The 1,153,433-nt window shown below is 42.7% G+C and overlaps 4 protein-coding genes and 4 non-coding genes across 15 annotated transcripts in view; 3 read left to right on the top strand and 5 right to left on the bottom strand.

The window, feature by feature from the left end:
• Positions 1 to 24,475, top strand: part of LOC126175842 (chromodomain-helicase-DNA-binding protein Mi-2 homolog) — a 165,826-nt gene extending 141,351 nt beyond the window's left edge. For 2 of the 4 annotated variants that reach the window (XR_007535621.1, XR_007535620.1), the window contains exons 34-39: positions 606 to 771; positions 10,309 to 10,503; positions 10,584 to 10,779; positions 17,328 to 17,456; positions 22,143 to 22,277; positions 23,531 to 24,475. Coding sequence is in view for 1 of the 4 variants with exons in the window: in XM_049922847.1 (XP_049778804.1) it covers positions 606 to 771; positions 10,309 to 10,503; positions 10,584 to 10,779; positions 17,328 to 17,456; positions 23,531 to 23,538 (694 nt within the window). In the remaining 3 variants the exon portion in view is untranslated. The remainder of the gene's footprint in view (positions 1 to 605; positions 772 to 10,308; positions 10,504 to 10,583; positions 10,780 to 17,327; positions 17,457 to 22,142; positions 22,278 to 23,530) is intronic. The other 2 variants (XR_007535622.1, XM_049922847.1) reach the window with 2 other exon arrangements.
• Positions 24,476 to 29,061: 4,586 nt separating this feature from the next.
• LOC126175841 (6-phosphofructo-2-kinase/fructose-2,6-bisphosphatase 2) lies at positions 29,062 to 392,352 on the top strand. 5 transcript variants are annotated; one of them, XM_049922843.1, is made up of 11 exons: positions 294,136 to 294,263; positions 319,430 to 319,880; positions 344,204 to 344,329; positions 357,730 to 357,890; positions 360,077 to 360,211; positions 363,627 to 363,780; positions 364,783 to 364,886; positions 365,410 to 365,628; positions 370,976 to 371,210; positions 372,788 to 372,915; positions 389,861 to 392,352. In XM_049922843.1, exons 2-11 carry the CDS (start codon positions 319,790 to 319,792, stop codon positions 389,945 to 389,947), a joined length of 1,440 nt encoding a protein of 479 aa, XP_049778800.1. In that variant the 5' UTR covers positions 294,136 to 294,263; positions 319,430 to 319,789; the 3' UTR covers positions 389,948 to 392,352. The 5 variants fall into 5 exon arrangements, with proteins under 5 accessions (XP_049778799.1, XP_049778801.1, XP_049778803.1 ...); XM_049922842.1 differs by lacking the exons at positions 294,136 to 294,263; positions 319,430 to 319,880 and adding an exon at positions 29,062 to 29,287; XM_049922844.1 differs by lacking the exons at positions 294,136 to 294,263; positions 319,430 to 319,880; positions 389,861 to 392,352 and adding exons at positions 29,062 to 29,287; positions 380,068 to 380,268.
• A 44,707-nt stretch (positions 392,353 to 437,059) lies between these two features.
• Positions 437,060 to 1,062,718, top strand: LOC126175840 (endothelin-converting enzyme homolog). The gene is made up of 16 exons (XM_049922841.1): positions 437,060 to 437,622; positions 889,402 to 889,540; positions 898,488 to 898,646; positions 905,526 to 905,674; positions 918,280 to 918,342; positions 945,005 to 945,208; positions 971,206 to 971,333; positions 971,528 to 971,631; positions 973,328 to 973,455; positions 983,948 to 984,046; positions 995,303 to 995,484; positions 1,004,148 to 1,004,261; positions 1,020,636 to 1,020,903; positions 1,023,719 to 1,023,814; positions 1,052,251 to 1,052,327; positions 1,061,833 to 1,062,718. Exons 1-16 carry the CDS (start codon positions 437,245 to 437,247, stop codon positions 1,061,933 to 1,061,935), a joined length of 2,391 nt encoding a protein of 796 aa, XP_049778798.1. The 5' UTR covers positions 437,060 to 437,244; the 3' UTR covers positions 1,061,936 to 1,062,718.
• On the bottom strand, positions 623,898 to 623,974 carry Trnas-cga (transfer RNA serine (anticodon CGA)). Its single transcript has one exon. It is a non-coding gene; the product is annotated as a tRNA-Ser (tRNA).
• On the bottom strand, positions 629,036 to 629,110 carry Trnas-cga (transfer RNA serine (anticodon CGA)). The gene has a single exon. It is a non-coding gene; the product is annotated as a tRNA-Ser (tRNA).
• Positions 634,175 to 634,249, bottom strand: Trnas-cga (transfer RNA serine (anticodon CGA)). The gene has a single exon. It is a non-coding gene; the product is annotated as a tRNA-Ser (tRNA).
• Positions 952,414 to 952,488, bottom strand: Trnat-ugu (transfer RNA threonine (anticodon UGU)). The gene has a single exon. It is a non-coding gene; the product is annotated as a tRNA-Thr (tRNA).
• Positions 1,062,719 to 1,103,727: 41,009 nt separating the features above from the next.
• Positions 1,103,728 to 1,153,433, bottom strand: part of LOC126176567 (uncharacterized) — a 139,471-nt gene continuing 89,765 nt past the window's right edge. Inside the window, exons 9-10 of the mRNA XM_049923727.1 lie at positions 1,130,665 to 1,130,966; positions 1,103,728 to 1,111,600 (exon numbers count right to left, since the gene is read on the bottom strand). Coding sequence (XP_049779684.1) covers positions 1,110,075 to 1,111,600; positions 1,130,665 to 1,130,966 — 1,828 coding nt within the window. The 3' untranslated portion in view covers positions 1,103,728 to 1,110,074. The remainder of the gene's footprint in view (positions 1,111,601 to 1,130,664; positions 1,130,967 to 1,153,433) is intronic.

Here is a 1,153,433-nt window from a genome sequence, read left to right as displayed (position 1 = left end):
CTTGGTCCTTGACAGTGACAAGCAAAGCACAGGGTAGTAAAGGAACAGGAACTGTAGAGACGCAATGGAGGAAATGTTTTATGTCTTTTATACAGGAGGATAGGCAGATGATGTTGGTCCACAAGGGCAGAGATTCTGTGGTGGCACAGTAACTAGCCACAGTAAGGTGTCCTGGGTGGTTGGGTTTATTTACCTCAGTAAGCATGTTGAAGGCAGCAGCGCAGGGAGTTGAAATGATTGAGGAAAAGGGTGGGGTGGGGCGAGAAAGAGAGATGTGGGGAGGGGGGGGGGGGTTCTGGGATTGATCTAAGGATTTGAGAAGGGACTAGAGTTCTTCTTGGACTTCTAGAATAGATCCCTGTGGCAGGGCTAATATGTGGATGTATCTGACAACTGGAGAAGCCCTGGGTTTCATTCAAACTACTGGCATATGAGATTGTTTCAAATGTTTTATGTTTTAAAAGCTAGTATATAACAAGTTATTAGCTGCTCTCTTTTTGAAATACACTATAATAGCAAGAGCTAAGATTTTCTTCATGTTGAGACAAAATGCAATTTTTTTTCACCATTTTGTGAAGAACATCTTACAAATATTCCCTTTTCAGACATGATTATTGGCTGTTGGCTGGGATTGTAACACATGGCTATGGAAGATGGCAAGATATCCAGAATGATATTCGGTTTGCCATTATCAACGAGCCCTTCAAGATGGATGTTGGCAAAGGCAACTTCCTAGAAATCAAAAACAAGTTTTTGGCTAGGAGATTTAAGGTAATTTAATTTACTTTTTGTAAAAGCTTCTAATTATCGCTTCTGGTGTTACATTAATCATACTCAAACCCTATGATAGACTAGGTTTAGTCTCTTCAATAATTTTCAATTAAGAAAACAAAACGAGTAATGCACAAACCACAACAAAGCGGAGTACATAAAGCATTCAATAATGGTTACTACACAGTTTTTAGCTTAAGTCGCCATTGTTGTAAATGTGGTAAATCAGACCAGACATCTGAAATGACCACATTTCAGACCCCCCTACTTAAAGCTTCACGTTAAAGTATCTGCTTAATAACTGAAACAAGAACATAGTGTTTATTATAATTATTGTTTATTTCTTATATATAGTTTTTCCATAAGCACACTTGCAGGCTTCTGCACCTACTATGAACTAATAAAGAGGAGAAAAATAACTTCCAATGATTAAATTGAAATGTAAGCTAATATTGTGACTCTAAGAAGAAAGTAATAATTGTCACAATTTAAAAAACAATGCAGTAGTGCGTGTAAGCATATCATCCACTGGCAGATAAATAAACTGGATTTCTGTTGTAGGCTCTAAGTTTCCAATGCTTTTTCTATACCAAGCAATTTTTATAGTTGGCGTATATTTTACTCATTGTGGTGTTACTTTATGATGGCTTAATTTTTTTATTTTAAGTGCGAGGGTGGTGATTTAGTACATGAGGGAACAAGAACTCTCATTGGTGTGTAAATAGCCTGTGCAGATTAAATTCCACGTCGTTATAGAAGTGACTATCAAAACTTTCAAATACTGCCTCTACAGAGAGATAACTTGTGAAGTTGCGCTTCGAAATAGTTAAAATATGCAGGTGTTCATCACTAAAAGGTCAGAGCTCGAAATGAAATGAAAAGTTTTTGTGTTGAAAGAAAAGGTTTCCAGCTGCAATTCATCACTAATCAATTGTGTAAATTTCAAGATCTTTTAGCTCAGTAGTAAGGTGATAGCATTTGGGCAGACAACACATTGTTCTACAGTGTTTCCGCATGGGTATCTTCATCTGCTGCCTCATTTCCTACATTTCCAGCGAACCGTGGTACACAGTCTCCAGAAATGCAAAACGGAATGAACATTTTTATTGATGTTCAGTGAAAGTTCATTTTGTGAAACGTGCAGAAATGAAACTTTTTTAAATAACGAAAGTACTTGTTTACGGAAGATTTAAATTTAGAGTTGCACTGCAGTCGTCAGTTCTCAAGCTAGTGACATTACAAAACACCGCTTTTGCTTTGTGCAAATGCAAGTTGGGAAGAAGTAAATAATAAAGAAATTGTTATTAGCACAAAAGTTACGTAAATATGTAAATTTGCCACTCCCATGCTGCTGAAATTCAAAATGTGCGTAATTAATTTCATTCTGATTCGAAAGTTGTGTGAATCCAATAGGAGTCAAATTGGTGTCAGTCTTCAAAAGAGGACATCTTGTCATTATTGGGGTAAAGGCCCAAAAAGAGGTGCCCTTTCTAAATATCACAGCTGCATATGCAATGTGTCACAAAATAGTATCTCCTAAATTTTATAGGCATTTTAAGGAGCTCAGAGTAGCTATGTATAAAAGGACATTTCGTGAATACAATAATGCCAAACAAGACAAGTAAGTGGTCCCTTTTTATGTGAGAGTTATAAATGCCTACCAGGTGTTACCAATTTGCAGCTGGTGGCCCAAAAATACCAGCTGACAGTTGGCACTACTGCAGCAGCAAAAACCTACACCTACAACACATGTTAATAGTGCTATTGCTACTAGAAATGAAAAAGGTGAAGTTTCTGTGAATACATACAATTGGCTAAATGCTTTGAAGAATACTAATGCAAACATAGTGCCTCACATAATTAAACGTATCCACTTTGAGTTCAGTGTTACCCATAAAGGCAGTTTACATTGCAAAATGGACATTGATGGAAATAATCCTTTGGCCACCGTAAAATACGGGATCACAGAATGTACTTCTGGGGGGCTTTATGAATTCAAAATTTAGGTGGTTTTGGAGCCGTTAACAGCTTCAGAATCAAATTTTGATCTAAAAGATGCCATAATACAGAGTAAAAATACCAATATTTTACCAATAAAATGGTCTTAAATTTTTGTACACTAAATCCGGGTGTATATGCCCCCAGGTAAAACCTGGGAATTTTTTCACCGGGGATTTTGATTTTGGGAATTTTTCATTATTTAATTGGTAGTTAAACTTCAGTAATTTTGACTGGTAAGAACTGATATTCTAACAAAGAATTTGACTTTAGCCATCTACTGCAGAATAATACTCCAGCATAAAACATAAACGGGATAACACCACCGAAGTAAAACTTTAGTTGCAAAGAAAATTCCCTGTTCACAACAATGAAACAAAATGCACATAGAAGCATCTACCGACAGCAAAATGTGTCAAGGGATATAGGATGAAGACAACGCAATACTGTGTAACAACAAACTGCTTTTGATGGGTGTGACATTGGCAAAAAGAGTGAGTATGTACGATGACTTTCTTGAATCACAGTGTGTTCATAGATTACACATTATGTAGTAACGATGGGAAAATGTGCAAGGTTGGTTCGTGAGCATTTCACATATAATCCGCATTTCTATGGTAAAGCTGAAGTGCTCGTTGGAACATGTATTCGCCCAGGTAACCCACGAAATGTTTGGTGCACAGCAGCAGAATTTACAGTCATGCTTGTCAGAAATATTTGGCTGCTGCATTTTATGCTGTGCTCTTAGGATCCTGCCTGACCATGCCCTCAGAAAAAAACAGCAAAAATTTTTGATGACCATTATTATATGTGAAAGCTTAACTTTTCTTGATGGAAAAATATCATCTAGTAGTCGTATTTTGCAAAGCAAGCATACATGTTATTGCCCCCATATTTTCTTGAATTTGGAGTTCACTGCCAGGCAAATCAGAGTGCTACCATCGTCTCTTGTTTCCATAACGTAACATGGGTGTTGTAACTTCTTACATTTTGGTGTACCATTTAAAGGATTGATATATTTTACAGCACTGAGAGAAAGTATATCATCATTTAACGTGGAAAAATGTACTTTCACTTGGGGCATAGTGCATTTTCACCCAGAAAAAAAAGTTTATCTATGACCGGGAAATCCAGGAACTTCTTTCTCTTGTCTGCATACACACCCTGTAAATGTGCTACACATCTGGAGGGGTTGAGAAAAGTACCCTCTACCAATGACTTTACGAAAAGTATAGTTGGTACTCACCATATAGCAGAGATGCTGAGTCACAGGTAGGCACAACAAAAAGACTGTCACAAAATACTGTGTGTGGCAACAGTCTTTTTATTGTGCCTCTCTGCGACTCAGCATCTCCGCTACATGGCGAGTAGAAACTATCCTTTTCATTATATAGTTACATTCATTCCTGGAGTTTCCATTTATGTAAGTAACGACCACAGATAATAACTGATCTCCATAACAATTCTGGGAGACGACGTATAATTAATGGATTAGTTCAAAGGTATTTTACACACACACAGTGGCAGAATAAGAAAAAGAAATGTGAAATATTTGCAGTAAACAGTGAAGTACATAGAATTCAACAGCAGCCAATAACGACTGGACACCTCTTACAGAAATTCTCTGGCTTGGATAGCAATAACTTGAGAATTTATATAAAATTTTTAACTACTAAACATGTGCTTAAAATGAGACAACTGCACGCACATCGATGTACAGAAATAGTAGTAAGCATGTGCAAGTCAGTTAGCTAAGTGGTACTTATTAGTCGTTATCATCACCACACACACACACACACACACACACACACACACACACAATGGCAATGTTTGCTAATGTGCAAAATGCTGAGTTGTCAGTGGGACTTGGGCTTAACCTAAACTGCGTAGCAGTTATTAGAGTCATAGCATTCGTCTTGCTCGATATACCTGTCAATGTATTGGATGAGTCACCTGAAACAGATGACATTGTATTTGTTGCGAGAACAGTCGAAAAAGAACATTCCAGTACCTACTGAAAAAAAGTAAACATATTAGAAGAAATTTACAAAGTGACAGTTTGAAAACATGATTCTTGTATTTCTTCCAGTTGTAGTCCTATACTTTGTCTATCTATTTCCAGTGTTGCCATTCTTATTTCATATTCTGTGAGCATGCACTGTAGTTTCATTTTATGTTCATACTGTACGCATTCTAATCTGTTTTCGCAAAATCGGTATTTCATATGGAGAAGATCTTCAATATACAGTAGAACCCCAATTATCCTAACTTCAACTATCTGTATCTCAATTGTACGGATTGCTTTGGGGGTGGAATGTTGGTTTTGTTTGATAGATATTACAGTATGCAGCATTGTTCTAAAAGCAATCTGAGGCAACTGTATTACGAAAAAATCTTTCGGTGAATAATGTCTACAGTACACACACTTTTTTTTTTCCGCTCATCATTCAGTGTGGCCTGCATCAGTCTGCCCCCTGACTTGAATGTATACACCAATTTGTCCCTGTATGTTCCATCTTCTGTGTCTTTTGTTTTGTTTTGTTTTGTTTTGTGCTTGTGTTTTGATTTACTGTATGTCATGTCTTCTAAAAGGAAACATGTTGTCTTATCACTGGCAGACAAAATAAAAGTCCTTGAACAATTAGACAAAGGCCTGAATGGTAAGAAGTTTGCTCAGATGTTTAGCGTGGGAAGATAAAAAATTTCAGACATAAAAACAAGTCAAAAATTTTAAACTCTGTCTCTGTCCTTGAGAATGAAGATGGGATTTGATTGAGAAAAGCAATGAAAACAGCAGAAAACAGTTAGCTTGAAGAGGCTGTGTTACAGTGGGCGAGCATTGGGAAACCCGCTTTCAGGGCCGACTGTTTGCAAAGAAGCAATTCTTTTAGCCAGTAAAATCACAATTTGCCTTCATTTAAAGTGAGCAATTACTGACTACAGAATTTCAAGGCAAGCAATGGTATTTGTAAGTTGGGTTTAAGTGGTTAAAAACGATTAGCAGATCAAAAAGCAGCAGAAAATTTTATTGAAAAATTCAAAATTGAAGCAGAGTCTTATGACCCTGAATTTTTGTATATCTTTGTGTGATACAACTTTAGCTTCTAATAGACCATAAGAGCAGTAAAGGCCGTGTTACCGTGCGAACTACAGAATGTCACAAAATACCCCTTCTGTTGATAGGAAAATAAAGAAAACCACGGGCTTTCAAAAATGTGAAAATTTTCCATCTTCTATAAGGATAAACCAAAGGCCTGGATGACTACTGCTTTCTTTTGTGCATGGTACGGTTCAGTTTTCATATTTGAAGGGAAAAAAAGAAAAAAAAAACTAGAAGACCATAGGGAAAGCAAGCAGTAAAGTAGTGATAATTGTGGACAATGCACCCACCCGCAGAAAGCCTTCTAGATAGAGCAGACGGACATTTCAAAATAATCTTCCTGCCACCAAACGTAATGAGTGTGCAGCAGCCAATGGACCAGTCACTTAGCAGAATATGAAGCAAAATTACAGAAGACAACTGTTGAAGGTTTTTGATAGAAGATGGAAATGAAGAAGACATTTGACTTGTCACCAAAAATTTAGTTTAAAAGGCAGGTGGCAGTACCGTGGAATTTGGTGAAGACAATCACATTAAAAAGAGCTTATAATAAATTGAAAGGATTTCAGCCAAAGAAGAAATACAGAAAGATGAAAATTAAAAGAAGAATCGTGAAAAGGGAGAGTAATAAAGAAAAGTAGCAGAGGATGAAATATCACTTGAGGACATAAGCAAAGTCTCTTAAAAATTCCTGGATGAATGATTGCAGTGCAGAGGATATAATCAAGTGGCTTGCTGCTATTCTTCCTCTTAATGAAGTATTTTTGTGTTGCATTTGGTACGCTGTTAAGCAAGTACAATGGTGCTCAACCCAAAGGTTGATTTGAACACTGTGGTGCTTTGCTAAGCATGGTCGTGTGCTCCTGGTTTCCCTCTACCTCTGAAATGACTTAAACAGCTAGTTAGAAGGGGACCTACAGTTCAACGTGTACACCAAAACACGGTGTAACTTGATTTGGCTTCGCCCCCCCCCCCCCCCCCCCCTTCCCCCTCCCGAGAGGAAAAAAAGTGGTGAGTAACAGAACAAATTGTAGAACCAATGGGGATTGAACCTAAAACCCAGTGAGCCATCGAGGCATATTTATGTGCAGTCAATTAATCCTTCTGTGTATACACATCGTGGTATGCCAATCCTCAGTTGTTGTGGACATTTATACATGCACCTCTTTGATTTTCCTACAGTGCTATGGATGTCTGAATGCTTCCTTAGCTGCCAACCTATTATTGCTGTGAAAGAGTTACTTCCATATCTTGATGAATAAAAAAGTTTAAAGTATTTATCATATAACACACGTGCCTTATTACATGCTATCATCTGCAGAAAACCCTATTTTCGTTATCTTGAAGTGTTTGACACATGACAATTGTTTTGACCACAATTCACAATGCAAGGATGTGAATGGGCATGTGTCTGACTACAGTCCGCCAAATACAAAACCCAATAACTCAAGAATTAAATGCAATAGCCTTCTGCTCTCAATTCCAAATAAAATTTTGATATCTTTCTACATTTTATTCATTGAAATCTCTAAGCTAAAATTAAACATACACAAAAGTTAGCGCATTTTTACCTCTGCAATTTTTGTACAGTGTTTTACTTAAGGCAGTGCACTAAGTACAATGGATAACAAAAAGAAATTCAGGTCTTATCAAGGGAATGCATCAGACTGTAAGATGTGTAAAAATTGTCTTTCAACTAATAGTTTTCGGAAAATAGGATGATAAGTACAGGGCTATTACAAATGATTGAAGCGATTTCACAGCTCTACAATAACTTTATTATTTGAGATATTTTCACAATGCTTTGCACACACATACAAAAACTCAAAAAGTTTTTTTACGCATTCACAAATGTTCGATATGTGCCCCTTTAGTGATTCGGCAGACATCAAGCCGATAATCAAGTTCCTCCCACACTCGGTGCAACATGTCCCCATCAATGAGTTCGAAAGCGTCGTTGATGCGAGCTCGCAGTTCTGGCACGTTTCTTGGTAGAGGAGGTTTAAACACTGAATCTTTCACATAACCCCACAGAAAGAAATCGCATGGGGTAAGTCGGGAGAGCGTGGAGGCCATGACCTGAATTGCTGATCATGATTTCCACCACGACCGATCCATCGGTTTTCCAATCTCCTGTTTAAGAAATGCTGAACATCATGATGGAAGTGCGGTGGAGCACCATGCTGTTGAAAGATGAAGTCGGCGCTGTCGGTCTCCAGTTGTGGGATGGGCCAATTTTCCAGCATGTCCAGATACACGTGTCCTGTAACGTTTTTTTCGCAGAAGAAAAAGGGGCCGTAAACTTTAAACCGTGAGATTGCACAAAACACGTTAACTTTTAGTGAATTGCGAATTTGCTGCACGAATGCGTGAGGATTCTCTACCGCCCAGATTCGCACATTGTGTCTGTTCACTTCATCATTAAGAAAAAATGTTGCTTCATCACTGAAAACAAGTTTCGCACTAAACGCATACTCTTCCATGAGCTGTTGCAACTGCGCCGAAAATTCAAAGCGTTTGACTTTCTCATCGGGTGTCAGGGCTTGTAGCAATTGTAAACGGTAAGGCTTCTGCTTTAGCCTTTTCCGTAAGATTTTCCAAACCGTCGGCTGTGGTACGTTTAGCTCCCTGCTTGCTTTATTGGTCGACTTCCGCGGGCTACGCGTGAAACTTGCCCGCACGCGTTCAACCGTTTCTTCGCTCACTGCAGGCCGACCCGTTATTTCCCCTTACAGAGGCATCTAGAAGCTTTAAACTGCGCATACCATCGCCAAATGGAGTTAGCAGTTGGTGGACCTTTGTTGAACTTCGTCCTGAAGTGTCGTTGCACTGTTATGACTGACTGAAGTGAGTGCATTTCAAGCACGACATACGCTTTCTCGGCTCCTGTCGCCATTTTGTCTCACTGCGCTCTCGGCGCTCTGGCGGCAGAAACCTGGAGTGGGGCTCAGCCGAACAAAACTTAATGAGTTTTCCTACGTATCTGTAGTGTGTCGTGACAATATGTCAATGAATGGAGCTACAGTGAATTTATGAAATCGCTTCAATCATTTGTAATAGCCCTGTATTTCATATCAGTTGGAAAATGTCTTTCAGCACAGGCACCAGTATTTCGCAAGTGGTACAGCTGTAACAAAAGTGCTGTCAGCACAGAATGCAAAGAGCATGTCTGTAGCAGCCAAAAGGGTTAATAAGTTATTTGTCAATCAGAAACCACACTGAGCGAAGGGAACAAACACTATTCAGTTGTGAGGCTGCAGATACACACAGTCCACTGCAGTGGGCACTCCCAACTGTTGTTGTGTCTTTCATGCTGTTGCAGTCTCACAACCGAATGAAAATGCCAAAGACGTGACAATTCAAAAGCTGTCCACTGCAGTGAAAATTACCCGCCAAAGGGTTACTTTTCGGTATACATGAACATACTCAATTGCTGTAGTAATACTTTGTAAATCAAAAGTAAACGGCATAGACATTTTGCTTAGAAAACATACAAAATTGACAACTAAAAGGAAATTAAAATTCTTAACGCATTAAATGTGTGCTAGGTCTATTAGCGCCTCTGTGTTATTAAGCTGTACAAACCCTCTTTCCTTAGCCATTGAGTGTGTACCATGTGATACAGTGTGTGGAAACTGAGGACTGCATGCTTATTGTTATTATAGGTGTGGAAATTTGAATAAATTGTGACTTTGGGTCTGCAATTAGCTTATGTCCACTTTTTGTAACAGCAAGCCTGACAAAATTATAGTCTTCAGTTTTATACATTTCAACTGTGAAAATTTTTCTGCTAGAGTTTTTGATGCATGTAATTACATAAAGATTAAATTTAATAAATACAAAGTGTATTTTAAATTGTACCTTCTGGTATAGGACTGCATTCTTGGTCATTTTCGTTATATTGCCATAACACATTTTTCAACTTTTTCAGTCACAGTTTGTCCCTATTTTTGTGAATAAAAGTCATTGGTAATATCTTTCACACCTTTCCTTTGTTGGCAGTAGTAACTTCGTTGGTTTTTTGCCTTCTGTTGTATCTTTTGCTGGCCTAATCAGCAATAAATCTTTTTTAAACTGTGGAGAAGTTTGTTTTTCCTCCATCTTTACAAGACCCCTTCAGTAATTGTTGTGTATCTACAATGCACTAATATATTTGGTCAAAGTAGGGTCAGAACTGATCTTCAGTCAGCAGGGTTTATACAGTCAGCTGTCTGTGTATCTTAAGGTATAATTGTAAGAGGTAACACTCATCTTGTGTGCTCTGCCTTGAAATGAAATGGTCTGTACATAGTCATGACACAGCTAATTCCTGCTGTGGCTAGGACTTTTCATTTGTTATGTCAAGTGATGTTTTTGAGCCTGTTCCAATATAAAACTTTATGAAGTTATTGTTAGTCTTTGTTTCACAACACCAATTTTTGTTGTTGTTTGTCTTACAGCTTTTGGAACAGGCACTTGTAATTGAAGAGCAACTGCGCAGAGCAGCTTACCTGAACCTCACACAGGATCCTAATCATCCAGCAATGTCACTAAATGCGCGTTTCGCAGAAGTAGAGTGTCTTGCTGAATCACATCAGCATCTCTCTAAAGAGTCTCTTGCTGGAAATAAACCAGCAAATGCTGTACTCCATAAGGTTAGTGACATTATGATACATTACCAGCAGTTTGACTGTTGCTATTCATGGTAATAATATTGTATTATTTTATGTTGCAGGTGCTGAATCAGTTGGAAGAACTGTTATCGGATATGAAATCTGATGTGAGTAGGTTACCAGCTACTTTAGCAAGGATACCTCCTGTGGCACAACGTTTGCAAATGTCGGAGCGGTCCATACTTTCGAGGTTAGCTGCAACAACCACCTCGGGCAGTACGGCTACAACTCCAACAACATCACAGCAAGGAGCTGCCGGTAAACAGAGCTTGGTTTTGGAACTATTTTTCATACAAATGTGTGAGGATGTGGTCCTTCATTCAGCATAATACCTATATAAAACTAAACCAGTCCCAGATTCGATATCCGGTTTGAATAACGCTTTACCAGGCGCGGTCCTATTGAAGGCGGTATGCTCTTTCCTTCTTCAAACCTTCGAACTGACTTGCCCCAGCCAGTTGCTGTATCTACAGTTTGAGAGACCCCCATGGTTCAAATTTCACATTTTCACATATACAGATCATTGCAGGTGAAAGAAGCAATAAATACTGATCTGACACTAACACACAGCCACTGAGCTACAATATTTATATAGTATTATAAAAGCATCTTCATTAACTATGTAAAGAGGTGTAACAATTCCGTGCATTTTTACAGCATGTGTTTAAGCGAAATAATGTTGAACGCCATAGATTTGCAAAGCCTTAGACTTAATTTGACTGTAGTGATAATTCAGAATTTTTCCAGTGTAATTGATGACATATTTCTGACTGTTTAGCTGTTCTGATTCAGTTGATACCTAATATTTAAACTACCAACTTACACTGAAGACCCAAAGAAACTGGTACATCTGCCTAATATCGTACAGGGCCCACATGAGTATGCAGAAGTGCTGCAACATGACATGGCATGAACTCGATTAATGTCAGAAGTAGTGCTGGAGGGAATTGACACCATGGACCCCTCAAGGCTGTCCATAAATCCATAAGTGGGTGGAGATATCTCTCTTCTGAACAGCACATTGCAAGGCATTCCAGATACGCTAAACATGTTCATGTTTGGGGAGTTCTGGTGGCCAGCGGAAGTGTTTAAACTCAGAAGAGAGTTCATGGAGCCATACTGTAGCAATTGTGGACGTGTGGGGTGTCGCATGTTGTCCATCCAAGCTTTGTAATTTCAGTGTTCATTTTTCAAAATCAAACATTGGAAAGTCCATGATAGAATAACAATAATATGAAAAGACGGAAGGAGAGGGAAAGACGAAAGGATGTGGGTTTTAAGGGAGACGGTAAGGAGTCATTCCAGTCCCGGGAGCGGGACTTGGGGGGAAAAAAGGACAGGAATACACACACACACACACACACACACACACACACACACACACACACACACACATATTATATATATATATATATGAATATAATAGAGGGAAACATTCCACGTGGGAAAAATATATTTAAAAAGAAAGATGATGAGACTTACCCAACAAAAGCGCTGGCAGGTCGATAGACACACAAATTTGTGTGTCTATCGACCTGCCAGCGCTTTTGTTGGGTAAGTCTCATCATCTTTCTTTTTAAATATATATATATATATATATATATATATATATATATATATATATATATATATATATATATATATAGACACAAGCAGACATTTGTAAAGGATAGTGATCAAAGTGTCAATGCAAGTGGGAGTTGGAGAACTGGAGTGTGGGCAGAATATTGAGACAGTTGACGTTGAAAAAATTTCATGTCAACAATATTGAAGAATAGACTGTACTCACAACATATAGGAGGCACTGAGTTGCAGACAGATAATTAAAACTTTTTCATTGTGCCTATCTGTGACTCAACGCCACCTATGTGATCAGTAGCAATCTATCCTTTTCATATTATTATGAATATAATAGAGGGAAACATTCCACGTGGGAATGTGGCCTTTACAAATGTCTACTTGTGTCTATGTATAAGCGGATGTGTGTGTGTGTGTGTGTGTGTGTGTGTGTGTGTGTGTGTGTGCGCATCCTTTCGTCTTTCCCTCTCCTTCCCTCTTTCCTGACGAAGCAACCGTTTGTTGCGAAAGCTTGAATTTTGTGTGTATGTTTGTGTGTGTATTGACCTGCCAGTGCTTTTGTTTGGTAAGTCTCATCATCTATCTTTTTAGATATATTTTTCCCACGTGGAATGTTTCCCTCTATTATATTCATAATAATATGAAAAGGATAGATTGCTACTGATCACATAGGTGGCATTGAGTCACAGACAGGCACAATGAAAAAGTTTTAATTATCTGTCTGCAACTCAGTGCCTCATATATGTTGTGAGTACAGTCTATTCTTCAATATTGTTGACACCAAATTTTTTCAACGTCAACTGTCTCGATATTCTGCCCACACTCCAGTTCTCTCCAACTCCCACTTGCATTGACACTTTGATCACTATAACTTGTTAGGAATTTGCTGCACACATTGTTAGGAGTCTGTGCAATGCTCAATCTGCCACCTTTTCTCATGATCTGCTTACTCACTGACTAAGTGTACTGTGATCAATGTTGTCATCCCATACAGCTTCTGCAACCTCTTCTGAAAGTTTGTCACGACTGTTTTCATAACAGAACAACACTCTAACAGCACATTGCTTCAGATGAACATCACATTGCTTCAGATGAACATCACGTTCACGGGGCTGAATTGCTGTGCAATACTTACTTTCAAGAGACTAAATATTAAGTACTGCCAATAAACACAAACAGAAGTAAAAAAAAAGCAGCACAGGGTGAAAACGGGGAATTAAATTTGAATGCAGGCAGGAAGCATACTTCTGACCTCTGTGAAATTAACGATACTAAAATGAAAATGAGATCGACAGGAAGTGCAAAATGGCTAAGCAGGGATGGCTAGAGGACAAATGTAAGGATGTAGAGGCTTGCCTCACTAGGGGTAAGATAGATACTGCCTACAGGAAAATTAAAGAGACCTTTGGAAAGAAGAGAACCACTTGTATGAATATCAAGAGCTCAGATGGCAACCCAGTTCTAAGCAAAGAAGGGAAGGCAGAAAGGTGGAAGGAGTATATAGAGGGTTTATACAAGGGCGATGTACTTGAGGACAATATTATGGAAATGGAAGAGGATGTAGATGAAGATGAAATGGGAGATACGATACTGCGTGAAGAGTTTGACAGAGCACTGAAAGACCTGAGTCGAAACAAGGCCCCGGGAGTAGACAACATTCCATTAGAACTACTGACGGCCTTGGGAGAGCCAGTCCTGACAAAACTCTACCATCTGGTGAGCAAGATGTATGAGACAGGTGAAATACCCTCAGACTTCAAGAAGAATATAATAATTCCAATCCCAAAGAAAGCAGGTGTTGACAGATGTGAAAATTACCGAACTATCAGTTTAATAAGTCACAGTTGCAAAATACTAACGCGAATTCTTTACAGACGAATGGAAAAACTGGTAGAAGCAGACCTCGGGGAAGATCAGTTTGGATTCCGTAGAAATGTTGGAACACGTGAGGCAATACTAACCTTATGACTTATCTTAAAAGAAAGATTAAGAAAAGGCAAACCTACATTTCTAGCATTTGTAGGCTTAGAGAAAGCTTTTGACAGTGTTGACTGGAATACTCTCTTCCACATTCTAAAGGTGGCAAGGGTAAAATACAGGGAGCGAAAGGCTATTTACAATTTGTACAGAAACCAGATGGCAGTTTCAAGAGTCGAGGGGCATGAAAGGGAAGCAGTGGTTGGGAAAGGAGTGAGACAGGGTTGTAGCCTATCCCCAATGTTATTCAATCTGTATATTGAGCAAGCAGAAAAGGAAACAAAAGAAAAATTCGGAGTAGGTATTAAAATTCATGGAGAAGAAGTAAAAACTTTGAGGTTCGCCGATGACATTGTAATTCTGTCAGAGACAGCAAAGGACTTGGAAGAACAGTTAAATGGAATGCACAGTGTCTTGAAAGGAGGATATAAGATGAACATCAACAAAAGTAAAACAAGGATAATGGAATGTAGTCGAATTAAGTCAGGTGATGCTGAGGGAATTAGATTAGGAAATGAGACACTTAAAGTAGTAAAGGAGTTTTGCTATTTAGGGAGTAAAACAACTGATGATGGTTGAAGTAGAGAGGATATAAAATGTAGACTGGCAATGGCAAGGAAATTGTTTCTGAAGAAGAGAAATTTGTTAACATCGAGTATATATTTGTCAGGAAGTCGTTTCTGAAAGTATTTGTATGGAGTGTAGCCATGTATGGAAGTGAAACATGGACGATAACTAGTATGGACAAGAAGAGAATAGAAGCTTTCGAAATGTGGTGCTACAGAAGAATGCTGACGATAAGGTGGGTAGATCACGTAACTAATGAGGAGGTATTGAATAGGATTGGGGAGAAGAGAAGTTTGTGGCACAACTTGACTAGAAGAAGGGATCGGTTGGTAGGACATGTTTTGAGGCATCAAGGGATCACAAATTTAGCATTGGAGGGCAGCGTGGAGGGTAAAAATCGTAGAGGGAGACCAAGAGATGAATACACTAAGCAGATTCAGAAGGATGTAGGTTGCAGTAGGTACTGGGAGATGAAGAAGCTTGCACAGGATAGAGTAGCATGGAGAGCTGCATCAAACCAGTCTCAGGACTGAAGACCACAACAACAAAATCAAAATTACATCTTACAAAGACAAACAGTCCATCAGGAATGGAGGTATTGGCAACTCCTTTCAGTTTATTTCTTGTGACACCCACTCCAGTGCCACTGTCTGTGTCTACTGTCGTGCGCCTTCCTCAGGGAGAATATACCTCAGGATGAGAGGGACTCGCCTTTTTTTTGTCTCTCATCATTGTAAAGTCTCCTATTTCTCCTCCTTTTGCCTATGAACAACTGCAGACTATGATTATTTCAACTGTTTCTCCTTTCCTTTCTTCCAGATGTCTTCTTCTTGGTTTTTTTTGTGGAAACCTTAAAATATTATAGTTTCTTTCTGAGTGGCAGTAATTACTCAGTATCCATGGAGTAATTTGGAGTTTGTCCATGTAACTTCCAGTATCTTTGCATCATGTGTTACCCATTCTTAATTTACCAAAGTATGTGAACAGTGGGTTCATCCTTTGGATGTTGCCACAGAAAGCTTTATCTTTTCATAATCATATCTAGAATTTTTTCAGTTCATTTATAATGTAAACTATTATGGCATATTCTATATTGTGTTTGCCGTTTAACTGGTCCAAAAATTTTTCTTAATATGCTCTTTTTCTGTGATTTCCAGTGCTTCCATTATTGCATTTGTATTTATCAAAAACTCCAGGAGTAACTAACAATAATATTATGAAAAGGATAGATTGTTCCTCACCATACAGAACAGACATTGAGTCACAGACAGGCACAAGATAACTCTCATTGTGGTTGTTCACATCAATTATCACCCACCTGCTCTGTGCAGTGGGTGGATCCAAGCTGCCTTCCAGTCTTCATAATCTCTCTTGTTAACCAGATATTTTGGATGATTTCATTTAGCTTGTCCAGAAATTTATTATTCGAATATTTCACGTGTAGTGCAATTATGGAATCCTCTCCATGTCCCTTATTGTTTTCTTAACTCATTTTTATTGAGTCACTTTTATGTCTGTCTGTCTGCCTGTTTGGTACAAATTTTGCTGTCTATTTTAAACTAACTTCCCTTCAGACATGGATGCCAACGCAATATTAAGTCACTTTCTCTTATCGTGGATGAGGGCAAAAAAGATAGATAACACCACACATCTCAGTTGCCGTGCAGGACCAGTGGGTTGCATGGCTAATATTGGAATGTGTTCCACGCAGTTTGCGAGTGGTTGGATACAGCTAAGCAGGGGGAGGGGACAGAGAGAGGGGGAGGAAGGGATTGTGTGCAGTATATGTGACATTCTGACATATGATATAAAGGAATTACAGGCATTGGCTGCAAGTGGGTATTGACTGAATTCAGTGGGGAAAGTTGAGAATTTGTGCAGGACCAAATTCAAACCTGGCATAAATTTTCAATTTTCCCTGTTGATTTCAGTCAGTGCCCACTTGCAGCCAATGTCTGTAATTCCTTTGTATATTAATCCATAATAGCTGCTGGATCAAAAAGGTGTCTTTCTTTCCAACATGTCCAAAAGGACAGACACCACAAATATATATCCTGACATATTCTTACATAAGTGAAACCACAAGTAAAAAGCTCTAATTATTTTTAAAAAATAATTGCAACAGAATGTTTAAAATCCATTGAAATTTCACACACGCAATACTAAAAGACAGAAAATAATTATTTAAATAAAAATATTTTAAATGTAACATTTTTAGCTGTACTAAAAAGTATAAAGACCCATGCAGATTCCTAACCACATGTAGATAAGTTTTATAATGAAAAACATGGGACACACGAAATCTTATAAGTATTTTCATAGCTATGAAAGTACCACATTCGCAAGTTTGCAGGATTATCTGTATGAGGTTGGGAATGTGTATGGCACTGTGAGAATTTATTTTGTACTTTTTAGTCCAATATAAAAAGTATTGATTTAAAAATTATTTAAACAATTATTTATTTATCAGGTTGTATGGGACCATGCAGATCAAAGCTAGCAAGTTATGGATCAAATCAATAGATACTTTATAGAATGCTGATTAGAAAACTTATAAACAAAAGAGTTAAAGAATTAATGAAACCCTTAAAAATCCTATTTCCATCATTTTAAATATAGCCTCTGTTGCTTGCTTCTATGTTGTTTTGGAATACTGACTTTAAATATGTGATGATGCCTTGCAGCACTCCTGAGCTCACAGTTCCCAGGAGCATTCCAAGCTGCACAGTTGCCAGCTGCTTTCTCTGCAGCGAATTTTGCGAACTTCAGACCACAGTATTCTGTGCCCGGTCAACCACCACAAGGTTTTCCAGGTAAGACATTTTTTCTTCTTCCTTTTGACAAACTCTGTTGTTACCAAGACTTTCAATAATTTGTATAATAATCTACTTACCCTACCTTATTTATTTTGTGTAAGCACAAATATAAATAAAAATTCATGCATCCAGTTATTTCTGGTGTATCATGGGTTCCGTGTGCTTTTCATGTTTAATAATAAAATAAACTAACAGCAAAACATTGAGTCCTAAAATGTAATAGCTATTTGAACAGTTAGTTTTCAGATGGGATCTCTATTATCATCACCTTTTGATGTGCATTTGTGACTTGAACAATGCAAGGTCTTGTAGTCATTGAAAATCAATTCTTCATGCTAATTATGTGCCTAACAGGTGTGTACTGAAACATTTACTTTCACTTGCAAAAATATGGTGATGATTTGCAGAAATTTGTCGCAATTTGCTGCTCATATTTTGTTCTAAAAGGGTTAAATGCCACAGAGGTAACTGGAAAACAACGACACTGTTGAAAATAAACTAAAGTGTGAAATTAGGTAGTTAAAATAGTAAGAGTGGTTGATTTTACTCATCATATAATTGATATTAACATGTTACTCTGACATGTTCAATCTATTGCATATCATGTTGATCAAGTTTTAGGGAAGTGTATTTTTAGTACTTATCAATCATGTTAGACTTTGGGCGTTGCTAGACGCCAGATCAATACTGTGTCTGAAACAATGTCCAATTCTGGACATGTATTGTGTGCAGATGATCTTTTTGAAGTTTAGCCTACATTGTTCCAGTACCTCTCTCCTGTAAAGGGAAGTTGTGTGTTGCACCTAAATTGCAAAAACAAAAAAGGAGGGGGGGGGGGGGGGGGGCAAGAATCTGGGTTTGACTAATAATCAAGGAAACAATTTAGATCTGCGGGAAGCTCCATTTGTATGATGGTTACAGCCCATGAAACAACAGAATAATATTTTTCAAGGTGGCAGTAGTGGCTATTGATGGCAAAACAAAACAATGAAATGAATGGAAAACTACCAGCAAAGTCTGTCTTCTGTCATTTCAGTAGCATTTTAACTTCAATAATGTACATTTTTAAGCTCACGTTCATCACCAGGGCTTCAGATGCAGATTCGTTACAATATCAACATGCTAGAAATACTTATCTGTGAAGGTTGCTGGTTTCTGTTGTACTTGATACCACAACGGCCTGGCTGTACAGGGAGCAAACCGGGGTGTCTGCCCCGGGTGGCAATTTCAGGGGATGCCAAAATCATATTCTTGAAGGAAAAAAACCTTGTTTCAGAAAGCGCCTCGTATCCAGCGCACATTGGTCTATTGTTTATTCATACGATTTTGAAACCTATCCCTGTCGGTTCTTCCGACATTTATGAACATGTTCCAAGTTGATTTCCGAATGAATCATAAGTTGATTTTTCAATGCTTAGATAGTGTACATGATGTATTTACCAAGGGAATCCCCATTGCACCTAAAAAAAAAATTCCCACAGACCAAAGGGAACTGAGCCTAATAAACCCAAACAGATGAATGCTGTATGTTTATGTGGTTGATTTGGTGTGCGACTGATAAGTGTTATAATTATTGGCGAAATCCATAGATTCGGACTACCAAAGTGAAAATAAACAATTAACAAAAGTAACAGGTAAGGAAGATTGCTTAGTATCTTCTCAGTGTGCCCAAGAAAATGAAATTTTGATAAAATTCTGGCCACATTGTTACACTACTAAGGGCCAGATTTACAGTCCCCAGTTTGAACATGTAATAAAGCGTAACCAGAGAATAAGTGTGGGATAACTAAACCTGTGATTCTGGCAGGGTTAGTGAAGTTAAACAGAGAATAATTTTTAACACTGGCAGGAAAGATACAGAATTAGTGATGACAAGATTGTTAGAATGAGGAAGGAGAAGATATAACAATGCCAAATTGATATAAAAATATGTACTACTACTATTTTCTGATCTCGTGCTAGAAAAACTGGAGCATATGAATGAAGTGAAGTGTGGAACTATTTCCTAACTTAAAACTTTTTGCTTGTTGTAGGCCTAATAGGCATTTGATATTGCTACTTCATGAATTATATTCTGTCGTGTTATTTATGTAAATGAGCTACATAAAAATGACCATTTGTGCCGAAGCAGTCTCGCATATTTGGTCTTTGTCAAAATTGCTGCAATATTAGGAAGGCGTATTTCATTTTGTGTAACAGACAGTGACAAAATAGATGTAATCGAATTGAGAAACTGCACCTATCTTTGGTACTATTCGTGTCAACAGCATTTTCATTACTAAGCAACGACATTTTGGTTTCTCATGTAGCAAAACATTTGAAGACCACCTCCAATTTTCTTCATACTTGAGTGAAAGTCAGTGTCTTGACATATATTTCTTAAAGAAGTAAGACACGATTCTCAAAAATTTGCCTTTGAAAGTTAGAAGATTTCTGGGTGCTGTTAAGTATGAAACATTTGTAGATGATAAACAAATTCATTGGTAGCTCAGCATGTAGCGCAGTTGGTTTTTATCATACTCTTTAGTTCAAATCTTGATAGTACCATACTTTTGTGCTTCTGTTGGAATACCACACTCACTAACAAATTTGAGTGCTAATAAATTACATTGAGTCATAATTGTATTAAAATTAATATCTTCTTTATGTTTAATTACGGGTCGTACAGAAATAAATTAAAATTTCGTAGAGCCACAAAATGCCATTTTGTTAAATGAAAAAATTTGCATTTAAATGATGCTGTTCAATCCCTAATAATAAAACACAGTTGATTTTCTGTTTAATGATTCGCCTTTTTGTACCAAGTTTTAATATACTGTGAATAGTAATTAAAAGTAAAAAGAGGTTATTTGTATTAAAAACAAAGATTCCATATTTGTTACTTAAAATTTCCAGGTGACAGTGAATATGGAATAGAAGAGTAGTAATTGCTGTTACAGCTACACTGATCACAATTCAATTATTCTGCATCTGAGCTCATGTCGAATTTGTTAATAAGCTAAAGAAAGTTATATACTTAAAAGTGCTCAAAAATCTTCTAATCTTCAAAGACAGTACCACCACCACCACCACCACCACCACCACCACCGCCTCCAAGTTCTTTTGAGCATTGCAGCATACTGCTTTCGGAAACAGGTATCCAGGCGCTGACCTTCGCATCTTAAAAAGTCCAAAGAAAACCAGAGAGGGCCACTCAGAAAGCTACCTTTGTCAGTGTCATAATATCTGTTTCACACTTGTAATGATAAATAATGTGTGCACAATAGAAAGAGAATAGCTGGTGTTAGCTTGGAGTTCAAAAGACATTGCTACCTCCTGCTTCTTCAAAGATATGTCAGTGTTAGATGTGACTGCATGTCCAGCCGACATATTATGATCTCATCACCTCACATTGTGCCATTTATCCAGTATGTCAGATCATAAAATAGTAGTGTACTCTTGTTGAACTTAATAAATTTAGCATGTTCCTCTCTCAATTTTGTTAACGATGTCCTGAAAGTACTTCGGAAAAGCAGCCAGTGGATGACCGTGTGAAAAACCAACCTGTTTTATAGATATTTTAAATTTTGCTTTCTAAGTGTGAATGATATGCTGCTTCTTATACCTGTTTGTTACAAATGTTCAGTTAAATGCCATTGACCTGCCGAAGGAAAAATGTTTCCACCACACACATGCTTAAATGTCAGCTGTTCAATAGAGGTGCTGGAACATGTAAGAACTTGGATAAGGATCATTTCAGGAATCATGTGGAAGAGATGTTTGATAAGACAGAGCACCTTCTGCCGAGAGTAGTACAGCAAAGATAATGAAGAAGGATAAAGTTAGGTGGAAGACTTGACGATTACTGTGCTGTAAAAGAGTTGTATCTGAAGTATTTCATTATGTACTCATCTAGCAGTTACCCATGCTCAACCCCAACCAAAACACTGTTTATTGAAGCACACGAGTCTCGACTTGAGGACACCAGTGGTGTGAAATATTGTTCATAGTGAGAAATTTGTTCGCTGTGGTGCTGGAATAAAGAAGCAAATAAAAATCATAGAAAGAAGTTTGCATGTAATGCCGTAGCTAACAGGGATGGGGAGGGTTTTACCTACACGGAAAAAAAATCAGAATATTACAACTGGTACACAGGACAAGAAAATCGGCCTTGACTGAAAGAGGTGTAAGGGTGAGTTCATTAAGAGTAGAATTTTCCTCAATTGTGGACAAGAAACAAAAAATTCAAAATGTGGTTGGAGAAGATGAGCCACTTACCCACAGGAAGAACAGTTTGCTACAGTTGCACGTTGTGCAAGTCAGTACATACCTTGTGGTGGTGGTGGTGGTGGTGATCAGTAAGGTAATCTCTCTATCTCTCTCTCTCTCTCTCTCTCTCTCTCTCTCTCTCTCTCTGTGTGTGTGTGTGTGTGTGTGTGTGTGTGTGTGTGTGTGTGTGTGTGTGTGTTGAAAGTGGAATTTGCTTAATCGAATGTTGATGTCACGTTTGGATTATTGTATTTCTAATGCTCATGAATACATGTCTGTGTTGTGATTTGTGTTTTGGGCCAAGTTTTATTCCAATTTGTTTGTTTTTGTATTTCAACTTCTCTTTTACTTGGACTTCAGGGTATAGTAACATGATATATGTGATTACTGAAATTTTAAAGCTCTGGTTGGAAGACAGGCTTGTTATATTTCCAGAGACGTCGCCAGACATCGATGTCTCTCGAGTTCCCTTGTTTCATGATGGCAACTGGAGGGAGTCATGGTAGATGTCATGGCCCTAGCTTTTAGGGGAAATGTTATAAATAATGCTCAGTTAAATCACCTACTCAGGTCTGGTGGACATTTCTTTTAGATATTATTGCTTTGTTGTTACTTTTGGCTGCTTCCGTTACTTTTTTGAGTTTCGAAGAATCGGGATTGTCAGAATGTCATCTGGCTACTAAAATGTGCATTTGTTATTAATATGTCCTTTCCGATAAGTATGCTAGCAGGAGAAATTGCTTTGTATTTTTTGTGTATTTTTGCATTGACTTGGGCCATGAAGTAACATATGTCATTGTCCCAGGTGTCATGTTCTTGTGCAGAGTCATTAGCATGTGGCTGGACTGTTCATGCTGCATATCTTAATTCATGATGTAATGTGTTATATTTCTGACATGCTGTAAGAGTACAAATTTGTGTTAACGCAATAAAGGAATTTCAGATATGCAATAGGTATGATGTGCTATTGTGGCATGCAGTTGTGCACCATTATTTAAAGAAAATAAATGTTTATTTTCCCATGTTACCAGTCAAGAGATGTAAAAGCATGCACCTCGCATTGCCATCCAATTAATTGCAATGTGTGCACTCCATTTTTAGCAATTTTTCAGGAGCATGATACCCTCACAGCTTTTTACGTTTGCATGATTTAAATGTTGCATTGCATTCAATTGCTTCTGGTCTTGTTTCTTGTTAAGTTTTTCCACTGAGGCATGGCCTTGTGCTGAAAGAAACACGGGTGTGAGCCGTTGGTAGCTGACGTCTCTCAAAAATATATGAAATAGGGTGTTTCCCCTTGTGATGCTGCTTGTGTACCTCATAAACTGCAATATGGTGTTTGTCTGCTGATGATGACAGGCTTTTCTGTTTAACTCATAATTTTCCAAACAATTTAGGCCTAGCACTGTCTTGCCTCTAACAACATAAGTATTATTTTGCAGTGGGATACAGTGTTGATGCAACTTTTAGAAAAGGTGAAATTAAAAGTATTCCATTTGTGGAATCAAGTAATTTGCTGAACATTTTTGAGCTTCCTTTCCTGTTGATCACTTCTTCGATGTAGTGGCATTGTTACCCAGTTTTATAGAATCAGCAAGTGTTTTCCTCCATATTACGAATATCATTATACGTGAGCAGTGCTTTTGTTTAAATTACTTTTCGAATACCTTAGGCATGTAATGTTTTAGTATGCCAAGTTACTAAATGTGTTATGAGCATGTTTATATTAATTATTTGTCATTGTAGCTTGTAGTTTCTCAGTATTAAAATTATGTAATAGTAATTTAAAGGACTTAATATTCCCACGGTTGTCTTTGTTACAGTGAACTGAAGGTGATCGTTTGGAAAAGTTGGGCCCATTAGTGTTCAAAACTGTGACTGACAGTATTTTGTGGAACATTTGTGTGATCTGTGCTCTGAAAGTGAGTTGAACCTTCATCGATCTCATGTCAGCAAGGAAGAATGATTGTGCTTCCTTATGACTGCTACAAAGTAGTAGCAATGTGATCTTTTTTCATCTTTTATTTAGGTTTCTTCCTGTAAGCTGTGTCATTTCTTCTGGGTGCAAACACAGTACAGCATTTTTTAGGCAATACATGGAATTTCTTAACACTTCATACTGTAGGACCATTGTAACCAGATCTGTAGCATGTAAGCAGCAAGTTGGGGAAAATGTCATTTTTGAACGTAAAGTGTCAGAGTAATTGACACGTAAATTATTTAAATAATAGCACTTTATTTTTAAATTCATGACTGATTAGCAAATTTGCTGTAAATTTTGTATGCTGAATTATACAAATAAGGAGGATAGGCTGATGGAGTGTTGACTCATTTACTTTGTGCATACTCATTCTCTTATGTGAATGTATCTGTAACTTCATCAAAATGGTTGAAGTCTGCCATGTATTTCTTGCATTTTCTGCAGGACTATATACTTCGGTATTTCCTACGTTACTTATTCAGTTTAGGGTTGTGTTTATAGTATTACTGATTTTTTTTTCACAATAGGTTTTAGATACTGCCATTGTGTTAAATTATTAAAAATAAATTTGTGAATTTTGGGTGGCTTCTTTGAAATAAACATTCCTTGTTTGAATGAGTTTGTAACATACATTGCAGTATTAGTGAAGTGTCACTTTCTTTGGCTTTATTGCATTCTGTTAGATCTGTCCATATTTTTTAAATTTATAAAATACAGTAATAAAGGTGTAAGATCCTATGGAATCACTGAATAAAATAAGAATTTTAGATTTGTATGATTGAAATGGAAAGATGGCAACATCAGTATTATGAATTTTTTTCCTCATTTTAAGCCTGTGATACGGGTCTTATTACATAAAAGTTCAAAACTTTATCAACCGTTGGAGTATTCTACATCTCCTCCATCCATATTTTTCTAACATCCGTGAAGTGCATGGCAGAGGATACATCCCATTGTACCAATTTTTATGGTTTCCTCCTGCAAAGGGAAGGAAGATTGTTTGAGTGGCTCTGTGTGTGCTGTAATTATTCTAATTTGAGTTCCCTATGTGATTCACTCACTGTAATGTTGTTATGTGAGGACTGTCAGATCTATTTGTCAATTATCACCAATGGTGTGTGTGTGTGTGTGTGTGTGTGTGTAACACAGGGTGTACATAAAGTCTGGTAACACTTTCAATTATTTATTGCACATATTTATTGCACAAGCACCAAACATTATACAGATATCATACGTATGCCATTTAGAAGAGGAACCCTGAAATCCCCCCCCCCCCCCCCCCCCCCCCCCCCATGTATACCGCAATAGCGTAGTTTGGTAATTTGCCGATAGCCAAAGCTAGTTGCAAACATGGCGAGTGCGGGTGCCATGCTACAGAAGGGGACAGCTGTTTCATGAAATGGTCTCCCGATCACTAGATCTCACTCCGTGTGACTCTTTCCTGTGGGGACACATTAAAGATCCGGTGTATGTACCGCGTCTACCGAGTGATGTAGCAGAGCTCCGGGAGAGGATACGGAAAGCGGCTGCCACAGTCGACAGTGCCATGCTGGAACGGGTATAGCAAGAATTCGATTACTGTAATGACAACTGCTGGGATCACTCGTGGTTCACAAATCGAATGTTTGTAAAAAAGAAAACTTTCAGAGTTTTTATTCAAAATGTAATATGTATGACATCTGTAGAGTGTTTAGTTCTTCTGCAATAAATAATTGAAACTGTTCCTGGACTTTATGTACACCCCATGGCAGTGTAACATTTAACTTTGGGAGAAGGACAGTTTTTTGTGGGAGAGCATCAAGGTATAGAGGGGCATAATTACTTATCTAAGAATGAGAAATAACTGATTGGTAACTCTTCCTTCATCTATGTGCTTTAAGTTCCAGGGCCGTACAGTGTAATTTTGAGTGTCACCACATATTGTTTACTTCATATAATTCATAGTATTCATTTAGAACCTTCCCTCTCCATGGAATCAAAAGAAATCTGTGTGTAATACCTGCAGACAGCTTTCTCAGACAGTGAACATACTGAATTTTCTGCAATTATTATTTAAATCGTTACTGTTTAATATATAGAGAAACTCTAATGTGTCATATGTCTTTACCACGTGAAAGCTGTTCCAAAAAAATATACCAATACTGGCAGTATGCCATCTGTGGGACGTAACATGAATTAATAACCAAAAGCTTACCATACTTTCCACAAATGCTGGAAACTTAATAGAGGAGAACAAAGAGCTATCATATATAACGTGTTTGAGTGTGGTGTTTACATATATTGCTTTAGCTTAAATATTTTAGGTTAAAAGCTGCACTTATTGACATTTTGCTGAAGAAAAAGTATTAATCTCGCTCTATATTCAGTCAACAATCTTTAACACTTTTCATGTGAATCATCAGTCAGCAGTATTGTAAGAAGTATAAGTTGTAATTACATGAAGAAACCCCAATCACACTCGTGTTCCAGAAGACTCATCATCCACATAAGCAGTCTTAAGTTTAAAATAGGAACTGGAAACAAAATGAAATTGTTGAAGTCATAGACAACATTAGACTTATCGGTTGCAGAGTATTACATATCAGAAAAGTTACTTAATTTTGCAATAAAAATATATCCTGCACATTCTTCGTGATTAAGGAAAGTTATTAGGCTCACTGTAGGAGATATATGAAATTAGTGCTCACTGATGTTGACTTTTACCACAATGGAGTATCTTATAGAGCTGATATGCCAGAAGTGAAAAATTAAAATTATTTTTTGTTGTGGCTCTTCACTAATGGAAATAAAGATGTAAGTATAAACAAGATGTTTGTAATGTCCTCGACAGTAAATTTTAACAGATCATCTTCATTTAAATGTCGAACTCCAGAAACCTATGCGTTATTTTGAACCATTTACTAGGGCTAGAAATCTGTTTTTGGCACTGTAAGTAGCGGCCAAACAAGTGTGAAACAGCTATCCAAGTTACTGTCTACTCTGGAATAGAATTGTTACGTTTTGCTCCATATCCATAATATTCTAGTTTACACATCATTTTGCTCCAGGCAATATTTTGGGTATCTTTGTTGTACAAGGCTAAAAAAATCTTTTGTTGAAATTATGGTCTATCCAAATATTTATGCATAATATTCAGGTGAATTTTGTTGTCTGCAGTAATGTATCAGCACTAAAATTATACACTCCGTATCATAAGTGGAAATTGGTAGGAAAATTTTTTAAATAGTACTTGTGAACCACATCATTACTACTTCACAAATCTTGTGTTTGTGGTCAAGTTGCTTCTCTGTTTGCATGATATTTTGGCAACTTGGATTCTCTAGCTGCTTTCATCGGGTGCCAAGTGCAGATTTCATTGTCCACTGTTTGGAGTCCAACCAAGCTGCATGGTACACGCTGAGTGCTTAGTACATGCCAAAGTGCCGCCACAGCAATTGTTTCCTGGAATTGTTAAACAATAAAACAGCTGATATAAATAAAAAACAATAGAAAAGCTAAGCCAAAACTTAAAAAATATAAGAAAGGAGAACATTGTAAGACAGTACCCTTTACTTAGTGTCTTATATTAGGCTCTTATGAGCAATGAGGACATTGACGTGTTTCCTGACACGATTTAAGAAAAATAAGTGCTGGATCCCATGTTTTACTTAAGCTAAAATCTTTGTTCCTGCCCAAAAATGCATTACCTGCGCCAAAATTTCATGCTCAAAAGTGAGGCAATGTGCAGTGTCAATCCATGGCTGTTTCAGCCACATGTAACATTTTTCTTCACAAATTTAACAGTTCTCATAGTTTAATGTAATTGGATAGATCAAAAAATCTACTCACCAAGCAGCAGCAGGAGAGCATGACATACCACAGTATATAGTACACACCCATTTCTCAAAGCTCTATATTATCTTTCGTCACAGATAACAGCAAAATGTCATCTACAGCCCCCCCCCCCCCCCACACCCAAAAAAAAAAAAAAAATCAAAACCATATACCATATGAATGTGGGACAACTATAAGACACCTGCATTTCAAGACTAATGGATAATTTAATCAGCACGACAGAGTTTTTAGCTTAATTGGAACATGGGATTCCCCACTAAGTTTGCTTCCATCGTGTACAAAAACTTCTTGCTAATCATAAACAAGAGCCTATCACAACATTCTTTTTCATGCAGTGTATTGTCTTACTGCATTCTCCTTACTTATTACTTTCTTTATATTCTCGCCTAGTCCTTAATTTTTTTTTTAAATATCTACAACTGTTTTAATGGCACCAGGGAAGAAAATCAGCATTGCATATCTCTCTCTCTCTCTCTCTCTCTCTCTCTCTCTCTCTGTGTGTGTGTGTGTGTGTGTGTGTGTGTGTCTCTCTCTCTCTCTCTCTCTCTCTCTCTCTCTCTGTGTGTGTGTGTGTGTGTGTGTGTGTCAGAGAGAGAGAGAGATCACAACACAGTGGTAATTTTAAAAAATCCTACACTGAATTAAAAAGGTAAGCTTGTTTTCATCCTCAAAAGTTAGTATACTTAGGGAAATTTGCAAGTAATACAACTGATAGAAAAATGCAGCAAAATAAAGAAAACTAATCCATAGACTTAGACAATTACAAAATACAAGCCATCCACTACCATTTTGTAATAATAGATGTCAGTAATTATGCACAAATCATTAATAAGACTGGTAATAGTTATATTTATGTGAGGATTGGAAAGCACATGGCCATATCTGCAGCACATTCAGTTGAGGAGGAAACCGGTTCAATGTGCCACCTCAAACCTTTCCGATTCGGTAATATAATTTGGATCTAATGTTATTTTTTCGATTAAAAACCTAACGTCATCACCGAAAAGTGACAAGCTGTTACATATTATGCGTTCGGCGAATGAAGTATTATTCATTATATGGGTAGAAAAGTGAGCATTCCACACGGATACAAAGTAAATGAAGATAGTAGTGGCCATATGTTTTTAGTCGAACTATTACTCAGTGATGTGATTGCGCCTTCTGTATCATATAACACACGTACTATTTGGGATATTGCCGGGGTACCGACTGGTCAAATCACTAATGCGTGGGATAAATAATCGTAGTACTTAATTAAATGTCTTCGTACATTCCAATATGTAAACAAAAGAAGTTTTCTGGCATGTTAAGTAACCTCACTTTCTTTAAGTCAGTCGCTAGAGTACAACGTAATTGCACGGCTGTCCCCACGTACTAATTCAGTAACTGTGTACACTGTTTCTTGCACGCTAACATATGTATTGTGTCATGTTGGCGACTGTGGGTAGTTGGCTACACTGGACATCGCTTCTCTATCTGAAATCCGGTGCATGACGGGAGTTGGAGAAGTCTGTTTTCAATTGGCTCAAAAGCCGTGGCAAACTCCGCCTCTCGCGTTAGTGATTGGCGAATTGCGGGTGGTGCGACTTGTGTCAAGCTAAACATGAGGTTATAATGGATCTGAGTGGGTCAGTTTGCGTGTGCGATTATTTTAAAGAGAAAGGGGTAAGGTTATACCCTGAAAGTTATTCCATGTCACCAGAAACTAGAAAAAGCATACCGCCACCAACGGAGACAATACAGACGAAACCTTTCCCTGTCAGAGGTAAGTAATAAGCGATATAATGACGCAGCTGCAGCAGTTTCCGATCACTTGCTTCTTCTAGTAACCCAGAAATATAGACAGACACACGTAATTCAAATGAGCAAGACGCTTTCGGATTGTCAAAGCTATCCCCCTGTTTTATTAAACTGTTCATTCGTATGACTTGTTTCACTAATTGTGTGTACTGAAACAGCATTTAAATTACAGTCATTCGAATGTCGTATTGTCATGTAAATACTGGCCACATTTGTATTTTCTTTCATGGCAGAAGACGTTAACGACTCTGATATTTTACTTGCTTTGTTACATTATAAACATTAATAACGCGAACTATCGGTATAGAATTGATATTAAATAAATTTTGTGAAAGGGATTACATACCATTAATTCTTCCACAGCTATGCATTCCAGTATTGTTAAAGGCTTTTATGTAGACATTAACATAGAAGTTAGTAAACACTTTGCTGAGATCATCGTTTGCTTTTTCTCATCTTTCCAATAGGCTTCTACTGATGCTACATGATGTTAAACATATAGCTTCTTCGTTGAGAATACGTCGATGCGCACATTGGTTGTCGTGGAAACAGCGTAACTACAATAACGAACAAATGAATAGTAGACTCAAGTGTAGAAACACCGCTGATCGCTTGAACGCATGAGACTTCGAAGTATAAACAGCCTGTGGTGTTTTAGTCAGCAACGCTTTAGTGAATTGATAGTTTACACAATTCATTTCATTGTATATGTTGCACAGTTGTATGTATTCAGGTAGTGTCATTGCGGAATACTCTTCAATTTAAGAGTTGAAAGCCTTCCAGACGCACGTCCATTTAAACCAAAGCGCGCTTGAGTTTGGCGGAGGGGAGGGGATAGCGTAGGTGACAAATGAGTAACCTGTAATATGTGAGAGAGGCAGCACTTCGTTATTCGTAGTTTTTTGCTCGTTGCAGAAAAAAGACTGAATACTCCACAGTAAAAATTCGTTTACGTGTCAGAGTAAGAGAGCCTAACAAAATTGTAATTGAAGGTTGAACAGTACCACTAGATAATTTTTTGACGATTGCATTAGACACCACACACAAACTTTTACTCTCGCGACACAGAAAATTACTTGCCAGATCATTGGTAAATTTCTTAAATTATCTAAGTTAATTGCAAAACATTTTGACAACATTTCGTATTTAATTTATGCAAGAGTTTAATGATCGCAGAGCAGCAACTCTCTCTCTCTCTCTCTCTCTCTCTCTCTCTCTCTGTGTGTGTGTGTGTGTGTGTGTGTGTGTGTGTGTGTGTGTGTGTTTGTTTTAGTACAACAGCACTGTTGATGTCTCGTAAAATTTTAGCAGAAAATGCCTAGTTATATCACATCGTAATGCAGCTATTAGATGGTTGTTCTGATTTAGTCTGCACCTTCGCGTTGCAGCGTAGTTTAGACATATATTTTAAATGTTCAGCCCAGAAATTTTCTTTTTCGTGGGAGAGATTAAATTTCCGGTCGTGTAACAGATTGAAAGAAAACATGATAAAAATGTTGGAAAAACCAGATGTCAAATTATTTGTGGCTGGTCTGGCTCTGCTGCTGCTGCGGTTGGTTTGATGATCATTAATTAAAATCATAGCTCACCAGTCACTATTTCTCGTTATTTTTCCCGTCCTGAAACCAAATATAGGCCGCAAGAAAATAAGAATGTGATGTGTCTTGCTAAGCTAGAATTTCACCGCCCCCAATGTACCGAAGAGAATTACTAGATGCGTTGTTAAACAGCTAACAAGTTAGCAGTAATATTTCATTTCTGTGTAATTTAGTAATTGTTTGCAGGCAACATCCATACAGGCGGCCCCAGAAACTTTAAAAAGATTATCTGTTACATCCAATTAAAGTGGACTTCAGTGAAGGATTTAAGCAAATTAACATTTATTATATTAAAATGTAAAAAATTCTTGTTTCCTATATTAGTTTGACGCTCTTTTATAAAGTCGTATAGGAGCTTATACACTTTTGTCTTAAGCAGCTAAAAAGCTACATTTTTTGGTAAACCATTTTCAGAACTTATCAGACGCTGTATTAGTTTCGTAGTTTTTTTAACATCATCTGTGGCAGGCGAAAATTTTGCGATGAACATGACTTACTGTCGCATTCACATGAAGAACATGTGGTCATGTTGGCGGTAGAGGTGTTTCCAGGATTATTACTATATAACATTCACCAGGTTGCCTACGCCTCCATAACAGTGGTTACTGAGCAATAAATGGTTCTTAATAATTAAGAAGTTTGCGATCGTCTTAAGATAGTTATATTACAGATGCCAACCAAATTTGGTTTCGAACACTTTTTTTAGAGGATCGTCGTATATATTAACAAGAGCGATTTGCCGCGCGGCGTAGGCGCTGCAGTTTTGGACTGTGCGGCTGGTCCCGTCGGAGGTTCGAGTCTTCCCTCGGGCGTGTGCGTGCGTGTGTGTGTGTGTGTGTGTGTGTGTGTGTGTGTGTGTGTGTCTTTAGGATAATTCAGGTTAAGTAGTGTGTAAGCTTAGGGACTGATGACCTTAGCAGTTCAGTCCCATAAGTTTTCACACACATTTGAACATTATGCCTGTTGACACTAGATCTGAGAGTTAACCATTTTGGAGAGAGAGAAATCTCTTGTTGGGGAGGATGCCGTTTGTCGATGCCTTTTAAGGTGCAGCGTTGGAACATCTCACAAGAGACTGACAGGCTTTAAGGTATCCGCATCTTTTGAAAGGAAAATGTGTTACGTAGCATCTTTCACACATTTGAAATTTCTGCTAGGATGTAGTCGCACCAGACGTTTCTTTCTGCAAATAGTGTTATCAAATACCGAATAATGTTGGCGAAAGGAACTTCCAGTAGTATGTCGCTTAAAACTGCTCGTTCATGGACAGAAGCTTAGAGAAATAAAATGCTGAATGAATTGAGTCTTGTAAAAAGTCAAGTTCTTCGCATGTGTTTGACAGAGGCAACAGAAACTAAACGTAAAATTGTGAAAATAATTATTCCACCCCGTTTGAGAAACGGAAAATGGTTATCAGAGAATAGACGCACATGGGAAATTTCATCGGCATTCAACCAAATGCTGAGTCTTTCGTAATTACTGCACGTTTTGATTGGAACATAAACCTGACAGAAATTACTAGTAGGTGAGTCTCTGAAATATTGTGGGGAATAACGAATTATCTGCTGAGATGTACATCTGGGAAGCCTCAGAAACTGTTTTGTTTATACAAGTGTTTGACTTAGGCAGCAGCGAGCGTCCGGGATTGCTCTCGCTGGCAGTACATGAATGGATGCCTGACTGCTCCCAGTGCGTTGCCACTTCTGCTGCTCAAAGCAGTGTTCTGTTCCTGCCATTTCTCAAACTATTCTTGAAGGAAGAATTTCGTGTGCATATCCATACATACTATAAAAGCCTAAACCATTGGACCGGTTTCAAGCAGGTACACATATACCTTACTGTTAGGCGACAGTCGCTACGGCGGTAAAAACCACAAGAGAGTACTTAGTGCCTTGTAACGAATATCACATATAATTTCAAACTTTTCGATTTTTTTTTCTCGCTGACAGTCCCCTACAAAATGATGAAAGGAAAATTGTTTATTGCTTATTCTACAATAAAAGTACCGCATGACGCTATAATTTATTACTCCTTTTCTACAACGGTATTCACGAAAAAATTTGCAGACAGTATGCACGTATAACACTGAATGTAATCGCAAAATTATGTCATTGTACGACACATGGTTCAGGAGATATGACCCCATCAACAACGAAATGCCCGAAAAACTGCCACATCGTGCGTGACGTTTAAATTTATTACTTCGTTGCTGCTAATTGCATTCGCAACACATTTTGCAGACAGTATCCGCACATGCCGCTGAATGTATTTACAGAATTATATCATTATACGACACACAGTTCAGGAGATACGGAATCATAAACAAAAAGCACATTGCCAGACAGCGTGGTGCGAACAGTACTTGATTTGAGACGGTACGCCGTACTGGTACCTCTGACGAAAAAAGCTTAAAATAACGTTTTAAGACGTCTAAATTAATAAAAATATACCCCTGGGATGGTTAAAGTAATGGAAATACTTTTTTTTTCAAGCACTGCGGTACAGCCACAAATAAGTATTAGTAATGTATATGTGTGTGTACTAATTAAAATTAAAAACAATTTGTTACATTCCTAGAGTCTATATAGAGATCTATACCACAAGCTAATTTCAGAATTTTTACTAGATTTTTGTTGTAGATGCACTTTAATTTTCATATTTCGTAACAGTTGCCTGTTAACAAAAATACTGTTTCCCGAAGTTTATACATACAGCATACGTAATGCGATACGGAAGTTCGGACGTTCTTTAAATTTCGGAATGATCCGTTGTCGTGGTGAAAAAATGTATTTCTATGAAATCAGTACTTTCGAGCTATGGCAACTTTTAAACCATTTACTGCAATGGAAAATTTTCAGTTTATTTTAAAGAGTTATAAAACTACGGCCCTATTTAAATTTAAGGACAGATATTTGACGCGTTTACGTGCACTTTACAGATCTGTACTATAGATGAAATTAGTCTGCGAGGCGGCCTCTTGCGCCCTCCCTCCGTCCCCTGAAATTTGCAGCAGCATTTTTGTTCACTTCGGAAATTTTCATACATTTCTGGAAATGATTTCCTGTGATTCCGCTGACCCTTTAATTTAGCCAATAGCAGCAATACGTGGCTTTTCCCAAAGATACAGTACCATGGTCTTAGTAGTCCATACATATTATAAAGTCCCCCCCACCGCGTTTGTTTGTACACGCGTGAAGGCTGAGACTGCCTGGGCGAAACTGGGGCGGGTCGCTAGTTGCTGCATAAAATTGCAATTTTAGAGGCTTGACCCACAACTTGGGGGCGGATGCCCATGATAAAGACGTTGAAATAGATTTCTTTTTCCCAAGAGTGGAACTCTGTGGTGGCAACTAGCAGACAGTACTTGTAGCGACACCGTCGCAACTTCAGACCTTAAACGCCAGATAATAGCTTAATGACACACACCAACTTAGAACCGTGTAGCACCCCTCCTTCACTCGAAGATGACGGCAATGCGTCGTAGCGTGGACTCAGAGTTGTGTAGGTGCGCTATCCTCTTTCATTGTCGCTCTTCTGCCACTCACAACTAAAGATTGATCCACGTCGCACACGTCTCGGTTACGTTCAAAACCTGCTCGATAGGGTTAATGTCAGGTGGCCTAGCGGGCGGGGGTTTCTCAAACCATTCGGAAGTAATCATCTTGCTAAAGGTACAGGTTGCTTACGGTATACTGTTCCCAAATAAGCTGTTGTCAGAAGGTTCTGGTATCATTTTCTAATTATAGACTATGGCAGGCGTACTTGGGGCCCCATTTCGATGATGTGTAAACCTCTCTCACACGGGAACACCTCAACCACCTGCTTCAACAATGTCGTGCTGGCAACTGGTACCCGTACCCGTTTTCGAAACACTTGTATCCTGTATCGGTGAGTACTATGAGTACTAGCATATCACTCCAGTGTCCTGTGTTGCGTGGTGAGAAGAAATGCATATATGTGGTGCAGAGAAATGAGACGGAGGGGGCAGAGACTGTGTTAGCACCCTGTAGAGAGGCAATAATCCACTGAATTCGCTGCGGAACCAGTCCCTCCTCTGACCTACATTTATCGAGAAAAGAGCTCAGGTCTCGCCATTTTCTGTTGTTGTAGTTGTTGTTTTCAGTCGGAAGATTGGTTTGATGGAGCTGTAGCTGGCAAAATAATGGACACTCAGAAATGGAAACCTGTATCACTGACATCTGTATTTTATAGGACTGTAGAGGATATTTTAAACTCGAACGTTCTACATTCCTGCAGCAAAAGAAGCTATCAAATAATGAACACTGATTCACGAACGCAACGGCTCGGCTTTTTGACACTAGGTGTAACGAAAATACACTCCTGGAAATGGAAAAAAGAACACATTGACACCGGTGTGTCAGACCCACCATACTTGCTCCGGACACTGCGAGAGGGCTGTACAAGCAATGATCACACGCACGGCACAGCGGACACACCAGGAACCGCGGTGTTGGCCGTCGAATGGCGCTAGCTTCGCAGCATTTGTACACCGCCGCCGTCAGTGTCAGCCAGTTTGCCGTGGCATACGGAGCTCCATCGCAGTCTTTAACACTGGTAGCATGCCGCGACAGCGTGGACGTGAACCGTATGTGCAGTTGACGGACTTTGAGCGAGGGCCTATAGTGGGCATGCGGGAGGCCGGGTGGACGTACCGCCGAATTGCTCAACACGTGGGGCGTGAGGTCTCCACAGTACATCGATGTTGTCGCCAGTGGTCGGCGGAAGGTGCACGTGCCCGTCGACCTGGGACCGGACCGCAGCGACACACGGATGCACGCCAAGACCGTAGGATCCTACGCAGTGCCGTAGGGGACCGCACCGCCACTTCCCAGCAAATTAGGGACACTGTTGCTCCTGGGGTATCGGTGAGGAGCATTCGCAACCGTCTCCATGAAGCTGGGCTACGGTCCCGCACACCGTTAGGCCGTCTTCCGCTCACGCCCCAACATCGTGCAGCCCGCCTCCAGTGGTGTCGCGACAGGCGTGAATGGAGGGACGAATGGAGACGTGTCGTCTTCAGCGATGAGAGTCGCTTCTGCCTTGGTGCCAATGATGGTCGTATGCGTGTTTGGCGCCGTGCAGGTGAGCGCCACAATCAGGACTGCATACGACCGAGGCACACAGGGCCAACACCCGGCATCATGGTGTGGGGAGCGATCTCCTACACTGGCCGTACACCACTGGTGATCGTCGAGGGACACTGAATAGTGCACGGTACATCCAAACCGTCATCGAACCCATCGTTCTACCATTCCTAGACCGGCAAGGGAACTTGCTGTTCCAACAGGACAATGCACGTCCGCATGTATCCCGTACCACCCAACGTGCTCTAGAAGGTGTAAGTCAATTACCCTGGCCAGCAAGATCTCCGGATCTGTCCCCCATTGAGCATGTTTGGGACTGGATGAAGCGTCGTCTCACGCGGTCTGCACGCCCAGCACGAACGCTGGTCCAACTGAGGCGCCAGGTGGAAATGGCATGGCAAGCCGTTCCACAGGACTACATCCAGCATCTCTACGATCGTCTCCATGGGAGAATAGCAGCCTGCATTGCTGCGAAAGGTGGATATACACTGTACTAGTGCCGACATTGTGCATGCTCTGTTGCCTGTGTCTATGTGCCTGTGGTTCTGTCAGTGTGATCATGTGATGTGTCTGACCCCAGGAATGTGTCAATAAAGTTTCCCCTTCCTGGGACAATGAATTCACGGTGTTCTTATTTCAATTTCCAGGAGTGTAGTACATGCAGGTATCTCAGAACAGAATTACTTCCTTCATTCCAGCTAGCATGGATTCCGATAACACCCGTCATGTGAAAATCAAGTCCCACTTCTGTCACACGATATCATGAAAGCCATGGACAAGGAAATCAGGCGAATGCAGCTGGTTTTTTTTTTTTTATTTCCGAAAAGCACTTGAATCGGTACGATATCAATGTTTATTAACGAGAGTCGGTCAAGTGGGTGTATCAAACAGAATTAGTGACTGGATTGAGGCTTTTTTTGTAGAGAGGGTGCATTTAGTCATCTTGGGTGGAGAGTCATCGAGAGACACAAAAGTAACAACAGGCTTGCCTCAGGGAAGTGTGTTGTGACCCGTGATGTTCATGTTGTATGTTAATGACCTGTGAGACAATATTAACAGTAACATCGGAAATTTTGCAGAAGTTGCAGATATTTATAATCAAGTATTGTTCTAGACTCTGTTATGAGAAGAGTCACAGCAGGCAGGAGACGAGGAATCCAGTGGGGGTCCACGAACGTCTGGAGGATTTGGATTTTGCAGACGACGTAGTTTTATTAGCTCCAAGGCTGACTGATATGCAAGCTAAATTAAACTTGCTGAAAGAAGCAGCAGAGACTGCTGGCCTTAAGGTAAATACAGGCAAAACAAAGGAAATGAGAGTAAATTCAGGGAACATGGAGGTGCCACTGTTAATAGGTGAGCAGCAGGTGGAGACTGTCAACTCATTCCTGTATCTGGGTAGTATAGTGGCGGAAGATGGTGGAGCTGGAGATGACGTGAAAAATCGCATTAAAAATGCAAATGCTACCTTCATACAATTGTATCCAATATGGAAAAATAGAAATATCACGTACAAAACAAAAATCCGTATTTTTAATACAAATGTGAAGGCTGTCCTTCTGTACGCCAGTGAAAGCTGGAAAATGGATAAAAAGACAACACCCCAGTTAAAAGCTTCATAAATAAATGTCTTCGACGCATCATGAATAACTGGTGGCCAGAAAAAATATGTAATGAGGAGCTCTGGTGAATAACAAACCAGATACCTATAGGAGACCAGATATGAGAGAGAAAGTGGGGCTGGTTGGGGCACACCTTGAGAAAACCAGATGGAGCCATCGAGAAAAAAAGCATTGAAATGGAAAAAAAAGCATTGAAATGGAATCCTCAGGGAACTAGGAAGAGAGGAAGAGCAAGGGGCACATGGAAGAGAACAGTGGAAGGGGAAGCAAAAAGAGTTGGCAAGACCTGGGCAGAATTGACGCAAATGGCCAAAGACAGAGACGGATGGCGAGTTCTCCTGGATGCCCTATGCCCCATAGGGGCCAAAGGAATTAAGTCAAGTAAGTCATTGTCCGAAAAAAGCTGCGCGAACTCTCGATAAGATACGAAAGTGGTGCGAAGACCGCGAAGGCGAGAGTTGACTAGTATATATAACTATACTGGAGAAACCAAAGTTTAGGCCACGGTGACCAGGTCTTCTTCTGGGTCTTCAGTAGCCCTAGAGGAAAGCCAATGCAAGTGTGGCCGAAACTTTGGTTTCTCCAGTATAGTTTTTTACATTATGACGCGAAACGGTGCTCAAGGAAACTTTTGTGTTAACTGACTCTGGCCGCGGAAGCCTACGAGAGTACAAGATTACAGCGCACACAGAGGCATTTAAGCAATCATTCTTTTCGCACTCCCTACAGAACTGGAACAAATCATATCATATGGTATAAACCTAGCTACTTGCTACCATGCAGATTAAAGTGATATGCGGAGTATGTATGTAGACGTACACTGAGGTGGCAAAAGTCATGGGATACCTCCTCATATCGTGTCGGACCTTCTTTTGCCCGCCCTAGTGCAACAGCTTGACGTGGTATGGACTCAACAAATCATTGCAAGTCCCCTGCAGAAATATTGAGCCATGCCGCCCCTATAGCGGGGCATAATTGCGAAAGTATTGCCGATGCAGGAGTTTGAGCGTGAACTGACCTCTCGAGTACGCTTCACAAATGTTCGATTGGATTCGTGCTGGGCGATCTGTGTGGCCAAATCATTCGCTCGAACTGTCCAGGATGTTTTCAAACCAATCGCAAGCAATTATGGTGCATTGAAGTCCATGAATGGCTGCTAATGGTCTCCAGGTAATTGAACATAACAATTGCCAGTCAATAATCGGTTCAGTTTGATCAGAAGACCCAGTCCATTCCATGTAAACACAGTCCACACCATTAGGGAGCCACCACCAACATGTACAGCGCCTTGTTGACAGCTTGAATCCATGGCTTCGTGGGGTCTGTGCCTCACACTAACCCTATCACCAGCTCTCACGGAAACCGTGACTCATCTAACTAGGCCACGGTTTTCCAGTCCTCTGGGGTCCAATCGATATGGCCACGAGCTCAGGAGAGGCGCTGCAGGCGATATCGTGCTGTTACCAAAGGCACCCACCTCGTTTGTCTGCTGCCATAACCCATTAACGCCAAATTTCTCCGCATTGTCCTAACGGATACGTTCATTGTGCTTCTCACATTCATCGTGCGTCACACATTGGTATCTGCGGTTATTTTTCGCAGTGTTTGTCTGTTAGCACCGACAACTCAACGCAAACGCCGCTCCTCTCCGTCGTTAAGTGAAGACCGTCAGCCACTGCGTTGTCCGAAATTTGGTATTCTCGGCAAACTCTTGGCACTGTGGACCTCGGAATATTGAATTCGCTAACGATTTCCGAAATGGAATGTCCCATGCCTCTAGCTCCGACTGTCATTCCGTGTTTAAAGTCTGTTAATAATCACGTCGGTAACCTTTTCATATGAATCACCTTAGTACAAATGACAGCTCCGCCAATTCACTGCTCATTTGCACCTTGTGTGCGCGCGATACTACAGCCATCTGTATATGTGCTTATTTATTTCTATCCCCTGCCTTTCGTCTCATCAGGCGAGCGAGTCGAATCCGTCTTCCTAGATTTCCGAAAATTTGCACCTCAGTGTTGACCGATAACGTATGAGGACGTGCTGAAAAGTAATGCCACCGAATTTTCATGCGAAAACTCTTAAAGCTTTTTACATAAAACACACTTTATTAGCATTCTACATCTTTGCTACGTATTTATTTCTCTACGTAGTCGCACTGGCGACGTACACATTTCTCCCGACGACAGACCTGTTTAACCGTTACTGTAGAATGTTTGACTTTGTTGACGGAGCCACAACCTCACCTCGGCTGGCATCGCTTCAGCACTGTCAAAGTGAAGTACTTGAAGGTTTTCATCAAATTTTGAAAGCAGATGAAAATCGGATGGGGGCAAGTGGAGACTGTATAGAGAATGATGATAGTGAACCCAAGGCGTCGGACTGTTGCAGATGTCGCAGCGTTCGTGTGTGATCTGGCATTGTCATCCCTAAGGAGAGGCTGCTCCATGTGTGGACGAAGTTCTCTGTCGTTAGACACTCGATTACAGTACGCTGTTCTTCAAGCACCGACATAGTTACGTTACACACAGCCATGTTACATGCTGCAGTTCGAAGCCCTCTAGCAGCAGAAGGCTGCATCAGTCGAAACGAGAAAGTCGACCGAGTAATATGCATGGCATGTAATACCTCAACCGATACTGAGAACATTAATTTTCAGCAAGCCCTTGTATATACGATCATCCGAAATAGATGCAAACGTTGGGGCTAGGAGCCGGACGGCCATGGGCCTGCAGACCCCCTCCTACCACAACTACACTTGTTTCTTCTTGATTAAAAAATATGTGTAATTGTTTGCAATATAGCTTTCACACTTAACAGTCTCGAAGATTTTCTCGCTATTGCGGTTGGTATTATAATAGATTTTAAACACTTTCGTTTACTGTAGAGAATTTGAAGATTGTATAGTAATACTAAATTCCCCCCCCCCCCCCCCTCAAGACCAAAATCCTGGATACGGCTCTGGATTATATCGTAGAATTTTTGGCTGACAGAATACCTCATGCTGGGCGGTACTGTTCAATAGAAAGCAATATCGGGTACGCCACAAGGAAGCATAGTAGGATCGTTTATGTTTACAGTACAAAAATACGATTAATTACATAGAAACACTTACGTAATTTAACTAGGAGTCGTTGTCTACGTAAAAGTGTTGTTGCTCTGTGATCATATGGAAATGTAGAACGGCTTTGGTGCGCTGACTGACAGCTCTCTTTAAATGTGGATAAATGTATGATATTGCTCATAAACAAGGGAAGTAACTAGGCAGTATGCGGTTGAAAGATTAGCGATTAATTGTTTAAATATCAGAACCGTCCTTTAGTACAGGATTAACGGCAGACGTCGAAGGACTATGGAGATGCTTTGCTTGGGTTGTAACAGGACGGTGTAGTACGGAAGTGTATTGATGTTCTCGGGGTACTGAAATAGGAATCTTTGTAAGAACAACGATGTTCTTCAAAACTGTTGGGTACATTTATGGAGTCTGTGGAACAGTTTTACTGCCTACATCGTATATCTCGCGTGGATATCATGAGGATATCACAGATTTCGACACGTACAGGTATACAGCCATTTCTCGTCACTCCATTCGTGAATCCAATAGGACAGTGAGTAAATGAGTCACGGCCGGTACATTGGCCAGCAGAGTATACAGGGTGTATGTCTCCCTTAAGAATCGTCAGGCCCTTTTTCTCTGGCTTTTCAGCAGATATTTACAATATCTTTTTTGCGCTGTCTAGCTGGAGTCAGCCCATACAAATAGCATTTTGTCGAATGGGCACGTAAGATCCGTATTTTTTTTTTAAACAAAGCGACGCTTTATGTTGACACTGGGTGTTGCATGAAAGACAAGAAAGAGCAACAGGAATTGTTTGGGATGACTCCAGCTACACCACGCAAAAACGAAATTGCAAATATCAGCCAAGACACCAGAGAAAAATGCGCCGCGCCTGACGACCCTTAGGAAGAATTGCGGTATATGTTGATGTAAATATAGGTGTTTTAAGTGTGCGATGACGGGGACAATGTGGCTGCCGGTGGTCTGAAAACGCCGTGGACCAGAAGCTGGGCTGCGTATCCGTGTCCAAACTGCCATCGTATGAAAAGATTCCTAATTAATACTAGGCTACGTGTACGATAAACTTCCATTACCGTTGATAATACATTAGTGGAAAATGAAAAATTGACACCGTTATGTAGTGGTCCCACATGAATGAAATTTTCTTCAGGTACTAATACATATCGTTATCACAAGGTCATGTACATATACTATCTCAAAGATGGAACCATTTTAACCACCGTAGGCTGCCAGTTTTATTCATTTAATGGACCATGCATATAAATTACATCACTGGTCAGTTTTGGCCTTAGGTATGAAATGTCTGCAAATAATACCAAAAGTACAGTAGAAAGGTAAGACATTTTAGAGGATAGCATTACACTTGCGCATTACAATTGTTAAATTACTTACATGATATTGGTGATGGTACATCGGGACAGACACGTTCCTACACATACACACGTCGAATGTTACATATATGGGCTTGCACATACCAGTCACCTTACAACAACAACTTTTACAACACGTCATGTAGGCAAAGCCCCTACTAATAGGTAGCTTACTAGCCCTTGCAGATCTGTTTAGCAGCACTCATACATACGCGTGACTGTTACCAATTGCGCGAAACATGCATCAATCAAGGAGCATGCTAGCACTTGTGATTTTGCTGGTTAAAATGGTTGCTTGATTTAGACTGTACATTGAGGCTGTGGAACTGTACATGAAAAGATTACTATCTAAATGTATCCGGACACACATGTTTAATGTGAAATTGCCCCCTGGATTTCTCGAAAAGGTAGACCCGCCAATACAGAAATAGGCGGGGAGTATTATGTTGTTAGTGGAGAAGCAGTAGCACCAGAGTGAGTCGTTCCGGACACGGCAGTGACTTCGAACTTGGACTAGTCTTGGAAGTCACCTGTGTTACCAAGTCAGCCAGGGACATTTCAACACTTCTAAAGCAGCTCAAGTCAACTGTTGGTGATGTGATCATGAAGCGCAAACGCTAAGGCACAGCGATAGGTAAACCCTTATTAGGCAGACCTCGTGCAGTCATCGAGCATTGCGGAGGGTGGTTATAACAAATCGTACGAAATGAGCGAAAGGGCACACTCGTGAGTTACAGAGTGCTACAAGCGGTCCAAGTAGCACAGTGACTGTGCACAGGGAGTTAAAAAGACTGGGGTACAATGGTGGGCAGCTACTCGTAAGCCAGATGTTTCCGTAGTCAGTGGTAAGCTATGGTTCAGGTGGTGTAAAGAGCGACGCCGATGGACAGCGGTGAGCTGGAAACGAGTGATTTCGAGTGAAGGATCACACTGTACCCTGTGGTATCCTTACCGATTGAAGGGTTTGGGTTTGACGAATGCCTGGAGAACGTTACCTGCCATCATGTGTACTGCCAACAGTGAAGTACGGAGAAGGTGGTGTGGAGGTGTCTTTCGTGCTTAGGAAAACGTTAAATACAGAAGGATATGAACATATTTTACAGCATTGCTTACTGCGTGTATTAAAGAAACAAGTGGGAGACAATGACCGTTTACATCAGTGTGATAATGCACCCTGTCATAAACCAGCATCTGTGAGGCAATGGTTTGTGAACAATAAAATTTCTGAAATGGACTGGCACACCCAGAATCCCAACATGAGCCCAATGGAAAGCCTTTAGGATGAGGTAGACAGTCTCTGGCTTAAGCTCTCGAGGAAGAATGAGCTGCCATTTCCCCCACAGTCATTTAGACACCTCATTCAGAGATCAAGCCCTCATAAGGGAGAAGGGCGGACACACCTCTTATTCATGTCCACTAATAGGTATCCGGATACTTTTCATCAGATAGTGTGGGAACAGGTTGCATGGCATGCTTAGCTACCAATTTAATACTGCAGTTGTTGGTACAGACGATGACAGAGGTGTCGGATGTCATCTTAAGAGTTAGTGTTGGACATTAATTGCAGATAAACACAGCGGAAAAGAGCTTAGTCTGCCCCAGCACGCCAACACCGCCTCTAACATTGATAATGGTCTCAGTTCGGCGAGGAACAGGAGCCACAAGTCACATCCACCAGAAGCCACTCATAGACGATTATAACATATAGAGCTACGAAACTGCAGGGTGGTCGATCGCTGCGTTTCACTCGCTATTCGAAATAGTCCCATACATTTTCTATGGGATTAAGGTCGGGTGATTCAGAGTGGCGGTCGAGTTGCGATGGGGTCCTGAGAGTTCTTCCAACCAGCAACGTATGGGCGCAGCCCTGTGAACGTAGCTGTCGTCATCTTGGCCGGGTACACCGCATACTCATCATGTAGATGCGAAGTAAGGGTAGCACTTGGTCATCGAAAATATTTGTATAAACATCATGATTCACGGTACCTGAATGAGTGGGCCCAATCCAAGATACAAAGGATAAACATTGAATGTTACAGAACCACCTCCGACCTGAACTACGCCCTTCACACAGTGTAGGTTAGACGACTCTTTACTTTGTCGAAGCACGTGAGCCTTGTATTATTCGAAAGGAGGACATTTCGCGAAACGCCTCCGGTCAGCCACTGTCCACTTTCTGTGTTGTCCAGTCCATTGGTGACGTACAGATTTATGTGACACTTTGAGCAGTGGTGTATCCGACTCCAAATGTTAAATGAGTGCAGTTCCCTTCGCATTGTTTGCTCGCAAACTGGTTGATATGGACGTGCATGTAGTGAGAGCAGACAGTCCTATTGAGTTTAAAACCATTCATCATTTATTCGCATATTATTATTTCATCTCCCTCTTCAGGTATGGGAGAGGGGTGGGTTGTCAGCGGCACAATACTCCGCTCTTCAGCCAAGTGAATTAAAAATTTAGAATGAGAAACAATCATTAGGGCGGTTTTTCTATTTAAATAAAAAATCAAAAGAGGACAATTAAAAAACGAAAGTATATGTATTATAAAAAAATTGCAGAATGGAGAAATTCTTCGGATAAAATACACTGGCCATTATAATTATCCGGGCTGTTATGCCGTGGTCGGTTGATGAATTTTGTGTCAATTCCCAACGTTTCGTCCCCGTGTGCGGGAGACATCTTCAAGGGGGTCTGTAGCTCGATGGAAGGTCCAACTCACCCACTGGCTCGCTACTGACTGCCGCTGAATTCCGTGTCCGCGCGCTCCTGCGCCGCGGCGTGACGTCACGTGTTTTGAAAACGTCAGTGCAATTGGCCGCTGTCCGCTGCCGTCGATCGCCGTTGCCATCACCCAGTAGTTGACGGGTGGTACACATCTTCTTTAACACCGGCATCCATATACCGTTTAATTTCACGCCCTCCTCCTTTCGATTGAAATTATTAGGGTGTTTAGCGATTTCTATTGCCTCCCTGTAGAGAGCCTTTCGTAATATCCGCTTGTGGCCGCTAGTACTTAACGTCTCCTCGAAACGAATATGGTGGTTCCCTGGCTGGAAAGCACGCTCCGCAACAGCTGATCGTTCCGTTTCTACTTTTCTACAATTGCCCTTGTGCGCTTCCAAACGTTTTGAAACAGTTCTTTTAGTGGTACCCACATAAACATCTCCACAGCTGCATGGGATCCTATACACTCCAGCTTTTTCCAATGATTTGCGAGCGTCCTTGGCAGGCTTAAGGTATTCTTGTATCTTCCTGGTGGGCTTGTAAATTACGGTAATATTCCGCTTCGTCAAGATCCTCCCTATTCTTTCCGTTACATTTTTAACAAACGGCAGGAAAACCTTAGATTTTGCAGTAGCCTGTACGTCACTATGATTTCTGCGTGGCTGTCTCAACGCACGTTTTATTTCGGCGGACGAATATTCGTTCTTCATTAGTTCATTGTGGAGATGTTCCATCTCAGCGTCGAGCAACTCAGGTTCACAAATATTTCTAGCTCTGTCCGCTAACGTCTTGATAACACCCCGCTTCTGTTGTGGGTGGTGGTTCGAATCCCGGTGCAAATAACGGTCCGTGTGCGTGGGTTTGCGGTATACTGAGTGGCCCAAACTACCGTTTTCATTTCTAAAAACAAGCACATCGAGGAAATGTACTAGCGGCCACAAGCGGATATTACGAAAGTCTCTACAGGGAGGCAATAGAAATCGCTAAACACCCTAATAATTTCAATCGAAAGGAGGAGGGCGTGAAATTAAACGGATTAAGGATGCCGGTGTTAAAGAAGATGTGTACCACCCGTCCACTACTGGGTGATGGCAACGGCGATCGACGGCAGCGGACAGCGGCCAATTGCACTGACATTTTCAAAACACGTGACGTCACGCCGCGGCGTGGGAGTGCCCGGACACGGAATTTAGCGGCAGTCAGTAGCGAGCCAGTGGGTGTGTTGGACCTTCCATCGAGCTACAGACCCCCTTGAAGATGTCTCCCGCAGACGAGGACGAAACGTTGGGAATTGACACAGAATTCATCAACCGACCACGGCATAGCAGCTCGGATAATTATAATGGACATGACATTTCCGGCCGTGAAAGCCTACATTTTAGTAAAATACACTGGAGCACTGTAGTTTCACTTAGAATCTGAAGGACCTGCACTGGGTAAGAAGTGTGGTATCACGTATCGATACCAACTGGTGTCTTTAAGTCGGCAGCGGAACTGCAGGTTTCCGTCAGACGCCGATGGCGGTCTCGCGGGGCCTGGCAGACCCAACGGTGCGTGCACGCCAGGCCACGACTCCAGCATCTCCGAACTACGAGAGTCCTCTGCAGCCGCAATATAGGACGGCCGATGGCAGCCAGACGGCCCACTCGCGCTCGGAGGCCACTTCACTACGCGATGCTACGTCGACGCCGCCTAGTCGCGGCTCTGACACCGTAGTTCTTGCTTTAGTTCCGAGAGCCTCATCCTTCTTACTGCTGTATGAGCTGGACTCTAATTCTTGCTCCAGTATTTGTAACAAGTTTTCGTACACTTGGAGAAATAAAAGTTAAGTAAATCTTCTGTGAATCTTAATTTGGTCACTATTCAGTTCTGGTCCTGACCAGCTTTCCTACGGCGACAGTTGCCGCACCACTTGTAGCCCACCTCTCTTTACCGTCCTGTACGAAGTTGTACACAACAAGAAGTATTGTGGGAGGAGAGGATACGTCCCACAGGGTTGAAGTGTGTGGGTAATAAGATAGGGATTTATTAGGAAGGAAAACTATGGAGATGATAGGTAGGAATTGTGGTGATAATGACAGAGGGTGAGGAGTAGTGTGGTGTGTGGGTAGGGTAGCTGTTACAAGAGAAAAGGGATGGGGATGGATGGAGAGGGAAAAGGAAAGAGGAGTCCTGATGTGGAGTAGGATAGGTGGGAAAGAGTTAAAGTTGGTAGGAGCGATAAATATCGGGACGGATCTCGTTGTCTGGGAGAAGGAGTTGGTTGAAGTTACGTTGGGATAGAATACGGAGTGTGTGTAGGCGTAGGGACAGAAGGGATGTGTTTGTGAAGGCGCGGCAGCATAGCAGGATCAGAGGGGAGACAATTGAGTTATTGGAATCTGGTTTGTGGGTGTATTATAGGAAATGCGGGATGTTCGATACGGGTGAGAAGGGTATGAATCTGATGAGATGGTAGGTGATCCATGTAGGGGAAGATAATCGGATGCGGAGTGTGAGACGGAGTGCATCACGTTTTAGGATTTGGAGGGGCTTATAGAAGTTTGAGGGATCGAAGATCCATGCAACAATTGCGTAGCAGAGGATGAGTTGATCGGGGTTTTGTCGGTTTAGAGAATAGTGGAGGGGTGTAATTCCGAAGTTCGGCCTCTTGGTAGTTTTAGTCCGTTGCCGTTTATCCTGTCGGTCAGGGTCATTTTAAGGGCCAGTGTTGTTACGCTGTCCGAGCGGTTCTAGGCGCTACAGTCTGGAACCGCGCGACCGCTACGGTCGCAGTTTCGAATCCTGCCTCGGCCATGGATGTGTGTGATGTCCTTAGATTAGTTAGGTTTACGTAGTTCTATGTTCTAGGGGACTGATGACCTCAGCAGTTACGTCCCATAGTGCTCAGAGCCATTTTGTTACGCTGTATTATGAGCCTGAAAAGGATCGTGGCTAGTGCACCGGCCAGCCTCAGTGTGGTTTTTAGGCGGCTTCTCACGCTTATTTAAGCAGCTGCTGAGCTGGTCCCCGTTTTCTATCTCGGAAATTACGATACACAAACAGTTAAAATATTATCACACATAGAATAAGTTTGCATAATGCACAGATAGGTGGCGCACACGACTTTCCCTCTCCCTTAAATTATTGACGACTGCGTCGACAGAAATGGCGTCCGGCCGCGAAGTTAAAAATAAAATAAATCTGTCAAAATTTGAATGTAATGGAGTTTCTCCTAGACGGGGCAAACTCCAGTGAAAAGAAGTTGTTACCACAAGTAACGCTGCTGAGAGTGGTACACCATATACAAAGATAAATGCGGGTTAAGAAATCAAGCCACCGGAGACAACGCGTCCCTTATGCCAAAATACTCAGAAAATATGCGTGCACAAACTCCGGAATTTCGTCGGTGGTCAGGTTCGCCCTGTGTACGTTCCTAGGAGGTTTACTACGTTTAATAACAAAGTATGAATCTCTGAACGAAAAAATGTCAAGTAAATCTGTTAAGAGCCCCAGCATGTTCACAGTTCATGATTCGCCCTTCATCCACTGCTTAAGTCTTTGAGTAATTGCCTTGAAATGAAATGAGCGTATGGCATCGTTGGCTGGGAGGCCCCTTCCGGGGAAGTTCGGCCGCGAAGTACAAGTCTTATTTGAGTCGACGCCCCATTGGGCGACTTGCGCGCCGGTGATGAGGATGCTTGATGATGACAACACAACACCCAGTCTCCGAGCGGAGAAAATCTCCAACCCGGCCGGGAATCGAACCCCGGGTCCACTTACATGTGAGGCGAGCACGTTACCATCTTTTTTTTTTCTTTTTGTTCGTAGTATTTGGTCGAAGCGGACGTCACATGACGTCCATTGAAGTTCGTTGTGCCGGCCGGGGTGGCCAAGCGGTTAAAGGCACTACAGTCTGGAACCGCGCGACCGCTGCGGTCGCAGGTTCGAATCCTGCCTCGGGCATGGATGTGTGTGATGTCCTTGGGTTAGTTAGGTTTAAGTAGTTCTAAGTTCTAGGGGACTGATGACCTCAGAAGTTAAGTCCCATAGTGCTCAGAGCCATTTTGAAGTTCGTTGTTGATCTTTTCACTCAGTTGTTTTTTTATTACAGAGATACCCCAGGTCTCTGACCGAACACGCTGTGCAACTGTGCCGGCGAATCCAGCTAAGCAAGCGGACAGTAATTGCCTTTATTTCAGCCCATTAGTGCATCACACAAATCAGGGATATAGAAGTGGTGTTCCTTTTCATTTTTATTTTTATTATTTTTTTTCACATCTACGGTTCACACTATAGACAGTATATCTCGTCATTGTTTGCAACCATGGATGATAATATTTGCCGACTTTCGTCTAGCAGCTTGACATCTATACGTAATTTCATTCCCACCGGAGTTCTTCGTCGATAGGAAACAGCCAGACTTTCAGACGAGTCTTCACTTGCGATTCCAGGGGAATGGAGGATAAAAGCAGAGTTATAGGAAGTCTACTGCAGCTATATGGCCGTCAAAAGCATTTACCCCATGTGCTCGGGCATTGTGATAAACGAACCAACTGTTGAGTCTCGAAATTGGACGCAAGGGTGTAAAAGCCACTACGACTTCAGGTAGGCACTGTTCCGCGTACCATTTCTTAGTGTCAATATTCTTTCAAGTGCCACCCCTTTACGAATATTTCGAATTCCATCGCGCCACGAACCACAATGCGCCGCCTGCCACTTCTCTGTCTTGTGAAAGCCAGAAGAACAGATCGTTCGCCGTCCAACGTGTTCTTGAAGAGCGGCGGGGAATACAGACGCAGACAGGTCTGAATATTGTGGCGTGGCGTGCAGTAATTTTTTCCCCACCGGTTTCGTAACCGCAGCAGCATCCTCTTCAGAGATCGATTGACACGGTTGAAGTTTACTCGGCCGAAGTTTCCTCATCGCAACTTTATTTCCATGTCCTCTCACAATTGTAGTGAACTAGCTTAGCGCCGGCTTCTTCGCCCGCATGGACGGTATGGTCTACAAAGATTTTTTTTTGTTTTTCTTTAATCGAATTTTTATGTTGTTCACAAACTGCAACACCTTCTAAACTTTTCACACTAATTAAGGCCATAGAATCTTGGTCTTTTCCGAATGTACTTCTGACCAAAAAGCGATCCTGGTAGCTGGAGTCCTAGGTTTTTGTTAATCATGTCTTTTGCGTTCTTGTGGTAATATTTCCATAGTAATTTTCACCCCTAACACATACTTCTTTACCTATAACCAAAAAGTGAAATACCAGTTTTTATAGATTTAGCTTTAAATATTTTTTTAATACAACGAAATATTTTCGTAAAAATTTTCATCCCCTATTTCACCCCGTTAGGAGAAGCAAATACCAATTTTCGTTGAGTTAGCTTTGAAAATGCTTTCATAATGAAATAACTTCATAAAACTTTTTGTGCCCTATTTCATTCCCTTAGCATGTTTAGCATGTTAAATTTACGAAAACAGTGAAACTCATATTTTTTATGTGCAACTGAGTATTTCGTAGATGTAATTGTAAAAACACTTTAGTAGTTCTTTAATAATGATTTATTTACAAACAGTTTTCACCAAATTTTTACCGCCATCGGGCTTAAATTTCTAAAAATGCTGCAACACTTCTTTCTTTATGTCTGACGTAAAAATCAAATGCCTATTTTCGTAGGTCTCGCTTCAAAATTGCCTTAATAGCGACATATTTTCAAACAACCTTTCATCCGTGTTTCTCCCCCTTAGAAGATGCAATTACGAAACATCTCTTCTTAAACAACGTCTACAGTATAAGACGACAACATCTCAAATTTCAAGTTTCTATCCTTAGCGGTTTTGGCTGGGCGATAATGAGTCAGCCAGGATATCGCCTTTTATGTATAGAGATTGTCTCAGTACACAATCATCTTGCAGATAACAGACGCCTGTGAACAGGTAGATTTCGTCTTCCTAGATTTCCGAATGGCGTTCGACGTTGTACCACGTCGCCGACTAATGACCAAGGCACGGTCATGCGAAATATATTCGCAAGTACGGAATTGGCTTAATGAGTATTTGAGTAGTCGGACGCAACATGTACTAGGCGGTGAGTGTTCTACAGAAATGAAAGTAATATATGGTGAGCCCCAAGACAGAGTAACAGGACACCTAATATTCTCAGCATAAACAATTTATGAGATAGAATCAGATACATTATAAGAATTGCAGTTGTCTACAGGAAAGTATCGTCGTTGAACGATCGTGAGGAAATCCATCTACTTGGACAACATTTCCACTTCCTGTAATGAATTGCAGCTCTTTGAATGTGACTAAAAGCAAAGTAATACATGGAACAATGGGAAAGAAGCCGACAGCATCCAGTTACAAGACTAGCGGTGAACATACGGAGCACATGATATCGCATAAGTCTTTAGGGATATACTAAGAAGCGATATTAAATTGCAACGCTCACGTAAAATCAACATCAGGGAAGGCGAATGGAAGACTTAGATTTCTGGATAGGGCTCACGGAAGGTGAAGGAAATCGTATACAAGACGCTAGTGCGATCGATTCTATTCTTTCAGTGTTTGGAGATCCTTATCAATTGGACGTGGACACAGTGCTCGTAGCGACAAAGACTGTCTGCTGGCAGCCGCCACAGCGTTCAGCAACAGAAGTGTCGTAAAATTCTGTTAATTCACGCATGGTTTGGATATCTACAGTATCACGTATCGACCCGCGTTTGCTATGCATAAGCTCCGTAAAGTGGCATTTTATTTATAGTCTTGCCAATGTTTTTACGTAAGAAGTCCGAACAGTTGGTCTTTATCTCCTACAAAATTCACTTTGGCATAGATCTCTGTAGTCTCTATCAGCATGCTAAAAATTTTAATTAGGTCTCGAGTTAGGTTATTTTTCTTGAACTAGGCGAAATTTTTGCATCCAGAAATGTTTCCCATTTAAGAATTTGCCGAGACAATGTTCTGTGTAGCTGAATGGGAGCCATCAATGCCGGACTCCTATCGGTGAACTGCTGGCAAGACTAGTCCAGCCAGCTAGCTGGCAAATGCAACCAATTAAGGCGGAACTGTATATCCTCCCCCCCCCCCCCTCCGACGCTAACACCTCCAAGATCCAGCGAATTCAAAACAGATATATAAGAACTGTCACGGATGCTAGCCGGTACCAACTAAACGTTGATAAAATCACGTAGATCAATTAGATGGTTCAAATGGCTCTGAGCACTATGGGACTTAACTTCTAAGGTCATCAGTCCCCTAGAACGTAGAACTACTTAAACCTAACTAACCTAAAGACATCACACACATCCATGCCCGAGGCAGGATTCGAACCTGCGACCGTAGCGGTCGCGCGGTTCCAGATCGTAGCGCGTAGAACCGCTGGGCCACTCCGGCCGGCACTCATCATCTTATCGTAATGTCATTTTCGTAACCCCAATTATTAGATTGAAGGCGTGGATCTGAGCACTATGGGACTGAACTTCTAAGGTCATCAGTCCCCTAGAACGTAGAACTACTGAAACCTAACTAACCTAAAGACATCACACACATCCATGCCCGAGGCAGGATTCGAACCTGCGACCGTAGCGGTCGCGCGGTTCCAGATCGTAGCGCCTAGAACCGCTGGGCCACTCCGGCCGGCACTCATCATCTTATCATAATGTCATTTTCGTAACCCCAATTATTAGATTGAAGGCGTGGATCTAAATAGATGCGATCCTTCCAGACAAACAGGGGTCCTAAGACATATCACACGAACAGTTCGGCTCACAACCCTTCAGTATTGTTGATGCGCTGAGTTTCTCTCTGTCGCACGCGTTACCCTTTCGCGATCAGTGCCATATTTCGGTCGTAATTATGAAATAATACACATTACTGCTTTGTTTTCTAATTTTTGAAGGATCAATATCAAGTAGAAGAACTACGCGGCATGGATACAGTCGGCGAGATGGAAGACATTAAATTATTTGTGTGGCCACAGTGTCAGTAGTTGCTTTATAATTCATGAGGGTATTTTTGATCCGTCGTTGCAACTACAAAAACGCGTGGTTCTTTCACCAGGCGCGTTTCGCTTTATTGAGGTAAAGCATCAACAGTGGTGGTGAGTTTTCGGCTGCTTTTTCGCTTATATCGGGAAATGCCATCTGCTAGCTCATCGTTGTTTTTCTGTGTTAGACAGCTGAAAAATAACCACCAGTGATGGTGCTTTACCTCAATAAAGCTAAACGCGTCTGGTGGAAAAAATCACGCATTTCTGTAGTTGCAACGACGGATCAAAAATACCTTCATGAAAGATGGAAGACACCCATGCATTATGAACCGCTTGTTATCGCGAGAAAAAGTAGCGTTTTCAGCTTCGCACAGCCTGTTTAGCGGTGGTTACCGGGGCCGTGTTAAGGATATAAGCTAAGTTTATGGTAACAGATGCTAACTCTTCCGATGCGAACCCGCGCCGTGAATGAAATGTTCATTCAGCTCTGGAGTGATCGCTGGCATGAAGCGCAGAAGCGATAAATGAGACATTTTTGACGAATCGTGTTGGGATTATGGCAGTATAAGTGAGCAGAGGAGAAAGCTATAAATGGGAAGCGATATGACCTAAAGAGCACCAGATATGGAAGTAAATATCATCACGTTTCCATTCTTATCGCACCAGTATCAGCGCAGCCGGTGACATAACAGCTGGTAATTAATGTTGGCGTTATCAGTGCGTTCGGACCAATCGATGCGTAAAAAAAAACGAAGCAACGCCGAACACATTGCATTTTGTAACTGTACTACAGCTGAGTAGCAAGTAAAAGAAGAAAATGAAATTCTGCATTTTCTCCGATTTGTCAGTTCATTTGCTATTTCAGTGTAATCACAAAAAGTTAGAAAATCATATGTTGAGTCGTAACACTCGAAAGCAACTCGCGTACGACATGTTCATACAGGTTCTAATTTCAGTTAGCGAGGTGTGCGGTCGTGGCAACGTAATCGTTGCTCAATCTTCTTCGAGTACAGGTTTTTCCCATTTAAATTTCCCGAGTACATCTGTTACACTTTCTTATAGACTACACCGACCTGTTATGATCTTAGCACCATGTCTCTGAATTCGTCCGATGGCTGTTGCCGTGCCTACTTGATAAGCTTTCGAAACGCTGGAACAGTACTCTGGAACTGATTGCACTAGCACTTTTAAGCAATTTGCTTTTCCAGAACAGTTGTAACAAAACTGTCTCCTTTTGGCTTTCCCTAATACTGATGTTACATGATCATCGCCATTTTGCTTTCTGATACTGTCGGGTCCTTTCCCTTTCTTACAGACACTATCTTCCATTACCTACAGTTAATGACAGCTGCCATTCATTACACCAATGGAAATTTTGACTGAGTCCTCGTGCACTGCCTTTCGATAGTCCAATGACGATACTTTCCTGTGCAAAATTCTGGCGGTACACATTACGAAGTTTCGGAAGAGACAGTGGAGGATATCAGACAAACGTTTCTCAAAAGCCCACCAGAGGCTGTAGCAAGGGGGGTGGAGGGCTATAGCGCCCCGGCCCCCCAATGGAATATCATATTACGCTAGATAAAATGACTTCAGAAATCAGCGAATATATTATTCCAAAAGATTCAATCATTTTTTAATAATTATGTAGCAATATAGGTTTCAATGTATTGTAAACACATTTTAAAAAAGAATAAGAGCGGCAAATAGCTTACAGTCTAAACCAATACATATCATTTAACTTAAAATGGGCGTCTATTATTTATTAATGCACATTTTTTTTTACCCTGAACTCCAAAAAAGTTATCAAAAACTACTTTAAAGCAACACCAAATTTTACCAATTTGTCGGTGGAGGACCCCAACTCTCCTTTTTTTTATGCGCTATTCCATTCCCCCAAACTTCCCCCCCCCCCCCCCCCATTAGACCCCACCCCCTTGACCGACTTCTAGAATCGCCCCTGAAGCCCACTAAATCAATTCGTCAAGCATCTAGGCAACTTGATGTACCTCGATCAACATTGCATCGTGTAGTTCTCCAGCGTTGTCGTATGTGTGCTTACAAAGTGAAAATTCTGCAACATCTGACGCCGAACGACAAACCACGCCGACAACAATTTGCTGCGGACATGCTGTAGCGTATTGATATAGATGCCAGCTTCCTGGAAAGATGTTAATTCTCAGATGAGGCAACCTTTCATCTATAGGGAGGGGTTAATAGGCATGATATTCGGATTTGTGGTTCGCAAAATCCGCACATTGTCATTGAACATGTTCGTGATAGCCCTAAACTAAACGTCTGGTGTGGGCTAATGCACGACAGGATTGTTGGACCGTTCTTCTTTGCGGAACAAACAGTGATTGGGTCAGTGTATCTGGACATGTTGGAGCAGTTTGTGTACCCTCAGATACCAGACTTGCAACCCAACATAATTTTTCAGCAAGATGGAGCTCCGCCGCATTGGTCAACGGCTATTCGCAAGTTCCTGGATAGAAAATTGACCAATCGTTGGATCGGACGCGGAGGACCTATTGCCTGGTTACCACGTTCACGCGACATTACGCCGCTTGATTTCTTCATGTGGGGATTCGTGAAGGACCGCGTGTATGCGACCAAAGTGAACGATATTCCTACGTTGAGACATCGTATCACTAATGCGATTGCAACAATAAGAGAGGAAATGTTACAAAGAACTTGGCAAGAAATTGAATATAGACTCGATATTCTTCGTGCTACAAATGGTTCACATTTAGAGGTGTATTGATGATAAATAAATAAATTCTGTGAGATGCTCTACAATGTGGTGCATTTTTTATTGTCGTATCTACTGTGGTTTTTTTTCCTGGATCTTTGAAATCAGGGAGGATTGAGTGGGACACCCTGTATAGACATTAGGAATGAACATGAAAATACTTTAGGTTAATGAAAAGGTTGAAGAAAATAGGCAAAATTGGATATCTGTCCCCACTATGGAGGAGGAGATGACCACTAAATTTTTGGCAGTATATTCCGCAAGGTATAAGATGCTTGGAAGGCCAGCAAAACGATGAAGGGCCAAATGTAGGCTCCGGAGAAGAAGAAAAAGAAGAATAATAAGAAGAAAAGAAGGTGGTGGTGGGACAAACCCGATGTTACTTTCGTTTCTGTAGAATATTCGCCGTCGAATGTAACGCTCCCAGTTGCATTTAAACGAGCTGTGAAAGTACGACGTATAATAGTATCTCTTTCAGTAGTCGAAGATTTGGTACAATGTCGAACACCTTGCAGAAATCTATGAGGTCTGAATGTACCTGTTCACCTTCGTCTGTTATTTGCAATATGTGTAAGAATAAAGCAGGCTGTGTTTCACACGGTTCTCTCTTCCTGGCTTGCTCATTCTTTTAGGCATCCTTGTTTTCTTCCAGAAACGTCATAATAGTTGTGCGTATAGTATGCTAGTATGATGCTGCAACAGGCGGACGTCAGTGATATTGGTCTGTAATTCTGTGTGTCCGATCTTATACCGTGTTTGTAAACGGGAGTGGTGTGCGCTACTTTTTTAGCCACGCGTGGCTGTTCACGACAAATAGTAGGTAATTCTGCAGTGTAGTCAGTGTTAACACTTATCTGTAATTCCATAATGGCCTGGTACGTAATCGTTTTTCAGTATCTGGTGGGGCTAGTATCAGTATATCTTCTTTGTGTGTCAGGGCGGCTGTACGACGTATATATTCATGCGGTAGTAACATTTTGAGTAAATACATTTTTAAATGTTGAATTTAATATTTCTGCTTACTGTTCGCCAACATCGGTGTGTGAAATATTGTAGGGTTCACGCGTGGCTGTTTTTTCTTGTCACTTCCCCTGCAGTCTCTTTTATAGCGAGAATGTAATAATCTCTGTTTTCGCAACCGTTAGATTAAGGCGGGTCTTTAGCGTCTTTTTATTACTTTATCTAAAAAGCGGTTTTATAATGTCTTTCAGCCGTAATCATAGTATTTCTGCGTTTGCCGGATCTGAACTGAATGTTCGTAGTTCGTCCTTTACCTAACCTTGAGTGAAGGCGCTCGTGGAATGATTCAAATTAGTTACGGATGACTAGATACAGCAGGTGCGGCTCAGGGCTCTTTCCTCTCTTCACAGTTGAAACACTTTACTCCTGTATATTCTCTACAATGCTAATGTGCTTCAACCCACTTCTCCTAAAAACGGTTTGATTATGTATGCTTGTAATTGGTGAGCCTTGAAGATGAAATTATTGTTTCATAAATTCGCTTTGTGCAAAAATAAGTATATTACGCTATTTGATCAAAAGTATCCGGACACCTTTTAGTGGACATTAAGACCTATCCACCCTTCTCCTCTATGACGGCTTAACCTCTGCTTGCGGCACTTTCAGTAAGATATTGATATGTCTAAATGTTTGTGGAGGAATGGTGGCCCATTGTTCCTCAAAGAGCCAAAATCAGAAAAAGGTTTTGGTGTTGGACGCCGGGATCTGAACTGAAGTCAACGTTGAAAGGTGTTCCTTTGGGTTCAGATAGGGACCCAGGACAGACCAGTCTGTTTCAGAAATATTATTGCCCACAAACCAGTGCCTCATTTATACTACTTTCTGACAGGGTGCATTGTATGTCCAAATGTGTGTGAAATCTTATGGGACTTAACTGCTAAGGTCATCAGTCCCTAAGCTTACACACTACTTAACCTAAATTATCCTAAGGACAAACACACACACACCCATGCCCGAGGGAGAACTCGAACCTCCGCCGGGACCAGCCGCACAGTCCATGACTGCAGCGCCTAAGACCGCTCGGCTAATCCCACGCGGCAGGGTGCATTGTAGTCCTGATGCTACCAACCATCGTCTCCGAACTGTTCCTGTACTGCAAGTATTACACCGTGCTGTAAAACATGTTAATATCCTTCCGCATTAAGCGTTATCTGAAGCACATTAAGATGACTATACCCTAATCGCGAAAACGACCTCCACATCGTAACACCTCGTCATTATGTTCTTCACTGCCAGCACTACACAGTACACACTCATTTACGTTCTCGAGACATTCGCCAAATCTAGTCTTGTCCATCGGTTTCCCACGGGGTATAGAGTGATTCATCACACGAAATCACTTTTTCCAGTCATCCTCTGTCCAGTGGTGTAGCTCTTTAGATCACTTAAAGCCTCGCTTAGCTGTGAATACAGAAGTATGTGGCTTATGACTCGACCATTATACCCCATTCCTTTTAAATTCCTAAGCAAAGTCATTATGCTAGCTGGACTGTATATTTCCTCCTTCTCTTTAGCGGAATATTAAATGTTATTTGTTTCAACTGGCTATCAGAAGGGAAAGAGAATATTTTAATCACGGGAGTAGTGAAGGGAATCAGCGTAATCAGGAATTATTGGTTCGTTACTAACAGGATGACACGTGACCGTGGGAAGAAATATATGTATTTCAATGGCGGTATTTGCGTTGTATTGCAATGATTCTTTGAAAAGCCAACGGACTTCTAACAATTAATCCAGAATAAATGCAGGTTATTTCATTAACCATGCAGTAAGCGTTCCAGGCTGCAGCAATGGCGGCCGATCAATAGCATCACCGTATTAGCAGTTCCCAACTTCGTTCGTTGCTCACTATTATGAGGCTGTAAAAAAGTTTAAAATCCAAATTGGAACAAGGAGTAATAATAATGCTTCGCGAAGATTTTGTAATATGAACCATATATAATTAACCTTAACACTCACCTTCTGCTTTCCATACAGACACGAGTGAGGCTGGAAATCAAAAGATAGCCTACATGAAGCTGAGCCAGTCCCAGTTTTGAGACAAAAACACAACGAAAAGTTTACATACAGGTTACAATTTTTGACATACTCTCAGACCGTAGAAGGCTGTGAGTTCTCTTTCATAATGTTCTATTACAACTGCTGGTAGCACTTTGGAACACACGAGTGATTCCTTCCGCTGAGTTATGCAATTTTTTTACGACCACCCTCCGCAACGGTTGACGATCCCTGCCCATCATTACGTGAGGTCTGCCTGGACTAGGTTTACCTGAGGTTGTTCCATCGAGTTTCCACTTCATAATCAGGTCACCAACAGTCGACTTTGGCAGCTTTAGAACGGCTGAAATGTCCGTGATGGGTTTGTTACTCAGGCGATGAGTCCACGTTCTGTCAATGAACGCTCCTGGCCGACCCTTCTGCTGTTACTGCTTCCCTACTGACGACACAATAGCGGATACTTTTGACCGGGTAGTGTATGAATATGTGGTGTCTACGGATGCAGGCTTTCCCCGCGAATTTCATTGATAAAATCTTCTCGGCTGATAATCGGAGAAGATTTCATCTAAGTGGTAAAATTTAATACTTTGTGTCAGCTTGTGGACCCGGATTCCCGACTTATAGTGCATATTTTCCGTAACCATTGATGCCAGGTTCTCATTCAAATGAGCAAAAAATAGGCAAAGTTTGCAATTTTTTTTGTTGAGATAATGAAAAGTCATACAAATGATCTGTTTGGGGATTATGATTGATCATACTTTGAACCTTATTTTAGATTTATACAATAAAAAATGGCAGATAATTATTGTTTGATCAAGGGCAAGCGAGTTTAAAGTACGCAGACTACGTGCAATGTAGCCACTCATGAGTTATCTGAAATCAGAAATGGATAGCATCAGTCGATACTACATTAAATTTATGGGAGCTTATATCTAACCACAATGAAATAAGCTCAAGTTCAACGATACGCCGCTAACTCGAACTTTTGATGGCTTTGTTCACGCTTTGTGACTTTACAAAAAATAGTTAATGTCAGCAACTTTCATATATTGTAGGCTTAATCTTTCAAGAAAAGTGTTTACTTTTTGGGAGTCAAAGGTAGAAGCTGATAGGTTGAACTGTTTTTATTTTTTACTGCCTTCAGTTTTGATAATTCGTTCCTCGAGAAAAACTTGTTGAAAGTTTAGGGGAAATTTTACATGTATTGTCAGGTCAACGTGCATAAAAACTACATGTTAGTATATATTTTTTGATGTAACTGAAGACAAATCGGAAGTTGGATATTCAAAATGGTGAATCCAATATGGGGGACCAGAAATTATATTTAGAGCAATTGTGACCAAAATAGTGTGTTTTCGTTACTTACGTTAAGTTTGCAATTCCAGAACCATATATCGAGCCTCCCTCAAACTCGAATTATTCTGAAGAGCAATTGCCTCATTCTGATGGCCCTGAGCACTATGGGACTTAACATCTGAGGTCATCAGTCCCCTAGAACTTACAACTACTTAAACCTAACTAACCTAAGGACATCACACACATCCATGCCCGAGGCAGGATTCGAACCCGCGATCGTTGCGGTCCCGCGTATCCAGACTGAAGCGCCTAGAACCGTTCGGCCACAACGGCCGGCCTCTCTCGTTCTTCTTGGCGAGAAAATCGGATCTGGTTGAGTTGGATAATCTGCGTTCGGCAGCCTGCACACTTGTTCGTCAACTTTTTCGGCTAATATGTTTGCATACATACTGCGATATAAATCATTTTGTGAACGTGCGTCACGGTACAACAAGTTTTCTACCTGAGCCGGGCGCCTCCGGCTGACAGCGTCCCACGGCGGGCGTGACACTGCTTCGAACAATGGAGTGTAGAAACTTTTGTAACGCACGTATTAAAAAAAAACTTTTCGTCCCAACGTTCTAGACACATATACCTTTAAAACATGCAATTAAAAATCGAATTTTCGACCATCTTGAATGAGAACCTGGTTTTAAAGTTGTCAGAGCCTGTTTATTAACTGATGTGTTAAGTTTGCAGAATGACATTCTTTGATATGTTGTGATTTGACAGTCTGTTTTATTGCCGTAACAATCTTCCGTGATGTGGTTCGCCCAAAATCCTGTATTGACTACAACCTTTGCGTTGGTTTCAAAAGTATATGGCGGTAAACGAAGAAAGTTTAGACTACCTACTCTGAGAGTTGCATTTCTACACGCTTAGGCAACCAGTATTGATTGGGGGGGCGGGGGAGCCAAATTTTGGGATGTAGCCAACAAAATTACGCCAACATGGGTTTACGGCGTAAACCATCATTGTCATTCACTGGCACTGTTGTTGCGACCAGGTACCTGCACGGTGTATACGGAAAACGCCATTAATTAAACAGAATGCATTACTTTAAAAAGCTGATAACCTAAATGTAAGGACAGGCATTGTTGACACTTGCTTTCTCCCCTCCTTCATAATTCTCACACTTATTGAATTTTAGTTATTTCGCTTATCCTTTTTTTATAATTAAATGAAACGAAGTACTAACGAGTAGAAATGTTTGTATTATACATCTAAAATACGTACAACGACAATGAGAGAAAGAGGGTGCTAAAAACCTTACTGTTCCACTGCGCTCAAACACTTATAGTCAGAGCCAATCCTAGGAATTACACAAGGCGTCAAATGAATTTCAGTTTGATGCTCTGTAGAATAGGATGAATTGTTGGACATTGTTTCTGCTTGCTGTAACGATGATTCTTTTCCTGTGTATATTCGTTATGAGTGGTCTGTTGTATGCCAGAATGTGTAGGCTTCTTGCATCACATCTCTTCGGTCTCATTAGAAATCATCTTTGATGTCCCCAACTGTCATTTGATGATGACCCTCTACATTCATCTACTGAGAGGATAATATTCTCTTTCAAGACAGTGAGTTGCAAATGATAGGTATTATTTTCCCAATATCATCACATAAAATAATTTTTTTTGTATGTTAATTATTCACACACAGAAGCAACTAATTAAAAGGCTGAGTAACTGACGGGCGCATCCAGATATTATGCTGAGTTATAGATTCCACGTTTATGCCCGATATTTACGACCGACTCACTCGCTTTTTCAATTGCTGTGAGCTGTCAAAGCAACTAGAAGCAAATGGTTCAAATGGCTTTGAGCACTATGGGACTTAACATCTATGGTCATCAGTCCCCTAGAACTTAGAACTACTTAAACCTAACTAACCTAAGGACATCACACAACACCCAGTCATCACGAGGCAGAGAAAATCCCTGACCCCAGAAGCAAATGAGCTGTGTTTTTACGCGTGCTCGCTGCCTGGACTTTTTAACAGCCGAGTTAGACTCCCGATTTCCGTTAGACACTCTGATTTTTATAGTCTTTTATTTTTCAGAGCAAGCACTGTTATTCTGTTTAGTTACTTATTTATCCGAGTCCAAAAAAACACTAGAGCCACAATCTAATATTAATGAATTCACAAAAAGCAATATTCAGCAGTTATAACTGCACAGTTATTCGTTGTAGACAAGTCTTCCATGCTAGTGTTAGTTCACATTACTGCAAACCAACACGTCTTAAGAGTCCTGTCTTAGTCCATATTCACAAAATTCATCATCACTGATACCCGAGTTGTTTCAAATTCCGTATCAGAGATGAAAGTCTGATGGTGGCTTCTATTTTGCTGTCCATAATCCTCCAGGGGACTTTGTTATCTGTTGAAGTTGGTATTGGTGCTCTTATAAGGAAAAAGCTTTTTCTGGATTTCAGTCGTGATGGATAAGCCTGAGTTCCAAACAGTGGTTGCGTTGTATTTGCTTCTTGCTTCTTCTTTTCAATATCTGCTGCTATCTGTCTTCGTATATGTGGAGGTGATACTCCTAAGAGTAGAAAAATCATGTTGACTGTTGTCCTAAGGCACCCTATGACTATGCGGCCTGTCTCAAGAAGAGCCACATCTGCTTTATGAGCATTTGCATTGTTTCTCCAGACTGGAGCGGCGTACTATGTAACAGAGATAAATAGAGCAAGAGGACCAATGACTTCGCTGTTTGGTCCCTTCCCCCTAATCAACCAACCAGAGCAAGAGCGGTGGTGTGGAGGAGGCAGGCCTGTGCTCTCGCGGTTGTCAGATTGTTATTCCGTGAAATGCACATTCTCTCAGATTTTTCCAGCTCTTGTGACTGAGATGGCCGCCGAGATCGTAAGAAATTGAGCGACAGGCTACAAGCCTTCATTAAACCGTCCCGGTGTTCTAGGTTTTCCATGTGTATTGCGACAGTCTCCTTAATTGCACTGTCGTAGAAGCCTGGATTTTGGTATCTTCGTGTTTAATGTTACGATTATATTCGGGGATGTGCACGAGGCCTGCTAATTTTGGTGGTTGTTTTAGTCGGTTGTGTCGCTGATGTTCCTTGCACCTCTTCTCGACACTTCCAATAGTTTGTCCCATGCCAAATCAGCGTGGAATCTAGTACTTTTTCGGCAGCCATCTCTGTTCACCAGAGCCTGAAAACGCCGAGAGAATGGCCGTTGCACAGAATAACTGTGTGGGCTCTGAAAAGATATTTTCATTAAAGAACATAGCAGATGCCGGGATTCGAATTTGGCTATAAATAGCGGCGCGAGACAAACATTACTTGTGGTCGTCGTTTTCTTAGTCGTCGGAAGTAGAGGTAATGAACTGAAGTTCTAAATTGTCCGCCATAGCTTCTGCTTTTCATTGGGAATCGTAGACAAGCTTTTTTGGTCCACGAAGTGGTTTGATGGGAGCGGGATAACTTTTCCTCGCCCTGATGATCCTCCAAAATTTGCCCCGATTGTGCTCGGCTTCGTGAATATGCGCCGCCGAACGGTGGGGTTTGTGTTACTGAAGCTGCTCCTTGATTTGCCGACTAAGACGATGAATTTGGCGGCGGTCCGTCGGGTTGCGATAGCTTTGCGAGCGTGAGCGAAACATCGTTTTTCGAAAAGAACATCGTGGGTGTGATGAGTGATGGTGGTGGTTGCTTTTTTGCTGCCCTCTATGAAGATGTCCTTGAAGGAAGCAGTAGTTTGGTTGATGGCTGCCTCGGGAATTAGGTATGGTCGAAATTAAGGTGCTGAAACGTTCCCAATTGGTGTGAGCAGTCGTGTTGCAGTCCAGGCAGTGAGTACGCGTAACAAATCAGCTCGCAGCACTTAATGACGAAGGCCGATTCGATCATCGAAATATAGTGCATAAACACGGAACCAACAACTTGGCCGAGCACAGGAAAGCACATGGTAAATAAGTAACAAGACTGCGTAATGCCTGTTAGTATTAGTATTGCGTCTTGCATAACATTGCATGTTAGCAAGCGGCCGTTTACTACAGAAGAACCAATTTAACGTCTGCCATAATAGCGGATGGCTGTAAGGGGAAAATGAGGTGGTAGTAGATACCATGTTGAACACTGCCGACTTGATTCCCTCCCTCGCACAAGTTTTCCGGTATAGCGCTGGAACCAGCAGCTAGTTTGATGATGTGGCAAAAGAGGTTAATGAGCTGTCACTCGTTTCCCAGTTGTTGCATCATATTCAAATCGAAGCGCATGGGCTGCAACACCAGCGACTGCCTCAGGGAGCGGCAGAATTTTCCAGTTAAGGCGATGATGGAGGGGCGGTTTATTTTGTGGCGGTGACGCAGAGCAGGTATCGGCTGAGGCAAGCGACTGCAGAGCCAGAGTAAGCTGCTAGCGACCCTGCGGCTGCCACCAGGAACACATTTCGTCGGCCGATGACTCAACCCTTCCCTTTCACCAGTTTCCTATGGATAGCATTCCTGCTCACGCACGCTCTTCGCCGGCCACGATTTCTGAACCAGTTTCCGGATCAGAGAAAAGGAGGCTATACACTACTTTCCATTAAAATCGGAAACCACCATCAAGGTGGCATAAAACAGACGTCAGATGGCAGCAAGTGTGTGTACTACATTTTTGGATATGCAAATGATTTTAATATCAGCTGCAGGAAATGGGCTTGTCTGCAGCAAATCAAGTGTCCACGCAGACAATGGAGAACTAAGAGGACTGTCAGCACGATGCTCATTGTTGCAGCTTTCCTTGCTGCAGCAGCAAGAGACGTGGGCCAACTGTGGTACGCCCGTCGGCAAAATTGGGCACAGGAATGGCGGCAAGTCAGATTTTGTGTATAGCATCACGATGGAAAGTTCCGTGTATGGTGGCTCCGAGAAGAACGAACGATGCCAGACTGTTTTCGGCTTCGTCATACGGACCCTGTGCGTATTGTGCCATTCGGTACACTACATGATCACTTCTGGTCCTCATAGCAGGTGTTCTGGACAACAGCTGTTAAATTCTGACTAGTTAAGGCTGATGGCTGTGCCCGACATTCGAGGTCTCCGTGACTTCATCTTTCAACAATATAACGCAAGACCGCACGGTGGCCGTGCTATCCTGAGGTATCTCGGTACATATGGGGTTCGACTGTTGCTCTGGCCAACACGTTCTTCAGGTCGCACCCGATGGAAACATGTGGTCATGGGTTACAGAGAGACTGACGTGAAACAGCTCGCCAGCCATTACTTTTCATGAACTATGTCATAGAATCGGAGCAGCGTGGAATGACGTACTCGACTTTGTCATCCAAGCTCAACAACTCGATGCCCAGCCGGGTTAGAGTCATTATTACTGCCAGATGTGGCTGCTCTGTGTACTAAATTTCACACTGCTATGTTGTATACTGACACTAAGTAAGATTTCCTTAATTGCTATCCTTCCTGGTGTTTCAAGCAAGTATATTTTTTCTTTTTTTCTTTTTATTGATATCCTTCCTCGTGTTGCAAGTGTCGCCAGCAGCGTTGTTCTATTACCCGTCGACGCCGAGGCATTACTCGTAGAGGCACAAGAGCTCGCTCAGCTGGACATGAAGTGGGTGAAAATTAGGCACCTTTAAGTGATAAAAGAGAAATCTTGAAAAACCGTAAGAATGTGTGATCGGTCGAAGATTTGAATTTCGCTACTTAGGAATGTAAGTTCACTGTTCTAACTAGGCTTAACTACTGCGTCATCTAGTTAGTTTCCGTGAAAAAGCAGAAATGTTGCTGGCAGCTTTAGGGATTTTCACTTTTTGTGTTTGTAATTGGCGGTTGCTGTCTGCTCAAACGTTACGCCCACTTATAATGAGTGACGAGCTGTCAAATGGAGCGGAGACATGAATGCAAGTGCGTTATGCTTCGAAAGGCGAAATATTTTCGTGGAAAGGAGTACGGACGGTGCTGAATGATTGGTTGTCAAGAAATGAGTTTGACTTGCCGTAGCATTTCAGCTTCTACATTTACATATATGCTTCGCGGGCCTCTGTGTAACACAAGCGAGGGAGAAATGACCGTGTGCCTCTCTACCCCGTACTCTGTCTTACCTTATTCCTATAATCCCTACGAGAAATATAAAATAGTGGCAGCAGAATGGCTTCTTGCTTTTTTCGAATATAGGTTTGCTAAATTTACCTGACAGATTTTTGCGAGAACTGCATTGCCTTTCTTCTCAATCGTTTCTGTTACACTTTTCCATCTGCTATGCCAAGCTGTTACAATATTAGCAGAGCATCTCTGAATTCATTCGATATCTCAAGTCACGTCTACATGATAAGGGCTCCAAACACTGTAATAATAATTGGACGCTGTTACGCAATATGGAATCAACTCTAAAATCTACTTTTTGAGCTAGAGCTGTTTTAGCTCAATTTTACAAATAAAATTCAAATGTGAGAGTGTCCTAAAAGCAATTATTGCATTATAAACATTTTCTAATGCCCTATCAAATTAATACTATATGTCTCAACGTTTATTGATCCACCGACTGTATGGGGACGAAACTGGAGTTTGTTCCTTATTGCTTAGCTTAAAAATTTAGCACCGGGAATCGTTGTGGTTTGTAGTTGGAAAGAAGGAAAATGAGGCAACACCTATATAACTAAAATAATTACACTTCAGAATTCCTGTTTGAACAATTTTCTTTACACTGTCATTGTAAGAGTAGCAAAATGAGGAAGTAAACGCGGGCCAGTGTGGCCGAGCGGCGCTAAGCGCTTCAGTCTGGAACCGCGCGACCACTACGGTCGCAGGTTCGAATCCAGCCTCGGGCATGGATGTGTGTAATGTCCTTAGGTTAGTTAGGTTTAAGTAGTTCTGTTCTAGGGGACTGATGACCTCAGATGTTAAGTCCCATAGTGCTCAGAGCCAGTTGAACCATTTTTGAGGAAGTAAACACAAAAATAGTTGAAACATTATATCAAATTCACTACTATCTTATTGTTTTTATACAGTTTTATGAAAGTAGATACACTACTCCAAAGTGAAATCAAGTGTACGATCAATGTCCTCATCATCATCCACAATGTTAGGGTCTGAAAATAAGTTTTCATGAAACTATGTGGCATCCTCTGGAATGAATGCGTTGTCATTATATGTCCTCCAATTTTGGCAGTGATACTATTTTACCATTTGGCCAAAAAGGTACCAAGAACGCTGTCAGGTGTGGCGAAGACTGGGCGGCGTGCAGTACGTCTCTGAATATTTACTTCAACAAAATTCTCTTCAAAATTCTTGTTCATGAATACTGAATAAGGTTTCTCCTTGGTTATTCTTGTTTGACGAAGTTCCAGCCAGTGAAATTTTTTTGTTGTGTCTGTCATATTTTCTGTTGACTAAGTTTTTTTTTCTAACGAAGAAGTAATCCAAAAGTGTTCCCTTGCCATCCTGTGCATTTTGAACAGGGTGTTTTCCTCTGGCTTGTTGCATGACAGTGACGTAATCTTTTGGAGTATACAGCCTTTTTTTGCATTTTAGTGCATTTTCGATATCACCAAAGTCGCTGTCATTCGGTAAGTATGAATGACCGGAGATAAGTTTAGGATAATCGTTTTAAGGGTGGCATATTCTTCAACATCAAAATCATTTATATGTTCTGCTCTGTCCTCCACAAGAATCAGACCACAAAATTAGCGGCTCGACTTGTTCACCAGTATTGCTAATACTCAGACAAGATCCTACTTCTTGAGCTCCACGACTAGCAAGTGGATTCCGCAGTTAAACAACCAGAGTCGCCGTGTGTAAGAAATTATAGTAGGGTAAAGTATTTTCCAAGCCAAATGTGATGATTTCAGTTTTTTCATCTATTGTTGATGTTATCATATCCTGTTTCAGTAACTTTTGTGCTTTCTCTGCTTTATCTACATGTATACTATGATCCGCCTTGAGCTGTTCACTACCAACTTCAGTATTTGTGGAGTGGATTTCTGTAATAAGTCAGTCGCAAGCGTTGCAAGTTTCCTTCTTTATTCATTTCCTTCTGAGACTGAAATTTCCGAGAAAAATATCTTTGTATTTAGAGAAAGAAACTGTTATCATATTCTTTTTTACACGTCATACGTCTTAATCATGGGCAAGTCTGGTGGAAGGTATTTTAAATCTCTGTTGTTCCTAATGTAGTGGCTTACATACTCCGGGAACTTTTCTATATGTTCAGTTACAACCTGAGTCTGCCGATCTGTTATTTTGTTATGCCCACCATTATTTTTCCTTTGGTCTAAAAATGATAGTTCTGAACGGTGCTTCACCGATGCAGTATTCATGCTTTTCTTCGAAATTCGCAACGTTTGATTGGAGAAGTCTCTACGAATTTTAGTTTCATTGAATTTTATACTGTGCTGTAACTCTGCTTAGTATTGTCGTAACCTCCGTGTCGACTGGCTGCACGTTGTTGAACTATATTGCATCACATTGATGTTTTCACGTTATAATCACAGGCGTTCTAAAATTTATTAAAACAGTCTTTTTCTTTGTTCAGTACACCGAGCGAGGTGGCGCAGTGGTTAGCACACTGGACTCGCATTCGGGAGGACGACGGTTCAATCCCGCGTCCAGCCATCCTGATTTAGGTTTTCCGTGATTTCCCTAAATCGCTCCCGGCAAATGCCGGGATGGTTCCTTTGATAGGGCACGGCCGACTTCCTTCCCCATCCTTCCCTAATCCGATGAGACCGATGACCTCGCTGTTTGCTCTCTTCCCTTAAACAATTTAATCCAATCTTTGTTCAGTGTTTATTTTCTCATTGCATTTTTTCTGCGATTCCGTATATAATCTCGGAACATCTTTGGTTCAACAGCTTGCTTCGTCTCATTCATATAGTTCTTGTTGGTATTTCTTCTCTTTTTTCATTCTTGTCCAGATAATCCTCTGAACTACTTCTTCCTCGCTTTCTTCGGTCTCCCTTTCTCTCCAAGGTCACTAACAACACTATTTTCACTCTTTATTGTCTGTGCTGTGCTCAATACGTGAAACAGCACCTTTGTCACACTGAGACAGGCCTAACATGTTTATGTCACCATTCTTGGAAACAGAAATTATTATAATTGAAGCTGAATCCCCGTCCACGGATAAAGGTACCTGAAATGAAATTGCATAACGATATAAAGCAAATTGTTAAATAATAAACCATTTGTAGTCAACATATTAATAATATTACTTAAGAGTGAGATAAGGTTGACACAAACATATTACTCATATCATTTCATGTGGCTTTATTAACTATCTTGGAATTTGTATCTACAGTTTAATGTTCATAGTTGGACTCACAACAGCATGGTAATGTCATATTAGTCATCAACTGAAAAGACAACAATTATAATGATGCAGGCACACATATAAAAACATTCTATGACTTATAATTACACTGAAGAGCCAAAGAAACTGGTACACATACCTAATATCGTGTAGGATCCCCGCGAGCACGCAGAAGTGCCGCGACACGACACGACGTGGCATGGACTCGACTAACATCTGAAGCAATGCTGAAGGGAAGTGACACCATGAATCCTGCAGGGGTGTCCATAGATCCACAAGAGTAAAAGGGGGTGGAGGTCTCTTCTGAATAGCACTTGCAAGGCATCCCAAATATGCTCAATAATGTTCATGTGTGGGGAGTGTGGTGGCCAGTGGAAGTGTTTAAACTCAGAAGAGTATTCCGGAATCGACTCTGTAGCAATTCTGGACGTCTGGGGTGTCGCATTATCCTGCTGGAATTGCCGAAGTCCATCGAATGCACAGTGGACACGAATGCATGCAGTCGATCAGACAGGATCCTTACGTACGTATCACCTTTCAGAGTCGTATCTAGAAGTATCAGGGCTCCCATATCACTCCAATTGCGCATGCCCCACACCATTACAGAGCCTCCATCAGCTTGAACAGTACCCTGCTGACATGAGGTTTGTCTCCATACCCGTACACGTCCATCCACTCGATACAATTTGAAACGAAACTCGTCCTACCAGGCTACATTTTTCCAGTCATCGACAATCCAGTGTCGGTGTTGACGGGTCTAGACGAGGCGTAAAGCTTTGCATCGTGCAGTCATCAATAGTACACGAGTGGAGCTTCGGTTCCGAAAGCCCACATCGATGATGTTTCGTTGAATGGTTCACACGCTGACACTTGCTGATGGGCCAGCACTGAAATCTGCAGCAGCAATTTGCAGAAAAGTTGAGTTGCACTTCTGTCACGTTGAACGATTCTCTTCAATCTTCGTTGGTCCCGGTCTTGCAGGATCTCTTTCCGGCTGCAACGACGTCGGAGATTTGATGTTTTACCGAATTCCTGGTATTCACAGTGCACTCATGAAATGGTTGTACGGCAAAATTCTTGCTTCATCGCTACCTCGGAGATGCTGTGTCCCGTCGCTCGTACGCCGACTATAACATCACGTTAAAACTCACTTAAATCTTGATAAACTGCCATTGAGAATTAGTAACCGATTTAACAACTGCACCAGACACTTGTCTTATATAGGGGCCGGCCGGAGTGGGCGAGCGGTTCTAGGCGCTACAGTCTGGAACCGCGCGACCGCTACGGTCGCAGGTTCGAATCCTGTCTCGGGCATGGATGTGTGTGATGTCCTTAGGTTAGTTAGGTTTAAGTAGTTCTAAGTTCTAGGAGACTGATGACCTCAGACATTAAGTCCCATAGTGCTCAGAGCCATTTTTCTTATAGAGGCGTTGCCGACCGCAGCTAATAAAAATGTTATGAAACACAGACACTAATAACCATTGTATGGTTAAGGTACAACATAGCCATACTAATGTCAAAATGAATACTTTCAGTAGTTTCTGCCAAACACAAGGGACACCAAGTACTTTCCTGTGGATAACATATCTTTGAGAACGTATGTCTTTTTAAACAATAACATAAAAGAAATTACACCCCTGGTAATTACCAATTAATTACTTAAGTTTCAATTCCAATATGTTAACAGCAAAGCATGTGACACTCTTACATGGATTTGATTGCATATTACAAATCGCTGGCACATGGATATAGCAACTAGTAGTTGGTTCAGACCTCTCTAGAGAGCAGTACATAATGGAAATGGATTAGTTCTATTTTGTGTTCCGTACTACACATATTCCGTCACAGCTTGCAACAGAGAACCAGAAACCTGAGAAATGATTCCAGAATGAGATTTTCACTCTGCAGCGGAGTGTGCACTGATATGAAATTTCCTGGCAGATTAAAACTGCGTGCGGGACCGAGACTCGAAACATGTCTCCGCAATATCCTTTCTTTCAGGAGTGCTAGTTCTGCTAGGTTCGCAGGAGAGCTTCTGTAGTTTGGAAGGTAGGAGCTGAGGTACTGGCAGAAGTAAAGCTGTGTGGTCGGGGCGTGAGTCGTGCTTCGGTAGCTCAGATGGTAGAGCACTTGCCCGCAAAGGCAAAGGTCCCGAGTTCGAGTCTCGGTCCGGTACACAGTTTTAATCTGCCAGGAAGTTTCACCTGAGAAATGGTTGTTGGTTCCCAATTGTATAACTACGTCCAATTTTCAATTGGTCGCACTAGCGTTTTGTATGCGGTTTCCATTAGTAATCCACAGCGCTTTCTCAGAATCATTTCAACAAACCTAAATCTCACATTCATCTCCTCTGATGCAGATTTTTCGTGTGTGTCCCGTTTCATATCGCACGTTCGTATAAGAGGCAGCCAAATGAAAACCGAACATCCGCCGTAACACATAGTCTCCGCGACAGGCTGCCCGCTCTTGTTACGTTTCGATACTGTCGCAGCTGTGGCAGGGGATCGACATAGTGCCACATCGCAGATGCACGCAGTTGTTGGGTTATGACATTATTTGTTGGCGGACTGGTTTAATGTGGTCGTCCAGCTGTCATCGAATCTTGCGGTTAGCGCCTACGACCCGACTATCCTTCCGACAGCTGTGTAGCGGACGTGGTCTGCATTCCCCTCCCGCCCGCTACACAGACTCCGGCGATCACACGCACCCAAGTTTCTCGGGCGTGGAATCACAATCGGACATAGGCTACGCTTCAGCAGTTTGTGTTGGAAACACAACATGTCCTCCTTACTGCCCGGATTTTTCGCCGTGTGATTTTTACATCTTTGGCTACCTGAAGAAAGACATGCGTGGAAATCGGTTTCAGTTGGACAATGAAGTGCAAGAGTGGGTGCGGTTGTGGATCTGTCAGCGGCCGACCCCGTTCATCGAAACAGTGGGATAAATGCCTTATCCCGCGTGGTGATTACTTTTGAATGGAACGATTCCTCGGTCCCGTTACAACAGGTGTTTGGTTTTCATTTGACAGCCCCTCATTCTACCCTCGAATTCACTGTTCTACCAAAGTTAAGTACAAGAGAGATAAAGTAAGGTGTTCACTTGTTCATTTAGAAGGGAATTAAATAAATGTTTTTGTTTGTCAGAGACAGAAAATTAGCACATTGCAATCATTGGTAATGCAGCAGTAGTAGCTGAGAGTACAGTATATAGGAACTGAATTTTGTGCAAAATGAATGGAACATATGGTAGTTGCAGGCTAAGATATGCACATAAACAAGAAAACGCTGTAGGCAGACATGCTAGAGGACTAAATGTTACAGCCGAGAAAGATAAAATTGATAGAGACATGCAAGGCATAGAATCAAAACCAAGGCCAAAACGTCTCTTATAAGAATAAATAGCAGCTAATACCCAAATGAATCTGCAGTTTGTAAACAAATTCGCGAAACGAACTGCAATTGACGTAAAGCATGAAAAGTGATTGACAAGCATGCGGATCTACCAAAGTCCTTTTTGAACATAAACACTTCAGGTCACAATTCATGCTGTCTATGATACGATTAGAGCGCGGCTAATGTGAACTGTATACATTACATAGCTCCCAGATTTTATTATAGTATGATAATATTGGCAAAATATAAGGTATTAGTTTAATTACATTTCGTAGTCATTGACTGGAACTATGAAACTAACAGCAATAAAAATAGCAATTTCTCAGTTGATATCATGCGGTTCTTCATTCACTACGTGCCAGCCATTCTGAAGGAACTATGACGAAATATTTGATGACACTGCAATACTTCTTTTTCCGCCACGTCAAAGATTTGTATAAAAAAAAATCATGGATATTCGATCTAATTTGTTTGTCAGTACCGGCGTGAAGAACAGAAGCGCGTCGTGAGGCAATTTTTCAAGGAAATCTTCGCACACATTTTGCCGGGCAACAGTCGTGTTTACGGAGATCATGCACCACAGACAACTTGTGTTTGTCATTATAAAGAAGTCCCCCCACAGAACGATGAGAAAGTCGAAGGGCAGCTGTGTGATTGCGTGCTGAGTGCCGATGAGATCGGAAGAACCGTAGTCATGTTTTGTGACTATTTCACGGGCCGTGGTGACCCCGTTCTTCTTCTTTCAAATGGCTGTGAGACCTATGGGACTTACCATCTGAGGTCATCAGTCCCCTAGAACTTACACCTACTTAAACCTAACTAACTTAAGGACATCACACACATCCATGCCCGAGGCAGGATTCGAACCTGCGGGGGTCACAGCGGCCGGCTCTTCTTCTTTGCACATTCAGAGTTCAGAGTTGCTCTGAAGGTGTGCACCGACGAATCAGGAACAGGATTTCAGGCGGGAATATTGACGTATGCACGCTGTGTAGCGACGATCGACCGGCCCTTAAGATAGTTCCTGGTTAAAATCGACCACTCATTGTGAGTGTACGTCACGTGCTTGCGACTAAATCAGCAGCTAACCACGTCATTTGTGGGGCAGTGACGTCAGTGCTCGATGGCGAGTATGGCTTTATAAAATCTTGATTATGCAGCAGACTATGCATGCGCGGAAAAAGGGGACTGTAACGTTATCTGCTAACATTGCTAAGCTCTCTCCTATCATAATAACGGATTTTGTGCTTTTGCTTTGTTTACGTGAAACACTGCAAAGATTGTACGAAGGCCTGGTGTTTTCACTACTAGTGTTTCCCCACGAGAGACGAAATATTTAGGAGCAAAGAGATATTAAAGGTCCGTAGCTCGTGGTCGTGCGGTAGCGTTCTCGCTTCCCACGCCCGGGGTCCCGAGTTCGATTCCCGGCGGGGTTAGGGATTTTCTCTGCCTCGTGATGACTGGGTGTTGTGTGATGTCCTTAGGTTAGTTAGGTTTAAGTAGTTCTAAGTTCTAGGGGACTGATGACCATAGATGTTAAGTCCCATAGTGCTCAGAGCCATTTTTTAGATATTAGAGTTTTACAATACCCAGACAGTGAAAAGCCCCATCCTATGCATGAGTAATACTGTAAATAGCTAAACGCTTCTACTGAAAATATTTTCAACTGTGAAAGACTCATATCTGTTTAACGATAAAAATAATTTTTGATGTTATTTTGTGCTTAGAAAAACAAGATGTAAAGGGTTAAGTAAAAAGATTCCATTTACTGCCTTCTAAATATTTTTGACGTGTTTTTAAGCAATTTTTTTTTCAAACGGATAAATGTAGATGTTTTGGAAATGTTTGAACGACACGCTTCCTATTGATTCAGTTCTCAGGAGTGTGCAGAAATTTGCTACACGTCCCCTGTGAAGAAAACCTATTATGAATATTGCTGTGCTCAGTAATAAACTCTGCTATCATTGCTTGTTCCTACATTCTGCTACTGTGTTCAGATTTTTTCATACAAAAGACTGGCCCCTCATAACCTCAGGTTCACGGTTCAGGTGCCAAACTGCACTGCTCTTAATAACACACGCAATTTTGGCGCTGGCATCTAAACGAAAACGTGCATGGATAAAACGTCAGGGGAGGACAGTAGTAACACTTGACATGAGTAGGTGACTGAGACAAGAAAGTCGCCCTCTACGACAAGCGAGCGCTGCACCTTCGGCCAATCCATTATCGCTGCTGAAGCAGATGGTAACAAACTTCTCTACCAGCTACACTATGTGATCAAAAGTATCCGTGCACCCCCAAAAACATTCGTTTTTCATATTAGGTGCATTGTGATGCCACCTATTGCATATCAATGACCTCAGTAGTCATTAGACATCGTGAGAGAGCAGAATGGGGCACTCCACGGAACTCACGGACTTCGAACGTGGTCAGGCGAATGGATGTCACAGGTGTCATACGTCTGTACGCGGGATTTCCACATTCCTAAACATCCCTAGGTCCACTGTTACCGATGTGATAGTGAAGTGAAAACGTGAAGGGACACACATAGCACAAAAACGTACGGACCAACCTCGTCTGTTGAATGACACAGGCCTCCGACAGTTGAAGAGGATCGTAATTTGTAATAGCAGACCTCTTTCCAGACCGTCACACAGGAATTCCAAACTGCATCAGGATCCATTGCAAGTACTATGGCAGTTAGGTGGGAGGTGAGAAAACTTCGATTTCATGGTCGAGCGGCTGCTCATAAGCCACACATCACTCCGGTAAGTGCCAAATGATGCCTCGCTTGGTGTAAGGAGCGTAAGCATTGGACGATTGAACAATGAAAAAACGCGATGTGGAGTGAAGAATCACGGTACGCAATGTGGCGATCCGATGGCCGGGTGTGGGTATGGCGAATGCCTGGCGAACGCCATCTGCCAGTGTGTGTAGCGCCAACAGTAAAATTCGGAGGCGGTGGTGTTATGATGTGGCCATGTTCTTCATGGAGCGGGCTTGCACTCCTTGAAATTTTCGTGGCACTATCACAACACAGGCCTACACTGATGTTTTAAGCACCTTCTTGCTTCCCATTGTTGAAGAACAATTCGGGGATGGCGATTGCATCTTTCAACATGATCGAGCACCTGTTCATAAAGCACGGCCTGTCGTGTTTACACAACAACAACGTCCCTGCAATGGACTGGCCTGCACAAACTCCTTACCTGAATCATTTGGAACACCTCTGGGATAATTTGGAACGCCGACTTCGTGCCAGGCCTCACCGACCAACATCGATACCTCTCAGTGGAATACTCCGTGAAAAGTGGGGTGCCATTTCCGAAGAAACTTACTAGCATTTGACAACGCATGCCTGCGAAAATGGAAGCTGTCATCGAGGCTAAGGGTGGGCCAACACTATATTTTATTCCAGCATTACCGATGGAGGGCGCCACGAACTTGTAAGTCATTTTCAGCCAGGTAATCACATAGTGTACTTCGAATGAGACCATCCCCATTCCGGCTCTAGCAGGCTTTCCTTCACAAAGCCCCATTCAGATCAGCAAGATTCGATGTCGCATCCTCTATAATATTATAAAAGACAAAATGGTTAGACTGAAGTTACCTTCATGAAGTAAAATTCCAGTACTGGCGACAGTCACATTAAAAGTGGAAGAAAGGAGGGACAGGTCACTCAAATCCAAAAATGAGAGGAACCACCTGACTGATGAACCCCTCCTTTTCTTACCTTCCCCATTCCATCCCTCTTCTCTCCGAGGCGAAGGAAGTATAAGGTGATCGGACAAAATATTTGTGCCCTCTCTGAAATAACCTCATGGACGACGGTACTTTAACCTTAATCTTTCTTTCTTCCTTCGAATACCCGAATATACGTACACACTTGCAAGTGATGTTCCCTGGGTCACCCTTAACAAATACTTTTCTCTCAGAACCTTACTATGTTAAACACCGTACAAATTCACATGTAGTTGCCAACGTCGCCACATTCAGTGTAAAAGAGCTGTAGTGTGAAAAAACACTACTCGGCAGCTCGAGTCCCTGAGTCAACGGCCGCAGCTGCTACTGGTCTGTGTTCAAATTATAGACTAAAGACGTGACGAGAAGCCCGGATACACTCTTTAGTCAGCGTCAAACGCGCTACTTCTCGTCGCTGCTACAAATTAGCCGCTATTCCCAGCCTCTGCCGATAATAGAGCGCCCTTCATGAAAAGCTACCCTTTCATCACACCTATGGATTGTGGTGGTTTTTTAGAGGTTGGCATACACGAAAATTTGTCATAACGTTGAGTGTGCTTTCCAAGTCCACCAATTTAAAATCATCAAACGTCGTGCTATGCCAGCTGACTAATGTAAGGTCACAGGAGAGTGGAGTAAGCTTCCACTCAGACGCAACTACAGCATAAAAATCCTCCTATTCAGTGGATTTTTCGCTCGTAATTTCTGGCCAGACGTACGAAAGAGTTGCAGCACAGAATTCGTTTCATACAGACCTATTGTTTTGACACTAAGCAGTACTGCGTATCCTTTGATGGTCTGTCCCGCTGGTTCGTAAAAGGTGCGAAAACGCTTTGTCTTCGTTTCATGAGCTTCTAGATACTGTTTATCTCGGTGAAGAGAATTAGAAATATCTTTGACGAGTCAAAAATTACTTGAGGCGGAAAAGTTGTCAAAGAATCTTAATTATAAAGTCGAATAAATAAAGTTAAGTAATTAGCTTTTTGCTTATTTGTATGTAAGTGTCTGCAGCCCTGGTACACACCGTAATCCCGGCGCCACAGTACCGTAGTACGTCGCTAGAGGAGCCACGAAAAATAAAAAAAAAATGCTGCAACCCATTGATAGAGTATCGTGCAGTAACTTGTTTTCTGTATTTAAAGGCGAAGAATTCTGCAACTATCCATGCTGAGTTGGTGGAAGTGTGTGCAAAAATCATATGACACGGGTGTTTGAAGGCGCAGACACTTTCACTGTGTCAAAAAAAAAATCTGAATGATGTAGAACGAAGTGACAGATCATCTCTCTGTGGAAAACAGGGAATTGTAAGAGAAGTAGAGGTCCTGGTGTACGGAATCGGTGTGTACCACAATCAAGACAGTGGTTCAAAATGTGAAAACCAGTTGTGGACCAGTTTTCAATATCTTGCACGAAATTTCGAATATGACAGAGGCCACCTCCCTCTTAGTTCCGCGACTCCTCACTCCCATCCTAAAACCCCACCGAACCGAGGCAGCAGCGGAAATGTTGCAGCTGTTTCAGGCCAGTCCAGATGCGATGGACGTTTGCTGGTTATAGATGTATGACCCTGAGACAAAGGGACAAAGCAAGCAATGGAAACATGGGATTCACCACCACCGAGAAACAGGAAGACCAGACTATCGTCAGCGAAGGTGATACTAAATTCTTTTTTGGGGGAGGGAGAAGGGAGGGACTGCCGCTTGTGGTAGATTATGCTCGTCGGAGACAAAGTCCAGGCTCACATTGAAATGCAGACGACGAAGGGCGGAGCAGCGCGACGAAGGAAGTACTCTGCGACACAGTGTGCGCGCATATTGGAGGCAGTTTAGTCTTGTCACGCAGCCTTTCCTTGTTGACCCAGTGCGCTGACTTTCCGTGTGAAGTTGTGGCCGGATCTTAGTTCAGAGTCTGATTCTTGTGAGGAAAAGGACATGCTGATGTTATTATATGACTCTTCAATAGGGAACACGTTAGAATGGAAAAGCGGATACAGGAACAAAAGAGATAATACGGAACAAGTCAGAATGGAAAAGCCGATACTTAAACAGGAGAAATGCTCATGGCGTAAACGGTTCACCGACTAGTTCCGTTTGGCCGGCCGGTGTGGCCGAGCGGTTGCAAGCGCTTCAGTCTGGAACCGCGCGACCGCTACGGTCGCAGGTTCGAATCCTACCTCGGGCATGGATGTGTGTGATGTCCTTAGGTTAGTTACGTTTAAGTACTCCTAAGTTGTAGGGGACTGATGACCTGAGATGGTAAGTCCCATAGTGCTCAGAGCCATTTGAACTAGTTCCGTTTAGAACGGAGACATTTCCACGAGATTAACGAGCTTGTGTGAAAATCCATATTTTGTGAAGGGAGTAACGCCCAAAAACGAGTTGGCGGTGAAGAAAAACTCGCTGTGTCCTTGAGATGAGTTGTACTGAAGTTTCTTACAAAGTAAAGACATTAGCAAGAGTTACGTATATACTGCATTGGAAAATTAATTAGGAAAATTGTTGTTACTATTCATGAGCTGGGCTTAAGAATCGGCAGCTGTACTGGAGGGGACGTCCACTGAGTTCGGAAGAAGTGTCAAAGATGTACTGCTGAATTCCGATGATTACGATGGATATGAAGCAATTGTCCGATATAGTTCTTGAGCTAGAGGACTGTGAATTGGTAGGATACATGCCTCAGTTTGCAAAATCACCTCAAATATTTGCACCGCGGGTGAAATGTTGACTTCTTCCTCGCATATTTTTAGTTGCTTGGTACAACGACACGAAGAAATGGCAGATTTAGAGTCTTCAGTCTTTTTACATTCAGCCAGTCTTTCCTTTGCCCTTTCTTCACGTTGCACAATGGAATGTTGTATAAGCTAGAAAACATAATGTTTCTTCATTTTCTTTTGTTGTTCTTCACAACCTCGGAGAATTTGACATTTCCTCATCAATGACGAAATGTCGAACTTAGCAGAACCGTCAGTTGGAGGCGTAATTTCCTAGTAATTGTATTTTCAAGACCTTCACCTTCATTATAGTCAGTCTGAGACACCATCTCTCGGGAGCACGTGTGGCGCTCGCGAAGTAACTGTCTTCCGGACACTTCGCGGTGAAGGCGAAAGTCCTGTGCTGCCCCGTACCTCAGTTTACGCTTTTGTATTTAAACCCTTGAGTTAGAAAAAAACCTGCCCTGCCCTTCATCGGCTGTTTCCGAATGTTCCTCTGGCCAAACCATCACAAGAGCATATCACCGAAATGTCCGCCTCCGTAGGTCAGTAGTAGCGTTACTGCCTACCACGCAAGGGGGCCCTGGTTCGATTCCCGGCAGGGGAATGGGTGATGTGTATCCTTCATCATCACTGACACGCAAGTTTCCGCAGCGTCGTCAACTAAAAAGACTTGAAATACGGCGGTCGAACCCCAAAAGGGGATATTCCGGTCAATAAATGCCATACGATCATTTTATTTCATTACCGAAATGTCGTGATAAGGTTGCGGGAAGCTGTCCATAGTGGGACGGGGGGGGGGGGGAGGGGGGAGGGGAGAGAGGAGTGCTTTTGCTCCACATATGGTGCTTCTTTGAGTAGTCGTATTTTGCCTCTCCTTCTCGTGTCTTCCTGACAATTCACGCAGTGACCTCTTCCTCTTTTCTCGAGTGAAGAAATCATTGCGTAGCAGGTATTTCCAGAATCATGATGACGTGATTTTCTAGGTGAAGTGTTTCCTGAAAACACAAAATGCAAACTTAGACAACAAAAGTATCCACCAGGTCGTCGATCGTTGGAAAAAAAATTTGTCGCAATTAGGAGTGATTTTGTAGAGAAGGACTAAGACCATCACCAAGGGTCGTGATTTCACTTGATTTTGATAATTAAAACTTTACAACTACCCCTCGCACACACTTATCTTCTTCTCGCCCGATGCGTGACAGCAGTCACTGCAGGTTAGAGCGTACGCAGCGCAGTGCGACCCGGCGCGGCGTCGCATTTCGACACTCGGGCGCAGAAGCGAGGCGCGACGCCACAGGACGTGTCCCGCGGAGACGACGCCCACGAAGCAGCGCCACGGGCGTCGTATTTATGCAGACGTAACAAGCTGGCGGGGGCTGCAGCCGGCGCGAACTGGTTCTGCCGCCCTTCGCCACCACTTAGGCAGCTAAGCACTCGGGGGCGTCTGTCGTGGTCAGCGGGCAGGGACTGTGCCGTCGCGAGCATTCTATCTTCAGTGGCGTGTCAGTTCAGCGAAGGACCAGTTCGGCGGAGGACTCTTCCCTCGCCACAAGCATCATTGTTGCGTCAGTCGTTGATAGAGGTCTGCGCGGATGAAACAAGTGCTATCCGCACCGCAGCCACAAGTCTCGTATCCGCAATCCTATCTGCATATGTTAAACTTTCGTTAATCACTGTAACTTGGAATGATTTTTCATTCTGCAGCGGAGTGTGTGCTGATTTGAAACTTCGTGGCAGATTAAAACTGTGTTCCGGACCGACACTCGAACACGTGCCTCTCACGGGCAAATGCTCTGGGCTATCCAGGTACGACTCACGACCGCCCTTTACTCCTGTCTGTACCCCCCTCCAGTCTACCGGACTTCACAGAACTTACCCTGCCTGCCGTGCAGAACTGGCACTCCTTGATGAAGGGAAATTGCAGAGATATGGCTTAGCCACAGCCTAGGGTACTGTTTCCAGAGCGAATTGTTATTCTGCTGCAGGGTGTGCGCCATTCTGAAACTTCGTGGCAAGTATAACTGTGTGTCGGACCGGCGTTCGAACCCAGAACCGTCGCAGGTTATTTTATCACCATCGTATGCATCAATTAAAGAACAACGTTGTCATACATAGTTAACCAAAAATACACAAGTGCAACTGTTTACATTACACAGGTTCTAAACGATAAATGATTACAATATACCACAGTGGTGTAGTTGAACTCGAGACGAACGAATTGATATGGGACACTTGTGATTAATGAAAGCAGGAAACAGCCTCAAATTGGCCTACAAAAGACACCTAAGCTACGGCTCGTGCACACTGCGCGAGATTTTGGCTAAAATCGTCCTTGAATACTAAAAACCCCTGTTCTTGCACTTAAAAATGTAAAATTGACGTTTGTGTAAATTTTACTCAAAATATAATAGCATAAAATTAACGATTAAATCATTTTGTTTGTCTGGTCTTCTTACTACGAAACTACTGTGCTTGTAAGTGATAAGTTTAAATCGAATTGTAAATGTAATAATATTTACAAAAGTCCTTTTTCGTTTTGTTACACGCACGGTAGAGTTTAAATTAATAACGTTAAAGAAACAGCCACTACGCTGGTAGCGTAAGAGAGCGAGAGGATATTGTAAGTCTCGTGCGCCGCGCAGACAGTGTTACTTAGGTGGCTTTTGTTGGCCAATTTGAGATTGTTTCCTGGCTTCATAGACGGCAAGTCAGCTGCATCAAATTGCTCGCCTACATCACTATGAGACGTTGTAAACAGTTATCGTTTACACATTGTACAAACATTCAACGGCACAGACTACACGCGAATTTCGGAACACTGAATTCAGAGGAGCGCTTCTACCGATGCATCATGTAGATTCCTGATACGACCAGGGAAACTTTTGTTAGGGCACTCATTACAGCGTGGCTCGTTGTCTGAATATCACAACAGTCACACATGCTGTCAATGCAAAAGCTCCAGGAGTGCCGCGATAACTCAGTTGGTAGAGCATTTGCCCCCTAAAAGCAAATATTTCAGATGTGAGTCTCGGTCCGGCACACAGTTTTAATCCGTCAGGCAGTTTCACCTTCACATGTTCGGCACGTTAAAGCTCTGACCGTTGGCGAAGATTCCAATGGATAGAAAGCCCTAGTCCATCCTTCACACCGCAGCTTGTGACAGACATTTTTAAAACCTTTTGTTTGACTGCCATGGCCGGTTTGGAGCCTTTATATTCGTCTTCAGATAGCTAGTTTTAGTACAAGTAGCGTATCATCTGCTCCAATATTGCTTAAAGCTATCGGAAAATGTGAATAATAGCCGAAATTGACCATAGTAATAACATAAAGCTTTCTTAAAGTCCATGGTAATAGCAAAGGTTTTTAAAGGTTTTATGTTTGGTATTGGTCACGCTCAACAATCTGTAACTGAATAACAGACATTCAATTCAGCAAAATCCAGCGTGGATAGAATCACACTGCCTTCATATCGCTTTTTGGCAGCTTTCGGTAATTGTATAAGCATTCTTCCTTCCTGCAAACAAAACAGTGCAGTTCAGATTTCTACCTGAAAATGAAAAATACTTGCAACTTAATCGCAATAAATAAAATAGATTTTCACAACCGTAAGCGAAAATGACCAAGTTTTAACTCAAAATAATCGTTGCTGCCGAGTTCACAAATACATCCACATCCTCGTAGGGTTGTGGTCGTGGGACCCGCGCATTTTGGGAAACGCTCATTTTACTTCTAGTGTTGGTATCCCCTCTAACCAACCTTCTACCCGTGATTAACCGTGAAAGAATGCCTGGCAGGACAGCATGACGCAATCCTGACCCACGAACTTTACCTGGGAAGGCGTCATCTGCCCCACCCGGGCAGTTGTTACTCATGTGTTTGATAGTTTCCAAGACAATTGCTTACTGTGCGCTTCCATATCACAACGCAGTGTACATAGTACTTCGGTCATTTCTTACGAATGATAATAAGTCTCCGTGGTGACCATACTGTTGTCGCCAAACAGCGAAACAGGAAGCACAACCCCAGTATCTCTAAAAGTTTCGACCAGAAATTACTCTTATTAATTCTCAATGCGAAGCTTGGTTGCCAGCAGTCTTCTTCTCCACTCGCCTTTCCTCCCCGTCAGCCACTTCATTTCATCTAACGGATCTGCATCTACATCATCTCTGCTTTGTCTAGAGTATTGCAGTGTAGGTCTTCCTTCTCCTCTCGGTCTTGAATCTTTCTTCCAGTGCATTGACTAGAAAACTATTACACCGATAGAAATTACAGACAAATGCGTTTCCGCTGGCATTAATAAATATAATAATTGACTTAGGAGAGACAGTACCACTAGTAGTTCTGCTGTTTGGGCAGCAAAATAACATGATAGGCGAGGAAAGTATACAGGGTGGTCCATTGATAGTGACCGGGCCAAATATCTCACGAAATAAGCATCAAACGAAAAAACTACAAAGAGCGAAACTCGTCTAGCTTGAAGGGGGAAACCAGATGGCGCTATGGTTGGCCCGCTAGATGGCGCTGCCATAGGTCAACTGAGGGTTTTTTTTTTTTTTAAATAGGAACCCCCATTTTTTATTACATATTCGTGTAGTACGTTAAGAAATATGAATGAATGTTTTAGTTGGACCACGTTTTTCGCTTTGTGATAGATGGCGCTGTAATAGTCACAAACGTATAAGTACGTGGTATCACGTAACATTCCCCCAGTGCGGACGATATTCGCTTCGTGATACATTACCCGTGTTAAAATGGACCGTTTACCAATTGCGGAAAAGGTCAATATCGTGTTGATGTATGGCTATTGTGAACAAAATGCCCAACGGGCGTGTGCTGCTCGGTATCCTGGACGACATCATCCAAGTGTCCGGACCGTTCGCCGGATGGTTACGTTATTTAAGGAAATAGGAAGTGTTCAGCCACATGTGTAACGTCAACCACGACCTGCAACAAATGATGATGCCCAAGTATGTGTTTTAGCTGCTGTCGCGGCTAATCCTCACATCAGTAGCAGACAAATTGCGCGACAACCGGGAATCTCAAAAACGCCGGTTTGAGAATGCTACAACTACTTCGATTGCACCTGTACCATACTTCTATGCACTAGGAATTGCATGGCGACGGCTTTGAACGTCGTGTACAATTCTGCCACTGGGCACAAGAGAAATTACAGGACGATGACAGATTTTTTGCACGCGTTCTATTTAGCGACGAAGCGTCATTCACCAACAGCGGTAACGTAAACCAGCATAATATGCACTATTGGGCAACGGAATATCCACGATGGCTGCGACAAGTGGATCATCAGCGACCTTGGCGGGTTAATGTATGGTGCGGCATTATGGGAGGAAGGATAATTGGCCCCCGTTTTATCGATGGCAATCTAAATGGTGCAGTGTATGATGATTTCCTACGTAATGTTCTACCGATGTTACTACAAGATGTTTCACTGCATGACAGAATGGCGATGCACTTCCAACATGATAGATGTCCGGCACATAGATCGCGTGCGGCTGAAGTGGTATTGAATAGCATATTTCATGACAGGTGGATTGGTCGTCGAAGCACCATACCATGACCCGCGCGTTCACCGGATCTGACTTCCCCGGCTTTCTTTCTGTCGGGAAAGTTGAAGGATATTTGCTATCGTGATCCACCGACAACGCCTGACAACATGCGTCAGCGCATTGTCAATGCATGTGCGAACATTACGGAAGGCGAACTACTCGCTGTTGAGAGGAATGTCGTTACACGTATTGCCGAATGCATTGAGGTTGACGAACATCATTTTGAGTATTTATTGCAATAATGTGGTATTTACAGGTAAGCACGCTATAACAGCATGCGTTCTCAGAAATGATAAGTTCACAAAGATATATGTATCACATTCGAACAACCGAAATAAAATGTTCAAATGTACCTAAGTTCTGTATTTAATTTAAAAAACCTACCTGTTAGCAACTGATTTGATCCATTATAAATGGTTTTTGAAAGCCTGCGACTGTAGATATAATAACTACTGTTAGTGAAAGGAGATATGTAGATGACACACTACTGTTAGTGAAAGGAGATACCAAAGACATCACAGACATTCTTAATCATTTCAATAATCTAAATGAGAAAATCAAATTTACAGTGGAACATGAGCAAAATAAAAGTATCAACTTCCTGGACCTAAATATTACAAGACACAACAACACATGCACATTCAAAATTTATAGGAAAAACACAATGACTAACACCACAATCCCTGCAACCTCATGTCACCCAAATATCCATAAACAGGCAGCATACAGGTCAATGCTGCATAGGGCAACAAAAATACCATTGAACCAGGAAAATATGCAACAAGAAATAAACACAGTGAAGAAGATTGCAGTTGCCAATGGTTACAATGCTTCCATGGTTGACACAATCTTAGACAAAGTGAAGAGAAACCCAGGTACAAACTGCACCACAGAAGAAAAAGATAAAAATAAATATATATCTAGCATTCCATACATAGGCAATGTATCACAGAAAATTGCAAATATTTTCAAAAATCACAGAGTAAAAATTGGGTTTTCTACATCCAATAAACTACACCAAAAACTAATACATAATATAAAGTGTAATCATGATCCATATTCAGACTCTGGAATATACCAGATAACATGCCAGGAATGCTCCAAGTTCTACATAGGACAAACAGGCCGAAATATCAACACCAGGTACACAGAGCACATTAGAGCATACACACACAACAAACACACTACATCAGCAATAGCAACACACATACATAATACAGGGCACTCAATTGGAAAAATAGAGCAAAATGTCAAAGTACTCCACCGACTAAATAAAGGACATAAAATGGATTTGCTTGAAGAACTGGAGATATATTCACATTACAGAAAATATGAAGATAAAATATTAAACGAAAAACTTGAAAGTGAATCAGTGAATTTCTTCAGATGTTTCGATAATATACTTAAATAAAAATAGTAAAACATAGAAATAAGCACAACTGTAAAATCAATATAAGTAATTCATAAGCCAAATTGTTAAGATAAATAACCTCTGTACAAAAGCATATCATAATCTGTGGAAGACCTATAATGTTATCTCTGTGAACTACCTGTAAGAAGATCTTTGTAACTGTTTTGTTTATATAAGATATTTTCGATGTGTAAAGTGTACAAGTTGTGTATGATGTTAAGTGTGTGTGAGACTCTACACAAATGGACCATTAGAAAACTGTAAGTACAAATTGTTCTCAAACTTTAGCCACTAACCTCACAGAAAGAATTGATACCCAACTAAAAATCGCATTTCTTATGTATTACAGTAAAAGTCAACAAAATGAAGCAGACTCACACACACTGACAACATCAAAAGAAATGGCTTAACACACATAAAAAAAACGCACTTGAAAATGGGAATTATTTCTCGAAACGCGTCGTGCGAATATTAAAATAAAGAAAAATCGTGACTGGTAGCAGAAACCTATTAACCTGTTAGCAACTGTTCGTCTAAAATTGTGAGCCATATGCTTGTGACTATTACAGCGCCATCTATCACAAAGCGAAAAAAGTGGTCCAACTAAAACATTCATATTTCCTTGCGTACTACACCAATATGTAATAAAAAATGGGGGTTCTTGTTTAAAAAAAACGCAGTTGATATTCGTTTGACCTATGGCAGCGCCATCTAAGCGGGCCAACCATAGCGCCATCTGGTTTCCCCCTTCAAGCTAGACATGTTTCGCTCTTTGTAGTTTTTTCGTTTGACGCTTATTTCGGGAGATATTTGGCCCGGTCACGATCAATGGACCACCCTGTATATGAAAAGATAAATACTCAAGGACGAAGGTATCTTTTGCGTAGTGTATGACTGCCAAGTAACATATCTCCATGAATCTTAGACCATACATAGAACTGCTACAGCATATTAGAGAAGTAACTGAAAGAAATACGCAATGAGACGAACAGACGGAAGGTAACCGAAAGAAAAACGCAATCTGACAAACACAAATGACACTTTTATTCAAAGACAGTAATTACACCGCGATTGATGATGGTCCCCTGGGCATTACAAAAGGCGGTACATGGATCTTAGTAAGGTGCTAGATCACCAAGGACGGCAGTGTATGCTGCGCAATGTGCTTCCACGCTTGTCACAAGGTTGGTAAGTAGATATTGTGATAGGGCCATCTACTAGTTCGCCAGCTCGGTTGACTGCTGCTTTAGAGTCACTGGTACGTATGGACGTGCTGCAGTTTGTCTCCTCATCGCATCCTGCAATCGTTCGATGGGATTTAACTCGGGTGAACAGGCAGATCAGTCCATTCGCTGAATATCGCCGCCTCCACTTGCGTTGATCGATGCGGTCGCTCATTGTCATCTATAAAAATGAAGCCAGGACTGAACGCACTCCTGAAAAGACGCACTTTGGAAAGAAGTACAGTGCCGCAGTAACGTTGATCGATGGTTGTACCGTGGTTAACGAGCTGGAGATCAGTATGCCCATGCAACATTATACGTCCCCACGACATAACACTTGGACTATCAAAAACCATCATGTTGGACAGTGCTGGCGTACAACGTTCCTGGGTGCAGTAAGTGTTCCCACCTTTCGCCATACGAGAGTACGTCCAGCATTGCCGAACACTATCGTTTTGGCGGTCCAAGTATTATGGTGTGGGAACGTATAATGTTGTATGGGCATACTGATGTCCAACTCGTTAACCACGGTACAGCCATCGGTCAACGTTATTGTGGCACTGTGCTTCTTTCCAAAGTTTCAGGAGTGCATTTGACACTGAAGTCATTGTTGTGGGTGACATCGCGCGACCGCATCAAACTGCGCGGATGGAAGAGTGAACTAGAGCATTTCTACGAATGGTCAGGCCTGCCCTTACCCCGACTTAAATCTCATCGAACACGTGTGAGATGCGTTGAAGGGACGTATTGCAGCACGGTCACATGCAGCAACGATCATCCATCAGTTGTGGATATCAGAGGAACGGATGGCCCTGCTACAAGAAACTCCGGACCAACATGCGAGAATGTTGTAGAACATGCACTGCCGTCGTGATGTTCACACACGCGCTATTAAGAACGAGGACCCGCCTTTTGTAATGTCCAGGGGACCATCCTGAATCGCGGTGACGTTAGTGTAATTATAGAATTTGAATAAAAGTGTCTTTTATATTCGTCTGATTGCGTTTTTGTTTGTTACCTTCCGTACTCTACTGTAGCATTTCTTACAATATATGATCAAAGTTTCATGGAGATTTTTTTCAGTTACCTTCCGTACTCTACTGTAGCATTTGTTTCGATATATGGTCCAAGCATCATGGAGCTGTGTTACTTGACAGTGATACAGCACGCGAAAGTTACTTTCATTCTTAAGTTCTGCACAACATTGTATTTAAACATCTAGTGGAAATTCGTGTGTCACGAAGTCCTTTCATGAGAGTATTAGTCTGAAGTGTAATCTCGTACAAAATTGAAACATTAACGACGAACAGTATACGTAAAAACAGAGAAGAAGCTTGCTACAGACGAATGCCGAAAATTAGATGTAGATGGGATAACTGATGGAGAAAGCACTGAATCGAATTGGAGAGAAAAGAAATTGATGGCACAGCTTACTAAAAAGTGATAAGTTGATAGGACACATCCTGAGCCATCAAGGAATCGTTGTCTTTGTAGTGGAGGGAAGTGTGAGGGATAACAATTGTATAGTTACGCCAAGGCTTGAATGGAATAAGCAGGCTGCTGTAGTTACTCAGAATAGACTAACGTGGAGAGCTGCAAGAAAGAGCCTTCAGACTAAAGACTTTAACAACAGCGAACTGTATTTCAAAATGTATCAAAGAACTATTAAGGTATTTATCATCATTATACGACATCTCCTTCCAAAAATTGTTTTTCATCTTTCGTTTCCTAAAATATTGTGTATCTTACTTATTCATTCAATAGAAGTAGTATCTCAAAAGTCGATCTTATTTATCATAAATAATATATTTGCTGCAATTTGTGTTGCAAAGGCCAACGACCGGAATGTTTCTCCAATAGCTGTTACGAAACTTTCTGTAAAATATATATACCTGTCTCTTGTTTTGTAGGCTGGCACATGTTTGTATCGTTCCAGTAATGAACATCTTTCTCAGTGATGGTGAGCAGCTTCGAAAAAATCTCCTCTTCCATTCGTATGAAATTATGAATCTGAGTTTTAAATCTATGTGATGATGTATGTTATTTCAGAGCGCTGTCAGTCAATACAGATATTATACAGGCACAAACCGGCATTAGGCACTATACCTCAAGTACTTAATTTAAAACCGACAGTGGGAAGAAAATTCAGTTGAGTTAACGTATAACCTCTGCTAGTATGTATCTCAGAGCATTGTACAGGACTATCTAGTGTTCCTCTACCAGGAATTCGCTGTTCAGGCCCTTGAAGAGTCAAGACTCTTCTTCGCGATTTTCTCTGCTCTTCTTCAGCAATCGCTAATGGCGTTAACGCAGCTGTTTTAAAGGCGTCCATTTTCATAGAGAAGCTGTGTGGTTTGCGAGCCAAACAAAGCCGACAACGGCCGGTGAAGAGCGCTGAGAGCGCAAATCACGTTAACCAACTCGTCCCGTGTGCCTATGGCGCTCTCTCTCGTAAGGTCGGATGTCCTGTCCGTGTCCACTTCAACGTTACCTGACTCATCTCATGTGAAGACGGCTTTAAGCACTTTTACATCAGTGTAGCACTTAAATATACTAGAAAGCAGAACGACATTTGATGTCTAGGTTATTTTAATGACAACTCTTGTTCACTTAGCTACTGAGCTTAGATAACCGAATGACCGTGTATGGACTCTTTGTGCCTTTGTGTAATAGGTAATGAACGCATTGCGGCGTTCGTAGAATGACGTCAAATTATGACATTACATTAAAAAGCTGAAACACCGAAAAAATGAAAGATATCTAGTTTGACTGCCTATGTTAAGGTTTATTACAAATTTCTGGTGTAAAATAACTTTCATTAGCACAAAATATCAATTTCAGTGTAGCGTAGCCCGACCTTTCGCCACTTAAGAGGAAGAGATGCGTTCCGTTATAAGCATGTGTTTGATATATCATTTGTTATCAGTTCCCAGTGACACACTTAAGCTGTCACACCGATAATGACATTTATGTACACACGTCTTTCCTTGTTCTGTTGTTATCCAAATCGGTCAAGTAGCCGTTTTTAGTGTTCGTGCTCGACAAGAAAAGGCGAGACATGACTCATAGTAACTGCCGGCCCTTTCTTTGCGATAGTTACATATCTTACCTGAAGTGATTTCGTAAGCGCTCCTCATTTTAAAAATTTCGTTTCAGACTATCTTTCATGTGGTCTATTGTCGCAGTGCTCTAGCATCATTTTGAAAACTAACAACATGACGGCTGACACAGTTATTGATTTCACTCTTTTAACATATTATACATGTTGTGTAATATCCACACTTACAGTTGTAAATTTCGAACCGTGCGCCCCAGCAAAGGCCATAAAAAATGGAGCAGTTTTCATAAAAAGTAAATTGGACTGCGGAGTTGACACAGGATCTAGGAACATAACTTTAAGTGGGAAAGGCTTATGTAAGTCCATCGGAATGTTTCAACAGAAACCTACACCGACAAAATATTAGGAAATGGGAAGTACTGCTAGAGACTGAAGTCACCAGCAGACCAGGGACAAAGTGGACTGAAGGAAGAAAAAGAATCCATGTAGAAAAAATGACAGCTGCGCGGAATCTCCGAAAACTGAAACATAGTAGCTTTGCGTGATCGGAAAGGGTCCAATCGCGTCTAATAATGATGATGATAATACTAATAGTAATAATTTATGAAATATTCAGTATACTTTTTGGTTTTTATTTTTTCTCGAAGGATCGACCAATACGACGTAATAATTCTTAATTCATATCTGTCAGTTGCACTTATTTCTGTTTATTACTAGAATGGCAGCTATCGACTATTTATGTGTGCTTTTCTCTAATGGCGGAACAGAATGCTCATTACATGCTCTCTCCAAAGACGGCAAATTAATACTTACCGTCTTCCACTATGGAAGGGAAGACACAAAAAAGTAAGGAGGTATGTACGTTCCATCCTGTTTATGACTTAATGTTATTTCAGATTGAAGTTAATCATTGAGTTATTGCTTTGACAATTTACTTAAAAATTTACGAACGTAATTCCTAGCTACGATGGAAGGCGGAGAGCATACGAGATGTTCCAGTTGTTGCCCGAGTGTAATAAATTCTTTTATTATATGATTTTATTATGAATAGATACAGCGTAGGAAATGTAAGAGAGCTTACACTGTCCACATGCGCTACACGGAAATCGTGCATAAGCTCGTATCACCTGCTAAAGTAGTCGGTTACGAGCAATTTATTGATCTGTTTGCTTATATATCTTCGAGAGTATGATGGGATAAGGAACTAGAGCAGCTTGTAGTTCTAATGCTAGCGTTGTATCGTAGACCGAAGAAGCGAGATTAACTCCAGGCCGTAATTCTACACTGAGACGCTTGAGTTGTTCCTAGGCTTATGCATCCTGCCACACAGGTGAAAACTTAAAGTTGCTGTCTCCAGGTGATGCAAGCCTGCTTTCCTATCTGCACTTCCTGCCCAGCAATATTTTGACTTCAGCTTTCCCACAATGAGTAGTTGACTAATAGATCATCAATCTTTCACAGAGAATAAAATAATTTAATCATAGCAGCCACAAAAACCAAAGCATCTGTTAATAAGGCATATAAAAAGATGTGTTTCCAAATTTTGTTAATACTTTACCTAAAAACTGAAATTTTCATATGTACAGATAGTAAAAAGCTATTTTCCAGTTATTTAAATGAAAGAAAATAAAGAAACTCCTAACAACGCTGTAAGTTCAGCGAAACATGCCTTGGAGGAAAAGAAGAAAAAGTTATGTCTGTTCAAGGCGGAACCTATCTTAAAACAAATTTACTGCAAACAAATCGGTTTTTATTATGCGCCCATTATTTAAATGGCCAATATATTCCTTTTCCAATAATTATTGAGACCAACAATCGCATGTAGGAAATTATAACATCAAATACGTACATGCAATAAAAACAAATATTTGAAATGCCTGGCTGTAGCATTACTCTAGATTTTTTCCTCTATGCGTGTAACATCATGTCAACAGCCAAGTTACAATTGTAACACGTCAATTAAGCATACAACAAAGGATTAGCCGACTGAAATGAAATATAATTGCAATACAGAAATAATTACTACTCTCTCCATAATGCGTCTAATGGCTGCTTGTTCTACGGTTATTGTTTATCTGGTTTTAGTGTGTGGCAGGGTCATTCTTAGGCGCTGTCACAGTTTCTACCCACTCAGAAGACTCTGCACTTACTTGTTAATTGAGATTCACATGTGTTGCAATTGTCTCCCGTATCTTCTGGAACGTGCCGATCAAGTCTGTAGCTTTTTTGCGACTATCTAGCTCTTCTGCGCTGCTGTAACTTGTCCCCGATATGCTCAATCAGTCTCAGATAAGGTTGTGGGCCAGCCATTCGATTTCTTTAATAATCATTTTCTCAAAACTTTTCACCAGTGCGTTCGCTTTGTGGATGGGAGCATTGCTATGTTGAAAATGTTCCAATCTTTTACCGCAGCCTGAATGGCAGAGAATAGCCTGTTATTGCTATTTGTGGCACATGGTGCTTCGAAAAAATTTCATTGGGCAACGAGAAAATCGTGAAAAGCAGATTCGTTACGTGTGACTCTTCAAATGCGAATTTCCTTTACTGGCATCACTTCCAATATGGCTACAATATCAGCGGTCTTGGTTGTTAACAACGTTTGGTGGTTTTATTTATTTACTTTATTGAGTTTTTAAGGTGCACAATATTTGGAGCATTAGCGCCCGTACTGTTGTTACGTGTCTAGTATGGTTTCAAGATATGACATGTAAGCATGTTCTGTTCTAAATGTGCATGCTACTCAGGTCTGTACAAAAATAGTATGATAGAACTTATCAGGAAAGGAAACTGAATAAACGCATAGGTTTAAAACAAATGTTTGGTCTATCACTAACCGAGGGAAAAATAGAAAAAAAGACAGAAAAAAACTCACTGTTAATGAAACAATGAAGCGCACACTTAAGACATTTAGATATGTATTTAATAACAAGTCTTAACATGTTTTCTCCGTCCTGGGCGGGCTGCAAATTACGATATTTTTCAGCGCTTTTTACTTTATTGCGTAATTTATGGTGATTGATGCATACTGTTGCTTTTCACAAGCTGTGACGATAGCAGGTTTTTCATTCTGTATCAACAGAGACTGAAGTCGAAAACATTACAGCACTCACACTATCCAGTAGTATCCAGCTTTTAGAAGGTCTCTTTTTCTTGAATTGCAAATGGCGTGTGTTCCACTGAGCAATGATTGTGGAATGGCATCTTCCTATTGATATTACTTTAGTAACCTATGTTCTGTATGTTTTATGATTACCGATTTGGGCTTTCTTCAACGCAGGCGGTGTGTATGAAAAAAATGGTTCAAATGGCTCTGAGCACTATGGGACTTAACATCTGAGGTCATCAGTCCCCTAGAACTTAGAACTACTTAAACCTAACTAACCTAAGGACATCACACACACCCATGCCCGAGGCAGGATTCGAACCTGCGACCGTAGCGGTCGCGCTGTTCCAGACTAAAGCGCCTTGAACCACTTGGCCACAAAGGCCGGCCATCATGTTTATTTCAATACAAATCTGCACAAGTTGCGGTAGAGGATACGGGCAAATTTAACAACATCCCTGTCGCAATTGAACTAAAAGTGAATAGTCAACTTTACATTTTCTATCTTCGATCGATGGGTTGTACCAGACAGAGGTGCAAACTTAGTACTTGCTTATATAAATTCTGTTTTTCAACTGGGATATCATGCCACATGACAAATAAGGTTTTTATTCTGGGCATTTTTTTATTGGCATGAAGTTTATCATGCAAAATAGAGAAAACTAAAATGTTATCTAACGGCAGATTTCTTTTCCCAGTACACCTCTGTTTCTTTATAACGCTTTGGCAAATCCACAGTTGATGGATCTGGATGTTATGACTACTTCTTCCCCTTAGTGTAGCAGAGTCGTCAGGTGAAATGTTTAGCCAGACGTGCTCAGTTAGTATGAATGAGCCCCTGTGGAACACTTGCCCTAGTGCTGTCCTGAAATTCTCTGCTTCCATCTTGCAGAGGAGGGGTCCATTGCACTTGGCGTTGGCAGTGCCTGGAATCCAATTTTCTAGGTCAAGGGATATTTTATACCTCTCTAAAAGAGCAAATGTCAGGAAACTACGTCCTGTAACGAGGAATTCCTGGTGTACAGGATGTTCAGATTTTGGAAAATCGTCCTAATATTTTGAATACCGGTAACAAAATCTGCAATATTTAGGCTTACGTTCAAATGAAAATCGTATGGAAAATTGGAATTATTATTAATATAATGCATTTTCGTTGCTTTCTTCCGAATGCTGTCCTTCACTTTGTCTATCGTAATACAGAAACACTTCAGAGACATTTCAGTAAAAATTCTGGAAACGGTCGCGATACGTGTTTCTTTCTTTTATTACGTCGAATGTACCATTATTCTTCCTTTTTTTTCAATCGTAATAGATATACGCAATTATCTTCCTCGCTGCTCAACATTTACGAATTTCAATAGATCTAGTGCATCACTACCTTCGTCTGATGAAGACGACATTTTCAGACCCATTCGTTGCACGACAATTCTGCGTCTCTCTGACACCACCACTTCAGTGTGCATTGCACGTATCCCGCTAGGGATGGGAAAAATCGACCTGTTAAAACCGATGCCGATAGTTCTGAATAACCGATGTTTTTGTGTATTTGTTTGGTCTCTGTTATAACTGGTACTTTTTATTTTTTGCTAATAACCGAGTTAAAAAACTGAAGTGTCAAAGAGGTACTGGCAGAAGTAAAGCTGTGAGTACCGGGCGTGAGTCGTGCTTCGGTAGCTCAGTTGGTAGAGCACTTGCCCGCGAAAGGCAAAGGTCCCGAGTTCGCGTCTCGGTCGGGCACAGTTTTAATCTGCCAGGAAGTTTCATATCAGCGCACACTCCGCTGCAGAGTGAAAATATCATTCTGGAACTGAAGTGTCAGCTAGCCAGAGCAGCAAAAATAATCTTTTTTTAGAAAAGGAGTTATTTTTATTCGTAAAATTTGAGTTGGTTTGAAATATTGCGTTATTATTTAAAATGGGAAAAGCGATCAGTGCTCATTTAATAACAATGCCGACAGGAACGAGAAACAAACACTTGACATAAGAACTGGTACAACATCACTGAGACAATGTTTCTGTTGTCGCGTGTCGTGGCTTAAGGTACGCACGTACGTTCAGTGTGCAGGACTTGCCCGCGCCTCGACTATACGGTAATTTATCGCTGTCGTAGCCAGGTGTCTGTTGTATTGCAGAATGGCGCCAACCCTAGTCTGCAAATATTTTTTTATGAAATGACGTAACAAAGAAGTGCGATGGTTCATTAGCTGTGAAAGATTTCTATTAAAAAATAAAAGAGGAAGGAAGAAGTTATGGCAAAAATAATAAATTAAAAAGTTAACAATTCATTCGTAGTACACAATAAAAATAAAGAGTAGCTATCTGCTGCCTGTGTCAGCATAATATGCTTTGACGTGCTTCTAGTCCTTGGAAACGGACAAATTAAATTGGAAAACAGGCTCCTTCCGCCTCAGCTTCACCCTTTAGCATTGACTATTCTTAATGCCCAAATAGTGATACGATCCCCGATTACAACACGATTTTTGAACAGAGTTTCCAAAACTAAGCATCAGTAGAGGAATGCTGGTGATTTTTTTTTCTTTGCCTCGTCGCCGCCTGGCGTCTGCGTCACACCAGTTCTGTGTGAATTTGGTTTAGAGTTGAGCCCTGTGTTCTACACCTGGATTTCTTTGCTGACTTCAAGTTTCTGAAAATGAAAGTTTCTTATCCATAGAAAACAATTTGACGTTGTACATATCGATATTGCAAACAAGGTACCGTATTAGTCCTTAAATAGAACATTTCGGCGTTTTTTTCGTACTAGAGTTTTTGCCTTTGACAGTGCTCTCCCTATCGAAATGTGAGCGTAAGGCTCACGTTTTCTCTCTAAATTTTCCAAGTTTGGTAGAAGCTCGTGTGGTATTCTTTGACGTATGGGCCGCGGGGCAGAGAAGAAACAAGAGAAGAGTGGTGGCATAGTGTCGGCAGTAGTTAAGACTGGTGAGCTAGTAGCTTAAGCACCTCTTCGGAACACTGTGGTTCCATCTGTGACGCAGAGTGAAGACAAATGCGACGCCTAGCCGCCACCGTGACGCTATCGGCTGGAGGAGAAGCGAGCCGATTTCGCAGTAAATGTCCCGAGGATTGTGAAGTGTGAAAAGGGAGCGCCGATACGAGCTCTCGCGGTCACGGCCTGCGAGTGGTTGACGCGGCGGGCCGCACGCACGTCCCGGAACACCACCTGGTCCGCGCCGAGCGCCGGCACGTCTGCCATGAGCCGCGTGTTTCCAGTCACGTGCTCCACTCCATTCCCTGTCCTTCCCTTCCCAGCCCTCTCTCCAGACACGCCGCCACCGCAGTCGTGGGAATTCCCTCCTCCACTGCCCACTTACCGGTGACAAGCTCCGAGCGCACCAAACGCTGTCTTGTCCAAGAGGCGACAAACTATTGTCCTATCATGTTGAGCTGTAATCAAGTTCTTAGCGGAGGACTAGTTTCACGTCCTTAATGTAATTACTGAAAGTAGTCTTTCCGAATGCGGCTGCTAAAAATACTTATCGTGACTGCAATAACGACATTTTGTCATTGTCAGTATTTTGAAAGCAAACAGTCGCCAAATAAAATAAACCGAATTAGTTTTATCATAAAGTTAAAGGGAGTGTATTGTATACTACAGTATAGGTTATGTGCAAAGAAATATTTACTGGAAGAAACCTCTAGCTACTGTGTGCATTTAGCACAAATAGGACAACAAATGCTTGTAAGAACAGGACATAAAATGCATACCACTGAAGATGCCTAACATGATGGTCAAACATGTATTGTACACAAGAATAAATTTCAGTTGCAAAAGATTCAAGTTTTCTTGTCTTTTTGATAAAACAGTGGCAACGGCCTTGCTGCAGTGGATACACCGGTTCCCGTGAGATTACCGAAGTTAAGGGCTGTCGGGCGTGGTCGGCACTTGGATGGGTGACCATCCAGCCGCCATGCGCTGTTTCCATTTTTCGGAGTGCACTCAGCTTCGTGATGCCAATTGAGGGTCTACTCGACCGAATAGTAGCGGCTTCGGTCAAGAATACCATCATTACGACCGGTAGATCGGTGTGCTGACCCCAACGCCCCTCCTAACCGCATTCTCCTCTGAGGATGATACGGCGGTCGGATGGTCCCGATGGGTCACTTGTGGCCTGTAGACGGAGTGGTTTTTTATGATAAAACAGATGAAGTTATCAACTGAGGAAAATGGCTGCAAATATTGTCAGTAATAACAAAGTCCTCTCTAACAAGTTAAATTGTGTACAAATCATATGATATCGACTCCACTTACTAATACCATTGCATTCTAAATCTCACACACTATTCATTTACAACTGTTATTTTACCGCTGTTGAAATCCACACGCCACGTTAGCGACATGAGCGATTCGTTTCGGTGTGTGTTGTGGATGTAGCTTTTTATTTTTATGCATGCGAATTGCTGTTGTTGTGGTTGCGGCATCGCTCGTGCACACGTGGTGTGGGAGAGCGGGTATACTTATGCCACTATACGTATTTCGATTTAGACTGCTGGTAACTGTGTTTCACCGTGTCACGACTTAACTTCATACAGTGGGTTTTAGCGACTCAGTGAAGTGGGTTTGAAGGCAGGTTTCAGAATGCCCGAGAATGACAAAATGACGAAATTACTAACGCAATAAATATTTTAACAGGTATATTCAGAATGAATGTCATCTACAAAGAAACTAACGTTGTATTCGCCATTATAGATATGGGGAAACCTAAATTTGGATAGCTGGACAGGGATCTGAACCGCCATCTCTCAGAAAGTGAGGCCAGCGTCGTACCACTGCGCCGCCTCGCTCGGTGATATTTGTGAAACCAAGACCGTATGTCAAACTGGTAACACAACAAAAGTCTTTCAGTAACCGTTTACAAATTTATTACTAATCGAAATTAATGTGCTGTATCTAATTTGCTACTTTATGCTTCTTTATGAGAATAATCCTTCTTTAATCTGAGACAAGCACTACAAAGCTTTTATTTACCACCTCGAAAAAATGAAGTTATGTACCTATTTTTGTTTGGTTGCAGTGCTGATGCATTTTAAAATTCCCGCGCCAAAGTACAGTACCATAGCGCAAAGTAATCTACAACGAAATGTTGCAGCCTGTTAATGAAGTGGAGTATCGTGCGGTAATTCGTTTTCGGAAGCATGTGAAATATTGAGACTGTGTTAGATCAATCCATACCACTAAAGAAATAAAGAAATCAAGTAGATTAACTTTGACTACCCTTCATACATAATCAGACGTAACGTATTTATACAGGGTGTTACAAAAAGGTACGGCCAAACATTCAGGAAACATAACTCACACACAAATAAAGAAAAGATGTTATGTGGAAATGTGTACGGAAACGCTTAATTTCCATGTTAGAGATCATTTTAGTTTCATTCCAACGTGATCAAATTGTAAATTTTCACAATCAACATGTGTGGGCTGACGAGAATCCGCACGCAATTGTGCAATCACGTCATCAACAGAGATTTTCTGTGAACGTTTGGGCAGGCATTGTTGGTGATGTCTTGATTGGGCCCCATGTTCTTCCACGTACGCTCAATGGAGCACGTTATCATGATTTCATACGGGATACTCTACCTGTGCTGCTAGAACATGTGCCTTTACAAGTACGACACAATATGTGGTTCATGCACGATGGAGCTCCTGCACATTTCAGTTGAAGTGTTCGTACGCTTCTCAACAACAGTTTCGGTGACCAATGGATTGGTAGAGGCGGACCAATTCCATGGCCTCCACTCTCTCCTGACCTCAACCCTCTTGACTTTCGTTTATGGGGGCATTTGAAAGCTCTTGTCTACGCAACCCCGGTACCAAATGTAGAGACTCTTCGTGCTCGTATTGTGGACGGCTGTGATACAATACGCCATTCTCCAGGGCTGCATCAGCGCATCAAGGATTCCATGCGACGGAGGGTGGATGCATGTATCCTCGCTAACGGAGGACATTTTGAACATTTCCTGTAACAAAGTGTTTGAAGTCACGCTGGCACGTTCTGTTGCTGTGTGTTTCCATTCCATGATTAATGTGATTTGAAGAGAAGTAATAAAATGAACTCTAACATGGAAAGTAAGCGTTTCCGGACACATGTCCACATAATATATTTTCTTTCTTTGTGTGTGAGGAATGTTTCCTGAAAGTTTGGCCGTACCTTTTTGTAACACCCTGTATATCAACATACGCTTTCCATTAGACGAAACAATAACCTCTTTCGGTCTCTTGCAACAGTAAAAGACATTCTGATGACAGACAAATGAGCAGAGAAAATGTTTATTACATTTCCCGAGTAAAATCGCGCGAAAGCGCTGCGAGCGTGCAGTGGCATGCTGCCTGTGACGTGTGCTGAACAAATTTTCTGCAAATGAAGCACTATTGCTGTGATTATAACACTGTTGAGCTTCACTTTATATGCATGAGACACGTCCAGCCTCCGACGTCCTCTGGCGACTTCATTTTACGCTTCCGTAAACACAATTACACGCACATTTTGCTATGGCGCTGGACAACACGGGCACTGCAGCTCCCAAGATGTGTCTCACATTTTACGAGCAGCTAGGAAATTGTAGATTCAATAATATTGGGACGTTCTATATAGGGTTGGCTCCTTCTAAGTTCTGCTGTTTTGCAACAGTCTCCTTATCTCTGCAGCACGTGTATGGGATTATTTTAAAATAATTTTACTGCAATTTTTTTTGGGCAGATCAAATATAGTTCGTTATATGGGTATAGCATCAATTCGCAGATAATTTTCAGTGGGAAATCGAGAAGCTAATTGTCTGTAAATGTTCACTGTGCAAATAACAATAAAACCAACCTTACTGCAACACATCAGTTCAAACTTCCCTCGCTCATATGTAAAGGACGAGAGAAGCGCGCACTAATATATAGCAAGTATTCCTTTCGTGCACTGAAGATTCGTTGATTTTATGAATTGCTTCATTTGCAGACACCCGCAGCAAGATGTTTCTAAAGATAGTTAATGGACATTTCCAAAGAAATTTCTGTTTTGATATCCCTTTATTTCTCGATGTGAAGTTTTTATTTCGATGTACTCGTGGTACTTGTAGCAAGGAGTTCAGAGAGAAGGGTGCTGATTGGCGAGATCACACTCTTAACAACAGCTCTGTCCTAGTAGAGTGTGGCGGTTTGTACTAAATGGTGCCTCTTCAGTAAAAAGTATCGTTACCGATGTATTTATACGGACGGCGTATCAACTCATGGTACAGATAACCGGCTCCAGGCTCCTCCAGGCCATTGAAATACAACAGCTCGCTGTTGTTCGTACTAAAAAGGCAGGGAGATTCACCATTGTAGGATATGCCCCCAGATCTTTGCTTTTTGTAGTAAAGGGATCAGAAGGAAGTTTCTGTAATGTGCAACTTACATTGACGACGAACGATATGACCTGGTTACTGTATGAAATTCATCAGATTGACTGCTGACGAAGTTCGCTTGTCGCATGGCGTGCGCGCAAATCCTGCCGCGACAATATGTCATGGTTGTGACAATCCCCCGCGAGTTACATGGAGCGTCTACAAGCAGCCGTTCATCAATCCTTCTAAGTATCCGCGTTGTCTATTGACATGCTTGTACAACGGGTGGTCAGGAACAGTCCGAAAAGCTTGTAATGGTGTTGCAGGGTAGACTGTGCTGAGAAATAATTGTTAAGAAAAAAATACGAGACACTGCGCCGCTTTCGAGTTAGTTAGCATTGAAGTTAGGCTCTCAGGCCAGTGCGCGCGGAAACTGAAGCGGCTCGCCAGAAACAGTATCGCCAGACGAGTTCTTTGTTTGGTCTAAAACCGAACAAGAGCGCGATACAATAACTGGACATGGGACGGTAGTGAGGACCGAACCCGAGCCATAGGCTGAGCAGTCTCGTGGGCTGTTATCTACGCTAGAGGAACAAATGACAATACTTGTATCTGGCAGGCCGCAATGGCCCGATTGGTGAACTTCAGTGCCAATTAAATCGGAAACGGGGTAACGTACCGAAGTTTTGCTTAACAATTATTTCTCAGCACAGTCTACCCTGCAGCGCCCTTACGAGCGTTTCAGACTGTTTCTGAACAAACTATATAGTTCACAGTTGCTGTCTAGACTGTAGTTTATCTGCTCGTGCGTCTTGTAACAGATGCATAATGGCCGAGATTACATTACATGTGAGGGAGATCAGTGAACCTAGCCCACGCCATTGTGCACACTTATGCGGAACCATCTGCCTTCAAGCTGTTTTCAGCGCAATGATCTTGACCATTGTATGTACACACCATATGCTTAACCAAGCTACTAGTTGCTACAACCGGTGCTATGATGTATGACCAATACACGCAAAAAAAAAAAATTTCAGTTTCTTGCGGATTTCACAAATGGCTCTGAGCACTATGGGACTCAACTGCTGTGGTCATCAGTCCCCTAGAACTTAGAACTAATTAAACCTAACTAACCTAAGGACATCACACACATCCATGCCCGAGGCAGGATTCGAACCTGCGACCGTAGCAGCAGCACGGCTCCGGACTGGAGCGCCTAGAACCGCACGACCACCGCGGCCGGCATTTCACAAATTAACAGCGTACAGTTTGATAGGACTTGTGCTACGTTTCGTAGAAGGTAATGAGCTGCTTCTGCCACATACACACCAAACCTGGTTGGCTCACTCATAATACACATCTATCAAGGTATCTAATTTGGCACGTCGATCGCCACAAGCATTGCCTGTTTGTCATCCCTGGCCACATTATGAAGTAGTCATGTAAAACCAGTGCTTCATTTACTGTTTATGGTAGTGCATACAGTCCAGCAATTGCATTGAGGTGACAAAGTGTCTTGGGATTGCGATATGCACATATGCAAATGGCGGTAATATCGCATACGCAAGGTAAAAAAGGGCAGTGCATTGGCGGAGCTGTCATTTGTACTCAGGTGATTCACGTGGATAGGTTTCCGACGTGATTGTGGCGGCAAGACAGGAATTAACAGACTCAGAATGCGGAATGGAATTTGGAGCCAGACGCCTGGGACATTCCGTTTCGGAAATAGTTACGGAATTCAATATTACTAGGTCCAGAGTGTCAAGAATGTGCCGAGAATACCAAATTTTAGGCATTAGCTCTCACCATTAAAAACGCAGTGGCCGACAGCGTTCACTTAACGACCGAGAACAGCGCCGTTTTCGAAGACTTGTTACTGCTAACAAACAACACTGCGTGAAACAACCACAGAAATTAATGTGGGACGAACGACGAACATATGCGTTAGGACAGTGCTGCTAAAATTGGTGTTAATGGGCTGTGGCGGGAGACGACCGACGCTAATAGCACATCGCCGGCAGCGCCTTTCCTGGCTCGCGTACATATCGGTTGGACCCTAGACGACTGGAAAACCGTGGCCCGATGATGGTAGGGTTCGAGTGTGGCGCAGACTCCACGAAGCCATGGACCAAGTTGTCAACAAGGCACTGTGCAAGCTGGTGGTGGCTCCATTACTGTGTGGGCTGCGTTTACATCGAATGGACTGCGTCCTCTGGTTCAACTGAACCTATCATTGACTGTAAATGGTTATGTTCGGCTACTTGGAGACCATTTGCAGCGATTCATGAATTTCATGTTCCCAAACGACAATGTCATGTCACCGGGCCACAATTGTTTGCGATTGCTTTGAACACTCTAGACAGTTCGAGCGAATGATATGGCCATCCACATCGCCCTGCAGAAATATTGAGCCATGCTGCATCTATAACCGTTCATAATTGCGAAAGTGTTCCCGGTGGAAGATTTTGTACACGAACTGACATGTCGATTGTATCCCATGAATGTTCGATGGGATTGCTGTCAGGCGATCAGGGTGGCCATATCATTCGCTCGAACTGTCCCGAATGTTTCTCGAACCGGTCGCGAACAATTGTGGTCCGGTGACATGGCGCATTGTCATTCATAAAAATCCCATCGTTGTTTGGGAACATAAAGTCCATGAATGACTGCAAATGGTCTCCAACTAGCCGAACATAACCATTACTAGTCAATTATCGGTTCAGTTGCTCGGTCGTCTGCTGCCATAGACCCTTAACGCCAAATTTTGCCGCACTCTCCGAACAGATACGTTCGTCGTACATCCCATATTAATTTCTTCAGGTGTTTCAGGCATTGTTGCTTGTCTGTTAACACTGACAACTCCACGCAAATGCCGCTGCTCTTGGTCGTTAAGTGAAAAACGTCGGCCACTATGTTGTCCGTGGTGTGAAAACTTGGAGAAAATTCGGTATTCTTGACAGACTCTTGATACTGTGGACTTTGGAATACTGAATTCCCTAACTACCAGTATTTCCCAAATGGAATGTCCCATGCGTCTAGCTCCAACTACCATTCCGCGTTCAAAGTCTGCTAAGTCCCGTCGTGTGGCCATAATGACGTCTGAAACCTTTTCACATGAATGACCTGAGTACAAATGTCAGCCCCGCCAATGCACTCCCCTTTTTTACCATGCGTACGCGATACTACCGCCATCTGTACATGTGCATATCTCTGTCCGATGACTTTTGTCACCTCGTTCTGTATCTACGCGAAGGCTTTTAGTGGATTTCACGTCTGAAGGTAGCATCTACTTGCGGAAACCGGTAATGTGAATATTTTTTCTGTATGTAAGCGATCGAGGCGTAATAAGTTATATACAACCACTGCCCAGTCTGTCCCCTATGAAACATGTGTGGGCTCACGTCGGACGTCAACTTCATCCCAGTGGCAGTATCCAGGATATCAAGGACCAGCAGCATCAGTTGTGGGCGAGCTTTCCTCAGGAGATGATGCAACGCCGTGTGACAACATGCACTGGTTCGGGCGGGATGCATGTATGTGGGGCCTGGGCCAGAGGGATTGCATACTGATATGTGGGCTCATACTGGCAAGTTCTTTTTAAATTTGACTCGACATTGTAATTCTCTGAAATAGCTTCCCTTACCCTATCAACCCGTGGAGGTACGTTTCCTTTCCTTCTGGGTGCTTCATTTTGTGGCCAGGCAGTAAAGACACTCGGAGAATGTGCGCCACCCAGCCGGTGTCGCATACGGTGGTGCATTGTTGCGTACACGTGCACCAACTCAGCATGGATTGTTGCAGCGTCCTTCTCCTTCAAATGGAGAAAGCGAATTAATGTACGATACTCCACTTTATCGATATGCTGCACCATTTTGTTTTTTCTCCTCTAGCGGCATGCTGTGGTTCTGTTGCGCTGGGATTTCGGTGTGTACCAAGAGTGGAGACATGTACCTGCAAACAAAAAGCTAATTACGTTACTTTATATTTTCGAGGCGGTAACTGAAACTTACTACTACCCCTCGTAGACGCCTAAATGAATGAAAATGGGATGGGACGCGCATAGCTTGACAGCAAAGCCCACGTCTAGCCCAGTTTTCGCTGAACTCTTCACGAATAGTAGATAACATCTGTCGAGTGAGCGGCTCCTTTTGGTGGAGGCGGGTGATCACGTCCGCGGGGTGGGGCCACGCGGAGCAAGTCTTGCAACAGTGGCCGCAGTCTCGCTGGCCGATGCGGCGCGGCTCCTCGGCTGACATAAAGAGCAGCGAGCGCGGCGCGCGGCAGTTGCGTGCCGGTCGTCGTCAGCGGCGCTACGCCTCGCATCGCTGAGCCTCGTAATCGCTGCGCTGGGAAGCTGGCAGCATGGTCGTCTTCAGGACGGTCGTCCACGGTGAGTAGCGCGCCGCGCCGGCTGTTGCGCAAGCCCGCCGCGTGTGTCACTCGCTGCACTCCTTATCGGCGCTCCACAGCTAAAGAGGCCACTGTCCGAGGAAGGTCCGCAGAAAGCCCCCCACTGTCAGTGAGCTTCCTGGAGGAAGAGGTAGAAATTCGAGGCGATAACGCTGTCGTCGTTATGGGGATAGTTGATAGGATTGATAGAAGCAATAGAGAAGATCCAAAGAAGGGCAGCGTGATTCGTCATAGGTCGCAACACTTCATTTCCTAGCGATGCCTGTGCGCTCTACCCGTGGCTGTTGCCTACTGTATGAATGCGTGGTGTTTGTTCTTTCAGACATCTTCGAAAGAAGAGACACCACGCGTTTATATGTTTCGCTTCGATGAGCAATGAATCCACCACCTTCAGCGCGGATGCAGAATTACGTCCGATCACGTGTGGGAATCTCAAACTAGCGAGAGTGGAGGAAATGGACGAGTGCTGCAGATAGGTGGGAATGTGGATCGGCTGCGAAGCGTTTCGAGATGGTCCGCGCAGTTACGATAAACAAGTGTCCGGGTGGCGCAGTGGTTAACGCAACTGCCTAGTAAGCAGGAGAACCCTAGTTCGAATCCCAGTGCAGCACACATTTTCACTCGTCGCCGCTGATTCTAAAGTCGCAGTGCAGCTCATATCAGTAGGCCTTTTCCTTTCATTTCTCCCCTCTCCACCTTCTATGTACATCTATTGTCTACGACAGGGTCGGTTTCTGGGGGTAGGAGGTATTTTGCAACCTGGGGTTGATGGTCTGGCCTCCCCCAAATCCTCCTTGACGTGTAGCGGTCTGGGCATAAGAGGCCGGCTCAAGGCCGAGTAATGTGCCAGAACGGAAGGGTGTTACCAATACCAATTGCAAAGAAACTTGTGGAAGTACTCGCAGAAAGCAGCACGTACAGGAGCGCTGCCAGGGTATATATGTAGGGGAAATCCGGGAAAAATGCGGGAGTTTTTTCATCCGGGAAAAATCTGGAAATTTTTCATTGTTTTAGTTTTCAGTTAAATTTTTGTTATTTTGACTGGTAAGAACTAATACTCTGACAAAGATTTCAGAGAATAACACCAAAATAAAACTTTAGTTGCAAAGAAAATACGCCATTTACAGAAATAAAACACAGTCCACACACAAGCGTCCGCTGACAGCAAAATGTGTCAAAGCCTTTAGGACGAAGACTGTGAAGCACTTCATAACACCAAATTGCTTTCGATGAGCGTGATGTTACAACTTTCTCACATTTTTAACACGTCACGGGAAAGTATTGCATAATGGTTATTTGAGAAGCGTTAAATTTCCTTTTCCGCTAGGTGAATTATGCTAAGTGTGAGAATCTGCGACGAATTTCTTACGTTTGACTCTTAATTCAAAACGTAACGCTTTGAGGACCAGCCACATACATAAATTTCGAGCTCAAAAGACGAGACACTATGCAGTAACGACGGCAAAAAGTATAATTATCTTTCAAAAGAAAGTGCGAGGTGACCTCTTGAGCAATTTCACACGTAACGAAGTGCTCACCGGGACATGTATTCACCCAGCTAACACATGAAAAGTTCGGTGCATAGCTGTGAAATTTAAAATCATTCTTGTCAGAAATATTCAGTTCCTGCAGTTTAAGCTGTGATCTTAGGATGCTGCTTAACCACACTCCGAAAAAAAAAACGGAAAACATTTTTGACGACCATTATTGTATGTGAAAACTTAGCTTCTCCTGTTTATGTGTTCGCGCTACATAAGTGATGTTGCTATTGGCCTACTATATCACGTGTCCTATGCTCTGAATATCTGTTGTCATAGGCTGGTGAGATCACGTGTTATGAACTAGGATTCGCTGACAGAAGCGCACCGCGCAGCGCACTCTCGATTTCAGTGCTTCGGAAGTCGCTCTGTTGTATTTGGTGTAATTCGTATTTGTACTTTCGTAATACGAAAAAATGCCGTGTTCATGTAGCTTTCCAAAAAGTGTTGGTTTTTGCTGGGTTTCATTTCCTAAAGTGCCGGGAAGTTGTATGCTGTAAACCCTTTACCATTCAAATGATTGGTATTCTAATGATAGGTAAGTTTTACAGTTCCAGGGAAACGTATACTGCCAGTAAACGCAGAAAAAATGTACTTTCACCGGGGTCTAGTGTTTTTTCACTCGTGAAAAACTGAATTTTCATCCTGGAAATAAGTGTACTTTTAACCGGGGAAAATCCGCGAATTTTTTTTTTTTTTTCCATGTTCGCGTGGGAGCACTAAATGACCATTGAGAACGTCTACATATCTGCTCCCGATTCGTATCGGGTGGAAGGGCTGAAAGTTTCGCGGAGTTCGCGAAATCGAGGGATCGGCCTTCAGCCCTCGTGGGGTTGAAGTGTCAGGTTTGTGTGTTAAAGTTCGGAAGTTTCTAGTAACCATAAGGCTACTTTTCCGGAAACCCTACAAAGCAATCGAAATACGTTCCTGTGCGTGGGCTCGAATGCTGCTTCGTGTGGTTTTGTGGTAGCGTTGGCGCCTCTCGATTACGGAGCCCCGAGTTCGATTCTCGGCGGGAAGGGGGTTTCTCTGCTTGGAACTGTGTGTGTGTGTGTGTGTGTGTGTGTGTGTGTGTGTGTGTGTGTGTGTTGTTTGTTGTTGGTGGTTGCTTGTTGTTTGTTGTTGTTGTCGTTGTCATTTCATTACCATCGACACTTAAGTCGCCAATGAGGAGTCAAAGAAAAAGACGTGCATCAGGTGGCCGAACATCCCACATAGGGTCTCCCTGCCAGTAATGCAAGTTGCACATCTCATGGGCACTTTGCTGTTCTTCCAGGAGAGAGATGCGTATTATTGTTGACTTGGTCGGCAAAAAAAGCAGAGCGCTGAACCATTAGCTACCTGTGGATGGTGTTGGATAAAATGGAGGGATTTGACTGGGGTTAAGTCACGTCAAAAAATTGAATTTGGTTTCGTGCAGATTTGAGAATATTTTTTGTGACTCTTTTGCTATTGACTTGGAACCATATCCATGTTGTTGTGTTGTGTTGTCGTTGTCGTTGTGATTATTGGTGAGATATGCTAGCGGCTAGTTGGAAGAGGTGTGCGAACTGTTAGCGGTGTATACACTGAGGTGACAAAAGTCATGGGATAGCGATGTGCACATATACAGATGGCGGTAGTATCGTGCACACATGATAAGAAGGGGGAGTTCATTGGCGGAGCTGTCATTTGTACTCATGTTATTCATGAGAAAAGGTTTCCGACATGATTGTGGTCACACGACGGGAATTAACAGACTTTGAACGCAGAATGGTAGTTGGAGCTAGACGCATGGGACATTCTGTTTCGGAAATCGTTAGCGAATTCTATGTTCCAAGATCCACACTGACAAGAATCTGCCGAGAATACCAAATTTCAGGCATTAAGCCTCAGCACCGACAATGCAGTGGCCGCCGGCATTCACTCAACGACCAAGAGCAGCGGCATTTGCATAGATTTGTCAGTGCTAACAGACAAGCAACCGTACCTGAAACACCGCAGAAATCAGTATGGGACGTACGACGAACGTATCCGTCAGGACAGTGGTGTGCAATGTGGCGTTAATGATCTATGACAGCAGACGCCGGCGCGAGTGCCTTTGCTGACAGCACGACATCGCCTGCAGCGCCTCTCCTGGGCTCGTGTCCATATCGGTTGGAACCTAGAAGACAGGAAAACTGTGGCTCGGTCAGATGAGTCACGATTTCAGTTGTTCAGAGCTGATGATAGGGTTCGAGTGTGGCCCAGACCTCACGAAGCCAAGGATGCAAGTTGTCAACAACGCACTGTGCAAGGTGGTGGTGGCTTCGTGATGGTGTGGGCTGCTTTTTAATGGAATGGACTGTGTTCTCTAATGCAACTGAACCGATCATTGACTGGAAATGGTTGTGTTGGGTTACTTGGAAATCATTTGCAGCCAAACAACGACGGAATTTTTATGGATGACTTGCAGCCACAACTGTTCGCTATTTGTTTGAAAAACATTCTGGACAATTGAAGTGAATAATTTGGCCACCCAGACCGACCGACGTGAATCCGACACACCATTTATGTGAAATAATCGGAAGGTCAGGTCGTGCAGAAATTCCAGCATCGGCAATACTTTCGCAGCGGTGGACTTTCAACGACTTGTTGAGTCCATGCCACGTCGAGCAGCTGCACTACGTGGTGCAAAAGTAGGTCCAACCCAGTATCAGCAGGCATCGCGTGAGTTTTGTCACTTTAGTGTATATTCGAATCCAGTAGTCAGGCTTTGGAACCTTTGCTGAAAATAGTTAAATAAATACAGGGCTTTTAATTGTAGACTTTTATGTTGTGAAGTTTAAATTGCGGGTCAAAGCGAGGCTTGGCTACCATTATTTATATTTATTCGGTAACATAAGAGTGCAGACATTTACTCCGGGTCCACCAGTTAAGATCTTGCATTGTACTCGAACGTTATAGTAGAATACCAGATATGGAATAAATCGTTATTTTATTAAAGATTCACAATACATTTACTGACCAGGGAGCAAATCTTCCGGTAGGTATAAAATTTTCATAATAGCTTGTCTGTGCTGTTCGCTGGTTATTTTACGAGTAAACAAGTTAGTTGCAAAGGAAAACCAATATCACTGAAGTAACTGTTCCTTTTGTTATTACTCATATTTTGCAACAGCTTCTTATTCTAGCGGTAATTACGCAGAACTGAGGCGCACACAGACAAATCTCACTCTTTTTTTTCTTACTTTTTGATTTCGACAGAAGCTTAAAAACCGGTGGAATTAAGATTTTAACGTGGCTTTAACAAACACAGAGCTAACTCATATATTATTTTAGTATAAATATAATAAATTATGTGCAGCGGTTAATTGGCATCTTAAATCTACTGGAAGGTTCCATCTTAGCAACAGTAATCTAATATCTACCTCCATCTTTTGCAAAACACTATGAATTGGATAGCGGATGGTACTTTCCATTGTACGTCTTATTAAGAGTTTAATCCTGTTCTATTCATGGCTGGAGCGCGAGAAGAATCACTGTTTAAATGCCTTTGTGTACGCTGTAAATAGTCTTATCTTGTCTTCGCAGTCCTTTCAGGAGCTATACGTTCAGGGCTGAACTAACTTCATTGATTCCTAGCTCAGTGCAGATTCATGAAACTTCCGTGACGCTCTTCCGTGAGTTAAACAAATCATGACCATTCCTGCTGCCATTCTTTGAATAAGTACAATATACCGTTTAGTCGTACTTGGTATGCCCTTACACACACACACACACACACACACACACACACACACACACACTTGAGCGATAGCCTAAGAAGGGTCACACAAGTGTTTTCTAAGCAAACTCCTTTGTAGACTAACTGCATCTTCCCAGTATCCTCCCAATGAATCCAAATCTATCACATGATTTACCTACGACTGAATTTATGTGATCATTCAATTTCATATCTCCACAAATTATTGCACCTAAGTATTTCTATGCCTTGATTCCCGTTGTGATGATCATTAACATTGTTGTCTTTTGTGAAGCACACAATTTTACATTTATGAACATTTAAAGTAAGTCACCGATATTTACACCACATTCAGTTATTAAGATCTGACGGGATATTTGCGCAATTTTCTTCAAGTGGCAGTTCATTTGCATCATGTGTGTAGAAAGGCCACGCTTAGTCTTAATATGTAAGTAAATAGAGTAATATTTGATTTGAAAGTACAGTTAAACTTCGACATGTGATATTCTTATAAATCTTCGTCGAATTATGTACTCTGTAATCCTCTGTACAGTGCTTTGTGGAGAGTACGTTGTGCGACAATAAGCCACACCCTGCTCTATTCGGTTTTTGGATGGAGCAAGGGAAAAATATTGTCGGTGTGCATCCGGACCCACTCTAATCCCTCGTATCTTATCCTCATGATCCCTGTGTGACGCGTACTATGTGTTTGCAGTCTACCTCGATTACAGGTCCTTTGAACTTACCCAAAATTTCCAGAGGATTTCCCTTACTTTCGTATGAACTACACCGACCTGGCGATCCTTGCAGCGTATCTCGCAGTTCCATCGATGTATGCTCTCAAGCCCATTTGGAAACGACTCCAGCCACTGAACCAGGAAATTACGATTAGAGTACCACATCATTCACCTCTAAAATAACGAAAACTTTCGTTTACCCAAAATCTGCCCATACGAGTGAGACATGTTTCTTAAATAGCTCAACAGCGTAGCCCATTCTACGTAACATCGTATGATCGAATTGAAAGTAATATTTTATTATGCCTAGTGGCCTAGCGGTAAAGCGCGTACTTACGGCGCGGGATCGAATTTCAATCGGACCACGGAAAATTTCAGTCCACCTTTAACCTAGCCTCCAATTTTGAACTATGTGAGAAGTCGCCAGGAACGACATGTGGTTCGGATTCCACGTTAAACTGTAGGTCCCTTTTGCCCGTTCGAGAACTGGGGTGGATTAGGGACACACAAGGCGCCGATATGGCGTCCAGTTGAAAGGCTTGCACCCGCCCAGTAATGCTCACGAAATTATTATTGCTGATCTGACTAAAATGCCTTAATAGCCCTTCTATGACTATTGATTTGGAAATGTGAAGTTTAAAGGTAGATGCCTCACTGCGAGCTCAACCAATACAGGTGGGGCAGTGGTTAAAAACAATGGACTCGTATTCCGCACGAAGAGGATTCGAATACACGTCTGGTCATCGGGAAGTTGGTTCTTGTGTTTTCCCTATATCCCTTAAGGTGGATGCCGCGATATTTCCTTTTAAAATGCGTTGTCTATTCGTTCTCTCGCCCTGGTCCAGTCAGAGCTAACAGTCTCCGTTGAAATATTCACGCTGTAATATTCGTGACTTGCACACGAGAAGAAGATGGTCTAGGACTGTTTGTAAACTTTACGATGCCTGACGTAACGTCTGCGGGTAGTTGGAAATGCGCCCTTCGTGGTGAAAGGACGTATGTGGCTCACATATTAAGAGAAAAAATGTTATCCAGTTCGAAATGTCGTCTCTTAAAGTGTTGAGTGTTGCGTCGAGCTGCACGCCAAATTTGATAACAACTATAGACTATTCAACACCATACGAAAATCCAATTCTTGCTGTTTTCCCCAGTGGTTTAGTGAAATAGTGAACAACTTTTAGTTCACATGGTGCTGCGTTGTCGCAGAAGCTTCGTTCCGTCGTACTTTAGTGACATTTATTGTCACCACGTTGTTAAATATCGTTGATAATCAAGAACATATTTATGTAACAACTTTAAGTACTGTGATATACCGATACAATAGTTTCCAGTGTTCCTGAAGTAACTATCAGTATACACAAGAAGTTTCTTGGTGGGTTAGAAGTGTCTGGATGCGAGTCGAACCCATGCAGCAAGAAGCATGGTAAGTGGGGGGACCCTTGTGTAGTTGAGACAAGTAGTAATGAGGCACTTGCAGACTGAAGCTTTAAAGTTTTGAATCAGGCCAGGAAATATTTACGGACGGTGGAGATAGTAGAGGTTGTGGGGAAAGCTAAGCAAATAATTGGCTTCAACTTGAGGCAGTACACATCGTTTTAAGCTGCCTTGATGGCTCTATTACTTCTGTTATGGTATTATAAAAAGTGGTACTGATTTTTATCGACTTCCTTGGTCACTACAGCCACTCTTTTCGTGTTCTGGCCATAGAGTTTCAAAAATCTGAATACAATGTGTCGCAGAAGCAAAGACATGCTTGTGTATTCCACAAGCAGCGGATCTGTCATGAGGCCGGTCGAAGTGGCCGAGCGATTCTAGGCGCTTCAGTCTGGAACCGCGAGACCGCTACGGTCGCAGGTTCGAATCCTGCCTCGGGCATGGATGTGTGTGATGTCCTTAGGTTAGTTAGTTTTAAGTAGTTCTAAGTTCTAGGGGACTGATGACCTCCTCAGATGTTAAGCCCCATGGTGCTCAGAGCCATTTGAACCATCTGTCACGAGAGTGAGGTAGAACATGTGTTTTCTCCTCAGTTCACAGATTGTCTCGATATGGTGAAACTGCTTTGTTTCTGGAATTAAATTTCAGGTAGTAAAAAAAGATTGTTTTCTAGGGCCTTTATTAGAATATGTGTTTACTTTATCACAACTGCAGATAAGCGTTAGCACCCGCACTATCCTGCCAGCCATAATGAAATAAGTCTCGCACTATCCTGACACCTCTGGACGTCACTGATAAGCCACGGGGGAACCAGAACTAAATGCGGAACAGATAGTAGGCAGCGCGCACTGTGGAGAAACTGTTAACTGTTGCCGAGGGCAGGTGGACGTCGAGCTAAACACTGGTGTGGAACTGTTCCACATCACACCCCACACAGTTGCGGGATTACGTTGGGAGAAAAAAGCCAGGTTACACGCAATACATACCTGTCCGAAATAGAACGCTGCAAGAAGTGAATCTACACAAGATACAACAAACCCACAAGTGGGTTCCTCGCACCAGAAGAAGGCGTAATGCCAGGTGAACATATGTTCGGAAATAGCCTTGCAGTTATCTTCGAAAGGCCTTCTATTTGTTACTGAAAGACTTTAGCCCGGTCGATATTGCACTTTGTTGGACTCGCATTCTGGAGGAGCGGCGTTCAAACCCTGTCCGGTAACCCAGGTGAGTGTTTCCAGGGGTTTGGCCAGAATCACTGCAAAGATCGGAATGGACACAGCCGATATCTTGTTCTACCCTTTTTTAAAAAAGAAAGACATTAAAATATTTCGCAGGTATCTAAAACAGAATGATATTAAGCGCCTCTGCTTATAGAATGCCCGTTGCGTAAACTATTCCTACTTCGTGTCCCGATAGGTCGCGAATGTGTAGACCACGGAACTTTTCTTGCTCTACCCATCCACCTGTCGTTGTATATAGACGTCATCCGGTTCAACACGAACGATGGGATTAAAAGGTAGCAGAACCACATTGTTAATAAACACCATTATTCTTCTTATTGCCAAGTGCATGTTCTATAGTAAGCCTGATTAAGTTCCTCGGCATCTTCATTTTTATCCGTAACATCACATGAGATGTCTTTGCACGAATAAACCAAACACGAAGCATTTCGTAGATATTCTAATAGGAAGTTTTCCCATTGTTTTGTTTGGAAGATTCTGTCCAAAGTTCCTCCAAGCATTTTCTATACATCCTGTGCAGTAACTGCTCATAATGACACCCATTAACGCCGGCAGTTTCCGTAACAAGTATTTTTGAAATCTAAGCCATCACATGTTGCTAAACACTAGAACCAATTTCGTAAGACTGACGCTCCCGTGAATGACACATACACACACACACACACACACACACACCAACACACACACACACACACACATAAGCGCGCACGGGCGCGCGTGCCAGAATCAGCCAAACAAAACTGAATCGTGACTGCAAGGAGAACAGCAGCCCTTAGTGGACACGATTACTGCTTCCCATCGGTCGTTAGAGTCGTTGTCGTTAGAGTAATAAGGCGGAGGTAAAGCTTGGCGACTCGCCTTTTCTCTGTCTGCAGGCCATTCACGCGTCTCTCTTTCAGTGTAACAGGCGGCGCAACGGAGGAGGCACTGGAGCGTGAGGCTGTGGTTATGTCACGCCACTTAGAGCAGCCTTGAAGTCGCCGCGACACTGTTAATCACAGGTTAGACGGTTGCAGGTGCGACCTTGCTGCACTGCAGTGTGATGCACACTTTGGAAGATGCCTACTGCCGCAACCTTTTATACAGTGCCTCCAGGTATCAATTAGCAATGTGTTTACTAGACTTCCTGTACGAGACACAGCCTCCGTGTTACGGGTATACAGCTTCTAAATGAACGGAAGAGCACGAAACTGCTGTTGGAATACATTACACAGTTGAGGCATTCAGCTGCAAAGCTCCTATCTTGTTCTGCAGCCTACGGAAAAGTACACAACAAATATCACATTAATGCCGGTATAAAACACGAGAACCCTACCTGCTATCCACGTAAAACACATTTCTACAGCATTCCCATTGGATGTCATCAACTATTCTGGCTATGTGCAAACAAGCGCAGAGATTTCCATACCCGCTGTCTTCTGTACTCTCTTATAAACGGACACTGTCCGCCGGCCGGGGAAGCCGAGCGATTCTAGGCGCTACAGTCCGGAACCGCTCGACCTCTACGGTCGCAGGTTCGAATCCTGCCTCGGGCATTAGTTAGGTTTAAGTAGTTCTAAGTTATAGGGGACTCATGACCTCAGCAGTCCCATAGTGCTCAGAGCCATTTGAACCATTTCTTGAACACCGTCCCTCATACCTTTCCTCAACCTGAATGCTCTTTTCCGAACAGTGTAGCAGAAACATCCGTTCCCATCAGTTGTGTCCCATTCTATCGTTCAGTCACTTACTCGAAGTCCTCTTTTTCGCGTGGCTTCCCCCGTCGGAGGTTCGTGTCCTCTATGGGGGTGCGCGCGCGCGCGCGCGCGCGCGCGTGTGTGTGTGTGTGTGTGTGTGTGTGTGTGTGTGTGTGTGTTGTCCTTAGCCGAAGTTAGTTTAAGTTACATTAAGTAGTGCGTAAGCCTAGGGACCGATGACCTCAGCAGTTGGGTCCCATAGGAACTTACCACAAATTTCCAAATTTTCGAAGTCCTTTTAAGTAGCAAAAACCCGACTCTGGAATAATTTCCATCATAATATTAGAGAACATCTCCAACTTCAGAAGTCAGTCAATGATGTATCTACTGTTTTTAGCTGGTGCAGTCTCCTTAAATTTCTGAAAATTTTGTATTAGTGGGGATCCACAGCCTCCAGACCTTTAATAAACGTAAACATGGTCCGTAGTAGGCTGTAATGTGATTTTTATTTAATCGTACGATTAGCTAATTTCGCCTACTTGTCATTGCCAAGCACCTTTAAAACGAACAGAGAAAAGCACTACATTGCGATGTATGCAGACAGTGTAGTGCTTTTCCATGTTGGTTTTATAGGTGCTTAACACTGACAAGTAGTCGAAATTAGTTAATCCCACGATTAAATAAAAACCGCAATACAGCCTACTAGGGAGCATGTTTACGTTCCTTAAATTTTGTTTCCCCAGAACTCACAATATCAGAAAATATCTATCTTGTACACCTATAAATTCTTTTATATCTGTTACTATCATTATTGTTATTATCGTCATCATCATCATTATTATTATTATTACTATTATTATTATTATTATTATCATTACTATTAGTGGCAGCAAATGCAGTAGAACAGGTACTGCCAGTATTAACTTTATTAGCTCATAGTATTATTTACTCACATTGTCACTATGGACACTCAGATCATTTTAATACTAGTTGTCATATTAACATTGTCATTTCTTATTAACTGTGATGTAAAAAAGGGTACTGCATGTGTGAAACCCTATTACGATGTAAGAGAAAGCCTAATGATCGTCATCGGACCATGTCGAAAAATAAATATGTGGAGCACTATTAGTCTTCTGTCACTGGTTCTAGATATTTTACCGAAAACTGTGTTCACTTTGTTTCTTCCTGTCAGCACAGCAATTAGCGCAAACAATATGAAACTTGTGAATACAATTCGTAACGTGAAAACGTGCGTATGTTTGGCGAGTAAAGTAATAGTGCCACCTCCAGCGTGTGCCTAGACGAGAAGAATCGCAGATGCCTACCTAAAACGCGAAAAACTATTCCACTGGAGAAGCTTTAAAGGAAAAGGCGAAATTTGTCTAGGAGAAATAAAATACATTGCAGCAAGAAAAGGCGATTTACAAATCTAATATTTCTTCGCTTGCTGCGATTGATGGTTCAAATGGCTCTGAGCACTATGGGACTTAACACCTGAGGTCACCAGTGCCCTAGAACTTAGAACTACTTAAACCTAACTAACCTAAGGACATCACACACATCCATGCCCGAGGCAGGATTCGAACCTGCAACCGTAGCGGCCGCACAGTTCCAGACTGAAGCGCCTAGAACCGCACGGCCACACCGGCCGGCTTGCTGCGATTGGTGATCACGCAAACACTCTTGTAGTTACTTTCTGTTTCTAAGTGCCTGTCGCATGTCACCTCCTGGCAGACCTGCACTGTGTGCCGGGCCAGGACGCGAACGAAGAAGCTTGTCTTTCGCTGGCAATGCTTTTAACTGAGCATTTCAGACAGGACTAGACTTCATCCAGTACTCCGACATTGCAAACATCACAGCAATTCTGCTCCATACTTATGAATGTCAGTATCCTCCTCAGTCATCAGCTTGCACAGGATGGTCATAACGTCTTGATCCATCTTGCGAAATAATGGATGCACTTATATAATACACATGTACGTTTATTGTCAATGTATGTATACGTTTTCATCTAACTTCAACATGGCCATCCATTTTGAAGCAATACTCCCATCGTTGAAGAGCAGACCTGAATACATCCTGAAGCGTATCTTGTGAACTGGCCGATGCTGCATGCCGGATTCAAGCTCTTAGATCTTGGATGTCTTTACCCGGAGCAAAGAAATCCAACGATGTCAAATCAGATGAATATGATGGCACGTTCTTTCTGCACCTTTACTTATCCATCTGTTGGCGAAAGTTCGATTTAGGTAATCCTTTACCTTGAGACCAAAATGAGAGGATGCTCCATCCTGTTGGAACACAGCAGGGCCATAAATTACTCCTGTATATCAGGATAAATGTTTCCCATAACTTCTCTTCTGCAAAAATGAGGGTCCGTAAACTGTAGTCGTTGTGAATCCAAGCCGTTCTTTCACTTATCGTATGTCTCTTTGCCTTTCGGTAATAACGCGAGGTGGCTCGTTACCCCATATGCAACAGTGATGTTTCTTAACCTTCCTCAGGAGCGGAATGTAACTCATCAGTAAACGAAATGTGATCCATGAGGTCTTCATTGTGTGCAGTTACTGTCAAGTCGAAATGCGCAGCTGGGCGAGCTGCGTAATCTTCGTGGTCTAATTTGTGAAGCAACTGAACATGGTACGCTTTTTTCTTTAGTGTAAAGTGTAAAACTTACAAAGTCGTTGATTTTCACACATGTAGCTAGTAGCTACGACAATTTGATGCAATCGCACTTCTTTCGATTGCTTCTCTGTTTCCCTGAACTACCTCTTGTGGTACAGGAGGTCTTCCTGCATGTGATTCATCGGTAACGTTTCCAGTTCTTTGGAACTTACTGACAAGCAACCAGATGTTTCCTATTGTGAAATTTCCATGTGAACCCCTGTTGCACCTCTAGATAAGATAAAGCGCGCAATCGCACAATAATAACAGCCACAGGTTCGCCTATATTAAGCATTCTTCTTGATCATTCTGGAAAGAAACAATAGGCCCACGCTATGATAGAAATGGATTATAATTATGTATTGTTTAAATGCATCAATTATTTCTTACTAATTGATCGAGGCTTTATGACCACACAGTATTTTACGAAATAAATATACGAGTATATATTGGTTGTCAACGCAATATTCTGGTACAAAATAAGGGTAAAATACTAATTTTTTTAAAAAAATGTTATGATTCACCAAAATTTTAAACAATGTTCAAAGTGAATACTGTTTATGTTAAACAATAACTGAAATATATACAATGCTCAGAAAACTTAATAGTAGCACCTAAAATTATGAAAATAGTACCACCAGAATGTGAAAGTATAGGTCGTTGCCGAATGTAGACCCATTGCTACATGGAAATAAGTATGCTGTATGTGTGTTTGCTGTAGACAGCAATGAGTTGTCTATGTTATAGGTTATATAAGCACATTAAAACATATTCTAAGCACAATATAGTTCAAAATTACTAAAAACAAACGAGAAATTACCTTTATTTCTCGAAGACTGCCTGACAGTGTGATAAAAAGCTTTCTTCAAGGAGATACTGCCACTTACTAGGAACCTGCAAAAACGAACAAGTGACACACAGAAAGCACATCAAGTATATGCTACAATCAGGCAGAAAGAGGTTAATTTACTCACTGAGCTAAAAAAAGGAGACTGAGGAGGACATACAGGAGAACTTGTGCGAAATTGTATGAAAGAAAAGCTGCGATAAGAAAAGTCGTACCTTGATAGCTGAGTTGGTAAGCTTCCTCGCTCGAGACGCGGTCCAGCACACACAGTTTTATCTGCTAGAAAGTAACTGCAGGATGTGAATTCTATTGAAAACATAAAGGGAATTGTTTGGAGAAGGGGGAGGGGCGCATATGGCAAGACGATCAACCCTCACACTACCCCAAAGCTGGAAATTGCTCTTCTTGAGGAACGAGGAAATGTCCCTAAGAAATGCATTAAAACTGAATGCACGTTATGCAGGGACCGAAGCCATTTGACCTACTCAGGCCACCATTCTTTTTGTAGGAGACAGTAATTATGGTTGCTTTGCCAGTTTCTGAACTATTCCATGGCTGCAAATACCCACCTATTAAACTTTGAGTCATGTAGGCAAGAATTACACACTTTCTACATTCGTATATTTTCAGACTTGCCACCAAGACGGCGCAGGGTCGATACCTGTTAGCTCCTAGCAATATTTACACGATGTTAAAGGCTTGCAGTATATACTGTTAATGAAAGGATTGTTTGCTGAGAGAAATCGCCAAAGTCGTACCACAATACTTCTACCGCGCAGTGCGTCTCAAGAGACTCCTCGTACATTCCACTATTCTTTGCGGGCAACATTATTGAATTTTATTAGAGTACCATCGCATTCGAACATGTATACTCCCATTGCCAGAGAAAATTGTATATTCCATAGCGTGTTTTTTTTGTCATCTTACTCAGTTTTAACAAAACTAAATGTTACTTTTTACGTGTAGTATTGGAGGGACACGGGGAGGAGGGGGGGGGGGGCTAAAATCGTAGAGGGAGACTAAGAGAGACACTATGTGATCAAAAGCAACCGGACACCCCCAAAAACATACGTTTTTCATATTAGGTGCATTGTGCTGCCACCTACTGCCAGGTACTCCATATGAGCGACCTCAGTTGACATCAGTAATGATTAGATATCGTGAGAGAGCAGAATGGGGAGCTCTGCGGAACTCACGGACTTCGAACGTGGTCAGGTGATTGGCTGTCACTTGTGCCATACATCTGTACGCGAGATTTCCACACTCCTAAACATCCCTAGGTCCACTGTTTCCTATGTGATGGTGAAGTGGAAACGCGAAGGGGACACGTACAGCGCAGAAGCGTACAGGCGACCTCGTCTGTTGACTGACAAGATACCGCCAACAGTTGAAGAGGGTCGTAATGTGTAATAGACAGACATCTATCCATACCATCACACAGGAATTTCAAACTGCATCAGGATCCACTGCAAGTACTATGACATTTAGGCGGGAGGTGAGAAAACTTGGATTTCATGGTCGAGCCACACATCGCCGGTAAACGTCAAACGACGACTCGCTTGGTGTAAGGAGCGTAAATATTGGACGTTTGAACAGTGGAAAAACGTGTGGAATGGCGAATCACGGTGCACAATGTGGCGATCCGATGACAGTGTGTGGGTATGGGGAAAACACGGTGAACGTCATCTACCAGCGTGTGTAGTGCCAACAGTAAAATTCGGAGACGATGGTGTTAGGCGGGCCAACACGACAATGAATTCCGGTATTAGCGGTGGAGGGCGCCACGAACTTGTAAGTTATTTCCAGCCAGGTGTCGGGATATTTTTGATCAGAGTTGCATCAAACCAGTCTTTGGACTCAAGACCATAACAACAACAACATACTCTTACCGTTCGCAGCTATTTCGCGCCAGTCAAATATGATGAGACAGAAATACCACCAATTCCATTCGCTGTAAACTTACGGGAGGTATAGTGGTATTATAAGAACTGCACGCGTGTCGTGGAGACTGCGAATCATAAAGGACCTATGTGAAAGGACAGCCGGAATATTATTTTACAGGTAAACTCAGCCGACAAAAGATTAGTCACTCCCTTGAAAGAGCCCACACTGGTCGTTTTTGACCGCAGTAGACAGCATAGAACAGGTACCATCGGTCATGTGATCCTCCACCACTGACATAAGCCATGGCAGTGAAGTCATGTGTAAACGGAAATAGATTATATATAATCAGTACAGTAAGATGCGTCGACGTGTCAAGGTGACTCAGTGACAGAAAGGAGCTATCGTGTTTAGATGTGCAAATGGTGACACTGAAGTTGCCCGATTTGTTGGCGTATCGACACGGACCGTTCAAAGTGCTTTCAGGGAATGGTGTACAATTCGCACACAAACAACAATAGAATTTGTGAAATATCCTACAGGGACCGGAGGTATCTGGTTTCAAACTCTACAGGAATTGTTGTCATCAGCGAATGCTGGTCGTTTCCATGCGACCATTGTGAAGGGCAATGCGTGGACTGGACATTTGGAGTCGGGTATCAAAAGCCATTCGTCACAGACACACATCAAGCTGCACGTCTTCACTAGGCCAAACAACACAGAAACTGGACAGTTGGTAACTGTAGGCCTGTAGTGTGATTCGGTGAATCGCGATTTTGCCTCTCTTCAAATCATGCATACTGCTGAGTGTATGGAGTGTCTAAGCCAGGTTGGAGGTCTGTGATGTCTTGAGGTTTTTTTCATAACTGGAATGGTGTCAGCTCATTCAAGTTACCGGAGCATGAAACAAGTTGCGTAATTCACAAGTCTCGGTGACCGAATCTTGCCCTTTCTTCTACTTCTTCATGATGGGTACTGAGTGGACGCTCTCGTCTTCCATATCATTCCAAATGCACACGCCCCACACCATTACAGAGCACCCACCAGCTTGGATAGTCCCCTGCTGTGATGCAGGGTCCATGGATTCATGAGGTTGTCTCTACCCGTACACGTCCATCCGCTCGATACAATTTGAAACGAGACTCGTCCAGACAGGCAACATGCTTCCAGTGTCAACAGTCCACTGTCGGTGTTGACGGGGCCAGGCGAGGCGTAAAGCTTTGTGTCGTGCAATCATCAAGGGTACACGAGTGGGCCTTCGGCTCCGAAAGCCCATATCAATGATTTTTCGTTGAATGGTTCTCCCAGCATCCAAATCTGCAGCAATTTGCGGAAGAGTTGTCCTTTCTTCAGTCGTCGTTGGTTCTGTTCTTGCAGGATCTTTTTCCGCAGCGATGTCGGAGATCTGATGTTTTATCGGATTCCTCATATCCACAGTACACTCGTGAAATGGGCGTATGGGAAAATCCCCACGTCATCGCCATCTCGGAGATACTGTGTCCTGCCGACCGCTACGGTCGCAGGCTCGAATCCTGCCTCGGGCATGGATGTGTGTGATGTCCTTAGGTTAGTTAGGTTTAAGTAGTTCTAAGCTCTAGGGGACTGATGGCCTCAGATGTTAAGTCCCATAGTGCTCAGAGCCATTTGAACCATACTGTTTCCCATCGCTCGTGCGTCGACTATAACACCGCGTTGTAGCTCACTTAAATCTTGATAACCTACCACTGTAGCAGCAGTGACCGATCTAACTACTGCGTCAGACACTTGTCTTATAAAGGCGTTGGCGAACGGAGCGCCGTATTCTGCCTGTTTACATCTCTCTGCATTTAAATACGCATCCCTATACCAGTTTCTTTGGCGCTTCAGTGTAGATGCGATGTTAATTGGTGTTAGCGTCATGTTTCGTGGGAACGATTCATTCTTCGTCTGGCGTGGTTATGTGTGTGGTGCGTCATCTTTGGTTTAATTATAGCTAAGAGCACGTTTTTGACCTCAGTTTCATGGCCTTAATAGTACATGCAACTTATTGTAACATAATCCAAGCATCCCGATTCTGAACGGGTATTTTCAGAATGTAGGATTTGAGAATGTGTGAGACCTTTACATTTAACGAATCGGTGATCATCTGCTTTTAAAAACATTTGCGAATCACATAAGATTGCTTTGTTACAGTACTTGCTGGCAACTGGGGGAAAGGCGTCGCCATAGTTAAGAGAATTTCTTCGAACTCAACCTTCAGTCTGGTTAACGATTGGCACTCATCTAAGCGTTCGAATATTATATGCAGCGACCAGCAAAAGCATGAGCTGCAGTCTTTACCGTCGGACGATTCGTTTCTTCTTGGAAGCGGGACAGTCCCGTATGACAAATGACTGGCGGCTATCGGAAGTCGTTACTCAAGAGCTGTTGCCAGCACAGGACGCCGTCTTTCCCCATCCCTGATAGCCGATACAGTTTGCTTCGTAAGTCTCTAATGTATGCCTCGTTTCCGGGAAAATCGTAACGATTCATCAGACTCGTAGTTGGCTGTGGAATAGATGAGACAGCTGGCTTCTGAATAATCTGACAACATAATGCCTTCGCTACTATTTATAAGTTCCATGGCACGTCTAGACTGTTTTTAGTCGCTCATTTCCGGGGGACTGTCTTGTTATGTTACTGAGGTTTAAGTGGTGTTAGTTTTGAGCTGTTCCTGTAGAATATTGCTTGTTTGTTGGCTATGTCACTAAAATATGAGTGCGTCTGTGACATCGACGAATAGCTTCACTGGTGCAAGAGGCAGCCGTAGAGAAACAAAAATTGTGCAGAAATACAGCGATAGAGCAAAAAACTGATGATACTGGTTGTAGGTCGTACTCTGAGATGAAGAAATTGGCAAAGGTGATGAAATCGTGGCAGTCCACGTCTAACCAGTTGGAAGACAGATGCACAGATATTATAGTCTGTCGGTAAACTGAAGTGCGAGCATAGCTTGTGTTAGGGAAAAAGCCTTCGCGTAAGAAGTGATAACTGCCTTACAGGAAAGGCAAGAATAAACTTCCCGTCTAGAAGTCCAGTGCAGCGTACGGTCATTTATTGGAAAGTAGCAAACCTGGCTATGCTTCGCACCTACTAAATGTGTATGGTAATTGGACATATGTCCTGAGCACTGGAATAGGAATGTGTCTTTACACAAACGGAACTTTCATAGCCATTCCAAGCCTCCAAATTATTGGGCTGATATAATATTCAACCAGTGGCCAGTTGCTGCTTTCTTTCACAACACTCGTGATTTACGCAGGAGTAATAAAACAGTTACACACACATTTATTGGCGCAGTTTCGCCCGTATTTATTGGCGTCTATTACATTTTTAAACATCTTCTCTTGACACAACTTTCTCCTACATAAATATTTCACGATTTCCTTAATAAAATCGTACTCCCGCTTTATCAAAGTATTACGATGGTACTGATAACCAAACTTCGTTGTGCTGGCGAAATTGGAGCAGCTGATTTACAATCTACACCCGGAAAAACAGGCAGTTGATCGGGCTAGCAAAAGGAGTAAACTGTGAACCCGGCGACGAAAATCGGCTTCCTAAATCCAATTTTAATCGTCCACAACTTGTGTTGCATATTAACGTCTCTTGCTCATCGCTGCGCCAAGCCGCTCAGCTACATCCAAAATGCGTATTACGCACATTTTTACGAGTCACGCAATATTATGTCCAAGAGCAGTAAAGGAGAAAACGAGTTAGAAGTCGTAGAAGCGTGCTATAACGATGGTAATCGTTCGTTTGTTAAGGCTTTCGCCGGCCGGAGTGGCCGAGCGGTTCTAGGCGCTTCAGTCTGGAACCGCGCGACCGCTACGGTCACAGGTTCGAATCCTGCCTCGGGCATGGATGTGTGTGATGTACTTAGGTTAGTTAGGTTTAAGTAGTTCTAAGTTCTAGGGGACTGATGACCGCAGATGTTAAGTCCCATAGTGCTCAGAGCCATTTGATTTTGTTTAAGGCTTTCGTGGCGGCTTGTTGACATACTGCCTGTTGCCTTCTGTCTCGGCTTCTTAGGCTGACGTTTTGTGGTATTCCTGGCTGTGGCCGCCAGTATTTTATCTTGCTAGAAGCTAGCCTTGATGCAGCTTGATACACGTGAAGTAGCATATGACACAAAAATGGAGTGAGGTACAAGCAGCATATGGTACAATATGTACCATTCCCGTGGGAGAGTCCGCCAATTGTACTGAACTTGCATCTCGGATATTGGGCGCCAAAACGCCTAACCTCTCTTATTAATTAGTTGTATACTTTTCATTGCATTTAACCCAGTTTTCAGTATGACAATCTTTCATTGTTACCCTACGAGTCTACCGTTTTTGTTTATTAAATTTCACTAGTTTTGAGAAACATAAGAGTAATGATATTGCACCTGAAGTGCTTCGGACACCGTGGGGTCGGTTTGACGCGCCTGGGAGACGAAGTAAATCGGCTGCGCTAGTCACTGTTTCGGGTGTTCTTCAGAGCCGGGCGTGTATCTCTCTTTCGGACGGACATGTCGTACTGTACATCGGAAGTTGTGAGAAAAGTTACCGTACTATTTAGAAAGCTATGTCAAGTGTTGTAGAAGACAGTGTAAAAAGTGATTATGTAAAATATAAACAAACAGGATACATTAATGAGAGGTGTCACCTACCATCATTGTCAGTACTATAGATCTTGCTGCCCTCAGATACAGAGACTAACCTGGGCAAGTGGCATCCCATAAGCTCAATCACAGGTTCACGTTCGAGTTGACAGTAAAGCGGCCTCCGCCGAGGAAGATCCCACGATCGACGAGCTGTCTTCTGCGCTGGGGATACAACTTTAGAAGACGACAGGTTGGCGGAAAGAACGATTAGTGACTCATATTCAATCTCTACAGATCTCTCCAGCTTCCAGATCTGACTTCCAACACGACAACGTATAATTTTATAGTTTGTTTGAATCTTTTTCTGGCGTTTCGCCAGCACGAGTCGATGGCGTTGTAAAAGCTGCACCTTTCATTGCTGGTAGTGGACTGGAGTCGAGCTCGCACTACAGTGCAAATGACGTCGATATGCTCTGTGCCTCTAGTTGCTCGTTTCCAGTCCGTCATCAGCAATGGAGGGTGAAACTATGACAATGCCAACCACCCGTGCTGGTGAAACGTCAGAAAAAGCATCAAACATACTCCGGCCTAAGAATGCGATACAAAAACAAATAGGCAGTTTGTCAGTCGTTGATTTGGCTGTACCAACCATCGCACGCTGTAAATGCGAAAGATACGTTGCTACTAACACGCGGTACACTCCAGCAGTCGGCCTTACTCCCTGTTCCCGGAGCACTAGCCTGACGGCCTTGACTGTGACCACAGTTCCTGAACAGTCTGGCCGTTGCGTAAGGACCTGCATGCGTCGACTGTGACTCACAGGACTAGGCTGGCTCTTCGCTTCCGCTCCCGCCTCTGCATCGGTTCGCTGCTTCCTCCCGACACGCGAGGGGGGCGCCTGCTACGCTGACGAGCGTGATGTAATCCACTTGTCTGTTTCGCAACATTTTTTTAGCATAAAATTTACTGGTGACAAACAAAACATGGTCGCACGTGTGAGTAGCTACTATTACTCGGCGTTGTCCGGTTATTCTAATCTGTTGTTAGACGGAAAAACGTGCAAGGTGGATTATAGACTGTCTGTAAACTCAAGAGCGAGCAGCGCTTTCGGTGGGGGAAGTGGCCTTTCCCGGAAGAACGCTCCCACCGGTCTACAGGGGCACCCAAAATCTGTTGCCCGTTATCTGTATAGCAGTGTAGATTGGCGTTCAGTGGTATATATCGTTTTTGTTCGTGGGGTCTTAGATGCCAGTGCCAGTGAATTTATATACTTACTGATGTACATCTATATCCGGGAGTGATGGATAATCGTCTAGCATTGCAAGAAAATGTGCAGAATACAACGAAGAGGAGGTATTTGGGGAGTAACGAGCGTTCTATCGTCTCTAATGTTATTACAGGGTGTATTTAAGAGGGGACCCAAAAAGAACTGTTGGCTAATATTACCAGTCCCAATCAAAGGGCTGCAATTTATGCAAACATCAGCTTCACCTAGTAGGACGCATAAGTAAGGAATGGAAAAATGAGCTGCATGGTTTATTGGAATCGCTACGAAGGAAAACTAATAGTTTTGGGAGGAAACCCATCGTTATAGACAGTTTCAAAATCACGTAAAACCTTTGATGCTTATGGAACACTAAATCTCTATCTCGGTCACTATTCACTTGATTTTAAGACATATTGCTTAAAACCTTTGCGCAGTAGCTATTCTAAACACTGCTGAAATTTCCTGCGAAACATGTACGCCGATTCTGGACTTCTAAGCAAAAAGCTTGACATACGAGGTGCTTTCACATATTAATTTTTATTTTTTGCTAAGAACTTTATTTGTTAATCTACAGCAATGTTATCCTCTTCAAAATATTCCCCATTACATACTATACACTTAAACCAGTGCTTTTTCCAATTCCCGAAACACTTTAGGAACTGTTTCCTCGGGATGGTTTATAGGTCTCTTAAGTGTGCATTTTTAATCTCATCCATGCTTGTAAAACCGCTGTCCTTTAAGGCCTGCTTTGAAATGTTTATACCACTTGTCTGCCCTTGGTTTACTCATAACAGGCTCACCAAAAGCAAAATTTACCATTTCTAAAAATTTCATACACTTTATTCCATTCTTATAACAAAATTTAATACAAATTCTCTAATTTATTTTTATACAAAACAAACAATCGTCGATGCTACAAAAACACATGTACCCTTTCTGACAGCTGACAACAGAGTAAATACCCAATATGCATAACATTGAACACATACTTTTGAGGCATGTTTACGAAGACAGTGATAAAAAAGTAGTGCAAAACGGACTGATAAAATACACAAAATTATAATTTTTTGCTTACTTTTTAAACACTCTTTGTGTTGCATGAATTGTTAAGTTTCAAAGAAAATTTCTACCTTTTAGTAGAAACACAAAATAAGAACAAGCCTTAAATTCTACAGACTGATTGCATTATATGGGGTTCATTTTACGAATAGTATTAGAGTAACATACATTCACGTGAACAGGCATTCGGTTCTATGTTTGTAGTAGAATACTGACTTCCGTTCTTATGTTATTATTTACTCTATAATGTTGTGTTTCGGAAGAAGCTACTGTTTTTTGTATTCCTTATGGTCTTAATGCATTTGTCTAAAATAAACGCAGCCGAGATGTATCTGTACATGGCTTCGCCACATATTTGAAGCGCGCGCCGCGGCAGGGCCGGTACTATGTAGTGAAACAGCCTGTAGAAGCGCCTTGTGACGTAGTTGAGTTGGTAGAGTGGGGACTCGCTCGCTCGCTCTTCAGTTTACCGACAGATTATACAGCTAAACTGACAAAATTTCGGAGCTTTTTCAGCGACCAGGGGTCCCTTATACTGAAATGTATAAGGGACCCCTGGTCTCTGATGGCTCATTACAGATTAACTGCAATTCGTTTGATCTCTTCCTCATCTATCTTTATATTTATATTTCACATAAAATATCTCCACTACGGTGCAGATGTCGACGATATGCTCTGTATGTCTTGTTGCTCTCTGTGTCTTGTTTGGAAAAATACTTGTTCCATTCTCTCAAGATACTTGTTGACAGCAGTAATGCTCACTGTACTTTTCTTCTTCAAGTTTCGATGGTACTACTAGTTTCTGTCTCGTCTTTATTTCTCTGGCATTGTTATGTGTAAGTAATAGTGATAAACAGCGGTATGAATTGGTTTACTGTCGAAGAGATAGCACGGGTATAGATTCTCTAAATGCAATGGAAAGGCGGTTGAATTGTTTCCGCAGCGATGGCAAACACCTCACATTATTTTTCGTATCTGAGGGTCATTGCACTACCCTTGCGTTTTGTAAGTTATACTACTAGCATATTAAGGTCTATTTCACTGTTGACAAGGTATTTTCACTACAACAAAAGTAATTGGGGTAACAAGCCCAATAAATCAATGTCACATTATTTCTCTGTAACAAACCATTGGAGAACCCGGGCCTCTTATACTATACCGAAATGTTCAGTGGAACAGTGTGTGTGGTGTGCTACGAATTGCTTCCCCGAGGTATAACCATCAGTGCTAACATCTATTGTCAATAACTGAGACGTCTTGCATATGCACTCAGAGAATAAAGAGCAGGAAGACTGCGTGAAGTGATGCTACTCCACGATAACTCCCGCCCGCATCCTGCTAGACTGACAAAACGCACTATACATCTCTTGGGTTAGAAAGTCATTCCGCAACCACCTTATCCATCTTATTCACCTAATCTTGCCCCCTCAGATTTTCATTTTTCCCGCTCTTCAAGGAACTTTCTTTCCGGATGAAAATGCGCTCCAAACATGACTCGACGAGTTCTACGGCTCAGAATCACGTGGTTTCTACAGTCGCGGAATCGAAAATTTACCTCAGCGTTGTTAGGCTTGTAAACAGTGAAGGAAAATATATCATTGATGAGTAGAGTGTCTGTTATGTGTATCTATTGTGTTTATTAAACTTACAGAAAAACGCTACGAATGTACACACTAGCCCATTGGAAGTGAAGCGGCTTTATTTCAAGCCATGTTCCACCATATTTCGTAAGTTCTATGTTGATCTTATCTGTGTTCCCTCCTCCCCAGCTTTCCTGTTGCTACTGGTTTTCAGACTTTCTTTTTATTCTTTCCGTGATATTAAGTCAAATTTTCGTGTGCGAAATCACGCTCTTGTTCTGTTTCATCATACCATAATTCTTCATAGTACTTAACGAAGTCTTCTGTTTCTTTCCGTTGTGTTTAGATGTTTCATCGCCTTATATACAAATTGCTGATAATATTATTCCACTTATTTGTACGAGTTTCTCTATTCAGTGCCGTTACTGTTCTTAGTTTTTCCTCTAGATTGCAGTGTTAAGCTTGGTTCTTTTCTTTTACTGCTTCCTTATTTCTTCCGATCATCTTGGCAACCTATTCTTTTTTGGCTTTGTAATAGTTTCCCCTACGGCTTCTCTTGCTGCTTGGTGGATAGAGTTCCGTATTGTGTTCCACTCCTCCTCTGTATCGTCCACTTTTTCTACTTGTAATGGATATTGTGAGTCTGTTTTGATAACGCCTCCTAACACTGTCCTCTTGCCATAAAGAGGGTTTCCAGTAGACTTGGCCACTGTTTCTATGTTTCGACACAGTGTATCGATACGTGGAGCTGTTTCAGTGTTTCGGAACGGCTGTGGTTCACTGTTTCGAAACAGTGGTGTTTCATTCCGTCCCTGTCTCGGATAACCGCACCAGATTCGATCTCGAGCCAGACACAGAAACTGTATCGTTGTTTCAAAATAAGGCTGTTTCAGTCCACCTGCGCTTGGAACGGACTAATTGTATCGAAACAGTGATGTTTCATTCCGCTCTGTGTCGTACGAGATTCGGGCTCGGCACAGATACTGAAACACAACATAACACTTCATGAAACACTTTCAAGGGTGTCGAAATCTTTTTGACAAGTAATAGCATGAAGCTTAAGATATCCGAAAATAAAGCTTAGTTTCTTACTGACTGTCCTCTACGAAATGGCGTAACATATGCTTTATAAACACTAACCAAACAATAAAACAGCGCATACTATTCACATTCAAAATAATAAATATGTGAAAATAAATCGATTAAATTACACTTTTTTTTATATAAGATACGCTTCTCTTTTCATGTACAGTAATCGTGTTAAGAAACGCAAGTAGGCCTACAATATTTTGAATAAAAAAAGGCGTAGAGTGACAGTTATTAGACATATACATAAATTTGATCTAGGTATAATTGCAAGCAATGTGTTTGACATATCACTGATAGCGTAATTGTGAACTGGAAGGACTGGGAAGCATGGTGACTTTATGGTAACGGTTCGAAACACCTTGAAAGACAAATTTTTTCTCTGTTATATTTTGTTATTTATTCGAATTATTTGGCGTTTTATGTGAGTCTATAGTCACTGTGCCTATTATCCACAATGATTCCCTTTGTGTGCATGGAAATTAGCAGGATGGGTATATGACCCATACTAACGGAATGTGGGAATCCCAATAGCATATCCGTTGTTTCTGCAGTTTGCTCCTACCTCCAGTTCCGTTCGTGGTGGTTCTTCTGTCTTCAGCTATGGCTGTCCTCAGCCAATTGAAGAGTATGAAAGTCACATAACACGAAAGCAGCGCATTTGCTGCAGGAAATACGAAACTGCCAAGACGCCCAAGTGATAGTTTCATACTTTCTGCGAAATGATTAGCGCTCTTGCACCTCATTTGTGTTTATATGGACATACTTATACAGTAGACATTCAAGATGATAAAACGTGTAGAATGAAGGCTTTCACGATCGGTTGACATGGCTGTTGATATACTTTCCGGGATGTGTGGTCGTGGTCCAAGAACTTTTCTGCTCCTTACGTTTCGTCCAGGACTGTATATCAACAGCCATAAAATGTGTAGGTTTATTAGATTACAAAACACAAAGTGTTTCACTGTTTCGAAACAGCGTATCGAAACATTACATTGTACTGTTTCATTTGTTTCGAAACAGTTAAGTGTTTCAGTTTGCCCATCTCTAGTTTCCAGATTGTCTTATTGTGCTTATTTTTGTGCCTTTCTGCATTTTGTCCACACAATGATTGTCGAATCAACAATGAAAAGGTCCGAAGAGATATCACATCAACTGTTCACATGTTTACGTATAATGAGAGATGAATATTTTCCGTTTTGCAGTAACATAGTGTATTAGCGATCTCAGTCTCCTTGCACTCCATGTGTACATAACGATGTCATTTTTCCCGTGAAAGGTGTTCGTTATTTTTAGCTGATGGAAATCTGAACTCTCTTGCGTTGTTCTCATAGCGTCCCCAAGTGTCCAGCTACGTTTCTTATTGGTGTGTTGCCAACTCCATCACTTAAATCTCCACTTATAACAAGGCAGTCATTCCTTTCCAGTTTATCCAGCTGTTTCTGAAGTATATCATAGAACAATTGTGTGCTCTTTTCTTCCTTCCTTCCTCTGGTGCGTGTGCTGCAAATAGTCATATGACCACTCTCCATTTCAAATCTTGCTGATACTATCCTTTCCTTACTACCGTTATAGGACACTAATTTTTCTTTCAGTTTAGTATGTATCAGCAGTGCCGCACCTTGCTGTGCTCTAGCTGCATATCGTACGGTAGTTTGCTACATCTTTAGTCCTTTCTTGTTAGTTTTCGTAACGGCAGCAGTAATTGTTCTCCTTTGTGTTATTATTTGTACTAACTCATCCATTTGCTGATATCATGCACATTCCAGGCATATAGTTTCAATTTTTATTAAATGGCTAATCGTTTTTCCTGGTACGTAATCCTGTTGCATTTTATGTTTCGTCTGTGTTTTTGTTCCGAGGCTATTCTGTTGAGGCTTATGAGTACTCTCCACTTTCATCTAGAAGAGGTTACCAACCTTGCTTAGTAAAGTAGTCCGGTGACAGGGATTACATCTTAAGGCCTCCTGACCTGTCTGATTTTTTTCTATCGGAGTTTTCTCTCATAGCCGAAAGTCCCAGATAAGGTGCAGTGAACTCGCCTTTCACCCTCTCCCATTTGCTACACTCCTTGTAAGAAAGTGCATTGCCCGGGGGCTATGGGTTTACATCTCCGTAAAAATGGGTGTAAAATTTGAGGGTAGAGCTGCTAACAAAGATCACAGAGGCGTTGCCAAGGGTTTTGTTGCCCCAGCCTATTCGGCATTGACTGGGACCGTACTTACGAATACTTATGAATAGTTACGAATAACGCTGTATACTGACACCCAGGCGTGGATCTAGGGTTCGGTTCTGGAGGTCACAGTTTGTTAATCTCTCTCAACCCCCACGCTTTCCTGTTCCCCTAATATAATCTGCCCCCGCCCATACTTTTAACGTGCCCTAGACGCTCACGATTTTAAAAATAATAATAATAACAATATGATAAAATACAATGTTTTGTGTAATAATAACTTGATTACATCATAACTTAGTTCATTGATTTAGCGTAGCTTCCAATAAACTGCAGTTCGAAGAAGCAGAGCATTTGAGATTTTATCGGCTGAAAATTTGAGGAATAAACGAGCCGTGCAATTGATTTAAGACCAATAATAACAACAGATGATGACAACTTTCACACTGTCATAATTTACATAACATAAAATCGAAGTGTTCACTTACCATTTCAGTATTTCATGTAGCACTACGATTGTGATCACAGGCCTGCAGATTATGACTATTTGAGAGAGTAAATGGCGGCAATTCTGTTTCTTTCAGCCGTTTCCGTCTACATTCGAGTAGCAGGCATTTCTGTTATTTCATAATTAATGAAGGGTCTTTTTCTTTCTGTCTTTCCTTGATCAACCTCCTTTGGTTTTCTGGTTCTGCCTGCAGACTGTCGAACCACGTCTGATTTGTTGTTTGCTAGCAGGTGGTCTCCTCAGTGAGTCAGGACGCAAGTGTATCGATGTGGGAAAGCAACTGAAAAGTATCCTGTGTGAAACGTAGCTTGTAGCTTCGAGAATTCCTTGCTACTGTTAATTTCATTCTGTTGTATTCTCCGATATTTGGAATTATAAACGCGTTAATATATTTTTTAGGAATTATGAGCCTCAATCTTCCTTCTCCCCTTCCTCTTGAATCAGCGTACGCTGAAGCTACAACGGACCATGAAATCTACGACATAATGAAGAAAGATAAACTGGCCAAGTTCGAGTAGGAGTCGCGCACTGAGGTTCCGTACAAACTTAATTATGTATATAGACAGTTCATCCATTCCGGGAGTCGAGGCTCTCGACGATTTTTGCCTGTCATCGACATTGATACTGTGAGGACATCGATCCCAGGGATCCAAGAGCTTCAAGAATGTTTCAGTTTCAAGTTTTCAGTCGAATAACAAATGACAAGAGAAATTTTTTGTTCGTGTGATTACATATTAATAATTTTTCATTTTTTCCTTTACTAGTACTGAGAAACCTTTCTCCTTGGCAAATTTCGTGATCCTACGTCAAGGGGAAGTAGTACTCTATAGGTTTTAACGATTGATTTGGCGAGTATCAAAATATGGGACATAAATGGCCGTATCTTTTGATTGCGTTGACTTAGAAGCTTAACCTTTTCATGCCACCAAGGACTATAGATTTCAGGATGTGACATAAATTTCAAATTCATACGTCTACGTTACTGAGAAGGGGTTTTAAGAGACGGACGAATGGACAGACTGTCTGATAGCAAATGGCAAAAAGCATTTTTCGAGTGATATAGTTTAAAATTAATAATTTTTGGATTTTTTCTCCGTTGGTTGCACTGTGAAACCTTGCTTATAGGCAAATTTAGTGATTCCTGGTCATCTGGAAGTACCCTTTAAGTTTTGATGAGAGCGTTTGTATGTATCAAAACATGTGACATAAATGGCCGTATCTTTCGATTACATTGACTTAGAAGCTTCACTTTTTTGCATCGCCAAGGTACTGTAGACCTTAAAATATGACATAAATTTCAGCGTGATACGTATACCCGTTACTGAATAAATGGATTTGAACAGTCGGACAGACAACGAAGTCATCCAGGATGATTGAGGCACGGAGCTTTCTGTTGTTTTAACAACCCTTCGTGCATTGACAGGGTTCCGTCGATATTAATGTATTCCGAAAACGAAACACGAAAACCTTTTGTTGTCATAATAATTTGTTACAGTCGTGAGTGTAATTTCCTAGCATAGTTGACGCAGCGAAGATCGCGGTAAATGTCTAAGATACACCACAAGCACGACTGCGGTAGTTTGCGAGTATTACTGGGAACCGTGCGCACGTGAACGACATATGGGAGAGCGTTCGGCGTTGAGTGTTGGTGCTACCGTGTTAGATAAGCCCGAAAAATGTGGCACACGCCGTGTTATCGGTCCCTGACAACGCTCCTTTCCTGCTTCATTCCAAATACGTCAGCTGATCTCTCTGCCCTTTTTTCTGTTTCGTAAGTTACATAAAGATACGCGCTCCGAGTAGGGCTTTCCGTACAACTTAACGCCGTCTCTGCGTTCAGTGAACTATCAAGTACCTTCAGTTGTTTCTAGGTACGACCTTTGTCATAAATATGACAGTGGTATTGGTCGAGGGACGTAGCAAGAAGCGATATGAAATTTGCCATGTTGAACTTCCGATGCCGTAACTGCTCTGTAAACTGTTTGGAAAAAAGGGAGGAATGCGTGAAAGGCATTCAAACACAATGAAGAGACAGGAACACTTTTCTTTACTTATTTTCACTTTAATTTAAATTGTTCCTTACTGCAGCTCCCCAAAGCTCTTAACAGTAACTATGGTAAACTTCTGAAAAGAATTCCTACAAAGAGTTGGAGGGTGGCTTCAGGTAAGTATTCAGTCTAAATATTGAAATCAGAGTTTGGTCATACACCACCTGTGCTCATTAGTCAATCATACAATAAACACAAATACTTACCATATTCAGTCTAAATATTGAAATCAGAGTTTGGTCACACACCACCTGTGCTCATTAGTCAATCATACAATAAACACAAATACTTACCACCCCATACTGAAGAAAGAAGATGTACGTTGCCTCATTGTTTCAGTATGTCCCATGAAAATCCTCGAAAGTATAACCCTCGATGACATGCTTAGGACTTGCCTTTACACAATGTATACCAATGAACAATAAAATTAGGGACATCTGCTAGCACAGTGGAGGCGATGAGTTGTGGGGTGAACATCACGACACAGTGAAACATTTGTGAGCCATCCTGATCCATGACCGCCAAACGCCAGTTACAATTCACAGAGGCCGGCCGGCGTGGCCGAGCGGTTCTAGGCGCTACAGTCTGGAACCGCGCGACCGCTACGGTCGCAGGTTCCAATCCTGCCTCGGGCATGGATGTGTGTGAAGTCCTTAGGTTAGTTAGGTTTAATTAGTTCTAAGTTCTAGGCGACTGATGACCTCAGATGTTAAGTCCCATAGCGCTCAGGGCCACTTGAACCACTCGAACCACAATTCACAGATGTGGATGCAAGAATTAAAATCTCCTCGACGGCGCCCCAGATATGCTCAATAGGATTGAGACAAGATGACCTGGGGAGGTACATGTCCTATGCAGGTTAGTATATATGAGCAAACGGATGCACACAGTCTGTCGGTAACTCCTGCATCGTTCACCATTGAGAGACGTTTGCAGCTGTATCAGCTGGCGCATTCCATACCATGTATACAACCCCCATACCGGCATGACTCTCTCTCCTGCTTGAACTGAACTGTGCCATGTTGGAATATTGAACGTGTGGCCCCAATTAGTTTTCGCCTGTAATAATGCGTACTGCGATTCATCTTAGCAGGAAAATTTTCCCACTCCTCAAGCATCCAATGGTAGTGTTTCATGACTTGAGAGAAGTATTGTCTCAGACAGAACGAAGTGGCTCAGCAGTTAGCACACGGGACTGGCATTCCGGAGGACGACGATTCAGACCCGCGTCCGCCCATTCTCATATGGGTTTTCCGGAATTTCCCTAGATCGCTTCAGGCGGGGATGGCTCCTTTGAAAGGGTGCGGCCGATTTCCGTCCCCACACGTCCTTAATCCGAGCACGTGCTCCGTCTGTAATTGTCGACGGGACATTAATAGCTACTCTCCTCCTCCTCGCCTCCTCCTCAAGTATTGTACCGAGCGTCAGGTGTTCACCATCTACCGTCGCGTACTTAAGTTTTCGATCGCGTATTTTAATATATCATTCTCACTGCACTCCACATGCTTACCATTACAGTTTTCTCGTGATGAAAAACAGTCATTCGCAGAAGCTTTTACGGCATGTCGCCAAAAACTGTAGTACAGTTTTCCGCGTGCTTATCAAACAGTTTAACAACTTCCTCCTGATTTTGGAACCATTTCTAGGAAATAAAAAATGTTTGTATGGCTGATCGCCAATTGTGACAGATTGTTACAATATTCTTGAAATTATTTAGTAATATCTTCACCTTTTTTTTACCTTACGGACGTTAAGATAACGTGTTCAACGTGATTATTTGTATTATGCAAATTTCTTAATTATGAATATCACAAAGCGTTTTATACGGTGATTACACTTGAGATGTACACGATACAATAAAAATTCTCTGGTTTCCGTAAATCAAGGAAAAAATTCTCAAATACAGATAAGTCGAGCGTACGTGCTGAACATGATGAAACCTAACAGAACTGTGGAGCATGTGCACATGAAATTGAAACAAAAATAGTGCCACAAAGAAATAATGTTCCAGATAAGAACATATTCGAAGCGTACAAAGTGAATTTGTCAGTTGACTAAAGCACAAGTCGCAAAAAATGTAACGTTAGTATCTCAAGAAGTTGCACAACACACATAGCAATGAGTGATGCTGTTAACAGGGGTGATGATGTCTACGAGCTCCGTAGGTAGAGAACGCTCCTTGTTACCAATATCACTCACGATAGTTTTCTGTCTCTCAAATAGAATGCAGTTTGGAATATGAACTGTTCACTTGATTTTCTGAATAGTTTTCTGTTGGAGATATTCGTCCAGGAGGTGAGCTCTGCATAATCATCATTGTGGTTGTATAGGAAGAAATCTTCAGCCATTGCATCCACAGAAAAACGTACGTAAGCACCTGAGACCTAACAGCAAATCTCTATAGAGATGGCAATTCTGCGTAGAAAAACACGGCGACCTGTAAATGTTCATAATGCTGTTTCATACCATATACACTTGATCCGATGATTGTTCCTTGATCAATGATAACGTGTCGCGACTTACCGGATCAGTGAAACCTTTTGCCAATCACACGTTTAACCGACACCCACCGCATTGAAGAGAACGCTCAATCCCGAGGCTGGAATACACGAAAGCTTTTAAATATCTCCACATAAAAAATCCAATAGGTGCAAATTGGGGGACTTGGGAGGCCATGGTATTCGCGAGCCACACCCGTTACATTTGTTGTTGAAGACTGATGCCACATATCCACAACTGTCACATGAAAGTGCACCATCATTCATGTACCACATACACATCCCTTCACCATAAGTAACATCGCCCAAACAGACGTTAATAGTATAATAATATAAATATCTGACATTATCAGCTGGAGAGCGATCATGAATTCAGTGTACAGGAAGCTTGAGATATAAAGTTTTAATTGCCTTGATCGCATGTAGGTATACGGGATTGCTAGTTTCAGCAGGGCTAAGTTGCCATCTTCAGATCTGGAAGGCTACAAAAAATTACAAAAATATTACTGTTGTGGATGTGATCGTAAATTAATGATTTCTTATAAGTTCTTTTTTGACATATATTTAGTGTATAGGTTATGAACTTATGCTTTGCGATAAACCGCACATTGTTTTTTACCATGGTAACGGACTGCTAATTTGAAAAAAAAAATGATAACGTTTCCTTTACAGTAAATATACAAAGCTGTAATAAGATAACATTACCTCATGGTCAAAAAAGAGCAAAACATTAAAAAATAAAACTGTGTCCTCGTGGCAGCACCGAGTCATACAGGTGTGGCACACCAAGAAGTAACTGCCGACTATATACTGCCAGATACCAGTTGGCCTACTAGAGTAATACAGGAGTACCACCAGATGGTAGCAGTCATATGAATAATAAAAAATAATTTCTAGGTTTTTTAACAATAAATAAATACATGTAACAGTATCTGCGGGAATACAAAGCGAATAATTTAAAATGGAAAACAGTACGACGTCAGTCATACAAAATGGAAAATATAAAAGGTAATAATATTTCGTCAATTTTTAAATCTGAAGATTATTACTAATAAGACAGTTAACATTAAACATATTTTATAGACCGAATGAACCACATCAAATGGGACAATAAGTAACAGTATGAGGATCGTTCACTTTATAGGATTATGGCAAAATGCCTACTTTTACAAATTGTAATATCATGTATTATATTTTTCGACTCGCAGCAGACTTCATACGAAATTTCCAGTTATAGTACTGTTTTACATAATTATTTAATTGTAATGTATAGATCCATGCCCAAAACATGGGCATAAAAGTGATAGCATCTTGGCATATTACAATAATGGATATATGGACGTGCCATAACCCGAGGCCTAGGTTACTGATTTAAGGTTGACAATTACATATTTCAAAACGAGTGCACACTTGCACATTTTATTATGCAGTGATAGTGAGACATAGTGCAAGGAAATAATGGGATATATGTTTCAATTGGCGTTTTTTTTCGGTGACTGCGACTTCACTCGATATCTAGGTAACAAATGAACAGTTTATCGAGATGCGATACTATAATAATTTACAGAGAGATATCATGAAATTTGCTAGCTGTATAGGGCTGTATACAAATTAAGTGCATAGGGATATAAAGGATTACAAGCAGGTACATACGATGAAGGCAATAAAAACTTCATGTCTAAAGCTTTCTGTACAGATAGTAATAATGATGTAACAGTGCCCTGACTGCACTTGTGCACACATTGTATTGGGGAGCCAGTGGTTTGCGGACCTATGTTTATGAGGATTATTTGCTCCTTTCATTGTCCTCTAATGCTTCTTTTGGTTGTACCAATAGTAAAGACACCCCGTTGTTGTTGTCTTTGATCTGAAGAGCTCTCCATTCTACTCTATCCTGTGTAAGGCTCTTCTTCTTCGAGTAACTACTTCAACTTATATCCTTCTGAATTTCCTTTCTGTGTTCATCTCTTGGTCTCCCTCTACGATTTTTCCCTTCCCCCACACACATACACACTTCCTTCCAGTACTACATTGGTGATACCTTGATGTCTCAGACTGTACCCCCCCCCCCCCGCCCCTCCCCCGATCACCCTTCTTGTCAGATTGTCTCAGAGCATGCCCTACCAAAAGATCCCTTCTTCTAGTCAATTCCTCTTCTCCCCAGTTCTGTTTAGTACCACCTGTTTACTTAGGTGACCTAACCATCAATTCTTCAGCATTCTTCCGCAGCACCACATTTCAAAACCTTATATTCTCTTTTTGTCTATAGTATTTGTCGTCCATGTTTCACTTCAGTACATGGCTACACTGCCGGCAGATACCTTCAGAAAAAGGTTCCTTAGTCTATATTGGATGCTAACTAATTTCTCTTTTTCAAAAATGCTTTTCTTGCCATTGCCAGTATACATTTTATATCCTCTCTTCTTCAGCTGTCATCAGTTATTTTGCTGTCCACAAAGCAAAAACGCATCTACTACATTAAGAATGGCGTTTCCTAATATAATTCCCTCAGCATCACTTGATTTATTTTGACTACATTCCATTATCTTTGTTTTGCTTTTGTTGATGTTCGTCTTACATTCTCCTAGCAAGACAATGTCCTTTCCGTTCGCACTCTTCCCAGTCTTTTGCCGTTACAATGTTATCGGCAAACCTCAAAGCTTTTATTTCTTCTCCCTAAACTTTAATTTCTACTCCAAAATTTGGTTACTGCTTGCTCAATGCAAAGACTGAATAACATCGAGGATAAGCTACAACCCTGTCTCACTCCCATCTCAACCATTGCGTCCCTTTCACGCCACTCGAGTCATATAACGGCTGTCTGGTTTCTGTAGAATTTGTAAATAGCCTTTCGCCCCCTGTATTTCGCCCCATATAATAAAAAAAATTACAAGACTGTCACTGTGTTTACTTAACGCAGTATGCCTAGTGATTGCTATTTTAGTGATTTTATTTCCCTACTTTACGGAAGCCAATGTAGTGTACATGAAGTCGGTTGGACAGCAATGATGAGTTGTGTGTGTCTAGTGAGGGCCGGACAGAACGGAGGCGGCGCGCTGACGCGTGGTGACTGTGCAGGGGGCGGCGGTCTGGCCTGGTGCTCGGTGCTCGCGGACGGCGACGGCGGCCCGGCGCCTGCCGAACGGAGCCGACGAGCGCCGAGCGCGCGCGACCACGCCGCCGCCACGTGAGGCGCACGCGACCGGCACGTGCGCCGCCGCCCGCTGTGCAGTTCAGGCAAGTCCGCGAACGGGCCGGGCGGTGCGCGGGTGTTGGTATTGGTAGCGTCGTCTTTCTTCTATCCCCCGCCTCCCTGGCTCCGTATACCGGCCGCTGTTCCATCACTGTCTCGCTGCCCCTGTGATTAAATATACCGTAGCAAACAGCGGGATGGCTTCCGCTTTTTCATGCAAACCACGAAATTATTCTCATGCTGTTGTTTTATTCAGACATGTTTCAACACATTCGTGGTCTTATTATTGAAATCTTAACTACTTAATGCTTAGAGCTTGTAGGATCTTCTTTAACTGAAGTAGCTTGGCCCAGTTTGTTTCGTTGTTCTTGCCACCATGCACATATTGAATCGTTCTTTCATCTATCATCGAAGCTACCAGTGGCGCCATTCAAAAATCCCAATAGCGGCCCCGGCCAGAATCTGCATACTCTTAAGGGGGTACCATCTTTGAAAGCTTAAAAAATAGGTGAATTTCGTGATTTATCAGGGTTCCGTACCTCAGTCGGTAAAAATGAAACGCTTATGATAGGATCACTTTGTTGTCCGCCTGTTATAAAACCTTTCTCACAGGAACGGGTAGACGTATAAAGTTGACATTTTATGTCACACACTGTGGTCTGCGGTGCGTTGGGAGTGTAAAACTTTGAACCTCCCAAGTTCAATAGAATCTAAAGATACGACCAATTATGTAACATATTTTGACACTCGCAAAGTCACTCGCAAAAACCTAAATGATACTTCCTGTTGGTCTAGAATAATGAAATTTGGCAAGAAGAAACGTTTCACAGCACAAGTAAAGGGAAAAATCCGAAATTGTTAATTTGTAATTGTATTACACGAAACTTTTTTGTCGTTTTTTGTTCGACTTTCTGTCTGGCACTGCATCCCTTAAGACCTCTTTTTCTCTGAAACTGATAGACGTATAAAATTGAAATTTATGTCACATATGAAGTTTGTGGTCCTTTGGTGGTTTAAAAACATTAAGCTTATAAGTCAATGCAATCAAAAGATACGGCCATTTGTGTCCCATATTTTGATACTCGCAAACTCACTCATTAAAACCTATTGGGGTCCTTGACGTAGAATCATGAAATTTGGCAGTAAGCAAGGTTTCACAGTACAAGTAAAGGGGAAAAAAACATAAGAAAATTGTTAATTTGTAATTATATCACATGGATAAAATATTTCTGTTTTCATTTATTATCCGATTTCAAACTTGTAACTGAAGTATTCTCTAAAATCTTGGCATCCCTGGGACAGATAACTTGCTAGTATCAGTGTCGGTAACAGGCAAAAGAAATCGAGATTCTCGATTCATGAATAATGAAGTCTGGATGGAACTCCCAGTACGCGAATCCTACTCGCATCTGGCCAATTTTATTTTTATGTAATATAAAAGTAATACTACGTATTATGATATAATTTTGTTCCTTATACACTCCTGGAAATGGAAAAAAGAACACATTGACACCGGTGTGTCAGACCCACCATACTTGCTCCGGACACTGCGAGAGGGCTGTACAAGCAATGATCACACGCACGGCACAGCGGACACACCAGGAACCGCGGTGTTGGCCGTCGAATGGCGCTAGCTGCACAGCATTTGTGCACCGCCGCCGTCAGTGTCAGCCAGTTTGCCGTGGCATACGGAGCTCCATCGCAGTCTCTAACACTGGTAGCATGCCGCGACAGCGTGGACGTGAACCGTATGTGCAGTTGACGGACTTTGAGCGAGGGCGTATAGTGGGCATCCGGGAGGCCGGGTGGACGTACCGCCGAATTGCTCAACACGTGGGGCGTGAGGTCTCCACAGTACATCGATGTTGTCGCCAGTGGTCGGCGGAAGGTGCACGTGCCCGTCGACCTGGGACCGGACTGCAGCGACGCACGGATGCACGCCAAGACCGTAGGATCCTACGCAGTGCCGTAGGGGACCGCACCGCCACTTCCCAGCAAATTAGGGACACTGTTGCTGCTGGGGTAATGACGAGGACCATTCGCAACCGTCTCCATGAAGCTGGGCTACGGTCCCGCACACCGTTAGGCCGTCTTCCGCTCACGCCCCAACATCGTGCAGCCCGCCTCCAGTGGTGTCGCGACAGGCGTGAATGGAGGGACGAATGGAGACGTGTCGTCTTTAGCGATGAGAGTCGCCTCTGCCTTGGTGCCAATGATGGTCGTATGCGTGTTTGGCGCCGTGCAGGTGAGCGCCACAATCAGGACTGCATACGACCGAGGCACACAGGGCCAACACCCGGCATCATGGTGTGGGGAGCGATCTCCTACACTGGCCGTACACCACTGGTGATCGTCGAGGGGACACTGAATAGTGCACGGTACACCCAAACCATCATCGAACCCATCGTTCTACCATTCCTAGACCGGCAAGGGAACTTGCTGTTCCAACAGGACAATGCACGTCCGCATGTATCCCGTGCCACCCAACGTGCTCTAGAAGGTGTAAGTCAACTACCCTGGCCAGCAAGATCTCCGGATCTGTCCCCCATATAGCATGTTTGGGACTGGATGAAGCGTCGTCTCACGCGGTCTGCACGCCCAGCACGAATGCTGGTCCAACTGAGGCGCCAGGTGGAAATGGCATGGCAAGCCGTTCCACAGGACTACATCCAGCATCTCTACGATCGTCTCCATGGGAGAATAGCAGCCTGCATTGCTGCGAAAGGTGGATATACACTGTACTAGTGCCGACATTGTGCATGCTCTGTTGCCTGTGTCTATGTGCCTGTGGTTCTGTCAGTGTGATCATGTGATGTATCTGACCCCAGGAATGTGTCAATAAAGTTTCCCCTTCCTGGGACAATGAATTCACGGTGTTCTTATTTCAATTTCCAGGAGTGTATTTTTGTCTTTAAGAAATCATTTGTGTGTCTACATCGGACGCTCCTGTAAGGGCTGCACCAGATGGAGGGACCCCTTGTAGTCTGAACAATGGTCGTCGTTGGGAATTCCCATAAGAAAATAATTTTGTATAAATCATTTTCAATATATTTTTTATCAGAATACATAGGATAACTACAAAGTATTAAGTTCTAACAAAATCGTGATCAAATGTCATTTTCTTCACTCATAAAATCGAGACAAAAGCTTGTGCCGGGATCAAATTCCGATCAAAATCGTATGTACCGTTCTGAAATCATGTTTCCCGCCAATTTGAAAAATACGGTATAGAAAAACGCGTTAAGGTTTAGGTTTTTTTTTGTATTTACGTTAAATGTGCTTCTAGTGTGCGATTCCTGGACCGTACAGCAATTCTTCCAGATCCAAAAAGATGCCCTCGTGCCTCTCCTTCGTGGCCATGGTGGTCCTGCGGGCCTCGGTAGCAGCTTCCGTCATCCGCTGCTCTGCTCGCTCGACACGCTTTTCTTCCGCTTTTGTGCAGGAGTGCTAACAGTCTGGTACGATCTCAAGTTCGCGTATGTTCGTACTGCCCATAACGCCAGTTATGCCGTGTTGGAATTAAATCGCTGCCACATTGGCCGCGATGTCAACTATTTTTCTCCCGCAGTGAATGGTTTTGGGGGACACTTTTTCACAGATCGCCTTGCAACTCGATGACGGAGTTTCTGGCGAACTTGAGAGGGACACTACAATAAATAAGACATCACAGAGAAAATTTTACGCCAAAAAAAAATCGACTTTTTAAATGTTCAGAGGGCTACCCTTAAGCGCGACTAATTACAAGAAAGACTAATTACGCTACGTATTGCTACATAGATTTACTCGGAACCGTTTATTGGCGTACCAAATTAATCTTCCTCAGTGACACACTATCAGAAAGACAAACTAAGTAATGGTCGCCAGTCTCGATTTGGCCTCCAACACGTAATTAAATTTCCCTCTGCTCCGAAGTCAATAATGAAATGCCTTGAAGCAATCCACGTACTTTCAGAAAGATTCCGGCAACTGGGCGAGAAACTTGAACATCGCTAACAGTTCTACATCTACGTGACTACTCTGCACTTCACACTTAAGTGCCTGGCAGAGGATTCATAGAACCACTTTGACTGCTCGTATTTCTCCACCTTCCCACTCTCGAATAGCACGTGGTAAAAATGAACACCGAATTCCTTCCGTGCGAACTCTGATTCTTCTACGTTATTACGATGGTCATTTCTCCCATCGTAGGTAGGAGTCAACAAAAAGGGCATTCGGGGGAGAAAGTTGATGATTGAAGTGTCGTGAAAAGATATCGCCTCAACCGAAAACCGCCTTTGTTTTAATGTTTGCCACCCCAGTTCGCGTCTCATGTCCGTGACACTGTCCCCCCTATTTCGGGATAATACAAAATGATTTGTCTAATTTGAAATATGTCATCTGTCAATCCTATCTGGTAAGGACCCCATACCACGCAGCAATACTACAGAAGAGGATGGTCAAGCGTAGTGCAGGTGGTCTGATAGATTTGTTGCATGTTCTGAGTATTCAAACATTAAATCGCAGACGTTGGTTTCGCTACAACATTTTCTGTGTTAATGGCTGCAATTTAAATTGCTCGTAATTGTAATCCCTAAGTGCTTAGTTGAACCGATCAACCTTCTAAATTTGTTTGCTTTATCATATAACCGAAAGTAATGGAATACTTTTAGTAGTCATTCGGAGAACCTCACACTTTTTATAGTTCAGAGCCAGTTCCCCCATTATCTTCATGTTAAAAACTGTGCTTTTTAAAATATCATTGTTAATGTTTACGAAATAGTCTTGTAAACAGTGAAACTTTAAAAAGTGGAAAACCACAGCATGTGGTAAAAAACAAAGAAAATTTTAAAAAATACTGGTTATGCTGTAACGTCAACGAAATATGTCTGGGGAAAAGAAGAAAAATTGTTTGCTCGAGGCGTATCCCATCCAAAAACAAATTTTTAAAAAATTAAATAAGAGGAATTGTGTAGTTTGAATAAATACGTAGAACATTTTTCTATAATTCGTCCGGGAAACAACTGCTCTTACAGCATCAAAAACCAATGGACAGTCATTTCATTCGAAACTGTGTGCATTTGGCTAGAGTTTAAAAACTACTTCTTCTTGAGGAGCAAGCTTTCCATTGATAGAGGTGTTATTTCAATTCGATTTACGATTTTATGCGTAATGACTTAAGCATCCAGTACAATAAAAAAGAAAGGTAAACCATACTGTTGAATAATCATTGTGGCTTCCTTTTCGATCACACTTCCAGCAATGGCAGCATTTGACTTGTGATATAGCATAATTGAAATTAGTTGAAAAACATTCAAATCAAAGGATCAGTCAAAGTTAATATAACAGTGATATTATTCATCAATCACGACTCTTGAAAATGTGTTCCGGTCTGACTCAAATTTTCAGTTGTCACAACAGGTATTCAATTGAAAGCTTATCGCTACAGGGTGGATGTGGGCTCTACTGAGAAACATCCAAGATTAGTCGTCTTTAGTCTTGAGTGTGGTTCGATACAGCTTTCCACATTAGTGTATCTTGCACCAGTGTTTTCATCTCTTAAGACTACTGCGGCCAACATACATTTGAACCTTCTTAGTTCATTCAATCACTGATGCTCCTTTTTAATTTTTAAGCACAGCCTTACCTCCGTTACTAAATTAACTACTCTTTCATGTTTCACGATGCGACCTTTCTACATATCTTTTATGGTCGGATTGTGCCATAAAACTCGTTTCTTTCCCGATTCGAATCAGTACCTTTTCATTAGTTAACCGATCTACTCATCAATCTTCAGAATTCTACTGGAGCACGACGTTTCAAAAACTTTTGTTCATTTCTTGCCTGTAGTGCTTATCGTAAACACTGTGGTCAAGACATAAGGAAAGCTACCAAAAGTAGCGGCCGCGTACTCTCACAGCTTTTTCATGCAAATTGCAATTTATCATCTGAGTTTCGGCACTCTTTGTAACACGACATTTCAAAAGTTTCTATGATCTTCTTGTCGATTGTATTTATCATACACGTTTCACTTTCATATAAGTTTACCCTACAGTCTCCTGGTATTCTGGAGTATTACGACATTGCATTGTGTGTCGTGATCACGCCTAGCGACGTTTTAAGTAGTTGCATCAAATTAACTGCTTTATATGATAGAAGGACGGTTGCAGAATAGTATTGTGCACTTACGTTCGGCAGACAGATTAACTCCTTAATTTGAACTTACTATTTTAGACAGATATGCTGATTGACAATTAAAACAAGAATGGAGTTGACAGGTACTTCATAAACATTAAAGGTCAAACAATGGCACGTGTGCGCGTGGGGAAGGGGGAGAGCAACTGCTTACGACAACAGGTATTTCTCTAGTCCTGTAAGCGTTCCTATTACGATCACTCGTATATATAGCAGATTCATCAGAGAAGAAGACTTTCCCACGATGCTAAGTTCTATGAAGACTGCAAATAGCTCTGAGCTAATTTTCTTCTATAATGCCTTAAACACGCAACTCGTTGACGAGCAGTAGCCTAAACACTTACTGGACGTCGCATCATCCATCACGGTTCTTGACTTGGCGTTGGTTATATTGTCGTCTTTCAGTTACAAAATGGACCTGAAACGAGAAAGTAAAGTAGATGCACAATACACACAAACAGATGCATCTGCATATTGCAAATCTTACGTTGACACAAAATTTGGATGCAACAAGGACCTTTGAAGTCTCTAATGAAAAAGAATCAACTAAAGGGAAAGTTCCCCCCCCCCCCTTAGAAAAACACAGATCGCTTCAGTACAATATTAAAAATACACGGTATTGACACAGTTTTTAAACCACAAGAAAGATGCGCGAATATGTGAACACTGCAAAGGACCTATACCTGTCACTTGTTACAGTAGGAGTGTATAAAATACCTTGTATCCGCCGTCAAGCGTACGTAGAAACTTCAGAATGAAGCATCAACTTACACTGTAGGAAATACTGCAACCAGCCCAAGGCTTCTTGAAATGATGCTATTATACCATTACTAGTTTCAGATGATAGCGTTGACTTCTTGCAAGTTTTACGTTTGTGTCTTCCTGAAAAGCCCTCCTTCACACATTATAAGCCAGAGGTTTGGTATTCTTTTACAATCCATACTGATTCATAAACTGAGCAATAACAAGAACCTGGCTTGTATTATATGAAGGAGAGCTTTTCAGGAAGATGCAAACGTAAAACTTGCAAGAAGTGAATGCTACCATCTGATGACGGGCTCAGGCCCGAAACAAGTAACGGTATAATAAAATCATTTCGAGAAAACTTGGGGCTGGTTGTATTTTCTAGTGTTATTTACGAAAACAGCTGCGGTTTTCTCCAACTAAAATGGATAAAATAATAGTGAAGCATTAACGCCCGACTTAAAGAGACCGAGAGCAGTTGTCTTGGAGACATGTATAAATTGCCGTCGGTAGTTGCAGATCATGCACTGAAACCAGGAAACCGCCAGATAGGTACTGTGCTAGGAGAGGCCACGGGAATTCAAAAGCGCTAAAATGGAAATGAGCGTACGGCATTGTGGGCCAGGCGTCCCCCCATTCGGGGAAGTTCGACCGCTGAGGGCAAGTACTGAAAAGCACTAAAACGACTGTAACAGAAAAGAAGGAGAACTGAAATTACACGAGTTGTGCGTCTTAGTGCTACATAAAGAAAACAACCTCTACCCGTCGCCACTAAAAGCTTCATAACAGTCTCCGACGCGAGTCAGCCATCCTAGGCAACGTTCTGATGACGTCACGAACCGAACGTTGCGTGGATGCGTATAAACAGTTCCGCTTGCGGAGCCTGTTTAAGTCTGAAAGGGCTGTCTGAGTCTTTACAGCCGCTGTTGATTTATTTTTAGACATAGAAATATTCGTTGAACTATGGTTTAAAGCCCATGAAACAAACATTACAAGGCCGCAAATACGTGAAAAACTGCATTTTATGACTCTGGATGCCCGGCCGAGAAATCACACCCACCACTCCTCACGGATGCGGTTTGAGCGTCTTAGAGGGGGAGACGTTCATGAAAAACTACTATTTAAAAGATGCACCAACTCCGCAGTTTTGAAGATACGGCAATGAAGTTTTTTACCATGCTTTACATGAAATTAACGCATTTACTCATATGTTCCTTGGATTATATACATTTAACGTTTTTATGGAATGTAAAAATTTTATTTTTTAAAAAAACATATGTACCTTTAGGTCAGAAACTGTTCAAGAGATTTCTATAAAATTTTCATTAGTGAGGTTTTTTCAACATGTCGGATAGAAGAAGTTTAATAATTTTTAGTTATAACTCTGTAAGTATAATACAAAAATCATGCTGGCCGGAATGGCCGAGCGGTTCTAGGCGCTACTGTCTGGAACCGCGCGACCGCTACGGTCGCAGGTTCGAATCCTGCCTCGGGCATGGATGTGTGTTCAAATGGCTCTGAGCACTATGGGACTCAACATCTATGGCCATCAGTCCCCTAGAACTTAGAACTACTTAAACCTAACTAACCTAAAGACAGCACACAACAACCAGCATGGATGAGTGTGATGTCCTTAGGTTAGTTAGGTTTAAGTAGTTCTAAGTTCTAGGGGACTGATGACCTGAGATGAGATGTTAAGTCCCATAGTGCTCAGAGCCATTTGAACCATTTTGAACAAAATTCATGTTAAATTCGAAGCACTTTGCTCTATATCTCAGCTTACACTCAGAATTTCAAAATTTACTCTTGAGACAAAATTTATTGGGTTTATAGAAATACGTGCACAAAATTTAATAAGTCTAGCCTTCATAGATTCTGAAAAAGACGTACATAAAACTTAAAAAAACATAATTTTCACGAAAAGCAAATTAAAGGTGAAGCTAGCGTTTTTTCGTATGTCACTTCTTCAGAAGGCCATAGATTTGTAATTGGCGTCCTCTTTCCCTTCCAGGTTTCTCTTTTGGTTTCTTCTTTCCTGCCTTCTTTACTTTACCAGCTACAGAGGAGCGTTGTAAATTTGTTTTTCTCAACATGCCTTAAAGCCGATTCTCTCTAATACCTTGAGCCTCTCTACATTCCCATAAATAATACGAAAACTGCATAATAAGTTGCAATTCTGACGACTGTAGCAGATGAAAATGTGCAAAACAAGAATTGTTTTTTCATAAGCAAAGCGGCTGTTTTGTCATTATTTCTAAGACATGGAACAGTCACAGATAATCTGCAAAACGAAAGAGTACATACATCATCACAGCCTTCTAGATATGTCCCATGCAAGTTTCCTTCAAAATAATCCACGGAATCGTTGTCCACCGTGTTAGTATTGAAGTGTTGCGTCAAAAAGTTGGCGTGACGGGAACGTCGCTTCACACCTTTATTTTTCAGGCACTTCGGATGCGATATTACTGAAACTTTAGGAACTTATTGTCGATGACTTCCGCGAATGAATAAAAAATGAATTAAAAATTGAGATTTTCGGTCAATTTCATGAACGTCCTCCCTTGACGACTGCGCTGCTTCGCTCAGTTCCATAGTCAGACGCCCTCACTCCACGAAACTGAGTAGAAAATTTTGATACATAACCCATAATGTTGACGCACTTTCTGTCGGATATGAGCTTTAAGCCATCATCATTTCTCGTCCTGCTGGCCAAAGAGCCATTTTTGAAATTGGAACTTACTGCCTAAGATGAAAGTTAGACGTTAGGGATCAGAGTAGGTCGAAGGATTCATCAGGCTTTTAAGGAAGGTTATCGTTTAATATTCCTTTGCCATAGTTAAAGATGAAGCATTACCTCCGACTGTAAAAGAACAAGTATAGGACTCGACTGTGTCAGCCTTAGGGAGCCACCGTGGAACTTTCCTAATATGTGGTTTTCGGGAAACGATGGAAAAATTAGCCTACGGGAATTTTTAGCCTGTTTCTCTTGGCTAGTTTGAAATCTAGTAATAACTTGAGAGCAAACGATTCGCCTGTTTGAAGAGCGTTCTTTGGGCTGTTGAAATTGCAGTTTAAGCTCACCTTAGGTACAGGAAATCATTACTTAACGATTTGAATTGATACGGACAGTTGGAGTACGGGTGCCACCGACATTAGCGATTAGGGCCGGGCGTCGGTTACTCAATGGCCGACCGGCGCCTCTGGGGTCTCGTTTTATCGCGGCCTGTCCTTGACGACGAGGCGAGTTGGCAGAGCGCTCCCTGGTGGAAGACAGGCCAAGCCCCCGCCAGAAATACTGGCGTTACACGGCATTCCCGACGGCGGCCACGCGGACCACGGGGCACGTTCTGCCGCGCCACGCTCAGCAACCGTAATCTGTAGACCGACTCGTCGGTTCCTTGGGCTACATCCGGGTCTCAAGACATCTGTGCGAACGTTCTGTCCGCGTTGGGAGGTGAATGTACACCGCGCCACCTATAGCGCGGACAGTCCATGTATTTCATAAATGGTTCCGCTTATCGAAACAGGGTGTACGGCTAGTAATCATACGAAAACCGACACTATTTTCTCGTATTGATAACTTTTATGGATTTTTTTCTAGATGTATGTAGAAATATGAATTTTAACGAGAACAATGATTTTTTCCTCACTGTCCGAAACCTCTTTAAAACAGACGTATGTTTATGCAGAATAATTATTGCCAGTGGCATTGAAGAACAGCTGAAATCATTAAAATTGATCTCCAGGGCCTGATGACATCCCTATCAGATTCTATACCTAATCCACAGCTGAGTTACACCCTCTGTTAACTAAACTGAAGAGCCAAAGAAACTGGTGCACCTGCCTAATAATGTGTAGTGCCACCGGGAGCACGCAGAAGTGCCGCAACATGACGTGGCTTGGACGCGACTAATGTCTGAAGTAGTGCCGTAGGGAATTGACACCATGAATCCTGCAGGGCTGTCAATAAATCCTTAATAGTATGAGGGGGTGGAGATCTCATCTGAACAGCACGTTGTAAGGCATCCCAGATATGCTCAATAATGTTCATGTCTGGGGAGTTTATTGGCCAGCGGAAGTGTTTAAACTTAGAAGAGTGTTCCTGGAGCCGCTCTGTAGCAGTTCTGCACGTCTGGGGTGTCGCATTGTCCTGCTGGAATGCACGATGGACGTGAGTAGACGCAGGTTCAAATGGCTCTGAGCACTATGCGACTTAACTACTGAGGTCATCAGTCGCCTAGAACTAAGGACATCACACACATCCATGCCCGAGGCAGGATTCGAACCTGCGACCGCAGCTGTCGCTCGGCTCCAGACTGTAGCGTCTACAACCGCACGGCCACTCCCGCCGGCTGGACGCAGGTGATCAGACAGGATGCTTACGTACGTGTCACCTGTCAGAGTCGTATCTAGACGTATCAGAGGTCCCATATCACCCTTAACTGCACACGCCTCACACCATTACAGAGATTCCACCAGCTTGAACAGTCTCCTGCTGACATGCAGGGTCCATCGGTTCATGAGGTTCTTCATACCCGTACACGTCCATCCTCTCGGTACAGTTTGCAACGGGACTCGTCTGACGGGGCAACATGTTTCCAGTCATCAGCAATCCAATGTCGATGTTGACGGACGGAAGGGGGCGTAAAGCTTTGTGTCGTGCAGTCATCAAGGATACGCGAATGGGCCTTCGACTCCAAAAGTCCATATCGATGATGTTTCGTTCAGTAGTTCACGAGCTGACACTTGTTCATAGTTGTTGATAGCCCAGCATTGAAATCTGCAGCAGTACGCGGAATGATTGCACTTCTGTCACGTTGAACGGTTCTATTCAGTCGTCGTTGGTCCCGTTCTTGCAGGATTTTCTTCCAGCCGCAGCGATGCCGGAGATTTAACGTTTTAACCGGATGCCTGATATTCACGATACACTCGTGAATGGTCTTACGGGAAAATCCCCACTTAATCTCTACGTCGAAGATGCTGTGTCCCATCGCTCGTGCGTCGACTATAAGACCTCGTTCAGACTCACTTGTAGCCGTTGTAGCAGCAGTAACCCGATCTAACAACTGCGCAGACTCTTGTTGTCTTACATAAGCGTTGCCGACCGCAGCGGCGTGTTCTGTCTGTTTACATATCTTTGCATTTGAATATGCATGCCTATACCAGTTTCTTTGGCGCTTCAGTTTATGATCTATTGTAGATATCTCGAACAAAAAAGTGCCCAGTAGTTGTAAGAAAGCACAGGTCACAGTTGTTTACTTGAAGCGTAGTGGAAGTTAGCCGCAAAAACTACCGTCCAATATCCTTCACATCCATTTATTATAGAATCTTAGAACATAATCTGAGATCAAACATAATGAGGTATCTCGAACAGAATTACCTCTTGTGCCGACCAGCATCGATTTCGAACAATAGATCATGTTAAACCTAACTCGCACTTTTCTCATTTGACATCCTGAAAGCCATGGATCAAGTTAGGTAGATGCAGTATTTCTCAGTTTGCGAAAAGCATTTGACTCGGTACCACACAGACGCGTATTATGGAAAGTAAGATCGTATGGGTTATCAGACGAATTATTGGAAAGAACTGAGGATTTCTGGGCAGAGAGGACACATGTTATTGTGGGTGGGAGTCATCGACACATGTAGAAGTATTGTCTGGTGTGTCCCAGGAAAGCATGTTGGGACCCTTCCTGTTCATGTTCTATATTAATGACCTTGCCGGCAATATTAATAGTAATGTCAGACTTTTCGCAGATCATGCAGTAACCTACAACGAAATATAGTCTGAACGGAACTCTACAAATATTGAGTCAGACCCTGGTAAGATTTCAAAGTGGTGCAATGTTTGGCAGCTCGCTTTAAGTGTTCAAAAATGTGAAATTGCACGTTTCACAAAAAAACATAGCATCCTGTGAATATAATATTACTGAGTCACATCTGAAATCTGTGAACTCACGCAAATACTCGGGTGTAGCACTTAGTGGGGACATGATCTGCAACGATCAGATAGGCTCAATGGGTACAGCAGGTAGCAGACTTCGGTTTATTGGGAAATGGATTAGGAGAAATTTAATAATTTTTAATTATAATTCTGTAATTCATGAAAAATTCAAAGTACTTTGCTCCATATCTCAGCTTACACTCAGAATTTCAAAATTTACTCTTGAGAAAGCATTTATTGTGTTTATAGAAATAAGTGTGTACAATTTCATAATTCTATCCTTCATAGCTTCTGAGAAACACGTACAAAAACTTTAAAAAACATAATTTTCACGAAAAGCAAATTAAAGGTGAATCTAGCGTTTTTTCATATGTCACTTATATTTTGGTTTCTTGTTACCTGCGTGCTTTCCTTTACCAGGAAATACTAGGGAAATGGAATTAGTCTACAAAGGCGTTTCCGTACAAATCGCTCGTACGATCCATCCTAGAATCTTGCCCAAGTGTTTGGCACCCATATCAAGTAGTACTGTCAAGGGATAGTGAACGATTACAGAGAGCCGCGCGGGGTAGACGTGCGGTCTTGGGCGCCTTGTCACGGTTCGCGCGGCTGCCCCCGTCAGAGGTTCGAGTGTGTGTGTGTGTGTGTGTGTGTGTGTGTGTGTGTGTGTATGTGGTTGGGTGTGTGTGTGTGGTTGGGTGTGTGTGTTGTCTTCACCGTAAGTTAGTTTAAGTTAGATTAAGTAGTGTGTAAGCTTACGGACCGATGACCTCAGCAGTTTGGTCCCATAGGACTTACCACAGATTTCCAATTTCGCATACAGAGAAGGGCAGCACGAATGGTCAGTTTTTTTGTTTTTTATTTTGTTTTTTAACCCGCGGGTGGAAGGTCACTGAGATGTTGAAAGAAATGAACTGGTCAGACTCTTGTAGATAGACGAAAACTATCCCGAAGAAGTCTACCGACAAAGTTCCAAAAACCGGCGTTAAATGATGACTCTAGGAATATACTAAAACTCCGTACATGTCGCTCTCATAGGGATCGTGGGGATAAGATTGGAGACATTTAAAAAAATCATATTTCCCGTGCACTGTAGGTGACTGGAATAGCATAAAGCCCTAATAACCGATGAAGTGGGACTTACCTTCTGCTCTTCAGAGTCGTTCGCAGAGTGTAGCTGTAGATGCAGATGCCTGCTAATCTTTAGTTGACTCTTTACGGAAAAGAGACGAGATTTTTCTTGAATTATTAAAACAAAGACTGTTAACCGTCACAATTTCACTTCAGTTACCTCATAAATTATGTATAATGAGCGCGAAATCGTGCTGTGCCCGCCACATAGTCTACATTTTCCGCGGCTTCATTAAAGCTAACCGAGCGACATGGTGCAGTGGTAATAAGATGCTGGACCCGCGTTCTGGATACCGGCAACTCCAATACCTGTCCGGCTACGCAGCTTTAGCTTTCCCGTGGTTTTCCTAAATTGCATTATGCGTGTGCCATGGCGGTTCCTCTAAAAGGACATTGGCGCATTCATTCCTCATACTTCCCCGATCTGAACTTCATCTGTAAAAAAACTCCTTCGCGGTGCAACATTAAATCCTAATCGTCCCCCATTTTTAAATTTCAACTGTTGCACATTACTTCAGGCACAATGTGCAAAACAGCTTGTAACATATTATCGATGCGATCTCGTTAAATAATTATTAAGATATGACAAGGTTGTGGATTGTGAGCGTGGTTAGGAAGTAATACAGGATGATCCGAAAGTTTTGTTGAATCCAAATCTGTTTATCACTTTGTCGGTGTAACCGTTTCATCTGAAAGGAGTTCTTAGTTGATAGAACTCGTCCAGGTTATGTGCTTCACAGGTTACTTCAGCCAGGTGAATTGTTGACATCAAGAACCGGCCGCTGTAAGGAAACGTGCTGAGGTTGTTTAAGTCCGAAGCTGCTGTCTAAGTCTTTATAGCTTCTGATGTCTCCACCACTGGGAGACGAAACGTTAGGCAGAGAAATATGCCTTGGAGAAACCACAAAACAAAAACCACCAAGGATCCAGAGCTAAGTATTCGACTGGTTTCCTTAATTATCTTAGGACAAATGCCGTGATGGTTCCCTCGAAAGGATACGATCTATTTCTGATAGAGTCGTAAGTAGATTTTTGAGTGCACGCATAGTGTATGTGATGTCTCTGCCAGGGGAATCTCCTTCACATCAAGGAATAAAAAACTTTCCCGCACACAAAAGGGGACAGAGCTATAGGAGCAGAGCCGAAGAAAACCGAACGGGTGAATACGAACTGCTATTTGTTTATGTGGTTGATTGGGTGTGTGAATGAGTGTCCTGCAGAGTGAAAATCTCATTTTGGAAACATCCTCCAGGCTGTGGCTAAGCCATGTCTCCGCAATATCCTTTCTTCCAGTAGTTCTGAAAGGTTCGCAGGAGAGCTTCCGTGAAGTTTGGAAGGTAGGAGACGAGGTACTGGCAGAATTGAAGCTGTGAGGACCGGTCGTGAGTCGTGCTTGGATAGCTCAGATGGCCTTCACAACCGGTGAACTTAAATACTCTCAGACCATTGTGATTTGTGTTGGTAAAACAACGTAGGGCACACAACTGTCCTCCAACACCTGTTACGAAATTGAAGCAGACTGATTCATGAGAAACGGCAAAAATCCCATTTGTCACTACTCAGAATTTGTTTACACTTCTCGCCAATATTATAAATTTTGTATTTCACGCCAAAGTTTGCTTGTGGTCATGTTTACACTGACAAGGCACACTCCCTTAAGTGGAACACAGTGACAGTCGTGAACGATTTTTTTTTAACTTTATTTTTCAGATTTAGTAACCCGAATAATCAAATTTGCGTGACATGATGCTCACGAAAATATAGTCAAAAAATTTCGTTGGCAATATTATTTTGCCAACGGCTGTAATTACGCAGTGGTATTGATTTCATTACGTTATAACGACCACGTTGGAGGCTGCGTTACTGCGGATAGTCCTGGGTTCGGAGCTGGAGTCGCCGCTAAACGGGCGACTGTGCGAGGGCAGTGTCAGGGCCGTGGGCAGTACTAATTGTGTGCCGGCAGAGAGCCAGCCTGTTCTCCTTCAGCCTCGACTAGTGGTCAACCCTCCGTGTGCGGCGCGCACGTTCTAAATCTGGCCCAGTAGCGTTGTCAACCGCTGTATGAGCCCTCTGTTTTGACAGCGGCCATGCACGGTCATCGTTTTGTCGCTGGTTTACATCACATTCACGCGGCATGCAAGCAAGCATGCATGCATGCATGCCTGCACACATACATATATGCAAACATGCATACATGCATAGACATAAAACTTTAATTTTCTCTAGAACAGGGGGCAATATTGTGCCAGAAACAAATTAAAATAGTTTCTATGCCCCATTTTCAATTAAAGTGAATCCCAGAACACGAAATCCTCTCTCATTTATTCCCAAATGGGAACGCCTCTGCCCCACTACCACTAATTAACTGAAAACAACCGAGACTCTACAGTCGGCAGGATATCATGTAGCGTGCTCTACTTCTTTGAGTATAGAACGAAAAGCGGAAATAAATAAATAAATCTTACATCCCTATCTTGCAGGTCAGCACCCGGTCTGCATCGAATGGCGCTGAAAGCCGGGATGTAAAAGCACAGCTGATTTCCTTCCCCATTCTTGTTGAATCAGATTTTGTGTTCGTCTCTAATTACATCGTCCTCGTCGTTAAATGCTAATCTTTCTTTCTTCCTTCTTTCGAAAGATACAGTACGTATTTTTATTAATTTCACGTATATATTATGTCCAAAAAAGATGTCCAATCTAAAAACATTGCACATTTTTGCGGTCGTAAAATAGCATGCAAACTCATTTGGCTCAGAACCGTAACATAGTCTGTTTCATACAGTATTCCAAGCATATCAAACATCAGTGATATCAATGGCAAAAGTGCATGAATAGGGCTTTAAATTGGTTTACACTCTATTCAACAGACTTAGCACCCAGTGACCAATGACTTCTTCGTGTTCCCTAACTTGAAACTTTGGCCTGCTTGGACAAAATTTTTCCTCAAATGAGTGAATGATACTTATAGTCAATGAGTATTTAACAGACCCTGTTTTTACAAATGGGATGAAAAAGCTGGAGGATCACTGGGCCAAGTATATGTCCCTCAAAGGAGACTATGTTGAGAATTAAGGCGAGTTGTTTATGAAATGAACATTTTTCCCCCCTTGCTTCTTTTACCAGATTTATCAACCTCGTAAGGAAAGTGGAAGCTAGGTGGCCAGTGGCTTAGTGGGGTCATGTGCACTAGGAGAGGAAGCCTGCTCTCAGATCAGTGGCTGGTGTGTGTGTGTGTGTGTGTGTGTGTGTGTGTGTGTGTGGAGAAGCGAATGACGAAGAGGTGTGCCACGTAGCTTCATTATTTTTTTTCTTTATTTTTTTTTAAAGGAGAACTGTCTTATGTTTTCTGATAGTGACTGAGAATAGAACTTCTCGAAACTTTTAAAATAAACTTATTATCTCGAAGAATGCCGGACCAATAATTCGACTACCAGAGGCTTTTCGATAACCAGTAGCGATTAGTATGGCTATTAATATGGACAGAAAGGTGAAATCTTTAATTTCATCACTCATAAAACACACTGTTTTTCATTGTTTGTATGTTTCAATCGGAAGTTAACCTTTGTGTCAATATGGAACATGTATTTGTCGGGAAGAAATATTTCTTCTTTCCCGCTTTAAAACATCCTGCGATGCGTTGAGGCTAACAAAAGAAATCAGATTACGCTACATTCGGTTATGTCAACCAGTGCAACTGGAAACGCAGGTAGCTATAGCTCATACTGTCATGGATAGTAAGGTGAAACATGACATTCAACTCTGCCAACAGCTCGCGCATACGGCAGTCAGATACTACAGTACAGTTCATATTTGTTGTAAACTAATTGATAACTGTTATAGCATGGATGGCCGGTTAGTTAGGTGAAAGCGAAGTTGATCTAAGCAAACCAGTCCACTAGGGTATGTAGAACACGAATGATACGTACTATCTAATCCGATTATCGAATATTTCCCAGTCTATAACAAGTGTGTTGTTAGTAAATTTTAACTACCGGGAAATATAAAATTGCATATACCTCTAGGGACTTTCAGCGTGGTTTTAAGATTGAATGGCTCTTTGTGAAGAGGAGACATTCATTCTGTATGTGTTTCCGCCAGTATTTCCAAACTCGGAAAATTTTGGAAGGAAGTATGTGAGGGAGGTTATTAATTTCGAATGTTATGCCCGTCATTAGACATTCAACATTTCAAATACTTTGTAAATGATCTTTTTGTTGTTTTAAGCCGGCGCTACAGTCTGGAACCGAGCGACCGCTACGGTCGCAGGTTGGAATCCTGCCTCGGGCATGGATGTGTGTGATGTCCTTAGGTTAGTTAGGTTTAATTAGTTCTAAGTTCTAGGCGACTGATGACCTCAGAAGTTAAGTCGCATAGTGCTCAGAGCCATTTGAACCATTTTGTTGTTTTAAAAAGTATGCGTTATACGTGCCCAATCATTTTATTACAGCAGATTTGCATCTGGTTTAAGAAATGCGATGATTGTTGATGTATGCTGTAGTTTGATGCCAGCTGACTAGGATTCTGGTTAAAACAATAGTTATCAGACAGAAAACGAGGAACGCGGGAGTACTGATAAATACGATGAATGTGGTGTTGCACATCTTTGTTGCTACTCGTTTTGTTTGGAGTATTTCTCGGACTATAGGCGAAGTACATGGGGAGGGAACACATCGACAGTGTTGTTACGTATGCCAAAACTGACAAGTGGTATACAACGGAAATTTTCAGGACAGGAAACTGAGCAAGTGATTCATAAACTAGTGAATATCCTTCTTCGTCCTCTTGCATCTCAGGCAGAGCTCCAATTATCTCAACGTCTACAGGTCTTTAAGCTCGAATCCTTCAGATGATAATGTGGCTAGAGCTCTCATTAGTTACTATCTTATGTCGGCACACCACGATGGCACTGGTGCCCCTTCCTTTTCAACACAGTCACAAATTCTAGTCCAAATATTATAAACATCAGTACATTAAGGATGAGCTGCGTGCAGAGGAGAAATCTGCTTTAAGATACTGCAGCCTCGTCATGTCGGTGTGCTGGACGTGTTCCAGGTGCTTTTTCATTAGATCAAAGTATTGCATATCACTGTGTGTCAGCATAAGACACTAGTTAAGAAAGAAGTACTGAACATCCAAACCGAGAAAGGACGTCAGAAGACCCGCCTCGAACTGAAGTGATAGTGTTTTATACACAGTTCACAAAAAAAAATTGTAGTACTACAAATTGAATAATTATTCTGAGTGCTGCCCCGAAGATCGTCAAAACAGGAAGTTCCAGGGAAACAAACAAAAAAAAAAAGAAACAAATACAGTATCGTGAAATAGTGGAGAGGGCTCTTGAGTTGGAATGTGCCGCAGAGCTACGATCTGAGAAATAGCGAAAACGCAGATAGCCCGTGACCAGCTTGCCGCTGGTTGGTTCCCGCACACCGGCGGCCGGCTTCCTCGAAGTACCGCAGTGCAGTCATCTGCAGCCTTGGTCCTGGAAACGCGTCGACTTGGCTGCCGTCCCGTCATCCACAGCCGGCGAGCAGCTTCGCGCTCTGGTGTGCCGCTCTCGCTGAGTCAAAGGAGTCCTAATCGTAGGCCCATGGCCATTATGACGGTGAGTGACTTGTCTCTCATAGGCAGCGTATGTATATGCCTACGTTGCGCTGAGGTTTTTTGCTGCGGAAATGTCTGTTAATGGAACTCGATATTGTGAAACTGCTTCCGGTTGTAGTGTGGAAAAATGCTTTGACTGTATAAATTCTGTGAAAGGCGTGGATGCTCAGCCTACCGAAATATTTCCATTTCAGTCAGTGCATGCCACAGATGTAAGTACTTAAGTGCGTTGCTTGTGGAAGGTAACACCCGCACGAAAATAGCGTTCGTTGCAGATGAAAGTGAATAGGTGTAAGCAAGTGGGTCACATTTCTTCAAAGCTATGCAAATTCAGATATCATGTAAGATAAATGGCTGCATCTCAGGACGACGTATATATCCAAACAAACAGAACAGCAGCAATTAAAAATGACTGGTAGGCAGAGGAGGGAAATCGTCGTTATCTGAATACATGGAACGTCGTAAGTGGATGAAACAGTCATCCAGTTTATCAAATTTTATTATTTTTATATTTTCATGGCATATTTGTCAAGTATAGTTGTACGAAAAGCATCAGATGCTTATAATTTAATGCAATATTTCTGGCAAATGTTATTTCGACGAAGGCTTTCAACGAGAAGTGGGTTGCTTTGCGTCATCCATGAAATCAGTACCGAATAATGGTCTTGACTATTTCAACACATTGTTAGCCGGCCGTTGTGGCCTAGCGGTTGTAAGCGCTTCATTCCGGAACCGCGCGACTGCTACGGTCGCAGGTTCGAATCCTGCCTCGGGCATGGATGTGTGTGGTGTCCTTAGGTTATTTAGGTTTAAGTAGTTCTAAGTTCTAGGGGAATGGTGCCCTCAGATGTTAAGTCCCATAGTGCTCAGAGCCATTTGAACCAACACATTGTTCAACTGTTTGTCACCCCCCTCCCCCCCCCCCCCCAAAAAAAAATCAACCAACCTACTAAAGACATTGTTCAAAGTACATATCTTGAAAACTGTGTATACGACATAGCGATACTTTTAATGTTCCGCTGAAGATGGATGTATGGCTTGATACCGGCCCAAAATAATAAAATATTAAAATTAAATCCCGTTCACTCAAATCGACTTTTAAGTCATCAAAACGAAGTTCCTGAGTTTCGGGCGAGCTGCAGAGTGCTGTGTGTGTAAAACATTAGTTGTGTTAAAACATCCCAGCAAGACGTTGTGATTTTCCCTGTCCTATTTTAGTTCAGATGTGAAACGATATTATCTTTGTTGTATGAGGTTCCTGATTACCAATAATTCTGATCTAATTTTCTAGAAATTCGACTCGAAAGGATGAAGCTATTTTATTGGTGGCCGCTTTCAAATAATTTTTGTACCCTAAACGGTTATACGTATTTAAACCAAACTGATTCTCTCGAAACACACTTCTTACAGTATTTGTCAGCTCCGCGCATGAACAAATAATGGAGCAATTGGGAGCGTAAATTCTATTTTCGGACTGGGATCTATTTGCACTTTCTAACGACTATGTGATTTCATCCAATCACGTGCTGTTACCCCGCTGCGTGCCGTGTTGTGTATGCGTTACCTTCAGTCCCGCCGCCTCTGCCTGCCAATGGGCAGTGGCTTAGTCTATATTAGTTATCGCTATCTCCAGACTGTCTACTGATTTTAAGAGGTTTCCGGTAACATAGTGTTTTACTTTTAAAACCTTAAAAACTTAATTCTGGAATCCTCACGATACTCCTCGGAAGTATCGTGCCAACGTCTGTCCAATTGACGCATTAAATCGTCAAAACTCGAGCTGGTTGGAGGACCTTTCCCACTATGCTCCAAACTTTCTAAATTGGGGAGGGATACGGCGACCTTGCTGGCCAAGATAGGGTTTGTAAACGCGAAGACAAGCGGTAGAAACTCGCGACGTGTGCAGGCGGATCTACCGTGCGGTTTTTTTTTTTTTTTTCTTTCAAGTGTGCGTTTAAGCTGTTCAGCACGAAATCTCCCCGGTACAACAGCTAAAAGAAGAATAAGAAAAAAAGGAAAAAAAACATTCCACGGTGGAAACAGGCAACTAATTCGGTGATCGGGACAGTCCTTTGTGAGAGGCGTGCTGTGACGACGGTGCAGGAGCAGCATGTAGTTTCTACACCAGTCTCCCGGCGTTAATGCTTGCTTGCCGAATTACAGCTTCTACTTCTCCTTCATGTATCTCCTTTACTGTCCGTGCGAACGTTGCAATCGCCCTACCGATGAAACTTCCTAGACAGCACTGATAGTCGGACTGGGGTCATCCGTGTAGCAGTCGGACTCGCTGACAGCTCATAAAGGGAAATAAACACATCCACAAAAGTTTTGCATCACCTCTGTTCCGAGAGTTCCGGAACCTGTACAGAAAATTGGAATAGAGATCAATATAAACATCATTTCTACCACACATTGCATGTTGTACCACCATAAAGGGAGACCTCCAGGGGTGGTGGTCCAGATTGCTGTACACACCTGTACCTCTAATACCCAGTAGCACGTCCTCTTGCATCGATGCATGCCTGTATTCGTTGTGGTATACTAACCACAAGTTCATCAAGGCACTGTTGATCGAGATTGTGGTCGGAGGATGGCATTCATGTATCGTACAGCCGTTACGGCGCCTTTCATGACCACCAGCGGCGTACAACCAATGGTACCCGCTTCCTTTTGTACTGGCGGGTCCGCTTCTCGTCACGTTTAGTGGCCAATTCCGCATTACATAGGGGTGTGCGGATACTTTTGGTAAGACAGTATATCTATCCAGCGGATCTCTATATTCACCATTATGCATAACACAGGGATTATCGCTTCGAAAGGCTTAATCAACACTTTGGACAATTCTTCTTTAGTTTTGTTCCATCGTCGAGTGAAATGGGACTTGAATATCCCCTACAGTCAATTGTGTGGCGTAGTAAAGGCCATGATGGTCATTTCAGTGGGACCGAAAAACTTTTTGTTTCCTCAATTGTGTGACTTTAGGAGGAATATAATGGCTTCACAGTCGGCCCGTACGTACAACGATATGTCCACACTTACTTTTGCAGTTGAAACTGTTCGCGAGGCTTACTGCTCCGCCCGTAAATTAGCATGAAGGCAAATTACTGTTTAGTTTCCTTCAAAAATGCGTAGCCGATTTTTTGCACTATTTCTCTCTGTCTAATGGCATTGGCGGGACGTTAAGTCCTAATTTTTCTTGTTGATTTATAGTGCGTAACGGATCTCCTTAACAATACTCAGCGTCACTGACGATAGGGTAACTCGATAAAATTTTTGTTACCGAGCCGTGCCTCGTGTTCTATTCCGTGAAGAGACTGGGGAGGCCGAGCGGTTCTAGGCGCTTCAGTCTGGAATAGCGCGACCGCTACGGTCGCAGGTTCGAATCCTGCCTCGGGCATGGATGTGTGTGATGTCCTTAGGTTAGTTAACTTTAAGCAGTTCTAAGTTCTAGGGGACTGATGACCTCAGATGTTACGTCCCGTAGTGCTCAGAGCCATTTGAAACATATTTTAGACTAGGCAATAGGCGGCCTTCAGCGAACAAATAGCCGGCTGGTACGACGGCGCATCGGCACTAAGTATAGTCCGGCTCGCCACCCGGCTAAACGATTTGCCGGCGCGAGTAATAACCGCCAAAGGCCCCAGTGACGCAACCGTGCGCCCGCCACGACGCGCTGCTGCAAATAGACGAAAACCGGCCGGGAGCTGCGCACTTCGCGCCTTCACGGTCGGCTGCTGCCCAGCTAACACATTAGGAAAACTTATCGCGTCCACTGGCACTGCCCTCCATTTAAATCTGCCGCCTGCCGAAAACTACTAGCTAGGGAAGCAAAAATCACAGCAAGCGACTTACGCTTTGCCTCTCGACTCAGATCGTTGACCCTGAATTAACAGACATTGCCAGACTAGATACCAGTATATGTTCTGCCAATTGTTGATAATTGTTCGTTGTTGTGGGATCATTGGCAAGGTGGATTGATGGAAGACGTAGAAAATATTTAAAGAAGAAATTTAGAGTTTGTACAGTCATTCCGAGATTTGCGCATAAATGATCAACAAACTGCAACGAAAGAGTGGAGAGCGATATTTTGGAATTCTGAGAGGTCATGTTCCGATACAATTTCCGTAAACATATTACTACTTGCAGCAAATATATCGCACAAAGACCACATGGGAAAGTAGTAGAGTAATTCCAATTTCTACAAAATAATACGAACAATCCTTCTTGCCGCAAAAAAAAAAAAAAAAAAAAATGGTTCAAATGGCTCTGAGCACTATGGGACTCAACTGCTGTGGTCATAAGTCCCCTAGAACTTAGAACTACTTAAACCTAGCTAACCTAAGGATAGCACACAACACCCAGCCATCACGAGGCAGAGAAAATCTCTGACCCCGCCGGGAATCGAACCCGGGAACCCGGGCGTGGGACTTCTTGCCGCACTCCAGTTGCTTATGGACATGGGAAGGGCGGACATGAGTGGTTGGTGGGAGGAGGGGGGGGGGGGAGGGCGGCGTAGGGAGAAAGCCGGAGGAGGAGGAAAGCGAGAGACAAATTTTTTTTTTTTTTTAATGTACTGTCTGCCACATGCTGTAGTGTCGCTAGCTCACTACATTTGTAGATGTAGATGCAGTCACAGATCTTCCCCCAACCTTCCTATTCCGACATAGTGCTGCGTCACCAATGATCTCGACGTTAATGAGGCGTGAAACCCTTAGCCTCCTTTCCTTCTTTCAATTACAACGAACATGCAAATTACTGTACACATAAAGGCAGACACGAGACTTCGACGCTAGCAGGACGCAGCTAAAAGTGACTGGATACCACCAAAAGAGGAAACAGTCTGCTTTGACCGACTTGAAGATTACTTAACCGTCTTCGTGAAGGAACTGGCAGAAATAAAACTGCCATGCTGTAACCGGGACTCTGCAATAAGCAAGATGTGTCCCTTGCGTGTGGTGCTAAGCAGACGTAGAGCCATCTACTTCACTAACCCATCTACACCATCTCCTCAGGAATCGTGATGCAAGAGATTCTGCCGTCAGAAAGTCCAACAGTTCTCTTTGCTAAGGAGACAGCGTTATCAGGACCAAGGGGGCATTCCACAGCACGTTTTACCGCTCAGTATCCTGCGCAATCCACCCTTGCGTCGTTGCTATTCGACACGACATTGTGCCGCGGGGGAAAATGCGCAGTTTGTTGGGCGCAAATTTTGATGCGGAGGAAAACGCGCGCATTTTCCCCACTGGTAAATTGTTCGTGCGAATCGCTATTCCACAGGACACATTCTCCCTGGGGAAAATGCGCAATTTCTCGACGAGGAAACTCTTCAACCGTAGCTGTTCCCGCACAGACTAAAAGTCTGCTGTGTGAAGCAGGACAGGCTGGACAATAACGTTGTTATTTTATGTCGTTGTGTGTACTTTCGATTGTGAAACTATATGGCTGCTTGGGAAAAAGGAGAGTAGGAGACCAAAGTTTTGGATGAAGAAATGGCTGCAAAGAAGAGAGGAGTTCTTACACTTAAAATTGTTGTCAGCTTCTGAGAGTGATGATTTCAAGAATTACCAAAGAAGAAGAAACATACCGGCACTTGTCAGCCCTGTACCGCAAAGACAAGACACACTGATCAGGGCAGCTGTGTCACTGCATCAGAAATTAGCAGCAACATTGGTAATTGGCTGCTGGGCGTACATACACTGATGTCGAGCATAACGTAGCTATTTCGCAACCAAGTCTCTCGAAAATTATACAAGAAACTTGGGGCGAAATTTTCATGTCTTTGAGAAATGAATATATGAAGATAAGTTGTAAATTTAAAAAATTGCAAATTAATTATTCAAGACTTGCGGTTCTTTGTAGCTTAATTTTTTCTTTCCCATTTTTCAGTTTCCGGGTTTGAAGAGGAATGGATTTACATTGCAAAAGAGTTAGAAGAAAAGTGGCAATTTGCGGATTGTCTTCGTTGTAATACTGGGAAATACATGCGTTTTTATTGTCCTCCTGTGAGTGATTCGTATTATTAAAAGTGTTCAAATGTGAGCCGGTCGCTGTGGCCGAGCGGTTTTAGGCGCTTCAGTCGGGAACATGCAAATTACTGTATACATAAAGACAGACGCGAGACTTCGACGCTAGCAGGACGCAGCTAAAAGTGACTGGATACCACTAAAAAAGGAAACAGCCTGCTTTGACCGACTTGGAGATTACTTAACCGCCTTCGTGAGGGAATTGGCCGAAATAAAACTACCATGCTGTAACCGGGACTCTGCAGTAAGCAAGATGTGTCCCTTGCGTGTGGTGCTAAGCAGACGTAGAGCCATCTACTTCACTAACCCATTTACACCATCTCCTCAGGCATCGTGATGCAAGAGAATCTGCCATCAGAAAGTCCAACAGTTCTCTTTGCTAAGGAGTCGCAGGTCGCAGGTTCGAATCCTGCCTCGGGCATGGATGTGTGTGATGTCTTTAGGTTAGTTAGGTTTAAGTAGTTCCAAGTCTAGGGGACTGATGACCTCAGATGTCCCATAGTGCTTAAAGCCATTTGAACCATTTCGTATGTGAGCGAATTCCTAAGGGACCAAACTGCTGAGGTCATCGGTCCCAAGACTTACACACTATTTAAACTAACGTATGTTAAGGACAACACACACGCCCATGGCCGAGGGAGGACTCGAAGTTCCGGCGGGAGGCGCCGCGCAATCCGCAATTCCGCTCGGCATTAAAAGTGTAAAGGCTACCATAACATGGTGTTGCTTGGGACAGCAAACGCAAATTACGAGTTTATTACGGTAGACTTTGGAATTAATGACCGGGTATCTGATGGTGGTATTATTGAAACAATATTTTACGACGAACTGAAGAAAAATAAGTTAAAAATATCGTGTCCATCTTGTGTTATGAGCCAGAAACTGCCATAAGTTTTTGTAGAAGATGAAGGCTTCACCTTAAGGCGTGATTTTATGAAGACCTACAGTCACAAGGTACTAAATCGTGAGAGCAGAATTTTCAGTTATCGTCTATCGGACACATTTCTTTGAGACAGTCACGCGCAACTGCTATGTGCGTTTACCATGAAATAAAGTATGTAATTCTTTACGTCTTTGACAATAGCGATAGACAGTTTACAAATTTTTTCCACGTAATTGTATAAAGCTTTCAAGAACATGAAAAAATTAGATTCCAGCTTCCAGAACATGTCGTGCTTTTAAAATAAAACTAAAGACGTGAGTATGAAACTACACATTTGAACAGCCGGTGCGTGATTATACTTGAACTTGAGCAACATTATTTATTAACTTTTGTAAATTAATAAAACGAAAACGCATAAACGAAGAGTCACTTACCTAATCAGCTATGGTGGAAATAGTGACGTGGAAAATATTGATGTGTGAGCAAACTGAAATGTTGAGAGTACTACAAAATAGCCTGATAAACGTCTTCTGTACCAGTACCAGGCTTAAGGGATTCTGCAACCTTTTTATATTCTTTCTTTCGCGAGTTCCTCCAAGATGCAAATTTCTTGATCACAACCTGCTCGTCTGCGCTGGGATCAATTTCTTGGAACTTTTTCACTAGTACTGCGTAAGTAGTATCCTCTAACTGCCTGTCTGTATAAGAAGCATATTTAATTTTCCACAGCCAAGGAAAGTCCTTATGCATTTCAATGATATCTGTTATGAACTCTTTAGAATAATGCCGCGAGTCACTCATACTGGACAAGATATTTTCTCATTGAAAGATGTGCAGTTAATAATACTTCATTGCTGTTCTATTGCGTATGCGCAGTAAAGCAAAACTCAAGGGAAAGATGTGCTTTGCTGTTTCACACAGGGCAAAACGCGTAACTCACCGCGCGAGAAGCCACGCGAAGTCGGTCTCGACATTTTCTCGCGCGGGTTCCCTGCCAGCTTCCCCGTGGGGAAAACACGTGATAAAACGTTCTGTGGAATACCCCCTTGCGGTACGGTGCTGAGCGCTGCAGCGCCGAGTCGATATCATCGTAGGCCCTTACATATTTCTTCTCAGCGATAAGTTAAATTTTGCTTAGAATATACTTTATTGTTGAAGTCCGTAAGATTAGGTAACATTACAAAGAAACATATTGCAGAAAGGGACATTTTTGCGTGATATATTTCCAAACAAGGCACAATATAGCTCCACAATCACATTCCGTACTACATAGCGTGATTTCTTTGTTCTTTTTTCTTGTCCTAGCTGCATATTATGCATCAAATTAAAAGGTCCGTGTAGCTTTTCTGGTACTTGGAAAGTGCGTTTCCCGAAGGCGCAATGGATTTTTCTCATCTGATTCAGAACATCACGATGCTTTCCCTTTCTTCGTGGTATGTCTATAATGTCCCAAGAATGAGGCTGAGATGAAAACTGGTGACTGGAGTATTCTTTTCGCTGTGGACTTTGTAAATACATGGGAATTTAGCACGCACATGTCTCAGGAGCAGTAAATGAGCCCTTTGTAACAACTCAATATTTTGCGAACACATTTCGTCGAGCTAAGTAGCAAGTCGCATTTGTCTACTGCACCCATAGAATCGCAATCCAACACACATTTTGGTTTAAATTCTTCGGTATTAGTTGGGTAACTTATTTTCTCAGCTGATTTGATTATAGCAGTATAGCATATCATCAATGTAGAGGTCTCTCTTGTCATGTCCCCTCAAAGGTGTCAGTGTCTTTTGGCCTAAATTCCATCTCAACTCTTTGTAATTTGGCTTCAAATTTTCGCGTACCTTTCCTGTTCATACGAGCTGTACCTACTGCGTCTGTTCTTCTTTCATACAAGTAGTGGAAGAGAGATGAATTTAAATATCAATTGCCCACATATAAGCATTTGTTTTATAGCAAGCGTTTACTAAGAAAACCTCAAAGTGTTTATATCGAACATGAGAACTGCTGGCTTGCTCAGCTACTGTTGCATATATACGTAGTTAACACTGGAGGCACTATTACTGTGCATGGATATACAGGGTGAGTCAGTTGCGTCCACCGATGTCGTTTTATACGACCTGCAATATTATTTCTACCCTTCATAAGCACGTGCGAATTTTCATATTAGTCCTACAGAAAAAATGAGCACGACCGTTCTGTAGGAAATTTAATGTAGTTAAATTTTGTATTGTGATACGTTTTCGCTGCCGGCCACGGTTTTTGAGTTATTCAAGGAAAACGTGTTTGAAGGTCACTTTTGTACGTTTTTCTTGAATAATTCGAAAACTATGGCCTGTAGGAAAAATGTTTCCCAGTACAAAATTTAACTATATTATATTTCCTGCGAAAAGATTTGTTCATTTTTTCTGTAGGATCGATAGTTTGCGCATAGCGAACGAGAGAATATTAAAATCTTGCAGGTGGTATTTGAAGGCATTGCAGGTTGCGCAAACCAACCTGTATCAGCCTGTATATGTCGCTGGCAGTTAAAGGGTTAGCACCACAACACAATGGGCTACATTTAGAGTAGTGCCGTGATCGGGCAACATGGACTGCTGATGAATGCAGTTGCGTTGTGTTTAGCGATAAATTGCAGTGCCGCACTGCCCGGATGACTACCGTGGGCGGGTCTGGCGGCGGCGGCGATCTGCGGAGAGGTCTCATTCTTCCAGGGTGTGGGTTGGAAACACATAGCACAGTTACTTCTGACGTCACGGTGTGAGGAGCCATCCGGTATGACTTCAGGTCACAGTTGTTAGTTGCTGAGGGGGCTCTCACGGGACAGCGGTACCTCACTGACATGCTACGTCCTCGTGTGTTGCGTCTCATGTGCCAATGTCGTGACATTTTTCAAGAGGACAATATCCGTCCACACATGGCACGCATCACTATGAACTGTCTGGGTGATGTTGAGGTACTTCCGTTCCCAGCGAGATCCACAGCCGGCCGTAGTGGCCGTGCGGTTCTAGGCGCTGCAGTCTGGAACCACGAGACCGCTACGGTCGCAGGTTCGAGTCCTGCCTCGGACATGGATGTGTGTGGTGTCCTTAGGTTAGTTAGGTTTAAGTAGTTCTATGTCTAGGGGACTGATAACCTCAGATGTTAAGTCCCATAGTACTTAGAGCCATCTGAACCGAGATCCACAGATCTGTCACCGGTAGAATTTGTGTGGTACCAGCTGGGACGGAAACTCCGTCCAGGTGCAAGTACCGAGGATATCAAGGATCAGGTGCAACAGTTATGGGCCAGCTTGCCTCAGGAGAGGATATAACGGGATTGACACCCCTCTGCAACGGAATGAGTGGATGCATCCACGTCAGAGGGAATGCTACGTCGTAACTGCTAGTGGGCTCATTCTGCCAAGTCCTTTGTTAATTTGAGTCACTTCACAAACGCTCTCAATCCTTGAAGTTTCGTTTCGTTTCTTCCTCATCTTATGGGTGCTTCACGTTTTTATCAGGCAACTTATTTCCTTCTCCATTCTTTTTTAAAAAGGGCGAAGAAAATGAACGCGGATATAAGTCTTATGTGTCACAACATGTAGTTAAAGCGTTGCAAAGCTTCAGAACTTGCTTTGTTGTCAACTACAGAGACATTCGTGTAAAATATCTCATTAACGTTAAGTCACCACAATTAATCGGCTGTTATATCACCACAAGGAATTTCTTTTCCTCATGTTACCAACCAAGGCTCAAAAAATCTGGACATTATCTTGCATTTATCGATTCATTGCCGTCCTTCCCACTGCCGGCATTATGAGGCTGTTTGTGAATAAATAAATGTCATGTGGGTCACACTCTTTGGGTTGACGTCAGTTCGACGGCTTGCCTATCAATATCGCTGTTTATTATTTCAAACAGCTTTTTATTTAACCTCGAGAGCCTGGATGGAGTCGTATCAGACCTTCCCATTCAAGGAAAAAACTGAGGTGGTTTAGCTGCTGGCCACTATTCCACAAGGCCGTGTAGTCAGATTTCGAAGAGAACAGATTCTCATTAAGGAAAAGAATATTATGTAATAATTTTTGAAAAATGGGCTCCACGTGGCTGAAGCGCGTTAAGATGATGGCGTATAAACGAATCAAGAGCATCTCTCATCGCCGGAAATGTTTGAAAGATCTTCCCTGGAGAAAACGTTGTGGTGGATCGAGACAAGATTCATACAATCACAGATGATTGTATAATTGAGGAAAATAACTGTGTTAAAAGATATGACATCTTTGCGAAGTCGGATGGCATTGTTGGCTGGGAACTACAAACGGCAGGTTCAGCTGCTTAATCGGAAATGTGGCCCCTTTTCTTCTCGAAATACAAAATGTTCTGTCGTAAGTATACATGTAACCCAGACTTTTTGAGAACATACGACGTGCGTGGCGCGCCCGCAAGGGCTGTACCAGATCATAAACAAAAATGTCAACAGAAAATTTATTCGATAATTTCAACCACTCATTGCTAATAATCTGAGACCTGTCGGATTATTAATAAGCAATTCACCAAACTAAATCAATCACTTTTTGCTGTTAGATTAATTTTCCCCGCCGGCCTAAGTGGCCGAGCGGTTCTAGGCGCTACAGTCTGGAACCGCGCGACCGCTACGGTCGCAGGTTCGAATCCTGTCTCGGGCATGGATGTGTGTGATGTCCTTAGGTTAGTTAGGTTTAAGTAGTTCTAAGTTCTAGGGGACTGATAACCACAGATGTTAAGTCTCATAGTGCTCAGAGCCATTTTTTAATTTTCCCCCGTCAGTTTATATCACCAAGGGACTGCCTATACGAAAGACATCAAAATGGAGAAGGCGGAGTAAATTTCACATTCTCCATTTGTTTATTGTAGAAAATACTCAAAATGGCGAATTTTCTTTAGGGTCCTTGGCCGTTACATTTGAATGTTAGCTGAAGCCACACGGTGGCGTAGAATTACCAGTACACTCTAATTCGGTGATACAAACAGGTGTTCCAACCTCAAAGACCCGCCCCGTGTCACGTTGGCTGCGGGGACCCACTTGTTAACTGCGGACGCATACTGCGGTTCGGTGCACGAGATTACAAATAGGATCGAAAGCCACGCTCCGGCGTCTTTCTGTTGCTTATCGTAGACGCCCCCACATCGCAGTTGTATTGCGGAAGTTGTCGCCATTTTGTGATACAAGTGATGTCTCTTATTGCCTTCTGAGCAGCCTTGTGTTAGGGCCGTCCGTGTAGATTAGCATGGATCGCCTTCTGAAGCTTGTAGCAGTCACGTTAGTTGCTACCTCACAGTTACACTGCTTGTACCGCAAGCACCCTGAATCGCGACCTCGCAAAACGCAATGAGGTAAGCTTTTCCGTTCGGTCCCTGTGCCTGTTTTCGTAAGTCGAATCCCATGGCTAGGATCTTATCATTCTCTCGTTCAACCATTCCTCGCTCTCTTGGGACTGAAGGTATTATCGTTAAACGTAAGGTGCTGTTTGTGATTTCATGTATTGTTTCTGGTTCTACAGTAAGGTGGCTTCGTGACAAATCTTTTCGATTATTCATGTGTCCTGTTGCAGAATATATGCCTAATTTTATACTTTACAGCTTAGCATCTTCCGCAACTCTTCCACTGTTCCATAATAAATGAAGTTTTCAGTTATGCTACGAAACAGAAGTCCGAAGTCTTTACGGTCCAGGGACAACATATCAGCAGGTGAGTGTAACTTCCTGCCTGATAGCGAAAGGTGATAGGTAGCAGAACATCACACCGCCGCAGCCACACTGGTCTACCCACAGACCAGACTAGCTACTTACGTGTTGAGTATGAGTGCACGTGGAGCTGTAGAGACATGTTTGTGTTGGTTAAGATGCAAGAGGAATGAAAGGTGCCGGCTCTTAGCGTACTCCTATCGAAAAAAGGAGATGTCGAGCTTAACTTCCTCATCAATCGGACGGATCGCCTTCAGTAGTGTCACATGTGTTCAGTCAGTGAGACACTGGAGAGAAGTTTGAAATGCAGTACATTGGCACATGGTCTGATGATCAGGAAGTATGCCACCATATCTGCTCCTGTTACCGACTAAGTACTGGCAATGCATATTTTTGTGATGATGTGCACATTAATCGTCTGTGTGACACGATAGTCGTTTATCAATACGACGAAGGAAATCCCGATGAACTCTTTCTTCCTGTCTAATGTAATCGATAACTCAGCATGCTATAAATTGCAGGTCTCCACCTTCCCTTCCTGTATCTGCGTTCTTAGTTGGAGCATGTCCTCCGAGGAGCTGTTATGTCTAATTGTCGACATGCGTAACTTGCGGAAAGACATCATCGGCGAACAACGATAGTGCGCGGTAATCAACCCTCAGTGATCAGAGTAGCCGGATAAAGTTTAGAGCTACTGCAACATCAGTAACGGCAAAATTGGGAGCATTCCGACTAAACTGTTTCCGAAATTGGCGTGGACCTGTAGGCGATGCCTCTTAATTGAATTTACTTTCACCTTGTTGGAAGCATTCATAGCTGTTACCAACAGACAAGCATCAGTTATATTTAGATACTCCTACAGCTTTCACATTTGATGAAGGCGTAGACGGTCTTCGTGACGGAGAATATCGCGGCTTACCAAAAAGTTATGTTGGGGTTGAGTTTTATTGCGGTTTGTGATAGTAAATAATTCATTTCCACTTAAAATGATTATGGTAACTATAACTTCTATTATGAGTACATGCAACACACTGTTCTTATATGATTACGGAAAAAAAACGTGAACTGCCTAGCAGTGTTAAAGATCTGTCTTTCCTAATTTTACGCTACAAGCTTTTTTAGAGCGTTTGATACTCTCGTGGCTGCACAGGTAATTTCGGGAGTCCTTGCTTATCGGGTCTGATTCAGTTAAAACTAACATTTTCTACAATCTAGATGATCAGGCTGCGTTATTTTCCTCTGCGTATTCAATACTTCGTGGTTCCAAAAGTCGTCTTCAACATTCTTCTGCCGTCCGTAAGTGACGGAACACTTTGGAAGAAAATCACAATAGATAGGTGAAATAGTTAGACATCTTGAACAAATAGATGAAAATGCCGCGGCTTGATCTAGATTTTTTTTTACATTCATTGGTATTGGCCACGATAGCCTGTAGTATTATTCAGCTGTTCTTTTCTGTCGATTTTTATTGACGTCTATTAATGTTGATTTAGTTTTTTTTGCGTACAGTTGAGCTTCTCTTAGGCTACCCTCTTCTTTTTATCTTCAACGTAAGCTGTAAATGAATCACTTGTTGCAGAAACCACCTAAGTACCCTTTTCCAGGATGATGGGAAATTAAAAAAAAAAACTGTAGCATTGTAAGTTGAAGTCTGATCTCCTTATAATATTTTTGAACGAACCTTTAAGGTGCTACAAATGTGTACGATACGAGAAATAATTTTAAAGAAATTTACTATGCTATAAACAATTTTTTAAAAATATTGCACTTAGGTTGTTTCTGAAATAAACCACTTTTCCTGTTAATTTCTGTAGCAATAAACAGACAGGTAAATTGATTAATCTTTGCATGTTTTAAGATGAAAGATTAAGTAAATAACACCGTTTTATTTATAAAAATGTAACAGGCATACAGTAGTGAACCACAAAATACAAATTTGTACAGTAAACGCCTTTCTGGCTTTATTCAGCCTCTGGCATGACCTAGACAGTTTCCTTCTCGGTTGTTGGCCATTGAATGATGCTGTTACAAAATTTTTCATAACCAACAGTGTAGTCCATTAATTTTATCAGGTCATAAAGTTTCTGTTTGTTTATTGGAACCTAAAACCAAAAATTACGTTGTGCAAACCCAGTTAAGTGTTTGTAATGGTACAAAATATTGTTTTTACTTGCTCACTAATTTGATATCCGACTAATAACATTACTGTAATCAACGTACCTTTCCCAAAGGATAAGCCTTCTCAGAAGGTATTTCAGGTGGGCTGTCAGTTTTCAGTAGAGTGAAAGTAGATGAAAATCCTCCAATAAACGCCTTTGCCACAACTTTTCCTTGAGTATCTTTAGAGTACAGGAACTGTTTGTAACTAGATACTTTGAATGACTCCTTACGCTCTCTTGGTAAATCCCTGCCTGATGTTTCATCAGAGTTTGTAGTTTCCTTGTACGACGTAGGTCACCAACGCTTAAAACCTAAAACATCGTCCCAGGTAAGATGATAAACGGAAAAACGTCCGGACCCATTTGCCTTAAACATGAGCTCAGAATACTGGAATATAAATTCTGTCCACCTTCCTCAAGAGCCGTTTAATGCTTCCAAAATCCATGTCACATGGCGAAAAAGAGTTTCCACGGAAAGTAAAGTAATTTTCCCAAACCGACCCCTGTCACAGAGATTCAATAAGAATCGCGCAACTATGTGATTCTTATTTTGGCCCCGTTGGCCCATCACAAAACAATATGAGGTGCTTGACATTAGATGGAATTTCAGTGTCAAAGTAATGCAGAAGCATAGAACAGACGTCATCTGGACCTTTGTGCGCTTCTCCCTCATGGTACACACATAGTTTCGAACGATTAGTTTTTAAGTCATGTACTGAAAAAACATTTATGCAGAGCTGTCTCATATAAAATACCTCCTGTACAGGTATATGAGGCAAAGGCAGGTTTTGCATGAAGTCAAATGCCGCCAATGCCATAGTGTCATCGTCTTTGTTCTGAGACGCTTCTTTCCTAGCTGAATAATATTTTTTGGATTTCCTGTTATGAAAAACCATTTCAGTTGCTACATTCCGCTTAGCGTTTTAACTCAGTTTTACAGATAATATTTCACACGTTGAGCAAACGTCTGGTTTTTAAGCCTATGTTTTACTGGCTTAACCTCAACCAATGTTTGCAAGTAGTTGTCTTGCGTGTTTTTACTCTCCAAAGAATAAAATAAAAATGGTTCAAATGGCTCTGAGCACTTGGGACTTAACTGCTGTGGTCATCAGTCCCCTAGAACTTAGAACTACTTAAAACTAACTAACCTAAGGACATCACACACATCCATGCCCGAGGCAGGATTCGAACCTGCGACCGTAGCGGTCACGCGGTTCGAGACTGTTGCGCCTAGAACCGCTCGGCCACTCCGGCCGGCTCCAAAGAATAAAAGTTATTCCAGAGTGCCTGTATAGATTCTTCAGTAAGGTCTGAATGACTTTGATAGCTACACTTACAGATTACAATGTTTCGTGGGGCTTTCTGGGCGGCCTCTTTTCCTTTGTGGGACACGTACCTCAGTCCTTGCACTCAAGCTTTCCGGACAACGTTCCGCTTGTATTTTTCTTCATGTCTCACTCCACGTTTACGCTTAGGATTAGGTTCATCATCTGAACTGTCAGACATTGTTTAAGGACTGCGCACTAATTAATAACCACTAAATACACCTGTATTTCCACTACAAACACACACTCGATCACTCCATGTTTATTACCATAACAAGAACAGACGCCGCAAAAACAAAGGAACGGTCACGAAACACGTAATCCTAACAGGGCCACCAACCGTCATCAGTGGAGGATGAATTTACCGCAGAAAGAACCTAAGTGACGGTGCTTGGGTTTTATCTGAAAGAAAAAAATTATTTAGAGTATACAGCTGCCTAATAGCAATCCTCATATGGAACATAGGCTGTTTCTGCAATAAACGATGTATTTATCTCCAAATAGTAACATCCCATCAAAATTTCCATTTTGTTAAAAGTGTCACTTAGGTGGTTTCTGAAATAAACTATTCAAATTGCATAATCTGTGCTTCTGGCGCGTTATCATCGTACTAAATTGGACTTTTCCGAAAGCCTAAAACGATGCTCTCTATTTTTATAACCCTGATCATCTCTGTCGGTGACGCTATGTCATAAAAGCATAGAACAATAAAACATAGAAGTAGATTTTTTTGTTTGATACTTTACAAAGAAAGCAACATTTCAATTCTGACTTTTATTAATTGCAAGTTTTAATTCTCTGTTTTCCTATTGTCTATATAAATCATGTCCTATTAGTAGGAATCATTTCGCGTGCAACAGGGACATTTTGAAAAACTCAAGTCAAGATGACTGTTTCAGATAAACAAACCTGTATCCTCTTTATAAATACAACTTTCTTACTGTTCTGTGGTTTACCTAATTTGTGGTTTTGATAAAGCAAGATTAAATTACTCATATTATGTCTCACATTAGCTTCAGTTCTTTTCAGCGAAAAAATGTGTGTGAAATGTTATGGGATTTAACTGCTAAGGTCATCAGTCCCTAAGCTTAGCCGGCCGGAGTGGCCGAGCGGTTCTAGGCGCTACAGTCTTTAACCGCGCGACCGCTACGGTCGCAGGTTCGAATCCTGCCTCGGGCATGTATGGTGTGATGTCCTTAGGTTAGTTAGGTTTAAGTAGTTCTAAGTTCTAGGGGACTGATGACCACAGATGTTAAGTCCCATAGTGCTCGGAACCATTTGAACCATTTTTGAACCCTAAGCTTACACACTACTTAACCTAAATTATCCTAAGGACAAACACACACACACACACACACACACACACACACACACACACACACACACACACACACCCATGCCCGAGGGAGGACTCGAACCTCCGCCGGGACCAGCCGCACAGCCCATTACTGCAGTTCAGCGAAATAAACTCCCGTTATTAAGTATTCGTGCAGGGATGAGGACTAGTTTATTAGAAGAGAAGCTTTCAACTCGAGTTAAGGACTGCAGTTTGTCATTAACAGCCTTCAGGCTGTTTTGCAGAGTGCTATAAACTTCTTGGACAGTAGATAGGTGTTTGTAGCATAAAGATCGTTATTTTGTCTTTTGTTCACTGAATTGGTGTTGAAGCTCCATTTGAACAAGTTCGTGTTATGAAGCACAGTTTCATAAACGATTAGATGTAATGCGCCGTCGGTGTAAGAAAATGCAGCTCGTTAAATAGGGGCATAAATGAGCTTCGAAAAATTAACACCACACATAACTGAATAAGTCGCGTGTGCACTAAAACCATAAATTGACCATGAACTTAGTCACCCTAAAATATTATCCTGCACGCCGTCAAGAAACGAAACTACGGGCAGTAAACCAGTTAACGTGTGTCACTGACTGTAGGCAATAGATTTAGTGTGCAAAACGTGTGTCTCTAGCAAGTAACATAAGTAGACGAAATATGGACCATACTACATAGAAAGAATTGCTACAGTGTAGTACAGAAGATAACTGAAAGAAAGACGCAATGAGATGAACACAAATGTCACTTTTATTCAAAGACAATAACTACACTGAAGTTACCGCGATTTATGATGGTCCGCTGGACGTTAGAAACAGCGGGGCATTGTTGTTAATAATGTGTGATCATCATGGACGGCAGTACATGCACTGCAATGTGCTCGCATGTTGGCCGCATGGGGGTTAAGGATGTAGGGCGTCCAATTTCTCCACCAGAGCGTTTCAGAACCGATGTATAGTCGTTGGTCCACGTGCTGCAGTGCATCTCCCCAACACGTCCCAAACGTACTCGATTGGGTTTAAGTCGCGGGAACAGGCAGGCCAGTTCACTTACCGAATATCCTCTAATTCCATGAGCTCCTTAACCTGCGCTGTTCGTTGTGGTCGCGTTTTGTCATACATACAAATGAAGTCAGGGCCAAATGCACCCCTGAAAAGACGCACATGGTGAAGGGGTACAGTGTCACAGAAGTGATGGCCAGTGGTACACCCATTCAACATTATGCCTCCCTACATAAAAATACCTAGACTACCAAAAAGACCACTTTCGCCAGTGTTGCTGAATGCATTGTATGTTCCCACCTCTCGCCATATGAGGCTACGTCCAGCATCGTGGAATATGATCGTTTCGATGGTCCAGGTGATATGATGTTGAAAGGCATAATGTAACATGGTCTGGAGAACGTTAACTACCGTCAAGTTTAGTGCCAAGAGTGAAGTACGGTTGAGTTAGTGTCACAGTTGGGGTTGTAATCCCCTTTTTCCGCTTAAGAAAACTCTAAATGTGGAAGGATATGATCACATTTTACTGCATTGTGTAACGCGTACAACAGAGGAACAGTTCATAGACAATGAGTGATTGTAAGAGCAGGAGACTGCATGCTGACGCAAAGGAGCATTTGTGAGGCAACGGCGAGTGGACAATAACGTTCCTGAAACACAGTAGCCCGCCCAGAGGTGCGACTTGTACCCAGCGGTCCGCCTTTGGGAGCAGTAAGAACGTCGATTTCGCTCCAGACTCCAGCATGTTGTTTCGAATCTTGGGGAAGAATGAGCCGCCATTCTTCGATAGGCATTCATACGCAGATTGAAAGTGCCCCAGCAGAGTTCAAACCATCATAAAAGCAAAAGTTGGACACGCCATCTATTAATGTCCACTGAGAACTAGCCAAATACTTTTGATCGAATAGTGCATATTAGTATAATCTGTATTAACTTCGATGTTAATGTGAGGTACGAAATGCACATTAAAAATAGATAAATAAATTGTAATAATAATTTCAGTGTATGTTTACAATTTGTATAGAGGAAAAAGATTGAGATATCAACAGTGATGAGATGTGTGTGTTGGCAAAGGCCAAATTAAAAATAAAAGTCGTTAACCATCAGTTCTTAGCATGTACAACAGTAATTGTTAGTTATAAGAAAATTTATACTGCATGCCAGTTCGTGACTGAATGTGTGAATGGCTTTAAATTGTTTCATGTTCCTTTGTCGCGTGACTATTCGGGAACGGCATGCGTGTAACGACTACCCGCATATTTTGTACGACAGCTTAGGTTGCGGTATGCCGGCCTCCCCACGCTAGTTTGCGTGGTCTGTATGAATGCTACGGTAATAATAATCGCTTGATTTGCTAAGGCGCTGTTCTCGATTACATACGACGGAGTACTACATAGTCACTATGATTTTATGTCTGTATACCGTGACGTCCTGCTACGCTGTGTATGTGTATTCGTATATTTGAATGTTTGCACTTGTAAACAACCACCTTGTTGACATCACGCAATGTTGACATTCAAAGGAAATGATCCCGCTGACTTTAGACGTACTAGCATGTTACAACGAAAACGTACAACATTCGACATTCATCGAAGACGAACTTCTGTCCTTCTAAACGCCTTAGTTCACTGCCACTTTAGTGTCATACTTCCTTTTTGATAATGACTAAACTATTCATCAAAATTTTCACGCAAAATATGCCGTTCATTTACCTAGTAGGCCTATATCATAACTTTCAGACTGACTGTAAGCCAGTTTGGATAGAATCCTAATGATTCGATTTAGAAAAGTTTGTCAACTAAAGAACGGAAAGCGATAAAGAAGCACCTTTTTTACCATGTGTTCTGTGTTACATTTTGCGCTATAGAGACCCTGATTTGGCAATTTTGTAATCATGCATGCACACATGACAGATCTCCTCATTGTTAGGAGTAATGATTAGCCCTAGTGTACAGCTTCCGTGCGAGGTGGATTAATGATTTTGACAGTGGCATCGTATTCGGCAGGAAAGGGGTTCAAATTTTACTCCTGGTATAAGTTTTCCGTTGTTTTATGACGAATATCGGGGGGTACCTTTCTAAAGGACAAAACCAGAATTCTTCTGTTATTCTTGTCCAGTCTGAGTCCGTACTCCGTTTAATGATGTCGTCCTCGATGAGACATTTGTATTTCTAAACGGCTAACCAGGGATATAGTCCCAGTTGCCGGTTGCCTATTCAACAGCTGCCAGTGACCAAAAAAAAACTGATTTTTAATATTTCATACAGTTACTGACCGAATTAAAATGCTGTCATAATGTATTCATTAAAAACTATAATATTATGTTAAACGTTTAAAACAATAAGTCAAGTGTTACTGTTAGTAACTGTTGAGGCAGTGTAACAAATTATCCAGACTGTATTCATCCAGTATTCGAGAATGAGAGCACTTGGCGATAGCTTACCTGTTATCCCCATTATTCGGGTGTGCTGCGTTCTTTGGTTTCTTTACCATGGCCATCGATCCTTCCACTTTTTCATCCCTGTCCCGTCTGGGAACGTTTCATGTGTCCACAAACGGTCACAGAATGTGTATCAGCAGACGAGGTCGAATAAGGAAAGATCTATCAGTCATATTAATGGTGATTACGTTCGACCTTGGAATTTTTGGAAATTTGTGGTAAGTTCTGTGAGATCAAACTGATGAGGTCATCGGTCCTTATACTCAGATACTACTTAAACTAACTTACGCTAAGGACAAAACACACACACACACACACACACACACACATATGCCCAAGGGAGGACTCGATTCCCCGGGGGGAGTCGCGCGAACCGTGGCAAGGCGCCAAAGACCGCACGGCTACCCCGCGCGGCGTTAGGCCTTGACTATTAGGACAAAGGCGAAATTAAAAGAGAGACACTATCTTTTTTCCATGAGATGACTGTCATTATGGGCTTTTACATACTTTGTAAAGCATCAGAAAAATCCTTCGCATTGCTTCCATTATTCTGGAACCGACAGAATGATCTGGAAGTTCGGTTTGCTCGTATTGGTCTTATTCTTTCCCGTTACTATCGTTTGTATTATACCAAAGTACGTGTTTCGTAGAACTCATGGAGAGCTGGTGAGAACTACCGTTTCGCAAAATTGCGTTTAACCTTCAGAAAAAAATATTTGCAGATAGTTCGTGTCTTGTATTGCCACACACAGTTCGTCTGAATCTTGTCGTTGAATGGCGTAAGAAAACACCTTAGATGATGATCACGTAGTGCTCTGATTCTGTAACGCTCTCGATGCCAGTCTTACGTCACCCGATGCAGGCAACTAATGGCAGCGCCGAGGCTGTGTTCGGCTTGCTCTTTATGCGCTCTTTTTATCAGCAGGGTCGCGCAGTGCTGCGCAGCTCAGCATTCTCGTACAAAACTGTCCGCATCAGTGTACCAGCCAACTGACCAGTCCATCAGGACACGTAACCCCTAATCAACATATTGCTTATTTCATTTGCACCAGTCGCGTGTACCCTAGTTTTAACCATTATAAAGAATAAAACATGATAATCTTCTTTGAAAGGAATGTGCATATGACTTATACTTTAGATCATACACGCCTGTTAAAAAGAAAAAAAAAGCAGGACCCAGAAGCAGAGTAGGATGCGAAGTGAACTGCAGAGGTTGAGCACCTTCTCTGGCGTGGATAGATGCTCTGATTCGGTGGGAAAGGTCTCATAAAGCCGTTGTATCCTCTTCTGAGGCGCTGGCCTTCAGCTGTTGTGAATGATCCTTAATATCCAGGATACTGGCACTGGGACGGAGTTGACGTCCGAGCTGATCCCACACCTGTTCTATGGGGGATAGATATGGGGATCTTGCTGTATTTCACATAACGGAGACAGATCATAGAGATACGTACTGTGTGTGCATGAGCATTGTCCTCTTGAAAAACGGCAGCACGATACTGTCACGTCAGATGTAACACATTAGGACAGAGGATGTTCGTGACGTACGGTGGTGGCGTTGGAGTTCCCCCAGTCACTGTTAGCCAGCGAGTAAAATTATACCCACTAGCCCCCGCACACCATGACGCCTGGAGTGACACGACTGTGCCTCTCCAAAATATTAGAAGAATAGGACTTTTCCCCCAAGTCGCAACCGACCGAGGTGGCGCAGTGGCCAGCACACTGGACTCGCATTCGGGAGGACGACGGTTCAATCCCGCGTGCGGCCATCCTGATTTAGGTTTTCCCCAGGCAAATGCCGGGATGGTTACATTGAAAGGGCACGGCCGACTTCCTTCCCCGTCCTTCCCTAATCCGATGAGACCGATGACCTCGCTGTCTGGTCTCCTCCCCCAAACAATCCAATCCAATCCCAAGTCGCAGGATGGCCATTCGGGATAGTGCTGAACCGTGATTCATCGCTGAACACAATGCGACGCCATTCGTCAACAGTCCATGTTTCCCAGTAACACCACCAGCTTTTCGTGTTGCGATTAGTGGCTGGTTACCAGTGGGACGGTAATTCCCTAGTGTGGCTGCTTCTGGTCTCCGACCAATGGTGTGGGATGACACAGAATGTTGGAGGGAGGCCATTACTTGTTCTCGGATGGTAAGTGCAGATATGAAGGGGTTAAAATGTGCTTGGTGCACATCCTCCCTTTTGGTGGTCAGATTTGGTCGACCGGAACCTTGACGACGAGTATTTCTCCCCTCACGTTCCCATGAGTACAACATCAGGCCACTGTCTCAGCCGAATGCGCCACAAATATGGACAGTGTACGATTAGACCAGCGGGCCAAATGGAATCGCACGGCGAGTTCCCTTCTATCTCTGACAGGGCCGACACGACGCTGTCTCACTCAAGTGTGCGGAGTCTCCGCGTCCCTCACAGTGAACACTCAACATAAGGCCAGATAACAGCACTAAACACGAACAACAGTAATACCATTCTACTTGTCACAGAGATTTGCAACTCTAATCGTTTACATATCCATCAGTGGCGTATACGTGCGCGAAGTTACGGTGACAGACTACCTTGACTTCTGGGCAATGTATGTTTTGTGAGAGGTCCGTGACAAACAGACTGAAAAATTTTAATAAAATCGAAAAAAAAACTATACATCTTTCAATACTTGTGGCAAGCCGAGTATCGCGGTCGGTCAGTGCCAGAAATTCTTGAAGACAATTCTTAAGCAACAAACTTATGGTGTTTTGACGTTCTTTTGTTCATTTTCAAGTGCCAGCAAGGTATTTGGGTATGTGGTCGTGACAAGACGTTAACAACTGCCAGAGCGGCTTGCACAGTAATGTAAATTTAGCGAAGAACATCGTTGAGAGACTAGCGATAGAAGGAAAACAGACTCCCGAGGAAAATCAGAAGGGCCACCTGTCATTGGCGAGAGAATGGTGAAAGCAGAGGAATGAGTGTATCACGAACTGCCATGCAGGTGCAGAAATCGTGTGTTAAACAAGGCGACGACTTCAGAATGGAGGATTGATTCAGTAATCCCGTTAGCTTACACATGGGAAGTTCGAGGTATTTCAGTCATTGGTAGATGACATGTGGTAAGAAAGCCTGGTGGTGGTCATTTCCGTATCATCAGATTGCATTGAAATAAAAACGCTCTTCGTAGTGTCACCGGTTGTGAGCAAGATGTATCGGATGACATTGTCTGTCACATGGAGATGCTAAGTACAAATATTCCTTAGTACTGTCAGAAACGAATGGTTTATTTGCTGCAAGTGCATCGTGATTTCGTTGGTCACCTTCTTTTATCCTCATCTGCATGCATACTCTGCAAGCCACTGTATGGTACATGACGAAGTGTACCACTAACAGTCATTTCCTTTCCTGTTGCTCGTAAAGGGAGCTGGGGAAAAACTACTGTCTGCATGTCTCCGTACGGGCCCTATTTTCTCTTTGTCTTCGTGGTCCTTATGCGGCAGTTGAATCGCTCCGCCGCCAGCTACAAATGACGGTTCTCTAGGTTTTCTCAGTAGTGTCTTCCTACACAGATTACCACTTGAATTCTCGAAGCATGTTCGTAATACACGCGTGTTGATCGAACCTATCGGTAATAAATCTAGCACCACGCCTCTGAATTGCTTCGATGTCTTTCTTTAATCCTAACTGGTGAGGGTTCCAAACACTCGAACAGTATTCGAGACTAGTTCGCACTAATATTCTACACGCAGTATCGTTTATAGATGAGCTACACTTTCCTAAAATCTTCCCCATCATCCGAAGTCTACCATACGCGATCCCTACTACCATCCTTACGCGCTCTTTCCATTTTGTGTCGCTTCGCTACGTTGCACCTAGAAATTTAATAGACGTGGCTGTGTCAAGCAGTACCCCACTAATATTAGGATTCAATTATTCAGCTGCATTAAATTGCATTTGTCTACATTTAGAACAAGCTGCTATTCATCTCACCAAATAGAAATTGTGACGAAGTAATCCTGTATGTTTCTACAGTCGCTCAACTACATACTGTCTCGTATGCTGCAGCGACGTCAGCCAACAGTTACAGGTTGCTGCTCATCCTGTCAGTCAGATCTTTTACGTATATAGAGAACAAGAACCGTCCTGTGACACTAACCTGGGACACTATTGGCACTCGGCGTCGAAGACAACTTAGTGAGGTCTATTACTTGAAACCTTCGAGCCACTCACATATCTGGGAACCTACTCCGTATGCTTTAATCACCAGAGTCACACAACAAGACACAACGATAGTCAAGGAACGGTGGGCGACAGCTGGACTCAGACTGTTGTGGGCGGAAAAAACTAGTAATGGTTTAATTCTTGATCGTGGCTGAAGTTGATATACACGGAAATACATCGTTTCCATGTTAAAGGCCATTTTATTCGCCCGATCCCCACATAAGGAACATTTAGTGGACGAAATGTTGTTGTGATACTGCATGGTACGAATAAAATGGCTTCTGTCGTGGAACTCATATGGGTATATATCCAACAGACATTACATGTCCTTATTATTGCAAGCATCCTTTACCGAATTGTATCCTCATTTATTTAAAATACCAGAGTAGGTCACATCAGATACTCAAGACTGCCCCAGTGCGTCCAGTAATGCATCACTAACCCAAGGTATTTTCCCAGACAGGTTAAAATATGCCATTGTCAAGCCACTCTACAGTAAGGGGGACGCCACAGGTGTCAATAATTATCTGTCAGTATCCTTGCTTACAGCATTTTCAAAAATCTTCGAGGAAGTAATATACTCAAGAATGGTTAGCCATCTCAACAGTAATGAGATACTTAGTAAATCACAGTTCGGTTTTGGTTCAAATTCAAATGGCTCTGAGCGCTATGGGACGTAACATCTGAGGTCATCAGTCCCCTAGAACTTAGAACTGCTTAAACCGAACTAACCTAAGGACATCACACACATCCATGCCCGAGGCAGGATTCGAACCTGCGACCGTAGCGGTCGTGCGGTTCCAGACTAAAGAGCCTAGAACCGCTCGGCCACAACGGTCGGCAGTTCGGATTTCGAAAATGCTGTTCCCCTGAGTCAGCAATATACAATTTCACTGTCCACATAATAGTTTTTAAATAGTAAAATGTCACCAACAGGAATTTTCTGTGACTTGTCTAAAGCATTTGATTGTGTGAACCATGACATTATGTTACAGGAATTACAGTTCTATCGTATAAATGGAATAGCATATGAGTTGTTTGAGTCGTACCTACAGAACAGGAATCAAAGAGTTTCCTTATATGGGTCAAGTGATTTAAATAAGTTTGCCACTTCATCTAACTGAGGTGAAATATACATTAGGTGTTCCACAGGGTTCAATCATGGGTCCCCTTCTGTTCTTGATATATGTGAACTACCTCCCTTCCTATCTGAAACAGGAAGCTGAACTGACACTGTTTGCTGATGATACAAGCATAATTATTAACCCAGTAAAAGAAATTCCAATTGAAAATGATACAAATAAGGTCTTTGGAAAAGTCAATAATTGGTTTTCTGCAAATGGGATTGCTCTAAACTTTAAAAAAAAACACAATACATCCAATTTTCTGCTGCAAAAAGTACAGTTCCTTCAATAAATATAATAGTCAGTAGACAGGGTAGAGCATACTAAGCTCTTGGGTGTACACATAGATGAGAATATTAATTGGAAAATTCATATTTTGGATCTTCTAAAGCGACTAGGTTCAGCAACTTTTGCAATCAGAATAATTGCCAATTTTGAGGATATAGAAATTAGTAAGCTAACATACTTTGCATATTTTCACTCTCTGATGTCATATGGAATAATATTTTGGGGGTAACTCAACATTTAGACAAAAAGTATTCACTGCTCAAAAGAAAGTGATTAGGATAATGTATGGGGTTTATAGTCGCACATCTTGTAGGCAGCTTTTTAAAGGATTGGAATTTCTTACAACAGCCTCACAGTATATTTACTCACTAATGAAATTTGTTCTCAACAACTTGGACCAGTTTAAAAACAACAGTGACATTCATGGTTATAATACCAGAAAAAAGAAAGACTTATACTATCCTTTACTGAACCTATCTTTGGCACAGAAAGGTGTAAAATATGCTGCTATAAAAATTTTCGACAAAGTACCAGATGAAATAAAATGTCTGACAGACAGCATTAATACCTTCAAAATTAAATTGAAATCATATCTCCTTGACAACTCCTTCTATGCCATAGATGAATACTTGAATAGGAATAAATAAATCTATAAAAATAGCATATGCATTTTGTGCCAGTTAAAGGAATGGGGTAAATAATAGAAATATTAATCTTTAATTCTGTATTGTAATATACATATCTATGAAAATATCTTGTTTCATATGTGCATTTCTTGTGCACTTGACACGTTCCACATCATAACGGCTACAGTACCATGCGATTGATCAATGGAACACGCAACCAACTAACTAACTAATTAAAAGACATAGATCCGAGAACGAACAGCACTGAAAGGAAGAAGATTACTTGCTATTCGGAACATAGCCTGGAAATCCGCTACGAGAGACGGTCAAGGCAGTCGGCACAGTGCAGTCCCATCCCCGTTACGCAATGTTTATTTGCGTGACTGGAGATAATGTTAGGCCTTGGCGCCAATCTCGGACAGATAATGCAAGATGCTGCTCTTAATAAAAAGATAGTTACAGGTTTAGGAGTCCCTATAAGGTAGGCATTACAGCGGACATCGAACAAACTCAAAGGCGCGCTGCTAAGCCGTAACAGAGAGAGGAGAGCTCGATATCGCACATAGGAAATGGTGTCAAGCATACTCGGGGAACTAAAATGGCAATCCATGAAAGAAAGACGACACTGTCCGCGTGGACCCATATTAGATATATCCGAGGAGGAGTGTGCTGCAATTGTGCTGGCTCCGTCAAACGTTGCTTAGGGACGGTAAGAATTTCAGAGAGAGTGCATGTAGATATCAGTTTTCCGTCTCACCATACGCGAATTCAGTAGGGCACAAAATTGTTAATAGTGTACGTCGTTCCTTCCACAGTTCATTGGCTTCCTGAACTTATAAATTGAACTGTACAGTATCACTCTTAGATGTTTAAAGCTATGTAACGTTTTTCACATGTTTTGCACTAATGTTGTTATCGGAGACTATCAGTTACTCTCTTTTTGCTATGGACATTACCTTTATCTGTCCACATTTGAAGAGAGCTGCCATCCTGCACAGTTTGAGGAAATACTGCCAAAGTTTATATGCATTTCTTTGCAATGATTACGTGCTTAGTGTTAAATATTAGATGCTGCCTTCTCGCATGGAGCACCCTGCGTAAAGCAGAAGTGATGTGAGCAGTTCATCATCGCAACTGTTATACATCGGTCACGAGCTCTTTGTGCATTTATTTATTCGTGTCAAAAGCGTTGCATAAAAAATTGACAAAAGAGAAAAGCAGACTAAATATATAAAATTAGCACATACGCTTGAAATTACCCTCAACCGGCAGATCTTTCTACTACAGAAGCGTTGCTATGTGCGATAGAAAAAGCGCAAGATCTTTCTCGCAACCAAAATTGTCGATAGTGAACATAAACATTGGAGGCGTATTGGCGAGGTTCGTTAGTGTTGTGCAAGCTGACGCTCGGGAGTTTGCAGCAAAAAATAAAAATTTCTGACACTTTTACAAAACAAGTACTACAGTATTCTTCACCGTTTCCTGCACAAAATGGTATGCAACTCATCTTTGTGTGACGTTTAGAAGTATTTTATTTTTATTGCAATAGGTCTCTATTTCTGAAACTACAGAATCTCGGACGTGCGTCTCTTTATATGCGATTCTAAAGCCTTTAAATGTGTAGCTGGTTAAAATCCATAGGAAAATGTGGATATGAAGAAACTGGAATGTGATGGACCTGTACAAAAGAGAATGGGCACATGTCTCAGAAAATTAAAAAAAAAAAAAACTCATCACACAACAACGTTGTCAGACAGCAAGCCACTGAGGAATCGACTGACTGATACAACAATAGTTCAGCTCTAGCAGTAATATGAAATGGCTATAAGGAATAACGGGAATGATTTAGAATGCGTGAAGAAAGCAGTCTTGGCCTCATACTTCTACAAACTCTCAGCTGACAGAAAACCGCTGCATTCCCTTTGCGCACCTGGACCTGAATGATGGTTTAAATTCCAGAAGGTTGAAGTTCAAATGGTGCAATATGGCTCTAAGCACTATGGGACTTTACTTCTGAGGTCATCAGTCCCCTAGAACTTAGAACTACTTAAACCTAACTAACCTAAGGACATCACACACATCCATGCCCGAGGCAGGATTCGAACCTGCGACCGTAGCGGTCGCGCGTTTCTAGACTGAAGCGCCTAGAACCGCTCGGACACTCCGGCCGGCAGGCTGAAGTTTCAGGAGTGTGTTGTGGACTCAGGACCTCTGTTCCTAAAGTTGTTATGGACGCCATCAAGCGAATTTATAGGAACTTAGCTGACCCAGACCTCCTTTGAAAGTGTCTTTCAATAATATTCTTTTGTCATGAGTTCCAGTTTCAAAATGCTGTATAAAGAGAAATACTGCTCAGAATGATGTCAAATTTGAACAGCATATTATGACGCAGGGAAACACGTCATGGAAAAAAAATTGAAAACTTGTACCAATAGATGGGCTGTGAGCGTCTTAATGTAAATGGGGTCGGCTACAAATGACTGATGAATGGCAATACGATGGCTGTGGCACATCAGACTTTCCGTGCTGTTCAATGTGCATGTGTGCACAAATTCGGAAATCAGTAGTTGAGACATTGCCCATCCACCACGGCAAGATCGTCCCACATCGGATGGGAAAAATCGGTTGTTAATCGTCCTGGGGCCAAAACCCGCATCAAAAGCAAAATGTCAACGATTTTTAATTACCCTGGGGCCAAAAGTCGCATAAAAATCAAAATGACGTTGGTTTCTTATTGTTTGGTGCACAGCATGTTCCATGTGCTGTCCAGCGTTTCCTGTTACAAGTTGAAATCGAGGAAGAGCATGTGTCTCGGGGGTCAGGTTCCTGGAGCACTGAACTCAACATCTTTAATATAACCCCACAACCAGTAGTAGTCACACGGTTTGAGATCAGATGATGTGGACGGCCGGGCTGTAGGGAAATGATAGGCGATAATTCTAACATTCCCGAAGGGCTCCTGCAGCAGCCGCTTCACTGGTTATGCAGTGTGCAAAGGAGTGCCACCTTGCATAAAAATGATCCTACACACACATCCACGCTGTTGAAGGGTTGGAATGACGTTGGTGCGCAAAAGACACTCATAGCGATTACTAGTGACGGTACAGGTAACAGGATACGCGGGACTCATCTTTTACGATAAACAGTGCCGTCAACCCGCACCACAGAGCGACCTTTGCTAATGGCTCTGAGCACTGTGGCACTTAACATCTGAGGTCATCAGTCCCCTAGAACTTAGAACTACTTAAACCTAAGGACATCACACGCATCCATGCCCGAGGCAGGATTCGAACCTGCGACCGTAGCGGTCGTGCGGTTCCAGACTGAAGCGCCAGAACCGCTCAGCCACTGCGACAGGCACCTTTGCAGAATGAAATGGTACTGGTTGATATGCGTACGGATTTTCCATTGCCCATATTCTGCAATTCTGCATATTGAGATGTCCTTCGAGATGGAAATGGGCTTTGTCTGTTCAGAGAATGTTCGATGGCCAGTCCTTGCCCACGTGCGAACAAGGAATTCCAGAACGGACGTCTGTCTTCCTGGCAGGTTAGCAGGAACCAAATAATGAACACAGATGATTTTGACATAAGGTTTTCTATGTAAGACCCAGAAGGAGGCCACTAAGCGTGGTCGGAAAGTTGTTTTTCCAGTATAGTTTTTTTAAGTTATTAATTTATGTCAACTGACTATGGCCGCGGAAGTCTATGCAATTATATGGGTGATTTTGTATAGAAAATGAAGCAGGATAGGATTTTGTGCACCGTGCTCGCAGCCATGTTCAACGTTCTGGCAATTATCCGTGCACTGTACGGTTGCACACCACCGCTCGACCCCTCCTAGAATGCTGTGGCCACATCTTCGACAGACTGCACTTCAAAAGAAACTGTCTTTTAGAATTTTGTAATCATTGTCTCCAGATCGTTAACAGACATCAGACCAATGATTTTTTCTATATCCTAAAGTGCCCACGGCTTCCGCGGGACTACTGTGATTCTTCATGGTGAGTCATGTTGGGCGTCTCGGACGCAAGCTGAGGAACAACCGTGTACCGTTGGTGTGCATATTCTGAAGCTTGCAGCCGCATCTATTGGTAAAATCTTCGATAAATTTGTTTTTATTCCGTAACGTTTCCCCTATGCCAATAATGTTGTTGTTGTGGTCTTCAGTCGTGAGACTGGTTTGATGCAGCTCTCCATGCTACTCAATCCTGTGCAACCTTCTTCATCTCCAAGTACGTACTGCAGCCTACATCCTTCTGAATCTGCTTAGTCATATCTTGGTCTCCCTCTACGATTTTTACCCTCCACGCTGCCCTCCAGTACTAAATTGGTGATCCCTTGATGCCTCAGAACATTTACTACCAACCGATCCCTTCTTCCAGTCAAGTTGTGCCACAAACTCCTCTTCTCCCCAATGGTTCAAATGGCTCTGAGCACTATGGGACTTAACATCTGTGGTCATCAGTCCCCTAGAACGTAGAACTACTTAAACCTAACTAACCTGAGGACATCACACACATCCATGTCCGAGGCAGGATTCGAACCTGCGACCGTAGCAGTCCCGCGGTTCCGGACTGAGCGCCTAGAACCGCGAGACCACCGCGGCCGGCTCTTCTCCCCAATTCTATTCAATACCTCCTCATTAGTTACGTGATCGACCCATCTAATCTTCATATGCTGTTCAAATTTGATATTCTGAACAGTTCTCTTTCTACAGCGTTATGAAACAGGAATTTTTTGGACACCCTGTGCATTTATGACCATGTTCTATTTATTTGTATTTTCATAAATTTTGTTGACTTCCGGAGGCGACATATTAACACCGCCGAAACTGGTGAAGTACAATAAAATGTGTCTCTAGTGCAGCTGACGACTGATTTTCTTCTGGAAAAATTACAGCTATGAAGAAAATCAAAAGTAAAATACCGAAAGAATAGCACGTCCGCAGACACCGCGAGAGATGAGGAGGCAACACGGTAACCTTCACAACGCCCTGACGCTTGAGGAAGCATACAGAGTGGAGCGCCGGCGACGTCAGTGAAAGCGCTGCGGGAGGATCCATCAGGTGGAGTGGCGCGTGCGCAGTGGGGGCCCCGCGCAGCCCAGCCGGGCGCTCACAGCTGGGCGAGGGCGACCCTAGGCCAGTGCCCGGTGCCCGGGGCACGGAAGCGCCGCTTGCGGAAGGCAGCTGCGCCGCGCCGCCCCCACTCCGCCGTCATCCAATTACCGCCCAACTGCCGACGCGGCGCACTTGCGCGGCTTCCTCCTCCTCCTGCTGCTGCCAGACGAGGCAATCTCTTCCGCTAACCCCGCACAATCGCGAATTTTCCACCGCCCCTCTTGATGCAGGCTCTCTGGAATTCATTCTCTTTTCGTACGCCGGCTGGTCACTTGCACGGGAAATATTTGCATCTTAATGAATGTTCTGCATTTCCCACTAAAGTGTTTGTCAATGGAGTCCACTTTCACACTGTTTCTCAACTATTCCACTCTCGAATAGCACATGAGTAAAATGAACGCCTACATCTGTCCGTCATCACGTTGGCCATTTCTCCTTATGTGGGTGGGAACCAACAAAATTTTTTCGCATCCGGAGAAGAGCGTTAGAGCTGTTTTAATGATAGTCGGCCTAACTCGGCTGTCATTTCCGTGACACACACTCTCCCTTACTTCGTCATAATACAAAACGAGCTGGCCTTCTCTGAACTTCTCGATATCCTCCGTCAGGATCCCATACCGAGCAGTGTCCAAGGAATAGAAAAGCAACTGGAATCACTCAACACAGGAAAGTCCACTGGACCTGACGGGATACCAATTCGATTCTACACAACGGAAGGTTCCAAATGATTGGAAAAGAGCACAGGTAGTCCCAGTCTTCAAGAAGGGTCGTCGAGCAGATGCGCAAAACTATAGACCTATATCTCTGACGTCGATCTGTTGTAGAATTTTAGAACATGTTTTTTGCTCGCGTATCATATCGTTTCTGGAAACCCAGAATCTACTCTGTGGGAATCAACATGGATTCCGGAAACAGCGATCGTGTGAGACCCAACTCGCTTTATTTATTCATGAGACCCAGAAAATATTAGATATAGACTCCCAGGTAGATGCCATTTTCTTTGACTTTGGGAAGGTGTTCGATACAGTTCCGCACTGTCGCCTGATAAACAAAGTAAGAGCCTGCGGAATATCAGACCAGCTGTGTGGCTTGATTGAAGAGTTTTTAGCAAACAGAACACAGCATGTTGTTCTCAATGGAGAGACGTCTACAGACGTTAAAGTAACCTCTGGCGTGCCACTGGCGAGTGTTATGGGACCATTGTTTTTCACAATATATATGAATGACCTAGTAGATAGTGTCGGAAGTTCCATGCGGCTTTTCGCGGATGATGCTGTAGTATAAAGAGAACTTGCAGCATTAGAAAATTGCAGCGAAATGCAGGAAGATCTGCAGCGGATAGGCACTTGCTGCAGGGAATGGCAACTGACCCTTAACATAGACAAATGTAATGTATTGCGAATACATAGAAAGAAGGATCCTTTACTGTATGATTATATGATAGCAGAAAAAACAATTGTAGCAGTTACTTCGGTAAAATATCTGGGAGTATGCTTGCGGGACGATTTGAAGTGGAATGATCATATAAAATTAATTGTCGGTAAGGCGGCTGCGTGGTTGAGATTCATTGGGAGAGTCCTAAGAAAATGTAGTCCATCAACAAAAGATGTGACTTACAAAACACTCGTTCGACCTATACTCGAGTATTGCTCATCAGTGTGGGATCCGTACCAGGTCGGGTTGGCAGAGGAGGTTGAGAAGATCCAAAGAAGACCGGCGCGTTTCGTCACAGGGTTATCTGGTAAGCGTGATAGCGTTACGGAGATGTTTAGCAAACTCGAGTGGCAGACTCTGCAAGAGAGACGCTCTGCATCGCGGTGTAGCTTGCTGTCCAGGTTTCGAGAGGGTGCGTTTCTGGATGAGGTATCGAATATATTGCTTCCCCCCACTTATACCTCCCGAGGAGATCACGAACGTAAAATTAGAGAGATTCGAGCGCGCACGGACGCTTTCCGGCAGTCGTTCTTTCCGCGAACCATACGCGACTGGAACAGGAAAGGGAGGTAATGACAGTGGCACGTAAAGTGCCCTCCTCCAAACATTGTTGGGTGGCTTGCGGAGTATAAATGTAGATGTAGATGTAGATACTCCAGAAAACCACGGACAAAAGTAGTGTAGACATTCTAGTAGATTTGTCGCATCTCCTAGCCGCTCTGCCAAGAAAACTGCGTTTGGTTCGCCTTATCCCACAAAATTTTCTGTCTCATGACTCCAGTTTAAATTGTTCGTAATCCGTAGATACTGAGTTGAATCGTCAATCTTTAAATTTCGTCTAACTGAAATATAACGGATTTTTTTTAGCACTCACGTAAAGAACATCACACTTTTTATTGTTCTGGGTCACTTGCCATGTTACACAGGATGCAGATACACTCCTGGAAATTGAAATAAGAACACCGTGAATTCATTGTCCCAGGAAGGGGAAACTTTATTGACACATTCCTGGGGTCAGATACATCACATGATCACACTGACAGAACCACAGGCACATAGACACAGGCAACAGAGCATGCACAATGTCGGCACTAGTACAGTGTATATCCACCTTTCGCAGCAATGCAGGCTGCTATTCTCCCATGGAGACGATCGTAGAGATGCTGGATGTAGTCCTGTGGAACGGCTTGCCATGCCATTTCCACCTGGCGCCTCAGTTGGACCAGCGTTCGTGCTGGACGTGCAGACCGCGTGAGACGACGCTTCATCCAGTCCCAAACATGCTCAATGGGGGACAGATCCGGAGATCTTGCTGGCAAGGGTAGTTGACTTACACCTTCTAGAGCACGTTGGGTGGCACGGGATACATGCGGACGTGCATTGTCCTGTTGGAACAGCAAGTTCCCTTGCCGGTCTAGGAATGGTAGAACGATGGGTTCGATGACGGTTTGGATGTACCGTGCACTATTCAGTGTCCCCTCGACGATCACCAGTGGTGTACGGCCAGTGTAGGAGATCGCTCCCCACACCATGATGCCGCGTGTTGGCCCTGTGTGCCTCGGTCGTATGCAGTCCTGATTGTGGCGCTCACCTGCACGGCGCCAAACACGCATACCACCATCATTGGCACCAAGGCAGAAGCGACTCTCATCGCTGAAGACGACACGTCTCCATTCGTCCCTCCATTCACGCCTGTCGCGACACCACTGGAGGCGGGCTGCACGATGTTGGGGCGTGAGCGGAAGACGGCCTAACGGTGTGCGGGACCGTAGCCCAGCTTCATGGAGACGGTTGCGAATGGTCCTCGCCGATACCCCAGGAGCAACAGTGTCCCTAATTTGCTGGGAAGTGGCGGTGCGGTCCCCTACGGCACTGCGTAGGATCCTACGGTCTTGGCGTGCATCCGTGCGTCGCTGCGTTCCGGTCCCAGGTCGACGGGCACGTGCACCTTCCGCCGACCACTGGCGACAACATCGATGTACTGTGGAGACCTCACGCCCCACGTGTTGAGCAATTCGGCGGTACGTCCACCCGGCCTCCCGCATGCCCACTATACGCCCTCGCTCAAAGTCCGTCAACTGCACATACGGTTCACGTCCACGCTGTCGCGGCATGCTACCAGTGTTAAAGACTGCGATGGAGCTCCGTATGCCACGGCAAACTGACTGACACTGACGGCGGCGGTGCACAAATGCTGCGCAGCTAGCGCCATTCGACGGCCAACACCGCGGTTCCTGGTGTGTCCGCTGTGCCGTGCGTGTGATCATTGCTTGTACAGCCCTCTCGCAGTGTCCGGAGCAAGTACGGTGGGTCTGACACACCGGTGTCAATGTGTTCTTTTTTCCATTTCCAGGAGTGTATCTTGTCATGAAATTAGTTTTGATCTTCTGACGACTTTACTACATAGTAAACGACACAGTCTACGCGTATTGTTCAGATTGTCTCCTTAATGGTTTGCTTGGATTAACAACAGCAGAGGGCCTTGAACGCCTTCTTGGGGAATCTCAGGAATAACATCGATTTCTCCAGGCGACTTCCCAGTTACTACGGATTGTAATCTTTTCTCGTAGGAAATCGTGAATCCAGGAACACAGCTGAGACGATACTCCACACACACGCTCTTGATAAGGAGCAGCTTGTAATTAACGGCATCGAAAGCCTTGTAGAACTCTGTGAATATGGAATCAAAACCTAGAAAATCTGTAATTCTCAAAGAAACGAAACTAAAAATAATAAAAGCGAGAAACGAGGAAATCGCGGGGAATTCTGAAGGACTTGTGCAATGCTGCGAGACCCTAAGGGGAGTTTACCAGTTTGTTGACGGCATGATATGTTCTATGTCATTTAGTTACAAATCAGTATGAGATCCTGCTTTGGAAATAATCGGTTGTGGAATCGTGAAAGGAAAGGTGAAGAATACCACTGAATTGTTATAATGTTCGTTCCTCGCACACGGTTACCTCCGGCTTGCTCGTCGCCCTCCGGAGTCTTCGTTATTGGTCGTGGCTTCGCCGTTTACGAGATGCCCTGAGCCAGGCGCCGGGCCATAACGCTTTGCCCTTTGTCAAAGCCGATTATGTCCGTGGATTTCCCCTGAGTAAAACCGACAAACTGCAGCGACGGATTCCTGATTGGAAATGCAGGATAAAAGCGTCCTATGAACATGTGTCCGGAAATGGATCGTTGCCTTGGTAAATGGCGCTGACAGATGAAGGTTCCTCTGACCACGTGCAGAGTGTTCCTTGTGTGTTGCAGGCTGTGTGATTGGCGCAGCGAACTGTAAGCAGCAGAGTGGTCCGGTATTCACGTCGGGAACAAGCCCAGATGATGATTGTGTACGGCCAAGCAGATGGGTATACCAAATCAAGTACTCTCAAAGACACCAACCATATCACACAACATTCAAAGCCCTTTTTTGGCATTTGTGTGATCACGGGGCCTTTCAGATAGACGAACGTGCAGGAAGGCGGTGGACTGTGTGTACACCAGATTTAGAGGACCGGGTTCCACAGGATATTGAGACGAACCGTAGTACAAGCTCCAGGCGAGTGGCCTGCCAACATGGTGTAAGACAAAGTATGTGTATCCTCTGTTGCTTACAGTACGGTGCGTCAATCACGCAAGGTACACACGGCATGGGGTCTCAGGGGAACTTTCATTCATAAGCGCCATCTACCGTGGCAAGGATGCATTCCGGACACATGTTCATAGGACCTTCTTTCGTCGATTTCCAGTCAGGAATCCTCGCTGTAGTTCATTGGTTTTATTAATGTTCAGCCTGTATACTTTCCTTACCGCATCACGTGCCCACAATGTCAACAGACTGCATTCAGTCTCACGGTGGGCGATGGTCATAATGTTTTGGCGCATCAGTGCATGGCTCATAAGTGCACTGGCGAAACAGATACACAAAGGGTATCGCTACTGTCATAGGTAAAGAGCGCTAAGCGGGACTATCAGTTTCCGGGTCACCGAGACGCACTATTACTGAAACTGCCTTGTTTAACGAAGTCCCCGTACCTCGTAATGAAACTATGAGTGAACTAATGACGCCATCATTGATACGCATCCTACAACTGCCGAATTACACGTGGCGTTAGACCTAATGTGAGCGATTAATGATGACGCGCGATTACTGATGACGCGCGAAGGCCAACTGCGGTGGAAAAATCTTGTTCCAGATGAATCAGAAGGCAACCAGACTGAGATCTACCACAGTGGTTCAGCGACCACTGCTACCGACGGGCTTCCAAAATATTAACAGTGGTGCATAAGTGGAAAAAGACTTGAATTCGCTTGCCTCTATCGCAAATTAACAAAGGATACTGTTCTGGGTTGAATTTTGCTTTCGCTTCATAGTGAACTTGGGCGTGTCCTGCGAGAAACGTCTGAGAACATACACTGAGGTGACAAAAGTCATGGGGCAGCGATATGCGCATACGCAGGTTACTAATACCACGTACTCGCGGTACAAAAGGGCAGTGCGTTGACGGAGTTGTCATTTATACTCGGGTTATTAACGTGAAAAGGTTTCTGCCGTGATTATGGTCGCACGGCAGGAATTAACAGATTCTGAACGCGGAATGGTGATTGTGGGTAGAGGCATGAGACATTCCATTTCGGAAATCGTTTGGGAATTCAATATTCCGAAATCCACAGTGTCAAGAGGGTGCCGAGAATGTCACGTTTCAGGCATTACCTCTCACCACAGACAACGCAGCGGCCGACGACTTTCACTGAGCGACTTCGGCTTCATTTGTGTAGAGTTAGTTGTCAGTGCTAACAGACAAGCAACAATGTCTCAAATAACCGCATAAATTAGTGTGGGGCGTATTAAGAATATATCCATTAGGACAGAGTGGCGAAGTTTGGCGTTAATGGGCTGTGGTAGCAGAAGACCGATGCGAGTGCCCTTCCTAATAGTATATCGCTTGTAGCGCCTTTCCTGGGCTCGAGACCATATCGGTTGAACCATAGCCGACTGGAAAACTGTGGCCTGGTCAAATGAGTGACAATTTCAGTTGGTAAGAGCTGATAGTAGGGTTAGAATGTGGCGCAGACCCCACGAAGCCATGGACCCAAATAGTCGACAAGGCACTGTGCAAGCTGTTGGTGGCTCCATAATGGTGTGGGCTGTGTTTATATGGACTGGCAGGATCCTCTGGTCCAACTGAAACTATCTTTGACTGGAAGTGGTTATGCTCGGCTACGTGGAGACCATTTGCAGCCATTCATGGACTTCCTGTTCCCAAACTGTGATGGAATTTTTATGGATTGCAATGCGTCATGTCACCAGGCCACAATTGTTCGTGGTTGGTTTGAAGAACATACTCGACAGTGCAGACAAATGATTTTGCCACCCAGATCACCCGACGCGAATTCGATCAAATATTTATGGGACATAATTGAGAGGTCTCTTCGTGCATAAAATCCTGCTCCGGCAACACTGTCACAATTATGGACGGCTGTAGAGGCAGCATGGCCCAATATTTCTGCAGAGGACTTCCACAGTCTTGTTGAGACCACGACTTTTGTCACTCGTACTTATAACCGTGGCTTGATGAAGACAATGCGCTGCGTAATGGCCCGAAGAATTAATTTACATGAAAGGCACTTTTGGTTGCTAGTCAATTCTCAGAGGTGAATTTTCATCTGTATAAGATGATTGTCTTTTTGTGGCAAGATAATGCACCTCGCCAGGCGGCTAGAAGTGTACATAATTACCCGGAATGACACAGTCAAGGTTTCAGAGTGCTCCGCTAGGCTTCAGATTCCTCTGATATTACCCCAATATGACCCCAACCCGACAGTCGTATTCGTTGTGTGAATCCTTCGCTTACTGTCTTCATAAGCTGAGGGAATACTGTAGACGGAGTGTGTCCATATACGTGGGGTTCACCTTTCAACACTCCCAGCTCGTCTAGATGCCGTTTATTTGGCAAACGGCAGTTACCTTGGATACCGTAACAGATGCTTATATTTAAGGAAATCTAAGAGTGGAAAGGCGTTACCTTTTACAGCGAAATGACAAATTTTGTATAAAATCCTCTTAGGTATTAGACTCTGTTATTTTGATAGTAAAACACACTGTTAACAGACATTTCGACACTCTTCGCGGCGGTTCTCTTCAGGGCGACTACACTACCGATTTCTGAGGATGGCCATACCTATTTACTACCCTATTTCGGTTGCCAAACAACAGCCGGCAGTCTTGACCTCATAGTACCGTTCGATGTTAAAATGCCTCTGGAGGGCAGTTTTGCAGTAAGCTCCTACCTATGCCACTCTAGCCAGGTGATCTGCAGGAAACATCGAATCGTCAACTTGTATTCTGGCGCAGCGCTATCCTGTACCAAGACTACTATGTCTCACTATATTTCTCTTCTGGCCGCTTGTTTGTCTAGAGGAGCTCCTGGCTGGCAACACACGCAGTTGCGGAGGTCGGAATGCCTTTGTACATAAATAAAAAAATTATTTTTCCGTGCAGAATGAACGTTAGATTTTCGTGTACGACCTTGTTGTTGTTGTTAATCTAAGTACTATTTACTACGGCAACACATTGGTCGAAAAGAGACAACGCTCATAGCTTTTGCAAGGAAAGTTCACACCGTTAAACGGCGAGAGCTTTTTTAAAATTGTGATTTTAAACCGCCTACCAATTGTTAGCTTCAAATAAACTGTGTGTCTGTTGAAAAGAATTTTTCCGCCCTCTGTTTTTAAAGAGTGTCGATTTCTTTATTGTCTTCCATCCAATGGATTTCAGTCTCTTCGGTGTACAGAAATTCGTTTCTAAGTGCCTGATCTGTCTCTCTAATAAGATTAAGGGACACGTACTTCTAGCGCCATCGATTTATGACATAGGTAATCTCTAAACAAATATAAGTTGTCTCTCCCAAATTTGTGTCCTAAACAGATATCATCTAAACTTGTCCATCTTAAATCATCCATTCGTATTTCAAAATTGTGCCACTATGTATATCGCTGGTAGTAAAGCAGCAATGCGTGTGAAGTACGTGTTTTGCAAACCACAGAAGGAATATTTATAGCAGTTGTATTGTAGATAAGAAAATAAGAAGAGTAAGGGGCGCACCTGGCGTAAGTGGTTCACGGATGAGATGGTGTGACCACAGTTAAAGCTAACGAATCATCGATGTTTAGACCAGTTGAGATATGATTTTACACGTTCTTCTACATTGCCTGCCAGGCGGACTGTACAAAATCGCCGGAAGAACACTCGTGAGAGACATTAATTCTCTGTTGATTGGTACCACATCGTCACGTCTAGAATAATGAACGTCGGCCCTCACTCCGTTCATTAGCTTAGCGCACTTAACACGTTTCAAGCGACTGCGGCTCATTTGTTAAGCACAGTGGAATCCACCACGAACTCATTCAGCGGCAGTTGATACGCTAGGCACCAAAAAATAATCCACTGTTAGAAACAACTGTGTTTTGTTGCGCATGGTCTTAATAGCTTTGCATTTCTGTCAGATCCAACGCTTTAAACCACGTGAGCGTTTATAGAGGAATGCAGTATACTTCTTGGAACTTCAAATGTAGTTTGTATGCGAGAGTAGAACCTTAAGTACTGTAAAAGAAGAAAAACCCGTTTACTAGCAAGGGCAATCGGTTTTTTTTATGTCGCCTGTAGTGGCATCTGTCGTAGTTGACAAGTTCCGGCCTCTCCATAATGCACTCGGGATCGAAAGAATTATTTTCGACCTAATTTTATCATGTAACTGTACATCATGTATCAAAATTGACCGGGTCCGATGAGAATGGATGCGATTTAACTGTCAAGGAAGTAAACCTGCCAGCGACTCTTCTCTGGCCTCCTAACATAGTCTTTCCTTATTTAACCCTCCGGTCACCGCCCGGTCTGCCGACCGCTCGGCAATCCGGGTGAACTCGCCCCTTGTTAAGGCCAACTAAGAAGCTACTTGATTGAGAAGTAGCGTCTCCGGTCACGGAAACAGACAACGGCCGGGAGAGCGGTGTGCTCACCACGTGCTTCTCCGTATCCGCATCCAGTGACGCCTGTCGGCTGAGGATGACCTGGCGGTGGGAAAGTACCGTTGCAACTTCTGAGGCCTGTCCGAACAGAGAGAGAGTTGGCTTTTCTTTTATTTACGGTACTGCATCTTCGATGTGCAGAGCGAACAGTAGGGGCAAAAAACTACATTCCTGTCGTACACATTTTTTATTCCTAGCTCTTCCTTCTTGCTCTTCCATTCTTATTGTTCCTTCTTGGTTCTTGTATATTTTGTATATAACACTCCTTTCCCTACAGTTGATATTTATTTTTCTCAGCGTTGCGAACATATTGAACTATCTTGCGTAGTTGAACGCGTTATCCAGGTCGACAAATCCTACGAAAGTGTCTTGATTTTTCTTGAATGGTGCTGTCATTATCAATCGCAGTGTCCGTACTGCCTCTCTGGTACTCTTACCTTTACAAAACCCATCTTGCCAAATGAAAAAATTAAAAGTTTAACTTTCCTATTTGTCACCAGCAATATTAAAAAAAAAATGAATTCTTATACATCCGAGTGTAAGATGCAGTGAGTGATAATGTAAGGAAGAAGGATGTAATCAGCGTTCTGTCGACGTCATAGTCCTTGTAGATAACAGCTCAATCGCACTCGTTTGGGAAAGGAAGAAGCCTTGACTTGTCTAAGAAATCATTTCGGGGCACATCCAGTTATTCAGGTAACCACGAACAACCTATCGATTTTGATTTTGAATCGGGTCTCCGCCAACACCATAGTCCAGTGAATTAGCTACTGTATCTGTTCAGTCTGAGGGCTGATTGCTGCCAGGCTACGTATTGTAATCTCGCAGTATTTGCCTTTCTTGGTCGTCAGAATCCGATATTGATATTACTGCGACGAAATTTGAATCAGCGCAGATGGCGGTGCAGTACTGCATCACGTTAGTCAAAACCGTTTTACAATTATAAGACAAGAAGCTAATATAAACACTTGTTTTGGTAGAAAGTATCAATCAAAAATTGTACTCGTAATATTTTACACAGTTCTCTGTAAAATAATTCTTGTGCAGTTTGTGATAACCAGGCAGGTACACTCCACCGCGTTGCTGCTCAAGAGGTTTCCGTGCAGAGATACTATCGCTCCATTGAATATGAAAATCTTGCATGAATTTTAATCAGCATGTGTTCAGAAATTGAAATGTGAGTTGGATGTTGGGGACAAAAGATAACGCCATTTCCGTCCGTTACACGTCTCTTAACACAGCGCAGAACTGCCTCTGTAATAATAACTAGTAATAAAAAATCTTAACGAAGCGAAGTGAACAGCTGTGAGTTTAACATTTTATAACAATAGTAAACTGTAATGCCTGGTGTCTTTCATCTTTCTCGTCACACGAGTTGCGCTTAGTGTACCTTTACCAGAAAAATGACATTCGAACCCACGAAGATCGTAGAGACAGTAAACAGAAATACGCGCCAATGGACACGTATGTGCAGCATTGGAGTTCGGAATACTCACGCTCGGTGTATAAATTAATTGTGCTGTATGAATACGATACATGTATCTTGTGCCGGTCAAACCTTTTCCTATTTCGAAGCTAAATTATTTCTTTGAAACTGTTCTCATGTTTTCTTTACGTCGTGCGAAGAGCTGTTTCCGTAATTATTTCCCCTTGATTTTTGAAAGTCAATGTATTTACCATGTATGATAAAAGAGAGTTGAAGTTTTGTTGTTCACACCCGTCGGTCGAACGTCACACTGTGAGGTAATTTGGGAGTAAATAATTGGTTTAAGGACATCTGTTTAGTGCTGGCCTTAGCGTAAGTTAGTTTAAGTTAGATTAAGTAATGTGTAAGCCTAGGGACCGATGACCTTGGCAGTTTGGTTTGATAGGTGCTTACCACTAATTTCCAAAGAGAGAGAAAGAGAATTGTGGTTGTGTGTGTGTGTGTGTGTGTGTGTGTGTGTGTGTGTGTGTGTGTGTGTGCGTGTGTGTGTGTGTGTGCGCGCGTTTGTATGTAATAATCGTCATGCCAACAATTGTGTCTGAAGTGGCAAGGTGCAAATACACATTTCAGTACGAGTCCTTTTATTTTTACATTTTTATTAGTTCGCTTTCTTGTGTGTGTGTCTGTTCGGTACAAATTTTGCACTTGATTTTAAATTAACTTTACGATGACGAAGAGACTTCAAATTTATACATAGCTCGGAATTAGATGACAATGCAATGTTAACTCGCTGTCTTGTCGGTCTATTCGGTAGGGTTGAAGGTGAGGGTGAAAAAAGTTTGTAACTTCTATACTGGCTGCCCTGCGCGACTGGAGTGTTGTGCAGATAGTACCAGAATGTGTTTCTGGGGATGTACATGCAGACACGCATGGCTGATCAGGGAGTGGGAGGAAGAGGAGATGGATAGAGAAAGGGGGAGGAAGAGGAAATGGATAGTGAAATGTAGAGGATGAAATGGACAGAGACAGGAGGACGAGGAAATGGGCAGATAAGGTGGCAGGAGGAAAAGGGCAGGTAAGGTGGGAGATGAAGATGGACAAAGAGAGGGGGGAGGAGTAAATGGACAGAGAAATGGGGAAGAGGAACTGGACAGAGGGAGGAGGAGGAGATAGGGGGTGGAAATGGACAGAGAGATAGGGGGAGGAGATGGACAGAGAGATAGAGGAGGAGATCAACAGAGTTGGGTAGGAGGGGATGGACAGAAAGAGGGGGGGGGGGGGGAGGAAGAGATGTGTGCAATACATGTGACATATACGTACAAGGCCGAAGCTGCACTCTTGAAGCTAGTTTACAAATAAACATCTTATAAAAAATCATATTCAGTTTTTTAGGAAAATAACAGTTAAAGAGATTAATATACAGGATGATTCAGCTGCCACTGCCGATGGCATTGTATGCAACCCGTAAAGTTGTATCTGACCATAAAACAACCGCGAGATTTTCGTATTCTCTCGCTCGTTATGTGCAAACTATTAGTGTTACAAAAAAAAAAAGAAAAAAAGAGGATTCTTTATAGGAAATTTAATGTTGCTATATTTTGTACTGCAATACGTTTTCGGTAGAGGCCGCAGTTTTCGAGTTATTCAAGAAAAACCCATAAAAGTGACCTTCAAACCCACCCCTACTCCAACCGGTTGGGATTTATAATATGTTGTTCATGGCACTCCCATCATTCGACCTTTCTTTTAATATTCATTGACTGGGTTATTACGCCACTGGCTTAGCAGATCACTTACTAATTGTAAAATTGACGTTTGTGTAAATTTTACATAACAGTTTTGTTATGTTTGAGAGCATGAAATAAACAAGGGTTAAGTTCGGATCGTACTGACAACGTATTTATATTTTTGTATACGTCTACAAAAATCGTTTTTTTCATTACCCTCACGGGCACTTTCAAATTAATAACGTTAATGAAATATTCAACTACATTGGTTGGGTAATAGCCCAGTCAGTAGGGATCAAAAAAGGTTGAATATCGGGAATAGCTGGTGTAGTCGGAAAGTTTTGTACAGTGGTAGGAGGGAGTACCATGAACAATAGCGATTGGTAAGGGATGAGTGTGGGTGTGGAGGTGCATTGCAAGGTCACTTGTGCACGTTTTTCGGGAATAACTCGAACCTCTAACGTAAACGTATTTAACTACATTAAATTTCCTACAAAACAAGTCCTGTTCATTTTTTTTTTAGCGCGTATCGAGCAAGAGAATAAGAGAACCCCGCGTGTGCTTTTTGAAGGCCACCAGTAATTTTGCGGGTTGAATGAAACGACAGCGGCAGGGGCAGCTGATTCAAATGGCTCTGAGCACTATGGTATTTAACATCTGAGGTCATCGGTCCCCTAGAACTCAGAACTACTTAAACCTAACTAACCTAAGGACATCACACACATTCATGCCCGAGCCAGGATTCGAACCTGAGACCTTAGCGCTCGCGCGGTTCAAGACTGAAGCGCCTAGAACCGCTCGGCCACACCGGCCGGCAGGGGCAGCTGAATCACCCTGTGCTATTAGTAGAAAGTTATAACACTTTTCTGTTTGAGATATTATCAGGTGAAAATACATTGAACTGAACCTGAAATGCAACACATGTAATCTTTAACTTTTATTAAAAACTTTCACGGACATAAGACTAAAGAGCAGCAAATAACTATTTAAATAAAAAATAAATTTTTAATGTACTACATTTCGCAATCGGACTAAAAGTATCAAATAATTTTTCCTAGACCCATACAGATTCTCTGTGTTGAGAATGAAATGCTGGTTTGTGATTGTTAGAAACGCTTCCGTACAATCATACGGAACTCCTATATTCTGTTCATTAGACGGCAGAACTGTATCAAATACTTTCCGGATCAAGGAACACGACATTAACCTTGTTGCCCGTGACCGCTACTTTTTGTCTCTCAAGAACGAACGTAGCGAGCTGAGTTTCTCGCGATCGTTGTTCTCGGAACTTCGGGCGTAGCCCAAGGGAGTGTTATATGACCATTACTTTTTACAATACAAATGACGGTGGATGACGTTGGAAGATCCATGAGGCTTTTCGCAGATGAATCTGTTGAGCACAGAGAAGTCGCAACGCTAGAAAACTGCAGAGAAATGGAGGAAGACATTCAGAGGATCGATCTATTGGCCAGGGATTGGCTGTTAACCCTCAACATAAACTAACGTAACCTATTTCGCAGAAAGACCCATTGGTGTATGATTATACGATTATAGAGCAATAACTGAAAGCAGTTAACATCCATAAAATATCTGTTGAGTATGCGTATGGAGCCATTTAAAGTGAGACGATCACATAAAACTCATCACAGGTACAGCAGAAGCCATACTGAGATTCATTGGAGGAATACTCAGGCAATGTAGTCCACCAACAAAACCATCGTTCGACAAATCCGTGAATTGTGCTTGTCAGTCTGGGATCCGTATCAAAGTGGACTGAGAGAGGAAACAGAGAAGATCGAAAGAAAAGCAGTGCATTTCGTTAAAGTAAGCGAAAAGCGTCGCGGAGACGCTCAGTCAACTCCTGCTGCAACTGAGATATTCTGTATCACGATGTGCTTTCCTGTTAAAATTCCGTGAGCTTACTTTTCTAGAAGATTCGACCAGTACAGTGCTTCCTCTTACGAATATCTCGCGAAAAGACCAAGAAGGTAAAATTAAAGAGGTTCGAGCTCACATGGAGGCTTACCAGCAATCGTTCTTCCCACAAACCGTTCTCGACTGGAACAAGAAAAAGAGGGGATGGGGGAGGGGGGGGGGGGAGAGTGACAATGATACACAGACACCATAAGGTGGCTAGTGGGGTATACATGTAGCTGTGTTGAAGTACAACAGCTGCAGTTTCATCCTGATCGAGGTACTCACTATAACTCCTGAGACACCACACGTGAAATGCCCAGTACGTGTACGGCTTGGAACGTACGAAGTCACATGTGGCGGGTATTCACAATGTGACCGAAATAAGGCGGGCTGATGTCGCCCACCTTGCGCTCAGTTGCCATTCCGACGGGCAGCACGTGGTCTGACGACAGTCCAGTCTCGTGACACACCGGCCTGTTACATTCACCGTCACTACTGGAGCGTTTTCTCGTCAGTAATCCGCCTCTCTGTCATTTGACCAAGTGTGGCGGTGCAGCGGCTGGACAGTGAACTGGCCATTCAGATGTAGCTTCTCCGCGGATTACCCGTATCGCGGGGTAACGGAACGGATCCTTTGAGAAATACGTATTTGACTTTTTCCCGTTCTTTCCTGATTTGAACGTGTATTCCGCCCCTCATCGTCGCTCGACGACGGGACGTTGCAAGCTAATCTTCCTTCTCCTTCCTACTTTTAGTTGCTCGTGAGTGCACTTACCTCTCACACTACTTTCTCGTAGAGTGCCAGGAAGCGTGGAAATTTACTGACTGTTAATCAGTGCCCCGTGATTGTAATCGATAATTGCCAGCAACTATATAGCAGTTATCTCTCGCACCGATTGTCACCTACTTGGTTCATTCATGAGCACGCCATTGAACTAGTTCGAAACTAAATTTTCCGCTTCTCTTCAGCCAGCTGTGAAGGACACGAACATATTAGCCTATAGACGCTAAAATTTCACTGTTGAGTGCCTTAAATACAAATAAACATAATTTCGGACGACATTTGTCTCTGTCCACCTTCAGGTGGCTGTACTTAAGGCCGGACACTCGAGTGTAAAAAATGGTTCAAATGGCTCTGAGCACTATGGGACTTAACTTCTGAGGTCATCAGTCCCCTAGAACTTAGAACTACTTAAACCTAACTAACCTACGGACATCACACACATCCATGCCCGAGGCAGGATTCGAACCTGCGACCTTAGCGGTTGCGCGGTTTCAGACTGTAGCGCCTAGAACTGCTCGGCCACTCCGGCCGGCACTCGAGTGTAGAGACCATGTTTACTAGACATTTTTTCCTGCTTAGTTCACATCGCCACCTCTGAAAGTTTGTTGGTGGAGTTCTTGTTCATCCGATATTAAATATTTTACTCTATAACCGACACGTCTTCGGCATAAGTACTTAACACCTAAAAATGAATCGTAATTGAGTCTGAGCCCATTGTGTGAATAAAATTGGAACGTATTTGACAATTGAGGTGTTTCATTTCAATAAAAATTCATGTTATTGACTATAATAATAATCATCAGTTGATGGCAATCATCTTCCTGCAGCACGCATCGGGTTTGAAATGTCACTGTAGTAGAAGCCATTCTGCCGTTTGAAATATTTTCTTGTCAGCATACCACTGCTGTCAGTGTAATGAAGATGTTTCTTCCTGTGTGTTATACGACACGTGTTATTATTAGTATTTGACATAACACTGGTGTAATCTGTTTCTGAAGAGTAACTAATTGTATCATTTCTTTTTTCTTTCAGGTACGTGATAACAGATTGCATCAAACCACCCAGGCTGAAACATCCTAGCAGAGAATTATACTCTCTGAATATTACAGCTAATCTTTCCTAACGTTGCACCAGGTCAGTGGTTTCTGACTGTCAAATTTTCTGTCCTCCGGTATCTTAGGTTGAGAAAAATAACTAAATCATTATCAATAAAATTTATGACTGTTGTTCGATGTGATCAAGCTTTGAAACCTGCCATAGAGAGAGCGCTTGTTGTCGACAGATAAAACCCCCTCACGCTCCAATAACCACATATTTCGTTTCGCTACATCGTAGTCCAGAGAGTTATCTCCACAGGAAATGTTGCCCTCCGTGTTTTTTTCCTCCTCTTTTCCTTTTTACCAGTTGTGAGCTCGTGACATTGACATTTAGCGTCATACTGGTTATTTATGCTCCTCGTCGTGTAGCGGAATAGTAATACCTAGTGTACCCGTTTGTTAATGGTTTTGTACGCACTTTGCGATCGTCTTCCGTACTATTAACATAGGCGAACAAATGTGTCAGAATTCATGCATACACAAAGAGAAGCAACGTTGCTGGTCCACTTCGTTGACTCACGTCCGCTTACGCAGTGCTTCGCAAGGTCGTAGAATATCACCGCGTCGCGCGAGAAATACTCTAAATGCAATGTGGCAGCACCCCGCTCATCATGCATTCGGTTATTTGGAGAACAAAGGGAACGGCGCAGTCGCATATCTGAGTCGTTAGACGCAACTTTACAGCCAACTCAGATTTACATGCATGTTTTTTAAAAATATCCTGTAACTAGGGACCACAACCTGCATAAAATTATTAAGTGGTGTAATTTTTCCTTCAATTTGTATTTATTAGATAAAATATATGCATCTGTCACAGTCTCTACCATCATGATCCAGTGGTCAGTTAAGAAAGATAATTCGTAAAAAGAGTGTAATATACTAATTACATTAGCAGCTGTACGGCAGTGGCCGCGATCTGAACACTACTTCTTCGCTATCTCTATGTCTAAGTTACAGAATAAGGAAATGCCCAGTTTACTGGTAAATAAATTTCAGAGTGTGTGCCGGCAACCGATGCCGTTTTCTACAGATGCTGATGTAATCTGGGTCTTACATCCATTTTTTACATGATAAGTATATGTAATAATCACTTCATAATGGCCGTTCAGTCCGAAATCAGCTGATCTATACCGATGTATTAAATCCGCAGAATTAAAAGAAACATGACGTCAGTCGATAATTTTATATACGTCTCTCTCTCTCTCTCTCTCTCTCTCTGTGTGTGTGTGTGTGTGTGTGTGTGTGTGTGTGTGTGTGTGTGCGCGCGCGCGCGCGTTCTACAAACTGTACAGAATTAACATTGGTAGAATATGCATAGTATATTGTACCTCTGGGAGTGAGGCTAATTTGTAGGTGCATTTATTGAAGACTTATATTAGTATAATGGACAGTGTCATGAAAGGAGGGTATAAGATGAACATCAACAAAAGCAAAACGAGGATAATGGAATGTAGTCGAATTAAGTCGGGTGATGCTGAGGGAATTAGATTAGGAAATGAGACACTTAAAGTAGTAAAGGAGTTTTGCTATTTGGGGAGCAAAATAACTGATGATGGTCGAAGTAGAGAGGATATAAAATGTAGACTGGCAATTGCAAGGAAAGCGTTTCTGAAGAAGAGAAATTTGTTAACATCGAGTATTAATTTAAGTGTTAGGAAGTCGTTTCTGAAAGAATTTGTATGGAGTGTAGCCATGTATGGAAGTGAAACATGGACGATAAATAGTTTGGACAAGAAGAGAATAGAAGCTTTCGAAATGTGGTGCTACAGAAGAATGCTGAAGATTAGATGGGTGGATCATATAACTAATGAGGAGGTATTGAATAGGATTGGGAAGAAGAGAAGTTTGTGGCACAACTTAACTAGAAGAAGGGATCGGTTGGTAGGACATGTTCTAAGGCATCAAGGGATCACCAATTTAGTATTGGAGGGCAGCGTGGAGGGTAAAAATCGTAGAGGGAGACCAAGAGATGAATACACTAAACAGATTCAGAAGGATGTAGGTTGCAGTAGGTATTGGGAGATGAAGAAGCTTGCACAGGATAGAGTAGCATGGAGAGCTGCATCAAACCAGTCTCAGGACTGAAGACAACAACAACAACATATTAGTATGCACATAGATTAACAATTTTATGTTGTGTATTCAATTGTGTAAGGAAGTGCTGCAGCTAGTATGAGCCTATGTTAGAGAATGTGTTGCAAATTGCCTTCGGTCCATCCAGCACTTTTGTACATCACGCCAAGCGAATTCTTGTCAACGCCTCCGCAAGACAATTATTTCCATTGTTTACTCCATTTGTTTCCTATCTATTGGCCGATCTTGACATGATGATGGATCCCGAAGTCACTCACTACTTCAGATACGTGGTGGCTGATAGGGCAATTTTGTATTGTTTACAGTGCAATTGTTGTATTGTTTACAAACCTTATACAGCACGATTCGGCCAGCTGACCAAATGGGGACACACAGTGCGACCCCTGTCAATTCACTCAGGTGCTGATCACTCTGCCTCACTACAGTGCGTGGCATCTTCGTGTTCTTCACTCAGTCTGACGCTGTTTACTCGCCTTATCTACCCTACCTATCACACTATGTAAAACTCTAAACAGGAACAACAGTAACGCACAGTGGTGGCCGTTCTACCTGCCACAGAGAATTGCAACTCTCCAAATGATGTATGTATATACGAAGTTACCTTGACATCCGACACCTTGTCTTGTGGGTGCTTTACTCTTTTTGTCAGTGTATAATCTGATATATTGTTACGTAGCTGAGAGCACACTCCAGCGCTCTCATTTTTTAAATGTCGCATTAGATCAGCTTGTCGTAGCCCATTTTCTTATTTTATTAGATGCTGCATCTGAGGATGGTCTGTAACAAAGATCGGACCTGGTTTCCCTAATAAGCATTCGAAGTGACACGTACAGTTATTTTCTTTATTATACAGGTTGTCTCAGGATTCAGTGGTATGACAAGAACGATCATTCGAAGCAATTAAGTCCAGTAAACATGAGCTCTAAAGTACATACCTTAAGAGCAATGACATCTTTGAAACAAATCTCTTCTACTACAAGCTCTTTGCCTCCAGTGTTTTGAGAGTTGGTAGTATGGACCAAAACAAGAAAGTCCACTAAACATGGGATCAAAAAGTGCATACCTTAAAAGCTATCCTCGTATTCGCTGCCGTAAAACACACCTCTTCTAGTAAGCAAGCATTTTAGAGCACATGTTTACTAGACAATTTTTCTAATTTTGGTCAGTACTACTATTACCCCAAATGTGGAAATCAAAGAGCGTGCAGTAGAAGAGATGTGTTTCACGTTATCAAAGTAGTCCTCACAGCTCTTAAAGTACGCACTTTAGAGCCCAAATTGACTGGGCTTTTTTGCTTCAAATGATCGGTCCTGTCATATACCTGGAAACAAATGAATAGAATTAGATAAGTCGAGGTATTTATTTGTTTGTATTTGCAGCTGGCTCCTAATTCATGCAACAGTTTGTTAGTTGATGCTGCCGCACCAGGTCTTTAACGCATTTCTCAGTGTTATTTCCAAGTATACTCAGCGATGTGGCGTTGTGGTTTGGATACAAGACTTGTGTTCGGGAGGAGTTGCGTGCAAATCCGCTGCCCGATTGAGCGTGGTTTCACTAAATCACCTGAGCTGAATACCTTCAGTATCATTGTCCACCAGTCTCTAATGACGCAGACTTCGTTGAGACATCCTTTCCTTTATCCACCCCATATATTTTTCATATATCCAATAAAAATTAGGTACGTTCGTGTTAATAACAGATTCTGATCGAAGAGAAAAATAAAAGCAAACCACGTACATACAAACTGCCCGTGTCAATGAGATATGACAAACTAACGAAGGGGGAAAGAGTGGGATCTAACGTCTCGTCGACGACGAGGTCATTACTGACGTAGCTCTACTCCGGGAAAGACGGGAATGGAAATTGGCCGTGCACTTTCCAAAGAAACCAGCCCGACGTCTGCGTTAAGCGATCTAGGAAACCACGGAAAACATAAATCTGGAAGGACATCTGGCGATTTGAATCGTCGTCTTCTGGAATACGAGTCCAATGTGTTATCACTGCGCCATCTCGCTTGTCACGAGCGAAGGGACAAGGGGAGCGTTTGCTGGCCGAAGAGAAGGTAGACTAGCCGAGAAGGCGACCAAAGGCCACCTCGAAACACATGAATGGAATGAGATAAGTCGATGCCACCTTGGGCAGATACGGACTCGACCCCTCCTCGCACGCTGATGATAATGACCCCCCTCGCGTTGACACAGGAGCAGACCAAGTATGTCTGGAAACTGCCGTCAGCTTTGGAAATGTACCCACTCGGATTCGGCCTGTATTTGTAAGGATGAGATACGTTTGTCGTGCTTAAATAAGATGCCACACTGGTGGGACCGCACTTTGTAATTATCTGGCGCCTGCGCAGCCGCGTAAGTGTTCTGCTGTGGTGCGAGCAGTATTTGTATTTCGCACTCATTCACGTTACCTTCACATGTAACGGAACGCGGTACTGAGGAGATAACTGACAATCCTTGCACCAAGATAAAATTATATGTGTTTGTTACGTAGATCTATAGTGAAGAGATATTCAAGGATTCATAACACGTGTTTAAACAAGAGGCGGTTACCCTTGAGCGTACAGTATGGGTCCCGCAGCAGGACTGCCGATTTTTTCAGGTGAAAGTTGCCGTTATCAATTATGATTTGCAGATAACAATAGTGTTATGTATTCATAACAGTGCACTAGCGGAAGTAATGAATCAGTAATATAAAAGTGTGTTTTTCGAACACTTCAAGAATACATTCGTCGTAATGGTACTTCATTAAACAACATCTTAAGTATTAAAAATTGGTACAGAGGTTTAATTTACTCTAATCTGCATGTGATGAGTACGTACTTCCGTTACAATATTGTTGTCAGAGATCAGTTACCTTATATTCTTAACAAATGTTCGCTTAAAAACTACTTGCTGACATACTCTCGTAAGAGATAACGTAAGTCTCCTAGCTAAACAGATACACTGCGTGACCAAAAGTAGCCGGACGCCCCTATTATACGCGGAATTGGTCACTGGATATCACTAGAGGCGGACCCGCCAGTATAAGAGGTTGCGGGGAGTATTGTGTTGCCAGCGGAAAAATAAAAACAGCGGAATAGGTCGGTCAGGAAAGCTCACTGACTTCGAACGTGGCCTAGTCACTGGGTGTCAATCAGATACGTTTCAACCCTTTTAAAGCTGCCCAAGTCGACTGTTCTAGTGATGTGATTGTGAAGTGGAAACGCCAAGGAACAACCACAGGTAAACCAAGACTACACTGAAGCGCCAAAGAAACTGGTATAGGCATGCGTATTCAAATACAGAGAGATGTAAGCAGGCAACACCTATATAAGACAACAACTGTCTGACGCAGTTGTTAGATCGGGTACTGCTGCTACAATAAATATTTAATCAATATTTGAGTTTGAACGTGGCGTTATAGTCGGCGCACGGGCAATGAGACACAGCATCTCCGAGATACCGATGAAGTGGGTATTTTCCCGTACGCCCATTTTACGAGTGTAGCGAAAATCCGGTAAAACATCAAATCTCCGACATCGCTGCGGCCGGAAAAAGATCCTGCAAGAACAGGACAAACGACGACTGAAGAGAATCGTTGAACGTGACAGAAGTGCAACACTTCCTCAAATTGCTGCAGATTTCAATGCTGGGCTATCAACAAGTGTCAACGTGCGAACCAGTCAACGAAACACCGTCGATATGGGCTTTCGGAGCCGAAGGCCCTCTCGTGTAACCTTGATGACTGACGACACAAAGCTTTACGCTTTGCCTGGGCCCTTCAACACCAACGTTGGACTGTTGACAACTGGAAACCTGTTGCCTTGTCGACGAGTCTCGTTTCAAATTTTATCGAGCATATGGACGTATAAGGGTATGAGACAACCTCACGAATCCACGGACCCTGCATGACAGCAGGGGACTGTTCCTGCTTGTGGAGGCTCTGTAATGGTGTGAGGCATGTGCAGTTGGAGTGATACGGGACCCTTGATACGTCTAGATACGACGTTGACACGTGACACGTACGTAAGGATCCTATCTGATCACATGCATTCATTCATGTCCATTGTGCATTCCGACGGAATGGCTTCAGGACACTCTTCTGAGTTTAAACACTTCCGCTGGGCAGCAGACTCCCCAGACATGAACATTTTTGACTATTGAGCATATCTGGGGTGCCTTGCAAAGTGCTGTCCAGAAGAGATCTCCAAACCCTCGTACTCTTACGGATTTATGGACAGGCCTGCTGGATTCACGGTGTCAGTTCCCTTCAGCACTATTTCAGACGTTAGTCGAGTTCATCCCACCTCGTGTTGCGGCACTTCTGCGAGCTCGCGGGGGCCCTACACGATATTGGGCAGGTGTTGCACTTCATGTGCCTTTTCAGTGTATAACTCATGTACAGACGGAAAAGGACCATATAGCATTGCGGAAAGTGGTTTTACAGAATCGCATGAAATCAGCAAAAGGAATGACTCGGTTCCAACGTGCTACCAGCAGTCCAAATACCTTAATGACTGTGCGCAGGAATTTAAAACTATGGGGGTACAGTGGTCGAGTCATAAACCACATGTTCATTGTTAAGTGACGCTTGAGTTGGTGCAAAGAGCGACGCCACGGAACACTGAATTACTGGTAAGAATGATTTGGTATGATGAATCACGCTATATACTATAGCAGTTCGTTGTTAGGATCTGGGTTTGACGAATGCCAGTAACCTGCCATCAATGATAGCAATGGTAGTGACAACAGCGAAGTACGGAGGAGGTGGTGTTCCTGTATAGGGATGTTTATCGTAGTTAGGACGCACTCCCCTTATTGCGCTTAAGAAAATGCAAAATGTGGAAGGATATGAACATGTTTTGCAGCACTGTGATTCGTTACATTATTTTACTTCTGTCGAACATGTTTCCATTTGCTGCTTCAAGCAAAATTTATTAATGTTTATATAATTAAATATGACAATTCCTGATGAACATGGTAGTCCCTCCTTTCTCCATTTCTGATCTACCGAAGTAAGATGCTAGCCTAAATCCAGTAAAACTTTATGCACATATACCAGTGTTGGTCATGATGTTCAGAGAAGCAGATTTCTGAAAAATTGTGCAGGTGACAAGGAATGATATGTTGGCAGATTTGTTCCGTGCACCAGTAAACGAATTCTACGTTAAGTGAGAGATGTTTGTCACTGAAGAGAACTACCTAATAATTTAAAAAGAGGCGACTTATCCTTAGCCTTCGTAATAATAAAGGACTGTCATCAGAAACTGTGACGACTAAGAAGTGGCAGGCATAAATAATTAATAAATTTTATATCATTTATTTTTCCGGCTCCTTGCACATTTTTACCATATGGCTAGTTCGATGACATTCGATCATCTTGAGATCTATGCAGTTCCGTTTGCAACACGTCACATCTAAGCAGCAACTATTCATCTGTATTCTGATGTGTAGTTCCTGTGTAGACACGGCGGTTTGCTTCCGCAACTACAGATGACGCTGGTGTCATCGAAATCAATAATATCGTAAAAATGTGCAACTGAGACGGAAAAATAAACGATATATGTTTTAAATTATAACACAGTTGCTGCATACACTTGCGACGAATATGTCGGCTATAGTGAGACACAAATAAAGAATGAGTGATGACCTTTTGATAGGCTCTGTATAACTGATCGTCCTTTTTCCTTTACTTTATTAAAATTGTAATCTGTCCCTCTCTGATAGCTTTTTATTTTTGTACCCTTTACGCACAATCTTTTAAGGCCCCGCTCCCACCCCCACCCTCCCGTTCAACCTACCCCTCCGCCACACACAGGATTCAAATTCGTCTCTGGTTTTCGAACTCTGTATACTGTGAAGTTTTGGTAATATGTGTACTAAGACAGACTGTGACGCATAAAAAAAGAGCATAAAAGGGAACAAAGGAAACTTCAGCCACGCGTCTCCCATAACATGAACGTTCAGAATATGTATACCTTACTTCGGTTGGAACACATACAGCGGCATTTCGGTCTCCAACAGGACTCTTCTATATTCCAATTGCCACCAGTCAGGTAGTGACATTCGTTTAAAATGTTTTGAGACTGTTATATAAGAAAAAACTTCGACTGTCAGAAAGGACGCGGTGACATTCAAATGGTTCAAATGGCTCTGAGCACTATGGGACTCAACTGCTGTGGTCATAAGTCCCCTAGAACTTAGAACTACTTAAACCTAACTAACCTAAGGACATCACACACATCCATGCCCGAGGCAGGATTCGAACCTGCGACCGTAGCGGTCGTGCGGTTCCAGACTGTAGCGCCTTTAACCGCTCGGCCACTCCGGCCGGCGATGACATTCGGCCACCCACCCCTTAAAATAACCATGCCAAATCCGTTAATAACCATGCTTACTTTGCACCGATGCGGGACGTAGACACAATAAATAGAATAAGAAGAGGAAAGATTATTGATTCTGTCTCGGCCTGGACATAAAAACACATACTAACTGCACGTTTAAAACCCATAGCCATTTCCTAGGAGGGGATCGAACCCGCAGCCGCCGTTGTACATGACAGTTCCGAGACCATAGGGGCCGCCTTAACCCTAGAGCACTAAATGAGGGAGAGGAGATAGGGGATGTTGCTACTTTGACCATCGTAAATGTTACAACTCCAAATTTTACTCATGTAATTCATAAGTTATAGCAGGGGTTCCCAACAAAATTTTCTCGAGGACCCCCTCATCGAGCATGATTGCTACCTTGTCATATCACAGTATCAAGTACCTAAAAAAGCCTTTTTATAGGTTTTCTATTTTTGGTACTTAGAAAAAACATTGACATATTCATTATTAAAAAATATTGAGCATAAACCTTTTTCAGTTTAGCCATCACGGCTATTGTTAAATTTTTGATTATTGCTCAAAATCTTTGTGTTCAAATCTGGGTGTTTAGTATAACAAACTCTTTAAAAGTATCCTCATCATACGAAATATCCTTATCATACGAAATATATTTAATATATTTTTTATTCTAATAGCTTCGTGCGAACCCCTCTGGCATAGCTCCCGGACCACTGAGTTATAGGTTATGGGAACCACTGAGTTATAGGTTATGCACGAGAACTCCAAAGGTGTGTTATGTGCAAAATGAATACAAAACGTCCTTTTTTATACCCTACAATGGCGGTTTTACTGCTCATAACGTTATTGGAAAAGAAGTCATTTATGTTACGCACTAGTTACAAATTATTATGAATATTATAACTCCAGGGGTACGAATAGAGTATCTTCTGCTTTGGACCTAATTATTACAATCTAAGCTAGACCTAGCTCGATTTCCACAGTTACCCAAGGATTCTTCTTCACATTGTTTTCCTCACGTCTGAGTCTACACAATCCCGTATGGACACAACTTTATCTTGTTCAAGAAAATCTTCCTCTTTACTAAATACTCCAGTGTCTTTATCAGCTTCTGCAATCAAATCACCCAGTATGTTAGTGTCAAAATCAAACTCAGCTCCATCCGTATTGTGCTAATTTCAGTAGCAAAAAATTAGCACTGGAGAGGACCATTGTGATATAAACTAGTACTCTTCTGACCGGCAGATTGATTCTTCAGCTAAGATGCCACACTTGTCGTTCTAAGCGATTAAACAAATATGCCGACTGTTAGAAAACAGGCACACTGTTACTAAACATTCGTAATAGTTATAAGAAAAGCACAGTTGTCAGCAAACCGCTGGAGTCGGGCCGTAAATAATTCAGACATTGCTAACGATAATTTTTGCCTTGAAGCTACTCAAGAACACGTATCGCTCAACTGTCCAGATTGGCGGGAACTGCTAAGAAATACCAACTGGAATCGTAGACTTTACGAGGGTTTAGTAATCAGAATTTAAAAGGGGTCACCTGGGTCGATAGGGTTCTGTAGGCCGAAGTTACTCGGTGACAAAATCTGATATACCTTAATATCGCATTACCGATATGGATAGCGTTGAACGCGCACAAAAAGTTGAAACGTTTCGTACTGGAGTTTTACGCTGCAAAATATTCCTTGTAATCTTCTGTAGATTATTTTGGTCAAACGGTCTACACAATATACTGAATTTCTTGAAAGAATGAGGAGCAGAAGTGTGAAAGATAGTCATAAAGATTTAATTACCACCTCGAAAAAAATTAAGATGCAACCGTGTAACTTGGTAACCGTATTAGTCCGCCTCCACATATTAACCCTTCACTGCGACACATGTCCCCTTTCAAACGTAGAAAATGAATTAACGCATTATACTCCACTTTATTTTTTCCAGGTGATGATTAAATGGCTACCCCTCGTAACTAACAGATCGCCAACTGTTAGTAAATCAGCGAGTTGCAAATTAAATAATAAGCCTTTTGCTTCCACTTCTGTCATTCTCAGAGTAGAAAAGCATCGGTCGTTGTTTACATTGCACATTTTCTTTCTATGATGTTAAATTTTAATTTTTTTTATCTCTCTGGTTTTATGGTAGCGACGTTTCGTTTTCCTGTGGCACTGTATCTCGATTGTACTAAGAGCCAAGTAACATGTACCCTTTCGTGAGTATTCTGCTTAAGAATTATGCAGGTATGTCGCAGTAAACCTGTCGCTGCTTATAGTTTTTAACGAGAGCAGGTGGACACCAGGGAAGCGTCTGATGACACTCCCAATCTCCCATCGAAGACGTCAGGTGGTTGTTGACGGCTACCGTAGACAAAGTGCGCCGGAGATTTGTTTCCGCTCCAAAATAAACGGGCCGTGGACAGTTTTAGGACTGGTGGTTAACGAGGGCTCACTTTCGTAACGCCGAGCTATTTTTCCTTCGGTCACCCTCGAGTGGAAAGTTGCCCTTGGACTGTCGCAAGCTTTTTTTCCCGTGAGCAGCTGCTTCAGCGACACTAGTACTACGTAGCAAAATCTTTCTCGGGAAACAGACGGATTTCGTGTTAGGATCGAGCTGGAGGTGAAGTGTTTTACAAATTCTTATTCACTCTTTCTATAGGGAAATAGTATTTCATACTAGTGTCGTCTTGCCCGATATTGTGGGCGTTACGAAGTCACGCAGCATTGCCGCTCTTTGGTGTGCCAGCCAGCCAGGAGGAAGTTACACCGACGTTTCAGTGCAGATGTATGGCAAGTAGTGAAATACGTTCTATTCAGGAGAAGCCTTGATCCTTTAATTACTTATCACCACTAGCGAATTCGTGTGTCCCAGGACGCCAGGAACATAAATGCTTGTTTACACTCTTGATATATATGTTAAAAAAAGATGTAACACTTAAGTATTCTTAATGTAATTTCTATAAAATTTCAACTAACGTCAAAATATTGAGGGAAGCGCCGGTGCTGTGGAGGAAACAAATACAGAAAAGGTGGATGATTGGGGTTGAAAATGTAATCCACGAGAAGATTATTCGGGTCGGAAAGCCTCTTCAGATGTAAGAGTATAAGTATGGTCTGGTTGGAACTTTTGCCTGGGATTTGGGGTAAGTGATTTAGAAAAACAGCGTTAACCTTCATATCATGATAAGCTGCTGGTTGAGCAAAAAAAGATATTTACCGTTACTGCCAGTTCAATTGCAAAGCTAACATAAAGTTTGAACCCAGCAGACAAAAATAATACTATGGTATCAATAACAAAATGTAGCCAATGCGAGTCTGTTACTGTCTTAATGTATAAAAGTTCATTCGGCGTCACAGCTATACTAGTCATATGGCATCATTTACAAATTGCGAATAGTGGGACTCATTAAAAATCACACCCATTACTACCGTCATAGAACGAAATCCATATAAGTATACAGTGTGCTCAGAAACAGTGTCAAAAACATGTAAGAGCGTGCAGTGTAGTTTGTGCTGACAAATAACTGTCAAAGATAAAATCTGATACGTTTCGCCGTTCCCGATTCAATTAACATCGAAATTAGCTAAACAGATCATTGCGTGCGCAAATTCAAGCAGTTGCACGCGCTAAATGCTGTAAGTACAGGAATCTGTGGGGCTGTGACTACCTCTTGTTGAAATGTTCATTACCAGTTAAAATGTGCCTTTTTGGGAAGTGGTGAGCAAAAGCTACATTTATTCGGGAAACCAAACGAAGAATACGTTTTGCGGCGCTGACAGGCTGCTTGTATATGTGCGCACAACCACCTTATTGGCTAACTTCAATTGGTAATTAGACCGAAAACGGTGCAACGTACCGAATTTTTTTCTTAGCAAGTATTTCTCAGAAAAACCTACCCTGCAACACCGTTACAAGCTTTTCAGACTGTTCCTGACCACCTTGTGTACGGTCCCATCACGAACATAGCTCCCCATTCCATACCCCAACATGACTGTATTGGAAAGTAATCCATAGAGTATGTAATACCCGTTCATGAAACATTTTGGAGAAAGTCCGCCGCTCGTGGTCTCGCGGTAGCGTTCTCGCTTCCCGAGCACGGGGTCCCGGGTTCGATTCCCGGCGGGGTCAGGGATTTTCACCTGCCTCGAGATGACTGGGTGTTTGTGTTGTCCTCATCATTTCATCATCATCCAGGAAAGTGACGAAATTGAACTGAGCAAGGATTGGGTAATTGTACGGGCGCTGATAAGCACGCTGTTGAGCGCCCCACAAACCAACCATCATCATCATCATCATCATTTTGGAGAAAATGACATATTGTCAAGAGAGGCGTCGTGATTTACATAATGTTTCAACAATTTTATTGAACATTGACACTAACCGATGTTGACCATGGATCGGCATTTTTAGAACATTATTCATGAAGCAACTAGATGTATCATATCCTGAATATAATCAGTGGTATTCGAAACTGGTCACCTGTGAAAACGTGGAAATTATCGTGCCAGGAAATAAAACTCTTGTATAGTTGTAATATACGAATGGTAAGGACTATGCTAACATCTTCATTCACAAAAATTTTGGTGAGGAGCAGATGTATTCCCGATGTGTGATGGGTAAATTGTCTGATAAACAGGGCAAGACGTGTGAAAACCGCTGGATGCTTCACAGACGAATGTGACCGGGATCCAGTTGCTCACGGTAATCGCAGTGGAGGACAACTGAAGCAACCAGTTCTATGCCGAGTTGGGTAGGCAGTTACCACATTCTGTGTGCCCAGCTACACTACTTTTCCATGAACGTACAACGACTTTTCCATAGAATACTTCGATGTCTTTTAAAGAGCCCTTCGCTGAAAATTTTACACTGAAGAGACAAATAAACTGGTACACCTGTCTAATATCGCGTAGGCCCCCCGCGTGCACGCAGAAGTGCAGCAACACGACGTGGCATGGACTCGACTAATGTCTGAAGTAGTGATGGATTGAATTGAGACCATGAGTCGTGCAGGGCTGTCCATAAACCTGCAAGAGTACGAGGGCGTGGAGATCTCTTCTGAACAGCACGTTCCAAGGCATCCCAGATATGCTCAAGAAGGTTCATGTCTGGTGAGTTTGGTGGCCTGCGGAAATGTTTAAGCTCAGAAGAGTGTTCCTGGAGACACTCTGTAGCAATTCTGGACGCATGGGGTTTCGCATTGTCCTGCTGGAACTGCCAAAGTCCGTCGGGATGGACAATGGACTTGAATGGGTGCAGGTGATAAGACATGATCCTTACGTATGCGTCACCTGATCAGAGTTGTATCTAGACGTATCACTGCACACGCCCCACACCATTCCAGAGCTTCCACCAGCTTGAACAATCTTCTGCTGGCATGCAGCGTTCATGGATTCATGAGGTTGTCTCCATACCCGTACACGTCCATCCACTCGATACCATTTGAAACGAAACTCGTCCGACCAGGCAACATTTTTCCAGTCAGCAGCAGTCCAATGTCGGTGTTGACGGGCCCAGGCGAGGCGTAAAGCTTTGTTTCGTGCAGTTGTCAAGGGTACACGAGTGGGCCTTCCGATCCGAAAGTCCATATCGATTATGTTTCGTTGAATGATTCGAACGGTGACATTAGTTGATGGACCAGCACTGAAATCTGCAGCAATTTGCGGAATGATCGCACTTATGTCACGTTCATCGAGGCTCTTCAGACGTCGTTTGTCCAGTTCTTGTAGGGTCTTTTCCCGGCCGCAATGATGTCGGAGATTTGATGTTTTACCGGATTCCTGATATTCACGGTATACTCGTGAAATGGGCGTACGGGAAAATCTCCACTCCATCGCTACCTCGGAGATTCTGTGTCCCATCGCTCGTGCGCCGACTGTAACACCACGTTCAAACTCAGTTAAATCTTGATATCCTGCAATTGTACATCTGTACCCGATGTAACAACTGCGCCACACACATGTAGTCTTATATAAGCGTTGCCGACCGCAGCGCTGTATTCTTCCTGTTTAGATATATCTGTATTTCAAAATGTTCAAATGTTTGTGAATTCCTAAGGGACCAAACTGCCGAGGTCATCGGTCCCTAGACTTGCACACTACTTAATCTAACTTATGCTAAGAACAACACGCACACCCATGCCCGAGGGAGGACTCGATCCTCCGGCGGGAGGGGCTGCGGAATGCGTGACATGGCGCCTCAAACCGCGCGGCCATTCGGCGCGGCTCTGTATTTGAATACGCGTGCCTATACCAGTTTCTTTGACGCTTCAGTGCATTAACATGGAATAACGTATACTGCGTCCGATTGAGGTAACCTTATAATTTAATATTGTACTTTGTATGTATCTGCTGTTTCCATTTCTACCATTCACCGAACATTTTCGATTCACTTTGCTTGTCTCGTTTACGGCGGAGCTGCGGCTATAGGCTGTAGGAGCGTTCCACAGTCATCTCTCTTGGACGGAGAGTCCACGAGTCTGGAGACGGGTGCGAGCCACGAAGCCGGCGAGGTGCAAACCGCGTCACGGTTCGGATCACTCGGTGGGCGCGTGTCCGCCGTGTGGCGAGTGCTGACGCACCTGCCTTGCGCCCCCGTTCCGTCACCAGCACGCGCCTTTACCGTCACATTCGTACGCGAACGTCCTTATGTAACATTTTTACACAGGCGACCAGAAAGGTACCAGCGTGTGCCGTCGCTGTACTCTCTCTCCTGTCGACGAAATTTCCGCAAAGATCTTGTGTTGTGCACATGAATGGAATTTTAAAAAAAATTAGTAACAACTGTCAGTTTTCACTATTATCAATGAAAACAGTTAAATCCATTTGTAGCAAAAGAGGAATGCGGGAGAGGGGGAGCGAGTGGGGGGGGGGGGGGGGACGGCGGCAAATCTGGCGTTCTTGGACCATATTTGTTTTGAAGGAACAGTCACAGGAGAACTATTTAAATGTGCTTCAAAATTGGTATCAAGTATCAATTACAACAAGGACGTATTATTTTCCAACTAAAGAAACTTATACAGAATGATCGTAAAGTCGCACACATCTAAAAGTGGTGAGTGCGTTTGTGTGTGCTTACAGTATATATTTTATTCCATAACCTCAACCCCATTATATGAAACATACGCTAAAAAATGGTTGACCTGCCCTTTCATGCATTCACGAACTCGGTTTGTTGTGTTTGAGGCAACTTTGTGAAGCACGTTGACACACATTGTTACTCTCCGTTGTTAGCCCTGTTTTAATCTTGAGTTCCACCAGCGTGTGCGGTCTGTTTTAATAGATCCTTCCTCTAAGCCGGCCGATGTGGGCGAGTGGTTCTAGGCGCTTCAGTCTGGGATCGCGCGACCGCTACGGTCGCAGGATCGAATCCTGCCTCGTGCATGGATGTGTGTGATGTCCTTAGGTTAGTTGGGTTTAAGTAGTTCTAAGTTCTAGGGGACTGATGGCCTCAGAAGTTAAGTCCCATAGTACTCAGTGCCATTTTCTTCGAATTAAATTATGGTTTTTCAGATGTATAAAATATCCTGTGTCCCCAAATGAGGACATTGTGTTCAAGTGGGTGCAGTATAAGTCGAAAAGTCTAAGTATTTTTTTGACTTTATTTCACCTAAATACGTAAATTACACAAATGAAACATTTGCACAAGGATTTGAATTCACGATATCCAGTGTTTTATGGCGCTATACCATAAGTTCGTTTATTTGGATAAAACGTATGGAGCCTGAAGATGGCATAATGAATTGCCGAAACGGGTTCATTTCAGAGTAAAATAAAATATCTTAAACTATACGCCTGTTGGTGAAGTTTATTGACAATAAAAAATTCATTTTATGTCAATTTTGAAGTGGGCACAATGCTGTATAATTTTTTCAGCGTCTACGTGGTGGACTATGTTTCAGGTTGCAAAACCGGCTATAAACCGTCGAAAATGGCTGTCGAAAATCGTGTTCGGTTTCAAAAGCAGCTAACTGCATGTAGTCTTCGGGTGCAAAGCTCGCTAAATGCCCAATAGGCGTGGCTGTCGCCCTGCCATGTCCGGATGAAAAGCACGAGAACAGAAATCGCACTTACCGATCTGGACTTCCAAGCTATCTTTCAGTTTGTTGCTATTAGAATAGATATTTTTCTTATTGAGCTTTCGGTTGGCTGCGCTGTAACAAATTCGTACGCAACCATAACATTCTCACTGCCAATGCATTGTCCTTTGGATGGGACTAGTGTTTCGTGATTATCTGTGTCACTTATCATGCAGTTAGCGGGCTTTGCGTCTAGGCTGCTTTCAATATATTGTGTGATGTAAAACGTCTAACATTACCTTCATCATTACCCCCTTGTTCAAAATCATCGGCAGGATCATCGGATAGATCGTCAGTTTCAGATGAATTAAGGAGCTCTATAACTTCTTCTTCTGTAAGCGGCCGTCGTCTATCGTGCGCTCGGGACAATGTGAAATCACCGTAAGATGAATAAAAAGACAGCGAAATAATTTCCTAAATTCCTATGCTATTACAACATTTCGATCACAACGTCCTCATTTGTAGACATAAATGAAGTTATAAATATGTCACTTACCTTTCGTTCTGAAAGACACCTTTAGTTTTCACCTTCAAGAATGCAACTTTTAACGCACAAATATTTTTTTATTAACTAAACTCAGAATATATTAACCGGCTGATGGGAGGTACAAAGATTATTGGGAAGCATCCATGTGACTGCACGTTCAGTTTTGTTTTTGGCTACCACAGATTGACAGGAGATGCCGACACTGCTCTCAACTAAACTTTCTGCATGTGAAAATATGAGATCAAAAATCACAAATGGTAAAATTTAACGAATTTTAATGTACTAAGCATTTATTTAGTGTGTTCTTATATGGAGGACGCCATGACCGAAAGGATTAAGCAGCGGCATAGACCGTGTAACGATATCTTGGTACACAACACTGTTCACTCTAGCTTCAAAAATAGTAGGGCCCAGTATTCAACGACGGGATATGGCATATCACACTCAAAGTTCCTGACAGCGCAATGTGTTTCTTGAAACAAATTGGAATTTTAGGTTAACCAGAGTCTTGTGTTTCGATTGTTAATGTATTCGCGAAGGAAAAACCATGCCTCAGCAATGAAGAAAACAGGGTCCTGTTCTACGATTCCATGGATGTCTATAAATGACCGAACCCATTTCAGTTACATTAGATGCTTTTCTAACAATTTCAGTTGCTGCACACTACGAACATGATTGGACGAAATTTTAACCTATCATCGCTTTCTGAGCACTACCATCCTATGTACGAAATGGGACGGTCTCCTCAAACTACTTAACTCAGCCAGTTCAAAAGTCCGTCAAAACAGTTTCCCTCCCGATTCTCTTCTTGGCTGCAACTGATCTGTTGAATTGTTTGACGCTAGAGCGTATGGACATCTTTCACGAAATGCGTCTACGACACATGCTAACAAAATATTATTCACCAATGAAAACTCGTTGCTCTTGGGGAACGACATGTTTACCAAACAATAAACTGCGCAATGCAGCAGACGTAATATGACTTGTACGTATTACATTCGTGTCTTTGTTGTCGGCAATATCTGCGGTGGCTGATCGAATGAATGCAACTCCCATTTATAGAAACATATATAACGGTGTCAAGAGGATTTTGTACAAACACTGCGAGAATGAAAATCCGTCACCGTAGTTTTATATGAACACTCCTGATTCCTCGAGGGCTGTGTATATGAGTTTGTAAACCTCAACACCTGTTATTCGCAAATGAGTGACAGCGTAATGGAGGCCTATACCCGACAGCTCTCAGTAGATTTAGTTCCGATCTGTCCTGCCTGCCTTTTCGTTACATTCTAATATTGTGTGGTTTATGTCTTCTTTTTCTCTACTAGTACAAAGTGATGTGTTTTTTAAAACTACCGTGATCGATTTTCATTCAGTCCCCTAGAACTTAGAACTCCATAAACCTAACTAACCTAAGGACATCACACACATCCATGCCCGGGGCAGGATTCGAAACTGCGACCGTAGCGGTCGCGCGGTTCCAGACTGAAGCGCCTAGAACCGTTCGGCCACCACGACCGACGCAGTGATTGTACAAAATCCTCCTGACACCGTTTACATCATTACCAAATGCGTTTACGAGATCACAGGGTGTATCGGCTTATAATGTTAACCATTGTCGGTGGTTCTTCTTCTTCATTCCTCGTCCCACTTCACTTCATACGCATCGTCCTTTTAAATGAAGTCTCTAGTGATAGCTTTGGTTGACATGGCTTTGCTGAAACTGTGCCTTGAGTAGTCAGTTGGTCGGCCCTGTTCGTTGCCGCGGACGTCGCTATGGCCTTTGACCCAGATTAATGTCACTTCTTCTTGCTGATTTTGTAGCCTACTGACTTGCGTTTCATTAACGATTGCGTTGTTATGTCGCAGTGTAAAATAGTTTTGCAAGATCATGACTGCTGCGAATTTACTTCTTGATTCAACCTCGTAAAGCTTAACTGAACGAAGAGGCGTATTGGTTAGCACATAGGACTCGATTTCGGGAGGACGACGGTTCAAATCCCCGCCAGGCCATCCAGATTTAGTTTCTCCGTGGTTTCCGTAAATCGTAAATGATGGCGTGATACCTTCGAAAAGGACTCGCTATCGGAGCTTATGTTGCGTCTCTAGGGACGTTGTCGTTGCCTAGACGATACACCGTAATCTTCCTTCTCCCTTCCCACTTTGAATAGGCTTCCAGCTGAACTGAAAATTGTGATTGATAAGTGTAACGTGAGAGACTTTCTTCTCAAATACGTTGTAGTAGCTTAGAGAACGTCGGTTATTGCGTATCTGTATTACTAAACGGCTAAACTGGGCCAATGGTCCCTCACTATGCCGGCGTTTGCTGCGCAAACAAGTTCTCCACGTACGCGTACACCACCATTACTCTACCACGCAAACATAGGGGTTACACTCGTTTGGTGTGAGACGTTCCCTGGGGGGGGGGGGGGGGGGGGTGTCCAATCGGGGGCCGAACCGCACAATCTACATCTACATCTACTTCTATACTCCGCGAGCCACCTGGGTTCGGTATGGGGTGGCGGAGGGGTGAAGTGGACTGCGGTAGTCGTCGTGGGGTTGTGGACCACTGCGGCTGCGGCGGGGACAACTCTCCGTCGTTTCTAGGTCCCCGGTTGACATACAATACAATACAATACACCCCATTCTAGATGTGTTACGCATAATCGCCAGCCTTGCTGACAAGCTGTATCTTAGCTTTTGCAACATAGCTTCACTTCTTTGGAATCCTTGTCTGCGAGCCACTTAATTAATTAAAAGGAAAAGGTTCTAGACCGCGGAGCGAGGCCCACGTCGTAGCGAATCTTAAGATCAGTGGAACTTGCAAAAAACTAAACTGAGTTAAATTAAACCGCCGTCCTACCGACTGAATGTCCAGTGTCGTACCGCTCTGCCATATCGCATTTTGCTACGATGAACTGCTCAGTTTTTTAACTTCGTAGCCAAGGGTTAAATTCTGTCATTCGAAGCAGACGGAAATTACGTCAGGACTTCAAGAATGAAGTTCCATACGTCGCCCCTACTAAGACCGTCGCGCAACAAGATTTGAGAGACTATACTGTACACAAATATTATGTTCCGGGTTTCCTGCAGAGACAATTCTGTTGCTGAAAGAGTACGAGTGAATGGCGCGGCAACTTCAAACGCACTCAAAAGTTGAAGTACGCGGGACGGTGCGTTATTATGGGCGAAACGTTTAAATTGCATACAGATTTACGATGAAATTGTGGCGGCGTGTAGGCCTAATGCAGTGTCGCGTCTAGCCATAGTGGAAACGGTGCCAATAATTTGATCAAGGCCGCACAGACTTAGGTGATGCTGATCTGGAGGAAAGGTCATCGACACCCACCACAAACGATAACGTCATGGCACATTATTTTACTTGTTGGAAATACAGCCTGCGGTAGATATGACAACAAATAATGTAACATTTTATTGAGTATTTACAGACAATATTATTCGCCATTTGTTTACTGAAGTGACCACACTGGTCGCACAGTATTTCTGCTTCCATGCAAATAACCAGTTATTTCTGTAGAGAAATGAATACCGTATTCTAACATTTCCATCACTTTTCTTATCCCGGAGGTAAAACTATTCGAACGTGCGGCTCACAGTTGAATTTAATTTACAGGCAAATAACGGCTAAAGCATAGAGACAAAAATACTGAATACTTTGTTGACTGTTAATTTGTAGAAATGAATTAGTGCCATTCCTCTGTCTTTTTCTTCCTCTTAACATGACATTTGAAAGTGAGTTAGGAGTTACAGATTACGAGTCAAAAGAGCTTTCTAATCGATAGAATAAAAGGAAGGAATATACCAGTAAAATTGAGGATAATAAATATCACGCTGCTAGACGGAATGATTTAATTCTAGGCTGGGGAGGTGTGTCATTACGCCTTCCAGAATCCTGTGGATTGCTGTTGGAAGGAAAAGCGCGCTGGATGGCGCCTGCGATGCATATTTCCGTGCAGTTGCGACAGTTGCTTGTGGCTGCCAAGACAGGCAAGTTGTGGCGTCAAAACGCTATATAGTTGCGCTGGTGGCGTGATTGTCTTGGCGCTCCACACCGCCCCGACGGCAGCGGCCGTGAAAATAGCAGACGAGACTAGTCGCGTGCAGCTAAGCTACCGGCAGCGCAGGCGCCTGCTGTACCGGCTGACCGGCGCGCGGCGACGTAGTTCGCTTCTGCCTCGCTGTGTGGCGCCGTGTGTCGTGCGGCCACCTGATCTACGACAACAGTCTGGCGCGTCTCTAAAGTGCAAGCAAACTCGTTCGTTGTCTAAAACCACATCGCTTAATTAATTAAAATGGCTTAAGTACTGGAACGCTCACTTAAATATCGTCCGTTGGAAACACAAAGGGAGATCCTTCCCGGCTCGTTTGCTGCTAACAGATTAAAGCAGAACACTCCTATTGCGTGAAGTTCATTTCGGAGGAAGGAGACCACTGACAGAACCCTTATAGCATTCGTTAATATTGCTCGTCTCCTTCAGGCTATTATCAAAAAAACCTTACTGAGAAGGCGGTGATTCGAAACAGACTTTTAGTCCCCTCGAAACCTGAACTAAAGCTGCCAGTAGAACACGCTGAACATTGCCCATAAACGTCGTGGAAGCTATCACAAGGAATTCAGACATGCGAAAGTGTGCAAACAGGTACGGGACAATCGATCCAGGAAAACAAAGTTACCATTGCTGCATACTACGTTGTGGTGTTCCGAATACAGTTGTACGTGTGATATGCTTTCAGTGTAGTAGCAGCAGTATTATATCTTCGATGAAGATTTGTTTAGAATTTTTGGCAGACAGCACAAGAACTCATCTGTTTTCTAGCGAGCTACGCTCTAGCCAATGTGTTAACTAAAACCAAGGGGTTGGAGGAACGCGGTGGGGTTGGGGCAGGGGGTTGAGAACTGTAGTATCGCCCTCATAACGTTATTTTAATTGCGTTGTTTAGGATTTTAGTACTGTCGTTTAAAAACATAGACGAGCCGTATTAAACTGTCAACTCCAGAGTACCAATACGTTTCAGTACTTGTCTAAAATTTCTTTCTATAAAGGCTTCTTTAATTGTTCTAAGTGTATATTTATAGTCTTCGCTTAATATTTTAAAACACATGATTACGTTAGCCGTTTAAATTCTATCGGAGGCCACCTGAAATAAACTGTAGTATCAGTAACTGCTCCGTAATAATAACGACCCGGAACGTATATACGTCGTTAATGTCAAATCTAATTACAGCTGATTGTTCGTTGGCAAAAGAGAGCGCGATCACGGGAGACGTCTGACAACAGATGCAATGCATCAGTATGTGTGTCACATGTGACAACAGAGAAGAGCATAGTGCTATCGACCGCTCGGTGTCAGTGAGCTACGTCTGCGAAAGCACGCTGGAAAATTCCAGAGCTGAACCCATGCTCCAGGCTGCGCGCGCATCTCGCTGCTGCAAGTCGATACGTGCTAACACCGCCAGTCTTTGCGCTGCCTTCACATCTGAGCCCGGACCACCAGTTGCGCTACGGCGCCGACAGATGGCACGAAAGCAGCCGTACGGATCTCGATTGTCGCACGCGATGCGCGCGATAGCCGCTGGCTCTGTTGGAATCGAACAGATAGCATTTTAAGCTCTCCAGATGTAAATTCGAATAGCATTTAACGCGTACATCCATTAATGTTCAGAATTTCTATATTATTTTCGATTACATGATTTCAGTATACTAAAGATCGATTGGTATCGAAGTAAGTATTGTGTCTAGTAATTTTATCGCTTTTACTGCCCCGAAAAAAGTTTTATTAATAGAGCAATTGCGAACTTTAACCGCTACTTCATTTCTGCAACCAATAACAGTGCCTATAGTCGTTGCAACAAATAAGTGTGTGTTTCATATTAAATGCTGACGGTGTACGGAACTACTATTGACAAGAACATTGGTTGTAAAACAGTAGTAAGGGAACGAAAGACATGGTTCTGTAAGGCAGAGAACCTGACTCTCATCTTTGTGCTTTCCCAGACCTGGATCTGTGGGGAGGGGTGGGAGGGCAAACCGGCGTGTCTGCCCATGGCGGCAATATCAGGGGTGCCAAATTCATATTCCTTGAAGAAAAAAGCCTTCCGATGGTTTTAGCTGACGCTCTGGGTGAAATGTAGGTTCAAATTTGTGATGCTGTCGCTAAGGATGCTCGTCCGATGGGCGGCCCAAGGGTTAGTACGAGGGTGCATCAAAAAATACTGCCTTCTGTGTCGTAAAAATGTATTAGCCAACATATATCCGAGGAAGAGTGCAGATCATAGCTTGAAGGGTCTTTTACACAATACTACCGTTCGACATAGTCACCATGCATTTTTGTACACATTTGCGCCATCTTTGAACCCAGGCACCAAAACCAGCCTGGAAAAAAATCAGGGCTTTGCTTCCTTGACCAATTATTTTGAAGTTCTTGTAACCTCATCCATGAAGAAAGTGTTTGGGAATATGGTCACGGACATCAGCAATGTGCAGCGTTGGGCGAAGTAATTTGGTAACGGAGAAACGGACATTGCAGATAAACCGCGCAGGGGCCGGCAGACATCTGTCGCAGATGCCAAATGAAGACGTGCTGATGAGGTGATTTGAGCAAACAGTTCACAATCAACCGCTTAAAAAATGGGTCAAGAAAAAACTTTTGGGTTTTTCCAAACTGGTCTTGATGCCTGGCATATGTGTACAAATCCATGGTGACCATGTTAAACGGTAGTGTTGTGTAGAGGACAGCTCAGGCTAATTCCTCTGTTGCAAGTTCATTATTAAATATTTTGTGACAGAGGTGGCATTACTTTTAGATGCATCCTGGTACGTATGCTGGCTCCTTAGGATCATCAACACCAGGGCTAATGCTCAGTTAACCTCCGAAAGAGATCGTGACATCTGACAGATTTATTCTTCGGCTCTCAACACCTCAGCATTACGGAGCAACAATGACGTTCATCTTATGAACATTATGCATAATGTCACTGAGCTTCGGTGCATCTTCTCTGTATACCAGGGCACCAACACAATTAGTGCACATACCTCCTCGCGAAGGACGTAACAAGCAACGACCAAACCACCTTATCCCCGGTTTCAATTCATCCAACCACAGCCCCAATTTTAGCGGGAGAATGTAATATAACGCATGGAAAGAGGAAAGGGAGGAAACACAACGAGACGGAGGCTGCCGGTACTCTAATCAACCTGCTCCCCCCAGATGACTGTGGCTTACGGCAAGTACTCAGGTCACCTCCTCATGATATGCCTCAGAGACTCCCCAACTTATGCGTGCAAATGGCTGTTTAAGTGACATATTACTTATATTAGAATTTCGCAAAAGACAGGTATTAACATCCTCTCTGAGCAAAAGTGTCTGGACACCCCTAGGTGATGGTTAACTGACTGTTTGAGGCGGACACGCTAGTATAAAAGGAGGCGGGGAGTATTGTGTTGTCAGTGGAGAAGCTGTAACAGCAGATTGGGTCTGGCAAGACAGCTCAGTGACTTCGAATGTGAATTAGTAATTAGATGTCACATGGGTAAAAAAAATGTCAGAGATATTTCAATAAGTCTAAAGCTGCCTCAGTCGACTGTTGGTGACGTGACGTTAATGTAGAAACGCGAAGGAACGACAACAGCTAAACCAAGAGCAGGCAGACCTCATGGACAGACGGAGAAACCATAGAGCTTTGTGGAGGGTGGCTGTAAAAAATCACATGAAATCAATGGAAGGAATCACTCATGAGTTCCAAACTGCGGCCAGTAGCCCTGGTAGCTCAGACTGCGCGTAGGAACTTGGAAGGAATTCAGTTCAACTGTCGAGCACCACCTCATGAACCACACACTTGTGTAGTCAGTGCTAAGCGATGCTTGAGGTGGTGTAAGGAGCGACTTCGGGACAGTGGATGTTAGAAACGAGTGATCTGGAATGGTGAATCACGATGTATCCTGTGGCAATCCGATGCAAGGGTTTGGTTTTGACGGATGCCTCACCCGTCGCACAATCCCGGCATGAAACAAATGCAACGCCTTTGGTGATGATTCAGAACGTCAACTTCGCTCTGGATCCCAGCGTCCAACGTCTCTACCTTCTCTGGTTTCGGCTCTTGAGGAAGAATGGGTTGCCAGTCTTCCGTAGACATTCACGCATCTCATTGAAAGTGTTCCCTGCAGAGTTTAAACCGTCATAAAGGCGACAGTTTTATGCAACCCATGCTAATGCCCACTAATAGCACTAATAGATTTTCTGATACTTTGTATCAGATAGTGTATCTGATTAGTCACGATTGTAAAATACTGTCACGAATTGCAAAAGAACAGCAAACCTTCTGCTTGAATTCCAGAGAAATACAGGAACATCCGAGGTAATACTGATCCTAAGACTTAACTTAGAGGATAGGTTGAAGAAAGACAAACCTCCTTTTATAGCATTTGCAGATTTAGATAAAGCTTTTGACAACGTAGACTGGACTAAACGTTTCGAAATTCTGAGGTTTGCAGGTAAAAAATACATAGAGCGAAAGGTTATCCATGTACAGGAACCAGACTGCGGTTACTAGAGTCGAAGGAAATGCAAGGGGAAGCAACAAGATCCGGGTATGAAGTATTTCAATAGTTTGGAAGACGAATAGCGTCTTGTGAGTAGCAATAAAAAGGTTCCATTTCCGACCCTGTTAAAAACCTGCGTAATAACGACTTTTAAAACATTTTCTTCAAAGGAAAACACCCGATTACACTACATTTTTCCCCGACAGCTGGGGGGGGGGGGAGGGAGGGGTACCTGGGTATGGGCGCCCTGGGGAAGCAGTAGTCGAGAAGGGAGTGAGCCACGTTTGTAGCATGTACCCGATGTTATTGAGTCTGTGCATTCACCAAGCATTAAAGGAAACAAACGAGAAATTTGGAGAGGGAATTAAATGTAAAGGAGAAGAAACAAAAATTTTAAGGTTTGCCGATAACATTATAATTCTGTTGAAGGAAATGGATAGTGTCTTGAAAATTTGAACAGCAGCAAAAGGAAAACAAGAATATTGGAATGTAGTCCAGTTAAATCAAACGATGGCGAGTCAATTAGTTTACGAAATTATACTTTAAAAACAGTAGTTGTGTTTCTTTGTTTGGGCAGAAAAATAAGTGATGATGGCAGGACTAGAGTGAATATAAAATGCAGACTGGCAACAGCAGCAGAAAGAGAAATTTGTAAACATGGAATATAAATCTCTGTGAATGTATTTGTCTGGAGTGTAGCCTTGTGTTTAAGAGAAACGTGAAAGATAAAAAGTTCAGACAAGAAGAGACTAGAAGCTTTTAAAATGTGATGCTACAGGAGAGTGCTGACGATTAGATTAATAGATCAAGACGCTAATGAGGAGGTTCAGATGGTTCAAATGGCTCTGAGCACTATGGGACTTAACTGCTGAGGTCATCAGTCCCCTAGAATTTAGAACTACTTAAACCTAACTAATCTAAGGACATCACACACATCCATACCCGAGGCAGGATTCGAACCTGCGACCGTAGCGGTCGCGCGGTTCCAGACTGTAGCGCCTAGAACCACGCGGCCACTACGGCCGGCCGCTAATGAGGAGGTACTGAATGGAACTGGATGAGGGTGGAGGGATAAGTTTATGGCTCAACCTGATTAAATGAAGAGATCTGTTGAAAGGACACATCTCGAGGCATTAACGACTACTCTGTTTGGTAATGGAGGGAAGTGTGGGTGTAATAATAATTTGTGGAGGTAAACCAAGGTTTGACTACAGTAAACAAGCCCAAATAGATGTAGGTTGCAGTAGTCATTCGTAGATGGAGGCTTGCATAGCATACGTTAGTGGGGAGGTTGCGTGAAACCAACCTTCGAACCGAAGACCGTACAGCAGTATTGTTTTTGAATGAGTATTATCGCTACTAACAACTCACTTTTTGCAAAGGACTAAGCAAACTGAATCACGGATTTCTCACTATTAGCGCTACTAACTTCACATCAGAAGCCACAATTTAAAAGAGCCACCACAGAACCACGCAAGTATCAGATACGTTGGATGGGTAACAGGTTGTGAGACGAAGCTTAAGAGGCTGCCTATTACAGTGACAAGCCACGAATGGTATTTATTTGTTTAAAATCACTACACTTTCAATAGCGAGAAGAAAAGGATAATAAAAGCTAAATAATATTTAGTGGTATCGAAAAGCGAAGAGAATGGTGAAAACTCTTTTATCTTGGTGAATCTTACCCTATCAAAATTTTAATAAGACCTGCTCCGGAATGTATTATTTGCTTAATAAGCATGACGTAGGAACAGTCGTGTTGAAATACTTACGCCGACTATTGCCCATTGTTGCTTTTAAGTGACAGAAATGAAAGTTTAAGGTGAGAATTGGATTCCTATCGTTTTATTGCTAAATTGTAGGTGCTTGGTAATCAGCAGCGCTTTTCTTCTGGCTTCGTGTGTGATATCTTCAGTCTGAAGTGCAGCATTTGCTACTCTCTCCGCGTCGATTTAATGAAGGCCTACTGTCCTATACTACGCCAACTCCTAGCTTCTCAAGCATTTTGTCTACCCTTGTGTCAACTGTTATACGAGGGCGTGCTGCAAAGTAATGTCTCCAAATTATTTACGTAAAAACTCTTAAAACTTTTTTTTAAATGAAACAAACGATTAACGTTCTCCGTCTTGGTTTACAGTCCTCAGCCGCTAGAGGGCTCTTCATTGTAGTCCTTTAATATGACGATGTGTAACTTTAACTATGTCGGTGCGTGAGAAACCGCATGCTGTAATCGAATTCGAAGAGTTCGACCACACATGAAGCACCCTCTCCTTCAACTTGACAGCTCCAGGCCACACGAGCGCCGCGACATCGCAACAATCCGACGCCTTGGGTTCGCTGTCATAGATCATCCTACATACAATCCCAACTTGGCCCCATCTGATTTTCATCTTTTCCAACATTTAAAGAACACCTTCGCGTTGATTCTAATGAAGCGGTGCAAGCAGGGATGAGGCTATGGCTTCGTCAAAGAAGTGAAACATTCTACAGTGATGGTATCAACAAACTGGTCTCTCATTGGAAGAAATTTGCTCGTCGCCAGGGTGACTATGTTGAGAAATAAATATTTAGACACGAAGAATAAAGGTATAGAATGGAAATAACGTTTGTTTTATTTAAAAAGCTTTAAAAGTTTTCATATACGAGGGGCGTTTGAAAAGTCCGTGCTAAGTCCGTGAGGTAGCACCACCGGCGACATCGAGGTGATGTTTAGTTAGTAGCATCTTTGGAAAGAACGCACACAAAGTTTCAGCCATATTGGTCTATTTCTTTGTGTTTGGCATTCGTCTTAATCAAGGAAGTCGACTGATTGTCAAAAAATGGACTAAGAAGAATTTCATGTGATGATTAAACATTACTTTATGAAAGGCAAAACGCCTCAGGAAACTAAAGAGAAGCTTGATAAACATTACGGTGACTCTGCACCTTCGATTAGAACAGTTTATAAGTGGTTTCAAAATTTTCAGAGTGACAATATGGGCACAAGTGATGCTGAACGTTCTGGACGTCCTGTGGAAGTTACAGCTCCAGAAATCATTGATAAAATCCATGATATGGTGATGGATGACAGAAGACTTAAGGTGCTTGAGATTGCTGGTGCTGTGGGAATCTCGAATGAACGGGCACGTAATATTTTGCATAAACATTTGGACATGAGAAAGCTATCCTCAAGATGGGTTCCGCAATTGCTCACTCTTGACCGAAAACGGAATCGTGTGAAGTGTTGCAAGGATGGTTTGCAGCTGTTCAGGAAGAATCCGCAGGACTTTGAGCGTCGTTTCGTCACTGTGGATGAAACATGGATACATTACTATACTCCTGGGACCAAACAACACTCTAAACAATGGTTTACCAAGGGAGATTCCTTCGGCCAGAAGGGTTATGGCCACTGTCTTTTGGGATTTGCTAGGGATAATCCTCATCGACTATCTGGAAAAGGGTAAAACTATTACAGGTGAATATTATTCATCGATATTGAACCGTTTGAAAACCGAGCTGCAAGAAAAACGCTGGCGATTGGACCGCAAAAAAATCTTTTGCAATCACGACAATGCACACAAAGTGTCAGCCATATTGGTCTATTTCTTTGTGTTTGGCATTCGTGTGAATCAAGGAAGTCGACTGATTGTCAAAAAATGGACTAAGAAGATATCGAGGGAACTGACCGAATGGGCAAAAGTATAACATTATATCGTGTGAGTATTAGAGGAAAGAAATGGTGGCGATAAATTTGTACTTGGCTACTGGATGTGCCACAGAAATATATATACGTCAGACATGGTTTCTCGCTCAACACCAAATTGGACTGGAATGTCGCATGTACTATCACTCTCATTTCACCAGCAATTTAATTAGTTTGTATATACCCACGAGGCTGACTATTTGACAATAACATATGAAAACTGTGTCCAGTGGAATTTGCGCCCGTTCAAAAGTGTGTGAAATTCGCGCTCAGTATTCTTGGAAATGACACATTCACTGAGTCACGGCTTACCTACACCCAGAGAGTCCTCGTCTACCGGAAACGCTAAGTGTGCCCGCGGTGAGCTGCAGGTCGCCCTGTCAGAGCTGCGTCCACACAAACCACTACTAAAGTTTTTGTTTGCAGTAACATAAATTATTTTTCGATGCATACTGTGTCCTCTTAAAGTCCAATTTTGTAACCCTCATATGTCTTCTGAAGGTGTTTCCAGTGTATGCTCCAACTTCTTCTTTTTAAATTTGGCGTTAATCTGAAAATCATATAGCTATCTCGTTAATCTGAAAATATACAACCATCTAGCAGTTACGTTAAACACACACACACACACACACACACACACACACACACACACACACACACACCTCACTTTACTGCTTTCTTTCTTCAGAGCCTATCGTCGCAATAACAGTTCCTCTTCCTGTGAAATAATTATGAAATTTTGTATCCTTTCAGTTTAAAAACATGAATTCGAAAACCGCTGGAATGTTTCAGACTGAAACAGTCAGAAATCATGTTTAATAACTTGTTGGTGTTGTTGTGGTCTTCAGTCCTGAGACTGGTTTGATGCAGCACTCCATGCTACTCCATCCTGTGCAAGCTTCTTCATCTCCCAGTACCTACTGCAGCCTACATCCTTCTGAATCTGCTTAGTGTATTCATCTCTTGGTCTCCCTCTACGATTTTTATCCTCCACGCTGCCCTCCAGTACTAAATTGGTGATCCCTCGATGTCTCAGAACATGTCCTACCAACCGATCCCTTCTTCTAGTCAAGTTGTGCCACAAGCTCCTCTTCTCCCCAGTTCTATTCAATACCTCCTCATTAGTTATGTGATCCACCCATCTAAACTTCAGCATTCTTCTGTAGCACCACATTTCGAAAGCTTCTATTCTCTTCTTGCCTAAACTATCTATCGTCCACGTTTCACTTCCATACATGGCTACACTCCATACAAATACTTTCAGAAACGACTTCCTGACATTTAAATCTATACACGATGTTAACAAATTTTTCTTCTTCAGAAACGCTTTCCTTGCCATTGCCAGTCTACATTTTATATCCTCTCTACTTCGACCATCATTTAGTTTGCTCCCCAAATAGCAAAATTCCTTTACTACTTTAAGTGTCTCATTTCCTAATCTAATTCCCTCAGCATCACCCGACTTAATTCGACTACATTCCATTATCCTCGTTTTGCTTTTGTTGATGTTCATCTTATACCCTCCTTTCAAGACACTGTCCATTCCCTTCAACTGTTCTTCCAAGTCCTTTGCTGTCTCTGACAGAATTACAAGGTCACCGGCGAACCTCAAAGTTTTTATTTTTTCTCCATGGATTTTAATACCTACTCGGAACTTTTCTTTTGTTTCCTTTACTGCTTGCTCAATATACACATTGAACAGCATAGGGGAGAGGCTACAACCCTGTCTCACTCCTTTCCCAACCACTGCTTCCCTTTCATGGCCCTCGACTCTTATAACTGCCATCTGGTTTCTGTACAAATTGTACATAGCCTTTCGCTCCCTGTATTTTACCCCAGCCACCTTCAGAATTTGGAAGAGATTATTCCAGTCAACATTGTCAAAAGCTTTCTCCAAGACTACATACGCTAGAAACGTAGGTTTGCCTTTTCTTAATCTAGCTTCTAAGATAAGTCGTAGGGTCAGTATTGCCTCATGTGTTCCCATATTTCTACGGAATCCAAACTGATCTTCACCGAGGTCAGCTTCTACCAGTTTTTCCATTCGTCTGTAAAGAATTTGTGTTAGTATTTTGCATCCGTGACTTATTAAACTGACAGTTCGGTAATTTTCACATCTGTCAACACCTGCTTTCTTTGGGATTGGAATTATTATATTCTTCTTGAAGTCTGAGGGTATTTCGCCTGTCTCATACATCTTGCTCACCAGATGGTAGAGTTTTGTCAGGACTGGGTCTCCCAAGGCTGTCAGTAGTTCTAATGGAATGTTGCGTACTCCCAGGGCCTTGTTTCGACTTAGGTCTTTCAGTGCTCTGTCAAACTCTTCACGCAGTATCGTATCTCCCATTTCATCTTCATCTACATCCTGTTCCATTTCCATAATTTTGTCCTCAAGTGCATCGCCCTTGTATAGACCCTCTATATACTCCTTCCACCTTTCTGCTTTCCCTTCTTTGCTTAGAACTGGGTTTCCATCAAAGCTCTTGATATTCATGCAAGTGGTTCTCCTTTCTTCAAAGGTCTCTTTAATTTTCCTGTAGGCAGTATCTATCTTACCCCTAGTGAGATAAGCCTCTACATTCTTACATTTGTCCTCTAGCCATCCCTGCTTAGCCATTTTGCACTTCTTGTCGATCTCATTTTTGAGACGTTTGTATTCCTTTTTTCCTGCTTCATTTACTGCATTTTTATATTTTCTACTTTCATCAATTAAATTCAATATTTCTTCTGTTACCCAAGGGTTTCTACTTGTCCTCGTCTTTTTACCTATTTGATCCTCTGCTGCCTTCACTATTTCATCCCTCAAAGCTACCCATTCTTCTTCTACTGTATTTCTTTCCCCCATTGCTATCAATTGTTCCCTTAAGCTCTCCCTGAAACTCTGTACAACCTCTGGTTTAGCCAGTTTATCCAGGTCCCATCTCCTTAAATTCCCACCGTTTTGCAGTTTTAATCTACAGTTAATAACTTAAACAGATTTAATGCATCAGTGATGTTAATATGCGCGTGGTTTTAGAAGTGTATGAAGTTAACTATGCTGGTAACTTATTTATAGCTGAAAAGACATTCGCACCCGAATAGCTTTCTGTAAGAACTTGATACGCCCCAGTTCGCTTACTGATGAGGCTATTGTAAACTATAGAAATAACGTTGAACTTTCAGGTCTTTGGAACTGGCATGGGCGTGTGCTTTTCCCCCGTTATCTCCCCTTGAAATTCAGCCGTGAATGGTGAACTGCCGTGTTATCGTGTGTATCGTATGATCGGCAACTGCCAGATTTCACGGAATGTGGTCATTGAGTGCAGTAACAGGTAAGCAGATCACAGAATGGCAGGATTCGTTCCTCGCTCCGGAAACTACCGATTGGATAGCAGACGGCACGCGATGTCAATGACCAGACTCGGTATCGATTGTCCATGAGTGCAGCATCGCCAGTCAGATGTTAGAACATTCACGTCAGTCCTTTCACGCCGCTCGGTTCACTAATGATGATTTGAGGATGTCACTAACGCGATTTTATAGAAACTTCGCCTTCTAGAATCGAAACTGTACAGCCGGACTGTGAAATCGAAAGCGTACATGCGTACGCGTTGTTCTTTTTCAACGCGTTTCGACTCTATGGTCAAAAAGTAGATCAAGTATTTGCAAATCGCAATATAAACGTTTCCTTCCAAAGTCTGTGATAATCACGATACCACTGTTTAAACTCAAAAGAAATATCTTAAGACACATACTTCACTGGTTACGTTTTGTGAAACATTCAGCATTCCGTTATACAGTGCGCTCAGTACTATTTATTTGGTTACTTTTTACTTTAATTTCAAACATTAGCAAAATATTTTCATGCACTGCATATGTGACTAGCCCGTTTGAAGTAAGCTATAATTTACTGAAACTACAATTGCAAACAAACACCGAAAGCAGCTCTTAAAAATCGTCTAAATATGAAGTTTTATTTGTTGACTGAATACAACCCATTCCATTGGGTTGTGGAGCACGGAATATTCTCATAATGTTTATATATTAGGTTTGTCCGAAAAATTCCTGAACTTTATCCACTAAATTTTTCTACGTTTTCCTTTTACTTATTGTGCATGGTCTCCTTCGAAACTCTTTCCTCCACAATTTGTACACTGCTTCCAACGCCGGTTCCATCTCCGGAAACAGTCTTGGTACGCCTTGTATTGGATCGCGCGAAGCTCCGTCTGCGAATTTTCTTTTATCTCGCATATCGTTGCAAATCTTTGTCCTTTCAAAGGGGTTTTCGACTTTGGAATTTAAAAAAAAATCCGCAGATAGTACGCAGGATTATTATTATTATTATTATTATTATTTTGCAATAGTCACGCACCAACGGGGATGATTGTGTGGGTGCGTTATCGTAATGCAGGAGCCATGAATTGTCTCGCCACATTTCAGGTCGTTTCCTTCTCACATTTTCTAGAAGTCGTCGCAACACGTCTCGATAGTACTCTCGACTAACAGTTTGTCACTGTGGCACAAATTCATGATGATCTAATCCTTCCACGTCAAAGGAAACTATCAGTATGGCTTTGACATATGATCTGACCTGACGAGCTTAAAAGGTCTTGGAGAACATTCCCCGACCCATAGTGAAGACTGAACCTTGGTCTGAACAACACAACTGTAGACCCATGTCTCATCACCAGTTATGATTCTCTTAAGGAACATCTCGTTCTCATTTACGCAATCCAAAAGCTCTTTCTGGTCTTGACTCATGAGCCATGTGACGAACTTGGATGCAGCACGATGCATACTAAGATGTGTCAGGATTTCATGACATGATCCAACTGAAATGTTACGTTCTTCTGCAATCTCTTGGACAGTCTTCGATTGGCACGCACAATTTCGTTGCCGTTCCAGACATGAGCGTCGTCGATAGATGTCGAAGGCCGCCTTGAACGATGGTCACCTTCCGCCCGACCATTTTTAAACCGTATGAGCCATTCTTAACACCGAGTACAGCTTTAAGCACTAATCTCCATAGGCTTCCTGCGTTATTTGGTTTGTCACTGTAAAGTTTTTCTTGAGCTTCACGCAAAATTTAATGCAGATGCGTTGCTCGTCTAACGCTGCCATCTTGAAATTTGCAAACCATGCGACACAACGTTTTACACAATACAGGATTGAACTAACAGACATTCAACAGTGAAATTGCCGGCAGTTATACATTAAACACAGGCGTGTGCAGGGATACCAACCACATTTCGCTCCAATACACAATTGGCGCGAAATTACGAATGTTCCGGAATTTATTGAACAGACCTCGTATGTACCCATCTTAATGACATTCGTTGTAAGTGTAGTACAGTTTGCAATGATTATGTAGCCAATTCCTTATGAGAGGGTTTTATTCACAGCAATAAAGAAACTGCCTTATTTTTTTGTTAATACTCATAAGATAAAGTGCTTTTGGGCGGAGATGCTATTATGACTCCAGTACATGCAGTTATTCACTATAATGGAAGCAATGTAACCATAAAGTAATCGTCAATAGGAGAATGTTCTGCGAAATGTTCACTGTTGACAAAAGTAATATATGCCGTTATTCACTATAGCGGAAACAGTATGACCATACAGTAATCGTCAATAGGGATTTCTCTGCGGAATGTTCATTGTTGACAAAAGTAAAGAAGTCTCATACTTAAAACTAACAAGTTACAAGATAGTAGTGTTACAGAATAGGATGTCTTTCAATAAACACTGTAAAAATTATGAAGTTTCTTCTAAAACATCCTCTGCTTCTCCTGAACTGCGCTGTTCGTCACAGCCTATCGTAGTACACACGTGCTGCGATAGATGGCGGTCGCAGCATGTCATGCGTGGCGCGCAATCTGCAGTGGAGCGTTGAACTACATGATAGTTGAGAGACACCGAGCAATTCGTGCGCCGTTCGTTACTGAATTTGTTTATTCGCATCCACATTGACGCCTACTGTAGATAAGAGAATGATCTGTCACCCACATTCCGCTCAAAATGCGCGAAATGTAGCACGACAACCGAAAGACGGCGTCCATCAGCGATGCTATCGTTGTTTTTAATGCACAAAAGATATTGTTAAATATATTGTTCGAAGTCTTACAACCTTTATGACGAGGCAGAACTAGAGAAAAACAGGGTAATTACCTCTCTCTCTCTTTATGTGTGTGTGTGTGTGCGTGTGTGTGTCCTCCCTTTAGTTTAAACTGCCATTGAGAGATTCTCTAGGATACGCTGTTCTAAACTAATGCGACTAACTAGTTTGATGATGGTGTTGTGTTCTACACGTTCACTGCAAGTTTACCATTCTCTCACGTCCTGGTTTTACGCGAACCTCATCGTAGATGCTGTCAATTTGTTGGCATCTTCTACTCCATCTGCTCCCCTTCCCAGTCACCATTCTTGTTGTACGCTCTATATGGTGCAGTCTTTTCTAATCTAGTGTCCTAGACAATTTATTTTCGTCTTCTTTGTTGTTTCCAGGATTTGTTTTTTCTCATTCAACCTGTGTAACACAGTCTTATGGCTTTAGATTACCTATCTATTTCGCACATCCATTCTTATCCATTTCCGCAGCACAAGAGCCTTAATGAATTTCTTTGTGTCTTATGTTCTTATCCATTTCCGCAGGACAAGGGCCTTAATGAATCTCTTAGTGTCTTATGTTTCTGCCCCTTACAGGGCACCGCTCACTACAAATGGTCAAAATGTGTGTGAAATCTTATGGGACTTAACTGCTAAGGTCATCAGTCCCTAACCTAAATTATCCTAAGGACACACACACACACACACACACACACACACACACATGCCCGAGGGAGGACTCGAACCTCCGCCGGGATCGCTCACTACAAACCATTACGCTAATCTTAGCTTTAATAACTGTTTATTTAATGGACCACAGAAAAGATGGCTTCTAAACCATTTCTTTTGGAATGCTGCCCTTGGTTTAATATATATCATATACTTGGTTCCCATGTTAAAAAAAAAAAGGCTTACTCTTTTTCACATTTGTTGTTATTGAAGTTTGTAACTTATTAAATTAAGATTTACTTCTAGACAATTGGATTTATCATGGCTTGTCAATGAATTCACACGTTCCCATTATGCTCTTACAGCGGCGTTGTGTGTAGTAGTTCCTATGTGAAGGTTTTAGTGCGTGTTCATGGTTACCATGACGTGGTAGTACTGCAGACTGTGATGCACCATGAAGTGCATGGTACAGTGTATGTTCGGGGAAAGCAGTTAAATACTGAGGTAGGACCCCCCTTCTTTCTTTGCAGTGGTGTGACTTGTATGAATTTTGTGCTGTGCGCTTGTGCTTCGTAGTGTTATGTTTATGTTGCTATTGGCTATTATGGAAGTGGGCGAATCTCTTTGGCATAATATTTTATTCACGAATAGCATCAAGAGGGCCGCATGACTTTACGCCATGGAGACGGTTCAAAATAATTTTTGAATGTGTTTGTGTTTAAAAAATGCGTGCCAGTACTTTAAGATTCATCCTCCAGCTTATGGATAAAATATGTTGTATATTTGCGATTTACTCATTATTATTAATCCAGTCGCACCCCTACGTTTTCCTCTGCGCGAGGGAGAATCATCTGTAATTACGTAGACACCTTTGATGCGTTTAGCTTCTTTAACGGCGCATACCAGTAGATAGCTTTTTAATTGCCCCCTGCACTTACACAGTCAGGAGAGACAAAGTACCTAGTGACATGGTTCTCTATTAGCCATCCATTTACTTCTAACAGACTAAAGAAAGTAACTTTCGACATTTTACTGACAACTTGCACACGTTCATTATTAAATCCAGTTGCATCCACCCTGTACGAGAGAGAACGAACGTATTATTCATTTCCTGCAGCGCAGGCATCCACCTAGTATCCCCGAGTTGAGCGCTGTAAGAACCTTAGAAAACTCTTTTGATCGCCACACTGGTATAAATGTATGCTTTGTCAGAGCGAATGGGTTCGTGCCGACGGAGCCTTAGCGAGATACCTATAGACAAAACAACCTGTTTTACTATTAGCACTTGACAGTTACACAGTCCTGCAGACAACACATGCCGAAATATTTCTTTTCGTGGAACCGTGCACCAGCGCTGCTCTTCGTGGGTTAATTTCTTGTGTCTGTTCCTGTCCGAGTTACCGGTTGTTCCCACTATTTTCCAAGAGTCCCTTAAGAACTTCTGTTCCTGAGGACTCTGAAATTAAAAGCGGACTGCTGGTACCTCGTGTCTCTCGACAATCTACTAGTTAAAGTTTGCAGCAACTTTAGGAGTTTCGGGGGATGCAGTAACGTGTTTTTTGCTAGCGTCTCAACGTTCCGCCCACATCCAAAGAGTTAAAGAAGATGTCAAAACGTTTCAAAATTTAGTACTGGACATTCCTCACGCGCCAATATTTTTTGCTCTTGTTATGTCATCAATTATTATCATTTGCCTCTTTTTCTTTATATTGTTGTGATTGGAAAGTCTGCCTCCAGGCACTTCATTTGTCTTGTATTGCGTGTGCAGCCTTCGTCCATTTCGTCTCGGATTATCAAGTGAGTAACGACACCGTATTAATGAAAGAGATAGGTGAATGGGAAACACCGAAACTCTCCATTAAGACCATATAGCTACTGCGCAGCTACCCTGCATAACTACGTAATTAGCGAATTTAAGTGCGTTGTAAGTCGCTTCGACCTTCGCCACCAGGTGATTTTCCCAAGCTGCAGTCGAAATCCACTACTAGCGGTGCGTATGTTGGTTTCGACCACCACCCTTTCATCTTCTCTGATGCCTAGGCTCTGTTGAGAAAGATACAATATCCCGCTGAAAATGGAATACAACCAGCAGATTTCGCAAAAAGTGTAACAGTTACCATACTTACGAAAAGAAATGCCGATGATTGCTGGAACCACGCGACATTATTTAAGAGTATCACAAGCTTAAAAAAGTCTATTAAAATCAGCAATAAACCAGCGATTAGGAAAAGATTGGAATACGAAGTTAAGGAATATAAAACCAATTTTGCGATTGTATTCACGACTGGCGAACAAACGGAACTAGAGCTGAGAGCGGCGTTGTGGGAAAAGTGTCAGATTTGAAAGAAGCTTGGGGAGTACTTAAGATAGTGTTATAAGGACGCATGTACTCACGAGATACGTAAATGACGTAGTAGATAATACTCAAGGCAAATTTTAGAAGATAGACTGAAGAGACAAGCTTAACGTTTATAGCGTTTGAAGATTTCGATAATGTTTTTGGAAGTCTTGACTGGAATACGCTCTTTGAAATTCTTATGGTACATCAAATATTCAAGATCTGTCAAGCATCAAAGAGGACAGTACGGAAGCAGATGTGCAGTACGGAACCAGATTTGCATAATATGTTGTTTGCTCGAAATGTAACAAGCGTGTGTACCAAGAGGTGTGTGTATGTTCTTACGTAAAAACGCTAAATTGTAAAGTGAAAACAAATGCTAAAACAAATTCATTACTAGAGTGATTCAATTAATTACAGGATGGTCATGAACAGTCTGAACAGCTTGTAAGGGTGTTGCGAGGTAGGTTGTGCCGAGAAATAATTGTTAATGGAAGAAATTCAATTCGTTGAGTCGTTTCCGAGTTAATTAGCATTGAAATTAGCCAATCGGGCCGTTGCACGCGCCAATTCAACCGGCCCGCCACATACGATTAGTATCAGTTTTCTCATAGCGTAGATGCCAACGCATGAGACTGCTCAGCATTTGGTCCAGGTTGGATCCTTACTGCCGTCCCATGTCCAATTCGTGTATCGCTCTCTTGTTCGGTTTTAGGAAACCAAACGAAGAATATATTTGGCTACACCGTCGCTGGCAGGCCGCTTGAATTTGCGCACACAACAGCCTGATTAGCCAGTTTCGATGTTAATTAACTCGGCGCAACGTTTCGAATTTTTTCTTAACAATTATTTCCCAGCACAACCCTTATAAGCTTTTCAGACTGTTTCTGACCTTATATATTTAAATTCCTTTGGGGTAACCAAGTACCCGATGTATCTATTCAAGTGTCTACGTCATGTATCCTTCCCAGTGTTAAAGCAGTAATTTTTCCCACGCTTGGTGCGCTATTGGAACAGGAAGTAACTTTTTATCATGCGGCGTGGTGCCAAGTACACTCTGTCATGCGCTTCTCGATGGTTTACAGAGTATGTACGTACATGTAGATGCTCGTTAGTACTCGAACAAGAAGTGACATACGCACACGCTGTTACTGACCCTATTCATATTAAATGATGACCACAGTACGTCCGTTCTTGAATGTGTACACTAGTTCAAGCTATTTCAGTTACGAAACGATCGCTCTGTTCTCCCCGCAGCAGACTACCGAAATTATCGTAAATCTATCACAGCGACAGTAAGGTTTACGCAGTCGACACGTATCATGAACACGTTAACAGCTGAGCGGAAAATGTGTCTTATTGGCGGTGGTAGAAAGACGTTGGCCATGGTACGCGAAGTGATGGAAGCCGAATAAGCCATCAGTCTGTCAGCCGCGAGCGAACTGTCGGCTGACGCGTAGAAGCTCGCCTTTGGCAGCCGTTCGTATGACGTTAGCTGTTCTTCCATTGTGCAAGGTCATTGGCGGGTTTCTCGCCGTCACGTGGCGGGTATCAGCTGAGGCGACGTTGCCAAGCGTTGCTAAACTTGGCTCCTCAGAAATACTTAAAAGGCACGTCTTCTGTCTCCATCCGTCTTCAGAGGTAAATAAGAACGGAGACTTACTAATGAACGCAGTAAATAAAACTCGGAGTGAAAGCAGCGCCGTGCGTTTAACCTTCACAAAAATGTGGGAAAACAAGCACGATAAAGCAGCTCTGACCAAACGTCCGTATTCATGTAATTTTTATTCATTATGGCCGTTACCAGCATAAATATTCAGCCACTGTTGCAGATAACCTAAACGAGTATAATTATTTGTAAACAAAAGAGTAACATCATTTACTAACGCTGTAAACGAATAGTAGGTGTCAAATATACAAGATACTAAAAGTATGCCGTATTTTGAGAGGTGGTAGGATGGACCAAAACAATAAATAAATGAGTCTAATAAACATGGGCTCCAAAATACATACCTTAAGAGCTATGAGCACTCGTTCATCTTCACTGTTGTGAAACACATCTCGTCTACAGCAAACTCTTTGCTATTAATGAACGACCTCCAGAATACAGTAAACAAATGAGAATGCATTGCTTTGTTTCTGTGAAAGAGCAGAGCTTGTAATGTAGTATAGGACTTGAGCTCGACGGTTGTTTCCACTTTCCGGGCATTAACAGATTGCGACTGCCATTTTCTATGTGAAATAATAGGCTTCCATTATGCTTGTAAGCACAAAGGTAGAACAACGCTGTAAAAGCATTTTACAAGCGTACCACAACACAAACTAGTTTCCTTAGAGCTAAAGTATAGGCTGCACTTGCCCAAAACTGTGAATACGATTTTAGTAAGTACATTAAAAGAGATGTCCAGAGCATGCTGTATCCATGGGAAAAGGAATGTATCCTCATTTGTTTCCTGAATTCTGTAGGTCCCTCACAATAGCAAAAAGCTTAACAGTAAAAGAAAAGTTTTTCACATTAGCGAAGATGAAAAAGTGCTCATAGGTCTAAAAGTATACGTTTTAAAGCCCATGTTTATTGGGAATTTTTGTCTTGTTTTGGTCTCTTACTAAAAACTCTCAAAATATGGAACACTTTGTTTTTAACACCCTGTTTACAGAGACCTCTGACATCTACATGTTTCTCATTAAGAGTATTTTTTAAATGCTACATAATAATTTTTATCCAATAATAATAAGATGATAATAGTCATAATGTATTTTTCAGTTACATAAAACCTCTTACAAAATAATATAATTTGTGTTAACTTTTTGTTTGTGTTGCTGTCCAATAAGAATATCGAAAGAGCTCTGTACATTTCGGATTGGAATCAGCTGGAATACGTATCAAAATCTATATAATTATACTCCTCCAGCCACTGTACTGCAGAAGGCGGTGGCTACTTATACCAATATCACCGAGTTCCTTTCTTATTCCATTCACGTATTGAGCAATGGATAAACGACTGTCTACATGGCTCTGGATGCACCCTAATCTCGTATCTTATTCTCATGATCGCTATGAAAGATATATGACGGTGACGGTATAATGGTCGCACAGACACAGATGACTAGATTTGTTCCCCCTTGGCTTCCCTCACGTGCACATTCGACACACATGTTGTGCACATCTCCTCCTCCCCCTCTCTCTACCCATCCTTCTTCCCCTGTCACTCTGTCCACCTCCTCCACCTCTATCCGCCAATCTCTCCTTCCCTACTCTTTCTATCCAACTCCCCCTCCCTCTCTGTTTAACCCTCTCCTGCTCCCCTTGCTCCTTCTGTCTGTACATCTCTTCACCCCTCTCACTGTCTGACAATTCCTCACCTTCCTCTCTGCCCATCTTCACCGAACACCCTCTCTCTGTCCTTTTCCTCTTTTCCCTTACCATATCCATCTCATCCTCCTCCTGCTCTTTGTCCATCCCCTCCTCCCCCTCCCTCTCAGTCCATCTTCATTCACCCACATCTCTCTGTCCATCTCTTCCTGCCCCCTTCATCCTAATTGTCTCCTCCTGCCCCCCTCTTTCTGTCCATCACTCCTCCCCACCTCTCACTAACCATCGTCTCCTGCTCACTCTCACTTCCATCCCCTCCTGCCCACTTTCTCAACCTTTCCATCCCCCTGCTCACTAGCACTGTCCATCCCTCCCTCTATCTCGAACTTCCCCGTGAGGTGTCGATATGCACATTTAGCCATGAAAAACAGGTTTGTAAAGCAGGTCTTTACTAATCTAACAAGCCTATTATGCAGGGCAGCGTACACATCAAGGACTGGAAAATAATTTTTTTGCCTGCATCTCCACTCCTATTGGAGTAGGAATTTCTAACACCTCAGTACTGAGACTCATGAATTTCCCCATTTGTGTGCCACATTTGGTTGAAATCCAACCAGAGAGATTTCAGAAATACATACATACTGACGATGTGTATATACAGGGTAGTCAGAATCAGTCTAAAAAGGTTGCACAGATGTGCAGGGTATATTCCATTGAAAAATGATAAGAAAAAAATCGATACGTTACACCCTTTTCACGTTAATTAACACTGAAATTAGCCAATCAGGCCATTGTGCATAGAAATTCAAGTGGCCCGGCAGAGACAGTGTCGCCAAATGAATTCTTGGTTTCTTTTCCTTCAACCAAACACTAAAACCATACAAAAACTGGACATGGGACAGTAGTAAGGATTTAACCCGAGGCAGTGGCTGAGCACTCTTACAACTGACGCTAATTATATCTGGCAGGCCGCTTCAATGCTAATTAACTTGGGAAAGGCACAATTTATCAAATTTTTATAACAATTATTTCTCAGTGCAACCAACTGTGTAACACCCCTACAAGCTTTTGGGACTGGATCTGATTTCCTGTGTGCTAGGCTCTTCCCCACGGCTTCACTCACAAACGCATTGCAACATAAACTGAATATATCATCTGTCCCCCCTCTCTATATCCACCACTTCCTCCTCCTGTCTATCTGCCAACTCCATTGTCCCACTGGGTCTAAGCAGAGGGACTCTATTGGTCGCTCGGTTGTTTTCCCGGATCATGTCCTCAAGATCTGACTACCTCGAGACCTCACTATCTTCGACACAGAATTATAAGCGATATTGTGGCACCGGAGCAGGTAAGACATTCTTCAAGTGTTAAATTCCTTGTTTGTTCAGGGTCTCTGAGAGCCCTTCTCTCTCTACAACATTTGTACCCAGCAGATAAAGTAGTCCAGAATATCCAGGACGCCCTCCTCCAACTACAGTGGCAGGGGAAGGAGGTGCCTTTCTGTGGGTACCAGGGCACATAGGTATTGTGGGAAACAAAGGAGCCGGCTGCTGTGGTCGAGCGGTTCTAGGCGCTTCAGTCCGGAATCGCGCAACTGCTTTGGTCGCAGTTTCGAGTCCTGCCTCGGGCATGGATGTATGTGATGTCCTTGGGTTAGTTAAGTTTAAGTAGTTCTAAGTTCTAGGGGACTGATGACCTCAGATGTTAAGTCCCATAGTGCTCAGAGCAATTTGAGCCATTTGAAAACAAAGGGACAGATCTAGCAGCAAAGGAGGAGTGTCATGATGCTCAGTTATTTCTGTGCATCATCCCCCTGCATGCTATAGCCTCGCTGTTAAGGTACAGAGTCTTGGGTCAATGGGAGGATTAGTGGCTGGAAGTGGTAGACAATGTGCTCCGTCTAATATAGTCCAAAACGCTGCCATGGCGTGCCTCCTTCCATCCAAGTCGACAGGTTGAGTTCCTGCTTACTCGTCTTTGCATAGGCCACAACATTATGACGCATGGCTCCTTGCTCTGGCGCAAGTTTGGTGCCTGTGGCGTATGATCACTTAGTGCCACATTTTACTAGACTACGTTTTACTTTTGGAGCAGAGGACAGCACCAGTTTTTCTGGCTGACATGCCGTCTGGGTTTAAGTAACATTGAAATGAGTGCGGTTCTTTTGTTGTATCTTGTCCACTGTCTCGTATGGGGTGCGTAAGGGATGCTGCGTTCTGGAAATTCTATACAACAGTTCAAGCAAATAACACTAGTAGTTTTATTTCTACAAAGCAGATTGATAATAGTTAAATTTACAAAGGTGTCGCAAGCGGTGGGCGACATGCATCATAAATCAGAGTCCTGTGATATATGCAAAGTTCAGGCAAGTCTGTTACACAGTTTGTGAATTTCAACTAACTGTTCTTGTAGTACTCTCTGCTAGGCCGTGCTATGCTCCGCGAATACGTTGCACTAATGCCCGTGTACTGAGCCGATCTGAGCAGCCGAGGCTGGCAGGAGCGGCGCTTATATTCACTTAGGCTTGAGGGCGCTCCCGTCGTGATGTGGTCCTGTTCCGCGCATCACCGGTCTTGCGTTCTTCGTTCCGGCACTTGTGGTTACACCAGAACCGTTTTAAGATTTTGTGAGCTATCCAACTTGTTTCCGCAAATTTTATGGAGAGGGTTTTAATATGTTAGCAGGGTGAATGGCTCACCCACGTTTTTTGTAAGTGGGTCAGCTAATCACATTTCCCTGTGCTTTTCTTTTAGCCCTTCTGTGAGTTTACTTCTGTTTTACTCCCATGTATAGCACCTTTCACCCTTCTTACTTTCTCATTGTCTCCATCTCTTCCTTCCTATTCCATCTACCAGTCATCTCCTCCCTGCTCTTCCACCTGTGCACCACACAATTACACCTTCCACCTGCTCTATGCATCTCCCCTCTCAGCCCATCTCCTCCCCCTGTCAGCCCCTCTCCTCCGTCTCTCAGCCTATCTCCTCCCCCTCTCTGCCCATGTCCTCTCCCTGCCCATGTTCCCCTTTCTCTGTCCATCTCCTCTCCTCTCTCCTGATCCATCTTCTGTTCTCCCCCCTCTCTCCTCCTGCCCCCTCTCCTTATCCATGTCCTCCTCCCCACCTCCCATCTCTCTGCCCATCTCCTCCTCTCTCCCCCCTGATCCTCTTCTCCCTCTTCGTCTATCTCCTCTTTCCTCTCTCTCTCTCTACCTCCTCCTGCCCTCATCCATATCCTCCACCCCACCTCTCCTGTTTCTGTCCAACTGTCCAATTTCTCCTTCCCTCTCTTTCTCTCCCATCCATCCCTCTCTCTGCTCCTGCCTTTTTGCAGCACCCTCTCTGTCCAGCCGCACCCCCCTCTCCCTATTCATCGCCTACTCCCCTCATCTCTCGGTACATCCCCTCCTGTACCCATCTCAACCTTCCCACTAGCCCGGTCCATCAATACATGTGACCCCTACAAAACAAGTCCACAGTTCTCCCACAACAGAGCTGACATGCAGGGAAGCCTATACATAATGGGGTTCAACACTTTTTTTTTTTTTTTTGCCTGTGACATAGAGGCTGCCACGTGTGTAAGACAGGCCAATACTGCTCAAGCACAAAATGTTTGTTGTGAAAGACTGAGTATATATCAGGGGCTGGAAAACCTTTCTTGCTGTTGATGTGTAGGCTGCTCTGCAAAGCAGGTTGATATGGCAGGCAATACATGTTGAGCAGGACAGCCTGTGGCAGGGCTGGAAAAACACGTTTTTGCTCTTATCTCTGCTCCTTTTGGAGGTAAGAGGTTACAAATCCTGCAGTGCTGATACTCATGAAGTTTGCTATTTGTGTGCCAAATTTGGACGATAATGATCAAAGGGCTTGGGAGGAGATCCTGGGCATAAATACTTTTAAACTGCTTTTTATATACATATTATTCATTATTCATAAGTGGAATAGGCCCTGGGTCGGCAATCCAATAAACAATACAGTACAATTAAAAGAGCAGCAAAAATTACAAAATGCTAACCAGCACGTCCAGACAAGAGAGTTTTCATTAACAGATTCGAGGGATAAAACAAATGCTTGAAGAAGATCTACACCAGCATTTTGATATCTGTTATAACAGATGATATAATGAAGCAAAATTCCCCTGGAAATAGTGATGGATACTGCAGTGCTCACTATTATCAGTGTTTAACTTAAGGCTATGATTGTGAACAGAGGTATGCATGCTATGTGAGTGTGTAAATGAGAGAAACTAGTTCATTTAAGTCATTCCCAGCTTTGATTTGGGGAGTCAGTCATTATTTTTTCGTAGTGGAGAGTATTTTTCTTTCTATCTACGTCTACATCCATACTCCGCAAACCACCGTGAAGTGCATGGCAGTGGTTACTTCCCAATGAAACAGTTGTTAGGGTTTCTCCCAGCGTATGGAGTGCTGGGAGAACTATTACTTAAACGCCTTTGTGTGCGCTGTAATTAGTATTGTCTTCGCTATCCATATGGGATCGACTGCTTTACTACCTTCCCGTGATTTACCGATAACACCTGTGGAATCAGAGGCGTATCTGTTTTGTTGTCGGCATCAGGTATGGTCAAAGTGTGAATAGCTGCTTTTACCTGGCTGGAATGATCTCCGCAGGCAGTTAGGAAACTAAAAAGTATCGCGAGTTAAACACAGAACTAGAACTCCTTACTATTTTCGAGGCTCCTGGTTTTGATCCTGCGTCATTCTCCCAACATTAACTGTGGAAATTGAAATTTGGAAATTAATAAATATAAAGATATAAACGTTTTACTAAAATGTTTATAGAGAGGTGGGGGGACGATATCGTGATTCACCATTTTCCACTCGTTGTTGAACTATACCGATCTGTTATAACCCATACCGATCTGTTATAATCGTGCCAACGCATCTGTGAATTGTTTCGATGTTTGTTGTCTTGCTTACTTGATAAGCACTCGAGACAGTGAAACATTACTCCAGAACTGTTCGCACTAACGTCTTGTACATGATTTTCTTTGCAGGTGCTCTGCACCTTCCCAGAACCCTTCGAACAAATCCAAGATTTGTATTCGTCTTCCCTATTTTACTTTCTCATTTCATATAGCCTCTAAGCTGTATATACTTGCGCGATGTGATGTATCCACAACTTATTCGCATCAGTGTGGAAATATACACACATCAAAAAAAGTTTTGCATCACCTCAGTTCTGAGAGTTCCGGAACTTGCGCCTGCATTGATGCATGCCTGTATTCGTCGGGGCATATTATCCACAAGTTCATCAATGCATTGTTGGTCCAGATTGCCCCATTCCTCATCGGCGATTCGGCGTAGATCCCTCAGAACGGTTGGTGGGTCACGTCGCCCACAAACAGCCCTTTTCAGTCTATACCAGGCATGTTCGATAGGGTTCATGTCTGGAGATCATGTTGGCCACTCTATCATGAAGGAAGTCATTCACAAGATGTGCACGTTGGGGGCGCAAATTGTCGTCCATGAAGACGAATACCTCGCCAATATGGTTCCACCTTCGGTCGGAGGATGGCATTCACGTATCGTACAGCCATTACGGCGCCTTCCATGACCACCAGTGGCGTACGCTGGCCCCACATAATGCCACACTAAAACAGCAGGGAACCTCCACCTTGCTGCGCTCGCTCGACAGTGTGTCTAAGGAGTTCAGCCTCACCGGGTTACCTCCAGACACGTCTCCGACGATTGGTTGAAGGCATATGCGACACTCATCGGCGAAGAAAACGTGATTCGGCATGTTGTTGGGCTCATTTGTACCGCGCTGCATGGTATCGTGTTTGCAAAGATGGATCTCGCCACGGACGTCGGGAGTGAAGTTGCGCATCATGCAGCCTATTGCGCACAGTTTGAGTCGCAACACGACGTCCTGTGGCTGCACGAAAAGCATTATTCAACCTGGTGGTTGCTGTCAGGGTTCCTACGAGCCATAATCCGTAGGTAGCGATCACCAACTGCAATTGTAGCCCTTGGGCGGCCTGAGCGAGGCATGTCATCGACAGTTCCTGTTTCTCTGTCTCTCCCCCATGTTCGAACAACATCGGTTTGGTTCACTCCGAAAAGCCTGGACTTTTCACTTGTTGAGAGCCCTTCCTGGCACAGAGTAGCAATGCGGATGCGATCAAACCGCAATATTGACAGGCATGGTTGAACTACACGAGCCCGTGGTGGAATGGCTGGAACTGGTCGGCTGTCGGACCCTCTCCGTCTAATAGGCGCTGCTCATGCATGGTTGTTTACATATTTGGGCGGGTTTAGTGACATCTCTGAGCAGTCAAAGGGACTGTGTCTGTGATATAGTATCCACAGTCAACGCCTGACTTCAGAAGTTGTGGGAACCAGGGTGATGCAAAACGTTTTTTGATGTATGTGTATATGATAATTTTGAAGGCTAATAAGTAACTTCGCTGTATGTCGTTTATTCTCACTACAAAAAGTAACGTGTGGTTTTAAAATCTCACAATGAACTAGCGCCAGTCACACAACAACGGCCATATTCGGATGAGCTAAGGGAGACACTGAAAGATGTGACGCCGTTATGAATACTCAGCGCTTCTCTTCGTTAGATCCGAGGCCCATGACATTGGTGGGTACCTTTTCAATAAAATGTTGATTTCCCGTGGGCCCTGCACGGAGCAGAACGTTCGCGAAGTGTGACTGATAAGCCGACTATTATGACTTTTGATAAACTAATTATTTTAGTTTTGCAGACAGAAGTCGGACGAACGTGCAGACCATTGAGTTTGTCGTTGTCTACCTGACGATCTGCAATGCTAGACATCGGCCACTTCGTTTCAAACACAATGAAACGATACAGCTGCGACAAACAGTGTAACTAATTTCGAAAATACAGTAAAGAATCATTTGAAAATGGGGAAAAATCTGCAATAGTGTATTCAGAGGAAATAATATGAGTCAGATGACGGAATCATTATCATTGAGACAATAGCTGAGTGGTCTGCGATATCTGGCCTTCTCAGTGGCTTCTTAGGTAGGGAATTTAATGTGTTTGCAGGGTGGTTTCTTCGCCTGTTATCTTCCTACTGCTCAACTAGGCACAGTCCCCTGTTACACCATGTTAGACATTTTAGATGTTGTGTAATTATAGTCTGTGTGTGAGAATGTGTCCCAGGGTGGCTGAGATTACATTTTATATGATACCATCTGTTGTATATTTTTCACGAAAAGAAGCCACATTCGTCTCCCATCAACTGAGTACAGGTGCTGATGATCTCGCTCTTGAGCGTCCTATACATTCCACCGCCAGCAACACAACCACAACCGCTCGAGGTAGGAAACTGCTTATTCCGTAAAGCTGTTTGGAGATAAGTACAGAATGTTTTCAGTGTGCTCTAAAGACTGACGTACAGAGCGATTGTATTGTAAAATCCCTCGTCCCGCTCGGTGGGGGCTATGAAATGGAAATGCGCTTAGTAGTAGGTATTGCGAATGGCAGGGGTCGGTTCTTCTATTTGATACTAGGAAACAGTAATCTGTCTACGGAAGACAGTGCTTGTGAAACATTTGTAGGGGGTTATTCTGGAATACTATTCCAGTGACTGGTGCTTGTATCTTGTTGGACTTAGAGACGTCGAGGGTACACAAAGAAGAACATCTAGAATATTTACATCTTTATAGTTTGACGTTTTCATCAGACAGGTCTAAACAAGCAATTTTAAGTGGTTTTGGATTGATTTAGCATATGCCATAGTCTTAAAGCCATACCACTATACGTTGTAACAATAGTCATAGTCCACGTTGCGAATAAGGTTGCATCACTTGCTTCGTTCGATCTACGAATCTACAGATGAGGACTGTGACGAAGTCAAACATTATATACAGCACGTCGTATGCCCTTATGTTATGACTTGTTCTAAGGTACTTAAAAACATCGGGAAATGACTTGTGTGCAATAAAATTGACCAACGAAAGCTATTTTCTCAGTATATGACATATTGAGTGTTCCGTGGTTGTGTGGTAAAATACAGTGCGCGAGACGTGAAAAAACACGTTGTTAATGTAACAACAGACTATTCAGTGTGCAAGTGCTAATGGGAAACATTTGTGATAAGTGAATCAACCCCATATTTTGTGTTACACGGAAAATGCAAGTTTCCAGAAACAACGAGGACATTTTATTAATTAGCATCACGGCACTGTTAACATTCAACGGCTGATGATTAAATGCAATGCAGCCATCTGCATCTGAAAAAAATGTTCGAAACTGGTAATGGTAAGAAGCAATAAAATCTTTTAAAAAAAATTCGTATTGGATAATAAATCCCTGCAGTCTTGTTGTGAAAATATTATTTCATGTAAACACACTGCGACCTAGAAGCCCACTCAAGGGATAACATAGTGACATGCTTGTATGACTCTCGGGAGAGTGTAACAGAGGCGCTGAGAAATATGAACTGACTAGGACACGAAGAACTATATCCCGCAACAGTGTAGTTAGAAAATTCCAAAGAAATATTCGCCTAGCTTGCGTATATCACTAGTTTAAAGAATGTGTGTTTCACTATGAGAAGGCTTTCTCTCTCATTCAGTTTTGTATCGCGAATATTACGAATCTGATACTTGTGATATTACGAATCTAATAACTGCGAATTAAGAGTTATTAACTTTATATAATTACTTAGACAACTTATCTTCAGGTTCTAACAAGCACAACGCAATTATGTTTTCGTAGCGTGCGCGTCTCCGGTCCTCTTCAGTTGTAACGTATTTAGCTGCTTGCGGCGGGTATAGAAATCAGTTTCATTTGTAATTTAGTTTCCTAATATTTAACGGTCCCCCCCTTTCTTTCTGTTTGAACAGGTCTTCTGAAGAGTGGAAATGTCAAACGCTCAAAGTGTCAAGTCACATTTGTCAGATGAAACAAGAAACAATGTATCTCTTTTAGTACATAACTTATTTGTATCCAGAAAATTGAAGAAGTATTCTGATACCATAGAACTATGCTGCTCACCTCAGCACTGCAAAAAAATAGGCAAATTGAAAAATAAATATTTTTTTAAGAACGTTCTAGGTACAATACCAGGGAACTGATTGGTTCTAAGTGCCAATAAGAAAGTTTTGTCTCAAGTGCCATTAATAATGAAGCACTAAGTTTTATTTGTGATAATACAAGTACAGGGATAGAGCAGTAATGTTTTAAATAGTCGAACCCTAGTTACAAAAACCATTTTTCACATTTTTTACATTTTTTCAAAAAAGTGCGAAAAATAAATTTGAGGAAAAAAAAACTTTCAGTATTGATGTATGTTTCTTACACACTGCCAACTTGAGATGAGATGTAAAGTTTACTGTTGAACTTCCTGTACTGCTAAGGAATAAATGACTTTCTTAACATTTTCCAGACACGCGTTTTTTTGTGTATTCATTCTCTAACTTTTTTACTATTTTTGAAACCCAAATTATGTCTTTCCATTACAAAGATGTTTTACTGATACAAACAACAGTTTACATGCACTCTGATTACCACACAGACTGTGCATGGAATTGGAGGATACGTTGATACTTCGAACTCCAGAGGGAAGCACTGCTTCGTACAAAGACCATGCGCCATCTAGTGACAAATGTTCGCAACATCTTCTCCATGATTTGGAACTTGGAACGAGTCTAGGAACGTGCTACAGAGTACGGAAAACGCAACAAATTTGAAAACGCATTTTGTGGAGAAATGGCACTTACAACGTTGGCATTTCCACTCTTCATCCGATGACGACTTGGTAATAAGGTCGAAACCGGTAATGATGTCACTTTTAGTTTAAAAAAGTCCCAAAGAAAAAATTCTTCAGCTTCTTACGTCACGTAGTTTTCCTGTAGGGACAATGAAAGTAACTTAAGGAAGTGGTAGCTGAGTGTAAGGAGGTGTGGAGCTATTAGCTGAGTATGTGCCCGTCTGTCGGAGCTGAAGCGTGAGCTTCGCGACAGAGTCGGCGGTAAATTGGGAAAGATTGTGATTTGTGAGGAGAGCAATTGTGTGCCGGTCAGTGGGCAGATATGTGTCGAGCGCGTGCTGCGCTCTGTGTGTGGCGGAGGTCGGCGCCTGGCCGCTGCATGCCCGCTTGATAGAGTCGGCGGCTTAGGTTAGCCGAGGTCGCGCCGCCGCCACCACCACCACCACCACCATTCGCTGCCGCAGACTTTGCCAGCGCCGCTCTTCGTTGCGAGGCGTCCCCTGCCGCTGCCGTCGCCGCCGCCGCTGCCATGGAAACCAAGGTCTCTCTCGGCTGGAAGCACCTCAACAAGGAGACCTTCGGCACAGGTAAGGAGCCAGCCGTTGGCCGCCTTCTCACTCGGTCTGGAACAGCCGCAAAAAGACCGCTTTTCAGAGTATTCGAGCCTCGTTTTCTCAGAACTGGACTGTTTCTGCCAAGCTCTCTCCACGCGGTTCGCTTCGACGTAAAGTAACCGCGCTCGCACTGCAGCGGTCGAAATACAGTACAGAGTGAAGTGTGCCTATAAGACGATGTCGTATGGAAAAGTGTGCAAGTGTAAACAGTGACTACCTGTTACTACGGTTGTTTTAAGGTGCTGTGTTTGGTACTACGCTGTGCAGCTGAGACTTCATCGCTAGTGATAAACTATACTTTGAATTACAGTGTTAGGTGTTCTTTCCTAGTAATGATAATGTCGCACACAACTGTGGATTTTCCGGCTGCGGATTATCCTTGCATAGTCTGGCGATTATTGACAAAATAAAGAGCGAAGCCTGAGGTATTCTGTTGTAATTAGAACGAATATTTTGATTAGGAATACAAATTTCACGTCATGAAGGTGCAGAGGATAAAAATACCCGCGAGTGGTTGATTAATGACATCTGTCAACTGACAGTAAGCTAAGTGTTCAGTAGTGGAATAGGACCGAGCGAGGTGGCGCGGTGGTTAGCATACTGGACTCTCATTCGGGAGGACGACGGTTCAAACACGTGTCCGGCCATCCTGATTTATGTTTTCTGTGATTTTCCTAAACTGCTTCTTCCGGCAAATGCCGGGATGGTCCCTTTGAAAGGGCACGGCGGACTTCCTTCCCCATCCTTCCCTAATTCGCTGGGACCGATGACCTCGCTGTTTGGTCTTCTCCCTCACATTAACCAACCAGCCTAACCCCTGTGACTATTAGAGGAATAGGAACAGGACGATGTTATCAGGCACACCGAGTCACCGAAATGCATGGATCTGTTATTACAGCAAGCAGGTTGAAATTCATCTCTCTATACTGATGATTGCACTGCAGAGATTGAGGACTGTCGTAAAGAAGAAAGTGGAAAAAAACGGAAACAGAAAAGAATAGAGGATTTTGTCCCGAACGTGAACTGAATGTTACTAATTCGAAATGCAGTGTGTTTATGTGTGTTACCTGTAAATAAGTTGTCAGTTTCCCGCGATTACTACGTAACTAATCCAGTAGACTTTCAAATGTGACACGTAGCGTGTTTTGTAATTACAGTAAATATTAGTTTCCGCGTAGTGTCGTATCCGCATTAATCAGGATAGTCGTGAGCTTGTTGTATTTGCAGTTCGGTGGAAAGGGAAACGTCTGGTTGTATTAGAAGTGTGAACATGCCCTGTTAGAATAATTTGACAATCTTGGAACGATAGAGGCATTGTTGAAAAATGGCCAAAGATGATCCCATATAGGCTTACGTACGTCAGAAATTACTGAAGGTGGCTCACATACTTCGTAACTGAGAGGGATTACATGTCAATATGTCAACATTGAATGATAAACAAGTGTCGTTTTTCCTTATACGAAGGAAGATCCAAGCTGTGAGTGCAACGTATGCTGCTACAGTGCGGAAAAACTTCAAGAGCACAACTTGGCCAAGACAGCTCTTTTATAATAGAATTTCTCGATATTTATCATGTGATTCTTTGCCCTAGCTATTAGAACGATGCAATACGTATACTATCTGTCTTTATATACACACAGATTACAACCAGATGCACTTACTAGTCCGAGAACAAGCTGCATAAGTAACTTGAGCGCAAACGTTGTGGGTGAAGGCGGTCTTGTTTACGACGATTCTTTTTGCAAAGACCTTCGCTGACGCAAGGTTGGTGGCGACAGCGCGATACCTCAGCGTGATTACGTCAGCAACGATAGCAATAGTTCTTAGGTTGCGTCTGCACCGTGTTCCCACATCAACCCGACGTTCCATGAGGCCAAGTCCGTTTTAGTTTTCTGCTCTCCGTGCGTAAATAATTGTAATAGCTGCATTTTTATCAAGTACATATGTACGAGGAGTCCAGCTGCTGTGTAATGTTGAGTTTGACGGACGCTGAAATTACGTAATTCATGTACAGAAAAGAGACTCAGCGATTATTAAAATTATGGATATATTTTTAGTACCTCGGCATTTTTTATAGCCGGTAATACAGATCATTCATGCGCTGCTAAATAAAATTTCCATTCTTCTGAAGGAACCTAACCTTCAGAGTGATCCCATCCTTTTCCTTCAGTGTTTTGTCTTTCCCGTGATAGTGCCTGCTACCGACGGGAAATAACCTAGCCACCAAAGGGAAATTGGTTTCATTGTAATTCTCTCGACAGATGCGCGTCATGCAGCCACAAACGCCTAGGAGGAAAGCCGTGTACACCATCTGCATGTGAACGACGTAAGCTTACGTTCGTTTCAGTTTTTTTCTGTTGTTTTCGTACTGAGGCGCAGCACGAAATTGCCTGGACAAAGGTATAATAATGCCTAAAAACCACATTCACGCTGGCTGTTGCATCAGACCAACAGCCGCCAATGCGCTGCTCAGTTCGATTCAACTCTGGGTGTGTCAAGTGTTTCTCCCTAGTAACTGTAAGGCTGTGGTGAGGACTACTGGGAAACGTCTTCCACTTTCTACTATGCCGTATCCTTCGTGTACGGTCAGTTGGAGCAAGGGTATGGAAGACTATTCATGTATTGGCACTTCACGTGGTCCCGATCCGCCTCCGTAGACGTCTGTAACGCTCGCCTGTGCGGTGGCGTTCGATTCGGAGATAAGCCTGTTTGACTACTGGTGGTGGTAGAAATTTTCAGCGTCAGTTTTTGGTCGGGAAAGGGAATAGGAGTGGTAGCTTAATGATCCTGATCACCAAACAATCTTTGCGCCAATGTTCTGGATTAAATTACAAACCTCCCCGCAGTGCCTCATGAAGTAACGACATGTGTTACTGTTGATGGCGACCCGTCAGTCTGATGGGGACGTCATGCTCGGCGGGCCCCTTTGTCCTATTGGAGAGAAGTGGGTTATGTGCTGGTACCGGGTTTCTCTTTCTCACTTCTTACATCATCATACAACACAGACAACAGTGTACTATACACGCATCCATTACACTCGGCTACTATGCACAATTACACATCCATATGGAAATGGGCCGATGTGCGCGGAAGAACACCACCCTTTCCGACTTTCTGCTGAACCCACCCCATGGGATATCCCAGCCAGCAATGCCATACGATATTTACACTGACATATGGCCCCAGAACCCAGCACACCAAAGCAATGGTACCGGCGGAGGTTAGAGTCCTCCCTCGGGCATGGGTGGGTGTGTTTGTCCTTAGGATAATTTAGGTTAAGTAGTGTGTAAGCTTAGGGACTGATGACCATAGCAGTTAAGTCCCATAAGATTTCACACACATTTGAACATTTAAAATCAGCATACATTGCACGATTTCGATTGCCATCGATAAAATGGGGGTCAATTATCCTTCCTCCCATAATGCCGCACCATACCTTAACAGGCCAAGGTCGCTGATGTTCCACTTGTCGCAGCCATCGTGGATTTTCCGTTGCCCAACAGTGCATATTATGCCGGTTTACGTTACCGCTGTTGGTGAATGACGCTTCGCGTGCAAAAAATCTGTCATCGTCCCGTAATTTCTCTTGTGCCCAGTGGCAGGACTGTACATGATGTTCAAAGTCGTCGAAATGCAGTTCCTGGTGCATAGAAATATGTTACGGGTGAAATCGATTTTGATGTAGCATTCTCAACACCGACATTTTTGAGATTCCCGATTCTCTTGCAGTTTGTCTGCTACTGATGTGCTGATTAGCCGCGACAGCAGCTAAAACACCTACTTGGGCATCATCATTTGTTGCAGGTCGTGGTTGACGTTTCACATGTGGCTGAACACCTCCTGTTTCCTTAAATAACGTAACTATCCGGCGAACGGTCCGGACACTTGGATGATGTCGTTCAGGATACCGAGCAGCACACGCCCGTTGGGCATTTTGATCACAATAGCCATACATCAACACGATATCGACCTTTCCGCAATTGGTAAACGGTCCATTTTAACACAGGCAATGTATCACGAAGCAAATACCGTCCGCACTGGCGGAATGTTACGTGATACCACGTACTTATATGTTTGTGACTATTACAGCGCCATCTATCACAAAGCGAAAAAAGTGGTCCAATTAAAACATTCATGTTTCTTTACGTATTACACGAACATGTAATAAAAAATGGGGGGTCCACTTTAAAAAAAACCACACAGTTGATATCCGTTTTACCTATGGTAGCGGCATATAGCGGGCCAACCATAGTGCCATCTGGTCTCCCCCTTCAAGCTAGACAAGTTTCGTTCTTTGTAGTTTTTTCGTTTGACGCTTATTTCGTGAGATATTTGGCCCGGTCACGATCAATGGACCACCCTGTATATACATTTTTTTCCGAATTGCCAATAACTCAGATACCAATTTTGACAGATGTAGCGTTAAAAGATGCGTTATAGTTCTTTAATAATGATTTGTTTTTCAAAAAATCTTTCATCCGCGCTTTCAGCCCCTTAGGGGTGGAATTTCGAAAAAATCCGTTTTTAAAGGATGCCTACAGTGTAAGAAGACCAACACCCTCTCCAAATTTCAGGTTTCTATTCTTAGCGGTTTTGGTTGGGCGATGATGAGTCGGTGAACCAGCAGGACATTTACTTTTTTTTTTTTTAATAAAGATTTGTTGTGACTCTGTTAAACTGTTGTTTACTTTCGACGGGATAAGAGAAAGAATTATCGTCATTGTAGATGGCATACGCATGTGTTTACAGGACATCGTCACTGAACAATACTAGTAATAGTATTATAGTATAATAGCCTGGTTACCAGAATGGAAATGGAAATGCCGTGTGGCTAGGGCCTCCCGTCGGGTAGACCGTTCGCCTGGTGCAAGTCTTTCGAGTTGAAGCCATTTCGGCGACTTGCATGTCGATGGGGATGAAATGATGATAAGGACAACACAACACCCGGACCCTGAGAGGAGAAAATCTCCGACCCAGCCGAGAATCGAACCCGGGCCGTTAGGTATGACATTCCGTCGCGCTGACCACTCAGCTACCAGGGGCGGACGTTACCAGAATGATAGCACTTGAGTGTCAATTGCCACAAAGAACAATCAGCACATGCGAAATCTCAGACTCGGATTAGCATGTCCAAAAGCTGATATCTAGATGATAGTTCGGCATGAGTTGAACTGCACGAAGTAAACGTGCACGGTTAGACGCCACTCTTCAATCCTCTGATAACCACCAGGGACACTTTATCATGACGCAGATATAGCCCAGACTAGGGCCGATTGGATGAGAATAAAACAATATGATGAATTATTTTCCACTTTGTTTCTATCTATATCCGAATCCCGCTCCAACTACTGCCGGGTCTGGGTGTTGACGAGTCCTCTCCATTTGGTTCGGTCCTCCCGCCACTTTTCTTCCTCCACTTGCTGCCAGGTCACACCTCTCCTTACTACAGATATTCTCACTCCCATTTTCCACCGTGTTCTTGGGCGCCCTCTAGGTCTTTTCCCATCCATCTTTAGTTCTTCCATAATTTTGGGGAGTCTCTGCCCATGCATCTTCTTAACATACCATCTTAATCTCTTTCTTTCAATTTCTTCTCTCATACTTTCTTGCTTAAGGTCCTTTATAATCTCTACATTCCTTACTCTGTCCATTCTTGTTTTTCCCTTAACTGCTCTGAGAAATTTCATTTCCACTGATTGCAGTCTGCTCCAGACCCTTTCTGTCATTGTCCATGTTTCTCCACCATAGGTGACAATAGGGATGTAATAATTCTTATACATAAGGTGTTTTGCTCTTTCTGAAACTTCATTATTCCGTATCAGGTGTTTTATTGTTTGGTAGAAATTGCCTCCCTTCTGTAACCTCCTATTAATTTCGTTAGTTATTCTTCCATCCCTAGATATTTCACTCCCTAAATAAGTGAAACTTTCTACCACTTTGAGGAGTTCTCCATTCAAGGTAATATTTCCGTTGATCCCTTTCTCTGTTCCACATACCATTACTTCACTCTCGTCTTTATTTATTTTTAATCCATACCTTTTCATTATTTCCTTCCACGCATCAAGCTGTAACTGTACATCTACCTCTTTATCGCCCCATATTACCATATCATCTGCAAAAGTCATCTTTTTGTCTCTTTCTGTTTACTATATCTTTAATTGCCCTATTCATTCCCTCTATCACAACATTAAAAAGTGCAGGAGATAGAATACTTCCTTGCTTAAGTCCTTGTCTTATTTCGAAGTATTCGGAGTTCCCCAGTGGTGTTCTAATTCTACAATTGTGTCCTCTGTACATTGTCTTTATAACATTAATGTATCCATCTTCTATATCTATCTTCTTCATTTCTTCCCAGAGTCTTTCCCTGTCAACTGAGTCATATGCCTTTTCTATGTCTATAAAAACCATTATCACCCTTTTGTTATACTCCCACCTTTTTTCCATCAGTTGGCGGATAGAAAATATCAGGTCGATCGTGCTTCTTCCTTTCCTAAACCCATGCTGTTCTTCACTCAGCTCCTTTTCTATCTTTTCACTTATTCGATTTAGTAAAATTCTTTCAAAAATCTTGGCTGTATGACTCATAAGGGTTATTCCTCTGTAGTTTTTACGAAGTCTTTTATTGCCTTTCTTGAAGATGGGAACAATGTCTCCTGTTCTCCAGTCGTCTCCAAATTAAAGAACGGCATCGTTGCTACCATACCGTTATTTTAAAATAGTACTTTGGTAGTCACTACTACCTAGTTTAACATTATCAAGTACGTCCACAAAGATAATAACACCCCAGCACACCAGAAGTAAATGGAAGCTGAAAAAATAAAGGGGCTTAAGGATAGTGGGTTCAACAAAGTACCGTAATAAGGGCACAGACAATAACTAGATAGAGATGTGAGAAACAATACGGCTGGATTCTTCAATAAAAAGTGAAACTCATCCAGAAAGGAAACACTGACGAAATATAGTATCGTATACAGCCAAAACTGGTACTATATCTTACGGATTGATGGGAATTGTAAACAGAAATTTTAATCATAAATTGAAAATAAGATCTGTCCTTAAGATGGTGAGCACAACAATCATTGCTTCTGACCATAGGGGACCACTGACGTGATGAACACACTGTTAGATTAATACCGAGGTCCGGAATATTGGTAAGTGTAGGAAAGAGCAAGGGCAACTGCAGTGAGGATGACAGTTAATGTGGAGAACCGAACTCCCAACATGGGTCTTTACCTGGCTTGGCTGCCGAATCTGGAGAGTTGTCTGGAACATTCGGCGTTGCAGCAGCTACAGTGGCTGTGAATTACGAAGTAATAAAATTGCGACGCGGTTGGTAAAATTAATGTTCCGTAAATGATGGCCTATATGCACAGAGAAATGCCTGATTTCCTCTGCTCGTCAACACTGGCCAAATTTGCCTGTCAGTTTGTATACGAAGAGAGGCCTGTGGTTATATAGTTCTTTGAATCTCACCTAAATAGCATATCGAAATTTAAATTACGTGACCACGTACCTTTAATTTTTATTTATTAAATTTTACTATTATTTAAGGGAAATCTCTCGACATTTGAGGTGCTAAATGTGGAGTAATGGTAGGCGTGCAAACAACATTAAAAATAAACAATAAAAACATATACAATCACAAACAACACGAAGGATAACTCCGAAATAGGTACACAAAAGTTACACTTACACACAGTTGTTTGCATTTTCGCCACACGTGTACTAGTATGCGCAGGAATATTTAGAACTGTCTGTCAGTGTGCAGTTAGAATTCATTCTAATAGAAACGCGTCAACTTTGTGTACGGTGAACTGTACAACAAGAATGGGTTTCGGACGACCTGCTTCCTACAGTTGAGGATGGTTTTGCTATGATAAGCAAAGGAAGGACGATTAGAAACTGAAGTAATAACAGACGCTATTTGCTCCGTTGAAGAAGGATGGAGGAAGTGGTTTAAGAAAACCACTAATAAACTAAGTCAGGGTGGCCAGAAAGTGATTTGAAAACAGCTGTTCCCGAACCTTGTTTTGAAAGTTTTGTTGTTACTTTCCAAGGAACAGTTACTGATTATATGACATGAGTTATATGACGTCTACCATCATAAGGTCGCCTCTGCCAAGAAAACAGTGCCTCGCCCAATTTACGCTTGTCAGTGTGTTCAGGGTTAGTGCGATGAACACGCTGGCGACTTCAGCACTGAAGAGCAATTGTGCTCGCTTTTAGCAGAGCATCGAACACACATTTTCTCTCCATTCAGTACTAGCGCAGATGATTGCCGCTGTACATTTGGATCTATTTCGTAAGGTGTATGAATTCTTTGATACTTTATGACTTAAAGTGTACGTTCCAGTTCTTATGGGGTCGTAGTATTTTGCGACAAATTCCAAGGATTCGTTACTTTAGAATTGGATAAAGCTCGTACAACGCCACACCCAACATCATCTTTAAGCTGTTTACATTGGTTTGAGGTTCTAAATGCGGAGTAATGGACATATACGTCGGTCTTGTTATGTTTGGAGTGACGTCTTCGCCTGGAGCGAGTTAACGCGCCAAGCAAAGTAAGAGCAATCATCCAATCAAGCGTACCAGTGTAAACGCAGGGAGTCGCTTCATACTTGCGTCTTGGTGATACATTGCGCTATTATCGTTTGAGACACAGAAATTGTTTGATATAATCTTACATATTGACCCCTTCGCGATATTCCCTTTCGTTCTGTGCATCTCTTTTGTACTAGATTAGATTAGATCAGACTAAGTTTTCGTTCCATAGATCCAAAAATGAGTTGATCCTAGTGGATGTGGAACAAGTTAGAAAATCTATAATAAAAAAAACATAAAACATCTGAATATAATACTTACCACCCGGTCATTTGTCAGGAGATTGTCGAAATATGTTAGTACAGTACAATGAAGCGGAAGTGCTAATATTTACAGAATTACTACCCCGTCAGAATGAAGCATAGTTATGCACTTTTAATAAATTTATCATACACAACATACTTACTCTTGACTTGCGACCAAGTGCTGTCAAAACTGAAATCTAATTGACGAAACCAACTTTTTAAGGTAACGAACACTTTATTACCGAATCCTGTAATTGTGTGTGTGTGTGTGTGTGTGTGTGTGTTTGTTTGTTTGTTTTGGATAGGTGTACTACTCTCCTGCTATGTCTCCCCCTAGTTCACTCGGTTCTCCGTTCTGTTCCTTGGGCTTTACACTCGGCGTCACAAGGGAGGATACATGTCTGTTAATTTGGTGACAGTTTTCTTAACCATTCCAAAGTAAGTGTCAAGCTGGACTCTTCTTGGCGGCACAATCATTTTTTTCCATTATTCTGTTCTTATCTTTTCAGAATCTTTGTTTGAAGTGTGCAGATCTGTGTGAGATAATGTACGACACGATTCCATCAAGAAGTTTTATATTGAAGGATGAATAAAAAATGGGATTACGTCTAGAACACACCGAGCGAGGCAGTGTAGTTAGCACACGGAACTCATATTCTGGAGGGAAATGGAACAAACGTCCATACGACCAACTAGATATAGGTTTTATGTCGTTTCCCCAGATCGATTAAGGCAAATACCGAGATGGTTCCTTTGAAAGGTGATGTCCGATTTCTTTTTCCAGTTCGAACTTGTGCTTCAATTATAATCTCGTCGTCGATGGGACATTAAATCTTAATATTGCTTCTTCACTTAAAACTTCCGGACTGATAGGCCGTGGTCGAAGTCTAAAACTCTCTCCTGACGTTTCGTCTCCGACTGCGTGAGACATCCTCGGAGGTAAAGCGGGGAACTGCGAAGAGAACTCGACGAAGCGCTGATTATATAGGCAGTACAGAGGGCGCCACAGTCGATCACGTGGCGTCGGCTATGAGATTGTCTCTGGTAATGCCAACATTCTCGATAGAAAGTAATCGATCGTCACGCTTGCGGTGCACCGCTGACATCCAAATTTTATCCAGTTTAACACCTTCGTCTTTCCTGTTAAAATTATTACGATATTTATCAATCTCGATAGCCTCTCTATACAAGCGTGCATAATAATGTGAGGTTTTTGATATGACGCTCGTCTCGCTGAATTTTATTTCATGATCACCTTCCTGGTAAACATGTTCCGCTACGGCCGATTTATCCGTGTGACCCAGGCGGCAATTCCTCTTATGTTCAACAAGACGGGTGTTCACACTTCTCTTTGTGGTACCGATGTAAACCTGTCCACAACTACAAGGAATTTTATATACCCCCGGTGTAGCCAAAGGGTCTCGTGCATCTTTTGCCAACCTTAAAAATTCTTTTATTTTTCTGGTGGGTCTGAAAATAGTTTCCACCCCATACTTGCCTAAAACTTTCCCAATGCGGTCTGTGACCTTACTAATGAACGGAAGAAAAACTTTGCCCTTGGACGACTGTTGTTCGTCGTTACTCCTGATTCTCTGCCTAGAGCGAAGTGCTCGATCTATATCCTTGCTAGAATAGCCATTCTTCACGAACGTTGACCGTAGATGTTCTATCTCATCTTTTAAATAAACAGGTTCATAAAGTTTGCACGCCCTGTCTACCAAAGTTTTCATTACACCTCTTTTTTGCCGAGGGTGGTGGTTTGATTCTTTGTATAGATAACGATCAGTATGTGTGTGCTTTCTATGCACCTTATGGCCCAACGTTCCGTCCCGTCGTTTAATCACAGACACATCCAGGAAGTTCAATTGCCCATTCCTTTCCGTCTCCATAGTGAATTGGATTTTCGGATTAATGCTGTTTAAATGTGTCAGGAAGGCATCCAACTCCTCTGCTTCGTGTGTCCATACTACGAACGTGTCATCGACGTAGCGATACCATCTGGCTGGTCTCTTACTGGCAGTCTGCAACGCCCGTTGTTCAAAAGTCTCCATAAATAAGTTAGCCACAGCAAGACTGAGAGGACTGCCCGTAGCCACCCCGCCAATCTGTTCATAAAAGCTATTATTGTATTGAAAGTAGGTTGTGGTGAGTCAGTGTCGGAATAATGCCACAATATCGGTAGGAAAAATATCCGCTATGCATAAGATAGCTTCGTTTACCGGAATCATGGTAAATAACGACACAACGTCAGTTTTGACCACGGCCTATCAGCCCGGAAGTTTTAAGTGAAGACAATACCGGCCGTGAAAGCTTACATTGTATGATTAATCTTGCTTCATTCCTTATAAAGATGCTCTAGCTTTACCAAATAGTTGGAAGTGTTGGATCGTAAAACACGAAGTCAGTGAATTCTACTAAGAGATGATGTATGTAAGCTCAGCGCATAAGTATTTGGCATCCATTTAAAGGAGCACACTTTGCGACATGGAGTGCTGTTAACAGGCGGGCATGTGACCCTTTACCGCTGATGTAAGCCATGGCAGTGAAGTGGTGTTTATGTGCCAGTCAGATATCTGGAATTAATACAGTAACATCAGTCGACATGACCGTGGCAGAAAGGGGACGACACGTCTGGACGTGCCATAAGTACACTGTGAACGAAGTTCCCCAATTTCTTTCTGTACCAACGCGGACTGTCCAACGTAAACCATTCGCCGCAGTGTAACACGTCGTAATAACAGTGACCGTATATAGATTCTAGCCGACAGGGACCAGAGACGAGTTTCGCTCGTTGTTAACGACAATTAGTTTCAACCCCGACAGGAATTGGTGCTGTCAACGAATTCAGGTACACCACAAACAGTTTCACAGCGATCATTTCGAAGGGAACTGTATGCAGTGGGCATTTGGACTCTGGTACCTGGCAAAAGGCCATTACTCACAGGGGCAAATTTTCAAAGGCCCAAATAACACAGAAACTGGACAGTAGGTGGCTGAAAGCGTGTAGAGTGATCTGAGGTGTCGAGATTTTGACTTTTTTTTTTTTTTTTTTCAAGTAATGCAGACCGCCGAGTGCACCAGTAATTAAATGAGGTGTTTTCCCGCAAAGTGTGGAGCGTGTAATTCGGTCAAGAGGTGGTTCTGTGATATTTTTCTTGGTGCGACTAAGTCCAACTGGTTGAGGTTTCTATTAAGATGGGCCAGAATGTGACCAGGTGTTGCCCTTTTTTCTACATCATCATGATGAGTATTCATCGAGGTCTTGTCCTACCTAGATCCGTGGGAAATCGCAAAGCGGTTGATTAACTGTCGTCCTATTTAGATCGTAGATTGTAGATGCTACTTAATCAGTTCCACCATGGGTTTAGGAGGTATTCCACTGATGACAACCTGATCTTGCTAACGGCAGATATTCAGTAGGCTGCCCTGTGTACACATTATTTACAAAAAGTCGTCATCTATGTTGAGAAGACCTACGATGGCAGTTGGAATTATATACCAAGACATCTCGACGAATGTGGTTTAGTGCAACATCTGTCCATGTTTGTACTGTTTTTTGGTAGTTGAATTGTAAGTCCGTGGGCATCATTCAGGCGTGTTTGAACAAAAGACTGGTATCTGTTAATTATTTATTGAAATTAGCAATATAACGTCCATATTTAAGATTCCTGTGTGCTACTACAAATTCGTGGACGACTTTGCTGTATTCTTCTCCTTTTCCTGCCTAGACTCATCAATTGGAAATGACGCTCAGAAAGTTGGACTAGTGACCATGTAATGTTCTACGGCGAAGTAAGTGTCTTTAAATTTTAACCGTACTCTTCACGTTTTAATTCACCTGTGTTATAAGTGAGGAACTCAGTTCTGATTTTTTTCAGATTCAGTGAGAATAGAAGTGATTTTCATTTATATTTCGTAACCTTCAAGCGACGTGGTAGATATTTTGCAATTTTCACCTCATCACAAAAGAATACACTGCGGAAAGGACTACTTTGGGAAATTGGTAGAGAAGTTTTTACATCGTTTCCCATAAGCTGCTTACGTCCTTGAATCTATTGTATAGTAAAGTTTGTGATACAGTTGCTTCTTTACGTCTTTGCGTGCCCCATTTATTGTCGCTTACTTTTTGAATGGTAAATACAGTGTGACTGTTACATCAACAACATGCGTGGTCCTTAACGCTATATTATTTGAAGATAGTCTCGTAGCGGAATTAGAACTTAATTTATGTTGAAATCATCCTAGCTTTATCTTATACTTCTACAAAAATATCTACAAACCCAATCCTTCGGTGAGCTACCCAAGCTATATCCCATAGTATCACAGTTCTGAAGAACAGAAATTTGTTGCTGTACCATTTAGGAAATATTTACTGAAGATATATGGAATGTAGACATATACGCATGTGAAACGTGAACGTAAACATTACAAACAAGGGGAGAATTGAAAGCTTTTGAAATGTAGTGCTACAGACGAGTGCTGATGATTACATCAATAGAGCGGTTAGCTAATAAATTAGTATTGAATCGAGTCGGTGAAAAAATAAATGTGTGGCTCAACTTGACTAAAAGAAGGGATCGTTTGATAGAACGCATCCTGAGGCACCAAGCACCAGGTAACTGACAATTTGGTAACGGGGGGGGGGGGGGAGGGGGGAGTAAAGGGATTAGCACACGGCAGATAACGACAAGCATAAACAATATGCTGCCTTGCAAATCAGTCGGTATGTTTAGTTGACTCCTTAAGATATGCCGCGAGTTAGAACGAGGAAAATTAGAGCTAGATCATTTTGTGTGTGTGTGTGTGTGTGTGTGTGTGTGTGTGTGTGTGTGTGTGTAGCACTAAAAGATTTTTAAATAAGAAAGGCATTTTTCGTTGTAACCTCCTCTTAGGTGAATGCATTTTATCCAACGTTTTTCAATGAGCAGATATCAATCTGGAGTGCTGTTATGGAAGACATGTCATAGTTCTGTCCTCTGTGTCTGCCATAAATGCTGAAAAACTGGCCGAGATCACTGGATGCGCTTTCAGGAGGAACAGGTTTCAAAACGTTGTCCGGCCACCCTGGTTAAAATTTTCTGTGGTTCCCTACATCGTTTGTCACGAATTCTGGGATGGATCGTATAGTTCTTCATACTGAGCATGTACTACTTTTCTAATTACCTCGTTGTTGACAATACCTTTAACCCTAACTTCTTTCCTTCCTTCGACCCAAAAAAAGAGTTTTCCAGTCACAAATCAGGTGGAAGAGGATGGTGCCAAATCTGGATGGCCTTGCTAGTCGAGTTCCAGTTTCTCTAATTAAAAAAAAGGTACTTTGTTTATCTTTTTGGAAACCAGGCCATTTTTTTATCCAATAGGTCCAGAGTAAAATCTTCTTGTTTTTTAAGCGGCGTCACTTCGAATAAAACACTCGATCTTTCAGTAGCCATCGATGTCATCAGAAGTATAAAAAACCCATTGACTCCAAGGACGATGATGCAGACAGCTATGGAAAGTTCGAGATTTTCTTCGAAATAACGCGAGCTGAAAACCATGAAGGTTTAATTCAGGAATGCTAACGCGAAAGACTCAGAGGACACAGACTAGCGTAGTATTCATTAGTTATTGTTTTAACCTTTGAAAGTTACGTAGTAAGAAGATCTCCATAGCATTCCACAAAAACGTATCACTAACCCTCCCAGCAGATAAAATGGTTTTCGCCTCTTTTTTCTATACGGTTGTTTCCTATTTACTTTATGGAGTGGACTGGACATACACTTTTTATCTACGATAGCGAAATTGCGGACTGATGGATTGATTTCAGAACGAGCAAAACGCTGCCGAGAACACTCTTTTTCGCACATGCTTCTCGACAGTATTCAACTAATGGAGCGCCCAATTTCCAATTACCTGTCTTATAGTCACATTTTTGTGTATCGTGCTATTGCATTAGGTTCATCCTACATGTTTAATCGGCAGGTGTCCAAAATGACATTCTGTATTTTCTCGAGAGTTCATCAGTGGCTGCAATTTTAAAACGTGCTTGACAAAATCATTTTTAAGAGAAGTACGGCCAGATTTGAATCCAGCCATCTATTTCTTAATTCAAATGAAACTATATCGTTCCAGAGACATTTCCAAGTCTCAAACATCTATGACGTATGTATGCAGACAGAAGCGACGACTGCAATTTTGTTCCAAGGATGGGATTCGAACCTGGGTCTTCTGCTCACTAGACAGATGCGCTAACCACTACGCCATCCCTATTCCAGTACAGTTGGGAGAGCCTCCGCAATGCTGTTCGAGTTTAGGGGGAATATCATGTGGGCTGAGGCATGAATGAGAATTTGGATTGAGGAGGGAGACGTGCTACGGTAGTCCCTGCAGTTGTGCATTGCCACTGTGCCATGGTGACGCAGTGGGTATCGCAACTGTCTAGTGAATAGGTAACCCGCGTTCAAATCTCGGCCTTGGTACAAATTTTCATTCGTCGCTTCAGTCTGCATATATACATATACATATATACTGTTGAAAATGAGGGAGCAGACGTCTTATAAACCATTACAACTTTTGTTGAGCTTCTGGTGGCGATAAACCTTTAATTACGTAGCGTTAATTCTCGACATTCCAGTTTAACCAATTGAACGAAACACCTAGACGACAACTTTTAAAAAACCCTACTATTATTTCGCAGAGCAGATTGACTTAACGTTATTACGAAACCTGTACCAATATGATAAAAGCAAGTAATTTATGTCAGTGGCTTGTCTGTGCCAAGCGGGTAGATGATCCTTTTGGCCTAATAAAGCTTCTGTCTTGGTGCCTGAATTTTGACATTGTGTAGAGTATAAAAAGCCCTCTTAATGGCAAAGTGAAAGGGCTGATAGGAAGATTGATGGCGAGCGCGCTCGTTGAGTGGTGGTGGTGAGACGCTGGCCATTCATTCGTTAGCGGGGCAGACTGGCCTTAGCGGAGTGGCTTGGTCAGTTCGCGAACCTGTTGCTCGCCGACCTTCAGCCGCCGTCCACCTGATGGAACGCGCACGCGGCGCGCTCTAGTCAGCTGGTTCACAGGAAGGCAGCCGACTGGCAAATGCTGTGTCCCTCATGACTGTTGTAGAGAAAACGTTTACGTTTATACTCCGCAGGTCCCTTCTATATCGACAAGAAGTTATACTTTTTACCTTCCTTTCAATGCTATTGCATATAATAAACAAATTGCGTAAGGCGTTATTTACGAAGCTAAGCTTTACAAGCCTCTTGTAATATATAATAATCAGACAGCATGAAGCATGTTCTTACTTAATAATAAGAAGTTATCCATATTTGTTATATTATTGGCAGAGAGCATCAGTGAGCACAATACTTTTAACTACGAGGGGCGTTCAGGAAGTAATGCTAACATTTTTTTTTCCTTCTCCAGTTTCGATTGAAAATATACGGAATACGTTGTGTGACAACGTGGAATATTCCCGCTTCAGCCCATATACTTTCATGAACTTCCGATAGGTGGCGGCTTTATGCATAACCTCCAAAATTGCGTTTGTAACGGAGATGCGTTCCAAGCAGGGAGCTGTCATTCAGTTTCTTTAGGCGGGAAACCAGAGCATCGCAGATACTCATAAGCACTTGCAGGTTGTCTGCGGAGGCCTGGAAGTGAACAAAAGCACGGTGAGTCGTCGGGCGAGGGGTCTGTCATACTCGCAGCAAAGTCGCGCAAACCGGTCCGATCTCCCGCGTGCCAGCCGTCCACACGCAGCTGTACTCCTGCAGTGTTGGAACGTGCGGACATTCTCATTCGAGGTGAGTGGTTGCGCGATTCCAGGCTGTAGCGCCTAGAACCGCTCGGCCTCCCCGGCCGGCCGTGGATGATGGGGTAGGTTATCAATACAGCAAGACGTTGGCTCCGACGTCGACCAGCAGAGTGGTACCAAGCGAGCATACAGGCCCTGCCAGTAAGGTGACGTAAGGCTGTCGCATTGAACGGAAATCATGTTGAAAAATAGTTTTGTACCCAAAAGAATGGGGAATAATATGGCATATTGCTATGCTGAATAAAACCAACCTGCTTAAAAAAAGTGTCGTTACTTATTGAATGAATGCCACTCGTATAAAGTGTGCTTCAGTCAATGCCCAAATAAACTGCTTAACGTAGTTTGCATTGGCTTGGCTTGAGGAGCAGCTATAAGCCAAGAAATATTTATAGTTTGCTGATGATGACTTGTCACTCTACACCGACAGAGCGATTAAACAGTTTATGTGGACATTAACTTTGTATCTAATAATAAGTTACGTCCCGTCAAGGGCGATAGTGATTAATTTATCCGTCCAGTAACCAAAATGTGTGTGGCAGTTCCCCAATACCGACGTACGAACGCTGGTGGATTTCATTTGACATATTGCTGGGTGTGGTGCATTAGATAACTCGCACTCACATCCGGAAAAATGCATCTATTTTACTTATTCTTAATATCGATTGTTAGGAATGACACCAGATGTTGAGCAGCGCGATCTAAGGCACGTTGCCACGGTTCCCCCCGTCGGATGTTAGAGTCCTCCCTCGGACATGGTGTGTGTTGTCCTTAGTGTAAGTTTAAGTTAGATTAAGTAGTGTGTAAGCCTAGGGAGCGATGACCTCAGCAGTTTGGTTCCATAGGAACTTACCACAAATTTCTAATTTCTTCCATATGTTGAGCATGAACAGAAATGAAAATAATCTTCCTTGGGTAAGAAGCAGTACCCTGTCCACGATTACACTGGTCGAAATTCAAGCTGTAATTATTTATATATGTACTTTTACCTATTTGTTCGTGAACCCTCCTTCCCTATCTTTCAGATTATAATATTATGTTTTTACTCTGAAACGTCGTCGCCAGATTATGTTTGGAATTACTCAGGAAACTGGTAAGTCGCGAAGCAAATATTACAGATACAGCGGTAAATTTTTGTACAACAGAGAAATGTGCAGCGTCTCGTTAACACAAGTAGGCAATGAGGAAGGCGGTATTTCTATTGCAGGCCGCTGTGGCCGAGCGGTTCCTGGCGCTTCAGTCCGGAACCGCACTGCTGCTACGGTCGCAGGTTCGAATCCTGCCTCGGCCATGGATGTGTGTGATGTCCTTAAGTTAGTTAGGTTTAAGTAGTTCTAAATCTAGGGGATTGATGACCTCAGATGTTAAGTCCCATAGTGCTTAGAGCCATTTGGAAAACTCGCGTATTTATGCCGACGGCTGTGCCTGGTGGAATACACCGGTTCTCGTCAGATCATCGAAGTTAAGCAACGTCAGGTGTAGTCGGTATTTCGATGAGTAACTGCTTAAGTACGATCCGTGCTGTTAACTTTTTACAGCAAAGGAGAGGAGGCGTGGTTCGTAAAATCCCTGATCACCAGTGTTCGCGGTAGTGTCGTGGATTAAATTTCAAACCTCTCCGCGGTTTCTCGTGAAGTGAGTGCATATGGCACTGTTGATGGTGATCCGTCTGTCAGATGGGGGCGTTAAGGTCGGCGGCCCCTTGGTGCTACTCGAGAGAAGTAGCCTATGTACCGGCATCGGGGTTTCTCCTTTGTCTCACCATCATCCAGCACAAACAAGACACCACACTGCCGACACACCCATATTAGTCACCCACACCTACCAGATACACTTTTATATACAACTGTCACACTTCGCGAAGGAAAGATGCCATTGTGCGCGAAGGATAGGAAAATTAGGCCGCTGAACCTGCCATTCAGCGTTTCCTGGACCAGCCAACCAAGCCATACGATTTTGGTTCACCTTTTTATTGAGAGGTAAAGTTGTGGTTCGATATGTGACGGAGGACCACCTCGAAATATATTTAATGTGTCCTTCTTGTACGGGATCCAGAAAACGAAAGACGCCTATCTCATCTCCATCACACAAGAGAAGAAAAGACAGCAAGGATAGGACTTCTCAGAGAGAGCAGCCTACCCGAAAAAGATCATCACGAAGCAACATAACCTAACGCGAAACTAAATGGAAACACTACCGTCACTGATGGAGATAGTGTATATATATCACAAATCGTACTCCAGCACTAATCGGATCCGTTATTTACCGCTAGGTTGAAAAGGCGATTGTTTGGTGGATTTGTGGCAATGCTAAACTGGCTCCACGTTTTCATATAATTTTCTTCATTCTCGGACGCAACTGCTGCCGTAGTTATAGCATTTAATAGGAATCTGTCGCCCAGCGTGAAGTGCCAAAGCGACTGGAAAAAAAAGCACTGGGTAAAAGAACGGACCCGCAAAATTACAGGCCAATATCCTTAACATCAGTTTGCTGCAGAATCCTTGAAAATATTCTCAGTTCGAATATAATAAATTTTCTCTCCACAAATCAGCACGGTTTCAGAAAGCCGCTCGTGCGAAACCCAGCTTGCGCTTTACTCACGTGATGTACTGCGAACTATGGACGAAGGGCAACAGGCAGATGCCATATTTCTAGATTTCCGGAAAGCATTTGACACTGTGCCCCACTGCAGGCTGTTCACGAGCGTATGAGCATATGGAATATGTCACCAAATACGTGAGTATCGTCATGAGTGCCCCCAGGGAAATGTGGTAGGACCGCTGTTATTTTCTATGTACACAAAAGATGTGGCGCAGAGGGTAAGCAGCAGTCTGCGACTGTTTGCTGATGATGCCGTGGTGTACGGAAGGTGACGATGTTGGATGACTGCAGGAAGATACGAGACGACTTAGATAAAATTTCTAGTGTGTCATATATCAGAGCTAGATATAAATGTAGAAAAATGTAAGTTAATGCAGATGAGTAGGAAAAACAAACTCGTAATGTGCAAGTATAGCAGCAGTAGTAGTGTGCTACTTGACATTTAAATATCTGGGCGTAACGTTGCAAATCGATATCAAATGGAAGGAACATATGAGGATTGTGGTGGGGAAGGCAAATTGTCTAGTTCGGCTAATTGGGAAAATTTTAGGAGAGTGTGTCTCATATGTATAGGAGACCGCTTATAGGACACTAGTGCGACACATTGTTGAGTACTAGTCGAGTGTTTGGGATCCTCACGAGGCAATTCAGAGGCGGGCTGCTAGATTTGTTACCGGTAGGTTCGAACGATACGCAAGTATTACGGAAATGCTTCGGGAATTCAAAATGGGAATCCCTAGAGGGAAGGCGATGTTCTTTTCGAGGAAAACTGTTGAGAAAATTTAGAGCACTGGCATTTGAAGCTGGTTGCAGAACATTTCTACTGCCACCAACGTATATTTCGCGAAAGGATCACAAAGGTAAGAAAAGAGATATTAAAGGCATGTAGAGGCATGTAGATAGTCGTTTCTCCGCTAGTGTAACAGGAAAGAGAATGGTTAGTAGTGGTACAGGGTACACTCCGCCACGCACCATACGGTGGCTTGCGGAGAATGTATGGAGACGTACATACATTAGAACTGTTGGTTCAAGATAGCAGAAATTCTCTACGCGTCTCGGCCTCAGAGCTGAGGCAGCATTGCCCGTATCGGTAGTACTGTTCCCTTGTCAACCGGCGCTGTTACAGCAAGGTGTACGAACATGGAGGCGAGAAATGGGCTCCTGCAGCAACGTGGAGTCACGTGTGCGAATTGGGCCGCTGCTGGAGAGGGCGTTCCAATTTTTGCAGCGAGGACTTGACAAGTGGAGCGGGCCAAGGCGACACGTCCTGCAGCGGTGCACGTCGTTAACCACGCGGCCCCGCCAACACACGTCGCCCTCCTGCTTGTCAGCCCACGGCCTCCCCTGTACAGCTGCGGCTCCCTTCAGAGATACCCGCTAACTGGTGGACATTGTTAATGTCAGTAGAGTTCTTGTGCTAAGGTTGAAGTCATTACCCTTGTGTACAGCCAATAAAACGTTTGTCTACAGTTGCTGATATAAATGATCCACAAGTGGAACCCGTCCTCGACCAGAAGGCTGGTTTGACGGCTGCAGTGCTTTGTTAGGCATGGTCAATGACAGAGCAGAATGGAGCCACGCTTCTGAACAGCTCGAAAACGACACAGATTGGTACCGCGACAAAAGAAGTGGAAGAAGGAGAACTGTAGCTGGCAGGGTTGAAAGAAACAGTGTCCGCATAAAATGGTAGGACTGGCGGGGGATTAAAACCTAAATATCTAGATTAGTTGTCAGACAGGTAGCCACTCAGGCTCGGAGCCATAAGGTTGATGATAAGAAGAGCTACGCGAGTGAAAACGTCGTACAGAAAAGAATACAGCAAAGCAATCATAAATCCAAGCAATGATTTGTACACTGCAGAGCTGTTCTGCTGCTGGTATACGTTGAATTCCTGTGCCGTTTGAACCAAGTCACCAAGCCAGTTATGTGTAAATATAGGAAAGTTAGGAACTAACAGTAAATAATTAGGACGAGGATCCATGTCGCAAATCGGTGGGCCACCAAGTGAAGATCCTAACGCACCCATTATAAAACTATACATGTCAAAGCAACAATTTTCAGCCTGTTGCTGGTTTTCCGACCGCGTTTCCCAGTCACTAGCAGCCGCATGCAGTGTGAAGAATGCCACCGCGTTCTATAAAACCACCAGAAAAGAAATCACTGCAAAGGAAAATTTTATAATCAGAAAAATAGAAAAAATATTTGATCCTAAAACAATCCTTTTCCCTATACTTATTTTCCAACAATACTTATTTAAATGTTATTTAAATGTAGTCTATGTTTCATTGTATGGTATTACAAATGTGTAGTCTCATGAAAAATTGAAAAATTTTGCCAAGAAGAGATTCTTTCAAGCACATAAATATAAATACTTGTCGAGCAGCAAGAAAAGCAAGACACTTGAATTGATTGCATGTTTTGTTTTGTATTGTATTGTATGAAACTGGGGACCTAGAAACGACGGAGAGGCTTCGTCCCCGCCTTAGTCCTCAGTGGTTCTCAGTCCCGCAACAGGCTACAGCAGTCCACCGCCGCCCCACACCGAACCCAGGGTTATTGTCCGGTTCGGCCTCCAATGGCACCCCCCCCCCCCCCCCCCCTCACTCCGGAAACGTCTAACACCAGACGAATGTTACCCCAATGTTTGCGTGGTAGAGTAATTACGGTGTACGTGTACGTGGAGGAAGTGTTTGCGCATCAGTCGTCGACATAGTGTTAACTGAGGTGGAATAAGGGGAACCAGCCCACATTCGCCGAGGCAGATGGAAAACCGCCTTAAAAACCATCCACAGGCTGGCCAGCACACCGGACCTCGACACTAATCCGCCGGGCGGAATCGTGCCGGGGACCGGCATGCCTTCCCGCCCGGAAAGCAGTGCGTTAGACCGAACGGCTAACCGATAGGGCTATTGCATGTTTACTTACGAAAAGGAAACGTATGGTTTAATGTGCTCTTAAAATTATACACAAAAGAAGAAATGGTGTAATCATCATTGTAAAGTAAGACATAAACTTGCTGCAAAAAGGAGTAAAACATGACAACGCCTGCACTGAAATCATACGGATAACAATAATGGATGTTCCTGGATGGAGCGATACGTAAAGCAAGGGAAAGGCGACCACCCACTCACAGCGATTCGATGCTTTGAGCTCAGAAACACGTAACGGAAAACACTATTTGTACCAGCTTCCGAACGGTAGCTCTTTTTCTAGCAGAAGCATACACATTCACACACACACAACCACACTCCCTAGCTTTCTGTGTGGTTGTGTGAATGTGTGTACTTACGCTAGAAAAAGGGCTAATCTTCGAAAGCTGGTGTGAATGGTGTTTTCCGTTAGGTGTTTCTGTGCTCAGCACATCGATTCGCTGTAAATCACACGGATAGATTGTTGTCTCCCGCTCAGCGGCAGGAATGGATTAGTTATCTTATTTATCATTATTGTCATTTTAGCAGAATATATTTACGCATCGTTCAGAGGTAGATTCGATTGCTTGGTCATCTGCATAATTTTTTATGCAGGCAAACTGATGTCGCTGTCTTAAAGCAGTATCTGAGGAAAGAAATAAATAGAATCTGAATGTATGATTTCTTTCTCTGTCGTTGAGTGAAGCAGTCTTATTTGTAGTAACACAGAAAATTTTCCAGTGATATTGATAAATCAAATGAAACTCTATGGTTCCAGAGACTTTCTCAACTCTCAGACTCCTATGACGTATATATGCAGACGGAACCGACGAATGAAAATCTGTACCGAGGTCGGAATTCGAACCCGTGTCTCCTGCTCACCATGCAGATGCGCTAACCACTATGCCACCCTGGCACAGGCTCCAGGCTTTGGTACAAACTTTCATTCGTCGCTTTAGTCTGCATATATACCTCATAGACATTGATAAACAAAATTATAAAACTCGGAACCAAAACATCAACAATAAAAACTGGAGAGTTGAAAAAAGACGTATCGACTAAATGGTTTACTATTAATCAATACGTTTCGTATGTGCACTGCCTGATCAAAAGTATCGGGTTGTCTTATAGTGAACATTAATATGGGGTACGTCTACGTCTACGTGGTTACTCTGCATTTCATAATCAAGTGCCTGTTTCATCGAACCACCTTCAAGCTATTATTTCTCTACTGTTCCATTCTCGAACAGCGCGCGGGAAAAACGAACACTTCACGCGTTCCGAGTGAGCTCTGATTTCTCTTATTTTATGAAGATAATCATTTCTCCCTATATTGGTGGGCGCCAACAAAATATTTTCACACCCTTGAACTGAAAGTCGGTAGGTGAAATTTCATGAGAAGGTCATATCGCAACAAAAAACGCCATTTTTGGATGACTACCACTCCAGTTCGCGTGTCTTATCCGGAGTGCTCTGTCCTCTATTTCGTGATACATCCCTAAGTATTTAGTTGAATTTACAGCCTTTAGATTTGTGTGATTTATTGCGTAACCGAAATTTAGCGGATCCCTTTTAGTACTCATGTGGATGACACGCACTTTTCATTATTTAGAGTCAATTGCCCCTTTCGCACAATACCATTATCTTGTCTAAATCATTTTGCAATTTGTTTTGATCATCTGATGACTTTACAAGACAATAAAAGAGAACATCAGCTGCAAACAATCTATGAGGGCTACTCAGATCATCTCCAAAATCGTTTATGAGATCAGGAATAGCAGATGGCCTATAACACTACCTTGGGGAATCCTCCTGCTTTATGACGGATTGAAACTTGTTGGGGACACTTTCAATGCGGTGTCTGAATGTCTGTGAGAGAATGGCAGCCCATTCCTCCTTAAGAGCGGAAACTAGTGAAGGTAATGATGTTGGAGGGTGGAATCTGGAGTGAAGTCAGCGTCCTGATTAATCCCAAAGGTGTTACATTGGGATTAGATCAGAATTGTGGGCAGGCCAGCCCAGTTCAGGAATGCAGTCGTCCGTAAACTGTTGCCTCACGGGTGTTTCTTTTCGGGAGTGGTATACGCAAGCCCCCTATACTGATCAAATCATTGGGAAATTACACTGAAGAGTCAGAACGTTATCACAACTACCCACCGCGAAACTGAATGACGTCTGGTGGCCTTGCGGGCACCTGTCGCGGTAACTAGAGTGGCTGAAGGACGGTTGAAACAAGAAGTAGGCGATAAGCCGTTGGACGTCCACATCCCATCACAGAACGTGGTCGGAGGCTTGAACGCTCTGTAGAGCAGGATAGGCGACGATCTGCGGCAGATCTGATGACAGAGTACAATGTTGCTCCGAGCACAAGTGTTCTCAGAGCGCACTGTTCAGTATGGGTGTCCGCTGTAGAGGATCCCCGTCTGTTCCTATGTTGACCCAACTTCATCGTCAGTTACGACTTCAGTGGGCATAGAATCATCAAGATCGGACGGTGGATCAATGGAAACCTGTGCCTGGTATGACTCGCGCTTCTTTTGTTGCAGGTGTTCGTAGTTTGTGCGGATTGTCTGTTATCCAGGCGAACATCTGCTCGAAACATAAACACCACCACATACACAGGCCGGTGGGAACAGTATTATGCTATGGGGGACATTCACCTGGGCTTCCATGGGACCTAGAGTGGTAATCGAAGGCACCACGACAGCTGTGGGCTATGTGAACTTTATTGCGGATCACGTTCATCACTTCATACTTGGATGTCTTTCCCGACGGTGATGTCATCTTTCACAAGCATAACTGTCCACGTCACGAGACCAAAATCATGTCACAGTAATTTAAAGGAGCGTGATAGTGAATTCACGTTGATCTCTTGGCCACCAAATTCGCCTGATCGGCTTGACCCGATGGCACACATCTGGGACATTTTTGGGGAGCCCGGTCCGTGCCTGCAAACCACCGGCCCATAATTTACAAGATTTGTGTAGATATCTGCTGCCACATATCTCCCGAAAACTGCTTACGACTTGACGAATCGGCCGGCCGGAGTGGCCGAGCGGTTCTAGGCGCTACAGTCTGGAACCGCGCTGCTGCTACCGTCGCAGGTTCGAATCCTGCCTCGGGCATGGATGTGTGTGATCTCCTTGGGTTAGTTAGGTTTAAGTAGTTATGAGTTCTTGGGCATTGATGACCTCAGAAGTTAAGTTCCATAGTGCTCAGAGCCTTTTGAACCATTTTTTGAGCTTGACGAATCCACGTCACGCGGAATCACAACTGTATTGCGTAGCTAAGGTGGACCAACACATTATGAAGCAGATGGTCATATTGTTTTGGCTCATCAGTGTAAAATTATATCTTCTTTATCGTTCTTTTGAAGTGTAAAGAGCAACGTCTGATTAGGTTACACTGTTGCAAGCGGAGAGGTGGCTCCGTGAACGTCGTACAATCGATGTACAAAGGTTCTTACAGAAAGAAACGAATTCGAAAAATGGGTATAATTTTCTGTTCTGGGACCGAAACGTAACTTTGAACTTAGGCGCAGAGTTCTATTTTGGTTTTAATTAACTGCGTGCCAGAATCGTTCATATCGAAAAACATTCTTTTTTCACACTGTAATGAGGTGAACGTCGCCCTGTGGTGTGTGGTTTCTTCACAGAGTAGGGAGTAAAAGTCGACGGGTTATCTGCCAGCAACACCAAAGCAGTCCATAGTCTGTGAACTGCGCTTGACACCACTATCCGCTTACGACATAAATCTATAGCCGGGGGCGTCTGTTGGTAACACTTTGAAGCTTTTTTCGAGGTACTGCTGCTTGCGTAAAGGCCATTGGGTGCAAGTCCAGGGCTTTGTCGAAAGTACACGTCGGAGTAGCTACTGTTTATCTGTTTAAATTGTTGATCATGGTGCTTAAATATTTTTTTGAAGTCAGGTAAATAGTTTTGAAACCGACATTACGTGGCCGCCCAATGTTGTTCAAATTTCTCGAGGCAGTAGGTCGAACTGCAGAAGCGAGGACGTTAACAAAAAGTGTTCGATTGATCCATAACGAGCCCCTTCGTCTAACAAGTATGTTTATTTATTCGAGTTGGGCAATAAAATCGTAGCCATTCTCTAATATTTCCCTTACATGGCTCCAAGCGGCTTCTTAATTTGTTCGAACCTGGGCAATAAAATCGTAGCTGTTCTCTGTTGTTCCCCTTTCATGACTCCAAGTAGCTTCTTCTACTTTAAAGGACTGAAAGTACCATTGCACTGACTGTTTCTAGTCAGTTAGTTGCTTGCTATTGTTCAAAAGTGTTTTCCCCTAAGCGAAACGCCAGCGTAGTACAATAATTGCGTACGCTAGGTGGAATAATGTGCACAGCTTGAAAGTTTTAACTCTTTTTTTTACGCTCATTGTAAGATGAAACCAAGTTATATATCTGTACATCTTTTAATGTGTGTCTGCTTACTTGAACGTCGACAACTGCCTGAAATTGGCCTTGGTTTCAAAGAAAAAAGAAAATTTAGAATATAGCTATGGTGCTCTTTGCCCCTGCTGGTTCTTATTCCGTATTTTCCTGACTAAATTTTGTATTGTGAAAGGATATTAAGTTCTCAGACAATCTTCCGTGAGCAGTCTTTTTTTTATTTTCTCTGTTGCCTGACTTCATGTGTAACGTATTTGGTTGTCGTTTTGAGTATCATCATAATAATTGGATCGTCTGATTTTGATGTGATTATACAGAGCCACTCTCCTGATTTGTTACTTCACCATATTCCTACGATTGTATTTCAGTACTACATTTTAAAACTTTTGTCACTGCACTCATTTGGGGGTAGCTTAGTAGAGTGTGAAGGAGTTAAAGTGAATGAAAATAAGAGAGCAGTTCGGTATTCCTGCATTGTTTTGTCATCGTTTCTAAACGTAGTTGAGTGCTCCGAAAGTTCGTTCATTGTAATCGTAATCATAAATAATGTCGTATGCGAGCTTAACTTTCGCTCGACATTATCCTAGCTCTTCGTGTTCCACTGTTTTCATTGCGATTAAAAACTTATTGTTTTATCTGCAATACATTTCCTTTTCAGGAAAACCTACCGCAAACGCTTACATTGAAGTGGAACGATTTGTTCGAAATGTTTGATATTGGGCCGTTGTAGAGTTTAAAAGGAAAGTTATTAATAGAGCAGTCAAAAATTATTCTGTCGGTTAGAAATCTGTTTACTGCGAATTCCGGTGAGAAGTAGAACTCTACTGACCTTGGCACGACTGCTTGCTTCAAGTAGCTTTGGCTGCAGACGAACGACCGTGGGTGGAGTTACGAACGCATGTGTAATTTACAACCAAGAGTAGCTATAGGCAGCAGTATACTTGAAGTTCAGACACCTGTAAACACTTGGAAGGGAAAGTAAACGATAATACCCACACATGTTACAACAGCGCTGGTAGCCAAATATTTGCTCGCCTCTTAACATGGATGAGGTAGCTCTTTCAATTTGCTACGTAAAGCGTTGCTTTCAGTACGTTGTAGATAAATTATTCATCAAAATTTAAAATTTAATAGTGTGTTATATGAGGGGCAGTCAAATGAAAACCGAACACCCACCACAACAGGACCATGGAATGTTTCCATTCGAAATTACTCACCATACGCGTTAAGACATTTATCTCACTAGAAGAGACGATCAGTTTCTGTTTCGTAGAACGCGGTCTGCCGCTGACGGATCCACAACCGTACCGTCTCTTGCAGTTCCTCGTCCGACTGAAATCGACGTCCACGCAGGTCTTTCTTCAGGTCGCCAGCGACGTGAAAACTACGCGGTGAAAGATCCAGGCTGAACGGAAGATTTTGCAGTGTTTCCCAGCCAAATTATTGAAGCGTAGCCTTCGCCCTTTTGGCGGTGTGGGGGCGGGCGTTATCATGCAACAGGATGCTTCCGTCCGACATCATTCCGACAGCCCGAGGACAAACGACAAATCGAGTAGTGGGAGCATCCCACACTTCCACCGCCAAAGAAATCCAAAAAGTTCAGACAAGTTCTTGTATAGTCGTAATGACTTTCATCTCATACTGGAGGCCCTCTGCTCGACGAGTTACTCGGGTTTGGAACCACAATCAGTGCGTAGCGTTACGAAAACACTATGCAGAGATTGCGATGTGCCGTAAAGTCAAAACTCCCAGGAATGCTATCGGACTGAAGCATCTTCTTGCTCGATAACGCCCGCCCCCACACTTCCACTCGGACGAAGATTACACTTCAGCTATTTGGTTGGGAAACACTGCAACACCCACCGTACAGTCCACATCTTCCTCCGTGTGATTTTCACATCGTTGGCGACCTAAGTAAGTCATGGGTGGACCTCAGTTTCTGTAGGACACGAAAGTGTGAGAATGGTTATGGTTGTGGATCCGTCAATGGCCGATCGCGTTCTACGAAACGGTAATTGATGGTTTCGTCTCCCAGTGGGTTCAAATGGCTCTAAGCACTATGGGTCCCCTAGACTTAGTAACTACTTAAACCTAACTAACCTAAGGACATCACACACATCCATGCCCGAGGCAGGATTCGAACCTGCGACCGTAGCGGTCGCGCTGTTCCGGATTGTAGCGCCTAGAACCGCTCGGCCACCCCGGCCGGCAAGTATAAGAGATGTTGATGTCATAACGTACTTACGCTGTTTGTCGTAACTTAAATTCGGACCATGTGTGATTTTACTGTTGCCTCAATCCTGTGAAAAATTCTGTTCGTATCGTCGTACAGTCGCTTCCAAGAGCAGCTTTCCAAGCTGCATTGGCGTGGCTAAACTGTTCAGCATTCACGTGCAGACCCAGCGTAGGCTACGCACGCTCCGCAAGCATACCTGAATAGGCATTCCGGGACGGGGTAAACAAGCTCCGACTTGGCTCCGCTGTTTCAACGTAGGACTGTTCAGCACCGAGCAACTGCGTCTCTACAAAGAATGCGTGACGCAAGAGTACCGTATCCAAGTTGCGAAACGCTCCTGGCTTATATCCGCTATTACGCTGGTGGTGATTATGCGCAATGTCAGTCATAATATTTAACAATGTTGTGTCCCTGGCAAGTGTATATAGGAACGTATCTGATGGAAATAAACAAAACACACACTCACACTCACACTCTCTCACTCTCTCTCTCTCTCTCTCACACACACACACACACACACACACACACACACACAGAATTAACAAGGTAGACAGCGCAGTACGCACATGTAAAGTCTGTGTGTCTATGCTCCAACATCTGGCACTGAAGTCTGTCCTCAGTCTTACCAAACATTTTCAACAGCATCAAAATAGAACCTGTACAATATTAGGATCATCATCTGTGTGTCTATGCTCCAACATCTGGCACTGAAGTCTGTCCTCAGTCTTACCAAACATTTTCAACAGCATCAAAATAGAACCTGTACAATATTAGGATCATCAAAATATCAAATAGTGTTCGTTGTTTGCTATGATATTGCACTGAGAAATACATCTACATCTATACTCTGTAAGCCACTGTGAAGTGCATGGGCGCTACAGTATGGTTCAAATGGCTCTGAGCACTATGGGACTTAACTTCTGATGTCATCAGTCCGCTAGAACTTAGAACTACTTAAACCTAACTAACCTCAAGACATCACACACATCCATGCCCGAGGCAGGATTCGAACCTCCGACCGTAGCGGTCGCGCGGTTCCAGACTGTAGCGCGTAGGCCGGCCGGAGTGGCGGAGCGATTCTAGGCGCTACAGTCTGGAACCGCGCGACCGCTACGGTCGCAGGTTCGAATCCGGCCTCGGGCATGGATGTGTGTGATGTCCTTAGGTTAGTTATGTTTAAGTAGTTCTAAGTTATAGGGGACTGATGACCTCAGAAGTTAAGTCCCATAGTGCTCAGGGCCATTTGAACCATTTTGAAGTGCAGCGCAGAGGGTACTCCCCATTGCAGAGTTTCTCCTCGTTCCATTCGCATGCGGAGCGCGAGGAAAGTGCCCGCTTAAATGCCTCTTCGCGCTTTGTAATAATTGTCTAAGCTTTTCTTTGAGTACCTATGGGATCGATAGGTAGGGAATTGTATATGCCACATTCCTAGCTTAATACAGGTTCTTGAAACTTTATAGGGATAGCTTATGTCCACGGGGACTTCATGTGCTTAATATATACCAGTCTTACTTTATTTTGTTTTCCACCCACTTACCCTAGTCGCCTATTATCTCACTCGTATCTCGCGGAAATAGCGATTCGTTTGTGGACCGATTAGTTAAATCAGCGCTGGTGGTGACAACAATCCAATTCTTCTCTTATGCATCTCTTCAAGGCAGACTGTTTACTTATTGGGACATGTATTAATGGCAAGTTCATCGTTTAGAGTCAGTTTCGATGTACATGTCCGTTTCTTAGTAATTTTTGAGATCTTTCCAAGTCGGAAAGTTTTATGTCGACTTCTCTAAGGTAAATCGTGATAATGTAGGCTAAGTGTACATGTACAGTCACGCAGTTGTCTAAATTGATGACGTAAGTACAGGAAAAAAGCATGTCGGACGTGGCCTTGTGGACGACGTTCATATTTATCGCGTCGAGGAGTATAACTACCGTTTAACACTACTATTACTTTTTATTTCAGAGCGCGGAAATTACTTGGCTTGAGTATCTTGAGAGACAGTTCTCGTGCTTGTCTCGACCACGTGAGTAAACCAGCCAAACTATACGCGTTATATCGCGTGCATTACTAAAAGCTTCGTCCGAACGGGCCTCGGGATGCGAAACGGTACCGACCGACCGCCGAGTCGTCCTCCGCCGATAGGCGCCACAGGATGCGACAATGAAGGGGCACGTTACCAGCACACAGCTCTCCCGGCCGTTGTCAGTTTTCGTGACTGGTGCCGCTACTTCTCAAGCAAGTAGCTCCTCGATTGACCTCACAAGGGCTGAGTGCATCTCGCTTGCCGGCAGCACTCGGGAGATCCGGACTGTCACCCATCCAAGTGCTCGCCAAGCCCGACAGCGCCGAACTTCGGTGATTTGACGCGTACCGGTGTTACCACTCCGGTAAGCCCGCTGGCGTCTACATTACTAACTTCGTCTTTAATATCGCTGTCGTGGTATCTGGTCCAAAGGCTAGGTTGATGCGGCTTGCAGCCAATCTATGTTGCGTAAACATCTTCATCTCAGCACAGTTTCTACGGCTTGCATTCATTTGAACCTGCTTACTGCAGTCGAGTTTTGGTCTCCCCCTACAGTTTTTTACCTCTCCCTCCGCCAGCCCCCCCACCAATGTCCCTCCATCATTACAGCATTAAACTATTGCATCACGCCTCATGATGTGTCCTAGCAACCAATTCCTACTTTTAGTTAATTCTCCTCGACTCGTGTCAGTATCTCTTGATTGATTATTGCACTGTTTAACGTCTATATTTCTTGCAAAGCTCACTTCAGCCATATTTTCCGGAAAGACATTGTAACACTTAAAACTGTATGCTTTTTTCGGTAAAGCTGTTCGTGCTATTGTCAGTTTGCATTTATCTCCTCTTTAGTTCCGGGATCGTCACTTATTTTGCTGCCTATGTAGCAAATCTCGCTTACTACTTTTAGTGTCTCGTTTCCCGATTCCTTCCTCACCACATGTTTAATTCGAGATAGACCTTCCACCGTGTTTTACTTTTGTTGACATTCATCTTATAAACTATTTTCAAGACAATTAAAACTTCAAGGGCCTTTCTGGGATTCTAAAGTTCGACGAATAACATAGAGGAAGCGGAACTTACATACAGAAACCAAACTGCAGTTCTAAGAGTCGAAGAGCAATAGGGTTGCAACCTATTCGCCATGTTATTAAATCTGTGCGCTGACCAAACAATAAAAGGAACTAAGAAGATTTCTGCGAAGGAAATTAAAGTTCAGAGAGAACAACAAAACCGTTTTCGCATGAAATCAACGAAAGGAATCACTCGTGAGTTCCAAAATGCTGCCGGCAGTTCAGCTAGCGCAGTGACAGTGCGTAGGGAATTAAAAAGAACAGCGTATAACGGTCTAGCAACTTCTCATAAGCAATTCATTTCTGAAGAAAATACTAAGTGACGCTTGATATTGTTGTCAAGAGCACCGCCACTGGAATGTGGATGACGGTAAACGAGTGATTTCGAGTAACGAATCACGCTTTACCCTGTGAAAATGCAGTGGAAGGGTTTCGGTTTGGCGAGTGCCAGGAAACGTTACCTGTCACCATGTGCTGTGCCAAGAGTGAAATGCGTAGCAGCTGGTGTTTCGGCATGGGGATCTTCTTCGTGGTTCTGGTGTGGCCACTTTATTGTCTATGCCAAATGCGGAAGGATATGAAGACATTTTACAGCATTGTGTACTGTATGCAGTAGAGGAAGAGTTGGGAGACAATGATTGTTTATCATGACAGTGCAACCCTGTCATAAAATAGCATCTACGAGGCAATGGTTTGTGGACAATGGACAATAACATTGCTCTTGGGCTCAGAGTCCCAACCTAAACCCAGTGGAACACCTTGTTAATGAGTTGGAACACTGACTTCGCTCCAGACACCAGCGTCCATCACTACCTACTCCGGTTTCGGCTCATGAGGAGGCTGCCATTCCTCCACTCACATTCAGACCCAACACTGAAAGTTCCCAGCAGAGTCCCCGCCATCATAAAACGGAAGGGTGAACAGAACCCATACTATTGTACACTAGTAAGTACTGGATACTTTTCATCAGGTAGTCTCTCTCTCTCTCTCTCTCTCTCTCTCTCTCTCTCACACACACACACACACACACACACACACACACACACACCCGGGACGCGGCGCAAGTTTTTACTGACTCAATCCGACCGCAGCAAAAGCAGCTGCGGCGTGCGTCGGTTTTTACGCAACGCGTCAGATTTAGCCCGTGGATGCGTCGGGAGAGGTGGCGGATGCTGCCGGCCGGCGCCAGGCGCGGGGTACGCCCTCCGAGCGTGACGCGCTATGGCCGCCGAGGCAGCTGGAGCTGCGTTATCCGCTGCGGTGGCAGTAGCAGTAGCGTCCGGACCGCCGGCGTGTCGCTAGCGAGTACCTGCTCCGCTCCGCTCCTCACAGCCACCGCCACACCTGCCGCGTGAGTCCGTCGCTCAACTCGTCTTCCCTCTGTGCTGCGTACTTGTTTGTGCGCAGTTGCTTCCTTACCGTGTCTGAACGACGTCGTTCTTTCGAAAGCTTCTTTCACATGATTTGCTCGTACCTTGCACCAGAGTGTGTGACTCGCGTACAAACAAAGCTAGGCACTTCACATACGTGATATCCGTCTCCCGCGTGATGTAGTTTATTAATGACAAAAATTAATTATCAACGGCGTTAGTAGGGTTGGTGTTACACCGCGGTGTTTCACTACGTGTACTCCTATTGGAGTTGGTATGCTGTTCCATTGCTCCAGTCTTCGAACTGACTTGGCCAGCCAGTTATGGGGTAACCTAAAGTTTTCCTTGGGGTCTGAAACACAGCGCAACATTTCACATTAAAAAGCATTGACAGAGATGAAACAAGTTATCAACGACAGATGTAAATCCTACTACCGACCAGGGATTGAACTCGTGCGCTTTGAATCCGTAGCCTAGCATTTTACTGCTGAGCTTTCGAAATCGTCCACCTTTGTCGTCATAGTCAGATGATACATATGTATTTAAACCGCTCACCTGTCACTTTTCGTTTGTTGCCAGCAACTATTACAAGATATAGTAGACCTATGTGCTTTAAAGAAAGTGGGCAGTTACTTACGTACGAAAAATATCTAAGCTTTCTTTCTACGTCTGTCTTACTGATACCATCTCATTGGCGCTTCAGATAGAAATTTCTGCGCTTCTGACTTGTCTAATATTAAAAAAAAAGTGACGGGTAAAATGCTAGTTATATGGTCAGTACAGAAATGAACGCCGTCGTTCCCATATCACTACGTCGTCGTCTTTAGGAGGAATTTTTATATGATTTGCTCGTATTTACATTCGGAGTGTGCCTCACATGTTCGAAGGTATCAGTTCCCCCGTAGGCTACATTGTATTAATGAGAAACATCCGCAGTCAGCCACAGGTACTTTCGCAATTGTCCGTCCTGTCGTCATAATCAGTGGCAACCCGGAGTGGCCGAGCGGTTCTAGTCGCTACAGTCTGGAACCGCGCTACCGCTACGGTCGCAGGTTCGAATCCTGCCTCGGACATGGCTGTGTGTGATGTCCTTGGGTTAGTTAGGTTTAAGTAGTTCTATGTTCTAGGGGACTGATGACCTCAGCTCCCCTAGTACTCAGAGCCATTTGAACCATTTTTACAAGCTGGGACCTCCCACCAGATGGTACACATGTATTTACATTGCTCATCTCTGAAGTTTATAGTATTTCTCGCAACTGTAACAAGATATAAATTAAAACAATTACCTGTCAGTCGCTTACCTCCTCCCACGGCACATTTCGGGGGCTTACTCCCTTAGTTTCAGATAGATCAGTGGATTACATTTGAAATTTTCTTTTTTCGGGTGTAGCCATTTGTCTGTATTGTCATTCGTTTCACTGCAAATAATAACTTATTTGTTACCTATTACCATAAAATGGCACATCAGTCGTACATTATAAACAACAACATTATTACAACAAAGCTACTTACAAAAAGTTTCCCTTCCCGTCTAAGAGCTCAGTCACCTGCACGATTGTCTGGTCGAGATATCGGTTTCATTTCATTTATTTGTACGTACAGGCACTTTCGCTTACAGAGAACGGAATTTGATGTCACTGATCATTCTGCAATTATTTCCCGTTACTTTGACTATAATAAAAAAAATTTTATAGCGCTCTCTCTCGGAAAGTGATAATATTGGTTCTTACCCTTGTTGTTTTTTTTCTGTTTTTGAAGCTTCGTCATGATTGCACAATCGCTGACTTGCTTCTTACACAAACGAGGTTAACAGACTGCCTTCCAACGAAGTATCATTTAGTGTGTAAATACTTCATCTAGCAGAAAACATTTAACAGCCAAACAACATTAGAAGCCTGCTTGCGAAAACCGAGCAACTCTACTTAGGCAACAGAGCCAAACTTGGTGATATATAATTGTGAATTTGAGATGCATCCTACTTTTCCTGTCTGAGCCTAGTGTTTGTTATTGAGTGTAACTGCTGCCGGCCTCCTTCATTATATAGCACACGCACCTGTGCAGCAGCGAACGCGTAAGAGCTGCGGAAAATTTCACTGTTTATGATGCAGATTAGATCATTGACTTGCTAAAGCTTGTCTACCTTACCTAATTCCTGTTGTGTGTTTCCGCTTTAATACCTATGTACACGGTACATAGCAATGTAGAAGGTGAACAGGCTGTTTTTCTAGACTGTTATCGCTGTGGAAACAGACGTAATCTGTAGGGGGCGTTCGTGTTGTGTCTGCGGTTAGCGCACCGTAACTGATAAAACTGTTGGAACGTTTTTACTTATGTTACCGTGAAGTTCAGGTGTTACAGACGTTCTCAATGTCTACAAACGAGTCAGTTCTCTCGGCGTCTCGGACTCACCGCGAATTGATGGTGTTGGGAACCGATGAATCTGTAGTATCCGAAACATCCCTCTTCGCGTGAAATGCAATTAATAGCTATTACAGACTGGCAACATTGGACTCGCTCTTTCAACTTACGCAAGTTGTAATAATAGTGAAGCAGCTATCAACACCAAAGTTGATTTGAAGAACATAGCTTTACTAGACTCGATTCTGCTGGGTCATGATCTGCTCTTCCCTTAAAATGACATGCGAATCGGCACACACATAGCGAGTTATGAGGGAGTTCCGAAATGCAACTAAGAATCCGAATTACCGTTCAACACCATTCAACACCATACAGAGTTGAAATAGCTGGAAATCGAACCCTCAACCTGTAGATGTGTTGTCCATCACCCACGCAGTCACTAAACAGATATAATACGTTAGCTGTAAAACACAGGTGGAGTACCTCATTCATATGTGACGTGCTTAAGAGGATGGTGGAAAGTAATATCGGCGAGAGGATGTTGTTGTTATTTGTGGTGGCTGCCCAACAGAAACTGACGTGTTTGTGAAGACGGAGCTGGTGAGCTTGTATATTTCGAAGAACCGGCACCACTTTTGACGGAACGTTTTAGGAATGAGTAAGAAGACAATGTACATGCTCTCTCTCTCTCTCTCTCTCTCTCTCTCTCTCTCTCTCTCTCTCTTCCTCTCTCTCTTCCTCCCTCCCACCCCTTCAAAATACCGCTGGTATGCCTGACTACTTTCGGCAGTATAAGTGACGAAGAGACTGTAGATTATCAGGGAGCATACGCCAAATCATATACGGGGTGGTTCAGATAAAGTGTATTTCTCTATAACTTACAAAGTAATTAGTGAAAGGAATGTTTATTTACATGGGTAAACTTAAGAAACAATACTCTTTCTCCGGAGTTATGAACATAGTTCATTTAGTTATTTTCTATAGACTTATAACAACAAGTTATAATTTATTAAATAGAATATTTCTTGTCTAGCCTGTAGCTGATACGTATCTAACCCGGCAGTGCACAAATCAATTTAAATCAAATTACTTCAATTTTAGGAAGGAAGGACGTTTAGAGTTGAACATGCCGTCGATAGACTGTTTCAATTTTAGTTTGGGAACTACAAACGTTGAAAGTTTTGGTGGTGAATGCAACTTGCTGTACACAATTGGCTATGTTCTGGTGGCGGAATGTTCGTTTAAGTGACGGCTGAAACTTCCTGAGAGCACAATTTGTGCGCCCTCTAAACGAGCTGCGCCCAAGATGTAAAGTATGCTGGCGTCGCGGAGCGACAAGATTCCCCGGTTGGCTTTGGTTAGATTGTACAACATATTCTTGCACAGAAAAACTAGGTGTGGTCTGCCACAGATATTGACCTAGAATACACAAACTCCAGGTACTTCAAACAGCGTATCGAGGAAGCTAGTCGCTCCGTGACACCAGCAAATTTGCATCTAATCTGTAGGTCATTTTGAAGTTGCTCTGAGTTATGCATTCAGGCACATGGTCAGTCTTTTAAAAACCTCACTTAAATGAACAATGCACACCAGAACGTCAACCACTACACAACCAGTAACGCACAGTAAGCTGCATCTACCCCTAAGACTTTGAACGTTTCTAGCTCCCCAACTAAAATTATTAGAAATTAGATTTAAACTGATTGTATACAGTTGGTTTAAATACATTAGCTAGATAATAAAAATAATGTTCTATTTAAAAAGTTATAACTCATTGCTGTAAGTCTCTGGGAAATAACCAAATAAACTGTATTCATACCTCAGCATAAAGTAACGTTTCTTGCGTTTCGTTATCTGAATAAATTCTCGTTTTATTTATTACTTCGTAAGTTATAGAAAAAACCGCCTTATCTGATACATCCTATAGATGTTCCCCTTGTCAGAAAAGTTCTAGGAGAGGTTTCTAAAAAAATAGCAGATTGCACTTAGAAAGCAATGATCCTAGCTCCTCTAGAAATAGTCCCCTGGGCTATCTATACACAGTTGCCAACGTTTCTGAATATCTTGGAAGCTAGCAGAGAAATTTTCAACTGCGCCGCTTGTAACGTCATTTGTCCCGGCTGTTAGATGTCTGCGACATCTTGATAAAGCTTTCCTTTCAGTTGCCTTTTCACTCACGGAAACGAGAAAAAATCGCAAGGCAAGATGTCGAGCGAATACGGCTGGTGTTTATGTTTTTTCTTCTAAATGTAAACATTTATTGATGGTTCTTCTGAGATTAGAGTATATTGTTTTTTCTTTGTTTATATTGACTATTGTTTTTCTTATTGAGTTTGATTATGATTATTTCTTTCCTGTTATTTTTTTAGTGGGATGGCAATAAAAGAGTATGTGGCCAGATAGTTGGTAACAAATAAAGCAGTATGGGTCTTGCATTGTCGTGCAGTAGGAACCAGTCCTGCGATTGGCTCAAATCAGGGCGGCGACGTCGAATTGCTTGTAGCAAACGTTTCAAGACTTCGATGTAACGAGTTTGGTTCACTGTTTGACCTGGAGGAACATAATCATGGTGAACTAATCCTTTACTGTCAAAGAATGCGATCCACATGGTCTTTGTTCTCGAAAGTTGTCGCTTGACATTTTTCGAGGCTGGTGATCCAGGACTCTGCAATTCAGCACTTTGACGCGTCGTGTGAAGGTCTTAGTGGTAGCACCGACTTTCATCTCCAGCAATGATCTTTGACACAAAATGTGCGATCACGTCTGGCTCTATCCAGTAGTTCAGTAGAAATTCTTCCTTTTTCTGTTCGTCTGTTTGTCTTGTGACAGCCAGAGCGAGAGCACCAGCAGCAGCGAGTACTGTTTGTATAAAGCGTTTATTTTGCATTTTGTTTACGACCTTCCACTAAGGAAGGGATTCTATTTGTGTTTTATCTGCTCTGCGTAGTAACTAACAGTTCTTGATAAAACTTTACGTAGTTTTCGTGTTAGATTTCTTAGTGTTTTCTTGATCGTTTAGAACAGAAAGCGCCCTAAAACCATCTTTTGTTTGTTTCGCGGCCGTTAGCCACTAGTCACTTGAATCAGCAGTTGTCTTGTGAGAGCCAGAGCGAGAGCACCAGCAGCAGCGAGTAGTGTTTGTATAAAGCGTTTTTGTACTTATTTGCTGCGCTTAGCTTTTAAATAGTTTTTCTGGGAAAACCTAGCGTAGTTTCGCGTCTCGTATTTCAGTGAGTGTTTCTTGATTATCAGAGTAGCTCATCAGAAGATTATCTTGGGAATTTGTCACCGTATAGGGTAGGGTAAACATAGTCATGTGTAGGGACTGTGGTTGTTGTGAGCGGACGCAAGGAGAATTGGCCACTCTTCGGGGGCAGGTGGAGGCTTTGTCTGTTAGGCTCATCGAGCTCGAGGCGCAGGCGTCGGCTCGTAGTGGCGTTGGGGCAACTGTGGTGAGACCTATGCCTACTTCGGTGGCCTTGGAATCACATGGAGCCCCTGATGTCGCTGCGTCTTCCGGCAGTGAGCATCTTACCGGTCAGCCATCACTCCAGGGTGAATGGCGGACAGTGGTGGGCTCGCGCGTGCCTGGCCGAAAGGCGAAGGTGGGATCTGGCCGCGTGGCAGCTGCCTTACCCCTTTCCAACAGGTACGGGGTGCTTCCTAGTGGTGATGACATCGTTTCCGAGCCACCACAGGATGCCTCGCCTGTTGGGCCAGTGGCCGATTCTCCGGCAAGGTCCCGACAGTCACAGAGGGCGGGCCTATTAGTTATAGGGAGCTCCAACGTTAGGCGGGTTATGGAGCCCCTCAGGAAAATAGCGGGTAGGTCGGGGAAGAATGCCAGTGTGCACTCGGTGTGCTTGCCGGGGGGTCTCGTCCGTAATGTGGAGGAGGCCCTTCCGGCAGCTATTGAACGCACTGGGTGTGACCGGCTGCAGATAGTAGCACATGTCGGAACGAATGACGCCTGCCGCTTGGGTTCTGAGGCCATCCTTGGTTCCTTCCGGCGGCTGGCTGATTTGGTGAAGACAACCAGCATCGCACGCGGAGTGCAAGGTGAGCTTAGTATCTGCAGCATAGTGCCCAGAGTCGATCGCGGTCCTCTGGTTTGGAGCCGTGTGGAGGGTCTAAACCAGAGGCTCAGACGACTCTGCGACTATAATGGTTGCAAATTCATCGACCTCCGTTATTGGGTGGAGAACTGTAGGGCCCCCCTAGACAGGTCAGGCGTGCACTACACACCGGAAGCAGCTACTAGGGTAGCAGAGTACGTGTGGCGTGCACACGGGGGTTTTTTAGGTTAGAGGGACCCCCCCTTGGGCGAAACGATAAAATACCTGACGGCTTACCAGAGAGGACATTATCATCGTTGATAAAGAACGTCCGTCCTCAGAGACCAAAAACAGGAAAAGTTAACGTAATATTGGTAAACTGCAGGAGTATCCAGGGCAAGGTTCCTGAATTAGTATCTCTTATTGAAGGAAATAGTGCGCATATAGTATTAGGAACGGAAAGTTGGTTAAAACCGGAAGTGAACAGTAACGAAATCCTAGACACAGAATGGAATATATACCGCAAGGATAGGATAAACGCCAATGGTGGAGGAGTATTTATAGCAGTAAAGAATTCAATAATATCCAGTGAAGTTATTAGCGAATGCGAATGTGAAATAATCTGGGTTAAACTAAGTATCAAAGGTGGGTCAGATATGATAGTCGGATGCTTCTATAGACCACCTGCATCAGCAACCGTAGTAGTTGAGCGCCTCAGAGAGAACCTGCAGAACGTCGTGAAGAAGTTTCGTGATCATACTATTGTAATAGGGGGAGACTTCAATCTACCAGGTATAGAATGGGATAGTCACACAATCAGAACTGGAGCCAGGGACAGAGACTCTTGTGACATTATCCTGACTGCCTTGTCCGAGAATTACTTCGAGCAGATAGTTAGAGAACCAACTCGTGAAGCTAACGTTTTAGACCTCATAGCAACAAATAGACCGGAACTTTTCGACTGCGTGAATGTAGAAGAGGGTATCAGTGATCATAAGTCAGTGGTTGCATCAATGACTACAAGTGTAATAAGAAATGCCAAGAAAGGAAGGAAAATATATTTGCTTAACAAGAGTGATAGGGCACAAATCGCAGAATATCTGAGTGACCACCATCAAACGTTCATTTCTGAGGAAGAGGATGTGGAACAAAAATGGAAAAAATTCAGAAACATCGTCCAGTACGCCTTAGATAAGTTCGTACCGACTAAGGTCCAAAGCGAGGGGAAAGATCCACCGTGGTATAACAATCATGTACGAAAGGTACTACGGAAACAAAGAAAGCTTCATCATAGGTTTAAGAGTAGTCGAATCATAGCTGATAAGGAAAAGCTGAACGAAGCGAAAAAGAACGTAAAGAGAGCAATGAGAGAAGCATTCAACGAATTCGAACATAAAACATTGGCAAACAATCTAAACAAGAACCCTAAAAAGTTTTGGTCATATGTAAAATCGGTAAGCGGATCTAAATCCCCTATTCAGTCACTCGTTGACCACGATGGCACCGAAACAGAGGACGACCGAAGAAAGGCAGAAATACTGAATTCAGTGTTCCGAAACTGTTTCACTGCGGAAAATCGTAACACGGTCCCTGACTTCAGCCGTCGCACGGACGCCAAAATGGAAAATATTGAAATAAACGATATCGGAATTGAAAAACAACTGCTATCACTTAGTAGCGGAAAAGCATCCGGACCAGACGAGATACCCTTAAGATTCTACAGTGATTATGCTAAAGAACTTGCCCCCTTTCTATCAGCAATTTATCGTAGATCGCTGGAAGAACGTAAAGTACCTAGCGACTGGAAGAAAGCGCAGGTCGTTCCCATTTTCAAGAAGGGTCATAAATCAGATGCGAATAATTATAGGCCTATTTCGCTTACGTCAATCTGTTGTAGAATAATGGAACATGTTTTGTGTTCTCTTAGATAATACAAATCTCCTTCATCATAACCAACATGGATTCCGCAAACAGAGATCATGTGAAACTCAGCTCGCCCTATTTGCCCAAGAAATTCACAGTGCCGTAGACACTGGCGAGCAGATTGATGCCGTATTCCTGGACTTCAGGAAGGCATTTGATACGGTTCCGCACTTACGTTTAGTGAAAAAAATACGAGCTTACGGAATATCGGACCAGGTTTGTGATTGGATTCAGGATTTCCTAGAAGAAAGAACACAACATGTCATTCTTAACGGTTCAAAATCTGCAGATGTAGAGGTAATTTCGGGAGTACCGCAAGGAAGCGTGATAGGACCTTTATTGTTTACAATATACATAAATGACTTAGTTGACAACATCGGTAGCTCCGTGAGGCTATTTGCAGATGACACGGTTGTCTACAAGAAAGTAGCAACATCAGAAGACTCGTACGTACTCCAGGAAGACCTGCAGAGGATTAATGCATGGTGCGACAGCTGGCAGCTTTCCCTAAACGTAGATAAATGTAATATAATGCGCATACATAGGGGCAGAAATCCATTCCAGTACGATTATGCCATAGGTGGTAAATCATTGGAAGCGGTAACGACCGTAAAATACTTAGGAGTTACTATCCGGAGCGATCTGAAGTGGAATGATCACATAAAACAAATAGTGGGAAAAGCAGGCGCCAGGTTGAGATTCATAGGAAGAATTCTAAGAAAATGTGACTCATCGACGAAAGAAGTAGCTTACAAAACGCTTGTTCGTCCGATTCTTGAGTATTGCTCATCAGTATGGGACCCTTACCAGGTTGGATTAATAGAAGAGATAGACATGATCCAGCGAAAAGCAGCGCGATTCGTCATGGGGACATTTAGTCAGCGCGAGAGCGTTACGGAGATGCTGAACAAGCTCCAGTGGCGGACACTTCAAGAAAGGCGTTACGCAATACGGAGAGGTTTATTATCGAAATTACGAGAGAGCACATTCCGGGAAGAGATGGGCAACATATTACTACCGCCCACATATATCTCGCGTAATGATCACAACGAAAAGATCCGAGAAATTAGAGCAAATACGGAGACTTACAAGCAGTCGTTCTTCCCACGCACAATTCGTGAATGGAACAGGGAAGGGGGGATCAGATAGTGGTACAATAAGTACCCTCCGCCACACACCGTAAGGTGGCTCGTGGAGTATAGATGTAGATGTAGATGTAGACGGGTTTTGCCTTATGTTTCCGTTTCCCTACAATTTCGCGTAAGATCTAATGACGCACATCATGATTCAAATTAAGGTTTTCTCATATCGCACGCACAGTTACATGACGGTCTTCTTGTTGTAGCTGCCTTATACGCTCCACGCTTGCATCTGTATGTGCTGTAGACTGGCGATCAGCTCTGGGATCATTCCCGGCGGGGTCAGGGATTTTCTCTGCCTCGTGATGACTGGGAGTTGTGTGATGTCCTTAGGTTAGTTAGGTTTAAGTAGTTCTAAGTTCTAGGGGACTGATGACCATAGATGTTAAGTCCCATAGTGCTCAGAGCCATTTGAACCAGCTGTGGGATCGCCTTGCACTGAATCTCTGCCTTCAGGAAATGTTTTGTGCTATTCGAAAACACTATTTCTTAAAAAAGTGCCTCGTTTGCATATGCTCCCCTAATCGTTGTCTACATTTCAGTATGGAATTTGCCGAGCTTAATGCAGAACTTAATGTTCACTCTTTGCTTACAGTCAGCATCAGTTGTGTCACTGCAACTAACGTCTCATAAACCCAAACAGTGTGTTGCTAAGCACAGCCCTGCCACTTAGTGAGTTGGTGGCTAAGGTCATTTCAAGGATGCACACATACCAGGTAAAATAACATTTGTTTCTTTTTAATATTGCAAACTCAGAAATTAAAAAAAAAATACTTGTCCTGGAACTTTTCTGACAAGGGGAGTATATACACCAGTAGCCATTAAAACTTCAGCATCAAAAAGGGTAACAAATAACGGAGTAGAATAGGATGAACGCATGATTAAATCTTTAGGTGATATATGAGACGTCGTCGTAATGTTCGTGAGGATACTTGAGTTGCTGTAAAAAATCCCACATCTGACTCAAGATAGATGACATGACTGTACGATCGTGCACAGCCGAGCGAACAGCATATTTGTCCTCTCGGGCGCTAGTCGCGTGTGGCTGCTGAGATCTTGCATGGCGTTGAGTACAGCCCTCCCGAACCCTTCGATTCCATATTCGCACGACAATCGTGGGACACTGATCAGCACGAGCAGCAATATCGTGGAACTATAATCTGAATTCTGGACGGGCGACGACGGTGCCGCTGTAGAATTGCGACACGGTGTTGCAATTCTGGTGGGCAGTAGTTCATGTTTATCACGGCAGATAGCGGTTTAACGGGCGCCGGAGATGTTGAGCAATGAGGCAGTAGTCCGCTCTAACCGGTGGGCTTCCCGCGTGGGTAACAACTCGACAGCCGGTAGCCGCAGGCTGAATCTGGGTCGAGGGACCCCGCGTCGCACACTCTCCTCTCTGGCACACTGACAACAACATGCCTGAGCGCCACAGCGGAGCCGTAGCATCTGCGTGGTGTGGCGTAGATTGTCAGCCGACATTTCATAGACGATTAATTGTAACTTAATTACTGCCACACACGTTCATGTATGTGTTTGGATGCTCTATTGAAACTGAACAGAAACAAATGGTAACTAGATACCCGTCTATCACTTCGAAATAGAGATCTCTTGAAGAACATGATCTTCTTTGAAGTATATTCATTAATCTGTTCACTTATGGCTTGTTTGCTACAGGTGTTTCAAAATCCATGTTGCACAATTCGAGAGATTGTAGAGGGGACTTAGTAGATCAAGTTTTACGTGGGAACCCATGTCCGGGTGGTCTAGCGGTTCTGGCGCTGCAGTCCGGAACCGCGGGACTGCGACGGCCGCAGGTTCGAATCCTGCCTCGGGCATGGGTGTGTGTGATGTCCTTAGGTTAGTTAGGTTTAAGTAGTTCTAAGTTCTAGGGGACTTATGACCTAAGATGTTGAGTCCCATAGTCCTCAGAGCCATTTGAACCCATGTCCGGAAACGTCAGCCAACGACGCTACATAGCGTAAAAGTTACAGGCGCCGGTGCGTATAAATGGATGTATATACAAGATGATGGAGACGGATAAACGTATCAATTTGAGGTAAGGTTCCCTGGTTCGGAAACGAACAAGTCCGAAGTTGACTAGAGAAAGTAATTCTGATACCGCTGACGGTGGAAACCATATTCCGGTACCATTGTTGCTAAGAATGTAGCGTATGCAACTTTCGGAGGTGATACTATAGGCCAAAACAGGAAAAAATGTCCAGTAAACATGGTCTCTCAAATGCATACCTTAATAGCTTTAAGCACTTATTCATCTTCGCTAATGTGAAACAAATCTCCTTCCTTCCTTTCCTGTGTAGTTCCAAGGCACATAAATTTCTATTCTAGGGTTGTAAATTCCGTGGCTGTAACGTACTACGTACGTTGAACGGATGATACTTACGCGGAATGAGGGTAATAGAAGTTATTGGCTGTGATAACCGCAGTATTAGTTTCGACCACCTTTAAATGTTACTGTTCAGTGTAGACCAGCGAAGCGTACGTGTCAGTTGTAGTATTGCGTGTTTGCTGTTGATGAAGGGGAGGGTAAAGCCGTGTGCAGGCAGTAGTTTAACACGACCATCGAACATTGACAGCCCCCCTCTGTTAACCAGAACTCCACCGACAAACTTTCAGGGGTGATTAACATGGACCAAAACAAGGAAAAAATGTCTAGTAAACGTGGGCTCAAAAATGCATACCTTCAGAGCTATGAGCACTTGTTTATCTGCACTACTGTGAAACACATCTCTTCTAGTAAACAAGGGCTCATTGATCTTAAGGTAAGCGTTTTAGAGTCTATGTTTACTGGACTTTTTTTCTTATTTTCAGCGATACTGCCTTCTTCCAAGATTTGGAAAGCAAACAGTTTGCAGTGGAAGAGACGTGCTTCACAGCATCAAAGATGAAAGGAGTGCTCACAGGTCCTAAGGTATACACTTTAGAGTCAACGTTGGTTAGATGTTTTTAGTGAGAGAGAGAGGGGGGGGGGGAGGGGGGATTTAATAACAGTGTATGGGCACATAGGTGTGACAAAATACTGATGCTGAAAATTTCTTGCACCAACAGGATTCCAAGTAGCCACCTCCTTGTAAGAACGCCACTGCACTAGCAAGTATAAGTTTGATGATAGTCACTGGTTATTTTGTTGAACTTTAACAGCCCTTAGATACCAAATTGTTTGAAACCTTTGCTTTTCGAACCGACCGTTGCTTTACTATTCGCCTTATAAGCCTATCGATGTTGTCTTGTAGAAAGGTCTTCTCTTTCACAACGCTCAAACCATCTCTTGCACTATTGCACACGAATTCTTTATTCTACGGGAACATATAACTAGTTCTCTGACGATGATCTGCAGTATTCAGTGCATATCTTGACACTGTTATTCCAGTCTTTACCCATTTCGAAGCAGATGGAACAGAAAGCGATAGTATACAATAGGAGTGCTATTCGCTGCATGGTTAAACTGTGTGTATCTATTCGTTTATTTGCCGAGATAATGACGACGCCCTTTTTCTCCCACTGCATGATATAATATATTCGTAAGACACAATGATAATTAATTGAAACCTTCAGTTGCCGTCAGGTGTTGTTGATATACCTCGATGGGGACAGCTGAAAAGGTGTGCCCCGACCGGAACTCGAAACCGGGATATCCTGCTTACATGGCAGACGCTCTATCCATATAGGCCACTGAGGACACAGATGAATAGCGCGACTGCAGGGACTTATCCCTTGCACGCTTCCCGTGAGACCCACATTCCCAACTGTCCACAATCTACATACGAAATGTACCTAATAGATGTTTGCCCATCCACTTAGATCCCGGGTTCGAGTCCCGGTCGGGGCTCAAATTTTCAGCTGTCCCCATCGAGCTTTATCAACACCACCTCTCGGCAGCTGAGGGTTTCAATTAATCCTCAGTATATTCCAACTGTCAGTCATGGACAGAACAGTGTTCTGTGTAGTTTTGAGTGTGCATTGGGTCGAAGGTAAGTGAATTCGAACTTGGCAAACTGTTGGTGCTCTTATCGTGGGTGCTTCCGTAACCAAGGGAACTGAAGGCTTGTCGTCTCAATAGGCACCGTGTCGAATATTTATACCGCATACAGGAAAGACGAAAAACATCATCCGCTAAGTAACAACGCGGGCAAAACTGTGTCCTGAATGATTGTGAGACACGGTCATTAAAGAGGATTGCGACGGAAAATAAGAGGACGACAGCCCAAAAGTCGTTGCAGTATTGAATGTAGCACCAAAAGAATTACAGAGCGGGCTGGGATTCCAAAACCACTCATCAGTAACGCAGATGCCCGTAACTGGCAGGGAAACGTGTGCCGAAGCCATAAGACCTGGACTGTGGAGCAAAGGAAGAAAGTCAGTTGCTCGGATGAGTCTTGCTTCACACAGTTTCCAACTTCTGGCTCAGTTTATGTCCCAAAAGGGACACATGACGAGGGTTCGGTAATAATTTGAACAGCCATATTGTCATATTCCACGGTCCTCGTGGTTACTCTGCACAGTCGCAGTACTGATAAGGATTTTGCGACCATTTTGGCTGATCAGGTGCATTCCATGCTACAGTGTTTGTTCCCCAATGGTGATGCTGTGTTCCAAGAAGACAGGACCCCTGCTCACACAGGTAGCACCGTCCAGGGCTGGTTTTATGGGCACGAGATGAATTGTCGCATCTCGCCTGGCCACCAAGGTCACAGGGTCTCAATAATATTGAGCCTTTGTCGTCTACTTTGGAGAGAAGAGTGGCTACCGCTACAACCTCCATCATCGTTACCTGAACTTGTCACTATTTTACATGAAGAATGATGTGAGACTGCCTTGAAAACTAAACCTACACTCCTGGAAATTGAAATAAGAACACCGTGAATTCATTGTCCCAGGAAGGGGAAACTTTATTGACACATTCCTGGGGTCAGATACATCACATGATCACACTGACAGAACCACAGGCACATAGACACAGGCAACAGAGCATGCACAATGTCGGCACTAGTACAGTGTATATCCACCTTTCGCAGCAATGCAGGCTGCTATTCTCCCATGGAGACGATCGTAGAGATGCTGGATGTAGTCCTGTGGAACGGCTTGCCATGCCATTTCCACCTGGCGCCTCAGTTGGACCAGCGTTCGTGCTGGACGTGCAGACCGCGTGAGACGACGTTTCATCCAGTCCCAAATATGCTCAATGGGGGACAGATCTGGAGATCTTGCTGGCCAGGGTAATTGACTTACACCTTCTAGAGCACGTTGGGTGGCACGGGATACATGCGGACGTGCATTGTCCTGTTGGAACAGCAAGTTCCCTTGCCGGTCTAGGAATGGTAGAACGATGGGTTCGATGACGGTTTGGATGTACCGTGCATTATTCAGTGTCCCCTCGACGATCACCAGTGGTGTACGGCCAGTGTAGGAGATCGCTCCCCACACCATGATGCCGGGTGTTGGCCCTGTGTGCCTCGGTCGTATGCAGTCCTGATTGTGGCGCTCACCTGCACGGCGCCAAACACGCATACGACCATCATTGGCACCAAGGCAGAAGCGACTCTCATCGCTGAAGACGACACGTCTCCATTCGTCCCTCCATTCACGCCTGTCGCGACACCACTGGAGGCGGGCTGCACGATGTTGGGGCGTGAGCGGAAGACGGCCTAACGGTGTGCGGGACCGTAGCCCAGCTTCATGGAGACGGTTGCGAATGGTCCTCGCCGATACCCCAGGAGCAACAGTGTCCCTAATTTGCTGGGAAGTGGCGGTGCGGTCCCCTACGGCACTGCGTAGGATCCTACGGTCTTGGCGTGCATCCGTGCGTCGCTGCGGTCCGGTCCCAGGTCGACGGGCACGTGCACCTTCCGCCGACCACTGGCGACAACATCGATGTACTGTGGAGACCTCACGCCCCACGTGTTGAGCAATTCGGCGGTACGTCCACCCGGCCTCCCGCATGCCCACTATACGCCCTCGCTCAAAGTCCGTCAACTGCACATACGGTTCACGTCCACGCTGTCGCGGCATGCTACCAGTGTTAAAGACTGCGATGGAGCTCCGTATGCCACGGCAAACTGGCTGACACTGACGGCGGCGGTGCACAAATGCTGCGCAGCTAGCGCCATTCGACGGCCAACACCGCGGTTCCTGGTGTGTCCGCTGTGCCGTGCGTGTGATCATTGCTTGTACAGCCCTCTCGCAGTGTCCGGAGCAAGTATGGTGGGTCTGACACACCGGTGTCAATGTGTTCTTTTTTCCATTTCCAGGAGTGTATTTATCCATTCCGAGACGAAAGGAAGCTGTTTCGAATGCCTTATTAGGCATGATAATGTGTCGTGTCTATGGTGTTTTCATATTTTTGTCCAGCCCCTCTACATAATGTCTTTAGTTTATCGAGTTAGGTGCCGCAGTGGTAAGATGCGTGACTCATATTCGGAAGGACAGCGCTTCGGATACCCGTGCGGTCATCCCAATTTGGTTTTCAGAGCCCGACGCCACCTTGGCTCCAGGTGCAGGTTCGCGTTCACCTTGAACTCAGGTCGCTTCCAAAGGAGAGGACCGCGGATTCGATATACCGCTCGAGGTTTGTCGAACTTCGTTCGAGGCTCGCTAATAACGTCTTTATTTACACGGATGGCTCCAAGACTACTGGTGGCGTCGGATGTGCCTTTGTCGTGGGAATGATACCTTTCAATACCGACTCCTTGACCAGTGTTCAAGCTTTACAGCTGAGTTCTCTGCTCTCTATCAGGCTGTTCAGTATATCCACCGCCATCGTCATTCTCCCTATGCCATCTGCTCTGATTCTTTGGGCATCATTCAGTGTCTCCGTGACCCATATTCGGACCACCCTCTCGTGCAACGAATTCAACGGTCCCTTCAGTCGCTAGCTGATACCTGCGCTCGTCTCCTTTTTTGTGGATTCCTGGCCACGTTGGTGTGCCTGGGAACGAAGCTGCTGATGCTGCGGCCAAGGCTGCTGTCCTCCTGCCTCTGACAGCTTCCTTTCGTGTCCCATCAACTGATCGTAGTGGGGTTCTTTGTCGGCGCGTTTCATCATTGTGGCATGAGGCTTGGTCCTCTCTCCATGAAAATAAGCTTAGGGCCATCAAACCGATCCCGACGGCTCGGACTACCTCCTCACGCCCTTCCCGGCGAGAGGAGGTCATTTTGGCCAGGTTGCGGATTGGGCATTGCCGATTTAGCCACCGGCTACCTGTTGTCCGGTGACCCCGCCCCGTAATGCCGCTGTGGTCATCCATTGACGGTGCGCCATATTTTATTGTCTTGTCCCCGTTTATTCACTCTCGTGTTGTCCTGTGTCTGCCGTCTACCTTACAGGAACTTTTAGCTGAATACGCTCGAGCAGCTGCTCGTATCCTTAGTTTTTTTACATTGACGGACTTGTCCAAAAAGATCTAACTCTTTTATTTTGTTTATCTGCGTCTTTGTAAGTACTTTCTGGTGTTGCCCTCTTGCGTTTTTCTACGCTATTAGTGCACTAACGTTTGTGCCTGGGCGCTAATGACCTTAGTAGTTGAGCGCCCTAAACAAACAAACAAAAAAAATCGGTTTCCTGTGGTTAGACTGATGAGGGGAATGCCATGATTGTTCCTTTTAGAGGGACGCCATCGATTTCCTTACACAGTTTGAGCTTGAACTCCGTGTATAATGGTTAAGCCTTCCTCCATCTTATTTAGTTTATCTTTCTACAAAATAATCAACACATCAAGCAAAAAAATGGTTCAAATGGCTCTGAGCACTATGGGTCTCAACTTCTGAGGTCATTAGTCCCCTAGAACTTAGAACTATTTAAACCTAACTAACCTAAGGATATCACACACATCCATGCCCGAGGCAGGATTCGAACCTGCGACCGTAGCGGTCTCGCGGTTCCAGACTGCAGCGCCTAGAACCGCACGGGCCACTTCGGCCGGCAACACATCAAGCATACCAACATACATACATACATATTAAAGCGTTCTTTACTGGTCTGTAAGTAACTGTGGCTGTCTGTCAGTGAACTGAGAAACGTGTGTTTTCCTGCGCTCTTAACGTTTCTCTTTCGTAATGTCAACAGAGAGACTACTCTGTGGTTCTCAGTATCATTGTTTTCAAAGTCCGTTTCGGTATCTACAGAGAAGTTGTTTATCGCTGAGTAAGTCGTGCCCTCGGAGCAGGGAATGCCCTCTGCATTCCTCCAGCAATGGACGACACAGATACAAGTCGCTTTTTTAAAATATATCTGCCTTTTTTTCTTCTTATTGGATATACTCCAGCTCCCTTGAAAAATGAAATATGAAATGCAACCTGACTTTGTTTCGTGTTGTTTCAGTCGTTATAACATTAGCAATTGATCGAACGTTTGATTCAGCGTCTTTCCTACTGTGATACACGCTCCCAAGTCTTCTGTATGTAGTAGTTAACATTTTTCGGATGTTGCACGTAATATTCTGTTCGTATTTGTTCACTAAGACTGGCTAAGGCCTATCTTTGATACGTGGTATGACTTTGATCACGATCATCATTATACCACAGCAGTGATTAATTATAATATTCACTTCAAAAAGGAGTGACGTTGATGTAAAGAGACACTTAGTTCTTTCTTCATCATTTTCATCGTTTAGTTCACACCTGGCATTATACAGCGTCTGTAACGGTTCTTCCATTGAAGGTCTTACAGCCTAGCGCCCAGCGCGCCCTACTATAGGGAGTTTTTCCGTAGCCTGTAAAAATGATGATGGCCTGTTGCCGATTTGTTTGGATGCCTTCTTGTTTGTTCTGTTGCCACACATTAATGACAGCATTTTTTATTCGTGCAGAAAGCATGTTGTAGATCAGAATTAGTTTCACACGATGTACATTTCCTGTGCTATAACTGTACAAGCAAGGCCACGCACTGGTCAACCATTGGACTCGCATTCTGGAGGACGGCGGTACACATTTGCATGTGGCCATCTAGATTTAGGTTTCCCGTGGTTTCCCTACATTGCTTAAGGCAAAAGGCGAGACATTTCGTTTAAAAAGTGCTGGACCGATTTCGTTCTTCCAATCTGTGCTCGCGCTCCGTCCTTAACGACTTGGTCGTCGACGGGACGCTACACACTCGTATTCCTCCTTTCTTCGTAATCCTCCAAACAGTATACACCGTCCTTCGAAAAAGTTCCGAGACTGATTTTAATCCTGACGTACAAGCGACGTCAACAGATGTACGTGCATTCGTCCTGTCAGTTGCGGGCAGGCAGTGTTAAGTAGAGGACGTTTGGCCGTAGTTTGTTAACGTTGTTGTGTCACAAATCGCAGTGGAACAATATTTCCAAATTAGGAGTTCCATTCGTTCTCCAAGACGCAGACAGTTCTTTTCTGGAAAAAATCATCACGGGTGACGAGACTTAGAGTTACCAGTACGAACTTGCCACAAAACGACAAAGTGCAGAAAGTCGCATGAATGGTCACCGCTTTGATGACATTCACGGGAATGTGACTTGCGAGTTTAACGACATTCCAAAGAAGAACTTATATGACAGTTTCACATGGCTGTGCGTTGTATCAGGTGGGAGGAGGGGGTGCGGGGGAGGGGGGGGGGAGAGACTGTAGAATGCCTGAAGCATTAAAACCACCATCTTTTTCCCATTTTTATTAATTCAGGCTCGAAACTTTTTGCCCTGACCGTGGAGGTGACGGCTTCCCGGTCTGCCCTCTGGAGCCAAGATTGTAAATGACAATCGGTACCATCGATCAAGTTTGTAACACAGAGAAATTCACAGTTCCTACTCAGCAGATGGTACACAATCCCTCATCTTGCGCAGTGCCGTACCATGCTGATCATGGGTGATTATATGTGTGTTCTCTCGGACATGTCCAAATTAAGACTCCATTTTGACGCTGCAGCCGCTATGTATCAATTCACAAAGGAATTAAAGACTTTAGCTGCCAGTGGGCATTGGTCAATATCAATAGAGCAGGTTGAAACTTTATGCCAGACTGGGACTAGAACCCGGGTCTCCTGATTGCTAGGCAGATGTTGCTGACAGCTACGCCATCCAGACGCGTCACCACAATCGCACGTTCTGCCTTGCACGCCTCCCGTCAAATTCTCAACTGATACCGTACTCTACCAGGGATGGAGTAGGGGATCTCCCTGGCGACTGCAAAGGCCAAGATTACTTCTTGATCTGGCTGCTTACAGGAAGTATTGTACCCCGGACCACCTTTTTAAAATTAAACTTACTGAGATTTTAGAACGCCATTCCGATTTTATTACTGTTGACACGGATGGGTCTAAACAGGGGGATTTTATGGGCTGCTCTGCTGTCTTTCCCGATACTGTCCATCGGATAGGGCTCCCAGAGCAGTTCTCAGTTTACTATGCAGAACTGTTTGCCATTCTGCAAGCATTAGAGCATATGCGCCGACACCGTGGCACGAAATTCATCATCTGCTCCGATTCCCAAAGTGCTCTACACGCTCTTGAACAGATGTACCCAGCAGATCGGATGGTGCAAGAGGTGCAGGACGCACTCCTGCTCTTGCAACAGCAGGGTAAGGATGTAATTTTCTGCTGGGTTCCAGGGCACATAGGGATTCCTGGAAATGAACTTGCAGATGCGGCTGCCAAGGAGGCTTGCCCCATCCCAACTCCTGCTCGCTGTTCCGTCCCCCTGCAGGCCATTACGTCTTTCGTGACTCGGAAGGTCATGCGTTGGTGGGAGGCTCAGTGGCTGGACGTGAGGGACAATAAGTTGCGAGCGGTGAAGGATTCTGTCCGACCGTGGCTCACCTCCTTCCGACAACGACGCGCTGAGGAAGTAGCCCTTACACGGCTTAGAATAGGACATTGTCCTTTGACACATGGTTTTCTGTTACGTCGTGAGGAGCGACCAACGTGTCAGACATGTGGGACACAGCTGTCGATACGACATATTTTAACTGAGTGTGTTTTATATGCGGGTTTGAGGGAAGATTCCAGTTTCCCACCAGACCTACCCTCTCTTTTAACTAATAATGAGGCGAGCGTCGCTAGAGTTTTACGTTTTTGTGTGATGTCTGGCCTTCTTCCCAAAATATTGGGATTGAAGTCTTAATGTGCTGTCCAGTAGTTTGGTCACCCATTATTTGCAAGTGGTCACTCAGCCACCGTTAATTATTTTTACCTGTTTGTACTGCTATTTTGTTTTTAGTTTTATCTCCCTGTTTTGATGTGCTGTGTCCCATCTTGCAATTTGAACAACACCAATTCTCTCACAATTCGGCTCTGAATTGAACTTTTGGGAACGGGCGCTGATAACCTCGTTGTTGTGCGCCCTAAAACACTAATAATCATCATCATCAACTGATACCACACACTGATGCAGTGCCCCTGCTAATAAGCCTCATTATTCGCGACATGTCGCCAGTTCTCGTAATAGTTCGAGCTTGCTGTGCATCTGCACTGAAGGGATATTGGTCTTTATCGCCTTAGTTATGTGGATGCTGTCTGCTCTCACGGACATGTATGAAAGAACAGACACCATTTTGATCCTGCAGCAACAATGAATCAAGTATCGCGGTCCGGCACAAGTTTTCAAGTTGCCCCATTGATATAAATCAATGCCCAATGGCAGCTAATTTGCTTAATTCCAAGTCTGAAGGAACAGACATCACATATATAATTAGGGCGATGACGGGCAATGATCCCTGCACTGCAGAATCACACCATGCTCGAACTCTTGCGGGAATTGGCGAGATGCCGCGAGTAACGAGGCTGAGGCTTATGAACAGGGGCACTACATCAGAAGTTTGTGGTATAAGTTGAGAATTTGGGTCTGATGGGAGGCGTTCTAGGACAGTCCATGCGGTTGTGGTGATCACTTTGTCCGGATGACGTAGTGGTCAGCGCATCTGCCTAGTAAGCAGAAGGTACGGGTTCTAATCCCGGTTCGGCACAAATTTTCAACTTATCCCATTGATATAAATCTTTGCCCACTGGCAGCTAATGTCTTTATTTTCTTTTTGTCGTGGATAATTGTTGAGTTCTTTTAGACTGGTTGCCTTTCCCATGTTTTTCTGACAAGTGTAGGCAGTGTGCTGGCTTTTTGACTAAGGGAGTAAATGTCCTATGTTCCTGCCCCGGTTGGGCCTAGGTCTTTTTTTCTGTGTTTCACACATATTTCACCGATAGCAACACTCTTGATATGTAAAAAGATGAGATGTACTGTGGCCTGAACTACACGTTAAACTGTAGGCGTATAAATGGCGCGCTAAGAGCTCTTCTCAGGTTGGCAGAAGGCAAGGTCATAATGCCTCCTCTAGAAGTACCATGCCGGTGGGATTCAAACAGCCCTCAGTGCGAGGACTGCTTCAGCTCAGGCAGTTAGCCAGAAACAGATTTCACTCTCTCCCTTTTCCTGAACTTCATCAGCAGCACAGATGTAACTACACGTTACACTTGCTCATCACAGTCGTGTGCTAGAGTAATTGAGCTTGGGACACAGTCTCGCAGTTCACTGGGAAAGGCGCCAAGCGATTGCGGAAGGCTTACTCTACAGCCTGGTCTTGGCCGTTTGTGCCAAAACGCCTTCCTTCTCTTCCTCTCCGTTTGTCGAGCTATCTCCGCTCTGACATTTCCACGCTACAAAATGTACTCACAGTTCTCTTTTACCGATATTTTTTCAAAGAAATAGAACTGCTTCCGGCGCGTGTCGTGCTCTCTCCCCCTCCCTCTCTCTCCCTCTCTCTCTCTCTCTCTCTCTCTCTCACACACACACCACACGCACACGCACGCCCGCGCATGACACAGTTTACGGAATATTGTTTCTCTCCCATATTTACGTAGCAGACCTGAACCGATTTTATTACCTCCATCAAATATCGGTGTCGGTTGTTTAATGGTGTTTCTAAATCGGCTATTTCGTTTTCGATAGCACAAAGTAGTACCTTACTAATGCTTTTCGTATAGATAAGAGTACGATTTTCTTATGGATGTCAGTTGGAAGAGGAGGATACTGTACAAGAAGAGATGTTAAAAAATATTATTCATAACAAGTAATACGCGCGAAACTGTTTTACGGTATCAACTATCTTGGTCAACTACTCATACAGGAAATTACGTAAAAGTGCCAAAAATGTTAAATAGTACACACCCAAGACTTGCGAATATATATCGCAATGCAGAAGCAGATAACGCATCGTCGACTGATTGTTGAACCCAAATCTTTGTTCCTTATGCATTTATATTCGGTAGATCAGGCTCGAATTAGTTTCGTACGATATTGCTTTAAATTATATTTACGGACATTGGCAAAAGTCATGAAAAATTATCCGCACTTTTTCGGGCAAAATGGTGTTAGTCTAGAAACAGGAAAAATGTGTTTGTGCGACTCTCTTAGGGAGGATAGTGACAAACTCATTACAGCAAAAATCTATAAACCTATTGAATACTTTACCCAGGGAATTTTTGCATTTGTGGTTAGTATGCACAAATAAAACTCACCTTAAGGCAGAAGGATATAAGCGTCTCCTGTGTTGAAATTAGGCTTTACCCTTCTTCATAAAGGATAGACAGTCAGCAATGTCTTCAGTCTCGTCACACAGCAGCAACACTCTTTGCTGTTGGAAATACGGAATCCGTTCTACGCGTTCGGATGTCAGTGTCAATAAACTTCCTTAGAGTTAATGTGGCAGCAGCCTAATTTTTTGGCTGCATTACTAATGAGTCTCCTTAGATTACGCTTTTAGTGGCATTTAATTTTAATGAGAATCAAAATGACTTTTTCTGTTGACTGTAGGTCCGCACGGAACATCGAATTAGCGCTCTACACGTTTGCACTCACTGACACCACCTACACAGTAGGAGCATAAAATTGAAAACACCCTCAATAAAATCAGAGCAAAGACAGTTGACAACTCATACGAGGGTCTCCGAGTATGGGTTCAACCCCTTAATACCTTAATGTATTTATACTTGCAATAAAAATAGAAAATCACATTTTGTAACCAGTAACGTAGTGTTATTGAGTACAGAACACCAAATCTAAGATACGTTACAACTGTCAGGTATAATTAGGTATGTCTCAGGTTTGCGACAACAGGCATTTGAGAAGTTTAACACTTACGACTCTCTTTTTTTATTTAGCATTTAGTGATACATTGATAGGACTGCATGACTAAAAATGACAAATACGTGGTGGCATACATTTTAAATAATTATATATAATAAGATATAGCCATATTCGTGAAATTCTCGGAAAAAGTTTATTCTCGTGTTTGACACAGATGAACGTTACACTTACTACATATGAATACTGTCTGACCTATACTATTTGGTTACATCTTTACCCTGTGCCTGTGACCTGAGGCCAATAACCTGCTTCATCAGTTTGGTTAGACTTAAGTGGAACTGGTTTTGTTGGACACCAATGCTTCTTGCATAGTAGATCTACCTTCATACTGACTTAGGGCCTACCCTTTGTTTTCTTTTCTTTTTGTTTTTAATCTTTTCACTTGCTTGCCGAGGGTATCTGCTATTCTGGATTTGAATTCTAGTAGATAATGTCATTTATTACGGGTAATTTTGAAACTATCACAGTCTCTCTCGCAGGTGATACCTGATCTTTGAAATATCCGTTTGCATTACGTGGCGCGTAAAACCTCGCAGATCCGTTGCGATGATAAAAAAGCTTCACAGTATTAGCAGTTATTTAGAGTTTCCATATCGCCATAAAAGTGAAGTGTATTCAGTCTGAACATTGTTGAGATCGAATGTTCATATAAATTATTATAAACTCGTAATAAATTAAGCATGTGCGTCAATAATGAACACAATTGGTAACTGAATTATTCTGCTGCTACAAATCATCGGAAATATTTGTTTTCACTTCACTTGATTTCATCTGTTGCATGCGTCCACGAAAGTACACAAATGCCTAAAGGTGCGTATTTCACACAAACAGTATTTTCGAATTCACTTAGCGCTCTACACGTTTGCACTGACACCACCTACACAGTAGAAGCATAAAATTGAAAACAACCTCAATAAAATCAGAGCAAGGACAGTTGACAACCCATACGAGGGTCACCGACTATGAGTTCAACCCCTTAATACCTTAATGTTCCACGTGAAAATAGTTTGACATCAAAATGTGATTTCAGTCACACTTTCAGGACTGAACTTGTCTAGCTATAATTCTCCAAAGAGTGATGAGAATGTGTCATAAATAAAGACGCGAGCAGCAAGTCGCTCCAGAAGTATCCAGAACATTCAAAAAATGGCAGCACGTGTCAGAGGCATTGGTAGCTTCGTGTATAATCTGCACCTACCGTCACTGACGCTCAAAACAATTAAGTTTTAATTTGATAGCGTCTCTTTGGTATAATGCGAATTTGGGACACACGGCATTAAGGGGCTAGAGTTGGAAAGTCGTTTTTAATCGCTCTGTGTAGGTAGTCAATAGATTGAAAAGACAGAAAATAAGTTGTGTGATAGGGCAATGCGTGCAGTTTGCTGTAAGCGAGTGGTTACTATAGCACATTGTTGTTTATTGACCAGTTGACATAACCGAGTACCAGTTAGAGCAGAGGCCACGGCGTTATAAAATACGCTTGCCAAGGTTTTCGGCGTTGACTCACCAACATCTCCTTGAACGAGCCGGCGGTGTGTGCTCTCGTTAAGCGAAGTGTTATTCATTGCAGCCCTCCGTCACGTCGGGCCTAGTGCGGCTGAAAGCTGCGATAGAGATCAAGGCGACGTAGAGGCCACCAAGGCATCGGCGAGGGCCGGTGCAGATCCGGCGCACCCTTGCGAAGGACTCCCGCCAGATACCTCCTCGCCCCCAGATTTTGACTCCGGGGAGTTCGAAGGTCACGGACGAAGGTGGTGGTGGCGGCGGCCGCCCGTTTGTGTGCACAAAGCTCTGGGTAGGGGCCAAGCTGCTATAAGCGTTCAGGCGGTCGCGATCGCAATGCTTTGCGAACCTGTAGCGTGTGCGGACGGCGGCGCGCCCGCCGCATCTCTAGTAGCGACCAGTGCGAGATACGCGCCGCCTTCGCGCCATGGAGTGTCTTAACCTGAATCTGCTGCTCCCCCCGGGCATGATGCAGAGGAGGAATTCCCAGTTTCAACGCAAGGTCTCCATCCGCATAGGTGAGCTCTGCGCATGCGCCGCTTTTCTTGCCTCGTTGCTTCGAGCCTTTTGGTGCTGCATGCTTTGATTGTTTAACCCTAGTAAAAATTATGTCTGTATAATAGTTTTACCTTTTTTATTTGCATAGTTTTTGAAAAATACACCATCCTTCTCGAAGAACTTCTGCTGTATATACATGCACTTAATACGCTGTCGCTATTCAAGCGTAAAATCAATGTTGTCCTACTATTTTTGTATGGAAAAGTATGAAATAAGATACATGAAGTGGTACACTACACTGTCTTGTAGATTTTTTTTCTGACATTGGCGGCAGTGAAGTTGTTTCACCATTCTCGAAACAGGATCTGGTGCCAAGTCTGCAACATAATGTTCCAGCTTGTGTCTAGAATCATTTTTTGTAATTTTAGATGGTCATGCTCCTTGCACAGCAACAAGGCAGTTTAATTCCAGACCTCCATTGACAATTCGACGAAATGCCATGTGGTTCAGTTTACCACCATAGCTACCATAGTTATCATGAGCTGTTCTCGACTACCTCGACAAAAATGTGCAATAATGGGGAAATACCATACTCTGTAGAATGAAACATTTTGATTAGCTCTATCAATTTCACCCATAAACTTGTAGTGATAAATGACTCTTGGTTGTTGAATTACTCTTAGTCTTTTCTGCTGACTTCACGTGTGTACTTATGTCACAGCAAAACACAGAAAGGCACAATGTACCTGATTTTGTATGCATAAAGCTAATGTCCTTCTAAGAGGATGTGTTTGAAGAGAGAGTCACTGAAGAATATTGGACATGCAAATACTCATGTTATCTTTAACTGTATTGATATGACAGTCTGAGAGAATATGTGAAGATTTACAGAAGCTATACTTACTCATCAACTAGAAGGCCAGGCAGATAATCAATTTTCAACAGACCTAGTTTTCTCATACACACAGAATTTTGCTGACCCAACAGTGATAGCCAAATGTTATTTTAAACAACGGTATGCATAGGTTGGACAAAGTATATACTAATGTCATCTGTTGGAAGGTAGAATAATGAAGTAATAAAATAAATTTTAGGCTTCTTTGCAAAAATCCTCTCTCAAGGATAACAGCCATATGTAGGTTAATCCTACTTTGACAACAGTTGTCGGAGGCCTTTTATTCGTATAACTCAGAGATAGTCAATCTTTTTTACCTACCGATTACTTTTCTATCTATATTACTAGTAACATATTCTAACCTCCATCGGTTCCACATTAATGATGATTTATATACTAGGGAATTAACTTTACTTTGTAGAATTTATTAAGCATAGTTACACTAAATTAAAACATTTCCTAATAATTACTTACCAAAAACATTGTCAAAATTTAATGGAGCTTACAAGCTACAGTATAATACATCTCAGATTTCTTATATAGGTCAGACAGGGTGGAAAGTTAGGATCCGATTTCGTGAACACTTGCTCAACAAAGACGGCGAGAATTCCAACCTTACTCAGTCATTACATGTAACAGATATAATCTTAAGAATCCCTGCTCCTGAAAAGTTTGTCTCCTCCAACTACTCCTTTCACCCTGTACCCTCTCTCACCCCCCCCCTCTCTCTCTCTCTCTCTCTCTCTGTCTCTGTCTCTACCTCCATCCTTTCAGTCCTGTTCGTGAATCCCAGCCAAAATTGTTATTTTTGTATAATTTTACCATGGTTGGCAATGTAATTATTTACTTGAAGTTTGCAACATGTCACCTGATTTTATAAACGAGTATGAAATTTAAGACATATAAATTTGACAGAAAAGGCTTTGTTTGCTCCTTAAAATATTCAGCAACTCAAACTAAGAACTCCACAATTCTTTAAAACTTACTCCAAATAAAGTTGATATATATTCTTTGTAATTGGAGATAATGTTTCTGTTTTACTGTATGTTCTTTGCACCTATTAATTTCCAGACACCATTTTTGTTTACAAAATATGACAGTTTACATGTGATGTGTTACGACAAGAAAGTGGCCTGTCACCACTGGAGTTATTCTATTTTTCTTGTTTCTTTTCACCTTTAGATATACTCTTAGTCAAAAAACCTCCTCAAAACAATGTTCTTAAATAGTGCTTTTGTTTCCCCACCAGACAGTGCCACAAGTCACCCCAAAATCGTAACACAACACACACGTAGGGCATACTAAAACATGTAAATCCACCTGATGATGGACGTTTACACCTTCGAAACGCGTTTTGGATTTAAATAAACGGTGACTGGTAACAGTAAATTTGTTGTTTCATTCAATCGGCGAGACTTCATAAGTCAATCCTCTATCTTTGCTTAATATAGAAATTTTGCATACAATTGACAAGGGCTAAAAAAGGAACCTTTGAAATATTTAAACAGTTTCATCTAAATGCAGAAGAGTTGTTAAATGATCAACGTGCATTAAAAAACAGACATTATTTTGATTGCATATTATCTATTGTTAACCCATTCCTTTTATGTGTTAGAACTGCTCTGATGTGAATGTCGTATTACTGTTTTTTTCCTTCAAATGTGTTATATATAGCTCCTTTATATTACATATATGCAATCAAAATAGTGTCTGCTTCTTAATGCAAGTTGATCATTTAACAGCTCTTGAATTTAGGTGAAATTGTTTATATATTTCAAATTTTTCCAAAAGGTTCAACCTGTATTTAAAATAATCACGTACAATATGTACATTTCTGGACGTATCATGACATTATGCATCTATGAAGAAGATATTAACGTTTCCTAAACAAGTACTAAGTAATTTTCTGTAATATTGTTCTTATATTTCACATAAATATACAGCTAAGGTCTAAAGATTTACAGTATCCCTAATTTCGTAGGTTTCTGAAGATGACACTTTAATTTGTCGAAACTGGTGAAGCATAATAAAAATATAGTTGCGACTGACGACCAAATTTTATTGTGAAAAATATTTACTACGGTTACTGAAAATTATAGCCATGAATAAAATAATAAACTAATGAAAAAGTTTCTAAAATCCTTCCGTCCACCACGAAAGCTGTAGTGGGTGGTAGGGACCAGTTTGACTACCAGTCAGATGATGAGCCACGCACTTTCAGGGGGCCCCCTACCAAACTGCCTAATTAAAGCTCTGGAAATAATAGATCATACATTAAAAATTGCATGTATTTTATAGAACGTAAAGAATACATTCGACGCAATTCTAATCTATTAAACCACATTTTACGTATTACAATTTGGCAGGAGCGTTTTATTTTCCTGTCGTGCTCTACTATGGTCTGCTGTGCAGTTTTACGAACCTGCGGCACAATATTGTCATTTGAGCTTATGTCCTTGAAATCATTAATGATTTTTTAAAATTTATTTATTTATTTATTTTGGCTTGAAGCAGCACTGAGTACACAGTCAGCAGTAGTTAGAACTGTAGAGGATTAACATAAGACTTTGAGTAACGGTAAAACGACAGAGTAAGCGTAGCTTTATGGACAGTACAGTGTAATGAGGAGACTACATTACGCTGTTCTAATAATAATTTCAAATGGAGTATTGATGGTAGGCAGTGCAAACCTCGAAACTCGATCTGTCAGTGAAAACCTCGTAATTCCAGTAAGCAGTAACTCCATTATCAAAGGGAGATTTGGAAGTGTGTGGATTACTATAATGTGTAAATCACTAGGTTTCTACTATAAAGTTACACATGTAGCAACACTATCTGTATAATTTTATATATATTTTTAAGAAACAGTATTTGCTTCTTCTGTAATATTTAACAAATTGAAGTTTTCATTGTGTACTATCGGTACCTTATTCAAGATACAGGATGATCCGTTTCAGATGTCAGTAAACTAAAACACTGTATACAAGAAGCTATTCAAATTTATTGCTTGTTAATGGTACATACAAGCGGAGGAGAGTCCGGAGTTTGTGTCTAAAATTTCCGTCACAGCACAGTAGCACTCAAAACGTCGCCGCCGTAATTTACGTCCGTAGGTTGGCCAGATTCTGTGGTCTTTGTGAATGCACTGTTAACTTTAACGCAGTCCCAAACAAAATATGTAGGCATTCGTCCGAGGCTGTTAGGAGGCCATATGATAGGTCCACCACGGTCGCGCCAACGATCGTGGAATATCTAGATCAATTGTACAGCAGTATGAGTGCCCAATGCGGTGGAGCGCCGTGCTGTTGATGGATAATGGCGCCAGTATCCTATCTTGCTGTGATTGAGAGTCCACATGCTGCTCGATCATGTCCAGGTAACTGACGGCACAAACAGCTCCTCCACAAAAAAGAATGGGTCCGTAACGTTGTGCTGGCGTATGAAAGCTCGCTGGGTCTATACGACACTCGAAAATTTCACATTCCATATGACACATTGAGCGTGTTGTTGTAGCGTAATGACCATTTTCACTTAACAATCGAGACACAGCGCGTTCACTAGTGCCACCTCCGTACAAATGTATTTCTGACGTTTGGTGTTTGCGTTGTCAACTACGAGCACTGATGGCTTACCTCCTGGAGCATGGCCACTGCCAATCATTTTCATGTATATTGCAGAAAGCTACTCAGAGATATATACATTAAGTTAATAAATACAACGTTATACTATTGTGACATCTCAAACGAATCACCCTGTAGTTTAAGCCCTCATGTACACATCCAGGTCCTTAATTTAACATGTATACTAAGAAACAATAATTTGAGTCTTCATATACATAAGTATATATAAGTATACATATAAGTTAATAATTTTAAAAAGTGTATTCTTTTAAGTATTCCGCCATCAAATTGTACTTATTTATATTGAATCTGTTGTAGAGTAAAGAGGTGACACTAGTAGGTAGGGGGAAATTTCTTGCAACTCGTTTCCCGTATAATACTTCTTGCATTTAGTGCATGCGAGTACTACACGATTCCGATCGGTCACGTTCGCTTGTTCCGATCACACCGTCCAGAAACTAAAATTTTTGTTCGATGTAAATATGCGGGATAACATCCTGTCCCAGCCTCATAATGAACGATCGACATCGCGTGACGTTTACATAGCTTCACATAGTCGAATCACGGCCAATGAGAGATGTACGGTTGTATGAGCGCTAGATGTCCCCACTTAGGTTAGTTTGGTTTAAGTAGTTTTAAGTTCTTGGGGACTGATGACCTCATGGATGTGTGTGATGTCCTTAGGTTAATTAGGTTTAAGAAGTTCTAAGTTCTAGGGGACTGATGACCTCAGAAGTTAAGTCCGATAGTGCTCAGAGCCATTTGAACCATTTTGAGCTACTCAGCGAAACAATCGGACTCAAGCAGGATATTCCCTAAGTTAGATAACTATCAGTTTGAATTAAGGTTAAAGATAGTCTAGCCCAGTTACTGCTGTCTACTATGTTTCGACGCATTTCTCTAAAACTTCCATTCATGAATTAATGTTTGACCCATTCAAATATACCAGTTTTCTCATTCTCTCCTGCCGAAAATTGCAGTGTTAGGTTTCGAGATTCCACCGCGAGGCACAACGTGTATCACTCTTTCCCAAGCCTCGTAATTCCACTTGTATGGCATGAGACATCTCTTGATTTGTGTTATCCTCAGTTCTAAACTTGATGATGTTGTATGGCGACGCATTACACTTTTTAATGAGGGCTTAATCATTCATAATAAAATTCGAAATAGGCTCCACAAGTCAGCGCCTGCAAGGGCGGGCAACTGTCAGTCCTGTTTGCCGATAATTCGAGCTGCTGTATGCGTTACCTCCACACATCTATGGAAGTAAAGTAATAAATCTAAAAATATACAGGGTGTAACAAAATGTGAAGGCCAGACTTTCAGAAAACAGTCCTCACAAGAAGCGGAAGAAAATGTTATGTGGACATAGATACGCAGAAGCATTATTTTCACATTAGAGCTCATTTTCTGCTTTTCTTCATAATCACATTAATCATTGTAAAAAGACATGAACAGAACGTAACAGCATTACATGAGACGTTTTCTTAGTGAAATGTTCAAAATTCTCTCTTGATTACAGTATGAAAAACTTTCGTAAATTAAGTTTTCAAAATGCCCTCCGTTACAAGTGTACATGCATTAACCCGCCGTCGCGTTGAATCCCTCGTGTGCTGATCCATTCCTGGAGAATAATGTGATCAAAAACGTTTGCCTGTCAACGTTTCGGCCGGTATTGTTTATGACTTGGGGCGTCATGTTCTTCCACTCCGACTCAACGGAGAAACTTTCAAATGAGAATACTCGACCGGTTCTGCTAGAACATGTGCATTACGAGTGCGATAAGAACATGTACTTAATGCACGGTGGAGCTACTCGTCATTTCGCTTAATGTTCGTAGGCTTCTAAATGGTTCAAATGGCTCTGAGCACTATGGGACTTAACTTCTGACGTCATTAGTCCCCTAGAACTTAGAGCTACTTAAACCTAAGTAACCTAAGGTCGCGCGGTTCCAGACTGTAGCGCCTAGAACCGCTCGGCCACTCCGGCCTGCAGGCTTCTAAATAACATATTCTATGATAGATGGATAAGTAGAGGTGGACCAATTACTTGGTCTTCATCCTATCCGGACCTGAACCCAGCAGGCATTTCGACATGTGGGATATTTGAAAGCTCGTAGTTTTTGTGCCCGTATTGTGGGAGGCTATGTACGCAATTTCCCAGGGATACACCAGCGCATCCAGCCATTCTGTGCGACGGCGAGTTGATGCATGTATCCTTGCAAGTGGAGGACATTGTGAACATCTCGTTTCGGAAAGTATTTCATACTATAACCAAAGGGTATGTTGAATATTTGATGTAAAAAAACGTTTCATATAATGGTGGTACGTTCTGTTTCTGTGTGTAGAAAATGAGCTCTAACATGAAAATAAAGGGTTTCCGGAGTCATGTTCGTGTAAGACATATTCTTCCTCTACGTGTGAGGAATGTTTCCTAAAGAATTTGGCCATACCTATTTGTTACACCCTGTATATGAGTACGTATTGCTGATTAGAGGTCTTGCACGGTATTAAACTGTCGCTGACAGATGGACATTCTGATGGTAGGCCTGCTATCATTTGAATTGTTGATCCCGGACAGAAACTCCTAAGGCTCCACACATTTGGGTCAAATCCGGCACTTACAGTCTGTCGACAATAAGTTGGCCGATACAAACAAAACCATGACGAGTCAAAATAATCTTAGCAAATATAAATGATACAGGTGTCGCTAAGTCGAAGTTCTGCAATATCGTGATACTACGGTATGTCTGGGGCACGGACATGTGGGGAGCAGTTCGGTTTGCTGCGCACAGCTGTCTGGCGAGCTGGGTGGCGGTGAATGCGATCGTCGATTGTTGTCGGCTTCTCAATGTTAATAGTGAAGTAGTATGGAAAATGTATGTTTAGGACAGCGTCTAAGCGTTCTTGGCACTGGTTTTTTAAATATAGAACTAACGGAACTATATAAGCCGCAGTCCTCAGTAGTGAAATGTAACTGACGAGTATTTATTAAAATATATTTCCAGTCAGTCGAATTTCTCCAGACACAAAAAAGGTCCGGATTTACTCCACACTCTAGTAGAACAGCCCCCTACTCCGTGGACTCTCTCGAATGCCCTCAAAACTAGGACCGGAAGTATGACAATCCTAGCTGAGAGGGACATTGGCCGTATGATAAACAATCAGCTAACGACGATTACACTGATGCGACAGTTAAATCAATTATGATGCATTGTCATTACCGATTGCATTCATTTTCAGTTTCAAATTCAGATATACACTGTAAGACAAATAAAAACTATTCACCACGAAGGAATTATCCGAATTGGGTAGGAAATCGGCAGAAGTGGTGTACATGTGCAGACAAACTTATGAATACAATTTCAGAAAAATCTGATGATGTTTTCAAGAGAAAGATCTTCACACACTGAAAACGTCATTAACGCGTTTGTCCACCTCTGGCCCTTACGTAAGCAGTTATTTGGTTTGCATTGATTGACGAGAGTTATTCGATGTCCTCATGAAGGATATTGTACCGAATTCTGCCCAGTTGGCAAGTTGGATCGTCAAAGTCCGAGCTGGCTGGAGGGCCCTGCCCGCACTGCTCCAATGTTCTCCACTGCGGAGAGATCCGGCGACCTTGCTGACCAAGGTAAGGTTTGGCAAGCACAACGACAAACAGTAGAAATTCTCGTGTTTACAGGCGGGCATTATCTTGCTGAAAAGTAAGCCCAGGGTCGTTTGACATGAAGGGCAACAAAACGAGGTGCAGAATATCGTCGGCCTACCGCTGTGTTGTAAGGTTGCCGCGGACGACAACCAAAGGGATCCTGGTATGAGAACAAATGGCACCCCAGACCAACACTCCTGGTTGCCAGCCTCAAGGGCGTTTCTACACAGGTCTTCGCAGACCATCGGGACTCATTTAGAAGACAATTCTACTTCAGTCAATGGGATTCCATGCGGAAGATGTGTCTGGAGACGTCCAGGACAGCAGTGGGATACGAACCTAGCTGTCGCCCGCCATACAACCCGACAACCACATCAATATAAATGATGTAATAACCGGATTCCGCTTTTTACCAAGTAATCATCATCTTCAGAACTATGATGTTTTCAAAGAATCGCCAATACCAACTTGTGTAACCAGAGGCCGTAATATTCAATCAAAAAAATAAAAATAAAACCTACAACTTGGTTTGTCCGTAGTTACATTTCTAATAAATAATTCTTTTCATTGACTGTAAAGTAATTTGTTTTACAGAACGCTTTTTCTTTTAACCAAGATTCAACCACAATTTAAAACTTATTTTCATGCCGTTCCCTAGTAGCTAGCATGTTGTATATTGTTGAAAAATGTTTTGCCAACGCTGAGATATTGTTTTAACTTAATCATATCCTAGGAAAGCCCAGGAATTTTCTGCTTCCTGTTCTATATGAGTTACATCTGATCTGACTTCATACATGTGAACATTCTGTTTGGCTTTCGTAAGTCCGTTGAGCATTATGAGACGGGTTACTATAACTATATTGCGCTCCGCGATAAGTTAAGTTCCTTAAACAAGAAACAGAAAAAAGAAAAGATATGGCACCTGTATGTTAATAATCACATGAAGATAACGTATCATAGCATATATAATGCTCTAATGCCTTTTTAAAGATTAAAAAGAGTATAACAGAGCTTCTCATGCTTATAAAAATATAGGAGCCATGTGAACAAGACCTTGAAATCGTTTCAAATTTATAATAACAGTAAATAATCAAATGATTAGTGTGTAGCACCGGTTTACAAGGGCGTCCATACCTATTGGCAAGCCCCCCCCCCCCCTTCACCAAGTTCTCAGGAAAAGGAAAAAATATAGTGTATTCAGGAGTTTTTCTTCCATGAAAACGATTTAAAAATTAGTATTACACAGATTTTTAATATGATCGCACCTGAAAACTTTTTATGGCTAGTTACAAGTTGGAATCCAACTTTCAAATATTAAAATTACTCCGTACCGCCAGGTCTAGCTAGCCCCCCCCCCCCCCCCCCCCACCACGTCCCACTCGCTACAAACTACCCAATGGGCGCCCTTGCCGGTTTAATGGTTGCTGGTTGCTAGCTGTTTCAGAAATACTTTATATCTGCATTGTTGTTCCACATGTACGACTAAAGACATTTTCTCATATGTTGCGTTTATGTGTATCCTCTGAAACTCATACTCACGTGTATAATAGTGCGCCATCGATTTGACCAGTTGTGGCGCGGGAACTACTGATTTCATTCTGGGAACTATTGATTTGCTGGTTTATCTCTGCTTATCCTCTTCATTCTTGTATTGGTTTCCTTCCTTATTTCGTTGGCCAAGTACGCTTGCGTTTGTACTTTCTTTTTCCTAGAACTCCCTAAAGCCGATAAAAACTCCTCTTTATTATAAATGCCCGTCGGATGAATCTTATCTTCGTTTTTATTACTTTTTATTCGTAATTCTTCAACCCATTTTATGATCTCTCTTAGGTGGGCGCTGATGACCTCTCCGTTTAGCGCCCTAGAACACTAATCACATCGTCAAACAGACTGATGATGTAGTTGAAAATGTTCTTTGTTGATCAGTTACCATTGATTTTTGTAATGTCCCTATAGATTTTAAGCCTGCAACCAGTTAACAATGTCTGCGTACCTATACGGAGCCTTCTTTGTTCTCCTCCTTCACGTTTTTTTTTTTTTTTTTTCTTTTTCTGCTCACAAAATATAAGTCAGTCACGTGAAAACGAGACAGATGGTAAAAAATAAGTAAACTTTTTGTTATTTCAAAAGTAATCACCATAACTGTCAATACATTTATACCACTGTGAGACAAGATGGTCAGTGCCTTCGTCGGAAAAAAAATGTTTTCACTTGCCTACGGAATCATGATTGTACTCTGGTGTGCACATCTTCGTTAGAATCAACTCGATGGCCGTGAATGTCTGTCTTAGGGCTCCCAAAAACATGGAAATAGCGTGGGGAGAGATCGCGACCTCATGGCGGATAACAGTACGGATGTCTCCCCATGCGATTTACATATTTTTGAGGCCTGAAGACAAACTTACCTGACCGTCGATTTACTTCGGAAGAAGGGGTGCACGCCTGGGTTACAATCATGGTTCCGTAGGCAACGGCAAGCATTTTTCCATGAAGGAATTTAATGCCTTATCTCACAGTGGGATAAATGTATGAAGTTATGGCGATACTTTTGAAATGATAAACAACTTACTTACTCTTTTCCAAGTATCACGTTTTCATTTGACTGTTCTTTATATTTCATCTTCTGTTCATTTCTAAGTCCTCCATTTCCCCTTTCTTGTTCGATGTTAGGCGTTCTGATTTATGGAGAGTTTATGACCTCACTAATGAGTACACCACCATAGCTTTGCTTTTGAAGAGATCGCCTTTCTGCTGTATCCATTTTCGTGGTGTATGAATTCATCCAAATGATCTTTATGAAGAAGCGAACTAAGAGAGAGCTAAAAAGATAGAACTAGCGTATAGGTCAACGCAAAATAGATTCTACAGAAAAGTTACCTCCTACAGAGTAGAGAGGAAGCATTGTACTAAAATAGTGAAAATAGCCGCACTCTGTAGTTCAGAATGCCTGACGTTGTACAACAAGGGGAAATGGAGAGAGACTAGAGAAGAAAGGGAGCTAATGAGGCAGTTCATGACTGAAGAGTCTAGGGAAGAAACTCGATGAGATGACGCACGGCAACGGACTTGTCTCGTCCGCGTTACTGTTGCACCATTCCTAATTTTCTTCTTTCCGAGTTTCGTAGCACCCTAGCAAAACCAACGCATTTTCAGTTAACACACATTACCGGGGGGGGGGGGGGGGATACTTTATACCTACCCTAAAAAACAGAAGAAAACAAAATTTGTTAATTGTTGTGGTTAACATTAAAACGTACTAGAGAGGTACTGATCGATACGTATGGTCAAGAACCTGAAAATATCTTTTAGTATACTCTTAGCAATACCAGCGCTCTTTAAATTACGTGTAATACCAAGGGGGCTATTTCACGACCACAACAAAAAATTTAAAATACAAATTTCTTTTTTTATTGTTGATTACTTTAACTCACAACAGACTTGAAGGCGTATTGAAAAGTCACAGCTACTATGGAGACTTAAATTTTTGATTGAGTTTAACTGAAAAAAATAAAACATTTATGGAATCTGGTAGCCGACCGTTGTGGCCGTGCGGTTCTAGGCGCTTCTGTCTGGAACCGCGTGACCGCTACGGTCGCAGGTTCGAATCCTGCCTCGGGCATGGATGTGTGTGATGTCCTTAGGTTAGTTAGGTTTAAGTAGTTCTAAGTTCTATGGGACTGATGACCACAGATATTAAGTACCATAGTGCTCAGAGCCATTTTTTGGAATCTGGTAGAAAACATAATTAAAAACAATAAATATTTTTCTCAAAATTTTAAAATATGAAGTATCTGTTCAGATTTCAGTATTTTTAAAAGATGAACGTAAATTACACTCGGCCCCCCTCCTTGATATTGCTTAAAGGCCAGTCTTCCAAAAATAGGAAGTAATTACCCGCCTTTGCCCTTCCTGATACCGTGTATCATAAAGTCTAGGACTCCCTAAACTTCATGCAGTGTAGGTAGAGCATAAGTTATTGACTTCGCTGCCAAACGTTAATCAAATTAAAAGCAAGCGTCAGGCAAATTGTCTGTCAAATAATGTCTTTGAACAAGCATGCATTTTGCGTGTACTTATCGCCATCCAGTTAGTAACCCTTTTAGTTTTTCCACATAACAATATTTGTGGAGTACGTGTCCGCAAAGGTACGTTACATTGCTAAAGCAACGAAAAAAACCGGTAAAAACTTACCAAATTTATATTTATTAGCTATGGTACTTTTAGGAGCCCAAATCTATCTTCAGATTACAGTTTTGCATTGTAGATGATCAAAGTGGCCCCTATGAATACCACATCGTCAGATGTACTGCATTTTCGCTCAGTTTGCGCTGTGTGTTATCCTAGTGAGACCCGCATCTGAACTTGTACTCTGGCTGTGTTGTGTGTGATTCCACCACCAGTTCTGGCAGAAAAGTTACGTTTTGTGTGCTTTAAAGTTATTATCCTACTTGCACCGTCCGTCCATATAGTAACAAAACTGATGTTCAAATGGCTCTGAGCACTATGGGACTCAACTTCTGAGGTCATTAGTCCCCTAGAACTTAGAACTAGTTAAACCTAACTAACCTAAGGACACCACACACATCCATGCCCGAGGCAGGATTCGAACCTGCGACCGTAGCGGTCTCGCGGTTCCAGACTGCAGCGCCTAGAACCGCATGGCCACTTCGGTTGGCAACAAAACTGATGATCTATTCCTGGCGTATGAGCGACATCAACGCAGTAACTATGGTAGCAGCTTGAACCAAAAACCGTAAACAACGTGCATTCGACCAGTCAGCTGTGAGCAGGCATGATGTGTGCTGTCACAAATCGCAATGGAGCAACATCTCTAAACCGGATATTCAAAACATTTTCCAGAATGAGGGCAAATCTTTTCAGAAAAAAATCAGACTTGGTGTTGTCAATACGACAAAATGCAGAAATTCACACGAAGGGCCATCACCGACATAACCGACATTCATGGCAGTGTGACGCTCGAGTTGAAATGAGAATTTCACATTGTTGAATGAACGTTCTGTGTGTAGTACTGAAGTGAGAGATAACTATGAACAACATCTGAAACATTAAAAGTATCATCTAAACGTTTCTCTATTTATTTTTTATTAATCCAGTCTCGAAACATTTTGGACTAACAGGGTATATTTCGTAACAACTAGTTGAGAACTTAAGAACTTGGATTATCCTACATTAACCTAATTACTTATGCGTTAACTACCATGCCCCCCCCCCTCTCTCTCCCCCTCCCCCCTCTCCTTTCCCCTCTTATTCGCACGTCAGCAGACTGGGTTCAGAGTTCCTGACTTGTTCTCTCGTATTACTGGGTCCTAACTGGCGCTACTGTGAGATTTAAATAAATATGTTACTATCGCTGCTACAAAATGCACGAAATTCACTTTGAGACTGGTCATTCGGCATTCAGTAAACAACTTCGCTAATGGCTTTTAACGCTATGATATCCTGACGATACTAATCGCTGCCAATATATATCTTGTACGACACTGCCGTAAACTATGTGCAGACTCGAATTATTTCATTTGACGCTATTTTTACGATCTTCTAGACAATTTGCATCTTATAGCGGTGAAACTGAGGTTTCTGAACCGCAATGAACAATTGGGGAGATCCGCATTTTTTGTTTATCATCTCTAAATTAAATTACTGTGACACTTTAATGTAAAATTACTCTGTAATTTGATTTCCATAGTACACATTTATTGCTGTTGATCTTACTATACTACTACACTAATAATTTCGTGCTACGTAATGAGGATACAGGTAAAAAATAAACAAGTAACATCAATTGGACGCCAGTATCACTAATTGGTCATCGTTTAACATCCAACATATTGAGACAGTTTAACTTTTACTGTATCTATTTGTAACCTATTTGTCATCACACTCACATTAGGGGATGGAAATGTCTTTCTCGTATGTGGAGTCGCAAGTTGCATCTCTTCTGTCTGGTTCGAACGCTTTCTTTGTGATGTCTAGATTCTCCTCTGCAAATCGAACCCATGAGGCTGATTAAAATGGAAAGAGATAAGTCCTGGCAAGATGGGATTGTTGCGGCTCACATTTCTCATCACGTTTCATTTATGTTGCATTATGATTCAAGTAGGCTCTTCGCTAGTTCTGAGTAATTCGCGTGAAAGTCGAGATAATTAGACACTGAGTACTAGTTCAGAGAGCCGCGTTGGTTTAGCCGAGCGGTCTGGGGCGCTGCAGTCATGGGCTGTGGGCTGATCCTGGCGGAGGTTCGAGTCCTCCCTCGGGCATGGGTGTGTGTGTTTGTCCTTAGGATAATTTAGGTTAAGTAGTATGTAAGCTTAGGGACTGATGACCTTAGCATTTAAGTCCCATAAGATTTTCTAGTTCAGAGAGACAAGGAGAGGGGAGCAAATCGGCCATGGCAATATTAAAAGAAACATACCAGCAAACGTTCGAAGCGATTTAAAAAAAAAAGGTAAATCGAAAGTTCGGCCTTGTACTAAGGAGTAGCGCATAAAAAAAAAAGAAAACCCTAAGATAATCGAAACCTCGGTGGTCGTAGTAACGGCTAGCGCGCACGGTTGATTTTTGTCTCCGTGACAAAGAATTACTGTCACATCACTCCTTAAATGTGGAGTGCACCCAAGAAAGATGACAGTCACTAAACTTTTTTGGAATCCAAGTGTCATTTGTCTAAATGGCTTTTGAAGAGACGGTCATTATTTACGAACTCATGAGACGTAAAAGAAAATACGATAAAAAGGGTGCTGTGTACACCCCATTTGGAGTGACTGGCTAATAAGTGGAAAATTTTACACAGTGTTTCAAGAACTTCCAAGCATCAAAAGAATTTTTTTCAGTATGTTCCAATGAGTTTTGAAAAGTCTTGACGAATTCCTTTGACGCTTTTCATCTGGATTAAAATACAAAAATAAGAACAGGAGATTGTGTACACTACCTGAATACAAGTTGTCCCAAGCACTTAAAATATTGTTCGACTGATTTTTACCCATACTTTAATTTTCAAATTTAAATCTGAATGATCCTTCAAATTTTTGTCGAATGTTGTTGGCCTTTTTACCACTCCTTCTATACAAATATCATTATTAATATCGTCTTCGTGTACAACCACGTTGCACGAAGACGTTGATGCCATGATTGTGTGTCGCTTTATGTTAGTGGGAAAACAAATGTGGAACGGAGAATGGGTGTAGAGTGACACTTTTATCACGCGTGCGCGCTCAGCGGCAAAAATCTAACGAAGCGGTGACGGTTTTGTCACGAGCTTGTTCGCGGGGACAAAAGTGTTACTCCGTTGTTACGTCGTAATATGCGCGCATCTGCGTACGAGGACTGTTGATATTTTTAAAAATATTGGGTAATTGATATGCCGATATTTAAAAAGTATAATTTTCGGCCTTCGATATATCGAAGAAAAAAATCGACGTACCGACCTATAAAAATATCTGCTGCACATTGTAAATATAATGCCAGTTTTAGAGCTGTATATTTAAATTTTAATTTATTATTAGGTATTCAGTACATCAACAAGCTAGCAGCCTGCTTACCCCCCTTAGAGTAAGAATTGAAAGGAAGACGATGTACATTCACCCTTGGCGACAACCACTTTGCTAACAATGGTAACTGCAAGTAAGTGGCACAATAAAATGTATCCGTCGTTCGGTTTCGCCACATGTCGGATTTGTCGGGAGCAACTCATGTCGACTTACCCGTTTTTTCTTTCCTGCCAATGCCAGCTATCTAGCAGTTGTAAAATTGCATAGTGAAGTTAAACGTTGCAGTTTCTGTTGGTAGCGTCGAGCACCGACTACATCGGCATTTCCCCTCACACTTCTCCGCCCTCCACAAAGACCAATCTTGTCATTTAGATTTTTGCTCATCATTTTCAGCAACTGTTTTTGAAGAATGCCGATGTGAAGAAATAAAAATTATGCGTAATTTTTTTATTTTATTTTTTTAAGCAAGTGGTTTGCTTTTTCTTCAAATCGGTTACCTTGTTATTCCATTCACACCGCCCTCCCCCCCTCCCCCCCTCCATCCCTCTCACCGCCATTCATTCGGATTTCTTCTTTGTGCCACCTATGCATGGTTCTTACAGTAAAAGAGAGGGACTGGATGTTATGAAAGCAAAAAATAGTAGACTCCTTCACACTGAAGGTAAAATTACGTTCTACTACAATTTCAAAAGAACAGTTTCAAATATTTACGAAAAATGGTTAAAAATATAAAATAAAAGTATGTCGTCGATATTGCCATTTCGATTTTGATATCGATATTTTATCAACAGCCCTGCTACGCATATATCCACAGACTGGACAAGAGTGCCGCCTGGTTTGAGGCGCTATGTTACGGACTGCGCGGCCCCTCCCGCTGGAGGTTCCAGCCCTCCCTGTCTACATCTACATCTACATTTATACTCCGCAAGCCACCCAACGGTGTTTGGCGGAGGGCACTTTACGTGCCACTGTCATTACCTCCCTTTCCTGTTCCAGTCGCGTATGGTTCGCGGGAAGAACGACTGTCTGAAAGCCTCTGTGCGCGCTCTAATCTCTCTAATTTTACATTCGTGATCTCCTCGGGAGGTATAAGTAGGGGGAAGCAATATATTCGTGTGTGTGTGTGTGTGTGTGTGTGTGTGTGTGTGTGTGTGTGTGTATGTTGATATTAACATATGGTAGTTTAAGTAGTGTATAAGTCTAAGGACCGATGACCTCAGCAGTTTGGTCCCTTAGGAAAACACACAAATTTGAACATTTTTTTGTTTGGACAACAGTGACGTCTATCCTCACACTGGACAAGAGTGAGGAAATAGTCACGGTGCCAAGTTGTCCGTGCGCGCTAGTTTATGCTAAGTTTATGCAATACACGAAGACTGCGTTTTCCTCAGTTTAACCATGCTAAATATCACAAATGTGTATGGTTGTGCGTGGATTCAAACTCATTGCTCCGCTGCCTTATCCACTGCGCCACCTCGCTCAGTTACACAATGTCCTGTTTAAGTTGTCACAGTGAGAATATCCTGTTTCAGTTGTCATAGTGACAATTGAAACAGGACATTGTGTAACTGAGTGAGGTGGCGCAGTGGATAAGGCAGTGGAGCAATGAGTTTGAATCCACGTGCAGCCATACACATTTGTGATATTTAGCATGATTAAATTGAGGAAAACGCTGTCTCCGTGTAACGCATTAAACTTTTTCAAACGTCTAGACCGCAACAGTTTTTTACAAGGGTACCGATTTCAACCGCTTTATGTGGAAACCAGCTTGAAAAGTTGTGATTACAAAACTGTGACAGGAAATGCTGTGCAATCTTTTCGTCAAAGAAGCATCGTACCAGTTAGCATTAACTTGTACGAACGGGACCCCTAATCGGAAAGTACGAGGAATGGTGATAAAGTTTTATTTATTGTCTAAGTTACGTAATATATTATTTATTTATTTGCTGGTATTTGTCTGTACTCCTGGTACACCCTGAACTCTCCGTTACCTCTAGAAGAGCCGAAACAAAATAGCGCAGCCCATTGATTAAAAGTGGTGTATGGTGTGGTAATAATCTTGAATCGCACAAGTGGTGAGACCCTGGTGCTCAAAGACCGCGTTATCACAACCGAGATGATATTTAGTGGGAAAAGAGAGAAATAAGTCATGGACCAGTTTTCGAGATCTTGTACGCTATTTTGAACATGACAAAGGACGTCTGCTAGGTTCCAGGACTTCTCTCGTCCATTCAAAAAGCCCGTGGTACTGAGGCAGCAGAGGAAATGCTACAGATGGCTTCTTTGTCCGCTTAATCACCATGGCCGAGTGCTTGGTATATCAGTATGACCCCGAGATAAAGGAACAAAGCAAGTGGATTCGCCACCGCGGTAAAAGGGCCGTCATCTGGCAATGTGGCGCAGGTATTTTTTAAATGATGGTGTGGTACTAACAGATAACGTAGAGGAGCCTAATACCGAACTGTGGCGAGGAAGAGAAGAAATACGCAAATACGATTAGACCAGCTGCACAATTTATTGGCAGCAGATGATAATTTGTGCGGAACTGGTACTCGAGCCTGAATTTCCCGCTTTTCGAGGGCGGTTGCCTTAACCTTTTTGGCAGTCTGAGCACTGCTCCCCGACCGATGCAAACTTCCAAATGTCATCCATGTGTCCACGTCCTACAGTTGCTGTGATTCCTGTACGGGGAGAGACAGTCGTTGCCTCTGCTATACATGTAATACAATTTTTGAGTCGGTCCAGGAGGCATGTTCAGATAGTTGAAGTATTCAAGGCGACCACTCGCGTAAAACTGTAAATCCAGGTTCGAATCCCGGTCTGGCACAAATCTCATATGTAGCCAATATGTGTAGCTGAAGTTACTCATATTAAAAATTGCGGATACATTTCTTCTGTGCATGCTTGGAGAACACTGCATAGTACACCGTAAACCAAGGACGTTGCAAAATAGTGTCAGGATGAGGTTAAGGGAAGATCTTAAGATGAAGCGTCACAGGAGGTTGTCAGAGGTGGTGTTTTTGCTTCACGACAATGCCCTACCTGCTGCGCAGCACACAGTTAAGACATGGTAATGCTTTTGGGCTCGCATATCGTACGTGAAAAATGTTTACATTCAGTGACTTGTTGCTCTTTCATCGGTCGAAGAACCATTGCATTATGAACATATCAGGAAACAATTCCCTTCAGTGGCCCTTAGATATCTCTTAGTTCTTTGAAGCATAATTCACACAACAGCACGAATATTGGGCACTCGATAGCCAGTTTGAAACAATTTGTTTGGAGACAAAGTGGCCGTTATTACGGTCCATTCTCACCTCATTGTCACAGAGAAAGCAATATTTTGTATAGAAAAAAATACTGATTTGTTCCCTTATTCTGGGATTTTTCAAGGACTATGAATTCTGTAAGAGAGGAAATACACAATTGCCAGAAACTGAATTTGAGACGTTTAGAAACTCACCACCAATATCCACATCATTAACCTAGACGGTGATAAAATCCAGTCAATGAAATGGAACACATGTTCATGTAATAATCTTAGAGTACTGGTATCCCGATTTTACGTAATAAATCAGTTTGGCGAGTTTAAAATCACAGGGCAGTGCCTCTTTCCAATATAATATATGGTTTCTCTGAGGTTTCTCTCTGTTTCCTTACCTCTGTGACATTGTCTCACGTAAAGGTACAAAATTACCTGTTTCATGTCCAGTTTTATGTAGACAAAATGTGATACACTCCCCTGAACTAAGTCGTGGTATTTGAAGATAAAATAATGGAACTATGAAGCTGTTGTTGAGATCTTTTATGCTGTGACAAAGTGATTCATATCTGCTTTACTGAGCAGTAGACTGGTAAAAAAACACAGGCAGAATTTGGTTTTACTTTGTTTTGTATTCCCAAACTATCAGTTAAAAATTCATACATTTTTCACCAGCTATCCTGCAGTCTTCCTTTAAAGCATCCTCAATATGATTTATTACCTGTTAGTTACTTCTGCCATTTATTTCTTGAATGAACTTGTTAGTTTGTTTGTAAGGAAGGAAGACAAGCATTTAAGACCCCACCAGCATTGAGGTAATTAAAGACTGAGTTTGCAAGTATACGTTTTTATTTTTGAGCTGCAAAGACAGAGATGTAAAATATGTTCACATTTGAAATTGGTTCTTGGAATTCAGCAAATGGATGGGTGGATGTGATCAGTCTCACAGGGTGTGTACGTGGACAAGGAAAAAAAATTCCCGGATTTTTCCCGGATTTCCCGGTTAAAAATACACTTTCTCCCGGGTGAAAATACACTTTTCCGTGTTAATACTCTCATCCGGCACTGTAAAACTCATCAATCCTTTGAATGTTAATGGTTTTATATACCGGAGTAGAATTTCCCCGTACTTTAGAAAACGTAACTCAGGGGGGAAAAACACGTTTTGAAAGACCTTTGATGTGCAGCAACATCTACGCTGCATATTTTCATATTACGAAGGTATAAATTCGAATTCCACCAAACACTGCATGTCACCACAGTCTTATGTTAGACTGTGATGTCACTTTCCAAAGTATTGAAATCGAGATTGCGATGTGCTTTTGTAAGCCAGTCATAGCTCATGTCACGTGATCTCGCCAGCTGATGTCAGCCAATAGCAAGATCACTCTTAAGTAGCGCGAACACACGAGTAAGAAAAGTTAATGGTTTAAATTAATATACATAGCATTCACCTATAATAATGGTCTCGAAGATTTATAAGCTGGAAGAGAAGCTAAGCTTCCACATATAATGTTGATCCTTTTTGCGCTTGTTACACTTTAAGATACATCACACAAATGTGCCAGTAAAATTTTTAATAACAACGTAAATGTCTGATCTTCTGGGCTCGAAATTCTTCTAAATGGTCGTCCTCAAAGAGTTGATTTTTAAATGAGAGTCAAACGCTTTGTAATTTAAGAAATTCATAGTACATTCTCACACATAGCTCATCTTACGTAAAAGGGAATCTCCTTTGAATGTAACGCTTTTCAAACCACCATTCGCAATATTTTCCCGCGACCTGTTAGAAACAGGTTCGTTTCAGCAGCTGCAAGAGAGCGCCAGATAACAAGCGTCACCGCGCTTGCGCAGCTACGATGACACAGGAACCCCGTATGTTCGTCCGTGTAAAACATTAAAAGATTTTACATTGTGTCATAAAAGCAACAAGACATCAGAGGGTACTTCAAGAGCGTCGGAATTACGTGACCCATACTAAAACGCATAATTCTGCTTAAAATGCACATTCGTATGCAAATTTTCTTGGAGTACCAGTACTGTATTATCTCATGTTTGGTTCTTTATTATGGAATAATGCCATAAGTGCACTTGAAATGCAGCGAACAGCTGAAACTAGCCAATAGTGTGAAATTAAACACTTCGTTTCAAATAAATTGACTGCCTCAACAGAAAAGATTATTAAGCCAAATCTCTTTAGCAAACCGCCCAAAATAACTTCATTGTTCTGTAAGTCGATTAATGTTTTGACAGTCAAAAAGGTGGAAATAAAATCTAAAACTAATAACATATTTTAGCCTTCCGTAATTACGCGAACGTATTTTAATTAATTTGATAGCTCCCGGCCACAAAAATCCGTTTTGTTATCATTTAACGTGAGAGCAATAAACGAAGAGAAAACAACAAAATCACTAAACGTAAACACAGGTGACGTGGAGACGACCCACCTTCCCACCACAACTCAGACTGCTCTGTGCATCAGCCCCGGATTTGCGCAAGAGGCCGCCCGCAACGACTCAAACGAATCTAATTTAAACAGTCGTCACGCCACGCTCATCGGAGGCAATTTGTTGTTACAAAGCATAGCTTAGTCCTCCTAAAGCATTTGACACACTTTGCTGTTGGCAGACCATTGTATGAGCACTGTTTTGTTGTTGTATACGGCGCATTTCCTTTGCTACTTAAGTTTTATTTTCTTTCTTTTTTTCTCCTGTCCAGGTTTTGTTGCTGCAGCATTATTCTGCAGTAGCGGGATACAGTAATATCTTTTGTTAGAATATTGGTTCTTACCAGTCAAAATCACATAAATTTAACTGAAAACTAAAACAATGAAAAATTCCCGGAATTCTAAACAATTCCCGGGTTTTTCCCGGTTTTCTCCCGGATGAAAAAATTCCCGGATTTTTCCCGGATCTCCCAGTTGTCCCGGGTCGTATACACCCTGGTCTCACCTTACTGTTTGCATTATATTGATTCAGACTGTCAGTTTTTGTAAATGTTTCAGAAGTGTGAAATATTGTACAACATATTTTTGTAGGTATTCCTTTCTGATTGTGAAAGTGTGTGACAGAAATCACTCTGTGAAGCATTGCAAGCCATTTAAGCTTACTGTTACGTGACTGATAAGATTACTTTATCTTTTATTTCTGAATGATATGTCTGACTGCTGATAGCCCTGGTTATGATTGTGCAGTCAAATGATTTGCTATATCTGTTGGTTTCCTTTAAAATCTTAAAAACGTATATCATCACAATTGAGAGAGTTTACTTGCAAATTAATCATAGGTCTCCTACACCAGCTCCCTCATGACGGTAATCTTTTTCCCTTTGAAATTAAACCCTGTTCCAAAGATATGCTGAATATATTGCTCATTTATACATCTTTTAAAGTTTTGCTACTAATACTATTAATGATTGGGAGACCAGATACCAAATCAATAGTGCCATAAAATGATGCCCAACACGAAGGGTGAAGAAGCAGTCTACTGATGTGACAAATGTTTGAGAATGGATCACAAGGCAAAGGAGTTTTAAAATAAACACTTGGATCTTTCAAAAGCAACAATCACAGATTAAAATTAAGTAATCCTTACTCAAGCTCACATGTTCACTGTGCTGCCTGTTTTGTAGGCAACATAGAGACTTGTCATGTGTGGCTGGGTACTTGCCAGCAACTGTAATCTGCCAGTCACAAAGTTATTTTATTTGAGCTATAGTGAGATGCCAATAGAGATACCGTCCTGTATCTTCTCTCCCTTTTTAATATGTACACTTCACACAGTTGCATGTATATAATGCTGGAACTGTTACTCAACTGTGTTATATAGCAACTATGACTGTAACAAATCATCAGTCATAAATTTCCAGTGGTTGCTGCACCTCTCAATAGACATTATGTTAACCTTTTTAACACTCCATTTTCTGTATGTTTTTATCACATTATCCCTAGTGTCCTCAGAGGCAGAGGACGCCTTCTGTACTCAGTATTTCTTCTGATTGGTGGTTAACCTGGCATTTAAATTATTTGATAACACACACTGGTTGCACAAATTAACAGTTTAAGAACAATACAGTTGTGCAAGTTTTCTTCTTTGGTATTTCTCTCTTAGAGCAGGCATCAACTGAATTTTCTCCACCTATCTCTGTCTGATATACTTCTTTTTTAATCTTCTGGTAACATTGTGCATTTTTTGTCTTGCAGCATTCCAAGCCTTCTTCTTCCTCTCCCTCTATTCCTTGCTGTCTTTCCCTTGATGGTTCTTTTGAGGAGGCAGTTTCCTCTCTCTGAATGACCCAGCCATGGTGTGTTCCTCGTTCTGATCATTTCCTTTAGACACATCTTTGCTGTTTTTTATGTAAATTTTCATTTCTCATTCTATTCATCCACATAACTTTAAGCCCTTTTCTTCCCAATCACATTTTAAAACCATCCAAGTATTTTCCTTCTTTCATTTTGTTTGTCCTCAGTTCACTGCCGTCTAATACACTTCAGATATATCACTTTGCAAATGTCTTTCATAGCTCCACCTAAATTCTTTCTGCTACCAACAGACCTTTCTCCTCTTCAGAATCTTGTTTACCCATCTATATTGTGCTTTTTATTTCTTCCATACATGTTCCACTTCCCACCACTATACCTCCTGAATGCCTAAAATGTTTCACTTGTTATAAGGATTTTCATCCCAATCTTTTTTTTTTTTTTTTCAGAACTTCCTTGTTTACTGACGCTTACCATTTTAGTTATTTCTACATTTATCTTCATTCTGTGATCTCCAGCCACATTTACAACACAATGCATCATAAATTGTATGTTTTATTCTGACTTTTCTAAGTCTGTATTATCATTTACATGTTCAATTATCTTTATCTTTTCTTCTTCTACTATTACATCTTGTTCAGTGGTGTGAAAATGTTGCTTGCAAACATCTTTTATGTAGAAAGAGAAGGCTGTCAGTACTGAATTATTTTCAAGAGTTAAATTTTGTAAAATTCTAAGTGAACTTCCCATTAATTCTCTAGAATTCATATTATTTATAATATGATAGCCATGGCTTAAATATAGCTGTTTTTTCCTCCTAACTCCAGAGAAAACTTCCTTTGCCCTTTTTTGTAAGTACATCATAGATTAAAGGGTGGTGGTACCATGTAATATTTTCCGAGAAGTTTACAAATTATTATTTTAATTTATGTGTTACAGATGTTATCCTGTTTTGTTGACTGAGAGTCAAGATTACATTCAAAATATTTACAAATTGAGGGGGGCGAATAACTTTTCAGCACCACTTGAACATCTCAAAGGTCTTGCTTCAATGCTTCTTGCTACTTATATTCTTGGCACTTAGTGCTGTGACAAACCCAGAGAGATAGTTCAAGGCTTAATGCCTGTGGGTGTTTTCTTTTGTTTTAGGAGAGCGTGCCAACTATGTCAACAGCCCTCATGTCATTGCTATGGTTGGGCTGCCTGCCAGAGGCAAAACATACATCTCCAAAAAGCTTTCACGATACCTGAACTGGATTGGCATCAACACTAAAGGTAAGTTGAAGGAATAAGTTAACTGAAAGAACTTGAAACTTATTTATTTTCCCTGTCAGTGATTATTTGATTTTATTTGTAGAAAATTTCATTGCTGTAATGACAATGTCTGCTGAAAATAATGTGTTGTTGGTGACACTCCCATTTAATGTGTGTTGATTACATTGTCTCGTCACTGTAAAAGCTCTTAGAGCTAACAGCAAGAGACAGGTTTCAAACTGAGGTTGAGCAGAAGTAAAAATTTGCTAGTGAGCAAATAGTATTCTGGATATTGTAGGGACATTTATATGATTAATTTATTCACAGTAAAATATAAGGTCTGCAAGGTGTGTACATCATGTCCTTTGACACTGCTAGTACTATTCTTTTCCCAAAAGGTAGTTAAAATACCTTCGCTTGTCCACATGGCAGAAAATGTACAAATACTTGACTCTGATCTAATGGAGAATGTTCTACCAAACAATACTAAGTTTTTCAAGATATCTTTGCAAGATATTCTAGAATTAACATGTGATACAATTCTTACAACACACTTCTGAAAATGCTATTGCTGTCAGTATAAGTTCCTCAAAAAATTGTTCTATAACTCATTAGTGAATAGAAATATGCAAAATAGTTTTTCACTTTTAAATCACCTATAATAGGTTAGAAAATTTAAAAAGCGAAATAGGTAGGTTGAAGTTAGAGTGGGAATTAACGAAGTTCAGTGGCTGGCAGGGCAGGACTTCTATGGAGGTGAATACAGGATTACTAATACAAAATCAAACAGGATGATGCAGGAGTAGGTATAATAATGAAAAAGAAAATAGGCTAGTGGGTAAGCTACTATGAACACAGTAGTACAAATTTATATGCCAACTGTCTCCGCAGATGATGAAGACATTGAAGAAATATATAATGAGATCAGTGGTGGCTTGTGAGTATACATTCTGGGTTCACAAATTTTTAGATTCAGATAAATTTGGGAGTGTGGAATTAGTAACATCTGCTGTACAACAATTATGCTTATCAACAAGTTTATGCAACTACAGCCACTGCCAGTAATAACAACAACTGTGATATAATAATAATTAATAATAATAATAATAATAATAATAATAATAATAATATGCATAACTTATCTGGCAAAAGAAAGAATTTTTTATGGAATTTTATTGTTCTGTACATAATTAAGTACAGTTCTGGGAATAACGAAATTATGTGTAAACTTTTGCAACTCCTTGTTTCACATTTTTGTGTAAGTGGGAGTTTTCGCGCTTTTCCATTTTTTTGTACAAATGTACAAGATCCCTAACAGATGTATTAGTTCACTGATTTGCTTCCGCTGCACCTACACAAAAACTTGTGCTAGCTGTACAATTCCCTTGTTAAATGTTCGCTTGTAGTCACGCTTATTTGATTTCGTCACTGTCTCAATCAAAGGATCTGTTCCGGAGTCTTACTTCCTTTGCGGCTAACTTTTTCTGGTAATTTACTTTTCTGTTCCCAGTATGAGATTTTCCCTCTGCAGTAGAATGTGTGCTCAAATGAAAAAACATCCTGGCAGGTTAAAGCTGTGTGCCGGACAGAGACTCGAACTCAGGGCCTTTGCTTTTTGCTACCCAAGCATGACTCACGATGTCTCCTCACAGCTTTATTTTTGTGTTAGCATTTGAAATAGATTCAACATAATTCATGTCTACACTTCACACGAAAGCCAAGTTTTGCACAGTAAACAACCAACTCCAAACACGAACTGCCATTTGTGGAAATGATTAAACTCAAGCACTAATGTCTGGCAACATGGTCACTTGACTAGAATACAAATGAGGCTCCGAGATTCATAAGGTTCTAAAGCACACCACTGTCAATTCCACATTTAAGTGAATATCAGAGAAACTAGTGATACAGTTTTTTGTGAATTTTCATGTATACATTGTGGGCCTACAGCACAGATAAACCGGACCTACCATAAGATCAACAGATAGCAGAAGCATGAATAAATGCTACAATCTCACAATTGACAGTGATGTGCTTTAGACCCTTACGATCCTCATCACCTCAAGTTGATTACTGTATGATGAAATTCATAACTTAATATTCTATAACTCATTGACTAACCCACAAAATAGGTTTACTGTCAGTACAACTTTAACACATACTGATGTCCGATCTAATTTTACTAAATAGTGAGGAATTAGCATATCTGAGGAACGTGCTATCATCTAGCAGGATTTATGCCGAGCAAATTGGGATTAAATTCTGCCACACTGTGGAACTGATGTAAACTTCTATTTGAATGGCAAGGGCTAGCTGTGCACATCGTGAGTCATGCATATTGTTTATCAAATCTGCATGTGTTTGATCTGTAAGGCAGTTACGTCACGTGAGTTGCACATGCGCAAAAGCTCCTTAAAACGGGCACGACCATGATGCCAAGTTTCATGGAGTCTAGACAAGCAGCAGCATGGTAGATTTAAGTGCCGTCTTTCAGATTGCAGCATCTGTCTTATGTTAACAGCATTCAAAGAGAAATAACCAATAAATCCACAAGGTGTTGAAAGTTAGGGTGTTCACATGCTCTTGTGCTCTTACACAGCAGCCGGTGCTGGATGAGATAGTTAAGGATAGCAGTCAGATAGTTAAGGATGGCGAAAACTTAATTCTGATGAGGGACTTAAATTCGTTAGTAGAAAAGAAAGAGAAGGTAAAATTGTAGGTGAATGTGGACTGTGGGAAAGCGGAAGCCGCCTGTTAGGATTTTGCATAGAGTATAATTTAATCATGGCACACGGGTTTAAGAATCATGAAAGAAGGTTATATATGTGAAAGAAACCTGGAGACACTGGAAGGTTTCAGATTGACTGTATAATGTTACGACGAAGATTTCGGAACCAGATTTATATTGTAAGACATTTCCAGGGGCAGATGTGGAGTCTGGCCACAATTTATTGGTTATGAACTGTAGATTAAAACTGAAGGTAGGAAATTAAGGGGCTGGAACCTGGATAAGTTGAAAGAACCATAGGGTGGTAAAAGTTTCAGAGGGAGCATTAGGCAATGATTGACTAGAACAGAAGAAAGGTATACAGTAAAAGATGAATGGTTAGGTCTGAGAGATGAAATAGTGAAGACAGCAGAGGATCAAATGGGTAGGAAGACAAGACCTAGTAGAAATCTGTGGATAACACAGAATATGTTGAATTTAAATGATGAAAGAAGAAAATATAAAAATGTGGCAAATGAAGGAGGTGAAAGGGAATGCAAATGTCTAAAAAAGTGAGATAGACAGGAAGTGTAAAATTGCTAAGCAGGAATGGCTAAAGGACAAATGTAAGGATTTAGAAGCATATCTCACTAGGGAAAGATAGATACTGTTTTCAGTAAAATTAAAGAGGCCTTTGGAGAAAAGAGAAGAAGCTGTATGAATATGAAGAGCTCAGATGCAAAACCAGCCCTAAGCAAAGAAGAGGAAGCTGAAAGGCTGAAGGAGTATATAGAGTTCCCATGCAAGGTAGATGAACTTGAGGGCAATATCAAAGAATGGAAACTCCAAGTTGGAATATCAGCAATGTAAGGAAAAGATAGATTGCTGCTTACTGTAAAGGTGGCACATGAAGTTGCAGACAGGCATAATTAAAAGACACTTATACTAAAATGTAAACTTTCACGGCCGGAAATATCATGTCCATTATAATTATCCGGGCTGTTATGCCGTGGTCGGTTCATCAACCGACCACGGCATAACAGCCCGGATAATTATAATGGACATAAAAGACACTTACACATAAGCTTTCAGCCACAGCCTTCATCAGTAAAAGAAACACACACACACACACAAATCATAACCTCAAGCAAGCACACCTCATGCACACATAACCACAATGTCTCACTGCTGGAACTGGTACAGCTGCTGGAGTTTGCAATCATTTGTGCGTGAGGTGTGCTTGCTTGTGGGAATGAATATTGTCTGGCAGCTAGAATTGGTACAACTGCTGGAGGTTGCAGTCATTTGTGCATGAGGTGTGCTTGCACCAAGCATGAATATATTCCCAGAAGCAAGCACACCTCACGCACAAATGACTGCAACCTTCAGCAGCTGTACCAGTTCCAGCTGCTGGACATTGTGGTTATGTGTGCATGAGGTGCGCTTGCTTGAGGTGTGTGTGTGTGTGTGTGTGTGTGTGTGTGTGTGTGTGTGTGTGTGTGTGTGTGTGTGTGTGTTTGAAGAAGAGAAACTTGTTGACATCAAATACAGATTTAAGTTTTAGGAAGTCTTTTCTGAAGGTATTCGTCTGGAGGGTAGCCATGCATGGAGGTGAAACATGGGTAATAAACAGTTTAGACAAGAATAAAATAGAAGATTCTGAAATGTGGTGCTGTAGAAGGAAGCTGAAGATTAGATGGATACATTATGTAACTAATGAGAAGGTATGGAATAGAACGGAGAAGAAAAGAAATTTGTGGCACAACCTGACTAGAAGAGGGAATTGGTTGATAGGACACATTATGAAACATCAGGGGATCACCAATTTAGTATTGAAGGATAGTGGTGGGGGGGGGGGGGGGTGGAGGTAAAAATTTTAGAGAGAGCCAAGTAAGTTGATTCAAATGGATTTAGGTTGCACTAGTTATTCAGAGATGAAGAGGCGTTCTAGCACATGCAGAGCAACTGGGACCAGCCGATTCTTGTCATCTTCTGCCAGTGGTGTCATTTGGATGGGACATGTAGAGGATAAGATGCTTCATTAATTATAGACAGTGGGTTTTCAATTGAAGTTATGATCTATCTGTAGTCTCAAAAACTTAACACTTACTACATTTTGTATTTCATTGTTCGAGGAGACTATTTTTATAGCTTGTGGGGTTCTATGAGAAGTTCTGAATTATGTATGCTGATTCTTGTCAAAAGTCATAAAAGGACACATTCTTGGTTGTTCTGAGATTCATGTGTTCTGTGATGACTGAAAAGATACCATGAAAACTGACTAAAGTGAAGCCATGGTCTTGGGCACTAAGATGACCCACTTTCATATTACATGTACTCAGTTCCTGAGTGCAGATGACATTATGTCCATATATTGTTGGTCTTCAGAGTTTAGCATTATGAGATGTATCAAGCACTTCCACCCTCCTTCACCCTCTCCGACTCCCAGGAAATGTACAGTTGGAGTGGTACTTGGATCTGTTCTAATGGAGGATCTTCTAGCAAATTCACTACTAATTTCAGCAGCGGCTTTATGATCAAAAGTGGTGTTGACTACATTATCCCATTTGTGTGAGGAACTTTGCTTTTATAATCTAAAAGATGGCAGTATTAATAAACTCCTCCCAAATTTGACATTTTACTGCTCTTTTCTGATTGTTTCACCCCTCTTTTTTTTCTGTTTGTTCACTTTTTACTTGTCATTGTTATCATATTAATGTTTTTTTTCCTCCAGATCACTCCTTATTACCCTCACTCTACAATTTGTATTTGTTATTAACTAGTGCTCCACATCACAGCAGCTGACATGTGTTTTTCATTGACTGTTTAATTTAGAGCTATCCTCATCATCATCACCACAAGTTGTCATGCTCATTGCTGAGCATTGTGACTCTGTGAACCAACTGTCTCCATCCTGGATGGTTTCCAGCTTCTCTTTTGTAAGATGCTTCTGATACCATTAAATAAAATAAAATAAAGCTTCTCTTAGAACCTGTTGAAGGGGGAGATCAGAGGTGTTCCTGATCTGATCTGTCCACCTGCACACTGCTCTTCCCCTTGGTCTCTTGCTTTCGATATTTCCTTCCATCATTATTTTTTCTATATTTTCTCAATCTCTTCTCCAAATATGGTCAAAGAACTGGAGACTTTTTTGGTTGACACGGCAAGTCAGGTGCCTGGAGATATTGAACTGTTCAATAACACACACATTTGTTCTTCTTTCAGTCCATTTAAGCATAACAGCCTGTACCAGCACTGAAGCTCAAATGCATCAATACACTGCTTACCTTTGGTCTTAAGGGTTCATGTGTGGCAACCATGAAAGAAGATGGGAAACATAAGTGTTTCAACAAGCCGGACCTTTGTGGTATTCGTTATCACTCTGTTCTGGCAGATCCTGGTGAGATTCTTCATAGCCACTCATCCTAGTGTGACCTGTCTTCTTATCTCACCTTCACAGCTTCCTGTGTTGTAGATGGTTGACCCTAGATAGATGAAAGAATGTATAACTTTCAGCTTCTTTAATCAACCTGTGAGCTGACTTCTGCTCGTCCATCAATTATCATGAGTTTGGACTTGTTGAGACTGAGGTCCAGTCCATATGATAGAAAAAGATCCTTTACTGTCGCTGGCTATAAAAGCATAGTGTCATCAGCAAATCAGAGGTTGTTAATAGTTCTTCCACTAGTTGTGATGTCTATAGTCCAACCATCAAGAGCTTTCCTAATGACATGTTCAGCAGTTGAAGGGAGGGGGGGGGGGGGGGGATAGAGTCTAATGCTCTGTTACAACTTTTGATGCACTTAAGAAATCAGATGGGTCATTACTTACATCACAGCTGTGAGGTCATTATTGTATAGACCTCTGATCACTGCTGGCAATTGTGGTGGGACACCAAACTCTGCAAGTATCTGCCACAAATTTTCCCAGACAACACAGTCAAAGGCATTCCTATACTCAAAGAAGCAGGTAAAGACAGAAACACAGAACTCTCATGATTTCTTCATTATTTTTCATACATTGAAAATCTCTTCATGAGTTCCTTTTCCTTCAACAAAACCTGCTTGTTCTGTGGATACTTGAGGCTAAATGAATGGCTTCAATTGCTGGTTCATGAAGTAAAGCAAAATTTTGCTTTTGTGGGTTATGAGAGCACCAGATGAAGCAGTTTCTGATTGTCCCTTTATTGTGTTGTGCGATGAAGAGAGACTTCAGCCAATCTTTCCCAATTTCCCTTCATCTTCTACATATTGAATGCAGCATATCAACATCTTTTTGCTCCATTTTGCTGATCTGCTCACCAGATATGCTGTCTGAGCCAAGGGATTTAAAGCTCTTCACATGTTGAATTGTGTTGTCTATTTTGCTGTGTAAAATTGTACATTACAACGAAAGTAGTTCAACTCTTGGACTTCCTGTACTGTTGTTAAAGCCAGAATACAACTTCTCTTAGCAGTGTTTCCACCTTGCAACAGCGTCTTCCACTGAGTGAGGCAGCACTGCGGTTAGCACGCTGGATTTGCATTCGGGAGGATGACGGTTCAAACCTGTGTCCAGCCATCCTGCTTTAGGTTTTATGTGATTTCCCTAAATCGCTTCAGGCAAATGCCAGGATGGTTCCTTTGAAAGGGCGTGGCTGACTTCCTTCTGCATCCTTCCCTAATCCAATGGGACCGATGGCCTAGCTGCTTGCCCCACTGCCCTGCCCCAACCAACCAATTAACCAACTTGTCCTTTTTCTTGTTCTTTTTTCAGTCAGGTTGCGACATTGATCACAGAAGAAAGTCCCTTCATTACAAATAAGTATCCTAGACTGAGTATAAAATATTCTTTATGAGAGAGTAGCTTCTTGGCGCTGCAAGTTCCTTCCCAGACGGATGATAGGTCATAGATTGAAACTGTCGTGTGACGCACAAGATTTGTGACGATTTATTGCACGCACAGATATCGACTCAGAAATTTGTGCAGACAAATCTTAGCGTGTGGACAGAACAATATCTGCAACCTGCTGGGGGCTTGGAAGTAATTTGTTGGGCTCCTACCTGAGACATCTCGTTTTTGTTCTTTGTACAGCTAGTATGGGTCAGTGCAGTAAGCATCTTCTTTGTCTCCAATAGGGTTGCCATTCTCTTCGTCTATCACTCGTGCACGAGGATTAAATTTACTGGTGATATTGTTGAGTTTCTTGAAGAAATCAAGTACTTGACTGTCTATATGATGATGATCTGTCTATCACAGACACCATTAATGAAGTGTAATTGGTCCTTTCTGCATTTCCATTGTATTTATCAGGAAAGATTCTTACATCTATCTTGATCTAGGGTGGTGTGGATACTAGTTTTCTTCAGTGTGCTTCTTTCTTCAACAGGTTGTAGTGTGGATTGTGATATTATAGAGCACATAAAATAATGTGGCCTTTACCTGTGTAGATGGCACAGTAGAGAATGGACAACATTAGTGGTGTGGGCTAAGTTGTGGATAATGTCTACCATGAGTTAGGGGAGGTGTAGCTATAGAGATTCAGAGTCAATAGTTTCTCATTCAAACAAGAAATAGTCACAAAAACAAAAGATCAACTGAAGCAAAACAAATCCAACCACCCACTACCAGAAGAAAATTTAATGAAACAAAAAAAAAGGGGGTGAAAAGTGAAGCATGGTGTACAATGTCACGTACAGTGATACTGACAATGTAAAATAAGGAATAAGTGTTATGGAAACTTTGTGTGCTTTCCCTGACAGCTAGTCAGTGTCACTATTACCTCAATGTATTTTCTTCCCCTTCTTCTGCGTCTTCCGTGATTAGTGAAGTATGGCAAAGTAGTTGTAGCTACATTTTCCCCTTTATTCTCTTTACTGTGCAGTTGGAATAGCTAGTGGTCCTGTAGTGCTCTCAGACACACTTTTTAATGATCTTTTTGTTCCTCATTTGCTTCTTCCAATATAATTTAATGGATTTTATACAGCCACACACCTGTGATTATGAAGAAATTTCCATGCACCTTTGGAGTGTGAAGACTGCAGTGCCATCCATGCTATATAGGAAGAAGGTAGCAATGAGAATATTCTAAGGTGCAGGTGGGCAGGTGACAGTCAACTGAGACAGTGGCCCCTTCAGAGTGGAATTGTCCTGTGCTGAATACCAAAACTTTTGTTTCTGCACGTGGAACAAGTCATTTTGCAAAATCTGTCTTAATTTTGCTTGTTTCAAATATTTGCCACCTATCATCTTTTAATTTCTCAATTGAAATGTGTCTCTCTTAAATTGGCTTCTTAATGTTGTGTATGCCATTTCTTCAGTGAAGGCATTTGTCATTTCACTCACAAAGTTGAGAAGGGAAAAACTGTGTTTCCAGACTCCTCCTACCCTCTACTGCTGAACCCATGAGTCTCTTGGGTAACCTTGCTTCTCCCATGTGTGTAGCATGACCCCACCATCTAAGCCTGTTTGTCCTGACTGCTACATCTATCGAGTTCATGCCCAGTTTTTCTTTGATTTCCTCATTGTGGACACCCTCCTGCCATTGTTCCCATCTACTAGTACCTGCAATCATCCTAGCTACTTTCATATCCGTAACCTCAACCTTGTTGATAAGGTAACCTGAATCCACCCAGCTTTCGCTCCCGTATAACAAAGTTGGTCGAAAGATTGAATGGTGCACAGATAACTCAGTCTTGGTACTGACTTCCTTCTTGCAGAAGAGAGTAGATCGTAGCTGAGCGCTCACTGCATTAGCTTTGCTACACCTCGCTTCCAGTTCTTTCACTATGTTGCCATCCTGTGAGAATATGCATCCTAAGTACTTGAAACCATCCACCTGTTCTTTGTTCCTCCTAATTGGCACTCAATCCGTTTATATTTCTTTCCCTCTGACATTACTTTCATTTTGGAGATGCTAATCTTCATACCGTAGTCCTTACATTTCTGATCTAGCTCTGAAATATTACTTTACAAACTTTCAAACGAATCTGCCATCACAACTAAGTCATCCGCATATGCAAGACTGCTTATTTGTGTTCACATATCTTGATCTCACCCAGCCAGTCTATTGTTTTCAACATATGATCCATAAATAATATGAGCAACAGTGGAGACAGGTTGCAGCCTTGTCTTATCCCTGAAACTACACTGAACCATGAACTTAATTTACCGTCAACTCTAACTGCTGCCTGACTATCCATGTAAAGACCTTTAATTGCTTGCAGAAGTTTGCCTCCTATTCCATAATCTCGTAGAACAGACAATAACTTCCTCCTAGGAACCTGGTCATATGCCCTTTCTAGATCTATAAAGCATAGATACAATTCCCTGTTCCACTCATAACACTTCTCCATTATTTGCCATAAGCTAAAGATCTGGTCCTGACATCCTCTAAGAGGCCTAAACCCACACTGATTTTCATCCAATTGGTCCTCAACTAATACTCGCACTTTCCTTTCAACAATACCTGAGAAGATTTTACCCACAACGCTGATTAAAGAGATACCTCTGTAGTTATTACAATCTTTTCTGTTTCCATGTTTAAAGATTGGTGTGATTACTGCTTTTGTCCAGTCTGATGGAACCTGTCCCGACTCCCAGGCCATTTCAATTATCCTGTGTAGCCATTTAAGACCTGACATTCCACTGTATTTGATGAGTTCCGACTTCATTTCATCCACCCCAGCTGCTTTATTGCACTGCAATTTATTGACCATTTTCTCCACTTCCTCAAATGTGATCCTATTTCCATAATCATTCCTATCCCGTTCTACCTCGAAATCTGAAACATTGCTGATCGTATTTTCACCTACATTGAGCAACTCTTCAAAATATTCCCTCCATCTGCCCAAGGCATCCACAGGATTCACCAGCAGTTTTCCTGACCTATCCAAAATACTTGTCATTCCCTTCTTACCTCCCTTTCGAAGACTGCTAATTACACTCCAGAATGGTTTTCCAGCAGCTTGACCCATAGTCTCCAAAGTCTTCCCAAGATTTCTTCTTGGATGCTGCAATTATCTGTTTGGCTTTATTTCTTTCTTCAACATAACTTTCTCTGTCTACCTGAGTTCTAGTATGTAGCCATTTTTGATACGCCTTCGTTTTCCTTTTACAGGCTGCCTTGACTGTGTCATTCCACCAAGCTGTTTGCTTCATCCTACTTTTACACACTACTGTTCCAAGAGATTCTTTAGCCACTTCTAGTACTGTGTCCCTGTACCTTGTCCATTCCTTTTCCAATGACTGTAATTGACTACATTCAACTAACTTGTACCTTTCTGAGATCGCTGTTATGTACTTGAGCCTGATTTCCTTATCCTGAAGTTTCTCCACTCTTATCCTCCTACATATGGACCTGACCTCCTACACTTTTGGCCTCACAATCCCAATTTCACTGCAGATTAAATAATGATCAGTGTCATCAAAGAATCCCCTGAATACACGTGTGTACCTCACAGCCTTCCTGAATTCCTGATCTGTTATTATATAGTCCATGACAGATATGGTTCCCCTGCCTTCCCAAGTATACCGGTGAATGTTCTTATGTTTAAAAAAGGAGTTTGTGATTACTAAGCCCATACTGGCACAGAAATCCAAGAGTTGTTTCCCGTTCCTGTTGGCCTCCATATCCTCTCCAAATTTACCCATAACCTTTCCACACCCTTCTGTTCGATTTCCAATCCTGGCATTAAAATCACCCATGAGCAGAACACTGTCCTTGTCCTTTACTCTAGCAACTACATCACTGAGTGCCTCATAAAAACTATCCATCTTATCTTGATCTGTCCCTTCACAATGCGAATATACTGACACAATCCTAATTTTCTTGCTAGACACTGTCGAATCTATCCACATCGGTCCTTCGTTTACATACCTTACTGCAACTACACTGGGTTCCATTTCTTTCCTGATGTAAAGCCCTACACCCCATTGTGCTGTTCCTGCTTTGACTCCTGACAGGTAGACCTTGTATTCTCCCACTTCCTCTTCTTTCTCACCCCTTACCCGAATGTCACTAACAGCTAAAACGTCCGGCCCCATCTTTCTTGCAGCCTCTGCCAGCTCTACCTTCTTCCCAGAGTAGCCCCCATTTATATTAATAGCTCCCCATCTCATTACCATTTGTTTGCCAAGTCATATCTTAGTAGTCCCTGGTTTGTCAGTTAGAGGTGGAACTCCATCACCTCCAAAGGTCCAAAGCATTTTGCTCTGATTGCTGCCAGCATCATATTTAAAGTACCGGGGAAGCAGGTTTCTAACCTTACTTGCCCCGAGTCCCATTGAGTTTTACCCCTAACGGTTGAGGGACTAACCGGTGGATTGGTAGTCTTTGCCGTATGAGCACAAAGGTGACCACGACTCAGAATATGTCCGAGATGCCCAGCCTTATTCCAAAGTAACTTGTATCCTGACTGTCGGGACCACTTACTTGGCCACTCATACGTTGTAACTAACTCTAAATAATAACAAATATGAAGTCATCCACATGAATACTGAAGAGAAACAGCCAAATTTCAGTTACACAATGAATCACACAAACCTAAGGGCAGTGAATTCAACTTAAGACTTAGGGATTACAATTACAAATAACTTAAACTGGAGTGATCACATAGATAATTTGTGAAGACAGATAAACAAGACTGTGATGTATTGGCAGAACAATTAAAAGATGCAACAGGTCTACTAAGGAGACTGCCTACACTATGCTTGTCCATCTGGAGTATTGCTGCGCCATATTGGATTGGCATCAGGTAGGACTGATGGAGGGCATTGAAAAGGCTATTTTGGCTGTAGGGATGGTACTGCTGATTTTTTGCCATCTTATATGGAATGATTTATCGACTGGAAGATCTCCACCAAAGCCAGGTATAAAAGTTACCATAGTTGGTTTTGAAGATCTTGCATAAAAATGTCCAGTGGCAATACTCTGATGGATACTGCATCTGTAATGCACAGCCCTATGTTAGTGACCGTGTTAAGAAATATTTTTCCAGTAATAACAGTGGATTGTTCTGTATCCCACACACACTTCTGTCCTACTTGTGTCCATATGCCTTGTTTTGTCCCTCTTATCCTAAATGGAATTTCTACTGTATGTCTTTTCATCATAAAAGAATATTTTGAAGAAACTGGAGGCCATGTTGAGTGTAGGAAATGGAATCCATAAATCTTCCAGGACTGATACATGCACTGGGTCAAGGGTATAACTCTCAAGGAAACAACTTTAAAAACTGTCTTTGTCAATCAACTCTAAATTGTTTATTGAGTAAAAATCTCTTTAATGAATGACCCTACATCATCTACAAACTGAGCAGTAATCTCAACTAGAATTCCCATAACAGTATCACAGAGGTGAGATAAATTTGCTTTAGTCTTTTATTAGACATTACTGGGTTTCGGTAGGTAATGATTGACTATGTAAAGTCTTGCTGTAAATCATAGGGTCATTATTCGTACATTGTTCCAATGTCTATAGCATTAAAGTTATTATTACTTATTTATTTATTTTTAGATTTTGATCTGTTGTTGTGAGTTAGTTGTTTTGTAACAGGCTAAATTTCACAGTCTTAACAACTCCTAAGGCCCCTACCAGTAAATATTTATAGAATGTAGAAAGTATTTACTTTAGTCTGATTTAGATGTTAATTAAAGCCTTCATCATCACTTTACAGTATACAAGTAAGTCTTTGCTCTACATGTCAGAGTGACCAATTACTTACCTTTTCCACAGTTTTCAATTTAGGAGAATATCGTCGTCATGCAACGACAGCCTACAAGAGTCATGAATTCTTTAGACCAGACAATAAAGAGGCAATGGCCATACGCACACAATGTGCAATTGACGCATTGCAAGATGTGTGCTCCTGGCTGGAGTGTGGTGGAGAAGTGGCGGTGAGCTGTTTCACAATTATTGATTTATTAACTGCCTTTGCTTGTATAAAAACATGTAATCACATTTCTCAAGTTATAGTTATTACAAAACAATAATTCAGTATGTTTTTGAAGGCACATATACCTAAAAATACTTTCATAAATTATTTCCAGTGTCATTTCAGGATATCCATTATGGATACAAACTGCAACTGTGACTTAAATGGTCAATTTTTCTGGGTATAAATATGCAACCAGCTTTTGAGCCACTGCAGGCTCATCATCAGTGGAGGTGTTACAGGAACATTATAATGTGAGCTAAGAGCAGTTAGATGCTGCAGTGATTTTCACCAGTCCCATCACCGCAGAGCCTAGCTACGATTGGTCCACAATATGATGTTCCTGCAACACCTCCATCTGATGATGAGCAAGCAGTGGCTTGAAAATTAGATGATGGTACAATATATCATATCTAAAATCCAAAAACGTGTCTGGTTGCATTTTTTTTTACCTAGATAAATTGTCTACTTCCAGTGTGCCACATTCTGGCCTGATTAAATATGTAATTCTTCTAATAGATGTTTTGCTGTTGTTGTTGTTGTTGTTGTTGTTGTTGCTGTTTCACTCAGTGTGACCCAAACTTTTAGGCTCAAAATTATACAGGAGGTGGAGAATTCTAAACCATGACCTGCAAGACAATGAACTAATGTTCAGAAATAAATACATGTATATACATCTTGTAGCAAAAACCTGAGATTACTGCAGCTACGAGTATTAAAGGGATGGCTGCCAGTCAGAACACACACATTACAGTAGCACATAATGTGTCATCTCACTACATAAACATTATCATTGTCCGTTGATCAATGGAATAGAAGGAAAAATCCTGCCTGTGAGTTCATCTTCAGTTTCTACTGGGATTTCGTAATACCAGCTGCTTCAGGTTACCCCGTAGGAGGAAATCTGTGGGTGTGAGATGTGGCAATAATACTGGGCATGGAATAGAACATTCTCTTCAAATTCAGTGATGAGCTTCTCTGTTGCTGAGAGGTGCTCGTTAGCATTAATATTGAATTGGAATGATCCATTGTCACACTGATACCACAGGCTCTCATGTACAACAAGATTTAGTGTCTCCACCAACTGTGGGAGCACATCTTAAATGAACATGATGTTACATGCACTGTTAAAATGGGGCAGCAGCAAATAAGGTCCTATTAGTTGATATTGTACAATTCTGTGCCACAAGTCGATGAAGATCATTTGCTGATGATTAGAGGTGAGTGAGGCATATCGATTTTTACCGCTCCAGAAAAGGCTGTTGCAGCAGTTGAAAACACTATCATAGTTGAAATAGTCCCAATTCATGGATGGTACAAACTGTAATTAGTTTGGCATTGAAGTTCTGTGGTGGATAATCAATTGACCGAACTGAACTCACAGCTCACTTGCACATGTTGTTTATGATGGGAGTGTAAGTGCTGTCCCACTAGTACTCTTCACACTGTGTTTATTGATCAGTCTTCTTCTACAATATTTGATGCTATCTTCTCAAGCTTTACTGTGCAAATAATTTTTTTAAAGACTCTGGACATATTTCTGTGACTTGAGTCACCCAGTTTGTTAGAAGTTTCTAATTGACTACTTGTTATAATGATACCTGCTGCACAACTTTTCTTTGTACATTCATTCAGTTTTGTGAGTATTACAATAAATTTATATCTAAGAGTTCCTGAACAAGTTTTGTTCCATCTTAAGCACTCAGTCAAGAACAATAAACAGTGATAAACTGCCCTGTGGACAAACCACAGATGAGAGTGTATTGTTTTGTGAGGTTGGGACATCACTGCAGAAACATTAGCAGGAGCTTATGCTGCCCGAAATATTCATTTCTGAGAATTTCTTCCTCATCACCAAGTAGTCTATGATCTTCAGTTGTCTGTATAATTTTGATTATAAAGGTTTAGTATATCATGTGTTACTTTACTACAATTGTGAACGTATGTTTAACACACACTGAGAGAGGTCTAATTATTTCTACCTCTCAATTCAAAATATGTTGAAGAAAAATGTCTTATAGATTTTTATTTTCCTCACAATTAATTGTGTATCAAAGTGGTATCAAAAGAAAAAAGCCTAAAATTTAAATGTCACTTATTAGCTATTTACGTTGTAGAAACTGGTTGTGAATAAAATACTTGTTTCAGGTATTTGATGCAACAAATTCCACAGCTGACCGTCGAAGAATGATACATGAAATAGTTGTAAATAAGATGGGTTTCAAATTATTCTTTGTGGAATCTGTGTGTGATGATCCACAGATAATAGAGCAAAATATAATGGTATGTATAAAAGTATTCTTTGTTTTATGTAAAGGGTATATATGATCACTATGTGTCATTGACTTAGTTTGAAATATTAAGTTTGAGGACTTTAAAAAACCATTTATTTTATCAATGTACTAGCTCTCAGTTTGTGGTATCTCGTGATAAATTAAATTCTTCAAACTCAGTCATTTTCTCACGAGCACCTTCTTTCTTTCTCTACATGTTTATTTTCAAATATTAATTATATTGTTATAGCTTTTTCCTGCCTTTCCTCTCCAAATCTTGGAGAAACTTTCTTCAGTTATATCTTTTTCTTCAGTCCTCCTCTCTTGAACTGTTAATGAAAATGTAATTTCTGAAAGCTGAATGTTAAATGTTATTCAATAGATGTTGCTGTTAGCATTACCTACTTCTTTATTATACAGCATGAACCTAAACACACCAACAACATTTTGAAGGTTGTCCAGGAATACATTCTGAATATTTTGATATAAGGGTTCCATGGTGTCTGTTAGTTTATTATAAAGTGATTGCATTTTGTTTGCTTTCTTTTCCCCCTTTATCCCCCTTTATCTTTGTGTATCGCACTAAAAATATCTGCACAACAATACAAATGTTGTTGGAATGTTCTGTGTGTCTTATTGACAACAAACTTGATCCATCCATTCATAGTACTTGTCATCGACAACAGTAATGCCCACTTTACTCTCTGCCTTGAAGCTTGAATTCAATACACTCGGTTCTCTCTCAGGTATGTTTTTCACACAGTGTTAGTTGTATGGTAACAGCGAAGCACAGAAGTATGGATAGGTTTACCAATGAAGAGTTGGTTGAGATGCAGTTCATGTATGGGTTAACTGAATGTCAAAGAACATCACAGCTATGCTGAGCTGTTCTGACAGTGATGGTAATCACATCACAGTAACTTTGCATAAGTAAATATGTATAGTTTGTGTGTTTTGTTTTGATAATACAGGATTACTATAAATGAGTCATTCATTTCTAATTTCTTTTTCCCAAAAGATTATAAGTACAAATATGATTGATGCATGGAATAGAACTGTAAAGTTGCTGAATTTGCATTGTGTCCACCAACTGGCTTTGTGTGTCAGTGCCTTGACAAAATGGAAACAAAACAAAAAAAAATAGAACATTTCACCTATAAGGTGATACTCAGCAACTGAGCAACCTTCTATTTATCTGGAGAAGTTAACAGCCACAGTGTGAGTGTGTAAGTCACTGAAAATCCTTATGAAATCATGGTGAATGAACGAAATTCATGAAAGGTCAATGTTTTCTGTGCACTGTCACAGATGAAGCTGTATGGGCCATATCCCTTCTATGGGAAGACTATGCCAAGTATGGATTGCTTTGATAGGTTGCAGAAAATGACTGACTAGTCATTCCAAGAATTTTTTTTCTTTTGGGCCACATTAAGGACTTTATTCACATATGTCAATGTCAGAACACTGGAACAGTAGACAAAAAATCAATGTTACTGTAAAGACCATGGAGAGGATGTTGCTACATAATGTATGGGATGAACTTGACTATGACAGAGGTGTATCGTGTGACTAGAGGGGCACTCATAGAACATTTGTGGAGTACAAAATGCAAACTTGGTGAGTTTATGGTTCTATTCATGCTTCCATTGTACTTACAAATGTAATACTTTGGAAAATATAGAGCTCTGAAAGAATGAATCATTTACAGTAGCACTTTAACTGTGTGGGGCTCAATGGCTGTATGCAAGTATTTCAATTGGATGCCAATCTCATGACTTCCATGTCCCTGACGTATCCTAGTTATCCGACAAGGGAAAGGTTACCTACAGTTTAACATGGAATCCAAATCACGGGTGACTCCTAACATCGATGAGAGGCGAATGTTAGATTAAAGGCAGACAGAATATTTCCATTGTCCAACTGGAATTCGATTCCACAACCTCTCGGTTTTCAGGTACATGCTTTACCACAAGACCATCAAGCCTGTCAGTGACTGAATATTACAAGGCTTTTTTTTTTTTTTTTTTTTTTTTTTTTTTTTTTTAAATCACCATTACATCTTTACTCCATAAAGACTTGCTGGTAACCACGGGTCGCTTCTGCCACAAATTACTCAGAAAATATCTCTGAACAGCCTCCAATGTTTTATCAGTTGTGTGAGTTCACCATGTAGAATGTATAACAGCTACAAAAGAATTGAGCAAATAGAATGTGGATATACACTGTTTGTAGAAGTAGAAAGATTGGTAATAAAAAATAGGAAAGACAACCTGTTACTTACAAGTGAATAATGGGTAGTGCATCTACCCGTGTAAAATATCGTAAAGTCATGCTAGCTTTTAAGCTTCCACGCTTTTTCTGATAAGATTGTTTATATTTCTAGGCCTTTGTTATATGGAGAAGATCATGACTTCATGGATGATATTACAGAAGCATATTAATGTAATTGCTCCAGAGTTAACTGTTTTGTATTCTGTCTGTGGAATAATGATCAACTGTCTATGCTCAGCCATCAAAGGCAGCTGACATGTTTACAGTCCCAATGCCCTAGTTGAATTCCACAGGTGTCGCAGCATTTTCAGAACTGAGAGTGCAAGACACTGTTGATTGTGATCAGTCAATTGTGTGAATATGTTTCACAGTCTGTTTTCCTTCCATTTCTGTACGCATCTGTAACACAACACTTTAATCCATGGGCCTTAATTATTTTAATTGCATCTGCCTCACAATCCAAAACTTGAAGGAGAGGAATCAATGAACCACTTCTGCCAAGTATCTTTGTATGACAACAATGTGGGATATTCATATTTGTCAGTTAGCTTATTTATCGAGTACATGGATTCATTAGACAATGAAAATGACTTCACATATTTTGTGAATGTTCATAAAGCTTTTATCATAATTAATTACATCATATTCATTTATTCAGTAATCCACAAGGCAGCTTCCAAGCTTCATAAGACACCAGCCACAATTACGTACATACATGTTATGCATTTTGAAACACATGCTGTCTTGCATAGTACACAGTTGCATAACTTTGTAATAATGCAAGGCTAAATTCAGTTGCACTACCTATGTGAAGCTGTTCTACACACTCTCTTGAGGATAATAAGGATGGAAGCTGTTTTCTTCATTCTTAAATTAGTAGATAATAATGATAGCAGCAATTTGTTTATAATTAAATTGCTAGATCACTTATATCATTATTTACAAAATCATCACCAGCGTAGAAAAAGTATCCACCTGTGTTGCAAAAAATAACACAATGTAATACATGAAAGTCCGTATAGGGTTCTGCCACATTATACACAGCTCATTAAGCAAAAGGCCTTTCTCAATTTACGTTGGATTTAGTATGTAATATTTTCTTAAAAAAGTTTTTATGTAATAATAATATTCAAACCATTTCTTCTTGAACACAGGAAGTGAAAGTAAGCAGCCCAGACTATCAGAACATGAATAAGGAAATGGCATTGAAAGATTTTCTGAAACGTATAGAACATTACCAGGAAAGATATCAGCCCTTGGATGAGAAATATGAATCGAACCTTAGTTTCATGAAAATATACAATACAGGTAAAATTATTTCATGTTTTGTGTGTGTGTGTGTGTGTGTGTGTGTGTGTGTGTGTGTGTGTGTGTGTGTGTGTGTGTGTTTTTTATTGTGAACAATGATGGATAGGATGAAAGCCAAAAGTCAAAGGCATGGGATGAGATCAAGATATGAAGAACTATAGGTGCAAAAGAAGCAGGAGGGGGGACTATCAGAGATAGAGGTATGAAGATGAAATCATGGGGACGGTTAAGTGAGATCAGGGAAACAAAGTTATCTGCAAGAACTGTGATTGGATAGAATGTTTGAGATGTAGAACAGAAAATAAAAACATTAAGATAGAATTTAACAGTTGGACAAGGAATGAGAAGGAATGGTGAAATATTGTTCACAGCATGTATCAAGAAACTTTTTCAATGGAAAATGGCCATTTGTAGATTACTAGAAAAGAGACATTGTTAAGGAGAGACTAAATGAGAAGTAATGTTGCAAGTGCCTAGGTACTTCATATCAGTTACAGTAAGCTCTGTGAATGCACAGAAATGTGGACTATAGTGCTTTGCACTGCTGGTAAGGAATGTTTCCATATGCCTATACATCCCTTTAGGCAGTTCTTTTTGCAGGCTGAACCAAAACAGACAGCTGTGCATTTCTCGCATGTCAGCTGAGAAAGGTGCTCTGTGCACTAACCTTGCTGCTGTGGATTGTGCAAGACATCAAATGAGTGTTAATGGTACAAATTTTGTATTACATTAAGGAAAGGGGTTGAAACCAAATAGAAGCAAGACAATAATGTGTTATAGTTGTAACACCTTCGTACATTTTATCTTAAACATTCATTCACAAAGTTATCAGATGTTGCATTTAAAAGAGAAAATAATTGAAAGCTTTATTTTTTGGTTAGTGTTTATGGCTTTACAAATATTTTAGTACCAATATGCAAAGCACAGTCTTTAAATTATTCTTTGTGACCATTTTAAGTGAAACTGTGTTTTAAAATCATGAATTTCAATTTTTTGTTACAGGTGAAAAGGTGGTAGTACATAAACATGAGGGACATATACAGAGTCGAATTGTTTACTACCTAATGAACATACATATAACACCTCGTACTATTTATCTCACAAGGGTAAGTTTTTTGTTGCTACAAATCTAGTAATGCCCATTTTTATGAATGAAGCTATAATTTGAACTAAATGTCATTCATCATGTAACATTTATTTCCTCATTGTGGCTGAAAAATCAAAACATTGTTTTCTTGGTCTATAGACTTTGGCTTGCTGCAGTTAGTGCATCTGTTATCATTGCCACCGTGAATTACAGATTTAATCAGGGGAATTGTAGTTCAACTTCAGTCTGATTTTCACCTCTGTACATCCACACATTTCTATTGAATTAAATTATTTTCTTAGTTTGCTTTCATTATAAAAATTACTTTTATTGTACACTTATAGGAGTGATGAAGTAAGTGCAATAGAACGAATTTTCTTATATGTTGTAATAAAAGTTAAATAGTAACATTAATTGGAATTTCTGTTATAGCGCTTTAGAAACATTCCTACTTGAAAACTATGAGAAAAGTGTGTCATTTTATATGCTCCGGCTTGTACAGTCATTAGATGATAAATAATTGTGATTTTGTAATATTTCAGCATGGTGAGAGTGAGCAGAATTTAGAAGGACGAATTGGTGGAGACTCTGAGCTTTCCTATAGGGGGCACCAGTATGGAGCTGCACTGTCTGCATACATTCAGCAGCAAGATATACCTGGCCTTCGTGTTTGGACTTCTTGGCTTAAGAGAACCATACAGACAGTAGCCAATATACCTGCACCACAGGAAAGGTGGAAAGCTCTTAATGAAATAGACGCTGTAAGTATTTCATGTATTTTGTTTTTTATAGAGTTGTACGTTTTCACCTTTGTTTGAACTGAATGAACCCATGGATCAAGGCAAGAAGGCAATCACATGGATGCAGCATTTTTTAACTCCAAAGAAGCATTTGACTCGGGACTATGGGCACCTGCAGAAATTTACTGGGGAAGGGACAGGACCCTCAAATAATTGCCATTTTGTACATACATGAGTTGGTCAGTTTTGAAACATGTCATGCCACAAGAAGTGCATTTTGTAAGTGCCTCAAAAAGCACTGTACCTCAGAGAATTGTTGGTTATCCACTTGGTTCTGCAAGTGTATGAGAATCCTGTAATGAATCAAAACTCTGCATTCAGACTGGATTGAGGATTTCTTGGTAGGGATCATGCAATGCAGCACATTATTTCGGATGGAGTGTCATCAACAAATGTAGAAGTAATCTCAGGTGTGATTCCAGGAAATATGTTGGGACTATTACTGTTCATGTTGTATATTAAAAACCTGGCAGACAATATTAGTAGCAACCTGAGACTTTTTCAGATGACGCAGATATCTACAAGGAAGAAATGTCTGAAAAAAACTGCACAAATATTCAGCCAGACTTTTACAAGATTTCAAAGTGGTGCAGATGATCAGAAATTTAAAACTCTGGTCTTCACAGAATGCAGAAAAGAAGCATCCTACGATTACAATATCAGTGAGCCACAGTTGAAATCAGTCAGCCTGTACAGATACCTAGGTGTAATAGTTTGTGGGGATATAATCTGGAACAATCACATAAGTGCAGTTCTTTTAAACTTATGTGAACAACTTACTGATTCTGTCTGTAGTCTTGTAGAAGTGCCTACTGATGACTGTACAGCAGAATAGATTACTGTAATTATGTAGAGGAATGGAGAGAGAGGGATGGGAAAAGGTTCTTAAATAATTTTTTGTAGAATAATCTGGGTATCTGCTGCACATTTTTTACATCCTACTCATTATGCATATTAAAATTTGTGGTTAGCCACCAATGTCAGTTGTAACTTGTACCTCTGTATCAAAAGTTTGTGTTTACCAAGGGGTAGGTGTCACACACATACACACACAAAGTAATAGTCTTCATCTTGCAAAAGATTGGAAAGAGTTGGAGAAAATTCAGTTAGGGATTTATTACAAAGTAGTTCAGAGCTGTGGGTCAAAGAAGAAGCACTAGGACAAGTTGAAAGAGAAAATGAATAGTGACATAACTGCAATAAACAGGACTTTTTTAAAGAAAAAGAACAGATTTAATTATCAGTTATGGAAAGAGTAGGCAACAAGTGTCTCCGAATGGAAGAAAAAGATGAAAAATGACATATAAAAACAAAAATTAATAAAAGCTTAAAAAAGTAAAGGTATAAATAAACAGTGGATGAAAAATAGACAAAGTATGATTTTTTTTGAGGGGGGGGTCTGAAAGGAAAGGATTGGATAGATAATGTCAGGAGCTAATGAAGTAAGGTAACTGCAAGTGGGTGGCTTAAGCAAGGAAATGGGTGCCACAATTATGCACCTTATTTTACAGGATATATTGTACCTTAGGCTACTGAGTGTTAAAAGTAGGTTCTGTTTCGAATCATTTTCATTGAGATTTTAGTGGTGACTATGCTGGAATAAAAATCTAAATTCTGATTGCGTGCTCACTGAGCATGGTGATGATGTGGTAAGACACTGGACTCATATTTGGGAGAACAGCATTTCAAATCCCTGTTTACCCGGATTTAAGTTTTGTTTTATCTCTCTAAATTGCTTAAGGCAAATGCAGGTTAATGCCTTTGAAAGAGCATAGCTAATTTCCTTCCCTGTTATTCCCCAGTCCAATATGTTCTCCGCCTTTAGGAATCTCATTTTTGATGCCACATGAAACTCTAATCTTATTCTTTTCTAGATGCACAACTCTTAACTCTCTCAATGATATTTATTTATTTATTTATTTTTTTTGCAAGAATTAGAAAAATGAGGCAATGAATAGATTCAGGAAGAGTATATGAATTGATTAAAATTGGTTTGGTTAACACGAAGTTGACCGAGCGAGGTGGCACAGTGGTTAGCATACTGGACTTGCATTCAGGAGGACGACAGTTCAATCCCGTGTCCGGCCATCCTGATTTAGGTTTTCCGTGATTTTCCTAAATCTCTTCAGGCAAATGCTGGGATGGTTCCTTCGAAAAGGGCACGGCTGACCTCCTTAACCATCCTTCTCTAATTTGATGAGGCCGATGACCTCGCAGTTTGGTCTCCTCCCCCAAAACAGCCCAACCAACCCAACACAAAGTTGGGGGAGAGGTGTAGTGGGTAGCATGTCTTTCAATTTAGGATATCACTGTAGAAAGTTATAAGCCTGGCATAAAAGTTAGTTTATTTCAATATGTTTACAGCAGTTGGTTAGATTGATGTCAGTATCGGAGAAGATGGGATGTCATTTAGAAGATTAAATGTACAGATGAATCCTCTGTGAAAGCAAATTAAGAGTTTACATGGTGAAAATATTGTCAGGTTCTTGCAACCAGATGAAATGCAGAGGGTTTCTAAGACTGTCTTCTCCAGCTGACCCATGAAAAAGTTGGCAAAAGAGGATGGTCAAGTGGCTCGTATGACCTACACTATATCCATTTATTCAATATATCTACCCCTCAAAACCAAAACAAAAGAGTTCTGACGGGTTCGAAATTTATGAAGATGAGAAGTAAGGATGTCACAGAATTCCTTTCATGTGGTTAAAGGTCAAGAGATGTTCAGCTAGAGATTAACCATGTGCTTTGGGAAATCAGTCAATGGAAAGTCCTGGATGAAATAACTGCAGTATGGAAATGACAGGCTGCTACACACCACACAGAAGAGGCATCGAATCAAATACAGGCACAATGAAAAAGAGTGGTAGAAATTTTCAGCTTTCAGATTACACCCTTCATCAGAAGTGGAGAAACACACACACAAACACAGCCACTGTCATATCCGGTCACCAAGGTGCTTAGTGCCTGGAGACGGCAGTTGCCCTGTGTGTTTTCTTTCTATGTTTTATGATAGATGTAATCCAAAAGCTGAACTTTTCAAGCATTCTTTTTCATTGTGCCTGTATGTGACTCAGTGCCTCCTCTGTGTGGTTAGTAGCACTCTATCCTTTCTTATTCATACACTGGGAAATATTAATGTAGAGAGAAGTCTGTTATTGGGTGGCCAGTAGGCAAAAAGTAAAAGTGGGAGAGGCATAGATTATGGAATATCTTATAGTCTTTGGTATTTGAATGAAGATTTGGAGAACTGGTTGCACATACTGATCAACTAAAGCAGATCCCATCAAGAAGGAGAACAATGAAGTGTGTTGAACGAGTGAAGGTACACACTAACAGAAGACAAGGCAATGATATAAATTTCATCTCTATGCTGTGTTAGCAGTATCACTGTAATGCTATTCATGCTCATGACAGATAAATTTAATCCTGTAAATTAGGAAGAAAGATGCCACTTTGAAAATAGCTGCTGCCTCTTCAGTCATACCATTTACAGGGGTTGGGCAGAAATATGGAAACACCACAAACACAACACATTACCATGGCTAATATGGTGTAGGAAGACTGTTGACATTCAAAACAGCTTCCAAACATCTCGGAATGGGTAAATACAGTTTCTATATGGTTTCCAAGAGAATCCTATACCATTCTTCCTGCAAAATATAGAAAACTTCAGGTAACAATGATGGATGTGGATAGCGAACATGCATCCTCCTTTCCTAAGTACACCATGAAGGCTCAATAATATTGAGATATGTGACTGTGTAGGCCAGGGAGACGTGACAATTCATCCTCGCGCTCACAAAACTTGACCCGAACAATGCCAGCTCTGTGCAGAGGGGTTCTGTTGTCTTCAAACACAGCATCACCATTGGGGAACAAACATTGTACCCCGGGACGGAACTGCTCAGTAATGAGACCTTGCAGTGCAACCATAGGGCCCATGGAATACCACAGTATGGCTACCCAAATCATCACCTAACCAAGACCATCTTCCACTCTGGGATGCAAACTTGGTCAGAAGTTGGAGACAACATGAAACAAGACTTATCCTACCAAATGGCATTGTACCATTGCTCAATATTCCAGGTTTTATGGCATTGGCATAACATTTTCCAATTATGGGCATTTGCATCACTGATGAGAGGTTTTGGAATTTCAGCTCACTCTACAATTCTCCACTTACATAGTTCACTTTCTATTGTTTTGATGCTGGCAGGGTTCGCAAGTCTGACATTCAGTTGTGAAGTGACTTTTGCAGCTGTTGTCCTCTTATTTTTTGCCGCAATCATCTTCCATGACCATCTCAATCAGTCAACAACACTTCATTGTGACTTGGCAGATGTTTTTTCAGCTTTCCCTGTATGCAGTATAAATCTTTGATACAGTGCCTCTTAAAACATCAACCACTTGGTCTACCTTGGCTACTGAAGCTCCCATCATACAAGGTCCAACAATTTGCCTATGTTTAAATTCCCTTAGTGCAAACTCAATGCACACAGAACACTGTTTCAACCACGACAGACACTTGCAATGTATTGAAGATACTGTATAGGTTCCATTTGTGGTGTAATACAACATAGCAACCTGCAGGTTTGGTCAGCATTTGTATTTGTGTTCAGGCATGCATTTCTTGACGTGTTTTTATATTTTTGTCGAACGCCAGTAGCTGCCATTTTTCTGCTGTTGGTAGCTTAGTATTACTTGATTACAATGGTATTCTTTTAAAAAATGAGTTTTATGTACTACAGTACATTACTATTAGTCACGCAGCTTTACAATGAGGCCCCCAGTACACACCAGTCCACGCTGTTACTTTTCAGTCCATGAATCTAAATATTTAGATATCTTTCAGAATAAGTTGTTCTCGAGCTAGGTTTTTATTTTTTACTTTTTATTTATTTATTTATTATTTATTTATCTGTTATTTTTTTGAATTGGTAGATTCACAACTTCTTACATAACTCCATTCTGAACCATAGATAAGGAGGCAAGTCTGCATGAAAATTAACAGAATGCTTAGCTTTGTAAATCTTTGGAAGAAGCTAAAAGGTGGGCATGTGTAGCTTAAGTGGAGTAATAAACTTCAGAAGCTTATTCAAGTCTTTTTAATTGTGTAGTGGAATTATCGTGACAGATGATATAAGTGGCCAAGTCAGTTTTCTCTCCAGCTTGTTGACTAACGAAAAAAATCTTTTATATTTCATTGCAGTTCCATTGTAGTGATCATTTTTCATACAGATATTAGACAGAAAAATTTTTTTGAACAATTGTAAAGCAAAGTGATAAACTTATGTCACCTGTTCCGCAGGGAATTTGTGAAGAGATGACATATGAAGAAATAGCTGAGAAATATCCTGAAGACTTTGCTGCCCGTGACCAAAACAAATTTAGTTATCGCTACCCGAGGGGAGAATCTTATGAAGATCTGGTGGCACGGCTGGAACCGGTCATCATGGAATTGGAACGTCAGGGCAATGTCTTGGTTGTCAGTCATCAAGCTGTGTTACGCTGTTTGCTTGCTTATTTCCTTGACAAGTCAGCAGGTATGTTCTCAGCATAGAAGAAAATTCACTTTCCATCATATTCATGTAACAATTATGTTAATTTTGCTGAAATTCTCTTTAAGAAACTGACATCTTTGAGTAACTGACAACACATACTTCCTTTTAAGTGTGTTCTTGGTTTTATCAAATTTTGAATAATGCAATTTTCTTTATCTATTGTAGATGTAATCAAAGTGTTTCAGCTTATGTTGTTCCTATACTACAGTATTTAATTTAGTTTCTAGCTGCTGCATTATCATCTGCAGCCTCAGTTTGATGTAGGTAGTGATGTAAGTGAAATATTGATATGTTCTTTTGAAAGTGACCAAAACCTTAAAGCCACCAGTCAACAAAACAGTAGATTTGATTCACTTCAAAGCTTTGCATGTAATAATTTTGTTTCAAGATATTTTATCTAACATGAATATCTCAACAGTTATAATGCTATACTGCTGCTGGTATCCTTTGACACTCTAGGACGTATTGGCTGTGGGTATTGTCCTTCCTTCCTGTTTTCTTACCACACTTTCAACATTTTCTGCCATCTCATAGTGTCTAGCTAATCTAATATCATCACATGGGATTGCTAACACAAAAATGTTAGAAGGTAATAAAATAAAGATTATGCTTACCATACAAAACAATAACAGTGTTAGGTAGCTGAAGAAAATACAGAAAGAAAAGACTAGCTTGATAAACTGCACTGAAGGAAAGAATTCAATAAACAAATAAAATATTTGATAGAAATTACACAGTCAGAAACTGTATAAATGATCACACAATTTCACAAGGATTTAATAGAGCCCCTGTAAAAATAATGTCAGCCTTCAAACTTGGGAATAAAGCTCAAAACTGGCTGATGAACATGCCAGCTAGAATATGTCTCATTCTTGTAAAGTCAGAGGTAGTTGCTTTGTCTGTCCTAGTGAAGATGTCAGTCATTGCTGTCACATGCCTTTAGCCCCTAAATTTATAACAGGGCATCTCTTCATCTATTCTGGGTGATTATATTTCAAAATTACAATGTAGTGGACATGAAAAATTTTGTTTCAAGACCATAGATCAATTCAAGTGAACGATACAACATATAGTGAAACTTGGTACAAAATGTACTTCGTTAAGAAGTAAAGAGGGTCTAACTGTGTATGCAAAGATCTTATGTGAAATGTGCAAAGTAGGAAAGAGATTATTAATGTTGAAGCTGTGTGGGCATATCGTGTCATGCAAGGATAGCTTTGTTGATAAGAGCACTGTCTGAAAATTGCATTGTTTTGGCTTTAAACCCTGCCCTGGCATAGAATTTTAATCTGACAGGAAGTTTCAAACCAGTGCATACTGCACTGCAGAGAGAAAGATCCACTCCAAAAGTCAAATATTGCCAGCATAAAAACAAAGTTCAGTCAGGAAAAAATAGCATGCAGAAATCTTTAGTTTAATAGGTGTCATCTCTTTGACAAACTTGAATTTTTCATCATTCACTGTAATTTTTTATCTTAAAGTATTAAAGGATTCTGTTATTGTTTTGTCCAGCAAACCATATTTTGTGAATGATTAAATCAGTAATCTCATTTCAACAGATGAGCTACCATACCTGCAAGTTCCTCTACATACAATAATTAAGCTAACACCAGTGGCATATGGATGCAAAGTTGAGCACATAAAGCTTCCTATTGATGCAGTTGACACACATCGTCCTAAACCGAAGGTAAGCATTAGTATTACTATTTTCATTTGTAATTTCCATTGCATTATGGGCATTGAATATTAATAATAATCTCTCCTCCAGAGAGTTCTTAGGTAGAACTATCTATCTTTCTCATTAAGTTTAGATGATATGTTATATGATCTCTTCATTTGATATTTAATTTATGGAAATAACAATTTTTTTGCCATGTTTAAAAACAACATACATCACCACTTACTTTGAAAATAAATTGGCAATGGTCAATGTACTGCCTGAAAAATGTACAAGTTAACTGGTACGGAAATCGCAGACTGTAAGAGTGTAAAGTGAAGGGTGAAATAAAATATCTTAGGTGAAGAGTTTTTTAAAAGAGAGATAGATAGATAGATAGATAGATAGAGAGAGAGAGAGAGAGAGAGAGAGAGAGAGAGAGAGAGAGGGGGGGGGGGGGGGGAGGGAGGAGGATGATGATCAATTAAGAAGCATGTAATGAAATTCCAAGTTGAAATTCGTGTGGCATTGTTAGCTAGGATATCCTGTAGGGTTCAGCCACCTAAATCAGGGAGTCTTCCTTTACTCATATTAATTGTATAGCTTTTGTGGCTAAAATTTATGAAGGAGCAACCATATATTCCTCTGCACATTATAGATCACATTGTTGATGCCCCTATGCCGAGAAATAAGAATTGCTGCTTTTTTTGTGTTTGCCTCATATTTTGATTTTGTTAGTGAAGTATACACTACTTTTGTGATTTTTATGGGTAAATAGTTATAAATGAAATACGAAACATTGGTTATGGTGGCAGACTGAATCATAGGACTGCACAACATTTAGGTTAGGTTAGGTGACAGTTTGGTTGTGAATTAGCAAAGCCAAAAAAATGTGAATATAGAATTGTATGTGTATATGAAGTCATTGTTGGGATGACAGACCGATCAGTACCGTAGTCTGAAGTGTATATTAGTTGAGAAGACGATAAAATTATTTGCCACAAATGGGTGAACAAATTGTAAATATGAATTAAACAATGGAAACTCCAGGTAGGTATGTTAGTAATGTAGATGAAGATAGATTGCTAGCTACCATAAAGAAGACATGTTAATTGCAGACAGGCAGAATTAAAAGACACATACATAAAGCTTTCAGCCACAACCTTCATCATCAAAGGGTAAACATACACCATCCATACACACAAGTAAGCACACTCCATACATGTATGACTGCCAACTCCAGCACTTGGAGCAGAATGCAGCTATCACGTGGGATGCAAGCAGAAATCTGGAGGGGAAGGGGAAAGGAGAGACAAAGGCTTTCTGGTGGGGCCGATCTCCTCTCCACTCCTGTCTTCCACTCTCTTTGCTTGCCACCCTCTGCCAATGTGCCTGCCCGTATTTCCTCTACTCCGTTTTTCCCCATCTCATTGCCCCACAATCTCCTGACACTGCACCTGTTGGCATGCACCTCCAGACAGCGTTCTTCCCTCCACACATCTGTTCACCACTATCCCTTCCCCTTCACCACCCCCTCCAGATTGCTGTTTGCATCCGGCGTAATAGCTGCATTCCGTTCTGAGCTGTGTGTATGAGGTGTGCTTGCTTGTGTGTAAGAATGGTGCGTGTTTTCCTTGCTAATGAAGGCTGTGGCCAAAAGCTTTACGTAAGTGTCTTTTAATTGTGACTGTCTGCAACTTAACTTGTCTTCTTTATAGTAAGTAGCAATCTATCTTTCCCTACATTGTCATAAATATGAATTATTAGAATTGTGCACACTAAAGATCACTATGAGCTACCCACATAGAATGATATCTTATTCCCCATGTGTATATGTGTAACTGCTCCAGATAATGACATATTTTCTCTGACAATATGATTTGTTATTAATTTGAAGCTGTAATTGTATTAGGAACTTTTTGATGCTGAGAAATCAGCTGCTAGTCTGCCACCTTAGTTCTCATAACGCTCATGACAAACCTTACCAGCATAAGCCTGAAACTGAGTGTGTGTATTGCCCTTAGTAAACTTATGCCACTTTTCTTTTGTGACGTATGTTATGCCTTCAGTGCGATTGTTTAATATAGTGACCATAATGACAGTGCATGGAGTGTAGTGTTTGTGTTGTTTGTGATGGAAAAGGAAGGGAGAGTATGGAATCCTGTGCAACCTCATACCCTGCTTGTTTCCTGTAGCACTGAAGGGGTCAACTAGCTTAGTGGGCCCACAGGTTAGAGGGGTCACCATCATCAGTATAGAATGTTCTCATTGTATGAGAAATTGTGGAGGTCTGGTATTTGGTCAAGGACTTTGGTGTAAAGTCTGGTGATTAACAACTTTGTCACCCTTTCCATGTTTGCCACAGATTGGCTGTGAAACTATCTTCTTCCACCACCAAGACTCGACCTAGCTGTTCAGAGTCAAGCAACAAAGCACAGGTGTGAATTTGTGGCCTTTGGTACGGAGGGACATATGAATTTTTGTTTGTTATCTCAATATATGACACCATTTTCACTCCAGTTATTTGTTTTGCTGATGAGAGGCTTTTCTGGAAACCTCATTGGTATTCCCAAATTTATTTTGGGTTTTACTTTCGGTCAGTTTAGAATGGACAGTAATAAGATTTTGTGTGTTATTGGGAGCAAAGAGATGTGCCACAGTAGTTGTTTTCAATCTTAGTGTCGTCCTCCCCACTATGTTCTCCCCTTTCCTGGTCGTCTTATGGCTGTGCTTGCTTCTGTAGGTGCAAGATGGTCTTTTCACCATATTTATTGCTTCTTAGAAGTGCATTTCCATAGTTACACTATTACAGAGTTTTCAACAGGATATTGGTTTTCAGTATTTTGAAGTTATATTTGATCTCTTCACAAATTGGGGATAAAACTGGGTTCCGTCTAGTGGTTTGTTACAGTGGTACTGGCTGGTGCAAATTTGCCCAGACTTACAGCCAGAGAACCCACAACTATTAACAGCTGAAGCTCGTTTTGTCAGAAGCCTACAGACAAAATCCCTATGAGATCATATTTATAAGAATCTTTTTTGTGTGCAGATTACAAACTGCTTATGGCTTACCATTTCATCTTAATACAAGTACTGCATACATACGAAAGTGCGATATTTTAAAAAATAATTTCACCGTTTTTAAATAAGTTTTCAGCTTTAGCAGTTTGTTTTGTGTTTCTGGCTTTCTTTTGAGGAAAAAAATATACAGTTTTTAATTTTCTGAGATTTGGGTACTAAAATTATTCTTATTTTATGTGATAACCTTATATTATTAGCTGGCAAACACCTTGCAGCTTTCAAGTAATCATTGGAGAGGTCAATCCATTAGTTAGTTGAATGCCCATTTGAGGTGAAACAGTGGAACCTAAAAAATTTTAATGTGTGTTGAAAAGCCATTTCTTATGATAGCCTTGTATTACCTGAGGAATCATGATCTCAATAAACATGAAATACTGCTTCACTGCCACACTGATGACTGTGGAAAAAGATTGAAGTCAAAAACATGAACTTTTTTGCAACATGTAAATGTGTGAATAAATTAACTGTGAGGTAGTCCATACTGCTAGCCTCAGAAATAAGACGAAATCTATTTTTATTGTCATGATGAAAAATTGTTGACTTTAATGAACCTATCTAATATATGATAGACGTTATGATGTGTAGACCCTACACATTATTATAATGTGAACAACAACAGTAAATTTATCAATGTGGCATTCAGGTGAGATGTACAATTTTTAAAGAAAGAGTTCCACTTTAAAGTCTAGTTGTTGGATGGCCTTTGCAGGTTGTGTGATTCAGATTATTGATTCAGATTATCTGGCACTTGCATAGTTATTTTCCCTACAAATAGTTGTACAAATCAATTCACTGCAAATTTTTAAGACAGCTGTATCAGTGGTTAAACACCGTGCTTTATTTTCATGATACCATGGAGTGACTTGAACTGGTGCTGTCTCAGTGGTAAAATGTTAATAGGAGAAAATGTTTTAACAATTAAATGACTGAATAAGAATTTTATTTGCTTTTGATAATGTCAAGCAAATACAAGGGTTGACTGAAAAGTAATGCCTCCACCTCAGTAACTCTTCAACAGTTGGCAGCATTGGTATGTGGCAGGTACTGGCTTCTTCTGTAGTCTCTTCTCTACAGCTCCAGTTGGCAGGAAGCCTTAGCATTGAACAGTTGTGTTGTTACAGTGTAAAGTATGGAACCCTGCCCAGACAGTTGGTCAATGCAATTTAAGCAATGTGCAGTCATTGAATTCTTGACAGTAGAAGGTGTCACCCCAAAGGACATTCAACAGAGAATGAAAGCAGTTTATGGAGATTGTGTTGATGTGAGTACTGTGCATTGTTGGGCAAGTCAGTTTAAAGATGCTGAGACGGGAACATCTGACCTGCGTGACAAACAGAGTTGGACGTCCCTTGACATCAACCACCGAGTTTCACAAGCAAAATGGTGACAGATTGATTCAGGACGATTGTCGTACCACTCACAGAGAAACTGCAGACACAATTGGCATTTCACAAGAACGTGTTGGTCACATTATTGCTTTGCTTGGCTATCGGAAGATCTGTGTACGATGGATTCCCTGGATGCTGACTCCTGAAATGAAAGCGCACAGACTTGAAATTTGCAAGGAACTCCTCTCACATTATGAGAATGTTCTCCATTCAATTGTGACAGGAGACGAATCGTGGGTACACCATTATGACCCAGAGATGAAACGTCAGTCCCCCAGAAAAAGAAATTAAAGACGCAGCCCTCAGCTGGAAAATCATGGCCACAGTGTTCTGGGACACAGATGGTGTTATCCATGTTGATTTCCTTGATCATGTAACAACAATAAATGCAGAGCATCACATCACAACACTGCAAACTCTGAAACGGTGGCTAGCAAGGGTCCGAAAGGAAAGGGAAATGTTTTCCTGTAGCATAACAATGCCAAACCACACACTTCACTTGCCAACACAGCAGAACTTCAGAGACTGAATCTCACCACCGTACAGCATCTTCCATACAGTCCAGATTTAGCACCATCTGACTTTCATCTGTACCCAATAATGAAAACGATCTGTGGGGACATCGTTAAGCTTCTGATGAAGACATTGAGAGAACTGTGACACTGTGGTTGTGGAAACAGAGTGTCAACTTCTTCTGTGACTGCTTCAGAAAACTTGTTCATTGTTGGCAGAAATGTATCCAGTTGGCTGGTGATTATGTGGAAAAGTGAATATCGGTAACTAAACATCACATTCTAAGGATTATTTCTGCATTTGATTTATTAAAATATTCCCATCCAAACCAAATTAATGAAGGTGGGGAGCATTACTTCTCATTCAACCCTTGTATATAAGATGATTCCCTCTTCCTAACCATGACTGACTTTTCATGTTCAGATGCCAAGCCCTTTTGTCTAATAACATCACAGTCCATACAAGGTTAAACTTAGAAAGGGGGCAATTTAAAGGGGAAGAATATGTTATCAAATATTCAAATACAAGGGGTTGGACAAAAATATGTAAACATAGCAAGAAATCCATATTTCAATATAAATGCAGATATATCCAAACCTGCAGGATGTGCTGTTGTATTTGACCACGAACAGCACCTGTGCAATGTCTTCAATACATTGCAAGTGTCAGTCATGGTCAGAACAATGTTCTGTGTAGTTGTGAATGCATTGTGTTGGAGCTAAGTGAATTTGAACATAAGGAAATTGTTGGTGCACATGTGATGGGTGCACCCATAATCAGAGTAGTCGAAATGTTTGGTGCGTAAAGAGGCACCGTATCGAAGATTTATACTGCATGCAGAGAAAGTGGAAAAAATCATGTGCTAAGTTACAATGTGGACAAAAGCAGTTATTTAATGATCGAGGCTGATGGTCATGGAAGAGGATTGGGACGAAAAATAGAGAGGACAATAGCTGCAAAAGTCACTGCAGAATGGAATGCCGCACACTTGTGAATCCTGTCAGCGCCAAAACAACATGAAGAAAGCTCCATAAGCTGGGAATTGCAGGGCAAGCTGGACTTCCAAAACCCATGAGTGTTCCAAATACCTTAACAGGAAAGCATGGCACTGAAGTCATAAAACCTGGACTGTAGAACAATGGCAGAATGTCATGAGGCTTGTGTTATACTGTTGTCAACTTCTGGCAACATTTATGTCCCAAGAGTAAACATAGTGGGAGTTCCGTGATGATTCGGGCAACAATATCTTGGCATTCCATTAGCATCATGCTTACTGTGCAAGGTATCATTACTGCCAAGGATTATGTGAGCACTTAGGCTGATCAGGTCCACCCCATGGTGCAATGTTTGTTCCCCAATGGTGATACGGTGTTCCAAGATGATAGGACTCTTGTTCACAGTTCGTATTGTCCAGGACTGGTTATGTGGGTGGGAGGATGAATTGTCACATTTCCCTTGGTCACCACAGTCCCGAGATCTCAATATCATTGAGCCTTTGTGTTTACTTTGAAGAGAATGGTGTGTGATCGCTATCCATCTCCACCATCATTACCTGAACTTGCCAGTATTTTTCAGGAAGAGTGGTATAAGAGTGCCTAGAAAACCATACAAGCCCATCCTTAGATGACTAGAAGCTGTTTCAAATGCCAGTGGTTTCATACACCATATTGGACATGATAATGCATTTTGTTTTTAGTGTTTCCATATTTCTGTCCAACTTCTGTGTTTCATCTCTTCTACTGAATGCATGCATGTGTTTCATGTTACAGAACACTAGCCATGACATGAGTAACAATAATAGACAACACTTAAATGTAAAAAGAAGAGGAAACAAATAGTTCTAATTGTAACATATTGTGAGACAGCCATATATTTTTATTTAACAAATGTACTGTCATTGCAGTCATTTGGTGAGGTAGGCCAAGTTTTTAAGGTTTGAGTCAAAGACAATAAATGTTTCATTGTTTGAATGGATTAGGTTAGAAAGCTCTGATACTTCTATTCCCAGGCTGGTGGAAAAGAATTATTGCTCATTCTGATCTGCTTCATTATTTGAGACTGTAATATGTAGAATTAGCCTTAATATTATTATTAACTCACAGATGACTTTGTATTCTGCACCTTCTTGTGTGCTCGAATATCTAAGCAACTAATGACTGACAAAAATGCTGTGGGACCTGGTCCTGTTGTTATTTTTCAGGAAGTGGAGCGGTAATCTCAGGATGTCGTCATTGGAACACCAGTGAAATGTTAAATGATCTTATTAATTTGATAGCTTTCTGTAATCTTCAATTTTGACAATGTTAGTATTGGGAATGAATTAGAACAGTTGACTCAAATAATTTACTTATACTTGGTCTTTGTGATCTTTTGTGAATAAATACACTAATGTATGACAGAAGGTTGTGCTGTTGCATTCATTTCTTGCCCACTTGTAAGCATGTCTATAGTAGAATACTGATGCTAACTGCATGCCTTGCTTAGCAAATCCTATATCTATGCTCATTCCAAACTTCATACTATTCCATTAAATCCCTCCATGAAAGTGATCTTGTTCTACTAGGTGTTTATTTGATGACACTCCGCACTCAAACACATTTGTACAGCTGTACCTTAGAACTTGAAGCTATTTGGAAACAACGAAAAAGCAGTAAATATTATTGTATTTTGAACATAGAAAATCTGGTTTCTTCGTATGAAGATATGTTTAAAAAATTTAGTGTACGTATTTGGGAGGTTATACTACTACATTAATTTGCCAATTATTATCATTTAAGTATTTTGTTTTTGTGTATTAAACTTAAAAATTGATGGTGATTTCTGTGAATCTTAAATTAGACAATGTGTGAAAGAAATTAGGTCATCTAGAATAATCAGAGAATAATGTCACATGACTCTCAGAAAGACTCAAACTAAATAGAAACTAGTAATCCTGCATTGTAATCCAGCAGGATGCTACAGTAAAACCCTTTTTTAACAAATCTCTGGGGACCCAAATATTTTTCCTTAAACAGGGTTTTTCCTTAAATGAGGATTTCACCTGAGTGTAGTGAAGGAGTGACCTAGAATCATAATTAAAGCATTTAATTATCCTCTACTACAAATTTAAATACAATACACATATATAGTTGTTACACTTTTCACAGAACACACTTTTTTTTTCAAATCGAGATGAGTTGTTTGTGTTGTCCTTCCAACATATTGGAGTAAAGAAGTTGTTGCTCCAATTTATTGATATTAGTTAAAATTGATTCATGTACATTAAAAGAGGAAAAGAAATTGCTGATAATATCAGTTCCTTGCACAGCACCAACGAAACTTGGAGAAGTTGTCTTCCCTTTTCTTCTCCTTCTTCTTCATAATCATCATTGCTACCACAAGTTTGTGCTTCACAGCGTTCCTTCACAAGCATTTCAGACATTCACTTGCACCCATTTCATGTGTGGAAGTAAGGACAACATTATCATGGCAAACTAAATCCTGGAATGTCACATTTTGAGACTTATCAGTAATCCTATCCCATTCTTCTTCTGGAATAATGTCATCTTCAGCAGCAACTGATGTTCCTCAGCCAGCTTTTGTAAAACAGTTTAATACAGCCTGTTGTGGTGCAGAATTGGCGGCAGCAGTAAACGTACGAGTAGCCTGTAGAACAAGGAATATCATCACTTCTTTCCTCTCAGGAAATGGAAGTGACTTCTGTAAACTGCTACTCTGTACTTGGCTTTAACAGGGTGTATTATGCACAGGTCCAGTGGCTGCAGATGACTTCTATAGTTTAGAGAGAGGAACACTTACACTCCTAAGAAGTTACGCTTCCTTGGGATCTACATGGTGCTGGTCAATAATAATTTTCCTTAATGCTGCACCCATCTTGACGCCTAAATATCTAAGGAATCTGGTATCATTCAGACACTGCTGTTGTAACTGCAAGGACAGTTATGTTTTTGAACACTTGGGAATTTTAAAATTTTCTGTTATTTGTAGAGGTTACTTTCCACTTCCGTCTCTGTTTATTTACACCCAATACCATTTTCATTCTTCTTTTACTTCTTTTACCAGGATGGCATTTCTCTCCATTAATGGTATATGTTTATGCCAAAAGTAAATTATAACAGATGCCAATTTCACCAGGCTAGAAAATATCTCTAGACTTAAAATCTTGTATCAGTTGTGGCAGCGTAATGTTCTTCCAATAGTTTACACTTTCTGAGTCCACAGCCTGACTTTCTTCACTTATATTTTGAAATGACAGATTATAACTCTTTTAAAATGATCCAACCAGCTATTCACTGCACTGAAATTTTCAGCACCAGTCTTCAGGATGGTTTCATGAGCATGTTTCCACTTATTGGAATGCTGCCACTTCTCATTCCTTGGAACCATTGTAAGAGAATATTTTCCACTACAGTGTATGATGAAATATGAATGTTCTCCCATTTGGATCCAGAGGAATTGTTGGCTTCAGTATTTAATGCTTCCTTATTTGGAGTATGCCAGCGGTGTAGATAGTGCTAAATCATATTTCTTCGGCATGTTAGGAAGTTTTATATTAAGATTACCTTTGATATAGTGGATGATTGTCAGCTTTAGCTGAATTGTAAGCTATCTGTGTTTGCAGGCCATAACTCCACAAAAGTAAAACTTTGACTCTTCTTTAACAAACAAATACACTTCCTTGTCCTTTGTAGATCAAGTGACTGTGACATCAGATCATGTGACCTAAGTTGCACTGTAGTCAAGGTGGAATTCAATTTCAGACTCGCTCAGCACATCTAGCCATAACGCTACAAGAGAGGTAGAGTTATTGACCAAACAGCTATGATCTAAGTAGGTATTGAATGAAAGAATCAGTTACCATTTACTGCATTCAAGTAGTGTGAAACTGAAAGAAATCAGGAACTCACTGGTATATATCAGCGACTTTGGTAAAAACAAGATTTAAATTTTCTAATGTTCAGTTCCTTAAAGGGTACCTTTTCTTAAAGCAGAGTTCATTAAAAGCAGAGAGGGAGAACATTGTTCTTATGTGAGTTTCAGCAGTTTGGTAAAAACAAGATTTAAATTTTCTAATGTTCAGTTCCTTAAAGGGTACCTTTTCTTAAAGCAGAGTTCATTAAAAGCAGAGAGGGAGAACATTGTTCTTATGTGAGTTTCAGCAGGATCGATAGAAGTATTCGTAAAAGGCGGGACTTCTGTAAAAGCTGGTTCATTAGTTTGGGGTTTAATATATGTCCTTTCTGCTTCTCTAGCCAACTATTTGCCAATAAAAGTATTTTCAAGGCCTTTATGTATTTTGAGTAATCCCTGAAAACAATGGGCCTTTTTTATGCCAGACTGATGAAATTATCAGCTTCAATCTGTGGTTTCCAAACATCAACAGTTGCAGAGGAGAAGCTAATTTATTTTGGTAGCTGGAATAACCATTGGTAACTGGGATAACCATTGAAAACTTAAACCCCTGTCTACTCTTGTATGTTGTGTGCCCATGATATTCCTTTTGCATTTAACATAAAATTTTGCCTCCATTTTTTCTTGCACTAACTGTAGTAGCATTTGTATCTTCTCATATGTCTAAATGACTCAGGTTTTTCTGCTTGATTAAAGAAAATTATTTGTGCTGCTTCATCACTTTGTTGTAAACTTTGCTTGCTTTAGCCTTCAAGTTCACAATGATTAAAGTATTTTTTGATTAATTAGATTTTAAAAACCATCAAGTCATTAAACCAACATAGATTAAAATATCCCTTCTTCTCAGTCACTTGACCATTCAACTGTAATGATACTTATTTAATGTTGCTGAAGACAGTGAACAATATCTTTGCACAATAATTAATCAATTGCTGATGTTAAGTCACTGTTTCACTCCCATTATATTTTTAGTCAGCAAAGCTTCCAGTCCACCAAGATCATTAGTCACAGTTGTAGTGGTCTGCATACCTCAATGAACTAATTTTGAGCCCTTAGAATCACACACACTAGCTTTAGAATTAACAAGATTTTTTTTTAAATATGTAATCAGAATACAGGTCGAAACACAGAGAAGACAATTTACTCTCTTGGAGAACATCCCTCAGAATCTTTGTTTCAGAAACTTGTTTTCCCATTTCAGAATTCAGCAGTTTGATCCAAGTAAAGGTTTATTATTATTTTTACATCATTCTGGATTGGTGTCGTGTGTCTCCATTACTCCTTGTTCCATTTCAGATTCACATCCTCAACTGTCATTTTATCTTACAAAGTTAAATTTCAATTATGTCAGTTTTACATAACTGAATTTCTTTTTCTTATATTCTGCTGCCACAGATATTATAGCATTTCAGTTTTCTGATGTTGACTTGCTTTTTATCTAGGAAAGGAGCTAGATTCTTTCTTCCTCTTCTTTTGCTGGCTGCCATACTTTGCTTGTATCACTTGTATGGACGGAAGGTTGGGGGGGGGGGGGAGGAAGCCCTCATTAGTAATGTTATTTAGAGCTGTCCTAGTTCATTCTAAATGAGTGCTATAATTATAACTACACATGATTACAGCTCTCTAAACAGTTAACTGACTTTATTAGGATTGGGTAATTGTTCCAGTGTTTTGTTGTTATACTGAGCATGTAACTGAGTGTGCACCAGTGAGTGTGAAATTTCATGCCAGTATTGCAAATAGGTATGTAACTCTCTGGGTGTTATTCTTATATGAGTGTGATGGGGCTGTAAAGTTTTTGCTGAAAAGGAAATGACTCATTCACCATATTTACAAGACTCTGTATGCTGATTAACTCCACTCTTCAAATGAATTTGAAAGTGATTTTCAGTGCAAAAATTATTGCTTTAACGTTAACCAGAAAAGTAATATACATGTGTCTTCATTTGAATGTCATGACCAGTATTAATTAAATATTATACTACTTCAATGATAAAGCATGCACCTAAGACACAATTTGTAAAGCAAAACTTCGCATGAAGTGCATTGTAGAGGAGCAACGTAATAAGAAAAAGAACACATCAAAGCATGTAAAAAAAACTTACTTTGTAGCATCGAAAAAAGAGTCTAGTGATAGTTTATTTTTCAAAGATAGCTTTAGCATTATTTAAATTTTTATCCCAGCATTAACTGCAAACTATCTAGGTACTTAAAATGTTATGTACCTTTTTTTAAAGGCAGAATTCGATTAAGTAATTAACCACAAAGAAAACTCTGTGAATCTCTGATTTACTTGAAATTTTACTGATTGTTAATTAATATAGTGAAGTTGCTATGCCAGTGTACAGGAGTGTAAAATAAATGATGGCATGACTATGGAAGGATGTTCATGAGACAAGGAGAAGAACAGAAATCTAAATAAATATATAAATCCAAACCTCACTGTTTCAAGATGAAATATTTGAAACATGCTCTTCGTGTACTTCTCTCATACTCACTGTTACGATATATATTAGCCATTGCACTGAAAGCTTTGAAACTGAGCAACATTGACTTTCTTACTATTAATGATCAAACAGTGGAAGCTCCAGGTAGGAATATCAACAATGTGGGAAAAGACAGATTGCTACTTACCATAAAGAAGACACTTTAAGTTGCAACTTAATGTATATTCTTTAGGGTAAGCAGGAATCTGTCTTTTTCATACATTGTTGTTACCATTAATAATGTTTGAGATACATCACAGGCCTTCTCAGATGCTTCAGTAACTGGATCTGGTGAAACACTATTCTTTGGACTAGCAAAAACCAAATAGTTTGTATTGCCCCTCAAGAAAAAGTCAATTGGGATGAGGTCTAGAGAGTGGTTGGAAACACCTTCTATATGTCATTTCACATGAAAAAGGAATTGGACTGTTGTCCCATAATGCATAAACTACATTATACCGTATTGATAAATTTAGTGTCATGACTTTGTTATGAGCAGACGAAGTAAACTAATGGAAATTCCTGCAAGGAACAATATGTAAAATAAGAGAAAGGCAACCCCTCATATATTGCAAACTGGTATGTGTGGAGCATAGAAACGTGTAATGGATAACGGTATTTACATAAGCTTTTGAGCTCTTGCTCTTTTTCTAATAAAAGTACCCACACACACACAAATGTACAGAACCATGGCTGTGGTACTGTATGTTTCCATGTGTGAATGCATGTACTTTTAGCAGAAAAAGAGCAAGAGCTTGAAAGTTAATGTGAACATTGTTTTATTATGTTTTCTGTGGTCCACACATTAGTCCGCTATAGGGGAGTGGCTGACTTTTCCTTATTTTGAACTACATGTGTCTGTCACACTGTCTTGTTTCAAATGATTTACTACCAGCCTCATACTGCCTCACAGTGGCATAGCAGTGATGACGAAGCTGAGCATATTGATGTCTCTTCTTCGCCTGAATTCTTTTAGGCACAATTGTGGCAGGATTTCCGTCATAATATCAGTGCCATGTCACAGATATTCAAAGCTCCATCATCACAAAAATAAATGTTTTAAGCCTATGGTTACACAGACTATCCTTCTCCACCTGGTCCTAGGAACATGGTTTTGAAGTTTGTACCAGTATTTATCTTGAAATTATGAATATGCATGTGCCCCTGAATAAATTTTATCAACCACAGTGATGCATATGTTTATATAGGATAGTAGGTTGTCTAAAACTAAATATAAGCATCACATAAATCATCTAGAACAAATGGAAGGAGAATTAGAAAGAAATCGTAAGGCATTTAAAGCAGGGTATATATTTCTCTTTGGCATAAGGAGATAAATGTAAACTGAAGTTTTATTGATGAAGCAGACTGGAACTTGGGTCTATCCAATTTCCTGCATCAATGCTAAAGTTGCTGACAATTGAAGAAAACTTCAAGATGACAAAATGTTGTGTACCATCATTAATGGGAAAGCACTACCATAAACCAACTTAGCACCATTGAAAATTCATACAGCTGACTTAGTAGAAAATATTTATTCCTCTCTGCATCTGACCAGCGTTTCACAGGTTTTAGAGTGCTGTTGACACATTTCCCCATAAAGATAAAATGTGAGTGTTGAAAATGTATTTTTCCTATAAAAACTGATTGTACTCTGTTTTCAGTCATCTATGCTGTTGACACTTTCGGTTTAGGATTTCTTAAATTGTAAGGAAACATAACTTCCAATTAGAAGAAAAGATTAGGACTAAAAATTGAGGATATTAGAAAGAAAGAAGGCGAGAGGGGGGGGGAGGGGGGGTTGAAGGAAAGGAAAGAAACAGTTCTTGCCTGATCTGACAAGTATGGGAGAGAAATTACCAGTGGCCTTGTAAATGAACTGTCCAGACATTCACTTGAAGTAACTTAGGGAAGCCATGCAAATACTGGAACTGAATCTGAGTAAAATCATTCTGGGCATTAGGACATGTCATTCTGTAAAACTAAATTGCTACTGTCAAACAGAAGTTGAGGTTTCTACGAACTCGAGCAGTTCTCTTCAGGGCAGTGAGACTACAGTATTCACCTTTCACCATACACAGAGATGTATTTGTTGTGGATTAGCTTCTTACCATTAAAATTTTTTGCATTCAGAAGTGAAATTACTGTTGTGCATTGTTAAAAACTGAATGTTGGTACTCAAAATCATGTCAGAGAAATTTAATGTCCTGTTGTCAACAAAGTTATTGGAGGTTTTTAGTGTCTCAGTTTTGACATGAATGGAAGAAAGAACCCTCCATCCCTCTTTCTAAGATAATCATTTTTGCAATCCTATTGTGCAATTTAATTAAATGGATAAAATATAAGCCTAGATAATCAGATGAGAATTAGATGTTCATTTTCCTGATTAAAAAGTCCACAATATTATTGTTGCATTACATCATGTAATTCCCCACTTGAGAAACTACTTCAGGCTCAAAATAAAAAAGTAATTAACTTTACAATGCATGGAATGAAAGCTATGTTTATAATAAAAGTAATAGCCTAAATCAAACCTGCACTAAGAATACAAGAATAAATGTCAGTTTGTCATCGGATTGCGACAGGTAGATAATTGTTTAAGAAACTTGCAGGCTTTGAAGTCAGAGAGCTTTTGGTGAGACAGATTTTGTAGGTGTGTTTGTGGGGTGGGGAACAACACACTTGATGGTACCAGCTCTTTATTTCCTCAAGAATTAGTTTATACAAGGGTTAGAACTTTAATAGTGGAAACTATTTATTTACAGCTCATACAAAATAGATACATTTTCAAAGTTTTACTGCCCTTCAAAGTAGTCACCAGCATTGTGTATAACCCATTGCCAGTGATGTGGAAGTTGTAGGATACTCTTTGCAGTGCCAGTTGCGTTGACAGTTCGAGTGGCACGGTCTATTGCCTGACGAATTTGTAGCAGTTCTGAAGTGAATGCTGTGAAGTGTTTCCTTCAGTTTAGAAATCAAGATGAACTTACAAGGGCTTAGGGGAGTGCAGTAGGTGGTATAGCACTTAGCAGCCCCAACAGTCAAACAAATCAGTAACAGCTTGCATTGTATGTGCTTGAGCATTCTCCTGCAAAATGATGGTCAGGTCCTGCAGAAAGTGTCATCACCTCTGTCTCTATGCTGTTCATTTTTGGAACACAACCTACAACCAGCTTAGAGACAGAAGTGATGACACTTTCTGCAGGACCTGACCATCATTTTGCAGGACAATGCTCAAGCATGTACAGTGCAAGCTGTTACTGATTTGCTTGACTGATGGGGCTGCTAAGTGCTATACCACCTACTGTACTCCCCTGACTTAAGCCCTCATGAGTTCAACTCAATTTCTAAACTGAAGGAAACACTTCACGGCATTTTCTTCAGAACTGATACAAATTCGTCAGGCAATAGACTGTGCCGCTCAAACTGTCAACACGACTGGCATTGCTAAGAGTATCTTATGACTTCCACATCGCTGGCAATGGGTTATGCACAATGCTGGTGAATACTCTGAAGGTCAGTAAAACTTTGAAACACATCTCTATTTTGTACGAGCTGTGAATAAGTAGTTGCCACTATTAAAGTTCCAACCCTAATAAAATTTTGTTTCCTGTCACTCTTCTGCATGTTACAGTTCATTTTGGTGTCAATTATTCTCTTTGATTTAATTATTCCCCTTCACTATTCTGTCCTTCATATAACCTCTTTTTGCCCCACTTTTGTTTTGCGTTCTCTTCTATTCTTAATCTCACTATTGTTTATCTCTAACACTTACAACTGCTCTCATTTGTCAAGGTTTATTTCTTGCTGGTATTAAATTGCTAATTTCCCTCTTCTTCCTATGTCATCCCTCCCTCCCACCCACCCTCACCCCCACCCCCACCCCCCACCCCAAAAAAAAAAAGCTCAAGATCTTGGCAAAAATTATTTTCCAATTTTTAATTATCCCTTCCCCTTGCCACTTTACTCCCATTGTTGTCAGGATTCAAACAGCTAGTACATGTGATGACTTTTGTACATATCTGTTAACTTGTTGTTGACTCATAAGGAAAGATTTGTATGTGCTGTTAGATTTCATTCCTGGGTACATACATCAAAAGAGCATTGCAGTAGTAATATATTCAGAAACATATGACATCAGTTGTATGAGCGGGTTAAAAATTACGCAAAGGAAATTCGTATAGGACAAGTCTACTAGGGGAGAAAAGATTTAAAGTGATAGTGCTAAAATAACATGTATCAAGATAATATTTTGCTCTATAAACTTATCACACACCTTGGCAACTCTATAATGAAGGACTGTGAGAGACATAACACTTAGAAAGTCAGTACTGTGATACTGATTTGACATAAGAAGGTCTTTGAACGGCAGTACGTCAACTAATTTTGATGTTCTTATAAGGATTCTTATGAAGATAAATATTCATTAAAGCAGTGTTAGCAATGTAACTATCGTTTATCATTTGATATTTTTTTACTGTATGTGTATGACAAGGAACTCAAATAATACTATGTACATGAGCTCCAATCACATAAAACATACAGTTTAACTGCAAATCCGCAGAGGACTGTAATGTTAACATTTTGGTTTATCAGATTCCTGGGACGCTAGAGGACAGGTTCAAGCGAGCAAATTTTGGACGTATTGTGCCCTCTGTGATGGTCAACTCTGACGCATCTTGATGCTTGATGGAAGAACTAGCTCCAGAAATGGCTTCACATATGGACCAGTATTGTAACTGACTCTACTAAATATAAATGTGATTTCATAACAAGTAATTAAAAGTGTGTTAACAGGTATAACACAGTCATTGGTATTCTGATTCCAGATGTTTAATTACGGATAAGTAAACACTGAGAGACTTTTATACCCTTATCTATTGATAATGGTTGAAACTGATGGTCTCTTGTTGATTTTTCTAGGATTGTCAGCATGTGTACCTAAATGTTGATTTTATTTGCAAGATTTACAAAATTCAACCCCTTCCTAATTACTAAAAGATTAGTTCAATTTATATGTGATATGCTTTAAATTTTGTCATTTGCTTGTATTAAAAAAAACTGTATTTGACAGTTACAGTATTATTTGATTGATTGCTCTATGCAATACATTTAACTCAGTACAAGGTCTGACAATCCTGATAGTTGTTAGTTTTAAAGATATTGGTTACATATTTGAACACTTACTCTGTCTCATCCTTTTAGAAAATCAAATCACTTTGTGACTACAGTAATGATACGATTTGTAGATGTTAATGTATCTTTGTTTTTATATAACAAATTTAAAATATCTTTGTGAAGTATGTATGAATATTTTGTCATAATTTTTTTATTAGGATGAATAATAGCCTCATTAATGTATGGTTCACAAGTATGAGTGTGTGTACATGTTACAGTGTATGTGGCCAATTTAAGGCACACTTATGTATTTTGTGCTGTGTAAGACAAAAGGAAGTTGGTTTGATGGGTGCTACTCAAGTAAGTGATTATATTGTGTTCAGTCATTTGGATGAGTAAAGAATGTTCATGACATGCCCATGTGCTGAATGATACTGCAGTAGCGGGACTACTACAGTAAAGAAAAATAATTAATTTTCATTCTTAAATAACTTAATGACTGGTGGAAGGCACTGTGAAATCAACACTGTCACAGTCAACAGCATTAACTTTTTGTATGATTGTGGCAATTACCAACCAGATTACTGACAGGTCACTTCAGTTGTAAGCTTTCTGTTCTGTTATCCAGCATACAGTATGTCTGCATACTTTTTGTAACATAAGAGTTTACTGCCAGAAAGCCTAAAAATACTGTCATAGTGGCAACTGTTTGAACTCTGTGAAGCAAGGTAGACTTTTCTTGCTTCTGTAACTTTGCCTGCAGCATAGAACTTGTACTGCATGGAAAAAAGAACTCTTTGTGTGACAAACATAAAATGTTTTGTTGTGTAAAACTTTGCTGAAGTTTTCTTTAGTTCCAAAGTAATGATATTGTGGGTGTAAAAAGAAAGATCCAGGAGCTGACTACAGCTTTTCTCATTGTTTCTATGACTAATGGGTTGGTAAATCCATGTTTTAGTTATATTACAGTAAAAAGCCATATCAGAGTGTAGAATGAATATCAGTAACATATCGTGTAGTTTCAAGGGACTGTTATTTATTTAATGAACTTTAAAGAATATGTTTTGTTCTGTATGGTAATATTTAAGACTTTAATATTTGACTTCTTTGTTTATATGATGTAAGTAGAAACTGTGTGATATCAACTATACAAAATATTGTTTGCATGTTTTAACTTATTTATGCCTTGTGTTAATTGATGTGATTTCTTTTATTGGACATATTGTTTATCTCTACTGATTGTAGGGCATCTTAGATAATGAAGTTATTATTGTTCAGTCATTATGTAAAATAATTTGCACTTTCTGGGATGTAGGAGGCGCTTTAGTAAGAAGTGAGTTGAGGTGTCTTTCACTGATGGTGCTGAATGAATGTCCTATTCTTCCCTCCAGCAGTTAATGCCAAATTGAATAATGAAGGTTTCAGAGCTTAATTTCAAGAGATAATTAAATTTGTGGGTTTAATCATGAACAATACAGTTAAATATAATTACCATTTGTTATTCAGACACATAACTTGACTTGGAGTTCTGGACACTGTGAATGCTGGACTAATACACTGAGTTGAGTTAGTTCCCGAATGAAATGAGGCATAACAGGGAAAAACACTTTTATACTATGAAAGATAGTATGAAATAATATATCTATGTAAATTTGTAATATTTTCAGAAAGAAAATAAGATATATTTTGTAAGGATATGAATTTTGGTTATCTGAAATTGTGTCTCAGTTAATTGTATCACTTTTATTTTTCAGTCTTATATGACTGGAATCATCTGTAGAATTACATTTTGCATTTTGGACAGACATTGATCCTAACAGTCAAAGTAAAACTCTTTGAACATTACAACAGTTTTATACAACCAAAGGTTGAACATCTAAAGGCTACATTACATATTCTATTTATTGTTTTGTAATTATAAATTTTACTGGTCTTGTTATATATTTACAAAAATAAAAATTTCAAAACAGTGTTAAGTGTCTTTTTTAAGGTTATGAGATGACTTAAAAGCCTGGTATGTGCCAAAACAAGAAACAGTGGAAGCAGAAGCTATTTTGTGATATTTTATTAGCTAGAATCCTCTTGAGTTTCCAAATGTTATAACTTCTGAATGATATCTTTGTAAAATATGTTTGTCATTGTTGTTAATGTATTCATATACATAACAGAAAAAGTCTTTTTCAACTGTATGAAATAAGTTTATGTATGGTTTTTCTTTTATGTCCTTGCTAACCTCGTCCTTTCCTGTTGACTACTGCTAGGATGTAGCATTTAGTGTCTTTCTTAACAGAAAACAATAATAAGAGTTTATATTTTAATTGTATCATGTAAGATGAATTAGTATAAGATAATGAAACAAATGAAAATTCAGTGCTTTCAATTTCATACATTTTCAGTTGTGATCAATATTACTGCAACTATGATGGACAGCATCTGCAGAAATAAGTCCTATGTTTTAGAGACATCAGTGTTCACGTCTCCGCCTCCTCGTCCCTTCTTTTCTTCAAACTGATAGCTATTTGCATAAAAATGAGAATGATGTACACATTGCATTGCTCAGAAATGCATCACTTTCCTGCCACTGAAATAATGTCCTTTGCTCAAGAACATGTTCACAGACACAAACATAAAAAGACACACTAGCATTATTTTGGACCAAAATACTTATTATCAGAAGATTGGGTAAGTTTATTTTTTAATTTTCTTGAACATGTTGGTTAAATAAAAGATTTGTTTATTTGCTCTGATTCACTGGACTTGTGGCTCATTATCAGTGCTCAAAAGAGAAGTATTCAGTTGCAATATAGTAGTCTTCAGTTGCTTTTACAATATCAACAAATACTCTTTTGTTCCATCATTTTTGGGAGTGCATCCAGGACATTATCAACTCCTGTACCAATATTTTGACTGTCAAACTTTCAGCCATTCTCAAGGTGAGTCACTTACAAGATTTTTAAAGAATTTTACACTGTGGGGTGAATGGGTGAATGAGACCTGCCAGGAAAACTTCAAGAAACTGTCGTTTCTTTGGAAACAATTTGTCTTGGCACAATAAAATTATTATAATTCTTTTTTTCATGTTGCCTGACATTCACTGCTGTGAGTAAATAAAGAACCTACTAAGATGAACTAATAATAAAAATAATAATAATGAAAATGATTTTGTGTGTGTCAATGATTGGTTGCAAGTGTTTCAGTTGGAGGCCACTTTGGTGACTTATGTGGCCCTAACCAACCCTAGCTATCCAACTGGGGAGAAGGGGACATACTGTTGAATGTGGGATCCAAATCACATGTAGTTTCTGGAGACACATCACATCGTTGATAGGTGAAGGCTAGGTAAGACACGGACTGAAAAATATGTGGTCTGACAGGGATATGATCTCATTACCACTCAGTTTCCAGGCACCTTCTTTACCAATAGACCACCGGGCTCAACACCAAGTGAGGTGACACAGTGGTGATTAAAACAATGGGATTGTACCTGTTAGTAGTGGGAAGCAATTGTTGGAAAACATGCTAAAATTGTCCTTAGCCAATAATAAAATTACAGACTGGAACTGAATGCTGATCCAGATATTGTATATCCATACATCACTGACTGGCATCTGCCTGCAACATATAAGTTGCAAGCTGCAATTTGCATTACTAATGGTAAGGCTGCATCAGAAGACTAGATTGCAGTTAACCCTTCCAAATGAGTGAAAAGTTGCTGGAGATGCACCAATTCTAATAGCTTCAGTTTAGTTATCTTCCATAGCTTCAATGTTTTGTGGCTAAGGCTAGAAAGGAAAGTGTGTTTATTTTTTTATTTTATTGCAATACATATTCCGTAGATCCATTTTTGCGCAGTAACGCATAGATGTGGAATGAGCAAAACATTTAATTCATTATTACATTTGTTCCACCGGGGCAATAAACAAAGATTAAGAATAAAAATTGAAAATAATAATAATAATAATAATAATAATAAAGTAACACAATCAGTAAGTTCTAATCACACTCGCAAACAAAGGTTAAGATACAATTTACAGGTTGTATCTAGACATATCATCTTCTTCTTCTCCTCCTCTTCCTCCTCCTCCTCTCTCTCTCTCTCTCTCTCTCTCTCTCTCTCTCTCTCTCTCTCTCTCTCTCTCTCTCTTCCCCCCCCTCCCCCCCCCCCCCCACCCCCAGAGTCCAGAGTAAAAGTGACGATTTTCTGGACTTACAGATCACCAGTTAATCTAATTAAAGCTGCGAGGTATATTGAATTCACAATAATACATGCCATGGTAAATGGTCTTAGCTATCTCTGCTATGGAATTCTTCTAGAGAACAGACACTTTTTTCAAGCAAGAACTCGAGCTTATTTTTAAATAGCACATTATTATGTTGCAGACATGTAATATTACTTGGAAGTGCACTGAAGATTTTTGTGCTTGTGTATTGTACACCTTTTTGCACCAGTGACAAATTTTTCAGGTCACAGTGTATGTCACATTTCCTTCTTGTGTTATGATGATGGTATGTTTCATTTTTTTTTCATATTGAGAAGGATTGTGAAGCATGAATGTCATGTATGAAAAGAGATATTGTGCAGTAGTGGTTAGTATTCCTATTTGCTTAAAAAGGTTGCGACATGAGGTTGTTGGAGGCACTCCACACAAAATCTGGACAGTCTTTTTCTGACTTGTAAAGATATTTTTTGATAGTGATGAATTGACCCAGAAGATTACCCCATAACACATAAGTGAATGGAAGTAGCCAAAGTAAGCAGATTTTGAGACATTGTTGCTGAATTAAGCCATTTCAGGGCATGCTGGATGTGGTGTTACCAGTTAAGCCTGTTATCTATATGTAAGCCAAAGAATTTCAAACAATTTATCTTCTGTATCTGCTGGCTCTCATGTGCAATGTTTATATCCTGTGGGCTTCTGTGACTGAAATGAATGTAATTGGTTTTGCCAGGGATTATTGATAGAGAATTAACTGTGAACCAATTCAGAACAACCTCAAGTAATTAACTGGTTGGCATTTAATTGTGGGTCATAGGATTACTTATCTATCACACTGCTTTTGTCACCTAGAAACTATGTAAACGTGCTTCTTTGTTTGAGGACAAAGGTAGGTCATTAATATACACACATCAAAAAGTCTTGCATCACCCCAGTTCACAGAACTCCTGAAGATAGACCTCGACTGTGGATATTTTATCACAGGCACAGTCCCTCTGACTGTTCAGAGATGTCACTAAGCCCACCCAAAGATTTAAAAAGCATGAGCAGTGCTTATTAGATGGAGTGGGTCCGACAGCTGATCAGTTCCAATCATTCCACCAAGAAGAAGGTACACGGGTCATATTGTCTGTAGTTCAACCTTGCCTTGACAGTCAAAACCGCTGTTCGATCGCATCCGCAGGAAGGGCTCCAACAAGGGAAGTGTCCAGGCATCTTGGAGTGAACCAAAGCAATGTTGTTCAGAATTTGAAGCCATTTTGACTATTTTTCAACTGTGACTGTCTCAAGAAATATGTAAAGGTTTTTTAAATTACCACTTTCAGTCACAAACTTTGTTGACTATTGTAGTACTTCTTTATTTAGCAACATTTTTCGAGGAAATCTCTCATCTTCAGGCTAAATGGCATTACAAAAACAATTTTACAATAAGGTAATACTGATGCTGATGTAACAGCATTTAGGAAAAGACTATGTAACATCAGTATGACCTTTCTGTAAAATTGTTTTTGTAATGCCGTTTAGCTTGAAGATGGTATTCCCTCGAAACATGTCACTAAATAAATAAGTAATACAATAGTCAACAGAGTTTGTGACTGGTGGTGGCAATTTAAAAAACCTTTACGTAGGTGTTGTTCAGACATGGAGGAGATACAGAGAGACAGGAACTGTCTATGATATGCCTTGCTCTGGTCGCCCAAGGGTTACTACTTCAATGGATGACCGCTACCTATGGATTATGGCTCGGAGGAAGCCTGACAGCAATGCCACCATGTTGAATAATGCTTTTCGTGCAGCCACAGGACATCGTATTATGACTCATACTGTGCACAGTAGGCTGCATGATGCGCAAATTCACTCCTGATGTCCATGGTGAGGTCCATCTTTGCAACCACGACACCATGCAACACAGTACCGATGGCCCCAACAACATGCCGAATGGACTGCTCAGGATTGGCAGCATGTTCTCTTTGCTGATGAGTGTCACGTATGCCATCAACCAGACAATCGTCTGAGATGTGTTTGGAGGCAACCCTGTCAGGCTGAACGCCTTAGGCACACTGTCCAGTGAGTGCATCAAGGTGGAGGTTCCCTGATGTTTTGGGGTGGCATTAAGTGGGGCGGACATATGCCGCTGGTGGTCATGGAAGATTCCGTAATGGCTGTACAATACGTGAATGCCATCCTCCGACTGGTAGTGCAACCATATCGGCAGCATATTGGCGAGGCATTCATCTTCGTGGATGACGATTCACACCCCCATTGTATCCCTTCAGGATAATGGCATCGCTCAACTAGAGTGGTCAGCACGTTCTCCAGACATGAACCCTGTCGAACATGCCTGGGATTGAAAAGGACTGTTTATGGACGTCGTGACCTACCAATCGCTCTGAGGGATCTATGCCAAATCCTCATTGAGGAGTTGGACAATCTGGACCAACAGTGCCTTGATGAACTTGTGGACAGTATGCCATGATGAATACAGGCATGCATCAATGCAAGAGGACGTGCTAATGGGTATTAGAGGTACTGGTGTGTACTGCAATCTGGACCACCACCCCTGAAGGTCTCGCTGTGTGGTGGTACAACATGCAACATGTGGTTTTTGTGAGCAATAAAAAGGGCAGAAATGATGTTTATGTTGATCTCTATTCCAATTTTCTGTACAGGTTCCGGAACTCTCAGAACTGAGGTGATGCAAAACTTTTTTTTTATGTGTGTATATGAGAAATAGCAGAGGACCAAGGACAGAATCTTGTGGAACTCCACTTTTTCCCAGTCAGACTATACCCCTCCTACCTGCATATTGTTACCGTCTAACACTATTTTCTGTTGTCTGCCCTGTAGATAGGATTTGAGCCAGTTGCCTGTTTGTCCTCGGAGTCCATAGTGGCATGTTTTCTCTATAAGCACTCTATGATTGACACAGTTGAAGGCCTTAGACAGATCACAAAATATGCTCACAGGATATGTCTTCTTGTCAAGGCATTCCAAAACGTTACTGGTAAATGAAAATATAGCTTCAATTGTGGAGATATCTTCTCCGAATCCAAACTGGTTTTTACTAATTAATGCAAAGTTTTCTGGGTGACTGACTGTCCTGCATATATTAATTTTTCAAGGACTTCAGAAAAACTAGAGTGAGAGGACGATAGTTTGTAACATCTGAGGTATCGTCATTTTTGTAGGGGGGCTTTACAATAGCATACTTCAGCCTGTCAGAGAAGATACCTTTTTTCAGAAAGGCATTGAATATATGGGCTAGGACTTCACTGAACTCATTGCAGCAGGCTTTTAGCAGTTTGGTGGGGATGATTTTGACGCCAGTTGGATTTTTGTGTTTTAAAGAAATAATGGTTTTTCTTACTTCCCGTACTGTTATAGGGGCTATACTTATTTGCTCTATGGAAATTGGGAAATGATCTTTCAATATTTTTAAGGCCTCTTATACAGAGCCATTTCATCTTGTTTTCTCAGCAGCATTTAAAAAGTACTCATTAAAATTTTTGCCACAGTCTCTCGGTTTTGTACTTGTTTACCTACATTAATGAGAACAATGTTGTGGGAACTACTGAGGCAATTTGCAGCAGTCTCACTCCTTATCACTTCCTATACTGTTTTGATTTTGTTTTTGGATTTATTAATTTTGGAGCATAGGTACAAACTTTTTAACTTCTAAATAACTTTACTTAGTATTTTAAAATATTTTTTACAGTGATTTGGCTGGTTGTGGTTGTCTGGATTTTTTGTGTCGATGTATGGGCCTTTGATTCCTTTTGCATGAAATCTTAATACCAGTGTTATCCAGGGCTTTTTGGTGTGTATTGTGGTTTGGGTCTTATATTTTTTTTGAGGAGGTGCTTTCAAATATCAGTGCCACTTCATTACTAAGACGATTGTATTTGGAATTGGCATTTTCTAAATTATGCATAAGTCTCCAGTCTGTGGCTCGGAGGTGTGATTTATCATGTTGTTGGGCAAATGGTCAAAGATTTTTCTTCCTCTATATTGAACGTCTTTCTGAGCCACTCACAGCTTTAATAATCTCTGTACATAGGGCTATTCGCAAGTAAGTGCCAATTGATCATGAAATGGAAACCACTGTGAAAATAAAAAATGTTTCATTTGCAAAATTACCTACACATTCCAGCTACATCTATCTCTATGTAGTTGGTGCTCTGACTTAGACATTTGTCATAGTATTGTGCCAACTTTCCAATACTCTCATCATAGATGGCAGCCACTTGTGTTGTTCGCCAATACTCTGTGCTGGTCTGCAGCTTGTGAGTGTGTCAAAATGCTGTCTTCAAAACCAGCGGTTCATGTGAGCAGAGATGAAACTCAGGGGTAGCCAGTAATGGGCTGTATTGTGGGTGATCAAATACTTTCCATCGAAAATACTGCAGGAGCATCTTCATTGCACCTGTAGAGTGCGGTGGGGAAGTGTCATGAAGAAGGACCTGCTTGACAGTTGTTATGTGGGCTGCATGACGTCAGGCGAAATCTCTCACCAAGCCCTCATGCTTGACGGTAGATGCTATTTCCCAGGCATCTGTTCGTACTCACTGTATGCTCAGAACTGAAAAGAGCAACAAGACACAATCAATGGGCATATTTTCAACCCTGTTCAACATGTCTGTGTAAAGCTTCATCAGATTTTCATCGTGGTTTCCATATCACGACCGAATGGAACTTGCTTTCCGAAGAACCCTCATATAAAAGACAATATCCTGACTGACTGGCTCACACACTTACTAACCAACCCCAGCCCAAACCGCTGAGGATAGAACCTTGAAATTCATAGAGGGTGTTGATCTTATACTGTAGGCATTGTTTAAAAAGGGATATTTTGATTTTCCATCCCTAAGGGGCTAAAGTAGGGGAGAAAGTTTTTTGAAAATATGTCACTATTAAGCAATTTTCAAACTAGACCTATGAAAATTGCTATTTGGCTTCTTAGTCAGAAGTAAATAAATTTGTGTTTCAGCATTTTTGGAAATTCAATCACTATGGGGGTGAAATTTTATTTTGAAAATAAATAATTGTTAAAGAACTGCATGTTTAAAACTACATCTATGAAAAATGGCATTTGACTTCTCTCTCAGAAATAAATAAATAAATAATAACAAGAAATATGTTTTTAGAAATTGGAGGGGTGAAATAGGGGATGAAAATTGTTAAGTAAATATTTCGTTGTATTAAAAAGTGTTTAAAGCTAAATCCATGAAAACTGGTATTTCACTTCTCGGCTAAGTATAAAGAAATATGAGTTAGCGGATGAGAGTTTTTATGAAAATGTCACTACAAGAAACCAAAAGGCACGATTAACAAAAACCTTCGACTCCAGATAGCAGAACCACTTTTTGGGCAGACGTACATTCAGAAAAGACTGTGATTTTGTGGCCTTAATTAGTGTAAGAAATTTAGAAGGTTTTGCATTTGATGAACAACATAAAAATCTGAGTAAAGAAAATTACAAAAAATCTGTGCAGTTCATACAGTCTATGCTAACAAAGCAGCTGGCATTAAGCTAGTGCATAAAAAAGGTAATTTTTCCCCTCTAGTGTTTTAGATATTGACATATGTGTTCTTCTGAAATTGTGATGGATTATTTATCAGGAATTTTATTAGCAAACACATGTGCTGCGATAGCACAGTTCAAATGCCTAGCTTCCTTGAAGAGTTAACCTACATTAAATCTGTGAGTGAACACCACATATTGTTCTTACTATTTGTTATTGTGCAATCAATATTTTCTCTCTAAGTGATGAGTTACCTCAGAAAAGGATATTGAAGGGATTATAAAACTATAGACAGTATCCCGCCGTCAAACTTCCGCTCAATCAAAAATGAGATAGGACTTCAACAGATTTATTAATTCTCAAAACCACATTACTAAGATAGGTACAGGCTTTGTTTTTTAACAAGAATAACAGAATGTTTCCGACAAAAAGTAAAAATTGTGTTTGCTGTATGATTCTAAGAATAAGTGTGGTGCGTTGCTGCAGGTGTGTCACCGCGCGCCAAGCAGTGAAAACACTCAGTGTCAGGACATCGTTCTTCTGTCTTTGCACTTGCACACAAACTGTGCTGAACAATATTTGAGATTCGCATGAACTACTATCGCATGCGCCAACTGCAATATCAGCCTGTAGCAGTCGGCCCCCTTGGCAAGACTGGAGCATGGTAAGTCTTCTCTGTACCTGGTGGGAAAATGAACACATCTTCCTGAGCGAGTGGTGCATTTAGGTTCTTCTTCAAATGGTTGAGTTGGTGCCATAGTGGGAGGCTGGATTGTAGCCCCCTTTCTTCTCCTCTCTTGAAATCCTTGGAAGTGTGGTCGGCACTTATTTGAACGTGTAGGCCATCTTAACTGTATTCATTGAAACTGTAGCTGGTTTGCCATTAACAAGAATGTCCATGGTATGCAAACTCCTGCACAGAACAGGGCATGGTCAAGTGTTGGGTGGTTGTGGTGGTGGTTTAACAGTGTCTGTGCAAAGCATAATGTGAGTGCACGTGTCCATATCCCTACGCATGAACGTTTTGTGGTATCCAAGCCTAGTGGCTCTCACTGGTTTCATGTGGTCCACTATCTCATATAGAGTATATAGGAATTATCCTCCTGAGGCCCAAAGGGTTTTTTTTTATTTCATTTAGAATGTAGTCTTTTTTTGGGCCAGATATGCCTAAAATACATATTAAAACAGGACATTTTTTTTGCAATTTTACTTTTTTCAGAATGGCTGGTACAGTATACTGAACTTCGGGTCTCAAGCGTTGCTTTTGTGCATAATCCAGTATACTGGACCGTGGACCTCAGGAGGATACAGTTGATCGTTAACATCAGATACCTTTGTGGCATCGCCGAAAACACCCAATAGACGCAGTGACATTCTGTATAAAAACTTTGCTGCTGAAGTCTCAATGTCTGACTTGAATGCATTCCTCAGATCAAGTAGGGCAATGGGAAGTGCAGAAGTCCATGTGGTCCTGTGGCACATAAATGCTGCCTCTAATGTGTGGTGCCACCTTTCCAGCATGTCTTTACTAGCCGGGTGGTAGGCCGTGGTCGTATGGTGCGAATATCCACAGAACTTGGCTAGCTGCATGAACAATTCAGACTTGAACTGCCTCCACCTGTCGGTTGTTATATGGAGAGGGCAACCAAATTTGGTGAGCCATGTTGATGTGAAAACTGCTGCAAGCATTTATGCTGAAACGTCATCAGTAGGTACTGCTTCTGGCCAATGAATGTACCTGCCGGTCATTATCATTATGTAGCGACGGCTATCTGAGAGAGGCAGTGGTCCTTCCACGTCCATGCAAATGTGAGAAAAACACACACTGACATCTCGGAACGCTCATATTGGAGCATGCAAATATCGGGCAACTTTGGATAACTGGCCTTTTGGGTATGATCTAGTCCACCGATGACAATCTCTGTTCATGCTGAGCCACACCAACCTCTGTAACACCAGTTTACCCATCACATGCACTCCAGGGTGACACTAGTTATGGAGGTTATCAGACACCGCCTGGTAGAATGCAGTGAGTACATACAGTTGTGATCTGACGTGCAGTGTATCACAGTAGACCTTGCTGGTTTCATACAGAATGCTGACCAGTTGTAATTTTAGCAATTTTGTCATCGCATTATATTGCTTGTAATTCAGGGTCTTCTTGCTGCATTCCTGCTAGCTCTGTCATGTTCAGTGGTTGTGAAATACCAAATACTCTGGATAAGCAATTGGCCACCACGTTGGTCAGTCCAGAAATGTGCTACAAGTCTAGTGAATTGGCTTGTAAACTCGAGAGTACTGTCACTGTGAGCACCTGTCACTGTTCTTATGGAATGTGTATTCCAGTGGTATGTGGTCCACAACTGCCATGCACCATCTACCCATTTTGGTGCTTCGAATGCCATGTCCATACTCTCATTCCTTTGAATGGGAGTTTAACCTAGTACCTTTGTGCCTGATAGTGGAGTATTTAATGGTGCTTACTGCTTTTCAGTACATGGTAAAAGATGCTGGTAAAAATTTAGCATCGTGAGATATCTGTGTAGCTCTTTTATAATTTGTAGGCTTTGGCAGTTGTAATATGGCCTCTACTTTTTATGACAGTGTTGCAGAACCAGAGGACAATATGTGGTGGCTCAGAAACTGAACTCCAGGCTAGCCAAAAATGCATTTTGCAATGTTTAAAACATGCTTTACTTCTCCAGTCGTTTAAGAACCACATGTAAGTGAAGTGCCTGTAATGCTGTTCTCTGGTTTCTGAATAGACCAACATGTTGTCCAGGTATGTGAACCAGAAAGGTAGCCCATGCAAGATAGAACCCATGAAGCACTCCCAGGACTGTGCAGCGTTCTGCAACCAAATGTCATAAACTTTGACTAAAATAATACAAAGGGCATAATTATAGCCGCCTTGGGAATGTTCTCTAGCATGACCATGATATGCATGTAGCCCTTTGCACAGTCAATGATGCTAAATACTGTTGTGTTATGAGGAGTGTGGTTGTAGCCACGTAATAATGGTACCGGGTAGCAATTGGGAATAGCCCTGGCATTCATCACTCAATAATCACTGCGTGGACACAAAGCTCCACCTTTTTTAGGGTCTAGGTGTAATATTGACACCCACGGACTGTATGACATACGAATAACTCCCTCCTTCAACATAAGGTTAAACTCTGCCAGTGATATTGCGAGACGTCCACATGCTACTCTGCATGTGCAACATGACACATGTGGTCCATCTGTAGTTTTGATGTGATGGACAGTATCATGTAACACCTTTGTGATGCTCCCGGAGGTCTAGCTAAGCCCAGAAAATCTTGCAAAATTGCGCAGTACTCTTCATCTGCTACTTGCACAAGCTTGATGCTACTGGTTCTAGTATCATGGTAATTCCAGCGGCTGTCAAACCAATACTGCTGTCCACAAGGCAGGCCTTAGATGTGTTGAGCAAGAGTCTGAAATATGCTAAGAAATCAGCAATTATTATCGCTCCAGCCACGTCTGCTACTGTAAAATTCCACGTAAATTGTCTACCCAGGCTTAGACTCAATCCTCACACCATGTACCCATAAGCTGGGATCTCTGTATTGTTAGCAGCTGCCAAGCTGACTGGTTGCATGGCCTCTAGCATCAAAGTGACTTCCTTGGCAAAATACTCAGATCAGATTCTGTATTTATTAGATATTTCCTTCCCGACGTCCACTCCATTATAAATAGGCTTCAAGGGTTGCAGTCAGTGGCACCTACTAACGATGGCTGTTCCCATTTGGGAATGTGCGTGGGCTTGTACGCTGTATCTGCGGTGGTACAAGCAAAATGTAGAGCTAGACTCTGGTGCAGAATGTGAAGTGGAGCGTCTCCTTGAACGTCATTGGCTATGCTCTCTGTGGCGGCTCATATTACCATGCGAAAGCAAAGGTACCATCTGTGAGCTTAAGAGATCCACTTTGGCAGCTAGGGCATCGTAATCAGAACGCAACATTTTAGGGGCTATGGAAGTAACACTGGTAGGAACAGTTACTGTAGTGGCCTGCGAGCACCGTGTGATGGAATCTTGAATTCGGTCAGCAAGTTCTGCGACTGTGTCCAGTGACATGTCCAACTGCTTATCAATGATGGCATGTCCCAAGATGGCAGACATTTGCTCCAAATCGTGTACAGGAGATTGTCAGAAATTAGCAGATGTCCACTGTGTTGCAAAGATAGTGAAGGTATTGTGAGGGCTTCCTATCACCCATTTCTTCTTGAGCCTATACCTGGTGAATGTGATCTTCCTGAAGCCGCTACAGGACGTATGAGCTCCGCTTTTAATCAGTCATAGGTATTTTCCCCATTGGAGGTGCTGTTATTACGTCTTGAACCTCTGCAGCACATCGCTGGTTGAGACAGCTTAAGAGCAAAGGAAATTTAGTGTTATTGACAGTTATTCTGGTGCAGGAAAAGTTTGCTTCAGCCTTAGAAAATCACAATATGGGATTGTGGGGCCAAAAGGGCAGGAGGAACACTGCCAAGCAAGATACCATTGATCATTCCATCACTGTTTTTTCGTATGGTGGATGTATTATTGCATGAGAATACCCCAAACCCAAAAACGAGATGCAACTTCAACAGATTTATTAACTCTCAAAACTACATTACTAAGTTAGGTACCGGCTCTGTTTTTTACCAAGAGTAATCTGTTCTTCAGCAAAGAATAAAAATCAGTAGTTGCACTGTGATTCTAAAAATAAATGTGGCGAATCGCTGTAGGTGTATCACTGCACCCAAAGCGGTGAAAACACTTGTTGTCAGGACGATATTTCTCTGTCTTCGCGCTCACACATGAACTGATTTATACATTTGAGATTGACATGATTGACTATTTGCACGTGCCGACCGCAGTATCATCGTGAAGCAGTCGCTACAATACCATAAGACATTATTGAGTGGAAAAATGCTAAATATGTCAGGAGGTTGATTTGTTTGTTTTCAAGATTATCAATTAAACGTAGAGCAACAGCAGTTGAACATAACTGTTTGAGAAATTCTGTAGTATCCTTCTTCCAGTTCAAGTTTTCATCAGTATGTACAACCAAAAATTTGGAGCTTTCTACTTTATTTACTGACTCCTGCTCATGTGCTGCACGAAATGTTTGTATGCCTTTATTTGTTGTTTTGAACTGAATATAATGTGTTTTCAGAATTGGGGGGGGGGGGGGGGAGGGGTCCATTTTCTGAGAACCACTTTATGATTCTTTGGAAAAATTTCATTTTACCATCTTATCCGTTGCTTTCTCTCTAATGGGATTTATTATAACACTAGTACTGTTTGCAAAAAGTACTAATTCTGCTTATTGAATGTTAAGTGGAAGATCATTCACATAAGAGTGGACACAGAATTGAACCCTGTGGGATTCACTTTGCGATTTCTTCCCACTAACTAAAATTTTCTACCATTCTGACAGTATTTGGATTATTCATAACGGCCTTTGCTTCTGTTTGTTAAGTATCATCCAAACCAGCTCTGTGTAAAGCCATGAAGTTCATAAAACTTGAGTTTTTCTCAGAGAAGAAGATGATCTACACAATCAAACGCCTTGGCAAAATCACAAAAAATACCATCTGGTGGTAATTTATTTGACTTTCCGTCAATTACTACGAACTGTGACTCTCTGACAGGAAATCACAAATCCAGTCACATAACTGAGACGATATTCCATAAGCACGCAATTTCACTCCGAGCCGCCTGTGTGGTACAGTGTCAAAAGCCTTCCGAAAATCCAGAAAAACGGAATCAATCTGAAATCCCTTCTCAATAGCACTCAACACTTCACGTGAATAAAGAGCTAGTTGTGATTCACAAGAACGATGTTTTCTAAACCCATGTTGTCTGTGTGTCAAAAGACCGTTTTCTTCGAGGTAATTCATAATGTTCGAACACAGTATATGTTCCAAAATGCTGCTGCACATCGGCGTTAACGATATGGGCCTATAATTTAGTGGATTACTCTACCTTTCTTGAACATTGATGTGACCTGTGCAACTTTCCAGTCATTGGGTACAGATCTTTCGTCGAGCGTACGGTTGTATATGATTGTAAGGTATGGAGCTAATGCATCGGCACACTCCGAAAGGAATCTAAATGGTATACGATCTCGACCAGAGGACTTGCTTTTATTATGTGACTTAAGTTGCTTCACTACTCCGAGGATATTTACTTCTACGTTACTCTTGTTCGCAGCTGTTCTCGATTTGAATTCTGGAATATTTACTTCGTCTTCTTTTGTGAAGGCATATCGGAAGGCTGTGTTTAGTAACTCTGCTTTGGCAGCACTGTCATCGATAGTATCTCCATTGCTATCGCGCAGAGAAGTCATTGATTGTTTCTTGCCGCTAACATACTTCACATACGATCAGAATCTCTTTGGCTTTTCTGCCAGGTTTCGAGACAAAGTTTCGTTGTGGAAACTGTTATAGGCATCTCGCATTGAAGTCCGCACTAAATTTCGAACTTCGGTAAAAGATCGCCAATCTTGGGGATTTTGCGTCTGTTTAAATTTGACATGTTTGTTTCGTTGTTTCTGCAACAGTGTTCTAATCCGTTTTGGGTACCAAAGAGGATCAGCTCCGTCGTTTGTTAATTTATTTGGTATAAATCTCTCAATTGCTGCCGATACTGTTTCTCTGAATTTAAGCCACATCTGGCCTACATTTATACTAATAATTTGGAATGAGTGGAGATTGTCTGTCAGGAAGGCGTCGAGTGAATTTTTATCTGCTTTTTTGAATAGGTATTTTATTCGCTTATTTTTAGAGAATTTGGGGATTACAATATTCAATCTCGCTTCGACAACACTGTGTTCACTAATCCGTGAATCGGTTTTGATGCTCGTTATTAACTCAGGATTATTTGTTGCTAAAAGGCCAAGTGTGTTTTCACAACCGTTTACTATTCTCGTGGGCTCATGAACTAACTGCTCGAAATAATTTTCAGAAAATGCGTTTACCACAATTTCAGATGATATTTTATGCGTACCTCCGGAATTAAACATGTATTCAACAAATCGAGGGTAAATTTTAAAGTCACCACCAACTATTATCGTATGATTCGGGTACGTGTTTGAAATCAAACCAAAGTTTTCTTTGAACGTTTCAGCAACTGGATCATCTGAAGTGGGAAGTCGGTAAAAGGATCCAATTATTATTTTATTCCGGTTGCCAACAATGACCTCTGCCCATACTAACTCACAGGAAGTATCTACTTCAATTTCGCGACAAGTTCAACTAATGCAACAAATATGTCACCGCCAACCGTGTTTAGCCTATCCTTTCAGAACACCGTTAGGTTTTTCGCAAAAATTTCGGCTGAGCTTATATCCAGCTTTAGCCAGCTTTCAGTGCCTGTAACCATTTGAACATCAGTGCTTTATATTAGCGCTTGGAGCTCTGGTACTTTACCAACACAGCTACGACAATTTACAACTGTTAACGCCAATAGTTCCCGTAACTGCGTTCTTCCTGTGTTCAGCCTACACCATTTGTGACTGAAGCCCTTTTTGCGTTTTCCCGAGACCCTCGAACTTAAAAAACCGCCCAGTCCACGCCACACAGCCTCTGCTACCCGTGTAGCCGCCTCCTGCGTATAGTGGACACCTGACCCACTCAGCAGATCCCGAATTTTTGAATATTTTGGAAAAAGGTGTCAGTAAGGAAACTGGGTGATAAATGTTTAATCTGTCTTGTCACATTCCTTATGAAGAGGCTTAACAATAGTAATTACAGTGCTGCATTGAGAGAGTATCACTAACTGAAAACTCTTAGGAGAGTTGAAAGCACTGATGAACTTGGTGTGACACCTGGGAGAGGAAGGCATCTTATCCCCACAGAACTTATTGATGAGGTTGCTGTTGCTGTAACTGACCACGCAGCTCACGCCCTGGCTAGTACTCGTGCAGTGTCACAAGAAATATCCATACCGTAGTCAACAGTACAGAAAGCTTTGCGGTCTATTTTAGACTGACACCCATACAAGATCCAGACAGTGCAGCAACTGAAACCTTATGATCTGCAGCAACAATCCGAATTTTCTCTTTAGTTTCTGGCATGGATCAGTTGATGACATGTGGCTGGGCAGTATTCTATGGAGTGTTGAGGCACATTTTATGCTACAGGGTTTGTGAATACACGGAACTGCCGAATCTAGGGTACTGTTAAACCGCGTGTTGTGCACAAAGAGCCACTGCGTCACTGTATATGGTGGTGTGATTTCAGAAGCGCCAGTCTGTTCTTCTTTGAAGAGAATAAATCCAGAGAGCCTGTCAAGTATACCATGACGTCGGCATGTTACTGACATCTCCTTGTACAGCATGTGATTCCTGCTTTGGAAGAGCACAGTTGTGTGGAAACCACTGTTTTCATGCAAGATGGGGCAACACCTCACTCATGCAGTGAAAGATCTGGTTAATGCAACCTTCGATGAATATCTTATCACCAAAGGTTTTCCACATGCATGGGCTACAAGATCATCTGATATGAATCCATGTGACTTTTGGCTCGGGTGATGTGTAAAAGAAAGCATTCACCGGGTGCACACTCACTCTCTCTCTGGTCTAAAGACCAGTATACAGGAACATGTTCCTCAGATCCACTGGAACGGCTGCGAGGAACTGTTGATCACGTTTTCTTATGGATGCAGTATCTTGTTGACATCTCTGGTGCTCATATTGAACAAATTATATATGCGGCAGTTAATCATACAATCAACAGTATGCCTTTCTCACTTGTTTGATCTTTTCTACCTGCTTCCTATCCTCAATCCGTTACATATGGAACATTTCTATAAGTATTTTTCCCGTGTAAACTAGTTCCACATTAATGCATTACAATATCTACCAAGTTTTACTGCCATATAATAAGTATAGCCCATGGACCTCTTGTGAGTAGCTGCACTTTAATTATAACCACCTGATATGTTAACACCATAAATCAGCTATAAGCAGTTTTAATATGGCACGAAAGAAGTCGCCAGCCGCGGTGGCTGAGCAGTTCTAGGCGCTTCAGTCTGGAACCGCGCGACTGCTTCGGTCGCAGGTTCGAATCCTGCCTCGGGCATGGATGTGTGTGATGTCCTTAGGTTAGTTAGGTTTAAGTAGTTCTAAGTTCTAGGGGACTAATGACCTCAGATGTTAAGTCCCATAGTGCTCAGAGTCATTTGAACCATGAAAGAAGGTTTTATAAGCGGAACAGACTTGGAGACACCAGAAGCTTTCAAATACATTATACACTGTCCAGCCATATTATTGAGACAACGTGACAAGCCTGAATAACCAACTTTTTGCAGTGTAGACCTCTGAGAGATGTGTAGGAAGAGAGTCAATGAGGTTCTGGAAGACACTGACTAGGATGTGGACCTATGTCGACTCCAGTGCCATGGCCACCTGCATTACGTTTCTCAGTTGAGGATTCATGGTGCAAACAGCCCTATTGAGGTGGACTCGTAGATTCTTGATTAGGTTTAAATATGGAGAGTTTGGTGGCCAGGGGAGTCCAGTAAACTCACCCTGGTGCTATTCAAACCATGGGTGTACACTACAAGTTGTGCGACACGTTGCAATGTCCTGCTGGTAGATGCCATCCTGCTGAGGTGAAACATGCGATGTGTTGGGGTGGACATGATTCCCAAGTGCAGACGCATTCTTGTGTTGATCCACTATATCTTCCTGAATGACGAAATCACCCACGGTATTTCACAAAAATGTTCCGCAGACCACAGTGTCCCCTCCTCTGGCTCATTCGTTTTAGACATTTCACACCATCTGTCTGATGGAGCATCAAATTTGATTCATCTGAAAAGGCCACCTGTTGATACTCGATGCCAGTTGTAGTATTGGTGGAATTAGGTGCCTGTTGCGGAGGGCCATATGCAGCAACGTCGTTGTGGAGACACTAGTGGTACTCGATTGGTTCGTCTGTGCATTCAGTTGTACATCTATTCACCAATACACATCTCCACAGTTGTCGTCCACTCCTGTCATCTATGACCTGTGGCACACCACAGTTTCCCCGGCACTGGTTTTGGGAAGCACCATTTTGCCATGCACAGTATACCTTAACCACAGCAGTATGCAAGTATGCTTAGCCGTTTTAGAAATTCTTCCACCCTTTGTCTGAAAGCCAGTGATCATGCACTTTTGAACACCAGGTAAATTGCTCTGTTTGTGCATTACAAGTATGATTGGACTATGTTCTGCAAACCCCAACATGATTTATATACCCTCCACTGCTAGTGCTGCCACCTACCATCTGTGAGTGGTTATTGGACATTGACTCTGAATACAGACGGTGGTCACATTTATGTTAGTGGACCAAGTATAATGATGGGAGAGATTCTGAAGTCAGATTTTTAACTGCAAAATATTTCTACAGCAGAAGCGGACTCTGTCCAGAATTTATTGTTTATTAATTGTAGATTAAAACCATAGGCAGATTGGAAATTAAGGAGATGGGGCCTGAAAACACTGTTTTGTGAAACACCATTGCGTTTGCAGATGACTGCAGAATGATTCCACTGCTGCCAACGTACATTTCGTGTAGTGGCTGCAAAGACGAGATAAGAAAAACAAGAGCTTGTGCAGAGGCATATAACAGTCATTTTTCCCTCACTCCATTTGCGAGTGGAATAGGAAAGCAATTGAGTAGTAGTGGCAGATGGTATCCTCCACCAGTGAATATATTGATGTAAATGGATAAATTAAAAGAAATTGGAAGTTATTGAGAGTTTCAAAGGGAGCTTTAGGCAATGATTTACTGAAACAATTGAAAGAAAAAGTCGAATGGGTGACATTTATAGATGAAGCAGTGAAGGTAGCAGAGAATCAAATAGGTAAAAACACAAGGCCCTGAAGAAATACGTGAATAACAAAGGACATTCGGAATTTTTACTAATGAAAGGAGAAAACATAACAATGAAGCAACCAAAAGGGAATACATATGTTTCAAAAGTTAAATTTAGAGGAAAGGGCAAAATGTGGAAGCAGGAATGGTTACAGTTGAAATGCAAAGCTGTAAAAACATATATGTTGAGTGGAAAGATAGATATCAGCTACAGGAAAATTATGGAGATCTTTGGTGGTAAGAGAACAAGCTGCATGAATATCAACAGCTCACGAAGAACTAAGGAAAGTTGGATGGTGGAAAGAATATATAAAAACCCTATAGAAGAAAAATTAAGTTGAAAACAATATTATAGAGATAGAAGAGGATGTAGATGAAGATTAGATGAGAAATATGATACTGCGAGAAGAATTTGACAGAGCACTGAAAGATCTAAGTCGAAACAAGGTCCCTGGAGTGGGTGACATTCTGTCAGAGTTATTGATAGCCTTGAGAGAATCAGTCATGACAAAACTATTCTGTCTGCTACCCAGAATTTATGAAAGGGGCTAAATACTACAAGACTTAAAAAGAATATAATAATTACAGTTCCAAAGAAAGCAGGAGCTGACAGGTGTGAATATTACCAAACTATCCGTTTAATAAGTCATGGTTGCAAAATAGTGTAATGAATTATTTACTAAAGAATGTAAAGCCTGTTACAAGCTGGCTTTGGGGAAGAATTATTCAGGTTCTGGAGATGTGCAATACTGAACCTATTACTAATTTCAGAGAATAGTTTGTATAAGGGTAAACCTACATTTATAGTATTTGTAAATTTACAGAAAGCTTTTTTCAGTGTTGATCAGAACAAATTCTTTCAAATTTTGAAGAGAGCAGGGATAAAATACCGAGAGCAAAAGGTTATCTACTACTTGTACAGAAACCAGACTGCAGTTATAAGAGTTAAAGGACATGGAGTTTGAGGTTCTGTCCTTCACTGAAACAAACTGATCCTGTTATGGGGAAACATGTGTTGTCCAATATCGGGCTGTGGCAAACACAAAAGGATAGGGGTCTACTACTCATCAGCAGTTCAAACATATGGTGAACGATAGTGCCCTTTAGGAAAATGACAGCAAGGGACAGGAAAGGATATCAGGTGCACACAACATGTACGCCAGGGGGCTCATTCAACATGTTGAAGAGGCTATTCCAGCAGCCATTGGGGAAGAGGATGCAACCAACTCGAGACTGTGGTACAAGTTGGAACTAATTATGCCTGTCATCTGGGCTCTGAGGTCATACTTCAATTATTCCTGCAATTGGTAGAGAAAGATGAGAAGACCAGTCTTGTGCTTGGAGTTTCAACAGAACCCACAATCTGCAGCATTGTCCCCAGGATTGATTTTAGCACTTTCGTTCTGAGTTGAGTGGAAGGACTGACCCAGAGATTTTGAAGATTCTGTGGCAAGGTAGGCTGTGACTTCCTGGACTTGAGCCATATGGTTGTCCCCCTAAATGGGACAAGTGTGCACCTCATGTCAGAGGCTGCTACTCAGATAGCTGATTGTGTATGGGATGCATAAAGGGCTTTTTAGATTAGGTGACTCTTCATTCAATCCACGTAATGATAGCTGCAGGAAACCCAAAGGTATCAGTGTAAGATCGAAATAAATGGCTTCCATAGATGAGAGTATCAAAATTCTAAAGATTAACTGCCAAAGCATTCATGGTCCACGTCCTTCATTCGAAGGATGTGGACCGTATCTCTGATCTTTCGTCGTCTTGTGTCGGTGTCAAAATCTTCAACTTCATAAGTAACATCAGACAACTGTCTTACAACCTCATAAGATCCAAAGTAGCGCCTGAGGAGCTTCTCAGAGAGACCAACCTTCCGAACAGGAGCGAAGATCAAGACGAGGTCACTAGGCTGGTAGACAACAGGGCGGTGGCTCGTGTCATAACTTCGGCAATCGTTTTCTTGAGCCTGCAGCGTGCGGAGTCGAGCTAACTGCCGAGCTTCCTCAGCTCTGGTTAACACCTGGCCGATGTAGTCGTCGTCCACATCATCAGGATGTAATGGAAACACTGTGTCCACCGTCATCATCGCCTCGCGCCCATGCACCAGGAAAAATGGCGTAAATCCTGTGGTGTCTTGTTTGGTGGTGTTGTAGGCAAACGTCACGAAAGGTAGCACCTCATCCCAGTTGCTCTGCTCAACAATGATGAACATTAATAGCATGTCGGCCAAGGTCTTATTAAGATGTTCAGTAAGCCCGTTAGTTTGCGGATGGCAGATAGTCGTCATGTGATGAGTAATGTTGCACCGACAGTTTATCTCTGTCACAAGATTCGATTGAAAAACTTTCCCTCGATCCATAATTAACGACCTTGGGGCACCGGGTTTTAATACAATGTTTTCTACAATGAATTTGGCTACTTTGAATGCTTTGGCTGTTTTCACGGCTTTTGTAATGGCATAGCGTGTCAGATAATCAGCGCAAACAATAATCCATCTATTGCCTCTAGCAGACGTTGGAAATCGTCCGATGAGGTCAATCCCAACATGCTGGAAAGGCATTTCGGCTGCTGGAATTGGTATGAGTCAGGCGGGTGGTTTCTGAGGAACTGTCTTTCTCCTCTGGCGCTCTCGACAGTGTGACACATAGTGACGGACACTCCTACATAAACCTGACCAGAAAAATCTCTTGCGGATCCTATCATATGTCTTAATAAATCCTAAATGTCCAGCCTCAGGTGTGTCATGGAATTTCTGTAGAACATCTAAGCACATGTGTTTAGGAATCACTGGTACCCACCTCTTTCCAAACGGATCAAAGTTTTTCTTGCAAAGTAATCCATTAACTACCTTAAATTGTCCTTTCACATCCTCTGACCGATTTCAGGCAAGCATAATTTGTTATATCTTGGCGTCCTCCTTCTGCCCAGCAGAGATATCCTGGAGTGCAGAGAGACAGTCACTATCTTCAAAGGCTTGATGGCCTTGGACAGGGTTTCTTGAGAGACAGTCGGCATCTTGGTGTTTTCTTCCACTTTTGTACACTATGGTAATGTCATACTCCTGAAGATGTAGTGTCCACCAGGCGAGTCGTCCTGTTGGATCCTTAAGAGCTGTCAACCAACAAAGTGAATGATGGTCTGTACAACTGAGAATAGCCTTCCATAGAGACACTGTCGAAATTTGCACATGGCCCAGATCACAGCAAGACATTCTCTTTCTGTAGTTGAGTAGTTTCTCTCAGCTTTTATAAGTGTCCTAGAAGCACAGACTATAACGTTCTCTTTTCCATCCGAAATTTGCACCAGAACAGCACCGATCCCATACCCACTGGCATCTGTGTGTAGTTCTGTAGGTGCTCTCTCATCATACAGACCAAGTCTACAGGGTCAGTCGTCAGAGCTTTTCGCAGCACATCGAAAGAATCGTGTTGAGTACCACCCCAGATAAATTTAGCATCGGCTTTTAACAACTCTTGGAGTTGCCTGGCTTTGATACAAAAGTCTTTGATAAAATGACAGTAATAAGAACATAATCCGAGGAAGCTTCTCACATCTCTAATACTTTTAGGAATAGGAAATTCCGTTATAGATCTCAGCTTTGCTGGGTCTGGCTGCACACCTTCGTTTGACACAAGGTGTCCAAGTATTTTGATTTCTTTTGCTCCAAAGAGACACTTTCTTGGATTAAGTTTCAGTCCGCCTTGTTGGAGACACTTAAGAACGGCCCTCAGTCTTTTATGTGTTCACCAAATGTCTCTGAGAACACTACAATGTCATCTAAATAACAAAGACACATCGTCCACTTCAGGTGACTTAGAAGATATCCATCATCTGTTCAAAAGTTGCTGGTGCATTACACAAACCAAACGGCATTACCTTGAACTCATACAGGTCCTCAGGGGTAATGAATGCAATTTTATCACGATTAGCCTCATCTACTTCGATCTGCCAGTATCCTGAGTACATGTCCATGGGGAGAAAAACTTAGCCCCCTTCAGACAATCTAGTGTATCGTGAATTCGTGGAAGAGGGTAAACGTCCTTTTTAGTTATTAAACTTCCCGTAATCAACAAAAAAGCGCCAACTGCCAGCCTTCTTCCTGACGAAAACCACTGGTGACGTCCCTGGGCTCTGCGAAGGCTGAATCACGTCATTCTTCATCGTTTTCTCTACCTCGTCGTGAATTATTTACCGTTCTGTTGCTGACACGCAGTATGCTCTCTGGCTTATTGATTGATGATCTCCAGTGCTAATCCGGTGCTTCACCTTCGATTTGTCTAATTTCCTCTCCACCTATGAATTGAAGTATTCAGAGAACTCTTGAAGAATAGCAAGTAGCTTCTTCTGATGTTCCTTAGAGAGATCTGGTGAGCTAGAAGATCTTGAAGTGGTAGCGCTAATTTCGCCTACAGACTCGGCATGGGAGCTTCCTATGACGCTCAGCTGTTCTGCAATTAACAGCTCAGCGTTTGCTATGCACATGCGTCTTGGAAGGATCAGCGGTTCTCGGTGACAGTTAACTATCCACAATTCACCGAATCCATTCTTAAATGAGACGACAGAGGCTTGGATAACCAAGTTATTCTTCAGTGGTATGCTTCTCTTACATTACACTACAAGATCCATGGGTTGATGCATGGCATGACACATGAAATTTACCTTTCTAGTGCTGACTGCAGGAATGGTCACTTCATCCAGCACACATAGTCTTCACAAAATCGGATGCGCATCTCCCTGTCCACAGTATCTCATCTCGTCTAGCATACTCTTCGAGTGACCACAGTCTATAATTGCCTTAGAAGTTTTCAAAAAGTCCTGTCCAAGAATGACGTCATGACTACACCCTCATAAGACGATGAATTCTAAGGGCTGTGTATGACCACTTATACCCACATGAATGGTACATCTTCCTGCAAGTTTTACATATTTCCCATTAGCCACCTTCAGCAGAGATGTTTTGTTGTCAACAAAAACGGTTTTCTGCAACTGGCGACAGTACTTCTCCGAAATGACTGAATATGATGCTCCAGAGTCCACAAGAGCTTGGGCTGGTTGGCCATCCATGAGGATATCGACATAGTTTCCTATCATTTTCGTAGTGATAGACGGTGGAGGATTTTTCTCTTCGGCGGCCTCGCCTCCAAGGTTTTCCAGGTTGCGGCGGCTGGGTGATCGGCTGGGGCTTCTAAACGGCGATGGAGGCCTTGATCGGCTTGTTGGGGAGCGTCCTCTCCAGCGGCTAGGTTGCGACGATGGTGACATATGTCGTCCTGCACCCATATCTTCTTGTTCATCTTCGTCGTCCTGGAGACGGCGTCAGCTAAGATCGGTCTGCTGTCTTCTGGCGCGAGCGTCATCAAATATCCGCCACCTTTCTCGACAATAGTGCACCACATGTCCCGGTCGTCCTCAGTGGAAACATACTGGTTGTTTATCCTGGGTCCTTCGGACGTCAGTCTTCCTTGGTGCCCAAACAGGTTCCTCATACGGCATTGTAGGAACGTAACTTCGCCTGGATCTGGACTTTTTTTACCGTTTTAAAGGGAAATGAAGGACGAGAGATTGGGTTCAATGTCTGTTCCACTTCCTCCCTTATGACCTCTTGAAGCGTCTAGTTTTTTTGCTCGCCGTGCAATCCAAGTGCCTTCTGAACTTCCTCTCTCACTATCTGATGAAGAACGCTTGTGAAATCAGTTTCTTCCTCCATCACAGACATCGATACGACGTTTGGAAGCTTCTTGCATGTAATTCTTTTTTGATGTATTGTCTCGGTATACTGGCACCATTTTATGAAGTCGTCTGCTGTTGAAACGTCCTTCAGGAGTAGGGCTTGATACATGTCCTCAGCAACAACCTTCATGAGATGTGCAACCTTATATTCCTCCTTCATTCGAGGATCCAGTATTTTACACAGCTCCAAGACACCGTGAATGTAGGATGTTGTCTTTTCTCCTGGACGCTGTGCCCTGCACTTTAATTCATCTTCAGCCTTGCACTTCTGTCGTGTATCGCCGAAATGCTTGCAAAGTTCCGCCTGCAATACTTCCCAGCTTGTGAACTTCTCCTTGTTGTTCTCATACCATTGCTGGGCAGTGCCTCCCAAGTAGAAAAATACGTTAGCTAAACACACGGTGTCATCCCATTTGTTAAATTTGGCTATACACTCATATACCTCCAGCCACTTGTTTGGATCTTGGCCATCATCACCAGAGAACCCAGAAGGATGTCTCATGTGGTGGCACACAGTTGCTGTCATTGTAACATCATTTTCTTCTTCTGTCTCCGATAGATTGCGATCTGTTGAATAATTTTCAAACTCAGGTTTTGTGACACGTAAACGGCGGCTCCGTCGTGGCCTGATGGGAGCCACTGTGTCGTTGATAATGTGCGCTATCACGAGTTGCAATACCCGGCATCTCCACCAGAATAATGTCACGTAGAAGAAGGTGTAATTAGATGAATGACAAAAACTAACTTCACTTAACGAAGGTTTATTCAGCACTTGCACATACAAGAGCCACTGTGTCGTTGATAATGTGCGCTACCACAAGTTGCAATACCCGGCATCTCTACCAGAATAATGTCACGTAGAAGAAGGTGTAATTAAATGAATGACGAAAACTAACTTCACTTAACGAAGGTTTATTCAGCACTTGCACATACAAGAGCATGGAGCGTACTGCCTCCGACCAGAACACATACAGTATATATACAGTTACAGAACATTGCAGTACAATGATTCTAGACATTTGTGGATACTTCTAGAATGTACTCGAACCAAATATAGAAATTAAAATTTTAAAGTTCAGGTGGGTTTTAAACTCACGACCCTCCTTGCAACAGTCTAGTACCATAACCACTACACTACGGTGACTGTGCTACTTAGGTTCTTCTGCGACAAAATCAGTGAGGCACTGTTGGAATCAGCCTACTCATACAAATACCTGGGCATAAAATTTCGTAGGGATATGAAATGGAATGATCACACACGCTCAGTTGTGGGTACAGCAGGTGATAGACTTTGGTTTATTTGTAGAACACAGGGGAAGTGCAATCAGTCCACAATGGAGATTGTTTATAAATCACTCATGCGACCAGTTCTAGAATATCTAACAGGAGATATTGAATGCATGTAGAGAAGGGCAGCATGAATGGCCACAAGTTTATTTGATCTGTGAAAGAGTGTCACAGAGGTACTGAAGGAACTGAACTGGCAGACTCTTGAAAGTAGTCGTAAACTATCCTGAGAAAATCAGTTACCAAAGTTTCAGGATTTAGCTGTAAATGATTACTCTCGGAATGCACTACAACCCCCTATGTACCATTCACATAGGGATCATGGCAATAAGATTAGAATAATTACTGCACACACAGAGGCATTCAATCAATCATTCTTCTCGCATTCCATACGTGAATGGGATGTACTCTCTGCCATGCAACTAATGGTGGTTTGCAGAGTATAGATATAGATGTAGAAGGAAACCAGTAGTTGAGAAAGTAGTACTGACATTACTTCACATTACCTATAACCACAAATGACACAGAGACTCATTGATTACTTCATAGGGGTAAACGACTGCAGCCACAAAAAATTCTATCTGAAGAATGTTACTTGTAAAACCATCAAAAAAAGCTGCAATGCCTATCAGATCAGGAACTACTGGTTATGGTGGCAGAACAGTCCAGATGATGAAGCTTATTATTGACCCTCTAGTGCCCACTATAACAAATATCTTCAATCACTCTTCAATCACAAGTTTTTTTCCTTGAGGCTTGGAAACAGGGAATAGTTAAACCACTGCCAAAAACAGATGTTGCCACAGGTCCCTCTGATTAATGACCTATTTGCATTCTTTCTGCACCATCCAAGGCCTTAAATACAGGGTGATTGAAAGAGAAAGAAATGTTTCAGTTCTTTATTACAGATAAACTATGAATAACTGAAACACATTGCTCAGAGGATAGAGGAAAGTTCCAACTTCTCCAAGTTCTATGTTCGCATAGACACTGTACCATACACTCAACATGAGTATGATGTGTTGCTCGAGAAACATCAAAACAGTACCGGTATACCATTTCATTGCACACGTGAGTCAACAGATTGTTTATTGAATCGACATCTTCAACAATTTAATCTCTGAACTCTTGAAGAGTAGTTCCCATAGGTAAGACAAAGACTCTGACTCTTATATACCTCCAGAAAAAATATCACAAGGTGTGAGGTCAAGTGACCTGGGAGGCCAAAAGCAACGAACCAGATCACGTTGTCCACCTCTTCGAAACCAGTGTTGTGGGATGGTGTTAAGATAATTCCATATCTCAAGGTGAAAGTGAGGTGGGAGGCCATCCTGTATAAAAATGAAATCATTGGAATTTTCATGAAGTTAAGGAAACAACCAGTTTTGCAGCATGACCACATATGACATTCCTGTCAAAATTTCCTCCACAAAAAAGAAAGGTCTGTATACTTCGTGCACACAAACAGCACAACACACATTCAGTTTCAGAGAGTCTCTTTCATTTTTGACGATGATGCCAGGATTTTGTGACCTCCAAATTCTTGCATTGTGGTGATTTACTTTACCCAATAGATGAAACATCAATAATTCAAGAACAGTCTTAATTGCATTTATTATTATTATACCACCCACCGGTTTCAACCCGATCTAGGGGTCATCTTCTTGGCGTTTACACCATTGGTCGACTGCTGGTGGTGTCACTCCTGTCCTAGTTTCCTGCCGTTATGTAGACAGGAGTGACACCACCAGCAGTCAACCAGTGGTGTAAATGCCCAGAAGATGACTCCTACATCGGGTTGAAACCGGTGGGTGGTATAATAATAATAAATGCAATTAAGACTGTTTTTGAATTATTGATTAATCATACTAACCGCTGCTTCTCTCCACAACCATGTTATCCAAAAAGATGAAACATCAATTCATGTGAAAAGATGAGTAATTTGGAAAATTGTCCTCTGTTGTACCCTGGAGGATTGAAATCCAAAATTCATGCCTTCTGTTATGGTCAATCAGACACAACTGCTGCAATGACTGCAGGTTGTGAGGCTTCATATGCAGGTGTCATTTCAGAACACACTAAACCATTGTTTGAGGAAGCTGAGGTTCTCCGTCTGTCTGTCTTGTGAACTTCCAAGGGCTTCTTGTGAACGCATCTCAGTTATGGTCAACCTTTTCATCAGATGTGCATGATCAATCAGTGCTCCTCCCTTTCCATATGTAACCAACTTTCAAGGATTTTGTATGGGGGATGCACATTGCACTTGAGCAATGGACTGACTTTGTGCAATTGAGCTGCTCAAGGCTATATGTTGACACTTTGTAGAGCACAGTGTGTTACAACAGTGGTATGTGGGTGAGCATTATCCTGTTACAAAACTCTCCCTGGAATGAGGTTCATGAACGGCAGCACAATGGGTCGAATCACCAGACTGACATACAATTTTGTAGTTTGGGTGTGTGGGATAAACATGCGAGTGCTCCTGCTGTCTTACGAAATCACACCCCAGACCATAAACCCAGGTGCAGGTCCAGTGTGCCTAGCACACAGAAAGGTTGGTTGCAGGCCCTCAACTGGTCTCCATCAACACATGGCCATGGACATAATCAGCTTTCATTGGAAAACACAACAGACTTCCATCCTGCATTCCAGTGAGCTCTCACTTCAGACACTGAAGTCAAGAACAGCCATGGTTTGGGATCAGCGAAAAGCACACTACAAGACATCTGTCTCAGAGCTGTCCTTGAAGTAACTGATTTGTAACAATTCACTGTGTCACTATGGTACCACCTGCTGCTCAAACTGCTGCTGCAGATGCAGTATGATGTTCCAGAGTCATATGCAGGACATGATGGCTTCCCTCTCGGTAGTGCCACACGGCTGTCCAGAGCTCGGTCTTCTTATGACCATAAATTCTTAAGATCACCACTACCAGCAACCACGTACATTGGCTACATTCGTGCCAAGTCTTTCTGCAATATCGGAGAAGGAACATCCAGCTTCTCGTAGCCCTATTACATGGCCTCTTTAAAACTCAGTGCGATGTTGATAACAGCATGTTCGACACCTTAAAGGCATTCTTCGCTAATATTAATTTGCCACATCCAATCCCAAAGGTAACTAATGCTCACAATTGTTACATTGTGTATTTAAAGCAAACCTGATTTGCATCCTCATAGTGGCACTACTAGCGCCACTCTTATGGGATTGGCACAAAATTTGAATAGACATCATCTTTTGAATGAAGAAACAGACCTACCAGTTTCCATTTATGTCACCCAACTCCTTCTTGTTGTTGTGACCTTTTTTTCCATCAGTGTAGTTAAGCAGCACTTGAAGCAGTTGGGTGTGTCATCATAATGTTGTTAATAGAATGGAAACAACAATTCAGCTGAACATTTGAAAGCCCATTGATAATAAATCATGCTGGTAAAACATGAGTGATCAGAATTCTGTTATACATGGATCCTATATAAAACATGGTTCTCATCTTTTCAAAACTTTATTACATTTTATGAGTATTGCACAGAAGGCCAACTATGTACTATGCCTTTAACTGATATGGTGACACAACTGCTGGATCCTCAAAAAAACTCATGAGGAAGTAGTTTTACAGTATCAGATAAGTTTATTTTTATTACTTTTGTCTGTTCATTTGAAAGAAGTCATATTTAAATCGTTCAAGTGAGGTTGTACATTTCCAATTTGTACCAACAGCATTCAAATGGGAGATGGGAAATGAATTTGCAAATGTCAAGAACTTCTCAATGCTTTTGCTGTAAGGGATGCCTCATAAGTGTCTTGAAGATAAGCGTGCCTGTTACTTAACATTTACACTACACTCTCTGGATGGAAGACATTGATTTTATACTAAATTGCTTTCTGCCATGTTACAATAGGCAAAGTCACAAACTGAGGTATGCTATATATTTTCAGGGAATCATAGGAGTACAAGATGTTTTGTCTGCAACAGCAAACATTTCATGAGAAATAAAATTAATCTGAGCCTTATCATTCAACAGACCTGAATTGATATAAAGTAGTGAATGCCATTGATGTGGAAGTCTGAAGTTTGATTAACTTGCACTTTTCTGCCTTGGGAATGGATGGGGTCCACTCATCCTTGTGAGACAAAGTGAAAAAAATGCTTGAAAAAATGGCAAAGATTCTGTGCAGGCTGCAGAAGAGATGTCAAGTGTAAAGGCATATAATAAACATGATGGAATCCACAGGAAATTTCTTTTTCCTTAAGGAAGACAACACTTGAAGTACATATTAATGGCTAAGGAGAGATAATACTTCTTTAAATATTTTCCACGTGTGGCTGTGGTGTTACAGTGAACAGAAATTTATTTTTCATTTATAGACAAAAAATTAAAAAAATAATGTGGACATTGTCTTCTTTAAAGAACTGTGATTATGGTGTAAATGTGTAAATGTGTAAATGTGTAAATGGTGTAAATGTCTTTCTACTGAATAAGCAGTTTGTAGTTGTAAGCATGATGTTTAGAATAAATGGAGCCAAAACATAAGTTAATTCAAGAGGAGAGCAACACACAACTTTATTTAACAAAAATAAGTCATTATGTTTCTTTCTTAAGATCATCTAAACTGAGATTAGTTGTATGGCATCCCTTTGTATAAATAATCAATTTTGTTCATATTAATTAAAATTCATAGCAAATGATTCATGTATGCCAAAGCAGATAAACCAAAAATGCAGTTGTCTGAACCAACTCCAACAGCTGGCCTTCCAAGAGAGAATTTCTAAGACTAACAGCTCATTGTGATTCATATGTACTAAAGAGAGTGCAGCACTAATCATTTTTTCTTGTAAACCTTTGAAATTCTTGAGAATTTGCTAATTTTTCTAGGAACTCTTGTGTGAGAGAAATTCCAAGCTCTTGTCCAGCTCCTCATCTGCTCATGATGATTAACATTTTCTATAGTAATTAATTTAAGTTAGGCTAAATGATGTATGTAATAAAACATAATAAAAAAAGCCAAAATGAGAAATGGGCAAAATTTTGGGTCACTCTCTCAGTTGTTTATCATATACACCACTTTGCTCTAAGACACACATTAATGTTTCTAACTACCTATGCCGATTTCTTTTTGCAGCCTTGCCACTGATAACATTTGTTTCATAATCACATTGTAAAATGTGCAGAAATAAATATTACACAGAAATAACTTTTGATTTAAATAAAGAATATAAATGAATTTAGATATGATTATGTGCATTCATTTGCACACAAAGATGAGTTGATAAGTAACCAACATGCATTCTCATCATTCCAAGGAATCTCAATGTTGTCCCACATATGTTGAAGCTTCATAAAATTCTGTTACCAAACGAAGAAACTGTAAGTGAATGTGCAGCACAATTCTGACGAAAGTACACAATGTGGTTATTACCAATGTTGGTAATTATAATTCCTTGCTAGTTGCTAGATTAACTTCATTTTTCAGCAGACAGTTCATCCTGCTGCCATTTGTAAGTGGGGCATACTAAATAACTATGGTTTAAAAATGGTTCACATCTCATATTAAATGAGTGGAATTACAATAAATGAAGCATAAGCATCACATTCTCATTGGTGGAAGAAAATGGAAAATTATGCCAGATACTCACAATTTTTTTTTGTTTTAAAAAGGACAACTTGAAGGTAAAAATTGTTTTTATTATTCTAACTTTAAATATCTGTATATTCAGTGTCTGAATAAGAATGGAGAAAAAGTAATGTTCAGGAAATGAACTACCATGACAGACATGGTGGCTGTAGATTTGTGACCTAGTTTTTATGAGGAAAATCTAGCTCAGTCTGTTCCCTATACAGAGTGTATCATAATTAACAACTAAAACTGACATGGGTGAAAATGTGCACTACTCAAAACAATTACGGGAATATGACTGTGGGCATCTGCCTTATTCAGTTGATCAATAACTGAGGACTGGGTATGATTGATTTATTGATTTTTATTGTTGTAGAGACCTCAGAGATCATCTGAGGCATTACAAAAGTCAATATTACACAGTATAAATGTTACACAAATAACTACAAAAGCAAGAAAAATATTACTCAATATAAATATTACACAAATAATAATGTACCTTCACACAAATACAAAACAGAGAAACGTCTGGTACAAATTGATATTGCATAGTAAATTAATCCAATTTACAGACTTACTCATACATAGAAGCATATAAAAACTGATCACAAAGTGTAGTCATACCATGTTCTTTGCCTCCCTTAAAAATTCATCAGTTTCATAAATGCTGAGCTCAAGAAGAAATTCTTTTACTTTTCTTTTGAATTGTTGAATTGGAAGATCCCTGATATGTTGGCATTAAAAAATTTTATGGATTTGTGTAAGAAGCACTTTTGTGTTTTTTTATAGTTACATCAGAAAGAAACTAGATCCTGCTTGTTTCTTGTGTTATAATTATGTCTCATGTCATACTGTTGATAACTCGGATAGTTCTCCTTAATATGCATTACACACTGTAGTATAAATATTGACGGCAGGGTCATAATCTGTAATTTTTTAAAGCTTGGCCTACAGTGAGCTCTGGGTGCCAAGCTACATATCAATCTTATTGCCTTCTTTTGTAGTTTGAAGACATTAGCTGCCTTGCTTTGATGTCCCCACAGTATTGTACCATAGGAAATGTGACTGTGTATTAAAGCAAAATAAACCACTTTAAGTACTGGTACGTTAAGACAAAGACGCAGCTTCCTTAGAGCAAATATTCATTTGCTAATGCTGCTTCTCACTTTTTCTGTATGGCTACCCCAGGATAATTTTGAATCAATTGAGATTCCAAGGAAATTAACAGCATTTGAGCTCTGCTCAAGTTCAGTGTTATTATTCCACGATATATACAGATCTTGCATTTGTTTTCGGTTGACACAAAGGGAATTAGCTTTACACTAATTTTCAACTTTGACAGTGCACTGGTCTGGTTCATATTTCACCTTCTGTGCTGTTTCTTCAGTTATACGGACTGCAAGATGATCTGCAAATAAGTAAGTCCTAGTTGACGGCCCAACTATGTTACATGGTAAGTCATTTATATAAATATTAAACAGAATTGGGCCAAGTACAGAACCTTGTGGGACACCCATGCCCACAGGTAAGTAATCTGATTCTGCACCATTAAAAACCGCCTTCTGCACTGTATTACTTAGATAAGATTTTATCAATTCCAGAGCACTTCCTGTAAAGCCATAGAATTGCAGTTTGTTCAATAAGATTTCATGAGACACAGTGTCGAAAGCTTTTGATAAATCAAAGATTTTATTCTGAACCACTAGCTTGCTTTCTAGTTGCTTCACACACTGTGTTAAAAGTGGTAAGGCAGATTTAACAGTTCCTAACCCAAATTGACTATCAGTGAAGATTTTGTTTTCTTTGAAGTATTTTACTATTTGATTATTTAATATAGCTTCTATCACTTTAGACAAGATTGGCACAATTGAAACAGGCCTAAAATTATCATAACTTTAGAGGCTGCCTTTTTTGTGTATTGGAGTGACTTTGACAAACTTTAGTGCCTTTGGGAACTGAGCCTCCAAAATACATGTAGTTACTACATGTGTTATCAATTCTGGCAGTTGAACTGAATCACACTTCAACATGGCTGAACTTAAACCATAAAATTTCATTACTAAAACTGTTCTTCATTTTCCTCAGTATATTAGTAACATCCTGTACCTTGTCCAGTTTAAAGCTAAATGTACTTTCAGGCTTTGTGGTGTTTCTCAAGTAGTATTTATGGTCAGTGGCTATATTGTAAATGCCAATCACCTTTATTATTTCTTGCACCTTCTCAGTGAAGAATGTATTTAACTGTGCAGCATTCAGAGTACTGCTTTCAGCCTGTGAAGTCATTTTCCTGTTGCACTGATTGTTAATGATATTCCAGATTGCACATGTCTTATTTTCAGATGTTAGTATTATATCTTCATGTTTTTACACCTAGCTTCCTTTAAGGCCTGTCTTAATCTTTTCTTTTTCACTGTGAGCATGTCTTAGAAGTAGTGGCCAGTGGTCAGATACCAAGGTCTTAATTACCTCTGACTTGAGATGCATTAATTCATTTGATACAACTATATTGTCAATACAGGTACCAGTACCTTTATAATGTGGCCTTGTTATTTCAGTGGTTGTAATATAAAGACCAAAATAATTTAATAAATTATTTACATATGAGTTATAGATAGTGGACAAATGAAAATTAAAATTGAAATCCCAACAGATTAACATCCTACACTTATACTTACAGACTATCTCACATAAAGACACTAACTTGTTAACAAAATCATCTGTTGAATTGCCTCCAGTCTTAGAGTTATAGATAGTGGACAAATGAAAATTAAGATTGAAATCCCAACAGATTAATATCCTACACTTATACTTACAGACTGTCTCACATAGAGACACTAACTTGTTAACAAAATCATCTGTTGAATTGCTTCCAGTCTTAGTTGAGTACAAAGCTACAACTTTTAAATTTAAATCTATTAACCTAACAGCTGCAATTTCACATAACATTTCTAGAGATAACGCTTTAACTTTTGCTATTGGTTCACTGCAGCTGTTACCAAATTGTACTTTTATCTTCCACAAATGAAGTACACAAAAAACTATCATTACATCCTTGGTGGTTTACATAAAAAGAACTGAAATGTCCTATAAGTGTTGAAAACAAAGTGGAAACAATCCTTCATCCTGTCATCCTGGGTGCTTTTCATTGGACTTTAAGAGCTTCAGTAATCTGTATGACCTCTAAGTGTTTGTCACTGCCTGACACCTATAAGTCTACAGAAGTCACCCTATGGTATCCCCTTCCATTCTTCAATGAGAGCCCATCAGAGTTCTTGGAGAGTCTGTTGTGGAAGAGAACAATCACAAACATGTCTGTCAAGCATGCCACACATCTGCATGTTCGCGTATAGGTCAGGACTCCCCATTGGCCATTCCAGTGCTTCAATATCTAGGCTTCACAAGATATCCTTGATGGTGACTAACACATAGGACCTGGCACTAGAAGGAATTCAGGGCCATCACTGTATCCAGCAGCCACCACATGGCCCAACAGAATCTGTTCAATGTATGGCCTGGCGGTAAGGTGACTATACACAACAACAAGATCTATATGGCTGCCAAGATAGAAGAATTTGATGGTTTCCTGGCAACATTTGGCAGGTTCTGATCACCATGGGTCTCTGCACACAAACACAGCCATCACCTAGCATCAGAGGATATTTGGACTTGTCTGTGAATAACACATTTCATCAGTGATGAAGTTGCCAGTAAACATGACAATGGCAGAACTGAATGCAAGCTGCCAATATGTCATGTCAAGTATTGTACTCGAACAGGATGGTTGGGTGGTAAGGCCCTTTCTCATAATCTGTTCATTACACTCTGACTGGACACAGCGGCTCCAGTGGCCCTTCTGAGATCACCTTTCAGGGCTCTGGTGGTGTCTGTACAATGCCACAATGCAGTGATGGCCTGATATCAGTCTTCATGTGAGGCTGTAATGCATCAGTGATGTTGTCAATCCATCTTGTGTATAGACTTCTTTCCCTGAACATCTCCACAACCTATGGATGACACAAGGCGAGGCATTGGCATCTGAAGCAACACGACCAAATGCCTATCCTTTTTGGCTTGAACAGACTGCCCTTGCAACTTGCACTCCATTAAGATGTCACATTGCATGTTCTTGGTTGAATATAATGTCCGCAAATGACAACTGCAATCTGTGTACCACACTAGAAAACACTGGGACATCTGTACTCCACTCCTTCTGAGGGGTCACATGACACTATAATCGACAACACAGTCAATAGATTTTAAATGTTGCCTCCACTGAAAGTGAAAGTCTCAAGCTAAGCAGTAAGACCAGAGGTATAGCCTGTGTCAAAATAGATTTAAAATACTGGACATTGATATATGTGTTCCCCTAATTCTTGTAAGCAGTGTATTACAGCAGAAGCAAGAACATTCCAGTAAACACGGGTCCACAAATGAGCTGCTGTGAGGTTATTTTGAATGTATGGTTTTGAATCACCACTTACTTTCTATTGTCCTAGTTAGAACAAACATATTTGAAATGTAAACTGCATACTCGTACCTGCTAAAGGCATTCTAGGTGATGACCCACATTAGGATACAATATTGCACTTGTCTCTGCATTGAGTTACAAGTTCTTTCAAACATCCTCGCAGATCATCTCATAAATCTTGACTAGACTCTACAATTTACTGCTCCAGTTCTTCTTTTGTATTGATGGGAATGCTGTAAACATGACATTACCCTACACAGAAACATCCAGAGTACTGAGGTCAGTCACGTGATCTTGGGGCCAAAGGTACAGGCTCTGCTCAGACTGTCCATCAAGGACCATTGTGACACATCAGATGTCATCTTAACCCATCATCATCTTCTTTCTGCATTTATGAGGCATTTGCCAATTATGCCCCATTGGTTGAAATTATCAATCTTTCCACCTTCTCCATGATCTTTCTAAACACTGTCTGTCCACTGGGTAGTAATTCAGCATTGATTTTGGTATTCCATTGTCTTCCATTCTTGAGACATGATCCTTCAAGTTTTTCCTGTATTCCTTAATTTGCTCATTTAAATGTTTCACTCCCAGCTCTGCTTTGATGTCAGCATTCCTCTCCCTGTCAGATAGTGTGTACACAGCTACTCTTCATAGTAGTCACATCTCCAATGCTTGTAATCTTTATTAATTTCTTTTTATTACAGTCCACAACTCACTTCCATATGTTATGGTGGTACTGATTTCATTATGTAGAACTCAAGCAGAGTATCATTCCTTAATTTAGTTCTGAGGGTTATCTAGATTGTTCTGTTAATGTAATTAAACCTTTCTACTTTCTTTCATATGTCCATTTATGTCATAAATGAGATAGTATTTCTGGGAAGCTGAATGAGTTTACTCCTTCTACCTTATGATCAATAATATTCAGAAAGGAGAAATTCTGATGCCTGCTGTATTCAGGCAATGAAAGAATTCAATGGTGACAAGTGAAAATTTCTATCAATGCCCATGTCTCCTGCTTACTAGGCGTATGTGTTAACCACTTATGCCACCTGCACAGGCTTCTCCCCATAGTCCAAATTTCCATTTGCCACACACTACCAAAGTAGTGTTCCTTGCCCTTTTTTCTCTTTTTTTTGCTTGTCACATCACGTGAAGTCTCACATGAGGTTGGGTGATGAGTGCTCCACATTGAATGATCATATCAGCCTTCACAGCACATATATATATATATATACCTATGTGGAATGTTTCCTTCTATTATAACCATATATATATATATATATATATATATATATATATATATATATATATATATATATATATATACCTAAAAACAAAGATGATGTCACTTACCAAATGAAAGTGCTGGCAGGTCGACAGACACACAAACGAACACAAACATACACACAAAATTCAAGCTTTCGCAACAAACTGTTGCCTCATCAGGAAAGAGGGAAGGAGAGGGAAAGACGAAAGGATGTGGGTTTTAAGGGAGAGGGTAGGGAGTCATTCCAGTCCCGGGAGCGGAAAGACTTACCTTATGGGGAAAAAAGGACGGGTATACACTCGCGCACACACACACATATCCATCCACACATACACAGACACAAGCAGACATATGTCTGCTTGTGTCTGTGTATGTGTGGATGGATATGTGTGTGTGTGCGCGAGTGTATACCCGTCCTTTTTTCCCCATAAGGTAAGTCTTTCCGCTCCCGGGACTGGAATGACTCCCTACCCTCTCCCTTAAAACCCACATCCTTTCGTCTTTCCCTCTCCTTCCCTCTTTCCTGATGAGGCAACAGTTTGTTGCGAAAGCTTGAATTTTGTGTGTATGTTTGTGTTCGTTTGTGTGTCTGTCGACCTGCCAGCACTTTCATTTGGTAAGTGACATCATCTTTGTTTTTAGGTATATTTTTCCTTAATGGAATGTTTCCTTCTATTATATATATATATATATATATATATATATATATATATATATATGCGTGGTGTCTGTTCTTTCAGACAGTCTTCCCTTCTCTTGCCATCGGGTAAGTCTCCCCTGACCCTGGGTTCTGTGTGACTTTCCTGAACTCTAACCCTTTTCCTTTACCCCTCTCCCTTCCCCTTCAACTCTTATGCCTGAAGAAGGAGACACTGGCTCAGAAAGCTTGCAGACTTTAATACCTTTTGTTTGTGTGTTCCCCTATTATATATATATATATATATATATACCTTTGTTTGATTGTTGATCGTAGTCTATGACAAGCTTTTCTTCCCGGTTCCTCTGTTTTCTCTGTACTATCTTGACCTTTCACGTGTCTATTAACCATCCATTGTCTCCAAATTTAGTTATCTTGTTTATCTTGTCACTTCTACTGTTATTGGTTACCTTTCTCAATAAAAGAATTAAAAAAGTCCCAGATACATACCCAACAAATGATAGAATATTTTAGCTGGCTGCTTTGTTTTCTTGCTCTTCCCTTTCATGGCTTAATTCCTGACTATCCTTGTTAATGTATGGTAGAGATCAGCTATTCTGCTTCTTTGACTCTCTGCAAAGTAGTGCTGTATGTAACAATATATAATTAGATATAATAGAGGGAAACATTCCACGTGGGAAAAATATATCTAAAAACAAAGATGATGTCACTTACCAAACAAAAGTGCTGGCAGGTCGATAGACACACAAACAAACACAAACATCACACAAAATTCAAGCTTTCGCAACCAACGGTTGCTTCATCAGGAATGAGGGAAGGAGAGGGAAAGACGAAAGGATGTGGGTTTTAAGGCAGAGGGTAAGGAGTCATTCCAATCCCGGGAGCGGAAAGACTTACCTTAGGGGGAAAAAAGGACAGGTATACACTCGCACACACACCCATATCCAACCGCACAGACACAAGCAGACGATTAATAGTCCCCCTATCTTTTTGCGTTTGTCTCCTCTTGACAGCGTTACCTAAAACAGGTGACAGGAATCACACTGACTCAGATTCCGTTTCAGCAAAGTGAAAACGCTTCTCTGATTCAAGATGGCGGCTAGTGTTAAAGTAAATCGTGTATCTCCGCAAAAAAAAGTAAAATTCGATGGAAAAAAGAAATCGTGTATGCGTTGTAAGGACGAGATATCAAAGCTAAATGAACGTATAAAAAGTCTACAATTCATAATCGGTACTCTAAAACAGGATATAAAAGAACTTCAATCGGGAAAATACGGGAAGCAAGAAGACACGGCCTCCACAGGAAAATGGGAATCAGTGACCGAAGAAAACTCTATCCAGGAAGATAAATCTTAAAGAAGCTGTGTAACTTTAATACAAAAAAACAGTGTGCAAAAATCGAGTGTAGTAAATCATGGAATACAGCCATCTGAAGAAAAACTGTTGCAAGGAATTGAAAGTAAACAAAAACGTGTGCAAACAAACAACTATAGCATGGTAGCGGAAAAGAATGAAAACAGATCAAACTTTCCTCGAAATCGCGAACTTCCAAACATACCGGTAGTGAAAAGTAAACTGTCAAATTCTCAAAGAAAGTTATTGACTGATTCTAATATCGTGTGCAAAAACAGATTCAGTGTGCTATCAGAAAAAACGAACAGACTAAGTGAAGCAGATATACAAACGAAAGTTTCGGAACCGAAAACAACAAACGAAAACAGTCAACGTAAAAAACAAGATGCTGGCATTATTTATTTATTTTCTGATAGTCATGGAAAAGGACTGGCAAAGATCATGAACGAAAAACTAATAAATGAAAGTGTTATTGGATTTGTGAAGCCAGGTGCTCCACTGCGAGAAGTTACTCAGCATATTGACACACACAGTAACCATGGAAGTTGTAACTCTTGCATTATTTTAGCTGGCGCAAACGATGTCTACAAGAACGAGGCAAAATTCGCTTTGCGATCTTTAAGGGAAACATTGGCAAAAGTTATGGACATGAAAGTTTTCGTGATAAGCATCCCTATGAGACATGATCTCATCAAAACATCGTGTGTGAATGCAGAAATCGAAGCAACTAACCGGAAGTTCGAGAAAATATGTAAGCTCTTCAGCAATGTGACATATATTAATGCAGACAGTCAAAAAAGAGAGAATTTCACTACCCATGGATTGCACAGAAACAAGAAAGGGAAAGTAGCACTGTGCGATGCAATCATGGAACAATTAAACCGAAATCAGCCAGGCTTAGTGCAGCCTCCAATTGCAGCAGCAGCAGCAACGGAATCACCAATTTCAAATGAAGAGAATATTACTCCAATGACTTCAGGAAGTGTTGAAGCGGCAAGAAGAGGATCCCCATCTAGCCTGGTTGCGGTTCCTCAAATTACAACTCCAAAAATTACAGCAGAAACTCCATCACACTACAAGTCAACTCGCCCAACACGAAACAGGAAAGAACCACAACGTTTTTTATGGCAAGTGATTCCAGAGAAATGTTGATTTCATCTTCTAAAACATCGCTCTGGAAAGAAAACTTCAATTGTAAAAGTGTTAAAAATGATATGTCATGTGCAGCTGTCGAACATAAGGTAGGCCAAAACAACCTAGTAAATAAGTCATCGTCGAAATTTATGCTCCTGCACCAAAATGTACAATCCTTATCAAATAAAGTTAGTGAGATAGAAATATTGTTATCAGATGAACTAAAAGAAGTGTCTGTTATATGTGTTAGTGAGCACTGGTTATCCGAAAATACGTTACATCACACAAGGATAGAGGGCTTTACCCTTTCATCTTTTTTTTGTAGGAAAACCTCCATGCATGGAGGAACATGCATATATGTTAGAGAGGACGTCAAACACGAAAATTTAAAGTTCACTAACCAGCTAGGGGAAGAGCAAAACTTCGAAATTTCTGCTACAGAACTGACAAATTTAAATATAATTGTTATTTGCATATATAGAAGCCCAGATGGAAACGTAACTACTTTCGTTGAAAATCTTGAGAAGGCACTTAACAGTATAAAAATAGTTAGTGAAACAACCATCATATGTGGTGATTTTAATATAGATTTCAACAAGAACTCAAAAGACAGATTAAACCTTGAGGCCTTATTAAAAACCTACAACATACATACAACTATCAAATCCCCCACCAGAGTCACCAAATCGTCAAGCAGTGCTATAGATCAGATACTAATAAATACAGATAAATATTTATACAAATCTGGAAATATGAATACAGGTTTCAGTGATCATTATGCACAGTTTATTGAATTCCCAGTAGACACTGCAGGAAATACTGAACAACAAATGACAAGAAAAGGTAGGAATTTTAGCAAGCACAACCTAGAACACTTCAGGCACTTACTGAAAAAAGAAACATGGAATGATATAGACAACTATGAGGACACATGTAAAAAGTTTGACATGTTCATGGAAATATTCTCCCATTATTTCAATATTTCTTTTCCAGTTAAAAACCAAACATTAAAAACTAAAAAAAGAAATGTTACATGGCTGACGAAAGGCATTAAAATATCATGTGCTGAAAAGAGGAGACTTTATGAAATCTCAAAAACACAAAATGTTACAGAAGAATTTCTAGTGCATTTCAAGAATTATAAGAGAGTGCTTCACAAAGTCATAAAAGAATCTAAAAAAACAACAAATGATCACCATATAAAAATGGCCAGGAACAAAATGAAAGCCATGTGGAAGATAGTCAGAGAACAAGTAGGAAACGAGACCTCTCAAAATGTAAATCTCCAGGTAATCCAAGATGGCAAAAAAATTACAAATCCAGAAGAAGTAGCCAATGCTTTTAATACATACTTTGCAAATATTAGTGAAAAATTACTATCTGACATAAAATCTTCAAATAAAAATCCTGCTACAACACCATCCAATCAAAATAGAAACTGCAACTCCCTATTTCTTACTCCAACCAACCCTAAGGAAATTATACTATCAATAAGAGAGTTAAAAACAAAATTTTCAACAGGTGTGGATGAGATTCCAGATTATGTCATTAAAAATGTGGGGGACCTCATTGCAATACCATTAGCCCACATTTTCAACAGTTCATTAACAAATGGAGTCTTTCCTTCCTGCTTAAAGACAGTGAAACTAAAACCACTGTTCAAAAAGGGTAAGAAAGAAGACATAGCCAATTATAGACCTATTGCCTTGCTATCTACATTTTCTAAAATACTAGAAAAAATTTTTCATAAGAGGTTGCTAGATTTTCTAGAAAAGTGCAAAATATTATCCACAACCCAACATGGCTTCCGGAAAGGCCGATCAACAGAAACAGCAATATATGAATTTCTGGGTGAAGTACTTGAAAAAATTGATAGTGGACAAAAAGTAACTGGCATATGCCTTGATCTGTCTAAGGCTTTTGACATCATAGACCACACTCTATTGCTGCAGAAGCTTGAAAGAATTGGTATCAGAGGTATGCCTAACAGCTGGCTTAGATCATATCTTACTGACCGCAAGCAAGTAGTAGAAATACATTTTCACAAAGAAAATAAATCAACAAGACATTATTCTGATTACAAAGCAGTAAAATATGGAGTACCGCAGGGCTCGGTACTTGGCCCCATCCTATTTTTGATATATATAAATGACCTAACATCAGCCAACCAGTACCATAGCACTATCCAGTTTGCAGATGACACAAGCATATTAGTCAGCGGGAAGACTGCAGAGATACTACAGATAAGACTGTCTGAGGCATTAACAAATGTTCTAAACTGGTTCAACCAAAACAAACTAATAATAAATAAAAGCAAAACAGTAGCATTAAATTTTCATAATATCAAGAGAAACATTGAAGAGGATATAAGAATTCAGATGTCAGACACGGATATTGCAAGCGTGCCTAATACAAAATTTCTGGGGATCTGGCTACAGGATAATCTTAGATGGGAAACTCACATTGACAACATATTAAAGAAGCTAAGTACCATGTGTTATTTAATGAGAGTGCTAGAAAACTGCTGTCATAAGGACTGTGTAATGACAGTTTACTATTCTAATATACATTCTGTCCTAAAATATGGGATCACTTTTTGGGGTAACTCGCCATCCTGCCTAAAACTATTCAGGATGCAAAAAAGAATAGTGAGAATCATGGCTGGAATAAAAAGGAACAAACCATGTAGACCATTATTTAAAAGGATGGGGATTCTTCCCCTTCCATGTATTTTCCTATTTGAAAGTGCAATGTTTATAAAGAAATATACAATAACAAATCCTAGTATCCTCCCCAAAAATGAAAATGTTCATCATCATAATACAAGACAGAAAACTGACTTTCATGTACTCCATACAAAAACCAGTTTGTGCCAAAAAGGAACATTACACCATGGAAAAATTATCTACAATAAATTGCCAAGAGAAATTAAAGTAATGACAGATGTAAAAAATTTTAAAGCAGCATTAAAAGAATATCTGTTGACACATTGCTTTTATAGTGTGGAAGAGTTCCTCCAAAATCCTCGAGAGTCTAAGTGATGATTATGCAAATACTGTAACCATTAATATTGGCCTATAAATACATTCAGATGTAATTCTCAAGTTTATAATGGGGTTCAAGTATAAGTTGTATAGCGACTTGCCCAGTATATGAAGTAAAATTCTGTGAATGTAATTCTCTAGTGTACATGTCAGTTCATAGTGTAGAAGAGTTCCTCAAAAATCCTTAGAGCTTAAGAGAGGATCATGCAAATACTTTAATCGTTAATATTGGCTTATACATGTATTCAGTTGTAAACTTCAAGCTTCTAATGTGGTTTAATTATAACTTACACATTGACTTGCCCAGTATATGAAGTGCTGTAAAATTTTGTGAACATAATTTTCTAGTTTCTAAAGTGTTTTAATTGTAAGATATACTTTGACCTGTCCAATATCTGATGTGCTGTACTGTACATGTAAGATTTACTGGACCAATAAATACAATACAATACAAAGACAGCACCTCAAACTTGTTGGTTAGGCGCATCAGGATCTACCACTGACGCGCCACTCGCAGTCAAGTGGACAAGTAGTGACAGATCATATACTTTCTGCCTTTTCGCAGTCTTATATAATGTGTTCTATTTTTTGATGGATGTTTTAAATCAGACTTTCATGTATCACGCGTACCTACATCACTGCCTTATTGTGAATTTTGTATTTTTCTGCAGTGTTATGTAATTTGTTCATGGTTTTTTTCATATTTTCAGTGGTGTTTTTATTTTCAAAATTTCTTTTCCATTGATTTACTTATTGTGCATGTTGCATTCACCATGTAAACGATGTATTTTGTGGTTCCCCTTCCAATCATGTGCCTAGTGATGTGGCTATTCCGGTATTATCGTACTGGACTCGTATTTGGGAGGACCGGAGTTTATTCACTTCCAGCCATAGTGACGTGGGTTTTCAATGGTTTCCCCTTTGCGCTAAGATTTAATGCTGGAATGGTTCCTTTGATTAGGCCATGGCCGATTTTCTGTCCTAGCCACACGTTATCGTATCCTTTTTTGTTAATTTTTTATATGTATTATTTCTGTATGTTAGTTACATGACCGATATTACTGAACTAAATGGTCTATGGACGAATAAATAAATAAAGTAAAACAAATGTTTTTAGATATAGGACTTATACTTTTAAAAAAATTGAAATAACTATTTCCGTGCAGCTTTAAACGATAGTTGTTGCCCACATACAGATTCCTACTTGCTGTCTGACGGCGTGGTGCCCCATTATGCTCCTGCGACAATTAAAATCCTTATAAAACGTAGTTCGATTATGGGCAAGTTATTCTGTAGATCAGAAACGACGGTGATGTTTCGTTCGGTTCGGTCAGCACAGTAGCGTTCCTATTGGCAGACGTCAGAACTACTTGCAGGATGGCGAGCGCCCACTCCACTCAGCTGTTTGCACTCTCGCCTGCAAGTGCTGCTGCCGGTGCGCCTCCAGTGGCCGTCGCTGAAACTTTATGGATGCCGGCGAACTACGAGCGAGGGGCGTCGTGCATTCAGCCAATGAGCTTCGACGTGGTAGAAACGCGGGCCGGGCGAGCGTCCGTTGGACGTGAGTATTGTTGAGTACACGTGTGCACGGCGTACGGTGCAGTCGGGCAGTGGTGTTTACGGCAGGCGAGTGCACCCGTGTTATGAGTGTTATTGTTGACGCTACAGTGAGTGACTGAACAATGGAAGACGACAGTGAGAAGGGGTTGGCTAATGGCGGGAGGGATTCCTCACCGCCGGTGCCTTCGAGTCCGGGAGAGAAGGTGCCCTGCCTGCCTCCTTCCAGTTCCGATCAAATGCGCCGTTCGAGTGACGCGGACTCTGTGGGTGTGAAGCGCGGCGGACGCGGCCGTTCGGGGTTCGCGTCCCGGCTGCAGCACAGCGCGAGCAAACGCACCGGTCTGTCTCGCACCGGCCTCATCGTCGCGATAATCATCATCTTGCTGTGTCTGGCCCTGTTCATCGCCGTCATCGTGATGGCTGCTTCGTGGCCTGTCACTCCACACAACCTCAGCGCGCCGCTCTGTAGGACAGCTGCGTGTCTCACGGCTTCTGCACAGGTACGTGCGAGAAGAGTTGGTCAACACTGTCTGCATTCGGCGGCATTACTGTCCCAAACAGTGTACCAAATTTTTAATATTATCAATGGAAACATCCGTGTTTGCCCGTTTGTTACCAGTTCGGGTGAAAAGTTTTTCTTGAACTGGAGGGACAAGCACCCTACTAGATTTCAGTAATATGTAGAAAAAGGTCACGCAGTTCACGATCATTTTCTATGAAACGAACGTAGTATAACTACGTGTAGTGGCGGCTGTCCCCCAAGGCATATTTATGGTATCCGGTATTGTTTCTAATTCTTCTAAAATAACATCCTTTTTTCATGTGAGGCCGTGAACATTTCGACCGATTTGTCATTCCTTCATTCCCATTATATTTACTTTTTCTCGGCTGTCACGGGTTGCGGTAATTGCTTGCAGTGACATTTGTTTTGGTGCTCACGCACGGTGACCTTGGTGGTAACGCATCATATATATGTAATTTCCTGTGGTTGTTAGGATGCATTTTAACAGTGTACTTGTCGCATCCACTTCGAGTGGATGCTGCTGAAGAGAAAAACGTGTGCTCGCAATTCTCTTCTCTTTGGTGTCGGTACAATAGAAAAGGTTGTTCCGCCAAATAGATCAATTAATAGCGTTTCGGCGCATTAATTATTTTTAAATATGATTTCTGTTATTAGTTATGATTCAAAATTGAAGTAAACACTGAATAAAACGAGTTTTTCTTACTTTTTAAAAATTTTATTAACCTTCAGAAAAAACAAAATGTTCCATCAGAGTACCGAGACGCAGTAGAATTTCACGTGGAGGCGACGTACTGCACAGATTAGTAAAACCAGACGCATTTCAACTCTTGCATACTAAAGGTCTTTAGTTCAATTCCCTGACCTGTAACTGGTTAGCAGATACCGTTTTCTTTTCGACATCGCTGGTTAAGTCACATCGCTTAATCCTTAAAGTTGTCGTTACAGAGGAGTAAATAGAAATGTTTAGCAATGTTTTAGACACATTTCGATAAATGATACACTCTTACGAAATCCCAAATTTGGTAATATCTTTTTTCTGCTATGAAAGACTCAGTAATCTCATGTTACGTGTAAAAATGGGATTTGTAAACAGCTTCATGTTCCTATACGTGGAAAAGCTGTGCAAAGCATACTTGCTATCAGTTGTTTTGAATGTACTGTCTATCTGAGGGATGTGTCAGGGAAAGTTTATTGCCCTTTTTATTCTGAAATCCTTTAGTTCAAGTTATTGTAACTCAGTTGATGTTTTCATGTGGGTTATTGTGTCAATTAAGACTTCCCGATGTGCAGATGATTTAAAAGCCCGTGTTTAATATATCCGGGGACACACATTTATAAAGAAAAAATAGTTTAATCGTGGGATCCCACCAAGATCACAGCAGATGAAACTGCATATGCGAAAATTTTGCTAAGTAAATTGACTAGTAGTTGCGGGTGTAAACTTTCGAGCACTTCAAAGCGAGCTTGATCACAGAACACAGTTATCCAAAATGAATCACCATAATAGTTTCAAGAAAGGCAGCTGCAACTGCCGGAGGTTCCTGAAGCGAAGTGACTGTCGTATTGTAGTGCCTTTTGTTCTTCGCGTAAAAAATGTATTGTAGTGCCTTTTGTTCTTCGCGTAAAAAAATCTGCACGCCATGTGATTCTTGCTTATTCCGAACTTTGCTTATAAACGGCTTTGTAATAGCAGCTGTGTGTGCTGTGTACTGTTGTTCCCGTGAAAATTAAATACAGCACTCGCATCTTGCTTCCAGGTGCATATCAACATTGCGATCAGATGATCTAGTGACAGGATACACAGCATAGAGAGACATAACAATCTAGTCTATCGGAGATACCGTTAATTTCCCGTACTGACACAATACTTCAAGCAGAAGACAGCTGAGTATTTACTGATTTATTTTTTCACAAGCAAATAAAATCTACGAACGGGATACTGTATTCTACTTATGTAGATGGCTGCCCACAGAGGGTATATTGATATTAATTCATTTCAACAGTTATCAGGCTGTTATTGACTGTTTTCGGAGATCCTAGGAAATAATACTGCATATTTGTGAGGACAGGCGGCGCCGTTTTGGTAAAAGTAGCGCCTACACAAATACAACGGCGCAACAACGATCTGAACTGATGTGAGCACGAGACTCGAGGATCGATATTGGCAGCCGATGAATTGCGCAATCTTACGGACACAACACGTCCACAATTCGTTAACAAGTTTTTTTTTTTTTCAATCTATAATTGCGAAGTGCGTAAATGATTATTACATACTCAGGAAGAGTAGGTAAAGAAACATGGATTGAACTAGCCACAATTAGGCACGTTTTATTGGATTACACGATGAACTTATCCCGCTGTGCGGCCTCCCGTCAGTGTTAATTGACTTTTTGGACAGTATTTTGGGCGGTAGTGGGAGTCGCAGCATCAGAGCACTCTTTCAAAAATAACAGCATTAGAAATAAAGACATCAGTGTGTCCGCACAACGGTGGGAAGTGACGAATCTGTGCGCACGTGGCATCGAGCCCTCCCCCCTGTCTGATGAGGAAGACACGTGCGACGCTCGTGAGCCTACCCCCGGTCTTGTTGCTTTGTTTTGCTGCCGCCGATTGGTTAAAAATTCAGTTTTCCTTACGCGCTGCAATTTGCCTTAGAGATGGACAAAGTAGTATTTTTTACGGAAATATTCCTGTTGAGATAGAGCTTTTAATTCAGATGATTTACATAGTCCATTTTAAATGTTACCAATAAACAGAAGCATCTAGAAAAATTCTTAAACTAATCAATTAGAAGCCAAAATTTTGTAATTTTACTAGCAAAAAGAAACTGAATGACCTTCAGGAACAAACCAGCGTGCCGGTTTTTTGGGGGGAGGAGGGGGGGGGGGCAGAGCGCTTTCAATTTTAACCTAGTCCTGTACTTGGGAAGTGGAAGGCACTAAAGATTAAAGTATTCTCACTGTCATCAAGAGCGTTTGTCAGCATCCTGGTTCTATTTCTTATCTGATAGATGTGGAAAAATCCGTTCTTATTTAATACCTAGTTCCCAAAAATTAATTTTTAAGAAGGAAAAGAAATACTGCATCAGAAGGCCTCTGCTTTATTCATGTATTCATTCATCGTGTTTAGATCCTACCAAGAATGGAAACTTTCAGGGATGTGGAACGAGTCAAGGTACACATTAACAAGACAAGCAGATTAAACAAACTTCATCTGTATATTATATTAACAACAAATTATCACTATACTAACGAGCGCTGTTCATACTTATTCTGTTTTGGAGCGCACAGGCTATTTTAATATTTCAGAGTTGTGTTTGTCGTATTATCTCCCATTGACTTCGACGCTGTTATGGCTTCATCTTTAGGCACTTAAGCGTAGTTGACGAAATTAAATAGACGTGCAAGTATATCTTGTTGGTGTACCATAGGACCCTCATATGTGGTAAATATAAGGGCAGTCGACATCGCCACTTCAGTGGCAATAGCGTCACATGGATAATTCCACTCGACGGGTAATAACGCTACATGTTAATTTCTCACGATTGTTGCTAGCCCCAAATTGTTTCCACTGTGTTGAACTCCCCGAATGAAGGGGAAAAAAGAACATTTGCCGTCCGAACTCGATCAGGAGTTGTTCTTCAGTGCTTTATTCTTCTGCTTGCTTCGCTTGGATACGGTAGCGGCTGATGTTCAGCTGTTTGTTTATTTGACTTTGGTTATACTTTTTGCATTACTCTACTCCGATTCAACGCGATTTTGAATTTTTCAGATTATTATTGTAGGTAAACATAGTCTTTATCTGGCGCTCTGCGCTGGAAACCGGTAAACTTACCATGCTGCAGACGATCTTACCGAAACCTCGTCTCCGTTTCATGAAGTTAACTGTACGTTCACTCGTACTCGAACTTTCGCGATGCATGTAGTGCGAAAAACGTCTCAGTCGTTTGTAGTGAAGTTGAGCATTGTATTTCAGACAATTGATGATCGTATTACTTTTTCAAAAGGTGTTTGAAATGTTCTTTCGGCGTAGGATCTAGACCAAGCCGCAAAGACTTAACCATCATACACTGAAGAGCCAAAGAAGCTGGTACACCAGCCTAGTATCGTGTAGGGCCCCCGCGAGCACGCAGGAATGCCGCAACACGACGTGCCGTGGACTCGACTAATGTCTGAAGTAGTACTGGAGGGGACTCACACCACGAATCCTGCAGGGTTTTCCATAAATTTGTAAGAGTACGATGGCGTGGATATTTTTTCTGAACAACACGTTCCAAGGCATCCCAGAAATGGTTCAAATGGCTTTGAGCACTATGGGACTTAACATCTGAGGTCATGAGTCCACTAGACTTAGAATTACTTAAACATAACTAACTTAAGGACATCACACACATCCATGACCGAGGCAGGATTCGAACCTGCGACCGTAGCAGCTGCTTGGTTCCGGACTGAAGGGCCTAGAACCGCTCGGCCACCGCGGCCGGTCCAAGGCATCCCAGACATGCTCAACAGTACTAATGTCTGAGGAGTTTGGTGGGCAGCGGAAGTGTCTAAACTGAGAACAGAGTTCCTGGAGCCACTCTGTAGCAATTTTGGAGGTATAGTGTGTCGCATTGTCCTGCTGGAATTGCCCAAGTTTGTAGGAATGCAGGATGGACATGAATGGAAGCAGGTTATCGGACAGTATGCTTACGTACGTGTCACCTGTCGTTGATACTAGACGTATAAGCGGTCCCATATCACTCCCCACATGCCCCACACCGTTACAGCTTGAACAGTCTCCTGTTGACATGCAGGGTCCATGGAGTCATGAGGTCGTCTCCATACCCGTACACGTCCATCCGCTCGATAAAATTTGAAACGAGACTCGTCCGACCAGGCAATATGTTTCCAGTCATCAACAGTCCAATGTCGATGGTGACGGGCCCAGGCGAAGCGTAAAAGTTTGTGTCGTACGGTCATCAAGGATATACGAGTGGGCCTTCGTCTCCGAAAGCCCATATAGATGATGTATCGTTGAATGGTTCACACGCTGATACTGGTTGATGGCCCAACGTTGAAATCTGCAGCAGTTTGTGGAAGGGTTGCACTTCTGTCACGTTGAACGGTTCTTTTCAGCCGTCGTTCGTCCCGTTCTTGCAGGATCTGTTTCCGGCCGCGGCGATATCGGAGATTTGATGTTTTACCGGATTCGTGATACTATACATAAATGAAATGGTCGTACGGGAAAATCCCCACTTCATCGGTAAGCCGAAGATGCTGTGTCCCACCACTCGTGCAACGGCTATAACACCACAGACAAACTCACTTAAATTTTGATAGCCTGTCATTGTAGGCGCAGTAACCGATCCAACAACTGCGCCAGAAACTTGTCTTATATGGGCGTTGCCGACGGCAGCGGCATATTCTTCCTGTTTACATATCCTTGTATTTGAATGCGCATGTCTATACCAGTGTCTTTGGCGCTACAGTGTATAACAAGAGTATGAATGTAAGCACGATGACACGTGCTCACGGGTGTTCGAGGGGTAGCGTAACATCGCCACTTTTCAAATAACGGAGCTGAAGAGCACCACCGCCCATGTTCGACGTCGGTGTGCAATAACCACTCATAGGCTGCAGATGGCAGCATTACAGTGCATCTACATCCTTTGCAATTCACACTTTAGTGCCTGGCAGAGGCTTCATCGAACCGTTTTCCTTCTACTTCTCTACCATTCCACTCTCGAATGGAGCGTGGGTAAAAGGAACACCTAAATATTTTCGTTCGAGCTCTGATTTCTCTTATTCTATTATGATGCTCATTTATACCTACGTAGGTGGGTTTCAACAAAATATTTACGCATTCGGAAGAGGAAGTTGGTGACTGAAATTTCGTAAATAGATCTCGCTGGACAGAAAACCGCCTTTGTTTCAGTGACTGCCACCGCAACTCGCGTATCATATCAGTGACACTCTAACCTCTATTGCGCGATAACACGAAACGAGCGCCCTTCTTTGATCTTTTTCGATGTCCTCCGTCAATCCTACCTGGTAAGGATCCCTTACCGCGCAGCAATATTCCAGCAGAGGACGGACAAGTGTAATGTAGGCTGTCTCTTTAGTGGGTTTGTCGCATCTTCTAAGTGTTCTGCTAACAAAGGGCCGTCTTCGTTTCGCCTGCCCCACAATATTATCTACGTGGTCTTTCCAATTTAAGTTACTCGTAATAGTAATTCCTAGGTATTTAGTCGAATTGACAGCCCTTAGATTTGTGCGATTTATCGTATACCCAAAATTTATGGGATTTTTTTTAGTACCCATGTGGATGACCTCGTACTTTTCTTTGTTTAGTGCCAATTGCCATTTTTAACATCATACAGAAATTCTCTCTAGATCATTTTGTGATTGGAATTGATCGTCTGATGATTTTACTAGACGGTAAATTACAGCGTCATCTGCAAACTATCTAAGGGGGCTGCTCAGATTATCACCTAGATCTTTATGTAAATCAGGAAAAAAAGAGGGCGTATGACACTACAGGAGAGTATGCAAAGCATATCGGGGAAGGGCGGAATGCAGGGAAGTCGTGGTAACGCGGAAACGGAGCCATAAATTTGACGTCCACGAGGATACGATCATTGGCTTTCGCGCCAAGGTTGGAAGCGTTACCGAAACCGAGATGTTTGTAAACTGTTCGCTTGCCACCGTGGTTAAAGCGTACCGTGCATGGCAAATGGCGGTGTACATTTCCGGCGCCGAGGCAATTGCGGTGCACCACGGGCTATAAATGTGAGACGTGAACGACGGCTGCGGAGACATGTATGGGCGAATAGACGTGCGACTGTTCAGCAAATGACCGCCCAGGTGAACAAAGGGTGTCTTCTCCACAACCGTTCAGCGAACGCTGCTGCATGTGGGCCACTGCAACAGGCGCGAGATTCATGCAGCTGGAATTTGCACGGCAGCCCCGCTATGGGGCGTCCATTGGGTGACCTCAGATGAATCACGTTTTATGCTCTCTCGGATAAATGGCTGTTGGCGTGTGCGGCGTTCGGCGAACAGACTGTAACAATCGTTGACAGCGTTCAGGCTGGAGGGGGGACCGTTATAGTCTGGTAAATAATCTCATGGCATTCCATGGCTGATCTCGTCATTCTAGAAGACACCGTAGATCTACATAAGTATGTATTTACCTTTGGGGACAATGTGCACCACTGCAAGGAGTTTCTTTTTCCTCTGCACGATGAGATCAACCAGCAAGACAGTGCAACTTGTCAGTTCGCAGTGTTCTTGCGTAGTTCGAAGATCACCAGGTCGAGTTTATTGTACTCCCATGGCCATCAAACTCCACAGATTTAAATGCAATCAAGAATCTGCGAGGCTACCTCTATCGGGCGGTTTGTGCCATGGAATCTCAACCGAGAGACCTAGAGCAGCTGGTCACGGCTTTGGAGTTGGACAAACGTGGTTATTCAGGTTTTTGACAGGTGCTCACATTAATGTGACTGGACGTTGTATTTACTTGAGTACAGCGATATTTTTCAAACTTATCTCCTGTTTTAACCGCAATATGGGGACCATAACCGAATCACGAAAAACGCCCCCACACTGCAACATCATATCCTCCATACATCACTTTTGGTTCCTCAAGTGATTCTCCAGGCATTGACCAAACACAAAACCATTCCATCAGATCGCGACAGTGTATAGCGTGATCCATTACTCGTTTCCAGTCATCGACTGTCCAGCAGTGTCGCTTTTTATATCACTTCAGCCGTCGCTTAGCATTGACTGCGGAAATTAGTGGCCTATGAAGAGCTGCACACTCATAGTACCCCATTCTTCTCGCTCCCTGTGCACAGTCATTGAACTAACTCGACTGCTGGGAGCACTTAGAAACTCACGAGTGATTACTTCTGCTGATTTCAAGTTCTTACAACCATCCTGTACAGTGCTCGGAGGCCTCTGCCCGCCAATACGTGATATGTTCCTAATCTGCGTTTAACTGTGGTTGTTTCTTTGCGTCTCCGTTCCTCAATCACATCTCAACCGTCGACTTGTGCGCGTCAGAAGGGCTTTTACTCAGGTGACAACTGCCGCGTCCAGTATCAGCTGGGATTGCTCGAACTAAGTAATGCGCTGCGTCTAGAGTGGCGTTGTCACCCATGATTTCTAGTCAGAGGCTCGAGCAGGCAGTGCTGTGATGTCACGCCTGCATAACGGCCTACTTTGCTATAACAGTCCACTTGGCGTCGCTGTTACTGTTACCGTTATGTACTGATTATCAAGGATGCTCTGCAGCTCTGTTCGAAATGTCAGAACAGCAGTTCGCTTAGCTTGCTTTTATCGCGAGCCTCTCGCCCAGCGCAAAGTCCCACCCGACTGGAAGAAACCACAGGTTACTCCTACATGTAAGGAGGGGGGAAAGAACGGACCATAAAAATTAAAGACGAATATCCGTAAAATCAGTTTGCTGCAGAATCCTTGAACATATTCTCAGTTGGAACATAACAAATTTTCTTAAGATCGAGAATCTTATGGCACGAATCAGTACTGTTTTAGAAAACATCGTTTGTCCGAAACTCAGCTAGCCCTTTTCTCACATGATATACTGCTACCTATGGATGAGGGGTAACAGGCAAATAGGTAGATTTGCGGAAAGTATTTGATACGGCGCCCCACTACTGTACGCTTAACGAAGGTATGAGCTTATGGAATAGGTTCCCAGACGTGCGAGTGTCCCGAAGACTTCTTAAGTAATAGAACCCAGTATGTAGTCCTCGACGGCGAGTGTTCACGGGACCCAAGGGTATTGACGGAAGTGTCCCAGGGAAGTGTAATGGGGCCGCTATTACTCGTTTTTTTCTGTGCACATAAATGATCTGGCGGACAGCAAGCTGTGGTGTACGGTAGAGTCTCGTCCTCGAGTGACTATAGAAGCATACAAGATGATTGAGTCAAAATTTCTGATTGGTGTGATGAATGGCGGCTAGCTCTAAATCTAGAGACATGTAAGTTAATCCCGATGAGTAGGAAAAACAACCCCACGATTTTCGCGCACAGCATTAGTAGTGTCCTGCTTGATAGAGTCACGTCGTTTAATATCTGGCCGTAACGTTGCAAAGCGATATGAAATGGGACAAGCATGTGAGGACTGTGATAGGGAAGGCCAATGGTCGACATCGGTGTATTGGGAGAATTTTGGGAAAGTGTGGTTCATCAGTACAGGATTCCGTGTGTAGGACGCTAGCGCGACATATTCTTGAGTACCGCTCGAGTGTTTGGGATGGGATTAAAGCCAAGTAAGATATCGAAGCAATTCAGGGGTGAGCTGGTAGATTCGGTACCGGTAGGTTGAAACAACACGCAAGTGTTACGGACATGCTTCGAGAACTCAAATTGGAATCCCTGCAGGGAAGGCGACGTTCTTTTCGAGGAACGTTATTGAGCAAGTTTAGAGAACCGGCATTTCAAGCGTACTGCAGAATCATTCTACTGCCGCCAACATACACTACTGTCCATTAAAATTGCTACACCAAGTAGAAATGCAGATGATAAACGGGTATTCATTGGACAAATATATTATACTAGAAGTGACATGTGATTTCATTTTCACGCAGTTTGGGTGCATAGATCCTGAGAAATCAGTACCCAGAACAACCACCTCTGGCCGTAATAACGGCCTTGATACGCCTGGGCATTGAGTCAAACAGAGCTTGGAAGGCGTGTACGCGTATAGCTGCCCATGAAGCTTCAACACGATACCACAGTTAATCAAGAGTAGTAACTGGCGTATTGTGACGAGCCAGTTGCTCGGCCACCGTTGACCAGACGTTTTCAATTGGTGAGAGATCTGGAGAATGTGCTGGCCAAGGCAGCAGTCGAACATTTTCTGTATCCAGAAAGGCCCGTACAGGACCTGCAGCATGCGGTCGTGCATTATCCTGGTGAAATGTAGGGTTTCGCAGGGATCGATTGAAGGGTAGAGCCACGGGTCGTAACACATCTGAAATGTAACGTTCACTGTTCAAAGTGCCGTTAATGCGAACAAGAGGAGACCGAGACGTGTAACCAATGACACCCCATACCATCACGCCGTGTGATACGCCAGTATGGCGATGACGGATACACGCTTCCAATGTGCTTTCACCGCGATGTCACCAAACACGGATGCGACCATCATGATGCTGTAAACAGAACTTGGATTCATCCGAAAAATTGACGTTTTGACATTCGTGCACCCAGGCGCTCCTGCCTGTGATGCAGCGTCAAGGGTAACCGCAGCCATGATCGCCGAGCAGATAGTCCATGCTGCTGCAAACGTCGTCGAACTGTTCGTGCAGATGGTTGTTGTCTTGCAAACGTCCCCACATGTTGACTCAGGTATCGAGACGTGGCTGCACGATCCGTTACAGTCATGCGGATAAGATGCCTTTCATCTCGACTGCTAGTGATGCGAGGCCGTTGGGATCTAGCACGGCGTTCCGTATTGCCCTCCTGAACCCACCGATTCCATATTCTGCTAACAGTTGTTGGACCTGGACCAACGCGAGCAGCAATGTCGCGATACGATAAACCGCACTCGCGATAGGCTACAATCCGACCTTTATCAAAGTCGGAAACGTGATGGTACGTATTTCTCCTCCTTACACGAGACATCACAACAACGTTTCACCAGGCAACACCGGCCAAATGCTGTTTGTGTATGAGAAATCGGTTGGAAACTTTCCTCATGTCAGCACGTTGTAGGTATCGCCACCGGCGCCAACCTTCTGTGAATGCTCTGAAGTAATCGTTTGCGTATCAGAGCATCTTCTTCGTGTCGGTTAAATTTCGCGTCTGTAGCACGTCGTCTTCGTGGTGTAGCAATTTTAAGGCCAGTAGTGTATATTTTGAGTAAAGACCACGAAGTGGAGATACGAGCAATTAGGGCTCATACAGAGGCGCAGACAGCCGTTTTTCCACAGCTCTATTTACGTGTGGAACAGGAAATAGCTAATGGTGGTGCAGGATACCCTCCGCGACGCACAGTACGGTGGCTTGCGGAGTATCCATGTAGACAGATGTACGTGTAGAAAGGACTGGAGTTCAACCGAAATAAGTCGTAGGAGTTCATGGATTAACGTGATGTCCTCCCCTGAAAGATAATAAAGAGCCAAGTGAGGCAGTGGCTCGAAAACCGCGTTACATTCTGCCAGTTACGTTCCCTAAACACCCAGGAGGCGCACCTTCACGCGGGACGCATCACCAGGGAAGAAAATTGTCCACACTCTCAGCTCCCGAGTGCAGCCGAGCATACATTACTACTATAGTCTTATAATTAGATAAGGAGTGGAGTGCGAGCGTGCGCACCGTGCGTGCGTGCGTGCGCGTGTGTGTGTGTGTGAGAGAGAGAAAGAGAGAGAGAGAGTGAGAGAGAGAGAGAGAACACGGTAGACCGATCGGCATGCCCACACGTATAATGCTGTAGTTAATTACAGTTTTATTACGCTATTACTGTGCGCCTGTCCGGGACCGGAGGATAGTAAAGGAATCAAGCGCGACGTTAATTAGTCATCAGATTCCTGGCATGAACCTGTATTTGGGGGGAGGGACAATTATTACTGTTGGCGACCAAGTCTAGTTGCTTCCTCCACAGGTGATTTCGCCAAGTCGGACGTAAAACTTAAAAATAAGGGAGGTTGTCGCGTTCCGTTGTTAATCTTTAAATTACATTTTCCCTCGTCGAAGTAAACCAGTCAGTAAATGTGTAGGTGTTTTCAGTATGTGCGACCCAAGAGCTCTCTCCGGCGTTGAATGGGAAATAGTAATCCATAGGCTGGTTCAGGTAACCGCATGCCAAACGTTCGTTGCTAGGACAACCGTCTGCAGATGGCGTTTCGATTAACAGTGTGCATTTACGTATCCAGAGTGAGGGAAGCATGAGAATCAGGACACTCGTCCCAGGAACATTTTACTCTTAGAGTTCCCTTTTTCCATACATATATTTCCACATGTGTCAGCTAATTTTGCGAGAATAAAGTAGCATGGACAGTGTGTGTCTCGAAAAAGCATTGTAAATTAAGTATTTCTGCCAGTTGATGCCCTGAAGCAATGTACTAATCACTGTGGTAAACAATTACATATTGAAATTTTTTTGTTTATTGTTATTATAAAATCGTTAGTGTCTAGTTTCCGTTCACTACGGATAACGCGTAGGACGGAAGAGTGTTTTCTTCTATTGAACGATCCGAGAGCTGATTCGATGTACAGGTCTGCTTACCTCTGCCCCGTTGTACGCGTACCCTACAGTTCTCCGTCTATATCCGTACTCTGCTAACCACCGTAAGATGCACGGCAGAGGGTACGTCCCATTGTGGCAGTTATTAGGGTTTCTTCCTGTTTCATTCACGTATGGATCGTGGGAAGAACGATTGTTTGAATGCCTCTGTGCGCGCAGTAATTATTCTAATCTTATCCTCACGATCCCTATGTGAGCGATACGTAGGGGTTTGTAATACATCCCTAGAGTGATCATTTAAAGCCGGCTCTTGAAACAATTCGACGATGGTTAGATTAATAAAGAAATTTCAAGAGACTGAATCCCTTTTAGACAAAAGCTTGACTAACCCGGAAATATATATATATATACACTCCTGGAAATGGAAAAAAGAACACATTGACACCGGTGTGTCAGACCCACCATACTTGCTCCGGACACTGCGAGAGGGCTGTACAAGCAATGATCACACGCACGGCACAGCGGACACACCAGGAACCGCGGTGTTGGCCGTCGAATGGCGCTAGCTGCGCAGCATTTGTGCACCGCCGCCGTCAGTGTCAGCCAGTTTGCCGTGGCATACGGAGCTCCATCGCAGTCTTTAACACTGGTAGCATGCCGCGACAGCGTGGACGTGAACCGTATGTGCAGTTGACGGACTTTGAGCGAGGGCGTATAGTGGGCATGCGGGAGGCCGGGTGGACGTACCGCCGAATTGCTCAACACGTGGGGCGTGAGGTCTCCACAGTACATCGATGTTGTCGCCAGTGGTCGGCGGAAGGTGCACGTGCCCGTCGACCTGGGACCGGACCGCAGCTACGCACGGATGCATGCCAAGACCGTAGGATCCTACGCAGTGCCGTAGGGGACCGCACCGCCACTTCCCAGCAAATTAGGGACACTGTTGCTCCTGGGGTATCGGCGAGGACCATTCGCAACCGTCTCCATGAAGCTGGGCTACGGTCCCGCACACCGTTAGGCCGTCTTCCGCTCACGCCCCAACATCGTGCAGCCCGCCTCCAGTGGTGTCGCGACAGGCGTGAATGGAGGGACGAATGGAGACGTGTCGTCTTCAGCGATGAGAGTCGCTTCTGCCTTGGTGCCAATGATGGTCGTATGCGTGTTTGGCGCCGTGCAGGTGAGCGCCACAATCAGGACTGCATACGACCGAGGCACACAGGGCCAACACCCGGCATCATGGTGTGGGGAGCGATCTCCTACACTGGCCGTACACCACTGGTGATCGTCGAGGGGACACTGAATAGTGCACGGTACATCCAAACCGTCATCGAACCCATCGTTCTACCATTCCTAGACCGGCAAGGGAACTTGCTGTTCCAACAGGACAATGCACGTCCGCATGTATCCCGTTCCACCCAGCGTGCTCTAGAAGGTGTAAGTCAACTACCCTGGCCAGCAAGATCTCCGGATCTGTCCCCCATTGAGCATGTTTGGGACTGGATGAAGCGTCGTCTCACGCGGTCTGCACGTCCAGCACGAACGCTGGTCCAACTGAGGCGCCAGGTGGAAATGGCATGGCAAGCCGTTCCACAGGACTACATCCAGCATCTCTACGATCGTCTCCATGGGAGAATAGCAGCCTGCATTGCTGCGAAAGGTGGATATACACTGCACTAGTGCCGACATTGTGCATGCTCTGTTGCCTGTGTCTATGTGCCTGTGGTTCTGTCAGTGTGATCATGTGATGTATCTGACCCCAGGAATGTGTCAATAAAGTTTCCCCTTCCTGGGACAATGAATTCACGGTGTTCTTATTTCAATTTCCAGGAGTGTATATATATATAAAAAACCAGAACTCCAAGGAGATGTTGCATCTTTCTCGATCTGAATGATGATATCTATTCAAATTTCACGCTAGTCGCATAAGCGTGGTGCTACACTTTGTTCATCATTATGTAAACAAACACAAAAGCGAAGACTGGCCAGCAGCCGTAGCACACGTACACCGGCGCTGTTACGCTCTGGGAAGTAGGTCCTACTTATTTATTAGCTTGTTACTATATTACGTTAAATGAAACTTCAAGATATTCTAATGTGTCAACAACCAATGACGCTTTCCGTAATCACACTTCAGCTATGTCGTTTTTATTTCAAAAATCATAAACAGTGGCATCTTTGTATTGTGCTGACACTGTCGTACCGTTAATACGTAGTCTGAAAATGGCTTGACGCTGCTTCCTGCTCCGTAGTGAAAACGTACGTGGAATACCTTTAAAAAGTGGCGAGAAACACATTGCAATGAAAGTTTTTCACAATTTTACAGAAAAGAATGGAGCAGGAATGTAATGAGCAGAACTAAAAAATTAATTTGCAAATCCATATTAGAGAGTGTGGTTCTGTATGGAACGGAGACCTTGACAACTAACTTGAAGCACATTAAAAAATTACAAGCTCTACAGATGGAATTCTGGAGAAGATCGGCAATAATCTCTAGGAAAGAGAAGATAAGGAACACCGAAATAATAAGGAGAATGGAAATAAAAGAAAGGATATATGACGTAATGGAGGGGAAGAAATTACAGTGGTACGGGCATGTACGACGAATGGAGGAAGCCAGAATACCAAAATTGATACTGGAGTGGGAACCGGAGGGGGGGAGAAGAAGAGGACGATCTATCACCACCTGGATCCAAAATGTACAGCACACAATGAGGAGAATGGACGCAGAGGAAGAGGTCACACAAGATCGAAACACCTGAAGGAATGTTTTGAAAATATAGTTTAAGAACGTTTATTCTTTGTATAGTAATTTCCGAGTAAATTATGTTGGAGATAAGCCTCTGTAATGAGGAAAAGCGGGTGATCAAAAAGTCAGTATAAATTTGAAAACTTAATAAACCACGGAATAATGTAGATAGAGAGGTAACAATTGACACACATGCTTGGAATGACATGGGGTTTTATTACAACAAAAAAACACCCCATATTGTTAGACGCGTAAAAGATCTTTTGTGCGCGTCGTTTGGTGGTGATCGTGTGCTCAGCCGAAACTTTGGCCTCCCAGGTCACCAGACATCAGTCCGTGCGATTATTGGCTTTGGAGTTACCTAAAGTCGCAAGTGTATCGTGATCGACCGACATCTCTATGGATGCTGAAAGACAACATCCGACGCCAATGCCTCACCATAACTCCGGACATGCTGTTTACAACATTATTCCTCGACTACAGCTATTGTTGAGGAATGATGGTGGACGTATTGAGCATTCCTGTAAAGAAATCATCTTTGCTTTGTCTTACTTCGTTATGCTAATTATTGCTATTCTGATCAGATGAAGCGCCACCCGTCGGACATTTTTTGAACTTTTTTTTGTCCTAATAAAACCCCATGTCATTCCAAGCATGTGAGTCAATTTGTACCTCTCTATCTACATTATTCCGTGATTTATTCAGTTTTCAAATTTATACTGACTTTTTGATCTCCAGGCTCGTGCGCGCACTTTGCACACGTTTGCCCATTACACACCGTTCCACTCACCAAACTTTTAGGGATAGCTCACCAAACTTTTTAGGGTAGCATGTACTAATAAAGCACCCGTTGCCGTACACTTAAGACCAACTTGAAGAGTATGGGTGTAACTGCAGAATTGTAGGAGAACGCGGGAAGATTGTGTCGTCGCTCCGAGAGCCGAAGGCCAGGCTACCGGCTTCAGATCCGGGTGAGCGCAGACCACCCACAGACAGCGTGCCGGCCAGACAGACAGCCAGCCAGCCAGCCAGCCCTGCGGACGTGGCTCACTGCACGCGCCCCTCACACCGGAGTGAACAGCACTGGCCTGATGAGTTTGCCCTCGCTCAGGACTTTCTAGGTACATCCCACAATGTAGCGTGTGAGCCGAAATGTGTGAAACACAGTGGCGATCATGCACCGGATGACGTTGTGAATTGTTGCTGGAAGATTTGTAAAAATGGAGAAACAAGACGAGTCAAAAAAAAAAAGTGGTAGAACCTACGCTGCTCAGCCTATACGCAAATGATCAACAAATTCTCCATGAATTTCCATTCATGCAAATGATCGTGGCCTTACCGTGAGAGAGACACTCACAGAATCCCTACTTGTTACGTCAGCGTATTGCAAAGATAATGTATAGAATACTAAGATAAAGATCAAAATACGTGTCTTCCAACTGCGCTCTAAATCGACATGAAAAGATGAGGGGGAACAAGGTGCTCTATACATGTGCTTTGCCAAGAACGTTAGAGCTACAGATTATCGTTAGTAAATGTGTGTGCACAACATGTTGTTGTTGTTTTGGTCTTCAGACTGAAGACTGGTTTGGTGCAACTCTCCATGCTACTCTATCCTGCGCAAGCCTCATAATCTCCAAATAACTACTGAAACCTACGACCTTCTGAATCTGTTTACTGTATTCATCTCTTGATCTCCCTCTACTATACGATTTATAGACACCCGACCCCCCCCCCCCCTCTCTCTCTCTCTCTCTCTCTCTCTCTCACACACACACACACACACACACACATATATATATATATATATATATATATATATATATATATATATATATATATATATATATATATATATTACTTCCCTCCAGTACTAAATTCGTGATCCCTTGATGTCTCAAAAGTCGGAATGTGTCCTATCAACTATACCTTCTTCTAGTCAGATTGTGCCACAGCTTTCTTTTCCTCATCAATTTTATTCAGTACGTCCTCATCCAGTTTTCAGCATTCTTCTGTAAACCAACATCTCAAAAGCTATTTTCTTCATCTCTAAGCTGTTTATTGTCGGCGTTTCACTTCCATACGCGCTTACACTCCAGACTGCATACATGGTGCAAGTCCTCCTATTCTATAAATAGATAAGTAAGTAAACAACCACTAGTCGATGGCGTTTCTCAGCAGTCCAATATGCGTGCACACAACAGTTGCTAAATGCTTCGTATCTCAGTATCTGTTGCTGTGTTTATTACATTATATGTGTTGCTACTATTCAGAATCTTTCTTCTTCTAATATGAACCGAGTTTCCTAAATTTATAGGGGGCGTCTTTTATGCTCCATATGTAAATAAATTCGTATAGTTTACATTGGACAACATTTGTTGCGCACCATGATGTATTCCCTCGGGCAGCTATAATTCACAAATCACGATGTATGGAATCATTTTGTTACCCTATATAAAGTCCATGTGTTATCCGATAATTTAGTAAATCGTAGAACACCATTTCTCTCCCAAGCCATAGTCCATTATTGCCAAAATTAGCTGGTTTAATATGTCTCCTGTGATTATATTGTCCATGTGGGTTATATGCTACTACTTGAATAACATTTATTATTACATCTACTGTTACATAAACAACCATTACACACTTTAAATCGGTGTCCGAATGGATTGTAAGGGTCAGTGTGGTGCCCGTGTCGCAAGAGACTTCTATCTTCGTTGCGTATTAAGCGGTGGTGATACTGTCGATGACTGTAATAGCTATTGTAGCGCCATGATATACACGGAATTGTGGGTATACGCTTTCAGTCATCACTGACTTTCAGACGCAGGGACACTACCTCGTTTGCGCCACACCATGTCACACAAAGAAAGATGCAGCATACAAGCGTCTCCAGGTAGTCTGATGCCATATAGTAAGTGCGTCACTGGCTAACGTACCAGGAGAATAGTGCAAACGCTTGGTGCATCGGGCATTTAACGATAATATTTTCTGAGGTTCCGAGCTCACCATAATCGCATTGCCTTTGTCGTCGCTGGAGTCTATCCAGGTGTTGTGGACAAGGACCCTGCCCAGTCAGAAAGTGAATCACACACACCGACTGGGAGTGTAAAGCAGAAACATCAAGTTTTGGTGAAAGCTGGGAAAAACTGCGATGGGGGCGCACGCGATGTTGATGCCAGTGTCCTGCACAAATGTGTTGGCAGGAAGATCATCGGTGAACTATGGTAACCGAAACAGTTCGGAAACAAGAAAACACTGCTCGGGTGAAAGACAGCGTACAAAAAAGTCAGACAACATCGTAAAATAGGTATTGCAGATTGAATTAAAAGATCGTCATGTCAGCACACTACTAAAAGGACTTACACCTTTATCCTTAAATATTATCTGTCTGTGAATGAAGTTATAACTTCCAGACCAAGCTGTGTGTGTTCGCTTCCGCCGTTAGTTTCTGACTGAAGTGTGTCGGAATATTCGAGTCCTTGGCTTTTCATTTCTTCAAGGGAGGCCTGTTCAGTCTGTCGTGGTATACTAACTCGTAGAGCATGCGCCATTTACATACGCAAATCATCATCAGTATCTTGAAGAGCCTTTGCGTAATGTTATAACGAGATTGAGGTTTGGTGCATAATTTCCAGGCTTGTTTTGTCTAAGTATTTGTTTACCATCCCGCGTTGTTATTATTATATGAAAGTTTGACTAGTTCTTCGTCCAGAAAATTATTGGAGTAGGGGACGTCGTACCGTGTTCGATCTGACAATGTAATTGCGACAAAGATTCCCGGACGTCCTCCAATAATATCGAGTGCCATATTGTATTATTTTTGAAATAAATAAATAGAGTTATTTGAGAATAGGGAGAAGTCACATACTACGCTGTTACAGTAACATTCGCCACATTTATTGTGAATTTGCAGTAACATTTATAAATGTACGCTCGAGTGATATGGGTCTTTGCCAGAAATCTTTGCGAAACGCCGCTTTAGAAACTTGTTGGCATCTCATCTTAAAGTCTAATCTCAAAAAGAAACGCTCAAGTCACTTATGGAAACGATGCTCACTGTCTGTCTGACGCAGCATAGGAGATGCAAGTTGTAAATCAGCAGGAGACTGGCGAAGATTAACTGGATAAACACACGCAAGGTCGCGCTTATAATAATCGCTGTTTCATCATTCTGCACCTCTGAAACACTCACTTCCGCTAAGTAATGCAATACTAGCACTACGTGGTATTGACTGACTACTGTTTAAAATGCCCACTGTTCCAATATGCCTTAAAATTGATTATGTCTTGTTTTCGCTTCCAAAGTGGTAGTTGCCAACAGGCCATTGAAGAAACAGGTTGCGGTGACGGCCCAGCCTTGTGTAGAATTCGATGGTACCCAAAGTATTTCATGATTGCTTTCGTTATTGATTACGAAATGCCAATGACTAGGTATTTTCATATGGAACAAGAAATAAAATTAGAAAAGTCGAGAAACACACACTCCGGGCGTAAGTCGTGCTACGGTAGCTCAATTGGTAGAGCACTTGCCCGCGAAAGGCAAAGGTCCCGAGTTCGAGTCTCGGTCGGGCACACAGTTTTAATCTGCCAGGAAGTTTCATATCAGCGCACACTCCGCTGCAGAGTGAAAATCTCATTCTGGAAACATCCCCCAGGCTGTGGCTAAGCCATGTCTCCGCAATATCCTTTCTTTCAGGAGTGCTAGTTCTGCAGGTTCGCAGGAGAGCTTCTGTAAAGTTTGGAAGGTAGGAGACGAGGTACTGGCAGAAGTAAAGCTGTGAGTACCGGGCGTGAGTCGTGCTTCGGTAGCTCAATTGGTAGAGCACTTGCCCGCGAAAGGCAAAGGTCCCGAGTTCGAGTCTCGGTCGGGCACACAGTTTTAATCTGCCAGGAAGTTTCATATCAGCGCACACTCCGCTGCAGAGTGAAAATCTCATTCTAGATGAAATTACTGTTTTCAAGGAGACGAAAGAAAATCTAGCGCAATGGAAGCAGTATTGTAGAATACACTCCTGGAAATAGAAATAAGAACACCGTGAATTCATTGTCCCAGGAAGGGGAAACTTTATGGACACATCACATGATCACACTGACAGAACCACAGTCACATAGACACAGGCAACAGAGCATGCACAATGTCGGCACTAGTACAGTGTATATCCACCTTTCGCAGCAATGCAGGCTGCTATTCTCCCATGGAGACGATCGTAGAGATGCTGGATGTAGTCCTGTGGAACGGCTTGCCATGCCATTTCCACCTGGCGCCTCAGTTGGACCAGCGTTCGTGCTGGACGTGCAGACCGCGTGAGACGACGCTTCATCCAGTCCCAAACATGCTCAATGGGGGACAGATCCGGAGATCTTGCTCGCCAGGGTAGTTGACTTACACCTTCTAGAGCACGTTGGGTGGCACGGGATACATGCGGACGTGCATTGTCCTGTTGGAACAGCAAGTTCCCTTGCCGGTCTAGGAATGGTAGAACGATGGGTTCGATGACGGTTTGGATGTACCGTGCACTATTCAGTGTCCCCTCGACGATCACCAGTGGTGTACGGCCAGTGTAGGAGATCGCTCCCCACACCATGATGCCGGGTGTTGGCCCTGTGTGCCTCGGTCGTATGCAGTCCTGATTGTGGCGCTCACCCGCACGGCGCCAAACACGCATACGACCATCATTGGCACCAAGGCAGAAGCGACTCTCATCGCTGAAGACGACACGTCTCCATTCGTCCCTCCATTCACGCCTGTCGCGACACCACTGGAGGCGGGCTGCACGATGTTGGGGCGTGAGCGGAAGACGGCCTAACGGTGTGCGGGACCGTAGCCCAGCTTCATGGAGACGGTTGCGAATGGTCCTCGCCGATACCCCAGGAGCAACAGTGTCCCTAATTTGCTGGGAAGTGGCGGTGCGGTCCCCTGCGGCACTGCGTAGGATCCTACGATCTTGGCGTGCATCCGTGCGTCGCTGCGGTCCGGTCCCAGGTCGACGGGCACGTGCACCTTCCGCCGACCACTGGCGACAACATCGATGTACTGTGGAGACCTCACGCCCCACGTGTTGAGCAATTCGGCGGTACGTCCACCCGGCCTCCCGCATGCCCACTATACGCCCTCGCTCAAAGTCCGTCAACTGCACATACGGTTCACGTCCACGCTGTCGCGGCATGCTACCAGTGTTAAAGACTGCGATGGAGCTCCGTATGCCACGGCAAACTGGCTGACACTGACGGCGGCGGTGCACAAATGCTGCACAGCTAGCGCCATTCGACGGCCAACACCGCGGTTCCTGGTGTGTCTGCTGTGCCGTGCGTGTGATCATTGCTTGTACAGCCCTCTTGCAGTGTCCGGAGCAAGTATGGTGGGTCTGACACACCGGTGTCAATGTGTTCTTTTTTCCATTTCCAGGAGTGTAAATAAGAGGAAGACTAAAGTGATGGTATCCAGTAATGAAGAAGAATATGAGCTTCTAGGAATGAGAACTGGAAGGCAGGAGCCAGAAATGGTACAAGAATTTACCTGTTTGGGAAGCAGGAACACGGCGGACGGTAGAGCTGGGAAGAAATTCTGAGGCCAAAATTGCATTTAACTTTAGAAGGAACATACTTACTAGCAAGATCATTAGTCTGAAAACGAGGAAACTGATCATAGAAGGAACTGTTCGGAGTGGAGCCCTATATGGGTGTGAAACTTGGACAGTAGGAAAACGACAGAGAAGACGGCAAGAAGCCCTGGAGATTTGGAGCTACAGAAGGATGTTGAAGTTTAGTTGGAGAATAGTAGGTCGTGCGGTAGCGTTCTCGCTTCCCACGCCCGGGTTCCCGGGTTCGATTCCCGGCGGGGTCAGGGATTTTCTCTGCCTCGTGATGACTGGGTGTTGTGTGCTGTCCTTAGGTTAGTTAGGTTTAAGTAGTTCTAAGTTCTAGGGGACTGATGACCAGAGATGTTAAGTCCCATAGTGCTTAGAGCCATTTGAACAATTTTTTTGGAGAATAGTACAAGAGGTGCTTAGAATAACACAAGATGCGCATGCAAACAAGAAGAAACGTAACTCGTAGGGCACATTGTAAGATGGAGTTGCATCTTCGGAATAATAGCCGAAGGAGTTATTGAGGAAAGGAATCGCCGGGAGCGAAGGAATCATACATATTATGAGTGATTTTGCATGTATTCTTGATGCAGAAATGAAGAGGAAGGCAGACAGAAGAGTGGAACGGAGTATTGCTGCAAACTAACCTCGGGTCTGAACGTTGAAGAAGAAGGAGAAGGTAATGGTGATTGTGTTTACGCTAAAGGAATTTATTGGAAGGATTCTCTGAAAGTGCAAGTGCATCTGTAAAGGAACTGCATACAAGACGCAGTCTGGAGTACTATTGTTACGCTTAGAGGCTTTGTCGTGCACTGAGACAGTAGACGCCTAATGAATTCAGATACGGGCTATAACGCATCGACCTAGCCCATACGAAAATGTAACATGTGTCCAGAAAAAGGTAAATGGCAATCTTTGGAAACAAGGCAAAGTTGTTTTCGCGAAATTCAGTTAGGTAAGTTAAGAAAAGCAGCATTTGAAGATAAATGTGCGACACTACGCGCATCGTATGTTTCGTTCACGATATATACAGATGCCTCCAAAAACTCACCAACAAATTTTAAATCAAATGTGCTAACTTAGCCGATACAAACGGAGTGAAAGCTGCAGGAAGATATTTCTCCATTGATCCTAATTCAATACGGTACTGACAGAGACAAAAAGGTAAACTCATGGCCGCAGAGGCAAGCTCCAAATCCTTCCGTGGGCCTAAAAAAGGGACGTATCCCGAAATTCATAATGGTGTAATTGCTTATGTCAATGAACTTCGGAATGATGGTCGTGCTGTCTCTTAGCGAAATGGTTCAGAACAAAGCTCGCGAGAAGGCTGCCACGCTCAACATTGACAGAAAGGATTTTAAAGTGAGGTTGGGTGATCGGTTTTAGAAGACGGAAAAATCTCAGTCTACGAAAGAGACCATCTTTGTGCCAGCGTTTAGCTCGAGATTACACAGATAAGGTAATAGAGTTCCATCGTGCCGGCCGGAGTGGCAAAAAGTGTCCATGTGAAGACGACTGAAGCGGAGAAAGTAAAATGCATAAAACGCACAGTAATCTTGTGCATTACAGCAGACGGCAATAAACTTCTACCGTATGCCATCTTTAAAAGGAAGACCAAAGGAAACTATCCCACAAATATTTCATTTTCAAGTTCAGGAAAGGGGCTGGATGATAGCGGATTTGATGGTGGATTGATTGGAGAAAGTCTGGGAAAGACGGCCTGGGGCATTATTACAAAAGAAGTCGTAGACAGTTTCTGGGAGCACGTTGTGGAAGCTGTAAAGAAGAAAATTAAACGGATGAAGTAAAATCCCTGGAGGTTGAACATCCATTCTTTAACCTTTAGATGTCAGCTTCAATAAACCTTACAAAAAACATCTTCGACGCCTGTATTCAAAATGTGTGGCGGCAGGATCTCATCAGCTGGCTCCAGGAGGCGAGAAAGGACGCCATCAATACCGACGATGTGCGGGTGGATAATCCGTGCCTGGGACAACATTAGTGTCGATTTTGGTAAGAAGAGTTTAAAAAAACTGAAATTTCTTGTGCCATTGACGGTCCCGAGGGCCACATGTTGTGGAATAGTAAAAATGAAGATAATGATGTGTTATCTGAGCCTGAAAATAGTGATGATAGTGACGAAAGCGAGGCCGCAAACATTGCATTGCTGTCCTTCATTGTAGGCATAATGAAACTGTGGTATGAATCCAGTTCTTCTGTGTTAAACGGAAATAAATACCGGTAGATACCATTTTTTCACATATTACCGTAAATATGACTTTTACCTACCTAATATGTCGTTTCCCTTCCTTCCTGAATTCTTAGAAGCACCACCCTACAACTCGCATAATTCCCTCTCTAGTGTTCTCAAGAAAAATTTTTCGCGTAAAAAAGGAGGGGGGGGGGGGGGGATATAATGCGGTATGTAACTCTGCAGTACAATGAAATGAAACATAAATTCCAACTAGCTTATTATATTAATAACAACATGATACGGTGATACATTGCCATAAGATCAATATACAGTGTATGAAAAATTAACAGCATATAATCAACTGATGAACATACACCCACGTTCTACTTCCTCACTCCAGCAAATACGATACTGGTTGGTCTTTTTCTCGCTGGCACGGGCACGGGCACACAGAGCACATAGTTTTCACTTTGAACCCCGAATGGGTATTCGTTGTTTCGAGAGAGGTTTCTTCAGAACTCTTCCGATTGTTATTCTTATCCGGAAAACTGGGATCAAGCACTGACGAACGTAATTTAGTACATGGTGACAATGTAGATCTACTGAAGAGGCAAACAATGGTGCACTCACGGACTGTGCAGCTTAGCAGTTAAGTCCCATAAGATTTCACATACATTTGAACATTTTTTGCAAACAAACTGGCACACCAGCGTAATATCGGGTGGGGCCTCCGCAAGCACGCAGAAGTGCGGCAACACGACGTGGCATGGGCTCGACTAATGTCTGAAGTAGTGCTGGAGGGAACTGACACCATTAATCCTAAAGGGGTGCCCATAAATTTGTCAGAGTACGAGGGGTGGAGATCTCTTCTGAACAGCAATGGCAAGCAATCCCACATATGCTCAACAATGCTCATGTCTGGGGAGTTTGGTGGCCAGCGGAATTGTTTACGCTCAGAAGAGTGTTCCTGGAGCCACTCTGTAGCAATTCTGGAGGTGTGAGGTGTCACATTGTCTTGCTGGAATTGCCCGCCGGAATGCACCATGGACACGAATGAATGCAGGTGATAAAACAGGGCGCTTTACACCTGTCTGAGTAGTATCTAGACGTATCAGGGGTCCCATATCACTCCTCGCATGCCCCACAGCATTAGAGTGTCTCCACCAGCTCGAACAGTCCCCTGCAGACATGCAGGATCCGTGGATTCATGAGCTTGTCTCAATACCCGCACACGTCCATCCACTCGATACAATCTGAAACGAGACTCGTCCGAGCAGGCAATATGTTTGCAGTCATCAATAGTCGAATGTCGGTATTGACGGGCCCATGCGAGGCGTAAAGCTTTGTGTCGTGTAGTCATCAAGGGTACACGAGCCTTTGGCTCCGAAAGCCCATATCGGTGATGTTTCGTTGAATGGTTTGCACGCTGGCACTTGCTGATGGCCCAGCACTGAAATCGGAAAAAATTTGCGGAAGGGTTGCACTTATGTCACGTTGAACATTTCTCTTCAGTCGTTGTTGGTTCCGTTCTTGCAGGACTTTTTCAGGTCGCAGCGGTTCCGGAGATTTGGTGTTTTACCGGATTCTTGATGTTCACGGTACACTCGTGAAACGATCGTACGGGAAAATCCCCACTTCATAGCTACCTCGGATATGCTATGTCCCACTGCTCGTGCGCCGACTATAACATAACGTTCAAACCCAATTAAACCTTGATAACCTGACATTGTAGCCGCAGTAACCGATCTAACAACTGCGCCAGACAGCAGCGCCGTATTCTGCGTGTTTACATATCGCTGTATTTGAAAACACATGCCTATACCAGTTTCTTTGGCACTTCAGTGTAATTGAAAACACTGTAACTTAACGAGTCTCTGGAGGAACCCGAACCGAACATAACAAGCAGCTAGTGTTTGTTGAACGGTCTGGGACGAGCTTACAATACAAGAATGAAACTGAAAGAGTCTTCGGAGGATCCCGAGACAGCTGTGGGATTTGAGTCTGAATAAATGTGAACAGAAAGCTAGTAGCTTGCAAATGGTTTCCGCTAAGCAGGTATGCTGAGGGCTTAGGGACAATGGCAAGATTAGCGAGAGCGAACGACTTGGTTTTCCCGGCAGAGCCGTTACACGCGGCTGCAGGACAGCCGCCATGGACCGCAGGTAGTACACGGCTAACGGCAGACGTAGTTCAGCTTTAATAATATGTAATGAGGCTAGGAGGACTGGTACAATAAATGGAAGGGTATCACATCAAACAAAGCAGTTCATTGCATCATATAAAAAATTTCCATCGGCAATTTTAAACATATTTACGATTAAACCGTACTTTCTAGCGCAAATGTTCACACTTACTGAGTAAATAATAACAATAAAACGATGTCTGCTAATGGCATTGCACAGAAGCCATCGTCGAGACAAACAAAGAAAATTAAATTGTTGTTAACTACTGGCCATTAAAATTGCTACACCAAGAAGAAATGCAGATGATAAACGGGTATTCATACGACAAATATATTATACTAGAACTGACATGTGATTACATTTTCACGCAATTTGGGTGCGTAGATCCTGAGAGATCAGTACCCAGAACAACCACTTCTGGCCGTAATAATGACCTTGATACGCCTGGGCATTGAGTCAAACAGAGCTTGGATGGCGTGTACAGGTACAGCTGCCCATATAGCTTCAACACGATACCACAGTTCATCAAGAGTAGTGACTGGCGTATTGTGACGAGCCAGTTGCTCGGCCACCATTGACCAGACGTTTTCAATTGGTGACAGATGTGGAGAATGTGCTGGCCAGGGCAGCAGTAGAACATTTTCTGTATCCAGAAAGGCCCGTACAGGATCTGCAACATGCGGTTGTGCATTATCCTGCTGAAATGTGGGGTTTCGCAGGGATCGAATGAAGGGTAGAGCCACGGGTCTTTACACATCTGAAATGTAACGTCCGCTGTTCAAAGTGCCATCAGTGCGAACGAGAGGTGACCGAGACGTGTAACCAATGGCACCCCATACCATCACGCCGGATGATACGCCAGTATGGCAATGACGAATACACGCTTCCAATGTGCGTTCACCGCGATGTCGTCAAACACAGATGCGACCATCATGATGTTGTAAACAGAACCTGGATTCATCCGAAAAAATGACGTTTTGCCATTCGTGCATCCAGGTTCGTCGTTGAGTACACCGTCGCAGGCGCTCCTATTTGTGGTGCAGCCATAGTCTCCGAGCTGATACGACATGCTGCTGCAAACGTCGACGAACTGTTCATGCAGATAGTTGTTGTCTTGCAAACGTCCCCATGTGTTGACTCAGTGATCGAGACGTGGCTGCACGTTTCGTTACAGTCATGCGGATAAGATGCCTGTCATTTCGACTGCTAGTGATACGAGGCCGTTGGGATCCATCACGGCGTTCCATATTACTCTCCTGAACCCACCGATTCCATAGTCTGCTAACAGTCATTGGATCTCGACAAACGCGAGCAGCAATGTCGCGATACGATAAACCGCAATCGCGATCGGCTACAATCCGACCTTTATCAAAGTCGGAAACGTGATGGTACGCATTTCCCCTCTTTGCACGAGGCAGAACAACGTTTCACCAGGCAACGCCGGTGAACTGGTGTTTGTGTATGAAAAATCGGTTGGAAACTTTCCTCATGTCAGAACGTTGTAGGTGGCGCCACCGGCGCCAACCTTGTGTGAACTCTTTGAAAAGCTAGTCAGTTGAATGTCACAGCATCTTCTTCCAGTCGGTTAAATTTCGCATCTGTAACACGTCATCTTCGTGCTGTAGCAATTTTAATGGCCAGTAGTGTATAATACACGTCGGAAAGAAACGCAGCACCAAACATACATTAATGTAGTGTGAACTGTAGAGAATACATTTGTCTAGGTAACACATTTACGTGATTAATACCGCACGATCACAGGTTAATGTAAGCACGAGGTACGCCATTGCAAATGTGAAATGCTGGTATGTTAATAACCGGTGCAACCGCCGGAATGTTGAATGCAAGCGTGCCTGCACTGTGTTGTACTGGAACCGTGTGTCAGTGGGATAGAGTTCCATAACAGTTGCTCGTTGTCGGTCAATACAAGAACAGTTAATGCTGGTTGTGAATGACGCTGGAGTTGTCGTCCGATGATGTCCGACTGGAAAACATTCCCTGGAATACTGTTAATGGATGGCGGGACAACAGCTCGCATCACCAGTCTGACGTACAAATTTGCAGTCAGGTTGCGTGGAATAACCGCCAGAGTGCTCCCACCGTCATACGAAGTCATTCTCCAGAACAAAATGCCAGGTGTACGTCCACTGTGTGTAGCTCGCAGATAGGTTGTGTAGGCCCTCGAGTGGCCTCCTAACCAACACACAGCCATCACTGACACCGAGGCAGGACGAGCTGTCATCAGAAACAGCAACAGACCTCCACCGTGTCCCCCAGAGAGGTAAGGCTTGACACCATTGAAGTAGCAAATGGCGGGCGGGTTGGGGTCAGTGGAATGCACGCTAGAAGGCGTACGACTCGGAGCTGTCCTTGAAGGAAGCGATTTGTAACAGTTCTCAAATTGAAACTTCCTGGCAGATTAAAACTGTGTGCCGGACCGAGACTCGAACTCGAGACCTTTGCCTTTCGCGGGCAAGTGCTCTACCATCTGAGCTACCGAAGCACGACTCACGCCCGGTCCTATCTCATTCTGGAAACATCCCCCAGGCTGTGGCTAAGCCATGTCTCTGCAATATCCTTTCTTTCAGGAGTGCTAGTTCTGCATGGTCCGCAGGAGAGCTTCTGTAAAGTTTGGAAGGTAGGAGACGAGATACTGGCAGAAGTAAAACTGTGAGGACCGGGCGTGAGTCGTGCTTCGGTAGCTCAGATGGTAGAGCACTTGCCCGCGAAAGGCAAAGGTCCCGAGTTCGAGTCTCGGTCGGGCACACAGTTTTAGTCTGCCAGGAAGTTTCATATCAGCGCACACTCCGCTGCAGAGTGAAAATCTCATTCTGGAAACATCCCCCAGGCTGTGGCTAAGCCATGTCTCCGCAATATCCTTTCTTTCAGGAGTGCTAGTTCTGCAAGGTTCGCAGGAGAGCTTTTGTAAAGTTTGGAAGGTAGGAGACGAGATACTGGCAGAAGTAAAACTGTGAGGACCGGGCGTGAGTCGTGCTTCGGTAGCTCAGATGGTAGAGCACTTGCCCGCGAAAGGCAAAGGTCCCGAGTTCGAGTCTCGGTCGGGCACACAGTTTTAGTCTGCCAGGAAGTTTCATATCAGCGCACACTCCGCTGCAGAGTGAAAATCTCATTCGAGTTCTCAAATTGCTGCTGCAGATGCAGTACGATGCGTCAGAGCCGTACGCCAAACACATGCATGGGTCGTCGGCAACGGAGGCACATCCTTAGGAGTGTTCGGTGCACTGTGTGTTCAGACGCACTTGTACCCTGCTCGATATTAAAGTCTGGAGTTAGTTCCGCCTTTAGTTCGCCGCCTGCCCTGTTTCATCAGTGTATCGAGCCTACGACGTCCGATATCTGCAATGAGGGTGGCTGTTCAACAGCACGACGTCTGGACGTGGTTGAAGACACTCACTACAGCCGACAAGCCGTGCAGTTTCCGAAATGTTCGCGCCGAGCCTCCGGCCCTCGGTCAGACTCAGATAGAACGCGCACCTTCCCCATTCTACATACGGACAGCGCGTTCACTGATACTTCATGCAACGTACGTGTCTGACTAGCAGTCATTCCTCGCCAGGAGACTCTGTCACCTGAACAGGTTTATATCGATAATAGCTTTTTTTTTTCTATTTGGGGAGCAAAATAACTGATGATGGTCGAAGTAGAGAGGATATAAAATGTAGACTGGCAGTGGCAACGAAAGCGTTTCTGAAGAAGAGAAATTTGTTAACATCGAGTATTGATTTAAGTGTCAGGAAGTCATTTCTGAAAGTATTTGTATGGAGTGTAGCCATGTATGGAAGTGAAACATGGACGATAAATAGTTTGGACAAGAAGAGAATAGAAGCTTTCGAAATGTGGTGCTACAGAAGAATGCTGAAGATTAGATGGGTAGATCACGTAACTAATGAGGAAGTATTGAATAGGATTGGGGAGAAGAGAAGTTTGTGGCACAACTTGACTAGATGAAGGGATCGGTTGGTAGGACATGTTCTGAGACATCAAGAGCTCACCAATTTAGTATTGGAGGGCAGCGTGGAGGGTAAAAATCGTAGAGGGAGACCAAGAGATGAATACACCAAGCAGATTCAGAAGGATGTAGGTTGCATTAGGTACTGGGAGATGAAGAAGCTTGCACAGGATAGAGTAGCATGGAGAGCTGCATCAAACCAGTCTCAGGACTGAAGACCACAACAACAACAACAACAACAGCTCGGTGGTCATAATGTTCCAGCTAATCAGTGTATATCCTGGTATGACACACAGTACAGGAGATACGTCATAAACAGTGCGATTGGTGAAAAATTGCCACCCCGTGCAGACGTTTAAATTTATTACACTTCGTTGCTGTTAATTGCATTCGCAACACATTTTGGAGACAGTGTCTACATATGCCGCTGAATGTACCTATAAAATTATATGATTGTACGACACATAGTTCAGGAGGTATCACGACATTAACATTAAGCACAAGGCCAGACGCATAGCTATAAATAAATATTATACGTGCAAACTACGTCGACACCCGGCGCAGTTGTTGATGTGAGCGACTGTACATGGGAAGTGCCGTAAGGGAGGTAAGACGCCAAATGGGCCGACCTGGAACAGGAGAGGCACTACAGGACGTTTTAATTCTCACTGTCTGTACTTTCACAAATAGATTCATAAAACTTTGTCAGAATGACCAGGAAGGATTCAGGATTCACACTCATAGCAGTGAAACATAACAAAATAATTTTTTTTTACATGTGAAATTTCATCATTTTTCACTTACTATTGGCTGCAATTGTTGCTATAGGTACAATTTTCTTCATAAGTAAGAGAGATTCTTCGGTGAATTTTGCGCAGCATACAAACCATACAGGTGTATCAAACTCTAGAATTTTTCAAATATATTAAAAACTGAGGTAAAAATTGAGATAATCTGTCTTACTTAGGAAGAAAAGTGTACCTATAGCAACAAATGCAGCCAATAGTAAGCCAAAAAATAATGAAATTTCACATGTAAAAAAATTTATTTTATTCTGTTTTTGAACTTCCACTGCTATAAGAGTGAATCCTGAATCCTTCCTGGTCATGCTGACAGACTTTTATGAAAATTATTTGTAAAAGTATAGACAGTGGAAATTAAAATGTCCTGTGGTGCCTCTCCTGCTCCGTTGGACCTCCTACCCCCCCCCCCCCCCCCTAACAGCCGACGCCCCGCGTGTCTACCTAGTTTGCGCCTATATAGTATCTGGCTAACTCTGGGTTTCTCTACTAGAAACAATGAAGTCAGACGTACAGCCCCTGTAAGAAATATTAAAATGACTATCCCACTGTTACCAAATAATGGGTATGGTGTTCTAGACAAGTAAATGTAATTAATTTCGAAAGGACATTACTGAATCATGCTAGAGAATAGCAATAAATTAGAAATTCAGTGTATCCAGAAGGAAATAGAAAACAGTCAGACGAGGAAAACACAATTTAGACATTTTGTGGGATCGTCTGTTTTCCGCGCACTTCCAGCCACCCCCGTTCGGCGTGGGAAGTGTGCTGCGGCTCGCGGGCAGGAGATCCGGTTCGCAGCCCGGCGCGGCGTTTGTCTGATGTAACCTTGTGTCTGGCTGGCTGCGGCGCGCTTTCTCCGGCTGCACCAGCCGGTGGAATGCCTCATCGCCCGCTCTGCCGCGCCATCTGCCGGGTATTCGCGCCGGCCGGCTACCTCTGGGACCTTTGCCGCCTGCTTGCATTCTGTGACTGTTGCCCGCACGCGTGAGCTTGCACGCTGCACGCTGATGCAACGAATACGTCGCAAGGGCTGTGCGCTGAAGGATCGTGACTAGCGGGCCATTATATCTGCAACGAGAGCACGAGCTGATCACCTCGTGCACGGAACCGCGCCTGCTTTCGCGTAAGGAAGCAAATGCAAGGGCGAGAGTCGAGAACGCAGCCTCTCACCAACAGGCAGTCAGCTCGACAGCGGAAGAGGAACGGGCTGTGCACTTCGTAATTTCTTATTCTACGGCTTCGTTCTGTCCGCAAAATCTTAACTGTTATTCACTATTTCAGTCTTCACGTTGGTTTCCTTGGTGATGCGTACCTAGCGGAAGGTGGCTATGCGGAAGACATCTAAAGCCGTCGGCACACGGACCGTGCTGTCGAACGTCAACGCTGTGCGCTGCTGAACGCTCATAAACGATGCGACTTTTGCATACGGTACGTGGGCCCCAACTTGGTACACGCGATCGCAGCGTACCCCGGCGGCAGTCGCGGGAAGTTTCTAGTTCGTAAATCACACAGTTTACTATACGGTCGCGCGTAAAATTCCTACGTTAGCTCTATTACAACGCACATTTCCTCCATTGTCCACGAATAGGAAAGTACCCTGTCCAATCAATAAGGACGCAAGCTTATAAAAGTTCCATTACGAACTGTGCGATACAAATTTGCAATACTTCTTCACATAAGATGAACATTATTTCATCAATCCCACATTTAATAAAACTCTAAGGTCAGTCTTACTTGATCATTGTTCCTACCCAGTAGCAGAATCTTTGCCAATCGTGAATTACGAAGAGTGAAACAAAAAGGAGTAAAATAGCTTTACACAAGTAGGGCAAGGTGTCTTGTAGATCAAGCCAATAGAACACGCAAAGAAAGCTTAACTTATATTTACATAACATCAAAAATTATTGTATTTACTTATATTAAACTAATAATAAAGTAACAGAACCTAATAAAAACGCAAATGTTGGGAAAAAATTTACGTATTGGCGAGTCGCGAACCACCGCCCAAACATAAAAACTTAACAAATCAGTAACTCTACTCACCACGCTAAACCAACATTATGAAGTTAGTTGTCATTCCTAGGATCTTACCAGTCTTAGCACTTGCTGAAAGCTTTAATCGTAACTGTGTTACTAACTGAAATTTAATTACAACAAATTGTACCAAGAACAATGCGTTTTGGCTGCATGCTCAGTGTATTGCTGCCTTCAAATAGCATACTCTCATAATACGCAAGTTACAATCATTCTTTTGCCACGAATATGTTGTTTCTCATTATTTTATTGCAACGGATCTGACAGTTAACAACGGGTTTTCCAGTGATTCTCAATTTGCTGGTGCTCAGAAATGGCATATATACGTATAGGCTTAAAATGAATGCCGATATGGTGCCTCACAACTTTGTACTGAAGGGAGATGGCGTGAATGTGACATAGTGGTGTTGTGCCATCTCATTGGTCAACGCTCAGACGCACGCTCAGAATATCTGACTTGCTAGATATTGCTCTGCACGTTCGGAAAGACTCCCGAACGTGCTATTCCACGCTACGACGTCAGAAACTCGGCACGTTCAACGTTCGGATGCACGGTCCGTGTGCCGACGGCTTAAGGCTGTCCACGACAGGTGATGTCTTTCGGGTAACATTTAAATTATAATAATGCGATCGAGACTGCCGATAATCAAGGAAATGTTCAACAGAAAGAGGAAATTCGTGTGTGAGCCATTGAATTATAACCGGTAGAAAGCATGGCCGCATTGTTTTATACCGTGCAGAGACCAGGACATGCGAAAATATGAGGAAAGGGGGCTGGAGGCACTGAAAATCTGGGTATGAAGGAGACTAGAGGTTGTGAGTGGTAAGACAGGGTGAAGAAAGAGGTGGTGTTGAGGACAAGAACCTGTTATATGTTATGGAAAAAAAAATCCTTTTATCCCATCAGTAGAATGATATGAATGAGGGATCGCATTTGGGAATGGCCATGACCACATTGTGATTAACGCTGTCTAATTCGCTGGTGTCACCCAGCAGAGTGTGCAGACCTCAACCATGTGATGCTAGGGTGTTCGCCCTGTGACAGACAAGCAGCAAGTTTCTTAAGGACTTGATCATAGCAGGAATTTCCGAACCTACATGTATGACGGACTTGTTTCGGCAGCTGTCCACAACGGACTATGTCAGTATAGCTCGGTTTCTGCAAGAAGCTGGTATCCAGTTGTATGTCAAACACAAACAAGTTGTTATACATTGACTGTGTTGAGAATGTGAATGTACTAAGTGTACCACGAAATTAACCTGGAATTAATGTAATTTCTGATACCTGTGCTATATAATTGATACGATTTATCAAATCTATAGTTACATCCCTGGCTAACTGGTTAACGCCAAAGACCATTAATTTAAAAAAGACCTTTAAATTAAAAAACCATCGTTGCTGTATCAACGCAGACTGCCCAGGACTGGTGTAGCACTCATATAGCCACGCGGCACTGCGAGAGAATAGTGGTAGTAAGAAGATCTAACCGACAGTGATCGGAGATGAGTGTTATGCCATGATAATGGAAGTCAGTTTCAAACCGACAGGATATCCTGCTGTCAATAAATCCAGGTCCACACCAAGTACCCGAGCGAACGAACGTTTGCTAAGGGAACTGCATGCAGGTGATATTTGCAGTCTGGTGCTTAGCAAAAGACCACTGCTTTCAGCTGTATAAAGTTCATGTCTTTAGTGGGCTAAAGTCCGGCCCCCGGTAGCTCAGTGGTCAGCGCGACAGAATGTCAATCCCAAGGGCCCGGATTTGATTCCCGGCTGGGTCGAAGATTTTATCCACTCAGGGACTGGGTGTTGTGTTGTCCTAATCATCATCATTTCATCCCCATCGACGCGCAAGTCGCCGAAGTGGCGAACGATCTATCCGACGGGAGGCCCTAGTCACACGAGGTTTTTTACCACACAACTGTTTGATCGCTGATATTGGCAGCGATCTGAAACAGACGACGAATGGTGCCCAAAGTAGGCGCCATTCGTCGTCTGTACTTGGGGGATGGCGGTCAGCTTACCACGTCCTTACTGTAGCCATAACGTACTTCACAGCGGTGAGAGTCGTGTGATACCGATGTGCTCATATACAAATAGCGGTGGTATCGCGTACACAAGGGAAAAAAGTTGGTTGGTTGGTTGTTTTGGGGAAGGAGACCAGACAGCATGGTCATCGGTCTCATCGGATTAGGGAAGGAAGTCGGCCGTGCCCTTTCAGAGGAATCATCGCCCTTTCAGAGGAATCATCCCGGCATTTGCCTGGAATGATTTAGGCAAATCACGGAAAACCTAAATCAGGATGGCCGGACGCGGGATTGAACCGTCGTCCTCCCGAATGCGAGTCCAGTGTCTAACCACAAGGGAAAAAGGGCAGTGCATTGGCGGAGCCGTCATTTCTACTTAGTTGAGTAATATGAAAATGTTTCCTACTTGATTTGGCCGCACGATGGGAATTAACAGACTCTGAAGGCGGAATGATAGTAGGACCTAAACACATGGAACATTCCATTTCAGAAATCGTTATGGTATTCAATTTTCCAAGATCCATAGTGTCAAGCAACTGCCGAGAAAACCACATTTCAGGCATTGCCTCTCACCGCGAACAACGCAGCGGCCGACGGCCTCCACTTCATGGCCGAGAGCGGCGACGTTTGCGTAGAGTAGTCAGTACTAACAGACTAGCAACACTGCGTGAAATAACCGCAGAAATCAATGTGGGACGTACGACGAACGTATCCATTACGACAGTGCGGCGAATTTGGCGTTACTGGACTATGGCAGCAGACGACCGAGGCGAGTGCCTATGCTAACAGCACGACATCGCCTGCAGCGTCTCTCCTGGCCTCGTGACTATTTCACTTGATGAATGGAAAACTGTGGCCTGGTCAGACGAGTCTCGATTTAAGTCTGTAACAGCCGATGGTAGGGTTCTACTGTGGAGTAGAACCTACGAAGCAAAGGACCTAAGACCTAAGTCGTCAAAAAGAGACTGTGCGAGATGATGGGGCTCCATAATGGTGTAGGCTGTGTTTACAGGGAATGGGCTGGGTCTTCGGTTATGTTCGGCTACTTGGAGACCATTTACAACCATTCATGGGCTTAGTGTTCCCAAACGACGATGTGATCTCACCGAGCCTCAGTTGTTCGCGACTGGTTTGATGAACATTCTAGACAGTTCTACCTAATGTCTTGGCCTCGCGAATGGCCCGACATGGATTCCTGGCCGGCCGCTGTGGCCGAGCGGTTCTAGGCGCTACAGTCTAGAACCGAGCGACCGCTGCGGTCGCAGGTTCGAATCCTGTCTCGGGCATGAATGTGTGTGATGTCCTTAGGTTAGTTAGGTTCAAGTAGTTCCAAGTTCTAGGGGACTGATGACCTCAGATGTTAAGTCCCATAGTGCTCAGAGCCATTTGAACCATTTGAACATGAATTCCTAGAACATTTATGGGTTCATAATGGAGAGGTCAGTTCATGCACAAAATCGTGCACGGGCAACACTTTTGCAATTGTGGACGTTTACAGAGGCAGTATATCTCAGTATTTCTGCAGGAAACTTCCAACAACTTATGATTCCATGCCATATCGAGTTACCTCACTAACCAGGCGATACGAAGGTATCCCATGATCCCATGAGTTTTATCACGCGCGCGTGGTACGTGTAGGTATACGTATAGACAGGAGTGCGCTGTGTTTGCGGCGTGTCCGCTGTGGGCAGCCGCCATCTATGAGCAGGTGTTAGCAGGTATGCGAGATGGCTGAGCAGCGCTGCAGCTTCCTTCCAGCTTCAGCCAGTACGCGAACCGCGCCGCTAATTGCTGCCGACTAAATAAACACTGTGGAGTCTGGAGCGCTGTGGATTCATGGCCTGTGGGCGCAGCCGTGTCACAGGCAGGAATGCTACACGTGCAGGAAACCCGCTTTACACGAACGATCTTCTGGTCAAAATCGACTTCTCGAAGTGCCTGCGCGCAAATCAACAGTCAATCACGACGCAAGTGTGTCTGTGACGTCAATGACTACAGATCGTAGCCGACAATAAATGCAGACCTGAGCGCACGTCTGTGTGACGTCAGCAGTGTACTGTTCGTGGCGAAAGATAAATACTTATCAAACCCCTTCGGTCAAATCTTTGACAGTGTATCAGAGAAGCTTTCATCAAAGATCTTTCATAACAGTTAGAGGGAGGTCTTTAACTTTGATTACAGTTCGCCATTACATACATGTCGCTCTGCTTACGTAAGTGCGTTTAAGCTATAAAATGGCGAAGTATATTTGGTGTGCAGCTACCACCACAGTGATCACTGCAAAGTATCAAGAGTCCGAGATTGTTCATAACGCAATGCATGCTGACTACAGAAACGTAGTAAGCTGTTGGAATCTTACAAGGAAATAGCTGCAGCAGCTGCATTCGGAGTGGCTGCACTTTGGATGATGTTAAACTTACATTTAGAAAGAAAGGATGTGGAAGGAGTTGCAGAATTGAATAGCCAAGTGTGTCAGAATGAAATAAATCTGTTTATTTTTACTCTTAAATAACCAGACTTACCCTTTATAAATTCCTGCTTGATGATGATGATGATGATGATGACAGAGGGTAGGGCAATGATGCTGGAGACCCCCACTGCCGTACTAGGAAAGGTCCTAGTGGAGGTTGTTTGCCATTGCCTTCCTCCGACCGTAACGGGGATGAATGATGATGATGAAGACGACACAACAACAACCAGTCATCTCGAGGGAGGTGAAAATCCCTGACCCCGCCGGGAATCGAACCCGGGACCCCGTGCTCGAAAAGCGAGAACACTACCGCGAGACCACCCAAGATTATAAATTCCTCCTTAGCTTATTTATATATTGATTCACATGTTTCTGGAATTATACATTCGAGTACTATATTGAAAGCTGGAATAGCTTTCGCAAGTTAAATCTTAACCTAGCCATGAGATAGTCTTCAGTAGAATGCGTTCATGACATAAAAAATGAAACCATGGAAACCAGTCACCGGAGGTGTGGATAATACGGACCTCTGGTTTCATCCGTTCAAATGACGTCACGCAGATGTGCGCTCAGGCCGGTGTTTATCGATGGCCTGATCTGTAGCGTGGCCAACGATAAAAACAGGCCTGGGCGCACGTCTGTGTGACGTCAGCAATGCAGTGTTAACTGTCGGCCGACACAAACGCGTGCTCTGTCAAAGATTTCGTCAAATTTCTTTGACCAAACTGCTTCATTGGAGCTATTAAAATTTTTCGTCATAATTCTTTGGGAATGGATGCCGATCAGTTAACAGCAGCTAATGGCGAGTGCACTGCTTGAAAAGAAAGAGAAATGGAAACGATCGTGGCTAAAACCATGGATACCGAGAGGAGACGCTCGACGTGTTCACCAGAATTAGTTTCATGAGCCAAAGTGCGAGGGCATAAGGAACAACGAGGATTATTTCAGAAAGGGCGAACAAACGTTTCAATTTGCTCTCATGAAAGTGGCCCATCATATTTTCGTACACAATACTCATTTAAGAAATGCGGTTTTTAATTTCCTCCTTAACAATCGATTTTTTTTAAAGCTGCATCTGTGTCATTCATGATTTAAATAATTAAACACTGCACTAGCTAGGTATTTCTTAATTATTAATGTAACACTTTTCGAGAATTTATTCTCATTATCAAAAGCAAATAATCACATAGGTATTTTATTTGATGTTCGTATGCCTGCTGTTTTGCCTCTATTGCCTTGCAGTCGGACAGATTTCTTTTGTCCGATTTTCCCTAACGTCACATAAAATACCTACGTAAATGTTTGTACTTGATAATGAGAATAAATTCTCGAATAGTATCTTGAAAAAAATAAGTAAATAAATAAAATGGTTCAAATGGCTCTGAGCACTATGGGACTTAACATCTGAGGTCATCAGTCCCCTAGAACTTAGAACTACTTAAACCTAACTAACGTAAGGACCTCACACACATCCATGCCCGTGGCAGGATTCGAACCTGCGACCGTAGCGGTCGCGCGGTTCCACACTGAAGCGCCTAGAACCGCTCGGCCGGCCATCATCTTTAATTGGTACATCGATTCATTGCTTAAATCATGAATGCTATTTCTGCCTAAGATCGTCCCGAGGCTAATTTAAGATTTTCGGCAACAGGCGAAAGCTATTCCAGCTTGCAGTATAGTATTCAAATCCCCATGTACCATTTTACATACAGGGTGACCAGAAGGAAAGGTACATGCTTTCAGGGGTGATAATATTAGTAATTCGAACAAAAACCTTATATGGACGTAAGCCCTATTCCGAATGGTTTCCGAGATAGAACACATTTAATATCACTTTCGTACGTTTTTCTCGAATAACTCGAAAACCGCACTCTCCATCGAAAAGGTGTCGCAGTACAAAATTAAATTATATCAAATTTCCTACAAAAAAGGTCATATTCATTTTTTTCCTCTAGAACTAGTGGTTTGTGCGTAGAGAGCGCGAGAATGTTTAAAAACTCGCTCGACGCGCATGCGCTAGCTTACGTAGTTTTTGTAGGACAATTTGAGGTTTACAATGTACCACAGTAGAGTGTAGAGCAAGTTGAGACGAACAGTTTGATACGTGACACTTGTGGACTATCAAGTCGAGAAACTACCTCAAATTGGCCTACAAACAGTACGTAAGCTACAGCGCTTGGGCGTCGAGCGAGTTTTCGCTGGAGGTTTGCGGTTTTCGAGTTACCCAAGAAAAACGTCCAAAAGTGATATTACATGTGTTCTATCTCGGAAACCATTCGGAATGGAGCATACGTCCATATGAAGTTTTTTGTTGAGAGTAACTAATACTACCCCCCCCCCCTCCCTCAAAGCATGTACCTATGTACCTTTCGCCGGCCGGAGTGGCCGAGCGGTTCTAGGCGCTACAGTCTGGAACCACGCGACCGCTACGATCGCAAGCTCGAATCCTGCCTCGGGCATGGATGTGTGTGATGTCCTTAGGTTACTTAGGTTTAAGTAGTTCTAAGTTCTAGGGGACTTATGACCTCAGAAGTTAAGTCCCATAGTGCTCAGAGCCAACCATGTACCTTTCGTCCTGACTCAACCTGTATCATTCCAGCAACATGTGGACCAATATATTAATCACCTAAATGAGGATTTTTGAAGGTTAAATAAAGTTGTTTAGAGTATAAAAAATATGTTTAAGGATAAGCAAGGTTATTTAGAGTACAAAGAAATACATTTATTTCACTTATGTACTCTTTGAGAACACTTAGATTTTCACATCTCTATCTCCTTCCTCATCATTTGTCTTTAGATGTAAGCTTCACACCATCCACACTGCAACAACTTCGAATGCAGCTGATGGCTGAAGCTATTTATTTGTAAGATTCCAACCGCTTATTACTGTTTTTGTAGGCAGCGTGCTTTGTGTTATGAAGACTTTCTAGTTCTTAAGAATAAGCAATGATGACAGATCTGATAGACAAGCACAAAATATACTTCCACGTTTTATAGCTAATGCAAACGAATCAACATGTAAACAACGGCGAGACAAGCACAAAATATACTTCCACGTTTTATAGCTAATGCAAACGAATCAACATGTAAACAACGGCGCTCCCTCTAGCCTTTATGGAAGGTCTTTGCTAAAAGCTTCCCTACAACACTGTCAAATATTTGACCAACAGGGTTTGAGAAGTATTTATCGTTCGCCACGAACACTACATTGCTGACGTCACACAGACATGCGCTCAGGCCTGTGTTTATCGTTGGCTACGATCTGTAGTCATTGACGTAACAGACACACTTGACTGGTGATTTATGCGCAGGTACTTAGAGAAGTCTATTTTGACCAGAAAGCCACATGTGTAAAGTGGGATTCCTGGACGCTAAGTTGTCGACGTGCAGCATTCCTGACCGTTACACGGCGGCCTCGGCAGGCCATAAATCCAAAGTGCGCGAGCCTCCACCGTGTTTATTTACTCGTCAGCAATTACCGGCGCGGATCGCGTACTGGCGGAAGATGGAAGGAAGCTGCAGCGCTGCTCAATCATCTCGCTAACCTGCCCACGGACGGCGGCTGCCCGCAGCGGACCAAAGATTGCTTATGTCGCCAACGCAGCGCACCTCTGCCTACCTACTTACACACACACACACACACACACACACACACACACACACACACACACTGAGTAATAATATCATGTTTTGCAGCCTTTGCTAGTATACATACTTGGACAGCAGAACACCATATGAACCTCTAGTGCAGTGGTCGTCAGAGTTTTTGCCCAATAGCTAATACTGACATTGTGCGGGACCACCTAGGTTCCAATATATACCGACCTTATCATTAATTGTTATCACACACAAAGTAGTATGTAATGAACCTCCAACAGACGAGGTGTAGTAAGGGCAAGGTAAGTTGGCCGCCACCCCTCCCTGCCCCTGTACTGACAGTTAAAAGTCGGCACTATTTGGAACACTTCGTGTCGACAGTGGTCTGTCCCAGATTGCGGGTCTGTTTCAGATCGTTGCCAACCACAGCTACCTAACAGTTCTGACACTAGAGTTGCTTGGTGAAATGTTGTTGGTTTTATTATGTGTGCAAATGGAAATGAGTGTTTGGCGTCATTGGCCGAGAGGCCCCTTGCGGGGCAGGTCCGGCCGCCTTGGTGCAGGTCTCATTACATTCGACGCCACATTGGGCGACTTGCATGCCGGATGGAGAGGAAATGATGATGAAGACAGCTCAACACCCAGTCCCTGAGCTGAGAAAATCCCCGACCCAGCCGGGAATCGAACCCGGGCCTGTAGGACGGCAATCCGTCACGCTGACCACTCAGCTATCGGGGCAGACATGTATGCAAATGACTTTGACTAATAACAGTACAGTATTCGAACTTACATTTCAATGCGCTATTGAATATGAGACACGATCGCATAAGTTTGATAAATGATTTAAATGCCAGTTCTCTTCTCACTGCATTGTACAACAACAGCCTTAAATAATTTAATGTTTTCTGCTACTAATAAATACGGCACGGGAAAATGACGGTCTCTTTAATGAGCATTCACGAATACATGTTCCAATCTAACTTTATACTGTAGGAACTGATCGCATGAGTCGCGCACGCCCGCGAGTTGATACTGGAAGACTAGCAATAAAACTTTCCCCTTTCTCACATCCTGTAACCCCGCTGTGGCCGCACGGTCACCCCTCTGTCCTTATAGTAAGCGGTCAACTTTACCTAGCTCACGCCGAATTGACCAACGTCCATTACGATTAAACACGCCTTAAAATTACTGTCTCTGTAAGTATTTTTGTTTGTTACTGAACGGAAAATAGACGGTTAAGAAGCTCTTAACGTTAGTTGACGTTTTTGGATTTGGCTGCTAGTTGATAGATGCAAATTATTATAAAATAAGACAGGGAACTGCGGGCCGCACGAATACTTTATTCGGGCCGCGTGCTGTCGTAGGCCGCTGCTTGACGACCATTGGTCTACTGTCTAGACTCCAGAGAACATGCAGATTCCACGACATGGCTGCCAAATAACATCGTGTGGAAACAGCAAGCAAGATGCTAACCTGTACCACGTGATATTAGATACAGAACTACCTTCGCGATTATCCCCAGAGGATCGCGCGATGTCTAGGGCGTTATTGAGATGCAGTATGGATTGGCATTGGGTTCAACACACCGCTTTTCCAGGCGTTGCCGGCTTTCCAGATCTTGGAACTGCTACTATTCATGCAATTTTGCCCTCACCAGGCTGAGGGGACTGGGGACTCTGTTAAGAACTGACAAACCGACATTTTGCACGCAATATAGCTTTGATTTCTGATTATGAGACGAAACAGTTGAAAACGTACATCTTCTCAACAATAGCTCATCTTCAGTTTATTAACGGCCACTTTTGAGTCGCGATATTTGTTCATAACACCCCTTTCGATTTAGATCATCATTTCCACAAGATTGCTTCAAAATTTAAAACGTTCCCCTAAATGTTCTGGCACTATCACGAAAAATTTCAGGTCGCCTCAGTTACCAAGAACATTCTAGTCAAATAACATTGTTAGTAAAGTAAATAAGATATCAACATTGCGGTTATTAGACAGGTTTTGACGAATACATATCGTTAGAACTCTCTGCTGACGCTTTAAGGGCCAGTTTCCTTTTGAACTGACCTCGTAAACATATACCCTGTTTATAAATAGAAAAGAAAATTCGGCTGCGTCATGCAGGAGCTAGTGGCGTTACGTTTTGATCTTCCCTGTTCGTCCCTTTTGGCGTTACGTTTTGATCTTCCCTGTTCGTCCCTTTTTTTCTCCGACGTTTGTGCTTAGAATTTCCTTGCACTGTGGAACCGCTCCATGAAATGAACCTTTGACTGCGCGAAGGTGGACGATTGCAAGTGTATCAGAGTGAAGAGTCAGCTGAAATTATCATTGTTGAAGGGGATGCTAAAATATCACAAATTTCCACTAATGATAGTAAGATTATACGGTACATGTTCACGGTTCTCGAGAGGCAGTGTTCCTGTTCGCTGAGGAACACCGTTCTCTTACATGCTCAGTTCCGAATTATCAGCTTTATTGCCCCACGATTTTGGACACATTGTGCGAGAACAGTCTGGTCAGTGCATACATTCATTTCAGCAAAATGATCGCGGGAAGTACTGCAATGGCTGAGGAGAGATGGGACTATATCTATTAAGACGAAAAAGTTTCTCTGAAACTGCACATTTCCGTAGCCGAAGTCGTTAAAGCTCGTCCCCGACGTTGCTGGTTCGAATCCTGGTGGTGGAACATAAAATTCATTACCACCACCAGTGCTCTAGAATAGATTTCAAACCGCTCCATGGTATTTCACGAAATGAGGAAAATTTTGACAGTGATGTTGGCGATTCACTGTCGGTTGAGGACATTCGGCCCGATGACCCCCTTGCTGCATAAATTAGCTTTCGCGATATGGTTTACCCCATTAAAAGTGAAATTTGGTACAAACAAAAAAATTCGTATTGAATTATTTTGCCCCATCTACAGACCCGCTAAGATTCAACAAGGTCGGTTATTGACACTTGGGACTGTTCCTTGTTAGAGAGGAATAGGCTGTGTGTCCGGCACTGGTCGCCGCTCTCTGCCTTCTCTCATCATGCAGGATCTCTCAGCGGGAGAAAAACGGTTCAAATGGCTCTGAGCACTATGGGACTTAACATCTGAGGTCATCAGTCCCCTAGAACTTAGAACTACTTAAACCTACCTAACCTAAGGACATCTCACACATCCCATGCCCGAGGCAGGATCGAACCTGCGATCGTAGCGGTCGCGTGGTTCCAGACTGAAGCGCCTAGAGCCGCTCGTCCACACTGGTCGGCTATACACACAGACATTAGTCACGTGCCTCACGCATCTCCTGATCTACATGTCGTACAGTAACTTTGCAGATTCATTCAGCAATATACACTGAAGCGCCAAAGAAACTGGTATAGGCCTGCGTATTCAAATACAGAGATACGTAAACAGTCAGAATACGGCGCTGCGGTCGGCAACGCGTATATAAGACAAGTGTGTGGCTCAGGTGTTACATCGGTACTGCTGCTAAAATGGCAGTTAATCAAGATTTAAGTGTGTTTGAACGTGTTGTTATAGTCAGCGCACGAGCGATGGGACACAGCATCTCGTAGGTAACGACGAAGTGGGGATTTTCCCGTACGACCATTTCACGAGTGTACAGTGAATGTCAGGAATACGATAAAACATCAAATCTCGGACACCGCTGCGGCCGGAAAAAGATCCTACAAAAACGGAACCAACTACGACTGACGAGAATCGTTCAACGTAACAGAAGTTCAATCCTTCCGCAAATTGCTCCAAATTTCAATGCTGGGCTATCAACAAGTGTCAGCATGCGAACCATTCAACGAAACATCATTTATATGGACTTTCGGAGCCGAAGGCCCACTCGTGTTCCCTTGATGACCGCACGACACAAAGCTTATAGCCTCGCCTGCGCCCGTCAACACCGACGTTGGACTGTTGATGACTGGAAACATGTCAACCGGTTGGACGAGTTTCGTTTGAAATTGTATCGAGCGAATGGACGTGTATGGATATGGAGACAACCTCATGAATCCATGGACCTTGCATGTCAGCAGGGGACTGTTCAAGCTGGTGGACGCTCAGTAATGGTGTGGGGCGTGTGCAGTTGGAGTGATATGGCACCCCGATACGTCTAGATACGACTCCGAAAGGTTTCACGAAAATAAGCATCCTGTCTGATCACCTGCATCCATTCATGTCCATTGTGCATTGCGACGGACCTGGTCAATTTCAGCAGTGCTATGCTACGCTCCACGCCCCACACGTCCAGAATTCCTACATATTGGCTCCAGGACCACTCTTCTGAGTTTAAACACTTCCACTGCCCACCAAACTCCCCAGACATGAAAATTATTGAGCATATCTGGGATGCCTTTCAACGTCACTACTTCAGACGTTAGTCGAGTCCTTGCCATGTCGTGTTGCGGTAGTTCTGCGTGCTCGCGGGGCCCTACAATATGTTAAGCTGGTGTACCACTTTCTTTGGCTCTTCAGTGTATGTGGGTACCGATTGCAAAATGTGTGTCGAATAGAGCTAGTAGTAACGAATTAATAAACTAAGACACAACTCTCAAATACCTCACGAGGAGGGACCATTGTCTGCGCAGGAAGAAAACTGTTTCGTTTGAGGAGGCGGAGCACCCCTCGGGCCTCCCCTCCAACAATGCCATACAGCTTTTTTTCTTCTACAAAGAATAAGGCTCAATTATGCTCGATCTTTGCCCTGTCTAACCTTCTGTTCCCTCTCCAATGACTCTCCCTCGTTGTTATCGAAGACAGTTTCTTCCTTCTTTCCGTGAATAAAACGTGCAGGAGCGAAAACACGCTGTTAATATCGTTCATTGTAGTCATACAGTTAGGACAGCTCGACGTTTTACACATTTCGATGTTCACGAACATATGTGTGGGAAACATTACGCTCTGAAAGTAGATATCCGTTTTACTTACAGTGCCTATTTTTAATAGCGATTTTTGTAATTTAATAATTTTCAACCCCGGTAATTGAGTAAAACGTACCAAAACTAACGACTCGAATATCCCTCTTTGAATCGACGTAACTAGACCGAGTAGTTTAACAAAGTAGCACGCGTCATTCGCCGAACCGACATATTTAGGCCTAGCGCACACGCATCGATTTAAATATATCGTACGATCAAATTATTTTAACAAAGAAGTTCTATGCTCTCGTTTGTTCCTCTAAAAGAATTTAATCGTACAATATTTTTACGTACGATAAAAATCTATGCGTGTGCGCTTGGCCTTATTCACAATGCTGGCGAACACGTTTCGACGCGAAAATGCCGCTATGTTTGTATGCTCAAGGACAAGCCGTGTATCGGCTGCAATTGTTAAATCAGCGCGATCTGCCGTAGAAACGGTAGAACTAATAGTGGCCGATACTGCCGGACTTCCCCCTAAGCCTTTTCTCCCTACCTACACAGTTTTCGGCCATTGTTATTGTTTGTGTCACGAGCTCCCGCCAACAACGGCTATTGTGTTACACGTATACATTATTATTATAGACTAGAGATAATTTATATGGCAAAACAACGTTTGTGGTTTAGCTATAACATAAAGATTTTCAGAGGCGGAACGAAATTCGCCGGGTATAGCTAGTTATTATTATACTCACGTAATGATTTATTGACGGTTATTGCTTTCATTTAACAGCGCTCTCTGAAGAGTAAGTTTTTATCGTCAATAATTTAAAAAGTAAAATGATACACGCTTGAATTATAACTTGCAGTGTGTCATTTCAAGCCAATGATGCACTGCAAATTTACCACAAACATCTCACCATTATTATTAAATGTCAGTTAATAATCCATCAACGATGTAACTTTAAAGATATAATGTGGTAATGAAGAAATGATACTATTATCGCATGACGAAGTGCTAGCGTAATGGATAATTTCGTTGCTTATGGAATCGAAGGATGTCGGTACACATCCCGCGCTACATGCAAATATCCTTTTCTTCATCTTAGCTTTGTAACACAGTCTGGGACTTTCTTATGAATGTAATACAAGTATGTTCTGCATTATTCGATGTTGTTTACATTTCCAAAGGATGAATTCAATATTTGACATTTTCGAATGTATGGTTAGACAGGTACCTAAGAGGAGCAATAACGTTTATATTCTTCCTTGTCGCAAGTCGATAGCAGTTCCTGCAGTTGTCCACGTTAGAATGGCGTCACGTTTGCAGAAAGGCTTCACAAATTAGTACTACCCTTCGTTGTTTCCGTTCTGCACCTGTTGCCGGTCATGCAGAATACAGTGTAGGTTACAATCTCTGAGCTCTGCTGGTCTAGAATCCGGATGACACACTAGCTAATCTGTATGCGTCTGCTGTTCAGTCGCGATAGAAGATCAGCGCCAGCAGTAAGATTTAATTGTGGTGTTGCCGTTTGGGACGGAGACTGGCGGAGAGATAAGGAAGGTTTGCTGAGCAGAGGAGGCCGCCGGCAGAAGTCGGGAAGGCGGTTGAAGTTGCAGCCAGAAGAAAGCCGACGCGTGGGAGCGAGACAGCTGCTGGCTCTGCGCCGCACAGCAAACAGCGGCTGCCCTCACACATCTCGCGGCCACAGTGTACCCTTGAAAAATCGTAGCGCTTGCTGTTTTTGATTTTTATTTCTGCTCTGTAAGCATTACATATTTGCGCTGTGACAATACTTTCTTTGACTGTTCATATACGAGGGGCGTTCACCTGTATATTTTCATGAACTACCGATAGGTGGCGGCGCTGTACGCAGCCTGAAAAATCCCATCTGCATCGTAGGTGCGTTCCAATCAGAGATCTGTCATTCAGTTTCTCTTGGTTGAAAACCAGAGCATCTCAGATATTCATAGGCCTTTGCAGAATGTCTACGGAGACCTGGCGGTGAACAAGAGCACGGCGAATATAATCTTTACGGACTTCCACAAGTGTACACAAGGGTGCCCTCTCTGCCAGCAACAATTTTTCGAACCCGACTCGGCATTCAGTCGAACTGAACTTCGATTAGAGATGTGGGTACGTCATTCCGTGCTGCTTTAGCTCTAGCAAAGTTCATCATTTTTTGTAACTGGCGAGTAATGTACTTGCCTTTCAGCAATCCATTGCCAGATATTTTGAGCGAGCGAGCAATCTGCTGGTCATGACCACAGTAGAACACCTTCTGTATCGAGGTAGGTCAGCAACAAGCAGTCTGGCTTTATCTTGTTGACATACATTATAACGTCCACAGAGACCTCCAGCACGTGGCACAGTCGCTGACCATAGCATGTTAGAAATGAAACATCCTGTTGTGTACCCAGTGCCCCATAATATTTCGCCAGATATTGGGCCCGTATGAGGATGAATGCAAACTGGCAAGGTTCGTTTTCCTTGGAGCCTCCTGATATACAGGGTGGACCATTGATCGTGACTGGCCCAAATATCTCACGAAATAAACCTCAAACGAAAAAATTACAAACAGCGAAACTTGTCTAGCTTGAAGGGGAAAATCAGATGGCGCTATGGTTGCCACGCTAGATGGCGCTGCCATAGGTCAAACAGATATCAACTACGGTTTTTTTTTAAATAGGAACCCCCATTTTTATTACATATTCGCGTAGTACTTAAAAGAATATGAATGTTTTAGTTGGACCACTTTCTTCGCTTTGTGATACATGGCGCTGTAATAGTCACAAATATATGGCTCACAATTTTAGACGAACAGTTGCTAACAGGTAGGTTTTTTAAATTAAAATACAGAACGTAAGTACGTTTGAACATTTTATTTCGGTTGTTCCAATGTGATACACGTACTTTTGTGACCTTATCATTTCTGAGAACGCATGCTGTTACAGCGTGATTACCTGTAAATACCACATTAATGCAATAAATGCTCAAAATGATGTCCGTCAACTTCAGTGCGTTTGGCAATACGTGTAACGACATTCCTCTCAACAGCGAGTAGTTCGTCTTCCTTAATGTTCGCACATGCATTGATAATGCGCTGACGCATGTTGTCAGGCGTTGTCGGTGGATCACGATAGCAAATATACTCCAACTTTCCCCACAGAAAGAAATCAGAGGACGTCAGATCCGGTGAACGTGCGGGCCATGGTATGGTGCTTCGACGACCAATCCACCTGTCATGAAATATGCTATTCAATACCGCTTCAACCGCACGCGAGCTATGTGCCGGACATCCATCATGTTGGAAGTACATCGCCATTCTGTCATGCAGTGAAACATCTTGTAGTACCATCGGTAGAACATTACGTTGGAAATCAGCATACATTGCACCATTTGGATTGCCATCGATAAAATGGGGGCCAATTATCCTTCCTCCCATAATGCCGCACCATACATTAACCCGCCAAGGTCGTTGATGCTCCTCTTGTCGCAGCCATCGTGGATTTTCCGTTGCCCAATAGTGCATATTATGCCGGTTTACGTTACCGCAGTTGGTGAATGACGCTTCGTCGCTAAATAGAACGCGTGCAAAAAATCTGTCATCGTCCCGTAATTTCTCTTGTGCCCAGTGGCAGAACTGTACACGACGTTCGAAGTCGTCGCCATGCAGTTCCTGGTGCATAGAAATACGGTACGGGTGCAATCGATGTTGATGTAGCATTCTCAGCAGCGACGTTTTTGAGATTCCCGATTCTCGCGCAATTTGTCTGCTACTGACGTGCGGATTAGCCGCGACAGCAGCTAAAACACCTAGTTGTGCATCATCATTTGTTGCAGGTCGTGGTTCACGTTTCACATGTAGCTGAACATTTCATGTTTCCTTAAATAACGTAACTATCCGGCGAACGGTCCAGACACTTGGATGATGTCGTCCAGGATACCGAGCAGCATACATAGCACACGCCCGTAGGGCATTTAGATCACAATAGCCATACATCAACACGATATCAACCTTTTCCGCAATTGGTAAACGGTCCATTTTAACACGGGTAATGTATCACGAAGCAAATACCGTCCGCACTGGCGGAATGTTACGTGATACCACGTACTTATACGTTAGTGACTGTTTGTTTTACAACAACTAAGGACACAAAGAGTTTACGCCGTGCATAAGAAAGTCGAAAACAATTTTTAATGAAGATTGTTTCAGTAGTGATAAAGGCTTTTCTAGTGAGGGAAAAATATGCAGCTTTTGTGACGTTATTTTGCAATTAGAAAGGGAAAAAGAACAAAAACAACACGCAAAGGTTGAAATCAAAAATACTATGGGTTCCCTCCGAAATATTGTTTGACTGCACGTATTTCCTCGACCAAATAAATGATGTTTTGAAATGACTGGACGATACTTACCTGTCCTACCGTTCCTAACAGTGTGGAAAATTTAGCACTCCATCTTTGGAAGAACTTACGGTATGAATGTTGCTTTGGCTATTAATAAACTCTACTGTCATTGATAATTCCTTAGTTCCAAAACTATATTATGTCTGCCGGCCGGAGTGGCCGAGCGGTTCTAGGCGCTTCAGTCTCGAACCTAGCGACCGCTACGGTTGCAGGTTCGAATCCTGCCTCGGGCATGGATGTGTGTGATGTTCTTAGGTTAGTTAGGTTTAAGTAGTTCTAAGTTCTAGGGGGCTGATGACAGATGTTAAGTCCCACAGTGGTCAGAGCCATTTATATTACGTCTTCTTGTGAGACAGACCTTGACTCATCGTTCAGTATCAGGTTGGGCGTCGAGACCTCCAGTCTAGTGTTAACAAACCTCCCCCTGATGGTGTTTTTCTTTCGGTTTTCTGCAAGTTCGCCTACGACCAAGTGAATCGACCTAAAGAGATTTCTGATTGAACAAATTACTTACCACAGAGAATGTAGAGTAACGATTTGCTTAACATAAAAATTACGAGTGAGAAAGTTGCGATAGACGTGAAAGATTTCTGCTATTTAGGAAGGAAGATCTCGTAGCTTGGCCCAAGCAAGGAAGACAGCAGAATCAGACTGACGTGGGCGAAGAAAACTTCCTTTACTGATATCAGATATAGATGCTGCAATGTGGTAGAAGTATTTGAAAGTGTACGGCAAGTTCACAGCACAACTGCTTTTGCGAGCTACATTTCGAAGCAATGTTTAAAGCAGCTCCCCACGCTGCAAATCATCTTTCGTTACGGCCTCTGATGATGGGAAACCCTTCCACGGGCTGAGTTTTCTTCTTGACCTCCCAAAATCTCTCCACAGTTTCTGTTTTCCCTCACGCTCTTATTCCACGATATTCAGTATCATCTTCTCTCGAATGCTCCCTGTATCCTTCTCTGCCGTCCGTTTCTAGCACATCGATTGGGGTGCACTTGCTTGTCTAGTTTTACTTCCTTTCCACCTCGGTCCCAATAACGAACAGCCCTTCCTGAGTTCAACAATTCCTGTCTCTCCATTTATCACACCCGCTGTTACCCACACTCTTTTGGTCATTCTGTCCTCATTCATCTCGAGCGAATCTTGCCCTTCTGAGTTCAATTTCTAGAGATGTACTCCTGCTCCGGTACATTTCTTTACTAGGCCTTCGCATCCGTTCTTTCACAACCTCTTCAAGTGACCAGAATTTTTATCTGTTTCTTTAGTTGTTTCGCACTCTGCCTTCTTGGTGTTACAGTCTAAACCTCATAAACTGGGTTGAACTTTAATAGTCGAAATTACTTATAATTTCTACAAAACAGATACACGTTTCAAAGTTTTACGAGACATCAAAGTAGTCATCAGCATTTTGTATAACTATTGCCATCGATGTGGAAGTCGTAGGCTATAGTTAGCAGCGCCAGTTGTGCTATAGTTACAGAGGAGTGGTCCACTGCCCGACGAATCTCTGTAAAAGATCTGAAGCGAGTGCCATGGAGCGCTTCCTTCAGTCTAGGAATCAAAGTGAAGTCACAGTGGGGTAAGTCCGGGCAGTGTGGTGGCCCCATAGACGAACAAATCAGTTACTCGTATATAATTTGTTCCTTTTATATATTTGGCTCACTTTGTGCAACAACACATTATAGCCCTCATGCAACCTTCGCAATGTGTCACGAAAGCAAAGCAAGGGATGCGGATTAAGAAGACAGAATTCACTGCTATAAACGTGAAAGAGCCCGGCTAGTATAGTTTAGCTTTGAGGCTAGCGGACGACGGTACAAACTTCCCCGTCAAAGTGAACTTAACAATTTTATTTATTCATTTAGTTAGTTAGGTGTTTCATACATCATTTGAACGCTTCTGTTATCGCAGTGTGCGGAACAAGTGTGTGTACAGGAAACTTATACATGATTAGTGTTAACATTAATGAACATATATTATTTTTTAGTCCTATTCATGCAACTACACTGAAAGTAATTGGTCGTTTTCTTTACAGACTACCACTTTTTAAATAAAAATTGGTCCATGATACAGTAGTAGTTGCCCCGGACAAATGATTTGTAGGTCACTTTCAAATTCGCTTTGCAACCTGTCAGATATTTTATGTTTTGGGCAGATACAAAAGATTTTTTGTTGCTGGAAATTTGGAATTTGGGTAAGTTACTATGGGACCAAACTGCTGAGGTCATCGGTCCCTAGGCTTACACACTACTTAATTTAACTGAAACAAACTTGCGCTAAGGACAACACACACACACACGCCCGAGGGAGGACTCGAACCTCCGACGGGGGGGAACCGCGCGCACCGCGGCAAGACGCCTCAGACCGCGCGGCTACCTTTCGCGGCTTTTGTTGCTGCATGTGTGTTGTAGGTATTGACACCACTGTTTTTGTCAATTACGATTGATTGTTTATGACGAATTTCATTAGCGGATATATGTACTGTATTGCGATGATGCCGTTAAGATGGCTAATACCGCGGAGAGCCACCTACATGTCGATCGCGGATGAACACCACACATTATTCTTACCGCTCGCACTTGTGTAATCAAAACTTCTTTTGTAAGTGATGAATTACCCCAGACAATTATTCCATAAGACGTTGTTGTTGTTGTCCGAAGACTGGTTTGATGCAGCTGTCCATGCTACTCTATCCTGTGCAAAGCTTTTAATCTCCGAGTAACTCCTTCTGAATCGGCTTACAGTATGAAATGGTGATTCCTTCATGCCTCAGAACGTGTCCTACCAACCAATCCCTTCTTCTAGTCAAGTAGTGCCACAAATTCCTCTTCTCCCCAATTCTGTTCACTACCTCCTCAATAGTTTCGTGATCTACCCATCTAATCTTCAGCATTCTTCTGTAGCACCACGTTTCGAAAGCTTCTATTCTCTTTTTGTCTAAACTGTTTATTGTCCATATTTCACCTCCACTCATGGCTACACTCCACACAAATACTTTCAGAAAGGACTTCCTAACACTTAAATCTGTACTCGATGTTAACATATTTCTCTTCTTCAGAAACACTTCTCCTGCCATTTCCAGTCAGCATTTTATATCCTCTCAACATCGTCCGTCTTCAGGTATTTTGCTGCCTAAATAACAGAACTCATCTACTACTTTAAGTGTCTCGTTTACTAATATAATTTTCGCACCATTGTATTTGTTTCGCCTTTGTTGATGCTTATCTGATATCCTCCTCTAGAGACACTATCCATTCCGTCAACTGCTCTTGCAGTTTTCCTGTTGTCTCTGACAGAATTACAATGTTATCGGCAAATATTCAGAGTTTTTATTTCTTTTTCCTGAGGTGTTTGTTATTGCTACTCCAGATTTTTCTTTGGTTTCCTATCCTGCTTCTGTTCCATGTCCCTCGACTCTTATAATTGTCATCTGATTTCTATACAAATTGCAAATAGCTTTCAGCTCCCTGTATTTTACCCATGCTACAATTTCGAAGAGAGTATACCAGCCAATATTATCAAAAGCTTTCTCTAAGTCTACAAATTCAAATTATAAACATAGGTTTGCCTTTCATTAACCCGTGTTCCAAGATAAGTCGTAGACTCAGTTTCGCCTCGCGTGTGCCTGTATTTCTCCAGAATTCAAACTGATCCGTTCCCAAACTCGGCTTCTCGCAGTTATTCCATGCTGTAAATTATTCGTGTTAGTATTTTGTAACCACGACTTATTAAACTGATTGTTTGGTTATATTCACATCTGTCAGCACCTGCTTTCTTTGAAATTGGATTTATTATATTCTCCCTAAGTCTGGCGGTATTAAGCCAGTCTCATACATCTTGCTCACCAGATGGAAGAGTTTTATCATGGCTGGCTCTCCCAAGGCTATCGGCAGGTTTGACGGATTGTTGTCTATTCCCGGGTCGTTGTTTCTGCTTAGGTTTTTGAGTGCTCTGCCGAATTCTTGTCGCAGTATGATATCTCCCACCTCATCTTCATCTATTTCTATAATACTGCCTTCTACTGACCCTCTATATACTCTTTCCAGCTTTCCCTGGACTGGTTTCATATGAGCTCTTGATATTCATACAGTTGCTTCTTTTATCTCCGAAGGCCTCTTTAATTTTGTTATAGGTGGTATCAATGTTTTCCCTTGTGATATGTTTCTAAGTCCTTACATTTGTTCTCCAGCCATTGTTGCTTAGCCATTTTGCTTTTCCTGTGAATCTCATTTTTGAGACGTTTGTATTCCCTTTCGCCTGCTTCATTTGTTGGATTTTTATTTTTTCTCTTTCATCAATTAAGTTCTGTATCTCCTGTGTGATCCTAGGATTTCTACTAGACATTGTCTTTTTACCTATTTGATCCTGTGGTACCTTAACTATTTCATGTCTCAAAGCTACTTGTTCGTCTCTGCTGTATTCTTTTCGCTTGTTCTAGTCAGTTGTTGCCTAATGCTCCCTTCTGAAACTCTCAACAACCTCTAGTTCTTTCAACTTACGCATGAGACATTATTGAATGGAAATAGGCAAAATTTATTGCTCTCAAGACTTGAAATTCCACGAGAAACAAAATCAACTGAACATAATTGTTTGAGAAGCTTCTCCAATTAAAGTTTTCATCATTATGTACACCCAAAAATTTGACGAGATGATTTGGTGGGGACTTCCTTCTCGTTCCGTTTCGTCCCGTTCCTCCCCTTTCATTTCCGTTCTGTTGGCGGACAGTGTGAATACCGCCGTTTGTAGTGCATTGTGGAACGTTTTGACGTGCTGTCCGGCGTGAATCGGCCCCTTATTCACAGACGTGGCGGCAGAAAGCAGGCGGCGTCGACAGAAGAGTGCGGATGAATGGCGCGCCCTTGAGCCAGCCGGGGGTGCCTCGGGAACGGGGCAGCTGGCCAAGTGCGTGTGTACGGTGCGTGCCCCCGACTGCGCTATCGACCTGGCGCCTGGCGGCTCCCTCTTTTGACAGGGGCCCCCTCCTGTGCATTGTGCTGACCGAGGGCGCCGCAGACCGCGACGGCAGTCAGTCGGTGTGTTGTAGCGGCGGCTGTTCTCAGGGCCGAGATAAGATTCGCCGTCAGCGGGAAGCTGAGCGCGTGCGCAGTGGGGGAGGCGATAAGGCCGCCTGTTACGCAACGCCTCGGCGGGTTGTTTGCTCTCAACCTGTGCCGCGCCTCTGGGACAGGTGCGGCGGATATCTTGATTGTCCCCCTGCCGTTTAAAAGGCCGCTTCCGGCCTCCAACACAAGAATCCAGCTACGTACGGGATGACAATTATTGAGCTATATGAAATAAAGTCGTCGTAACTTCAGAACGGTTTGCGTTAGGATGTCCAAACTGCACTGCTGGCCGTGGGGCATGATGGGAATTAGTATGGTTTGGTTTAGGGACGAAGCTCACTTTCAAATGGTTCAGATGGCTCTGAGCACTATGGGATTCAACATCTGAGGTCATCAGTCCCATAGAACTTAGAACTACTTAAACCAGACTAACCTAAGGACATAACACACTTCCATGCCCGAGGCAGGATCGAACCTGCGACCGTAGCGGTCGTGCGGTTCCAAACTGTAGCGTCTACAACAGCTAAGCTCATTTTCATTTCGATGGGTTCGTCAATAAGAAAAATTGGCACGTATGGGGGACTGAGAATCTGGATTTCGCGATCGAGAAGTCTCTTCACCCTCAACGGGTGACTGTGTGGTGTGCAATGCCCAGTCACGGAATAATCTGTGCGATATTCATTGATGGCACGGTGACTACCGAACGGTACGTGAAGGTTTTGGAAGATGACTTCATCCCCATTATGCAAAGTGACCCTGATTTCGGCAAGATGTGGTTCGTACAATACGGAGCTAACCCCATCGAAGCTGAAGAATGTCTGATGCCCCGTAGGGGCACTTTGGGCACCGCTTTCTGGCTCTGGGGTGCCCAGAGGCTATTGGCGTGGGTCTAGACTGGCCGCCGTATTCTCCGTATATGAACACATGCCGTTGGGTCTTGCCCACTCGTATACCGTGCCTGAAGGAAGCTGCGTTCTCGGAATGCTATACGACAATTCAAGCAAATAACATTAGTAGTTTTTATTCCAATAATGCAAGTTGACAATACTTAACTTGAATATACAAAGGTGTCACAAGCGATAGGGGACATGGAACATAAATCCGAGTCCGTGCTATACACAATATTCAAACAAGCAATGGATATGGATCACTACAATCAGATTGTCCGCCCCCGGTAGCTGAATTGGCCAGCGTGACGGATTTTCAGTCCTCTAGGGCCGTGTTCGGCTGGGTGGGGGAATTTTCCGACCAGCGACTGGGTGTTGTGCTCTCCTCATCATCATCGTCATCGACTGCAGATCGCCAAAGTGGCGTCAGATTGGAAGACCGACACCTGGCGAACGGTCTGCCCCACGGGGAGCCCTAGCTGTATTGAAGACAAGGTGTACAGCAATAACTCCAAAACCATTACTGAGCTGAAAACAGCCATTCAGGTCATCTACAGCATCGATGTTCCGACACTTCAGGGCACATGCAGAATTTCGCTATTGGTCTCGCCACATCATCGCCAGTGCGTTACCACCTACCACGCAGGGGGCTCGGGTTCGATTCCCGGCAGGGGACAGGGTGTTGTGTGTCCTTCATCATCATTTCATCATTATTGACCCGCAAGTCGCCGATGTGGCGTCACCTAAAAAGGACTTGCAATACGGCGGCCGAACTACCCGGAATGGGGCCTCCCGGCCAACAATGCCGTACGATCATTTCATTTCGTTTCATCGCCTGTGGTGACAGGCATATCGAACGCGTCATAATAAGCTAAATTCGAGTATCTGTAGTCACCTTTACATGTTGAATAAAGTGTGAGCACGCCGTAGTTTGTAAATAATTTACGTTTTTTTTCATACAGTTCAATAATTGTCACCCTGCATAGACAGAGTGTCCCAGGAGAAGTCGTCAGTATTCAGGCATATGATAGGAACGATCTTTCGAACGAAATAAGTCTAGTAAACATCAGCTCAAAAAATGCATACCTTTGAAGAGCGTTTTGCAGCCCATGTTTAGTACAGTTTTTTTTGCTTTTAATGATCATTCCTGTTATATCCCTGAATATTGATAATTCCTCCTGGGACACCCTGTATTCCTCCAGCCACCTTACGGCTGGGGCGGAAGCTACTTCCTTAACCTCTGCCGTAGCCTCCCTTCCCCCCTCCCCCTTCGTCCTTTCCTGTACCGAACTCGATTGTTGCGCGGGAAGAAACATTGTTGGTAATACTCCGTATCAAATGACTCTCTCTAATTTTAACTTTATGGTTATGGTTTTTAGGAGACTGGGCGCTACACAAAAATATGGTAACACAACACACATTGCCATGCCTAATAAGGTGTAGGAGAATCATGACGCTCATAACAACTTCCAGTCGTCTCGGAATGGAAATATACCAGTCCTGTATGGTCTTCAAGGGAATCTTGTACCATTTTTCCTCCAAATAGGGACACATTAAGGTAACAGTGGATAGCGGTCACGCACCCTTCTCTCCAAGGCAGGCCACAAAGTTTCCATAATACTGAGATCTTGCGACCGTGCTGTCCAGAGAAGTTGCGGCAACTCATCCTCCTGTGTTTAAACCAGTCGTGGACTTTGCGAGTTGTCTGAACAGAGGTCCTACCGTATTCGAGCATAGCATCACCATTCGGAAACAAATATTATACCCCGGGATAGAACCGATCACCTAAAATGATATTATAACACTTGGTAGTAATGCGACGTCGCAGAATATCCATTGGCCCCATGAAATACCATTGTATGGCTGCCCAACTCGCCACCGGACTTACTATGGAAACTCTGGCAGAAGTTGGGAACAGTGTGCAACAACAGTCATCCGACCAAATGACTTCGCTTGGTCCGTAGTCCAGGTTTCTTTCTTTTGGCAAAAAGTTTTCCTTTTACAGGAATTTTCATCATTAGCGAAATGTTTCGGAATTCCATCTCACCTGGTAGTTCCCTGCGTACGCAGCTCCCTACGTGTTCTTTTGGCGCTGACAGGGTTAGCGAGTGTGACAGTTCTGCAGTGACTTTTGGAACTGTCTTCATCTCTTGTTTCGTAACAGATCTTTTCAATAACCGTGCATCAAGATCATTGAACACATACTCTCGTGAGCATAGTGATTTAGCGGATGATGTTTCGCTGCTTTCCCTGTATGCATTATAAATGTTCGACTCGGTGCGTCTTGGAACACCAAACACTTCGGCTTCATTGGTTATCCGGCCCCTGTGGCCGAGCGGTTCTAGGCACTTCAGTCTGTAACTGCGTGACCGCTACGGTCGCAGGTTCGAATTCTGCCTCGGGCACAGATGGATGAGTGTAATTTCCTTAGTTAGGTTTAAGTAGTTCTAAGTTCTAGGGGACTAATGACCTCAGATGGCTACGCCCCATGGCGCTCAGACTCATTCGAACCCTGTTTTTCCTTGGCTACGGAAGCATCTAGCATACGACCACCAACAATTTGTCCAAGTTCGAATTCACCCACCGCAGTCATAAGCTACTCACGACTGCACAAAATACTCTTTTGACTACGGCTGACTTTTGCAACACTGTGAACATTGTACAGGTGCCGTTTGTGGTCGGATACGAAAGTGCAACCTGCAGGCTTGGCTAGCATCCACACATATATGAAGGTGGTAACTGTTCAGAGAGAACAGATACCAATGATGACCATGCAGATTCTCTAGAAAGAAATGATAATTAATTGAAACCCTTAGCTGCCAACAGGTGTTGTTGATATACCTCAATGGGGACAGCTGAAAAAGTGTGCCCCGATCAGGACTCGAACCCGGGTTCTCATGCTTACTTGGCAGGAGCCACCGAGGGCACAGAGGATAGCGCGACTGCAGGGACTTACCCTTACACGCCTCCCGTGGGAACCACATTCCCAACTGTCCACATGGATAAGTCTCTGCAGTCGCGCTATCCTGTGCCCTCGGTGGCTCCTGCCACGTAAGCATGAGATCCCGGGTTCGAGTCCCGGTCGGGGCACACATTTTCAGCTGTCCCCTTTGAGGTATATCAACAACACCTGTTGGCAGCTGAGGGTTTCGATTAATTATCAATCCGCATATATGTTCAACCATACGTTTCACGCGGATTTGCCATATTTTTGTCCAACCCCTGTATATGTAAGAGGAAGCAGTGGTCAGAAACAGTGTGAAAAGCTTGTAAGAGTGTTGCTGAGAAGTTAATTCAGAAGCATATTCAATACGTTACGCCACTTCAGAGTTACTTGGTGTTGAAGTTAGCCAATCAGACCGCGGGGCGCACAGATTCAAGCGGCCAGCCAGGTACAATTAGCGTTAGTTGTTTTCACACTGTATATGCACCAGACATCTCAGCCTTTGGCTCGGGTTCGATCCTTACTACCACCGCGTGTCTAATTTTTGTATCGCTTTCTTGTTCGGGTTTAGGAAACAAAACGAAGATCACGTCTGACAACACCAGCCCTCGCGGGCCACTTGAATTTGCGTCCACAATGGCCTGATCGTCTAACTTCAATGTCAATCAACTCTGAAACGGCGCAACGTATCGAATTTATTTTCTTAACAATTATTTCTCAACAGAACATACCCTACAACAACATTACAAGCTTTTCGTACTATTTCTGGCCACCCTGTACAGCTTGCCTTATTCCTGCAATTTCGTATTCAGAATTACTTATGTCGCTACGCTAGTTCTAAACAAGAACGTCAGTAAATCTTTCATTAAGCGAATGACTGATGCATCTTAGTCTAAAGCACCGAACCTCCGCAGGCCGTCTTCCAGTTCTTCACAAATTTCTAGCGTTGCGGCTTCCCTGTACATACAGCATCGTTTGGTCGCTCTGACATGTATGTATCTTTCTACATCGACGAATATTTAACGGTGGTTTTTTGTACAGCTGCACACGCGACGTTAACCGTCAATTACAGGTCACACACTCAGTCCTACGAAATGATTCATTCCTTATGTCAGTTCTAAGTGCACCATTTTCTTCCCTTCCTTGACAATTAGAAGCAGCTTTTGAAAAAAAAAATGATAATATGAAAATCGCAGACCGGAGAGAGAGAGAGAGAGAGAGAGAGAGAGAGAGAGACGCAGACAGCCGCTTCAACGGAGTGTTTGTCCGTAGTGTTTTTGTCCGCTCCGGCATTGCGAGGTCGGGAATGGAGCCTCGCAAGAAAAGTTTATCACCGCACGCAGCGCTGTCACCGAGGATGACTTTATTCCTCTCGGGGAGAACACTTCAAGCTCTTTCTGGCGATTATGAAAGCTAAGGACGTACCCCGTCAGCTCATAAAGTTTCGAGACCGGATTAATAAAAAACAGAGGAAGGTTAATGGCGGTTTTAATGCTTCAGGTGTGTTACATAGTCGTCCCTCCACATGAGTACAACGTACGTGAAACTGTTACAAAAATTCCGTCACTGGAATGTTCAAGTCGCTCGTCACGTTGTCGTGAATGTTGGGCATGTTGGCAAGGCGTTGATCCTACATGTAAATTTCCGCACGTAATTGTTTTGCGTTACGTTCTTTTTGAGAACACCAAGTCTCGTCACCACGTGATTATTTTTTCCAGAAAAGAATGGTCCTTTTTTGCATTTCAGCCAGGCAGGCGTCCACGTGTCGTGGTTTTCGTTCTTCAATCAGTGTGCGGGACTAACCTTACTTTTACAATTTTGGGATAGTCTGTACCTTACTGTTAGTAAAAATAGCGATGTCGCGACATAAGTGAACGCCAGCTGTGGCCGAACGGTTCTAGGCGATTCAGTCTGGAACCGCGCTGCTGCTACGGTCGCAGGTTCGTATCCTGCCTCGGGCATGGATGTGTGTGATGTCCTTAGGTTAGTTAGATTTAAGTAGTTCTAAGTCTAGGGAACTGATGACCTCAGAAGTTAAGTCCCATAGTTCTCAGAGCCATTTGAATCATAAGGGAACGATTTTCCTAACATCGTTTAACACTGGAGGTGTAAAAACAAAGCGTAGAATTGGTGTCCAAGTTTTCTCCGAGGAAGCGTATGTCATTCGAGAAGTAGTGATACTTATATGGTAGAACCTAACGTAAGAAACTTCAGATTATGTCAGATAGCAAGAGTATACTTCAGTCTTCGCAGTCGTCCACCGAGCAACGTGGTGCAGTGGTTGGCATACTGGGCTCGCATTCGGGATTCACACCCGCGTCCAGCCATCCTGATTTAGGTTTTCTGTGATTGCCACAAACCGCTTCTGGCAAATGCCGCATGGTTCCTTTGAAAGGGCACGGCCGAATTCCTTCCCCATTCTTCTCTAATCCGATGATATCGATGACCTCGCTGTTTGGTTCCCTCCTCCAAAATCGATCTACCAATCAGGAGTCGTCCAGTATTAAGAAGACACCTGTTAACCTATCCTGGATGTGAATCAAGAAATGAAAATAAAGGAACGTAGCTATCCAACAGGTACAGTTTACGTGGGTCAAAAATCCACATGGTAATAATATTCAGTGAGCATGTGAACAGCTTAACAAAATAGACTACAAATATGCTACAAACAAGTGATTTGAGACGATCACAAATTGGGTTAACAGTTTCGTTTCTTTCTGTGGAGGTGGTATGACAGTATTCGGAAAGATCTACTGGGCATTATAATGCGTGTTAAGGAATTTTGTGATATGAAGTTCTAATCATCACGGTCGAAAAATTAAGCTGCGGCCATGAAACGTGGTGACGGTTTAAGTCTGTTCATATTCATCCTTCTCTTAACATTTCTAGAGCGATGCTTGTGTCCCAGTGATGGATGACTTAGCAGAGCTTGTAGAAGTCTGCGTTTTCGCCATTCAGAAAACATTCCACTTCGAAAATCATCTCATATTCTGGAACTCCGTGGAAAAAGGAAGCAGCGGCTGGGAGCCAAGTCAAGTGAGTATTGAGGCGGTGGCATTGAGGCAAAGTTCGATAGCTTGAAGAGGGAGGACTGTCCGGTACTCCTGTGCAGATTAACCTGGGGCATCGCCACGGGGAACTCAAAACACCGCGAACCTTGCAGAACTGCAGTAGAGCTTCTGTAAAGTTTAGGTAGGGGACGAGGTACTGGCAGAAGTAAAGCTGTGAGGACGGGGCGTGAGTCGTGCTTGGGTAGCTCAGCTGGTAGAGCACTTGCCCGCGAAAGGCAAAGGTCCCGAGTTCGACTCTCGATCCGGCACACAGTTTTAATCTGCCAGGAAGTTTCATACTAGCGCACACTCCGCTGCAGAGTGAAAATCTCATTCTGGGCCTCCTGGGATGCTGTTCACAAATGGCAGCACAACAGTTCGAATCACCAGATTGACGCACAGCTTTGCAATGACGGTGCGCGGGATAACCACAAGTGTTGCTGCTGCTGCTGCTGCTGTCATACGAAACTGGACCTCAAGCGGTAACTCAAGGAGTAGGTCCGAAGTGTTTAGTACGCAGACAGGCTGGTTTCAGGTCCTAAACCACCACACGGCCATTACTGGCACCGCGGCAGAACCAGCTTTCATCAGAAACACAACAGACCTCCTCCCTGATCTCCAATGAGCTCACACCTGATACAACAAATATCGTTTGTTTAAGGTCAGTGGAATGGACGTAAGGGCGTATGGTTGGGAGCTGTTCTTGAAGCAACAGATTGGTAACAGTCGTTGTGTCACTGTAGTGCCAAATGGTGCTCAGATTGCTATAGTATGACGCTGAACACGATGGTCTTCCACGTGACCGCCTGGAGCCCGGTCTTCCTGCGGCTTTAGAATCTCGTGACCACTGTTGCCGGCAATCATGTACAGTGGCTACATTCCTGATAAATATTTTTGCAGGATTGCAGAAGTTACATCCAGCTTCCCGTAGCCCTGTCACACGACCTCGTTCAAACTCAGTGACATGCTGATAACGGCGTTTTTGTCGCCTTAAAGGCATTCTTGGCTAACATCAACTCACCACGACCAATCTCAAAGGTAACTTACGCTCACGGCCTTTACAGCGTATATTGAAAGGAAATCTGATTTGTATCCTCATATTGGCGCGACTAGCGCACACACCTATGCGACCCCCCTGCGGGTCCGGGGATTAGAATAGGCCCGAGGTATTCCTGCCTGTCGTAAGAGGCGACTAAAAGGAGTCCATCCCCCTCACGGGGGTAGTTAGCGCCTGCGTCCGGAGACGGACGGTTCCACGACCTATAAATGTAGTCTTTTTGGTTTTTCACTTCTCGTTTCTTCCTTCCTTTGGTTGGTTCCTTTCTTTGTTCTTCTCCACCTCACTGTCTTCCTTACTCTTTTCCTTGACTTCTTCTCCTTGCCTTCTTCTCCTTGCCTTCTCATTGCCTTCTTTTCCTTGACTTCTCATTGCCTTCTTTTCCTTGCCTTCTCATTGCCTTCTTCTCCTTGCCTTCTCTGGTTTCCGCCTCGGCGTTTGAGACAGTCTGTCCTCTTTCTCCCTCTCTCTCTTCTTTTTCCTCTTCTTCCTTCCTCCCTGTGCGTGCCTGAAGGCCGACCCACGCGTTCGCACGCGTAGCCGGTGACGGGGTAACGGGTAATTCCCCGCCCTGGGTAGACATGTAAGGCACGCGCGTACCCCCTGGTAAAGGCCAGGCCCGGGGAGGGGTGATTGCCTGAGCTGATACCTTCTGACCATGCCGATTGGTCCCTCCGTCTGCTTCTCGGGAGGTGTGACCTGAGGTGTAAACATTCACCTAAGGCGGGAGTGCCCTCTGAGAGGGTCCCCACAAGGAAGGAGCGCGCCATCTGAGACGCTGGCAATCATGGGGGATTCCTCCGCAATGGATTCCACTCCATCTCTCTCGACTTCTGCCCAAAAACGGAAACGTGACCAGCCAACAGTGACAAAAGTACTACCGCCTGCCCCACAGTTCCTCGTCGTTTCTCGATCTGAGGACGGAAAGGATTTTTCCTCTGTCAACCCTTTCGTTATCCAGAAGGGCGTAGATGCCATAGCCGGATCTGTCAAATCTTGTACCAGGTTGCGTAACGGTACCTTATTACTCGAAACTGAGAGCGCCTTTCAGGCACAAAAACTGCTTCGGGCCACACTCCTGTACACGTTCCCTGTCCGGGTGGAGGCCCACCGAACTTTGAATTCGTCTCGTGGTGTATATACTAGCTCCCTCAACGGATTGACTGACGAGGAGATTCAATCTTTCCTCGCTGAGCAGGGCGTGACGGCTGTCCATAGGGTCATGCAAAAGGTCAACAATGACCTTGTACCGACCCGGACACTTTTCTTGACCTTCGATAGTGTTAAGCTGCCATCGCGCATCAAGGCGGGCTACGAGGTTCTTTCTGTTCGCCCCTATGTCCCGACACCTACGCGCTGCTACCAGTGTCAGCGTTTCAATCACACTCGACAGTCTTGTTCCAATGCGGCTAAATGTGTCACTTGTGACAGGGATGCCCATGAGGGTGACTGTCCACCTCCGTCTCCTCGTTGTGTGAACTGTCAGGGTGACCATGCCGCATCCTCCCGCGACTGTCCTGTCTATAAGGAAGAACGCTGTATCCAAGAAATTCGGGTCAAAGAGAAAGTGTCCACCTCGGCTGCTCGCAAGCTATTGGCTAGTAGGAAGCCCACGCTGCTCCCAGCGGGGAAATACAGTACTGTCCTCGCCTCTCCTCGGACTACCCTGGAGGTGGCAACCCAGACATGCGATCTGACCTTCAGCACCACGGTCGTCCGTTCGGCCAGTGCTAAGATCGCGCGGTCGACGTCTCCTCTTCCTCCCATCACCCCACAGACACCAGCCCCTTCATCAGCTTCTGCTAAGACGAAGACCCAGAAGTCCGATGCACGGGCCTTCAAGAAGGAACCATCCCGTGCAGACTTCCTACGTACCTCGACCTCCCAGCCTTCGACCGGTACTTCCACCAAACGTCCTTCCAAGAAGGCTCATAGGAAGCACAGTTCTCCTTCTCCGCCACGGCGCATTTCTTCTCCTGCGCCACCCAGCGGTTGCCGCCCCAGGCCGTCATCCGTTTCGCCTGGCCGCACCGCTGGTAGCCGAACATCTGGCCGTTCACCGGCGGAGGAAGCTCCCCCTCCCGGCCATCCTCCCAAGATGGCCGATGAACCTATAGACCCAGTGGACGGTGACTGTCCGCCTACTGATAGCGGCGGCAGTGCTCGCTCGAAGCCAGGCCCTCAGCGGCCTTCGAGGTGACCCCTTCTTTCATCTTCCTTTTCTTACGATGGCACTTATTCACTGGAATATTCGCAGCATTCGCTCCAACCGAGAGGACTTGAAGTTGCTGCTCCGCTTGCACCGTCCGCTCGTCGTAGCCCTCCAGGAAACGAAGCTACGCCCATGCGATCAAATTGCCTTGACACACTACACCTCTGTGCGTTTTGACCTACCCCCTGTGGTAGGTATCCCAGCTCATGGAGGGGTTATGTTGCTGGTCCGGGATGATATTTACTACGATCCCATCACGTTGCACACCGGCCTGCAGGCAGTTGCCATCCGCATTACTCTCCCCACTTTTACATTTTCCATTTGTACCGTTTACACTCCATCGTCATCTGCCGTTACCAGGGCAGACATGATGCAACTTATTGCTCAGCTACCTGCACCATTTTTGTTAACTGGAGACTTCAATGCCCACCATCCCCTTTGGGGCTCTCCAGCATCCTGCCCGAGGGGCTCCCTGTTAGCAGACCTTTTCAACTAGCTCAATCTTGTCTGCCTCAATACTGGTGCCCCTACTTTTCTTTCGGACACATCTCACACCTATTCCCATTTAGACCTCTCTATATGTACTCCCCAACCTGCACGCCGGTTTGAGTGGTATGCCCTTTCTGATACATATTCGAGCGACCACTTCCCGTGTGTTATCCATCTCCTGCAGCATACCCCCTCTCCGTGCTCCTCTAGTTGGACCATCTCCAAGGCAGACTGGGGGCTCTTCTCTTCCAGGGCGACCTTTCAGGATCAAACCTTCACAAGCTGCGATCGTCAGGTCGCACACCTCACGGAAGTCATTCTCGCTGCTGCTGAATATTCCATCCCTCACCCTACTTCTTCTCCACGTCGCGTACCGGTCCCCTGGTGGACCGCAGCATGTAGAGACGCTTTACGTGCTCATCGACGTGCTTTACGCACCTTTAAACGCCACCCTACAGTGGCGAATTGTATCAATTATAAACGATTACGTGCTCAGTGTCGTCGTATTATTAAAGAAAGCAAGAAAGCCAGCTGGGCTGCTTTCACAAGCACCTTCAACAGTTTTACTCCTTCTTCTGTTGTCTGGGGTAGCCTGCGCCGGCTATCTGGCACTAAGGTCCACTCACCAGTTTCTGGCTTGAAGGTCGCGAATGACGTCCTTGTGGCCCCTGAGGCTGTCTCCAATGCCTTCGGCCGCTTTTTCGCAGAGGTTTCGAGCTCCGCTCATTACCACCCTGCCTTCCTCCCCCGCAAACAGGCAGAGGAGGCTAGGCCACCTAACTTCCGCTCCTCGAATCGTGAAAGTTATAATGCCCCATTCACCATGCGGGAACTGGAAAACGCACTTGGCCGATCACGGTCCTCTGCTCCAGGGCCTGATTCTATTCATATTCAGATGCTGAAGAACCTTTCTCCTGCGGGTAAAGGTTTTATTCTTCGTACATACAATCGCATCTGGATTGAGGGACATGTTCCCGCATGCTGGCGCGAGTCTATTGTTGTCCCGATTCCTAAGCCGGGGAAGGACAAGCACTTGCCTTCCAGTTATCGACCTATCTCGCTTACCAGCTGTGTCTGTAAAGTGATGGAGCGAATGGTTAACTCTCGATTGGTTTGGCTGCTCGAGTCTCGACGCCTACTTACCAATGTACAATGTGGATTTCGTAGGCGCCGCTCTGCTGTTGACCATCTGGTTACCTTGTCGACCTTCATTATGAATAACTTCTTGCGGAAGCGCCCGACCGCGGCTGTGTTCTTTGATTTGGAAAAGGCTTACGACACCTGTTGGAGGGCGGGCATTCTCCGCACCATGTATACATGGGCCTTCGCGGTCGCCTCCCTCTTTTTATTCGTTCTTTTTTAATGGATCGACAGTTCAGGGTACGTGTGGGTTCTGTCCTGTCAGACACCTTTCGCCAGGAGAATGGGGTGCCACAGGGCTCAGTTTTGAGCGTCGCTCTCTTCGCCATCGCGATTAATCCAATAATGGATTGCCTCCCAGCTGATGTATCAGGCTCCCTTTTCGTGGACGATTTTACCATCTATTGCAGCGCGCAGTGTACACGTGTCCTGGAGCGCTGTCTTCAGCGTTCTCTTGACCGTCTTTACTCCTGGAGTGTCGCCAATGGCTTCCGTTTTTCTGCCGAGAAGACGGTCTGTATTAACTTTTGGCGCTACAAAGAGTTTCTCCCACCGTCCTTACGACTCGGTCCCGGTGCTCTCCCAATCGTGGAGACAACCATATTTTTAGGCCTTACATTTGACAGGAAACTTAGCTGGTCTCCACATGTGTCATATTTGGCCGCCCGTTGTACCCGTTCTTTAAATGCCCTCTTTGTTCTCAGTGGTATGTCGTGGGGAGCGGATCAGACCGTCCTACTTCGTCTATATCGGTCGATCGTCCGCTCCAAGCTGGATTATGGGAGCTTCGTATACTCCTCTGCACGGCCATCCATCTTACGCCGCCTCAACTCCATACAACATCGGGGTTTACGACTTGCGATCGGAGCATTTTATACTAGTCCCATAGAGAGTCTTCATGCTGACGCTGGCAAATTGCCGCTCACCTACCGCGGGCTTGTCGGTATGCCTGTCGGCTACTGTCAATGCCCGACCATCCGTCTATCGTTCCTTTTTTGACGACTCTCTCGACCGTCAATACGGGTTGTATGTCTCTGCCCTGCTACCCCCTGGAGTTCGCTTTCGTCGCCTCCTTCAACACCTTAATTTTTCACTCCCTGCAACCTTTCGAGTGGGCGAGAGCCACACGCCACCTTGGCTCCAGGCTCCGGTCCGCGTTCACCTTGACCTCGGCTCACTCCCAAAAGAGTTTACCCCCGGTTCGGTCTACCACTCCCGTTTTGTGGAACTTCGTTCGAAGTTCATCAATATGACTTTCATTTATATAGATGGCTCAAAGACCAATGACGGGGTCGGGTGTTCTTTTATTGTCGGGGCACAAAGTTTCAAATACCGGCTCCATGGCCATTGTTCGGTTTTCACAGCTGAGCTCTTTGCCCTCTACCAGGCTGTTCTTTACATCTGCCGCCACCGACATTCTGCTTATGTCATCTGCACCGATTCCCTGAGCGCCATCCAGAGCCTCAGTGATCCGTATCCGGTTCACCCTTTCGTACACCGGATCCAACGCTCTCTTGGGCAGCTGGTGGACGTCGGTTCTCCGGTTAGCTTTATGTGGGTCCCTGGCCATGTCGGTATCCCTGGGAACGAAGCTGCAGATGCCGCGGCCAAGGCTGCGGTCCTCCAGCCTCGGACAGCTTCTTGTTGTGTCCCTTCGTCAGATTTTAGCAGGGTTATTTGTCGGCGCATTTTATCGCTGTGGCATGCCGATTGGGCTGCCCTTACAGCCAACAAGCTTCGGGCCTTGAAACCTCTTCCCGTGGCTTGGACGTCCTCCTCACGCCCTTCTCGGCGGGAGGAGGTAGTTTTGGCCCGGTTAAGAATTGGACACTGCCGGTTCAGCCATCGCCATCTGCTGACGGCTGCGCCGGCGCCGTTCTGCCCATGTGGGCACTTGCTGACGGTCCGCCACATTTTAATGTCCTGCCCGGATTTTAACGCGCTGCGTCTCGATCTTAACCTGCCATGTACTTTAGATGCCGTTTTAGCGGATGACCCACCAGCAGCTGCTCGTGTTCTTCGTTTTATCAATTTGACAAATCTCACTAAGGACATTTGATGATGCTGTTTTTTAATCCTATGCCTGTCAGTCTGTCTTTTATCGTGTTTTCCCTTTTAGTTGTTGTTTTAAACTTGTGCCTCGCGGTGCATTCTTAACGTCGTCAGGGCGCTAATGACCATTGAAGTTGTGCGCCCTAAAACCACACAAAAAAAAAAACACCTATGCGACTGGCACGAAATTTTAGTAGATATCATCTTTCAGATGTAGAAACGCGCCTACCAACTTTCGGTTATGTTGCATTACTCTTGCTTGGTGTTGTGATTTTTTTTTCCGTCAGTGTGTTTGCAGAAAACTGCCGCTAGAGGGTTCGGGATTGTAGCGTGTAGGATGGCGGTGTGCAATATATCTATTTCTGTGCGCGAGAAACAGCGTGCGGCAATCTAGTTTCGAATTTGAAGAGTTTGTCCATACGGTAAGCACCCTGTCCTTCAGCATGACAATGCCAGACAATACACTGCTGCTGCGTCATCTGCTACAATCCGACGCCTTGGATTCACCGTCATCGATCATTCTCTCCATACGTCCCGACTTTCGTGTGTTTCCAAAACCTAAAGAACACCTTCGAAGATTTCACGAAGCGGTGCAAATAGAGGTGAGTGGTGGCTCCGTCAACAAAGTCGAACATTCTGGTGTGACTCTTGCAACAAAGTGCTTCCACGTTGAGAGAATTATTTTCGTCGTCAGGCTGACGATGATGAGAAATAAATATGAAGAATAAAGATGTAAAACGTTAATAATGTTTCTTTTACTTTAAGAATTCTAAGTGTTTTCACATGAAATATTCGGAGGCATTACTTTTTAGCGCGCCGTCGTACATCCTTGTGAAAATTTCACGACCTGTCCTGGCGCACTGCGCTCTAAACAGTAGGAAGCTCTGTTTTCGAGGGCTCGCCGTCTTCTGGTTCAGTGCGTCATTCCTACTCTATCGCTAACATAGCGGTTTAAATAGTTTTTATTCGCTATCTCGTCGAAAGTAGAAAACACGAGAAGCGTGGTTGCAGTAAAATTATTAGGCTAATAATTTAAAGTAAAAAATAATGGCTTAAAGGAGTTTATTTAAATCATATATTACCTGTCCCGGATTTATTACGAACTTACAGATTTCACAGGTTTTGTCCACTGAAATAAACAAAAAAATTTACGTTCGGAATTCGGTAAACTTCAGAGGGATGATTTTTATTCATTTCTACCTTCGACCCGCCGTGAAATACGGCGAAAATTTACTTGGTGTATATTTGTGTGTGACGAATTAATCTATATATAGCTAGAATGCGACTTCAGATTCAGTGTTCGTACTTTACTTCATCAGTGTAACGAGAGAAGTGTTTTATTGTGCTCTTGTACCGTACACACTGTCGGCCATCTAATGTCCCTGTTCAGTGCTGGTTCTGTTCAATGTACGAATACTTTAACCGAACACAATCTAACACACCCAAAAACTGATTAGATAGCCCACACCCCTATGAACCTTTAACTGTTGATCTATAATATTTGTTTGTCTAATCGTAGCCACTCAGTAGAACACCATATTAGAATTTACCCTACATAATTTTAATCCCTTTTCGACCTTTTAATTAATTTTATCGTTCTAGCAAAGACATATTTTAATGTGACCATATACTCTATATAGCATCAACTTACCATCTTCCAGTGATCCCCATACAACCTGGATGTAGAAATCTGGTCTCTATGAGTATAGAAATGCGGCGTGGCTGCAGATCCATGTGCTTTGCGTCGTTCGCCATGTTGTAATTTGGCACACAAATTTCCATCGTTCTGTACGTGACAAAGAATTGCAACTTGATGTCTTGTTTTGAACTTCATGTCAACATGTAATGTAATAGGCTGACGTGGGAGCGGAATCAAAACGTATATACTTTTCTTGTTTTAATGACTTTTCTAGCAGGCATGTTCTAGTTTGGCAAGAAACGAAATACGAGCATCTATGGCTGGCGTGATCAGACAGCTGATGTTCAACATCCAGGTAGTATAGAGGTCACTGCCATCTTCACTACTATAACGTCTTTGAAACTAATGTATTAGTTACTTAAGTTAGATGTGAAATGAGATATGCATGCATGACCGAAGTAACATTGCATGGTTCTTCTTAATAACACAGCTACTGTGTATCCGTCGATACTAGGCAGGGACTTTCAATAAAATGTCCTCCTCTTTACGGGAATTACATAATATGTGTACGAGTACAGGTTGTGACGGAGGAACGGTGACGTAACGGAAGTTTAGGTTTGGCCGTGAGTCGTGCACGGATAGGCAAATCCGTTAAGGCGACTGTTTGCGTAAAGCGGGATACACTGGTTCGAGTCGCGGTCCCGGCGCCGATTTTCACTGTCGTCATTCGCTGTGACAGCTGATGGTTCTTCTTATTCATAACTGTGAATACTTTTTATGTGTTTTATGATGGCTGTAACAGCATAGGCACTGCAGTGTCATATCTGATTTATGTGAAGCTGGGCCACGTTTTGGAAATGTTGAGCATTTGTGCCCCGGTTATAAGACATAGAAAAGTGTGTGTTGAAACAGTTTTACGAGAATTTAACAGCACTCACGTAGTTCACATGCCAAACTGTAGAAACTGTAAAATGTATTACAGAAATACACTACGAATTCATGGCACAGAAATATGCACAATATAACTTTTCGCCAAGTTGTACCAATTTTGAAATCCTTTGGGAATTTGGCTCAAAAATGGTTCAAATGGCTCTAAGCATATAGGACTTAACATCTGAGCTCATCAGTAGGGCCCGGATTTTAATGACAAGTCATATTTTTTTCTGAACTATAGGGTGAATTTTAGAACACTTTATACACAAATCTAGGCATTTAAGTGTCGAAAAATGTATTTTGATTGTGCATATAAAGTCATATTTCAACAAATTTTAGTAATAGGTCATATTGCGGCTAACTTTTAATATAATAGGTCATATTTCCGTCAACTTTTGCCAAAAATGCATATACCGTTTTTCTCGTATCTTACGGGACACACGAATAAGAAAATGAATATGTTGCTCACGAGACAATGTTTAACGTGCTATTATGAGAGATAAACAGATAAATTAGTACACAGCTTTATTTCTCAGGACTAGCAGAAAATCGGTGTACCACAACACTCGTTTCGACAATACGCTCTCAGAGCAAACAAAAGCTGCTTCTGCCGTACTAATCATCGCAGTTGCACAGGTGTTCCCACTTCCCAGTAACCAGTTTGAATACGCCTTTGCCTTGTTCGACATGCCTAAAGCAAAGTGCTCCGACAGCGTGAAGTAGCGAGGATATGTTCGAGAATTTGGAGATAAGTTCTTTAGTACCGAACGGAAAATATTATTTTGTAACCTGTGTGAAGTTAAAGTTACTGCAGAAAAGCGCTTTAATGTGCAACAACACTGTAATACCGCTAAACACAGCAGCTGTGTGAAACGAAGTGCTGAAAATAACAGCAGGCAAACGCTGTTATTTGAACAGACAGGTCAGTCAACCGTGCAATCATTCTGCAAGGATTTTTGTGAGATGATGGTGTCCTGCAACACCCCATTGGAAAAGCTGAAGAATCCACGCTTCAGACGGTTCTTGGAGAAGTGCACAACACATGCAGTTCCAGATGAATCTATACCGAGAAAGAACTATTTATCCGTATGCTACAATGATGTGTTCAACAAAATACGAATTACTATTGCTGAGCAAAAGATTTGGCTGTCGATAGATGAAACTACGGATATTAGTGGGCGATATATTGCAAATGTTGTTGGTGGTGTTCTAAAAGTTGATGGCCCTGGAGATATGTTCCTACTAACGTGTGAAGCTCTCGATAGAGTAAACAATTCGACGATTGCTATTTTGTTTGACAACTCTCTGAAGCTACTGTGGCCGAATGGTGTGACAGGAGACAACGTTTTGCTGCTTGTAACAGATGGTGTTTCATATACGGCTAAAGCAGCCAAAGGGCTTAATATTCTCTACCCCAGTATGGTGTACGCCACTTGCCTTGCACATGCGTTGCACAGAGTTGCCGAAGAGGTGCAATCAAATTTCCCTGACGTGGCAAAAAAAAAAAAAAAGTATGTGAAGGCTCCGGTACGGGTGCAGAAATTCAAGGAACAAGCACCTTCAACGCCCCTTCCACCTAAACCTGTTCTTACACGATGGGGTTCTTGGCTTAATGCTGGTGAGTATTACTTCACCAACTGCACACAAATAAAGACAATCTTCTGTGAGCTTGATAGCGATGAATCAAGTGCAATCGAAATTGTGAAACTAACCTCAAGACATCACACACATCCATGCCCGAGGCAGGATCCGAACCTGCGACCGTGGTAGCAGCGCGGTTCCGGACTGAAGCGCCTAGAATCGCTCGGCCACAGCGGCCGTTTGGAACTTTGTTAATTTGTGGTAAGTTCCTATAGGACCAAACTGCTGAGATCATCGGTCCCTAGGCTTACACACTACCTAATGTAACTTAAACTAACTTACGCTTAGGAGAACACACACACCCATGCCCGAGGGAGGACTCGAACCTCCGACGGGGGAACCGCGCGAACCGTGTCAAGGCGCCGCAGACCACGCGGCTACCCCGCGCGGCTTAAAATCCTTTCATACGTTTACCGAATCCTGAACGAAAACTTTTTGTTTATCTTGATGCACAAAATCTATAACGACTACAAAACGAGGGTCCCTGTATCTGTGTAGCCATCCGAAGGTGAATGAGTGTAGATCTGAAACCGGTCAGATTTGATTTAAATAAATAAATTTAAATACACTTTTGTACCCAACTAGTTCCTGGTTCCTGTATTAAATTAAAAACCATGCAATTGCGTTTATTTCTCTCTCTCAGTGTCCAATTATGTGCATATTGGATTGAAGGGCAAAAATGTTAAAAAGTTTTATGTATGCATTGATTTTACTAATCAGAAATAGGGCCTTCAGGCTCCCTCCTACATCAAAGCAGGCACATCATCATCATCAGCAGCAGCAGCAGCAACAGCAGCATCTAAAGATGATAGGTTTCTGGAGCCCATTTCAATAAAATTCTTCTGAATAAAACTACCGACTTTGCGAATTGCACAGTTTTGCATTTTTGTACACGCTGGCGAATAAAATACTGTGTTAAGTAGGCAGCTGGCTCTCTCTATTATTAAGCTTTCCATTCGTTTCGCTGTACCAGTTTTGCTCAGGGCGGCCACTGTGGATAAGATGGGAAGTATATGACACGTTTCAAATTCCACCGACGGCTAGCTTTCCGCAAGGAGACAGTGCAACACCGGTCGTTCGGGGCAGGATGAGTTGGCGCCCGAAAGTATCGATCCAGGCAGCTAATCGAGTGGTGTGGTAGTGCCGCTTGCTCCCCCAGGATGTTATTCTGCTGGGGAGGGAGAGTTCCCTGGGGCTGCCGCGTGGCGTGCGCCGGCTGACTCGCCCCTTTGCAGAAAGACGGCGCCTCGCTTCGCCACGTTCCCTGTGTCTGGTGTAAAGTAAACACAGCGCCACTCTACAGGGCAGTACTACTCCAGTCTCACGTTCACGTGTACAGTCGCGACACTCACTGGCGTGAAACTCTGGCAGTTGAAGACACAGTAGCGCCCCTAGCGTCAAGAAAAACATTCCTCACTTAATTGGTGTTGGAATGCCCCATATCGACAATGCAAAACTTTCGTAATTAGCTTTCCTGTATTTCAGAAACAACTCCAGCAATGGGCATGAACATTACACGTTATGTTCTTAGTGTATTGTACGATGATCGTGGCGTTTCAGCCACTAGTCTGTAATATTTAGTTAATTTTTTTCTCGGTTCACTAAAGCATAAATTGGGGTCCATATAATTATGTGGACCTTAAGTCTCACTTATCTTAAAAATGGATTATTCTTTACTTTGTATTTTCTTTCCCCTTCCATCAATAAAATCATTTTATTCCGCAATACATGTATTTCATTTGAAGCAGTAAATTATATATGATAATCCACACAAAAAATAGGATTCTTAATGTTAATTTTTTGAAATACAGGTTTTTATTGATACTGTAAAACAATTTCATAAATGCAAGAATATAATAAGCATAGAATAATTTCGGGCTAATAATAATTTGTTACTGCGAGTAAAGAAATACTTACTGTATGTGATAAGTTTGAAAACAATTATGTTTCACAATTCATAAATAAAGTCCACGTTTGAAGCACATGTCTCTTATCTTTCAGTCAGGTTTGCTGCATTTGCGTCTATTCCTTGCCTCAACAAATTATGGTAGTTGGCCGACACTGTGAAACGTAACTTCTGAAATTTGTTGATAGACAGCTTTTCTTACCTTGTTATTCACATTTTCTGGATGGTCTTATATCTTTACTCTGAGGGGAATTCGCTGTTCAAGGACGTCCACTTCTCCTAGCACAACATCTCAACGTTCATATTGTTTACCAGTGAGCATCATCAAGTTGAGCTAAACAATCTTTGGTCAAAAACCAGAATTCCTCTTCTTCCCAATCAGATAAATCTGCATTTTTGTCATTAAGGAGAGCTTCTAATTACTCATCAGGTAATATTTCATCCCTGGCTGTAGAGCGTGAAAATAACGGTTACTTCAGTATCCCATTATCGAAGACTAGACTGAAACCTTTGTAATATTGCAATGCACAGTCTTCTGCATAAAAAACACCAACTTTCTTTGATCTTGAAGTAATGTAAGCAAAGTTTCTAATATTTTAAACATATAAACACAATTTAAAAAATACTTCCCAAGCGAATTTGTAACTGATTTAGCAGTATATACTATTTTTGTACTAAGCTGCATGTTATATAACGAGACAAAAGTTTTTAAAAATGTAAAAAAAATTCATTTTTCCTTTTAACTCCCAGTCGTTCTTCCCGCGAACCATATGCGACTGGAACAGGAAAGGGAAGTAATGACAGTGGCACGTAAAGTGCTCTCCGCCACACACCGTTGGGTGGCTTGTTGAGTATAAATGTAGATGTAGATGTAACGCCATATTTACCATAAAGATTGTATATTATGATTTATTAAATTTGTACCGAAGCTGGGATTCGAACCCGGGTCTCGTGCTCACTAGACAGTTGTGCTAACCACTACGCCACGCTTGGTTCAAATTTTCATTCGTCGCTTCAGTCTGCATATATACTTCAAAGATGTTTTAGAATTGATATGGTCTCTGCAACCACACTGTTTCATTTGAAGATCGCATTTAATTAGTTTCCTACTTAAACTACGAAACAGTTACATTTATTGGGAGATCCACTGACGTACGCGTCTTTGACAAAGAGCCCAGCGCCTGAGAACGACCCGCTTGGAAGCGGTGAAGCTGTTCACATGCTACTGTAGTCAGTATATATAGAAACTGGTTAAAATATGGCAACACCAAAGTAGCCGATAGTGTTGGACGTCCATGACTTGAAAGAGAACGTGGAGGCTGGAGATTAGACTGTGATTACGGAGCACAATGCTGCTGCTGCTGTCGCAAGTGCTTTGGAGCACACAATTCAGCGCACATTGTTGAACATGATACTGCGCACAGACTACACCTACATGTTCCTGTGTTGACCCAACAAGATCGTCAATCAAGATAGTGGTGGGAACGGGATCATCGTGGTTGGACTGTCGGTCAATGGAAACGTGTCGCCTTGTAGGGTGAATAACACTCCTTGTTATACCAGGTCGTCGGTCGTTTCCGGATATACTGTCATACAGGCGGACAGCTGCTACATACATACACTGCGTCCTTTGGCGCGGGGGTGGGGGACAGAATTATGCTATGAGGGGAAATTCACCGGGCCTTCCATGGGACCTATGGTAGTAATCGAAGGCATCATGCCAGTTGTGGGCTATGTTTACTATAGAGCAGTGCATCCCTTCGTGCTTGATGACTCCCACAAAGGTGGTAACATCTTCCAGCAGGGTAAGCGGTGTTTTCACAGGGCCAGAAAAGTGTTTCAGTGGTTTGAGGAACACAATAGTGAATTCACCATGATGTTTTGACCATCACATGTGGCTGATCTGAACTCGATGGAACACATCTGGGACGCAATTAGGCGCCAGTTTTGCACCAACAAACCACCGGCCCGTGATGTATGGAAATTGACCTGTGCATAGACATCTGGTAACACATACGAGTACCTCGGGGAACCTGTCAAGGATCTGTCGAACCCACGCCACGCAGGCTACATTGCCTTCGAAAGGTGCTTTTGGGTATCAGTAGACATGTAGACAAGTTCCCAGTTTGCGTTGGGCACTGGTCGATCTCTACATGTATCCGTAGCTATGCTGCTTCGGTGCTTCTCACAACAGTTAAAGGGAGCAGAATTCGAAAAGGCGATCTCGATTGTCTCACAGATGATGAATTAACTTACTAACAGGGATGTTTGCCCGGGAAACTTTTTCAGGTCTTGGCCGTTCTCTGCCAGTGATTTGCAGACACTGCGAAACATGTGTCAAGGTACATCATCTTGCTGAGCCGTTGCGTCGTCCCAGACGATCGTCATTTGCAGGTGAACGTGATATCAGAGGTCTGATTCCTTATCGAAAGCGCCTTCACTATGGATTAAACGTTCTAGATATTGTCAAGATAACGCTGATCCTGCTGTAATGCTGTGCTACTATCTTATGTCTTCCAGAAATGCTTACATTATTATTATTATTATTATTATTATTATTATTATAGACTTGTTACTACTACTACTACTACTACTACTAATAATAATAATAATAATAATAATAATAATAATAAATTACAAGCATTGGCCAAACGACTTAGAAGATACAAAAAAAGTGAAAATAGAAGGAAACAAAACCAAACATTCAACACAAACCAAAAGAAATTTTACCAGACAATAGATAACACACACATTAAAATAGACAATCCACCAAACATAACAGACATGGAGCACTTCTGGAGCAACATATGGTCAAACCCGGTACAACATAACAGACACGCACGGTGGATACAAGCAGAAACAGACTCATACAAGATGATACCACAAATGCCTGAAGTGATGATTTTGCAACATGAAGTCACCCGAGCAATTAATTCTACGCACAATTGGAAAGCCCCTGGAAAAGATAAAATAGCAAATTTCTGGCTAAAGAAGTTCACCTCAACACATTCACATCTAACTAAATTATTTAACAATTACATTGCAGACCCATACACATTCCCTGATACACTTACACAAGGAATAACTTATCTGATACCTAAAGATCAAGCAGACACAGCAAACCCAGCTAAATATCGCCCCATAACATGCCTGCCAACAATATACAATATATTAAACTCAGTCATTACACAGACATTAATGACACATACAACAAGAACAAAAAGGGTGCTGCAAAGGAGCACGAGGATGTAAAGAGCAACTGATAATAGATGCAGAGGTGACATATCAAGCTAAAACTAAACAAAGGTCGCTGCACTACACATACATTGATTACCAAAAAGCTTTTGATAGTGTACCCCACTCATGGTTACTACAGATATTGGAAATAAACAAAGTAGATCCTAAATTAACACAGTTCCTAAACATAGTAATGAAAAATTGGAAAACCACACTTAATATCCAAACAGATTCAAGTAGTATCACATCACAGCCAATACAGATTAAGCGTGGAATATACCAAGGAGACTCATTAAGTCCTTTCTGGTTCTGCCTTGCTCTGAACCCACTATCCAACATGCTAAATAATACAAATTATGGATACAATATTACTGGAACATACCCACACAAAATCACACATTTGCTATACATGGATGATCTAAAACTACTGGCAGCAACAAATCAACAACTCAACCAATTACTAAAGATAACAGAAGTATTCAGCAATGATATAAATATGGCTTTTGGAACAGACAAATGTAAGAAAAATAGCATAGTCAAGGGAAAACACACTAAACAAGAAGATTACATATTGGATAACCACAGCGACTGCATAGAAGCGATGGAAAAAATAGATGCCTACTAAATATCTAGGATACAGACAAAAAATAGGAATAGATAATACAAATATTAAAGAAGAACTAAAAGAAAAATATAGACAAAGACCAACAAAAATACTGAAAACAGAATTGACAGCAAGAAACAAGACAAAAGCTATAAATACTTATGCTATACCAATATTGACCTACTCATTTGGAGTAGTGAAATGGAGTAACACAGACCTAGAAGCACTCAATACACTTACACGTTCACAATGCCACAAATATAGAATACATCACATACATTCAGCAACAGAAAGATTCACATTAAGCAGAAAGGAAGGAGGAAGGGGATTCATCGACATAAAAAACCTACATTATGGACAGGTAGACAATTTAAGAAAATTCTTTCTAGAACGAGCAGAAACTAGCAAAATACACAAAGCAATCACTCATATAAATACATCGGCTACACCACTGCAATTTCATAACCACTTCTACAATCCTTTAGATCACATAACATCAACAGATACGAAGAAAGTAAATTGGAAAAAGAAAACACTACATGACAAGCACCTGTATCATCTAACACAGCCACACATCGATCAAGACGCATCCAACACATGGCTATAAAATGGCAATATATACAGTGAGATGGAAGGATTCATGATTGCAATACAGGATCAAACAATAAACACCAGATATTACAGCAAGCATATTATTAAAGATCCCAATGCCACAACAGATAAATGTAAACTTTGCAAACAACAAATAGAAACAGTAGATCACATCACAAGTGGATGTACAATACTAGCAAATACAGAATACCCCAGAAGACATGACAATGTAGCAAAAATAATACATCAACAACTTGCCATAAAACATAAACTAATAAAACAACACGTTCCCACATACAAGTATGCACCACAAAATGTACTGGAGAATGATGAATACAAATTATACTGGAACAGAACCATTATAACAGATAAAACAACACCACATAACAAACCTGACATCGCACTCACCAATAAAAAGAAGAAATTAACACAACTGATCGAAATATCCATACCCAATACAACAAATATACAGAAGAAAACAGGAGAAAAAATTGAAAAATACATCCAACTGGCTGAGGAAGTCAAGGTCATGTGGCATCAGGATAAAGTTGACATTATACCAATTATACTATCAACTACAGGAGTCATACCACACAATATCCACCAGTACATCAATGCAATGCAGCTACATCCAAACGTATATATACAACTACAGAAATCCGTAATTATTGATACATGTTCAATAACCCGAAAGTTCCTAAATACAATGTAACATATACTATACAGTTAAAAGGAAGTCACGCTTGATCAAGGTCCGCGTCACGTTCCATTTTTAACCAGACCTAAGGTCTGAGGAAGGAAAGAAGATAATAATAATAATGATGATGATGCTTGATTACTGACCTCGACGTAAGGAAATGAAGTATTTACTTCTTTCACGTTCAGTTTCTTTTGAAAGGCTCTAGAGAATTATATTTCTTTCTGTCATCACGACTATTACCAATGAGACTAGTGATACCAAAAACTATGGATTCTACTGTAATGTCTTTCGTTTTTGATTGTGTGTACACGTCTAGCCACACCTGCACCCCGTACCTGAGGGTGGTGGTGTCTTTCATCTGTGTACTAGGTTTTAATAAAATTGCTCCATGCATATACTTACAATAATTGTTGCACTAGAATCCGACGACCATCTGTGCTGTGCAGCGGAAAACGAAAATCATAGGAAAAACCGTTTAGGCAACAATTGAGTTTCAGTACGGGGGCTCCCTCCCTGTTTCGCAGCCCCATACACAGAGTTAGTCTCTGAACTGGGGGGATGTACAGAAGTCTGATTGCCCTCTAATTTATTTCGTCAGCGAGCAGTTCCCCTGTGAAATATTGGTTGACCTCCATGCACTGTTTATCTTAAGGTTCGCCACGTTTTGAATCAGTGTTGCCGGCCGGAGTGGCCGTGCGGTTCTGGGCGCTACAGTCTGGAGCCGAGCGACCGCTATGGTCGCAGGTTCGAATCCTGCCTCGGGCATGGATGTGTGTGATGTCCTTAGGTTAGTTAGGTTTAATTAGTTCTAAGTTCTAGGTGACTGATGACCTCAGAAGTTAACTCCCATAGTGCTCAGAGCCATTTGAACCATTTTTGAATCAGTGTTCCGAGATTGCAAGGCAGAATATTCAGTTTTATTGTTGCGTTTGGGTATCCAAATCTTCTCTCGTTTGCTGTGATATTGAAGTGTAAGAAGTATTGTAAATTTGACGCATATTGTTAGGTTTTTGGGACGTTTAGGCAGAACTGATGGAATACGGTGGTGCCCAATGTAATAGATGGGCTGGGCAAGTCACGATTGAAAGAACATGGCATTGTCCGCAACACGTAACTAATGAAAAATTCAAATGGCTCTAAGCACTATGGGACTTAACATCTGAGGTCATCAAAATGGCTCTAAGCATTATGGGACTTAACATCTGAGGTCATCAGTCCCCTAGTCTTAGAACTACTTAAACCCAACTAACCTAAGGACATCACACACATCCACGCCCGAGGCAGGATTCCAACCTGCGACCGTAACAGCAGCGCGGTTCCGGACTGAAGATCCTAGAACCGCAAGGCTACAGCGGCTGGCATAGGTAATGAACATCAACAAGGTGCCCGACCATGAAATGATACACTGCGAGAAGTATTTCTACGGAGTTGTCATGTCTTTCACCGTTTTGAGTACCTCCTCTCGGGCCGAAGTGGCCGAGCGGTTCTAGGCGCTTCATTCTGGAACCGCGTGACCGCTACGGTCGCAGGTTCGAATCTTGCCTCGGGCTTGGAGGTGTGTGATGTCCTTAGGCTAATTAGGTTTTAGTAGTTCTAAGGGACTGATAACCTCAGATGTTAAGTCCGATAGTGCTCAGAGCCATTTTTCTTTCGGGCTAGTTTCATCAGAAGCGGAAAGGCAATACCTTACGGAGAAATGTACTGAGTCAATGAATGGCATAAAGTCATTAAGAGAGTCTGCGATTATAATTGCACTATACTATGTTATGGTCCGCTTTTTTTACATGTCGTCTATAATAAATTACTTCATCAAATGCGTGTGAATTAGGATCGAACAAAATTTAAAATTCGTTAATGAAAATATCAGCAAAGGTTCCCGCCATTTTCCGTGGCTAACCTGTCTTGTTAATAAATATTTTGTTCTGAAATATGTCTAGGGTTTGCTGACAGGTATGTTAGTGTAGTAGAGGTTTTCAATATCGAATGAAGTAAGAGGTGCATCTACTGGAATTGTGATGTATTTTACAAAGTCCACGGATTCATAACTTCTCACATGAACTTTCATCTAAAGGTATAATGTGCTTCAGTTATGCTTTACATTCTTCAGAATGATTTTATTAATCATGGTCATTTTCTTCTTCTCTACCTTCTAACTGAGCAATAAATTGAACTTCGCAATGTTATCTTTTATGTCCAAGAAATTTAATGGCCGCGTACTTTTGTAACTCTGTAATATCGTTGTCATTAAAAAAACTTCATCGTTTTTTGTAGTTATCATCGTGAATGATAACAATGAAATTGGCCTTAGCTTTATTTTGTTTCCAACTTAGCTGGCCGATGTGGTCGAGCGGTTCTAGGCGCTACAGGTTGGAACCGCGCGACCGCAGGTTCAAATCCTGCCTCGGGCATGGATGTGTTTGATGTCCTTAGGTTAGTTAGGTTTAAGTAGTTCTAAGTTCTAGGGGACTGATGACCTCAGAAGTTAACTCCCACAGTGGTCAGAGCCATTTGGCCCATTTTGTTTCCAACTTATTGTTAGAAGGTTTAATTCTGTGTATATCTTTCTTTCGTGTTCTTACTCATTCGTTGCGTTTCTTTATCCATGACCTTATAAACATCTGCCAATATCTACATTGCTGACGCTTGTTGAGATTAGCTGTGCCGCGTGCACTTTTGACTTCCGCGATAATAGTAATTATTAAATTGGAATCCGCAGTGTGAGCTGTACTGAATTTGAGCCCTTTGTTTAGCAGTCGTGTTTCATTTTTTGTCGTGATAGTATTGGTAAGTTCATAAGCCTGTCCACGAGAGAATATGTGCAACCTTGCCTAAGTCGTGGATTCCAAACTGTCTCTGCAAATTAAAAATGTTCGCTCTTAACAAAAAAATCTCTGAAAATATGTTCTTGCTCGTTTCCTGAAACCAATTTCATTAAAATGTACGAAAATTGCAACTGCGTCCTCATGGTACCTAACTGTTGTCGTAACGTAAGTGCCTTATAATTACTACTTTTTTAGCTTTTCCCTTGTACGCTACCCTTGTTTTAGTCTTTAACTTACATAACTGCTGTACTTCACCGATCTGGCGGCTGTTGATGTGGTCTTCAGTCCAAAGACTTGTTCTATGTAGTTCTCCATGCTGCTCTATTCTGTGCAAGCCTTTTCATCCCCAGGTAACTACTGCAACCTACAGCCTTCTGAATCTGCTTAGTTTATTCATCTCTCTCTCTCTCTCTCTCTCTCTCTCTCTCTCTCTCTCTCTCTCCGATTTTTACCCTCCAGTCTTCTCTCCAGTACTAAAATGGTAATCCCTTGATGTCTCAGAACGTGTCCTACCAACCGATCCCTTCTTCTAGTCAAGTTGTGCCACAAATTCCTCTTCTGTGCAGTACCTCCTTATTAGTTACGTGACCTACCCATCTAATCTTCAGCATTCTTCTGTCGCACCACATTTCAAAAGCTTCTATTCTCTTCTTGTCTAAACTATTTATCGTCCATGTTTCACATCCATACATGGCTACACTCCATACAAATACTTTCAGAAAAGACTTCCTGACAAATCTATGCTCGATGTTAACAAATTTCTTCAGAAACTCTTTCCTCGCCATCGCCAGTCTACATTTTATATCCTCTCTACTTCGACCATAATCAGTTATTTTGATTCCCAAATAGCAAAACTCCTTTACTACATTAAGTTTCTCATTTCCTAATCTAATTCCCTCTGCATCACCCGACTTAATTCGACTACATTCCATTATCCTCGTTTTGCTTTTGTTGATGTTCATCTTATATCCTCCCTTCAAGACATTGTCCATTCCGTTCAACTGCTCTTCCAAGTCCTTTGCTGGTTTTGACAGAATTACAATTTCAACGGCTAACCTCAGGGTTTTTATTTCTTCTCTCTGGATTTTAATTCTTACTCCAAATTTTTCTTTGGTTTCCTTTACTGCTTGTTCAATGTACAGATTGAATTACATCGGGGATACGCTACAACCTTGTCTCACTCCATTCTCAATTATTGGTTCCCTTTCGCTCCCTGTATTTTACCCCTGCTTGCCATTTGAGTGAGTGTGTTCAACATTGTCAAAAGCTTTCTCTAAGTCTACAAATGCTATAATCTTAGATTAACTATTCTGTAACCTAGCTTCTAAGATAATTTGTAGAATCAGTATTGCCTCGCGTGTTCCTACATTTCTGCGGAATCCAAACTGATCTTCTTCGAGGTCGGCTTCTACCAGTTTTTCCATTCTTCTGTAAAGAATTCGTGTTAGTATTTTGCAGCCGTGACTTATTAAACTGATAGTTCGGTAATTTTCACACCTGTCAACACCTGCTTTCTTTGGGATTGGGATTATTATATTCTTCTTGAAGTCTGAGGGTATTTCGCCTGTCTCACACATCTTGCTCACCAGGTGGTGGAGTTTTGTCAGGACTGGCTCTCCCAAGGCCGTCAGTAGTTCCAGTGGAATGTTGTCTACTCAGAGTAATAGTGTGTGTGAGTGAGTGAGAGAGAGCTGTGACACGCGAGGGCGGGTTTGGAAAGGGGGGGGGGGGTGTTGGAAGACGTTGTATGAAACGTTCCTCTTCGTACGTCGTCGTGGAGCTTCTGTATCGTTTCGTGAAGTGCTATCGTGGCCAGAACTCATGAACTCTTAGGGCCGTACGGTGTGCGAGACAAATCGCGCGACGTGTTGCTCCATAGACTTCGTTCCAGACGTTTGTTGGCCGACGTGGATGATTTCCAGGCCCTGCGACACCTACGCTAAAAGCTAAACACGGGTCGCCAGACTCGCTTAGACCGCGAGACAGGGTTAAACAGTCCTTTCCTGTATACCACTAATAAGTGCCGTGAAGGTATCAGACAACCTTCAAAATCCCCCAGGTCCGACAACAGGATTGGACAACAAACACTGCAAGCAGTCGCTACATCGTCACTAACCGGTGTCTCCCTTCTCTTGTGCAAACAATACTGGAGAACATTCTAAGAGAGGGTAAGGATATGCACGAGAACACAGCACATCAAAATTTTATTGCAGCAAACCTCAGTTTATGCTTCTTCTAATATCCCTCGCCAAGTCTGCTTCGTCCGTTAGACGCCAGCAGCTAGCCGGTTGCTCCATTCTGTTAGGCGACCTCGTATTTAATAGTCCGTGTATGCTCGCTACCTTCAACACCCAGCTCGAAAACCTGCAATACATTAAAACGTTTACCACGCGCGCGAAAGGGAACGCACTCCGCAACACAACTTTCCACTCTCGAGAACAACCTTGCTGCACCGTGGCTACGAACTCTCGAAACGTGCCTCCACACTACCTCCACCCCAGAGGGCTCAAACTCGTCTCCTGCACCTGCCACTGGCACCGGCCGACTCCTCAATTTCGCGAGCTGCCCACAGCTCCACATCATCATTTCGACATGCCGAAATTTCGGGCAATCAGTGTCTGGAGCTGAAAGCAGTCGCTGCGGTTGGCCATTTCCTGCTAACGCTCAGAGTACATCTGTAAAGTGCTGCTGCCTCCCGACATTTTGAAAATTTCGTTCCGCAAAGGCTACTAGGAAACGCCAGCCATTGCGTGGGAAAAACACAAGCCTTTGAAGACCACGCAGCCAGATTAGTGGAAGCCAACCCCTTACCTGCAGGCTGGAGAACACGTGCAGTCTCTCTGACACTGGCAAATCGACGCTGTCACCCATAAATAGCAGTCAGCACTTGCCAACGGTCGCGGCCCGTAAGTGAACCGTTACATACATCGTGAAATACAGTTAAAGCGCGGCCCTTATTTGCATCATGTGTAAGATTTGGCACCTACTGGCAGTGGCAATCCGTGATAATTATTACAGAAAAAAAGAAAGATATACTTTCAACCTACCCACACCGTTACTCTTGGTTGTCGGGCCGTATGGCGGGTGGCTGGTTGATATCCTACACAGTCCGAGGTGTCACCAGATATGTCTTCGGCCTGGATTTGCACTGACTGGAGTAGAATTGTCTCCAGTGACGAATCCGCTTAGAACTGAGCCCCGATGACCAGCGAAGACGTGTCTCGACACGCCCCGAACAGCGGTGTCAATCTGTCACCCACCAAACAGCCCGACAACCAGGAGTGCCATATCTTTTCATAGCAGGACCCATTTTCTTGTCGTCCGCGGCAGCCTTACTGCTCAGTGATACACCGACGATGTTCAACGCCCCGTTTTGTGGCCCCTTTATAGCAAGCCATCCTGAGTTTACACTTCAGCAAGATAATGCCCGCCCGCACGCGGAAAGTTTCCACTCTTTGTCGTGCTAGCCAAACCCTAGCTAGGCCAGCAAGGTATCTCCCAAATTGAGAACGTTTGGAGCAATACTGCAACCATCTCGGGATTGTGACGATGTAACGCGCCAATTGGACACAATTTGGCACGATATCCCGCACGATGACTTCCAACGACTCTTGTCAATCAACGCCAGGCCGAATAACTGCTTGCACAAGGACCAGACATGAGACAATGCGTTATTCACTTGATCAGTTTTTGAAGCTTTTCCTCTTGAATAAATCATTCCATTTATCTGAAATTGTAGTCATTTGTTTGTCTGAGATGTGCGTCCCATTCAGGTAATTCCTTCGTGGTGCGTCGTCGATGTCAATGAACTCACAATCAGGCAATAAATATCGTAATACTACGAAAGTTTTTCGGAGTTCTGTTGTAACAACCACCTTTTAACTGATTCTCCGCATAAATAAATGTAATAAAATGCGCGTGAATAGACACAAGGGTCAGACATGTTCTGACTGTGCGCTCGGCTATCACTCAGTATAACCAGTCGCAACCATCATGCATCAAGCATAATGCTTCTGGCCACAGAGTGGTTGAGTGGTTTACGCTGAGGCGGAGCTTCTCCACCGTCTTAGTCGGAGCCTACGAGTAGCTCTGGCTGCAGCGAGGGAGTCCCAAACGGCCGGGCTCCGTGGTCTTGAGGTAGCGAATCCCACATACAGTGTCGGGGAATTAGGTACAACGGTTGCTGTTGTTGTCTTCAGTCCAGAGACTGGTTTGATGCAGCTCTCCATGCTACTCTGTCCTGTGCAAGCTTCTTCATCTCCCAGTACCTACAGCAACCTACACATCCTTCTGAATCTGCTTAGTATATTCATCTCTTGGTCTACCTCTACGATTTTTACTCTCCACGCTTCCCTCTAGTACTAAATTATCCCTTGATGCCTCAGAACGAGTACTACCAACCGATCCCTTCTTCTTGTCAAGTTGTGCCACAAATTCCTCTTCTCCCCAATTCTATTCAGTACCTCCTCATTAGTTACGTGATCTTCCCATCTAATCTTGAGCATACTTCTGTAGCAATACATTTCGAAACCTTCTATTCTCTTCTTGTCTAAACTACTTATCGTCTTTGTTTGACTTCAACATATGGCTAAGGAAAGACTTCCTGACACTTAAATCTATACTCGACGTTAACAAATTTCTCTTCTTCAGAAACGATTTCCTTGCCATTGCCAGTCTACATTTTATATCCTCCCTACTTAAACCATCATCAGTTATTTTGCTTCCCAAATAGCAAAACTCCTTTACTACTTTAAGTGTCTCATTTCCTAATCTAATTCCCTCAGCATCACCCGATTTATTTCGACTACATTCCATTATACTCGTTTTGCTTTTGTTGATGTTCATCTTAAATCCTCCTTTCAAGACTGTCCATTCCGTTCAACTGCTCTTCCAGGTCCTTTGCTGTCTCTGACGTAATTACAATGTCGTCGGCAAACCTTAAAGTTCTTATTTCTTCTCCATGGATTTCAAGTCGCACTCCAAATTTTTCTTTTGTTTCCTTTACTACTTGCTCAATATACAGATTGAATAACCCTGTTTCACTCCCTTCCCAACCAGTGCTTCCCTTTCGTGCCCCTTTGACTCTTATAACTGCCACCTGGTTTCTGTAATAATTGTAAATAACCTTTCTCTCCCTGTATTTTACCCCTGCCACCATCAGAATTTGAAAGAGAGTATTCCAGTCAATATTGTCGAAAGCTTTCTCTAAGTGTACAGATGCCAGAAACTTAAGTTTGCCTTTCCTTAATCTATTTTGTAAGATAAGTCGTAGGGTCAGTATTGCCTCACGTGTTCCAACATTCTACGGTATCCAAACTGATCTTCGCCGAGGTCGGCGTCTACCGGTTTTTTCCATTCGTCTGTAACGAATTCGTGTTAGTATTTTGTAGCCGTGACGTATTAAACGTATTCTTCTTGGAGTGTGAAGGTGTTTCGCCTGTCCCATACATCTTGCTCTCCAGATGGTAGTTTTGTCAGGGCTGGCTCTCGCAAGTCTATCAGTAGTTCTAATGGAATGTTCTTTACTTCCGCGGCCTTGTTTCGACTTAGGTGTTTCAGTGCTCTGTCAAACTATTCACGCAGTATCATATCCTCCATTTCATCTTCATCTACGTGATCTTACATTTCAATAATATTGTCTTGAAGTACATAGCCCTTGTATAGACCCTCTATATGATACTTACACCTTTCTGCCTTCCCTTCTTTGCTTGGAAGTGGATTTCGATTTGAGGTCTTGTTATTCATAAAAGTGGTTCTCTTTCCTCCAAAGGTCTCTTTAATTTTCCTGTAGGCAGTATCTATCTTACCCCTAGTGATATATGCCTCTACATCATCCCATGAACCATGGACCTTGCCGTTGGTGGGGAGGCTTTCGTGCCTCAGCGATACAGGTAGCCGCACCGTCGGTGCAACAACGGAGGGGTATCTGTTGAGAGGCCAGACAAACGTATGGTACAATGGTAAGAAACTAAAGTAATCACCATTTAACCATACAACATTAGTCACAATTTTTACTCTAAAAGAAATGGACCATAAATGTGGCCAAATAGCTTACAGTAATTATTTCAGATAAACTCTCACGACTTTGTATCGACGGTGCTGCAATGCCGAAATTTTAATGTTTAACGTATCGTCACTAGTGTAATGAATATAAATCGAGTTTTAGAGATCAACTTTATTTGATATTGCTGTTGTATATGGCGATATGGGGATCCCCGTGTCTGACGAGCGTTACATCAAATAATGTTAACACCTGTCCTGTGGCTGTGTTCTTTAAATTAAAGCCAGTGCCCTTTAACAAATATTCATCCTCTTTGTGTAACTTAGTTTTTTATTCTACCGCGCTTTATCGACGAGGTCGTGAAACTCCCTAAATTGGTTCTGGAGGTGGTGGCTGATCGCAGGCCACCTGCCACGCTTCTCCTGGACAGTGCTGCCCTGCGCTGCCGTCACGTGCGGCTGTAGACGGCCAGAGCAGGAGGACGGTGCGACCGCGACGATGCGCGCGCCCGGTGCATTGGTATGCCGGTCGGAACGCGCGCGACGTTGCACCAGTGCGCATGCGCAGCCTGCTGGAGGTTAATGGCGCCGGCCTTGGCAGGGCGCCTCTTCAGACGACGGAACGCGAAGCCACGGCGAGGGACCCGCGGCTCGCCGTGGGCGAAGCCACAGGCCGCTGGCGGCCCCCGCAACAGGTGGCGTCGTTTGCCGACACGGCGCGGTCGCAACTAGAACGGTGGTCGCTATTTCGTGATTACTCGACGCTTACCTGCACATGGCTTTTTTAAAGGAATCTGATCTGCCATCTACATACAGGGTGACAATTATTGCACTATATGAAATAAAATCGTCATAACTTATGAACGGTTTGCGTTAGGACGTTAAAACTGCACGGTTGGCCGCGGGTATGATGGGAATTAGTTCGGTTTGCTTTAGCGACGAAGCCCACTTTCATTTCGATGGGTTCGTGTTGCAAGGATGGTTTGCAGCTGTTCATGAAGAATCCGCAGGACTTGAAGCGTCGTTTCGTCACTATGAAACATGTATACATTACTATACTCCTGAGACCAAACAACAACCTAAAAAATGGGTTATCAAAGGAACCTGCACCAAAAACGTTGAAGACCATTCCTTCGGCCGGAAAGGTTATGGCGACTGTCTTTTGGGATTCGCGAGGGATAATCCTCATCTACTATCTGGAAAAGGGTAAAGCTATTACAGGTGCATATTATTCATCGTTATTGGACCGTTTGAAAACCGAGCTGCAAGAAAAACGCCAGCGATTGGACCGCAAAAAAGTCCATTTCCATCATGACAATGCACCAGCACACACCTCAGCAGTTGTGGTAGCAAAATTAATGGAAATAGGATTACAACTCGTTTCACATCCCCCCTATTCTCCAGATTTGGCTTCCTCGGACTACCATTTGTTCCCCAATTTGAACGCTACGGTCGCAGGTTCGAATCCTGCCTCGGGCATGGATGTGTGTGATGTCCTTAGGTTAGTTAGGTTTAAGTAGTTCTAAGTTCTAGGGGACTGATGACCTCAGAAGTTAAGTACCATAGTGCTCAGAGCCATTTTTGAACCCCAATTTGAAGAAATGGCTGGTGGAACAAAGATTTTATTCAAACGAGGAGGTGATTGCAGCAACTAATAGCTGTTTTGCAGACTTTGACAATTGCTATTATTCGGAACGGATCAACAAATTAGAAGAGCGTTGGACGAAGTGTGTAAGTCTAAAATCAGACTATGTCGAAAAATAAAAAAAAGGTTTACCCTAAACACTTAAGTAGATTTTATTTTTGCACAGGCTTTTCAAACGCCCCTTGTATCTCCAAATACCAAAAATGCTAGTATGTAAACTTAAATAGCATCAGTGAACTACAAATAAAAACCCTCATTCGGTATACCAACAAGCAAAACAAAAGCCCTACCAACTTATGCACCAGCCTATTAGCTAAAAACATAGAACTCTGCTCCCTCCCCCCCCCCCCAAAAAAAAACCCTTCCATTCAGTGCGTCTATATAGATTCCGTTGCCGAATCTCAAGAAACCGAGAAACCGTTGCAGTTTGAGGGTACCCAATAGGGTTCACCGAACCGGAGCATTTGCTTACCTGCTTCAGTATTTGCAGTATCCGCAACAACGATTCACTCCATCGCCATGTGCCCGAGTGGCACTGCAGTACAACAAAACGAACTGCTGGTGTGTGTGTGGAGGGGGGGGGGGGGGGTAATGGACGTAGCCGCGGCTGCTGGGTGCTGACTAATATTACTCCGCTCCATTTGCAAACAGAAGCCGGCTGATTAAGTTCGGACCAGAGCCTGCATGCATAACACGTACGACCGGTTCCACCGGAACTCGGACACGGCAACTGGCCGATCGAGCAGTCCAGCGGCAAAGCTAAGTGGTTCTCGTGTTTTAACATAGGCGCGCAGCAGCCAGGGATATCTGGCTGAGGAGACCACGCTGTCAAGACCATTACCTGAATCCGTCTTGCAGATGCAGTGCGCCTGTAAAGTCGACCAAACTAGAATACAGGGTAATTATAAAGTCCGTGAATCGTTTTAACAGATTCGTGTATGTAAAAGGCTGAACATAACATAACATCTGGTACAGTACGTGAAAGACAAACTTTCAGTAATGTTTTTTCGGTTGTCGCTGTAACCGACAGCGAACCAGGTAAAGAAAGCATTTTGTTTGGTAAAGTTTGCCCGTTGCTAATCGGTTGTGAGTGTGCAAAGAATTATGGTTAAGTCTGGGGGAGGGGGGGGGGGGGGGGGCGCAGACTATTACATCGATGGAAGAGACATGCAAGGAACATCAGCGCCACACCAGACTAATGCAACCAAGCGGGTCAGCTGTCTCCGAACACTGCTTCGAGCATCTATATTAATGAATGACCTAAACAGTCATCCAATCTCAGTAGCAGGTCAGTTAACAAATGGCTTCCAGGGGCGGAAAAAATTTGATTTTCACTACTTCACGTAATTGTTGACTTAATTTAAAATGCTGTTATAATCAGCTCATTAATAATCTTATGTTACAAGTTTTACAGAGTAAGACAAGTATTATAGTTGGAAACTGTGTATTCTTGTGGCTGTGTAACTCGTGACGCCGGCAAGAGTGGCCGAGCGGTTCTAGGAGCTACAGTCTGGAAACGCGAGACCGCTACGGTCGCAGGTTCGAATCCTGCCTCGGGCATGGATGTGTGTGATGTCCTTAGGTTAGTTAGGTTTAAGTAGTTTTAAGTTATAGGGGACTGATGACCTCAGATGTTAAGTCCCATAGTGCTCACAGCCATTTCAGCCATTTTGAACCACACACGAATCAACAGGCCACTGTATACTGAATCGACAGCTTCAACAATTCGATTCCTCTGATCTTGAGGAGTAGCTGCCAAAGGTGGGAGAAAGACTCTATCTTTTACGTACCCCCACAGAAAAAAAAAAATCACGAGATGTGAGGTCTACTGACCTGGGAGGCCAAAAGCAGTGAACAAGATCTTGTTGTCCACTTCTTCGAATCCAGTGTTGTGGGATGGTGTTGTTAAGATAGTGCCACACCTCAAGGTGAAAGTGAGGCGGCGGGCCCTCGTGTGTAAAAATGAAACCATTGGAATTTTGGTTAAGTGAAGGAAATAATCAATTTTGGAACATGTCAGGATATGATATACCTATCACAGTTTCTTCCTCAAAAAAGAAAAGTCCAGAAACTTTGTGAACAGAAACGGCGCAAAACAGATTCAGTTCAGCGAGTCTCTTTCATGTTCGACGAAAAACCCAAAATTTTGTGTCTCCAAATCCTTATATTATGGCTGTTTACTTTGCACGTCAAATGAAACGTCGATTTGTCCGAATACATGAGTCTTTCGGAAAAAGTGCTCTCTGCCATATCATGGAGAACTGAAATGCAAAACATTCTGTTGTGGTCGCCGGGACGCAACTGCAACTTGTAACACAAAATATGAAGCAGTCGTTTCAGAAAACGCCACACCGTTGTTTGAGGACGTTGACGTGCCTGGCCTGCCCGTCTAGTGGACTTCAGAGAGCTCCGTGTGAACGCATCTTGGATACCATCGATTTTTGTTTTCATTAGACGTGGGTTACCAACCAGTGTTCTTCCTTCTGCGTACGGAACCACAAGGAATTTTGCATGCCAGTCACAAATCAACTTGTGGACAGGCGGCTTCCCGTTGAATCGACGGCGGAATGCACGTTGCACTTGAACAATGGACTGACTTCGAATTCAAACACGCAGAATGAGTTATCTTGTGGTGCAGTCGCCATGGTGCTACAATCAAATAGCCCAGCTTTGTCAGCCGGCGGCTGTTGCCGAGCGGTTCTGGGCGCTTCAGTCCGGAACCGCGCTGCTGCTGCGGTCGCAGGTTCGAATCCTGCCTCGGGCATGGATGTGTTTGATGTCCTTAGGTTAGTTAGGTTTAAGTAATTCTAAGTTCTAGGGGACTGATGACCTCAGATGTTAAGTCCCATAATGCTCAGAGCCATTTGAACCATTTGAATTTGTTGTGACCAGGTGAAACTACTTTTGTGTGGCCACAATTGAGGATTCTTTAATTGCTCTGGGATAAGGCTCATCAAACTAGAACACAAGAAATATAAATTCAGTTTATTATACTCGTAAATAGAAGATTTAGTTTGACACGCTTCTTTTCCCGCAGATGTATCGGATAATCTACGACTGTCACTGGCTAGCAAATTATCACTTGATAAACTAATTAACGAACTGTTCTGTTGATGTACAATATTCAACTATAAGAAGTCTAGAAGTTCATCTGAAACTTCAACTACTCGTTGATCCCAGACGGTCATGTCGACTGCTGTAGCTGAGGCCTCGAACTGGGCTGAGCTCGCGGGCGCTCAGCACTACATTGACCTCATTGAGAGGGCGCTGAGGGGCAGGCGTGGTCTTCAGGAGTCCCTCCCATACGACGTTGCGAATTGCAGCGATACCACGCTAATGTCTTTGGTATGGATTCGCGCCGCCGACTTTGATGTGGCACCGCGCTCTCTGGACTAAATCTCATGTTTTTGCTTTCGATAAAGAGAAGTCGGTGCGTGTTCCGAAGGAAGCAGAAGCAACATGAGTGTTTTTCCTTGGGCGGTGTGGTTTCGGGTAGCGAGGTACCGGCCAGATGAAGAGGGCAGTAAAGCGGCGATCGCCGAACAGAGGAAGCCGACGTTAAGGGTCGTCGTAAAAGTAGCTCGTCGATGTGGCGCTGGTAATAGTGGGTGGCGCGCCTGGTGGGGGAATATGTAATTAGCGGCGGCTTTCCAGGCCTCGCAACGAGGAGCAGCCGGTCAGAGATCTAAGCGAACAGGCCGCCAGGGGCACCGCACATGCCATCGCACAGTCCCTTAACTCCTCAGCTACAGGGCGTGGGAAACTGTGCCACCACATACTTCTCTTCTTCTCGGAAATTCGAGAGCAAACATCTTGGAAGTCTGTTGAACATCTCTGTGGCGCTCACGCGCTTGCAAAATATGCTGTTGTGGTCATGCCGGCCGGAGTGGCCGAGCGGTTCTAGGCACTACAGTCTGGAACCGCGCGACCACTACGGTCGCAGGTTAGAATCCTGCCTCGGGCATGGATATATGTGATGTCCTTAGGTTAGGTTTAAGTAGTTCTGTTCTAGGGGACTGATGATCTCAGATGTTAAGTCCCATAGTGCTCAGAGCCATTTTTTTGTTGTGGTCATCAGCTGAAAGACTGGTTCCATGCTACTCCTGGCAGATTAAAACAGTGTGTCGGACCGAGACTCGAACTCGGGACCTTTGCCTTTCGCAGGCAAGTGCTCTACCAACTGAGCTACCCAAGCACGACTCACGCCCCGTCCTCACAGCTTTACTTCTGCCAGTACCTCGTCTCCTACCTTACAAACTTTACAGAAGCTCTCCTGCGAACCTTGCAGAACTTGAAACGCCCGCTAAACCGGCTGGGCAGAACAGGTAATAGGATTGTGGAAAGGGGCCAAAGGTTGAGGTCAGTTTCTCCTTCTAATTGTCATTTATTGTAATTCAATAACCTTTACAACCAAAGCGGCACATAGCCGAATCTTTACCGAATGGAACTCGTTCACGGCTGAAGGCCTCCAACAAGAAATCTTAACAAATAAAATAATTTAAAAAACCCAAAAAGCAACATATGCAAAGTGCAACACAAATGGCTGAGGGCCACAATTAAATTTGAAAACTTTAGAATATATTACTATAGACCTTTAAAGGCAGAAGGCCAGCATGTTTAAACAACAAGAAATCTTAAAAATCTAATTAAGATAGCAATAAAATAATTTAAAAAAAATCAAGATATGCCAAGTACTATACCAATGGCTGAGGCCACAATTGAACTTCAAAATTTTAAAATATACTAACATAATCTTTTAAAAGCAGAAGGTCGCAATGTTTAAGCTTGAAAGATAAATTTAAAAATTAATTCTGCAAAATTTTAAGAAAACAAATAACCATAAGCCTAAGATTTACAGTAGCTGTCAACAGATAATTAAAAACCGGGCACTCCGAAAGCCTCCAGGGAGGTCGGTCTACCCTCTTTCTCTTAGGCGAGACAGGTGGTGAGCCTAACTATACTTGATCCGTCGGAACCCAAGCAGGGGACAGCCACGGATCGACCGACACAGCTACTTGCTTCCCGTCAATCAGGACATGAGAATTCAAACCGGCAATGTTACAAACGTGGTAATCCACAAAGGAATTGTATTAGCTGTCAAACTACACTCAACTTCGACGTCGTGGGTGGGTGAACCACTAAGCTCTTAGCGACTGGACAGCTCCACACACGCTGCGACACTGCGCAGGACCCGGCAGGCGGACACAGACGACTGCACCGCACGGAGATGTCCTCCCTGATCCGCACCAACCGACCGACTGCCTGCTGGTCCGTCCGCGACTGCTGCTCCGTCGCGACTGCACCGCTGGTGCCTCTCTGACTCACTTCCAGACACACGACGGCGGAAATACTGGCTCGGAGCCAACCATGCAGAGGAAACGCGCTCACTGGCCTAAACGACATCCCTGCACCAGGAAAAGACCGACGTAAGTTCCACAAGATGGTAATTGTAGGGGCCCAGAAGCGCTCAGAGAATCAGTTACATATCGCCCGATCAGACGACCGACTTCTCAGAGCCAGTATGCCGACATTTAAAATAACTTGTCAAAGGAAATCACAATTACACACATAACCTGACAAACACTTGCTGAAGACCTGAACGACACCTAACACTAGCTAAACACACACGAAGACAAATCGGGAGTCGATACACACACACACACACACACACACACACAGCCGACTCATGGACGATCGGCGAGCCAAAACGCGCCGTCCGGTTGGACGACCAACTGACTATCCACCAAGACCGTGGCCCAGCTGAAGTGATGCGTGGCGGCAATGGTCCATGTTGACACAGACCTCACTGCTGCTCCAACCCGACTGTATTAGTTCCTCATTGCAACTCCCCGACTGGCAGGTCCCGACTGCACTCCAGACGTGTTCCAACCGACTGGCAGACCCGAAGTCACAACCTGAACTGCCTTACGATTTTTTTTTCTTTATTGTGATGTCATTCCCCTGCCCCATGTGGGCAGGGGAGGGCTGTCAGCGGCACAATCTGCCGCTCTTCCAGTTAAGTCACCAGAAAGTTAAAAAACACAGTTGGCGAGTTTTCAAAACTCAGAGAAGACACTGAATGGACATGTACATGTTAAAAGTCAGCCACAGTAGTAAAAGCATTCCGGAACAACACACTTAAAACCCACTTGGAGCACACACGACAAAGAATAAAACTGCCAGGCGGGACCTGCCGAGGGAAAGGGCAGAGAGGATGGAAAAGGAGGGGAGAGCATGGGGCAGCAGGGGAAGCGGCACAATGAAGAGAGGAGGGGCATCAGTGGGTACACGAAGAGGCAGGAGACACATGGGGCGGGAGATGAAGAGGGAAGACAGGGCAGGAGGGAGCGCAGAGACACTGAAAGGAGGCACAAGAGATGGAGGGAGAGTAGGAGGGAAAGCCGCTCAGGAGGAGGGAGGGGGAGGGGGAGGAGAGGGAGCCCTGAGGAGGAGGCAGGAAGATAGGGTTAGAGTTGGTAGGAACGGTAGATGTCAGGGCGAATCTCATCATCCGGGAGGGGTAGATGGAGGAAGTTGCGTTGGGAAAGGAGATGGAAGGTGTGGAGATGGAGAGAGAATGGGACACAACGGTAAAGGCGCGGCAACTGGTTGTGGGTGCAGAAGATGGGAGACACAAGGGGGTGACGGGGAACAAGGTGGCGGACAACATATAGTGTGCGGATGTGTTCAAGGAAAAGGAGAAGGTGGGGGAAGGGGACAAGGTCGTAGAGGATGCGCGTGGGGGACGGAAGGCGGATGCGGAAGGCGAGGCGGAGCGCATGGCGTTTGAGGATTTGGAGGGCTTTATAGAACAGGGGAGGGGTGGAAATCCAAGCTGGCATAACAGATGATGGGGCAGATCAAGGATTTGTAGGTGTGAAGGATGGTGGAAGGATGCAGACCCTACGTCCGGCTGGACAGGAGTTTCAGGAGGCGGTTGTGAGCTTTGTTTTGGATGGTAAGGAGATGGGGAGTCCAGGTGAGGTGGCAGTCGAATGTGAGGCCAAGATATTTGAGGGTAGGAGTGGATAGGCGGCCATAAATGGTGATGTAGAAATCATGGAGGCAGTTGGAGCGGGTGGTGCGGTCTATGATGATCGCCTGGGTCTTGGATTAACATGGAGGAACCACTGGTTGCACCAAGCAGTGAATTGGTCAAGGTGGGTTTGGAGGGTACGTTGGGACCGTTGAAGGGTAGGATGAAGGGCTAGGAAGGCGATGTCATCAGTGAACTGGAGAAGATGAACAGGAGGGGGAGGTTTGGGCATATCAGCAGTGTACAGGAGATAGAGGAGAGGGGAAAGGACAGAACCTGGGGGCATGCCGGCGGAAGGATAGAAAGTACGTGAGTTGGAATTGTGAATAGTCACATAGGAGGGACGATGGGAGAGGAAGGAAGCAACAAGACGGATGAAGTTGATGGGGACAGCATAGGTCTGGAGTTTGAAGAGGAGCCCGTGATGCCAGACATGGTCATAGGCGTTCTGGAGATCAAGGGAAAAAAAGATAGTGGAGCAACAGGAGTTAAGTTGGAGGGAAAGAAGATTGGTAAGGTTAAGGAGCTGGTCGTCGGCGGAGAAGGAAGGCCGGAAGCCACATTGGGTAAGAGGAAGGGGGTGGTGCTGGTTAAGGTGGCGGTGAATACGGCGAGAGAGGATGGCCTCGTAGACCTTACTGAACACGGAGGTGAGGCAGATTGGACGATATGAAGAGGTATCAGAGGGGGGTTTGTTAGGTTTAGGGAACAGCAGGACACAGGAGGTCTTCCACAGGTCGGGGTAAAATCCAGTGCAGAGGAGGACATTGTACAGGGTAGCAAGGACAGACAGGAAGGATGGAGGGGATTCCTTGAGGTGACAGTAGGTGACGTCATCATGACCAGGGTCAGTGTTGCGTTTGGAGTGGAGGACGAGTTTGATGTCTTGTGTGGTGATGGGAGTGTGGATGTCTGAGGGGGGGTAACCGATCCAAGTACTGGAAGCTAGGGGCGAGCGGGGGGACAGAGGTGTCAGTGCGGGCAAGGACAGTGGGGAAGAGGGAGTAATCAAAATGGGGATCGTCAGGAATGGAGAAGACCTCGGATAGGTGGGAAGCAAAATAGTTAGCCTTACTGAGGTTGTCAGGAAAGGGTCGATCGTCATGGAGGATGGGGTAATGCGGGGTGGGATACTGCCTTACGACAGACAACGACCAGGAAGTAATAGCAGTCTAGCAAAGATAACACGAGAGGGGGTATATCAATACGCACTGCTAGCGCCGCTCACGGTCAGGCAAAACAGCAACTCAGTGACTGTAGTAATTTAAATTAACGTAGTGAGGTGGAAGTACGTTAAAAACATGGTGTGAAAAACATGATGGTTGGAACACGAGCCACGCACGGCTCACAACTTTCCATTCTAATGTATGCTCAGCGTTAAGTGCTGCAACCTAAAACTTGTGTACTGCCATCAACCCTTAGTGTTCGTCTAAAATTGTCCCCCGCCTCTCCACTCTCATGACCAATTTAATTAATTAGCTTATCAGTTTGATTTCAGTGACATGCCGCCTTATAGGTGAAGGTGATGAATAGGGCCCCACGGGTATGATTATTGACTTGGCGTTTTTTTCGTTGGGACGAAATTTTTAATGATATTTGAATGTCTCGCCTACACAGGGAGAGACGACCATCGTAATAAAATCAGATGTATTACCGAATTTATAATGCGATACATAGTATAAACCTTATATTTACAACTTCTCTGTGCTGCTACCTTCAGGGAGAGTATGAAAGTGAGGAGGCGTTCTGTGACAGTAGTAGATCTTAGCACTCCATCATGAGGCAAAAGTGAATTTAATATTCTAGTCCTGTGATGCAGGACATGGCAGTTAAGAAAAAATATGCTTCTACCTGATGAGAGAATACTCAGAGATTCCGAGCCTATGCCATAGTCCTGGTTTTTTTTTTCTTTTGGGGGAGGGGGGGGGGGGCACGACTACAGTGGTCATTAGCACCCAGACTAAATTATGAATGCACTGCGAGGCACAATATTAAAACAGCAACTAAAAAGGACAACACTGTAAAAGGCACATTAACAGGCAAGGGATTAAAAGAAAACAGCATAATCAAATGTCCTTAGACAGGTTTGTCAAGTGTGGGTCATCCGCTAAAATTTCATCCAGAGTACATGGCAGGCCAAGATCAATGCGCAGTGTATTAAAATTCGGACAGGACGTTAAAATGTGGCGTACCGTCAACCATAGTCCTGTACAGGATTTTCAGAACAGGTAATGATACTTTACCGATGTGAAATCGCGTGTATAGTCCGATTTCGTCTTGTCTTCGAAAATAACCCGTATAAAAGGGAGAAATCTACGTGTGTGTGTGAAATCTTATGGGACTTAGCTGCTAAAATCATCAGTCCCTAAGCTTACACACTACTTAACCTAAATTATCCTAAGGACAAACACGTACACCCATACCTGAGGGAGGACTCTAACCTCCGCCGGGACCAGCCGCACAGTCCATGACTGCAGCGCCCCAGACCGCTCGGCTAATTCCGCGCGGCGGAGAAATCTACATTTCGCATGAGAAATTGTAGGTGTATGGTCAACAACAACGCTGCCTCGGATTGGGTAAATTTTTTTTTTTTTTTTTACTGGTGGGGCTATGTCAGGGTTGAATTGTTCAGAACTACTGTACACGTCGAAGCTGCTGCTGCTTGTTTCGCAGTGCACCGCGGCTGGCTGCAACGGCGGTCACCAGGAGCTGGTAAGAGGAAGTAACAGATTAGCTCAGCATGGGCAGGGCACAACGAATGCGCCGACCTGTCCGATCCTGCCCTCGACGTCAGACGCTGGCGAAGTGACCAGTGTGCTGGGTGAGAGTGACAGAGGGGGATATGTTGTGATGCGTGAGAGAGGATTCAAAATGATGGATTTTTGCGCTGGACATATTGATAACCTGCGAATTCCTAACTCTCCAATCATCTCCGGGTGCCCTCTGGACTCGCATTCGGGATGACGACGGTTCAATCCCGCGTCCGGCCATCCTGATTTAGATTTTCCGTGATTTCTTTAAATCGCTCCAGGCAAATGCCGGGATGGTTCCTTTCAAAGGGCACGGCCGACTTCCTTCCCTGTCCTTCCCTAATCCGATGAGACCGATGACCTCGCTGTCTGGTCTCCTTCCCCAAAACAACCAACCAACCACCCTGTGCCCTCCATGGTCGGGGGTGGTGCAATCTGGCATACACGTGCGTCCACGACTGCGGCTGCGGCCGCGGCTGTAGTGTACTCCGGTCCCTGAGCGACGGCGCTGGCGGTGTACGAGAGGGCGGCCGCGCTGTGTGTGGACGTCTGGGAGGTGGGTGTGCGGGATGTGCGGGTGTTTCAGTGATCACCAACATCTACCCACGGCAGCTAGTTCTACGGACAGGATCGCAGTTTAAGCGTGTCGTGTTTAGCGCTTCGCCGGCCGTTGTGACCGAGCGGTTCTAGGCGCTTCCGTCCGGAACCGCGCTGTTGCTACGGTCGCAGATTCGAATCTTGTCTCGGGCATGGATGTCTGTGATGTCCTTAGGTTAGTTAGGTTTAAGTAGTTCTAAGTCTAGGGGACTGATGAAATGGCTCTGAGCACTATGGGACTTAACATCTGTGGTCATCAGTCTCCTAAAACTTAGAACTACTTAAACCTGACTAACCTAAGGACATCACACATATCCATGCCCGAGGCAGGATTCGAACCTGTGACCGTAGCGGTCACGCGGTTCCAGACTGAAGCGCCTAGAACCGCTCGGCCACACTGGCCGGCATTCGGGTGACTGATGACCTCAGATGTTAAGTCCCATAGTGCTCAGAGCCATTTGAACCATTTGTGTAGCGCTTCCGAACACACCGCAGTTGAGTCTGTCTGTAGAGTGGTATTTGCTGTTGCCTCTATCCCATCACGCAGTAGATTTTTCCTTCTTCCGAATGTAGTGGAGAGAATCAATTTAGGAATTCTATAGTGCTTTAAAAACGTAGTCGCGACACCAAATTCCCGACCGATAGCGATCTACTCCAACATCTAGCCATGGCTACTACTGCTGCTGCTGCTACTACTACTACTACTACTACTACTACTACTACTACTACTACCACTACCACCACTACCACCACTACCACTGGTTGGATCGTGTTTCGAGTGTGTCGTGTTTAGTGCTTCTCAATACATTGCACTGGACTCCGTCTTGCACTGGTATTTGCTGTTGTGTCTATATTATATAAGGGGCGTTCAAAAAGAAACGAACCGGTGGCATAATTACAGAAACCACTACCTGTATGTTAGAAGTATTTACCCTGGCTCTTGAGACACTTGCCCCACTGTGACACAAGGCGGTGAAAGGCTGTCTCATAAAATTCCTGGGGCTGCAATGTTGACAATTCCGCACCTACAGTTGGACGTCGTCGCCCGAGGTGAATTGTTTGCCCCTCAGAGCCTTTTTAAGGCGACAAAAAATGGCTCGATCATGGGGAGAGAGGTCCTCACTGTATGGACGGTGACCGAGAACCTCCCATTTGAATTTCTGCAGGAGTGCCGCGACTGTGTTGGCCGTATGAGGCTTTGCATTGTCATGGAGCAGAATGACCTCACAGGTGAGATTGCCTGGTCGTTTTGGGTTGGGTTGTTTGGGGGAAGAGACCAAACAGCTACGTCATCGGTCTCATTGGATTAGGGAAGGACGGGGAAGGAAGTCGGACGTGCCCTTTCAAAGAACCATCCTGGCATTTGCCTGGAGCGATTTAAGGAAATCACGGAAAACCTAAATCAGGATGGCTGGACGCTGGATTGAACCTTCGTCCTCCCGAATGCGAGTCCAGTGTGATAACCACTGCGCCACCTTGCTCGGTCCTGGTCGTTTTGATTTGATTTGATTTGATTGCTTGGCGAAGAGTGGTCACTGTTTATGAGTAACACTGGGCATTCACTGTTGTCGCATGCTGCAGGAAGTGAATCATTTTTGGTCCCCTTAAAAAGGCTTTGAGGGGCAAACGATTCACCTCGGACGACGATGTCCAGCTGTTCATGCAGAACTGCTTAACATCGCAGCCCCTGAAATTTTATGAGACAGCCATCACCGCCTCATTTCACAGTGCCAGGGTCAATACTTCTAACATAAAAGATACTGGTCTTTGTAATTATGCCTCCAGTTTGTTTCTTTTTGAACACCCCTTATATGACGCAGTAGAACCTTCCTCCCTCTTTCCGAATGTAGCAGAGACAACAATTTAGGAAGTCTATTGTACTTTTAAAAACCCAGTCGCGACGTCAAATTTCCGATTGATCATTTTATTATTTCCGATAGTTGTATTACGTGCAAGCATGCGTTCGGTACAGGCGGGCATAGCCAGCACGGGTGTGGGTCTCTTTCTTTCAACCAGCCGGCTCGGACAGGGCTAATCTGCAGTCGGCGGATGGCGCGCTTCGTGATCGCGAGTTTGTGTGATCATCAGGATTTTTTTTTCCACCAGATATCTTTAGAGGAAACATTGTGGTGGAGGAAGTTGTTTATGCTCTCAAACGTCGGTGTGTACAAGACCTCTGATATATCTAGCGGAACGATTTATTTTTGACGGAAATATTATTACTTGATTTGCATATTGTTTGCGTGTGATACGCAAACGTTTAAAATACGTTTTATTATGAGGAAGGGCATCTGTGAAGTGGAAGTGATGGTTTTAAGCGATCCATTTGACTCCTGTAAATTGTTAAACAATTAACTTGACAGGGTAGTGAAAATGGAATATTTTTTATTTTTGATGTCGAAATTGCGTTAGCTTTCCCTTAGTCTCCAGCATTAGCCAATAGGAACACAGTATTCTGAGAAGAGATGAAAACCCTCGATCGTCGTGTTTGGAGACGTTGGTTCACACAGACAAGCAGTGGTCAATCAAATTGATATCAAAAGTGTGGTTCTATCAGCGACCCGAGTTCCCAAAGGGACAGTGGAGTAGGGGCGAGGGGGCCCAGTAGGTTAAGGACCATTCAATCAAGAGGCAGGATTATCCCCAGGGCGTCATAATCCTCTTAGCAGAACGATAGGGTGAGCACCTGTGACTGATGACCTCAGATGGTAAGTCCCATAGTGCTCAGAGCCATTTTGAGCATCTGTCAATCAAAAGAGAGCAATAGGTTTGCCCCTGAATGCATACTTGCCCATGAATGTAGGCAGCCCACACTAACAACTTGTGCTGAAACATTGATTGCCCTACTACTAATGTTTTTTGAACTGTGTTGTCGAGAAATGCGCCAGAGCACAGCCTAAGATTCGAATTCTTGACCACCTCTGCTGTAAACTGTTTACCGCCATGGTTAACGTATACCATGCATGGCAAAATGGCGCTATGCAAAATTGGCGCCAAGGCAATTGCGGTGCACCGTGAGTGATAAAGGATGGGGACGAGCGATGGCTGCAGAGATGTGTAGGGGCGAGTATGTGCATCTGCTGAACAACTGAACGCCAGATGAACTAAGACGCTATCGACAGAGTCTCCTCAACAACCATCTCATTGCTGCCCATGGGCCTCTGCAGCAGGTGCCTGTTTCATGCAAGTATGGTGACTGCTGTTCATTGGCGACGACGCCAATGCTGCAAGTGGACGTTCACTAAATGACCTTTACAAATCAATCACGTTTTATGCTCTGTTGGACAAATGGCTGTTGGCGTGTACAGCGTGAAACATCTGAAAGCAAAGAGCCTGGAAGAATCGTCTGGAGGGTACAGTCTGGACTGGGGAGCGTTATGGTCTGGGGAATGTTTTCGTGACATTCCCTGGGTGATCTCTTCTGGAATGCACAACGGATCGGCAGGAATATCCATTTGTCGTTGGGACCATATCCACCTGTACATGCAGTTTGTTGTTCCTTTGAAAGACAGCTTCTAGCAGCAGCCAGTGCAATGGGTTTTACAGCAGGAAAATGCAATATGCCACACGGCTCGCAATGTATGTGCATGTTTCTAAGAGCATCAGGATGGGTTTGTCGTACTACCCAAGCCATCACACCACTCAACCGAGAAACCTATCGCAGCTGTCCATGGCACTGGAGTCTGCATGGCTCTAAAGCCCCGACGGTTCCTTCCAGAACCTCTTCCTATATGTCTCTCAGCAGTATGCGATGCGAAAGGTGGTTATTTAGGCTTTCGAGAGGCGGACAGTGTACAAAGAATGAACGATAGGAGATAGTGTGGCAGTGGACTCCAGCGAAAAGAATAAAGTCCAGGCGACCTAGAAGCAGCTTGAGTCGAAAGTCCGGGACACGATGGGTGCCAGAGGACTAAAAAGGGGCTGGAACGAGCAGAGAATGTGGAACACTGGAAGCGAGAACTGGCGCCATCCGCAAAATTGATTATGATGGTGAAATTCGGTCAACAGTGATATGAAATATTGTAAATAACATTTTAGTTGCTTCTGGAAGCCGTTAGGAAGTCAGTCTACAAGTTGGACGGCGTGGTCATACTGCCCGTGTGGTAATGTACACTGTGGTGATAAAAATCATGGGGTACCGATATGCAAAGAGGCATATGGCGGTAGTATCGCGCAAGCAAGATGTGAAAGGACAACACAGGCAGGAAATGGCAGTGCGTTGGCGGAGCTGTTATTTGTACGCAGGTGGTCTATGTGAAAAGGTTTCTAACGTGATTATGGCTGCACGATGGGAATCAACAAACCTTGAAGGCGGAAGCTTGACGCATGGCAGATTCCATTTGGGAAATAGTTAGGGAATTCAATATTCCGAGATCCACATTGTCAATAGTGTGGGAGAAGTTAGGCATTACCTCTCAACACGGACAACGCAGTGGCCTACGACCTTCACTTAATGACCAAGAGCAACGGCATTTGTGTGGATTTGTTAGTGCTAATAGACAAGTAACACTGCGTGAAACAACCGCAGAAAACAACGTGGGACGTACGAGGAGCGTATCCATTAGGACTGTGCGGCGAAATTTGGCATCAGACGACCGACGTGAGTGCCATTGTTACCAGCACGACATCGCCTGCAGCGCTTCTCCTGGGCTCATGACCGTATCCGTTGTACCTTAGACGACTTGAAAACCGTGGCCCGGTCAGATGAGTCCCGATTTCAGTTGAAAGAGCTGATGGTAGGGTTCGAGTGCAGCGCAGACCACATAAGCCATAGACCCAGTTTGTTAGCAAGGCGTTGCATAAGCTGGTGGTGGATCCAAAATGGTGTACGCTGCGGTTATACGGAATGTACTGGGTCCTCGATTATGTTCGGCTACTTGGAGACCATTTGCAGCCATACATGGACTTCATGTCCGCCTCCGGTAGCTGAGTGCTTAGCGCGACAAAATGTTAATCTTAAGGGCCCGGGTTCGATTCCTGGGTCAGAGATTTTCTTCGCTCAGGCACTGGGTGTTGTGTTGTCCTAATCATCATCATTTCATACCCATCGACGCGCAAGTCGCCGAAGTGGCGTCAAATCGAAAGACTTGAACCCAGCGAACGGTCTGCCCGACGGGAGGCCCTAGTCACACGACATTTATTTTTTATGGACTTCATGTTCCCAAACAACAATGGAATGTTTATGTAAGACAATGCGCCATATCGCGCAATTGTTTTGAAGAACATTCGGGATCGTTCGAGAAAATGACCTGGCCACCCATCGAACTAAACTAAACGGACCATGAAGGCCCAGCGGTACCGACCGGCAACCGTGTCGTCCTCAGATCACAGGTGTCACTGCTTGCTGATCTGGAGGTGCATGTGTTCAGCGCTCTTCCGGTCGTATGTCAGTTTATGAAACCGAAGCCACCAGTTCTCGATCAAGTAGCTCAGCAGTTTGGCTCACAAGGCCTTAGTGCCCTCGCTTGCCAACAGCGCTCGGCAGATGGGATAATCACCCATCCAAGTGCTAGTCAAACTGAGGCAGCCAACTGCACCCGGTGTTCCCAGGCGGTCACCAGTTGCAAGTACACTACTGGCCATTAAAATTGCTACACCACGAAGATGACGTGCTACAGACGCTTTTCAGAGCATTCACACAAGGTTGGAGCCTGTGGCGACACCTACAATATGCTGACATGAGGAAAGTTTCCCACCGATTTCTCATACACAAACAGCAGTCGACCGGCGTTGCCTGGTGAAATGTTGTTGTGATGCCTCATGTAAGGAGGAGAAATGCGTACCATCACGTTTCCGACTTTGATAAAAGTCGGATTGTAGCCTATCGCGATTTCGGTATATCGTATCGCGACATTGCTGCTCGCGTTGGTCGAGATCCAATGACTGTTAGCGGAATATGCAATCGGTGGGTTCAGGAGGGTAATACGGAACGCCGTGATGGATCCCAACGGCCTGGTATCACTAGCAGTCGAGATGACTGGCATCTTATCCGCATGACTGTAACGGATCGTGCAGTCACGCCTCGATGCCTGAGTCAGCAGATAGGGACGTTTGCAAGACAACAACCATCTGCACGAACAGTTCGACGACGTTTGCAGCAGCATGGACTATCAGCTCGGAGACCATGGCTGCGGTTACCCTTGACGCTGCATCACAGACAGGAGCGCCTACGATGGTGAACTCAACGACCAACCTGGGTGCACGAATGGCAAAACGTCATTTTGTCGAATAAATCCAGGTTCTGTTTACAGTATCATGATGGTCGCATCCGTGTTTGGCGACATCGCGGTGAACGCACACTGGAAGCGTGTATTCGTCATCGCCATAGTGGCGTATCACCTGGTGTGATGGTATAGGGTGCCATTGGTTCCACGTCTCGGTCACCTCTTGTTCGCATTGACGGCACTTTGAACAGTGCACGTTACATTTCAGATGTGTTACGACACGTGGCTCTGCTCTTCATCCGATCCCTGCGAAACCCTACATTTCAGCAGGATAATGCACGACCGCATGTTGCAGGTCTGTACGGGCCTTCCTGGATGCAGAAAATGTTCGACTGCTGCCCTGGCCAGCACATTCTCCAGATCTCTCACCAACTGAAAACGTCTGGCCAATGGTGGCCGAGCCACTGGCTCGTAACAATACGCCAGTCACTACTCTTGATGAACTGTGGTATGGTGTTGAAGCTGCATGGGCAGCTGTACCTGTACACTCCATCCAAGCTCTGTTTGACTCAATGCCCAGGCGTATCAACGCCGTAATTACGACCAGAGGTGGTTGTTCTGGGTACTGATTTCTCAGGATCTATGCATCCAAATTGCGTGAAAATGTACTCACATGTCAGTTCTAGTATATTATATTTGTCCAATGAATACCCGTTTATCATCTGCATTTCTTCTTGGTGTAGCAATTTTAATGGCCAGTAGTGTACTAACTGGGCCCGATGTTGCGTAACGTCGCTGGTTGAACGAGAACCGCTGTATTCAACATGGTATGGCCGTTGCCCATTTATCCAACATTTATGGGAAATTATCGAGAGGTGAGATCGTGCACAAAATCCTGCACCTTAGCACTTTCGATGTTATGGACGGCTATAGAGGCGGCATGGCTCAGTATTTCTGCAGGGGACTTCTAATGACTCGGGGGAGTCCATGCTACGTAGGGTATCTGCACTACGCCGGGTGAAAGCAGCACCGACACGACATTAAGAGAGATCCCATAATTTTTTTTACCTCGGTGTAGATGGTGTGACAGAATTCACGACACGACTGCACTGGCCCGCGGCGCCACTGGGATACACGTTGTTGGGCCAGTTCCGCGGTCGGGTGTGATCGCTGAGGGGCGGGTTTGTTAAGTCGCTGTGCAGTAGCGCGTGTACCCACGGCGCGGGCCGCGCGCTCACGCATAGTGCGTGGAGCGGACAGCGCCTCGGCTGGCCGGCTGCGCGCCGTCTCGGGTTTCCCGGAGCGCAGCCAGGCACGCAGCCGGGCGCGCGCACACACACCGGCCCTCTGCCTCTCCTCCAGACACCTGAGAAGCGGCAGCCATTCATTGTGCGGAAGGCTGACAAGCCACAATTGCCGCCTTCCCTCAGACTTGGCCGGTTTCTCTGCGCCTCGGGACTCACTTTCCACTGGCGCCGCGGGGCTTCAGAGATGATGTTACCCCCATTAGCTCGAGCGCTTCCTCGCCACAGCTACTAACCGGAAGGGACACGCGCAGGCAGTGCCCCAGCTGTCGTATGACGGGCAGAATCGAGAACTAGGGGGAATCGATAACAGTTACGGTGAATAAAAAGGAATACACACTCGAGAAACGAGAACTTTTACGAGTACCAGTAATGTTGTTGTTGTTGTTGTTGTGGTCTTCAGTCCTGAGACTGGTTTGATGCAACTCTCCATGCTACCCTATCCTGTGCAAGCATCTTCATCTCCCAGTACTTACTGCAACCTACATCCTTCTGAATCTGCATAGTGTATTCATCTCTTGGTCTCCCTCTACTATTTTTACCCTCCACGCTGCCCTCCAGTACTAAATTGGTGATCCCTTGATACCTCAGAACATGTCCTACCAACCGGTCCCTTCTTTTTGTCAAGTTGTGCCACAAACTCCTCCCCAATTCTGTTCAATACTCCCTCATTAGTTATGTAATCTACCCATCTAATCTTGAGCATTCTTCTGTAGCACCACATTTCGAAAGCTTCTATTCTCTTCTTGCCCAAACTACACTCCTGGAAATGGAAAAAAGAACACATTGACACCGGTGTGTCAGACCCACCATACTTGCTCCGGACACTGCGAGAGGGCTGTACAAGCAATGATCACACGCACGGCACAGCGGACACACCAGGAACCGCGGTGTTGGCCGTCGAATGGCGCTAGCTGCGCAGCATTTGTGCACCGCCGCCGTCAGTGTCAGCCAGTTTGCCGTGGCATACGGAGCTCCATCGCAGTCTTTAACACTGGTAGCATGCCGGGACAGCGTGGACGTGAACCGTATGTGCAGTTGACGGACTTTGAGCGAGGGCGTATAGTGGGCATGCGGGAGGCCGGGTGGACGTACCGCCGAATTGCTCAACACGTGGGGCGTGAGGTCTCCACAGTACATCGATGTTGTCGCCAGTGGTCCGCGGCAGGTGCACGTGCCCGTCGACCTGGGACCGGACCGCAGCGACGCACGGATGCACGCCAAGACCGTAGGATCCTACGCAGTGCCATAGGGGACCGCTCCACCACTTCCCAGCAAATTAGGGACACTGTTGCTCCTGGGGTATCGGCGAGGACCATTCGCAAGCGTCTCCATGAAGCTGGGCTACGGTCCCGCACACCGTTAGGCCGTCTTCCGCTCACGCCCCAACATCGTGCAGCCCGCCTCCAGTGGTGTCGCGACAGGCGTGAATGGAGGGACGAATTGAGACGTGTCGTCTTCAGCGATGAGAGTCGCTTCTGCCTTGGTGCCAATGATGGTCGTATGCGTGTTTGGCGCCGTGCAGGTGAGCGCCACAATCAGGACTGCATACGACCGAGGCACACAGGGCCCACACCCGGCATCATGGTGTGGGGAGCGATCTCCTACACTGGTCGTACACCACTGGTGATCGTCGAGGGGACACTGAATAGTGCACGGTACATCCAAACCGTCATCGAACCCATCGTTCTACCATTCCTAGACCGGCAAGGGAACTTGCTGTTCCAACAGGACAGTGCACGTTCGCATGTATCCGGTGCCACCCAACGTGCTCTAGAAGGTGTAAGTCAACTACCCTGGCCAGCAAGATCTCCGGATCTGTCCCCCATTGAGCATGTTTGGGACTGGATGAAGCGTCGTCTCACGCGGTCTGCACGTCCAGCACGAACGCTGGTCCAACTGAGGCGCCAGGTGGAAATGGCATGGCAAGCCGTTCCACAGGACTACATCCAGCATCTCTACGATCGTCTCCATGGGAGAATAGCAGCCTGCATTGCTGCGAAAGGTGGATATACACTGTACTAGTGCCGACATTGTGCATGCTCTGTTGCCTGTGTCTATGTGCCTGTGGTTTTGTCAGTGTGATCATGTGATGTATCTGACCCCAGGAATGTGTCAATAAAGTTTCCCCTTCCTGGGACAATGAATTCACGGTGTTCTTATTTCAATTTCCAGGAGTGTATTTATCGTCCATGTTTCACTTCCTTACATGGCTATACTCTATACAAATACTTTCAGAAACGATTTCCTGACACTTAAATCTATACTCGATGTTAACAAATTTCTCTTCTTCAGAAACGCTTTCCTTGTCATTGCCAGGCTACATTTTATGACTTCGACCATCATCAGTTATTTTGCTCCCGAAATAGCAAAACTCCTTTATTACTTTAAGTGTCTCATTCCCTAATCTAATTCCCTCAGCATCACCCGACTTAATGCGACTACATTCCATTATCCTCGTTTTGCTTTTTTTGGTGTTCATCTTATATCCTCCTTTCAAGACACTGTCCATTCCGTTCAACTGATCTTCCAAGTCCTTTGCTGTCTCTGATAGCATTACAATGTCATCGGCGAACCTCAAAACTTTTATTTCTTCTCCATGGATTTTAATACCTACTCCGAATTTTTCTTTCTTTTTTTTTCCTTTACCGCGTGCTCAATATACAGATTGAATAGCATCGGGGAGAGGCTACAACCCTGTCTCACTCCCTTCCCAACCCCTGCTTCCGTTTCATGCCCCTCGACTCTTATAACTGCCATCTGGTTTCTGTACAAATTGTAAATAGCCTATAGCTCCCTGTATTTTACCCCTGCCACCTTTAGAATTTGAAAGAGAGTATTCCAGTCAACATTGTCAAAAGCTTTTTCTAAGTCTACAAATGCTTCTAAGATAAGTCGTAAGGTCAGTATTGCCTCACGTGTCCCAACGTTTCTACGGAATCCAAACTGATCTTCCCCGAGGTCGGCTTCTACCAGTTTTTCCATTCGTCTGTAAATAATTTTCGTTTGTATTTTGCAGCTATGACTTATTAAACTGATAGTTCGGTAATTTTCACATCTGTCAACATCTGCTTTCTTTGGGATTGGAATTATTATATTCTTCTTGAAGTCTGAGGGTATTTCGCCTGTCTCATACATCTTACTCACCAGGTGGTAGACTTTTGTCAGGACTGGCTCCCCCAAGGCCGTCAGTAGTTCCAATGGAATGTTGTCTACTCCCGGGGGCTTTGTTTCGACTCAGGTCTTTCAGTGCTCTGTCAAACTCTTCACGCAGTATCGTATCTCCCATTTCATCTGCATTTAAATGAGCGGGTTAGACTTCAGCTTCGAATGCCGGACATTTGCCACACTTGCCCTTTCGCCAGGTAGCTTGAGTAGCTATCCCTCAGGTAAGGGACGCCCTTCCTCGCACATCTTCTGTCCGCTTTCAAACCGCCGTCTCCACGTCTTACTCTATACAACCAGTACGTAAGGGACCTCCTCCTTCGACATCTTGGCGAAATACAGAGCTTCTTTTCCGAAATCGAAATATTGATAAGTTTTGGGAAACGAAAGCAATACCGACGATTATGTCAGTATGTAATTAGTTCTGCCAAGTATAAATATAGATCCCTTTGTCTGCACGGTAGCTTCCTTTCACGCTTACTGATTGCGATGGAAGCAGTCCATCGCCATGAGAGCAACAAGAACGATGTAAACAGAATGCGAATGTATGCTAATCATTTATTTTTGATCATTGCATTTGTCCCTACTTTAATTACTACAACTGGATGCCCAAAAGACAATAAGGAAAGAATAAATGGGTATGTGCACGTTTGAAAAGAAGAACGACATAATGTATATTAATTTACTCTCTAAAATCCGATGTCCCTTGCGGTGAAACATTAGTTAACAAAGTGTAGCGGGACAATGTCCAAAACATGATACCATTTTAAAATGTTAGAAATAAGGAAATGAAGTAATACAGAATGCAATACTTGTTACGTACGTTGTTGTTCTACATGGTTTACCTCTGGTATTTACAGGGTCACAGAGAAAGCATCCTAGGTTTTGGAGGGAAAAGCAGTAATTGTAAAGATCTGCACTACAACAGAAACAAGAATCACAACTTAAGGAAAAATAATGTAATGTGTGTTCCAGCTCACAAGCGACATTGAAGCAGATGGTTCCTAATGACTTAGTATGGGCACACGCTATATTCGACAACCGGAATAAATTAATAACTGGCTCCTATTACTGATCCCCTGTATCAGATGAAATAGTTGCAGAACAGTTCAAAGAAAACTTGAGTCTCATCACAAATAGGTACCTTACGCATACATTTATAGTTGGCAGTGACTTCAATCTACGTTCCGTATGTTGACAAAAATACTTTTCCAGACCCTATAGATAGAACCTATGGATACAAAAGAACTTCCGTAATTGTTCTAAATGCTTTTTTTTAAAATTATTTTGAACAATTAGTTTACTAGGCCATACTGGTTACGAAAACAGACTTGACCTCTTAGCCACAAATAATCGTGAGGATCGCGACAAAAAAAATGGTTCAAATGGCTCTGAGCACTATGGGACTCAACTTCTGAGGTCATTAGTCCCCTAGAACTTAGAACTAGTTAAACCGAACTAACCTAAGGACATCGCACACATCCATGCCCGAGGCAGGATTCGAACCTGCGACCGTAGCGGTCTCGCGGTTCCAGACTGCAGCGCCTAGAACCGCACGGCCACTTCGGCCGGCATCACGACAAATACAGGGATTAGTGAACACGCAGTTGTAGCGAGGCTCAATTCCGTAACAAAGAAATTCACCAAAACTAAACACGGAATATATCTATTTATAAAAGCAGCTAAAAATTCGGTTGACGTCTTTCTAAGAGACAGTCTCCAGTCCTTCCAAACTATGTAAGTGAAGACCATATGTGGCTTAAGTTAAAAGAAATAGTATCAACAGCAGTCGATAGATTCATACCAAATTATTTAATTAGAGACGGAACTGATCCCCCCATGGCACACAAAACACGAGAGAAAGCTGCTGCAGGAGCACCGAAAAAGGCACGTATAATTTAGACGAACGCAAAATCTCGAAGATTGGCGAAGTTCTACTGAGGCTCGAAATTTGCTGCGAATTTCATGCGAGACGCATTTAACAGTTTCCACAACAAAACTCTCTCTAGAAATGTGGCGGAAAATCCAAAGAGATTCTGGTCCTATGTTAAGTAAACCAGAGGAAAGGCTCAGTAAGTACCTTTACTGCGCGACAGCGATGAGGTGGAGGAGGAGGAGGAGGAGGAGGGGGAGACAAGCGACCCAACCCTTCGGAGCAGGTAATATCGTGGCAAATGTCCGGCGTGGCAATTAATTGTCCGGCGTGGCAAATGTCCGCACACCGCAGCTTCCACTGGTATGCCTGTGGCAACTTGGTGTGAGTTTGTCACAGTTGTCCGAAGTGGCACTTAAGCGGAGATGGAATGTTTTTACATTTCAGCGGAGCCCAAGACACGTCAAGTAGTTTTTACGGTTCCGTGTCTCAGTTTGTAAAGATGGAAACCTTATGGGATAGCTTTCGTATCCATCTGTCTGCCCGATTGTTAAAAACCCTTTTTCTCAGAACGACTTTACTTATCAAGTTCAAATTTATGTCACATATTAAGGTCTATGATCCCTTGGCAGTTTAAAAATTTTAAACCTCTAAGTCAGGGCAGCCAAAAGATACCCCCATTGATGTCACATATTTTGATACTCGAAAACTCACTCATAAAAACCTATAGGGTACTATCCGTTGACCTAGAGTAATGAGCTTTGGCAAGAAGCAAGGTTTAAAAGTACAGGTAAAGGAAAAAAAATCCGAAAATTGTTTATTTGTAATTATATAACCGAAAAAATACTTTTTTGTCGTTTTTCATCCGTCTGTGCATTTGTTCTTCTGTAAAGACACCTTTTTCTCGTGAACTCGTCGGTGTATCAAATCCAATTTTTTTTAATTTACTGAGGACTGTGGTTCCAGGGCAGTGTAAAAAAATTTGAGGTTTTGACACAATACAATCAAAAGATTCAGCTCTTTTCATCACATATTTTTACAATAGGAAAATCACTCATTAAAACCTATGGGGTAGTAGAATTATGAAATGTGGCAAGAAACAAGGTTTCACATTACAGGTGAAGTAAAAAATTCTGAAAATTGTTAAATTGTAACCGTATCACATAAAAAATATCTTTTTGCCATTAGCACATCCGTCAAAAACGTAATAGGCGAACATTACTACATGGAAACATAAAATGTAAGTTGTACTCAAGTTTTAGTAAGTAACTAAAACCTATTTCATTAAATCTTCTGTGTCTACATGTATAAACTGAAGCCCACTGCACGCATCTTTTTGTATACCTGGGCTAATCTGAAAAACTTCAGTAGAGATTTTGATACGGTCTTGGAATTCCTGGGATCGATATCTTGCCAATACCTGTATCAAAAGCAGGAAAAAAATTGTCGAGATTCTCGATTTCCAGGATGAACATTAATAAAACCGACCAACTGCAAGCGCGGATTCTTAACTAAAAATGGAGGAAAGAAGATCCTATAGACATATGTCCGGAAATGCATTGAGACCACGGTAGATGGCGCTGAAGAATGAAAGTATCTCTGACCACGTGCTGTGTGAGTGAGGCAGCGTACTGTAAGTTGCTGAATGGTCCCTCGTAAATAAAGCGAGATGGTATCTGTGTATAGCCAAGCAGATCGAAACGGTCGAGAGGCAGCACGGCTGTGCCAAAACAAGTACCTTCACAGACACCTATCACATCACACAATACTGCAAGCCCATTTTGGGCGTTTGTCTGATCATGGGTCCCTTCCGACAGACGAATGCCCGGGGAGGCAGCGGACAGTGCGTACACCAAATTCGGAGGACCAGTTTCTACGGGATATTTATACGATCCGTAGTACAAGCTCCAGGCAAATGGCCCACCAACGTAGTGTAAAACAAAGTACAGTTACGTGTATCCTGCACGACAATCGCTACTATTCCTATCACCTTCAGCAGCGAGTATCCCTGTACGGGAAGCATTTTGTCGATGGTTTTTGCATCAGACCGCGACAATTGTGTGATTTTTCTCATCAGTCTTCTTTACTGACGAAGCAACCTTTACCAGAACGGACATAATGAATCTGCGTGATCGTCATCTGTGGGCTACATACAATCCTCGGGGAGTTGTTGAGGCGTCTTATCAGCATCGGTTCAGCATTAATGTGTGGGCAAGGTTTCTTGGCGACCACATACTTGGACCAGTTGCTATTCCACAACGGCTCTACGGAAGAACGTACCTGGACTGCTTGAGAACGTGCCTTTGGCAAGTTGTGTGGTTTCCGCATAACTGTTCATAGACATTTCAACTTCATCGCCCTGGACGCTGGATAGGAGGCCCTGTATCATGGCCTTGCAGATCACAGGACTTAAGCCCCTTGGATTTTTACCACTGGGGACATATGGAAAACGTTGTGTATGCTGAAAGAGTTCCTGATACGCAGACCCTTCAACAGCGTGTTCACGACGTTTGAGACCTTGTTCGGAGAGAGGGCGGAACGTGCGAAAGATTGTGGTAATTCAAGATGCGACGGGTGAACGCGTGCGTTGCATCCCGTGGAAGCCACTTTGAACATCTGTGGTGACATGGATGCGATGCAGCTCTGTTCTGTGTTCCGGCACTATTTGATGTCTTTGTGCACAGACCTTCCATTTCGGGACATACGTTCATAGTACCTTCTTTCCTCCATTTCCAGTCAGGAATCCGTCCCTACCGTTCGTCGGTTTTATTAGCGTTCTCCCTGTATATTATTTTTAAAAAAGAGGTTTCTGTACTGTGACCTTCCGGGCGGGAAGAGGTGGGAGTCTTTTTGAAATTTCGACTTTTTAAAATGTTACTTTATTGCTTTTGTGGGCACTTTAAAACTGTGAATATAACAGTTTTGCTTCAACAGCAGCAGAAGTTATCGTACCACATCTCAAAACCTGCGATTCTAATTATTTCTCGTCAGAGGCACCGGTACAGACCCTGAACTGCGCGAGTCCTACTCTGTTGGCAATTTTTTTGCTTTAAAATTTGTTAGCTTCGACACCTCACAACAAAACTGTCACCTTCCGGCCTAACCTAAACCTCGGGCTAGCTACAGATCAGCCCGTCAACACAAGCAGGTTATTTGCATTCGAATTCGTTGGCCTCTCGAAATCACAACAAAATTGCCACCTTCCAGCACAAGCTGGACCTCAGCTACAGATCAGTGTATAACCCCAACCAGGATTTTAGCTTTTACTTTCGTTGTCTACGCTGAATCATCACAACCAAACTGTCACATATCGATAAAATCTTTTCAGTTACAAGCTGCGCCACTTCGAATAAAACACTGTAGCAGTTCCTCTACCACGCGAACGATGTCCACTCCAACACTGGGTTTACTGTCGAAGTGGAATGGAGAGGGATGACAAGCTTCCCTTCTTTGATGTTTCAGTCAGACGGAAGGCAGGAGGCAGCCTTGCTCATTGAGTGTACAGGGAGTGTATGGACGCTGACCGGTAATTGAACGCCAGCGGTATTCGCCACCCTGTACACAAGAAAGGGGAGTTGAACAAGTTAGTACGTAGGGTAAAGATTATTTCTAACGACGACCACCTAGAGTCTGAATTTCAGCATTCGAAACGCGTGTTCGGGGAAAATGGTTACAGCAAAGGAGAGATTACAAAAGCTTTAAGGTGTCACCGACGAAAAGATGCCTCGCGAATCGGCGGAAGAGGCCAAGCTAGTTACATTCCTCCCATTGTGGGGCAACAATTAGCGAGATATGACTCATGCTGCAGAATGTGGACTGAGACCATGTTCCGCCCCGCCTACACGATTCGACATACAGTATGTGATCAAAAGTATCCGGACACCTGGCCGAAAATGACTTATTTGTTCGTGGCGCTCTCCGTCGGTAATTCTGAAATTCAGTATGGTGTTGAGCCATCCTTTACCTTGATGACAGCTTCCACTCTCACAGACATACGTTCAATCAGGTGCTGGAAGGTTTCTCGGCCAATGGCTGCAGATTCTTCACGGACTGCTGCACTGAGGAGAGGTGTCGATGTCGGTCGGTGAGGCCTGGCACGAAGTCGGCGTTCCGAAACATTCCAAAGGTGTTCTATAGGATTCAGATCAGGACTCTGTGCAGGCCAGTCTATTACAGGGATGTTATTGTCGTGTAACCATTCCGCCACAAGCCGTGCATTATGAACAGGTGCTCGATCGTGTTGAAAGATGCAGTCGCCATCCCCTAATTGCTCTTCAACAGTGAGAAGCAAGAAGGTGCTTAAAACATCAATATAGGTCTGTGCTGTGATAGTGCCACGCAGAAGAACAAGGGGTACAAGTCCCCTCCTTGAAAAACACGACCACACCAGAACACCACCGCCTCCGAATTTTACTGTTGGTACTACACACGCTGGCAGATGACGTTCACCGGGCATTCGCCATACCCACACCCTGCCATCCGATCGCCACATTGTGTACCGTAATTCGTCACTCCACACAACGTTTTTCCACTGTTCAGTCGTCCAATGTTTACGCTCCTTACACCAAGCGAGGTGTCATTGGCATTTACCGGCGTGATGTGTAGCTTATGAGCAGTCCTCGACCATGAAATCCAAGATTTCTCACCTCCCGCCTAACTGTCATAGTACTTGCAGTGTATCCTGATGCAGTTTGGAATTCCTGTGTGATGGTCTGGATAGATGTCTACCTATTACACGTTACGACCCTCTTCAACTGTCGGCAGCCTCTGTCAGCAACAGACGAGGTCGGCCTGTACGCTTTTGTGCTGTACGTGTCCTTTCACGTTTTCGCTTTAGTATCATATCGGAAACAGTGGACCCAGGGATGTTCAGGAGTGTGTAAATCTGGCGTACAGACCTATGACACAAATGACACCCAATCACCTGACCACGTTCGAAGTCCGTGAGTTCCGCGGAGCGCCCGATTCTACTCTCTGACGATGTCTAATGACTACTGAGGTCGCTGATATGGTGTACCTGGAAGTAGGTGGCAGCACAATGCACCTAATATGAAAAACGTACTATTTTTGAGTGTTCGGATACTTTTGATCACATAATGTATGTTGCATCCGTTAAAGACAATGTACTTCTCAGACTTCCTGACGAGTACGGTGGATCTGGCGAATGTGGTAGCATTTCCATAGGACAATCTATTGGGACAGCTGCTTAGCGTTGTAGTGGGCACTCACGACATATTAAACAAGGGTAACTTGAGAAGTCGCTGTAAGTTGTCCATGACATAAAATACAATTTGAAACGACAGGAATCTGATCATGCACAATAGATTCTAACGAAGGCGGCCGAAATTAGAATAAAACGGGGACAGTTTTAAAGGCGACCAGGGGTGTACACTTAGGAGGGCTTGAGGGCGGGCTCTCCATATCGAGCGAAAGCAGAGACGAATGCTTGTCACTTGTAAGGGGGGGGGGGGGGGGGGGAGGGCTCAGGAGCGACAGTCTCAAACGTGCTGCTGGCCCCTCGCGCCGCCTGACGTCACCCAGTGGCTCGGCGGGCTGGAGCTGCTATGAGTTGCCAATTACCTTCTGCGCACCCGTCGCTGCCGCCTTCTCTGGAAGATTCGAGACTCTGATATCGCACTTCCGTAAGCAGAACACCGTGTCAGACCCCGCAGTCAGTGGTTTTGATTCCTGATGACGATGGCGGAGACAGCTGTCGAAAGCAGAAGTGTTCTGTTCATTTTATTGGAGCATGCCACCGCGAAAGACTCAAAGGACTGTTGCAATATAACCTAGTCCACGCCTGAAGATCGGCAAACCGTCGTCAAGCTGGTAAACGCAAAAAATTATCATAAAGTGACTGGTCACAGTTTTCACAGCTGAAAAGCCAAAGAAGCTGGTACACCTGCCTAATATCGTGTAAAGCCCCCCGCGAGCACGCATAAGTTCCCCAACACGACGTGGCAGGCAGTCGACTGATGTCTGAAGTACTGCTGGAGGGAACTGACGCCATGAATCGTGCACGGCTGTCCATATATCCGTAAGAGTACGAGGGGGTGATGTCTTCTGAACAACACGGTTCAAACCACCCCAAATGTGCTCAATAATGTTCATGTCTGGGGAGTTTCGTGGCCGACGAGAGTGTTTAAACTCAGAAGAGTGTTCCTTGAGCCACTCTGTAGCAATTCTGGACGTGTGCAGTGTCAGATTGTCCTGCTAGAATTGCCCAAGTACGTCGGAATGTACAATGGCCATGAATGGAAGCACGTGATGAGACAGGAGCCTTACGTAAGTGTCAAGTGTCAACTGTCAGAATCGTATCTAGATGTATCAGGGGTCCCATATCACTCCAAATGCACGCGCCCCACACCATTACAGATCCTCCACCAGCTAGAACAATCCTCTGCTGACATGCAAGGTCCTGTACAAGGATTCAAGAGCTTGTCTCCATACCCGTACACGTCGATCCGCTCGATACAATTTGAAACGAGACTCTTCCTACCACCGAGCGAGGTGGCGTAGTGGTTAGACACTGGACTCGCATTCGGGAGGACGACGGTTCAATCCCGCGTCCGGCCATCCTGATTTAGGTTTTCCGTGATTTCCCTAAATCGCTCCAGGCAAATGCCGGGATGGTTCCTTTGAAAGGGCACGGCCGACTTCCTTCCCCATCCTTCCCTAATCCGATGAGACCGATGACCTCGCTGACTAGTCTCCTTCCCCAAAACAACCAACCAACTCTTCCTACCAGGCAACATATTTCCAGTCATCAACAGTCCAGTGTCTGTGTTGACGGGTCCAGGCGAGGCGCTAAGCTTCGTGTCGTCCAGTCATCAACGGTACGTGAGTTGGCATTCGGCTCCGAAAGCCCACATCACTTGTTCATGGCCCAGCATTGAAAACTGCAGCAATTGGCGGAAGGCTTGTACCTCTGTCGCGTTGAACGATCCTCTCTTATCGTCGTTGGTCCTGTTCTTGCAGGATCTTTTTCCGGCCGCGGCGATGTCGGAGATCTGATATTTTACCGGATTATACTCATGGTATAGTCATGAAACGGTCGCACGGGAAAATTCAAACTTCATCGCTTCCTCGGAGATGCTGCGTCCCACCGCTCGTGCGCAGACTATAACACCAAGTTCAGACTTACTTAGATCTTGATAATCTGCTATTTTAGCAGTAGTAACCGATCTAACAACTGCGCCAGAAATTTGTTGTCTTCCATTGGAGTTCGCGACTGCAGCGGCTTATTCTGCTTGTTTACATATCGCTGTATCTAAATACGCATGCCTGTACCACTTTCTTTGGCGCTTCGGTGCATATTAAAAACAGTTCCTAGTAACGCGTGTCGTAGACTGCAGCACAATGTGCTACAGTGCTGCACAGGAAACGAATTCTTAACGTGCCTGTGTGCTACCTGCAAAAGGCATTTCTCCCGGCAAGAGCTCTAGGCTCCGCAGAAAAGTCACTTCGTAGAAGTATTCCAACCGTGCACCGCGTCTGATAGGTCTCCAGTACGAAACTTTTCCAGATGCTAAAATGTCTCTAGTTTCTAGAAAAAATATAACTCCAGTCCTAATTAAAACTAAAAACGTATTTTTTTAAATGCTAAGAGACCATATAGAGATCAGTACCACATGTGAACTTCATTCATTTTGTAGGCGATTTTCTGTCGCCGCAGAGCACTGTGGCGGTTGGCTGCAGACAGTAGTTCGCTTCAACTTTAAATCTTAAAACGTCAGTTGCCAGCTAATTTAAATCACACCATAGCTGTTGGGGGAACCTTACACTTCCTTCCCACGCCCGGGTTCCCGGGTTCGATTCCCGGCGGGGTCAGGGATTTTCTCTGCCTCGTGATGACTGGGTGTTGTGTGATGTCCTTAGGTTAGTTAGGTTTAAGTAGTTCTAAGTTCTAGGGGACTGATGACCATAGATGTTAAGTCCCATAGTGCTCAGAGCGACACTTCATCTGTGCAGCCGGCTCTTATCGTGTTCTCGGTTCTCCATTCTCTAATGTGTATTCATACGCTTCATAGAGCAAATAGTCCGCTCCGATAGCTGAGTGGTCGCCGGCACGGTAGTTCAGCGTGTTCAAGAGGGCTGCGCGCTCTCTGTAATAAAAAAACTGAGTCAAGAAATCAACGACGAACTTGAACAGATGTCTTGTGACGTCCGCCCAGAAGAAACGCAACGAACTATGTCGAACAAAATGAATTAAGAAAAAGAAATGGTCAGCGTGACGGATTGCCGTCCTCCGGGCCCAGTTGCGATACCCGGCTGTGTCGGAGATTTTCTCCGCTCAGGGACTGGGGGTTGTGTTATCTTCATCATTTCATCCCCATCCGGCCCGCAGGTCGCCCAATGTGGCGTCGAATGTTACAATAAGACCTGCACCACGGCGGCCGGACCTGCCCCGCAAGGGGCCTCCCGGCCAATGACACCAAAGGCTCATTTCCATAGAGCAAATAAACTTTTTTCTGCAAATATGCTCGTACGTCTCGTGTTTGCCGGCACCGAAAATCAGTAAAACGTAGGAATCATGCAGTTAAAGGCATAATTTGCGAAACATAAAAGTGCATATTTTAAGAATATTACATACACCTCACAAAATGTCCAACATGCAAGAAGAGCATGTGCATATAAATACGGTGCCTGTTCTTTCGGACATGTCCGAAACAGCGGACACCGTTCGTTTACTCCTGCAAACTTAATTGAATATCTGTCCAAGAAAGACAGCTAACGGCGGCTAGCAGGCGTTGCAATAAATCAGTGGGGAAAACTATAAATTTTTGCCGGACCGGTACTCGAAGCCGGTTGAGCGCAAATATTCAGCTTTCCCCACCGATTTATTTCAGTACCTACTGATAGCCGTTGTCTATCTTTTCTTCGACTAAACAACATGTCGTCGTCAAAATATTACAACATATATCTGATCATACAGACCAGCCGCCACATTACAGGATATGATTACAGACTGAAAACAGATAATGCGACAGACGTGCTGCACAACACACTGCCGTAACATTCTGCGTTGTGGATATAATGGCCAGTACAGTATTGTGACATGCATTCACCATGACCAAACATCAAGGAACATTAACACTTGTCAGAACCACTTCAGAGAGAGTTACAAAGTAGCACCACTGTGTAAGACGTGTGCCAAATGTCTTACAAGGAAGGGGGATGGGATTTTTTTAATTTGGCTTAGTGCTTAACTTGACCTTATAATAAATCATATCAGATTCTTACAAAGATGCGATCCAAAAAACACCTCTCAGAGTGTGAATATAGCCATTCTGAGAGAGTGGAGCATTGATCCGATTATTATGGTCCGCACCTCAAAGAACATCTGATAGAACTAGAGGCTAGCCATTTTTGTGTAATGTGATGATTTTATACCGTTAGTTATGGTTCAACGTTAAATTTTCACTTAGTTACTGTATTTAGTCTTTGCGTAGGAGATCCTGACAGTATATAAAGCGGCCCTCGATTAGACTGCATGCCGTATCCACTGGTCACGATTCCCGTGTTTTTGGTTGTCACTGTTCGTCTTGGGCGTGAACTTGTGGAAGGCAATCGGTATGCTGCCGTGCGGGGGAGGGGGAAAGGAGGCGGTCATCTGTAACATCTGTAACAATTCGATTGTTCCGTGAGGTACAACAGCCGTACCCAGCTGTGACAAGAGAATTACAGAGGGGTGGAGGAAAAAAGGAATTGGTATGCCAGAGCTGAGCGCAAGAATTACAAGATCCGTAAATAGGCACAGAGGAATGAACTCTGTTCTACCGTCGATTGTACTTGGATCTAGAGATTTAACGGACTCTGCAGTGGAACGTGGACTGTTCGCCGGACAGTGTAAGTAGAAATACAGCGGTTGAGTGAGGGACTGACGTTCAGCTGAATCTTTATCTTGGAAATTTTGACCATAACCTTTTCTCGTGGAAGTGACCCTAAAATGAAAAAGGAAGTAGTCAGTCATTCGCAAACAATTCGCAGTTGCGTATTCTGGTTTCAAAGAAGTTCCCAGAAAGATATTACACATTATTTTAATAATGTAAAAGATGGTTACAGTTACATTTCTCGCCGACAGATAACACTATAGTGATTCCCCTGTCTTACTTTTACTATCCATTTTAATATATTCACATTGCCAGACAAATACACTACTGGCCATTAAAATTGCTACACCAAGAAGAAATGCAGATGATAAACGGGTATTCATTGGATAAATATATTATACTAGAACTGACATGTCATTAGACTTTCACGCAATTTGGGTGCATAGATCCTCAGAAATCAGTACCCATAACAACCACCTCTGGCCGTAATAACAACCTTGATACGCCTGGGCATTGAATCAAACAGAGCTTGGATGGCGTGTACACGTACAACTGCCCATGCAGCTTCAACACTATACCACAGCCCATCAAGAGTAGTGACGAGTCAGTTGCTCGGCCACCATTGACCAGACGTTTTCAATTGGTGAGAGATCTGGAGAATGTGCTGGCTAGGGCAGCAGTCGAACATTTTCTGTATCCAGAAAGGCCCGTACAGGACCTGCAATATGCGTTCGTGCATTATCCTGCTGAAATGTAGGGTCGTAGGGATCGAATGAAGGGTAAAGCCACTGGTCGTAACCCATCTGAAATGTAACGTCCACTGTTCAAAGTGCCGTCAATGCGAACAAGAGGTGACAGAGACGATTAACCAATGGCACCCTATACCGTCACGCCGGGTGATACGTCAGCATGGCGATGACGAATACACGCTTCCAATTTGCGTTCACCGCGATGTCGCCAAACACGGATGCGACCATCATGATGCTGGAAACAGAACCTGGATTCATCCGTGAAAATGTTTTGCCATTCGTGCACCCAGGTTCGTCGTCGAGTACACCATCGCAGGCACTCCTGTCTGTGATGCAGCGTCAAGGGTAACCGCAGTCATGGTCTCCGAGCTGATAGTCCATGCTGCTGCAAACGTCGTCGAACTGTTTGTTCAGATGGTTGTTGTCTTGCAAACGTCCCCATCTGTTGACTCAAGGATCGAGACGTGGCTGCACGATCCGTTAAAGCCATGCGGATAAGATGCGTGTCATCTCGACTGCTAGTGATACGAGGCCGTTGGGATCCAGGACGGCGTTACGTATTACCCTCCTGAACCCACCGATTTCATATTCTGCTAACAGTCATTGGATCTCGACCAACGAGAGCACCAATGTTGCGATACGATAAACCGTAATCGCGGCAGGCTACAATCCGATCTTTATCAAAGTCGGAAACATTGTACGCATTTCTCCTCCTTACACGAGGCAACACAACAACGTTTCCCCAGGCAAGCCGGTCAACTGCTGTTTGTGTAAGAGAAATCGGTTGGAAACTTTCCTCATGTCAGCACGTTGTAGGTGTCGCACCGGCGCCAACCTTGTGTGAATGCTCTCAATTTGCATATCAGAGCATCTTCTTCCTGTCGGTTAAATTTTGCGTCTGTAGCACGTCATCTTCGTGCTGTAGCAATTTTAATGGCTAGTTGTGTATGTGTTCATGGGCAATTGCTCCAGGAAGATTCGTTACGAGAAAAAGACTTTGTGTTCCGCAAGGGCATTGATAACCATGCCGTTGATCACCCTGAAACCAGGGTCATCATGATAGTGTCCCCCGGCTTTAGTTCCTATCGCTATTGAAGAACATTTGTTGGACATCAGATTTTAAGACTGTCCCTCACTCCAATATTGAACAGTAAGAATCTTTTGCGAGTGTCGTATTTGAAACTCAAATTTAAAACTTCTGCATTTATCTTTGTAAGTGAGCGTGAGGCTTGATACGTGTTCACGTTGTAGCTGTTTAGTGCAGCTATATTAACGGGGCGTCGAATGGGCAATCACAGCATTTTGTTTCTGTTGGTATCAAAAGTGTTGCGGGAACACTGTCTTGTTTCACATTGAAAGCTGCTCTGAAAAAGTTTGGAGTACACTTGGCATGTAGAAGAGCATGTAGCAAAACAGGAGGCTCAAAATACCTGCTGAAGTAGCGCCCGAGATGGTACTGGAGGGCAACACTCAAGTGGCATCGTGTGCTCGTGGTGAATGTAACACGCGTGAAATTTAAAGGCGATTGGCCTTCCTCCTGTGGCTGTGGGGTGCACGCATAGCATGATCCTCAAGAGCTGAGGTCCTGCCCTCTTCACCCGGTAGTGCGGCAGAGCGATTTTCTATTTTGCATATTTAATTATTTGGTGGCACATTACTTACCGCCTAATCCAGATTGCATTTTGCTACATGGTTCCGAAGATCGTTTCTAACAGACCTCCAATTATTAAAACGGAATCTTTCCGCTCTAGCAAACGAATTGTAAGCACAAATTCGAATCTTTACTAGAGAAATATTTTCAATCTGATCACGTATCATGCAGCGATTAATAAGCACATTTGATTCGGTTACTGTATCAACGAGATATCTGCCGCATATTTGTTTGCAATAATAAGTCTCTGCACGTCCAACATCAATGTGCATCTAAAATTAGGTTGTGGTTTTAAGTCCTGGGCTCGTTCGAATTGGCGGATAACATTACATTTCACAGAGAAGCAGAATATAGACATGTCCTTTCACAAACTGCAAATTTTCAGTTTGTAAACTCGGCCCGTCGGAACGTTAGACAGCCAAAGACAATTCTTAACTGCGGGGTATCCGTCAGCAGACTCACTGATAAGGAGGATCTAGATAACTGAACTTTTTTTGCCTTTAATCCCGTGCGCAGTATACTCACTTTACAGGAAATGCACTTTAGTCAGTATCGACTCTCAAATACTGCCTTAGTGGTTAGCACACTGGACTCACATTCGGGATGACGACGGTTCAGCCCGCGACCCGCCGGTCTGATTTAGGTTTTCCGTGATTTTCCTAAATTGCTTCGGGAAAATGCCGGGATGGTTCCTTTGAAAGGGCACTGCCGATTTCCTTTCTCATACTTCCCTAGACTGAGCTACAAGTGGAAATGCGTGTGGCTAGGGCCTCCCGTCGGTTAAGCCGTTCGCCTGGTGCAAGTCTTTCGAGTTGACGCCACTTCGGCGACTTGCGTGTCGATGGGGATGAAATGGTGACGATAAGAACAACACAACACCCAGTCCCTGAGCAGAGAAAATCTCCGACCCAGCTGGGAATCGAAACCTGGCCCTTAGGATTGATATTCTCTCGCGCTGACCACTCAGCTACCAGGAGCGGACTTAATTGAGATTGTGTTCCGTCTCTAATGACCTCGTTGTCGACGGGATGTTAAACACTAATGTCCTCCTCCTACTATCCTTTCTAACTTCAAATACCAACGAAAATTCTCGGCAGTCGTATCTTTGTATAAACAGAGATAGTAGTCTTATCAGTTCTTGAGCGTCGTCATTAATTATTGTTTTGACTTATTTATATGCTTGAAGAATGTTAAGAATGCTTTGTTATAACTCTCAAAGTATTTAAAGTTGTAACGTGCCATAAAAATAGCTTTAAGAACACGTTTGTATTTAGTTAAACACCTCCAACAGTTTTATTGCCGTACTGAGAACATTATACTGTATATTCTTTGCCACGTAAAACTTGAAAAAGGTATCTCGTTTATTGAAGTATTTGCGGTTCATACAGACTTTGATGGATACAAAGCTCAATCAGTACACGATTTATATCCAGGGTGTATACGACCCGGGACAACCGGGAAATCCGGGAAAAACCCGGGAATTTTTTCATCCGGGAGAAAACCGGGAAAAACCCGGGAATTTTTCGGAATTCCGGGAATTTTTCATTGTTTTAGCTTTCAGTTAAAGTTTTTAAATTTTGGCTGCAGAATTGATTCTCTAGCAAAGAATGTTATTGTATCCTGCTGCTGGAGAATGATACTGCAGCAATAAAATATAAACGAGAGGGGAAAAAAATAAAACTTTAGTGACAAAGGAAATGTGCAATTTACAACAACAAAAAACCGTGCACGCACAAGCGTTTGCAAATAGCAAAAATATGTCAAAGGCCGTAGGGCGCAGACTAATTCTTCGTAACAATAAACTGCATGCTATGAGAATGACGTCACAACTGTTCACATTAGGTTCGTTTGACCAATTGCCAGCGGTCTGTTGCGCATGCGCATTTGACTCGCGTCTAAGCAGTACCTTCTCCCGCTACTTGAAGTTTGGCTGTTAGCTGTATCGGTAGCAGCAGCAAGCAGCCTGATGCAAACGAGAAAATTTTTTCTCGCGCGCCCTAGCTGCCAGATTCACGCTTGCACAGAGTTGTAGTGGGGAGGGGGTTAACCTCCACGTGACACGTGTTTACGTTAAGTGATTTCGCTGCTTCTCTTCGTATACAGCTCCCAAGTCAAATGAAAACAAAACGGATTTCTGTGGCCAGGAGCTATCAAGTGAATTAAAATACATTCACATAATTACGGAGGGCAGAAATGTATTATTAATTTCAGTTTTCTGATTTTATTTTATTTCCAAGTTAGTAGCAGTGAAGCATTAATTGCCTTGCAGAACAGTGAAGTTATTTTTGCAAGTTTGCTAAAGAAATTTAGCTTTATTAATCTTTCCGCTGAGGCAATCATTTTATTTGAAACGAAGTGTTTCATTCTACAGTATTGGCTAGTTCCAACACCTCGCTGAATTTCAAGTGCACGTTATCATCTTCTGCCATATATGGCATTATGCCGTAATAAAGAACCAAAAATGAGATCGTAGAGGACTGGTACTCCAAGAAAATTTACATCCCAAAAAACACACTGAGAAGCTTAATATCAGATGGGACCTACTTCATTGTGAATCTGGAAAAAACCAATTCACACTTCAAGCCGAATTATGCATTTTAGTATGGTTTACGAAATTCCGATGCTCTTTGGAGCACCCTCTGATGCCCTGTTTCTTTTATGGTGTAATGTAAGCTCTTTTAGTGCTTTATACAAAAGAACATACGGGCTTCCTACACCATTGCAGTTGCACACGCACAATAATGCTTGTTTTCTGGCACTCTCTGGAAACATAAATCGATCCTATTTCTATGTAAGTCTTCGGATAGTATTGCGAACGGTGGTTAGTAACACACGCAAAAAAGAACAATATTACATGTGAAAGCTTAGCTTCTGTTGTAGCGAGTTAATCTTAGAGACTAATATTATATGTGAAAGCTTAGATTTTCTTGTCGATATAAGGTACTGTGTACATTAATGTAAACCGTTAACTTTTCCTCTTGCGTGTTCGCGCTATGTAACCAGTGATCTTGCTATTGGCTGACTATAACACGTGTCCTATGCTCTGAATAGCTGCTGCCATCGGCTTACAAAAGGACATCGCAACCTCGGTTTCAACGCTCCGCAAACTAACGCGCTGTGTTTGGTGTAATTCGAATTTATACTTTCGTAATACGAAAATGTGGAACGTATATGTTGCTGCAAATCTTTCCAACACTTCTCTCCTTCTTTTTAAATTAAAAGTCTCTCCAAAACTTCTCTGCCCGTCTTTTCTTTTTTTCCCGGGAAGTTCTACGCGATTGTATAAAACGTTAACCATTCAAAGAATTGATAAGTTATACAGTTCCGAGGGAAAATCTACGGAAAACCTACTGTCATTTAGCACAGAAAAAGCGCATTTGCGCCCGGGAAAAAGCGTATTTTTCAAACGGGATATCCGGGAGAAATCCGGGAATAATCCGGGAATTTTTTTTCCTTGTCCCCGTATACACCATGATATCGTTTCATATAACAGTTTTTTTATAAATTTACTTTGTTGAAAACAGTGGACGTAGCAAATAAGTGTAGCTCTCGGCAGCTGCTTCTTTCCCACGGTCGTCGGTTCGTTGAAGACTAACGGGACAGGCGAAGATAGCTTTTTCTTTCAGTAAAAGAGATCTACTTCCATCAGATATTGAAGTGGAAATGAAGTTCCCGAAAGTGAAGCTTGGAGTCCCTTTAATATAGGAAGAACAGAATGGATACGTTTTGCTACCGAAGAGCGTTAAAAAATTTAGTGGGCAGATAAAGTATGAAAAGTAGTAGTACCAGGCGTGTGAAAGACCTTTACAAGAAAAAGACACAGGAATAATTAGTGATGGAAAAATCCGTAGAGGGGCAAAAATAATAGAAAAGACAAACAATTAAATTTATCTGTGTTGTATGCAATGAAATAATTTTCGCTGCTACATTCACTGGAAGAGACTTCAGCAAAGATACAAACTGGATCGAGACAGTTGCTCGAATACAGTAAGCGGGTTCAGATCAATGTAGGTTGCAGTAGGTACGCAGAGATGAAAGGACCTGCACGGAATAGTCGAGCGTGGGGAGATGCATAAAACCAAAATGAATGTTCACTCTGAAGCGGCGTGTGTGCCGGATCGGGAATCGAACCTGGGACCTTCGCATTTCGTGAGCAAGTGATCTGCCGACTGATAAGTGAGCTCACAGCTTTCCTTCTACCAATTCCTTATATCTCACATCGTGCTTGGACAGCTCCGTAAGGAACACTTGCCTCCGAACGGCAAACGTTTGAGTTCCAGACCGGCACACAATTTTAATCGTCCAGTATGTTGCATCAAACGAGTTTTACAACTGATGAGGCCATTGACACCACCTTCAAACTTCAGTTTTTTCACTATTTCATTCTGAAATCATAATATCCGACATAGAGTAACTTGAACAGAAGTCGGACAACGAATTTATGTAAACAATGTACTCAACATGTAAATTTGTAACTATCCAGTTTTTATTTTCTTTGTAGTAATTCGATGTTGATAATACATTAACATTACATCAAGTTTTTTTTATTTTTTTTTTTTTAAGCGTCTGGTTTCTACACTGAAGCGCCAAAGAAATTGTTATAGGCATGCGTATTCTAATGCAGAGATAGGTAAAGAGGCGGAATACGGGGCTGCTGTCGGCAACACCCATATAAGAAAAGAAGCGTCAGGCGCAGATGTTAGATCGGAGACTGCTGCTACTATCGCAGGTTATGAAGATTTAAGTGAGTTTGAACGTCGTTTTATAGTCGGTGCACGAGCGATGGGACACAGCATCTCTGAGGTAACAATGAAGTGGGGATTTCCCGTATGACCGTTTCACGAGTGTACCGTGAATATCAGGAATCCGGTACAACACCAAATCTCCGACAGGGATGCGGCCGGAAAAAGATCTTGCAAGAACGGGACCAACGACGACCGATGAGAATCGTTCAACGTGGCAGAAGTGCAACCCTTCCGCAAATTGTTGCAGATTTCAATGTTGGGTCATCAACAAAGTGTCAGCGTGCGAACCATTCAACGAAACATCATCGATATAGGCTTTAGGAACCGAAGGCCCACTCGTGTACTCTTGATGACTGCACAACATTTATCTGCTAGATACAATTTGAAACGAGACTCGTCCGACCAGGCAACATATTTCCTGTCATCAACATTCCAGTGTCTGCGTTGACGGGCTCAGGCGAGGCGTGAAGCCAGTGACATCACCTTCAAACTTCACACTTTTTTCACTATTTCATTCTGAAATCATAATATCCGACATAGACTTTTTCAACAGAAGATTCTATAATTACACAATCCATTTTTGTCCGAATTTTCATATCTCTTCTAGGTCTATTTATTTCGCACATAAAAAATTAATTGGCGTGATATTTGTCAATAAAAAAATTCAAATAAAAAATTGTGAAAAAGTCAAATAGAGCGGAGAAACACCAGTAAACCCCCGAGTTTTAAAAGAATCGAACTTGCATGTACAAAAAAGTTGTTAGGTATTTGACGTGAAGTATGTAAACCCGAAAATGCGTAGAAAAGGTTTGAAATTATGCTTAAATTTTGTTGGAATTCGCTAAGTACTCTCATTATCTAACACTGGATGAATGTATTCTGGGTAATTTGAGCTTTCTTTTAAGCAAAATCTCGTGTTTCACGCTTCTCAATGTCGTCATATGGGACTTAACATCTGAGGTCATCGGTCCCCTAGGACTTAGAACTACTTAAACCTAACTAACCTAAGGACATCACACACATCCATGCCCGAGGCAGGATTCGAACCTGCGACCGTATCGGTCGCGCGGTTCCAGACTGAAGCGCCTAAAACCGCTCGGCCACACCGGCCGGCTAGAACCTTCAAAAGAATATGTTACCTCTTAATTAGTAGATTAGGTCAGCATTTTCGGTCTCTTGTTTATATGAACTACTGGAAATCAAATTTTTGTGCCCCGGGAAGCTGCTAGTTACGCTACCCGCAAATGAATTTTGGTTCACTGCCCCAGGATAGTCGCTTAGTAATACACTGAGGTGACAAAAGTCATGGGACATCTCCTAATATCGTGTCGGACCTCCTTTTTCCCGGCGTAGTGCATCAGCTCGATGTGTCATGGACTCAACAAGTCGTTGGAAGTCCCCTGCAGAAATATTGAACCATGCTGCCTCTACAACCGTCCGTAATTGCGAACGTGTTGCCGGTACAGAATGTTGTGCAGGAATTGACCTGTCGCATACATATTCGGTAGGATTCATGTCAGGCGAACTGGGTGGCTAATCACTCACTCGAATTGTCCGGAGTGTTCTTCAGACCAGTCGCAAACAATTGTGGCCCGGTGACATGGCGCATTGTTATCCATAAAAATGTCATCGTTGTTTGGCAAATTGAAGTCCATGAATAGCTACAAATAGTCTCCAAGTAGCTCTACATCCAGAGGACACAGTCCATTCCATGTAAACACAGCCCATACCATTACGAAGCCACCACCAGCTTGCACTGTGCCTTGTTGACAACTTGGGTCCATGGCTCCGTTGGGTCTGTGCCATATTCGATCCCCGCCATTGGCTCTTACTAAATCGGGATTCATCTGCACAGGCCACGGTTTTCCAGTTGTCTAGGGTCCATCCGATATGGTCACGAGCCCAAGAGAGGCGATGTCCTGCTGTTAACAAAGCCACTACCCGTTTGTCGTTTGCTGCCACAGCCCATTAACGCCAAAATTCGCGACATAATGCCAGAAATTTCGTATTCTCGGCGCTCTGTTGACACTACGGATCTCGGAATATTGATTTTCCTAACGATCTCCGAAATTGGACGTCCGATGCGTCTAGCTTCCTATGAATCACCTAAATACAAATGAGAGCTACACCAATGCACTGTCCTTTTATATCTTGCGTTTGCGAAACTACCGCCTTCTATGTGTGTGCATATGTCTGTCCCAGTACTTTTGTTACCTCATTGTATAGATTTGACGGTCCTTTGGATGATACGCCTACTCGAAATCACGTACAGAATATGAGGTGCTGGTTAGGAATTTAAAATTCAGTGTTTGACTTAGAATTTTAGAGGCTGTTTGTCTGGTATGTAATGAATACGATGCAGTCTCATTTGGCGTATATGAATTCGAGGATCCTTTTAAGGCAGTTTTTACAGTTTCCAATATTTTTTATTGTTCCATCGCACGTCTCTGCTTTATCATTCCCTGCTAAAGCAAAGATAGTTACCTGGGTAGACTGTAGCATTTATTTTTTTAGCGTGCAAGGACGACTCCCGGTGCTGTGTGATAGTAGAAAGTGCACGATCCAAAACTATATGCTATCGCGTCTAGGATACGGAAACTGCACCTGCCGCACATTTCGCGTCGCGCTTGTTGGTCTCGTGCGTCCGCCAGTGCGCGCGCTAATTACACACGTTGACCTCCCCTCCCCTCCCGCCCCTCTGTGAAGCCGTGCCCCCACATTCCTCGAGAGCACGCAGTGGGACTGATTCGTCAGAGACGAGGACGCCTCGGATCGGGTTACCGCAGCGTCCAGGGCCCGTGTGGCCACACCCCATTACTCCGTGGCCCGTCTGCCCAGCCTTTTTTTCCTTGCTCCGTCCCTGGAGACCTCTGACTTAAAGCTGCTCGCCGTGGGGGCATTATCCTCTCTTGACGTTTTCACGACAAAACCTCTGACACTTACTGCGCGTCAGATAATTGGATTTGCTTTTCATCAATCAGTCTTGCGGGTTTAACGGGACAACTTAAAATAGATAACGGGGAAAGGCAGTCGACTTGTTATGCGCAAAAAGTCTGCATAAATTTCATAGCTACGTTTTCACTCTTCGCCTGCGCGCATTGCGCAATGTCTTCATCCATTGCAACGGTCTAAAATGCAAATTTCCTCCTTGCGCATTATATTAAAAAAAACTAGTATTTAATGTGCTTACTTGAAGTCAACGCGATACCGAGAGGTACAACTACACTACTGGCCATTAAAATTGCTACACCACGAAGATAACGTGCTACAGACGCGAAATTTAACCTACGGGAAGAAGATGCTGTGATATGGAAATGACTAGCTTTTCAGAGCATTCACACAAGGTTGGCACCCGTGGCGACAACTGCAACGTTCTGACATGAGGAAAGTTTCCAATCGATTTCTCATACACACACAGTTGACCGGCGTTGCCTGGTGAAATGTTGTTGTGATGCCTCGTGTAAGGAGGAGTCGGATTTTAGCCTGTCGCGATTGCGGTTTATCGTATCGCGACATTGCTGCTCGCGTTGGTCGAGATCCAATGACTGTTAGCAGTTAAAATTTTTTTATTTCGTTATCTTAAAATACATGAAAAAGCATTTTCTGCAATAGCAAAACTTCGGTTATTTTTTGAAGGGTTAACTCCAGTAAGATGGCATCCGTTTAGACGCACACATTCCTCCAGCCAGTCCTTGAAGTGACTCTTCATATTGCGCAGCACTGCCAGTGGGATTTGAACAATCTCCTGTCAGATCCGCTCTATCAGGGCATCAAGAGTTCGAGGATGGTTATCTTGGGAATCTTTGCTTTCCGAATAACCCCACAAGAAAAAGTCACATGTTGTGAGGTCCGGTGAACGAGAGGACCATGCAACATACCCGTTTCGGGAGATCACTTCTTGAAAACGTGAATAACGTGCTGTTTTTCAGTAGCGTAATACGGAACGCCGTTCTGGATCCCAACGGCCTCGTATCACTAGCAGTCGTGATGACACGCATCTTATCCGCATGGCTGTAACGGATCATGCAGCCACGTCTCGATCCGTGAGTCAACAGATGGGGACGTTTGCAAGACAACAACCATCTGAACAAACAGTTCGACGACGTTTGCAGCAGCATGGACTATCAGCTCGGAGACCATGGCTGCGGTTACCCTTGACGCTGCATCACAGACAGGAGTGCCTGCGATGGTGTACTCGACGACGAACCTGGGTGCACGAATGGCAAAACATTTTCACGGATGAATCCAGGTTCTGTTTCCAGCATCATGATGGTCGCATCCGTGTTTGGCGACATCGCGGTGAACGCAAATTGGAAGCGTGTATTCGTCATCGCCATGCTGACGTATCACCCGGCGTGACGGTATAGGGTGCCATTGGTTAATCGTCTCTGTCACCTCTTGTTCGCATTGACGGCACTTTGAACAGTGGACGTTACATTTCAGATGGGTTACGACCAGTGGCTTTACCCTTCATTCGATCCCTACGACCCTACATTTCAGCAGGATAATGCACGAACGCATATTGCAGGTCCTGTACGGGCCTTTCTGGATACAGAAAATGTTCGACTGCTGCCCTGGCCAGCACATTCTCCAAATCTCTCACCAATTGGAAACGTCTGGTCAATGGTGGCCGAGCAACTGGCTCGTCACAATACGCCAGTCACTACTTTTGATGAACTGTGGTATCGTGTTGAAGCCGCGTGGGCAGCTGTATCTGTACACGCCATCCAAGCTCTGTTTGACTCAATGCCCAGGCGTATTAAGGCTACTATGACGGCCAGAGGGGGTTGTTCTGGGTACTGATTTCTCAGGATCTATGCATCCAAATTGCGTGAAAATGTAATCATATGTCAGTTCTAGTATAATATATTTGTCCATATGCTCGAAGTTACTTTGACGTCTGAAGATTTCTCTCCTTGCAGACTGACATCCCGTGTTCTGTTTGCTACATACTTGTCAGTTCAGTCCCACAGCTGGTCTGGTATTCCGTACGCTCGTATTTTCTTCGTTCGGCAGTAGTGCTAAACTGTATCGAACGCCTTCCGGAAGACGAAGAAACGGCACGTGCCAAGTACCAGGGGCCGGCATCCACAGGGTGAGGCATAATATCGAGCGATTTTGAAAAGCGCGTGGATCAAGCTGCGTCGGAGAAAGGCGGTGGGGATAGCGTCAGTTACGTTTGGCGCGAATTAGCATTTAGTGATAATGGGGCTCTGGACCCCACAGCATCGTGCGTACGCTGCAAAGCATTTCATCAAAACGGCAGTTCGTACCAGCTAGCACGTCGTGCATTCCGCAACCACTTCAACATTAATCGTAATCGGCCGGTTCCACCTGCCTGTGCGATTACAAAGTGGATTGAGAACTCTGAGCAGACGGCGTCAACGACAAAGAAGAAAACTGGGAGACCAAAAACTGTGCGTACATCGAACGTGTAAGAGTTAGTCATTGAGAGAAGTCCTCGTCGATCAGTTCGCCGGCACAGCGCTACACTTGGGATTTCAAACAGAACGGTAAGAAGAATTTTACACCAAAATTTGCATTTTCGCCCCCAAAAAATGCGAATCGTTCAGGCCCTTAAGGAAACAGAAGCCGGTTCGCTTAGAATTTTTGGACATGATTAATCAAGACAAGGATATTGTTAACCGTTTGTGGAAGACTGACGAAGCTCACTTGCATCCTTCCGGTTATGTGAACAACCAAAACTTTCGATTTTGGAGTGACGTTAATCCTGGGGAACTGCGTCAGCAACCATTGCACTCCGCAAAAGTTACTGTGTGGTACCCCATGTCTTCAAATGGTTCAGATGGCTCTGAGCACTATGGGAGTTAACATTTGAGGTCATCAGTCTCCTAGAACTTAGAACTACTTAAACCTAACTAACCTAAGGACATCACACACACCCATGCCCGAGGCACGATTCGAACCCGTGACCGTAGCAGTCACGCGGTTCCGGACTGAAGCGCCTAGAACCGCTCGGCCACCGAGGCCGGCACACCATGTCTTCATTAGGAATCATAGGACCACACTTCTTTGAAGATGGCCTTGGCAGTGGTGTAACAGTGACTTCGGAAATGAACGACGAGACGTTTTTCCAGCAGGACGGAGGAACCTCCCAGATTACTCGAGTAAGCTCCTGCTTGTGATACAGCGTCAAGGGTGTCCGAGCTGATAGTCCATGCTGCTGCAAACATCGTCGAACCGTTCGTGCAGATGGTTGTTGTCTTGCAAACGTCCCCATGTATTGACTCGGTGATCGAGACGTGGCTGCACGTTCCGTTACAGTCATGCGGATAAGATGCCTGTCATCTCGACTGGTAGTGATACGAGGCCGTTGGGATCCAGCACGGCGTTCCGTATTAGCCTCCTGAAACCACCGATTCCATATTCTGCTAACAATCATTGGATCTCGACCAATGCGAGCAGCAATGTCACGACACGATAAACCGCAATCGCGATAGGCTACAATCCGATCGTTATCAAAGTCGGAAACGTGATGGTACGCATTTCTCCTCCTTACACAAGGCATCACAACAACGTTTCACCAGGAAACGCGCGGTCAACTGCTGTTCGTGTTTGAGAAAACGGTTGGAAACTTTCCTCATGTGAGCACGTTGTAGGTGTCGCCACCGGCGCCAACCTTGTGTGAAAGCTCTGAAAAGCTAATCGTTTGCATATCACAGCATCTTCTTCCTGTCAGTTAAATTTGGCGTCTGTAGCACGTCATCTTCGTTGTGTAGCAATTTTAATGGCCAGTAGTGTATGAATGCTTTTTGTTGACGATGCTGCTGTATACAGAGAAGTCGCAACGTTAGAGCGAAATACAGGAAGATCTGCAGAGTATCGGCGCTTGGCGCAGAGATTGACAGTTGACCCTCAACTTAATCAAATGTAACGTACTGCGAATACATAGGCAGAAATATCCTTTACTATATTTTTACACAAGTGCAGAACAATCACTGGAAGCAGTCGCATCCATAAAATATCTAGGAGTATGCGTAAGGTGCGATATAAGGTGGGACGACCGTATAAAAGCGATCGAAAGAAAGGCAGATGCCAGACTAAGGTTCAGCAGAGTAGTTCTCATGGAGTGCAGCCCACCCTCAAAGGAGGTACTTTACAAAACTTTCGCTCGACCACTACTTGAATATCGCTCGTCAGTCTGGGATCTTTACCAGACAGGACTGACAGAGGAAGCAGAGAAAGTCCAAACAAGAGCGACGCGTATCGTGACAGGTTCATTTAGCAAGCGTCACTGAGATGCAGACTCGAGATGCAGACGCTGCGAGAGAGGCCTTCTGCACCAATGTGGTCTACTGTTAGTTTCGAGATTGTACGTTTCTAGAAGAGTCAACCAGTATATTGCTTCCACCTACGTACATCTCACGAAAAGACCATGAAGGAAAAATTAAGATAGGCTTAACAGCAATCGTTCTTTCCGCGAACCATTCGCGACTGGAACACGAAAAGGGGGAGAAGTGACGGTGGTTCCCAAAGTGTCCTCCTCCACACACCATAAGAAGTATAGATGTAGGTGTAAATGAGGACACAGTGGTGAACTGCACGAAGACTTCGCTTGGTGCAGAGGCTGACGGTTGGAGCTCGAAACACGTAATTGTAATGTGTCGAGCATAAATCGGCAGTCACCCTGAGGAAGCATTAACCAACGTAAAGTACCTGTACTTCGTACGGCAACATCTGACTCTGCTGTTGCTAACATTTAGCTGCGAAGTGAGAAAACGGCTGCTGGCGGTACAAAGCTATGTGAATGAAACTGTAATAATCCTTCTAAAAGTTGCGGTAACATTGGGCTTTGCAATGGAGACGCACACAAAATCGTGCTACATAATTGGTTGTGGTGCTCGCGTGAAGCAGTCACTCTAAGCTAACTTGTTAGGGCTCTCATTTCCCAATACAGACAGTGGTGGTACGGGTTGGTTGGTTGGTGGGGGAGGAGATCAAACAGCGAGGTTATCGGTCCCATTGGATTGGGGAAGGATGGGTAAGGAAGTCGGCCGTGCCCTTTCAAAAGAACCATCCCGGCATTTGCATGAATCCATTTAGGGAAATCACGGAAAACCTAAATCAGGATGGCCGGATATGGATTTGAACCGTCGTCCTCCCGATTGCGAGTCCAGTGAGCTAACCACAGCTCCACCGCTCTCGGTGGTGGTGTGTATCCGGAGCTACCTGAGATGGAACGAGCACGTGAAAATGGCTAATAGGAAAAGCAGTTGCTTAGTTGTCATTCATTGGAAGAACCCTAAGGATAGATACTTCTTCCGTCGTACGAATATTTTGTAAACTACTATGCTATTCGTCGTTATTACGTGTAGACAGTATCAGTAGAAGAGATGAAGAAGGTGCGGTAGATGTTGAGTAGTGATCACTGTGAGGAAGCCGGAGTTGTTGCGTACAGTAAGACTGTGCTATCAGCACCTGGCAGAGTTTGGAAGGGGCTTCAGTGTAGGTCTCCATCTGGCCGGCTGGTTGATAAACGCAATATCTAGATTTGTGGGGCATTCGGATGTGAGAGTTGCCCGATGTTGGTCTACATGGGAACGTGAGGGCAGACATTCTCCTCGTCAAAGTTTCGGGCGACCACCTGTGACCACCACTAGGGAGGTCCCGTCATATTGTGCGTCAGGCACATCTTCACCCCTTCACATCTGCGTCTGCAATCCCAGAACAAGTGGACTCCCTGCAGTATTCTGTGTCATCCGGCACCGTTAAGTCGGGGACAGCAGCAGAGGGACCAGGGAGTCACCGGCCCATTCGTAGACTGGCGTAAACTCGACAAGACAAAAAATGGTTCAATTGGCTCTGGGCACTATGGGACTTGAATGCTGAGGTTATCAGTCCCCTAGAACTTAAAACTACTTAAACATAACTAACCTAAGGACATCACACACAACCATGCCCGAGGCAGGATTCGAACCTGCGACCGTAGCAGTCGCTCGGTTCCAGACTGTAGCGCCTAGAACCGCTTGACCACCTCGGCCGGCTCGACAAGACAAGCTTTGGAATGGTGCCGTGACAGGAAAGCGTGGCCTGCTGATGAATGGTGTCGCACTGTGTTCAAAGATGAAACGCAGCTCTGCGCTTCCCCGGATGATCATTGTCGGCGGTTATGGAGGCGACCTGAGGAAAAGTCCCATTCCTACAATGTTTTGCAGAGGCACAGTGGTGTTATCTCCTGGCCTCACTGTGTGGGTAGCGATCAGGTATGACTTCAGGTCATGGGCGGTAACTGAATGAACTATGGCGACACATCAGTACGTCATGGACATCCTGCGTCCTTATGTGTTGCCTCCGATGCGACACTATGGTGGTAGCGTTTTTCAACATGACAGTGTTCGTGCACACGCGGCATGCATCTTTATGAAATATGTGCATGTACTCCTGTAGGCAGCAAGATCCCCACGTTTGGTACCGATATAACAAGTTTGGGGCCAGCTCTGGAGTCAACCTCGTCCCAGTGCCACTATCCAGGATATCAGGGATCAGTTACAACAATTGTGGACCAGGTTGGTTCTGGAGAGGACGACTCTCTTCACAACCGAAGCAGTGCATGCATCTAGGCTCCACAGAGGAGGGGGGGGGGGGGCGGCAACGTGTCACTGATAAGTGCGCTCACACTGCCTGGTTCTTTGTAAATTTGGCTGGAATATCAGATACCCTTTCGACTTTTGAAGTTCAATTTCGTTTCCTCCTCCCTTTCTGGATTCATCACGTTTTTTCTTGTCAGGCACAGTACAATCGCAAAATGATCCTGACTGGAAAATTGAAGGAGGTATCAGAAATGGTACAGAAGCTTACCGACTGTTATTCTTACTGCGCGCAGCTACCAAATGGGGACAGTGATAGTGGTACTCGAAATACCTTCTGCCTCACACGGCTAGGAAAGCTTTATGCGAAGAAATAGCCGAGGGCTATTCCAGTGCGTAGCTCGGGGCTTTAAGTCGACGTGTCGAGCGGAACAGCCGGCCGCGCCCTCTGCTACCTCCGGTGTCACATCGCCCCGCAGGACGACGTCTAATTTCTCGGTCTGCTTAGGGCTGTCACCCGTGTCAACAATGCACGGAAGTGTCCCTTAGGGGCACGCAGCGCGCGCGAAGGAAATTGGAAGTGAGAAGGCGGGCGCACCTCCGCATGATGGATTGACAGCGAAGGGGAACTATGCTTTCTTGTCGTGTCGGAAATATGGCCGCCTATGGACACGTCATTACCACCAGATTGTCTCCATTACGACTGCCACATCTCATCTTGCTGCTGTTGAAAAGGTGCGAATCACGTCAAGCGTGCTTATGATGGTGCTGCGTGATACTTCCTGTCATTCGGCCGTGAAACTCAAATCTATACATATTATAAATCACGAGTCCCCCGCCACGTTTCTCTGTCTGTTTGTGAAGGCTAATCTCTGGCACTCCTGTGGGGCTTTTGAAAGAGTTTTCCCTAACAGATCGACTGATTCACAACGATATGCTACACGTATGAGCTACATAGCTGAAAACGATTGTGGTCTTTTGATCTTACTGACGCAATAAACCGTTTTATTTATATTTATCAGCTGTCGAAGCCTCCGTGATGCCGTCCTGTATACGCCAAAGATTCAAGAAAGATACAATCTGGAACAGCCGCTACAATTAAATTAAGACGATTTTTAAAGGAAAAGAAACTGTCACTACAGGCAAAAAAAGTAATTGTTGAAGCTTTGATCTTTCCCGTAGTTTTGTACGGATGTGAGAAGGGAGCAATGAAACAAGTGCGCCTCAACAAAAATGATTCTTTTGTCATTTGAGATTCGAGAAGGATCCCGAGGATTTCGTAACCAAAAAAGGAAAAAATAAAACTTAAAGTATCTTTCAAACCTACATACTCTTTATAGGATTACGGTATTTCGGGCATGTCATGCAGCATAAGACTCACTAGAAATAACTGTAACGCTCAGAAAAAGAAAGTGAGAGGCGTAGAGGAAAACCAAGGTGGATGAAGACATCAAAGAAAGCAGTGGAATTACTCGGGAAGAAATAAGAACCGAAACAGTGTCCGGGAGTGCCTGGACTAACGTAGTTCATCATGTTACCAAGAGTCAGGGACGACTTGGTGAATGGTAACCACAAAACTGCCTACATGTTGTAACGTATCCCTTCGTAATTTTCATTGCAAGTGAAGTTCCTGCCTCGATCGCTGTGTGAAGTAGCAGTGAAGTAGTAGTACTGGTATTGTTTTTGGAAGTCTTATTCAGTTTGAGTCCTCGTATTATCTTCTTGTTTGTCTAATTAATTTTAGAGCTTCTTTTGTAGTTGCCAGTAACTTGCCACCTGCAGTTATTTATTTGTTACTGTTCCATGTGTTGAATGCCTTTCGTTGAGATTTTACTGTGTGTTCACTACCTCCAGTCAACCGTGGGTGCCTTTTTTCGACTCTGTAAAGAAATTTGGTTTTGGGCAGTATTGTGTGCTATATTTGCATTGATGTCCTTGCGTTTTGTCGAGTTCGTTTGGTAATAGTAGTGGTTGTATTTTAGTAGTATCAAATTTAGGAATTACTGTCATCCCGTTGCTGAATTTTTAGGATTTTAAATTTAGTTCCACGCAGTATAGGTGGTGGTTTGTATCAGTATCTGCTCCTCTGCATACTTGAAAGTTTAAAATACTCTTGTGATGTGACTGCGATGTTGGGATATGATCAGTTTGGAATTCATATATATTATTGTTGGATGACAGCCATGTTTTTATTTTTATTTTGGTAATTTCATTCTTAATATTATAATTTTGTGGTTGAAATTTCTACACATTTCTACAAGTCTCTTTCGATTTTGAATGGATCATTGGTGTGCAGGAAATTCAGTATAAGTTTTCCCTTATTGTCTCTCTTTCCTTAACTCTGTTTTCAAATCGCCCATTTGAATTTTCACCTGATTTTGGGAATTTTCGGAGATTATATTTTCTACTTCCTATGAATAATTTACTTTTCACTGACTTGCCTTTCTCCTTTGGTTGATCGTCATATATGCATTAATTACCGCGTACATTTTATTAGCGAATTTCGAGAAAATTTTCTTTGATCTGTTGTTCACCGCCTTTAACTTGATATGGAACTAAGAACGTATTGCGAAATTGCGAATGTAGCACCCATTACAATTCAGAGAAAGTCACATTGATAGCACCGAGAGCTGCAGAGGTTAATCTCTTTACTTGCTACAAGTTTCGACGATATAAACTATCAACCACACCCACAAAAACATTTCCGTTCTATTACAAATATTATCTTCGAGGGTAAAATTTCTTGAAGCAGCCTTGATTTTGAAATCACTAATTTGACGTTTCCGGCTGTTTACAGAATTTGTAACTTAAAACTAAGCTGTTGTCAACTTTGCAACGGATCTTAGCGCTGCTGTTGAGCTGAAGCTTGCTCCGCTTCAAGACTAATCGGCGCCAGAAGAGAAACAACTAGCTGCAGGACGGGCTGCAGCTCGCCCACCGACTGCGTCAGCATTCCGCGCCTTGCACTTCCAGTCGCAGAGGCTTGTAAACCATGCCAGACGCGGTGGAAGGCGGACCGGTAACTTTACTACGCGCGCCAGACCTTGAGCCGTTCCAAAACGAAAAGCGCCTGTGAAATATTGCACACTCGCAACACTTGGAAGCAGTCCTTCCCGGAACGATATCGTTTCTCAATTCCAAGAAACGCCCTTCTTCAGTGAATGGTTAAAAAATGCCAGGGATCCCCCTACATATTCGTCGTGACGCCTTTGTTTCCTCACCCTCATAGCCTGACATAACATAGCCACATACCTTCGCAGCACTAGCCTTTATTATTATTATTATTATTATTATTATTATTATTGCTACTACAATCACCACCACCACCAGTAACATTAACAGAATTTTCCGTCCGTCTTTGCAGAACATAACGGTAATATTAAAGCACAAAAACTCTTCCTACTGTTTCGCAAAATTATGTTTATTTGGTCACGTAGCTACTTTAGTCTTCTTAGGCCATCTACAGATGTCGCAAACACAAATAAACGTGATGTGCGATATTATTTGTACAGAAGATACAAATATGACATAAGTGTTCACGTGAGGCAACATTACGTTTTTGTCACGTAGAAATAATCACATTAACTAAACAGGAGGGAACCAAAGTTAAGTGAATATTCATTTAAGAATTGACGAAAAAGGAAATTCAGTTTGGTCATTTAATACTAAGCTTGCATTCTGTGAGACGTGTTTGTTGATTTCCAGTATGTCCTGTAGAGTCACCCTTCTCCTTTTCTTAACAGAACGTAAAACTTCGCATTCTACAACATATGGATGGTTATCTTGTAAGAGATGATCAGCAAAGTTTGAACCATTCGTCCTCACTCTCCAGCTTCTCTCATGTTCAGATAAGCTAACTGCCACACGTTAAATGATCACACTCGGTTTCTTTTTTCCACATTGTTAAGCTTTGTTACATACAAAAGATTCAGATTGTTAAATCAGCTTGTTTCTCATCAGTTCTTAAATGTATCGCCACATAAAAACTCTGATTTCCCATTCTTTCATGTAGTTAATGTTATTATTTCTACGTGACAAAAAATATAATGTTTTCCTATGTAAACAGTGTACGTCATTTTTGTATCTTCTTTATAAGTAATATGTGTGTCTCACATCATTGTTATCTGCGTTTGCGACGGTCAGATGTCATCTGAAGATGGTCTAAGAAGCCGAAAGCCGTTTCGTGACCAAATGATTTTTCAGAATAAGACTTTCATACACTTGCTGAGTTCGAATGTCGTCTGCCCGGCATACATACAGTTTTTATCTTCCAGTAAGTTTCAAATATAATTGTGCAGATCATTAGGAAACTTTTTCCTATTTAATATAATTTTATGTTCTTCCCACATGCCTCTGAAAAGTATGTGCTACTACAAAAAAAAAAAGAAAAAATGTTTTCGCCCATGATCTACCGAGGGAGGTGGCGCAGTGGCTAGCACTCTAGACTCGCATTCTGGGAGGACGACGGTTCAATCCCGCGTCCGGCCATCCTGATTTAGGTTTTCCATGATTTACCAAAATCGTAACAAGCAAATGCCGGGATGGTTCCTTTAAAAGGGCACGGCCGACTTCTTTCCCTGTCCTTCCCTAATCCGATGAGACCGATTACCTCGCTGTCTGGTCACCTCCCCCCGAACAACCCCATCGCCTATTATCTTTCTGATGTTCATCGGAATGGGTAGTGTCTTTAAAAGAGGTCACACGATAAATATCTAGACAAGTAAACCAGAGGTAATATACAGTAGTGGAATTAAATCAAGCAAAGCTGACGGAATTACTGTAGCAAATGAGGCACTAAAATAGTCTGTGTATTGCTATCCGGGCAGCAAAACAAGGTACGATGGTCGAAGTAGGAGGATAAAAATGCTGACTGGCAGTAGTAAGGAAAGCAGTGCTGAAACTGAGAAAACCGTTAACATTGAACATTAAAACTTAGGAATTCTTTTTTTGGAGGTATTTGTCTGGAGAATAGCTTTGTGAAGTATTGGGGGGGGGGGGGGTGGAGAGACCACAACGCGTGCACTAAACTGGTTCAAATGTATGTAGGTTACATTATTTATGCAGAAATGAAGAGACTTGCACAGAGTAAAACAGCGTGGAGAGTCGCATCTAACCATTTTTCTTTTTCTTCTTCTAGAAGAGTATTTGGTGCTCTATAGCTAATATACAGGTATATACTCTCAAAACGGTTTTCGGCTTTTTAGGACATAGGACATCTTCGCCCGAAAACTTAAAATGGCACGACTACAGGTAAAGTGATAAGCACCGTACAATAGATAGTAGTGGAACAGATGCAGAATAGTTAAAAAGGAAATCAGTTCATTTGTGATCAGTGTAAGATGCTGTAAACCGCGAGAGGCGTTCTTGTGGCGGCTGTCCGTCTGTTTGTTTCTTCCCACAATAATAAACTGCCTTCCATTTGTGTGTGGCACCGTTTAAACAACCTTTGACACCATTCATAGCGTTGTAACTTGACGAATCATGTGCGTACACAGTCATAAATGTGTAATTACCGCAAAAGCCGAATATCGACTAGAGCTTACAAATTAACTCATTATTCAGTTTTCGTGCTCACATTGCAGCAATTCACGAGTAAGAACCGTAAACGTTATTGTTTGTAATTTCGCTTCAGTTTGTAGTACCTCATTATTTTTCCGCCTCTATTGTACGAAAAATCGTAATCTATATGATTAAAAAGATGTATATTGCTCTCTAGTTGTTCATCGCCTGCGGGTGACGTCATTATTGCATCCTTTTTATCTAACAACCTGCGTCAGTATTGCTGCAAATGTGGGTTGTCCAGCGTGCTGCGGAGGTTAACGGTTATTCGCTAGAGGCGCGCAGGTTACTGGCTCGTTTCCGAAGTCGAGCTCCAGCTGGTAATTGAAATTTAATATTATAAGATACCGGAAGAAACTAGAAGCTTCCTTATGGTAAAATACTTGGATTCATGAACTTCTCCGTCTACGTCTAATGGCAATAAATTGTATCGTTCTTAGCCCAGAAGGCAGTTAAACTCCGAATGTACTTTGTGTCGTGTTTGTGTTAGAATACTTACTTCAGTATCTGACTTTCTTTGATGACCTTGCTCTCGTATTTGACAAACTATTGTGAGAGATTTAATATATTCTGCAGCAATTACGTAGCAGTTTCATCGATTTAGGTAGTGTTTGCTTATGCCATCATATTCAACCTACGGCACAGTTTTTCTGGTAATATTGTCAGGTTTTACGTTATAAGATTTTGTCAAAAAGTATCATTTAGTGATTAATTTGTCTTTCTTTCACACACTGTGAAATGTGAATAATAGTTTAAAAGTAAATATATTTTATAGTCGAGTACTTCCTAGTTATGAAAATTTACGTTTACATACGTGCGATGTCATTGTAGAAAAGGACATACCAGTAAAACAAAATCTGAAATATGCTAATTGCGAAGGTCATTCAAAGAATAAGAAACAGTTGATTGTAGTTAGACAACGGTAAATACACTCCTGGAAATGGAAAAAAGAACACATTGACACCGGTGTGTCAGACCCACCATACTTGCTCCGGACACTGCGAGAGGGCTGTACAAGCAATGATCACACGCACGGCACAGCGGACACACCAGGAACCGCGGTGTTGGCCGTCGAATGGCGCTAGCTGCGCAGCATTTGTGCACCGCCGCCGTCAGTGTCAGCCAGTTTGCCGTGGCATACGGAGCTCCATCGCAGTCTTTAACACTGGTAGCATGCCGCGACAGCGTGGACGTGAACCGTATGTGCAGTTGACGGACTTTGAGCGAGGGCGTATAGTGGGCATGCGGGAGGCCGGGTGGACGTACCGCCGAATTGCTCAACACGTGGGGCGTGAGGTCTCCACAGTACATCGATGTTGTCGCCAGTGGTCGGCGGAAGGTGCACGTGCCCGTCGACCTGGGACCGGACCGCAGCGACGCACGGATGCACGCCAAGACCGTAGGATCCTACGCAGTGCCGTAGGGGACCGCACCGCCACTTCCCAGCAAATTAGGGACACTGTTGCTCCTGGGGTATCGGCGAGGACCATTCGCAACCGTCTCCATGAAGCTGGGCTACGGTCCCGCACACCGTTAGGCCGTCTTCCGCTCACGCCCCAACATCGTGCAGCCCGCCTCCAGTGGTGTCGCGACAGGCGTGAATGGAGGGACGAATGGAGACGTGTCGTCTTCAGCGATGAGAGTCGCTTCTGCCTTGGTGCCAATGATGGTCGTACGCGTGTTTGGCGCCGTGCAAGTGAGCGCCACAATCAGGACTGCATACGACCGTGGCACACAGGGCCAACACCCGGCATCATGGTGTGGGGAGCGATCTCCTACACTGGCCGTACACCACTGGTGATCGTCGAGGGGACACTGAATAGTGCACGGTACATCCAAACCGTCATCGAACCCATCGTTCTACCATTCCTAGACCGGCAAGGGAACTTGCTGTTCCAACAGGACAATGCACGTCCGCATGTATCCCGTGCCACCCAACGTGCTCTAGAAGGTGTAAGTCAACTACCCTGGCCAGCAAGATCTCCGGATCTGTCCCCCATTGAGCATGTTTGGGACTGGATGAAGCGTCGTCTCACGCGGTCTGCACGTCCAGCACGAACGCTGGTCCAACTGAGGCGCCAGGTGGAAATGGCATGGCAAGCCGTTCCACAGGACTACATCCAGCATCTCTACGATCGTCTCCATGGGAGAATAGCAGCCTGCATTGCTGCGAAAGGTGGATATACACTGTACTAGTGCCGACATTGTGCATGCTCTGTTGCCTGTGTCTATGTGCCTGTGGTTCTGTCAGTGTGATCATGTGATGTATCTGACCCCAGGAATGTGTCAATAAAGTTTCCCCTTCCTGGGACAATGAATTCACGGTGTTCTTATTTCAATTTCCAGGAGTGTATTAGAGAGACGAAATTATGTAGGTAGATAAAAACATTGATACATTGCCGCCTAACCTATATATAATTTTTATTTTTGTTTCAGGTAAGCGATCGTGGGTGCAACATTTGACTTCCTACTACGTCATCACGCAGAAATCCAGTTTACCAAAAAATCCCAGGATAACACGACAGCATCAATTCACAGTAAGCTGTCATTATTCTACTGTACACCCTTTAGGAGAAGTTAACGGCAACTTCACAGGCATTTTGGAAACAATTAATTCGAGATTAAGTAATTGACTGATTATATTCTTTTTTCTATTTTGACGATATAATCGCGTAAGCTCGTTGGCATGTTTACTGGTTCCGATGCTACAAGCCTGAATACTAACACGGTAACGATGACAAGGATGATGGTTGCTTCTAAGACTCCCCTACTTCACCCCAGTCGCAAGACACGTTGGACCTTACAACAAAACGTCCTAATTTTCTGAAATGTTAGTGTGTTGCATGCAGTGTTCTCGACCTTGAGAACCTTCTATGTGTAAACTTGTGGAGAACCGAAGAACCGCGAAATTTTGACACTCGTAAGTTTTTGCCTTGAGCCCTACTACGAAAAATGAATTCAGATCTTCCTTGTCGAGGGTATAATTTCCTAAAATTTACGCTGGTCAGGCGTATTTTTACAACGGATAACAAAGCTTCGTAGAAGCAGCATATTTCTTAACTCATAAAAAAATCAGTGCATCATTTAGCAATCTAACTTTAATTTTACATTTTTGAAGCATAATATTATGCGACTCTGTCACCGTTTAGCAAACCTAACTTCCCCCCCCCCCCTCTCCCACTCTCAAACGGGATGCTCATTTCTGCTAAGGCTGTATGAAATGGCAAAAAACAGTGTTTCTTCTCAGATACTTGTAATTACATCTAATACAAGGTCATTTCGAAGGCAGCCTATATTTTAAAAAAATGAAAATTGCTACTGGTAAAGGAACATGTAATAGAATGCAGAATAACACAAATCATGTTAACACCTCGATCTATTTGGTGCAGATGGCAAGTCTTATTGGGCGTCAGCCTTTCCTCGTCGGTGGTGATGTCTTCCGTTAGAGTTTCACCGTCTTTGTAATCCACTTCTGTAGTCTTCTCGTTGAGATCTGGCTCGGGTGAACTCGCACGTGCTTTGCCACAACAGTGTTTGCCAATGACAGAGTACCGGATTCCTGCTTTTTTTTTTTAAGGCCCCTGTGCTAAACCCTTTCGTACGTTTCCAAGAAATGATTTTCGGTACAGGATGCATTTTTCGTTGCTTTTTTGGGAATCACCCGTCCAGCCCAGCTAAATGAATCATCCAGTCACCCAGCCATTCCTGTACAGGGAAGCATTTCTTGTAAATAGTGCCGACTTTCTTCTTCACTTGTCCAAAGGGGATTGAAGTAGTGACCCCCACTTGCTGCAGGAAGGCAAAGCATATCCTATGTATTGCATTCATATGATGTAGGCGACTGGAGAACTGTGGGGAGAGGGGGTCATAGAACCACTTTCATCAGATTGTTTATCTACCGTTCCAGTCTCGAATAATACATTGGAAAATCGAAAAAACTAAATCTTTCTGTACGAGCTGTGAGATCGCTTATTACGATGTTCATCTCTCCCTTTGCATGTCGGAGTCAACAAAATGGTTTCATATTCGGAGGAGAAAGCTGGCGAATGGAAATCCGTGAAAAGATGTTACCGCAACGAGAAACGGCTTTGTTTCAATGATTCGCACGCAAACTCTCGTATACTATCCGTGAAACTCAGTTCCCTTTTTCACGATGTTACAAAACGAGCTGCCCTTCTTTAAACTTTTTCGATATCCTCCGTCAATCCTATCTTGTAAGGATCCCATACCGTGCAGTACTCTAGAAGAGAGCGGACAAGAGTAATTTAGGCAGTCTCCTTAGTACATTTGTTGCATCCTCTAAGTATTCAGCCAGTCCTTCGTTCATCTTTCCCCACCCCAAGACATTTTATACGTGATTGTTCAAATTTATGCTGGACATAATTGTAATTTCTAGGTATTTAGTGGAATTGGCAGCCATTAAATTTTCTTGTGGTTTATTCTGCAACAGAAATTTAACGAATTCCTTGTAGTACTCATGTGGATGACCTTACACGTTTGTTTAGTGTCAGTTGCCACTTTTCACACCATACAGATAATTGTGTTCAAAAATGGTTCGAATGGCTCTGAGCTCTATGGGACTTAACATCTGTGGTCATCAGTCGCCTAGGACTCAGAACTACTTAAACCTAACTAACCTAAGGACAACACACACATCCATGCCCGAGGCAGGATTCGAACCTGCGACCGTAGCGGTCGCGCGGTTCCAGACTGAAGCGCCTAGAACCGCTCGGCCACCACGGCCGGCGATAATTGTGTTAATAATTTTGCAATAGGTTTTGATCTCCTGATGAATTTGCTAGACTGTAGACGACAGTACCATACGCAAGCACTGTAAGAGGGCTGCTCAAATTGCCTCCTAAATCGAATATATAGATTATAAGTAGCAGAGGGCTTATAAAACTTCTTTGAGAAACACTAGAAATCACTTCTGTTTCACGCGATGACGTGCCGTCGGTTACTACTATCTGTGCTGATAGGAAATAATAAATCCAATCGCACAACTGCGACGATGCTCCATAGACACACCATTTGATTGGAAGTCTCTTGTGAGGAACGGTGTCGAAAGGCTTCCGGTAATCTAGAAATGTGGAATCAATTGGAGATCCCCTGTCTGTACCATATCATTTTACCTTGCATTTTAATCCAACTCCTAAACCTTTCTTTTGTTTCCGTCACTGTTTCTTCGATATACAGCTTGAAGAATAGTGGAGAAAACTGAGTCCTTGGCTTGCGACCTCCTTCGATGGAATACTTCTTGGTGGTGGTGGTGGTGGTGGTGGTGGTGGTGTGGTGGTGGTGGTGGTGGTTGTTATATCTCAATGTGTTATGAGGCGCGTCACATGTTAGATGAAGGAATACCAATATTAGAAAAAAATTACAATCAAGGGAATTTTACAGAGGAAAGACTCTCAGAAGTTGATACCACAGGGAGAGATCATACACTACTGGCCATTAAAATTGCTGCACCAAGAAGAACTGCACATGATAAACGGGTATTCATTGGACAAATATATTATACTAGAACTGACACTTGATTACATTTTCACGCAATTTGGGTGCACAGATTCTGAGAAATCAGTACCCAGTACAACCACCTCTGGCCTTAATTACGGCTGGGCATTGAGTCAAACATAGCTTGGATGGCTTGTACGGGTACAGCTGCCCATGCAGCTTCAACACGATACCACAGTTCATTAAGAGTAGTGACTGGCGTCTTGTGACGAGCCAGTTGCTCGGCCACCATTGACCAGACGTTTTCAATTGGTGAGAGATGTGGAGAATGTGCTGTCCATGGCAGCAGTCGAACATTTTCTGTATCCAGAAAGGCCGGTACATGTCCTGCAACATTCGGTCGTGCATTATCCTGCTGAAATGTAGCGTTTTGCAGGGATCGAATGAAGGGCAGAGCCACGGGTCGTAACACATCTGAAATGTAACGTCCACTGTTCAAAGTGCCGTCAATGCGAACAAGAGGTGACCGAGACGTGTAACCAATGGTACCCCATACCATCACGCCGTGCGATACGCCAGTATGGCGATGACGAATACACGCTTCCAGTGTGCGTTCACCGCGATATCGCCAAACACGGATGCGACCATCATGACGCTGTAAACAGAACCTGGATTCATCCGAAAAAATGACGTTTTGCCATTCGTGCACCCAGGTTCGTCGTCGAGTACACCATCGCAGGCGCTCCTGTCTGTGATGCAGCGTCGAGCGTAACCGCAACCATGGCCTCCGAGCTGATAGTCCGTGCTGCTGCAAACGTCGTCGAACTGTTCGTGCAGATGGTTGTTGTCTTGCAAACGTCGCCATCTGTTGACTCAGGGATCGAGGCGTGGCTGCACGATCCGTTACAGCCATGCGGATAAGATGCCTGCCATCTCGACTGCTAGTGATACGAGACCGTTGGGATCCAGAACGGCGTTCCGTATTACCCTCCTGAACCCACCGATTCCATATTCTGCTAACAGTCATTGGATCTCGACCAACGAGAGCACCAATGTCGCGAATCGAGATAGGGTGCAATCCGAGTTTTATCAAAGTCGGAAACGCGATGGTACGCATTTCTCCTCCTTACACGAGGCATCACAACAACGTTTCAACAGGCAACGCCTGTCAACTGCTGTTTGTGTAAGAGAAATCGGTTGGAAACTTTCCTGATGTCAGAACGTTGTATGTGTCACCACCGGCGCCAACCTTGTGTGAATGCTCTGAGAAGCTAATCATTTGCATATCACAGCATCTTCTTCGTGTCAGTTAATTTTCGCGTCTGTAGCATGTCATTTTCGTGGTGTAGTAATTTTAATGGTTGGTTGGTTTGGGGAAGGAGACCAGACAGCGAGGTCATCGGTCTCATCGGATGAGGGAAGGACGGGGAAGGAAGTCGGCCGTGCCCTTTTGAAAGGAACCATCCCGGCATTTGCCTGGAGCGATTTAGGGAAATCACGGAAAACCTAAATCAGAATGGCCGAACGCGGGATTGAACCGTCGTCCTCCCGAATGCGAGTCCAGTGGCAATTTTAATGGCCGGTAGTGTATTATCGTGCAGTCCAAACATGTTGCGGGAGCCGCGGCCGCAGAGAGAGCCCTCCGCCGTTGCCGTGGATACGGAGGGTGCAGTGCCGGCCCGCCCATAGTGCTGCGCTGCTCTTGCGGCCGTTGCGGTCGGTGATACTGGCCCGCGATAGGCGGAGGCGCGTCACGTTCTCTGTAGCCGCGCTGCCCTCCGTTGCTCCACCCCCTAGAGGCAGGTCGTGTCTCGGTTTGGCTGACATGCAGCACGGGTCTCCCGTCTGGACTCGGCAAGACGCGTTTCCTGTCTGTATGTGGTATACAAACAATGGACACTCGAGGTTGGAATATCAACAATGTAGGGAAAGGCAGATTACTACTTACCGTAAGGATGACATGACAGCACAATTAAAAATCACTTACACGTAAGCTTTTGGCCACAGCTCGAGCTGCCAAATGTGAGCGTGAGGTGTGCTTGCTTGTGTGAATGAATGGAATGTGTTTCTTTTTCTGACGAAGGCTGTGGCCGAAAGCTTGTGTGTAAGTGCCTTTTAGTTGTGCCTTTCTGCAACTTAACGTGCATCTTTACGGTAAGCAGGAATCAATTTTTCTGCATCGTTAGTATGAAGTATGCATAATTCATAAGAAACTGGTCCTCTCAAAATTATATCTCAAAGAGCGCGTGCGTTCTGATTGGTTTACTTTACTATTCAAACTCTAAACAACGTGGACTCTCTCCCGCCGGAGGTTCGAGTCCTCTCTCGGGCATGTGTCGTGTGTGTGTGTGTGTGTGTGTGTGTGTGTGTGTGTGTGTGTGTGTGTCTGTGTGTGTGTTGTTATTAGCATTAGTTAGTTTAAGTAGTGTGTAAGTTTAGCGACAGATGACCTCAGCAGTTTGGTCTCTTAGGAATTCGCACACATTTCGTGAACTGCAAATAATTCGTACATATGTTGGTATTTCCTCAGGAATGACGTTCTTTTTTTATTTATTAAAATCTTGTATTACATATCACAGGTTTTCGCTGCGAGGTTGATTAATGGTGTACTTCTGGGAATTCAACCGAAAACGACAAATCGGCTGAGCTCCTCAAAGTACACCATTATTCTTGGAATTTGATTGTTACCTCGTATGGTTGACTGCACGCTCGCACACATTCATTGTGCCTCGCCTAAGCGACGTGCTTCTAAATACGCCAGGAAATACAAATTCTAAGTTTTTATTATGATTTAACCTTCCCTTAGCGCAATCTTTGTAATTTGATTTCAGTTTTCATCAGAGTAGTATATAGTCCGACGAAAACTGAAATTGCGCTTCACAAGCTCTAGGGAGAGGTTCCTTACACCACAACAAGAAAAAAAGGCTATTGAACATGGGCTCTAAAATGCATATCTTAAGAGTTTTGGATACCTGTTCATCTTCGCTAATGTGAAACACATCTCTTCCACAGAAAAAATGCTCGTAGTTCTGAAGGTATGCATTTTAGACCCTATGTTTACCAGACTTCTTTTCATGTTTTAGTCAATTCTACGTTATCGCAAAATATGGAAAGCAAACACCTTGCAGTAGAAGAGATCTGTTTCATAATATCGAAGATGAACAAGGGCTCATAAATTTTAAGATAAGCATTTTGGGGTCCGTGTTTGCTAGACATTTTATTCTTGTTTTGGTTTAAGGAACTTGTTCTAAAGCTTGTAGCTGTTTTTTTACGCCCTGTATATGGAAGTGTGTTTCAAAAAAGAATGACCTGATTTCAAAACTCCATATTTATTGGTAAAAACAATCTACAAACATGGTATGAAGTGCAAAATACAAAATCTTACAGTTTCACCTATGCTATAAGAGATGATCTGTGTCCCCTAGCAGCAGCAGCAGCAAGAACAACATCTAGGCGACAGCTAAATTCGTCATAAACTTCACACAATGTATCTGCTTTTTCAGAAGTTATGGCGGCTGTTATTCTGACCTTCAGTTCTTCTGTGTCATGAGGACAGAGATGAACATACTTTCCTTCACATATATCCACAAGAAAAAAAATCACGTGGGGTCATGTATAACGATCTTGGTGGCCAAAAACGCAGTGTAGAGTCTCGAGGTCTCGTGTGCCCTGTCCAGCGTTGAGACAGATTGTCTCTGAGAAACTGACATACGTCGTTTCTAGACCAAGCGACGCCTTAACACTAGTCAGTCATATGAGGCACTGCCAGTTTTCTGCTTGCGCGACGAAGTACGCTTTAGTGGACTCCGGTCAAACTTCTGCCGTATTCTTTCCACCGTGTCATCAGAATTGCTAGGTCGACATAGACTATTACCTATGCGCAAGCATCCTGAATCCTCATATTGACAATACAAATGACAAATGTTTTTGGGTGCAGGTGGATCACTGCCTAAACGCCTTTCTCTGCCCGGGGACTGGGTGTTTGTGTTGTCCTTGTCATATCATCATCATCATCATCATCATCATCATCATTCGTAACAGTTACAATATTGGATTGTGAAAAAATTGGACTGTGTAAAAATTGGGACTTTGTACGGGCGCTGATGACCGCGCAGTTGAGCGCTTTAGAAACCAATCATCATCATCCACTGCCTTAACGCCGACGACAAGCACGTTGGACCGAAATCACTGGGTCCTCTTTGCAAACTGCAGCACACAAAATGGCTTGTGTTGAGCAGACCCCAACTTACTTCTGACTGACTGCAAACCGAGAAGATGCATTGACTGACATGTAACGGCGATTTTATGAAACTCTAGACCACGCCCATTCAAACAATACACATTTCCTTGCTAGCACGCCCCATTCCCATGTTTCGTGATTAATGCCGTCCAAAATCAGCTCATTCTTTTTGAAATAGCCTGTATATTAAGACGCGATCAAAAAGTTTCCGCCCGAAGGCCATACAGTCCAGAATCGATATGCGAATCAGGTGAGGTCGCCGTGAGCATTGACACAAGTATTCCACCGACGCACCAGATCGAAGATAGCCGTTTGGTAAAACATTGCCCTCCTGCTGAAAAAGGCCGTAAGTGCCTGTTTCGCATCCTCATCCGACATGAATCGTCGACCATTCAAGACCTTTTTTAAGGGGCTGAAGGCATGATAGTGGCATGGGGACGGATGAGACTATAGGGTAGGTTCTCCAGTGTCTCCCACTTGAACTGGCATAACTTGAGAGTTACGATATTTGCGATGTGGCGAAGTGCGTGATCACGAAGCTGTTGCACCCCTTGTTGCAGTTTTCCCGGGTGATTCGCCGTAAGAACTCCAGCATTGTGCAGTACCGTTCCGCAGTTCGTTGAAATCACTAATCTGTGGGCTGGCCTCCCCGATGGATAGATGTCTTACGTCGAATCGGGATCAGCAGGGAACTCGGCGCAGCATTCCGCAACGATGGTTTTCGACAGACATGCTGCCCCATCACATTCTTTATTCGCCGATGTATGTATAGTGTCGGTACCTATATACCCGCATCGGAGTCACGCTATGTCTCATGTAAGCTGCATCAACGCCATCAAAAGGAAATTTTCTGGTCGCCCCTTTGTATATACACTGATAAGCCAAAATTTTATGACGACCTGCTTAATAACTTGTTTGTCAGTCTTTGGAACAAAATACGTCACTGATTCCGCGTATCAGGTTGGTTGTTTGGTTTGTTTTGGGGAAGGGACTAAACAGCGAGGTCATCGGTCCCATCGGATTAGGGAAGGAAGTCCGCTGTGCTCTGTCAAAGGAACCATCCCAGCGTTTGCCTGAAGAGATTTAGGGAAATCACGGCAAACCTAAATCAGGATGGCCGGACGCGGGATTGAACCCTCGTCCTCCCGAATGCGAGTCTAGTGTGCTTACCACTGCGCCACCTCGGTAGGTTGTGGAGGTATGTGGCACTAAATGTCTACCGATAGGTCATGTAATTCGCGTAAATAACGGGCCGCTCGTTTGCGTAAGCGGATGATGGCGCCCGATAGCGACCCAGGTGGGCTCCATAGGATTTACATCAGGCGAATTTGGTCGCCGAGACATCAACGTGAATGCAGTATAGTGCTCCTCAAACGACTGTAGCACGGTTCCGGCTCCGAGATAAGGACAATTATACAGCTGAAATATGTCATCGCCGTCGGGGAAGACATCAAGCATGAAGGGATGCAGGTGGTTCGGAGCTGTCAGCGTGTCTTCGATTGCTGCCCCATGCTCATGCAAGCGCAGGAGAATGACTCCCATATCATAATACTGTACCCACCAGCCGGGCGCTGTGGCCGAGCGTTTCTAGGCGCTTCAATCCGGAACCGCGCTGCTGCTACGGTCGCAGGTACAAATCCTGCCTCGGGCATAGATGTGTGTGATGGCCTTCGGTCAGTTAGGTTTAAGTAGTTCTAAGTTCTAGGGGACTGATGACCTCAGATGTTAAGTCCCATAGTGCTCTGAGCCATTTGAACCATTTTTTGTTCCCTCCAGCCTGCGTCGTTGGCGCTCTGCACGTTTGGAGCCGCGTTCGCCTCGATGACGGCGTTTATGAAGCCCATCGACCTGGTGTCGGACGAATGTGATTCGCCGTTTCCGTTGACCGGCGGTCAAATCCCGATGGTCCCATGCCCAATGCAGTCGTAATTGACGACGTCGTTGGGTCAGCTTATGAACAAATAGAGGTGGTCTGCTGCGGAGCACCATGTTCAACAAGTAGGGTGAACATTGTGTTCCGAAAAACTTTTGCGTGCACTGGCACTGTACTCTTTCGGCAGAGATGCCACAGATCACCATTTATCCTTCTCAACAGAGCAGACAAGAATCTGAACCCCACGTTCTGTGAAGACTCGTGGGTGTCCAACCTAGAGGTAGTTTCACTGTCCGTCTACCACTTTCCGTAGACTCTCACGGTAGTAACACGTCAACATTCCACCAGCTTCGCCGTTTTCGAGATATTCGTTCACAGGCTGTGCGTAATAATAATCTGCCCTCTGTTGAAGTCGCTTATCTCAATGGATTTCTGCATTTGCAGCCGGTATCTTCGCTAGGGTGATTCCCGTCTGTGTCTGCTCCAATTACATACTTCTGTTGTCGCGTCACGTGCCCGCAAGAGCACCAGGCGGTATCCAGCGTCACGGTGGGCAGTGATCATAATATTTGGGGTCAAAAATGGTTCAAATGGCTCCAAGCACTGTGGGACTTAACATCTGAGGTCATCAGTCCCCTAGACTTAGAACTACTTAAACCTAACTAACCTAAGGACATCACACACATCCACGCCCGTGGCAGGATTCGAACCTGCGACCGTAGCAGCAGCGCGGTTCCGGACTGAAGCGCTTAGATCCGCTCGTCCACAGCGGCCGGCTAATATTTTGGCATATCAGTATATATGAGAGAGCGAGAGAGTTAGTTTCATTGGCACCAAACATCTAGAGGTGGTACATGACGTCGTGGGGAACAACTTGTGTAGTCACAAAATGTTCGCTAGGCTTCCTTTTGTATTGGCTACGCCCCTGAAAGGCGGGAGGGCGTAGGCACTCTGCGGTTTGCGTATGCCATCTGTGTTGACTATAATCCAGTAAGCTGCTCAGCACGAAAGGGGTAAGTCAACAAAAATTAAAGTTCCTGATTCGTTTATAAAATATCTTTATCCTCTTAGACAGCTTCATTCTTCAGGTTTTCTTGTTCAAAATCGCTGTATCAGTTTAGTTGGGATAGGTAGTATGCAGCAGACATGGGTAATAGTCTCTTGTTAGTTTAGTGAAATCTCTTCGTCCCAGGGCGGGCGAATACAAAAGGACGCCTAGCGCCGTCGGTAAGCATCAGTGAACGTTTCGTCTCCATCAAAAGTCGTTCCCCATTATGTGATCTATCATCTGTAGACGTTCGATGGAAAGGCTTTGAGACACATATTCTGTACAGCCTCTTCATTCCAGGCTAGGTATGATAAAGGGAAGGTCTCTGACACGGCCAACCGGTTCGGCTGATATACTATGTGATCAGAAGTATCCAGATACCGAGAAAAACATACGTTTTTCATATTAGGTGCATTGTGCTGCCACGTACTGCCAGGTACTCCGTATCAGCTACCTCAGTAGTCATTAGACAACGTGAGAGAACGGAATGGGGCGTTCCGCGGAACTCAAGAACTTCGAACGTAGTCAGGTGATAGGGTGTCACTTGTCATACCTCTGTACGCGAGATTTCCACTTTCCTAAACATCCCTAAGTCCATTGTTTCCAACGTGATAGTGAAGTGGAAGCGTGAAGGGACACGTACAGCACAAAAGTGTATAGGCCATCCTCGTCTTTTGACTGAGAGAGACTGCCGACAGTTGAAGAGGGTCGTAATGTGTAATAGGCAGACATCTATCCAGACCATCACACAGGAATTTCAAACTGCATCAGGACCCACTGCAAGTGCTGTGGCAGTTAGGCGAAGGGTGAGAAAACGTTGATTTCATGGTCGAGCGGCTGCTCGTAAGCCACACATCACGCCGGTAAATGACAAATGACGCCTCGCTTGGTGTAATGAGCGTATACATTGGACGACTGAACAGTGGAATAGCGCTGTGTGGGGTCACGAATCACGGTACACAATAAGGCGATCTGATGGCAGGGTGTGGGTATAGCGAATGCCCGGTTAACGCCATCTGCCAGTGTGTGTAGTGCCAACAGTAAAATTCTATGGCGGTGGTATTATGGTGTGGTGGTGTTTTTCATGGAGGGGGCTTGCACCCCTTGTTGTTTTGTGTGGCACATTAATGTTTTAAGCACCTTCTTGCTTCCCACTGTTGAAGAGCAATTCGGGGATGGCGATTGCATCTTTCAACGCGATCGAACACCTGTTCGTAATGCACGGCCTGTGGCGGAGTGGTTACACGACAATTACATCCCTGTAACGGATTGGCCTGAACAGAGTCCTGACCTGAATCCTGTAGAAAACCTTTGGGATGTTTTGGAACGCCTACTTCGTGCCAGGCCTCATCGACCAACATCGATGCCTCTCCTCAGTGCAGCACTCTGTGGAGAATGGGCTGCCATTAGCCAATAAACTTTCCAGCAAGTAACTGAACGTATGCCTGCGAGAATGGAAGCTGCCATCAAGGCTAAGGGTGGCCAACATCATATTGAATTCCAGCATTATCGATGGAGGGCGCCACGAACTTGTAAGTCATTTTCAGCCAGGTGTCTGAATACTTTTGATCGCACAGTGTATTTGGCAAGTCGCTTGTGTACAATCTAAAATGAGAGTCTAAAATAGTGCGGCTCAACATCATCCGTCCCCTCGTTTTTGAGAAACCCACTCCTAGAGTCAGTGACGCATAATGGACTCCAAATTGACAGAATCTATAGATAATTGAAAACTGAACGTTTTTTTCATCATCGTATGTGCAACGTACAAACGCATTAGGACTGCCACGTATGTACCCTTAAGGTAAGTGCCATTCAACATAAATGGCGATGGAGTAGTGACCAAGGCATCTCTACTCATGTTGAATTCCCACATGGATTCCGCGGATTTTTTATTGGTATTTTTTCCGTTTCGGAATTGTTAGTAATAGGAGGATTAATAAGGTAAGTAAATCAATAAGGAATGACAGCTAGGTAGGCAAATTAGTTTCTCAAACGACTTGCATTAGTAAAGAATTACCAATTTAATCCTGCGCACTTTACAGTGGCTCTTCCACACACACTGTTATATTTTCTCAGTTTCCAACGAACATATAGACGGATGCTACTTGTATAAATATTCGAAGCAAATGCACTCGCAGCAGCAAGAACATGTAATGAATACAATCTTCGCGCAACTACTTCGTTTCTTCCAAAGATTCGTCGGAAAACAGACTTTTTTTACATTTATAAATATTTATTTTTGGACAATTATTTTGGTGCACATCATGCCTACGATAACAGCGCCTGCAAAATACGTGCTGAAAGTTGATCATGTATTGTGCTGTGAATTGTTACTGCATCCGAGCGGTTGTGCGATTCGCACTGGGTTTCCAGAAGCAGATTGCAATTTTGAAACCTCGAAATAAAGTTTTTTAGCTTTGAGATAAAAATAAACATAGCATGGTTGGCAAACAGATGTGCAGTTTGGCGATATTACTACTACCGCGCAAGTCGGTTGTCCCTAGTTATCTGTAAACTTGCTATCATACATGTTCACTCCACAAATCCTGTATCAGACTGGTTATCAGCGCAAGTCGGTTGTCCCTCGTTATCTGTAAACTTGCTATCATACATGTTCCCTCCACAAATCCTGTATCAGACTGGTTATCAGCAACATATAATTTTAAGACGTTCTCAAGATAAATTTTGTAAATCGTATTTATCAAGTTCCTGGATTTGAAGCAAATCACGTGAACATTTTCTTAACCTCTTGTACGTGCCGAGGACCAAATCACCCGTTAGTTTCTTACAAGCACAGAAAGACTTTAGGCAACAACTTAAGCAGATTCTGTGATGGACTACTGAGCCGTGTACGAATACGTTTTATATGTATATTACCAGCAGCGAAACGGGTTCGTTACCCTCCCTTATGCGATAACGTGCATAGAATGCTCATCTTCGCAGCAGTCTTACACGGAATTGTTTTCATAGAACGAAACTTGACATTATAATTCTTTACTAAACCAAGACGTTTGAGGAATTTGTCTGTTAGTGGACCACAGTATTATTACACCTGGGGTCAGGACTTTTTGGTCGGCTGAGGTTGCGCATAATCGGGGTAAATAGTATGTGCACAACTAACTTGGAAGCATTGACAGTGAGACGCACTTCCTTAGTCACCACTCGACTTGTTTACTGTAGCGTCATTGTTTTCTTCAACGGCCAAGTGCAGTAACTGCGTGGTTGAGTAATATTTATTATTTCTTTTTGATTTACTCCCTTTATTAACTCTCCGGTGGCAACTAATTTCCATGCGGAGAAAAAAATCTGAACACATCTGGGAATCGAAAACAGATTCTCTGATCCGCAGCCGGATGCCTAGGTCGCTATGCTAGCGTCACTTTCGTTGAACAGCGTATGCCTTATGCGTGTATAAGTGGCAGTTGTAATAGCCTCTTTTCTCGATTTCTAGGAAAACTGAATTCATGGAACACATATACTATGATGAAAAATGTTCAGTTTTCAATTATCTATCGATTCCGTCAATTTTGAGTCGGTAAATCATCATGAACATTAGTGGTGGGGTTTCTCGAAAACGGAGGGCTGTTGAGGCAAAATGTTCTTCTAGGAACCCCTAGAGTGCAAGGTCGCAAGTTCAATCTTTAGGTAGGCTCATTTCAAAGTGTCGTGTTAACAACTATGACAGGAAAAAGATTAGCTCCTAATGACTCATCATTTGCAACAGGAGGGCGAATGTCCGGGAGTTGCTGAGGCAAAATGTCTATGGAATGTATGTATTACACTTCGCAAAGTGGACATCGTCGACATTCAAGAAACGTTCAAAACATACCATCTTCCATCACAAGTGCCGAATGAAAAATTGTGCGCCAGTGATCACAAAGTTTCGCACCATCAAGTTCGAAGGCGAGTTCCTTGGGAGATACAAAGTGTGCAGGGCGTTCAGTTAGCTATCTATTCTTACAGGTGTAATGTAACTGGTAATGAGAACGGATTGAATGTGATGTCATAAAACCGAATGCGAAACAATCTGTCGTGGAGTTCATTGTGAAACTGGCTATCCTGTAAGGCTTAGCGGCAGATAATGCAGCCACAGGAAAAAAAAAACATACAGAGGCTCAATTTGTCCAGTGGTTCCAGGTGGTATGAACTGCAATGTCACACATTTTTCAGGAGGAATAGTTTGCTCTAAAGGAATAAGATTTTTATAAGCAGACCAGGAATCAAGCAAAACCAAGTTATTTTGACGAGATATTGGGCGAAGGCAGTCCTCATACCGCCTTGATGTTAGTCGATCTTGGTACAACTCTCTTGATACCTCAAATTTCCAGGGTTACTTTCATATGCATTTCTTCTTCAGACCCCGATAGGTGAGGGTTGGAAACAAATTCCTTCCTGAATGATGGGATAAGTTTATCTCATCTACAGATTTGCGGGCCGATTCCGCAGTTTGCTGAGCTTCGTCAAGTTGACGCATTATTTCAAATTTCGTTATCTTATGCCTTCCAATCGCGTAGCACTGTTTGAAGTTACGCAGCGATCCAATCCTTCCCTTGAAGTCACTGTAAGCGCAATTTGATGTGCATAACGTAGTAGGATATTATCATGTACATCCTGCAAATTGTATCGAGTATCCTTGAAAACGGCAGACACCAGTTTTAGTAACAAGTGCGCCTTGTCCTCTCTTGAATATCGTTTTTGCACTACACGATCATATTGCTGTGATTTGCTGTGGACGTATCCGAGATGTGAAACATGGTAAAGGACAATCGTTATCCAAGGAGCGGGTACTAAACATCATTTCGCACATGGAAGATAAAAAATGGTTCATATTGCTCTGAGCACTATGGGACTTAACTTCTGAGGTCATCAGTCCCCTAGAACTTTAGAACTGCTTAAACCTAACTAACCTAAGGGCATCACACACATCCATGCCCGAGGCAGGATTCGAACCTGCGACCGTAGCGCACGTGGAAGATCATCCGCGGAGTAGGATATATATAACTTGGATAACGATTGTCCTTTACCATGTTTCACTGGACACGGAATTTATGGGTCCCTGTCCGACAAAGATGATGAACTGCATGACCCGACACCTGTTTCAGTATCATTTTGACTTGTTAAACAAGTACCGTCGTCATTATACTCCTCACGTATATTGTCCGCACAGTCGAGGGTATACGATGCTATACATTCTACTGACTCATCTTGCAGAAACGCTAGTATTTCATTTGCCACTTCTTTCTCACTTTGCGAAATCTCTTGGGTTTCTTTCTCACAAATTGTAGACTTCGGCAACTTTTATTTTAGATATAATGTAATGTTTGCTTTGTTTATCGTTGCCATTGCTCTGTTTGTATAAACATCTCTAGCACTGTAGCACTGTTGTGAGTTACTCGTCGACTAAGCAGTTCAACTAAGTTCCGTAGCAACATGCTGTGCTCACCATTGGATATCTCCAATCCCGCCCCTTCTTCCCATTAGCCCGAACACGGAGTCCCGGGTTCGATTCCTGGCGGCGTCAGGGATTTCCACCTGCCTAGAGATGACTGGGTGTTTGTGTTGTCCTCGTCATTGCATCATTATTATGAATGTGCCGAGATTGGACTGAGCAAAGATTGGGACTTTGTACGGGCGCTGATAATCGCACAGTTGAGCGCCCCACAAACCAGTCATCATCATCATCATCATCATCATCTTCTTCTTCTTCTTCTTCTTCTTCTTCTTCTTCTTCTTCTTCCTCACATTAGCAGCCAATATTGTGGCAACATGGTAAGTCAATATGTGGGGAGTCGAATGCCGTAAACATCATTGGGCTTTTGCGACCCCGCACTCAAGGGATTTCTCGTTAGAATCTTTCATTTTAGGTTGTACATGAGCGACCTACCAAATATGAGCCGAATCGGTTGGCCGTGTCTGATGCGTTATTGTTGTCAGCAGTGGTTCTATGTTATCCTACATGTTCATAGTATTCGTTGCTGCACGCCTGTCCGTAATTGTCACTTGATAGCAGTCCTGACTAGGATAGATACTGGTAGTTTATAGGGACCATTGGTGCAAGCAAAGCTGTGTTTTTCACTGTTACGAGCTGACAATTGTTCAGGAAAATGTCTTCGACAAAGTTCCGCCTTCAGCATTCCATTATCGGAAATGTGACAGACAACACAGAAATTACTTCAGAACCTCATTTTAATATTGGCTATCAGCTTTTAAGTGTACACCCGTAACGTTATGAAGTAGGCATTCCGCTTCTTGTATCGACTTTAACCAGCGGACAAGTGGACACGTGTTTCCTTCGTAAACACTTGAGGAATAACGCTGATAATAACTGCTTAAATCTTAACAGCCGTTTTAAGTCTCTCAGAAATACTTATTTGCTTTTACCGATTAAATGCAAACATCAAAAAAGTTTTGCATCACCCCGGTTCCCAGAACTCCTGAAGACAGAAGTTGACTGTGGATATTGTATCACAGACACAGTCCATTTGACTGTTCAGAGATGTCACTAAACCCTCCCATTGATGTGAACAACCATGAATAAGCAGCGCCTATTACGCAGAGGGAGTCCGACAGCCGACCAGTTCCAGTCATTCCACCAGGAAGGAGGTACAGGGCTCGTGTTGTCTGTAGTTCAACCTTCAACCAAGCCTAGACGGTCAGTACCGCGGTACGATCACGTCCGCGCTGTTACTTTGTTCCAGGAAGTGCTCTCAACAAGGGAAGTGTCCAGGCGTCTCGGAGTGAACCAAGGCGATGTTGTTAGGACATGGAGCAGATACAGAGAGACAGGAACTGTCGATGACATGCCTCGCTCAGGCCGCCCAAGGGCTACTACTGCAATGGATGACCGCTACCTACGGATTATGGCTCGGAGGAACCCTGACAGCAACGCCACCATGTTGAATAATGTTTTCCGTGCAGCCACAAGACGTCGGGCTGCGACTCAAACTGTTCGCAATAGGCTGCATGATGCGCAACTTCACTCGTGACATCAAAGGCGAGGTCCATCTTTGCAACCACGACACCATGCAGCGCGGTACAGATGGGCCCAACAACATGCCGAATGGACCGCTCAGGATTCGCATCACGTTCTCTTCAACGATGACTGCCGCATATGCCTTCAACCAGACAATCGTCGGATACATGTTTGGAGGCAACCCGGTCAGGCTGAACTCCTTAGACACACTGTCCAGCGAGTGCAGCAAGATGGAGGTTCCCTGCTGTTTTGGCGTGGCATTACGTGGGCCCGACGTACGCCGCTGGTGGTAATAGCAGCCGCCGTAACGGCTGTACGATACGTGAATGCCATCCTCCGACTGATAGTGCAACCATATCGGCAGCATATTGGTGAGACATTCGCCTTCATGGACGACATTTCGCGCCCCCATCGTGCACATCTTGTTAATGGCTTCCTTCAGGATAACTACATCGCTGGACCAGGGTGGCCAGCATGTTCTCCAGGCATGAACCCTATCGAACATGGATAGATTGAAAAGGGCTGTTTATGGATGACGTGACCCACCAACCACTCTGATGGATCTACGCCGAATCGCCGTTGAGGAGTGGGACAATCTGGACCAACAGTGCCTTGATGAACTTGTGGATAGTATGCCACGACGAATACAGGCATGCATCAGTGCAAGAGGACGTGCTACTGTTTATGAGAGGTACTGGTGTGTACAGCAATCTGGAGCACTATCTCTGAAGGTCTCGCTATATGGTGGTACAACATGCAATGTGTGGTTTTCATGAGCAATAAAAAGGACGGAAATGATGTGTATGTTGATTTCTTTTCCAATTTTCTGTACAGGTCCGGAAACGAGGTGATGCGAAACTTTTGTTGTTGTGTATACTTGCACGATGCATCGTAACGACGTGCGATGAGTCAGTTGCCTGTTTAATTGTAATTTGTATTTAAGTATAACTGTTTGCTGACCAGGTAAGTTCTCGTAAGAGAAAAGAGTATTTAGTTTTGGAACAGAAGACCATAATAATTTTGCTATAAATAAGCCAAATGTTTCTACGCAGAAAAATCTTCTATGCACTAGAAAGAGTTGCGTACAAGAAACTATTTTAGTTTACTTTTCAAATTTGGCTTTGCTGTGTGTCATGCGTTTGTTAACATTGGATTAGTGATGAAAGATTTTGGTAGCAGAGTTATTCACTCTATTTCTAATAAAGTCTATTTTAATTAATTGTGTAACTGAAAGTCCTTTTTCCTCTAGCACTGTAATTATGTTAGTTGTTATTCTTTCAGAACTGTAATAGAGTATTTACAAAAAATTTGAGGAAATAAAATGTACACTTGTGCTTTAATTAAAATACCCAACTCCTTATGCACTTGTCTACAACATGAAGTTGGTAAGCATCACGTACTGTTCTTATAACGAGCTTTAGCCCAATGAGAACTTTATTTCATAAATGAAGTTATCCCCGAGTATAACGTCATATACCATACTGAATGTAAAGAAAGAAAGAGAAAAATATTAAGTTACTGATTCGTTTCTCTCCTAGGCTTATAATGACACGGAAAATAAAAGTTGATGAAAGAGTTATTGAAGATTTTTTTAATTTGAACCTTCTCCAAGCTCCGTTATCCATCAACCGTAACGATTCGCAGAACTAGTCCAGTAGCTTCGCCGGTGGGGCTCAGTAGGATTTGAGTGAGATGAGTTAGGAATCATTTACTCTGATGACACAAATCGTTGACCGCTGCTCACCGCGATACTGAATGACGCCTGATGGTGACACGATTGGGAAAGTGTGTGAGCGGGCTAGAGATGACTGGAGAATCATTCAAGCGACGATACGGGCCCCAATGGGGAATCCACCAACATAAATATCTATGACGAAGTGCAGAGTATCACGGAGCTTGGGAACGACCATCTCGGAGGTGGAGAAGCTGGTCGGCTGTTTCCCTGCTACTATTGTGAGCATCTGTGGAAAGTAGTAGTAGTAGTAGTAGTATTATATAGAAACCACGAGGCAGGCCATGCAGCCAGCGATAAGGTGTTGGACGTCCACCTCTGATAATAGAACGTGAAGGTTTCCTCGTTATGAAAAGCAGAAGCTGGACAGGCGGCAGTCTGTGGGAGATGCGACGACAGAGTACGGTGGTGCTGCAGGCACGGGTGTGTTAGAGAGCCAGGGTGTGTCGGAGCCCGCCGTTCACCATACGTTGTTCAACATGAGAATGCAGACAACCCCTTCGTGTTCCCATGTTGACCCAGTGGCATCGTTAACTACTGTTGCATTGAGCACGCAGTTAGATTTGATTGCACCGTGGGATAATACACACCTGGAAATGGAAAAAAGAACACATTGACACCGGTGTGTCAGATCCACCATACTTGCTCCGGACACTGCGAGAGGGCTGTACAAGCAATGATCACACGCACGGCACAGCGGACACACCAGGAACCGCGGTGTTGGCCGTCGAATGGCGCTAGCTGCGCAGCATTTGTGCACCGCCGCCGTCAGTGTCAGCCAGTTTGCCGTGGCATACGGAGCTCCATCGCAGTCTTTAACACTGGTAGCATGCCGCGACAGCGTGGACGTGAACCGTATGTGCAGTTGACGGACTTTGAGCGAGGGCGTATAGTGGGCATGCGGGAGGCCGGGTGGACGTACCGCCGAATTGCTCAACACGTGGGGCGTGAGGTGTCCACAGTACATCGATGTTGTCGCCAGTGGTCGGCGGAAGGTGCACGTGCCCGTCGACCTGGGACCGGACCGCAGCGACGCACGGATGCACGCCAAGACCGTAGGATCCTACGCAGTGCCGTAGGGGACCGCACCGCCACTTCCCAGCAAATTAGGGACACTGTTGCTCCTGGGGTATCGGCGAGGACCATTCGCAACCGTCTCCATGAGGCTGGGCTACGGTCCCGCACACCGTTAGGCCGTCTTCCGCTCACGCCCCAACATCGTGCAGCCCGCCTCCAGTGGTGTCGCGACAGGCGTGAATGGAGGGACGAATGGAGACGTGTCGTCTTCAGCGATGAGAGTCGCTTCTGCCTTGGTGCCAATGATGGTCGTATGCGTGTTTGGCGCCGTGCAGGTGAGCGCCACAATCAGGACTGCATACGACCGAGGCACACAGGGCCAGCACCCGGCATCATGGTGTGGGGAGCGATCTCCTACGCTGGCCGTACACCACTGGTGATCGTCGAGGGGACACTGAATAGTGCACGGTACATCCAAACCGTCATCGAACCCATCGTTCCACCATTCCTAGACCGGCAAGGGAACTTGCTGTTCCAACAGGACAATGCACGTCCGCATGTATCCCGTGCCACCCAACGTGCTCTAGAAGGTGTAAGTCAACTACCCTGGCCAGCAAGATCTCCGGATCTGTCCCCCATTGAGCATGTTTGGGACTGGATGAAGCGTCGTCTCACGTGGTCTGCACGTCCAGCACGAACGCTGGTCCAACTGAGGCGCCAGGTGGAAATGGCATGGCAAGCCGTTCCACAGGACTACATCCAGCATCTCTACGATCGTCTCCGTGGGAGAACAGCAGCCTGCATTGCTGCGAAAGGTGGATATACACTGTACTAGTGCCGACATTGTGCATGCTCTGTTGCCTGTGTCTATGTGCCTGTGGTTCTGTCAGTGTGATCATGTGATGTATCTGACCCCAGGAATGTGTCAATAAAGTTTCCCCTTCCTGGGACAATGAATTCACGGTGTTCTTATTTCAATTTCCAGGAGTGTATAAACTTGTCACTTTGTCTAATGCAGCACATTTGTTGTTACATCAAGTTTATCGATGGTCGTGTTCGGATACGCCACCATTAAAGCGAACAGCTTTTCGAACGCCCTTGCCGCAGACACGGACCAATGGAGGCGGTATTATGCTGAGAGCGGCACTCACTGGGCTTCCATGGGACCCGTCGTTGTATTCGACGACACCGTAAATGCTGTGCATTACGTGAACAACACTGCGGACGACCTGCACCCCTTCATACTTTGATGTCTTCCCCGATGGCAATGGTATATTCCAGCCGCGCGAATGTCCGCGTCGCAAGGCCAGAATCGCCCCACAGGGGTTTAAGTAGCATGACAGTAAACACACGTTGATGTCTTGGCCGCCAAATTCGCCTGATCGGGACCCTATGGATCACGTCTAGGACGCTATTGGGCGCCAGCTCAAAACGCCAACAAACCACCGGCCCGCAATTGCGTGTCCTTTGCGTGGTAGGTGTTCCATGCTACACAGTATTATAGTAGTTGTTGTACTGCGTTCCAAATATGCACCAAGATACAATTAACCCTCCTACCACCAGGATTTTTTGTCTCATCGAGTACTGAAGAAGTTACATAGATCCCGAGTAATTTACACAGGAATGTATTGACAATATTTTACTGAACTAACATAAAAACATACCTTCCAGTTTTCAGAGTAACAGTAATTGTTCTATTTTCTAAGTACTACATTCAAGAAACAAAAATAAATTTAAATTGGGGTCGTGTTGACCCTATTGGTACTCATTGTAAAAAAGCATGAATAAATTTTAATATTTTACAATATTTTAAATATAAAACTGAACGAAACATCATTGGATACAAGTGACTGACAGAGAGAGAGAGAGAGAGAGAGAGAGAGAGAGAGAGAGAGAGAGTTTACGTGCGTATGATAAACCCCTCCCTGGAAAATTACTCTTCTTCCTACCTCATCTGTGTCACTGAAGATAACGTGTCACTGAACTCATTTGTACTAACATTACAGTACACGTGAGGTGCTTATTTGGTTCCACCGCCCGGAGTGGAATGCGTAAGTTCTAATTAATGTTCACCTACCGGTAGTCTTCAATAGTTGTCCCCTGCACAGAAAACAGCACGTAGGTCGTGAAATAGTGAAGCTGTAATAAATCCTTACCGAGAAACTTATATTCTATAAACAATTAAATCTTCAGTTTGTTTGTTTAAACTGGAGGCCACTCTTCTTTTAATAAGCAGAAAACTAGAAACTATACAATTATGGTTCACTTTATCAATCACAAATAGACTCAATTCTTCACACAATTATAAAAAAATGAATAAAACCGTGAACTGCCTATTTGCGTAATTACTATCAAATTGTTCTCTATTATATTTCCAAATAACCAGAGGTTGCTAATTAAGGCCTTAACCGATACCTACCAAGGCATACAACATGTCTGTCTTCCGAGATTGCCGAACCAGCTCTGATACTAACAGCCGAACGACTTCGCCCGCCAAGGCGCGATCGGTAGACCTCCGAAGCGCTTCGTCTGCCATTTCGTTTAGCAGTTGTCTATTATTCTGCTGACTAACGCTTTTGAATTAATGGAATGAAACCCTGCTATTTGCTTTTATATCAAAGGCAAGTAAATTCACTGTTTAGTTTTTCCAATATTAATAGCAGAACTCTGGCGCGCTGCTTACCGAACGCAGTGGCCAATTAAGGAGAACTACAGATTAGGCGGTCTTCATTACGATACCCATAACGAACAAATTATCCGTCATGGGTACCTCACGCCACATTAACATTATCTTTCCACTGCTGCCTTCTCAACTGCACTAATAAGACCTTCTAGTAGATGTTTTACCGCATCTGCTGTCCTGTGACGTAAATGTGGAAATCTTTATAAACTCTGGAGCAGAATTGTCTCGTAACTGCATGCAAAATAATGACAAAAGACTGTGGGGAGCTCATATAAATAAGTTTTATCATGTATTATATTGTATTATTCGTTAGGTGTAGTAGTAAATGTCAGAACATTCAAATAGTATCTCTATGTATTATTCGTTAGGTATAGTAGTAAATGTCAGAACATTCAAATAGTATCTCTATCTGAATATGTTGCACTAAATTTTTTAAAATATATCTTTGCTGAAAGGGAGCCCTGTTTTCGACAATTGAGACTGAACAGTCGAATAGAACAGCGCTGACGAGGAGAACACTGATTGTTGGCGTGACGGCATGACAGTGGCTGGTGTGTGCGGGACATAAACAAACGGTTAAAAGATTTAAATCAATTTGTACATCATATTAACTACAGAAGGATAGTTATTAATACTGAACTAACTGTGAACTGTGCGCTCTGCTTTTGTGCGTGGTGAACTAAGACAGTTTCCGCGTTTGCAGTGGACACACATATCTGGGTCTTTGGTGGAACAATTCGTGTGCGCGATATCAGGTTTGAGCACTTCGACGACTGTGCTTTGATATGAATAAGACTTCAACCGAAACGGTTTCGCAGGTGCCAGAGTAGGACATTGTGTAGAGGAATATGCTCCATAAATACTCGTCGTATTTCATATTGTGCTCACTGGAGCTTCAATCGCACAGCACCAAGCTTACGACGACAGCTGTAACAGACGTATAGCGTATCTGCGAACATCATTTTCAACGCAGAATCGCCAAATACCAGGATAACGCATTATCGTCGTTATACTACTGCAGAATCCTGCAAACGAGGCAAGGCGCAGCTGAAGCGGAGATATTTCAAAAAGACTGCTAAATGCGATCAGTTTCGGAGGTAATGTAGATGGGCCTGTCTCTTTTCTTTTTAAAATAAAATGTTATTCCAGTCGTAATATTGTAATTTGTCACAGCATCAGTTCCAACATAGAAATGTAGTCTTCACCCCACATACCTCCCTATGATTTTTCTATTGTTTGTAACAGATTACTCTCACATGCTTCGATTCATTCAGTACATTAACCATGTATCGCAGATTTTGATTTCTCGAATAGTAAATAAATATTTTTCTGAAGTGAGCAGATTTACAAACTGCTCGCGCGGACCTACCATAAATCTTCCTTCTGATTGATCGAGAACCGCAGCCGGCGCTATATTGGAGTTTGGCAGCTGGTGTACACGTGTTTGTGGCTGGTTTGTGCGAATTAGATGTTCTGTGTGTGTGTGTCAGTGTATTTCGAGTAACTGAGTAAATTTCTTGGTGCATGCATACTTACTATTCAACAACATAGGTACCATATATTTGTAGGAATTTTATTTAAAGTCAGTGAATGACGCTTCTGTAATTTCTTAACGATTCTTTTTACTCGTACATGCAAGTAGATGTACTACAGTATATTACTACAGTTACATTGATTTTGAGTTGCACATTAAAGTTAATTTGATTACTTTTACTTCAGAATCCTACGCGTGGATTCAATCGCTTTTAACTAACACAATTTCTTTCATTGTAACGTAACGAGATTAGGTCGCTACCTGATTACTATGTCATTTGCAGAATTTAAATTTAGGTCCACCATTCCCATTGAGTTACATACTGATTTCGCCATTGAGTTATGTGTTGATTTTTATATTAACATAAATAATTAATTGCTGCAAATTATGTAAATGTGGCCTTCATGACGGCGATATTCCGGGTTATTCGTAATGTACAACGTTTTTCTTGCAGTCTTACCGGCATGCATTTTCTTCCTTCGTCTCCTAGACATCCCTTCAGTGAAGGTACAAGTGTGTCTGTTCACGCCTCGTTCTACCTGTTTCTTAAGGATGGCCTCGAGGTGCCGCCCCCTTGGACAACCCTGGAACTGCCCGCATGGTGTAGCCCGGTAGCTGTCTCCTCCACTCCTCCCTCCCCGCTGCCCCACCCACCGCTCCGTTCCATTTATCCTCATTCTCCCTCTCCAGTCCAACTTGTAAGCCTTTCCCGCTTTGCAGCAGGTAGACGCGTGCCTCAGCCAGTCCCTTTTCCTTTCTTTTTCCTTCTGTACAGCCCTGCCATTCCGAAGCTACCGCAGCAAAAAAGCCAGCGCCTGTAAGCCTCGCTCTTTTTTACAAGTATAGCGATCAATTTCGTTTTCGATTTATCCAGTTTGAAAACTCTGCAGCGATTGCCCGAAGCCAAATTTAAGTGTCCCTAAAAATGGTTCAAATGGCTCTGAGCACTATGGGGCTTAACTTCTGGGGTCATCGGTCCCCCAAAGAAAACTTGAGTCTCATCACAAATAGGTACGCTTATCATACATATAGTTGGCAGTGACTTCAACCTACCTTCGTATGTTGACAAAAATACATTTTCAGACCCTATTGTATGTAGAAAACAACTTCCGTAATTGTTCTAAATGCTTTTTTAAAACATTATTTTGAACAATTAGTTCACGAGGCCATTCAAATTGTAAATGGTTACGAAAACACACTTGACTTCTTAGCCACAAATAATCCTGAGCATCACGACGGATACAGGGATTAGTGAACACACAGTCGAGCGAGGCTCAATTCTGTAATAAAGAAATTCACCAAAACAAATTCACCAAAACTAAACGTGAAATATATCTATTTATGAAAGCAGCTAAAAATTCGCTTGACGTCTTTCTAAGAGACAATGCTGCTGTGCCAGCAGCGATTTGTCTATGTATATATTAAAAAGTTATGGGTACGGAGTGCAACCTTGCTTAACGCCCTTTATGGCTTAAACCTTTCTGTTGTTTTGTTTCCCATCTTTACTCTTGGTTCTGTCTTTATGTGGTCACAGAAGCTTCGAGGACTGAGACAAGAAGGAACCAATACGTGCTAAAGCAAAGCAAGAATTTAGAATATTGCATTGTGGAGAAGAAAGAGGGTTATGTGATAAGACCGTTCATCTCAGAAAAAAATACGTTTTGTTAAGGAACAGAGTCCAAGCGGTGGTTAAACACAAGAACGAACACTAGTGGAAGCACATGATTGGATTCAGTAAGATTATTTAATATTTTAACGCTGATTGTTTGGGAAAGTAATGTGTTTTAATTAATGGAAGTAGAATATGCTTCGCCGACAAACTCTTTTTGCCATCTTGCATTTATCTATAAACCAGTTTGCTTATAGTTATGAAATATTCTTTTTTAAATTGAGATACTGATTTTTGGATGGACATGAATTTACAACTTTTTTTAAAGTTGTTTATTAAAAAATCGTGTTAAATTGTTTTCGGTTTTTATCATCGACTCAATTCACTAAATCAAGAATTGTATAGTAAATTCACACACAATCCATCGATACATATTTTAAAACTGTGTGTGTGTGTGTGTGTGTGTGTGTGTTTTCCACATTTGCACTTAAAGCACTGTACCGATTTCAACCACATTTGGTACACGTATACTTTACTGTCAGGCAGCAATCTCTGTCGGTGACAGAACCACGTATCATAGCTGAGGAGACATGACGTCATAAACACTAACATGCGTGGAAGACTGCCGCATTGTGCACGACGTTCAAGTTTAGTATTTGTTTGTACTAACTCCGGTCGCCACACATTTTGCAGACAGTGCCCACATATTACATCATTATCTGGCCCCTAGATCAGGAAATTTGACGTCATACACACTGAGATGCGTGAAAAAATGCCGCATCCTGCGTGAAGTTTTAATACTGCTAAGACACTCCTAAAGGCGAGTCAGTTTAAGGAAATTCCTGACATCTGCCAGCGCTTTTGACAGCTTTCAACTGCGAATCGCAAACGGTTGTAGGTGAAAGCAGTATGCCTCTCTAGAGATGTATGGTGAGGCGTTGCCATAGAGCCGTTTACAAAATCGCGTTGTAGACACGCGTTGCACCTGTTCTTGCCTATTTCTTTGAACGACTTTTTCATAATATCAAAGGTATTTCCGCGAATACGTAGAAATGAAATTTTTTCGATATTATTTACAAACACAGTTCATTTTTTGTTTCCTTACTCTAATAGAAAATTGGCAAAATGAGTATACGGGTAATGCCAGGTTTGTCAGTTAGTAAACATATAAACCTTAAATGCTGCGTTGCAGGTTTTTAATTCGAATACCGCTCGAAAATGCTATTTTCTCGCGATTTAGTTACCACAGAATTTCCCATTGTAGGGCCGCGCTGCAGGGTCACCCACTCTAGCGGCCTACACGCGCTAAATGCTGCCGCGGCTCGCACAACAGGTAGCGCCCGCGGCGTTACGGCTGGAAGCAGGCAGACACCTGTTGTCTGCGCGTGCCCGCCCCTGCTCCCGGTTTTACCCAATAAGGAAGGCGGCGGGAAACCACAGCTCCAAGGCCTCGCGTGCCGAACTGCGTGCAGTTGCTGGTCCCGCGCTCGCAGCCCTTAGTGCCAGTTCGATTCCGCCGGCACGGTAGCTCAGCGTGTGCGGTCAGAGGGCTATCTGCCAGCTCTGTAATAAAAAACAGAGTGAATATATCAACGATGAACTTGAAGGGTGTCAAGGGATGTCCGCCCCGAACAAATGCAATAAAAAAAGGACCACCACAAGGCAATAGGTTTTGGTATCATAGGAAGTCACTATTCGGTAGTTGGTATTTTTAGTAGTAAGCTGTCATTTGCCACAGTCTTAAATAACATTTTACGAAATAACAACCTGTACCCCTCCGCACTCCAACAACGTTAAAATGTTTCTGCTGTTATTTATCATCGTAGCTGTTACATTGTGATAAGTCACAAGTAACGAGTAACGCGTACTGATAAGTATTGCCTTCCAACGCGACGCCCATTAATTACCCCAGGAGTTTTCTTTAAATTTTGGGCGCCCCTGCCCCCCCCCCCCCCCTTGGTGAGATTTGGTGGTCCCCCTCACTTGAGGTTTTTTTCCGTAGTCCGGTAAAAACCCATAAAGTGATGTATTAAACTTGTTTTAAACATTGATTAAAACCACTTTATTTTAAGCATGCCAACCCTGAGTAGTATTCAGACGGACAGGTAGACAGATGATTAAAGAAACGCGTATGGGATAAATAAAAGCCGGCCGGGGTGGCCGAGCGGTTCTAGGCGCTACAGTCTGGAACCGCGCGACCGCTACGGTCGCAGGTTCGAATCCTGCCTCGGGCATGGATGTGTGTGATGACCTTAGGTTAGCTAGGTTTAAGTAGTTCTAAGTTCTAGGGGACTGATGACCTCAGATGTTAAGTCCCATAGTGCTCAGAGCCATTTGAACCATTTGATAAATAAACTAGCAGCAGAAAAGGCAGTTTTATTTACAAAACAAGTATTTAGGTGCATGCTGCGGAGGATGGCCACACAAACAAACTTGTTATTCATGCCATGCCAGGCATTTCCAGGTGGCCTATACCAGAAATTCAGAAGACTTCATCTGAACACCCATAAAACCATACAACACATAAAATTCAACAACATATGCAAATGTAACGGTCTTGTACCTAAATATATCAATATAAAGATTAAAAACAGTTCACCCAGCGCCCAAAACGCAATACAGAAAATCGCGAACTAAGCTGTTTGATAATCTATAACTAGCAAAACTGTATCGTTATAGAGCCCACTGATGATGCCTTAGAACAGGAGGAGGCGAAACGCGTGTGGGATAAATAAAGTAACTAGAAGCAGCAAAAAGCAGTTTTTTTTTCAACACTTTAATTTAAACATCCCAACGGGTGTCAAATACGAATTCGTTATGGTCACAAGTATGTCAGCTACATTTTGAACCACTCGATATGAAGATAATTCGAAGTATCATAGACAGCAGAACTGGAGAAGTTGCCACTGCTCCATTAGACGACCGCCTTCTTCCGAAGAAAGGTTAGTTTTTAAGTTTGTGAGAGAGCGTAAGTGAGATTGTTTAATGCAAGTGTGCAGGCTTCCACCATTCAAGTGCGTTTATTATCGGAAATATTGGCAGTAGGAATCTTGAAGGTTCAGTAGCGCGAGACACAAGGTTCTGACAACGAAGTACGAACGGCGGCCAATAGATGGTACACGGTGTTGATTGTCATAATGTTACGTTTTGTTGTTTCGTGTGACTTATAATTGTGACTGAAATCCCATCGAGATACTGATAATTTCATATTCTAAAAACTGTGACTTCTTAATCATTTTGATGGAAATGTCACAGGGTGAACCCCAGAGTTACCCTCCGAAAAATACCCTTATTACACCTGCACCAAAATCTGGCTCGGAAACATTCTTAAACAGAAAATGGAGCACCACTTTGGCAGAAAATGAAGCACCGCTACCCATGCGCTTACCGCCCGCGATGTTGGCCGTACGTGTGGGTGCGACACCCATTAATATGGTGCAATCTGAGTAAAGTATGCAGAAACATTTGTGAATGGTAGCGGTTTAGGGCATAAGGAAGGAAGTGCGACAGCAAGCCGTGGCAAAAAGGGTCTCTGCGATTTTCTAGGCAGATGGTACGGTTCGCTGAGCATTTTATAATGTGGTACGGTTCGCTGAGCATTTTTCAATCTGTAACAGCTTTCTGCGACTTTAAAGCCTCTGATGATGTCTCCAAGCAGTGGAAGACGAAACGTTATCTAAAGAATTATGCCTTGGACCATGGCCTTATGCCCATAAAACAAGTATCAGCCGCATAGCAAACCGTGAAAGCTTGCGTTGTACGATTGAGAGCAAGAGTTGTTATAGTCCAGACGGCGAAGAAGGCCCAGGACGGTTCGCAGTGCTGTTACCAGCATTCAACTGCGAAGCGCTAACTTCTGCAGGCGAAAACAATAGATCTACAGATCTACGACCGTTCTAAGGGGTTGCCATAGAGACATTTAAAAAATCGGGGTGAACGTCTGTGCCGGCCGCAGTGGTCTAGCGGTTCTGGCGCTGCAGTCCGGAACCGCGGGACTGCTACGGTCGCAGGTTCGAATCCTGCCTTGGGCATGGGTGTGTGTGATGTCCTTAGGTTAGTTAGGTTTAAGTAGTTCTAAGTTCTAGGGGACTTATGACCTAAGATGTTGAGTCCCATAGTGCTCAGAGCCATTTGAACCATTTGAACGTCTGTGACCGTTTCTTTCGTGATTTGCATGTTGGCTGATTTTCTTGTGACAGTCTAATGTTGGGCTGTATAATAATAGGTGGCAGAGCCAGTGTTTTTAAAAGACAGGGGCTCGCCGACTTCGTGTGTGGGTTTTTGTATTGTGTTTAAAGTTGGCATTAACGATCAATTTTTCGTATGAATGTCCTGTGTTCCTGTAGAGTTGTGTAGCGAGTTTCTTGATTACCATCAAGGTTGTCTCGGAGCGGATTTCATTGTGGATGTGCGCAGTGCGCCTGCATCGTGGAACGTTTGCTTATGATTCGTGCTGCCTTGTTTGTATGTCCTGCGGGTGGCATAGGTGTGTTTGGAGCTGCATATCCCCAGACTGGAGCTGCGTGCGTCATCGCCAGTCTAATAAGTCATGTATTTGAATTTCGATGCGTTTCTGTTTAGAATGGTTCGTCTGTGAAGCTGTGGGTGCAGTTGGTTGAGCTTCGCGTGTGCTTGATTGCGACGTATTTTGTAGGTCCCCCAGACAGATCTGAAACTTTGGCAACCGCTGACGTTGCGTTACATTTAGCCAACGTTACTCGGTGGCACAAGTACGCTTGCGCGTTAAAACTTTTTTCACTGAGGAAGCAGTCCGTTTCTCGCCTTTATGACGTCGCGGAAGCACGTTCGTGCCGCTGTCTTTATGATGCTCACGATCTCGAATGCCCCCCGCCCGTCGATAATCGGCGGACACGAATTGACCAGCGTGATAATATGATAGTCACAAATCTGACACTACTGATTACTGCCCTCTAACAATCCGACCGCAATCAGAAAAAATGTAAAATTCGACCACTGGACTGCAAATACACAATGCTGACAGTCTCTATTGTCCGCCCCCGGTAGCTGAGTGGTCATCATGCGTTCGACAGAGTGGATCATATCTTTTTGCACGCAGTGATGAACAGATTGGGAATCCCACAGGCCTTCATTCTAGTGATCATGCGACTGTTACACGGGGTGCGATCAAAGGTCTCGGTGAATGGGCGGGGCACTGACTACATTGTTATTTCAAGGTCAGTTCGTCAAGGTTGCCCCCTTTCGATATTTTTGTATGCAATGGCTTTAGAACCCTGTCTATATGCTCTCCGAAGACGGCTAGAGGGAGTGCCGTTGCCACAACTGACCTTTAATTGCCGCGCTTATGCTGGCGATGTGATGCTGATGGCAAGGACAGGCGACGAAGTACGTACGGCGTTGACATGGATACCGCGATACGGGATGGCGGCGGAAAGCGTGCGTAATTTACAGAAGTCAAACTGCATGAATGTCGGTCGAGGATTACAACCGGGGGAGGAAGGCCCGCTCATGTTAGTTAGCACCATAAAATGTCTCGGTGTTACGTTCTGCACGGATGTGCAGCGGACAGCAGCGGATAACTACCGACGCATATTGAAGCTGATGCGGACAATGGTGCTGTTACAGAAATTAAGAGCGTTGGATATGATTCAGAGGGTGACCTATGTTAACGTATACCTAGCACCGAGACTCACTCACGTAGCGCATGTCCTGCCTGTAACGCGCACAATGGCATCACGGATACAAGCAACTTTCGGAACTTACGTGAGTGTGGCACACCTGTTTAAGATCCAATACACAACGCTTACGCTACCACCTGGAGAGGGTGGACTTGGTCTGGTGAACGTTTATGGAAAGGCACGGGCGTTATTCGTCAGTACCATTTTACGACAGTGGCGCGTCAATTTCACAATATCTCAGTTGCGATGGCCGTTGTACTAGCGCCCACTTCAATGCTGCCCCCAGTCAATGTGGGCTATATTTTACCGAAGATGTCACGTTTCAAGTCGTCTTCTTCTTCTTCTTTTTATTTTTTATTATTTTTTTTTTTCTATGTCAGAGAAGCCTTCATACCCTGGAAAAGAAGTATCCAGGCAAGAACTGGCGACAGATATGGCGCGTTATACGGAACGGTTACCTCCCAACGTCGGTATGCTCAACATGGTATGTGGTGATAAATAGGAAGTTCGCAACGAATCAACGGCGGCACGCGATTCATTTGGCAGACACTCCACTATGTTTCCGCTGCGCAACAGTGGACACTGATGAACATCGTTTAGCATGCAGTGGGACGGCTCCGGCGTGACACTTGGCACGACAGATATTGGCATTCCTGTTACGCACCGCCCCTCACACAATTTCATCAGACACACTTTTTTTCCACCAAGAATCTTATTCTCCGGTCGAGAAAACCAATGCAGTGAGATGGGTACGGGGAATGGTTGTGGACTACGTCTATAAAGAATCGGAAAAGTACAAAATGGATTTTTGGCATTTTCTCCTGGATGGACACACGAAGTTGCAACAGCATAAGAAATATAGGCAAGGCTTCGCTAATTACCTGCGACTATCGACCCGCCGGCCAGATGGGGTGTGACGGGTGAGAGATGAGATAGACGAAGAAGCCGAGATACGCATCGATCACACTTTACGGACCCATAGTTCATTTCGAGAAGACGACCCAGTCTTACACCAACGTCTGGAGAACGGGTCGACAGATGGCTCTCTTGCACTATCGAACGTCGGGTCGTGAGCAGGTGTCGCCCCCGACATGAATTTCATTTTATTGCTAGAGGAGCATGTTTATTTTGTATTTGTACTATCCGCGATGTCTTCAGGTCTTTTTCATTTGGAAATTTTCAGTTTTATTCATTTCATTACTTGATTAATTTTCTAATTAGCCACTATTTGTCAACATTTGGACATTGTAGACACTATTTATGCGGTGGTATAACAAAATGTATGTCAGCAAAGGTGTTAAGTCTGACATTGGAAAATTAAAAAAAAAAAAAAAATTATCTGGTGCGTTTTTAATTCGAAGAATGTGGTTTCGAACCCTGGTAGTAGCGCTGTCTTTCTTTTTCCTTTGTAACTTAAAATAAAATACTATGTGAAGCTGAGTTCGTAAACCACGATCTTGCACAGTGTCTCGTATTGGCCATAAATATCGTACCACAAAATTGTTATCATTATCTTTCAGGATGACTGTCTAGAGATCCCAAACTCTACCGTTGATGTTAGTGAGGATTTCATAATTATAGAGGGATGTGATGTTGCCAGACATTTCAAACAGCATTATCGTCGTCATCATACAGCAGTCCACGTGGGAGTGATATGATCAGGGGGACAAAAAGGAAGAGTGCTTACAACGAAGAAAAAAATGCTATTTTGGAAAGAGTCGACAATATACTGACCAGCATAAATAAACCAAAAACTGCTCCAACTGATCTTGAAGTATTTGGTTCATATGTAACTGCTTTTCTACAGCAAATAAAAAGTAAAGCTCTAGTGATGAAAGCTAAGAGAGAGATATTTAATATACTTTGCCATGTACAAGAGGAAGGCTTGGACAGTAATGTGTAACATGAATGTTTATTTTCATTAAAATTTAATTTCTTAATATCTGGATACAAAAGAAAAAAAAGTGGTCAGCGCGACAGACTGTCAATCCTTAGGGCCCGGGTTCGATTCCCGGCTGGGTCGGAGATTTTTCTCCGCTCAGGGACTGGGTGTTGTGTTGTCCTAATCATCATCATTTCATCCATATCGACGCGCAAGTCGCCGAAGTAGCGTCAAATCGAAAGACTTGCACCCGGCGAACGAACGGTCTCCATTTAACCACCAACTGGTTGTTTCTGACATCTCGTCAGTCTCCGCAAAGAAAAAGTCTTGTCGACAACTGTTGAAAGTTAGGCTAAAATCACACACCTTTCTGCTCGTGGTGAGAATAACAGGACGCAGCTCACCTTTTCTTTGGATGCCCCAGTCAACGTAGAAAAGTGCCACAGTCCTGTTACAAGATCTTTTGTAGCTTGGTCATCCGTTGCCACCTTGCCTAACGGCTTTGTTAGCAGTGCTGGATTGCTGACTTTTTCGCGCGATGTGCAGATTCACAGTTGCTGAAGTATCCGTATCTATCACCAAGTTGTCACTGAAAAGGACTACACAAAAGTGTTAATAATATTTGTTTTTACACTGGATTGTACAGTATTGCTCTCTCTGTAACTATGTATTTTTATATTTTATCTACGTTATGAACTGGCTGTATTGTTAAGATAAAAGGCGAGAAAATCCATTTTTTAAAGGTGTATAGCCCCATTCCCGATGTTATTCAATCTCTACATTGAAGAAGCAGTTAAAGTTCAGGGAGAAGAAATAAAATCTCTGCAGTTTGCCGATGACAGTGTAATTGTGTGTGAGACAGCAGGGACCTTGCGAGAGTTGTTGAACGGAATGGACAGCGTCTTGAAAGGAGGATATAAGGTGAAAATCAACAAAAGCAAAACGAGGATGATCTACATCTACATCTACATTTATACTCCGCAAGCCACCCAACGGTGTGTGGCGGAGGGCACTTTACGTGCCACTGTCATTACCTCCCTTTCCTGTTTCAGTCGCGTATGGTTCGCGGGAAGAACGACTGTCTGAAAGCCTCTGTGCGCGCTCTAATCTCTCTAATTTTACATTCGTGATCTCCTCGGGAGGTATAAGTAGGGGGAAGCAATATATTCGATACCTCATCCAGAAACGCACCCTCTCGAAACCTGGCGAGCAAGCTACACCGCGATGCAGAGCGCCTCTCTTGCAGAGTCTGCCACTTGAGTTTGTTAAACATCTCCGTAACGCTATCACGGTTACCAAATAACCCTGTGACGAAACGCGCCGCTCTTCTTTGGATCTTCTCTATCTCCTCCGTCAACCCGATCTGGTATGGATCCCACACTGATGAGCAATACTCAAGTATAGGTCGAACGAGTGTTTTGTAAGCAACCTCCTTTGTTAATGGACTACATTTTCTAAGGACTCTCCCAATGAATCTCAACCTGGTACCCGCCTTACCAACAATTAATTTTATATGATCATTCCACTTCAAATCGTTCCGCACGCATACTCCCAGATATTTTACAGAAGTAACTGCTACCAGTGTTTGTTCCGCTATCATATAATCATACAATAAAGGATCCTTCTTTCTATGTATTCGCAATACATTACATTTGTCTATGTTAAGGGTCAGTTGCCACTCCCTGCACCAAGTGCCTATCCGCTGCAGATCTTCCTGCATTTCGCTACAATTTTCTAATGCTGCAACTTCTCTGTATACTACAGCATCATCCGCGAAAAGCCGCATGGAACTTCCGACACTATCTACTAGGTCATTTATATATATTGTGAAAAGCAATGGTCCCATAACACTCCCCTGTGGCACGCCAGAGGTTACTTTAACGTCTGTAGACGTCTCTCCGTTGATAACAACATGCTGTGTTCTGTTTGCTAAAAACTCTTCAATCCAGCCACACAGCTGGTCTGATATTCCGTAGGCTCTTACTTTGTTTATCAGGCGACAGTGCGGAACTGTATCGAACGCCTTCCGGAAGTCAAGAAAAATAGCATCTACCTGGGAGCCTGTATCCAATATTTTCTGGGTCTCATGAACAAATAAAGCGAATTGGGTCTCACACGATCGCTGTTTCCGGAATCCATGTTGATTCCTACATAGTAGATTCTGAGTTTCCAAAAACGACATGATACTCGAGCAAAAGACATGTTCTAAAATTCTACAACAGATCGACGTCAGAGATATAGGTCTATAGTTTTGCGCATCTGCTCGACGACCCTTCTTGAAGACTGGGACTACCTGTGCTCTTTTCCAATCATTTGGAACCTTCCGTTCCTCTAGAGACTTGCGGTACACGGCTGTTAGAAGGGGGGCAAGTTCTTTCGCATAGTCTATGTAGAATCGAATTGGTATCCCGTCAGGTCCAGTGGACTTTCCTCTGTTGAGTGATTCCAGTTGCTTTTCTATTCCTTGGACACTTATTTCGATGTCAGCCATTTTCTCGTTTGTGCAAGGATTTAGAGAAGGAACTGCAGTGCGGTCTTCCTCTGTGAAACAGCTTTGGAAAAAGGTGTTTAGTATTTCAGCTTTACGCTTGTCATCCTCTGTTTCAATGCCGTCATCATCCCGGAGTGTCTGGACATGCTGTTTCGAGCCACTTACTGGTTTAACGTAAGACCAGAACTTCCTAGGATTTTCTGTCAAGTCGGTACCTAGTATTTTACTTTCGAATTCACTGAACGCTTCACGCATAGCCCTCCTTACGCTAACTTTGACATCGTTTAGCTTCTGTTTGTCTGAGAGGTTTTGGCTGCGTTTAAACTTGGAGTGAAGCTCTCTTTGCTTTCGCAGTAGTTTCCTAACTTTGTTGTTGTACCACGGTGGGTTTTTCCCGTCCCTCACAGTTTTACTCGGCACGTACCTGTCTAAAACGCATTTTACGATTGCCTTGAACTTTTTCCATAAACACTCAACATTGACAGTGTCGGAACAAAAATTTTCGTTTTGATCTGTTAGGTAGTCTGAAATCTGCCTTCTATTACTCTTGCTAAACAGATAAACCTTCCTCCCTACTTTTATATTCCTATTAACATCCATATTCAGGGATGCTGCAACGGCCTTATGATCACAGATTCCTTGTTCTGCGCTAACAGAGCGAAAAGTTTGGGTCTGCTTGTTATCAGTAGGTCCAAGATGTTATCTCCACGAGTCGGTTCTCTGTTTAATTGCTCGAGGTAATTTTCGGATAGTGCACTCAGTATAATGTCACTCGATGCTCTGTCCCTACCATCCGTCCTAAACATCTGAGTGTCCCAGTCTATATCTGGTAAATTGAAATCTCCACGTAAGACTAAAACATGCTGAGAAAATTTATGTGAAATGTATTCCAAATTTTCTCTCAGTTGTTCTGCCACTAATGCTGCTGAGTCGGGAGGTCGGTAAAAGGAACCAACTATTAACCTAGCTCGGTTGTTGAGTGTAACCTCCACCCATAATAATTCACAGGAACTATCCACTTCTACTTCACTACAGGATAAACTACTACTAACAGCGACGAACACTGCACCACCGGTTGCATGCAATCTATCCTTTCTAAACACCGTATGTACCTTTGTAAAAATTTCGGCAGAATTTATCTCTGGCTTCAGCCAGCTTTCTGTACCTATAACTATTTCAGATTCGGTGCTTTCTATCAGCGCTTGAAGTTCCGGTACTTTACCAACGCAGCTTCGACAGTTTACAATTACAATACCGATTGCTGCTTGGTCCCCGCATGTCCTGACTTTGCCCCGCACCCGTTGAGGCTGTTGCCCTTTCTGTACTTGCCCGAGGCCATCTAACCTAAAAAACCGCCCAACCCCTGCTACTCGTGTAGCCGCTTGTTGCGTGTAGTGGACTCCTGACCTATCCAGCGGAACCCGAAACCCCACCACCCTGATGGAATGTTGTCGAATTAAATCAGACGATGCTGAGGAAATTAATTAGGGAATTAGACTCTAAAAGCAGCAGATGAATATTATTTGGGCAGCAAAATAACAAATGATGGCAGAAGTAGAGAGGATATAAGAAATAGACTGGCAGTGGCAAGAAGAGCATTTCTGAAAAAGAGAAACTTGTCAACATCGAATATAATTTTAAGTGTTGAAAAGTATTTTCTGTGGGTATTTGTGTGCTATGTGCGGGAATGAAAGGTGGCCGATAAACGGTTCGGACAAGAAGAGAATAGAAGTTTTTCGATTACGCGATAAGTCACACAAATCTGAAGTCTGTAAATTCAGCTAAATACTTAGGGATTACACGTACAAATAACCTAAATTGGAACGATCACATAGATAATATTGTGGGTAGAGCAAACCAAAGACTGCGATTCATTGGCAGAACACTTAGAAGGTGTAGCAGGCCTACTAAAGAGACTGCTTACACTACGGTTCTCTATTCTGGAGTATTGCTGTGCGGATTGGGATCCGCATCAGGTGGGACTGATGGATGACATCGAAAAAGTACAAAGAGCGGCAGCTCGTTTTGTATTATCGCGAAATAGGGGAGATAGTGTCACAAGCATGATACGTGAATTGGAGTGGCAATCATTAAAACAAATGCGTTTTTCGTTGCGACGGGATCTTCTCACGAAATTTCAATCACCAGTTTTCTCCTCCGATTGCGAAAACATTCTGTTGGCACCCACCTACTTAGGGAGAAATGGAGAAATGGTCATCACGATAAAATAAGAGAAATCATGGTTCGCACAGAAAAATTTAAGTGCTCGTTTTCCCCGCGTGCCGTTGGAGAGTGAGAGACAGCTTGAAGGTGCCAGAATGAGATTTTCACTCTGCAGCGGAGTGTGCGCTGATATGAAACTTCCTGGCAGATTAAAACTGTGTGCCCGACCGAGACTCGAACTCGTGACCTTTGCCTTTCGAGGGCAAGTGCTCTACCAACTGAGCTACCGAAGCACGACTCACGTCCGGTTTGGAAGGTAGGAGACGAGGTACTGGCAGAAGTAAAGCTGTGAGTACCGGACGTGAGTCGTGATTCGGTAGCTCAGTTGGTAGAGCACTTGCCCGCGAAAGGCAAAGGTCCCGAGTTCGAGTCTCGGTCGGGCACACAGTTTTAATCTGCCAGGAAGTTTCAGCTTGAAGGTGGTTCATTGAACCCTCTGCCAGGCACTTTATTGCGAATGGCAGAGTAATCACGTAGATGTAGATGTCGTATGTAGTGCTACAGAAGCTTGCTGGAGATCACATGGTTAGATCTGGAAACAAAGGAGGAGGTACTGAATCGAATTGGGGGATAAGAAATTTGTGGCACAGCTTGACGAAAGTAAGAGATCGATTGATAGCCATCTGTAACTTTAAACTTGAACAGTCGCCAGCAAGTGGGTTATTTTTTCTTTATAAATAGCATTATTAAGAGTGGCTGGTTGCTTTTTTTTTACTTTATTGTAGAAATTAAGTTGATTCGTGCGCTATTCGGTGTAAATGTTGAACACACAGTACATATGGTGACTGGACGCATAACTTTTCCCCAATCGTTCTGCTGGCCCAGTGCCTAATGAAACGCCGCGAAGCCTCTCGCGATGGCCCCGTGACGGCTGATAGAATCTTGGGCAGCTGCGAGCCGCTCCCATCGGAGACGGTGCAGAGGTTAGGCCGCGCTTAAAAGCCGCTGCAACCCGGCCTTCACCTACAGTTAAGGCGCCATTCAAGCCGTCCGTGGGCGCCCGGCCAAGAAGCCCACTCGTGCGTCCGCCTTCCTCTGCGTCTGCGTCGGCTGCACCGGAGCCAGCCACAGTCCTTGAAACACTGGATGAACCCGCTGCGACCCCGTCTCGCGGTACTTTGCCCCTATTGCGAAATTACTCGAATGCAAAAATCTTGATACTCCCTCTCTAGCATTATTGCTATGCAGAGGTGACCCATATTCTTACAGGACACTTTTCTGGTTCACCATTTTTCTGACGGGCTGTCTGTCTGTCTACATCTGCACCTACATGTACATCTAATAGTATGCGCTGGAGATTACTCCTGGTACCACTGATTGATCCCCCATTCCTTATTACCCTCTTGAGTGCCATGTTGGAAGAATGTTCGTCGGCAAGCCTCTTACTAGCTCTAATTTCTCGAATATTCTCGTCGTGGTCATTTCGCGAGATGTCTGTGGAAGGAAGTAATGTGTTGTCTCACTCTTCCTCGAAAGAGCTGTCTCGAAATTTGCCGGCCGCTGTGATCGAGCGGTTCTAGGCGCTTCAGTCTAGAACCACGCGGCTGCTACCGTCGCAGGTTCGAATCCTGCCTCGGGCATGGATGTGTGTGATGTCCTTAGGTTAGTTAGGTTTAAGTAGCTCTGAGTTCTAGAGGACTGATGACCTCAAATGTTAAGTCCCGCCGGCCGTGGTGGCCGAGCGGTTCTAGGCGCCACAGTCTGGAACCGCGCGACCGCTACGGTCGCAGGTTCGAATCCTGCCTCGGGCATGGGTGTGTGTGATGTCCTTAGGTTAGTTAGGTTTAAGTAGTTCTAAGTTCTAGGAGACCGATGACCCTAGAAGTTAAGTCCCATAGTGCTCAGAGCCATTTTTTTTGTTAAGTCCCATAGTGCTTGGAGCCATTTCAATTTGTTTCGAAATTTCAACAGTAAACCTCTCTGTGATGCATAACGCCTCTCTTGTAACGTCTCTGGAGTTTGTTGAGCATCTCTGTATCACTCTCGCGCCGACTAAACGACCCTGTGACGAAACGCACCCTTCTTCGTTGGATCTTCTCTCTCTCTCTCTCTCTCTCTCTCTCTCTCTCTCATATGAATCCTACCTGCTAAGGATACCCGGTAGATGAACAGTACTCAAGAATCGGTCGAACAAGCGCCATGTAAGCCACTTCCTTCGTGGATGAATTACATTCCCTTAAGATTCTTCCTGTGATTCTCAACCTGTGATTTACTTTTCCTGTTATTTGCTTTATGTAGTCATCGCTCTGGATAGCTAATCCTAGATATTTTACGGTAGGTACTGTTTCCAGCAGTTTTATCGTCATTAGTGTAGTTCTGCATTACTGGATTTCTTTTCATATATATGCGTATTATGCTACACTTAATTACATTCAGGGTTAACTACCAGAGACAATCCAATGGAGCTGATGACCTCGCTGTTTAGTCCCCTCCCTCAAATCAACCAACCATTCGAATTGAATTATTTCACTTCACATGACGTCTTGTAGATCTTTATACTCTGTGATTAAAACTGGTTTACTCGCGAGTGTACAACGGAGTGAGGTGAATAAGAAAGGGTAACAAGGGCTAACCAATAGTGGTGCAAGCCGAAGTGCTACATCCGGCGTAGACGATTTGTTCCTTAGATTCTTTCGCAAGATTGTGTGTGTAGTCCAATTAGTTCCATACTAAACTCGGTAGACATATTGTTTGATGAAAACAGTACACAAAAACGATACACAGAGTATGCTACTGTATACTGTTGATGGTTGCTTGTTAAATCAATGACCTTGCATCAGTTGAAACGAAGAGTAGTACGAGTTCATTCTGACTTCTTAAAAAGGTTAGTAGTAGAAAAGTGTCCAGTTAAACTCAGACATATTTAGAGTTAGACTCAATTAAAATGTCATGCGTGAAGCTGCTGTTTTACTGCCTGAACAGCGAAAATATATTAAGCGACGCACTTCTTTTCCCTTTCGACGTTTTGTGGATTGGGGGGGGGGGGGTGGCAGCGAGAAAAAGTTTCGTAAAGGTTTGACTTTATGTGCAAAGTCTGTTGGGAATCGCTCAGCGCTCTCATTCTCAAATACTGGATGAATATAGTCTGGGTAATTTGTGCGCCTTGAGTTACACTTCGTCAAGACATACACAGACAGAGTTTCTAACAGTAATACCTGTCTTACTGTGTTAAATCTTTAACATAACTCGTAATGAGTATATTATGACAGCCTTCTTAAGTTTTGCATTCGGTCAAGAACTGTATGAAATATTGACAGTTACATTTTTGTTGCATCTGGATGTCCTTAGGTAGCCAATATGCAGGACTGGCTGGATGCCATGAACCGAGTTAGCAGTTTGGTAATACTGTAGGTGTTCTCTTTTGTAGAGAACCCTGTTTAAGTCATATCTTTATAAGCTGGATGTCTGCCTCGCATACCTGAATACTCGCTCTCTATGATGTTTCGGCGGTAAGCGAACTATTCGATGGCACTCAGACTTGCGTCGTTCCTTCTGAACTGACGCTGTATGTGGTTCTGTTTGTACTTCATTTTCAAGTCGCCTGAGCAAAATAGTGTCTCCCTATCAGCTCATACATCTCTTCTTTATTTTTATGTTGAAGCCCTTCTTCTTCGCACATACTTATCTGAGCTCCCACCTCCCCATCGTTGATTAATGAAATGCCTTATTTAGATTTACCGGTAATTTGGTGGACAACTGATAATGTCGTATAGCCCACTCAGTTTGGTTCTGAGAGTCTAGTGAAATATCTTAAACCTGTTGGCAAAGTTGAAAGTATAAATAAATGTTTCGTAGTCGAAGGAATAATAAGGAGAAAAATCACGCTACCTTGATGGCATTTGTAGCTCTAGAACAAGCCATAGCTAATATAAATTAGGCAAAGGGAGACGAAGTGCTGATGAAATAGAGGGAGATATGTAAGAACAGAATTTAAAAAAAAAATGTGCTGGTAGAAAAATTACTAAAACGGTTAATGCTGGGGAAGGGTAGAAAGCAATGTAGCTATACCTGTTATTGCAATGCAAGGAAGACACGTACGTTAACATAAGTTTTCATTATAGCGCTTGGTCCGTCGTTGCACAAGCTTCGTGATGCCTCAGAAAAGGTTTTCGGCTGAGCAGTCAGCCACGCATGCACTGCAGGCACCACTTCTTGATACGAGATGAATCGACGGCTCCTTAATGTCTCCTTGAGAGGACCAAATAAGTGGTGGTCGGAAGGGGAAGGATCAGTACTATATGGAAGATGAGCCAGTACTTCAAACTTGTTTCACGAACATTTCAGCAGTGTGGGCAACGATATGTGAACGGGCATTGTCGTGCAACAACACAACACCTTTCACAGTAGTCCACTTTTGTTTGCACCGAACTGTATGCTTTAGCCTGTCAGTAAGCTTCTCAATGTAAAGCGCATTGTTTATTGTTGTGCCACTCCCCCGTTTCTGCTCCAGCGCTGGACCTCGTGCATCCCAAAAAATGGTAAGCATCAGTTTTCCTGTAGATGGTTGGGTCTTCAACTTTTCCTGCCTGGCGATTGTGGATGCTTCCAATCCATACGCTGCCGTTTATTCTCCACCCCGTCATGGTGGATCCATGTTTTGCCATCAGTGTTGATTCTAAGAAGCCGGCATGTTCGTCACCACAATGATCCAAATGTTTTTGGCAACACTGTGAGTTGTTTTGGGGTCCATTTTGCACAGACTTTATCAAAACCAAATCTGTTGTGGATGATTTCGTAGGCAGAACCGTGACTCATTTGTAGGAGAAGTGTCACTTCATCAGTAGTCACTCATCTGTCCACCAAAACCATATCACGTTCACGCTCGAAGTTGTCATTTGTGGCCGTGGATGGTCGTGTGGCTTTTTCTCCACGTATAACACCTCTGCGACCATTTCTGAATTTTGCAATCCATTCGTAGACACTGCTGCGGCAAGACACTTTTCCCGTTTGTGCCGAAAGTCTTTGATGGACTGCGGTCCCCGAAACACCTTCCGACCACAAAAACCTGATCACCGCTCGATGTTCCTCTTCGGTGCAAACTTCTAATGGAGTGGCCATGACTATCTACAACAAAAGGAAGACAAGCGGAGAAATTAGGATCAAACTTTCCTTGGAGGACCAGAACAGCATAACAATAAAATAAACTAGGACAGAGGTCAGTGTGAACAATGTGAGAGAAGAGATATGTCAACATTGCGGATAATTTTCGACTTACCCTCGTATTTCTTTAACAGAAGAAATCTTCATCCATTCGTGGAATAGGCTGATATGAAACTTCCTGGCAGATTAAAACTGTGTGCCCGACCGAGACTCGAACTCGGGACCTTTGCCTTTCGAGGGCAAGTGCTCTACCAACTGAGCTACCGAAGCACGACTCACGTCCGGTTTGGAAGGTAGGAGACGAGGTACTGGCAGAAGTAAAGCTGTGAGTACCGGACGTGAGTCGTGATTCGGTAGCTCAGTTGGTAGAGCACTTGCCCGCGAAAGGCAAAGGTCCCGAGTTCGAGTCTCGGTCGGGCACACAGTTTTAATCTGCCAGGAAGTTTCAGCTTGAAGGTGGTTCATTGAACCCTCTGCCAGGCACTTTATTGCGAATGGCAGAGTAATCACGTAGATGTAGATGTCGTATGTAGTGCTACAGAAGCTTGCTGGAGATCACATGGTTAGATCTGGAAACAAAGGAGGAGGTACTGAATCGAATTGGGGGATAAGAAATTTGTGGCACAGCTTGACGAAAGTAAGAGATCGATTGATAGCCATCTGTAACTTTAAACTTGAACAGTCGCCAGCAAGTGGGTTATTTTTTCTTTATAAATAGCATTATTAAGAGTGGCTGGTTGCTTTTTTTTTACTTTATTGTAGAAATTAAGTTGATTCGTGCGCTATTCGGTGTAAATGTTGAACACACAGTACATATGGTGACTGGACGCATAACTTTTCCCCAATCGTTCTGCTGGCCCAGTGCCTAATGAAACGCCGCGAAGCCTCTCGCGATGGCCCCGTGACGGCTGATAGAATCTTGGGCAGCTGCGAGCCGCTCCCATCGGAGACGGTGCAGAGGTTAGGCCGCGCTTAAAAGCCGCTGCAACCCGGCCTTCACCTACAGTTAAGGCGCCATTCAAGCCGTCCGTGGGCGCCCGGCCAAGAAGCCCACTCGTGCGTCCGCCTTCCTCTGCGTCTGCGTCGGCTGCACCGGAGCCAGCCACAGTCCTTGAAACACTGGATGAACCCGCTGCGACCCCGTCTCGCGGTACTTTGCCCCTATTGCGAAATTACTCGAATGCAAAAATCTTGATACTCCCTCTCTAGCATTATTGCTATGCAGAGGTGACCCATATTCTTACAGGACACTTTTCTGGTTCACCATTTTTCTGACGGGCTGTCTGTCTGTCTACATCTGCACCTACATGTACATCTAATAGTATGCGCTGGAGATTACTCCTGGTACCACTGATTGATCCCCCATTCCTTATTACCCTCTTGAGTGCCATGTTGGAAGAATGTTCGTCGGCAAGCCTCTTACTAGCTCTAATTTCTCGAATATTCTCGTCGTGGTCATTTCGCGAGATGTCTGTGGAAGGAAGTAATGTGTTGTCTCACTCTTCCTCGAAAGAGCTGTCTCGAAATTTGCCGGCCGCTGTGATCGAGCGGTTCTAGGCGCTTCAGTCTAGAACCACGCGGCTGCTACCGTCGCAGGTTCGAATCCTGCCTCGGGCATGGATGTGTGTGATGTCCTTAGGTTAGTTAGGTTTAAGTAGCTCTGAGTTCTAGAGGACTGATGACCTCAAATGTTAAGTCCCGCCGGCCGTGGTGGCCGAGCGGTTCTAGGCGCCACAGTCTGGAACCGCGCGACCGCTACGGTCGCAGGTTCGAATCCTGCCTCGGGCATGGGTGTGTGTGATGTCCTTAGGTTAGTTAGGTTTAAGTAGTTCTAAGTTCTAGGAGACCGATGACCCTAGAAGTTAAGTCCCATAGTGCTCAGAGCCATTTTTTTTGTTAAGTCCCATAGTGCTTGGAGCCATTTCAATTTGTTTCGAAATTTCAACAGTAAACCTCTCTGTGATGCATAACGCCTCTCTTGTAACGTCTCTGGAGTTTGTTGAGCATCTCTGTATCACTCTCGCGCCGACTAAACGACCCTGTGACGAAACGCACCCTTCTTCGTTGGATCTTCTCTCTCTCTCTCTCTCTCTCTCTCTCTCTCTCTCATATGAATCCTACCTGCTAAGGATACCCGGTAGATGAACAGTACTCAAGAATCGGTCGAACAAGCGCCATGTAAGCCACTTCCTTCGTGGATGAATTACATTCCCTTAAGATTCTTCCTGTGATTCTCAACCTGTGATTTACTTTTCCTGTTATTTGCTTTATGTAGTCATCGCTCTGGATAGCTAATCCTAGATATTTTACGGTAGGTACTGTTTCCAGCAGTTTTATCGTCATTAGTGTAGTTCTGCATTACTGGATTTCTTTTCATATATATGCGTATTATGCTACACTTAATTACATTCAGGGTTAACTACCAGAGACAATCCAATGGAGCTGATGACCTCGCTGTTTAGTCCCCTCCCTCAAATCAACCAACCATTCGAATTGAATTATTTCACTTCACATGACGTCTTGTAGATCTTTATACTCTGTGATTAAAACTGGTTTACTCGCGAGTGTACAACGGAGTGAGGTGAATAAGAAAGGGTAACAAGGGCTAACCAATAGTGGTGCAAGCCGAAGTGCTACATCCGGCGTAGACGATTTGTTCCTTAGATTCTTTCGCAAGATTGTGTGTGTAGTCCAATTAGTTCCATACTAAACTCGGTAGACATATTGTTTGATGAAAACAGTACACAAAAACGATACACAGAGTATGCTACTGTATACTGTTGATGGTTGCTTGTTAAATCAATGACCTTGCATCAGTTGAAACGAAGAGTAGTACGAGTTCATTCTGACTTCTTAAAAAGGTTAGTAGTAGAAAAGTGTCCAGTTAAACTCAGACATATTTAGAGTTAGACTCAATTAAAATGTCATGCGTGAAGCTGCTGTTTTACTGCCTGAACAGCGAAAATATATTAAGCGACGCACTTCTTTTCCCTTTCGACGTTTTGTGGATTGGGGGGGGGGGGGGGTGGCAGCGAGAAAAAGTTTCGTAAAGGTTTGACTTTATGTGCAAAGTCTGTTGGGAATCGCTCAGCGCTCTCATTCTCAAATACTGGATGAATATAGTCTGGGTAATTTGTGCGCCTTGAGTTACACTTCGTCAAGACATACACAGACAGAGTTTCTAACAGTAACACCTGTCTTACTGTGTTAAATCTTTAACATAACTCGTAATGAGTATATTATGACAGCCTTCTTAAGTTTTGCATTCGGTCAAGAACTGTATGAAATATTGACAGTTACATTTTTGTTGCATCTGGATGTCCTTAGGTAGCCAATATGCAGGACTGGCTGGATGCCATGAACCGAGTTAGCAGTTTGGTAATACTGTAGGTGTTCTCTTTTGTAGAGAACCCTGTTTAAGTCATATCTTTATAAGCTGGATGTCTGCCTCGCATACCTGAATACTCGCTCTCTATGATGTTTCGGCGGTAAGCGAACTATTCGATGGCACTCAGACTTGCGTCGTTCCTTCTGAACTGACGCTGTATGTGGTTCTGTTTGTACTTCATTTTCAAGTCGCCTGAGCAAAATAGTGTCTCCCTATCAGCTCATACATCTCTTCTTTATTTTTATGTTGAAGCCCTTCTTCTTCGCACATACTTATCTGAGCTCCCACCTCCCCATCGTTGATTAATGAAATGCCTTATTTAGATTTACCGGTAATTTGGTGGACAACTGATAATGTCGTATAGCCCACTCAGTTTGGTTCTGAGAGTCTAGTGAAATATCTTAAACCTGTTGGCAAAGTTGAAAGTATAAATAAATGTTTCGTAGTCGAAGGAATAATAAGGAGAAAAATCACGCTACCTTGATGGCATTTGTAGCTCTAGAACAAGCCATAGCTAATATAAATTAGGCAAAGGGAGACGAAGTGCTGATGAAATAGAGGGAGATATGTAAGAACAGAATTTAAAAAAAAAATGTGCTGGTAGAAAAATTACTAAAACGGTTAATGCTGGGGAAGGGTAGAAAGCAATGTAGCTATACCTGTTATTGCAATGCAAGGAAGACACGTACGTTAACATAAGTTTTCATTATAGCGCTTGGTCCGTCGTTGCACAAGCTTCGTGATGCCTCAGAAAAGGTTTTCGGCTGAGCAGTCAGCCACGCATGCACTGCAGGCACCACTTCTTGATACGAGATGAATCGACGGCTCCTTAATGTCTCCTTGAGAGGACCAAATAAGTGGTGGTCGGAAGGGGAAGGATCAGTACTATATGGAAGATGAGCCAGTACTTCAAACTTGTTTCACGAACATTTCAGCAGTGTGGGCAACGATATGTGAACGGGCATTGTCGTGCAACAACACAACACCTTTCACAGTAGTCCACTTTTGTTTGCACCGAACTGTATGCTTTAGCCTGTCAGTAAGCTTCTCAATGTAAAGCGCATTGTTTATTGTTGTGCCACTCCCCCGTTTCTGCTCCAGCGCTGGACCTCGTGCATCCCAAAAAATGGTAAGCATCAGTTTTCCTGTAGATGGTTGGGTCTTCAACTTTTCCTGCCTGGCGATTGTGGATGCTTCCAATCCATACGCTGCCGTTTATTCTCCACCCCGTCATGGTGGATCCATGTTTTGCCATCAGTGTTGATTCTAAGAAGCCGGCATGTTCGTCACCACAATGATCCAAATGTTTTTGGCAACACTGTGAGTTGTTTTGGGGTCCATTTTGCACAGACTTTATCAAAACCAAATCTGTTGTGGATGATTTCGTAGGCAGAACCGTGACTCATTTGTAGGAGAAGTGTCACTTCATCAGTAGTCACTCATCTGTCCACCAAAACCATATCACGTTCACGCTCGAAGTTGTCATTTGTGGCCGTGGATGGTCGTGTGGCTTTTTCTCCACGTATAACACCTCTGCGACCATTTCTGAATTTTGCAATCCATTCGTAGACACTGCTGCGGCAAGACACTTTTCCCGTTTGTGCCGAAAGTCTTTGATGGACTGCGGTCCCCGAAACACCTTCCGACCACAAAAACCTGATCACCGCTCGATGTTCCTCTTCGGTGCAAACTTCTAATGGAGTGGCCATGACTATCTACAACAAAAGGAAGACAAGCGGAGAAATTAGGATCAAACTTTCCTTGGAGGACCAGAACAGCATAACAATAAAATAAACTAGGACAGAGGTCAGTGTGAACAATGTGAGAGAAGAGATATGTCAACATTGCGGATAATTTTCGACTTACCCTCGTATTTCTTTAACAGAAGAAATCTTCATCCATTCGTGGAATAGGCTGATATGAAACTTCCTGGCAGATTAAAACTGTGTGCCCGACCGAGACTCGAACTCGGGACCTTTGCCTTTCGAGGGCAAGTGCTCTACCAACTGAGCTACCGAAGCACGACTCACGTCCGGTTTGGAAGGTAGGAGACGAGGTACTGGCAGAAGTAAAGCTGTGAGTACCGGACGTGAGTCGTGATTCGGTAGCTCAGTTGGTAGAGCACTTGCCCGCGAAAGGCAAAGGTCCCGAGTTCGAGTCTCGGTCGGGCACACAGTTTTAATCTGCCAGGAAGTTTCAGCTTGAAGGTGGTTCATTGAACCCTCTGCCAGGCACTTTATTGCGAATGGCAGAGTAATCACGTAGATGTAGATGTCGTATGTAGTGCTACAGAAGCTTGCTGGAGATCACATGGTTAGATCTGGAAACAAAGGAGGAGGTACTGAATCGAATTGGGGGATAAGAAATTTGTGGCACAGCTTGACGAAAGTAAGAGATCGATTGATAGCCATCTGTAACTTTAAACTTGAACAGTCGCCAGCAAGTGGGTTATTTTTTCTTTATAAATAGCATTATTAAGAGTGGCTGGTTGCTTTTTTTTTACTTTATTGTAGAAATTAAGTTGATTCGTGCGCTATTCGGTGTAAATGTTGAACACACAGTACATATGGTGACTGGACGCATAACTTTTCCCCAATCGTTCTGCTGGCCCAGTGCCTAATGAAACGCCGCGAAGCCTCTCGCGATGGCCCCGTGACGGCTGATAGAATCTTGGGCAGCTGCGAGCCGCTCCCATCGGAGACGGTGCAGAGGTTAGGCCGCGCTTAAAAGCCGCTGCAACCCGGCCTTCACCTACAGTTAAGGCGCCATTCAAGCCGTCCGTGGGCGCCCGGCCAAGAAGCCCACTCGTGCGTCCGCCTTCCTCTGCGTCTGCGTCGGCTGCACCGGAGCCAGCCACAGTCCTTGAAACACTGGATGAACCCGCTGCGACCCCGTCTCGCGGTACTTTGCCCCTATTGCGAAATTACTCGAATGCAAAAATCTTGATACTCCCTCTCTAGCATTATTGCTATGCAGAGGTGACCCATATTCTTACAGGACACTTTTCTGGTTCACCATTTTTCTGACGGGCTGTCTGTCTGTCTACATCTGCACCTACATGTACATCTAATAGTATGCGCTGGAGATTACTCCTGGTACCACTGATTGATCCCCCATTCCTTATTACCCTCTTGAGTGCCATGTTGGAAGAATGTTCGTCGGCAAGCCTCTTACTAGCTCTAATTTCTCGAATATTCTCGTCGTGGTCATTTCGCGAGATGTCTGTGGAAGGAAGTAATGTGTTGTCTCACTCTTCCTCGAAAGAGCTGTCTCGAAATTTGCCGGCCGCTGTGATCGAGCGGTTCTAGGCGCTTCAGTCTAGAACCACGCGGCTGCTACCGTCGCAGGTTCGAATCCTGCCTCGGGCATGGATGTGTGTGATGTCCTTAGGTTAGTTAGGTTTAAGTAGCTCTGAGTTCTAGAGGACTGATGACCTCAAATGTTAAGTCCCGCCGGCCGTGGTGGCCGAGCGGTTCTAGGCGCCACAGTCTGGAACCGCGCGACCGCTACGGTCGCAGGTTCGAATCCTGCCTCGGGCATGGGTGTGTGTGATGTCCTTAGGTTAGTTAGGTTTAAGTAGTTCTAAGTTCTAGGAGACCGATGACCCTAGAAGTTAAGTCCCATAGTGCTCAGAGCCATTTTTTTTGTTAAGTCCCATAGTGCTTGGAGCCATTTCAATTTGTTTCGAAATTTCAACAGTAAACCTCTCTGTGATGCATAACGCCTCTCTTGTAACGTCTCTGGAGTTTGTTGAGCATCTCTGTATCACTCTCGCGCCGACTAAACGACCCTGTGACGAAACGCACCCTTCTTCGTTGGATCTTCTCTCTCTCTCTCTCTCTCTCTCTCTCTCTCTCTCATATGAATCCTACCTGCTAAGGATACCCGGTAGATGAACAGTACTCAAGAATCGGTCGAACAAGCGCCATGTAAGCCACTTCCTTCGTGGATGAATTACATTCCCTTAAGATTCTTCCTGTGATTCTCAACCTGTGATTTACTTTTCCTGTTATTTGCTTTATGTAGTCATCGCTCTGGATAGCTAATCCTAGATATTTTACGGTAGGTACTGTTTCCAGCAGTTTTATCGTCATTAGTGTAGTTCTGCATTACTGGATTTCTTTTCATATATATGCGTATTATGCTACACTTAATTACATTCAGGGTTAACTACCAGAGACAATCCAATGGAGCTGATGACCTCGCTGTTTAGTCCCCTCCCTCAAATCAACCAACCATTCGAATTGAATTATTTCACTTCACATGACGTCTTGTAGATCTTTATACTCTGTGATTAAAACTGGTTTACTCGCGAGTGTACAACGGAGTGAGGTGAATAAGAAAGGGTAACAAGGGCTAACCAATAGTGGTGCAAGCCGAAGTGCTACATCCGGCGTAGACGATTTGTTCCTTAGATTCTTTCGGCAAGATTGTGTGTGTAGTCCAATTAGTTCCATACTAAACTCGGTAGACATATTGTTTGATGAAAACAGTACACAAAAACGATACACAGAGTATGCTACTGTATACTGTTGATGGTTGCTTGTTAAATCAATGACCTTGCATCAGTTGAAACGAAGAGTAGTACGAGTTCATTCTGACTTCTTAAAAAGGTTAGTAGTAGAAAAGTGTCCAGTTAAACTCAGACATATTTAGAGTTAGACTCAATTAAAATGTCATGCGTGAAGCTGCTGTTTTACTGCCTGAACAGCGAAAATATATTAAGCGACGCACTTCTTTTCCCTTTCGACGTTTTGTGGATTGGGGGGGGGGGGGGGGGTGGCAGCGAGAAAAAGTTTCGTAAAGGTTTGACTTTATGTGCAAAGTCTGTTGGGAATCGCTCAGCGCTCTCATTCTCAAATACTGGATGAATATAGTCTGGGTAATTTGTGCGCCTTGAGTTACACTTCGTCAAGACATACACAGACAGAGTTTCTAACAGTAATACCTGTCTTACTGTGTTAAATCTTTAACATAACTCGTAATGAGTATATTATGACAGCCTTCTTAAGTTTTGCATTCGGTCAAGAACTGTATGAAATATTGACAGTTACATTTTTGTTGCATCTGGATGTCCTTAGGTAGCCAATATGCAGGACTGGCTGGATGCCATGAACCGAGTTAGCAGTTTGGTAATACTGTAGGTGTTCTCTTTTGTAGAGAACCCTGTTTAAGTCATATCTTTATAAGCTGGATGTCTGCCTCGCATACCTGAATACTCGCTCTCTATGATGTTTCGGCGGTAAGCGAACTATTCGATGGCACTCAGACTTGCGTCGTTCCTTCTGAACTGACGCTGTATGTGGTTCTGTTTGTACTTCATTTTCAAGTCGCCTGAGCAAAATAGTGTCTCCCTATCAGCTCATACATCTCTTCTTTATTTTTATGTTGAAGCCCTTCTTCTTCGCACATACTTATCTGAGCTCCCACCTCCCCATCGTTGATTAATGAAATGCCTTATTTAGATTTACCGGTAATTTGGTGGACAACTGATAATGTCGTATAGCCCACTCAGTTTGGTTCTGAGAGTCTAGTGAAATATCTTAAACCTGTTGGCAAAGTTGAAAGTATAAATAAATGTTTCGTAGTCGAAGGAATAATAAGGAGAAAAATCACGCTACCTTGATGGCATTTGTAGCTCTAGAACAAGCCATAGCTAATATAAATTAGGCAAAGGGAGACGAAGTGCTGATGAAATAGAGGGAGATATGTAAGAACAGAATTTAAAAAAAAATGTGCTGGTAGAAAAATTACTAAAACGGTTAATGCTGGGGAAGGGTAGAAAGCAATGTAGCTATACCTGTTATTGCAATGCAAGGAAGACACGTACGTTAACATAAGTTTTCATTATAGCGCTTGGTCCGTCGTTGCACAAGCTTCGTGATGCCTCAGAAAAGGTTTTCGGCTGAGCAGTCAGCCACGCATGCACTGCAGGCACCACTTCTTGATACGAGATGAATCGACGGCTCCTTAATGTCTCCTTGAGAGGACCAAATAAGTGGTGGTCGGAAGGGGAAGGATCAGTACTATATGGAAGATGAGCCAGTACTTCAAACTTGTTTCACGAACATTTCAGCAGTGTGGGCAACGATATGTGAACGGGCATTGTCGTGCAACAACACAACACCTTTCACAGTAGTCCACTTTTGTTTGCACCGAACTGTATGCTTTAGCCTGTCAGTAAGCTTCTCAATGTAAAGCGCATTGTTTATTGTTGTGCCACTCCCCCGTTTCTGCTCCAGCGCTGGACCTCGTGCATCCCAAAAAATGGTAAGCATCAGTTTTCCTGTAGATGGTTGGGTCTTCAACTTTTCCTGCCTGGCGATTGTGGATGCTTCCAATCCATACGCTGCCGTTTATTCTCCACCCCGTCATGGTGGATCCATGTTTTGCCATCAGTGTTGATTCTAAGAAGCCGGCATGTTCGTCACCACAATGATCCAAATGTTTTTGGCAACACTGTGAGTTGTTTTGGGGTCCATTTTGCACAGACTTTATCAAAACCAAATCTGTTGTGGATGATTTCGTAGGCAGAACCGTGACTCATTTGTAGGAGAAGTGTCACTTCATCAGTAGTCACTCATCTGTCCACCAAAACCATATCACGTTCACGCTCGAAGTTGTCATTTGTGGCCGTGGATGGTCGTGTGGCTTTTTCTCCACGTATAACACCTCTGCGACCATTTCTGAATTTTGCAATCCATTCGTAGACACTGCTGCGGCAAGACACTTTTCCCGTTTGTGCCGAAAGTCTTTGATGGACTGCGGTCCCCGAAACACCTTCCGACCACAAAAACCTGATCACCGCTCGATGTTCCTCTTCGGTGCAAACTTCTAATGGAGTGGCCATGACTATCTACAACAAAAGGAAGACAAGCGGAGAAATTAGGATCAAACTTTCCTTGGAGGACCAGAACAGCATAACAATAAAATAAACTAGGACAGAGGTCAGTGTGAACAATGTGAGAGAAGAGATATGTCAACATTGCGGATAATTTTCGACTTACCCTCGTATTTCTTTAACAGAAGAAATCTTCATCCATTCGTGGAATAGGCTTTAAGCTTTATCCAGCTTCAAAATTCTCTCTCTCTCTCTCTCTCTCTCTCTCTCTCTCTCTCTCTCTCTCTCTCGTGTGTGTGTGTGTGTGTGTGTGTGTGTGTGTGTGTGTGTGTGTGTGTGTGTGTGTGCGCGCGCGTTATTTAAAATTTCCTTAACTATTGATCTAAAGTTGACCAAAAAGTTTCTGGCACTGTACGTTTACAGGCCACTACTTTATGTAGATAAATCGTGTGCAGTGGCGAAACAAGGGGGCGAAAATGATGTAGCATTTGGAACGTGATGCTACGCAAGAACGTTATATGCAAGCACGCAAGTGAGGTACGAAATTGTAGGAATTAGACAGGACAGACGAGAAGCGGGTTGTAGAAAATCATTTATCTATATAAGGCATAGTTTGGCGATCTGGATTAGTCAGTTTGAACAGGATGATAGCCAGGGAAACTCTTGGAACAAGACGAAAATTGGAGAATACACCATACATTATTAAGGGCATTAGATGTGCCATGTATTGAGAGATAAATTGTCGCGGGTGAGGCGGAAACCTGGGACAACTAGAAACCAATCTCAGCTATAAAAGCGAACCACTAAACTAATAACTTCTGTTTGCAAAGCTCGTTATGCAATGGACGTTTTATTTGTTCTTAGAACTTTGATTGGTCAGTGAGAATAATAGAAACAAGTCCGACGACGATTGAACAACGAATGTCATGGTATCGCAGATATGTCGGCTGTATCAGCAGGAACACTCATACGATTACTGGACAATCTAACGGAAGTTGTATGCTAGCGAGGTTTATCTCACTGGCTGCGGTGAGAAGTCTGGCAAGCTACAAAAAAGCCTTGCCAAAATTGCTATAATTAAAACACCAGCCTTCAAAAACTCTTTTGACACAACAATTTTTCAGTTAAGCAGAGCAGTGCCTACACAACTCGTTTGGTTCTTCCTTATAGTGACATGCTAAATACAAAAAATATTAATACGATTCCTCAAGACTATGTGTTCTACGTGTATGAATATCAGAATTTTCGGTACATTTTAACTTACTCATCGGGCTACATAGTGTGCGGAATTAGTATTTAATTTAGGGGCGACTAGACACTTCAACAAGAACAACAAACAACAGGATTAGCGTTGCCACAACTTAACAAATAGCCTCTAGTCCGTTAATGTTACATCAATGCCCATTCCCAACTGGCCATGGTTAATTGGCTACAAAATTACTGATTTACGTAATTTATTAATAATAGTTCACAGAAAAACAAGTCGTAAAACACTTCATAGAAAGGCTGGTTAAATAACTGTTCCTTTGATTAATCGGGCAATAAATTCTCAACCAATAACATTAACAAACAACATCACTTCCAAATAAAAACTTACAGAATCGTAATGGTAGAAAGGTACCTTACAAACTTCAAAATTTACTTTCATTTAACACGCAGATATAGAAACATATCCAAAACTCACAGTCAGCATATTTGTCAAATTCCAGTATTGTAATCCGCTGAACTACAGCACAGAACTGACAATTTCAAATCTGTCCAATGAGTAATCCTGATAACAGAAAATTGTCTTCACAAATAAGAAATATATAGTAACTTTATGACAACTCCCATCCGCCATTGGCCACACTTATACACAATCGTAAATTTCGTTGAAAAGTGACAGTTACTGCTCAATCTCCACACAGTTAAGTGAACTAACACCGCAGAAGTCACTGAATGTTACTACACGTACCGTATTCCACTACTTTCTTCTCCAATACCATGACATTCTTATTGTGGGCGAACATGTTGCAGCACAGCGTGTTCAGGTTGGGCCCCTCGCTGTGCTATCTGCCGTGGCAAAACACCCACAAACGACATCGGCCACAGCTCCACAGCAGCGTTGAATTACCAAGCGTCTCGGATTCATCATCAGTTCATTACCACAGAGTGCCAAAATTATTAATGCACCATCCGGACCCCAACACTCTGCCGTTCTGTCCTTCTCTCCGTACGCTCCAACCCTCCTCTCCCCGTCGCCAGAGGACCACTCGCCGCCCCAGTATCTCTGGCGAGGCCGATATCGACCTTAACACTCGCGACCGGAACACAATCGTGCCGAAAATCGGCAGAATAGTTTTTATTCTCAAAAACCATACGTGTTTTCTCGGGTATATCTTATACATGAATGCGCATACAACTTTGGGGTATGTTTTACATTTATGTTTAGGGTGAGATATCCGTACACCCTTTACCTTTATGGGAGGTGCAGTACCGTAATCTCTACGAAAATCCTTAGTCGACAAACATTGGACAATGAGCGAGCGAGTTACCTGCAGAGGAGAGACCGCTTCTGACAATCACAAGAATCGACGGCATTCAGCGTGCATTATCATAAAGTCGTAGTTTCGATGCGTAAGCTAAAAATGGAAAAAAGGTTCAAATGGCTCTGAGCACTATGGGACTTAACTTCTAAGGTCATCAGTCCCCTAGAACTTAGAACTACTTAAATCTAACTAACCTAAGAACATCACACACATCCATGTCCGAGGCAGGATTGGAACCTCCGACCGCAGAGGTCCCGCGGTTCCAGACTGTAGCTCCTAGAACCGCTCGGTCACCCCGGCCGGCAGCTAAAAACTACCCCTACTTTGTATCTTCATTCAGGTATAATCTTATGAAAGCGGATGAAACTTAAAAAAACAATAAATATTTATCTTACCATGGAGGCTTAAGACGCTTCTCTGGTTGTAAACTACCTGTAGTCATCGTCCCGTTTTCCGTTTCAGAGGCGGACGATAATGTCGATTGTTCGTTAATATCCATGCTCATTGGTATTATGTAATTTTCAGTTTCCTTGTCTATCAAAGCATGTCTCTTACAGTACTCATCACACACAGTTTAAGTACGACACAGCGTTTTCCTCCAGTTTTCTAATGTCACAGCATCTGTGCCATGAGTTGTTACATTGTTTCTTTTCTTTTTTTTCTTTTTTTTTTGTGTGTGTGTAGTGTGGACTGAAGAGATCATCCTTGATGATTTTATTCTCCTAGGATGGGATGTAAGGATAAAAGGAAAACACTTTATTTATTACGCATTCAGTTAGGCTTGGGCACGCAATGGGTCCTTTAGCCTGCTGTCTTTGGTGATGTCTATCTCCTGTGGAGGGTGAAATGTGTGACTGCTTCCTCGTGTTATGACAGATTGCCTATGTGGGGTGAAACGTTATTGACTTCGGTACGCGATACTTGTGCCATCTTGCAGGGTTTACCGTTCCTACCGATTGTAATTGTCGAACTTCGTCCCTAAGGGCATCGATCTTGTCAAAAACTCGTAGAGCCTTGTCATGGACCTTCTCTGGTATAGTGGTCTCGTGGAGTGCGGTGCGGATGTGGACGTTTCTTGTCCACCATGGAGCTCCTGTGATCCATCGATAGCAAATGTTTTGCAGCGCTTGGAGTTTGTTGTAGTTGGAGACGCACGTAGTTCCCCACGAGGTGGAGCCATACAACATTGTGGGTTCCACCGTTGCCTTATACAATTGGAGTTTAGTCTTAGGGTTGAGATCCTTACTCTTCAGGAACGGAATCAACGACCTGGCCATCTTCTGGGCTGCCGTCTTCTTGTCGTCAATATGCTGCGTAAAGAGTAATTTTTTGTCGAGGTAGACACCGAGATACTTCACTCCCGGTGACCATGGGATAAATTGGTCAGCTATTTGGAGTCTGTCGTTCAGAACTGGTTTCCTCCGTGTGAACAGAACTGCTGCCGTCTTCGTCGGTTTGATCGTTATCTTATTTTGCAGCGCCCAGCGTTCCATTACAGCAAGTTGCCGTTGCATCCTAGCGATTAGCTGGTCCAAGTGTCGTCCAGTTGCCAGAAAGGCCGTATCGTCCGCATAAAAACTCGCCGTAACAAGGGGGACTGTTGGGATGTCATTTATATATAAGTTGAAAAGTAGAAAGCCGGCTTGTTACATTGTCTGAACAAAATTACCCGGTCAGCACAGTGTAATGCGTAGTTTGCCACTAGATGTCACCAGAGGCGGGGTAGTATTGTGTTGTCAGTAGAGCAACATTCTCAGCGGAATGGGCTGATCGGGAGATCTCAGTGATTCCGAACGTAGATTAGTCACTGGACGTGACGTAAGTAACAAATCCATCTACGACATTTCAAAAGTTCTGAAGCTGCCCAGGTCGACTGCTAGGGATGTCCTTGTGAAGCGGAAACTCGATGTATAAACCACTGCTAAACCAAGACAAGGTTGTACTGACGGACATGGATCTTCGAGGATTCAGGAGAGTGGACTTAAAATGTCGCATGCGAATAGCAGATGGAATCACATCAGCTACAAAGTGCTACCAGCAATAGATTTAGCTCAGTGCGTAAGAAGTTAAAAGAACGGGATATAATGGTCTAGCTGGTCCTCATCAGCCACACATTTCTGTATTCAGTTCTAAGCTGTGTAAAGAGCGACGCCACTGGAAAGTAGATGACTGATTTGGAGTGATGGATCACTCTGTATCCTGTGGCAATCCGATGGAAGGGTTTGGGTTTGACGAATGCAGGGAGGAGTTTACCTGCACCATGTGTAGAGCCGACAGTGAAGCACAGTGGTAAAACGCCATGGAAGTGTTTTTCGTGGTTAGGGTGTAGTCCCTATATTACTTAAGAAAACACTTAATGTGGAAGGATATGAACACGTTTAACGGCATTTTGTGCTGCAAACAGGAGAAGAACAGATCGGAGACGATGATAATACCAGCATGACAGTGCAACCTGCCAAGTGTGAGGCAGTGGTTTCTGGACAACAGCATTCGCAAAATGGACTGGCCCTGCCCAGGGTACCGACTTGAACCTAATAAAAGCCTTTGGGATGAGTTAGAATGTCGACTTCGTTCCAGGCCTCCTCTTAACATCGCTACCTTTTCTGAACTCTGCTTTTGAAGAAGAATGGTGTGCCATTCCTCCACAGATATTAAGACACTCCATTGCAAATGTCTGTAGCAAAGATCGAGCCGTGATAAAGGCAAAGAGTGATCACGCCCCATATTAGTACCCACGTACCCACTAATAGATGTGCGGATAGTTTTGATCAATTAGTATACTTGTTCAGCTCCGAGAGCTAGATGCTTGAATGTTCAGATGTGTGTCTTTGCGAGATTCTATACAGTTCTACGGGTTTAGGTCTGAATGGTATGGTGGCAGTAGTAGGGGATCACATCTTTCTTTTTTCTTAATAATTCTGCCAATGAAAAAAAAGGAGAAAATCTGTCTCTTTCGGTAATGTCAAAAGTTCCGCCCTCCTTAGAACTGGCTCTTCGGTTATGTACTTGCTGGTCAATCAGAACTGTGTTTAACAGTTTGCCGAAGTCGAGAAAAGTGATTGATTCTCCTGCTTCTTCTGATACAGACATGATCAAAAACGATTATGACTTCGTTGTCTTAATCTTGGAATGTAGTATTTAAAATATTTTGCCGTTCATTTTTCAGTGATATTACAAGGCTTTTGCTCTGATAGTGGTGTATTAGAAGCGATCCCGAAGCGAAACTCTTATCAACACGTGCAAGTAAAACAATTAAACGTTGACCGGTGGTTTCATTTGACAACGGCACCCTTCGCACAGTTACTTTGCTCACATGTATTCACAGTTTAATGGGAGTGAATCCATGTTCCATCTAAATAAACCACTTGCCGCTATAATTCTGATGCTTCATTTTTTTTGTAAAAATCTATTGTCGTCTGTCTTTTCTGCAGTTTGGCCTTTCGTCCGCACATGACGACTCAACTATTCTGTCACCAAAAAAGAAAATTCCATGGAAGGATAAATGTTTCCCTCCACTTCCGTTGCTAGTGCTGAAATCCTGTTCTATGCGGTAAAAACTAAGACTTTTCGGTTATATTTCGGGGTAAAGGCGCACAAACTCACATCTGCTCGAATGGTATTTCGGCCGCCTTCCGAGTGAGCTCAGAATATGGACGAAAGTTACACGGTCGAAGCACTGCGAGGTAACAACGCACACTACGATGAACAGAAACTAATCATGCGAATAAGTTAGTTTCCGTCACGAACCTGTATACGGTTTGATATGCCTTTCTTCTTCTTCTTTTCTTTATGTCCAGTTCACGCGTTTGAGCTCGTTAGCTTGATTTGATGATTTCCTTTTCTTCTTCTATTTCCAAAATGTCTCAACGACTTCGCTGTGTTTCTTTCGTTTCCGGGCCAATCGTGTTCAATGGGCTTTGAATGTGTGATTTACAATAAGGATTAAAAAAGCTTTGCGTTCTCTGACGGTATCTTCGGTGCATTCAGCCCCCTCCCTTTCCCCCCTCCTACCTCCTCTCTACTTAGGTTCTTCTAACCAAATGAGTTCCATATTTTTTAAATTTATTATATTAACTAATTTTTTAGTGGATCTAGTGTTGTCCATTCTGCGACCATTGAACTTCAAACGTCTTCTACCTGTTGCATCAGCTTATTGTCTTTCGCCATAGTTCTTCTTTTTGATCCATACGCCATTTACATTAAATGAACCATAAATTTTTATCAGGATTTTTCGTTCTTCCCTTCAAATTTCATTAATTTTTTTGAGTTGACTCCTAAGAGACGTAGTATTACACGTAAAACATCTGCCTTGTTCAAAAAAATGGCTTTAAGCACTATACGACTTAACATCTGAGGTCATCAGTCCCCTAGACTTAAAACTACTTAAACCTAACTAACCTAAGAACATCAACACATCCATACCCGAGGCAGTATTCGAACCTGCGACTGTAGCAGCAGCGCGTTTCCAGACTGAAGCGCCTATAACCGCTCTGCCACAGCGGCCGGCATCTGTCTTGTAATGCTGAAGCTACACATTACGCGATATTAATCTATTATTGTAGTGATTTCATGTTTTTCTGTACGCTTTCTTCAGTTTGGCGGGTCTTTTTAAATCGACCCTACTATCTAGTCCAGATGGTAAGTATTGTGATTTCTCCGTGATATTGAAAAGAAGACACACATGAAATTGTCCCATATTTCGACTGTATTGGGGATCTGCTGATGTTCTGATGTAAATTTTCCATCAAATGAGTCTCGTTTCCTCGTGTAACTTCTCTGTAGCACACTTGGTTCCTTCACTATCCGTAGTAAAAATGGATAGATCGTCTGCAAAAGCTAGGCACTTCACTTTGATTCTCCGTCCCGAGATCCCGATGTGTATACCCTCGACTTATTTCCCCCCATTGTCTGTTGACCTTGTATGACACTATGCAAAACACAAATGGGGAGAGTCCGTCTCTTTGTCGAACTCCTATATGTACTTCACTTCAAATGTGATGTTTCTATGAGGGTCCGACAGATTAGTTTTCTGGTCTTCCTGTCTACTCTGAGCTCTTCTATAGTGTTCAAAACAATTTCCAATGCATTTATTTATTTTCTTCACCAGTCTTCTGTGTGACCAGATGGCGTCCATAACGACTTTCTTCCTGTGCCAACTTCTTCGTTTCAGAGTCGCACTCGCACGCAGGGCCCTCTACTACTTGTGTCGTTGATATTACATGCTGCCACATTGGCCGCGATGTCGACTACTTTTGTTCCGTTGTGAATGGTTTTCGGAGACACTTTTTCTCGAATCGCCGTGTAACTTGATAACGGAGTTCCTGGCGAACTTTGAATGAACGCTGCAATAAAGTAGACGTCCAAGAGAACAGTTTAAGCCAAAAAAATTGATTTTGAAACTGTAAAAGAGAACTACCTCCTTAAGTAGAGACCGGCTTTCACAAATAATGTTGTGAAGGTTGTTTAAATGTCAGACAAAATCGGAATAAGATGCGTTTCAGTCTTGGAAAGGATGTACATCAGTATTGCGCCTGGTGATGCCGCACCGGCTAGTATCTGGCGTATCGGAGTAACTTTACACTCTACTCTGCAGTGTTCGCAGTACACGGTCCCTTAACGATTCCGTCCTAGCTGACCGCTAGTCAGTTGCGGGTAATACCTCCGTAAATACTCCAAAAATGATATTTTCGTCGCATATCTAGATCGGTCCTTCTATCGCTCCCGTGAATTTCCGCCGTTACTGCTTGAGTCTCTGTACATATTTGTAGGTGGTAGTTCTTCGTTTCTGCTCTTTTATGTTAGTAGTTTTACATTCGTAAATTCGAGGCCGATATTCAAATGGAAATAGTTAATGAAAGTACAAATTCTATCTTGGGAAGCGCAGAAACCGGCGCATGTTCATTGAGAAAAAATACTAGTACGAGAACGAATCACGGAACATGGAATCTTGGTTTTTGTTTATTTGCGATATTATTACTGAATACCAGAGGGAAGATTCCAACAACACCGAACTTCTTATTTTAAAACACGTGAGGAGAAGTGTTTTCTTTAATCCTAAACTGCGCAGTTAACAAATGGACGGTTGGGTGGGTGGCCGGGTAATAACAAATCCACAGCGCCTACGACTTGGACCCGTACGTCGACTATGTATGTTCGGGAACAGGTCAGACGTTGTACATGATAGTCCCTTGCCCGGTATCGGCAGAGAAATATGATATTGCAGTGCCTGTGTTATTGTAGCGCATATCCAAAGGTACTTAGCATCGTAAAAAGAATCTCACAGGCACTGCAATATCGTTTTTAAAGAATGTCAGAGTGAAGAACTAGCACACTAGTTGCGTTATTTTTTTTTTAACGCAACTGGTGTGCTGTTTTTGACATCGGAAATCTTGTTATCCCATTAACCCCTCCTCCCCCCCCCCCTAGTGCAGTAGGTGCTTTTTGTGCCACATATAATTGCTTCAGACAGTCAAAGCGAAAGATTGGACGTGATGAAAGCTCAAGAAATAGTAAAACTCCTTCACACAGTGAAAGTAAAATTGTGAAAAACTTAAATTATTCTTCAGTTGAAACTTCCGGGCTGAGTGGCCGTGGTCGACGTATAAAATTTCCACCTCAAGTTTGAGAAATACCAATCAACTGGTGAAACAATCTTCTCTTTCTTCGGATGATAAAAAACAACTTTGCAAAACGGAAGCTTATCCACCCAGACTTTATGGACTCCCAAAGGTACATAAACCACATCCCGTTGAGACCGATTGTGAGTGCCGTAGGATCTCCAACACAAGAGGTGGCCAGATATCTCGCCTGCTTGCTGCAACCACACATAGCAGAACCGACAGTTACATTAAAAACTCGGCGCATTTTATTGAAACACTGAGGGAGATTAACGTCAGCCCAAGTGATATTCTTGTGAGCTTCGATGTAGTGTCATTGTTCACCATGGTGCCTGTAAACGAAGCTATTTCATATATAGCAGATATTTTTACGACTGACATAGTGGCTTTATTTAAACGCTGCCTGACGACAACGTATTTCCAGTATAACAACGAGTTTTACGAACAGATCGTCGGGGTGGCGATGGGAAGCCCTCTCAGCCCAGCTGTTGCCAATTTATTTATGGAGATCTTCGAACAGCGAGTGCTGCAGACTGCCAGTAAAATGCCTGCTAAATGGTACCGCTATGTTGATGACACATTTGTATGTTCCCGGGTTCGATTCCCGGCGGGGTTAGGGATTTTCTCTGCTTCGTGATGACTGGGTGTTGTGTGCTGTCCTTACGTTAGTTAGGTTTAAGTAGTTCTAAGTTCTAGGGGACTGATGACCATAGATGTTAAGTCCCATAGTGCTCTGAGCCATTTGAACCATTTTTTTTGACACATTTGTAGTGTGGACTCATGGTGAAGAAGAGTTGGATGTCTTCTTGGTGCACCTGAACAGTATTAACAAGAAGATACAGTTTACGATGGAGAAAAAGAGCAACGGTCGACTCAATTTCCTGGATGTGTCGGTAATTAAACGGGTGGATGGGACGCTGGGCCACAGGGTATATAGAAAGAACACACACACGGATCGATACCTCCACAAGGAATCCAACCATAATCCTAGGCAAAAAAGAGGTGTCATGAAAACCTTGGTGGACAGAGCCAACAAAATTTGCGAGCCGGCTTACTTACTAGATGAACTGAATACCTACGGTCAACCTTCATGAAAAACGGATATACGAGCAAGGAAATTGATCGAGCCCTCCATCAAAGAAGGAAAGAAGCCAGAAGTTCAGAGTAAGAACGGTCACCTACTAGAAAAGTTTTCCTACCGTTCATTAATAAGGTCACGGACCGTATCGGGAAAGTGCTGGCCAAGTATGGGATCGAAACAATCTTCAAACCAACCAAGAAGATTAAGGAATATTTAAGAACTGCAAAAGACGCCCGACATCCCCTAGCAACACCTGGGGTATACAAAATTCCATGCAGTTGTGGACAAGTATATATTGGAACAAGGAAAAGAAGTGTAAACGCACGCTTAGCCGAACATAAAAGAAACTGTCGCTTAGGACACATCGAAAAATCGACCGTAGCTGAACATGTTTTTCGAGATGGGAATTACGAAATTAAATTTAATGAGACAAGCGTTCTAGCACGAACATCCCATTATCATGCACGCATGTATAGAGAAGCAATAGAAATTCACAAACACCATAACGATTTTAATAGAAAAGAGGAAGTTTTAAAGTTGGACAAAGTATGGACGTTGCGCCAGCAGGATGACAATCGATTACTCTTAATCGAGAATGATGACGCCTTCCAAAGACAGGCATACTGTCGGCATCACGTGACGAATGGTGGTGCCCTCTATGCGCTCTATAAATGCGAGAGGACCTGGAGCCTCAGTGGCAGTAGCCGGACGACCTCAGAAGATGCCTCCCGCAGATGGAGACGAAGCGTCAGGTGGAAATGTTATACATCGACCACGGCCTCTCAGCCCGGAAGTTTCAACTGAAGACAACGCCGGCCGTGAAAGCCTACACTGTAGAACTTAAAACATTTTTCGAAACTTGTGAAAAAAATATAATGTGAAATAAAAATATCGGCACTCTATATTGCCGTTTTAATGTCGATATATTGGGTGAAAAATATCGATATTTTATCAACAGCCCTAGCAATAAGTGCTTAGCGTGCCTGGGTACCGAAGCATTACCACTGCACGAGGCAGGACCTTGGTGTGTGTGTGTGTGTGTGTGTGTGTGTGTGTGTGTGTGTGTGTGTGTTCGGGAAGCAGATCACACGCCAAGTATGGTCTAGGCTAGAGTGCAGCCCTTGATTTCTTACCTAGGGTTGCACAGGCTTCGGTAGCTGCGCCTACGTCGGCCGTGCGTCGTCCTGCCGTAGCAGCTCGTGGTGCGCGGGTGAGTGGCAGTGTTGAGCAACACAGTGGCAGCGGCGGCGGCAGGAAGCGCGGGCCCTGGACACCTCGTTTTTTGCGCTGTTCCGCGGCTGTCACTGTGCGAATGATACCAGAACGTCCGCCCCGCATGACGTCTACATCTGTCGCCGACACCGAAACGTCACATCCCGCTGGACCGAGTTCTCTGTACACAACCTGTGACCACCGACGGTGGAAAGTGTAATAAACGTTGCATTCACCAAATGTTATTGGCGTCCAACATAAATGTGACTGGAAAATAACCCCCTACCACCGAAAGTAGTTGCTGTTACTGAGGTGGACTACTTGCACGCAGCAGCCCATACAGCCCCGTCACAGGGACAAACAGGTTTAGGTAAACTGCGGCAGTATTGAAGGCAACCCAAACTCATAAAAATTAGGATAATTTATTAAGAGAAAATATACATTACCGGTCTAGTCCTGGTCTGATTCTGAATACAGTGAGGAAACTGGTGGAATGTCCAGATAAGCTCGTCTGTGCGGTGACTGTAGACCAGTCCTGATGCTATCTCGAGGCACAGCGTTGGTACTGTCAAACTAAGTGATGATACAAATTGTCTGAATGGAGCCACCCCTCCGCTAATATCCGCGTGTTGCTGGCAATGTCCATCTGGGAACTATTTGAGAGGCGTTAAGCCAGTGGTCGGCAAACTCGATAGTCAAAAGAACCAAATGTCGACATTTTGAACAATTGAAATTTCTTTCGAGAGCTAGATTTTTTAAACTGACTATATTGGTAGGTACATTGTTATTAACTTAATTAGGGTACTCCATGCTGGCCTTCGCTAAAAACGTCCTCACTCTGGTTGAGGTACGTTCACTTATAACTCTCCTAATCACACTCGTCGTGTATACTTGTTTCTTCAATCGTTCATCCTATATACAGGCTCTCCCAGGAGGAATGGTAATTATTCAGGGATATGACAGAAATGATTATTCAAAGCAATAAAGTAGAGTGAACATGGGCTCTAAAATGCATACCTTACGAGCTCCTCTTAGGTACTGTGAAATAAATGTCTTCTGCTGCAATTTCTGTGCTTCCCGTATTTTGAGAGGAGGTTGTACGGATCAAAACAAGGAAAAGGTGGAGTAAACATAGGCCCTAAAGTACATAACTTATCAGCTATGAGCCCTTGTTCATTTTCCCTACTGCAAAACACATTTCTTCCACCGAACGAGAGCTCATAGAGCTCCTTAGGTACACATTTTAGAGCCCTTCTTCCAAAAAATGTTCAAATGTGTGCGAAATCTTATGGGACGTAACTGCTAAGGTCATCAGTCAGCTTACACTCTACTTAACCTAAATTATCCTAAGGACAAACACACTCACCCATGCCCGAGGGAGGACTCGAACCTCCTCCGGGACCAGCCTCACAGTCAGTGACTGCAGCTAGAGCCCCCTGTTTACTAGACCCTTTTTTTCTTATTTTGATCCACTCTACCTCCTCCCAAAATATGGAAGCAAAGAGTATGCCGTAGAAGAGATTTGTTTCACAATATTGAAGATGAGGAAGAGATCCATTTTAGAACACATGTTCAGTAGACATTCTTGCTTCGAATGATCGTTCCCGTCATTTCCCTGAATATTGACCATTCCTCCTGCATTGCCCTGTGTATGTCGAAACCATCTCAAACTACCTTTGTCAATACTCAACACTAAACCTTCTTTCACTCCCTAAAGATAAGTAAATAAACTTTACTTGCAATTTTAAGTCTTAGTTAAGCTATATGTACATTGAATAAAATTTGATATCGCTCTTAATGACGATATAATTCATTGATGAAGTTAAATGTAAGTATCCATAAAATTAAATCGCGTCAGTGACCTATAAACACTAATATGAAGAGTGACCATGCACCTCCTTGAAAAAATTGGTTAAGTCTAGTTTGTATGTTGCTGTTTTCAACTTTAGGCATGATTCCAGGTTCTCATCAATAAGGTGACTTTTCAGTTTCAAAAAAAAAAAAATGTTCAAATGTGTTTGAAATCTTATGGGACTTAACTGCTAAGGTCATCAGTCCCTAAGCTTACACACTACTTAACCTAAATTAGCCTAAGGACAAACACAAACACCCATGCCCGAGGTAGGACTCGAACCTCCGCCGGGACCAGCCGCACAGTCCATGACTGCAGCGCCTTAGACCGCTCGGCTAATCCTGCGCGGCACTTTTCAGTTTACTCTTGATAAGGTTCATGCTTTACAGTGCTTGTTCGCATGAATATGTAGATCGTAATAACGAAAGAACCGAAAATTCATGGTTTTTTTTTTCAATTGTATTGAGTCATGAATACTTTTTCTGGTGTAAAAAAATTAGCGTATTTTTTCCATGTTTAGATCTTTCAAAGCAGACCATTTGTGCTGTGAACTAGGTTAACATTCTTTTTTTAGTATTTATATATAAGTACAAAGACGTTCAAACTTCGAGCTCCACAATTCTTTGTTTTTCAAATGCAGCAGTTGCATTTCAAAGTTGTCAAATTGACTGTTAAAGGGAGAAGAGTTAAATTGTGTTACGGTAGCATTAAGGGGATTTTTGTAACGAGGCTAATGTCGCTATGCTGTTTCCGAAATCCTGAACCTGCTGCGAAAAACTAAACTCATATTTAAAAATTGTTTTGAAATAGAAAATGTCAATATGAGAATTATTTGTAGTTCCTGAACTGCTTTGTTCCATGCATCAAGGACAGGGCATTTAGTACCACATGAGAGGTCTTTAGTTGTAAATTCTCTCTCCAAATGTGGTCCCTAGTTATGAGCCATTTTTTTCTGTCAAGTAAGACAGGTCGGAAGGCCATTTCCGGTCAAGGCTTTCACAGCAGGTGTTGTGATCACTTAACACTTCCGGGCTGAGATGCCGTGGTCCATACGTAAGACTCTCCCCTGACGTTTCGCCTTCGACTGCGAAAGGCATTCCCTGAGGACAATCGGCGAACTGCAACGAGAGCACGAGAGCGCGCCGTGTAATAAGCCATCCAGAGGGCGCCGTTGTCAGTCACGTGACGTCGGCTGTGCTATGATCTCTGATATTGCCAACTTTCTCAATTAAAATTAATCGATTGTCACGCTGCTGCTGCAATGTCGACATCCATATCTTATCCAGCTTAATGCCTTCATCTTTTCTACTAAAATTATGGGTATTCCAACAGAGAGAGAGATCGTGCACTACGCCCTAGACTGACAACCAGGACGGACGAGGGTCGACACCAACCCAAGGGGAAAGTGTTCTTACCATTCAACAGTGAGGTCGCTGATCGCATTGGAAAAATTTTAAGCAAGTACGATGTGGAAACTGTTTTTAGACCCGCCACGACAATAAAATAATGTTTAAAATCCGCAAAAGATAAACGACATACTCTAGCTACACTAGGTGTCTAAAATTCCGTGCAGTTGTGGAAAGGTCTATATAGGCACAACAAAAAGAAGCGTCAGCACCCGTCTGGGTGAACATAAAAGGAACTGCCGCCTCGGACATATTCATAAATCGGCTGTAGCGGAACATGTGTTTCAGGAATGTGATCATGAAATAAATTTTAGTGAGACGATCGTCATAGCAAAGACGTCGCATTATTATGCACGAATGTACAGAGGCCATTGAGATTGCCAAATACTGCAATAATTTTAATAGAAAAGATGAAGGCATTAAGCTGGTTCAAATGGCTCTGAGCACTATGGGACTTCACATCCCAGGTCATCAGTACCCTAGAACTTAGAACTACTTAAACCTAACTAACCTAAGGACATCACATACATCCATGCCCGAGGCAGGATTCGAACCTGCGACCGTAGCGGTCGTGCGGTTCCAGACTGAAGCGGCTAGAACCGCTCGGCATCACCGGCCGGCCCATTAAGCTGGATAAGATATGGATATCGACATTGCAGCAACAGCGTGACAGTCGATTAATTTCAATTGAGAAAGTTGGCAATATCAGAGATCATAGCACAGCCGACGTCACGTGATTGACAGCTGCTCGTTGCAGTTCGCCGAGTGTCCTCGGAGGATGCCTTCCGCAGTCGAAGGCGAAACGTCAGGGGAGTCTTATGTACGGACCACGGCATCTCATCCCGGAAGTGTTAAGGTTTGAAATAAATGTTTACAACTTCCCATTTTTGTTTGCTTCTTCTTTGTAGCCGTATCCTGCCTCGGGCATGGATGTGTGTGGTGTCCTTAGGTTACTTAGGTTTAAGTAGTTCTAAGTTCTAGAGGACTGATGACCTCAGAAGTTAAGCCCATAGTGCACAGAGCCATTTGAACCATTTTTTGTAGCCAAGAAGTCCGGAGCTCGTGGTCGTGCGGTAGCGTTCTCGCTTCCCACGCCCGGGTTCCCGGGTTCGATTCCCGGCGGGGTCAGGGATTTTCTCTGCCTCGTGATGACTGGGTGTTGTGTGATGTCATTAGGTTAGTTAGGTTTAAGTAGTTCTAAGTTCTAGGGGACTGATGACCATAGATGTTAAGTCCCATAGTGCTCAGAGCCATTAGAACCATTTTTTTGTAGCCAAGTCAAACAGGCTACCTAAAAATAATCCATTTTAAAATAATAAATCTGCCAGCACAAAAAAATATTTATGATTCTTAAACTGATGGCAAAAATATCTGTAGAATTTGCAGCTGATTAGAAAAATAAAGTAACTTCATGCTTCGAATAGGTAACTATGTCGGCCGCGCGCGACTAGCACTAACCACTACACAGCGAGACTGCTGACAGGCTGTATCGCGCAGCTTGTGTATGAATCGTGCGATCCGCCCTCCAATTTCGTGGTCCTGGCGGGGGAATCTTGCAGGGTAGGCAGTGGGCTTCGGATAGAGGCATATGGAATTGCCAATTCCATGGGTGTGGTTTTTAACGGCAATTAATTTAGTCTCTCGTGCATGGGTCACGAAGTTTCTGTTGCACTGTATGTGCGCGCCCACGAGAGCCCACTCAACGGGCCAAAGAGCCGCGTGTGGCTCGCGAGTCACGATTTGCTTTAAGGTGGAAGCGTAACATAGCCAGGGGCTGGTGTTGCCGTGTGGCGTCCTCTCCAGTGTATCGGACACAGCGATAAATGTGATCGGTTACAGCAATTTGTATTTTAAGTTGATATTCGTCGATGATAGGAGAGACCAGAGTGGAGCGCTGCATGAAACCAATCTTTGAACTACACACCACCATGACAGTTCCGGTAGTGCTACTAAATTACGCGGATGTTGAATGCTTCGTTTGTTTCAGACTTGCATGAAAATAGTCAAACGAAGAACACGACTGTTGTCCTCTTGCAAGACTACATTCTTAGCACCATGATCATCATGAGCCTTTAGAAGAAAGGAAACCACTTGGTCAGCGTTGACATTGAAACATAAATCCTGATTCGTTTTCACGGTAACCTGAATAAATGAGCCCAAATCATGATACGGAAAACACCACAGAAGAACCTTTGACCTAAATTACGCTCTTCATCCTGCAGGTAAAACACCTCGCTGGACCGTCGGTGCACCCCACATGTTGCATCGCTTGGCAAGAGACAAAATCTCAACTCGTCCGACCTCACTAAACACCCGCAGTCAGCTGTTATACGATTTCTGTGTTGGCTGATCCGTTGGAGACTTGTAGTTGTATGTGCCTCTGTGAGAAATAGCCTTTTGGAGGTGCTCGACTCCAGAAGTCTCATTTCATGTAGTTTCCTTCGCAGCGTTTGCTCGGAAACGGTTTGATGGATTCACTGACATCACCAATTTCTGTCGATTTGGTAACCGATTGTCACTGACAAGGCGAGACACGCGTCTCCGGTCCCTGTCGGTTAGAATCTTTCTACCATCACTGTTGTTACCCCGGGTTACATGTCCGCGAGTGGTACACCGTTCCTTATAGACAAGCTGGCCAATCTGCTTCGATACGCCAACAAATCAGGCAACTCCGTTGACGATGTTGCCGGGGGCACGATCTTGCTTCTTTCTGGTATTCTCTGCGTCTCACGTCGTCCAGTGGTACTGCGCTTATTAGATACACCTTACTATACAGTATTTGTAGATTTGGAGAAAACTTTCGACAGTGCTGGCCAGAATATTGCCTTTAAAATTCCGAAGCTTGCCGGGATAAAATAAGGGAACGAAGATTTATCTACAACTCGTACAGAAACCGGACTGTGGTTGTACGAATCTAAGGATGTCAACGTGTTTCATTCCTATGGCACACGTTAGCGGTGGACGGCCATATAACAGCCTGGTACCACATCCGCAGGGTGTTTGAAATGAAACGCCGGGGAAAAATATTTCGTAGGCAGTTCAACATACTGTAGCCGCAAAATGGTTCAAATGGCTCTGAGCACTATGGGACTTAACATCTGTGGTCATTAGTCCCCTAGAACTTAGAACTACTTAAACCTAACTAACCTAAGGACAACACACAACACCCAGTCATCACGAGGCAGAGAAAATCCCTGACCCCGCCGGGAATCGAACCCGGGAACCCGGGCGTGGGAAGCGAGAACGCTACCGCACGACCACGAGCTGCGGACCTGTAGCCGCACTTACGGCAGATGATGTAAGTTGCAATGCCTATCTTAAGCTACATGAAATATTTTCCGGCCCAATTTTATTTTACCCTCGCAGTATATGCTAGCGGTATACACAATCAAATGCTTTTTAACGAATTAACTCGACATTTTATGTTGCTGGGTAAATGCGCAATCGATAGACACTCTCCAAGAGATCCTCACCATTTCATGAACGGCGCTGGGTTGTATGGCGCATGCGGAAAAATGTTTACCTTGGAGCAGGCTGACACTTCTGACGGTCAACATGCGGACGCCACATAGAAAGGTGCAGTGTGTGCTATGGTAGCGAAGTCTGAATCTGTACCACGTGTTCAGTGGCGTAAAAGAAGAGAATGGAACGTGGATCGTCCCACACGTTAATCCATTTATCAGTGCGACAGAAGACTTTGAGAAACATGAAGTTTGTTTCCAGATGCTGGTAAACACCCTAAAACGCACGTGAATGAAGAGACCGTGGAACGTGTATGCGAAGCGTTTGCTAGAAACCCACGTAAATCAATCAGACAAGCTAGTAGGGGAAGTAGCCGTCCCCCGTTTTTATCTCATTTTGTTCGTTTTCGCTCGTTGCATCTGCTCGTGGCGAACGTTGCAAGACAGCCGTTTCAGTTCGTCGTTGACGGTGCACGGCAGTTGCGCTCTTACAAATTGCACAGATGCCTCCTGACGCAATTTTCCAACTGGTTGCTGCCTCACCCCACTACCATGTGGAATGTTACCACAGTTGTCCAGGGGATATTTCATGGTTGTTGGATGATGATGATGATGATGATGATGATGATGATGATGATGATGATGATGATGATGATGGGGGGGGGGTCGGTCTCCCGATCTGACTCCGCTGGATTTCAGTGTATGGGTCTTTATCAAGGACATTGTTTACAGAACAAGTGTTAGAGATGTGGTAGATCTGATTGAAATGGCTCTGAGCATTATGCGACTTAACTTCTGAGGTCATCTGTCGCCTAGAACTTACAACTAATTAAACCTAACTAACCTAAGGACATCACACACATCCATGCCCGAGGCAGGATTCGAACCTGCGACCGGAACGGTCACGCGGTTCCAGACTGAAGCGCCTTTAACCGCACGGCCACACCGGCCGGCGGTGAGTGTGTGTATGTGGTAGATCTGAAACAACGGATCTACGCATCAGTAAAGGCCATAACACCAGTTACAGTAATGAATATTGGGCCAGAAGTGGAGTCAGGTATCGATGTCCGTCGAGCTACGGACGGTGTCCACACTGAACTGCACCAAAATGCATAAAATGTTTGATCTCCTGTGCACAATGTTAGACAAATAAACTTATAAACCTTAATAGGTACTGAAATATAAACAAATGTTTTTTCTCTGGCTCGGATACCCTGTATGCGTCAAACTGCCTTTTGCTCCGCCATTATTATTATTCTTAATAGATGCTGACTTCTCCAGCCATCACGCATCGTATAAGGTGAATTTAACTTGTTAGAGATGTGCTGCAACTATATTGGTGGCTCATATTATACAGAGACACAAGCCAATCTTGTAACCAGACACAGAGCGTTGTCCATTAGTCAACAGCTGTCAAGTGGGCAGTGTGTGGAGCGTGGGTTTGGCTGGTTTCGGCCGTCGTGGCGGCTGTGACGGCCCTGGCCCTTCCTGCGGCACTTGTGATGCTGATGTGGGTCACGACATCAATCTGGGGAGCGTTCGATTAGGCCGGGCCGGGCTGCTCTCGCGCGTGGACGCTGATACCGCGCGTCCCGCCTCGCGCCCCCTACCTGCTGGTGGGCATTAACGTTCTTTTGTTTCACTTCTGGAGCACCCACACACACACACACATTAAGTGCCGCCGCACCGCTGCTCTCTGCTTATTTTGAGACGTTACGAGTAAATCGATGGTAACACCTCTTTGTTCTCCTTCTTACATCCTTTTTTTTTGTTTCGCCCTGATGTCTAAAGGTGAAGAAAGGTTCAGGAATGTTGCAGCATGAGACTGAATATGAAGCACAAATGCATGTGAACGCTGCATGTATTCATGCTTGCTGGAGAAGCAGATGATCTCGGCAAGGAAGAAGCAAAAGATCGAGTATGATTGTAACGTTATTTGGTGTCATTTGACAAGACGAAGACTTCCTAAAAGCTAGACCGTCTACAGCTATCCCTCTACATTTAGTCCCCATAGTCAGGTGTCTAGTACTACTTTTAGATTCATGTCTAAATGGTAATTTCGAGAACACGGCTAAAAAGTGTTTGTTCTGTATCTTGACCCCCAAAATCGGCTTGCAAAACATAATCGTCGAGGAATCCGCTTAGAGGTATGTTTTGGGAACGCTAAATTAGTGAGCAACAGTAAACAAATCCCACATAAACTCCGGAAGAAACGCGGAGGGATCAATCTGGGACAGAAGTGAAGACCTCTCTCAAAGAAAGTTGCAAATCACAATTTCATAGCCGGCCGCTGTGGTATAGCGGTTCTAGGCGCTTCAGTCCAGATTCGCGCTGCTGCTACGGTCGCAGGTTAGACTCCTGCCTCGGGCATGGATGTGTGTGATGTCCTTAGGCTAGTTAGGTTTAAGTAGTTCTAAGTTCTAGGGGACTGATGACCTCAGATGTTACGTCCCACAGTGCTCAGAGCCATTTTTTGAACAGTTTCAGAATGTTGCACGAAGTAAAAATAATGGTTGGTTTCGTTTCGTACCATTTATTTACGCGTTTTAGTATGGATGGTCAGAGATACAGTACGTATTGATGGTAGAGGAAGAAGCTCTTTGTACAATAAAGCAAACCCCATAATGGGTATAGTTCCTTCAAGAACATTTTCAGTCTGGGACCGCGCGACCGCTACGGTCGCAGGTTCGAATCCTGCCTCGGACATGGATGTGTGTGATGTCCTTAGGCTAGTTAGGTTCAAGTAGTTCTAAATTCTAGGGGACTGATGACCTCAGATGTTGAGACCCATAGTGCTCAGAGACATTTCAAGAACATTGACAGCAACAAAGTCATTCTGGCTCATTCCCCTATAACAATAAACTTTCGCTCTACTGTTATTATAAAATATCCCGTTACAGCAGGGTAGTTACACCAAAGTATCATTGTCCCGTTGCTGTTTTGTCGAAAGCAACGGCAAGACCAAGCGCGTTATTCTACTGCACAATTTTTACGTTACAATGATATACCACATTTGATGTAGTTTTTTCAGGCACGTCTTTACCAGCTGGAGAAATACGATATGTTCCAGTGTTCCTCCAAATCTTCTTGACATTCAGCTTTTGCCGCGCGTAGTGGCCTCGCGGTTTGAGGCACTATGTCACCGATTGCGCGGCTCCTCCCGCCGGAGGTTGGAGCATGTGCGTGTGTGTGTGTGTGTGTGTGTGTGTGTGTGTTCTTAGCATAAGTGTGTAAGTCTAGGGACCGATGACCTCAGCAGTTTGGTCCCTTAGGAATTCACACACATTTGAACATTCTGCTTCCAGTTTGATGGATCTCTCTTCCTTTCTGTGCTGTTATTCAACATGAAACATGCCTTTGGAGTGAAACTTACATCGGACACATCAGCCGTTTTTACTGACGTAGAACGTCAACTTTTCAACTACAAATATCTCATTTCAGAATGATAATCTGCACCTCCATTTTGCCCAGTAAAAGAAGCCACCATTTTGCACGAACCCATCTTCGTTCCCCCTGCGGCACATTATAATCCTTTTTCGAGGACCGGACGGTGGTTGAATTCCTCCTGTCCAGCCATTCCATTCTCGAACTCTTCCTCTGTGATAATCGTATACATTGTCTGATGCACGAGGTATTTTTTTTTCCCAACCAAACTTTCTGGAATGATTTGCACCACAGCAACTCTCGTCAGTGTCATTAATAGTCCATCCAATGTTGCCCTAGTGTCTTATTTCCCTCAAGAACTCGTCTCTTTTTCCTGCTACTTGTTTATTTTCCATCAGCAAAGGTTTTTTGTTGAACTTGGGAAGCCCGATTTTCGAATAGCACGCCAGAGGGTTTGCTTGACTCATATCAGGAAAATCTTCCACTTCAGGCATCAACTTGTCCAACAGGGCTGCCAGCGTTGGAAACTGCTTTTGCACGTAGAAGTCGTGGATTTTTCTTCTTATGACTCTCTGTGTAAACTTGTTTTTGGAGACACAAGACATGAAGTTTCCCTGTATTCTCTCGAAATTCACTTCACTGTATTCTCACTAATACCAAGATATTCAGAAGTTCTCTTCACTGGCTGTGATACGGAACTGCACGCGCGCTTATCACCATAGATTTTTCACAGCTCCATAAATAATGCATGGTTTCACCAAGTACAAGGCAACTAATTATGTTACGAGCACTGTCTCACACGAATGCACACGAGCGAATGGGAGCATGATTGTTTCCTATCTGACGGGAAGCCGCGATGCAAACACTGCAACAGTGAGCAATGAAGTGGAAATACTGTTCAGAGGTCCGGTAACATAGGACACGCGAGCACGGGGCGCATGGAAATGCAAAAGAAAATAAAGATGTGGTAATAGCGCTTTATGTACATTTACGTGCATAAAAACATAACGGCCGTGAAAGGCAACAGAGCTTGCATTTACACTTTTCGTCTTGTTAATATGTATCACCATTAGGCGAATTGCAGCGATCTACGCCCATCATTATTAGGACGAAACGACTAATTGGAAAGCAACGACAGTTCGTCTGGAAGTTGAGTATAGTTGTAACTTTAAACTGTGCCAAAGAACTTCTCCTATTTGAGGTCTGACTTCAGTGATTCCTTGATTTGATACTCACCTGAAAATGGTCCAAAAGGCACGCTTTCTCTTAAATATTACCGCGTATGCCGCCCCTTTTCAACTAAAATGTAATGTTTATACACCAAATGAAAGTAGACACTTCCACTATTTCGGCAAGGGATTTGTTCGTCATGCGATGTGACCAGAATATGACCTCAAAGTCAGAGGTCAATCATTTTGAAATGGATGATAGTGGGACGTCGGAAGCCGTCTAAAAAGCCAATACAGACTGAATTATCACTTAGTCTTTTTATCACATCTTTATCGTCCGACTCTTATTTCACGTCGGGAGGTCTTATGGACCGATCCTTATTTCACGTCGGCTTACCCATGTTTCAAGTCTGTATCGAACTTCTGAAGCCGCGCGGGATTAGCCGAGCGGTCTCAGGCGCTGCAGTCATGGACTGTGCGGCTGCTCCCGGCGGAGGTTCGAGTCCTTCCTCGGGCATGGGTGTGTGTGTTTGTCCTTAGGATAATTTAGATAAAGTAGTGTGTAAGCTTGAAGATGGCTAATTAATCTCTTTAAGCGGGTAAATTGAAAATAAAAATTTTTGTGCTGCGAAGAACTGATGGTCAAAAGAAAAAGATAAAAAATGCCTCTCTCCAAACAGAAAGACACACCATGAAAGCGTTCGGAAATCTGTAACTCAAGCCGATGACCTTTTCCTGAGCGCCACCAGAGAAAGGATTACACACATACATCTGTACTCCGCACTCTACCTTCTGGTGTGTGGCCTGTGGCACTTTGGGTACCCCTACAATGCGCGGTTCCACCCCTCCGCCGATTCTCATTCTATTTGCGAATGATGTGTGGGGCAGAACGCCTTGAGCGACAGTAGAAGGTTGTCAGTAAGAGTTCAGTTCGCAGTCCAGTTATAACCGGTCACTTCGGGGTCAGGTTACACACTTGGGCGACTTATAATCAGTGTCACTCCCCTTTCTCCAGGGATCACCGGCATGCGTGTACGGTATATTCAGGGCCTTAGAGGGGAACCCCACAAACACCTGAGGCAATTTTGTGACGTAGATTCGAGGTCAACAAGGGGGACACATGCGAATAAGGTAAGTTGACATGTAACTCGGCATTGGTCACGTGATATAAAATTGGTGGGAAAGCCCTGGGCAAATGGGAGCACGTTAAAATGGTGGGGAACCGCTGGAGCAAAAAGATTGAAGCGTCTCCTCCCCATTACCTGCCTTAACAACTAGCTCAGCTGTGTAGGTCTCCTCATTCGTGAGCTGTGTGTCATCTGGGTGAGATTCAGGTTTGTTATAAACAACAATTCTTGTGTGAAAGGGTTTGGAAGTAATATTAATGTTATACCAAATTAACTACTAGTTTATTACTAATAATATTGTTTTTTGCAATACATTATTCACAAATATTTGTTGTTTTTAACAATTTTTACTTACAAGGCTATTTATCACAGGCAAACAGTAAATTTTCTTTTTACATTCATTTGTTTGACGACAATTTTTTATTTACAGGTGTATGTGCTCTACACACAGTGGGTTTTCTTACAAAGATTTTTTTCCTTATATATAACAATTCACCACTTTCTGCTGGTTTATTTACACATATGTATACATTGGGTTTATTTCGAAAGAAATTTTTTTCTGAAGACTTATGACTGTCAGTTACACTAAAAAATAAGTTAACATACCAATGTGAGGTAAGGAATCCTGGTCTGGACACGACCGAGTTGGAAGTTATAAGCGAAAATCGTTGTGGTACCTTCGACAGTGGAATACATATAACGGTACTGTCGTTAAGATTGTAGGGCAGAGAACTTTCTGGAGGTGCTAGTACGGACTACAACAAGAGAGAAACGCCAAGTAAACATGAACTCTAGAATGCATACATTAAGAGCTACGAGCACATGTTCATCCTCGCTACAGTGAAAAACATCTCTTCTATTGCAGGTTCTTTGGTGTCCATATCTTTGGAGGAGGTAGTATGGACCAAAATAGGAAAAAACGTCCATTAAATATGCGCACTAAAAGGCGTATCTTAAGAACTGTGGCCAGGTGTTCAATGGAAGACATGTGTTTCATCGTCGCGAAGTTGAACAGGTGGTCATAGATTAGGGTACACAGTTTGGAGCCCATGTTTACTTTTTTTTGTTTTGGTCTGTAGTAGCGCTTCTTAAAATTGCCTACCCTACAATCTTAGCAACAATACTACGTGCACATGTATTCCACTGTCAGATGTATCAAAACGATTTTCGCATATAACTCCCAACTTGGTCGTATCCGGACCAGTGTCCCTTAATTCATATTGATACATTTACCCTTCTCCATCATCCCCGTAAGTTTGTAACATCATTACAGAAGCACCTAGTATACAATGCAGGATGTACATAAAGTCCGGGAACACTTTCTAATATTTATTGCACAAAAACCAAACATTGTACAGGTAACATACATATGTCATTTTGAAGAGAAACCCTGAAAGTTTATTTTTTTCATGCATACTGCCACAGCGTAGTTTGGTAATTTGCCGATAGTCAGCGCTAGTCGCAAACATGGCGAGTTCAGGTGCGGGGCGAGCTTTCTGTGTGTTGGAGTTCGACAAGAACAAGAGTGCTACAGCTGTTCAACGGATATTTAGAACCAAGTACGGTAACAAGCCACCGGGAAGGAAGGCCATTTACCACTGGCATAACAAATTCTTTACGTCTGTTTGCTTTTACCCGGCAAAGAGAAGCGGACGTCCCAGTGTGAGCGAAGTGAATGTGGAGCGCGTACGAGAGACATTCATAAGGAGTCCAAAGAAATCGGTGCGTCGTGCATCCCGTGAACTCGAAATGGCTCCAGAGACAGTGTGGAAAGTCCTACGACAGAAGCTGTCTATGAAACCAGTCAAATTGCAGCCAGTGCAGAAGCGTTTTGATTTTTGTTCGCAGTTGCAACAGTTGAATGAGGATGGGGATGGCATTGTTGGTCGCTTAATTTTTAGCGACGAAGCGACTTTTCACGCTAATGAGAAAGTGAACAGGCATAATTGTCGAATCTGGGGTACAAAGTATCCACACAAATGCCTTGAATTTGAGCGTGATTCCCCAAAGGTAAATGTTTTTTGTGCCTTGTTACGTCGAAAACTCTACGGGCCATTCTTCTTCGCCGAGAGCACTGTCACTGGATATTCCTGCTTGGACATGTTGCAGTAATGGCCGATGCCTCAAATGCAGTCGGACTCTCCCTTCATCTTTCAGCAGGATGGGGCTCCACCCCATTTTCATCGTGAAGTTCGTGGGCACCTGAACACGGAGATGCCGTGCTACAGAAGGGGACAACTGTTTCGTGGAATGGCCTCCCCGATCACCATATCACACTCCATGTGACTCTCTTCTGTGGGGTCACATTAAAGACCTGGTGTGTGACCGCCTCTACCACGTGATGTAGCAGAGCTCCGGGAGAGAATACGGGAAGCGACCGCCACAGTCGATGATGCCATGCTGGGACGGGTATGGCAAGAATTAGATTACCGTATTGACGTCTGCCGGTCACTCATGGTTCGCATATCGAATTTTTTTTAACAAAAAATCAGTGTGGGTTTAGGCCTGTTAGAGGTTGTCAGGACCAGATCTTTAGCTTACGGCAAATAATGGAGAAGTGTTATGAGTGGAACAGGGAATTGTATCTGTGCTTTATAGATCCAGAAAAGGCATACGACCGGGTTCCTAGGAGGAAGTTATTGGCTGTTCTACGAGATTATGGAATAGGAGGCAAACTTTTGCAAGCAATTAAAGGTCTTTACATGGATAGTCAGGCAGCAGTTAGAGTTGACGGTAAATTGAGTTCATGGTTCAGAGTAGTTTCAGGGGTAAGACAAGGCTGCAACCTGTCTCCACTGTTGTTCGTATTATTTATGGATCATATGTTGAAAACAGTAGACTGGCTGGGTGAGATTAAGATATGTGAACACAAAATAAGCGGTCTTGCATATGCGGATGACTTAGTTGTGATGGCAGATTCGATTGAAAGTTTGCAAAGTAATATTTCAGAGCTAGATCAGAAATGTAAGGACTATGGTATGAAGATTAGCATCTCCAAAACGAAAGTAATGTCAGTGGGAAAGAAATATAAACGGATTGAGTGCCAAATAGGAGGAACAGAGTTAGAACAGGTGGACGGTTTCAAGTACTTAGGATGCATATTCTCACAGGATGGCAACATAGTGAAAGAACTGGAAGCGAGGTGTAGCAAAGCTAATGCAGTGAGCGCTCAGCTACGATCTACTCTCTTCTGCAAGAAGGAAGTCAGTACCAAGACTAAGTTATCTGTGCACCATTCAATCTTTCGACCAACTTTGTTGTATGGGAGCGAAAGCTGGGTGGATTCAGGTTACCTTAACAACAAGGTTGAGGTTACGGATATGAAAGTAGCTAGGATGATTGCAGGTACTAGTAGATGGGAACAATGGCAGGAGGGTGTCCACAATGAGGAAATCAAAGAAAAACTGGGAATGAACTCTATAGATGCAGCAGTCAGGGCGAACAGGCTTAGATGGTGGGGTCATGTTACACACATGGGAGAAGCAAGGTTACCCAAGAGACTCATGGATTCAGCAGTAGAGGGTAGGTGGAGTCGGGGCAGACCGAGGAGAAGGTACCTGGATTCGGTTAAGAATGATTTTGAAGTAATAGGTTTAACATCAGAAGAGGCACCAATGTTAGCACTGAATAGGGGATCATGGAGGAACTGTATAAGGGGGGCTATGCTCCAGACTGAACGCTGAAAGGCGTAATCAGTCTTAAATGATGATGATTTTAACAAACTTCCAGAGTTTCTCTTCAAAATGCAATATGTATGACATATGTACAATGTTTAGTTGTTGTGCAATAAATAATTTAAAGCGTTCCCGGACTTTATGTACACCCTGTATGACTCGCGCACATAGTGTGCAACCAACTGTGAACGCACGCACAATTAACTATTTAGAAGTGAATACACAGTCACAGTCACTCACTCCAATTAATAATGTGAGTACGGGAGGGTGTCGATCCCGTACCCACAGATGAACCGTTCGTCGTCATGGCTCCACAGCCCTACTTTCAGCTGCAGTGCAGTACGTACTTCATGGCCTCGCAATCGAAAGATTACCTACCTTGCGCCCCATGTGTGGAGCGGCGGCAACGCCCTCGAGGAGACATCCCGTTGTAATCATCGATCGTGAGAGTTTTAAGCCCGTTTTATACGAACGACTTTCTGGTCAAAATCGACTACTCGAAATGCGTGCGCCTTTTCGTGCCTGCGTGTAAATCAGCAAACAACAACAACGCAAATGTGTCTATGACGTCAATGATCTATAGATTGTGCCGAGTGTTGAGTTCTAAATTTCCGAGCACCCTTCACGCTGTGCATGCACAGAGATGAGAGATTGTAGCTGCGTCTGCTGACATCAGAAGTTATTACCTGTTCTGGTTGAGCTCATTGTATTACAGAAACTTTTTTTGTGCTTCCGTGTCTTCTTAACCTTCATTGTGGTGTTTGCTTTCTTTTCGTGGCACATTGCTGATATTTTTTCCCACTAATATTTTCTTGCAAGGAATATGTAACTGAAAGCATAAAGTTTTACAGAAAAAACGTACCCTGTGCATAAACAAGAACGGAAATAGATAAACGTGTTTTAACGAAAATTATTTCAAAGTGAAAATGTCAGGATTATTGCGCGAAAAATAATTTTCGTTATTATTTGGCACTAGACTGGAAAACAAGGTACCATGATAAAGCAACAAGGCAATATTTACGAGTGCTGCGCTCTACATATTGTCTGGTTTGTTTGCAAGTATATATTTTCTCGAGCAAATAAATGTTTATATTCTGAAATCTTTGGATGACAATTTCATATTCTCTCAGTTCTCGGGAGTGTGAACAGAACTTCCACTATGAATCCTGATTTAGTCATTAATGAACACTATTGCCAGTGCTTGTTCCTTCATGTTGTTACTATATTTCAATTTTTTCATAAAAAAGTCCCTCATAATCTCACTTTCACAACTCATATGGCAAATTGCACAGCACACAGCTCACACAACACCTGCTATTTTACCTCTGACGTGTAAACGAAACTAACCACTGAAAACAGACGATATTCGGTACGAGGATAAAACGCCAGGGGCGCTCTAGTAGACGCAGTTGTCTCGATTAGTCAAGTGAGAAAAGGAAGTGCATCGTGTCAAAGGAGCTTTAGAGGCCGCACGATGCACACATTAAGGTGCTTTTCCAACTGTGCGCATTGCGGCTAGTCGCCGTGCTGCTGTGCTTTTTCCACACGCAAGTAGAAGCACCTGTCTCCCCGTCTGATTTCGGAAGATTCCCGCTGCCCTGTGCGCACAATTCAGAGGCCTGCGCGACTTCGCACCGGTGCATGCGCCTTCTTGTCTCTTCGGGTAACGGCTGTACGCGCCTAGTGCGCACGGGAAGTCGCACAGGTGTAAACGCACCTTTTAGTCAACCGGTGGCATCTAACCTGAGCCCCATAATTTGCGACCCATTCGCCACATCTTTCATCAAAGCCGATAGCCGTCTTGTATTGAGGTGTTATTTCAAAAGGATTATCAGCTGCATATCCATATGTGTCTAATGTTTCGGAATGCACCTAATTACTTTATATGAATTGCAGCCTTTCGCCTAGTAGATGAAACCATCTGAGTCCGCAGCTCGTGGTCGTGCAGTAGCGTTCTCGCTTCCCGCGCCCGGGTTCCCGGGTTCGATTCCCGGCGGGGTCAGGGATTTTCTCTGCCTCGTGATGACTGGGTGTTGTGTGATGTCCTTAGGTTAGTTAGGTTTAAGTAGTTCTAAGTTCTAGGGGACTGATAGTGCTCAGAGCCATTTGAACCATTTGAAACCATCTGTATCCATGTAAAGTAACTTGGGATCGGCGAAGTTTGGCTTCCCAAACTCGTAATGGAATCGATACTTGAGGAGTTGGAGAGGTCCAGAAGACACATGGCACACCGACATAGACAGGCCTCGTGAACTGCACTGAAACCTTTGCCATTTCTACAGCGGCTGGTCCTTCGTTGAAGATCGTGACCCATTTGACACTTGGCCTGGTAGTGTTTGGAGGGGGGCGTAAAGAAGGTTTTTGTCTAAGAAAGAGGCTAAAATAATTTGAGATAGTTCACTCTCATCAAAGGAACTTAAGTACGTGCGAGGAAGACACGACTAATGTCTGCTAGAGGAAGAGAGTATTAATTATTAATTGTGGTGGGGAGGATTACCGAAAAGCAAAGGAAAAGTGCGATTGGTTTCAGTGTGTCAGGTGTAAGCGTTGGCTGCACGAATCCTGAAATTCATAAACGAGTATTGATGTGTGTAGTGGCATTTGTAAAAAAAAAAAAAAAAAAAAAAAAAATTAGAACTATACAATGTACGTACCCTATGGTTTATTAATTTCATGTCTCAGTTTCATTTAGAATTGTGCGATTTTGTATAATTTTGTCAACAAATCTTATCTGTAACAAGTAGTTCAATAAAAACATGTCAAGATTATTGAACACTCTTTTAATACGATTTTCTCGTCATTTTCTAAGTGTTTTGTTAACTGGCCATCTATCCCTTGCGTGTCTGGCCATCTAACCCTGATACACGAGTGAAATGGCCCAAGTGTTACATAATTTTGAAAATTAATCTCAGTTAGTTTGAAATTTGCTCTAACTTTGTGAACGATCGCTTTATTTTGTTTCTTATGAGTATATAGAGCAATATCTGTAAATTTTCCTCTGGCCGGAGTGGCCGAGTGGTTCTAGGCGCTATAGTTTGGAACCGCACGACCGCTACGGTCGCAGGTTCGAATCCTGCCTCGGTCATGGATGTGTGTGATGTCCTTAGGTTAGTTAGGTTTAAGTAATTCTAAGTTCTAGGGGATGATGACCTCAGAAGTTAGGTCCCATAGTGCTCAGAGCCATTTGTAAATTTTCCAGGTTTCTTTGTGTATTGGGGTTTGATATTGGCACTTGAAAAAATCATGGACATCTGTCTGTGATTTACGGTAAACATATGGCCTTGTAATCAGAAAAATTAAACCTGCAGTTTTATCTCAATATTTATTGTCTCAATGTTTTTTAAGCATATAACGCGCGCCTCTTAATGGTATGACAACTATATTGAGAATTTTACTACGCCGGAAGAACCTGAAATCTCATAAATACGAATAGATTTTCACTGTGTTTACCAATGCAAAGCAGCTTTTCTTTTGACCTTTCAGTTGGCATCTGTAGCAGCAACAATTGTTCACAATAGCTGTTACTCATAAACAATTTATAAAAGCAGGGAACCTACGTAAAATTTTGCTTTTAAAGCAAAATATGTACAAACTGCGTTTTTCGAAAGCCACGCGACAATTTCCGTTTGGTGTGGGCTCAAATGGTTCAACTCTATCATCCGCATAAACGTCACCACACCACAGCTCAAGTTGACGCTGGACGTACATTGCTTTGCATGACGTACCAACACTTCGAAACCAAAATTTCATTATTGCCAAAATTCTCTCTGTACCAGAGCAAGAAACATTAGCCTTCTCCTCCTACACTATGCCGGAGATGTCTGCAGAAAGGACACTGCGCATTCTTGCCTGCATCTGCCTAAAAACAGTGACAATGCCCCTATTTGATAATGAGTCCTTAATTTCCAAGAAAAATTATATTGGCATAAAAACTGATCCTGCCGTTTCTCGTGTGACAAAGCAGAATGCCCGCGGAAGTGCTGCTGTTATAATACCTGTGCTAGGTCATCCCAAGGTCACCTGAGCAAGCCACCAATCACGCTTGCGATGAGTATAATCGTCCTTAACGTAAGTGAAGAATCTGTCGCACAGGATAACAATACCCTGTTTTCTGTACACTTCGACAGCAGCCTTTGTTGTACTTGAGACAGCTGCTCCCGAGAAACGTGAGCTAATACACTTTGCTTGGCCGCCAGCATATTTCGCTGCTGCGAGAATGACTGCTTCATTAATAAGCGGGTGGTCTTTTTTCCCCTTCGTAGTTCCAAGAAACAAGCCTTGCCCGGGGTAGGTGGGTTGTTACGTCTGTTGTGGAGAACGTGATGATCCTATAGCAAGCAAGGTGCCGTAACAGCGAACCCGGTGATTGCTTGTTGGAATACCGATAATTTAAGAGATCATTCTGGTGCTCTTTTTTGTCAGCTGTATAAAGTGGAAGAAAATATGTTGGTGTTTCTTTAGACGTGGTTAAACCTGGAGGAAAAATAATAGACAAAGAATTTTCAAACTTATTTGCAGAATGCCTATAAAATGAGAGCAGTTACTAAACCCTGTAGGGAAGGCTTGGAGACCCGCTATTCTTAGTGGATGACGGTACAATAATTCTGCTGTCCGCCTGCGGACCACAAGATTAAATGAGAGAGATGATGGTGCGTACCGAGAATAAGACAGAACAAGGACGAATCCTGTGACAAGCTAATGGTTGGTCCACGAGTCGTGCTAGCGAAATGTCCGCGGAAGTTGAGGATCCAGGTGCGGTTTCATTTTCGACAAATTGTCAAATGGCTCTAAGCACTATGGGACTTAACATCTGAGGTCATCAGTCTCCTAGACATAGAACTACTTAAACCTAACTAACCTAAGGACATAACACACATCCATGCCCGAGGCAGGATTCGAACCTGCGACCGTAGCAGCAGTGCGGTTCCGGACTGAAGCGCCTAGAACCACTCGGTCACAGGGGCCGGCGGTAATGATGTATCTACTAAAGCTACAATAAGATTACCATTGTTCCTGTATGCACTCAGTATCCCTGTACATCCCACTTTCCAACCTGATCTTCCTCATTTCCCATTATTCTTAGCAGATGTAGTCTCCTTAAATTTCTTCTTCCCATTATTCGCTATATCGGAGAATATCTCTTTTGCACACCTACAAAGTCTTCTTATATCTGCTACTATCATTATTGTTGTTAATGTCACAATTATTATTATTATTAATAGTGTTGCTCTTATTGATAGTTTTTCTTCATAAAAAAATTGTAATTATTATTAGCCTGACAAAAGACATGCGAAAATGTGTAAAGCTCTGTCTCTGGCAGTATTATCGATACCTGTACTTTTTCTCTAAAAATTTCAAGGCAGCCTAGAAACGTTCTTATCGTTATCATAAAATCTGATGCGTAGCCGTACAACCTGTATTATGAAAATACTTATTCTGACATGTCGGTATTTAAACTCTTTCAGGAACCTCGTAATATCGGACATATCATTATTCTGGTAGAGAGCAAAAACATAAAATACTCTTCCTATAAATCATGAACCAATTCTCTAATATCTGACTGCGATCTTTCAAAATATTCTCGAACAATTATACTGCAATGCTCCTGCACGCAACAGACATCTTAAGTCGTTTTGCCGCTGCAACTGCATGAATATACAGGGCTATTACAAATGATTGAAGCGATTTCATAAATTCACTGTAACTCCATTCCTTAACATATGGTCACGACACACTACAGATACGTAGAAAAACTCATAAAGTTTTGTTCGGCTGAAGCCGCACTTCATGTTTCTGCCGCCAGTGCGCTCGAGAGCGCAGTGAGACAAAATGGCGACAGAAGCCGAGAAAGCGTATGTCGTGCTTGAAATGCACTCACATCAGTCAGTCATAACAGTGCAACGACACTTCAGGACGAAGTTCAACAAAGATCCACCAACTTCTAACTCCATTTGGCGATTGTATGCGCAGTTTAAAGCTTCTGGATGCCTCTGTAAGGGGAAATCAACGGGTCGGCCTGCAGTGAGCGAAGAAACGGTTGAACACGTGTATCTGGACACGCTGGAAAATTGGCTCATGCCACAACTGGAGACCGACAGCGCCGACTTCATCTTTCAACAGGATGGTGCTCCACCGCACTTCCATCATCATGTTCCGCATTTCTTAAACAGGAGATTGGAAAACCGATGGATCGGTCGTGGTGGAGATCATGATCAGCAATTCATGTCATGGCCTCCACACTCTCCCGACTTAACCCCATGCAATTTCTTTCTGTGGGGTTATGTGAAAGATTCAGTATTTAAACCTCCTCTACCAAGAAACGTGCCAGAACTGCGAGCTCGCCTCAACGATGCTTTCGAACCCATTGATGGGGACATGCTGCACCGAGTGTGGGAGGAACTTGATTATCGGCTTGATGTCTGCCGAATCACTAAAGGGGCACATATCGAACATTTGTGAATGCCTAAAAAAACTTTTTGAGTTTTTGTATATGTGTGCAAAGCATTGTGAAAATATCTCAAATAATAAAATTATTGTAGAGCTGTGAAATCGCTTCAATCATTTGTAATAACCCTGTATTGTATACAGCAACGTGCTAAAATAATTCAAAAGAACTACTGCGATCCATGCAGAGTGCTATGAGTGATCACAGCTACTGATGCAGCTACTCCTTTGTTTTATTTTTATAGAAGTTAAATTATCAGGAGGGCTTAGTCAACAAGCGTTAAGAAGTGTAAAAAATGAAAGGAGTCACTAAAAACTTTTAATCTAATACTTTCTAAAAACTGAAGATTCCTACACAGACAAACTTTACTCAGGCCTTTCTTTTCTTGGACAGTTTGAGCAGCAAAAACTTAAATTATTAAACATGTTTGGAATAATTAAAGTATTTGAATATTACTTTGAATGTATACATACACGAATCTTCCAGAATCCCTCCAGTACGCAAGCAGGTAACAACTACGTGTAGCAAGAAGGCAAATTACCAAAAATTCTCCATTAATACCCAAATCTCCTTCGGTGCTAGTAGCACGCCCAGAACCGGCTGCGAGCTCTCCTGGCGCGCGACTTCCCTCTATGCCACTGTTCGCTCGCTATTGCTCACGATTATAATATCTCAGACTCGGAGTTTGTGTATACACGCAACAGCAGAATCAGTAGCCAAATTTTCAAAAAAAAAAGCATATGAACGTTCAATTGTCATTATCAGTATTAGCGGCTGCTGCTACAGCAGTACAAGTAACGCCAGTATTAAATTTGTTGGTTTATAGTAAGTATAAATTACACACACTGCCACTTCAGACACTCAAATCACTTTAATACTAATTGTCATACTAAAATCGTTATTTCTTAGGTAACTATGATGCAGTAGAGACTTTATGTGTGAAACCCTGGTCCGATGTAAGAAGGCCGGATAGCCCTAATCAGATAGGGACAAATAAATATCACAAATAAATTTGTTGATTTATAACAGTGAAATTACTGCTACAAATAGAACAAGATATTGTGTATCATAGATTAAAAAATTCACCAATTAAGTACATACATAAAGTACAGTAGAGGGAGACCAAGGCTTCAGTGCAGTAAAAAAGTTCAAATGGATGTAGGGTGCAGATGGAAAAAGACGTGCACATGGCGTGGACAGCTGCGGCAAATCAACCTACGGACTAATGAAAGCGAAATTTATTGAGCGACAGATTACACTTAACAATTAACCAATGCAGGACCATGATACGTTACGTAGGAACTTAGCTTAAAGATAGTGTGGTGGTGAGGATGGTGGGAAAAACGATATGACTTCTGCACTTCGTCGTTCTGCGGTAGGTCCGTATTGATAACACCAAATCTCGTCCTCCATAATAAGTCTTTTCCAGAAAAGAATTGTCTGCGCTTTGCATTTCAGCCGAGGCGCGGCAGGCGGCAAACTGTTTTATACACAGGAGTTAGATTACGTAAAGAATCGGAGAGGGTTATGATTTATTGTAAGTCGGAATGAAACATAGAACTCTGTAGTATTAAGGACAAATTTTGACGCTCAACAAATTGCAGTAACACACTAGGCAGAAAGCGGTTAGGCACCATCGGGCGAGCTGTTGTTGTTGTTGTTGTTGTTGTTGTTGTGGTCTTCAGTCCTGAGACTGGTTTGATGCAGCTCTCCATGCTACTCTATCCTGTGCAAGCTTCATCTCCCAGTACCTACTGCAACCTACATCCTTCTGAATCTGCTTAGTGTATTCATCTCTTGGTCACCCTCTACGATTTTTACACCTTCTTCTTAAGTCCAATAATGCAGTGGTAAAATACAAATTTATGCAATATAACTTCATAAAATATAACGGCGATATGTTAACAGAGTCGAACTCATGGGCAAAAACCCTATATTCTGCACAGCACGTTGCATACTGTGTCCTGACTGGCCATTCAGTACCGACCGAGCGCCGTGTCACCTTTTGACAATGTAGTCATTCGGACGCGGTATGGAGGAGCGTGGTGTGAGCACACCGCTCCCGGCCGTTGTCAGCTTAGCAGGCCTCGGCGTCGCTACTTCTTACTCTTACTCAAGTAGCTTCTCAGTCGTGCATCCTGCAGTCTTTCCAATGAGGAAAAATCGGTGGCAGTACCGTCAGTTGAACCGGATCCTCTGAACTGTAGTCTGTCACAGTGGTCGCTTTTGAGGCATTCTTTCACACAGCTAGGTAATTTGTAAACTACACACCTTCAGTGTCATAGATCCTCCCACGCAACAACTGTCTGGTGACAAAACTTTCGCTTATTATATGCACATGGATAGCAATGTCCGTGCTCATTCGTAAGTTTTCTATCAATTGCGAACCTCAGAAATGTTGTAGGGTATTAATATTCCACCAGCGATCACTTCTTCCACAACGCGTGTGACCTAGGCGTGGCTTAATTGATCTTCTCTTCCTTAAGTTTCCTTCTCCCTCTCCTCTTCCTCATCATTAAAGAGTTATCCGGCAAGCATTGGAAAATAATACTCCCTTTATTACAAACGTTACGAAGGTAAACAATTGACACTCGGAAAACTGGTGTTTGATCGGTCCAGCAAAATTGATACAGTCCTAACGTGTAGACAGGAAGGTTTCCGATATCTTATTTTCATATTTCGCAAATTGTATCGCTTCTAAACATAGTGAGAGTGACATCTGAAGATTGCGGGAATAAAATACGGGCAGCGAAAGGCTACCCACTACTTGTAGAGCAACCAGACTGCTGTATAAGGGTCGAGGAAGATAACACGACGGAATCAGTGGTTGCGAAGGAAATGAGGCGGGCATGTAGCATATCCCAGATGATGTTATGTCTGTAGTTTTAGCAAGCTGTGAAGGAAACAAAAAATGTACAAACTGAAATTTGGAAAGGAAATTAAGTTACGGGAGGAAATAAAAATTTTCAGTTCTGTCGATGGTAGTGTAATTCTACCAGAGACTGCAAAGGACCTGGGAGAAATGGATAATGTCTCGAAAATAGGTAATGGAATGTAATCGTATTACAGCCGGAGATATCGAGGGAATTAAGACTAGGAAATAAGACACTGAAAGTAGTAGATGAGTTTTGCTTCTTGGATAGCAAAATAACTGATGACGGCCGAACTATGTATGTAAAATGCAGACTTGTAAGAACACGAAAACTAGTTCTGAAGAAGAGGATTTTCTTACCACTAAATACAGTGTTTTAGGAAGTCTTTTTTTGAATGTATTTGTCTGGAGTGTGGCAGTGTACGTAAATAGAACATGGACGACAAAGAGTTTAGACAAGAAGAAAGTAGCAGCTTTTTGAAATGCGGTGCTGTGGAAGAATGCCGAATATTAGATCGGTAGATCGAGTACTCTAATGAGAGGGTTCTGAATCGAATTGGGGAGACACTAAGGCACAAGTTAAAGATGCGACCGATTGATTCAACGCTTTCCGAAGACATCAAGGAATCATGTGTTCAGCATTGTAGGGAAGTGTGAGGGACACCAAGCCTGACAACATCAAGTAAGTTCAGATTTAGGATATAGTAGTTGTGCAGAGGTGAAACGTCTTGCACAGGATAGAACAGCCTTGAATGAGGCTTCGGAACATAAAGACTACACCACCACCACCAACAACAACAACAACAATAACAACAACAAAATGGTTCAAATGGCTGTGAGCACTATGGGACTTAACAACTGAGGTCATCAGTCCCCTAGAACTTAGAACTAATTAAACCTAACTAACGCAAGGACATCACACACATCCATGTCCGCGACAGGATTCGAACCTGCGACCGTAGCGTTCGCGCGGTTCCAGACTGAAGCGCGTAGAACCGCTCGGCCTTAGCGGCCGGCCAACAACAACAACAACAACCATAACCATAGTTCTTGCTCCTCCTCCCCCTACTACTACTGCTACTATTGTATCCCGCGTTTAATTTTATAATCGAAGGAAGGAAAGCGAATGGGAGGCTGGCGAGGAATGTGTTGCGAGCCAGAGAGTGGCCAGAACCAGCTGACCGAACAGGTCTCGCCGGCGTAACGCGGGAGGTAGCCGGCCGATGTTAATGGGAGGGGCGGCGAGGCAGAGCTGGGCAGACGGGTTGACACGGAGGACAGGAGAGCCGCAGCGGACAGGGCAGAGACGAGGGAAGAAGAGAGTAGGTGAGACGAGACGTGGCAACAGGGGCGGAGCGCAGCGCGGCACGGGCCCGTTGTCCAGCCATTGTCCCTCTGCCGCGGCCTGCGGCAGCGTCGAATCGCGCTGTCATTTCTGCGCCGCGCGACGGCGTGGAGTACTCAACCCTCAATTTCTATCTTGGGGTCATTTTTGACCCCAGCATAAACAGTATCTCTGGAATGACTCCGCTCTTGCGCCAAAGATTGTACGTATTCTCTTAGAAGTCAGCTGTCTTCAAGGAAACGTATTAGTGCAAGTCGTGACATCGTTTGTTAGAGAATAATTGGATTTTGGGGTCACTGAAGACCCCAGGATAGTACTTACGTGCACATTATTTTTGAATATTCCATTGTATTTTCTTTGTTGCGTGTGTGATCTAACGATGTGTAATGAATCTATTCGCATCGACGGACATGTTATGACAGCGGAAGAGGTTATGGACTATTTACGTAACATAGAAAATGAATCTGCAGAAGAAAAGCGAAACCAGGAACACGATTCGGTAATTTCCAAGAATGATTGCCTATCGAAGTAGCGGTGTCCAAACGATACATATGGAACGTGCGATCGTAAATCGATCATGCGACTCTGGTGGCGGGCTTGAGTATGTTAACGGTGGTCATTACAGCAACGACAAAAGAAGAGCATTACAAAAATACTTCTAACTGCAAAGGAGACGACTTACCTTTCTCGTCGTCGGTGTTGTCGTCATGTGAAACTCCATTACGCTGGTGTGGATGGATAATTTGGAAGAGTGGAACCATGTATTATTCCTGATACTCGTTTTCCACATTGTCTACAATGAAACTGTAACGGTATTTCAGCATCGAAACTGTTCTGACGAAGTTTTACACACTTCGCACCACCACAGTCTACACAGTTCCTCCGTTCCTGTCCGGTAGTACTCCATATTTGCGACAGAAAAGTCTAACGATTTTCTACGCTGGATAAACATGGAATTATATGTTTCCATGTGACAGAGTCCGCCAAAGAAACGTCAAGAACACCAGACATCCCACTCATTACCGACATAATTCGTCTGGGTTTCCCTAGCAACTCACAAACAATTCGCGGAGGTAGGTAATTTAGAGCAACTAAGGGAACGACGGAAAACATATAAAAATGATGATAACAAAGAATTGATCATAACGCCCGCCACCAAAGTCACGTGATCAATTTACGATTGTATCGTTTGGACCCCGCGACTTCGATAGGCAACCATTCTTGGAAATTCCCCACGATTCCGATATAAGTGATTGTGAAAGTGAACACAGTGCTCACAATACGAACACAACAATTTCTGATTTGGATGTCTCAGAAGACGAAATCACTGACAATGATTCTGGTAGTTACTATTATGGGAAAAACAGCTTAAAATGATCGCGAAATCTGCCCAGTAGTACTAGAACGGCAAAATTTAATATTATTTTCCAATTACCGGGATGGATTGGACCTGCTTGGCAATGTAAGAATTCTATGCCATTTGAGGCATGGTCTCTGCTTATTACAAAAAAATGGTTCAAATGGCTCTGAGCACTATGGGACTTAACTTCTGAGGTCATCAGTCCCCTAGAAGTTAGAACTACTTAAACCTAACTAACCTAAGGACATCACACACATCCATGCCCGAGGCAGGATTCGTACCTGCGACCGTAGCGGTCACGCGGTTACAGACTGAAGCGCCTAGAACCGCACGGCCACATCGGCCGGCTCTGCTTATTACAGATAATATGTTGAACACTATAGTAGATCACAGAGACGGACAAATTTCTGAAGCGAGTGCAAATTTTGATGTGATTGCGACTTCTGTCGATCATGTGTCTCTAGAAGAAATGGAGCTTTTTTCGGAATTATCTCGCAGGTGCTTGGTGTTTGTAAATCTAGTCATGAGAATGCACCCCACTCCCCTTTATTACAGAGCTAACATGAAGATCAATATTTAGAGCAACGATGTCCAAGGATTGGTTTCTTTCTCTTCTGTCTGTTATGAGATTTGACAACCGAGCAACAAGAGAACAGAGAAAACAGTCAGGTGAGAAGCTGGCAGTTATTTCTGAATTGTTTAACAAGTTTATATCCAACTCCGCAGCAAATTATAGCTGCTCACGTTTTGCTACAGTTGATAAAATGCTAGTAGATTTTCGTGGACGCTGTTCTTTTAGAGTGTATCTACAAAACAAACCCCAAAAATATGGATTAAAAATGGTGTGTTTGTGCTGTGCAAAATCCAACTATCTGCTAAACGCTTCAACTCGTATTTATTCAGGGAAGGCGACAACGCCAAATCCATCGAAACTAAGCATCCGAACACACTCTGTTTTGAAGCTTGTTCAACCTGTTGCTAAGACAAAACAGAAACGTACTCGTATGTGGAGATAACTGGTTCACCTCTATAGAACTGGCTAATGAATTACAAAAGCTTGGCCTGACATACGTCGGTACGCTGCAGAAACAGAAACGTAAAAAAATTCCGGCAGAATTCTTGCCAGATAAATCATATGATGTGGGACATCCAAAATTTGGTTTCACAAAGGGCTTAACGATATGCTCCTATGTCCCAAAGAAAAGTAAATCAGTAGTCATGCTGTTATCAGTGCATTTTGACAATCGCACTGATTATCAGAGTGGTAAACCTGATATTATTCTATTTTACAATTCTACGGGGGGGGGGGGGGGGGGTGGATGCTCTTGATCAGAAGTATTCTCTCTATAAATGTGGAAGAAATTGTAAAAGGTGGCAGGCCACTAGCCATATGGCGGGCTGTAATGAATACTTCTATTGTTAACTGTTACGTGATACGACACTACTCCAATGTCACATTGTCAATGTATGAAAGAAAATGGTTCAAATTGGAACCTGCGACCGTAACGGGCGCACGGCTCCAGACTGTAGCGCCTAGAACCGCTCGGCCACTCCGGCCGGCCAATGTATGAAAGAACTGTCAACAACTCAAACTGAAAAGTATATGAAACAACGTGCTACTGTACCAACTCTATCAACAAGTTTGAAAACGTTAATTAATTCAGCATTTCGTTGGGAAGAGCAGTTCCAGCCATGAAGCTCATGTGGGCCTAAAAAGCTCCAAAGATGTAACTTTCGCTCAAGAAATCATGACAAAAAAGTGTCCGTCATTTGCTGAAGTGGCAGCAGACATGTCTGCAAAAACCACTCTCAGCAGAAGACATTATGTGTACAATGCAACAAAGAGTAACTTTATTACGAACAACAATATTTTAGAAATTGAAATTTTTGTTAAGCATAAAGTAATGGCTGTTATTTTCTTTACTACATTTCCCCTTTCAGAGATTAATTTGGACATTCATCAACCAGGCAGATGAAGCAAAAAAGAAGAGTTACTACTAAAATGAAAAATTTGTTACTTTCAAATTACCTCTGGATTGAGAATTTAAAAAATCCAGACATTAAAATCAACATGTTTTGTAAGAGTTCCTGGCTTTCTTATACCTCATATTTACATTAAAGCGGTTGTAAACAAGTTGAAATGAACGTGTATAAAACAATTACCATAAAATTGAATCAAAGTAAATGGAGATATTAATAATTTGTGGGGTCACTAATGCCCCCACGATAATAGCTGTGATAGTCAAAAATATCGATAGTAACTATCAGTGTTAACAGTCGCGACTCTTCTTTAGTTACCCGCAGCGGTAGCAGCACTCCAAGCGGCCATCATATCTAATGAGTGCGAGTAGTAACGCTTATTATTATTATTATTATTATTATTATTATTATTATTATTATTTGTTGCCGGCCGGTGTGTTCGAGCGGTTCTAGGCGCTTCAGTCTGGAACCGCGCGACCGTTACGGTCGCAGGTTCGAATCCTGCCTCGGGCATGGATGTGTGTGATGTTCTTAGGTTAGTTAGGTTTAAGTAGTTCTAAGTTCTAGGGGACTGATGACCTCAGATGTTAAGTCCCATAGTGCTCATAACCATTTTTTTTATTATTTGTTATTACTCACGTTACAGGCCTTTATCAGACCACGCGAAGCATTTATGACTACTTGTTCTTCCTGTTCTTCCAATACTCTTTCATTCGTTTACTAAAGGTGCTCTTCCCTTTTTCGGTCCATTGTGGTCTTTGGGCTTTAGGTGCTGTCTTCTCTGACATTACTTCCCACTTGTGCACTTTGTGTCTATAGACGCTTTTGTCTGTGAAGTCCGCTGAATCTACCTGTGCTTTTCCCAGATCAATTTTGAATTGTGACATCCAAGGTGTAGTGGTTTTGAACCTTTGTATGTATCTGAGTATTCTGTTGGTGAGTCTGGTCTGTGATAGTCTGCTGATGTGGCCTTTTTCTCATGTCCGCTGCGAAGTTGGACAACTTCTCTGTGGTGTCTCTGGAGTGAAGCCTGTATCCTTCGTATGTGAGTTTTGGTCCAATAATTTTCCTGGAAATTTTTCTTTGTGAGGATCTTCTCTAGGTCGACCTTGGTGTGTAGAGTCTTGTGTGAACGTCTGGGAACTGGGGTGATGCTAAACTTTTTTGATGTGTGTATAAGCTTCCTTTGCTGCTTCGGACCGTCTTCAAATTTCATTACTCATTTTTGAATGTTCCCTAGTGTGCCCACCCTGTACACTAGAGCTAGAATTGTGGTAGCACAGCGCTACAAAGGGATGGTGTCACGTTCAATGGTGTTTCTGGCCCACCATGCCCTTAGAATATGGTTGAATCACTCGGGATGGTAGCAAAGTCAAGGATTGTCAAGAATGTCGTCCTGTTGCCCATCAGACTGCGAAATGCCGTTTTCAACCGCGAAATGTGTGGGAAGCAACGCCCCAAGCAAAAGGGTGGTTTCATAGAGGTACCATATCCCACCATCTAAGGCCTCTTCAGCATGGCAATGTGTCTGAAATGTTTTCCTCGGCCACCCACAAGAAATCCCCGAGATTTTAACGCTTGGCATCGCGATTCTGACCATCTTTGCAAAGTGGTCAAGAGAATGGGTGGATAAGAGCGAGAGTGGCTGCCTTCTCATCGTGTAACACGTCCACAATGGTGTTTGGCAGAATTGTGGTGAAACTTGGTGCCAATGTGACATCAACTCAACTTACACCTCACGTGAACTTCTGAGCTGTGCTCTTTTTTTCGCATGTGTCGACACCTTGCTGCGTCGGGAAGCCTGAGGGTGACGTCGCAGGGCACCACACTTTTTCAACATTACAGAGGAAGATTGTAAGCACTTTTGAGCCAAATTTCAATGTGTCGCAATGGAAAACAATTATGGTGTTTAAAAAAACTGACCTTTTCTGTTGTGCTGTGTATTGACATATGGCGGAAGCAAAAAATAGTGCTTGCATTGTTGCGCCCTCTTTGGGGGCTGGTCTTAACTGCACCTGAATAGGAGGCAGCTCGGCACTCTAGCGTGTATGACTATGTTGCATATCATCAGCACATATCACTTTCCTTTCTTCTGTCAGGAGCTGTCATGCCACTTGGATTTGTCAGACCAATTCTGCATGTGATCTTCGCTCGCATCTTAATTTCTTTCCACCTATTATTAACCCACGTTTTTAACATAATGACACTGTTAATGATGTTCTCTATATTTTTTATTGGATATTAAAGCTATGCTTCTCGCAAAGATAAATTACCGCAAAATGTTGCGGAGGTGAACTACGAGCAGCAAAATGTGTCCAGAAAAGGGCCTCTATGACAATGAAGTCGCCTACTGGAGTTTGCCATTCCACACACTTCACGATCTCATAGGCTGTGGCGATATTATTTTCCTGGACTGCTACGCTGGCAAAGAATGCTAGATGCCATCTGTTAATTTTGGCAAGTGGCAAACAGGTACTGCCGGAAGCGAAGCTCTGAGGCCGGGTCGGGAGTCCTGGCTGGATAGCTAATCAACAAGAGTTGTTCTGTTAAACTTTGTCATATACTAGGATCTTCTTAACAGTTTCCCACATAACAAGGAAATTATACATTTTTGTTCTAATTTATTTTTTTTCTCAACATAATTGCTTTGCAAGTCTACACACTTCTCCCAGCCACGTTTCTAGCTTTTTAACCCTTCGGAAAAATAGTGTCTTTCTCTGCAAAATAATTGTTTACGAAGATGATGATCTCGCCATTCTACCATAATTTCTATCCTCCTAGTTCACCTTCTAGACGAGGGACAAAAAAAGCTTGCGCTTAGGGCTTATGAGTAAGGAAGGTGCTCAAGCAATTGAAACCGCAATTTGTGGATTTTCACCACTGCAGTCGCTGAGATGTGGGACTGCACAAAGTGAACAATCGTGGCATCCAGTGTACGGTTAGCTCTCTCGTCCCTCATCAATTTGGAATACTTCAACCGAGTGGTGTGCAGTAATATAAACATAGTTTTATTATTTACATAGGCGTTATTGTTCTCGCTTACTTCGTGTGTTTTTCAGTTCACGCAGACATTTCAAAAATAAATGCCAGTTACTTTCAGACACTTTAAAAAGTAGATGCTATACTGAACATTTGTTCAGAAGTTATTTTGTATTACATGGAAATAAAAAAATCAACAAGAATGTTTTTAACTGTTTTAAGGCCTTATTTATAAAAGTTTTATAGATGCTTGCGTATTTCGTTGTTTTTAGGTCATTAAAATCTGGGTCCTACTCATTATTACGAGTCAACTTTCGTACTGAACAAGACAATCGTAAGTGCGTTTCAGTCTGTAAGCAGTGGCAGTTAAGTGTCTACTCTCATCAGCCATGAGTCATATACAGGGTGTTTCAAAAATGACCGGTATATTTGAAACGGCAATACAAACTAAACGAGCAGCGATAGAAATACACCGTTTGTTGCAATATGCTTGGGACAACAGTACATTGTCAGGCGGACAAACTTTCGAAATTACAGTAGTTACAATTTTCAACAACAGATGGCGCTGCAAGTGATGTGAAAGATATAGAAGACAACGCAGTCTGTGGGTGCGCCATTCTGTACGTCGTCTTTCTGCTGTAAGCGTGTGCTGTTCACAACGTGCAAGTGTGCTGTGGACAACATGGTTTATTCCTTAGAACAGAGAATTTTTCTGGTGTTGGAATTCCACCGCCTAGAATACATTGTTGTTGCAACAAGACGAAGTTTTCAACGGAGGTTTAATGTAACCAAAGGACCGAAAAGCGATGCAATAAAGGATCTGTTTGAAAAATTTCAACGGACTGGGAACGTGACGGATGAATGTGCTGGAAAGGTAGGGCGACCGCGTACGGCAACCACAGAGGGCAACGCGCAGCTAGTGCAGCAGGTGATCCAACAGCGGCCTCGGGTTTCCGTTCGCCATGTTGCAGCTGCGGTCCAAATGACGCCAACGTCCACGTATCGTCTCATGCGCCAGAGTTTACACCTCTATCCATACAAAATTCAAACGCGGCAACCCATCAGCGCCGCTACCATTGCTGCACGAGAGACATTCGCTAACGATATAGTGCACAGGATTGATGACGGCGATATGCATGTGGGCAGCATTTGGTTTACTGACGAAGCTTATTTTTACCTGGACGGCTTCGTCAATAAACAGAACTGGCGCATATGGGCAACCGAAAAGTCCCATGTTGCAGTCCCATCGTCCCTGCATCCTCAAAAAGTACTGGTCTGGGCCGCCATTTCTTCCAAAGGAATCATTGGCCCATTTTTCAGATCCGAAACGATTACTGCATCTCGCTATCTGGACATTCTTCGTGAATTTGTGGCGGTACAAACTGCCTTAGACGACACTGCAAACACGTCGTGGTTTATGCAAGATGGTGCCCGGCCACATCGCACGGCCGATGTCTTTAATTTCCTGAATGAACATTTCGATGATCGTGTGATTGCTTTGGGCTATCCGAAACATACAGGAGGCGGCGTGGATTGGCCTCCCTATTCGCCAGACATGAACCCCTGTGACTTCTTTCTGTGGGGACACGTGAAAGACCTGGTGTACCGCCAGAATCCAGAAACAATTGAACAGCTGAAGCAGTACATCTCATCTGCATGTGAAGCCATTCCGCCAGACACGTTGTCAAAGGTTTCGGGTAATTTCATTCAGAGACTACGCCATATTATTGCTACGCATGGTGGATATGTGGAAAATATCGTACTATAGAGTTTCCCAGACCGCAGCGCCATCTGTTGTTGACAATTGTAACTACTGTAATTTCGAAAGCTTGTCTGCCTGAAAATGTACTGTTGTCCCAAGCATATTGCAACAAACGGTGTATTTCTATCGCTGCTCGTTTAGTTTGTATTGCCGTTTCAAATATACCGGTCATTTTTGAAACACCCTGTAATTTGCGCCCTGTGGAGGCGGGTCCACACTGAGGGCGCCGTGCCGCGCCGCGCTGCGCAAAACAGCCTTGCGCGGCTCTGCGCGCTCAGTGTGGATTGTCTTGTTCCGTACGAAAGCTGACTCGTAATGATGAGTAGGACCCAGATTTTAATGACCTAAAAATAACGAAATACGCAAGCATCTATAAAACTTTTATAAATAGGTTTTGCGGCTGTTGTCTGTACATCAAAGGAAATGGCGCGTTTGCGCGCGCTCAGTTTAGACGGGGCTTCGCTCGCTCCATCTTCAGACGATGCGCGCGCTCCAACTGGTGGGGCGCGGACGGCGAACTCCTTTCTGTCAACAGCTGTGCGCGGCGCAGCATGGCGCGGCGCGCTCAGTGTGGACCCGCCTCTGGACTGACTAGTCGAGCTCTGTTATACGACGTAAAGCCAAGTGCCGGCACGCCAGCCGAAAACGAGAGAGCAGAGAGGGCCGTGAAGAAGACGTCAGCCAACTGCAAGCTGACCGACCCCTCTCCAGGACGACAACGCGACGGCAGCGGCCTCTGTGCGAAGAGGACAAAGGCTAAGTGCCGCGCCGACTGGTCGCGGCTCCCTTTTACAGCAGCATCGAGATAGGCACTTCGAGACCAGCGACTTAGGTTCAGATGGCTCTGAGCACTATGGGACTCATCAGTCCTCTAGGACTTAGAACTACTTAAACCCAACTACCCTAAGGACATCACACACACATCCATACCCGAGGCAGGATTCGAACCTGCGACCGTAGCAGCAGCGCGGTTCCGGACTGACGCGTCTAGAACCGCTCGGCCACAGTGGCCGGCAGCGACTTGGGAATTGTATATACTGAAGAACATTGTTTATTTTGTCTGTCTCCCTTTGCTTGCGACACATGTGTTTAACACAAAGTATTGTCATGTACTTTTCGTAAGAAAACTCATTAATACGATTTGCTTGAATTGTTGTCTAGCGATCCGAGAAGCAAGTTTCCTAGACATCCCATAGTTGACAACTAAGCAGGATTCAACAAATACTATATCAGCTACTGGATGAATCAGCATCGGAGGTCATTAACCTCTCACAATCACTACGAAAGTGAAATGGTGGCAGCATATAATAAGGGATTTTGTTTATGTTAATGTGAGATTTTCTTGGTGTTGCTGCGGTCAGTGACATCATTAACAAATACAGCTATACAGAGCAAATAAAGCGCTACGCATAAACTGTTAAAAGCCATACATTCCAGAAGTAGAATGGGGAAATGAAGCATCTGGTGCGCATGTAAAAGGAGTTCAAAAATGGTTCAAATGGCTCTGAGCACTATGGTACTTAACATCTGTGGTCATCAGTCCCCTAGAACTTAGAAATACTTAAACCTAACTAACCTAAGGACATCACACACATCCATGCCCGAGGCAGGATTCGAACCTGCGACCGTAGCGGTCACGCGGTTCCAGACTGAAGCGCCTAGAACCGCACGGCCACACCGGCCGGCGTAAAAGGAGTATCAGGAAGCTGTGCTTTCTGTAGCACAGTGACACGCCCCTATTGTAACAAATGTCACCGACATGGTGCATTGAATTCAATGTAAGAACTGTCGTTGAGAATACCACAAAAAATGAAGAATGCCTGATTTACCAGTTGTGGCACTGTAAAAGCACCTACAATTAAAAATGCTTTGAAACATTTTTTTTCTGAAAATGCTTGTACTTAACGTTAATTAGACGTGTATTCTATTGTACCCACTTTAAGAAAATAATAATTCAAACGAAGCTATCATTGCTGGATAACAAAGTGTTAGATTCGTCTGGCCACTCACTGATGCTATTGCAAAGAGGTCATGTTATCGCTAAACGAACTAGCGACTCCAAATGCAGATGACTTCATTAGCTATCTGGCTTGTGCTGACACGGGTGCAACGCTCCCCCTTGGTAGTCCACTTTACGAATGCAATGCGCTACTATGTTTTGTCTGCTCTAGCGGCATTCTAAGGTTCTATGCGCGGGGATTTCCGTGTGTTCTCGGACTCCAAACATGTACCTGCAAACAAACAAGAAATTAATTATGTAACGTTAGTTTTGTGGGCTGACTGCCTCTAGTACAGGCTATTTTCCAAGATTATAACGTCTTTACCTATCTTTCATCAAATAACTCACTCGTGACCTAACCAGCATTTAGTCTTTACTGTAATAACTGGATGGTTGTTCTAGTTGTCTGAAGTTTGATGAATACAGACTGGTGATACGTTACAAGGATTCAAAATGCACAATAGATCGATGTAGGGAAGTAATTTCGACTAATATTAGATGTTTGAAACTAAAAGGTATATTAAAATGAAGACATTCAGTTAGAAACGCATGTGTTGACTTGCATCGCGCCTTACAGCTCATGGACACGGCTGCGTCTCAAGGCACGTAGAAAGAGAAGTGTAAACTAACAACTGAGATCCCTAAAGGACGTCGTCACAAAAAGACGTTTCGGCTGCACTCTCGGCAAGTGTTTGTTTGGTTTCTTAGCCTGTTTGTTGAGCTGAGTGGTACGTGCGGTACGGAGAGAAGCAAACGACAGTAGCGGAGACGAAACTTTCTGATGCTACCTTTCTCAGTCGTGTAAAGGAACTGTGGGCACGCTGTCATGTGGCAATTTTGTAATTACTTTGCCTAGATTAATGAACATTGAACAACAGTTTGCTTAAGTGCTAAAGGAACAATAGGAACGTCATTTGCGCGTGGAACATGAGGTGGCAATCTCGCCACGCTGATTTTTTGATACCAGCAGTACCAAACCAGAAAAGCAGTCTGTATTGCAATGCAAAATAAATATTCTTTCTTACAAGAATGGCTAAAGAGTAGTCTGTTGCGTATAAATGAACTAGAGTATTCTAGTGTATTGCGCACATTGCTACTGTATCAGATGCAGTGACCTTGGATCGAACTGAAAGATGCATTGCAAAAGTTTCCAAAACGTATACTGACGGAGAAAATCGCATTAAAAGTACTTAATGTAGAGTAATGAAATTTTGGGAATAATTTTAAATTGATTAACACTTCGAGACCACAGGTTAGTGTAAGCGCGAGTAAGCCACTGCAAATCTGAAATGCTGGTGTAACCGCCAGATTGTTGAAAGCGAGCATTCAAACGTGCATGCATTGTGTTGTACAGGTTCCAGATGTCAGTATGGGGGATGCGGTTCCATGCCTGTTGCCCTTGGTCGGTCAATACAGGCACGGTTAATGCTATTTGTGGATGACGCTGGAGTTGTCGGATGATGTCCCATACATGCTCGACTGGAGACAGATCTGGTGATCGAGTGAGCGTTATCCTGTTGGAAAACACCTCCTCGAATGCTGTTAATGAATGGCAGCACAAGTGGTCGAATCACCAGATTGATGTACAGTTTTCCAGTCAGGGTGCGTGGAATAACGACGAGAGTGCTCCTGCTGTCATGCGATATCGCACTGCAGACCGTAACTCCAGGAGTCGCAGGCCGGTCGATTGCAGGCCCTCGCCGCCTCCTAAAACGCGGTCACCGCTGGCACCGGGGCACAACCAGCTTTCATCATCAATCACAACAGACCCCATCCTGCCCTCTGGTGAGCTAGCGTTTGCACCGGCGAAGTCTCAAATGGCGGTGGTTTGGGGTCTATGGAATGCACGCTACAGCGCGTCTGGCTCGGCGCTGTCCTAGAAGTAACTGATTTCTACCAGTTAGTTGTGTCACTGTGGTGCCGACTGCTGCTCAAATGGCAGCTGCAGAGCGTTGAGCCGGGGCCGTACGACGAACACGATGTCCTTCTGTCTCGGTAGAACCACGTGGCAGTCAGGAGCCCGGTCTTCTTGCGACTATACATTCTGGTGACCACCGCTGCCAGCAATCATGTAGAGTGACTACATTCCTGCCAAGTCTTTCTGCAGTGTCGCAGAGGGAACATCCAACATCTGGTAGTCCTATTAAACGACTTCGTCCAGACTCAATGAGGTTCTGATAATAGCGTCAATTTCCCGTCGAAGGCATTTTTGACTAACATCAACTCACCCCTTCCGAGCTCAAAGTTAACTGACGCCCATGACCGTTACAGCGGTGTTTAAAGAACACCTCATACGCATCTGCATAGTGGCGCTACTACCGCCACGCTTATGCGACTGACGCGATATTTGAGCAGGCGTTATGGTTCAAATGGCTCTGAGCACTATGGGACTTAACTGCTCAGGTCATCAGTCCCCTAGAACTTAGAACTACTTAAACCTAACTAACCTAAGGACATCACACACATCCAAGCCCGAGGCAGGATTCGAACCTGCGACCGTAGTGGTCGCGCGGTTCCAGACTGTAGCGAGTAGGCGATATGTTTCAGTTGTAGAAACAGGCTTACCAGCTTTCGTTTGTGTCGCACAGCTCCTTGGTGTTGCGATTTTTTTCCGTCAGTGTATTAATAACAAACAGTTATATTTAGTATGTAACGGGACCATATTCAGGAGTATCACCTTCAGTTGCATTGACCGATCACAACGTTCCTATTACTTTGTAAATGAATTCTGGTATCTATGTTTACAGATTCAAAATAACAAAATCACTGAACTAGTCACATGGACACATTTCCGCAACTAATCACCAATAGCGAGTGCTGTGGAATTGTCATCAATGGATTTGATGTCTGCCTCGATGTTGACTTGAATTTTAGCGCAGTCGCCCTTAATCGAAAAATATTTCGGACCTCAAATGGCTCTGAGCAATATGGGACTTAACATCGAAGGTCATCAGTCGCCTAGAACTTAGAACTACTTAAACCTAACTAACATAAGGACATCACACACACCCATGCGCGAGGCAGGATTCGAACCTGCGACCATAGCGGTCGCGCGGTTCCTGACTGTAGCGCCAAGAACCGCACGGCCACATCGGCCGGCGGACCTCAAAAATTTAATCAAAATCCTGTAATGAAAACTATATCGTATTTCAGAAGTACTTCTGTATTTTCACAAACATGCTTGTGATAGGCAAAATAACAACTTTATTTAACGCGTCATTTTGTACATTTTCATTTCTGCTTGAATTTTCTGAACTATACGAACTCGTCATTCTTTCAACCTAATTTTAACCCTACTTAATGGGAAGAGATCTCAGACAGCGAAGTCTGAAGAGAACGTCGAATAAGCAACAAGTCCCCTGGAGTAGGTGACATTTCCCCAGAATTAGTAAGTGTTTTCTGAACGTATTGGTCTGAGACGAAGCCTTGCCTGGAAGTGAAACGTGAGCGATACACAGTTCAGAAAAGAGAAAAGGAGTTTTGAAATGGGGATGTTTCAGAAGAATGTTGAAGATTAAATGAGCGGATACCGTAAATAATGAGCTACTAAATCAAATTGGGAAAAAAGACTAAATTTACGGCACAACTTGTCCAAAAGAAGGGGTCAGTTGTAGGACATGTGAGGCATCAAAAAATCGTCAGTATGATTATCGATGGAATTTTGGCAGGTAAAAATTGCACTGATTACTTGTGTGACATTTCTGTACGTGTTGGTAGGTGCATCGCTATGAGTGCACGAAGTGCTCGTCCGTGCTCTTTATATGGACACATCATGACATTAGCAGAAGTTTGTCATGCAATTTTAGCTTCGCAGCGTTGAGGTAGAAGTAGTGTCGTGCATTCGATTTACACGTGACGTTCAGTTACATTCTGTAGGTAACGACATTATCTTGAAGTGCAGTTGCAATTTATGCAAGCGCGAAATTTCTAAAAATTTTCAAACTTTGAATTTCTTCCACGGAAGTGTAGAAAATGATTTACATCATTAATCAATATCGGCCGCCATTGGCTATCATTTGAACTAGAAATCAATGTTTAAGGTTGAACAACATGTAAACTGTTTTTATTCTACTGATTTTTGTTTATTTCTAACTAGTTTTTGGCTTAATGAGCCATGTTTTTGGAACAACTGGCTATCGCCGGCAAAGGCACTAGTTCTTAGGTAACCACACATGTCAGCAAAGATACAATCCATTTGCACAGGATGTTGTGCACCAAATTTGTTTTTTAACGTTGCCAATTACACTTACGGAATGTTCGATATTAAATGCAACAAATAAAAAGCACAGTATTTCAGATTTACAGGTTATATGATTATGATGCTCAAGTTTGATGGGTCGTGACATCGGTTGAGAAATGTCAAACTGAGCACTGTTCATTTATGTTGTGCACTAAACAATGTTTTTTTAACAATATAAATTACATTTTACACAGCAGATAATATTTAACTCCTTAATAACAAAATACACAGTATTACAGGTTACATGCTTGATGCTACTTTTTGTGAGGCCGTGTCACTGGTTTGTTAGAGTATTACAAGTTATGTTGTTGTTATGGTGAAGTTTTTGAGGTAAGCAAAATAAAGATTATGCAGTTCTTTTGTGTTTTAATTTCGTCTAGTCGTATAAGTCATTGTGACGGTCTGTAGGTTATGTGGTCGGTTGATTGCACGATCTGAATCTTAAAGATGGGGATGTCCTCAGCTGTAAATGACCATTTAGAACCAGCTGGGGATTTTGAGCTAAATGTTCGTTTACCTCAAATTCTTCTAACAAGTTGAGTTTTCTTCCTTTGTTGACTATATGTAGCACTTCTGTGTGGATTTGGTATGTATGCCCTCCCTTCAGCACTTGTTCGGGAAAGAAGTCTGACTCATGTAATCTCCAGTTGCATTCGTGTTCAGTCAGCCTAGTTACTATAGCCCTGCCTCTTTGGCCAATATACAGTTTTTTGCAGTCATTGCAAGTGAATTTTTAATGTTGCGAATTTGTAATGTTACCTAATAAATCTCTTTCGTCGTTGCTGTTGAACAAGACACGTTCCACATCATTGCGAAGTGTCGTATTCATGATCTATGGCACAAGTACTAATCTAATCTAATCAGATCTGAGGTATAGTGCCTCTTACATAAAATGAATTTCTATAATTGCAGAACATGAGTGTTTTGGCTAATTTGTCAGATAGCTTTCCTAAATGTGGGACAGTACACCAGTTGGTTTTAGATATGACTGTTGTTGCAGGGGGTTCATACACGTAGGGCATCATTTTTCTTCTTTGCTTTTTTGTGTAGAATCTTGTCAGTTAAGTCAGGGATACAGCCATTGTTAGATGCAATACATTTAATGATGTCTATTGGAAAATTCTGTTTTGACATTGGTATGGATGTAAGGCCATGCACCATGGAATAGAATGCAGCATGTTTGTGTGTTATTGGATGTTGTGAACACGAGGGCGTTACTGTGTCTGTTGTTGTGGGTTTTCTGAAAATTTTGAAAGTATTTTTATTTTTAGTGATTTACACGTAGAGGTCTAGTGTCCCTTGCAGGCGCTAGTCATGTGTTTCAAGAAATGGCCCAGTTACCTGAGAACTTGTTAGAAGTAATCAAAAGTCAGTAGCACAAAAACAGATTCCTTGTTATTCAATCTCAAATATGGAATGATTATATCAAGAAGGGACGGAAGAGTTCGTAAATCAGAAAACAATATCTCACTTTGTCAATTCATACACCCGAGGGACAACATAAGAAATTAAATTGAAAGTTATTTTTCGTACTGCCTGTATACAGTGTGAAAAGTATTTAAACCGACAAACTCTGGGAGGTTGTAGGGGACATAAAAACAAATATTTTTCCCTTATGTCATTTTTTCCTATGAGGAGTATTTAAACCGGTAGAGGAAGATTTCTCTGACGGCAAATTAATTAAACCAACAAACACTTTTCCATTTTTTTATGACGAAGAGACAACACATTAAGACAACCCAATTTCAATTACAGTAGATTTTCAAAAATGCCTCCATTGACACGTAAACAAAGGTTACACCGTCGGATAATGTTCTGTCTGACACGGGCAAAAACCCCAGGAGGATTCTGAATTGTTCCTGCTGCTGCTACTATCCGGGCAACCAGATCCTCTTCTGATGCAACAGGAGTTGCGTAAACAAGGTTGCGCATCTCTCCCCACACAAAAAAGTCCAGAGGGGACATATCTGGGGATCGAGCAGGCCATGGTACAGGACCACCTCTGCCAATCCGCGTTTCTGGGAACCGTCGGTCCGGGAATCGACGCACACGACGACTGCAATGTGCCGGCGCCCCGTCATGTTGGAACCACATGCGTTGTCTTGTAGGGAGCGGGACATCTTCCAGCAATTCTGGCAATGCTCTAGCGAGAAAATTGTAATAGTGCCTGCCATTTAATGGCCTAGGTAGCAGATACGGCCCAATTAAACAATCCCCAACAACACCGACTCACACATTAACGAAGAACCGCACTTGATGAGCGCCAGTAACTGTGACATGTGGGTTACCCTCACTCCAAACATGCTAACTGTACATGTTGAAGACTCCATCACGCCCGAACGTTGCTTCATCGGTAAACAACACAGAGGATGGAAATGTAGGATGCATTTCACATTGTTCCAGGTACCACTGCGAAAACTGTGCTCTGGGTGGATAATCAACTGGTTCCAGGTTGTGGACACGCTGTAAGTGAAATGGACGTAACAATTGTTCTCGAAGGACAGTTCTTACATTCGTCTGATTCGTCCCCATGTTACGTGCAGTTGCACGAGTGCTGATTGAAGGATACCGCTTCACATGCTGCAAGCCAGCTTCCTCAAATTGCAGCGTTCTTACCGTGCGACGGCGTCCCTGTCCAGGTAATCTGCTAAATGACCCGGTCTCACGCAGACGTTGGTACACAGCAGCAAAGTTCGTATGATGTGGGATACGGCGATTAGGATATTGTTGTTGATAAACCCGCTGTACAGCTCGTCCGTTGTGGTGTGCTACGTAGTACGCAGCAACCATATCAGTGTACTCACTCCAGCTGTATCGCTCCATTAGTAAACTGAGACAATGCACTACTACACTGGTGGACAGCAGTTGCCTACAACTGTAGAGTGTAATACGCCCTCTAACAACTGAAGATCGTGATACGGCCTGTAACAACTGAAGAGTGTAATACGGCCTCGACCAGTTTAAATAATCCTCATAGGAAAAAAATGACATTAGGGGAAAATATTTGCTTTGATGTCCCCTGCAACGTCCCAGAGTTTTTCGGTTTAAATAGTTTTCATCCTGTATAAGAAGGGGGATAATAGCTCTCATATAACACTTGCAAGCCGCGTTTTATCTAGTTTTACAAAGGTATGCTTGGTGTCCTGATGCTTTTATCTATAGGTAAGAAATTCAATCACTATCTTCAAGACACGGCATTACTCTCACGAACACTATAGAAGTATCAACGGTGTTTCTCGCCAATGTCGTGGCCTGTGCAGAACGCTAAAGGGGTTCGTCGTGTTGGACCTCGTGTGCCTCCTGCCGCTTTGACACTCCCGTTGCCGGAAGCGGACACTGTGGCGAGGCAGGTGCGCGGTTATTGCGGATGTCTCGGCCGTTAGTACGACCCTACAGGTCGCCTCCCTCCTGTGCGGCGTGGCTGCAGCTTGCTTCACTAGGTGTGAAGGACAGCCTCCTGTCTAGCAGCCTAGCTGGCACTGCGCCGCAGCCACCGCGTTATACGTTAAGGCAGGCGACGTGGCTCCCAGCAGAAAGAGCAAACATTACAGGCAGCCCTGGACGTTACTACGCAGCAAATCATCTGCCGGTCTATTATATTCAGCAACTGGGCTATACTGTTACGTCACCTGCCTCGGGACCTACCAATACAGATTCAATATGGTATTTGATATCGATACTAATACATGTACTGTATCGATACCTTGATAATTGGGATCAAAGCTATCTATACCGATAATACCGCAAATTAGTGCTTACTTTATATTTTTAACCATTTTTTGAACGAAATTGAAATTACGCTGTGTTCCAGTTAATCAACTTGAGGGTAAAATGACTACTACTAGAACGTGCTATTACAACAGTGGATCATTGCAAAGTTTTCTGTAAGGCAAAAGCATTTCAGAACGAAACCTCTGATTTGGAACACAAAGTAAAATATCGGAATTGTCATATTTACGTGGACCACCTGGAGTACAAAATCAGCACTCGAAACAGTTCTCCAAATTATTTGTAGACATTTAACATAAGTATGAAACTTTTGATGTAGCATTTGCATTTTCTTGATACTACATAGACACTAAATACGTTTTGAATCTTATTACAGCCGGCCGGAGTGGCCGAGCGGTTCTAGGCGCTTCAGTCTGGAACCGCGCGACCGCTACGGTCGCAGGTTCGAATCCTGCCTCGGGCATGGATGTGTGTGATGTCCTTAGGTTAGTTAGTTTTAAGTAGTTCTAAATTCTAGGGGACTGATAACCTCAGAAGTTAGGTCCCATAGTCCTCAGAGCCAATCTTATTACAATTTAGTAAAATTTACTATTTTTCCCAACGGCAATTGCTATTTCCAACACCGATACTCTGACGTTTATTAAAATTTCTAACAGTCTTGATGGCAATAAAAAAATAAAATTACTAGCTATTGATACTATTTACGGTTGATTAATAGCCATCTCGCGATCATGCTTACCAAGGTCGCTATTACACTTTCAAATTTCTTTGTTAGTGAATATGTTCAAATATTCGTCCTATTTTTTGACAAAGTCCTTTGACAGAGTATTACAAAGTCGTCAGTTTTTTTCGTCAGTCCCGCCAGAATGGCGGATGATGACTTGTTACTACGCTGTGCAGTTGCGTGTAATGCAGCTGCGTTGTGTTGTCATTTGGAAGATGAGTGTAAAAAAAGGAAACACATTTGAGTGAAATCGTGGATTGCACGGCGAATAATAAAAGCATACAGCAAAATTTGTTACGGGAGCTCCAAGTCGAGGTCGTAAACTCATATGAAAATTACTTGTGAGTGGACAGGAGTACATTTCAGTATGCGCTTAGGGAAGTTGCACTTCACGTGGCAAAGCAGAACACTCATTTCAGAAATGCTATATCCGCTAAAGACAGATCGTAGCGCTACGATTTCAGGCAACAGGAGAAAGCTAGTGTAGTTCACAGTATAACACTGGAATACCTCAGTGCTCATCATCATCATCATCATCATCATCTTGGACAGTTTCCAGCCACTGGCTGGGTCTGTCGGGAACACAAGCCTCTCCATCGTGTTCTGTCTTTCCACCATTCCCCCTCTTTCACCTTCGTCCAGTTCTCTCCTCTTCTCATCACACATTCCTTCACTCCCTTCACCCATCTATCCCTTGGTCTTCCTCTGGGCCTCTTCCCCTCCAGTTGCAGATCAAACATCCTCTTTGGAATTCTTCCCTCATGCATTCTCTTCATGTGTCCATACCACTGCAGTCTTGATTTTTCTATCCTGTCCTGTACTGGTTCCTCCTTTAGTCTTTCCCTCACATACACATTTCGCAATCTGTCTCGTCTTGTTACACCCAACCTGCTCCTCTGGAACTTCATTTCATTAGCCTGTATTCTACTTTTGTCGCTTTCGTGCATTACCCATGTCTCACTTCCGTATGCCAATATGGGGACATTGACGAAAATGGCACCGGCCTTGCCGTAGTGGCTACACCGCTTCCCGTCAGATCATCAAAGTTAAGTGCTGTCAGGCGTGGCCGGCACTTGGATGGGTGACCATCCGGGCCGCGATGCACTGTTGCCGTTTTTCGGGGTGCACTCAGCCTCGTGATGTCAATTGAGGAGTTACTCGACCGAATAATAGCGGCTCCGGTCAAAGAAACCATCATAACGACCGGGAGAGCGGTGTGCTGACCACATGCCCCTCCTATACATATCCTGAGGTGAGGATGACACGGCTGTCGTATGGTCCCGATGGGCCACTTGTGGCCTGCAGACGGATTGCATTGACGAAAATAGTGCCAGAAACGTATGAAACTATTTATAAAACACTGAAGGAGGAGTATCTGAAGGTAAATAAATATTCACTATACTATACTCCCGTTAAAAACTACTTTTATTTTTTATTAATCGAAAAGTTATAGATTGTGTTCCATCAGCTACAAAACTGATAGAGGCCCCCCAGGGGGTCCACAACTCTTTTGTGGATACGTGCGTAGCGAGCACGGGACCCCGAGCTAATGTGGCCTTCCTTCCTTTCCGGGCTGCATACCTTCCCTTTCCGCATCCTTCCCCATCCCTATCTTCGCCCCTCCTCCCCTCACCTCTGGCTCCTTCCTTCCCTTTCTCCCCATCTGGGAGTATGGTTTGTGCCTACGTCCGGAGACGGACGCTCGTAAATGTACTGCATTCTTCGCCTTCCTTGCTTTTATGTCTTCTTCCTTCCTTTGTCCTTCTCGTTTCCTTACCTCTTCTCTTTACCCCTTTCTCCGCTGCGGCGTTTGAGACCTCTCTTCTTTCCTTTCCCTTTCTCTTTCTTCCTCCCTGTGCGTGTCTGAAGGCCGACCCACGTCTTTTGTGCGTAGCTGGTGACGGGGTAACGCGTAATTCCCCGCCCCGGGTAGACAGGTAGGACACGTACGTACCCCCTGGTAACGGCCAGGCCCAGGGAGGGGTGATTACCCGAGCTGATACCTTCCGAAAGTGCCGATTGGTCCCTCCGTCCGTTTGTCGGGAGGTGTGACCTGAGGTGTGAACAATCACCTAAGGCGGGAGTGCCCTCAGAGAGGGCCCCCACAAGGGAGGAGCGCGCCATCGGAGACGCCGGTAATCATGGGGGATTCTTCCGCAATGGTTTCCTCACCTTCCACTATGTCTGCTCACAAACGTAAGTATACTGAGTCTCAGCCACAGACAGTTCTTCCATCGTTGCCACAGTTCCTTGTTGTTTCTCGGTGTGACGAAGGTCACGACTTCTCCACGGTCAACCCTTTCATTATTCAGAAAGGTGTCGACGCAATTGCAGGTCCTGTAAAGTCTTGTTCCAGATTACGGAATGGCACCCTGTTGTTAGAAACACACAGTGCCCTCCAGGCACAAAAATTGCTGCGTACTTCTCTGCTCCACACCTTCCCTGTCCGGGTGGAACCGCACCGTACCTTAAATTCCTCGCGTGGAGTCGTTTATACACGCTCCCTCGATGGTTTGTCTGACGAAGAAATTCAGCACTACCTGTCTGACCAGGGCGTAACGGCTGTTCATAGAGTTATGAAAAGGGTTGACACGAACATCATTCCAACCCGCACTGTCTTCTTGACATTTGACAAAGTTCAACTCCCATCGAAAATCAAAGCAGGCTATGAGATAATTTCCGTTCGTCCTTATGTCCCAAACCCTACGCGTTGCTATCGGTGTCAGCGGTTCAGTCACACCAGCCAGTCCTGTTCCAATCCGGCCAAATGTGTTACGTGTGGCAAGGATGCCCATGAAGGTGCTTGTCCACCTCCATCCCCTCGCTGCATCAACTGTATGGGTGACCACGCTGCTTCCTCTCGAGATTGCCCCGTTTTTAAGGACGAAAAGCTCATCCAGGAAATAAGAGTGAAGGAAAAGGTGTCGACCTTTGCTGCTCGAAAATTATTCGCCAGTCGCAAGCCCACCATGCCTCAGACAGGAACATACAGCACTGTCCTTGCTTCTCCTCGGCCAACAAAGGAGGCGGCCACGCAGACTTGCGACCTCACCTTCAGTGCCACGGTCGTCAGATCGGCCAGCGCAAAGATCGCTCGTTCAACCTCACCACTTTCGCCTGCCCACTCTATGGCTCACCCTTCGTCGGGTTCTGCTAAATCTCGAGCCCAAAAGTCAGACGCCAAGTCTTCGAAAAAAGAGCATACTCGTGAAGAGTTTTTACGTACCGCAACTTCACAACCATCGGTTCCTCCTTCATCAAAACAGCATACTTCCAAGAAGGCTACAAAGAAACCCAGTTCCTCTCCTTCTCCGCCAAGGCGTGTCCCATCTACAGCACCACCTGGCGGAAATCGCCCTCGGCAGTCTTCTGTGTCGCCGAGGCGCACTGCTGGTGGCCGGTCAACCGGCCGATCGCTGGTGGCAGGGGCTGCTCCTGACCAACCTATGGATCAGGATCTTCTGCCTTCGGCTGAATGCCATTCCATGCTGTCGGTCGCAAGCTCTGAGCAGTCGTTGAGTTGACAGCACTCTTGGTCACATTCCTCCATTTTCTGTTCACCCTATGTCCATTATCCACTGGAATATCCGCGGCATTCGAGCCAATCGGGATGAATTGTCGGTCCTCTTACGATCCTACTCGCCGGTCATCTTCTGTCTTCAGGAAACAAAGCTGCGTCCCCATGACCGCTTTGTTCTCCCTCATTTTCAGTCCGTCCGATATGACCTCCCCTCTGTTGAAGGCACTCCAGCCCATGGAGGACTCATGATTCTTCTCCATGATACTCTCCATTATCACCCAATCCCCTTAAACAGTTCCTTCCAAGCTGTCGCCGTCCGTCTTTCCCTTTCTGGATACACGTTCTCTCTTTGTACTGTATACATTCCATCATCCACACCAATGGCACGAGCTGATCTCCTTCATCTTCTTGGTCAGCTTCCACCCCCCTATTTGCTGGTTGGGGACTTCAATGCCCACCACCCGCTTTGGTGATCTCCACATCCTTGTCCACGTGGCCCTCTATTGCTAGACATCTTCCACCAAGCGGATCTAGTTTGCCTCAACACTGGGGTCCCCACATTTTTGTCTGCCTCCACGACAAATTTATCTCATTTGGACCTTGCGGTCGGTACTGTTCCGCTAGCTCGGCGCTTCGAATGGTTCGCCCTTGATGATACACACTCGAGTGACCACTTTCCATGTGTCCTTAGACTGCAGCCTCCACTGCCATATATGCGCTCGCGACGCTGGAAATTTGCCCAAGCCGATTGGACACTTTTTTCGTCTCTAGCGACATTCGATGACCGTCGCTTTCCCAGCGTCGACGATGAGGTCACACATATTACCGACGTTATTCTTACAGCTGCGGAACGTTCAATACCACGCACCTCCGAATTGCCCCGGCGCCCCCCAGTTCCTTGGTGGAACGAGGCATGCCGTGACGCAATACGTGAGCGGCGACGTGCTCTTCGCATTTTCCGTCACCATCCTACTTTCGCCAACTGTATCCGCTATAAGCAGCTCCGTGCGCGATGCCGTCGCGTCATCCGCGATAGCAAGAAGGCAAGCTGGAAATTCTTTATTAGCTCATTTAACACCTTCACTCCCTCCTCGGAAGTTTGGAGTCGGCTTCGACGGTTCTCCGGCGCGCTTAGTTTCTCCCCGGTCTCTGGGCTCACTGTCGCGCATGATACCTTAGTGGACCCGGTCGCAATTTCTAACTCGTTGGGTCAGCACTTTGCTAAGATTTCGAGCTCTTCAAATTACCCGCCAGCGTTTCTACCGAAGAAACGTGCAGCAGAAGTGCGACATCTTGCTTTCTCCTCTCAAAATCACGAAAGCTACAATACTGTTTTCTCCATGCGGGAACTCCAACATGCCCTCTCTTCTTCCCGCTCCTCCGCCCCAGGACCGGATGGTATCCATGTCCAAATGTTGCTGCATTTATCAACCCATAGTCTGCGTTACCTCCTTCGCCTTTATAATCGAATTTGGACCGACAGTACCTTTCCCAGACGGTGGCGGGAAGCTATTGTCGTTCCCGTTCCGAAACCTGGAAAGGACAAACATCTCCCCCCTAGCTATCGCCCCATTTCTCTCACGAGTAGTGTCTGTAAGGTTTTGGAGCGTATGGTGAATTACCGTTTAGCTTGGTGGCTGGAATCCCGCAGTCTTTTAACACCAGCCCAATGCGGATTTCGGAAGCATCGTTCTGCAGTTGACCATCTTGTTGCTCTCTCCACTTATATCATGAACAATTTTCTCCGGAAACGTCAAACGGTAGCAATATTTTTTGATCTGGAGAGAGCATACGATACCTGTTGGAGGACAGGCATCCTCCGCACACTGTTCTCTTGGGGCTTTCGAGGCCGGCTGCCCCTTTTTCTTCGCGAATTTATGGCAGAGCGCACTTTTAGGGTGCGGGTGAACACTACTCTCTCCCGTACTTTCTCCCAAGAAAACGGGGTACCCCAGGGATCCGTGTTGAGTGTTGTACTGTTTGCCATCGCCATAAATCCAATTATGGATTGTCTCCTTCCTGATGTCTCGGGCTCCCTCTTTGTGGACGATTTTGCGATCTACTACAGCTCTCAACGGACCAGGCTTCTTGAACGACGTCTTCAAGGATGTCTCGATTGCCTCCACTCTTGGAGCATCGAAACCGGCTTCCGTTTTTCTCCCAGTAAGACCGTTGTGTTAATTTTTGGCGACGTAAGGAGTTTCTTCCACCCTCCTTACATCTAGGACCTGTCAACCTTCCGTTTTCAGACGTCGCTAAATTCTTGGGTCTTATGTTTGACAGAAAACTGTGCTGGTCCTCCCACGTTTCCTATCTTTCGGCTCGCTGTCTGCGATCGCTTAACACCCTCCGTGTCCTGAATGGTACCTCCTGGGGAGCGGACCGAGTGGTCCTTCTCCGCCTCTATCGCGCCTTAGTGCGCTCGAAATTGGATTATGGCAGCATAGTCTGCTCGGCCGTCTATTCTTCGGCGTCTCGACTCTATCCACCACCGTGGATTACGTTTAGTGTCTGGAGCTTTTTACACTAGCCCTGTGGAAAGCCTTTATGCTGAGACTGCTGAACCTCGGCTGTCCAATCGGCGAGCAGTCCTCCTGAGTCGTTATGCTAGCCATCTGTCTTCCATGCCTGCTAATCCAGCCCATGACCTTTTTTTCGACGCCTCCTTTGATGTAGGGTATGCAGACCGCTCCTCCTCCCTACTACCCCCGGGAGTCCGCTTCCGTCAACTGCTCCATTCTCTTTCCTGCCGCTTTCCTAAAACCTTCTTGACAACTTGGGGTACAGCACCGCCTTGGCTCCGTCCCCGGATCTGCCTGCTCCGTGACCTTTGTCAATTTCCCAAGGATGGTACCCCTACACTTGTTTATCGTCGGGCATTTGCTGCTCTCTGTGCAGAAATGACGGACGCCACATCTATTTACACCGACGGCTCGAAAACATCGTTAGGTGTAGGGAGTGCCTATATTGTTGGCGACACCCCAAACCGCTTTCGGCTTCCCGACCAGTGTTCCGTTTATACTGCGGAGCTTTACGCTGTTCTCCAGGCTGTCCACTACATCCGCCGCCATCAGCGGATACAGTACATTATCTGCTCAGATTCTCTCAGCTCTCTCCTCAGTCTCCAAGCTCTTTACCCTGTGCACCCTCTGGTCCACCGGATTCAGGACTGTCTGCGCTTGCTCCACCTGGGGGGCGTCTCGGTGGCGTTCCTCTGGCTCCCGGGACACGCTGGTATCTGTGGGAATGAGGCGGCCGATATAGCGGCCAAGGCTGCAGTCTCTCTTCCTCGGCCAGTCATTCAGTCGCTTCCCTTCAGCGATCTACGGAGCGGTTTATGTCGCAAAGTTGCTCATTTATGGCATGCGCATTGGTCAACACTTCCCCGTAATAAATTGCGGGAAGTGAAAGACCTTCCTTGCGCTTGGACCTCTTCCTCCCGAACGCGTCGTCGGGAGGAGGTAATTTTAGCTAGACTCCGGATAGGGCACTGTCTTTTTAGCCATCAACATCTTTTAAGCGGTGATCCTCCCCCACTCTGTCCCCACTGCTCTCAGCTGTGGACGGTAAGACACCTTTTAATTGAATGCCCCTATTTTAATCCGTTACGCTCCCGTCTACAGCTATCGCCTGATCTATCGTCGATTTTAGCAGATGACACGCGCTCAGCCGACCGCGTTCTCCAGTTTATTAGTGACAGTGAAATGACGTCAGTCATTTGAAGCTTTTTTTGGGGACAACCACTCCCTTTCTGTAGTGGATTTTTAAGCATTATTTCTACTTTTAGTTTCTCCAATTTTATGACTTTGTTCCCATTGCTGCTGGTTTTCAATTTCGGATTTTTACTGTCTTAAGTCACGGGCTGGGCGCTAATGACCATAGAAGTTTTGCGCCCTAAAACCACAAAAAAAAAAAAATTGATAGAAATTTATGAAACAGATGAAGCAGGCTATAACGAGCGGCATCCGGATTACAAAACTAGACTAAGAAGAATCGAAAGCCACTAAATAACTTTTTTATTCTACGTCGTGTTGTCCTCTTGAAGCTGCCACTGCCGCTTACTGTGGGCGATTTCACTCTCTTCTTGTGACTCTTGAGCCTGTATTTCATACTATAAAAATAGAAATGAAAACCATTACTTACATATTGTCAGACGTACATAATTTTTTTTACAGATACCCACAAGTAGAGAAGAGTGGCAGTAAATTGCAAATGATTTCGTGGAAAAGTGAAACGCATATAACACATTAGGGACCTTGGAAGGAAAATGCTGGAGTGTTTTCAAAAAGCAAACTCCGGGAACTACTTCTTGACAGATCTATATTGAACATTCCTGAAGCCAGAAAGATAGCGAACACAAACATAACAACTGTAATGGTTGTACTGGTAGACGACGCTTTTCCTCTAAAGGGCTTCACTAAGGAGGAAAAGGCGTTTAATTACTGGTTGTCGCGAGGAAACAGACTACTGGAAAGCACTTTCGGTATTCTAGTCAGTCGCTTCAGGAATTCCCGTGCTTCCATAAATCTACCACCAGAAAAAATTAGTATAACGACACTAGCTGCTTGCACACTGCGTAACTTGCTAACCAAGACGAGAAAACATATTTGCACTCGTCAGGAAACTCTGTTCAAAAATGTTCAGATGTGTGTGAAATCTTATGGGACTTAACTGCTAAGGTCATCAGTCCCTAAGTTTATACGCTACTTAACCTAAATTATCCTACATGCCCGAAGGAGGACTCGAACCTCCGCCGGGACCAGCCAGGAAACTGTGTCTACAGCAGCAGTAAACTGCACGTGTCTTGAGTCACAAAGCACTAAGGACCTACAGGAAATGCAACTTATAGGTTGCCAAGTTGCCTCTGGGCGAGTTTTAAAAACATTTTACCGTGGTGCTGTGAAAGTGCCCTGCCAAGACGTTCACACTTCTAACCAAATGCAAACAAATATACTCACCTCAAAGGCTTCGTCGAAGACTGGTGTCTCTCTCTGTTACTTTCAATCTTGCTGATACTTTCATCAGCTGTCGAATCTTAAAAAGCCGGAACCAGTACACTTACAGCTGGTAAGCAACCTGTGTACTGCCTCTACTTTTGCTCATACTTTTAAGTATCTGCAAGTAACAAAAATTGTAAAATATTGGTGTGCTATGTGAACATTATTTGCAGTTTGTCGGTTTTGTTAACTTTCAACCTATATATACAAATAAATATGCCTTTACGTACTTTTATCTTCTCAGTAGAAGGAGCCATTGATTCCTTTTCAATGTCACCTGGAGTCCATCCAGGTCGTACTTCACGGCTAATGGTTTCCGCAATTTTTTTTGTACCTCTCCATTTTTCTTAATTTTTGTATTCCGGAGGTCGCAAATTGTATAGCGCCTCATCTGATTCATACATTTCTCTCAATTTTGTAGTCCATGGAACGTACCATGGTGCACTGTTTACAAACTCTACAGCCGTCAAACAGCTGCAGCGCTGTTGGCGCTTCCAGCGGTTACATTTTTCATTGCAGTAAACAGAAGACGGACGCTTTCTTTAATCAAACTTAAGGCGAGGCGCTAGATTTGAGCAAACATACTGAAGGGAAGGCGACGTTTGAAAAAGTTGCCTGTTACACTACGTCAGACATATTAGAGAGATCATTTAGTGTAATACCGGCCAAATGAGTCTGTACCTAAATGTCATTTCGGCACATCATCGTTGCTACGTGTAACGCGTCAGTGGAAACATGTTAGTGGCTCAAAATGGCTCTGAGCACTATGAGACTCAACATCTTAGGTCATAAGTCCCCTAGAACTTAGAACTACTTAAACCTAACTAACCTAAGGACATCACACACACCCATGCCCGAGGCAGGATTCGAACCTGCGACCGTAGTAGTCCCGCGGTTCCGGACTGCAGCGCCAGAACCGCTAGACCACCGCGGCCGGCAAACATGTTAGTGAAAGCATGGCTGGCTGTCAGCGTGCAAAATCCTCAGAAGACTCGCTTTGACCAACACTTTACTACTGACCTTTAGCACTTAACCGAAATTTTTATTTTGACGTGTTACACTTAGTGACAATGATGTAGCCAGCATTATGCCTAGGTACAATTCCCTTAGTGAGATTGAGCTGGGTTAGACTCGGTAACAATGGTGTTATGATCAACAGCGTAAGCATGATCTGAAGATAATAGTTTGTGCAACCGAAACCAGTAATAAGCAAATTGTAATTTTATTTTTAATGCTATCTAGATTATTAAAAATTTTAACAAATATTACATACTGATGTATCTCTTTCGCCAGACGGTGACAAGTCTTAAAAAACGCTAATATTTCTTTGTGTTCTACGAAATAATCGAACAGCATAGATATTATAGGTATCGAAACAGAAGTATCGGTACTTAACTATGTCTTAATATTGGATCGTCTTGGAGCACACACGGGCCGGCGTCTCACGAAGTTCAGATGAAGACGCATATAGAAAAAAAATTGATATAATCGTCAACAGTGAACTTGTTTGTATTTTTAACAATTCTCTCTTCATAACAACTAATTGAGTTATTTCTTTTGCAGGTTTGTCAATCCTTTACCATTCCTTGTATGAGCTGACGAGAAAGATGGGGAAAGGTAAGTAGTTTCCTCGTTGCCTGTATCTAAGTTTGTAATATAAGTTAAGACGACGTGTATTTTAATTTAACATAGTGCGAGAATGCGCTGTGTCTCAAAAACAGTGGAAACTATCTGGTATGAGTATCCTCATTTAAAGGAAAACGGAGAAAAGTTGTATAATAACTGGGTTAAACATGAGCCTGCCAAGCAGAGTAGAACTGTCGGAGCAGCTGTTCACAAGACATGTCATTTACTACTTATAGGAATAGTTCACAACATCTTACACCAAAAAAGTGTTAAAAACCTCAAATTTCCCGTCTGCACACAGACATAAGACCGCCGCCGAAGCGAGTTCCAACGCAGAAGCATGTTCCTGGAGTAGGGTGCACCACCTCGCATGCTTTCACAAATCGCGCTGGAAGAGACTGACGTATTTGCGTAATCCGCCGTTTTGACGCAACAGAGCGGAAAGAATGGATTGGGTTTCGTCAGATAAAGTAATCACAACAGCACAGTTAGTACAACAGTTCATAAACTTACAAGAGACAACTGGAACACGTATTCAAATGGAACGTTGCCGTTATTGATTGTCACATAACTCGAAAACTGAGGAATTTAGTGCACAAGTTGACACACGAAGTGTTTCCTTGATGACGATACAAACTTCGTGAGATGACGGAGAAGGCAAATATATATAAATTTCTGCGGATCCGATGAGGACCAGCGTGTGGTGTTCTTGTTTTGAGTGACTTCTGAAGAACGTGAACGATGAATTCGTGGTGTTTTTTGGTTAAGTGTGTTCACTTCTACAGCGAATTTTCTGTTTAGCTTTAGGCATCACACCATCAACAGATTGCGATACATCTCAGTAACAAACCGAGTAACAGCGACTAGAAGCATTCTTGATGTATGTTTAAGGTAATTTAAAGCCAGTTGCTGCTTTCAAGTTTTAACAGGGTGTATTTAGCTAGTGGTAACACCTAGCGGTACGATTTACCTTTTGTGAGAGTAAAACGAGAACTCTTGCCAACATAGCTTCGCAACTCTGAGCGTTTTCTCTTTTAAATCGAATTTAGTTCATTTTAGGGCATTACACTTCTATTAGATCACAATGCGGGGCTGCAACATCAACATCTAAGTTCACAGCAGACAAAATTTGCGAATCCGAAACTGATATTCGTGTTTCTTTGCATGTGGTTGGTTGCCGCTTTTAAGTTAAATTAATGTATGTTGTACAATAATCAGCCTTAATCAAAATATACCGCTTTGACAAAAAAGAGCTATCGTGAGTTGCATTTTCACGCCGCAGTCACAAATGGTGTAAATACTAAGAACCTCTTAGAATTATACGCGCCTGAATGTAACAAGTGTGAACCTGCGAAACAGAACGCGAGAGCTTCAGGCAGTAGGCGTGTGCTGCAGAAAGTCGAAGCCGAAGAGAAAGCGCTGATGCAGTGTGGTATCACATATGATCTTAATGGCTTTCGTCCAGAGAAATCAGGTTGTGTCCGCTAGTTTCGAAACGCGACCAGATTTGCAAGAACCACGACATTTCTTCTTTTCTACTTTTACCAGCGTGCACTTGCGTAATACATTAAAAATTGACACTGCACTCGTTGGAAAACAGATTACTAGTTATGAATCAGCGCTGTTGCAGACGTTAATTACACAACCAGGAAAAGCACGGCGAGGTTAGAGCTGGGTGCACGCAATCTTGGAGCTCATCGTATAGTTTATTCAGCAAACAGCAACATTATCAGAAACGCTCTTAGATACTCAGTGATCGACTGTATATCTAACTGATAACCGACAGAACCAATGCAAAGGAAAACTGCTTACTTTGGCGTTGCCTTCCTGCGGTACTGGTAAACTGTCTTCAGTTATTATAATCTTCCGCATATGTTCAAAATGGTTCAAATGGCTCTGAGCACTATGGGACTCAACTGCTGTGGTCATAAGTCCCCTAGAACTTAGAACTACTTAAACGTAACTAACCTAATGACATCACACACATCCATGCCCGAGGCAGGATTCGAACCTGCGACCGTAGCGGTCGTGCGGTTCCAGACTGTAGCGCCTTTAACCGCTCGGCCACTCCGGCCGGCCCGCATATGTTGCTAAGGAGATTTGTCTTCAAGCTATACGCTGAGCCCAACAGCTTTTATTGGCCATTCACTACAAAATGAATTTAGCGTAACAGGTGTTAATTCGATGTAACACTCTATAATTAGGTAGGCTTCCGCGGCCAGTGTTAGGTGACATAATAGTTTTCTGAGTATCGAACAATATGATAATAAAAAAGCTAAACTGGTGAAAGGAACATTTCAGCCATGGTTACAGTGACCGCCTCCTGGATCTTCATCAGCAGACCCAGAAGAAGGCCACTGTAACTATGGCCGAAACACTCGTTTCTCCAAGATAGTTTTTTTTAATTATCACGCCGTACGATACTGAGATAACTTTTACGTCAACCCGCCGTACGATACTGAGATAACTTTTACGTCAACCGATATAACCTGTTCAATATCTTCATTCAAATCCATGTTAGTGTCATCCGTCTGATGCATCTCTGGTATTTTGACTGATTACTGCCGGCCGTGGTGGCCGTGCGTTTCTAAGCGCTACAGTCCGGAACCGCGGGACTGCTACGGTCGCAGGTTCGAATCCTGCCTCAGGCGTGGATGTGTGTGATGTTCTTAGGTTAGTTAGGTTTAAGTAGTTCTAGGGGACTGATGACCTAAGATGTTAAGTCCCATAGTGCTCAGAGCCATTTGAACCATTTTTTTTGACTGATTACTGTATACCACCTGCAGAAGCCAAACAAGTTACCTTCTTCAAAAACGACATAAGAACTTGATGTGAGTGTGACAGTTAATTCTGTAAGCGGAAATGTAACGCAGCTCATGTTCGATTTAGAGGGGGTAGCGCGAAGTGTATAGGCTGTTCTATCCTGTCAGCTCCCTTTGCGTTTCTGTCTCCCCTAAGCAGATAAGCAAGTAAGACATATGGAGCACAGTTTCATGAATGAGTTTTGACTAACAACACTCTAATAATAATAATAATAATAATAATAATATAAATGCAGACTTTGCAAACAACAAATAGAAACAGTAGATCACATCACAAGTGGATGTACAATTCTAGCAAATACAGAATACCCCAGAAGACATGACAATGTAGCAAAAATAATACATCAACAACTTGCCATAAAACATAAACTAATAAAACAACACGTTCCCACATACAAGTATGCACCACCAAATTGAATACAAATTATACTGGAACAGAACCATTATAACAGATAAAACAACACCACATAACAAACCTGACATCATACTCACCAATAAAAAGAAGAAATCAACACAACTAATCGAAATATCCATACCCAATACAACAAATATACAGAAGAAAACAGGAGAAAAAATTGAAAAATACATCCAACTGGCTGAGGAAGTCAAGGACATGTGGCATCAGGATAAAGTTGACATTATACCGATTATACTATCAACTACAGGAGTCATACCACACAATATCCACCAGTACATCAACGCAATACAGCTACATCCAAACGTATATATACAACTACAGAAATCCGTAATTATTGATACGTGTTCAATAACCCGAAAGTTCCTAAATACAATGTAACACATACCGTACAGTTAAAAGGAAGTCACGCTTGATGAAGGTCCGCGTCACTTTCCATTTTTAACCAGACCTACGGTCTGAGAAAAATAGAAATAATAATAATAATAATAATAATAATAATAGTCCCTTTGCGTTTCTGTGCCTCCTAAGCGGAGAAGCAAATAAGACATAACTCTGCATTAGGAGGTGGAGTACAGTTTCAGAAATGAGTTTTCACTAACAACATTAATAATAATAATAATAACAATAATAATAATAATAATAATAACAGGAAGAGACGTCTACCCTTGCATTGACTTGTCTACAGGAAGCATTTCAACAGGTTGACAGTCAGATCCTCGCATACAGACAAAACAGGAAGACCATGTCACCAAGGCTGACGGAAGCGGCAAAACATGTGGGAGCTATAGAAAGAGATTAACAGCCCGGATATATCTCAGGAGATAAGCATACGAGATTCCAGGGCAAACCACCTAGACGAAGACAGGTGCCCTATAGCAAAAGGAAAGGAAGGAATAACTCAGCCAGAAGATGTGCATCTACCGGTAAAACATCAAAACCCACTCCAGACACAATAGATGAATGTCTTGGTCCTTAGTTGGTATAAACTAAACAAGAAGAAGAATAAAAGCGCTAGTCTATTTTTTTATACGTTGGAACGACCGTTCGTTTAAACCTTTTTTGCAATCAGTAGCTCAGATTGCCTCTCGTAATTAACGATTTCAGTTAATATTCTCTGTGTATATGGCTCGAGAGATTTTATTTACGATTGCAAGGATATGGAATAGAATGGTCGCTTAGACTCAGTTGTACGTAAGGCAGGTGGCAGACTTAGGTTCATTTTGCTGGGATACTGAAAAAATGCAGCCAGTGTGCAAAACAAATTACTTACAAAACACTCGAGCGGCGCAGCCCAGAATGTTGTTCAGGTGTGTAGGAACCATACCAAGTCTAACAGAGAATATTGAGCAAATACAAGGAAGGGCCTCATGATAATTTTCACTATCCACGTTCAGAAAGCTTTTCGGGGTTTGAAGAAGATCGATTAAACGCATTAATCTACATTGATCGTCGTCGGTGCACTCGAGAACTGGAAAATACGACGAGCTGTGTTCATTCCTCAATCGTGTGACATTTGCATGCAATGGTGAATGTTCAAAAATCAGCCGGTGGATATGTGCATCTCTCTGCTTGCTCGCCAGCAGTTGGCTCGTGAACAACACCTATCATTGCTCTCCTGTATCGCCACTGGTTGCGAGAAATGATGTCTTTAGGCTAACGTAAGGTAAAGAAAGGAATGATTATCCTCGTACTAAGAAATGCCTGCGCGCATCCACAATAGATCGTGTTTTTCAGCACCTGGTGAACACAATAAGTGAAAAACTTATGTGATAAATTTAGAAGGTCCCTGTCTTCCACTCCAACCTGAAAATAACTATGCTGCTCGGGACACCACCCCACACTATTATCAAAGCTACGACGTGAACGCCTCAAAAAAGCCATGCGCCACGCTTTCCTTGAAGCCCTTTTCAGGTGATAGACTTTCTTGTATGAACAGACTACTGCAGTGGCCCTGGCGTTCTATTCCCCTAGTGAGTCTTGTCTGTTTTGTGTTGTCGTTTTCGTTTACACGTCATCGCCAAAACTGCATATGTTGTGAAAGCTGTTTGCTGTGCAATTTGGCATGTGAATGGTGAAAGTGAGGTTACAAGAGATTATCGCTTTTACGGAAAAATCGAAATGTAGTAACAAAATGTAGGAGCAAACAATGTTAATAGAGCTTGTTAAAGACCGAAGCAGAATTCGTATTGGAAGTTCTTGTCAATGGTCGTGTGGTAAATTCTCTAACTCCTGAGAATGGAAAGAATAGGGGAAGTGTCATACAAACGTTTCAGAATATAGTTTCATGTATGTGCTCGGGAAAATATGTAGTCGCAAGCACATCAGACAAACTAGAACGCAGTGAATACTGGCCTTTGTGTCTTCTTTTCTTGCAAAGTTCCAAATAACAAACAAAAATTATTTTTCTCGTCGAATAAATCTGATTTTTTCACTGTTGAAATAATTTTCGTTGAAAGACGTTTATCCGTTTACACTCTTATTTTTCCATAGTATAGGTTTTTCTCTCTCTGTAAAACGTAAATATTTTTTGCTTTCAGATATTTCGTGCCTCTTATAGAGCAACACTAATAGGAGAAAACACCAGAATCTCATGTAACTTTCTAGTGTGCCGCGAAAACAACACAATAAAGATTAAGAAGACACGGAAGCACAAAATCAATTTCTATGACAGGAATGAGCACGACTAGAATAGGTTACAACTTCCGATGTTAGCAGACGCCGCCAGAGTGCCTTGTCCCTGCGCATACTCGGAAATTTAGAACTCACTCAGCACAATCTGTAGATCGCTGACCTTGTAGACACAACCACGTCGTGGTTGGTTGCTAAAAAAGTCGCTCGTGTAACACTGACGTTAAGGGGGCCTCACACTTTCAATAACATTGTCAAACAGTTAACATGTTGACCGTCTGACGGCGCGTATTGACACATTGTAAGTACTAGAGATATTGATGAGCAATCTTGATGGAGCTCAAAATATTCTCAGTATTGTCAGTATATAGTGAACGTGTGAGGTCAAATATGAACGGCTTGACAATACTCGCCTTTCAGATGTTGACAGAGCTTCAGGAACCAGCCACACGACTTTAGTGTGCAGTGTTTATTTTTTCAACTCGCCGTTGTGTATATTATACAACTGATTCAATTTTTAGAGAGTCTTTTAACATAAAAGAATTTTAATAGGCCTGTACAAGGGTAATCATTGTATTTGCCACTTAGGATGGTTAACGGAGGATTTTCTATGGCATTGTTTAGTTTACTAAGTTGAAAATATAGTGCACATTGTTGTTATACAACAGTTTTGAAAAATATTCCTATTTCGAAAAATGCATAGTATACTCTACAATGACAAGAGGTGTGCGAAATGCATGTAAGTTTCAGCGAATTGCCACAGAGCTTAAAAAAAGAGTTTTACGTTAATTGTCTGCACAGATCCTAGCCAGGCAGATAAAACTGCTTCACAGGTTTCCATAGAATTTCACTAATTGTGCTTGCTGATATTACAGAACTAAACTTCGAGCATTAGAACGACATGTCTGTCATCATACATCTCAAAGTTACTCCTGATCTCTTGACGAAGGCGACTGCCCCTCTCATTAGTATATATTGCTTCTCTAGTTTATCTCGTATCAACACTAATAACTTGTTATACGATGCAGAACTCATCGGAAAATAATTTATGAAGCCTTTCTGATTCGTGATTCTGATTTCAGACAGTAAATTAAACTGCGACCATCCGCTCTTTTTTCCAACCACTCTCGGACCCATTTCCTCATTTTCGTTGTTTTCTATTGCTTTCAAGCTATGGATAATATAACTGCAGCACACGCTTTCTTTTGGCTGTTCGACATGTTAACCTTCTAAAATCGCGCTATCATCTGACACTGTACCACACAAGCGGCTTGTAGTGAAATTGTGTGCGTATGGAATATCGTCTCAGTTATGTGATTGGATTTGTGATTTCCTGTCAGAGAGGTCACAGTTCCGTAGTAATTGACGGAAAGTCATCGAGTAAAACAGAAGTGATTTCTGGCGTTCCCCAAGGTAGTGTTATACGCCCTTTGCTGTTCCTTATCTATATAAACGATTTGGGAGACAATCTGAGCAGCCTCCTTCGGCTGTTTGCAGATGGCGCTGTCGTTTATTGACTAATAAAGTCATCAGAAGATCAAAACAAACTGCAAAACGATTTAGAAAAGATATCTGAATGGTGCTAAAATTGGCAGTTGACCCTAGATAATGAAAAGTGTTAGGACAGCCACATGAGTGCTAAAAGGAACTCGTTAAACGGTTACACGATAAAAATGTTCAAATGTGTGTGAAATCTTATGGGACTTAACTGCTAAGGTCATCAGTCCCTAAGCTTACACAATAGTTAACCTAAATTATCCTATGGACAATCACACGCACCCATGCCCGAGGGAGGACTCGAACCTCCGTCGGGACCAGCCGCACAGTCCGTGATTGCAGCGCCTTAGACCGCTTTTTTTTTTAAATCTCATTTTGTTCGTTTTCGTTCGTTGCATCTGCTCGGGGCGGACGTCGTATGACATTCGTTTCAGTTCCTCGTTGATCCAGTAACTCAGTTTTTTTATTACAGAGGGCAGCTAACCCTCTGACAGAACACGCTGAGCTACCGTGCTGGCTAAAGCTCGGCTAATCCGGCGCGGCGGTTAAACGATAAATCAGTCCAAAAGCCGTAAATTCAACTACATACCTAGATATTACAATTACGAACAGCTTAAATTGGAAGGAACACATAGAAAATGTTGTGGGGAAGGCTAACGAAAGACTGCGTTTTATTGGCAGGACACTTAGAATATGTAACAGACTTAATAAGGAGACTGCCTACACTACTCTTGTCCGTCCTCTTTTAGAATACTGCTGCGTGGTGTGGGATCCTTACCATATAGGACTGAGGGAGTACATCGAAAAAGTTCAAAGAAGGGCAGCACGTTTTGTATTATCGCGAAATATGGGAGAGTAATGATACAGGATTTGGGTTGGACATCATTAAAAGAAAGGCGTTTTTCGTTGCGACGAAATCTTCTCACTAAATCCAATCACCAACTTTCTCCTCCGAATGCGAAATTATTTTATTGACATCGACGTACATAGGGAGAAACGATCACCACGATAAAATAATGGAAATCAGAGCTCGTACGGAAAGATATGGGTGTTCGTTCTTTCCGCGCGCTATACGAGATTGGAATATTAGAGAATTGTGAAGGTGGTTCGATGAACGCTCTGCCAGGCACTTAAATGTGATTTGCAGAGTATAGATGTAGATGTAGAAGTTTTGTCAGTGTCATTGATGGTGTGAGATCGCTTCAAAACATTGAAGGTTTGACAAACTAGTATTGTCAATAAATATTGAGCGCGTGCAGGCCTCTTTAGCCGCTGTTTTCTTCGACGCTCTTACAGGTTATCAGACCTCCAACGTAACTAATTGCTGTGCCCTAACGGTCTGTGAGATAACACACGTCTGGTGTCAGCAAGGCGTGCCTCAACAGAACGCACCCCGTTAACTGAGCGCATGCTGCTTCAGTAGAAGGCACCACGCTGCGTCAGCACAGCTGGAGCCGTGCAATACCCAGTAGCAGCGCAGCTGTGCAGCGCGACTGCTGATACCGCCAAGCTGCAGCTGCAGCTGCAACACAGCTGACGCAGCGAGCCGGCGAATCGCCGACCCCCACCATGCTCCTCTCTGCCTTCGTACCGGCCCAACACACGAGCTGGCGATATCGCGTGCCATCGCTCGCTCACTTCTACCCCGCCACATTTACCTAACAATTTCGACCGGTTTTATGGACGCCACTGTGTCAAGTACTGTCATGGAAAATGGTTGGCGGTAGCAGAGCAAGCCTGTTTCTGATTGGTCTAGAACAGGGCTTCCGAACCTTTTCAGCTGGCGGACCCCTTCTCAGTCGAAAATCCATGGCGGACCCCTAGTCAGTCAAGAGCACAGTAACTTTAAATTTCAGAGCGAAACCCATGAGAACTGAAAGGTTCTTAATGCAAGTGCCATGTTCCCAATGACTCACCCCCCCCTCTCCCCCCTCCCCCCCACCTGAAGTATCAATAGTCTTTGGGTTAGAGATGAATGAAAACAACTTGAAATTAACGATCCAATTTTAATTCCCACTGTATCCCGACACTTACTAGTGGATTTACTCCCTTTGTTCAACACACTATAGCCTGATTAAAATTACTTGGTAATTGACATTTCACACGTTATAGCTGCCTTCCTCCAAGAGCAATCAACGTCACGTCCAAACTGTTCGCTGTTGACAAGCTGCCGCTTGTGGTCTGTTCACTTCCACTGTTTGGCTACTGTTGTGTAAGGAGCATGCATATTGCGTAACACTCGTATGTGTGTGTGGTTTTTCGTGAAATCCAAAGAAAAATGTTCAATGTATGTAAAGTCTATGGGACTTAACTGCTAAGGTCATCAGTCCCCAGTCTTACACACTATTAACCTAAGTATAACTTCCGCTAAGGACAAAACACGCACACGCACACACACACACACACACACACACACACACACACACACACACACACACACACGCGCGCGCGCGCGCGCCCGAAGGAGGACTCGAACCTCCGGCGGGAGTGGCCGCGCGATCCACGACGTCATGGCGCCTTCGATTGCGCGGCCATTCCGCGCGGCTGTGAAGAAAAGAGGCAGACCCATGATTCTGGATACAAACACATCACGAAAGAAGAGAGGCCGAGGAATTGCATTTAAAGGATTATTGTGACATCTGTTGTGCAACGTGTGGGAATACATTCACCCAGTTCACATGCGTTTCCAAAACCGGGTTACTTAAACCGATGTCCCAGTTCCGCTTTTGGTTGGTCAGGTAAACACTTCAAAACCGATTCTGGAAATCTGCTTTTATAAAGCCATTTTCCAGTTCCACAATCGATTTTCGTGCCCATGTAAACAGCTCGGAAAGTCTAGTCATTTTTACGTCTTTGCGTATCTACTGATTGGCAGCTGTCAGTTCATAGCCGGCAGCTAGCAGGTGGCGTTGCAACAGTGTACTGTCAGTTGGTAGATGGCAACTGGCAGGCAGCGTGGCAACTGTTTAGTCACAGCTGACAACTTCAGCTACTACTTGGACACTATATCATGTCAGTCAGCCTCGACTGTAAACAAATTAGGTTAACAGACAATCAGACTCTCTCATTTCTATATAAGAAGATAAAGCATTTCACGGAACGTAAGACTTTTTTCCTCAAAGGAAACAATTCTGACAGATGAGGTTTACCTTTTACAAGGTAAACAAGGTTACAAAAGTCCTCATTTGTTTATGATCGCAGCCAGTTGCCACAATATAGTGTCAGAGTAATAGCAAGTAATTGTAATTGAAGTATAGGCAGGCCATATTTTTTTACTGAGAGGAGGGAATATATTATAAAGAAAAGAAATTAGCTTTAGAGATCATTTTAATTTTTGTAACAAAAATATCAATGCCAACAGAATTCAATTAATAATTATTTTGTAAATAATAGAAGACAGAAACAAAATTCCTACAGAGTTATAGTTCAGGTACGTTCACTGAGCATCTACGAAGAAAAATGCTTTCTTGTTTACTATAGATGAGTCTGTAGGAATAATAATGGAATCCTAATGTGATGGTTGAGGGTGCTTCTGCTGACACAATTTTGAAAAGTTGAGTTCAGTTCTTGACAACTGGAGATGGATGTTTGGTTCCGCATCTAGACAGCTTCAATACTTTCAATACTTAGTTTTGTGGGCAGCATAGATCGAGAATCCAGATTCACACATGTATGTTGTGGCAAATGGAAGAAGTACACGTTTTGCCTTTTCAACAAGGGGGTAGTATTTCTTCTTATCCAAATGGATCCAAAAGTATGAGTAACCATCAATGTCAAAACTTGATTTCAAGGTAGGGTCTGTGGCAATTTCTATCAACAACTCATATTCATTTGATGACAGAATGTTCGGCTTTTTGGATACAGTGAATGGGTTGACCACCCATTCGTATTTCTACAGCTTCTCATCTTCAGCTGTTGGGAAATAATGCTCCAACAATGACATCAAGCTTCGGAGATGTTCCAGGATTTGATGAAACAAATTCTTCCTAAGTGCCAATGTTTTGTTTTCCAAAAACTCCTTGAGAAGAGGAAAACACTCGACCTCCCCCTCCTCGACACTCTCTTCCCAAGAATTGATTTTCCTCTTGAATGCTCGAACTTTGTCGATAGCAGTGACCTTTGTTTCACTTTGCCCTTGGAGTGAAATATTCATTTCGTTCATTTTGGAGAAAATATCTGACAAGTAGGCAAGTATACAGTGCCAATTTTCGTCATTAATAAGGTATACTAATTTGGTGTTATGCTCCAAAAGGAAAGCTAAGACTTCCAATCGTAATTCGTACAACCGAGAGTGCATTCCCACGTGAGAGCCACCTCACTTCTGTGTGGAGAAGCAGGAAACGATGAAGCCTTCCCATATCTTCACACACAGTATTGTGAAGAGTCTTGACTTCAACGGCCTTGATTTTATGTAGTTAATGATTTGAATGGATTCGTCTAAAGCTTTCTTGAACGAAACAGGCATTTATTTTGTAGCTAAAGTGTATCTGTGGAGAGCACAATGACTACTGCTGCAATTCTTGGCGTTTTCTTTTATTTTCGTTATTGCTCCGACTGTAGGACCCGTCATAGCTTTTGCACCATCTGTGCACACATCTATGCAATTAGGCCATGAAACTTCGTTAGTCCTTAAAAAATCATCCAATAGACGGAATATTTCAGCACCTGTTGTGTTGGCACATAGTGGTCTGCACAATAAGAGGTCCTTCTCAAAACATCCATAATATTCATAACGGACAAAAGCCAATAAAATCGCTAATCCTGCAGAGAAAATGAGTTGTGTTAGATGCGAGAAACAAGACTGTCTTTCACATCATTTGACATGTCAACAATGTGTCTCTTGACAGTATTATTTGATAATGGCACCGAGGATACAAGCTTTACTGCCTTTTCGTTTAGCATGCAAGAAACAATATCATTAACACACGGCTTTATGAGATTTTCTGCAATGGTATGAGCTTTGCCTGTTTTTGCCACTCGATAACTAACCAAGAAAGAAGCTTTTAATGAATTTTCATTAATTGTTTTTGTATGAGTTTTCATGCAATGCTGAGAAGCAGCTAGTTCAGCACTCTTCCTTTTGAAAAAATCGATGTCTTTAGCCTTCAAATCTGGGTGAGTACCTTCAAAATGACGGCGCAATTTAACTGGAACCATTGAACTGTTCGGAAGGACTCGCGCACAAATTACACACTGAGCTTTACCCTCCTTTGTCTCCATAAAGCCCATTTCTAAATAGCTTTTGTTGTACTTACGCCTCTTGGTTATTCCACTTCCACAGGATATTGCAACCAATGGAGTACTTGCAGCGTTTTCACATAATAAATCCGGCTGTGAAGCTTCTTGTGACTGTTCTTCCTTTGGCCGTCGCCCCTCTTCATTCATTTCAACTGGAAACTTCCCTTGTTGCGAAGGCGATGGAGAAACTGCACCCTTCTTCAATGATCCCGACTTCAGCCACCGATCCATGTTAGAAGTAATAAACTGGCCAAAAATCGGCTTATGAAATAGGTAGTGCACTGGCAAAGCAAGTTTAACATTTAATGATGCCTGGGGCTGCATCCGTGCCAGCGAGCGCTGTGATTGGTCGACAAGGCTCGTTCCGCGCATGCGTAAAGGGTTTCAGCGCATCTAGCGCCGTGAGCCGGTGCACAAACGATCCCCGTATTGTTGCGAAACAGTCGATCAGAGAAGCCGCATTCTCCGGCACTAAACTGTTTATGCGTTCTCACTTAGGAACGGCAAAGGCTGCTTGGGAATACGACCTGAAGTAAAAGTTTACATGTTTTTCACACGAAAAAAATAGTGATGAATTTGATTTTCACATTTTTATTCAGTAATTTTACTCATTATTTTACACGACTTAGTAACATTTAAAAAAGCCCGCCCGGTTAGCCTAGCCGATCGGTCTAACACACGTCTTTCCGGAGCCGGAAGGAGTGCCTGGTCCCCGGCACGAATCCGCCCAGCGGACTTGTGTCGAGGTCCGGTGAGCCAGGCAGTATGTAGATGGTTTTTAGACGGTTTTCCATCTGCCTCGGCGAATGCGGTCTGGTTTCCCTTATTCCGCCTCCGTTCCGTGGAGGGGTCCACCGGGGGCCGAACCGCACGATAACTCTGGGTTCGGTGTGGGGCGGCCGAGGGGTGAAGTGGACTGCGGTAGTCTTCGTGGGGTTGTGGACCACTGCGGCTGCGGCGGGGACGGAGCCTCTCCGTCGTTTCTAGACCCCCAGTTCACATACAGCATACAACATACAACAACATGTACTGCAGTTACCTGTGTATAACAGATGCTGGAAGTGGTAGCCAACTTCCGAGACAGTGTTGCCACTTCCCAAGCAGTTCGACTCGAGGTGATTAACCGGTACGTGAGGCGTGCCAGTTTTATGTGGGACACCCTTTATATACTGCAACAGTCACTTGTTACTGATATTTTACAAGCACGACGCGTTTTGGCAGCATCATCAGGTACAGTTATTTTCACATTGTAATTAATATGAAGTGAAGTTAGTTTCCTTTGCTGTGTGTCAGTGAGGTCTATTCAGGAAGATTAATGTGTTATAGTGTGTACATCGTGTGTTAAGCATGATTAGTCATTTTGTTAGTGCATTTACTTACAGTTTTGTTGGTAATTTCCTTGTCTGGCACACATAGCCCAGTAACAAGTACATCACAACGTAACACTTGTTTCTCTGCTGTGTGTGCCAGACAACGAAATTAGCAACAGAAATGTAAGTAAATGTACTAACAAAATGACTAATCATGCTTAACACGTAATACGCACATAACATATTTATCTTCGCGAACAGGCGTTTTCTTCGGGCCGTAACGTCAGTGACACACATAACAAAGAAAACTAACCTCACATTAAGGTTAATTAAAATGTAAAAATAACTGGAAATGCAGCTGATGGTGGCAATATGCTGCCGAAACGCGTGTCGTGTTAGTAAAATATTAGTCAAAAGTGATTGTTGCAGTATACAGGGTGAGTCACCTAACATTACCGCTGGATATATTTCGTAAACCACATCAAATACTGACGAATCGATTCCACAGACCGAACGTGAGGAGAGGGGCTAGTGTAATTGGTTAATACAAACCATAAAAAAATGCACGGAAGTATGTTTTTTAACACAAACCTACGTTTTTTTAAATGGAACCTCATTAGTTTTGTTAGCACATCTGAACATATAAACAAATAAGTAATCAGTGCCGTTTGTTGCATTGTAAAATGTTAATTACATCCGGAGATATTGTAACCTAAAGTTGACGCTTGAGTACCACTGCTCCGCTGTTCGATCGTGTGTATCGGAGGGCACCGAATTACGTAGTGATCCAAAGGGAACGTTGATGGACCTTAGGTACAGAAGAGACTGGAAGAGCACATTACGTCCACATGCTAACACCTTATTATTGGTATTTTTCACTGACGCATCTGTACATTACCATGAGGGGTGAGGTACACGTACACGCGTGGTTTCCGCTTTCAATTACGGAGTGGAATAGAGTGTGTCCCGACATGTCAGGCCAATAGATGTTCAATGTGGTGGCCATCATTTGCTGCACACAATTTCAATCTCTGGCGTAATGAATGTCGTACACGCCGCAGTACATCTGGTGTAATGTCGCCGCAGGCTGCCACAATACGTTGTTTCATATCCTCTGGGATTGTAGGCACATCACGGTACATATTCTCCTTTAACGTACCCCACAGAAAGAAGTCCCTGCAGATGCTGCTCGCCGACCGTGGCCCGTGTTTGTTACAATACGCAACTGAACGTCGGAGGTTTCAAGCGTCACTTTAGGTTACAGTATCTCCGGATGTAACTAACATTTTACAATGCAACAAACGGCACTGATTACGTATTTGTTTATATGTTCAGATGTGTTAACAAAACTAACGTGGTTCCATTTAAAAAAACGTAGGTTTGTGTTAAAAAACATACTTCCGTGCATTTTTGTATGGTTTGTATTAAACAATTACACTAGCCCCTCTCCTCACGTTCGGTCTGTGGAATCGGTTCGTCAGTATTTTATATGGTTTACGAAATATATCCAGCGGTATCGTTAGGTGACTCACCCTGTATATTACTTCATAAAAATTGATTTTGCTATCTCAGTGTATCTATAGGAATTTTGTGAATACCAGCAGTGCTCATCACCGTGACTCAGGGGTTTTTTAACTGTGCGTTTTGGCTGCTAGTGGCGTCGCGGCCTTAATGTAGGAACGTGGTAGTGGTTTCATAAAAACAATAATTCGATTTATTTGCTTTCTGAGTAAAGGAACAACGTGTGCTCTAATAGTGATATGTAGCGGACCGGTAAGTGTTTATTATGGCAGCGTGGTAGAAGACAGTCGAATCGTACTGAGTTCTTCGTTTTTATTCAGTAACAATTAGTTTGCAGCTTAGTTTTGCCGGATGCTAATTGTTTTTGACTGGTGTGTGTGTGTGTGTGTGTGTGTGTGTGTGTGTGTGTGTGTGTGTGTGTCCTAAGGGACCAAACGGTTGAGGTCATCGGTCCCTAGACTTACACACTACTTAAACTAACTTAATGCTAAGAACAGCACACACCTATGCCCGAGGAAGCACTTGAACCTCCGGTGGGAGGGGCCGCTCAATACGTTGTTAGCATGGACAAACTTTTAAATGGAAGTTCAATACGTGATATTTCGGATGCATCAAGCAGTTCTCAAGACATGAATAGACGAAAATGCCCGAAGCATGGCGACATTTACTTGAATCTCGGTTTCACTTATACAGCTGGTGGAAACGAGGAATGGCCACTGTGTCTTCTGTTTCAAGTCGTAGCTACTGAAAGTGTGCTTCTTATTAAAATGAAACATTTGTGGGCATATCACGGTACTTAAGTAAACAAAGACAAAAAACTTTCACTAAACAAGTTTAGATCCCTCCAAAGGATTTACTTTCATCTTACAGAGTTGCCTAGCGTGTAGAAAAGGGCAAGGAACCTCACACGAGCTGGTCTCGGTATGGTATCTATTACGGTGAGTCAGTTGACAAGCAACGGACAAGTGTGCTTTTGCAGACAACGCTATTAGTCGACGAATAAATTCAACTTTGTCTCACACTTCGAGACGGATGTCAGGTAAGTAAGGACCGCGGCCCCAGAAACGTAAAATGACGTAGGACTTGAATCTAGAAGTGTTGTTCAATAACTTTTCCCAAAAAATTTGAATTAAAGTGTCAACTTAGTACATCGGCAGGTTAGTCTGTTAAAAAGTTTAATAATGAATGTAGTCGTTGCATAAACTCAGAAATCATCAGATGAAGCCAGTGTAACGTGACTTACTGTGAACGTTCCATCAGTTACAGCGTATGCTTCAAAATGCTAATCACTGCAAAATGTGACGTCGTCAATGTTTTTATCTTTGTATTACTTCTTAACATCCGTAAAGTTCTTACTCAAAGTGTGCAAACCGAAATAAAAACCGAACTACACGACCACGCTTAATAACTACACAAGCGAATCGCAGCCAGGAAGCCAAATTTTTAAACATCGCATGTGATTCATCGTACTGCATGGCAGTTTCCAGCGATCAGCGATCATCGATCGTTCGCTGCGATATCCGATTTTCCTACCCTTCATGCCGCCCGGCGTACAGATCACACGACCTGCAATGGATCACTGCGATTCGTCGCTCGTATGCGGGTCGCCCTGTGCTGCTGTCACAAGCAAAACAGTTAATTCTACGTATAGGAACTGTCTCACATAGTCTCTCTCCCATAACGTTTATCATGTGCTAGCCTAGCGCCCGCTGGTACCCTCGCGTAGACTCTAGGATCTACAAAGATTTTTTTATCTAATTTTTATGTTGTTCACATATAGCACCACCTTCTAAACTTTTCACGCTAAGTAAGGCCACAGCATATATGAGTCTGGCGATATACCATCTGACTTTCGGAAAAGCATCATCACCGAGCGGGGTGGCGCAGTGGTTAGACACTGGACTCGCATTCGGGAGGACGACGGTTCAATCCCGCGTCCGGCCATACTGATTTAGGTTTTCCGTGATTTTCCTAAATCACTCCAGGCAAATGCCGGGATGGTTCCTCTGAAAGGGCACGGCCGACTTCCTTCCCTAATCCGATGAGACCGATGACCACGCTGTCTGGTCTCCTTCCCAAAACCAACCAACCAAAAGCATCATCCACACAATTCCGAAGACGGCAAGAGCTGACAAGTGCGAGAATGATCGCACAATCAGCTTAACAGCTCATGCATCGAAGCTGCTTACAAGAATAATATACAGAAGAATGGAAAAGAAAATTGAGAATGCGCTAGGGGACGATCAGTTTGGCTTTAGGAAAAGTAAAGGGACGAGAGAGGCAATTCTGACGTTACGGCTAATAATGGAAGCAAGGCTAAAGAAAAATCAAGACACTTTCATAGGATTTGTCGACCTGGAAAAAGCGTTCGACAATATAAAATGGTGCAAGCTGTTCGAGATTCTGAAAAAAGTAGGGGTAAGCTATAGGGAGAGACGGGTCATATACAATATGTACAACAACCAAGAGGGAATAAGAAGAGTGGACGATCAAGAACGAAGTGCTCGTATTAAGAAGGGTGTAAGACAAGGCTGTAGCCTTTCGCCCCTACTCTTCAATCTGTACATCGAGGAAGCAATGATGGAAATAAAAGAAAGGTTCAGGAGTGGACTTAAAATACAAGGTGAAAGGATATCAATGATACGATTCGCTGATGACATTGCTATCCTGAGTGAAAGTGAAGAAGAATTAAATGATCTGCTGAACGGAACGAACAGTCTAATGAGTACACAGTATGGTTTGAGAGTAAATAGGAGAAAGACGAAGGTAATGAGAAGTAGTAGAAAGGAGCACAGCGAGAAACTTAACATCAGGATTGATGGTCACGAAGTCAATGAAGTTAAGGAATTCTGCTACCTAGGCAGTAAAATAACCAATGACGGACGGAGCAAGGAGGACATCAAAAGGAGACTCGCTATGCCAAAAAAGGCATTTCTGGCCAAGAGAAGTCTACTAATATCAAATACCGGCCTTAACTTGAGGAAGAAATTTCTGAGGATGTACGTCTGGAGTACAGCATTGTATGGTAGTGAAACATGGACTGTGGGAAAACCGGAACAGAAGAGAATCGAAGCATTTGAGATGTGGTGCTATAGACGAATGTTGAAAATTAGGTGGACTGATAAGGTAAGGAATGAGGAGGTTCTACGCAGAATCGGAGAGGAAAGGAATATGTGGAAAGCACTGATCAGGAGAAGGGACAGGATGACAGAACATCTGTTACGACATGAGGGAATGGTTTCCAGGGTACTAGAGGGAGCCGTAGAGGGCAAAAACTGTAGAGGAAGACAGAGATTTGAGTACATCCAGCAAATAATCGAGGATGTAGGTTGCAGGTGCTACTCTGAGGTGAAGAGATTTGCACAGGAGAGGAATTCGTGGCGGGCGTCATCAAACCAGTCAGAAGACTGATGACAAACTTTTTTTTTTATTTCCTGTGGCACGTTTTTTTTTTTTTTTTTTTGCTTCAAAGGTATGTTATTTGCCTTGTGCAGTATTAGCCTGTATACTGATGGTTCATCATTGTGTGGGTGACATGAAGTTTCAGTGACTGCAGTGTTGGTATTAGTTTTTCTATAAATTTTGAATGTGCGTGTATTGTCATTTCTTGCGATATTTAGGTCCAGGTAATGCTTTTGTCTTGTTAAAGTTCCACCGTAAATTTGATTTTCTGGTGTAGTGTCGGAGCAACTTAGAATGTTCGCTATGTCTTTAGCATTCCTATTCACTAGCAGTAGTGTTATCACCTACGCCAACGGCCGTGCCGCAGTTGTGACACCGGTTCCCGTCAGATCGCCGAAGTTAAGGGCCGCCGGGATTAATTAGCCCTTTTTGGGTGGGTGACCGTCTGGGTCTGCCGAGCGCTGTTGTCAACCGGGCTGCACTCAGCCCTCGCGAGGCCAATTGAGGAGCTACTTGAGTGATAAGAAGCGGCTCCGATCACAAAAGGTGACAACGACCGGGAAAGCAGTGTGCTGACCACACGCCCCTCCACATCCGCATCCAGTGGCGCCTGTTCGCTGCGAATGATACGGCGGTCGGTCGGTGGCGTTGGGGCTTCAGAGGCCCGTTCGGACGGAGGGTGTCGTATCTCCTATAAAATATAATTTTCTTTAAGTAGAGCTCTTGGCTGTTGAACAGTTTTTGGTCCAAATTGTTTATGTACTCGTATATGCCACGTATGGTACCACATAGACATGGTGCCATTGTTTAGGGTTAGTTGGAGGACTACATTTTTTGGAGCATTGCTCCAGGAAAGCAGTGAACAAATAATATTATAATTTACTTAGTCATGGTCGTATACGAGTTGCTACTCTTTATTTTGATGATCGGTTTCGACCTACTACAGAGATCATCATCAGATCTACATTCCTCAGTGACAGCAGGAATCGCTGGCGTGGACATCACTGAGCGGACGGGCCTGCTCCACGCCAGCTATTCCTATTGTCACTGAGGCATGTAGATCTGATGATGATCACTGTAGTAGGTCGAAACCGGTCATCAAAATAAAGAGTAGCAACTCATACGCGACCACGAGTGTATTTACTGACTAAATTAGTTGGAGACGTTCTATGGATTCAAAAATTTATTTGTATGTAAGACTCCTGTGTTTCATACTGTTCTTTTGGATCGCTGCTACATCGTTTTGTATAGGTATGTTTTGAGTAAAAGTGTATCACACTCTGTTCTATAGCGTTATTTTTGTGGCTCTTTGTCCGAAGCTCGTGGTCTTGCGGTAGCGTTCGCGCTTCTCGCGCACGGGGTCCCGGGTTCGATTCCCGACGGGGTCAGAGATTTTCTCTGCCGCGTGATAACTGGGTGTTGTGTGTGTCTTTCATCATCATTGACTCGCAAGTCGCCGAAGTGGCGTCAACTAAAAAGGACTTCCAATACGGCGGCCAACAATACCATACGATCATTTCATTTCATGTGGATCTTTTGTTTTTGTGGCTCTTTTGTTTTTGTATTGTAAGTTTGCTGTTTTCAACGTGTACTGTGCACTTAAAATTCTGCGAGTAGGTTTTGATTATATGTTAGTTTCTAAATAAGGGGAGTAGAAGAAAACAGTAAGTAAGTTTTTTTCCATATCCTCCATTAACTCTCTATAAAGATATCGATCATTAAATTGCAAAATTGTGCGGATGGATGTATTACAGTAAAGGCAACAGAAGAATTCAGCATCTCACATATTAACTAGCAGCATAAAAAAGGAAATAATTCATTCACAGCATATTGTATACGGTATTATTCTTTCTTTTTCCTCGAGGGGCTCCCTTTTTTACGAATTTCCTTTGGGAGCTTACGAGACGGTTTTTGCCTTGTGCAGACCATAGTTTGTTTTAAGTATTCTTTCTAACACATTCGGAACACCACCTGAGAATTTACCAAAACAAATTTCATAAACAGTCACGACCGAATAACGGCATTTCAGAACTGATAATTGTCAGATGGTAGTAAGGCAATTTCATATCAGCACACACTCCGCTACAGAGTGAAAATCTCATTCTGGAAACATCCCCAAGGCTGTGGCTAAGCCATGTCTCCGCAATGTCCTTTCTTTCAGGAGTGCTAGTTCTGCATGGTTCGCAGGCGAGCTTCTGCAAAGTTTGGAAGGTAGGAGACGAGATACTGGCAGAAGTAAAGCTGTGAGGACGGGGCGTGAGTCGTGCTTGGGTAGCTCAGTTGGTAGAGCACTTGCCCGCGAAAGGCAAAGGTCCCCAGTTCGAGTCTCGGTCCGGCACAGAGTTTTAATTTGCCAAGAAGTTTCATATCAGCGCACACTCCGCTACAGAGTGAAAATCTCATTCTGGCAGTAAGGGACCTTTTAATATTCAGACATGACGAAACTATTTTAGAAGACTGTCACATCTGAATATGGCAGTAAATGTGCCGAAATCTGTAATATTTTGTAATATGTATGTTTATAGTACGAGGTGCATTCAAGTTCTAAGGCCTCCGATTTTTTTTCTCCGGACTGGAAAGAGATAGAAACATGCGCATTGTTTTAAAATGAGGCCGCGTTCATTGTCAATACGTCCCAGAGATGGCAGCACCGTACGCCAGCGGCGAGAATGAGAACTGTTTTAAATACTTAAAATGGCGACGTTTTCCTTACTTGGAGACATGTGGTGATGGAGTTATGGATGTGTCGAAAGTGCGTTCGTGGGTGCGACAGTTTAATGAAGGCAGAACATCGTGTGACAACAAACCGAAACGACCTCGGGCTTGCACAAGCCGGTCTGACGACATGATCGAGAAAGTGGAGAGAATTGTTTTGGGGGATCGCTGAATGACTGTTGAACAGATCGCCTCCAGAGTTGGCATTTCTGTGGGTTCTGTGCACACAATCCTGCATGACGACCTGAAAATGCGAAAAGTGTCATCCAGGTGGGTGCCACGAATGCTGATGGACGACCACACGGCTGCCTGTGTGGCATGTTGCCAAGCAATGTTGACGCGCAACGACAGCATGAATGGGACTTTCTTTTCGTCGGTTGTGACAATGGATGAGACGTGGATGCAATTTTTCAATCCAGAAACAAAGCGCCCGTCAGCTCAATGGAAGCACACAGATTCCCCGCCACCAAAAAAATTTCGGATAACCGCCAGTGCTGAAAAAATGATGGTGTCCATGTTCTGGGATAGCGAGGGCGTAATCCTTACCCATTGCGTTCCAAAGGGCACTACGGTAACAGGTGCATCCTACGAAAATGTTTTGAAGAACAAATTCCTTCCTGCACTGCAACAAAAACGTCCGGGAAGGGCAGCGCGTGTGCTGTATCACCAAGACAGCGCACCAGCACATCGAGCTAACGTTACGCAACAGTTTCTTCGTGATTCCTCATGCTTCCTACTTACCTGACCTGGCTCCCAGTGACTTTTGGTTTTTTCCAACAATGAAAGACACTCCCCGTGACCGCACATTCACCAGCCGTGCTGTTATTGCCTCAGCGATTTTCCAGTGGTCAAAACAGACTCCTAAAGAAGCCTTCGCCGCTGCCATGGAATCATGGCGTCAGCGTTGTGAAAAATGTGTACGTCTGCAGGGCGATTACGTCGAGAAGTAACGCCAGTTTCATCGATTTCGGGTGAGTAGTTAATTAGAAAAAAATCTGAGGCCTTAGAACTTAAATGCACCTCGTAATTATCGAGGATCTTGACGTTGTTGTATGACCACCCGTACGACAATATTGTTTCATATTCGTGTCTGCTCTTACTAGTACCGCTCGCAGCGTCTTGCCGCGGGAGATGCCCGTCCGTCGTGTCCTCCAGTGGTCACCCCGCAACCTGGTTGTCAGCAGAGATTGTCGGGAGAGACCGCAGCAGTGGCGGGCGGTGCGCGCGTTTGGGACGGGCCGGCACACCGGCCTTGGGGCCTCGTTCCCGCGCTGCCTGCCCGCCTTCATCGTGTTTCATCAGCCGCGCTGCCCATCCGCTGTTTGTCTGCCGACGTTAATTTGCCTCATTTTGTCTCGCCTGCCCACTTCTGAACTGGACGTCACTACATTACGTACGCTGTTATCGACATTTGGTTTTTGATGCTGTAACAGTTTGCAGGCTAATCTTTTAATTGCCCAGACACATGGTGCCATTATAATTGTGTCGTATTTCATTTCTTTCTATCAAGGAACCCCTTGAGTGCGTGGTCGCAAAAAGCGAGTAATGTTTAAGGCATTCGGCGCCCCACATATTGTCTACCATGCAGCCAACGATATTAGCTGCTATTGGCAACAGGGGGGCGGGAACGGAGGTATCCAGTGGTGAGCACAGCGTGAGGCTACGGAGCGTAGTTGAACTGGTTGGTTAGTTAGTTAGTTAGTTAGTTACGTGTTCCATTGATCAATAGCACTGAAAAACCGTTATGGTGTGTGTGGTGTGCGTACTGTCAGACCTTCCGTACACACACCATCAGATTATTTGACTTGTCGCTCTAACGAAGTAGGCAATATGTCTCGTGGTCTTATTGTGGCGTGTTTATCTTCTGCCGCTCGGTGAGACTATAGAAATGCCACTTGCACGCTTAGAGTGACCAACTTTAAACAGAACTTGATTAATATTCACAAACATTTATTGAAATAATAAAAAGCATAGAAATTACTTGATTCTGGATGCTGTTTACAATTGACAATCTGAAGTTCCTTTGGTCTTGGTACGTTATTCTCGCATATCTCTGATACTTGACAAAGTGTCTATACATTTCTCTTCATGGCTATGTACAGGAATATGGTAATCGTATTAGGCGTAGACTGAAATTTGACTACAGACTAATGCAGACTAACTAATCGGAGGTCTGTACACTCGTTATAATACCTCGCGCATTCAGGTATCACTGCGCGAGTGTGATCCACGAGGAGAAGAGGTTCTACGTTAGCAGCAACCTCATTGGCTGCATTACATATTAATACGCGGATCAGGGGGAGCAGAATTTGGTCCGTCTCTAAGGCAGCGCCATCTCGTGGTGCGGAGACGGACGAGCGCTGCGCCTGCGCTGTTGTGCTTAGTGGGGCGCGCTCTAGTGGGAAAGTTGTGTACGCGCTGACTACGCGGAACTATGTACACAACAGTGTGGAACGTGTCAAATGCACAAGAAATGCACAGAGGAAACGAGTTTTTTTTGTTGACATAATAGTGTTATACCTAAATATTTCTATTATCTATCCCATTCCCTTAAATGGCACAATATGCATATATTATATCGCCAGATTTATTTACTCATATTCAAGAATTCATCTATGGTATAAAAGGAGTTGTCAAGGAGGTATGATTTCAATTTGTTTCTGAAACTATTACTGCTGTCTGTCAGACATTTAATTTCATATGCTAATTTATCAAAAAGTTTTATAACAGCATATTTTACCCCTTTCTGTGCCAAAGATAGGTTGAGTAAAGGATAGTGTAGGTCTTTCTTTTTTCTGGTATTGTAATCATGAATGTCGCTGTTGATTTTAAACGCGTCCATGTTGTTGAGAAAAAATTTCATTACTGAGTAAATGTACTGTGAAACAGTTGTAAGAATTCCTAAAATTTTAAACAGATGCCTACAAGATGTGCGCCGGCCGGGGTGGCCGAGCGGTTCTAGGCACTGCAGTCTGGAACTGCGCGACCGCTACGGTCGCAGGTTCGAATACTGCCTCGGGCATGGATGTATGTGATGTCCTTAGGTTAGTTAGGTTTAAGTAGTTCTAAGTTCTAGGGGACTGATGACCTCAGAAGTTAAGTCCCATAGTGCTCAGAGCCATTTGAACCATTTTTTTGAAATTCCAGGCCATCAGCTTAAGGCCAAGCAAAAGTTCCCGTTCTTCGTGCAAGTGGAAGCCGGCCTATGCGACGATAGTGTAGAAGGCTAGCATACGTGCGTGGGCAGGAAATGACATGTTACTCTAGGTGACGAAATATTAGCCCACCGTGACTAAGAACTGTAGAGAACTTGACCATAGCTGTGTGTGCGGCAACCACGTGAGCTGTGGAAGTGGTTGCTGGACTGCCGCTTTCCAGGAATAAACGGCGCGGAGCCAGCAGTTCCTGGAGTCCCACACGGGACTCAGCCGACCCCATGCAGCTGATGCCGGCAACGCCCACCAATCGAGCGGTCACCTTTCGTAAGAAGGAACTTGCTTCCCACTGCCTTCCCGACAACGTGTCGGTTGCTACAAAACGGAGTACAAGGAAGCTGACAGTACTGGATGTGACATCACACGGCGAAAGCAGTCTCCGCTGTAATTTAAATGGCCGCATTTGGGTTTCGCAAGTTGGTAATTACTGGTAGAGACAGGGAAACAATCAAAACAGATCGAGGAGCTGACTAAGGCAACGGACGTCATTGTGATTCTGTAAGCTTCTGAGAGTGATGCAACAGCAGGTGTCCGAAACGTTTATACCCATGAGGGAGAGTGTGCGTGATAAGCTGAGAGATCACGCTCTGCGTGATTTTCCTGTCGTATTTCTGTGCGTGAAGGAAGAGGGTGAGATGGGAGAGCGTTGGCCTGCAGCCTGGTAGCAAAGAAAGCACGTAAACGACCGCGTTCTTTCTGCATAACAAAGCGAATTAGGCGGGCGAATGGTTTCGGAGCACGCAAATAATACACATATTTAACTACAAAAAAAGTATAGGTCATAGACAAACTAGTGGCAATGTTGCCAACACAACAAAACACAATACGCACTTAAAAGCATGGAAAGAACTAATAAACAGTAATGTACGAGAAGGTGTGCCGCGTAAAACGTAAAAAATGCACAATTCTGCGAAGGAGCGAAAAATTAGATTAAAAGTATCAGTGTTTAATGAAGAAATAACCTGAAGACGTGCTAGCAAGTGGCATTTCCTAATGTAGGCGAGAAATCAGAAAGAAATTATGGTTTTTCGATCTTATAATTGCACAGAATTGTAAATATCTTCAGTTACAGACCACTGATGATGCTTTACCTCAATAAAGCGAAACGTGGTTGGTGAGAAAAATCGCTATTTTAAAGCAACTCCGGACAATATGGGCACACAAATGAAGAATTTAATGGGAAGAAATACGTTGTGCCGGTACGATAGCTTATCCCACCGTTCAGTAAATAATTTGTTTTCAATTATTAATAATGTTAACCACTGAAGATTTTGAAATTCGTTATTTTTTGCTGTTTTTGGTTGTGAAAGATTGGTTTCAGTCAAGAGGCCTTCGACGACTCTTCTTTGTTGATGAAATGTCTTTAGCTAATCCCATATCTGAAAATATTCAGAAATTAGGCTTGGTGTCCTAAAGTATTGCAATCCTGCTCAGAAAAGGTTAGAATAGACTAAAACTATTTTCCGTACATTCGGATAACAAAAATATTTACTCAGAGCTAAGTTATGTTTAATTTTCAATAATTGTAGGCGGCAATATGAAACAATTGGTTAATGAAATTGCCTTCTGCAAGAATGTAATTAGTCATTAAAAATATATACACTCCGCCGGCCGTGGTGGCCGAGCGGTTATAGACGCTACAGTGTGGAACCGCGCGACCGCTACGGTCGCAGGTTCGAATCCTGCCTCGGGTATGGATGTTTGTGATGTCCTTAGGTTAGTTAGGTTTAAGTGGTTCTAAGTTCTGGGGAACTGATGACCTCAGAAGTTGTCCCATAGTGCTCAGAGCCGTTTGAACCATTATATATACTCCGCCTAATTTTTTTTTTTTTTCACGTTGAAGTTACATAAAACGTGGCGCAGTCACGTTAATGTGACTGTTCGACGTCAGTGTGCGATAACGACTCACTCTGGACAGGTGGCAGCTTCAGCGGTGGAGGTGGGAGTGGGTTGGGGTTGGCACGCGGAAAACAGTGCACGCGTTGTCGTAATGCGGAAACGGATCGATTTACCTGACGTCCAAAAGGACATGATCATTGCCTTTCTGGCCTGGGGTGGAAGCTTTTCCGAAACGGCCAAGTTTGTAAACCGTTCGAATGCCGCCGCGGTTCAAGTATAGCGTGCATTACAAACTGGCGCCATCCAAAATCAAAAAAATGGTTCAAATGGCTCTGAGCACTATGGGACTCAACTGCTGAGGTCATTAGTCCCCTAGAACTTAGAACTAGTTAAACCTAACTAACCTAAGGACATCACAAACATCCATGCCCGAGGCAGGATTCGAACCTGCAACCGTAGCGGTCTTGCGGTTCCAGACTGCAGCGCCTTTAACCGCACGGCCACTTCGGCTGGCCATCCAAAATCGACGCCGAGACAACTGTGATGACCCTCGGGCCGTAGATGCGCGGGATTAGCCGAGCGGTCTTGGGCGCTGCAGTCATGGACTGTGCGGCTGGTCCCGGCGGAGGTTCGAGTCCTCCCTCGGGCATGTGTGTGTGTGTGTTTGTCCTTAGGATAATTTAGGTTAAGTAGTGTGTAAGCTTAGGGACTGATGACCTTAGCAGTTAAGCCCCATAAGATTTCACACACATTTGAACATTTGGGCTGTAGATGACATGGGTGAAGATGCGTACTGGCGAACAGACGTGCAGCTGTTCAGCAACTGACCACCCAGATGAACCAAGGGGCTGTCAACAGGGTCTCCTCAACGACCGTTAAGCGAACGTTGCAACGTGTGGGCCTCCGCAGCAGGCGCCTGGTTCATTCACCCCAACTGACTGCTGTCTGTCGGCAACGAAGGCTGCAATTTGCGTCTTTTCGGACGAGTCAGGTTTTTACGCGTGTATTGCGTGAAACGACTGAAAGCAAACACTCTTCAACAGTCGACGGAAAGGTCCAGGCCTGAGGGAGAAGGGAGCGCAGTGGTCTGGGGAATGTTTTCGTGGCATTCCCTGGGTGATCTCGTCATTCTGGATAGGACATTGGGTCAACACAAGTATGCATCTATGATTGGAGACCAAGTCCACCACTTCGTGCAGTTTGTTTTTCCTCGGCACGATGGCATCTACCAGCAGGACAGTGTAACAGCTCACAGTGTGCGTTCTGCGTGGTTTGAAGAGCACCAGGGTGAGTTCACCGTACTCCCATGAGCACCATACTCCCCGGATTTAAATCCAATCGAGAATCTGTGGAACCACATCGCTCGGGCTGTCCGCTCCGCGGATCCTCCGCCGAGAAACTTCGAGCAGCTGGCCACGGCACTGGAGTCTGCGTGGCCCCACATCATCGATGTCGGTACCGCCCAGAGCCTCATCGACGCTCTTTCTGCACTTCTCGCGCTGCAGAAGCTGGTTATTCAGGATTTTGACAGGTGGTCACATTTATGTGACTGTATCATGTCATTTTTTAAAAGAATTCATATTAATTTGAGCAGGCATTCTTCTTTTTCTTGTGCCTTTGTCCCGCACCGGCGCAGGGTCGGCATGGTTGGTGACGGATTTGGCATAGTCTGTAACGGATTTGGCATGGTTAATTTAAGGGGTGGCCACATGCTGCTTCGGTCGCCATTCTGCTATGCCCTTCATCCCCACCCCCGACCGCCAGGGTGGATTTATGTATCCCATCTGTCAGCGTGTAACGTTATTTGTGTTATACAAAAATGGGCGAAAGTTTTGTAAATTTTTGCGAATCGTGTATCTAAGGCGGGACTTACATACCAGCCCGGTTTCAGCAAGTGCGATGCCGGGGAAACTGCCTAGAAACCACATCCATGCCGGCCAGCACAGCGCAGGGCGGAACCGATACAGGGTCGGCGCATCTCCCCCTCACGTAAGCTGCGCTTTAATACGTACAGCTATCTGGAGAGTGGACTTAGGCATTCTCATTGCCCATTTCCTGGTACTGCTTTCTGAGCATGAGTGAAGTGATGACTTCTTGCAGGACTTGGATGTTGGAAACACCGGCTGTCATAGCAAAATTACTCGTCCCTAAAATCAGACTACAATAGTCGTCTCCGAGCACCACTCATTTAGGAGGGTTAGGGAAATTCCAAGCGCCGGCCGGGGTGGCCGAGCGGTTCTAGGCGCTACAGTCCGGAACTGCGCGACCGCTACGGTCGCAGGTTCAAATCCTGCCTCGGGCATGGATGTGTGTGATGTCCTTAGGTTAGTTAGGTTTAATTAGTTCTAAGTTCTAGGGGACTGATGACCTCAGCAGTTAAGTCCCATAGTGCTCAGAGCCATTTGAACCATTTTTTTGAAATTCCAGGCCCTCAGCTTAAGGCCAAGCAAAAGTTCCCGTTCTTCGTGCAAGTGGAAGCCGGCCTATGCGACGATAGTGTAGAAGGCTAGCATACGTGCGTGGGCAGGAAATGACATGTTACTCTAGGTGACGAAATATTAGCCCACCGTGACTAAGAACTGTAGAGAACTGACCATAGCTGTGTGTGCGGCAACCACGTGAGCTGTGGAAGTGGTTGCTGGACTGCCGCTTTCCAGGAATAAACGGCGCGGAGCCAGCAGTTCCTGGAGTCCCACACGGGACACAGCCGACCCCATGCAGCTGATGCCGGCAACGCCCACCAATCGAGCGGTCACCTTTCGTAAGAAGGAACTTGCTCCCCACTGCCTTCCCGACAACGTGTCGGTTGCTACAAAACGGAGTACAAGGAAGCTGACAGTACTGGATGTGACATCACACGGCGAAAGCAGTCTCCGCTGTAATTTAAATGGCCGCATTTGGGTTTCGCAAGTTGGTAATTACTGGTAGAGACAGGGAAACAATCAAAACAGATCGAGGAGCTGATTAAGGCAATGGACGTCATTGTAATTGTGATTCTGTAAGCTTCTGAGAGTGATGCAACAGCATGTGTCCGAAACGTTTATACCCATGAGGGAGAGTGTGCGTGATAAGCTGAGAGATCACGCTCTGCGTGATTTTCCTGTCGTATTTCTGTGCGTGAAGGAAGAGGGTGAGATGGGAGAGCGTTGGCCTGCAGCCTGGTAGCAAAGAAAGCACGTAGACGACCGCGTTCTTTCTGCATAACAAAGCGAATTAGGCGGGCGAATGGTTTCGGAGCACGCAAATAATACACATATTTAACTACAAAAAAAGTATAGGTCATAGACAAACTAGTGGCAATGTTGCCAACACAACAAAACACAATACGCACTTAAAAGCTTGGAAAGAAATAATAAACAGTAATGTACGAGAAGGTGTGCCGCGTGAAACGTAAAAAATGCACAATTCTGCGAAGGAGCGAAAAATTAGATTAAAAGTATCAGTGTTTAATGAAGAAATAACCTGAAGACGTGCTAGCAAGTGGCATTTCCTAATGTAGGCGAGAAACCAGAAAGAAATTATGGTTTTTCGATCTTATAATTGCACAGAATTGTAAATATCTTCAGTTACAGACCACTGATGATGCTTTACCTCAATAAAGCGAAACGTGGTTGGTGAGAAAAATCGCTGTTTTAAAGCAACTCCGGACAATATGGGCACACAAATGAAGAATTTAATGGGAAGAAATACTTTGTGCCGTGCACTGTCCCGTGGCTAACAGAGTACTGTGTATATGCAGACGTACATGTCAGCTGCAGCAAAAGATAGCAAAGAACACCAGTTTTACAATTTACAGAATCTCTCGGAGCACAGTGTATGAGCTTGTACTCTCAGAAGCGACGCCCGTCAGCGCACATGCAGCGAACGACCAGGTACTCGGCGCGGCTCTGTCGGCGGAGGACTCACGTATTCTCCCGCTAATCGAAGGTAAGAAAGCAACAGAAACTCTTTTTGGAGTTACAATAAAAGACGATACTCCCACTTTAAAAAAACCCAGCAAATAATGATAAAATACTTACCCCGTACATTGTGTCCGCGACCGCGGAGACACAAGCGTCCCAAATGGCTTTGTCACAGTACAATACGACAGCTTAGGTTTTGTCGCGGAGCACGACAAAACGGTACATTCCTGTTGCCGCAATCAGATTCACAGTGGGCTAAAAACGACGGCACTTCCTGCTGTCGCGTGGACGGCGTTCCGCATTTAGCGCGGCGGTAATGGCCACCACGGAAGAAGCCGCAGCCGGGGCAAGCTGCATACTTCTCTCGATACCGCCTTCCGGACTCCCCATCTCGGCGTTCCTACACACGTCCAACAAAGATTCAGAACAACTTTCCGTACCACAGGCGCAACGGAGCAGCCAGCTATTCTGTCGGTGGTAATGGAGCCGAACACCAAGCCTGTGAATTACACAGCTGGCCATTAAAATAGCAACACCATGGAGGCGGCATGCAGTGAACGTCAAACTGTCATGAGGTGTACTACTTGCTTGGATGTACAAATGATTAGGATTTTAGCATAACCGCCGAAAGCAGGGAAGGATAACGCCATCTACATTTTACATGGTCCAGTCACAGTACTGTGACTTCTGCATGTCTTCGACGTCAATCTGCAGTATGCGCTTATAGACGGCAGGTAACAGCACAAGCAGTGGAGCGTATAGAAAGCATGCCTTGGGGAGGGGAGAACGCGGGAAACTGTGCAGTCTTTGTCGTATTGCGGAAACGAAGCGATTTATCTGACGTCCAGGAGGGCATGATGAGTGGCTTTCAGACCGAGAGTGCAGCACTTCCGAAACGGCTAAGTTTGTAAACTATTCGCCTGCCGCCGTGCTTAAAGTACACCGAGGAGGCAAAAGTCATGGGATACCTGCTGATATCGTGTCGGACCTCCCTTTGCCCAGTGTAGTGCAGCAACTCAACATGTCGCTGGAAGTCCCCTGCAGAAAGATTGAGTCACGCTGCCTCTACAGCCTCCATAACTGCAAAAGTGTTGCCGCTGTAGGATTTTGTGCACGAAGTGACCTTTCCGTTATGTCCCATATAAGTTCCATGGGATTCATGCCGGGCAATCTGAATGACCAGATCTCTCGCTCGAACTGTCCAGAATGTTCTTCAACCAATCACGAACAATTCTTGCCCGGTGACATGGCGCATTGTCATCCATAAATATTGCATCGTTGTTTGGGAACAATAACCACATCAATGGTTGCAAATGGTCTCCAAGTAGCCGTACGTAACGAGGACGCAGTACATTCCGTGTAAACACAGTCCACACCATTTATGGGCCACCACCAGTTCGCACTTTGCCATTTTGACAACTTAGGTCCACTGCTTCGTGGGGTCTGCGCCACACTCGAGCCTTACCGTCAGCTCTTACCAACTGAAATCGGGACTCATCTGTCCAGGCCACGGTTTTAAAGTCGTCTAGGGTACAACCAACATGGTCAGGAGGCCAGAAGAGGCGCTGCAGGCGATGTCTTGCTGTCCGCAGAGGTAATCGCGTCAATCGTCTGCTGCCATACCCCATTAACGCCAGATTTCGCCGCACTGTCCTAACGAATACCTTCGTCGTACGTCCCATATTGATTTCTGCGGTTTTTTAACGCAGTGTTGCATTTTTGTTGACACTCACAGCAATACGAAATCGCCGCTGCTCTCGCTCGTTAAGCGAAGGCCGTCGACCAATGCGTTGTCTGTGGTGAGATGTAATGCCTGAAATGTGGTATTCTCTGCACTCTCTTGACACTGTGAACCTCGGAATATCCAGTTCTCTAACGATTTTCGAAATGGAATGTCCTATGCGTCTAGCTCTAACTGCCATTCCGCCTTCAGAGTCTCTTAATTCCCGCTGTGCGGCCATAATCAAGTCGAAGACCTTTTTACATGAATCTCCTGAGTACAAATGATAGCTCCGCCAATGCACTGCTCTTTTATACTATGTCTATGCGACACTAATGCCTTCTGCATATATGCGTATCACTATCAAATGGTTCAAATGGCTCTGAGCACTATGGGACTTAACTTCTGAGGTCATCAGTCCCCTAGAACTTAGAACTAGTTAAACCTAACTAACCTAAGGACATCACACACATCCATGCCCGAGGCAGGATTCGAACCTGCGACCGTAGCGGTCGCGCGGTTCCAGGCTGTAGCGCCTAGAACCGCTCGGCCACACCGGCCGGCATATCACTATCACATGACTTTTGTCACCTCTGGCTACATGGAAAGTTACGCAGTTGGTCGGACATTCAAAAATCACATTTGAATCTTTTTTGTTTGTGAGGAGTTCGTTGTGCCTCGCGAGAGTAAAGGAGAAACGTCTACGGGTCGCAATTCGACAGCGGCAAGGATCTGTGGCACGAGACTGTGGTTCATGATATACCAATATTGCTTCTCACGTTGGTCAGGATTCCAAAAAGTCAGCCTAATTTTTAATCATTGATTGTGAGTTTAGTATTTATTCTAGGCCGTGCAGCATCTCACTGGCACCACGCGACTAGCACCTGAGGGGAGAGACATTGTTCAGTCGGCTGTACATGATTACACAGCCACGTCATCATCCTCCACCCATTAAACGGAGTTGTTTGCAGCAAAGCAAGAGCAACAGTGTTAGCACGTCGACAATTATTTCGGCTTTCATTAACGCAGCAGTAGAGAAAGGAGCGCAGATAGTGATTCATTCAACGGCAATGCTGGACACTGGAATGGCACCACGCTGTCTTTTCAGACGAGTTCCATTCTGCGTACAGCATCACCATAGACGTCTGCATGTGTGAAAACTCCTGGGAGGACGAACTTTGCCTGAGATTGTTCCCGGTCGTCATACCATCCCAGCACTTGGCGTGATGGTATGGGATGCCATTCAGTACACAACAGGATCACTTCTTGTTCGCGTAGCCGGTAATTGGGACAGCAGGCGTAACATTTCTCAATTTTAAGGTGAACGAGCTTGTCACGTCTTCGAGGACTCTGTGTCGTTACCTTTCAGCAAGATAAATTAAGACAGAACATCCGTAGCGTCCAGATCTAACTCGATACAGAGAGGTTTGGACAGCACGTTCTTAAAATCTATCATCAGCTAAAACAACTGGTCCACATCACACGTTTGCATAAGCGTGACAACGTAGTTTTTCGTGGGGACAGTCTTGGAAAAAATGCTGCTCTGGATTCTTACCACATCAGATTTGTATTGTATCTCGGGCATATGAAGACTTCCTGTGTCACCATCGTTAGGAAATTTGCATAGTCCGTTCTCCCATGCGGCCTCCTGGAGTTCTGACATCAAAGAAGCAGTCGAGATCAAAATGTGTAACAATTACTTTAAATGAGACAGTGCTTACGCTCTCAGTGGTGCATGTGAACGGGCACTTGCTGCTGAAAGGCAACAGAGAAATCACCTGAGTCATCCCACGTCAAACGAAATCAGCATCGCTACCAGCCCTCTCCCGTCGCAGACATCGAGATAATCTCCGGTGGCACATAGAAATTCGTGAGTCCATGACTCAATTCGATCGAGTGAATAGTTACGTTGCGACCTCTGCTCGCTGGTCACTCCAAACCTATCTGTTGGCAACATTGTGAACGATCAATGCCAGGAAGACCGCACTCGCTAGCAATCATTATGCTTCTACCTGCCGCGGCGCGAACATTGGTGTGTGTATGCTATTACCAGACACGTGCTACGTAGCAATAGCAAAAGAGACTATAGTAGCAGACTTGGTATTAGTTGTGTATCTTATTCTGCTCCATAATCAAGTTGGGCTCATCATTTTGTAAAAGCTTAACAAACGGCACGCTTCACTTTCAGACAGTAACGTTTTATTGGTCAGCACAACAACAGGATACGCAGTTTTGTATCACGTCTTTTACCATAGACTTTCTTGTTATTGCTACGCAATAAAGCGCGGGGCACACACATACACACACACACACACACACACACACACACACACACACAAGCTCGCGTCGCGGCAGGTAGAGTAGACGTACTGACTGCTGGAGAGCGGAGTCTTACCAGGGTTCGTCGTTCGCGACGTTGCCCACCGATGGGTGTGGTGTCACCTGCGATCAGCGGTCATTACGAGTTCTTAACAACCTACTGAAACCTCCTGCTGATGAGAACGGGGGAACTCTTCGAAATGACGAGAGTGAATACAAATTTGTTACAAGCAGGGTGACAATTTTAGAACTATATGAAAAAAACGTAAATTAGTTACAAGTTACGGCGTGCACACACTTCATTCAACATGTGAACGTCACTGTAGATATTCAGATTTAGGTTATGACATGTTCGATATGCCTGTCGTCATCGGCGATGATGTGGCGCAGACGAATAGCGAAATTCTGCATGAGCCGCTGAAGTGTCGGAACATCGATGCTGCCGGTGACCTCCTGAATGGCTGTTGTCAGCGCAGCAGTGGTTTTGGGGTTATTGCTGTACACCTTGTCTTTAAGGTAGCCCCACAAATAGGAATCGCAGGTGTTCAGGTCCGGAGAATATGGCGGCCGATCGAGGCTCATGCTAGTGGCCTCTGGGTCCCCCAGAGGCAGAATGCGGTCCCCAAAGTGCTCCTCCAGGACATCAGTCTCCTGCTTCGATGAGGTCGAGCTCCGTCTTGCAAAAACGACATCTTATCGATGTCAAGGTCACTTTGGATAATGGGGATCAAATCATCCTCGAAAACCTTCACGTACCGTTCGGTAATCACTGTGCCATCAAGGGATATTGCACCGATTATTCCGTGACTGGACATTCCACACCACAGTCACCCATTGAGCCTGAAGAGAGACTTCTCGATCGCGAAATGTGGATTCTCAGTGCCCCAAATGCACCAATTTTGCTTATTAACGAACCCATCCAAATGAAAGTGGGCTTCGTCTCTAAGGCAAATCATACTAATTCCCATCATGCCCAGTGGCCAACCGTGCAGTTTGAGCGTCCTAACGCAAACCGTTCAGATGTTATGATGGTTTTATTTAATATGGTTCAATCATTGTCAGCCTGTAAATACTGCAAACGAATGTGCAGTCCACGGCGGAGGTTACATCATACGAATATTATCGATTAATTTTCATTTTTCTCGTGATCACTTTGAAGCGAGAAATATGTTGTTGGCAGTATGTGGGGCACACAGTCATCTGTTCGAATACGGGTTGTCTAAATTTGAATGCTGAGGGACTGGTACGCCACCACTCACCAACCAATACTGTTCATAAACCCTGCTTAGTGTAGAATCGAAGCAGCTTGGAATGACATACCCGTATATTCCGTTCAAGTAGAGTTTAACTCTATGCCCAGGCGGGTTAGAACTGTCGTAGCTTCCTAGAGGGGGCAGCGTTATGTGCTGAATTTCACAACCTGTGTACCCTAAAATCTCGTACGGGGTTTGGAACTTTAATAGTAGAAACTGTTTATTTAGAATTCTTGAATCCTTGTAAAGCAACTGCGAACTATATGGCCACACAAATGAAGAATATTTACTTGTGATTTGTACAAAATAGATACGTGTTCCGGTGTTTTTCTGTCCTTCAGAGTAGTCACCAGTACTGTGTATAATCCGTTGCCAGCGCTGTGGAAGTCGTAGGATACCCCTGACAGCACTAGTTGTGTTAATCTCGAGTGGAGCAGTGATCACCCGATGAATCTCTGTGATATTTCTGTTGCGAATGCCATGAAGTGCTACCTTCAATTTAGGAGTAAAGTTAGTGACATGGGCTGAAGTCTGGGGAGAGTAATGGGTGGTACAGCACTTCCAGCCCATCAGTCTAACATATTAGTCCCTTATTGCGCCTTAAGCAGGTCTCAGACTGAGGTCCAAAACTGGACAGCGTAGAGGAGGAAGTAGCGACACGTGCGCCAGGACCCGCACGCAATTTTGCAGGACAATGCCCGTGCGCATATGGCGCAAGTTGTGACTCATTTGTTCGATCGATCGGCTGGAAGTCCTGTACTTCCCACCACAGCTCCAGGACTTCCTAAAAGCACTACATACTATTCGTTTCAAAACTGCTAAATATTCATCATGCAATAGCCGTCCCAGTCGAACTATCAACACAACTGGCGCTGATAAGCGTATCCTATGATTCCACATCTCTGGAAACAGGCTTACACAGTTCTGGAGGCTACTGTGAAGGGCAGTGAGAGCTGCATCTATTTTGTACGAGTTGAAAATAAATAGTCGCCACTGTTAAAGTTCCTACCCTCGTCTTCTTCCTACTACAGTATGGTGACTAATGTCATAGGATAGCGGTATGCCATATACAGATGGCGGTAGCGTCGCGTATACATGGTATAAAAGGGCAGTGAATTGGCGGGGCTGTCAGTTGTACTCACGTTATTCATGCGAAAAAGTGTCCTACATGATTATGCCCGCACGACGGTAATTAACAGGCCTTGAACGCGTAATGGTAGCTGGAGCTAGGCGCATTTTGAAAATCTTTAAGGAATTCTCGTATATTCCGCGATCTACAGTGTTAAGAGCGTGCCGAGAATACCAAATTTCAGGCATCTCCTCTCACCTCAGACAACGCAGTGGCCGACGGCCTTCACTTAACGACCGAGCGCAGTGGCGTTTATGTAGAGTTATCATTTCTAACAGACAACCAGCACTGCATGAATTAACCGCAAAAATCAATAAGGGGCGTACGACGAACTTATCCGTTAGGACAATGCGGCGAAATTTGGCGTTAATGGGGTATGGCAGCAGACGACCGATGCGAGTGCCTTTGCTAACAGCACGACATCGCCTGCAGTGCCTCTCGTGGGCTCGTGACCATATAGGTTGGACCCTAGACGACCGGCAAACAGTGGCTTGGTCAGATGGGTCCCGATTTCAATTGGTAAGAGCTGATGGTAGGCTTTGAGCCTGGCGCAGACCTCACGAAGCCATGGCCCCAAGTTGTCAAGAAGCCACTGTGCAAGCTAGTAGTGACTCTATAATGTTGTGGGCTGTGGTTAGATGGAATGGAGTGTGAATTCTGGCCCAACTGAAGCGATCGTTGACTAGAAATCGTCTTCAGCTTCTTGGAGACCATTTGCAGCCATTCGTGGACTCCGTGTTCCCAAACAAAGATACCATGTCAAAGGTTCATAATTGTTCGCGATTGGTTTGAAGACCATTCTGGACAGTTGAGCGTTCACAACTTCCGACATGTATCCCATCGAACATTTATGAGACATAATCGAGAGGTCAGTTCGTTCACAAAATGCTGCATCGGGAACACTTTCAGGATTATGGACAACTACAGACGCAGCATGGCTCAATATTCCTACACGGGCCCTCCAATGACTTATTGAGTCCATGCCACACGGAGTTGCTGCACTAAGCCAGGCAAAGGGAGGTCCGACACAATCTACATCTACATCATACTCCGCAAGCCACCTAATGGTATGTGGCGGAGGGTACTTTCGGTACCAGTATTTCATCTCCCCCCCAACGCTGTTCCACTCGCGAATAGTGCGTGGGAAGAATGATTGTCGGTAAGCCTCAGTATTTAATTTCTCGAATTTTCTCCTCGTGGTCAGTAAGGGTATGTGGAGGGAAGCAATATGTTGCCCGACTCCTGAAAAATGCTGTCCCGAAATTTCAGTAGTAAATCTCTCTATGATGCACAACACCTCTCTCGTAACGTCTGCCAGAAGAGTTTGTTTAGCATCTACGTAACGCTCTCTCGCCAGCTGAACGATCCCGTGAGGAAATGCGCCGCTCTTCGTTGGATCTTCTCTATCTCCTCTATCAGTCCTACCTGATAGGGATCCCAGAGAGATGAACAATACTCAAGAATCGGGCGAACTAGCGCCTCATAAGCCACTTATTTCGTGGATTAGTTACATTTCCTTAAGATTCTTCCGATGAATCTAAGTCTGACGTCTGTTTTTCCCACTACCTGTTTTATATGCTCATTCCATTTAAGGTCACTTTGGATAGTTACGCCCAGATATTTTACGGCAGACGCTGTCTCCAGCTGTTTGTCATCAATAGTGTAGCTATACAGTAGTGGATGTCTTCTCCTAAGTATGCTTAATATGTTACATTTATTTACTTTCAGGGTCAGCTGCCAGAGCCTGCACCATTCATCAATTCTCTGCAGGTCGTTCTGCAAATTCTTACTATCTTCTGGCGTTGCTACTTTGGTGTAAACAACTGCATCATCTGCGAATAGCCTTAATGTTCAAATGTGTGTGAATTCCTAAGGAAGGATTTTCTCCGCTCAGGGACTGGGTGTCGTGTTGTCCTTATCATCACCATCATTTCATCCCCATCGACACGCAAGTCGCCGAAGTGGCGTCAACTCGAAAGACTTGCACCTGGCGGACGGTCTACCCGACGGGAGGCCCTAGCCACACGGCATTTACATTTACAAGTAGTTTGTTGCAAATACGTGCAAGAAGCTGGCAAGTAGGACGCTCACGATCAGGATACAGCTCTCCATATCGCTTTATTGCTCTAACAGCATTTCTTCTGTTTTCACCGTACACTAGAAGCATATCTAACTTTTCTTCGTTGGTGTAGATGTCTGCTGCTCCAAGAAACTGTGACGGAAATGCGATGTCTCATTACCCCAGCAACACATTTATACCCTTCTCTCCAGCTACCTCGTGCGTCACCTTGCGGCGTTATCGAGAAGCAGGAAAACAACGCCTTCCCAAGTTCCTCTGTGGTCAACAGGAAAGGTCGCATAGGACAACGCCGCTTCGATGGACGAACACGGTATCCCATGTATTTTGTCACCTCAGTGTGTACTGAATATGCACAATACGCAAAGTTTAGTTTATTGCAGCCCTTCATGATGCCGGCCGCGGTGGCCGAGCAGTTCTAGGCGCTTCAGTCCGGCACCGCGGGACTGCTACGGTGGCAGGTTCGACTCCTGCCTCGGGCATGGATGTGTGTGATGTCCTTTGGTTAGTTAGGTTTAAGTAGTCCTAAGTTCTAGGGAACTGATGACCTAAAATGTTAAGTCCCATAGTGCTCGGAGCCATTTGAACCATTTGAACCCTTCATGATATTGCAGTTGTAGTGGCCGGCAGTGTCAATGAAATGATGAACAATAACGACAGTAAATTCTCTGCTTTCTTTCGCCATCGCGAGTAACGGTATTTCAGGTACCTTTTGTTGATCATACTACTTACGTAAGCATTTCGAATGCTTCTGTTTCTTTAGGGCGCAATCGATAGCTTATTGTTTCGGTATTAAGTGCGTTTTATACTAGCTCTTTGTGTCAAATACAGAGTTTCACCGTGGTTCGGAGGTAATGTTAAAGGTTATGTCCCCGCTGTAACTGTTTCCTCGGTCGCATGTACAGGGTCCGTGTCCTGAGATTGCCTCCCAGACGGTCAGACGCTGTGCGTAGGTGGCAGGCGCGGCCAGCCGCCTGCGAGTTGCCCTGTGCTGTCGTGTCCTTTACTTGACATACGGTCTCGGCTTGCGCTGATTCACTCTTACGACTGCAGTACCGTTGACAATCGCTGCTTTGCTCAGATGCCGACCACAGCGTCCTACGCAGCGGAGGGCGACTTACTCCTGTCACTCTACCACACACTGTGATATCTCTTTCTATTTGGAAAATATGACTTATTGTGAATGGAGATCCGCGATTAATCTTCTTATATTTCATAATGACAAAACCACAAAAGCATCTCATTTTTTTCCATTTATTGTGTTTCAATGCCCCATCTGGGGCGGGCTGGCAGCAGCATATGCGCTGCTCTTCATTTGAAAGACAGTAATTATACAAAGAAGACATTTAAAATAACAGAAAAGAGAAAAATATGGCGTACATACATATAAAAAAATGGAGAACAGTATGGAAGAGAATAGACAAAAAGGGGGGACTGAAAAATGGAGATAAAAACCGTAAAAAATTTGCGCACACAAAACAAAACCACACACTGGATCATAAAAGTGTCGTCGGACGGCATCCACATAAATCACTGACAATAACACTATGTACAAGTCCAGCACACAAGTAAAATCACAGCTCTTCACACACAGGAGAACGGCACCGAAAACAACACTGAAGTAGAACACTGATGACGATGAGGACACAGAGAGGATCTGCCAGGGGCATACAGACGAGGGAGGAGGGAGGGGGGTGGGGAGGAGAGGGGGGGTGATGAGCGGGGGGTGCGCCAAAGAGGGCCAGGGAGGGAAAGATGTGGGAGGGAAGCACTCGAGGAGGTGGTGCAGGGACTCATGGAGGGAAGCAGAAAAATCTGCTCTGGGAGAAGGAGGGGAGAGGAAAAGAGGGGCTCCTGGGGGGGGGGGGACAAGGCCAGGTTACAGTTGGAAGGAATGAAGATGTCACGGCGAAGTTCAAAACCCGGGAGGGGGATGTGCTGGAAGCTGTTCTGATGAAGGAGGTGGAGGGTGTGGAGGTGGAGAGGAGAAGGATACAGCGATAGAGGTGGGGCAACAGGTGGTGGGTGGAGAGGAAGGAGGAAACCAGTGGGTGGGGGGAATCAAGCCTGCAGACAGTGTAAAGGATGCGTGGGGGAGGTGGGGATGAGGTCGTACAGGAGCCATGTGGGGGAAGGAAGGCGGATACGGAAGGCAAGGCGGAGCACATGTCGTTCAAGGATATTGAGAGCCTTGTAAAGGCGGGTGGGTGCAGAGATCCAGGCAACGCAGGCATAACAGAGGATAGGACGGATGAGGGATTTGTAGTTGTGGAGGATGGTGGAAGGATGCGATCCCCATGTCTGGCCAGACAGGAGTTTCAGGAGGCGGAGGCGGGAATGGGCTTTCTGCTGGATGGTCAGGAGGTGAGGGGTCCAGGTGAGGTGACGGTTGAGGGTGAGGCCAAGGTATCACAGGGTGGGGGTGAGCTGGATGGGATGTCCATAAACGGTGAGGTGGAAATCGTGGAGATAGAAGGAGCAGGTGGTGCGGTCTGTAATGATTGCCTGGGTTTTTGGCATCTCATAATGCGTAACCGCTTTATAGCAGCCAGTGGTCATCATTTGATTAAAAGCAGAAGCGATCTCGTGACGTTACCAGCCTAACATACTTACATTGCCTGATCAAAAGTATCCGGTCAGCCATACACAGTGTGTATCAAAAAGAATCATCCGATTTTTAAAAAAATCGTAACTATTATGTTATTTGAGATATGTTCGTGAACAACGTACTGTTAGAAAGAGTTTTACATGGTTCCCGCTAGGTAGCAGGTGTGCCCACTTCAGTTCTAGCAAAAATGGTGTCGGGACAACAGAAAGCGTTTTGTGTTCTACACTTACACCTTGCGCAGTGCGGGTCAGTAATAACTGACCAGCGCGACTTTCGCACTACGTATGGTGTGGATCCTCCAATAACACAGAGCATTAGACGATGGTATGAACAATTCCGAGAAACAGGTTGTTTGTGTAGAGGCAAATCGCAGGGCCATCCCCGAGTGTCTGACACAGACGGCAAACGCATCTGCCGTCGTTTCACGAGGAGTCCGCAGAAATCCGTTCGCCGTGCAGCTCGAAAGCTAAACATGCCCTCGATGTCCGTCTGGCGTGTGTTTTGTCGACGTTTACACATGAAACCACACAAAATTCAGCTACTGCAAGCTCTTCGTGACGGTGACAAACAACGTGTGGAGTTCCGTAATTTCGCTCCTGACAAGATGGAGGATGACAGTTTTTTTTCCATGCCTAGTGTTTAGTGGCGAGACGACATTGTATGTAAATGCAAAGGCGAACCGTCGTAATGAGAGAATATCGGATATGGAAAAACCACATGAAGTTTTTTGTACAACACGAGAGGGACTCTACAAAATTTTTTGTGCACTTTCACGAGAAAAGGTGTATGATCCATTTTTCTTTGCCGAGAACTCTGTTACAGGAAGCACATACCTCGATGTGCTTGAGAACTTTCTTTCCCCACGGTTGGAGACTGATTCGGAAGGCTTCATGTGCCAACAGGATGAGGCAACTCCACACTGGCATCTGGAAGTGCCGGAATTTTTAAATCAAAGGATCCTTGAACGATGGATCGGTCGCTCTGGACCAGTGTTTCAGCCTTACATTACTGGCCTCCAAGGTTACCGGACCTGAGTCTATGTGATCTGTAAAAGTCTCCGTTTACGTGCCTCCGTTACCAACAACAATGGATGATCTGAGACATCGTTGTGAAAGCTGTAACTCAAGACTTGCTCGCTGCAGTGTTGAAACACTTTGAATACCGCATTGACATATGCCGTGCATCTCAAGGGGGCATATTGAACACAAATGAAAAGACATGAAAAAAAACTTTTTGAGCTCTCCGTTCATCAAAAAACAAAATTCATTGTGTATGTTTATTAGTTTCAGAAATACAAGGTGTACAACTTTGCTTCCGCCGTTTGCCCGTAGGAGACGACAACGGTGAGTAGCGGTCGAAACAAACAGATCGCAGACGTCAGGCAGTTAGCTTGGACCTCGGTCAACATAACATTAGTCGATTTGTGTCTCCATCATAAAGTTGTTCTTGATTGAAAATATCAATTTACGAGCCTAATTCTTGTCATTTGCGGGAGGTGTATCTTTTGTTTCAATATGAAGACAACAGCGGCTGAGTCTCATCGAATGCTCTCAAGTACGCATGGCAAGGACGCTATTAGTGAAAGAACGTGTCGTGACTGGTTTCAACTCGTCAGGAACGGTGGTTTTTAACGTCGTAGACCGGCATAGTGGTGGAGGAGAGAATGTTTTCAAAGATGCAGAACTGGAGACATTGCTGAGTGAAGTCTCGCGTCAAACGCAAGAACAATTGGCACGATTAATGGGAGTGACATAGCAAGCCATTTCAAAACATTTCAAGGCTATGGGCGTGATTAGAAAGAAGGAACCTGGGTCCCGTGTGAGCTGAAATCAAGAAACGTTGAACGACGTTTGTGTGTTTGTGAACAATTGCTTCAGAGGCAAAAACGGAAGGGATTTCTGCATCGCATTGTGACCGGGGACGAAAAATGGGTTCATAACGATAACCCTAAACGCAAAAAATCATTGGCATATCCCGACCACGTTTCCATGTCGATGACCAAACCGAATATTCACGGCTCCAAGATTATGCTCTGCATTTGGTGGGACCAGTTCGGCGTCGTGTACTGTGTGCTGTTAAAACCAAGTGAAACAATCACAGGTGCTCGTTATCGAACGCAATTAATGCGTTTGAGCAGAGCATTAAAAGACGGCCGCAATACAGCGAGAGGCAAGATAAAGTATTTTTGCAGCACGACAACGCTCGACCCCATGTTGCAAAAGAGGTCAAAACGCCCTTGGAAACGTTAAAATGGGAAGTCCTACCCCACCCCCCGTATTCTCCAGACATTGCTCCCTCTGACTATCACATGTTTAGCTCAATGGCGCATGGCCTGGCTGAGCAACACTTCCGATCTCATGAAGAAGTCACCAATTGGATCGATTCGTGGATCGCTTCAAAAGTTGAACAACTTTTTCGACGCGGGATTCGTACACTGCCCGAAAGATGGGAGAAAGTAGTGGTCAGCGATGGAAAATACTTTGAATGATACATGTATAACCAATTTGTTTCATTGCAGCCTCAAATGTTGGGGGAAAAAACGGCGGAAGCAAAGTTGTACACCTTGTATAGACGTGCCAAATCGGATGGTTCTTTTTGATACATCCTATATAATGCAGAATTGACCAGTAGGTGTTACGAGATGCCAGCATAAAAGGAGAAGGTTGTGTTAAGCTGCCAAAATGGACTGTTGGCAATACGATAATGAAGTACAAACGCTGACGAACAGTCAAAGCTAAAACAAGACCAGGGAGACGTCATGTACTGGCGGGCAGGGACCGTCGAGCAATGCGGAGGGTAGTTGTAAAATGTTGAGTTGCAAAGGGCTGTCAGTAGGCCAGCCATCACAATGACTGTGCGTAGGGCCTTGAAAAGGAGTGGAGTGCAATGGGCGATCAGCTACTCCTTAACCATAGATATCAGTAGTCAATGCTAATTGACGCTGGAGGTGGCTCATAGAGCGATGCCACTGGAAACGAGTGATTTGGAGTAATGTATCCCACTGTTCCCTTTGGCATTCCTATGGAAGGATTTGGGGCTGGGCAACGTCACCTGCCAGCGAATATTTGGGAAACGATACCTGCCATCACTTGTGGTGCCAGTAGTGAAGTACAGATGAGGTAGGCTTACAGTGTGGGGCTTGTTGTTCATGGTTAGGATGTTTTCCCCTTATTGCGCTTAACAAAACACTGAATGCGGAAGGATGGTTCAAAAATGGTTCAAATGGCTCTGAGCACTATGGGACTTAACATCTATGGTCATCAGTCCCCTAGAACTTAGAACTACTTAAACCTAACTAACCTAAGGACAGCACACACAACCCAGTCATCACGAGGTAGAGAAAATCCCTGACCCCGCCGGGATGCGGAAGGATGTAAACACGTTTTCAGCATTGTGTACTGTTCAGAAACGATTATTTTATCAGTGTGACAATGCACCCTGATATAAAGCGGCATCTGTCAGGCAATAATCTTGTAGACACCAACATTCCTGATTTGGCGTAGCCTGTCTAGAGGCCCGACTTCAACACAAAGCAGTACCTTAGGGCTGAATTAGAACGTTGACTTCACTCCAGAAGTCAGCATCCAACATTGCTGCCTTCTCTCGCTTCGGCTCTTCAGGAAAAATGGGCTGCCGTTTCTCCACAGACACATCAGTAGTATTCCCAGCAGAGTTCGGATCATCATAATCGTGAAGGATATATTAATCTCTACTAATAGGTGTCTGGGTACGTCACGTCATAGGGTGTAGCAACCCCACCCTCTGACGCACGAACACACACACACACACACACACACACACACACACACACACACACACACTCTATGGGGAAACTATTATGAAATGTTTTTCGCATAATAGAAGGACACCGTAAGTTCGAAATTCTATGTATGAAAAAAAGTCATAGGTTCGCTCTGCAGAGGGACTGTGTGGCTTTCTGAGAAGCAAAGACAAGTTTGCAATTCCTAGCAAAATAAAATTTATTAAATTTATTAGAATCTCTCTGGCGGATGGCATTAGGAAAGATAGAACTGTAAAAATAATGACGACAGAGTAGCTTGCCTTCACTGTCAGGTAGCTTCACTGAATCCGACTGATAAAAGTATTCTAGCAATAATGCTTAGTCGGTGCTTACGGTAATTACCTGCATTTTCTGTGATGTGTTCTAACAATGGCGAACGTATCAGTGAACATAGCTGTCGGTGTGGAATATCTTTATCGTTTTTGGGGTCGGTTGTAGAGTCCCCTTCATATGGGCCCGCCGACCGTGAGAGCAGGTGCGTCCCAGTACGCGGGACACGCATTGCGTGCTTGCGTGACGCGGTCTCTGCCACGTGAGGCCCACAGGGCTCCGTCTAATCGCCGTACCTCGCTTCGGCTGGCACGACAATCACTCGCTGAAGGCGGCGTCTTCCGATCCCCTGATTGAAAGCCGTTTTACTTGTCCGAGTTTCGAGTCGTGACAGGTGCTCGCGCCAGTGATGAAAGAAAACATGATTATGTTGTTAGAGCAGGCCAGTGCCCGCAAAGTTATGCAGCGCGTTTCGAAACATGCGTAACAAACACCAGGGATGAAGTGGGGCTCCTACGAACGAAACAAGACGAAGTGGTACGTGAACTTCGCGTACAGTTCTTTGCTTCTACTTTACATCTATAGTCTGCAAACCACCGCGAAGGACGTGGCAGAGGACACGTCCCGTTGTGCCAGTTATTAGGGTTTCTTCCCGTTCCATTCACGTACGGAGCGCAGGAAGAATGATTGTTCGACTGCCTCTGTGCATGCTGTAATTATTCTGGTCTTGTCCTCACGACTCCTACGTGAGCGATAAGTAGGGGTTTGTTGTACATTTCTAGAGTCGTCATTTAAAGCCGGTGCTTGAAAATTTGTTAGTAGACTTTCTCGGGTAGCTTTACGCCTATCTTCAAGAGCGTGCCAGTTCAGTTTCTTCAGACACTCTCCCACGGGACAAACAAACCTGTGACCGTTCGGAATGCTGTACTCTGTATATGTTCAGTATCATCTGCTTATTCTATTTGGCACGAATGCCACACACTTGAGCAATATTGTACAATGGGTCGCACGCGTGATGATGTGTAAGCAACCTCCTTTCTAGACTGGTTGCACTTCCCCAGTATTCTATCAACAAACTGAAGTCTACCATCTGCCGTACCCATGACTGAGCCTATATGATCATTCCATTTCGTATCCATATAAAAGGTTATACACAGGTATTTATTGGCCGATTCCAACAGTCACGGATTTTTTTTCGTTTTGAGAAGAGCTTAATTTTGCATTTCTGAACATTTAATAAACAAATTGCTAATCTTTGTACACACCTCATTGAAATAAGCCCTTCATATTAATGTCTGTTAGTAGGTGTCAGGCTTTTGATCAGATAATTTCGTTAACGGTTTAAGACTGCCGATAACTCATTGTAGGTAATGTGTGTACGATTAATAATGATAATTTTTTTAATCCAATGATATACTGAACAATTTTTTTATTCGACGAATAAATCAGTGAGCTTTTTTCATGAAATAACTGTACCTTTTAATCTTATTTGATATACATAGAGATAACGGTGATATGAAATGTGGCAAAGTCTGTAGTGAAAATTGTTGCAAAAAAATAGCCAGAAATGCTGTAAACGGCATGGCCAAGTGGAGGTATGAAAGCGAATGTTTGTGGCTGCGGTTTTAGAGACCTAATCTCCAAACGCCGCAGTATGGTTCAAATGGCTCTGAGCACTATGAGATTTAACAGCAATGGTCATCAGTCCCCTAGAACTTAGAGCTACTTAAACCTAACTAACCTAAGGACATCACACAACACCTAGTCATCACGAGGCAGAGAAAATCCCTGACCCCGCCGGGAATCGAACCCGGGAACCCGGGCGCGGGACCGCAGTATGATCATGCATTCTGTTCAACAGGTAAGATAAGAAAGTTTTAGTGGTTTTCCTTATAACCACCCGTGGGAACAATTTTAGAAAATAATGGAAAGGTAAAACAGCCACAGATTGCGTATCATTTGATAACTTTGACTAGTTTCGCTCATCAGGCACGCGCATCCTCAGACATAGATTGCTCTGGCAGCAAAACGTTAGAGCTTTAAAGCACCTCTCAGCACATTTGGAAACACAAAGCGTCTAAAGAAATAATCTAATTTGGCCTTGACACAGCTGCAACATTTCCATTGCTGCCGATAACGCATTACCGCACGATATAGCACTCTAGCGGCATGTTAGGGTACCCTAGCGCGGGAATCTCAGTGGGTGCCACGACTCTACATAAGTTCCTGAAAACAAAACAAAAAATTTAGTACGTAACTTCATTTTTTCAAGGTTACAATTAAAACTTTGACAGTCCCTTGCTCTGGACCAACGGCCGTTAATCTGCCTTGCGGATTCGAACTGAGTGTGGTTTGTCTCACAGGCTTGCAAGCTGATGCCCTTGCGCATTAAGCCACGAGGCATGTTCGAAATGTAAGCGTACTAAATTCTTATATCTTTTTTTAGAAAAAGTATATACATAATTGCCATCCCGTTCAATGCGTGTGGTCAGCCGTGGCACAAGCTTCTTTATACCCTTCTCGAGGAACTCCCGCCAGCTACATAATCCATTTCGGAATCTCTTACTTCACCTGCTGGTCTGTTTAAAAATTAATTCCACTTATGTGTGCCTTTAGAGAGGTGAAAAGATGATAATTTGAAGGCGCCAAGTCAGGGAAATACGGGGAGTGGTTCAATACATCCGTAGTAAATGAGTCCAAAAGCGTCTTGGCGGCTGAGGCTGTGTGAGAACTGGCGATGTGCAACAACTCCTCTAGTCAGCATTCGCCTCCTTTTGTTTCGAACGCTCCTTTTGAGTTTTTTAGGATCTCAATATCGTTGCGCTTTGATGGTCTCTCCCCGAGGCAGAAATTCGGCCAATACGATGCCTTTTCTGTCCCAAAACACCGATGCCATGATTTTTTTTTTGCCCGAAATTGTGGCTCTGAATTTTTTGGCAGTTTGAGAATTGATGTGACGCCACTATGACGACTGTCTTTTTGTCTTAGGCTTGTAATGAGCACGCAAGTTTCATCTCCAGTCACAAAAGTGCTCAGAAAATCCTCATCTTAGCGTAAAAATTGTTCAAAAAACTCACTGGCGCTATTTACCCGACTGTTGTTGTACTGCTCTGACAGCTGTTTTGTAACCCATCTTGCGCACAATTTCCATTACCCCAGCCTTTCTGTGAGTGTCTCGTTTGAGAGAAGTTTGGAAACACCGCGGAAATTTCATCTACTGTCAGTCGGCGGTCTCCACGAACAGTTACCTTGATTTCTTGCACCACTCATGACATTTGCTCTGCCCCGAGTGAACTCGGTACTCCACTTAAACACACTCGTTCTTTTCATCACACCTTCGCCATAAAACGTTTTCATTCGAAGAAAAAAAAAAGTAGGTTTTATTCCTGCCGCGAGTGGGAAGCGAATCACAGCACGTGGCTCGCACTTTTTCGTACCGACATCTTTTACGGTAATGAACAACACAACGTGAGTTTACGTACTACCGCATTCCTGCGATGCTCGCTCTGATCAGGCGATCCTCCTCTATCGCTCATCATTGCCAACTCCTAAAAAACAGAGAGAAAAAAATCGCGACTGTTATGGTCACAGTACACTTAATTTTTGAACATGCCTCGTACGTGATCAGGACATTACATGTACCGGGTGAACGTGAACTCTACCGACAAAATTTGTAAATTTGTTCGAATATATTTTCTGAGTATTATGGTACGAGGAACCCTTGGTTTGCGGTGGCTCGTCCAGAGTAACTGCATTTCGTATAACTCCAGTTTAACTTTGTATCTGTATTGCAGTACAAATCTCGGCGCCATGCACTGTGTCCTGCTTGGAAACAAACTTGCTCCATTCATCCACGGTAATTGCTTTTCAGAACAGTAATCCCCAAAAATGGCTCTGAGCACTATGGGCTTAACATCTGTGGTCATCAGTCACCTAGAACTTAGAACTACTTAAACCTAACTAACCTAAGGACATCACACACATCCATGCCCGAGGCAGGATTCGAACCTGCGACCGTAGCAGTCGCGCGGTTCCGGACTGAGCGCCTAGAACCGCGAGACCACCGCGGCCCGGCAACAGTAATGCCCACTTTAGTCTTCGCCGTCAAGCTTGCTTGTAGCATTGCTCGGTTCTGTTTCGAGTTTATTTTTGCTACAGTATTAATTGGACGTTGATAGTGTTAACGCTGCAGTATGGGTATGCGCTTCCCAAGTGGGTGCACTGAATAACGTAGTAATATGCAAAAGGAGGATACATTATGGGGGAGCTGCTGGTGGTGGTGGGGGTAAGCAACAGCCCACTAAGTGTTCTGATGACGATCAATCTATTGCTGCACGTTCGCATCTGTTATTGTTGGTGGCCGGTGCGTAACCGCGCACATGCGGCATTAGTCAGCGCTGACGGTCACGCCAACGCGTGCCGGGCGCCACACGCACTCAGTGTCACGCACACACGTTTCCGCTACGCACCACCCGCGCAGCGTCGGTCGCGAACGGTTGTTGCCGCTTGGCTGCTTCCGCAGAGGCGGCGGTCGCTCCCGTGCATCGAAACACTGTATCCCCACTAAAACGACGCGTCCAACAAGCGCCAGCTGATTCAGATGTCTTCGTTGCAATATGAACTGCGTCAACTCATCTCGAAAACCAAACATTATAAAGATGTAGTTGCTGCCCTACATTATATTGCCCGGTACTGGTAGTGTTGAGCATTTCCAATAAAAGGTTCCGCATCAAGTGTGACCAGTTATTATTGGCTACAGAAGTATAGCTGTTGTAACTCAAAGAAATATTCTTAGATGTTGAGCCAAGGCAAATAATAAAGCTGAAAGCTGATTTTCGTGGTTTTCTGTTTCTACACTCATGCTCATAAATAAAGGATAATTGCAGAATGTGGTGCCAGACAACGTGGCACTACACAAAACTGGCGCTAATAGCATAGGCACATAGGGAACACACACGACACAGATCTATAAGTCCACGGTATTTTTGATAAGTTCAGAAAACCGCCCCGAAACACGTGCTACAAAACGCCACTGTTTCCTGGTCATGTACCCCGACATCAATATGGGATATTATCACCTTGGACACGTACACAGGCCGCACGACGGGTTGGCATACTCTGGATCAGGGCTGCTGGGATATAGCCTCCCATTCTTGCACCAGTGCGTGTCGGAGCTCCTGAAGTGTCCTAGGGGTTTGAAGACGTGCAGCGATACGTCGACCGAGAGCATCCCAGACGTGCTCGATGGGGTTTAGGTGTGGAGAACAGGCAGGCCACTCCATTCGCCTGATATCTTCTGTTTCAAGGTACTCTTCCACGATGGCAGCTGGGTGGGGCCGTGCGTTATCATATATCAGGAGGAAGGTGGGACCCACTGCATCCCTGAAAAGGCAGACATACTGGTGCAAAATGTCCCGATACACCTGACCTTTTACAGTTCCTCTGTCAAAGACATGCAGGGGTGTACGTGATCATAATCCCACCCCACACCATCAAACCACCACCTTCATACAGGTCCCTTTCAAGGACCTTAAGGGATTGGTATCTGGTTCATGGTTAACACCAGATGAAAACCCAGCGAGAATCACTGTTCAGACTATACCTGGACTCGTCGGTGAACATAACCTGGGACCACTGTTCCAATGACCATGTACTGATGCCAGGCTTTAAGAGCTCTCCTGTGACCAGGGGTCAGTGGAATGCACCTTGCGGGTCTCCGGGCGAATAAACCATGTCTGTTCAGTCGTCTGTAGACTGTGTGTCTGGAGACAACTGTTCCAGTGGCTGCAGTAAGATCCCAAGCAAGGCTACCTGCAGTACTTCGTGGCCGTCTGCGGGCACTGATGGTTAGATATCGGTCTTCTTGTGATGTTGTACACTGTGGACGTCCCGTACTGTAGCGCCTGGACACGTTTTCTGTCTGCTGGAATCGTTGCCATAATCTTGAGATCACACTTTTGGCACACGGAGGGCCCGCGCTACGACATGCTGTGTTTGACCAGCATCCAGTTGCCCTAGTATTCTACCCCTCACAACGTCATCAAAAAATGCTTCAAATGGCGCTGAGCACTATGGGACTTAACATCTGACGTCATCAGTTCCCTAGAACTTAGAACTACTTAAACCTAACTAACCTAAGGACATCACACACATCCATGCCCGAGGCAGGATTCGAACCTGCGACCGTAGCAGTCGCGCGGTTCCGGACTGACGTGCCTAGAACCGCTCGGCCACCGCGGCCGGCACAACGTCATCAATATGCGTTCTTTGAGCCATTTTCAACACCATTAGCACGTCTGAAAACGTCTGCACCCTTACTCGGTGCACCGTTCTCTGACATGCACCAACACACCTCTGCGCATGTGGACTGCTGCCAGTGCCACCGTGCGACGACCGCAGGTCAAATGCACCCGCCCACCAGAGCGTTGTTTCACCATGTATCAGCATTATCCTTAATTTATGAGCATGAGTGTGTTTAAGTGCGTTTTCGAGTTATCTTGAGAAGAGCAAGTGTATCTCTAATGAGGTCGTCTTGACGTTGTTTTATGGGGAGGAATCCCAACGGTCACATTTGTGTAGACTTCGCCTTTCAACTATCCCCACACGTAAACATCTAAAGCCCATTTGAAGCGAAAGAACCTCTTGCTGGAAGTTCATCTTCAAGATAGCCTACATACTGAGACACTGTAAGAGGATGCAATGGCGCAGCACTCCAAGGCAGTTTATTGTCTATCGTAATGCACTACCTGTTTTCGAGAAACGTTCTTGAAAATGTGTGCACAAAGGCATATAGGTTTTCTTTGGACCACCGATGTGAGTTACAGGTGTTACTTACACCGTAACGGTGTGCCACGAGTATAGTAAGCGATTTGTGGTGGCAGTCATCAAAACAAAGCCGTTATACGTTGGGGTGAGATCTTTTCGCGATATTTAGTCAGCAAATTTCTGCTCTGAATGGGAATAGGGGGAAATGATAAAAATAAGAGATCACAGCTCGTACAGAAAGACTTTAGTATATAAAGAGACTATCTCGGTTGGAAAGTTATTTTTCATACGAAACGCGTTTCGCCTGGTTAACGCTTCGTCAGATTTCGAAAGGCTATCAAAGCATTACATGTCACCGGCTGGTAGGGCGGTTGTGATCAACAGACGGCCATATTGGTCATTCGATGTACGTGTGGCACTACGCTGCGCTTCATCTGGCGTCTGTATTTTAAGTGTGTCTTGTTCGACAGTTGTTAGTTCAGATGGTTCATTACCAACCGTCCTACCAGCCTGTTATTCATAATTCTTTATCTGACAAAGCTTTAACCAGGCGAAACGAGTTAGTCGAATTAAAAATAACTTTGCAACCGAGACTGTCTCTTTATATAGTTATGCAAACCGGTTGCTGTACCAGTTAGCCCATCAAGGAATGGAATAAGCTTTATAAGAATTTAAGTGGTCATTTTTCTCACGCGCTGTTAGAATGTGGATCGGTAGCTAAATAGTCTGAACGTGGTTCGAAGAATCCTCTGCCAGGTACTTACGTGTGAATTATGGAATAGTCATACAGATGTAGTTGTCAAGTGCGAAAGTGGCCTCATCACTGAACCGTATTAAGGGGGTTACTTGGCGCTTTGCAATTAACCAGCAACAAAGTGCCAATCGTCTACCTACATCTCCTTCTGCGTTTGTTAAAGGACTACTTTCTTCCATCTGAATAACATCTTCTGCTTCATCCAATTTCTGTTCTATTGCACGTTCAGATGAGGTATGACAGCCGGGTACTGCAACAGTCTCACGGCATTTAGTGAAACCAAGAGTAAAACTCTTGAATCTGGTACTCTGGGATCAGGAAATCGTCTCTACAGCATTCTCTACAAGCATAAACAGCAGCGGCAAGGCTTCCATTACAAAATCCGCATGCAAACACAGTATCTTCACATTCAGCGCTTGTAAATACGTGTTGTTGTTGTTGTTGTCTTCAGTCCTGAGACTGGTTTGATGCAGCTCTCCATGCTACCCTATCCTGTGCAAGCTTCTTCATCTCCCAGTACTTACTGCAACCTACATCCTTCTGAATCTGCTTAGTAAATAGGTGGGGTATGCTTAAATGATACAATAGAACTGGCCAACTAATCAAAACCAAAGTTGAAAAACTCAGATATGTAAACTCAAGCACAACTTGAACTTCCAAACAAAGGACAGTCGATAAATTAACCCATAGCAACGGCCTAAAGAAATAGGCGGCCATTCTTCACGTCAGCTGGAATGTTTGTCTAAGTCGTCTTGTATCTTCCTACACATTCTCAACTTCGGCACTTCACGGTACACCAGAGCATCATCAGCTAGCTAGCCACAAACTGCTGTCCACCCATTCAGCCAAATGATTTATGTATACAGATAACAACAGCGGCACTGTCACACTTCCCTGTTGCAATCCTGACAATACCCCTGTTTCTGATGATGAACACTAGTGTCTAGGAAAGCGTACTGGGTTCTATTATTTAAGAAGTCCTCGAGCCACTTACAGACCTGTGAACTTAATTACATACGGTCGTACCTTCTTAACATCCTGCAATGCGGCACCGAGTCGAATGCTTTCCGGCAATCTGGAAATATGGAATTTGCCTGTTGCCATTCATCCATAGTTCGCAGAAGAGGGCAAGCTGAGTTTCGCACTGGCGATGCTTTCTGAAACCATGCTGATTCATGGACATAAGCTTCTCAGTCTCAATAAACTTTATTATATTCGAACTGAGAATATGAGAATATGTTCACGGGTTCTGCAGCAGACAGAAGTTAGGGATATTAGTCTGTAAATTTTGCGGGTCCCGTCTTTTACCCTTCTTATGTACAGGAATTACCTGCAGTGGCACCGGCGGCGCCTGGAGCAGCCATCTACAGGTGGTTCAGCAAAATTTTAATGAATTATAATACGTACCCATGTAATAATCAAAGCTAAACAGAACCAACAGAAATTCTTAGAAAAAAATCATTATTTGTACTTCAAAAATTGAGTTCACAACGGATGCTGCGTGTGTGGGGCCACATAAGCCTTAACTGTTATAAGTTTTGTAATGGTGTCGTTAATTCTATATATATTTTATTCCATTTCCGATCTTCTAATTGGGGACCTTTATCGTTTTATATAGGTCGTCCTCTGCGGGAGGCTTTGTGGTAGACCTAGGATTGAAGAGGCTATTCTCTTGGATGTCATGTAATAGGTACGAGGGCTATCCACAAAGTACATTACGTTTTCGTTTGTGTCCGTTAGGGGCGGGGCTAGCGCGGCCATCTTGGTGTCATGGCATTCCGCCGCTCAGTCGGCATCCTGCCGTGCTAGTGAGAGGTTCGTGTTGTACTCCGTTGAGTTACTGTGACAGTTTGAAATGTCAGCGTTAATTGAAAATGCCGCGCAGTGTGAAGTGCGTGCTATAATAACGTTTCTGACTGCAAAAAGCTGTACACCGATAGAAATCTATCGGCAGCTTTGTGAAGTGTATGGGGACAACATAATCACTGAAGGTGGGGTGCGTCAATGGGTCATAAAATTTAAAAATAGCCGAACTAACGTTCACGACGAAGAGCGAAGTGGAAGACCCAGAATAGTGACTGCCGAACTTGTCGAAAAAGTCGATGCCGCGGTCCGTGAAAACCGTAATTTCACAATAACGGAAATCTCTGAGTTTTCCACAAATTTCACGAAGTTTGTTGCACGAAATCATTACCGAAAAGCTTGGTTACCACAAGTTTTGTGCAAGATGGATACCAAAAATCTTGACAGAGATTCACAAAAATCAGCGAATGGCTGCAGCGTTAACGTTTTTGGACGCTTACGAGAAAGATGGCGACTCATTACTCGATCGCATCGTTACTGGTGACGAAACATGGGTTAAGCATGTGAACTGCGAGACAAAATTGCAGTCAATGCAGTGGGGGCACACAAATTCCCCCCCAAAACCCAAGAATTGCATGCAGTCAATGTCGGCAAGGAAGGTGATGGCGACTGTCTTTTGGGACAGAAAAGGTGTGATTTTTGTGGATTTCCTGGAAAGAGGCACTACAATAAACTCTCAAAGGTATTGCCAAACTCTGCACAATCTCAGAAGAGCAATACAAAACAAGCGCAGGGGAAAGTTGGGCTCAAAGATCTTGCTGATTCACGACAACGCCCGGGCCCACACGGCAAATGCCACTCGTGAAGTTCTTGAATCTTTTAAGTGGGAGTTGTTTCCTCATCCGCCGTACAGTCCTGACCTGGCACCGAGCGACTTCCACTTATTCCCAGCAATGAAGAAATGGTTGGCTATGCAGCGTTTTGATGACGACGCACAGCTTCAAGAAGAGGTAACCACGTGGTTGAAGGCGCAGGCGGCCGAATTTTACGACGAAGGAATTTCCAAGCTCGTCCATCGCTACGATAAGTGCCTTAATTTAAATGGCAACTATGTAGAAAAGTAGTATTTAAGTGTGGCTTTCATCTGTATATAATAAAAAAAATTTGCAATACTTTATTTATTTTTAATTCCAAAACGTAATGTACTTTGTGGATAGCCCTCGTAGTAATGTTGATATTTTTAAAAATGTCGGGAATATGAGATATCAGTATTTAAAAAATATTATCGCGCCTGGATATATTGAAAAAATTATCGATATATCGGCGGAAAAAATATCGACATACTGGCCAAAAAATATCGGCTGCACATTGTAAAATATTACCAATATTAGAGGTGTACATTTCAGTATTGATTTATTATTATATATCCTGCACACAAACCAAGAAAGCAGCCTGTTTATCCCCTTTGGAGCAAGAACTGAAAGGAAAAATATGTACGTTTACGCTTGCAGTTGCTAAAAATGGTAACTGCAGCTGAGTGGCACAATAAAAGGTGTCCGACGGGTCTGTCGTTCGGTTTCGTCAGTTATCGGATTGTGTCATCTGTACTTACTTCACACAGTTAAAGAGAGAGACTGGACGTGATGAAAGCTCAAAAAGCAGCAAGACTCCTTCTCATAGTGAAAGAAACATTATGTCCTACTATAATTTCAAAAGAAAAACTTCAATTTATTTATCGAAAATTGGGAAAAATATTATTTAAAATAAAAATATCGGCACTCGATATCGCTGTATCGATATCAGTATATAGGTGTAAAATTGTCGCTGGTGTACGTCGATATTTTTCGGGAAAAGTTTCGATATATCAATATTTCATCAACAACCCTGGTACTTGGGATGCAGTATTTTAAAGTTAGTTACGCATCCTTTTAAGGACTCACATTTTAATGTACGTATCTACATTAACCATGTCGAAAGATACCATTATTCATTTCAAATTTTGCAGGTGCACCTGAAGAGGGGGCATACGTCCTGAAACCGCATAGCGCTTGCCTTTTTAGAAATAAATAATTTTTACAACTGTAGCGGATTTTGTAGTTGGCGTTTCGTTAAGGCTGGACGCGACATTGCAGTTGGTTGATACACCAGATTTCATCTACGTGCAGTTTACACGTTTTGCCTACAAAAATCGTATTGCTTCGCGCACTTCAACTTTGGAATACGTTCCCGGTTGCCGCACCATTTCGCTCGAACTGTGTGATGCAGCCGTTACCCGTACCGCAGCAGAACTGTGTCTACAGGAAACCCGCAACATATGTTCTCTTCTGACAATGAGCGACATTTGTTGCGCGTGGGACGACAAGCGTAGCTTACTTCTGGAGACCCTGGGTGGAATGGCGCGCTTTGACGGTACTGCGCGAGCCGCCACTAGCTGCAGAGGGCCAAGGCGCGGCGCGCTGTTTGCCGTGCTGCGCCGGCTCGCCTCAGCTCACCTCGCCCCGCCTCTATTTACAGAGGCGCACTCTGGTCGAGCACCGCTATCTGGCGGCTCCAGGCGCCGCCGGTCCAGCAGGCCGCATGGCCGCCGCCGCCAGTGGCACGTACCATTAACCACCAGTCGGCTTTAAATTGTTTTAACCAAACACATACCTCACTAATGAGTATTGCACTGATTATTGAGACGCTTTGAGATCAAGCGATACCCCGATTGAACTAAGCGCACCTGACAGTAAATTGGTCATCCCCATAAGTTAGTTAGTTTTAGTTAGTGGCGTGTTCCTTTGATCGATAGCACGTAAAAACCGTTATGATGTGGAACGTGTCAAATGCACGAGAAATGCGCACAGGAAACAAGGTGCCTTTTTTTTTACTTTATAGTGTTATACCTACATATTTCTGTTATCTGTCCCATTCCCTTAAATGACACAAATTGCATACATATGTTATATCTCCAGATTTATTCACTCATATTCAAGAATTCATCTATGATATAGAAGGAGTTGTCAAGGAGGTATGATTTCAATTTGTTTTTAAAACTATTACTGCTGTCTGTCAGACATTTATTTCACCTGGTAATTTATCAAAAACTTTTATAGCAACATATTTTACCCCTTTCTGTGCCAAAGACAATTCCGCGAGGAAGACAGTTCACAAGTTTCTTCCTGTATTTCATATCCAATGGGAGCGGCTTATTGGTGACTAGGTCCCGTAGAGCATTGGTCGCTAAAGGTTTTTCACGGCGGGCCATATAACTGGCAAAATGACGAGCGCGGGCTGCATCGTCATTTTGTACAGTACTCGCAAGCCAAAATGAAAGCTCTGGAGAAAAAGACAAAAAACTTAAGTTCATCATTCGTTGGTCGGCGGCATCTAATGCACAACAAACGGGAACAACCGACATATTTCCCGAGTAAAAAGTTATCAAATAAGATGGCGTTAGGAAAAAGATTGTTACATCAGACCTGGTCTGCACGTATGTGAATATGATAAACTATGGAGCTGAAGTCGTTAGTGAGACTTGGGAAACTGGCGTTTCGCTTTCAAGATATCAAATTTTGGGTTTGATATTGCTGCATCCAATCAAGAGAATTCCTTTCCATTGTTCATCAGTTAGTCTAGTTCGATGTGCTGATATTACATACTTCATTTTTGAAAATGTGGGTTCACAGATGTGAGTTGCTCCAAACATTGATATACCAGTGGCAGATCTCTTCAGTTTCGGAAACCCGACATCATGTAAGCAGCGGCAAATTTCAAAAAGTCTTCCTTCTCTTTACTTCTCTTTCAGTAAATCATTCACCTGTAGTTGAAGTGGCAAATCACCGAGGTTATAATTAAACCTATTCTGGAACAGAAGAACGTCACTCTCAGTTTTGTCGCGATCTGAAAAGCTCCCAACAAATGCTTCAGGTCACGAATTATTATTTTCGGAAAATCAAGATTGAAATCTTCGGGGATTATAGCACATAACTCTTTGGGACAGTCAAAAATGAAAAAAGTTTTCTCTCGACTGCTTTCTCCGAAATCCTTTGATTCTGTAGGGAGCAGAGACGAAGTTACCCTTTATATAAAGTTCACTTCATTCAAGCGGGATGTGACGTTGACCACCAGTGACAAACAGTAACCAGGCAGGATCTGATGGCTGTGGATCAGTTGTATCTCTTTCAGTAAGAAGAGCACCTGTTTCGTTTGGTGCTTGTAAAAACGGAACATGACCTAAGAAGTCAAATTCAAGCACCGTCGGCGGGCCGGATGCAGTCCACGGGCCGTAGTTTGGTAAACCCCTGCCGTACAGATACAATATTGCGGTGATGTTGAAATCTACATTTCACCCGCTGTTCTAAATAGTCCCACGCATTTTCTGTGGGATCAAGCTCCACTGATTTGGCGGGCGCAACGATGTGCGTTAGGTATGATCTTCAAACCAGGAACATACGCGTGGAATCCTGTGAATACGGCTGTTATCATCTTGAAAGACGGGAGTTTACACAGTAGCATACTCATCATAAAAGTCAAGAAAGGTCAACACTCAGTCATCGAGAATACTGAAGTAAACATCGTCGTTCACGTTAATCCTAACCTGAGTGACTAGGCCCAAGTCGTGGTACCAAAAACGCTCACTATAAAATAAACGGCCGGCCGTTGTGGCAGAGCTGTTCTAGGCGCTTCAGTCTGGAACCGCGCGACCGCTACAGTCGCAGGTTCGAATCCTGCCTCGGGCATGGATGTGTGTGATGTCCATCGGTTAGTTAGGTTTAAGTAGTTCTAAGATCTAGGGGACTGATGACCTCAGATGTTAAGTCCCATAGTGCTCAGAGCCATTTGAACCATAAAATAAACCATCTCAGGCCCGAGCTACGCCCCTCACACAGGTTTAACTCCTCATTGGGCCTCTGTACACTCGACGCTTTGTGTCATTTGACAAGAGGCATAATTGCTACTCGTTGGACCACACTACGGGCCTCCATTCAGCAATCGTCCACTTTCTCTGTTGTTTGGCCCATTGAAGTTGCACAGTTAAATGTTTCACTGTGAGCAGTTACCTTCGACGAGCAACCCAGCCTCAGATGCCCACTACATGCACTTCCTTTCGTCATGTTCTCTCGGTAAGTGGTTGAGATGGATCCGCAGTCATTATTGACAGCAGCAAATTCTGTCGGTTTGAAACTGATAGTCGTTATTGAGGGGGATTGATTCAGACCACCGGCTCTTTTTTACGACCACTGGTATTGGGCCGTGCTACATAGCTGTGAGTGGTATACCAGTTCGTGTAGACACGTTGGACAACGGTGGGCAATTCGCGTTAATGCACCAACAAATGGGGCAGTGTCGGGGCATATCCATACTCGATGGTTACTTTCTGCCATTCTGTAATGTCGACCCATATTACTCTACTCATTCCATACAACAGAATGGCACGTACACACAACTTCACTGGCATGACTTACGTTAATTGTGGAAGGTATAAGACCGCCTGGTACCTGTCATACACAGTGTGCGGCGCTCCAAAGCGATCAATGTTCTCTTGAACCACAAAGAGCGTTATATGGCAAAGTAGTTGTACTGGAGATGATGTGCCCTTGCGTACTTCCGCCATCTAAAGCGCCTAAACAGCTTTAAGGGGATCTGGAATTTAACGTGGACTCCGAACCAAGGTACAAACGAAATTTTACTACAGTCACTTGTGAGCCATTCCCGAAGATGTTCTCCGCAATCCGGGACGTCATGTTCGGTTTCAATAAGAAATTCATCCCACCACGGATAGGAACCCGGAATCCATACATATTATAAAAACGGATTTATATGTCTGTTTTCCCCATCTCCCTCCAAAACCACTCGACCGATTAGAAAATAGACAATTGCTGTGACTGTAAGAATCATAGTCCGCCGCTCGTGGTCTCGCGGTAGCGTTCTCGCTTCCCGAGCACGGGGTCCCGGGTTCGATTCCCGGCGGGGTCAGGGATTTTCACCTGCCTCGAGATGACTGGGTGTTTGTGTTGTCCTCATCATTTCATCATCATCCAGGACAGTGGCGAAATTGGACTGAGCAAAGATTGGATAATTGTACGGGCGCTGATAACCACGCAGTTGAGCGCCCCACAAACCAAACATCATCATCAAGAATCATCCACTCACTTTTTGACATTGTACCATAGAAGCGGCTTGTGGTGAAATTGCGTGCTTATGGAATATCGTCTCAGTTATGTGACCGGATTCGTGATTTCCATTCAGAGAGGTCACAGTTCGTAATAATTGACGGAAAATCATCAAGTAAAACAGAAGTGATTTCTGGCGTTCCCCGAGGTAATGTTATAGGCCCTTTGGTGTTGCTTATCTATATAAACGATGTAGGAGACAATGTGAGCAGCTGTCTTCGGTTGTTTGCAGAAGATGCTGTCGTTTATCGACTAGTAAAGTCATCAGAAGATCAACACAAATTGCTAAACGATTTAGAAAAGACGTCTGAATGGTGCGAAAATTGGCAGTTGACGCTAAATAACAAAAAGTGTGAAGTCATCCACGTGAGCGCTAAAAGGAATCCGTTAAACTTCGGTTATACGATAAAGCAGGCAAATCTAAAGGGCGCAGATTCAACTAAATACCTAGGAATTACTATTACAAACAACTTAAATTGGAAGGAACACATATAAAATGTTGTGGGAAAGGCTAACCAAAGACTACGTTTTATTGGCAGGACACTTAGAAAATGTAACAGACCTACTAAGGAGACTGCCTACACTACGCTTGTCCGTCGTGTTTTAGAATACTGGTGCGCGGTGTGGGATCCTTATTAGATAGGATTGGCGGAGTACATCGAAGAAGTTCAAAGATCGGCAATACGTTTTGTATTATCGCAAAATAGGGGAGAGAGTGTCACTGAAATGATACAGGATTTGAGATGGACGAAGGCGTTTTTCGTTGCAGAGGATTCTTCTCACGACAAGACCATCACAATAAAATAAGGGAAATCAGAGATTGCACGCAAAGATATAAGTGTTCGTTTCTCCAGTGCGCTGTACGAGATTGGAGTAATAGAGAATTATTGTGAAGGTGGCTCGATGAACCCCCTGCTAGGCACTTAAGTATGATTTTCAGAGTATTTGCAATGCTTTAATTCCCAGTCTTGATTCACCCAGTATTTCAGAATGGGAGCGCTAAGCGACTTGAGACAAACGTGTACACGTAATTTCATATATATATATACAGGGTGTTACAAAAAGGTACGGCCAAACTTGCAGGAAACATTCCTCACACACAAATAAAGAAAAGATGTTATGTGGACATGTGTCCGGAAACGCTTAATTTCCATGTTAGAGCTCATTTTAGTTTCGTCAGTATATACTGTACTTCCTCGATTCACCGCCAGTTGGCCCAATTGAAGTAAGGTAATGTTGACTTCGGTGCTTGTGTTGACATGCGACTCATTGCTCTACAGTACTACCCTCAAGCACATCAGTACGCAGCATCAACAGGTTAATGTTCATCACGAACGTGGTTTTGCAGTCAATGCAATGTTTACAAATGCGGAGTTGGCAGATGCCCATTTGATGTATGGATTAGCACGGGGCAATAGGCGAGGCGCCGTACGTTTGTGTCGAGACAGATTTCCAAAACGAAGGTGTCCCGACAGGGAGACGTTCGAAGCAATTGATAGGCGTCTTAGGGAGCACGGAACATTCCGGCCTATGACTCGCGACTGGGGAAGACCTAGAACGACGAGGACACCTGCAATGGACGATACAATTCTTCGTGCAGTTGACGATAACCCTAATGTCTGCGCCGGCCGCGGTGGCCATGCGGTTCTAGGCGCTCCAGTCCGGAGCCGTGCTGCTGCTACGGTCGCAGGTTCGAATCCTGCCTCGGGCATGGGTATGTGTGATGTCCTTAGGTTAGTTAGGTTTAAGTAGTTCTATGTTCTAGGGGACTGATGACCACAGCAGTTGAGTCCCATAGTGCTCAGAGCCATTGTGAACCTAATGTCTGCGTCAGAGAAGTTGCTGCTGTACAAGGTAACGTTGACCACGTCACTGTATTGAGAGTGCTACGGGAGAACCAGTTGTTTCCGTACCATGTACAGCGTGTGCAGGCACTATCAGCAGCTGATTGGCCTCCACGGGTACACTTTTGCGAATGGTTCATCCAACAATGTGTCAATCCTCATGTGTCATCCTCTTTACGGATGAGGCTTCATTCCAACGTGATCAAATTGTAAATTTTCACAATCAACATGTGTGGGCTGACGAGAATCCGCACGCAGTTGTGCAATCACGTCATCAACACAGATTTTCTGTGAACGTTTGGGCAGGCATTGTTGGTGATGTCTTGATCGGGCCCCATGTTCTTCCACCTACGCACAATGGAGTACGTTATCATGATTTCATACGAGATACTCTACCTGTGCTGCTAGAACATGTGCCTTTACAAGAACGACACAACATGTGGTTCATGCACGATGGAGCTCCTGCACATTTCAGTCGAAGTGTTCGTACGCTTCTCAACAACAGATTCGGTGACCGATGGATTGGTAGAGGCGGACCAATTCCATGGCCTCCACGCTCTCCTGACCTCAACCCTCTTGACTTTCATTTATGGGGGCATTTGAAAGCTCTTGTCTACGCAACCCCGGTACCAAATGTAGGGACTCTTCGTGCTCGTATTGTAGACGGCTGTGATACAATACGCCATTCTCCAGAGCTGCATCAGCGCATCAGGGATTCCATGCGACGGAGGGTGGATGCATGTATCCTCGCTAACGGAGGACATTTTGAACATTTCCTGTAACAAAGTGTTTGAAGTCACGCTGGTACGTTCTGTTGCTGTGTGTTTCCATTCCATGAGTAATGTGATTTGAAGTAATAAAAGGAGCTCTAACTTATCGCTGACAGTCCCTATAGAATGATTAAAGGAAAAATGTTCATTGATTAATACTTTTCCTCTGTTCATGCAGTAAATGGTTCAAAAGGCTCTGAGTACTATGGGACTTAACTGCTGTGGTCATCAGTCCCCTAGACTTAGAACTACTTAAACCTAACTAACCTAAGGGCATCACACACATCCATGCCCGAGGCGGGATTCGAACCTGCGACCGTAGCAACAGCGCGGTTCCAGACTGAAGCGCCTAGAACCTCTCGGCCACAACGGCCGGCGTTCTTGCAGTAAAAGTACCGCATGAGTCATGACATTATAATTTATTACTTCTTTACTACTAACTGTTCGCGATGCAATTTAAACGCAGTGTACACATATACTACTGTATGTAAGTGCAATACTATATCACTATACGTCACATAATGTAGAAGATATGGCATCATGAACTGTGCGATTTGCAAAAAACTGCCGCATCATGCATGACGTTTGAATTTATTGCTAATTCTATTCGCAATAAATTTTGTAGATATATACCGTTGAAATTATCATTTTACGACACGCAGTTCAGGAGTAACATTAAGTCCAAGGCCAGATGCTTCGTGGTACGGGCGTGGGCGCACAGCTATAATTAAATACCTGGGCAACGCCCGGCTTCTCCGCTAGTATATTAATAAGTATCACGTTTCCGGCCGTGAAAGTTAGCATTTTACAGCTGGTATTTTGTTCGCTGCGAAATAAAGCGGAACTGCACGAGTATGAACAGTGGGTTCCTTCCCAGTTCCACTGGCGTCAGGCCAGGGGTGCTTTGTCACTATGGATGCATACATGTTGCAGTTAACAGTTCCAGACCGCAGATTGGAGAAGTTTGCTCCCCCGACATCAAAGGATGAAGCTCAAGTAGAGGTGCCCTCAGTGGTATTTTCCACAGCCGCTTCCCTATTCATGCCCGCCCGTGCCTACACCCCCCTCACAGAGCAGAATGCGCCATTAGCGGTCGGCCTCTTACCACACCTTGTAAGCCCTCGGATCTGTCAGCCGAGAGTGGCAGGAAGTTATCTGCCCCCCCCCCCCCCCAGTTCTGTTATTATTAATACGACGGTGTGTCTCCCTGGTGCGGAAGATGCCGCTGTCGCCGCCTAAAATGCCGAGGGCACTCGCTCGGCTGCCTCCCTTCCGCCATTCGTCACTGCGTCAGGTGAGGACGCATTTTGCTCGAGTCACGTTCTTTCACAACCTCTTGTACAATAATGCCGCTGCTGCACATTGGATCTGAAATGGGGGTATACTGCACTTAAGGTTTTTAACATGGCTGTCAATCAGCGACTGTTGTATAATACAACATTTTTGAAAAACACAGCCCTCAGTCGCGAACACAATTTATTTGTGACCTAGGTTTCGGTGTCACAAGGAACACCTTCTTCGGACAAAATTAAAACTAAATGTTCCAGCTTAACGTACCAAAAAATACGAAAGCTGCGGTCATACCTTACAGCGTCAGATAGTAAGAAATTAAAGTAAAATGCAACAGAGGTGCAAGCCACTTGGGGCTGCCATGTGTCCTCAGCTACAGTCAACACCGCAGCTTTCGTATTTTTTGGTACGTTAAGCTGTAACATTTAGTTTTAATTTTGTCCGAAGAAGCTGTCCCTTGTGACACCGAAACCTAGGTCACAAATTAATTGTGTTCGCGACTGAGGGCTGCGTTTTTCAAAAATGTTGTGTATACTGCACTACTTGCTTAAAAATATGGGTAAACAGAATTAATATTCTGATTTGCTAGTGCCTGAGATAATAATGCGGGCTGCATTTAAAAGGATTCCATTAAAATGTTCGTGCGCCACGAAAATAAGAGTATTGTGAACAAGGTCGTATAATTTTAAACCTTTTTTCCTTTTTTTCATATCAATTTCAATTATAGAGTGATCATTTTCAGTGTTAAAGTGAAATAAAAACGCAAACTTAAACGATCAGTGTATTAACACATGTGTTAAGTTATAATAGAGGACATTTAGTTTTATATTACGTTTAAGAATTCGGATGAAAGGTGTCACAAAGCAGAACGAAACATGAAAACAAAAGACTTTTAATGGCCTTCAGAGTAATCTACATTTATACACTTCGGGCTGTTGTAAAGTGCATGGCAGAGGGTACTTAGCAGTTTAGCACGTATTACGGTTTCTTCTCGTTCCACTCGCATATGGGGAGCGAGGAGAATGAGTGCTGGAATGCCCATGTGCGCGCAGTAATTAGTGTAGTCTTGTCTTCCCGCTCTCAGCGGCAGCGTCATTGTAGGGCGCTGAAGCTTATTTCTATAGTCTTCACTTAATACTGGTACTGCCTCGTGATGCCTGGGTGTTGTGTGTTCTTCATCATCATTGACTCGCAAGTCGCCGAAGTGGCGTCAACTAAAAAGGACTTGCAATACGGCGGCCGAACTTCCCCGCATGGGCCCTCCCGGTCAACAGTGCCATGCGATCATTTCATTTCATTTCACTGGTACTTGAAATTACTTAGGGAAATCAACAATTAGTCATATTTTATAGAGATTTATTTGTGCTAATATATTTACCTGGTTTTCAGCAATCTTCGATTGGCGTAATACACTACTGGAAATTGAAATAAGAACACCGTGAATTCATTGTCCCAGGAAGGGGAAACTTTATTGACACATTCCTGGGGTCAGATACATCACATGATCACACTGACAGAACCACAGGCACATAGACACAGGCAACAGAGCATGCACAATGTCGGCACTAGTACAGTGTATATCCACCTTTCGCAGCAATGCAGGCTGCTATTCTCCCATGGAGACGATCGTAGAGATGCTGGATGTAGTCCTGTGGAACGGCTTGCCATGCCATTTCCACCTGGCGCCTCAGTTGGACCAGCGTTCGTGCTGGACGTGCAGACCGCGTGAGACGACGCTTCATCCAGTCCCAAACATGCTCAATGGGGGACAGATCCGGAGATCTTGCTGGCCAGGGTAGTTGACTTACACCTTCTAGAGCACGTTGGGTGGCACGGGATACATGCGGACGTGCATTGTCCTGTTGGAACAGCAAGTTCCCTTGCCGGTCTAGGAATGGTAGAACGATGGGTTCGATGACGGTTTGGATGTACCGTGCACTATTCAGTGTCCCCTCGACGATCACCAGTGGTGTACGGCCAGTGTAGGAGATCGCTCCCCACACCATGATGCCGGGTGTTGGCCCTGTGTGCCTCGGTCGTATGCAGTCCTGATTGTGGCGCTCACCTGCACGGCGCCAAACACGCATACGACCATCATTGGCACCAAGGCAGAAGCGACTCTCATCGCTGAAGACGACACGTCTCCATTCGTCCCTCCATTCACGCCTGTCGCGACACCACTGGAGGCGGGCTGCACGATGTTGGGGCGTGAGCGGAAGACGGCCTAACGGTGTGCGGGACCGAAGCCCAGCCTCGTGGAGACGGTTGCGAATGGTTCTCGCCGATACCCCAGGAGCAACAGTGTCCCTAATTTGCTGGGAAGTGGCGGTGCGGTCCCCTACGGCACTGCGTAGGATCGTACGGTCTTGGCGTGCATCCGTGCGTCGCTGCGGTCCGGTCCCAGGTCGACGGGCACGTGCACCTTCCGCCGACCACTGACGACAACATCGATGTACTGTGGAGACCTCACGCCCCACGTGTTGAGCAATTCGGCGGTACGTCCACCCGGCCTCCCGCATGCCCACTATACGCCCTCACTCAAAGTCCGTCAACTGCACATACGGTTCATGTCCACGCTGTCGCGGCATGCTACCAGTTAAAGACTGCGATGGATCTCCGTATGCCACGGCAAACTGGCTGACACTGACGGCGGCGGTGCACAAATGCTGCGCAGCTAGCGCCATTCGACGGCCAACACCGCGGTTCCTGGTGTGTCCGCTGTGCCGTGCGTGTGATCATTGCTTGTACAGCCCTCTCGCAGTGTCCGGAGCAAGTATGGTGGGTCTGACACACCGGTGTCAATGTGTTCTTTTTTCCATTTCCAGGAGTGTATACACTGGAGAGCCAAAGAAACTGGTACACCTACCCAATATCGTGTAGGGCCCGCGCGAGCACGCAAAAGTTCCGCAACAGGACGTGGCATGAACTCGACTAATGTAGGAAGTACTGCTGGAGGGAGCTGACAACACGAATCCTGCAGGGCTGTCCATAAATCCGAAGAGCACGAGGAGGTGGAGATCTCTTCTGAACAGCACGTTGGGTGGGGATGTCGCATTGTCCTGCTGGAATTGCCCAAGTCCGTCGGAGTGCACAATGGACATTAATGGATGCAGGTCATCAGACAGGATGCTTCCGTACGTGTCACCTGTCAGAGTCGTATCTAGACGTATCAGGAGGTCATATATAACTCCAACTGCACACGACCCACTTCGTTACAGAACCTCCATCAGCTTGAACACTCCCCTGGTGACATGTAGGGTCCATGGATTCATGAGGTTGTCTCCACACCCGTACACGTTCATCTACTCGACAAAATTTGAAACGAGACTCGTCCGACCAGGCAACATGTTTCCAGTCATCAACAGTGCAATGTCGGTGTTGACGGGTCTAGGCGGGACGTAAAGCTTTGTGTCGTGCAGTCATCATGGATACACGATCTCCAAATGCCCATGTCAATGATGTTTCGTTGAATGGTTCACACGCTATACTTGTTGATGGCCCAGCATTGAAATCTGCAGCAGTTTACGGAAGGGTTGCACTTCCGTCACGCTGGACGACTCTCTTCAGTTGTCGTTGGTTCCTTTCTTGCAGGATCTTTTTCCGGCCGCAGCGATGTCGGAGATTTGATGTTTTACCAGATTCGTGATATTCACGGTACATTCGCTACCTCGGAGATGTCGTGTCCCATCGCTCGTGCGCCGACTATAACACTACGTTCAAATTCACTCAAATCTTGATAGCCTGCTATTGTAGCAGCAGTAACCGATCTTACAACTGCGCCACACACTTGTTGTCTTGTGTAGACCTTGCTGACCGCAGCGCCGTATTTTGCCTTTTTACATATCTCAGTATCTGAAATTTGGAAATTTGTGGTAAGGTCATCTGGGACCAAACTTCTGAGATCATCGGTCCCTAAGCCTACACACTACTTAATCTAACTAACCTACGCTATGGACAACACACACACACACACGCACACGCACACACACACACACACACACACACACACACACACACACACACACACGTCCGAGGGAGGACTCGAACCTCCGACGAGGGGAGCCGCACGGAGACCGTGACAAGGCGCCTAGACCGCGCGGTCTGTATCTGAATACGCATGCCTATACCAGTTTCTTTGGCGCTTCAATGTATTTATATCATCATTATCAATACACCGATTTCGGCAACTGCTTTTTGAACGCTAAAGCTGTTTTTTATTCTGTAATTTGTAGTCGTTCCCGTCCTCTGGTCAAAATTATCCTGACGCCCCTTTGTAATGCGGAATGGTCTGTCAGATGTCACGAGAGGCGGGACCGCCTGAAGAAAAGCAGGCGAGAAATATTATGTTGTCAGGAGAAAAGCAGTAAGAGTAGAAAGGGTCGGTCAGCAGCGCTCACGGAGTTCCAACGGACGCTAAGTCATCGGACGTCAGGAACATTTCAACCCTTTTAAAGCTGTCCAAGTAGACTGGTAGTGACGTGATTGCGCAAGCGAAACGCGAAGGAACAACTGAGGCTAAAACAGGATCAGGTAGAACTCCGTGTACTATCGGGCACGGACCGTTTAGGATTGCGGTAGGTGGTTGAAAAAAAAATCGCATCATGTTAGGGAAACGAATCGCTAGTGAGTTCGGAAGTGCTACCAGCAATCCATATAGCGCAATGACTGTGTGCAGGCAGTTAAAAAGAATGTGGTACAATCGTCGAATAACTCCTCTAAGCCACACGTTTCTGCCGCCAGTGTGAAGAGACACTTGAGGGGGTGGAAAGAGTGACGACACACATTGGAAACGAGTGATAAGGGGTGATGAATTACGCTGTACACTATGTCAATCCGATGAAATGATTTGATTGGGTCTGGTGAATGCTAGTGCAACGATACATGCCCTCGTGCGTAGTGACGACACTGTAGTAGGACGGAGGCGGTGCTATTACGGTATGGGGATGTTTTTCAGATTTATGGTGTAGTCTTACGCTTAAGAGAGTGCTAAATGTGGAAGGATATGAATACATTTTACACACTGTGTACTGCGTAGAACAGTTCGGAAACGATGATTGCTTGTAGAAACATGGCAGTGCATCTGGTTACAGGTCAGCATCTGTGAGGCAACGGTCTGTGGACAATAACGGTACTGAAATGGAGCGGCCTTCCTAGAGTCTCAACCTCAGTCCAATGAAACACGTTTTGGGTGAGTCAGAACCTCGACTTCGATCCAGACTCCGTGCAAAATCACCGCCTTCTCTGGTTTCGGCTCTTGAGGAAGAATGGGCTGCCGCTACTCCGCACCTTGAAGGTGTCTCCAGCAGACTTCAAGCCGCCATAAAGGAGCAGGGTGACCACATCCATTACTAATTTCCACTAATAGATGTCCGGATACTTTTTCTCAGATAATATATGCATAGCTCACACACTTTCAGCTTGACTGGTGCACAGCTATCAGCAGATACACCCATTGTTGCCTTCTGCTCGTCAGTTAACGAATGTATCCTTGATACAGCCCTTGCTATCCCCGATTCCCCAGAATGAACCTTAAACAGTAGTAGATTTTGTGTCTGTACCTATCGAATTTCCCTGTCACTGTGTTTGTGGACGGTCGACCCACTTGCGGCGTATAAATAGCAGTTTCCTTTCCTTTTCAAAACCTTTTGAATTTATTCTGGGCAGTTGATTTACCCGCGTCAGTGCTGGTGTAGTGCCCCAGGCCTTGTCTATAGCACGAAACGATGGCTTGTACATTTGTATCTACACTACTGGCCATTAAAATTGCTACACGAAGAAGAAATGCAGATGATAAACGGGTATTCATTGGACAAATATATTATACTAGAACTGACATGTTATTACATTCTCACGCAATTTGGGTGCATAGATCCTGAAAAATCAGTACCCAGAACAATCACCACTGGCCGTAATAACGGCCTTGTTACGCCTGGGCATTGAGTCAAACAGAGCTTGGATGGCGTGTACACGTACAGCTGCCCATGCAGCTTCAACACGATACCACAGTTCATCAAGAGTAGTGAATGGCGTATTGTGACGAGCTAGTTCAAATGGCTCTGAGCGCTATGGGACTTAACTTCTGAGGTCATCAGTCCCCTAGAACTTAGAACTACTTAAACCTAACTAACCTAAGGACATCACACACATCCATGCCCGAGGCAGGATTCGAACCTGCGACCGTGGCGGTCGCGCGGTTCCAGACTGTAGCGCCTAGAACCGCTCGGCCACTCTGGCCGGCGAAGAGCTAGTTGCTCGTCCACCATTGACCAGACGTTTTCAATTGGTGAGAGATCTGGAGAATGTGCTGGCCAGGGCAGCAGTCGAACATTTTCTGTATCCAGAAAGGCCCGTACAGGACCTGCAACATGCGGTCGTGCATTATCTTGCTGAAATGTAGGGTTTCGTAGGGATCGAATGGAGGGTAGAGCCACGGGTCTAACACATCTGAAATGTAACGTCCACTGTTCAAAGTGCCGTCAATGCGAACAAGAGGTGACCGAGACGTGTAACCAGTGGCACCCCATACCATTACGCCGGGTGATAGGCCAGTATGGCGATGACGGATACACGCTTCCAATGTGCGTTCACCGCGATGTCGCCAAACACGGATGCGACCATCCTGATGCTGTAACCAGAACATGGATTCATCCGAAAAAATGATGTTTTGCCATTCGTGCATCCAGGTTCGTCGCTGAGGACACTATCGCAGGCGCTCCTGTCCGTGATGCAGCGTCAAGGGTAATTGCAGCCATGGTCTCCGAGCTGATAGTCCATGCTGCTGCAAACGTCGTCGATCTGTTCGAGCAGATGGTTGTTGTCTTGCAAACGTCCTCATCTGTTGACTCAGGGATCGAGACGTGGCTGCACGATCCGTTACAGCCATGCGGATAAGATGCCTGTCATCTCGACTGCTAGTGACACGAGGCCGTAGGGAGCCAGCACGACGTTCTGTATTACACTCTTGAACCCACCGATTCAATATTCTGCTAACAGTCATTGGATCTCGACCAACGCGAGCAGCATTGTCGCGATACGATAAGCCGCAATCGCGATAGGCTACAATCCGGGAACGTGATGGTACGCATTTCTCTTCCTAACACGAGGCATCACAACGACGTTTCACCAGGCAACGCCGGTCAACTGCTGTTTGTGTCAGCACGTTGTAGGTGTCGCCACCGGCGCCTACCTTGTGTGAATGCTCTGAAAAGCTAATCATTTGCATATCACAGCATCTTCTTCCTGTCGGTTAAATTTCTCGACTGTAGCACGTCATCTTCTTGGTGTAGCAATTTTAATGGCCAGTAGTGTATTACATAAGTACTCCGGAAGCCATCATACTATATGTGACTGACGGTACTTTGTACCACTGCTAATCATTCAATTTCCTGCTCTTCTTGCAAAGGGCGCGAGGGAGAAACAACTGTCCATATGCCTCCGTACGACCCCTAATTTGTCTTGTCTTCATAGTCCTTACGCGAAATGTTCGTTGGCGGCAGTAGAATCGTTCTGCAGTCAGCCGCGAATGCCGGTCCTCTAAATTTTCTCAGTGGTGTTTCGCATTTCCGTAATCGTCGCCTGTTGACCGATCCTACCAGAAACAAATCTAGAAAACACGCATGACTTCCCCTAATCCGACCTGATAGCGATCGAGCAGTAGTCTGGAATGGCTCGCACTAGTGTTCCATACGTGGTCTGCTTTGTTGATCAGCTACTCTTTCCTAGTATTCTCCCAGTAGACCAAAGATGAAAACTCGCTTTCCCTAAGACTCTCATCCCACTTCATATCGGTTTGCAACGTTACGCCAAGATACTTAATCGATGTGACTATCTCGCACACACCACTAACATTGTTTTATAGGATTGGTTTTTTAAGTTCATTTTTTATTCATTTGCTTATTTAGACCAGGCTGTCATGTATCCTCCTACAGTCTTCCAACGACGATAGTTTTCCGTACACTGCAGCGTCATCAGGAAAAGTTACAGATTTCTACTCACCGTGTTTCTAATGGCTCTGAGCACTATGGGACTGAACATCTGAGGTCATCAGTCGCCTACAACTTAGAACTAATTAAACCTAACTAACCTAAGGACTTCACACACATCCATGCCCGAGGCATGATTCGAACCTGCGACTGTAGCGGTGGCTCGGTTCCAGACTGTAGCGCCTAGAACCGATCGGCCACTCCGGCCGGCTACTCATCGTGCCCGTCAGATTGTTTACGTATATTGAGAAGAAAAACTGCCCTCCCTGGGATATTCCTGTCGATCTCTCTGTCTCTGATGATACTCGCTGTCCAGGTCAACGTACTGCATTCTGTAACTTGCAAAGTCTTCGGGCCACTGACATATCTAGGAACGTATTCCGTATGCTCGGACCTTCATTAACTCTCTGCAGCGGGGGACACTGCCTCAAACATTTTCTGGAAATCTAGGATTACGGAATCTGCCTGTCGCCCTACATCCATGCTGGAAAATGGCAAGCAGAGTTTCCGACGAACTATGATTTCTAAATTTTTGTTGATTTGCAGCCCGAAGCTTTTATGTATCAAGCAGATTTATTATTCGGATCTTAGAATTTTGCAGCAAACCGATGTTAAGGATACTGCTCTCTAATTTTGCTGGTCCATCCAGTTACTCATCTTATATACAGGAGTCACCTGCGCTACGTTTCCACTCCCTTGGTACTTTACGCTGAGCGAGAGATTCGCCTCAAATGCAGACACCCTACCGATACCTGTCTCGGAGTCGGTTTTTCGCTCCGTCCGGCGATAAGGCGACCACACAGTTGACTGGTAGACAAGACATATCCAAGCACGCACACCTCTCCTTTGCTTCCACACAGACCAAGCATGCTTGTACTGTCATTAGTTTGTTCTTAGAATACGTGGCGCTTGGGCGACGAGGGAAGCCGTTTCTGCCGCCTTTACTGTTGTGACGCGGGAAAAAGCCTCGGGAGGAAAACGCGATGTGTGGGATGCATACTGATTAATAGAATGAAAAAATATTCTCGCTTTAAGTTACTATGCAGGTTGAAGTACTATCTACATGATTGATCTACGTTATTTCAGGAGCTCTAGGCAAACGTATCTGAAAGGATGCAATCATGAAAGAATTTGCATCATCACTCGACAGACTGACAACAATAGTACATTATTTAGTGTTGGAGGCGCTATGAAGACTTCAAATACACATCTACAGAAATTACATACTTCAGCTCTTCCTGTCCCAATTTAATACACATCTTCCATATTTTTTCGCCTTTTTGGTTCTGACAGAATGTATCATTTTAATAACGACATTTCTGTCTGTGAGGGGCAGTCGCTTTGTATTTTATTAAAGGTATAAGTATGCAACATCCTTCTTCGCCATTACGAGATAGGCTTTCGATTAGTGATCCAGAATCAAGGCGGGCTTTCATATACCCTACTAAGCTTTCCCATGAATTTGCAATTCATTTGCTTCACATTCCTCGGCGTAGTGTTGCTTCACGACTGACAGCTTGTCCAAGCCTGAACAATCTCGGGGTACTGACTTAACCATGAGTATGTTGCTATGCTTGCACACCATAATGGAAAATCAAACAAGTAACTCGAACAGTCGGAATGCTTGTGCAAAATTATATACACTGTCAAACATACTTGTAGAATGCTATATTATGCTATATCGTACATGCTTGTGAAACTTGTAGATAAGGGCGTGGCCACTTATAGAGCACAGACTGCACCGATGCGAGGGTTAAATGTTACACCTTCCTAATTTTGTAAACGAAAATACTTGTGTGTTTGATGAAACGCTATCAGGTACTCAGAACATGTTCTGGGTTTTCAGAATCTGCTGCTAAGCAACAGGTACGGCTGAACTTTTATTCTTCGTACATCCATAGTTGAAATGGATGACAGTGGGACGTCAGCTGGTATATATTTATATTAAAAATGAAGAAGTTCCTCCAGCTGTATTTAAGGTTTCGATTTTATTTTGGGAAGTAGTTTCAACGTTGTAACAACGTCATCTTCAGGACCATACACTTGTTGACGTCAACTGCGTGCGGCTGATACTAGAAGTCAGTGATGAGATTTCGACGTGCTCCGTGTGGAAGGTGGGTAGAACTCCATATCTCACCACTGACTTCTAGTATCAGCAGCACGCAGTTGACGTCAACAAATGTATGGGCCTGAAGATGACGTTGTTACAACGTTGAAACTACTTGCCAAAATAAAATCGAAACCTTAAATACAGCTGGAGGATTTTCTTCATTTTTAGTATAAACCTTTTATTGTTTTCAGAATCTGCTGTTAAGCAACAGGCACGACTAAACCCTATATTTCACTGGGACCACCTGCGGCTTATTTTACCTGCACCACTGTTGAAAAATATGTGTGGTTCTGGTTACTATTCCTTTTGTTATAGATCTGTATGGTTAGGGCTACGGTGCCAAGAACACGTACAGTTTAATCCTCGCTATACCAGGAGGGGGTGTGGGTTACTTTGGTTCAAATGGCTCTGAGCACTATGGGATTTAACTTCTGAGGTCATCAGTCCCCTAGAACTTAGAACTACTTAAACCTAACTAATCTAAGGACATCATACACATCCATGCCCGAGGCAGGATTCGAGCCTGCGACCGTAGCGGTCGCGCGGTTCCAGACTGTAGCGCCTAGAACCGCTCGGCCACTCCGGCCGGCGGGTTATTTTGTACGCACCTTTTGAATATATTGTAATCTAGTCATGTACTTAACATTCTAAGTTTAAAAAAAGAATATATTTTTTAATGATTTCTTATACCAGATTCCGTAACTGTTAAGAATTTTTTGTAAAACTTAACTGAAAAATTTAAGTCTTAGTAGTGAATGTGACTTTTCAAAACATGTCTTACATTTTCAAGTTCAGGACCCTTCTTACACTTCTCCGCATATTTAAAAAATGTGTAACGAATAAAACCCAACGAAAATTAGCGAAATGTGTGTTTTTAAAAATTGTTTTTGCCCTGCTGATGAAATACCCTTTCTCTCGGTGTACAGAAAATGCGTTGGCATTGCTAAAATTGTGTCCTGGACCGTACTTATAGATCAGGACCTACTTAAAAAGGATGTTAATAAACTTTAACAACAATCAATTAATTTTTTCGTGGTGGTAATAATTCTCCCTCCCCCTCCTCTCCAGTCGGTAGCGTTATGTGAAAATGTGTTGTATTGGGAGTGTTGAGCGACTGTTTCAGCTGCGTACTGCTTTCTACTCCGAGTATGTGACAGGTGATCTTAGCCCGAAACACTGATTCTCAGGTCGTACCTTGCACACACCTCTTGGTATGATTTCTTATGACGAGAAACGTGTGGCTATTTGGAGTTGATATTAGCTCACGAGGTTGTCGTATGGGTCTTCATAACTCTCGACGTCTGGAGTCCGGTAGAAAAGGAGAAAAACAGCTCGCAATTGTCGAATGCTGCTGCCGGGTGAACTGTGACCTCGGCTCCGTATTTATCCTCTGTGTTGTTGACTGTGCCAGGATACCGACTCCGGCTAATTCTACCATGTATCCATACGATCCTTCAGTGAAGGTCGTACTCATTTACGACGAAGGTTAAATCGCCGATATGCTTTCATCCTCTTTAACTGAGCTAACCAACTTGCACTGAAGAAGGGTAACTTTCCGATCAGTTAACAAGTACGAAGACGATACTTTGTTATTTAAGAATATCAAACAAGTGATAAAATGGTTCAAATGGCTCTGAGAACTATGGGAATTAACATCTGAGGTCATCAGTCCCCTAGAACTTACAACTACCTAAACCTAACTAACCTAAGGACATCACAAACATCCATGCCCGAGGCAGGATTCGAATCTGCGACCGTCCAGACTGAAGCGCCTAGAACCGCTCGGCCACTCCGGCCGGCAATGCAAGTGATAGGTGAAACACATGTCATCAAGCGTGTAATTAAATGGAACAGTAGAGAATTTAGATGAACGATGGAAGAGTGAAGTCTTCTAGTGCTTTGGACACGGGCCTCGTGGTGGTGATATTTATTACTTTACGATAATCAACAGTACTCGCTGAAATCTTTTCACAGATATTTTTCGGATATGTGTTTAATACCTGGTGGGTAAAATGAAACTGAACCGAGAAGTACTTACAGTAAGACTGACACGGGATGGCCGAGATTAATGCAACATCACAGAAGATGCTGGAAATTGCCACCGTTGAAGGCGATGCAGCGCTGTGCTCGATTGATCAAACAACGAGACAGGCGTAGCAGCTCTTCCTGAGGGAAAGCATCAATACCGTTTCCAGTGTTCTGCTGTAGCTCTCCCTGTGCCTGAGGATCATTTGACTACACCTGATCCTTCAAATTTGCCCCACAGGTAAAAATCGCAGGGAGTGAGGTCAAGCGATCGACGTGGCCAGGAGGTTGTACTGACACCATATCCATATAAGTATATAGTTCTGGCAATACCGGCCATGATCTTCTTCTTCTTCTGTGCGGATGCACACATATTCCCCGAACTCTTACGGGACTTGGTAAGAATGTCTTCCACGAGTAATGAGTGCGTTGGGGTGGGACACTACGAACGTAGTGTGTGGACATACAAGGTGAGAATGTGGGTCTTGCGGGAGGCGTGCGCGAGATAGCCCGTGCAGTCGCGCTATTCATCTGTGTTCTCGGTGGCTCAGACGGATAGAGCGTCTGCCATGTAAGTGGGAGATCCCGGGTTCGAGTCCCGGTCGGGGCACACATTTTCACCTGTCCCCGTTGGTATATATCAACGCCCGTCAGCAGCTGAAGGTATTAAAATTAATTCTAAAGACTCTGCTGGTTGTCAGGCAGCGTGCACTGTTTCTCCGTCCTGCTGAAAATATACAAACAGTCGTTCATCTTCCATGAGTTGATCCACTTATGGATAAAACAACTTCTGGACCTACCGGTTAGCATTAATAGATTGCTCAAAGAATGTTGTTACGATGCGGACATCACACATTTCGCACTAAACACCGATCTTGGGATTATGCAACGCATCTTCAAAGTACTGATGGGGATTTTCTGATGAATGATGGCACATTCTGAGTGTCCACATACCCTGACAGGCTAAACCAGACCTCATCTGAAGAAATGAAAAGCTAAGGATCCAAAAGCGTGATTCCACATCAGTCGGTAACCACCGGCAGAACTCAACACGCGAAAGTTCGTCTGGACGTTCTTACTTATGCACGAATGAGATGTTACACCGAGAAGCTGCTAAAACCAGCTACCACAATCACATTAAAGAAGACAAACCATGTGTGCTCAATCGTATTCATGCGAACAATCGTCATACCCAGACAGGAATACGTAGTTCACATTCCCGACGGAAAGGTATTTTGTCGTTTAACAGCAGCAATGCGAATTGAACAGCGTGTGTCTCCATATCATATCTAGCCAGAACAGTGTGACCCATAGAAATACTGAGATAATGTGCCTTTGAAATCCAATGATTTTTCCTGTTGTATAGCTCCAAACGGACCTCCAAGCCTAATGGACAACAGGGCACTTTCGACAAATCACATCCCATCACAATACGAGACAGTGCTGGAATGTTTTGGATTTAACGTAGGACGTCGGTGTGCTGATTAGAAATTTTACGCTGTCACCTTTTGTCCATTTGTGGTCACATACAGACCACCAGGATTCGTACCAGCTACCCATGATAGGAGCGCAATGTGGCAGTGTACTTTTACGACATTGGTAACTCAGAAATTAAATACTCAACAATCTTGAATCATTGTTTTAAAGTAAACCTGGTTGGGCTGGGTACAGTAACGTCGATACCTTTCACGCTGGGATCACCATCTAACATAATTGTTTTTGGCGTCAGACGCCGTAGTATGACATTTCATGTCTGTAAGTGAGCTGTACCGTTTCCACTACCGTAAGAGCTCTGCTATAGCGTAGTACGTAGCAGACCTGCCTGTCTTATACCATTAGCGACTGCCAACTCATTCCACATGTAGACCTCGTATTACACCCACATGGACTCAGGGCTTTTCCAGTACTTACTCAGTATTAATGTTTACATATGCTCCTATTCCGAAAACGTCGCAATGCATGAATCTCTCGTTTAACTGATACGCACTGTTGGGTATGGGGAAGTTCAAGATTCGTGTACGTCATCGGTATGTATCTGTTTACGTGTTGTGTCTTTCAGCTGGAGGTAGAAAACTAAACCAGAATATCTCTAAACGGATAGATTTCTGCTGTGTAAGATTCTTAATGTTTACGAGTTTCAAAGTTATTAGTAGTGTCAGCGTGCGAACCGTTCAATGAAGCATCATCGACATGGACTTTCAGAGCCGAAGGCCCATTCATGTGCTCTTGATGACTCGACACAAAGCTTTAGGCCTCGCCTGGGGCCGTAAACACCAACATTTGACTGTTGATGACTGGAAACATCTTGCCTGGTCGGACGAGTCTCGGTTCATATTGTATCGAGCGCATGGACGTGTACGGGAATCTAGACAACTTCATGAATCCATGTCCATGGACCCTGCATGTCAGCATGGACGTTCAAGCTGGTGGAGGTTCTGTAATGGTGTGGGACCTGATCACCTGCATCCAATCATGTCCATTGTGCATTCCGACGGACTGGGCAATTCCAGCATGACAATGCGACACCCACACGTGCAGAATTGCTACAGAATGGCTCCAGGAACACTCTTCTGAGTTTAAACACTTGCGCTGACCGCCAAACATGAACATTATTGAGCATATCTGGGATGCCTTGCAACGTCCTGTTTAGAAGAGATATCCACCCCCCTCGGATTTATGGACAGCACTGCAGCATTCATGGCGTCAATTCCCTCCAGCACTGCTTCAGACACTAGTCGAGTCCACACCACGTCGTGTTGCAGCACTTCTACGTGCTGGTGAGTGCTCTACACGAAATTAGGCAGGTATGCCAGTTTCTTTGGCTCTTCAGTGTATATTACATTCTCTGTCACATGGGGGCATTATGACGTTCATATCGATATTTGTCAGAGGTTCGGAGGGGGGGAGGGGCCTCTGCATGATGTGACACCGTAATTATAAAAGTTTGCTCGCTCGTCTCACTTCTACGATACCTGCGAGACTGTGGTAAATGACTCTCTGGTATCAGAGAAAGCGTCAGAGTGGGACTGACTTGAGACAAGCGTATCGAGTATGTTATAAACAAACGTAGTGGGTAATGATAACATGCAGAGTACGCCGCATATCATCCAGACAACCCCCACAAAGCAGCCCCTTGGACTTCTTCCGAGCGCGCTCGCTGAATTCCAAGCGGCAACGAGGGAATTTCATTTACTGTACTTGGCAGGGGGAATTTTTTTGGAGCCCGGAAATTTAGTTCTGGAGGGGGGCGGGAGAGAGCTCTCTGGAATGAAGCTCGAGGGACATCGCATGGGGTGAAGTTCACATTTTCGTTGCCTGACTGCAAACTCATTTCCACAATTTTTTGTAATATAGGAAAACGATGATGAAGATTAATTAGTGGCTTAGGGCGCTAAACGGCGAGGTCGTCAGCGCCTTTATAGGAAATTAATACATAAAAGACCGACAAAATTTATTTGCAACACTGACTATAGGCCGGAAATATATACTAATGATCGAAAGCGTTATGACAGTTGACCACCGCGAGACTCAATACTGCATGGTGGCATTGCTGTCACGTGATACGGATCAAAGACGAATGGGGAGTCATTATAGCGACGATTCGAACCGATAATGGCGAAATCGACTGACATAATCGACTTTGACAAAGGGCAGATTGTTACGACCTGCTGCCTTGGACTGAGCATTTGGGAAACGGCGAAGCCGAACGCGTTCTTCTGTCGTCAGTGTCTGGAGAAAGTGGCGGAAGGACGGCGAAACCACGAGTAGGCGACAGCTGTCGGTCGTCCACGCCTTGTCACAGAGCGCGTAGGTCGTAAGCTGTGAGGGACAGGCAGCGATCTGTGAAGGATGAGACAGCAGATTACGATGTTTCTGAACACATCGTTCACCTCACATTGTTGAACACTGGGCCCCACAGCAGACGACCTGTACGTGTAACCATGTTGACCCAACGGCATTTTCAATTATGACTGCAGTGGGGAACTGGAGTATCGAGTTTATCCGTGGATCAGTGGGGAATATGTCACCTGATCGGATGAATAAAGTTTCTTGTTGCGTCAGGTCGATCCGCCGACATTCAGGCGAACGGCTGGACGAAACATGTACTGCGCCACGAACGCAGGCCGATGGGGTCAATATTGTGCTATAGGGGACATTCACCTGGGCATTCATGGGACCTGTGGTGGTAATCGAAGGCACCGTGACAGCTGCGAATTACGTGAACGGTGAAGCTTCCTGGCAGATTAAAACTGTGTGCCGGACTGAGACTCGTACTCGGGAGCTTTGCCTTTCGCGGTCAAGTTCTCTACCAGCTGAGCTATCCAAGCACGACTCACGACCTGTCCTCACAGCTTTACGGCCGCCAATACCTCGTCTCTTATCTTCCAAGCGGTATTGCTTGCGATCTGCATCCCTTCATGCGACGGCAATAACATCTTCCACCAAAGACCCAATGTCAGAGAATCTTGCTCCAGTGGTTTGAGGGCCATGATGGCGAAGTCCCGTTCATACCTTGGCTCAGCATATTCGCCTGATATGAACCCTTTGGAACTTATGTGGGGCGCTACCGGGCGCCAGCTACACGCCCACAAAATAACGGCCCGTAATTCACGGGAGTTGTGTGATCCGCGCGTGGACACATGGTGCCACATACCGCCGGAGATGTACCAAGGATTTGTCCAATCCATGCCACACAGAATCGCTGCTCTACTGCGTTCCAGAGGTGGACCATCACCCTGTGTGTGTGTGTGTGTGTGTGTGTGTGTGTGTGTGTGTGTGTGTGTCCAACTGATGCAGCAACTTCACATTTAAAACCATTTCCGTGGCAGAGGCACGAACCGAATCTGATAGCTCGACTTCACGAGGCAGCTACAATGTCCCGTGAGTATTGATGACGGTTTCGTTCATAGAATTCGTCAATGCTCACGCTCTGCTTTGTACTTCAGTGGCTCTTCAATTATTAACCGCACCGAGCGAGGTGGCGCAGTGGTTAGACACTGGACTCGCATTCGGGAGGACGACGGTTCAATCCCGCGTCCGGCCATCCTGATTTAGGTTTTCCGTGATTTCCCTAAATCGCTCCAGGCAAATGCCGTGATGGTTCCTTTCAAAGGGCACGGCCGACTTCCTTCCCCGTCCTTCCCTAATCCGATGAGACGGATGACCTCGCTGTCTGGTCTCCTTCCCCGAAACAACCAACCAACCAATTATTAACCGTAACGATCTTATTGAACGAAATGACTTTCATTGGTATCCACCGTCTAGAGTTGGACTCCCAGCCGGTATAGGTTAACCGCATCAATAAGGAACCATTTGTCGTAGGGAATTAGTGGCCGATTATTTTTCGACCTTGGACTGTATCTTTAAGCTGTGAGGCTTTTTCAGTTTTGTCGATCAACTTTGTTGCGGTTGGTAAGCAGTTTACTACAGTCATAAATGCGCTCTGCCGAGCTCCTGCGCCAGCCTCGCGACGCACACAAATGGGCAGCGGAAGAAACGGATACAGATGTATGTCGTACTTTTATTTCTGTCGGTCCTTATACACGAAGTTGAACAGTGGATCGGAAAAACGTATCCGTATTATGCTACTCGTCCTCTGACACTGATTTTTATCGATTTTAATGATGTCTCATCGTAATGATACAGCTGGTGACTGAAAAAAGTGGTAAGTGAAAAGTTCCCGCTGCTCTTCAGGATTCTCCTCGTCACCATTACAGCCGATCCCCCGACTTTCCGTCGACGTGCCGGACTTCGCGTCCCATCCTAGTAGCGGTCATGCTTTGCGGAATTATCGTTGTTCCTCGTGCGCAGTCGCGTTCTTGGAAGACTCGTGATGTAACCGCCGCTTCGTCACGACCACTCCCTCCTCATGTGAATACGATTAAGTACTGTTGGTCCTCTCTCTTTAAAATAGATATATGTCATCGATCGAGGAGTATTCTGCGAATTAATGTGTTTTACGTTGAGTGAACACTAAAAGATCTATAGGTTTTGCACTCCGAAGATTGAACGGTACCGGCCGCTGTGGCGGTTCTAGGCGCTTCAGTCCGGAACCGCGTTGCTGTTACGGTCGTAGGTTCGAATCCTGCCTCGGGCATGGATGTGTGTGATGTCCTTAGGTTAGTTATGTTTAAGTAGTTCTAGGGGACTGATTACCTTAGAAGTTAAGTCCCATAGTGCTCAGAGCCATTTGAACATGTCTCGGGCATGGGTGTGTGTGCTGTCCTTAGGTAAGTTAGGTTTAAGTAGTTCTATTTCAACCATTTGAATGAACGGTGGACTACCGGAATTTAAGCTTACAAACATGTGCCCCTACTTTCGAAACATGCAAGCTATTCTAAACCTTCGAAAATGAGAAACGAAACATTTAACCTAAGAACTAGGTAATAGTTCGATCCTTATACACGAAGTTGAACAGTGGATCGGAAAAACACGTCCGTATACATTCGTAACTCCGTCGCTCATTCGGATAGCTGCCCATTAGTGAATTAAGTTGTTCATAGGCATTAGCTTTTAAAAGAGTAAACCGCCATTTGACTGTGTATTACAGGGTGTATACGGCCCGGGACATCCGGGAAAAACCCGGGAATTTTTTCATCCGGGACAAATCCGGGAAAAACCCGGGAATTTTTTAGAATTCCGGGATTTTTCATTGTTTTAGATTTCAGTTAAAGTTTTATAGGTTTGACGTGTAAGATCTGATACGCTGACAAAGAACTTTAGTCCACTAATGCTGAATAATACTGCAGCAATGAAACATAAATCAGAGAGTAACACCAAAATAAAAGTTTAGTTGCATAGAAAATGGGTAATTTACACAATGCACAGACCAGTTTGCCGACACCGAAAAGTGTCAAAGGCTTTAGGTCGAAGATTGTGCAGTACGTCCGTAATAACTAACGTGCATTCGATGTGCGTGACGTCTCAATTGTTTACATTCCTAACAGATCACCAGAAAATATTACGAATTGTGGCTTGAGATGCTTTACTTTCAAAGTAAATTTCCACGGAAGATGATTTATGTTACGTTTGAGAATGTGCAGTGAATTTCTTAAATCACAGGGCGTTATAACTCTCATTCAAAACGTTAACACTTTGAGGATCAGCCATTTGAGAAATGTCGGGCCCAGAAAATAAGTCATTTATGCCAGTATTTAAAATTTTACAGGCACATTTGTATTTGATATGACTTAACGTGTAACACACGCTAAAAAAAGACCGAACTTCAAGTTAGTTTTCATATTTAATGCTGTTCTTTCATAGATAAAAAATTATGCAATCGATGGCAAAAAGTGTAATTGACCTTCAAAAAAATGTGCATAATATGTTACTGAGCAATGTCACAAGTCTCTTCATGCCAGAACACTTCGACTTTTCTACGCAACTGATAATCATTTTGGCACGATTTTAATTGCCAAATTAGAGCCTGTTAGTAGGCCTACGGACTTCCTATCATTGTAGGACTAATAACAGTGGATGCCAATGAACGATGCAATTCTCGTTCGGACATACACATCTACTTACGAGTTAACCGGTGTAGAAACGCACTTCGCTGAGTCGACCGAGCTCGGCCTATCTTCGTAACGTACGCGCCGCGGCCTGTCTTTCTCGTAGGCCTCGTGCTCTAACTGCCGTAATTTGCTAGCGAGATCACGTGACATGAGCTATGACTGGATGACAAAAGTGCATCGCTCCACGCAATTTCTATTTTATAGTTTCGGAAGCTACCGTGCTGTAATTTGTGTATATACTTTCGCAATACGAAAATAAACTCTATGTATATTGTCTCGCATCAAACAACTTCCCAAACGCATTGTTTTTCCTGGATTTCGTTTCCTAGAGTGCTGGGACGTCCTCCGCCGGTATAAGGCCTTTACGATTCAAAGGACTGATAGGTTTTACAGCTCCGGGGGAATGTATACTGATACTTAACACGGATGTATTTTCACCCGCTTTATACGTAATTTCATCCGGGAGAAATTGTGTTTTTAACCGGGAAATCCGGGAAAAATCCGGGAATATTTTTTTCTTGTCCACGTAGACACCCTGTATTATTATATTTATCTTTTGTACTATCCAGATTCCGGCTTATGTCATTATCAGGTACGATGCTAAAAGTTACTAGACCATTATTAAGTCATATTTTCTTTTAAAAAGTATTGCATAACTGTGGCTCAACGCTATCGAAAATCATTAGTTCCTCCAACGATACTGGGAAGAACTTAAACAATGGACTGTAAAGAAGAGCCTCTCTCTTTCTCTCTCTCTCTCTCTCCCTCCCCCCCTCCCATCCCCCTCTTTCTTTTACGACCGTTTTATTAGGGAACTGTTTTGAGGAAATGTCCACGAACGTAGAAACAATAACACCGATTGTGATATCTTTGACTGCAAAACAGCGAAGGGTAGACCTAGAGGCTTAATTTAAAATGGCTTTCTTCGCGTTCAGCACCACGTCCTTCCTTTGTGAGGTATATCGGACAAGAATAGTTGGCTCGTAGATTTGCTGTGCATTGGTGAAGGCGAAGAGACGGGAAATAGTCCACTCATATCAAGTAGCACAAAGGGACCGAGCTTAACGTCGTCATACGTCAGATTGATCATCACTCCCACCGACCCTCGTCCATGAAAACTGCGGTGGATATTCTAGCGAATTCTGGTGACGAGCCGCTTTATTCCACCACCCACTTCCTCTCGACGAACAAATACCGCCGATTGAAATTTCTTCCACAAACAGGATTCGAAGCTGCAGCTTCACTGCACAAGCCTGCACTAGCGACTTTGTGTACCAAGGCAGTTGCTACTTCGGTAACGTGACTGCCACATACGCTTCCGATGTTGCAGCCATAGACCTATTTTTTGTTAGGACTTGTTCAAATATAGCGAAATTCACTGTCTTCGCATTTTCCAAATTTATTTTCTGGCACGTCGTACTCGTTTCTTCGAGAAGATCACAGCAGACTGCTTACCGATTCCTTCTCCAAGTGAATAAGTATTTCGTCCTGAATGATCTTCCTGACCCTCCAACGAGTCAGCGGAGAAAATCTTGAGCGATCGTTGAATATTTATCTGTGAAATGCTTCTTTGAAAAAGGCACTTGCCCTTACATTCAACAGCCTGTTGAACGACATATAGAACAGTGGCCGAGACATCTCGAAGATATTACCGCCCCAGTGAATGCCGATGAAGTGGTCATACAATAACGTTAAGTCGCGGCTTTAAGCTGAAGGGGGATAAGTTTTATATATAAAAATCCATAAAATAGTCTTATCAGCTGATTTTTATAACCTTTACAATAGGCAGTGCCATTCTCTCATGCAGATTGTTGCTTTTCTTGTGGTCTCCTTCCAGGTACTGGTTTGACGCAGCTCTCCATGCTACTCAATCCTGTGCAAGCCTTATCATCTCAGAGTAACTGGTGCAACCTACATCCCTCTGGATCTGCTTACTGTATTCATCTCTTGGTTTCCCTCTACGATTCCCCCCCCCCCCCCCCCAAGTACTAAATTGGTGATCCCTTGATGCTTCAGAATGTGTCCTACCAACGGATCCCTTCTTTTAGTCAGTTTGTACCATAAATTTCTCTTCTCCCCAATTCTATTCAGTACCTCCTCACTAGTTGCGTGATCTACCCATCTAATCTTCAGCATTCTTCTGTAGCACCACATTTCGAAAGCTTCTATTCTCTTCTTGTCCAAACTATTTATCGTCCACGTTTCACTTCCATACATGGCTACACTCCATACAAATACTTTCAGAAACGATTCCCTGACACTTAAATCTACACTCGATGTTAAAAAATTTCTCTTCTTCAGAAACGCTTTCCTTGCCATTGCCAGTCTCCATTTTATATCCTCTCTATTTCGACCTTCAGCAGTTATTTTGCTCCCCAAATAGCAAAACTCATTTACTACTTTAAGTGTTTCATTTCTTAATCTAATTCCCTCAGCATCGCGTGATTTAATTCTACTACATTCCACTATCCTCGTTTTGGTTTTGTTGATGTTCATGTTATATTCTCAAATGTTCAAATGTGTGTGAATTCCTAAGGGACCAAACTGCTGAGGTCATCGGTCCCTAGACTTACACGCCACTGAAACTAACTTATACTAAGAACAACATACACTCCCATGCCCGAGGGAGGACTCGACCGTCCGGCGGGAAGGGCCGCGCAATCCGTGGCATGGAGCCTCAAACCGCGCGGCCACTTCGCGCGGCTCTTATATCCTCCTCTCAAGATACTGTCCATTTCGTTCAGTTCCAAGTCCTTTGCCGTCTCTGCCAGAACTACAATGTCATCAGCAAACCTCAGAGTTTTTATTTCTTCTCTCTGGACTTTTAATTCCTACTCCAATTTTTTCTTTAGTTTCCTTTACTGCTTGCTCAATGTACAGATTGAATAACATCGATGATAAGCTACAATCGTGTCTCGCTCCCTTCTCAACCACTGCTTCCCCTTCGTGCCTCTTAACTATTGTAACTGCCATCTGGTTTCTATAAAAATTGTAAATAGCATTTCACTCCTTGTATTTTACCGCTGCCAGCTTTAGAATCTGAGAATATTCCAGTCAACATTGTCAAAAGCTTTCTGTAAGTCTACAAATGCTATAAATCTAGGTTTGTCTTTCGTTAACCTAACTTCTATGAGAAGTCGCAGGATCAGTTTTACCTCGCGTGTTCCAATATTTTTCTCTGGAATCCAAACTGATCTTCCGCGAGGTCGGCGTCTACAAATTTTTCCTTTCTGTTGTAAAGGATTCGTGTTAGTATTTTGCAGCCGTTCGTTTTTATAGCAAAATTCGATAGTAATTTTCCAGTTTTACCGTTACTTACCATAAAAATTTCCAATAAGGCACCTAGGCGCTCACTTGTCTCTCCGTAAAAAAAAGTCAGGATACACACTCCAGCACGCATAGCATCACTCTTCAGAATGTCCTAACTTGCTCAGATCTATCAGACTCTCCATTTTTTGCCCATCTCTTCTCCACTCACACTACTAAACCTTTGGTCAGGGTTAGTTCTTCTAGACTGTCACGTCGTCCTTTCAACAAACACACAACTCCTATCAACTATTTGTAACACTGCTGCTCCATACACAGTCTTGCCAATTATTTAACCACACCCTTAATTTCTTCCTAATTTTCTAGACTATAAGCGCACGTTTTCTGGAATGAGGGAGAAGACAAAGTGGAGCAGGACTTGAACTGTTGAGGTTCAGGGTTCAAATCCCTTTCCTGCCATCTTCAGTTGCATAAAAGCTACGTGCTAGACGTTGACTCGTGACGCAGTGGCTGAACAGTCCAGGTATCAATCACGTCCCGCCTTTGCATCTCCAGTTCTGCAAATATCTGTCTTCTACATTACAAAAAATCCACATCAAGTAATGCAGGCCTTTTTTTGTATCTCCTTACTCATTTCATGCGGCATGTCAAATGGTTCAAATGGCTCTAAGCGCTGTGGAACTTAACATCTGAGGTCAACAGTCCCCTAGACTTAGAACTACTTAAAGCTAACTAACCCAAGGACATCACACACATCCATGCCCAAGGCAGGATTCGAACCTGCGACCGTAGCAGCAGCGAGGTTCAGGACTGAAGCGCCTACAACCGCTCGGCCACAGCGGCCGGCGCGGCATGTCATGATCTGCTATTCTGACCAATCTCTTCTTCTCAGAGAAGCATTTGGCTCAACGTCCTCTTTCTTTGGTCTATATATTTCACTGTCTTCCAATACAATGTTTACCCTTCACAGCTTCTTCTACTATCACAGAGGTCATTCATTCCCTAAGTCTTAAGATATGTCCGGTCCTTTCTTCTTATTAGTGTTTTTCATACATTCCTTTCCTTGCTAATTCTACAGTGAACTATCTCAGTTCTCACCAGTCTACAAATTTTCGGAATCCTACAGCATCACCATATCTCAGCGTTCTGTTCTTTTCCAGTTTTCCAGCAGTTCATGATTCTTTGATTTCCGGTGCTGTGCTTCGGACGTAAATCCGCAGAAAGTTCTTCCTCGAATTGAAGCCTATGTTAGATTCTACCAGACATCTTTCTGTGAAGAATGCTCTCTGCCTGTGCAAGTATACTTTTAATGTCCTCGTTATTTCATCCATCATGTGTTATTTTGCTCCCAATGTAGGAGACTTACTCCATTTCGACTACTATGGTTCAAAAGGCTCTGAGCACTATGGGACTTATCATCCCTGAGGTCATCACTCCCCTAGAACTTAGAAATACTTAAACCTAACTAACCTAAGGATATCACACACATCCATGCCCGCGGCAGGATTCGAACCTGCGACCGTAGCGGTCGCGCAGTTCCAGACGGAAGCGCGTAGAACCGCTCGGTCACAACGGCCGGCGACTACTATGTGGTCCCCAATTTTATTATAAAGTTGTCATTAATCTCGTATTTGCTTAATCTCAGTGAACCAAGAGCCCCGTTTCGTACAGGGTGGGTAAGCGTGTGAAGCACGATTCTGGGCCTCAGTCCGCAAGATATTTGCTTTGTCACATTACCTGTAATGAGACGCTTGAAGTACTGAGTGCCGCTGCTGGTATGTGCGAGGAGCTGGGGGATTTCCCGCGCGACCAGGTGTGCCGCATCGCGCAGTGCCGACCAGTAAACGGCCGGCTATACATAGCTGCCAACTGTGCCCCACCTTACACCGCCCCGTCTGCGGGTCGCGGCTTCCGTTCGCCATCAATTGCTGTCCGGCGGCACCAGTTGGTTTCGCACGTCAGAGTCGATTCACAATGGTCGTGACTGGAACTTTGCGTCACGGAACAAAGCGTGTCAACTTAATACCCACTGTCTCTGTCACATCCTATTGTCCAAAACTGAATAGTGAATATTACCAGGGTTGCCCAGAAAGTAGTGCACCGCTTTTTTTTTCTCAGCCGAAAACAATGCTACGAATGCGCAACGTTACGTATGTTTTATTTGAAGTCTGCCGAATGAGCGCGCCAAGTTTCCGTCATTTCCGACAGATAGCGTAGCTGCAGGACAGTTTCAAAATGGCGTCTGTAGGTGATGTACATTACAAGCAACGAGCCGTCATTGAATTTCTCACTATAGAGGAAACTCTTGTGCAAAGTGTATAGAGCATCTGCTGTCGACAGAAGTACAGTCGCTGGGCACGGAGGGTGAGGTCATCAGAAGGCGGTTCGGCGGAGCTCCAAGATTTGCAACGCTCGGGAAGACCATCCACGTCTGTCACGCCTATTGCAGCGTGCTGATGTTGTCATTCGCGAGGACATTCTTTAATAAAGAATGCCATTCGTGGAAGACGTTTTGCCGCGCGGGATTAGCCGAGCGGTCCAAAAATGGCTCTGAGCACTATGGGATTTAACATCTATGGTCATCAGTCCCCTAGAACTTAGAACTACTTAAACCTAACTAACCTAAGGACATCACACAACACCCAGTCATCACGAGGCAGAGAAAATCCCTGACCCCGCCGGGAATCGAACCCGGGCGTGAGAAGCGAGAACGCTACCGCACGACCACGAGCTGCGGATTAGCCGAGCGGTCTTAGGCGCTGCAGTCATGGACTGGGTGGCTGGTCCCGGCGGAGGTTCGAGTCCTCCCTCGGGCATGGATGTGTGTGCTTGTCCTTAAGATAATTTAGGTTAAGTAGTGTGTAAGCTTAGGGACTAATGACCTTAGCAGTTAAGTCCCATAAGATTTCACACACATTTGAACATTTTGAGGACGATGAGGAGGTGATCCACACAATGAAGCAGTGGCTCCGCGACCTGGACAAGGATTGGTACCGACAGGGCATACACATCGTTGTTTCGCGCTGGAGGAATGTCATAGAACGGGTGGAGATAACGTGGAAAAATAGGGTATCTAGATAAAACACTATTTGTTCGTCTGTGTAATTCTCATTATGTTCAGTACAGAGTTGTTGAGGGAAAAAATGCGGTGCATTATTTTCTGAGCAACCTTCGTAGTTTAGAGACTAAAGGTATGTGCATAATACTGGGAATATGGAGGAATACAGTCCTAATTTTGGAGGTCGATCAGGAATATTTCCTTAGTATTTTGGTATAATGGACTCAGCGTCTCTGGTTGCTTGTTCCAGAGTAGTTGCAATTTGATTTCTTAACTTCATTTATCTTTTTATCTGAATTACAATGAAAATATGTACACAACAGTCAATTACTGGCGGCATGACCTCTGTGTCTTGTTCGGAAACAAACTTATTGCATTTTCTCTCGGTATATGCTGTTAAAAGTAGTGTTCATTTTACTCTTCGCCATGAAACTTCCATTTAGTATTGCTCAGGTTTTGTCTCGGGACTGTTTCTGTCACGGCGTTAGTTCTACGTGGTGTGGATAGGTTTACTGATGAAGAATTAGCAGATAAGCTTTTCGTGTATGGGTTCATTGTGTTCGTTACTAGGCATTATTTTTCTTTGATTCGTTTCTGAGGACCTCTTGATTCCTAACTTAATGAAGCCATCCTATATTCAACACATTTCATAGACTGTTAACGGGCGGTGCAGGTAGAAAGGTGGCTGCGCATGCGTACTGCACACGGAGAGAGACGAGGAATACTTCGCGAAATCGCCAGCGTGATGATGATGATGTTTGGTTTGTGGGGCGCTCAACTGCGTGGTTATCAGCGCCCGTCCAATTATCCAATCTTTGCTCAGTCCAATTTCGCCACTTTCCTGGATGATGATGAAATGATGAGGACAACACAAACACCCAGTCACCTCGAGGCAGGTGAAAATCCCTGACCCCGCCGGGAATCGAACCCGGGACCCCGTGCTCGGGAAGCGAGAACGCTACCGCGAGACCACGAGCGGCGGACAAATCGCCAGCGTGCTCTCTTGTCTCTGTCCCATGCGTACCCTGGTAACTGACATCGCTGGGGTAAGCAGTGCGTTGAGCCACTGCATCTGACAATCACATATCCTCAAACAACAGTCGGTGTCTCTGGTTAACGTAGTACTTGGCGTGTCTGCTTTATGCCACTCACAATAAACGGTACTATGCCATAGCTGAACTAACATAAAAATCGGCGCTAAATGTTCTGCGTGCACCCGGAAACGCAAGCTATATAGACGCAGCAGGTTGGTGCTATTAGCTAGTGCGTCACCGTTGAGAGCAAGGTAGAAGCTAAAAACTGCAGGGGAAGACACAGATTGCAATATATCCAACAAATAATTGAGAACAGGGTGCAAGAGAGATGAAGAGGTTGGCACAGGAGACGAATTCGTAGTGCGCCGCATTAAACCTCCCACAAGCATGTCGTGCAGTCTCCCGTCCCCTCCTCTTCTTCTCGCCCCCACTTCCCCCGTCACCAAACAAAATGAGAACAACACTCACAGGGCAAATAGCGAAGTTCTGAAGGAACTTTCGGAGAGTGTTAAAAAAAAGGTTGAGAAGATATAAGATTCACTACTAAAACTTGAATGCGGAATGAACTGCGCAACTTCCGATGATCACAACGACGCCATTGCCCCCACCCCCTCCTCCCCTATCCCAATAACACCGAAACGTTTTTCCGAAGAATTCTTGACGTTGATGTCTCGTTCCGTTGACGGTGTGTATGAATGCCACCATTTGAAATGCACTGTGTGATATCTTGACGTTCAGTTCCGTGACATCAATTTCTCGAACCGACCTTCAGCGCGGTCATCAGGGGTCGGAACGCCTAAACGAAACGCGCGGGCGCACACACACACACACACACACACACACACACACACACACACAGAGAGAGAGAGAGAGAGAGAGAGAGAGAGAGAGAGAGAGAGAGAGAGAGAGCTAGAGCTAGAGCTAGAGCCAGTATGGTGAGGAACAGCAGGTAGGACGTAAGAGGCTGTTTGATGGCCACCCGTATAGCGCCACCGTGTAAGCAGCGTGGTTATATCACAGCCGTGGTTAGCACAGCAGTTATGGCCCCACTACTGAAGTCCCTAGTCGTCAGCAGGACGCGCGCTGTCGCCGACCGTGTTGAAAAAGCCAAGGGCAGCTGCTGTGGACGCAATATGATACCTTCTGGCACTCTCTCCTAGCACTCACAGATTACCAGCTCTGCGCCAGCGCTTCCTCACCTTCGTTATAACTACATCAACATCCACTTTCTGCCAGATTTGCTTCCAGTAGTTCGCCCAAAGGCTCTTTCCAGTGGCAGTACACCTGTGTTGGCGCTATAATGAAATATCATTGTACTTAGCCCAAGAACGACTCTAATATACTGCGGTAAACGAACAAGCCGAAGTCTTGTGCCGCTCCTGTTTCCCCTCTTACTCCTCCCATAACCATACTAATCGAAATCCTACCCAGCGAAGTGGTTAAGCCTAGCGGCGTAACTAGGGTATGACTGCCTGGAAGCCTAGTGATTGATTGTTAATGAAAATAATTCATTATCTGGGAAAATCACGCTTGTTCAAATGAAAATAACGGTTCTGGGCAGCATCAGCCTTTCACAGGTCACAAAATACGTGCCGTACTTTAGTTCCACCACTGCAGATGGCTCTGAGCACTATGGGACTTAACTTCTAAGGTCATCAGTCCCCTAGAACTTAGAACTATTTAAACCTATCTAACCTAAGGACATCACACACATCCATGCCCGAGGCAGGATTCGAACCTGCGACCGTAGCGGCCGCGCGGTTCCAGACTGTAGCGCCTTTAACCGCTTGGCCACCACGGCCGGCACCACTGCAGAAATAACATTGTCGAAGTTACAGCTTTTCTTTCATCATCAATGAAACAATAGAAAGGATTCGCGTTATTGCTGCTGGAAATGTAATTTTAACTGCTTGTTTTCTATAGTTTGAACTTAATCTTACAAAGAAGAATTTTTAAAATATGTCACGTTTCGCTTCATTGTGAAGTCGTATGTCTCTGTAAACAAAGGTACGTAGCGACCATAATTAAACATCAAAGAAAAAATATCGGGAGTGGCGGAGGGAGTGTAGCGGAATGGTGTCGGGGGTCGCAAAGTCGAAGCTCGTCCTGAGCGCCAGATACCCTAATTACGCTGTTTGGAAGGGCACTGGTTCATATCCAGGTCCGGGCATTCAGATTTTGGGTTTTTCTAAATACAGTAAATTCTTCGGGTGTCTGAGGAGCTATTGCGAGGATCGGGAGGTTTGGCTATCATCCCCTAGCACAAGAGTGAGAAAAACTATCACAAAAGGATGTCCCCAGGGCTCCATACTAGGTCCCCTATTCTGGGACATCCATATGGAACCCTTACTAGACGAACTACAGCAAAGTGATGTAGTGCTAGAGGTGATAGCCTACGCAGATGACCTCCTCCTACTGGTCGGCTGCCGTAGCCGAGAAGATAGAAAGTGCAATAGAAACACTACAACTTTGGTGCCGAAACACAAAGATGAAGATCTCACCTGCCAAGTCCACCTACCTTCTTCTGAAAGGACAGCTAGCTCGTAATCCAACAGTCAGGATTGAGGGCTCACCAGTTCTCCGGCGACGAGAGACACGCTACCTTGGAATCATCATTGATGAAAGGTGGTCTTTCGGAAGGCTCATTAAAACTGTAACCCAAAGAGCCCTGCAAGTACTCAACAACCTCATTTCCACTGGACACAAAAGATTTCATCCCCCACCACATCTCATCAAACTATACCACAATAGTATACTCACCTCAATAGTGGGTTACGGATCGGGAGTCTGGGCGCACAGACTCACGAGGGTGGTGCGTGCCATGACAGTGAGAAGAGTACAGAGAAATATGATTATGAGATCAGTGGGGGCATACAGGACTACGCCGGGAGGAGCCTTGGTAGTCATAATGGGGCTCTGCCCCCTGGACATCAGAGAACAGGCAGCTTGGTATTGGGCAAAGAAGGGAAATATAGAGAAAACAGAGGAGATTTTAGGCAGCGGGGCTGGGAACAAGGCTGAGATTAGGTTAAGAGGGGACCAGTTATGGCAACAATCGTGGGAAGTTGAAGAAACGGGACGCAGAACCTTTGATTTTTTTCCAGATATTAGGGAACGGATGGGAATGACGTATTTCGAACCAACCCGGGGACTACTTCACTTTCTCACTGGACATGGACCTTACCCAACATACTTATGTCGATTCGGGAAAAAGGCGACACCCGCGTGTGACTGTGGTGCTCCGGAGGGTACTTCTGACCATGTCGTCTACGAGTGCCCCCTTTTCAATGATGTAGCTTCAATGTTACGCGACCAACTGCCACACTATGACACATACAGATTACTTAGACAACACGACACCTTTCAGACCATTAATAAACTGGCTAAGATGGTATCACAAAATGTCTTAAAGGATTATCTAAGAGACTTAAACCAGCAATAATGAGAGATTTACTTAAACACCGATAGAGTCTGGTACCCTATTCCCAAACCGCCTGGACGCGGAAAGGCCGATTTCCTCAGTCTGGAATCCGCCGCGCCTCGGGGTGGGGTGCAACTTCACCGATCTCGACAACGCACCGGATTTGACCTTAGAATAAGTTTAGTTGTAGGACTTAGTTTTTAGGTACTATTTCTAGCAACGTGCAGCGATCATCATCTTGGCCTGCCCAGTGTCAGGGGCACGCTCATTGGGTTTAGCTCAATGAGCAAGGCTCCATAAGTAGGTTTATACTTTCAACTGACACATATGTAACGCTGTAGGCATTAGTAGCTAGTCAATAGTTAGGTTACCTGCTTTCTAATTAATTAACAAAACTAATTTGCCCATTGCACTTATCCCATAGCTTACTTACTAACTAGTTACTTAAATACAACTTAGATTAGCTGCAATTGAAACTATTGTACCACATTTTCGGCCCACTAATCATATAAGGTAGTGGGTTAAATTGTATAATTAATAAGTTCTGGAAATAAAGAATTGAAAAAAAACCTCTTGATTATCCGCGGTAATTGGGGACTTGAAAACCGCGGATTATCCGCATTTCAAGTACACAGTAATGTATTCGTATTAGCGTTATTTAAAAAAATTAATTACAATGTCATAATTAAAATCACTTAAGTAATGTTTACAATAACTTATAATCATAGTAGTAGTATATATGAAAATTGGGTACTTACAAAGAATACAGTACAATCCAGTTTCACATTGTCTTACACTTCTTTGAAATAAAATACAGTCCAGCGTTGAAGTGTTCCAACAGCACGTTGTTCACTACATTCGTGTTGTAACGTGAGATTATCGCTCACCCGCGACCGCTCCCGGGTTAGAGAAAAATTTTCAGCAGACAAAAAAAAGAGGAAAATAGCTATGGATTATTCGCCTGCAACTTGAGGCAAATGCTGGATCGATTCCTTTGAAAATCCCTTAGTCCGAGCATGGGGGCCGTCCGCTAAGACGTCGTTGGCGGTGGGACATAGTTTTTTCCTGTACTTTCGTTCAAATGCCTTGAGCCTTAGTCATTGTTACTAGAATCCCCTAACTTATTTACACATTCTTAAGCGCTGCAGTACAACATTCCACACTTACGCCTCTCCATTTTCGGATCACCATTCGTTTCACATATTCTTATACAAAACGTGTGCACACTTACTCGCTATTCGGGAGGACGACGGTTCAATTCCGCGTCCGGCCATCCTGATTTAGGTTTTCCGTGATTTCCCTAAATCACTCCAGGCAAATGAGCATGAGTGTAGGTCATATTTATCGAGGATCTTCACAGTTGAACAGTCCTGCATGACTGGAAAATCGTTCTTGTTTACAAAAAGCGTAAAAAATAGGATGCACAGAGCTACAGACCAATTTCTCTGACGTCCTTGTTTTGCAAGATCCTAGAGCATATTCGAAACTGAAGCATTATGACGTTTGTGGGGGAGGAGAAGCTAATCTCAAAAAACAGCACGATTTCAGGCAGAATCGTTGGTGTGGAATAAAGCTGCCCTTATTCATTCACAAAACCTTGCAGTTAGTAGATGCAGGTCAACAGATAGATTCCGCGCTTCTAGAGACCGGGAAGATGTTCGACGCTGTACCACATTGTCAACTACCTACCAACATAGTTCGCAAATATGTGATAGGCTCCGCGGTTATGTGACTAATCGAACCCAGTACGTTATACTCGACGGTGAATGTCCCACAGAGATGAAAGTAACATCGGGTGTGCCCCAAGGAGGCGCAACACGAATTGTAATTCCTCAATAGACATAATCGCTTCATCAGATAATATCATCAGTTCGATAAGAGTGTTCGCTGATATCGATGTTGAGTACGATGATGTATCTTCGTTGGACAATCTTAGGGAATTGCTGAAATACTTGGACAACATTTCCGCTTGGTGTTATTAAATGTGGATAAATGTGAGATAATTCCTTCAACAAGGAGATGGAACCATGTAGCATTCGACTAGACTAGACTAGAGCTGAACATCGTGAACATGGAGCATCGTATAAGTATTTAGGGGTAAAAGTAACAAGCATAGGTCCCCACGGGTGGGATCGACTTTCTGAAACCAACTGTACGTTGCCTTAGGTCAAGGTTCCAGCTACCACGCCCTGCAGTCAATTCATCCTAGAACAATCGACAAAAAAGAATTTCCTATCATCTGCTAGATGACTGAAGCCCAAATAACAACTACAGTTTATGACACACTACTGTAGCGTAGCAGTGGAGTTTTTTTGCTGAAGTGGGGATTCGAATCCTGTCACGTGTCAAGTTTTGGTTGCAGCTCTGTAGAAATGAGTCGTCAGAATTTTTATTCCATTACTTGGTTTAAGTATAACTTCATTATTTCCAATGTTATGCTGCATAATTAAAGTCATAGATTTAAGTTTATTTGCTGTGATTATTCGTTCAGTTTTTTCATTTGGATTCTTTGCCCATGTGATTTTATTTATTGTTGTGTATAAGGGTCAGTCAAATGAAAACGAGACAGATGGGAAAATGTAATAATGTATAATTTCAAAAGTAATCCCCGTAACTGTTAACACATTTACCCCACTGTGAGACAAGATGGTGAATGCCTTTACGGAAAAACGTTTGCGGTTACCTTTGCAACAGTAATTGTAACAGGCGTGCAGCTGTTCGTCCTAAGCAAATCGACGGCCACCAGTGTCTTTCTTCAGGGCTTAAAAAATATGGAAATCGCATGGGGGAGAGATCGGGCCTGAACTTCTTCAGCGTAGCAGGAACAACCTTGGTAACGTGTGGATGAGCATTTTAATAAAATAAAATTATTAGATCATACAGGTAAAATCACATGTCCAAACATTCCAAATTAAAAAAAGAAGAGTGAAAATGAGAGCAAAAAAGAGTTAACACGATGATAACAATGGTGTGACAAAAAGTTAGGAATAGTGGTACCAGCAACAGTCGTAGTAGTAAAGGAAAAATTATATATAAACTACTTAGTTGAAAAAAAAAGATCAATCTTTTTAGAAAGATTATAGAAAAATAAATTAAATTCCTCCGGGATTCGAACCCACAACATTCATCATACCTGCCAAATATGTTATCAGCTGGGCTACTGCGCAATTTAGAAGATCGTTGTTATTTTTAAAGCTATTTTTTTCCGATGCCTGGCAAACGAAGGACAACCAGTTTAAGTGGCTGCAGAGAGAGCGATACATGGGACCCTCACCTACTCCTCGGTGTATATGGTTTTCGTAAAGTCGGTATCGTCCGGGGAGGGAGGGAGGGGGGACGACGACCTCTTCTTGTAGCCTAATAAGCGATATGAAATGGAAAAACTATCTGAAAGCAGTTTTGTGTAAGACGAATGGAAGACTTCCAGTTGTAGTTTGGGATCTGGAGAAGTGCAAAGCATATGTAACTGAAATCACATATAACATGATAGTACAACCAGTTGTGGAGTATTGGTTCAGTGTTAGCACTCTTTATAGACTGAAGCGCCAAAGAAACTGGTATAGGCATGTGTTTTCAAATACAGAGATATGTAAACAGGCAGAATATGGTGCTGTGGTCAGCAACGCCTATAAAAGACAAGTGTCGGGCGCAGTTGTTAGTTCGGTAATAGCTCCCACAATGGTAGGTGATTAAGATTTAAGTGAGTTTGAACGTGGTTTTGTAGTCGGCGTACGGGAGTTGGGACACAGCGTCTCCGAGGTAGCGATGAAGTGGGATTTTCCCATACGACCATATCATGAGTGCACCGTGAATATCAGGAATCGGGTAAAACATCAAATCTCAGACATCGCGGCGGCTGGAAAAAGATCCTGCAAGAACGGGAACGACGACAAAGAGAATCGTTCAACGTGGCAGAAGAGCAACCCTTCCGCAAATTGCTGCAGATTTCAATGCTGGATCACCAAAAAGTGTCAGCGTGCGAATCATTCAACGAATCATCATCTATATGGGCTTTCGGAGTGAAGGATGACTGCACGACACAAAGCTTTACGCCTCGTCTGGACCCGTCAACACCGACATTGACTGTAAATAAGTTGCCTGACTGTAATTAAGTTGCCTGGTCGGACAACCTCATGAATCCATGGACTCTGCATTGACTGTAAATAAGTTGCCTGACTGTAAGTACGAGGTGCATTCAAGTTCTAAGGCCTCCGATTTTTTTTCTCCAGACTGGCAAGAGATAGAAACATGCGCATTGTTTTAAAATGAGGCCGCGTTCATTGTCAATACGTCCCAGAGATGGCAGCACCGTACGGCAGATGGAATTTTACCGCCAGCAGCGAGAATGAGAACTGTTTTAAATACTTAAAATGGCGACGTTTTCCTTACTTGAACAGCGTGCAATCATTCGTTTTCTGAATTTGCGTAGTGTGAAACCAATTGAAATTCATCGACAGTTGAAGGAGACATGTGGTGATGGAGTTAGTGCGTTCGTGGGTGCGACAGTTTAATGAATGCAGAACATCGTATGACAACAAACCGAAACAACCTCGGGCTCGCACAAGCCGGTCTGACAACATGATCGAGAAAGTGGAGAGAATTGTTTTGGGGGATCGCCGAATGACTGTTGAACAGATCGCCTCCAGAGTTGGCATTTCTGTGGGTTCTGTGCACACAATTCTGCATGACGACCTGAAAACGCGAAAAGTGTCATCCAGGTGGGTGCCACGAATGCAGACGGACGACCACATGGCTGCCCGTGTGGCATGTTGCCAAGCAATGTTGACGCGCAACGACAGCATGAATGGGACTTTCTTTTCGTCGGTTGTGACAATGGATGAGACGTGGATGCCACTTTTCAATCCAGAAACAAAGCGCCAGTCAGCTCAATGGAAGCACACAGATTCACCGCCACCAAAAAGATTTCGGGTAACCGCCAGTGCTGAAAAAATGATGGTGTCCATGTTCTGGGACAGCGAGGGCGTAATCCTTACCCATTGCGTTCCAAAGGGCACTACGGTAACAGATGCATCCTACGAAAATGTTTTGAAGAACAAATTCCTTCCTGCACTGCAACAAAAACGTCCGGGAAGGGCTGCGCGTGTGCTGTTTCACCAAGACAACGCACCCGCACATCGAGCTAACGTTACGCAACAGTTTCTTCGTGATAACAACTTTGAAGTGATTCCTCATGCTCCCTACTCACCTGGTCGGCCGCGGTGGTCTAGCGGTTCTAGGCGCGCAATCCGGAACCGCGCGACTGCTACGGTCGCAGGTTCGAATCCTGCCTCAGGCATGGATGTGTGCGATGTCCTTAGGTTAGTTAGGTTTACGTAGTTCTAAGTTCTAGGGGACTGATGACCACAGATGTTAAGTCCCATAGTGCTCAGTGCCATTTGAACCATTTTGAACCCTACTCTCCTGACCTGGCTCCTAGTGACATTTGGCTTTTTCCAAAAATGAAAGATACTCTCCGTGGCCGCACATTCACCAGCCGTGCTGCTATTGCCTCAGCGATTTTCCAGTGGTCAAAACAGACTCCTAAAGAAGCCTTCGCCGCTGCCATGGAATCATGGCGTCAGCGTTGTGAAAAATGTGTACGTGTCCAGGGCGATTACGTCGAGGAGTAACACCAGTTTCATCGATTTCGAGTGAGTAGTTAATTAGAAAATAAAATCAGAGGCTTTAGAACTTGAATGCACCTCGTAAGTTGCCCGGTCGGACAACCTCATGATGCAGTAGCTGACTGTTCAAGCTGTTGTAGGCTCTGTAATGGTGTGGGGCGTGTGTAGGTGTGAAACGGGACCCCTGATACGTCTAGATGTGACTCTGACAGGTGACACGTACGTAAACATCCTGTCTGATCACCTGCATTCATTCAGGTTCATTGTGCATTCCGACGGACTGGGCAATTCCAGTAGTAGAATGCGATACCCCACACGTCCAGAATTGGTACAGAGTGGCTCCAGGAACACACTTTTGAGTTTAAACACTTCCGCTGGCCACCAAACTCCTCAGACATGAATATTATTGAGCATATCTGGGACGCCTTGAAACGTTATGTTCAGAAGAGATATCCGCCCCCCCCCCCTACTCTTTCGGATCTATCGACAGCCTTGCAGGATTCATGGTGTCAATTCCCTCCGGCACTACTTCAGACGTTAGTCTAGTCCATGCCACGTCGTGCTGCGGCTTTTCTGCGCGCTCGTGGTAACCGTACACGACACTGTAAAACAAACTCGACAACAGACCAGGAACAGATTTAGAGGCGTGCTGCCAGAGTCGCGTTAGTTCCGTATAGTCTATACAAATATGTAATTCTAAAGCTCTAGAATCCTATATTCGAGAAAAATAGTGTGAGGATATGCTTTGACTGTCTTACGTCTCGCGAGGTGGCGCAATGGTTAGACACTGGACTCGCATTCGGGAGGACGACGGTTCAATCCCGCGTCCGGTCATCCTGATTTAGGTTTTCCGTGATTTCTCTAAATCGCTCCAGGCAAATGCCGGGATGGTTCCTTTCAAAGGGCACGGCTGACTTCCTTCCCCGTCCTTCCCTAATCCGATGAGACCGATGACCTCGCTGTCTGGTCTCCTTCCCCGAAACAACCAACCATCTTACGTCTCGCGTAGGGATCATGTGAATAAGATACGAGAGATCAGGGCGCGTACAGATGTATATGGACAGTTATTCTTCCCTAGCTTGATCAAATATGAAATGAAATCGACGGCTTGTGGAATGTACATATAGATGTATATATAGCCTCCATATGCCTTCATCTGCACGGCAATTCCGGGAAGCAGACAAGGACCGGATAGTAAGGAGCTAAAGTTTATAATGACCGACTGAATTTGAGTAACGGGGAGTTCCTCATCAGTTTGGTTTCCGTGTCAGACTCACAGTTCATACTTGCTCTACTCCACTTCCCATCAAACAAAGGTCTTACCGGTAGGGCTGTGCCTACTGGAACTGCAGTGCTTTTCGCAGCAAGCTGCTGCTTTTGGACATTGCCCTCTACATCATCGCGCACCTCCGATGGCAGGGAGATCGGTCTGCGCCGCCTTTGCAGTACACCGGTGCAGTAGTTGGTGCCCCGTATACGGAGGTCGCACAACGCAGCACGTGCTCCAAGTACGGACTCACGCAGCTTAATATGGCTGGCCGTCTGCAGCTGTGGAAGGCGAGCGTTGCGGCTGCTTTGTTAGTGCGTTTCCAGGTCTCGAAGCCATTACGGTCAGCTGGACCTCTTTGTGTGCTCGGTAGCTCCGAGCTGGGGCAGTGCAAAGACCACGCCCAAGTCAACGACCCCGTAACAAGGCTGCAAAATCAGGTTGAATCACATACGCGTCAGGGACTATTTGGGAATCGTAACTACCTGTCCTGTGCAATGGCTTACAGTAGAAGCATAGTCACTCAACATATCACATATTTTACTCCATTTTCGCACAATTGTAACACATGCTTAAACGTCATTCTCATCTTAATGAGAGGACGCGAACACAAGCGAACGAGTGTGCACAGGCAATTCGTCAGATCTAACCACTATTCGGTTGTATCGAGGGCAAGTTTAAGGCCCAAGGGACTCAAGTCACCGCATGGTGAGAAGGTGCGAGAGGCGCCAAAATTGTAAGGTTTCTACTGTATACAGGACGTATCTCAATTGTAGCACGATTACAATTGCTTGATAGTAGACGTCTGTCACGTGTCGCTATAGTGTTGCCACATCCGCTGCCTGCTGCCCCTCGGTTATAGGCAGCACACAAACACGGCGGGTCACATTCACCCATGTTGTTAATGTGTAATGCGGAGCAGTGTTGAAAGCGGCTGCTGCGAGGTATGACGGAAATGCGAGGTGCTTTGTCTTCAGCTGATTTGAAATGAGCAGTGACTGAACTGCGGCAGACTACGTGTTTTGTAGTCCTGAATTTAAACTCGTGCCCTAAACTAACCACAACCTCGTGATGTGCAGTATAGCCGAGAAAATGGCGAGCAACACTTTGTGGTAGAACTGAAATCACGATCGCTTTGTTCACGGTGTTTAAGGCTACTCTCAACGAGCAAACTCGAGACAGAACAATTTCGGTTTCAGCGGAAAAAGCAAGGTATGGTTTCTCGCTCTATCCTCACACTGGCTACACGGGATGCCACGTTACCAACCGATGAGCAGTCCTGGTTGGCACTTAGTTGTAGATTATAGGCGGCACAGACAGATTACAAACGAAAAAAGAATGATAGGAAGAAAAATAAGAGCAAATGGAAAAGTCAGTTCGATGATTAAAGTAACACGGCAAAGTATTAGAAATAAAAAACATATTGAAACCAATTAATTGAATAAAAATTATGCCGTCTTTTGATTAGACTTAGAAAAATGAAAAAAATTCGGTGTATTTGACGAGTTTAGAACCTACGACGTTCCATACGTTAGGCTAATGCGCGAGCCATTGCGCTGAATAGTTCTAGCGTAGAATATAGTTGTATTTATGATTCTGGTGAACCAGTCTCAATGATTAATCGCAGTCTTCAAAAATTCGACGTTACTAATGTTGTGCGAAGCTTACGTGATGTCAACCGATCTCTGTGATTATAAACGTTACTAATGTTGTGCGAAGCTTACGTGATGTCAACCGATCTCTGTGATTATAAAACTGTATATATGATGCTGAATCGCATTTTATGCGGAAGGATCCAGTAGTGTTTGGTTAGTGCTGTGTATGAAACTTTTATTCCTTTAGCATCGTTGTGTGTGTTTTCTTTTTGGTGTGGTTATCATGGGTGATGGATTACGAAATAAAAGGACCAGACCCAGGATTCGGGGTCCAAACACATCAAGAAAGGAAGCTGGCCAAGAAATTTGGAAGTGAACCGAGTAACTGTTGTGGCAGTTAGGCAACGGCAAACGTTTCGGGCGTGACCTTGAGCGTTCCGATCGGAGGAAACCAGCTACAACGCGTGAAGTGTCGGCTATCAAGCAATTTTAATTGGTCCGTAGTAGCCGCCGCTTCGGGCGCCCAAGTAAGATTTGCATACGGTGCCGCGAACTGGTCAAATGTGCTAGGGAAACAGGTTTGGCTGTGGAGGGTGCGGGGGACTCCAATTAATAAGCTGCTTGCATGGAAAAATTTTCTTGAACCGATCCTCCTCGTACCTCTGAACAAAAGTTTGTACCGGACGGAATGGAAGAGAACACGAGAGAACCAGCATAGCGTGCCGACTCTACGAACAGTGTTTTTTTTATCTAATAAACAGTTTTCACTCTATACAACTGTAAATAGCAAAATTGTGATATTTAGATATCATTCTCCATGTAAAGCGTGCTGTTTTTGGCGAAGCAAACAAAGTGCAGTAAAAAAAAAAAAAAAAAAAAAAAAAAGCGCATGCAGATAATTACGACCACAGAGCACATTAACGCAACCAGGCAAAACATTTCCTTGAGCAGTTGCAGAATGCTTCTACGAGTACATTGTTGCGTGGGTGCCAAGAGGAATATCTTGTGGGAGATTGCATTACTCTTCACCTGCTAGTACTGCATCAGTTGACAGTTCTGGTATTCGTATCTGTGTTAAAGTATGCATGATATACGACAAAAAATACATCTGCACGGCCGTTATTTTTAAGTATCAATGAAACTCGTCTTCCGCCATCAGTATTAAAATCAGGTGTGCGTGTCAGAAATTTGCCTTCTGGGAAATATGTTTTTGTGCATCTTCGTAAGCTTTCCCTGCGGAGTAGCTTGTAATAAAATCAAATTTGCAGCCAGATCTTCAAGTTAACTTAACACACTATTTCGGGGGCCCACCTGGCCGTCATCTTCAGGACAGACGCTGCTATTGCTAAGTCTGACCTGAAGATGACGGGCACGTAGACCGTCGAAAGGCATTGTGTCAAATTTGCTTGAAAATCTGGTTGCAAACCGTAGAAGCCTGTCACACGTTTTGCGCCAGTCTGTATGTTTTTCGTGCTTCATTTGTGAGTACAACTCCTAATACTGTCGGTTTAACCAATGGTGACGAAGAATTACAGACATTCAGTGCGATACGCATGAATGTATCGGTAAGTAAATGTTCAGCTTATTACTATTCCTTGCTATGCCTCGACCATACCTAAGCACTTTGATTATCAATAATGTTTTCGAAGAACCGCGACTCGTATACAAGTGATCTAAAACTGAACTCCTTGAAGCCCAAAAGATACCGACCGACAACCGTGTCATCCTCAGCCCACAGGTGCCACTCGATATGGTCACACGCTGTTGTCCCGACCGTTGTCCGCTACTTCTCGGGCAAGTAGTTCAGTGGTGGTCAAACTGCGGCCCGAATCAAGGATTGGTGCGGTCCGCGGCTCTCAGCAGTATTTTATAGTAATGCTTGCTTTTAGCGAATCGGGAAAAGTAGCCACACTACTTGCCGAGAAAAATGGCCACCGTGCTCACCGCCGTAAGAGTTAGTTATTTCCAAGAAACACGAATAATACAATATAGAAAACTGACTTCTAAAACCTTTTATATACGAAGCTGTCACCCGCCATTCTACACCTTTCTGACAGTTTTGAATTAATTAAGTAATATTATTTAAAACCGGCTCTGTTATGTTGAAAAAAAATGGCTCTGAGCACTATGGGACTCAACTTCTGAGGTCATTAGTCCCCTAGAACTTAGAACTAGTTAAACCTAACTAACCTAAGGACATCACAAACATCCATGCCCGAGGCAGGATTCGAACCTGCGACCGTAGCGGTCTTGCGGTTCCAGACTGCAGCGCCTTTAACCGCACGGCCACTTCGGCCGGCCCTGTTATGTTGAATGCGCGCTCTATTACGAAAATACGATTGAAAATGATCAGCTACAGCCGCTTGCTATTCTTTCAAATACTAGGGCGTGAAGACGCCTAGAAAAGTTCCTGGAAATCCGATAAACGAAATTTGGATCCTGTTGTGGTGCTACTGGCCGCAGTACCCTCTTAGGTACGGCAAGTTCATCATAGTGTAAGGCTTCAGAAAAATGCATATAGTTCCAATATATTATTTTCTTTTTCACTTAAAATATTTGATGTGATACTTTACAATACATAGATTCTAAATGCGTAAGTGGTAAACTATCAATTAGTATGGTTCGGTGAAAATTAAATTTCTGTTTGAGTGGCCACTCCCTCGCGCCCCCTCCCTCCCTCCTTCCCCGCTCCCTCCCTCATTTCATCCTATGTGGCACGGGTGTCGCCCTAAAATCTTAGTATTGGCTCTTAAGCAAAAACGTTTGACGGCCATTGAAGTAGCTCTTCAGTTGGCCTCACAAGGGCTTGCCAACAGCGATCTGCCAGACGCCGACGGTCAAACATCCTAGCCCGACAGCGCTTAATTTCGGAGATGTGACGGGAACCGGTGTCAGCGCTGCGGAAAGGCCGTTGGCCATACAAGTCGTGTGGAAGAAGAAGAAAGGAAGAAGACGACGACGACGAAGAAGAAGAAGAAGAAGAAGAAGAAGAAGAAGAAGAAGAATTGACTCAGGGGCAGTACAGTGAGACTTTCGGTCTGCCCTTAGTTTGTTACGTTAACGCCGCTGTGGACGGCTGGCGCTCTCGTATAGTATTCAACAGGCTGGCAGAACTTTTGAACAGCGACTTCTCGAAAACGCTTGAGAAACACATAGTACTAGAGCAACATTTGTAGCACTTAAGTATGTGCTATAATCGCGCGAAAGGCGAGCAAATTCGGTGATACTTTGGGTTCGTGTTTCCCATTTTAGTGAAGGTGCTCGACCGGCACGTTAATTATGTACCAAGTGTGTTGGGTGGGTGGTTGTTTTGACTGCTGCAACAGTAAAGTGTAGTGTCGTTACCGATGGGTACTGAATAAAAGAAAGCTAGAGGGAGAAACCCGACGCCGTCGAATAGCCTTCTCTTCCCGAGTAGCAGTAAGGGGGCCGCCGTCTCTCGGCGAGGGTGAGGGCTAGGGAGGGTGGACGTTGAACTGGAAGAAGTTTAAGTCTTCCGCCCATTTAGCTCCTCTCCTAAAAACGTAGCAGTCAGTGACTGTAGAAGTGTCGTGCGGCGTGTATTGGGGAAGGGTGGCGGTAAAACCTTCAGCCAACACGTAGTAAGTCCATCCGATAAACGGCTAATGAAGACGCACAGAGTTGGGGACACTGGACTGATTTTAGGTTTGAATATCCATCCAGCCATCCTGATATAACAAGACCGCATAGCTCGTTCTAAATATACGTGGTGTATGCTCACCCCCCCCCCCACACACACACATATATATATATAAAGGTGATGACGGCCAATGAATCTTCAGTGCAGGACGACACGGAAGTTGGAACTATTACAGGAATCGGCGAATCAGAATTAGTTTTTTCATAGACAATATACGCTGAGCTGACAAAAGTCGTGGGATAGCGATATGCACGTATACAGATGGAGGTAATATCATGTACACAGGGTGCAAAAGAGCAGTACGTGGGCGGAGCTGTTATTTACACTCAGGTGATTCATGTGAAAACGTTTCCGACATGATTATGGTCACACGACGGGAATTAACAGACTTTGAACGCGGAATGGTAGTTGGAGCTAGGCGCATGGGACATTCCATTTCGGAGATCGTTACGGAATTCAATATTTCTAGATCCACGCAGTGTGCCGTGAATCCGAATTTCATTCTTTACATCTCACCACGGACATCGCAGTGGCCGACAGCCTTCACTTAACGACCGAGAGAGAGCGCCGTTGCGTACAGTTGTCGGCGCAAACGAACTAGCGACACTGCGTGAAATACTCTCAGAAATCAATGTAGGACAGTGCGGCGAAATTTGGCGTTAATGGGCTATGGCGGCAGACGACCACTGCAAGTGCCTTTGCCAGCAGCACGACATGGCATGCAGCGCCTCTGCTGGGCTCGCGACAATATTGGTTGGACCGTAGACGACTGGAAAACCGTGGCCTGGTCAGACGAGTCCCGCTTTCACTTCGTAGGAAATGATGATAGGGTTCGAGCGTGACACATACCCCACGGAGGCATGGACCCTAGTTATCAACAAGGCCCTGTGCAAGCTAGTAGTGGCTCCTTAATGGGAGGTTTGCCCGAAAAAGCATGTTCTTTGAGAATTTTTTTCTCGGGATATGTTATAGATATCAGTGTCAAATTTTGTCAAAATGTTTATTGATATTTCCTCTACAAATTGCAGTTTTTTCGACCGGAAATGTCGAAGAGCAAAGACGGAAGTACCGTCGGAACGATACAAAATTTCTATGTAGACCTCCACGCGCCGTATGTCACAGGTCAGCCGGCTCGTCTGAAATCAAAATTGAGTTGACGTTAGCGTAGTATATAAGATTCCTTAGGAGTTGTACCTCGCTTAAGTTATTTGGACGATATGAAAAAGAATGACGGTCATTTCAAAACATAAATAAATAAATAAATAAATAAATAAATAGAGTTTTTTCATCGATTTTTCGACTTCGTCGGCCAAGTAAAAATATTTATAGTTGATGGATCGGAATAAAAGTGGTACAACTCCTAGACAATTTAGTTAACTTCGTCGGAAACAAAGAATCACGCCAATCGGTTCAGTAGATTTGAAGCTACCATGCCGCGCGATAAAAAATGTCATTTCGAGAAAAACTGGCGCGTGAAAAAGGCCGATTTCAGGCAGGTGCATTTTTTTTTTTGTTCAACCGCGAATAACAAACATTTCCGTTCCGTATTCGGAGGAGGAGGAGATTAGTGTTTAACGTCCCGTCGATAACGAGGTCATTAGAGACGGAGCGCAAGCTCGGATTAGGGAAGGACGGGGAAGGAAATCGGCCGTGCCCTTTCAAAGGAGCCATCCCGGCATTTGCCTGAAAGGATTTAGGGAAATCACGGAAAACCTAAATCCGTATTCGGAAATACCATTTCAGGGGTGGATTCTAAACACCTTTATGGATCCAAAACTGCAATTTTTTTAAAGGTCGATTTTTTAAACCAAAAGATAGTAAACCTCCCCTTAATTGTGTGGGCTGTGTTTACATTGAATGGACTCAGTCGTCTGGACGAACTGAACCGATCATTGACTGGAAATTGATTATGTTCGGCTACTTGAAGATCATTTCCAGCCAATCATGGACTTCTTGTTTCCAAACATGTCACCAGGACGTAACTGTAAGTGATTGGTTTAAAGATCATTCTGGACAGTTCGAGCGATGATTTGGTCACCCATATCGGCCGACACGAATAGCACGGAACATTTATGGCACGTAATCGAGAGGTGACTTCGCGCACAAAATCCTGCACCGGCAACACTTTTTCGCAACTATGGACGGCTGTAGAGGCAGCATGTGGCCCAGTATTTATGCCACGTCGAGTTGCTGCACTGTGCCGGGCAAAAGGTGGTCTGTCACGGTATTAGGAGGTACCCCACATTTACTGTCACCTGACTGTAAAGTAACACTGAAGGTAACCCGTGCAAAACTTAATAAGAACACAAATATTTTATTTTCACGTAAGTGGTTAGTACAGGAGTCGACAGATCTCTCAGAGGTTTGGATGTTTTATACACAGCCTTTTCTCCTGAAGCTCTGCTGTTATTACTGAAATTTCATCCTCCCTTGTGCATTATTGCTCGAACTATGTTTTCCTAAGGAATTATTGTGTTCGTGCATTTCCGGCGATTATCGTGTTTGCATAAACTGATAAGCCAAACCATTATGACTAACTACTTATTAGCGCTTAGGCCCACTTGAGGAATGCAATACAGCAGCGATTCTGCGTGGCATGGATTCGACAGGTACTTGGTATGTTTCCAGACTTGGTACCATGTGTCTACGCACACATTACGCAATTTTAGTAAAATATGTGTCGATGATAAAACATTCTCGGGTTTCAAGCCGCGTCAAGTGCTTTACTGCCCACGAGCTTTCGGCAGAGATCTCCTCTGCCATTGTCAATTGGATGACTGTCGTGTGGTTGTCATTGCCGAGCTTACATAGCCGCGCCGTCGCTCGTGACGTCACTGGTGCTCGGTCCCGCACCATATATGGTAATGTTTTGGTCGCGCGATCGCCGCGCCCGCTTCAACTCCCTCTACACCGGATCCCACGCTGTGCTCAGCTGCACTCCACCGTGTTGTAAGAAATTCTAATCTCTGTGGCCTCGCTTATCACGCTATCCCAGAAGCCATTAGTCCGTTTAGTAATAGACGTCTCATCGAATGCAATTCGGTGTCGGTTTTCCAGTGCATGTTCTGCTATAGCAGACTTTTCGGGACAGCGCAAACGGTAACACCTTTCATGTTCTATGCGGCGCTGTACAATAGTGCGAACAGTCTGGCCGACATAGAACTGCCCACATCCACACGGTATCTCTTAAATTCCTGGCGTTCTGAGGTCTACATCGTCTTTCACAGATTTCATTAGTTGCCGGATCTTTGCCGGAGGCCGGAAGGTTGTGTCTATTTTATGCCTCTTCAGGAGCCGACTAATCTTCCCTGTTGTCGAACCACTAAACGGTAGGAATGCACCCTTCTTGGTGTCTTCTTCAGAGGTCTTCTTCCTTTGAGGCTTTAATGACACTGCTTGTGAGATCTGTTTGTTGTTGTAACCGTTTTCCTTAAAAACTTTCGGTAAGTAGCTCAATTCTCTCGGCAAGTTTTTTGCGTCTGAGACGGTTTCAGCTCGATGTACTAAGGTCCTCAGAGCTGACGTTTTCTGTGCTGGGTGGTGGAAGCTGGTGGCGTGCAGATACCGATCCTTGTGGGTGGGCTTGCGGTAAACGCTATGACCTAGGGACCCATTGGGTTTACGGCGGACAAGCACGTCCAAGAACGGCAGGGAAGCCTCCTTCTCTACTTCCACTGTGAAGTTGATGTGGTCGTGGATGCTGTTGAGGTGCTCCAGGTACTCTGTAACTTTTCTTGTCCATGTGACCAAATGACGAGGGTATCGTCGACGAACGATAAAAACAGCTCAACTTTGCAGGAGCCGTGTCCAAGGCGATGTCTTCGAAATTCTACATAAAGAGGTTGGCTACTACTGGAGCTAATGGACATCCCATCGCCACGCCGTCAGTTTGATTAAAATATTCTCTATCATGTAAGAAATATGATGTCAGAGTGTGCTTAAATAAATCCACGATGGTGTCGTCAAAGAGCTGGGACAGCACGTCAATAGAGTCTGTGATGGGGACACACGTGAATAAAGGAACCACATCGAAGCTAACCATAATATCCCTACAGCAAGCCGCAGACCTTTAATTCGATTGATGAAGTCCGCCGTATTCTTTGTATGGTGTCCACAGTATCCAACGTGCGTAGAGAGGAGGCTGGCCAGATGTAGCATATTTGTAGGTCGGCGATCCGATGGCACTCACTGTCGGCCTCAACGGTATGTCCTTATAACCACGGCAATGACAGCCACACGACAGTCATCCACTTGACAATGGCAGAGGATATCTCTGCCGAAAGCTCGTAGGCAGTAAACCACTTGACGCGGCTTGAGATCTGAGAATGTTTTATTAGCAGATATCGTCGCGAAAGCATGCATTCGTACATGTGTGTCAATGGTGTGTGTGCTGGCGCCCGATAACGTCCCAGATTTGTGCCATCTGGTATTGGTGGCCAAGCGAGTTTACTATCATGCTCCTCAAACTGTTACAGCACGATTCTGACCTTGTAACACAGATAATTATCCTGCTTAAAGATTACATCGCTGCAGGGGAAGACATTAAGGGTAAAGCTATGTGAGTGGCCCGCACTTATGTTCCCACAGTTGTTATGGTGCCTTTGATTACTACCGCAGCTCCTATGCCAGCCTTGGTGAATTTCCTCCATAGCTCAGTACTGCTCCCACCGGCCTGCATCCGTGGCGCGGTGGTCGTTTCCAGCCGCCGTTCACCCGGACGCAGCGTATCTGCCACCACCACCGACCTGGCCTAACAAGAAACGTGATTTATCTGACCAGGCAACAGGTTTCGCTTGATACGTGGTCCAGTCTCGATGACCTGGTGTTCATTACAATCGCAATTGACTTTGTTGAGTCAACAAGCGAACTCGCAGGGGTTGTCGAATGCACAACTCTGTATTTATTAAACTTGTAAAAAAATGCTACGAATCTACGCACCAACCCAAAATCGTATCAGTTTCTCACACGAGCCCAGTATGTGAGAAATGGGTGATGACTGTATTTCTTCAAGTACGAGGGTAATCCCAAAAGTAAGATCTCCTATTTTTCTTATATGTAGGCCGACATAGATCTGTTTATTTCTACAATGGTTTACATCAGTTTACAGCTTGAACATGTAGCTATTTTTGGGCATAATCACCATTTCTGTCGATGCATTTTCGTAGACGCTGTGGCAGTTCCTGTGTGCCCATGTCATACCAGCTCGCCGCCATGCTGTTCAGAAAGTTATAAACCTCTTCTTTCACCTCGTCGTCGGAGCTGAACCGCTTTCCGGCCAAATGTTCTTTCAACTTAGGGAACAGGTGATAGTCACTGGGCGCCAAGTCAAGACTATAGGGTGGGTAGGTGGGTGACTTATGTTCCACTGAAACTGTTGCAGGAGAGCAACGTTTTGCCGAGCGATGTGTGGGCGAGCGTTGTCATGGAAAATGTGTACGTCCTTGCTCAACATTGCTCTTCTCCGGTTCTGAATCGCCCGTTTGATTTCTTTCAGAGTCTCACAGTACCTATCAGCGTTGTGATCCCAGTGGGCATGAAGTCGACCAACAATACCCCTTTCCGATCCCAAAAAAGGTTGTTCAAATGGTTCAAATGGCTCTGAGCACTATGGGACTTAACATCTATGGTCATCAGTCCCCTAGAACTTAGAACTACTTAAACCTAACTAACCTAAGGACATCACACAGCACCCAGTCATCACGAGGCAGAGAAAATCCCTGACACCGCCGGGAATCGAACCCGGGAACCCGGGCGTGGAAAGCGAGAACGCTACCGCACGACCACGAGCTGCGGACAAAAAAACGGTTGTCATTACTTTACCGGCAGACTGAATTTCCGCGGGTTTGGCGAAGAAGGATGCCGCCACTGGCGTGATTGTTGCTTGGTCTCAGGTGTAAAGTGGTACGCGCAGGTTTTTCGTCACCCGCGACAGTTGAGTCCAGAAAGTTGTCCTGTTCGGCTCCAAGGCGGTGAAGAAATGCGCGGGAAGCATCAGCTCGTTGCCGCATGTGGTCCTCAGTCAGCATGCGTGGCACCCATCTTGCGCACACCTTCCGGTAGTTCAATGTTTCCGTTAAAATTCTGTGAGCGGTGCTTCGGGAAACCTCAGGAACCGACGTGCAGAGATCATCCAGGGTGATCCGCCGATCTTCACGCAGGCATTGCTCAACCTTCAACACTGTCTCCTCAGAAATTGGCGGTCTCCCGCTCCTTTGTTCGTCGTGAATTTCGGTCCGACCAGCTGCAAACTCTCTACACCATTTAGGAACATTTTTGACATCCATCCACGATTCATCATACACTTCCGTCAATTGGCGATGGATTTCAATCGGCGCAGTGCCCTTTGAGTTCAAAAACCGAATAACTGCGCACAGTTCGCACTTGGCGGTAACGTCCAACGGTTGCTCCGTTCTCAATGGCTGCCAAGCCAAGACTCACAACGGGAGCCCTCAACGAGTGGAACGCGAATTTACTGTAAACTTCGTACACTCGCAGTAATCCATGAGGACAACACAATGTGTAAGCAGTAGCGCGTACTTCTCAAGCGTTACTGAGAAAATCGCGAGATAATTTCGGTCGTCAAATATTCATCTGTGCGTGGCCATTTTAACCATAAAGCGGCTGCAGCCGAGTGGTGCCGGCACGGTAGCTCAGCGTGTTCGGTCAGAGCGTCAACTTTAAAAAAAAATGGTTCAAATGGCTCTGAGCACTATGGGACTTAACATCTGTGGTCATCAGTCCTCTAGAACTTAGAACTACTTAAACCTAACTAACCTAAGGACATCACACACATCCATGCCCGAGGCAGGATTCGAACCTGCGACCGTAGCAGTCCCGCGGTTCCGGACTGAGCGCCTAGAACCCGTCAACTTTCCTTTCTAATAAAAGAACTGAACGAACGGACCATCGAACAAATTGAACGGGTATCATCGGACGTCCGCCCTGAACAAATTTAATGAAGAATATAGAACAGAATTAAAAAAAAAATGGTTGGCGTTCAAGCCGCTGGATCGAGTTCCGTTCGTCAGTTTTTTTTATTTTCAACACAGTCATTTTCTTTACTATTTATATTACAATTGATATAATGGGAAAAATACGTGTAATCGGATGGACTTTTATTAAATTTACAATGTAATTTGGCAGTCTACTAATTTTTATTATCACAAATAATATAATATTCATAACTATCGACTAGTAAACGACCAAACGCATAAAGTGATACTGAAAATGATGTATGCTTGTCCGTGTCTTCAAAACTGTTCGTATTTAATCGAAAGAGAACGAGAAATTGCTTCTTGGAAGACGCTATTAAAATACACTCGATACTGCACAGCCAATTGTCAGCGCCGATTTTTAAGGAAATACTACGTTATACACGGTTTGCTTCCAAACTATCGTCTGAAAGAGAGGTTTTTGAAAATGTTAACGAGGTTTGTTTTTCCACGGAAAAACGTCAAAAGACCTTGCGTATGAGGAAACATAGCTATTATTCAATGCAGCTGGTGCCGTTTAACTTCACGTTTACCATGTTTTTACGAAAAATACCATCCTCCAACTTGTACCCGTAAAGTCGAAAGCGACGATTAATAGTACATATTTCGAAAGCCGTCTGTGCCGGTCAAAACTTGGGGTAACAAGTCGTTTCGGGCTCCTTCCAGGTATAAGGGATTTCTCAAATCACGGACAAGCATACATTTTCAGTATCACTTTATGCGTTTGGCCGTTTACTAAGTCTATAGTTGTGAATATTGCATTATTTGTGATAATAAAAATTAGTAGAGCGCCAAATAACATTGTAAATTTAATAAAAATTAATCCGATTACACGTATTTTCCCCATTACATCAATTGTAATATAAACAATAACAAAAATGACTGTGTTGAAAATAAAAAAAACTGACGAACGGAACTCGATCCAGCGGCTTGAACGCCAAGCACTTTTTTTTTAAATTCTGTTCTATATTCTTCGTTGAATTTTTTCAGGGCGGTCGTCCGATGATACCCGTTCAATTTGTTCGATGGTCCGTTCGTTTAGTTCTTTTATTCGTAACAAAAGCTAACGCTCTAAACGAACACGCCAAGCTACTGTGCCGGCTCAACTCGGCTGCAGCCGCTTTATGGTTAAAATGGCCACGCACAGATAAATATTTGACGACCGAAATTATGTTGCGATTTTCTCAGTAACGCTTGCAAAGTACAGGCTACTGCTTACACATTTTGTTGTCCTCACGGAGTACTACGAGTGTACGGAGTTTGCAGTAAATCCGCGTTCCAAACGTCGTGGTCTCCCCTAGTGAGCCCCTCAGCGCGGCGTGTGCATGTTTACACACAGTGCGTGAAGCACTCTTCATAACAGTGTGACCAACTGCCACACAAACAGTGTTCCTTACTTTAGGGATTACCTGGTATTATGGCCACCTGTTCTGAAATTTTAGAGGGTTCACGACCCTACGCGCTCGCTCCGCATCTTTGGACCCGCGCCTGGGCAGAGGCCACTGCGTTACCGCAGTCCGGGCCTCGGGGTGGTGTGAAGAAAGACGAGTACGGAGCCAGCAGCAGACGGATCGCGGCCCACCTGTTGTGGGCAGCGGGTGGACCGCAGCGGGCTACTTTACGGGCGCGCCCTCAAACAGCGCCCGCCAGGGTAAACACGCGTGTTTATGGGGCTGCTCCTCTCTAGGACGCGCCCCGTAAACCGTGTCGTAACATTTATTTCGGATGGCCCGATGCCGGAAACTGCCACCAGCTGCTCGGCACGGGGAGGCCGGCCTAGCAACGGACTGCCCCGCTCCGCCGGCTATTTTCCCTTTCCACGGTACGGCCTGACCTGCGAAGCAGCGATAGATTCAGGCGACGTACAGGGGAACCGTGTTTGTCCGCATTACGTGCGACCGTACATCGTCCGGGTTATCGAAAATACGAATAGTCAGGAAATTCAGAAACAAACAATAACGAAATAGTTAAAGTCATGAACACACACGTTATATTTATTTTCATATAAACACACAAATTATACAAAAAACACAGTTGTATACACGGACATAATTATTAAGTTTCTTTGGAGCCAGATTACTGTGTTTATTCTTATTTGTTTATTCGGCTTTATTTCATAATTAATTACCAAATTTTTAAAAAATATCCTATAAAATCCTGTATATAATAAACTGATAACTGCGGAATACTTGCGGTCTGCCTCAAAGAAGTACAGCTGGCCTCTGTGGCCGAGCGGTTCTAGGCGCTTCAGTCCGGAATCGCGCTGCTGCTATGGTCGCAGGTTCGAATTATGCCTCGGGCATGGATGTGTGTGATGTCCTTAGGTTAGTTAGGTTTAAGTAGTTCTAAGTCTAGGGGACTGATGATCTCAGGTATTAAGTCTCATAGTGCTTAGAACCATTTGAACCATTTTTGAAAGAAGTACACAACTGCAGTCCACAAAAACAATAATTTCATTTTCGTAACGTAATGAGACTCAACGCAGTCAACAGCAGAGAAAATCAGAGAAGTCCCACAGCAACAAAAAAAAAAAAATAAAAAAATAAAAAAAAATAACGAAGCATCAGGAGAAGACAATATACTTACTGAATTGTGGAAAACTCCACTGACCACATTATTCTATGCCCAACAGAAATCATTAATGAAATTTGGAAAACAAACAACTTGCCATCAGAATGGACATCGGTATTAGTACATTCGCTAGATAAAAAAGGAAAGAAAACATCCTAACAGTTATAGATGGATCTCTCTGTTGCCAGTGACATGTAAGAGCTTGTCTACGGCACTTTTAAAGACAGCTGAAGGAATTCTCGGCCAACGGCTAATAAAGTTTCAAGCAGGATTTAGAAAGGGACGGTCTCGTGCAGAGCAAATACCAAATCTAAAGAACATAATACAAATGATGAAAACCAGAAACTTTGAACACTTGATAATTTTTGTAGATTTTAGAAGGGCATACGACTCCATTCATAAAAATGCACTAACCAACATTTTAAAAGAATTCGGATTCGATAATAAAACAACAGAAATAATTAAAGGAACTTTCAACGAACACAATATCGAAAGTAACATTTATGGGGAAACTGTCAAAACCTTTTGAAATAAAATCAGGAGTAGGGCAGGGAGATTGTTTATCACCCCTATTTCTCAACTATGCATTTTAGCATTGAGGGATTTCCACCATTCTCTCACTAGAGAAACATGCAGAAGAAATAGGACTAAAAATCATTTGAGAAAACACGTTTACTGATAAATATCAGTGATGCCCCTACAAATCTTAAAATTCGTAACAATATCTAAAACAAACGCTTTTAAATACCAAGGGGAATGGATACACGCAACACAAAAGAAAAGATTGCCGGCCGTAGAAAATAGTCAATAAAATGGAAAGGATATTCCAAATGACAAAAATGGTTTGTCCTGGAAGACAAAACTAAGACACTATCAAACAGTGACAAGGCATGCAACACTGTGTGTATCAAAAAACTTAAAGTAACAAGATTTGGGGATCTTTAAAAACTGGGAAAAGTTGAAAGAAAAATTATAAGGGAAATATTGGGACCTACAAATAAAAAAATGTTGAATACAAATTAAGATCAAACTAAGAGCATTATTTCGAAATGGGAAAGCTACATGATGTAACGAGGAAAAGAAGACCGAATGGGTAGTAAAGGCTAACAGAGCAGATCTTTAATTTACGAAGCAGCCACAAATCCAAACCCACATGGTTCACCGAAATTGATAAAAATATGAAAAACATTAGTATTAGGATGGACATAACCGATAACAAAAAGTTTTTAGAGAAGCAACACAAAGGGCAGGATTTCAGGACAGAAAAACGTTTGCAAAAGGAAGAAAGTGGACCCAGGAAGAAATGGAACCACACTGTCGAAGGATGGAGTAAGTCTGTGAGCAACGAAATACAAAAAAGGAAAACCAAAGGTGATTTACGGTACCATCCAAAAGGGTTATTCGAAAAAAATAAATATTATTTTGATGAATGGCAGCTGTTATATTAGTCAGTAATGGTTGATGAGATCTGATTGTGTTACATCAAAGCAGTTTGGTGGTTTGCATACATTTTACATAAAAAATGTTATTCATATTCCTTACTCTTACCACAACACATTCGTTGTACCGATTATCTCATTCTCGTTTTACAATCAAGTCCATTTTTAATGTATATTGGTTTATATACACTTCAAAAAGTTTAGCATCACCTCGGTTCCGGCATTTCCGGAATCTGCACGGAAAATTCGAATAGAGATCAATGTAAACATCATTTCCGCCCTTTTTATTGCTCACGAAAACTACACATTACATATTGTACCACCATACAGCGAGACCTTCATAGGTGGCGGTCCAGATTGCTGTACACACCGGTACCTCCAATACCCAGTAGCACGTCCTCTTGCATTGGTGCACGGCTGTATTCGTCGTGGCATACTATCCACAAGTTTATCAAGGCAGTGTTGGACCAAATTGTCCCACTCCTCAACGGCGATTCGGCGTAGATCCCTAAGAGTGGTAGGTGGGTCACGTCATCCATAAACAGCCGTTTTGGATCTAACCCACGGTTGTTCGAAAGGGTTCATATCTGGAGAACATGCTGGCCACTATTCGAGCGATGTCGTTATCCTGAAGGAAGTCATTCACAAGATATGCACGATGGGGGCGCGCATTGTCGTCCGTGAAGGCGAATGCTTCGCCAATATGCTGCCGATAAGGTTGCACTATTGGTCGGAGAATGGGATTCACGTATCGTACAGCCGTTACGGCGCCTTCCATGACCGCCAGCGGCGTACGTCTGCCGTACATATTGCCGCCGTAAAACACCTTGCTGCACTCGCTGTGCAGTGTGTCTAAGGCGATCAGCCTGACCGGTTTGCCTCCAAACACGTCTCCGATGACTGTTTAGTTGAAGGCATGCGCAACACGCAGCGGTCCATTCGGCATGTTGTTAGGCCAATCGCACTGCATGGTGTCGTGGTTCCAAAGATGGACCTCGCCATGGACGTCGGGAGTGAAGTTGCGTATCATGCAGCCTATTGCGCTCAGTTTGAGTCGTAACACGACGTCCTGTGGCTGCACGAAAAGCATTATTCGACATGGTGGCGTTTCTGTCAGGATTCTTCCGAGCCATAATCCGTAGGTAGCGGTGATCCACTGCACTAGTAGCCCATGGGCTTCCAGAGCCAGGCATGTCGTCGACAGTTCCTGTCTCTTTGTATCTCCTCTATGTCCGAGCAACATTGCTTTGGTTCACTCCATGTCGCCTGGACACTTCCCTCGTTGAGAGCCTTTCCTGGCACAAAGTAACAATGCGGATGCGATCGAACCGCAGTATTGACCGTCTAGGAATGGTTGAACTGCAGGCAACACGAGCCGTGTATCTCCTTCCTGGTGGAATAACGGGAACTGATCGGCTGTCTGACCCCCTCCGTCCAATAGGCGCTGCTCATGCATGGTTATTTACATCTTTGAGCGTGTTTAGCGACATCTCTGAACACTCAGAGACTGTGTCTGTGATGCAATATCCACAGTCAACGTCTATCTTCAGGAGTTCTGGGAATCGGGTGCTACAAAACTTATTTTGATGTGTGTATATGTGTGTTGAGTTGTATGAGCCCTTCCTCAGACCCGAATAAATAACACTAAAAGAAATCAATTGCAAAGAAACATTATTATACTTGTGGCGAGACTGTCCGCCTTTATTCCAAGCTGCTTTTAAAATTGGTTCCAGGCTCCCGAAAGCTGTGAGTCTGGCCGATAAGTGCTGCAACACGAGACGTGGAACGCAGTTAGTTTGGTAGTAGAAGACACAGAGGAGAGTTAACAGCTTCTTACGAAGCCACAATTACCGTGAGGTAGGCTATATTTTGCCCACTGCCCCTACCATTTCGCGTTCCCTCGTTGGCCTCGCTGCAAAACCGTTGCTGGAACGCTCACCAACAAGGTTCTTGTGAACGTGATGTAGAAGCCCGGTCTGACTGCTGAACGAACAGCTCGATCGCCGTGGCCGGACATTTAATTATATATCTCCGCTAGGACGTCGCCGATATAACTCAACGGTATTTTCAATTTAACGTTCCGGAACTTTGCATTTCAGCGTAAAAAGTAAGCTCTTCAGTACCAGAAAAAGGCAAACAACGCTTTATCCTAAATATCTAATAAATACAGTTCCTAATTTCACTGTTTTTGTCGCCATTAAAATTTCCATGTAACCCGGGTCTCACAGTTTCTGTAATTTCACGTTCATTACATTTCATTTTACTCACAGCTACTTCCACTCTGTTTTTCTTGCGCTAATCTTGACCATAATGTTTTGGGTGTTAATGCTTTTGGAGACCTGTGCGTTCACTCAGTTCTCGTACTCTAAACAATACACAAACTAGGCGACTAATTATAAGAACAGTAACGATGGGTCAAGTAAGAGCGCGATGGGCAATCAATATGGACTTAAGATGGTACACTTACAGTGCTGTTACTATCTGAAAAGTGAGACATTACAGGGAAGACACGTACTGAACAGTTGGTCGGCTTCTCGCTCGAAAACTATTTACATGGTGATGGATTTGTTATATTACCCAGTTCGGAAATCTAATTTACATTAATTATAAAAATGCTAGTAAGTGCAGCAAACTGCACTCTAAGACTAATCAAAATACTACACGTAAGTGTGCTGCTATTACGGTAACAAATAAAATACTCGTGAAAGTATTAGGTGTGCCAACTGTAGTAATAAGATTGGCGTAATCTTGGATGAGCATGTAAGTTGGGAAGAACAAACTATGGCAACATGCAGGAAATTTCTCTCCTGCATATATGCATCTAGAAATGTATAAATACACTGAAGTGCCGAGGAAACTAGTGTGGGCATGCGTATTCAACAGGCAAATACGGCGCTGAAGTCGACAACGCCTAGATAAGAGTCTGGCGCAGTTCTTAGATCTATTACTGCTGCTGCAATAGCAGGTTATCAAAATTTAAGTGAGTTTGAACGTGGTGTTGTAGTCGGCGCACGAGCGATGTGACACAGCTTCTCCGAAGTAGCGATGAAGCGGGGATTTTCCCGTACGACCATTCCACGAGTGAACCGCGAATATCAGGAATAAACATCAGATCTCCGACATCGCTGCGGCCGGAAAAAGATCCTCCAAGAACGGGACCAACGACAACCGAAGAGATCAGTTTAACGTGACAGAAGTGCAACCCTTCTGCAAATTGGCCCAGACTTCAGTGTTGGGCCATCAGCAACTGTCAGCATGCGAACCATTCAACGAAACATTATCGATATGGGCTTTCGGAGCCGAATGCTCGCTCGTGTACCCTTGATGACTGCACAACAAAAAGCTTTACGCCTCGCCTGGGCCCCTCAACACCGACATTGGACTGTTGATGACTGGGAACATGTAGCCTGGTCGGATGAGTCTCGTTTCAAATTGTATCGAACGGATGGACGTGTATAGGTATGGAGACAACCTCATGAATCCATGGGCCCTCATGTCAGCAGGGGACTGTTCAAGCTGGTGGAGGCTTTGTAATGGTGTGGGGCGTGTGTAGTTGGAGCGTTATGGGACCCCTGATACGTCTCACCTGCATCGATTCATGTTCATTGTGCACTCTGACGGACTTTGGCACTTCCATCAGGACTTTGCGTCACCCGACACGTCCCGAATTGCTACAGAGTGGCTCCAGGAACATTCTACTGAGTTTAAACACTCCCGCTGGCCACCAAACTCTCCAGCCATGAATGTTATTGAGCAAATCTGGGATGGCTTGCAACGAGAGGTTTGGAAGAGATCTCCGCCACCTCGTACTCTACGGATTTATGGACAGCCCTGCAGGATTCTTGGTGTCAATTCCCTCCAGCACTGCTTCAGACACTAAGAGTCCATGCCACGTCGTGCTGCGGCACTTCTGCGTGCTCGCGGGGGCCCTATACGATATTAGACAGGTGTACCAGTTTCTTTGGCTCTTCAGCATACATCTCCACTTCAAATTAAACGAAAAATAGTCCAGTCTTTAGTTCTGTACGACTACTGCTATGATGTAATTTAACACAGCACAGATATTGTTAACTTCAGAAGGTCCAGCTGGCGATGAACGCTCGCTTAAGATGTGTGTGTGTGCAACAGTCAGTTGTTTGATTATATCAGACCATCCTGTGCTTGGTTCGGATGCGACTGGATAGGCGGCGTGATTTTCATACACTGCGTTTGCTTCCACGTTTTCTTAGTGGCTGGTCTGCTTAATACCTGCCCTTACACACAAAGTACCTGACGTCATTCCACAACTGCAGTACGAGGTCAGATACGTCTATCACCTTGGCTGTACCTTTGCACAACACGATTTCTTTGTCCATCTCCTTCTCCGATGCATTCATGCGACTGTGGAACAAATTCTTATCCGAAACCACTCTGCATTCAAGAGGAGTTGGAAGCTTTTTCTATTATCATCATCGGCGTGGCTTTTCTCTCGGCATAACGCAGGTGTTTTCTTTCTGTACAACGGGAACGGTTATGACTGTCTACAAGCTGCTCATCCCTTTCTGTCACTTTTTGCTTCTTCCCGTCTCATCTGCTATCTTACTCTACTACAGTATTACTCGCTCTTCCTCGGACCAGTAAACTCCTTCACATTGACCCGTTCTGGGCTGCTGTCATTTGTTTTTGTCAAATGTCCCTACTCGCGTTCAGCGTTCGACAAGAAAATAATGAGGAAACTGCTGAATTAATGGTAATAGGACTAACAATTCTTAAATTCAATATATTTACTAGGGGGCGTTCAGTAAGTAAAGGCAACACATTTTTTTAAAACTCCTTCAGCAAAATCTGCGTTAAGCGCGACAGCCTTAAGCCACCTTACTGGGAGCGCCTGTATGCCGCACTCTACTGATCGAAGTTGGAGCCTTCCCATAATCCACGTACTGCTTACCGCAGAGTAAGGCCACCACAGTACAACTCCTAAATGCGTGACGGGGGTTTCTCCATCTTAACACGAGTCATGACAAAAGGCAGAACGTGCATGACGTTACTGTTACATACTTCGTGTAGCTGCGCGAATACCAATCATATGTGTATCCGAGGATGTAGTACATTTCTTGCTAATTTGACGCCTGTTAACGTGCCACTTCCATAGCGTTGGAATTTTAATGGCTACCAATGCAGTAACGTCGATTTCAAAGTACGGTACGACCTGTGAGAGCAGTGAGGACTTCCGTTCTCACTGCTCTCTCTCTCTCTCTGTCTCTCAAAAACTAAACAAACTCCTCCCGAGCAGGCCCAACGTACCGACCGGCCGCCGCGTCATCCTTAGCCCACAGGCGTCACTGGATACGGGCACGGAGGGGCATATGGTTAGCACACCGCTCTCCCGGCCACGTGTCAGTTTTCGAGACCGGAGCCGCTATACTTCTCGATCAAGTAACTCCGGAGCAAAAGGAACTTCGTGTTGAAATCTCTCACGACACGCTGGACTCCACAAACAGTGACTCCGAGTTCGTGAATACCATAATCACTGGTGACCTGGGTGTACCGGCCAAATCCCAGTCGTCACTGTGCAAGCATTCCTCGTCACTAAGACTAAAGAAGGCCTGCCAAGTGCGCAGCGTCAGAGTGATGCTAACTGCTTTATTTGACTCACGCGGTGTGGTACACCACGAGTACGCACCACAGGGTCAAACAATCACCAAAGAATACCGCAAGGACGTCCTCCGTCGACTATATGATGCGGTGCGGCGCAAGAGACCGGACTTGCGGTCAGCAGGAAATTGGCGGCTCTTTCGCGAGAGCACTTGATTCAGACTTCTTTGGCGAAAAACCAGACGCTTGTGCTTCAACAGGCTCCTTACTCTCCTGATCTCCCTCCCCACCTCCCCGACTTCTGGCTGTTCTCGACACTCAAGAGAACAGTCAAAGGAACGCGACTTCAGGTAAGAGAGGACATCATGACAGCTAGACTCCATTGCGAAAGAGGATTTTTCGGCATGCTTCTAACGATGGCGGCACGGCTGAGAGGACTATGTGGAGTCCCATCGGAACTACTTTGAGGGTGATGAGGTGTCCAACGCTCCAGGTAAGCCGGCTTTTTTCCGGGCCAAAGGCCGGATACTTTTCTAACACACTTTGTATACTTTTGATGCAACAGCCTGAAAGAAACATCCACATCAGGTGAAATTTGCAGCATGAGGTGGTGATGAGAGATGCACATGATAAGCATTTCAGCGTAGGTACACATTACGGGCGCCAATAGCGCCACGTACAAGGGCTATACAAAGAGGGAACAGACAGCCGTGTGGGCGTACTGGAATTGCTCTTTCGTGCGATTGTTTTGCGTGAGTAGCTTCAGTATGCCACGTAGAAGACAACAAGCATATTTCGAGCACTTTTCGGAGGTCGACCGAGATAAAACATTTACCTATAGGGATTGCGAATTATCCTTCAGAGAAATCGGGGATCGTGTCGGACGGGACCAAGCGACTGTTATGCGGATCTGTAATCGCTCGATGCAAGAGGGAACAATGGACCGGTGGGACCGATAGCACTCACCTCGTTGCACCACTACGCTTGGTGACAGGCAAATCGTGCGCATGGCAGTGATGGATCGTTCTGCCACATCACTAACCGAATCACAACTGTTGCACACAAGCAGTGCCCGCGCGTACCGCCATCTGACATCGTTAGCAGCAGAGTGGACTGTCTGCAAGGCGTCCATTGCTACGTTTACCATTGAATCAACGCCACAGGGGTTTTGCTCCGGCAATCGTGCGGCGAACGACGGATATGAACAACCGAATGCAATGACCCTGTTTTTACCGACGATTCGCGATCCTGCCTGCACCACCACGGTAATCGGATGAAGGTCTGGAGACGCCGTGGTGAGAGACTGTTGAACTATTGCCTTTTGCATCGCCATACTGGTCCTGCACCCGGTACTATGGTTTGGAGTGATATTAAATTCCACCCCTGCAGCCCCTAGTACTCACTGCCGGTACAGCCAGCGCTACATTTCTGAAGTGTTGGAGCCTGTCGTCCTACCATACCTCCGGAGCTTGCCGACGGCCACACTACAATAGGGTAATGCGCGACCACACGTGGCACCGAATGTTCAAGACTCCTTCGTCTCCCGTTGGGTAGCATTGCTGCCGCCGGCCGGTGTGGCCGTGCGGTTAAAGGCGCTTCAGTCTGGAACCGCGTGACCGCTACGGTCGCAGGTTCGAATCCTGCCTCGGGCATGGATGTGTGTGATGTCCTTAGGTTAGTTAGGTTTAAGTAGTTCTAAGTTCTAGGGGACTTATGACCACAGATGTTGAGTCCCATAGTGCTCAGAGCCATTTGAACCATTTTTTTTTAGCATTGCTGCCTTGGCCTCTCTGTTCTCCCGAACTATCGTAAACGTCGGGTCGGAAATTGCGGAACAAGTGGGTCGGGATGCACCACCCGCTGCTACACCATATCAACTTTGGCAATATATGGAAGCAAATGGACTGTTATGCCCCACAACACATCCAGAGCCTCATTGATTCAACGCTGAGGCGTGTAGCAGCAGCTATAGCCAGGAATACTGATTTCACCATTTTCCTCACTGCACGAGGGGCTCTATCTTCAGTCATGTGATCTTCGTACGTAGCAGTCCTGTGAAGTTTTTCTGACATTTCGGGATCCCCCTCGGTGGGTTGGCCGCGGCGTGCAGTCGGTGCAGAGTAGAGTCGTGGGAACGCTGTAGGTAGACGGTCCACCGTCGAAGTGTGTTAACGGTGTGTGAAACGTTACCGCAGGCTGCAGCTGACGCCAGTGTGACCTGGCACGTGCGGGCGACGGCGCTCGTCTCGAGTGTCGCGCGTTTCATCTCGGTTCCCTGGCCGCCACCACAGCGTCTGCTGTGCACACCCTGACCATAAGAATTCGGCACGACACTTAATTTATTACTTACCTCGTTCGACAGTTGATCTGCAAGTACCAGGCAATCCGTCATTTTTCGAATATTCATCTTTCGATATTTTGGCCGATTACTGTTCCGCTGTCTTTAGGGTGAGTCGGTGACTGAATTAAAAGCATCTCGACAGTTCACGAAAACCTCTCATTACACGTTTCCTCTCTGAGAGGAATTGTTTCAACTCTACGCTGCCTAGAATATAAGCACAAGTTTTAGTAATTAATCACAATATTTTGTAAGCATTGTCCCTCTCTGTAGATAGGCTTTTGCTGTGTTTTATTCTTAGGCACATGAACTTTTACCTGCGACTAGCGCTGTTGTGACACAGACACACATTACTAGACTGGCACAGCCACATCTTTTACTGAAGCCTGATGTTTGGTGAAGTAAGATGGCGGTTTAAGCAAGTTTGCATATGGCACTACTATGATTTTCGTAACGAAACGACGTAATCTTTACGAGGTGATCTGATCAAGTTCTGCAATTGAGCAAACATTTCCGTACTAGCTGATGTTAACACACAAACTGTAGAATCGTGTTATGTGAAGAACAGTAAGTTACATGCACAAACGTTTAAAGGAGACCGTAAGAACACTCAAATCAATAAAGACACATCTTATCAACGGCAGACAGCACGTTCTACGTATAGGATCACTTTCATAACGAGCATACAGTACAAAGAAAAGTTTGTCAAATTAGCCGGCCGCTGTGGCCGAGCGGTACTAGCGGCTTCAGTCCTGAACCGCGCTGCTGCTACGGTCGCAAGTTCGAATCCTGCCTCGGGCATGGATGTTTGTGATGTCGTTAGGTTAGTTAGGTTTAAGTAGTTCTAAGTCTGGGGGACTGATCACCTCAAATGTTAAGTCCCATAGTGGTCAGAGCCATTTGAACCATTTTGTCAAAACTGGTTAAAAACACGTCATTCAGCTTCATCTGTTAATACTAGATTTATCAAACCCCTTAAAATGTACATGTACTATTTAGTCACTACAAACTGAAATGTAGTTATTTAGGATTACATGCAGCACAAAGCAAACAAGTAAGATTTTTCTAGCTATTCTTGCATTATGACATGTTCCTTTCCTTGTATCTCCCGTCTGCTGTATGATAAATTACAGCCAAATATCACACTTCGTCACAACTCTAAAGGTAACTTAGTTATATCAGCGTATCTCCATTTCTTACGACTGTTGTATCAGTAAATAAACGGCTGTTTGCATGTGCTTTGCGCTCACCGCCGTATTGCTATTCTAAAGCGCTGGCGTCAGTGACACCATAATTCTGGATACGGTATTGCGAGTCTAGTAGTGTTATGTCTGTGGTTTGCCGACTGTCTTATCTCTGGCGTATGTGCGTTTCACTCCACGGTTAAGTTCTCAGGTGGTTTCAATTCTGTCACCTAATCGCTTTGGAGATGGCTGTACAGTTAATAGTCGAAATATCATAAGAAGAAACAATATTATTCGAAGTGGCCGTGCGGTTAAAGGCGCTGCAGTCTGGAACCGCGAGACCGCTACGGTCGCAGGTTCGAATCCTGCCTCGGGCATGGATGTTTGTGATGTCCTTAGGTTAGTTAGGTTTAACTAGTTCTAAGTTCTAGGGGACTAATGACCTCAGCAGTTGAGTCCCATAGTGCTCAGAGCCATTTGAGCCAAACAATATTATCCCGACCGCACTCCCGAAAGATATTACAATAAATAAAGTTTATGTAAGTATGTATTTATGATATCATAAATTACATTTTTGGTATGCGTATATGCCATCTGATCAAAAGTATCCGGGTACCTCTTAGTGGACAGCAATATGGAATGTGTCCACCTTTCGCATTTAGCACGACTTTGTTGCGAACTTCTTCAGAGAGGTGTCTGTTTGTAGAGAAATGGCAGCCCATTCCTTCTCAAGAGCCGAAACTGGAGAAGGCAGTGATCTTGAACGCTGCGGTCTGGAGCGAAGACGAAGTTCTAGTTCATCCCAAAGGTGTTCTGTCAGGTTCAGGCCGGGACTCTACGTAGGTCAGTCCGTTTCAGGAGTGGTGTTGTCCACAAACCATTACCTCGCAGATGTTGCTTTATGACAGGGTGCAGTGTCAGTTTTCATATGTGCAGTCACCGTCTCCGATCTGTTCCTCTCCTGTAAGCAATACACTATGCCGTTAAATATGTTTATATCCTTCCGCGTTTAGCGTTTTCTTAAGCACAACAAGGGGACCATACCCTAAGCACGAAAACCACCCCTATACTACCCGTAACACTACTCCTATACCCTAACACCATGCCCTCCGCACTTCACTATTGGCAGTACACGTGATGTGGCAGGTAACGTTTCCAAAGCATTCGACATACCCAAATTATTCCATACGGTTGATTGCCCCAGAGTACAGCTTGATTCATTACTCCAAATTACTTGTTGTCAGTCATCCACTGTCCCTTACGTTTATCACTGACTGCACAAATTTGTGGCTTACGAGGACCTGTTCGACAATCGTACCCCGTTCTATTAACTCCCATTTTCTCCCGTTTGCTAGTTTCATTGCCTCTAGCACTTTGTAACTCAAGAGTGATTGCTTCCGCTCATTTCTTACAATCATCCTAAGCGCGTTCGATGGTCGCTGTCCGTTAGTACGTGAGATCGGTCTTGTCTTCTATTAGCAGTGGTAGATTTGTTACTCCGATGACACCCAGTGAATAGTCCACATTCGAAGTCCCATTGTTGTTATTGCTTCTCTACTGACAATACAATACTACCTGCCTCCTTCTATATTGACAGATTCGCTCTGGTGGCATCGAGTGGTAAATTCCGTATTACATAGGGATGTCCGGATACTTTCGACCAGACTGTTTACATATACACTCCTGGAAATTGAAATAAGAACACCGTGAATTCATTGTCCCAGGAAGGGGAAACTTTATTGACACATTCCTGGGGTCAGATACATCACATGATCACACTGACAGAACCACAGGCACATAGACACAGGCAACAGAGCATGCACAATGTCGGCACTAGTACAGTGTATATAGACACAGGCAACAGAGCATGCACAATGTCGGCACTAGTACAGTGTATATCCACCTTTCGCAGCAATGCAGGCTGCTATTCTCCCATGGAGACGATCGTAGAGATGCTGGATGTAGTCCTGTGGAACGGCTTGCCATGCCATTTCCACCTGGCGCCTCAGTTGGACCAGCGTTCGTGCTGGACGTGCAGACCGCGTGAGACGACGCTTCATCCAGTCCCAAACATGCTCAATGGGGGACAGATCCGGAGATCTTGCTGGCCAGGGTAGTTGACTTACACCTTCTAGAGCACGTTGGGTGGCACGGGATACATGCGGACGTGCATTGTCCTGTTGGAACAGCAAGTTCCCTTGCCGGTCTAGGAATGGTAGAACGATGGGTTCGATGACGGTTTGGGTGTACCTTGCACTATTCAGTGTCCCCTCGACGATCACCAGTGGTGTACGGCCAGTGTAGGAGATCGCTCCCCACACCATGATGCCGGGTGTTGGCCCTGTGTGCCTCGGTCGTATGCAGTCCTGATTGTGGCGCTCACCTGCACGGCGCCAAACACGCATACGACCATCATTGGCACCAAGGCAGAAGCGACTCTCATCGCTGAAGACTACACGTCTCCATTCGTTCCTTCATTCACGCCTGTCGCGACGCCACTGGAGGCGGGCTGCACGATTTTGGGGCGTGAGGGGAAGACGGCCTAACGGTGTGCGGGACCGTAGCCCAGCTTCATGGAGACGGTTGCGAATGGTCCTCGCCGATACCCCAGGAGCAACAGTGTCCCTAATTTGCTGGGAAGTGGCGGTGCGGTCCCCTACGGCACTGCGTAGGATCCTACGGTCTTGGCGTGCATCCGTGCGTCGCTGCGGTCCGGTCCCAGGTCGACGGGCACGTGCACCTTCCGCCGACCACTGGCGACAACATCGATGTACTGTGGAGACCTCACGCCCCACGTGTTGAGCAATTCGGCGGTACGTCCACCCGGCCTCCCGCATGCCCACTATACGCCCTCGCTCAAAGTCCGTCAACTGCACATACGGTTCACGTCCACGCTGTCGCGGCATGCTACCAGTGTTAAAGACTGCGATGGAGCTCCGTATGCCACGGCAAACTGGCTGACACTGACGGCGGCGGTGGACAAATGCTGCGCAGTTAGGGCCATTCGACGGCCAACACCGCGGTTCCTGGTGTGTCCGCTGTGCCGTGCGTGTGATCATTGCTTGTACAGCCCTCTCGCAGTGTCGGGAGCAAGTATGGTGGGTCTGACACACCGGTGTCAATGTGTTCTTTTTTCCATTTCCAGGAGTGTAGTAGTGCTTTTTCCATGGAGCCGTCGCAGCGTCGGCATAAAACCAAAATACACTATCAAAATCCCAACTGTTGGTTTGTTTTCGCTGTCGTACTGCGAACCACTCGCGCTGAACGGACCTAACGAAAATCTTAGGTAATTTTAGAAGTTGCATTTCGAAAAGTAAAAATCATACAAAAATAAACAGTACAACAGTTTCGAGATTAAGTATGAATCTCCAATCCTGTAATATGATTTGTGTTAGTTCGACGTCACTATACATCGAAATGATTGCCAAGTTCAACTTTTTTCCCTCTCTCGTTACCGCGTCTAGGAAAAGGAATGAGCTTAAGAGTTTAATGTACATTCGGCGGGGACTGCAAGAAAATCGGCCGTATCCTTATGAAAGGGTCGTTCCTGGCATTTGCCTTGAGCTATTTAGTGAAATCAGGGAAAATCTAAATTTAGATGACCGGACGAGGTTTTAAATTGCAAGTAATGTATACAACATCGGGCCTAGTGGCCTGGTGACAAAACGCCTGCCTGAAAATCAAGAGGTCGCGGATTCGAATCTGGGTCGGATCACGAATATTTTCACTCTGGCTTTAATCTAGTGTTTATCTCTCAATGATGGGAGCAGCAAGTTAAACTGTAGGTCCCCTTTCCCCCATTGAATGACTGATACCTTAGGGACACATCTGTTTCTAGTAGTCTTATCCGCTGGTCCGTCCCCCCCGCCCCCTCCCTTCAAAGGTTCGAGTCCTCCCTCGGAAATGGGTCTGTGTTGTCCTTAGCGCAAGTTAAATAGTGTGTAAGCTTCGGGACCGACGACCTCAGCTGTTTGGCCCCATAAGACCTTACTACAAATTTCCAATTTTTCTCATCCGCCCCAACACCTCGCTCGGCAAACACGCTAGAGACCAGATTTAATCGCACGAGTTTGGATTCGGTAATCAATACTAGCTTTCTTGAAGGCACCATCTCTACATTTTCTTAAGGGGAAACCCCGGGAATTTACAAGGCTTGACGAGTATTTGAACCGTCGTCCTCACGATTGCCCATGCCGTATCTTGACCATTGTGCCAAACCCTTCGGTAAAATAGTCGTGGCAGTTAGACTGGTCGACTGATATTCAAGGAGGGGATCTAATTTTAAAACATGGAGTATGTTCTCCAGATCCGTCCTAAATATTTCACCTTCAGCATATCAGTTTTTCGTTAAATCATCTCACTTATGTGTAGTTCTGGAATCCCTCAAGATGCAGTTAAAAATGCTAAAATATTCGGATGAAAAATGTTCCTTCCAAACGGTTAATAAGTCTGTATGATTTCGTTCGTACAGTAGCGGTGACCAGTAGTGAAGGCGGACATTTTACGATAATCCGTTCAGCCTCAGGTTCAAATGGCTCTGAGCACTATGGGACTCAACATCTTAGGTCATAAGTCCCCTAGAACTTAGAACTACTTAAACCTAACTAACCTAAGGACGTCACACACACCCATGCCCGAGGCAGGATTCGAACCTGCGACCGTAGCAGTCCCGCGGTTCCGGACTGCAGCGCCAGAACCGCTAGACTACTCAGCCTCAGGTGTGATGTGCGTCAGCGTTTATGGTTTACATATCTTCTTGTAGCTGGTCGGCTTTATACTCGTCGCATTCGTGTGAATTGTATTTCCGAGTACATATGTAGTATGTTTAATTAATGTGTCCAGTCTGTAAAACTCAAAACATAAAATATATTCCTAAAATGTACAACTATCTTATTTACGATGTCGTGTGTGAGAAGATTATGTATCCCTGATACATTTGGCTTTCATGTCTCAAGTCAAAATGCAAAAATATTTCGTCGCACAGAAATATACATCACGCTATCAACTTTATAACCATTTCGTTTTGTTTGTGTGAAGGTCAACGAATTTTGAACTAGAAACATTTTCGTTTATCTTAGTGCTTTAAAACCAGTGACGACTACAAAATGAAGCCCCAGTAGGAAAGTAAAAAATCTGTAAGAGCCATCTGAAGATGGACTTGTAATAAATTCGAAATCATTAATGATTTGATGTGAATAAACTTTTTTAACCATACTTGTGGCTGATTACCGTTAAAAGAACCTATTTCGTAACTTTTACTTATCTGTACGTATACTTACCCAGATATTTCGCTAATTTTTTATGGCTTTTCATTTTAGAAGTACTGCATAGTATAGATTGGTTACAATAATGTTTCAGGTTCTGTTTTTGTCTCTCCTATTAACTAAAGACGGCCAGAACACCAAGGTTAATTTGAACACGGCAGTGTTTTCGTGGCAGCAAAGAAATGGAGTGCAGTTACCTCTCTCTGACCTCTGAAATAACTTACCCAGGCCCCTACAGAGAGACCGACATTTTACTGTGAATTCCGGACCACCGTGCAACTTACAGTAATAACTGCTAGGTGGGAAAAGATATACGTGGCAGGAAATACCTTAGGACTGCGTATGACTGCACCGTTGGATTTCTAATTTAACTCGTGTTCTTTCAGACACCAAGCCATACTCTCCAATCACTTCGCACTTCATTTTAAACACATTTTTATCCGCTACGCTGTATATTTTAATATTCTAATACTGCATCATGCATTTACAGCGACACATATTCTGAGCAGCCTACTGTACAGATGGCGGAGGGTACATCGTTGCAAAATTAGCGACTGTCAGTCCTAGCACATGCGTACATGATTTTTTTATTTTTTTCGTGTCTTCTAACTATTTGAAGGAAGCCCCTTACGATAATCTTACCTGTGCCACTTTCGTCATCTCAGAGTAACACTTACACTCAACATTCTCAATTATTTGTTGGATATACGTCAATTTCTTCCACATTTTTTACTTCCACAGTTCCCTCTAGAACTCATGTTCTATCATCCTGCCTCTTCTTCTTGCCATTGTCTAAAAAAAAAAAATTCCTCACAGATTCCGCGAAGAACGTCCTCATTTCTTGCCACTTCACCAAATTTTCAACATCCTTCTGTAGCGCCATGTCTTAAATGCTTCGATATTCTTCTTTTTCGGTTTCTCCCAGTTGCATGATTCACATCCGTGCTCCAAACGTGCATTCTCAGAAAACGTGCATTCTCAGAAATTTCTTCCTCAGATTAAGGCCGGTGTTGCCTAGTAGAAAACTTCTTTTTCCCAGGAAACTCCTCTTTGCCTATCTAAGCCAGCTTTTTTACGTTCTCCTTACTTACTTACTTCGTCCGTGGTAACTTATTTTTTACACTTAACCCATATGCTATGTTCAGTAGACTGTTCATTCCATTCAACATACCCTGTAAATCTTACTCTCTTACACTGAGGATAGCAGTGTCGTTAGCGAATCTTATTACACTGAGGTTCAGAAAAAACAGAACACCTTGAACGACTGGAGATAAAACATTCATATTCTCAGAACGTGTACATTAATATGTTATGCAGAGATGATTAGCATGTGAGTCACCTCGGTTCATCATGTGTCATGTTGCTTTCTAGGCACAGGGTCCGCCATGGGCCCTGATAACTTGTTCCATGCTTGATGGCATCGACGCGCATAAGGTGCGAATGGCGCCCATGCTGCATTCACCTGCTTCCAAAGTTCATCTTTGGTGGTCGGCGCTGGGTCACAGTGCTGCCCCTATTGTTTCACCACACCCCACACAGTTTAGATTGACGACAAGTATGGTGCTCTGTCGGGTCAGGCCAAAAGACTGACATCCCGTGACATCAAGAAGGCACGTGTTCTTGCAGTAGCGTGTGGTCTTGCTTAAAAATGGCGTCTGGGATGTTGTGCGTAAAGGGTATGGCTACGGGTTGCTGGATGTCATTCACGTAGGTCACACTGGTCACACTGCCCTGGACACGCACCAGGGCGTACTCAAGGCCACAACAAGGCCTTGAGTTGGCGCTGCATGTCTTGTGCCAATGCAGTCATTGTGGTGCCGCTCCCACTGTCTGTGGCGAACCAAAATGCGGCCATCATTAACAAACAAACAGAACCTCGATTCGAAAACACTTATCTGATGCCAATCCAGTCCCCAATGACGTCGTTCCATACACCACTGCCGTCTAGCGTGTTTCTGCACAATCGTCATAGGTAGGCAGAGAAGTGGACGATGCTCACGAAAAGCCGTGCTGCGATAAGCGGCAAATCTCATTCGGGCGAGGTGTCTATCTTCTCGGAGGAAGGGAGGCGGGAGTTCTGGGTGGTGTGACTCAACCTGTGTCCGTGTTCTATGGCCTTCCGTGAACGATTCTGCACACGCCCGTTGCGCTGCCGAAACACTTTGTCCCACACGAGCAGCAATTTCCTGGATGGATGCATCACATTCTCTCGTGCCAATAATGCGCCCTCTTTCAAAATCACTGATTTGACGTTTCGGTTCGCTCATGCGAGATGTCCAGCACGTCTGCCGAAGTCACACTGATACATTATCTTCGGTTTATAGCGACAACGAGAGTCGTCGGCTTATTTTACCGGTAGTTAGTGTTTCGCCGTAATATCGGTGTTGAGATGAACCCGTGGGCCAACATTGATCCAGTGTTAATCATTTCTGGAGAACATGCTAATGTATACGTCTTGTGAATACGAACGTTCTATCTCTAGTCGTTCAAGATGGTTTTTTTTTCTGGACATTAGTGTATTTGTTTTCTTTCACACTGAATTTAATCCCACTCCTGCACTTATCCACTAGTTCCGTCATGGCTTCTTCGATGTATCGTTTGAATAATAGGTGAGATAGACTGCATTCCTGTTACGCCCTTTTTAATGTGTGCTCTTCATCCTTGATCTTCCGTTCTTACTGTTCCATCTTGGTTCTCGTACATATTGTGATATTGTGTATTACCGCCTTTTCCTGTAGCTTACGCCATTTTTCTGAGAATAGTGAACATCTTGCGCCATTTTACGTTGTTATGAAGGTGTTTTGATTTGTCTTCAGTCTTGCTACCATTATCAAGCGCAACGTCAGAACTGCCTCTGGGATACCTTCAGTTTTCCTGAAACCGTACTGATCTTCGCTCTAGAGATCCTACAGTTTCTTTTCCATTATTCTGTGTGTTATTTTTGTTAGTGAAATAAACAAAGGGAAAAGGGCGACTATTTGCCTCTACATATGCCTTGCGGTCTCTTAATTCTCATGATCCTAATGCCAGATGTAGGATAAAGGCAGTAGAATTAATGCATAGTCTCCTCTCTCTCTCTCTCTCTCTCTCTCTCTCTCTCTCTCTCTCTTTCTCTCCTTCCCCTCTACCCCTCCCGCCACCCCATCCCCCTCTTCCTACCCCTTCCCCCCCTCTCTCTCTCCCCTCTTCTTCTCCCGCCACCCCATCCCCCTCTTCCTACCCCACCCAAGATACAATCCTAACAGCGCTTCATCATAGCGTCAACACAATGCTTCGTGTAACTGTGCCGTTTTTTAGCACTTTGGATTATACATTCCCCGAAAAAACTTTGTTTTGATGGTGAAAGCTAATATGCATGTAAGAACAGGGTTTCGCAAAACATTTTCATTCACACATAGTGTATTTCAGTTACAATCTACATTGTTATTCAAAATATGTTTCCGTAAGTTTTCAATTTCCTTTACTGGAAAGACGCAACAACGGTGATGAAAAGCCGAGTCAGACTGAAATTTGAAGTAAACTGTTTACAAGCTTTCTCGGACGCTTATTTTCTTTTTTTTTTCAGTTGAATTCGCTATTACGTCAGCCTTTGAGGCGCAATGTCGACAACAAGGGTGCAAGGAATGATATCGCCACATCGTCGCTAGAGACTAACCCTTCCATCATCGCTCCACGTATGTTGGAATAATCCTGCCGTGTCCGAGATTCCTCCATCGTGAACTACGACGATGCGTCTTCGCTGTTTCACTCATCATATCCCAAGTGACTGATATTAGTTAGCGCGAGTCTGTGTCAGCATCCTCCCGTTTTTTTTTTTGTGTGAGGGGGAGGTGCTTGTAACAGCCTCCACATCACACATGTGAAAGATCTCGCAGCTGCCGCTAGGTTAGTTTATCTGTCCCCATGGAGTCGCAATCCTCGAAGGACATGACGCCCACCCGCTGTCACTGCGTAACACACGCTGTGCTGCATGGGCGTTGCACATCCCCGCGGACACCTACGCGACGTTGGAAAAGCATTACAATCTTCTATCCCTTAGCCCTAAGAGTGATCGCATGAACGTATGTAAACTGGCAGTCACGAACGACAAGGATGTTCGATTACCATCGGTATTTACAAAATATCCATGTTGGGATTTTAAACATCGCTGTTTCATTATCGATTTATTGGCTTTATCTATCAAAGATCATGCACTACTGGCAGCAGGAGATTTAGGACTTTCTTGTATACACTGATCAACCAGAACAATATGACCACCGACCTGTTATCGATATAAACCTGTCCAGACGATAGCAGCACCACCTGGTGTGGGATGACTGCTAGTCAGACACGCACACAGGGCATGTATTATCAGTGAGCATTCTGTCCGTGCGTAGAATGGAGAAGGCGCGCGATCTGTCTTTGACCGTGATGGCCAGGAGGCTCGGCAGTAGCATTTCGGAAACAACACGAGTTGTTGGGTGTTCGAGGTGTGCTGTGATGAGTGTCTTCAACATGTGGCGGAAACAAGGTGGAACCACATCCAGACATCGTGAGGTTGGGCGACCACCCCTCATTACAGGTGTCAGACATCCTAGTCTGGGGAGACTTGTTAAACAGGACTGGCGACGAACTGTGGCGGAACTAGTATCAGACTTTAGTGCTGGACAGAGTACAAGTGTGTCTGAACACACAGTGCACTGAACACTCCTAACGATGGGCCTCCGCAGCTGAGGAGCCACGTTTGTGCCAATGTTAACACCACGACATCAGCAACTACGACTGAAATGAGCACGTGGCCATCGGCACTGGGCGTTGGCACAGTGGCGGAGCGTTGCATGATCTGATCAATCCCGATATCTTCTTCATCAAGCCGGTGGGAGGGCGCGAATCCGTCGTCTTCCAGGGGAACAGCTCCTTGTCAGCTGTACTGCGGGACACAGACAAGCCGGCGGCGGCTTCATTAGGCTCTGGGAAACATTCATGTGGGCATCTATGGGTGCAGTGGAGCTCGTGCAAGACACCATGGCTACCAAGAATTATAGTACACTGGTTACAGTCCGTGTACACCCCATCATGTTTCCCGTCGGCAGCGACATTTTTCAACAAAAAAAGTGCGCCATGTGTATCGTGGAGTGGTTCGGGGAACACAGTGGAGAGTTCCAATTGAGTGTGCTGGCCTCCAACTCGCCGGATCTGAACCAGATCGAAAACGTCTGGGAAGTGAGTGTACATGGCGTCAGAGATCACTGCCTCCCTACCCGGAATTTACGGGAATTAGGTGACACGTGTATCCAGGTGTGGTGCCAACTCCCTATAGCAACCTACCAAGCCTCATTGATTCCATGCCACGACGTATCGTCGCTGTCATCCATGCCAAAGGTGGACGTACTGGACATACCGGCTATTAGGTAGGTGCTCATAATGTTCTGGCTGATCTCTTGTATTTCTCACGGTCTAAAAATTCTGATCTTGAATAGAATCGGTGATCTAATAAGAATGCCGTTAGGAATATATTAAAAAGTGAGGATGAAGTAATTTCTGTCTTCTGTGGAAGTTTATTGTAAATTGGGATCGCACTGTTTTTAATACAGGTTTTAAAATCTTATGTTCTTATTGATTAGACTTGAAATTTTTCTTTTTGTTTTGTACAGTTTTCACCGATATTAAAAGTTTACATTTATGCATATTAAAAGCAAAATGTACATTTTATTAGGGCTAACATTTTCGTAGACAAACAGTGGTTTGCACGTGCGACGTCTCCGACAGTTGCCCTGGAAAGCGGTGCGGTCGCAGATCCCGATGACGAGCACGTTCCATGTGATCTACCAGCTCGCTTCTGAGCGTGCACCAGCGACGATGGAAACTGGAAACCACGTCCCCTATGAGGACAGATTTGAGTGCCAACCAAGTAAATATCTCAGTTAGTCCGCCTCGGTAGCTGCGCGAGGCCCGGTTCGGTCCCCACCCAGGTCAGAGATTTTCCCCACCCGGGGAGTAGGTGTTGTCCTTAAGTTTCTATCGTCATAATTGCCATTACACTTCTGAGACGGCTGTATGGGCACATCCAGAACCCAACATGTTTTTAAAAAAGTCTTTCAGTTCCTTAGAATTCTGGATTTTCAATGTGTTTTATTAAGATGACTAGCCAACATTTAACTGTGGTACTAGCCTTTTACGAAAGCCTGGAACTACTTCGGTTTGATTACATATTTCCAGCTTCTTTGAAAGTCTGTTTTTCCCCCTCGTATTTTTAATGATAGTTAGGTTTTGCAAAAAATATCAGAGTTTACAAAAGTTGAAATAATTCTTTATTACCATTCTAGTCGTAATACTCTGCTATTCTTCTTTCAGTAATTGAAGACTATGACTCTGTTTTGACAGAGTGTAAGTTTTTGGGTGAGCCAGTGTAGAACATGACACATTGCACATGCCTATTTTACACTTTCTTTTTTTCCTGAACCTATAACAAAGAAATAAAACACAGTTCAGAAAATGAAAAAAAAAAGGCCAGAAAATAATGTAAACAGTTATTTCAACAAACGTGTTACCGAATTAAATACTCAGGAGTTCAACGCAATTCTTCTTGCACAGAGGACCAATCATATGAATCGCATTGTCGTTTTCACCAAAATCTTACTCCAATTCAAATTTCATTGTGTATAAGAAAATGTGAAACCATGTCTTTCGTTTCTTTACGTACCGAACGAACGGCTGCTGCCCGCCCGCCAGCAACTTGGTTCCGTAAAACAAAAAACGTAAATCTGCCAGCCGAGTTAGAAACTACATTTTCGCTGCTCGAACAGTCCACGGGTATACTGCCGGCTCATAGTGTCCTACGGGGACAATATTTCGGCGATCAGACATGTCGCCATCGTCAGGTGCGCTGACCAACGGGCGCGGGCGCGGACGGCGAAGAGAGCGGCCCGCGGGGGGATGGGATTTAAATCGGCCGCCCGCCCTCAGGAGCTCAGTTCGTCAGCGCACCTGACGATGGCGACATGTCTGATCGCCGAAATATTGTGCCCGTTGGACACTATGAACCGACAGTATACCCGTGGACTGTTCGAGCAACAAATACGCCGGGAAAAACTGAAGAATCACATACATTTTCGCTATCTGTCGGTTGTATTAGAAACTACATGTCCCTCTCAACGCAATGAACGATCGAAACTATCAATATCTACGAGTGCCAACAAGCGTAAGAAGTCGTACTCCGACAAGTGATGGGATAGGCAGTCTACAGAAACTTTAGAGTCCCGTCAGTTGACGGTACTGGCAGTCGAAGTGTTAAAGGCAACAAAGTAGAGAGAAGTGGCTACGAACACGGCGCAGGAAGCGGTGGCGAGCCGTGCTGCGGCCCAGATGCGGTGTAACCGGAGCCCCATCTAGCGTGGCAGCGGAGGCGGAGTACAATTGGCGCAGCCGGTGTGACGGCGGGCGGCGGGCGCGCGCGGCCCCTGCCCTGCTTGTGCCCCTGCTCTGGTTTTCGTGGCCGGACCGCCCAATTACCGAGTCTCTCCTGCTGCGCGGCTTCCTGTTTAATTGTTATCAGGAGCGTACCCAGGCTTACCTGGACTAACTATTCCATACTAGTTTAGCTCCCGCCACTTCGACTGTATGACTTTCACAGATGTTTTTGTTTTTCTTTGATCGAATTTTTATGTTGTTCACAAATTGCTACACATTTCAAATTTTTTTTCGCTGCTGTAGACCGTAGAAGCGTGGTCTTTTCAGAATGTAATTCTGAGCGAAATACGATTTTGGTCGCTGGAGTCCAAAGTTTTTGTTCATCATGCCTTTTGCATTCTTATGGTGATATTTCTATAGAAACTTCCATCCCCTAACACATTATTTTTATGTATCCGACAAACTGAAATACCAATTATTATAGATTTAGCTTTAAAATTTTTTAATATAAATAAATATTTTCTTCAAAATTTACATCCCCTATTTCACATCCTTAGTGGTTGAATTTCTAAAAATGCCGAAGCACTTACTTTTTTCTTTCTGACTCACAAACCAAATACTAGTTTTCGTAGTTCGTGCTCCAAAATGGCGTTAATACCGACATCTTTTTGGAAAGCCATTCATCCCCTAAGGAGTGGAATTTCGAACAGTCCTTCTTCGTGAACCGTATCTACTGTATTAGATCCTCACTCTTCTCCAAATTTCAAGTTTCTATCCTTTGGCTGGGCGATGATGAGCTAGTGAGTCAGTCAGTCGGGACTTTGCGTTTTATACACTCATCAAAAAAAGTTTTGTATCGCCCCAGTTCCCAGAATTCCTGAAGATAGACGTTGACTGTGGATATTGTATCATGGACAAGGTGTCTGACTGTTCAGAGATGTCACTAAATCCGCCCAGAGAAGTAAACAACCACGCATTAGCACCGCCTGTTAGATGGAGGGAATCCGACGGCCGACCAGTTGCAGGAAGGAGGAACAAGGCTCGTGTTGTCTGTAGTTCAGTCATGCCTAGACGGTCAATACCACGGTTCGATCGCGTCTGCATTCTTACTTAATGTCAGGAAGGGCTCTCAACAAGGCAAGCGTCCAGGCGTCTCGGAGTGAACCAAGGCGATGTTCTCCGGACATGGTGGAGATACAGAAAGACGGGAACTGTCGATGACATGCCTCGCTCAGGTCGCACAAGTGCTACTACTCCAGTGGTTGAACACTACCTACGGACTATGGCTCGGAGGAACCCTGACAGGAGCACCACCATGTTGAATAATGCTTTCGGTGCAGCCACAGGACGTCGTGCTATGAATCAAACTGTGTGCAATACGCTGCATGATGCGCAACTTCACTCCCGACGCCGTGCAACGCGATACAGATGGGTCCAACAACATGCCGAATGGACCGATCAGGATTGGCATCACGTTCTCTTCACCGACGAGTACCGCATATGCCTTCAACCAGACAATCGTCGGAGACGTGTTTGGAGGCAAACGGTCAGGCTGAACGCCTGTCCAGCGAGTGGAGCAAGGTGGAGGTTTCCTGATGTTTTGGGGTGGCATTAGGTGGGGCCGACGTACGCCACTGGTGGTCATGGAATGCGCCGTATGCCGTAACGGCTGTACGATACGTGAATGCTATTCTCCGACCGATAGTGCAACCATATCGGCAGCATATTGGTGAGGCATTCGTCTTCATGGACGACAATTCGCGCTCCCGTCGTGCACATGTTGTGAATGACTTCCTTCCGGATAACGGATCTCTCGACTAGAGTGGCCAGCATGTGCTCCACACATGAACCCTATGGAACATGCCTGGGATGGATTGAAAAGGGCTGTTTATGGACGACGTGACACACCAACCACTCTGAGGGATCTACGCCGAATCGCCGTTGAGAACTGCTACAATCTCTGAGCCAACAGTGCCTTGATGAACTTATGGATAGTATGCCACGACGAATACAGGCGTGCATCAATGCAAGAGGACGTGCTGCTGGGTATCAGAGGTACCGGTGTGTACAGCAACCTGGACCACCACCTCTGAAGGTCTCGCTGTATGGTGGTACAACATGCAATGTGTGGTTTCATGAACAATAAAAAGAGCGGAAATGATGTTTATGTTGGTCTGGTTCAAATGGCTCTGAGCACTATGGGACTGAACATCTGAGGTCATCAGTCCCCTAGAACTTAGAACTACTTAAACCTAACTAACCTAAGGACATCACACACATCCATGCCCGAGGCAGGATTCGAACCTGCGACCGTAGCAGTCGCGCGGGTCCAGACTGAACCACCTAGAACCGCTCTGCCACCGCGGCCGGCGCCATACATGTATACCCAAGTTTCATCACCTGTTATAAACCTGATTTAGAAGTTTCTGATCGTTGTCGACTTCATTCAGGATCTTCGGAACAAACTTTCCTGCTACACGTTTCATGCGTAAAACAGCAGAAAAAATTGGTTAGCGTGAACCAAAGGATATGCTGACACAATCTCTCAAATGGTGACTAGGCGATTTTCCAGAACCATTTTCGTTACTTCTTCCACAGTGTCGACAATAATTGATGTGCTAGAGCTTCCAAGGCGGTTGTCGTCTTCAACGTGTTCCCGATCCTTTTTAAATCTTTACACCATTCCTAAGCTCTTGTATTACTCATAGTACACAGTCAATATTTCGAATGAAGTGCTGCACTTTATTCCATCTTTCAAGCAAAATTTAACGCAGTTTTTTTATTAATCTTTTTCGAAAGTAAAAATTCACCGCGTACTTGAAAACGCGTATAACCTTTTCGACTGTCAACAATAAACTAAATGTACAAAACTGCTAAAAATACAAACATATGTCAGGACCGTGTACCTACAAGATAAAAAATTTTGAAATATATTTGTGTAAGGCCCGTGAAATTAGAAACTTCCCGTTACTCTTTCATGACACCTCGAATTCCGTAGCCACTTGAAGATGGATATAGCCCTATGAAATTAATTATGCTGGAAATAAAGAAGTGCTTTCCGCAGATTTTTCAGTTCTGTACTTGAAATGAGCGATAGCGGGACACAGGACATCAGATCAACTCACTACTAAGATCTTTTTCCCACGCATCGGCATGCCGAGACTCGGTAGTAATTGCAGCATCTTCAAAGAAATAAAGGCAAGGAAGTTAATTATTAAGGGTATAGGTTATGCTGGAGGTGGTCTCCATTCCCCTCCCGCTCCTCAGTAGCGGTCTGGTGGAAGAGATAGGGCTTTATTTGCCGCATCTGTGCGTGCGAATCCGCCCTCCAATAGAAGTCACTCGGCCGATGACAAACTTGAACGCCGTTGTAAAGGAGCAGGCGTTGCTGTCTCCGTACCGCGCAACAGAAAGCCCGAAACCGACTAAAACTACTGAGAAGCTGCACGTGGTGTCTATATCCGTATAAGATCATCCTTACATAAAAATTCCTGATCCGTCCCTTCGTAACCTACCCCAGTGTAGCCTGGGTCTCCGCCTCCCATAAATTATACAAGTCCTTTGAAATCGTGGAAAGACGCGCACTCCGCCTCGCGTGCCACATCCGCCGCCTTCTCAAACTCACATCCTATACCAGCTCCTCGACTACCCAAACCCTCTTCTCCTAGAGCATCTTCGAATCCAATAAAATGATGGCAAAACCCAGTCGCGGCACCAAATTTCCCACTTACTACTCACCAGCCCAGGTATCCTGCTACGCCACTACATCCATATTCCTGCTCCCATACACCTTTATGCCTTATCCATCCTCTCGCGCCGTAATTTCAAACATCTGCAACTCTCCAACGATGACACGCTTCCCCGAGGTATACCCCTCTTCCCATCCCTGTCCACAACGCTCCATCTCACGCATTCTTCCATTTTTCTCCCTCCCACTTCCTCTCACTAACTGCCGCTCCACGGGTCTCATAGTCATATTCATCATTGTACCTCCATCGTGACCATGGTCTTTATTACGCGCCAACAGTACCACATCACACTGTAACATCATTAACATTATCATCAGTGATAATATTTTTACGGCAGTCCCAGCTACAATGTTTAAAAATCACGAATATTGTCCACCACTGTCTTCCTTTTTTGTAAATATCTTTTACTGTCATCTGTATTTTATGTATTTCAGAACATCTTTTAAATATATGTGAGATTTGAGTGAAGTGTGGTTTTATCCGTTACCAGCCGACCGTTTGGTGGAGACCTAAAATAACAGTGGAGAAAAATCTCTCGGTTGACAGTCATCTCCTGAGGAAAAAGATGGTGATGATCTTAGAAAACGAGTTTTTACGCAGATCTGCTGTGGTTGGAACGGCGAGTAAATATTAGATGTCTTTTACCTGGTCTTTATGCCGTATCGACACGAAGTCGGCATATTAATTTAAAGATTTGGCAATGTTAGTTGTAGAGTGCGGCCGGATGCCCTTTCTGTTGTCAGCCCTTCCCACCTGAGACGGAATTTGTGCACCCCATCTGTCTGTCTGCTCTTGTGACGCAAAACTGAGGAGCTGCTTGATTGAGAAGTAGCGGCTCCGGTATCGTAAACTGACATACGGCTGGGAAAGCGGTGTGCTGACCACATGCCCATATCCGAATCTGGTGACGCCTGTGGTCTCAGGATGACACTGCAGTCAGTCAGTACCGTTGGGACTTCCAAGGCCTGTTCGGACGGAGTTTAGAGTTTAGTATCTGTCTGCCTAGCGTTATCCATATGAAAGAGTGCTAATGGTTTCGAAGTGTTTGCGAATCCAGTAACTGAAAAGTGAACGTCTGTAGCAGCCAGATATTCATCAAGTGGGATGTGGGGAAACCGCTTAAAACCCTCATCCAGGCTGGCCGGCACACCGGCCGCGTCGTTAATCTGCTAGGTGGGTAGAGTCTGGGGCTGGCGCGCCGGTCCGAATCCTGAAAGCGGCGTGCTAACGTGCGCGATTATTTGGGCTGGTTGGTAACTTTCATACGTGGAACAGGATTACTCACTGACCAGGTCGCAGTTACTAGTATTACCGCTACTGCGGTCGGGATCTTGCGTTTCCATGGGCGAAGCCACCGGTTGTGGACGTTTTTTGCCGTGTTATTCGACGGAGCCCTTCCCAGTAGCTGTGCGTCGGTCCCTGTGCGGCTTCTCCGGAACCTGCCGACCCCTGTCCAACGTCACGTGACTGCCTCGCCTGTGTTGTGCGTATACTTCATCACCTGTAGTTGGTTTCTTCATGCACTGATAACTTCAGTGCTACAAGACATACATCGCCGATGACGACACAAAGTGGGTCTGTGATAGCGTAAAATAAGAGGTAACTCGCTGCAAATTAGTGGAAACTATTAGGGAAATTTAGATATGTTCAGATTTGGTATCTGTAGCGTGGGTAAAGGTGTTCCGGGTTCCACAAAGACGACAGTAGTTTCGGAGCTCGGAAACCTGGTGTTACCGACAGTGTTTGATCAATAGTATCCGAACACCAGTTCGTGGACATCACTACGAGGGATGTCCAACCTTCACATTTGTGGCAGCGTGAATCGTGTTTGGGACACTTTTAATGAGATGAGGTGTCGAATTTCTGTGGAGGAGTGGCAGCCCATTCTTCCTCAAGAGTTAAAACCACAAAAGGTAGTGAAACTGGACGCTGGGGCCTGAAGCGAAATTGATATTTTAACTCATCCCAAAAGTGTTACAGTATTGCCCTATATACAATAGTTCATATCTCAGAATCACTATGCTGAGAATTTATTTTCGTAAACTGATAACGTGAGAGTAACTCCGCGAAGCCATTATTTCGATGTTCAACAGCACGTGGCAACAGAAAAACACAAATTTGGAGTGCAACGGATTGAAAATGGAGGAGAAACAGCAAATGCTCCTAGGGGAATCCCGCCCTTCTTCAGCCTTCTGTTAGGAACTTAGTAGATCTACAGCTTTCCTGTGTTCTGACATTCCCTTAAGTAAACTAAACAACGCATCATACACTGTGTCCATTTGAATTTAATTTTTTTTTTTTCAAAGTTGTCTCGTAATCATTTAGATTTACATTCAGATGATATTTTCCATTTTAAATATGATCCTATTGTGTCAGCTGGAAAAGAAAGAAGTTTAAAGTTTTGAGGCGTTGTTGGCTGACAGTAGAAATATGTTTTTTGAAAATTTGGAGCTTTAATAGTGGCAACTACGTACCTACAGCATGTACAAAATAGATACGTGTTTCAAAGTTTTACTGACCTTCAGTAGTCACAAGCGTTGTGTAGAACCCTTTGCCAGCGATGTGCAAGTCGTGGGATACTCTTAGCATTTCTCTGCCTGGTAATGACTGGGTGTTGCGTGATGTCCTTAGGTTAGTTAGGTTGAAGTAGTTCTAAGTTCTAGGGGACTGATGACCATAGATGTTAAGTCCCATAGTGCTCAGAGCCATTTGAGCCATACTCTTAGCAGTCCCAGTTGTGTTGACAGTTCGAGCGGCGCGGTCTATTACCCAACGAATTTGTAGCAGATCTGAAGCGAATGCCGTGAAGTGTCTCCTTCAGTTTAGAAATCGAGCTGAACTCACGAGGGCTTAATCAGGGGAGTGCAGTAGGTGGTATAGCATTTCCACATCGCTCGCAACGGGTTATAAACATTACTACACTTTGTTGGTCAGTAAAACTTTGAAACACGTATCTATTTTGTACGAGCTGTAAATAAATAGTTGCCACTATTACAGTTCCAACCCTCGTATACTGCAACTCAGAGCTCATAAATTGGAGTAAAAATCATGATGGTAATAAAATGCATACATCATCATCTAATTCTGCAGTTTAGCTTGCTACTCATGCGCATCTTAATCTTAAATAAGTATACTGAAGAGCCAAAGGTACTGGTACACCAGCCTCATATCTTGTATGGCACCCGCGAGCACGCAGTAGTGCCACAACACGACGTGGCACGGACTCGACTAATGTATGAAGTGTGCTGGAGGGAATTGACACCATGAATCCTGCAGGGCTGTCCATAAATCCGTAAGAACACGAGGGGATGGAGATCCCATCTGAACAGCCCGTTACAAGGCATCTCAGATATGCTCAATAATGTTCATGCCTGGGGAGTTTGGTGGCCAGCGGAGGTGTTTAAACTCAGAAGACTGTTCCTGGAGCCACTCTGTAGCAATTGAGGACGTGAAGGGTGACGTGTTGTCCTGATGGAATTGCCCAAGTCCGGAGTGCACAGTGGACTTGAATGGATGCAAGTAATCAGACAGGATGCTTACGTAGGACGAGCGGTTCTAGGCGCTTCAGTCCGGAACCACACGGCTGCTGCGGTCGCAGCTTCGAATCCTACCTCGTGCATGGATGTGTGTGATGTCCTTGGGTGAGTTAGGTTTAAGTAGTTCTAAGTCTATGGGACTGATGACCTGAGATGTTAAGTCCCACAGTGCTTGGAGCCATTTTTGATGCTTGCGTACGTGTCACCTGTCAGAATCATATCTAGACGTATCAGGGCTCCCATATTACTCCAACTGCACACGCCCCATACAATTAGAGAACCTCCACCGGCTTGAACGGTCCCCTGTTGACATGCAGGGTCGATTGATTTTAGCAAGAAGTGATCTACTAATTTATTTTACAACAGAAATTTTACCTCGTTTTAATAATGTTACGTAATGTTTTCCATGTTATTGTGCATATTTTTGTATTTTTGTGTGCATGTCATGGTGATTCTAAGTCACAAAAATCCTAGCCTTAATAGGGAGTAGCAAGCGACTGATTCCTCCTAACTTGTGCGGGTCTCCTAGCTGCGATTGGAGTACGGTGTCCGTCGACACGGCATGGTATTTCGTAAATAGTTCTGCCGCGCGCCTCTTCGCATTGGGTGGCGTTGAGGCAGTGCTAACAGCAACAGGCCGGCGCAGCAAAGCGCTCCCTGTTCCCTCGCTCTCCCAGGAGGGAGTCCCCTTGCCCTCTTGCCGGTTAGTTCCGGGTCCTCCTCTCCTCCCATCTGCCGCTCCTAAGGAGCGTAGTCAGCAGGCTGACGCCGCGAAACACGATCCCACCTCTCAGCTGCCGTGCCGTACCTAGAGGCAACGCCCTCCGCGTTGACACGTGCAACGGCCGCACAGATTTTTTTTAGTCGATCCACCTACGCAGAATTTAATCCGAAAGAATGCCTGCAGTAGGCTAAACGTGCTTACCGGCTTCGCATTGGTATCGAAATACTTCGTGTAACTTTCATATTTTTAAGACCCTCATCCTCCACAACCCAGCTTGTCACATGTTTCAAGAATTTCCACCCCCTCCCAAATTTTAGGAATCTCTCTAAATCCTTTAAAGCCATACAATCCGTATCGCTTTCTGTATCAGATTACCCTGCCCCACGTAAAGGGTTTAAAAGATATCTGTATACAATGTGGACTTCACCCAGACAGCGGGTATACAAGTCGTAACAGCACAACTTGCAGCACGTGAAGAAATCATAAAATGGAAGATACAGCTCGGCTGAATTGCCAGAGGCATGCCACTAATCAATCATCGTATACCCATAATTGAAACGGACGACGTGGGACGTCAGATGGTATAATATATGTTAAAAAAAAAGGCAGGTAGTAACTGCCTTCCGCATGGAACACGCCTATCTCACCACTGACTACTAGTGTTAGACACGTACGGTTGCTGTCAACAAGTATGGGCCTGAAGATGATGTTGTAGCAACATCGAAACTAGTTGCCAATAAAACCAACACTTTAATACAGCTGGAGGAATTTCGTCACTTTTTAACATATATTAATCAATCACGCCGAGGAAACCTGACATGTCGCTATGAATCTTGTTTTCGAAGTTTGGTTCTTTATTTTTGCTACCCCTAAACCTAGAAGGGCTTTTCTTCGCTCCTCTTTGAGGCAGGAGAAGAGGTACTGACAGAAGAATGGTTGTGAGGGCCCATTTTGAATCGACTTGGAGAGCACAGTCACTGTTGTAGTAGTTTCTCGTGAAAGTGAAAGGTCCCAGGTTCGAGTCCCGGTATAGCCAATGGCTTTAATCTGTCAGGAAGTTTCAGCGTTCTGAATATTTACTTTCAGGATTTTACACACTCGTGTTCTCTCGTGTCTACGTGAAGATGGCAGTGGTCCGTAACATTGGCAGCCGTGTCATGGGCTGCTCTTCCACCAACAAATGGTTCAAATGGCTCTGAGCACTATGGGACTTAACATCTAAGGTCATCAGTCTCCTAGAACTTAGAACTACGTAAACCTAACTAACCTAAGGACATCACACACATCCATGCCCGAGGCAGGATTCGAACCTGCGACCGTAGCGGTCGCGCGTTTCCAGGCTGTAGCGCCTAGAACCGCTCGGTCACTTCGGCCGGCCTCCACCAACAGGACAGCGGACACCCTGCCCACAGGGTCACACAGAGTGACGAGACAAGACAAGGCGAAGCGCTGGAAGTCGCGCGGTTAGTGTGTGTGTTGTGTGAGCGCGTGCGTGTGTTGTTCAGGGCATCCGGCGCTTGAGACCCTTCTTTTAATAACTTGCGCCTGCCGCACTCCTCCCTGACAACGTGCCTCGCTGATGGACGTGCAGAGGGCGGTGTCCCGATATAGCTCGTCTCTGCGCTTGTTTTCCCGCCAGAGCCTGCTGTTACACTAGTTACGAGTACAGGCTATCGTTACGGCAGCCGTGAACGTCACGTATTCGCATTTCATTGAGCCGCGTGATTAGTGAAATGTTCCTTTCTCAATGTTTTTACCTATTTTAATTTACTCTGGCTATAACATTCCTTGAGTTACAACCTCTTGTAGCATTATTACACTACTGGCCATTAAAAATGCCACACCAAGAAGAAATGCAGATGAGAAACGGGTATTCATTGGACAAATATATTAAACTGACATGTGATTACATTTTCACGCAATTTGGGTGCACAGATCCTGAGAAATCAGTACCCAGAACAACCACCTCTGGCCGTAATAACAGCCTTGATACGCCTGGGCATTGAGTCAAACAGAGCTTGGATGGCGTGTACAGGTACAGCTGCCCATGCAGCTTCAACACGATACCACAGTTCATCAGGATTAGTGACTGGCGTATTATGACGAGCCAGTTGCTCGGCGTCCATTGACCAGACGTTTTCAATTCGTGAGAGATGTGGAGAGTGTGTTGGCCAGGGCAGCAGTCGAACATTTTCTGTATCCAGAAAAGCCCGTACAGGACCTACAACATGCGGTAGTGCATTATCCTGCTGAAATGTAGGGTTTCGCAGGGATCGAATGAAGGGTAGAGCCACGGGTCGTAACATATCTGAAATGTAACGTCCAGTGTTCAAAGTGCCGTCAATGCGAACAAGAGGTGACCGAGACGTGTATCAATTGCACCCCATACCATCACGCCGGGTGATACGCCAGTATGGCGATGACGAATTCACGCTTCAAATGTGCGTCCACTGCGATGCGCCAAACACGGATGCGACCATCATGATGCTGTAAACAGAACTAGGATTCATCCGAAAAAATGACGTTTTGCCATTCGTGCATCCAGGTTCGTCGTTGAGTACACCTCTGGCTCTGAGCACTATGGGACTTAACATCTATGGTCATCACTCCCCTAGAACTTAGAACTACTTAAACCTAACTAACCTAAGGACATCACACAACACCCAGTTATCACGAGGCAGAGAAAATCCCTGACCCCGCCGGGAATCGAACCCCGGAAGCCGGGCGTGGGAAGCGAGAACGCTACCGCACGACCACTAGCTGCGGACGTTGAGTACACCATCGGAGGCGCTCCTGCCTGTGGTGCAGCGTCAAGGGTAACCGCAGCCATGGTCTCCGAGCTGATAGTCCATGCTGCTGCAAACGTCGTCGAACTGTTCGTGCAGATGGTTGTTGTCGTGAACACGTCCCCATCTGCTGATTCAGGGATCGAGACGTGGCTGCACGTTCCGTTACAGCCATGCGGATAAGATGCCTGCCATCTCGACTGCTAGTGATACGAGGCCGTTGGGATCCAGCTCGGCATTCCGTATTACCCTCCTGAACCCACCGATTCCATATTCTGCTAACAGTCATTGGATCTCGACCAACGCGAGCAGCTATTTCGCGATACGATAAACCGCAATCGCGATAGGCTACAATCCGACCTTTATCAAAGTCGGAAACGTGATGGTATGCATTTCTCCTCCGTACACGAGGCATCACAACAACGTTTCACCAGGCAACGCCGGTCAACTGCTGTTTGTGTATGAGAAATCGGTTGGAAACTTTCCTCATGTCAGCACGTTGTAGGTGTCGCCACCGGCGCCAACCTTGTGTTAATGGTCTGAAAAGCTAATCATTTGCATATCACAGCATCTTCTTCCTGTCGGTTAAATTTCGCGTCTGTAGCACGTCATCTTCGTGGTGTAGCAATTTTAATGGCTAGTAGTGTATGTAGCATTGAACAGGGTGTCTTAGAAGTTCCATATCCCTCTTGACTTTGTTCAGTTGTGGAAATAAATAGTTGTTTTATTGGTATTTCAGCTTTGAAACTGACGAAAAGTTTTCAGCATTGTACGAAAGTATTAAGTCTGATGGATGTGAGTGAATTCTCTGACGACGACATGGAGCAGCGAGCTGCAATCTACCACGCTTTGTTGTCACTATTCTAGACATCGTGCCTCGCTCAAGAGTGTTATTTTCTGATGAATCTGCGGTATATTGCAGTTCACGTAGGAGGAATGTGGTTTTCTGTTCTAAGGAAAATGACCGGCACGTTCAAGAGCTGTAAAGGCGCGCAGTTGCTGTTTTGATATTGGCTACGATGTTACCGCATTTTTATTAAGACACTTCAGTGAAAATTCTTATTTGGACATACTACAAAAATAGTACCTCTAAGGCGCTGCAGTCATGGACTTTGCGGCTGATCCCGGCGGAGGTTCGAGTCCTCCCTCGGGCATGGGTGTGTGTGTTTGTCCTTAGGATAATTTACGTTAAGTAGTGTGTAAGCTTAGGGACTGATGACCTTAGCTGTTAAGTCCCATAAGATTTCACACACATATGAACATTTTTTTAGTACCTCTGCTCGAAATCATCAATCATATGTGGTTACTGCACGATGGAATTCCGGCACACTTCGCTATCCAGATGCATTATTTCCTTGACGAAAAATTTCGTGGCCAATGGGATGGATGTGCTTCAGCAACGTCCACAGGCTCGTTGAAATGATCATTAAGAAGCCTGCATCTTGCCATTCCAAAGAGACTCATTACCGGGAATAAGTCCCTTGTGGCTCACCGTCGGTAAAATTCCACTGAAGAATTTCGCAAAAGTGTCGAGGAAGCTTTTCGGAGCATAGCGTCTAAGATGCTGCTCAAGATGTCAAGGAGGACATGAAGACCCATGGATCCCTGTGTACGCATGATGATGCACGAACAGATCCGCTCCGTAGATAGCTTTTATGTGTGAGTATTCCAATACATAATGCACTGTTTTCATCTTGGGACAGCGGGACTTCACGGACATGTTGTGGTTAATTAACGATTGCCCACTCCCCAATATAGATCCACGATGAAAGTGTATCTGCTTCTGCCCCTGAAAATTTCAAGAGAAAATCGTAATATTTGGTATCTATACTTACCGTTTTTAGTTCTTGTTTCTTTTAAAATTCCAATTAGTATTCGGCTACTTTGTAATACGTGCATTTCTACTTCCCTTTTCCAACATTCTTTTACTTTTCGTCTTCAGGATATTCTTGTATGCGAACTTGGGACTTTCGGAAGCGCTGAGAATGTAGCTTTGCTTGTTTATCCGGTTGGCGGGACCATGCGAGCCAATGCTGTTGGGTCATGGAACCATAACGGTACATAGTTTACAGAAGGCTGGGTAGAAAATTTGTAAATAGAAGACTAAGCAATTAATAAAATACGAAGAGAAGTTTTATGTGAGCGTATGCGAATAAATCACATATTATAGAGGAAAGGTTTCGTCCACTGCGGGGCACTCATGGACAGTGCATCGGTGTGCCACACGTAAACCTTTTAACCTAAATCTAAAGACGTGGGGCTTACCACTCGTTTTTTTCCCAGTTAGGTCTAAGGACTTGGGGTTTATCACACTTCTTTTCAGTTCTGCTGGAAGCCTGCTTAAAATGAAGCCTGTGGGTTGCGCACACCTTTCTGTGAAATGCTTGAGGAAGTGTTACTCAAATACAAATCGTTTTTCCGTGTAGTGTTCACTGAGTGAGTGTTATCCTCGTTTCTCACAGATTCAGTGTTTTTGCCGACAAATCGTATGATGCAACATGTACGAAGGTATTGCAGAGTTGGAATGCGGACACGATGACGAGCGGGCAGCAGGGTCTGGCCGAGATTTTCGGACACCACCTTTGCCATGTAGTTTGGGCACTGATCCCTGAAAACTAGGGAAGCCCGTCCCCGCGTCGCAGGTGTCAAAAAATATACGCTTTCAAGCCGTCTTGTGCACGTCTTTGCCGACATCGCCATTACGTAAGGAGCCTCCAGACGTTCAGTATATATTGACAGTACTATATTCCCGGTCTTTAAATATACTGAAGCCACCATCACACTATGCAAAGTTACGTCACTGCTTTCATTTGGCAACGCGATATCAGAAAGCCAAGATGCCGAAGAGCAATTAAGCGTTTGTCGCTATTTTATTAACTATGGCTGTCAATAAACAATAACAAGAGAGAGAATGGATAGGTGAGTGGTTGAGAAAAAAGAGAGACGTATTCGATCTTAATTCGCTCACTGAAATCCGAGGCCACTTGCGGTTTATGAAAATTTATTAATGATGTCACGGGACAGAATAGAGAAAGAAAAAGTGGCAGAGAACAAATCGCTGTTGAAAGTAGGTTAGGGATAACTAAGGTTTCGGGCGACAGGAAAGTTATCTCAGTGGAATGCAAGAGGGGTTGGGGACAGCGACTGGGTGTCCATCCCTTGTGGCTACGTAAATTTTTCCACAAACCTGTTCTGCCCGGAAATTTTTCTTTCCGCAAGCCTCCACGTCCTCATGTCTCTGAACACGCCAGTTACAATTCCAAATTTTGGAGACTGGCCTGTAGGAAGTTTACAAACTGATACCACAGATCTGCCGGACTGCCCTTTGCCGGGCTAAGAATTTTCGTGGTGAGTGCACGTAGGTGCCACAGATCATGCATTCTTCCTTCATGAAAAATGCTAAAAACGATTTGCACGAGTGCCTACTCACTATCAGGACAAGTTCGTCACTTTAAATCAGAGAAAGCGTAAATCAAATGGGTAGTTTCGTACTCATCTTCGTAGATCAAATACTTGGCGAATTAACGAACATCCATTCTTGCAGCAATTTTAGAAGATTTTTAGTGAGAGGGGTAGTCAGGATCCAGTAAACAAAGATAAAACGTTTGCCACCAGAAAAGCTATTGATAAACTCATAGATACCAAGAAATTCCTAGCATATTAAAACTGTGTTAGCAGAGTGGGACTCAACCCCGGGACCATTCCGTTTTGCGGGCGAGGTCTCTGCCAACTGAGCTACCTGAGAACGACTCACGACCCTTCCTTACAGCTTCCGCCAGTGCCTCATCTCCTACCTTACAAAATTTCGATTTGTAAGTAGTCCCACCGGCTGTGGCTAAGCTTTGTCTCTGCAGTATCATTTTTTCCAGAAGCGCTAGTCCTACAAGCTAGGCAGGAGAACTAGTGAAATTTGGGAAGTAGGAGAACCAGTTAATGGCGGAAATACAAGGGTTGCCCAAAAAGTAATGCACCGCATTTTGTTTCTTAGTCAAAAACAATGCTACGAATGCGAAACGTTCCGAATGTATTATCTGAAGTCTCCTGGGTTAGCGCGCCAAGTTTCCGTCACTTCCGACAGGATAGCGTAGCTGCAGGACAGTTTCAAAATGGCGTCTGTAGTTGATGTACGTTACAAGCAACGTGCCGTCATTGAATTTATCACTGCAGAGTAAGAAACTCAGGGGAATGTTCACAAACGCCTGTGCAAAGTCTATGGAGCATCTGCTGTCGACAAAAGTACAGTTAATCGCTGGGCACGGAGAGTGAGGTCATCCGAAGGCGGTTCGGCAGAGCTCCACAATCTGCAGTGGTCTGGGAGGCCATCCACGGCTGCCACATCTGACTTGTTGAAGCGTGCTGGTGTTGTCATTCGTGAGGACAGACGGAGGCATTACGACACGAGAAGACATTTTGAGGACGATGTGGAGGTGATTCACACAGTGAAGCACTGGCTCCACCACCAGGACAAGGATTGGTACCGACAGGGCATACACGCCCTTGTTTCGCGCTGGAGAAGGCCATACCATAGAACGGGATGGAGATTACCTGGAAAAATAGTTTGTGTAGATAAAACACCATTCTTTCGTGTGTGTAATTCTCATTATTTTCAATAAAGAATTGTTGAAGAAAAAAATGCGGTGCGTTACTTTCTGGGCAACCCTCGTAAAACTGTTGAGTACGTGTCGTCAGTCATGCTCATATAGCTCAGTTGGTAGAACACGTGGTTGCAATAAGCAAAGATCCCAGGTTCGGATCCCAGTGCAGCACATAGTTTTAATGTGCCAGGATGTTTCGTATCAGCGCACGCTCCGCTGCAGAATGAAAATTTGTCCTTTGTTGATTTCTCAAAACTTCTGATAGCGAAGTCAAATAAAAATTACTGAAAAAACCCATACGTCACATTTAATGATAAAATAACTAAATGAATTTACGAAGCTACGAAATTTGCCATGAAAGAAATGAGTTTATTGGTGAATGCTCAACTTGGGATACATGAGAAGGACAAAGCTGCAATTCATCTCATACACTTATATCTGTGCGGATGACATGCAGCCGCAGTAGAGCTCTATAGTCACAATCTGAACAACCGAAATTATTTAATGACAACTATCCTTTGTTGATGCACGAAGTCTTACATATGATATGAGAATACTCGACAAAAGCAAAAATTTACTGTTAAAATATAGCTATGACATAGGGACTACAAATCAAAACTTGAATTGTGGAGGGCTAGGACACGAGAATAGAAAGAATTTTAAAATTCAGCCTGTAAATTTAACATGTATCAAAGATCACAGAAATATTCAATTATTGAGATGGAAAGTAACAACAGTAAATGAATACAGAAACCATTCATAGATGAAATATTCGATAGTGGCTACAGATAGTCGGACAGCCGTCACGCAGTTATTAAAGTTAATATTTTTAACGAGCAAAATTAATAATATACGAACAAATGCACAACAATATGGCGACGATAAAATGTCTATATTAATAATGTCGTATCATTCTATTGGTGGAGGGTTAATAGGAAATAGAAGAAGAAGCGGTGGATAAAACAAGACATGTAACAGAGACGTATAAGAAAGGATATGACGAGAGAAAGTCTAGCATGAGCTTGTGTGAGGTGCCAGTTGAGCTGTTTAGCATACCCGTAAGATGTTACTGACACTATCCCCACTGACTCACAGGGATGAGAAACCAAACCCCTCATAAGATAATGCAAAGTTGAAGGAAACAAGGTTGCACAGGGGATAACGTCTTATTAATTGAAAACTACTAGGAGTAGCTCCATTAAGAATGAAAGTATGGGTACTGCACCTCACGCGGACATATTGTTAACGAAATCTATCAAACCACAAAAAGAAAGTAATGGTCACTATAACCATCTGGTTTATTGCCAAAAGACATCATAAATGATTTACCCCTTGAACCAAAGCCGGCCGGAGTGGCCGAGCGGTTCTAGGCGCTACAGTCTAGAACCGCGCGACCGCTACGGTCGCAGGTTCGAATCCTGCCTCGGACATGAATGTTTGTGATGTCCTTAGTTTAGTTAGAAGTTCTAGGGGACTGATGACCTCAGAAGTTAAGTCCCATAGTGCTCAGAGCCATTTGAACCATTTTGAACCAAAAACATAAAAATTTAATAAGTGGACAAAGGATTGCAAATGCGATCTATATTCTAGGTAAAAATGTGGATACTTAAAACGACAATATAAAACCACGTCATGAATGCGGCCAGTGAAAGCAGAAAAGGTTATAAGTTCAACTCGGCTTCTACACTCTGCTCTTCAGTTGAAGACTTCTCTCTCTGCAGCTCTAAGACGCAACGTACTGACTCGAGTCCTGGAACAAGTGTCATGTGTGACTGCAAAAAGAGAGCTGTGTTCTAACTTTTCTCTACGAAGCTTAACTGGTTTTGCCGGAGTGGGAATCTCCCTGCCGACTTTGCGAGTTCCGACCATTGATAATGTAATAAACAGGCTCAACAATTTCATAATCTTGTGGATTTTGTCGTGGTTAACCAATAAGGCCGCTACGGTCGCAGGTTCGAATCCTGCCTCGGGCATGGATGTGTGTGATGTCCTTAGGTTAGTTACGTTTAAGTAGTCCTAAGTTGATGACCTCAGCAGTTAAGTCCAATAGGGCTCAGAGCCATTTGAATCATGTGAATTTGAACCAATAAGGTCTACTTCCCCCATGGTGTAGCGAAAAAGGCAGAAAATCTCTTTCACTACATGACATATTCTCAGTCAAATAACGAGCACGTATGCACGCGCAGGAACTCGCCCCCCACCCTCCACCAAAATAATTACTACGAACCAATCAGAGAATTATTTACTAAAATTTGAACAAACATTTCAGCGGGTCGCACATGGGCTCTCCATGCTTCGTCGGCTCGTGTTTCCTCCTGTCTTCCTGATTCTTATATCAGCTAAACAGCTGCGTAGAGTAGCCGCGCTGTTAGAGGCACCATGCCACTGATTGCGCGGCCCCTCCCGCCGGAGGTTCGAGCCCTTCCTCGGGCATGGGTGTGTCTTTGTTGTTCTTAGCATATGCTAGTTTAAGTAGTGTGTAAGTCTAGAGACCGGTGACCTCAGCAGTTTGGTCCCTTAGGAATTCACACACATTTGAACACTTTTTTCAGCTAAACAGGTTTCCTTGCACTTCTCGTGTGGCACACCACCCAGAGCCCTCAACACTGCTGCTGGTCTGGGACGGAAGACTGTCCTCCAGTGCTCTCTACTTGCGTGAAGAACAGCGTTCAGCAGAAAACATATTTATGACTATTCCGTTCCCCTAAGCGAAACTTTCCTGTCATGAGCCCGCTAAAAGCCCCAAGGCTAACGAAATAAGACTTCCTCACCGTATTGATAGGTAAGGAGATATAGATGTAACTTCAAATGCAGCCATTGGCTGTGGTGAATACTGCTTGCAGGTATCCGGCAGTCTTCGGGATTTGACTTGACTGGGTATTGAGACGTGCATTTTAAGTAATGAAACAGGTTGCGGAACAGTTTCGGAATAAACTGCTAGCTGGTGTAATAAACTTGGTTCATAAGTCAGCGAGAGAGAAGTCTCTCCGACCCTTTGACGAGGTGCTATCATTCATCTTGAGAGACTTGCAAAAGCTGGTTTTGACACTTCTTAAAACGAGAGGAAAAAATGATGTAATTTATGTTTAGGGACCACAAACTGAGTTATTTAACAAGCTGAGAATAGTATTGCTACATGCGCTACAGTCAGCTAAGTGACAAATTTAACTTTAGACTGTGCTTCGCAAACAGCAGAAGCAATCTCACCTTTAGACGAGCCATTTTTACGGCAATATTTGGCCACAATAGAGTTGCCATCAACTTGGCAGCAATGTGGTTGCAATAGGTTGCAATTTTACGGTATGAATGGGCAGTATTACTCACGTCGCGGGCTGTTGTCGACGCACTGATGAGGCGTTGCCAGTTGTGTCCGCCAACGGTGAAGAATATTTCCTATAGCAGGGCAATATCCATCTCTGTCATTGTCTGTAAATGCTTCCTTCTGGTTCTCACTGTTGTTTCCTACTTCTCTCACCGACAGCACTGGAGTTGTGTGTCTGAACAAAAACAATATCGTTCCACTTTTGTTGGAAAGTTGGCGCTCGTACATACAGCCACATGTTTTGTAGTTTGATACCGTGCGTTTGGTGTGTATAGAAATGGAAAAGTGGACAAAAGAGACAGATGTTAAATTTAAAAATGCGATTTGTATACGACCAAAGTTATGTGACGTAGGAAGTAATTTCTACAAAGATTATAATCTGAAAGAAGGAAAAAAAAAACAATTGGGAAGCTTTTTCCAGTGAGCTCAGAATCACGTTTGATGAAGTATTAAAAAAAAAAATCTCGAAATCTTCGAATCTGTATCAAATGCGAGGCAGTGAAGTTGCATAGGAACGAGTGGAAGCGCCCGTGGCTTATTATCTGCATAGTTTGAATTTTATGCTATGTGTTTCATACTATCTCGAGACGTAGCAGTGTAAACAGTTGTGTTTGCTGGTGAACAAAAATGAAATAAAAATTGTGTCTTATTTCAAGCTTCCTTTAATGAAATTTTTCAGTTCTTCCACCAAAGTATTGGTTACTTCTAGTATCACGAAGCTTATTGATGAATAGTGAACGTCAAAGAGGTACTTGTGTGTGAATCAGTTGTAACTAAAACCGAAGGGTGATCACCAATCGGATTGTAACTAGTATTTGTATTTTCGAACAGCTTCAATTCACTAGTTAAATTACTTACCCAAAAAGGTACGCATCCACAAACCCCGATTTCTCTTGTTGTTTCTAACTACAATCCTAGTGTGATGTAAAAGCAGTAAAGTTGCAGTCACTTACACTAGCTAACGTTCGTCTGTTCGTGACCCCTTGTAGAAACTACTGGCACAATATTATATTGCCGAGCAATAGTGACCAGTAATGTTTGAAATACGTGTGATGCAGTTGGTGTGTGCACAATGTTGCCGGACAACATTGTCGGAAATACGCAATTTTTATTGCACATATAAATGTACCGTTAACACTGCACAATGTTGCCGGACAACATTGTCGGAAATACGCAATTTTTATTGCACATATAAATGTACCGTTAACACTGCCGAGCATCTTTTTCTAGAAACAATGAACGAAAAATATTGTTTGCGGTAATCGTTGTCTCGTGTGTCAAAATATGCACCATTAAATTTATACACTTTCGGTGGGTTAGAATCATTTCTGGACACATTTTTGTTACTCTTGTGTTGGTGCCGCAAAAATAGGCTTTTTGAAGGATTCAACAGATGAGAAAATGGTTTCGCACGCAGTTTTGGTTTCTCATAAGGGAACAAAAAAAAGTCGAGAGGCGATAAAAAAAAACACGATACGTTCAATAAGACATTGGTTCGGCAGTTTTCTCCGTCAAAACATCAACTGATGTCCTTGGGGAAATGTGACTGTTTCATAATAAAGAGTGGCAGGGTGCCTACTGTTGTATACAGAAGACATGGATGTCAGTATAACTTGGCACACTTACACACCATCAGCGAGAATGTGAATGTTGCAATTCTCTGTGACATGTTGAATGGCCACCAAGAGTGCATTAATGGTATTCGTGGTTGTTACCAGACCTGATACGTTCTATAAGAGGCGTGAACAGTGTCAGTCGTCACTCTGACGTGACGTGACGTGACGGACGCAGAGATACCGCATACTCTAGTGAGGCAGCGCTATCAGTCCCTGCCAGAGTTGTGGGTCTCCAGTTGGCCGGCCGGTCGTGCAGTATGAGTGTTTCTGAGGCTTTCGGAAATGACAGTGGCCTGATGCTGGACTGCATGACAACGTGATGGCAGGCGTTTTCGCCTCAAGATTCCGATCGACCACGTCTGAGCACCAGAAGGGAGGATCACTGTATTGCGCACCGAGCCGATCCTACCCCTTCACGTCTGCAGATGCCATCTGGAAATAAGTAATGGATCCTATGTGTCATCCTGCACTGTTGGCAGGAGAGGAGCAGAAGCCGGTTAGGCAGTTACCATCACATGTGTAGGCTGCCGTTGACGCCGCAACACAGTGGTGGCGTGACAGGGAAGCATGGATTGCTTATGAATAGCGTCGCATTTGTTTAGTCACGAATCGCGGTTCTGCGCCACCCCGGATGATCGTCATTGGCTGGTATGGCGGCGAACTGGGAAGAGGTCCCATTTTTCCAATGCTTGAGTAGCAATAATGACTGTGTGGACGATGTGGCCTACTCTACACCTTATTTTAGATCTATGTGACGATGCTGTGCTGACTATATTTATATGTTTTGACGATGCCATTATGGCTTTTAGGACATGGTGTAGAAAAGATCTGATGATGGTCTTCACGGACGGAAACCGGCCATCGTCAAAAGAATTGATATTGTGATCAAAGACTGGAATATAAAACATCAGAGGAGACAATACTATTCTAGGCATCTTTACGTGCTCTCTGTGCGCTCAGAACTGAAAAGGACGGCGCGACGCGATCGACGGGCATACTAGAGACACTGCTCAACGTATCTGTGCCAAGCTTCACCGGGTTTTCGCTGTGGTTTCCGTTTCGCACGCCATCGGACCTTACTTTTCGAATACCCCTCGTAACTTCATATACCATCTGAACCCATGAAGTTTCATTTAGTTTCTTCCTCCCGTTATGGGTTCTTCTTTTTATTTATTTATTTATTTATTTTTACTTCAGGCGTTGTGTTTACTGATTTCAGCGATGATCTGGGGCAAGCAAATAGTGTGTACATTTCATCATTAGCAGAAGTTCTTCTGTCCTCTAAAGCAGTAGCCGCAACATGTCCATTAATAATAATAATAATAATGTTTCACGTCAGTTGCACGGAAAAGACGATTGAAATTATACGGACATTTAGCAAGAATAGACGCCTCTAGGATGACAAAGAAAATCTTCCTTATCATCAAAGGAACACGCCAAACTAGGGCATGCTGGCTCGCAGAAACCCAAAATGATCTCCCGGAACTCGGTATTGACCCACTAGAAACCACACGGAGTGTGTCCAAACAGAAAATCAACTCTCATAAGTTCACAACCAAAAACTCGATGGAAAAGAATCTGAAATTGAAAAAACGCATGGATACAAGAAAGAAGACAGGCCCATAGTGAAAGGATGAGGAAGTTCTGGGAAGAAAAGAACAACAAAATGGTTCAAACGGCTCTAAGCACTATAGGACTTAAAATCTGAGGTCATCAGTCCCCTAGACTTAGAACCACTTAAACCTAACTAACCTAAGGACATCACACACATCCATGCCCGAGGCAGGATTCGAACCTGCGACTGTAGCAGCCGCGTGGCCTAGAACCGCTTGGCCACAGTGGCTGACAAAAGAAGAACAAGAAAGCTAAGAAGACCAGTGCTAAATAATGGTACCGCGTGCTCCTTAGAGGGCGAAACGAATAAATAATAATAATAATATTAATAATAATAATAATAATAATTTCCGGCTCGTAAGAGTATATTAAAGTTTCGTCCTTTGTCACGATGTTGTATACGAATTTTAAATTTTTTTTCTGTCGAATATTTCCATACACCATTCGACACATGGATGATCTGAAGTTTGATCGAATTATCGAATTGTGTGGAATCCAACAGGAACGGATATTTATAACAGCTAAAGGTTGATGTAAAATCGAATGTATCGCAGTCTTCCATATGCCTAGGAACGCCTCCAACAGCTTGAACAGTCCCCTGCTGACATGCAGGGTCCACGGATTGATGAGGTTGTCTCAATACCGGTACACGTCCATCCACTCCATACACTTTTGCAACGAGTCTCGTCCGACCAGGCAACATATTTCCAGTCATCAACAGCCTGATCTCGGAGTTGACGGGCCCAGGCGAGGCGTAAAGCTTTGTGTCGTATAGTCATCAAGGGTATACTAGTGGGCCTTCGGCTCCGAAAGCCCATATCGATGATGTTTCGTTGAATGGTTCCCACGCTGTCACTTGTTGGTGTCGGAGATTTGATGTTTTACCAAATTCTTGATACTCACGGTACACTCGTGAAATGGTCGTACGGGAAAATCCGCATTTCATCGCTACCTCGGAGATCCTGTGTCCCATCGCTCGTGCGTCGACTATAACACCATGTTCAAACTCACTTAAATCTTGATAACCTGTCATTGTAGCTGCTGTAACCAATCTAACAACTGCACCAGACACTTGTTGTCTTATATAGGCGTTGTCGACCGTAGCACCGTATTCTGCCTGTTTACATGTCTTTGTATTTGAATGCGCATGTCTATAACAGTTTCTTTGGCACTTCAGTTTATTTGCAATTATACCTCAAATTTTGCATCCGATACGTTATTAGAAGTAAGACGACGTGCATTTTACATAAAAAATTACAGATTTGTGTTAATCAGCGTAGATTTAATGAATTTTATTGCCACAGGTATTCCGATCAAACGAAAAAATTTGCCTACGGGAGACTCAAAAGAGCGATCCAGCGATTACCAGTCTCGGGCGTTACTGGTAGAGCTACGCAGCCTGTCGAAAACTATCCTACCTCTACAGAATTCAAGACAGTCGAAGAATTTTAAAGTCCACTTTCTTGAGAACTTCACGTACCATAAATATAAAAAATTTCAATAATGCGATTGCCATGTGGTGTAGCGTATTTGCTAGTCTGCCTTGTATTGCAGAAAAAAATTGATGTCGTAAACACGGTCATCCTGTAAGTGGCATCGGTCTCCATCAGAATTACTGCGTTTATAGAATAATCTGGAATTGGTGGCTTCAGAGTTACTCGCAAAAGTATGTTAATTACTGACCGTAAAAGTCATGCATGAAGATGCAGTTAGTTGTCTTGTGTAGGACGCTGGACACTGTAACTCACATGTTAGTCACACTAAACACATCTACATAAGAGCGAAGCAGCATGTTTTCAGTGTAGGCTTCATAGTTCTCGCTAATTTATTAATTTTAAACACTCTAATTCACTTCAAAATATGTCACGACAGAAACTCGAAATCGACGCTTATAGTGTAGTCGAGAGGGCTCGTAACCCACATGCAGGGAACTCTAAGGTGGCGGCCCTAGTTTAATTCAGCAATTATAATTGTATTTAAAATGTTAATTGTGTAAAACTACATGCACCAACAGCCCAGTCACGTCGGTGTTCCTTACTGCAGAGGGCCGGTGCGAAGAGCGGAGAGCCCCTTGTGACCCTGCAACACTCTTCACACATCTGCGCACCCGGTAGCGAAGTCACACGCTTTTTCCAGGTTTCTCCCGTGCAGGACACCCGTCAAGTGGTGACCATTATTTTCACTTCATTATACTAGTCGAAATACCATTCGTGATTAAATTTTTGGTTTACTGTTGGCCCATTAATTAAATTTTATTTGTAATTTGCGTGGTGTTGCCGAGGAATGTGGTAAATCATAAGGGATGGTGTCAACTTTCTTTTTATTTTTGTGAGTGATTCCTTTTGCAAGTTTCTTGCTTTTGCATATTTTTCATAACATAAATTTTCTCTTACACCGTCCTCAGTCATTAGATTATTACACTGATTCGTTTCCAAATTATCACCCTTTAAGTTAGGCTGCGTGATAGCTGCGCTGACACTCTCATCCATTCCTTCTTGTACCCCGTTCATTTCATTGTTGAATTTAACCTCTCTCCTCCTATAATTATAAAGTACACTAATCTTACCTTCACCCAAACATACCCTTACCTGATTTTCTTTCATCCAGTTGAGACCAAGCAAAACATTCGTTCCCAGTTTGTAATGTAGCAAGTTATTACCGAATAACATTTATTGCAGTGTAGCACGCAACCGTGTATCACGGTGGCTGCAAGATTGTGTCTTCGCTATGACACACTGCGCAGCTGACGCTACTAGCCGTGAGAACGGTCTCAAGTAACATCTAGTAGGAACGTAAATTCATACCCCCTACGAATCTAAATAAACCATAGTAATTATCAACCGATTTTGTTCAAACTTGTTATACCATATTTAGTTATTAAGAAAAGAATCCTGTCAAAATTTCAGATTTTTATCTCATATAGTTCCGGAGATTGAGAAAATTACTTAAATGTCCAAAATCCGACACTTAGGTTACAAAACTCAGTTAGGAACGATAGCAGTTTGTTTATGGCTTTAGATGAAAATAAAAGACAGAGTTCTCAGTGTACAAAATCACTTAATTGGCATTGTCTCTTCAAAATTATTATCTATTTATTATTTTGTTGTATGTATACATGGGAATGAATGAGAATGTCTGTGGGGCATACGTTAAAACTTAATACTATTTTATGTAAAATCTTATAAAACTGAATCGTGGGAAAATTGTGGTGCAACCAGGAAGCTGCTGACGTATGTCGATGTGTGCTTGCTTTTGTAAGACTTAGGCAGTTTAAGTTACGAACATTGTGAGGACAATTTGATTAATTAATTGATGTATGATGAGCGTGTGATATTTCGGTCGTAGTGAAATTCCGCATGGCATATTCCGTATACTTTATGGAATACTTGGGCGTGCCCTTTTAACTTTGAAGACCATTTATACGACCGAAGTTTCAACTCGCTATAGTAGTGAGTCAGTAACTGTCAGATCGAACATTAATCGGGTCGGTCTGGTAGATAGTCTGGCAGCTTTTTTTCGTGTGGGAACATTTTGTACAGACTATGAGATGGGAATAGTAGAGCAATTAAAAATAGTAAATTCGGACTTGGTAGCAAAGTTATTTGCTTCCTTAAGAATAAAAAAAACCAGTTTACTAAAATTTCCGAAGGCTTACTGCAGGTAAACTGAGTTTAACCACCACCAGAAATTTGTCAAAATGAACTTAGCGGAACTGATTAGCAACTTGAGTTACGCGGCCTCTGTGTAGTAGGTATTAGGTCGTGGTTTCATCAACGCTGCTTTACACGACCTGGTGATTATCTACTACTCCAGAGTGAAGGGACGTCGTAAGGAAGCCGTACCGAGGTAGGTGAACAAGTAATGAGAGAGACTGTATGTACGAACGAGCGACGACGACAAACCCCGCCCCGCCGCAAGTTCTGGTTAAACATACGTAGCTTGTTTGAAACACACATCTTTTATTCGAAACTTCACATCCGCAATCTCCTGGGTACTCTTCTCTGTATCTCCAGTTACATCTCTGATTTTTACTCCATTAACAGGTAATGTAATTGCTCCGCATTGCTTGTTAATTTCCTCCCACAGGAGCTGATCAATAAAACTCAGTTCACTGTTAGTATCTATGAAGACATTAACAACAACACATTAACAACAACTTCCTGATATGAGCCGGCCGCGGTGGCCGTGCGGTTCTAGGCGCTTCAGTCCGGAACCGCGAGACTGCTACGGTCACAGGTTCGAATCCTGCCTCGGGCATGGATGTGTGTGATGTCCTTAGGTTAGTTAGGCTTAAGTAGTTCCAAGTTCTAGGGGACTGATGACCTCAGATGTTAAGTCCCATAGTGCTCAGAACCATTTGAACCATTTTTTTTCCTGATATGACCTACTGTGGGTCAAGAAAGCCTCAACTTTATTTCCTTCTCTTCCATTAACATTTCTTGTTCATGTTCCCCTTCTTGGTACCCGATAAAAGCAGATTGTAAATCTCTTTACGTCTGAGATTCAATTTCAGTTGTAGTTTCCTCTTCGCTGCCCTGAATGATCTTCCATGATCTCATTCCTGCGGCGACGTCCAACCCACCTCATTATTATGATTATTATTATTATTATTATTTCGCCTCCAATACTGTCGCCATCTCATGTCAGGACTACATTTATTATTATACCTAAAAGATCTCTCCTGCTGTTTATCACTTCCATTTCAAGGTTGGTGTACTCTTTTCCATACTCACATGTTGTTGGCATTATGTTCAGAATGTTGGACAATTTGTCCATAGTGCACAATATGCGCGTGATCCCCTTTTTTTCAATAGGTTTAAACGATCTTCTTCCTCCATTACTAAATCCATTTTGACTATCACAACTCTCACTGGACATACACTCCTGGAAATGGAAAAAAGAACACATTGACACCGGTGTGTCAGACCCACCATACTTGCTCCGGACACTGCGAGAGGGCTGTACAAGCAATGATCACATGCACGGCACAGCGGACACACCAGGAACCGCGGTGTTGGCCGTCGAATGGCGCTAGCTGCGCAGCATTTGTGCACCGCCGCCGTCAGTGTCAGCCAGTTTGCCGTGGCATACGGAGCTCCATCGCAGTCTTTAACACTGGTAGCATGCCGCGACAGCGTGGACGTGAACCGTATGTGCAGTTGACGGACTTTGAGCGAGGGCGTATAGTGGGCATGCGGGAGGCCGGGTGGACGTACCGCCGAATTGCTCAACACGTGGGGCGTGAGACTCCACAGTACATCGATGTTGTCGCCAGTGGTCGGCGGAAGGTGCATGTGCCCGTCGACCTGGGACCGGACCGCAGCGACGCACGGATGCACGCCAAGACCGTAGGATCCTACGCAGTGCCGTAGGGGACCGCAACGCCACTTCCCAGCAAATTAGGGACACTGTTAGGACCATTCGCAACCGTCTCCATGAAGCTGGGCTACGGTCCCGCACACCGTTAGGCCGTCTTCCGCTCACGCCCCAACATCGTGCAGCCCGCCTCCAGTGGTGTCGCGACAGGCGTGAATGGAGGGACGAATGGAGACGTGTCGTCTTCAGCGATGAGAGTCGCTTCTGCCTTGGTGCCAATGATGGTCGTATGCGTGTTTGGCGCCGTGCAGGTGAGCGCCACAATCAGGACTGCATACGACCGAGGCACACAGGGCCAACACCCGGCATCATGGTGTGGGGAGCGATCTCCTACACTGGCCGTACACCACTGGTGATCGTCGAGGGGACACTGAATAGTGCACGGTACATCCAAACCGTCATCGAACCCATCGTTCTACCATTCCTAGACCGGCAAGGGAACTTGCTGTTCCAACAGGACAATGCACGTCTGCATGTATCCCGTTCCACCCAACGTGCTCTAGAAGGTGTAAGTCAACTACCCTGGCCAGCAAGATCTCCGGATCTGTCCCCCATTGAGCATATTTGGGACTGGATGAAGCGTCGTCTCAAGCGGTCTGCACGTCCAGCACGAACGCTGGTCCAACTGAGGCGCCAGGTGGAAATGGCATGGCAAGCCGTTCCACAGGACTACATCCAGCATCTCTACGAACGTCTCCATGGGAGAATAGCAGCCTGCATTGCTGCGAAAGGTGGATATACACTGTACTAGTGCCGACATTGTGCATGCTCTGTTGCCTGTGTCTATGTGCCTGTGGTTCTGTCAGTGTGATCATGTGATGTATCTGACCCCAGGAATGTGTCAATAAAGTTTCCCCTTCCTGGGACAATGAATTCACGGTGTTCTTATTTCAATTTCCAGGAGTGTATTTAAGTAATCTAACTAATCCAAAAATCCTAACAAAACTTGAGTATTTTCCTGGGTTTTACCAGTAAGGCTCTGGCTATGCCGGTTAATCTGGTAACAACTTTTTAAGATTGGAAGTAAGAACTCATTGTATTAAATTTGGGCAAAATACACTTTAGAAACTGGAAACAGAGTTTAATAAATGCATCATGGAGCAAGTTTAGCATCTCTTTGGACTTATTAAACTTTTTTGTTGCTCACCGATCAATAAAAAAAAAAGGCATCCCAGTGCTCCAATATTCCTTCGACAACAGAAATAATTGAAAGTCAACGAATCTACGCTGGATTTAGTATTTTATGTACTTAAAAGCTGTATATATTTTTGAAATTGGTTTTTGGAACTGGGGACCTAGAAACGACGGAGAGGCTTCGTTCCCGCCATAGCCCTGAGTGGTTCACAACCCCACAACAGGCTGCAACAGTCCACTCACCCCACCGCCGCCCCACAACGAACCCAGGCTTATTGTGCGGTTCGCCCCCCAGTGGGCCACCCCCGGGAACGTCTCACACCAGACGAGTGTAACCCCATTGTTTGCATGGTAGATTAATTATGGTGTACGCGTACGTGGAGAAACTGTTTGCGCAGCAATCGCCGACATAGTGTAACTGAGGCGGAATAAGCGGAACCAGGCCGCATTCGCCGAGGGAGATGGAAAACCGCCGGAAAAACCATCCACAGACTGGCCGGTTCTCCGGACCTCGACACTAATCCGCCGGGCGGATTCGTGCCGGGGACCGGCACGTCTTCCCGCCCGGAAAGCAGTGCGTTAGACCGCACGACCAACCGGACGGGCTGAAATTGGATTATTTGACATTGCCATTTTGCAACTTAGCTTTAAGTAATTATGTACATCTCTCACAACGACTAGGAAGTGCCTTGCAGCCGTCATTAGCGAACAAGTGAATGAAAAATGGATTTTGTTAATATGATTCGAGGAAGAAACATTTTTATTCGACTGAATACTGGGTTGCGCTTCCACACCACAGTGTTTGCGCTATCTAAGCCAAAACCAAAGATGGCTCTAAGCACTGTGGGACTTAACATCTGAGGTGATCAGTCCCCTAGACTCAGAACTACTTGAACCTAACTAACCTAAGGACATCACACACATCCATGCCCTAGGTAGGATTCGAACCTGCGACTGTAGCAGCGGCGCGGTTCCGGACTAAAGCGCCTAGAATCGCTTGGTCACAGCGGCCGGCCAATGATGTTTTCTAATGGAGTATTATGTTGTACTAAGGTTGAATTAGTTTACAAGCTCCAGTTACAGACACTAATTTTTTCAGTCAAATTGAAGAGTTTGCTCAGTATTTGGCCTTCCATTCTATCATAATAACGCCTAACAACACAAGAAGAACTGAAGTAATATCGGTACTTTCATCTGTCAAAATGGAGACTTTTATTTTTTTTAAGCTTGGAAATAAAATCATATTTACGAGAAGGTGTAATAGCATTTTTTTATTATAGTCATGCTTGTAATCCTTTTCAGATCAACACTTCTCTGTCTAAGAATCAGGAAACGCCTTATTGAGCATAGTTGTCAAATGGTCATTTGTACTAAAAGCAATATCATGAGCAGCTAGGAGCGCGGAAATTTTAAGCTCGGCTCCCATAGTGTATGTGATGAGTGATGTCATGCCTTTAGACAAAATGAGCTTTTTTTGATTGCATGTGTTACTTCAGTACAGTTAGAGAAGCTACTGTAGAACCATTACAGTGTTTGCATTGTGTCTTATAGCTATTATTAGGGTCCTTCGCTATCAGTGATCACCCTCCCATGCAAGGCGATATTGTTGAAGCCTCTACTGAAGTTTCTCACTTTTTGGGAACTCACCTCTTTGCGTCTTCTTTTTCTTTGGAATAGAAACACCGCACATCTCTTCATCACTACTTGACATTACACTCTCTTAATAAACTACACGAATTAACACAATATCTTAACGTTATATGTTGTTTGACAAGACGTTCTACGTATCGAACTACAGCACGAAGAGCCGAGAATAACTATTAAACAGCTTACAGTACAGTTGCCGGTATAACTATGTGTAATGAGAAATCATGCCCTACAGGAAGCACTTATCCGAAATACGATGTTAGTTAAATATTTAAGTATTAAGCCGAAATGTAATGAACACACAGCGCTAAAATGAATCTTAATGCACAAGGTCCCTGCGAGGCGCGTATATTGGAAGACGCTCTTACACTCAACTAAAGAACCTTAACGTGAGCGTAGTTCATTGTTGTGCACATGCTTCGTAATCGCTTGATAGTAATCTTTTAATGTATGCAAGGTTGGTTTGCTTCATAACGGTTACTCGCTCAGGAAGTAAAAATTCCATAATTATTATATATTCAAGTATAATCCTTCACTTAGAATCATACTTCATACAGGACTTGGTGAAATTATGGCATGCGTATGATCTTTATCATACACTTAACAGTTCTGGTGTACATCTACTTATACACCGAAGCGCCAATGAAACTGGTATATGCATGCGTATTCAAATACAGATAAATGTAAACAGTCAGCATACGGCGCAGCGGTCCGCAACGCCTACATAAGACAATTGTCTGGCTCAGTTGTTAGATCGGTTACTGCTGCTACGATGGCAGATTATCAAGATTTAAGTGAGTTTGAACGTGGTGTTATAGTCGGCACAGGAGCGATGGGACATAGCATCTCCGAGGTAGCGATGAAGTTGGGATTTTCCCGTACGTCCATTTCACGAGTGTACCCTGAATAAGATGAACATCAACAAAAGCAAAACGAGGATAATGGAATGTAGTCGAATTAAGTCGGGTGATGTTGAGGGTATTAGATTAGGAAATGACACACTTAAAGTAGTAAAGGACTTTTGCTATTTGGGGAGCAAAATAACTGATGATGGTCGAAGTAGAGAGGATATAAAATGTAGACTGGCAATGGGAAGGAAAGCGTTTCTGAAGAAGAGAAATTTGTTAACATCGAGTATTGATTTAAGTGTTAGGAAGTCGTTTCTGAAAGTATTTGTATGGAGTGTAGCCATGTATGGAAGTGAAACATGGACGATAAATAGTTTAGACAAGAAGAGAATAGAAGCTTTCGAAATGTGGTGCTACAGAAGAATACTGAAAATTAGATGGGTAGATCACATAACTAATGAGGAGGTGTTGAGTAGGATTGGGGAGAAGAGAAGTTTGTGGCACAACTTGACCAGAAGAAGGGATCGGTTGGTAGGACATGTTCTGAGGCATCAAGGGATCACCAATTTAGTATTGGAGGGCAGCGTGGAGGATAAAAATCGTAGAGGGAGACCAAGAGATGAATACACCAAGCAGATTCAGAAGGATGTAGGTTGCAGTAGGTACTGGGAGATGAAGAAGCTTGCACAGGGTAGAGTAGCATGGAGAGCTGCATCAAACCAGTCTCAGGACTGAAGACCACAACAATAACAACAACAACCCTGAATATCAGGAATCCAGTAAAACATCAAATCTCCGACATCGCTGCGGCTGGAAAAAGATCCTGGAAGAACGGCACCAATGACGACTGAAGAGAATCGTTCAACGTGACAGAAGTGCAACCCTTCCGCAAATTGCTGCAGATTTCAATGCTGGGCCATCAACAAGTGTCAGCGTGCGAAACATTAAAAAAAAAATCATCGATATGGGATTTCAGAGTCGAAGGCCCACTCGTGTATACTTGATGATTTCACGACATAAAGCTTTACGCCTCGCCTGGGCCCTTCAACATCGAGATTGGACTGTTGTTGGCAGGAAACATGTTGCCTGGTCGGACGAGTCTCGGTGCAAATTGTATCGAGAGGATGAACGTGCACGGGTATGGAGACAACCTCATGAGTCCATGGACCCTGGATGTCAATAGGGGACTGTTCAAGCTGGTGGAGGCTCTGTAATGATGTGGGGCGTGTGCAGTTGGAGTGATATGGGACACCTGATACGTCTATATACGACTCTGACAGATGACACGTACGTAAGTATCCTGTCTGATCACCTGCATTCATTCATATCCACTGTGCTTTGCAACGGACTTGAGCAATTCTAGCAGGACAATGCGACACTCCACACGTCCAGAATTGCTACAGAATGGCTCCAGGAACCCTCTTCTGAGTTTAAACACTTCCGCTGGTCACCAAACTCCCCAGACATAAATATTATTGAGCATATCTGGGACGCCTTGAAACGTTATGTTCATAAGAGAGCTCCACCTCCTCGTACTCTTAATGATGTATGCACAGCCCTGCAGGATTATTGGTGTCAACTACTTCAGACATTAATCGAGTCCATACCACGTCGTATTGCGACACCTGCGTCCTCGCGGGAGCATTACACGATATTAGGCTGGTGTACGAGTTTCTTTGTCTCTTCAATGTATTTGAAGCGAGAAGCGAAATCACGTAATGGAGGATCGGTGCCACGCCGAAGCGTTGCGTTTCTCGCACAAAAAAGGTTGAAAAATCGAGCTAGAAGCACAATGATTGTTAACATAAATATGTGGACTGGTATTTTAATAAAATATTCGAACTCATTTTCAATCAAAAGTAGCTTAATATATTAGAAATTTTTCAGAGCTACAGACAGCGATGCCTACATGACAAGGTCACGATGGTAAAAGGTGAACAGTCAGTCATCTCCTAGCAGCTCTCGAAGAAAGAAATTGAAGTCCCCGACCTGTTTTATTTCTAAAGACAGTAGATGTAAATATAACTATATGGACTCTTTGGTCCCTGATAGATATATCAAATACATCTTCCTTTGCACAAGCATACAAGAAATTTTACGCACACAAGGAATAATTTGTAGTAAAGGTACCTTACAACCCAATGGTGTAAGAGCCTAAAGAATGTTGCGGTGCAAAACACCTTGTTGTAATATTATTCTGCTTAAGTCTAACTCTTCTACAGATTTGTACACTTTCTATGCATTTATAATATTAATTTAAACATTAGCACTAGAATTAGTAATATTTCATTCTTTCCATGCTCAGTTGATAGATATATTGGTTGCGTAAAATTTTAACGTTTTGTACATTAATTTATGTTTCATTCCGAATCAGAAACACGACGAGGCAGTCATTATATATTGTAACCATATGACTCAGACATAATTTTTATGCACTTCGCGTCGAAACTTTTGGTTTTTACGTCTTTACTACTTGGGAATTTTGTACAGTTCTCTACTTGTTCCTTTCATCGTCCACATTTCTGTTTGCAACCCCTGGCCTTCCAGTCGAAGGTCGTTGGTTTTCGTCTTCTGATGTCATCTTGGCCACTTTCTGTCAGATGGGTGTGGGTAGGGATCTCATCGCTGGTATCTTGTGTATAACTGGTTGTATTAGCTAAACTCCTGGTTCTCGTAGGGACAGTTGCTGACCGTATTATTGGTCTCATTATTTCTGGTAAATATTTTTGATCATAAATTCCAGAAACATTCAGAATATGGAAAAATATTGTACAGATGTTTTTGTGAGGTGTTTTTCTTAACGCAGCGTACATGGCGCACATTGCACCCAGTTCATCGACTCATGTTTTTGTGAAATTGTACACTGTGATAATTTCAAGCTTGCTTTTCTCTCCCGTGCTGTCATCTATTTTATTATCGAAGTGCATATATGAAAGAAGTGCCACGTTTTTGCCTTTTTGATACATACGAGAAGATTGTCAAATCCTTTTGAAATCCAAATAAGCTACGATTTGCTTCACGTTGAACCAATTGACGAACTCGGAAGAAAGTTTGTTTTCATTTTTACGAAAAGAATCCAACGAAAGTAAGTTTCTTCTTCGGAAGCTCTTTAGTAAACGAATTTTCAGTCGTTATATTACGGTCAGTCCCCTCGGTTGTCTTGCTCAGACGGATGCGTGTGGTGTCTACAGCACCCCACGGCAGCACTAAAGGGTTATCTGGGTAGCAGATTCGCATTTTGAAGACTTGCACCTTGCAGTGTCAAAATGCTGATGTTACAAATACACATTTTCATTTACCGTCATGTAAATCTGTTGCGCACCAAATTATCTGTGTAGAAACTGATTTTCAGACAGGAATCTTCAAACTGAAACCTGTCGAAAGTACAAAACCTTGTACTCCGTTACTGTGAAAAAAGCGCTTTAACATAAATGAGAATAACGTATTGAGTTGGTGACTTTAAGTTCATCACTCATCTATATGAGCGAGTCCGGTAGCACTGTCAGCGAGGAGCCGTCGACGGCCGCCACAGCCGTCAGATTCGCTGCAATGTGTGTCAATTGGCGCTCGTTAGCTGCCGGCTTCCGTCTCAACGGCTCGTGCTGCATTCCAGATCGGAGACCTCGGAAGTGTCTGCCAGCGCTACCGTCCTAATATCGCATCTTAATCGGCTCAAATTTCCCTGTGTTACTCCTCTCGGTTAACCTCCTTACACGAATGTTCCGTCGTGCTAACAGCAGAATCGCAGCGCGAATAATAATAATAATAATAATAATAATAATAATAACTGAAATAATAGAATTATTGAAATGGTCAGAACCAAAGGTTATAAATGATCTACACTTGCTCTTTGAGAACATCTGGAAAACTGAAAAGATTCGAGAAGAGGGGAAAATAGCGTTAATCCACTCGCTACATAAAGCGGGAGACAAACAAAATGTGAACAGTTACAGGGGAGTGTCACTTTTGCTAGTGGTATACAGAATATTATCAAAAGTTATCCTGCACAGAGTTGTAGAAACTTTAGACAAACAATTAGGAGAATATCAGGGAGGTTTTCGAAATAGAAGATGCTGCACAGAACAGATTTTTTAACTTAAAATCAATAGTTCGCCACAGATAGTTAACCAGCAAACCTATTACCGCATCATTTATTGATTTTCTTTTTAAATAAGGCCATTTGATTCAGTAGACAGAGAAACAACAGATAAAATCATTATAGAATTCTGTGTTAAAGCAAAACTGGCAAACACAATTACTGAAACTCTTACAAATGCTAAAGCTAAATCTATGGGAGATGTGTATCAGCCACCGAAATAAAAATCACCTTTACTGTTAGCTGAGTTCAAGAAAAAAATTGTTAGGATCTGGAATTTGGAGCTAAAGAATCATAAAATTGAAGTAATATTTCTAGGAAGACAAATGGAATTAAGATAAGCTGCCTGGCTATTGCAAATGATATTGCTATACTTTCAGGAAATCTGACAGACACAGTAATTCAAATAAATCTTCTGGAAGAAATAGCAAATAGAACTGGTCTCAGAATTTCCACTGAAAAAAACAAAATTTGTGATAAACATAAAAAATGCACCAAAATGCATAGAGATGCAAATAGGTAAAATAAAGTGATTAAGTAAGTTCAAATATCTTGGAGAAACTATACGGCGGAATGGAGCAAAAAAATTTGCAGCAGATGTAAGAGGTAACACAATGAAGAGAGCATGTGGTTTGACAAAGAATATTTTCAGCAATAAATGCATATCAAGGAAAAAAAAACTAAAACACTATACAACAGTGATACAGCGGGAATGTTCGTATGGTTGGGTGTGAGTGCCTAACAATGAACTATGAGCTGGACAGACTAGAGGTACTTGAAAGATGGATAATTAGTTAACCAGTGGGTGCAATACAGACTACAGATGGCTGGAAAATGAGATGTATTGAGAATATCTACAAAAATACGAAGGACATATCAGAAGTAATGGCTAAAAAAAGACTAAGCTTTTCTGGACACCTCTACCTAATTAATAAGAACAGACTCACAAAACTGATATTCTTGTATTTCTGGAAGAAGAAATTGACAGTAGCTTGGATTACAGAAATAAGGAAGCATCTAGAAAGAAATGATATTAAAGAATTGACATACAGAAATCTTTTTAAGAATAAAATATTAAATTTAGAAAGCTTTTGATGCAGAAGAAATAAGAAATTGGGAACAACACGGACAGAAAGTAGGAAAGGAAAACATGGGGAGAAGGTGAAGGACTACTGGAAAAATAGAAAACAACAACGAAAGAAGAGGAATTGAGATTGTTATGTGGACCTGGTTGGTCAATATGAAAATTAAAGCAATAATAATAACTGCCTAGCTTTTGCCGATGATTTTGCAGTGACGTAAGAAAATCTAACAGAAGCAACTACTTCTTCAGAACAGAACAAGCAATGGAGCTAGTCTCTGAATTTTTAGCTGGGGAAAAAAATTATCATGATATATATAGTCAAACAACACAGAAACACAATTAGGTAAAATAGAACGACAAGGTGCATTTAACTATGTTGGGGATGACCTACAGCAAAATGGACTAGAGAAATTTACAATAAAAGTAAGAATAAAATAGGAGGAGAATATTGTTTAACTAAAGATATCCACAACAAGAAGTCATCCATAGAAATACGAGATTATATGGTAAGACCAGAATTGTTATGTGCATGTGAATGCTTTATGATGAACTAAAAGATGAGCAGAACAGATACACTTGAAAATTGGAGTATTAGAAACATAATGGGTGCAATACAAACTGCAGATGGTTGTAAAATGAGAGGTAATGAGGACATCCAGCAAAATATACAGAAAAATCTGAAGTAAAGGAAAAGAAAAGGTAAATCTGTTTTGGACACCTTGACTGAATAAGTGACAACAGGGTAACAAAAAAAATTCCTATACTTCTTTAAAAAAGAAGTTACGAAAACGATGAATTGCAAAAATATGGAAAGAACTAGAGAGAAACAGCGTCAAAGAATCAGAAATAACAGAAAGAAATCTTTTTTAAGAACAAAATACTAAATTTAGAAGGCTTTCAAGTCAGAAGAAAGTGTGGAACATGCTACAACATGGACAGAAGAAAGGAAAAGGCAACATGCAGTGAAGAGGAAGGAATACAGGAAAAATGATAACAAGATACAACAAAAAGAATTGACCTGTTACATGAACCTAATTGGTGAATTCAAAGATAAAGCAGCAACAGCAGCAGCAACAACAACAATAATAATATAATGGAAAAAATAATAAAGTGTGTGAATAAATATGACAAGTGTTGCATAAAACTGTAAAACAACACATCACTATTATGTACATCAGCAGAATTTCCTCTGTTTTGAAACGTGCATTAGACAGAATAAAAGACAATTTCAGTGCCATTGCTACATATACTGTCCATTGCTAACTATTAATGCCATTAATTGAACGAAAACAGGCCTGGAAGAAATACAGAGCAAAATATGTGAAACTTCATGAAATGTGGCATCCATCACCCTAAATTAATTGCTGAAAGGCTTGGCCACTCACTTGAGAAAGGAGGCAAAAACTACCGGATATTTAGCATCTACATGAAAAGTTACTTTGAAGTAGTATTGTACAATAGCAAGTCAGTCAGTCCATGAAACAATAGTAGTCACAGACATTAATTACATACTACTCAGTCATTCAGAAGCAGCGAGAGCAGCTCCAGTATTGAAGACTGAAATAATTGACACCAAAATAATAGGATGGCTTATAAACGAACTGCAAAGGAAACATGTGAACAACATCAGCTAGGTAAATGTCACTTCACAAGCATCAGGCAACTGGTTGATGCACGTGGTTGGTATGCAGAAAATGATTGATGTCTGACAGCAGTATAAGTCCAGGTCATTGCGATGAGGAACTACTGGAAGTATACACTGAGAAAGCAAGAAATATATTATTGTTGCAGCAAGTGTAAGAATAAAACTATGTGGTATCACACATTACATGTGAATGTAAAATACTTGCACCCATGGAATATTTGAAAAGATATGTGAGCTCACCAAAAATGGTCCTCCAGAAGTTGACAAAAAATCATGTCTCATATTGGTTGTTTCATCGTTGAGGAATCCCAACAGTGTTTTCTTTACTACTACTCCTACTACTACTAGTACTACTACATGGTCCAATCACATTAATGTGGCCATTGCCTGTGTTTGATATCAATGGGCAGTAACCACTTAGAAAGCAGATGTCAACACTAGCAGTGGAGGGTATATAAACCATGTCAGGGGGACACGGAAAATTGTACAGTCATTGTCGTAATGTGGGAACAGGGGGATTTATCTGACATTCAGAAGAGTATGATCATCGGTTTTCAGACCGAAGGTGAAAGCATTTCTGAAATGGCTAAGTTTGTTAAGTGTTCACGTGCCACCGTGGTGAATGTATACCGTGCATGGCAAAATGGCACTATTCAGAACTTAAGCCAAGGCAGATGTGGTGCACTGGGGTCCATAGATGACAGGGGTGAACAATGGCTACAGAGATTTATTGTATGGGTGAACAGACATGCAACTGTCGAGCAACTGATAGCCCCGATGACTCAAGGTGTTACCAACAGTATCCCCTTGATGACTGTTCACTAAACTTTGTGTCATATAGACCTCCACTGCAGGCACCTGCTTCATGCACCCGTGCTGATTGCTGTTCATCAGCAATGAAGGTTGTAATTTGCATACCAGTGCTGCAACTGGACATTCACTTAATGGTGACAGTTGGCCATTTCAGATGAATCACTTTTTATGCTCCATTGGACATATGGCCTTGGCACTTATGACGTGAAGCATATGAAATAAATACTCTCCAACCAGGAGGGAGTGCTGTGGTCTGGGGAAGTTTTTTGTGGCATTCACTGCGTGATCTCGTCATTCTGGAAGGCGTAATGGATCAACAGAAGTGTGCAACTATACTTGGGGATCATGTCCACCCTTACATGAAGTTTGTTTTTCCTCATCATGATGGCATCTACCAGCAGGACAATGCAATGTCACACACAGCTCACAGTGAATGTGCACGGTTTGAAGAGCACGAGGATGAGTTTACCGTACCACCAAGCTCCCTGTATTTAAACCTTAGTGAGATTTTGTGGGGCTACCTGGATCAGGCAGTTTGCGTCATCAATCCTCAACCAAGAAACTTAGTGCAGCTGGCCACGGCATCGGAATCGCCATCTTTCCACATCCTGTCAGTACCTTCCGGAACCTCATTGACTCTCTTCCTTTACAAAAGATGATTATTCAGGCTTTTAAATGGAAGTCATATTAATGTGGCTGGACAGTGTATTATTATTGTTATTATTAAAAAAGAGCGCTGTCATTACTACATCCAGGGATTCTGGAAAGAGGAAATTACATGACATTTATCTAAGGGCAGTTTGGTGATGGATAACATCAGTTTTTATGTTGCCCGTTCGAATGACATGAGTTTTTAGATCCTTATTTTCTTGTGATTTAGTTATTGTTTGTTTCCATCGCATAAGACTAAAACTTTAGTTACAGGGCAAGATCTTTCATCTGGCTGATGTTCGATGCTGTTAGGCATTTTAACTTCCACCGTTCAATTGGTACATATTTTTTTATCATAGAGATTAGTGTTATATCCAGCTGTTGTGAATTCTTTAGGGGAAGTGGTTGTAGCATTTTTGAGCAGACTAAGATACTCCTAGAGCTTCCCATGTTTGCCAATGATGGTCCAAGCACAATTTCTGTTTCTCTTAGGGTGTTCAATATTTACATGGACAGGAAATTCTATATGAGGTCTATGGTCTATTGCATGTGACAAAGTTTACAGCTGTAACCTTGAGTGGTTCTAAATACTACTTTTTCATTGCTGTTCATCCGTAAGGCCTGATCTTGTTCAGACACTATAACAGCTCCTGATTCTTCCCACATACCATTGGAACTGGGAAGGGGTGGTGACAGATGTATACAAAGTACCTTTTGACACACACTGTGATGTGACTTGTAGATCGAACTAGCATTCTGGAGGAATGACAGTTTAAATCCCTGTCCAGCTATCCAAATTTAAAGTTTCCATGGTTTCCTTAAATCACTCACGACAAGTCCCTCTAAAAGTGAGGTGGCATATTTCTATCCACATCCCAAACTTGTCCTATCTTTAATGAAAACGTTCTCTGGGGTATGTTGAACTCTGATCATCCTTCCTCCTTGTTGGCACTTTTGTTCTGAACAGGAATTGAAATTTACAAATTAATGCCATAATTGGTTTTATACTTGGAGCACTGCTACTGCCCTATTCAGTCGTACATTGGTGAGTTGTTGTGTAACATATTCAAGTAAGTGTACATATGTATTATGCTTGGTCTGAGAAACTTTTAGTCTGCTAGGACTGTCAAAACAGCACACACTCTGCTGCGAAATGAATATTTCATTCGGGAGTCTTGTTTTTGTATTGTCTTTTTGGACCTAAAATGTCTTAGATATGGTGGCTGTAAACCATTTGGTTGACCCAACAAGAAATTGTGGAGTAAAAATATGTTTACTATTAGGTTTCCTCTGTTGTTCCTTTGGCAGGTGCAATGATGCACCACAAGGAAATTAATTCACTCTCAGTCAAAATTTTCACTGCGGGCATGAGAGATATTTGATCCTAAAATGTAGACTTTCACGGCCGGAAATATCATGTCCATTATAATTATCCGGGCTGTTATGCCGTGGTCGGTTGATGAATTTTGTCTCAATTCCCAACGTTTTGTCTCCGACTGCGGGAGACATCTTCAAGGGGGTCCGTAGGTCGATGGAATGTCCAACACACCCACTGGCTCGCTACTGACTGCCGCTAAATTCCGTGTCGTCACATGTTTTGAAAACGTCAGTGCAATTGGCCGTTGTCCGTCGCCGTTGATCGCCGTTGCCATCACCCAGTAGTGGACGGCTGGTACACATCTTCTTTAACACTGGCATCCATATACCGTTTAATTTCACGCCCTCCTCCTTTCGGTTGAAATTATTTGGGTGTTTAGCGATTTCGATTGCCTCCCTGTAGAGCCTTTCATAGTATCCGCTTGTGACCGCTAGTACTTGCGTCTCCTCGAAACGAATATTGTGGTTCCCTGGCTGGAAAGCATGCTCCGCAACAGCTGATCGTTCCGTTTCTCCTCTTCTACAATTTCCCTTGTGCTCTTCCAAACGTTTAGAAACAATTCTTTTAGTTGTACCCATATAAACATCACCACAGCTGCATGGGATCCTATACACTCCAGCTTTTTCCAAAGGTTTGCGAGCGTCCTTGGCAGGCTTAAGGTATTCCTGTATCTTCCTGGTGGGCTTGTAAATTACGGTAATATTCCGCTTCGTCAAGATCCTCCCTATTCTTTCCGTTACATTTTTAACAAACGGCAGGAAAACCTTAGATTTTGCAGTAGCCTGTGCGTCAGTATGATTTCAGCGTGGCTGCCTCAACGCACGTTTTATTTCGGCAGACGAATATCCATTCTTCATTAGTGCATTGTGGAGATGTTCCATCTCAGCGTCGAACAACTCAGGTTCACAAATATTTACTGCTCTGTCTGCTAACGTCTTGATAACACCCCGCTTCTGTTGTGGGTGGTGGTTCAAATCCCGGTGCAAATAACGGTCAGTGTGAGTGGGTTTGCGGTATACTGAGTGGCCCAAACTACCATTTTCGTTTCTAAAAACAAGCACATCGAGGAAATGTAATTTGCCGTTTACCTCCTCCTCCATTGTAAACTGAATTCTCGAGTTTATGCTGTTTAGATGTTCGTGGAACCGGCTTAGTTCCTCCCTACCATGTCTCCACAGCACAAATGTGTCATCCACGTATCGGAACCATACATTTGGTTTTTTTTGCTGGCAGTACCTAAGGCCTGTTCTTCGAATTTCTCCATAAAGAAGTTTGCAATTACGGGACTTAGGGGGATTCCCATAGCCACGCCATCCGTTTGCTCATAAAACAGTTTATTCCACTTGAAGTATTGGTCGTCAAACAACACTTAAACAGTTCTAATTTGTTAATCAGTACCACAGTTTTCAAGAACATGTAATATTGTTACATCATCTCCTATCCTGCAATGAGTATCACAAAGATGATACTGTAATTCACAATGGATCAGCTGAACATACGATACTAGTCTTCATCTTCGCCCAGTAATGTAATAACGAAGTGGTGTGTGAAATCATGTGTGTCCAAACAGGAAGTAAACAGAGCACGGACAATATTTCTTTTGCACATATATTAGATTCTAGAATGCACTTTATACTGATAGATTATCTGTAACATAGCCAGAGGTCTAGTTGAGATTGAAATGCGACAGTATGGTAGTTAGCCAATGAAGCCAACAAACATGAGAGCAGAATCTTCTTAGGTCTGGTGACATACTGATCTGTAGTGTAGCTTGAGGTCTAGGTAGGACTGAAGGTCAAAGCTTGGTTGTGAAATGGCAAAGCAGTATTTAATGTCTCAGTTAATTCTTCAAAAGCATCAGCCATGATGAATAACTATTTGAGAAGTCACAATTTTGTGCAAAGCTAGTGAGGAGTGATACAATTTGAGTGCATTTCGAAAGAGACTTTCAATTCAAAAGCTATAATTTCCCTAAGGCATCTCACAGGTGTTAACAATGTACCAGATGTAATTAAGATAACAGATATGGGTAACCCACAGAACCGCCAGAACCCAAATTTTTCAGTAAATATTGTTGGGACATCTAATGAGAATAAACCATTAGAAGTTAGTTGTGTTGTGAATATACATTGAATCATTTGCATTGTCATACTATCTGTGTGTATTTTTGTGCACTGACCCTTACACAAAGATTTCAGTTTTATTTCAATAGAGAAACTGATGACTCAATATTAACCCTGTACCTCTGTTGTTGATAGGTGGTGTCAGCAATGGGCAGCAGTGATCAGAGTGCCTGTGATGACATGCTGAAATTCTCTTGTGGTTCGTGGCTGCGTGACAATAGTATCCCTGCCAGCCGCAACACATGGAGTCAAACGGAGCAGCTACTCTCTAAATGTAAGCTCAGCTTCTTTACTACACTCTCATGTCTTAACAGCATGTGCTTCAAATATTGCTTGCATGTACTCCACACCTATTAGAACTTAAGTGCAATGTTTTAAACTCACCTGGCTTACTCAAGTTCTGAAACATCCTGACAGATTAAAACTGTGTGCTGGACTGAGACTCAAACTTGGGCCCTTTGCCTTTCGTGGGCAAGTGCTCTACCGACTGAGTTACCCAAGCATGACTCACAGCCCGTCATCACAGCTTTACTTCTGCCAGTATGTATTGTCCTACCTTCTCCTTAAGTTCTGTTTGTAATATTTGCCTGTATAGTTGTAAATGTTGATTCCTACATTTATTTTAGTTTATGCCTGTGCTTTCATGTAACACCCGACAAGTGTAAGATTTCATGTTCTTACACGTCAGATCCTCAAAAATAGTTTACTGTATAACATAGAAATTCTTTCACTGTTATTTTCCACTGATTGCTTCTACCATTTTTAACTCCAGATGTTTTCATCATTTTTGCCAAGCTCTCCTTATTTTAAAACATTGCAAACTCCAGGTAGGAATGTCAACAGTGTAGGAAAAGAGAGATTGCTGCTTACCGTAAAGGAGACATGTTAAGTTGCAGACAGGCACAGACCCTTACATAAATCTTTTGGCCACAACCTCTGTCAGCAAAAGAGAAACCCAAACCATTCATACACACAAGTAAGAACAACTCATCCATCCGATCGCCAACTCCTTACTTTAAACTTTTTTTTTTAAAGGTGTCCCCTTTTCTGCTCTAAAAATGTTGCCTGCAGACCTGAAAGACAATTTCAGTCTCAAGAAAAAAATTATCTATTCATAACACACATATATTTTTAAAAAAGTCAATTCTTTAACCATGTATGTACACATGTAGATTAACTCTAACAAGGTACGAATCTCAGGCTGAAGAACTAAAACAAAATAAAAATGATTTCTGCCACCTACCAAGGTATTTTATCTGTAAAACACTGCATTTGTGTACAATTAGTGTTTGAAGATTAGTGATTCTGAAGACCACAGATGCACAAGTTACCAGAGAGAAACAGTACTGTTAACGTAAAATTATGTGCAGAATGACAAGAGTAATAAATGAGACAGGCATTACTTGGCAAAAAGCTAAACACTCACCTGAAATAATATACATTAAAATGTTGAGTACTTACAAAAGTTGTATCTCCCAAAATAGATATTGCCATTTTTTTTCATTCATTTTTCCCATTCTCGTCATCGAAGTGCAAATGTGAAGTTTCAGTGAAGTGATTAAAACAACAGCAGAATGCAGTAGCTTGTGGTGAAGATCTGGGTAATATGATTAATCAGCATGGCTTTTGATGTGCTTCTGCAATGTGGATGTACATAAAAATTTATATAGTTTGTCCAAGTGTTACACTTGTGAAGTGTGCATACTGTTCCATTGTGCTGTCTTGATTGCTCACAAATGCAGAATTTGAGAAATAAATGACCTTGATGGGTAGCAGAATTCCATATCTGTATTTTAAAATCATTTTTATTTGGTTTTTGCTCTTCAAATGGGGACTTCCTCAGTAAGATGAAATGTTTATGCCATTTAACAGAGTATTATGTGGAACATTGTTATAAATCAAAAAAAGCATGTTGAGCAGTATTTTAATGCTAACACCTGGTAAAAGTGTTCCTACTGTGCCATCTGCACCTCTTTAGATGACTCATAGTCTCACTTGCTACTAGTGAGTTTCTGACAAATACACTCAAAATTTTTGTGAATAATGGAAGCAGATGTGTGATGTAAGTAGGGGTAATTTTCAATACTTGTGTGACCATCAAAAACTGTGTTGTACTACTAACTTTTTGCATTGTTTTATTTTCCTACCTCTACACAAATGTCAACAGTCTCAGAAGTTGATTTCCATCAGAACAAACAGAACCTGAACTTCAGGCACTGCATAATTTTGCAAAACCAGAAAATTTGCAAATGTTATTTCTACTAGTAGGCTGGTTTCTCATTGATGGCAGATGCTCTTTCATGCTATCCCGATAAATATTAAAATCTTATCAATGATTGTGCCACCACTATCTGCTTGTTGATTCCAGGAACTGTGTGTAATGTTACTATGTAATGCAAATAGTTCTGATGAGGTAAAGAACATCAGTTTTCTAAGTTGTTTCAGATAATTGGGCTATAAATTAAAAAGGATGACAAAAATGTCAAATGGAATTTATTAAATAATTTTGTGCTAGCACATAACTCTTAGATTTCTTTGGACATCACACATTTCTCAATCCACATTTTGCCTGTAGCCAAGCTCTGCATTCAAGGAATTATTATCCATCATGACCAGCAAAAAGGTCAATCACAGCAGCTTCATGCTAATCGTTCTGGACGACTAGTAGGACCCAGTCGAAACAATCACGTGATATTTAATGCATAAAGAATCTACGTTTCTCCATGTGACACTGGAGTTTGAGAAAACGTTTTTCACTATAGTCACATAACCCTCCTGTTCCAAATCAAAGGGCCATGACTAATTCTGAGCACTTGCTGCTCAAAGCCAGCTCAGATTCCACTCCGTTTGTAGGCCTAACTGTATTTATGAATTCAGCTAGTGACTTTCAGTCCTCTAAACCTTGACTGAAGACATAATTAGTGTCAATATGAGTCATGATTTACAGCCAGGTGCACCCATTGTGCTCAATATTTTCTTCCAAAGCATTCTGCAGATGTCAAATGAGATCCCCCAGCAAACATACAGAGTGGACACTAACTGTCGATCCCTACTGGCCAGCTATTTCCCTGAGGAGCAGCATATATGCAGGTGTAGAGTAGATGTAGACTACCTGCATGAAGTTCGACTTCCCAGTGATCAGTAAACTCACCCTCTGTGTTTGTCTCAATCTATTAGTGAGATTGACTCCAGTCCCAAAGGATGAGGCATCAAGTACTTGCTCAGCTGTACTCTCAGCATTGGGCAAGACCTCAGATCTATTTTTAGGGCATAAGGGAAGGCCCACAGGGCTGCCAACTACTGCAGATTGTCCGTAATTGTTTTGGGTTTTATCACTTTAGTTATGGAGTTACAATAAATGGCTAAAATAATTATGGAAATAGACATTTCACAATTCAATGTTTTAAAGAAGTTGGAAAAGATACTGTTTACATTTCACTAATCAGATACTATTAAAATATTTTATAAAATGTAATGATTTCCATCCTGAGTACATAGTAAACCTGTCTATGAATGCTCTCTCTCTCTCTCTCTCTCTCTCTCTCTCTCTCTCTCTCTCTCTCTCTCTCTCTGTGTGTGTATGTGTGTGTGTGTGTGTGTGTGTGTGTGTGTGTGTGTGTGTGTCAGCTTAAAGGATAGCAACAAACTGCTTTTGAACCAAGTGATGTCACAAGGTTCAACATGTTTGTCTCATCTGTAAGCTGTTGCCGTTTTTCCGTGGAGGTAGGTTTTTCCAATCATGTGATGTCACAAGATGTGCAGTTTACTTATTAATCCATACTTAATAACTCACCCCCACATTGTCACTATTATAGTAATGGCTGCCTCCTTTTAAATTTTGGCTATAGTAAATTATAAGACTGATTTCAGTAATTCTATACCCACATCTACACCATTGCTCTACAATTCACACTTAAGTGCCTGGCAGTGGGTTCTTCAAACCATCTTCAGATTATTTCCCTGCCGTTCCATTCTCCAACAGCAGATGGGAAAAATAAACACTTAAATCTTTCCATACGTGCTCTGATTTCTCTGATTTTATTATGATGCTCATTGCCCTATATGTAGGTAGTTGATAGTAACATTTTTCACATTCAGAGGAGAAAGTTGGTGATAAAAATACCATGATTTTTTGACATAATCGGTGTTTGATGGTTTTATTCACACTTTTAGAATCAAATACATCCTGTTCACGGCGTTAGTTGCTAAGAATTTTTTAGCTGTTTTGTGACAAAGGTAAGGAATTAGACTTTTTTTGTGTCTTTGGCAACTGTTCCTGTAAAGGCAAGCATGATATCTAAGGGGGGGGGGGGTGGAGAATATTACAGCCTGGAAGCTTTTGTAGGTGTTCCAAGTACCAGTAGTTACGGATTTACTGATAGTGTCAATTTTAGTAAGAAGGTAAGTAAAAAGTGATCACAATTAAAAAGTAAGTACTCTGAAGTAGGACTAAGTACAGTAGCAAATTCATATAGTTAAATTGTGAAACACTAAAGTGTTATCCTAAATTAGGCCTCTAACTTTTAAAAATTCCTGGAGGAGGGCCCCCAGCCCCTACCCCCCTTGCTCTCCCCACTTCATATTTGGCATGTGAGTACTGACAGACTCTTCTCAAGGATGGCAGCTATGGACATGTGGAGTCAGTGCCCACTCTCTCTTTTCACTCAGAGAATTCGCAACTCCATCACTGTTCACCATTCAGCCTCAAGAGAATGTGAACTGGGCAGGTTCACACATGTCAGAAGGCTCTGTGGCATCAGAGATATCAAGAAATACAAGAAATTTCTGCTGCAGGCGCATCAATGCCACCGCAGCCCATGACATGAGCATGAAGCCTGTTAACAGTGGCTGACAACACAACTTCTGACTGCTTCTGGATAGTACACAGCAGGCACAGTCTTTACCTGCATGCAATTATACAATAAGAAATAAACTACGAATCCGAGCAATTGCTAGATGCTGATGCTACTTCTGACTATCTTAATACTGCAGCCAGCTCACGTTACACAAATACTTCCAAAATACCCAAATACAGTACTTGGAAAAAAAAATGTTACTGAGTATAGATAAATAATCAGTTACTGTTCGTCTCTTCATTGAGGCATGCAAAAAAGACTACATGTGTATACAAACTAAATGCAGCTGCTGCTGGGAGCTGCTTGCTGCTCTATGACTGGACTTAATATTGCATTGTGAGCAATTCCCAAGAATACACAGCAAGCTTCGAACTTGAAAAGAGTATTGTGAGAAAATATTCTTCATAAATTATTGTTTGACGAAACATTCCAGTTTGCAATAACATAAGCTTGAACATGTCAATTTTTGGGAACAATACTGTAGGGTTAGGTGAGTTTAGGCAACTTCACATCACATGATACATAGTCAGCAGTAGATATGGTTGTAGGAACTGTTTATTTGTTGCTGATGCTATGCCACAGGAACTACACATCTGAGTTAGCAGCTCCAATTTAATAAAAGAATGGAATTCACTAATTTTGGAAGCCTGTGCATTTATGTTAAACTATTACTACAAAACATTGTAACTGTGCTTTGCAGTCATTATTTATATTAATTAAAGAAGTTCTGGACTGAGACACTACGAAACTACAATCCCCAGTGGGAACCACTGCTCAAGACACGAAAGATCACACTAGATGGAAACTAATATACAAACCCTGCTCTAAACAGAGAAGAAAGAGAAATGAATGCATATCATATTCAAATTTTATTGGTGTTAAAAATAATACTGTATGAAAATTACTTATTTAGGTATGTAGTTAACATGTACTCTTTATTTTTTCCTACAACTTTTGTTTTGATTGCTTTTGTAAGGGGAGACCACTAATTTTTAACACAACTGGGGTCCTATCCAAACCAAGTATGCCACTTGTATTAAATACAATGAAGATGTGCAGAAATAGTGTGATACATAACATTCATAGCATGTGATATTATTAATTTTTGTTAATAGGTAAATCATTTGGTGGTTCTAAGAAATGTGTCAATAAAGTAGAAGTGTTACTCACCCTCAAATTTGTTTGGCTGTACTTTATTAGTAGCTAAGCAATTATCATTGCTGGCAAATTATTGAAGAACCGTGTTCTTGAATAATCAGTACCTACTTGGACCAAGTAAGTGACTAAATCTTTGTGAAGGTTGTCCTTGTTCCTAGCACAATTCTGCGAACAGAGCCTTCAGTTTGGAAGGGAAATATGTTATTTACAATGAATTACCTCAAGAAATATATATACATCAAGAGAGTGGGCTGTTCACCCATTTGTATGAACTTACTTACTGTAGAATGTTTTGAATTCCCATGAAATGTAATACATATTATATGCTTTTGAACTAAGAAAATATAACTTTGTCTCAGTGAATTACCCCAAAATATTATATATATGATATGACACTACAGAATGAAAGTTATCGAAGTTATGCCTGTTTTTTATTGTTATGTAATTCTTTTCTTATCCCACATGTGTGTCAAAGATGATTTGTTCAGTTGTTTCAGAATTTCTGTGGTGTGCTCGTATTAGATAATTTTGTAAATTCACAATATCAAGAATTCCACACTGTCAACCTCTTTTATTTTCAGGCTTTAATAATTTATTTGTGTCCTTAGTGGTAATCTCTAGCAGGTTCCAAAATGTAATTTGTGAGTTTTTCAAAGTATAATGGAAACAAACTCCCTAGAAAAAAATTTATTGATGTCGTTAACAATTTCTGTAATTATATTTGATTTGCTATTTGTGACAGAGTTCATAGTCTGCAAAGAGAATGGATGTTTTATGATGAACAATAGTCATACAAGAATATGTAAGCGCCCTAGGATGGAACTTCTGGAAGATCACAGATAATTGATTCCCAGTTGATTGACCTTAATAGATGAGTCATCCTATTAACACTCATTGTTTCATGTTAGAGAGATATGCTATCTGATTAGATGTATTCAGACACCTCTGTGTAATGCAAAATTGACTGCTAGATGCCATGAGGGGCGACTCATCAGTATTAAAGGAGATGAGGAGTATTGTATTGACAGTAATGGCAGAATGGGTTTTCAGGAGAGCTCAATGACTTTGAATGTGGACTAATAGTTTGATGTCACCTGAGTAACAAATCCACTAGGGATATTTGAACTCTACTAAAGCTGCCCAAGTCAGCTGTTGGTGAAGTGATTGTGAAGTGAAAATGCAAATGAACAACCATAGGTAAACCATAACTTCAGTGGAAACGTTTGGGTTTGGCAAATGCTTGGAGAATGTTACCTGCCATCATATGCAGTGACAACAGGAGGAAGTGGTGTTACAGTATGAGACATTATTCGTGATTAGGATGTAATCCCCCTATTGTGCTTAAGAAACTGCTAAATATGAAAGCATATGAACACATTTTACAGCACTGTGTATTGTGTACAGCAGAGCAACAGTTGGGAGACAACGATTGGTTGTGTTGGCATGACAATGTGCACTGTCATAAAGCAGCATCTGTGATGCAATGGTTTGTGACTAATGACAATCCTAAAATGAATTTGCCTACCCCAAGTCCTGACCTGGACCCAATGGATGACTCAGATCGTTGACCTTGCTCTATATGCCAGCTTTAACATCTGTACCTTCTCTGGTTTCAGCTCTTATGGCAGAATGGGTTGCCATTCCTGCATAGATATTCAGTCACCTGACTGAAAGTGCCCTCAGCAGGGTTCAAGCTGTCTAAAAGCAGAGGGTTGACACATTCCATATTAATGTACACTATTAGGTGTCAGAATACTTTTGACCAAATAGTTTATGTTGTGTGTGTTTCCAGAAAATCCTGTGACAGCATAATATTGTAATTTGCATGTAAGTATGTTGTGATTTACATAGTCAAGGGCCTTTAACAGGTCACAGAAAATACTTGGGGTGGGGGGTGGGAGTGGAAAAGGAGAGGAGCTGAAAAGGGGAAAAGATTAGTGGGTGCACTGGCAGAGAGTGGAACACAGTGAGGGTGTGGGACATGAATTGGGGTGAGGTGGTAGGACAGAGGGAATGGAAACTGTTGGGTGGAAGTTGTGGGGATAGTAGATTATTGTACATTGAGACAGGGATAATTTTGGGAGTGGAGAATATATTTTAAGACCTTAGGCCCTTATCAGGCCCTCTTCCCCGAATCCATTTCTGCCCTCATGCCTGTGACAACCTGTACACCTTCTACAAGCTCCCCAAAATCCACAAACCCAAAAATCCTGGATGCCCCATAGTAGCCCATTATTGTGCCCTCACTGAAAAGATTTCGCCCCTTATTGACGAACATCTCCACCCAGTTGTCCAAAATCTAGCCTCCAACATAAAAGGATGCCAACCATTTCCTTCACTGACTCTCTAACATTCCCACACTTTACTGATGCCACTTCCCTATACACCAACACCCTTCATGTTCATGGTCTTGCCACTATTGAGTGCTACCTCTCCCAATGTCCTTCAAATTCCAAACCCACTGCCTCAGTCCTCATACATCTTACTAATATAATCCTAATGCACTGCTACTTCTCCTTTGAAGGGAAAGTATAAAAACAAGTCTGCGGCACAGCCATTGGCACGTGCATGTCACCCTTCTATGCCAATCTGTTTATGGGCCACCTAGAGGAAACCTTTCTATCTTTCCAAAACCCCAAACCTCTTTTCTGGCTCAGGTTCATTGATGATATCTTCATCATTTGGAGCCAGGACCAAGACACGCTGTTCTCAGACCTTCAGAATCTCAACACTTTCTCTTCCATCTGCCTCACCTGGTCCTGCTCAACCCAGTGTGCCACCTTCCTGGATGTTGCCCTTCTCCTGTCTATGGCTTTATCTGTCAGTGTCAAATGTTGCAATTCTGCAGATCCCATCTAGGAAAATCTGTGGGTATATGGAATACGTCATGGCAAATATTAACATTGAAGAGTAGCTTAATTCCATTTTTTTAATAAAAAAACTACTACTATCATTAGAATGTATAAATATTATTCGTGATCCAAAGAACTATACAAAAAGTTAGCAGGGATGCAGCTGCTTTAACACACCTTGTCACAAATAACCGAGCTGTTAATTGGAACAGAATGTACGTACAGTGTCTTTTTTCACACACATGGAATATGTATATTATCTATTTTGATACGTATTATTCTACTTCACTTTACTGAAAATGTCTGTGTTTAATATTTAAGGTCGCTTCTAATAAATGTCGTTATTCTGCTCCAGATAATGAGGTGGCAAGGTCGCTGATTGTGAAACTACCTCAACCAAATAAAATTGAATCAATTGCCTGGAAAATGAAAAACTTGTATGAGTCATGCATGGAACTGGACAGTATAGAAGCTGATGGGGACAGACCTTTGCTTAGGATTATTAATGAACTTGGTAAGTTATATTTCATACTACTAATGATGTTTCAGTAATAATCACATAAAATTCACATTCCAAAAGCTAATTAATTTCAAAAGTACTTCATATAACTATAGAAACAGTTATTCTACTCTGAGGCAAGATTCGTAGTCCACTTCTCAGAAAAGTCTTTTCATTTACTCACATTACTGTAGGTGTACCATTGACACAGTTCCTTGTCTGCTCCAAAACAAAGCTCATGACTGTGTTTCTCTTTGTTACCAAAAATAAGAAAGTGATACAGCCAAAGATATTATTTGGATGGTTAATATTTAAGTGTTTATTGTCCAAAACTATCAAGCGTGTCCCTCACAATTTTAAGTATGGAAGGTACAAATTGAGAATGTAAAGAAGGCTTGTAGATTTGTCTAAGCAAAAATGATCATGCTCTCTCTAACAGTCCAAGCATTCAAGAGATATACAGTACTTCTTTGTTGCATTTTACTTGGTTAGACTGTAACTAGATAAACGCACTTACCATTAACATCACCTCCACAGGCGTGAAGGAAATTATCTCCCAATGTATTCCTTCTCTGCACAGATTAATACTCATAAAAAATAACCCCTCTGACAATTGTGGGCACTTTCCATTTTATGTGTAGTGTCCTGTTTCCAACAGACTTTTCAAGCAGACTACCACTAATTGGCATTTACACTGGAAAATGAGTTTCATTAGGATCCTGCTGGCATTTGTAGTGATCTGCCACTACACCAGAACCACTACTGAATTGTCTTTAAAAAAATCACAAATGAGACTGTATAAGAAAAATGAAACTTTGATTCTCATTTGCATCTGTTGATAAGATTCAGCATCAGAGCATGGTTTGTCATTCAGTGTGATTGTGTGATTTTGAGAGCAACATGTTCACCTATTAATGTTACATCAGAGTTAAATTTTTATTTATTATCAAAGTGAAATGAAATTCATTTCACCTGATGAAACATGGAATAGTAACTTTCATTTTAAATTGAACTGCAATATTGCCAAATGAAGTCACTTATGTGAAAGAGGAACTTGAGGTGGTACCAAGGAAACATTAGAGGCAAAACGGATTAAAGTATAATCTTTTTCAGCATCAACAGTGAAGGAAAAGAACAAATAAAAGAATGGTGGAAGTAAAAAGAGAACTGAAGAAATCTCTAAAACTGCGAAGAGAAAAGAGATGACAGGGAGAGTATGGTATTTGGAGTGTATGGGAAGTGTGAAGGGGAGGGGAAGTTAGACTATGGAGGAAATAAGGGGCAGGGGAGAGAAATAGAGCTTAAAAGAATTTAGCATTTGAAAAGAGGGAGAAGGAGAGGACGGAGCTAGTTGAAAATGTGACAGAATGAAGAAAATGCAGCAGAATAAAAATAATAGTAGGCATTTATTCATTGGTATTCATGACTAATAATTATGTCAAAAGTACTTTGTGTACTGCAGTTATAAAAACATTTATCCAGTATAAGAAAAATGTGGTGAAACAACCAAGCAGTAAATGTTGCATTTACTGAAGAAATTGCAAAAAAAAATATAAACATGGAAACACAAAGAAAGTGTAGACAAAAATAGTGTAAGAAAGACGTAATAGAGAGAAAATGCTAACTTGCATAAATTTAGTTTCCAAACATGGAAGATAAAAGTTAAATTTAATACTATAAAGTACAAAAAATATTGCATACATTTAATCAGGTGTAAGATGTCTCTTATACTTATTATCCAATGTTGCCTGTCTCATCTCGAAGGAGGGCAGACATCAGCCAAAAAAAAGGGGAAGATACTGAACAGAAATTTACATCTTGTGGTAGTATTTAACTACTTGTCTTCCTTTCCATTAGCCCAGCTATATAGAAAAGGAAGGATTTAGTAAACCGATAGACCAAGCTATATTTCAGTTAATTTTATTTCAGCATTTTATAATGGGACAAAGAAAACTCTACCGCTCTTCCTGCACGTTTTTAATAGCAGATTAAGTAGATTCTAAATGTCAAGACATTGAGACTTTTAAAGTTGAGTGTAAAATGGGCCATTGGCTGAAAAATATCGAAAAATTTATATTTTTTACATGTGATTTGCTGGTTTTCACTGTTTTGAAAGAGGAATTTCCCATGTCTTTCTTTGCTAGTCATTAGTTTCCCTTTATTCCATTCTATTACCTTTTTCTTTGCCTGTTTGCTCTGGGTAATGCTCGTTTCACAATAATTCCCACAAATATGACGTCATTTTGACGTCTCGCACAATATTGATGTCCGCATGATGGGCTATCAACTTTTGTTAGCATTTGATACAGACCTCTCACAAGATTTCATGCACATGTATTGATGTTTTACAAAAATACATTGTTCTTGGAATAATTTATTATAATTATTGCTATAATAAAATGTCATGTAATGATTTATTGATGGTTAATACCTTCGTATAAGAGTGCTGTCCTAGGAGTGAGCTATTATCATCAACAATTTACAAATTAAGAATGAAACACACTTGTCGTCTAATTTGCAGTACCATTTCAGTGTAATGGAACACTGAAAATTTATAACAAACACATTACCATTATCAATAAATGTCACTTAATAGCACATCAGTGATTCAAGTCTTTGAGATAGAATATGGTAACCAGACTGGAGTTAAACATCACACATAATGAATAAAGTCATTATTTTATTATGAATGTAATACAAGTATATTCTGCAGTAGTGGATGTTATTCGCATTCAGTCCAATCTGAGCATGAAGGATGAAATAAATATTTAGTGATTTCTGAGTATGTGGTTAAGTAGGTATCTAAAAGGACAGCTTTAATTGCTGCAACTGAAACGAGTAACAATAAAATTTGTATATATGTGTTTCACTCCTTGTTTCCAAATATGTGGCAATTTCCATGTGTGTGGTTAGGAAGGAACCTAATAATACAGCTGTAAATGCTGCCACTAAAATGACCGGCAATAAAATTTGTATTTTTTCTTCTCACAAATATTTGTCTCTTTATTTCCAAAAATGTTGTGACTTCTGAGTGTGTGGTTAGGCAGGAATCTAGGAGGACAGCTTAAATTGCTGCAAGTGAATCGAGGAGCAATAATATTCATATTCTTCCTTGTCACAAAGTTGATAGCCGATCATGTGGTCCTTGATATTGCGCGTGACATCAAAATAATGTTGTTTGTGGGAATTGCTGTGAAACAAGCATTATCCATTTGCTCCCTTGGAATCAGCTGTTTTATGATATACACAAATTCATTCTGCAGACTTCCAGTAGCTGTTAACAAATTGCAACACCCACAGTTTTTGTACATCCACGTATCTGTAACTTCATTGTACTACGATTGTGGTGAGGAGTGTGTCAAATAATTAAACACTTCTTGGAAAATTTGGCAAACTATGCAGTGACAATTACATTTATCTTAGGGCAGCAAGGGTGACTTATGTTGTTCATTATTTTCTACCAAACTTTCTTGTGTTATCAGATAGCCTGATACATTTCTAACACGTGTAAAATCTCAACCAAATTGTGTGTAATTAAATTTTGAAGAAATGTAAATTGTTATCACTAGAGCAAAAATAGCTTTAGTTTAACTTTGTGGTAGGAGTAAAGGATAAAGGCAATCATTTACCATATAGTTGAGTGGTAGGAAAGCAACATAAAATTTTAGCTAACTGCTGTGTGTGTGTGTGTGTGTGTGTGTGTGTGTGTGTGTGTGTTTTAGTGGAAAAGGGGGGGGGGGGGGACATGCTTGCAGTGAGGTACATCAGTATCAAAAAGTTTATTTACAAGTTTATGTACATTTCTTGCCTGTACTTACTCTTTTCATAGTTTGTGTTCTAGTCAGGACTTCCCTTTCATTCAGTCTTACATCAACTAATGTAATTTGACCAAAACTGTATTAAAGGAATGAACCATGGTCACTCAGTAATCATAAAGAGTCTAACCATCTTCCCTACTAGTCTTCATTGACCGTAGGGAGGAAAAGTCTGTTCGCGTTCGTGTGAAATCTGATTTGTTCACCTCATTAATTTTATGTATAGGAAACATGTCAAGTTTCGCTATAAGAAAACTTTTTGATGAAATACAAAAGTTTGCATTATTTTATGTACTATTCTGAGATACAGCAACACAAATACTTATCATAGTTTTCAATGCATTGTCTACTTGTTGGAACTGTGTAACATTCCTCAATGAATTATGCAGCAGAATAGCAACACCTTTCCACCAGAATAGTAAAGAGCAATCTTTTCATTAAACCAAGCTCCATGTTAAATATATTATTGCCTTTTATTTTACAGTAAATTTTTAGTTCCATATTCTCTGGCGATTGGAAATAGAATTTTAAATGGTGTTTTGGAAGTTTAAAATTCTTTCTCGACATTTGCTTATTTAGTTACATCTGTTTCACTGATTTGTGATTCTGCAGCTTTCCTCATTCACAATCATGGAGATCTTTTCCATTATTAATATCATTGAAGGATTAAAGAAAAATCAACCATCACACTCTGCTGATAATGTGTAATTTGTAGTAAAAATGTATACTTATGCAGGTTTCTCCAAAGGAGTGCTACATAAAATCTTTATTTGTGTGAAGATAAAGGAGTCTATGAACCTAGTTAACATAATTATTGCATGCAGTTACTTTTTGTACTTCTGTCGAAGGCAGATTTTGTTTCAGAGCTAACTGAAAAATGTTTATCTGATTACCTTTTCAGTGAATAAAAAGACAGAAACAATGAGAGGTCTTACCTAAAAGAGATAAAAGTAATATGATGTGCAGCAATATGTTACAATAAGATATACATGATAAATAAATAGAGAATTTACTATGTCCAACATTTCTTGTATTGTGCTGTGTGACATTTTTAGTATATTATAGTTGTCACAGTTCATATGCATTAATTTAGTAGATGCCAGATTTTACGGGTGATAAGATGCAATTTTTTCTTCAGAACATTGCCTCCAAGATTCAAGTGTATCCTATATTCAAAATTTATACAAAGATGTCCAGTGTTTGATTTAAAATTCCCGTGTCTTAAAAATGGCCACATATTCGATGCCTTGGGGAATCTATCTCTATTTGGCAACATTGGATTCAATGGGCAGCAGCAGTTCATTAATGTGGTGAATGTGAGTTGCAGCGATTCACAAGATTGCTAACACTGTCTCCCCAGCCATCACAAACAAGATCAGTGTCTAGCCTATGATGCGTCTTTGCAGTCTATGGTGCCAGTGAACTTGAACTGAAAGTGATTTGTATTACTGGTAGCAGTACAACGTTTTTGTTAGCAGCTAGTTTTGTAATTTGGGGGGAGGGGGGGGGGGGGGAGATATTCGTATAATGTGGGCTAAAAATTGAAAGTAATAACATACACATAGGAACATGGAAACAGAGCAGCTGAGCTGCATTTGAACCCTCCACCAACTGAAAAAACCATTCGCAGTTGGTGGGCTAATAAGGAACTGAAAAAAGCCTAAAAGTGCAAATAGAGGACTGAATGCAAAATGTCCAGAACAAGAATGTGACATATTGAAATGGATTTGAGGACACCACCCAAAATGGCATTGGAATTAATAGAAACATGTGGAACTGTGGAACTTAACAGACTTGAAGGCTGGAGTTAGTTGGTGCTGTAAGTTTATGAAGTGTGATGGACTTAGCATGCAAACCAAACCAAGATGCCACAAAGAGTAGGAAGAGAAAATATTATCTTTCCATCACTTTATTCAACATCGAAAGAAAACCTGTGTGGAAGTATGCCAAATAATGAATATGGACGAAACTCCTCTGACATTTGATGTCCCGAGTAACAGAACTGTTGCCATGAAAGGATCTAAAACTGTAACTATAAAAACAAATGGACATGAAAAAATGCACTACGCTGTTGTTTTTTCATGTTGTGCTGACAGTAATAAATGCAAACCAATGAAATTTTCAAGTGCAAAAGAATGTCAGTACCTTCTGAAATTAAACTAGTTGTTGTTTTTCACGTACATGAAAAGGGTTCGATGGACGAGTCTGGTATGAAATTATGTATTAACAGAGTGTGGGAGAGAAGAACAGTGCTTTATTGAAGAAGGGTTTCTTCTTGTGCTAGGTCAGTTTAGTAGTTATTTGAAAAATTCTGTGAACAGGGAGGTATGGAAATACAAAGCTTGCTATTATTGCAGGAGAACTTACTTAACAATTGCAATCTCTTGATGTCCCAATAAATAAACCATTTAAAGTGCATATGAGAGAGGAATGAAACAAATGGATGATGGATGAAACCCAACATGAATTCACACTGCAGGGAGCATTAACACAGGCTACAATCAAACAAGTGTGTTAATGGATAATACATTTGGGTCTAGAGTGAGAGAAGACATTATTGTTAAATCTTTCAAGAAGTGTGGAATAAGTAACACTCGATGCCAGTGAAGACCATTTTCTATATGAGGAAAACAATGAAGAGGAAGAAAAAGAAGAAGAATTTCAGATGATGATATTCATGCATTTGCAAGAGCACTTTAGTTTTATAAACTAAGAATTTTTTTGTCTGTCTTTGCAATCTAATAATGAAATTGGTAAAAATGTTATTTAAAAAAATTGCTTAAAATTAAGGCTTGTCTTATAGTCTGTAAAAGATGGTAGATGTTTTGTTTTTGTCTCTGCCTCCCTCCCCCCCCCCCCCCCCTCCCCCTCAGCACCACCACCACCATCAAACCTGCTGCATTGCTATCTTGTACCCTATCTTCCTAATCCTCTGTCTATGCTTACTAGCCTTAAAGAAACAATGACCTGACTGCTCCTCAGATTTCGGTATCACATCTAAATCTGGTTCCTCCACAAAATTGACTGTAGTTGTATGCAGAAACTAGAAGTATGCATTTCAGTGTTTGTATTTTGGCAGGTGGCTGGCACGTACTGAGAGACTTTTCTGTGCAGTCGTTTGACTATAAGAAGACTTTGATCAAGCTTCATAAGAAGTACGGCGTTTCACCCTTCTTTAGAGTTTCTGTAGTTCCTGATAACAGGAATCCAGAAAGAAATATTATTCAGGTACTAAACATTTTTAAATTGAGTTAATTAAGCTTAATATAGATCTTAGTTTTGAAGCTCAAGTTGCAACCATGTTTGCGGACTGAACTATAGGAATTCAGGTATACCTATTAGACAAACAACTTGTAATTTATTAATCCCCAAACATGTTTCAGAACAATTGCACTATGATTTTACTGACGTTTCGCCAGCACGAGTGGCTGGCATTGTCAAAGCTTCACCCTCCATTGCCGGTGGTGAACTGGAGCCAAGCTCCCGGCTGCAGACTGTATGTACCTGGCGCGCCAACGTCCGAGGGCTTCTCCGCGGTAATTTCTGGTGCGGTTCTCCTCTTGCTACCTGCGACGGTCATTCACTGCAGTACAGGAAGCCAGGATCCGTTTACCGTAAGGATTTCCTCTTTCTTGTTGAAACTGTTCACATGTTTTTGTATTCCTACAGCTTCTCTGAACAAGCACATGTGATAGTGCTTCTCTACAGACAGCACTTCCGTGTCGGCGAATTTTATTACGTGGTCAGTCTTACTCAGTGCGTGCTCTGCCATGGCTGGTTTCTCCACCTGCCCCAACTTGCAACGTCGCTTATGTTCTTTGATACTGGTGTTGACTGATCGTCCAGTCTTTCCAACATAAACTTTTCCGCATGTGCATGATATACGGTATATTCCCGACATTGCAAGTGGGTCCCTTCTCTCCTTTGCCGATCTGACCACGTAATAAAATTCGCCAACACGGAAGTGCTGACTGTAGAGAAGCACTATCACACGCACTTGTTCAGAGAAGCTGTAGAAATACAAAAACATGCGAACAGTTTCAACAAAAAAGAGGAAATCCTAACAGTAAACGATCCTGGGTTCCCGTACTGCAGCGAATGACCGTGGAGAAGCCCTCGGATGTTGGCGTGCCGGGTACATATAGTCTGCGGCCATGAGCTCAGCTCCAGTTCACCACCGGCAATGGAGGGTGAAGCTTTGACAATACCAGCCACTCTTGTTGGTGAAACGTCAGTAAAATCATTAGATAAACGTTGGCCAAAGAACCCGAGATAGAAGCCAATAGGCAGTTTGTCGCCAAGTGGCCACGAAAGCCTTAACAATTTCCATTCTGCTTTTCCTCTGAACATAAATACAAATTTTAGAGAAATTATTGTACAGAGATATTGCATTTTTCTATTGTGTGCTAAAATTGGTTTAATTACGGTGTGGATTATAACTCCTGGCACTGACAAAGTCGTTTGTGTTTCGTGGTTCGACACTGGACTCGCATTCGGGAGGACGACGGTTCAATCCCGCGTCCGGCCATCCTGATTTAGGTTTTCCGTGATTTCCCTAAATCGCTCCAGGCAAATACCGGGATGGTTCCTTTGAAAGGGCATGGCCGATTTCCATCCCCGTCCTTCCCTAATCCAATGAGACCGATGACCTCGCTGTCTGGTCTCCTTCCCCAACAACAACAACCCGTTAGTGTTTCTTTGTATACCTGATTTAACCTAAATCTGGAAATGTAATCATAATGTGAAGAAAGTGGTGTGATTTCTATCTTCGTTACTGGTAAAAGGAGAATGGTTTGTTTCGTAATAATCTCACGAGTATAATGAAGGATGATAATAGATTAAAAGACAAAAAAAAAATCAAAATGTGTTGGAATCATATGAGCCACTTATAACTAATGGCAGTAAAAATAAATTGTTGAATTTTACAGTAAAAAGGATATTTTCTGATCCCATCCTGCACAGCAACAGATCTATTTTACATCATGACAGTCAATTAGAGAGGGGTATTTTGGAAGTATTTCCAGCTGCACCTTTTATTGAAGTCTGAAGCTTACAGATATTGACTTGTTAAGAACACTTTTAATTCATTTGTGAAATCAGCGGTGACCCACACATTTGTAATTAACATTTTAGGCCTGCAGCAGAGTTAGTGGATCAAAATGTCAGCTGTGTGTTAAAGGGGACTCAACTTTCCACACAAAAAGTAATTCAGTTTTGTGTTAAGAATAAGATGGATGTGTCAAAAGGTAGATGTGGCTTTGTAGTCTCCAGTGTCTGAGACATGCTAACTGTAATTCTAAGTATGACCAATTTTTCATTAGGACACACTGTGATGATGTCAAAGTTAAACTGCACCATTTTAATTATGTAGACATCCACATACATATTTTTTGAAACTGCTGTGAAATATATGTGTAATTCTGCCTCATATTAGGGTTTCTTCTCATTTAATTTGCATATTGAGCACAGGAAGAATGACAGTTTAAATACCTCTGTGTCCATTGTATAGGGCTTAATTATACGGGATGGTTCTCATTAAAGTACCAGTTTCAAAATGGTGTAAAAAAAGAACCACTGCTCAGAATGATGTCAAATTTGAATGGAATATTATCAAAGAAGGGGAAAATATTATGGCGCTGTAAACCACATAAAAAATAACAATGAAATTATTGTGTAATTATCATGAGACTGGCACAAGATGTGTTTAATATACTGTCCACCATTTTCTACCACAAGTTGAAATCGAGAAGCAGTATGTTCCATAAGAAATAGAAGCATCTCAGAAAGTGTTGTGCAATGTGTGCCTTCAATTTAGCTACGTTTGTAATCAGAGCACTGAACACAGCATCTCTCAGATAATCTCATAGCCAGATGTCACACAGAGTATGATTTGGTCATCTGGACAACTGGGCTGTAGGGGAGTAACTGCTGATAATTGTAGCATTTTCAGAATGACTCTGCAGATGCTGTTTCACTGGTTATGCAATGTGTGGAGGAGTGCCATCTTGCTTAAAAATGATCCTACCCACACATCCATGCTGTTAAAGTGTTGGAATGGCATTGGTGCGCAACAGACTCTCATAGCATTTACCAGTGATGGTACAGGTAACAGGACTCACAGGACCCATCTCCTCGAAAAAATTATGGCCCCATAATAAATGATGCTGTCAACCCGCACCACACAGTTACCTCTGCGGAATGAAGTTTTAATATCTTTTGTGTGGGATCTAAAATTTAAAAACCTCTCTCACACCGGCCTGATTTAGCTTCACTGATCAGGATAGTAAAAACATGCGTATATTAAGGGAATTTTCATTGACAAAGCAGGCTTATCACATTCACACAGTTCAATACTGTTCTATCCTGATTAAATTGAGCTTAACTTAAATTCCATAAGGCAGTGAAGCAATTTCGAAGTCTCGGTGCGACGAAAATTGTCAGTTGATGTCCTGGAAACATTTGTAATAATTATTAACTTTCGGTGATCACATGGGGAAGACCGGAGATCTGCTGGTAAGACCGTGTTAGCCTATTTATTTGAAGTAACTGGATATCTTGAGCATACAAAATGGCAGGTTCGTCCAGTGTAAATCAGACGTTCCCCACTGATCCCGTGCAACACAGCATAGTAAGCAGACACTGTCAATAATAATCAGTTAAATAATACGTGAACACACTTACTTTAGTTTAGTTCATGTATTAAATTCCTTCTCATACAGAATCTCATCAAGATGGCGACTAGCTCAACAATACATACATATACATCCTTCCTTCACGACTAATCGGCAATAAGTCCCCTATTCTTTTCATAAGAGAAAACATAGATAGCAGAGAAGCTATTCCATGGAGTAAATGGATGCTACAAGGAATAATTGGTCTTGAAACTACTTTGCATTGATAATCGGTAAGATAAGAAGAGATATTTTGAGATATGTACTGAGTTATATAATTTATAAAATTTCTGAAAATATCGCGGAGAGACCGCTGCAAGAGACATTACAAAGTAGCACTGGTTCATGTGCGAGTGGATTTTCTGCTGCCCATGTTCTTCAGTTATGTGTATTGACATGCCTCTGGAAATGGAAATAGGCTTTGTATGTCCACAGAATGCTCCATTTCTAATAATTGTCCACTTCCATGAAAGAAAGAAATTCTTGAACAAATGTCATTTCACTCGGCAGGTCAGCATGAAGCAAATGGATAGCAGTGCAGGATGTTTTGTTAGAATTTTATGCACCTTGCCCACAGACGTGGCCAAAGTTTGGGCAATTCACCATGCACTGCATGTCTGCACACCACTGCGCGACCACTCTTGCAGTGCTGTGGCCACATCTTCTACCGATATTGGATCAGTTATTTTCCTCCCTCTGACACGCAGCAGTTCAAAACAGCATGTCGTTTCAAATTTTGTAATCATTTTCTCCAGATCCTTGGCAGACTTCAGTCCCACGTCTTTCTTCATACCCTTGCGTGCCCGTAACCTCTGCAGAGCTACTGGCACACACTCACCATTCTTGTAAAAGAGTTTTATCTGCAGCACATGATCCTGCATTGAGGCAGTCATGATCCTGACCATCTCAGACCCAAGCTGAGAAACAAATGTGTACTCTTTTATTTCATATGATCTGCCACTTATGGCACCATCCATATCCCCCCCTCCCCTCCCCCCTGTCCCATTTGATAATATTACATTCAAATTTGACATTGTTCTGAACAGTGGTTCATATTTTGTAGTGTTTTGTAACTGGAACTTTAATTATAGTCACCGTAGATTCTTTGCTTAACACTGGTTCTTGAAAATTTGTAAGCAGGCTTTCAGAGGATAGTTGTTCTCTACCTTCAAGTGATAGTCAAGTCAGACTTTTCAGCATTTCCATGACACATTTTTGTGAGCTAGAGAGACCTGTGACCATTAGTTCTGCTCGTATTTGTGTGTGTTTACTATCCTCTGTTAGTCCTGTTTGATATGTCCCCACACAGTTGAGCAGTAATCTAAGGTGGGTTACACAACAGTCGGCTTTGTAGACTAATTGCAGTTTCCCAGTATCCCACCATCTGCCTTGTCTGTGGTCGAGCTCTATGACCATTCCATTTCGTATCTCCAGAAATAGTTACACCTGTGATTTGAATGAGTTGAATGATTCCAGTTGTGACAAATTGATGTTGTATTCACAGAATAGTATGTTTTGTGTTTTGTTATATTCACGGTTCTATATTTCTGAACATTTAAAGCAAATTTCCAATCTAAGGCAATTGACAATCTTACCAAGATCCAGATGTGTATTTGTGCAACTTTTTTTGGGTTATAGTTCATTATGGATTACTGCATCATCTGCAAATAGTCTGAAATTACAATTAATGTTGTCTGCCAGATCATTAACATAAAATATGGGCAAGAAGCTTTCAAGGCACTTCTCTGGGAAACATCTGGGGTCACTTCTACATCTGTCAATTACTTTCCATCAAAGATAATATGCTGTAGGCTCTGTACCAAGAAATACTTGATCCAGTCAATAATTTCATTTGATACCCCCATGTAACCCTGATTTTGTTAATAAAGATTGGTGCAGTAGTGAGTCGAAGGTTTTTGGAAGTCAAAGACTACTGCATCCACCTGATTGCCTTGATCCATGGCTTTCGGGATGGCACAACCAGTGGTGTCAGAACCCATGCTGGTTGGCATGGAGATGGCCATTCTGTTTGAGATACCTCACTATGTTTGACCTCAGAGTATGTTCTAAAATTCTGCAACTGATGGATGTCGACAGTACAGGATGGCATCTTTTGAATCACTTCAGGTGTCCTCCTTGTAAAAATGTTTGACTGGTGCTTTCATCAAACTGCTGGCCACAGTTTCTTGTTGGAGATGTCCAGTGTGCACTGTGCATTCCAGTTTCACTGGTGTTGATTGTGGAAACCAAATTTCATGTATGATGTGTTGTTAAGTTTATAAGGCTTTCTTAGATTGAAATGACTGTTTATTGTTAGTGAATCTGCACATGATATTGTCCAGTCCTGTCCAGGGCTATCAATCTTATGATTCAAGACCTGAATTGGAAAGGAATTGTGTATGATGATTCTCAGTTTAAGTTACATCAATGTATCCATTTATATATATTTACATACACATTATAGCAAATTTATCTTTGGCCACTACTGTGATACTTACAGTTGTGAAATGTCATTGTGCAATTATTTGTTACATTTGTCAACTTCTGAAACATAGTAAATATGCTACCCATTATCTGGATAACAGATCTTTTCCTTTTTTCTTTTAATTAAAAGAAATATAAGAATTTTAGTAAAATAATTGTACATCAGAGCAGACTATATGTAGTGTGAGTCATTTGGGGAAGAACTCGCTCCCTAGCATCTACACTGTGGGTTCCCCTCCTCCTCTGCCATATCCCCCTCCCCACACCTCCCCTCCCTCCCTCCTCTAGGTCACCAGCACATGTGGCCAGTGCGTATGGTGGGGCTGTTATGTACCCATCTGTCTGAGACCCCTGAAAATACAAGGTTCACACTTGTGGTATCTGAGCTGTCACCACCTTGTGTATGCCTAGGAGTGGTTGCAGCTCTTTTAGGGGCATCAGAACTCCCTGAAACAGCCACTGTGCCTATAAACCCATGCTGTGGCTGGATGGCACCCACGACGTGAGCCCCTGATTGTAGTGGGTGGTACCAAGGCAGACGTTCTGCACGTGAAGCTTGCTAAGCTCCATACTTCTGGTTTCTCTTCTGTGGCTGCCTTTTCAGACAGGAACTGTTCTCTCTCTGCTCCTACTTTTGTTTGCTTGGCCTTCCCCTCCATCGTCACTTCCTGGAAGGAGGGCCAGGCCCACTGGCTTAGGGTGAAACTCTTTCCCCTTTATTTGCTTTATTCCAGGACAGACGGAGACACTTTTGTCACTACCAAACTGCTCTTTTTTGTAGAACACACTGAAGCTAAGTTTGGTGAAGTTGACTTACTTGCTAAGATGCAACCTGGTTGCCTGCTGCTTAAAACCTCTTCTGCCAGTCAGTCGGCTTCCCTGCTTACAAGCATGTAGGAGACATCTCGGAGAGCATTACTCCTCACCATTCCGTAATATGACCCAGGGCCATATTTTCCACATGGACCTCCTCCTTCAATCAGATGAGGAAGTCAGGACTAATCTGGCACTCCACGACATTCATTTCATTCAGCGAGTCTTAAGAACAAATACATTGATACTGGCCCTTTCATCCTGGCTTTTGAGGGAGTATCCTTCCAGAAAAAGTCAAAGTTGTGGTTTACTGTTGTGACATGAGGCTGTACATCCCACATCCCATGCTTGGTTTCCGGTGTCTTCATAATGTGAGGCAAATCCTGTTTGCAGCAACTGATGCTGTCATCTCCATGTGGGGTGTCTTTTCACCCAAGTGAGTGAACTGTTCTGGTCCACATTCTCCTCGCTCATCGGATTGACTGATCTATGAAAAGGAAAGGAAGGTTCACGTATTCAAAACTCTCAACCATCTACCCTACTCTGAGTTCTGACAGAAATTTGACTGTTTCCACCTGGTATCTTTAACTTCTACCTTTGCTTCTGCTGCACCCTCTCCTCCTCTTTCTTCTTCCCTGCCTCCATCTTGGCCCCTTTTGCTTTCCTTCCCCCTGGTAGTTCCTGTTCCCTCCCATCATGGAACTGCTCCTTCTCCTCGGCTGATGAAGAAACCCTCTTCTCTGGCAACTGCCATGGATGGGGTTCCTCTAGGAACCCTCCTCTCTGTCATCTCTAGGACAAGAAGCCTCATACTTCAAGTAGGACACAGTCTCACTCTCTCTGGTCCTCATGATCACTTGTTCTCTTTCAAATCTTGATATTGCTGCAGTTTGCTCTCTTCCTGAGCACTCCTTCTCTTGTCTTCCGAAGGAGAAGACGAAGAAGATGTGTAACGTTCAGGATGAGGCTCCCCCTGTCCCCTTCGTCCCTCCCTGCCCTCTCCACCTCAGGAATTGTGGCCCCCCCATCCACTTGTCAAGCAGGATCTGATCTTACATTCATGGATGTTACACCATTCTTACCAGTGACAGACAGTGACTCATCTCAACAACTGGTACTGGCCCTTGCAATGTCTGTATGGCTTCTTGTACCACTCTCCTCCCATCTTCACATTCCAGAATTGTAGTCTCTTCTTTCTCTCTACTCCATAGCTTGTGTTGTATTGCAGGAATATCATTCACTGACATTTCTGCTGGAACTGGATCGGGCCTTTATGAGCCTCTGGTGGTGTCTGTACGGTACTGTGCATGAATGTTTTCAGTTCCTAGGTTCCTCTTATACTGCATTGTGAGCGGAGGCCTTTCAGATCCATTTAGATACTGTGGTAACGATATGCAATCTTTAAGTCCCCCCTCCTACACTTTGTTCTTTACTTATTTCTTTATAAATTGGGTAAACCACCTCTTCAGTGGCCAGCTATTGTTCAACTAGTTTAACCAATGTCTTGAGCAAGTCACTTGAATGTATGGTGAGTCAAAGGCTGTATTAGATCCTTGAATCCTGGGACCATTTGGCTTTGACACAGGGTTGTTTTCACCAAGGCTGATCTACTGCAGATAATTTAGTCCACCTGAGTCTGCTACCTGAACAGCTTACGGCAGGTAACAGTACCTTACTGCAGTCTTCTTTGATCTGTACAAAGCTTGTGATACTATACAGTGCAACCACATCTCTGCCACCTTACATGAATGGAGCCTCCATGGCCTGAACTCAATGTTTATCAGGAGCTTTCTTTGCTATTGCACTTTTCAGGTACAGGTTGGCACCTTTCGTAGCAAACCCCCCCCCCCCCCATTTTCTCTGCAGGAGAATGGGATTCTGCAGGATTTTGTCTTGACTGTTGCTGTCAATGGTCTGGTGGCAGTAGCATGACTTAGTGTCCCTCTCTCTGTATGCTGATAATTTTTTTGCATTTATTTTTGTTTGTCTGTGATGGACGTTGCTGAACACAGACTGCAGTGAGCAATACACCGATCCTAGTCTTGGGCTTACCCTCATGGCTTCCATTTTTTGGCTGCCGAGACCTGCGTTATGCATTTCTGTTGTCACTGTACAGTCCACCCCCATCTTGATCTGTACCTTGATAGCCAGTCCCTCAATGTGGAGGAATCTCATCTTTTTTGGGACAGGTCTTTGACATCCAATTGACATGGCTTTCCCATCTTCTTCAACAAAAGTGGACGTGCTGCTCACATCTCAGTGCTCTTTGATGTCTCAGCAATACCAACTGGGATGCGGACCACCCTACTCTGATACAATTCTACACAGCATTGGCCCAGTCCCATCTAGACTACTGGAGATTCACATAATGCTTGGCATGACCTTTGACATTACTTAGGCTGGACCCACAGCCTTGTGAGGTACAACTGTCAACTGGTGCCTTTCGGACTAGCCCTTGCGAGTTTTGCACCAACAACAGTTGATTGCTTATGTGTTACGTATCTGCTGCTCACCTGAGCACCTAACTATCTTCTCCTCTTTTCAGATACAGAAATCCAACTCCAGCTTTCCTCACTGCCACAACGAGTCACGCTTGGACCCCAAGGATTGAACTTGCTGATAGGCTAGCCAAATTGTGCACTGGTATGCCACCTGCTGAGATCAGTATTCCAGAATTGGACCTTCAATTGGTATTATGCCATGCTCTTTCAAAGCAACCATTACTGCATTTGCATTGTGCGATTTAGGGAAATCAGAGAAAACCTAAATCTGGATGGGCTCTGCTCCTGAATGCAAGTCCAATGTACTAACCACTGCGCTAGCTCATTCAGTCTAGTCACACAACACACTGCAATATCCGATAAGATGTGGCATTGCAACACAACTGGCATCTCGTTTTTTGCTAATGATGGATACAGTTTCCCGAGCTGAGATTAGCTGTAAAATGTGAACCTGAATGAGTGATGAGGCTGAGAGTGAAACCTTTTTTGCAGCAGCTAAGTCTCAGTGAGACACTTTTATTTGTGGAAAATTATACTCCAAAGTTTCTCAATATTCTGTAGCCAAAAATGAATAAAAATTATAGCCAAAGAACAGCATAAATTCTTTTGAGTGGGGATTCTATCATGTGTTACGTGCACCATGACCATAACACCAGTATTAATAAAAAAAGGAGGGTCAGCATTGATCATTGAAGCACAAATCTTTATTTCTGTTGCAAATTGATTTTAATCACTACATGACTATAATCAGTGCTGCAGGTAAAACAAGAATAAAATAATCAGACTGCACTATGACATACACCTGTCTAACTATACAAGTAAGAACATACAAAAGGGACTGTTTTCATCAATATACCTAGTAGTAAAGCCCTGTGGACTCATAAAAACAAGTAGTAAAATTGCAATATCAGCACATATCTATGAAGAGTTCTTGCCAGACCGAAGGTAAAAATGCAACTGGGCTGGCTGCTTACAGGGATCTGCGTAGCTATGCTCATTGCCAACACCAGGCACAACACCACCCTCTTTAGTGATTATTATTACAAAAATCTAACTACTGAAACTCCAGGTAGGAGTATCGGCAATGTAGGAAAAGACAGATTGCTACTTACTGTAAAGGAGACACACTAAGTTGCAGACAGGCACAATTAAAAGACACTTGCATAAAGCTTTCATCAGTAAAAGAGAGCCACACACCATTCATACACACAAGCAAGCATGCCTCATGACCACCAACTCCAGCATCTCAGGCCTTAGTGCAACTGCCATGTGGGATGCAAGCAGCAATCTGGAGGGTGCAGGGAAAGGGAATGGATGGTAATGTACGGGTGGGGAGAGAGACAAATGGTGTCTGGTGGAGTGTGCAGGGACTAGAATGCTAAAAGGCCCAGTGTTAAGAGGTTGTTGTGCAGGGAGGTGGGGGAAAGGAGCAAAAAAAAGGAGGACGTGGGGGAAGATGGACAGATGTGTTGGCAGAGGGCAGCAAATAAAGAGGGTGGGAGATGAGAATGGGGAGGAGGTGATAGGACAGAGGGGGTGGAAACTGTTGGGTGGAGGGTGTGGGGCGGTATGTTCCATTGGTTGAGGCCAGGATAATTATGGGAGTGGGGAATTGGTTGTAAGGATAACTCCCATCTGCACAGTTCATAAAAACTTGTGGTGGAGGGAAGGATCCAGATGACTTAGGTTGTGAAGCAGCCATTTAAATCAACTGTGTTATGTTCAGCTGTTCTTGGCCACAGTTTGGCGGTGGTCATTTATCCTGGTGAACAGCTGGTTGGTAGTCCATCAATATAAAAACTGTGCAATGATTGCAGCGGAGCTGGTAATTGACATGGCTCCTTCTACAGGTGACCCGGCCCGTGATAGGGTAGGGTAAACCTGTGACAGGACTGGACTAAGAAGTGCTGGGTGGGTGGATTGGGCAAGTTTTGCACCTGGGTCCTTCACAGGGATATGATCCTTGTGGCAAGGGGTGGGATTGGGAGTGGCATAGGGATGGACTAGGATGTTGTGGAGCTCAGTTGGGCGACAGAACATCACTTTAGGAGGTGGGAAGTAGCTACAGTAGGATGTCCCTTATTTCAGGGCATGAAGGTAGGTAATCAAAGCCCTGGCGAGGGATGTGGTTCAGTTGTTCCCATCCGGTGTGGTACTGTGTGATGAAGGGGACACTCCTCTGTGGCTGGTTCTTGGGAGTGGTGGGAGGACTGGGGGTGTAAGGGGAAATGGCATGGGAGATCTGTTTGTGGACTAGGTCTGGGGGATAGTGCCTGTCTGTGAAGGTCGTGGTGACCATACCGAGCAAGGGAGTTTTTATCACTGCAGATATGCCATCCCCAGGTGGACAGGCTATATGGGAGGGACTCTTTGATGTGAAAGGGATGACAGCTGTCTAAATGCAAGTACTGCTGGTGGTTGGTGGAAATGGCAAGAATTACAACTTTTCATAACTTTTAATAGTGTTGGAGAGTCTGATTCCATTTAAGTTAATGATCTCAAGCAACCTATGGAGAGTGTCACACAGATACTCGTGTACCAGACATACACCAATTACAGCTGAAAATTATGATGATGTCATAGTGGGCACAAAATTGAAGTTTTTTTTAAATGTTTGACAAAAAAAGCTTTTTGTGTAGATTTTAGTGGTGTAATTGTGTAATCACATTCACCATCTACGTAATTTGTTATTTTTGGTGTTGTTCGTCACTAGGCAGCTGATAATTGTGATTTGTATTAGTATCAGATGTGCTTTCATAATTATTTATAAACTGACGAGTTCAAGTAACAGTAGAAAAAGGAGATGGCCACTGAAAATGTAAGAAATTCAAAAAAATAGGAAATATATATTCAAAGTTTCACACAAATAGATCATCCATACAAACTGTTTCCAGCATATAAAGCTAGCAAATGTATTAATAGATTATCTGAAATATCCATATACATATGCATATAAGTATAACATGAGTTCTGGTCTTTGATTATGCTTTTTCACTGAATACAAAATGAAACACACATTGAATAAATGTACATCAGAATTTTAATTGCACAAGTGATGATGCCAAAAAAAACACTGGTCAACTGGTAACAACCAACTGAGGAACAAACTGGAAAAATGAACAAAAACTTGAGCCATATGTGTTACAAGGTGGAAGTTTAGAAATTGGCCATGTGCAAGTGCATTCAGCCTTTCAGTGATGCAAATTTTAAAAGAATGAACAGAAATATAGGTAACTGAAGTTTGTTTGATTTCTCTTTAGCTCTAGAGAAAGGGGTATCTGTGCTCCTAACTGTAGTGATTTGATTACTTGTTTTTGTTACTGTTGTTGAGATTATTCATCTAATAATTCAATTTCATTTCCAGATAACTCCAATTGAGCTGGGACTCCCTGACCCAAGCTATTATTACAGAGTAGCAGAGAATGCGGTAAATAGCAATTTCATTTTTGTGTTTATGTAAAATTACATGTAATCTAACTGGTTATGAGCATGTTGGAAAGTTAATCTGTTGTTAGTGAATATTGATCATGTAATTTATTTTGATAAAATATGTATTAAGTGCAAATTATAAAACTTTTTGAAAGTCCTGTACTCATTCACTAATATTTAGAAAAATAGTGTTATTGTATGCTTGCTGTAATTTTTTGTAACTCTTTGTATTAAATTGATGCATTAATGGATGGCTGTAGACTGACCTGTGTTTTATATGCTTGTTAAACTTTTCAAATTACGAAATCAGAACCAAGAATTGTTTCACATATCCAATGTGAAAAGGCGGGAGAAAATTTGGTGTTCAGTATATTTATTGTTGAAGCTGAGTGGTCACTGAATGGCCTCTGAAGGAATCTGTACATTTCCCACAATAGTCCATAACTTCCTGACCTATATTGATAATTTTGGTTCAACATACATAGTATAGTTTCCACAAGGAGCTGTTATGGCGTTGCTACAAATGAAATAATTCCTCCTCGGCTAGTGAATTATTTATTCTTTAATATATCATAATTAGTTTTGAAACAAGTGGTCTTAATCTTGAGAGCTACTGTAAAAATGCAAGGGACAGTCAAATTAAAACTCAACAGATTGCGAAAAAAGTGTGCAAGTTGTTTATTATTTCAAGAATAATTGCCATAACTGTCAATATATTTATTCTGCTGTGAGATGTGATAGTCAATGCCCTCACTGAAAACTGTTTGCAGTTTCCTATGGAACCATGTTTGTACCCAGGCATTCGTCTTTTTGTCCAAAGCATATCCATGGCCATGAATGTCTTTCTTCAGGGTTCCAAAAATATGGAAATCGCATGAGGTTTGATGTTGCCAATGTTGTTCCAACTACACTGCAGAAGTTTCACTGGGAATCCCATACACATCCTCCATACAGTCCTGATCTCTCCTCATGCGATTTCCATATTTTTATAGTTACGAAGAAAGACATTCATGGCCAATGATTTGATTTGGATGAAGGTGCATGCCTGGGTACAATTATGATTCTGTAGGCAACCATAAAAATTTTTCTATGAAGGCATAGACTGGTGTGTCTCTGAGTGGGATTAATGTATGAACAGTTTGGAGATTACTTCTGAAGTAATAAACAGTTTACTTACTTTTTTCTATCTGTCTTGTTTTCATTTGACAGCCCCTTATACTTTTTGTAATGAGTATATGTGTGTATAAATAATTTAAGGAGTCAAGGTAGCAACTCACCAAGTAGTTCAGGTGTTGAGCTGTCGTTAGGTATGTAAAAATAAACAAGAGTTACCATTCCTTCTTTGGAGCTATAGCAAGCGCACGTGTGCGTGCACCCCCCCCCCCCCCCCCCCCAAACACACACACACGCCTCCTCCTCCTCTATGTCTAGGTGACTACATTGTGCCAGTACTGCATATCGACTAGGGTATGGAGTTGCGTAGAACGGACTGTATGATGGGAGAAAGAAGGTGGGAAGCAGAAGGGGAAGTTTGGGAATGATGTCTGACTTTTAGAGGAAGAGGAAGAGGCAGCAGGCACAAGGGATAGGAATGTAGTACTATTGAACTGATTCTGGCTCCAGGCAGGGGGATTTTTGTGCAGCCCACAGTTATTTGCAGTTGTGGGTTGGAATGGGGTGATAGAACAGTGGAAAAGGGAGCCATGGGGTCATGGAGAAGAGGGAACAGAGGAAAGGGGGTGGGGGGTCGGGTGGGGTAATGGGTGTGAGTGCAGGATGAATGAAGTTATGATCATGAACCAGCAATTGGCATAAGTTAAGACCAAGAGGAGGACTGGATTGAACTAAGAGTATTAAAGACAACTTGCATCTAAGTAATTCAGGGTAGCTGGGGAGATCCAGATGACACTGGTTATGAAGTGCCATTGAAGGTGGGCATGTTGTGCTCAGCAGAATTTTTGTCACTGGGTAGTCAACCCTTTCAGGTGGACAGCTGGTTGGTCACCATGCTCATATAAAATGCTGTGCAGAAAAGCTGCTTCTGATTGGACAGGGTAAGCCTGTGACAGGACTTCTGTGGAATGTGTAGAGTGGGTGTATTGGACAGGCCTTGTACCTAATCCATGTAGCAAAGGCATGGTAGAAGGTGTGGCATAAAGATTGACAAGCATAGATAGGGTGGAGAAATAATGTGTCATGAAATTTTAACCCTGGATAGCTGATGCCTGTAGGAACCAAAATTACTAATGTTGTGTAGGTCGACAATGTATGGAAACTTGGCATCACAAGCTCTGATTGGCTGTGGGATTGCTCTGCTGCCATTCATTGGTTGACAGGCAGCACTATGGTTGTCAGTTCACACATACAAACATCCTTCGCCCTGTCACTGCCTCAGTGTGATACATTTGTATGTGTGAACTGACAACCATAGCGTTGCCCGTCAACTGACAAACAGCAACAGAGCAGTCACATGACCAATTGGAGTGTGTGGCACGAAGTTTCTGTAGTTTAAAAATGGTGCATTGTCGACCTACACCACATTAGTAATTTTGGTTCCTACTGGCATCAGCTATCCAGGGCTAAAATTTCGTGACACAATTTTTCTCCACCCTGTATAATGGAAAAACATAGTATCTATGACTATAATACAACTTGTACAAATATCTTGGTGCAATACTTTTATAGAGATGTGGAATGGAATGATCACATAGGCACAGTTGTGGGTAAAAGCAGGTGGCAGACTTCGATTTTTTGGTAGAATACAATAAGTCTACAAAGGAGATTGCTTACAAATTGCTTGTGTGACCCATCCTAAAATATTACTAATTCATAATAATGGGACCCATACCAAATACGATGATCAGGGGATATTGAATGCATGCAAAAAAGGGAAATCAAATGGTCACAGGTTTCTTTGAGTGGTGGGAGAGTGACAGAGATGCTGAAGAAAGTGAACTGGCAGGCTCTTGAAGATAGACATAAACTATGCCGACAAACCCTACCTACAAAGTTTCAAGAACCAACTTTAAATGATGACTGGGAACATACAACAGACAGCTACCTATTGCTCCCGCAGGCGTCATGAGGACAAGTATAGATTAATTACAGCACTCATGCAGGCATTTAAAAATTGTTCTTCCCATGCTCCATATGTGAATGGAATGGGAAAAGACCCTGGTTACTGGTACAATGGAACATACCCTCTGCCATGCACTTCACAATGGTTTACAGAGTATAGATGCAGATTTAGAGACAAAATTGCAAGGAAGAAACATCCTCAGAAATCGCAACACATGTAGGCTTTCAGTCCGTGATACAATAATTACAACATGCAGTCATCATAGTAAGTTGTTCAGTATTATGAAGATATAGCCTCTTATAAAAGGTAAAAAATTAGCATAGCAGCTCAATTTATCAAAATTTTTATTAAATTATTGGTATATTAATTGACACACCCATGGGTAAATGTAATACAGGAGAGATACATAACAGATCAAACTCAGTGCTCTAGTATGGGTATGTTTCATCTGTTACACTGTTACAATTATGCAAGATCAAAAATAATGTTGACCACACTTGAAGAATGTGGATAATTTTTTCCCATTTCAAAATCAGTTATGCATTTAATATTGTTTTCAGGTGTAATACAAAGATTGTAATTATTTTTTAAATGTGAAAGAGAACTGTCTGCATTCTTCGTCTGTACACATTACATTTGGCTTCACGTGATTATAGCATTCTAAGATCACTTAGGCAGAGTTCAGGGACTTCTCTACTTATGTATAATTGGACCATGTAGTTTTTTTGCAAGTCAAAGGGTGTGTGAAACAAATGCACAGGCTACTGACATATTCACTTCTTTGAGCTCCTATGCAACTCCCACATATTAAGTCTACACACAAATATGTTAATTATTATATAAATAATTTTATAGAAATTAGATGCAGTGGGCTGCTATACTAATTAGCTACATTTAACGGGTTATTACCACTAATGATTTTCAACAATTTACTGTAGCGGGTGCATTGCAGTTGTTATTGTGGAATGTGCAATGATGTAGCTTGTAATTTCTGACGTTTTATTACTGCAGTTTTGGCCTGTGCCAGGTTATATAAACATACACTCATGGTAAAACATGATATTACACAGGAGGGCTTGAAAAAGAGACCATTCATCCCAAAACCAGTTGTGAAAGAGTAGATAGTCAGTAGCCGAGGAAGAATTATTAAATATTCAACACTACAATAAGAACTCCACATATAAAATTCAAGTATATCAAACGAGGACTCTCGATATAAACTTATGCTCAAAATTTTTTTGCGCAGAGCATTTTAGAATAGACATGGTAATGAGTCAATAGCCAGTAGATGAAGAGTAATTATTTCATATTCATCTGTGAGCAGTTACAGCCCTCAAAAACTTCCTTTAAAATGGAGAAAATGCATAACCGTGACATAGGACAGCGCTTTGAACTGTCATAACATTCATTATTCTGAAAGTGCTTGCAACATAATTTAGTATGGGTATCTGTGTATATTTTCTTCCTACCATCACAGAATATGAGGATGATTTCCTTAGCCCTTTTGGTCACTGTGATGGTGTGATTTATTCCAGAGATACACACTTGAGCTATCAGGTTATGGAACTTGGAATTTAATTTAATTGCCTGTACTTTAATTGGTGCACTTGAGTATGGCCTTTTTGGTAGGGGTTGTCAGTCTTCTGACTGGTTTGTTGTGGCCTGCCACATCTATCCTTTCCTGCATCAACTTCCTAATATCAGCATAGCATTTGTGCTTGAAGATCCTCAGTTAATTATTTGTTGGATGTACTCCAATCTTGTGTCTTCCCCTAGAGTTTTTACCCACTACAACTGCCTCATGTACCACGGAAGTTATTTCTTGACATCTTAACTTATCCTTCTGTAGCAGCATATTTGAAGTAGTTTGATTCCCTTATTTTCCTGTTGTTCTATAGTCTTTAATTCACTTCCATACATGATTCATTTCCATAAAATACTGTACTTCAAACATTCATTCCCAGAAATTTTTCGTTAAATTAAGGCCAATGTTTGATGCTATTAAATTGCTTTTGTTCAAGAAATGTCCTGTTTGTCTGTGCTGGTCTGTTATTTCTGCTTTGTTCAATGGGAGTTATTTTGCTTCTAGGGTATCATAATTTCTTCACTTTGTCTATTTTATGGTCCAAAATTGTGTTATGTTATTGGCATTTTCACTTCTGCTACTTATTACTCACTTCTTTCTTTGGTTTCCTCTCAATACATAACATTTTCTCACCATACTGTGTATTCCAGTCGAAAGGTCTTGTAATTCTTCTGCACTTTCATTGAGAATAGCTGTTTCATCAACAAATCTTGTCACTGATATCCTTTCACACTGAATTTTAATCCCACTCCTGAATCTTTCTTTTATCTCAATCATTGTTTTTTTGATGTACAGATTGAACTGCATGGCTGAAAGACTGTGTCTCTATCTTACATTCTTTTTCCATTTGAGCACTTTGTTCTTGCTTTTTCATTCTATTATTTACTTTCCCTATAGGCTGCACCTATTTTTCTGAGAGATGTAAACACATTATGCCATTTTACATTATCCAAATGCTTTTTTTGGGTCGATAAATCCTATGAATGTGTCTAGCTTCCATTTTCAAACACAATGTCAAAACTTCATCTCTGGTGCCTATGCCTTTCCTGAAGCCAACTGGTCATCATCGAACAGATTTCAATTTTCCTTTCCATTTTTTCATCAGCAAGTTGGATGTAAGAACTTCTAAACTGATCCCTTAATAGCTCTCACACTTACCTGCCCTTGATGCCTTTAGGATTGCCTGGATGATATTTTTCCTAAAATCTGATGATATGTCTCCACTCTCATAGACTCTACAAATACACTTGAATAATCTCTTGGTTGCTGCTTCCCCCCAATGATATTCAGAATTTCCAAAGGAATGTTATATATGCCTTCTGCCTTATTTGATCACACGGCTTCTAAAGCTATGTTAGACTCTTACTCGAATACTGAATGCCCTGTGTCTTCCATATCAACTACCATTTCTTCTTCTTTCATGTCATCAAACAGTTCCTCCCTTTCATATAGGTTTTCAGTATACTCATTCCACTTATCCGATCTCCACTTTGTTTAACAGGGCAATTCCTCTTTAATTCTTGATGTTGACTCCTGTGCTTTTAATTTCATCAAAGAATATTTTTACTTTTTGTATGCTGAATTGATCCTTCTGATGATCACATATTTTTTCAGTTTCTTTCCACTTTTCCTGCAGCGATTTCGCCTTAGTTTACCTGCAGCTCCTATTAATTGCATTCCCAAGTGACTTATATTGCTGTATTCACGTCTTTCTGTGAACAGTTTTGTACTTCTTTTGTCAGTCAATTGAAGTATTTAATTTAGGACTAAAGAAGACAACTCTCACTATAGTAAAAGCGAATGCGCAAAAAAGAATGGAAAATCTAGCTCTTGAACAAATCCTTTAATATACTGTAATGTACAAGCACATTTGTGTGTTCAGCCCAGAAATGCATTGGCACACCTCTCTCTCTCTCTCTCTCTCTCTCTCTCTCTCTCTCTCTCTCTCTCTCTCTCTGTCTCTAATATGTATCTGTGTTGTTTAGCCAGATTTTCATCCTTTTTGTGTGCCTGTGACTCAATGCTTCCACAATCCGACAAATAGTTTCCTTTTATTTTAAATTACTTACATTTTCCTGGAACTTCCTTACAATATTAATGGTAGTTGCCCTGTACCTATACTTGTCTATTTAACTTCTGATTGCCCTTTTTATCAACATCCATTCCTCTTCAACTGAACTGAATTTTGTGGTATTCATTATTACACTGTTTACAGCCTTAGAGAACTTCAGACACATCCAATCATTCCACACTGCTTCAGTATCCCACTTCTTTGCGCATCCAACTGGAATCTTCCCATCTTTCCAGATTTTTTCTGAGTGTGCCCCCTCCTTGCGTGATTTTTCAACAGTGTATTTGCTACTGCTAGCTGAAATTTATTTTGTAAATCAGTTAGTCTTCCTCCTCTCTCATTCCTAATAAAGAGCCCATATTCCTCCTGTTTTCTATTCCTTCTATAACTTCAGTATTCCAGTTACCCATGATTTAGATTTTTGTCTCCCTTTACATACTGAATTATATGTTTATTATTCTCATATATTCTCTGTATTTCTTCATTTTCTGCCTGTGGCTGTGTCATATATACTTGAGCTATTGGTGTTGGCATTGGTTTGCTGCTGATAGTTGATGAGACTGATACTATCACTGAACTGTTCACAGTAATTGACTCTGTGTCCTGTCTTTGTATTCATGTTGAATCCTATTTCAGTTGCGTCATTGTCTGTGCTGTTGGTATTAACCTGTATTCATCTAGTCTGCACCTTTGCATTTCCCTTTTCAAATTTTGTAGCTTCCTTACCAGATTCATACTTTTGACTTGCCACTCTCTGACTCATGGAATTTTAGCCTTTCATTGGTTACTGAATTTTTTTTCTCATTGTTACATTCCCTTTTCAGAGGTCTGAATGGGGGGCTAATCTGACATTGTATCATTCTAATTTACTCCTACTGGAGTGTGTCACCATTGATAGCAAGCTATGATAGTTCTTCTTTCTTTTTGTAATGAGAGTTTGTGTGAGATAAAAAATAAAACACAGTATGAATTGCTACTTCTGATGGGTGTACATTGGCAGGGAATCTTTTTGTTATGAAAGGCTCTCACACCAGAGCTTTTCTGGGTAGGTAGGAAATGCCCATCATAGTGAAGTACGATTTTCTGAAATATGTGGTGTGAAGAACTAAGAGATTTAGTTGTTTTGTACAATAGTAAATCATAGAAGTATTACCAATATTGTTTTAGGGTGTTGTCAGATACTAATTTTCATTACTACTTTGTAAATTGGACTATGTGAGTTGTGGCTAACACAGCAGCTGTAAAGTATACACATAATTTGCAATGCTAATGTAGCAGTTTTAATGCCTCTTTTAGTATATACAGCTGAGGCACATACATTGAATTCATTCGTTTCAGTTCAAACCTATTCCTCGCTCAGGCTGGCGAAACATTGGGCCATTCTGCATTGATCCATCCAATGTAACATCGCTGCAATCTGTGATCAAGCTCCTAGGAATCTCACATGTAACTCGAAAAGTCCTAAGTAATGCTCGTTGTGTAGAGCATGCCTGTTGTGTATTCTAAATGTCACTGTGTTCTGCCTGCTAGATATTCAGTGGTTGGTATTTACTCTTTTTTAGTAGCAGTTTGTTCATGTAATTGTGTAACTAACTTGCATTCAGCTTCTGAAACATAGATTTGCTACTTAACCTAGAGAGGTGTGTGTGTGTGCGTGTGTGTGTGTGTGTGTGTGTGTGTGTGTGTGTGTGTGGGTGGGTGGGTGGGTGGGTGGTGGGTGGGTGGGTGTGGGAACAGAGAGAGAGAGAGAGAGAGAGAGAGAGAGAGAGAGAGAGTAGGTGGAGGAAAGTACATGTTTGCATCATGTTGGTGATTTATTCAAATGTGGCAAAGAGATATCTGGCACTGTACCTTTCCAAAGCAATCAGTTTCGTACAGGATTCAGCCTAGCTTTTATTAAATATATGCTGTTTTCTAATGTGAAAGAGAAGTAATCAAAACAGAACTGTTCCTCAAGTTACTTTCAAGAACATGTATCATTTCATTAACATGTGATCTTTACCTATTAATAGATATTACTGAACATGCCCATTGCAGGAAATTTGAACCTGTTGTGAGCTATGAAAGAATGTAAAGCCAGTAATAGAATAAGGGTTGAAGTTAAACAAATTAACAGTAAATATTTCAAATGCTACACTGTGACATTTCATAAACAACAGAATACTTGCAAGGCTACAGGTTTGTATTTTAATTCATATGTATTCAATGCTTGTGCCAAAATTAACAGAAAATATAATAAAATCAATATATCTGGTCATAATCACTATTGTGGCACCAGGTACAGACCCTTGCTGCTTTCACCTCCACATCCATTCCTCCCACCATTCATTTCCTGTCCTGTTAAACTCTGTTAGTAGTGGATATTGGCTTTATCATTTTGTATTTTTATTCTTTTCTTACTGAATGCTTGGACATATAATAACTTCCTAATCTTATGAAAGGGGAAGTTGCTACTTACCATATAATGCAGATGCTGAGTCACAGATAGGCACAACAAAAAGACTGTTACAAATATAGCTTTCGGCCAGTAAGGCCTTCACCAAACACACACACACACACACACACACACACACACACACACACACAAAAAATGCAACTCACACACACGTGACTGTAGTCTCAAGCAACTGAACACACACTTTTTTTTTGCCTGTCTGTGACTCAGCATCTCCACTATATAGTGAGTAGCCACTTAGATCTAAAGGAGGATTTTGAGAGCAAGCCAGTTATTGTCATTTTCTATGCAGTGAAGTGCTAAAAGTCATGGGATATCTCCTAATAGTATGTCGGACTTCCTTTCTCCCAGTGTGGTGCAGCAGCTTGACGTGGCATGGACTTAACAAGTTGGAAGTCTCTTGCAGAAACATTGAGTCATGCTACCTTTATAGCTGTTTATAATTGTGGAAGTGTTGCTGGTGCAGGATTTGTGCACAAACTGACACCTTGATTATATTCTATAAATATTTGATGTGATTCATATTGGGTGGTCTGAGAGGCCAGATCATTTACCCGGATTGTCCAGAATGTTCTTCAAACCAATCACAAAAGAGTTGTGGCCTGGTGATATGGTTCATTGTCATGTAAAAAAAGTCCATTGTTGTTTGTGAACATTAAGTCCATGAAGGGCTGTAAATGGTCTCCAAGTACCGAACATAACCATTTGAAGTCAGTGATCCATTTGCAGTCAATGACCAGTTCGGTTGACCAGAGTACCCAATCAATTCCATATAAACATAGCCCATTATGGAGCTACCATCAGCTTGCACAGTGCCTTGTTATCAACTTGGGCCCTTGGCTCTTTGGGGTTTGTACCACATTTGAACCCTACCATCAGCTCTTACCAACTGAAATTGGGACTTGTCTGACCAGACCACAGTTTTCCAGTCATCTAGGGTCCAACTGATATGGTCACGAGCCCAGCAGAGACAATGCAAGTGATATCTTGATGTGAGCAAAGGCACTCACGTCAGTTATCTGCTGCCATAGCGCATTAACGACACATTTTGTCTCGCTGTCCTAAGGGGAGTCACACATTGATTTTGGAGGTTATTTCACACAGTGTTTCTTGTCTGTTAGCACTGACAGTTGTAATGGAAATGCCGCTGCTCTCAGTCATTAAGTAAAGACTGTTGACTACAGCATTATCCGTGGTGAGAGTTAATGCCTTAAATTTGGTATTCTTGGCACACTCTTGACACTGTGGATCTCGGAATATTGAATTTTGTAATGATTTCTGAAATTGAATGTCCCATGCGTATTGCTCCAACTGCCATTTTGCGTGCAAAATCTGTTAAATCCCCTCATGCTTCCATAATCATGACAGAAACCTTTTCCGTGAATCATCTGAATATAATGACAGATGTGCCAACGCACTGCCCTTTTATACCTTGAATACATGATTCTAGTGCCATCTGTATACCTGCATATCACTGTCCCATGACTTTTTGTCACCTCAATGTATACCTGTCTCCCGCTCAGCATCTTTTCTATTTGATGAACAGTGTCTATCCTCATACAAATAGTTACATCCATCTTTCATCTGTCTCACACCAAATTAAATTTAAAAAAAAAAATGGTTACCAATAATATACTGCCTGATAAAAAAGTGTAGCACCCAGAAGGGTAGGAGGAAATGAAATGAAACATGACATCAGTGATTACAAATTTAAATCAAACTTATAAAAAACTTGGCAGTATGAGCCCAAGTATCTGTATTACATGGCAGCCCCTCTGGTCTGGTTACTTGTGCTGATTTGGTTGGGAAGAGAACTGTGAAGGTGGTTGTATCTCAAACTGAGGTAAGCTAGTGCACTACCGTTGTGATTGGTCTTTGATGTCCTGGATACCAGCACTATGACGGAGTTGACCTCTGAGCTGGTTCCACGTGTGCTAGGGGAACAGATTTGGGAATCTTATTGACCACAGGAATACATCTGCATCACGTAGACAGTTCATAGACCCACATGTCATTGCCCTGTTGAAAAATGGCACCACAATACTGTGATGTGATAGGTGCCAGTTGTGTTAATATGCAGTTGTGGATGTCAACAAACAGTGATAGGCCTATTGATTGCCAACTTAACTTGTGTAAACAGTATGCTGACAGATTTGACTTGTTTCCCATACACACATTTAGTGAATATGTAATCATTTAGAAATAATACATTTAACTTGATAGTTGCCTCATAAGCACTTAAAAAGTGGCTAAAGTCAGGGAGGGGTTAGAGGGCAGGTGGAATAAAAACCTGCAAGGAATGAGTATGTACACTCTGAAGTTAATAAGGATCACATTAACAGTTCAGGTGTGTTACGTAGTGAGTGCAGTGCACCAAGAAAGTAGAGTGACAAAGGAGCAAGGAATAAAAGTTATGTCTTTTGACTGATATTTGATGTTGAAGGTGGAAGTTTGTGTGTGTGTGTGTGTGTGTGTGTGTGTGTGTGTGTGTGTGTGTGTGTGTGTGTGAGAGGGGGAGAGAGAGGGAGAGAGAGAGAACATTTAACACAGAGTTTAAGGAAAACAAAGTAAAATAAACAGAAAACACTTACAGAGGATAGTCTTTTGAAGATATTCTAAGTAAAAATAATAAAAAAGTGTAAAATACAATTTATAATTGTCTCTGTAATCACCGAAAAAAATCTTCCAAAAAATCAAATACAAAGATAACCTGAGAAACACCAATAAATGGTTTAGTCAGCAGTGTGTTTGGGAATGTTGGGAGTATCAGGTGAGAGGAAAATAAGGTATCTAGAACAGTGACAAAAGTTCAAATATATTTTCAGAGATTAATGTTTTAAACTGATGATATAAACAGCTATTATAAACATAACTGAAGTTTCTAATGTGTGAAGGAACGGGGAATTTGTCTAGGTACCAAGAACAATTCAATGAAAAGGAAGAAGGCAAAAATGCAAGGACAAGAAAATTGGTAGCTTTGTATTTTCTACTTCGTGACAACACAAAAAGGGAAAAGATGTGAAGTGAAAGAATGATATTTTTGTTTGTTTGAAAATTTAAAATGAATAGAGACAATAATTTAAATATTTGTGAAGTAAAATTTGAAAAGGCTTGGAAAACACACATGAGAACAGTCAAATTTATAACTAGAAGACCACAAGAAAATCTTATAACCTGTGCAAATGATAATTTCACAATTTTACAGTTACTGAAGAAGAAGTATTTGTAGTGTCAGCATCTCGCGCAGTAAAAATAAAAAAAATGAGGAGAAATTAAGTTAACACTGTGAACTCTGCAAGCATGGAAGTTAATTGACAGAAGTCATAGAATTAATGCTGGAGGAATGAAATGAAAAACTTGGTCAAATATTTGAATTATTGTGGTAAGAGTTCAACAAGTTGATAAAATGTAAAAGGAAATAAGTTTTGAAAGTTACAGAGAACAAGGAAAAATCATAGAAAGATAGCACTAGTAAATATGAAAAGGATGACTGGAATAAATCTGCCCGAACAAAATCTAGATTGCAAATTAATATAATTTAGCTACTATAATACATTCTCAGTGAAAGGAGGAAAATGGGTGTGGCAGTTGCAGAGTACAACTGAGAGATAATGAGATCTGATCTGAGTTTGCACAAATGAACAGTAACAAATATGCTAATGAGCTTATTTTATGTTACTAACAATAATGGATGTTTCATGAAGCATTTATTAACAAATCTGTCACAGTTGCAGTACTATAATATAATGAATATTGATGGTTGTAACAATATGTAAGACAATGGAGAGGCAACTATTCATCTATACCAGACTGATGTGTGACACATAGACACAGTAACAGAAAACACACAGTCACACAGACACCTAAACACACACAGCCGCAAGAAGATTGATTATTGATTACCGATTATTGAGAGCAGGGGTAGAGAAAGATGCATATGACAAGAACAGGGTAGCAGGATACTGCAGGTAAAGTCTTCAAACTGATGACTCAGTGGCTGCACAAGATGCAAGAAGGTAGAATAGATGAGAGGTATAAAAGGAGGAAAGGTGGAGATGAAAGATGAAGAGGGGGTGGAAGAAGACATGAAAGAGCTGCCTCACAGTACCTTGCTACCCTCCCCTTGTTTCGTGTGTCCTCTTCCCAATCCCCACCCCCATCTGTTCAGGCAACAGCTTTAAATATCCAAAACCAGTCTCACCACAGCTGCAGTAGTGTGCATTTGTGTGTCTGTAATGTTGTATGTGTGAACATGTGTACTTTTGTTAGAAAAAGAATAAAAGCTCAAAAGCTAGTGAAAGTACTGTTTTCTGTTATGTGTGTCTACGTGCCACATATCAGTCCACTACAGGTGAGTGGTTGCCTTTCCCTTATTTTACATAACAGTGGTCTAAGGTTGTTCAGATGGTGAGTGTAAAAATCAATGAAACTGTTTAAGAGCAGTAGACCTTATTTTTGGATATTTGGTTTTGTGAATCCTTGAGCATGACTAGAATTAAGATACTTACACTTGATGCTGTATTGGTACTCGGTAGCAATGTTTAATATCAATAGTAACTTTTCACATCATTCGACAATGTAATAAACATATGAGAATGAGACTCAATTAAGATCTGTTGATAAAACAACAGTGCGGTGGAAGGGAAACTACATGAATATTTTTAGTAATCTGTGACTCAAGTTTCTAGTTTTCTCCTTAGGTCCAGAACTTTTGTGTTACCATTTAACTGACAGAATTACTTTAAGACTGGTGTAGAAATAAAGTACCCATACAGGTATTTTACACTCCTCTTATTTGTCAGACGGGGATTTTTGTTGCTAGAGGGGCAGACTGCAGGTAATAATTACATTGGTCATAAAGCTACATGATGCTTCCTGATGAATCTTTACATAGTTATTCTGAACTGTTAATTATGGTGACTTATCTTTGGTCTCAGAATTATTGTCAGAGTTCTTCACCTTTAATGTTGAAACTTAAGTAGTTCTGATGTTAGGTCTGAAGACTGGTGTAATGCAGCTCTCCATGCTAAGCTATCCTGTGCAAACTTCTTCATCCCTGCATAACAACAGGAAAAACCTACATCCATTTTAACCCGCATACAGTATTGCTCTCTTTATATTGAGCATTGCATTTTGGCAGGTGGAGTAGGTTGTAGTGGGGGTAATGTTGAGATGGGGTAGTTTTGACTGCAGAGGGTGAGGGAGAGAAAGGTGGGAAAGCGATTGGTGATGGGTGTCTAGTGACAGAGGTAGGCATCCATTTTGCTGGCTGGGAATGCAGGAGGGAGGAGTGGCAGGTTCACAGGCTATGCGTGTGATGCACAGTTGTCAGAGGCACACTGAGGTGTGTATTTTACTCTGGCTCAAAAACGAATTGCTCTGAAAGGTGTAAAGTTTTCTTTCTTTTTGTATGTGCCCATTAACAACTCAAGACTTTTGCTTCTTGGGGAGTGGTCTCCTTTAATTCAAAATATTTAAATTATACCAGAACCTTCCTACAACATCTATCCACAGATACCCATGTGATGTGTTTCATCTACAGTAGGGCTGTCTCTATCACTGAAGCACACAAGCTACTCCACCTTGGCAAGGTACATGGTTCGTGTTCATGTTATTCATGTTTGTATTACTCAAGTGATAAAGGTGAATTCATTGTCTACCACATGAAGTATACTTCCTGAAACTATAATGTGTGCTTTTCTATGTTTTTTGGAGACATACACAACATTTAAAACAGAGGGGGAACCATCACTTCTCAGTCTTTGTTGCTGAATGCTTTTTAAGAAACTAGTGTTCTTTTGAAATGAAATACACTATGTGATCAAAAGTATCTGGACACCTGGCTAAAAATGACTTACAAGCTCATGGCTCCCTCCATCGGTAATGCTGGAATTCAATATGGTGTTGGCTCACCGTAGCCTTGATGACAGCTTCCACTCTATACATTCAATCAGGTGCTGGAAGTTTTCTTGGGGAATGGCAGCCCATTCCTCATGGAGTGCTGCACTGAGGAGACTTATCAATGTTGGTTGGTGAGGCCTGGCATGAAGTCGGCATTCCAAAGCATCCCAAAAGTGTTCTATAGGATTCAGGTCAGGACTCTGTGCAGGCCAGTCCATTACAAGCATGTTAACTGCAGTGTAACCACTCCACCACAGGCCCTGCATTATGAACAGGTGCTCGATCGTGTTGAAAGATGCAGTCACCATCCCCGAATTGCTATTCAACAGTGGGAAGCAAGACGGTACTTAAAACATCAGTGTAGGCCTGTGTTGTGATAGTGTCACGCAAAATGACAACGAGTGCAAGCCCACTCCATGAAAAACGTGGCAACATCTTTTAACACCACTGCCTCCGAATTTTACTGTTGCCGCTACACACGCTGGCAGATGACATTTACCAGGCATTCACCATACCCACACACTGCCACTGGATTGCCACATTGGGTACCGTGATTCGTCACTCCACACAACATTTTTCCACTGTTCAATTATCCAATGTTTATGCTCTGTACACCAAGCGAGGCATCATTTGGCATTTACTGGCATGATGTGTGGTTTATGGGCAGCCGCTTGACCATGAAATCCAAGTTTTCTCACCTCCCACCTAACTGTCATAGTACTAGCAGTGAATCTTGATGCAGTTTGTAATTCCTGTGTGATGGTCTGGATAGATGTCTGCTGATTACTCATTATGACCCTCTTCAACTGTCTGTGGTCTCTGTCAGTCAACAGATGAGGTCGGCCTGTACACTTTTGTGCTGTACATGTCCCTTCAAGCTTCCACTTCACTATCGTATTGGAAACAGTGGACCTAGGGATGTTTAGGAGTGTAGAAATCTCGTGTACAGACCTTTGACACAAGTGACACCCAATCACCTGACCATGTTCGAAGTCCATGAGTTCCACAGAGCACCTCATTCTGCACTCTCGCAATGTCTAATGACTACTGAGGTCGCTGATGTGGAGTACCTGTCAGTAGGTGGCAGCACAATGCACGTAATATGAAAAACATATGTTTTCTGGGGTGTCCGGATACTTTTGATCACATAGTGTACATATGGTTATGTAATACTCAGTATGTTCAAGAACTGCATAAGTATATTGCTTGTTTTAACGCAAAGGTAATTCTACACTGAAATGCCAAAGAAACTGGTATAGGCGTATTCAAATATAGAAACATGTAAATGGGCGGAATACAGCGGTGAGGCTGGCAACACCAAAATAAGACAATAAGTGTCTGGCGCAATTGTTAGATCAGTTACTTGTGCTACAATGGCAGGTTATCAAGATTTAAGTGAGTTTGAATGTGGTGTTATAGTCAGTGCATGAGTGATGGGACATAACATTTTGACTATTAGGTAACAATGAAGTGGTGATTTTTCCATACGACCATTTCACGAGAGTACCAAGAATATCAGGAATCTGGTAAAACATCAAATCTCCAACATCGTTGTGGCCGAAAAAGACCTGCAAGAACGGGACTAACAATGGCCAAAGAGAATGGTTCAACATGACAGAAGTGTAACCCTTCCTCAGGTTGTTGCAGATTTCAATGCTGGGCCATCAACAAGTGTCAGTGTGTGAACCATTCAACAAAACATCATTGATATGAGCTTTCAGAGTCAAAGGCGCGCTCATGTACCCTTGATGACTGCATGACACAAAGCTTTATGCCTTGCCTGGGCCTGTCAACACTGACATTGGACTGTTGATGACTGGAAACATGTTGCCTGGTGGGATGAGTCTCATTTCAAATTGTATCGAGTGTATGGAGACAACATCATGAACCCATAGACTCTGCATGCCACCAGGGGACTGTTGAAGCTGGTGGAGGCTCTGTAATGGTGTGGGCTGTGTGCAATTGGAGTGATATGAGACCACTGATATGTCTAGATACGACTCTGACATATGACACGTACGTAAGTTTTCTGTCTGAGCATGTGCAGCAATTCATGTTCGTTGTGCATTCCGATGGACTGGGGCAATTCCAACAGGACAATATGGCTCCCTGAACATCCGCAATTGCTGCAGAGTGGCTCCAGGAACACTCTTCTGAGTTTAAACACTTCCGCTGTCCACCAAACTCCGCAGACATGAACATTATTGAGCGTATGTGGAATGCCTTGTAACATGGCATTCAGAAGAGATCTCCATCCCCTCATACACTGTCTTTTGGACAGCCCTGCAGGATTCATGGTGTCAATTCCCTCCAGCACTACTTAGGCATTAGTAGAGTCCATGCCACGTTGTGTTGCAGCACTTCTGCATGCTCACTGGGGCCCTACACGATATTAGGCAGGTGTACTAGTTTCTTTGCCTCTTCAGTGTGTACTATCATTTCATTTAAGTCTGTTATTTATTTCTGCATATTAGTCACATTTTAATGAATATATCATCAATTCAAATAGCCATGGCCACATGAAAATGAATCATTGAATGTAGGTCTGTCTCTTTTGTGTAATAAAAAATTCCGCATAGTGATCAACAAATGATATTTTTACTGTTAGCTGACTGAATGCAGATACTTTTCTCAGCAGGCATGTTTTGCAAATTAGTCGTTACTCTGTCTGAAAGGATTTTTTCTGTAATTGTTTAATTGTATATGTAGCTTCTTTTTAATTGTGTCAATTGTAGTATTTATTTACCTGCTAGTACAGTTTATATTGACATTCTGTTTATATGAAGTTAGTAATGTAGCAGTATAGATATAGATTTTAATATATGTACATAACTGAGGTGCTTACTAGTTAATTTATTATGTGCATTTGTTGTGTATTTTGATAGAAGACAATGATAGTGCCTACTCATAAAAAATATGATAACATGTTGCAAGATTGTTGAACATAATTATAACAGCAAAATCAAAGAAGTGATGATGATTGGCTTTACTGGTTTCTTCACATTGCAGTCATCAGTGCCCTTTCAGATGCTGTGTATAGTTGGAGTCACAAATGATGGCAGCCAAGTGTATTCTCATTGTGTGCAATTACACCGTGCGTTATCTGATAGCCAATGAGCGTTAACTAGTGTTGTGAGCACTCTGCTGTAAATTTCTTACCCAATGCGAGCACAAAACATAAAAGAAGTGATTTATTCAGTGAATTTTTATTCCATTTGTTATGAGGTGTCATGCCTGATGGTGGTGGTAAGCGACAAATTCTACACCGACAAGTGAGAGGCGTAATTTTCAGGACATGCACTTACCTCAAGCACAAAGCACATGTATGTGCATACTGCAGGTGTCACTTGCAACAGTGCAATCCCTGTCCGTTTCTCAACCTGCACAAACCCCATTGTTCATGGATCGGACTATAATGGCACCTTAATTACAAAATAGCCATAATCGTGACTGAACATACGGTCTTGGATCTTACATTGGACCCTTTTTTTTTTACACTGAATTATTATGGACAATCTCTGTACTTGAATGTGAATCAATGTAATATCACGTCAAATGAATTTTGTAGGCAGTTGTGAGCAGGATGTTGACACAGGCTTCAGGCTGACAGCTTGTTTATCAACATTAACTCTAATAATGTTGTTAGTTAAAAAGGCTGTAACATGCACCTGCACACTTGTAGATTGTTGCACATGAACTGTCTTCTTTTACTGTGTAACATGGAACAGTAGTTTGAACTTTATTAAGAATGTACACTTTTGTTGAGGAATGTGATGAATAATTTGGACACATAAGACTGTTGTTCCATATCATGTAAGAATCACCTGGGTTGTTATTTTCAATCTGTATCATGTCTGCACTGCTTAGGATTTAGTAATGTGATGCCGAGAGATGTTTCATGTTGATGATCCACTCTAGGTCATGTACTTCATGTATTTTGTACAGTCAGGCAGGTGATCTTAGTGCTGTAATCTTGAATGTTTTAACTCATTGTAAAAATGGAAAGTGAATAAAATCAGCATATAAAATTATATTTCCTGAAAGAGTTGTCAGCTGGCTGAAATGTTTGGGTCATCTATTTACTGCACCAGGTCAATAATAATCACAGGACATATAATTTTGCTATATGTCACCACTCTATCCAAAATTATTTCTTGCATGCTCCTTGGTTGTTTGTAAGATCAAAATCGCAAAACCAGTTGTAACCGCTGTATGTTTTTATTTCTGTTTTCTGTCATTCCTTAGTTGCTCCAAAATTCATGGATGTTCTGTTTATGCAACTAATTGAAGGCAGTTTGTTTATTGTCATACACATTTTGCTTCTTTTATTTGTGAAGCATCTTCAGTGGCAATTTTCAGGGCTGTTAGCCCATGTTTGTGGCCCTGGAGATGTGTTCATTAGTCCCAACGCTCCATTTGGCCAATTCTTTCACCCAACTTTGTAGATAATTATGTATACAGCATTAAGAATTTAGCTTTGGGCATAAAGCCCATCTTAAGATGACTGCACATATTTGTGATTGTAATGTATTCGAATTTTGGCATAAAATGTCAAGCGCAGACATCCTTATGTACGAGAAAAGGTTTTGGTTAAAGAATATTTTTATCTGCAAATAGGTAGCATAATAGCAATAAGCTGTTTTTTCTGTGTGAATATGTATTAAAATTTTATTTATTTATTAATTTGAACTGATGATGCTTAGTTTTTAATTTTCTAATGGAAAGTTCTGACTGAGTGAAAATAATTCAGAAACAAAGGTAACAATTCACCAAATAGTAGAGGAACTGTGTCACCAACAGGCACATGAACAAGACTGAAAACTTGCTAGCTTTCTGACATATCCTCTTTCAAGCTAGATTACACATAGATGCACGCATGGGCGCATGCGACTAGACACACACACACACACACACACACACACACACACACACACTCTCTCTCTCTCTCTCTCTCTCTCTCTCTCTCTCTCTCTCTGTGTGTGTGTGTGTGTGTGTGTGTGTGTGTGTGTGTGTGTGTACAGCTATCTTGTGCCAGCTGAATACACATTGCTGGGGCAAGAGGAAGGGTTAGGTAAGGATGTTTGATGGCTTGGAGGAAGGCAGCAGGTGTATGGGATAGCAATGCAACATGCAGGCTCTGGCAGTGGTGAGTTCATGCTACATACGATGATGATGATGATGATGATGATGATGATGTTGTGGAGGAGTCGATTGCTGCTGCCTCCTGCATTCCCATCGTGCATAGCTGCTGCGTCCCTCCAAGCTGACAGTTACCCTTCCCTGACCTTCCGTCTCTGCTCCCCCAACTCTTTTCTACATCTACATTCTGCAGAGCACTTTACGGTTTGAGCGGAGGGTACTTCCTGTACCACTACCATTTTCCTTTTCCAGTCAGGTATGGTTCGCAGGAAGACTGATTGCTGGTAAGCCTCTGTGTGGGCTTGAATCTCTCTAATTTTATTTCCATTGTCTTTTTGCAAGACACGCATAGGAGGAAACAATATATTGGCTGGCTCTTATAGGAACATATGCTCTCAGAACTTCCACAGTAGACCATACGTGGTGCAAAATGCCTCTTTTGCATTGTCTTCCACTGGGGTTGGCTGAGCTACTCCATGCTGCTTTTGTACTTACTAATTGAACCTCTAACGAAGCATGCTGCTCTTCTTTGGATCATCTCTATTTCCTGTATCAATTCCACATGATATGAATCTCAGGCTGACATTGTTCAAGTATTGCTTGAACAAGTGCTTTGTAAGTTATTTCCATTGTTGATGTACTACATTTCCTGGTATTTGCCTTATGTGTGATTAAATTTTCGTGGTCATTCCACTTCAAATCACTCTGTATGCATACTCCTAGATTTATTATGAAAGAAACTGCTCCAAGTGATTGTTCTACAATTGTGTAATCACATGACAAAAGATCTCTATGCCTGTGTACTCACCATATGTTAGTTTTGTTTATGTTGAGGGTCAGTTGCCACTCCCTGTGTCAAGGCTCGATTCTTTGCAGGTCTTCCTGCATTTCACAACAGTTTTCTAGCATTGTAACTTCTGTGTACACAATATCATTGTCCACAAAAAGTCATTTGGAGGTTCTGAAGTTATCTACGAGATCATTTACATATATTGTGTAAAGTAATGGTTCTGTAATGCTCCCTTGGAGTACATCTGTATCCCTGAAGACTTCTCTCAGTTCAGAAAGACATCCTGTGTTCTGTTTGCTAGAAACTCTTCAGTCCAATCACAAGTTGGCTTATATTCTGTACGCTGCCTTTCAGAAGGCAAGGAACGTGACATGTACCCGGATGTGTGTATGTATTTGTGTCTGGGTCTCATGGATGAACAGAGTGAGTTGGATTTCACACAGTCATTGTTTTTGAAACACATGTTGGTTCCTACAGAATAGAATTTCAGTCTCCAGAAATGTCATAATACATGAGCATAAAATGTGATACAAAATTTTACAACTGACCAATGTCAGAGATATAGGCATATAATTTTCTACATTTGTTGACGGTGCTTTTAGAAAATGGTTATGATCTATGCTCTTTTCCAATCATTAGGAATGCTTCATGTCTCTAGAGACCTATGGTACATTGCTGCTAGAAGAGTGGAAAATTCTCTGTGTAGAATCTGATTGATATCCCATCAAGCCCAGTGGCCTTTCCCCCTTTGAGCTATTTCAGTTATTTTTCTGTCTCTTGGTCAATTATTTTGATATCTGTCATTTTGTCATTTGAGTGACAATTTAAAAGAGGACCTACAGTGTGATTTTCCTCTGTGAAACAGTTTTGGAAAAACATGTTAAGTATTTGGCTTTTTATGTGTCATTCTCTACTTCAGTGCCATTATGCTCATTGAGTATCTGGACAGGTGGCTTCGATCCATTTACAGATTTAACATAAGACCAGAATTTCCTAGGAGTTTCTGTCAAATTGGTAGATAGTGGTCTACTTTCATATTCTTCACTTATCATCTCTCTTATGGTAATTTTAGCTGCGTCAAGTTTGTGCTTGTTTGTGAGGCTTTGGCTACGTGTAAATTTGCAGTGGAACCCTCTTAGCTTTTGTAGCATATTTCTAACACATACTTGTCTAAAGTGTATTGTACAATGCTGTTCAACTTTGTCCATTAATAGTGAACCTTGTCGGTGGTGGAAATGAAATTTTCTTGATGACCTCAGGTAATCTGAAATCTGTCTCTTGTCACTCTCTCCAATCAGAAAGATCTTCTTACTTCTCTTTGTATTCGTATTTACAGCCATATTCAGTGATGCTGTTATGGCCTTATGATCATCAGTTCCCTGCTGTAATGAAGTTTAAAAGTTCAGGTCTGTTTGTCACCAGCAGCTGGTAAATTAAAATCACCACCTAAAGCTGTAATATGACCAGGAAATGTTTGTGAGCTATTCTCCAAGTGACAGTGACAGTGCCACTACTACTGGTGCTGCGGCAGGAAGCCTATAAAAGCTTTTTGTGAACCTGTTTGATCCACATTTAACACTTACCTTCACCCAAATTATTTTCCATTGTCAATCTGCACTGATCTCATTAGATATTATCTTATTTTTATTGCTGTAAACACGCTTCCACCACTGCATATCCATTCCAGTCGGAGTTTAAAATTTCATTGCTTTCAACATATGGTTTAGCCAGCTTTCTGTTGCTAGCACTAAGTAGGCATTATTATCGCTCATAAGCGAGACCAGTTCCAGAACCATTATATAGATGCTCCTGCAGTTAACTAACACCTTGTTCACACTTCCTTTTTGTGATCTGCGACAACAAATGCTATCTCAGCCACTGCCTGTAGGAGCTGAGGGTGGCCTCTGAATCCAGATGGTAGGTGTCATTTGTGGCAGGCATCATTTGTGCAGGCATGAGCGGCAATGTGTAGTCAGCTGCACCTAGTATGCTCAGTCACTGCCAAAAGAGCGCCCTCCACTTCTCAGATGAGACCCCTTGGCAGACAGTGTGGATACTGGCTGTCTTTCCCGATTTGCACGCTATTTTCGTGAGGGGCTCAATCATTCGCCTTACACTGGAGCTTCCAATAACAAGGAACTCCATGCTGTGCGCTTGTCCAGACCTGTCGGGAAGATCAGCCACAGTCCCAACAGAAGAACATATCATGGGCAATACATCAACCCTATTTCTGAGGTGTAAGGGGTCAGCTCTGCAGAAGATATCTACTTTCACCTTCCACCCAGAGATTCGGGTCCTTGCCACTGTTCACCAATCACTGTCAAGCAAGTGTCAACTGGCAGATACGTGCAGATCAGAAGGCGCAGTGGCATCAGTGATCCCAGCAGCACTATAGAGTCCAGAGCTGCCAAAGCATTTGTCTCAGCTCCTCAATGCTGCTGTAGCCCAGACCAGCAGCCTAAATCTTTTTGACCGTGACCAACACAGCTCCCAATTGTTTAAGGAAAGAGGCACAGTCCCTGTCCATTCTTATTTAATTTTTATCTATGTCACAAGTAATGTAACACTAACATAAGGAGTCGCTGGGTGTAATCTTAAGTTCCATTGCTACACTATCTCTAATCTGTTCTACCCAAGAAAGTTGCCTCACACAAAGTTAATGCACTAAAAATTATTCAAAAAACTTAGAGTAAGTTACTTAACACTAGTGGACACAGTGAAATACTGGGGTTCAATTCACTTCTTTGCTGAAATATACTTGAAAAACAGAAATCATACTAAATGACTGTGTATTAAACAAACTGCTACAGCTACAGGTGCATCCTCTCGGCTCCGTGACAGCAGCTACGATCCCAACACAATGTAGAGTGCTGTAATGTGTGCTACGGTTGAAAATTGTCTTAAGTAGACATTATTTAATCAGAAATTAACTGTGAAAGAATAATTTCTCATATCTGATGTTGCTATTTCTGTTAAATGAGGAATTTTTATTTTGCAATGTTGGATATACACATTTCCAGTTGATGTGTCATGTGTTGTGATTTTTATCATATTTATGAGGAAGTGTATTGCTGAACTTTCTGACTGTTTCGTGCCCTTACAAGTATTGGGAAACTGTTATTTAATGTACATTAAATATTTTTGCTTTGTATTCAGTCTGGTGAGAGTCAGATTCCAGTAATTCTGTCAGTTCATTATAATAAACAACTGCTAATGGATAAACATATATTCCACTTTAAAGGTTGAATGTGAAATTTTTATGACCATGCCTATATGGTTAATTCATTTGCTGCTGGAAGCACAAGTGATCTGTTCCTATTCTGTGTCACTTCTGTAGTCTTCTGGACATCAAAATCCTGGAAAAAAGTTGACATACTTAAGTTACTTGTGTGTAGTGTGTGTAATATCATTCTATACGCTGTCTTCATGCTTTAGTTCTTGAATGTGAATCTGTAATATTTTGATACTTTATGACAAAAGATAATTTTGCTGAACAGAGACCATAGTTTAAAGAGAAGCTTGACATTTCTATTTATTTGTTTTATAGATTCTGTGAGACTATGTGATCAAACGCACTGTAGTGGAATTGTTTATTCCAGAATTTAAAAAAAAAATGCGTATAAAAGAAATTCATTAATACATGGGTCAGAAGTCTCTAAACTTTAGTGGGGAACACCTGTACTGAATAAAATGGTTGCGATACAAAAAAGCCATTGAAAGTATGGAACTTACCTATAACTTTTTTCAGTTCTACAGGAAGCCTGTTGAAAATGGTGCAAATAAGATACAGCACTCCTCTGTATACAGTGGTTAATGAAATGTTTTCCAGGTGTGTTTATTTCTGTTGAATGCTCATTAAATGGATACTGCAGTTTCTTTTGCTATAGTCAGTATCATGGACCACAAGTTCTGTGACTCAGATATATTCTAAGACACTCGAATAGCGACCTGCACAAGTCCAGAAACTTATAAGCTTCTTGATTTGTGTTGGTGACAGTAAAGATAGTTCGTACATTCAATTTGTGAACAAGATAAGTAGTGTTGACACTTCTAAGAAACATTTTCCTCTGTCTTCAACTGTAAGAATTTAAAAAGTTTGACTTGCCTTATTAATAGACTACCCCATAGTAATAAAATTTGCTTTTGAGAGAGGACTGTGCCAGAATCTACGTTAAGCTGCAGTCTGTGTAATCTACAGGATGGTGCTTCTTATTGTTGTTTGCACTATAGGACAACATTCTGCTTCCTGTTTCTCAGATACAGAAGAAATTATTACTGAACTTTGCCCTAACTCCATAGAGTTACAACTTATTCAAATGCATGGTTCACACAAATGATCATTCTCTCTCTAAAACCAAAGAAGATACCTGTACAGGCTGTGTGTTGATAGCACTATTTGTGTACTGGGCGCATTTCTGTTCGTATATGTTTATTCAAATTCTAATTGTTTCTGTAGTAATCTTTTTCTGCTGCATTTCGAAACATGAGTTATTCGTTTCTTACAAATGGTGTAAGAGGGATAATGAATTTCCATTATGTAAAATTTATTGTTTTCTTAGACAGCCATACCACATTTGTTGTTTATTTCTTCTAAACTCAAGATCAAACTTTGCTGGGTGTACCTGAAAGTTTCTTGTACAACAAGTTTATTTCTGAACTATCTCTGCACAACTTCAGCTTCTCTGATTTTGCTTTCACACAACTACAGTGATCATTCTGCATGATTTGTTATAAACAGATACTACCTGATTATGCATATGGCAATTTCTTGGCACTCTTACAATGACAGGCATGTTTTTAACACAACTGAAGGTATGTGACCTAGGCATGGACAAGCTTGTGGCTCAGGAACTTTATTTGTTTATGTGGCATTACTGTCTCAAACATAACATTTTTCATATAATGAAAAATCCAGGTTGGAATGTAACAATATTATAGTTATCTCCATATAGTGGAGATGCTGAGTTGCAGATAGTCTTTTTGTTGTGCCTATCTGTGACTCGGCATCTCCACTACATGGTGAGTAGCAACTACACTTTTCATAATAACATTTTATATGATTTTATTATATCTTTTTGGTTTCAACACTCGTTTGGTGAAGCAACCTGTTTTGTAATTGCTTTAGATGGCCAGTATACATTAATAAAATACTATTTTTTGTTTTGTTAGAAGCTTTTACAGTATGGGCGTATGTATTGGTCACAAAATCAGATATACTTCGTCATTTATGGAGAAAAATCAGGGCTGGAATGTGCAAATATGAGTAGATCACTGCTCACCAAATAATAGAAGATGCATTGAACAAGGGTCTGGAAAGCAGGGAAGTTGTAATATTGCATAGCTTTCCACACAAGCCCTTCTTATAAGGTTAACAAATATCTTAAAAAAATATTTTGTGATTGTTTTTTTAATCTACAAATATTGTTTTTTTAATCTACAAATTTATACTCTAAACATGTGTACTGTGTCTTGGTAGATAGGGATGGAATGGTAATCTTTGAGATACCAGTCTACTGAATCAACACAGTTGCCAACTGATAAGAGACACTGCATATATTATATTAATAACTGTAGTGGTTTTGTTTACTATTTAACAGAGTTTTTAAGTTATTGACTGCAATTATTCTCCATTTTGTGCAGGTAGCTATGGCATATCAACAGTTTCTGACCGATGTGGTGCAGCTTCTCGGAGCAACCAGCACTGATGCACGAAGCTTTTCTAGTAACATGTACCACTTTGAGAAGCGGATAGCTGAGCTCCTGAATGTATCTGAAGTGCCTGCAAATCCAAATGAGGCATACAACCGTCTCACCATTGACAAGTTGCGGCAATCAGCACCTTCGGTAAATGAAGAAAAGTTTTATCAAGAAGGAATGTGCGGTACTCACCTCTTCATGCATTGTTTATCCTCAGTTGTACTTCCTAGTTCTATATTGTTCTCAAAAAAGCGTTTTGTTTCTTCTAAAACTGACAAGTGTTAGTGGACATTCCCAGGAGCTCAAGGAAGTAAAATATAAGGAAAATGTTGAACAAAGGCAATTTCATTCACAATGAATATGTATAAAGATAGAAGTCAGTAGTTGGGATTTCACCTTCCAGATAAACACTTCACAAGACAGTGTTGGTATTTCTTATTGAGACCAGTTGCAATATTCTCAACAGCTGAAAGTGAGCAGCCGGAAAAAGTATTGCATTAATATTGGTAAGACTGATACATTGTAACATAAGGGTGCAGGAGCCTGCAGATATTTGTTCTAAGATTATGGAACCAAACTTCTATTTTGTGTTGTAGAAACGTAAATAAATTGCAAGTGGTTTGATTAAGGCCATAATGGAAGTAATTTCTGTTCCCTTCTTCAAAATATTGTTATGAAGAAGAGTTGAATGGAAGGTAACAGATGAAATCTGATACCAGCACATAACCTACTATTCCCAGTTTACATAAAGGGGACCTCTGAGTTAATGTCTGTTTGACAGACAGATCACCAACAGTGAATGTCTATGCCTTTGTTTGGAGACATTGCTGTGAGGCTCAAGAGATAGTCTTGGGCTTGAATAAATAATTTGACAGGTAGAAATTTCATGCAGTATCTGACCTCCTGTTGTCAGCCAAGCCCCAGCAATGAACTTGACTTCCACTACCAGGTTTCAAACTGGCTGCTAGCTGCACTAGCATATTTTAGCAACTTTGTGTATAGAAGAGGGAATATTGGAAAAAAGTACAATTATTATAATGTATGTGCTTTATAACCAGTGTAATATTACATAAGCTGTACAGTTTATAATTAAAACAATTTTATGTAAGTACTTACAGAGTGGATAGCAGCTGACAGAGTGGATGGCAGCTGATGATAGATCACAACAAAACATCATGGTCTTCTTTTTCCTATTCTTGTTCTGCGCCTTTCACCATTTTGTGTTTCTGCTACGGGCCAACACTACTACTAACATTGCCCCAGTCCATATAACAAGGCCGACCACCCCCTCCCTCCGCCCTCTCTGCCCCCAGTCACAAAATATGCCCAGGTTACATGGTATTGCCTTTCCTCTTTTACTGTGCCTCATAACCTCTTCACAAAGGTGTATTTTGCAATCCCACTCACTGTCCCTTACCTGTGGCACCAGCATGGAATGAAATAACATGACCTGCATCTCTTCAGAATACATTGTATGTTACTGATCCTTACACATCTCGCAGGGGATCCTTGCCCGATAGATTTTTGTAGCGAGTGCTAAATCATTTCCAGTGCCGCATTTTAGGATTCATCTCTTAGTAGCCCTATGTGGTCACTCTTATTGGTCTTTCTGCACATCACACACTGTTTCATGGATGTTTATGAAGTATTGGTAGACAGTTGACAATTAGTCTGGAAAAGCTTGTACTCTCCTCCACAACATAAATTTATCCTTCAGAAACTGACATCACAGATATAAAGATTTATTTTCATTGTTTCCAAGAACAGAGTATTGGCCAGTGTTAAAAGCATCACTCCTATACAGTTTCTAATTCAGCAATACTATCTTATTCTTCTGTAGTGGTCAATCCAAGGATTGGTTTGCAACAGCTACAATGGCAGCTTGTCTCCATTCTGTGCGTCTTTCAGCTTTTCTCTTCATTTCTTTATAGGTGTTACATCCCACATCTTTCACAATTTGATCCATGTACCTCAGCCATGGTCTTCCTCTTGGTGTTTTTCCCTCGACATATCCCTCTATGTAGTCTGTAGCACCACATTTCAAAAGAATTTAGCTTCTGGTCTTCCTCTGTCCCGAGAGTTCATGTTTCACACCCATAGCATGCCACACTCCACACATATAATTTCAAAAATCTTTTCCTGATTTCAAGGCTGATGCTCTTAGATGTTAAGATGTTTTTCTTCTTGTTAAAAGCAGCCTTTGCTTGAGCAATTCTACTTCTCACTTCTGCCTTGCTCCTTTCATCCCTGGTAATATTACTGCCCAGATAAGTAAATTTATCAACATGTTCAAGCAGTTCATTGCCTACATGAACTTGGACTTTCACTTGATCTTTTTTGTCACATGCCATTACTTTTGTTTTTGCTTTATTAATTCTTGTATTATATTCTTCCCCCATAACTGTATCCATTATATTCAGTAGGACTTCAAGATCTTCTTCACTTTCAGCTAGGACAGCTATATCATCGGCATATCTTATCATATCTATTTGTTGGCCATGAATTACTACACCTGTCTGTGAATTATCCCTTACTTTTTTCAGCGCCTCTTCAATGTATAGGTTAAAGATAACAGGGGATAGTGCACAACCTTGTTGGACACCTTTCCGTATCTGCACCTCTTCTTGTTTTGTCCGTCCACGGATAACTGCTGTCTCGTTTTTGTACAGGTTCCATATCATTTTTCTATCTTTATAGTCTATTCCTACTTTTTTGAGTACCTCAAACATCTTATCCCATTTAACATTATCGAAGGCTTTCTCTACATCTACGATAGCTATGTATGTTGTCAGGTCCTTATCTAGTCGTTTCTCTATTATTAGTTTTAGAGCAAATATTGCTTCTCTGGTTCCTCTGTCTTTCTGGAATCCAAACAGGTCTTTGGAGAGTGTAGCTTCGACTTTTTGTTCTATGGGTTTTAAGATAACTGAGGCTACTATTTTAGAGGCGTGAGTAACTAGGCTGAGTATCCTATAATTTTCACATCTTGTAGCATTTGCCTTCTTTGGAATGGGGATCATAATGTTTTTCTCAAAGTCTGTAGGAATTTTACCCTGCTCGTACATGTTGAAAACAAGATTATACAACTCCTGATTCAGTTTTGCTCCTCCAATTTTCAGAAGTTCAGCTGGGATATTGTCTATACTAGGCGGTTTGTTGTTTTTCAATTTTTTCAGAGCTAGTTCAAACTCTTCCCTTAATATAGGTTCACCTATGTTGTGTGCATCTACTTCTGTTTCTTCTTCCACGATGTTTTCAGACAGTTCTGGTCCACTGTACAGTTTTCCTATACATTGTTTCCATCTTCTTGCACCTTCATCATCGTCATCCAACATATTGCTATTTTCATCCATCACAGCCCTACACTTGTTTCTTCTGTCTCCAAAGAAATGTCTCTCACATTTATAGGCTTTGTCAATATTTCCCTTTCTCATGTTGTCCTCAACTGAAATACAGAGATCATCAAGGTATTTTTCTCTTGCTTGTTTTGCCTCTCTGTTGATTTTGTTTTTCAGACTCTTGTATTTCTCTTGGTCTTCCCTCTTCACAGAATTTTTTTAATTTCCTTCTTTCTTCCATCATATTTAGTAGGTCATTAGTGAGCCATTCCTTCCTTTTCTCTGTCCTTTCTTTTCCTATTACGTCTTCTGCTGCTTCTAAAATACCAGTTTTTATTTTTTCCCTGCTGCTTTAGATGTCATTGCAGCCCTTTGTATTTGTTTTCTTGTCTGTTTCTAGTTGATAGTGTTTCAGTGTATTTTCATTTTTCAGGTTTGTCCAATCCCATTTACATGTACTTCTTTTTTTAATGTTCTTGAATTTTAGTTCAGTCGTCGTCATAACGAGTATATGGTCACTTTCCACATCACAGCCTGGATATGATCTGCTGTTCTCAACTTGGTTTTTAAATCTTTGCTTCACTAATATGAAGTCAATTTGATATCTGTTAATGTCACTAGTCATTTTCCAAGTATATCTTCTTCTTGGATGATGATTAAAGAAGGTATTTGTAATGCAAAGTTTATTTCTTTGGCAGAATTCGACAAGTTTATCCCCTCTTTCATTTCTTAATCCTAATCCAAAATTCCCTGCCACATCCTCTTCTTTACCTTCCCCAACAACAGCATTCATATCTCCCATGATGACGAGGTTTTCAGCTCCTTTTATTCTGCCAATTACTTCTTCAAGGTGGTCATACATCATGTCGATTTCATCATCCTCGTGCCCCGTAGTTGGCATGTATACTTGGATTATGATTGTGTCTCTTGGTTTAGTTCCGATCTGACAGAATTTATCCTTTCACTATGTTGAACAAATCCTTTTACTCATAACCCCATCTCTTTATTGAGGATAATTCCCACTCCTGCAATCCCAGAATTGCCTTGTGCTGTTCCAGTGTGTATGATTCTGTAATCCCCTGACTAAAAGTCACCAGTGTTTGGCCATCTCATTTCTGAGACTCCCAGTACATCAATATCCATTAGTTTCATTTCCATTTTCAAGTTTTCCAGTTTACCACATTTAAGAAGTGAGTTGACGTTCCATGTTGCTATCTTTCTTACATTAATGCTTTTGGATTTCGGTATCTCTTTAGTTGTCCCCGCCTGAAGATCCGAATGGAGGACTATTTTACCTCCGGAGAATTTAACCAAAGAGCTTTCCATCATAATCTGTTGGCCCGGGTCTTTAATGGAGTGGTTTCCCGTTGCCTTCTCCATTCTGTGCCGTTGGCCACCTTGTGGCTCCTCCGCCTTTAGGAGCAGTTTCCCACCCCAAGGGCAAGAGAGTGCCCTTCCTTCTAGCCGCTCATCCGCCCTCCTAGAAGGCCATTGGCACTTGATAGAAGGTAATCTCCTTATCCCGGGAGATATTCGACTCAGTAGAAGTATAGGTTGGAAATGAAAGACCCCTAGCCCTCGAAACCTAATAGCATCAGGGTCGGAAAAGATCAAGAGTTGGCCGAGGGTGGCCAAATATGAAAGATAAAAGTGAGGAGCCTGGCATAAGTAAGTGGAAGCAATGCCAGGACTCAGCTTGGGACCCCATGGTCGCCAGCCACGTACTCACTAGGTGTGAGTCCCTGGGGACTATATTTTGTCTAATTTGGCGAGTGCTAACTTGATACTACTGTCATGTCACAAAAGATTGCACTACGCTGTAAATGAGGGTCACATCAATAATTGATGCAGTAATAGCATTGTGGTGGGATATACAGGCTGAATCATCAAAAACTTGCACCGCACATATTGAGGAAATGGGAAGTGCTGTTGAAGTGTGGTTTTCCCAGAATGGGTTAGTAGTCAAGGGTGTATAGTCTTAGTCAATAAACAGATTGTAATAATGCTTTGAAAGTGTATTTTTTGTGTAAACACACATATTTTAAATGGAACAATGCCTGTTGGCTGTAAGAAACTAAAAGTAAGGTAATAAACAATGTAGGAAATGGTAGACTGCTATTTACCATAAAGAGGACGCATCCAGCTGTAGACAGGCACAATTAACACACTCACAAAAAGTTTTTGGCCACAGCAGAGATGGCATTCTGACCCAAGATGGTGGAGTTGATGGTCGTGTGTGTGTGTGTGTGTGTGTGTGTGTGTGTGTGTGTGTGTGTGTGTGTTTTAATGATGTACGCTGGGGCTGAAAGATTTATGTGAGTGTCTTTTAATTGTGCCTGTCTGCAACTTGACATGTAAGCAGCAATATGTCTCTTCTTACATTGTTGATATTTGTACCTGGAGTTTCCATTGTTTGATAAAAGTTGGGTAAATTAAAATGTCAGTGGTGTTTGTTGCTGGATTCTAGTGCAAGTCGTTCACTAGATATCATATTTTGAAAAGTTCCCACACCAAACTTTGTTTGTGGCTTTCAGCATTTGTAGTTGCTAGGTACAATGTTGTTATGTTTGCTTACAGTGTGCATGTGTGTTCCTCGAGTACATTTTAACTTGCTGGTCATCTAGTGTCTGACTGTGCAAGCAGTAGTTCTGACTGTCCAAGCAGAGATTTACCAGTGCAGAAAAAGCTGACATGTTCATGGTGTATGGAGAGTGTAGGAAGAATGCAGCTTGTTCTTGTATGGTGTATGCAGCAAGATATCCCAATAGATGTCAACAATCTTTGCAGCTATTTGTCAACCTCTTCAACCGGTTAGTGAAAATTATAGTGTAACAGGCGTGACAGAAGAGGAGGAAATTAATATTCTTGCTGCTGTTGCAGTCGATCTACATGTTAGCTCTTACACAATCACATGAGGAAGTGGCATGAGTGAGGCAAGTGTTCTACACCTTCTCCATTGACACAGGTTCCATCACTATCACATCTCTCTCCATCAAGAGCTGCATGGAAATGATAATGGGCATCGTGTTAACTTCTGTACATGGGTATTAAGACAGGATACCTCAGATGTATCAAGTATCATGTTTAGTGATGAAGCCTGGTTTATCAAACATGGCCAGGTAAGCCATCAAAACATGCACTGTGTGTTGACAATGACCATTGGTTTCATCAGGTGGAGTGTCAGCATCCATGGAGTTTCAGTGTGTGGTGTGGTATAGTAAACCATCAGTTCATAGGCCCATTTTTCATAGAGGGAACACTGGACACACACAAGTATCACAGCCTCGTAACAGACCACCTTCCGTGGATGCTAGATGATGTTCCTTTGCAGACTAGGAGGAGCCTCTGATACCAACATGATGGCTCTCCAGCCCATAGTGCATGAAATACTGCACATGTCTTCATTAATTGTTTCAAAATGTTAGATTGGATGCAGAGGACCTGTACCTTGGTTGGCCATTCCCCAGATTTGACGCATGTAGACCTTTTTCTCTGGGGAGAGCTGAAAGGCGCTGTCTACAAGGACATATCTATTACACCTGAAGATATGTAAAAACATATTTCTGCAGCTTGCTTGGACATGTCCACTGAAATGCTAGCTTGTGTACAGCAGCTGTTCCATACCAGACTGGAAGCATGTATTGCTGCTGCCAGAGGTCATTTTGAACACAACCTCTAATGTGATGTCTCGCTACTAGTTAGAATCCATATAAGTAGTGTACACTCTTGTGTTGTTCTTTAGTGTGTGTTACCACAGGTATTGTACAAGTGTCAATGTATGAACTTTTCAAAATACATATCTCGTGAATGATCGCAGTAGAATCGTGCTACAAACAACACGGACATTCTAATTTACTCTACTTTTAAACTATATACGACGGTAGTGTCTGTTCCCGAAAGAACAGTTACCGTGGATGACCATGCAGATTTGCTAGAAATAAAATGATAATTAAATGGACACCCTAGCTGCAAACAGGTGTTGATGTACTTCATTGGGGACATGTTGAAAATGTGTGCCCCGACCGGGATTCGAACCCGGGATCTCCTGCTTACATGGCAGGTGCTCTATCCATCTGAGCCACCGTGGGCACCTCAGATGGATAGAGCGTCTGCCATGTAAGCAGGAGATCCCGGGTTCAAGTCCCGGTCGGGGCACACATTTTCAACATGTCCCTAATGAAGTACACTCCTGGAAATTGAAATAAGAACACCGTGAATTCATTGTCCCAGGTAGGGGAAACTTTATTGACACATTCCTGGGGTCAGATACATCACATGATCACACTGACAGAACCACAGGCACATAGACACAGGCAACAGAGCATGCACAATGTCGGCACTAGTACAGTGTATATCCACCTTTCGCAGCAATGCAGGCTGCTATTCTCCCATGGAGACGATCGTAGAGATGCTGGATGTAGTCCTGTGGAACGGCTTGCCATGCCATTTCCACCTGGCGCCTCAGTTGGACCAGCGTTCGTGCTGGACGTGCAGACCGCGTGAGAAGATGCTTCATCCAGTCCCAAACATGCTCAATGGGGGACAGATCCGGAGATCTTGCTGGCCAGGGTAGTTGACTTACACCTTCTAGAGCACGTTGGGTGGCACGGGATACATGCGGACGTGCATTGTCCTGTTGGAACAGCAAGTTCCCTTGCCGGTCTAGGAATGGTAGAACGATGGGTTCGATGACGGTTTGGATGTACCGTGCACTATTCAGTGTCCCCTCGACGATCACCAGTGGTGTACGGCCAGTGTAGGAGATCGCTCCCCACACCATGATGCCGGGTGTTGGCCCTGTGTGCCTCGGTCGTATGCAGTCCTGATTGTGGCGCTCACCTGCACGGCGCCAAACATGCATACGACCATCATTGGCATCAAGGCAGAAGCGACTCTCATCGCTGAAGACGACACGTCTCCATTCGTCCCTCCATTCACGCCTGTCGCGACACCACTGGAGGCGGGCTGCACGATGTTGGGGCGTGAGCAGAAGACGGCCTAACGGTGTGCGGGACCGTAGCCCAGCTTCATGGAGACGGTTGCGAATGGTCCTCGCCGATACCCCAGGAGCAACAGTGTCCCTAATTTGCTGGGAAGTGGCGGTGCGGTCCCCTACGGCACTGCGTAGGATCCTACGGTCTTGGCGTGCATCCGTGCGTCGCTGCGGTCCGGTCCCAGGTCGACGGGCACGTGCACCTTCCGCCGACCCCTGGCGACAACATCGATGTACTGTGGAGACCTCACGCCCCACGTGTTGAGCAATTCGGCGGTACGTCCACCCGGCCTCCCGCATGCCCACTATATGCCCTCGCTCAAAGTCCGTCAACTGCACATACGGTTCACGTCCACGCTGTCGCGGCATGCTACCAGTGTTAAAGACTGCGATGGAGCTCCGTATGCCACGGCAAACTGGCTGACACTGACGGCGGCGGTGCACAAATGCTGCGCAGCTAGCACCATTCGACGGCCAACACCGCGGTTCCTGGTGTGTCCGCTGTGCCGTGCGTGTGATCATTGCTTGTACAGCCCTCTCGCAGTGTCCGGAGCAAGTATGGTGGGTCTGACACACCGGTGTCAATGTGTTCTTTTTTCCATTTCCAGGAGTGTACATCAATGCCTGTTTGCAGCTAGGGTGTCCATTTAATTATCATTTACTCTACTTTTAGTTTGTTAATGTCATTGCAAATTGTTCCATTTAAAAAAGCAAATGTTTGTACAAAATACACTTTCTAAGTATTATTACAACCTGTTTATTGGCTAACAATATGAGCCCTTGACCACTAATCCATTGTATGAAAACCTCACATCAATAGCACTTTCCATTTCTGCAATATTTGTGGTGCAAGTTTTGGGTGATTCACACTGTATTCCCCACCAAAGAGCGTAAAATGTGCATAATTTGTTGTAGCCTGGGAAAAGATGTCAGATGTGGATATACCATGTCAACTTGAGTCGTAAATTAATTGTACTGAAAGGAAAATTCTCTTAAGAAGACTATAAAATTACGAAGAGAGAGAGAAAGGCTGTCTATAACTTACCTTCAGAAGGTGAAATTCCATTACTGTCCACACGCATTAAAAGGGAAAACAATAGTCCTAGCTTTTGGAACTATTAGTTCATTCTCCACTCGAGGAAAGAGGGATAGGTTGCGAGAAGGTTAGAAAGCACTCGGAGCCCAGGATGGGAGGAACCACCCATTGTGAGGACATGGGGAAACAAAGATGAATGGGGAGGTGTCAGTGAGAGGAGGGGGGCAAAATATGTTGGCAAGCACCAATGATCTAAAGGATATCAGATTATGAAAGATATGAACAAAAGGGGCAGGTGGAGGACAATGAAATAAGCAAGTAATCTTGATAAACATAGGTCCAGAAACCAGTTGTTTCCCTGATGTGACATATTACAGCTGAGTAAAGGAGTCCCTGTACACTTGAGGACACAAGCACCCTGCAACAAGTGGTCCACATGGTCACCATTCATATGGAGGCAGGTATCAGCATGCCTCTTCATCGATGCCCGTACACGTTCAAAAATTGCATGCGTTTTCCAAATATATTGACAATCATCCATATTATGTTCACAGAGTTCAACACTATCAAAAAGACTAGAATATGCCAAGACTGTTAAATATTCTCACACAAAAAATTCTGATGCATTCAAATTGGGGAACCTGGGAAGTCATGACATTGGCGAGTCACGACCGATAAGTGTGTTGTCGAAGATTCCTGCTACGTATTCCCCGACAGCCACGTGAAAATGTGCCAGTGCACCAGCGTGCATATACTGCATACGCATCCTTTCAACATGAGGAACATCACCCAAGTTGTAGCATTAGATATTAACAGTGTTTCAGCATTCTCATGATTGCACTGATACAACAGGCATATGTTGTATCATGGAATCCTTGAGTTTCCAGACCTATGTTTATTAGGATTATTTTCTTGTTTGATTTTCCTCTACCAATAGTATAGTAGTTACGCACCCTATATATGTAAAAGGACACTAAAGAGCAGCTGTTTTCTCTTCTTGCCTTACTAGAACATGGCATGCATGGAGTTTTACTAGAATGCAAATATTTTCGAACTCGGCACCCACATGGGCACATTACATTGAATGGTTCGTATTTCGTGGGAGGAATAAAATGAATGTTTGAAAACTGCTGCAAAAAAGTGACAGTAGTGTTATATCATTTCAAAACTATAATGTGAGCCAGACATTTGAAGGCTGATCAAAAAATCTACAAGTGGGTGGTTCATGGTTATATGAACTAATAAAAGTCATGGTTATATCAACTAATAAATGTTTCTCGAGCTTCCAGCCTTGTCAAGTGGTTGAGTATCCACAACCTTTTGGATGAGAGCTCCTCGGTCGTCACCAAGCAGAGAAGTACTCCTTTGAAGGTTCTTGGATGTTCTACAACTTGACACAGCTGAAAGCTTGAGAAAATTTGAACTGTTAATTGATTTTGATTTATTCATACATTCCATTCATGTGAAAAACAATGCCAAAAGTTGCAGAAAAAAATCAGTAAATTAGATATTATGTTATCAAATCTTTAATCACATGTTATTTGCAAAATCATGTGTTGTAAACAATGTAGATGCTTTTTGTAGTATGCTGACAGTGCTAACTCAGGCATACCATTACTGACAAGAAAAATTACGAATGAGCTAAACTAAAATTTGTGAGAGCATATGCTTCTCAATCCAAAGCAAAAAATGAATTTACATGCTCAGTGCCTGAAGTAATACATTGCCTACCAACTTTTATGTTGACACTTAATGTCATAGAGGCACATACTAAAAATTTGACAATGTGTTCTCAATAGGACATTAAATATAATATTTTTACGGCTACTGCCTGCTCTTTCGAATACTACATGCAGTTAGTTCTGACATAGAAGGATGTATAAAAGATGACATATAATTGATTTTGGGAACAACATTGTAAGTGATTGCCAGTTTCTTGAGGATATACACGGCAAAGATAACAAAACAAAAAAATATTTCTAGAGACCTGAATTTTTTAATTCTATTTGCAGGAACAAAACCCGATAAAAATTGTAAAATTCATAGATTTTGTGAAGACAAGAATTATTCTGGTTATGTGAGAGTCTTCTGATGGACTTCTGCAATATTCTGCTGCTCTGATAGCTCAATCCTTCAGACACCAATACAGGAAATGGTTTATAACATGAAATAAACAAATAGTTCTTAATCATGTACAGATTAATTAAAAGATTTTGTTACCTCAGTATGATAAACAATGCAAACAACAGGAATCTGTGTTCAAACTGAAGGTTAGTGTTCAGAGAACAAAATTCTGCAAATAAGCAGTATAGAGATCACTGGTAAGCACTGTGTCAGATTCAGTCCAGAGATGATATAAGGACTGGGTGGCAAACATAAGATTGCAATGCAAGATAAAGAGAAATGACCAAATTAAATGTTCATTTAAAAACTGGAGAGGAGAGAGAAAAAACAAGGGAGGAGATGAGGTGTTAACATTGGTCAGAAAAGTGATTAAGAAAGTGCTGTTTGAGGCTTTCTCAACATAACTGCTTGAATGGTTCCTAGATGTAGTGTCAGATGGTATTGTGTAAACTGCACAATATTTCCACGAGATAGCTGCTCATCATTTTAAGGTGCTACTAACGCATTACTGTTGTGGTTCACCAATTTATGCACTGGCTCTCTAGAAAAGCACAGATGCCAAGGAGCAGGCCTATAAAACATCATTGTCATCAAATCATAGAGAACATCGACATCTAGAATCCCCTGCCAGCAAAATGTGCTGCAGTCTTCATATGCACGGCACTGGAAAGTGCGACCAGAAGCCACGGGGCCAGAGTGCTTGTGGATGAAAGATGTTGGTCTCAGGCTTAACTCTCCTGTCTTTGATTCCTCGTACCTGTTAATCTCTTTGTATCCTTTTGTCTGTGGCCAGTGATCCCTCAGTGCCACTAGTGCTGATACCCGTAGCTGAGCCAGGCACAAACACCCTGCCTAGCCACACTTTGCCCACACCACACGTGCGAAGACCACGGCCCATTTTTCCAGGAGGAGGCTCTGGATGTTGATGTCTTCCAGATTTTTGTCTAAGATGACTTCATAGTCCTCCTCTTGATGCCAGCACATTTGTAGTGAGCCAACACACAATTTGGTGAACCACAACAGCAATGCATCTGTAGCACCTGAGGATGAGAAGCAGCAGTCTCATGGAAATATTGTTCAGTTCATGCTATACCATCTGACACTGAACCGTCCATGCAGTTAAGAAAGTTTTGAGTACATAAATAAATAAAACAGTTATTAATTGAATAAAGAAGGGAGTGAGAAAGTTAGTGGAATTGAGGGATATGTTGGAGAGCTCCAGAGTTCAGGGAAACTAGTATCAGGTGGAAGGATCTAAATAGTCTATACAGTGTAGTAGGGATTCAGGACCCTCGAGTTGTATTGCAGAGCATGCTCAGCAATTAGGTAGTTAATGTTCACAACACAAACAGGTATTCTATGTCCATTCATGGGCTCAGACAGTTCGTTGGTGATCATTTCCATATGAAACAGTGTGTGTGGTTTCACACATTTCTCTGCCTTTTATATTGCAGGATTTACTAGCAATAAGGTTCAGAGTAAGTGCTAGTGGATGGATGCAAGGGGTAGGCTTTACAGTGGGAACAGCTGCACGGATGTGAACCTTAGGTGAGAGGTAGTGTCTGGTAATGTTGTCTGAATTGACAAGAATGTTACAGAGTTTAGGAGGGTGATAGGAGGCTACATTGGAATTTTTTAGAAGTGGGAATTGTATTAATCAGAGTGCGCGAGGAGGATGCTGTCCGAGAGATTTGTATGGGGATATGCTCCGTGTAGTAGTTATGGGAAAGTAAAGTCTAAGTGAGGTTGTTAGTGTAGGTGCTGAGGGATCTGGTGGTGGAGCACATAAGTGTACCATACATGTCTAGGCTGTAGGGAAGGGACATTGGACATGGAAGGAAGAACTACTGTCAAAGTGCAAGTGTTGTTGTGCATTGGTATGTTTTACATGAACTGTGGTTTGGAGGTGATCTTCAACAAGATGGAGAATATCATCAAGGAAGGTGTTTTGGAATTTGGGAAAGGACCACGTGAATTAGAATTTGGAAAAGGAGTCAAGCTATTGAATGAAATGAAGGTGTTCTTCTTTGCTGTGAGTCCAGACCACAGATATATCATCTGTACTAAGCCAGGGGACCCTGCTTCCTCACTAGTCAGTGCATTGATGTACCCACCTTTGTGGAAATTACTCTCTAGGTTTACTCACTGCACATCTACAGTATCATAAAAGAAAAGAAAGCCCCAGCTGTCCATGAAAAATTACATATTTAGGAATCTGTGCATTTTGCATCTTTGTCAGTAATAATATTTCAGAAAGCAATGAGAGAAGTGTAGCCAGAAGTAAAGGATAATGACCTGTGGCAAACTATTGCAGTATACAAAACAAACTATCTGGCAATAGTGTAGTTTGTAACAGCATAAATGTGAGACAGTATCATCCTAACATTGCCTTCAGATTTGACACTGTTCTTCAATCCACAGATTCTGTCTCAAGCTTGAGGATCTTTATCATAAAAAAAAACATCATGGTTAGATTGTAAGTCAGTTGAATCCTCCTACTCGCTTTGGTGCATCTTAAGGTTGGGGACAGCTTTTTCTTACTTGTACCTTTATTAAAAAGCCAGATTGTTTTCAGCAGATGGTTCATTATTAAATTTTGGTGATATTCATTATGTTCACTGCTGTTCTAACTGTAATCTATTCAAACAGTGTACTCATTATGTTCACTGCTGCTCTAACTGTAATCTACTCAAACAGTGTACTCTAAGAAATAAGAAGTGTTTAGTTTTTTCATCTAAAAGTACAAGAAAATACGAATTGGAAGACACACATGGTAGACTTACAGAAGCTCCTAGTTCTGCTATATTTGCAGTTGGATGCTAAAAAGTATAGGCGATATATATTCACTAATGATTAAGGAATAATTTTTTTGAGGATATTATACGTGCAGAAATGAAATTTTTATAGTAATCTCAATTGGGTTTCCTTTTTAATTATTATTATTATTATTCTTCATGTATGGGCCCAATAGGACTACACCAGGTACAATTTGTCAATGGCCTTCTTTTGTGTCAAAATTTGTTTCATATTTTCAGAATGAAGTTACTTTCTTTTATCGGATCATGGTGTCCCAGCCCGTTTTCTAATTTCCCTCTGTCCATCTTTCCAATCAAATATCTTTTGTCTGAATGCTTTTCTGCCTGTAACATCTGCCTGAGCTGTACCAGCTACTTTTAAGATCCTCCTTATTGCAGTAAGCCATTTAAGTGGCTCTGTTTTGGCCTTACATCTGTTTTTGTATAATTCTACTATTTGTTTTGTCAACCTAGTGCTAACCATTCTTTTAATGTGGCCATAAAATTTAAGTCTTTGTTTCCTCTTGTCACCATGTATGTCTGTGTATTATTCTACTTCCATATTACTTCTCAGCCTGTAAGTTTCTCAATCATTAATTTTGGGGCCTAATATTTTCCTAATAATCTTTCTTTCTTTTTGAATTTCTTTGATATCCCTCTCCCTATTTAAAATTCAAGTTTCTACCCCTTAAAGACATTAAGGTTTGATAACAGTGCTGTAATGCCTAAGTTTTACTGAATTTAGAAAGTGATTTTTTGTTATAAATATTTTTTGTTAATCTGAATGCAGTTGCCCCCATTTTTTATTTATTTTTTTATTTTGTTTTATTTTTTTATTGTGAACTTTGTTTGCTGCTTTTTCCAGACTGTTTTCTTGTATGATTACCCCCAACTATTTAAATTGAGAAACCGTTTCTATTTTTCCTTATTTTGTGTTCAGAAACTTTGGTGCTTGTTTGTTGCATGTTATATCTTCCATTTTTTCAGATGATATTTGTAGCCTACTTTTTCCACAACTTCTTTAAGACTTTCAATTTGTTTTCGAGCTGTGGTAATATCTCTAGTTAAGATTGCCAGATCATCTGCAAAGACGAGACAATATACTCTAATATTACTTCTACCTAACTTGATTTGACTTTTGCTCTCACCATTCTGTAATTATCCTTTTCAAAACACAGTTAAGCAGTAATGGGGAGTGTCCAACACCAGTCTTTCTATCAAATGGTTTAGAAATTTCTCCCATGAATTTAACTTTAGAGCTAGTGTCGGTTAAAGTTTCCTTGATCAGTGTTAGAGTTTTATTATGTAGCCCTTGTTCCTTTAAAATTTGGAAAAAAGATTCATGATCAGTTAAGTTGTAGGCCTTTTTAAAATCCACAAATGTACATACAATATTGTTGCTAAAAATCCTTTGCTGCCTAAGGCTTAGTTTCTATTTAAGAATTTGTTCCGGACAGGATTTTAGATTATAACTGTTCTTGGGCTTGATCAAGTAAACACTGCAGTAGAATTTTGTTTGTGACCAGGAGAAGAGAGATTCCTCAGTAATTATTAATATTGGTTCTATCCCTTTTTTCATGCAGTGGATAAATTATGGCTGTTTCCCACTCTTTTTGAGACTGAAGTTTTATTCACATTAAATAATGGCCAGAATCAGTATTAGCCCCTTTCTTAACTTGGACATTTAAAATTTCTTTGTATTTAGGTTATGAAATCACTACATGATTGATTTGAAATTCCCCAATAAATGTATTGGGCGCCTGCCAAGTTTTTTGTTTAGAAGGGTTCTTTTTAAAATGTGTTGACATGATTTTAAGGTTAAAATTTTTGCACATTTCAGTAAGCCTTTGCCATTTTGGTTTGTCCATTTATGTGCAGGAAATCCACCCACCGTTTTCATATATTGTTTGTCTTTACTTAATTGAGCATTAAAATCACCCATTAAACTTTTAATATGGTTTTAGGGAACTTCTGAGATGATGCTTTCTATCATTTCCCAAGCTTCATTAACTTCTTCAGGTTTTTTACGGTTATCCTCATTGACTGGCATGCGGGTATCAATTACAGTGTACGCTGTATTTGTACATTTAAGAGAAATTGTCATTAGTCTATTATTAATGGGTTTTACCTCCAATATTGAATTTAAAATATTTTTTGAGCTTGCAAAATCAACTCCCAGATGTGGTGTATTATTAAGTATTCTTTTATCAGTTTAACTTTTAAAAAGATGATAATTGCCAAAATCCTAGGTGTTATTGTCCATCATTTGTGTTTCTTAAAGTGCCAAAATTTGATTCTTCTGTTCTTTAAATATTAAACAATGGAAAATACTGTACGGAATGTAACAATATTATGAAAAGGAATAATATATCCATATTCATAATATTTCTCTTCAGATATCATGTTTTCTTCTTAGTTGGTACCACAGTAATGAATTTGTTAAAAGACGGTGGCATTTTCCACTTTCACTGTAATAATTTCATTAGTTCACAACTAGTTTGACTTCTAGGTGATTCTCAATTGATTTTGTTGTTCTGTAATAGAAAACTGTGTCTTACATATTGAAATGTCAGTGTCTGTGAATTTCTGTTTTCTGTCCATATCGGTTCACAGATGTTGTTTCGTTGGTTTGACAGTTTGACATTTACTAATAAAATTATTACAGCAAAAGTGGAAAATGCAAACTTCTTGTAATATTATGTTGTAATCAGTTACAAGTATGATAGCTAGATTAGCCCTAGATCATGCAAATTCGTCAGTGTTCTTTGTGGTTAGCAATATTTCCCTTTTATTGGAAAATAATGTACAATATGATTTATAATACGAGGTTTAAGAACAATCACTACATATACTTAAGTGGTTAAACAGTGGTACTGGAAGGAAACAGATGCACATATATACACATTCAGCAACTTTTCAGAACAGTTGATGCCTTGTGAGCAGTGTAATGGAATTTGACTGAAATTACTGACTTTCTGTTGCTCACGTCATTAACTACGTTGAATATCTTCACAGGTTTCTTAAAACTAGTTTCCTAGTATGTAATTATGCTCTTGTAACCCTAAACAGTCACCGTGCGTAATTAAACAATGTGCTTCTCCACGGCCGGCCTAACGAGGCTGCCTCACATTGGCACAGACGGTGCAGCAAGCGCAGCGCCATGTATAAAACAACCATATCTAAAGCAGCGCACCAGGCCTTTGGCCAATCTAATGTGTATGTTACTGTTAAATACTTTGCTGTTAGACTGTGCCTTAATGTACTCTCTGATTTTGTGTGTTTGTACTGACTACTGCATCACTCAGTGTCTAAGTATTTTCATGTATGCGGAAACAAATTAAAAGTTGGTTAGTGGGAATTCTGATTTTGTGTTGTGCAGTGTTACGTAGGTTGGAGCTTAAATAGTGGCAACACTGCTGTGGAGACATTATGCAATGGAATCTGCTATTGTCACTGATAGCACACGTTGTTGACATACCTACCTTACCTCCGAGCAAATGGACTCTCCCATCCCACGTCATCAGCATACGCACAATCGAGGGAAACACAGTCACTTGTGAGCGAGCGGTCTAACGTAACGGTCTCACTATGTTTTCGAAACAGGAACAATGGAGATGGATCAAGACTGAATGTACCAGAGGTATTACCGTTCGTTTTTGGAGCATCACCTTCAACCAGCTTTGCAAAAGAAGCGGCGACACTTTGCGCAACCCACCCATAATTTTGCATGACAGTGTGCGGGCTCCATTCGCACCATCAACAGAACAGGCTCTGCTAACGGTATACTACACCTTCCATATCATTAGCAGCAGGTTCTACACAACACTGGTGACTACTTTGAAGGACAGTAACAGGTGCAAACATGTAACTCTTTTGTATCAGTTGTGAATAAATAGTTGCCACTTAAGTTCCAACCCACGTACAACATTTTTGGAGACAAGTGCAGTATTCTACTCCACGTGTTTTGTTTTGTGGTTCACTATGGCCAATATATCAATGGAAGAAATTCTTCAATCTCCTCATCGAACAGTAGCGAGCTCTCACCAACTAGCAGCAGCATCTCTCCATGGTAAATAAACACTTTGGCAGCCTTGTGGAGAGGCCAGGCTCCACTGCTCATGATGCAGTCTGAAACTGTTTCTTCCATATGATGATTCTGCAGAAGATTGGGATGCATAAAAAAATGCCTTTGGTAATATTTTCAGGCTTTTGGTGTTGTCAGCCTCAACATGTATAAGACTTTCTTTCTGTCACGGATTTCTCCTCGTGTTGATCACCCTTTGTGTCAGCTAACTCCTCTCCATGAACCTGCCAGTCTCTCTTTTGATGGAATGTCTGTTGCTCTCTTCTTATCACTGCAAATGTACTTATGTTGCTGTTGCTTACATTTAGTTCTGCCATTGTCAAAAGGTGCCACAACAGTCATACAGAACTTGGGCAGCAGAACTTCATGGGCTTAACCATTGTTGTCAGTTTGTTACTAAAGCTCACCAGGACTCATATGCTGATACAGTAGATTGTGATGCTATAATACACTGGCCTGTGATAGAGAAGCTCCTGAACACACTTTACAATGTGAAAATCTCTCTCACACACAGAGAATTCCAAACATTGCCCAGTCTTTTGAGGTATTTAGGGAAGCAGGAAATCAGAAGCTCGGTGTGAAGTGGCTGCCATTGCTTCTCCTCCTCAGCCGAGTTGATTAGCTCGTGGGGGGAAGATGATGTCGCAGTCGTGTAGTCGCCATTTCCGTGAGGCGTGGAGCTGTGCCGTGCCAAACAGCAACAGCACAGTGCAAATAGACATGGGTGCAGCTGTGATTCTGTTAAATTCTCAAAGCTGTATGGATCTTGGATCAACTGTGTTGTCCCCTGCCTTTCGCCGGTTGGTGAGTTACAACAAACAACAAATACCCACATTGGGACAGTTTTCTACTCCCATAGTGTATAAAGCAATTGTATGGCCTTTGACTTTTTGATACTGGATGATGCCAACACTGAAAACTTATTTGAGTTAGACGCCTTCAAAATTTTTGGTTTCTCTATGCCTGACAAAGTGCATCTGGTATTTGATCACGTTCTGTACCAACAAATGGATGCGCTCTGCTTGGAATTTTCCTCACTGTTTTTGGAAGGTTTAGGGTGTGCTACCAGTTTCAAGGCTCACATCACAATGAAACTGACAGTGCACCCCCATTTCTTTTGTGCCTGCCCAATCCCAATAGCTCTATGGGAGCAAGTCAAATAGGATGTTATCACACCTGTTTTTCTAGTAAATGATCTACTCTGATGGTAACTGTCACAAAATCTGATGGCAATCATTAGCTCTGTGGTGATTTTAGAAAGTCTGAAAATTCACAGTCTGTTATTGATACCTCACCCTTACCCCAACAGGATGAACTCTTAACACAGCCTTCCAGGGGCCAATATTTTTCCAAAACAGACTTGTTAGAGGACTACTTGCAATGCCTCTGGATGAAGGATCCAAAAGTATCATCATAGTGAACACCACCTTTGGCTTATACCAATACCAGCACCTGCCATTCCACAAAGCCAGTGCCCCTGCTATTTTCCAATGATTTTTGGAGCAATTCGCTACCTCCATGCTGGTGTGCAGTAACTACGTGAATGATAATTGTGGTTTCTGGTTCCTCCACAGATGAGCACTTGCGGATCCTTCATGCCTTTTTTTTGGTGCTGCAGGGTGCTGGATTGAAATATAATTTGAATGAATCACAATTTTTTCAGCCATTAATCACCTATCTTGGTTTTGAAGCTTCGCATTGTGGCATGAAGCCTTTACGCTAGCATGTTTATGTCATTGCAGCTTTGCCGCTTCCTACCAGTGTCAAAGAGTTGCAGGCCTTTCTCAGAAAGATTGCGTACTACCGTAAATTTCTTCCTGGTAAGGCCACAGGGGCTCAGCCCCTTCTTGCTGGCTTATGTAAAGATGTTCCTTTTTGCTGAGTGCTTGCCTGTGAGCATGATTTTACCCTGTAGGAGTCAAAAATACCTCTGCACATTGCTTTATTACCTTCCAACCTGGCCAACATGTTGTTCTGCCCACAGACACATCCCCGTATGGCCTTGGGGCCATTCTCGCTCACAAATATGCAGACGGTTCTCAACACCCTATTTCGTATCCTTCCAAAACCCTGGATCAGGCATAGCAGTGCTACTCACAGATAAAAAATGAAGCCCTTGCTACTGTGTATGTGAAAAAAAATTATGTTTTCCTTTTCTAAATTTCATTTGATTACTGATCATATATCTATGGTTTCTCTTTTCCATCCTTCAGCATCTCTTCCGGACAAAGCGCCTCATCACCAACAACACTAGCCTCTGTTTTTGTCGCATATAACTTTGAGATACGCTTCTGTTCCACAGCACAACACGCTAATACGGATCTCATTCTCGGTTGCCAATTTTCACCAATCCATCATTTTATCTGGATGAATTGTTGTGTTTCCATTTAGATGTTGAAGCCCAAATCACCGCATGGATTGTTTTCCCATTACCAGTTCTCAGATTTCGGCAGCTGTTGCAGCCAATGCTTTCTTACATCAGGTTGTTCACTGTGTTCACCATGGCTGGCAGAATAAAGCACAAAGCCAAGTATCAGATCCCTTGTGTAATTACTAAGCTATCCACAATCACTTGTCAGTTCTTGAAGGTGTGTTACTATTGCCTACTGAAAAGTCGGTACCCAGGCTTGTCATCCTGTCCACAATGCAGTGGGACATCATATGTCTTCAACATCAGGACCACTGGGAAATTTCTTATAATCACTGGCCTGCCACCACATGTTTTGGCTGGTTATTGACAATCAGATCAGGTGTGTTGTGTTAGCCTGTCTGCAGTGCTCCATCCATCACGTGACACACAGGCCTCTTCTTTCCCTGGGGCCTGCCCCCAGGGAAAGCATATTATCCTGATTTTGTGGGTACCTTCCTTAAATATTTTTGGCTTTCTGTAGTTGACACTTTCTCACACATCCACAGTGGCCACAATCACAGCTCTCACAAGGATTTTTTCCTTACAAGGATAACTGTATGTGCTTGAAATGACAGTGGCTCACAGTTTTTGTCTCAATGGCATTCAGCATGTTACTTCTCCTCCATTTCATCTTGAGTCTAATGTTGAGACAAAATTTTCAAAACTCAGATGAAAAAGTACATCATGCACTCTTCTCCTGAGGAAGCCCACAATAGGTTCTTGAGCTCATACAGGTTCATTCAAGCAGGCAACTATATCACAGGTGAGCTTCTTCCCAGCTGCCAGCCCCACACACTGCTTCACCTGGTCCAGCTGGTGCCCGTCCATCCATTGGCACCGATATCACAGCAGTTCCATCTGGGCTCTGCTGTCCAAGCCCATGTGTTTGGCCAACACTGTAACTGAATACTGGCAGTCATCCATCACTGCTGAGGCTGCTGCCTCTATGTTGTGTGCATATCCGATGGCTTGGTGTCAGGACCTGCTCTGCCCACATGTGAATGACCATGTGACACAGGCCCCGCCACCCCCATGGTCACCTCCATCATCTACGCCTACCCCTGCAATGTGGTCCGTGTCCCCTTCAGCTCCTGCACCATCTCTGTTCTGGGTGCTGCCATTGCCAGGCAGAGTAGTTGGCACCAGGCCGCTTCCATCTCCACAGCCCCTGTCAATGGTGCTGCCACCTCTGCCACCATATTTGCCATCACCTTTGTCTTCTATGCTGCCTCCATCTCTCAGCGCCTGCCCAGACGTGGACATCAACACGGCATGGCGCCTCCATCACTGGTGCTGCCTGAGTGGGCACAGCACCTGTCTAGGCCTGTGCCATGTCAGACCATATTCTCTTCCAGTGTAGGCATGGACATCTCTAGGGTGAAAAGTTTTTCCCTGAGGGGGAAAGAGTGTTGTAACCTTTTATAGTGAGCTTGTGTAATTAAACAGCAAGCACCTCTAGGGCCAGCCTAAAGAGGCTGCCTCACATTGGCACAACAGCCTTATATAAACCAGTGCGCTGGGCACTCAGCCACTTTAATGCTTATATAACTAATATGACTATTGAATACTTTACTATTAGACTGTGCCATAATGTACTCCCTAATTTGTGTGTTTCTACTTACTACTACGCCATTCAGTGTCTTAAGTATGAGGGTTGCCCATAAAGTAATGCACCAAATTTTTTTTCTCTAACAATTCTTTATTGAACATAATGAGAATTGCAGACATGAAAGAATGGTGCTTTACCTACGCACCCTATTTTTCCACGTAATCCAGATCCAATTCTGTGGGCTTCCTCCAGGGCGAAACAAGGGTGTATGTGCCCTCTCAGTACCAATCCTTGTCCTGGTGGCAGAGCCAATGGTTCACTGTGTGAATCACTTCCTCATTGTCCTCAAAATATCTTCCATGAAAGGCATCCTTTAATGGCCCAAACAAGTGGAAGTCCGAGGGGGCTGGGTCAAGTGTGAAGCTGTAAATTCTCTCTCCAACTGCTGCAAATCATGGAACTCCACCGAACAGCCTGCTGATGACCTCACCCTCCGTGCCCAATGACTAACTGTACTTCTGTCGACAGCAGATGCTCCATAGACTTTGCACAAGTGTTTGTAAATATTCCCAATAGTTTCTTTCTTTGCAGTGAGAAATTCAATGAGGGCATTTTGCATGTAACGTACATCATATACAGACAGCATTTTGAAACTGTCTTGCAGCTACGTTATCTGTCTGGAGTGATGGAAACTTGGCATGCTAACTCAGGAGACTTCAATAATACATAGGTAACATTTCGCTTCTGTAACATTGTTTTCAGCTGAGGATAAAATAATGTGGAGCATTACTTTCTGGGCAACCCTCGTATTTTTGTTTTTGTGGAAGCAGATTAAAAGTTGGTTGGGAATTCTGATATTGGGTTGTGCTACATTACACTCTATACAATACATACTAGTTCCTTTCAGTATAACATTTAATAATTTTAAGTCATTCTGTAGTATTATAAGTAAGTAAAATTTGCATTATTGTGATACTTCCACATTCCAAAATGTTCTCTTTATGGGATATTATTCTTTAAATGTAATCATGATTACATAATCTCAGTATGCAGGAAATGATTTTGAAATAACAATAGGCTAATAGCTGAGAGCAAAATTCCGTAACACTACTTAAAACAAACTGTCAGGAAAAAAGTAATACACAAAGTTTCTACAAGATTAATCAAATTTCTAAAAACTGTATCTTCTACATGAGGGAAGACAGAAACTTTTGATGAATTTTAACTTTCGTAGGACTAAAATGTTTTTATTTTCAAAATATCTGTTCAATTTTAAGTAGATGCACTTATAGACTTGGGATACTTTTTACAATTATGTTTATGATCAAAGCTATCATTTATGTTTCATAAACGTTCAGAGTGCACTCCACTAGATGCACCACAAACATATAGTCTAACTCACTTATACTGTAGTGAGCATGGTAGGAGTTACAGCATTCACTGCTGTTACTATGTGGCGTCATTGTTCACACAAAGTAGTTAGGAAAAAAAAAATCATGTTCCTTGAGACTGGGCGACCTTGGAAGCAAGTGCTGCTATATGAGATCTGTACTTTTGGCTGATTCATCAATGAGTCAGCTCATTGTTAAGAAAAGCTCGTAAATGCAGGTGCCAATGTTATGGTGCCCTGTCCTGTTGAAAAATGAAGTTATTAGCATGTCTTTGCAACTTTGGAAAACTCCAGATCTCCAATATATCCAGGTATGTGATTCCTGGTACCGTCTTTTCTGCAAGAACGAGTAGGTTATAAATATTATCTCGTGAAATGTCAAAAAACATGTGAAGCTTTGTACAATGTGTCTTGCATTCAACTATAGTCTGTGGCTGCTGTATTTGCGTATTTTTATGTTGTGACAGTTCACTTTTCCATTTAAATTGAACATGGGAATCATTATACATGAAAGGTGTAAGGCGGTGAATTCACAAAGCTCCACACATTGTTGTTTATCACCATCAGGAGGCCTTGTAGCAATTGAATCCTGTATAATTTGAAAGACAAACTTTGCCACTGAACATACCAGACAGAAACATGAGGGTTAACTATCGGCTGATACAGTAAGTAGACTTCCATGTGCTACATGCAAGAAAGTGCTGAATAGAATCTGTCTTGAATGAACAAGTGGGCAGATGTGCAAATATCTTAAAATTTCAAAGTGCAAGTTAAAATTTATCCCAAATTTCTATATTCATTCATGTAGAAGGTTCAGTCTTGTAAAATAAAATAAATCTATATGAAACACCTAGTCTTTTCAAAGGATGAGGGTGTATTAGAGGGAGTAATGAAGGTATATACATAGATTTTACTTGCTTTTATTCACTTCTGTAGCTGATTAATAAAATTTTCATTGAGTGCTCCACGTGTCATGGAACAATTATACAGATTACTTGAGGGGTGGATTAATTGATGATGGTGAAAACAGCAGTGTTCTAAATTATTTCCTTGATACCTCTTTACAGCTATGAGAAGTTCCGCTCTTCAGTAATGTAATGACTACTTATTTTTCATCGTGTTCCTGGAACTTCTGCCCCCTAAGTATCTCTTTCAGTTTTGCCTATATAAGACTGATTAATTACATTTAATTGTTTACTTTTAGACAAAAGGTAGCACAACTGAAATCGTTGATCAATTATTCAAAAAGAGTCTTAATCGCATTTATTATTGTTATACCGCCAACCGGTTTAAATCCGACTTGGGGGTCATCTTCTGGGCGTTTACACCATTGGTTTCCTGCCGGGAATCATTATACATGAAAGGCGAGATGTCATCGCCTACAAAATCTGGCATTGTGGAATTGACCAAAAGACTCAAAGTAGACCTAGTTATGTGTATAGTGATATGCCTTTTACCTTGTATACCCGCTCCTGTAGAAAAGTTAGTAATGATGAAAAAATACGTGTATGGATGAAAGGACTTGGTGTTTATTTATTCTCGAGGCTAATAATAAGTTTGTAGACAGGCATGTGGTGGCGGCGATGATGATACACATGTCGACAAGGCATAGTGCTTCAATGCTGTTGCAGATAGAGCTCACAGTGGAATGGTTCCGCTGGCATGCACTGCCCGCTTATATAGACAACGAGTGACCTTGATTACGTAACACGCTGATAACGGACTTAGACTCTGCAGGCACCAGCAAGGCGTGTTATCCCAGATGCGTGCTATAAGCCTCACTAGTAGTAGTTTCCTGCCCTTATGTAGACAGGAGTGACACCACCAGCAGTCGACCAATGGTGTAAACGCCCAAAAGATGACCCCTACGTCGGGTTGAAACTGGTTGGCGGTATAATAATAATAATAAATGCGATTAAGACTGTTTTTGAATAATTGATTAATCATACTAATCACCATTTCATCTCCACAACCATGTTGTCCAAAAATCTACGAAATTGTTGACTCATCTTATGGTTCAAGATTAATTATTTTCATAAAACTCTAGGGTAGATTCAGAAGGAATGTGATGTGTAGCTGTATTATCCAGTTTTAAATGTTTGATCCTTGTATGAATGTGTAATGAACCATTCACTTGTCAGCAGACTAGCTACTTTCTTTATAATTTGATAATGTAGGCATTAGTGTACAGGAATCACGAAATCTCTCATTACTTAGAGAGAATAAATAATTCAAAAGATGAAGAAATTGTTGGCTTTATTCACTGTATTATCATTTGCTATAAAATGTTGTTATACTATCCTGCACTTTGTATTATTGGTAACTAAGACCTAAGACCTATACTTATTGTTGCATTCTGTTTCATCCTGAAAAGTTTATTAATTTAGAACCAGAAACAAAATTATGAGTCTGTATATAATTTCAGATTCCCTTGCAAGACATCCTGCAAGGTCTGTTTCCGAGGGCAAGAATTTCAGACAAAACGGAAATAATTGTTACGGCCCCTTCTTACTTGAACAAGGTTTCAATGCTCCTGTCAACTACTGATCGCAGGTGAGCGAACTGCACACATGCTGACTTGTGCTCTTGTTTACTACCAGGCTTAACCAAATTTACAATTTGATAATTGCAGTTATTTTCAGTTCTTTACTTATATTGATAATTCTAGGTTTCATATTGATAATTTGTAATGTGTGTTTATAGGTAAGAATACTTCTGCTACATTATATTGTACTATCTTCTTTCAGCTCATTGAATGACTACATGTTGTGGAAACTGACTGTCATGTACCTGCCATATCTGTCGAACAGTTTTAGATCTGTTTACAACAATTACAATATTCAGTTAACAGGTATGACAAACAAATTCATGTTCAAGTTTTTAACATTTTCTATTTGATATGCAATCAGTAATAATAAAACTGAAGTGGCTTTAAAGGGTAGATGTTGTAAAACTCCTTAATAGAAATAATGAATACAAAGTGCAGTCCATAAGTTCTGGGACTAATTTTTATGCAGCCTTCCCACCAACTCCATCAGTTGCACAGCTGTTGAGCTACAAAGTTTAAATCCTTTTGAACAGACATGTGGAGGTGCATGAGTCTTATCATTGTAATGTGTGGACAGTTGATGCTAATTGATACATAATACAGAATGTCCATATTTTTCTACTGTAAGTTCAAATTCATGTGTTGTTCTACATACATGTTATTACTTTGTTTATTTGCTTTACGTTTCATTTTTTTGTCACATATGAAGAAGGAAAACCAGTTTGAATTTCCTGTTCAAATCCCGCCCCCCCCCCCCCCCCCATTTCTCATTTGCCCATTCATATTTGCAAATCATGTAACTGAGATGCTAATTTGGTACCAGCCCAGTATTCACCTAGGGTTCTGTGCCTATTTTAATATCGTCGTCTCTCTGTATCATAGTGGGCTTGCTACTTTTATTTGGTAAGTAATGAAAGAATTATGATGCTAACAAAAATAGGTCTCCAGTGATTGCAATACTGAGTAGATCCTTTTCAATACCCCTCCACCCCACCATCTGAGAATTACTGAAAAACTGATTTTTCAAATTGTATAATCATTCAGGTAAAAGATGGGAGAGGTGAATTAAGAAAGGCAGCAATTGCTTTGTGTGTCATTTTCATCCAGCATACGTTTTGCGGAGGTCTAACTTTTGCCCACAAACAAAGTTACTTTTGTGATTTTGAAAGATGTAAAATATGACAATCAGTAGAGGTGCCAATAATGTACAGGGAATATAAAGCAGAACAAGACATGCAAATGATGAGAGATGCTGATTAATTGTGGATGCTTTGGTTGCATTGTGGATTTTGGGGACAGGTAAGAATCATTGAGTTTTACCATTAAACAGTTTCCTTGTTATGAAGCTACTGACTCAGATTTGTTAGTTATTTACATGTTCTATGGATCCTTTGTGTGACAACTCATTATCATGCAGAACTCTTCAGTATGTTTACAAGTGTTCCTTCCAGCACTTCTGGGATGTGGAGGTGTGGTGACTGTGGGTAGAATCCATTCGGTGAACATCCCCCTAGATGAATACTGGGCTGGTACCAAAGTAGCATCTCAGTTACATGATCTGCAAACACTTCAGACACTTTTGCCCACTTTTACACATATAACACTACAAGCAGACAGTTGGGGTACACATATTCCAACTGGGCTTGATTTCTCTATTTCACAGGAGAGGTAGTCAAATATTTTTAAATTAGCCTGCATGAAGGAGTGTTCTTTATGAGAGCAATAGTGCTCATGTAGATGATGACTGTGGCACAAGTACTGTGGTATATGATGACACCATAGGATGTTGGACTAGTAGCATGAGCTATTCAGATCCTGCTGAAGTGATAGTTCACCTTTTTTCGTGGAATACACATTTCCAGCCCATGTTTTCATAATTAATATATGACCCTTATCATGTTATCATTTAAATACCAGTTATTTTAATTTTTCTTAACTTCTTTTACGTGTAATTAATAACTATTTGGTTCTAAATAACATCATTTCCTCCTTGTGACAGGCGTTCAGGAACCTGTTGAACGATGGGAAATGTGTGTGGAGACTGTGGAGAAGTTTATGAGTTTTGGTCTAGCAACCATGGTGGAGAACACTTTCCATGAAGATGAAAGAGAACTGGAAAAGACGGAGGTTAGTATTGTTGAAAATTATGGTTGCTGAGTTGCCCACTTTGAATTTATTCACCATGAAATTTAAATTTTACATCATTAACAAAAATTAATATTCTCACTGGAGAATTTGAAAATAGTGTCAGACATACTCCGCGGGAGTGATGCAGGACTGTTACTGAGAATGATATATGTAAAGTTACTTGGTGGATAACATCTGACACTCCATGAATCAGTTGATACTGTTGTGTACAGGGAAGTCTTAAGCCAGAAAATTTAGCAAAATGTGTAAACAAATGTAAAGTATTGTGTATAATAGGCAGACTCTTTACTGTATGAATATAGAACTGACAGTCAACTACTGGAAGCAATTACTACCATTAAATATGCATCTAAAGTCATTTTGAGTTGGACTACCACATAAAGTTAGTTGTGGGGAAGGCAAATGACAGACTGGGATTCAGTGGAAAACTCTAAGAAAATGTGATTGATCTGCAAAAGAGGTAGCTTACATTTTCCCCTTTCAGCCATTTCTTAAGTATTGCTCATCAATCTGTAGCCATACCTGGTAAGATTAATAAAGAGTACAGATAAGATCCAAAGAAGAGCAGTGCATTTTGTTTGAGGATCATGTAGCAACCATAAAAGCATCATGGAGATGCTCATCCAAATCTAGTGGCAACCACTAGAAGAGAGGTTTTCACCATATTTAGTTTCCTGTAGAAATTTGAGTGTGTTTGTTATATTCCAAAAAAGCCAAGGAATATAGCAGGAGGAGGCACTGCCCACAGGAGGGAGTGACTGATTAAACTACATTCCTGAAAACAACCACAAATCGACTTTGTATTTTTCATTTACTTGTTTCACTCTTCAAATGAACAAGAGTATAATCAGAATATACAGTTGAAAGTTGGCTAATAGCATCAAAGATTATGTTTCAAAGCTGGCTGACAGCTCTAAAGGTTAAAAGTGGCTGTATTATAGTACTTAAATTCTTCTTTGATGATGTCAGTGTCAGAATTTACTACTATGCTTTAAACATAAGTTTAAGTACTGTAGTACAACCAGTTTAAACTTCCAGTTGTCAGCCAGCTTTAAACACAATCGTTAATGCCGTCAGCCAACTTTTCAGCTGTATATTCTGATGATGCTCTTGTTCGTTTGAAGAGTGAAACCAGTACATAAAAAACACAAGGTGTGACTTGTGGCAGTTTTCAAGAATTAGGCAACGAATATATTACTTCTCCTTACAAACACTGTACAAAATTACAGTTATGGTAAAATTAAAAAAGTTTGAGCACATAAAGGACCTGTTGACTACTTCTTCCTATGCACCAACCAAGTGAGATTGTGCAGTAGTAAGACACTGGACTCTTTCAGGAGGGCGGTGGTTCAAATGTTTGTCTGACCATCCAGGTTCAAGTATTCCACGATTTCCCAAAATTGCTGAACTCTTTTGATGGTTGCTTTCAAACGGCATGGACAATTTCCTTCCCCAGTCTGAGGATGCGTTCTGTCTCTAATGACATTGTTGATGGGACATTACTACTTTTCCTCCTTCCTGCCACCAACACATTATTGGAACAGGAAAGGAGGGACGGTATAGTGGTATACATTGAAGGTGACTGGATGCTTGTAGATACGAATGTAGAACAACTGTAAGTAGGATGTGAAGTATGTGATTGCCTGAAGAAGAGGCAGTGCTTCATCCTCTAAAACACCTCTGATTGCCCTCAATATGTAGGAGTTGGAATCACTTGTATAGAGTGTGCTCCAAACCATAACCCTATATGATTTATCTCTTGTGATGATCAGCAATATGGTCTAGCAGATGTAGTCACCATAGTGGCATCTAAAATGTATGTAACCATCATTGGAGGACAGGCTGAAGTGGGACTTAACATAAAACACATCAAAGTATGCCAAAAATGGTGTTCACATACCCATTATAATTTGGCACATTTGTTCTATTGAGACAATGGAAGCTAAAGCCATGGTGTGTGTGGCACTAAACCAGTCCGCAAGAGATTTCTTAAAAGAATTGAGCCAGAATTGTTCACACCTGCTGCAGTGTTCCAGCATTGAATTGACACTATGGACAAAACTTCGTAATCCCCGACAGCCATGCAGACAAGAATTTGGTTATCACAAGCTGTGGTCACTCTGCACTGTCCAGAACCCATTCACTATTGTGATATTATTGCCCCCAATATGTGGAGGTACAATGATTCCCAATCTGTTACCCTTGCTGCTATTCTGATCATAATGCAGTTTACCGGATGTGATTATCATGGTGGCGTCAAAAATGTATGTCTGCCATCACTGGAGTACTGTTTCCACTGATGCATTATTGTTACAGCGGCAAATGCTCTACATTGGGAGTGACTCAGATGCTGTTGTTGTACCCTTTGACAAGACATACTGTCAGTTGCTTTCACATTTCCAGTTTTTCGCTTACTAGTCTTGGCATAACGGACTTTTCTGGTCGCAAAAGAGAGGCTGCTACTGAAATTATGTATACACTGTATGATTGGTATCTTAATTGATTATTTCTGGTACACTGTTCAACACATTCTTTGGCGTTTGATTAATCTGGGTCATACTTTCATGTATTTCAATTTTCGCGAATGTTGCTGTAAGTTGCGTTTAAATTGCAACTTATTTGGAAACACTGTTGTTAGGACTTTCTTTTGTTGTCTTTGGTAATACATATTTCAGAATGACACAACACATGTAAGTCACAGAGTAAGTTGACAAGCAAGACATGTGTACACGTTAGCATTCGAATGAGCACTGAGCCCCAGTCTAGCGGCCGCTGCTCGGCTGGCCGCTTAGGTGGCGCAGCTGCTGCATGGCTGGCAGACAGCACCGCACGTAGAGGACGCGCGTAATTGTGCGGCGGCGCTTTGAATGATCGGCGAGTCACAACACTTTTCCCCCCTTTGAAATTGTTGCACTGGTCTTGATGGAGGTGTCTTGGAGATGGCTAACATCCATAGGCATTGTTTGACTCGCCGTAAAGTCTCAAGGAGGAGGCTTCCCGTATGGATGGAAGTGTCCCCGATGATAACGGGTTGAGATGACAGGAGACGCAAGGGTCGAATCTGCTGGGGCCCCATGCACCAATCTGCCCGTTGCGGCAAGTCCAGTTGATATGACAGGAGACATGGGCGATGTGTCGGCATCCGTTGGAGGAGGAGGCGAGTAGATTTGCTCTGACAGAGGATGATCATCCAGTTCCTGCATGGGCACGTCTCCTGGTGGCGTCCGTTCTTGTGCTGGCATCGCGATGACGGTGAGAGGGCTGCGTTGTGAGTATTGAGAGATGCCAAGATCCCGAGCGTCAGGTAGAGCCAAAGGTGGTGTAGGGGCATTCGGAACAGGTGTTGCTGGCACACGAGGCCAAAGCTGGTCCGAATGACACACTGCAACACCCGTGTCCATCTGGATTTCATACAGGCGTCTGCCACGGTGTCTTAAGATGTGGCCTGGGCTCCATTTTGGCCGCCTGCCATATCCCCGTACCCAGACGAGGTCATCGGCGGTGAACTGGCCAAGTGAAGGCACCCGCGGCCGTGAGGTGGAAGGCCGCAGAAGATGAAGTAGCGTGCGGGGCTGTCGGCCATGTAAGAGCTCAGCCGGGCTGTGGTCGCCCATGGGGGTGGAACGGTAAGACGCCAGAAACTGGAGAAGCGCATCATCAGCAGCAGAAGAAGTCAGAAGTTTCCGCATCTGAGCCTTAAATGTGCGAACCAGTCGTTCAGCCTCACCGTTGGATTGTGGATGGAACGGCAGGGCCGTGACATGCATAACGCCGTGACGAACACAAAAATCCGCAAAATCGGAAGAGGCAAATTGCGAACTATTATCAGTAACAAGAGTAGAGGGGAGGCCTTCCAAAGAAAAAATGCGGGCGAGAGCACTGGTGGTTGCTGCGGTGGTAGGCGACGTGCAACGGACAATGAAAGGAAAGTTAGAGTAGGCGTCAATTATGAGGAGCCAATAAGTACCTGAAAAGGGTCCCGCAAAGTCAGCATGAATGCGCTCCCAGGGCTTCTCAGGCGAAGGCCACGGTGACAAAGATGACTTCGGGACAGCGGCCTGTGATGCACAAGGGCCACAGGCAGCGACCATATGTGTTATTTCAGAGTCGATGCCAGGCCAGTACACATGACGGTGCGCCAGAGATTTTGTGCGAGACACACCCCAGTGCCCTTGGTGAAGGAGGCGCAAGACCGAAGCACGCAAAGACGCAGGTACCACAACACGCGGCGAAGCATTGTCAGTGGAGAGGAGGATAACACCATCCCTAGCTGTGAGGCGGTAGCGCAAAGCGTAGTAGTTCCGCAACGGATCAGAAGTCTTAGCGGACGGGCGATCTGGCCAACCCTTCTGAATACAGCGTAAAACCCGGGAGAGGGTAAGGTCAGAACCCGTAGCAGCCGCCAGCTGGTCCCCAGTGATGGGGAACCCGTCCACAACACAAGGCGAGACAGAGCATCAGCATTTGCATGTTGAGCCGTTGGCCGGAAATGAATCTCATAATTGAAACGAGACAAGTAAAGAGCCCAATACTGGAGGCGGTGTGCAGCCTTGTCGGGAAGTGACATTGATGGATGAAACAAGGAAACAAGTGGTTTGTGATCCGTAACAAGATGAAATTTGGATCCATAGAGAAAAACACCAAACTTATGAAGAGCATAAATAATGGCCAAAGCTTCTTTCTCAATTTGAGAATACTTTTGTTGGGCATCCGTGAGCGTTTTAGAGGCATAAGCAATGGGTTGTTCCGAACCGTCAGAAAAACGGTGCGGTAGGACTGCACCGACCCCGTATTGAGAGGCGTCTGTGGCAAGAACAAGATGTTGGCCAGGTCGATAAGTATCCAGGCACGGGGCCTGTTTCAGCATAGTCTTCAATTTCTGGAAAGCCGCTTCGCATGACGCGGAGCAGTGAAAAGGCACGTTTTTATGCAACAGGCGATGCAACGGCTGAGCCACCGAAGCCGCAGACGGTAAAAACTTGTGATAGTATGCTATTTTCCCCGAGAAGGCCTGCAGTTCCTTAACAGATGTAGGGCGAGGAAGGGCATCGATTGCAGCGACAGTTTGCTGAAGCGGATGAATACCATCCCGAGAGAGTTGAAACCCCAAGTACGTGACAGATGCCTGAAAAAATTGTGATTTCTGAAGATTACACTTACGACCGGCAGTCTGTAAGACATGAAAAAATGTGTGGAGATTTTGTAGATGTTCTTCAGTGGTGGAGCCAGTGACAACAATGTCGTCCATGTAATTGATACACCCAGGGACAGGGAGCAATAATTGTTCCAAGAATCGCTGAAAGAGAGCAGGGGCACTAGCAACCCCGAATGGCAAGCGTTGGTATTGATAGAGGCCGAAAGGCGTGTTAAGGACCAGAAACTGCCGGGAAGCAGCGTCAAGAGGAAGTTGATGATAAGCTTCTGACAGGTCAATTTTAGAAAATACTGGCCTCCAGCAAGTTTAGTGAACAGTTCTTCAGGACGGGGCATAGGGTAAGTGTCGATGAGGCATTGAGCATTTACAGTGGCTTTGAAATCGCCACAGAGACGAATATCACCATTTGGCTTAGCAACGACAATGACAGGAGAGGACTACTCACTGGAAGTGATAGGAAGCAAGACCCCTGAAGTAGTGAGACGATCCAACTCCCGTTTTACCCGATTACAAAGGGCCACAGGAATGGGCCGAGCCCGAAAAAACTTAGACCGAGCGTGATATGAGCTTCAAAGTTGTTTGCATGGCCTAACCCAGGAGAAACAAGGGACGAAAATGTCGTCGACAAGGAATCCGGTTGAGCATAATGAATAGCATCAGAGACATCTATGGAGAACCCAAAAACGCGAAAGGCATTGAAACCAAAAAGATTTTCTGTGTTGCTGTGGTCGACCACAAATATGGCAACAGTGTGAACGACGGATTTGTAAGATACCTCAGCATTAAACTGTCCCAAGAGAAAAATCTTCTGTTTATTGTACGTCCGTAATTGCCGAGTGACAGGTGACAGGAGTGGAGAACCCAACTGGAGATACGTCTGAGAATTAATTATAGTGGCAGCAGAACCAGTATCCACTTGCATGCGAACATCTTGCCCAAGGATTTGGACAGTGAGGAATAACTTCCCTGAAAGGGAAGAAGTGCAATTGACAGACAACACAGAAGCAGAATCAGTGTCATGTTCATGAACATCATGTATGCGGTCGGATTTGCAAACGGAAGACACATGACCTTTCTTTTTGCAATTGTGACACACGGCCCAACGTTGGGGACAATCCTCGCGTGAATGTTTCGTAAAACACCGTGGACATGAAGCAAGTTGCCGGGGGTTTTGCTGCAGTTTCTTAGTGGGTTGTTTACAGCTAGGCCGAGGCTGCGCTTGGGAGCGCACTGCGGCTACGTCGGCCAGCGGGGACGCGCCGCACGTGTCGTCAACAGCGCACAGAGGTTGTATTTCCCCATCACTCCACGCCTCTATTTGCGCCCCAGCGGCGCGAGAAATTTCAAAAGACTGTGCAATGGAAAGAACTTCATCTAGAGTCGGATTCGCCAACTGAAGGGCACGTTGCCGAACTTCTTTGTCGGGCGCCAGTCGGATAATAGCATCCCGTACCATGGAATCGGCATAGGATTCTTTGTGAACGTCAGTAACAAATTGACACTTTTGACTGAGGCCGTGAAATTCCGCAGCCCAAGCGCGATAGGATTGATGTGACTGTTTTTGACAACGATAAAAGGCAACACGAGAGGCTACCACATGCATTTGCTTTTGAAAATAGACAGACAGAAGTGACACATTTCAGCAAAGGACAAAGACGCAGGATCCTTCAAAGGAGCCAATTGTGACAACAACCGATACATTTCAGGTGAAATCCAGGAAAGGAACAGAGACTTACCTGGTTGTTCGTCCGTGACATGAAATGCCAAGAAGTGCTGTCGAAGACGTTTTTCATAATCAGACCAGTCTTCCGCCGTCTCGTCATAAGGAGGAAAAGGAGGTATAGCCAATGACGAGAAATGCCCCGCATTTGATGCTGCGACGAAATCGCGAATCGCCGCTGTTAGAAGCGTTTGCCGTTCGAGGAGATTTTGCAATAGTTGCTCGACGAGTAGCCATGGAACCCTGTGGGTCAACAGTGAAAAGGAAAAATCCACTACCTCGTCACCAATTGTTATAATGTCAAGTTTAACACATATATTTCAGAACGACATAACACATATAAGTCACAGAGTAAGTTGACAAGCAAGACACGTGTACACGTTAGCATTCGAATGAGCACTGAGCCCCAGTCTAGCGGCCGCTGCTCGGCTGGCCGCTTAGGTGGCGCAGCTGCTGCACGGCTGGCAGACAGCGCCGCACGTAGAGGACGTGCGTAATTGCGCGGCGGCACTTTGAATGATCGGCGAGTCACAACAGTCTTACATGTCCACCCAGAGGACATATGTAAGTTTACACTGCACAGAGAAGGTTGTTCATGTAATCGGCATTCTCAAAGAGCACGGTTCTGATACTGGAAAGTGACAGACCTCCACAATGTTTCTAGAAAATAAATATTTTTGTGGGGCTGTACAAGAAAAGACAAAAATTGTGTTATTTTTCATGCAGAACAAGTCGGTGATGGAAGTGTTAGTTTACATCTGTAGTGTGGAGTCAGTTGTAAACTTTACCATCAGAACTGTGGAGGACAGATTCTGTTTTTATATATGAGAAATAAATCAGTTGGGTTAACATTTATTTAAATTAGGTTTTGACAATACTATGCCAGACCACATTAACAAAGAAAAACTTTTGAAGGAACCCACAGTGTGCCTGTGGTAGAGAGGAATAGAACGTGTCAGATGTCATTTCCGAATATAATTTATGTGAAAATAAATTTGTGTTTTTGTTTAATGGCAGTCTTCCCATGGGAACAAACTTGTGGAAAGAGCAACTCTCCTCTCTCACACACATACGTACTCCACAAGCCACCATAAGGTGTGTGCTTGAGGGCATCCTGTACCACTACTAGTCATTTCCTTTCCTGTGCCACTTGCTTATAGGGCGAGGGTAAAACAGCTATCTATATGCCTCCATAAGAGCTGTAATTTCTCATATCTTATCTTTTTGTCTTTATGCAAAATGTATCTTGGCAGTAGTAGGATTGTTCTGCAGTGAGCTTCAGGTGCCAGTTCTCTAAATTTTCTCAGTAGTGTTCTGTGAAAAGAGAGTTGCCTTCCCTCCAGATATTCCCATTTTAGTTCCCAAAGCATCTCCGTAACACTTGCGTGTTGCCCGAACCTACAGGTAACTGATCTAGCAGCCCACCTCTGAAATGCTTCAATATTTTCCGTAAATCCAACTAGTGCAGATCCTGAACACTTGAGCAGTCCTCTCCTAAAATTCTCCCAACAAACCAAAATTTTTCAGCTTCCCTACCAACACGTGCTCATTCTATTTCATATTGCTTTACAACATTATGCCCTGATATTTAAATTACGTGACTGAGTCATGTGGGACACTAATGATGCTATATCCAAACACTACGAGTTTGTTTTTCGTACTTAATCACATTAACTTATATTTTTCTACATTTAGAGCCAGCTGACGTACATCACACCAACTATAAATTTTCTCTAAGTCATCTTGTATCATCCTACACTCACTCATCTTCGACACATTTCCATACACACCACAACATCTTCAACAAACAATTGGAGACTGCTGTCGACCCTGACCACCAGATAGAAGGAAACATTCCACGAAGGAAAAATATACCTAAAAACAAAGATGATGTGACTTACCAAATGAAAGTGCTGGCAGGTCGACAGACACACAAACGAACACAAACATACACACAAAATTCAAGCTTTCGCAACAAACTGTTGCCTCATCAGGAAAGAGGGAAGGAGAGGGAAAGACGAAAGGATGTGGGTTTTAAGGGAGTACGGATGTGTTCATTGGCGGAGTTGATGTGTAGGTGAAGGATTAGGTGGGTGAGGGCAATGGATTGTTCAGTTTGGAACTGGTATAGGGACTGATGGAAAGAAGGGTTGCAGCCAGAGATGGGAACTTTAAGTGTGAGGCCTTTGGGGGTTATGCCAAATGTCAGACAAGCCTGAGAAAATAAAATATGTGAGCGTAATCTGGCTAGGGTGAAGGCATGTTTGCGGAGGGAATGTAAATAAAACTTAATGGGGTCGTTGTGGGGGTGTTGTGAGGGTGACATGGTATTAGAAGGTGGAAAGTTTAACATGAGGTTGAAATGAAAAAGAAAGATAGAAATATATGGGGATAGATAACTAGAAGCAATTGGAGATCTGGTATGAAAAAAGGCGAAAAAGTGTTGGTTAAGTTGATCCTGTGGTGAACTTGGGTTGGTACACAGCGATGTGCAAAAAGGTTAGGTGGTTGTGTTGCCGCTAAATCACGTTAAAGGACGGAGAAATTCGGGAAAATTTCGAGAGAATTTCGAAAAAACGTATTAAAGGAGTGGTGTTGTGGTGAAAGATTACGAAAATGGGGCTAACAATTGTAGAAATAATGACGTTAAAACCTGTGGGGAGCGGCTAAAATGATCAGTGATGTGCAAAAAACGGAAGTGGAAATAAAGTTAAAGTTATTAGAACTAGCCGAAATGGTTGTTAAAAACGTGAAAGCAGCTGTTATTGAACTAGAAACGGTGGATTTTATAGCAGCGGTAGTGTTGAAAGCGGAAAATAAAATTTTTTTGGATATGGTTGGGAAGTGGGTTACATATTGTAGAGCATATATAGGCGGGATAAAATTGTATAGTAGATTACGGTAAAAGGGGAAGGTGAATACAAAGTGAAACTACTGGTAAAAACAGAAAGAGAAAATAAAGAGAAAAAAGAGAAATAAGACGACAGGAAAGATTTCGAAATGCAAAGGCGACAATAACAAATGTAATTGTTGGGTTCAAATTAATGATATGGTTATAATAGAAGGAAACATTCCACAAAGGAAAAATATACCTAAAAACAAAGATGATGTGACTTACCAAATGAAAGTGCTGGCAGGTCGACAGACACACAAACGAACACAAACATACACACAAAATTCAAGCTTTCGCAACAAACTGTTGCCTCATCAGGAAAGAGGGAAGGAGAGGGAAAGACGAAAGGATGTGGGTTTTAAGGGAGCAATGCTGACTATACACTTGTCTTTTATGAACACTGAACACTTACTCTGAGGACAAAGCAATAGGTTCTATTACTTATGAAGTTGTCAAGACACTCCCTTAAAACCCACATCCTTTCGTCTTTCCCTCTCCTTCCCTCTTTCCTGATGAGGCAACAGTTTGTTGCGAAAGCTTGAATTTTATATATATATATATATATATATATATATATATAGAAAATAATAGCAGTCTTATCACACTTCTCTGGAGCAAATCAATAAAGATCTTGATTTGTTTCTTTCAGTACATGTTATGTATATGGAGTAAGTTTTTGCTTCTAATGAATGTATTATTCCAGGTTAGTAAAATGTTTGACAGCATACGTGCAATTGTGAGAAACAGTTTACTCGGAGCGTCATGGTATGGGTCAGAATTAAAGCGACTTGCTGTAGAGAAGGTGAGTATGGATCAGGGATGTAGTTTTTTGCTAACATTACTTTAAATCTTGCTCATATTTAAATAAAATAACTTCTACATGTCTTCTTTTATGTTATTATAAAATTTAAGACGTATCAAAATTACTTGAATTCTGTAGGAATAATGGAAATTCTTAGCTGGAACAATATGTATTCATTCACCTATAGGAGATATTAACAGAAAACCATGTTCACAAGCTTTTAAGCACTGGCTCTTTTAAAGTACACACTTTCACACACATGGACGCACAATACCAGGGTGGTGGTGATACTGACTATTGATTATCAATTATTGACAGCAGTTGCCTGGGTTGATGGATGTGGGGGTGTGGTAGGAAAGGTTGCACAAGGCAGGGAGGGTGAGTGAGATTGTGCAAGTAGGAATGGGAAACACAGATAACACAGAAACACATATAACAGAGAGAGATAGAGAAAAGGGGAGAGGGGGGGGGGAGAATAGTTGAAGTTGGAGACAGAGACAGGGAGGGGTAAAGGAGGAGATTATGGTGGAAAGGGAGGAGGCAGCAGCAGGGGGTGGGGGTGGGGGGTGGGGGGGAGAAAGAGAGAGAGAGAGAGAGAGAGAGAGAGAGAGAGAGAGAGAGAGAGAGAGAGCACCTACATGGGGGAGGGGGAAGTGTGGTGAGAGAAGGCATACCTATCCTGGATGTGGAAGGAGTGATGTGGACAGTGACAGAAGAGAAAAGGGAGAAGGCAAGGTGAGGCAGTGGGAAACTGGTAGGCGAAGTTTTAGTCGGGGAGACTGCAAGAACACAGGATATGCTGGAGAGATAATTCCCTCCTGCATAATTCAGAGAAACTTGTGCTGGGAGGGAGTATCTGAATGGTAAATGTAGTGAAGCAGCTGTATCATGTCCGGCTTCTGTACAGTCAAGTTTGTAGCTGACCACTGTTTAGCAGTGAACAGTCATGTAAGTAGACTGTTGGTTACCTGTCATGTCCATGTAGAATGCTACACAGTAATTGTAGCATAGCTGATATGAGCATTGTCTGTAAATTAAGGTCTCCAATGCTTTTTCACATAGTAAACATCATTTTGTTGCAAAACCAATTGTTGTTGTTGTTGTTGTTGTTGTTGTCTTCAGTCCAGAGACTGGTTTGATGCTGCTCTCCACGCTACTCTATCCTGTGCAAGCTTCTTCATCTCCGAGTATCTACTGCAGCCTACATCCTTCTGAATCTGCTTAGTGTATTCATCTCTTGGTCTCCCTCTACGATTTTTACCCTCCACGCTGCCCTCCAATACTAAATTGGTGATCCCTTGATGCCTCAGAATATGTCCTACCAACTGACACCTTCTTCTAGTAAAGTAGTGCCACAAATTTCTCTTCTCCCCAATTCAATTCAATACCTCCTCATTAGTTATGTGATCACCCATCTAATCTTCAGCATTCTTCTGTAGCACCACATTTCGAAAGCTTCTATTCTCTTCTTTTCTAAACTATTTATCATCCACGTTTCACTTCCATACATGGCTACACTCTATACAAATACTTTCAGAAACAGTTTCCTGACACATAAATCTTTCCTGACACATAAATCTGTACTCGATGTTAACAAATTTCTCTTCTTCAGAAACATCTTCCTTTCCACTGCCAGTCTACATTTTATATCCTCTCTATTTTGACCTTCAGCAGTTTTTTTACTCCCCAAATAGCAAAATTCATTTACTGCTTTAAGCGTCTCATTTCCTAATCTAATTCCCGCAGCATCACACGATTTAATTTGACTACATTCCATTATCCTCGTTTTGCTTTTGTTGATGTTCATCTTATATCCTCCTTTCAAGACACTGTCCATTCCTTTCAGCTGCTCTTCCAGGTCCTTTGCTGTCTCTGACAGAATTACAATGTCATCGACAAACCTCAAAGTTTTTATTTCTTCTCCATGGATTTTAATTCCTACCCCAAATTTTTCTTTTGTTTCCTTTACTGCTTGTTAAATATACAGATTGAATAATAAAACCAGTTATGGATTCTAAAAGCTTGGACTTCAAGCTATTTTTCAACCTAGTCCCCGTCACGATTGATGCATTTTTGGAGATGCTCCGGAAGCTTTTTCATACTTGCATTGTACCACTCTCCCGCCGACTCGTGCTGGAAGGAATGGATAGTTGCCCTCAGCTCTTCATTGCTTGGGAATTTCATTCCCCTCATGTGTTGTTTCAAGTTGGGGAACAAATAGTAGTCACTGGGAGCCAAATCAGGGCTGTATGGAGGATGGCCATTGATTTACCAACCAAATTTGGTGATGAGATCTGTCACATTGTGAACGACTTGAGGACGGACATTGTCTTGGTGCAAACAAACTCCTTTTGTCAGCCGACTCTGTCTTTTGTTCTGTAAAGCTTGGCGTAGCTTTGTTAGTGTCTTGGAGTACCTTGATGCATTGATCGGTGTATCTCTTTCTAGGTAGTTGACCAGCAGAACGCCTTTCCTATCCCAGAATGCCGAAGCCATCACCTTCCCCGCTGATGGCGTTTGCTTGAACCTCTTGACATTTGGAGAACTGGAATGCCGCCATTGTTTTAATTGTTCCATAGAAGTAGTTGATCCAAGTCTCGTCCCCAGTTACAACTGAATCCAGAAATTCATCATCCTTTTCCCATTAATGGTGCAGAAATGTGGGTACACTTTCGATGCGCTTTTTTTTGTGTTCATCAGTGAGCATCCACAGCACCCACTTGGCACACAACTTGTGATGTTTCAAAATGTCCATCAAAATCTTATCCCCCCCCCAGGGGGTCCACAACTCTTTTGTGGATACGTGCGTGGCGAGCACGGGGCCCTGAGCTATTGCAGCCTTCTTTCTCTCCAGGGCTGCATTTCCTTCCCCTTCCCCTCCTTGCTCCTTTCCCGTCGCCCTCTCCTCTCCCTCTCTTGGTGTCCTTGCTTATGTTGGCCCCCACTATCCTCGTGGTTCCGTTGGTTTTACAATCCGGCTTTGTTGCATAATCATCTCCTCCTTTTGGCATTCCTTGGTCCCCCTCTGGGGTTTGACCTCCATTACAAAATTTCTCCTCCGTAGTGTGAGCCATTTGGGGAAGAGCACCTTACCTAGTGTCTCCGACGTGTGCCCTCCTAGTACATTCCACCTTTTCTTTCATGTCGTTGTCTGATGCTAGGGTGCATAGCCAGCACGGTAGCCAGCCCGTGTGGTGGGGTCGCTATGTACCCTTTTTGTTGAGCCCCCTGAACACACAGGGATCACACTTCTGATACCTGAGCTGTGACCTCCTCATGCATGCCTTGGAGTGGTTGCTTGTCATCCTGGAGCATCGGAACTCCCGGCAATGGCCGCCATGCCAGACAGCCCTTGCTGTGGCTGGGTGGCGCCCGTGAGGAGAGCCCCTGATCGGAGTGGGTGGTATCAGGGTGGACGCTATGCAAATGAAACGCATAAGGGTCCAGAACTCTGGCCGTTCTTCTGCGGCCGTCTCTCTACGTGGAACTGATTCTTCAAGTGCTTCTTCTCTTACCCCTTCGGCCTTCCCTTCCATGGCTACCCCCTGGGAAGAGGGTCAGGCCCGTCTGCTAGGGGCGAAACCTTTCCCCCGTTATCTAGTTTGCACCTGATGGAGATACTTTCACCAATACCAAACCTTTATTCTTTGTGGAACACATTGAAGACAAGTTTGGCGAAGTGGATTCCCTGAGCAAGATGCGGTCGGGTTCGTTGCTGATCAAAACTGCTTCAGCTGCCCAATCTGCGACCCTTTGTGCCTGTACCCATCTTGGCACAATTCCTGTGTCCATTACCCCCCACCAGTCTCTAAATATGGTACAAGGTGTGATTTTTCACAGGAACCTCATCCTTCAAACTGTTGAGGAACTTCGGAACAATCTCGGACGACGGGGTGTTCACTTTGTTCGGTGTGTCCAGAAGGGTCCTAAAGACAATCGCATTGATACTGGTGCCTTTATCCTGGCCTTTGAAGGAGATACCCTCCCTGAGAAAGTTAAGATTATGGTTTATCGATGTGATGTGAAGCCGTACATCCCACCTCCTATGAGGTGTTTTAAGTGCTTGCATTTTGGACACGTCTTCCCGCCGTTCACAGGCCCCTCTCTGTGGTGACTGTGGATGTCCACTCCATGAGGGGAGTCCCTGTGTTCCCCCTCCTGTGTGTGTAAATTGTCATGGTAGTCATTCTCCATGTTCACCAGATTGCCCAGTATATAAGAAGGAAAAGAAGATACAGGAGTATAAGTCCCTCGATCGTTTAACCTACACAGAGGCCTGTAAGAAATATACACGTCTTCACCCTGTGTCCATGACATCTAGTTACGCCTTGGTTACAAAAGGGCGCCTCTCCCGGGATGCCCCTTCCCGGCACCTTCCAGGCCAAAGGTCTGCAGCTGCGCGACGACCGCGAGAGCCGCAGTCTGTTGGCCCCCAGGTCGCCCGGTCTCTTTCTGTTCCTGATCTTGCTGCAGCTGGCTCCTTTATGCCACACAGCCCTCCTCGATCTCAGCCTGAAAAGAAGAAGAAACATAAGTCCCGGGACAAAGAGCCTCTGGTATCACCAGAGGTCCCTTCCCTGACTTCACAACCGGATTCTGACCTGTCGTTCATGGATGTCGCCCCCTCCTTGTCGGTGACGGGTGGGGATCTGGCGGTATGACTGGCTTTAGCGTGTTCAGCCCCCATTTAAATCATCGTTCTGTGGTTCTGCAATGGAATTGTAATGGATACTATCGTCACCTTACGGAATTGAAATCCCTTCTTTCATCTTACTCTGCAGCTTGTGTGGTTCTCCAGAAATCTCATTTTACTGATTCTCACTCACCGACCCTCCGTGGGTTCCGTGTTTTCTGTCGAAATCGGGTCGGACCCCTGCAGGCTTCTGGTGGTGTTTGTACGTTGGTCCGTACAGACATTGCTAGCACGTGGATTCCTCTTCACACTACATTGGAAGCGGTCGCTGTTAGGGTCCACCTAGACTCTGCGGTCACAGTTTGCAATCTTTATCTCCCTCCTGACAGGACTCTTACACCTGCTGCCTTAACTGCCCTTCTTCAGCAACCTCCTCCTCCCTTCCTCCTCCTTGGGGATTTTAATGCTCATCATCCCTTGTGGGGCAGTGCCTTTCCATCTAGACGAGATCTTCTTATAGACCAGTTTATTGCAGACCATGCCTCGTGCCTTCTTAATGATGGCTCCCCTACTCATTTCAGTGTCGGTCATGGTACCTTTTCTGCCATTGATCTTTCTCTTTCTTCTCCCTCTCTCCTCCCTTCATTACACTGGTCGCCACACGACGACCTTTGTGATAGTGACCATTTCCTGTTGATTATCTCGCTCCCTTCCCGCTCCCCGATGGACAGGTTACCTCGTTGGTCTTTCCAACGCGCCGATTGGCCTCTATACACTGCACAGGTCGTGTTTTCTCCCTCTTTGTCGGGTTGTATTGATGACGTCCTACGTGACATGTCTGACGCGATTGTTCGCGCTGCTAACCTTGCTGTCCTGCGCTCATCTGGACCATTTCGTCGCCGGCAAGTCCCATGGTGGAGTACGGCCATTGCCATCCGTGATCGCCGTCGAGCTTTGCAACACTTTAAGAGGCACCCATCCGTAGCCAGCCTTACTACCTTTAAACGCCTCTGCACTAAATCCCGTTATTTAATCAAACAGAGCAAGCGCGGATATGTTGGGAACGATTCGTTTCTTCCCTTGGTTCTACTGTCCCTCTGTCACGGGTATGGGCTACACTTCGCTCTCTCCAAGGTTGCCATTGGCAGTCCACCCTCCCAGGCCTTCACCTCCCAGATGGCCTTTGTATGGACCCATTAGTTCTTGCAGAACATCTTTCGACCCATTTTGCAGTGGCCTCAGCATCAGCCTCCTATCCAGCTGCTTTCCTTCACCTGAAACAGCGGGCTGAAGCTTCCACCTTATGTTTTACCCCTTGTGAGTCAGAATCTTACAGCCAACCCTTTACTGAATGGGAATTTCTTTCTGCACTTTCTTCTTCTCATGATACAGCCCCCGGCCCAGATTCCATTCATAACCAACTGCTTCAACATCTCAGTGTTCCACAACGGCAACATCTTCTTCAGGTGTTTAACCGTATCTGGCTCCAGGGTGACTTCCCTTCTCAGTGGAGGGATAGCATCGTGGTTCCTGTCCTTAAGCCTGGTAAGAACCCCCTATCTGTTGACAGCTATCGGCCAATTAGTTTGACCAATGTTGTTTGTAAGTTACTTGAACGGATGGTAGCCCGTCGGCTCAATTGGGTCCTCGAATCTCGGGATCTATTGTCCCCTTACCAGCATGGCTTTCGAGAGGGACGGTCTCCAATCGATCATTTACTTCGCTTGAAATCCGCAGTTCGGCAGGCTTTTTCCCAGCGCCGCCATTTAGTTGCAGTGTTTTTTGACCTTCGCAAGGCCTATGACACGGCCTGGCACCATCACATCTTACTTACCTTTCATCAGTGGGGTCTTCGGGGCCCACTCCCAATTTTTATCCGCCAGTTCCTGTTCCATCGGTCATTCAGAGTTCGAGTTGGTACTGTTTCTAGTTCTCCACGGACCCAGGAGACGGGCATCCCACAGGGTTCTGTCTTGAATGTCCTTCTTTTCCTCATTGCTATCGATGGACTTGTGGCCTCTTGCATTTGGATTAGTTCCTCTTCGATGGCATCTGCAGAGCGGCAGCTCCAGGGAGCTATACGGCGTGCCTCTGCATGGACCCTCTCACATGGGTTCCAATTCTCTCCTCTAAAATCGCGGGTGGTCCACTTCTGTCACCGTACTACAATCCACCCTGATCCAGAGCTCTATCTTGATGCCCACCGATTGCCTGTGGTCCCACAGTTTCGTTTCCTGGGTCTTCTTTTTGACTACAAGCTCACTTGACTGCCCCATATCAGACATCTGAAGGTAGGATGTTTCCGTAATGTCCTTCGCTTCCTTGCCCACTCCTCTTGGGGTGCGGACCGTTCCCTCCTTCTCCGTCTTTATTGTGCTCTAGTTCTGTCTCGCTTGGACTATGGTTGTCAAGTTTATGGTTCAGCTGCTCCTTCCACACTGCACGTGCTGGATCCAGTCCACCATCGTGGTATCCGTTTGGCCACCGGTGCCTTCCCTACTAGCCCTTTTGATAGTCTCCTGGTTGAAGCTGGGATCCCCCCCTTTCTGTTCGGCGGTCCCAGCTTTTGGTGTCTTATGCACTCACTATCCGTTCCTCTCCCACTCACCCTTCCTATTCTATCCTGTTCCCAGACCATGGACGTCGCCCACCCGACTCCCGCCCTCGGGCGAGTTTACCGGTTGGGCTCCGCCTTGCGTCTCTTTGCTGTGATTTTCAGCTTCCTTCTTTGTCCTGCCTTCCTCGCTCCCTCCCCTCAAACACCCCCCCCCCCCCCCCTCCCGGTTAGTTCCTCCTGCGCTAGTTTAGTTTTTGTGGCAGTTTGAAATGTGTGCTGCAATAGAAAACCCCGCCAAATGTGAAGTGCGTGCTGTCATAAGGTTTTTTACAGCCAAAGGATATTCTGCAGCAGCTATTCATCGTGAGCTTTGTGCCGTGTACGGACCAAGAGTTATGAGTGAAGGAGTTGTCCGTGAATGGGTACGTTTATTTAAAAGTGGATGAGAAAACGTTCATGATGAAGAGAGGAGTGGTAGACCATCATTGGTGACTGACGAACTCGTTCAGACAGTTAATGCAAAAGTTCGTGAAAATCAACGTTTCTCAATGTCGGAGTTGTCTACTGGTTTTCCACAGATTTCTAAGACTCTCTTGTACGAGATAGTGACAGCAAGATTGGGTTACCGTAAGTTCTGTGCACGATGGGTGCCCAAAATTCTTACCGACCACCACAAAACTCAAAGAATGGCCTCTGCATTAGACTTTCTGTCACGTTATGAGGACAAAGGAGAACCATTGTTAAACAGAATCGTGACCGGTGACGAAACCTGGATTAAGTACGTGAACCCTGAGACAAAAGAACAATCAAAGATGTGGGCACATTCAAATTCGCCTACCAAACCAAGAAAAGCCTCGCAAGATTTTTCTGCCAGAAAACTGATGGCAACGGTGTTTTGGGATGCCAAAGGGGTGTTGTTGGTTGAATTCATGGAACGTGGTACGACCATTAATCAAGACGTGTACTGTGAAACAATAAAAAAGTTACGACGGGCTATACAGAACAAACGCCGTGGTATGCTGACTTCCGGTATCGTTTTTTTGCACGATAACGCCCGTCCTCACTCTGGTCGCAGAACAACGGCCCCTCTTGAGTCCTTCAAGTGGGACGTTATCAACCATCCACCTTACAGCCCAGACCTGGTGCCAAGTGATTATCACCTCTTCATGCATTTGAAGAAATGGCTCGGGTCACAGCGGTTTGATGATGACGAAGAGCTCAAAGATGCGGTCACAGGCTGGCTCCAGGCACAAGCGGGTGATTTTTATGCAGAAGGAATTTCAAAGCTTGTGAAGAGATACGATAAGTGCCTCAATCGCTATGGAGACTATGTAGAAAAATAGTGCAAAGATGTAGTTGTAAGATGTATATATTAAAATATTTTTATTTAACTTGGTGTATTTTTTTAAATCAACCGAAGGTTACTTTCTGAACGGCCCTCGTATTAGCAGAATGACCTGTGGAAGATTGATGTATGGTGCAGGCTCTGGCGGTTGACTGTGAATGTAAATAAATGAAACATATTGTGCGTACATAGGAGAAGAAAGCCACTACTGCAAAATGACACTATTGATGAAAAATTGCTGGAAACAGTGTCTATTTTTAAATGATTGGGAGTAACTATCCAGTGACATTAAGTCAAATGGCCACATAAAAAAGCAAATGCCAGACTGAGATTCAAAGGAAGAATCATAAGGAAATGTAACTCCTCTGTGAAGGAAGTGGCATACAAGGTGCTTGTTTGAGTGATTCTAGAGTATTGTTCACATATCTGGGGTCCTTACTAGGTAGGACTGAGAGGAGAAAGAGAGAGAGAGAGAATGAGAGAGAGACAGAGACAGAGAGAGAGAGTGGGAGGGAGGGGGGAGGAGGGGAAGATTGAATGAAGAACAGCATATGTGAAAATTACAGAGGTTCTCAACAAACTCCAGTGTCAGTCATTACAAGAGAGGTATTGTGCATCATGGCGAGGTTTAGTATTGAAGTTTCAAGAGAGTGCTTTCTGGGAAGAGTTGGACATCATATTACTTACTTCCACGTAAACACTCGAAATGACCATGACAAGAAAATATGAGAAATTAAAGTGAATACAGAGGCTTATGGACAGTCATTCTTTCCAAGTACCATTCGTGAGTGGAACAATGTGGGGGAATGGGGGTGGGACGAAGTCAGTGGTAGTAGCCACCCCACGATTATGTGGCTAGCAGAGTATGATGTTCATGTAGATGTTAAGAATATTCTGATTTGTTGAGAGGATTCTGAGTAAAAGTGATACATCCTCAAGAAAAAACACAGAGAACTTCTCCGATGTTTGGAATCTGTATCGAGCGAGCATAATAGCAGACATCATAGAAACTCAGAGATACAGTGCTATGATTATCACAGGTTAGTGTAACCCATATGAAAGTGTTTGAGAAGAAGCTCAGGAAACTTAAATGAGAATGTTTAAAGTGAAAGCAGTCTTCTCTTTAAACATTGTTGGGTAAATTAACAGGCCTAATATTCAAGGAAAATTATGTGTGGATCACATGAATAAGAAAGGGGTATTATGGTATGTACCAAGGCATACAGACCATTATTTTTCCTTTGCTCCATATGTTAATGAAATAGAACAGGAAACTGCTAATAATGATGGAACATACCCTCTCCAATATTGTGGGGTTTATGCAGATCATGCCTTAGATTTGGTGAAAATTGTTCAGTGTTCAATTCATTGTGACATTAAGTATCAAGATGCATATAAGGATGAATGAAACAAAGTGACATTTTCAGTTTACATTGCAAATTAATAACAGCAATCTCAGTACCTTGAAGGTGGGATTATGTTCTACAGCATGTGTGTTGTTGCTGCCACATATCTGCTTTTAAATTACCATACTCTCTCCCAGAGTTACCTATTTCATGGTAGTTCCTGTACTTAGCCACACCCTATAAATTGCCATTTTTGCAATGCTTTTGTGGCCTGTCATGTCTCTTTTCCCAATCTTATATTCAGAATATATCTTTCATTATGCAGTTGAGTTGTCATCCTCCTCCTCCTCCTCCTCCTCCTCATCATCATCATCATCATCATCATCATCATCATCATCTTGTACAGTTTTCCTCCACTGACAAGATCTGCAGAGAAAACAAGCCTCTCCATCTATACTAGCCTTCCCACCAGCTGACTCTGTTGCTTCTCTGGCCCAGTCTTCTTCTCTTTTCTCAGATGGTTTCTTTTACTCCTTTCAGCCACTTCTCTTTTGGCTTTCCCCTTGCTCTCCCACCCTCCATCTTCATGTTGTGCATCTCCCTAGACATCCTTGTCTCCTCCATTCTTTTCACGTGTATATAGCATTTTAATCTTCCGTCCTAAGTCTTTCTTTTAGAGTTTCCTGGTGTTATCTTGCTAACTCTTTAATTTATCAGTTTTTCCATTTTTGTTACTGCTCTCCGATGTCTCAAGAACTTCATCCGACTTGCTTGTGTGTTACTTTTTCCCTTGTCTTCATGACAGGTTTCTGCAGCATACAACAGCATTGGTATGTAATACATTTATTATTACCATGTCCCTTCCATGTAATGTTTATTATAGGTCTTCCAATTTTTTTTTGTGAACACCAGCTGACACAGCTTTGCATTAAACATATAAGCTGCATTCTTGGACAACTTCTTTCCAAACATCCTATCCTTGTTCCCCTATGCTATCAAATTATCAGCAACACAACATTGCTGTCATCCTATCTCCAATCTCTCTTGCCATTTTTATCTTTACATCATTCACCACCACTGTCAAAAGTAATGGAGATAGTGCACTTCTTAGTTCAAGACTGTTTCTCTTGTCTGCCATCCTCTTCTCTCTTCCCACTCTTAACACAACTTACATTTCCATGGTGCAGTCCTTTTTAACCCCAGTTGACTGTTGATTGTAATTAAACTTTATGACATGATAACAGTGTGTAAGTTAGGAATTCAAACCCAGTCATCTGCCTTTCTTGAGTTGTTTTACTTACTCAACTAAAGTGCCTCACATCTAGAATCAAGCACTTTAATCTGCAGGGATTTTACAAGCAAATACGTGTTTCAGGTGAATGCAATGGCATTGGCTGTCGGATTCCCAACTTCAGTGACAACAGACAGTTTTCTCGAAGAGTATTATTCTTCATTCCGTGTGCAGAAGAGAGACTTCTTTCTAAATGTTCAGTTTGGAATTGAGTTCTTGTTGTCAAAACAGATGGAACTTCTGGTATCACCATCTGAGGAACAAAGGTATGTATCAGCAAGGCTATCTCATTGGAATTGGTTCCAATTTTTTGAACATGTATGTGTTGAGCTTCATAAAACATTCATAGCAGCCAGAGCCTGTTTAAGCTAGTGTGAAGCCCATAGCACTGATCAACTGTAGGACCTCTATTCAGCAATATGCACAAATTTTTTAGACATATTGTTTTATTTCCATATAAAATGGAAAGGTAGCATCTCATAAAATTCTATTTCAATAATCTACGTATGAACAGATGCTATCCGAATTGATTTTTGGATCACAAGTAGCATTACTCAGCAAGATAAAATGACCCAGCACTTGTTAGCTCCATTCACATAGCAATGAAAAATCACTTCATAAAGCCAAAATAAAATTTTTGTTCCACATTCTACTTTGGTTGTATGTACATTGAAACAGAACGACTATAGTGCTCTTACAATTTTTTCTCTAAGTGGAAATAGTAAGGTGAGTATTATTCCAAAACTTTTTTGCAATCATTTGAATTACTGCCAAGAGAAGTGATAGTGTCACGTCATCGCAGGCTCTGACTAGAGTAAACTGTCTCAAAATTGATTATGAATTGCTACAGCTCACATTAAAAGTAAAATATGTCTCTTTAACTTTGAATTTCTACGTAGGACAGTATTTGTGGATGCGCACAATAGTTCTGTGGCACCCAGTGGCATACTGATTATGAAAGCCTAATCTGTGTTGTGCTTAGTGGTGCAACATTCAGCAAGAGAGAATGAGAGTGCTATGGTATCTGAATTGGTTAAACTTTACAGCATGACTGGAAACTTCACAGAAGTTTATTGAAGCATGAAAAGCAAACATATTTCAGAGGCACACTGTTCCAGAACTCAAGATTAGTGAGAACAACTTTTCAAACAATGGAAAATCCAGGATGGAATGTAACAATATTATGAAAAGGAAAGTGGCTACTCACCATATAGCAGAGATGCTGTTACAGACAGGCACAACAAAAAGACTGTCACAAATAAAGCTTTCAGGCATTAAGGCCTTCGTCAATAGACATAGACATAGACGCGTGTGCACACACACACACACACACACACACACACACACACACACACACACAAAACTGCATGTGCGTGCGAATGCAACTCACACACATGACTGCAGTCTCAGGCAACTGAAAAGACACTGTGAGCAGCAGCACCATTGCATGATGGGAGTGGCAACTGGTTGGGGGTAAGGAAGAGGTTGGGGCAGGGAGGGGGAGGGATAAAATGGTGGGGGTGACAGACAGTGAAGTCCTGCAGGTTACACGAGGGGCAGGGGAGAGGTGGGTACGGGGAGTGGGGGGAGGTAGTGGAAAAGGAGAGAAGTAAAAAGACTGGATGTAATGGTGGAATGACCGTTATGTAGTGCTGAAGTGGGAACAAGGAAGGGGCTGGATGAGTGGGGACAGTGACTAATGAAGGTTGAGGCCAGGAGAAGTACGGGAACGTAGGATGTATTGCAGCGAAGGTTCCCACGTGCACAGTTCGGAAAAGCTGGTGTTGGTGGGAAGGATTAATATGGCACAGGCTGTGAAACTTCATTGAAATGAAGGATGTCATGTTTAGCAGCGTGTTCAGCAACAGGGTGGTCCACTTATTTCTTGGCCCCAGTTTTTTGGTGGCATTCCTGCAGACAGACAGCTTATTGGTTGTCATGCCCAAATGGAATGCAGCACAGCAGTTGCAGCTTAGCTTGTAGGTCACATGACTGGTTTCACAGGTAGCCCTGCCTTTGTTGGCATACGTCATGTTCATGACCGAACTGGAGTAGGTGGTGGTGGGAGGATTTATGGGGCATCTATTACAGGGATACGAGCCTTGAGGTAAGAGGTTGAGAGTGGGAAATGTGTAAGGATGGACGAGTATGTTGTGTAGGTTTGGTGGACAGTGGAATACCACTGTGTGTGTGTGGGGGGGGGGGGGGGGGGGGGGGCAGGACAGTGGACAGGACATTTCACATTTCAGGACATGACGAAAAGTAGTCGAAATCCTGACGGAGAATGTAATTTAATTGCTCCAGTCCTGGATTGTACTGAGTTAAAAGGGGAATGGTCCTCTATGGCCGGATGGTGGAACTTTGGGAGGTGGTGGGAGGCTGGAAAGATAAGGCACAGGAGATTTGTTTTTGTACAAGGTTGGGAGGATAATTATGGTGTGTTAAGAATTCAGTGAGACCTTCAGTATATTTAGAGCGGGAACACTCATCACTGCAGATGCAATGACCACAGGTGGCTAGTCTGTACGGAAGGATCTTCTTGCTATGGAATAGGTGGCAGCTGTCAAAATGGAGGTATTGCTGGTGGTTGTAGGTTTGGTATGGGCAACAGTACTGACGTAGCCATCTTTCAGGTGGAGGTCAACATCTAGGAAGGTGGCCTATTGGATTGAGTAGGACCAGGTGAAGCAAATGGGAGAAAAGTTGTTGAGGTTCTGGAGGAATGTGGGCAGGGTGTCCTCACCCTCGATCCAGATCGCAAAGATGTCATCAATGAATCAAAACCAGGTGAGGGGTTTAGGATTCTAGCTGATTAGGAAGGATTCCTCTAGATGGCCCATGAATAGGTTGACACAGGATGATGCCATGTGGGTGCACATAGCCATAGCTTGGATTTGTTTGTAGGTACTGCCTTCAAAGGAGAAATAGTTGTGCATGAGAATATAGATGGTCATGCCAAGTAGGAAGGAGCTTGTTGGTTTGTAAGCCATTGGGCATTGGGAAAGGTAGTGTTCAATAGCGATAAGGGTATGGGCATTAGGAATGTTAGTGTAAAATGAGGTGGCAACAGTAGTGACTAGCAGGGCACCGTGTGGTAAAGGGACAGGAACTGTCGAGAGTCGATGGAGGAAATGGTTGGTATCTTTTATGTAGGAGGGTAGGTTCCGGGTAATAGGTTGAAGGTGTTGGTTGGTCTATGACAGCAGAGATTCTCTCAGTGGGGGCACCGTAACCGGCCATGATGGGGCGTCCTGGGTGGTTAGGTTTATGGACTTTAGGAAGCATGTAGAGTGTAGTGGTGTGACGAGTGGTAGGGGTGAGTAGAGAGATGGACTCCAGGGAGAGGTTATGGGATGGGCCTAAGGATTTGAGTAGCGATAGGAGATCCTGCTGGATTTCTGGAATGGGGTCAATGTGGTAAGGTTGGTGGTGGAAGTATCTGAAAGCTGGTGTAGTCCTTCTGCCAGGTAATCATTGTGGTTCAAAAACAACAGTGGTGGAGCCTTTGTCCGCACGTAGGATTATAAGGTCTGGATCAGTTTTTAGATGGTGGACTGCAATTCTTTCTGTGGGTGTAAGGTTACTTTGCATGTTGGGGGATTTGGGGAATGATGGTGAGGCAAGGTCTGAGGTTAAGAAATTCTGGAAAGTTAAGAAGGAGTCATTTTGGGAGTAGTGGGAGTGTATCACGGTTGGATGGAGGAGTGAACTGAGTTAGGCAGGGTTCAATATGGGTCTCTGGTTGAGCCTGATTGGTAGGGTTGGTGGCAAAAAAGTGTTTCCACTGTAGGGACCGGGAGAAGGAGAGAAGGCCTTTAACAAGTCCTACATAATTGAATTTGGGAGTGGGCAAAAGGTGAGGACTTTGGAAAGAACTGATATTTCTGTGGGGCTAAGGCGTCTAGAGGAAAGCTTCATGACTGCGTTACACGTCTATATCAGTTCTGGATTCTGTGTGGGGTTGTTGGTGCAGCATCTTATGTCCCATATTACTCCCACCGATATAATTAATCATATACTTTCCAGTTAATCACTTTCTCTGCTTCAATCTCCAATATTTTCGCGAGCTGTTTCCCGCACCTTTCCAGTGCCTCGTGATCTTATGTCCCATTGTATGAACCCCTCCACACCCCACACTCTTTCTCCCCAGTTTGCTCCTACTAATTCCACCTCATTCAGTCACATCGGACATCTCCCTTCTTCACACTTATTCACCCTTAGACCTGCTACCCACAGTAATATATATGATATGTCTGCCTGTGTCTGTATATGTGCGTTTGGATATGTGTGTGTGTGTGGGAATGTATACCTGTCCTTTTTTCCGCTAAGGTAAGTCTTTCCACTCCCGGGATTGGAATGACTCCTTAAACTCTCCCTTAAAACTCACATCCTTTCGTCTTTCCCTCTCCTTCCCTCTTTCCTGATGAAGAAACCTTGGGTTGCGAAAGCTTGTAATTTGTGTGTGTGTTGTTTCTATCAGCATACCAACGCTTTCGTTTGGTAAGTTACAGCATCTTTGTTTTTAGATATTTTTTTCCCCACGTGGAATGTTTCCCCCTATTATATACATGTGTGTGTGTGTGTGTGTGTGTGTGTGTGTGTGTGTGTGTGTTCACTATTGTTGACTTCCTCAGACTTCATCTTGTTTCCCCCTTTTGTATCCTTGAGTTTTCACATGTATTTGGGTGTATTTTTCCATCGCCATGGATCATTACACCTTCCATGTGCGTCAATACAAAAAAGTTTCTTTGTCCATACCCTGATCCCAGTCCCTCATACTGTTCCTGCACTGTTGCTTGGCTCATGGAATCCCGCCCAAATTACCCATCTCTGGGTGCCACCCCTCCTTCCACAATTATCGCCACCTGTTTAGATTCTGCCAAATCTTATTCCTCACCAACATAGTCCTACAAAACCATATCAACAAAGTCCAACCTCCTTACAGTGGCTTCTGTCCATCCACAAAATTCTCCTGCTATGCAATCCCAAACTCCTGGAACGCATAACACACATTGAAACTCTTGCCCTGCAGGAACTTGAGCAACATGCAGTATGCCACCTCAAAAAGCTCTCCATCCTGCTCACTTCCTACTCCTGCCCTGTCCACCACCTCTACAACAACCTCCAAATCTCCCCCACGTCCCCTCATAGCTGACAAACCCTGTCATGCAGACACTAACCCCACCCTCCAAAACTCCCTCTCACCACCACACACAGTCCAGAACCTAAACAGGCCTGTAACACAGTCATGAACCTTTTCTCTAGAAGCCTTAGCCCCACAGAAATATCAGTCCTTTCCAAAGGCTTCACCTTTTGCCCCACTCCCAAATCAAGTCATATAGGACTTCTTAAAGACCATCTCTCCTTCTCTCGGTTCCTACAGTGGAAACACTTTTTTGAGACCCATATTGAACCCTGCCCAACTCAGTTCACTCCTCCATCCAACCGTGACACACTCCCACTGCCCCCAAAATGACCCCTTTTTAACTTTCCGGAATTTCTTAACCTCAGACCTTGCCTCACCATCATTCCCCAAATCCCCCAACATGCAAAATAGCCTTACACCCACAGAAAGAACTGCAGTCCACCATCTAAAGACTGATCCTGACCGTATAATCCTACGTGCGGACAAAGGCTCCACCACTGTTGTTTTTGAACCGCAAGGATTACCTGGCAGAAGGACTCCACCAGCTTTCAGGTACTTTCACCACCAACCTTACCACATTGACCCCATTCCAGAAATCCAGCAGGATCTCCTATCACTACTCAAATCCTTAGGCCCATCCCAGAACCTCCCCTTGGAGTCCATCTCTCTACTCACCCTTACCACTCGTCACACTACTACTCTCTACATGCTTCCTAAAGTCCATAAACCTAACCACCCAGGACGCCCCATCATGGCCGGTTACGGTGCCCCCACTGAGAGAATCTCTGCTGTCATAGACCAACCAACACCTTCAACCTATTACCCGGAACCTACCCTCCTACATAAAAGATACCAACCATTCCCTCCACGGACTCTCGACAGTTCCTGTCCCTTTACCACACGGTGCCCTGCCAGTCACTACTGATGCCACCTCCTTTTACACTGACATTCCTAATGCCCATACCCTTACAGCTATTGAATACTACCTTTCCCAATGCCCAATGGCTTCCAAACCAACAAGCTCCTTCCTACTTGGCATGACCATCTATATTCTCATGCACAATTATTTCTCCTTTGAAGGCAGTACCTACAAACAAATCCAAGCTATGGCTATGTGCACCCACATGGCATCATCCTGTGTCAACCTGTTCATGGGCCATCTAGAGGAATCCTTCCTAATCAGCTAGAATCCTAAACCCCTCACCTGGTTTTGATTCATTGATGACATCTTTGCAATCTGGATCGAGGGTGAGGACACCCTACCCACATTTCTCCAGAACCTCAACAACTTTTCTCTCATTTGCTTCACCTGGTCCTACTCAGTCCGAGAGGCCACCGTCTTAGATTTTGACCTCCACCTCAAAAATGACTACATCAGTACTTCAGTGCATAACAAATCTACTAAACACCAGCAATACATCCACTTCAACAGCTGCCACCCGGTCCGTACCAAGAAGTTCCTTCCATACAGCCTAGCCACCTGTGGTCATCACATCTGCAGTGACGAGTGTTCCCTCTCGAAATATACTGAAGGTCTCACTGAATTCTTAACACACCATAATTATCCTCCCAACCTAGTACAAAAGCAAGTCACCCGTGCCTTATCTTTCTGGTCTTCCCCCCCTCCCACAGTGATATTCTGCCAACCACCGAACCTACATCCCTACGCAACTCCCACTCCCAACCCCTTATCTCATGGCTCATACCCCTGTAATAGATCTAGATGCAAGACCCGTCCCATACATCCTCCTACCACCACATACTCCGGTCCGGTCATGAACACTCCTAGCCAATCAAAGGCAGGACTATCTGTGAAACCAGTCGTGTGATCTACAAACCAAGCTAAGCTGCAACCACTGTGCTGCATTCAATGTGGGCATGACAACCAATAAGCTGTCTGTCCACATGAATGCCACCAAGTGGACCACCCTGTTGCTGAACATGCTTCAAACATGACACCCTTCATTTCAGTGACTGATTCACTGTGCCATATTGATCCTTCCCACCAACACCAGTTTTTCTGAATTGCCCTGGTGGATACTTTCTCTGCAATACATCCTATGTTCCCGTAACCCCCCTCCCCTCAACCTTCATTAGTTACTGTCCTCATCCATCCAGCCTCTTACTTGTTCCCATTCCAGCACTACGCTGTCATCATTCCACCATCATACTCAAGTCTTTTTACTTCTCTCCTTTTCCACTACTTCCCCCTCCCCCAATTGCTGCTGCCCTCCGTCTAACCTGCAGTGCTTCAGTTTCTGCCACCCCCACCACATACTAGCCATTGCCCTTCCCACACCAGATTCCTCCTTACCCACACCCAATCACCACTCCGATCATGCACTGGTGCTGCTGCTTGTAGTGTGGTTTCATTTGCCTGTGACTGCAGTCTTTGTGTGAGTTGGATTTGTGCGTGCATGTGTGTGTATGTGTGTGTGTGTGTGTGTGTGTCTACATCTATTGTTGACGAAGGCCTTAATGGCGAAAGCTTTATTTGTGACAGTCTTTTTGTTATGGGTATCTGCAACTCAGCATCTCTGCTATATGGTGAGTAGCAACTTTCCTTTTCATAATATTGAGAACAACTTTTATCTGTTTCACTGAGCATCCTGCATTGTTTGTTTCAAAGGCAAATCAACAAACGATTTTTAGGTGAGCTTTGTTAAGAATTTAACACATGCAGTTTCTGTTGGTAGTATCGTGGCACTCGTTTGCAATATGTTACAGCATGCTATAGGAAATAGAACACACAAATATAACTGTTGCGCCAGTTTGTAATATGTGTTTTAACCAACAAGTTTACGTCACATTACCGAAAAGCAGAAGTGTCGAGTTGTGGATAGGAGCATACAAAAGAAAGAAGACTTGCTAACTTTCAGAGTTATCCATTGATGAGCTAGAGTAAAATAAAAGACAGACACACACACACACACACACACACACACACACACACACACACACACATACATGCATGTACACACAGTCACACAGCTTGGACGGAGACGGCCAGTTCCTGGCTAGGAATGTGAAAGGGAGAGGTGGCAGATATAAGGGCTGGCAAGATTGTTGAGGCTGGTGGGAAGTTTCACACACTGAAGGCAACATGAATTGGGAGGGGCTTACAGGACAGATGAAGCAAAAACTGTTGGGTTGAGGGTGCAGGGACAGTGGGTTACCTGAGATTGAGGCCAGGACGATTATGTCACTCTCATCTGTGCAACTCGGAGAACTTGTTGTGGAGGGAACTCTCCATATGGCGTGGGTTGTAAAGCAGTCATTCAAATTAAGCATGTTCTGCTCAGCTGCATGGTGTGCCACCAAGTGGTCAACTTTGTTCTTGAGAACAGCTTGTCAGTAGCCATTCGTCTTGGTGGACAGCTTATTGGTGGTAATCCCATAGTAAAATGCTGTGTAGTGTTTGCAGCGGAGTTGACATGTGAGATTGCTGCTTTCACAGGTGGACTGGTCTCTGAGGGGATACAATAAGCTTGTGCAGGCCTGGAATAAGAGGTGCTTCTGGAGTAGGAGGTTCTGAATCATTAAAAAATGACAGATTTTAGATGAACGAGTACTTCCATTCATACAATTTTGATATTCCTCTGACATTTTTAATGGTATTATTCATGATTTACTTCCAAAAACCAATGTACAAATGTTCGCTTGAAATGACAGCATAACAAAATAAATTAAAATGCGTCTTTGGTAACAACTTAATAAAATGTTTTTTTAAATTTATTTCTCTGTTCCTGGTTTTATTTGAATGATATACTTTTATTGTTTCAGGTGGCTTGAAATCATGGCATCTTCAGCTGACGTTACATATATACCCACGGAAAACAAAATTGTTATCCCCCAACGACGCCTTATGGAACCTTATTTCAGTGCAGCTTATCCAAAGTAAGAATAGATTTGCTAAAGATGCATTAAAATAATCATGATTGTGATGACATAAACATGATCGTAATAATGTGCCTTTTGTAATAATGTGCCTTGAAAGGGGTGAATGGTAAAGCTCATGACAAGCAGGTTGTTTGTGCTTTCCATAGTGATAAACATAGTTGACAGGTATCAAACATAATTGCCAGGGCATACTTTAGGTAATACTCCATGTCTGTAGTAGTCAGAGATTAATTTATTGTTATCTGCAGGACCTGAAAATTCAAGTAAAGTATATGCGAAAATCATAGAAGCAATTTTCTGTTTACTACTTATCATTAATTATATATTGTTAACTGGATGAATCTCTTTCGGTTGTTTTCAACTTCCTATATCGTTCCATTTTCTTGCTTTTTATTGCTCCCCCTCTCTTGTGGTGCACACGCATTTTTTGCTTAGCGTGCACGTGCATTCTTTGCTTAGCATACTGCTGCAGGGAAATGAAAGAAATAATAAAATGAGATGATGATTGTGACTGAATGGGGTATGGGACCATTACAGCATATAAACAAAATTGTGATATATAAATGAAAAGGGACACTAATGACAATTCTTAAGTGGAATTGGTGATGAAGAGGACTCTAACAAATGGAATGTGCAATTTGGTTATGCAGTTATTGACCATGTGGGTCTATATGTCAAAAATCATACAGTCAGGAATCAAACCACACAGTAAAATTCCAATGCAGGATTTGCTCTCTGCTGTTAATTGTGCATTGTGCTCACCTGCCTTGCATTGCAATGTGGGAAGTCTGGTAGTAAGCAACAACTTTCCAATGATTTGCAGGACCAAATGAAATACACCAGTAGCACAATTTACCATTCTGTTGATTCATCCATACTCAAGTTTCCTGTTTACTTTGGAATTCCACCTGTAGCAGTGAGGAATGGCAGTCTGCAATAAGTGAGTTATGCACATTATTGTGGACGCTCATGTGCAGACCAACTGCAGAAAATCACACAGCTTTATGAATGGTGAGAACAAAGTACTGCCTTTTACTAAAGAGATCATAGCATGAATTCGTGAACATAATACGTCATTTCACAAAGTCAGCTGGTAGAATTTCAGTACAGTGGTGTAGCCAGATCCTTGCATTATGGTCCTGTTGTTACATTCTCTTCCCTATGATGAGCACTGATGGTAGCCCCTCCTGCTGAAGCTTTGCAGTTGCTGAATGGGTCTTCAGTTTCCTTGGACCCGTCATTGATCTGCACCTCTGGACTGTTGTGCTTCATATAGAGGACATGGGTGACGCATCTGCGCTTTTTGTCTTGTTGATGAGTGGTCCTTGTTCTTGACTTCATATGTGATGACCTACAGGCAAAGAAGGATACAATATGGCTCAAAGTGGCTTTTCCAATAGCCCCACTTTCTGCACTGGTGCAATTAACCACAAGATTAGATAAGCTACATATAAAAGATTATACATAGAAATAACATAGGAAAAGGGAAGAAGTTGTTACATACATTAAGACAGAGCATAACTTCAAAAACATTGAGACAAGTAGATTTTATAGTGATCAGCACATAGAAGTTTATGCTTGTGAATTAGTGCTGAAAAATAGTTCACTTTTAATTGTAACTGTATGTAGATCCCCACTGGAAATTTTGAACTATTTATGAGGAATCTGGATTCTGTTCAGTGTTATTTGTTGGACAGCAGCAAGCAGTTAATACTCTGTGGTGATTTCAGTGTAGATTTTTTTAAAGGATTCTGATAGGAAAGCTGATCTGGAAACCTTATTTGGATCCTAAAATTTGGTATCAGTAATTAATTTTCCAACATGGGTTGATAAAGATGGCAGGGCCTTAATTGATAAAAAGACGAGAACAAGTTGGGATCCTGGAGTAGTTGCACACTACAAAAACTACTCAAAATTACAAAAAACATTATTAAAAAAAAGTCAGAGAACATGCACATTAAGTCAGAAATCAGTACTCCTGACAACAGGCTTACAATCATATGGAATGCAGTGAACAAGACATCACTATTGAACTGAATGGAAGGGCTATAAATGATGAGTCACAGCAGTATGTTGAAAATGCAGTCTTCATAAAATTCAGTCATATGAATGTATCATCAACTTCTGATTCTGAAATTAAGAAAAGCATACATACTATCAAAAATAAAAGTTCATCCAATTTTTATGATGTTTCCTATAGAGTACTAAAAATCTGTTCTCCTGTAATAAGCCCGTTATCTGAAATACATAATGCATCACCAACTCAAGAGAGACTCCAGAGAGACTGAAATATACCATTGTTATACCCCTCTTTAAGAATGGCGATATGACAGATGTTTCAATAACTACCACCTGTTTTATTGCTGACATAATTTTCCAAAATTTTTTAGAGGATGATGTATTCTAGAATAGTATCTCACCTTAGCAACAATTATATCCTTAGCTAATAACAGTTTGAGCTTCAGAAGGATTGCTCTACTGGGAATGGCATTTACACGTTCTCTCACTGGATTTTACAAGCATTAAATAATAAAATGGGGCCAGTTGTTATTTTCTGTGACCTCCCTAACGCACTTGACTGTGTGAATCATAGTATTCTCATAGATAAATTAATGTGTATGGGATTGATGGTATAGCCAACCAATGGATAATGTCATGTCTAACCAAAAGAATGCAGAAAGTTGTGCTTCATAATTCAAGCAATGTAGTCCAGGGACATAATTCTGACTGGGGAGAAATCATGTTTGGTGTTCCTCAAGGTTCAATCTTAGGTCCATTACTGTTCCTCATATATGTAAATGATCTTCCATCTAGTATACAACAAGCAGAATTAGTTCATTTTGCAGATAATACTAGTATTGTAATCAATCCAAGTATACATACAGAAACAGAAGATATGGTAAACAAAGTTATTAAAAGTATCACTGACTGGTTTTCTGCAAATGGTCTCACCTTCAGTTTTAAAAAGACACAACAGATTCAGTCTGCATATCTAGAGGTACTACACCAATGGTAAGCATAATACATGGTGAGGAAATAATAAAGAAGACGGAAACTTTGAAATTCTTAGGCGTCTGTATTAATGAGGATTTAAATGGAGAAAACACATTTTGAAACTCGTAAAACAATTTAGTTCAGCCACATTTGCACTTAGAATCATTGTAAAATCTTTGGAAGAGAGAAATCAGTAAGTTGACCAATTTTACGTATTTTCATTCAATAATGTCAAATGTAATAATGTTATGGGGTAACTCATCTTTAAGGAAAGAAGTCTTTGTTGCACAAAAATGTGCTGAAGAATAATGTGTGGTGCTCACCCACGATAATCTTGTAGACATCTGTTTAAGGAGCTGGGCATTCTGACTACTGCTTACAGTATTTTTATTCCTTCATGAAGGTTTTTTTTTGTGTGTGTGTGTGTGTGTGTGTGTGTGTGTGTGTGTGTGTGTAAGTAATCCACTACAGTTCAAAAGGAACAACAAAGGACATTATTACATTACCATAAGGAAACATGACACTCATTACTCCACATTAAGGTTGTCTTTAGTACAAAAAGGGGTGCATAATGCTGCAACAAAAATTTTTTATTACTTACCCAGTGATGTAAAATGTCTGACAGAAAGCAAAGTAAAATCTGATGACAAACTGAGTAAGTTTTTCCTTGACAACTCCTTTTGTTCCGTTGAAGAATATCATATTACTGTAATGTGTAAAAGGTGGTAGGTAGGAATTATTAACTCACATCAGCATCAGTTTCCTTGTAACTGTATTTACAAATTATTAGCAGTGTGAATGTAAAATGACCCATTCCGCATCATTACATTCTGTCATGCAAAATGATCCATGTAACTAACTAACTTACTTTCTCCTGGGCATCCAGGGTTCGTATGACAAGTCAGCTGCCTTGCATCATCAGTCCAGGTGATGTGTTGAAACAGTAGTAGTGTATACTTCATCAGTCTCTGCCTTGGATTTGAATCCTGCAGTGTCTTGCTTCGAAATGTTGTGTGCAAATGTCACAGTCGACAGTATTGTATCCCAATCCCTCTTTCTGACATCAGTGCACATCAAGAGCATATTTGCCAATGTCTTATAAAAGCATTCTGTGAGGCTGTTCATCTGTGGATAGTTGGAAGGTGTCGATGAAGTTACACATGGTGCTCTGTGCTTCAAAACAATGTCTCCTTCAAAGAACTTTGCAATATCCAGAGTTTCACCAATTGGCATAGTGTTGGTGACAGCATAGCAGGTGAGATAGTCAATGGAGACTGTTATCCACCAGTTCCCATTTGTTGACTTTGTGAATCTCCCACAAAGGTAGATTCCAATTTGTTTGATGTAACTGCTGCAGGTGGGATTGATCCCAGAAGCTCCAGAGGAAATTGTGGCATGTGCTTCCATCATGGGCATTCCTTGCATTGACTCATGCAGTGTCTAATGGACAGGTAGAGGCCTGGTCACGGATTCCTGCATCTGATTCTGTTAAGTGTCCTCAGGAATTCCAAGTGACCAGAAATTGGAGTGTTATGGAAATACTTCATGAGAGGGGGTCATAAATGAGCTTGGATGATGAGCAATCATTAGTGCCTCATTGAATCATAGTTCCTCATACACAATGCTTCATTTATTAATTGGAATTCTCCTTTGGTTGTTTCCTCCTCCTTCAATGCCCCTGTGGTTTTCAGTAGTGCTGGATCTTCCCTCTGCTCAGTACCAATGTCATTTATTGCGGGGATTACAGAGATTTCATTTATAGAATCCTCATTCAATGATTCTTTGAAAGGCAGTCGATGTCCTTGTGTTTGCATCTGGTTTTTGTATACCGCTGTGACATCGTACTCGTAAAGCCTCAGGTCCATCTCGTCAATCGACCTGATGGATCCTTCAGGCTAGTCAGTCAGCACAGAGAATAGTGGTCCATCACAGTGGTGAATGATGCAAAAATAAATATAGCTGGAATGTGTTGAGAACCCAAACAACTGCAAAGCACTCTTTCTCAGTTGTACAGCAGTTCATCTCAAACTTAGAGAGTACTTTTGAGGCATAAGCTATTAAGTTGTCAGCATCTCTCTGAATATGCACTAGGGCATTCTCAGTTTACAAGGAGAAGTCATTAGTGTCTCCTTAAGGACAAGGAAAGATCTTTCTTGCATCTTGTTCCAGGAAAATTTTGCGTCTTCCTCCACTAGTTCTTGCAAGGGATGTGCCTTGGTACAGAAGACCTCACATGATGGTCAGAAAAACAGTTACTTCTCTTATTTTCTCTGGAATGTGACAGACTTAATTGCCATCCAATAGATACCCTGAGATTCTTATTTCTTGTTTATGAAGAGGCACTTTTTATGATTCAGACGTAGGCCTGCAGTGTGAACACACTTGAGCTTGGTTGTGAAGTGGCTTAGATGTTCTTTGAATGTCTTTGAAAAAACAGAAATCTCATTCAGATAGTAAAGACACTTTGTCCATTTAATGTTTTGAAGCTCTCTGTCCATCAGATGTTTGAAGATGGCTGAAGAGTTACACAGTTCAAATTGCATAATTTTTAACTCATAGAGACCATCAGGAGTTATCAAGGCACTCTTTTTCCCTGTAGTCTGTGTGCATGTCCATAGTTGAGAAATACTTTGCTCCTTACAGCAGTCTATGGTGTCATCAGTGCACTGCAATGGATTGACATCTTTTCCTCATGATTTTGGTCAGTCTTCAATAGGTGGCACACAAACAGCATTGTTGTTATTGTGCACAAGGACCGCAGGAGAGGACCAAGTACTCTGAAGGTTCAGTGATTTCATCTTGCTACATATTCTGCACTCCCTCACAGTTTATCTGTCATTCAGCCAGCAATATTCTATATGAGTGCTGGCTAATAGATGGATTATCACCAGAGTTGATATGGTGGTGTGCCATGGCCACTTGGTCTGTATTTCTGCACTCTGGATTTCAAAGCATCTGAAAACTGATACAGAGAATGGTTACCACTCGCAGATATTGTTCCTTGGTCAAGCAAGAATCTGTTGATGGTTCGATAGTTGCTTCCTTCACTGTGTTGTCTTCTGTCGTAACAGATTATGATTCTTTGGTGATGACACTAAGCTGCCCTTGTGGGATTGGTTTGCTTGTCCTTACACACATATCTTGGCTTGGTCCATGTCTTCTTTGATTCCTTTCAAGTGAGAAATGTTTTCAGCTTCTGCCAGGCATGTAAGTGTGATCTGCAGAGAAGCCAGGTTGATGTAGATATTCAGATTCACAATTTGGCATAGAGCCAAAACATTCTGTATTTACAACTGTGTCATTTCCCAGTGACATTGGATGCTGTACTGCTACACAGATTTGATGTGGAGTGTTGCCAAGTGTTTTCTTCAGTTTGGCCTAGAATTTGTCCCAGCTATTGAGCTTCTCTTTGTTGTTCTTGGATCGCTGCTTGGCTGTGCCATCCAAGTAAAAGTACACATTTGCCAAACACATCGTGTCATCTCACCTGTTATATTTGGCAACTCAATTTAACCATTTCAGCCATTCCGTAGCACCCTGACCAGTGACTCTTGAAAGCACTGATGGACGCCTGATGTGCAGCTGACTTCATGCTGTTTTCAAATCCATCCCTGTTGTGAATATATAGATCTTAGGAACAATGTACTGCTTTATTCCAGTTCCTTTCCATGTAGGCAATGGCTGTTACATTGCCAAAATGGGGCAATGGTGATATAGATGTTTTGAAGTTCCTGGCATCTCCACTGCACAGTGTCATGTCAAAACCACAATCAATTCCAAATTTGAATGTAGGGTTCTCTGTTAAGTACAGCATTTACCACTCAGAGTTCATATATATTATGAACACCAAATATAGCCACAACAGAACTAAACTCCTGAACAGAGAGTGAAACTATTTAATCAAACATCAAATGTACCATGATGCTGGTATTTATGCAGACATCAAATATTCCAGAAGTTACAAATATAAGCTATATCAAGAACCTTCGACGAATGATAAATACTGCATAACAAATTTCATCCAGCTATCTGTAGCACACTCACCTGCGATGTTAACTGCTGCTCCACAAGATAGGCTGTACAGTTAATGGCAATATTTATTATTTTTAATTATATGTGTCAAGCGTTTAGATGTACCTGAACTGAGGTAGATAAAGAGAACATTAAATTATTTTGCTCTAGTTTATATGTTGCTCTAGTTTGCTGTACCTATATGCAGTCCATTATTGTTTATGGATTTGTTAGACCAGTGCACTTAAAAGTAATGGATAAGGTGCACCATTAGGGAATTAGATTGGCCACTTGGGAAATTAGAGTCATTCATGTCCCTGGTCTATCTTAAAGCAGATGATTCCTCATGATCATCATCATCTTCATTTCCCCTCTATCCAACATCTGGTCAGGTTGGTGTATCAATTGTACTTCATCACTTAACTCTGTCTTTCCACCATTCTTCTGCCACAGTTTGGTTCCATAGCTGATTTCTCCTCATTAAACTCATCTTTATTGTATCAATCCGTCTTATTCTCGGTCTTCCTCTTGGCCTCTTGCCCTTAGTCTTGAACTCCGTCATTCTTCTTGGTATTCTTCCCTCTCTCATCCTCTTCACATGCCCAGACCATTTTAATCTATTCTTTTCAATTTTCTCAGTCAACTTCTCCACTCCACTTTCCTTCATTTTTCACTCTGTCTCTCCTCACCTTCCCTAGCATACTTCTCAGAAACCTCATTTCACTGGATGGTATCCTACTCTCCTCTCTTCTAGTCATAGTCCAAGCCTCTGAGCCGTAAATTAGAATGGGTGTGAAGTATGTCTTGTGTAACACCATCTTGAACCTCATTGGGACTTTCCTTTCCCACACCGAGCTCCTCTCACACTGGTAAAATGTACTACTCTGTTGTATTATTTTGCTAATTTCTCTCTCCAAATGAGCATTCCTTGCTTTTCTCCATACTAAATTTCATTCCATATTTTTCGACCTTATCATTTAGGATGCCTGTTTGGTTTTGTATCTCCTTACTCCTAGTTCCCCACACCACAATATCATCAGCAAATAGTAACAGCTTCATCCCCCTTCCCCTATGGGATTCTTTCATCTCTTTGACTATTTCACCCATCACCATTATAAATAGTAGTGGTGATATCAGACTTCATAGTCTTAGTCCCATAACATTCTTAAATCATTCAGTTCTCCCAACTGGTATCTGCACACAACTAGAGCTTTTTTCATACATTGCCTGGATGACTAAAAGTGTTTGCTTTCCAACTCCCTTTCTCTTCAAGGGTGCCCATACCTTATTTGGTTTCTTCTGTCTGTGCTAAGTGTTCCTGTGTGCCTAATTTGTGTTGTGTGCTGCTCAGCTTTACGTGCGTGCAGCTGGTTCACATGGCTTGTTGGAAGCTGCTGACGTAAAACAGTTATATAAAGTTGTGCTCCTTATGTCCCTCCATGATGCCTTGCATACATCCTGGTGTCTGCCTGAACATGTGCACCCAGATGGCAGAACCTGGGTGATACCATGGCACAACCTGCAGGCCAGTGGTGTGTGGCACCAGGCGTAAAAGTTTGAAGGTACTGCATGGCAGAGACCTGTGCAGTACCTCAGCCAGACTGAAGTCTCAATTGATTGAAGTTGCTTGATAAGATGTCAAACAACTGGAGAGGGAGTCCTCTCTAGGTACCACTGGGACTGAATTCTTTAGTTGTGATATCCTGACCAACCACATGACCTCTATGTTTGATGCCCAATGGTGTGTCTGCCAGCCGCACAACCTTTGTGTTTGATGCCCAACAGCATGGTGTGACCTCAGGTGCTAAATTTCATTTTGGCAGCAGAACACTCAAAATCCTCTGATGTGAACTGGCAACTATAGTGTAAGACTAGGATGTGCAGCATGTCCTCAATAGCAAAAATAGTGGGTATACCCAAACTGTAGTGTGTGACAACCTGGAGGACAAATCAGCAACACAGGAAGTCAGACAAGGCATGTATCATCAACAGCCACGTGGTCCCCATGATGGGACTGTTGCAGTCCACATGCATCCAGTCTCATGCATGCACAGGTACAGGTCATGGAGAAAGTTTTTGTGGCTGGGCCACCTGGGTCTGAGCACATGTTGAAAAGGCAAGCACTGTGTGAGCGATGGTGGAATCAATTGATGGCCTATAGACATGTCACCGTGCCTGTGGTTTCATGCCTGACATCCCCCACTGGAACACATACAACATCTGCAGAATGTATTGTCATGACAACATTGGGCTAACAACTCTGCAATTCTGATCTTCTGCAATGCTGAGCCTATTACAAAGTTTTAAATACGAGGGTATTTCGGAAAGTAAAGATATACCGTCCGCCAGAGAAACAGAAGAGTTTTGGCGAGCAAGTTGGCAACACTGGTGTTAACCTTGAACTGTTAGCTTTCTCCTCGCAGTCGTTCGGCAGTTGAACGTTGCTTCTGGTTGGAGTAGGTCGTGTTTAAAATGGCTGCGCTGATTCAGAATCCTGCCAAATGCGAAGTGCGCTCCATCATACGTTTTCTTCATACAAAAGGTCAGTGACCAGCGGATATTCACAAAGAAATTGTTTCTGTTTATGGAAACATTATGACTTGACAAAATGTAACGAAATGGTGTCATCATTTCTCTGAAGGTAGGACCAATGTTCATGACAAACAAAGAACAGGTTGGCCATCTGTGATCTTTGATGCCCTTCTTCGGAGAACAGACAAAGCAATTCGTGCAAATAGACGTCTCACATTGAAAGAATTGGATCAGATCATACCGGACATATCAATGACAACTCTTTATGACGTTGTGACTGTCAAGTTATGGTACAGGAAAGGTGTGCATGCTGGGTTCCAAAACTGTTAACGGAAGAACACAAAAAGAAAAGGATGGGCTTTGCATTCGACTTCCTCACACGCTATGCTGAAGCAGGTGATGAGTTCCTTGATCACACTGTGACAGGTGACGAGACGTGGGTTTATCACCATACACCTAAATCCAAGCAACAATCAATGCAGTGGTGCCATTCGAATTCACCAAAAGCCAAGAAATGCAAAACATCGATTTCAGCGAAGAAAATCATGGCTTCTGTTTTTTTGGGACAGACAAGGCATTCTTCTGTTGGAATTTATGCCTCCTGGAATGACAATTAATGCTGCTGCATATTGCCAGACTTTGAAACGTCTTCGAAGGGCAATTAAAAACAAACGCAGGGGAATGCTGACAAGTGGAGTCCGCTTGCTTCATGACAATGCTCGGTCTCACACAGCACTCATAACCAAAGCACTACTCAAACAATTCAAATGGGACGTATTGGACCATCCGCCATACAGCCCGTACCTTGCGCCCACCAACTTCCATGTCTTCCGTTACCTGAAGTCACATCTTAGTGGAAAATCATTCCACGACGATGAAGAGATCAAAGATGAAGTTGAAATGTGGTTCCGACAACAGGCGGCAACCTTTTATGACTGTGGGATACAAAAGCTTGTGCACCAACTTAACAAATGTTTGGATAACGAGGGTGATTATGTCGAAAAATAACAAATAATCCAGTTAATAAGCTGTAACTGACATTTTCTAAATAAATGTTCTATTTAAGGACTGCGGGCCATTGTATCTTTACTTTTCGAAATGCCCTCGTACATCTGGTGTTCTGAGTCTGACCATGCAGCAAAATATCCTGATCATCCTGGCTGGATCGCCTGAATTACTCTGTGTGAGAATGGATTCTTGCTTTGAGCAGGCATGACTTTCCGCTCTGGGAAGTCTTGTCAGGAAAGGCAAGGTGTCTGCCTTTGCATGCTGTGAGGTGGCCTGTAGTGAATTTCAAAGGAATAAGTACTCGGAAATGACAACTGCTGTAGATGCTGTGCCATTCTGTTCGGGAGCTTGGGCCAGGGTCCAGACAGTGAGATGAATGACTTACAGTGTGTAAGACGGTGGAACTATGTTCCATACAAGAAAATGTGGAACTATTTTACTCAATATATATTATTACGACTGCCTCCTTCTCAATCTGAGGGTAAATTCTGTGTGCTGCTGGCAAGGTCTAGGAGGCAAATGCAGTAAGCTACTCCAAACCATCAAAATTTCTGTGTGAGAACACAGCACCAAAGGTGCATTTAGAAGCTTTAATGGTCAGATTCAATGGCTTTTTTAGGTGGTTGAGAGCAGCCAAACACAGAGTGAAAGTGTTTTTTCAATTGCTGGAGTGCCAACCCATTTGCCTCCAACCACACTAACTTCTCTCCTTTCTTGAAAAAATGGATTGAAAGGACGACAAAGGTGAACAGACTGAAGAATGAATTTCTTGCAGTAATTTACTTTTCCTAAAAAGAATGTAACTCCTTAATATTCTAAGGAGCTAGCAAATCTTCTGTTGCTGCAATACACTCTGCCATTTGTTTGATACTGTCCGTATTTAACACATGCCCAAACTACTGCAATCTAGAAGCACAAGAAGCTGCATTGTCTAACCCTCACTGAAAAACGGCCTGCAAATTTTGCAAATGCTGTTCTCTCATGGTGCAATTAACCCAAATGTTGTCCAAATAGTTGACGCAGCACAGAATTTCTTTGATAAGTGTTTGTGAAAACACTGAAATATTCCTGGAGCTGAAGCTATCCGAAATGGCAGACGGTTAAACTGGTACATCGCAAAACGTATTTAATACTAAAATCTGCTGAGACTTTGCGTCCAACAGAAACTGCAAGTATGACTCATTGAGGACAAATTTTGGAAAAATACTGTCCACTGGCCAACTTAGCCAGCAACTCCTCTCATGGGGCATGGGCTGAACATATATTTTTCACTCTGTTAATTGCTTGAGTGCGTGAAAAATGTCACAAAGTTCCCGTATCACAACCATGATGAACTTGATGAAACCTGTGACACCACTCCAAGCTTCTGCCGTCAGTCAAATTCCACCTTCACTATATCCCACATAGCAAATGGCACGGTGCACACTCGACAAAACTTAGGAACTGCTGGTGGTTTCAATGTTACGTGGGCCCAGACTCGTTCAAAAAGTTGATCAACCGACTGCGGCAATGCCTCCAAGCTCTGAAATGGTCTACCTAAGAGGTGAGGTTAACTTTATGAATTACTTCAAATCCAAAAAGAATGAAAGCATCAAGGCTGAAAATATTTTCTGCCAAATGTGAATCAAGAACCATAAGTGTGACCTGGTGTCCACTTTTCTGTGTTTGGCTGTGACTTAACAGTTGTCTCCACAAGAGAATCCACGCCCACTATGAGATACTACTTGGTGCGCTGCGAGTGCTGTCAGTAACTAAGTTGATTTACCCAGCTGAGGCTACTGTGTTCCATGGAACTGCTCACCGTCATTTCCTGCACATAGCTGCTAAATATTCTGGCATATAGCAGGCGTGACAAGTTGGAAAGAAATAGGGACAGTGTCTCCTCTCATGTAACAACCAGCAATCTGGGCAAGACAGCTGTGCCCACAGGGACAAATATGACATATAAGGTTCTCTGTGCTTGCCGTGAACTCAGCAGATGACTCGCACTGCAGGGATCAAGAGAAGTCCCCCACAATTGTAGCCAACTGGTGCTGGGACACAGGAGAACCCCACTGCCAACATGCTTGACCAATTGGCTCAACAGCATGGTCACTAAAGCCTGAATTGCTGCCGTTGGAGACCTCTCCTGCTGTTGCCACATGCCAATAATCTGAGAACACATATTGCACTGCAGCAGTCAACACCTCAGATTCTGCGATTTGTGCTACCTCTTCTAACATCAGATTTGAATTTGCTAATGTTTTGATCTATAGTGCCCTGTCTGGCACTAGCTGCACCAGTACAATGAAAATTAGATAGTCTGCGTAGGAGGTACTATATTGTTAACACACAATATGACATCTACACGTTAACCCCTGTATGTTAGCTATCTATGTTGCATACAACTGCCCGATGTGCTTATGTCATTAATTGAACTGTAAATGGGCAAATGCCACTGTGTTTGCTGACCATAGTAGTGCATGCAGCTCTGAAAGTTCTACTTTTTTAGGGTCTTGAAGTGGCCACTCTGATTTACAGTCTCAGTGATCGCCTGTGATAAACACCAAGTGTTGACCTAACAGTTGAGAAGAGAGTCTGAAAGAACAGTCAGGGGCAAACTTGGAGGTACAAGGACATGGCAGTGCAAAGAATTCACAACATGAATCCAATCAACCAAAAAGCCAAATTAATGAGAATCCAGGCTAATGTTAGCACATCACTGACTTCAGAGTATGTATAATACAGGGTAATCAGAAAATATCTGAAACACTCGTAGGAATGTTGCAGGAAAAGTTGTAATGAAACAAATATTAAGAAAAAAATTCGATACATTGCACCGTTTCTGAGTCATTTAGCATTAAAATTAGCCAATTGGAGCATTGTGTGCTCCCATTCATGCGGCCTTCCAGGGTCGGTGTTGCCCAATGAGTGCTTTGTTTGGTTAACTGAAACTTGAATTTGTGCATGTGCCAACCCGATTGGCTAACTTCAGTGCTAAATAACTCAGAAACAGCCTAGTGTATCGAATTTTTTTCTTAATATTTATATGTCTTAGTACAACCTGCCCTGCAATGTCCCTATATGTGTTTCAGACTTTTCTGACCATCCTGTATATCTTCTGTATCTGCTTCCATAGTATTTAGTGCACAGCTGCATGCTGTGCTGAAGGCAAATTGCATCAAAACATCCATGAAAGCTCCAAAGTAGGGACAGACAGGTTGTTATGCTGGGTACCATTTTTATATAGGAATCTGAGAAAATAAGCAAGCATGTAAGCTGAACAAAGTGCCATTGCTTTGAAACCAACTCCAAAGAAATATGCGTCTGCCAGAGAAAGAGTGACTGGAAATGAAGGATAACAGATCATTGTAGTTGAAAACTTCTATTTAGATGTTCCATACAAAGAATTATCCTTTTATGTGTGACTTTTTTACCTCAGCCAGGAGACTTGCTAGCTAGTGGTGCTTGTCGTATACATATTTCAGTAAACCTTACTGAAAATTTAAAGGGGAACCTGTCCTCAAATTTAGCTAACTGTAATGAGCATGACATGTTTTTTAAACCGTTGTACAAGGGTTACCCAGAAAGTAATGCAACACTTTTTTTTCTCTCAGCCAAAAACAGTGTGTTACAAAAGCAAAACATTATGTATGTATTATTTGAAGTCTCTTGAGTGAGCAAGCAAAGTGTCCATTACTTCAGATAGATAGTGTAGCTGCAGTACAGTGTCAAAATGGCACCTGTAAGTGACGTACATAAAAAAGCAAAGTACCATCATTGAATTTCTCACTGCAGAGAAAGAAACTTGTGCAAAGTCTATGGAGCACCTGCTGTCAACAGAAGTACAGTTAGTTGCTGGGCACAGAGGGTAAGGTTATCAGAAGGCAGTTCGGTGGAGCTCTACAATCTACAGCAGTCGGGGAGACCATCCGCAGCTGTCATACCTGACCTAGCTCCCTTGGATTTCCACTTGTTTGGGCCATTAAAGGATGCCATTCATGGAAGACTTTTGAGGATGATGAGGTGATTCACACAATGAAGCACTGGCTCCATCACCACAACAAGGATTAGTACTGACAGGGCATACAAGCCCTTATTTTGCCCTGTAGGAAGGCTATAGAGCGGGATGGAGATTATATGGAAAAATTGGGTATGTAGGTAAAACACCATTCTTTTGTGTGTGTTATTCTCATTATATTCAGTAAAGAATTCTTGAAGGAAAAAGATGCAGTGCATTACTTTCTGGGCAACCCTCGTATATTGTCTGAGATTTTTCTCAGGGAGGATCTCAGTGTAGAGATTAGTTGGCTACACACGTTTGACAGGGAGAAGTGAGGAGGATCATTTGATACAATACACCATCCACTACAGTTAGTTTAGTGCTGAATGCTGGGCATTCCTAGCAACAAGTTATGACAACATATTGTTGTTTGTGATATTTTTATGTGTTAACTTGTTTCCTTACCCATTGTAGGAAACAAACATGTGAAGTGTGTGGTAATATGATGAAGGAATGGGAAGATGAAAGTATCCATATAAAAATGTGCTGGAAACTAAGGAAATACTTAATGGTAACAAGCATAAAGAGAGGACTTAATGACTCGTGTGTTACTAAAAGTGGTTAATCATGTTGATAAAAGTGGAACATAATTACCATGAGTCGAATGTTTGTATGATGATCCATAGAAATTATCAGTCAGTGGTCCAAGAGGTTGCTGATAAAGGTGACACCAGTTTAGAATAATGCCATGCAATTTTAAAGGACAAGCATCACACGAACCATGTTGTTGTAAACTTCATGCATCAGTTGGTGAAGAACAAATGACCAGAGAATAACTTCACTGTCAGTCAAGAGAAACTTGAAAATGCAAATGCTGATGATATCTTCCTGAAGAACAAAGTGACAGGAGATGAGACATAGGTCTACAGCTACCACATGAAAACAAAGATGAAGTTCTCACAATGGGCTGGGAAAGCGTTTCCTTACACACACACACACACACACACACACACACACACACACAAAAAGAAATGTAAGTGTCAATCCAATGCTACGGTGCCATTTGTTGTGGTCTTAAATTGGAATACCATAGTGTATTAACAGTGGATATTGTGTGGCCATATGGGAAACAAAGAACTATGTTAATGAATTTATGAGAGCCTTTGGGTAGAAAGAGTGTTGCATCATGACAGTGTAGCAGTTAATGCGTTGCTTCTGATACACAGTGACACAGCAAAGCATTGCACAACTATAGAGCCTGTTCTCCTAAATTTTTGCAGTTGACTTGTCCTGTGCCTCAAATTCAGAATTGTGTTTAAAGGACGTAGTTTTCAAAGCACAGATGAGATCTACGTGAAGTTGGTTAGAGGACTAAAGCCTTCCTGAAATAATTCACTCCAGGAATCATGTCACTACAGGAAAAAATGTTTGTGTCACTATTTGAGGATATTACTTGAAAGTGGCTGATTTTGTTACAAGACTGACAATAAAAAGTTTATATCGCGTACAGTAATTCCTGGGTCCCTCATTTTTGTTGTTTTAAATACCTTTACTTTTTTTACCAAATGTTTTTGAACATGACTGTCTTAAAATACATTCTTAAATGTTTTGCCAATTTTAATAACTTTTAGCTCATCATAGTGATTCCTCAAGACTTCATTGTTGTGAAATGTGCACTCCCACCTCCCCCCATCCCAAAATATATTCTTCACAATCATCTGAATAACTGACCTGTTTGACTATGTGGAATTTACCCATTACATGGAGACAAATTTGATCCACTGTTTCAGAGTATAACGATATGTATCACAATATGTTCCATATTACCTCTTTGTGTATTGCAGGTCTGTTCTCTATGGCCGACTGGGAGTGCAGATATCTCGTGGAATAGTGTGGGGTGTCATCTCTCCCTGGGGAGCTCTCCACACAGCTGGAGGGTCTCTGTTGCTGCCATACAATCCTGAAGTGGATCAACTTGTGCAGGCAGTGGCCGATCCAGTTGCCTGTGTGATGAAAGTTTCTGCACAAGTTGCAGGTGCTGATGATATGCTTGCCAATAGAACAGCCCTGACAACAACCATTGAAGTTTCTGCTGTGAGAAGTGCTTTCAAAGTATGTATTTTTATTATGTGGTCTAACTGTCATTCATTGAAAAGTGAGCTGAGCATTTTTGGGAATTGTACTGCGCAGCATTAATGCTATTTCTTTTAGTGTATGTGAAAATTTTAATTAAAGTGAATGCCTCATAAATTGTTATGTCAAATTGTAGAAAGATTAATGTACTGAACAGGTATTTCCTGTACTTCAAGCAAAAAGTAACTTCAGCTTTTATCCATCTGCAAGAACAGAAATTGTGGCTTACAGATTCTGGCTAATTCTTTGGCACCCTTCCTGATGTATTAAAATTGCACCTACAGTTTTTCTATAGATCACACATTTCTTTTTCCTTCTTCTCCTTTTTTCCTGTAAACTTTTCTTGTTGCATATAGAATTCGAGCTGTCTATAAACGTAAACATTTAAAGATTTTTTAAAAAGTAATGTAACTATGCTGTTAAATTTTGCTCAAAATATTTTTTTTAAAGACTATGCAGATAGTGTCTTGCTATTCTTTAGATATGCATATTTTTCATAAAAATCCGTCATATAACCTTTTTATGGGCCTAGGTAATTCCTGAAGCCTTGTGTGTGTGTGTGTGTGTGTGTGTGTGTGTGTGTGTGTGTGTGTGTGTGTGTCCAGTGTTTTCTATACAAAGGCCACTATTTCAAGCTTTTAGAAAAACAACAAAAGAAAAGCATTTTTTGAAAAAAATTGTTTTATTGTTTCTCAGAATGTTTTTATTCTTTCTCGTAATACCGGTCATTAAAATATAGAGACTTTCGGATGTGTTGAAATGCTTCTGAAAACATTTTTTTCTACTTGGATGTTAGTACCACAAAATGGTTTTGGAAAAATTCAGCAGTTTCTTGAGGTGATGAAAATTGCTGTTTGTGAATTCTTTGTTTGATATAAGAGAACAAAAAAAGTAGTTAGATAATATATCAGGTGAATATGGGCACTAAGACATTAATTCAATTATTTTCTCCCCCCAAGTAATGAATTGTTTGACTGTTTTACCATCCTATAAAACAAAGGTAAAGTTTTTTACCTACCACCCAGTTTTGTGTCTCTGGTAGTAGCAAAATTTTCTAACCACCCATTGGTTCCACAGTGTGGTGATTTCTACAACAGGGAAGTAATTTTATTTTTTAAAATTTATAAAGCAGATTTACTGCAAATGAAAGTATATAATAAAAATTAATCACCAAATACTTAATGGCAAAATTATATGAAAATCTGATGAAAATGTTTTTTAAATCCCTGTCACCTACTGCCAGTCTTGAAAATTGGAATGCCCACCAGTGGGACCATGTTGACTACTGTCACTCTAAAGCAATAATATTAAAGCATTTACGTCTGGACCTAGGACTATTTCTGTTGCTGTAAAATGCCAGCAGTAATTTTTCCTTTTGACAATATAACTATGTTTGAAGTAATTTCAAGTTAGCAACTCTTTTTACTCCACCTACATTTTGTGAATATTGGACCACTATTAAATAACACTGTTTACATATTTAATGTTAAAAAAGACTTTCAGTTTAATATTGGCCTATAATTTGAAGATAAATTACCTTGCTGATGTATGCAGGGAGTACAGAAATAGTCATTATAAACTTCTAGGACTTGCAGACAGGATTGTGTAGATAATATTTTGAATTTGAACCCATTTCCAGAAACATACTGTTTTTGTGCTACAGCCATTTGAAAACTGTTGGTAACACAACCACTTTTATGGATAATTTATTACATGTGACCTGGCACATGACTTGTTCTTCAGTTCCACTCATTAAGGTTGTGTAATTTTGGCAAAAAGGGTGTTTGATGGAATCAGATGTTGTGGATAACAATCTTGATATACGCTGCAAGCAGTTTTTCCTTTATCATGAGCTTCACCATACAGAAGGATCATGTTGGTGTATTCTGCAAACATGTACTCAACCACATTGCCCTAACACTCACATGTCAGTGGAGCTTGAACCAGGTCAGAGAGGTAGGACAGATGTCAAATGACATCAGCCAATTTGACATAAGCACGTGCCCCCCCCCCTCCCTCCCACTATAACCACCTTGTTGCATACCTACCGAGCAAACATGTTTTCAGACAGCTATATCTTGGAAATGGTACATTTCTGAACATGGGTTCCAATTCAAAATATTGTTTACTCAGTCCCCTCTGCAAGCCCAAGAAGTTTGTAATGGGAATTTCTGAACACCCTGTATGCATAATGTCAATATTTCAGTTATGAACTATTATTACAAACACCTACATTCAAGCACAACTTCACATCATAGTAATTCCTAGCAAAGCACTGTACTGCTTAAACCAACCTTCAGGTTGAGTACAGTTTTACCTCACTGATGAAAGCAGTTCCCATGCACAGTTGTGCATATGATTCATGAAAGCAGGTAAAAATGACAGAAACGCAAAATATTACTGGTCTGGTAAATAAGTGAATCTTGTAAAGCTTCAGTTCTGGTTTATTGAAAACAGCAGCCTTTATTAATCAGGAATCATATCCTATTAGTATTTCAAAAGTAAAATTGCAAAATGGTTCATTCATGCTATCTTTATATGAGTATCTTGTGCAGGGCCCATTGTAGTCATAAGTCTATGCAGTTTCTTTGTAATTGCCATTTATACATTTTGTCAGATTTTTTTTTTTTTTTTTTTTTTTTGAGAAGTACTTCAAAGATATATTTGTGAATTATGTGACTGATCTTTTGTAATGTAATAGCTAAAACATTAAGTGAAATAATGTTTGACATCCATTCAGTTATGAAATTGTACCCTTTTAGTGTGTAATCTTTGCTTACTTTTTTAATTACAGGCTTTAACTGAAATTACATCCAAGGATCCTCATATCCATCAGCCAGCTTTGGAGGATTATGAAAGTGAACAGTTATTTTTTGTGTCCTATGCTCAGGTAAGCAGAAAAACTTTTTCTGTATTCATAACTGTTTTTCCCCCTGTGGGTCTGGGGATTAGAATAGGCCCGAGGTATTCCTGCCTGTCTTAAGAGGCGACTAAAAGGAGTCTCACATGTTTCGGGCTTATGTGATGGTCCCCGGTAGGGTTTGACCTGCATTATCCAAAATCTTTCCAAAGAACGAGCCAATTGTGGAAGGGTGCCTTACATGGTGCATTGTATCCATCGTGCATTGAGATCTTTAGCCCACTTTTTCATCGTCACATTGCAGTCCTGCCCATTCTCCATCTCTTGGGCAAGGACATCTTCCTGGGTGCGTTTTCCACCAAGCACTATGCAGTGTCGCATTCTACATTGACAATGACCATGGACTTCTTTGCACCTGATATCCAGCACGGTAGCCAGTCTGTTGTGGTGGGGCCACCTTGTACCCTGTTGGTTGTAGCCCCCTGACCACACAGGGATCTCTCTGCTGATGCCTGCACCGTTAACTCTCCACATTTGCCAAGGGATAGATGCCCATCCCCCTGGGGCATCGGGACTCTCAGCAATGGCCATCCTGCCAGGTGGCCTTTGCTGCGGCTGGGTGGCACCCACGGGGAGGGCCCCTGGTCGGAGTGGGTGGCATCAGGGCAGATGGCATGCGATGAAGCGTAGTCCATCATCTCTTGCTATTGGTGAAACACCAGCAGTCTCTAAGCATTCACGAGCTCAATTCAGTGCACTGAAGTATGACTCCAAATCGTTCCCCTCCCTGGCCACACCATGGGAGGAATATCAGGCTAAGGATGGCAGCGGATCTTATTTGCCCCGGTATCTTGTATGTTCGAGAGCTGATGGGGAATCTTTCATGACAAAGAAGCCTCAGTTTCTTGTTGAGCATTTAGAGGACAAGTTTGGGGAGGTGGAGGGCTTGTCCGAAATGAGATCTTGGTGTCTTGATCACAACAGCATCCTCTGCCCTGTCACGGGCATTATCCACTTGTGACAAGGTGGGGGATATTTCTGTAACCATCACGCCCCATAAAAGCTTAAATATGGTCCAGGGTATCATATTTCACAGGGACCTGCTTTTGCAACCTGACAACGAGCTGCGCACCAATTTAGAGCGCGAGGTCTACATTTCGTCCTGCGTGTCCAGCGGGGATAATCAGGTTGCCACTGGTGCCTTCATCTTGGCCTTTGAGGGTGATACATTGCCCAAGAACGTCAAGGTGATGGTCTACTGCTGTGATGTAAAGCCCTATATCCCTCCCCCAATTCGGCACTTAAGTGCTGGAAGTTCAGCTGTATGTCTTCCTGCTGTACTTCCAGCATCACATCTCGAGATTGCGGATGCCCATCACATCCCAATACACCATGTGCCCCGCCTCCCATCTGTGTCAACTGCGGAGAGCACCATTCAGCTTGCTCGCCAGACTGCAGGATTCTACAGAAAGAAAGGAAAATCATGGAGTACAAGATCCTGGACCGACTGACCTACACTGAGGCTAAGAGAAAATTTGAACGCCTGCGTCCTGTGCGTATGACATCATCTTATGCCACCGCTACAACAGTTCTGGCACCACCAGCTTTGCCAACCCCAGTCACCTCTCAGAGTCAGAAGACTACACCTGCCCCTTGAAGGTGGGGGGCATTTCCATCCCTGTTGCTCCTGCACCACATACTTTGGGAGCAACACCCCCCCAACCATTGGGAACGCCCGTCCCCACTTCTAAGCCAGAGAAGCATAAGTCTTCTTTGGCTTCACTCGCTGGGAAGGGGTCCCTTGGGTCACTCCCTTCCCAGGTTTCTGCTAGTGGGAAAAATGACACCCACCAGTGGCTGAAGAGCCCAAAAGCAGCTGGTTGTAGGGCTTCACGCTCATCCTCAGTCCCGGAGACTGAGCCAGTGAAGTCCTCCCAACCAAAGAAACCCGAGGAGCAGTGACAGAAATCCAAAAAGAAAACCCTTAAGACCAAGGAAATTGCGGTGGCACCCGCACCAGCACTATGTACAAGCTCTGCATCTGAGGATGTTGTGGAGATTTTGGCGTCTGCTGAGTACCTAGATCTCGTCAGACCCTCAGACACAATGGATATAGACTGCTCAGGCAATAAATCGGTGGCAGCAGGTGACTCTGAGGTGTAAACTGCCTCATTGAACATTCTACATCTACATCTACATGATTAATCTGCAATTCACATTTAAGTGCTTGGCAGAGGGTTCATTGAACCACAATCATACTATCTCTCTATCATTCCACTCCCAAACAGCGCGCGGGAAAAATGAACACCTAAACCTTTCTGTTCGAGCTCTGATTTCTCTTATTTTATTTTGATGATCATTCCTACCTATGTAGGTTGGGCTCAACAAAATATTTTCGCATTCGGAAGAGAAAGTTGGTGACTGAAATTTTGTAAATAGATCTCGCCGCGCCGAAAAACGTCTTTGCTTTAATGACTTCCATCCCAACTCGCGTATCGTATCTGCCGCACTCTCTCCCCTATTACGTGATAATACAAAATGAGCTGCCCTTTTTTGCACCCTTTCGATGTCCTCCGTCAATCCCACCTGGTAAGGACCCCACACCGCACAGCAATATTTTAACAGAGGACGAACGAGTGTAGTGTAAGCTGTCTCTTTAGTGGACTTGTTGCATCTTCTAAGTCTTCTGCCAATGAAACACAACCTTTGGCTCACCTTCCCCACAATATTATCTATGTGGTCTTTCCAACTGAAGTTCGTAATTTTAACACCCAGTTACTTAGTTGAATTGACAGCCTTGAGAATTGTACTATTTATCGAGTAATCAAATTTCAACGGATTTCTTTTGGAACTCATGTGGATCACCTCACACTTTTCATTATTTAGCATCAACTGCCACCTGCCACACCATACAGCAATCTTTTCTAAATCGCTTTGCAACTGATACTGGTCTTCGGATGACCTTTTTTTGGATGACCTTACTAGACAGTAAATTACAGCATCATCTGCGAACAACCTAAGAGAACTGCTCAGATTGTCACCCAGGTCATTTATATAGATCAGGAACAGCAAGGTCCCAGAACGCTTCCCTGGGGAACACCTGATATCACTTCAGTTTTAGTCGATGATTTGCTGCCTATTACTACGAACTGCGACCTTCCTGACAGGAAATCACGAATACAGTCGCACAACTGAGACGATACCTTATAGGCCCACAGCTTGATTAGAAGTCGCTTGTGAGGAACGGTGTCAAAAGCTTTCCGGAAATCTAGAAATATGGAATCAACTTGAGATCCCCTGTCGATAGCGGCCATTACTTCATGCGAATAAAGAGCTAGCTGTGTTGCACAAGACCGATGTTTTCTGAAACCATACTGATTACGTATCAATAGATCGTTTCCTTCGAGGTGATTCAAAATGTTTGAATACAGTATATGCTCCAAAACCCTACGGCAAACCGACGACAATGATATAGATCTGTAGTTCGATGGATTACTCCTACTACCCTTCTGAAACACTGGTGCGACCTGCGCAATTTTCCAATCTGTAGGTACAGATCTATCGGTGAGCAAGTAGTTGTATATGATTGCTAAGTAGGGAGCTATTGTATCAGCGTAATCTGAAAGGAACCTAATCGGTATACAATCTGGACCTGAAGACTCGCCCGTATCAAGCGATTTGAGTTGCTTCGCAACCCCTAACATATCTACTTCTAAGAAACTCATGTTAGCAGCTGTTCATGTTTCAAATTCTAGAATATTCCGTTCATCTTCCCTGGTGAAGGAATTTCGGAAAACTGCGTTCAATAACTCCGCTTTAGCGGCACAGTCGTCGGTAACAGTACCATCGGCACTGCGCAGCGAAGGTATTGACTGCGTCTTGCTGTGTACTTTACACATGACCAGAATTTCTTCGGATTTTCTACCAAATTTCGAGACAACGTTTTGTTGTGGAACCTATTAAAGGCATCTCACATTGAAGTCCGTGCCAAATTTCGCGCGTCTGTAAATTGTAGCCAAGCTTCGGGATTTCGCGTTCTTCTGAACTTTGCATGCTTTTTCCATTGCCTCTGCAACAGTGTTCGGACCTGTTTTGTGTACCATGGGGGATCAGTTCCATCTCTTACCAATTTATGAGGTATGAATCTCTCAATTGCTGTTGCTACTATATCTTTGAATTTGAGACACATCTTGTCTACGTTTGCATAGTCAGTTCAGAAGGAATGGAGATTGTCTCTTAGGAAGGCATCTAGTACGCTTTATCCGCTTTTTTTAAATAAAATTATTTTGCATTTGTTTCTGGTGGATTTCGAAGAAACGGTATTGAGCCTAGCTACAACGACCTTGTGATCACTAATCCCTGTATCAGTCATGATGCTCTCTATTTGCTCTGGATTGTTTGTGGCTAAGAGGTCAAGTGTGTTTTCGCAACCATTTACAATTTGCGTGGGTTAGTGGACTAACTGCTCGAAATAATTTTAAGAGAAAGCATTTAGGACAATCTCGGAAGATATTTTCTGCCTACCACCGGTTTTGAACAAGTATTTTTGCCAACATATCGAGGGAGGGTTGAAGTCCCCACCAACTATAACCATATGAGTGTGATATTTATTTGTTATGAGACTCAAATTTTCTCTGAACTGTTCAGCAACTATATCATCGGAGTCTGGGGGTTGGTAGAAGCAGCCAATTATTAACTTAGTTTGGCTGTTAAGTATAACCTCCACCCATACCAATTCGCACGGAGTATCTACTTCGACTTCACTACAAGATAAACCATTACTGACAGACACAAACACTCCACCGCCAATTCTGCCTAATCTATCTTTCCTGAACATCGTCTGAGACTTCGTAAAAATTTCTGCAGAACTTATTTCAGGCTTTAGCCAGCTTTCTCTACCTATAACGATTTCAGCTTCTGTGCTTTCTATTAGTGCTTGAACCTCAGGGACTTTCCCAGCACAACTACAACAATTTACAACTACAATTCCGACTGTTCCTTGATCCAAGCACGTCCTATATTTGCCATGCACCCTTTGAGATTGCAGCCCACCCCATACTTTCCCGAGGCCTAAAAAACTGTGCAGTCCACGCCACACAGCCTCTGCTACCCGTGTAGTCACCAGCTGAGTGTAGTGAACTCCTGACCTATTCAGCGGAACCCGAAACCCCACCACCCTATGGTGCAAATCAAGGAATCTGCAGCCAACACGGTCGCAAAACAGTCTGAGACTCTGATTCAGACCGTCCACCCGGCTCTGCACCAAAGGTCCGCAGTCGGTTCTGTCAACGATGCTGCAGATGGTGAGCTCTGCCTTCATCTTATAAGCAAGACAGGCAGCCTTCACCAAATCAGATAGCCGCTGGAATCCAGAGGGAATTTCCTCAGATCCAAAGGGACACACGTCATTAGTGCCGACATGTGCCACCACCTGCAGCTGGCTGCACCCTGTGCTCTTTATGGCATCCAGAAGGACCCTTTCCACATCAGGAATGACTCCACCCGGAATGCACACGGAGTGCACACTGGGTTTCTTCCCCTTCTTAGCCGCCATATCCCTAAGGGGCCCCATTACGCGGCTAACATTGGAGCTCCCAACTACCAATAAGCCCACCCTCTGCGATTGCCCGGACCTTGAAGGCTGAGAATCATCCTCTGAAACAGGGCAGGCAGCTGAATCTGGCTCAGCCAGAGACAGTACCTGAAACCTGTTTGTCAGACACACCGGGGGGGCTTTCTGATCAGCATCCGGGGACGTCTTTCGCTGCTTGCCACACTTTGGAACGACCTCCCAATCAACCACAGGCGAGGGCTGAGCCCCACTGCGGACAGCAACTGGGGCAACCACAGCGGCAGACCGATCTGGGACAGACGGGACGAGGTTGACATCCCCGTGATACCCAAGTCCGGCTCCCCACAGTGGTGCCCATTGGCAACAGCCTCAAGCTGTGTGACCGAAGTCAGCGCCGCCTGCAGCTGTGAGCGAAGGGATGCCAACTCAGCCCTCATCCAAACACAGCAATCACAGTCCCTGTCCATTCTAATCGATGTTGAGCAACAGTTACTTAAACACGAGTCCATGCCTAGATAACGCAAGGGAAACATGCAAACAATGTATGAACTAACCTGTACAAATGCCCAATGACTGCGCTACAATCTGCCTGAATTTACGATTACAGTAACTAAAACTCGAAATTACACCTCCTATACAAAACTCACACGCAATTTAAGTAAGAATCTACGAAGTAAACACAGAAAAGAAGCTATATACATATCTTTCTGTGCTGTCGATGTGCACCAACTGGGAGCTCAGGCCACATGCCTTCCCAGTCTCATGATGTCATCCTCCAGTGGAGTTGTGGCACTTTTTTCCACCACCTGGCTGAGCTATGGCGACTATTAAGCTTTACACCTGCTATCTTCGTTGCCCTCCAGGAAACCTTGTTCCAGGCAAAGCGGACCCCTGCCCTCCGCGGCTATAAGGGATATTACAGGAACCATAGCGACTATAATCGAGTGTCAGGGGAGTTTGCATTTATGTCCTAAACTCAGTCTGTAGTGAACCTGTGCCACTTCAAACCCCTCTTGAAACTGTGGCTGTCAGAATAAGGACGACACAGGAAATAACTGTCTGCAGTGTATATCTTCCTCCAAATCGTGCAGTACCCCTGAATGTATTATCTGCACTGATTGATCAACTCCCTAAACCTTTCCTAGTTTTGGGAGATTTTAACGTCCATAACCCCTTGTGGGGTGACACTGTGCTTACTGGCCGAGGCAGAGATGTCGAAACTTCACTGTCTCAGTTCAACCTCTGCCTCTTAAATACTGGGGCCACCACTCTTATGGCTCATGGTAGTTACTCAGCCATTGATTTATCGATTTGCAGCCCAGGACTTCTCCCATCTATCCATTGGAGAGCACATGACGTCCTGTGTGGTAGTGACCATTTCCCCCATCTTCCTGTCACTGCCACAGCATCAGACCCATGGACGCCTACCCAGACGGGCTTTAAACAAGGTGGACTGGGAAACTTTCACCTGTGCTGTCACCATTGAATCTCCCTCACACTAACATCAATGTGATTGTTGAGCAGGTGACTAAAACAGTTGTTTCTGCAGCAGAAAACACAATCCCTCTCTCTTCAGGGTGCCCGAGATGTAAGGCAGTCCCTTGGTGGTCACCAGAAGTCACTGAAGCAATTAAGGAACGTCAGCGAGCTCTGCAGCAGCATAAGCGGCACCCTTCCCTGGAGCACCTCATAGCCTAAAAAACGGCTCCGTGCCCGCGTTCACCAGATTATCAGATGACGGAAGCAGGAGTGTTTGGAGAGATATGTCTCGACCATTGAGTGCCATACGTCACCTTCCCAAGTCTGGGCAAAGATCAAACATCTTTTCGGGTACCAGACCCCAAACAGGCGTTCCTGGTGTTACCATAAATGTCGTGTTATCTACCGACGCAAACACAATTGCCGAGCAGTTTGCTTGAGCCTCTGCATCAGGGAATTACTCCCCAGCCTTTCACATTCTCAAATGGCAGCTGGAAGGGAATGTCCTCTCATTCACTACACACCACAGTGAATCCTATAACACCCCACTTACAGAGTGGCAGCTCCTCAGGGCCTGCGCACATTGCCCCGACACAGCTTCTGGGCCTGATTGGATCCACAGCTAGATGATTAAACATCTCTCATCTCACTACAAATGACATCTCCTTGTCGTCTTCAACTGGAGCTGGTGCGATGGTGTCTTTCCATTGCAATGGCCGGAGAGCACCATCATTCTGGTGCTCAAACCCGGTAAAAACCCACTTGATGTGGATAGCTATCAGCCCATCAGCCTCACCAACGTTCTTTGTAAGTTGCTGGAATGTATGGTATGTCGGCAGTTGGGCTGGGTCCTGGAGTCACGTGGCCTACTGGCTCCATGTCAGGGCTGCTTCTGCCAGGGTCACTCTACCACTGATAATCTTGTGTCCCTCGAGTCTGCCATCTGAACAGCCTTTGCCAGATGGCAACACCTGGTTCTGTCTTTTTTGACTTACATAAAGCATATGACACGATCTGGCAACATCATATCCTTGCCAAATTGTATGGGGGAGATCTCTGTGGCCCGCTCCCGATTTTTATCCAAAACTTCCTGTTGCTCTGTATTTTCCATTTCCAAGTTGGTGCCTCCCTTGTTCCATCCATATCCAGGAGAATGGAGTCCTGTAGGGCCCCTGTGTTCAGTGCCTCTTTATTTTTAGTGACCATTAATGGTCTAGCAGCAGCTGTCTGGCCCTCTGTCTCACCTTCTCTGTATGCAGATGACTTCTGCATTTCGTACTGCTGAGCAGGGAGCCATCCACAAGGCACAGTCATGGGCTCTAGTCCATGGCTTCCAGTTTTCAGCTACAAAGTCGCATGTCATGCACTTCTGTTGGCGTCGTACTGTTCATGAACCTTACCTTAATGATGATTCATTCACTGTAGTGGAGACATATCAATTCTTAGGACTGGTTTTCGATGCTCAATTGCCATGGCTTCCTCATCTTCGTCAGCTTAAGCAGAAGTGCTGGCAGCACCTCAGTGCCCTTCGTTGCCTGAGCAACACCAATTGGGGTGCAGATCGCTCTACACTGCTGTGGCTCTACAGAGCCCTTGTCCAATCCCGAATTGACTATGGGAGTATGGTTTATGGCTCAGCAGCGCCCTCAGCGTTGCATTTACTCAACCCTGTGCACCACTGTGGGATTCGACTAGTGACAGGATCTTTTAGGACGAGTCCGGTGACCAACGTAGTGGTGGTGGCTGGGGTCCCTCCATTGCAGATCGGACATGCACAACTGCTCGCCAGTTACGTTTCACACATTCATAGTTCTCCTGAGCATCCGATATACCGTCTCCTTTTCCCGTCTGCGGCAGTCCATCTCCCGCATCGGCGGTCCAGGTTGGGGCTAACGATTGCGGTTTGCGTGCAGTTCTTTCTCTCCGAACTGGAGTCCTTCCTTTTACCACCTCTACTTGCTGTCTGATCACGTACGCCTCCATGGTGTATGCTTTGGCTGCAGCTTCATCTGGACCTTTCACGAGGCCCTAAGGACTCTGTTAACACTGCGGCTCTGCGCTGTCACTTCCTCTCGAATCTTGACATATTTCGGGGCTTTAAAGTGGTTTACACTGGTGACTCGATGGCTGATGATCATGTAGGCTTTCCGTATGTTCATGGAGGACAGGACTCCTTGCCAGATGGCTGCAGTGTTTTCACTGCAGAGCTGGCGTTCATATCTCGTGCTCTCGAGCACATTCGACCATGCCCTTGTGCGTCATTTCTGCTGTGTACTGACTCATTGAGCAGCCTACAAGCTGTCACAACCAGTGCTACACTTGCCACCCTCTGGTAGCATCCATCCAGAAGTCCATCTATGCCCTGGAATGGTCCCGTCATTCAGTGGTGTTTGTGTGGACCCCTGGACACGTCGGAATCCCAGGCGATGAACTTGCCAACAGGCTGGTCAAACAGGCGATGCGGAAACTGCTTCTGGAGATGGGCATCTCTGAAGCTAACCTGCCACAGGGTTTTCAGGCTTTGGGAGACGGAATGGTATAACAGTATGCACAAGAAGTTGCATATCGTTAAGGAGATGACGAATGTGTGGAGGTCTTCCATGCGGTCCTCTCGCAGGGAATCAGTTGTCCTCTGCCAGCTCCGCACTGTCCATATGTGGCTAACGCACGGTCCCCTACTCTCTCACGAGGACCCACCTCTGTGTCGCTGTGACTCCCAAATGACAGTCGTCCACTTCATACTGGACTGCTCACTTTCATCCACTCTTTGGCGAACTTTTAACTTTCCCATCTCCTGACCTTCGGTGTTGGGCAACGATGCCTCAGCAGCAGCAGCTTTAGTTTTAAGTTTTATCTGTGAGACTGGGTTCTATACGTATATGTAGATTTTAGCGCATGTCCTTTCTCCCTCTGTGTCCTCCACCGTAGTGCTTTTAGGGTGGAAGTTTTAAAGTGTTGCAGAGTGGCTGGCTTCTCCTTTTTGTTCTCGTGGTTGGCCAGCCACTGTAATCTGCTTTGCTGTTTTACTTTCTTCTGTTTCTAGTGTCTATTGTTTTCTTGTCCTCTTTTGTTCCTTTTAGGGTTCGTTGCCTTTCTTTCGTTCTTGTGGTTTTTTTTTTCCCGTTTTGTGTTATATGTCTTGTCCGTTTTAATCTCACACGTTTGGCATTGTTTTATTAGGATTAAGGGACCAATGACCTCGTAGTTTGCTCCCTTCTCCCCTCTTTTAGAACAACCAACAAACAATAACTGTTTTTCCAAATTCACACATACTTCAGACATTTTACTAGTAGTTTTTTTATGTGTTAGTTTGTAAAACATTTCTTTGCATATAAATTTATAAAAAAGTGTAAAGTAAAACAATTTTTAAAAAATATGTCTTATTGAATCTTCTAGTGGCTTTTAATTCAGTATGTGACTGCCACAACTGTGTTAATAAATTGTTTAAGAAAATTATACAGTTGATTTCACCATGATATTCCTGATCACATCTACATTTTCCTTTAGAAATATTTTATCATTTACTTACAGATATTCTTTTATGGAACCTTTAATTTAGATAATCTTAACTGGTTTTATTTCATGTGATCTCTCATGAGTGGTTCCCTGGGATGTGACTTTAAGTGGAGATGTATCTTTTGCTCTGGAGCTGGATGTACACTCTCATGTAACTTTCCAGCAATTTAATGTGTGTCATGGACTGTGACATGAATCTGGACCCCCCATTTTTTGTGGGTGATGCTCTTTACCAAACGATTTAATTAGATAGATAAAATGTCTACTCACCAAGCAGCAGCAGAATGTACATATAAAAGAAGGTTGTGTGTGTGTTCTGCCAGCACTTGGTGAATACATTTTTGTCAATCCAATTAAATTATTTTGTCAAAAATATATTCTTTATCAAATGAACAATTCAGTTATAGCTAATAGCGTCAGTCTCTCAAGAAATCAGTTTACTTTCTGAACTCCACATTGTTTCCCCTGCACACCTTGCTGGACTCGCACACATGCCAGCACTACGCCATTCTCTGTAATTCCATATCTCCTTGTTGTGCTATTCCTGTAGTGAGTACAAGAAAACCTCTGCAGAGTTTAGAAGGTAGGAGAGAGTTGCCAACAGACTAAAACTGTTAGGTGGGCCATGAGACGTACCTGGATAAGTTAGTCAGTAAGAAGGCAAGAGGTTTAAGGTACACACTTCGTTCAGTATTCAGTTTCAATCTTGACAGTTTCACTGTCATTGAAATTTTGAGAATGCATGTCTGTTATTAAATTACTTTTTAGAGTATCATAATGTGAACTGTGTTTATTGGGTTGTAGCTAATAAGACTGTTTGTGAGGAGGATAATTCATTCTGTATCTGGCATGTTACTTAAGTTAATATTCCCTGTTTGGTGCTACCATATGATGAATGCACAAAAAGTTTTATATGGTTCTGGCTTTGAGTACAGGAACTGTGAGGTTTCTTGAATTGGAAAAAAAAGGGTATGTGGGGAGACAATCGCCTCTCAACCTTGAGATGAGCAATGCATTCAATACTTGAGTGGGTTCGAGGCAAAATTATCATTGCTGTCCAATGAAAGGACTCCTGTTACATTGCAGTTATATCAGGCTTACACAAACACGTTGAGCTTTATTTAAGTGTACTCATAAGCCCTTAGTGAAACCTAATGATATATGTATATAAATTTGGTTTGTCAGCACAAAGCCAACCTTCAAAGAGATCATAAGGGACTAGTTCTCCTGAAAGTGTCTTAAGAAAGGTAATCCTTGTGTCAGAGTGTTTTAATAAAGCAACAATGGAAGCTGTTTGAGGAAGTGTGCCTCTTTTATATATAAAAGGTTGTAAGAGAGCTTGGAAGAACTTCACTGATTTCCAAGAGCCTTGATAATGAAACACTTCTCATGGAAACTTCCATTTCCTACCAGCTTGATGAAAGGTAACCACGTTGTGGGATATTTGATTGCAGTAGAGTTGTGCAGCATCTTGGACTACTGAAAACAATATTACAGAAACGATGAGAGTGGTACTCACCATATAGAGGAGATGTTGAGTTCCAGACAGGCATAACAAGAAGACTGCTATAGGTTCAAGATTTCAACGAAAAGATCTTCTTTGTTGTAACTGCGACCATTCTGGTTGTGGGGTGGCTGACAAAGTGCGGCGGGACCAAAATGGAGAGCGGCCCGTGAACAAATGAACGAACGGAAAGGACAGACATGAAACGACGACGGATGATGGAGAGAGACCTTACGACGACAACACGCAAGAAGCAACGGAGTGACAGAGACAACCAAACGAATCCAAGACGTCCACTAGTAATGAAAACAAAGAATGGTAAACATGCTGTCTGTTGTTGAGGCGATGTGTCAAGACTCACGCAACGATTAGACTCGCTAGCTGAGCGAGAGGCAGGCGCTTAAATACCCTATCGGGGGCGCTGCTATTGGCCACTGGAACCATGTGTTCCGCTGTGGTGCCCTCACACTAAAAGTGGGCCAGGACACGCGCACTGCCACAGCTTATGGCGCGATGGTGCAGAGACCTCTAGGGGTCTTCAACGTCCATTATGTCTGGCAGGAATTCAAATTCCGTGGCGTGTGGTACCAGGTCCCTGCCCCCTGAAACTTGTGCGTAGGGGCGGAAATGCCCCAGACAGTGCTGAGGTGGATGACAGTGGGGAGAGGAGCTGGGCTCATCAACCGCTATTGGCGGGGAGGAAGGGTCACACCAGGTATCCATGAGAGCCGATCCAGAGTCCAGGGCAGGGGAGGGAGCCGCCGATCCACACGGGGGCGGAGAGGGCCGGCGGCAGGCAGGCCCGCAGGGAGACGGCAACCAGGGGCAGGAACGGTGACTCGAGGACCACGTCTGCACCTGAAGGAGATAGGGGAAGAAGCGGGCACAAGTCCTGCAGGGGCACGTGGGTGGAGCTGATTATGATGATGGTGCTCTAACTCTTTTGACGTCTGCACTGTTGTCACATGCCGCCCTTGGGCCGTGACGACCGTGGTGGGTGTCCAACCCGCCTTGCACCCATACTCGCAGGCCGACATGGCCATGCCAGGGGCATACTGCTGCTAGGGCCGGGAGTGGGTGTGGGAGGGGGATGTTGTCAGCTAATGGAGCAGGGTCCGTGGCTGTCTCCCATGAAGGAGCTCTGCCGGACTGTGTCCGTCAATTGGCGTAGTCCGCGATAGGTGCTCAAAAACAGGGTGAGGTCCGACGTGACGTCTGCCTTTGTCAACTGTTGTTTAAAAGTGCGGACAAGTCTCTCCGCCGTGCCATTGGACGAAGGGTGGAAAGGGGGACTACGGATATGTTTGATACCATTGGCCTGACAGAAGTTGTGGAAGGAGGATGATGTGAATTGGGGACCATTATTGGAGACCAACGTGTATGGCAGGCCCCCAATGGTGAGAACATGAGCCAGGGCTGAGAGTGTAGCCTCCCTGGTGGTGGAAGCCATGCGGGCAACATATGGGTATTTGGAGTAGGCATCAATGATGAGTAATCACATGGATCCCAAAAATGGGGTTGTGGATGCAATCCCAGGGCCGGCAACGCACAGGGCAGGGTGCATACGACTGAGGTGGGCTTGCCTGGTGACGTGCACAGACAGGCACTCACGGACCAGGCGCTCAATATTGCCATCGATGCCGGGCCAGTACATGTGCCGGTAAGCCAATACTTTCATATGGGACATACCCCAGTGCCTGCGGTGTAACAAACTGAGCACCCGAAGCCGCAATTTCGGAGGGATGACTACCCAATGGGTATCCGACTCCATGGCCAACAGAAGGACATCATTTATCACGGAGAGCCTGTGGGACAGGTGGAGCCAGGGGTTGAAATTGGACTGCATCTGACAAGTAACATAGGAGGGCCACCCGTGGACCACGTAGTGGAGAACCTGCCGCAAGACAGGGTTGTGGCGGGTAGCCACAGCAATATGAGCAGCCATAAGAGGCAGACTGTCCAGTGCAACCCAGTGGTTGAATCAACGTGTAAGCAGAGGACCTCCTGTTGGTCAAAGGTAGGATCAGGGCCTGCTGGGAGATGTGACAAACCATCCGCGTTAGCATAGTGGGCGGTGGGCTTATACCAGATGGTGTAAGCGTAATTATGTAAAAACAATGCCCAGTGCTGGAGACGTTGAGCGGTCCACTCTGGAAGGTGAGAATGGGGTCCGAAAAGTGTAACAAAGGGTTTATGGTCTGTCAGGAGAGTGAAATTTGCCTCAAAGAGATAGGTGTGAAATTTTTGGATGGCAAACACGATCGCCAGGGCCTCCTTTTCAGTCTAGGAGTAGTTCCGTTGTGCTGGGGTCAACGTCTTAGAGACATAAGCAATGGGCTGTTCGGAGCCATCGACACACGGTGCACGAAGACGGCCCCAATGCTGTATGCCGACGAATCAGCCGCCACAACCAAGGGGTGGTCCCGAGAGAAGGAAGTAAGGCAACGGGCAGACTTCAACATAGCCTTTGAACGGAGAAAAGCCTGGTCACAGGCAGGAGTCCAATCAAAAGGTACCCCTTTGCAGTGCAAGTGATTGAGGGGTTGAGCAATGTAGGCAGGCTGGGGCAAAACCTTTAAGTAATAAGTAACCTCACCCAAAAACAACTGGAGTTCAGATAAGTCCTTAGGGCGAGGAAGGGCCTCAATGGCCGTGACATTATGACCCAAAGGGCAAATGTCATCTTTGCTAAGCCAGATTAGATTAGATTAGATTAGATTAGATTAATACTAGTTCCATGGATCATGAATACGATATTTCGTAATGATGTGGAACGAGTCAAATTTTCCAATACATGACATAATTAAGTTAATTTAACAACATACTTAAGTTAATATAACAACTCTTTCATTTTTTGTGTTTTTTATTTTATTTTTTTAATATTTTTTTAATATATTTTTTTTTAAATTTATATCTAAAAATTCCTCTATGGAGTAGAAGGAGTTGTCATTCAGAAACTCTTTTAATTTCTTCTTAAATACTTGTTGGTTATCTGTCAGACTTTTGATATTATTTGGTAAGTGACCAAAGACTTTAGTGCCAGTATAATTCACCCCTTTCTGTGCCAAAGTTAGATTTAATCTTGAATAGTGAAGATCATCCTTTCTCCTAGTATTGTAGTTATGCACACTGCTATTACTTTTGAATTGGGTTTGGTTGTTAATAACAAATTTCATAAGAGAGTATATATACTGAGAAGCTACTGTGAATATCCCTAGATCCTTAAATAAATGTCTGCAGGATGATCTTGGGTGGACTCCAGCTATTATTCTGATTACACGCTTTTGTGCAATAAATACTTTATTCCTCAGTGATGAATTACCCCAAAATATGATGCCATATGAAAGCAACGAGTGAAAATAGGCGTAGTAAGCTAATTTACTAAGATGTTTATCACCAAAATTTGCAATGACCCTTATTGCATAAGTAGCTGAACTCAAACGTTTCAGCAGATCATCAATGTGTTTCTTCCAATTTAATCTCTCTTCAATGGACACACCTAAAAATTTGGAATATTCTGCCTTAGCTATATGCTTCTGATTAAGGTCTATATTTATTAATGGCATCATACCATTCACTGTACGGAACTGTATGTACTGTGTCTTATCAAAATTCAGTGAGAGTCCGTTTACAAGGAACCACTTAGTAATTTTCTGAAAGACAGTATTGACAATTTCATCAGTTAATTCTTGTTTGTCAGGTGTGATTACTATACTTGTATCATCAGCAAAGAGAACTAACTTTGCCTCTTCATGAATATAGAATGGCAAGTCATTAATATATATTAAGAACAACAAAGGACCCAAGACTGACCCTTGTGGAACCCCATTCTTGATAGTTCCCCAGTTTGAGGAATGTGCTGATCTTTGCATATTATGAGGACTACTTATTTCAACTTTCTGCACTCCTCCAGTTAGGTACGAATTAAACCATTTGTGCACTGTCCCACTCATGCCACAATACTTGAGCTTGTCTAGCAGAATTTCATGATTTACACAATCAAAAGCCTTTGAGAGGTCACAAAAAATCCCAATGGGTGGTGTTCGGTTATTCAGATCATTCAGAATTTGATTGGTGAAAGCATATATGGCATTTTCTGTTGATAAACCTTTCTGGAAACCAAACTGACATTTTGTTAGTACTTCATTGTTACAGATATGTGAAGCTACTCTTGAATACATTACTTTCTCAAAAACTTTGGATAAAGCTGTTAGAAGGGAGATTGGACGGTAATTGTTGACATCAGATCTATCCCCCTTTTTATGCAAAGGTATAACAATAGCATATTTCAGTCTATCAGGGAAAATGCCCTGTTCCAGAGAGCTATTACACAGGTGGCTGAGAATCTTACTTATCTGTTGAGAACAAGCTTTTAGTATTTTGCTGGAAATACCATCAATTCCATGTGAGTTTTTGCTTTTAAGCAAATTTATTATTTTCCTAATTTCAGAGGGAGAAGTGGGTGAGATTTCAATTGTATCAAATTGCATAGGTATGGCCTCTTCCATTAACAGCCTAGCATCTTCTAATGAACACCTGGATCCTACTATATCCACAACATTTAGAAAATGATTATTAAAAATATTTTCAACTTCTGACTTTTTGTTCGTAAAGTTTTCATCCAATTTGATGGTAATACTGTCTTCCTGTGTTCTTGGTTGACCTGTTTCTCTTTTAATAATATTCCAAATTGTTTTAATTTGATTATCAGAGTTGCTGATTTCAGACATGATACACATACTTCTGGATTTTTTAATAACTTTTCTTAATATAACACAGTAGTTTTTATAATGTTTGATAGTTTCTGGGTCACTACTCTTTCTTGCTGTCAGATACATTTCCCTTTTCTGGTTACAAGATATTTTTATACCCTTAGTAAGCCATGGTTTGTTACAAGGTTTCTTACGAGTATATTTAACTATTTTCTTGGGGAAGCAGTTTTCAAATGCATTTACAAAAATGTCATGAAATAAATTATATTTTAAATTGGCATCAGGTTCACGGTACACCTCATCCCAGTCTAACTGCTGTAGGCTTTCCCTGAAATTTGCAATTGTTAAATCGTTGACTGAACGTACTACTTTGGAGGACTGTTTAGTATTGCTGAATGGAGCTATGTCATATATTGTAACTAGCTGTGCACCATGATCAGAAAGACCATTCTCAACAGGCTGAGCATTTATCTGGTTAAACTTATCTTGGTCTATAAAGAAGTTATCTATCAGTGAGCTGCTATCCTTTACCGCCCGAGTAGGAAAATCAATAACGGGTGTCAAATTGAAAGAACCGAGTAATACTTCGAGGTCATTTTTCCTATTACCCTCTTTCATAGAATCTACATTGAAGTCCCCACAAATAATAATTTGCTTCCCCCTGTCTGACAGATAGCACAACAAGGAGTCCAAATTTTTCAGAAATAGATGAAAATTTCCTGATGGGGACCTATATACAGTTACAATTATAAATGTGCCTTTATTTAATTTAAGCTCACAGGCACATGCTTCTATATGTTTCTCTACACAAAACTTTTTTGTTTCTATACTTTTTGCACAATGATAACTTTTGACATATATGGCAACTCCTCCTTTCTCCATATTTTCTCTCATTACATGTGCAGAGAGCTTATATCCACTTACATTTACCTTATCCATATCAGTAACAATGTGATGCTCAGACAGGCATAGTATATCTATTTCATCCTCAGCTTCTAAATCTTCTAAACAAACCAGAAGCTCATCTATTTTATTCTTTAAACTCCCGATATTTTGATGAAATATACTTACATTATTTTTAATTATACTTTCATGAGAACCTTTCCTTATTCTAACATTTGCAGTACTCTCCTGTCTGAGTTTCTCATTGTGCTTAGGCCTAGTTGCTATACCAGTGGTCACATGGTGTTCAGAGAGGCAGATTATGTCAACTGGGTTGGGTGACTTTAATTCATCAATGCAATTACCTAGGACTGAGATACAACTTGGTGGAGATAAAATTTCTGGTGATTGGTGAAAATTTATAATTGACAGCTGTGATTGGTGATCCAATGTGCTAGAATTGTGCTGTTTAATTTCTTTCCTAAACTGAAGATTTGTTTCAATCCTGACCTCTCGTAGAACTTGACATCTTTCTGTCTTACCTATCCTAAAAAAGGTGCTGCTCCAACACCTGTAACCACTGGTATTTTACCATTCATGGCAGTGCCTCCCCCCCTTAAATTTCCTGCTATTACCCCAGCCAGTTTCCCCTTCCCTTTCCTGTTGAGATGTAGGCCATGCCTGGTATAGTCCCACCTACTGAGAGAGTCAACAGGAACCACACCAATATGAGCCCCCGCACCCGACCCAAGCAGCCGTTCCATCTCCAAATTAACTCTCCCAACAGAAGAGTTCAAATGGGGCCGGTCATGGCGTCTCAGGACAGATACAAACTCAACATTGGTGTGTCTCGATGCCGACGCAATCTTTGCCAGGTCACACTCTATACTGTACCCAGGATCTCTGTCGATGCTGTTCCCTGGCCCTCCCACAATAACCACGGTGTCTTCCCTGGTAAATCCTTTACAGAGTGAACCTAAATCCTCTGTCACCTGATCCAGACTAGCACTTGGTTTGAAAAAATTTGTGACCTGGTATTCTGGTCCTAATTCCTCCTGCAGAAGTTGGCCTACACCTCTGGCATGAGAACTACCTAACAACAAAACTTTCTTCCTTTTCGATGGCTTTCCTACATTCTTTTTCAATTTCCTATTGAAAGTTTGTTGTGTCCTGTCTACACCTACCTCTGCTTGAGGCTCATCAGTTTCTAACTGAAGCAACAGGTCAAACTTATTTTTGACATTCACCACAAAACTGTCAGACTTAGTTCTAGGCCTGTTCCTTCTACTACCTGTTGCCACTTCCCACCTCTCTTTGCCCTTCTCCCTCCTTAACCTGTCCAGATCTTCCCTAGCCTGATCTAGCTCAGCCTGAAGGGCAGCAATTTTCCCCTCCTGTTCCACTATCTTCCTATCTCTGCTGCAAATCCTACATAACCACTGATGAGCCTGATCCACTTTCCCGACACCCACGCCACTGCAGTCCCCCCAGTGAAAAAAACTACTGCATCCATCACACCAAATCCCGGAACTAACAATTCTACGGCAAGTCAGGCACTTCTCACTCATGGCAAAAATAATATGTTAGCTAGAATAAATCAATTAAATTACCGAAAATCAAAAAAGACGTTACAAGAATTAAGCCTATTCACAAATGTATATAAGCAAGTTTCTGATTTAAAATTCCGCTGTTTTTCTGAGATCTGTATTAAAACAATGAAGGTATACGCTATTTATTTTGTATTTCACTCGATGGAATGAAAAAATGGACAATTAAACGAGATACTTTAACTTTGATTCTCCAAAAACGTTACGAGAATTAGGCCTATAAACAAATGTATATAAGCAAGTTTCTGATATAGAGTTACGCTGTTTTTCTGAAGTCTGTTTTAAAACAATAAAGTTATACGTTAATTACGGTAGTTTACTTATTTGTTACCGAGAAATTAGTTAAATTACCGTGAAACAAGAAACAAACACGTTTACAAAATTTAAGCCTAAGCGCGACTTCGCGAAGTTACGATCTTTTCGTGTTTTCTGAAAAAATACGCAAAGAAAAGTCAAACCTTTAACGGCAAGACTAAATGATACACTAATGCATGTATTTAATTTGTTGTCAGCGTTAAACTAAATTATATTCCTGTCTAAATCACTTAGCTTTCTGGAAATCGTTTCTGGCGTCACTTACTCGGCGGCCATCTTGGAAGTGGTCTAAGTATTTCACTTCCAGTTGAGGGGGGGGGGGGGGGGCTGTCCAGCCGACAGCGTAAACCAGCAGATTGCAGAGCGTGAAGTAAGGAGCTGAGTTTTTGCAAATGTTCCTGGCGGGAACGCCCGGTGACCAAGATATCATCCAGATAATTCACACAGGCGGGGATAGGCTGTGTAAGCTGCTCCAGGAATCGCTGGAAAATGGCCAGCGCCAAAAAGACACCAAAAGGAATGCGCTTATACAGTCCAAAAGGTGTGTTGATAGGCATGATGTTCTGAGATGCGGCATCCAAGGGCAACTGGTGGTATGCCTCAGCCAGGTCAATCTTTGAAAAATACTCTCCCATGGCAAGTTTGGTGAGAAGGTCTTCCTGTCGGGGAATGGGGCAAGTGTCACCGAGGGACTGAGCATTGACTGTAGTGCCGAAGTCCCCACACAGCCAAAGGGACCCATTGGGTTTCTGTATGACCACCAAGTGGCATCACCCAGGCACTGTAAGTTACAGGCTACAGAATCCCAGTGGCCTGGAGCCGATGAAGTTCCTGCTTGACCATCACCGGAAGGGGCTGGGCCCGGAAAAAGTGAGGCTGTGCATCTGGCAGTAGGGTGATGTGCGCCTGAAAGCCGGAAGCACATCAGAGATCCGTTGCAAACAATGACGCAAAAGCGGAGCACTGATCGTCCAAGTCCTGAGAAGGAACAGCTGTGGAAACGACCTTAACTTCTTCGGAAATTGAAAAGCCAAACAGTTGAATTACATCCAGGCCAAAAATATTCAAAGCCAACGAATGGTCGACGACAAAGAGGGTAAGAAGCTGGGGAACACACTTGTACATCGCCTGGGCGACGAACTGCCCACGAAGGGGAATGGAACCACCTCCGTAGGCGACCAAATGGCGAGAGGGAGGTGACAACTCACGAGAGCCCAGCCAGGTATATGTCGCCATATTAATCAGGGAGACGGTGGCCCCAGTGTCAACCTGAAAACTGACATCCTGACAACCTGCGGTTGCGCCATAAGACGCTCGTTAGCTGCTTGAGCAATTTCAAAGGAGTGGGCAATGCGGATAATCTCTTCCAAGGAGCGGTTGTTGAGTTTCAACGCTGCAGTATGGACCTCAGGATTGGGAGCCAGCTGAACCACCACATCCCAGATCAGGGAGTCTGCACATGAAGCCTTACACTGCTAATTGGTGCACGTAAAATCACATTGACGGCTGAGACCCTGCAAGTCCGTGACCCAGGAATGGTACTATTGACCAGGCTCTTTATGGTACTGGTGGAACTCCAGCCGAGAGGCGACTACATGGTACCGTCAGGAATAATAGTTTGTCAGCAAAAAGCATATCTCCTGGAAAGAGAGAGCCACAGGATCAGACAACGGTGCCAACTTGCGGAGAAGAAAGAACGTATCTGAAGAGGCCCAAGACAAAAACAATGGCTGCTGCAAGGAGTCGTCTGTGACTTGAAAAACCGTGAAATGTTTCAGCCAATGTAAGTAGGTTTCGCAGTCCTCTGTAGCATCATTGAAGGGTGGAAACGACGAGGGACATGGGAAAGCATCGGACACCCGAGGACTCGGCAGCTGTTGTGGTAATGCATCCCGGGCATCGACTTTGTCCGTTAGCATCTGCAGTGACTGTTGTGAGATGTCTAACTGGAGCTGCTGTTGCTGCATGAGCTGCTGCTGTTGCTCCAGAAGACAGACCAACTTTGCCTCAATGCTAGCAACTACCACCGTTTACCTCGTCACCAAAGATGTTGTAACCCAGGTGGCCGAGAAAGCGCAGCGGGACCAAAACGGGGAGCGGCCCGTGAACAATCAAATGAACGGAAAGGACGGACACGAAATGACGACGGACGATGGAGAGAGACCTTATGACAAAGGGCATTTGGATGAAGGCTTAAATGTACAGCAGCAGTCTTTTCATTGTACCTGTCTGTGACTCGGTGTATCCTCAGTATGGTGAGTAGCAGTCTACACTTTTCATAATAGTGTTATTATTCCTTTCTGGAATTTACATTGTTTGACTTACTGAACAGATAGTTTCAAAATCAGATGACACGTGGGTTTCAACATAGGGATTTAATGGAGCTTGAATGTACAAATTATAGTGGAGAAAGCCAGCAGTGAACCAGAGGAAACAGTAATATTTAAAGTAACTTCAACTCACAACATCTCACAGGAAACATTAAAGCTGAATTGTGGGCCAGCGGATATGACCATTATTCTGCATGCAGTAACATAAATGACTGAAGTGTACTCATACTTGGTGGACGTGTAAAAGTCAACTAATCTGTATCAATCATGTGTAACCACCCATGAGCAGATTGCATTGTATTTGTTTCCACCCAGTGTGAAGCATGGAATCGTTCTGGAGGAGGATTTTATTCATGAGCTGAAAGGAAACAAAAAAAAAAAAAAAAAGACGTTATCTCTGGAAGCTCGAAGGATATGAGGTCTACTTTTAGAATTTCCGGAAATAGTTTTGGCGGTGGTGGGAGGGGGATTTGGGGTTGGAAGAAAGTGATGGTATCACCATTTCAAAGACGATAGGTATTAGTCTTGGCCAGTCCACAGGATTTTTTGATTAAAATAAGTCATATCACATCATTTGAACCATTAGCAAATCTGCAAATCACTGTTTTCATTCAGTGTTTCAAAGGTGTGTTACCAAAAATTCAGTTTGTGTCAAACAATGGGAATGGCAGAGCTGAAAACTGGGGAGTATTTATACATAATGAAATGAATAGTTAATATTAGTTCAAACAAGCATTTGCTTTTGCTATGACCAGTACTTCTGTACTAACAGAAGTATAAATTGCATTACTGAATGGACTTAACTACCAGAGGAATGACACAACGTTGAAAGAATTTGTAGAAAGGGAATCTTCCATGAATGAACATTTAGATCAGCCTGGAAGGGACAAGATATTTTAGTAACCACAATTATGTGACAGTTGCCCAACAACACATTTTTGAATAAGATAGATCAAACGGATGGAGTACAGATAAGATGGTCAGGGATTGATCACCAAGAAGACCCTTGGCTGCCAGTAGATATCCAATATTTGGGTGTCATGATGATATAAGGGGATGGCTTGATCTCAAGGTGGGCATGGTGGAGTTCACACTGCCTATGTAGTCAGTTAGTGAAGTGACAGGTTCCAACACACAGAACAACAAGTGGTGAAAGCAACACAGTGAATCAGGAATGTATGTAGATAGTTCTTATTCACAAATGGAAATGACAGGGTTGTATAAAACAAACCAATAAAGAAGGACTAACAAGACAAAAAAAAATAAACAAGGAAAACAATAACAAATGAGAAGTAAAGGAATGAAGAATATCCCTGTGATCATTTTGCAGTTTTATGTCACTTAGCATTGTCACATAAGGTAAAACATGGCTGACTTATAAAGCCACAGAGAACGTGGGGAAAGGAGTGTCTTTGAGTATGGGTATCAATAGATGGCAGAGCAACACATTTTTACTGGTGAGGCTGCAACTGGTGAGTTCAGTGTTGAGTTACTACTAATTCAGACACTCCTAGTCCAAGAGTATGTACATAGGTTCCCAGGTTGAGGGGTTAAGATCTACACAGGGACTTCAGAAAGTAAATTACACATGTTGTCCGATGATAAAACCACTGTGCAACAAGAGTGGTGTATTATTTCCAGAATAGAGAATTATGCAGCAGAATCAATAACAAGCACATCACAGTATGGCAGTGAATGGCATAGTAACTGGAAGTATAATCTAAAATGAAATAGATGGAACAATACATTTCTTGGGGGCAAAATGTCTAAATTTCACGCAAATTCACACATGGACCAAATGTAACATCACATACATCCATAGCGAAATGATGTCAATAATGCCACAAATACATGAGTGACGCTGATAAAGGGAGGAAGCCCATTGGCAGTGACACAGCACACAATGCCCAGGCAATCTCTGCCTGAATGATTGGAAGAACGTTCTGGTTGATGTTTACACAGAGACTTGGTTACAATGCTGAAAAATAGTATCATGTACCTGTGTCACTTTGAAGTGTTGGGCAGCATTCAATAAAAGTTACTTGTCCTGCCTTAATAATGTGTAACTTACTTTTTGAAGTCCCTTATAAAATATGACAAGGATGGTAGCTACCATCTTCACGATATTTTAGATGTGATGATGATCTAATATAACCAAACCTAGACATTACAACAAAAATACATGATCTAGACTGTGCTTTGTTCATATAGTTGATATGGCCATTTTAGTAGTACATGCATTTTGTGGTTCCTCAGCAGCCTGAATCTGTGTACAGACAACAGTGGTTTTTTTTTTTTTTTTACTACTGAGAGCTGAGACGAAAGATATTGCAAATTCTGGAGGATCAAATGATTTACATTTTCTCTGCCTCAACTTACTGTGGTGACGGTGGCAATACAGAATTGGGGCGATTGGAACAGAGTCAGTCAGCAGTCTATTTTAATTGTGATGACGTTTGTCATAGCAATTAAAATTTTGTTGTCCCTGAAATGAACCAGAGTGCAGTGCTAATTATTTCTTCATTTGAAAATAATGTGTGCTTTTTGCTCTGCAGCTTGTAAATATTTGTTAAAAAACATCTTGTTAACCCATAAACTGCCTGTAAAATATTGCTTTGCCAGATACAGAGCCCATCGTCAGTGGGATCTGAGACACAGGACAAATAAAAATTTGTATGCATGTCGATAGCTACAGCATAACATTAAACAATGGAAAATCCAGGATAGAATGTGACAATATTAAGAAAAGAAAGTTGCTACTCACCATATAGTAGAGACACTGAGTCGCAGATGGGTACAACAAAAAGACTGTCATAAATATAGGTTTCGGCCAGTAAGGCCTTTGTCAAAATTAGATGACACACACACACACACACACACACACACACACACACACACACACACACACACACACACACGTGTTCACCACTATATGGTGAGTAGCAACTTTCCTTCTCATAATATTGTTTCCTGCATGTTTATCACATCATGTCAAAAGTACAGGGTGTCCATAAATGTTTACCCTGATAACAAAACACTCTCTCTTGGATACAGTAAATGAAGCCTGTGTTATACTACATACACCTCTACTCATTAAATTTTGAACCTTACATAAACATTTAATGCAGGTAATATACATAAACATTTAAATCACTTCAACATACACACCACTGGTAACATGCAAAATATCAAGCAGGTATTCAATATCCTGCCATACATTGTGCAAAAATGTCTGGTGTGATTGTGCTAGTGGCATCTGTGATGCATTATTGCAATGTAACAATATCAGGAACTGCTGTTTTGTACACTATATATTTTACGTGCCCCCAAAGAAATAAATCTGATGGGGTAACGTCAGGTGATCTCAGGGGTTATGAAGCTGGGCTGTCTCAGCCAGTCCACCTGTTGGGGAAGGTTCCATTACCAAAATAGCTGACTTCTAGAGCCAAATGAGGGAGAGCACCATCTTGCTGAAAGTGATAAGTGCCATGCACATCCTGTACCTGGGGAATAGTGTAATTCACCATGTCTAGGTAAACATATCCACCTACATTCCTTTCAGGAAAGAAAATTGGGCCAATCTCTCAATCACACTTTACCCCACACCACACATTAACCTTTGCATTGAAATCATTGTCCTCATCCAAATTGTTCAGCATGTATGTCTATGGAAAACTATTCACATTTTGGATGATAAACTGGTTGTAATGTCTGAACAATGTGGAACTTGTATGCATGCAATTTAAGACATTTTTGAACCGCTTTATGCACTGTACTCTTTGGCACTTGAAGCTATGGCAAAGCTTGTCTAATTGATAGTCTGCCACTGCTTATTCATTTCTGAACCGACTCTGTTGCAAAAAAAGTTTCCATGCATGTTCTGATTAACTTGACATCCAGTTATTTCTCTCCATAATGGAACACAAACTTTTGCTGTGTGGTAATCGGTGATTTGGTTTCTGCTAGCCACATAACACATTGAGCTTTCTCCTGGGGCAAAAGCCATTTTTACGATATAGCTCACACAGTGCACCTTGTGGCATGAAAATGTTGAAGGAGACGCAGCCATACAGAAACTTGATGGGTTCTGTAGTAGGCCTGTTACAAAAAACAAGTGCTACCATCATAAATATAATAAATATTTAATATTGAAGTCAGGGTAAACATATATGGACACCCTGTGTTTGAAGACCAAGGATCTCAACATACACTACTGGCCATTAAAATTGCTACACCAAAAAGAAATGCAGATGATAAAACGGGTGTTCACTGGACAAATGTATTATATTAGAACTGACATTTGATTACATTTTCACGCTATTTGGGTGCATAGATCCTGAGAAATCAGTGCCCAGAACAACCACCTCTGGCCGTAATAACGGCCTTGATACGCCTGGGCATTGAGTCAAACAGAGCTTGGATGGCTTGTACAGGTGCAGCTGCCCATGCAGCTGCAACACAATACCACAGTTCATCAAGAGTAGTGACTGGCGTATTGTGACAAGCCAGTTGCTCAGCCACCTTGACCAGACGTTTTCAGTTGGTGAGAGATCTGGAGAACGTGCTGGCCAGGGCAGCAGTCGAACATGTTCTGTATCCAGAAAGGACCATACAGGGCCTACAACATGCATTATTCTGCTGAAATGTAGGGTTTCGCAGGGATCGAATGAAGGGTAGAGCCACGGGTCGTAACCCATTAGAAATGTAACGTACACTGTTAAAAGTGCTGTCAATGCAAACACGAGTTGACCAAGACGTGTAACCAATGGCACCCCATACCATCACGCTGGGTGATACGCCAGTATGGCGATGACGAATACACGCTTCCAATGTGCGTTCACTGCGATGTTGCCAAACACGAATGCGACCATCATGATGCTGTAAACAGAACCTGGATTCATCCGAAAAAATGAAGTTTTGCCATTCATGCACCCAGGTTCATCATTGAGTACACCATCACAGGCGCTCCTGTCTGTGATGCAGCATCTAGGGTAACCGCTGCCATGGTCTCAGAGCTGATAGTCCAAGCTGCTGCAAACGTCGTCGAACTGTTCGTGCAGATGGTTGCTGGCTTGCAAACGTCCCCATCTGTTGACTCAGGGATCAAGACGAGGCTGCACGATCTGTTACAGCCATGCGGATAAGATGCCTATCATCTCGACTGCTAGTGATACGAGGCTGTTGGGATCCCGCACAGCGTTCCGTATTACCCTCCTGAACCCATTGATTCCATATTCTGCTAACAGTCATTGGATCTTGACCAACGCGAGCAGCAATGTCGCGATACGATAAACCACAATCGCTATAGGCTACAATCCGACCATTATCAAAGTCGGAAACGTGATGGTACGCATTTCTCCTTCTCACATGAGGCATCACAACAACGTTTCACCAGGCAACACTGGTCAACTGCTGTTTGTGTATGAGAAATTGGTTGGAAACTTTCCTCATGTCAGCACGTTGTAGGTGTCGCCACCGGCGCCAACCTTGTGTGAATGCTCTGAAAAGCTAATCATTTGCATATCACAGCATCTTCTTCCTGTCGGTTAAATTTTGCATCTGTAGCACATCATCTTTGTGGTGTAGCAATTTTAATGGCCAGTAGTGTACTTTCTATAGTAACTTTGTCACAGGTCATACAAAGTAGACAATTCTACAGTGAATTCCGGTGATCTCAACTTGATTATAGAAGCACTGCATATTATGCAATAATGCAATTAAACATCAAAGTAATAGCTTCTATGTGACATATGTGAATATTTGGCTGGTTACACATACTTATAAAGTTAGCCTCGTACTCAGACTTTTTGGTGAGGCTCATATCAGTTGTCGGTGCCTGATGTCCAATGTGCTGTCTGTGCCATAATCACTGGAATCCATATTATTATTATCTGCCAGTGAATTGAATTCTCATTAAACTCTCACAAGTAAAGTATTTGTTTCCATCTTTTTTGCAGTCTATGCCCATTCTGGTTTTGGATTAATTGTGTTTCAGGGAGAACTTCAATAGAATATAAATAATGGACTGAGTAAAAGTAACTACTTGCCTTGTAGTTGAGTGGTCGGATAAGGAGCAAGTCAGGGTATATGTTACTGAAGAGGACCAACTTTTAGAAACTGTGTTACTAGTTAACTGTTGCAAACTGTTTTGCTTAATCAGGCTATAGTAAAAATGTCGTATAACCTCATATCTGTTTACAGTGAATTTGTCTTGTGTTTAACTAGAATCTTCTGTTCTTTAAGTCTCATGCTGAAGTAAGTTATAGGAGGAGTGACTCATGGATTGCAACAACCCAATAAATTATGATTTTTGTTCTGTATTTTGTTTTTGCTATCTACCTTTGCCCAAGATTCTAAATTGTTTGTACTTTTCTTACCATCTATCTGTATTTACCCATTCTCATGCTTTTGCTTAGCTCCTAATGAAGGAATGTTGGATTTGAAAGCTAATGTTTTATATCTATTTGTATATGCCATCTGTGTTACAATAATGTGTATTCTGCATTGTTTATTGCTCTGCCACTATGAGTATTCTTCTTTATTTTTCAGAGTACGTGTTCACACTCAACAATCCAACAGATGGATATTGATAACACAGTTAGTAGAAGATTAAACAGTAGCCAGTTGTAAGTACAGTAAACTACATTCTTTTAATAGCAGAATAACAGTTAAAAATAACAGTTACGTGCTTAAGACTTCAGTAAAATCTTATATAGTTCTAAGTATGTTGTATTGCTGTGGTTAAAGAATACATCAACAATCTTGAAAAGTTAGCAGATCTTATTAGAAAAAAGTTATAAGTGTACTTCAACTACAAGGACAGGGATCTAGAAGGAGGAGAGCTTAAAGATTTCTTCACGCAAATAATGTCAGTACAAAAGATAACATTATTTGAATGTTTAATCATGGTTAGCAAAGTAGTACATAATGTTTCAGAAAAAAATATCTATATTATTGGGTTCTGCAAAAGTATTTGTACTTCCAGATGGTTAAAATTTAGTCACATGGTTCTGTTTTTGCTTAGAACTCTGTGATAACATTTCTGGACTGCATAATGTACAGCTGAATTGATTTGTGAGTGCAAGTGATGTTGCATTCTTGCATCCAAAATGACTTGATTTCATCTTCATTTTCACTGCTTCTCTTGTAATTTCTGAGTCTTAAAATCTTGATCTCATTGTATTTGTGTTATTACAATTCATTTCATGACAAAGAGATATTCAGTGTTCAACACTGACCTATATATTACAGAATCGTAGCTGCACAAGCGCGGTAATGCCTGTTATCTGGCGGTCACTGGCAACTGCTGAAACGAACCTTTTTCTAACAGGTCACAGGAAAATATTGTGAATTGTGGTTTGAAAAAGCATTACTTTCAAAGTAAATTTCATTTTATACAAGATGAACTATGTGCAAGAATGTATGATGAATTTCTTAAATCACAGAGCATTTGACTCTCATTTAAAAATCAACTCTTTACAGACGACCATTTAGAATAATTTCAACCCCAGAAGATAGACATTTATGCTGTTGTTAAAAATTTTACTGGCACATTTGTGTGATGTATCGTAAAGTTTAACATGCCCAAAAAACATCAACATTATATGTGAAAACTTAGCTTCTCTTGAAGCTTATTATCTTAGAGACCAATATTATATGTGCAAACTTTTCTTTCCTTGTAGCAACACTATGTGTATTAATTTAAACCATTAACTTTTCCTATTTGCGTCTTCGCGCTACTTAAAAGTGATATTGCTATTGGCTGACTGCATCACATGTCCTATGATCTGAATATCCGCTGTCATCATCTGGCGAGATCACGTGACATGAGCTATGACTGGCTTACAAAAGCGCATTGCAATCTTGATTTCAATGCTTGGGAATGTAACATGTGCTGTTTGGTGGAATTTGAATTTATACTTTCATAATACAAAAATATGCAGTGTACATGTTGCTGCACATAAGACATCTTTCCAAAAAGTGTTTTGTTCCCACAGTTTCATTTTCTAAAGTGCCAGGAAATTCTACGCCAGTGTATAAAACCATAACCAATCAAAGGATTGATAAGTTTTACAGTTCCGAGGAAAAGTATACTGTCACTCAACATGGAAAAAGTGTATTTTGACCCATGAGAAAATGTATTTTTAACTGGGAAATCCAGGAAAAATCTGGAATTTTTTTTCCTTGTCCTTGTGACCACCCTGTTACATCCACTATAACATCATAAATTTTTATTCCACGTTAGAGATCCAGCTCAAAGTAGACTTAGTCCTTCTTGAAATCTCCCACAGAGTAGTAGCATCTTTCAATTAGAAAATCATATAACTTGCTTTTTAAAATATTTATCTTCATATTTGTTATGTCACATCCTTTTATTTTGTTGTGAATTTTCATGGCTATGTACTGAGCACACAGCTTATGTGATGTGAGGTCAGCAAAAAGTTTTCTTTTTGTCTTGTGTTGTATTGAGTGTTTAATTTTTTTTAACTAGATCAGAGCTGCTGTGTAGGAAAAGAACCACCTTAAAGATGTGTAAAGAGGTGACAATTAATACTTTTAGGTCTTTAAATGACGCACTGTGCTATGTAGTGCACATGTTATGAATGATTCTTTTTTGTAACTTTAAAATTTGTGTAAAGTTTCCTGAGTTTCCCCAAAACATTATATCATATCTAATAACAGATTCATAGTAGTTGTAGTATGCTATTTACCTGGTGTCCATATGAGCAAATGCAAGGCTGTTTAATTTGTTTGCTAGATATTCCAACTCAAATTTCTGTCTAAGTTTATTCCTAGAAATCTGACTGAGTCAAGTTCTTCCATTTTTTGATTATTGTGAGCAATACAGGTTTTTGACTGTTTGGTTTTAAAACTCGTCATGTGGATTTCTGAAATCTTTAGCATTAAGCCATTTAGACAAAAGCATGTTTCTAAGTTACTTAACGTATTCATGACACTCTGTGGTATATTATTGAAAATGGTTCAACTGGCTCTGAGCACCATTAGACTTAGCATCTGAGGTCATCAGTCCCATAGAACTTAAACCTAACTATCGTAAGAACATCACACACATCCATGCCCGAGGCAGGTATGTTATCAGAAGTTTCATTTTCAATAAGGGCAGAAGTATCACCAGCAAACAAGATTAGATGAATGTTTATATTGAGAGGCAAGTCATTTGCTTGGAACAGGAATAAAATTGGTCTAAGAACTGAACATTGAGGAGCACCTTGTGACACAGATTTCCACTCTGCGAAGTAATCTGCTCCAATTGATGTGGTTATTACCCTTTATTTTCTCTCTGTGAGATAGGATTCAAACCATTTCAAAGCAATATCCCTTATACCATACCTGTTGAGTTTGAAAAGCAGCAGGACATGGTTTACAGTGTCGAATGCTTTTGTAAGATAACAGGATATTTCTGCAACTTGAGTTTCCATATCTAACTGATGAAGTAATTTTTTCGACAAATTCATTTATCACATGTACTATGTTTGTACCTCGTCAGAAGCCAAATTGATTATTTGAAATGATATCATATTGTGTGACGAAGCTTTCTACATGTAAATCAGCAATTTTTTCAAATATTTCTGATATGACTGGAAGAACAGAAGTGGGGCGACAATTTCCCATATCATCTTGTGAATCTTTTCTAACATTGGTTTTACTTCCACATATTTCAAGAGGTCCGGGAAGTAACCTTCCTCAGACGATTGGTTTATTGTGTGTGAGAGAGAGGATGAGCTATTATGTTGTAAACTTTTTTTAATTACTTTTGTGGTTATCCCATCCCAACCTGCGGAATACTTGTCTTTTAAGGAGAGTGTGACATTTTCAACAAATTTTGTTGAGACTGTGTTGAATTTTTTAAGATATTCACTGAAATTACTTTTCAATCCAAACTATTTACTTCCTGCTCATAATTTGCTGCATCTAAATCAGATTTTGCCGCATTTATGAAGTGCTCATTGAAGCATTTAGAGATTTGACCGTGATGTACAATAGATTTTAGTTAAGTTTGATTTGTTAAATGCGTTGTTTGTAATTTTTGATGCCTAATTCAGACTTGACTACAGACCGGACTGCCCTTGTTTTATTTTTTTGCCCTAGAATTAATTTATTATTTGTCATTTGTTTTAAAACTTTCAAATTAAAAAGAATAGTTCCTAACATATTTTACAATATCAGGATCTTTGCTGTACTTCAGCTGATTGTGTACCTTCCTTTTCCTCTCACTGGATATTATTTTTATTTCTAGTGTGATCCAGCTTATCTTATTTGATGTTTTATTGGAATATGATCTTGGTGGAAAAGTTTCGTTTAAATGCTTCAAGAAAACTATTTAAGAATGTACTAAAGTTATCACGTGTTGAATCTCCATCCCCGAGAAATCATTTAACTGTACTTAGTTTCTCATAGAATATTTCAATATTTGCTTTATTGAAACTTCTTTTGATATAAGTTTTTCTTGCATTTTTTTGACAGTGAGACAAACAAGGCTGAGTGATCAGCATTATGAAAACAGTAATTTAGTACAATGTTATCAATGCACGTTGCTGAGTGAATATTTTCTCTGGCGAACTATAAAAAATTCGGGTTAAAACCAGCCTTTTTAATTGAATCAATAAATTTTTCTGATTCTTCATTGTTATTTGCACTGTTTACATTAAAATCAATTGCTATTACAATTATTTTCTTCTTTTCTTGCTTTAGTTTATTTAGTAAGCACTGGAATTTAGAGAGGAATGGTGTGACTAATGCCCTTTCTGGAATTTTGTAAAATGAAATGACTGACATGCCAAGGTCTTTACACAACAGCTTTCGAATATACAATCTTCATTTAAACATTTAAAATCTGAAGGACCTAAGTCAAAAAAAAGGCCCCTGGAGGGGAGATGACATTCTGTAAGAACTACTGATAGCATTGTGAGACCCATCCATGGCAAAACTCTTCCATCTGGCATGCAAGGTGTATGAGAAGAATGCAATAATTCCACAGAAAGCAGTTGCTGACAGGTGTGAAAATTACCCAACTTTCAGTTTAAATGGTTGCAAAACACTGACACAAATTTTACGGAAGAATGAAAAAACTGCTAGAAAACGACATTAGGGAAGATCAATTTGAAGTTCAAAGGAATGCAGGAACAAAAGAGGCAGTATTGACCCTATGACTTCTCTTAGAAGATTGTTAATGAAAGGCAAACCTATGTTTGTAGCATTTGTAGGCTTAGAGAAAGCTTTTGACAATGTTGACTGAAATATTCTCTTTGAACTTATGAAGGTAGTGGGAATAAAATACATGGAGCAAACAGCTATTTACAACTTTTGTAGAACTGAGGGGCATGAAAGGGAAGTAGTGATTTAGAAGGGAGCAAGATTGGGGTTTATCTGTTTGCCAGTGTTATTCACTCTATACAGTAAGCAAGCAGTAAATTAATCCAAAGAAAAAATTGAAATAGGAATGAAAGCTCAGGGAGAAGAAATAAAAACCTTGAGGTTTCCCAGTGACATTGTAATTCTGTCAGACACAGCAAAACATGCAAGAGCAGCTGAATGGAATGGACTGTGTCTTGAAAGGAGGATATAAGATGAACTTCAACAACAGTGAGAGAAGGATAATGGAATATAGTTTAATGAAATCAGGTGATGCTGAGGTAATTAGATTAGCAAATGAGATTCTTAAAGTAGTAGATGAGTTTTGCTATTTAGGTAGCAAAATAACTGTGATGACGAAAGGAGGGAGGATGTAAAATATAGACTGGCAATGGCAAGAAAAGTGTTTCCGAAGAAGTTCTTTGTCTAGAGTGTACTCGTGCATGGAAGTGAAACATGGATGATAAACATTTTAGACAAGAAAAGAAAGAAGCTTTTGAAATGTGGTGCTACAGAAGAATGTTGAAGATTAGATGGGTAGATCATGTAACTAATGTAGAGGTACTGAATAGAATTGGGGAGACAATAAATTTGTGGCACAGCCCGACTAAAAGAATGGATCGGTTGATAGGACATATTCTGAGACATCAAGAGATCAACAATTTAGTATTGGAGGTAAGTGTGGGGGCTAAAAATTGTAGAGGGAGACCAAGAGATGAATACAGTCGGCACGTTCAGAAGGATGTAGGTTGCAGTAGTTATTTAGAGATGAAGAGGCTTACACAGGATAGAGTAATTTGAAGAGCTCTGTCAGACCAGTCTTCGAACTGAAGACCACGACAACAACAAAGACAACAATAACAACAACATCAACGACAATTTCAACATGTTTCAAGAAGTCAGGCAACATATTTCTGCTTAGCACATACATCTTTCAAAATGACCAGGTTGAGAAACACAGGGAAATTAGAGCTTATACAGAGATTGACAGTCATTCCTCCCACACAGCATTTGTGCATGTGATAGGGGAAGGAGGAAATGATATGGGTACCTGAAGTATCCTCCAGCACACACCTTAAGGTGACTTGCAGAGTGTTAAGTGTAGAGGTGGATGCTAAGTGAAATGCTGATAATAGTAAATATACTTGTACATACTGCTTTTATAATGTGTAAATATCATGTGGCCAATGAAGGAGCCCCTGATTTCAAACTTAAGTATCTCACAAACTAATTTCAAACAATGAAAACTCCAGGTAGGAATATGAATAATGTAGGAAAAGATAGATTGCTATTTACCGTAAAGCACGCTAAGTTGCCTGCCTGCAACTTAGCGTGCTTTACACATTTAGTTAATTACTAAGATCAATAGACAAGTGCAATAAATGGTATTTTATTCTGAAAGCTATAAGAATTTTATACAGAAATTTTGAAATAGTTGGAAAAGCTGCTAATATATGGAACTGCAATGGCAATAAGTAGTAAGTACAGTGTGCCTCAGCTCATAGTGATCAGTTCCACCATTGAAATGTGAAATGAGGTTATAGTATACCAAAGGGAGAGATTCAAATAAGGCATGTTATCTTTTTATGGTATTGGAATACCAAAGGTTAGAACACAGTTCTATAACAATAAGGTGTCATTTTGAAACACTGTTTAATTTTCCCAAAGGATCTGATGTGAAAACCGTTCGCAAGCTCTCTACCAAATTCCAGTGGTCAGGCAATGTGTCTGATATCTAGCATGGAATGCTGGCCCTGGTTAACTGTAGTTACTCCTGAAAACATCACGCACAGTTTCTGGAATTATTTAGCAAAATTGAAGGAATCTGTCTGAAGAACTTCAGCAGAGATTCGTTTGAAGCCTTTCAGCATGCAGAAAATACTAAACAAAGCCTAAACATGTTTTCATTTCAAATCCAAAGCCAACTGTTTTTTATTACAGTCTTTGATCACAATAAGAAGGCCTTCGATGATGACTGGTTTCAGTCAGTAATGACCATCTTCAGGCCTGTTCTAAACCATGTCGTAATGTGATAAAGCCGTAATGGCATCGTCAAAACAAATAAATACACTAAGCAAAGCATCGTATTATATATTTTGATGATGCTATTATGGTTTTATCACATTAGGACATGGTTTAGAACAGATCTGAAGATGGTCATTATTGACTGAAACCAGTCATTGTTGAAGGACTTCATATTGTGATCAAAAACTGGAATAAAAAACATATAACAGTATCTGGAACACTGTTTGTTTTCACGACTGTGTCGCAGCATGTGAAATCCAAAGCCTCCAGCAGCATGAATGACGGCTGACTTTGTGAACCAGAGTCTCACAGTGATCTGTAATAAAGAATTTTTGTGTAGCAGCATGAATGACGGCTGACTTTGTGAACCAGAGTCTCACAGTGATCTGTAATAAAGAATTTTTGTGTTGGCAGCATCTGGTTTACAGATGAGGCACATTTAAACCTGAAAACTGCTGATTTTTGTGGTTCGCAAAATCCCCATTTGTGTAAAGCAAAGCCACTGTATTCCCCCAAAGTTACTGGTTGGGCTGCGGTGTGCAGCAGAGGCATTATTGGCCCTTTTCATGTGAGAAACAATTGCTAAAAAGCACTAAATTGTAGCTGTGGAACAGTTTGTTGCCACACAGCTAGTGTCGGAAGATCGACCAGGTACCGAGTAGTTAGTACAAGATGGGGCCAAATCAAATTACATTGAAAAAGTGTTTAGCTTTGTTGATGAATACTTCGGGAATAGAATCATTGGGTTGGATTACTGCAAATTTACTGGTGTGGGGGTGAATTGGCCTTCATATTCACCCAATCTGACACATTGTGACCACTGTTTGTACGACACATTGAAAGAGATTGTCCACCAGAGCTATCCCACAGTATCGGATGAGCTCAATTGGGCAATGTGTGTAGCATCTGAATCCTTTTCCATTAAGACACTACAGGATGAGGTGGCAAAGTTCATTGTTCATGTGTTCCACCTATGTACTGTGAGTGGTGGACATTTCGGAAAGACTGTGATGTGATGGTAATGACTGCTTACAGAAGATGTACAGCTTTCACAATAAACATACTTTTTGTTGCACATCTCTATTGAGACAATTAATTTTGAAAACCCTTTATATTGTCAAAGCAGTGAGGGTAAATGTCACTATATTAATTCTTAAAATAGTTGTTTGGCACATGTACTTCCCAAATTTTTGAATGAATGATCATCAAATGCTGCATTTTTCAGATTTGCAAAATCTTGTAAGTTATGCTAAAACTAAGTAAACAAATATGTATTATTATTGGTATTGTTATCATTATTATTATTATTATTATTATTATTATTATTATTATTATTATTATTATTATTATTATTATGTCAAAACATTCTAACAAATTGTGGCCCTCCCTAGAACTAATTCTTGGAGACACCCATGTAAAGGGTGCCATAGCTCTGCACTGAACACTAGTGGCCCTTCCACTTCAAAGATACAGACCTGAGAGCTCAAGTGCACAAATACTAAAACTTGTTACAGTAATCTATAAAAAATAATATGGAATGAAGACAACTGTGTGAATTTTACCTATAGTGTTTCTAAAATGAATTGCTGACTCTCCAGACACACACTTTAGTTGGTTGGATATATATCAAGTGCACTGCATATTATGCACTCCCCTGACTTTTCATGAGCAGTTGGAGATATTGATCATGGTTTCTGCCTACTTATAATAGATAAATGGACATGCATTATACACTAACATGCCTAACTTTTATAGAGCAAAGTGATTTAATACTTGTTGACATGCAAAAAAAAATATTTTGAAAAAATAATTCATAAATAGCTAAATGTGATGTCAAAGTCTTTTGAGTAATTTTTAACTGCAACCGTTAATGTGAGCTACTCTTATCAGTAGGTATCAAGTGTCATTAAAAAAGAACCTTGCACTAAAAAAGTTCAGTTGCTTGAATATCTCATAGCTAAAAAATTTGCACTGTCAAAACATCTTGCCCCATTTGTATTACCACTTATTGACAGTCACCATTTGAAATATTTTAACATTTACAAAATATTTGAGGTTTTTACATTGCATGGAAACACCATATATATAGGGTAACCCAACCTTTAGGTTCATAATTGTATAAATGGTAGAGGAAACCAGGCGTCAAGAACAAATATTTAGTTTTCTATAAACACATTACACTTCCAGCATCATCTTAAGTTCATAGTAACTGTTCAGAATTCATTTATTAAAATGGCATATCGATATTTTTACACATACTCTCAAATATCCTCCTTGTTCCTTATGTAATGAGATAGTGGCTAGGACACTTCTAATCAGTTCCTCTTCAGTTTATACTGTGATTTCAGTCACGAATGACTTCATGTAACCTCATGTATACTCAAATGAAAAATCTGGGTACGCTACTGATTGCTATGTTTATCAAGATAGCACCACCAACACTGATGCAGCAACATACGTAATTTACAAACATGTGCCTCAGAGGCATCTTTCATTCAGTACTTCATCCTACCTGAAATATTAGTTTGCTACCATGTGTACCTTACCTCAAAAATATAGGATTCTTTATTGGCTAAGATCTTGATTCTAAAAATTTTTAACACCCAATATATTTGTGAATGTGTACTAATACATCTTTCAGGTATGAGAACCATTTATGAAAATAAAATATTTCTCCATAACTCGGTCATGTATTTCATAACTAAAGTTTTTTCTGTATTTCTTTTGTTGCAGGATTCCTGTTGTTCTGAAACAACTACCAGAGTTTTCAGCAGTTTTTGGCTGTCCAAAAGAATCAACACATTATGCCTCACAGCCTTGCCATGACATACTGTAATTTATAATTTTTGTTCATCAATTCAGAATTTGTTGGTCTTTCATTTTCTAACTGTTGTTATTTCACAATGATTCATGCATCACTTTCAAATCATCACATCATAGAAGTACTTCGTGCTGTGCATATAGAATATTGTTACTGACTAATGATGTTCACAGTTTTTGTTTGTTGTTCCTAAATCTTAAAAATCAGTAAGATATAGAAAGTCTAATTATGTATATGTGAAGTTCCATTAGATCTTTGACAATATAGTATGCAATGTATAAATTATGTTACACTGGCTTAAAAATCAGAAAGCAGCAGGAAATAATTGATTTTGTATATATCTGAAAATATGGAAAGCATAGAACAGTTTTTTATACTGTCACTTTGAAGAATTTGAATAGTTTTTTTAGAAGTGTTATATTTTTGGATAAAAGTAAATATATTGCAAAATATAGTGATTCTGTGCTAGTCTTTAAAAGTATTTTAATATTTTTGTAATAATAGTTGTTGTTCATCTTGTGAACACAATATATGAAAGAAAACATTTGTCCTGTGCAAACTCGATTTATTTTATATCTTGTAATTACATCTAATCTAAGTATCAGCATTTTCAAACTGTTGCTGCCATGAATTGTGATTATGTATCATAAGTCTAAAGCGATAAGTAAATTAATAAAAATACATATCTGAGATCTTGATATATCAGAATGTGATTTTTGAGGATTTCCAAGTGTGATTGATAAGTTGTATGTTTTTGAATGTGGAAGCTGGGTTGACAAATACATTTTTTACACAGTATATCGGCAACTATTCTATTTATCTTCAGCAACTGCTGTGACACGTTGGTCCAACACTTGTTTTGATTCTGGACCTAATTATATCCTACCTGTAGCTCAGACATGGGGTGAGGGGGCTGAAAGGTAGACTGCATTAATTGTGCAGGGTGAATATATTTTGTCACAGTCCAGGTGATGTTCACTACCACATAATACTACACTTTTTCATCACTGATGAAGTCTCTTTCTTTGAGTTTAAGCAATAATGGGATGTATCTCTTACCCTTAAAGGTTAAGCAATATCAGTTAATGCTTTCATTTCATGAGAGTGTATTCATTTTCCTGTCACCTCTGAACATTACATCTGACATGAAAAACATGATTCATAGTGTGTGTGTGTGTGTGTGTGTGTGTGTGTGTGTGTGTGTGTGGGTGGATTATATACTATAATTGCTTCTCATCACCTAAAAATCTCAATTTAGCTGACAAGGATATGATAACTGAGTAATGGCAGACATTAGAAAACTTTATAAAAACCAACAGTAACCTCACACTGTGGAGTTGTCGCATACTTCAATGATACAATTAGCTTTACCTTTGGTGCACCCATGTTGGAAGGATATCTATGGAGAAACCAGATTTACATGTTGTTGCTGAAGAGGGGCAGCAACCTTTTCTGTGGCTGCAGGACAACAGCCTGGATGATTGATTGCTCGGGTCTTGTAAGATTAGCCAACATGTCCTTGCTATTTTGGTATTGTGGATGGAGGAAAGCAGTGGGAAAGTACAGCTGTTATATTTCCAGAGAACATGCAGCTTTACTGTATGGTTTAGCGATGGCATCCTTATGAGTAAAATATTCCAGATGTAGTAAGAAAAAACAGGATTTCTGATCTGAGTTATCAAAACAAAATTAGATAGGGGGACCATAGGAATAGGTCTAATAGTGAACTAAAAATAGGAATGTGGGCCAACTATTATTTTAAAAAAATAATACACACACATTCACATCAAGTTGATTTAGGTTTTCCGTGATTTCCCTAAATCACTTCAGGCAAATGCCGGGATGGTTCCTTTGAAAGGGCACAGCCGATTTCCTTCCCCATCCTTCCCTTACCCGAGCTTGCGCTCCGTCTCTAATGACCTCGTTGTCGACGGGACGTTAAACACTAATCTCCTCCTCCACATCAAGTAGCACAAGAAAGCCTTCATTATTTCGCACATTATTATTGTTTTAGTTTCTTTAATCATAGTAATCAGCAATTCTTTCTTGTATAGTGTAGAGCTACAGCATCTTCACTACCAGCAATTTTATCATTGTCTTTTTCTTCTTGTCCTTCTTCATCTTACTTTTATGGTGTGGTCAAAATTTTTAGTATGCTGCCAAAGCTTTCAGTCTATTGAACGTATGTCTGAATTAGTATTTTTTGTTTTCAGTGTATGACTAGAAACTGCTGAGTGGAAGGATCATCATAGCAATGTTCGACCACAACTGTAAAAGTATATATGCCCACTACCTATACAGATAATACAAGAGATTGACAGGTAGGAACCAGGAGACACTGGATGATTTTAGGTAGATTATATAATGCCAAGACCGAGATTTTGAAACAAGATTTTAAACTGCAGAACATTTCCAGGAATAGATATGGTCTCTGACATTTGGTTATGAAGTGCAGATTAAAAGTGAAAAAATTTTGCAATGTGGAGATTAAGGAGATGGGATCTGAATAAACTGAAAGAAACAGAGTTTGAGAGTTTCAGATGGATCATTAGGCAGTGATTGTGTGAAATATGTGGAAGAAATGCAGTAGAAGATGACTACGTAGCTTTGAGAAATGAAATAGTGATGGCATGAAAGGTTCAGATAGGCAGTTAGGTCTAGAAGAAATCCTTTGATAATGTATGTGGTTTGGAATTTGTCTGATGAAATGATGAAATGTAAAAATGCAGAAAATGAAGCAAGCAAAAGTGAATATAGGGGTCTAAAAAAAATAAACAATGAAAAATCCAGGATGGAATAATGACAATATTATGTAAATGATAGATTGCTACTCACAATGTAGCAAAGATGTAGGGTAGCAGACAGGCACAGCAAAAAGACTACTAAACATGTTAACTTTTGGCCAGAAGGCCGTCTTCTGAAATAGACAACCTACACATATATAGACCAATATTACACTATCATATTTCTTTGTCAAAGTTGATTTGTCAAATATTTATGTCAAAGAAATTTGATGGTTTAATAGGGAACTTTGTCAAATCTCACCTGTTGTCAAATAAATATGATCAAAACTATGGCTTTACAGTAGATTTGATCATAAAAGTCGCTTGTATTCTGTTCACTGCAATGTGAAATGTTACCACTTCAATCTCTAGCATCGCTGCAGCGTTCGGTCACCGGTAGTGTGTTTGTAAACGTGGCTGCGAAGTTTAATTTGTGTGTGCAGTCAACTACAAAATTAATAGAAAGGTATGAAGCTGATGAGGCACTTTACAAGGTAAGGCACAATGAGTACAAAAATAGATTAAGAAGACTGGAGAGCTACAAAAAAATGCAGAGGTCATTAGTCAAATCTTCTGAGCTCTTTTAATCTAATTTTGTACTCAGGATGCACCACATAGTAAAGCACCTCATCAGCTTCATACATTTCTATTAATTTGGTAGTTATGGGACACAAAATGTAATTATTACTTTGATCTACGATAAAAATAGTTCTTAATACACTTAAAGTACATTGAACATTTATTTACTTTGAGATATTGGTCCTTTAGGGCTTAATAAATTGCTTCACATGTTTCAGGTATTATTTTAGTTAATGTGCACTGTTGTATTAGAGTGCTGTACTGCAAGCTAGAGTAACTGTCTCCTGTAGCAAGAAATTGGAATCTTTCTGTGAGTCTGTCTTCTACAGACTTAGCAGTTCTTAAGTGAATATTGTGCTTTGTGATATGACGAGACACTTCTCTGAGCAAATACTGAAATGTGTGCTCATCCATTCTTAAGTAATGTATGTATGACTTATGTCCTCCACTAGAAGCTCATGTAACACATTTTGTTGAATGCTAAAAGCATGGCTTCACCCAGGTATGTCCCCCCACCCCACCCCCCCTGCTTCTGTTCCAAATGCGTGCACAGTGCTGTTGTGGTACATGCAACTGCTGCACATAATAACAATTTGTTGTCAGTCATCTTGAACTTTAACGAAAAATATGATGACAGTGTAATATACCTTTCTAACACCACGTCAAATATCTTTCTCAAACAAATTTGATGAATATTTGATCATATCTTTGATGAAGAAATATGATAGTGTAATACAGGCCAAACATTCACACAAACACGGTTCACACACAAGTGACCACTGTCTCTAGCTGTCAAGGCCACACTGGCTCACAGCCAGAGACATTGGTCATATGAGTGTGAGGTGCATTTGCGTGAATGTATGTCTATGTATGGTGTTTATTTCAGAAGAAGGCCTCCTGGTCAAAAGCTAATGTGTTCAGTATTCTTCTTGTTGTGCCTGTCTGTTATGTGGTGAGCAGCAATCTATCCTTTCCACAATACAATATAAAAAATGAGTTTGATAGAGAGTGCAAATTTATGAAACAGAAATGGCTAGAGGAGAAATGGAAAGCTGTTGTAGCTGTATGAATTTCAAGAGCTCATGTGGCAAGAAAATACTAAACAAAGAAGGGAAGGCTGAAAAATGGAAAGAATACCATATTTTACTGACTGTAAGATGCATTTTTGTCTTCCAAAAATTGCCTTCAAAAGTCAGGTAACTCTTATACTCAAAATTAATATAAAAATGTCCAGTATTTCATTTAAAATTCCTTCCAGTCTTAAAAATGGCCATATATTCGATGCTGTGGGAAACCTATTTCTATCGGACAACACCGGATTCCACTGGCAGAAACAGTGCACCGATGTGACGAACGTGAGTTTGTGGGGATTCACAAGCTTGCCAACTCTGTCTCCTTCCCATCCCACAATCACAAACACAGAACGCTGTGTAGCCTATGATGCGCCATTGCAGTCTGCGGTGCCAGTGAACTTGGATTGAAAGTGATTTGTGCTATCAGTAACAGTACACAATTTTTGTTAGTAGCTAGTTTCATAATAAATAAAAATTAAAAGTATTCATATGATGCTGGCTATAAATTGAAAGTAATAGTATAAGCAGAAGAAAATGGAAACTGAGCAGCTGAGTCGCATTTTGGCCTTCCACCAGCTGGAAAAACCATTAGTGATTGGTAGGCTAGTGAAGATGAACTGAAAAAATTGAGGAAGACTAAATGTGCAAGTGAGCACTTTCCTGGGGTCCCTAAGGCTTCAGCCTCTGGTTTGGTTTAGATACATTGTGACATATTTGCCATATGGGCACATATGAGACTGACCTGTGAAAATTCTGGAACTTCTGAATACCATCTCCTAACTAAAAACACTGTCCTATTCCGGATCCCATGCCACTTTCCTTGATGTTCATCTCATCCTCACTGAAGGCCAGCTACACACTTCTGTTCACATTAAACTTACTAACAAACAACAGTTCTTACATTTTGATGGTTGCCATCCTTTCCATGTCGAGCATTCCCTCCCGTATAGCCTTGGCATTCGTGGCAAACGTATTTGTTGGGATGCAGATCTTTACAGCAATACACCACTATTCTCACCTCAGTCTTCACTGGACGTGATTACCCCACCAGCCCATCACATCCAATCCTGATATTGCTGATCCCTCCAAAAAGCAACTTTGGAACACATCACGTGTGACTCACAAGGGAACCTCCCCATCGCACCTCCCTCAGATTTAGTTACAAGTTGGCACAGTGGATAGGCCTTGAAAAACTGAACACAGATCAGTCGAGAAAACAGGAAGAAGTTGTGTGGAACTAGGAAAAAATAAGCAAAATACACAAACTGAGTAGTCCATGTGCAACATATGCAACATCAAGGACGAGGTAAGCTCAGGAGCGCCGTGGTCCCGTGGTTAGCGTGAGCAGCTGCGGAATGAGGGGACCTTGGTTCAAGTCTTCCCACAAGTGAAAACTTTAATTTTTTTATTTTCACACTATTATTTTGCGAACCTGCACAGGTACACAGAGCAGTATTGTTTACGTGATCGTGTGTCAATTATCGAAGTTCAGGCACTCACACATGATCAACTTCACTCTCCAAAATTCCAGGATATTTTCAGATTTGCTTGGACATATGCAGGATTTGACGGTCTACACACGGAAAAACTTGAAAACGTTAAAAACAAATGTTTTGACAGAGCACAGGAAAAACTGTGCGACAGTGACTGTTGCATTCATTTGTTGCAGTTTATGTGACAAACTCTTATGTTTTCATCACTTTTTTTTGGGAGTGATTATCACATCCACAAGAAAACCTAAATCGGGCAAGGAAGAAGAATCTTTTTACCCATTCGTCAAGTGTACAAGTTAGATGTGTCGACAACATATTCCTGTCATGTGATGCACGCGCCGTCACCAGTGTCGTATAGGACATATCAGACGTGTTTTCCTGTGGAGGAATCGGTTGACCTATGACCTTGCGATCAAATGTTTTCGGTTCCCATTGAATCTGTTGATGAGTCCAGACCGATGTCTCTTCATTTCAGTAAGTTTTTCACTTCCAGCTTCCATGTTTATCAACGGCATACAAAAAGGGGAAAAACAAAGTGGCTCCACAGAGTAGGCAGCAACAGCTTCACATCCAGTGCATAGGTGCTAACCTCGGCAGACAACCTCCAGTGGATCTCTCATATTTTCTAGAGAATGGAAACTAGTATCACTCTCCTCCCACTGTTAAATACAATTCTGATATGTTGCAAAAAGGATAGACTGCTACTCACCATATAAAGGAGCTGTTGAGTCACAGAAAAAGCTGTTTTACATTCTAGCTTTTGATAAAAAGGCAATTTTCTGAAGCAGAACTCACACACACATGACTACTGTCTCTGGCTGCTGTGGCTGGAGACAGTGGTTTTGTGTGTGTGTGTGTGTGTGTGTGTGTGTGTGTGTGTGTGTGTTTTCCCTTTCGGAAGAAGACCTTGTGACCAAAAGCTTAATTGTATAACAGTCTTTTCGTTGTGCCTGTCTGCAACTCAGTGTCTCATGTATATGACGAGTAGCAATACTTTTGTTACTCTATTCTGGACATTCCATTGTTTTATTTCAATGTATTAGCTGTATTTTGTACACAGAAACATCTGATCTAAAATCCACCAAATGTAAACTGGCCAGCAACTACATTCTTCAGTGCAAGCTTTTCAAAAAGTGCCCTGGTAGTTTACTTATTTGCAAAGTATCACAACAACTATGGACAATAGTGTTGTGATCTTCAGCCTGAAGACAGGTTTGATGAAACTCTCAGTGCTACTCTGTCATTGTGCAAGCTGCTTCTTCTCCAAATAACTATTGCAACCTACATCCTTCTGAATTGGTTCACTGTATTCGTTTCTTTGTCTTCATCTATGATTTTTACCTCCCAAACTTCCCTACAATACTAAACTGGTGATCCTGTGATGTCTCAGAATATGTCCTATCAACCAATCCCTTCTTTCAGTCAAGTTTTGTCAAAAATTTCTTGTATCTCCAGTTCTATTTGGTACCTTCTCATTAATTACATGATATGCCCACCTAATCTTCAGCATTCTTCTGCAGCTCCACATTTCAAAAGCTTCTATTCTCTTCTTGCCTAACCTGTTTATTGTCCATGTTTCACTTCCATCCTTGGCTACACTTCAGACAAATAACTTCAGAAAAGACTTACTAACACTTAAGTCCATATTCGATGCTAACAAATTTTTCTTGTTCACTAACACTTTTCTTGCCATTGTCAGTATATGTTTTATATTCTCTCTACTTTGGCTGTCATCAATTATTTTGCTGCCCAAATAGCAAACACATCTACGAGATTGATAATCATGCTTCCTAATATAATTCCCTCAGCATCACCTGATTTAATTTGACAACATTCCATTATCTTTGTTTTGCTTTTATTGATTTTCATCTTATATACTCCTTTAAAGAGAATGTCAATTCCATTCCACTGCTCTTCCAAGTCTTTTGCTGCCTCTGAGAGAATTATAATGTCATCGGCAAACCTTAAGGCTTTTATTTCTTCTCCCTGAACTTTAATTCGTACTCCAAATTTTTCTTTGGTTTCCATTACTGCTTGCTCAATGTACAGATTGAATAACATTGGGGATAGGCTGCCTCACTCCCTTCTTAACCACTGCTTCCCTTTTATGCCCCTCAACTCTGCTGTCTGGTTTCTGTACAAGTTGTTAGTAGACTTTTGCTCCATGTATTTTACCCCTGCTACCTTTAGAATTTGAAAGAGAGCATGCCAGTGAACATTGTCAAAATATTTCTCTAAGTCTGCAAATGCTATAAACATAGGTTTGCCTCTCCTTAACCTATATTCTAAGGTAAGTCATAGGGTCACTACTGCCTATGATCTTCCTACATTTCTCCAAAATCCAAACTGATCTTCCACAATATCAGTTTCTACTAGCTTGTCCATTCCCCTAAAGAATCTGTGCTAGTATTTGGCAACCATGGCTTATTAAAGTGGTAGTTTGGCAATTTTCACACCTGTCAGCACCTGTCTTCTTTGGAATTGGAATTATTACACTCTTCTTGAAGTCCGTAGATGTTCCTGCACCAGATGGAAGTGTTTTGTCTTGACTGGCTCTCCCAAGGCCATCTGTAGTTCTGGGGCCTTGTTTGACTTAGGTCTTTCAGTACTCTGTCAAATTTGTCCCACAGTGTCATATCTTCCACCTCATCTTCATCTGTATCCTCTTCTATTTCTATAATATTATACTCAAGTTCATCTCCCTTGTATATCCCTCTTACACTCCTTCCAGCTTTCCCTTCTTTGCTTGGGATTGGTTTTTCATTGAGCTCTTGATATTCGTACAGTTGCTTCTGTTTTCTCCAAAGGCCCCTTTAATTTTCCTGTAGGTGATGTCTGTCCTGCCCCTAGCGAAATATGCTACATTTGTCCTCTAGCCACTCCTGTTTAACCGTTTTGCACTTCCTGTCCATCTCATGTTTTAGGTATTTGTATTCCCTTTTGTCTGCTTCTTTTGCTACATTTTTATATTTTCTCCTTTCATTAATTATGTTTGATATCCCAAGCAGTGGAAATGCCAGGTAGAAATATCAACAACACAGGAAAAGATAGATTGCTGCTTACCATAAAGATGGAAGTTACAGACAGGCACAATTAAAAGACACTTACATAATGCTTTTGGCCACAGCCTTCATCAGCAAGAGAGAAACACACACCATTCATACACACAAGCAAGCACAAATGACCAGCAACTTGGCATTCTTGGGATTTTTTCAGTCATTACTTTTCTTAGATAGTACTACTACTTGTACTTAATCCATGGACACAGCCCCTCACCTCCCACCCTTAATGTTGGGTGTTATTCAAAGAAAACATTTGCTAGTATTTTCATGTGAAGAGTGAAATAATCAGATTGGTGTACTAAGTGATATGATACAATTGTTAAGAAACTGGACATGTCAAATCCCCATTTGGTTAGCAAGATTTAGATTTTTCTCTTCTTTAAGTTGCTTCAATTTGATTCAAAATAGTTATTTTAGCAAGACATTTATTTCTCTTTCTTCAAACTGCTGTAACAAACATGTGATCTTGGTACAGCATAATAATATAGAACTACTAGCTAGCAAAAGTTGGTCAAGCTGACTGATTCTCAACAAAAAAATGCTTCAGAGGAGTAGTAAAACTTACAAGGGGAGGCCGCCAATTGTGAAATTCAGATTCGATTCATACTGCGCATAATAAAAGCTCATGGCCAGAGGTGTAATGTGGCGAAGCACCAAGATGCACTTCTCAGCCGTTGTCGAGAAAATCGACAGTTAAAAGGAACCGTTGCGGTGAAATCAGCAATATTCTACAGCGACGTGGCACAGTGGTAAGCGCTCGGGTTCGTAATCCGAAGGTCGCCGGATCGAATCTCGCGCCATGCAACCCTTTTTTTAGTATTTGTTTTTTGTAATTTAATATATATATATATATATAAACAGTTGCAACAACTATGCATATAATAAGTTGTTGAAAGTCGTTTGTCGTGGAAAAATTGGCGACTTCGAACATCATTATCTTTTCCGCAAACAAAGTTGTATTTCACAAATGTTATTAATTGTCTTCATAATGTTAACCACGTATAGTTAACGGAAGACGTAGAAACGGTATTCCAAAACGAGTACGTACAGCGTAAGTCAAACGTTCGAATTAGAATAGAGACCCCACGAACACAAATTTGCTGCGGCATGTATGAAATATAAACTCCGTTACACTTGAAGGACAGATGTTGAATGGGCCGAAACGAGCCGCCGCATAACAGCGTAGTTGCCTGCTAACTTCGAAAGAAGGTAGATGCGGTCCCTAGCGCAACTTATAACATCGTCGAAAATCAGTGCGGACGGGAGAGCTTTGGTACACCCTGTTAAAAAAAAAACGGAAAAATGGAGGCGGTACAATTGGAGAGCGATCCGCCTTCATCAACATGCATAAGCAATTCATTAATAGTTTATATATATAGTTTATATATTTTTATATATATAGTTTATATATATATGAATTACAAAAAACTAATAATAAAAAAAATGCATGGCGCGAGATCCGATCCGGCGACCTTCGAATTACGAACCCGAGCGCTTACCGCTGCGCCACGACGCTGTGGAAAATTATTAATCTTAGAGAGTATTTCACCGCAACGGTTTCTTTTAACTGTCGATTTTCTCGACAACGGCTGAGAAGTGCTTCTTGCTGCTTTGCCACATTACACCTCTGGCCATGAGCTTTTATTATGCACAGTATGAATCGAATCTGAATTTCACAATTGGCGGCCTCCCCTTGTTAGTCATAATAGATATCTCATTTTTGGTTATAAATTACTTGAATTCCAAAACACTACTGAAAATATTCGTAGCATATGAAACTCCTAAATTAAAAGAGAACCAGTGAGCTTAGTATAAAGTTATTTGTTTACTATTCTGTAAAATACTACACTAAGTATGAATTGTTTACTGTTTTGTAAAATATTACAATAGGCATTATGCAGCCCCATTGTGTTTGCTATTCTCAGCAGGGAATGAGTTGATTGTTGTTCATAAGCAGCTAGAAATCATCCTGACTACCGTCAAGTGGTTGGAGGCAGTTTCGAATGAGTGTGGCGGGATGGCTACCGTGAGTTGTGTACCAGTGGTACCAAAGATACCTCAAGTGCTATCCTCTCCAGTGGACACTGTTTGTCCTGCAGAAAATACAAGCCCCACCATTACCTGCCCACTTGGCTCTGAGTGGCATGTCAATATTGGGAACAGGTATCCTGTATGGGGTTGACAGGGACCAAGAAGGACTAAGAGTGTTGTACCAATCCCTCTAACAAGTTCAAGATACTGTCTTTCACTGAAATTGAAACTGAGCTGGTGGGATTTACTTCACCTGTTTTGTGAAAACCTGTCTTGTTCTGTGTCAAGAGGAGGCAAACACAAAAAGGTGGGGGGTCTATTAATCATTGGCAGTTCAAACATACAGTGAATAATGGCACCCCTTAGGGAAACTGCAGCAAGGGTGAAAAGGAACACCATGTACACTAATTATGTATGCGTCATTCACCATGTTGAAGAGGCTATCTCTGCAGTCATTGAGGGAACAGGGTACATCTGAGTATATATTGATAAAATAGAAAGAAACGTTCCACATGGGAAAAATATATTAAAAACAAAGATTCCATGACTTACCAAACAGGAAAGTGCTGGTAGACAGACACAATAAAAAACACACACACAGAATTTCAAGCTTTCGCAACCAATGGTTGCTTCATCAGGAAAGAGGGAAGGAGAGGGAAAGACGAAAGGATGTGGGTTTTAAGGGAGAGGGTAAGGAGTCATTCCAATCCTGGGAGCGGAAAGACTTATCTTAGGGGGAAAAAAGGACAGGTATACACTCGCGTGCGCACACACACACACACACACACACACACACATCCATCCACACATATACAGACACAAGCAGACATATTCAGACATAGTCTGCTTGTGTCTGTATATGTGTGGATGGATATGTGTGTGTGTACGAGTGTATACCTGTCCTTTTTTCCAAGGTAAGTCTTTCCACTCCCGGGATTGGAATGACTCCTTACCCTCTCCCTTAAAACCCACATCCTTTTGTCTTTCCCTCTCCTTCCCTCTTTCCTGTCGAAGCAACCATTGGTTGCGAAAGCTTGAAATTCTGTGTGTGTGTTTTTTATTGTGTCTGTCTACCAGCGCTTTCCTGTTTGGTAAGTCATGGAATCTTTGTTTTGAGTATATATTGAGGCGCACATGGGAACAAGCGATGCCTGTCATCTATGCTCCGAGGTCACACCGGAATCTTTCCAGTGACTAACAAAGAGGGTTGAGAATATCAGTCTTCAACAAAGCTCACACAATTTGCAGAACATATCGTGGGCCTCTGGTTCTTAGTTGAGTGGAAGTTTGAACCACAGACTCTTGGGGTTCTGTGACAAGCTAGACTGTGAATTTCTAGACTTGTGCCACCGTGTTGGCAGATATATGGTCCCCGTAAATAGGTCAGGTGAGTATTATACATCAAAGGCAACTACCTAAGTAGTTGACTGTGTGTGCAGTGCACACAGTGGTTTTTTAAATTATGTGACCCTCCATCGAATCCTGATAATGATAGATGTGGGAAACTAAGAAGTATCAATGTAAAATCCAGAGAAATGCCTCCCACAGGTAAGAATATCAGAACAGTTGTGGTTGACTGCTGAAGCATTCACAACAAAGTGTCTGAATTCGAAGAGCTCCAAAAAAGCACCAATCTCACGAAATATTAGGCAAAGAAAACTGGTTAAAACCTGAAGTTGAAAGTAATGGGATCTTTGGGGAAAATTTAAGCATATATGAAAAGGATAGGGAAACTGGAAATGGAAGTGGTGATATGTCACAGTAGACAAGAAACTCAAATCCACTGAGTAGAAATTGTAGTGCTTGTGAGGCTGTTTGGATAAGATTCAATGTCAAGGGTGGACAGAAAAATACAATAGGATGCTTCTATTGACCACCAGTCTCTCGTCCTGATGTACCGAAAACCTTTAGGGAAAAACTCAGTGCACTTCTACATAAGTTTCCTAATGATACTGTAATCATTGGAGGAAACTAAAGCCATCAAAGAATCCATTGGCATGCTTAGTTTTTGCAGTGAAGTGTGGGTATGTTTTCAGAAAGCCTGCGTGTGGCAGTGGTATGTCACCTGCAGAGGACGCCTCAGATTTACGCGCGTGCTTGTATGTGTGTGTGTGTGTGTGTGTGTGTGTGTGTGTGTGTGAGAGGGAGGGAGGGGGAGAGAGAGAGAGAGAGAGAGAGAGAGAGAGAGAGAGAGAGAGAGAGAGAGAGATAATCATCACAGTCCATGACGGGCCCCATTATATTTAAGACTCGCAAGCTACACTCAGCGTCAGTTCTCTATATTTATTGCTACAGCTCTTTGTGTACATAATTGGTTCCTGCTGAATGTTACTTAAATACTGTGTTCAAGTTGTTACTGCTTTCGTGGAATAAAGTTGTGTTCAGTCTACTGGTCATGTTGTACTTGTACCTAATTACAACATGATGGTCCCAGTCTCTGTGCAAATTTCTACTCTGGTTGGTCCTCCATTTATTCTCACAATGGCTGATGGTGTTACAGAGGACATTTTATGTTGGCATTTTACGAACAGCAAGAACCATTCATCATGGTGTTGCACCACCAATCACAGGTGCTGGACAATCAAACTCAGGTACTCCAATCATTGTCTTCTGTTTTATATAGTCAGCATGCTCCTCAGTTGTGTCGCCTGCTGTTTTGCCATCTGTGACTCCTTTCCTACATACAATGAGTCCGTTGAGGAATAAGGCATAAGGCACATATGAGAAACGTCTGTGACAACTCTTTCAAACTTTTGGGATCACTGACTCTATATGATTCGTACCTTATTCCTTTCATGGATGTTGCCTAGAATGTATCAAGCCCTATGTCAGTTCACTCCTTTGTGGAATACATCATCTTTAATGTTTGACCAACTGTGTGAACTTCTTTCGAAATACTACTGTAAGTGCACCCATGTTATTGCATCCCGGGTTAAGTTTTACCACTGTAGGAAGCAACCACGTCAATCCTCTCAAGCGCAGCCAGCTGAACTCCATGGGTTATATTTTCATTGTCATTTTGTGTCCGATGTACATTAAGAGCCATATGCTGATCAGATGGTGAGAGATGCTACCATTCATTTAGCTCCGGATTGTGAGATGCGACAGTGTGCCCTCCAGTGTGAAAATCCATCCCTCTCTGAGGTTTTAGCTATTGCACGGTCATTCGAGATGTCGTGACCTGCGGGTTACCAAATTGAGTCACGGTGTGAGGTATCAGCAATCCAACCTTCTCCTCCACACCAAGCTTCAGATAGTTTGCAGGGGGAAGACATGGTTGTGGCAGTCCACACATGATCACAGCATCAAGATGACCAACCCCATTCCTAGCAAGGAGTAGCACCAACAAAGTACACAGGCCAGTAAACAGCAACCACACTCCTGTCCTGCCCTTATTGTTTCATTAACCGTGAGCACCCAGACTGGGCAAAATTCTGGGCTGCCTATCATAATTATAACAAAAAAGGCCACATTGCTTCTGTTTGTAATGCAAAAATTCAGCACAATGAACCTGATGTGGCATGGACGTAAACATTGTATCAAAAATTTCTATAGGATCAATTTGTAAAGTTCTGCACTGCCAGTGGATACAGGAGCTATGGTAACCTTGTTAATCTCACAAACATGTATGGATTTGGTTCCCCTCCACTTCTCCTTGTGTCATGAAAGTTTGTAAATTACAATAAACAGAGTATTCCTATACTTGGCCAATTCTCTGCCCCAGTGACAAGTCAGTAGTTCAGTCACTTATGGGTCTTGTTGCAGTTAATACACATATGGTGAATATTTTTGGATAAGATGCTTTAAATTGTTTGGTTTTACCATTTCAGATGAAATTAGTTTAGTGTCTGAACAAGTGCCATTACACAGTTGGATGCATTATGTTCTGAGTTTATCTATAGTGGATACTTACCTGATACTGCACCCAGATGACCTCTTTGCGAATTTATCAGGTGGTCAACATTTCTCAAAAATTGACTTGTTGGATGCCTATTTACAACTCTCGTTAGATACAGAATCACAAAAGTTTGTTAGATGTCTATGCCCTTTTGGACTGTACCAACACTTCTGGTTGTCTTTTGGAGTCACCAGCACTCCCACTATTTTTGAATATTTTTTTGGAACAACTTACTGATTCTGTGCTGGGTTGCTCAAACTATTTGGATGACATTGCAGTGTCTGGTGCCTCTGCTGAGGAACATTTACGAAATCTCTGTACACATTTTTCTGCCATGCAAGTGGCCAGGTTGAAGATAATTTAGAAAAATGTGATCTACAAGCTAAGCTGCAACCACAGTGCTGCATTCCAAGCCAGTGCCATATGGATCCTTCCCACCAACACCAGCTTTTCTCACGCAACCAGCTTTTCTGAATTGTGCAGGTGGGAACTCTCCCTGCAGTACAGCTACTTCCCCGTAACACTCCTGGCCTCAACCTCTGTTAGTCATTGTCCTCACCCTTCCAGCCCCTTCCCTGTTCCCATTCCAGCACTACACAGCCCCCTATTCCAACAACGTACCCAGTCTCTTTACTTCTCTCCTTTTCCGCTAGCCAACCCCCCCCCCCCTCCCCCCGCAACCTCTTCCCAGCCTTCTGTTTAACCTCTGGACTGCACCTAGTTACCCTACCCACTCTCTACCTTGTCCCTGCATGGTCTCCAACAGCACTTCAATGTCCCCCCACCTCCACCCTGCTATCCCTGCCCCTCCCCGCCTCAGCCTCCTCCTTATCCCAACCCAGTTGCCTCTCCCATCATGCACTGCTGCTGCTTGCAATGTGGCTTCAGCTGCCAGAGACTGTAGTCGTGTGTGTGTGTGTGTGTGTGTGTGTGTGTGTGTGTGTGTGTGTGTGTGTGTGTGCGTGCGTGCGTGTGTGTGTGTCATTATTTTTGACAATGGCCTTGTTGGCCGAAACTTATTTTGTGACAGTCTTTTTGTTGGGTCAATCTGCGATTCAGCATCTCTGCTATACAGTAGTCGTGTGTGCGAGTTGTGATTGTGGTTTTCTGCTTCAGGAAAAGGCCTTTTTATTGAAAGCCAGAATGTAAAAACAGCCTTTTCTGTGACTCAGCATCTCCTCTGTATAGTGAATATCAATCTGTCCTTTCCACAACATATCAAAATTGTATTTAATAGTGGAAAGAGAGTGATTCCCTTTCCATTCTCTATAAAATACATGAGATCCATTGGAGGTTGTCCACCGAGGTGAGCACCTATGCATTGGATGTGATGCTATTGCTGCCTACTATGTGAAGCTACTTTGTTTTTCTCTTTTTCGTATGCTGCAGATACATGTGGAAGTTGGAAATGAAAAACTTACTGAAATGGAGAGACATCAGTCAAGACTCATCAGCTGGTGATTCTGAGTGGACTTTTGATTCCCTCAAGTCAGAGCTCTCTGATTTCTGGAAGCTTTGTGACAGGCGTAAAAGAGATAAGAAAGCTAAATCCATCCTGGATTTTCCATTGTTTGATTTTTGTCAAAGGACTTCAGGGTTTTCTAGGCAAAGTTGCCTACTGCCACGAAGTTTGGCTTTGGGCAGCAACAGTTGCACAGCCATTACATGCATTGCTGCACATAGGGTTTCAGTTTCTCTCGTTTCCAGCTTGTGTAACCACATTTTCCACCCTTAAGACCATGTTACAGTCTGTGTCCTGCTTAGTGATGTACCAACCAGGCCTCTACCTGGTCCTTGTGATGGACACTTTACAGAATGTATTGGGGCAGTACTGGGTCATAGATATCCCAATGGCTCCGGTCATAGATATCCCAATGACTCCGTGTGGCCTATTGCTTTTGCCTTCAAAACACCAACTCCTGCCTCAACTAGGTAGTCTCAGGCCGATAAGGAAGCATTGGCCATTGTATATACTGTGAAGAAACTTCATGTTTTTGTCTATGTTACCAAATTCCACCTGGTCACTGATCACAATCCATTGGTTTCCTTATTCAGTCCTTCTGTGTTGTTACAAGATGAAGTGTCCGCCCCTGTAGCTGAGTGGTCAGCACAACGGAATGTCATATCTAACAGTCCGGGTTCGATTCCTGGCTGGGTCGGATATTTTCTCCACACAGACTGGGTGTTGTGTTGTCCTTCTCGTCATCATTTCATCCCTATCAACATACAAGCCGCCGAAGTGGCGTCAACTCGAAAGACTTGTACCAGGCAACCAGTCTACCCAACGGGAGGCCCTAGCCACATGGCATTTATTTACCAGATGAAGCAGCACATCACATTCGATGAATTACATGGTCCCTCAGGTAGTGATCCCCTCTGTGCTTCACTTGGAGGTTCTCTGTTTATTACATGCAGATCATTGGGGTGCATCATGCATGAAAGCATTGGCCCATCTACATGTGTTTTGGCCCTACTTGGATGGTGACGTTACCTGCCTGATTGCCTCTGGTTCAAAGTGTGCGATACACCAAGCAGCTCCGAGGGCATCACCGCCTCCTTGGCTGATGCCATCGCAAGCATTGGACTTTAAACGTGTGGATTTCGGTGGCTCCTTTCTCAGTGCTTGTTGTCTATTGGTTGTTGATGGATATTCTTATTTTCCATATGTTGTTTGTTGTGTTTCCACAACCACAACTGCACCCCTTGCAGCCTTGCCCAAAAAATTTTCCCTCGAAGGCTTTCCCATGATGTTAGTGTCCAATAAAGGTCCACAATTTTCATTGCAAAAGTTTGCGATTCCTGTGCTATCCGTCAAATCATTGCCCTGTCATTCTATACACAATTTAATGGTGTGTCAGAAAGCCTAGTGCATGTGTTCAAAACTCAGATGAAAAAGCATGTTGCCAACTCTTTGTCCAACACTGCCTTAGATCGGTTTCTCTCCTCAAACAATTTCACACTGTTTGGTGAGAAGAACCTAGTGGAGCTACTCCATGGGCACCTCCTGTGTCCTCAACCTGGACATCAACACATGCAGTTGTCGCGCCTTTTCCATTTGCGTGTGGCTTTCTGGGCAAGTGGTTTTGGATGTGGCTCTAAATGGATTCCAGCTGTCATCGCCAGATGCTGGGAGCACATCTCTGCAACAAATGCACAGAGGACTGCCTCTGCCCGAGGTACCATGATCAGCTTCACCTTTGCGTGGATGGCTGGGCACCCCCTAATGTCACACCTTAGCCTTCGAGCCCAACCACATCCGGCATTAAAAATCACCTGCTGCTGGTGGTTCTCCACTCCTGTGTGGGTGAGGGCATCTGTCATTGGTGGCCAAGCCAGCAGTTCCTTTCTATCACCACCATCAGGGATTCAGTCACCCATTCCTGAGCAACCACTGATACCAGTATCATCAGCATCATGAGCACCATGAGAGAGCCGATGCTCAAGGTTGACATGGAAACAGCCCTGGCGTCGCCGGTGCTGCCATATGGTTTGGCACGGGAAGATGGGGTCTGCGCTCAAAGCACTTCAGACCATACGCTCCTGTTGCAGCACACCACTTTAGCCAAAGCCAAGTGGACGTGTGTGTGTGTGGGGGGGGGGGGGGGGGTGAGAGAGAGAGAGAGAGAGAGAGAGAGAGAGAGAGAGAGAGAGAGAGAGAGAGACCACCGTCAGAGCCCGCCACAGATTTAAGGCTAGCCAAGTACACTCAGCCTCAGTTCTCTATGTCTATTGCTACAATTCTTTATGTATGTAATTGGTTTCTACTCAATGTTACTTAAATACTGTGTTCAAGTTGTTACTGCTTCTGTGGAATAAAGTTGTGTTCCATCTACTGGTTGTGTTGTACTTATGCCTAATTACAACAGTTCTTATACAATTAAATTTTCCTTCAGACATATGTGTTTCAATTTTATGTATGATATATAGCCTAGATGTGTGAATTGAAGTCTGTGTTAGGGAGGGAATTTGACTGTGGTAGTCAGTGCAGTTGTGTTACCTATACTGCTACGGTGGTGCAGTGGTTAACACATCTGCCTAGTTAGCAGGAGACCTGGGTTCAAGTCCTGGCTTTAGCACAAATTTTAATTCATTTCCTCAGCTTCTGTCATTATTGTACTTATAGTTTTGTTAGTGGTGGGCATGACAAGATATCCTGTGAAATGTTATCAAACACCTCTGAAAACTGGCTAGAACAAATACTTCAGAATCCCACACAGGATGGAAATATTCTAGATCTAATAGCAATGAACAGACATGATCTCTCTGAGGAATTCCACATCTAAAGTGGTATCAGTGACTGTGAGACAGTTATAGAAATAATGAATACCAAAACACAAAGGACAACCAAAACAAGTTAAAAGATTTATATGTTCAGCAAGCTAGACAGAGAAACAATAGTGTCATACCTCAAGGAGACACTTGAAAACTTTTAGCTCAGGACAGGGGCATGTAAAGAAACTATGGCTCAAATTAAAAATTAAAAAAAAAAAAATTGTTGACCCTGCACTGAATAGATATGTGATCAGTAGGATAATTCATAATGGGAAAGTCTGCTGCATAAAATGTATAAAACGAAGTGTAGGGCTATGGATAAAGAGATGCTGAACAAAATGCATTTGGCAGGCAGGCAGGCAGGCAAGAGAGCAATGTGTGAAGCCTTCAATGAGTACTGTAACAGAATACTGTCAAATGATCTTTCACAAAACCCAAAGAAATTCTGGTCATATGTAATAGCTGTTAGTACCAAAGTTAGTGTCCAGTTACTCATGGATGAGACTAGAACCAAAGCAAAAGCAGAAAAGCTTAACTCTGTTTTCAAATGCTCCTTTACAAAGAAAAAATCAGGAGCAATGTCCCAACTTAATTCTCATGGCTGAAACAAATATTACTGTCAGTGGAATTGAGAAACAGCTGAACTCGTTAAAATTAAACAAAGCCCCAGGGCCCAATGGAATCACTATGAGAGTCTATAACTAATTTGCAGCTGGGTTAACCCCTCTGTTACGTATAATCTATCACAGACCGCTCAAACAAAAAACTGTGCCCAGTAGTCGGAAAAAAACATGGGTCACACACATCTACAAGAAGAGAAGCAGAACTGACTCACAAAACTATTGTCTAATATCTCTGACATCTATCTGTTGTGGAATATTAGATCATATTCTGAGCTCAAACATAATGCAGTATCGTGAATCATGCCAACCAGCATGGATTTAGAAAACACAGATTGTCTGAAACCCAACTTTCACTTTTCTCACAACATCCTGAAAGCCATGGATCAAGGCAGTCAGGTAGATGCAGTATCACCCGATTTCTGAAAAGCATTGGACCCTGTAACAAATCTAGGCTTATTATCAAAAGTACGAACATATGTGGTATCAGATGAAATATGTGATTGAATTGGTAGGGAGGCCACAGCATGTTAGCTTGGATTGAGAGTCATTGACAGATGTAGGAGTAACTTCAGGTATATGACAGGGAAGTGTGTTGGGTCCTTTGCTGTTCATGTTGTATATTAATGATCTTGTGGACTATATAAATAGTAACCTCAGACTTTTTCCAGATGATGCAGTTATCTACAATGAAGTACATTCTGAATGAAGCTGTATAAATATTCATTCAGATCTTGATAAAATTTCAGAGTGGTGCAATGACTGGCAACTTGCTTTAAATGTTCAAAAATTTAAAACTGTGGACGTCACAAAACAAAAAACTCATTATCCTATGAATTTAATATTAGTGAGCCACAGTTGGAATCTGTAAACTCGTACAAATATCTGGGTGTAACACTTAGTAGGAGCATGAAGTGGCACAATCACATAGGCTCAGTTGTGGGTAAAGCAGGTAGCAGACTTTGGTTTATTGGCAGAATACTAGGGAAATGCAATTTGTCTACAAAGACGATTCCTTACAAATCACTTGTGTGACCTGTCCTAGAACACTGCTTAAGTGTGTGGGACCCATATCACATAGTACTAGCAGGGGATGTTGAATGTATACAGAGAAGGGCAGCGTGAGTGGTCACAGGTTTGTTTGTCCTGGGAGAGTATGTCACTGAGATATTGAAAGAACTGAACTGGTAGACTCTTGAAGATAGACATAAACTATCCCAAGGAAGTATACTAACAATGTTTCAAGAACAGGCTGTAAATGATGACTTTAGGAATATACTACAACCTCCTACATGTTGCTTGCATAAGGATCGCGATGATATGATTAGATTAATTGCAGCATGCACGTAGGCATTTAAACAATAATTTTTCCTGCACTCTATTTGTAAATGGTGGAAAGAACCCCAATAACTGGTACGGTGAGCCGTACCCTCTGCCATGCACTTTACAGTGGTTTGCAGAATGTAGATGCAGAAAATATAAATAAATTTAAAATTGCAGAAGAGTAACACTATCATAAACTGCAAAGCCAAATTCATTAAAAGTGTGCTGCGGCGCTATGTGGTGCTACGAGTGTCATGTTTATAGCTAACCATATAATTTACTACTTTGCATCAGATATCATATACCTCCCCACTGACATTGTGTATTATGATTTCACAGAGGTTTTCATATGAGAAATTGTTTTATACAGTTATAAAGTTTATCTGAGTGGATAGCCAGTACTGCACTTCCAAAAATAATTAAGATAGCCTTTACCTGGAAAAGATAGCAACAAAGTAAAAAAGATTAGATTAAAGTGTTAATAAATACAACATAATAATATAAAAATAATAAAGATATGAAATCTAAATTTTGAAAAACATAAAATTTTTTCCCATGCAGTATCTTAAGAGGCGTTTGATTCTCGCAGTGTCATCACTTCACATCCTCTTGTCACTGTACAGACAACATGCAATCTAGAGATGGCAAAAGTACCTATATATCAAATTTTTGATACATCTTGTGAGTGATATAGATAAATCTCAAATACTGAACTGAAAATATTTATATTTTTGGTTTATTGGTTTTTAGATGTAGAGAATAATTTATCTGAAGAAACATTGTTAGTTCCAAGGCTGCTGTTGTTTACATTTGTTTTGTGGGAATTCAGTCATTATCGATTTACATTCAAGTTTTGTCAAGAAATTTGTTTAATTTTTATAAAAGAATATTAAAACTCTGGTTTCTTTTAAACTGAAGAAAATTTCTAAAATTGGGTTAACCACATGAAACCTGTATTAATACTGTTACCTGATAGAAAATAGTTTATAGAACTTGAGTCAAAGAAGGGATGTGATCAACACATCCATCTTGAGATGTCAAATAATTGTGAATTTGGTAATAAAGAGAGATATTGGGGCAGAAATTGTAGAGAAACATTCGTAATGGCATGTTGGAGCAAAATGCGGTTGGCATCCCTCCACACACCTGTGTTTAATGTGTAACTGCTAGAAGCTCCAATGATGTATGTCAGTTAGTTATTGTTCAGTGCTGTATTGAGTACAAAACTGTGTCACACAGTTTGCAAATTTCGAGATGACAGAGTTAGAGGAGCAATGTGTCTGCATTAAATTTTGACTGAAACTCATGAAAACCTTTACAGAAACATATCAAATAATGAGGAAGCCTATGGTGATGATTGCTTAAGCCATACTCAGTGTTACAAATGGTTCACACAGTTTAAAAATGGGGACGGAAGTTAAAGATCACCCTCGTTCAGGACTTCCTTCAATTTCTACCAATGAAACTCAAGTCAGGAGTCTCAATGAAATTGTGCATGCCAATCGAAGACTGACTGTCTGAGAGATTGCAGAAGAATGTAACAATACAGTTGGATTATGTCACAAAAACCTGACGCAGCACTTTGGAATGCAACGTGTAGCTGCCAAGTTCGTCCTATGGCTCATGAGTCAAGGTCAGAAAGATCTTCACCTTACAATCTGTGAAGAACTTTTGGATCGCGCAAATGAGAATGAGAATGAGATGTCCCTTAAGAGAATCATAACACGTGATGAGATGTGGGTCTATGATAATGATGTCCGCCGCTCGTGGTCTCGCGGTAGCGTTCTCGCTTCCCGAGCACGGGGTCCCGGGTTCGATTCCCGGCGGGGTCAGGGATTTTCACCTGCCCCGAGATGACTGGGTGTTTGTGTTGTCCTCATCATTTCATCATCATCCAGGAAAGTGGCGAAATTGGACTGAGTAAAGATTGGGTAATTGTACGGGCGCTGATAACCACGTAGTTGAGCGCCCCACAAATCAAACATCATCATCATCATATGATAATGATGTTGAGAAAGCAGTCACCAGAAGTCATCTGAATTGCCCTGAAAGAGTTGCAAAATTTCCACTGCTGCCTCGATTTGATGGGCTTCTTCAATGGGTGTCAGTGGGCAGCAACCTTTGTCATGTTCAAACTGTCATTCAAGATGAGAACAATTCCAAGACTGATTTTCATTTCTTTCACTACCATTTTGATAGTGATACACTACTCTTTGGGCACTGAGGCCTTCTCTTCTGATTCCTGGTTGTTCACAGAAAGATGGTCTGTCACTTCCTAATTCAGATTATTTCAACTACTCTGGAAAATGTGCCATGCATGATGGTGCAGTGTTGCCATCACTTCCACCTGCACAATGGTGGGTTGTTGCAATATTATTCCCCTTCACATGCCTACACAGATTAGTTTTGGCTCCTCTAGTGGCACGCCATGGTACTGTGGCATGGGGATTTAAATGTGTAGGAGCACTGCTGACAAGAACCTACAAACAGACAAATAATTAATTATGTATCTTTATGAGTGCCCTTCATATTTGAACTTGCTTGGTGAAACTTCAGCTGAGTACTTTTAATAAATCAGTGTGGTTTGGCAGCATACATCTGACCAGAAAATAAATTTTGGAGATATCAGTGGACAGAAAAATACACTGTAAGTGTATGAAACTTGAATATTTTACTGCAGTTCTAAGTTGACACAATGCACTCCACTAAAAGCAGCTGTAAGATAACTGCTTTAACGAAATTGATCCAAATAATATACGGTCATTCATAATGAAAAGCAGTGGACATTTCAACATCCAATCCACTTAAGAGCCAAGACTCATTCTTAGAAATTTCTCAAAGGAAATAAAAGGATAAGCAATCAGTTTGCTTGCTTGGAGTCATATGTGCATTCCATTCAATGTTCATGGAACATGCTTAAAGTACAGTGGAATGTATAATGGCATACAAAATCTAGAGCACTTGTTGGGTCTGCAGACTAACCAAGATGGTTGTTTTCTCCAACGCTGCAGGAGAATCTTTAAGTCTACTACATTCTGATTCACTGTGATATTCACTTGTGTTCCTAAAGATATCATTACTCATGCGGGGAAGATAAATAGTTGATCTGATAGTGGGCTGTGAAACCAAATATAGGAGAGACTATACATCATTCATTCATACATGATGTTCTGAAGCCCCATCATGAAACCTTCATGGAAGTCAAACAGATCAACTTAAACATTAAGGAAGCACGTCTGATAACTTCTGTAAAGTATACTAATAACTAATTATGCCTAATGTTAATCTACTCAAACTAATAATTTGTGTTATATATTAGGAGAAAAACAATATTATGAAAAGCATAGTTGCTACTCACCATACAGTGGAGACACTAAATCGCAGATACGCACAACAAAAAGACAGTCAGAAAATGTGCTTTTGGTCAACAAGGCCTTCATCAGAGATAGCACATACATACACACACTCACACAAATGCAACTTACACACACATGACTGGCGTATCTGACTACTGAAGCTACATTCAAGAAAAACAGAGTACTTTCCTCCATCAGCTGTTGTTTTTATACAATAGATCAAACAAAGCATATTTAAGTATCTTTACACAGACCCCCGTCTGCTGCCTATATACACACAAAGTCATATCTATCTAAAACTAAATTATGCAGCATTTACATTTCTGAGTTCAAGTATTCTGATGAATTGTAGAAGGAATGATAAATGTATACTATTACTTTGCTTTTGAATATTTGAGGATTTCTGATTTAATGCCTCATATCCACCAGCAACCTGTTATAGATTTTTGCACAAGATTTTAAAACTCCCTTCTGAACCCTAAGGAGGGACACAGAGTCTGAAAGTTATTTCTGTTTTTAATATTTTGTCATTGAATTGTTGATTTTATCCTAAGTTCACTCTTGTTATTAACCACAAATACCAATAGGGAGTATATGAGTTAGTAAAGTGCAATAATCCCTCAGTCCTTGCAGAGGCTTCTGAAAGAGTTTCGTTAATCAACTTTACCCAGTATTCCTATTTCACACTTCTGTTGAATAAATGCTTTTTCCACCTTAGTTGCAATGCACAGAAGATTTTGCCACTCTACACAATTACTTGAAAGTTTGTTAGCAATCCCATCTGCAGGTCTGCACAGTGAGAGACACTTTTAAGTTCAAAGAGGCAAAACTGAGCTTTTTGGTTAGTATGTTTATATGCTGGTGAAATCTCAGTTTATGACATAGACATGACATTCTACCATATATTTACAAAAAATTGGTGATTCAACCTTTTCAATGCACTTGATCCACTGGTCCACAAGCTCGTGTATTCCTGCCAAAAAGAAGGATTTCACTTGGTTGTGAAGCCACTTTTGCACTGCTTTCTGCACCTCCATATCTGAGGAAAATCGAAGACCTTTCAAAGCATCCTTGAGTTGCCCAAATAAATGAAAGTTGTGGATGGAGCAAGATCTGGACTCTCCACTGTAGAGAGTGAGTTGCAGCATCACTAAAACCAGTTTCAACTTTATGGTGAGCCGTGTGAACTCTCAATGCAATGACAATACTTTCTTTGACAACAAGCCTTGTTGTTCACTGTGAACTGCTGGCTGTAGTGTGTTTGATGTCAGTTCACAGTAAGATCCTTTGTTGATGGTTGTTCTCTTTGTCATGTATTTTTTCAGCACAGGCTCATTAGTGTCCTCCAGCCCCCCCCCCCCCCTGCCCCCTCCCCCCCATAAAAATATATATAACATAACCTTTTATGCTGATGGAAGACTTAATTTTTTTTTTTTTTTTTTTTTTTTTTTTTTTTTTTTTTTTTTTTTTTTTTTTTTTTTTTTTGTGATCCAGTGGGTTTACACACCATGATCTGGTGGTTTGGCTCTGGCTCATAGTGATGAACCCACATTTCATCAACAGCAACTAAACTGGGTAAAAATCAGTTACACTCCCTGCTGACATGGTTCAGTAAGTGTTAGCAGATATCAACAAATTTGATCTTCAGTTCTTTAGTAAGCTGTCTTAGTAACCACTGAGGAGAATCTTTATGGAAGCTTTCATGGATGATTTGCTATGCAGAACCATGACATTGTTACAGATGGTAACTCACCTATTCACTAAAATCATCTTGAGCTTGCTGAATAATTTGGACTGTGAGGTACGTCAACAGACGTTCTACTCTCTCTTTGTGGGCCACACTCGTCCAGCCACTTTCAAACATCTTGAGCAACAAATGAACACTTTCATGCGACATGTGTGCCCCCTCCTGGGGGACACAGTGTTACCATAGGCATATTCAGTGCCAAGTGGGAGGGTTTGCATGCTTTGATGAGGTTGAGAGCTGTGCCGGCGGTAGTGTAGCTATTGGCAGGGTCACCGAAGCCAGTGTGGTCTTGATTGAGGAGCCAGATAAAGTGTGTCCCACACCATAGGGTAGGGGGACTCTATAGGCTAGGTCGTCAAACCCTCTAGGAGAGCTAACCCTGAAAAGAAAGCCTGGTCCTCCAGGTTGGGGGTTGAGTGCAGGCTTGATACCCCTGACTTGAAAAAAAATCATTTATTCCGAATAATTCAACAAGGAATGCCGGACTGCCCCTATGTAGACAAACTGTGCTAGGAAACAGGAATATGGATTTATCGGTGCTTAAATTTGGAATATGGAATGTGCATATGCTGTTGCAAACAGGAGTGATGAATAGTGTTGCAGAAGAGGTGGTAAGGTACGGAATGGGAGTTGCTGCACTGCAGGAAATCATGTGGAAGGGAAGAGTTGAGATTTATAAGCACAAATTCTTCCTGTACTATTCAGGAAAAGATGAAAGACAAGGGGAGTATGGAATTGGGTTTATAGTCTCCACGGATATGCGTAGATCTGTTTCTGTTATTGCTCTCACCCCACATAATGAAAGAATATATACTCTGCATATGAAAGGCAAATTTCACAAAGTGGCCTTTGTGAATTTATATGAACCAATGGAAGAATCAGATGAAGGTACTGTGGACATCTTGATGATCAACTACAGGAGGTTTGTGACAGAATACCCAGACATGATTCCAAAATAGTTCTTGGTGATTATAATGCAAAACTGGGAAAGAAAGAGGCATTCAGAAGTGTGTTTGGTAAGGAAAGTCTGCATGATAAAACTAATAATAATTGTATGTGGGTTGCCCAATTTGCTTCTGCAAACAAGGAAAAATATCTAGAAAGGGACATGGAAAATACCAGGAACAAATGAAGCAAACCAAATAGACCATATATTGATATCAAAAAGGTGGGCATCCCATATGGAACATGTGCGCCAAATAGCTAATTCTGATTTCGACTGTTACCTAGTAGGAGCCAAAATGAGTCAGAAACTTGCCATGGTTGCCAAAGCACATAGTATCAGAGTAAAGAAATGGAATACAGAACAACTGAAAGATAGGTCTACTGTTCAGGAGCACCAGAACAGATTGAGACAGGAGTTACAAACAAAATACTGTAGAGATGATATAGACAAAGAATGGAACTCTATTAAAGATGCCATTAGGACAACAGCACATGAAATACTGGGGGAAACAAGGAGACTTAGGAATGAAGACTGGTATGATGATGAATGTAGACGGGCAATGCAACAGAAAAACGAAGCAAGACTGAAATGATTGAGTGGCATACTAGATCAAATCAGGCATTATATCAGGAAAAGAGAAAGAGGCAGCAAGGGTATGTAGGAGAAAAAAAAGGGAAGCCATGAACAGAAAGACAGAGGAGAAGGAAGAGCACTACCAAAAGAATGAATGCAGAAAATTCTACAAGAAAATTAAAGAAAGAACTCGAGAACATAGACCGAAAATAACAGCCTGTAAGGACAAAGAGGGAAATTTGCTGAAAGATAAACAAGATGTTCTGGATAGATGGAGAGAACTTGAAGGGAATTCTGGAGGGCAATCCTGTCAGGAATGAGCAGCCACTCTATTATACCACAGTTCCAGAAATAGAGGAACCAACATTAGAGGAAGTACGGAAGGTAGTGAATCGTCTAAAAAATTACAAAGCACCAGGAAGTGATGAAATAACTGCAGAAATGTTAAAATGAAAAGTTGATATGAAAACAGGAAAGAATCCCAGAAGAATGTATGTTAGGTGTAATTCAACCAATACACTAGAAATGAGACAAGACCTGCTGTTCAAATTACTGAGGAATTACCCTGCTGAATGTAACCTATAATTATGTATTATCTACAACCAGTTAGCACCATATGTAGAAGAGATTCTGGGGGAGTATCAGTGTGGATTTCAGCCTAAAGGTCAACAATGGACCAGATATTTGTGTTGAGGCAAATACATGAAAAGGCATATGAGTATAACACTGAGCTTCATAACCTCTGCGTAAACTTCAAGCAGGCCTTTGATAGTCTCAGTAGAGCACAAATGCTAAATGATTTGCTGCTGCTTGGTATACCATTGAAGTATGTCTCACTTATTCAAGCAACGCTGGGTGGTTCCAAGGCTGCAGTGCAAGTGGATGGAGAACTGAGCAACTGGTTTAGCAGCAGTAAAGGAATCAGACAAAGGGGCATACTCTCCACAACGCTTTTCAATCTGACTCTTGAAGCAGCCATGCAGAAGCTTCAGATGTCTGGTTACATATGCACAAAGTTGTCCCAGATATGTGCATATGCTGATGATGTAGGAATTATTAGTAGAAGAAGGGTGTCACTAGAGAGGACAATATGTGAGCTGAAAGAAGCTACAGAACCTAGGGGCCTTTCTATAAATGAAACAAAGACTAAGTACATGAATTTCACCAGGAAAGAAAATAATAACTTGCACAGACTATCAGCAGTTGGTTTCAATTTTGAACATACCAGAACTTTGACTATTTGGGCTCTAATGTTATTAGCACAAATTCCATGTCAACTGAAATAAAACTGCGCATCATAAGTGGTAATAGATGCTTCCACACAATTAAGAAATTGTTGGCCTCTAGGTTATTAAATAGGCAGCTAAAGCTGCAACGATATAAGGTCATGATCAGGCCAGTTGTAACCTACGGATGTGAAACATGGATGCTAACGAGTGTTGATGAGCAGCAGCTCAGGATATTTGAACGTAGAGTTGCTGTGCAAGACCCACGGAGCAGTTCAGGAAAATAATGGTTTCTGGGGGATCTAGGACAAATACTGAGGCACTGCCTCATACAAGGAGTTGACATCATAAGAATTATAAAAAACAGAATAGCCTAACTCGGACATGTCCTCAGGACAGAACAACTAAAAATATTTTTGAATGGAGGCCACCTGGAAGAAGACAAGGAGGAAGGCCATGAAAACAGTGGACGGATGATGTGGAAGAAGGCATAAAATCTCTCAGAGTCTGAGGATGGCAGAGAACTCTGCTGGAGAGGGCAGAATGGAGGAAATTTGTTGATGAGGCTAAAACCCACAGAGGGTTTTAATGCTGTGAGAAGAAGAAAATGGGACATCGAACTGTCCCTGTTTTGTCCTGAATTTTATAACTAATTTCAGCCTATTTCAGCTCTTTTGACAAAAGAAATCAAATCACTGCTTGTTATTACTTCTTGGTGCAAAATATTAATGGAGTGGATATGTTTACACTATCACTGAAAGAATGCAGCTGAAGTGATGGGGTTGAATGATGTGTACATGACTACAATAGTACCAACTGTAAGCATGCATATGCAGAAGGCACCATGACAATTTTGAAAGTGTTTTATAACAAAAGTTTACAGTTTTGACCCTCCATCTGGATGCAAAGGAATTTAACATGTGGAGTCTCATTCAATGTATGCTCATTGATGAAACTTCCTGGCAGATTAAAACTGTGTGCCCGACCGAGACTCGAACTCGGGACCTTTGCCTTTTGCGGGCAAGTGCTCTACCATCTGAGCTATCGAAGCACGACTCACGCCCGGTACTCACAGCTTTACTTCTGCCAGTACCTCGTCTCCTACCTTCCAAACTTTACAGAAGCTCTCCTGCGAACCTTGCAGAACTAGTACTCCTGAAAGAAAGGATATTGCGGAGACATGGCTTAGCCACAGCCTGGGGGATGTTTCCAGAATGAGATTTCCGCTCTGCAGTGGAGTGTGCGCTGATATGAAACTTCCTGGCAGATTAGAACTGTGTGCCCGACCGAGACTCGAACTTGGGACCTTTGCCTTTCGCGGGCAAGTGCTCTACCATCTGAGCTATCGAAGCACGACTCACGCCCGTTACTCACAGCTTTACTTCTGCCAGTACCTCGTCTCCTACCTTCCAAACTTTACAGAAGCTCTCCTGTGAACCTTGCAGAACTAGCACTCCTGAAAGAAAGGATATTGCGGAGACATGGCTTAGCCACAGCTTGGGGAATGTTTCCAGAATGAGATTTCCACTCTGCAGCGGAGTGTGTGCTGATATGAAACTTCCTGGCAGATTAAAACTGTGTGCCCGACCGAGACTCGAACTCAGGACCTTTGCCTTTCGCGGGCAAGTGCTCTACCATCTGAGCTACCGAAGCACGACTCACGCCCAGTACTCACAGCTTTACTTCTGCCAGTACCTCATCTCCTACCTTCCAAACTTTACAGAAGCTCTCCTGCAAACCTTGCAGAACTAGCACTCCTGAAAAAAAGGATATTACGGAGACATGCCTTAGCCACAGCCTGGGGGCAGGTTTTATCTGCCAGAAAGTTCGAGTCTCGGTCGGGCACACAGTTTTAATCTGCCAGGAAATTTCATATCAGCGCACACTCCACTGCAGAGTGGAAATCTCATTCTGGAAACATCCCCCAGTCTGTGGCTAAGCCATGTCTCCGCAATATCCTTTCTTTCAGGAGTACTAGTTCTGCAAGGTTCGCAGGAGAGCTTCTGTAAAGTTTGGAAGGTAGGAGATGAGGTACTGGCAGAAGTAAAGCTGTGAGTACCGGGCGTGAGTCGTGCTTCGGTAGCTCAGATGGTAGAGCACTTGCCCGCGAAAGGCAAAGGTCCCGAGTTCGAGTCTCGGTTGGGCACACAGTTTTAATCTGCCAGGAAGTTTCATATCAGCGCACACTCCGCTGCAGAGTGGAAATCTCTTTATGCTCATTGATCTCTACTTCTGATGTCTGTAAGTCATTTTTAAAAAAAATTGGAGTTGCATAATGTAAGTTTTTGTAAGTTAAGGTTGACTTGTTGGTTGTGAATCAGCTGTTAGGCTGTTCCATCATTCTCTCAGCTGAGTCAGGTGTGGATATGTTTGGATCCTTTATCTGTGTATGTGTGACATAAACAAAGATAACCATTTCTGAAGAGTCCTCCAGTGTGGTTGTGTGAATCATTTATGTAGACCAAGAACAAGAACAGCCCAAGCACGATACTTTCAGCACACTGTGTCCAATGTTTTGCCACTCTGAATTTAATCTTATTCCTGTTGTATCATATTTTAATCTGACCCACTGTTTCCTATTGTTAAGATGTGACTCCATCCATTTTAGTTTCCCTAGCAGAACTGTGTGATCTACACATTAAGCGACCTTGGCTGGAACACAGAAAATATCAGGAGGCTAACTATTCTGATTTAATTCAACTAGAATTAAGTTTGTTAGGTCTAACAAACTTAATACTAGTAGAGCTAAACGAGAAAATTATTGCATTCTCAGCAGAAGCTGTTTTACAGAAGCTATAGATTATTCTAAAAAATATAGTACCTGTTGTAAGCTACCTTCCCTCTTTTTTTTTTGAGAACATGGGAAGGAAGGAGACTGGCTTATAATTAGAGATCAACTGCTTATCTCCATTTTTGTACACTGATGTTACTATCATATGTATCAATCTTGCATGAAATACACCTTGATTCATCAATATACATACTCTGCAAACCAAAAGAGCATGGTAGAAGATACTTTCCAGTGTACAAGGCCTGTCCAAGAGGTATCCAACTTTTATTTATAAAACCAATCTTTATTCAGAAACAATTGTTTGACACTAGTCGCCTCCAAAGCAGTGTCCTTCTACACACCTCTCCCAACACTGCTGGAAGCATTGCTAGATAGCCTCTTTTGGTATTGTGTGCAGCTGCTCCATCGCATTCTACATGATGTCTTCCCTATTCTAAAATCTGGTCCCTTTTAGTCTTTTCAGTTCAGAGAAAAGTGTTAATTCACCCAGTGTTAATTCAGGGGCACTGGTAGGCTGACAAACCACAGCCATGTTGTGTTTGGCCAAGAACCTCTGAACTAATTGAGAATGATGAGCGAGTGCATTGTTGTGGTGAAGGTGCCAACTGCTCACTGCCCACAAGTCTGACCATTTGCAGCTAACTGCTTCATGAATGTGATGCAGAGCCTCTTCACACTACTTCTTATTCCGGGGTATGTTTGTTATGGACCATACCACTGAAGTCAAAAATGACAGTCAGTGCGACTTTCATACTGCTGGAGACCCGCCTCCCTTTTTTGGGTCTTGTGGGTGATGGATGCTTCCATTGGGGTGACTGGAACTTTTGTTTCTGGACCATACCCATAAACCCAGGGCTCCTTACCAGTGACCACTGTGTTAAGAAAGTTGGAATTACTGTTCACAGTATCTTGCATGTCCTGTGTGATCAACGACCTTGATTCTGTTCAGTTTTTAGCAACTTTGCCACAAATTTGCCGAGATCCTCCTGAGGTCCATGTGTTCTGTTAAAATAGACTGAATGGATCCAATAGTAATTTTAACCTCATCTGCATGTTCTCTGATCATGATTTGTCCACCATGCATCACCTGGGTTCTTACTTGGTCAATAACAACCTCATTTGTGGATGTCGAGGGCCTATCTGAATGTGCTTAATTATTCACTAATGAGCAAAAATTTTTGAAGCAGTTGTGTCAGTCCTTTATCAGTATGGTACCCACTGTCAAAGCTTGCGGATTGCTTCAGCTTGAGAATCATCAAACTTGAAATAAAATTTGATGCAATAATGTTGTTCCATTTTTTATGCCCTGTTGCCCACAACACAAAATCCGGTGACTACCACTTACACGTGTTCACTTGTCAACAGCTACCCAATGACTGGTTGTTTCCATAGTTGTGGGGATGGCGGAAAAAGCAGGCATGTGCACTACGTATGCCTACAAACATAGTGAGTGTGCATGCTCTAGTATCATTGTTGGTTTCGACAATAAAAAATAAGGGCACATACTTTTTAAAAGAAGCCCTCATACAATGTATTCAACCCATTCCATTCATGTATGGAGTGCAGGAAGAATGACTTCTTAACTGCCACTGTATGCACAGGTTGTCCAATCCCAGTTTGTTAGTCCCCTTGGATATCTATGGGTCTGTACTATATTCCAAGAATGCTCACATACAATTACTTCTTGAAACTTTCTTAAGAGTCCCTCGAAGGTAGTGGGCATCTATCTTCAGAATCTACTGGTTCAAGTTTCTCCGCTCCCCACTCTAAGTTGGGGGAGGGGAGGGGGGGGGGGGGAGGAGGAAGAAGAAAGTCTTTGACCATTTGTACTGGCCTTCTCTGTATATTTTCAATATATCCTGTTAGTCCTATTTGATACAGGTTCCACACACTTCAGCAATATTCTATCTAGGTTGTGCTAATTGGTCCGCAGCTCGTGGTCTTGCAGTACCGTTCTCGCTTCCCAAACATGGAGTCCCGGGTTTGATTCCCAGCGGGGCCAGGGATTTTCACCTGCCCGGAAATGACTGGGTGGTGTTGTTGTCGTCGTCGCCGTCACCATCGCCATTATCATCATCATTATCTTCCATCCCCATTATGGTCGGAGGAAGGCAACAGCAAACCACCTCCATTAGGACCTTGCCCAGTATGGTGGTGTGGGTCTCCCCCATCGTTCCCCTATGCTCTGTCAAGAAACATGGGGCTTCATTTCATTAGACTAATTGGATTTCCCAGTATCCTTCCAATGAACTGAAGTCTGCCATCTGCTTTATATAGGACTGAGTCTATTGATGGTTTTATTTTGTACCCCACAAATTGTTATGCCCAAGTATTTGTACAACTTGACTGATTATAACGGGGACTTGTTGATACTTAAGCTATAGGAAACCATGTTTTTGTTTTTTGTGAAGTGGTTAGTTTCACATTCTGAACATTTAAAGCCAAGTTGCCAATCTTTGCACCACTTTGTAATCCTATCAAGATCTGACTGAATATTTGTGTATCTTTTTTCGGAATATGAATAAATGTATCGTCTATTAATGTTTCTGACAGTGGCTTCAAATGCATGTTGCACAGAGAGAATACTTCATTGGACAGTTGGAGGCAGCTTGATTAGTACACCCATAATCAAGTTTAAGCCTCAAGCAGGCATACCTACATATAAACTGCACGAGTAAAAAAAAAAAAAAAAAAAAAAAACAGAGAGAGAGAGACATTGTATTGTACCATTTCATGTTTTACAATTGTGAGCCTGAACTTATTCCTTCATTATTGCTTCAGCTAATACAGTAATAAGCCATGTTCTCACATGTCCAAATAAGCAGCAGCAATATAAATGACAGGCTACGTGAGAAGAAATTCATGATCCATACAAGAAAAAGACTCAGGTCCCGAGCTATCAGCACAATCTCACAATGAAGCAGTTACTTATGAAATAAGCAGTAATCGAGTGAGAGTCGACAAGGGTCAGATGCAGCTGCCCTGTTTAACACTTTGAGTGAGCCATTAGTGTGGGGTAACACTTGTACGTGGTAGCAGAGTGATATAATGAAAGTTTATTTTGTTATTGTTTGATGAAACAGTGATGTAGTTCGTAAAATGTAAGTTTATTTTATCAGTGTTAACCTAAGATTAAACTGTGATTTTGTTCATATATGCTTACCTCAGTAACGTAATGACATCTATTCTTTACATTGTACAAAGTACTCTGCACGCCTGCTCGTGTTATGAAAAACTGTGCACCCACTCAAGGGTTAAAGTCATTGAATTATCTGTAAAATCGTGACACATATGACCTACCTGCTCTCCAGTTTCTCCCGTCTTCTTCTTCATCACACTAAAGTTCTTTAGATTTGGCAAAAAGGTACTCTTTGCATTGAATATGTGGCCAAGAAGCCTCACTGACATGCCAAAACTGAGAATGACATTAAGTTGCATTGAGGTACATTCATTAACTCTGGCTGAACTCAACACACATTATAATCATTGAGGAAAATGTGAAGCTTATTTATGTGGCCGCTTAATATAGCTTCTGAAGAGTAAATCGTAACTGATGTGTGCATTTTGAGGCTGGATGATTAAAAGATCATAAGATCACTGAAGGATATTGAGTACTAGCCTAAGCTGTTTACTGCGTTAAGCTCTTTACATAAATATTTAACAGTTTAACAGAAGTACACACATACTATGGGGCAAAATTCCCTCAAGTGAATTCATATGACTGATGGCTGTTCCCAACTTGACAGCAGAACAACCACACTAGAAGACAACACTACAGTTACAGTGATGACAGCCACAGAGGACCCAGCTATGAATTTTGCTTAGAGTACTGGACCTCAGCGTCATAGGCCTTTTCTATGTCTTTCCTTGGCTTCTGGAGAGGAGTCAGATTTGTATCCTTTCAGTGACACTTGTGTAACATTATCCAGTTGAGAACATTGAAGAGGACTCCTTTTCAACCATTTATTCAGTTGGGACAGCATGAAATATTGAATACCATCAAACCTGGAGTCATATTTCCAGCCATAGACATTGCAGATTATAAAGTTTCCACAAAAAAAAGGGGGGGGGGGGGCTGTTATTCACATCTCCGTTGTTGCAGTTCAATTCCACAATTCCAGTCACTCTTTTCCTAACTGTAGAGAGATTTGTTGTTTAACCAACAGACTGTCTCTGTAACCAAACATGGGGCAGGCAGCATCAGTGCACCATAAACAGCAGTTGCAATACGGCAAGACATTTCTTGGACGAGTCTACTAGAGATGGTGGACAATCTTGGATCGGGGAAGTTACTTTTTCAAAGTAATGATTCCACAACTTACTCTGTCATTTATGGAAATTAACCTTCTATTGGACATTAACTCTGTATTCAAACAGTAGTTTTTCTGTATAGCACCCAGTTTTCTTTAATCCCCAAGCCACTACAATTGTGACAATGAACTCACATTCAGTTGGATGATAGTTTAAATACCCATCCATCCTAATCACATAATTCAAATGTCAGGATGGCTACTTTCAAAAAGGACGCAGCTGACTGCCTTCCCCAAACTGAGCTTATGCTGCGTCATAAATGATGCCTCCCTCCCTAATCAGTACATAGGGTTAGAAATAGCACAGTCTGTGCCGACTTTTTCGAGGAAAGGTAGAGAGTGGTGCTGGAATCACTGACAAAGGCTCCCATGATATTTCTGCATTGTGATTGGCTAAGTTGAAAGATGCTGTCATATGAGGGATTGCTGGCCAATTGACAGTTTCAGTGGCATTGCAGGCAAATGGGTGGTCAAGACTGGGTTATTTCAGCCTCCACAGGTGCCACAGTATGTGTACACTCAACCTCTGCTGTCTATCTGGGGAATGGGTTCCTGGCATTTGTGGAATGTGGACATGACGTATGGGGGTGGAATTGGTTTCACCTTCATCGGCTCCCATCACTAGTCATTTTTTCCAACCTAAAATGAGGGTGGAAGTTGTAGTGGTTGCAGGTAGGTAGTTGGGTAAGATTGTCTCAGGTGTGGTTGTGAGTGTCATGCCCAGTTGGCTGCAGTGGAAATTCTATATCTTGGTGTGGCCAGAACTAATTTCGGTGTCCGACAGTGTGCTTCTGGCCAGCTGTAACTCAAACCCCCATATTGCCAACAACAGTGTCTTGGGTCTACCTGCTACAAAAAAGAAATGATATTTCAAACCACTGCTCCTGGTGGTTGGACTGTATGGTGGGCCACAGTAAGGTTGGTATCCCACTTCTGCCTGGGGCATCTCCAGACACATGTTCACTGGCCATTAGGGCACAGTTCAAAGCAGGACTCATCACTGAAGAGGAATCTACTCCAGTCAATGACATTCCAGGCGAAAGACAGGTCTGGAGGTGCCCCAGATAGTGGTGGGATACCAAGCTGACTGTCGCCCGCCACACAGCTGGACAACCAAGAGTGATGATCAGAGTTGCTATTTCATTTTCTATCAGGACCCCTCCAGTTGCCATCCACTGCACCCTTACAGCACAGCAATGCGCTGACGATATTCTACGTCCCATTTTGTTGCTCTTCATTGCAAGCTAACCTGGACTTACATTTCAGCAACATATTGGGGCTCACACACAACGAGAGTTTCTACTGCTTGTCTTCGTGCTTTCCAAACCCTACCTTGGCCAGCAAGGTCACTGAATCTTTCCCCAATTGAGAACGTTTGGAGCATTGTGGGCGATGCCCTCCAACCAACAGAGGATTTTGATGATCTAACTCACCAGATGGACAGAATTTGGCACGATATCCCTCACGACATCCAACAACTCTTAATCAATGCCAAGACAAATAACTGCCAGAGGTAGACCAACATGTTACTAACTTTCTCAATTTGTGAAGAACTTTCCCTTGAATAAATCATCCAATTTTGCTGAAATTGTAGTAATTTTTTTTTGTCTGTACATGTGTATCACATCTACTGATTTCCATCCCATTTGGATAATCACTTCGTGGTGCACCACTTTGTGTGTTAGAATGTAGCCCTAGGTGCTTTACACTTGACTGAAAGAAACTACATCGGTCAAGGAAGAAATGCAGCCCACGGGTTTGAAGCTGCTCAAACATCATCTGTAAATTTTGCAGGTGCCTCTTCCGTGTGGTCAGTAATCAGCAAGTCATCCAAATGGGAATACCTTGGCTAAGTTGTTCAAGATATATCTGAAATATAGTGGAGACACTTCTGACCCCAAGTAGCAATATGTTGTGATATATGCCGAACTGAGTATTAATCACAACTGTTTCGTTTGATCATCTACAGGTAACTGAAAACAGACATCAGTGAGATGTATCTTAATGGTGCCCAGCCAATTTTCCAACAGTTCTTCTAGTATAGGAATTGCAGATAAAGATGTACATTAGCTTGAGCATTAATGGCAGACTTAAAATTGCCACAAATTCTAGGTGATCCATTTATCGTCTCTTAACTACTACCATGGGCGTTCCCCACTGGCTAAGTGATACTAAGGATATTACTCTCATACTTTGCAAGCCATCTACCTTCACTTTAACTTGTTCACACATGGTGAAAGGCACTGGATGCGCTCTACATAACTTGGGCACTGCTGATTGCTTTAACGATATACGTTGCACAACCTAATGTAAGCTGCTCTTTGAATGGAATTTGAAAATGATTTCCTTGTTCTCAGAATGAATTTTCACTCAGCAGTGGAGTGTGTGCTGATTTCAAACTTCGTGGCAGATTAAAACTATGTGCCATACTGGAACTTGGACTTTCGTGGGCAAGTGTTCTACAGACTGACCTGTTTAAGCATTACTCAAGACCCACCGTCAGAGTTCTACTTCTGCCAGTACCTCATCTTCTATCTTTCAGCCTTTACAGAAGTTGTCCTGCATGCCTTGCAGCAGGACCAACACACCTGCAGGAAAGGATAATGTGGAGCCTTGGTTTAGCCATTGCCTTTGGGATTGTTTCCAGAATGAATTTTCATTCTGCAGGAGAACTTCTGTTAAGTTTGGAAGGTATGGGTTCAGATACAGGCTGAAGTAAAGCTGTGAGAGTGAGCTACGAGATGTACTTGATGTATCAGTTGATAAAGCACTTGCTTGTAAAAGACAAAGACCTCAGGTTTGAGTCGCTGTCAGACAAGCTGTTTAAATCTGCCAGGAAGTTCATATTCACTTGGTATTGAATTTGGAAACCAAAAACTGGGAAACTGTCTAAGCCAAAAATGTTATCCACAAGTTTACTACCAGTGGGGTTAGCTGCCGATTGACATTTTTATACTTAGCCTGTATGACAATCCCCACTATTTGTTACCACTCTGCTATGAGGATATTGCAGCTATGGGGAGCTGATGTAGCAGTAAGTACCAACATTAATTAGAGATATGGCTGTGCCTGTGTCCAACTGGGTCTGTGAGAGCTCCATTACTTTCTGGCTGCAGCATAAGCCTCTACATCCCACCTGTTGCTACTACTGGCACCAACAAGACAGGGTGCATCACTCTGATGGCTATTGTTGTTGCCCACAAGTCAAAGCAGATGCTTGACAGATGCTCTGGTTTGCAAACTGTAAAATAAGTGATGTCACAGAATGGGCAGTGACGTTACTGATGGTTTGGGTTGCAATCAATTTTACTGCACTAACTTTTCTGTGACTCTTTGACAACAACTTGAAGGAAACTTTATGAGTTTCTGCTCTCTTTAGGACATGCTGATCATGAACAAAGTGCTGCTCTGTGTGTGCATCTACAAACGATGAGGGTGGTGGACTGGTAACTACTGCTGTAACCACTAAATCCCACTTTGCCAGAGTACCAAACAATACGATGTCCAGTAAATCAGATGACGACATCGACTGGTTGTAGTCAGTTAATCATAGAACTCAACAGCGAGTATTGCTACCAAGGAAGTCAACACCAGAAGTATCGTGAAACATAGCTTTCAATAATGCTGTTTGTGAGTTCTGACAATTCACATTGCTCATGGCTGGACCAGATGACTCTAAAGCCTTCACATTAACTTCTCTATCAGGAACTAGATGTATAATAACATCACAAATTAATGATTCCACAAAGGATGTGCAAGACAGTTTACAGAAAAAGCCTTGCAAGTCAGCAGACCATGCTGCACATGTTTGCTTATGTTGCTTAACACATCAATTAACTTTAAGGCTATTTGCAACGATGTGGGTTTGGTGATCTTAATAGTCAGTCAGTTAAACTCAAACAACAGAAAAGCTCAAATTACTGGTATCCAAGAGTGGGCATAATTGTTGCACCATATCGTAGAATGTATTACTAAAAAACAATAAGATTGGACTCGGACATTAAGGATCAGCAATTTAACTTGCCTTACAGTGAAGAACAAAACAACATAAATAAATCTCCCAACCCTCGTTTGCCTCGTCAAAGCAAGCAAATAGTTGAGAGGGAGGCGGCGATGGTGCAACTGCAATTGCTGTAGTTGTAACTGCTTTTCGTCCTGTTGCTGCAGTTATTGATGTTGCAAATGCTGCTGCCACAACTTTAGAAACTTAGGACCCATGAATCACTGTGAATAGGAGCATGGCGAGACATTGCTTACTGCCACTTTTCTAACCCACTCGGCAAATGCAGACCACTGTTTGTGATCACTAGGACTGGGAGTGATGCAGAGACCAGTGGAACAAAATGGTGATTCCTGTGGCCAATGACAAAAGATTCTGTGAAATAAACAGCTAGCCAGAAGCAAAGTGAAGAGTATAATGAAAGTCATTGTAACAGTACACAAACAGTCCAGGGAGAGATCTGAATCAAAAAGTGTGAACACAGGCAAGGGCAGTCACTATCAATAGCATGTATTCAAGCTTCACAGAATAGTGAGAACTGTCAGATAAGTACAGGACTGCAGTATTTCATAATACTCTCGCATCAGCAGATGGGCCCATATGCCATGCCCACAGTGTTGGCAGCCTCCACAAGAGCGAGCTGAGATTGAGCTAATAAGCCCAACTATCTCAGCCCTGTCCTCCACATCGATACTCAGGCTGGATGGGAAATGTGAATTACTCAAACAATGGAAACCACAGGAAGGAATATCAACAATGTAGGAACAGATAGCTTGCTACTTACCATAAAGAAGACACATTATGTTGCAGACAGGTACAACTAAAAGACACTTTCACAAAGCTTTCGGCCACAGCCTTCGTCAGTAAAAGAGATACACGCATCATTCACATAAACAAGTAAACACAACTCATGCATACATGACCACCAACTCCAGCAGCATGAGGCAGAAGGCCCAAACGGAGCCGCTAGAGTTGGCGGTCATGTGTGCGTGAGGGGTGCTTGCTTGTGTTCATGAATGGTGTATGTTTCTCTTTTGCTCATGAAGGCTGTGGCCAAAGCTTTGTGTAAGTGTCTTTTAACTGTGCCTGTCTGCAACCTGACATGTCTTTTTTTACGGTAGGTAGCAATCTGTACTTTCATACATTGCTGAACGTGAATCACTATCAGATACTAAAGCATCCTATTACTACTGCAACACTAGTTCACTTTTCTACATCTGTCATCACTTTTCTGTCCTATCATCATCATCACATCTTAATTCTTTTTCCTGCAACTTGCATGCATGGCTGTCATCTGATCAATCAAAACACCTCTTGTTTTACCATTCTGCATTTTAAATTGTCTCTCATTTTACTTTTTTTCTTACACAAAAGATTTTCTTCTATCCAATTTGTGTTACAATAACAGTACCTGTGAAAGAAGATCCCCGACAGTTAAAGTGGGCTTGGTGTGGCTGCTTCATGGCTCTGCCTCAACCAATCACGAAACGTGATTTTGTTTGTATACATCTCAGTGGCAGTGCCTCCATGTTGCTGCAGCTCTATAAATGACTATCTTCTTTCACCGACTCTATACTACAATATGAAATGGAAGTCAAGAAGTGTGGAGAAAGAGCAGGGCTGAAAGATGCAAGTGCAAGTACTTGTCACCAGTCACTCGTCCCTTACTCTTACAGAAAAAAATACTGAAGGTTTCTTCTTAGGAAAGAGTTCAAAAGAAAATATTTAGTAAAAATTCAATTTAATCATTGAGTAATAATGGCTGAGATTTATAAGCAGCAACATTCACAGACTGAAATGTCTGTCACCATGATTTGAGAACATCAGAGATATACCATAATGTTATATGAACAAATGCAAACTGCAGACTTTAATTTTTTTTCCATTTTTACAGATCTACAGTCCATAGAAAAGTTACATTAAAATAACAATTTACTTTGTTTGGTACAATACAATTTGTACTTTAAGATTAATATACATGTATATTCAACATTTAATACAAAGACTGAATTCACAACAGTGCCACTATTTGAAGATGCCCCGTCACTTGTGACACTATGAATATATTTCCACTGTCATTTGGAACTTATATCTGACCAGATTTAAAGGTGGTATGACCAGATAAAATGCAAATACTGTTATTAATAATAGAAATAGACCAAAAACTTAATAAACAACTATCATAAAAAACTAATGAGATTACCTGTTACTGTAAATTTTACAATAATATATCCAATATTGAGATTCTTTCAATACAAAATGCTACCAGCTATCCTTTCTGATTATCAATGTTTTTTGTATCTGATAAGGCCTATAATGCTACGTCTTATTTTGACACTGCAACGTAAGCACGTTTTGCACTGAAACTTCCCTGAATCCACCTACTTCTAATGTGATGTGCACATGTCCTTCCGGACACTTTCTCAAGAGCCAAATAAAAGACACTTTCATAGTTTTAAATGAAGTGAATGGGAGTTAATTTCTGATTTAAAAAAAAAAAAAAAAAAAAAAAAAAAAAAAAAAAAAAAAAAAAAAAAACCATGAGCAATGCCACCACAGCTTGGTCCAAGCTTTGCAATACATTACTGTCATTCTTTTCTGTTTCTTCCCTAAATATGTTTAGTAAAGTGAAAATGTGTCTCACTGTGAATGTCTTTTAGTTTCTATCTGGTATAAATAACAATCATATTAATCCCTGCTGCAATTATAAATAACGTATTTTCAATAAAAATCACTGGGTAACTTTTTAAAATGAAGTCTTGAAATCTGTTTATTGGTATGCTAGCATCAATGAACTGTTAATTCCCAAATACACACGGTAGCACTTTATAACAAATACAGTTAGGAATCTCAGTATGATTTGACAATACATGTTTAAATGCATGGAGGCAGTTCATTTGTTGTCCTGAGCTGCACCACAGCAATATTATTTTTCATATACTTTCAGTATCATTGCTACATTTTTTAGAAACATACAGAGGGCATAAAGGGGTTTAGTATGTAGACAATGCTTTCAAACATACTTGCTAAGACATAATACAGATACTTCAGTTGTAAATGAAATCTGTTGCTTTAAAAGTAGTACATCCTGTAGGATTCTTGAAGCAAATCTAACAAAAAGCACATAGGGGCTCTGAGCGTAATATTAATGAAATGAATACATGAATTTAGTGTGATCTGTCTAAACCTTATACCAAAGTAGGTTCTCCTGGAATCAACTGTCAAGTGCAGTACTGTGCAGCAAGTCATTCTGCTCAATATAATCTGCCACTGAATAAATATGAAATCTTCTGAAGGTAATGAAATTATTGTAACTTCCAGAAGCTTCAAATATTCATTCCAATACCCTGCCATTTATACCTAGTACAATATCTTAATTTTCTAATATTTTATATGTTGAGTTATCAGTGGTGGGGTGATTTCTATTTTATTTTTACATTAACCTGTCAGATTAATTTATTCTACCCGTTTCTATATCTGAGTGAAATGAACATTCAGTGCAATGGATACAAAGTATTCTCACACTCTCTTCATGAAATGGTCTGCATTTTGGTTTTTCAGTGTTCCAAAACTGCACTCAAAGGCACTATTTAAGAATAAAAGAAAACGTATGTAAACACTCTGATAAATGACAGCCTTCAATTATTAATTAACAGTATCAAAATGCAGATTCAAACAATTGGTCACAAGTTACCAATTCTTATCAAAATAAGACCGTTTTGATTGACATTTGAAACATTTCAGTGAGTTTTAAAGAATAATTTTTCCTTTGAGAAAACGAAGAGAGAAGCAGCAAATATTGTTAACTGTTTAGTGGCTCAGATTTTGATGTCTAACATCACACGCATTGCTGAATTATTATTTATAATGTAGACTACAGTCATTAAAATATTTCTGTGCTGCAACATAGGTTAAGTAATGTTAATGTCAAATGTTACTGTTGTTCAAAATTTATCAAGAAAAGATACATCAGACATCATCATCATTATCTCCTCTCCATTGTCACCTAACAAAAGCAAATTGTAATTGATTAATAGCTGTTGAACAATTTTTCATTGGTTTCATAATTTGTATATAATATCATTCCTAGAGCTATAATAGTATTAAGCACTATTAGAGCATTATAATGGCTACAAAATATTAACCAAAGTTTGATTTAATATTTTATAAATAGACTGAATAGTAATAATAATAATAATAATAATAATAATAATAATGAAATTCCACTTATCACTCATGGCTCTCATATAAATTTTGGCTTCAGTATATTTGGTAACAGTTCTAAAAACTCTTTGGCATTAAGCATAGGCTACATATATAATCAATCTGTATAAGGATAAACATGCACAATGGTAATAGGCAGTAATATTTCAGTTAATTCTAAATGTATTTTTATGGCAACTGACCTTTAGTATGAACACACATTTTTGGAAGCATTTTTGTTTCATCACACACACAAACACACACACACACACACACACACACACACACAAATCAAGCAAACATTACAACAAATGGCATTATTAATATCTGGTACTGCTTAGCTTTCAGTACTCTAAAACTTGCAATGCAGATATCAAGTGCTGAAGTGAGGTCTTAACATGCACTCAGGACCAAATTACCTGCCTACAATAAACAAGCAAATACTAATAAAAACATTACGTCCTGAGTGTTTAAAATTATGTGTCAGGTTTTAAACATAATTGCAGAGCAATGTAAAAGTACAGCTGCACAGTATTAAACTTACAGGTACCATACAGTTTTGGAACAATAATACTAGAACAATGTTATATACAAACATAATACTGTAAATATAGTGACTAGCAGCAAATATGTAAAATTTTACATGGCTTCACATCAGTAACATTTTTTTAAAAAAATCACAGTTTGCGAGTAACTAAAACACAAGCTTTGATGAATAAAGCAACAAAAAACTTAAAAGATATGAGCTATTTGACATATGCTTGTTAGCAAACACTTTGGTACACACTTGGCAACTATGTTATGACATTAAAAATAAAAATCAGCTTTAACAGACGCTATTTACAAATACCAATGTAAGTGGTACAGTATATTTATATATACACACCAATATTTTCTTTTAACTATCAATGATCAACAACCTGTGAGAAAGATCTCCATCCCATACATATGTGAACCTGAGGATTGTATTTTGATAAAGCAATTATAATAAATTACATCAAGAAAATAGCAGACAGATGGATGAGGGGAGAGAGAGAGAGAGAGAGAGAGAGAGAGAGAGAGAGAGAGAGAGAGAGAGAGAGAGAGGAGGAGGAGGAGGAGGAGGAGGAGGAAGGAGGAAGGTGGATTGCCTGCGTGTATTCATACCATATTTATATAATTTATATGCACTATCTCATCCAGTCTGAAAATAAAACTTAAAAAAAAATCAATAATTTAATGGGTTTATAACCACCAGGACTGTAGTATAGTCCACATTTTGTGCACAGGATGTACCATACAGAGATGTCATTATCAGTGAGATATAAACTGTTATCTTCCTCTCTTTCAAGATCTTTTATTACTAATGCTAACAAGACAGACAAAAACCAACAGTTACTCATGAGCAATGGAGCAATCTATTTGCCTCTTCCACTTCTCTTTCAACTTCAGTGAATGAACTGAGATCACTTACAGGACGAGGTTTGACATGTTTATAATTTTATGTGTACATGACTGTTACTAGCTGTTTTCACAAAGGAGTCAATGATTAATTTTTAAAACTTTTTCTCTGCATATTTCTTATGTGACAAGGCAGAGCTTAATTCAGAATATGTCTGGCTGTATGAAACAAGAAGTATTAAGCAAAATTCTTCAAATTTAAGGCATGCTAAAATAAAGAAGGAGATCATAAAAATTGTCTGTGTGTAGTTTTTTAGTAATGAATGTTGGAATTACTAACAAATGACATCAATTTTCAGGCTTGTTTCAATGACAGTGGAGCTTGCATTCCTCTGACAGCTCAGCGGCATAGTAGCTATGTTCCATTTAATTTGTAAATTTTGGCTGTTGTCTCTTGCCCACTTACGGGAGATATGACTCTATAGTTTAAGTGAAGTGCTAGTCTTTTTTCTCTGCCATGGCTGCTACAAATGTTTTTCTTCAGTTTTGTGATCAATGATTAAGAACACAGGTATTTCCGCACAGTTTCTGTTCAACGTTGTATAGGTCACATCAGCTTTTGGCCAATAGACCATCCTTCTCATGCACCTGTAAAACTCACAATAGTAGGAGTGGTAGTGGTGGTGGTAGTACTAAGTAGAAATAGAAATAGAAGAAGAAGAAGAAGAAGAAGAAGAAGAAGAGTGATGAAATTAATATTTTTGTTTAACAGGGATTGTTTGAAAGTCCACATTCTTTTAGTCAGATATGTTTTCAGAATGTGACTCCCTCGTACTCATCTCTTATGTTATCTCAGCTTCCAAATTTTCAATTCTTCAGGGAGGAGATGTGGGTAGGCAAAAAGGATGACACTTCCTTTTTAAATTTCCCCAACCTATACATTCTCCCTCCCTGTGGAAGGAACTAATAATTGTAAAACTAGGAAAGTGTTGTCACGCTTACTTTTATATACATATCAGTTGGCATTACTAACTATTTCATTGCGTGAAAGTGAGTACTGGCCAGAAATTCTGCCTCACAGTTTGCTAGTTTTCTTGACTGAATTTTCTCCCTTTTAAATTATGTCTCATATTGTGAGATGAAATATTTTGAGCTGAAAGAAAAAGAAAGTTGGAGAAAACATTTCCTCTAGATAGGAGAGTACCATGGTCTGAACACACACAGCTAAGGAGGTAGCACATGGCATGGAAGACACATACAGATTTACCCATGAAATACTGTTGGCTAAATACATTTTTTGACCTTCTACTTTTCTTGTCTAATTGGGCCTGCATTCCGTTGCTAAAGTAATTAATGGGATAGCAATTCCAGCAAAAAGATGGACATCAGTAAGGGAGGAAAGGGGAGTGGTGGTGGTGAAGAGGGGGCCAAGAAAAGCAGGAGACAGAAAGGAAAGAATTACACTTGTGTTTTCAAAATTAACTTGAGGACTCTTACAGTATTCACATCTTCAAATATATTAATGCTGATAATGGGTACCACTATGCAGCTTAAACATTAACTGTAGCAATAAAATGTATAAGAACAGAACAGTATCAATTTACTGACCACCAAAAGCTCAAAAACCAGAGAAGACTCGAGAGAAACAAGCAGAACAATGTTAAAGATATTACATTTGAATCTGATAATCCCTTCATCAAAAGAAAAAGATGTTACAGAAACAAAAGGAAAAAAAAACCTAGGTAAAAATTTACATTTCAAAGAGGAAGTTAGTTGGTACTCCACTGATTTTCCTTTCTGAATATCAAATTTTGCATTTGGCTATCTTAATCCAACAACTCAAGGAAAATTACAACAAAATAAGAATAGCTTTCTGGGGGAAAATGTGATCAACAAGTCAACTTATCTTTAATCACGCTAGCACAAGACTGCTACTTCCAATTAGTTTTGTTTGTATATTCCATACCACATAAAATTTTAGAAACATACCCTACATACTTTCAAAACCAGTGAAGAGAAAATATGCAGGAAAGTATCATCCTGTGATGAAGTAAGTTTTGCCAGTTGTAATGCTTGAATTATTAACGTGTCATGACTTAAGTGATTCTGCTTGTCTTTCCAGTGGCAGAGCCCACTGCCAGGAACATACTGTGAAATGACATCAAAGCAACTTAATGACGACAAACATTTTAACAGAAAAACTTAAAAACAGGGAGATAGACATATAAATTTTTTTTAACGTTATTTTAGAAACCTCTGACAATTAATCTTAAAAATTATATAAATCATGTGGATGCAAAGTGGCTTTCACATCATCTTTCCACCAATCACAAGTAGCAACAAGTAAGACAGCTATAAAAAATTGCCTTGTAACATCTAATTCTACTGAATAACATCATCTATGTCTTATTCAAATACATTTGTTTCACAGTAGTAAAGAAATACTCTTCCAAAATACTCTGACAAAAAATAAGATACACAGCACACCTCAATAGTAACCTGAGTAATGATGATACGTTGTCGGAGAGGTAGAGGTGATATGAGGAGTACGGGAAGCAGGATGGTATGGTGATGGCGAGAGAGGATAACCGTGATAATTGGGGTGTGGTGGTGGAGGTGATACAATTCGTTCAGATAATGCCTGCTGGCCAGGAACCACAGCTGCCCGGGGTAAAGACAAGTCTACACTGTGCCTACCTCCTCCTGGTGTTAAGTCCAAACTCACCACTCGCAATACCTCTGAGTGTCCACCATATGGAGGTGGAGACGCATATCCACTACCTCGAGACAGGTCGACACTCTGTCTTTCCTCGTACAGTGCGTGGTGGTAACGAGGGAAACCTTGAGGGTGAGTAGGATGAGGATGGTATGTGCGTGCCGACATATCCAGGCCTTGCAGCTCACCGCTGTTGCCAACAACTGTCAGTGGCTCAAACCTATCCCCAACACGACTGAATTCATCCAGGCTTTCATATTGCTTGTAGGCTGCCAAGTCCAGCTTGCCCTTTATGCCTACACTCAAATTCTGCACTTCACCTTCATCACAACTAGATGCATCATCAGCTGCAGGTAAATCATACGTTGCAGCAGCTGTAGTTGGTGCTGGAGTTCCAGCTGGTGAGATGATTTCTTCCTGGTGATGCAGGCTGTAGCTTGCATCTGGTGTACCAGCAGGAGACATCAGTTCCTCCTGCCGGTGCTGTATGGCATATCCTTGTGGCACTGATTCTGATCCTTCATCATCACGATGTTGCAAAGCATACACATCCACAACATGAGGCCTATGTTGTGGATGATTATTGAGAGACTCTGCATCAGGCTGCGACGGTGATTGTCTCTGAAGCGTGTAACTATCCATCTGTTGTAAGTGATTATTGTCTGGGCTTGAGCGTTGTGGCTGCAAATGGTGCTCTGGTGTGGTGGATGGTGACACAAGATAGTTTTCGACATGGTTATCTTGTTCAGTTTTATTGTGGATGGGTGACTGCATGCTCAGTGCTTGATGGTGGTGATTTCCATTTACTAAATGACTTTGTGAATGTGGTAGGTCATACAAATTTCCTGTCTGTTCTTTGGTACCGGCCAGTTCACTGGCAGTTATTACAGTTGTAGAAGCAGTACTTGGTACCATACTTGAGATGTCAATATCACGTTCAGCAGCATCAAGTGCTGCTTCTACTAGAAGGCTAGCATTTGACGATTCAGGACGCCGAAAAACTGACTCGTGTTCTATCACTCTATCAGTGTCTTCAACACTTACCTTCCTTTCGTCCTCCCTTATCTGCTTTTCATCCACAAACTCATAAATATCCCTCTTTGGGGAAGGCACAAGAGGTAAGATACTGTCACCCATCCACTTTTTACTTCCTTTGCTCACTACAACTTTGGTTGTGTATAATGTCTGCGTAGTGTAAATGTTTGTATTATGTATGTGAGACTGGGAAGATGGGGGCAACGGAGGTGGTAACGATGCTGTCGGCTGGGGATTAGCCATACTAATTTTTTCTTCCAATGCTGTAACAAACAAACCAAAACTTAAAATGTAATATATGTATTCACTTTTTTTTTTAGAGTACATACTTCTACACAGAGCCCTACCATTTTATACAATACAAGAGTGAATCAAATATAAATGGGAATTTTTATTTTAAGTGCCTTTCTTTAAACAGAGAGTGGGGTGATCTCTGTTCATTGTTGCTTTCATTTCCATTAGTACCATCATCTGTTGTGCAACACATTATAATAAACTTTCTCAAAACAGAGGACATAAAATCATCTGAAATTCTGGAAAGATTTGTGGCACAATTTGGGGACAACACCCTGAGAAAGACCGACTCAAGTGTATGCATGGCACAAACAGTTTTTACAAGGTGAAGAAGCTGTTGACAATGCAGCTCACTGAAGAAGTTCAAGGACCAACATGACTGCGGAGAATCTTTTTTGATTTTAAAGGAGTTGTTCTCACAAATTTTCTCCAAGGACATCGTACTGTGAACGCTGCATACTATTGCCAAATTTTGGACCAAACAAAACATGCATATATCCAATTCAGGATGTGATCATGCTTCATGACAATGCTCAATCCCACACAGCTGCCAGAATGCAACAAATAATTCAGGAATTTTTCTGAACCACACTTTAACATCCTCCTACAGTCTGGACTTACCTCCCTGAAATTTTAATTTGTTTGAACCACTAAAGGAAGCAGTCCAGGGACACAGATTTGATGATGATGGCACTGCAAAGTGTTCATTGGCAACTGGCTACTGTCACAGTCACATTCATTTTAAGAAAACAGGATCGAGAAACTGCCTAACCACTGAGAAAATTTTGTTTCCCATTTAGAATACCATATAGAAAAAAAAGAGTTCATGTGTATGAGTTTTTCAAAAGCTGAAATGAACTTACAAAAAAAAAATTCTGGTTATATTTGAGTCACACTCTTACATTACCTAAGAGCAGTTTTCTTTGTGATATGAATCACTACCAATGTGCGCAATACAAATTTATGTATGCAGGTTTAAAATATGCACAATAGTGATTTACACTGATGAAGAATGCTAAAATAAAAACATTTTAGTGTTTCATGAGCACAGATTTTCATGCTCATTAAATATAAAGAATACAGATTTCTTCAAATTTAATTATTCATTTCAGTAGATCAAACACTATTTTGAAATTATGCTTTGGATCCTGGAACAATACATCACTTGTTTAGAAAAACTGTTGCATTACCTAACAGCATGGTATCCAGTGGGTTACTTTTAATTCCAAAGTCTTTTATCACACTGATATCTAGATAGTAAATTTTGGAATTCGGCAAATATTCCAACACAACCACAATTATTTTAAAAGAAACACTGTTTTGTACATATACTTTGCTTCCTCTGCCAGTTGCTTTACCCAGAACTCGTTTCATTTGTAACAATTTGTTGGTGTTACGTCCACATATTCCGTGTAATATGTGACATCACAATCAATATCTATTTTTTGTGAAAGCCAAGATCACTTGATTTTAAGGCCTTTATTCACATACATGTGTCATCTACATTTTGAGAACAAAGTGTAAATACATTAAAAAACTCCACATGGTTTATCATTTATAAAATAGAATGGTCCCAGATGGGTTGTCAAATGAGTAAAAGTTAAAGTACAATATCCATAACTCCAACAGAGCCATACCGATGAACTCACATGGACTCGGCATGGCGTATAGTTTTAATTCTGTCGGTGCTAAGGATGTTGTACTTTTACCTTTTATTCATTTCACAACCCATCTGTGACCATTCCTTTTTATAAATGATAAACCAAGTGGAGTTTTTTAATGTATTTACACTTCATTCTCAAAATGATGATGAAACGTGTATGTAAATGTACAGGCAAAGTGTAGTATCAATCTGAAGATGGCAGAACTAGTAACTGGAATAAAGGTCTTAAAATCAAGACCCCAACAACATGTGTAAGTTACAACCAATATCATTTATATTTTGTGACGTAAACAATTTCACATCTGCCTACAATAACAGCCAGCTGCCAGTTTATTTTTAGCTAGATTGGTACCTTGTCACGTTCTAACCAAATAGATGTGCAATATGCACAGACAGAACTGAGTTATATAGAAAGGTAGTTTGTGGATCAATTGAACAAACCTTATTGTAGATGATACAATCTCCAATTTGGTTTGGATCTTGAGGCTGAAAATCTTTATTATCTCCCATTACTGATCACTGTTCTACATCTTCCAAAATTTAATTTTAGTGTTATAGTCAACATGCCCAAGTAATCCTATTATTTGTGTAGGAATTTGTATGCCGATAAGCACATAAATTTTGCATTAAGCTATAAATCTCAAAAATAAAAAAGTAAATGTTATTTGTTTAAAGCCATATATATCTCCAAAAAGTTCATCATCAATTGCTTTGAAATTTTGAAACAATATTGCATTTGTGTGTGTGTGTGTGTGTGTGTGTGTGTGGTTTTATACACCTACCAAGAGTGCCACATATAATATATACATATATATGTAATAATTGTAAGAGAAACCTATAAAATACGTAGATATTCATCTGTGAAAAAGTATAAATCTCTGAAAGTTCTTCATCGATTGCTTTGAAATTTTGATACAATATTGCATTCGAGAACGTGCACTTTTATAAACCTATTTTTAAATGATATATAAATAAAAATGTAATATATAAAGGAGAAATTTTATCACCAAAAATCTTGGAAAGTTCTTGAGTGTTTCATTTTAAATTTTTACACAGCACTCTAGTGAACATTTGGATGGACATACCCAAATATAATAGTGAAACATTGTTAGGAAACAGGAAAGGTGTACTTAATGGATGGCTTACCAGCATATGATTACAATACTACTACAGCATCTGAATATGCAATAAAAATAAACAAGGCTCAAGGTCAGAGGGAGGGGTGGGAAGTGATGGACAGAGGGATGGGAGGAAATGAAGACACAAAGTGGAAAGGGGGAGATGGGCAGAGAGAGGGGGCAGGAGGAGATGGAGAGGAGAAGATGGACAGGGAGAGGGGGCTTGATGAGGAGGAGATGCACAGAGTGGTAGGAGGAGATGGATAAAGACAAGAGAGAGGAGGAGAGTGGGAGGTACATCCAATTTCCATGAATATTACAAATGTTTGCTTTTTTCCCCTCCTTTTCCATTTAACCAGACTGCAATGTGTGGGCTGGGAACAGCAGAAACTGAATGAAATGTATTTTTTGACATTAAATTTAAACAAAAAACTTTGAATTCTCAAATATGGGGGAAAAAGTACACCTCAAAAGACAATGTTGATTTTGATCCAATGACGACAAATGTCACCCTGGGGGATAGAAGATGTAATAATAACGACTTCATTGTCGTCTGCCAACAGATAGCGTTGTGACATAACTACCTGACTGCTATCTGCATCTATCCTATAATAGGGGATGCTCATTGCCAGAAGGCTCAGTGTGGTGAAAATGTGTGAAGCAAGCAGGCAACCATGCCACAGAGACACACCCGCACTTCCTACAGCCAAATGAGTGAGTTTGAAAGGGATCAAACTGTGGCTTTGCAAGCAGCGGGACGGGCCTTTCGGAGAACTGGCACACAGGTTGGACGTGCTGCGTCAGCTGTGCAATAATGCTGGCTATCAGTGGTCATGTGAACATTCTCTCACCCCTAGACAAGATTCTGGACATTTACACAGCACAGGTGCCCACCAGTATTGTCGTATTGTAGGGCCGCAGTGGCAGATAGTACAGCCACCACAGCACAGATGAGAAACCTTGTGAGCTCAGACATGTCAACATGAACTGTTCCCAGCTGGTTATTAGAAGTGGAACTATGGGCATGTGCACCTCTGGCCCATCTTCCACTCATGTCACAGGATCAATGTGCATGGCTTGACTGGTGTCATCAGATGATTATTTGGAAGATGGAATGTCACACGGTGATCTTCAAAATTGAAGGCAGATTCTGTCTGAATGCAAGTGGTGGTCATTTGCATGTTCATTGTAGACCTGGTGAGTGCTGTCCCTTACAGTTCATTCTTCCAAGACACACTGGCCCACCCCAGGCCTTATAGTCTGGGGTGCAATAAGCTACAACTCTCGTTCACCTTTGGTGTTTATGGAGGGGATTCTGACTAGTGCTTGGTACGTGCAGAATGTTGTTAAAGCCATTCTTGCAACAGGATGGTGATGTATTGATCCAACAGGATAATGCTCACCCACACACTGCCCGTGAAACTCAATGTGCTCTGCAAGATGTGCAGCTTCCCTGCCAGCACGATATCCAACTTATCTCCAATCAAGCACATGTATGACATGATAGGACAAGAAGTGATTCATGTGACTCATCAACCAACAACTCTTACAGAACTATTTGAACAGGTCAAGCAGGCATAGCATAAAATATCCCAGGATAGTATTCACCATCTGTTTGAGTGACTTCATGCCAGAATCAGTGCTGGTATTGCTGCTGCCTGTGGAGTCTACATAATGTACTAATATGGGTGTTTCTGCATGGGTCAACACCTGGTACCTCAGAACCAAATGTTCTATCGATCAGTAAATGTAACCATTTCATGTAATGCACAAGCACTGTTGCAACAATAAATCTTGAGTGAGTTGGAAACCTCTAAAGGGGTATACAAATTTTCTTCTGGCTATGTATTTGCATTATAGCTGGAAATTTCAAAACAATTACATTAAAAGTCTTCAGTCCATCGTTGTATGTTCTGAATCAATGAGATACTCCTAAATCAGAATTTAATGCCACATAAAGTTCCAACCGAAGTGGGAACCGGAAAAACTTGTTTGGATTCTGCTATTTTCTTCTTATTGTTCTGTGTTCATGTTTGGAAACAATACTGGATTCTTGTGTCAAGTAATGTCTGAAAAGAATCACGATGACAAATGTTGTCTTTATTCTAAGTTATTATAGCTAAATTAACTCTGCCTGCCTACCTAGTAAAACAAAATTAAAACAAAAGTAATCTGTAGATGTTGTGAAAGAAATTCAGTAGAGCTCACCCCAATGTCACATACACAATAAATTTTTGCTTTGTCTGTTAGTAGGAGTGAATAAAAGTCATGAAGGATATGGCCATAACACAAAGTGGCAAAGTGCTGCATTGCTACTGACTGTGAAAGATACTATTACAAACAACTACTGGTTGTAGAGTTATGCGTCAATAGAAAGCAAGGAGGTGTGATAGATATTTTCATTTTACACATTTGAAACTTTATAAATGTACGATTTTACTTACAAAGTTATTTGTTTGTGAAAAGAATAGTTTTATTTCCCTCATGTAATTGTATTTTACCTGATTTAAAATTTAACGTTGGATGCAAGCAGCTTCTGGAGGGGACAGGGAAGGGGAAGAGAGAGTAGTGTACGGTTGCAGAGGGAGAGAAACCCTGTCTGGTGGAGTGTGCAGGAACTAGAATGCTAACAGGCGTCAAGAGGTCGTGGGGCATGGAGGTGGGGAAAAAAATGAACAAAACAGAAGAGGAGCAGGGAAAGACAGGTGGATACATTGGCAGAGGTCTGCAAGTAAACAGGGTAGGAGGTGAGAATGGGAAGGAGATGAAAGGGCAGAGGGAGTGGAAACTTGGGTGTGTGGACAGTATGTTACCGTAGGTTGAGGCCAGGATAGTTACAGGAGTGGAGAATGTGTTGTAAGGATAACTCTCATCTGCACAGTTCAGAAAAGCTGGTGGTGTAAGGGCGGATGTGAGGGGCTCAGTTAGTGAAGCACCACTGAAACTAAGTGTGTTGTGTTCAGCTGCATGTTATGCCACAGGATGGTCTACTTTTTCCTTGGTCATAGTTTGGCAGTGGCCGTTCATCCTGGTGGACAGCTGGCTGGTAGTCATAACAGTATAAAAAGCTGTGCAATGATTGCAGCAGAGATGGTAAATGACATGGCTGCTTTTACAGGTGGTCTGACCCCTGATGGGATAGGATAAAACTGTGACAGGACTGGAACAGGAAGTAGCAGGTGGGTGGATTAGGCAGGTTTTGCACCTGGGTCATCCACAGGTATATGAACCCTGTGGCAATGGGTTGGGATTGGGAATGGTACAAGGATGGACTAGGATGATGTGGAGGTTGGGTGGGCAACAGAACACCACTTTAGGAGTAGTGGGGAGTATGTGAGGTAGGATGTCCCCCACTTTAGGCAATGATGATAGGTAAATCAAAGCTCTGGTGAGGCATGTGGTTTAGCTGCTCCAGTCTGAGGTGATATTTGGTGATGAACAGGAAATGGCATGGAGATCTGTTTGGGGACTACATTCGGGGGATAGTGCCTGTCTATGAAGGCTTCGGTGAGACCCTCAGCATACTGAGCAAGGAGTATTTTTCGCTGCAGATACACCATCTCTGGGTGGCCAGTATGTATAGGAAGGATTTTTTGGTGTGAAAGGGATGACAGCAGTCAAAATCCAAGCACTGTTGGTGGTTGGTGGGTTTAATGTGGACAGATGTGTGGATGGAGCCATCAGAGAGGAAGAGGTCTGCATCTAGGTAGGTGGCATGCTGGTTGAGGAGGACCATGTGAAGCAGGTGGGACAGAAGGTGTTGAGGTTGTGAAGGAATGAAGTTATGGTGTCTTGGCCCTGGGTCCAGATCATGAAGATATCATCAATAAACCTGAACCAACTAGGGATTTGGTGTTTTGGAGGCTAGGAAGGTCTTCTATAAATGGCCCACAAAAAGGCTGGCACATGATGGTGCCATGAGGGTGCCTACACCTGTGCCGCAGATTTGTTTAGATACCTTCCCTTGAAATGAAAAGTAGTTGTGCGTTAGGATAAAGTTAGTAAGGTGTATGAGGAATGAGGTAGTACATTTGGAGTCTGATGGACATAGGGAAAGGTAGTGTTCAATAGCGCTGAAGGTCTTGGGCACGAGAGATGTTGGCGTATAGGGAGGTGGTGTCAACAGTGACTAGTAGGGATCCAGGACATAAAGGGGTGGCAATGCTGGAGAGTCAGTGAAGGAAGTGGCTGTTGTCTTTGACATAGGAGGCTAGATTATGGGCAATTGGTTGAAAGTTTTGGTGAATGAAGGCAAAAATTCTTTCGGGGGGGGGGGGGGGGGGGGCACAATAACCAGCCACAATGGAGTGTCCAGAATTATTGGATTTGTAAATTTTGGGGAGCATGAAGAAGTTGGGTGTGTGGGCTGCCATAGGGGTGAGGAGGGAAATGAATTCAGGGGAGATGTTCTGGGAAGGGTCTAAGGCTTCAATCAGGAGTTTCTGTTGGACTTCTGGGATGGGATCACTGTGTCAGAGTTTACAAGTGGAGGAGTCAGATAATTGACAGAGGCCTTCTGCCAGGTAGTCACTGCAGTTCATAACAGCGGTACAACCTTTGTCTACAGGTAGGACAACGAGGTAAAGGTTTGTTTTGAGGTTGTACGTGGCTGTTCTTTCTTCTGCTGAAACATTGGTGTTCTGAGGAAGGGACCTGGGGAAGGATGATGAGGCTAAGTTGGACATACGGAATTCCTGGAAGGTGACCAATGGGTGGGGAGGAAGATCATGGTTGAATGATGATATGAATTGGAGGAGGCAGGGTTCAATGCAGGAATCAGAGTGGTTTCACTTGGAGGGACTGGGGGCAAGTAAGTGCTTCCATTGCAGGGATCAGGAGAAGGAGAGTAAGTCTTTGACACATCCTGCATGGTTAAATTTGGGTTTAGGGCTAAAGGTGAGGCCTTTGGATAGGACTGAGACTTCTGTGGAGCTGTGGGTTTTGGTGGAAAGGTAACAACAGTGTTACAGGATGTTCTGTCTCTGGATTTGATGGAGAGTTGGTAGGGAGTTTTGGGGGGATGTGGCAACCAAAAAGGTCAGCTAGGTAGGGTTTAGCTGCTATGATGGGTGGACGAGGAGGAAAACTGTGGGTATGATAGGGGTTGGATAGTTGTGCCCCAAGGTGGCAGTAGGATGTCAGAAGGTCAGATAACTGATTGAGATGGTGTCTGCAATGCTGCTCCAGGTGCTGGAGAACAAGGGATTTAATTTCAGAGATGTGATGTATGGAGTAGGGATTGCTGAGTAGCAGTATCTTGCGGAGGAGAGCAGAGGTGGTTCTGGGATGCCTGTGCCACAGAGATGTGTTTTTGCAGTACCATGTTTGTGAGAGCCAGGGATTGGTGGAATATGGAAAGGTGTGGGTCATTGTGAAAGGAGGGATTAGGATCCAGAGAAAGGAAGCTTTATATTTACGCTATTTGGAGGGATTTCATGGTTTAGGCAGCATTTGAGAAACAGGATGTGGTACGTTTTAGCCATGAAAAATGGATGGTTTTCTGAACTGGTGGAGGGAGATGGAGGAAGGGTCCATTGTGGCAGGAATGGTATAAAGAAAACAGAAATGGGTGAAATAGGTGTTGATGGTTGTGAGAGGAGCTGGAAATGCGAAAAGTGTAAAAAATATGTAAGACAAGCAGGAACATGCAAAAATGTGCACAGATATGTAAAAATACATGAAACTGTGTAAAAATACACACAAATATGTTAAAATGTACAGAAATGTGAGTGAAAAGAAATGGTGTGTGTGTGTGTGTGTGTGTGTGTGTGTGTGTGTGTGTGTGTGTGTGTGTGTGTGTGTGCGCGCGCGCGCGCACGCACACGCTACAATAAAGGAAGAGAGGGGGATTAGGTGCAGGATTGAAAGTTCATGTGGCAAGGGCAGTTGTGAAAAAGAAAAGGCTAAAGTACATCAGGATCAGGGATGAAGTAGGATTGATAGGAATAATTATATTTGTCGGAAGGAAATAATCTGGGGCATTCGATGGTGCATCAACAATCCACCCGGTCATAAAGTCTGTGTTGTGTGCAGACAAATCACTGATGCAGTGTGGCTTGGAAGTAGATGTGGTATGGAAGGTGGTGAATAAACACAGGAAAGAAGACAAAGAATGGACACTGAAAAGAGTAATACTTTAGAGAACAGTAACAAAGGAAACCATCGCAGGGTTGTAGGATGGAAGGAAGCTGTTCGGTAAAAATCAAACAATGGGAACTCCAGGTACGAATATCAGTACTGTACGAAAAGACAGATTGCTACTTACCGTAAAGAAGAGACGTCAAGTTACAGACAGGCACAACTAAAAGACATTTACATAAAGCTTTCGGCCACATCTTTCATCAGTGAAAGAGAGAGACATGCCATTCACACACAAAAGCAAGCACGTCATGCACACATGACTGCTAACTCCAGCATCTAGCACAAGAATGCAACTATCATGTTGGATGCAAGCAGCTTCTGTAGGGGGCGGGGAAGGGGAAGGGGAAGGGGAAGGGGAAGGGGAAGGGGAAGGGGAAGAGAGAGTAGTGTATGGTTGCAGAGAGAGAGAAACACAGTCTGGTGGAGTGTGCAGGAACTAGAATGCCAAATGGCACAGTGTCAAGAGGTTGTGGGGCAGGGAGGTGGGGAAAAAAGGAGCAAAAAAGGAGAGGAGCGGGGAAAGACGGGCAGATGCATTGGCAGATGTCTGCAACCAAACAGGGTGCGAGGTGAGAATGGGGAGGAGATAATAGGGCAGAGGGAGTGGAAAGCTGGGTGTGTGCACAGTATGTTACAGTAGGTTGAGGCCCAGATAATTACAGGAGCGGAGAATGTGTTGTAAGGATAACTCCCATCTGCACAGTTCAGAAAGCTGGTGGTGTAGAGGAGGATCCAGATGGCTCGGGTAGTGAAGCACCACTGAAATCAAGTGTGTTGTGTTCAACTGCATGTTAAGTCACAAGGTGGTCTACTTGGCCACAGTTTGGCGGTGGCTGTTTATTCTGGTGGACAGCTGGTTGGTAGTCATATCAATATAAAAAGCTGTGCAATGATTTCAATAGAGTTGGTAAATGACATGGCTGCTTTCACAGGTGGCCCAACCCCTGATGGGGTAGGATAAACCTATGACAGGACTGGAATCTGAAGTGCTGGTTTGGTGAATTAGGTAGGTTTTACACCTGGGTCTTTCAAAGCGATATGATTCTTGTGGTAAGTGGTTGGGATTGAGAATATCACACATTTCTGGGGATGATGATAGGTAATCAAAGCCCTGGTGAAGGATGTGGTTCAGTTGTTCCAGTGTGGAGTGGCACTGGGTGATAGAGGGGACATTCGTTCGTGGCTAGTTCTTGGCGGGTGGGGGTGGAGGGGTGGGAGGATTGAGGGTGTGAGTGGAAATGGCAAGGGAGATCTGTCTGCAGACTAGGTTTGGGATAGTGCCTGACTGTGATGACCTTGGTGAGACCCTAAGCATACTGAGCAAGGGAGTTTCTGTCACTGCAAATACACTGCCCTGGTTGGCCTGGCAGTATGGGAGAGATTTTTTGGTATGAAAGGGATGATAGCTGTCAAAATTCAGGTACTGTTTGTTGGTGGTTGGTGGGTTTAATGTGGGCAGACATGCAGATGGAGCCATCACAAAGCAGGAGGTCTACATCTAGGAAGATGACATGCTGGGTTGAGGAGGACCACGTGAAGCAGATAGGAGAGAAGGTGTTGAGGTTGTGAAGGGATGGAGATAGGATGTCTTGGTCCTGGATCCAGATCATGAAGATATCACCAATTAACCTGAACCAGAGTAGGGGTTTGGTGCTTTTGGAGACTAGGAATGTCTCCTCTAGATGGCTCATTAAAAGGGTGACATTGGAGGGTGCCATGTGGGTGCCTATGACTGTGCTGCAGATTTATTTATATACCTTCTCTTCAAATGAGAAGTAGTTGTGGGTTAGGATAAAGTTAGTACAGTACATGAGGACTACGGTTTGGGAAAGGTGGTGTTCAATAGCAGTAAAACCATGGGCATGAGGGATGTTGGTGTAGAGGGAGGTGGTGTCAACAGTGATGAGTAGTGATCCTGGAGGTAAAGACAAGTGTCCCCCTCGCATCTAACCACCTACTACTCACCTTCCAGGATTTCCTTACAGCCAACTTAGCTTCACCATCCCTTCCTCAGAACACCAACCTTTTTTAGTAGAAAAATGAACAACCACCTACAACCTCAAAACAAATCCTGACCTAATCATTCTACCTGCAGACAAAGGTTTCACCAATGTCATTATGAACCACAGTGACTGCCTGGCAGAAGGTCTCTGTCAATTATCTGACTCCTCCACCTATAAACTTTGCCAGAGTGACCCCTTCCCAGAAATCCAAAACAAACTCCAATCCCAGCTTAAAGCCTTAAGTTCTTCCTAGAACATCTCACCCGAATCCATTTCCCTCCTCACCCCTATGACACCCCGCACCCCCGATTTCTACATGCTCCCCAAAATCCACAAACCCAACAATGCTGGACCCCCCCCCCCACCCTCACCCCCCACTGTGACTGGTTATTGTGCCTCCCTGTAAGAAATTTGGTCCTCATTGGCTAACAGCTCCAACCAACTGCCCATAATCTAGCCTCCCATGTCAAAGACACCAGCCACTTCTTTCACCGAGTCTCCAGCATTGCCACCACTTTACCACCTGGATCCCTACTCATAACTGTTGGTGCCATCTCCCTGTACACCAACATCCCTCATGCTCATGGCCTTACTGCTGTTGAACACCACCCTTCCCAACATCCTTCAGACTCCAAACCTGCTACCTCATTTGTCATTCACAGTACTAACTTTTTCCTAATCCACAACTACTTCTCATTTGATGGGAAGGTACATAAACAAATCTGTGGCACAGCCATGGCCATCTGCATGGTACCCTCCTAAACCAACCTTTTTATGTGCCATCTAGAGGAGACCTTCCTAGCCTCCGAAAACAGGAAAACCCCCTAGTCTCGGTGAGGTTCCTTCACAACCTCAAAGCCTACTCTCCCATCTGCTTCACGTGGTTCTCCTCAACCCAGCATGCCATCTGTCTAGATGATAACATTTTCCTCTCTGATGGCTCCATCCCCACATCTGTCCATATTAAACCTACCAACCACCAATAGTACCAGCATTTTGACAGCTGTCATCACTTTCACACCAAAAAAATCCCTCCCATATTGTCTGGTCACCCAAGGTCGGTGCATCAGCAGTGTCAAAAACTCCCTTGCTCAATATGCTGATGTATCTGCAGTGACAAAAACTTCCTTGCTCACAGACAGGTGCTATTCCCCAGACATAGTCTGCAAACAGATCTCCCATGCCATTTTCCCTTACACTCCCAATCCTACCACCACCCCCCAAGAGCCAACCACAAAGGAATGTCCCCTTCATCACCCAGTACCGATCCAGACTGGAACAACTGGACCACATCATTTGGCAGCACTTTGATTACCCATCATCATGCCCTGAAATGAGGGACGTCCTACACGAGATACTTCCCATGCCTCCTAAAGTGGTGTTTGGTCACCCACCTAACCTCCACAACATCCTAGTCCATCCATATCCCATTCCTAATCCCAATCCCAACCCCTTGCCAAAAGGATCATATCCCCTACAGAAGACTCTGGTGCAAAACCTGCCTAATCCATCAACCCAGCACTTCCTACTCCAGGCCTGTTACAGGTATATCCTACCCCATCTGGGGCTGGGCCAACTGTGAAAGCAGCCATGTCGTTTACCAGCTCTGCTGCAATCATTGCACAGCTTTTTATATTGATATGAGTACCAACTAGCTGTCTACCAGGATGAACGGCCACCACCTGTCCCCACACCTTCCAGCCAACAGTTTCCACTCACTTTGTCCTATCACCTCCTCCCCATTCTCATCTCCTACTCTGTTTATCTGCAACCATCTGTCAATGAATCCGCCTGTCATTCCATGCTCCTCCACTTTTTTTGCTCCTTTTATCCCCTCCTCCCTGCCCTACAGTCTCCTGATTCTGTGCCTGCTGGCATTCTTGGCCCTGCACACTCCACCAGACAGTGTTTAGATCTTTCCCTATCCATACACCACTATCCCTTCCCCTTTCCTGCTCCTTCCACATTACTACTTGCAGTCCATGTGATATTTACATTCTGTCTCGAGACACTGGAGTTGGCGGTCACGTGTGCATAACGTGTGCTTGCTTGTGCATGTGAATCACACATGTCACTTTTTTACTGATGAATGCTGTGGCCAATAGCTTTAGGCAAGTGTTTTTTAATTGTACCTGTCTCCAACTTGACATCTCTTCTTTATGGTAAGTAGTTATCTGTCTATCCTTACATTGTTGATATTCCTATCTGGTGGTTCCATTGTTTGATTTAAAATTTATTTAGTCCTGCATATTTGATGACCAGGGCTTTGTTAGAATTCATTGTTAAGGGGCAGCTGAGCTGTAGAGCTAGTGAATGAAGAATGTATGTGAAGTTTTTGAAAAGCAGAAAAGTGGCTGACACTGATAACCAAATACAATGGAAAATCCAGGATGGCATGTAACAATACAAGAGAAGAAAAGTTGCTACTCACCATCTCCACTATATGGTGAGTAGCAACTTTTCTTCTCTCGTATTGATAATCAAATACAGTAGAGTTGAGCCAAGTACCACAAATATAGAATTATTTTGCAGGTGTACAAATACAACAAGATTAAAATAACATATAATTGAACCAGACCCATGAACAAACGTAACTGTACTGAGAAATGCATGTGTCAATATATTGTTTGTTTATTGTGTGATATCATTGTAATCACCCATTTAACATATACTACACGATAAAAGGCATTCTTTATATTTTTCCATGCATTGTTGTCTTCATCATTACACATCCACACTCCTCTAGATATACATCTACATCTATACTCTGCAAAGCATTGTGAATTGCTTGGCAGAGAGTGCATCCCATTTTACCAGTTATTAGGGTTTCTTCCCATTGCACTCATGTATGTAGTGTGGGAAAAATAATTGACTGAACGCTGCTGTGCATGGTGTAATTATTCTAATTTTATTCTAACGATCCCTATGTAAGCAATATGTAGGGGGTTTTAGTACATTCCTAGAGTCATCATTAAAAGTTGGTTCTTGAAACATTACTTGTAGATTTTCTTGGGATAGTTTATGTCTATCTTCAAGATCTGCCAGTCAGTTTCTTCAACATCTCTGTGACACTTTCCCACAGATCAAACCTGTGACCATTCGTGCTGCCCTTCTCTGTATATTTCAATTTACCCTGTTAGTCATATTTGGTATGGGTCCCACACACTTCAGCAATATTCTAGACTGGTACACAAGTGATTTGTAAGCAATCTCCTTTGTAGACTGATTGCACTTCCCCATTATTCTACCAATAAACCAAAGTCTACCACCTGCTTTACCCAAGACAGCCTATGTGATCATTCCATTTTACACCCCTACAAAGTGTTACATCCAGGTATTTGTATGAGTTGACTGATACCAAAAGTGTCTTATTGATATTATAGTCACAGGACACTGTCTGCCTGCTTAGGTGAATGGTAAAATGCTTGCCTACCATGCAGTGGGCCCAGGTGCGATTCTTGGCCAGGTTAGAGATTTTCTCTGACCGTGGACTGGGTGTTGTGTCATCATCATGATCATCATCATATCATATCATATCATATCATTACTGAGACGCTAGTTGCCCAATGTGGCGTCACCTGAAATAAGACTTGCACATGGTGGCTGAACTTGGCAGGACGGGGCCTCCCAGCCAACAATGCTACACAACCATTGCATTTTTTCATAGGATACTATTTTTTTCACTTTGTGAAGGGCACTATTTCACATTTTTGAACATTTGAAGCAAGTTGCCAATATTTGCACCACTTTGAAATCTTGTCAGGATCTGCTCGTGCAAGTTTTCTAATGTAGTATATCACCTTCCATTAAATAACAACCTCAAGCGTTTTCTCATCACATGGAGTCCTACAAAGAACTTCCTTGATCCATCTACAAACTATTCACCTAGATACTACTCCAACCAATCATAATTTTATTTTCCTTATATTCGTAACTACGCTTTCCAATCAGGTCTTTTGCCAGTCTAATATGTTTGTTTTTGTGTCTCTCTATAAAATTCGCAGCACATGTCTCTGGACTGCACACTACATTTTCCTCAGCTTTGAATCGGTTTTACATTAAAACACTATATGTCAAAATGTAATAAAGAGGGCGTATCAAAAAGAATCATCTGATTTGGCATGTCTATATTTCTGAAACTAATAAAGATATATAATGAATTTTGCTTTTTGATAAAGGGGAAACTCAGAAAGTTTTTTTTTTTTTCTATACCTTTTCATAGGTGTTCAATAAGGCCCCCTAGACATGCACGACATAGGTCAATGCGGTATTCAAATTGTTCCCACACTGCAGCGAGCACCACAGGTGCTGTTATGCGATGTCTCAGTTCATTCATTGTGTTTGGTAACAGAGGCACACAAACAGGATCTTTTATAAACCCCACAAGACATAATCACATACAGTCAGGTCCGGTGACCTCAGATGCCATTAATGTAAGGCTGAATCTTTTGGTCCAGTGTGACCGATCCATTGTTCAGTAATCCTTTCATTTAAAAATTCCCGTACTTCCAGATGCCAGTGTGGTGGTGCCGTATCCTGTTGGTAAATGATTTCGTTTGAATCAATGTCCAACTGTGGGAAAAGAAAGTTCTCAAGAATATCAAGATATGAGCTTCCTATAACAGCATTCTCAGGAGAAAAAAAAAGGACCATACACCTTTCCCCTTGAAACTGGACAAAACACATTAAATTTTGGAGAGACCTTCTCATGTTGTACAACTTCATGTGGTTGTTGCATACCCCATGTTCTCACATTATGACAGTTCAACTTTCCAATTAAATAGAATGTTGCCTCACACTAAACACTAAGAGTGAAAGAAAACTGTCATCCTCCATCTTGCCAAGAACAAAATTAGAGAACTCTACACACTGTTGTTTGTCACCTTCACAAAGAGGTTGCAGTAGTTGAATTTTGTATGGTTTCACGTTTAAACGTAAACGAACACATGCCAGATGGCCATCGGGGAAATGTTGAGCTGTCGAGCTGCAGGGCGAACGGATTTTTGCAGACTCTTTGTGAAACTATGGCAGATGAGTTTGATGTTTGTGTCATATACTCAGGCGCAGCTCAGTGATTTGCCTTTACACAAACAACCTGTTTCTCGGATTTGTTCATGTCATTGTCTAATGCTCTGTGCAGTAGGAGGAGCCACACCATATCTAGTATGAAAAGTCACACTGAATAGTTATTACTAACCCGCACTGCGCAAAACTTAGAACACAAAATGCTTTTTGTTATCCCAACACCAGTTTTATTAGAACTGAAGTGGGCGCACACTGCTGCTACCTAACAGGAACCATGTAAAACGCGAGAGTTTGCTCTTTCCAACAGTATGTTGTTCACGCACATATCTCAAATAACATAGAAGTTACAATTTTTTTTAAACCGGCTGATTATTTTCGACACCCTGTATATACTTACTGTAGGCTCTCCGCCTCAGTAAAGTCAGCGGCTTAATCTTGGAAACATTAGTTTAACAGAAGCATTTAAAATCATGTTCAGTCTTCTGTTTATTTCTTTTCCTGTCCATTTGGTCATTTAAAACTGCTCTAAGGGGAAAAAATACTCTTTAATTCAGTGGTTCTCAAAATTCTTAGTAACAAATAATTATGTTTATCTTTTCCTTCAAACAAAGATGATGCTGTTGATCTGAATTGAATTTCACCTGACATCAGTGTTACACCAGAAGCGGTCAACAAAATGACAGCATAGTCATGTTTTTAACATTGTCTAAAATGATCAGGTGAGATGGTTAACATCGGCAGTCAGCAGAATCGTTCACTGTCGGCTCCAATGTCACTGTATCCTTAACTATAATGCACAGTGCAAGTTTTGGTTGGGGTCTCTCAATGCCTTCTTAAAGTCTTTAGATTTCACGAGGAAGACTTTACTGCAGTATGAAGTGATTCTTAGTTATTGCTGGATATTAAGACACCAGTGGTCCACGAACTGGTCAAGGGGAGGGAGATACTTGAAACGCAAAAATGAAAAGGTATGATGAGACCTATTCATCGCTACACTTCACTTCATGAAACTACAACTAATGTTCAAAAACCTCTGCAGTGTGTAATTTGTGTAATAATTTTAGTTGCTGATAGCATAAACCATTGTATTAAAGAGACATCTTGAAACCAAACAGCCTGAATTAATGGGAAAACCAAATAAATTTTTGTCAGGAAACTAAAGGTTTTATTGTCTAACCAGAAGAACTTAGCTGAAATGATTAATGTGACTTCTAGGGCCTTTTCAGCCTCATACCAGGATTAGCATAGGTTTGCTAAATGCAAGAAACTACATATCGTTGCAGAAACTCTGGTTTTACCTGCAGCGATTGATGTACAGGGTCCAGAAAAAAAGACCTCCTGTATTAGTTACAAACAAACAAAGAAGGACACAGAGAAAATACTTTTATTTGTGAACAACAAATACTATGCCATTTTACATTAGTTGGCTTTGAAAGGTATGTCTGGTAAATGGCATCCATCATTGTTGATAAAGTGACATAACCTTCCTCCGAAGTTGTCCATATTACTTTGTGTCATTTCCCTTGGAATGGCAGCCATTTCCTGAGTGATTGCCTCCTGAAGAACTTGGAAGGTTGTGTGTCTTTGTTTTTGCTCTTGAGACTAAGTGTCTCCAAAGAAAGACATCACAACGTGATAAGTTCGGTGACCTGGGCAGCCACCTGATGTCTCCTTGTGAAGACAGATGTCCAGGAAACAACTTTCTCAAAATTTCTAGAAAACACTGAGAAGTGTGAGCTGTGGTTACCCAACAAATTGTTTTAACTTAGGTTGGAGGAAGGTTGCTATCACATGACAGCAGTGATTTGAATTAACAGTCACTATCACACGTTTAAGTGCTAACACTTTGGGGATTGCTGGGCAGATACACTCAAATGCATCACATTCTCCAGCATTGTTACAGTGTGATCTTTTTGCCAGACACTGTAGTATCAACAATGTTTGGTGCCTCATTTGCTCAACAGCTGAAAAATATTCCTCTGTCTAATGATATAGCACACAGAAAAATTTTAGACATTTCTGATGATTTTCTCAAGTAGTTAATTAATAAATTGCATGAGAACTGTTTTTTACTTCAAGTGGATGAAGCAGCTGATATTCATAAAGATGCTCATTTGATTGCTTACGCTTATTTCGTTGATGTGTTTAACATATGAGAGGAATTGCTTTTCTTTGCTCTTTTTTAGTAATGCACAATGGCTTTCATGGGGTAATGTACTAAAAAGAATGTTTGAACTGGGGAACATGGTATTCTGTTTCTTAAAGGAGAAAGCCACAGAATATTTTGCCTCCAGCTTTACTCATTTCTACTGAAACATTGACATCTCTCCCCCCCCCCCCCCCCCCCCCCCCCCCGTTATGTTTCTTTTTAGCTCCATATCTAGCAAAACTATGCATCTTAATCTATTTTACATTTGTTGTTGCCTGAAGAACATACTAAGAAAAACAAATTATTGTTCTCAGCAAATTCTCGTAACATGTGACCACATTAATTTCTGATACTATACTTAAAGCCTCCCAATGCAGGGTAGTTCTTCAGTTTATCCCCTTTCCCATTAAAATCTCTCATTATCAGGTTGCAGTGTGATATTTTGTCATTTATCATGTTCTGTAACTCATTGCACAGACTTGAATATTTTCCATAGAAAGTTTTAATTTCTGATACATGTCATGTTGTCCTGATTGAGATTACTTCAACTGTAATATTGTTATTAATTTTCTAGTTTACAGGACAGCTACATCTGAATATTCCTCCTGCTCTGTTCCTCTGTGAACATGAATGTTATGACTTGATTTTAATATTTTTGGTCTTTGTTTATTCACCATGCATCTGATATCTTTACAATATCTTGTTTAATAGTGACCAGCTTAAATAATTTTGTGACTGTTGTGTGGCACATTACTATTCAGCATACCTAAGAATTTACACCCCTACACCTTTGATTAGGAAGTGATACTCTGCTATCTATTGACATTCTATCATTAAAGGTAAATGATTCTATTTTAAAATAGTAAATAAAAATGCACTCATATTTACATTCCACTAAGAAAGTTGTTGCAAATTGTAGTGTTTATTTTATTACCATCAGTGTTAGAGCTGGTCCCTGAGATATCAGCTTTGGCACTAGAGGTGGTACTGCTATCATCTAATGATAGCAGACTACTGCTATTGTTATCTGTGGAGTTCCTTCGTTCTTTATCAAACCGAGGTGACTTTCCTCTGCCAGGGTCTTCCACAGTGCCACCAGAGTAAGCATCAAATGTGTATGCAACTGATCTTTCAATCACAGGCATGTTTTCCTCTGTGAACCCATGGACTTTCTTGTAATGAAACTGCAGGCACTGCTTGGTCGTGAATGCAGCTGTGCATCCAGTTTCTCTGCATCTGCAATTATAAGGTATTTCTTACAGACATACATCTAAACAGGTAAACACAATGCCTGAAACTGAGCAACTTTCTAGATTACTGAATACAAGAAACACACAAAATATGTACATGTGACACACTGTTAAGTAACTAAGGGATGATCAAGTCTCTGATATTGATAAACAAATAAGTAAATACCAATAAACTATTTTACAAAAAGGAGTGCTAAAACCATGACTTTTCCACAAGTACACTACTGATTTATTACTATCATGAGACTCCCATCCTGCTGTCCTACTAATATATAATTTGGTTCTTTGAATGCTGTAAGATTGTAAGATCGAGAGACATTGTACTGACTAGTGTCAGTTGCAGCTCCAGATACAGCAAAGAAAATAAATAAATCTGATTGTTAATGCCAAGTACAGAGAGAATATTGTAAAACAAAACCAAACTAAAGAGTGTTTAAGGGAAATACTGAAAAGTTGTGCAAATATTGTAATATATCTGATTTCATGAATGGTCAGGTTGAGAGAGATTAGGCTGACTACAGCATTGGTCATACGACCAAGGTTTTAGACAGGCTTGCAAGCCAGAGCTGGGGGTCTTTTGTGGGTATGTGGTTGAAGTAGTAAGGTGTTTGGAAGGTTTTGTGTGGCCACAGAGCCACTTTAGGTTTAGCTGCGGTGGTTTGGCTTTATGAATATTTCAATGTCCTCCAATTGGGGACTTAGAATAACTATGCAACTGCAAATGCTGGTGAACTTAAAGTGTCACAGGCCAGTTATCAGTGGCAATAATTTTAACTGCAGTAAAATTTGTTAATGATTAAAGACTTGGATGCAGCTGTTGACCTTTGTGATTACCATACAGACATTTTTTTCTCTGTTTGGGCATTTGTCTGCACTTGCTACTGACTGTGAAATGCTCTGTTTGCACTACAAATGCATCGTCCAGTGGTATTTCCATTCAACTGTGATGTATTAACAATCTGTGTAAGGCCACCATTTGGATTCAAACTTGTGTATGATTATTTTAATAAACTTAAACAGCCAAGGATAACCCATCTGTTTGTAGCCAATATTATTATTCTGTAGGGTCTTTTTTTTAATGTTTTCCGTTTAATGATCACTATCTATATACAGGGTGTCCCAGGAGGAATGGTCAGTGTTAGGGGTATGACAGGAACAATAATTTGAAGCAAAAAAATCTAGTAAACATGGCCTCTGAAGTGCATATGAGCATTTCTTCATCTTCAATACTGTGAAACAAATCTCTTCTACTGCAACATCTTTGCTTCCCATATTTTTCAAAGAAAGAAGAAGAAAAAATTGTCTAGTAAACATGGGCTGTAAAAGGCATACCTTAAGAGCTATGATCAATTGTTCATTAGGAGAGATGTGTTTTACAGTAGCGAAGATGAACAACTGCTCATAGCTTTTAAGGTGTTTACAGGGCATTATTTTCTTGTTTTGATCCAAACTACAACCTCTCAAAATACAGAAAGCAAACAGCTTACATCAGAAGAGATTCATTTCAGAGTATTGAAGATGAAGAAATACTCTTGGCTCTTAAGGTACATGTTTTAGAGCCTATGTCTAGTAGACTTTTTTGCCTTAAATCATTGTTTCTGTCATATCTCTGAATGTTGACCAATCCTCCTGGTATGTCCTGTATTTATTTTTTTAATTATCTCACTATCTGTCATTTGCTAATTAAGATGTTTCATGAATAATCCATGTTTCTATAAAGGCTTGATGCAACAGCGCGTGAATGAACCTCTTTTGACCAGATGGCTCATATTAAAATCTAAGGTTGTGTGTTCACTCTCTGCTGGTTAGGTAACAAGAAACTGATGTTGACTGGAGATTAATTTCACATTATTGTTGATGGAACTGTGGTGAAGTTGCAATCTACATATAGGTTCTTGATAACCACAATATGTTTTTAAGAGCTCATCTTTAATTTCATTAATTAGAGGCACACAAAACGAAGAAAACTGCAACAGTTTTTGAGTCAATAATATTTTATTGCTTACGACCAATTTTGGAATAATATAATTGCATTTTCTGGCATATGTTACAATTTTGAATAATTTTTTTGATGACTGCTTGTCCATAATCGTAACATTGTTTCCATTGTTACAGTTGTCCAGACAATGGAATTACATTATTCTGAAACTGATTGTAAACAATAAAATATTATTGATCCAACAACTGTTGTGTTTTTCTTCATTTTGTGAAAACATACATGTACAGTTGCCCCATGAAAAGAACTCTTTGTAGATTCAAACATTTATGAACCAAAATGTTATCTTTGCAGATATAATTTTCTTTCTGTATTAGACTGAGCGCCCTCGTTATTTTATATGCTGGACCATTTCTTGAGGTGTCAAAGAGCCTACCTGAATGTCCTTTCTTATAAAATTTCATATGGGACCCTAGTTGTGGTGCAGGCAGATTCATTGCAACAAATGGTCTCAATTCACATTCCATTAGTAAAAAGTAAATCCTTTTTACCATATTTTTAAGTGAGTTTGAAACTTATTATTTCGATCCATAACTATTTCTTAGAGTACAGTTGGATGTAGATGGTGGTCAACTGCCAATTCCTCCACCAAACATCGATATTCTACAGTGCTTGCTGATTTGAACATCTTCATTGATCGTCAACATTATCCATCACGTCATTAACAAACAAGGAGTAGTCAAAAAATATGGTGAATTATTTTTTCGGCAGGAACTGCAGATGCTACAACCATTTGATGTAATTTGTGTGGTAGCCCGATCAACTGAGACAGGCAGCATCGAGTTGGAACACATTTTGACTTGGCACTCAGCATTCAGAGATGCTAGAGTGAGATGGTGTTCACCGTGTCTGTTGTGCATCAAATGTGAACATTAAGTTGTTTCAAGTTGCAAAAAGTGCCACAGAAACACACAACATGCTGAAAGTGATGTATCATGATAATGCTGCAACTGTTTACTAGTGGTAAGAGCAGTTTAAAAACAGAAGTGAATCAGTAGAAGACGAGCAACATTCAGGATGTCCATTAACCTTAAAAACAGAAGAAAATGTGCAAAAGGTGGTAAAAATTGTTCCTTCAAAAAGGCGAATAACTATCCAAGAGCTTACTGAAGAACTTCTCTCTTACGGATCCTCGCAAAGCATTTTAACAGATAATTTGCAAATGAGATGAGTGAGTGCAAAATTTGAGGGCATAGTGTGATCAGAGTTTGTTCCAAGGGGAACAACGGTAAACACCGAATTTTACAAGGACGGATGCAACATTTACGGAACAACGTAAGAAGAAAGAGACCAGAAAAATAGGCAAATGGCTACCTTCTTCCCAACAACGACGCATCATGTCAACCTCTCTTTTGATTCACGAGTTTTTGGCCAGAAAAAGTGTTCCCGTCCATCAGCATCCACCTTACTCACCAGATTTAACACCAAGCAACTTCTGGCTCTTCCCAAAATTTAAAAATGTACTTCAAGGAAAACGATTTGACACCATTCCCAACATTGATGGGACCATAACAGAGCAGCTGAATGCCCTTCCAAATCAAGTTTTCCAGAAATGCTTCCAGTCATGGATTCAACATTGGGGTTAAGTGCATTTCTAGCTGAGAACCATACTTTGAAGGAGATTAAATCAAATTCCATGTAAGCCAACTACTTTGTTTCTAATAAAACTATTCACTGTATTTTTTGATCACACCTCGTATACCATTGAAATTCATTCATTGATATCCCACATTTTCAGCTCCAGGGATGTTGTTTCATGTTGACTGCTCAGGTAATCTGCTAGCTATTCCTTTGTCACAACTGACAAGCAAAAATATTTCTGTCCATTAAGACTCCTCCTGACACTTGTGGTGACTGACACAATAAAAGGCTAGTCACAGGTTCCCTTCTCTATGTTACCTGAGGCAAGAAGTTCGTGTCTGTCTGTCTGTCTGTCTGTCTGTCCGTCCGTCATCCTGAGGTGTCAGATAGTAGCCTAATGAATTGGTTCTGTGACTGCTATAGTCACGAGATGTCTAGAAAACTCAAATATATCCATATCCCATCAAACTATTCTAATCTCATGTATTTGACAATCTACAGTTGAGCAAGTTGAAATCTGCCAGTATTACCATAACACAATCATAAAATTTTCATGTGACATTGTCTAAGATTACCTGGGAGTATTCTACCAATGTGAATTCTGAGACGGGGGTCCTTAAAAGCATGTTCTTACCATATTTGACTCATCTTTGATGTTTACCTTCAACTAAATCATTCATATTCAATATGAGTAATAACTTGAATTTATTATCAAGCTCTTTATAGTGAAAAATATTCTGACAGCACTGATATTCAGACTACCCTTAATTTACAATTTTACTGCTATTCATTTCTAGTTATAACAAGCATTCTATACCTAGTGCTAATTGGATAATTATTACCATTAATGAAAGAGACTAATGCAGGGACTTTACTATGGATTCTTATAAACATTTTAAATTTCTTCTCTGGAAGGGCAAAGTTCCCCTCTGTATACATTAGAAGACTTTTTAGTGAGCCATTTCATTTCTTGTGTGTGGAGAGTGGGACAGATTATAAGTGTCTCTCATGAGCTGCAAGATATAACCATCTCCTTTGACCCCTCGTGGTCCTGCTAATGCTTTCAGATGGCCATCATCAAAAGATCAGTGTGCAGTTCCCATTTCCCAAGTACTGCTCTTATTGGATTACCCTTGTCCGTGTGCACCCACGAGGGGTCAAAGGAGATGGTTATATCTTGCAGCTCATGAGAGACACTTATAATCTGTCCCATTCTCCACACACAAGAAATGAAATGGCTCACTAAAAAGTCTTCTAATGTATACAGAGGGGAACTTTGCCCTTCCAGAGAAGAAATTTAAAATGTTTATAAGAATCCATAGTAAAGTCCCTGCATTAGTCTCTTTCATTAATGGTAATAATTATCCAATTAGCACTAGGTATAGAATGCTTGTTATAACTAGAAATGAATAGCAGTAAAATTGTAAATTAAGGGTAGTCTGAATATCAGTGCTGTCAGAATATTTTTCACTATAAAGAGCTTGATAATAAATTCAAGTTATTACTCATATTGAATATGAATGATTTAGTTGAAGGTAAACATCAAAGATGAGTCAAATACGGTAAGAACTTTAACCGAACCACCCCTTTCTCCTAATATGATATGTACCTCAATGGGTCTATGGAAGGTTTTTTTGAAACCTAAAATCCCATATGAGCACATAACAGTATTCTATTATGTAGTTAGGTTACTCGATTACCACTGCTTGTTTGTCGTGCCCACCAAAGAGAACAAGGGGACACCTGTATCTCTTGACTTAATAGCAGAAATCTGCATCAGAGATTGACACAATAATGTCTAAGGCTGTTGTTTTAGATCTCCATTTGCCATTAAACCAGCAGGCCACAATGAGTTCTAGGGAACTGATGATAAAGGCTGATTCAGCTAAGCTGTTCACTTCAGATATTTCTTGAACTGTTTAAGATACTGTAATTCTGTTTCCACCCAGATGAATTGTGAGAATGTGCTCATTAAATGATATCTTAATCTTCTCATAGCTATATTACTTGAGAGACTTTGTTATCAACAGTGCTCTTTCAAACGTTATGACAGCAACTTCTGCTGCTAGTATCACATATCTAAATCAAAGAAATTCAACAGCATTTCATTTCACTTTCTTAAATCTAATTAGGAATTTCAGAGAAATTACATAATTTATTAAAAGGATTTATCTGTTTTGAACGCAAGACTGATTGCTGTCTTATCCTATTATGGTAACAGTTCTAATCTTGTTTCTGCAATAGCCTTGAAAGAAATGTGCACACCAAAAACTGAATGGATTTGTAAAACAGGGAACTGGGGTATAAAGACCGAGGGACGATTTAATCTCAAATACCACAAGCGAAGAGTGAATGTGTCACATTACTATTTCAAAGTTTGCTGAAAAAAATATATGTTGAAGTTCCATAAGATACCTCTCCAAAACTACAATATTTTCTGATGATATGTTAAAACGCTACAGACCTCTCTAAATGAGAGTATTTTGCAGAAGTGAGAGAGATCTGAATTTATTTTCAATAAATACTTTGTTCCCAATACCATGAGACATGATTAATAGATGTATACTTATGAGTGTTTCTTTTTTTTTCTTTTTTCTTTTTTTTTTAATTGTAACATTTTGTGAATTACAAAATTATGTTTTGAAAATATGAATAGTCAGAGGATCTTAACTGTCTTGATAAATGATAAAGTGGAAGGACTGCTAACTGTCGGTCATTAATGCATAAAATTCTCAAACTGTCAAAATATTTGTACAAAGAGGTGAAAGAATCTCGAATTTCCTGGTAATTTAGAAATTATTTTCTCCAAAACCCTCATTCTAAATGTTCTAAATATTTCACGGTACTTTAATTGGTCATGGTATTTAGGGAATGTACAATCAGAGTGGGAAATACTTGATACTTCCTGGCAGATTAAAACTGTGTGCCAGACCGAGACTCAATCTCAGGACCTTTGCCTTTCATGCGCAAGTGATCTACCATCTGAGCTACCCAAGCACGACTCATGACCTGCCCTCACAGCTTCAATTCTGCCAGTACCTCATCCCCCCTACCTTGCAAACTTCACAGAAGCTCTTTTGCGAACCTGGCAGAACTAGCACTCCTGGAAGAAAGGAGTGCTAGTTCTGCAAGGTTCGCAAAAGGGCTGTGAAGTGTGGAAGGTAGGAGATGAGGTACTGGCAGAATTGAAGCTGTGAGGACGAGTCATGCTTGGGTAGCTCAGATGGTAGAGCACTTGCGCTTGAAAGGCAAATGTCCCGAGTTACAGTCTTTGTCCGGCACACAGTTTTAATCTGCCAGGAAGTTTCAAATCGGTGCACACTCTGCTGCAGAGTGAAAATCTCGTTCTGGGCAATACTTGTCTGTACAAAATATGAGAAATTTTTTAGGCAGACCCAGCTCTACTCTCAATGTTTAAAAATCAAGGACACTTAAATATTTAAACTGATTGCTGATTTTAAGTAAATGTCATGCAAAATGTAGTTCTGAATCAAAATAATTACTTTACAACATTTAAGTGAGTGGGAAAACAATTCATAATTTTGTCTGAAAGCATTTTAAAACAAAAATTGGATATAGAACCATTTTTCATTTTATGATATTATTCACTAATTATTATTGTCTTCTGTCATAATTTTACTTCTTAATGACTTCCCATGAATTAAAATTGCCTGCAATGTAACGATAAACACTGCATTGTTGAAAAGAGTTCATTTGTTTTTCTGAACTTGTATAACCAAGCTGAATTTGCACACGGACAAGGGTAATCCAATAAGAGCAGTACTTGGGAAATGGGAACTGCACACTGATCTTTTGATGATGGCCATCTGAAAGCATTAGCAGGACCACGAGGGGTCAAAGGAGATGGTTATATCTTGCAGCTCATGAGAGACACTTATAATCTGTCCCACTCTCCACACACAAGAAATGAAATGGCTCACTAAAAAGTCTTCTAATGTATACTGTTGTCTTTGCATTTCATACAGAGTAACAGGCTGCATTTCATGGAGAACCATTCTTGCAATGTATATGTCACTCCGGGATGCAACCCAGTAGTGACTTGACTGAATTCCTACCACAGGCTTCATTGCAGACAACTCTTCTCTCAGTTTTTATATGGAATTCCCTTAATGTATTTTCATTTAGAATTACCGTATTTACTCGAATCTAAGCCGCACCTGAAAAATGAGACTCGAAATTAAGGAAAAAAAATTTTCCCGAATCTAAGCCGCAACTGAAATTTGAGACTCAAAATTCCAAGGGACAGAAAAGTTTTAGGCCGCGCATCCAAATCGAAACAAAGTTGGTCCACTGTAATATGAGACACAATTTAGGTCGAATGAATGACTATACAGCTACAGTAGTTTGGTTCGAGTCTTAAGCTTAGCAGTTAAGCTTTACCATGTAGCCATTGCTATGCGTCAGGTGCTCCGTCCGTATTTATTCGGGTACCATTCCTTTTTCACGTGCTTCATCTGGTTTGAATTGATTGCTTGTTTTTCTTTGATTGCATGGCTTGCTTTTGTGCGCGCTACCGCCGCTTACAAAAAAAAGGGGGGGAATTGTCTCATTAGCGAAACAATGGCAAGAGACTGCTTGCTAGTTGCAGTTACTTACACTGCTGCTTTCTTTGATTATCAACAACAAGAACAAAATAATAGACTGCGTATGATAGAAGATGTTCTGAACGAGAGTTTAGCGAATATTTTTCTCCGGTTGAAAATCTTTGCAGACGCCTCTGTGGTACATTACATTCTGCACAGAAATTGGTAATCTTAGATTTAAAAACCTTGTCAATTGTCGTGCTTCATTTCTGACTGTATCACTATTAGGCATAAGAACAATACGCATATAAACATGGCATGATATGTATTCCGCGTTTGCTGTTGTCTTACTCTAGTTTCGTAGTTTATTAGGCAGACAGGATTTAAATGAGATAGCAGCAAACACGAAAGAATACATGGCAAAATGTTTATATTCGTACGGTATTATTCTTATGGCGAAAAGAATACTGCATGCGATTCACAATTCATAAAAGTTCTTATTAGCAACGATCTCTTGTGACAGATAGGAAAAAATTCAGAACATAGGTTTGGCCATATGACAAACATCCCAAACAATCTTGCCAGTCGGATTTTCGTAGTATGTTGAAATGCTGCTACATTCGAAGATGAACAATACAGAATTTGTATTTACTTCGTTGGATAATGTATGAAAATGCAGTAGTCGAAACTCGGGGCGGTGAAAAAAAGCTAGTCTTCCACCTCTCTTTTTTTTTTTAATTTACTGAGGCAGAGGTTTTGTCACCAGTATTTATCTTTGTGCCTGCAAAGCATGCCTGTGTAGCGCTACATAATTCGACGGCAGAAGTTAGTTGTGGCGGCACCTACCAACATTTTTCAGAACTTCCGCTTACTTTGCACTTGATTCTAAGCCACAGGCGGGTTTTTGGATTACAAAAACCGGAAAGAAAGTGCGGCTTAGATTCGAGTAAATACGGTAAGAGTTTCATGTTTGTTACTAATGTTGATATGGTGTGTACAAATTCAGTAGTATCTCTTACAGCATCAACACCTTCATGCTGGAGATTGTATCTTGCAAGATGTTTACAAATACCTCCTACCCCGTCAAATGCACTTTTTCCATGACCTGTTGCTGAAAATATCCATTTTTTGTCTTAATTCTTGTACTACAGTGTTGACCAAGCTCATAAATCAGAAAGCAGTTTTTAAAATGAGATGCTGCACAATCAGTCACATACACATGTTTAGGAAATGCATGGCCTCTAGATGTTATGTCATCAATTATCATTCTGACAGTGTAGCATGTGTGTGCATTGTCATAAATGGGATCATCACTGACAATAGCAAAACAGTGTGATGTTCCAAGGAAGTAAGCAACACATGAATAGTGATATCTGTGATGTGTGCCAGTGGTAACTTTGAATTTCATTCTGCAAAGCAACAGACCAGTTCTCAGCAAAGTTGAAATGAAGAACTAATGTGTCAGTACTCTGGGATGTGGCTAATTTCACTTCTGCTGTAGCTTGTCTCTGAATCCTCCAGATATGATGGAGCTGTTCCGTTCATGACTAAATGCCTAACCTCTGTAACGAACTTCTCTGACTCTACTGTCTCCTTCACCAACTTTTCTCCCTCTCACAATGCATAGGTTATGTCACTGTCAGTATCCTGAAGGTGTAATGCTGCAACAGTCATCACTTCAAGCAGCAGGACACATTGCACACTCCTGCAACATTTACCTTGCGGGTTTTGACATATACACAAAAGCATCAAGACCATCACTGTGTGTTTCTTTCCTGTGACACTGCTTACGGTGAAACAAGAAAGTTTCAAATTAGTGCAGTAAATACAAGTACATACTTCCTTCACTGGATGGTATTTTACCCATTTTGGTCGTAAGGAGTAGAATTTTGTGAGACCACTTTTTAAATTCAGGTTCTCCTTTTTCATTTGGAGATATGCTTTTCTTACTGATCTTGTTCTATATCTATTTATCTTTCACTGCCAAAGATAACATCAGCCTGGTTAGAACTTTGCCTGCTGCAATCTTTGTCATCAATTAGATAACATTCCAGAGCAACAGTAAGCATACATCTTGCAACAGATAGGTATTACTGTAGCTGCTGCTTAGAGTATCAGTGTCAGTAACTGTACCTTTTCAGTATAGGTAGCTGCTGAGATACTAATATTTAGGTTTGGAAACCACACATCATTTTTCATGTACATGCCACCATCTTCAGGTTCTGCATCAAGTGCATCCACATTATGCTCTTCACAAAGTTTTGAAGATGTTGCTTGTGTGAAACTTGTTTCAATTTCATCCACTTTTCTTTTTACATACTGTTTTCTTCTTGTGCTTCTTACCTTTCCTGTACGTTTAAGGGGGAATACAGTAGGTGCTACAGCAAAAATGCTAACATTCAATGCATCAACAACTTCACACCTAGGAATATAAGCATTTCCAGTGTCTTCTTCAGTTTCGCATTTGGGTGATGGTGATCGTTCAAGTGGGTTGTCACTAAATTTGCACAATGGATGTCATGCTATTACTTGAGGACCAAGATATTTCTGCAATATCTCTGACAGATTTCCAAAAACTGAAGTGTTTTTCACTTTTCTTAAACACCATCTTCTTGTGTCTTTTTTCTTAGTCCACACACCTCACTCTTTCACCACTGTATTTCCTCACTGACATTGTATCTAACAAAAAGTTCAAACCAAACACAAAACTCGATGCAGAATGGTTTAACTGCAAATTTTCATTCATTTGTTGTAAACAGAAGAGTGCTGGAAACAGTGTTGCCAACATGCATAATTTACACTAGAAATTCAGTGATGCGAAATATGCAGAATTTTAAAAAATTTTTAACACTTTACACAGAAAAATACTGCCCACAGTGTTTGCACTTACTACTAACATATTAACCAAACAATATTTTGCGTGATTCTCAAAAGCTTTCGGATGGGGGTTTTCAAATAAATAATTCATAAAAGCTTGTAAAAATGCAATTCTTTTTTACATTTTTAGTAATAAATATTTACATAATACATATACCTGGGGCAGAGAAGATACTATTTATAATTACATCAGTAGCATCTGGTAATGTGACAGAAAAGATAGTGTTCTGCGACTTTCCAAATTAGAGGGGGAGGGGAAAAAAAGGAAATCAAGCGGAAAAATTAACTTAAATTTCATATTTTTGTCTTAAATTTGTAAGCCAATGAGTGCGTGTGTATTAACCAAATTTCAACACAATGAAGAGGAGGCTTTAATGCAAAACATTTGCCAGGTCTAATACATATTTTTTCTGGAGAAATTCATGACCACGAGTTGACATGATCTGTGTGATCAGAGATGAAATCACCCACGTTTAATGCCAAAATACACATTTACAGTGCAAAATTACATCTGTAAAAGCAACAAAAAGGAAATCACAATTAATGTGGCCATAAACACTTCCTTAATATTCAATTTATGTCATCATGTCTTTGAAATTCTGTCTACTGCAATATATGTCTGCAGTTGCTGAGGCAAGGACTTCTGGAAAGACTGGAGAGATTTCTTCAATATCATTCCACACACTACAACAATGTGTTGTTTTAAATCCTCTTGGGCCAGTGGAACTTTTACACGGACTTCATCTTTAGAGTTTATCCAACAGAAAAAAGATCCAGTGGTAACAAATCAGGTGGACACATAGGAAAATTGATAATGTCTTCACATCCTACTCAGCAACCAGGAAATAAATGGGTGAATGTTGTCCTAGCCACAAGTGAGTAATGAGAAGGGCACCAATCCTGCTGTTACCACATCTACATATTTAAAGTGGTATTTCCTCTAGGAGAGCCAGTAGCACTTTGGTAATAAATTGTCTGTATCTTTGAACCCTTAACCCATGCCATTTTTTGTAAAACGAACATGCGTGGTGTACTTTGTACACCTGTAAAGAATAGTTGTCTTTACGTTACCAAGGTAAACTTACATGAACAAAATCACTGTTTAATCTTGGTTTAATTAAACAGTGATGAAATAAACTTACATAATATGAGCTAAAGTGCTGTTTAATTAAAAAATAAAGCAATAAACTTTCATTATATCACTTTGTTGCCACAGTCAGTGATACGCCACATCATGACTCACTCGAAGCATTAAACAAAGCAGTTACATCAGATCCCAGCCAACCCTTTATTTGATTATTAATTATCTTGTAGACAGCTGCCTCATTGTTGCATTTTGCTGCTGGATTATAATCTGGGTCATTTTCCTGCAAGCAAAATAAAATTTCTCTCGCCTAGCTCGCTGTTTATTTTATATTGGCTCTGAGCACTATGGGACTTAACATCTTAGGTCATCAGTCCCCTAGAACTTAGAACTACTTAAACCTAACTAACCTAAGGACATCACATAACACCCAGCCATCACGAGGCAGAGAAAATCCCTGACCCCGCCGGGAATCGAACCCGGGAACCCGGGCGTGAGAAGCGAGAACGCTACCGCACGACCACGAGATGTGGGCTTATTTTATATTACTGCTGCTTATTTGGACATATGACAATGTAATTTACCACCGTGTTAGTTGAAACAATAATGAAGGACTAGATATGGGCTCGCAATTGTGAAACAAAAATGGAATGGTGAAAACAACTTTATTATTGGTAGGCACACTTTATACACAAGTGCACCTGCTAGAGGGTTATGGTTCCTTCAATGAAGCAAGGATCAATCACGTAGTCTCCAATAACCCAACAGCAAACATTAACAACCTTTTGCCTCTGATGTTCAACCCACCTCAGCCAGAGCAGATTCTCAGCAACCCAATAATGTATATTTCCTACATTCAGCTTTCGATAATTTGTAAAGGTAGCTTCATGACTAAAGAGATTTCTTTGAAGAAATAACCCATTGTCCTGATGCTGCATCAGAAACAAGCAACAGAATTCCATGTGTTTTCTGCATTCCCATTGATTAATAAGCTGGTGAAGTTAGACATGATATGTATGGAAGCTCTCTGTGTACAGAATGTAAAGAACATAGGGCTGACTTACTCCAGAGGCACTCGCAGTTTCTCTGGATGAAACATGTGGATTGTGTACAACAACTGCCAGAACATTGTTTCACACTCTGCTCACTGCACGCTTTCTCCTTACAACCTGCATACTATTCCAGTGCCATTCCAATAAGAATTTCTAGCACACACTGAGAACAGTCATTCATCTTGTACATCGTCTGTTGGATTAGCTTTGTTCATACAGCTTAATTTTACTTCTGTGTTCTCTGTAAGGAAGTAGTACATCTAGTTTCACTTAGTTTGTGGAAGGCATTTAGTTTTACAAACTAACCAGCATTTGACACACATGAATGACACAGGGAATGAAAGCTAACTTTCCTATTCTACCCTTTTGTATAATTATCATTGCAACGCAATATTCCATTTCTATTCCTATTCCACTTGTAAATGTAGTGAGAGAAAACAAGTCTATATGCCTCCATGTGAGTCTTAATTTCTGTTATCTCACCTTCATTGTTCTTATGCAACATGTGCATTGGTGACAGTAGAATTATTCTGCAGTCAGCTGCAAATGCCTGCTGTCTGGCTAGCTGCAAATGCCTGCTGTCTGGCTAGCTGCAAATGCCTGCTGTCTGGCTAGCTGCAAATGCCTGCTGTCTGGCTAGCTGCAAATGCCTGCTGTCTGGCTAGCTGCAAATGCCTGCTGTCTGGCTAGCTGCAAATGCCTGCTGTCTGGCTAGCTGCAAATGCCTGCTGTCTGGCTAGCTGCAAATGCCTGCTGTCTGGTCAGCTGCAAATGCCTGCTGTCTGGTCAGCTGCAAATGCCTGCTGTCTGGTCAGCTGCAAATGCCTGCTGTCTGGTCAGCTGCAAATGCCTGCCGTCTGGTCAGCTGCAAATGCCTGCCATCTGGTCAGCTGCAACTGCCTGCCGTCTGGTCAGCTGCAACTGCCTGCCGTCTGGTCAGCTGCAACTGCCTGCCGTCTGGTCAGCTGCAACTGCCTGCCGTCTGGTCAGCTGCAAATGCCTGCCGTCTGGTCAGCTGCAAATGCCTGCCGTCTGGTCAGCTGCAAATGCCTGCCGTCTGGTCAGCTGCAAATGCCTGCCGTCTGGTCAGCTGCAAATGCCTGCCGTCTGGTCAGCTGCAAATGCCTGCCGTCTGGTCAGCTGCAAATGCCTGCCGTCTGGTCAGCTGCAAATGCCTGCCGTCTGGTCAGCTGCAAATGCCTGCCGTCTGGTCAGCTGCAAATGCCTGCCGTCTGGTCAGCTGCAAATGCCTGCCGTCTGGTCAGCTGCAAATGCCTGCCGTCTGGTCAGCTGCAAATGCCTGCCGTCTGGTCAGCTGCAAATGCCTGCCGTCTGGTCAGCTGCAAATGCCTGCCGTCTGGTCAGCTGCAAATGCCTGCCGTCTGGTCAGCTGCAAATGCCTGCCGTCTGGTCAGCTGCAAATGCCTGCCGTCTGGTCAGCTGCAAATGCCTGCCGTCTGGTCAGCTGCAAATGCCTGCCGTCTGGTCAGCTGCAAATGCCTGCCGTCTGGTCAGCTGCAAATGCCTGCCGTCTGGTCAGCTGCAAATGCCTGCCGTCTGGTCAGCTGCAAATGCCTGCCGTCTGGTCAGCTGCAAATGCCTGCCGTCTGGTCAGCTGCAAATGCCTGCCGTCTGGTCAGCTGCAAATGCCTGCCGTCTGGTCAGCTGCAAATGCCTGCTGTCTGGTCAGCTGCAAATGCCTGCTGTCTGGTCAGCTGCAAATGCCTGCTGTCTGGTCAGCTGCAAATGCCTGCTGTCTGGTCAGCTGCAAATGCCTGCTGTCTGGTCAACTGCAAATGCCTGCTGTCTGGTCAACTGCAAATGCCTGCTGTCTGGTCAACTGCAAATGCCTGCTGTCTGGTCAACTGCAAATGCCTGCTGTCTGGTCAACTGCAAATGCCTGCTGTCTGGTCAACTGCAAATGCCTGCTGTCTGGTCAACTGCAAATGCCTGCTGTCTGGTCAACTGCAAATGCCTGCTGTCTGGTCAACTGCAAATGCCTGCTGTCTGGTCACCTACAAATGCCTGTTGTCTAGTCACCTGCAAATGCCTGTTGTCTAGTCACCTACAAATGCCTGTTGTCTAGTCACCTACAAATGCCTGTTGTCTAGTCACCTACAAATGCCTGTTGTCTGAATTTTCTCAACAGTGTTTCATGAAAACAGTGTTATCTTCCCTCCAGGGATTCACACTTGAGTCCACGGAGCATCTCAATAATACGAGGGTTGTTCAATAAGTAATGCCCCACATTTTTTTTTTCTCAGAACATATTTATTTTTAAGAGTCAGAATTTGGTGACAACATCCATCAACATGTCTTGTCCATGTCCTATTTTTCTACATAGTCTCCATCACGTTCTGTGGCTGTATGCCAGTGACGTGGAAGAGCATGTATTCCTTGCTGGTGAAAGCACAGGCGTAGCCATGTTTTCACTGCATGACTGACACACTTGTCATCTTTAAAATGTGTTCCCCATAGAGAATCTTTAAGTGGCTCAAAGAGATGGAATTGAGAGGGTGCCAGGTCTGGACTGTAGGGTGGGTGAGGCAATGATGTCCAACCCAATTTGGTGACATGTTCCTGGGTTCTTAGGCTTGCATTATCATGTTGGAGCAAGATTTCTGCTGGATTCTTGTCCAATCAAACATGTCAAAAATGGCTCTTGAGTTTATTCAAAGTCTTCACATTTGCCTCTGAATTGATGGTTGACCCTTTTGGCATCACATCAATGAGAATGACACCATCACGATCTCAGAAGACTGTCACTATGACTTTTCCGGCGGAGGGGGTTGTCTTGGATTTCTTCTTTTGTTGTGAATGAGGACGATGCCACTCCATAGACTGCCTTTTTGTTTCTGGCACAAAGTGGTACACCCAGCTTTTGTCCCGCATAACAATCGTGACAGAAGGGCCACTCTGTCAGTCTCAAAACACTCCAACCATTCAGATGGAATGGCCTTTCTTTTAATCTTGTGGTCCGCTGTGGGTATTTGTGGAACCCATCGTGAGCACCTCTTCGAATATCCAAGAGTCTCGATCATTGCAGACACACTTCCAATGCTGACTGACAACTGTAGAGCCAATTGTCGAGTTGTGGTGCGCCAGTCGGCACAAATAATGGCATCCACATGATTTAGCATGTCTGGAGTGGTGGCTGTGACAGGATGTCCCGAGCGTGGCTGATCATGGAGCTCTGTTTCCTGAAGCTGTAACTTTCTTTACACATTGCCATATGCTGCATACAAACATTTACGGATGTTCACCACAGTTTATTTTTCTGCACATAAGAATACAATAACAGCACACTGCTCCTAGCGAATCGTATGTAGATGCCATTTTGGCACTGTACTACAGCTCTGACATCTGCAGAATGATTCAAAATTTGACCAGCGGACATAACAAACATCAAATTTGAAGCACCAAGAAGGACATTTGTCTATGTATATTAATGGCTTTTCAAAAAAAAAAAAAAAAAAATGGGGCATTACTTATTGAACAACCATCATACTTTCGTGTTGATCAAATACATATGTAACAAATCTAGCTTTTAAATTGCTTCCATGTTTTCCTTTAATGTCACCTGGTGGGGATCCCAAATACTCGAGTAGTACTCAACAGTCAGTCAGACAAGTGTACTATATATGGTATTACTTGTAAATGAGCTACACTTTCTCAAAATTGTCCCAGTAAACTGAAGTTGATTATTCGCCTTCGCTATTTCACATTCCTTGTGTTCACTCCACATCATATCATTCTGCAACGTTATGCCTACATACTTAACTTTAGTGATGTTGCCAAGCAGCATGTCACTAATACTGGATGTAACAGTATAGGGTTATTTTTCCCTACTCATCTGCATTAACTTACATTTAGAGTAAGCTGCCATTCATCACACCAAATAGAAATTCTGTGTCAGTCATCCTCTAACCTCCTACAGTCACTCAAAAATGATACATTCCCATGTACTATACTGTCATCAGCAAACAGTTGCAGACACCTGCTTGTCCTATGCATCAGATCATGGACACGAGCAGTCCTACCACATTTACCTGGGGCACACCTGGAGAAAACCAGGTCTCTGGTGAACATTCGCCTTTGAGGACATCATATTGGGTTCTAATGCTTAAGAAGTCTTCAAGCCACTCACATATCTGGAAAACTATTCTATATGTTTGGACCATAGTTAAGAGCCTGCAGTATGGCACCACGTCAAATGATTTCCAGGAAATACAGGAATATGGAATCCGCCTACTGCCCTTCATTAATGGTTAGCAGGATATCGTGCAAGAAAAGGGCAACCTGAGTTTTGGAAGAGTGATGCTTTCTAAATCCATCATGATTTGTGGACAGGTGCACTGTGTGTCTTGCTACATTCTTTTGTTGTCAGCATAATGTTAAAGAAATAGTTATTATTGGGATCTTTTTGTTAATTTACATTTTAGCTGCTGGAATGTTGCAATGCATGGAATGCAAGATGCCATTATTACTATTGTGAAATATTGTGGATGTAATTTAATAATATGGAGTCAATAAATTCAAGACTTGTCTGGAAATTCAGGGTGAGGCTAAATCCAATACTTTTCGTATTTCACCTAACCTGTAGCAGTTTCAGGAATATACGGCATGGAAGTGGAAGGCGATTGAGCCATTCGCTACAAGCCTGAATATGACTGAAAACATTATTTCATCAATTGCAACAGATCACTCCATCTCAATATTCCGGCACGCATGATGACTGTGTAGCCAGTCCACCTCATTTCAAGCCATTTTTCACTTCATCTCAATAAAATTAGACTACATTCTTAAGATTGGTGAAGCATTAGACATTAATACTTAAATACATATAACTCCATCAACACTTAACTTTTATAGGAAAGGGAAGGAATAATATACGCTCTGTAATACCTAATTCGGATTCCATCCAGACTCGGTGACTTACTTGTTTCCAAATAGTTCAGTTGCTTCTAAATGCCAGGGTTGTCTATTATTATGTCCTCCATAGGAGAGTCTGCGCCATAGTCAAACAACAGTATGTCTGTACAATCCTGCTGCATGAATGATTTCTTAAACACAAGGTACAGTGGTTCACATCAATCTTGGTACATTAGTCTACCGACTTTCGCATGTTGACATCTGTGCATTCTTTTTTGAACCAACAGGGGAACAGTCTCTGCTTCCTCAGCATTTCCTGAATTTCATTATTAAACTATGGTGGGTCTTTTCAGTCCTTAATCCACTTTCTTGGCACATACTTTTCTAGAATGTGATCTAGAATCAGCTTAAGCTTTGCCCATAATTCCTATACATCCATTATATTGGAACTTAATGATGTCCACTCACTTGTAAGTAAGGTGTTAAGAACTGCTTATCTGCTCTTTCCAGCATAAATACACTCCTAACCTTATTGATGGATTTAATAACTTTAGTAATCATCATTGCTATGATGACATCATGATCACTAATTCCTTCTTCACACTGACACAGTTGATAAGATATAAAATATTTCCATTTGACATTGGTTGTCATACTAACTGTGAAGATGTTCCATGAAAACGTGAGCAACTACTTCGCATCCATGTCCACGCCCACATCACTTGCATTGAATCCATAAACTTCCCAGGGTATATTCTATACATTAATGTTGTCTCCAACTAAAATGAAAGATTGAGGTATTTCTGCACTACTGAGAGTGGACGTTCTTTGAATGATTTTATGACTGTTACAGCAGAACAGAGTGGCTGGTCAAAACATCCAATGATTAACGGGGAGGGAGGTAGAAAGTAAGATTAGGGTTTAATGTCCCACTGACATCGAGGTCATCAGAAATGTGGTTAACTCATGTTCATCTAGACTAGTCACTCATATCCAGATAACTTTATAATTGGATTTGATTTCTGCCTCAACAAACACAATAATTTTGTTGATTACAATGAACACACTGCCCCCTATAGGATCTAACCTGTATTTCTGATGTACATCCCATATCTCATTAAATATTTTGGTGGTTGTTACCACAGGTTTCATTCAGCTCTCAGTTCTGAGAGCCTTTTAGCAAGGCAGTAAATTCAGGAATGTTTAGACAATATACTGCTAAAATTTTGATAGCTGAAGCGCCTTTACTTTGCCTGCGATCTGATTTCCTTCTCAGCTGACATTACACATTTTGTTACTTCATATGAAATCAGTAACTTCCTAATAAGACAACAATCAGTTTAATGTTCAAAACACATAAATTATAAGTTACAAATATTATAATTTCTCCAAAACAAGCAACCAGATTTTGGAGATTGAAATGCCGTTGTAGTTGTGTCTTTTAGGATTACGATACATCTACATCTACATTTATACTCCGCAAGCCACCCAACAGTGTGTGACAGAGGGCACTTTACGTGCCACTGTCATTACCTCCCTTTTCTGTTCCAGTCGCGTATGGTTCGCGGGAAGAACGACTGTCTGAAAGCCTCCGTGCGTGCTTGAATCTCTCTAATTTTACATTCGTGATCTCCTCGGGAGGTATAAGTAGGGGGAAGCAATATATTCGATACCTCATTCAGAAACGCACCCTCTTGAAACCTGGCGAGCAAGCTACCCCACGATGCAGAGCGCCTCTCTTGCAGAGTCTGCCACTTGAGTTTGCTAAACATTTCTGTAACGCTATCACGGTTACCAAATAACCCTGTGGCGAAACGCGCCGCTCTTCTTTGGATCTTCTCTATCTCCTCCGTCAACCCGATCTGGTACGGATCCCACACTGATGAGCAATACTCAAGTATAGGTCGAACGAGTGTTTTGTAAGCCACCTCCTTTGTTGATGGACTACATTTTCTAAGGACTCTCCCAATGAATCTCAACCTGGTACCTGCCTTACCAATAATTAATTTTATATGATCATTCCACTTCAGATTGTTCCACACGCATACTCCCAGATATTTTACAGAAGTAACCGATACCAGTGTTTGTTCCGCTATCATATAATCATACGAGGGCAGTTCAATAAGTAATGCAACACATTTTTTTTTTCTCGGCCAATTTTGGTTGAAAAAACCGGAAATTTCTTGTGGAATATTTTCAAACATTCCCACTTCGTCTCGTATAGTTTCATTGACTTCCGACAGGTGGCAGCGCTGTACAGAGCTGTTAAAATGGCGTCTGTAACAGATGTGCGTTGCAAACAACGGGCAGTGATCAAGTTTCTTTTGGCGGAAAACCAGGGCATCTCAGATATTCATAGGCGCTTGCAGAATGTCTACGGTGATCTGGCAGTGGACAAAAGTACGGTGAGTCGTTGGGCAAAGCGTGTGTCATCATCGCCGCAAGGTCAAGCAAGACTGTCTGATCTCCCGCGTGCGGGCCGGCCGTGCACAGCTGTGACTCCTGCAATGGCGGAGCGTGCGAACACACTCGTTCGAGATGATCGACGGATCACCATCAAAAAAACTCAGTGCTCAACTTGACATCTCTGTTGGTAGTGCTGTGACAATTGTTCACCAGTTGGGAAAGGTTTGTTCCCGCTGGGTCCCTCGTTGTCTAACCGAACACCATAAAGAGCAAAGGAGAACCACCTGTGCAGAATTGCTTGCTTGTCATGTGGCTGAGGGTGACAATTTCTTGTCAAAGATTGTTACAGGCGATGAAACATGGGTTCATCACTTCTAACCTGAAACAAAACGGCAATCAATGGAGTGGCGCCACACCCACTCCCCTACCAAGAAAAAGTTTAAAGCCATACCCTCAGCCGGTAAAGTCATGGTTACAGTCTTCTGGACGCTGAAGGGGTTATTCTGTTCGATGTCCTTCCCCATGGTCAAACGATCAACTCTGAAGTGTATTGTGCTACTCTTCAGAAATTGAAGAAACGACTTCAGCATGTTCGTAGGCACAAAAATCTGAACGAACTTCTCCTTCTTCATGACAACGCAAGACCTCACACAAGTCTTCTCACCCGAGAGGAGCTCACAAAACTTCAGTGGACTGTTCTTCCTCATGCACCCTACAGCCCCGATCTCGCACCGTCGGATTTCCATATGTTTGGCCCAATGAAGGACGCAATCCATGGGAGGCACTACGCGGATGATGAAGAAGTTATTGATGCAGTACGACGTTGGCTCCGACATCGACCAGTGGAATGGTACCGTGCAGCCATACAGGCCCTCATTTCAAGGTGGCGTAAGGCCGTAGCATTGAATGGAGATTACGTTGAAAAATAGTGTTGTGTAGCTAAAAGATTGGGGAATAACCTGGTGTATTTTAATGCTGAATAAAACAACCCCTGTTTCAGAAAAAAAAGTGTTGCATTACTTATTGAACTGCCCTCGTACAATAAAGGATCCTTCTTTCTATGTATTCGCAATACATTATATTTGTCTACGTTAAGGGTCAGTTGCCACTCCCTGCACCAAGTGCCTATCCGCTGCAGATCTTCCTGCATTTCGCTAAAATTTTCTAATGCTGCAACTTCTCTGTATGCTACAGCATCATCCGCGAAAAGCCGCATGGAACTTCCGACACTATCTACTAGGTCATTTATATATATTGTGAAAAGCAATGGTCCCATAACAGTCCCCTGTGGCATGCCAGAGGTTACTTTAACGTCTGTAGACGTCTCTCCATTGATAACAACATGCTGTGTTCTGTTTGCTAAAAACTCTTCAATCCAGCCACACAGCTGGTCTGATATTCCGTCCGGAAGTCAAGGAAAATAGCATCGACCTGGGAGCCTGTATCTAATATTTTCTGGGTCTCATGAACAAATAAAGCGAGTTGGGTCTCACACGATCGCTGTTTCTGGAATCCATGTTGATTCCTACAGAGTAGATTCTGGGTTTCCAAAAACGACATGATACGCGAGCAAAAAACATGTTCTAAAATTCTACAACAGATCGACGTCAGAGATATAGGTCTATAGTTTTGCGCATCTGCTCGACGACCCTTCTTGAAGACTGGGACTACCTGTGCTCTTTTCCAATCATTTGGAACCTTCCGTTCCTCTAGAGACTTGCGGTACACGGCTGTTAGAAGGGGGGGCCAAGTTCTTTCGTGTACTCTGTGTAGAATCGAATTGGTATCCCGTCAGGTCCAGTGGACTTTCCTCTGTTGAGTGATTCCAGTTGCTTTTCTATTCCTTGGACACTTATTTCAATGCCAGCCATTTTTTCGTTTGTGCGAGGATTTAGAGAAGGAACTCTGTGAAACAGCTTTGGAAAAAGGTGTTTAGTATTTCAGCTTTACGCGTGTCATCCTCTGTTTCAATGCCATCATCATCCTGGAGTGTCTGGATATGCTGTTTCGAGCCACTTACTGATTTAAAGCAAGACCAGAA

Source organism: Schistocerca cancellata, chromosome 3 (genome assembly GCF_023864275.1).
Source record: "Schistocerca cancellata isolate TAMUIC-IGC-003103 chromosome 3, iqSchCanc2.1, whole genome shotgun sequence".
NCBI classification, from domain to species: Eukaryota; Metazoa; Arthropoda; class Insecta; order Orthoptera; family Acrididae; genus Schistocerca; species Schistocerca cancellata.
The sequence above is the reverse complement of the archived record's forward strand: the minus strand, read 5'-3'. Positions and strand labels throughout refer to the sequence as shown.

What these genes read in the sequence shown, in the direction of transcription:
- LOC126175841 (XM_049922842.1), top strand. Translation starts at nt 29,137, where the DNA reads ATGGATCTGAGTGGGTCAGTTTGCGTGTGCGATTATTTTAAAGAGAAA. An exon ending in CATGAAAATATACAATACAG is followed by an intron (nt 363,781 to 364,782) that starts GTAAAATTATTT and finishes TTTTTGTTACAG; the next exon opens with GTGAAAAGGTGGTAGTACAT. An exon ending in TTTCCTTGACAAGTCAGCAG is followed by an intron (nt 371,211 to 372,787) that starts GTATGTTCTCAG and finishes TCATTTCAACAG; the next exon opens with ATGAGCTACCATACCTGCAA.
- LOC126175840 (XM_049922841.1), top strand. Translation starts at nt 437,245, where the DNA reads ATGGAAGACGACAGTGAGAAGGGGTTGGCTAATGGCGGGAGGGATTCC. An exon ending in CAGAAAGAAATATTATTCAG is followed by an intron (nt 905,675 to 918,279) that starts GTACTAAACATT and finishes TTTCATTTCCAG; the next exon opens with ATAACTCCAATTGAGCTGGG. An exon ending in AGCGACTTGCTGTAGAGAAG is followed by an intron (nt 984,047 to 995,302) that starts GTGAGTATGGAT and finishes TACGTGTTTCAG; the next exon opens with GTGAATGCAATGGCATTGGC.